Here is a 1,033,030-nt window from a genome sequence, read left to right on the forward strand (position 1 = left end):
GACTGTGTCTTGATGCCAAGCACTTGTTTCATTACTGCAGGGCTGTCGCTGATGTTAGACATTTAAGCCACCAAATTTCCAGCGCATTGCTTTAGATCCCTGCCAGCAGAGAAGATGCAAAACCAAAGGTGAATTGTTAATTCTCTTTTTTGTACTGTCCACCCCGACTGCTGCTGTCTGAGTTTCTCTCTCAGTGGCAAGGGTGTTGCATTCCAGGAGAGTGATAGTGCCCCATTAGTGCCTGCGGTGGGGGTGGGAAAGCTGCATGCGTAATGCGTTGTATGATCTGCATTTTCTGGTACAGCGCATAATGGCCTGTACTCACCCATTAATTGCACGAGACCATGCTAATGTACATTCTCACTAGCGACCAGTCCCTCTTTGCAAAAAAAAACTCAATCCTGGGATCTGAGCTAGCTCTATTAAGCATTAACATCAAACGTTGGCCGGCTAGTGTTATCTAAGCAGTCTGCTGAGAGATAATGACTCAATTTCTGCTGTAAAAGAGCCCCTGTTGTAAAAAAATATATCTTAACCAGGTGAGCCTTTAGCTAATTGATGTATAAGTAAAATGTTTGTCCTTGCGATTGTTCCTTGCTCTGAAGTCCTGCTAAAAACAAGCAGTGCCAAAGCCAACAGTGCTGGCTTGTGTATTGGTGAGGCATTTGCCAGGCACTGACATCAAATGCCCAGGTAGTACTATTACGGCAATGCCTGCCAAATGCCTATTCCATGCCAAAACTCTTGGCTTTGCCAGTACGTGCTTATTTTAGGTCGATCCCAACCACCCTGCACACATCAATGTTCACCACTACTAGGTGAATCCAAGTCGTTGTATGCCAACATGCTATTACACTCAAATTTAATAATTCATCACATTCTCCCTGCGATAGAATTTCATATGGGCAGTACAATGGCAGCCATAGGGTGGAATTCAAGCAGGGATAGCAGTTTTCAGCAAGAGTGACATGGGTGGGGCAGAACTGGGACAAGAGGCAGGCAGCATGAAAATGTGTTACAGTGGTAATGTGTTGTAATGTAACAGACACATGAACTCTCCATGAGTACCATTTTCTGTAAAGTCGTGAATTGACCCGATTCAAGGATGATGGTTTGAGGGCCACTTTTTTTGAGGCGAAGGGTGGGACACTTTTTTGTGGAGAGGGGTGGGCCACTTATTTTGGGGTGTCCGGGCCTATTTCTTGTCCCAGTCCGACCCTGAACATGGCCCTTTGATTGTACGATTGCTGTCTTCACTTACGTGTCCGAAGCGCCTAGCAATAGTGAAATGCGAGGCGCATAAAAAAGTAACATGCAAAGTGGGAGAAGGGAACACATTTGCAGACAGGATTGCAAAGCAAACTGCCACTGACTTGAATACCAAAATGTTAACAGTACAGTCTGAGGAAGTGCCCTGCATGATAGAGAATGGAATTGCTACTGTCAAAGAGATGCAGGCAGAAGCTACAGCTGACGAAATACAAGGGTGGGCTGAGGGCTCTGCTGAATTAGATCTAGAAGGTTGCTGGGTGGACAAGAAGAGTAGAAATTGGATGCTGCCCAAATCCTATGTAACTGCAATGGTCACGATGGCCCACAGCACTACTCATATTTGTGCCAAGAAGATAGTTTAGCATCTAGCCACAGTATGGGAGAACACACACATAAAGAAAAATGCAGAGAGGATGGTCCAGAATTGTATCACGTGCCTAGAGCACAATGTGGGGAAGGGAACGGTGACTCCAACAGGCAGTTTTGGCCCTTCCTTTATGCCATTTGAGGTAATCCATTTTGATTTCATAGAAATGGAGGGATGCCAAAACTTGAAGTATGTCCTAGTGGTTATATGTGCATTCAGTAAATTTGTGGAAGCATATACATTAAAAGACTGTACCACATTGAGCAGGGCAAAAGTAATGTTAAAGGAGTACTTCTCCCGTATTGGTCTGCCCCGTGTCATATGGTCAGATAATGGTCCGCATTTTGTGGGCGCAGTGATTTTGCAGATTTGCGCATGTCCCCAGAATGATAAGAGATTCCATTGTTCTAGGCACCCCATGAGTGCCAGTCTTATTGAACGCCACAATGGCATTTTGAAGGCCAAAATAAGTAAAATTGGTACAGGAAACAAGTTAAGCTGGGTAGACGCATTACTGCTAGCGTAACTGTGCATGTGCACGTCCGTGCAGGCAAGAACTGGTCTCTCCCCATATGAAATAGTGATGGGGAGACCGGCGAATGTTTGGTGTGCACCGCAGCCAAAGCGGCTAAGGGAGCTTGAATATTCTGTGCTCAGCATTTATTGTAATCTGTTAATTCAAAAATTGCGTTTGATTCATCAGCAGGTGCAGGAGGCATTACCAATCCGGTACACTGGTCCGGGGTTTGCACTGGAACCCGGCGAGTGGGTGCTGATCAAGAACTTTGAGAGGAAAACATTGCTTGCACCAAGGTGGCGTGGACCCTATTTGATACTTTTAACAATGCAGACCGCCATTCGAGTAGACGGAAGGAAAGCGTGGATTCATGCAACGCACGCTAAAAAGGTCCCAACGCCATCCGAAAAACTGCCTGATCAAGACGACCAGAAAGAGACAGCGGTCCCAGAAACGAAAGAAACGGTTGCCAGTTCTTTGCCACAAAATCTGCCTGATCCTGAAACGAAGCCTGAAAAGATTGCTGTAAAAGAGGAAGGGCAAAGAGTGCCCCCACGTTGTCCAGAAGAATCTGCATCACTGCTGGCTGACACAAAACGTGTACCGCTTTGGCGCCCACCCTCTTACATTGCGCCACAGCCTGAAACGAAATCTGCATCATCACTTTGGCGCCCACATCATCTTCCATTGCGCCACAGGCTGACTCTGAGCTCGAGTCTGGAAGTGCACCCGCACTATTCATTGATCACACGATACCAGGAGCAAGGCGGTATAATTTGCAGAACCGGAAGAAGGAGTGATCAAATCTTCATTTCTTTTGATCTTTGTTGCCTCTGTTTCCTATCACGGATGAAGTAGGAACAGGAGGCCTAGAGGAGAGCGGCGTGAGGGTTGTGCAAATCGTACAGCCCAAAAGCGAGGCTCCTCGGTGTTAAAAATCCATGTGCAGATTACCCCTCCTGGACAAGAGGGGCTCACATGGTACGAAGGCAATTGATAACTGCTCTGGAGTTCTTTGAGCAATGTGCAGATGCCCAGAGATCTTGCCCAGCGTATAGCAATCCAGGCTGCTAAGAACTGGCAGAATAGTCTGTTGACAATTACCGAATTTATTGACATTCAAACGAGTGCAGCAACAAGAGATATTCACAATGAACATTGTCGGAGAAGAAGAAGAAAGCGAGAGAAAAATGCCAGAACAAGCTTTTGCCCCCTCCTGCACCACTGCTGATAATGAGTTACACATAGAGACTGGAAGGTTACACAAAAAGAATTGCCGAAAAAATGTTTATGCTGATTTTAACAATAGTCATGTGTGTGATGAATATAATAGCCCCAATAGTGACAGTACTGGTATTATGGTACTTAGAAGAAATACACCCATTAGAAGTGCTCTTGCCTGTAAAAAACATCTCCACTACCTACTGAAAGCCCGGTTCATGTAATTACTTACAGTCTGTCCCCAGTGGAAGAAAGACACAGAGAAGGTTATGGGAATAACACACTGCTGCTAATAACGAATATGACCCACTCCATATTAAGAAAAAATAATTGCTGAGTATGTGCCCACTTGCCGCAGCATGGTGGTAAAGGAATTGGTTGGTATGTGCAGCCCCTGCCATTGAGTTCTGCATGTTAGGTATCACTGAGTGCATTAAATTATGGAAAATGGAACGAAAGTGAAACTGGTCGACTAGATAGAACAAATATGAATGAATTTGAAGAGATCATTATGAAACCTGTAGGTTGTTCTATATTTCACAAAGCACGGCCGATCACACCAGTAGTGATGCGACAAGACAGACTATTTGTGCCCTATAAATCATCTGTAATCACGTTTCAAATGAACCCAGAAGGAAATAAAGATACAGTGCCCCCCTCCTATCCAGTAAATTACAGTCCACGCTCTGTCCCCTTTTGCCTGAGGAAGAAGGGTTCCTATTTGGTGGGGACATTCACTAGATGTATGAATTTAGCATTCCTTGATAAGGAGGTAGAGCCAGTTTATGTAGGAGATCCTGTTTATTTTATACGTGGAGACAAAGCGTATCCCTGGTTACCTAGAAACTGGGGAGGTACTTGTTACTTGGGATTTTTGTTCCCAGGGGTATTCCTTTCAAAAACAGCGGACATAGCCAAATTGGCCAGGTCAAGACCACGGCGTAATGAGGAAGGAGGTTTAATCGCTGAGGACATAGCAAAATCATTCATACCATTTTGGGGCCAAGCAATAAACTTGTATAATATAAGACAACTGTCCAGGATTTTAGAGAAAAGATCAATGGGACAACAGATATATTATACAATATGACAGAGGAAAAAGGAATTAGATTAATGACCCTCCAAAATAAAATGGCTCTTGATGTAATCCTTGTTGATCGTGGTGGAGTTTGCAAAATTGTGGGATCAGCATGTTGCGTATTTGTAAGCGACTCCTCCCCTACGATTTTCTAAGCGATAAGAAAGTTGCACGTTTTAAGCTCTGATCTTCACCTCCCTGAAGGGAGTTGGGAATTAAACATAAGCTCCTGGTTCTGGGAAGTATTACGCTCATGGGGATGGAAATTATTTGCGATCCTAGTAGCAGTGCTAGGAATATTCATGACATGTTGTTGTTGCATACACTGCTTACCCATAATATGTACTGAAATAAGCGAGGTTTGTGTACAGATGGTAGAAAAAAAGAGCACTACTAAATCAAGTACTCATGGTAATGATGAATCAAAGACAGTAAAAGAAAAAAAAGTATTCATGTCAATCAATATTGATGACAATGAGGAGGAGACCAATAATGTGCAAGATTCAGAATCAGATACTTGGTCGGAAGAGGATGCAATGTATGGATGAGGCGTTTGGCATACGGCCAAAAGGAGGGGTTGTCAGTCCAGAAAAAGTAGACACCCCTCAATCATAAGGCAATGTGTTGTCACGACCCACATCCAGAAACCCCACTGGCAAGCCCATGGGCCAGGAGGGGTCTTGGCTCGGGTCTCCAACAAACTTAGGCATCCTTTGCCTAGGCCCTCTTGGGGCCAGTCCTGGCGCCTTTGGTGCCAGGCTCATACTTAATAAAGACTTGAGTTTAGGGAACTACTTTATTTCAAGTGCCAGCCAAAAATGGAGGCATCCACATAGCTTGGCTCCTTGGAACCAAGCTATGCGGTATAGTGTTTTGGGTGTGGTAGCCTAGGAACTACTGTACCTGGACTACTTTCTTGAAGCTATTTAAACCACACCCGACTTTGATAACACGCTTCGCGTTACTTTACAATCCTGCAACGTGACTCTCATCGTGTTCAGCTGTACCCGTGAACCTCGGAAGAACAGTATCTGTAAAGAGACAAAAGGACATTGTTAACAGCAGCAGCTTACCTGTAATTTCATCGTTAGCTGCCCACAGCTCCTGCGAACAGCATCCTAGGATCAGCTCGTCTCCCGGACTGGCGGATCTGCAAAAAAGGAAGAAACAAGACATTAGACACTTTTACAACATAACAAATTGTACCGAAAAGCTTACCTCGCAAGTCGCCCCTCGACCAACATCGCCTCGGGATTTCATACACCGGGTGAGCACCGCAATCTATGGGAAAGAAAAGACAACAGGTTAGTAAAGGCAAGGCATCATAGCGCTGCGCATAGCGCCTACTTACCACATCAAGGCACTCTTAATACGCCATCATTTACCGGCGAGACCCAATTCAGCCAATGCATCATATTGGACTTCCGCACACCTAAGGAAGAGAAAAAGACATTATTTAAACCAAGAAAGGCATGCAAGGATAACAACAATATACAACAGCAATAAGACTTACCTGAAAGACTCAAAACGGGCCGGCATCAGTGAAGTAACGAGATAGCATTCACCCACAAAGGACAATGTGCCCCTGCCAAGAAGGCAGGACGGAGAGCACACCTGAATTAACAAGGTGAGGAGAGATCCAGAGGGTTGCGGGCATACGGGGTGGTGGGGGGTTGCTTACCCCAGTTGCCCAGTCTTGAACATTGCCCACCTGTATTCCAGGCAGAACTTCCCCGCTGATCACACCTGGGAACCGCAGAGAAGGATACCAGAGTATCTGCGGCTGGGCGGCGTCCCCGTGGATACCAGGTGAGCGTAACATGTACTTTGTTGGCCGAAGACCAACCGCCTCATCTGTTTAGTATTAGAAATATATGGCCATAAGCTAGACTAAAGTGCGGCCATTTTAAGGTGACTGAAATCATCATTTTGTTTTCTCTAACGTTTGCCTTTTGCTTTCTGTTAAAACTGCTTTGCTGAAAACTTATTCTGCTCCACTAGTGCATAACACAAGGCCGCGAGAGACATGTTGAAACATAACGCAGCAACCCAGACAGAAATGCCCGGTCTCCTCCCTCACAAATCCTTGGAAGTAAGCAGCGAGGCATTCTAATCAGTAGACAGGTGCCAGCTAGTCTCGTTAATACAGTAGAAATGTTAGAAGCGAACATTAAATGGCTTGAATTATGCTCTTCTTTGCGGCCCCCCTTTCCTGAGCCCTGTAGAGCCCAGGAGAGCAAGTTGACCCCCAGTACACGAATAGAAACTAGGAGATAGCAAGGCCTGGAATGTGTCTCTCCTCTGCACGCAGCTTGCTTGCAAAAACAGAAGCATTGTGTTCTTTAAAACAAAGACTCATGTCTGTAGGCTCGCAAAATTGCAAACTGTTGCTAAATGAATGTTTGAAGGTGTCATACTCGTCACCATTGTCAATCATCGTGCCCAATTCAAAGGAAATGTATTAGGGGCGGTATTGGATGTGTCACTACTGATTGTAAAATGCTTGCTTTGTATATATGTAACTGTTGTACGATTCTCACTCTCTTGCGTCCCCCGGGGTCTGGAAACACACGTCGCGGGGCGTGGGACCCAGTTGGCCAACTGAGACTATTTGCTTTGCAATAAACCCTATGTTTTGGTAATACAACCTCATGCCTAGCGTAACAGTTCGTGTGTGGTGATTGTGCCTTGTTTCCATACGCGAGGGTGCCCTAGGGGGCCCGTCACCTTTATCCTGGAACACGGTGCATGTAGTCCCGCTCTTCAAGTGTGGTAGCAGGACGGATCCGTTGAATTATCGACAGATTTCTTTAATTGATACGGATTGTAAGATCTTTTCATCCTTCCTGCTCTCACACCTGGAGAAGTGGGCACATAGGTGCCACCCGCTGGATCAATTTCAGATAGGCTTCAGAAGGGGCCACTCAACCAACATCAATGGGCTTGCCCTGAAGCGCATGCAAGAGGCGGCGTGGTTGTCATCAGGGGGCTGCACGTACATGGCCTCAATCGACCTGACTGCCGCATTCGATCAGGTAGATTGAAGCAGATTATTGCAAAAATTGGCCAGCCGGGGCCTGCCCTCAGGGCTTTTGAGGCTAATTAGCGTGGTTTATGAAAACTGTGGGGGTCACGGTTCGTCTAAATCAAGGGTTTGATCTCTCGAGGCGAATCAGATCATTTCAGGGGGTCAGACAGGGTTGTACATTGGCGCTCTGGCTATTCAACCAATACTTTTCCGATGTAGCCAATTTACTAATTGAAGAAGAACTCCTGGCCCCTAAGATCAGCAAGGATAACATTATTTGGCTTGCATATTCAGATGACCTACTAATATTTGATAACACTAGGTTGGGGCTGCAACGTTCTCTTACCAACTTCGAAGCATATGCTAAAGTCAATGGGTCAACAATTAATCCTTTGAAAACCAAAATTCGGCCCTTCAGGAAAGCCGAGGGTAAAGACTTCAGGCTTTATTGGTAAATTTGGCGGGTCTCCCCTGAAATTGGCTTGCTAGGGCAGTGCGATATCTGGGGTTTAATTTCTCAGCCTATCCGGGTCTCAAGGTATTAAATGAGCCCTTTTCACATAATGCCAAATTGCTCGAATCTCAGGTGGTCAGGATTGACCGAAAGTTTGCAAAGTTCTCTCTGAAACTTGCTCTAATTTTTTATGAGAGAAAAATCATCCCTAGATTAATATATGGCCTGGAATTGTTATCCGAGATAATGAGCGAAACACTCAATCGGATTGAGGGTCGCATTTGGAAAAGAATGTTGGGCATGCCTAATGCGCTCCCTGTCTCTGCAATCAGGTTTGAATTGGGTATTGTTTGGATGTGGGCACGGGTACAGTGGGCCTGTATATCGCTGTATTCCAAAATTAAAACTGGATCGCCAAAATACACTTTACCATCTAGAAACCTGGATCTCTCTGACACGCTGATCTCTTTGAGGGAGCGGTTGGAAGCCATCCTCGAGGAGATCGGAATGTCTATAGAGAGCTTGATTTTTAATCCCATGTCTGTAAAACGTGCCTTATTTGATTTCGATTGGTGTCAAACTGTCGACAAATGTCATTCGTACCCCTCCTTTTACCATTTGAACCATGACCATAGAGCCTGAGGCTTTCCCACTAAGGTCATCCTTCCGGATTGATTTTTCCGAGGTATTGTTCTTAGGGCCAGATGGAATATCTTTCCTAACAGAGACATCTTAGTCAGAAGATCGCTGATTCCTTTGGACCAAGCCGGATGCATATTATTATTCTGCATTAAGTAGGATTTATTATTTTTTTACCTTGAATGATTATCTGTTAAGCTTCGTTGTACTGATGACTGCATAGGTTTCTTTTTGTTCTCTCTGCATTGTGTTTCTTTACTAATGGTGTCGATGAATTGGAATTTGTTTTTGTTTTTTTTGTCTTTGCAAAGTATTTTAATCTTTTTTACTTGTCTTTGATGTTTTTTAAAGGTTTGAATAAACCAAATACAAATAAAAAATAAATAATAATAATTAGTCACCAAACCCGATGGGACATGGAGATTTTGTACTGGCTTCAGAAAAGTCAATGCAATATCTGCCTTTGATGCCTACCCGATACCCTCCATTGATGATCTCATTGATCGACTTGGCAACACTGTCTATCTTTCTACAATAGACCTTACGAAAAGGCTATTGGCAGGTTTCATGTATGGTCTGGATAAACAAAAAAACTGCCTTTGCAGCACCCCTAGGTTTATTCCAATTTAAAGTCATCCCATTTGGACTACATGAGGCCCCTGCAACATTCCAACAGTTGATGGATAAGATCTTACAACCTTACTCTGACTTGTGCGGGCCTATATAGATGACATTGTGATACTCAGTAAGACCTGGGAGATCATAGCTATCACCTCTATACTGTCATGAGAGTTTTAAGAATAGCGCGGTTAATAACTAATCCTAAGAAGTGCACATTGGCTCAATCTGCAGTAAGGTAATTCAGGTTCTTTGTGGGGAATGGTACGGAACAGCCACAACAAGAAAAGGTTAAAGCAGTCTTAGACACCCCCAGACCAAGAACAAAAAATGATCTAAGGGCTTTCTTAGGACTAATCAGCAATTACCATTGGTTCATCCCCAATTTTTTAAGTAAAACCGCTAGACTCACTGACAAATTGAAAAATGCAGAACCACAGAAAATCAGGTGAAATGAAGATCATAATTGTTACATAACCTTGAAAGAAGCCCTTTGTCAGAGCCTCATTTTAAATGAAGCAGTCTTTTCAAAAGAGTTCATCCTTCAGGCGGATGCTTCTCTGTTGGGACTAGGAGCTGTCCTCTCCCAAGATCATGATGGCCTGGAACACCCAATACTCTACATAAGTAGGAAACTATTCCAGAGAGAGAAAACTATTCTGTTATCGATCTAGAATCCCTTGCTATAAAATGGGCCATTATCCACCTAAAGTACTATCTGTTGGGGCGGAAAACTAGACTAGTTACAGATCATTCACCTCTGGTGTGGATTAGTCAATGGAAGGAGTCAAATCCATGGGTTATCCAGTGGTTTTTGGATCGCCAGCCATGCTCTTTCACTGTGCAATATTGAAAGGGTCGAGATCAAGGAAATGTCGACTTCCTTTCTCGATTTCCTTGTTAAGCATCAAGATCCAACCCGCAGAAGGGTATGTGAGGAATCAGAGGTTGTCCTCACTTCTTTCCCCAACATATCCTCCTCCCAGGTGGCCAGGGAAAGGCTGTCGCTATCAGATCCTGACCCTGGGGGTGGATATGCAAGGGAGGATCACCTGGATGAAGGAGACTTCGGGAGTGGGGATGAGGCACCCTTGGGTGAGACGCAGTATCCCCAATTTCCCTTTTCTAATCAGTCTAATATCCCCCAGGCCTTTGTAGGTTATTACCAGTCCCTTCCCTATCTTTTACATAAATCTTCTCCCAATAAACACCAGTCAGGTATTGGGACAAGGAAGAGACACACCTGTAACGCTCACCTGATTCCCGTAGAGGCGCCGGTCTTGACTGGGCGTATACCGTATCTTCAAAGGTGATGTGTAACACACGGCTGGCTCTTTGGGCTGGACCTCTGTGCACTGTATGTCTGACTCGAAGGGTAAGATGTCTGCAGATAGAAAATATGGGATTAATGAACTGGGTTATTGAATGTGTCTCTCTTCTTCCCTTTCTCTTCTCCTGTAGAACCCCAAAGGTTAACGCTCTCACCTTAGGTAAGTGAACGCCGCGCTCTCCATCTGCCTCGGGGCAGGGTGCTGTAACCAGTTTCTTCACTGGATAAGGGGAGCAGGCCTCTTGACTTCAGAGGACTGCTGTCCGTCGTTTACTGCACGAACGGTAAGTTTCGAGTAATTCTAATGTCTTTAAAAGTCTTTAGTAATGATGTCTCTTGTTTTGCAGGGTTCCGGCGATGGCGGATGACGGGCTGAAGTGAGTTGAAGATGGAGCCCGTGTGATGAATAGAAGCGCCTGGAAGCACGTAAGTAAGCGCTTGTTGCCTGCTTCACGATGCGCTCTAACTGTCTTTTTATTTTGCAGGTACAAGTTCGGAGCGGCTGCAGGGTACCGGAATACCCACTGGGTTAGATGTGGAAAGGAGTAATGGCACGTGAGTATTAAAGTTCCCCAATGTCTTTAAACGCACCTTGTTTTGTCTTTCAGATGCGGGATGCAGCGCCAAAGAGTTGGTAAGCTTTTGTCTTTCAGATGCCGGAATGCAGTGCGAAGACCTCCGGAGCGCACGAAGAGTAGGTAAGCCTTTGTCTTTCAGATGCCGGAATGCAGCGCGAGGCGTTGGTGACAGCCGATGGACCAGGTAAGTGAAGCGCTGTCACTGAAGACCGTAATGCTAACCTGTTCTTTCTTGTCTTTATAGGTGTTGCTGAAGACTGGATTCAGGATGGTAAGCCTTTTTCCTTAGGCCCAGGATCAGATGCAGAAGACACGATGAGCGTTCTGCTGCAGAGGATGCAGAATAACGCAAAGCAAGATTCATCCATCGGGTGTGGTTTAAATAGCCTCCTGTAGTGCTTAGGTGTCTCCTTCCACAGCCACGCCTAGGTAAGAAAAGAGTTCCTGCTTTCCAGAAGAGTTCCAGTGTTCTGAACCTAGGGAGTGGCTCCTGCCCCACCCAACAGGAAAAGTAGTTCCAAACAGAAGAGGATCAGAGGCTCAACTGGCAGGCAAGTAAGCAGCATGGTCTGCTGCAGGTAAGTCCACCCAACCATTATGAGCCCGGCGCTTCCAGCGCTGGGACTGGGCATATTTATGAGCCTGGTGCCACTGGCGCCAGGACTGGGTCCAAAAGGTCCCAATTGGGACTGGTTGGCACTCGGAACCTGGGTTATGGATCTGCTTCCAAGGGAGTTGGGAAAACCCTGACCTTTTGGAAGCAGAGATCATGACAGTACCACCCCTCAAGGGCCCTCCCAAACCGGGCTTCTCCGGGGGTTTTGGCTTGTCAGGAAATGTTCGGTGAAATCTTTTGATTAGGCGAGGAGCGTGGACATATTCAGCAGGTTCCCGGGATCTCTCTTGGGGGCCGTAGCCTTTCCAGTCAATTAGGTAAAATAGTTTAGATTTGGAGATCTTGGAGTCCAGAATGCTTTTGACTTCAAACTCGAGTTCTCCATCAACTAGGATGGGTTTTGGAGATTTAGTTAGTCGGGTTTGAGGTTGCACGGGTTTTAATAGAGAGACGTGGAAGACCGGATGTATCTTCATGTGCGGGGGCAAGTCCAACTTGACCGCTACTGGGTTTACTATGGTTGTGATGGAATAGGGACCAAGGTATCTTGGGTTGAATGTGCGTGGCCCTTTTAGAGGTAGATATTTGGTGGATAACCAGACTTGATCCCCTACTTGATATTGAGGGGCTTCCTTCCGATGTTGATCTGCTCCTTTCTTGTATTGTTCTTTAGCCCTTTGAAGGTGAGAAACAGCTTCCTTAAAGGCTTGGGTGATTGTAGAATGCAGGTAGTCTACTGCTGGTGTTTCAAGATCTTGGAGGGGATCCAACTCCGAGGTTCGAGGGTGACTGCCGTATAAAAGAAAAAATGGGGTTTTCCCAGTTACCGAATGGACAGAGTTATTGTAGGCATATTCGGCTATCCAAAGGATGTCTTTCCAAGTTTTTTCAGTTTGTTGCAGCATGCAGCGTAAATACTGTTCCAGAGTTTGATTGGTCCTCTCGGTTTGTCCGTCGGTCTGAGGGTGGTGACTGGTCGATAGTCTCACATCAATTTGAGCCGACCGACAGCAACTTCGCCAAAAATGAGAAATAAATTGACTACCTCGATCCGAAATTAGAACCGAAGGAAAACCGTGCAGTCGGACGATGTTTTCGAGAAATTCTCGGGCCAGAGTTGTTGCTGTTGGCAAGCCTTTGAGCGGAATGAAATGCGCCATCTTGGAGAATAAGTCCACGATTACTAGAATCGTATTGTATCCGGAGCATGGAGGTAGATCGGTGATGAAGTCCATAGAAAGCGTATGCCAAGGGCGAGGTGGGATGTCAATAGGGCGTAAGAGGCCTGCTGGTCTTTCCTTTTGACTCTTGTTTTGGGTGCATACTCCACAGGACATTATAAAGTCTCTGATATCTTTTTTCCAAGACGGCCACCAGAAGTAGCACTTGATCTTTTCTGAGGTCTTGGCCATACCGGGATGTCCTTCCATTAAAGAATCGTGATAACAAGAGATTACTTTTTTCTGTAAATCTGTGCTGGGCAGGTATAATCGTTCTTCGAAATACAATAAGTTGTCCTTTACTGCAAAGTCCTTTCCCTGCAGATGCCAATTCTGTATGTCTGCTGGAGTTACAAGTTGCCTGGCTTTATCCTTAACTTCCTCTATGGATTGTGTGATGATTACACCCAGAATTCTTTGTTCGGGAATGATTGGTACAGGTTTAGGGTTGATCAAGTGTTCTTCCACTCCCATCCGAGAAAGGGCATCAGCTTTACCGTTTTTTGTACCAGGTCGATAGGTAATCATGAAGTCAAACTCGGCAAAGAATAATGCCCAACGGAGTTGTCTAGAGGATTGGGCTTTTGCGGTTTTCAAATATTGCAGGTTTCGGTGATCCGTAATCACAGTAACGGTGTGTCGGGCCCCCAGCAGATAATGCCGCCAAGCCTTAAAGGCAGACTTGATAGCCAGAAGTTCCTTGTCAGTAATCGTGTAATTGATTTCAGGAGGCGAGAATTTGCGGGACCAAAATGCCACGGGATGCAACTGATTGGTTACCGGGTCCTTTTGTGATAGAACTGCCCCCATGGCAAGGCTTGAAGCATCAGTTTCCACGATGTAGGGGAGTTCGGGGCGAGGGTGTTTTAAGATTGGTGCAGAGATGAATTTAGTCTTCAAATCCTGGAAAGCTTGTTCCGCCTCGGTAGACCATTCAAAACGTTTGTTTTTCTTTAACAAGGCAGTGATAGGCTGGAAAATTCGGGGATAAACCTGCGGTAAAAGTTAGCGAAGCCTAACATGCTTTGCACACCTTTTACGGAGGATGGTGATGGCCATTTGAGAACTGCATCGACCTTCTTTGAATCCATACGCACTCCGCTAGGTGATAATATGAATCCCAAGAATTCAACTTCAGTCACGTTGAAAACACATTTTTCCAATTTAGCGAAAAGTTTGTGTTGACGCAATCTTTCGAGGACCATTTTCACGTGTTTCCGATGTTCAGATTCCGATGAAGAATAACGAGGATGTCGTCAATGTAAACAACAACACACACATCTATGAGCTCTCTGAGGACATCGTTCATAAAATATTGAAAGGCGGCCGGGGCATTGCAAAGTCCGAAGGGCATGACCTGATATTCAAATAGCCCATATTTGGTGCGGAAGGCCGTCTTCCATTCATCGCCCTCTTTTACTCGTACCAAGTGGTAGGCTCCTCTAAGATCCAGCTTTGTATATATGCATGCTTTTCTGACTTGGTCCAGGAGTTCAGGGATCAAAGGTAACGGATATCTATTCTTGACGGTGATCTGGTTCAGGGAGCGATAATCTATACAAGTTCTAAGGTCTCCTTCCTTTTTTGGAACGAAGAACAAAGCTGAAGAAGCAGGGGACTTGGAAGGACGAATAAACCCATTTGACAGGTATTGATCCAGGTATTGTCGAAGGTGAAGGTTCTCAGGCTCGGTGAGGGCATAAATTCTACTACAAGGAGGAGTAGATCCAGGTATCAGGTCTATCTGGCAGTCATAAGACCTATGAGGAGGTAGAGAGTTAGCCTGATCCTTCCGGAAAACATCTTGGTATTCTAGGTATTCGGGAGGTAACTGGGGAGTCTCTGAAGAAATTGCTGCCAGTGCAACACCAGGTGGAGGGTGACAAGTAGAGACACATTCTGGAAACTGGACCGTTCTTGCTCGCCAATCGATCAGATGATTGTGTTTCTCTAACCAAGGTATTCCTAGAATAATCTGAAACTGAGGAGCCTTGATCACATCGAACACGATCTTCTCATGGTGTCCATCTTGACTTACTAGCGTCACTTCTTGAGTGGTATGCGTTACTGGTCCGGAGGCTATCTCCGTTCCATCCACCGTAGTAATGACGTCCTTTACAGCCTTGGGACAAAGAGTTAGATTCATCCTCAAAACCATTTCATGATCCACATAATTGCCGATGGCACCGCTGTCGATGTAAGCTTCAATTGCATATAATCGATCCGGGTTATCAGGGCTAATGAGGACCATAGGTATCACGAAATGCGAGGTCACGGAACTGGTTTTCACGCTCGGCAAGAGGACCTCTATTCTTGTCGGGCGAGGTCGTTTCCCTGCTCAGAGTTTGTAACTTTGGTAACTGCAGCTCCTACTGCCTTCTTGGCAGGTTTCACCGGACAGTCTCGAAGAAAGTGCCCTGAGTTTCCGCAATAGAGGCATAATTGCAACTGTTTTCTCCTTTCCCGCTCCTTTTGTGTTAGAGGACCTTTCAGGCCCCCTATTTGCATGGGTTCCCCGGAGTCTACTCCTTTGGAAGGAGTCGGCGGTTTGGAAAATACTCGAGCATCAAACTTGGAACGATCGGCCTTCCTGTTCTGCAGTCTGTGATCTATTTGAACGACTAAGTCTATATAGTCCGAACAATCTTGTGGGGGATTCACTACTTGGGCTAACACATCTTTGAGCTCTCCACGTAGACCTCTATAAAACAGCGTAATCCTTTTGTTCTCAGGCCATTGAGTTTCCACTATCAGTCTGTTGAAAGACGCAATATAAGCCAAAAGGTCTTGATTACCTTGTCGCAACGAAAGAAGCTCATTGTCCAAGGCCTGCCCCTGTGAATGTCTTGCGAACAGTTTTTCCATACTGAGCTGAAAAGCTTGAAAATCATGGAGGACCGGATCATCTTGATTTACTAGAGGGATCGACTAGTCTGCCGCATTGCCACTAAGGTACGAAAGCACGAAAGCTACTTTAGCTTGATCAGTTGGAAAGGCTGCTGGCCGGCATAAGAAATGCAACCCGCACTGATTGATAAATACTGCAAACCTCTTTGGGTCACCAGAAAATCGTTCGGGGGGAGCCAGAGGTACATTCCCAGGTAGGTTGATCTGCACTGGATTCATAGAGGATGTAGAAGGAAGATTTCCCCCAGATGCGGGTAACGGGGTCTGTCCGGCTTGTGACTGTAGCAATTGTCTAGCGAGATCATCTGTTCGCTCCTTGGAAATAATCAGTTCCCTTCTTAGAGCGTTCGTTTCCTGACGGGCTGCATGCACTTCTGCCCTTAGTTCCCCAAGTAACTGGGCTAGCTGGTCGGTATCCGAGGTTTCCATAGCGCCTGGACGGGAGTTTTGCGGTAGGCTTTGCGTTCTGTAACCCTCACCTGATTCCCGTAGAGGCGCCGGTCTTGACTGGGCGTATACCGTATCTTCAAAGGTGATGTGTAACACACGGCTGGCTCTTTGGGCTGGACCTCTGTGCACTGTATGTCTGACTCGAAGGGTAAGATGTCTGCAGATAGAAAATATGGGATTAATGAACTGGGTTATTGAATGTCTCTCTCTTCTTCCCTTTCTCTTCTCCTGTAGAACCCCAAAGGTTAACGCTCTCACCTTAGGTAAGTGAACGCCGTGCTCTCCATCTGCCTCGGGGCAGGGTGCTGTAACCAGTTTCTTCACTGGATAAGGGGAGCAGGCCTCTTGACTTCAGAGGACCGCTGTCCGTCGTTTACTGCACGAACGGTAAGTTTCGAGTAATTCTAATGTCTTTAAAAGTCTTTAGTAATGATGTCTCTTGTTTTGCAGAGTTCCGGCGATGGCGGATGACGGGCTGAAGTGAGTTGAAGATGGAGCCCGTGTGATGAATAGAAGCGCCTGGAAGCACGTAAGTAAGCGCTTGTTGCCTGCTTCACGATGCGCTCTAACTGTCTTTTTATTTTGCAGGTACAAGTTCGGAGCGGCTGCAGGGTACCGGAATACCCACTGGGTTAGATGTGGAAAGGAGTAATGGCACGTGAGTATTAAAGTTCCCCAATGTCTTTAAACGCACCTTGTTTTGTCTTTCAGATGCGGGATGCAGCGCCAAAGAGTTGGTAAGCTTTTGTCTTTCAGATGCCGGAATGCAGTGCGAAGACCTCCGGAGCGCACGAAGAGTAGGTAAGCCTTTGTCTTTCAGATGCCGGAATGCAGCGCGAGGCGTTGGTGACAGCCGATGGACCAGGTAAGTGAAGCGCTGTCACTGAAGACCGTAATGCTAACCTGTTCTTTCTTGTCTTTATAGGTGTTGCTGAAGACTGGATTCAGGATGGTAAGCCTTTTTCCTTAGGCCCAGGATCAGATGCAGAAGACACGATGAGCGTTCTGCTGCAGAGGATGCAGAATAACGCAAAGCAAGATTCATCCATCGGGTGTGGTTTAAATAGCCTCCTGTAGTGCTTAGGTGTCTCCTTCCACAGCCACGCCTAGGTAAGAAAAGAGTTCCTGCTTTCCAGAAGAGTTCCAGTGTTCTGAACCTAGGGAGTGGCTCCTGCCCCACCCAACAGGAAAAGTAGTTCCAAACAGAAGAGAATCAGAGGCTCAACTGGCAGGCAAGTAAGCAGCATGGTCGGCTGCAGGTAAGTCCACCCAAGCATTATGAGCCCGGCGCTTCCAGCGCTGGGACTGGGCATATTTATGAGCCTGGTGCCACTGGCGCCAGGACTGGGCCCAAAAGGTCCCAATTGGGACTGGTTGGCACTCGGAACCTGGGTTATGGATCTGCTTCCAAGGGAGTTGGGAAAACCCTGACCTTTTGGAAGCAGAGATCATGACAACACCAGAGTCATACATCATCTCTTTATTGATTCTTACTCACACAAACATCACTTTGGTACTGGGACGAGGAAGATGCAACAAAGACTGACAACAGACTACAGAATTAACCATGCGCAGTCTAGTTGCAGAGTACCTAATAAAGCTGGTGGGATATTTAAAGGCCAGTATTGGAAGAAGACGAGGGACGTGAACGAGAGAGCAGCTGTGTTGAAGCAAAACTCTGAGAAATCCACACAAACCAGAGAGGGATGGTAGGAAGCAAGGTGGAAAGCAGGCCGTCATGAGAAAGCTCTGTAGAGGAAAGCTGGTGCTTTCCTCTGAACCAGAGAGGCCAGGTGAGAACCGGAGGAGCACCACCGAGCGAACCGCAGCAGAGAAAGGGCTGGCAGAGTCACAGAGGCAGGGAGATGCATCGGCTGTACCGGCGGGTCAGAGAGAAGCTGTCCATGTTGATATTAATGAAGTGAATTGGTTGTGAACTAACAGGAAAAGTAATGCTAACGAACAAATCCAAACAAGCAAACATAAGTGAATGAATATGATGAAAATTGTCAAGAGGCAAACAAGCATTGTCAAGAGTCAAGCAGATATTATTGCATATTACTAAAGGAAAACAAATGGTTGAGAAAATAAAAAAGAAAACCTGTGTGCAAGAGAAACCTGGCAAAAGGGTGACAGATATTTTGATCAAGAAACCTGAAACAGTGAATACGTTTCCTAGCAGAAGAGTGTACTAGGAAGCTTATGATGGCTTGTGCAAAAAAATTTAACAGTAACTGAGTGTCCTAGCTGGAGAGTGTACTGGGAAGCCTATGCTGGTATTTGCAAATGAAAGCTACTAATTAAGTGAATGGTGACAAAACAAGCAATAATAAAGATTCAAGGTCACTTGAAAGTATTATAAGTCAAGCCTCGCTGTGAAGCTGAAACTGTGGCAAGATACCTATGAAACAGATTCAAGTAAGGTGTGTTCGTTTCGTGGCATGTAATGGATGGATCGTGTTGCCCGACAACTGCGCCTAGACTGTGTACGCCCACCTAAGGAAAAGCCACTTTGTGACTGAATAAAGGAAAACCTGTGTGGACTGAAATTGAGGAATTTAACTTTATAAATTGGTGAAAGGTATCCAATCCCAAAGAGCTGGGAAGCATCCCAAGGAATCGTGTTATTTTGGAACATTGAATGATTTGAAAGCTAGGGGAAGGGAACCCCTCTTTTGTAACAGGAACTATTTGAACTATTTCAACCTTGGGGAAGGGAAATCCCTTTTCCACCTAAGAACTGGAAAAAGCTCTGAACTTTTATTTTGAGCACTTATCATTTGATGCAGACATCCCTACACATTGTATACAATTAAATGTGAGGGTAAGTGTAGGTTTTGGACACAGACATTTGCTTCGGACTTCCTGACACAGACTATCATTAGTTTTATTTAGGTAAATAAATCCCACCCTAGCATAGGGTAAGTAAGGCCTTTTTCCAACCCCCCTTTTTAGTTAATACAAGTTTGTATCCCAAAGTTCTATTCAGTTGTCTGTGTCTACTTCATGATATACACAATATACACTAAAACCATTGATAAGCTATTATAACGGAAAGGCAATACATACTTTGCTCTGCAAGCTGGAATTGGCGAATGGAAAATTGGATTTTCTAGAAAGTACTTATTGGAAAATGTTATTGAACTTACCTTTGTCAAGTCTGTATGTTATAATTCGGCATGAGTTGCGAAACTAAGGTTATATGTTAAGGTCTTGGCCCCTCCTAAGAACTCTTTGTATGAGAACATCAAAACAGCTTTGGAAAGGAAAATAAGTAATTGTTGTCTAATTTGGTGGGTGACTGATCAAATCCCGGAAAATCAGGAATGAACAAGGATATTCTGACTAGTAATACAATGAAGGTCTATAGAAAGATCAAATTAGACCAACGGAACAAAGATCAGAGCTCACTCACTAAATATAGGCTGCACTCCTTACTGGAAAAACAACTTAGGCCCTGTAGGAAGTTTTCGAAATATGTTGAAACATTTCCTGACCACAAATTTAGTCATGTGTATCTGAGATTTAGATTCAATCTATTGGGTATCATAGAAAGATGGGGATGAATAAGAGTTATACCAGCACACAAACGTCTATGTAGGCTATGTAATGAAATTGTGTTAGACACCTTAAATCATTCGGTGTCTGATTGCACAAAGGTGAAATCTTTAAGGGTGCAATATCTGTGTAGATTTGTGGCGACAGAAGAGAGCTTGGGTGCAGAAGGGTTCTGGAACGAGTTAATGGAGGGGAGAAAGGAACCTTTAAACCATGCTCTTTTTAGATTTTTAAGAGTAATCCATTCTTTGATAGATGAAAATGCTTATCTATAAATGATATCTAATATTAATATTAAGATAATATGGGATATATGATGAAATGATTTTGATATTTGATGAATTTGAAATGTGTACTTTTAAATGAATGGAAATGCTTATTTATGAATGAGACACTCAATTTAGGATATTATGAAAAATGTTATGAAATGAATTTAAAGAGGATGAATTTTAGACGTTTTTGTGAATGTGTAGATTCTTGAATTTTTATATGAGAAGTTTTTGTAAACTACTGACACAAATAAATAAATAAAGTTATTAATAAAAGTCTTTTGCAATCAACATCCCACGTATGCCGGGCGCAGCGCGGGATGAAACCGAGGCTGAGCCTCGTTGAAATCAGCTGTATCCGCCGGCAGGCGGATCACGCCGGCGGCCAGCTACAAGGCCACTCTAAGGCCTGTTGAGAGCCTGTTAGGAGCATCAGGAGCCAGGGGCCACAAACTCTGCCCGTGCTGCTCCAGGTGGAGTGCACCATCGAGCCTAGAGCCAGGACCCCTTGCAATCCACCTACAGGGTAAGCATACTGCCCCCTCCTCCACTATCCACTCCCGACCCTCGAGCTAGAGCCCTGACCTAGCACCTTCTAACATTGCTACGCCCAAGGTCCCACATGCACCGTTGTGCTTCTGAACTGCAACAAAATATTTAATGCACAATCCATAGCCAACCAACCATGCTCTTGCCTTACTCTGTAATATGCTGCCATATGACAATAGTACCGTTACCACGGTCGCCCAGCGGCCACTGTGATACTGTGTTGTGCCTTATGGTCGTATCTAGACCACGCTACTGTGTTGTGCCCTACGGTCGCATAGTGACCACGCTATTGTGTTGTGCCTTATGGTCGCATAGTGACCACACTACTGTGTTGTGCCTTATGGTCGCATAGTGACCACGCTATTGTGTTGTGCCTTATGGTCGCATAGTGACCACACTACTGTGTTGTGCCTTATGGTCGCATAGTGACCACACTACTGTGTTGTGCCTTATGGTCGCATAGTGACCACGCTATTGTGTTGTGCCTTATGGTCGCATAGTGACCACGCTATTGTGTTGTGCCTTATGGTCGTATCTAGACCACACTATTGTGTTGTGCCCTATGGTCGCATACTGTGCCCTAATTTTGCTGCCCACATTGCATTCTGATTCTAGTTGTGCCATGTTGAACGATACCATCGCCATGCCTCAACAATCCACCAGCTCACCAGCTGCCCCACTGGCATTCCTCTCCAACATTCCTCCCACCTACTTCCTACCATCATTCTTCACTGAAAGCATCCCCACAGCACGTCATCCTCCACCCAGCATAACTTCCTACACTAGACCCATCCACACCAGGAACCAACTCCTAGGTCTCCGTTCTAGATACCCTAGACTCACCCACCAAGCACCTCCCACCACTCTTAACACGACTAACACGCCACCCCCTACAGTCAAAACACCCTTACCTAAACCCACCATGCCGCACCCCATCCCGGCAACACCACTCAACACCACCCCTACCTCGGCCCAACGCACACACAACCTACAGTGTGCCCTCATAAACGCCAGATCCATCCCTGCCCATGCCATTGAAATTCACGAACTCCTAACTAGCTTGGACCTCGACATCCTAGCCATCACCGAGACATGGCTGCACAGCGCTGCAGGGCCAGCCCTCAACCTTACTATCCCACAGGGGTACGCCATTATCCGGCAAGACCGCCTCTCCTCAGTAGGTGGTGGGGTAGCATTCATCCTGAAAGATCACCTCGAGGCCAGACAAATCACCTCCAATCTAGGTGACAACATAGACTCTCTAGCTATAAAAATTGCCCTCTCCCCTAACTCCACCATCACTTTCAACCTAGTCTACCGCCCGCCCGGCCCACTAACAGAGTTCCATGAGAACCTTGTACACCGCCTAACAGAAAACCTAAAACCCACCTCCAAAAGCATCTTTCTAGGTGACCTTAACCTGGGGTATAACGACAAAAAGGACAAGCCTGCTAAATCTCTTGCACTAGCCCTAAAAGAACTAGGCTTCGACCAAAAAATAACCTCACCCACACACAACAAAGGCCGTATCCTGGACTGGATAGCTGACCACAACTGTCACGTCGACATTAGCTCCATCACCCCGACTCCTTGGTCAGATCACCACCTCATTCACTTCTTTATTCCCGCTGTATCTAACACAAACAAACCTAACCCCATTCCCCCAGCACTGGCAAGATGTGTAAAAAATCTCACTAAAGATAAAATTACTCCCCACCTTCACATCCTCTCCACAGACCTCAAGTCATCTGACCCGTCAGAATTAGCAGATATCTACAAGAGCACCATAAGCACCGCCATTGACGCCATTGCCCCCTTGCAGACCAAAAAAGCCAAAGCTATCAAACACTCAAACACCTGGTTCTCCACTGAACTCAAAGAACTCCGCTCACAGAAAAGAAAAGCTCTAAACTCCTGGCAGAAATCGCCTTCCCCAGCCACCCTATCCTCCTACAAAAAAATCACTGCCCAATACAAAAAAGCCATAATCACAGCTAAATCAGTCTCTTATAATGATAGAATTGCTAATGCAAGCTCCGAATCCAAAGAACTCTTCGCCATTTTCAACGAACTCACCACACCGGCCACCAAATCACAAGACATTGTTAAAGACCAAATCTGGTGCAATTCCATACAATCTGCCTTGTTAAATAAAATTGAACTCCTACAAACAAAAATTAAGGAGCACCACAAAAACCTATCACTGCACCTCAAATCTCACACCACCACGAGCCACATGCCCACCCCTAGCTCGGGAACCACATCCACCAAAGCCCCCACTACCCTGTTCAAATTCAGGGAAGTCACAGAACACGAAGTTATTGAGATAATGAACAAGATCAAACCATCCAATTGTAAAGGAGACCCCTGCCCCGCCAGCCTGATCAAAGACTGCACTGAAACACTCGCCCCTTTCCTTAAATCATTCATCAATGCCTCTTTCAAAGCCAACACTGTCCCTGACAGTCTAAAAGAAGCCTGGGTGCGCCCGCTTCTAAAAAAAACCACCCTCGACCCTGAAGTAGCTACCAACTACAGGCCCATCACCACTGTGCCTTTCCTGCTCAAGATTCTGGATAAAATGGCCTACACACAAATCCAGGATTATCTCGAAACCAACCATATCCTAGGAAAAAGACAGTCAGGCTTCCGACCAGGTCACGGAACAGAGTCAGCCCTACTTGATCTGAAAATACAGCTTGCAGACACTATGGATAAAGGCAAACCGGCACTCCTTCTCCTACTGGATCTATCTGCCGCCTTTGACCTTGTCAACCACGATATCCTAGGCATGCACCTAAAAAATGAAGCACACTTCTCCCCGGAAGCCATTGCATGGGTTGCCTCATTCCTAAATGGCAGACTCATGAAAGTCTTCTCAGACACTGCCTCGGCAACCCCTACCACCATCCACTGCGGCGTCCCACAAGGCTCCTGCACCGCCCCCACTCTCTACAATATATTCACCCTTCCTCTCTTCAAGGACCTCGACTGTCGTAACATAGCGTACACCAACTACGCAGACGATACGCAGGTACTACTCCCTCTAACTGGGACCTACGAAGAAGATGCTACTGCATTAACCAAAATCTACACAGCCATCCAAACCTGGATGGCGGCCAACGGCCTCTGCCTAAACGGGGACAAAACCGAAATCCTCATAGTAGGGACCAATGAAATTCTCAACAAACTCCCCCCCCAATACAAATCCTTCAACATTGACAACTCCACCATCTCAGTCTCCAAGTCTGTTAAAACCTTAGGCGTTCACCTAGATGCCTCACTATCTATGTCTCGCCAAGTCAACGCCATTGCCTCTTCCTCAGCACTTACCACCAAGATGATAAATGCTGTCAAGCCGTTTCTCTCCGCCAAAAACTGCCTGTCCATCGCCAGAGCCACTATAGGTACAAAACTAGACTACTGCAATGCACTGTTCCTAGGCACCTCCGCCCACAACCTAAAAAAACTCCAAATCACGCAAAACAATGCGCTCCGGGCAGCACTGTCCATTCCAAAAAGAGAACACATCTCGCAAGCAAGGAGAGATGCCCACTGGCTACCTGTGAAGGAACGCATACTGTTCAAAGCCATGACCATCACACACAGATGCCTATCCCTGGATGCCCCACCCTATCTCGCAGAAAGAATCACACCGAAAGCCTCCATCAGACCCACCAGAGCTCACCGCACCAACATGATTGATGTCCCCACGTTTCAAAGATCCAGGGCGGGAGGAACCAGCTTCCAACACCTCGCACCAAAAAACTGGAACTCCCTACCTACCTCACTAAGGAACGAAAAATCATACCATACCTTCCGTAAAAACCTCAAAACCCTCCTATTCCGCTAAAGTCTGCCACATTCACTCTCATGCTTGCATTGTATCCACAGCATAGCATAACCTTTAAGCTCAATGTTTATTACCAATGTGAAATGTACTATGTAACTCGGTTACATCTGTAAACACATTCCTATGCTTGTGTTCATGACTAAGTCTGCTGTAACAGCGCCACGATGCCCCAGGGCAGTTCTGTGCGCTTTATAAATGCAAATAAATAAATAAATAAAATAAATAAAATAAAAAAATAAATAAATAAACATACCACCGTTGTATCTGTTTCTTACTCCTACACCCTCACAATTCACACAATAAACCGAGTCCCATTAGACAAAGTGAAAGTCTTTGACTATATTTTGATCAGTTTCTCTATGGGGGCATAGGGGAAAAGCCCATATAGAGAAGCAGGCAGCTAAAATGGCCCAGGCTAAGGCTGCAGCATTCAGTTTTGCTAATTCCATCAAAACTCAACCAATGCCACTGCTGATCAAAGTTTATAAGGCGAAGCACTCGCGATTGGGGTATATGGGTCAGGAATGTGGGGGATTAGGACAGCCTAGACACTCCAAATAATTGAAAATACATTATTTAGAAGGCTGCTTACCTTACCCGAGGGGGCCCCAACACTGGTGGTACATAACAAGATTGGGTTGGGCTACATTGAGGATCAGTATACAATGGCTGCCCCATTATTCTGGGTAATGACATGGGTACATTCTCATGCCTCCCCTTTGAGAAAAAGTATCTCTATCACAACATTGGTGGGCCAGTAAAATACAGTGGATATCCCATGTGAAAAACAAGTTTAAGTCATTCAATGCCTCCCACTGGTATTGGAGGCCGGGGTTACTAGATAAATACTCCATCAGGAAGATGAAAACACTGCCACTCCATAAGCTAAAAGACACTAGAGAAGTGATTGATACTGGAAAATCTGAAAATAGGGCTCATTCTATAATATCATCTCGTAATAGACTGGAGCATTACCTGGAATGGAACCCATATTCTACACAGTGGAGACATCTAATGCTAATGAGATTCCAACTCATTAAGCTCAACTTGGTTGTCTGTATTTGGAAGGTCGTTGGGCTTGATGGTGGTGGATACCCCTTTTGCCTAACAGCGGTGGAAACCGTGGGCCATTTTCTCCTCCTTTGTCCTGCCTATAAGTGCATAAGGAAAATAACTTTAACACCAGTGTTGAGAAATAGGGGATTTATGCAATTTAGGCCAGCCCTCCTTCATTGCAAGACAGTGGGCCTCATTACGGGTCCGGCGGTAACTGTGCCAGTGATACCGGCGGGTTGCTGCCGGACCGTAATGATTTACTGGTGCCTGACTTCCTGGTAACACCGGGGGATTACAACCCCGGCAGACTGGAAAGACAGGCACCGGTAAATTGTAAGTCCCCATTCCCATAGAGTCCCATTGGACTCTATGGGATTGGAGACTACGGAAGCACCAGCACCGTTGATAACGGTGCTGGTGCTTCTGTGAAAACTCTGCGGGCGGATGCCGTTCCGCATGGCAGGTCTGACCTTCCGGGCGGGACGGCACCCACCCGCAGAGTTGTAGTGTGCCGGTCCGGAAACAACGGTGCCGGTAAGCTTACCAGCACCGTTGTTTCCGGACCGGCAGACTTAGAATGACTCCCAGTGTGTTATTTCTTGGGAACTGCATCTGTTCATGAAGAGCGGTTTGGACCTAAGGGAAAGAATTCTGAAGTATTTTGGCAGGACTCAGTGAACCTTGTTCAATATTTGGGTCTCATTACTTGTATTTATTTAATAAGTGCTGGTTTTCACTTTCTTATTTATTTATAATTGTAATTTTAAATTCTGTTTTCAGGTGTGTATTGTTGGAAACTACTTTTTCGGGGCAGTATGCCTCCTGGTTAAACTGTTTTGTTGTTTCGAGAATGCTTTTTTAAATGATTATTGTGATTTTGTTGATTGCATTTTATTATTGTCCGTTTATGATTGCTGCATTACAATCAAATAAACTCAGAAATGACTTGATTAGTGCCCATGGCCTGTGGTGGAATTAGCCTTCATGGAGAAGTAGCACACAGGCAAACCCATTTGCCATTCACCAATCACCTGACCACCATAGTAAGTGTAGATGAGGCGAGGTCCAGGTATGTGGGCCAGAGTCCACCATTGGTGGCGTGTGTGCATTGGTCAACCACAGAATACAGACCCGGATTGGGCAGGGGCCTTGCACTGGGAACTTCCCTCTGTTGAGCCCCACGTGTTTGGGGCTCACTAGAGAGACCATCAGTCTGCTCTGGCTTTGGTCATTCAGGAAGTTGACCAGGAGCAGGATGGTGAAATCCTTTGATGCTGTCAAGATTACACCCAACGGCTTTCCCCGGTCACGTGGGCTCCTCCTCCAACAATTGCGGCTTGTCAGTGTGTGACCATCTTCTGTGGTAGGTGGACGTGGATTTGTTTTATTTATTTTATTGGTTATTTATAAGGTGCCTATACAACAGAACAGTGTTTCCAGGTGCCACAAGGCAAAAAGGAAGGGAACAAGGGAGAAAATAAAACAACAATGACAGTGAATAAATAAAACATACTAGCAGCGGTACTACTAGGCCTTGTGACGTTCGGAACGTGCAAGTGCAGTGGAAAAAAGGGGAAGTGCTGGAGGGGTCCCCTTAGGGGGCCAGGAGAGGGTGTGAAGTGCCAGAGGTGCCTGTGGGGGAGGCAACAGATAAGTGCAAGTGTGAAAGGATGATCCAGGTGGCAGGCAGGTGTGGGCCCTGTGGGCAGCGCAGGGGGTGGTGCTGGTGGCGACTGGGCAGATGACCTGGACCCTGTTGGCCTTACTCTGTGATACCCCACTTAGTTCAAAGTGTTGGGTAGGTGGTTGTGTGGGGCTCCAGGAATGTGCTCTTGACGTGAGACAGCAGGAATGTGGCCAGGAGCAGCATCACAAATCCTTGGTTGGTACAGAGTTTCCATAAGAATGCTTAGCCTGGTCACCTGACCAATGGCAGCTTGTGAGTATCAGTCTTCCATCGAAGATGGACCCGGATTTGCAGTACATATGTTCTGCATTGTCCTTCTACTGAGACCCAGGTGTTGTAGGGGGCTCAGTAGAAGGGCCAGTAGCGGCTTGTGAGTATGTGAGTGTCAATCTTCTGGGCGGATGAGTCCAGGTGCTGCCTAAGCCTGTGCTTTAATCCTTCTACTTAGTTTCAGGGGTTGCAGGGCCCCGACAGTGCACTCCAGCTGGGATGTGGCAAAAACAGTCCCGGGAGCAGGATAGCAAAATCCTTGATTGGAAAACTTCGTCTGGGAGGCACAGCCTGGTCACCTGGGATGGATTTATCTATGGCAACTTGTATAGTTATTTCTATGCTACTATCCTCCTACTGGGCCTAAAGTGTTAGTGCAACCCACTAAAAGAGTTGCATTAGCTTATTCTTGTACTCAATGAGAATTATGTACACACAAATTGATGTAATTAAACGTTTACATAAATGCTGGTATATTACTAAAATCCCAGAAAGACCTAATTAGCGACTGGCTGAAACATGCCACTATGTACTTTGCTTGAGATTCAAAAGACAATCTTGTCTGAATTTACTGAACCTAATCCCAATCCATAAATCCAGAGGCTAGTTTTAATTCAACTTTTATTTTTTAAATGAGTACCAATTCATTTTATTCATATAACATCAGGAGTTAATCCAGATATTTTCTTCCATGGTGTTGAATTGTTCACAATATGCATCCATTAAGACTGAAAAGGTTGTGGTCAAGCTGAGGATCTACAAGTGACCTTCACTTGCCCATTTAAACTGTTGTACTCGGCCCAATGACTTGAGTAGATTAATGATCATAAAGTAAAGGAAGGCAGCCTAATCATCCATTGTTAAAACTAAGTGTGTGCCAATAAATGACTGCTCCTTTTATGAAATGTGGGTTTATTATCTCACGTTCATAGGATTGTAGTTTTCTAAGCCCCACAACAAACAAAGGATGGCTATATAATATGTCTTAGTATAATTTAAGAAGAAACAATTTGAGTTCAAGACATTCTCAGTTTTTATTGAAGCCAAAGTGATCATTTATTGCATTTTGTGATTGGTTGTATTGTCTCTAATACCAATTGGGGCCACCAAAAACAAATTTCAAGGAGTCGGCCATTATCTAACAGTTTGTAACCCACAAGACAGTGAACCCTCAACAATTAAACACTATATAATATCACACACTCCACTTCCATAAAATCACATACAAAACACCTTATAAAAGTGGTGTGAGTAAGTTATGAGAAGGCTGAGTGGCAGACAATGTTGAAATAAAGAGTGAAGAAGCAGGTATCTCTCTTGTTCTATCTATTTTATAGATAGGCAGCACACCACCCTGTCCTAGGAACAGAGGGTGGGTCTACCAGGGACAGTTAGACTTGTGTACTGTCCCTTGGCACAGTTTCAATTTGCCACTGTAACATTTCTGAGTGTTGTATATGATTTTATGGAAGTGGAGTGTGTGATATTATATTGTGTTTAATTGTTGAGGGTTCACTGTCTGGTTGTATTGCCTCACAGGGAAAGTTAGTTTTAATTATTCATTATGTATACTTCACTAGGCAAGGTTTTCAATTCTTTAATATATTTGTAACATATACTTCCCCTGTTGTTAAACCTATTTTCTGAAACAGTCCAAAACGGTCTTGGGCGTACTTAACAAGCTGGCAGATTTCTGTGCTGTCTCTTGTAGTGAGTTGAAGAAGCTCCCCTAACTCTTTTATGAGGGGAGCAAGACACGGAAGACAGGGTGACCCAGCCGCTGGTGGATGTGGGCCCAGAGGGGAAATAGGGCGTGCCTCATGCAAGCCCAGCCCCCTTCCCAGAAAGAGTGGGCTCGATTAACTTCCTGAGCATGTGTTGCAGCATGTACACCTGCTCCTACGGCAGAGTACCTCGTGCAGCATCCTACCGATTGGGGAGAGGCGGTGTGCTTGACTCTCATGTTGGGCACAGTATTGAGTACATGCAACAGGGGTTCCAAAACAAGATGGAAACTTTTTTTCCTAGGGTAACCAAGCTTGTAATTCAAACAGGGGTGTTGCTAGGTCTGGAAACGATCAGGGGCTAAGCTAATGTCAGGACTGGTGGGATTCGGGGCTAGCTATAGATATTTGATTGTAGTCCCTGAGCTACAACCAAAAGACCCGGGGCTATCGCCCCCTCAGCCCCCCTCCTAGCAACGCCTCTGCATTCAACCACAGGAATTCAGTTCCTTGAATACCTTAGGTGAGAACGAAGAATGCCATGGACCAGAACAACAACTCTCCCAAGATAGAAAAACCACAGAATGCTGCCTAGTTGCCAAACTCAATCAAGGGACTTCCAGATGACATGGGACACCTTAGGCCTTATCAGATCTCATAGTTACATTGAAACCCTAATTGAAACCATTGTCCTATGAATGCTGTCAATCAATTATCAGATAGTGAGAGGAATTAAGACTCTTGAGAGGAATAGCTAATCCCATTTGAGAATACAAGAGCCCAGGGGAAAGAACCAATCTTAGCCTTAGAAAACACCCCACAGCCTCAATTGTATGGCAGGGAAAGCTCATTCAATGTCTTGGAGAGTACTTGCTGCTCCTCCCTTGATAAAAGGGGAGGCTGCTTGTGAGTCATGAATAACGGGGACACGGCTGCCTAGAGGAAGACAATGCAAGCCTGGGGAAGATGGAAGGAGAGCTCTGGTGGAGGAAGGCTGACCAGAAGGGCACCTCAGGACCTTGTGGGAATTAAAAACCAGAGCCAAAGGCTTTGCACCAGTGAACTCTAGAAAATGACTGAGGCCCGTGTTATGGGGGCAAGAGAATTTTGGCTGCCTGGAAAGGACCCTGAATAAGAGGGGGAGAAATACCCATTAAAGCCAGTGTCAATGAGGGACCTTTCAGGAAACCTGAAGCCCAAGGTCCAGGAGGGACACATTGCAGAAGAGGAACCAGTTGGGAGGTCTGAATGAAAGCAAGACCCAAGTGGGGCCTGCTGTAAACCCTGAGAGAACCATGGAGCATGTCTGTTTTGTTGCATTAAAAAAAAGGGATGGACTTTAAAGAGTAGGTTTATTAACTGCTTGCTTTGGCCAGTCCTTGGAACTTTGTTATTGGCTTAGGGTATCCCTGGGATTAAAGACCCATTAAGATTAGGATTTAAACTTTTCGGTTGACCAACACTTTGGAGTTTTCTTTATCAGAAGTTGGGTGCCCCAGACGAATGAGGACCTGCTAGAAGACATTTGGACCTTTATGTTTGATCATGATGGGATCATTGCGATCACACTTGAATCACCATTTAGTTTAAAGCATCCTGACGCATTCTGATTCAGAGGTCCCCCTTTAGTTGTAGAGTTTCCCTTAGTCCCATTAGATGATTATCAAGCCTGAACCCTGTCTACTTTGATAACAAATAATGTCATGGTTGGAATCACACTTTGAGCATGACGTCTATCATTGCCTCTAGTTTACTACACCCTCTTGTGGGTATTTGTGGCAATTAATCTACATTGAATATCAGTGATATACCCTTTTCCACAGTCATCCGGTAACCCACTGTCCATTCATCTTATTGGGGTAATGGCTAAGGACAATCAGGAGACAGGTATGCTAATTAACCAGTTTACTTTGCCTCCATGGTATTGCCTCATTTGCTGAGTGCAAGTTGTGATCTTTTGCCAATAGCAACCCTGTTGTGGTTGGGGGGGAGTTGGAGGGATGAACCCATGGATTAAATCAAAAGCAGTTTCCAGATGTTTTACCCATTATGAGGGGTATGCATAGTAAAATAAAAAGCTGGAATCACACATTGAAATGTGAAGAGAAAGTACCTCAGTGATCCGGTTTAACCTGAATGGGGATACCACTTAGGGACATGTCTTACTAAGCAGCAACATTGGAAGATGGAATCAGAAATAGCAAGCCATTGAGGCTTACTGAAATGAATCCAGTTAATTGGTTACATTTTCTACAAATTCCTGTAAACAAATTATCTTGATTCCAAATCATTCTGACTCAGCATATTTCTATAGGAAAGGACTTAAAAGGAGAGGGCATAGCTAGCCACTAATCTAAAGCACACCATCATGAAAACCACACCAGTTTCCCCAGGTATGAAGGATTATATTACATCAATATAAAGTTGCCTGAAAGACTAGACCATCTCTTCAGCCTAGAATAGTTTCATTCTTCTGATCTAAATCAATCTGACTCTTTCAGTGCTCTTCATGAAACTCCATTCCTCAATTGGATATAATCTGCTTTACACACTTGCTGTCAAAAAGACATTCCACTTTTATTTAGACATGAAAAAGCCCAAAAGAAAATGTAGTTGTGTATGTGGTCATGGGCAAAATTGAATTTTTAATTTGAGCAGCAGTCATCAAAGTGAATTTCCCTGTGCATTGTGCACTGCATTTTATTCTGTTCTAAGTTGGCAAAAGACCCTATTGCTGAGACTACCAGTGCCCTTTCTAACAGCTGTAAAACAAATGGAAATTACAAAGCCGCTTTCGCTCAGGGATGGGCTAAGTGAAATGGCATAACTATCTTTATTTGAGCAGGTTGCAGATGGACAGAAAGAGACAAATTAGCAGTTTGAAGCCATCTGGGGCCCGTTTTTTGGTGTTTATATATTAGCTCGGGAAGGACCAGATGTTAAATATTCTTGGATCCTATGTGAGTCTAATCTTTTGTCGAGTGTAGCCTGTCCCCTTGTCTGTCTTCTATCCAATTGTTCGCCCCATTTGTCGAGGTTTGTCCAGGCCCATATAACAATGCATTTTCCGACTGATTTATATCTGGTTTCGATGAAAGACTGTTGATAACCTATTTAAGAAGAGTTAATGTTTATATGTGCATGGGTCAGTCTAACCGTGTTGTGATTAATATGATGCACCACTTTGCAGAGTCATTCAAATCTAATCATTCTAGTCTTTAATGTAAAATGTTATTTTATTTGAGATATTTGAGATGTTTCAGATATATCATGCTGCCACGTGGGCTTCCATACATAGATTCTGACAAAGAGACTTATTATTTGAAACAGGTCCCTCTAGACCCCCTCTGCTCCTAAAACCTTAACCTTCTCAATTGGATTATGAATCACAACCATTCACTCTCCAGCACTGCAGGGCTTCCTTAGAGTCTGACCACACACTGCACCCACTGATTGTTGTAGAATTCACTGGAATACCATTGATTTAGCTCTATGACTTTTGAAGACAAAGTAAGATAGCATCACCCTTCTCTCTTCTATGCACCCATGCAAGAGATTTGTTTTATAAATGGATACATGAAGTGAATTACAGAAACTTGGTGTAATATTTCTGACAGTGGTTAAATACAATATATTTGTGTGTGACATTCTACGGTTAGTAAGGATGCATTAGCAAATGTTATAAGGACTGATTGATTTCTAATGTAATACTGTGCTTTTTCGTTGGGCTACCTAAATAGCTCATATGCCACTCAACACTACTTTTTCTTTCCTAATTCATTGAGTTATTCTGACAGTTAATATTGCACACTTTCTGACATGGATGTGTGAAAAAATAAATGCAAACAATAACTTGAAAAACATGACTTGTGAACTTGCATCAATGGTATTGAATAGAGCATGCATAAGGATCCAAATATGTTCTACGGATTCATACCCCTCTAAATCATTAAACTATTATAACATCCACTTTCTTTCCACAACAACATTTAGCTAATCTGGAAGGTAAAAGTGAAGGTTGTTCAACCGGCAATTATAGGTAGGTAGAAGCACAAATGTCTTTACCTATCACAATTAAATAAGCACAGTTACAATAATAATAATAATAATAACGTATTTTCACAAAGAGACACTCATTCTGTAATATTTTAACAGTATGGTGTATGGCTTCTGCAAGCATTTGCTACATAATGCTACCTCCTTCTAGAAAGTCATCTGATAACCGTACAATTTAAATATTCTGATAACTAAAAATATAAACACATTTTAACACAGTTTAAAATAAACTGAAAATAAAGCAAAATTAAGATTTGTTTAAAGAAAGCTATGTTACATTTAGCATAATAAACACTTTTATTGATTGTGACTTGGCTTAGACAAAACCTTACACAACAATATTGTTAATTGCAATGATCAAAATAGGTCTTTCAAATATATAAAATCTTTACACCAATAAATACAATTATTTATGTCATCTGTCATATAATTTTCACACAAAACAACAAATCGACTGTATCTGATGAGTTGAAATAGTTCTTTTCACAATCATGTATGCAATGCACCATTAAACAACGTATACATTAGTGACTAAAAGAATCATTATATTTTGTACCAAAAATCTTAAATAAATGAATCAAAATCACTCTATAGTGCTGTGCTCTGACTTCGCAATCAATCACTTAATAAATTCCAATAACGAGATCTGCATCCCCAATAATATTCCCCCAAAAACCCTTGGTCAAGATCATATCCACATGATGAACAAATACTTTAAAAAAGTTGCAAACTAGCTGGTTTGCTTAGCCACACATCTGATTGATTGTAAGATGTTTCACCATTGCACATGTCTGTTTACACTGACACAATCCACATTGTCGCTTAAATATTTCTAACCCTGACTTCGGACCTATAATTTCGAATGTGTTCATAAAATTAAAACAAAAAAGGAGAAATAACTTCCTATGCAATCTCGATGAAGATTTTATTGCATACTCTTGTATATAGCCCAACCTAAAGTCATGTTCTATTTTTTTTTAATGGCATGCTGATTGAATGCCAGTGTTATAAATAGGCAAATCTCTGTCAATATTTGTTCAGACTCCTCTATATAGACAACCATCGCCAAACATACATTCCTCTTAAAATAACAAGGTTTTCCACCATAATGATCTAGAGACATAAAGAAAGTTTTCTTAATTTTACCTTGTAAAAAAATTGGACAAGCCTAACTGCGCCCTGATGACAGCCACTGGAAGAGAGTGAGAAAGGCCAACAAAGATTTCCATATAGTACCCTGCAAGAGTCACAGCCTGTTCCAATTCTTAATCTTTCTAATTTCCAGTTAGTAGAGTAGTGTTGAACCATTTACCCTTTGTACAGCTGAATCAGGAGTAGCAAGCAAAAACCTCCAAATCTACAGGTAAATGTCCTCATTGCTATAGTTAAAGGAATATTTTTTGTTTGCAGCCTGTTAATAACTAGTAAGTCAGCACTACGTGATGTAAGGGGAAAACCTAAGTACATAAAATGTTTAACTACTAATTTGTAAATTTCCAGGCTCCATACAAAACTAAACCTCTTCCTTTTGTTAGTGAAGCTAATAATTTGTGATTGATTAGGACTCTGAGTCAGATGATTTGATGTTACATGATGCTTTGTTGTGACCAAGATGATCTGCAGACCAATCTGTGTATGATATAATATGAAATAGTTATCAGCATATTCCAAAGTACCGCACACAGGCACGGATCAACCTTAAAATTTGCATTGAGTTATCCATGCACCCTTGGGGCTCTAGAACCCTATTACATTTTCATTATGTGCACAGTAGAATTACTTGCAATATTCTAATATTATACATTCATCTTTCCACATAGAAACATTTAAAGGAAGAGGTGTAGAATAATGCAACGAGGCAGCGAAGCTTACCGCTGAATACCTATCTTTGCAAAAACACTGTTAGGTAAGATTTATTTTAAAAAGCAACTTCTATGATCAAATTAATTATTGTTACTTTCTTCATTTTTAGCACTATTACTGTTTCAATTAACATTTTTATTGTTAAATCATTTGTTTTTCCCCCCTGTTCTAAGGCTATTTATGTCCAGTTTATGAACAGCGGAAAGCAAAAATTCATATTGCAAAATCTAGGACTGCAGAACGCTCCATAATTATTTGGTCTGCCTGAATATATCATGCACAAACATGGCATATTATGCTAGTTCAATATTTTTGGATGCACTAGCTGTGAACTATTTAAGGTGCCAGTAAACATGAGAAATGTGGGAGCAGTAATTGTCATTTTGAATCAAACCTTGCTATATGTTATACATCTTTGGAAAAATGTTGCTTCACCTGTTCGTAAAATTGTGGTGCATGTATAGAAGAAACCAGAATTATGGGGGACTGCATGTTTCAAATTTTTGTTTATCAAATTCATTCTGCAGTACAACACCCGACATACTTTTTTAATTCACATAATGTTGAGGGGGAATTTATAAAAACATATGGTCCAAATTTCAACGCACCAATTTACAAGAACAGTGAAAAGGCAGTTACTGTCTCTCCCAAGCACTTCAAGAGAATGCCACTTGTTTAAGAGTAACAGAATGGTGGCTGAGTAATCAAACGGTCACAATCTTCAGGGTTAATTTAATTTGGTTAGTCTTCTTTAGTTACTAGGATGCAGTTTGGTCTTCATGGAAAATGGCTTTAAAAGGATCTGATCCAGCGGCAGATAAATCTGGTTTTTCAAAGATGAATGGATCATTCACGATATCAAAAAACTGCAGTTTGTGAAATTCATTTGGCCCGCCATGGTTCAGAGGTTTGTTTAAGGTCTTGTAATGTTCATGCCGCACCCTGTATGAAAAAATGCAAACAAGGATTTCAGTATTTTCGTTTTAGTATTAGTTAAGATCAAATTTTTTGTAGATACCTGTTATCCTCTGGGAATTTTAATTGGTGCGTGGTTGATCTGCACCATCCATCTTCATGAGTACATCTGTGTAGGTTCTTACAGCAGTATGAGAGCCGATATATGGCATCTCTCTTGTAACAAACCCCTGCCTTGAATGATGGCTATTTGGATGACCATTTTTTCTGGACACTTCTTTCTTTGTCTCTCTCTCTCGCTCTCTGGCTCTGTCACACATCAAAACCTTTCTATAAAAATCTCTAACAAAACTCACTCCCATCTCACAAAATATTATACCACATCCTTTACATCATGGCGTCCGACAGCCTTGTTACAGGGAAAAATGTATCCAAGTGAAGAATGTATTTTTTACGAAACAAGTGGAGGTCTGCATCACAAAATTAATAATTTGAAAAAGCCCACATTTATTTGGAGTAAGAGGAAATCAGTTTGGGATGGGGTGCACATCAATGCCTTAAACCGTTTTTCAAAAGGGGTTCTTAAAGAAGACAATGCCTCATTATGATTATGCCGGTCTGGTAACACCGGTGCCGGCACCTTTGTTACCAGACCGGCATACTTCTAGTTCTGCGAGCGGGTGCCTTTCCGCCCGCCAGGTCTGATCTGGTGGGCGGAAAGACACCCTCTTGCAGCCCTTGACGGATGCACCGGTACTGTTGCACAAGGTGCGGTGCATCCGTCCTCCCCTTTCCCATTGAGTCCTATGGAACTTGAATGGGAATGGGGAGTCATTTTTCCCGGTGCCTGGCAATGGGGAATTACCGGGGCCTAGTTGGCTGGAACGCCCTGGTAATTCCCCATTTCCATGCGCCGGGAAAGAAAACGACCACGGCTGTAGCCGTGTCGCTTTTACCGGCACGGCTACCGCCAGGGATGTAATGAGGCCCAGTAGTGTGCTTCTCTTGAATGGTAATTGTGAACCATATGTTTACAGTGACATGCATCCATAGGTCTTGGGCCACAAACCTATTACACTGACACAGTTGGCCTCCAAAATCTGATTCAGGGTTTTCCTCTTCTGGGGTTGATAAATTGAACAGAATGTTGGTTCTTGAAAAAACACAGTAGCATGATCAAATATTGTCACACAGAGGTATTCAACAGCTGGGTCCATGCACAATTTGTACCCAGCCCTAAAGGAGAGGTGTCCACTGCATTTCTCTTAGTTTAGAGCAAGGACCTCCTGTTTCTATTCTTGCCATTGATTATGACTCCATTGCCTCTGTTCCAGAAAGAATCCATGCCAGTGATAGCTTTGATGTGGTACACTGTAATTGGGTTGCACTAGGTAGACCTTTCTCCTACACAAGGATCATCTCTTTTGCAAGCCTATTCTGGACAGCTCCTTAACCCTTAAGGCCTGTGATTTTAGTGGATCCCAGAGATTCTGGGTAACATTGCCTTCTTCAGGTGCCCAATAACCTAACCATCAAACAGGGCTGCATGCTTTAGCTGGTGCTGTAGTCTGGATTATTTTGATCCTGGGGGATGGATGGGAGTTTAATGTTACTATTGAGGAATATTAAGGGGGAATATTGACACACAGAATGTTAAATGATTTCCAAACCTTGCACTTGTCAGCAAAGGGATACATTCCCTTTTTTCAGTAATGTCCAGAGATAGATTCAAGACAGAATGATAGCAGTGAATTCCTGTATCCTCGGTTTCAAGGCAGTATTATTCAGGACTTTGACTGTTTGCAAGCCAGCTATCTCAACAGAAAATTCCCTATTAATGGGTTAATTCCAAATAGCAAAAAACAAACAAAAAGGCATGTAGGACTGGGCACGTTTACCTCTCTAATATATTGTGGAAACACTGTGGAGCGAGGAACTTCAATTGTATTTGATTAGCCTGTGAACTAGGTAAATGTCCCTGCACAGACTCTGTCTTTCCCTGTGTGTAGGTGTGCTGTCCCTAGTCGGTGGTGGGCCGCCTATCTAGGTGAAAGACAGGGAGAGGCTGTCCCTATCTCACCTTCTTCCGAAATGGCCTACTTCATTTTCAGGGCGAATGCCAAAGGGCAGCGTACAAGGGGGCTAAAAACAGATTTGTTATTATCACATGCGTGTTTGCATGCATCATCATTTCTCCAGAACTCCCCTCTTGAGCAGGTTTTTTCAGAAGACAATTCCTACCATTAACTTGGGAATGTTTTTCAATTAGATCTGGCCTAACAAATCATTTAAGAGTACTGATTGATGTTAATAATTTTTGTACATATTCGACCTGCGTAATTTTGCATGGGCTATCTGACTTCATATTATGAAGGAGGAAGTCCTTGGTAAAATGTACCTCTAGATGTTTCTATGATGATAATCTCTGCAAGACGGTGGTGATTCTAAGATGGTCCTCTAGATAATCAGCTCCCAGTTCCATATGTACATCACATACTACGGCACTATATGGTAGTCCCATGAGTTTTGGATAGAAGACATGTTTTTAAAAACTGACAGCTGTTGAATTTTCAGCTGGTTTGTGAACTCTCATGATTCCTGTAACCATGTGTAGATCATTTTATTTCCATGTGCTCAGCCCGCTAATGTTTGTCTGCAAAACAGATCCAGAGATAAGTAAATGTCACTACTTTCCCCAAAATATCCATATTTGATGTAAAGTTTCTAATTCCCTTCTGTCTTTCCTCAACTGATGGGACACACAAATTTGCAACAGTTGCATTTTTTTGTAATTGTTTTTATTGGTATTTGCATTTTACAACACAATAAGAAATTAAACCCCTCCACCCTCCTGCCCTATGAACCTCTTCACCCCTGGATCCAGAGCAGCGATGAACATCATCTCGGGGAAATACATTCCACCCCATTGTCCATACCTTATACAATCTCTAATATTTTCAGCCTTTATGGGCATGGGGTCATCTAAAATCATTTTGAAGGAAGGTAAGAACCGGGCTCCAATCCTGTTTAAACATGAATTGCTCCCCTTGAATGGAATAGGTAACCCATTCTAAGGCAGCACAATTCCAAAGCTTTTGTATCAAATCCGGTTCAGTTGGAGCTTCCTTTTGTTTCCATTTCTGTGCCAATCCAAACCATGATGATGAGAACCATATAGGCTTTATTTTGTACTCTAGATGAGAACCCCTGTTCTGGATCCCACATCCCGTATAGTAATTCCCTTCGGCCCACCTTCTGTTTTATGGGAAATATCTCTTCTAATCTAGCTATTACCCCCTCCCACTAGGGTCGGATCGCTGGACATTCGTACCACATTCGTCCCCTCTGGCTGCACATCCCCTCCAACATAAAGGTGACATTTTAGGGTACGTCTTATGTAACGTATCCGGGGTGAGGTGCCACTAAGTCATTACCTTGTACCACATTTTATGGAGCTGTATAGCTCTAGTTAGTTTTGCAATATTTCTCCAAAGATAATCCCACCATTCTTGTGGTATAGCACCCCCTGCCATTTCTTAATGCATGGCCATTGAATTTGTGGAGAGTTGTCTATGAAAATACTATACAAGGAAGAGATTAATTTATTTGTCTCAGAGTGTGCAGTGATATATTTTTCTAATGGAGTGAGACAACGACTAGCTACTGCTTTGATGTGAGGATTCAATAGCCAGTGTCTAAGTTGAAAGTACCGAAGCCTCTCCTCCTCTCCTCCTCTCCAAGCCCAAATAGCCACGTACAATCCTACTTGTTTTGCATTTTAAAAAATGATTTTGGAAGTGGTATTGGTTAACAGCAGTGTATAGTTTGCACCAAACATCAACTCACTAGTATGGGTAACCCCCATATAAATTATACCCTCTTGGGCCCATCTGAACGGGGATCATAACCGTGTATGGGCTAATAGATCACCCTGGACGGATAGATTTAGCATCTCATATTTGTATACGTTAATTTTGAGCCCTGCCACTTCCCCAAACTCCCCTATTTCCAAGACTGTGGCCTTTGGTGATCTAGCTGTTTCTATCAGTGCTAATAACATGTCGTCTGCAAAGTCCATCATTTTCTGAACCCCCCCACCCGAATTCTATTCCCTGAATCATGTCTGTATCCCTTATTCTAGCCAGAAGGAGTTCCAAGTATATGGCGAAAAGCATTGGGGGTAGGGAGCACCCTTGTTTGATTTCCCTTTTGACTAGAACTCATGATAATTGCCCATTGATCAACAACCGTATCGCCGGACAATGATAGTTTGCCTGAACCATTTGCATAAAGTTGGATCCAAACCCCATAATTTCCATCGTGTGAAATAGGAACAACCTCACTACCCCGTCAAATGCCTTCTCAGCTTCAACAGATGAAAGAAGTGCAGGATTACTAACTTTTCGATATCTTTTCTATTAGGTGGCAGACCCTTCTCGTATTGTCAAATGTTAGTTGATTTTTTATGAATCCAGATTGATGCGGCTCAGTTAGTGTTGGGAGTAGTTTATCTAACCTGTCTGACAAAATGTTAGTGTAGATCTTTGTGTCTAAATTTATCAATGCTATTGGGTGGTATGAGCCATACCTGGCTGGGTTGTTGTTGGGTTTGGGAAATGGGACCACTTTCGCCTCCTCCGTAGACAGTGTAACATGACCCACCAACCGGAAGGTATTATATAATCTTGTTAGTCATGGGCCCAAACTTGTAGGATAAGTTTTGTTAAAAAAGTGCCAGGAATCTATCAGGTCCTGGAGCTTTGTTAAGTGGGAGGTTATTAATTACGCCCAGCACCTCCTCTTCCGTTAGGTCCTATTCACGATGTTCCTTTTCCATAATGGAAATCTCACGAAGCAAAAGTAAGATTAAGTACGCTATCAGTGGGACCTCGCGAGGACGGACGGAGTATAACGTGGAATAGTAATGTACAAATACCCCCATCATCGCATTGCTCTCTGTCACATTGTTTCCCTCTTGGTTTTTAATCTTTAATATAGTTTGGCCCGCTAATCATTCCCTAAATGGCCTAGACAACATGCGGTCTGTTTTATTAGCTTTAACATAAAAATACTGTCTCATACACAATATGTCTTTTTCTGCTTTTTAGCTATTCAAGTTGTTCTCTTAAGCTCCTGTACATCTTTCATAGGGTCCTTTTGGGTTATAGTGCCATCTGCTGCAAAACTCCCTTCAATTGTTCCTCTAAATCCTGTTCCATCAAACCCATTTGTTTCTCTCTTTGCACCTTCACTGCAATAAGGTCTACCCTAATCACTGCTTTAAATGCATCCGAGAGCATTTTTGTGGCAACACCCGATGATGCATTCTCCTAAAAAAATACTTTTATCCCCCATCAATTCTGTCAATACTCTATCCTTCAGTATGTTGTTTGGGAACGTCCATTTCCAAAGTCCATTGTGGTTCGCTGCTAACTCTATCATAGCGGTAACTGGAGCATGATCGGACAACACAATTGATCCCAATTAAATGGCTGTTACCTTCCCCATCAGGTGTGCCGAAACCCAGATGTAACCTATTCGGGAAAAGAATTGGTGAACGTGAGATTAGAAGGTGTAACCCCTTGTTTGTCGTTTTTTCTAATATGGGTATCCTGCATGGCCACTATGTCTGGCTTTTCCCTTCTGGGATATAGTTCCACTGTCTTCCTCTTCACCGGGGAGTTTCCCCCTTTGCCCACCCCACCTCACCCCATCATGCCCCCAAACCAACAAAACAACTCCCTGGTTCGGATCATTGCTCCTATTGATTCCAAAGGTGTGGAACTTCGGCCATGACCCAAAACCAAGCAATAAGATATAAACTGTCAGGGGTACTCTAAAACCACCCTCCCAATTCCAATTTGCCCCAGTGTCACTGGAGTCCCATTACGGGCATCCCTCCTTTCCCAGTGATCAGCAGTGAATGTCCCATTCCCTATGCCCTTATACAAGTTCCACTCACCGCCCTGTTTTGCCCCAATCCACCTATGTCCAAGCTTCTCATAATAACGATCGGTGCTTCACAGTATATGGGATCTGCCTTGCTTATTGAGAGGTCTACCCTCTTGTGTGATTAGATCCTAGGGGCGGTCACCCAAGGGTTTATGTGTATGGTCTCCTTTTCCTTTACCCCTTGCCAGCACTGTTGACCATTCCCTTATTCATTTTCTTTTTCTGGTTGAAGCCGTCAAATAGGTCTCAATCCCTCGTCGCCTTCCTCTCTGATCTGTAGAATGCTCAGGCCTCCCTCACAAGTAGCGATACGCTGTTGTTTACCTTCCCACGTGAAGAGGAGACCAAAAAGGAAAGTCCATTTGTACCAAAATTGCTTCTGATTTAAGGCCTTCATGATTGGGCCCATGGCCCTCTGCTTCTGTAAGGTTGATTGTGTGAGGTCCTGATACATATGAACCTCCGCTGCATTGATTGTTGTAGGACCGGCCGAATTTGCTGCCTTCAGGATATTTTATTTATGGCCATATAATGGCAGAGCCACCAGCACGTCTTTTTGTTGCGAGCCAGGTTCCATCCTCTTGGGACCAACTTGGTGGATTCTATCAATGATGATGTCCACTGGAGATATGTCTCCAATTAAGTCCCCAGAACAATTCTGTATTGTATCTTTCAGGTCCTTGTCACCTACGTTTTCCTCAATCTATTTTCTAAGTCTTTGCATTGAAGCACCAGGTTTTGGGAGAGACTTGAAAGTTGTTCCATTAGTGCATCATTATTTTTGGTGTCTTCGGCCACTTCTTGTAAGGCGCGCCCGTTTGTGTCTATATGCTCTTCAAGTTTCAAGATCTCTTCATTCATCTCTTTCATAGAGTATTTCTGTACTTCCTTCAGTGACGTGCATTGGTCATGAAATTATGCTGTGATTTTTTTTCTTGAAATTCCTGAAGGCATTGGATTAGCTTGTTTTTGTTTACCCCCATTTGTGCTGAGTAGTCGGCCTTCTGCTTCTCTGACATTTTTTCCTCTGTTGTTGGGGTTTCAGCCATGGTAAGCCACTGCCTCCAACACCTTTGCAGGTCCCCTTGCACCGGGTGACGCTGTGACTTGGGGTGCTCAGGGATATCCTTTCCTTTTTCTCTTAGCATCGGGCAAAGGTATGCTCTCTCTCACGCCGGGGCCCTTTCGCACCACTTTCCACGGGTGTGATTCTTGATATGTCCTATCTTCCCCTGCCCCAGCCAGGGCCCCCCCCGACGGGGGCCATCTCACAACGCCCAATTACTTTTAGGACGCCAAGCCCACTGAAGCCAATCTAAACCTTTTGCTGCAGTTGCCTCGATTTATCTCTTTCAGTGTGGTCCATGGGGGACACAGGAGTTCTACCTCTCTCTGATTCTGTTTGTAATAGCGCTGGCACAGTGTAAGGGAAGTATTTTGCTCCCACTGCCTGGTACCCCCTTCCACCGGAAGAGCTGGACCTGCCCTGAGTGCACTCTCCCACTTTTCTTGCCCAGCGTTAGTCTCTCTTTGAGGCATGTCAGAATGCTTTTGCTCTGGATCCTGCTGCACCACCCCAGATCCTCTTCCTTCTCTTCCTCCTTTCAAGGCCTGCACGGGTCAGAAATCTCGTCTCTTCTCCATGGTCCGCAGCCCACCAGGGAACAGGAACAATCACTGGATGTGCAGGTTTTTCAGCCTTTTAGCCTGGGTCGGACCCATAGCAGTGTGTGAGAGCCTCTTCTATTTTCTGTGCGGAGCAATCGCTGGGTTTCCAGCGTCCTAGCCACCAACCAACACGCTGAGCAAGATGTGTGACTCACCCGGCACTTTCAACCCAGCTTGCACCGATTAGCTCCTATCCCTGCAATGTCGTGGGGGGTCGCTGATGTGGCTGCATGGTGGTCTGGCGATGTTACTAGCCGCTCTAGGTCAGGATGCTGTTCTCTGGAGGATGAGCAGTATTATTTGAAGGGGCCCAGAGGAGGGATCTTGAACTTCATGTCCTCACTCCACCCGGCGCCATTTTGGAATCCAGCATTCACTTTTAAACATCTTTTGTCCATGAAGGTTGCATGTGTTTCAAGAAAGGCCTGGAGGGCTTTGCTTTCGATGGTTGTGGTCAACAGGACCAGATCATCAGTGTATGATAAGACAGGAACCCTAGGAGTTCCTATATGTGGGACATCAGGCCCCTAGGGCATGCTTGCATTTGTACATAAATTAAATATAATCTGCAGCAATATGCAACTCTACCCTAAACCACAATTGGTCTTGAAAACGTTTATGCAACTTCCATCATGACGGTACCGTACGATTGCCTCAATGTCTGTAAGGACTAAAATTAGCAATTTTAAGAGAGGAGGTGGTAGCCCCATATTCACTAAAATTACCCATAATTTCCCTCTATCTACCATCAAGGGCCATTCTACGTTCTATAAAGTCGAGATTGAGTTTCTCTTTTTTTTTGTATTTATTTAGATATTACTAGGTACAGGTTAAAGGCCTGATCTGTTGTTGTTATTACTGCTCCTCTAAAACCGCATTGAGTTTCTCCTAAAATATTATTGTCTTTTAACCAATCGGTTACAGTTATTTTGGAGAAGCACCTTGTAGGGGCATAGGGCGCTATGATGTTGGTAGTAACTTTTTTCCTTTCTTATAGATGAGCACAATGATTGCATGGTTACATGTGCTAGATAATGCTGATTGCTTTGTAATGGCCTCCAAAAGATTAGTCAGTAATGGTGAATTTATTTTCAAGAGATCTAAAAGGGATTAAACCCAGACCCATGCTTTAATTTATTATTTGTATTTTTAAAGACTTTATAAGTTTGACAAATATATCCAAAGACATCATTATAAAAACATGTTTGAAGTAAGGAAAACAATTATAACAGCAAAACCAACAATCTGGGTCTGCATAGTCATTAAGTCCATATTCAAACGCATTAGTTGAACGTTAATATCTATTAGGACTGCAGTATTACATTCCACAGAAGGTCACATATAGGTAGAATGTTGTCTCCTATCAATGAAAAACCTCTCATCAGGGTGGGTTGGTAAATATAGGGCGCTATGTCTTTCAGATAATCAATGAAGGGGGACCAGGGGTCTAGGAATTGCTGGTATTTGTTGATGGTCAGTGAGATCATTTCCTCCATTACTAGAACCTCCAAGATTTTGATCCACCATTTTACTATAGAGGGACACCCTGGGTCTTTTCACTGCCGTGCCATCGTGAGTCTTGCTGCCTCTAGTAAATGGGTCAAGAGTGACGCCCCAGGTCCTGACATGGTGTACACAATCTCAGGATCTCTTTTCCCCAGTATAAAAACTATCGGTCAAGTGGAAGCACTCATTTCATTATCGCTTTGATATGTGACATAACCTCTTTCCAGAATATTTGGGCAATTGTGCACCCCTACCACATGTGTCCAAGAATCCCTCCTTGCCTTGCAGTCCCTGCAGCATAGAGCGGAATATTCCGGATTAGCTTTCATCCTTTGGGGAGTCAAGTACCATCTGAAGCACATTTTGTATGAATTTATTTGATTAACGTACATTTAGAGTATTGTTGGGCTCTTTCCCATGTAGTTTATTAGTTCTCTTCTGGTATGGGGACCCCCCAATTCTTCCACCCAGTTCCTCATGTACCAGAGGGAATCCCCTTGGGAATCCTTTTGTAAAGTTGGTGGACCATGGTGATTCTCTTTTTACCTATACCTTAGCTCAGGGTGAGGTCGAGGCCAATTAGTGATCAGGTTCTGGCCTTAGCCACTTCCCTGTGTGAAACCTAGTGTCTGAGCTGTGTGTATCTATATCTTTTTGTTTCCTGCACCGCGAACACCCGCTTGCATTCCCAAAACATCATGGGCGTGTTGTCTATATAAAAATGTTTAAGCAGTAGTAGGCCTCTGTGATTCCACTGTATGAATGCGTTCCTCACTATTCCTGACGAAAAGTCTGGGTTTTGCATAATTGCTGACAGAGGGCCAATGCCTGTCGTTATCCCCAGGTGCATTAAACACACGCCACAGTGGTGAAGTGTGACTTGAGTTTATGCAAGAAGGTCTGTTTAGGTTGATATGGCTTTCTTGCTTAGGAATGGCAGGGATTTCAGTGCCAGTGGGGATATTGATTGCTCCATGTCTCGCCAATGCTTTGGTCCCTCATCTAACCCCCAGTCAAACATATTTTCCAATCGTGCTGCAAGGAAATATTTCCTCAAGTCTGGGACTCCCAGTCCATTTAAATTTGGGTTTCTTAGCATCACCTTACGTTGGATTTGCATTTTCCTCCCCCCCAAATGAACTCAAACACCCTTCCTGCGAGGTCCTTAAACATATGCACAGGGATATTAATTGGTAGTGACCTAAAGACATATAAGAGTCTGCGGAGTAAGGTAATTTTCAAGGCGGTTTCATGAACTACCCATGAGATTTCCTGGATGTTCCATCAGGTTACGTCCTCCTTTCATGCCTTCCATAGATTTGGGATGTTGGCAAAAACAGGGCATTTATCGATGATGTAAGCTAGATTCCCATATAGTCTTGTTTCATCAGACCATCTAATAGGTGAGATTCTATTTACCAAACTGCATTATTCTGGGGACAGTGTCACTGTGCGGGCCGTCCACTTATCCTCGTTTATTTTGAATCCAGCAACCAACTGGAATGCCTGCTTTGATTGCGGGGGGTAAGAATGTCTTAACATCACACAGTATTAGCAGTATATCCTCAGCATAGAGCACTATCTTGTGTTGGGTGTTGCCAGGTACCACTCCTGAGATTGATTCGTTTCTTCTAATGGACATCACAAGGAGTTCTACCCCCAGGGCAAATATCAGCAGGACATCGTGCACCCTTGTCTCGTACACCTTCGGTTATGGCCCACGGCAGAGATTCTTCAATTAACCCTGAGCCTAGTAGAAGTACCAATAGCCACATAATAAAGTTCATGCAAACCTGCAGGAATTTAGAGTACATTTTAAGAAATTCCAGTCAATCGTATCAAATGCCTTATGTGCATTCAAGGCAGCTATATTGAACTTCTGACCTTGTTTCGTACCATAATTATATAATGTTAAACAATCTTATTGTCTTGCTTTTCTCCCCTTAGTATAAACCCTGTTTGGTCTGGATTCACAATCTTTGGGATGATCTGTGTTAATCAGTTCGCTAGGACTTTCATGTATACCGTGGCTTTCCTATTTTGGAGAGAAATGGGGTGCTACGCACCTCTGTCTTTAGAGCTTTTGTTGGGTTTTAGTATTAAGTCGTGAGGGACTCAGACATTGCTTCAGTTGTTGTTCCTTGAACAGGTAGTTTTGTTGGAGAGGGGGACTAGGTGTCTTTAGAAAACATTGTAATATCTATTTGTGAACCGGTCAGGACTTGGGGCTTTGTTTCACACGAGTAACTTCCTGGGCAGTTATTGGGGCTTCCAACCCTAGTCTTTTCTGTTCTGTGACCTACGGTAGCTGGTTTGTGCCAACAGAATGGCCCTGTGTCTCCTAGTCCTGTGGATCACATTGGAAGACGGATTTATAATAGACTTGCATAATTTTTTAGTTCCTCCTCTTTCCCATATTGATCCACCCCCGGGTCATCCCTAATGCAGGTTATGAAGTTCAGAATTGTCATCCTCTTCAGTCTTTCTGCAAGAAATGTATTTGCCTTATTGCGGGAAATTAACTCACATCAAACAACTCATCAACTGTAACACCTCCAAAGTAATCTATGGCATTCAATGTATATGTAAGAAAACATACATTGGCAGTACCATCTGGAAATCAGAATTGGTGAACACATAAGAGCAATTATCAATCAGGACATAAGATCACCTTTTGCTGCGCATTTCATAACCAATCCCACACAGGAGCAACTCAGCACACCAAGATTCTACGGAATTGTAAAATCAGCCCTCTGCCAAGGGGAGGCAACGTTGAACAACTCTTATGCAAGCAAGAGGCGAAATGGATCTGCTATATGGACACATGCCATTCGGGTCTGAATTCAGACCAGGAACTTTTTCATTTTTTATAATTAAGTCTCCAATAAAGTACACTCATGCATGAGAAGAATACTCGGAAAAGAACATTATGTAATGTACTTGTGATAAACTATAAACATTGCCATTACTTGATGTATTAGAGCCACACAACAATCCTGATATCTTTATCACCTTGAATATCACAGTAGAATCTGTACCAAATGTTACTTCACTGCAAATCCTGACACAATCACTATCTTTGAATATCACAGAAGAAGCAATATCAAATGTTGAATATTCAAGAGTTGTATTTTCAACGTTGTTAATAGGTTTACTTTAAGCTAACTGTATAAACTACATCAGGGTTAACACTGAACAAATGTACAGCTTCTTCTTCTTTATTATATTTTGCGAATTTCAACACTTGATGATACTTATAACCCATCATAGATAGTGGGGCACACTGCAAGCATATCAACATAGCTAGAGCACAATGTTTTCATATTTAGATTACGACCATGTATATCTCCCATTAGACACACCCCGTCTCAAAATGGCAGTTTCACGTTAGCGCAATGACGTCACTGTGCACGTTGACACAGTGACATCATTGCGCTATATAAATATCGCGTGTTAGGTTGCAATTATATGGCGACCACACCATCCAAGACACCGGCTACCTTAAAGAAAGAACTAAAGCTAAAAGGTAAGGCTAACTTAGATTTTGCCCTTCTAAGGGCAATATTGGATTCTGTAAGGGGTTCTTCTATTATATTTTAAGTAGAACCACTAGTGACCAGCTCTGATTTCCAAACCCACCACCCCTTACCTAACACACAACACACATCACCAGTTGGTTCTATTTGCAGGATTGGTTCAGGAAAAAATATGACTATCAGCTATTTGGCCCCTATTACTCTACCTCTTCCAGCCCATCTGCCATTGAAACCAGATAGTATAATTTTTTAAATCTAAAATAGAAATATTGATTGCATAAATTACAGTGCCCCACTACAATAAGGAATCTTTTCTTTTAGGTTGTCCACAGACAACACTAAGGAGAACATTCAAATCACCTCCATACACTGTAAAAGAGGTTTTTTTGAACTCACCACATCCGTTTATGTTGCTACTGCGCCTCCTGAAGAACTGCCCACACTACAAGGGCAGGGAAACACGTGTCAACTGACCGATTGATGTTCTAAAGAAATTTCAGTGCATACAACTGAAAAGACCATGTACTCTTTATGGAATTGAAACTTGGTTATTGACTTTAAGTTCTTCACCGTTTTGGAAATTCAAAAAGAATATTGTTTACTAAAGTCTGCCTGAATCATTTCAGCACTAACCCAATTGTCTTTTGCTACAAATATAAAACTCTTTTTGACATAATCAATGTTTTATGCGCAACCCAGGACTTAAATTTGTATTCAAGTTATTCAGAGCACTGGCCAGTCTCAGGATGCAGTCCCAAGTTTGCAGCTAACCCAGAATCTACTGCTGATACCTATTGGACAGCGCCCAAGCTGTTAAGACTGGATCCTTTTTCTATATAAAGCCTTATTCCCCCTTGCCTAGTATGGATGTTTTACCCGCAGCGGCTCCTGCTCTGATATATCTGCATATAGGCTTTCCAGTTGTCGCCTGACTATTTTCAGGACCTGGGCCGATCTGTTTGACTGGGTGGGTTTGTGTGTGGATTCTAGGTCTTATATCTGGTTTTCTAGGCTTAATGTGATTCCCTGGCTTTCATAAATGCTGCCAAAAGCTTTATAAATTCTCCCGACCACTGACTTTTTAGCGTCCCACACATCTAGACCAATGTCCACCCTTTTATGGTCCTCAAAATGATGCTGCAGCGTTTCTTCTCTGTGGGTGCAGACAAGTTTGCCGTTAATGAGGAGGCTATTCAGCTGCCATGACTGATTTACGTGCATTGGGATCGAGGTTTTAGCCATGGACACCTCTACCGGGGCGTGGTCCAATATATATCTCTGCCCTATCTCTGCTATGTCTATACAGGGTATCAGGCTTAATGTGGTTAGGGTCATATACATTCTAGAGAAGGTTTTGTGTGATACGATATCATATGATATGGCATTTATAACGCGCCTACACACAAGTGTTTCAAAGTGCGACGAGGCAAGGGAGAACAGAGGGAAGACAGAGACAACAATATTACTAGGCCAGGTGACATTGAGACCGCAAGTGTTTAGAGGAGGGGGGAAAGGGAAAGTGCAGGTAGGAGGAGGGGGGTGCAATACATAGGATCAACAGTAAAAAATAAATAGAATACATAAAAACAGTAGGTAAAAGTGCAGCCAGCTAGTGGCAAGTGCAGGGGTAAGTGCAGACATCAAGTGTCAAGAGCTGGTGGGGACTGTAGGGATACAGAAACAACCCCCAAGTGCAGGGGTTGCCCGGGAGGCAGTGCAGGTGTGCAGCTGGTGGGGAAGGGGACCTGGGCCCGAGATAGGCGGGTAACCAGGTGACCAGTGTAGTTTCAGTCAGGAGTTCAGCAGGGGAGAGGAGGAGAGAAAGCAGAAGCAAAGAGGAACGTCTTGAGGTGCTTTCGGATGCGGGGATGGTTCTCCTCAAGTTTCAGGGAGGCTTTTCCCGAGGGAGGCCCCAACCGAAGAAAGAGATCTACCACCAACTCGTTGCTTGGAGAAGAGACTGACCCCGAGGGAGTTGGAGGCAGATGAGCGAAGAGCTCGAGAAGGGCGATATTTAGGAAGAGAGAGTTGGAGGTATTGAGGCCCCAGACCCCAGAAGGCCTTGTGGACAATGCAGAGGGTTTTGAACTTAATCCTCACAGCCAAAGGGAGCCAGTGCAGAAATTTCAGTCCTGGAGAGATTGAGGCCAAAGGTCTGCGTACAGTATGTTGTCTCACTGTTTGGGGTGATAAATTCTCCACAGCTCTGTAAGGGAAAACTCCTTTAATAGCCATGCCAAAGCTACTAAATTATGTTTGTCCACGTTTGTGGTTGATGAGGTTTTTTTCCAGTGTCGGGTCTAGTCCACAGTTGAAGCCACCCATCCCCCCAACTATTATCTGACATAAATCACCAAGGTATCTTTTGAAAAGGATACGGTAACCAAAAAGGATACAATTGGCAGGGCTCTTCCGGATCCTTATTCACGCGACTTGATAGTAGTGAAGTCAAATTAGACCTTCCAAATGATACCACTCTCTGACTGATGAAACAGGCAGAGAGAGGGATCACTGGAAAGGGTGTGGGAGCTTTATAGGAAGTCAGGCTAGGATAAATAAAGTATCATAAGAAATTGTCCCAAATCAATTGACTATAGAACAGCAATATCACTAGTTAACAACACTGACCTGTGGGCTTAGAACTGAAGTCTTCGCCAAGTCTCTGAAGAAATCCAGGAGTTGAAACAACAAAAAGGAAGGGAAGGTTAGTAAGGGAGACTTATCCCGAACGGCACGAGGCTCACGCTAGATACCGGGTTGGTGCACCACAGGATAGCGGCCAAAGTACTGTGCACAATCACCTTCAAAAGAAATACTTCCTCTCCCACGTAGAAACAGAAATAAGATGAACTGAGTCCACCTGTTATCTCCTCACAGGTGCCAGGGATTCACTCCAAAGCAAAGAATAGTATGTGTGTGGAATTACACGTTCAACAGAGTTCAAAAGCCCGCATGCAGGATTACACGCAACAGAGTTCACGCGGCCGGGACAGCCGCTCTTGCAAGCATGAGGAAAAAGCCAGAGTGCAGGTTTATACGCGACATAGTTCACGCAGCCGAGACAGCCGCTCTTGCAAGCGTGAGGATTCACACGCAACACAAGGACCACAGCGTGTAAAGAGTAGAGTAGCTTGCATGCGATAAGCAAAAAAAAGTGCACGCAGTCAGAGCAGCCGTACCTGAAGAGTTCCAGAATCTGCGTGTGTATTACCCGCGGACAAAGTACACGCAGCCCAGGACAGCCGCGCTTGAAAACAGCGTCCTTGTGGGATTTCCACGCGACCAACTTCATGTAGTCAGGAAAGCAGCATGCGAAGAAATCAGGAACCCACGTGTCAGAATACACGCGACTGAAGAGCACGCAGACAGTGCGGCCAACCTGTGACTTCCAGACAGCAGCTTCAGGAATTCTCATGTGGAAGGAAACACGCTGAAGAATCCAAGGAAGTAACGGAAGAAAATGCAAGGACGCAGATCAAGGGTTTCAGCTACCAAATGCCATAATGGTTCAATCAGAAGCAGCGAGCGACGTATTCACGCTGCTTATGAACGTACTGCCAAAACACATGTGACTAACCTAAATCATGTGAATTTAACGACGTGAATAATGCAGATGTCGTTTTCCCGGCAGTGCATCAAACAATCTTCATTTAGAATAGAACGGTCTAGCAGTTCTATGAGCATAACTCGTTCTGCATGAAGATGTTGTTCCAGGTCCAGGGGTACTATGTCCAGCATGCATGACAGTGCCAGCCACCAAAGGAGCAGCCTCCCCCCTTTTCAAATGGAATTTTCTTAATAAAGCAGGAGCATGGATATTGGAAAGAGGTTCCCAGGACCTATCTTCGGGAACATAGCCTTTCCAGTCCACCAGATAATACGGCCTACCAGAACGTAGTCTCATATCCAGTATTTCTTGTACCTCGAATTCATCTGAACCTTTCACAGAAACAGCAACAGGCTGTATAGGTAATCTAGTAGCATCGGAGCATGGTTTGATGAGTGACACGTGAAATACTAGATGCACTCGCCATCGTTTTGGCAATGCCAGACAGACAGCAGCCGGGTTAATCACGTTGATCACTTCATATGGCCCAATGTATTTAGGCAAAAGTTTCTTTTTACCCGGTATCCTCAAGTTCTTAGTAGACAGCCATACTTTCATGCCTGCTTTGTAAACTGGTGCAGGGACTTGATGAGCATCATCATAGATCTTATCTCGTTTTTTAGCCTGCTCCGATTGCTGTTTCACCTTCGTCTGTAGACTCTTTAGATCTCTGACATTACGAACTGCTGCAGGAGTATCCATAGACAAACCGGAATCCAAAGGAATGGATCGGGGGTGTTGCCCATACAGAGCATAGAAAGATGAAGTACCTATGGCACTATGGTAGGAATTATTGTAGGCAAATTCCGCTGCCGGCAGGACATTGACCCAGTCTGACTGGAACTGCAGACACAAACACCGCAGGTATTGTTCCATAGTGCTATTGACCCTCTCAGTCTGTCCGTCCGTTTGGGGGTGATACGCACTAGACATCCTGTCATCAATTAGTAATGCCGAGGTTAGTGCTCTCCAAAAACGTGATGCAAATTGAGAGCCCCTGTCAGTAATTATCACTGAAGGTAGACCAAAAACCCGGAATATATGCCGGATGAATAGGTCAGCTAGGACAGCAGCTGTTGTTAACCCAATACAGGGAACAAAAAGAGCCAATTTCGTAAAGTAGTCCACCACCACCCATATGGTATTGTAACCATTATTTCTTGGGAGTTCTACCATAAAATCCATCGATATCATCTCCCATGGTTTGTGAGGAACAGGTAAGGATTGTATTAAACCCACGGGTTTGCCAGGAGTGTTTTTGCATTGGATGCATACCGAACATGTTGAAACATAATCTATAACATCTCGTGTTATGGAAGGCCACCAACACCATCTTTTGAGCAGCTCTAGGGTCTTCTTCTGTCCAGGATGGGCTGCCATCAAGGAATCGTGTCCCCAACTGAGAGCCTTGTTCCGGGTGGTAAGTGTTGGTAGATGAAGCACCCCTTGTGTGAAAGGCAAACCGTTGTGTATGTCTAGATTAAGTTCCTGAACCAATCGGGGATTTTGTTTCACCCATTCCTGTAATTCACATTTTAGGGAAGGTTGTGCAGAACAACTACATATCACATGGTCTGCCAACAATGTATTTTGCACCGGTAGTTCTTCCTTCAACTCCTCACCGATGCGGGATAAAGCATCCGATCTGACATGTTGTCTGGCAGGGCGATAAGTAATCTGGAAATTGTATTGAGCAAAAAACACATGCCATCTGGCCTGTCGAGCCGTAAGGCATTTCATAGTTTGAATGCCTGAAGATTTCGATGATCAGAGTACACCAACACCTGATGTTTGGCCCCAAGAAGATGATGTCGCCATTCTCGGAAAGCATCCTTGATCGCAAGCAATTCCCGCTCAGTAACGGTATAGTTCTGTTTGTATGAAGTTAGCTTATGGGAGAAAAAAGCAACTGGATGCTCTTCCTTGGTTTCTGCACAAACTAGCAATAGTACAGCTCCTATAGCGACATTGGAAGCATCCGCTTCAACGATAAACTGACAATCAGGATCAGGATGTTGAAGTACAGGTGCAGTAGTAAATGCTTCCTTTAACATCTCAAAAGAGGCTTGGGCGTTCTGGTCCCAACAGAATGATACTTTGGAACTAGTTAACGCAGTCAAGGGGGCCACTGTTTTGGAGAAAGAACGAATAAATCTGCAATAAAAATTTGCAAAACCTAGGAATGACTGTAGTGACTTGACATTATGTGGAATGGGCCAATTCAATATGGCCTTCACTTTGGAATGGCTCATTCAAACACCATGATTGGTAATGTCGGTACCCAGGAATTCAACTTCTTGTGTATGAAAGCCACATTTCTAGGCTTTAACAAAAAGTTTGTTCTCTCTGAGCCTTTGTAGGACAGCAGACACATGTTTAACATGTGCTTGGAAAGATGATGAATATATCAATATGTCATCCAAGTAGATCACCACAAATTGATCCATCATGTCCCTGAAGATATCGTTCATGAAAAACTGAAATGTGGCGGGAGCGTTAAAGAGGCCAAAGGGCATCACCAGATATTCATAAAGGCCGTACCGCGTCTTGAAAGCGGTCTTCCATTCGTCGCCCTCAGGAATGCAAACCAGATTGTAGGCTCCTCGTAAATCTAATTTAGAAAAGTACATAAAAGTACCTAGCTGATCTAACAAAACATTTATCAATGGTAAAGGGTACTGGTTCTTTATGGTGATGTCATTAAGAGCTCTGTAATCAATACAGGGCCTTAGATCTCCCTCTTTCTTTGGAACAAAGAATAATGGGGAGGCAGCAGGCGATTGGGATGGCCGTATGAATCCCATATCAAGAGCTTTATCGATGTATTCTTTCAGGACAACATCTTCTTTGGGAGTTAAAGAGTAGACACGACCAGTAGGGATTTTAGCCCCAGGAATTAGTTCAATCGGACAATCATACTGTCTATGTGGAGGCAGCTGTTCTTCCTGGCCTTTGTCAAAAACATCAGCATATTCCGTATATTCACTTGGTATAGGTGTACCGATCTGATGTACCACATTGATAGTGGAACCACCCTCCATAGAGGCCAAAATATGTGACTTGGTTGACACCTCCTGACTGGCAAAGCAAAGTTCATTGCAATAACTGAAAGGATATTGGATCGATCCTGTAACCCAGTCAATGGTTGGATTATGAAGAGTCAACCAGGCAAGACCAAGCAATAGTTTGTACTGCAGAGCCGCAATGACATCAAAAATCATTTCCTCTGAATGACCATTTGATAAAGTCATCCGAATAGGTACAGTCTCCTGGGTTACCATACCTGAAATCAAGACTGACCCATGTACAGTATTAACTGTTTCAGGTTTGTTCTTGTTTACAAGGGGTATAGAACATTTCTTAGCGAACGTAATATCAATGTAATTTTTTGTGGCTCCGGAATCAACCATAGCCCTGGAAACTAATTCTTGGTCAGCAAAACGTAACGTCACCTCAACAACTATAGGTGCGTATGCTGGAATGGTATGGGAGTCCGATGTAGCACTCGACAGAGGGACTCCTGCTACTGTTGAGTTTTGGCATTTCCCGAATGCTTAACTGGTTTCTTGGGACATGCTGCCAGTAAATGCTCAGATGAACCGCAGTACATGCATAAATTGTTTTTTCTCCGGTTCTCTCTCTCTGCATTAGATAACCGGCCTCTCACGGCACCAATCTGCATTGGTTCAGGGTCACTCGAGGAAGCTGCCGGTGCCTCTGGACGAAACGGTGTTTGCAAAAAAGGTTTTCTCTCTCTTTTGCGAGCATTTCATCGAGCATCGATTTGTAGAATCAAATCGAGAAATTCTGTGAACCCTGTAGGAACCACAGGGACCGTAGACAAGGCGTCTTTTAGCTCTTCTGAAAGACCCTGGTCAAAAACAGCCGTTTTCTTGTCTTCAGGCCATTGGGTTTCGGCTGTTAATTGATTGAATCTTGCTATGTAAGCCAACAGAGTTTGACTACCTTGTTGTAGACTTAGCAACTCCAGATCTGTGGCTTGAGTGGCGTAACGCATATCAAAGACATTACTCATGGCAGCCAGAAGATCATCACAATCGTAAAGCAAGGGACTGTTTGATTCCAATAAAGGATTAGCCCAAGCAGCAGCTGTACCCCCCAAATGAGAAAGCACGAATGCTGCTTTTGTAGTTAAATCGGGAAACGAGTTAGGCCGCCACAGGAAATGGAGTCAGCACTGATTGACAAAGGTTTCTATAGGTTTTAGGATCACCTGTGAACCTTTCCGGGGGAGCCAAAGGAAACTGTGTTGGAATAACTACTTTAAGAGTCTCTTGTGATGGTGCCAATGTCCCAGATCCAGATGCAGTGGCCACTGAAGCCTGTGCTCCCTGAGGACTGGCATGAATGGCGTCTTGCATAACATCCATGCGATGCCGTAATATATCCTGTGCCGTAATCATTTTGTTTCTCAAATCGGTGATTAACTGAGTCAAGACAGTTAAAGGATCCGTACCCTCCATGGCTTCTGATTCTGTCATAAATCACCAAGGTATCTTTTGAAAAGGATACGGTAACCAAAAAGGATACAATTGGTAGGGCTCTTCCGGATCCTTATTCACACGACTTGATAGTAGTGAAGTCAAATTAGACCTTCCAAATGATACCACTCTCTGACCGATGAAACAGGCAGAGAGAGGGATCACTGGAAAGGGTGTGGGAGCTTTATAGGAAGTCAGCCTAGGATAAATAAATTATCATAAGAAATTGTCCCAAATCAGCTGACTATAGAACAGCAATATCACTAGTTAACAACACTGACCTGTGGGCTTAGAACTGAAGTCTTCACCAAGTCTCTGAAGAAATCCAGGAGTTGAAACAACAAAAAGGAAGGGAAGGTTAGTAAGGGAGACTTATCCCGAACGGCACGAGGCTCACGCTAGATACCGGGTTGGTGCACCACAGGATAGCGTCCAAAATACTGTGCACAATCACCTTCAAAAGAAATACTTCCTCTCCCACGTAGAAACAGAAATAAGATGAACTGAGTCCACCTGTTATCTCCTTACAGGTGCCAGGGATTCACTCCAAAGCAAAGAATAATATGCGTGTGGAATTACATGTTCAACAGAGTTCAAAAGCCTGCGTGCAGGATTACATGCGACAGAGTTCATGCGGCCGGGACAGCCGCTCTTGCAAGCGTGAGGAAATAGCCTGCGTGTAGGTTTACACGCGACAGAGTTCACGCAGCCGGGACAGCCGCTCTTGCAAGCGTGAGGAAAAAGCCTACATGCAGGTTTACACGCGACAGAGTTCACGCAGCTGGGACAGCCACTCTTGCAAGCGTGAGGATTCACACGCAACACAAGGACACGCAACTAGGACCACAACGTGTAAAGAGTAGAGTAGCTCATGTGCGATAAGCAAACAAAAGTGCACGCAGTCAGAGCAGCCGTCCATTTCCTCTGAATGACCATTTGATAAAGTCATCCGAATAGGTACAGTCTCCTGGGTTACCATACCTGAAATCAAGACTGACCCATCTACAGTATTAACTGTTTCAGGTTTGTTCTTGTTTGCAAGGGGTATAGAACATTTCTTAGCGTACGTAATATCAATGAAATTTTTTGTGGCTCCGGAATCAACCATAGCCCTGGAAACTAATTCTTGGTCAGCAAAACGTAACATCACCTCAACAACCATAGGTGCATATGCTGGAATGGTATGGGAGTCCGATGTAGCACTCGACACAGGGACTCCTGCTACTGTTGAGTTTTGGCATTTCCCGAACGCTTAACTGGTTTCTTGGGACATGCTGCCAGTAAATGCTCAGATGAACCGCAGTACATGCATAAATTGTTTTTTCTCCGGTTCTCTCTCTCTGCATTAGATAACCGGCCTCTCACGGCACCAATCTGCATTGGTTCAGGGTCACTTGAGGAAGCTGCCGGTGCCTCTGGACGAACCGGTGTTTGCAAAAAAGGTTTTCTCTCTCCTTTGCGAGCATTTCTTTGAGCATCGATTTGTAGAATCAAATCGAGAAATTCTGTGAACCCTGTAGGTTTACACGCGACAGAGTTCACGCAGCCGGGACAGCCGCTCTTGCAAGCGTGAGGAAAAAGCCTGCGTGCAGGTTTACACGCGACAGAATTCACGCAGCCGGGACAGCCGCTCCTGCAAGCGTGAGGATTCACACGCAACACAAGGACACGCAACTAGGACCACAGTGTGTAAAGAGTAGAGTAGCTCACGTGCGATAAGCAAACAAAAGTGCACACAGTCAGAGCAGCCGTACCTGAAGAGTTCCAGAATCTGCGTGTGTATTACCCGCAAACAAAGTACACGCAGCCCAGGACAGCCACGCTTGGAAACAGCGTCCGCGTGGGATTTCCACGCGACCAACTGCACGTAGTCAGGAAAGCAGCATGCGAAGAAATCTGGAACCCGCCTGTCAGAATACACGCGACTGAAGAGCACGCAGACATTGCGACCAACCTGTGACTTCCAGACAGCAGCTCCAGGAATTCCCGTGTGGAAGGAAACACGCCGAAGAAGCCAAGGAAGTAACTGAAGAAAATGCGAGGACGCAGATCAAGGGTTTCAGCTACCAAACGCCATAATGGTTCAATCAGAAGCAGCGAGCGACGTATTCACGCTGCTTATGAACGTACTGCCAAAACACACGTGACTAACCTAAATCACGTGAATTTAATGACGTGAATAATGCAGACGTCGTTTTCCCGGCAGTGCATCAAACAATCTCCAATTCCAATAGAACGGTCTAGCAGTTCTATGAGCATAACTCGTTCTGCGTGAAGATGTTGTTCCAGGTCCAGGGGTACTATGTCCAGCATGCACGACATTATCTTCCTCTCTGCATACTCCCTTATTATGTTCAGATAAGCCTAAAAACTGCATCTTGAGACTCATTTGGTGCATATACTGAGATCAATGTAGGCATGGTGCCCTCCCACCACCCATTCACCAGAATATATCGGTCCTGAGGGTCTTTTTGTGGTCATTACTCTGATGAAGTTTACGTCCTTGTTGACCAATATTGCCACCCCTCTCCCCACCCTCATGCCCGAAGAGGCAAAGAACCCCCTATTGTATGTAACTCCTAGGCGCAATTCTCTTCTCATCTATCCCCATCAGATGTTTTTCTTGGAGGAAGATTAACACTGGATATTGTTAGGACCCTCCGGACATTATTGGCTACATTACATCTGGACACCCGACCCCTTCCCCCTGATTTCAGCAGAAGTGAAAATGTGGCTGTGGGTTTGTGGGTTTGCGTATGTTCCCTATACAATTCCGCACCATTTCCCCAATCTGCAAAAAATGGTGCACAGTCACCTGTAAAGACCTCCGGACAAAACTGGCTACAGGACATATGGGCATCCCACCCCTGTTCCCGGATTTCAGCAAAAGTGAAAATGTAGGTGTAGGTTTGTGGCTTTGCGTATGTTCCCTATAAAATTCGACACCATTTCACCAATCTGCACCAAATTTTGAACAGTCACCTGTTAGGACCCTACGAACATTATTGACTACATTATATCTGGACACCCCACTCCTTCCCTGGATTTCAGCAACAGTGAAAATGTTGTAATGGCTCGAGCACACTAGATGTTTTTAAACACCAATAATGAGCTTCAGACCCTGTACTGTCCGTTTTTATACATATAGAGCCTCATCACGAGTTGGGCGGTATCCCGGCGATAATTGCGCAAGGATATCACCCACTGCTATTAGCATTACCGCAATTCAGTCTGGCGTATTTTGCGTCGGATCCTCGAGTTGTTGTCGCTCTGTTAATCCCCATTTGTTATGAATCCATAGGATTCTATGGGGTTTTTCTGCACTATTACCACCAGCGGTAATAGGGCCAAACATGGGTGGAAAGCTGGAGATTTACCTCCAGCTTCTAGCTGGAGGTAAATCTCCAGCTTTCTGTCCAAACTCTGGATTGGGCAGAGCAGTAAGGCAGCAGTAATAGTACTACCACTGCATTTTTACCACTGTGCCTAACCCCTGATGAGGCCCGTAATGTTGTGTGTTTGACTGATCTCTTTCTTGGGCTCCCCAAATCATTCTTTTCAGCTGTACGTTGTGTTACAAAATGTGTTTGGTCAAGTCTAAATGTGGAGGGACCCCTGCACTCAAGAAGTTGAACAATTAATCGAATGGCAGATGTAGAATATATCAAGGTGCTGCCCTCCACTAAGGTGCTCTGGCCGCATGTAAAGAAACAAAATAATATGAAAGACCGAACCTTGGATCTTGATGGGAGGAAGCGCCCTGAGGCCCATGGGTTAGTGGCGCTATAGTAAAATGAAGATAGATAGATAGAAGCACACCCAAACGCAAAAATTGCTTTGCACACATTAAAGAAATATCTCAAAAGTAATCTGTTTTTTACAATATATTTTGAAGCAAGTTCAAAGAAATTCCAAAAGAGTGCTGTAGAAAATTATAATTCATGATTAATACATCTGAAGTTAAGGAGCTCAACGCGTTTCAGTTAACCTTCATCAGGGGCTTAAATTACTCATAGTGTCAATAGGCGTGGCTAGGGGGGGCTAAAGGGGCTATAGCCCCAGGTCTTTTTTTATTTTTTATTGTAACATAGGGCCTCATTACGACCCAGGCGGTAAGTGATCGAAATTACCGCCATGGCGTAATGAGCGTTAACGCCATGGTCCGATGGCGATAAGAGCGCCATATTACGACCCATCGCGCACGAGCATTACGCCATGGCGGTAACGTAAACTACGCCATGCCGTAAACAGCCCTTACCGCCCTCGTTAACAGCGCGAGGTGACCTACCGCCACCCATCATTGCGCCGACCGTAGTCAGCGGTCACTGTAATTAGAGGTGACCGCAATTAGGCGGAACCGGAAATAGCGTAATCGCGGCGGAACGGAAAACAGCACAGCGGCCATCTTAAAAAACACAATCCATTGCCATCCTACCCAACCACACCACAACCAACCCTCAAACCCTGACATTCCCATAACCCACCCATTTCCTCAGCCAACCATGCCTAAAGTTGTCAAGAAGGCATGTGACAGGCAGCGGCAGGAGCGCTTCAGTCGTGAGGAACTGCAAATGCTTGCAGACACGCTCCAGGAGAAGGCTGATGTTGTCTTCTCCACTGAGATGACCCGGACAGCCATAGGCCGCAAAAAGGAGGTGTGGGAACTTGTGGCACAACGTGTCAGTGCTGTTGGAACCACCCCACGCACCTCCAAACAGTGCCGCAAGAGATGGGACGACCTGCGGATCAGGGTCCGGGGCATTATGTCTGCCAACCGTAACCTGGCCCTGGGAACTGGCGGGGGAGCAGACTTCCCACTGAAGATGCAGCCATGGGAGGAGACATGTGCCTCTCTGATTGGCATTGAGTGCATCAAAGGTGTCGGCGAGATGGAGAGAGGGGCCCCGACATCTGGAGACACAGGTAGGTGCCTCATATCCAGCCTTGCAAGACACCCTGATACACTTGCACGTGACAATCACAATGTGGCAGACGCAACACATCAGCAGATGAGCCACACCCTGCGCACATGCAGCATGTACACTGTACAGTAGGCAGACACACATCTGCATGCAAAACCGAACCTAAAGGGAGGCAACCTGTATGTCATGGGCTACTAACTCCACCATCTATTCATTACACTCTTCACAATGCCTGCTCAATGTCCGCTGAACCATCAATAACAGTCACCCTCCTCTGCTCCACCACAGGCTCGCAATCGGACACTGGCAGGGACGACAGCACCAGCACCCCAGCCAAGAAGGCCAGGAAAGTGGGAGAAGGGAACCATGCATCCACCTCTGCTGGACCCAGGCAGAAACCACGCCAGGCTGAAGAGGCCAGGGCAGCAAAGTCCCCAGAGGAAGGGGTCGTGACAGCGCCTGCAGCCCAACAACACCCACTGTTGCCCACTGAGGGCAATGTGTCAGCAGGGAGCAGTACTGTTGGGGAGACTGCAGCCATCGCTGCCTGCTCCAACAGTGATGTGGAGGATGACACTGGACTTGACCACAACACGCAACTGCACTCACCACACCTATCCCCAATCAGCCATCATGGAGATGACACCCATGGCCCATCGCCAGCTAATTCATGGCCAGCAACTCCAAGCCCAGTGGGAGTTGTGGAAGATGGGAGTAGTCCCATTGGTCCCCCATTGGCACCCTCCATTGGGCCAGAATTCCAGCTGTCGCTGGAGCAGATTGCCAACAGGCAGGAAGCGCTGGGCACACTCCTCACGCAGCATGTTGCAGAATGTGGAAGTGCCAGTGCAGCCATGGAGAGGAGTGCTGATGGCATCAGGGCTGCCATCCAAACTGCCAGCAGGGACATATGCACCGAACTTGCTGCAGTGCGGCAGATGATGAGCCAGCTCATCCAGACAATTCTGGACACATGCCGTACTGAGCAGCCCGGTACATCCTCAGCTGCAAGTTCAGCACAAGCCTCTCCCGTCCGCAGGTCATCCAGGACCCTGAGGAGCACAGGCAGGGGGGCCCCAGGTTCCGGGAGAGGGGGCAGTCAATAGTGTGCTAAACTATACACACTTCACCACGGGCACTGTCACATGTTTGCAGGGTGTTCAGAGTGGAGGGGGAGGGGGGAATTGGGTGTGTTGGAGTGTTCAGGGGGGAGGGGGAGGTGGGAATTGGGTGTGTTGGAGTGTTCAGGGGGAGGCGGAGGGGGGAATTGGGTGTGTTGGAGTGTTCAGGGGGGAGTGGGAGGGGGGAATTGGGTGTGTTGGAGTGTTCAGGGGGGAGGGGGAGGGGTTCTGTTATACCTATTCAGAAGAACAATACACTTTTTCTTTTCTCACAAACGAAAAGTGTGGACATTGCTCATTGCGTATGTGTGCTTTATTGTTTTACAGTCCACAGTGTTGACATACCAGACACACACAGTGCCCCAAGTGCCATCCATATGTCACACACTCGCTGTGTGTGCTAGAAGTATCGGTCAATGACATTCTGACGCATTATATGCCCCTCCTGTGCATCGCTGCCTCCCTGAGGTGCTGCCCCGTCCCCATCATCATCATCCCCATCATCAGGTGGTTGTGGTTCTGCGTCAGGGGGCAGAGGCACGTTTCGTCTGATGCACATATTGTGTAGCATGACACATGCCATGATGATCTTTGCAACCTTCTCATGGCGGTACAGGAGTGCCCCGCCAGACCTGCTGAGGCAGCGGAAACGTGCCTTCAGTAGGCCAAAAGTATGCTCTATCACCACACGGGTACGTGCATGGGCATGGTTGTAGTCCTCCTCATGCTGGTTTCGATGGGTTCCGCACTGGTGTGAGGAGCCACCTCTTCAGGGGATAGCCCGCATCACCTGTAAAATGTGAGAAAAGAATGTGTCAGGAACGAGATTGATATGTGAACATGACGCACAACCATGCCTCGATTCTGACTGTTACTGTGCACCAATTGGAGTTGTGGTTATGGATTTACACTGTGCAACCAGTATGTGTTCATGGCTCTCATGTACTGTTTTGCATGCAAAAACACAATGCAGGGGGGACGATTGCCTTGTGTGTGGCCATCCACTGTGTCCGTTCAGGCCGTCATTCATGTGACCTTGCACGTGTCCTGTGAGCTTGAAGCTCACATGATAGCAACATTGATGTCTGGCTCATTATGACCCCAGTGAGCATTACTGGTGTCAATGGGGACAGTTTGTGGGTCTTGTAGTGGTGCATTGATGTTCCTGTCTGTCATGTGCCTCCTTTGTGCGCAGTTGTGGGGGACAGGCCTTTCAGTAGTTGGTGCATGGTGACGTGCATGTTGGTGTTTTTCTTTAGGGTCAATGCGGTCACAATTTGCACAATGCACTTGCAAATGGTTGTGTCGTTTTTGGGATGCACTTTCATTCACATGTTGGGATGATTAGGTCAGGCATGATGTGTACACTACTCTGTTGACGTCAGTGCTGCCACAGGGAATGATATGGCTACTGCTAGTTGCACCCATGTGACGTATGCATCACCCCCCTGTATCTGCCAGATGAAATATGCATTGGTACGTCATTCAACACCCACTTTGCATTTCCATGCTCATGACATTAGACTCACCGAGTAGGTAGGATCTTGGCCCTGCATGTCGCTCCATGTAGCGTGGTATTGTTGAGTTCCGAAGGACCATAGAATCATGGGTTGATCCGGGGAATCTGGCACAACAATGTGTGATGATCCTGTTGGAGTCACAGACCATTTGCACGTTGATTGAGTGGAAATGTTTACGGTTGCGTTACGGTACCTCCATGGCATGTGGGACCACCAATTCAACATGGGTGCAGTCAATGGCACCAATGCAACCAGGTATGCCGGCTAGTGCATGGAAACCCACTTTGGTGTTGGCAATCTCCTGGGCAGACCGTGGTAATGAGATGTGGTCATCTGTGTGCTTGAGGAGGGCATCGAGCACTTGCATCAGTGTACGCAAGAATAATGGTTGTGATATGCCATGCAAGTGCCCCACTGTGTGCTGGTAGGTGCCTGTGGCCAGGACGTGGAGCACGGACACTACCTTCAGTAGGGGGGGTGGCAGTGGGTGTTTCAATCATGCTGACGATGTCGTTGTGTATCATGTCCACAATGGTGGTGATGGTGTCCCGGTCCAGTCGGTACAGGGTGTGGATCTGCTCAGCGGTGAGGTTGAATGGGCTGGGTCTGATGCGTGGGATTGGGGGCTGTCTGCGTGGTGGCACTGGCTGTGCTGGTGGGGCTTGCTGGGCCTGCCTTGCCCTCCTTCTCCTCCTGCGTCTCCTCTGTGCAGCCTGTTGTTGTTGTTGTTGTTGTTGTTGTAGTTGCTGTTGTAGCACTCGCATTGCTATCAGGTCCTCCAGCCCCAACATTGCTAGTCCTATTGGTATCATTGTGGAGTGTGACTGGGTGTGGGAAGGGGTGGGGTGTGCTCTTTTTGTACTTCCTGAGTCTGTATTGCCTTCACCTGTGCTGTTTCTGTGCACCTGTGGCAGCTGCATTCACTTTACATGGCCCTTTACGGTTGGTTCGCGATGGCGTAATTAGCACCATGGTGGTAAGGTACTTAACGGGCTGGTTGATGGCGTTAGGGGCATGTCCGCTTGGGTCGGCTTTCGCGTACCTTTCCGCCATGGCGCTAAGTACGGTGTGGATGTTCGCGTGCGCGCGCCCTTGGCGCAGTCAGCGGCAGCGTTAGCTACGATGCCGCTAATGACATCGTAGTTTACGGTCACGGGTCGTAATCGGCCCTAGCGGAAGACGATGGCGGTAATCGTTTACCGCCATCGTTTTTCGCTTTGCGCCAGGGTCGTAATGAGGGCCATATAGTTTATACAAACTTATATTACACATACACCATTCTCTTAAAGCCTCTTGGCTTCAACCTAAAACATATTCAAAACATCTTCAAAAAAAGAAAAAAAGAGAATCCTATTAATGACATCATCATCCTCAACTTCATCGTCATTGTCATCATGATCATGTTCATCGTCAGCAGGCCCCCAACATCTGATATAAAACTCACGTGCTGCTCCTTGTCTATGCTACACAGGAGCCATTATTGCATCCATAAAATCTACCACCGCACAGGTTAATTTAGTGTTTTTCCCGCCAACATCAAAAACCACCAAACCTTCATATTACCAGTTTGGGGGACAAATATGCTGAGATGAATTAGTCATTTGGAATTTAATTCTACGCATTCCATAATCAAGTGCTTTGATGATTTGACTGAGACAAGACACAATCTACATCGATTGTTAGAAGTTTCTTTGTCATGCTTTAGGAACAACATTTCCTTGGTCTTATAAGAATTTAGCCTTAGTCTCAGGAACTGGTCTTTATGATGCAGTGATGGAATTTTTGTTAAATACTGCGGCAACTGGTCTACTCCACATACAGTTGTTCCAAGATAAAGCGACAAAGCTAATTTATCACATTTTTCATTGTTTTGAATCTAGTTCCATCTCTTTAACTTTTTCTTTGCTGCCTGTGGATTATAAAGAACTGTTTCCATATTGACATCAGCAAAGTTCAGGATCGTGTCTATTTTGTCAGCCCAGGTCCTCAATAACCCAGAGTGGGGAGTTTTTTTAGAAGCCACTAAGATTCCATAAGGCGCAGCTGTATTTGAATGGCACATTTTCCTCAACACTGCTACTGATTTCCACAGCACGGTTCCATACAGGGAATCCAGACACAGCTCATGCCAGATAGCTGTCATGGAGATGTTAGCCGGTAGTTTTAGAATTTCTCGCCAAAAAAGACTTGCTAAATATTTCCAGAAGCCTTGAGTTATGTTCCAGCCTGCTCCTCTTCCAAAGGTGATAGTTGGAACAACCTTGTGTAAGTAGAACAACAGTATTGATGTCATTGTGAACTTTCCATAAACTGCGTGCAGCTTCACTCCCTGTAAAGCAAATTTTCTCATACGGAGTGACAGATCACACGACCAATCCCATTCTCGAATTGACTTGTTAAACAAGACTCCCAGGTATCGTATACAATGTGTAGATTCAAGCGACTCCCCATCAACTGTCCACTTAAATGACCTGTCTCTTTTGCCGGCTTTTGGATCGAAGGCCATTTAGATTTTTTGCGTTTATTTCAAGATCATTTTGGTGGAAATAAACTTGAAGATCGTTTAAAAGTCTTTGGAGCCAGATCTTAGTGGTATCCATCAGCACCAGGTCATCGGTATAAATCGCCCAGCTAATTTACTGGCCATTTATTTGAGGTGGAAAGGATTTTGCGTCTTCCAAGGCGTTCGGTATGTCTGCGATTAACAGTTTGAAAAGTAGGGCCGCCAACGGAAAACCCTGTTTTATGCCTTTTTTTGTTGGGATTTCCTCCGTTAAGTCTCCATTTTTATTAAGGCAAACTCTGATGGAGGTTTTTGAATGTAGGGCCATCACTGGATATAGAAGGTCGGCAGGGCATGACCAATTCTGTAACTTTCGCTATAGCAGGGCTCTGTTTATGCTGTCGAAAGCTTGCTTTAGATCTATAAAAGCAAGAAATAGCTTTTTTGCCCCTTTCAGTGCTTCCAGCTTTAAGATGTTTAGTAAGATTAAGTTTACTTCAGTGCAGACTCCCCTAGTGAATCCAGTTTGCCGATGATCGAAAATTCCTGCAGCTGTTGCCCATGATGACAGTTTTCTTTGGAGAAAGGCTGCAAACAACTTCCCGATAGTATCAAGAAGAGCAATCGGGTGATAGTTCGAAGGATCGTCCCGATTGCCCTTCTTGAAAATGGGCACTACCACTGTCGAGCACCACGACACAGGAAGTTCTTTCACTAAGGCAATCCTTTGAAAGAGTGCCTCTATAAATGGTGCCCTGTGGTTTTTATTCGCCTTTAGCATGATGTTTGTTAAGCCATCTGGCCCAGCAGCACCTGAATTTTTTAATATTTCAATTGCCACCAGGATGTCTGCACGTGTCTCACACACGTCCCATCTTGTGGGACCTTTTTGGATCTTGAAACACCAATGAAAAATGTGACATCCACTGTGAAGCACTTACTCCATTTGCCATCACCGCATACTGATTCAGCGATCCCTCGTTGAATATTGCCCATATGTGTCTGGTATTGTGTTTCGCGATGAGACTCAAGATTGTTTCTGCTCTTTCCTGGTTGCGAATCACCCGAAAGGATTTGAGCCAGTTCCGATATTTTTGGTCTTTTCCTTATTTCCTCAACAGCATTACACTGCGCCAATTTTTTCAGGCATGTTATATCGTGATGTAGAGCCTTTTTTGCTGCATAAAGCTTCACACTAAAAGGGTATTTATTGACCTGCAAAGTTATTTTACCACTGCATTTCCCAGTTTTATATTGTGTGAGCAGCGGAGCATAATTTACTTGGGTAGAAAGCGGTGCCGCTTCAGAAAAAATATATGAAGTAAGACAAACAATTTGATGTTCATTCATCCGCAAACGGTTCCTCCCCTGGTTTATTACCAAATCACTGTCGTATGTTTTTGGAGATTAACCAGCACACATATGCCAAGTGACTTTAAGAGCGTTGTGGTCGATGTTGTTCATTTTTAGCGTTTCCAATTGACTTACTTTTACTAAAATGTTTTTTGATGACCAGATGTAGTCTAAGGTCTTATTGGTCACATTCCGATGCCACGTATAAGCTGGAGGAATGTAACCCCTGGTTTGACCGTTTAGCATGGAGCAGTGTATTCCAGGAAATCAGGGAATATAGCTCCTCCTGTTGTTGGCTACCTAGCTAATGTCTGGAACGACGCTGGAAGGAGACACCAGGCGGTTTGTTTTGCAATGCAGAGCGTCGATCCGAGGTATTCCTGTCTGGATACTTAGATTTTATGTGGTTTTGCAGAACACTGTGCCTTTGTTCATTTGATGACTTGGTGTCAACGTGTTGTTTGTTATGGAATTCATTATCCACATTTGCTAAGGAAAGCTCGAACCCGAAAAAGAGCAGATCACCTTTTGCCTCTTGTAAAGTTTTTATAATAAAGTGGGATTTCATGTGTAATATAACCCAGGTCTTTTGGTTGCAGCCCCTGATAGAAGCTCAGGGACTACAACCAAAAGGCTATAGCTAGCCCCGAATCCCGCCAGTCCCGACATCAGCTTAGCCCCTGATATTTTCCAGACCTAGCAACACCCCTCCCTTGATAATCAGCGTTCTTCCAAGCGACGGGCAGAGCCTCCAGCAGCAGCTGCAGTAGATTCGATTTTATAAAATGTTATTAAGCAACTGTATTCTTCATTCACACTAACCTCAAGGTATCCATTTTCGAACCCAATTTAAGCCAAGCAAGTTCGTTTTAAGGGATATGCTCCGGAAGTGGTTTGGTTTCCTTTCTATGGTTTGATTTTTAATGCCAATAGTCGAAAAAACATGCACAATTCTTTACAGCTAATCAGTGTCCTTAAAATGGGGCTATACATTTCTGATATAAGTGGAAATAGAGCTTCAGAATGAGATCTTTTCGAACATATACCTTTTGCCCAAACCTCGCGAGTATGCGCGTGCTCTGATTTCTTCCTTGATATCGGCATCTGTGATGGTGATCTGTGAGACCTTCGGTTTATAGATCATTTCATCCTGGAAAGAAGACATCATGGTCAGTGAAAGGGCTTCGCCATGCTAATGTGTTTCCATCAATCAAATGTTTTTTTATATACAGCCTGTTAGCACTATTATGAACTAATGTCACATGTATGCACAACGCGTCACATGGTTTACTTCATGTATAATCGGTAAAACTGCGAGTATGCAACAATAAGTCACAATACTTTCTGTGGCAGGAATATGCTCTAGGTGTCGGGCGTCCATGCTGAGAGTTCTGACACATGACAGACCTACAGCCACAGAAACTACTAATACATCACATCATCATTACTCCAATTATGAAAACAAAAATAATATCCACCACTTGGTTCTTGGTAGCAGCAGGTGACAGAGTCAGTTTATTGATCTGCATCTGCAGAGAAAGAAGACAGGGAAACTGGCTGAGTGTTCCCATACCAATACAAGGTAAGCCGACATGCTAATTCATCGAATTTTTATGTGGTTTGAGAGAATGAAAATCCTACATGTATGTGAAACATTTATTTTGATCATCCTTCCTATACCCCATACATCCTTTAATCTTGAGCACCACAGTGGAGGAGTCACACCTCCAGCTTCCATGTCACACGATGTATTCTCTTACGTTCAGATGGGTTATGCCATTGTACGTAAGCGTTAGCTGCCTAGTTACCACTAACCCATGTGTTATCCTTACCACTAATCTTCCTTCTGATGCCTCATGCTTCATATCATACACGGCATAGCCTTGTTCTGAACAGGGTCTCGCTTCACAGCCACACAGCCTTACAGGGCTGTCTCTTTTCTGCACCAACCAATCATAGGGCTTAGCGTCCCTCTGCTTTATACACAGATAGCCATGTTTGAGGTGCTTTACTTTGCAGGACGTGCAGTGCCTTTATTCACCTTGAACATGTGAAATTATTCACTCAGTATTCAGAGTCTCATCGTGCAACCTAAAATGTCACCACTGTTGTACTTTGATAAAGCTTTATTAAGGAAATGATGTCATTGTGGAAAAGGCTACGTTTTACTGCTTTTTTGAATCGCAGATCAGCCTGCGTTTTGTGGAGAGGGGAGGACAGGAAAAGTTTGAAAAGCGCGAGGAAATAAAGAACCTCATGCATAAATTGCACAATGGAAGATGCAAACTATACTTTACTTTACTCAATGGGTAACCATCAGTCATGCTTTGAAAGAAGACTTTGAAAGAAGATTTGCTGCAGGCACATCTGAGAGGTTTGGTGTGAGTAAATGGGCATTCAGGTTCTGATTGTGCTAGGGGTGGCCAAGGTCTGTAATTAGCAGGATCGTGGAGAGACAAGGTGGGTGAGTCAGAGAGGCTGGACAATGAGGAATGCAAGGAAGCAAAGTGAGTTGCCTGGTCATGTGCCAGGACCAATTGTGGAAGACTACAGAGTGGTGTCCCACATGTTGTGGTGGCTGTTGAAGAAAAGGATTTCCGTTTTTGTCGGGTTCATTTTGAGATACATGGCATGATGTTTATCATAAGTGGAAGGTGTGTGAGGGTGCTCAACCTATTTCCACCCTTAATGTGATCTGCATGTTCTCAGCCTACATATCGTGGGAGAAAACAAAGGATTATATGGAGTCAGGGAGCATCAGTAAATCTTTTGGAAGCAAGGCAAGGGACCTGTGGTACCGAACCGGTAACTGGAGCAACATGTGATCTGCAGGGAAGCTTGCGGGGGTGGGGGGGGGAAATTTGGTTCCCGTGAGTACGATAGCAATCAATCCAGTGAAGCATTGGACTTTGGAGTCCATTAATAATCTTTTTCTACCTGTTCAAGCGAATGGAATGGTGAGGCATGTCAACCACAGATGAAGGGTCAAATGAAATTAAGTTCCAGAAAGCCCAGCCATCTGATAAGAGCAGGTGTTCTCAAGAATGGATCCAAACGTAGATTATACAGCTCTTCCAAGGTAAAAGCCCAACTGGAATTGTCTAGAAAGGGCATTTAACCTTGGGAACTGATGTAAGGTTACACCTGACAATTCAGGTAAGTTATTTAACAGTTCCTTTATTCCAGTTACTCTTAATTCTACATCCTTACATGAGAGGAACCCACTGGCTCCCTTCACCCAAGCTACATCTTCCAACTGCCTGGGATAGAACACCAGCACACAAGCATTACCCCACTCCTGCATCAACATTCTCATCTACCAACATTCTCTCTGACCTCACGCATTCCAGATTAGCTTGCATCCATCTATCCATCAATCCATCCATCCATACATACAGCAAACCACTTCACAACACACCTCCCTTCCTTACCAGATACATACATCATTTGCACTCATATATCCAACTCCAAGCATCACGTTGACAGAACCATGCCAATTGTGAAATAGAGAAGAGGCCGCACCAACGCCAATGTAGCAACCGAAAAACAGGTGGAAGCCACATATGTTCTCACCCACATACACCAGACAGTAAGCACCTCTGAAAAAACGAACCACCCCTCCCATGCACACAAGTAAAACCAACCAGATACACCACATGTTACACAGCAAATACTCACCACATAGTCCCACTACTCATCACTCAGACATTTAAAGAGCAATCAAGCTCCCACCACCATGTGTAGTCATATTCATGACACCTTCCAAGAGCATTAACGCTGCTCTATAACACGGCATACATGGCACATGATCCACCTCTATGTGAAGTCACTCACTTTTGCCCCACCTCTACATGTAGTTGCCATCCACGCCATGAGAACACTTACGCTGCTCTGTAACCATGGGAAAACATCAATTACAAAAAATCCCACTGAACAGCTTCCTTCCCTTACCGTGCTGAGTGAACCAACTTGGATGTATGTGTACTAAATTTTTGCATACTTAAACCTAAACAAAAGGGCACTTCACCTTTTAATTATCGAAAAATACTCATATTTTATTGTTTATCACACCATATTGACAATTCTAATATACACAATTAAAAATATTCCAAACACATATTCAACAATAAGTCATTGTATGTACATCTTTCTTCATTACAAATGAAGGCATAGACATATCTACTTAGACAAACCTTTTATATGCCTTACTGGGGGTGTGTTCTCTTTTATAGAACGAACCCCACTCTTATTTCTGCCCTTCCTAATTTCTCTGGGCAAAGCGGACTGTGCCAACACTTTTATAAAAATGTGTTTCTAGGACCAGCATGGAAATATATCTTTAAGAATAGGCTAGGTCAGTAATCCCTATGGCGAATCCTGCTGGTACTGTCTTCAGGGCACATAGGCTTAGTTCATATAGTGGTTTTTGCCCACTTAATGGTTTGTCGTAATTTGCAATCTTTCTAAAAGACAAATAAAACAGTTGCATTTTAAAATAAGGTTAAAATAAAACATTTTTTATGCAAAAAGCGAAATACATCTGTTACGGTTTCAACTCTTTTGGCATTATAGACAGCAGGGATACATAATTGGTTAAGTGGTCTAGATTATTGTCCACTACCACACTTCATCTTATATTCAACATGATTTAATCTCTTCATTTAATGTGTCTGCAAAAATGCATTTTACCCTTTGAAACTTGATTTCCTTGGGCTGACCATCTCTTTCCAACACATATTTGTTAAAAGACTTCTTCTAAGCGGTGGGGGAGGGGGGGAAGGGGGGGGAGGGGAAGAGGGAGAAGGGAGGGGAGAAGGAGAGAAAAGGGGGATATCACATGTCTCTATATGATAATTTATCACCCTATTCTCAGTGTAAGTAAGCTGAACGCTCACCTTTCGCTAGATCTTCAATCTTTTCTCGTGCGGGCTAGTTCCTGTTAGCGCTGTGCGGGCACTATTGCTGCTAAATGGAGTTCTCTTTGTCTAAGGGACGGGGCGTCTCCCTACTAGTATGTGGCTTTGCTCTGGAACAGAAGAAATAAGCCATTGTTACTTGTCAAGACGATGTCAGTGGTCACCTCCACACCCTCTTTTTTTGGAAATGAGGTTTGTTAGAGTGATAAAATCTACTACCTTCAATTTTCCTTCATTTCTATAGGGGGACTTCATCTCTCATCGCCGTTCATGCGGCCACCCGAGGCATGTTCTAATTAAAACAGAAACATATGGTGAAAAACGGGGGGAACGACATTAGATAGCTCTATAATGGATCCCACACTATTCAATGTATACTTTGTCCCTCCGTCTCACCTCATGGGTCTGTGTGCCGACTGATATCCCGTGCACGGTGTGTCTGCAGTCGAGCGTGCCGCTCGCGGTAAAACGTCTGCTGCTCGGTCGTACTACGAGCCTACTAACGCTCTTGTTTCATTTTAAGCAGATAGTGTGTCACATGATATTTGTGCGTACCTGCGTCTCGTGATGTAACGTGACCCTCAGTCCTTCTCTTAAAGGTATACCTATACTATTTAAGTGTCGCTGCTCTTAACATGACGCGCAAACACACGACCTCCAAGTGCCACACGCCAGGAAATCCAGCGTCTCTAATGCGCTTCTGTCATGGTACAATTGGCATATGCCATGCCGTTTTGTGCTATTCACTTATTCTCTTATAAGATGTTACGTATTTCACAGACAGGGTACATGTTGTAAAAAAAAAAAAAAACTCCTAAGGTAATAGAGATCTAAAGCTAAAACAAACAGAACAGAAATGGATATATTCCCTAGACACTGTAAGAAACGGATTAAATATTTCCATTGAATGGTCCCTTTTCATACATGACAAAATATGAACAAGACATCTGGGTTAGGAGTTTTTTTACAACATGTACCCTGTCTGTGAAATACGTAACATCTTATAAGAGAATAAGTGAATAGCACAAAACGGCATGGCATATGCCAATTGTACCATGACAGAAGCGCATTAGAGACGCTGGATTTCCTGGCGTGTGGCACTTGGAGGTCGTGTGTTTGCGCGTCATGTTAAGAGCAGCGACACTTAAATAGTATAGGTATACCTTTAAGAGAAGGACTGAGGGTCACGTTACATCACGAGACGCAGGTACGCACAAATATCATGTGACACACTATCTGCTTAAAATGAAACAAGAGCGTTAGTAGGCTCGTAGTACGACCGAGCAGCAGACGTTTTACCGCGAGCGGCACGCTCGACTGCAGACACACCGTGCACGGGATATCAGTCGGCACACAGACCCATGAGGTGAGACGGAGGGACAAAGTATACATTGAATAGTGTGGGATCCATTATAGAGATATCTAATGTCGTTCCCCCCGTTTTTCACCATATGTTTCTGTTTTAATTAGAACATGCCTCGGGTGGCCGCATGAACGGCGATGAGAGATGAAGTCCCCCTATAGAAATGAAGGAAAATTGAAGGTAGTAGATTTTATCACTCTAACAAACCTCATTTCCAAAAAAAGAGGGTGTGGAGGTGACCACTGACATCGTCTTGACAAGTAACAATGGCTTATTTCTTCTGTTCCAGAGCAAAGCCACATACTAGTAGGGAGACGCCCCGTCCCTTAGACAAAGAGAACTCCATTTAGCAGCAATAGTGCCCGCACAGCGCTAACAGGAACTAGCCCGCACGAGAAAAGATTGAAGATCTAGCGAAAGGTGAGCGTTCAGCTTACTTACACTGAGAATAGGGTGATAAATTATCATATAGAGACATGTGATATCCCCCTTTTCTCTCCTTCTCCCCTCCCTTCTCCCTCTTCCCCCTCCCCCCCCTTCCCCCCCCTCCCCCACCGCTTAGAAGAAGTCTTTTAACAAATATGTGTTGGAAAGAGATGGTCAGCCCAAGGAAATCAAGTTTCAAAGGGTAAAATGCATTTTTGCAGACACATTAAATGAAGAGATTAAATCATGTTGAATATAAGATGAAGTGTGGTAGTGGACAATAATCTAGACCACTTAACCAATTATGTATCCCTGCTGTCTATAATGCCAAAAGAGTTGAAACCGTAACAGATGTATTTCGCTTTTTGCATAAAAAATGTTTTATTTTAACCTTATTTTAAAATGCAACTGTTTTATTTGTCTTTTAGAAAGATTGCAAATTACGACAAACCATTAAGTGGGCAAAAACCACTATATGAACTAAGCCTATGTGCCCTGAAGACAGTACCAGCAGGATTCGCCATAGGGATTACTGACCTAGCCTATTCTTAAAGATATATTTCCATGCTGGTCCTAGAAACACATTTTTATAAAAGTGTTGGCACAGTCCGCTTTGCCCAGAGAAATTAGGAAGGGCAGAAATAAGAGTGGGGTTCGTTCTATAAAAGAGAACACACCCCCAGTAAGGCACATAAAAGGTTTGTCTAAGTAGATATGTCTATGCCTTCATTTGTAATGAAGAAAGATGTACATACAATGACTTATTGTTGAATATGTGTTTGGAATATTTTTAATTGTGTATATTAGAATTGTCAATATGGTGTGATAAACAATAAAATATGAGTATTTTTCGATAATTAAAAGGTGAAGTGCCCTTTTGTTTAGGTTTAAGTATGCAAAAATTTAGTACACATACATCCAAGTTGGTTCACTCAGCACGGTAAGGGAAGGAAGCTGTTCAGTGGGATTTTTTGTAATTGGTGTTCCATTATCCTCACCCACTCAGCCCCTAAAAAGAGGATAGGTACAGCTCAAGCAACATTCAATACCATGGGAAAACATGCCACTCATCCACACTTCTGGTACTACTTGGTACTTAAATCTCCCAGCCAATCCAAATCCAGTACTCATATGTACACATCTAGAACCCTTTAGATACAACCATATCTATAAGCTACACATCCAAACATCCGGTACCACTTATGTGCTACAACATAACGGCCGGTACTACTCACGCAGCACAAAATGTACCTCACATAAGGCATATTTAACAAAGATCTGACACCAGGCACAATATCTCTTCATCCACTCTAACCACACGGCACTGAACAATGTTATGGTGCTCAATAAATCACAGTTTTCTCAGTCACCCCACTCTAGCACAATGGCACACACCCAAGAACATTTCGTCTAAACTACTCAATAGCTATCCAATGCATCTCATACAGACATTTCTTTTAAATATCCTTACTGTTCTGCTGTAGTTCTAAACCCACAAATCCCTCCAAACAAGTGACTATACACTTTTTAAAGTCTATGCTACCCAAGCAGCTCTAAACCTGAAAATCCATCAAAATTGTAGTTTTAGTTGGTAACATTAATTCGTATCAGCCTATGTTGCAGTTTATTGCATTTCCTTTTAGTGCCTCATACATGCCCATACCACCCTTATGAACAAAAGCCACAAAACATGCACATTTAAAACACTTAACGTACCCTTTCATAAGAGTCCCTTTTGCAGAGCAACAACTATACATTAACAGGCTAAAAAACATTATTGCATACAGTAAAAAGTGTGAAAACTATGATGGTCACATGTATTAAACATGACCCTATCTGGACATTTGCACAAATAAATGTGAAATCACTTCCCTGCAACAATTTCATCAAAATCTCTGCTTGCAAGTCATTACTATACTTGGGAGCACTTTGCTTTGCAGAGCACCGCTGCACCATTTTGCTTAAAGTCCACCTGCTTCCTCGGACGGGCTATGAACACTACGCCGCAGAGTTCCAACCCTTTTTAGTTTGGCTATTAGGTGGCGCTGAAATCGTTACCTTTAGGCTGAAACTGTTGACATTGAAATAAGACCTTTTACATAAGAGCTTCAACTCTGGGGTTTGGACGATGGTCTCTAATGCTTTTCAATGGAGATGCTGTTTGAGGATGGATACACAGTGTATTTGGTGTTGTTTGGCTATGGATCCCCTTCATTTCCCTGCCACTAGCCATGTTAATCCCTATGGCTAATCACACCCACTCCTGCCCGTCTTGGAACTCTTTGAGCTCTGAACTCTTCCATGGAGGCAGCCATCTTGGGTGACTGTCTCTAAAGGAGCTCTCTGGAAACAAGCCAAAACTAGGATCCATTTTTGAATGGGAAAGATACCATGCATCTGACTTGTTTCTTTTTTACACTGATGAGAATACTTTCGACAGCAGTAAATATTTCTGTCCCTTCTTCATTTGGTTTCCTTGTTGAAAAACACTACCAAGCTTTGGCGAGTGAATGCAAAATATTAATTATAACTAAGTAGTGTAGCACCAGGACACAGCTATCGCTTTCTTAATATTCAACAGTAAAGAGGCACCTTCTACCAAGACATCTGTAACTAAGACGCACACAATCTGGGCTCTCATAATATTTGTATGTTTATATAGACTGCAAGAAGGGACCGGATGGAGGCAGGAGGAAGCACGGCTGCTGCCAGGCTGGGGACGTTGAGGCCTCTGCACAACAGGAAGAAGGCAAAGCGTGCACCGCAGAGCATGCATCACTTCCCTCGACCACCAACCATTGGGTCCCACCACCCAGCCTACATCTTCCAACTGCCTGGGATGGAACACCAGCACACAAGCATTCCCTCACTTCAGCATCGACATTCTCACCTTCCAACATTCTCATGCATTCCAGACTAGCTTGCATCCATCCATCCAGCAAAGTGATTCACAACATTAACCTTGATCCCTGGGTTCGAGCACTCTCTGGACCTGGGAACCATTAATGATGATGACAGTTTTTCTGTTGGTGTTGTCATGGGACCACATGAGATTAAAAAATGAGGAGAAGCCAGTGGGGGGTGGGGGGAGTCATCTGGACCAGAAGGCAGCCAGAGAATGGCAGAATCCTGTGAGCTGCAGGAGACCAGAGATGGAGGTGAATCTCAGTGGATTGCTTGCCCATGTCTGAGATGGACACAGTGAGCAGTGATGAGGAGACAGTGAGACACTCCCACCATGATGCCTGTTCAAGATGTGGAGCTGCTTGCAGGAGTCCAGGCGGCAAGGTCACTGTAAGAGAAATGCAGAGTTATTTGTCCTGAATGCTGAGCCCACACTGTGGAGAAAGAGGTTGGCACTGGCAGAGAAGCAGTGAGAACGGGAATGGGTAAGCAGGGCCATTCTAGCGAGGCGTGCACATGCTGAGCCGATCTGCAGTAAGAAGTAACATTTTTACGATGGGCATGAACTGAAGATAGAAGGATCAAGAGGCCAAAGTGCAGCAAGGCAAACAATAAGGAGACAAGGAGGCTGAGAACAAACACAGAGGAATGGTGACACCAAGAGTCTTTGCATGGAGGGGAATTCCAACACAGGGCAGTGAAAGTGGAGAAACATTGCATTGAAGGAAATAAAGTCTGTGTTCTGAGGACCCTGTGAGGAAGAAGCTATTTGGAAAATTATTAAAGTGGAGAAGCACTGAAACGTGGAAATTGAAGTTTGAATTTCTGAATTACTTGGAGGAAAAATGCTGTAAAGGAGAATCCACAAAGTGGAGAGAGATTGCATACTACGAGCTGAAGTCCATGCTCCCGGAACCCTTTGCTAAAGAGACTAAGTGTACCAACATTTTGTACTGGGAAATGAAGTCCGCATTGCCAGAAACTTCTGAGAAAGAGACTGAGCATATCAAAATTGCCTACTGGAAACTTTAGTCCACATTCCCAGAGGGCTTTGCGAAAGAGCTTGAATTTAACAAGATTGAATACTGTGAATTATAACAAAACTATGTCAATGTAAAAGTCAAAGTTCTGCGAATGAGATGAAGTGTGTACAATAACTTCATTTTGGGGGCAGAAGCCCACGTTTCCAGACCAATTTAAAAAGAGACTCTGAGCTGAATCACTCCCTGGTATCAATTGACATCAAGGATCCTAGAGCTTGAACAAGAGACCAATTGAAATCTGGCCATTGACCAGACTAACTCACGAGACCCAAACCACCTCACAAATCTTGCATTAATTAACATCTTTAAATGTAAAGCCTGGCATAACATGGTCTGTCAAGAGAGACCAGCCCACCTCCATCTTTACACACACTGTGATTTGGATCGGATAGATCAATGATTTGTTCGTTATATAGGGCAACTAGAAGGCAACATTTTGTCAATATTTGCAAGTGTTTAATACCTGTGACTACAGTCTGAGATTAACTTACATAATGAGTAAAAACAGGATACAGATTCTTGACTGGACTATTACAAATATTTGATGATAAGAGCCATAATACAATGTTTACAAAGGTTATTAGTACTAACTGTATGCATACAATGCCCCTTAGGTACACATAAAAAGTAATATTACATATTGTTAGCTCATGAGAACAAAATTAATCTGTTCTCTATTGTCTGATTACTTAAAGGGACCCGAACGAAAAATTACTGATTGGTTTAGAGACTGAATTTTAACAGTCAATAAAAACAAAGTCCTATCAAAAAACTTTTTAGAATTTTTTTTTTTTTACAAATGGAGTATATGTTGATTAAAATGCTCCACTGTAAGGAAGCATTTTATATAGATTTTTGGTTTGTCATCAAATATTCCCACTTTCATATTTTGGAAAGTGAATAACATGCACAACGTGTTTACACTGGCACTTTATGGAGGAGACAGGTGTTCCTACAACATATACTTATATAGTTGTAACAGACAACATGTTATTTGTACCCTGTGTGATGGATCCATAGACACAAGACTCACAAATATATTTCACATACCTTATTCTTGTCAGAATGGGAAGCGGGATAAACCCCTACAGGTCCTAGAGAATTAACTTCATAAGAAGGTTCCTGTGTCTTAACAACCAAAAAGGTGTAGGAACGGCTAAAAAATATAGGGCACGCAGTGTCTCTTGTCTGGCTGAAATACTGGTCTTCATCTGGATCTCTGTCTAAATATAGTCTCAGGGATAAAGAGCCCTGCATGCTTCTTGACAGTGTCAGGGATATGGCACCCAGAATTCTACTGGTACCAGAAAGGTTGTAGGGTCCAGCTCACTTCTAGGGATATAGTGTCCTGCTCACTTTCAGTCAGTCCCAAACACTCTTCCACTTCCCACTCTTTGGTAGACCTGGACTGCTCACCTCCCCTTGGTCTTTCAAGTCCCTTAGTTCTGGCAGGTCCTTTGGCTCTCTCAGCCACCTTGCATCTCTCAGCTCGCTTAGGACCTTCATCACCCTTAAGTCTATCTGCTGTCTTGGCATCTTCAGCCAGTGGTAGTTCACACTCACTCGCCAGTCTTGTGTTCATCAGGTGCTTCTTTTTTCCTTTGAGTTCTCTCCCTCCTCTACTGTGTTTTTCTTACAATACTTTCACCCCAAAGAAAAAGGGATCAACGAGAATACACAGCTCAGTTGTTTCTTCTGCGGGTGCTGCAGTCTCTTTAAATGGTCCCCTGGCAATGTGGGCTCAGGCAGATGTCCTACCTGCCATATGCTGCTCCTTGTTTAGTGGACAGCTCAGGTGTTATTGGCCACCTCTGTGGCTGTTGTAAGATGTTCCTTGTTGAGGTTTCAGTTACCAATTGGTAATTGGACTCAAGCAGGGAAATACCAGGCTTCGTTCTGAGTGCCCACTGTGAGAAACCTGAGGCTATTCTCCCAAGTAGTCCTTGAGAATCCCTTATTCAGGTGGCCATGGAAGGGCTGGCGCTCTCAGATCCCAACCCTGGGGGTGCACGAGCAAGGGTGGATCACCTGGCTAGGGGAGCCCGGAGTTATGCTCAGGGGAATGCCCAAAGGGAGACGTAGTATTATACCGAGGAGGAAGGTGAGGGGGACGAAGTCCCTGAGGTTTTCTTTGGTTACTCCACTTCTACCTCCCTTCCACCCAAAGAAGCTCCCTTAATAAAATCCTATCACCACTGCACCTCTGGTAAACCAACTAGGAGCCCAAACCCTGTTACACTCGGAAACTACCTCTCCCAGAATCCCTGTTTTCCTATGTCATACCCGAATACTCCCAGTCATTTTCCTTCCCGTCCCTCTGATTATTATTTCCTGCACTCCCAACCTGCTCGGATAAAACACTACCGTTCCCACAATCACCCTTGTTTATTTCATGATAAAAATCATGATCATTCCTGTTTACTTTACCAACCCTATCAATCTCACCCTTCTGAAGATACCAACCCGCCTAGGACGAAAAATATAATTATTCATGACAAACCCCCCCATTTTTGACACAAACACTTTCTTACTCCGTGTAAGATGGCAGACTAACCGTAGAGCCGTTTACCTGTCATGTCCCGACACAAGAATCAGGCAGAGTGAGGCAATTAACCAGAATCACACACACCTGACAGCCCTTTCCTCCCTGCAGGGATAAAGTGTGATAAAAGGTGGATCACAAGCGCACAAGACGAGCAAGACAGACCGCATGATGTGAGACCTAACTCAGCACGCAGTTCAAGAGGATAAAGATACCACATACAGAGGGGGTGACAAGGAGAGAAGCAACCTTGTCCTTTCTGACCAAGGCCCGTGAATCCTCCACAGAAAGAATCATAAGACCGAAAACAATAGCCATCATGTGTTGCAGCAGATGTCTATGGTAGACGAGACCCTCCTCTGTTGATAACCAAACCAAGGAGAGACGCTGGTCTCCATGGTACCAACCTTGACTCAAAGGAGAAGAAAGCCAAGCGGTTCGTCACAGCTGGTGAGTCGAGAAGAGGGTCGATAAGAAACCGAGCTGTGTTGAATGAAAAGTAGCAAGCAGCTTATTGAACTGTGAAAGGCTTAAAGAGATGTAAAAAGGGGAAAAGCAGCAACAGAGGAATCCAGCACCACGTGGGTGCTCATGCAGGAAAGACTGGGTGATTACCCGATGATAGAAACTACTGTAACCAGAAGGCCTTGTGAATAGGCGAAAAGAGGTCAAAGTGGTCATACAGGGGTCTTGTAAAATCCTTTATATCATCGAAAGTCTTTGACCTACAGATGATTGTGAAGGAAAGGGAGATGAATCCCGCTTGGTGAAATTAGCAAATGAACTATGTGTCGTAAAAGTTGGCAAGAGTGAACCCGGCAGAGGGATGCTAACGAAAAGGGGAGAGGCCTGAAGTCCCTATGAACAGTGTGTTGACAGGAGTGAACCCGACCGAGGGATGTCCACAGTGAACTGTTTCGCAAAAGGTGGCCAGAGTGAACCCGGCAGAGGGAGGCCGACAACCAGGGGTGAACCCTACCAACAGGCCCTCCTCTACGCAGTCTGAGTAGATATAAGTCCAAAATGCGGGGCAGGACCTTAACCCCACGGCATCCCTCACACCCAGCCGCAAGTCTGCGGCACCTCAGAAGCCAATATCTGATTGGCCCTTTTCTTTCCTCGCTGAACTGTGTTCCATTCCCCCGGGACGGCCCTGTTGCAGGCTGGGCCAGCTGAGACAATTGGAGGTCCAGCAGCTTTGCTCCCTCCTCGGTCGAGAACACTGTGCGTACCTTATTGTCCATTTTAAATTGCATGTCCACCTATATCTAATTTGACGGCACCGAAGTTCCTCTGTGATGGATTTCCACCTACGTCTTCGCTGAAGCGTGTTTTGGGAGTCTTCCTGGTATATCTGGACCGAGGAGTCTCTAAATTGGATCTTATTCACCCTTCTTGCCTCTCCCAGAATTCCTTCTTTGGTCTTAAAATCATGAAACTTAACAACTATATTACAGGGAGGGCAGTCTGCAGAGTTCCTCTTTGGGCCTACCCTGTGGGCCCTGTCAATCCCGAGAGCAGCCTCGGGACCTTCTGGTTGGAGCTATTGAAAGAGTTGCCTGACACAACTCTCAATATCGTCCCCTTCCGTGCACTCCTTAAGGAATTTGCTACGTATGTTCTCCCTCCTTGCTCTGTTCTCTAGATCTTCACACTTAGTAAGCAGGGCTTCGGTGTCCTCTTTAAGAGCAGTCAGAGACCCCCGGACCTCTCTTAACTTCGATGCCAGGTCGGCTGTTGATCGTTCACCTTGGTCCACTCTGTCTCCCAGCTCCCCAATCTCCTTCCGCACCTCTCTGGTTGATATCTCAGAGTGCAGAGATTCACAAATGTCTCTCCTTAAAGCATCCAGTGTATGAATTAGAAAGTCTGCCGTGAGCTGCTGGGCGCACGGCCCTGGCTGAGGCACATCATTCGTATCTCCCTCCATGTCTTCCTGCTGTACCGGCCTCTTCACTAGGAATTGCTGGATGTCTTGCCTGCCTTGTGCATTTCCCCTCCGTTTGTCCTCCGATTTCAGATAGTAGGTGGGCAGACTTCAAAGATGCCTGCCTGCTTTCAAGAGTAGCCTTTCGAGGCAGGGTGCCCTTGGTGGCCATTGGCGGTTCTGGGGGCCACAATCTCTTCCATGCTCTTTGTACACAGCGTGTGGTCACATTGCGGGGCTCCCATCAGCTCTGGGGTTTTAAGTGTCACTCCACCAATGCGCCGGCTGGACCTCTACTTCATGCACCTTTCGGGGCTGTTCCCCAGCTATCTGTCCCAAGAATGATTAAAAGTTTGTCTCTCACCTCCTCATTCTACTCCAGGCAGGTGGTCCCCTAGAATTGGAGGTGCCATCATCACTGTGGGGGTCCCTTATTTGCAGCCCTGCCAAGAACACTTCTCCATTAGATAAATGATAGGGCAGCAGAGTTCTTTCAAGAGACGGTGGCGGGCAGTGCCTACAACTCCAGGATCTTTGTTTTCCCTTAGCCCTTGGGGGGGTCTCGTGAAGTCCAAGACTGCTGAAGCTGGTGCATGCAGGTACCCCTCGTCACTGTGGGGGGGTCAGTATTAGTGGGCCCGGTGCCCACCTACCTTCACTACCTCTGTAATGTATGGCTGGTTGGGGGGCCACTGGCACCATGGCGATGGGTCTCTTCACAGCGGGTGGTGCTCCTCCCAGCCTGGTCTCACTCTCGCAGCCGCTCCTCACATCATAAGCTTTCTGCTCCCGGGCCGCGGCATCTCTTTGTGGAACGCTGCACTCGCAGTCTGTGACTGGGAGGAGCCCCCAGCCTGCGACCCGCCACCTGGTAACAGGTGGGGCCCGCGCCACCAGTCAGGCTGCAGCCTCCATGCCCCAGGACCGCCAGAGACGGGCAACCCTGTCACGCCACGGCCACTACCGCTGCAATGTTTTTATGTCTAGAGCCCCTCCACGGCACCAGCAGCTCTCCCCTAATATGCAGGGGGATTAGAGCCGGGAAGAAGGCATGGACGGGGCATCTGGTCAACAGTGTAGGTCGGCGGATAGAGGGGGTTGAGGGCGCACGTCCTATCCCTCTGCCATCTTGACCACCTGTTTCTGGGTATTTTAATAAGATGGCTCCTTGAATTTTTTGTTAGAATTTCTTTTTTTCGAGTAGCGTCAGGGTAAATGATGGAATACATTGACATCTTGATATTCTGAGTTTGCAAAGGTGTTGGCTGCTGGTGGAAATGGATTCTATTTTAGATTTTCTAAAATAGAATCCATTTTCGACAGGACAGATATAATTCATCTTAAGTCCACAATATGTTGATATTGTCGCAGAGGTGACTTAGTGTGGTCAAGGTAAAAGGAGTGGGTTTTGAAACACCTATTTTTACCACCTGATTACAGGTTGGGAAAGCATGGGATATTTATGATATGGGGTCGTAGAAAGTACTGTATGGGATTCATAGCTGTTTCCATTAATATGGAAAACATATTTTCACAGTGCAGTATTTCATTTTATTAGTCAAAATGTTTTTATTTGATGCTTGTAAAGTCACTGGAAATTGCAACAGTTAGCAAAGAGATACCACCAGTACCACCAGTCATTACAACACTGAGTTGTGTAAAGTGGCACAGGAGGGCATCCCGAGGAGCATAATAAACCTACTACACTTCTTACTCATGTTTTTACATGAATATAGAAATGGCAAACTGCTGCATGATCTCATTCTAGTCAGACAGGTAACGGCCCTGAGTTTCTCACAAAATCCAGGAAAGTTCCCCAGATTCTAAACAACTTGGGACGTTTTTCGTGTGTCATCTTCTCGTACATGAACATACTTCAGGTCTTAGTAAACCAATAATTTAATGTGGGAGCATACATTAATTTCCATTGAACTGCAACGTTGTTCTAAGTCGTAAACAGCATTTTTGTGGTCAATACACTGTGAGCAGTGTTATGAGAGCATTCCACCTAGATAGTGTCCCCCAAAAGACATAGGAGCTCATTTTCTAAAGTGGTGTAACGTGAATTATAGGCTTAAAAGCCTTTAATAAGACTTGTATGCCTTTCACTTACGCCACAACACATTTTCAATCATTTGTATGGCGGAGAGGACGGGCGGAAGACAACTTGCGTTTCCGATTCCTTCCTTACTCTCCACTATAAAAATGATCCAGCATAAACGTTGGCATGGATTTTCATTCCGGCGCAAATGCTAGAGATCTCTATGGAGTCTGTCAGCTTTATGCACCAGCATGGCTGGCAGTGTGTACAATTACAATTAAAGCTGCCCGACATGCAAGCATGTTGGGCAGCTTTATTTTAGCCGCAAGTGCTGCTTGCAATGTGGGTGTGGTAAGCAGTATTTGCAATTAAAAGTAAATGCTGCCTCTCACGCAAGTATACCAGACAGCGTTTACTCACTTTGCATGGCGGTGTGCAAAAGTGCAAGGCAACAGGCAACAAACATGCGTGTACGGCGCCTTTTGCTCTGCACATTTGCACTCAGAGGGATTCATTGCGAGTGAGGCGGAACGGGTTAACGAGTTCCGCTAAAGGAGGCGGACCTGTTAAACCCGTTCCGCCTCATTACAAGCTCCCCTCACGGGACCCGGTAAGTAACACCTGGTCAAACCAGGCGTCCTTACCGGGTCCCGCAAGGGGAAGAGGGAGCAAACAACGGACCACTCGTATTCGACCCGTTGTTTGCTCCCTCTCCCATTCCCATTGAGCCCTATCGGGGCTCAAATGGGAATGGGGAAGGTCGGGGCCCGGGTTCCTGGAGGGAGGAATTACCGGGCCCTCCAAACTCGGAATGGCCCGGTAATTCCCCATTCTGGGAATCCGGACCCGATTTCGGCGGCAGCCATGCCGCCAATAGCGGCATGGCTACCGCCAAAGTCGTAATGAGTCCCAGAGTGTAAAAGATGAAACTTTTGTGGCAGGAACCTGGCTACATTTGAGAGCAAATGTACTAGGTTCCCACTGGCAAATTCTGTTTTTGAGCGAACAGTGTATGGGAGCTCGGGAAGCATGAACCAGTAGGGAAGGTACCAGTGCTGCCACAAATTTGCCAGCAGAGGCTTAATAGATTGTAGGTGAAATGTTTAGTATGGTATAATTCTAAATACCATCTAGAGCGTATCTATTAGGTTTGCTCAGCATGCTGTATGATGATCGAAGATTTTTTTATCCATCCTCGATATCCGTTTCCAATCTTTTTTCAATGTCCACCCAAAGAGCTCTGTGCCATCTAATAGAATAAGGAATATGGAAAGAAAGTCAACCCTCCTTGTACCCTAAGTGCTTTTAAAATGTTTAGGGGTCAGAGTTATAGTTGACGATTCTCCTCTAAATCTCCTGTGTAGGAGGGTGATGTAGGCGCTTAGGTTTGCAGCAAAGGTACAGGATGGGTAAACGGAATCTGCATTTATGTTGCTTGTGTGGTTATAACAGAGCCCAAAATGGACTGAACTGAGCTCAATTTTTCTGATGGTTTGCACAGGAATATGGAGAGTGATGAAGTTGTAATCCATGAGCCTCTTGTTTCCAGAGTCAGCACAGAGTGGGGACACGCCTGTACCAATTCAAACCAGCCCTGCATATCGCCTCAGAGTGAATTACACCTTCTGGCAGTTTGTAGTCCTGGCCCCTTCTGTATTGTATTGTATTGTATTTTATTTTATTTAATTTATATAGCACGCCGAGCCCCGAGGTAACTGGACACATTTCTTGGGTAAATATAGGGTGCATATTTACAGTTACAGGTGAAATTCACACAATTTACAAGCATAATTCGCAGGTACTACAGATAGTACACACAATTTGTAGGCATAGAGAATATACATCAGCGAGTCTATACAGTATAAAGAGTTATATTCATGAGTAATTACAGGTAAAGCAGTGTGTGGAGACTGGCGATGAAGCTGGTTAATTTTCGTTCCGACAGGGCCAGGATTTGCCCTCACAGTGGAATTCTGGCTTGCTCTCCAGGGACTGCTCCTCCCACCTGTATTATGTAATAGCCCAGGAGCTTAACTGAGTATGCGTTCTCTTGTCCTAAGTTAGCGTTGAGGCTTCGTCATAGAACAAGTGGTTTAGGATGGAGCAGAGAGTAATCCCTCTGTGTCTTAGTCGTTTGGAATGGAGTGTCTTATGCATGACACAGGGAGACTCTCTGCAACTAGCTTTTGCATTTTTTACTTGATTTTCTGTGTGGATAGCAAAGTCATTAAATTGCTCTGCCTCTAGAGCAGGCAGTGCTTTTACTTGCTCGTCAGGCACGTCATGGACATATTGGCTGGGAGACAGGGATTGACAGATTGTGGAACCAATGGATGTTTCCTTAGAATGATACAGGCATCTATTATGTGTTTCACGCCCTGGCAGAGGGGATGGGGGTAAGGGAGCAGACATAGCCAGTAACGGCCCGCCAGCCCAAGCCATGGTAGGCCAGAGCTGAGCGTGGGCCAAAGTGAGGGCCTCAGCGGGGGCTGTGACCCGTTATCGGCCATGTTCACCCCCCACCGGGGCATAACCATTTGCACCCCAGGGTTCACCTGGCTCCCTGTTGCCTCCCCACATTAACAAAAAAAAGGCTGTTACTCAGGGAAGGCCTCAGGTTGCTGGAACAGTTGGCAGAGAATGTATAGTCCCGCCAGTCACCTGATTGGCTAACGGACCTTGTCTGCGTGCGAATGGAAATTCTATTTATGGATCTCCTCCAGACAAAAGTCATTGGGCCTCATTACAAGGTTGCCGGTCTGGTAAAATCGATGCCGGTATTACCGTAGCAGCATCGTTTACCGGACCAGAGTATTAGGAGCCGTAATACCGGTGTCACCGGCATCGGCAGGGACCCGCCATGACCGGCCTCACCCTTGTCGGTATGAGCATCGACACGCATCAGCTGTGCCAGTGACACCGGCATGCTGCAGTTAAGTGCACATTAAGAGGTGCACTGACATGCAATTACCGGCATGGACATGACGGTAATAACGGATGCAATCATGCCGTTAACAACAGAATCACGGTGCAGGCGTTAATAGGAATCTGGTGTGTAGAAACCTGCCACAGGTGCACACAATCTGCACAGGTGGAGGCAATGGAGTTTGGCACAGCACACAAGGAGCACTCCCAAACACCATACCCCTCTCAAACCCACCATGATACCATTAGCACTAGCAGTACTGGAGCTGGAGGACATACATGCATTGCTACTCTTTGTGGAGGCAGTCAGCCAGAGAATGCAGCAGAGGTGCAGGGGGAGAAGGAGGATGAGATTGGGCTAGCACATACCCATTGCGCAGGCAGTTATATCCCGCAGGCAGCCACCCATCCCCTGCCTAAGGACCAGCCCATTCAACCTAACCCCTTTACAGATCCACACCCTGTACCGGCTGGACAGGGACACCATCACCACAATAGTGGACCTCATTAATGACGAACCGGGGAGCCTGATCAATATACGGACAGCGACCCCCCCCTTGCTGAAGGTAGCATCCGTGCTGCACTTCCTTGCCACAGGCACTTATCAGCACAAAGTGGGGCAGCTGCATGGAATCTCACAACCCTGTTTCTCCCGTGTGCTCAACCAGGTGCTAGTTGCACTCCTGAAACACGCAAGCGACCACATCAAGTTACCACAGACTGTGGAGGAGGTGAATGCAACCAAAATAGCATTCTATGCACTGGCAGCCATGCCAAATGTCATTGGTGCCCTCGACTGTACACATGTGGAGCTGGTTGTCCAGCATGCTATGGAGGTAGTGTACAGCAAAAGGAAGCTGTACCATTCCCTCAATGTACAGATGGTGTGCGATGCACGCAAAATCATCACGCATTGCTGTGCAAGATTCCCTGGCTCCACACATGGTGCAACACCTCACTTCCCCGCTACATGGCACGACACGCTGCACAACGTACCTGGCTGCTGGGTGAGTCTAACCACAGGGCCATGAGGGGTGTTGTTTGGGGCGGGGGTATCACAAGCATAGGCAACGTGTCTGCTGGCTGGACCATGAGGGGTGTTGATTGGGGGTGGGGGAATCACAAGCATAGGCAATGTGTCGGCTGGCGGGGCCATGAGGGGTGTTGATTGGGGGGCAATCACAAGTATAGGCAACGTGTCTGCTGGCTGGGCCATGAGGGGTGCTGATTGGGGGGGAATCACAAGCATAGGCAACATGTCTGCTGGCTGGGCCATGAGGGGTGTTGATTGGGGGGATCACAAGCATAGTCTACTGATCCATTGTACATGCACAGTCCCTTATGATTGGTAACACATCAATGAAATCTGAGGCCATCATGGATATTTGGACTTGATTTGTGAGAGTGCAGGTTCAAATTGAATGGTCTTTGAGATGGCAACTGCACCCATCCCCGTCACCCATGGATGAGCCCTAAATACACTTACCTGGGTCATTGTAAATTGAACATGTCATGTGCAGTTATGAATCCTTAGTTGCATTTAATCATGAGCACTGTACAGGCAAATTATTCACAAGTACCCTTTCTCTTGCTACCATCCAGGTGATGCCGGGTATCCCCTGAAGGGTTGGCTTATGACCCCCATCAGGCAACCAGTCAACAGGCACGAAGAGGACTACAACCGTGCACATGCACGCACTTGTGTCACCATTGAGCAGACATGTGGCCTGTTCAAGGCCCAGTTCCGCTGCCTCAGCAGGTCGGACAGGGGCACTTATTTACGGGCCAGAGAAGGTGGGGAAAAATTGTGTTAGTATATGCCATGCTACACAACATGCGCATCCGTCGCAACCTCTCTCTGCCCCCTGACATGGACATGTTGCCACCTGAGAATGAGGATGATGATGAGGAAGATGGTGGAATTCCTCAGCGGCACAATGTAAATGAAGGACGTGCGATACGGCAAGATTTAATTGCCCACTACTTCTGATGGTCTGGAAAAGACAAGGCACTGGGCATGGGTCACAATGGGCGCTGGGCACTGTACATAATTAAAAAGACACACACTCAAGAAGCAATGTCCAGTCATGATGTGTTTTTCTTTTACACACCAGCTGTATTGAATAATGTATAACTATTTATAGATTTGCATCACTAACTGCCACTACTCTTCCCTTAAATTGACCCCACACCCCCTCCCCCAATACCCACACACCCAATACCCCAACACCCCATCCCCCAATAACCTCACACCCAATACCCCAACACCCCCTCCCTCAGTACCCCCACAACAACTTCACAATTGCTCCCTCCCCACATGCACTTGTGAGTTCTCATATTCACGCTCCCTTTTAGAGGAGGGGGTGAGCCTCTGGGCGGCAAATAAGTCGCTGTGAGCGAAGCACAGGGCTTGTTTGAGTCGAACTGGCCCGTGTTGTGCTTGTTGATGGACCGGGTTGGGGGGTTGTGGTGATATTACATTGTTCCGCTATAGCGGTTGCCAACTGGGTGATGGACTGGGCCTTGGCAGCCATGACTGCATTCCCTTCATGCACATGCCTGGCAACGCGGTACACAGCTCTGCCCAACATCCTTGCAGTGTCTTGCAGGGCATCCTGCATGGTCTGTCATGTCTGTTCTGCCTCTATCACATACTGTGTGACCAGGGCCTGCATTGCCTGCTGCCGCCCTTCCATGTGAGAGAGTCGTCCCTCAATGTCCCTGATGTGCTGTAGACCAGGTACTCCACACAGGTTCGGACACCACACTAGGGAGTGAATAGATGCATCTAGTTAGGAGTGATCCTTTTTCATCCATAGTATATTGAGACAGCGCACAGTGAATCATCTCACTGTTTGATTTCACACTTTTTTCCTACTGGGACACACCTGCTTATCTGATTACGTAGACCAGGTACTGGCAGGGGAGGTGGGCTCTGAGGGCTTGCAGGACTGAACACAGTGTCGTCAGTGTGGGTGTCAGGGCCCCTGACCTCCACTGCGCAGTGTGCATCTGAGCCATCTGCAGGTGTACCACGTGTGCTTGTCTGCCTGGGTGGCAGTGATTCAATCACCTCATGCTGGCTGTGGCCAGGGGAGTCTGCCTCCTCCTGCTGGCTGTGGCTGGGGAGTTTGCCTCCACCTCATTGTGCAGTGCGGATTGAGCCACCTGACCCTGCTCACTCTGCGGTGCAGATTGTGCCTCCTCCTCGCTGGCCATGGGGGATTCCGGCTCTTCCACTTGAAGTGACTCCTGTGCCCCAGATGTAGATATTTGCCGGAGGGCCTTGCTGCCAAGAGTCGATGTTTGCCGGGGGGCTTTGCTGGCAGGAGTAGATGGTTGCCAGGGGGCCTTGCTGGAGGTTGATGGTGGCTGCTCAGGCTGCTGGCCAGCCTGTGTTTCCTGTTGGCAGGGGGGCTGTGCCGTGGATGGTGTGGCACGCTTCAGTCTTGCCGTGGTAGTAGATGGCTCCAGACTGGAGGCAGTGACTTTGCCACGGCGCCGACGTGCATCGGCTCTCCAGGGTGTTGTGGCATGTTCACCCTCGCTGTCTGTTCGTGTGCCTGTGGGGGACAGTGAGGCAGGGCATTAGTTATGGGTGTGCATTTATCTGACATACATTGATGCTAGTACATTCCGAGTCATGTGCAATCTCATGGACATGTTGGAGGGCCTGGCATGGTGCACACAAGAATAGGGGGTATGTCAGAGAATCCTTCTGGTGTGGCCATGTTGTGCACGGTGTCTGTTGGGTTGGGTACAGGTGTCTAGTGGTTTGCGTGTTGGGGCCATGCCACATGGGCAGTGTGCCATGTGGTGTTTCATTGTGGAACTGATATGCTCCCATTCTGTGTGTTGATGCATTGATGTTTACTCTGCGGTATTGACATGGTGGGTGTGATCTGTGTGCAACTGGTGGTGGTGATGTGTGCATCTTGCCATGAGGTGACACGGTGGTGGTTGTTGCAGTTGTACAGTCATGTGTGTTTGTGCGCATGCAGATGGTACTTGTGTTGGCAATACAGGGGTCATGTGGGGTGTGTCAGTGGGGTTTGTTGAATGTGTTCGTGGTAGGTACATTGGAGTTGTGTGGGGGGTGGCTTTCGGCGGGTGCAAATGCAGCAGGAATCTGGTGCCACCTACTTGGCATTTGGACTTTGCCATTGACATTGGGGATGAAGGTGTGTGGTGTGACTTTGGGATTACGGTAAGGGACACTCGCCGTCATCATCCGATGTTGCAGCTGCCATCTCCGCATTTCCAACACCCTCAATACCCTCCATGTGGATGACGGTGCTGCAGGTCTCCTCCCAGGATGTGAGTTTGAGGGGGGATGTGGTCTGCCTCCTGTGGCCAGCTCCTAGCTGCGCTCTGCAGCAAGGAGGTTACGGACCCGCAGACGAAGATTGTTCCAGCGCTTACGGCAATCTCGGACAGTCCGGGGGGTTGTCCCCACTGCTGATACCTTGCGGGCCACCTCCTCCCGTATGGATTTTTTGCATAGTTGGCCTGGCCGCCGCAGATCAGCGCAGAAGATGATGTCGGCATGTCTGACAAGTGTGTCCGCCAACATGTTTAGCTCAATCTCACTAAATCTTGGCTTCCGATGATGGACGGTCCCTTGCGGGGATGACATGATGCTCTGGTTTATTGCTGCCTACTCAGTTCTCCTGTTGGCCTGCTGTAGACTGAAGATTGCAATGGATTGCGTTTTTAAAGATGGCCGCTGGCGCATTTCCCATTCCGGCGTGATGATGTTGTTTCCGGTGCCGTTATTACCAGCCTCGGGGTACCAGTAATTACTGCATGGTCGGCATCAGTGTCAGAGCCTGTGGCATTGAGGATGCCGGTATCAGGGGTTGGGGGGTTACTGGCATGCCAGTGCTACCATTTCCGGCATGCCGGAATGCGCGTGCAAGCTGACTCCGAATCTACCGTAGACTCCGGCAGCAGTGGTACACGGACACGGTAGCACCGACATGCTGGTAATTTACTTTTTTTACCGGCAAACTCATAATTAGGCGCATTATTTAATTTCCTGTTGTAATCTCTTAAATATTGTAGTCGGAACTATGATGGACAGCGAGTGAAACCAATATAGTAAACAAGGTAAAATTACCATTATAATTGTGGCATCCTACTTATTTTATTTATTTATTGGTCACTTATTAGGCGCTTGTACAATTAGTAAAACTGTTTCAAAGTGCCCATAGGGCAAACAGGGTGGAGACAGGGGAGGTAGACAATGAATTACAGCAAGAATGAATAATTGCATTAATAGTACAAACAAATTATTGAGAAACGAGGGAAGGGGAGACAAACCTACTATGCCTTGTGAGTGGTCAGAATGTGCAAGTGCAGAGGGGGAGAGGGGCGAGGGATAGGTGCTTTGATGCTCAAGGCGAATTGCTCAGGATAAGTGCTGGGAGGAGAAGAACGTAAGTGCAACAATCAATGAGTGGGTGAACCAAGAAAGTGCAGGAGAAGGAAAGACATCGGCTGAGATGAGAGATGTGGGGGGTCAAGGCCCTGAGGACATATAAGGGCCCTGCACATCAGTCACGCTGCTGTGGGATTAGTAGGGAAGAGAGGAAGAGAAGGAGGAGGTAAAGAGAAAGGTCTTGAGGCATTTACAGGACTTAAAGAGGTCTTGCTCAAGACACAGTGGGAGAGGGAAGCTGTTCCACAAGAGGGAGCCAGCCGAGGAAAGTGATCACCCACCAGCTCTCTGAGGATTGGTCACCAACATATCACAGTAAACCCCACAGCAAACGGGGTTGCCTTTACCTAAGAATGACAATCTTTTCTTTACCCTTATGCTCTACCTTATTGCACCACCAATTTGTGTAATTCGCATATATCTGCACCATTATGTTGCTTGATTACCTGTATTTGTCTGTATCTCCAACAATGCAATGCAGTTGCTTTTTAATCCACACTGTATCGTGAATCTAATGTGAAGCAATGTCACTTTTTTTTTTTTTAAATGTTTGGTTTAGCATAAATTTGAGACTCATGCTCTGATTTCTTTGTCCCATAAACTGGTATGTATTACCTTGATTTTTTCACAACCAGCGTACTGAGCACCATGAAATAAAACTCATATATAAGCCTTACGAATAAAACTATGAATAAGTGTACAATCGGTCTACAAATAGCCTTTATGCTCTATGTTAGGCAGAGCCTGTGCAGTGCCCTTAGGGACCACTACACACAATTAAGACTACAAGTGTTAATACAAGTTTACCTTTGGTACAGGCCTGTACTACACTGTTAAAGTGGTAGCAGTATCGAAGCAGCTAGACTTATCTCAAGAGCAAATGAGCAGTAGTAGAGATTACACAAAGGACTACAATTACTGTGACTCAAGCAAACACTGACTGAAGGTTTTTGGTTGAAAAATAAAAGTACATTTATTTCTAGACCCTCTGTTCGTGAAACACTTCACTTCTCTTAAATTAAAACCACACATAAAATACACTACACACAACCAATTCACTTTGTGCAGCACAATTCAAGGTAAGTACCTTTGGGTTTGACAGACCGGTGTTGTGAAACAAAGACGTTACTGGGGGGACAGATGCAATCACTTTTTGACAGTAATGACAGTTCGGTCTTACTAAAGATACGCGCACCCACGGAAAGAAATGTCACCGGAGTTAAAACACACTTAGCACATAAATTAACACAAGAGAGTTGGGGATAAAAATCATAGGCAATACTTTTGTCAAGGCAGATAGAATCAGAGGGCACTTTCCTACAAGTGAATAAAAGTCAATAGGCCTGCACCAGGGTCAAGTGGAACAGGGTTCCTGTTGTCGAGGATCACACGCTTAGTACAGTTCAAGATTCGAGATTGCCAGGAGTACTTGGATATTGTCAAAAGAGGAAGCAAAAGTTATAAGAGGGAAGGAAGATAAGGACAAGCCTTTGGTGAGGAGACAGGGGTTCAACCCAGTTCCTCGAGGTCGGGCACAGTACCTTAGTAAAGTGAAGGAGAGCTGGGGTGCTACGGCAGTTGTTCCTGGTAGTTTCTGCAGACTCACGGTTCTTGTGGCTTCAGTCGTGGAGACAAGAAGGAGGATGTCTGGAGCGATCTGCACTGCCCAGGGATGAGGCCAGCAGCAGCAAAAGCAACTGTGAATAAAAGGTGCACTCCTTTAAAACAGGAGAGGCTCTTCAGGTGGCTATCCAGACCACTACAGCTGTGTGCAGCAATTTTGACCAAGAAGAGGATCCTCTGCTTGTGGAAGATGAGCTGGTTGATCCCACCAGGCTCAGAAGAAGAAGACTCTGGACTGGATCTTCTCTTGTCGTTGAAGAGTAAATAGCTCAGGACTGCAGCAGGGCTTCACCTGGGCTCGGTAATTTTGCAGCAGCCGTCTTCTTCTCCGCTTCTCTTCGGTTCCTTGTAGTTCCAGTGGCGACTTTGCCTTCTAGCCCAAGAGTCCTGTCTTTTATGCGAAAATCCCCCATTCACACAGCCTGGCTGTCAATCACCAAGCAGGGGGGTTGTCCGGCCCGGACAACCACCTCAGCCAATCATGACAAAGTGCGACTTGGGTTTCCAAGGATAACCTGTGCAGGGGGCGACTACACCCCTCCCTCACAATCAGCCCACCTAGACACCTAGGCGCCAAGAGGAGGGCTTCTTGAGAGAAGCCCACCAAAAGACGTTGAACAAAGAAGGCAAACCTGGTTTGCCGCACAAAGTAAAACACAAGTAGGACTTTAACAAAAAGAAATCGTGAATAAACCTGACCGGAGACAAAATAAAGAGTATTTGGTCAAGTGGGTTTATGTTCGAGGCTAATATAATAGCCTGGAACAGTACCACGTTTATATAATATCACGGTTGAAAAGTTAGGGTAGATACCACTGCCACCAGCCAAGTCTAAATGTTAAAAGAGCTAAACAAAGCTCAGTGAGGTACAGACAAAAAAGGATAGGAATTAGCGCTCTCCAGTACTCCATGGTAGATGGGGTGCACTGGGCCTGTAACTTTAAATGACTACATAAAGTAAATGGCAACTTTACCTGGTTCTGGGGGACAGTAGCCCCAGAAAAATGGAGTCAGTGGGAAGTCTCAAAGACAACCCTGTGTCACTGCAATGAAGTGCGGTTTAACACACATAAAAAGTGGGGCTCATGGAGTGGTGTACTCCAGAGCCCACGATCACACAAACAGTAGAAATACACATGGCAAAACATATGTAAGAGTGGGAAAAAGGCTCACACTCTTACCAAGTGGAAAAAGTAAACTCCAGAAATCCAGGAAAGCTGCTGGGGGACTCACTAGGTGAGGGGAATTAGCCATAGAATGAGAATTCTCCCTAACACTCTATGTATTTCAATACCTAACTAAAAGTATGGGTCATAGGTGACTCAGATAACACCATTATAACCCTGCTTCATAAAAAAACATACTGAATTAACAGTATCTTCTAATTTATACCGGCAGCTACCAACCCCCCTGTGATACACCAGCTCTCTGTTTGGCAAAGCGCATGACAAGCAGGGAGATGTTGCCAGAGGAACGAAGGAGCCTAGAAGGAGAGTATTTGGTCAGGAGGCATTGAAGATGAGAGTGGTCCCCGGCCCCAGATAGCCTTGTGAATGATACAGATCGATTTAAATGTAATCCGTGCTGAGACCTGGAGCCAGTGAAGGCTTTGTAGGGCAGGAGAGATGCAGTCCCTGGCCAAGGATACGTTTTGCCCTATTCTGGGTAAGCTGGAGGGGTCGCATGGTGGAGGAAGGAAGATTAAGGAGGAGGCTATTGCAATAGTCTAGCCTGGAGAGAACCAGAGCATGGGTCACATTGAATCTCTGGGGGAAGGTGAGGAAGGGTAAAGTCCATTTGAGAAGGAAGAGCTGAAAGTGGGACTTCTTGACAATGTCCTTAATATGAGGGATGAAGGAAAGGGAGGAGTCGAAGATGACTCAGAGATTCCTAGCTACAGTGCAGGGGGCAGGGTGTGGGGGCTCATCCAAGAAGGCCAGAGTGCAGGGAAGAAGTATGGTGCAGGGGATCCTAGAGCGAGAATCTCAGTTTTGCTGGCATTGAGGCAGAGGTCATTGGCTGTGCACCAGGCCTGGATGGCAGAGAGGCAGTCAGTGATGAAGGAGGGTGCGTGGGCGTCAGTGGGAAGTCCGAAGAAAAGTTGTGTATCGTCGGCATAGCATTGGAAGTTGGGTGAGAAGGAGGAAAATGAGTCATACCAGTAGAGAAAGATATATGTTAAAGAGCCAGGGTGAAAGAATGGAGCCCTGGGGGACGCCACAGGTAGCGGAGGAGGAAGGGGAGGACAAAGGGCCTAGAATGGTTATTGAGGAACGGTCAGTTAGGGAGGAGGTAAGCCAGTCCAGTGCCCGCCTCGAGATGCCAAGCGTGTCATGAAGCCTTTTTATGAGGATGGAATGATTCACTGTGTTAAATGCAGAAGAGAGATCTAGGAGGATAAGGACAGCAGGGGAGTTGGAGTCAAGAGATCTGAGCAGTTCTTCACAGCTGTTCAGAAGAGCAGTTTCCGTGCCTCTGGATGCTCGGAATACAGTCTGTTGGTCATGTAGACTGCCAACGAGTTCAGTATGGGAGTTGAGTTGGGGAGGGCCAAATTCTCAAGCAGATTTACCAGGAAAGGGGTGATGGAAATGGGGCGCTAGTTGGCTGGCCAGGAAAGGTCTGCAGAGAGTTTTTTAAGGAGGGGGTGCACAATGGAGTGCTTGAGAGAAGATGGAAAAGAACCAGTAGCAAAGGAATGGTTGCAGAGATCAGTCAGAGCAGGGGCGAGAGAGGCAATATTTTCCTTGATGGTTCTGGAGGAGCAAGGAGCAACCTGTTTGGACAAGACCTTCATGGAGTTTACAACTCCAGTGACTTCTTCAGAGGAGACAGGAGTGAAGGAGAAATGGAGGAAGGTGAATGGTAGGAGGGGGCAGAGGCGGGGGGTTGAGTTGGGAGAGTGTCTGACAAGGCTGTTAAGTATGTCCTGGGTTTTGGAAGTGAAGTGAGAGGCGAGTTTTGCAGAGGGTCTGGGAAGGAGTTGGGGCAGAGGATGCTGTGGATGGGTTGGCAAGTTCCCTGCAGAGTTCAGCTGTGTTGTTGGATGCATTGGACACGTGTGCCTGTTACCACCTATATGTGTAAGCAGGTCAACATGCTGGACAAAATCCAAATGTCTCCAATAGGGATATAGCCTCTGGATCTGAGGGATCATTAGCCCACAGGTTAAAGTCGCCCAAAATCGAGATACTACCCAAAAAAGCATGTAATTGCTCCTCAAACCTGGGTGTTGTCATTGGTGGTCTATATAGAAATAATCAACTCAGAGTAGTGACAGAATCAATATTAAGTTTCAATAGTAGAGCCTCGCAATGATCAAAGAGCAGGACATCTGAAATATAAAACTTAGGATCTTGTCTAAAGATTAGGGCCACACTCCCATCCCTGTTGTTTACACGATCAAACAGTAGGGACATGAAGCTGGATGGAGTTGCCAGTTGTAAGGAGTTCTGGGAAGCCTCATGAAGCCATGTCTCTGTAATGGCTAAAAAGTCCACTTTGTCTTGTGTAATTAAGTCAGCCACTTCTACTGCATGTTTCACTAATGAGCGAGTATTTAACAGAGCACATTTAAGTGAGTATGTGCAGTAGCTTGTGTGGTAGCATGAGTTTCGGAAGTGCAGACCAACGATAAGGGTAATGTATGTATGTTAAGTTTATTAACTATAGGTTTGCAATTAGACACCTTACCTTCAGCCTGGCTAAAATCGGCTTAGATGCTCCTGACAACATCTGAAAAGCCAGAGGGAACTACAAAAGGGCTGGGAAGTGTAGTTTCTTACTGCACACTGGTCATAAGTACCGAACAGTGTCTAAGGGCAATAAAGTATGCTTTTTGAACTTGGTGGACTTGATGAAATCAACAGATACAGAAATAAAACGTCAGATTCAATTTAAAGGCTGATATTTAAAAGTTACATTCAATTTATAAAATGCAGTATATAAGATTTAAGTTCAATTCAATAAAAGCTAAATTCTATTAAAATGCAGCAAGCACAAATAAGAGGTCCAATTTAGGCAAGGGAAGAAATAAAGCTAGTTACCCCATGATCAACTCGTCTAATAAACCCTCCGGGACAAACCGGATTAGATGCGCAGGCGCTTATACGCCTGACAACATCTGAAAAGCCAGAGGGAACTACAAAAGGGCTGAGAAGTGTAGTTTCTTACTGCAAAATGGTCGTAAGTACCGAACAGTGTCTAAGGGCAATAAAGTGTGCTATGTGAACATGGCGGCTTGATGAAAACAACAGACACAGAAAGAAAATGAAAGATTCAATTTAAAGGCTGATATTTGAAAGTTACATTCAATTTATAAAATCAATTTATAAAATGCAGTTTAGAAGAGTTAAGTTCAATTCAATAAAAGCAAAATGCCATTAAAATGCAGCAAGCACAAATAAGAGGTGCAATTTAGGTAAGGGAAGAAATAAAGCTCTGATTTTAAACTTTACCAAAATAGAGGTGCTCTTCTTCCCTGCCAAAAGCTCTCTCTCATCTCTTCCTCTGTCTATACAGTTCCCACCTGACACTGTCCCTTAGTGTTTTTCAGCTAGAAACATCAGCATCATATATGACCCTTCTCACACCTTCTCTACTTTCACTCCAAAACTGGAACAGCAGCTCGCATTACCTCTTAAATATTATGAATATCAGGCACTTCCTTCCTTTCAACATTGTCAAGCATCTCTTAACCACTCCTGTCTTCGCTAAACTGCACTGCTGTGCCAGCATCCTCTTTGTTCTCCCCAACTACACTTTCTGTCCTCTCGACAAGATCATTAACTTCGCTATTAAGACTCTCTTTGAACTCCCCCATTCTCACCTACTTCCTCGTACCGTCACCAGGCTGGATGGTGGACGATAAAAAACAGGGCGAGATTAAAATTTCTTCTCCTGGTTCATAAATCTATCCAAGGTAAGGCACCACTGCATCTATCCTCTGCTATCCAACTCTTCAAACCATTCTTCCTAATCTCCACACTGCCTCCTCGACTACCCTTGTGGCTCGTCACCCTCCCTGTCCTTCTCCTTGCTTCCACTCCTTCTCTCTCCTTGCTCCACTTGCATGGAACCCTCTTCTCCAGACATCCGAGAAACAGTGCACCAAACAAAAAGCCTACCTCTTTGCCTCCGAGTTACCCCCTTAACCTACTTCTCATCTGCCTGCTAGCTATCATTTTTCCCTCGCCTGTAGCTTATCTCTTGTCCCTCACTTCCCCTGCCTCCACTCTAGCACTTCACCCGGGTCACATCCCAAGCACAGCTGACCCTACTGCCTAACTGCACTTAAAAATGTCCAATTTTCATTGTCCTTCATCTATGTATGTCTACTTATGTATTGTCCCCAGTGACTGTTCCATTTATTCCCTTCCACAACCTGGTCAGAATGTCCCTCAAACACACACCCCATTGTAAGAAGCTCACATGTCAAATATGATGTTTTATGTACTGTAGTTTCTTATGTGATCAAAAGAGCATTGTTCCTCCTGTATATAGGGTCTCAGATCCCTACTGACAAGGTCATGCCCCTAACGTGACTTCAATTGATGGCCTGAATATTTTAGCGCTGCACATTGCATTTCGTATGAGCGACCTGAGAGGGAAACTATTAAGCAATAATTCTGTCCAGAGGCTGCATGCTATTCCTGTACAGGAAGCAGTAGAAAAGAGATGCCCCACGCACAAAGAATGATTGGTAAACATGGACAGAGAGACATAGCTGCCCAAAAGCAAAGAATAATAGCATTGTCCATCTAGAAAGAGGGACCAAACTGGGTACTGAGCACAGCAAATTTATGATTTAGGCCTAAGCCAGTTTTCCTTGCTACTGATACCCTGTCCGACTCTTTACATCATGTCTTAAATACTATGGTGGGTCAGATGGAGGACGCAGACACTATGAGGACATTTCAACTGGTTATTTATTAAATAAAAAGTGCAATGCCCATCTTTCCATTTTTCTTTGTGGGTGTTCCTTGCCTATGTAAGCAACTAAGGTGCTCGTCATTCGTCAAAAGGTCTCAAATCAACCAGTCCGCTGTCCAAAAACTAGTTCTAACTTACCCTACCACTATTATAACCAACTTAAATAAGATCAGGAGAATGTCTCCCTTCACCCCATTGTATAATGGCAATGTCTCTTCTTCTCTTCACAATACCTTTTTTTGTAGACTATTCTTAAATAGTCTCTTGTCACTGTCTATATCAGTTCTTGATACTCTTTCAGAATGTCTTTGGGTATTTCTTCCACTTTAGGGATAGTTTTTCAATGTTCCCTTTTTGATTCTCTTTATTATTCTCTGATTCAGGTTGCTATATCCTTTTGAGTTCGGTAACATATACCTTCCTAGCAATGAACATGCTTTCTTGGGCCTTAGAAATCACCCTATCCTTGGGTGGTTTACTCTGAGTATCTTTTCTCATAAGTGGTTCAAATGGCTTCTCTTCCCAGTTCATAGCAATCTCTCTCTCTCTCTGTCTCTCTCTCTCTCTGATATTCTCCTCTCTTTACTTCTTGGGTTTTGGGGTGTTTGCCTCTTTTCCGCAGGGTATTTTTGCCCTGGTCGTAGAAGTTCCTCTTTTAAATGGTTCCCTTGGCTTCTCTTCGTATTCACAGAATTCTCTCTCTGATATTCTCCACTTTGCACTTCTTGACTGATGGGGTACTGTATCCCTCTTCCCAGGGTATTTGTTCCTCGCCCATAGAAATCTCTCTTTAAATTATCACGTGGCTTTTCTTCATATTTATAGAATTCTATCTCTATTTTCCACTTTTCACTCCTTGACTTATGAGGTGTTTGTCCCTCTTCCCAGGGCATTTGTGCCATGGTCATAGAAATCTCTCTTTCAGGTTTATTTGGGGTTCTTTTTCTCACATTAACACTGTTCCACTTTATTGACATGGACGTCTCATTAATTTCACTGGGACAAGTTTCTCCTGCTTCATAACGATTCCCTGATGACCTCCTAGTTCTTCGATTCTGCACGGGAACATCATCAGGGCCTGTACTGGATCGGGTTCTCTTTGTTAGCTCTGCTTCTCTGTCTTCTCCACGCCGCCAGCGTCCCACCCTCGGTCCTCTCTCTCCCCGGGACCAGGTATGGCTGCGGGCAAGTGGATGTCTCTCTGTATTCTCAATTTTGTTGTTTCAGCATCGATGGATGGGTGCTCTGTCCACCATGAAAGGGTCATGGTCATGACACCACTGGAATTTGGATGCCCATCTCCTTGGCCTTTCGCTACGTGTAAAGGCTTGGCCTCCAGTGTTTTGTTCTCACGTTCAGGCCACTTATGAAAGTCGCAGGCTCCGCGGCTCTCCTTGGCACCACTGTTAGGCAGAATCCTGTGCAGTGCCCTTAGGGACCACCACACACAATTAATACAAGTTCAACTTTGGTACAGGCCTGTACTACTATGTTAAAGTGGTAGCAGTAGCGGAGCAGCCAGGCGTATCTCAAGAATATATGAGCAGTAGCAGAGATTACACAAAGGGACCACAATTACTGTGACTGAAGCAAACACGGACTCAAAGTTTTAGGTAAAAAATATAAGTACATTTATTTTTAAACCATCTGTTATAAAACACAACACTTCTATAAATTCAAAACCACACGTAAAATACACAACACACAACCAATTCACTTGGTACAGTATAACTCAAGGTAAGTACCCTATGTTTTAACGGACTGGTGTTGTGAAACAAAAGACGTTACCGGGAATACATATGCAATCACTTTTTGACAGTAATGACTGTTCGGTATTACTAAAGATACGTGTATCCGCGGCAAGAAATGTTACCGGGGCAAAGACACACTTAGCACCTGAGTTAACCAGAGAGAGTTGGGGGCAGAAATCATAGGCAATACTTTTGTCAGGGCAGACAGAATCAGAGAACACTCGTTGACAGAAATACAAGAGTCAATAGGCCGGAGCCACTGTCAAGTGGAACCCGGTTCCTGTTGTCGAGGATCACGCAGTCAGACAGTTCAAGATTCAACGTTGCCAGGAGTACTTAGATATTGTCAAAAGAGGAAGCAAAAGTTATAAGAAGGTGGGAAGATAAGGACAAGCCTTGGAAGAGGAGAAAAAGGATTCACCCTAGTTCCTCAAAGCAGAACAGAGTACCTTATTCAAGGGAGAAGCTGGTGCCACGCCAGTTGTTCCTGGTAGTTTGCTGCAGACCCACGGTTCCTGGAGCTTCGGTCGTGGAGACGAGAAGGAGGACGTCTGGAGGGGTCTGCACCACACAGAGATGAAGCCAGCAGCAGCGACAGCGAATAAAAGGTGTGCTCCTTTAAAACAGGAGAGGCTTTTTAGGTGGCTATCCGGACCACTACAGCAGTGTGCAACGATTTCGACCACGAAGAGGATCCTCTGGCTGTGGAAGATGAGCTGGTTAACCCCACCAGGCTCAAGGGAAGAAGACTCCGGACTGGATCTACTATGGTCATCAAATGGTAGATAGCTCAGGACTGCAGCAGGGCTTCACCGGGACAGGGTAGTTGCAGCAGCCGTCTTCTTCTCCGCTTCTGTTTGGTCCTTGTAGTTCCAGTGGTGATTCTCACTTTCAGCCCAAGAGTCCTGCCTTTTTGGCGAAAATCCCCCATTCACACAGCCTGGCTGTCAATCACGCAGCAGGAGGGTTGTCCAGCCCGGACAACCACCTCAGCCAATCATGGCAAAGTGCGTCTTGGGTTTCCTAGGATACCCTGTGCAGGAGGTAACTACACACCTCCCTCACATTTAGCCCACCTATACACCCAGGCGCCTAGAGGAGGGCTTCTTGGCAGAAGCCCGCCAAAAGACAGTGAACAAAGGAGGCAAACTTGGTTTGCCGCGCAAAGGAAAACACAAGAAGGACTTTAACAAAAAGAAATGGTGACTAAACCCGACCGGAGCCAAAAGAAAGAGTATTTGGTAAAGCAGGTTTATGTCGAGGCTAATATAATAGCCTAAAACAGTACCATGTTTATATAGTATAAACGCGGTAGGAAAGTTGGGGTAGATACCATTGCCACCAGCCAAGTCTAAATGTTAAAAGAGCAAAACAAGGCTCCAGGAGGTACAGATAAAAAGGGCTAAAGAGTAACCCTTTCCAGTACTCCATGTAAGATGGGGTGTACTGGATCTGTGGTTAAGTGACTAGGTAAAGTAAATGGCAACTTTAGCTATTTCTGGGGGACAGTAGTCAGCCCCAGAAATGGAGTCGATGGGAAGTCTAAAAGACAACCCTGTGTCACTGCACTGAAGGTGCTGTGTAACACACAAAAGAAGGGGGTTACTGAAGTGGTGTACTCCAGAGTCCACAATCACAAAACAGATGAAATACACATGGCAAAACATGGGTAAGAGTGGCGGAAAAGCTCACACTCTTACCAAGTGGAAAAAGTAACTCCAGAAATCAAGCAAAGCTGCTGGGGGATTCTCTAGGTAAGGGAAATTAGCCATTGAATGAGAATTCTCCCTAACACTCGCCCCCCTACCCCCCCAACTAAGGGACAGGAGGATTCAATCCACTCCTGGATGGTGCTCATACCTCTAGTCGGTTAAAAACATCCTAGAGAGACCATCCGCATTTTGGTGGTGCCTTCCTGCTCTGTGCTCAATGGAAAAATCAAATCCTTGCTGACAGATTGACCATTTGAGTAACTTTGGGTTTTCCCCTTTCATTTGCATCAGCCAACTCAAGGGTTGGTGGTCAGTCTGAATAATGAAGGTAGATCCATACAAATATGGTCTAGACCTCTTCAGTGACCACACAATAGCAAAACATTCACGTTCTATTGTTGCCCACCTTGTCTCAGGATCCTTTAACATCCTGCTGATGAAACAAATGGGGTGCTCCCTACCTTTCTCATCCAGTTGACTAAGGACTGCACCTATACCTACATTAGAAGCATCAGTTTGTACAATGAAGGGTTGGTGGTAGTCAGGAGCTCTTAGGACTGGAGCTTGACAAAGGGCTTTCTTCAGACCTTCAAAGGCTTAATTGCACTCCTCATTCCACTTGACCTTATTTGGAAATTTGGGAGAGGAGATGACATTCAAGGGAGAAGCTATGGTCCCATAGTTCTCTATGAAGTTCCTGCAATACCCAGTGAGACCTAAGAAGGCTCTCACTTGGGTTTGAGTAGTAGGGGTGGCCCAGTCTTGTAAAGCTTGTACTTTTCAAGGCAATGGCCTTATTTCACCTCCTCCTACCTCATGTCCAAGGTAGACACTGTACTCTGACCAATTTGACATTTACTTGCCTTTATGGTCAAATGGGCCTGTTCCAGAGCCTGCAATACATGTCCTAGGTGTTCAATACCTTCTTTCCATGTTGGGCTGAACACTGCAATGTCATCCAAGTATGCCATGCAGAAGTCCTCCATCCCATTCAGAACTTGATTGACCATCCTCTGAAATGTAGCAGTTGCATTCTTTAGTCCAAAAGGCATTACCTTGAATTGGTAGAGGCCAGCTGGGGTGGAGAATGCAGATTTCTCCCTGGCATGGTCTGTCAGGACTATTTGCCAATAGCCTGACGTTAGGTCAAATGTGCTGAGGTACTTGGCTGCACCAAGTTTGTCCACCAGCTCATCTGTCCTAGACAAAGGATGGGCATCAGTCTTTGTGACTGCATTTAGAGCTCTATAGTCCACGCAGATTCTCAACTCCTTGGATCCTGCCTTTGGTACAAGCACAACTGGGATAGTCCATGGGCTAATAGAGGGCTCTATAACCCTGAGATCAAGCATCTTGTTGACCTCATTCGTTATATGGGTTCTTAAATTGTCTGACATTCTGTACCCCCTGCTTTTGACAGGCAAACAGTCACCAGTGAGTATATCATGCTGGCCCCAAGGGGTCAAGCCTGGTGAAAGTGAGAACAGGGAGGCAAACTGATTTAACAGCAACTTGCACTCATTCTGCTGGTCAGATGTGAGACTGGAAGAGAGATTAACTCCTTCCACTTGCTCATCTAAAGGTAAGCCTCTGAGGAGGTCAGGCAGAGGTTCACTCTCCTCCTCCTCCTGAGCTGAAGCTAGAAGCAAAGCTCCTATGTCAGGTCTAGAGACATAAGCCTTCAAACGGTTGCTGTGAAAGACTCTGGGAGCCTCCTTAGGATTGCCTAAGTCCACCAGATAGTTCACCTTTCCAAGTTTACCCACAACTTTGAAGGGTCCTATCCATTTGTCCTACAAGGCCCTTTGCCTTGTGGGGACCATAACAAGAACAAGCTGGTCTTGAGTAAACTCAGCCATGTTAGCCTTCTGGTCATGCCAATGCTTGACCAGAGCCTGACCAGCCTTCAAGTTATCACTTGCCTTTGCCATCAGGTGTGATATTCTCCTCCGGAGACCTATCACATAGTCAGTCACTCTGACTGGTTTGGGGGAAGGAGCACTCTCCAACCCCTCCTTAATCAGGGCCAATGGACCTGACTGGATGGCCATAAAGAAGTTCGAAGGGACTGTAACCTACTCCCTCCTGAGGGACTTCTCTATATGCAAAGAGAAGGCATGGCAGTAGAAGGTCCCTCTTTCTTTTAAGGGGTTCTTCTAAAGCACCTATCATGCTCTTCATAGTTCTGTTAAACCTCTCCTCCAACCCATTGGTTTGGGGATGGTAGGCAGTTGAGAACTTGTAGGTGACTCACAGGTTTTCCACATGGCTTGCATGTAGTGGGACATAAAATGTGATCCCCTGTCAGATATCACCTCCTTAGGAAAACCTACTCTGGTAAAAATACCAAGTAGGGCCTTAGCCACAGCCACAGCCGTAACAGTCCTCATAGGTATGGCTTCAGGATAGCTAGTGGCATGATCCACTACAACCAGGATAAACCTGTTGCCTGAGGATGTGGGGGGGTCAAGAGGACCAACAATGTCAATCCTGACCCTCTCAAAAGGGACTCCCACTACTGGGAGAGGCACCAAGGGTGCCACATTCTTGGCTCCACTCTTGCCATAGATTTGGCAAGTGTGGCGGCTCCTGCAGAATTTGTCTACTTCTGAACCCAACTTAGGCCAGTAGAAGTAAAGAGAGAGCCTTTCCTTGGTCTTCTTAAAACTTAAGTGACCAACCAAAGGTATCTCGTGGGCTAACTGCAGAAACTGGAGTCGGTTCAATAGAGGTACTACAAGTATTTTGCAATCTCCAGGGGTTGACTCAGTCGGTTCACTGTAGAAGAGGCCATCTTCCCAGTGCAACCTATACTTCCCAGGCTCAGTCCCATTGAGCTGAGAAGCTGCCTGTAGGCGAAGACCTTCAAGGGTAGGACACTCTCTTTGTCCTTTGCTGAAATCTGCCCTGTTGGCTCCACCTTCTGCCAGTAAAGACAGTAGCTCGGGATGGTCAACAGGGTCAAGATCTCCTACCAGAGTAATATCTTCTTCTAGATCTGATTCCTAAGTATCTAGCTGAACCATACAGGGTTGAACCGCACACTCAGCCTCAGCTGGTGGAGGAGTCACAGATGTGACTTTGGACAGTCTTGGAGATGTCCTTCTGGGCACAGGAGTGCTTGCTGGTTTCTTGCTGGCAGACTTGGGCTTCCCCTTTGTCTTTTTCTGACCTGCAATAGCAGTAAGTAAGTCCTGTTGACTGGGGGTGATAGTTTCCTCTATCATGTCCCCAGGAGATCCTCTCAAGGTTCTCTCCCTTGCAGAACTTGTGAGCTCCTGCTTCCTTCTGCTGGGGGGCCTGGGGGTACTAGACACAACTCCAAGAGTTTTAAGGTCTTTACCCAGCAGGACCCTCCCAGGTATGCTATTTTGTACACTTACAGGTATTCATGTCATTACACTGGATGAGAGCTGGTAACTGGGGAACCATTTGCACAGGGCCTCTAGCTAACTTGGTTAAGTGTTTGGGTGCCTTAGCAACATCCTCCACCTTGAAAAAGCATTCATTAACCACAGTTATGCTGGCTCCAGTGTCCCTGATGGCAGGGGTTTCCTGACCATTCACAAGTACACTATCTTTGTAATACTCTTTAGTATTATCTCAGATTGCGTTATAGACATCTAATTTCTGTTGTTCCCAAAGACCCAAGGACACTAAAGAAACACTAGCTGAGACTCTCATGGGCTCATTAGCTAGTAACTGTACGTTTCCACTGGCTATAGGTACTTCATCCACCTGGGAGAAGGCTAAGGAGACAGTGTGGAACCCTGACGGTTTACCCTTACATCTGGGATGCTTTCTGGAAATGGGGCTTGTTCTGACCTCCATCTGGTTTGGGACCAGATGGTACACTAGCCTGATTCGGTTTCCCTTGTGGCTTACCCTGGTTATGTTTGGGGCCCTTTTTTGGATTGGAATTATTGGAATTCTCGTTGTTGTCTTTCTTTGGCTGCTTTCCCTCATCCTTTTTCTGAGTTACCCCAGAATCCTTGTGAGTAGCCCTGTTGGCAACCCACAAGTCAGCAGCCTTAGCTAACTTCTTAGGATCTATCTCCTTTGAATCAGCCAAGTGCTGTCTAAGCTCAGGGGAGCAGACATCAAAAATAGACTCTAACATTACAAGATTCCTCAAACCTTCATAAGTGTTCACTTTGTAACCCTTAACCCAACCATCTAAGTTTTTCAAACATTCACACACCCAGGTAGCCCAAGGGGTACCATCGTGCTTTTTGAGTGTTCTAAACCTCTTAAGATACTGGGAAGGGGTGTTCCCAAATCCAGTTATTAATGCTAGCTCCACACACTCATAATCCTGTTGATCCTCCTCCCCCAACTCCATTACAGCATCACTGTCACGACCCTCGGCCAAAACCCCCTCTGGCAAACCCATTGGCCAGGTGGAGTCAGGACACGGGCATCTAGAGCCTGGCATCCTCTTCAAAAGCCCTCATGGGGCCAGTCCTGGTGCCTATGGCTCCAGGCTCATACACCATGAATAAACAATGTGCTTGGGAACTACTTTATTATTGTCAGCCAACATGGAGGCATCCACATAGCTTGGAACCTAAGAACCAAGCTATGCGGTCTAGTGTTTTGGGTGTGGTAGCCTAGGGACTACTTTTCCTGGACTATTTCATTGGGGCTATTTAAACCACACCCGAGCAAGACAACACACTTTGCGTTACTTTGCAGCTTGCAACATGACGCTCACCGTGTCCAGCTATTCCCTCGAACCTCGGAGAAGCAGAACCTGCAAGAAGACAAAAGGAACATCATTAGCAGAGAACTTTGCAGCCTATTATGAGGAACTTTATTGTGCACCGGTGGGCACTATTGATACTTCTAACTTAGATGAGATTATCCTACCTGTATTAAACAATACACAGAAAGAGTTCCTAGAAGGGGAGATAATGGAGGAAGAACTGCTGACTGCCCTAGCTCAACTCCAGACTGGGAAAACCCCGGGGCCGAATGGGTTTCCAATAGAGACGTGGAAGAAAAAAGGGAGGAAGTGAGGTGGCGCCACATATGCTCCGTATGTTTCTGCATTCGAAAGACGTGGGAATTCTCCCCCAGGACCTAAGACAAGCCAACATAAAAGTCATCCCCAAAGAGGGTAAACATCCTGACAAATATAGTTCCTACAGGCCGATTTCCCTTATAAATGGTCAGGCCAAAATCCTAGCAAAAATACTTGCAAATAGGCTGCATGGTGTGATAACATCTTTGATCCACCCAGATCAATGCGGCTTCATGCCAAAAAGGCCCACACGGATGAATATCCGCAAGCTGCATCTGGCCACTGAGAGAGCACTGGTGCTACAGGAGTCTCTTGCATTGCTCGCAATCGATTTCGAGAAAGCATTTGACTCGGTCTATTGGAAAGCTCTATGGGAGATAATGCGTAGAATGGGCTTTGCGGAACAATTTATAAGCTGGGTGAGATTCCTGTACTATTCACTGACGGCAGAAGTTAGGGTGAATGGATGGTCATCATGTAGCTTTGACTTGGGCAAAGGGACAAGACAAGGTTGCCCCCTGTCGGTGATGTTGTTCCCTTTTGTGATTGAACCTCTATTGGTGCTGTTAAGAAATTCACAATCATGGAGGGGTTTTCGCTGGACTCACGATTAGGAGGATAGGGTCTCCTTACATGCTGACGATTTATTGTTCTGCTTAAGCGATCCAGCAGATTCTTGCCCCATTGTCACGCAGATACTGGAAAGATATGGGTTTTTCAGTGGGCTGAGGGTGAACTGGAGAAAATCTATATTATTTCCACTGAAAGGGATAAGCAATATTACTCCCGATATCTGCCCGTACCAGGTGGAAATGCAACAATTACGCTACCTTTGCATTCAAATCACGGCAAACCTCAGGGAATACGATCCCAAAAATCTATATCCAATTGTTGATAGATTTGCGAGCGAAGTGAGGCATTGGATGTCTCTACCTCTCACTCTACTGGGGAGGGTGGCGCTTTTTAAGATGCTGACCCTCCCGCGTTTTCTTGGCAGAGTTCTGCAAAATTGACAGGCTACTTAGGAAGTTACTATGGAGAGAGGGACACCCACAAATAGCTCTCCGCACCTCACAACACTCCATTTGGGAAGGTGGTATTCGACTTCCAAACATACGGACATACTACTGGGTGTCACGACCCTCGCCCAAAAACCCCTCTGGCAAACCCATTGCCCAGGTGGAGTCAGGACTCAAGCCTCTAGAGCCTGGCATCCTCTTCAAAAGCCCTCATGGGGCTAGTCCTGGCACCTATGGCGCCAGGCTCATATACCATGAAAAGCAATGTGCTTGGAAACTACTTTATTATATTGTCAGCCAACATGGAGGCATCCACATAGCTTGGTTCCTAAGAACCAAGCTATGCGGTCTAGTGTTTTGGGTGTGGTAGCCTAGGGACTACTTTACCAGGACTATTTTGTTGGGGCTATTTATACCACACCCGAGCAAGACAACACGCTTCCCGTTACTTTGCAGCTTGCAACGTGACGCTCACCGTGTCCAGCTATTCCCTCGAACCTCGGAGAAGCAGAACCTGCAAGGAGACAAAAGGAACATCATTACCAACAGCATCTTACCTGCAGTCTTCATCTTTAAACACTTGCAGCTACTGAGAACCGCTTCCTCGACTCTGCATGCCTCCCGGACAGAACGACCTGAAAGAGGAAGATAGAAGCAACATTAAAGAAAGCAGTAGAGACATTTACAAATTACGAACTGCTCAAAAGGCTTACCTGGCTGGTCGCCTCTCGGCTGGCACCACTATAGACATTCCACTCGCGCTGAAGAACACCGCGACCTACAAGGAAGGAAAACACAGGTTAGCAAAGGCAAGACTTTGCAGTGCTGTGCATATAGCTTACTTACCGCATCATAGCGCTCTTAATGCGCCAACATTTACCAGCGGGGCTCAACCAAGCCAGTTCGCCGCGCTGAAGCTCTGCATACCTAAGGGAGAAAAAAGATACATTTTAAACAAAGAAAGGCATGCAGGATAGCAACAAAACTAAGGAACAGCAATAACACCTACTTGAACAATATCAAACGGGCCGGCGTCAGTGAAGTAACTGGACCGCACTCGCCCATGAAAGACAACACGCCCCTGCAAAGAAGGCAGGATGGAGAGCACGCCTAATTCTACCACAAGGTGAGGAGAGGGCACCAGAGGGACTGAAATCATACCGGGGTGGAGGGAGGATACTTACCCCAGTCGGTCAGTCTTGAACACAGTCCTCCTGTATTTTCAGGCAGAACCTTCCCCGCAGACCACATCAGGGTAAAGCTGAGAAGTATACCAGGGGTAACCCGGCTGGGTGGCGTCCCTGTGGATACCAGGTGAGCGTAACAGAACGCGAAGCCTCCCATAACAAATCCACCTGGGCACCATGGAGACATCAGAAATGGACAAATCGGCCCAATTACTAGGAGAGCTTCGTGCTGAGGTTCATTCTGCCGGACAAGAGACTAATGCCCTCCGGAGAGACCTAATAGTGACGAAAGAACGCACTGAATAGATTAGCAGGCAATACTTGCAATCACAGGCAGGACAGCACCCCTACCTGGAAGCAATCCAACGATGCAAAACCCTGCCATACCACCCACTCCGGTACAGATCATGTTAGCTGGAACAGTGCCCCTGGCACCACCAGAAAGGTTCTCAGGCGACCCACAGAAGTAAGCGGCATTCATCAATCAGTGCCGCCTTCATTTTCTTTGTAGGCCTGGAGCATTTCCAAACGACCAAGCTCGGGTAGCTTTTGTCTTATCATACCTGAGTGGTGGTGCAGCAGATTGGCCGGTGCCGTTGGTAACCCATGACGATCCTCTATTACATGACTTTGGGGGGTTCCAGAGAGAAATGGAAAAACGTTTTGCTCGCCATACCCAGGAACAAGCAGTAGACAATGAACTCTTGTCCCTCCGACAGGGGAGTCAGGACTTAACGTACATTGCTACCTTCAACAGACTGGTTGCCGAAGCTAGGTGGCCAGAAAACAAAAGAACCACGTTATTCCATCGAGGCTTGTGAGGCGAATTAAAGGACGTCTTAGCCCAGGTGGTTGATCCACCAAGAGACTGTGCAGAATTCATAAATCTGGTCGTGCAGCTAGACCACCGGTTGCAGGACCGAAAGGCAGACCGGCGTAAGACGGACCCTCGGACCGTGTATGTTTGACCAAGGGAAAACACACCCCATGTACCTGAAAATGCTGTAGAACCCATGCAGATTGGAGGTATACAGCCTCCATTAACAAAACAAGAGCGGGACAAAAGAAGACAACAACAGCTTTGTTTGTATTGTGGGAAACCAGGACATTTCCTGAAGGACTGTCCAGTAAAACCCCCAAGAAGAACAGTCAGGGCCACAGAGAAGGATGAAGCTAAGGAATCGGAAAACTACCAAGCTCAACAAACGTAGAGGTCAGTTTGTCGAGTGAGAAGAAAGAGTTGCTGACCTCGCACTTTGCAATACCAGTGTTCTTAATTAACCACCAACAGTCCTCAAGAATGCATGCCGTTGAAGCATACATCGATAGCGGAGCAGTTGGAAATTATATTGATCAAGAATTGGCAGCAGAGATGGGGCTTCCTTTGTGTTCTAAGCCAACTATGGACAAGGGAACCACCGTGGATGGGACAGAAATCGCTTCTGGACCAGTAACCCAGTGCACAGCCAGGGTAACCTTGCTGTGCCAGGACGGACATCGGGAGTCTATTTCATTCGATCTCATCAAAGCACCTCAGTTCAGGCTAATACTAGGGATACCATGGTTGGTTGCTCACAACCCTTTGATAGACTGGCGGTCATGAAAATTAACCTTCCCCGGTGACTGCTCCCATGCCTGCTATTACCAAGAGGAGAAACACGACGTCTGTATCCCCATGACTCCCGGATTGACAGTATCAACCCTGGGAGCAACTAATACCTTGCCAAGTGAATACCATGATTTCCAGGATGTTTTCCGAAAGGACCAAGCCAATACATTGCCGCCGCACAGGCCCTATGACTGTTAGATCGACCTTGTTCCTGGTGCACAAATCCCTTGCGGCAGGATCTACGCTCTCACAGAACCAGAAAACCTTCATTTGAAATCCTACTTAGACCAGTACCTTGCAAACGGATTTATCCGTCCTTCGAAGTCCCCCGCAGCCAGTCCTTTGTTCTTCGTACCGAAAAAGGAAGGAGACTTGAGAACCTGTATTGACTACCGCGCATTTAACCAGATCACTGTGAAGAACCGCTACCCCTTGCCACTTATCCCTGAGATGCTAGACCAAGTTAAAGTTGCCCAGATTTATACCAAATTGGACCTTCGAGGTGCGTACCACCTGGTCCGAGTCAGAAAAGGAGATGAATGGAAAACCGCCTTCTGTACTAAGTACGGCTTGTTTGAATATCAAGTCATGCCCTTCGGGTTATGCAACGGTCCTGCAGCATTCCAGTATTTCATGAATGACGTCTTAAGGGAGTTAATTGATGTGTGCGCCTTAGTGTACATAGACGACATCTTAGTATACTCAGCCTCGGAACAAAATAATGTCAGGCACGTTCGTTCAGTCCTCACCAAGCTCTGTCAACATCGCTTGTTTGCAAAGCTTGAAAAATGCCTTTTTCACATCACCGAAGTAGAATATCTTGGTTTTATCCTTACTCCAGGAGGCATCAGAATGGACGTGCACAAGGTAGATGTCATTCTGAAATGGCCTTCACCGACGTCTCTGAAAGGGGTACAAAGCATGCTGGGCTTTGCGAACTTCTACCGCCGGTTCATCCCAGACTTCTCTCAGGTTGTGCACCCAATCAAAGTACTATTACGAAAAAACAATAAAAAGTTTGCTTCGACCCAAGAAGCAGAAGAAGCCTTTCAGGAACTTAAACAAAGGTTTACCTCCGCTCCAATCCTGCAACATTCTCGTCCAGACCTCCCTTATGTCGTTGAAACTGATGCGTCCAGTCTTGCAATGGGGGCTGTCCTTTCACAGAGAGACCCGGAAACCAGCCAGCTACATCCTGTGGCCTTCTGGTCGAAAAAGTTCTCACCTCCAGAGATAAATTATGCCATCACGGACAAGGAACTCCTGGCTATCAAATCCGCCTTTAAAGCCTGGAGGCACTACCTTCTGTGGGCCAGACACACCATTACAGTCATCACAAACCACCGAAACCTGCAATATCTCAAAACAGCCAAGGCCCAGTCCTCGCGGCAATTACGGTGGGCCCTTTTCTTCGCCGAATATGATTATGTAATCACATTTCGACCAGGAGTCAGAAACGGAAAGGCGGATGCCTTATCTCGCATGCGCATAGATGAAATAGTATATACAACTCAAGACCCAGTACCTATTATACCTGAAGACAAACTCTTGGGTATCACGAGAGCCTTAACACAAGCAGAACTACGAAAAGCAATACAACGGACAATGAATCCTGATGCCTACCTCGCATGGCAAACTCAAGGAGAACAATATACCATCAAGGACCATCTACCCTTTTTTAGGGATTGCCTATATGTACCCAAGAAGGAATTACACATAAACAAAAACCATCTGGTCTCCTACAACCATTGGACATTCTTCCAGTCCATGGCACACTCTTTCCCTTGACTTCATCACTGATCTACCTCCAAGCCAAGGGTTCAACACCATCCTTGTAGTTGTGAACTTATTCTCGAAGATGGCCCATTTTATTCCTCTCAAAGGCCTCCCAGACGCAGCCACTTTAGCAAAAGTGTTCCTGGAGGGCGTGGTTAAGCTACATGACTTCCCTTCGGTTCTGGTCTCTGATCTAGGCAGCCAGTTTGTTTCAAACTTCTGGAAAAAATGTTGTGCAATGGCGCAGATCGACGTTCGGCTATCTACCAGTCACCATCCCCAAACGGACGGCCAAACCGAGAGAACAAATTAGACACTCGAGCAATATTTACGGTGCATGCTGCACCACGAACAAAGGAATTGGAAAGACCTACTATGGATAGCCGAATATGTATATAACAATTCTTTGCATTCAAGCACCGGACAAACGCCCTTCTATACCCTTTATGGCAGACATCCACGTACCTCTGAACTAGACCTTCTAGCCAGCTTGGAAATGCCAGCGGTAAAGACTCTACACACAACCATTACTCAGGCTTTCAAAAGGGCAAAGGAACATCTTATTCATGCCAAAGAAAAACATAAGAGATTTGCCGACGAATGCCGGAAAAAGGCCCCTGATTATCAAGTAGGAGACAAAGTTTGGTTAGCCGCTAAATTTGTACCCATCAAAGGAACCCGGACCTTTCATCCCAGATTCTTAGGACCCTATACCATTAAGGCAATTATCAACCCAGCAGCCGTGAAACTGGATTTACCACCTAATCTACACATTCACCCGGTATTCCATGTGTCCCTCCTGAAACCAATGCAACCTGGCACACGGATTGTGACACCACCTAAGCCCATACTTGTTGACAGAGAACCAGAATTCAAAGTCAAAGATATCTTGGACTCTAAATACTCTAGGATCAAGCTATATTATCTCGTCAATTGGAAAGGATTTGGACCACATATCCCAGTGAGAATATCCACGCACCACGTCTAATCAGGAAATTCCATCAGAACTTCCCAACCAAACCTGGGCCAGACAGAAGGAACAACATGGGAGGGGCCTTAGGGAGGAGTGCTGTCATGACCCTCGTCTAAAACCCCCTCTGGCAAACCCATTGGCCAGGTGGAGTCAGGACTCAGGCCTCTAGAGCCTGGCATCCTCTTCAAAAGCCCTCATGGGGCCAGTCCTGGCACCAATGGCACCAGGATCATACACCATGAATAAACAATGTGCTTGGGAACTACTTTATTATTGTCAGCCAACATGGAGGCATCCACATAGCTTGGTTCCTAAGAACCAAGCTATGCGGTCTAGTGTTTTGGGTGTGGTAGCCTAGGGACTACTTTTCCTGGACTATTTTATTGGGGCTATTTAAACCACACGCGAGCAAGACAACACGCTTCGTGTTACTTTGCAGCTTGCAACGTGACACTCACCATGTCCAGCTATTCCCTCGAACCTCGGAGAAGCAGAACCTGCAAGGAGACAAAAGGAACATCATTAGCAGCAACATCTCACCTGCAGTCTTCATCTTCAAACACTCGCAGCTACTGAGAACAGCTTCCTCGAATCTGCACGCCTACCGGACAGAACGACCTGAAAGCAGTAGGGACATGTACAAATTACGAACTGCTCAAAAGGCTTAACTGGCTGGTCGGCTCTCAGCTGGCACCACTCCGGACATTCCACTTGCGCTGAAGAACACTGCGACCTACAAGGAAGGAAAACACAGGTTAACAAAGGGAAGACTTCGCAGCGCTGCGCATAGCGCTTACTTACCGCATCATAGCGCTCTTAATGCGCCAACATTTACCAGCGGGGCTCAACCAAGCCAGTTCGCCGTGCTGAAGCTCTGCACACCTAAGGGGGAAAAAAGAGACATTTTAAACAAAGAAAGGCATGCAGGATAGCAACAAAACTAAAGAACAGCAATAAGACCTACCTGAACAATATCAAACGGGCCGGCGTCAGTGAAGTAACTGGACTGCACTCGCCCATGAAAGACAACGCGCCCCTGCAAAGAAGGCAGGACGGAGAGCACGCCTAATTCTACCACAAGGTGAGGAGAGGGCGCCAGAGGGACTGAAATCATACGGGGGTGGCGGGAGGATACTTACCCCAGTCGGTCAGTCTTGAACACAGTCCTCCTGTATTTTCAGGCAGAACCTTCCCCGCAGACCACATCAGGGCAAAGCTGAGAAGCATACCAGCGAGTAACCCGGCTGGGTGACGTCCCTGTGGATACCAGGTGAGCGTAACAATCACTTGCAACAGGGGGAAGCCTAGAGAAAAGCCAAGGAATCAGCTGATTCCCTGAGATACCTTGAATCACATTATTGTACTCAAACATTCCTAACCAATCCAAAACATCAAGTTTAGTCTCATACATACCAATCATGTCCTTTGGCATATGGGGTCTCTTAGGAAGACCTAGAAGACTCTGGGAGAGAAGCATTTCTAAAGACAATTTCTTCATTTCTAGTTCATGATTCAGCTCCATTTCTCTGAGCCTTAACTCTTGATGTTTCATGGCAGTTTGTGCATCAGTATGTTTCACTTCTAATTCAAGTCTCATTTTCTCAAGTGCAATAAACTCAGGAGTAAGTGTAGGACCTATGGGGGTACCTGTGGACAGAGGTTGTGCTTTCTGAGCAGGCAAAGGAGTTGTAGGGTTTCCTAACAAGTACTCATCTACTTCTTCTAAATCAACACTCTCAGAATCAGAAACATCAGTACCCACATTTGCTGGAGGGGTAGGCCCTTCTGACTCACAGTAGGATTTTGTTTTCCCATTAACTTTGCAATCAATTCAGATTGTTTTCCTTTACCAGAGAGACTCCTCTCCCTACACATGGTTCTCAAAACCTCAGCAGTATAGTTTAAGAGGCCTTCTTCAGTGTAGCTTTCCATATTTGACATGATTTAGCAGTTAAATAGAATTAGTGGTGTTTTAGCTTTGTGGTTAGTTGAACCCAAGCAATAGCAGCACTCTAAGTGTAGCCACTCTACTTCCAAATCCTCACCGCTGTACACCAGTTTTAGGCAGAATCCTGTGCAGTGCCCTTAGGGACCACTACACACAATTAAGACTACAAGTGGTAATACAAGTTCACCTTTGGTACAAGCCTGTACTACTATGTTAAAGTGGTAGCAGTAGCGGAGCAGCCAGGCTTATCTCAAGAGTATATGAGCAGTAGCAGACACAAAGGGACCACAATTACTGTGACTCAAGCAAACACTGACTCAAAGTTTTTGGTAAAAAAATATAAGTACATTTATTTTTAAACCATCTGTTATAAAACACAACACTTCTATAAATTCAAAAGCACACGTAAAATACACTACACACAACCAATTCACTTGGTACAGTATAACTCAAGGTAAGTACCCTATATTTTAACAGACCGGTGTTGTGAAACAAAAGACGTTACCGGCAATACATATGCAATCACTTTTTGACAGTAATGACAGTTCGGTCTTACTAAAGATACGTGTATCCTCGCCAAGAAATGTTACCGGGGCAAAAACACACTTAGCACTTGAGTTAACCAGAGAGAGTTGGGGGCAAAATCATAGGCAATACCTTTGTCAGGGCACACAGAATCAGAGAACACTCGTTGACAGAGATACAAGAGTCAATAGGCCGGAGCCAGTGTCAAGTGGAACTGGGTTTCTGTGGTCGAGGATCACACAGTCGGACAGTTCACGATTCAACGTTGCCAGGAGTACTTAGATATTGTCAACAGAGGAAGCAAAAGTTATAAGAAGGAGGGAAGATAAGGACAAGCCTTGGAAGAGGAAAAAAGGGATTCACCCTAGTTCCTCAAAGCAGAACAGAGTACCTTATTCAAGGGAGAAGCTGGTGCCACGCCAGTTGTTCCTGGTAGTTTCCTGCAGAACCACGGTTTCTGGAGCTTTGGTCATGGAGACGAGAAGGAGGACATCTGGAGGGGTCTGCACCACACAGGGATGAAGCCAGCAGCAGCGACAGTGAATAAAAGGTGCGCTCCTTTAAAACAGGAGAGGCTCTTCAGGTGGCTATCCGGACCACTACAGCAGTGTGCAGCGATTTTGACCATGAAGAGGATCCTCTGGCTGTGGAAGATGAGCTGGTTGACCCCACCAGGCTCAAGGAAAGAAGACTCCAGACTGGATCTTCTCTGGTCGTCGAAGGGTAGATAGCTCAGGACTGCAGCAGGTATTCGCCGTGACGGGTAGTTGCAGCAGCTGTCATCTTCTCCGCTTCTCTTCGGTTCCTTGTAGTTCCAGTGGTGACTTTGACTTTCAGCCCAAGAGTACTGCCTTTTATGCGGAAATCTCCCATTCACACAGCCTGGCTGTCAATCACGCAGCAGGGGGGTTGTCCAGCTCGGACAACCACCTCAGCCAATCATGGCAAAGTACGACTTGGGTTTCCTAGGATACCCTGTGCAGGGGGTGACTACACCCCTCCCTCACATTCAGCCCACCTAGACACCCAGGCGCCTAGAGGAGGGCTTCTTGGCAGAAGCCCGCCAAAAGACAGTGAACAAAGGAGGCAAACTTGGTTTGCAGCGCAAAGGAAAACACAAGAAGGACTTTAACAAAAAGAAATGGCGACTAAACCTTACTGGAGCCAAAAGAAAGAGTATTTGGTCAAGCGGGTTTATGTTCGAGGCTAATATAATAGCCTAAAACAGTACCACGTTTATATAGTATAAACGCAGTAAAAAAGTTAGGGTAGATACCACTGTCACCAGACAAGTCTAAATGTTAAAAGAGCAAAACAAGGCTCTAGGAGGTACAGATAAAAAGGGCTAAGGAGTAACCCTTTCCAGTACTCCATGTAAGATGGGGTGTACTGGATCTGTGGTTAAGTGACTAGGTAAAGTTAATGGCAACTTTACCCTTTTATGGGGGACAGTAGTCAGCCCCAGAAATGGAGTCGGTGGGAAGTCTAAAAGACAGCCCTGTGTCACTGCACTGAAGGTGCTGTGTAACACACAAAAGAAGGGGGCTACTGAAGTGGTGTACTCCAGAGTCCACAATCACAAAAACATATGGAATACACATGGCAAAACATGAGTAAGAGTGGGGGAAAAGCTCACACTATTACCAAGTCGAAAAAATAACTCCAGAAATCCAGCAAAGCTGCTGGGGGACTCACTAGGTAAGGGAAATTAGCCATTGAATGAGAATTCTCCCTAACAACCACCTCTCACAGGTATCACACCATGAGGGAGCTTCCCCTGCATATGCTCTCCGCTGTCTCTCTGGGCTTCGCCTCTCCTCGGCGTGTGTCCCCTCTTCAGTCTACTCGTCTCAGTTATATGGAGGTCTTCCCTTAAAGAGACAAAGCATCTTTCTTGTTGGCAAATGTTTATTTAGTCCCTGGCTTCTATAGTGTTCTTCATATCTGGCAGTCCCATATATGCCACTATGGGAAAAGGCTTAGGGAGTTCCTCACAAGAATGGGAGCCCTTGTCCCATAAGGGGGAGTCTCTGCCAGTGAGGTCCCACTTGTCCAGAGTTCTAGGGAGGGTCTTGAGAAGCAGTCTCATCTACCTAGCCTCAAAGGGGGAGGCTCCTCTTTGGGGATTTTCAGGGTTTGAGGGGCAAATTCCCGATTTGTCACAATCTCCTACAGCATGGACTATATGAATGATTTAAGGCCTTACTTTATTTCTCATCAAATGAGGTACAGTAGAGTAGAGGCCACATTTTGAAAATTATCTTTTAAAAATTGCTATGAAGCAAACGTCTGTTTATAGTTACTGTGTACATTGAACAGGTGTTAACATGAATAACTGTGGGATAAAATTGGATATGTAACATTGTTGGTGGGGAGGATGAAATCCACAGCTCAAATAGTTGCTCTCTTCTTAAGCAAGTGTACTAGTCTTTTGTACATCAATGGACTGACAGTGATGCATGCATGAGCGTTTATGAGCCTATATTCAGCAAAATACACCTGTGCTCGTTGTGGAGGGAGCAAGCCTGCGCAGCTCTGTGGAATGACAAGGAGACATCTGGCGACAAAATCAGTGACAGTATCTCACACAGATGTATCAGTGTTGTGAAGATCCATGAATGAGACGCAGACACAGAGAACTCTTGTTTTTGGTTATAGATTTTTATTAAATAAATAATAAAGGGGTTGAAAAATGCCTCACTATCTCGAATTTAGGATGTGTTTCCCAACCTCAATCTAAACTAAGGGCCTGTCTTGTGTAAAGATGTCCAAACCAACATTTCCTGTGTCTGAAATCCTACACTAGCCCATACATTCCTAAAAGTAACTGTAAGGTATATAGGATATTGTATTTGACCTTAAAAGTGCACACCATGTTCAAATCTAACAAAAAGGTATACATCCAACAAAAGTCTCAACTGGTTGATATTCACTGTTCCAGAGAATGACTCCCTTCCCCAGTTTTCACTGCTCTGAAACAAAAGTTCAAAAAGAATAATCAAGTTCTTTGTAAATCAAGAGGATAGCTCCCTATTCTTGGTGTCACAATCCACTCCTGGGGAAATGACTCCCTTCCCCGGGTTTCATTCCACCTTCAATGGAATTCAAACTCCTAAGGGCATGTGTCTTCCTTGGAAATTGCTTTTCACAATGCTAAAACATGGGTGCAAGTCTCAGACTCGCACAACACCTGGTATACTCTCTGCCAGGTTATATTCCATTTTCAATGTATTTCGCAATCCTAAGGGCATGAGTCTCCCTTGGAATTTCCTTATGCAGTTCATTCCCCACACTTGTGTTTGCCTGATATACTCGACTGCGAGGCCCTTTCATGAAATTCACTTCGCACACTTGGCTTTGCCAGGTATACTCTCCTGCCAGAACTTTATTATGCAGTTTACTTTACACACTTGGCTTTGGCAGGTATACTCTCCTGCCAGTAATTTCTTATGCAGTTCACTAATGCAGTTCACTTCACACACTTGACTTTGCCTGGTATACTCTCCTACCAGGATTTTCTTACATGTAGTTTCTTTACACAGCATATGCCCAGTTCTTTTAACTTGTTCATTCGCTTTGATACATAGAATACCTGGTATACTCTCCCCCCAGGTCTTAATACACAATGTCCCTCTGGTTTTCACTTCTTGGTCCTCCCCAAGTTCTCACTGTGGGTTCCAGACCCCAGTCTGTCTGTTTAGGGCACCCGATACTTTGCCCAACAGTGCTTCGGTTCTAACCCTTTCCCTGGGCTCACTTGTTTGTTTCCTGCCATTTCTCTGTGTTCCCCATTCTGAATCGGGTGCTACTTTGGCTCTCGTGTCTCTCTCTCTGACCATGCATGGCTTGCTTCCTCCCGCTTCGCCACAGCCTCTGCGGATCTTCCCTGAGTGCATTGCTCATCAGGCTGCCTTCTTGCTCCATTTTACCGCCCCGTCTTCTGCATTGCCGCTGATCGCCGCACTTCGGTTCTCGCGCCATCCTCCAACTGCACCAGGATGTAGAAGGAGGCAAACTCCATAATTCTCTTCCCGGGATGGTTTTAAACCACATCGGGCCAATAAAATTCTTCCAGCTACTAGACTGCTAGTATTGGTTCTCATCGGGAGTAATCATCATTGCTCCTTGCTTCTTTGTCTCAGTTTTTGTCACTTTGTTCTTTACCTGATATTGAAGTGTACTATCAGTAGACTTGGCAAGTTTGGGAAGGGGATTGTGGCAGTATGGTATCAAGGCATGACAAATGGAGGGAATATCCCTAAAAGGGAAAGGGCGATACCATGTCTCACCTGATGATGTCATGTCATCCCTGAGGGTCGCCTCCCCCCATGTGGTCCTCCCTTAAATAGCCGCACCCAGGGTCACGATCAGGTAGCGGCTGCCGTCCCCTGGCCACATGAAGAGAGGCTACCTCAGGGAAAGGAGTCTTGACATCATCAGATTCATCACAGCGTGTATAAGAGATATTTTGGTGGTCCCAATAGTGGTGAGATGTGTCCACAACATGGGCATTTTGGGAAATAAAACAGGGGCAATATATCCAAAGGTTGCTTCCAAGCACAGCAGTGCCATTCACCACAAGAACAATTGAGAGCCATTGGCTACTTCTAAATTTACAATATGGCTACTGTGTGATATCAACTTCAATTTTAAGACTTGGGAATGTCTAACTATTTTCTGGGTTCAACAACTTCCATAGACAAATACTGCGCTTTACTATGCCAACCGGAAGGACATGAGCAGGAAGCAAAGTTACCAGATTTGTCAGAGTATTGAGAAGGGCAGAACAAAGGCACACGTGACAGGTTTGGTGATCACCTATTTTTGAGTGGGCTGGCTGTTAAAATGCTACTTTATGAGCTACAGTTGGATCCATTTCAAAAGGTGGTACATGAAACTTCTTTTTGAAAAATGAGCATCACTGTGGATATACAAGACATATTTACATTATGCATATTTACATTGTGACCAAAGTTATGCATTGGTTTCATATAAATATGTTAAAAAACAATTGTACACAGTGCTGTCTATTGTTGTCCCCATTACATGTTCTCAGCCCCTTGCTATCACATCCTGGTTTCTCTTCTCTTGGTTTAACCAGTCACCACATCAAATTGTTCTATTATGTTGTGATGCTCTTTGGCAATAAATATTCTCTGTAAGGTGCCCCACTGATCCAGGAGCTAGGGGGTGTACTATATGAAATAGCAATAAAAACAAAGCTTTGCTCTTCTTGCTCAATGCATAGTTGACTATTCTTGGGAAACAACCTTCTGTGAATAAACCTTTATTTGGTGTATACAATTAATCCAATTCCATATGAGATGTGAGTTTACCACATATGTGGAAACCTGAGAAAGTGAAGCAGGGCAACATTATTTAATGTATATATCTTCATACTTTTAGAGAACTACATGCCACACATAGCTTTAGCATGTGAAAAGTTTATTTAAACTGTACCACTCTATAAATAAATACAAAATAATAAAAAAAGAACTTTTTTCAGATTTTATGGAAGCAGAGGATTTCAGCATTGGTGGATTTCATTTTTATGTATGCAGTGTGGAGAATTGAGGAACTGTGATATGAGAGATTCTTGGCTTTGCCCATACATGTTCTCTTGTGTTATGAAGCATGTCTCAACCCGGATGCTTATATTCCTCTCCCCTGCTAATGAACCTGACTGCTCAGCACACTGGTCTCCCTATGAACTCGGACCCAGGCTCCTGCATGTCCAGTTTCCCTTGCACTGCCTCTGGGCTCCCCAGCACTTAAGGGTCTATATCTGCATCCATACAGTCCCTTCTCTCTGCACTTGTGAGCCAACCACTGGCTGAACCCCCTGGAACTTCTCCCCTTCCCTCTTCCACACACTTGCGCGATCTGAATGATACAATGCCTATTAAGATAGTTATTTTCTCCTCCCTTTGTCTACCCCTCCTTGTCTTGTCGCGCCTAGAAACACTTGTGTACAGGCGCATTATAAATGCCACATCATATCATATTATATCATATTTGTTATACACCCCTTGGCTTACTTAAAGTATACCAACCTTGGTTTCTTCAGATTCTTTTTTTTTGGTGACAGCGTCCTGATGCTGAGTTGAAGAATCGTCCTCTAACATTGGATGGACAGGCATGCTTTCTGGATCTACTAGAATTTCATACGGTACCATGGGATGTTTCCAGGACGCTGGAGTAAATATTTCCCAAGGCTCTGTTTGTCCAAATGTCCCTAGAAACAAAATAATTAACAGTAAAGAAAATTCTAATTTTGCAGTGAACAACTTTGGACTAAATGTCTCAAAATGTTACAGTTAACATTACAAATCTGGGCAGGTCTAGGGAACAAAGATCAGTGATACCGAAATATGTAAAGGTTTGCTGTCAGAAAGAGCTGTTAACTTCCCAAAATAATTATATCAATCGGAATAAGAACAATCCACATTTGCCTTGCGAAGAAGAACACCCCTTTTGAGGTCACGGACATCCCCAGAGATGCAAACTCATATGACTTACAGGGGATTCAAAATGAAATTCTAAACATTAGCAATGTACATTTCAAAAACTTGAATTCCTCTGTAACGAAACAAACCTTCATTATATCCTTATAATACTCCTTTAGGGAATGCAAATAAGGATAGAAATGAAGCCAATAAGGCTATTGTCATAAAAAGAAGTCATTTAAACATTGTGGACTTCAATTCCCACAATGCTCAAAGTACTGTGACGAAGAAGAGGGAAACAGAGGCACAAAACTGCAGTGTGCAGTTAATTCATGTTAATGACCCACAACTGAGAGGTACTGGGAGGTATTTAAAACCCCTCAGGCGTGGGCCAGTAGAAGCAGTTGGAGGTGTAGTAGTAGTGGAAGCTGTGAGCGGCCGTTGTTCAATGCAGGAGACACTGGGACCATGAATGGTGTGAATGCAGAGCCGGTCCTGAGAGGGCCATCAGAGCAGGAGCCCTGCACTGCAAAGGCCATGCAGCGAGAAGCGGTGCCGTTGCGGACCATTTCGTTGGAGAGATAGAGACTCTCTGACATGCTTGTTCACTCCGGGTGGTTGGCAAGCACCGGAGTGTTAAAGGGGCAGAGCAAGCTCCTTTTCAAAACGACACAGGCCGCTACAGAGCAACCAAAGTGGGCAGGATCCCTTGAAGCAGGAGAAGAGGCAGCAGCAGCAGCGTTTCGCATGGAGGCGAGCAAAGAGACCTGTGAGTTTGCCTATGCGTAGAAACCCCGGAATGCTCTGTAAACTACAGCTAGCGTTTTATCATAATTTTGAATACTGAACTAATATTAAGGGGCCAAATGGGCAGAGCGGAAACATTGTGAACACCAGGAAAGGTTTTGGTTATTGTTACAAGGATCAAGTATAAATACAAAAAGGGAACACAACTTGAACAGGTCAACCAGAACTATCATTGTCAAAGTCAAAATGGCGTGACATTAAAGAAAGATAACCATAAACCCCATTACCCAAACCAAAAGAAGGTGGTTCTTAAGCAAGCTCCTTTTTTACCAGCAATTCAGAGAAAGAGCAATACAACAACAGAATGATTATAAACAACAATGATTATAAACAATGTTGCTTAAGACAATGAAGATTGTTCACAGTGTTTGGTTAAAAGAAAGGGGAAACAAGAATGGCAGGAAGGCTGCCCTTCTGGTAGAAAGTGTTCAGAAGGAGTGGAGCATGACCCGCAATGCATGGGGCAATCACAAGAGTATAACAAGAGTATAACAAATAGCACCAGTGTGCTTTATTTTTTCCCTGAAGAGATTCCAGTAACAGAATGATTATAAAAAATGTTGCAGAAAAATCATAACTATTGAAAGAAAGGGGCAACAAGAGCCGCAGGAAGGAGACCCTCCAGGCAGAAGGTACCCAAAAGAAGTGGAGTATAACCTGCATTGCATGGGGGCAATCACAAGTGTGCAAACAGCACTAGTGTGATTCTTGTCTTCCCTGAAGAGATTCTAAAATGTGATGTTGAGAATTAAGAGATATTTATAATGTGTTGAAAGATTAGCTTTACCACAGAGATTACACCAGGCCAGAGGGCTGTGTAGCCTTTTGTTCTGTTCTTGTACAAGAGTACACCAGAACAGAGAACTTTGTAGTAGTACGCCTGGCAAGGGGAGTAGACTAGGTGAAAGTCGATGAAGTACTGTGTTGTGGTGTTGAAGTGTAATAAAAAAGAAGTGGTAGAACCATTAAGATGGTTGTGTGAAGTGCTACAGAATCATCCTGACAAAAATATATCACTGAAGCAAGCGTTGCATGAACTGCTGTAGAATTATCTAATTTTGATTAAACACGTGTTTTGTGAACTGTTGCAGAAAAATCTTAACAAAGAAAGTTTTGTTGATTCTAATGAAACAAGAAAGCATTCTTGATCTAGGAGAAGTTATTTTGAGGTATTTTTGTCAAAAGTGAAAAGAGGAAAACCTTGTGGAATACTTCTGTTGTCAAGCTGGAAGAAGCAGAACTATATTGGAACTTTTGTTGTCAAGTTGGAACCAACAGAACTGGGTTAGAACCCTATTGTAAGACACAATTTTCCTTATTCGTTGGAACTTTTTAATATAATCCTGCTTTAATCTGTGGAAGGGGAATTCACCCAGATTGGAAGGAGAAACAGTTATCAAGTTGTGGCTATAACTGTTATATTTGCTATTTTTATTTGCCTTATATTACATTATTGAAATGTTGTATGGATAAGTGTGAGGGACAGAAACCTTTTAGAGTGTTTCCTTAGTTTATTTTAGGCAGGGACATCCTCATCAGGGTTGGGAGAGTGCATTTATCCAACCTTTTAAGTTAATAAAATGGCATCTTTTGAAAAATCTTCACAAAGTTGTCTGCCTTACATTTCTGACCCCAACAATATGGTAGATGGGTACCCCCTATGTCGCTGGCAAGAGGGGAAGCAACTAGCAACAAAGCACAAGAATCAAGCCAGCGGATATACAAGCAAGTACACTGAAAGGAGCACAATCCCACCAGCGGAGTTGGGAACGGACCCTCAATCAACCCCTCAGATCACTGCACATGAATCACAACAGTATTATTTAAATATATTTCTTTATTAGATTAGAAACATTAAAATGATTATTAAATGAGTTAGAGCTCATACATGAATAAGAGTAAATATATGACATACAATTATAAACACAAATAAAGTGCATAGTGTGAAGCAAATACTAATTTCCAAAAAAGACTGCGAAGAACCCAATGCCAAATCACAAATTGGAGAGCGATCACAATCATCCCCAAATATATCTGGATCAGTGCCAGTGAATTGGACACACTCGGGAGAAGGGAATCTCTGGAGTGAAAAAATCCTGGTCAACTGAACAAGTCTGAATGATTTAGAAGTACATTCATAGGCTGGTTAAATCCTAAAAATGGCAGGAAAGAGGATTTGTTATTTCCAAATGTGGCAGTTCAATAATAGAACAAACAGGAGACTGAAAAGCATCACAAATTTAAACCCATACTCTAAACATTCTAACATGGGATGCAATATGTCAACTACTGCGGTGACATGCAAATTAGAACACAAATACATGAAAACAATATAGTAAGCATGTCACCGTAAAACAAGTAGTTTCGATGGAAAACACATCTAGCTGAATTGCAGATGGTGTCCATCTTTGTCAGGACGTGGCATTCCCATGTATACATTCTTGAACATTCATCTGTGTCTTTAATACACCTACACAAAAGTTACACATTAAAGAACACCCTTTCTACTGAAAATGTTTATCTTAAAACAAATATGATGATAATAAAACCTAAATTGAAGAACATACATGTAAACAATACAATAATTCATACAGCATTCTTATATATAAAAAAACAAGTGATCTGAAGATCCCGAAAGAGGACCGGTCCCTCAACACTAGGTCAGGACATGCAAAGTGAATAGGGGGAGAAAATCTAATTACCATGATCTCAAACCCTTCAGGGGTGGGCCCAGGAGCCTGACAAGAAGTCCAGGAAATAACAATCCGGCCACACCGAAGGCAAATCTCAAATGAATTTGATCTGTAATGAATATAATAAAAAAGAAGAATGACCAAGTGTGGTCATGAAATTTCTCAGTAGAAGAGCTCGAGTGAGATAAAAGGAGCCCAAAGAAAGGGTAAAACTTAGCTCCAAATGAAACAGACATTTGAAACCCAAGATGAGACCACCAGTGTGATAGAAATAAATCACCAGTATTAGGAATAAGTGATAAAGAAGAGAGAAAACCCTAGACTCCAGAAACAGATGAGAATAGTACATAAACAGCATCCGAAATGTTCTCGGTATATTCATGCACAAGTCACATGAAACATCATTGTGCTCACCTATAATCAAAGTTACATCTGTCAATCGAGTACCATCAATTGGTCTTTCCTTGGTCTGTGGTACAGCCTCAAATGCACGAGCAGTTCAGGATTTCTGTAGGTTCCCAAAAAGGTGAACCTCACAATGTCATTCAGAACTAAACAAAGTCTATGGAATGATGGCAGATACAAAGAGCTGGTAAGTCATTTAATGTGCCCCAAATGTGATTGTACATAAACTTACTTTGTACATTTAAACTGGCTATATGAGAAAAAGGAGAGAAAGAAAGTCAGTCCAGCTAACTAATCCAAATCAGTTTCCTCCGCCAATAACATAACATAAAAATAGCATTGCCAGGCTGTGTAAAGAAGTAATAAGAATTGCGCGGTCAAAGGAGATCGTAAAGTACCCAAATTAGCCTAGTCCAAGACCAGAAGCAAAGAAAATTCTGTCTAGCTAGCGGTTGTAGAACACTCACCTCTACAAAAAACGCCATAAACGCCAGTGCAGGAAGTTGGAAACCGAACTTCCCGTGTTTGTGTTCAGCTGGAGTTAAATACGCCAAAGGGCGTGTCAAAGCTGGCGTCACAAGCGTCTCAACTCGAATGAGCCATACGCGCGGCAGGGCGTGTCTAATATGACACAACGCGTCGCATGTGGTAAAGGAAGCTGAGCAAAGAATTACAGCCTTGGGGGCATAGCGGGTCTGCCGTTTCAAACGAAACGACCCAAAATTATCCAACGCACCAAAAAACACGTTTAAAGTGACACGATGAATCGTACAATAAAACAAACCCAAACGCAAGGCTGTGGCTTGCAGAGCACCAATACACATGAATCACATGACATAACACGTGGTCCAATATAAATTAGGAGAGTGTGGTAGACTGTGTTCAAAAACCGCATAGCCACGGTTATCGACCAGAAACACATACTGTCCCTGAATTGGGTACAGTGGAGTGCCCAAACCATGACAATAGTTGCAAGGCACAAAACCACACAGATAGCCAAAGGGCTAAAGGGCCAAAAAGCTGGCTCTCAAGCTACGGGTCTGAGAACTACCTTGGCATCAGGGGTCTATTGAGATAGCACATGCCATTCTTCCTGGGCATTCAGGCCCAGTGTATGACTTTGTGTGTTGAATATCCACCACTGTTCCCTTCGGGATAATTTTGTGGCTATGGCATAATGGTCTGGTCCCGTGACTTTTTCTAAGCACCACCAACGTAAATTTTCACAGTCATGTTGATGTTCGCCAAAGTGAGCAACTAGAGGTGAAGAAAAATTGCGAGTCCTAATTCTGGACTTATACTCAGAGATCCTCAATTTAATGGGTCTAGATGTTTTCCCTATATATCTCTTGTCACATGGACACATAATCACGTAAACCACGTTTTTGGAATTACATGTGGTGCGATCCCTAAGTTTCCAGACTCTATGATTGATGGTAACAGTGTTGGTAGCTGTAGTGGATCCGCACTGGCAACAATTGCCACATGGGTAGTTCCCAGTAACCCTTTCCATTCCCCACATCTCTGTGATGGTTTTAGGTGCCCGGGTGGTCTGCAGTCTGTCTGCCTGAGATAACCAACTCTTCAAATTCCTGCCCTTTTTAAAGGCATACATAGGATGTTCCAAATCAGACATATTCATTTGAAGTAGATGCCAATGCTTGGTGATTACCTTCTTAATTTTGGCATGGTGAGTGCTATAAGTCATAGCACAAAGCATGCGCGATTGGTTCTGGGTATTGTGAGTGTTTTTGGCCAACAGTACTTCGCGGTGTTGGTGTCTTGCCCTTTTACGGGACTGTCGCAATATGTGAGCTGGATAACCTCACTGAGATAATCTGTTCTCTATAATGTTAGATTGAGACACAAAGTCTTTCTTAGCCGTGCAGTTCCTCCTAGCACTTAGAAATTGACCGTAGGGAATGTTTTCCCTTAAAGATTGCGGATGAAAACTATCAAAGTGGAGGATCGTGTTCTATAATGTTAGATTGAGACACAAAGTCTTTCTTAGCCGTGCAGTTCCTCCTAGCTCTTAGAAATTGACCGTAGGGAATGCTTTCCCTTAAAGATTGCGGATGAAAACTATCAAAGTGGAGGATCGTGTTTCGATCCGTAGTCTTGCGGAAAAGATCCACAATAATAGCACCGTCCTGAGTTTTAAGTATCAGATCCAGAAATGAGATTGACATACTGTCTGCAGACATAGTAAACTTGAGGTGGTCATTCAATGAATTGATCCAAATCAGAAATTGTACATGGTCTCCCTTAGTTTTGTCCAACACGATAATAATATCGTCTATGTATCTTTTATAGAAAATAATTGATTGCAAAAAGGGATTTGAGATGTCAAATATGGAGACCTTCTCAAAAGCCCACATAAAAAGGGTTGCGTAATTTGGGGCAAATGCTGCACCCATCGCAGTACCTTTAACTTGTAGGTAGAAACTCTCTTTAAACCTAAAGTAGTTCTTGGTCAGGGCAATTTTAAGCAGATCCACAAGGAATTCACTTGGAACCAACTGAGGATCATCTCTGAGGTCCAAGAAGCATTTGATAATGGGCAATGACTCTGACCGAGGGATATTCGAATATAATGATTCAACATCAAGTGTAATGAACAAGTTTTTGTCTGGATCAAATGGTAAACCTTCCAATTGCACAATGGCATCGGTGGTATCAGCCAAATAGGTAGGTGTACTGGCTGCCAATGGTTTAAGAAAGTAATCGATATATTTTCCTAACGGTTCTAAAATGGAACCACAAAGGGACACTATCGGTCTACCCGGGGGATTAAGTATATTCTTGTGGATTTTTAACAAGATATAAAACAAGGGAACACGTGTTCCTTTACCAGTAAGGAATAAGAATTCTTTGATGCTCAAAATCTCAGCATCTTTGCCCCGTGTCACCAGGGCTAAGATTACACTTCGTATGGTATCTGTCGGGTCCCCCTTGAGTTTAGAGTAACAAATGCCAATGTCCAGTTGTCTTAATACTTCTGAATCATAAAAAGATGCATCACAGACAACCACCACTCCGCCATTGTCGGCCTGTTTGATAATGATGGAAGTGTGCCTTTTGAGTTCTTGCAGGCAAGACCATTCTTTTTTGGAAAAGTTGTAACATCGATTCAACTTAGAGTCACCTTGGACTGGAAAGATAGAGTGAAAATCACGAAGCACAGCGCGTTCAAAGGTGATTATTTCACTGGAAACCATCTGAGATGTAGGCATGAAAGTTGATTTAGGCTTAAACAGAGTATTGTTGTTTTCTAAATTACTACCGTTTGTACCGAAATGGTCTCTCAGCCGGATTTTTCTGAAAAAGCTGTGGATTTCTAATTCAAGATCCATGTGGCTGGGATTCCGCATGGGGATGAAAGAGAAACCTTTCTCGAGCACTGAAATTTCGTTGGTAGTAAGCATCCATTTTGAGTTGTTATAGACTGCCGATGCATTGGTTAACGTTGGTACGACCTCCTCCTTGTCTGAAACATATTCTCTATATGCGGGGGTCTGGCATCGGCGGGAGGAAACGGGAGGTTCGGGGGAGGGAAGGCCTGGTAGGGGCCCTGAGGAACATACATAGGCATCTGCATGTACTGTTGGTAAGGCCAATTTTGGCATCCTTTTCTACCTCTACGTGAGCCTCTATTCCATTGGCGACCTCTTGGGCCGCGTGTGTTTTGGTTGGGGAAAGAACCACTCCCATCTGAGGAACTATCTGAGGAGGTAACTCTTTTTCTATAATGCAGCGGGCCCTGATTGGTATAAGAAGGGTCATTCCGCAGGCCTGGCCCTGCATAGTCGGGGCTCAAATACAGGTAGGCAATCACCTTAAAAAAAGTGGAAATGTCTTTCCTGAGTTTATCCATCTTTTTAGCAGTGGTAAGTTTGATAAACTCTTTAGTATGCTTGTCTATCAAGTCAAGCTTTTCTTTAATATTTAGGATTGTCGTGTTTAGGGCAAATACAGCTTCAGCTTCATCGATTTCATTGCCGACGAGTATACTTTTCTTGAGGGCCGTATTGATGGTTAATAGCATCCGATCTCTACTGCATTTGGTGCCTACCCCCGAGAAAGCTGTTTTGTATTCTAGATCGTCGACAAAAAGACAGGGTTCATTCCTCACTAAGAGTCCCTGTGGTATAATGTTTTTTTTTAGATATTCAGTAAGTAAATGTCCATGCATCTCGGTCCTAAATTTCTTCTTTCTCAATTTAAGAATGCCTTCGCTAGTAACACCCGTATTGGATTCTTCTCCTGTGGTCTCAGTTAATGACTCAAAGAAAGACAGCACACAAATGGCTTCTGCTAATTGTTCATCGCTGAACGAGTGTCTGAAGCAGCCAAAATAAAGATAATACAAGTCCAAAATAGGACAAGACAATGCAAAGTGAAACATCAACACAAAAAGCAAAAAGAATTACAGAAACAGAAGGAAAAAAGTTTATAATGCAGAGGAAACCAAAGAACATTTCTGATCCATCACAGTCGCCTGTTAGTCAAGCAGTGTATTACAAAAAGGAGAAAGTGCTGTGGACTCCAGAGTGAATGGGTACTGCAAAGCTATTGAAAACCTTTAATTGAAGGCACTGTGGATAGAGTGCGTGCTATATTCTCCAGTTATGTGGATGAGAAGCAAAAGCTTCCAAACAACAAAGATTTCATTATGAAAATAAAAGTCATGTCCAAGCAAAGCTCTTTAAAAATACAGTCTTTACTAAATTTAATACAAACAATGAAAATCCCACTAGAATCCTACCCCTGCAAGGGGAAACACAGTATAGCTATGTATGCATAAGGGCAGGCTAAATATTCTGGGCATTGTACCAAGGCATTGAATAAATAGGCAACATGATTTCAAATAAGAAAACATACAAATATATTTTTTAATGTCTTTGAATGGGGGCACTAGAGGCCAACTTGGAAAATGACTGTCAGATAGCTGGTCTTTGGAGCAAAAGGGCCGCTCATCAGAATATCTCACTTACCAGAACTCTGCCCTTATCTCCCCACGCATCCAACTCTCCCCACGCATCCAACTCTGTTTGGAACCTTGCTGCTGCCTTGCCGTGGGGAGCATAGCACCTAATGTTCCAGGCAGAGGTCTGCCCGCCATTTTGCCATGATCTGCGCCATGATGGACCTGTCAACTTTGTTTGGTGCACCCACCCCTACATTGGTTCGGATACTGGCACTACTTTGCAGTGGCCGTGACTACCTACTCTCCAGCTGTAAGTCATTTGGCTCCTGCCACTGCGGCATTTCCACCTTTCCTCCTTCACCCCGGGCTCCTGGCAAACTGCTGCAGGGAGGCAATGAGTTGTGTGTTAGCAACTGTTTGGAGGAGTGGTGGAAAAGATAATCGCCCCCTTCAGAACCTACAATAAGGATGCATTGGAACTCGTCTTGGGACCCTGTGGCCAGTTTAACTTGACCCTTCTCCAGCCAGCATGGGGTATTTGGGGACCCCTTCTGAACATTGCTGTGACCCCCAAAGTTAACCAGATCCCAGTGAGCCTCGGGTGTCCCTTCTTCAGCACCACCATTCCTCTCCATAAGGGGATTACTGCCTTGTGGGGCCACTGCCTCCTTGGGGGATCACCCAGTTGGGTCAGTTTGATATATTAGACCCTGTTTGAATGTCTATAATGCACTGGCAGTGGAGGAGGTACAGTGCACTCTAATACTTAGGTGGCTGAGATATAAGTGAGGCACTTGGATCTTTTAAGAACATGTTGGGCCTCATTACGACCCAGGCGCTAAGTGGTTAACCACTTACCGCCTTACTACGAGGTCCCTTTGCGGGACCCGACCTGAACGGCTGGTCTGGACCAGCCGTTAAAGTAGGGACCCGCATAGGGACCTCACAGGTAATTATGGCACAGCAATTTGCGGTACCGTAATTGCCGCCTTCCCCATTCCCATTGAGCCCTATTGGGCAAAAATGGGAATGGGGAAGGGCCATGGGGAAATGAGGAAATACCGCCCCGCCAACCTTGGAATGGGGCGGTATTTCCCCATTTCACCATGGCGAACTCGTTACAACACCGGCACCAACCATGGTGCTAATAGCGCCATGGTTTAGCGCATGTGTTGTAATGAGGGCCGTTGTCTTTCGGCCCACCTCTGCTCGATGGTGAAAGCAAGTAAGGGGAAAAGCCAGCTTAGTTTTGGGATGAAGATGGCATCATATTTGGCATCAGTGCCTCAGACCTAGACCCCTGAAGTTCACTGTGTAGCTTTCCAGCACACCTATTAACATGGCTATTATCCTCACCAAGATGGAATCGGGATTTGATCCGATTGCCCTGAAATCTAGCCTTTAAAATACAAAAATACAAATCCCTCCAAGCCAGAAAAGTGAAAGAAAGTGGCAGGCTCTCAGTGGCAGAATACAGAATTTGGGGGTTTGAAGACAATGCTATGATATTTAACAGAATTGTGAAGCTGGAGCATGAAGTTAAAACAGTACAAGCACAGAATTAATATTTAGAGGCACACTTGTGCTTTAATAATGTTTAAATTGTATGCATGCCATATTTAGCCACTCAACCCAACATTGAGCAATTAAATGAAGCCCTCCTAAAAACACTCTTCAGGATCCTCCTTTTTCTTCTCAATACCTGACTGAAAGTACATCACTCCTTAGTGTCTCATTTGCCTGGACACTGTCCACACCCGGTCATTGTTCACCTTTAAAATTACTGAGATCTGGACTTGATTCTTCAATGATCTCAGGAGATGGGTGAACTTTGTTATGAGAATGCAAGAATTTCCATCTACCCAGACTAGACCTCATCTGTACAAGTAGCCAGGCACAATCTAACAGGTGTTAAATCCAAATTCAAAGAATAGGGGTTGAAGTATGCTCTGCTATTCCTGGCAAATCTCTGGGCCATCCATTATCACAAAGACCACTTCTTCTTGACCCCTGATGAAATGATCACCTTCTTGGAAACACTCCTGCTGAGATCCCACTGAACCCGAGTGGGAGTAGCTGTCAAGCCTTGCACTCCTGCCAGTGGTTGATATTGTAACGTTGGACATGGTAACATTTAGTTGCTAAATTGCTAAACCTCCTCCTAGTGATGGGCTCTCAATTTGTGAATATTTCTCCCTGTTTATGTTTGGTGAAGTTCCAAATGTATCCCTGTATTAAGACTGAATTTCTAATCAAAACAGTGGGGTTGGGATTGGTAGCCACCGGGATGTTGTATGGAGGATTGTTTGAAGTGAGGAATATTTCCTGTGAGATTGCAGGATTTGTCATTGGCCCTTTTGTTTTTATCTCAGGGGATCCTTGGTAATTGGGATCACCCTGATCAGCCCTCTGGGACCGAAACAGCAAATAGTTTACACGTGTGCTTACCGGTGGGAGGTCTCTCCTTTCTTTTTTCTTCAGTTGGCAGTGTCCCTACATGGACTGGCATAGTAGATTCATTATGTTTGTTTGACTTGTGCAATGCCCTATTATAGGTCTCTAATGGATCTGTCCATTGTTGTGAGGAAAATATTATATGTTTTCCAGCAAATCTGTGGCACTGACGTAGGTCAGTGCCTAGTGTCCCACGGTCAATGGATCTGGTGGACCCAGAGGAGAGACATTTAATTGCCTTTGGCACAGTAAAGGGAACAAGGATCAACTAGGTGAGTGAATGTTTATTCTCCCAGTGTTGATGAGCATGCATTCTTTTCTCATGTATCCCATAAACCCTCAAGGTTTCTAGAGTTTTACATCATTTTGATGGGTGATTTTATTATAATTTTAGACATTTAATGGACAGATCTGCAGACAACCCTGAGAAACTCACTCATACTGCAATTGAAATTATTAATTCCTTGTCCAGGCTTAGTCTGGTCGAAACGTGATACCTTCTTAATCCAGGGAAATGCAAACACACCTTTTATTTGTCCGTGCACGCCATGCACTGGTTCATTTATATGATTCTAGCTTCCTCTATGATGCTGCCAGCAGTTTTAGACTGTTCCATAATGCTGCACACTTATTCAGAGCACTCTCCTGTTTGTACGCTGGTTCTCCTGCACAGCTTCACCATACTGATGAGGCCCAACTAGACCCAAACACGTTTCTGGGGTTTCTGTTGGCACCCTTGTCAGATTAAATTGTCTAGCATGGCCTAGAGGGTGAGACCAGACAGATATGTAAATAGATATTTCTCCTCTGTGAAAGGTACAGCGAACTAAAACATCGTTGTAGACCCTCCCGAGTTGGCACCATCCCAGAGAACAGGTTATTTGGCCATGTTCGTTCTTGGTAGAGTGGCTCACAGACCTTTTTTTTTTACTCCTGTCTAACTGTTGGCTTGCTTGACACCCTTGGCGTTTCAATTCACTTTCCCTTAGAAATCCAACATTTGTCATAGAGCTGCAGTCTCAGATTGCTAATTCTGCAGGATCACTTGTATTGGAGTTGACGACTTGGGAGGCATTTACGGTGTCTCAGGGGTTAATGCTCAGTGCTAAAAGGGACATCTACAAAACCATGCACCAGAAGTTATCTGATGTTGAGCGCTCCCTGTGGTCGCTGTAGACATTGCATGCTAGATCTGGCAACACGACTCTTCTCGTGACCAACCATCAAAACCAAGTTTGAGACCCTAAGACCATAAGTAGATCGAGAAATTACATTTCTGTCACCCAGCAATGGCCAGAAAGTATGGGGAAGAGTTTAGGCTGGGCAGGCCACTAGATTATTGATTACGGAGTGATTTGTATATGATGACAATTAGTCCGACAGTGATGGCACCATTTATAGAGGCCCCTATTAAATCACTTGCCTTTATTCATTTTCACTTAACACAATATGCATCCCTCAACCGGGTCTCTCCTTCTGTATTAACTAATTTCTTGGTGGAGATTGCCCATTTAAGTGATTGCCTCATGAGGCAGTAGTGGTGTTAACCGTAGCTGTCTCTCTTCATGAGGTGCTTTGCGTCCTAGATGCCCTTCCTATGTCTAAAGGTGCCAGACCAGATGGATTGCCATCAGACATATATACGCAGTTTGGCTCAGTTCTGTTTCCACAGCTTTTGTTGGTCTGGAAGGAGGCAATGGAGCACCTGCTTAGTTTGATGAGAGAGCCAGTAATCACTTTACATTTAAAACCCTCCACAGAGCTGCTTCTCTGTTGCTCCTGTTGCCCACTTTAATTAACACTGATGTGAACATGTTTACAAAAATGCCAGCTAATAGGATTTGTTACATTATCCCTGTCCCATTTCACCCTGATCAGTCATGGTATATTTTGCGCAGATCTACTGCGATGACTCTGCATATCCTCTTTGGGGCTATGGCTCAGCTGGTCCCTTTTACGCAGGCAGTAGAAGCAATATTTGATGCAGAAAAAGCATTTTATTCTATTTCATGGTCCTTTATGTTTTCCATCCTGAGAAGAATGGAACTTCATTGGTACTTTGTGCAGGCTAGCAAGTTGTTGTACTTGGAGCCATCTGGTAGAGGCAGTATTGTGGGGTGTGAATCACAGGAGTTTTCCCTTCAGTGTGTGATTATACAGAGGTGCCTGGTATCTCCACTTCTATTTGCACTTGAATGGAGCCTCTAGATGGAACCACATGTATTGGGAATTTGCGAGGGATGACTGCAGGATTGTTGTATCCTTCTGTGCAGATTATATCCTGCTGTACGTAAAATAGCCTAATGTTAATCCCTATCCAAATAAACAGGAGGTGGAACAATATAGTATATTCTATGAGTTGTGTGCAAACTGACGCAAATCCAACCATTACCATTTGACTAAAATCACGGTTTGTTCCCTGGTGATATGAGACTATTGTTGTGTCCTAGAAACTGCCAGTTATCTGGGAATTTGTATCGTAACAACTGTGGCTGGCCTCCTGAAGTTTAACCATATGCTGCATCTCAAAACGGTGGAGAGAAAAATAAATAAATAAATGTGTAAGTCTTCCTCGGTCGACCTTCGGTAGGGTCTACGCAATGATAATGCGGGTGCTTCCAAAATCATATTTATTCTCTGGATGGCCTGGATGGCCTTCTTTGCCAAGCTACGTTCTATCCTCATCCTCATTTCCTGGGATATCGAGTGTCCTCATAATGACCTTGTATAATGAAATAGACTGTAGAACAGGTCTTAGACCCCTCCCCCAAACTAAATACAGGTAGCATGTCAGGCTGATCAATGGTTCCAGTGTTACAAAAATCAGAATTATAGAGCTTTTTGAAGACAAAAATACATGTAGGGCGACATATATTTTTGGGGTCAGAATGACTCAGGAGATGGAGGATGTTTCAGGTATTACACATACTTCATGAATATCGAAAATGTAATCTGAAAACTGAATAGAAAATGAGTTATGCTTAAAAGAAGATTGGGTCGTCGTTTGGTAGGGTGGCTGAGTCTCGAGGTTAAGCAAGTTCAATTAAATTCTAAGATGGATGACGAATACAAAATGGTGGTTTACAAGCGGATGTTAAAATAGCTGAATCATTCCGATGTTGTTTTCTTTGGCAGACGGCTGGTATTGTATATTTAGAATTTCTTGGCAGGCAAAGCTGACAGTGATTGATCATAGATCCAGTTAAAGGCCTGGGAAAGCTACCAATTACAGGAAGCAGCTGCTTAACTAGCAACATAAATGATGAGCTCATGACGTTTCCCACAGTATAGCCTGCTAAGTGAAGTTGGCAGGTCTCCGTTATCAGATAAGGGCTGGTTCTTGGCAGACATCTAAGGATTTATAATGAGAACCTGCAGGATCTCACGCATCATATCAAGATCATGTGTCAGTCAAATAATGCTTGCCAAGATAAGTCATGTGGGAATGGTGAATGACAATTAAGCCAACCAACAATAGACAAGTAGGGGTTTGCTTTTGGCTGCAGGGACCAATCAGTATGTATTGTGCAATCATATGTAATGTTGCATCAGCCTTGAAAGGGTATAAAAGGCAGATGATTTAGGGGCTCACTGTGCCTTTCCGCCTGTCTTTTGAACCTCTATTAAAAGATGACTTGAAACTGCCTCTGGGTGTCCGTCTTCCTGCTTTTGTCCAGTCTCCAGTGCCTGAGTCTACAGTCGTCACAGAGAGCCTGTGGGGGTGCAGAGGGTCCCGCTTTACAGATGGCAACCACTTTGAGGGACCCTGAAATATCTTTCCAGGGACAAGAATCCAAACTTATGCTGACAGGAGATGTCCAGGAGAAGTGACAGGGTAAGCGATTCTGCATTGTACCCTCATTTGTCAGGGGAAGTCTTCCTGTGACTGTCAGCATAGTGTGACAAGGCCCTGACATCTGTGGATTTTGGTATGTATTGAAAGGGGACGGGCAAAAGAGGAAAGAAAATAACATGTTATGCATATAACTAAGGTGTTTTCTGGTAATGTAGAAAGTAATCTAAAATTAATTGAAAGGTAATCAGTGGTTTAAAAAGTAAACGTGATAGTTTAGAAGAGCAATGGGGTAGATTGGATAAGTAATGGAGTTGATTAATGTATGAGGAGGAGCGTCAAAAGTATTTTTGAATGAGGACATGTCGGTAGCCGGAGGGTTACTTTTTACATACCTGCATAGTTGACAGTCTTAGTGAGACAAGGGGCCTCATTACGACCCTGGTGCTCACGTAATGAGGGTGCCGGTACAGGACCGGCACCCTTCATTACGTGAGCGCCGATTACGAGGTTCCCTTTGCGGGACCCGGACCAGACGTCTGGTAAAACCAGACGTCTTTTCTGGGTCCCGCGAGGGGAAGGGGGAGGTAATGACGGGCCATTTGTAATGTGCCTGTTATTACTTCCCTCCCCATTCCCATTGAGACATATGGGGGCTAAAATGGGAATGGGGAATGGTTCCTTCAAGGAGGAATTACCGGGTCCTCCAATGTTGGAATGACCCGGTTATTCCTCATTGAAGGAACCTGGTAATGGAGCCTGTTTGGAGGCAACCATGGTGCTAATATCACCATGGCTGCTTCCAAACTCGTAATGAGGCCCAAGAAGCTTTGAACGATAAAAATCTGCATAGTTTTGATGTAAATGAAGAACACAGACGTCATGAGATAGGAGAGGAATTAATCTAGCTTTAAAACAGAGAGCTATGCAGTTATAAAAGAAGGAATTTAGGGGTTGTACATTAAATTGAGGCAAAATCCGACATCCAATACTGGTTCCCCAGCACAAAACCAAGAGAATAAGATGTATTACACATTTTTTCAGTGAAATTTCAATGCAATATTACCATTTGTCTTCATACAATGTGTGTAGCTGGGCGGAAATTCAGAAAATATTTGGATATGTATTCACATTAAAAAAGCAGGGAAGAATTACATAAAAAAAGTCATGAAAACGTTTATGGAAATGTAATTAAAATAAGTAGGGATGGAACTAATATGTGTATTTAGTTTGTAAGAAATATGTTTAATAATTAATTTGTGCAAGTTTGGAAAAAATAAATACATTTTGGTGCCAGGCTGGAAGTGGACTGGAGAGGACTTCAAAAATATAGAGAAGAACTTTCAGCATAGTAGGAAACACTAAAGACAGGCCTAATTGCTACGCTTTATGATAAATAGTTTTAATATGAACCAATGTGTTTTTGGGGACAGAAAAGTAGGCCTACATGTCAGTGGGCTGAGAGTGTCGAGAAATTACCTCAGTAAAAACATTTTTTTTATTAAAAGGAAAAGGGCAAAGGTCTACCCAGAGGAAATAATTGATTGCTTTGTCAGCTAAAATATGGCTGTAACTCTATTTCGGTTTTCTACAGAGACCAAGAACCAATAACAGCGTTATCTTCTTCAGCTACGGATGCACAAAGAAGACAGAAGGGGGTGAAAAAACAAGACATCCATTTTGGAAAATTGCAGAATTTGTTATGTTGTCTGTTTGTTGTTTGTTATTTTTTGACTCTCTGGTTTGAGAATGTCGACCATAGGGGAAAATGTTTCCTTTAAAATACTATACAGCTTTGGAAGAAAAGAAGGCCCATGAGAAAGTAGGGCAATGCCAGACACAGGCAGATGCATTTATTGTACACACTTCAGATCACAAGCCAAGTCCCGATATCAGCCAGTATGTATTTAAATATAAATTGAAACTGAGATGTGTGAAAGGAGAAAAAGAAGCAGCCATTCTGTTATACTGGAAATGGAGGAAAATGCAGTAGAGATTTATTAGGAGGTAGGAATGTTTGAAAGAAACAACACAAGTATTTAAGGATTGGGTTCAGTGACAAAGGGTAGTAAGGCAGTGCGGGCTCCACAGTTGCGGGTGATTGGTCTTCCTACAGGAGTGGAGGGGAATTACACCATACACTTTGTTTCTTCTTGGTTACTAGACCCTGAGGTGGATGAATACCCCATATTTGTTGACAAATGCTATAAGATTAAAACATCTGTATCCACAGAGAAGCCGACGACTGCTGGTGGCCCCAACATCTGGTTCAGCTTAGTGACTCACGTGACAGATATAGGATTCTGAGCGCAGCAGCAAAGAAAGTTCTTGAGTATCAAGGTCATAAAATTCACCTATTCCTGGATCTCTCCCCTGCCACCGAAAAGAAAAGGAGGATCCAGAATACCGATAAGAAAGCGTTCCTGGAGTGTGGCATCAAAGCGGGACTGCTCTGACCTGCCAAGCTCAGGGTTACCAGGAATGGAAAGGAATATCTTTTTTGGGACACAGAGGGGTGGATCCCTGCTGCCCATTGATGACACAGGATGATGGTTCGGGACAAGAGAATATTGCCTTCCTTAACATTGGGATTGCTGTTGCATTACATGTATATTCTTGGAGTGAAACAGAGTGTTCTGTGGGGCACTTGTTTGCTGTGTTGCTGTGCTATTGTTTTACTGCACTGGGACAGTCTGCTTAACATTTCTACTGCTGAGGAGGCGTCTGCCATTGAAAAACCATCACTTTTGCAGAGCGAAGCGGAGTGAAACAGAGTGTTCTAGGGGGCGCTCATTTGCTGTGTTGCTGTGCTATTTTTTTACTACACTGGGACAGTCTTCTTACCATTTCTACTGCCAGAGGAGGCATCTACCAGTGAAAAACCATCACTTTCCCCGAGCAAAGTGGAATGAAACTGAGTGTTTTGTGGGGCACTGGTTTGCTGTGTTGCTGTGCTATTGTTTTACTGCACTTGGACAGTCTGCTTACCATTTCAACTGCCAGAGGAGGCATCTACCATTGAAAAACCATCACTTTTGCAGAGCTAAGCAGAGTGAAACAGAGTGTTCTATGTTCTTGTGGGAGACCGAAGGAGCAACATCTCCGTAAGCAGTTTGTGTCCCTGCAGAGGTGACACTGGGTTTACTTCTACGGGGACCTTTGATCAAACATCAGATCTTGAAACTGTAAGTAACGGCTCCAGTGGCCACCATTCTTTTTCATTAGTACACAGGTCCTCACAGCTAGAGACTGTTCTATTGACAGTCAGCACAAGTGGGAGTAATCTGTGTAGCCAACAGAAAGATTGCTTCTGTGGTGTGCGGTGTCGGCGGGCCCCTCGCTAAATGATGGTAGCCTTTTTACATAGTAAAAGAAGGGCTGACATTCCTGACTGTTACTATGTTCATTTGACACCTGCCTCCTCCTGTGGTAATAACAGTATTCACCTTGTTCCACTCACGGCTCAATGTGGTCATAGACCCAAGTCAGCTAAGCAAGCAAACACTTCTTTTTGGCAGGCGTCTAAGGCTGTGACTCTGACGAGTACTATATGTGCTGGTTCAAATGACACGTGTAACAATGCAGATTTACCTGGTGAAGGCCAAGCGAGTGTTAACCCAGCCACCACAGTTACATAAGTGACAGGTCCACATCAGACAGGCCCTGGAAGTATGAGTAATGTTAAAAGGACATAGGGTGGCGGGGAACCTGTGGCTGGGTCACAGACATCCATTCTTCATGTAAGTTCGATCAATGACTCTATCGTTCGGGATGCATCTTTTCTAAGGCTCTGTAGGGACATGGATAACGTTTTGGGTTATGCTGAGTTTCCCCTTCTTCAGAAGAACCAAGTCCTATGTTCAGAGCTCATACAAGAGAACCACCACAAAAGAGCAGTTTTGTTCCATCATCAACCCTACTCAGATGCATGACAACACAGGCTTCTTTACCCCTAGGAACATTGACACACCAAGAACATCCCAGATTCTACCTAAAGTTGGCTCCCTGGGGCCTGCCTCTATTTCAGCTTTGCATCTGGTTCTGGAATCCTTACTATGACTATATGACAACATTAAATCTTAACTGTGGACTGGAAACCTCAACAGATCATTGACTGTCTCATGAAAGACAAGCATGTTACCTTTCAGGAGTAATTGGTTTGGTAGACCACACTAATCATACATCTCTGTTGGTTATGGAAACTTCTGACCCTATTACAATTAGTCAGACCTCGGACAGTCCGACTCAGCTGGTGGAATACGGAGAAAGACTGAATGTCTACCCAATACTCTTCGAATCTCCAGGCGCTACTATGCTTCAAGAAGAGCTCATAGAATCTCTACCAACGACAACTCATTAATGTCACTCTGCCTCATAACAATTCAAGAAGGAAAACAAAAAACAGGTTATAAAGGCATAAGGAAGTCAAATAATTTGCCAGCTCCAAATTAGAACATATGCAAATTATTGTTAAAGTTTGTGTGTTCCCTGCTTGTGGTGGGGGATATTATCGACCTTAATACAGAAGGTTCTGGCTCAAACAGCATATTTATGTTCCACCAAAGATGCAGCTTGTCACTCACCAACGGCGGCTGACCTCCTTGGGTTAATTAAATTCTGTGGGGGGGCAGACAATGGTTTCGACTAACACTTCCACAGATACTCTGCAACCAATGGCTCCAACACCAATAAAGACAGCCATTTTGACAGCAGGGGTTTCGGCCCATACGTCTGTTGATATGATACACAGAATGGCTAGTTCACAAGCAATTGCTGATGTTCTGCTGACTAATTTATGTCCAGTGGTTCAACAACCTAAGGAGCATCCTATTCTACAAGAGAGTTCCTCTGTTGACATCATATCAACAGCACCTAAACTACAACTTAATGGACGTTCCCTATGTTACTCTTCTGTTATTATTGGTTTGGAAAACATCAGCCATGTTAATGGCTCTCTGCAATTGAATTGTGGGAAGTTATTGGACATTCTTCAACACATACCAACATAACGAGCCATATACTCAGGAGATATTGATTGCGTGGCCGTACAGAAACTTACAAATGAACGTATGGTATGCTACTTTCATTCGAACCTCATAGCTCGTATGGTATAGGAGGAGAAGCTTACTTTAATTTCCTTCGGTATAGATTTCTATGATCTGAAAAATCAAGACGACGCCTTGGCTTTCCTGTCTGTTTTACCACTGAAGAGTAAAGAGGACAGGGAGACCCCTGGACCAAACATTAACTTACCATTTAAACAACCTACCTCGGCAAGTGAATCTACAGCACAATATTTGTCTTGGGTTGAGGCGTCCATAAAGATGTTTTCTGATAGACTCCATGCTGTTAAATAACCCTAATAAAAGGCCTTCATCACTACCTTCATGCAATGTTTTTGTTTTGGCCAATTTGATGAACTTTTCGATGAGTTGTAACTTCTTAAGTGATAAACATGACATTTTGTTGCAGGAAACAATGACCGAATCACATTTTGACTTGGAGGGATTCTATAGATATACTAAGCCGGTCTCCGAGGAGTTAAGTGTTGCCCTAGTGGAGGAATGGCTATAGCTATTGATTTAAGTTTAGTAACCAATTCGTGGGGCATTGACTCTCCACATGAAGGCCTATTGGCAAGGTAGTTGTCTTTTGGGACATCTAAGCAGAAAGTACTTATAGTTAACTTACATTGGAATCCGTCCAGGTCAATGTTGGATTTGATTCATTCAGCAATATCAGTCTTATTGGAAGACTGGCTGGAACATGCCTCATCATACACTATTGTGCTACAGGGGGACTTTAATTCAAACTGTATGGCAGGTACCAACTTAAATGAATCCATCCAGAGCGGCTCTCCCTATGAATAACCATCAGAACCTGCTTAGGGCGGTCTGCCCGGGACTCTTTCTTGACAGGCTGGGACTTGTTCCTTGTGTTGCTGCATGCTGATAATGAAACATTGACTAGTTTTAAGATGGCACGGAGGGAAGGCCCAGTCATGGATAGATTACATCTACATTTCTACCAAACTGGGAAAGTTGTGTAGTCCTGTTTCGGTTTATGATCCTCGTTTTGGTGACTACATTACTTTGTCCCTTACTGCTAAACTACTGTTCCGATTGCATGAAAATCGACCGGTTACAGCTATGGTATCTCCTGACTGGAATGGTTTAACAGTGAAATGGTACGATCAGAATTGTTCCTTATTCACAGACTTCCTTATGAAGAAAGTAAACCATTTATCGGCTGACAAGGAAGTTTTACCTCTGTTGTCGACTGATAGATTTGCCACAACAATTACATTATGTGTAAATCTAATGACTACTGAGGGCAGTCATCACGAGCCAAGCCCTTTTTACACACATACGACTTAAGAATTGTGGAATCTAAAAAATGTAAACGATCTACACTGAGGGCCATGACTTTTCTTGGCCTTTGCAATGAGGATCATTTGAAGGTTAAGAAATCAATCGCCCGGCCACACAGGAACTATGTAAAGTCACTTAAGGTGGAAATGTATATTAAAGACAATAAGACTGTCTTAAAACAGCTCTTGACACACAATACAGTCTGTTTTTGGGCTACAATCAATAAAAAAACAGGGAGCGGGAAGTGTGTTGTGATTAACTTTGCATGCATCTGGTGCAAGTGACTAGAATCTTGAAATGGAATGCAGGGCTTAGAATGTTTATCTATGAGTGTGTTCCAGGTTTCTCAGTTGCAAGGATGTAAGCCCTGAGAGAGGATGCCAGTGGGTGTCCTATGTCCCCTTTTACTTAACTGACTCTAAGAAATGTATTTGATGTACCTGAACTTAAGTAAATAAGTTAACAGTTCACTGGAGTGTCAGAGTCATTTATGGCCGGACCCTGAATTCAACACTGGTGACGCGGATGAAGCTGGCTGTGCTGGGGGACAGCACCAAAGGGAGACACCCACCGCCCCCCTAAGAGAAGTGATCCTCTCTCAGGTAAGAGCGCTGGAAGGCTGTGAGGTGCTTCAGGCGCAGTGAGTGCAATCGCGGCCCAGACAGAGGTGCTACAGAGGCAGAGGCGCAAGAAGGACCCAGACAGAGGCGCTGCGAAGGCACTGGAATCAGAGAGCAGCCATGGCTGTCAAGAGGTGCTGCAGAGGCAGTGGAGCGCTGTTATGTGCAATGAGGTGCTGCAGAGGCAGTGATGTGCTGCAAAAGACAGTTAAGAGGCGCTGCAGAGGCAGTGAGGTGCTGCATGAGGCAGTGAAGGAGCGCTGCTTGAGGCAGTAAAGAGGTGCTGCGAGGGCAGTGAGGCGCTGCAACAGGCTGTGAAGAGGCGCTGCAGAGGCAGTGAGGTGCTTCATGAGGCAGTGAACAGGTGCAGTGAAGTGATGCTGCAAGGGCAGTGAGGTGCTGCAAGATGCAGTGAAGAGTCGCTGCATAAGGGGTGCTGCAGAGGCAGCAATGCACTCTATGGCACAGTGAGGTGCAGTGAAGAGGTGCTGTGAGGGCAGTGAGGTGCTGCAACAGGCAGTGAAGACGTGCTGCATGAGGCAGTGAAGAGGTCCTGTGAGGGCAGTGAGGCACTGCATGGGGCAGTGAAGGAGTGCTGCATGAGGCAGTGAAGAGATGCTGCGAGGACAGTGAGGCGCTGCATGAGGCAGTGAACAGGTGCTGCTTGAGGCAGTGAAGTGATGCTGCAGGGGCAGTGAGGCGCTGCAAGATGCAGTGAAGAGTCGCTGCATAAGGGGTGCTGCAGAGGCAGCAAGGCGCTGTATGGCACAGTGAGGTGCTGCAAATGTGAAGAGGTGCTGCAGATGTGAAGAGGTGCTTTGCTGAAGTGTAGCGCTTTGCTGAAGTGAAGAGGCACTTTAGTAAGGGCAAGTGAGCCCCTATGTGATGTGCTGCAGTGTGCAGTGAAGCGCTGTAAGAGGCTGTCAAGAGTCGCTGCAGAGTAAAAGTAATTGGACAGGAGGTCCAAGGGAGCTGCTTAAAAGTGCCAGTGGAAAGTCAAGAGGTCCATTGGTTAGGAATGGCAGAGGCTGGAGTGTCAAGGAAGCGCTAAAGGGAGCTGTGAGGAGCTGCAGTCGACTGGAGCTCAGTGTAGCGCTACAGGCACTGTGAGGAGCTGAAAATTGAAGTGACTTTGGTTAAAGTTTAAATGAGAAAATGCTGTGTCAGGGAGTCATGTAGATGAACATTGCGGCGGTTGATGGGAGAAAGGTGCAATGGAAGTACCTTTGTTATGTGGCTGGATTACAGAAGGGGCTGTCGGAAATCCACGGCTATGAGTTGGGCATGTTCCGGAAAAGTTTGTTGGAGCTGGGAGCTCCGCTCTCATGGGTGTCTCAGCCTGAATGATGACGTCATTCAGAATACAGGGGTTGATGGCGATGACTACAGTGGAGCGAAGGCGTCACTAGTATCAGCGTTTGCTTCTTTGGAACATTGAAGTGAGGATCTGTAAAGGAAAAGAAAAAGGAACCCAGGTTACGTGTCGAGTCGTCATGACGTGGCATCTGCATGTGATTAGGTTCTGTTCTTTGATGATGCGTGCCGAGGCGAAACGCCTTGCTGGGGCAGATGATGCTGTTTTGTTAGAGCAAAAAGGAGCCGGAAGAGAGGAATGTCGTGGAGCACTAGCAGTTGTGGCTAGCAATGAGGAGGAAGCCAGATAAGGTATTGGGGAAAGTTTAAGTCAGTGACTTGTGTTCCGTATTGGTACTGCATTTCCACAAGAATGACAGCTGGAGCGGTGATCTCCATTCCTGAAGATTTTTGCTGCAGATGCCAAGGGATACGTTTCATGGAAAGGGGGTGCACAATTTTATTTTGATGGAAATGTTGTTGCACCATTGATGTTTGGAGTTAACAACCAATAATGCATATCTGTGATCATGAGGCCTATTAATGTTTTCTTAATTGGTGGTTGGATGTCTGTTTTGGGAACCTCACGTAACCTACCAGGAGGATGATGTATGGTTTATAACTATCTGGTGGAAGGTTCTAGTGTTCATTGTGGTTGGGCCACACTTCAAGTTTGGTGAGTCATGCTATTGCCATATGGGTGAAATTCGCTAAAGAAGTTCAATACATGTGTTTGAGTAACTTAACCATGCATTTCTCCACAGGATCTTAACATTAAGACTCTGAAGGCTTAAAGTATGGTATCGTGATGCGATGTTTGTTATTTTAAACCATTTTTAAATCTCAATTCGTCATTTTGGTATGTGTGTGGTGTAGAGCATGGTGCGGGACTCATACTTGTGGGTTTTGCAGGGGCTGACATGTACTGTCTAAGGTTGGGGACTAGTGGTCCTTAGTTAGTTGTGCTGTGACACAAATTTGGTGGGACTCATTCAATCCTGACAACTATAGGCCTATAGCCCTGTTGGACGCAGCCAGTAAAATCTTCACCTCACTTTTGTTGAGATCTTAATGCCAGTCTCAACAAATTAGGTGCAATGTCTAAACATCAGGTATGTATTAGGCCGCTAATGGGGACTGCTCTGAATGCTACTGTGATGGCTCATTTACAGGCATCTACTAAAAAAGGCACAGTTGGAACTACTTGCATGGCTTCAGTTGACATGGCCAGTGCTTTTGACCGAGTAATAAGAACACACTTGTGGTCAAAATTACTGGCCCACAAGGTTGATTTGAAACTGGTCCAATTAATGGGTTTGTTACACACCAACACGAGTGTGAAGATTAGACATACTAGAGAGGGTTATTTGTCCAGGCCCATTGAAACAGTGGTGGGACTTAAATAAGGTTGTGTACTAGCTTCAGTCGTGTTTAACACATACATTAGTGACATGGATCAACTCTGGAACAATGGCAATTCTATTCAAGTTAAATTGGGACACCGTAACCTGCACTGGATTGCCTTTGCTGGTGATATAGCTTTTTTTGATAAGACAGCACTGGGACTCCAGAGGAAATTTGACCTGTTTTTCCAATATGCCACCGTTAGAAATCTGGTGGTAAGTGGACAAAAAATCAAAAATTGTAATCTTCACCTCTAAAACTAAGCCCAAGACCATGTATTGGACTATTGGAGGCTGCAGACTGGATAGAGTGCTTTTTCTACGCTATCTAAGCTACAATCTTTCGAATAGCTATTCCCAAGAGGTATGGAATGATTCTATGAAGGACAAGATGCGGCCCTTGGTTTCCCAACTAAATCGGATTTACTATCAGCTCTGTATATTTTCAATCACACCAATGTTGAGATATTACCTGGCAAAAATTCAGCCAGTTCTGCTTTACGGCCTTGACATAATTAATGTTGACTTGGGCATTACCTGGTTTCTATTTAGGGCCAGATATGGAAGGAAACTTGCATTTTGCTATGTCTTTGCCGAATGCAATTGTGAGACATGAGTTTGGGCTCACTTCTCTTTGAACAAGACACCAGTGGAGACAGTTGGCGACCTAGGCCGAAATTATTTCAACCACACCCCATTCCTTGTATGAGGATTTAAAGGCTATGACTGATGATGGGTCTGTTGATTCTACTGCTATTTTCAAAGGCAAGATGATGAACATTTTAGAAAATGTCTGTTCTTCAGTGGAAGAGCTCATCGCTCGACCACTCTCTACCAAAGCTAAGCTATTTAGGTTCGATTGGGCATGTACCTGCGAAAAAGTACATCATATGCGGGATGCAAGGAGTACTCCAAGTTTATAAGGAAAAGAGACGACATACTGAGATACTTACGTATATTTCCTTGTAATAAGGTGCGTGACAGGCATATGCGCTTTCGGGTGAATCAGCTACTCTCATGGGACCAAACTAGTTGCTGGGAACCAAGTGGGGCTGACTCGACTGATTGTCGCATATGCAAACAGTCTGGCACCATTGAATCTTTGAAACATCTGGTTACAGTGTGTTTGAGCTTGATTGAACAAAGGAAGCACCATTTCAAAGGGAAGATTTTCCTGGTGCAGATTGTATTGGTGATTTCTTCTGGACTCGAATAATGTGGGGTGAGAGTGTCTCGTTGTTAATAGATCTGCATCATTTTCTTGTTGAGATTTTTGTTTTACTTATTAATTATTTTTTTTCTCCTCTAAGATTTTAAGACTCTATATTTCTATATTTCTTTAATTTCTTATCTTTCTAATTTTTGTATGTAACTCTAAGTTTTATGATCTTGTAACTTTTTATATACTTTTGCTGTAATATAAGGTTTTGATAAACCAAATAATAAAAAATCATTCTTGTTGGCTCATCATTGTTACTTGCCAGTTCTCTGACCATTTGTGTCACCCACTGAGACAGTTGGAAAGTGTTGACCTGCATGCACCCTGTGCATACCTTGACCCACTTTGCTATACTCCCGTGGATGCACTTTGGGTACCGTCTGACGAGGGTTTCAGTCCCCAGGCTTTTCCCCCTAGATCCTCCCCGCCTCCCCCCAACGAGTTGATGTGGACTCTCAAGGTTGTTACCTACCATGAATAAGAGACTTGATGTGTCTGTGGTTGAATATTGCAGAAGCTTCCTACTTTAGTTCCCTTGTATTGGTTGTACACGATTAGTGCACACATACTGACATGCTAGCCACATAGAGAGGAGAGACACCATTAACTCCAGGAGGTGGGGACCTTCCATCAACAGGCATACAGAGAACAGAAGCTGCAGTCCAGTGACCAGTCCAGTCCAGTGTCCAGTGACCAGGCAGAACATTCTAGAAAGGGACTCAAGATGGTGGCTGCCTATTTGAAGACTTCCTACCAAGGATAAGAACTACAGGGTACTCAGTGAGTGTGCACGCTCACACACGTCATATGGCCCCTCTAGACATTTAATAAAGAACTATACAACCCTACCTCTATGTAAGCTTTACGTAAGGTGCAGCTCCTCACACAGTAGGGAGAGGGAGATCCAGAATGCAGCGCTGCCAGGTTTGCACAGTAGAGACTTCAACCAAGCTCTGGATTGGGGCCTAGGCGAGGTCATGAGTGGCAGCCCTTCCAGCAAGGCTCACAGCCATAGGGTGACAGGAACATGGCCTAAGGTCTTGAGAGGTGTCTCACTATGCCCCCACTGATTCGCCAGCCACTTGATACAGTCGTTCTTTCCCCCTCAACAGCTAGGATCCTGTTTTTCTTCTCCACTCCTACTAGGTGTACCTCTTTTATTTATTTTAATTATTTTGTTTAAAGCGTGGACCTAGCTCAAGAGCAGCAAATCATTGTACCGAGTGTGGGTACCCCACGTTTGGGCTTGCATCTTTTAACAATAGCAGAGTACCGCGAGTTGCTGTCGGTATGTGCGTCTGTTGGGATTAGTTCTTGGTCAGGTGTTGAATTGAGAGTGTGTTCCAAGCCGATTATCAGATTCACTTCCAGAAGGTGTGTGTGTTTTTCTCTATTTCCTTCTTTTTCTGGGCCACCGGTCAAGATTTGATAACTCTCAACATCCCTCTGACACTTTCTCTTCCCAGCCCTCTGTTTTTTTTTTCTCCAAGCCTAATGGTTCTTTTCTCTACCAGCCTAGTGGCTATTTCTCCAGTCTTCTGGCTCTGAATATTCCAAACCCACTGAGGTTTTCTCTCGGTCCTTAGCGTCCTTTTCGTCCCAGCCCACTGGGTCTCTTCGTCCCCCCTCCAGTATCTGTTCTTCTTCATCCCCTGTGGCCTCCTCTGCAGCCTCCGGATTCATTCTTAACCCAACCTTCTGGGCCTCACCTCCAGCTTCCTGCTCTTCCCAGGCACCAGGTGTTCTCCACGCTGCGACTCCATCTCTTTTTCCAGCTCTTTCAGTCTACCTCTCCAGCCTGCTCCAAATGAGCTCTTCCTCCGAACTCCTCTAGCCTTCTGGCACACCTCCGGTGTTTTATAGGAGCCTTGCCCCACGCGGCAGCATCTCTCTAGTGTGAGGCAACCCAGGTCTGACTCCGTAGGTACCTGGGATGCAGATTGATTTTATTGCTCACTACTCGGGATGGCTTATATCCCTGATGTAGGACTTTGGATTGGCTTGTCTCTCCCCTTGGGTGGTCCTCTCTCTGTCTGGCAAACTCTGGCTCTGCTTTTCTGCGTCGCTCTGGGTTAAGATAGCTCAGGCATGTATCTTCAGGCAGCTAGTGTGGGGATTCGCTGGTGGGCACCATGGGTTCCAGTTCTGATGAGGGACACTGGAATGGCAAAGGCCTCCCCTGAGCACCCCTCTCTGGTTATCGCACCCTAACCCTGCCCTTGCAGTAGACTTCCCTAGCCTATCTCTTCTTAACAGTATCAGGTAATAATGTCACCATGAAACAAGCCGTCAGGTTGGTGACTTTAATTTTAAAAATGCATTAATGATGCACCCTCCAGGCTAACAAATACTTTCCCCAAATATTCTAGGACTGGAGGTAATAATATATAATTATACCCCTCCTACAATATTTGGTTAAAGAATTTTGGTAGCCAGGAAAAAGTCGCCAGAACCTGACGACTTTTTCACAGCGACCTTATTACATGGATCCTTCTTAACTGTATGAGAGTGGAGGCTCTGTGCTATGATTGCCTCTTGAATTCCACATCCTAGTTCATGTCCCTCGATTCATCTCTGTTCATATATATGGGATTTCTGCACCTGCTTAAAGGAAGCACAGTGTGCAGGTTCTTCTTGCTCCACTGGATAGCAGCTGCTTGATTCCCCAAAAGGGGGCAGCAGCGTCAAGGGTGTCATGCTGATGCGCCCCTTTCTTCTGTGCGTGGCATGGTCGGGTTTAAAAGGGCCTGTATTGGCATACCCGAGTGGGTTGTAGGGGCTACGTTGGGTCACCCCCAGTCTTCTCAGCAGTATTAATGGGCCTATGTATGTTATTCTGGGAGTGAATCCCTGTTTTCAAGAAGGGGCCGTAGGGGTGGGGGCGGTAGTGGTGGTGGTCTTTGGTTCCCCCATGTAATTTCTCAGGCCAAGTATCTTCTAACTTGGGTTGGCAAATAGCCCATTCAAGCACCACGCTGTCTGTACTCAAAGTCAGGGTGAGGATTTTGTCACAGGAGGAAATTATTGTTGAGGCGAGAGGGAAAGAGCAGAGCTTTCAGCGCAGGGCCGGTCTTTGCATCAGGAAGTGCAGGCGGCTGCCTGAGGTGCAAGCCTCTAGGGGGCGCCAGCCAGACTCCAACAATACCAATGTCATGCAGCATGATGCAGCATTTAATTATTGGAATAAAATACGCACAAACAAATCAAAAAGCTACCTATGAAATCATATTCAGACTCTCAGTCAGAGCAGCATGCCTTCTGTCAGCACACAGCAGTGCACGCAAATCCAGGCTAGCACCTCCTGGGGTCTCTGCAAGACCGGATGCCGGGACTTAAAAGCACCATTTGTTGCTTATCAGTTCCCGGGCCCAGGCGTGGCCTGGCTGCATGTGCCTCATGCTCAGCTAGTGTTGGGAGCCATTGTGTTGATTGGGCTGGGCTGCTTAGTCATCTCAGTTTGGATGGTCGTTGGACAGGGACTAAGATTAGAATCTCAACAGAAGCACGCAGCCTGAGCCTGCCATCAGGCTCGACGGGAAGATCAGCAAGGTCAAGGCAGCAGGCTAGGCCAGCCACTGCCAAGCCCATGGTCACCCGCTACCACAAACTGAACTGGCCTGCGGCCTGCTAATGGAAGATGGATCGCTGGGTGACCCGACCTGCTGCTGGCTTTAGACAGTGTATTGCACAAATCAAAGGTACGTGGGCATGGCTCTCTGCCCCTTGTCCCAGTGAATCTATGAGTGTGTGCTGCGCATGATGCTCCAACACTTTAAATACATGAATACATAGAGCACCGAAAAAGAGAACTGTGCATAGCAAGAGGAAGCACAGGAGGCAGAGACAGTAACAGCATACATATATTCCTTGCTAAACAGAATGCCACATCAAGAAATGGGGCAATAACAATAGCAAGGAGGGCATCGGATATAGGGCAAGATGAGAAGGTCAAACCAAAATGATGATGGAGCATTAAGGAAACTGTGGGGAGAATTGATGTCACATCACTGGCACTTGTATCACAGCCATCTTTCATTCGAACATTTCTAGCAAATGCACACGTTCACTGATGTCAAATTCCTGACCAAGGGTTGCTGCCTTTACCATTTAACGTAGATCGGCTGCTTTAAAAGGCACTTGATCCTTGTTTTGCTGTACACATTAGCATTGTCTCTAGCATCTGCAGATAGCAAGTCCGCCCCACACCCCCTTTTTATTGTTTGTTTACTAGGGATGGGACAGCATTTGGCTTCTTGAAAATCATCCGCTTAAACCATCAACTCATTTGTCAAACTAGCTACATGTACACAGCGGAGTGGAGTGTAATGAAACTACTACTTTAAGTAAATATTATAAAGGGGATATGAATGTTGTCACTGCTGAATCTCCGTCTTCTCCAACCGTCCTTTCTTGTTCTTCCTCTCTGTTCTCGAATCAAACCCTATGCTTAGTTCTACACAATACTACATATCCCCTGCCTACAATGCCCCTTTACCTTGTGGTTTCCATTAAAATCTCAAAAGCAAAAGCAAGTTCATATTAGTAATCGCATATCCAATGTAAACACTCATCAATGGTGATCTGAAAGCAGGCTTGGAACTCAGAACGCAAATGGCTAATTCCCGGCACTTAACCCCTATGCCACCATTACTCGCTCTAGATCAGGGGTGCACAACTGATTTTGACAGAGGGCCGAAAGTACCTTACATGAGGGCTATAGTGGGCCGAAAAGTAAATGTGGGCGGGGCGGTTGGCAGGGCGTGGCAGGAGGCTTTTTCAACCCCCAATTTGTATTAAATACATGGAAAAAGAATGTTTTTGAGGGGTAACGATTTTTATTTGCATTTCAAACTTACATTTTGTACTCCACATTTTCCATTGTTATAATTTATTTCCATTTAGTTATTGTATATCGTCTGTTCAATTAAATTATATATATTTTATTGACCCTTGATTGGACATTCCATTATTTTGGACTGCTATAGTTTGCTGTTTGGGTTGCCCAAGAGGAGTATGGCCTTAGTTGAGTCAGGTTTCTTCAAAAAGCAAAGGATGTACATCTCCTAACTGTGCCTGTTTTAGCTTTATTATTGGGTTCACTCTGGCAGTGAAGCACTATGGCCCATGGCTCCCACCCCCAACCAAACACTATGCCCCATGGCTCCCACCCCCAACCGAACACTATGCCCCATGGCCCCCTCACCCCCAACCAAACACTATGCCCCATGGTCCCCTCACCCCCAACCAAACACTATGCCCCATGGCTCCCTCACCCCCAACCAAACACTATGCCCCATGGCTCCCTCAACCCCCAACCAAACACTACGCCCCATGGCCCCCTCGCCCCCAACCAAACACTATGCCCTATGGCTCCCTCAACCCCCAACCAAACACTATGCCCCATGGTCCCCTCACCCCAACCAAGCACTATGCCCCATGGCCCCTACCCCTCGAGCAAACACTATGCCCCATGTCCCTCACCCCAACCAAACACTATGCCCCATAGCTCCCACCCCCAACCAAACACTATGCCCCATGGCCCCCTCACCCCCAACCAAACACTATGCCCCATGGCTACCTCAACCCCCAACCAAACACTATGTCCCATGGCCCCCCTACCCCTCAAGCAAACACTATGCCCCATGTCCCTCACCCCAACCAAACACTATGCCCCATGGCCCCCTCACCCCCAACCAAACACTATGCCCCATGGCTGTTACACTCACCTGGCTCCCACAGGGGCGTCGGTCGGACCCGGACAGCTGCGGTCTCCACCCACGTGATGCATAGTGCAGAGATGACTGACTGGATCTGCCCTCCTAATCTTGTCTGCTTAACCCGTAGAAATATTCTCCTGCAAGTGGAGAGATTAATTTAGCCACTTGTGGATTCAAGTGATGGGACCCCCACAGTCCTCCCCAACTAATCACCTCCGAAATGCCCTCACAGCAATCTCACCTTATATTCTTGAAAGATGAGCTCTCCATCCTGTGTGGATTTGCAGGGGCGCGCGTTTCCAGTTACTTCACTGGTTTGAAGGCTCGGGAGAGTTCCGGAGAGTATTGACTCTGAGGTTCCTGGTGAGGACCATTAAGTATTAAGTTCATAGAGTTCAATTTGCCCGATGTTCACTCTTGTTCCCCCCTTCCTTTCTTGTCTTGCAGCTGGCTCGTGAAAAGATGCTCTTGTGGCAGCTGGTGGCGCTCAGGTAAGACTCTTTATCACCCGGAGCTGTCCGGTAAATGTTGCACGAGGAAAACGTGTTGTTTTGTCTCTTGTAAGAGGATTCAATTCAGCACTACAGCCAAGTCAACGCCTAGTCTAGAATACTGAATGAAAACCCTTATTGATATATCTTTATGTCCAGTTCATGCGTTCTGGATGACTACCCCTATATAACACCCCTCTCTTGGAATCCTCCTGACCCCACTGAGCCAAGAAGTAGTTCTGTTTTGCAAATTAAAAGGTTTATTTGAGAAGTAAAGCAATATATATCTATCACACTTTATAATAAATTAATAATTGAATATCACACTTAATCTGATATGATAAAGATTAACAACAGAGAATCTGGCACTAGCACACCTCTTTATAATCAATGATGAGTGGTTATAGGATGGATAAGATAGCACACTGGTAAATAGGGACAGAAGAATAATGTGGAAGAGAATGTTTTATAGGGTTCAAGGAAATGCAAGGTTGAATGAATGAAATGCTGTATAGAAAATACTCAATATGATTTCAACAAAACAATGTAATCACTTTTCTCTGTCAATTCACCCCCCCTTTTATGCAATGCAAGGAAATGGAAGGAAGCACACAGTTCTCAGAAATGCAATTAAATGTGATTCAGTTCACCCCAGCAACTTAGACTACAGACGTTGAAAACACAGGCAAAATGCTTTGATAGGCGCTGGCAATGTAGAAAAAAATATGCTAAAATGCTTAAATTCCCTCTAGGAGGTTCAGGGTGAGTGAAATCAAGTTAATATTTGTCCAGGCTCACTCTTGCAATGATTCAGGGATGATTAGCAGGTTAAACGAATTTCTGGCAAATGGAAGGCAAGCAGCAGCAGATTTTTTTACACGTGGAGAAATTTGCAAATCGCGGTAAAATTCGCGAATGCGTCTGGTGCGATTACAGAGGAACTACAAGGACTATCACTATCGTTCTGGGGTCCTAAGAAAGCCTAGGATCTCAGCTTCCAGATGAAAGTTACTGCGAGTCTCTAGCACAAACGGTTGCGGAGATATGAGCGATTGAATAAAGGTCGTTTTTCAGATTTGAAATTTTAAAGTTCAAAAAGACAAGTGCAGCTTGCAACTAGAAAATGACAGGTGACAGCTTTACAAATGACAGGTGACAGTTAGGAGACAGTTCTACTTAGATTAAAATAGGATTGAATTATATTATTTTAACTAAGAGATTTGTTCTGCACAGTTTTCTAGGTACTCACACTATATTCTTGAATGAAATGGGCCTCGTCACGGATCTGGTCAGGTTTTCTTCACTCGCCACGGACGGTCTCTCCGCACAGCGGTCTGGTCTCTGGAACTGCTAACATGGGTCTGGGTCAGCTCTGCTCTCTCTCTGGGTACAGCACTGCTTCTGGATTCTGGAGATTGATGGATTTGAAGTCTCTAGTTTGTCTCTCTGGAGGTTTGATGGAGGTAAATATGGATTTTTCCGGCAGAGCTTCCAGCGGCAGATGGAAATGAAGGTCCCTATCTGTCCTGACTGTCTGATTTTATGTGTTTTGAGAGTGGGTGTGTATGCAGCATCACTAGACCCTACCCCTCTCCACTTGCCATTGGTCCAGCTTTCATTTCTCCCCTGATTGGGGGAGCTAAGTTGTGTCAGAGTGATGTCATTTTATGGCTTGCAGAGAGGACACTCCCCAGTCAAATTGCACACATTCTATATTTGATAACAAAAGACATATTTGCACAGGTAAACATTGGTTTAAAATTACATGCACACATCACATATCACAGGAGATATACCCTGTCCAAACTTTGCTCTTCCTGGGGGCTTGCATTCAGAAATGGCAATATTTTGCACTTTTTAACTGGTTTGCAATTCCGGACATTACCCCAAATTTACACACATGTGCGCAAGGAGTATGGACATTAGTTGATGAAGTGTCAGATTTTTCACATGCACACATTTTGAGTAATATCCTCTTTTCCGCTAAAACCCCCCTGAACATGCCACCGGTTCGAAAAACCTCTTAAAATGTGGGCAGAAAAATCACAAGAATTATGGTGTCATTTATACAATTTTCACATGTCCGCTCTATGAGTTATTCATCTTTTTCTAAAACCATATTCTGGCTATAGAGGTGTGTCTTTTCAGGTCACATGGTACTGAAACCAGTCTTTCCAGTTTCTGCCAAGCTCAGAGACCCTGCCACTCCCAGCTTCTGCCAAGAGGAAGCTCCATTTACGACTCCCGCCAATAAAACATTTGCCTGAGTCAAGACAGGGCTTTGTTCAATTTCCTGCAGAGCCCAGGTAATTCAATCAGGGAAGTGTCATATCCCTTTTGGTGTGAGCAGCAAAAGGGCAGCTAGGCCTGGGAACACAGCTGTGACTCAAGTTTCACTCCTGATGGGGGTAGTTGCCAGGCAGAATTCAGTTCCTTAAGCCAGGTTTCAGATAAAATGTCACTTTTTGTCTCCCAGTTTAAGTCAAGACAATTATTTTACATATGCAGCTAGAATGCTGATTCTAAGTTCAAAACTATGACATTTAAACAATTGCAACCTATGTGACACTCAAAGTAGGTCACTCATTTCTCTTAAACCTTGAGATTTTTAATGTCTTTCAGTCCAAATTTACTTAAACTGCTGAAATCCCCAGCTCAGCCAGTCTTGTTATAAACCTTCAAGTCACTTCAGAATATAACTTTAGATTGTATCCACCTCTCAGTAAGTCTTTCTTTGGCCTGTTTTGGGTTCATTTATTCAGTTTTGCAAAAAGTAAAATCTGGTGTTGTTTTAAAATGCCGGCTTTTGGATAGTGGTGAGTACTGGTACTGCACCCCTTTTTGGGATTTAAGAAAATGAATTCTCCACAGTTATGGGTTTGCTTTTGGCAATCAGCATTGCCATTCCCAATGGTTTCAGACTACTGTGTGGGTAGTCAAATGGTGGTTTTAGGCAGTGTCCTTCTGTGCCCATAACATCGGCAAAAATGAGTGGCAGCCTATTCTTCATGCATTTCCCTGTGCATTTTCTGGGAAGCTCTGGCCATCATGATGTTTTCCATGTCAGTACTGCACAGTTTTGAGGTATGGCTCGGATGCATGGGTAAATACATCCCACACTCTCTTTACAGATGCAGCACGTGAAAATATGGAGAGTCACAAAAGGATGCCTCCGGTGGTAAATCAGCTAAGTCTATGGTGGTAAGAATTATATTTGTTGGTTCCCTCGGCTCACCTTGTGGTTTTCTTTGGTCTCCTAGGTGCCGAAGTTCGGCGAAGAAATGATGGAGGCAGCGCCGACCCGAAGGATGCTGTGAAGACTGGTGAGTATGGCGCAGCGCTGCAGCTCGAGGTGCGGCGCGTGCAGAAATGATGTTCTTTACAGGTCCGGAGACAAGATGGATCCAGAATCAGGTGTGGAATAGAAATAAGTTCGTTTTCTAACCTTGTCCCTTTCTTTCCTCTTTGTTTTAGGAGCTCCGGATTCGAGGCAGGCATGGCAGAAGACTGGATGCAGGCTGCAGGCATGGTGAGTGTTACGCTGCTGGATGCAGAATAACGCGAAGCGTGTGTTGCTGGTCGGGTATGGTTTAAATAGCCTCAAAAGTAGCCCCAGGTAAGAAGTCCCTAGAACCACACCCGAGTAAAAAATAGTCCCTGTAGAAAAATAGTCCCAATCAGGCACGAACTCGAAGCGCCCACCCCCCAACTCAGCACACACACTCAAACATGCACCCATACAGACCCGAACCCCCCACCCCCAACTCAGCACACACACTCAAACTTGCACCCATACAGACTCAAACCCCCACCCCAAAAATCAGCACAATCTCAAACATGCACCCATATAGACCCGAACTCCCCACCCCCCAACTCAGCACACAAACTTTCAAGCATGCACCCATACAGACCCGGATCCCCCACCCCAACTCAGCACACACACTCAAACATGCACCCATACAGACCCGAACCCCCCACCCCCCAACTCAGCACACACACTCAAACATGCACCCATACAGACCCGAACCTCCCACCCCCCAACTCAGCACACACACTCAAACATGCACCCATACCGACCTGAACCCCCCACCCTCCAAAGCCGCACACTCTCAAACATGCACCCATACAGACCCGAACCCCACACCCCCCAACTCAGCACACACACTCAAACATGCACCCATACAGACCCGAACCCCCATCCCCCAACTCAGCACACACACTCTCAAGCATGCACCCATACAGACCCGAACCCCCCACCCCCCAAATCAGCACACTAACATGCAATCATACAGACCCGAACCCCCCCACCCCCCAACTCGGAATCCCCCATCCTCCAACTCAGCACACACACTCAAACATGCACCCATACAGACCGAAACCGCCCACCCCCAACTCAGCACACAAACTCTCAAGCATGCACCCATACAGACCCGAACCCCCCACCCCCCAAATCAGCACACTCTCAAACAAGCCCCCATACAGACCCAAAACCCCCACCCCCCCAAATCTGCACACTCTCAAACATGCACCCATACAGACCTGAACCCCCATCCCCCCAAATCTGCACACTCTCAAACATGCACCCATACAGACCCGAATCCCCCCAGCCCCCCAAATTTGCACACTCTCAAACATGTACCCATACAGACCCAAACCCCCACCCCCCAAATCAGCACACTCTCAAACATGCACCCATACAGACCCGAACCCCCCACCCCCAACTCAGCACACAAACTCTCAAGCATGCACCCATACAGACCCAAACCCCCCTGGCCCCAACTCAGCACACACACTCTCAAGCATGCACCCATACAGACCAGAACCCCCCACCCCCCAAAATCAGCATACAAACTAGCAAGCATGCACACATACAGACCCTGCATCTCAAAATTCACCGCACTTAAACTCCAAAACAAACATTCATGCAAACCCAACACCCCCTCACCCCCGCATCTCAACATACACAACACAAACATTCAGAAACAAACATTCATGCACAGTGTTTGGTTGGGGGTTGAGGGAGCCATGGGGCATAGTGTTTGGTTGGGGGTGAGAGGGCCATGGGGCATAGTGTTTGGTTGGGGGTGAGGGGGCCCTGGGGCATAGTGTTTGGTTGGGGGTGAGGGGGCCATGGGGCATAGTGTTTGGTTGGGGGTGGGAGCCATGGGCCATAGTGTTGCACTGTCAGAGTGACCCAATAATAAAGCTACAACAGGCACAGTTAGATTTACATCCTTTGCCTTTTGAAGAACCCTGACTCAACTAAGGCCATACTCCTCTTGGGCAACCCAAACAGCAAACTATAGCAGTCCAAAATAATGGAATGTCCAATCAAGGGTCAATAAAATATATATAATTTAATTAAACAGACAATATACAATAACTAAATAGAAATAAATTATAACAATGGAAAATGTGCAGTACAAAATGTAAGTTTGAAATGCAAATAAAAATCGTTACCGCTCAAAAACATTCTTTTTCCATGTATTTAATACAAATTGGGGGTTGAAAAAGCCTCCTGCCACGCCCCGCCGACCGTCCCGCCCACATTTACTTTTCGGCCCACTATAGCCCTCATGTAAGGTACTTTCGGCCCTCTGTCAAAATCAGTTGTGCACCCCTGATCTAGAGCGAGTAATGGTGGCATAGGGGTTAAGTGCTGGGAATTAGCCATTTGCGTTCTGAGTTCCAAGCCTGCTTTCAGATCACCATTGATGAGTGTTTACATTGGATATGCGATTACTAATATGAACTTGCTTTTGCTTTTGAGTTTTTAATTGAAACCACAAGGTAAAGGGGCATTGTAGGCTGGGGATGTGTAGTATTGTGTAGAACTAAGCATAGGGTTTGATTCGAGAACAGAGAGGAAGAACAAGAAAGGACGGTTGGAGAAGACGGAGATTCAGCACTGACAACATTCATATCCCCTTTATAATATTTACTGAAAGTAGTAGTTTCATTACACTCCACTCCGCTGTGTACATTTAGCTAGTATGACAAATGAGTTGATGGTTTAAGCGGACGAATTTCAAGAAGCCAAATGCTGTCCCATCCCTAGTAAACAAACAATAAAAAGGGGGTGTGGGGGCGGACTTGCTATCTGCAGATGCTAGAGACAATGCTAATGTGTACAGCAAAACAAGGATCAAGTGCCTTTTAAAGCAGCCGATCTACGTTAAATGGCAAACAGGAATTTGACATCAGTGAACGTGTGCATTTGCTAGAAATGTTCGAATGAAAGATGGTTGGGATACAAGTGCCAGTGATGTGACATCAATTCTCCCCACAGTTTCCTCAATGCTCCATCATCATTTTGGTTTGACCTTCTCATCTTGCCCTATATCCGATGCCCTCCTTGCTATTGTTATTGCCCCATTTCTTGATGTGGCATTCTGTTTAGCAAGGAATATATGTATGCTGTTACTGTCTCTGCCTCCTGTGCTTCCTCTTGCTATGCACAGTTCTCTTTTTCGGTGCTCTATTTATTCATGTATTTAAAGTGTTGGAGCATCATGCGCAGCACACACTCATAGATTCACTGGGACAAGGGGCAGAGAGCCATGCCCACGTACCTTTGATTTGTGCAATACACTGTCTGCAGCCAGCAGCAGGTTGGGTCACCCAGCGATCCATCTTCCAGTAGCAGGCCGCAGGCCAGTTCAGTTTGTGGTAGTGGGTGACCATGGGCTTGGCAGTGGCTGGCCTAGCCTGCTGCCTGGACCTTGCTGATCTTCCTGTCGAGCCTGATGGCAGGCTCAGGCTGCGTGCTTCTGTTGAGATTCTAATCTTAGTCCCTGTTCAACGACCATCCAAACTGAGATGACTAAGCAGCCCAGCCCAATCAACACAATGGCTCCCAACTCTAGCTGAGCCTGAGGCACATGCAGCCAGGCCACGCAGGGCCCGGGAACTGATAAGCAACAAATGGTGCTTTTAAGTCCCGGCATCCGGTCTTGCAGAGACCCCAGGAGGTGCTAGCCTGGATTTGCCTGCACTGCTGTGTGCTGACAAGAAGGCATGCTGCTCTGACTGAATGAGAGTCTGAATATGATTTCATAGGTAGCTTTTTGATTTGTTTGTGCGTATTTTATTCCAATAATTAAATACTGCATCATGCTGCATGACAGTGGTATTGTTGGAGTCTGACTGGCGCCCCCTAGAGACTTGCACCTCAGGCAGCCGCCTGCACTGCCTGATGCAAAGACCGGCCCTGGATAAGGACCACACCTTCCGTGATCTTCCACGCGTGTGCAGAGGTCAGGAGGCATGCACCAGTGGAGGAGGACCTACCCCTCTATCTGGTCAGGCCGGGCACCACTTCCCAGAGCCTGCCGCGAGGAAGGGGGTCTGGGTAAAGGGGTGTGCAAGAAAGTTGCAATTGGGAAGTTGTGATGGGCATCTTAGAGTCTATGCATCTCTCGTGGCAAAGCAGCACCTTTATTTGTCAACGTGCCGCCAGCCTTAGATTTATGAACGCCACAGGTTTTCTGATGAAGCATTAGTACCCGGCGAGGGTCAACCAGAATGTAACAAACATTCTGATTGGCCCTCGCCAGGGCATTACCTGACCGGGAATCCCTCGGGCGGCATTTCATTCCTTTGTTCCTGGAGGCATGGTAGCCTCTTTGCCAATGAGGAGGCTCGAAACGGGGCCATCCCCCCTCTGAGCCTCCACACGGCTGGAGGTTGCTATCCTCCCCGGCCGGGGATTCAGGTATTTTTTTTTTCCCCACCCCCCCTGCAAACAGTCCCTCCTCTCTCAACTCCACTTACCTTCTTATTTCTCCTTTTTCAGGAGCAAATGCGCTGGGAACACTTCTGTTCCCAGTGTGTCCGCTCCCGAAGGCCGCCATGGAAAGGGAAAACGTGTGTAAGGCTTCGCTCAGGCCTATAACTATGGGCCCGGGACATTACCTGACTCAGTAATGCCCCCGCGGCTCAGGGTTTATAGCTTAATTATCGTATTCCACACAGGGAATTACCACTCTGCTTTCCCCTCTGCAGTATGACCTCACAATGAGCAGCAGGATATCCATCTGATGTAGCTGGTTTGATAACTTTCCTGTATTACAAACTCCATGGAATAAACAAACAAAACAGAACAGCGAAGATTGTACACAGAGTTGGGAAGTCCAATAATATCGTTCACTTTGCTATTATGCAGACAAATAAAAAAGTACACATTGGTCTTACCCTCTGATGTCCAGATAACTTTCCCACTGCCTGCTTGACCGTGAAATTCTGCCAACTGCCCCCTAATCTTACATTGGCACATTTTGTCCTGACATGCTTGATCCAGGCAGCAGTGCAATGAGGTGATTCAGTTCACAGAGATGCGCATTAACTCAGTATGTATATAGTCATGTGTCGTATGCACATATGTGCGTGGTTGTATGCCAACGGTGTGCTCTAAATGCAGCAGCGCCAGCCTGGGACTACATTGAAGCACACACAGGAAATGTTACTTTTTGTGAGACGCACCCGATGGTCTAATTCCCCACTAAGCAGTAGCACTTTATTTAAGACATGACCTGAATGTTTCAGAAATTGATGCAGTGGTATCACTGAGTGAGCTGCTGACATTTAAAGCGAGCACCTGTCAAATGCACGTACATGTTTACTGAAATCGACTGCCTAGTAGATAAACAAACTGAGGAAAGCCTCTCTGCGAAGATCTTCCTTTTACCCTTTGACAGCACCTGTACAGCATGTGCACCGCTCTCTCTCTCTCTCTCTCTCTCTCTCTGTCTCTCTCACTTACTCACAAGCCCCTCCCACACATACACAAATAGACACACAAACATGCAGGCATTAACACATAAACTCATACACACATATTTATACTCGCAGATGCTCCTTATACGTACAAATCCACATACACGTACAACGTCGCAACAGGGAACAGAGGTTTACACTATGTATGTTGTATTAGCCTGCAGTGCGGCTTGTTTAAGCGCAAGGTTGCAATTAGCATGTTTTCTGTGCAGTCATAGGATTTGGTATTTGTGTTATTTTGTATCTAGCTTTGATTACATGTTAGTTTGCATCATGTAGCAACATAACAAGCAACAGTATAATCACAATGTTATCTGTGGGAGACATCTTTGTAGCGTCTATAATGAAGTGTGAGGGGCACCGCGCTTGGGAGAGAAGGTGGTTGCCAACAGAGAAGCAGTAATCGTATGACATGAACATGATGTGTAGTCTTGAGATGACTGAGGTTGAATCTGCAGTTAGAATATCATGGTGTTATGAGCTCTACCATCTGCACTTCGAAGATTGCAGTCTGGTGTAGGCCACAGAGTTTCTGGATTGCAGTAGCTGAGTCTTTCTTAGGCCTGGGGTGTTTGGAGGACCAGGTCAAGAGTGGGGGAGGAAGTGAAGAAGCAGGCCATAGCAGGCTAAATGGTCTCTGGGGGGGATGATGGAATGAATTACTATCAGGTTGGGTTTTTATGGCCAGATGGATGGGTAGATATGAGGGACAAACTTCCTGAGAACACAAAGCCTTGTTATTGAATGACCAGTGGGTTCCGGTTAGGCTGCGAGGGTCAAATTGGGCTTAGGTAATAAATGCATGGAATGAATACTCGAGAGCAGGGCTTAACTGGTGTTTTATGGTTCCATCTGCATTCTCATAAAGACAAGCAGGATATTGCCAGGAAGTCCATTTGATTTAAGATGGAAGTCGCAATGAGGTGAGGGAAAGGAATGCTGATGAGCAGTTTGGGACCCCAGCTTGTCTGGGGGTGATATGTAGGTTATTTTGTGATCAAAATGAATGGTCACTGTTTTCTCTCCTCCCTTTAATTTAGGAAATCTTATCAAGGCCATGCACATCACGTACTGGGTTAAACTAATTATACTTTAGGATGTCATGACTGAATAGAATGAGACCACATGGAAAGGGGATTGTGGTTAGTAAATGTTTCCAATGGGATTTGAGAATGTAGGGGATGATTAGATTTCTTTGTATAGGGTTAGCCAATGGGGATTGTGAATGACGTAACTGCTATGTGTAATTATGTAAATTATCTAATTATGTGTGTAAAAGCTGTAATTTTGTTGAGCATGGTAAGGAATTGTTTATTTCCAGCTTCACGAAGCTGACGAACCCCTTCTGGCCGTTTACATTTAATTAAACTCGCTTTTCCAACAACGTACATTCACTCTCTTTATGGAGTTGGTTTTTAAGTCAGTTTTTGGGTTTACCTTTCTACAACACCTAAACTCGAAACAATGTACATACACCCAGCTATTTATACACACACGCATGCCCCTTAGACATACATACAAAAACCGAGACAACACACGTGAACACAAGCAGGCACACACACATAAAGCCACAAACACAAGTACATACACACCTATATTTACGCATGCACGCTTTCCTCACCAGCTTTCCCCACACCTCCTTGGGGTGCCACGCGGGCCGCCACATACCGAAATGCTGCAGTAGGTGTGCCCTGGGCCCCATCAATGCGTTTTCTAACTTTCCTGTATCCACTGGGCTGAATTCTATGCCATCATATATTTCAGATCGTCTCCTTGTTCGTGGGCCAATGAAGCCCACAATACACTGCAGCTGTCATGGGGCTTGAATGTAAGCAACCTGTGGGGTCTAGGGCGCTGCAGAGCTGGCCACTTGGCACCAGTCCATGCTAACAGCTACATGCTCATAATTAAAACATTCTATGTTTGTTGAACTCATATTTCAACTCCTTATTATAAGTAATAGTTCAATTAGTTAATAGGTCTCGGCAGGATAGCGTGGGGCAACACGCACGCCTTGGAAGCAAGACGACGCTGAGCACGCTGAGCAACACAGGTTCGATCCCCGGGTCCACTCTTAGAAACCTCTGGGTATTAAGCGCGTTATAAATAACCATTACATTACTCAGATGAAAGGTGCCTCGAGCCTAAGGGGCTGCCTCAGTAACTGCCCCCATGTTGCAGTCAGCAGCCTTATAAAAATATACTGATTTCTGTATCACTCTCCGTCAGGTCTTTAAATGTGTGCTTTGCAGCGTGCGCCTTACAAACTGTGTTTGAGCCCCTAGCTGTCACTATTGGAGTACAGATAGGTAGAAATGGCATGTGAGGAGGAACACAAAGCTTGTAGGTATTGCCGGTTATGTGCCCACCCATTGTCTGCCCCTTAACCTGCTAATCCCTATGGCCAATTCCAACAAGTTCCTGCCCCTCAGCGTCCAAAACACCACCTCATGGAAACACTTTGAGCTTGCTTTAATCACGCCTTACCATCAAACGTTTCACTCAAATTGCCTCCCAGTGTTTGTTCAAAGCAGTCTTCTGAGAGTTAATGACTTAATTGGAGATGTAAACGCTACTGGTGTAATAAAAATGTCTTACCAGTTCTGCCTTCAGCCACTCGATGTATAACCTCTCTCCTGTCCTTCACTGAAGTCCTATTAAAAACAAGCATTGGCATATCTACTGAAGTCCTGTTTAAAACGTGCATTGGCAAAGCCAACATTTTTTGTTTGTGCATATGTTTTAAGCTTTTTCCAGGCACTGCTATTAGATGCCCAGGTACTCTCACCATTTTGCATCTGCTACCAAAACTGGGTAGTTAATACCACTACGGCTGTGCCTGGCAAACGCCTTTCTCATGCCTACACAACATCCCAAATTGTTGGCATTGCCAATACTTGTTTAAAACAGGTTTATAGGAGCCTCCAACCTAAGAACACCCCACTGCTCTCTTTGTGCCATCCACTTTCGGTGTCTATAGATCGCAATGCAAAGTACAATACAAAAAAAACGTGTTTTCTTTAGAAAACACATGACCCATTCAGTAGAAAAAGTAGATTTCGACATCCCAACTTCCATGACACTATATGGAGCCCAGTGCCCTTTGACAAGAAAACAGACATCAGAAAAAATGCTTGGTTGCAATGAACAAAATATGAATTGCGGGTTTCAACATGTGTGACGCTCCTACTCCTTAAGAGGGGAATGTTGCCCCTGCACTCCCGCCCCTCCACAGTCCACACACAAAACATCTCAGAAGCCGAAAGCGTAATATTCCTGCTATGCGACGTTATCCTCCCTCCCATGTCATTTGTACAGTTAACTTCACACTTGTGATTCCATCGGTGCCCTCTGAAGGCTTTTCTGGACAGCTGATGGCAAGGCTGCACCCAGCTAGATAGGCAGAAGCTTGAGTGTGGGACCCTGAAGCACACACATGAATAGAACTGGTCTCTAAGAGTGTAGCCTGTATCCTGATCTCATTATCAATGGCTCCACTGCTAGAAACTCTTAGGGGCATTTGGTTCACCATGTGTATAGCACTGACCTATGAATTCTCCCTCCATGCTCCAGAGACGCACCGCGCAGTCCACAGAAGAGGTCAACAGAACGTGGTCGCCATCCACCAGCTCCAATCTAAAAGATACAAGTACATTTCAGGTATTAACATATATGTGGCGTATACCGTAGGGAATCTATGTATAACAAATATGCAGAGCTGGACGCATGGAGATTATGCTTTGTCCAAAATGAAATGAATAGTAATGCTGCTTCGATTCAGGTGTCCTGCAACTAAGCCCTCTGAGATGCTGTTCATCATTTCACCACTAGATGGCATGCTGCTGTTCAATGGGGCTCAAGGCACTGCACGTGCATGCACTGTCCCTGGGCATAAATGCATGCACATAGGCATTCAGGCACCCGTGGGGGGACTCAGGGTGAGTGACTGCCCAGTCTACCCATAATAGGCTGGAGACCAGAGTTGAAGCATGGGGAATGATGTATTCACTCTCACCTCTTGCTTCTCCACTCTTTTTGACTGCTTACTCTCTGTTCTCTTCTCCTCTCCCTTTCTCCCGTTTCCTATCTCCTCCTTTCCTCCCTATACTTTCTTCCATGCACTTTCTCTATCAGAATTGTCCCTGGACCTAGTATGATAGCAATCTCGCCTGTCTCCTCCCACCTCCCCTTACTTGCCCACCCCCCCAGCACTATCTGATATGTATTCAGGCCAAGTACGATAGTCACTTGTTTTGTTCCTCCCCTCCCTTTCTGCACCCCTCTCCCTCACCTTGTGTTTTTCTGCGGCTCTACCAGAAATGCCGTCAGGTAGTCGCCTGTCTCTTTCCATTTCCTTCTCACTCTCCCCGTCCCTTCCTAATCTGTGTCTTAACTCTTGCACTATCTGAAATGTCGTCAGGTCGAGTACGATAGTTAATTTCACATATTTACTGTTCATGGGCTGTAAGAATGTCATTGTATTTTCCCTTGTTCCCTCCCTTGCCTTGAAGCGCTTTGAAACACATTGTGTATAGGCGCTATATAAATAAACTATCATATCATATCATAACGCTTCTTCTATTGGGCGCGACCCACAATCAAATGGGCAACAGGTTTCACAGAGCGCCACCATTTGTTGTTTTGTATGTGTTCGATAAACGTACCTTTAACGTCAATTTATCCCCTGCTTTTTTGTGTTGGGTGTTAGGGAGAATTCTCAGAAATGTGCTAAATCCCTCCACCTTAGAGACCCCCAGCAACTTTGCTGGATCTTGAGGACTTGATTTTTTTAACCTGGAGAGAGTGAGACCCTTTTTCCCCACGCTCTCATGTATTTTAATGTGATATTTGTGTTTTCTTTGGGTTGTGGAGTCTGACAAACTCCATAGGCATCATCTTTTACATTGTGTCATACAGCACCTTCAGTGCAGTGGTGTCGAAATAGAAAGTATATTGTGCCTCCTATTGTAATAAATATATTAATATTGGCCTACGCCAAGCTGCTCGAAAGTCGCTTGCGAAACAAATCTGTGTTGCAAGGTCCTGACCTTGAATCCATGTAAACCGCCATTTTAGGATTCGTTGTGTAAAAGTCACCCTCTGAGCTAAAATGGTGGACGATGTCATTCCAGAATACAACATGACCGTCTTGACCTCTGTACATAGCTAATGTGTAATTTGCCTGCAGACCACTTGTTGAGGTCGTGACCTGAGACCTTGTCCTTCGTTGACCTATGTGTAGAAGGATTACTCGTGCAATGAAACTAATCCACGAGCATATGTTGAGACAATGTATTCAAATACTGAACGAAGAACATCTGTTTATCTACATTGTATTAAGGTTTAAGAAGGCCTGCATGGAAAACTTTAGAATACACAGTTATTGCATACGCTTGTTGATACATGTATTAAAGGCAAACCAGTTATATGCGGTTATTTGAGTCTTGGCACGAACCCTAGATCGGTGATGAATTAAAAGGAATATTAACCCAAAGTGGGGCTGGACATCGCGCCCACCAAATGTATAAAAAGCGAATGCATTCTAATGTGCTGGGTCTCTCACTGAAAACACTGAACCACGCTGGAGTTGGTTGTGTTGTACTGAGGGCCGATGGCTATCTGATTTTGCTCTGTTTTTTTAACTGGATACAGTATAAAATAAAGTACTTTGTATGTTCCTTTGTAACCCGTGTTCGGTGTATTTCCTTTTGGGGTACTCAGCCTCAATATTTTATTTCTGTTTTCACAGTTGGCGCCCGAATAGGGACCCTAAAGATTGATGCTGGATAATTGAAGGTTGATGCACGCTATCGGACCGGAATCGGACGGTGTGACATAAGGGGCCCCCTGAACAAGACGTGACACCTCAGCAGCGCTGCACGACCCAATTCTTGGACGATATGCGTGTGGTCCGAGATGGCATCTTGACGAGGGTCCACTCATCGAGGCGCGCAGATTTGCCGAAATCACCATACACAAGGTAAGATTAGTTAGATAAGATTCTTAGAAGTACCGATCGGTCCTCCTTAGGTTTGGTCAGGTGAGTCGTGACCCAATTCTTAATTTAACCCTGACAATTTGAATTTTGGCGCATTGTATCTGCAGACACAATTATTGACCAGGTAACACCAAGAATTTGAGATATGCCTGGGAAATTGTCTACCTGCTTTAGGGCATTATTTTGCAGTGATAGACAATCGTTGGAATTTAGCCATCCCACAACGCAGGAGGGGTCGCCGGCATGTACTATGAACTGTAAACCTGGCATTGGAAGTATAGTATTTAATGATATTTGGCACAGACAAACCAGACATGCCTCCGAACTTCAGTGGTCAATCAATATTAGTTTTGAGATCCCTCGTATTGAAGATTTGGAGTCAGTCTTCTTAAAGAAAAAGGCTAGACCTGCAGCATTTGATGTTTTGCAGAATTGGAAAAAAGAAGCGTTGCAATAACTTAAAGGGAGAGAGAAACATGCACGTCGTCATAAAACGAACGCTGAAAAAGTGTTGTTATATGACCAAGACAAACAGTCTGAGGCGACTAAAAATATGGATAGGGCTTTCTCACTTGGAATTCAGAAAATCTATCCTTCTAAAGATCTTCATATTTCTGATGAGTTTATTGACAAAATATTAAATGAATGAAGGCCTGGTGCCTCTGCGCCACCTCCGTATGTTCCTCTTCCCACTGCTATACCTCTTCCTGCTGTTATTCCTGCTCTTCCTGCTCAACCTGCTGTTCCTATTCCTCCGGTTTTTGTCCCTCCACCTGCTCCTCTGCCTCTTTTTATCGCACCAGTTATAGTACCTCCATTGAATTTGCCTGCTCCCTCTCTTCCAAGTGGTCCTGAGCCTCTTGTAATCGATCGAGGTACAGGAAAAAAGTTGTCACTCGCAATACTGTACCGCCGGAGAAGAAACGTGAGTTAATTTCATGGGCTAAGCATTGTATGGAGAAGGATGATCAAGCTAGCGTTTTTACCACACTTTGTAATACGGATAATTTTCTTGAGAAAAATGTTTTTATTGAAGGTTTAGGGATTCAGTTATGTACAATGTGGGGAAGATTAAATAATGCGGATGTTCCGCAAGGGTTAAGGGATCTAAATACTCTAGCGCTTTCTAGAGACACTGTGGAGAAGGTAAATTAGCATGTCGAGAGGTTATTTGGGTATAGAAAGGAGTTAGAAAAGTTACAGAAATGAGGATGATGAAGAGGAAAATATGTATGTACAGAAACGGTTCCTTCCGTCTCGTAAACCGATATCGGAGGAAATGCGAATTTGTAAGAAAGACGCGATTAGATGGATTTCAGACATATCGATAACTCCAGTTGAGGTATATGACACATATAGTCAATACACGTTAGAAATGCAGAGGAAAGTGATACAGGTAATGGTAGAATACCTGCAGGATGAATGTGTAAAAAGGAAGATTAGTTGTCCCACAGAGTTATTGAGCATTTATAAGAGAGGTTTTTAACTTGACACTTAATCGACTGCTTTAGCGCTTGACTTGGCTCTGTTGCTTAGTAAGCGTTCGGAGTCACCTATTTCTCAGTTGCCTATGAGAGAGGTTCCTCCGACATTTGTCCCGAAGTTTGAGGTTGCGGCCGATGCTGTAAATAATATAGTCGCTGTGAACATTCCTTCACATTATGTATCGCAGTTCGTTCACGTCCGTTCTCAAGACAGGAAGTGAATACTATTAGGCAATCTATTCCTGATATTAGGAAAAATTCGACAGGGTTCTATAAAGGGATAGAATCCGTTTTGCAGTCCTCAGTGTTCACCTTAGGTGACATTGATTTGTTGTTTCCTGTACTCCTGCCCGTAGATTTATGGAAACAAGTTAGAACTATTGACGATGTACCCGGGTTGGGAGATACATGGCAAATATAACTAGACTTGATGGGGAAAGGCCAGCTGGCGAAAGACCGCAACAGATGATATTAACCCTGCCTGATAGAATTGTTGCTAAATTAAAAACCTTAATTCCCGAAAAGAGAATTATTTGGGACAAGCTTACGGCCTGTGTCCAAAGAAAGTCTGAAGGTGCTACCGAGTTCTTTAATCGGTTTGAACAGGTATTCTCGGATTTCAGTGGACAAGACTTAGGCACAGAGTCTGGGAAAAGATTATCTGTGGACAAATTTGTACGTGGATTGCTGCCTGACATCCAGTCACAAATTATGTCTTCTGAGAGCGCTTGGCAGGCGAAATCACAATCAGAAGTACTGCACATGGCTCTGTACTATGAGAACTGTGTCAATAATGAAAAAGATAGGATTGAAAAACGGAAAGGCGATTTAAAAACTAAAGTGCTATTGCAGCAAATTGTTAGGGGCCCTAGAGGGGGTAGTTCTCAGGTTAGAGGTCAGTATGTCCCGCAGCGAATGTGCCCTTCGGTCCTGTGAACATTAACCAGTGTGCTTATTGTCGTCGAGAGGGTCATTGGCGAGCACAATGCCCCGTCCTTCAACAAAGGTCGAATAATACATTTGGTAATATGGGCAGGTGATCCAGAGGTCGCCTGGGCATAGGGGGCCCTGGTAGAGGTCAGTTTACACAGGACCCTCAGCAACCTTTTTCGCAGGACAATCAGACTCCGAGTGTGGACACCAGGAATATATTTGATCATCCTTCCGCTGCATATTTATCTGAAGAGCTTCCTTTTGATGATATTCTGTTTCGTTAGGATTGCCCGAAGCAGGGTTTGGAACCTACACCTATTCCCGTCAATCAGAAAGGTCCCTACGTTGAAATGGTGGTGGGAAATAGGAAACATCAGTTTTTGATACACACTGGAGCACAGAAGTGTTCCATTGATCATTTGCGGGTTCCAAACATTCCACTATCAGGGCAAACCAATGTTTCTGTAGGGTTTTCTGGTACACCAGTTGTTTGTCCGGTTTCTATGCCGGTACCTAATTCTTTGGGTCCCTTTACGGACCAGTGTCCATTTCTGTTGACTTCGGATTGCGGAGAGAACTTGCTGGGGTTGAATTTGTTAAACGAATTGAATGCAGTGATGTATTGTTCTTCTGATGGAGTGCGCTTGACGATTTCACCACAGCAATTTTCTGCCTTTCTTGACTAGACCTTTGCCTCCAGAAATCATTAATGTACCAGAGAGCTTGTGGGCTGTCGACGACAATGATGTCGGTGTTTTACAGATTGAGTCTGTCAAAATAGTTTTGAAACATGGAATTGAGCTGCCACGCATTCCCCAGTATAAGATTTTGGTTGAGGGCGAGCAAGCTTTGAAATGTATTGTTTCCGATTTTGTGCATCGTGGGGTGATTGAAGAAATTTCAGGAAGTTTGTGTAATAATCCGATTTTACCCATGTACAAGAAAGGCGATAATGTAATTCCATTCAGTTTTATAATTGATTTACGTGCTATTAATAAAGTTGTGGCACCACAATTTCCAATTGTGCCTAATGTAACGACAATCCTAACCATGATTCTAGCTACAGCTACTTACTTTAGTGTTGTGTTGTTATTCCTATACACAAGGATAGTAGATATTTGTTCGCGTTCACCTTAGGGGGACGCTCGTTTACATTTACTCGTGCACCTCAAGGGTACACAGAGGGTCCTAGTATTTATAGTAGGGCTTTGAAGGAACAACTTGATACCCTTGAATTGCCCTCTACCTGTACTTTGCTTCAGTACATTGACGATTTGCTTCTAGCTGCTGACTCTGAGAGTGCCTGTAAGGAAGGCACTGTGTTATTACTTATTCATCTAGCTAAGCATGGTCACAAAGCTTTGCTTAAAAAATTTCAATATTGTTGTCAGGAGGTCGCCTATTTAGGCTATCTCCTGTCAAAGGAGGGAAGAAGATTGACACCTGAAAGAACAACACACATTTCTGGCATGTCTGTCCCAAATACACAGAAGGAAGTTAGGGCCTTGATAGGTATGGCTTCTTACTGTAGGTTGTGAATCCCAAATTTTTCACTAGTGATCAAACCGATGGTGGCTTTGACGAAGAAGGGCATTTCTTCTCCATTGCCATGGAACGCGTTACACCATCAGTGGTTTGACTTGCTTAAGACTGCATTATGCTCTGCACCAGTTTTGGGCACCCCAAACTATGAAAAGGCCTTTGTGTTGTTTGTGCATGAATGTGATGGATGTGCTTTGGCTGTATTAACGCAGGAACATGGAGGGAAGAATAGGCTGTGCGGTTACTATTCTTCTGCCCTTGATCCTGTAGCATACGCTTTGCCAAGATGTTTGCGCGCTGTTACTGCTGCTGCCGCGCCTGTAAAACAGAGTGAGGGAATGGTCCTAGGCCATGATCTAACCCTGATGGTGCCTCACTCTGTAGATGTTCTACTGAACCGAACTCAAACGCAACACCTCACTTCTGCACGGTTGACAAGATATGAATTGATCTTGTTTGCTCCTCACATTCAAATTAAGAGGTGTTGTGTCCTTGATCCAGCTGAACTCCTACCTTTTCCGCAAGATACTACTTGCGGCGATGAAGTACCACATGATTGTTTGTCTACGACCGAACAAGAAACAAAGGGTAGAATTGATTTGAAAGATACTCCTTTGGATAATCCGCAAGGAGAGCTGTTTTGTGACGGCTCATGCTTTAAGCTTCCGGATGGTACATCCACAGCCGCTTATGCAATCACTACATTGAGCACGGTTGTGGAAACTAAGAGAATCACGCATAATTCTGCGCAGGCTGCAGAGATTATAGCATTGACCCGAGCTTGTGAACTTTCTGATGGGCTTGCAGTAAATATATATACTGATAGTCAGTATGCCTTTGGGGTGGTTCACAACTTTGGGAGACTTTGGTCAGAGAGAGGGTTCCTAACTTCGCATGGCATCAAGATTCAACATGGCTCCCTAATAGTACAACTACTCTCATCGCTTGCGCTCCCTACTCAGTTAGCAGTTATGAAATGTGCAGCACATTGAAAGATTGTAGATGATATTGGAAAAGGGAATGCTTTTGCTGATCAGATAGCTAGACAAACTGCCACAGATCTCTTCATGGAGATGTATGTTTCAAGGAAGACTGTAGATGCCTATGTAATGGATGAGGGTGTTGGGTCTGTACTTGATATCTATGCTGATGCCACAATGGAAGAGTCTAAGATGTGGGCTGAAGGCTTGGGGAAACTTGATGATGATGGGTGTTGGGTGGATATGGTCGAAGGGAAATGGCTGCTACCTGACGCCTATGTCATGATGATGGTTGTCATGGCACAGAGCCCTACACATTTTTGTGCCCAGCAGGTTACGAAAATGTTAGAAAAAGTTTGGGCAAATTTGAAAGTTGCCCAACGCTATGTCCAGAACTGCATGATTTGCCTACAACACAATGTGGGAAAGGGGACATCAACTCCAAGGGGAAGTTTTGGGCCACCTTCTGTCCCCTTCGAAGTTATTCACTTTGATTTCATTGAAATGGAACGATGCAACAATCTAAAGTATGTCCTCATGGTCATTTGTGCCATTAGTAAATGGGTTGATGCTTTCCCTGTTAAAGATGCTACAGCCATGACCACTGCGAAAACCATGTTAAAAGAATACTTCCCCGGGTTGGTTTGCTGAGAGTTATCTGGTCGGACAATGGTCCACATTTTGTCGCTGCTGTAATTCTACAGATATGTACAGCATTGCGAATCGACAAACGGTTCAATTCGGTCAGACATGCTCAGAGCGCCGGACTAGTAGAAAGACACAACGGTATCATCAAGAACAAGCTCGCTAAAACGTGTGCCGGCACCAAACTAAAATGGCCGGACACCTTAGCGATCGTGTTACTAGCCATGCCTACAACCCCTCAAACTAAGACTGGGCTCTCTCCATTTGAGATGGTAGTGGGGAGACCTGCCAATATCTGGAACCTTCCAAAATGTCGAACTTTAAAGAATGTTGAAAATGTACTACTTTCAGATTATTGTAGCTAATTGACTAAAAACCTGTATTTGATTAATCACCAGGTACGAGAAGCTTTACCTGTGCGATACGAGGGCCCGGGCCACGACATACGGCCTGGGAGTTGGGTGCTCATCAAATCATTTGAGCGCACATCCTGCCTCGCGCCTCGCTGGCGTGGGCCATTCCAAGTCCTGTTGGTCACCCAGACAGCGGTGCGGGCGCTGGACGAAAGAACTGGATCCATGCGTCGCACATCAAGAAACGTACTCACCCTGTGCCACACTCTACAGAAGAAATAGAACCCCTCACTGATACTGCAACCAATGATTCCAAAGCAGTAAGCAGCACTGAGAGTGTGTCGGAGAATATCTCTGAGCCCGGGAGGCTTGGGGAAGCTGCCATTTTGTCTCCACACTCTCCACAAATTTTGCACCCGGAAACGGCTGTTTCAAATTCAGCCCCTTCACTTGCCTCCGACACGTTGCTTCCAGCAGGAAATGATGACATATTGTTTCCGGATCAATCAGTACCAGGAAAAGTACGATATAACCTACGACCACGAAGATAGACTTACGGCACGGTTTTGCTGTGCATCTGATAGACTTACGGCACGGTTTGGCTGTGCATTTGGAGAAGGAAAAGAGTCATCGAGGGCTTGCTTTTTGCCCAAATTTGAGAAAGGGGATTCTGTTGGCTGGGGTGGTGGAAGGTCGCCAGCAACAAACTTTGGAGTGTTCGTTTGAAGACTACGATGCCCGTCACCGCTACCGCTCGTATGGGACTTGTAAATAAGGGGGTGCCAAACCGGGACAATGGACAAAATGCCTGGGCCCCAAAAACGTATTGCTGTATTCTTATAATGATGTTTGGTTTTTTAATAGTTGCTGCCTTAGGATTATGGTACCTCGAGGAAACTCACTCTTTAGAAATTTTGTTGCCTACTGAAAGTGCACCCATTGTTCCTACTCCCTTTGTACATTTGCATACATTATCCCCTCAGGATTCCCAGCACAGACAAAGGTACCACAATAACACTCTACTACTTATCATGAATGCTACACATGCCATTTTTAATAAATCCAACTGCTGGGTCTGCTCACATTTACCGCAACACAGGGATAAGGGGCTAGGTTGGTATATTCATCCTTTACCGTTGACAGCTGCCTGCTATGCTTCTCTTAGAGCACTGTTCTTTGGCCGATGGAATGATAGCATCTCAGGGAACATTGATGGCACCAATTTGAATAGTTTTGAGAAACGTGTTTTGACTCCCCTGGGATGCTCGCTGTTTGCAAATAGGAGTAAACCGAATGTTGCTTCTATTAGGACTTCTGATAAACTGTCTCGTCCTTTCCAATCTTTGATTTCCTTTAAAATGGCTCCAATAGGCAATAAGGATGCCATGCCTCCTTCTTACACTGTTAACCATAGCCCCGATTTAGTTTCTTTTTGCATACAGAGGAATGGAACTCAGCCAATGGGAAATTTTCTAGGTTGTGCCAACGTTGCAAATTTGACTGGGGAGAACAGACCTTTGTATGTAGGCGAACCTGTCTACTTTGTCTGCGGTAATGTAGCATTCCCATGGTTGCCCAGGGATTGGCAGGGAACCTGTTATTTAGGGATCCTGTTACCTCGGGTGTTTGTAGATAGTACAAAAGAAGTTTCAAAGGCTCGTCCACGGCGGGATGGGAATGGCGACACCCCAGCACAAGTCTTGGGAGATATAGCTAAATCAGTTGTGCCATTTTGGGGGCAAATAGCAAATTCAGAAGATATCAGAAAACTAGCGAGAGTACTGGAGAGAACCATCAAACGGACCACAGACATACTCTATAATATGACGTTAGAACAAAAGGCGATAAGATTAGTAGCACTTCAAAATCGAATGGCATTAGATGTCATTCTAGCTGAGCGTGGTGGAGTATGCAAATTAGTGGGGTCGCTTGCTGTGTTGTCGTACCAGATTCCTCCACAACTATCTTCAAGGCAATACAGAATCTGCACGTCCTTAGTTCCGAAGTGCATGTTCCTGAGGGAAACTGGGATCTGAGCGCTTGGTTCTGGGACTTCTTGCGATCTTGGGGTTGGAAGGTACTTTCGGTCTTATTAATTATTTTGGGAATCCTGTTGTTTCTTTGTTGCTGTATTTGGTGTCTGCCTGGTATGAGTTCGATGCTAGGGGGATGTTGCGCACAAGCAATAGGTTCGATAGGACATAAAGTGTATGCCCCAGATAAGACTTCCAAAGAATATGTATTGAAGGATATTTTAGCAAAAGACCTAATGGCAATAGATATTTCCGATAGTGATTCAGGGTGCATGGACAATGATGCATGGAGTTATTTGCAAGGAGATCCAAAGTAGTTTTTAGCACTTGGCATAGGCCAAAAGGAGGGTTTGTCAAAATAGGAAGTATATTGTGCCTCCTATTGTAATAAATATATTAATATTGGCCTACGCCAAGCTGCTCGAAAGTCGCTTGCGAAAGAAATCTGTGTTGCAAGGTCCTGACCTTGAATCCATGTAAACCGCCATTTTAGGATTTGTTGTGTAAAAGTCACCCTCTGAGCTAAAATTGTGGACGATATCATTCCAGAATGCAACATGGCCGTCTTGACCTATGTACATAGCTAATGTGTAATTTGCCTGCAGGCCACTTGTTGAGGTCGTGAACTGAGACCTTGTCCTTCGTTGACCTATGTGTAGAAGGATTACTCGTGCAATGAAACTAATCCACGAGCATATGTTGAGACAATGTATTCAAATACTGAACGAAGAACATCTGTTTAACTACATTGTATTAAGGTTTAAGAAGGCCTGCATGGAAAACTTTAGAATACACAGTTATTGCATACGCTTGTTGATACATGTATTAAAGTCAAACCAGTTATATGTGGTTATTTGAGACTTGGCACGAACCCTAGATCGGTAATGTATTAAAAGGAATATTAACCCGAAGTGGGGCTGGACATCGCGCCCACCAAATGTATAAAAAGCGAATGCATTCTAATGTACAGGGTCTCTCACTGAACACACTGAACCACGCTGGAGTTCGTTGTGTTGTACTGAGGGCCGATGGCTATCTGATTTTGCTCTGTTTTCGTAACTGGATTCAGTATAAAATGAAGTATTGTGTATGTTCCTTTGTAACCCGTGTTCGGTGTATTTCCTTTTGGGGTACTTAGCCTCGATATTTTATTTCTGTTTTCACAGTGGCACAGGGAAGTCTTCCAGATTTCCCAAAAGTTTAAATACCTTCTCTGGGATCAGCTGCTGTTTCCCAGAGCAGTAAAGTGAAATTGACTTTACTTACATTTGTAACTTTCTTGACCCAGCACACACTATCTTACAATAGGGTGCTGGAGGGGTGAGCTAGTATCCCCTTTGTCTAGCTTCTCATGTAACATTTTTTATGTTACCCTTTTCTCACTGAATGGCTGGTGGCAGTGGTTTTGTTTAAACTACCATGGTGTCCATTTACCGCGGGCTGCTTTCGCAGCTGCAGTAAAGCACCAAAGCGTGCCATTATTGTCAAAATGGGCCCAGTCTTCTTTTTTCGCCATTTCTTTATGGAAAGGTCCTTCTTGAGATTTACTCTGCACGCCAAACCAGGTTTGGTCCCATTGTTCACTTTGCCTTTGGTGGGATTCACAAGTGAAGCCCGCCTCTGGCTCCAGGGTGTCTGGGGTAGGCAGGAAGTGAGGGAAGTGCCCAAAACTCCCTGTGCTTAGTCTCCTAGGAGACCCAAATGCACTCTGTGGTGATTGGCTGGCGTACTGTCCGGCAACGACAGCCACCCTGCTGGGTGACTGACAGCTAGGCTGGAATGAATGGGAGAGAATTGAATAAAAGGCGAGGCTTTTGGCTTGGAAGGCAGAGTCGACCACTGGATAAAGAAACCGAAGAAGAACTTGAAGAGGATGCCTTCTGCAACTCCTGGACCGTTGGTTTGCCTGGTGAAGCCCTGCTGCTGTGCTGAAACTCCAAATTCGTATCGACAGAGAAGCCCATGCAAGGACAACTTCTCCCTTTCAGTTGGTGGGACGAATTAACTCCAAAGTAAGCCACCTGGACATCCATCTCAGAGCTGGTTGAATTTCCACAGAGTTGCTGCTGGAAACCATATATCCAGGGAGAGGAACACCAGATTGTGTGCATTGCTTTTAAGCTTGCCCAGAGCTCCAGGAAGATCCTCCGGACTCCCAGGAAGCAGCACTGACTGAGCCTGAGCCCCCTCAACAGAGGGAGGAACCCCAGAAGCAAGGAAAGTCCATCTCGACAGCCAGGAACGCTGTGTTGCTATTTGAGGTAGACGCGAAGAGCTGAAACACCGAACAGCCACTGAGAGTGAAGTTTGCAGGTTGCAATTTTTGACCATCCCAGTACAGTGCAGGTGTCCCCCGACGTCCTCCCTCTTGTCCCCATGACTGAGGCCCAGGAACAATGAGATCTGCAGAGCTGCACAGGAACAAGACTAATCTGCTGCATCTTTTCTTCATTGTAAAGGTACTGTACAAAGTCTGAGAGAACTTACCTCTTACTGTAAAGTTGCTTGCATCTTCTACTACTCACAAGTCTAATCAGCTTGTGGCCCTACATTTGATTCTTCTCTTCTTCAAAGACTTCAAAAACATGGTGCAAAGACTTTCTACTTACCTACAAAGAAGTGCTTCAACTTATATAGACTTTTACCTATTGACTTTGGCATAGCCTCTTCTACTGAATGACTCTTATTTGGGGATCTGAAAGTATTTGCCTGCTTAAGAATATTTGTGGTTTCTTGTATGTTCTAAATAATCTTTTCCTTTGACTTATTACTATCTGATTCTAAATGCAACAGTGATATATTAATGTCCCCAGCACCCTAGCAATCGAAGTTACCTGAGGGTGTAGGTAGTGTCTGTGCATCATCCTCGAAGGGTATCTACTGATTTGGAGATCTTAAGAGTGTGTATTTCATGAAGTGTATTTGAGTGTTACTGTTATATTGCTCCCTTCTGATGAAGGCTTATTCTAACTGACTGATAAATCAATAATTGTTTATTCAAGAAACCTTGTGTATAAGAGTTTATTTGAATACTTTAACTGTAAATCTCTGTGTAACTCCACTACAGCTCACATTGACCCCTCTTGAGATAAGCCTGGCTGCTCAACACTGCTCAACATGCTACCAAAACTATGTAGTACAAGCTTATACCAAAGGTTGGGTTTCCTATACCTGTAGTCAGAGTTGTTTGTATTGTTCCCAGAGGGTGCTGCATACAAACGTTGCCTAACATTGGGTGTGGCAAAGAAGCACTGAAGCATGGTGATTGTGATCGATATTTATTGTTGTTTATTTACTATTTGTTGGTTTTATTTATTCCCTGCTGTTTTAGCGTACATATTATTATTAATGAATTTATTATTTCTTGTTGTTTTGTCAATGGGACAAACCGGTCTTGTAGTGCAGTAAATGGTATGTCATATATTGGCTGTTGTTAGAGATGTCAATGATAACTATGTACTGTACAGTAAATCAAAGAAGCATTGGCCAAGGCAACGCTTTTGACCAAGCACTGTTATGATAATATTACCTGTACGTACCATGGCAACATCTGGCAAATGGCGCAATAACTTGTGCATATAATGTCAGTGCCAAGCAAATGCCTCATACCTATAAACAAGCCAAAATTGTTGGTTTTGCTAATGCTTGTTTTTCACAGGAATTCAGTGTAAAGAACAAATGCGAGGACACAGACACTGCTTACATACCAAATGCTGAAGGTGCACTTGGTTAAAACATTTTCCTAACCCCAGTAGCTCATTTACAGCTGCAATTAAGCCATTAACTGTGTCTAATCTGCTTAGAAATTACACGAGCAGGCTGGTTACAATGCAAAATGTGATGTTACTGTGTGATTGAGTTGTTCAAATTGATCCCAGAAAGGAGAGGGGAATGTAGTGGGTGGGAATGGCCATAGGGATTAGCATAGATATCGGCAGTCAATGGGTGGGTAAGCAGACACACAACACATACAAGCTGCGTCCTCACATCCCCTATCTGTACTCCAGTGCAATCGGTTTGGTGTGTAGGTGGCGGTTAAGTGCCACTTAATAGCCAAAACTAAAGATAAAACAGAGGGATCCATGCATTTCCACAGAAGGGTTACTGTATAGGTTTGTTGGAAAGTCACGCTGCTAGTGGGAGGTCCAAACCTGTCTGGGGATGCTTGTGGTCTCGTGCAGAAGGGATGTGACCTAGTAGTTCGGGCTAGACTGCCCCTTTTGGGGTGGGACCAGGCCTGTTTTACATAAGGTATTTCTCCTTTTGTAATGGCTTGGCAGGTGAAGAATGATGGTCTGGAGGGTTGCCAGAGCAATGCTAGAGGTTAAGATTGATTTAAAACCTATGTTTTTTGTGGAAAGTATAGCATGCGCAGTCAGGCTATGGGAGAGTCACAGTGTGACTTGAGACGGTGCTGAAGTAGAGACTCTGCCATTGAACTCTAAGGGCCTCATTACACGGTACGCGGTAAAATCCGGCCATTACAGGCATGGCGCTATTAACATGTCCGGCTTGTCATGATGCCGCCAATTGCGTGGCATTACGAGTACGTGGACACGAGCACAGCGCCATGCCGGTAATGTCTCTATCGCCATGCCGCTAAAGACCCCAAAAAGACCCTTTGCGGCATCGACGAAAGCGCTGATAGCACTTCCGACATCCTGCAACATGCAAATAGCGATCACCGCTAATAGCGGTGATCGCTATTAGTGGGCACCGCTATTAGCGGTGACTGTAAAATTGCGGAACCAGAAATAGCGTCATCGCACAGGAACGGGAAAGAGAACGGCGGCCATCTTTAAAAACACAATCCATTGCCATCCTCGTCCCCCAGGATCTGTTTCCACACCACTCCAACACCAAAGCATTCCGGATACCCTGACGATGCCAAAGGCCATCAAGAAAGGCGCGGATCAGTAGCGCAAAGAAAAATTCACCAGCAAAGAGCTGATCATGTTAACTGAGACCCTTGCCGCAAATGCTAATGTCGTATTTGCGAATGACATGCGGCGTGAGACACTTGTGAAGAAAAAGGCCATCTGGGCAGAGGTGGCCCATAAAGTCAGTGCAGTGGGCACCACCACCCGCACTGTCAGGGACTGCAGGAAGCGGTGGGACGATCTACGGCTCCGGGTCCGCAGCATACTGGCTGCAAATCGCAACCTGGCCATGGCCACGAGAGGTGGTGTTGATTCCCCAATCAAACTCCGGGAGTGGGACGAGACCTGCACCAGCACAATTGGCGTAGAATCCATTGAGGGAGTCGGGGACATGGAGCGTGGTGCGCCCATTTTATCAGATGGAGGTGAGTGTACACATTAAACAATGCACTGTGAAGGGTGAGGGCCCCCCCAAATGTGAGTCCAGAATCAGCCCATGGATCCAGCCACAAACATACATGCACACAACCCTGCCCATGTGAGTGTCACACCCCAACACACACACATGCACGCATCACCACATACACGTGCAACACAGATCCATGCATGCATGACCCACCCGACATCCCCATTACCGGATTACCAACTAAAGAGGTCCCAATGCATAGAGCGGCATGACGTAATTATTCGTCATGAAGCACGTTGAACCATCACCGATGCTATTCCCTATTTTTGTCCCCAGAGGCTCACAGACAGACAGTGATGAGCAGGGCACTGTGTCACAGGCTCCCCCATCCAAGAAAAAGGCCAGGGCACAGGCGACAGGGGACACCGCCACCACATCAAGGGGCACTGGGAGGAGTGAGCACCAAAAGAGGGGTAAATGCAGCAAGAGCACCAGTTCACCAAGGCCTGAAGCCACGCCTGCTAAAATTGCTGCACCCACGGCAGTGTTCCCCCCATCATTGGAAACAACCACAGAGGGCCAGCTCTCTGCTGCCACCAGTTCGACTGGTGAGGCAGCAGCCACCGCGCCACTGTCAGACGTGGAGGACACCATTGACCTAGAAAACGCAAAGGCAGACGCCAAGTCCCCCGCAATCCATTGAGGCAAGCCCACAGCCACCATCTCGATCAAGTAGCCATGGACAGTCCGGCAACGAGACCATGGAAGGGTGCCGGAGCCCTCAGGTGTCCTCACCTGATGGCCGAGCCATGGACCAGGGCGCAGCGGCCACCCCAAGAGCTGAATGCAGTCGCTATGACACCAACGGCAAGGTGGTAACGTACTACTCCATCTACCATTTTTTATTCCTCACAAACTGGTCTTCGGCTTACGCAATATACCAGCCTTTGAGGAAGCTTAGGCTGTCCTGATGAATGTGGCTTTATCAAAGTTAGGCTACTGAAACCAGTCAACGGTGTTTGTTACATCTAAAAAGGCACCAATTTGCCTAATTTTTTTGTTTGAACAAACCATTATATATTGTCCTACTTCCCGTTAGTAAAAACAAGCCTTGCATGCAAAGTGGTGACTGTATTGTCTTGGTGTTGTCGGAACAGGAATTGATCCTTTCCCTGTATGTTTGTGTCATTTTTAACCCTAGCAACCCAGGGTCAGTGTGACAATCAATGGGCTATTAAAGGATTGTCTATCCCATTAGATACCACACAAGTTTTTTGAAAAGGAAGAAATAATTTATTTTATTTTGCTTCTTCTCTTACTCGTAATCTCTTCTGATTCCAATTGATCTGGATTAGAGTGGTACTGGACATACAAGGCTGATTGTATTACACACCATAGAAGTTGGTAATTTCACTCTTATTCTGTCACTAGTAGACAGGTGTTGTAACACCGCAACCTAGTTGAGAGTGCACAGTAGGCACGGATAGCACCTCTTCTTTCGCTCTATCCTTCTGTCTTCTGCCACAGCCTTGTTTCTCACTTCATTAATAATTAGAGTCCACACCACAGTTACTCTTGGGTTTGGTTTCACCAACTGGACCTCTCTTGGGTCTTTCTCGGCTGCTTTTAGCCTATAGCACAGATGTGTGTTGCCCACTCTTTTTGTGTGAACGCCATGACCTGTCAGCCATCAGCCAGAGGCAGGTGGAAATAACAGCGCTGGTTGGCCAGCATGTGGAAGAGGCAGCCCGTCTGAGGGAGGAGGATAGGGCCAATGCCAGCCAGACAAGAGAGGGCATGGAGGCCTGCACAAACAGGCGCTGCGAGGAGATGGCCCAACTGATGCAGGTCCTCACCCGCATAGCGGACGCTATGGACCGGCAATATCCCCCCCACCACAGGATCAACCGGGCACATCCTCCTCTGCAAGTTCACGTCAGACAAGCCCCCACCGCCGCTCCTTGCGCACCATGAGGCGCACGCCATCCCAACCTCCCAATGGCGGTGCTGGCCATGAGAAATAGGGCCAGCAAGAACTAGCTGGCACATGTGCAGCAGGAAACCTACGTACTACAAGCCACACATGGGAGTGTTGTGGGGGGAGGGGGGAAAGGGTGTTTTTGGGAGTGTTGTGGGGGGAGGGGGAAAGGGTGTTTTTGGGAGTGTTGTGGGGGGAGGGGGAAAGGGTGGTTTTGGGAGTGTTGTGGGGGGAGGGGGGAAAGGGTGTTTTTGGGAGTGTTGTGGGGGGAGGGGGGAAAAGGGTGTTTTTGGGAGTGTTGTGGGGGGAGGGGGGAAAAGGGTGTTTGCACAGTTGGGGCCATGCACTTTTTGTTCACAAATTCATCATAATACACTGTTGACAAGTTGAAACACAGGCTTGGTCTTCATCATTGTGTATGTGTACTTCGTTGGGTACAGGGCCCATTGTGCGCTTCAACACATACACCAGGGCAACAATACCCATATCCATCCAAAAGAGTTGAACCATGTCTCTCAGAATATTTGATAGATCAGATGCTGATGCACATCATGTCCCTCCAGGCCATCGCCTCTTGCATGACCTGCCGGCCAGTTTGCCCCATCCTCATCCCGATCATCATCATCCTCATCAGGTGGTTGCATTTCAACGTCAGGGGGAAGTGGCACATTCCATCTGATACACATATTGTGCAGCATGACACATGCCATGGTTATCTTCAATACCTTGTCATGGCCGTACAGGAGAGCCCCACCCGACCAGCTTAGGCATCGGAACCGTGTCTTCAGAAGGCCAAATGCCTGCTCAATCACGACGCAGTTACGGTTATGTGCAAGGTAGTATTCCTCTTCGTGCCTGTTCTGTGGGTTCCGTATAGGGGTAAGGAGCCACCTCTTCAGGGGATAGCCAGCATCACCTGCATCGGTGGAACAATGGTGCCTTGTTACTGGTCACCTCAATTGCAACCTGGACATTTCACACTAATTCTGTTTGCATTCTGATTGGCATCCACGATTCCCAGCATGCATGGAGACGATCAGTGTAACTGCAATGTGAGAAGGTAAGCTAGTCCCTGCAAGTGGACGTGCACCATGCATGCCTCCGGCAGTATTTCCCATGTCCTGGGTGTGGATGGGTCCTTTGTGTTCCTGGGGCCTGACAGCCTTTGTACGACACTGCTAGTGTACTGCCATTATGATTCCAATGTCCCCATGCTGTGAAGCGGCACATGAGTAGTGGTGTATGGGTGTGGTTCTGTACAATGGCTACAGGTGATCCCTTTGCATGCACTCAAGGGCGCATATCTGTTGTGATGTTGTTCAACGCACATTTACGTTATGCATATTGGCTGCATGTAGCAGTTTTGTGTCATATAGGATATGGTATGATGTGCAATGTGCATGTGGATAGGTGTATCATGTTTTGCGTTATGGATTGATGTCTTTGTTGTGCAGCTTACTACTTGCATGTGGTTTCGTGTCTGCTCCATTGTAGGCTGCCTTGGTGGACATTTCGCGTACATCTGTATGTCCCTTTTTTGTATGGACGATAGTCCACAACCAGTTGGAGTATGCATCTCTCCCCCCCAAACACACCCCACATCACACTGCCATGTGCTTGCCCTGCTACTCACCAAGTAGCCACATGTCGCTCCAAGTTGCGTGGTATCGTTGAGTTCCGCAGGACCATTGAATCATGGGTTGATCAGGGATATCGGGCACAAATGTGTTGTTATCTTGTTTGAGTCACATACCATTTGGACATTGATGGAGTGGTAATGCTTTCTGTTTCGGTAGACTGCCTCATTGTGATGTGGGTGCACCATTTCCACATGGGTACAGTCGATGGCCCCGATGCTACTTGGGATGCCTGCCAGTGAATAGATGCCAACTTTGTTGTTGGAGATCTCCTGGGCTGTCCGTGGCAGGGATATGTGTTCACTTGTGTGCTTCGGAGGGCATCGAGCACCTGGGTCAGCGTGCATGAGAATACTGGTTGTGAAATGCCATGCATCTGCCCTACCGTATGCTGGTAGGTGCCTGTGGCCAGTACGGATGTCTATGAGGCTCACTATGTCGTTGTGAATCATGTCCGCAATGGTGGTGATGGTATCCCGGTCCAGGCGGCACAGGGTGTGTGTCTGCTCAGGGGTTAGGTTGAATGGAATGGCTAGAATCCTGGGGATTACTGGCTGCCTCTGTGGTATGACTCGGTGCACTGGTGGGGCTTGCTGGGCCAGTCTCGAAATCCTCCGCCCACTGCGACTCCTCTGTGCTGCCTGTTGTTGTTGGTGCTGCAATGCAATCATGTCCTCCAGCCCATGTAATGCGGCAAGTATTGGAACCATCTTGGTGTGGGAAGGGGTGTAGGAAGGGGTGTGGTGTGCTCCTTTTGTGCTGCCCCAGTCTCCATTGCCTCCACCTGTGCTGTTGTGGACACCTGTGGCAGGTGGGGACACTACTCAGCTCTCTTAATGGGTGGTTCGCAATGCCAGTATTTCCTCCATGCCGGTATGGGGCTCTCTGGCCAATAACATGCCGCTATTTGCATGTCCGCATGGCTTGTAATGGTGTGCTATTAGCGCCATGCCGCTATTTCCGACCTGAGGGGTAGCGCGCCCACGGACTGGCTGCTATTAGAGGCACGGTTCTTAGTGGTGCCGCTAATAGCGGCCAGTCCGGGTCGTGATTAGCTAGGGATTTTAGCGATACTGCTAATCCCTTACCGGTATCGTTATTCCCTTACCGCCTAACGTGTAATGAGGCCCTAAAACTAAATGTACCACAATGCATGTAGCATGTTGGATTGTGGGGGGCGGGAGTGCAGATAGTCACCTTCATGTTTTTTGAGACAGCGCGCAGAAATAGACATTCTGCATTTCTATTTTGCCATTGAGGTCTAAGACTACATGTACCAGAATGCATGCAACATGTCGGCATGCACTATACATAACACGTGCATTCTGTAGGTTACACGGGGCATCCCGCTGACATACCAGGTTACAGGGCATACTGTAATTCTAGGTCCCCTGCAAAGAAATGTGCGGGAGCAATTTTGATTTGATGTGACTCTTACATTGAGTAGGATAGGAAAGGCATTCCATGCTGAACTAAAAACAATCTGTACTTCTCGATGAACCTACCCTACCGTGCTCCTTATAATCACTGTTGAGCAGAATTTTGGCCTTTTTTCCCGTACTTTCTCCCCTCCACCATTCACATCAGACAAAGTGCTGGGTTCTGAGGCCTTCAGTTTTCGTCCCACTGGCGCCATCAATGGTACTTGGCACCATAGCGCTGCAATGCCTGTCCTGTATGGCGGCACTTCAAACAGAAAATATTAAAGCACTTTCATGACAGAACTTCTGCTCACCTGACAATAGCGTGTGCAGCACTTATAATGGAGGGAGAGATTGCCAAGTGCCCGTTTACAGCTGGTTCAATTGTAAACACTGATCCAATTTGACAGCAATGATCGCTCTCTGAAACTTGAGAAAAACCAGCTTCCATTCCGGAAGCACCTCAAGACCATCCTCTTTGCTTCTGCCTTCTCTCTTCCTCTCCCCTGATGATCTCTGTCTGTTCTGCACTGGGCACCTGGCTACCCTCTGAATTCAGGGCCAGATCCCTGCCCACCCAGCTGCATACCCGCACTGCCTCCTGGCAACCCTTGCACTTGTGTCTGTATCTGCAACCTTACAGTCTCCTTACATGCACTTATTAGACACCGGTTGTCTTCGCTTAATTATTGCGCTTGCCACCTGCTGGCCACACTACCTGTTGTTGTTTTGATCACGTGTTCAGCACTTTCCACACACCCCCCCCCCCGGCCCCTGCACATTCCACCTACCCTCTCCCCAGCACTTGCGCGTTCTCAATGTCACTGGGCCTAGCAAGATCACTGTTTTGTCCTCCCTTGTTCCCCTCCCTTGCATCGTCGCGCCTTGCAACACTTGTGTATGGGCGTGCTATATATAAATTATCATATATCATGGAGATCAGTAGGTTCTACAAGAAGCAGTTGACCATGTCATGCATAAAGCTCAGATTCATCGATAGGGCAATAATGGCATGTCAGGAGCCGGGCATGAAATGGAAGAACCTGAGATGGTCCAGGAGAGTGTAATGTAAAAGGCCAAGAAAGAGTGCCCGAGCCAAGCTCAAGGTCCTGTGCACCGACCCAAGACCGTTTCTGTACTCCACCAAACTGTATGGTGTGCCCCTTCCCAGTCTTATCCCCATTTTCCATTTGTTTATTATTGAAAGGGTTCAATGGTGGCTGGGGGTACAGGAACATCTGTGGTTTTCTTCCCATTACACCCCATTACACCTTTTTTCCTCACAAGTGTGTCTTTCATTCTCTTTTGGCATTAGAAGCGTCCGATACCATATGGGTGGAGAGTGCTCCCTGGTGTGTTTCTTCTATCTGTGAGGGCCCATGCTGTATGTTCCTTTTCTTTAGCACCAACACCTCTGCCGCTGTTGGGAATCATCTCTGATGAGGCATTGCATCTTAACAACACCATCGAGTGGGGGAAAAGGCAAGGGCCTAACCAAGTGGCCTATGACCCCCGTGATGCAGTGGTGGTTCAAGTAGTGGATCTTGATGATAAGGCTGATGTCCAGCAATTCCAGGAATGTCTGTCACCCCAAGAAGAACTTTCAGGGGTCCACAAAAAAGCCTGACAGCTGCAAGGCTGCGCCTGCATCCTTCCCTTCTGAATGCAGATTACTTAATAAGAACTTTGCATGCAGAATTGGCGTTTGTAATTCTTAAGCAACAATGTGTGCCTGCTAATAAAAACAGTGGAAAAGGAGCAGGGGGTGGCTACAATACCCTGGCTACATATCATTAAGGACCCCTTGCTCACTGTTCTTAGAGAGGCATAGCTCCAGCTCACTGATGAGGCCCAGCCAGGCCCAAACACGTGTCTGGGGTTGCTGTTGGTACTCTTGTTCAGAAAAGAATTGCCTAGCATTTTGGTGCTGGACTGCCCTTGGACAAAGACTGATATGTTGAGGATATTTCTCTTCTGTGAAAAGGATAGTGAGCTAAATAATCTGGTTGAGACTTCCCCACGACTGATGTCGGTAAAGAGACTCCCAGAACCCCCTGTTTTGCATACATATCATTAAGGGACACCCACTGCCTGAAATGCCCACAACCAGTACCATGGAATTCAACAAACAAAGCATCCTGGCTTTTTAATCTGAGGACCACTTTACTGACCCCCGGCAAATATATCCGATATATGCTGTTTTCAGTTATTCTCTGCTATTTAACAAAATAAAAAAAGGAGACAAAAAAACTATGGGCCATTTTTAATACTGGCAAAGATTCCCTCCCACCACCATTTTTTGCGTTGAGACGGAGACAAAATCTCAGGGAGAAACTTTTCAAAACACTGCCACAACAGGCCGAGGTGATTGATCAGACCCAATCAACACTGTGGACCAGAAGGCCTCCCAAAGCACATGCACCATGTGGGAGATGCTCCATATGTGCACAAACCAAGCGTAGTGTGAATATAGACATTGGGTGGAACACTCCATGGGAGCAGAAGTCCTTGACCAACTGCATAACCCGGGGGCGATATATCTTGTCACCTGCCTTTGCAACCTCAGATATGTAGGAATGACTATGCGATCTGTCAAAAAAAGACCCATCGAACACAAGTCATGCCTGAGAACAGGCAAGATGACGGCTCCATTGGTATCCCATTTTGTGGCAGAGGGCCACAGCCCAGACGATTTATTCTGGACCATCATTGCAAAATGCATCAGCCTAGACAGGGGGCAACTTCCACAACATGTTGCTCCGGAGAGAACAACATTGGATATTTCACCTAGACACATGCAGTAATGGGCTGAATGAGGCGGTACAATGGCATGACCTGGCGGTTCAATCCGCGCTAAAATGCTGTCTGTACTTTTGAAGACTCATCTACTGGGGGCTAAAGTCACTTAGAGAAAATGAATATCTGAACTGTATCAATATGTTGGATATATTTGCCAGGGAGATATACTTACCCCAGTTGCAACTTTGAGGAATGGGTCCAACCTATAATGATGAACCATCCTTAGTGACCTATTACACTGCGCATTCGAGTAAAACATACAACACCACCCAGAAAGGGGCGTTACCGTTTTAAGCCTCGCAGCGGGGGCTAGAATATCTGGGGCGCAGCCTATAGGGGAAAGATTTCGACTATAAGTGGTTCAATAAACAAGAGACAACGCGCTACATACCATGCCAGTGGTATTTCTAGCCATAACAAGAAAATCCCTCAATAAAAAAACAGATAATGCATACAGAGTATGAAATTGCACAGAGTTTGGCCCTACTTAGGCAGTGTCTGGAGTTAGTACGCGCCGGGATGTGTGCGTTTACATAGGCATATAACATAACCAACCCAAGATGTTCCTAGATGTCTGCCTGGGCCGTCTGAGCCCATAACGATGAGCGTGTGAAACCACACCCCCTCAACCGCGTAGTGTGGTAGCTACATTTTTCTTGCTTAGCTGGCTGAGAGAAATTGCCAGCAAGCTGCTAAGATCTGACATGCCAGTATTAGGGCGCACAAACAATAGCAGGTAAGTGTTGGGAAATTGAATATATCAGTCACTGGGCGGCAAAGCGCTCGACTGATAACTATTTCTGCCATCCACGGGTGCAATGCGAGTTATATGGCTGACTCCAACTTCCAACCCATAAGGATATGTCCTTTCCCCACAGACACGAGGAATTGACCATCCCTGCATACGGCCAAGCAGCGATTTACTCTGCCGGCTGCGCACTGCCATTCATCTGCCTCTGAGTACTCATGACCAGTAGACTGAGGTATGTGCAAATTAATGAAGACTAATGTTACAGACGTTTTTTGCATGCTTGGTATGATGAGTGAGAACAACCATAGTTGTTGAGGTGCCCACTGGATGAGATGAGCTGGTCACAGTACACAGAATGAGGGGGAGTTGTCCCCCTCCCCTCCCTTTTCCCTTCCCTGTTTTCCTTTGGCCAATAAAAAGAACATGGCACCCGCAGTTTCCTCTGATTAAGACACAATTATTACATTTTTTTGGAAGCCACCACTGCTGCATCTCTGTGAATATGGCTTTGGTGCATGGGTATAGCAGTAGGGGTTGACCTATTGATTTCCCCTTTTGTCTCCCTACAGAGGATGGAGGTCGCCTAATCCGCACACGCAGATTGCTGCCGGAGTTATGCCGCTATCTGAATAAATTGGTCTTGAAGAAGATGACAACAGTTCTAACAGTCATCGAAACCGGTCAACATTGTTAATCATGAGACCTATTATGATCATGACGATATCCCCAAAAACTTTGTTAGGATACGTCAGTGATTCCTATGCTTACCTGGTGTGAGCGCTGTTTTTAGGTCATCCCGCATAAAGGGGTGTTTTATGATCCAGAAGTGACGTTGGAGGTTCACTGAGCTTACTGCCCTGATGGTTAATACATTTTGAGGAAATTCCTCTTGGTAGTATGCCACTGAAGAACACATACGAGACAAGGTCCACTTACTAGGCCTGTCTGCGATCACTTTCTGGATTTTGAATTGTGAAAAAAAACATTGGGCCTCATTACGATACTGGCGGTAGCCAAGCCAGTAAAACCGGCACGACTGCTGCCAGTATGATTTTTTTCCCGGCGCACGCGAATGTGCAATTATCGGGTCATTACAGCCTTGCCGGACCCGGTAATTGCCCATTCACGGGCGCTGGAAAAAAATGCTCCCCATTCCCATTTGAGCCCCATAGAGCTCAATGGGAATGGGGGAGGTCGGATGCACCGATACCATTCAGAATGTCAGACCTGGCAGGCGGGAAGGCGCCCGGGTGCAGAATTCATAGTTTGCCGGACCGGTAACAACGGTACCGGTAGTTTACCGGTACAGTTGTTACCTGACCGGCAACTTATAATGAGGCCCATTGAGTGTGAATATTGTTGATTTGGGACAGCTTTCTCTTTCTATGCCTATTAGATAGGCAGCGCAGAACCGACCATCCAGGGAGAGCTACCCCTGAAAGGTTCAGAGTGTGCTTCCTTTTGAGGGACAGCCTGTGTGTTCTCTGACTTTCGCATGAATGAGAATGATATTTTGCGTTTAAACATAATATTTCACAGTCCGTTTTGTTGTGTTAAAAATTGTGGGAGATAACGGCAGGAATGTAAATCAGTTCTCTATAGCTCCAAGTAATTCCCCTAGTGATTCTGTAGATATCCAATATGCCATGGAAGGGGCAGTATTGACGAGCACGGGAGGACAAGCTGTCCCAAAGATGCAGTATGAGCCACCGTCCACGGGGGGCGGATTCATGGGGTGGGTGACTGAGCATCATGGGTGTCGAGGAAGACGGGGCCACCCAGGGGACACTGGTATGGGCAACAAATGCAGCAGAATCAAGGGGGATTGCCAGGGGGGTTTTGAGGATATGGGAAGCTAATGTAGCAGGGTCCAAGGGGATTTTCCATGGGGGTTCCAAGGATAGGGGAGAGAACCATCCTGTGCTGGGTAAGTGGACAGATAGAACACATCTCAAGAGTGCGCAGAAGCAGGGGAGGGGCGCAATAGAATGGGGACATGCAATAACAGCTAGCATACTAAGGGGAACAGGACAAGTATTATACGCAGGACCAGACACCACAACAAGGACAGGTGTCAAACATGTACCCACAGACACACCAGCCCATGGCACAGGCACCACAAATGTAAGTACCTGTGCAGCAGTATTCACAGGCACCACAGATGCCGCAGATACAGGGTAACACACAGCACAGCAAATACTGCAGATGCAGAACAGCACACAACCAAATGACGGGACAATGGCACGCACAGACTCCATGACACCGACACCCATTAGAAAACTGGGGGGAGGTCACTGTAGTGGGGGAAACCCATTCCTAGGGAATGGGATGTCGTTATACCCTCAATAGGACAGCCCACAGATGGACTTGATGTGTTCCATCATATTGATGACACCCAACCCTGTGGAGGAACCATGTATAGGGGTGCCGATAGGTGACAAAACGTTTTCCTTTCTTGTAGACACAGGGGCATCCGGGAAGGGAAATATAGTATGTCAGGCAATGTCGTGAATGCTCAAGGATTCTCGGAGGCGACAGAAGTGGTTCCATTTACAGATGATATTGCACTTTCTATAGGGGAGCATGATCTATCTTTGCTCCTACTTTATTCCCGACAGACACCTTTAAATATACTGGGGAGAGACATTATAGGCAGACTTAACATGACCATTTCATTCACTGACAAGGGGATAGTGTGCTCCACAGCAGGGATACACCTTCTCAATGTGAGGTAAACCATTGAAGCCTATTGTGACGAAGGGTACAGAGTGGGGTGCCAATGGACCAAGAGCTATTCCAATATGGGACTGACATTATAATAGCATGGCTTCCAGGGATTCAGGGGAAGATGTGGCGTATTCCAAATGAGTACTTATTCAGGCCAGAGATCCCATCAGGCGAGGAGGAAGGGACGATAGTACCACTAGAATTAGAGACAGTGGGCCTCATTATAAGGGTGGCAGCCACGGTATGAACGGTGCCGGTAAGGTACCAGCACCGTTCATACCGGGCCGCTGCATTACGAGTTCTGCTCGCGGATTCCTGACAGCCCGCCAGGTCTTTCCTGGCAGGCTGTGCGGCACCCGTGAGCAGAACTCGTGATTGCACCGGCACCGTTATCCACAGTGGCGGTGCAACCATGCTCCCTACCCCCATTCTGCCCTATAGGTGAAGTCCTATAGGGCAGAATGGGGATCGGGAACCCAGCATTACCGCTACCCACGAATGGGCAATTACCGGACCACTCCTCTCGTAATGGGCCGGTTATTGCCCAATCGCAGGAGGCGGTGCCGGTTGACTTGTTCTTGGGTGGATGGCCCCTGGGAGAGTCTCAACCAAGTCTTTTAGCTCACTGTTCTTTTCACAGAGAAGAAATATCCCCACATATCAGTCTTTTTCCTGGCCAGGGACAGTCCAGCTTCACTTTACTGATGATGCCCAACAAGGCTGAAACACGTGTATGGGGTTGCTGTTGGTACTCTTGTTCAGAGGAGAATTGCCTAGTATTTCGGTGCTGGACTGCCCCTGGGCAGGACAAAGACTGATAAGCAGGGAAATGTCTTCTCTGTGAAAGGGACAGTGAGCTTAAAGACTTGGTACAGTCTCTCCCAGGGGTTATTCACCCAAGAACAGGTCATTGGGCGGTGTTCGTGCTGGTAGAGAGATTCCATGACCCCCCCTTGTTTTACATTAATTAACTTTGGGTCTCACCTTAAGTTACCAGGGCGATCCAGACGTGGACCCCTTGCTCACTGTTCTTAGAGAGGCACAGCTTCACCTCACTGATGATGCCCAACAAGGCCGAAACTGGGGTTGCTGTTGGTACTCTTCTTCAGAGGAGAATTGCCTAGTATTTCGGTGCTGGACTGCCCCAGGCAGGACAAAGACTGATATGCAGGGAAATTTCTTCTCTGTGAAAGGGACAGTGAGCTAAAGACTTGGTAGAGTCTTTCCCAGGGGTTATTCACCTAAGAACAGGTCATTGGGCTGTGTTTGTGCTGGTAGAGAGATTCCCAGAGCCCCCCTTGTTTTACATAAATTAACTTTGGGTCTCATCCTAAGTTACCAGGGCGATCCAGATGTGGACCCTTTGCTCACTGTTCTTAGAGAGGCACAACTTCACCTCACTTATGATGCCCAACAAGGCTGAAACACGAGTATGGGGTTGCTGTTGGTACTCTTAATTCAGAGGAGAATTGCCTAGTATTTCGGTGCTGGATTGCCCCTGGGTAGGACAAAGACTGATATGCAGGGAAATGTCTTCTCTGTGAAAGGGACAGTGAGCTAAAGACTTGGTTGAGACTCTCCCGGGGGGCATCCATCCAAGAACAGGTCAATGGGCAGTGTTCGTGCCGGTAGAGAGACTCCCAGAACCCCCCTTGTTTTACATAAATTAACTTTGGGTCTCACCCTAAGTTACCAGGGCGATCCAGACGTGGACCCCTTGCTCACTGTTCTTAGAGAGGCACAGCTTCACCTCACTGAGGATGCCCAACAAGGCTGAAACATGTGTATGGGGTTGCTTTGGTACTCTTGTTCAGAGGAGAATTGGCTAGTATTTTGGTGCTGGACTGCCCCTGGGCAGGATAAAGACTGATATGCAGGGACATTTCTTCTCTGTTAAAGGGACAGCGAGCTAAAGACTTGGTAGAGCCTCTCCCAGGGGTTATTCACCCAAGAACAGGTCATTGGGCTGTGTTCGTGCTGGTAGAGAGATTCCCAGACCCCCCCTTGTTGTACACGGTTATACGTAGATGACATACTGATCTGTAGCAGGAAAGAAGAACAGTGCAGAAATGACTCAGTACACATGCTGACAGTGTTGGCAGACAAGGGATACAAGGTGGAGAAGGCCAAACTACAATATTGGCAGACAGAAGTGTTATACATTAGACAGATGATCTCCCAAATGGGCTGACGAGTGACGCCAGGGTTTCAAGGGGGCGTGGCTAACCGCAATGTAAAGAAGACGTGTCTCTGGTGAGCTCTGTATGATGTGACAATTATAAGCTGTTCTTTAAGGCTCTAAAGAACCTCCGAAGCCTGCGAACCACAATACCTGCTACGGACGCCAACTAGAAGCTCCATGTTCTTTTTTCCACGTCAGAGGGTGCCTGCATGATCTTTAAAACCACCCGCTAAGAACTGTCGGAACCGAGGCCAAAATGACGGCTCCCACACGCTAGTCCCCGAAGCGGTTGGAGCGCTTGGACGACTCTGGGGCTCCTACCCAGCACCTGCAGAGCAGACCTGAGATTGGCGGGTCCACAAAGGCGCTTGGGAGAACGAGAGCTCTGCCCCGTCTGGTGGCAGGAGTGGTGTGCTCCAGGGTCCGGACCCGCGCGTGTCCTGCGTGGCCAGGCATGCTGCTGGGAGGAGAAGCGGCGCTTCGTCCAGCCTGCTGCAGGCGGGCCGCCGGGGCACACGCGTGCCTGGAGGCTGTGAGTGTTGGGTGTCAGTCCCGCCCGGAGGCGTAGAAGAGATCGCGAGGGATACCTGAGACGAGCCAACGCCGAAGAGGTGAGCAGGGGGGGACAAAAATAAGAAGCCCGCACACTAGGCCGGGCACAGGCAGCCCGAGGCTGGGTACCGCCCAACTCCCCCCGCGCCACAATCAACTACCAGAGCTGGGAGAACGGATCGCCCGGCTGTAGCGGGCGAAGGAATCGCTACACGTGCAACTTTATGAACCCCACGGCCCTTCGAGGAAGCTGGCGTGAGGGGTCACGAGCACCGGCACTAAGTGCTAAGACCCAAATAGGCCCCAACGAGGACGCGGGCCACCCCACCGAGGCCACCCCCTGATCCTCTATCGGCTGGATAAGCAGTGGGGTGCGATAGGCGGAACAGAGAAAGTGGGGATACCGGGCAGCAGAATACAGAATGCCCACATGTCATGGCACAGGACACCTAAGCTTACCCATACTTGTTGAAAAGTCATACGCAGCAACCCCCCTCCTACCCTATAACTTGAGGCTGACAAAAGGACTTGCACTCTTCCCTTTCTCATCATATGGGACAATACTAGTGCAGTGAGACGTAGTTTGTAAATTGCACATGAATTTGCGTCCCGGCCCGGCCTGCACGGAGCCCCCTTCCTACGCAACACAATTTGCATACGAAACGGGATGCTATGGCTGAGTGGTAGAGGCAAGCGCTCCAGTTGCAAATGATTGTGAACAATACGAGTGAAGCCAGAAAGTATGGAGGCCATACGCGGGACAGCAAAACCCACAACAGTCAGGGAAATGCAGCAGTTCTTCGGACTATGCCAGTACTTCAGAGCATGGGTATTTGATTACAGCACTTAAATCAGGTCCTTATTGAGTGCACTAAAGGAAGCACAGAAGGGGGAGAAGATAATACGGTGGATGACAGAAATGACTGAGGCCTTTAACAAGCTTAATGAAGCAAAATACTGAAGACCAGCTTGGGCACAAGCCACTAACTTACTAGAGTGGGAGGGTTAGACCCAGTAATGAGAGAACACTATCCATGAAAACAAGCATTGGCTGCAGCTGCATTCCCATTGGACAAATCTGCGAGTATTAACATGGGATGGAGCACCACTCTTTACGTGGAGCATGCTCTCTTCGCAATACTGGCAAGACCAACGAGCACACTGACAACACAGAGAGCCTTGGGGTATGAGGTGTTACTATCTAACTGGGCTCTCAAAATAGTGAGATGCAGACTTGTCAACCCAGTGACATTTCTCGCTGACGCATTAGAGGAGGGTGACTATGCACACGACTGCACAGCAAACTTAGAAGAATTCAGTGACACTCGCAAGGTACAGGAAGACGCACTTGAGGGGGGGAGATGTGCTTTATTTTGACGGGTCCTCAACAATTGACCAGACAGATGGGGAAAGACATTGTGGGACAGAAGTAGGGAGACAGAGAGGACGGGATAAGTGAGGTAGTGTGAAGCCCACGACTACCATCACATTATTCAGCCCAAGCAGCAGAATTACTGGCCTTAATTTTGGCATTGGAGCACAGCAGAGGGAAGGAAGTGATGATGTATTCAGATTCAGCTTACCTGACGTCCACAGTACATTCTGGGCTGTCACGTTAGATGAGGAGGGGATTCAGATGTGCTGATGGAACATTGGTGCAGCACACACTCCTATTAGGCAGGTTAGTAGACGTCATAAATCTCCCAGAGCGACTAGCAATTGTGAAATGCCAAGCACACACAAAGGGGAAGGATCCTATCTCAAGGGGAAATGATGCAGCACACGCAGAGGCAAAATGCACCCCATATTTTGGGGACATTATAGAAATGGAGGCTTCATCACATGCATGCGATTCTGCAAGAACAATGAATCTAAGAGAGGGGTATAACATATTACCACTGACACAAATTGTGGAGCTGTAGGGAGCTGCACCCAGGGAGAAAAAGGAACTGTAGCTTAGGATGGGATGTCCAGTATCTCCAACAGACTCCCTAAGGCGGCAAAACAATACAGGGAAAGTGGTTATGCTACTCCCATTATTGCACACAGCACTGACAGTTACAATATACAACTCATACAGGGAAGGAGGTGCTTGCTGCCCATTTTGGAGAAACATGATTATGTCCTAATTTGGAGGAACATGTGGCTGAATTCATGAGTAATTGTTTGACATGTAAGCAGTTTACTGCAGGTCATACATTGAGGGTAGTGAGAGGAGCCATACCTCGCCCAGTTGGCCCATTCCAGCATCTCCACGTCGACTATGTCGACATGATTCAAGTCTGCCAAGGGTACCGCTACATGATAATAGTTGTGTGTCAATTTTCCCATTGAATCAAAGCTAGCCTTGGTTCTCATCCTGATGTCCTTAGCGCAGCAAAGTTCCTGGTCCAGGAAGTATACCCACAATGGGGCACGTGTGAGGTTCTGTGGTCTGACAATGGCCCTCACTTTGCCAATGAGATGCTTCAGCACATTACATCCTTGCTGGGAATCCAACTCAAATTCTCCTGTGCTTATTAACCACAAGCGAACAGGGTGTGTGACTGCCTCAATGGCTTACTTAAAGAAGCCATAGCCAAGACTAAAAATAGTCTCAAGAAGAATTGGTTGCATTGCCTACCCTTTGCCCTGTTTGCACTGTGCAATAAGCCCGGTTCTGACCACCATTTAACCCCACACGAGGTGGTAACAGGATGGCGCATGCGACTTTCTCTGGCTCCTTCCAATAGATCAGTCAAAGATGCAGAAAGTGCTGCAAATTTATTGGGTCAGGAAAAGTATGAATATGTGACTTCCTTGATTGCTAGTGCCTCTTTTATTTCTTGTGAGATACAACAACACCAGGAGGGGCCTGAAGCTGGTGAAGAAAGCAACAGCATCAACATATAAGAGGACTTACTTAAGCAGCCACCTGTATACGCAGGAGACAGGTTCTCCTCAGACATTTTTCTAGACGGTGGGATACACCCAGGTTTATGGGTCCCCAAACAGTCGAAGCAGTGACTGAAAGAGCGGTTAAATTAACTCGGAAAAATGTTTGGAATCATTTGGGGGACATCAAGCCCTACAGAGCTGTGGCCTCATCTGTCAATGACATCGACAGGGCCAACGACCCTCATCAAGAAGACAATTTGGAATTGGCACTACAGAGCAGAGGACACCCAATGGTTACTGGCTCACAGGTAACAGAGTCAGGGCAAGGATTTGCTACACATCCAGAGTGAGGGTACAATGTCTGTTTGTTATTTTTCTTTCCACACACATTCATTGTGAAAGCGTGACTGTTTTTTTGCATCTCTTCCATGCTGCCCCCTGAGCCTCAACCTGATACCTTTCAAGGCCAATTTGTCCAATTTATTAGAAGGTCCAACAGCTTTCGAGCATGTCCTCCTAATGTGTAGTATCATGTCTTCATAGCATATTTGACCCAAAATTACCCACAACTAGAACAAGGAAACCCATCTGTCCTTGCAGTCCTCAGAGACCCTAGAATTAAGACTGTGTGGGAACAACTATTCATTTTCACCATGACAGATTACATGATCAACAGGGATGGAACTACTACAACACTAACACTCTAACGCCCATTTGTGCACATTTCAGGTGGGCAACTGGTATCTTCAAGCTGCACAAGGATCCAAGCAGCACAGGTAATGGAAGGGGCTATTAAAAACATGCTCATCTTGTCTTGTTTCATATTTCCAAGTGGTGTCTTGCATTTCCCTTTGGCGAATATCCTTTGTATCTAGAGAAACCGCTGTATCCTCATCTAACATTACCCCAACTCCAGCAGGTGGAATGACCATGTCAGGTGGACAGGGGAGCGCTGTAAGCATGGTAAGGAGAGGTAAGCGCAGTGCTGACACAGACATGGGAGGGGTGAACCTATATCTCACTGACACTGCTCGAGTGTCTAACAATATGTGGTACAAACACACGACCAACGTAGGTAAAGAAACCACTGGGGAGAGCTGCTATGTCTGCTCACTAATCCTGTATGCCATGAATGCCTCCAGAACATTTATAGTAACTGAAATACCAGTAGCAAGAGCACAATGCCTCATGCACTTATACATGGTTACAAGCCGAGGAAGATTCGGAGGGAAAACAACAACATTGAGATGGATTTCTCAGGCAGTGTTCCCCTATGAAGACAATTATATACAGACTCTTGACATGATGAACAATTACTGGCAATAAGACCAAGCTATACAATATGTAACTGATGGCCCACAGAAAGGAGAAACAAAAACAATAACACTGAAAGAATTACCATGCCCCAAGGGGGGGTCTCAAGGAAATACGAGGAGAACCAGGATGTTGGGAAAGACCACAGATGCTTGTGTATGGCCAAGTATACACAGCAGAAGGGTGGAAGGAGGGAGTAGTAGGAAGAAAAGCTCACACCCTAGTACAAGCACCAGTGGACACAGCACAAGGAGAAAATGACAAGTGCCCGAAAGAATGGATGTCAGCACTAAGTTGCTCACCTGGGTAGACAATGAAGCAGGACCAATGCCCATAATACCCATGAAGAAACCAGCATTATGTTACAAGAATGAATGTGCAGTAAAGGTTGAAGATAACACAGAGTGTAGATACACAGAGAAGCATCCAGCAATGAAGGTTAGCACAGCAGTATTAATGGACCACATTTGGATGTGCGGATCCAAGGCATACGAGAAGCTGCCACCCAACTGTGGAGGAGTTTGCTCGTTGGTGCATATCAATATGCCAGCACTGGTAGTGCCACAGAAGGGCGTGAAGATAGACGACTTTGATAAGATGGATAATAACAAAAGAAAGAAGAGACCTGTGGAAGTAGAAGAAAAGGGAAGAAAGAAACGGTCGGCAGAAGTGAGTAGAGTGAAGAGAGACAACAATTTCTCATTAGAATCAGAAACATCACTAGATGATGTACCACCTGAACATTGGTTATTCAGCAGGTTAGAGATGTTTTTCGTGTCAGTACTTCCAGCTGTTCAGACATATATACACGCGAAATGGTTGCAGATAACAAGATGGGAGCTGATGCAGACAATATCTACAGTGAATGGCTTAAATGTGATAAAAGAGGAGCTCTGAGCAGTAAGATTAATGGCACTCTAAAATAGATATGGTCTAGACCTTCTCACAGGTATGGAAGGAGGAGTTTGCACCAAGATCGGGAGTTTCTGTTGCACAGAATGGCACACTGACAGAAGCAGTGACAAGATTATCAAAGATGAACGCCAAGATGGAGGAAGAAGCCTAAGGGACAGGAAAAGACCAGCACTGGTTGTCATACATATGGTCCTGCCATCATGACTAGCAGTCGGACTGAAAGTACTATTAGGAGCACTAATATTAGTACTAGTGGGACTGTGTCGGGTGAAGATCTGCATTACACAATGCCGCAAAACTACTGAGAAGACAATAGGGATGAAGGTGATGGTGGATATGAATATGGTGAAAGAACAAGACAAGATAGTAGAAGAGAGAGAGATAACCTGAGTTCAAGGATAAAGGAATGTCTACTGTGCGCGATTGAGATGATAACATTCGACAATCCCCTCGACAATAACAGATACCGGGGAAAATGGGTATGGTGCAACCCGGAAGGAGACTGTAGCTATATGACCTGGAGTTTCGATGACCATGCAAATTACTATGGACATCTTGGAGGAGTAACAAAGTGTTAGGCAAGATTGTGTGCAGTATCCTTTGGAAGACTACAGCAACCTTGACCTTGTGGAAATAGGAACCCAACCTTTGGTATAGGTCTGCACTACTCAGGTTGGTAGTGCGGCTGAACAGCCAGTCTTATCTCAAGAGGGGTCAATGTGAGCAGTAGGGCTGTAACACAGAGTTTCACAGTGACAGTTATTCAAATAAACACTTACACTCAAGGTTTCTTGATTAAACAATTATTAATTCATTGAACAGTCAGTTATGTAAGCCTTCCTCAGAAGGGAGAAAAACATGAAACAATTATAATGTACTTTAAAACACACTCTGTTTCTCTAAATCAGATGACACCCATTGGAGCTGGCACACAGACACTTCCTACACCCTCAGGTGACTTCAATAGCTAGGACACTGTGGACATTGATTTAGAGCAATACTGAGTTTAGTGTAAAGGATTAGATATGGGAATAAAACAAAGATTAACAAATAATTCATAAACAGGTAAGTAATTTTTAAACCTTCCAATGTAAAGCCAATTAGCCCTTTCCTGTGGGAGAGGCAAAAGCACAATGTCAGAGGGAGAAGAGTCTCTCAGGGAGCCAGGACAGCCAGTGTTAGTTCAACAAAGTCTAGGGGAGCTGGAGATCTTCTTTGCAGGTAAGTAAAAGTCTTGCACAATGTTTTTAGAAAAGTTTGTAGAAACAAGATTCACTTGAAGGGCCACAAGCTGGGAGGCTTGTGAGGGGCAAAGCTGCAAGCAACTCTGCAATGGCAACCAAGACCAAGTCTCAACTGCAAACAAGTAAGGCTACACAACAAGAGGTAAGTCCTCTTAGATTTATAGTACCTTTGGTTAGAAGAAATGTATCCAGCTGGCTTCTGTTCCTGTGTGGCTCTGCAGATCCTGTTCTTCCTGGGCCTCAGTTGTGGGGACAAGAGGGAGGACGTCTGGGGACTCCCACAACACAATGGGAAGGTCAGCGGCAGCAAAGGCAAACTTCAATTCAGCGGCACTTCGCGGTTTCAGCTCCTCACGTCTACAGCAAATGGCAACACTGCGGTTCTCGGATGCCACTTCAGAGTTTCCTCGCATCTGGGGTCCAGCATTCTGTTGAGGTGGCTCAGGCTTGGTCAGGGCTGCTTCAGGGAAGTCCGGAGGATCTTCCTGGTCTCTCGGGTCTGACTTAAAAGCACTCGATCTGGTGTTCCTCTCCCTGGCAATTCGGTTCCAGCAGCAGCAGCAGTGGAAGTACAGCCAGCTTCGAGAGGATGTCCAGACGAGTTCACTTTGGGGTTTATTGGTCCCACCAACCGAAGGGGAGAAGTCGTCCTTGCAGGGCTTCTTTAGTTGAAATGAATTCGGAGCTTCAGCACAGCCACAGGGATGAATTCAGAGCTTCAGCACAGCAGCAGGGCTTCACCGGGCAAACCAACAGTCCAGGAGTTGAAGCAGGTGTCTCTTCCAAGTTCTTCTTCAGATTCCTACGTCCAGTGTTTGTTTGTTTTATTTATTTGTATAGCGCTCCGGACCCATAGGTAGAAGGGCTCTTAAGGAAGCGGTTACAGGCATGAGATAAACATTTAAATAGTACAACAATTTACATAAATTACATGGTACAACAATTTACATATAATACATGCATGGTTGCGGCACTAGGGAGTTAAAGATATTAGAAAGTGAAGGTAAATGCTACTCTTTGTTCAGTAACCAGCCAATAACATGTTTCCTAAAGATCGGAAAGGACTCAATAGTTTTAATGTTGAGTGGTAGGGTGTTCCAAAGTTGGGAGGCCAGCACTGTGAAGCTAGCACCTCCTGCTCTTTTTAAGGCAAATCTAGGCACTAACATGCATAAGGAGTTGGATGATTTGGTGGTTCTGGTGGCAGATTTTAAAGTAAATTTATTAGTGAGATACGGTGGGCTAGGTGGTTTAAGGCCTTGAAAATGAGGCAAATGATTTTGAGGTCAATTTTTTGCTGTATGGAAAGCCATTTACACGCTTTCCTAGTTGTAGAAATGTGCTCTCGCCTTGGGATGTTGAGTGCTGCGCGTAGAGCATTATTTTGGAGTACCTGGAGTTTGTTGATTATGGACTGGTTGGCTCCTAGGTACAGGCTATTGCAGTAGTCCAGTTTGGACTGAATGAGTGCTCTGGCAAGAGTGAGGCAGCTGTTGGAAGATAGGAAGGGTCTGCTAGCCCTAATTAGCTTACCCCTATAGGCAGTAGCTGAGGCGGTCGTGTTGATTTGTTTGGAGAGGTTGGTGGCATCAAAGTGGAAGCCTAGGTTTTCACACTTTTTTTTTTGATCGAAGATTTTATTGATTTGAAAATTAAAACAACATTACACTTGTCTCTCTGCAAAACAGGGTAGGGACGTGGGAAGGGGGGAGAGATAGGAACAGCAGGGGGGGGGGTGGAAGGGGAGAGGCTAGGAGGGAGAGGAACATATGCAACATCAACATTTCCAGGTGAGGGTAGTGGGATGGGGAGAAGAGAAACAATCAAGAAACAAAAGTATCTAGAAACTCAACTTCCGGGACCACGGTCCAACAGACCGTCAACTTGACATAGGATTACCTCGTGGCATAGTCTATTCATGGCAGATTCGTTAACCCCACTTTCCCGGGGCATCTCTCAGACTCAGAGGCTGCGGAGCCACCCCTGTCATTTAGCTAGCCTCTTCCCATCTTCTCCATATTTTGTCTGCTTTTTGCAGGCAACCCCTCGCTGTGTACACTCTGTGTTCCATTATAGTGCATGTGTCCACATCTGTGAACCACTGGTCATAGCTTGGCGTACGTTCTGAGCCCCACAGTTGTGCAATGTTCCGCTTGAGAACCGCCATCGCAGTTGACCAGAGCAATTTCTCATAACGGGAAAGGTCAGTTTCACTGGAGATCCCCAGGAGAAGGAGTTTTGGGCACCTCTGTATCGCTTTTCCCATAACGCTAGACAGTTTATCACAGCATTTCTGCCAGAGCTGCTGTATCTTACTACATTCCCACAGAATATGGAAAAGGTACCTTCTTCTCGTTTGCAGCGTAGGCATCGTGCATCCGAGGATCTGCCCCAGCGGAAGAGGGCCACTCTCGGGTAGTAGGTGCGGTGCAGGATCTTCAGTTGGACCAGTCTTAGCCTTGAGGAAATGGTTGCTTCACGCGGGTACATCAGGGCCTCTGTTTGAAGTGGACCCACATCTCGTTCCCACTTTGTCCTCAGACTGGTTAGTTCCGGTGTCGCAAAGGATGTTTTCACATTGTACATGGTAGAGGTGACCTTCCGGTCCACACGGTCCAGAACTATGTTTCGCTCTAATGGGGAGCTTTCCGGCATGTCTTTGGCTGGGAGGGAGAACCTCAAATGCAATGTCTCGCATGGTACCAGGTTGTCCTCGTGTACCACATCTCCTATGTTGGTGATTCCTCGCTGGACCCATTCAGGCCATCTGGGCAATTTTCGTATTTCGGGAAGGTTGCAATTGTTCCATAGGGGTTGTGCCAGCGTTAATTTCCCGCCCCATCCTAAGTACTGATGCGCTTCCTTCCATATTCTCACTATATGCGTTACCATATCTGTTCTTGGTGTGGGGTTCAGGCCTCCATACAGGTGCTCTAGAGGCGTGGTCGTGGCATTGAAGATAAGACCTTTGATGTGTGGGAGGCTTCCGTCCCCATGGAGCATATCATTTATTACAGCCATCTGGCTGGCCCAGTAATATGACTGCATTCGGGGCAGTCCTATCCCTCCTTCCCAGATAGACCTTTGGAGCGTGGCAGGAGCAATTTGTGGGTGTCCTCCTCCCCATAGCAATTTCCGAAGGATGAACTCGATTTTGTGGAATTCTCGCTGGTGGATGTATAATGGAGCGTTTTGCAGGATATATAAGAACTAAGGAAGAGCTATAATTTTGAACAGGGCCGCTCTGCCCATCAGCGTTAGTGGCAAGGAGATCCAATGGCAAGTACCATCAGCAAATCTTGTTACAAGGGGGGAGAGGTTCAGGGCTGTGTAATCAGTAAGATGCTTCGTGATAAGTATCCCCAGATATTTGAACTGTTCCCTCTCGATCTGGTAAGGGCCAGCCTCTAGGTTTGCCATCGAGGTGTTTCCTATAGGGATGAGGATGGATTTGGACCAGTTCACATGTAATCCGCTGAATGCCTCATATTGCTCTAACAGATGCATGACTCTGGGGCAGGAGTTGCTCAGGTCCTTCAGATAGATGAGCAGGTCATCCGCATAGAGGGATATTCTGTCTTCCCAGGTCTTAGACCATCGGAAGCCTTCCCAGGTTGGCGCGTTTCGCAGGAGGATTGCCAGTGGTTCGATAGCGATTGCGAAAATCATGGCCGACAGTGGGCAGCCCTGTCTCGTGCCCCTCCCCCGATTGAAGAGGTCCGAACGCCAGCCATTGACTCTGGTCCTGGCCACCGGGGATTCGTACAACAGGTGCACCCACTTCATGAAGTTCTCACTGAAGCCCATGCGGTGCATTATGATCCAGATGGCCTCCCATCTCACCGAATCAAAGGCCTTTTTAAAGTCAATTGCTAGAAGGGCTAGTGGGCCCCGTATGCTGTTGACCCTTTCCAGGGCTGAATATTGTCAGGAACCAAGATTGGAAGCATTGGTATCGATGGCGGTTCAGACGGTTAACGGTCTAGTCCTCATCCAACATGTCGCCCAACAGGACAATGGAGCATATATATATCCGGCTCCGCCCACTTTTCGGCGCGTTGTATCTGTTATGTCACGCTCTCATCGCTCCTACCTCGGATTATTGCCTTCCTGTGTATTTCTCCTACTCCTCATGACTCCCTGGTTTCCCTCTCTTTACTCCTATTGCCTTACCTTCCCTTTATCCCGTGTTCGCTACGGTCTGCTCTGCACTCACTTTCTCCGCTGTTACTACAGCTGCGGTACCCTTCCGCTTCTCTATTTTCTCCTTACCTTAAACTTCTCCCTCGCTCTCCGGCCACGAAGGTGCTCGCGCACTGTGTTCCGCGTCCGGAGGCAGGAGCTTTCTTACGTGACTTGCTGTTCCTTCAGCCCTTCTGACTGGTTGTTTCTTCCGCTCTCATGGAAGCGCTGTGCCGGTTGTTGTACCGGTCGCCTCCGAGTTTCCTAGAGCCTTTGTCCCTTTCCTACCTTTACTTCCCCTGCGGCGTATACCTGCCGGCGAATGGTTCCCTTCCATCTCGTCGGATTCAGGGGTTAGTACTATTCCAGACTACGCCTTCTCTCGGCAGTCCTTCTCTTTCCTTCTCTTTTCTTCTAATCACAGTATCCCGTTACTTTTCTATACCTTCCCTTCCATCCCCTACTTTCAGGGTCTGATACCCTTGCTCCGTGTCCTGATTCCCGGTCTCTTGAGTTCCTGCCATCTCACACGTTGACTACTTCATCAACTCTGACATCATTGAACCATACCATCTAAAGAACCCATCTAGGGACTAGGGTTTTTTCCGCCTTCGGGCTTTTTCCCTAGAACTGAGGCTGGCCCCCTGGGGTTCCCCGGTGATAGGTTCACTCTTCTGTCAAGGTGGCCTCCGGAGGGGCCAGACCTTATCTTCACGAAAAGAAGACCAGAACACCGAAAGTCAGGGTTCCAAGGACTATAAAGAAGCCAGGCAAAGTTGATACTGAACCTAGTGTACGTGCCTCGGAGGAGACAGGTGAGGAGAAGGGGGAGGTGGACTTGGATCTGGACAAATATAGCCTGTGGAGGTTCATGCGAGTTGATCTCTGTGGCATGAAGCCGCACTGGTCCAGATGTATCAGGGAGGGAATAACCTGTTGCAGACAGTCTGCAAGTTATTTCGCCAGTATTTTGGTCTCGCTATTGATGAGTGAAATGGGCCTGTACGAACTGCATCTTTCCGGGGGCTTGTCCGGCTTGGGTATCACTATTATTGTTGCTTCTCGCAGATCTGGTGGGAGAATGCCCTTTCAGTTTCCATCTCGTTCGTGGATTGCGGGTGGAGGTCTGGCGCCTGGGGCGGAGGGATGGTGTATTGATCCATCCTGCTTTGTGTGGGGAGTTTCCTTGACTTGTCTTTCCCCATGGTACCAATATCACTAGCTGCGTATAGTTCTGGGTGCTTGGCCTTTTGTAGGTGTTATCGTCTCACTGCGTGCTGTATTCGTGCTCTGACCGCACCCTGTAGGTGTTGTGATTGCGCTTAGGGGACCACAGCTTGGACTAGTCTGGGAGCGGTCCGCGTATTCCAGCTATTCCCACCAATACTCCTACTTCAGGTACTGCCCCCTCACGTCTAGCCCTTCTTCAATAATGCCAATTGAGGATAGTTCAGTGTGTTTTGCTGCAGGGGGGCCTGACGATGCGCGGTTGATGCTACCCCGCGGAGTCCGCTCCTGACGTTGTTCCACTGCAACACAGCCAACTATTTGGGAGAGCGGTCGTCCACCAGGGTCTAGATACGGCATGAGTTTGTGGGCCGGTGTGGGCTATTTGGCCCGATCAGTATTAGCACTTCACCCCCACTGTACACCTCTTGTGCTGTATGCTTAGTCAGCCCGGTGGATCTGCAGTTGTCGCCGTGTGGTGTTGCTCCGGGGGGATTCTGTGCGACGGGCCCACACAGGCTCACGCCTCCAGGGAGCCTCTTTCCGTGTCTTGTGGCGGCACACCTCCAGTCCGGGGCCGCGTATGTGCTGTTAGGTTCGCGGTGCCTGCAAAGTTCGCCAGTAGACGGGGCCGCCAGTTGGGGCGGGACACCGCCGGAGCCTCACTGGGACCGCACTGGGACCACACTCTTCCTCCGATGTAGTCTGCGGATCAGTAGCAGGCTGGGTTCCATTGCAGCACAGCCTCACTGCTCCGCTTCAGTGCGTTCGTCCGTGCGCGCTGGCGGCCATTTTGGAGGCTGGGTGTCGTACGCCTCCAAACTTCTTGTGGTCGTTTCTCTTGAAATCGGATGCGGTTTCCTCTGCTCTACACCTCGTTTATGTTACAATGTTAAAATGTTACATGAGAAACTAGACAAAAGGGATACTAAGTAACCCCTCCAGCACCCTATGGTAAGATATTGTGTGCTGGGTCTAGAAAGTTACAAAATGTAAGTAAAGTCAATTTCACTTCACTGCTCTTGGAAACAGTAGTTTCACCAAGAGAAGGTATTTAAACCTTTGGGAAATCTAAGAGACTTCTCTACGCCACTGCACTGAAGGTGCTGTGTGTCACAATGTAAAGATGATGCCTATGGAGTTTGTCAGACTCCAAAGTCAAAAGAAACACAGAGAACACATAGAATTAAAAGTACAAAGTCCCAAAGTTCAGCAAAAGAGCTCTAAGGTGGGAGGAATTTAACACTAAACTGAAAACTGTCCCTAACACAAAGATATGGCTAGCAAGAGTGACAAAGTATGGAGGATTGGTCGATATGTTCACCAGAGGGAAGACATAAGAGAGGGTCCCAGGAATTGCCCCCCCAACCCGATGAACATGACAGCCCGGAGAGTCAGGAACATACAACGCCATTCATTATTTGGACAACCCCCAGCAGCACCAGTGATTGACACATATGCAGAGAGATATTCTCTCAGCTCTCAGTCATTCCAACCTTATCCAGTGAATGTCTTTCTGGATCCAGGTGCCTCAACAGTGGTCATGGGGTCAAATGCCATGATGAATGACGTTGACTAATGCCAAGAAACCATTGTGCTGATGTCATTAGTGACACCACGACATAGCCACATTAGTCATGAAGCACACTCACAACCATGCACAGCTTTACACAAACACACATTTGTATACATGAAGGACATGCTTACACAGTTCTGTAGATAGAGGACAGATACATACTGTTAAAGCTTTTATTATTTTTCTCATTAGCCAAGTGCAGAAACGCTGAACGCAAGTCAACAAAGAGATGCAGAGCAAGCTTGCAGATGCTTATGTTAACAAACCCTATGGTACTACAGGACTACATAAGGAGCCTGGCAGGACCAAATACGACTAACCTATAGGAAATATAACACTATATAAGTGTGTAGAAATCATAGTATAAGTCTAATGAAAAAATCACATAAGGCCTCAAGTTGCAGGACAAGAGAAGAAGAAGCAGAGCCAGGCTGCACAGAGCAGGAAGGCCAGGGCTCACAGCCAAGGTTAGAGATAAACAGCACATTCTAAACTCAAGACGACAAGGAGCCACCTGCAGAAAAACAGAATAAATCCTCATAATTACAGACCAGAAGAGCTACATTTTTGGTCCACAACCACGTGATGCAGCTGAGCTGGACAATGGTCATTCACCGCTGTGGGATGACGAGCAGCTCTCAGCAACCCAGACAAGAAGTGAAACATGAACAAGTTAACAATGTTCCAACGTGGAGAGCACTCTCATAGGCAAAAGTGGAGTTGCTACCAGATACATTGGGAACACAATCATTCACATCCTTGAAGAGGTGCACAGAGGGCTGAGAACCGAACTGGGTCCCAGGCCTGAGGAGATCAGTACCAGCCAATCAGGGGACAGAAACCTAGGGGTGGATGGCTGTGGACAAGGGTCAATGGTAATCCTGTGACCCTGCAAAAATGTACCAATTGGGTAAGATGTATAAGGGCAATCTATAGTGTCTACCACTTTGAGCACCCAATGAATACGTCTGATAGGTTTTTGGGGAGGGCCCAGTTGCTGACGCCATTCTGCATAAAAAAGGGGAGAGACGTTTTTTGGAATTGGTGACTTTGTAGATTTTCGAATGTCCTGTATGATCCCTGTCGGTTTTTGTAATAAATGACAGTTCTAACTTGTCCTTGACTGAGTCCTCCGTTTGTTATGGGGAGAGGGTTGTTGGGCACTTGGGAGCTGAACGGGTGAGCTTGTAGTAACCCCCAGACCTCTGGCATACTTGACCACTCCAACAATGTCCTCTCTCATTAACGGTGGCACCAAGTGGGAAGTCCTCTTGGCCGGCTTCTCATCCGCACGTTGCTTCGTTAATGTCTACCACACAGGCACTATCCTGGTCCTCAACCCAAACTCCTTCTCTTTAACCAGATCCTGCTGTCCCTCATTAACTGTCTTCTTCCTCCTGCCTCTCCCCCTACCACTCTCTCTGTCCCTCCCCCTCTGAAGGGAGTACCACACCCCTGTACTTCTCCTGAGAAAACCTTTAAAGGCAGAGACCTCCTCCACCTGGTGACTCTTAACGCCCCCTCAGTCAACAAACACTCTGCTGACATCCGCCTCCTTCTTGAAGACCCTGACCTTGACATTCTCGCTCTCACTGAGACATGGTTCAATGCCAGCTCAGTCACTGCTTTTGACTCCCTCCTCCCTGATGACTTTAAGAACATTTCCAAGGCTCGCCCTCACCGTGCTAGGTGTGGTTTTGCTTTCAGCTACCATGAGTGGGTTCCTTCTTCCATTTTACCCACCCAGCTCTACTCTTCCCTTGAGAGCATGGTATGTAAATTGGTCATCTCTCCCTCCTCCACTCATTGCTACCATTTACTGGCCTCCAGGTGCTACCACCCTGTTCCTCTCTGAATGGGCTGATTTCTGCTCCTCCTTACTTTCAACCACCTCGAACCTCCTCCTCTTGGGTGACTTCAGCATCTAATTGGACTCCCTTGTCTCAGCATCCACTCTTTTCATTGACCTCTGCACCGACCTATCCTTCTTCATTCTCCCCTCTGGTCCAACCCACTCAGATGGACACACTCTAGATGCCATCATTAACTCAGACCTCTCTCTCCCCCCCCCTCTGCTCACCCCTCTCTCCTGGTCAGACCATTCTCTCCTCTCCTCCTACCTGGGTCCCATTGGCCCTCCTACTGCTCTTTCAAAAGCCCTGCCAACCACGTTCACGAACATCCGTCCGATGAAACGAGTGTCAGCTGGCCATCTCCAATACCCTTGACATCCTTGCCCCTGTCATGAGGATCTGCCTGAAACCAGCTTCTAAACGTAACACTTGGGATGACTCTGATCTTGCAACCCTGAAATGCAAGTGCATAGCGGCTGAACGGAAGTGGCAAACCTCTGGCTCACTCTCTGACAAAGGCAATATAGACTCTTGTTCTGTGCCAAGAAAAGGGCCCACATTCAGGCACAGGTATATGGTGCATCCAAACAGAGCTGAACTTTTCAAAATCTGCAGGGAGCTAGCCAACCCTTCAGCAGTCTCCTCCTCCCATTTTCCTTCTCAGGCCCTCTGCAACGCACTGGCCACACACTTTGCCACCAAAACTAAGGACATCCTGAACATCCTGAACACCCTTGTTACTCTCCCGACAAACCCATCCCACACCACCTTGCCTCTCTTGGCCATTCACCCTCCTCCTTCCACCTTCTCCTCCTTTGCACCTGTCACACCTGAAGAAGTTATCAGAGTTGTCCGCTCCATGAAGATTTCTTCCAAACAGGTTCATCCCTGCTTATCCAGAACCATCAAGGATATCATTGGCTCTATTGCCTCCACACTCACTGATTTCTGCAACCACTCTTTCACCACTGGATCTTTCCCCTCTTCCCTCAAGCACTCCCTTGTGCACCCCCTCCTGAAGAAACCTTTAGCAGACCCTACCTGTCCAGCCGACTACCGCCCTATTTCATTCACCCCCTTCCTGGGGAAACTGCTGAAGAAGCTGGCCTTGCCCCAACTCAATTTGCACACTGAACTTGTTGGTCGTCTCCTTGACCATCAATCTGGATATTGAGCATCCAGGCATGGAAACTGTTCTTCTGAACACCTGTGAAGAACTTATATCCCAGGTCTCCAACTCCCCAGCTGTCCTCATCCTACTTGATCTCTCCTATGCCTTTGATATGGTCAACCACTCCATCCTCATACAAATGCTCCATGATATCCTTGGTATCTCGGAACAGTCACTTTAGTGGCTGACCTCTTTCCTAACTGACCGCTCCTCCCAAGTCATCCTGGACACCTTCTCCTCTCCTACCTCCTTCTCCACCTGTGGTGTCCCCCAGGGTTCTATCCTCTCCCCTTGGCTCTTTACCATCTACCTTGCTCAGCTGGCACTCCTCATCTCCTCCTTCTCCCCCAACTTCCAGTTTTATGCAGAGGATACTCAACTTTTTTCAGACTTCCTGCTGACTCTCTCGCTCCTTCCTTCATCCCTGATTGCCTATCTGCCATCCAGGACTGGTGCACTTCCAACATTCTCTGCCTCAATGCCAGCAACACCGAGATCCTTCCCATTGGGACCCCTGCTCTCTCCTTTCGGCCCTTCTCTCTGGCCTTCCTCCATGGGCTCTCCCGCTGCTCCTTCTTCTGAAGTCAGAAACCTTGGAGTCATCTTCGACTCCTCTCTCTCCTTCCTCCCTCACATCCAGGTCATTACAAAGAAGTCCCACTTTCAACTCTTCCTTCTCAATGGAATTCTCCTTCTTCTCACTTTCCCCCAGAAGCTCAATGTTTCCTGAGCCCTGGTTCTCTCTAGGCTTGACTATTTCAATAGCCTCTTCCATAATCTATCTTCTTCCACTCTGCGACCCCTTCAACTAATCCAGAATAGAGCAGCAAGATTTATCCTTGACCTTAAGTCCAGGGACCGCATCTTTCCTGCCCTAAAAAAGTCTTCACTGGTTCCCGGTTGTTACACGGATTAAATTCAAATCCCTCTGCATCATCCACAAGGCTGTCTAAAGCCGGGGACGACACTATCTGCAATTCTCTCTTTCAAATTACTCTTCTTCTAGACCTCTATGTTCCTCTGGCACCAACTCCTTGTATGTAAAGCATGTTTCTAAACAGAGAGCAGGAGGTCATTTTCTTTCCTCAGCTGGATCCCTCCTATGGAACAGTCTCCCCCTCCATCTGTATCTTGAGCAGGACCTTCTTAAATTCCAAAAGCACCTCAAGACTTTCTTTTTTTTCTCCTCCTCCCCCTTTTCCCTACTCTGCGAATCTCACAGTTGCTGTGATTGGTGTCTTGGACCCTCATGCATCCTCTGGGGCCCTGACCACCAGCATCCAGTCTCACCAGCTTCTGTCTACCTTCCGCTCTTTCCCCGGCGCACCATCCGCCCTGGAGACTCGCACATTTTCAACCAACACGGATCCTGTCCGTGCAGCACTTACCATACCTTGCACTTCACTTCATCTATGGCTCACCCACAAGCACAGGCACCCCAGCACCTACCCCACTGCTCTCTCCCTTGCTGCACTTGCACGTTCTGAATACTCACAAGGCATAGTAGCTTCACACTTTCCCTTCCCCTACTGTATTGTTTTATGTATTTCTTTAATGTTTTTCAATCCCATGTTCCCCCCTGTTGCCCTGTGGGTGCTTTGAAACAGAATGTATTTGCTGTATAAGCGCCTAACAAGCGAACAATAAATAAATAAATAAAATAAATGCACAAATAATACGATTTGGTAAACACCATTGGCGGGCAATGTAATTCCGCAGCATAGAGAGAGTGGCAACACATCTATGATGAGGAGGAAAAACATGCATGATTGATGTGCACAGTATAACTGTGCCTTATACTTCTGTAATGCACAAAACAAAACAAAAGTCTTATACTGTATGGGTCTGCAGGATAGCTGCATGGAGCAGCCATGGCATGATGTCTGTCTTCAAAAGGACTGCAAAATAAAAATGTCACCTTAATGTGGTGTTCATGCCCTGTTCCAGGGACTGTAATGGGGATGAAGGCCATTAGCACCACCATTAGGCCAAGCTATAAAACGATTATATTAAAAAAAGACAGTCACAAGGTAAATAAAAGGATTTTCCTTCCTACAACGGGGTGCTAATGGCTTCACGCTGTAGGAGGGCCATCACAGCTGAAATAAGGTAGGTGGAAGGGTGGGGGTTCGTAAAGAAAACAGAATGGGGCGAGGGTTGGGGGAAGATGGCGGAGGGGCGAGCCCGCCGTCAGGCGGCTTGGAAAGCAGGATTGTACCAGTGGTTCAAGCTCTCGTTCCCAGCCACGTGATTGGCTAGCTCCCCCGCAGAGGGTGCTAATGCTATATATTGTACACTGATCAATAATTGATCGGGTTTCACTTGAGTGTAACAATATTAGTGAGCCCTGAAAAATAGTTAGTACAATGTACTTTGCATACAACAAGGCCATTTTCTTTAACCCCGTAAGTGCCAAGGACGAGTATTGCATGGACTTGCATAATAGCCTGGCACTTATTAATGGGCACCACAACCTTGCCTGCAGTACAAAAGCGCTGATCGAAAGTGGCGTTGGACTGGCTCTTGGTTATCATAATCATTGTGGGAACAAAGTGCTAGACATACGCAGCCATTAGGTATTCTAGGCAATGTACTGTAGCAATGAGGCTACAATGTACCTTAAAGGCTGGGTTCACAGAAATCACCATTTGCAAAGGTGCCGATCCACAATTTGCAAGTGATAAAAGGCCAGAAGCCGCCTGACCTCGAGTACCACGCGCTTGCAGGATGCTAACACGAATCCATATCGTTTTAGCCAGAACACCAAGACTCTGCACTAAGCCATCATCCATAGTATGGCGCCCGGGCCGGGTCAGGTGGCGAGAGTCGAGAACAGATCAGATGGTTAATGATGGCATTTCAGCAATATTCTACTCTTGGTCGTCCCGTGATTGACCCTGTTATAGGTTTCAGTTCACTCAATTATCAGTATTTTGTTTGTAAAAACAAAAACAGTGTTGGTTGTCAAGTGACTGCGTACCTGGGCACCCTGACACTTGAAAGAACTTCCTCCAGCTCTCAAATGAGTGCACATAACCACTTGACTTTCAAGCCATGGGGCCAACTGCTACCCCATGGAAAGACACGTTTCAACCAAAATGGTAAACAATAACAATAATAATAATTGAAAAACTAGAATACATGCTCGGGTGGACAGTTTACGAGTTAAGCGCTCTCCTCCCACACGGTGTGAGCCTGCAGTTCGAATTGTGCGGTGGCCCCGACTCCTTCATCCTTCTAAGGTCGATACATTATAGGTATCCTTAATTAGTGTTATAAAAACATAATTATTCCAGCACTTCGAAGCTGGAGGAATTTGGCACGAAGTGCTATATAAGAAAGCACAATTATTTCTATTACAATTATTATCTGCAGAATGTTACTTTTCCCTGGCAGGGAAAGATTCCTGCACCGGTTCTGCTGATAAGAATTGTCATAATACTTTCTCTCACATTGTCAAATGCCTCACAAATGGAAAAGTCACAACTGTGCACAGGGATATGAATGAACACGGGTAATTCCCCAAGAGGTCTACCAATATCAATAATACAAATAATAGTACAAATGTTAGTTACAGTAATAATATTGATTACTATTTATGTGTGACACAATAGTAATTAAATTGTCTCGAGGTGCTTGAATGGTGGGTTCTATTGCATCCAAAGCCAATGGCACCAGATCTGTTGAGCTCAGAAAGAGGACATGCCGAGTTGATCATGGCAGGATTTAAACCTGTGCTTTCCAGGTTTGGGGGAAAGTGGTAGGTTTGCTGAGGCATGTTACCACTGTTTAAAAGATGTGGCTCCATAATACCTAAACAAGCATTGGGGTCACCCTGCTGGCACAGACTGCCTATTCTATACCGTTCTGCTGACCTTGCTGTAGGTCTCAGGCAAGTGGGGCAGTGCTCCACCTGCTCTGCTGCTGCCCATCACCAGGGGTGGACTGGGAACCAAAGGGGGCCCTGGAAATAATGTTTAGAGTTGCCCGATATTACACATTTTCAACAAGCCCAACACCTTTCCTGTGAGAACATTTGGAAAATAAAATACAAAAGAAGCCCAGGGTGCAGAGGCCTACCGGGAAATCTCCAGAGTTCCCTAAAGGCCAGTCCACCCGTGCCCATTACCTATCATGAATGGAATTCCGATCCAGAAACGCAATGACCATGGGATAAGCAGAGGATAATAGACAGAGCAGAGTGCCAGCATGGTTGGTGGAGGGCTATGGGTACACAGAATGTTATAGAGCACATTTTATTCCATTCATTTTTATTCCATAATTTATTACGATTTTTGAACATTGCATAACAATACTAATGTACCGTTAGATAGAATACAATTCAAGATGATCATATAGAGTTAATGCACAATAGTGTTTAACCAGTATAGCATTCATCAAATGCCATTTAAACAAAGAAAAGGAAATGAGCCCCAAAAAACCTCGGCATTGTAATGGGTGAAAGATGGAAAGGTTTGGAGTTCTACCCACATCCACATATTATTGTAACAGTATTCAAACTACCATACAACACAAACACACTCACACCTCCTCTGGTGAGAACATAGGTTCCTTAGTTGTCCTTGGCCTTGCTATATTCCGCCTATGAAGTAATGAAGTACCAAATTAACAGTCTGCCTTTATAAAATGATATCACATAGGATTCTCTGCAGTTCTCTTGTTTATGCATACATATACTTAAATGGTGACCATATTCCTAAGTATGAATGCCCTTTGTCTTGTTGTTCACAGATCATTTTCTCATAGACAGATAGATTGAAAAGATCGGTAATCCAACCTTCTATTCGTGGCTTTTTCCTAGTTTTCCAACTCTCTCATATCTGTTTTTAGCCACACCTAAGGCTTGATTAATGCTGTTCCTCTGATCATTGTTGTTCCCTGTAATCCTTGTGTCTAAATGTAGAATGGAGTCTATAGGGTGTATCGGGGTGGTCAAGGAGGGTTCCCTTTATTGCGAGGAGTCATGTTGTGCACACCAAACTGATGGGAGGAGGAGGAGGATGACAGCAAAACTGGCATAGTGTCACAAATCCATATGATTCACGTAGGAAGATGCAATATTGAAACTGCAAATGTAACATGAACACAAACTCATACAGGGGGGTGCTTTTTTACACAGGAATTCTAAAATAGCAGGGCATTCTTGACGTGAAAGAAAATTAGTTACTTAGTAATTAGGACGTACGAACAGGGCAAGATTCACAGTCCTTGCAAGGAAAGAGATGTTATCTAGCCCTTTGTGTTAAAATCTTTAGCCGGGATTAGTCATTTGATCAGTGGTAATAAACCTAAGGCTGAGGTCAGGGTCCGACGGTTAAGTATTTTTCCAGGTCTTCAGTGGGTGCATGTGGATGCATAAATTAGATTAAAGCGCTAAGAGTCTGTGGAATGGAGATGGCTATCTGTGGTTCAAAGAAAAATCCTGTTTAAGCAGTTGTTTAAGCAGTCCTCTCTCTATTTGCCAAAATATGTCAATAGAACCATGTGCAATCATACTTATAGTTAAAGGTCTTAGGCCAGTTATTGTTAGCAATGAATTATGTTTTCAATACCAATGTTTAACCATGCACTGAGATCAGGACCTACTACAACAAATCCCAAAAACAGGTGTGTTTTGAATATGATCTAAAGATAATAATCAAGATAAGCCTGACCAATGAAAATGGAAGAATTGGGTAAAGATGGGATTTTTTTGAAGAGTTTTTGTCCAATCATATTTGCTGGGTGGAGGGTAATGCATATATCTGGGAGTGTTTTAAATTGTTGCAAAAAGTATATAAACTGCCAACTGATGTTGTATTGTCGAGACTTGGGTTAGTTTGGTCCTGCAACACCATCTAACCGCTCCCCAGAGCTTTTGTACAATAGACTTGCTTTATGTACAACCGTGTACTTGCTTTTTAAGTGGTGGGCCTGTCTTGGGCTAAGGTGATTAAAGGGCCACCCCTACAATTTGGCGAGCCAGGTAGGAGCCCAGGCATTCTGAGACATTGGGGGTCTTCTGTCCACATCTCTCAGCTGCGCCACCTCACGACGGGGACCAGTCTTCCGTGTACGGTGAAAAAGAGGTCTGCAAAAACCATATTGGTTAAAGGTCCATCTGATCCACATAGACATAGTACACAGTGGGGGGTTTAAAGTCAGAGGGGAAATAGGGGTAGAAAAGCAGTTGTTTCCTTGACTCAAGTTTTTTTATTTTTTTGGGGGTGTAACGGTAGACTTGGAGTGCGGGTGTGAAGTTAGTTGAGGTTGCAGGGTTTGGGAAAATTGATGTTTTTGATAGTGATTGAACTGTTTTGTGTTGTAAGTCCTTTCTGTATATTATATTCTATATCCTTTCTACATATTTTCTACCTAGTTTGTTATTTTAGAGGTGTGAGGGAGCCTCTTGCCCCGCACGCCCAGTGTGAAGCTTGTCTGGTTGGCTGGAGCCCTCATTTGATGGTGGGGTGGTATCTTAGGGTAAGTCCAACCGTAGATACCTTTCTAAAGAAGGTCTTGACATTCTTTTGTATTTGCCATGTGGGCGGAGCCACTGTCCTCGATTTTCTTGGTTAGTCGAAGTAATGAAGGGAAACTTCCTGTAGTTATAAAAAGACGGTTCTGGAGTAGAGAAGGCTGTCCTAGTAAAAGAAGAGATATCGAGAGCAGAAGCGCTGTAGTGGAAAGCATTGCGCCCCCTCCTATGCTCGAGTGGTGGGCATATCTCAGAAATATTGGCTGGGCGAGTGCTTTTGATAAGATGTTGTCTTTTGTGTATGAGTGAGAAGTAGAATTGCAGTAAATAGTGAAGTGCAGTAATTGTGGTATAGGTGAGTACAGTGAATGAGTGTGAAGTGCGACTAAGGAATTGGGCAAGGGTAGAAAGGGAGCCTTTTGGTGAACATTTCTTTGTGCTGCAGGTTCGGCTTAGTATTGGAGTTTTTGTGAAACTATTTTTTGATAAATTGGACTGGACTATGAAGACTCTGTTGAATCATTTGTGCCATGTGTTGTCCGGCTATAGGGTGAACATTTTAAATAACATAGGGAATGGTTGCGGGAAAGTAAGGGGAAAATGATACATTCTTGGCCTACTGAGGGATCCTATGATACGGGGATATTGGAGAACTTGAATACCTTTTCAACTACAAAGCAGAAGGGCTCGAAGTTAGAAAAGCAGTTAAATATCTTAGAATTATGGAGGATGTATGAGAAAAGCAGGAAGGGTCATAATGTTGAAATTGTCGGGCAAGGGCCGAAAAAGGGGCTGCAGTAATTTCTACCGCACCCTTCCCCCCTTATGGATGCTAACCTTTATCGCCAGCAGAGGGTTATACAGACCCCGAGTTTTCACTACCATTTTTGCCAGCAGCTACTCCAGTGGTTGCAAGATGGACACAGGTAACGCCTCCATCAGCTATGATTTCTAAGAACTGGGATTCTGAGGAAAGTGGAAGGGAAACTCCTTCAATGGTTAGGCCTGCAGAGAGGTTGAAAATAGAGAGCGGGAAGGGGATACTTCCCGCAAATGCTAGGTTAGCAGATAGATCAAGGGTGGAAGAGCAAGAAAGAGTAAGGCCAATAGAAGAGCAGAGGAAGGAGCGGAAATGAGAGAGAAAGAAGAGGTTAGGCCTCCACCTGCAAGGATAGAGGATAGATTGCGAAGAGTGGTAGATGCGCAAGAACAGGAAAAGATGAAGGAAGCGCTACGACTAGCGAAGGAAGAGGTAATGCTTTTACAGCAGCAGAGAGATGAAGCACAGGAGGAAGTGAGAAGATAGCTAACGGACGTAAAAGGAGGAAGGTGGAGACATGGGCAGGTTCTTGTTAGATTGGACAACTCGGTTATCAGAACGGTTGAGGTGGACATGGAGAACAGGGATGCTGCCAGGTGTATAGAGGCTGAGCAGAGAGGACATGAGTCGGCACCCTATAGTAGTGCTGATTATGCTTCCGTGTCTGTAGAAGGGGTTGGGAGATGTAGAAGTCAGAGTAAACGATGAAGAAGGAGAGGAATGGGATGTTGAACAAGGAGATCAGGGTATAGGTACCCTACCTCTGCTCCAGTAGCAGCGATAGAAATCCCACCATGGAACTATAGGACACGCCAGGGTATTCGCATAGCTGTAGTAAGGGGTAGGCGAGAGATGGGGCAGCCCAGTAAAAACACGGTATAACTCAGTTTCCGTTGCTCCAGAAGGGTCTAGGAAGGGTGTATTATGTCCCGAGATCACACATGGACCGGAATAAATTGATGAAGACACTCCCTTTGCTCCCTGCAGTGGTGGGGAAGTGGATTTATCCATTAGAGAAGCATGCTGCCGGTGTCATGTTAGCCATAGGGGACATGAAGACCTTATTCACGGCCCTAATGGGGGAGTCGTCAGACGAACTTTGGAAAAGATCGGGGTACCCAGGAGTTCAGTTGGATACAAATACCCATGATGGTGTAGCAGGATGGAGCAGCTTTTAATAATTTTTAGGGCACATGCATGGGGGGCCTTGTAGATTATGTATCCCGATATGCCTGATATCAATTTGATTTTAGCTAAAACAATGAAATTGGAAGATGATTCTGCCACGCACATCCAGTTAATTCAGGAGATGTGGAGGGCGGAAATGGGAGAGGTATGGTACAGGAATGTGGTGATTTTTTACCACATGTTGAAGAAGGGACTTCCCAAAGAAGTCCAGCACGATTTAGAGAAAGTATTAGGGCTGGAGGTAAAGAGTTGTCTATACATTCAGGCATACATTGTGGATTTTTGCAAAAGAAGACAGGAACAAGAGAGGCAGAATGTAGAGCAGGCACAAAATGCAGAGGCTAAGCTTGTTCAAAAGAAATTGGCAAAGATTTGTTTAGAAGGGGCAGTAATTGCAAATTCTATGGAGGGACAGCAGGGGCAACCGGGACAACAGGGGCACAGTGAACCGGGTATTGCGCTGTGTTGGGCGGATGGGTATTTTTCTGGTCCAAGGCCAATGAGAGGGTTTCTGAGGGGCAGTGGAGGGTTTTCACAGGGAAGTCGGTCATTTGGTGTGTTCGGAGGAATGGGTCGCCGATGTTATGGGAAAACAGGAAATAACTATGGAGGATTTTATGGGATTCAGTGTTGGTCGGGTGGAAAGTTGGGGCACGTGTCACGGGATTGTCGTGAACGGCCACCGTACTTTAACATGGGAGCTCAACAAATACAGGCCCCAAACCTGCTATATGTCCCAGGTTCTGTGCAATTGCAGCCAAGAATACTTTACCGCAAGAGACAGTTGCGCACTACACTGGAGCAAGTGTTTTTGGGGGAAATCCTTTTTCTCTTCCAGGTGCTAATATGTACCAGTAGCAGCACAGCCCACAGGATCTATGATGTGTGCACTCCTGTCCATTGCCACAGATCCAGAAGAGGAACCCCGGATAGGTGTACAGGTAGGTGACTAAACGTTTTCATTCATGGTTGACACAGGAGCTACCAAGCCTTGTATTAAGGAAGATGAATTCCCCTTGCCAGGCAAAACAATGGACACACAGGGATTTTCTGGGGCTGTCCTGTCAGTTACATATCCTGAAGATCTTCGGGCAAGGTGGGTAATCAAAATGTATCAGCCCCTTTGTTGTATTGTACAGATACTCCAGTAAGTCATTTGGGAAGGGACATCCTGAGCAAGTTGTGAATGTCGATTGCCTTCACGGAGGAAGGTATTGTATGCTAAACACAGGGTTGTATCTGTTCAGGGAAGCAGTGTGTTTTCAGATCTATTGTAGCGACAGTCCGATCAGGGGGGCTTCTCCGCATACAGAATTGTTTCTCTATGGGGTGATGGTTTTGTAGAGTTGGGTCACAGGGATCAGAAATCTGGCCTGGTAAATACCATTTGAGTTTTTATTTCGGCCTGGTGTGCCGCATGAAGTAATGCCAGGCACCATTGTTACAATTCTCTTGGAGGCTGTAGTGATAAGGACAAACTGGGTGGTTCTTTCAGGCACAGATGAGGAAGGCGGAGCATGGCACACAGTTCTGTGCATGGATCCGACCTTATCATAGGGGACGTGTCTGGTGAGTAATTGTTCGAAGACACTGAAGACACAGGAGAGATGGTCTTTGAAATTGGGGTGTCTTGCCAGATAGCGATAGAGCAAAGGGAAGCATCATAGACCATCCTCATTGTTAAGAATACATCGTCATTTGGGAAGGAGGATTTGGGAAAAGTGCTGGATCATTTGTGGACTAGCAATCCTCATGATGTGGGGCTGCTAAAAAGTGTTGGAGCAGTGAGGATAAAATTTAAACCCGGTGCGATATTACCCCGGGTTAAGCAGTACCCCATGTTTAGGGTAGCAGATGAAGGGATTTATGAGACCATTATGGCATTGTTAAAGCAAGCATAATACTACCCTCTGTGTCCCCAGGCAATATGGCTATCTATCGTTTGAAGAAGGCAAAGGGATCCAGTTGGAGGATGGTCCAGTATTTGCACCTCCTCAATAATATTGTTGAGGTGGAATTTCCAGTGGTACCGAATCCTGCCACCATTCTCTGAAACATCCCTACTGGGTCGACCCAATTCACATGATTGATTTAAAAAATGCATTTTTCTCTGTTCCTTTACACCCCGATTCTCAGTACCTCACAGCGTTTACATATTGTGGTCAGAGATTCAAACATACAAGGATGCCCAAGGGGTACTGTGGATCTCCAAGTATTTTTAACAGGTTGGTTCAGATTGATTTGGGGAATTTACATGTGTCCAGTACCGTAATTCAGTACGTGGATGATTTATTAGTCTGCAGCACTTCAGGGGAGCAGCATTGAGGAGACTCAATGACGCTCCTTACCCTTCTCACAGAGAAGGGATATAAAGTGGACAAAGAGAAATTGCAATACTGTCACACAGAGGTAATTTATTTGGGGCAAGTAATATCGCCTGCAGGAAGGAAGGTAATGCCAGAGAGAACCATTGCAGTTCAAAATGCACCCCAGCCAGTTACAATGAAACAAATGCAGCAGTTTTTGGGGCTCTGTAACTATTATAGATCATGAATGTTTGATTACTCTAGTAATGCCAGTCCCTTATTGCAGGGTCTAAAGGAAGCACGGAAGGGAAAAAGTCTGATAGAGTGGTCAGGGAGAATGGAGACTTGCTTTCAGGAACTCAAGGCTGCGATCAGAAATTCTCAGTTCCTGTTGAGCCCAAATAACAAGAAACCATTATTTCTATTTTCCCATTCAAACTGGCAGGTGATGACAGTGGCCCTGACCCAGCAAACATCACTAGGTCACCGACCTTTAGCGTATTAAAGCCGACTCCTAGACTCAGTGATGCAGGGACAGTTCCCTTGTGAACAAGTTCTGGCGGCAGCAGCTTTTGCCATTCAAAAGTCTTCAACCATTACAATGGGTTGCCTGGTGACATTGTACATAGAGCATGCAGGTTTTGCGATTCTAGAAAAATCTAAATTTACATTGATGACTCAGAGAGTGTCAGGGTATGAGGTCAAATTATTCAATTCATCCTGTGCAATGTCACCCAGTAAATCCTGTGACATTTGTAGCAGAGCTGGTGCAGCCTAAAGATATTGTTCACTATTGCACCACATATGAGGGAAAAGAGGAAGAGAGGATAAATGTGAAAGAGGATGCCCTGGAGGGGGGTATGGTGATTATTTTTGATGGGTCTTCAACCACCACCCAAGAGTTGGGAGAGAGTGTAACGCTCACCTGGTTCCCACGGAGGCGCGGCGTCGAAGGCGCAGAACTCTGAAGATGGACAGGAAGGGCCCCTCTATTCTGGCTTCCCTGGCTCGTTGGATACCCTCCTGTGCGTGAAAAGGGAGTATTACCAACTGTGGAACAATGCTCAAGCCTCCCACTCCCTTCCAACCCTCCACGATACCTCCTCCACGATTCCCCGTGAAGCCTCACCTTAGGGTTTGGAAGGATGAGCTCTCCATCCTGCTTCTGATGCAGGGGCGCGTTGAAACCCAGTTACTTCACTGGATTGAGGATTGATGGGAGTTCAGTTAAGCTTGACTGTTCAGGTAAGGCGCTGTAAAAGTTCTGTTCAAAAGTTCAAGCTTAATAATAATGTTCGTTGTCTAATTGCAGCAAGCGCTAATGCTTATGTCCTTTTCCCCTTAGGGGCCGGGGTTCGGAGTGCCGGAGATATGGCGCCGACCCGAAGTGAAACAGTTCTGGATGAGCGCTCAGGTAATGTCTTTGCATTCGCTCATTCAATGTCTTTGTCTTTTTTCCCCATAGGGACCGGGGTCCGGAGATGCCAGGAAGCGGCAGGACCCGAAATGCAGTGGGAATAATCCAACAGGTAAGACTTAAAAGGAAACTGAGCTTTCCTTATTCCTTTTCTCCCTCTCACCTTTGTTCTTGTCTTTTTTCCTCTAGGCGCCGGGGCGTAGCTGAATCCGGAAGATCGCTGCTGAAGATGGAAGCGCCTTGCAAAGGTGAGTAAAATGCAGCGCTGCAGAGATCGAAACGAAATGCCTTTAAAATGATGTCTTCCTTTTCAGGGCCGTTGGAGAAATGACTCTGGGATGCAGATTTAGCAGGTAAGGGCTTTTCTTCTCCTATTCTCTTCCTTTATCCCCTTGCAGGTGTTCCAGGGTGCTGGCAGGCGTGGCTGAAGTCAGGATGCAGGAGCTGACACGGTGAGCGTCCAGCTGCTAGGTGCAGAACAACGCGAAGCATGTGTGGCTGTTCGGGTGGGGTTTAAATAGCCTTGGAAGAAGTTCCTGGTATGTATCCTTCCACCAATCAGGTATGTATCCTTCCCCGACCACACCCGGGTGGTGAAGTAGTCCTACAGGTTAAGTAGTCCCATTCAGGCCTCAAGAGGGCCTGGATGAAGCAGCAAGGTCTGCATCAGGTAAGTGTGCACCCAAGCACTTAAACACATATCCTCTTCTATGAGCCTGGCGCCTAAGGCGCCAGGACTGGGGTCCGCTATGAGCCTGGCGCCTAAGGCGCCAGGACTGAGCCCAAAGGGCCCCGACTTGGGCCCGCTGAGACTTCCCTGGGGAAAATGATGTCTGCCTCTGGGGTTGCTGGGCCCGGCCTGGCTCCTTAGAGGTAGGCATCATGACAGTACCCCCCTCAAGGCCCCTCCCAAGGTCTTTTCCTCCGGGGGTTTTGGTTTGTGCGGGAATCTTCGATGGAATCTTTGAATTAATCGTGGTGTATGAACATAGTTACTGGGTTCCCAAGATCTTTCCTGAGGTCCATATCCTTTCCAATCAACAAGATAGAAGAGTTTCGACTTAACTATCTTGGAATCTAAAATGTCTTTCACTTCGAATTCTAATTCTCCATCAATTTGGACAGGGCCTGGGGGCTCAGACAGTCTGGTTCCAGGTTGTACTGGTTTTAGAAGAGATGCGTGAAAAACCGGATGAATCCGCATGTTGGATGGTAAATCGAGTTTAAAGGCCACTGGGTTGATAATAGCTTTGATGGGGTAAGGCCCAATGAATCTGGGATTAAAAGTTCGCTGACCCTTGAGGGGTAGATGTTTAGTTGCTAGCCATACCTGATCTCCTACTTGGTAATGAGGAGTTTTACTTCGGTGCAAATCAGCGTTTTCTTTATACTTTTTCTTGGCTTGCTGTAAGTGGGTTGTAGCTTCTTTGAAGGCTTGGGTTATTGTGGAATGTAGGTGATTTACTGCAGGCATCTCCAGGGTCAGAGGTGGATCTAGGTCAGAGGTCCGAGGATGGTGACCATACAGGGTATAAAAAGGAGTCTGTCCGGTTCCAGAATGCACTGAATTGTTGTATGCATATTCTGCAATCCAAAGGATGTCCTTCCAATTCAACTCGGATTGGTGTAACATGCACCGCAGATATTGCTCAGGAGTCTGATTGGTTCTCTCGGTTTGTCCGTCGGTCTGGGGGTGGTGGCTGGTGGATAACCGCACGTCTATTTGTGCTAGTTGGCAACATTTCTTCCAAAAGTGGGAGATAAATTGACTTCCGCGGTCTGAGACTAATATGGAAGGGAAACCATGTAACCCCACTATATTTTCCATAAATTCCTTGGCCAAGGTGGAAGCTGACGGCAATCCTTTTAAAGGGATAAAATGGGCCATTTTGGAGAATAGATCCACTATTACGAAAATCGTGTTGTAACCACCACAAGGAGGCAGGTCAGTTATAAAGTCCATTGACAAGGTGTGCCAAGGTGCTGGTGGAATGTCCAAAGGTTGAAGTAGGCCGGCTGGCCTTTTCTTTTGACTCTTATTTTGGGCACAGATTCCGCAAGACAACACAAATGACTTTATGTTTTTTCTCCAAGAAGGCCACCAGAAGTGGCGTTTGATCTTTTCTTCTGTTTTCGCGATACCGGGGTGTCCTTCCATTAATGATTCATGATGACGGGTAATGACAAGTTCCTGCAATTCTTTACTTGGCAGAAATAACCGCTCTTGGAAGTAGGGTAAATCATCCTTAACGGTGTAGTGAGGACCCTTTTGACTCCATTCCAGTAAGGCAGAAGAGTCAAAAAGCTGTTTTCCTTGAGCTTGGATGTCCTCAATGGTTTGCAATGAAGTCAAGCCCAGAATTCTTTGTTCCAGTATGATTGGCACAGGTTCTAAACTCGAATTGGGTTCTTCCATGCCTATCCGGGATAAGGCATCTGCCTTACCATTCTTGCAGCCAGGGCGATAGGTAATTACAAAATCAAATTCCGCAAAGAATAAAGCCCATCGGAGTTGTCGCGAAGATTGAGCTTTGGCCGTCTTTAAATACTGCAAATTTCTGTGGTCCGTAATTACGGTGATGGTGTGTCTTGCACCGAGAAGATAGTGACGCCAAGCCTTGAAAGCTGATTTAATAGCCAGTAGTTCTTTTTCGGTAATTGCGTAATTGAGTTCAGGTGGAGAGAATTTTCTGGACCAAAAGGCTACAGGGTGTAGTTGGTTAGTTTCTGGGTCTCTTTGCGACAGGACAGCTCCCATGGCCGAACTGGATGCATCGGTTTCCACGATGTAAGGGAGATCTGGGCGCGGGTGCTTCAATACAGGTGCAGAGGTGAATTTGGTTTTCAGGTCCTGAAAGGCTTGTTCAGTCTCAAGAGTCCATTCAAAGCGTTTGTTTTTCTTTAGGAGAGCTGTGATGGGTTGAACAGTTCGAGAAAATTCCGGGATGAACCTTCGATAGAAATTGGCAAAGCCAAGCATGCTTTGCACTCCCTTCACAGAGCTAGGAGATGGCCATTTGAGAATGGCGTCCACTTTCCGCGAGTCCATTCGGATTCCTTGAGGTGTCAGGATGAATCAGAGAAACTCCACTTCTGTGGTATGAAAAACGCATTTTTCGAGCTTGGCAAATAATTTGTGCTGGCGCAATTTCTCAAGAACTGCCCTAACATGGTTTCTGTGATCAGATTCTGAGGAGGAATACACCAGGATGTCGTCAATATAAACGATGACACAAACATCAATAAGTTCCCGAAGAACATCATTCATGAAGTACTGAAAGGCGGCAGGTCCGTTGCACAAACCGAAGGGCATTACTTGATATTCGAAGAGCCCAAATTTGGTGCGGAATGCAGTCTTCCACTCGTCGCCCTCTTTTATACGTACCAGGTGGTAAGCTCCTCGGAGATCTAGCTTGGTGTACACACGAGCATCTTTTACTTGGTCGATAAGCTCAGGTATCAGGGGCAAAGGGTAACGATTCTTAATCGTTATCTGATTTAGGGCGCGGTAGTCAATACAGGCCCTAAGGTCTCCTTCCTTTTTAGGTACGAAGAACAAAGCGGAAGAGACTGGTGACTTTGATGGGCGAATGAAACCATTGGCCAGGTATTGATCCAAATACTGGCGCAAATGCAGGTTCTCAGGTTCAGTAAGAGCATAAATCCTACTACAAGGTAGTTGTGCATTGGGTACCAAGTCGATTTGGCAATCGTAAGATCGATGGGGAGGTAAGGTGTTAGCCTGCTCTTTCTGAAAAACGTCTTGGAATTCTTGGTATTCAGATGGTAGCTGTACAGGGGTGGAAGTTACAGAGGCTAGACCCATAGCTGGATTCCTTGGGTAACAGGTTGGTTCACAATCAGGAAAAGTTATCTTCTTTGCTCGCCAGTCTATTCTCGGATTATGTGTTTCTAACCAAGGGATTCCAAGAAGTACTTGAAATTGTGGGGCCTTGATCACATCAAACAAGATTGCTTCCCGATGTCCGTCCTGACCCACCAGAGTGATTTCAACTGTGGAATGCGTTACAGGCCCTGAGGCTATTTCGGTTCCATCAACTGTAGTAATTACATCTTGGGTTACTTTCGGGCGGAGAGGAAGCTTAATCCTGGAAGCCAATTCACGGTCTATGTAATTTCCAATAGCTCCACTGTCTATGTATGCTTTTATAGCATGCAACTGCTGAGGCTGTTTTGGGTTCACAAGCACCATTGGCATGACAAAATGCGAGGTCAAAGAGTTTGTTTTCAAGCTCGGCAAGCGGACCCCTACGCTTGTCGGGCTAGGTCGTTTCCCGAACCAGGTGCCAATAACTCGTTATCAGTGGCTCCAACCACCTTCTTGGGTGGTTTAACTGGACAACTTTGAAGAAAGTGACCGGAAGTTCCGCAATACAGACAAAGTTGCATTTGTCGCCTTCTCTCTCGTTCCTTCTGCGTTAATGGTCCTTTAACACTGCCAATTTGCATAGGTTCGGAAACGTCAGTACTCTTGGAGTTAACGTGGGTCTTGATAGGTACTCTGGTTTCATACTTGAGCCGATCTGCTTTTCTATTTTGAAGTCTGTGATCAAGTTGAACCACTAAGTCTATGTAGTCTGCGCAGGCCTGGGGTGGATCTACTATCTGAGCTATAACATCTTTAAGCTCTCCGCGCAGGCCTCGATGAAACAATGTGATCCTTGTATTTTCAGGCCATCCGGTTTCCACAACTAGTCTATTAAAGGTGGCGATATAGGACAAAAGATCCTGATTACCTTGTCGTAAGGATAGCAGTTCGTTGTCAAGGGCTTGTCCCTGCGAGTGTCGAGCGAACAATCTTTCCATGCTGGCCTGGAAGCCCTGGAAATCCCGGAGAATGGGATCATCCTGATTTACCAATGGAATAGACCAATCGGCAGCACAGCCACTGAGGTAAGATAGTACAAAGGCTACTTTGGTCTGGTCGTTGGGGAAGGCCCCGGGCCTGCATAAAAAGTGTAAACGGCATTGGTTCATAAAAACGGCATATTTCTTGGGATCCCCCGCAAAACGTTCCAGCGGGGCCAAAGGCATGTGTCCAGGTAGATTGATTTGTACCGGGTTATTCGAACCCATTGTTGTAGAAATATCTCCGGAAACAGGTAAAGGAGTGTGCTCTGCCTGGCCCTGCAATAACCTTTTGGCCAGATCATCAGTTCTTTCCTTGGATAGGATTAGTTCCCTTCTGAGAGCATTAGTCTCCTGGCGGGCTGAGTGCACTTCTGCCCGTAATTCCCCTAAAAGATGGGCCAGCTGATCTGTCTCGGAAGTCTCCATAGCGCCCAGATGGGAAATTGTGGTAAGGCTTCGCGTTCTGTAACGCTCACCTGGTTCCCACGGAGGCGCGGCGTCGAAGGCGCAGAACTCTGAAGATGGACAGGAAGGGCCCCTCTATTCTGGCTTCCCTGGCTCGTTGGATACCCTCCTGTGCGTGAAAAGGGAGTATTACCAACTGTGGAACAATGCTCAAGCCTCCCACTCCCTTCCAACCCTCCACGATACCTCCTCCACGATTCCCCGTGAAGCCTCACCTTAGGGTTTGGAAGGATGAGCTCTCCATCCTGCTTCTGATGCAGGGGCGCGTTGAAACCCAGTTACTTCACTGGATTGAGGATTGATGGGAGTTCAGGTAAGCTTGACTGTTCAGGTAAGGCGCTGTAAAAGTTCTGTTCAAAAGTTCAAGCTTAATAATAATGTTCGTTGTCTAATTGCAGCAAGCGCTAATGCTTATGTCCTTTTCCCCTTAGGGGCCGGGGTTCGGAGTGCCGGAGATATGGCGCCGACCCGAAGTGAAACAGTTCTGGATGAGCGCTCAGGTAATGTCTTTGCATTCGCTCATTCAATGTCTTTGTCTTTTTTCCCCATAGGGACCGGGGTCCGGAGATGCCAGGAAGCGGCAGGACCCGAAATGCAGTGGGAATAATCCAACAGGTAAGACTTAAAAGGAAACTGAGCTTTCCTTATTCCTTTTCTCCCTCTCACCTTTGTTCTTGTCTTTTTTCCTCTAGGCGCCGGGGCGTAGCTGAATCCGGAAGATCGCTGCTGAAGATGGAAGCGCCTTGCAAAGGTGAGTAAAATGCAGCGCTGCAGAGATCGAAACGAAATGCCTTTAAAATGATGTCTTCCTTTTCAGGGCCGTTGGAGAAATGACTCTGGGATGCAGATTTAGCAGGTAAGGGCTTTTCTTCTCCTATTCTCTTCCTTTATCCCCTTGCAGGTGTTCCAGGGTGCTGGCAGGCGTGGCTGAAGTCAGGATGCAGGAGCTGACACGGTGAGCGTCCAGCTGCTAGGTGCAGAACAACGCGAAGCATGTGTGGCTGTTCGGGTGGGGTTTAAATAGCCTTGGAAGAAGTTCCTGGTATGTATCCTTCCACCAATCAGGTATGTATCCTTCCCCGACCACACCCGGTGGTGAAGTAGTCCTACAGGTTAAGTAGTCCCATTCAGGCCTCAAGAGGGCCTGGATGAAGCAGCAAGGTCTGCATCAGGTAAGTGTGCACCCAAGCACTTAAACACATATCCTCTTCTATGAGCCTGGCGCCTAAGGCGCCAGGACTGAGTCCAAAGGGCCCGGACTTGGGCCCGCTGAGACTTCCCTGGGGAAAATGATGTCTGCCTCTGGGGTTGCTGGGCCCGGCCTGGCTCCTTAGAGGTAAGCATCATGACAGAGAGTCATATGGGCGCAGCTGTTGTGTGTGGTTCTTGTGGATGGGGAGTACCAGGGCAGACTGAAGAAACGGTTGCCTTCTCATTACTCTGTACAAGCAGAGACACTGGTGGCACTTATAGAGACAATGGAAATGCGTAAGGGGAAGTCAGTCACTGTTTATTCTGACTCTGTGTACGCCACCTCCACCATCCACTCTGGGTTATCAAGATGGCAGATAAGTGGATTTAGGATGCCTGATGGGTTCCCTGTCCAGCATGCTGCACTGCTATCCAAGTTGATTGAAGCATTAAACATTGCCAGCAGAGATAGGTCTAATGAAGTGCGCTGTCTACACTAACCACACTAATTCAACAGCTCTCAGAAATGATGCTGCAGACAAGGCAGCAAAGGACGTGGCATATTTTCCTTTTACAGATTCCCAGAGAAAGGATACCATGTCCCAACAAGTACAAGTACCAGTCCCGTACACCGCAGTGCCGGTGCTCCAAATAATAGAAATGCAAGGGAAAGCCCCTAGAGAAAATTAGGAGCTCAGAAAAAAGAGAGGATGTCTTCTCTCACCCACAGATTTGTTTTAGAGGCAGGATGTGACGGGGAAGGTAGTAATGCCTGTAAAGCTGCTTCTTTTGGCTCTAGAGCAACTGCATTACCTGTTGCATACTTCTCAATGACAAATCGTAGAAGAGCTCCAGGAGGATTGGTTTACCCCTGACTTACAAGAACGGGTAAGTAGATTCACAGGGGATTGTGTAGTGTTTAAGGAGTTTAATCCTGGAAATACCCCAAGGTCAGTGAGTGGGGTCCATTCAAGTAGCACCATAACGATTTTGTGGATAAAGAGGTGCAGTAATTACAGATATCTTATTGTAGTGGCTTGTCCATTTTCCCAGTGGCTTGAGGTTGGTCGCTGTGTACACCCTGATGCTAAATCGGTGGTGAGATTTCTGATGACAAAGGTATTTCTGAGGTGAGGAATTTGCAAAGTTCTAAAATCTGACAACAGAGCCCACTTTAGTGTCTTGCTCGCAGAAATCTCTTCACTGCTACAAAAAACGCATTGGTTGTGCCTGGTGTACCACCCAAAGGCCAACAGGATCATGGAGAGGCTCAATTGTGACCTTAAGGCCCAGTTAAACAAATTGTGTGCATAGTTAAATAAATCATGGTTTATTTGACTCCCACTTGCTTTATTTTACATGTGAAATAAGCCAGATAAGGAACACCATTTAAGCCTTCACAAACTCGTGACTGGGCGAAGGCTACATACAACTCACTCACCTACACGTATGACATCAGATACACACAAGACCACATCGGTGTTAGGTGAGGAGTTCAAAGAGTATCTTACTGCATTAAGGAAAAGTGTTAAGAGTATATCATCACAGGTCATCTCACCAACACACAAAAGGAGAAAACGGCGAGACTACCGATGATCAGTACAAGAAAGAGCTTCTCCGCAGGGACCTCATCTACATCTGCAACTTTTTGCAGCGGTAGAATGAGCAGCATTTTCTTAGGCCACATACAGTAGTCTACGTGACTCTGACTGCTGTGAAGGCAGGGGGCAATAAGAGTTGGAGCCACCTAAAAGACACTCCAAGGGATACCGGCAGCCCTCCACCTGCACAGGAGCAGGCATAAAAGTTAAGTACGACCTAGAGATACACTGTTCTTTCCAGTGCAAAGGGGGGTGTGGATGGAGATCTGGAGTTTAAATAATTATTTTATAAGAAAGGAAATGTTTAAGATTGTATATTGTGGACAATTAATGTGTTTGTGGTTTTTTTGGTCCTTGGGTCATCATGTCAGAAGATGACAAACAATATAAATGGAGACCAATTAGAATTGTTGAATCTTATGAAGTCTGAGGAAAACATTTTGATAGTGATTTTTTCGATAATGATAAGTTAAATCCTTTAATGAATGCACATGGTTTTGCGGCTGACAACGTATGGTACGGCCATATGAGGAAGGTGAGGACAGAGAGATCTGTAGGATAGGGCTATATCTGCTCCCTCATTCCCTGTGCTTCTGGCATCACTAGGGTGTTTAACCCAAATGAGACGGAGGTAGCAGATACACTATGTCTAGTGGACTTAGCCCTGCGCTTGGTTTGACTGCCGTTTATAGGGCAGTCAATTACAGCATCAGTTATACCAAGTGATGAGGCCTGTTCAATGGCTGAGTGGGAAGAGCACAAAAGTATTAGTGTCATGATGCCTACCTCCAAGGAGCCAGGTTCGACCCAGCAACCCCAGAGGCAGGCATCATTTCCCCCAGGGGAGTGCCAGCGGGCCCAAGCTGGGGCCCTTTGGACGCAGTCCTGGCGCCTTAGGCGCCAGGCTCATGTTGGACCTCTGTCCTGGCGCCTTAGGCGCCACGCTCATAAAGCTAGACATGTGTTCAAGTGTTTTAATGTGCACTTACCTGATGCAGACCATGCTGCCACATCCAGGCCCTCTTGAGGCCTGAATAGGAACTACTTTACCTGTGGGACTATTTTCCACCCGTTTGTGGTCGGGGAAGGATACATACCTGATCGGAGGAAGGATACACACTTGGAACTTCTTCCAAAGCTATTTAAACCACACCCGATCAGCAACTGTTCTGCTCCTCGCAGCTGGACGCTCACCGTGTCAGCTCCTGCATCTGGACTTCAGCCACGTTTGTCAGCACCCTGGGTCACCTGCAAAGGGAGACAAGAGACCTACCAGCTAATCTGCACCATGGAGACATCACCGACGATCCTGAAAGGGAAGACATCATTTTTAAAAGCATTTCGTTACGATCGCTGCAGCGCTGCATTTCACTCACCTTTCCTGGGTTCCTCCATCTTCAGCAGCGATCATCCGGATACACAGCCACTTCCCAGAGCCTAGAGAAAAAGACAAGAATAAGAGGTGAGAGAAGGAAGGGAATAGGAAAAGCTCAGCTTCCTTCTAAGACTTACCTGTTGGGTCATTCCCATTTCATTTCGGGTCTTGCTGCTTCCAAGCAGGACCCCGGCCCCTATGGGAAAAAAAGACAAAGACATTAGATGAGCGAATGCAAAAACATTACCTGAGCACTCATCTAGGACTTACCAGATCTTTACTGGAACTGCACGTTTCACTTCGGGTCGGCGCCATATCTCCGGCATTCCGAACCCCGGCCCCTAAGGGGAAAAGACATCAACATCAGCGCTTTGTTGCAAGAAGTCTCCAAAGGAATCTTCATTCATCACCTGAAAAAAGACAATGAACATTATTATTTAAAGCTTGAACTTTTGAACTTGCAACAGAACTTTTACAGCGCCTTACCAGTATAATCAAGCTTACCTGAACTCCCATCCAACCTCAATCCAGTGAAGTAACTGGGTTCAACGCGCCCCTGCGTCAGAAGCAGGATGGAGAGCTTGTCCTTTCAGACCCTAAGGTGAGACTTCACAGGGAATCGTGGAAGGGTATCGTGGAGGGTTGGAAGAGAGAGGGACGCTTGAGCATAACTCAGTCAGTAGGTAATACTCCCTTTTCGCGCACAGGGGAATATTCCTGCGAGCCGGAGAAGCCAGAGTTGAGGGCCCTTCCTGTCCATCTTCAGAGTCCTGCACTTCACCATTGAAGAAGCATCAGCACTCGAAGCCAGACCTGCGCCTCCGTGGGAATCAGGTGAGCGTTACAATTAGGTGTACTCAAAGAGTTCAATTGATTTAGGAAGCAGCTATTTTTTCTAAAAATCGATGGGTGCAATGGGTGAAGAGTTGCAGAGCTGCAGGAATGAGGGGATTCTCAGAATAAAGGGTGGCACAAATAAACAAAGCGTATTGGACATTATGGAGATATCATTTACAGTATCTGACATAGCTCAAAGAACCAGAAAAACCTGTTAAAATACAGACACTTACCCATTTTTCTCTATGTTTTTAGGGCGATGGCATGGTGCCCGTTGGCACAAATGGGAAATGCAGTAACTCTAAGCATTGCGAATTTGGCTGGAGGTACGGCTGCCCTTCTCGAAAACTTTTGGTTCGGTGGATAGCGTGCATACAGGCAGTTGCCTCAAGCCTTATGAGGTGTGTGCAGTCTCTCTACCCTTCATGTGCCCGTCCCGGTAATCCCTGAAGAGCACTTGACTTTGGGCCATCCAATGCCTGAAATGACACCTTTGCCCCTGTGCCCCTTGCGTCCCCTTCATCACTGTATAAGGACACATCAGAAACTATGTTTGATGGTGAAAATTCCAGACAATTATTACGAAGGAAAAGGCCCAGCTACCTCTCAGAGGCATCATCCAATACCTTAGAAGACATTCCTGACTGATATTGACTGTTTAGCCACACAGAGACCTTTTTACCTCCCTCTTGGCACCTGGCATCCAAGCAGCGGCCAATGCCAAATGGCTCCAGGTGACCGGGTATGAACCCATGCTCTTTGTGAACACTTGTTTTTTTTTCCACTTTGTATTTATTGAAACTTTTTCATTGACAACAGAAATATCATAAGAACAACGGGATCAAAGCATCCAAGTCAATTAACAATAAAAAAAATAAAAATAAAAAAAAAGAAAGAACCCCACACCATACCAGCCCACCCAACCCACCCCCACTTCCCCCACAACCATAGAGCTGCAGATGAATCAACAGACCACTAGAAGAAAGGTTTCAAAATTAACCCGGTGCACAAAAGGAAGAGCCACAGCATCATACCAAAAAAGGTGCAACAGAAATCTCTTTCGATCGGCGAGGTCCCCAATAAACTGCAGAAACCCGTAGTACAGCAACATATTCAACCCCTCCTTTGCATTTATACACTTCGGACAAAGCCCAAACTCAGTTAGAGCGTTAATGTTGTACAGTCCTCGTTCAATAATACAATTGTCCAGTCCTGCAGGAAGGAAGTCATGTTATCGTTGACAATAGCGGTTAGTTTCTCATATGTAAAAATAGTTAAGAGCTTGTTATACTATTCCGCTTTCGTGGGGGCCTGAGGACACTTCCATTTCTGAGCCAGGGCCATTCTCCCAGCCCTCAACATCGCCCCCTGCACCCTGGAAAAAGGCAAGTCATCACTCTCTGGTAAGGGCGTACCCAAAAGGATCTCCATAGGGTGGAGGGAGGGACATGTTCCCAGGATGCCCTTAATCCAACTAAGTACCTCTGACCAGTAGACCTGTATGACCGGGCACTCCCACCAAATATGGAACCATGTTCCTCTACTAGCACATGCTCTGGGACACATTGGAGACACGTTGGGATACATACTGGACAGTGTGACAGGAGAGTGATGCCATGAGTGGAGAATTTGAAAGTTATGTTCCATCGCCGCTGTGTAGAGCCCTCCCTTAAAGACAGAGCCACAAACAGAGCCCCACGTAGACTCCTCAATGGACATCCCCATTCTCTCCTCCCACACCTGTCTAAATGATTGCCTGCCCCCAGGATTGGCTGCAATCAGCACCCGTAGATCTTAGCGAGAGACCTCCTCCTAGACTCTGCCTCCACAAACACCGATTCGAACAGAGTCAGAGGACGTGAGAGGGACATTTCCCGATCAGCCTTAGTGAGTATGCCCTTAATCCGCAAATAATCAAAAATGGAAGGGGGATTTTCCGGGAGCATTTCCACCAGTTGATCAAACGCTATAAACTTTCCCTGGGGAAACAATTGGGCGGCCCTCTCAATCCCCTGGTCCGACCACGACTGTGTTCCTCTAAAACCCTTGTTACCTAAGCTGAGCGGAGGACCCCACAAGGAGGAGAGGGAAGAAGGCCAGGATGAAAGCATGTTGTTCTCCCTACCCGGCTTCCACAAGACCCAAAGAACTGATAGAATCGGATGGGTTTGTACAGCTGCTGGACGAGAACACGGAAGGGACCAGAGCAAGTCCCTGACCTTATAAGGGTGTACCTGTACATCCTCTATATAGGACCAATATGTCCTAAGGTCCTCACGTAAATGCTCTAACATAATCCGCAACTGGGCAGCCTTATAATACAACTTAAAGTCAGGGAAGCCGAACCCTCCGAGCGCCTTAGGAAGGGTTAAGGTACCCAACTTGACTCTAGCTCTCTTACCACCCCATACAAAGCAAAGAATCCGCGTTCGAAGGGACCCAAAAAAGGAATCTGGAAGGAGACAAGGGAGAGAGGTGAAAAGATAGAGAAGCCTGGGGAGAACATTCATCTTGATAGAGACCATACGTCCAAACCAAGACAGAGTGAGGGGCGCCCATCTCTCCAGGTCTTCAAAAATCTTACCCTGCAGGGGTAAATTCATAAATCTTCCTCAAATCTCTCGGCAAGTTAGTGCCCAGATATCTAATACTGACCTTCTCAACTCGCATACCAAGTACTTCCTTCTCACCCCTAATATTTAGGTCCCTCTCACCCATAGGCATAATGCAAGACTGGAGACGTTAACTTTAAGGCCAGAGAACTCCCCAAAACTACGAATCAATTTCAACAACCGCGGAAGGGAAGCGTAAACGTCAGTCAAGTAGACCAGGATTTCATCCGCAAAGAGGGATCATTTAAACTCATAGTCCCCACAGTACACCCCTGACACTCCCTCATCCACCCTGACAGCCGTGGCAAAAGGTTCCATAGCCAGAGCATACAGTATGGGGGAGAGAGGGCACCCCTGACGCGTTCCTCTGAATAGAGAAAAAATCGATGACATGCAGCCATTCACTGACACCCGAGCTGTAGGACCGTTGTATAGAGCTAACACCCAACCACAGAACTTTTCCCCAAAACCCAACCTCTGGAGCACCTTCACCATATATAACCACTCAACGCGGTCAAAAGCTTTCTCGGAGTCCAGCGAGAGGAGGTAAGCCTCTGACTCTCGCTTGGACACCTCAAACATCAAGCCCAGTGTTTTCCTGATATTATCGGAACCCTGTCGTCCTGGGATAAACCCTACCTGGTCCCCATGAACCAAAGTGGGGAGAAAGCCAGATACTCTGTTCGCCAGAAGTTTGGCAAGAATTTTTACATCTACGTTCAATAGAGAGATGGGCCTATACGATGGACAAAGTGACGGGTCCTTCCCTTCCTTAGGGATAACTACAATGAGAGCCAACATCATAGATGGAGGGAGACAGCCGGAATCCAACGCATTGTTGTACACCCTAGCCAGAAACGGGGCTAAAGTGGACCGAAACGTCTTATAAAAACGAACCGTATACCCATCATCCCCCGGAGCAGTACCATTCTTCAGAGAAGCGATGGCGTCCACCACCTCCTGCGGGGTAATGAGCGACTCTAGGGAGGCAGCGTTTTCTCGGAAGAGACCTGGAAGGGGGAGAGATCGCAGAAATCGGTCCACATCTGAGCCATCACCCGAATACTCAGAAGCATAAAGTTTTGCATAGTACTTTTTAAACTGCTCTGCAATTTGACCATCTTCCAGCCATTTTACCCCTTGCTGATCAACGATTCGGGAGACTCTCCTACTTTTGCGAAGTTCCCTCAATTTCCTTGCCAAAATCTTATCTGCCCTTTCCCCCTTTTCCATGTAATGTTGTTTCAAAAACGCCAATTTTTTCTCTGTCTGACCAATGAGAAGCGCAGGCAGCTTTGCCCTAAGTTTTTGAAAGCGTTCACGTTGAACTGGGCTTATCTGCGATTTTAACTTCCCTCCCGGCTGAATGGCAAGTATTTGTTCCCTCAATTTACGCTCCTCATTAGACCGGACCCTCTTTCTTCTGGCCCCATTTCCATTAAAACCCCTCTGATGGTAGCCTTAAAAGCGTCCCACACCCCTCTAACATCAACCTCATCAGAATCGTTTAAAGTAAAGTATTCATCAATGGAAGCCAGAAGAGATTTCCGCAGCTCTTTGTCCAGTAACAGAGAATCATTGCATACCCATCGCGGCGCTCTACGAGCATTCAACGGAACACCCAAAGTGACTCTTACTAAGTCATGATCGGACCATGGGACTGTATCAACCGCAAAATCTGTGATGTACTCCCTGACTGAGGAATCCACTAATACATAATCAATCCTGGAGAGGGACTGATGCACAGAGGAGTAGTAAGTGTAGAGAGGGTCCAAATAACCCTCGACAGGATGAGCGTCTACCAACCCCAACTCCTCATTCACCTGGGAGAACATATCTGCTAACCTCTGTTGAGCTCTAAGGTCTGGGCAGGGCCTGGCCGATTTCCTGTCCCTGTCTGGGGATAACACCATGTTAAAATCTCCTCCCACTATTATTGTTCCCTCTGCAAAATCTCTAATCCTCTGCCCCAACCCCCGCCAGAACACATCTTGGGCCTCATTAGGAGTGTAGACTCCCACGAAAGTGTACAAACAACCCTTCACCTCCCCTTTTACCATGATGAAACGTCCCTCTGGGTCCGACCTGTGCACCTTGGGAATGAAATGTGCATCTGGGGAAACCAAAAGAACCACCCCACTCCTCTTTGATTCGTAGGAAGCTCGGAACATATACTGAATTGCCCTAGCTTTGAAGACAGGCTCCCTCCCCTTAATCCAATGTGATTCCTGAATAAAGAAAAAGTGAAGCTTGAGCCTGGTAAATTCCCTCAAAATCAATGATCTCTTTGTTGGGGAGTTCAGACCTCGCCCGTTTAGGGACCCCACCGACAGGGAGTAAAAAGAATCACCCATAAACGCAGCCAGATACTTCAACCACCTCCTGCTGGAGGCCGAAATGCCTGCCTGGCTCTGAAACCCCTGTGCACAACATCCAAACCAAATGAAACCGGATCAACTGCATAACCTCAGTAGCTCGAACATTTCCCTTTTCCCCCCACCCCATTCCCCCAACCCCAACATCCCAACCTATGAGCGCCTGAAAGGGCTGCGACATCTCCTTGTCGAGCCTTCAGGCCACCTCTAACCACCCCACCAAGGCGCAAAAACCTCATCGAAGAACCAACATGTCCAGAGCCCCCCAGCCTGAGAGAAGAGAAATGAGAAAATAAAAGGAAAAAAAAGAAACCTCCAATCCACACTCAAGGTCCATATGTATGACAACCACGGACCTATCAGCACGGCCCTCCAAAGAGAGATGAAAAAACACAAAAATAGCAGGACCCCCCCAAATCAAGTTCCCGGAAGTCCCGGAGAGGGAGGTGTCATTTTTCGGTATTTCCTGTGTCCCCGAACCCGTCTCCACCCCTGCAATCCTGTTGATTCTTTCCAAAGACCTTCGCTGGATCCTCCCCCGACTGCCCCCTGCTCCACAGGGGGGTCACCGAACAACTCACTCATCGCCCCCCCGGATGTCTGCTTCTGATACAAGAGCATATTTATCGCCATTAAACTTGAAGGAGAGTGAAAAGGGGTGCCCCCATCTATAACGCACCCCCTTACCCTGCAACCATTTCGTTAAGGGGCCACACAGCCTCCGACGTGCCAAAGTGAAAGCAGACAGATCCTGATATATGGAAATCTTGGCACCCTTCCAGTTAATAGGACCCCCCCTTATGAGCCAGCTCCAATATTTTGGATTTCTCAACAAAGTAATGGAACTTCACCAGAATCGAGCGAGGGTCGCCTCTGCGGCCTCCAGCTCTGTGAGCTCTATCAATGGTAGGTACATCAATATTTTCACCCCCACATAAAGAACTTATTATGTCCTTGACCTTTTGTTGGATGTCGGTCTGTGTCTCCCCCTCCTGTTCCGGCACCCCAAAGAATCTGAGATTGGAGCGCCGTTCTCGATTTTCTAGGTCATCCAGTTTGAGCAGAATCTTTTCCTCCTTTCTCTCCAAATCAACAAGACGTAGGTCAAATTGCGTCTCAAAAAGGTCGGCGGCAGACTGATTAGCTTCGAGTGTTTGAACGCGGTCCTCGACATCGTCCACTTTCTTATCAAGGGTGTCCAATCTCTTACTTATATCTGCGCGAAAACCCCGGATCTCCTCCAACAAAGCCACCATGTTGCGACTCACGTCTGCAGTGTCCATTGCTCCAGGTTGGCTAGCCTCCTGCATGGTGGGAATATTATCTTGGGGAGGGGAGCGCCTAAACCTCTGCAGAGCTTGCACCCCAAGCATCCAACCCCAATACAGCCTTCAGTCTAATAGGTAATAGGTCCTGCAGTTCCCTGCAGAAGCGAGTCCGGGATCAGTCAATCTCCCTCCGCACCTCAGTTCACAAGGCCCACCTCGAGCCATCACACTCCAAAGCTTGGCACTCAATACTTTGCAAGGGCCTCCACAGCTTTCAGAGGGCGAGTGAACACACCGTTACAGCCCCTGGATGCACCGCCCTAGGGGTGCCAAGGAGGAGTCCCGGTCCCCCCCAACCTGCAAGGAGCACGAAGCTGCGCCAACAATGCACACACAGCCAGGAAGGACACCGGCCCGGCCAGCCCCTGCGATCTCCCCAAGGGCATAGTGTAGTAATGGGGGGGGGCCTGCAGACGCCACCTTAAGTGTGTATCCAGTGCCCAAGTAAGTAAGGGTCTCAGGGCACCCTATATACCCATGTGGCAATCACCCGCAGAAGGCGATGCTAGCTCACTCCACTCGGCCCGGGACCTTTAAAGTAAATGGACGAGCACCTCAAGGGAGCAGCAACACCTGTTCACCACTAAGCACCACTAAGCAGTCTCCTGACTCCTGGTGCCTTTCAAAGGGGGGGGTAACCGCACGCCACCACCAGCAAGGCTGCACGCCTTCATCCAGAGTGTCCGCCTCAGAGCACGGTCTCCGCCTGCCAAAAAAAACAAAACAAAGTCCAACATCCACCCCGTCGCTGCCGAACTTCAAGTTACCCAGGAGGCAGGGACCACTAACGGCAGGCAACAGGACGGGGCCTCCGCGGGCCGAACACCCCCAGGCTTCTCCCGCGCCCGCTCACCTCACAGCCTCCAACTCCTGCAATGCGGGGGTCCACCTGCTACGGTCCGTGACTGCAATCGGTGGGAGTCTCCGTCATATCCCGCATCCCCCGCATGCAGGAGGTCTCCGCTCCTCTATCACCACGCGGCAGGTCAGGCTCATGCGGGTCTTCCAACGGGGGATGCTCACCAGGCTCCGAGCATCCCCAGACACAAGCCCGTGATCTTCACAAATGCCATACCAAAAATCGTCGGGTTTTCGCCCCGACGGTTCCTAACACCATCAGATGCCTCCAGGGGGGATCCGGCCGAACTACGGAAAGGCTGGGGGGGCTCCTAATCCATAAATATAGCGCCCTGGGGAGGAGGTCTGCTGAGAAGCGTCAGCACATCTCAGCGCCCCCTGGTGGCTCCGTGAACACTTCTGAGTTAGCTGTTAGCGCCATTAAGGAAGAATTGGGGGCACTGAAGTTCATAACCGGTACATACTCGACTTCTTGACAGCAATGGAGGGCAGTGTATGCCTGAAAATAGTGAGTACCTGCTGTACAGTTATGCCTCCAAATGAAATCGAGAACGGCACCCTCACCAGAGCTATAGCTGCTCTGCATAAACTGAAAGAGGCCATGGAAACAGAGGCTGGGATCACCAACGACTCATGGATAAACTCTTTGTTTTCATGGGTAGCTCCCTGGCTAAGTGTTGGTGTGAAGATTCTGATGCCTATTTTTGTCTTTTTACTTATTCTATTTAGTTCCTGACAAATCCTTCTGCCTTGTTGCTCTGCCCAGGTACCAACAGGTGCTTTCATGATGATCATAACCCTGTCCAGAACTAGGGCCACCACTACTGCATCCCATACGAGACTTCAAACTGAAGCTGTGTTGTTTCCTCCACCAAATTGACCTGCTTGTGTGGAGCGGTGGATAGATTGCAGAAATGATGGGGGGACAAGTTGGGTTGATTCCGCTGAGGTTTATGCCCATATTGAGACCGGGGTAAGAGATGGTTGTAGAGATGTTCCGCAAGAGGATGATTATGATTTATTAGTGAAAGTATTAACTAAAGGGGGGAATGCTGGGGTAGTCAAGGAGGGTCCCCTTTATTGCGAGGGATTAATTTTTGCACACACCATACTGATGGCAGGAGGGGATGACAGCAAAACTGGGATAGTGTCACAAATCCAAATCACTCACGTAGGAAGATGCAATATTGAAACTCCAAATACAACACGAATTGCAAACTCATACAGGGGGGTGCTTTTTTAGACAGGCATTCTAAAATGGCAGGGACATTCTTAACTGGAAAGATAATTAGTTACTTAGTAATAAGGCTATACGAGCAGGGCAAGGTTCACAGTCCTTACAATGGAACAGGTGTCATTTAGCCCTTTGTATTACAATCTTTGAAGGGGCTTAGTCAGTTGGTCAGTGGTGGTAAACCTACGGCCCGAGGTCAAGGTCCCATGGTTAAGTATTTTTTCCAGGTCATCAAAGGGTTCATGTGGCCGCAGAAATTTGATTAAGACACCATGAGTCTGTGGAATGGAGATGGCTATCTGTGGTTCAAAGAAAAATCCTGTTTGAGCGGACCTCTCTCTATTTGCCAAAATACATCAGTAGAACCATGTGCTTAAAGTTAAAGGTCTTTGGCCAGTTATTGCTAGCAATGAATTATGTTTTCAATACCAATGTTTATCTGTGTACCGACGTCAGGACCTAAAGAAATCCCAAGAAGAGGTGTGTTTTGAATATGATCTGAAGATAATAAAGAAGATAAGCCTGACTAATGAAAATTGAAGAATTGGGGGAAGATGAGATTTCTTTGAAGAGGTTTTGTCCATTCATATTTGGGGGTGGAGGGTAATAAATGTATCTGGGAGTGTTTTAAATTGTTGCAAAAAGTATATAAACTGCCAACTGATGTTGTATTGCTCTCCTTCATGAGTGCAAAGCTGCGTCGAACTATGCTATATCTGTGGCTGCCGATATTGTGGATGCTGGTATCAGGCAGATGGGCAATGGGGCCGTGCTACACCATCAGGCATAGCTCAAGGCCATTAATTTACACCCAGAGGTCCAGTCTAAGGTAGTGGATATGCCTTTCAACAGAGAGGAAATTTTTGGAAATAAAGGTCAATGACACGCTTCAGGCCAACAAGGCAGATCCTGATACAGCTCATTCCAATGGCATCAGTGCTTTAGCTCCAGCCAGACATGTTTTTCTCCAGATGCCACGTGACTACAGACCCCCTATCGATCTCAGTCATACAGTTCAAACACACATGCCACCTCAGACAGCTACAAGGGGAAGTCCCAGGCCTACCAAGGGATTCAATGCTGCTGCGGGTCCTCTTGCAACATGGGCCAATCATCTAAGCAGACCTGACTAGGCTCTGAGGCCGCCCCCCCATTTTCACAACCCAGTTGTAGGGTGACTCCAGTTTCACCGAGCAGTGGCGCTACATCACCACGGACGAATGGGTGTTGTCTTTGATCCTGCACAGACACACATTGGAATTTATTGGATACCCCGACCTCCATTCTTCCCTTCTCAAAGGTCGAGAAACACCTGCCGTTAGTTATGTGCAAGATCCATGCCCTCCATTCTAAAGGAGAGGTTGAACCTGTCCAGTTCCACTAGCAAGGACTATATCTATTTCAATTGTTTTAACTGTACCATATATATGTGGAATAACCGCAATAGGTTTCTCAGAGCTCGTTCCACATAACAAACATCGAAACGTTTCTCAGCCACAATTAAAACAGGAAGGTCTTCAGTTCCTTACGAAAAGCTGTAAGATTATCAATCTTGCAAAGGGCTAATGGGAGATGATTCAACAGCTTCCATATACTTTCTTGTCAAGAAGAAATGCAATGGCTGGAGATCCATACTCGACCTGTGCCTCCTCAATGAATTAATTTGGTCTTAAATGTTACATGTCCTTCATGTCCACCACAGCCACCACAGGTCTCTCTATGGTTTGATGCTTCTAGTCTTGTGGGCTCTGGTATGTGACAAGTCTCTCTGTCCTGGTCTCACGGGAAGAGATATGACTCATATTTAATCTTGTTCCTTTTGGTCCTCAAGGATATTTCCTGTTTGGGATATACCGGGGTAATCCCTGTTCCTATATAGTGGGAGTCAAAATCTCGAGGTGGCGCAAGGAGATTTTAGCTCCCACTATATAGGAACAGGGATATATCACAATCAAACCAGAGCAATTTCATCAGATATAAGAAATTATCTTTTCAGTAATTGGGCATATGTCCGGTTTTGAGAAAGGCCCGGGGCTGAAATACGTGTAAACCACAGGACACACAAATTGATTAAAGTCTATTCTTGGCGCAACTTGTGAAGTGACAAGTCCCTTTTTTACCAATTCAAGAGAGTAGTGGGTCTACTAACAGTCCGCTTACAATGCAAGAGGACACCTAACTTGAAGATTATCGGTCTCAGGCTATTAATGATTCCAATTCGCAGCAAGATTCACCTTAACCACCCCACATTGCATATTGAAAATCTTTTTTCGAGAAGGTAGCAATTTTCTTCACAAACAAACAACTTCACTAAAATAAGTGTTTCCAATACATTGGCAAGGGCTGCACTACACCCTCTGACTGGCAGCTGTCAGAACAATGTTGAGTGGAAAGCGACGCAGAAAACCTCATCAAATGTCACTGGAAAAACAATAATCAGTTTGCTACACCCACTGGCAGGAAGTGCAGCAGGCTTCAGCAGTATTCACACATGGTTCACATACCTTTCGAATCAAGAAATTGATTTACAAATATTGGCCCATCGTCAAATTAAGTCTGCCTGACTCACCGACACCACGTTTTGCCTTTAAAAGAGCCAAAAACATACATGACACTTTGGTACATTCCAAATTCAAAAAACCAGCTCCCAGAACAGGTCTCTGGGACCTCAGGATGACTGTGGGACATTTCCCATGTGGGTCCTGCTCATTATGTCAATTTACCTGCAAAATTAAGAATTTCAACATTGGGACAAGGACCTGGAACCTGAATTCAATGACAAACTGCAAAACAAAACAAGCAGTTTATTGTATTGAATGTCCGTGTGGCCTACGGTATGTAGGCCAGACAAGCCGATTGGTTTACATCACAATTTCTGAGCACCGATCTCGCATCAGGTGCAAAAATATTTCGGCACCGTTAGTAAACCATTTTTTTGGAAAGGCACCATACTGCTAATGACATCAAATGGTGGATCCTAGATGTTGTCAAGGAATCTGCAAATATACTGCGCAATCTCCAGCTCAAAGAAGCAAGATGGATCCACAGACTTTCTAGCCATAGCCATGGTCTGAACGAAGAATTCTTGCCCCTAATTTGATGCACAGAGGCCAATCCCCAACATGAAGTCGGAGATTTAATTACCCTATGCTTTATGAGATGATGCCATGTTTGTCATTTCATACAATGATATCCATAATATCCCAACAATGCGGATTACAATCTTATGATCACTCACCCATCCAAAAATAATGTGTGCATGCCTTATGCATGTGTCCTGCACAAGTTGCGGCTTCATGGCCAGTGAGGCAATTTCAAACCCTCATTTTGAACCCCTCCCTTTTCCCCCCCTTTTTCTTCCCACCCTACACCCCCTCATAACTCCCCTAAATCCCGCTCACCCCTGCCCCCCCTTCTGCATCGAGTCTACCAACACAGACTCACCTTCTCGCGTTCGCAATCCTGCGCGCACACTACATAACATTATCTGACTCTGACTCTGGCTGCCCTATCAGATTCTGCAATGACGAGACATACCTCCCAGTTACGGCAATTGACAAAGCCCTGGACCAATCCATGCGCGAGTACACGGACCCACCAGGAACTACTGCTTATCCAATCACACTCATGCGCTATGAGACACACCCACCGGAGCGACGGCGGTGCCTCAGTCTGTAACGGTGACTCAGCTCTTCGGTGCTTTGGAGTTGCTGCACCGCACGAAGAGAAAGCAAGAATAGTTGCCTTGCGAGGTTGCCCTGCACTAGTTTGCCTGCTTGTTTCCTCAACGCTAGCCAGGTATACAGCTATCCATTGTATTACGGTGCAAATTCGGTAATGTTTACTTCAACCGGCACTTCAAGATGATTCAATGTTCGTCTCCTCTCTATTTTATCACAACATTTCTTTTTATTTTTCTGTCTCCCTTTCCCCCTCTTTCCCCCCTTCTTCCCCATCTCTCTCCCCCCTCTCCACCCCTCTCCTCACCTCTCCGCCCCCCGCTTTTCTTTGTCTCATCTACTGTTTAGGCAAAACAGTTGAGCCACCACAGCACTTTCTCAGGAGGCATACATCGTATGAGTGCCTCTACAAGCACGAGTCTTACCGGTCCTAGTGCCACACAAACATAGCCGGCGGATACACGACACCTTGACTCTCATCAACCCGAGGGCCCTCCGAATTTGGTTTTTAACAAGCCCTCTTCAAATAAGGTATGAGCCTTTTCATATTGGGGATTACCCTGTACATGTGCTATATGTGCACAACTTTCTTGATATAGCCTCGGACCTTACGGCTATATTTTATTTTTCCAGTACCAGTCCGAATGCTGAGAGGCCGATTCCTGGCTGCCCGGGGGTACATGCTGCGCTCTCCTTACCAGTGGAGGGCTCCAACCCCAACCTCTGTGTGCTTGTTTTAGTCCCTACCTACGACTTGGGTAAGGATTTTGTCCCCACAAGGTCTCTTTAGTTTCTCTGCAAAATAAAAAATATGTGACTTATGCAAGCGCCTAAATAATTGAAAACATTCCCTAATTATTTTATCTGTCTGCCTTCACACAGGGTCAAGTTTATTCTGTCTGTCTCTGTTCCCGCCCTGAGGAAGGCATCAATTTAATCAACTTGCCCGGCAGGGGGCTAATCCGAAACATGATATGGATGTTTGTTTCCACTACAAACAGGAAGAGCCTGTTTTTTGAACAATTGTTTTAGCTAAATTCTGTTTGAGCTCAACACATATAGGTTCCAGGTTATCTTCCAAACACGCACACTTCGGCAGACATGCATTTATGGAACTGCGGAACCTGTAATAATAATTTAGGCCGTAGTATTCCTTTCTTTCCTTCATTTCTTTACTTACCTTTTTCTGCATTCATTCACTCCAAAAGATTTGGTGCTTTATTTAATAAGGTTTTTTTGTTTTGGTTTTTCTGTTTTCAAATCTATTTTGAATGTATGTGTCCTGATGACTTTTTTGACTTCTTTGAATTTTGCCTAATCTTTTGTTTTCAAGTTTTTTCTGCACTTGTGTTTAAATTTGTCAAATTTTCTTTCATGTGATTTTGAGTCAAAGAAATTCTTAGAAAGAAAAATATTCTGGAATTTGTCTCACCAATTATGTACTATTGATGGTTGTTTATGTTTTTAAAGATTCCATTAAAAATCTTTTTAAAAAAGAAGGAATGTTTTCAGTATTTAGAGTGGCGCAAAATAAATGTGATATCCGCTGTTAGGATACACTATAATTAAAACTGATTTAAATTATCTAGATTTTTCCCATAACAGCATAGTGTATACTATTGGTATAACAATATATTAATTTTCGCATGTCCCAATCCACATTATGCTCTAAGGGACTATCCCTACCTCTTTTTATGTTTGAAGTTCAGCAGTATTGCCAACAAGCATCAACGCCCGTTTCTCAGCCACAACCTTGCTGCAAACAGCTTGAATGGTTACATTTTAACCAAAGGGCAAGTTAGTGATTTAATATGTGACGGTGTCAGGAATGGCAGCATTTGTCTCCTTGAGGGGGCGGGTCGCACACCTATTTATCTTTTAATTTATAGTTAGTTTGTATGTTTCCTTTTCTCCCTGTAAAAAGTTGGACATTTTATATTTTCTATGTGGATGTTTAACTGAAATGTTGATATATCAAGACAATCCTTTTAGTTTATCTGGTCTCTAAATGGTTTTATGTTAAAACGAACAATGTGAGAAATAAATACATTTTTTAACGCAATGTAGAGGTGGAGCCAAGTACTCCTACCCAAAGCTCCTCCCCCATGCTGCCTATATGTTGGGAGCCAGAGTGTGAGACACGTGCAGTACCAGTGAAAATACCTATACCAAAGAGAATCTTGGAAGTAAGGTTCCCATTGAGGAAGCCATACATTGAGAAAGCCATACATGCATTCACAACATTATGATGGCCATTTGAATGAAATCCCAGAAGATGTGTGAAAACCGAGTAAAAGAGAAGATTGGTGACATCATGAAGAGGCAGAGCTGATGCACACAGAAGAGGTGCAGTAAGGCAAGTAGACAAAAGGCCTTATTACAAGGCCTTTTGTAATAAGGTCTTGTAATAAGGTAAGCTTACCGGCACTGTTGTTTCCGGACCGGCAAACTACGAGTTCTGCGGCAGTAATGCCCCGGTTTTTCTGGCAAGTCAACGGGCGGTAATCATCACGAGTCTGGCAGCAGCCTGTCGGTTTTACTGGCACAGCTACGGCCGGACTCGTGATGAGGCACAAAATATTCTTAAAGGCTGGCTATGTAGTGAATAGATTGCGGCGACTCACCAACATATATGCATAGGAAATGTATGGACTATGGATGATTACACAACACACTTTAGCAGAGCTGGATCCCGTAAGTGGGAAGGCTTTTTTGGTGTGTCTCAGTTAGAAATTGAAAACTGAACCATGGAGGTGAATCAAAGAAAGGCTTGGTTGGCCCAAGACCAGGAAATCAAGGCAACCGAGGGCCTGAATCTTCGAGCAGTGGTTAAAGAACGTGTGAAAAGAACAAAACTCCTGTCTTAAGTGAGGAGCGAGAACATCGATGTCTTCAGAGGTTCATCATTTAATAGTAAACATTTTCTGCAGTCACGTGGTCAGATGAAAATAGACATTGGGACGAGCTGTATTGAAACCAAGAAGACAGAGAATGCCTATACTCCCTCATATTCTCCAGCATAGAGAACATTTCCAAGGCCAAGTTCAAAGCCTTCATTGTTTAGCAGGCTGCAAGAGTGATGATAGATGGCAGGCTAATTGGTGTGAAGCTATGGTTATGACCAGAACCTGGATTCCAGCCTGCCTCCTGCTTACTTAGGCGGAACATTACAGAGGGGTATGAGCGTGCCAACATATTATAAAGGACCACGTAATAGAGAGCCATATAGTTTGTATAACCAATGGGACGTTGTGTATTTGATGACATTCGTAGAAACCTGCACTAGAGGAGGGCTTAGTTGCCTCACCTGATGTTAGAAACCCAATCACCTTCCCTGACAAGTATGGCATGTATAGCTAGATGTTCCCTGTAAGCCTATCACGTTCCGAAGTAGGGATTTGTAGTTTGCAACAAAGGTTGATGTCAATGATGATGAGTTTTAACTATAAATGTTGGTTTTTTTATGAAATGCATTGAGTGTGAAGATCGAGAGAGTTTGTTTATGTTTGTTGTACTCCCTGTTTTAGATAATTGATATTAAAACAGTTGCACTTTGCCAACTTCCTGAATCAGTTTGATTATTGATGTTTGAGTATATTCTGCATCTCCATCCATCTAAAAGTATTGCTACCTCATCTTAAAGGGCTGGGTTGAACACCCCAGTTCACGTGGTAGCAGAGAGATGATGGTTAAAAATCGACCTAGTAAGCTTTGGGGTCCCGGAAACATCAGACGTCCTCTGCCATTTAGCTGGAGGAATGTGAAGCTCCTTGTAGATAGCGGCCATTAGTTTAAATCAAACTTGCAAGAACAGGTGGAATGGGTCCCTCGTTTTCAAGCAGAATCCCCCCTCTGACTTCTACAGGAAATTGAGTGGACTGAAGGTTGAAGCGGCTGGTTGAGGAGGAGACGATCCCGAGGGTCGGAAGTCGAAAACGCGAATGGTGAGTAGGCTGAGTAAGGTGGCAAACTGAATGAGCACTGAGTGGGGAAGAGTGATAACGGGGATAGAGTTACAGATTGGGGTATTTTGTTTTTTGGTTTAAGACGAAGAGCGTCATAGTTTAAGATGAAGAGTGTCATAGTTTAAAGAATATAGACGTGGAGCGATCTATATAATAAGCCCAGAATCCTACGTCAAGGACGATTAGAAGGAGCTTGTTCTAAAGTCCAAGTGGACGTATATAGGCTACGAACGATCAAGGATCGTTAAAGAGGACAGTGCATACTCCGATCTGAGTCATTATTAGGGGCAGGAATGGTCACGAGGAGCGTTGACGGAAATATATGTGGGCCGGCCAGTCTGTCAGTCTTTCTGTTTGTCTGTATATTGTATATGGCGTATGTGGGAAGGAAATGAAATGAAGAAATAGACTGTGGTGGAAACATAGAGATTTGAAATGTAATTATTCATTTATATGGTTGACTGATAAGGATTAGTGAATAAGTAGATTGAAGTAAACGTGACACAGAGGGTTGGAGCTGCGACGATTGGTGCACGCTCATATTGTATTATTTTTCTGGAAAGCATTTCTTTTAGTAAAATAACGGTAAGTTGTGACAGTTGATTGTGACTAACAATATCTGGAATGGGGGTTAGCGGGCACTGCTTGTTTCTATATTCTTTCTTTATGGATAGATTAAATAGATGTCTCAAGTATGTCAATTATTTGGTCCTGTCACCAGATTCCTCCCCTTTACACCATGTGGTGGTTCAAAATAATGACAAAGGTAAGACTGGGTTCATTGTCCCAGTCAGCTGGAAGGATCTGTGTGGTAATCCACTGTGTTTGTTTCCAATATTCCAGTTCAATTTGTCATGTTCTTTGCTTAAGGATACTCCCGAAACTTATATGCATTTCTCAATGATTGTCTTTATTTGTAAAACCATCTTTTTAATAGGCCTGGGACAATCAACCCAGTCTTACAGTTGATTGTGACTAAGTCATGATGGAGGATATTACTCCGCTTATACAATTGTGCAGACAAATGCCAAAACAGGCACCCAAGCTCAAGCAGTACAGTGCAGGATGGGTTAAGGGTATGGCAGATAAGATGGCCACAAGGGGGATCGCTGTCTAAAACAGTTTTGCAACACATGCCGACATACTTGCACGCAGCATACACTGGAAAAAAGTTAGAAAAGTGGTTAGCCAGCCTAAAGCTTTGGAAGATGCACCAGGAGGAACAGGAAGACCTGCCTCCAGAAGACTGGATGCTTAACCAGTCTAAAGAGGGGGGTGAAGAGCCTTCTGCTCCTCCTACCGCGCCTGAAGTAAATGGTGATAGTACGAAAGATGAAGGATTATGTCCTTTTAGAGAGCTTAAGGCATTGACAGGGTATAGCAAGTCAACGTATAAGTCACCTGCATATAGCAGCAACAAGAGTTCCCAAAAGACTCTAGAAAGAGATGTGATTCCTAAAGTCCCACTGGACAAGGAGAGACGTGATCAACCAGGTATGTCTCTAGATATAGAGAGAGAAATAAAAAGATGGAAAGGAGAGAAAGATAAAGCTGACGAGGGAGCGCTCGTGCCGAACGAATGGACGGGCGGTCAGATATTGCTCAAACTTGATGGAAAGAGCATCGAGGAAGTAAGGCAAAATGAAGATCAGGACGAACAGGATAAAAAAATGGAAAGAGAGAAACGATTGGAAGAAGACGAGGTTAAAAGAAAGAGTAGACAGAGACGAGAACAGCTGTATCAAGATGAACAGTTGAAAAAACAGGAAGGAGCAAAGGAGCAAAGGTAGTATAATAACAGACAATTGTCAATTGAAGAACAAAATAGCTAGAAAAGAAAAGAGAAGGAAGAACAGAAGTTAAGAGATACAAGGATACAAAGACACAGAGATGAAGAAGTGCATAGAGCAAATTAGAGAAGAGAGGTGAAAAGACAGGAAGAGGAAAAGGTAAGGGAGGAAGTAAAGAAACAAAGAGAGTTTGATGAGGAAATAGAACTCAAGAGAAGGCAAAGGGCACACAACATTGATCACATAGAGAAAGAGTTAATGGAACCTAATCCAGTAGTAGCATGGCAGGACATAGAAGAATTCATCTCGACACATGAGCCAATGCCAGGGCCGCCTATAGAGCAGATATAGAGGATAATTTTGATATAAGAAGCATCAGAGAGAAAATCAATAAGGTTTATCATGAAATGAGGAACAAAAGTGAATAAAAAAATAAGGGAAAAAATGCTCTATTTGAAGGTGCACAGTCGCAAGGCAAAGAGGGAGGTTTGTTCGACCTTGAGCATAGAGCCTCAACCTTGAGCATAGAGCCTTGTCTTTGGACAAGCTGACTCTGAATAGAGATGAGAAAGGGGGAAGCCACACTAGTTGGGGACATGATATGTCAGACGAAGACAGAGAAACCTTCCATGGGGAGGAGGGAGCTAATGCATGTGATTCTGAGGGGTGTTCTCCAACAGACAGGAAAGTGAGAGGGCCAGATCTGGACCTACCTAAGTCGAGGACGCCAGAGCCCCTGACGCGGCCAGATTGACCTAAAGGGTGATCCCGTATGTGAGAGGAGACTCACCACCTTATGTGAGCAGACTAAGATCATTACCGGGAAGAAGACAGTGCAGAACCATTGTCCCTGCTACGGACAGGCAGACGATGGAGGTTGAACGCGATTTTGGGATCTCACAGTTCCTCTTGTTAGAAAAAGGAGGGGTCAGACCACAGTATATACCATGGCCCCAAATGGATAAGGCTAATTTAAGGTCCAAACTCCTGAGTCTGACATCAGGTGCCGGAAAATGGATCTATGATTTAGAGAAAATGACAAGAGGAAACACGCTAGCTATAGGGGACATTAAGTGTCCTCTAGCAGCTATACTTGGGGAGAGAGCTGATGACATTTGGTCGAGAGCAGGATACGCAGGTGTCACTGCTCAGAACACAGCTCATGATGGAGCACCATTTAATAATTGTAGATCGGCATTCTGGAAAGCACTTTGAGTACAGTATTCGTGTATGTCGGATATGGGAGTTATAATGGCACGTAAGATGCCACTTATTTATATTCAGAATTTCCATGTAGCATCCCTGTTGAGGCGCGATCTTTCACTGTGATTGACTTGAAAAATTTGTTTTTCTCACTCCCATTGCAGAAAGATTCCCAAGATCTGTCGTTGTTTACGTTCAGACAGACTAAGTTGAAAAGCACAATATTACCCCAGGGGTACTGTGAGTCTCCATCGATTTTCAATAGAGTCCTGCAGAAGGACTTAAGCAATATTGATTTGCCAAGTGTCCTGCTGCAATATGTAGATGATATTTTGGTCTGCAGCATGTCAGAAGAAGAGTGCAGACGTGACTCAGTCCAGCTAATGATTGTTTTAGCCGAGAAAGGATATAAGGTGGACAAAGAAAAATTGCAGTATTGCCAAGAAGAGGTGTTATACATAGGTCAGTTAATTTCACATGAAGGAAAGAAAGTCACAACTGAAAGGGCTGAGGCAATTTTGAAAACAGCGAAACCACACACGATAAAGCATATGTAGCAATTCCTGGTACTATGCAATTATGTAAGAGCATGGGTATTTGATTATAATTCACACACAAGGCCATTGTTGCAGGCTCTAAAAAAAGGCTCAAGAAAATCAGGAAAAGATTGTATGGACTGAGGAAATGGAGGGAGGGTTTGATGAGTTAAAAAAGGCAATGTGCACAGCTCCAGTTTTAGGGATTCCTAATCATTCTGAGGAATTATTTTTATTCTCGCACACGAATGGAACAGTCATGACAGCAGTACTCGCACAGAGAACTAAGTTGGGGTACAAGCCATTAGCATATAACAGTGGAATTTTAGCCCCAGTAATGAGGGGTCACTTCCCATGTGAACAATCTTTGACAGCTGCCACGTTCGCCATTGAGAAGTCTGCTAGCATAGTAATGGGGTGTTCCATGACCTTGTTTGTTGAGCATGCATTATGCTGTTTTGGAAAAACCCAAAGGTACACTGACGTCTCAAAGAGCTTATGTTTCTAAGGTGATTATATGAAATCCAGAGATTAAAATAATCAGATGTAAAACAGTGAAACCTGCCACATTTGTAGCTGAACCACTGCCAGATGACGAGCATGTACATGTCATGATGCCTACCCCGGGCATCAGGACCAAGGCCCTCAGCTCCGGGAGCAGGCATCCAGATATTTGTTTAAACCTCAGCAGCCCCGGCTAGGGGCTGTCTGGGTTCAGTCCTGGCGCCTTGGGCGCCAGGCTCATCATAGAAATCAGTCCTGGCGCCATAGGCGCCAGGCTCATAGACTTTACTTACCTGATGCAGACCATGCTGCAAAAGAGTCCAAGCCTACATGAGGCCTGGATGGGACTATTTTGATACAGGGACTATTTTTTTTAGGTGTGGCTCTAGGGAACTTCTTACCTGGAACTACTTTGGAGGCTATTTAAACCACACCCGAACAGCAGCACATGCTTCGCGTTATTCTGCATCCAGCAGCGTGACGCTCACCGTGCCTGCAGCCAGCATCCAGTCTTCTGCCACGCCCACGTGCCTGCAGCCAGCATCAAGTCTTCTGCCACGCCCGCCTCGAATCCGGAGCTCCTAGAATAAAGAAGAAGAAAAGGACAAGGTTAGAAAACACACTTATTTCAAATTCCTCACCTAATTCCAGAACCATTTCATCTCCGGACCTGGAAAGTACATCAGTCCTGCACGCGTCGCTTCGCCAGCTCCAGCACGGCGCCATACTCACCAGTTCTCACAGCATCTTTAGATCTGGCACTGTCTCCATCATTTCTTCGCCATAATCCGGCACCTAGGGGACACAAGAAAAAACAAGGTGAGCCAAGGGAATCAACAAATACAACCTCTTACCACCATAGACTTACCACCGGCGGTATTATTCCATAACTCTCCACATTTTCATATGCCGCATCTGTAAAGAGGGAGAAAAACAACACGTTAACGCATGCAATAGTTACCGGACAGCGTTGCCAGCAGCAGCTACAAGACCTTCTTCTCACGAACTCAGTTGCAACTTAAGGAAGGAAGGGGACAAGAGTGAACATCGGGCACATTGAACTCTTTGAGCTTGATACTTACCAATCCCGCCAGGGACTTCAGAGTCAATACTTACCGGAACTCTCCCAACGCCTTTAAACCAGTGAAGTAACTGGTATCTACGCGCCCCTGCAAGACACACAGGATGGAGAGCTCATCTTTTACGAACATAAGGTGAGGTCACTAAGGGGATATCGGAGGTGATTAGTGGGGGAGAGCGAGAACAGTTGGGAGGCCATCACTAAAACCCACAGGTGGTTAATCCCTGTCTCCACTCGCAGGAAAATACTCCTTCGGGTCCAGCAGACAAGACTAGGCGGGTCAGTCCAGACAGTCATCTCTGCACTACGCATCACGTTGAAGGAGACCGCAGCTGTCCGGGTCCGATCGACACCCCTGTGGGGCCCAGGTGAGCGTAACAGTACATGATTGCTCAAACTATGAGGAATTCTATGATTCTATGATGAGATCCCGAGAGTGAAAGAAAATGCTTGGGCAGCTGGGGAGATTCTTTTTATTGATGGGTCTTCAAAAATCAATCAAACTGAAGGGCAAAGATATTCAGATGCCGCTGTGATAAGGCACACGGCTAACAGGGAATTTGAAGTAATAACAAGTACATGACTACCATCTCACTTATCAGCACAGGCTGCAGAATTAGTGGCGCTGATTATCGCACTTGAGAACAGCGCAGACCAGGAAGTATCCGTGTACAGTGACTCCGCCTACGTGACATCGACAGTACACGCAGAACTAGCACGTTGGAAAAGGGGGGCTACCTCCGAGTGGACGGCACTCCAGTGCAACAAGCTGCCTTATTGGACAGATGTATTAAAGCACTACAACTCCCAGTAGCCTTTGCAACCGTTAAGTGCGCAGTGCACACTAAGAGAGCAGCCTTTATTTTACACGGAAACCAAGCCGGAGACGAAGAAGCAAAAAGAGTTGCATATTCAACAGACATTATGAGCTTTGATACGCCTGAAGTGAATGAAAGAACTGAGGGGTGATGATTGTAAATGAAAGCTTTAATAACTTATCAAAGACACAATTGATGGAAGTTCAAGGTGGAGCACCACAAGATGAGAAAGATCTGTGTACATGGAGGGGGTGTTCTTTATCGCCTTCTGAGGTATTGTGGTGACAGGAAAGCACTGGTAAACCGGTGATGCCTGTAACCTTATTAAGGGTGGCGTTGGAACAGCTACACTACCCTGCGCATTTCACTAGGGAAAGCCTTGCAGTAACTATTGTGGAGGACTGGTTTGTACCGAATTTGTTAGAACATGTTGCTTTTTATGTAGTAAATTGCATCATATGTCAAAATTTTACTGCTGGGCACACGCTACGAACAGTCAGAGGAGTTATACCTTGACCGAATGGTCCTTTTCAGCATTTACATATCGATTATGTTGACATGCTGCAGGATTGTAATGGTTATAGATATCTGATAGTTGTGGTGTGCCCCTTTTCTAAGTGGGTCGAGGCTGGCCTAGGCACACACCCAGACGCTACTTGCGCTGCGAAGTTGTTAGTCCGAGAAGTGTTTCCTAGATGGGGAATATGTGAGGTATTGAGATCAGATAATGGCCCACATTTTGGGAATTAAGTGTTCGAACAAATTAGCTTATTGCTCAGTATAAAGCATACGTTTTCCTCTGCTTATCACCCACAAGCAAATGGAATATGTGAGAGGCTCAATAGTCTGCTCAAGGAAAGGATAGCTAAGCTAAAGTTAACTTTGAAAAAAGGATAGCTACATTGCATGCCTCTTGCATTTTATACACTGAGGAATCAACCAGGCTCTGACCATCACCTTACGCCCCACAAACTGGTGACAAGTAGGCGAATGAGAACGCCTCTTACTCCTCCATCGAGGACTAGAAGTGATGTCCAGACAACAGCAGAATTGTTAGTAGACGAGTTACGTGCATACTTAACATGTATGACTACAAGTATCTCTGTCATTTCTGATCAACTCAAGCGGACGGGGTGTCGGTGTCAGAACACAGAAGGCCATAGAGCAACCGGACCAAATAAACTATTATTGCCAAAGTTATGTCCCGGGAATCAAATTCTGATCAGGAACTTTGTGCGCAAATGGCATCAACCCATATTTAATGGTGCTTTTATCGTAGAGGACGTCACACCATCGGCAGTGAATGTCTTAGGGAGATGCGCTTGGATATTCCTCAGCGACGTGAAGATCTATAGCACCGAGACCACTTCACCCCGACCCCATTTGGAAGCAAGCCACAGAGAAGAAGTTCAGCATGAGCAGACTAGATCAATGACGAGGAAGAAGGACATAGAGACTGTCCAGTAGACAGATAAAGAGTTTATTGGACTATACACCAATATGGGGTGTTCCATGACCTTGTTTGTTGAGCATGCATTATGCTGTTTTGGAAAAACCCAAAGGTACACTGACGTCTCAAAGAGCTTATGTTTCTAAGGTGATTATATGAAATCCAGTGATTAAAATAATCAGATGTAAAACAGTGAAACCTGCCACATTTGTAGCTGAACCACTGCCAGATGACGAGCATGTACATGTCATGATGCCTACCCCGGGCATCAGGACCAAGGCCCTCAGCTCCGGGAGCAGGCATCCAGACATTTGTTTAAACCTCAGCAGCCCCGGCTAGGGGCTGTCTGGGTTCAGTCCTGGCGCCTTGGGCGCCAGGCTCATCATAGAAATCAGTCCTGGCGCCACAGGCGCCAGGCTCATAGACTTTACTTACCTGATGCAGACCATGCTGCAAAAGAGTCCAAGCCTACATGAGGCCTGGATGGGACTATTTTGATACAGGGACTATTTTTTTTAGGTGTGGCTCTAGGGAACTTCTTACCTGGAACTACTTTGGAGGCTATTTAAACCACACCCGAACAGCAGCACATGCTTCGCGTTATTCTGCATCCAGCAGCGTGATGCTCACCGTGCCTGCAGCCAGCATCCAGTCTTCTGCCACGCCCACGTGCCTGCAGCCAGCATCCAGTCTTCTGCCACGCCTGCCTCGAATCCGGAGCTCCTAGAATAAAGAAGAAGAAAAGGACAAGGTTAGAAAACAAACTTATTTCAAATTCCTCACCTAATTCCAGAACCATTTCATCTCCGGACCTGGAAAGTACATCAGTCCTGCACGTGTCGCTTCGCCAGCTCCAGCACGGCGCCATACTCACCAGTTCTCACAGCATCTTTAGATCTGGCACTGTCTCCATCATTTCTTCGCCATAATCCGGCACCTAGGGGACACAAGAAAAAACAAGGTGAGCCAAGGGAATCAACAAATACAACCTCTTACCACCATAGACTTACCACCGGCGGTATTATTCCATAACTCTCCACATTTTCATATGCCGCATCTGTAAAGAGGGAGAAAAACAACACGTTAACGCATGCAATAGTTACCGGACAGCGTTGCCAGCAGCAGCTACGAGACCTTCTTCTCACGAACTCAGTTGCAACTTAAGGAAGGTGGTTCTTTCGAGACACACTTTGTAGCTGGTAAGCAAGGAGCGAAACAAGCTATTGTTTTTCAGCCACAGGAGCTTGGTAACATTGGACTGAGACATCATGAAGTCTTGAAGGGAAAAGAAATGGCAGACCTAGAGTTCATCTTTGATGATTGGAAAAGGGAGTAGTTCCCCGATTCCTTTCTCACTGAGTTTCTCTTTGATGGCGCCAATGGTGGTGCCTAATGCCAACGTTCAGTGGGCCATTCTTGCTGTTTTCCTCTTCATTCTTCGTGCATATCCTTCATTGGTTGGGAGAACTGTTGACATACAAGTGTTTTTGCAAGATCCTAAAAATGGTCCAATCGTGAGGATACTACTCACAGCTATTACAGAGCAAATCCTCCAGCTACAGCTGAGTATAGTACAGCAAGCACAGATGGTCCTGTCTGACAAAGATGCACACAAACTGATAGGAATGGTCTTTTATTTCTTGATTGAAGAGCATCCTTATCTTGTTGGATGACAAACCAATACTCATGTATTTCTGAGTGATCCTAGAAATTGACCTGTGATAAATTGGCTGATACATGAAATTCGTAGTCAGATCTGTTTATTGCCTGACACATCTCGTTGAACGCATGGGTGGGTCTATCGAGTGATGATATTCACAATTTACTGGCCTTGGTCTTTTACTATTTACTGGAAGCACATCCTAATTTGATTTGGCGGAAAGACGACTCTTTTGTATTCATTCGGAATCCTATCAACCATCCCGTAATCAGCCAGTTGCTTGTGGAGCAGATCCAACAGTTGCCAGAATATTTCATGAGATTGACCGATTACAAAATTGTTTTTTCCTTCCTTAAAAGTAATCATAAGCACTATGGGCAACATTGATAGCAACAACAATGTGGCAAACATCGAGAGAGCACCACGACGTGCAAGGAGCTATTGTTGTAAGATGGACATACTGGTACATAATATATACATGCATCATGTTCATTTTCATTCTTCTTTCTCTCACAGTACGTACTGTCTATTATGTAGATCCGAACAAGGCAGTAGTAGCATATCTTCCTATGCAGCAGGAGGGTACAGATGTGGCAATTATAAGGCAGCAAGGCCTTATGTGATTGTCCCTACTCCAGTGGTACATATGAAGGTGCCTAGTCCTGTGACAGATAGGTCTATGCTTCCCTTTGGGGGGAGGTCGGCTTTGCAAGTTTTTCATGATTCTTGGATACCTTCGTATTATGCCAGTAGGAAGAGACCTTATGTTTCTACACCAGTCCCACATGTAAAGACACTGATTTCACTGACAAATGCCCCTATTATTCCCCCACTGAGAAGGAATTATGCTGATATACTTCATGGGATGATTATAGACGCTCATGAGGCAAGAAGGAGACCTAAGAGAAGTTCAAGGGAGGATGATCATGAATTGAATGATTATCTAGATAGCACAGCATATTTGGGAAACACTATATGGTATCAGCACATGAAAGAGGTAGGTAAACGAACCTCAGAGGAGGAATGCTATGTATGTGCACTCCTGCCTTATTGTATGGGGAAGTCTAAGATATTCATAGCCATTGAAATAGATGTTCAGACAGCACATTGTCTATCTCACATTGCACTCTGCCGAGCAAGAGGTCAGTTCATGGGCAGAACAGCCTCTTTAGTATGGGAAACAGAATGGACAGATCCAGATGAAGATGATTATGTTTAAGACACAAAGACAAGAGCAAGAGCCCACACCAGAAATCATGTGATAAGATACAAACAGCCTGGAGTGAAAGGTGCTGGAATCAGGTGGGAAGTGAACAAAAGGCTTGAGAGTCCAGGAAAAGCAACAGAAGACATTTGAAGATAGAAAAACAGAGGTCAAATGCAGATTTGGGGATCAGTACTTTCTCTAGATGGATGGAAGGAAGTAGCAGTTATATGCAGAACGTGTGTAGTAATTGGCTGCTACAAACCAACCATTGACATTGTGGAAATGGGATGCAAACTGTTATGGCCTACACTTGCTAAACTACTGACATGGGTTGAAGACAAATTAGGGCCCTTACAGATAGTGCCTTTGGATAGTGCAAAGCTATGTTTCAGAAATAATGGCACAAAGAAACCTGGAGAGAATCAGAATTGTGGTTGAATCTTTGACGTGCCAGGTATGAGCACTGGAACAACAGTGATAATGGATCACTACTGGGCTTGTGGATCCAGAGCTTATATGAAGCTACCCAAGGATTGGGGAGGACTATGTTCTATAGTGAATATCCATGTTCCAGCATTGGTAATTCCTAAAAGTGACCTGAACATTGTTGAGTTCCCGAAAGCAGATGCTCACCTGAGGAAGAAGAGATCTTCCGAACTCCTAAATCGGATGAAGAGAGAGAACTATTTCTCACCCAAGTCAATAGAAGCCTTTGATTCTATCCCATATGAACACAGATTGTTTAGTAAGACTTCATCAATATTCACAATAATTTTCATGACCAGGATCCAGACAGATGCAAATACTAAGTGGTTACAGGTAACCAGATGGGAGCTTTTGCAGACGATCAACACTACCATAAAGGGATTCAATGCTATCAAGGAAGAGCTGAGAGCCATACGACTAATGACTCTTCAGAATAGATATGTCCTGGACATGATTACGGCTATGGATGGAGGTGTTTGTGCCAAAATTGGAGAATCATGTTGCACATTCATACCTTCTCATGATGATGAGAATGGCACCTCGAGAGGCCATATCGATGCTGATGAAGTTACATGTCCAGATGATAGACAAAGGGGAAGACATTGCTGATGACAGCTGATTTGGATCAATATTCTCATGGCTTCCACAATGGATGGCAGATATATTCTAGATCCTTGGAGCCCTGATAGTGATGGTATTGCTTGGATTTTGTGTGATCAGGATAATAATCTTACAATGCAAGAAGACTGCAGAGAAAGCTGTAGGAATGCAGATCATGCTTGATGTTGAATCAGGATGGAAAACTAAAGAGCTGACAGATGAAGAAATCCGACACTACGTGAAGGCCAGCATTCATGCACCTGAGGGAACAAAGTTCCTTTACCCAAAGCACCACAAGAAGTATGTGGGGAAGTGGATCTACTGCAGTCGAAGTGGACAATGCATGCTTATGTCCTGGAGTACTGATGAGCATGTGAAGTCAGCAGGATGTCTGAAGGGAGTCATAAAGATATGGGTCCCAAAGAAGCACTTCTTTAGCCGAGGATGTCTAGATATGAAGGTTGATGAGAGAGTGGTTGATGAATCGCCCAGAGGTGGGAGTGTAGAGGTGGAGTCAAGTACCCCCATCCAAAGCTCCTCCCCATGCTGCCTATATGTTGGGAGCAAGAGTGTGAGACATGTGCAGTACCAGTGAAAATACCTATACCAAAGAGAATCTTGGAAGTAAGGTTCCCATTGAGGAAGCCATACATGCATTCACGACAATAAGATGGCCATAGGAATGAAATCCCGGAGGAAGTGTGAAAACAGAGCAAAAGAGAAGATTGGTGACGTCATGAAGAAGCAGAGCTGACGCATCCAGAACAGATGCAGTAACGCAAGTAGACAAAGTATTCTTAAAGGCTGGCTATGTAGTGAATAGATTGCGGTGATGCACCAATGTATAGGCACAGGAAATGTATGGACTATGGATGAATCCACAACATACTTTAGCAGAGCTTGAATCCATAAGCAGGCAGGCTTTTTCAGTGTGTCGCAGTTAGAAATTGAAAACTGAACCATGGAGGTGATTCAAAGAAAGGCTTGGTTGGTCCAAAACCAGGAAGTCAATGCCACTGTGGGCCTGAATGTTCGAGCAGTGGTTACAGAATGTGTGAAAAGAACAAAACTCCTGTCTTAAGTGCGGAACAAGAACATCGAAGATGTCAGAGGTTCACCATTTAATAGTATTTTAAAAGCAGAAAGACTCTAAAATGTGGTCTGCAGTCACGTGATCAGATGAAAATAGACATTGGGACGAGCTGTATCGAAACCAAGAAGACAGAGTATGCCTATACTCCCTCATATTCCCCAGCACAGAGAACATTTCCAAGGCCAAGTTCAAAGCCTTAATTGACTAGCAGGCTGCAAGAGTGATGATAGATGACAGGCTGATTGGTGGGAAGCTATGGTTATGACCAGCCCACCAGCACCTGGATGCCAGGCTGCAAGCTGCTTACGTAGGTGGAACATTACACAGGGGTACGAGGGTGCCAACCAATTATAGCGGACCACGTAATAGATAGCCCTATAGTTTGTATAACCAATGGGATGTTGTGTATTTGATGACGTTCGTATAAACCTGCACTAGAGGAGGGCTTAGTTGCCCCACCTGATGTTAGGAACCCAATCACCTCCCCTGACAAGTATGGGAAGTATACCTAGATGTTCCCTGTAAGCCTATCACCTTCCCAAGTAGGGATTTGTAGTTTGCAGCGTAGGTTGACGTCAATGATGACGAGTTTTAACTATAAATGTTTTTTTTTTTAATGAAATGCATTGAGTGTGAAGATCGAGCTAGTTCGTTGATGTTTGTTGTACTCCCTGTTTTAGATAATTGATATTAAAACAGATGCACTTTGTCAACTTCCTGAGTTAGTCTGATTATTGATGTTTGAGTATATTCTGCATCTCCATCCATCTCAAAGTATTGCTGCCTCGTATTAAAGGGCTGGGTTGGACACCCCAGTTCAGCAACATGCAGAAGACTTCCATTGCATTTTTAAGAGTTGCCAGACCGTCGGAATGTAAGGATCACCTTATCAATGATGGGGGTTGGAAATGAAAATTAACTGGTTGCGTTGTGACATTTTCTAAGAAGGCAAAATTTGCTCAATGACGTGTTTGTTGCGAGTAAACACGGGAAGCGGAAAGACCGGTGATGTGGGTTCTCTGCCTGGTAAGACCCCACTGCACCCAGCACTGAAGGGGGTTACCCCGGGGTAGGGGGTGGGTGTACCAGGAGGAGCCTTTGCTCACCTGTAGGAGGTGCATGTGAATTTCAAGCTAATTGATCTATGATCCACGAGATATTTTGAAACTTGTGGTAAACGTGGTACCAAATTACAAACCCAAACTGGCTGGACAGTCTTTATTAAGCTCCATTAATTATGAATGTTCTTTAAATCAATAATTCAAGGGACTTGTAATTGGGTGCATAGTTTTAAAGTCAATTAGAGGGATGTCTGGAATCCCAGCTGTAAAAAAAGGCGTGTTCAGCAGCCATCCGCTATGTCCAGTAATGCGCTTCGCAGTCACCAAAGCACGATGGACCTGATTCACAAAAGCACCTGATTCACAAAAGCATTTTTGCACAGGAAACCCAATTGAAAAACCATGTGCAAATCAGTCCCGATGTTTATAGACTGCCGTTTGCTAACACCTTTTTATGGAAGTGTCATGCATTGGCATGTCTCTGTTAATTAATGAACTAAGGTGAAAGACCACAAGGAGCAGGGAGGAGAGTCAACGCCAACAAGGTACAGTCACGAACAAAACTACAGCAAAAGGGATCTCATGATATCAAAAACGATCCGGGTGGACCCTACACAAGCAGCCCAGAGGTTTAACTCTAGTGCCAACCCTGCGTCAGGCTCAGGGTCGTGGATATCAAAAGCACTTCATAATGAAGCAAGGAAATAGCAATCCAAGCGGCATGAGCCTGGCCCAACTTCAACGAAAGCAAAGAAAGCTGACAGAACCAACATTCGACTAGGCTCATGGAACACTAGGGGACACTCCCATCTAATGCGCCAAGGAACCATTGTATTAAGAGACTATGATGTTCTCTGCCTCCAGGAAACCTGGCTCACAGAGGCCCCGACATTAGAGGGATACGAAATCATCCTCGCCCCGGCAACTAAAGGTCAGACAGGGCAGCCGTCCTCAGGAATACTGACAGCATGTCGCCAAGGCTGCCGATTTTCACTAGACGCCACGCTAATGAGCAGCCCATCAATCTTGATGACTAAAGTGGTCCAGACAAAGTGTAAAGATCATCCAGCCAACCAACCAGCAGAGTCATTGATAATTATAAATACCGACTGGAACCCAGCAGGCATCAGTGACACATCTTACCTGGAGCTAATGGAAAGAGCGATTGACGAGGCTTTGGCGGTCAGTCAACTCCGTTCCTACTGATTTGTGGAGACATCAATGCCACATGTCATTCACCGGACGAATTCACCAGCAGAATGGCCAAGAACGCCCCAGGCACAAAGAGAGGAGCCGAGTGGCTAAAACTAATGAACTCTCGCGAACTTCATAATCTGGACGCAGCCTTTGTTGACCCTAAACGGCTGCCAACATGGACTAGGAGAGAAGGGAGCGCCACTATAGACTACATATTTGTGTCTACATCGTTGCTGCCCGTGATAAGTTCCTTCAAAGTGATTAACGTGCCAGCAAGTGATCACAACTTGTTGGAGACAGTGTGGACGACAACACAGGTGGAAAGGGAATACGCCTTGCCACAGCTTAGTCCGAACAACCAGCGAACAAGACTGAAAATATCGGCAAAATCCATAAAGGAGATAGGAGCTAAATATCAAGCCCAAACACAGCGGGGAACAAGGGAGGAGATTGATTACTTACCCCTGCTGGCAACATACAAAGTAAAGGTCAAAACCAGAGTCTGCGACAACAGCTTGCACCACAGATTCGACAAGGTTGTGACGTCCAAAAGATGAGAAGACTCAAACGGCAAGCGAAAGTCAGAGGAACCCAAGAAGCTCTAGCGGATGCAGTCGAGGGGTGTCGACAATACAAAAACTGGCTCAAAAGCTACCGCCTGACCTTATACCAGCAGGACTCGGAGGCAATCCTGAAAACAATAACAACTAACAACAGCCGTGAGTTCTGGAGCCTCCTGAATTCAACAAATGCGCAGGGGAAACCCGCATTCATCTCAAACATCGGCGAATCCACCTGGGTGAACTTCTTCAGCTCTCTATTCCAAAATTTGGAAAAAGAGCAAACAGAGAATGTGGTTGAAGCAATGACCCCTTGGGTCAAAGTGGACGACATCGAGGACATTCTAAAACAAATTGAGAGACTTAAAAATTCTCGAGCTTCAGGGCCAGATGGCATTACGAAAGTTGACCTGAAGTCCTGCAAGGAAGAGTGGGCACCTCTCCTCAGTCACATCTTCCAAAGATGTGCCCACTTGCAAACCATTCCACCATCTTGGAAAACGCCCATAGTTGTGCCAATTTACAAGAAGGGCGATAAGGAAGACCCAAAAAACTACAGGCCAATCGCCCTCCTCGATTGTATTGGAAAAGTGTTCGGATCTCTCGTGTTGAGAGAATTTAACAACTGGGTCAAAACGGCAGGCTGTCACGACTATCTTCAAACAGGCTTCAAAAAAGGATTGGGTACCGCAGCCAATATACTGCTGCTGACCGCGCTCAAAGGGAGGGTGCTGGAGGGTGGACCTCGACTCTACCTTACTTTCATTGATCTAACCCAGGCATTCGACAAAGTAGAGCGTCCACGTCTTTGGCAGAGACTCGAAGCCTGGGGATGTCCCGCCCCGATTCTGGAACCGATTAAAGCTCTGTACACTGGCACTACCATGCGAGTGAGACTCAACCAACAAGGCCTCTTATCCCCAGCAATTCCTATGGACAAAGGGGTGAAACAGGGTTGTCCTCTTGCCCCGGCCCTATTCATCTCTTTCTTGGGGGACCTGCAAACCACGTTTCAAGACGTTCATTGTTTCCCACCGAAGCTGGGAAACACCCATGTCAACAGAACCTTATATGCGGATGACCTGGTTCTTCTGGACCATACCCTTGTGGGTCTGCAACGTCAAATGCAGAAACTTTCGGACTACATGAGAGATAACAAACTAGAGATTAATGAAAAAAAGACCAAATTCATGATCTTGTCCACAAAACCAAAGAAGCCAGAAAAATCTGCTTTATTTCTGGGAAAGCAGCGGGTCGAAAAAGTCTCCGAATTCAGATACCTTGGAGTGATTCTCGACTGTTCCAGAAATGACCTGGCAATGCAAGCCCATCTTAAAGCGACAACAAGCCAAAGCTATCAACAGGAAATGTGGTCATTTTTCGCTTATTCCTGTGTTAGATTTCTACAAAAAAAAGGTAATTCCAACCCTGACTTCCGGTGCTGATGCACTCCCGAACCTACCCATCACTCTGTGGCCAAGCTTGGAAGCACTGTTTTGGAGAGGGACACTGGGTCTGCCCAACTCCACCTCCATCACCGTAATAAGGAAAGAACTTAGCCTCCTATCTCTTGGGGGAGCAGTGAAATCCAGCATGCTTATGCTCTATCGCAAGTCCAGAATGGCGTCAGACGTCTCCATTTTCACCTTAATCAAGAAGGAATGCGACAACGGCCAAAGCAAAATATTAAATCGCTGGACAAAAGCAAATTTGGCACTACTGGCGACCACAGAATGTGACGAAGAGACTCACTTCATAAACCCTACAAAAAAACAAAAAGAAATCGACTGGATTCAAACCAGTGAGGCAGCCTCAAAGAACAAACTTACACAGCACCTACCGCCTAATATTAGAAGATTCAACGAGCTACAACCATATATCAAAAAGTTCCCTTCGAGACAAGCACAAGATCTAATTATGAGAGCTCGACTGAACCTACTTCGAACAAATGAAATCTTGGCAATCAGAGGGCTCTCTTCATCGAACATGTGCCGCTTCTGCAAAGCACCAGAAGTAACAGAGACAATCCGGCACTTGCTTTTGACATGCACCAGTGCTGCCAGGATCAGAACAGTATACCTGACAAGGACTTTTTCGGATCACATTCTAAGCGACCAAGACGTATGTTGGTCTAGACTGATGGCCGGGGACAGACCCTCGTGGCAATTGGCCGCCTACAAAATGTTGGACTATATAAATACTGAACTTCTTAGCAGGCCATCGCCAGTCTAATGGCGCTCAAAAGGACCCGCCTCGCTCCCGGGTCTTTCCCATTTACCATCCATCATCGGCTGTGTCTCCTACTTTCGTCCTGTAGCAGTCTTCTTTTTGGCTTCTATCTTCATACTGCCACACCTAGACTGAAAATCAAACGTCTTCTCTTTGTAAAAAATCTTATTGATTAAAACAAATAAAAAAAAAAATAATAAAAAAAATTATTGAACTATTTAAGGGTCGATATGTTTACCCTCCAGCTTTTAGGTATTCGATTCCTGGGTATTGTTAGAGCTGATAATCTTGTGTATTCGGTAACTTCGCTCTCAGTAGGGGCACATTCTGTGTTCATGAGACATAGGGCTTGATTAACAAAACATTTTTTTAAAACAAAAACACAAAAAATCAGTACAGGTCTGGAGTGATCACGAAATAACTGGTTCTCAAACAAGGTTTTTTCTTTTTGTAGAAAAAAGCTTAATTTAATTGAATATAATGCCAATCGTTTTTTTATATTAGAAAAACATGTTGAAAATAAAACAGACACAAAATGCACATACATTTGTAATAGAACCTGCACCACACATGGTGCACAAGACACCCAAACAATAACAAACCAAAAAGAACCAAATCCAGCAGAGACAAAGAAAATAACCAATCCCTCCCCCACCAAAGTGCCAACAAAGGCCTGTACACCAGATAAGCAGTAGCTAAAACAAACTGTGAACGACAAGAATAGAGACCCAATACACAGACCCTAACAGAAAATACACCTTGGTCTACACAAAAATGTTATAACATAGGAAAGTCCTATTGAAAACATGTTTGTAAATCAGGCTCTGTTCGTAGGCTCAGTTCCTAGCATGACTTTAACGACCTTGTTGGGTTGATAAATAAGTGCCTCCTAGGCTTGTGCATTAACAACACTCCTTCAAAAAAGAGAAACGTGGCTGTGAATGCTGTACACCACACGCTAGTGAAGATGGTCGCCTTTCCCAGTGGCTGCTTGCCTCACTGTTACCAATGCCGCCCAGTGCCTGGATCAGGGACGTCATTTGGGGGTCACCAGGGGTCTCCCTTGCGACCCCTGTGGTCTCCCTTGCTACCCCTACAAATAAAAAAACACTTTTTTTTTTTTTACAAACTGAAGTTTCTGGGCTGTGGCCAGCACCATGTGGCTCTTTGTTTCTGGAGTGACTGGCTTTCTTGTCCAGGCCACTTAGAAAAAACAGGGCGGTCCACATATGTAACAGTGACCCTAAATAAGAAAGAATAGGAATAGTATTAATTTGTCTGGAATTCTATACAATAATTGTCAGACTCATTAAAGGTTTATTTTAGGCACAATTCAGAGGTTGAGTCACTAATTTAGCCTGTTCTTAAACACCACAAATTCAATGAAAGGTCGTGTGCCTTCACATCCCATGATGTCACTTCGGGGTGGGGTCAAATGACATTACTTCCTGTGAGGTCATCAGAGGTCAAGGGTCATGCGATGTCACTTCCGCTACCCCAGGCATTTGGGTGAAATGAAGTCCCTGGCCTTGATCTGCATTTATTCCCACAGGTGGTTAGCCAGCGCACTTAGGGGTATCTGTGTGCTTTTATTGTGACAGCTTCTCTGGATCCTGAATCCTCTCCCAGGATCGGTCCATCTGGACACTTTTTGGGTGTATTACAGCCTAGCAGGGTTGCTTGATTTATTGCAACTTATGGAGCGCTTTTTCTAAAGTTTTGTACAAGCTTTAAACCCTGTACATTTGGAAATATAGAGTTCACTGCAACTTCATGAGGTTACAATTGCAGTGGAAGAGAGTACGACGAAGTTACTCGAAAGGTGGTATGGGTGTGGGTAGAGACCATGGGGGGTGGGGATGGGTGAAGTATCTAGGTCTAGGCCTGGTAGACCGAAAGCGGCATTTAATGATGCATCTTTCTGGGTACGCTCTCTCGCTGTCTCTGTCCATGGCCTGTCTTTCTCAATGCATGCTCTCTCTATGCACTCTCTGTGTGCTCTCTCTCCAAGTGACCTCTCTCTCTTTCTGTCTCTCTGTGCTCTCACTTGCTTCTCTCTCTGTGCTGTCACTTGCTCCTCTCTCTCGGCTGTCATTCTCTCTGGGTACGCTCTCTCGCTGTCTCGGTCCATGCGCTATCTTTCTCAATATGCGTTCTTTCTATGCGCTCTCTGTGTATTCTCTCTCTATGGGCTCTCTCTCCATGCACTGTCACTCTCTCCCCATGCGCCCTGTCTCTCTTTCTGTATCTATGTGCTGCCCCTCACTCCTCTCTTTGTGCTGTCACTTGCTCCTCTTCTGTGCTGTCACTCTCTCCTCTTTGTGCGCTGTCTCTCTTTCTCCTCTCCGTGTGCTGTCTTTGTCTCTCTGTGCTATCTCTTGGTGCATGCTCTCATTAGCTCTCTTTCTCTGCATGCCATCTCTTTGTGCACTGTCTCTCTCCCTCTCAACCTGAAGAATTCCCCTCTCTCTTGTGCCCTGATTTCATCTTCTCCAAACTCCCTTTTCACTGCAGCCCTTATTTTGTTCTCATCCTTCCTCTCACACCCTCGCTTTTATCTTACCCTCCCGCTGTCATCCTTTCTCGCTCATGTTTCTTCTTGCTCATCATCAATGGCACCCTTTCTCAATGGCTTCCTCCCTTTCTCTATTCCCCTTATTGTTCTAATGCATACCTGCATCACGGCCAACATCCTCCCTGGAATCCCTGTGCTCTTTTCCTTGCACCCTGGTGCCTATAAAAGCAAAATGCAAAGAACAGCAGTAAAACGCCAAAATGATTGGCTTTGTCAATGCTTGCTTTGTAATCTTTTTAACGAGAGAAAACAAACGTACCCAATGCAGACATTTAGCCATTTAATTTTTTCTGCATTCATGTAAATATGCTTGCAGTGCATTTTGTTGGGTATACCAATAGGTAGAGGAAAGTAGCATTATAATAGCTAACACAAATAATGTTTAATATTAGCTTGACAGCAAATTAAGGGAAACACAAAAAATGATATAACACTTACGTTGTGATGATGTCTATGTGGGCTCTCCAGTGATTAAGAGCTGTGGGTAAAGACAACACAAATGTGCAATGAATGGTTTGCAAACGTGATGGAGACATAAAAACGTTGGAAATCATCTCACACCCAAAATAATATTTTCACTTAAATGCGCGTTGTATGTAAATAGTACACCCATCAGTATGACAATTTTCAAACCAAGACCCCAACCAGCAAATCTTAAATTAATTTCATAAACTCTTTTCCCAACGTTATCTGAGATTGGTGCAAAAAACATTATTAGGTCAGCACTAATGTATAAGCATTTTTAATTACCCACTGCTCCGAATACTATCACTAGTCACACTGCAAAACATCTCTACACCGAAAAGGTTGCAGATTTCTCCTTCATGGATGTAGATGAACTTGTGTGAGGAAGCACCCTTTCCCTTCTGATATTCAGTGTTGTACTTAAGCAAGAAACCCTGAGATGGGGGAATTATGGCCTGGTAATGGCCTGAGGCATAACAGTCAAGCGAAATGGGGTCTTAACACAGCACCCCACCATTCCCTGGCCTTATTGCCCCCTTACAGAAAGGGTTCTAGCTGTTAACACCTCCCAATGCTATCCGGGGAGCCAATAGCCTTTTCTTTTCATGTTGTGAAAGAGCACTGTGGCTGTTTCACAAGCTTGCAAAACTGCACTAGAAAATGGCTGCCATGGAGAAAAGGGGAAGGGACCCTGACCTACTCTTAATGGCTTCTGCCCTCACACGGCAGTCAACGGAGCGGCTAACAAGGGTGCTTGGAACAGGACGTGGTGAGAATGGTACAGGCTGCAGCGACCGGCAGAATAGGCAGCAGGTGAGATTCGGGGAATTCGTGTGGGGTGGGCGGTGTTGTGTACGGGTTCTGCTAGGGACATCCAGCAGGCCCCAGGGTGATATGCCACATCAGCACCATGGATGGTTGCCAAGGAACACCCGGTCTTTGCTTGGGGGCAGGGAGAGCCATACTCTTAACCATGCGGACCTCTGCCCCCGTCCTAGCACGGGGGTCCCACAGCATCATGGCATGTAGGCCTAAATGAGTGAGAGACGGACTCAGTCCTTCCTCTTTGAGAGTCTGCAGCCCCTGATGCACGTGGCTGCAGGGGCTCCTTTAATTAGCTTGGGCCATGACGCAGTCATTGCCCATGTTAAAAGGGCAATACACAGGGGAGGGACACATTCCCTTAAAGGGGCAACACACTTGGAAGAGTCACACACCACAGGCGGGTCGGGCAAGGGGAGTGTGGTGGGACACGCAGGAGGAAAGGGGGGCACCAGAGAAGGAAGATGGCGAGTCCATTACACAAAAGCACTAGGGGTGTGTTATTTAGTGTTAAGGTTAGACGTTGTTATTTTTAAAGGTAAATAAAGAAAAAATAAAGACTGGTAGTTCAGGAACATTCCTTTTGCTGTGAACAAAAAACAGAAACTTAGAAGTGAACATATGCTTGTATGGAAGTATGATTTGTACAAGCATGCAGAAGAATTGTAAGCCACTATCTATGAGAAATATAGAACATTTGAAGGTACACCTTAATAAGATAAATATAATTTATGAGCATGTATTGATGTTTGAAAATACATCGTACATTTCTATAAAATAAGTCCAATTATTTTGAAATATGTAGTATTTTTTCCTTTTCAAAGGTTGATGTCGAATTGAAATGGTAAATAGTCTTACATTTTAAAAAGGTTGGGAAGAGGCAATGGAAGATGGGCTAATTTTTAAAATCCATTGCGGCGCGTGCCTTCATGCCGCCCGCACCATGCTAAAGAGAAGGAGGAGGGGTTACACAGGCAAAGTATTGACATTGATATGTGTTTATGCGTCAATTCCATTCTCTCCTCTCTACATATATTCCATACTCTTACTTTTGGCTCAAACTATGAGCCAAAACTAATAGGTAGCAAGTGCTCAACTGTCTTAAACGTAGCTGTTGCAATGAAATATTTGCATTACATTTTTTATCCAGCTTGAACCTAACAATGATCAATTATGGTTCTGCTCAATCTGAGGATTTAAATACAATATAAGATATGACTGATATTGAGGGAAAGGGACAAGCTGCTGTTACACATATGCCAACACATTGTATACTCTACTTCTCAAATGCAGAGATTAACTGGAGATGCATTTCAAAGGCAAGGCTTTGCCACATGTATGGGCTGTTTCCCACCAACCCCATAAGGCAGGGCTACACCTGGACATATGAATCTGTAGCTCTCGTTTAGTGGTTACACATGGCCCTTTCAAGCTGTACCTGCGCATTGTGGTGAGGCACCCATTGCATCAGGCTGCAGTGGAGACTCTCAGCAGGCTGGTTTCTATGTCAGCAGTTATGTGATGACTCCTAAAGCACTGAGGCCACCAGAAAGATTCCACCAGGAGAAAGAGGCAGAGGCACCATCATTCTATGGAACTCCATCATGCTGTGGTAGAGTGCCTGTGTGCAGTGGTGGAGGCCTGAAAGCCGAAGCGTTGGCAAAGAGAAGGGAAAACCTAAGCAAGCGGTCTTAGTTACTCCTTAGCCAAAACAGAGGGATGAGGCCAAGACCACCAGCAGCACCCAATGTCTGACAATAGCTCATGGATAGTGAAGATGACAGTCAACCCTGCCAAAGAACACACACTACCAGCAACCGAGAGTGTAGCATTGAAAAGGAACTAAGACTGCTACCGCCAGAACCTGAATGCTTGACCAGCTCTGATCTAAGGACAGAGATCTAATCAGAGCAAATAAGACCACAATCTACAAATGGGTGAGGAGATGGAAAGCCGACAGACACACACCCAAGCATTGAGAGTGAGAAGAAAGTAGGGTCACGAAACAGAGGCAAAAAGATCCAAAGTGTAAATCTGCATCAAGGAGTCAGGAATGAAACACGGACACAAGTTAGCCATGTTTTTGTTAAAGACTTTTATTGAAAATAAAAGTGTTGAGAAAAGTCCTCCCTGACCCAGCTCTAAGAGGAATTTCCCTACCTAAACCAAAACTAAGGATCTGTCTGTGTCAGGATGTCAAAAACAAACTGTTCTGTGTCCAATGTTCTATTCTGACCCTCACACTAAAACTAAACTCTAAGGTGAGACAGGAAATGTTTTTCACCTTGGGAGGTTTAGAAAAGTGTTCACAAAAGGAGAATAAATGGCTCCAACACAAATGTTCTTCTAGGATAGAGTTCCATGTTCCAGAGAGTCGCTCCCTTCCCCTGGATTCCACTTTGCCCTCTGAAGTTTCACACACAACAGCTCTTTGTGCCTTATGAGGCTCACAGCAATTGACGTACAAACTTGTTTGAGTTTGCAATTGTATTTCAGAACACCTGGTATACTTTTCTGCCAGGCTTTTATTTCTGCTCTCCTGGTTCATATATCCCTTTTCTAGTGCTGATATTTCTTTTTGGGACCTTTAATCAACAAAACCCTTTCTTCAGTCTTGATGTTTCTTCTCAGGACCTCTTCATTGAACACAGGTTTAGTTTCTTGTTTTCATAAACTTGTGATTGCCAGGTATATTCTCCTGGCAGGATTTCTTCTGTTCACACACTTGTAATTGCCTGGTATACTCTCCTGCCAGGACTTGTTATATTCACATGGGGCTTCTGCCCTTCTACAAAGTTGTATATACACTTTGTCTGTTAATCTGTCCTCCAGATATACTATCCGGTTTGGGTTTCCCCCATATGTGAATAAAATATATCCTTTGGTTTGTAAGGGGTTCATATGTTGCTTACTTCCCCTTTTCACAACAAGTTCATTCATTCTTTCTCTCCCGGTTCCTTGAGCTTTAATTACTTTCACTCTGCATTGTCGCTGACACGCCGCGGGTCCCCACTGCCTCTGGGTGGACTTACCGGCTCTTGTTGGCATCTTTCGTCTCTTCTGTAGTCAACTGAAGCATCTCCGTCTGTTTCCCTCTTGCGACCGACTCGTCTGGGATCCTACATCTCTCGTGGCTTCCACTTCATGCATCAGCTTCTCTCTGGGCTCCGGTAAGCAACGCACTGATTGGTGTCACCTGCAAACACCCAGGAGTCTCTCACCAGCTCCTGGTGTTTCCCCATAGCATCCCTTCTCACGCAGACTCTTCCTTCTACGTTGGTGAGCCACTTGGCTCCACCACGTTGGCTACTGCCTTTTGGTTTCTTCACCTTTGCCGAGAGACGTGGCTTTCTCCTGCCAATAGAAGCAGACCAGTGAGCGTTAGAGCCCTTTTGGTAGCACGCATGCAATGAATAGGGATGCAGAATAACTCTGACACCAAATAATCAAACTGACTCAAGAAGATGGCAAAGTGCTTTTCTTCTTTATTATCAATTGTCTAAAACACGGACGGACATCAATGGATGTTGCACAAGCGTTCTCGAAGCGTTTCATAAAAACTCACACTAATATACAAAAAATTCATCATACGTGACATCATACTACATGGCAAATAAGAAAAACCTACGGGGGTTGTGATACGTTCAAGGGGGAACATCTAAATATACTTTCTATGATGGGTTAGGTTGTGATTGGATATTGTCACGACCCACACTCGGAAGACCCCCTGGCCAACCTATGGGCCACGGAGAGTCTTGATTCCAGTCCCCACTAAACCCAAGAAATTACAGCCTAGGCCTTCTTGGGGCCAGTGCTGGCACCTTTGGCGCCAGGCTCATGTTTGACTATGGACTTGTGCTTGAGAACTACTTTTCATTAATGCCAGTCATGTGGAGGCATCCTCATAACCTGGCTCCTTGAAACCAGGCTTGCAGTGTAGTGTCTTTGGGTCTGGTACCATGGGAACTATTTTACCTGGACTTCTTTCTTGAAGCTATTTAAACCACACCCGAATAGACTGACACGCTTCGTGTTAGTTTGCATTACTGCAACGTAACGCTCACCGTGTTCAGCTTCAGCCACAAACCTCGTAAGAACAGCAACTGCAAAGGAAAGGAGAAGACATTGTGAGAAAAAGGCAGCAGCTTACCTGAACTTCATCGCCAGCGGTCCGCAGCTCTTCCGACCTTCATCCTGGAACCAGCGCTCCTTCGGATCGACGGACCTGTAAAGAGAAGAAACAAAGCATTAGACATTGTACAATTAACAAACTGTGCCGAAAGGCTTACCTCGCCAGCCGCTCCTCAATCAGCATCACTACGGAAATTCCATACTCCGGCCGAGTACCGCGACCTGTGGAGAGGAAAAGATAACAGGTTAGTAAAGGCAAGGCATCTTAAGCACAGCGCATAGTGCCTACTGACCGCATCAAGGCGCTCCAAAAACGCCCATACTTACCGGCGAAACACAGCTTCTGCCTTGCCACATATTGGACTTCCGCGTATCTAGGAAGAAAAAGACATTGTTTAAAAGGCATGCAAGAACACCAATATTCACAGCAATAAGACCTACCTGAAAGACTCAAGACGGGCCGGCATCAGTGAAGCAACTCGATCACCATTGGCCACCAAGCTCAACGCAAGCTCATACCCCAGGTGCCAGGAGGTGGACTTGACTTTACCTTCCCACCCAATTAACCGAACGTCTTTCATCACCCTTGCCATCTGCTATGAAGATTGTCTTTGAACTTGGCCTTGCAGTGTATTCTCGTCACTGGGAATATAAGGGAGTGTGAGCACATGTTATCATAGTTCAGGAACTGCATGCCCAACTCCTTTTTTCATCCTTGACTCACGTGACAGAAGACCACAATTCGGGCCATTTTTCAGCATTTAATTGTCTTGAATGTCTTGTCTTGCACCTTAACAAGGGATGATTCAGCATCTCATGTTCACTGCCTTCAAGAATAGGTAACCATTCTTGGCTGCTTCAGCCTTGACACCAGGCCAGGCAGCCCTTCTCGATACTTCCACGACCCCAGCTAATTCTTTGCTGCGACACAGCTTTCGGCCCTTCTTCTTTATGAGTTTGAACTTACTCTATGTTTGACACCGATGTCCATTTTCTATACAATGGCGGCTCCGCCTGCAGTCTATTCACTGTGTATAGCCAGCTTCTATGATCACTTAATCTAATTGCATTACTGCATCTGTACAGTTATTGAACTGCTTGCATTTTTTGCAGTGCTCTTCGCATGTGCAAGCTTCTTTTCGCATATGAATGTTCCCTCAATTCGTATTTTGAGCATCAGGTTCTATAAGGTCCATGCATCATCTTCAGCCTATCTTCTCAGTGCGCCACAATCATCTCTTGTGATGTCACCAGCTCCTCTTCCTCTCATTTTCATATTCCTTCGGGGAGCTCCTCCATTAGATTGTCCTCTCTTCGGGAATACATTTGATACGGCTTTCTCAATGGATACCTTTTCTCGAATATTCGCCGCAGAATAGTCACAACGGCTGGTGTCAAATATGGCACGATTTCAGGCTCCTAGCATATAGGTAGTAGGGGTGCTCTGTCGCACACTCACACCTGCTAACTCCTCCCACTGAGGGCATGGTTCCAAGCCCCCTTCTGTGCCCTTTTATAAACTTAAATATTCCACATGGAATATTCCCCCCCAAAAAACAAATATTTTAAAAATATATATTTTTACATAAACTGTGTGTGTTTGCCCATGGATTCTAATAGCTTTACAGACCTTGCCCTCGGGCCGTACCGTCTTTATGGGCCCTCATACCTTGTTAAAGACCCTTACTTCGCTTGGGCCATTAACTCAGTCTTCAGGGCCCATAATGCCTGGTGCGGCCCTCGCTGCAGGTCTATAAAGCTATAATGAAGGGACTGGTGAGAAAAATGTGACTGTATGTACAACAAAAGGTCAGAACAACTATCGCTAAAACCAAGGAGCTTCAGGAAAATTGATCCAAGAAAAAGTCTGGGTTGAGAGGAATATTTAATGACTGAGTTACAGTTTCTTAATTTGATATGCCATTAATAAAAGAAAATCCTGGTTAAGTCAAGAATCTATTTCAGTTTGGAGCTGTACATTCTCAACTTTTCACTTTGTGTTAAAGTTTCTAGCAGATTTCCCTGTCCACATCTGATATTAAGCATTCACTCTGATGGTCCCAATCAAAAATTCAAAATATCCCAAGATTTTTCAAGCCCTGGAAAAAAACCAGCCTGGATCAACTCTTTCTGTATGCTGTATGCAAGTTGAGTATTTTATTACAGAAAGCCTCACAGGGCTGTTTCTTTGTGCTCTTTGGCACATTAGAAATAATCACATTATGTGTGCCCATTTCCATGGCTTGCAGTTTCCTATCAGTTGCTAACGTCATTGCCCCACTTTGCTTCTGGGCATTGGCCTGATGATTTTGCTGGGACATTAGTAGCCTAACATTGCAGGGGGGCTACCTTCTGTGGAGAGGTTCCCTGCCTAGCGACATCCAGGGGGGTGACCAAGGGTGCTGGTGGCCTCTCCGAGCTAGTGGATGATGAGCCTGGGTGTGGTATGGCGAGGACTCCCCGGTCACCCTCACTTAGGCCATCATTTAGCATGGTAGAGAACAACCCGTGTCACCAGTTATACACCTGGTGTTGGCCTTAGTTACACCAAATCTATCAACTGGACCATCTGTCATACAAGGATCCTGATCGTTGGTCAACTCCATTTCAGTTAATACTACCATCTCTGTAAGTGAGACAGGCACCTCACCTGGAGGCAATACACCCGGGATATCCAGGAGCTGGCCCTCCACAGCTTCAAGGAGGAATGCTACGTATGAGTTGAGGACGCAGAGACCTAATAACACCATACCTTTAAGAAATACCAAATATAAAATGGGACTACTAAAGATGTAGGAAAACATCACTAAAACTTCACAAACGCATATCTCCTGTCCTCGGACAAACATGCCTCTATTTAGAGAGTTAACCAATTTAGGAACTCTTCTCCTTGAAGGAGGCAGAAAACATTGAGCCAGACAAGTTACATTCTCCCTACACTTCCCTCCTGTAATTAGGGCCTCTGCGCGTTTTCCAGTGTGTGGAAGGTTGCCATTAGCAGGACCTGTTGTGCTGAGGGCCTTGTTATGAGTATTGTGAGACTGGTAAAAAGAAAACCCAATATGTGCCCATGCGATACGATCCATGTGCCCCACGCAGTGAATGCCCCATGCAATCCCAACTCAGGATTAGGTGATGTAAAGTCACAATTTAAAAATAGGACGTATATGAAATAGCTCATGACCTAGACAGAGGCAGCCATTTTAATGTATTTTTTTATTTTTTATTTATTGGACATTTGTCAGGCGCTCATTATACATCAAGAAAATGTGGGCCTGATTCACAGAACGTTTTCCAATGGGGTTTTGCCATTATGAAACGCTTCTGTGAATTAGGCCCTGTGTAAAGAGTACATTGCTCAGAGGGGACCACTTAGGTTTCCCCTCCTGTGCAAAGGTTCCCCCCCATGCAATTTTATTATTTTTAACATGAAGTGGTGAGGAAACAAAACAGGTGTTACACATTAACAGCTGTCTTTACAACTTTTTCTAATCTGGGGGATTTTCTTTTTGATGTGGAGTGGGGGGCACTGAAAGGGCTAACCATGTCTGTCAGGCATCTCTGCTTCACCTCAAAGCAGCACATGGTTTTACGCCAGGCAGCCAGAGTATGCTGGAAATCAGTCAGTTCAATGGGCATGCGCCTGCTTTTTCCATCTACTAAAAGCAGGTGGGCGCCGTAGGGGCATTTACACTTTTGCCAACATGTAGTGGAAATGAAAGGTTTTAAGGTATTACCACTATGTTTTCGCAATGAGTAAAATGGCGTGGAAAGGATCCTTTTGACAGAGGTGCAAAGGTAAGTAGGGTCTTGCATGTAATTTACTCTTCAAATCAAAATGGCCCCAAAATGCATCAAGTAATTAATGCATGCAGGAGGCATTTGCAATGGGTTCCTATTAAATATGCCAATTCCATAGCATTGGTTTAATACCAGCTTGAAAATGTATGCTGCAATTAAACTATGTGTTTGTTGTTTTGAGGTGGAGCTGAATGATGGACACAGTTATTCTGTTTAGCGCCCTCACTTTTCCTCAAAAGAAAAAAAAAATGTGCACAGTCTGCCTTTACATATTTGTTAACGAACTTGCAAATTGAGCCCACCTTTTTTAATGGTTATTAGAATAAACTTGTATCCATTTCATATTGCCCCATTAGGGGAACTTTACTCTGGTTGGATGATTGTTGCAGGTGTCTAAACGTCACCTATCTCTGCTTAGGTTTTGACCTCGTTTCAACTCTGTAAAATTCTGTTAGTAGTTTTTGTCATTAAAGATCGTTATTGTTAATTGAAATATTTAAACTGGACCAGAGCTTGCCTTCATTCAAAAGTGTACATCCTACACTGGACTTGTCCACTATTCTCCACCTTCATACAGAGTGCTAGCCCTGCACTGGCCCTGTTGCTGGGGGAGCAGCGAAGGCTACTTTGGAGGAACCTTTCCCTGCCAATGCATGAGACCTAACAGGCGTCCAAGCCTCGCGGGAGTTGTGCTGCAGGCCTATGCTGAACTGCTTAAACATAACAGTTTGCCTCTACCAGAAGGAGCCATGAACATACAGGTGCCAGGGTGGAAGTGTGTGCTGGGGAGTAAAGCAGGAAAGATGGCACGTGTATGGATTTCCTGTCCAGAAGGAGGGGCGGAGGCAAAGCTGATGTTCAACAGCATTGGACAGACACAGCTGCTAGCAATCCCAATGCTAGTACCATAGTGTCAATATAGAGTTGGTGGCACTACAGTGTTGGAGCAGGCATGAAAATTGACAGTTTCGGCGGGTCTAGCAGTTCTTATTTGGCGTCACTGTTGATGAGACTGTGTGCTTAAAAGTATGGTTCCGCAATAACCTGTATGAACATATATCTGCAAAACTCCAAGTCTGGGTTGAGACTTCCCCTTTTTCACATTAGATTATATCATCTTCGCAGTGAAAGCTGTTCATGGATAGGGGTTGCCGTGGTCCAAACTTGCACTGCACCAATTCAAAGTCAACGTAAAATGGGCCTTAACGTGCCTCCTTTGCTGCACATGACGGCTTCACTTGAAAGCAGGTACATATTCCATTTAACCCCCTTAAGTCGGTCTTAAGCGACATAGAACAGACATGGCCCACGGACTGAAGCTAGTGGTACCCACCACACTCACTTGAAGCTGGGATGGGTGCTCTCGTTTTCCCATGGCAATCCTAGCGCCTTTACTTACAACATTAAGAGCTGTGCTTTAAAATAGCACAGTGATTTATTTTTATTTATTTTTATTTGTAAAGCGCATTGCTGCCCACAGTCATCGAGGCGCTATGAGACAACTTTAAGAAGGCTTGATTCAAGGTTACACGAATGCGGCCTCGGCATAGAAATCTTGATACAGAGAGCGAAGTGACAGATGCATGATAAACAGTGCAGTGTTATAATTACAGGATGAACAGAGAGCAGCAGAAAGCATTCATGATTGTAAAGTGCATAGACATCACAAGGCAAACAAGCATTGTCAGACAAATAGTCTCGTTTTGATAGCTTTCCTGAAGGATGCATGGGAGTCAATCATCCTAATAGAGGGGAGGGAGTTCCAGTAGGTGGCTGCCATGTTGGGGAAGCTGGAACCGCCCACCCGCACTCTGCGGGTGAGAGGGACAGTGATTCTGTTGGTATAAGCAGCTCTTCTTTGAGCTAGATAAGGTGGGGCAAGGCCGTGAAGGCATTTGTGCGTCAGTGCTAGTGTCTTGAAGGTAATTCTTTCCTTCACAGGAAGCCAGTGAACTTTCCTCCGGACCTCAGAAATGTGATCTCGTCGGGAGACGCCACATGCAGCCCTCAAGGCATTATTCTGTACAAGTTGTAGTTTGGTCAAGTTCTTTTGGGAGGTGCCAGCGAGGAGTGCATTACAGTAGTCAAGCCTAGTTCAATAAAGTGAGGAGCCCTGTTCTGCTTTCCCTTTTGACTCTCGCCCATCTTTATTTTACAGTACTATAATATGTATGATACGTTGTCTATCAATGACCTCTACACGTAGAAAGTGAACGCACATTTTGGTGGTCCTTGCTCTGGTCCCCGCAGGGCATACTCCCCAACATCATAGACGTGCACATATCCAGCATAGTCTGCCACATACAGGAAGGCATCATCCACGGTGACAGCCAAGCTGCTGACCTGGGATTCCACTCTAGACTGGGAGAAAGAAAGTAAAGTTTAATCAGGCATGTGTAGTACAGCACAAGTGTGTTTACCGCTAACTCACACTGCAAGTCCATGTAGGAGCGACATACAAAATCAAGAATAACGTATGCATGCTGCTTTATGTATATCAGCGATGGATAGAACTCACTGGCTGAGCAGAATAGTCACAATTTATTTATCAACTTGGGGTAGTGTGATTTAGTCACACATTCATAGCATGTCTACATCCTGAGACACCAGTTGCACCCAAATCAACCCCTTGACACTTTTTTTCACTGGGGTTGAACCACTCCAGCACTTGCTATCAGATAATCCACCCTCTAACCTCGCCATTACGTGAAGACACCATACACAGCCCTGAAGAAGTGGCACTGTATATGGCACGAAACACATGTAGACTGACGAAACAATTGGCTAGCACTATGAAATTGTAAATAAATCACTATTTGTATAGCACAGCCGAATCCACAACGAGACAAAAGAGACATTGATTTTTCTAGACACCCTGTGAGTTCTGTCCTTCAGACTTCATTCCAGCAGAGGGGAGGAGGGAGCACTATCTTGCACACAATGCATGCAGCACCAAGATACCATGCCCTTCAAAACTCTACATGGAAGGATCTAATTAGCAGACCACTTTCGGTATAAGTTTATGATTTCAATAAACCAGCCAGGCTTAGGCATCCTGATTGATCATTGGACTGCTGTGGCATAACAAAATCAAGGGGCGAGGGGGGGCTACTCCGTGAGATGAGAGGTCACTGAGATTCCCACCACCTGTAGAGATTCAAAAGCTAAGGGCTGAGTAGGGTCCAATTACTGAGCCTCTGCCCGTGGGGAGCAGGGGGGTTGCAGGGGCTTACATTATGCCCTAGGAGATAACTAGACAATGTGGAACAGTTGACCCCAGCTAAAGAACACCAAAACATGGCAGACCTATAGATGGGGGGTACATCTGCCCCTGTTTCGCTCCTATAGAGTTTAGATTTTTCAGAAGGTTTTTGCTCCCCAATGAGGGCAACGTTTTCTTTGGGAAAGGAATGCAGACAGCTATATTCATTATCATGCACACTGTGTTCTTATATCCTTATCAAGGTGGGGGCAGGTCTAGTTTTTGATCTCCAGTAATGTACAGAATAGTCATGTATTTTTACCATAAGGTAACATTTATTTTAAAAAATCTCCTTTTTAGTTTGGACTATTTGGTGGTGCAGAAAGCGCTACCTTTAAGGATTAAACTATTGTCATTAACATAAGAGCTTCAAATATGGCCTGTGAATGAGGGTCTGTAATTCTTTTCAAATGGAGATATATTTGAAGAGCGATACACAGTTGTAATCCCTCGCATTCCCCGCTCCTAGCCAATGTAATCCCTATGGCTAATCCCACACATTCCTGCTCATCTCAGAACTCTTTGATTTTGTGTGAGCTCTTCCATGGAGGCAGCCATCTTGGATGACTGTCTCTAAGGAAACTCTCTGGAAACAAGCCAGCCATCTTTGAATGGAAAAGATACCATGTATCTTCCAAATAAAATGATACATTGTTTAAAATAGGTAAAGTAATTTGCATTTTGGGAGTTTGTTTTGATTTTACTTAACTATGAATATTATTTAGCCAATGGAAATAGAGATGTGCTACTTTGGAAAAAAAGTTGCTCTGCCAATTAACCCATGCCATTCTTCATTCATTGAATGAAATCAATTTTGCAAATGTGTGTTTTATTTAGAAAATGGCTCAGCAACCGGCCTATGCTGCTGCACAGCGATCTGTTAAATTGGCAGGTGCCGAGCTGTTTGAGCATTTATACATTTGACATGCATGCTTACTTCATTTCAGGAACACAACAGGATTCTGGGAACAATGTGCACGTGAGCACGCAAACTGGGCATAACTAGCACCTTTGGCTTTGAGTTGGCATCAGACGTTCCGTGGCATTTCACAGGTGGAGACGTGAACGCAATGCCTTCTGTGCTGCAGTGTCACATTTGATGTGACATTTCATGAGCCCAGGCGGCGCAGCTAAGTCCAGAGGAATACCTCTGGCTTGAGGTGAAGGACTGTGGAGAAGCGCGCGCTGGATTCCTCGCTGGCACAGTCAAGCGAGCAGGCGTTTTTCATTGACATTCGCTTTGGCAGCATGTGCCAGTTCCTCCTCTCTGTGCTGAGACGCAGTGTAAACTTCTTTCTCACTGAGTGTTTGGGATGGAGTTTCACTTCAGAGAGGGAGCCATTGCGTGCCTGAACAGCGGGCTGCTGGCAGCTCTAAAACAGCGCGGACAGATTTCAAGTATGGACGCTGAATGGTGGGATTCATGTGGTGGTGACAAAAGCCGCCTTATGGGATGCATTCTCTGTGCACTTCAGCTTAACTCTCCTACTTCCACCCTACACCCTCCCCCACCACGTGTAGCTGACAACAGACAGATCTTAGCAATTGGGTACTTTCATGACAATATAGGAAGCGATAGTACTAAGATTGAATTCATAACTTGTTTTAAATGTCCTGACAAACAATTATAGTGAGTAATCACCTTCAACATCCAAATGTCACCACAGACCATTAGGGAGATTTAAGAGTGCAGTTCCACGACAACATACAGATGTCCTCAAATGCAATTATTGACCCTAAAGGCTGCAATTCCACCGACAACATACAGATGTCCTCACTAGCCTTTTGAGGTGGAAGCTGGACAAGAGCTGGACAACATGCGGCTAGTGTTGCCTTGGTATGACCTCAGATTAAAATTTGGTGGTGGTGTAAATTCTGTATTGTAATTAGTACCCCCCTTCCCTTTCCCTTCCTTATTTTTATTTTAGTTTGGGCTATAAGCTGAAACTATTGTGTTAGGGTACAGCTAGTGAGGAATGGCATTTGAGGAGGCACACACATCCTTTGGGTGTTTTTTGATAATTTGCCCACCCATTAACTCCCCATGGTCATGCTAATCCCCATGGCCATTCCCAAACAGTTCCTGCCCTCCCTGCCCAAAACACCTTCTCTCTTTGAACTCACTTTACTCAAGCCTTACCATCAAACTTTGCGCTCGTAGTGCCTGCCAGTGTTTTATCACTCAGCCTTCTGAAAGTTAATGACATCATTGGAGTTGCAAACCTGCTACTGATGCAATAGAAATGCCTAAACCAAGTTTGCCTTTGGCCACTCGAGTTGTAAGCACTCTCCCTGTCCTTCACTGAAGTCCTGTTAAAAACAAGCATTGGCAAAGCCAACCGTTTTGGCTTATGAATAAGTATTAGGCACACAAAAGCACAAACATTTGCATTGCCAGTGCTTGTTAGGTTTAGTGCTGATGGTGTTGCACGGTGTGTATGCGGACATAGCACGATAGAGGTGTCTGATGTTATCAAACACCCGCCCTTCCTGTTCCTTCTGCTTCCCCTGCCTCTTCCTATACATATGTTTGTGACCTGCAGCCAAGGTCGTAATTTGGCAGAAATTGGAATTCAATGGGTCCATGCTGTGGCAATGTAGTTAAATCCCAGCTCTACCTTCCTCTGTTCCAGGTCATAGTCAGAGGTTTGAGTTAGAAGAAACCAAGTGACACCCTCTTTGACATTTTCACTGCCTCCCATTTTGGTGTTTATAAGGTTATATACATTTGGCCAAAAAGTCGCCACTTCTGTGGCAAGACCTCTGTCGAACATTAGGTAACGGGAGGTTTCCTCGCTGTAGATTTTGTAGCAGACAAATCCATCGCATTTTATTTGGCCGCATTTTCCCGCAAATATATGTGTCGGGTGGGGAAAGGTAATACATAAGGAGGGGGGAAGAGGGACTGCGTGGGTGCCCCCCATATATATTTGAGGCAACATGGTTAAAAAGAACAAAACAACAATTCGATGGATTTAGCTGCGAGCAAATCTACACGATGAAATCACACAGAACCTTCTCTTTCTGTACACAGCAGCCAAGAGAAAACACAAGCAAATCTACATTTCCCAGGAACCTGGGGGATAATATGCATTTCAAAACTTCAACAAACATGGAGCCCCCTGGCCACACCCTCTAGAGTCCAGACAAAAACCTCCTGACCTGATCCTGCTCTTCCGCTAGCTTTGCTGCTTGTACAGCAGTTATGTGCGGTCCTTCCTCGCTCGCTGGGGGCCGGAGAAAGCACCTATGTGCTTTGCTTTCTGCTTTTTTTGGGTGGAATACAGATATACCTGCCCTAAGACTTGATTCTGGAAATGAAAATGAGAGTGTAGGGCTTTCGTGCTTTCTGCGCTATTGGCGCTGTGTGCTCTTTGCATGTTTCATGTTCATGGCTGAGTGAAGGGTCTGTAGTGAACATGGGGGTTGGGTGTCCTCACCTGTTCAGTGATGGAGAGCCCAGAGGAGGCAAAAGGGTGGTCCCCAAAACACCCCAGCCCATGACCAGGCTTGGAGAAAGCACCCTCTTACTGGAACCTGATAGACCCCAAGACAGGAAAAACTGGTGCTCTGTGCTCTGTGGGAGATGGGCACCCAGGGAGTAGAGAGGCCCAGGACCTGGCATCTAAGTCCGGAGTTGGGAGAAGCGTCTAACACCCTTGTTGTCCCTTCATCCACTACCCCTTGAAGTAAAACCTTATTGCAAGTTCCTAGATTCCCAAACACCCATCCCCTAACCTGCCCACCAAACACTAGTGCGACTGCAATCCTCTATACATGAACTAATCAGAATTGCACTGGAAACTCCTTCGGGATTGGCTTCTTATGGGCTTCATGTTAGAGGGTGGGAAGCAAAGGCAGCAGGACCCACAAGGGTATTGAGTGTGGGGTCCACTGTCACATTTCAAAAACCTTTTAGGCATGTTTTGACTCAGAGGACTGGCACTCACTTCCCTGTGACAGCACGCGATCTGGCAGAGAACATGCTTTTGGGGGCGCAGAGAAAGAGAGGAGCAGCAACCAATGTAGGATCAGTCTGTGATCCAAAATGGGAGACAAAGCTCTTGAGGGTTCATTCCAGGGAGCTGCTCCAGGGAGCAAGCACCAACCAGCGACAGATGTAAAGGACAATTAAAGGGGGACAGTAGGCAGAGTTGTTGGAGATGGAAAGATCTGAAAGGGGAGGAGAAGGAAGACAGGCGAGTAAGAATACGCCTGGAGCATAGAGTGAATGAGAGGGAACAGAACGAGTGAGGAAGGAAAGACAAGAAACAAGTGAAGTACATTGAAAGACTGGAAACCTCTAAGAAGGAGTAGACAGACAGAGGAGGCAAAGTGGGAGGAGGAAGGGAGACAAGGACCCGTGAGAGGCGTGAAAGAGGGTGAACTACTAGAGGCCTCAGAAGAGGAAGAGGCAAAAAGAGAAATGTGGAAAAAAGAGGAGCTATGGGAGAGGTGAAGAGAGCCTGATCATTCTGTGGCTTCTAGGATGAAAGTAGAGCTGACACGAAACTGGGAGCAGGAAAAAAGAGTAGCGAAGATTGAGTAGGGATCTGGAGGTAGCTGTGGAAGACCCACTTGACCAGGGAGAAGTATCCCCTAGCTCACACGAGAAGCTCCCTGGACGCAAAGAGATCTGGTAAAGACCTATCTAAGCTAAGCACAATGTGAAAACACCCAGGGCTCCATGAACCCGGCAGGAGGAAGGCAACACCTTAAAACTCTGCATTCTGACAAGAATGATGACAGAGAAAATCATCAACTGAGCCAAGAGACTGTAAGTGATTTTCATTTGACCAGCAGGAGGAGGAGCCTAAGTGAAGTGAGGTGTGAATGGATGGATTATGGTCCTTGTGCAACCTGGAATTGCTCTTCGTGATTACTTTGAAAATCACTAATTCATTTTATCCATTCCACCTCGATCCCTTGGCCTACTTGTGTGGTGAAGTACATCTTTTTGTGATCTATTTTATGAGTTTTTAGTTGTACCTTGATCTTGTTGTACTGGCATAGTGGTGGCCCACCGCTACATGTCCTGGAAGGGTGCCCTCTTGGTCTTGAAAAATAAATAGTTTCTTTTTGAAGTCACTCTGCCTTGATAAAGAAATATTTTCTGTACAGGAAATAATTCCTTTAGGAATTCAGAGTAACTTCAAAAAGGAACTATGTCTTATTGAAGTCATGGGGCCCCCCCTAACCCCATGACATGGAGGCCTCCAGATCCTCTGCACATGACGTGAGCAAGCGCTCCTGGCTGCTGGAGGGAGCTGAAGGGCTCGTCCCCTGGACCAACAGATTCAAAAAGGTAAGAAAATGTATTTTGTTCAAATGTGTGTTCGTGCATGTAAGTGTGTGTGCGTGTATATGTATATAATGTAATGTGTGTGAATGAGTGAGTGCATGATGTATGGGTGGCTGCCTGGATGTGTGTGTGTGTATGGTGAAAGGATGCACATGTAAATGTATGGGTGGTTGGGTGTTCATTTGTGTAAGTGTATGGTGAGTGGTGTGTGTGCTTGTGTTTAATGCCTGGATTACTTATTGGTAATCTTCACTACTCCTAGCCAAAATCTTCCTCGTCCCAGTACTTGTGTATGATGCACATTGCCTCATGCAAAGGTACTGGGATGAGGTAGAGGGACAGGGAGGTAATGCTTGGTTAAGGTAAAATATCGACTGGGGGTCGTTATGATGGACAGTGCGCTCCTCAATACCGCCTAAGTGATTTACAGAAAATTACAAGAAATTGGACAATAGGTTGAACGGTCTGCTGCGTCGGTTCTCTTCCACTGGGACCCCCCTTCTGGAACCAGAAGGATAAACTAGTTAGTGAAATTGGAAGGAAAGTCCAACGCGCAATCCTTGATAATTATTGTAACAAATCACTTGATAATATCATGAGAAAAAGTCCCAAATCTTCAAAAATACTATATAGTAGTCATAGTCTTTAATTTGTTCATCCAATGACTATGACTACTACACAGTATTTCTGAAGATTTGGGACTTTTTCTCATGATATTAGCAATTGATTTGTTACAATAATTATCAAGGATTGCGCGTTGGACTTTGCTTCCAATTTCACTAACCAATGCTTGGCTTAGTTACCTGTAATCTTCATTACTCCTAGTACCACTGTTCCACGCTACAGTACTCTCCTATGAGGCAAGGTGCCTCAGACTTAAGCACTGAAATGAGGAAGAGGAACGTGGAGGTAATTCTGCGCAGAGGAGCTGATTTTGGGGTTTAAGGTAGGGGGTGGGAGGGAGAGGGGATGTGTGGGGCAGTAGGGTGGTGCAGGGGTTGTGTGCCAAATCGTAATGATTATCCAGATCCAGGCTAAGCAGACATGTTATGTGTTATTAGTGGCTGACAGGCATTTTGGGGCAGCCAGTCTAGTCATTTCTTACTTTGGCTTGCCTTTTTTTTTTAACTGGGCAACTCTGATAAAACAGTCCTGCTAAGTGTGATTACCGGACCAGACTTTCTTTAGGTGCTGCCAGTCTAGCTGTTTGAAACTGGGGCATTGTATATTTTTCTGGACATCTATGATAAAATAGCCATGCTAGGTGTAATTGCTGCAACTGGCATTTTGTTGCTACCAATCTTTGCATGTTTTAATGTAATATGTTATTACTTGTATAGACTGGTCTACATTGTGCAGTCAGTTGGACATGTTTTCATTGTGGCATGGCATTTTTAATAGCAAAGCATTCAATTAATTAAACCATTAATGTTCTTGTGCACTGTTGGTGACTTGCATGTATTGCATTTTTAGAGTGGCATTACCCTACAAAACAATTGCCAGCGGTCTGGATTTGTTGGCCAATTCTTCTCAGAAATTGTGTTGTATGATGCATTGAAACAAATATTTATATCTTTCTCCTAGTGCAGTGTGCGGTGTGCCCCTGCAGCAGCATGATCGTGTGTATTGCGCAAGCATGGTAGTCTAGGTCAGTCCAGAGTGTGGCGCAACCCGTGATTTGTTGCTGAGCTGGGGGGGGGAGTAGTATGGCTCACAGGGGGGGCCCATATTTTGTGCTATGCCACTGTCTTGACAAGATCTGTGTGACAAGTCAAGCAGCCTCTGACTAAAATCACAGTGCCTCACTAATGGCACCCACACAGACTCACCAGATTCCACAATGCTGAGCAGGTGATCTCGGGCGACTCCATCTTCTCCATGCATGACCTTTCATCTTCCACATGACCACTGCACACCCTGTAGAGACTTACAGAGAGGCATCTCCCACTCTTGCATGTGTTTGCACTACAGGTTTTTGGCCGGGTATGCACCCCATTGAAATCTCAACTGAGCTATCCAAGTGCAATCTCCACAGAGAGGGTGGGGTGAAAAATATGGTGGCACCTGTATGCATTCCCTAGCAGACCACCATAAGCTTTGCTCCTCCTCAGCGATTTGTTGCTCACAACTCAAACTTCCAGGCAGGCTTCTTTCTGTAGGGCAGTGTAAATCTGCGTTTATGTCGAACAGGTAAATCTAGACTCACATTAAAACGTTCTCTTGTTACAATTTGACTTGGGTTTTTATGTCACATAAGACTACTTTTCATTGCAGCTATTTGTAGCCAACTTTGAAAGAATTTCTACCATATTTCCCCCTCGGAACTCATACCCCTATGACGTTTTAGGGTAAGTGGACCTGCCCATCAAAACTGATGTAATTATAAAAGGCTACCAATTTTGTAATCACCTCACTCAGAAATATATTGCTGTAATTCATCTTATTTTTCAGAATGCATAACAAAGTAAAAACCTCATCAAAATGAAATCAGCAACTATCTAAGGGTAAGCAGGAGGGTTATGTATGCCTGCAGGCTATACTCTGTGCAACTAACACATTTTTTGTAATTAATTGGAAGCATTCTCTGGGTGCCATTGTATCCAGGTCACCTGAGGAGTTGCCTCACCTCCATCCAGGTCTTGATGACAAGCATATTCCTGAATCTCAATTCCACAAAGGCAGAATACATTCTATTCAGTCAACCATCTAAGCAGGATACTATTCAAAATGTGGCCACATTATATGCACCATGAGGGCATCACACTTGACCTTGCCCAACTGCAAAATCACTGTGGTTCACTATAGGGTCTATAGTGAACCACAGTGATTTTGCAGTCGGTCAAGGTCAAGAGTTTCGAATATATATAGAGATTGCTCTGTCCTACCAACAACATACCAACAGAAAGCCCTGGTACCAACTGAGCCTCCTCTAGAAGATTACACCCTTCCTTCCACCCAAGGGCTTCAGAACCACAGTCCAGGCCATAGTAATCTCACAAATTGATAGGGGAAATGCCCTGATTACTAGCATGTTTGTGTTGTATCTGACCCCACTTAAGGCTCCCCAAAATGCTGTGGCAAGGAAACAAGAAATGTAACCAGATTTCTCCCATCCTAAATAAAACCTGCTGGCTTCCCATCCCAGCCAGAATACTCCAAGACTTTCTGCATTACCTACAAGGCAGCCAGCACTTGCAAACCTGCCTAACCAGCTGCAAACCTCTTTAGCTCAGGTGGGCAACGTTTCTCCAGTAGCCAATACATTGGTAGGCTCGAGTAGAGACTGGCACACAAGGAAAACAACCAGGAAACTATTCTTCTCTTGCTGCACAGCTGCCTACTGGAACACAAACCCGGTAGTCATCCGAGGTTCCTAGTGACTATTTAGAATAAAACATTTTCGAATGCCATAATGTCGAAAACATGTCACGAAAAAAAAAATTAGAATGTCTTTTTTTGTTATTTTTTGTTTGCAATGGGGGGGGGGTCCCACAGCACCCCCTTTTTTTGTAACCCCTTTTATTACTTGCGAAACAAAAAAAAAATGTAAATAAAAAAATAATACATTCGGAAAAAAAAATCGGAAAATAATTTCAACATATTTGTCATTCTAAAAAATGTTTTCGACATATTAACTGGATACCGTCATCCGATCCATGTCAACGCTCTTGCAGTTCAGGAAGGAACTCAAGCCCTAACTCTTCAGTCAATATCTAGGTGCCCCCTGGGCTCCATGCATCTGGCTCCATGCATTCCCCAATCACATGCTACCCCCATGCGTGTACCTCCCTTGGCACATATTGTAAACCCCCTCCATACCTCATGTGTTACCCTCAATGACATGCACAGTGCTCCGTTGGTTCGTGGCTGGGTTTGTGATATTTAAAATCCCAACCACAAAATATCAATACCAATATTTCAAACTTAACTCTTACTCAACATGTACATACTATGCCTTTGTAATAATTACACCATATTCATTGGTATATAATCTGTTATAGCCAAAGCAATTCGCCCCAGTTAGAATGTTAGCAGCCGAACTAATATTGGAGGGAATTACGCTCTATGAAAAATATACATCTGCCTAATAACATATGCTCATGATTGTGTGAAAGATTTGGAATGTAGTAAATACCCAAAGGGATAATATTAATCATAAATGAAAAGAACCATTGAAACAGTGACCATAACAAATCAAAAGAAATATGCATCTGCAGAATACATACAATAATTCATTTCATCGTGTTTTTCCATTCTGTAATTATTACTTATTTTCAAAAGATGTGTCTATTCAGTGTGCCTGCCATTACAACAGCAGCAGGAGAACATAAATCCCATCGTTGCAGTTTCATGATTTCAAAGCATCAATGCAGAGAACAAGAAACACACATCGAACAACTAGGAGCGGCACGTGAAGTTAGGTGCATCTACAATTCACATTTTTACGTCGGAACCAGCATGTGGGCTAAGATATTAAAATAATGACCAGTAGCAATATAATGCCACAGTCCCCAGAGGCTAATACCATACACAAATAAATGGTACATAAAAGATTGTAGGTTCCTGAGTCATCTCCTGTTGAGTTTCTTTAGCTAGGTAGCGTCTTAAATAACATGGTGTCTCTGAGCTTAGCAGTCGCGTGTGAAAAGGCACAGCCAATCTCCTCCACCTCATTAGTATTGACCAGTTCATGTAGCCCTTTATTGACAGTAGATGGTGCTCTAGCCAACCAATGCAGAGCTATACACCTCAGTGTCAGCAACAGAGCAAGTACTTTACATCAGCCGAGGAGAGGAGGCAGATGAAGGGGAAGACCCAGCAGGACGCTCTGTAGCACCAGTTGCTGTAATAACTGCAAATTTACTAGTGCTAGTAACATCCAACCAGAAGTGGCCAATCTTGGAGCATGACCAGGTCATGTGAATGAAATCAGCGTGGAGTTGCTGGCACTTTGAGCAGGCTGTGGATGCTGTGTGGTCCACTTTTTTTTTAATCTTCAGAGGGGTATAATATGTTTGGTGTAAAAAGCAATATTGTAACGACCAGTGTTTGTAATTTAAAGAGATCAACCTTGTCTGCCAGCATGTCTTCTCCCATTTCCCCTCATCCATCAAGTGTGTCCTCCCATCTTGTTTTTACATATTAAGGAATCTGCTTTAAGTGTCATCATAGCTTGAAGATACAGTGAGGCGATTGGTCTGGAAGTTGTGTCTGATGTCCTCAAGTATTCCACAAAAAGGGTTACTGTTAAGTTCTTTCGGAATACATGGATATATAGATTTCAATTCCCCTTTTGTGCACGCATAGAGTAACGAGTTGGTCATATTAGAGGACAAGCGTTCCAAGAATGGATCCAATGTTATAAACCATCCTTCAGCAAAAAGATCCTCTAATCTAATAAACTCTCCATTACACAATTTGCGTGTAATACCCTTGGCAGTGGTAAATGGAATGTCCGACAGTTTATCGAAGGGGAGTGAAGGCAAGTCTGGTATGATAGCTTACATTTAACATGCAGCTTCAATGATGCCCATCTGGTATTTTCGACAGGGTCCAGTAGTTTGCAGTGCCAAGTACCACTGACAGTATGAATAGCTTCTAATGTGTATGATAGTGCGATCATCTACTCCAGTTTTATATGCGGAGGCGTGGGGGGCGGGGGTTGGTAGCAGTATATAGCACGGTGAAGCATGATTACTGAAGCATACAACTCGAAGTTAGGGACATTCAGTCCACCTCTGTGATAAGGCAGCGTCAGCGTGTCCCATTTGATACGTAGTGTCTTCCCATCCCAGATACGATTAATTAGCATTGATCTTAGTCTCCCTTAGTCTCTTAGTCTCCCAAAAAGGAGGTGGTAAGGTGAATTGGTATATTGACAAACAAGTACATGAATTTAGGAAGTAATATCATCTTAATGAAGGAGGTCCTTGTCATGACCGAAACTTAGACCATCTCTCGGTTTTAAGCTGTGTTTCCTGTAGTAATGGGACGTAATTCAAGGAGTACAGTAAAGAGGTGTATGTGCCACATCTATTAAACTGTATTTGACCATAATTAGAGACCATCTGAATCACGTGCAGAACTGCCCCCTTTATGGTATACCTGTCAGTGGGAACAGTGCTGATTTGCTCCAATTTATTTGCAGGCCGGAATACTGGCAACTTTCATAATTTCATCAACTATCGGGGTAAGGTTTCCGGCCAGCTGTTTGACAAAAAACTCTAGTTTGACTGCTTACAACGATAACACCATAGCCTTATCAAATAGTCAAAGGCCCCTATCCACATAATGTTTTCCTAAAGATTGTCGCCAATGGTTCGATAGATAAGGCAAATAAAATCTGGTAGAGAGAACAACCCTGTTGTGTACCTCTAGACAACGAAAAGCGGCCAGATGCAATCCCATTCGTGTAAATCCTTGAAGTGGGTTTAGTGTACAGCAATGTCACTAACGATATAAAATACGATCCTAATCCCATTCTGGTAAGTAGTTTCATCATAAATGACCATTCTAGTGATTCGAAAGCCCTTTTGGCATTCAGGAAGGCTGCGACAGTTGGAACGGCGGGCGATTAATGCCACAATATTAGACCATTTACTCAAATTATGAGAAGTAGAGGGTATGAATCTCAATGGATCGTCAATGACCATATCAGATAGTAGAGAGCGGAGTCTGCTGGCTAGCACTTTAGCAAATATGAACCCTTTGTAAAATTCGGCCGTTAGGCCATCAGGGCCGGGGGTCTTGCCAGCTTGTAGTTCCACAATCGCCTCTTTAATCACTGCCACCTGTATTGGAACGTTCAGCGGAACTCTTTGTGCTTCAATCATCCATGCCAAAGTGGCATTCTCTAAATATCCATTTATTGTCCCTTGTCCCTTAGATTTATCCAGCTTCAAGAAACACAATGTTGTGTAATACTGGAGGAAGGTCGAAATTGATGCCCTCAGCATGTGTTATATGTGTGCCGCCTGAGTCCAACAGAGAAGTAATATCTGCATAGCCACTGTCACATTTAACCAGTCCAGCAAGCATCTGACCTGGCCTATCAGCTTCTGCACATCTCCTTGCCATTGATCTATGATTACACAGTTTGTACTCCTGTCGGCCAATTGTCAGAATTCAGAGAGGTGCACGCAAATGTCTAGGAGAATATCGGGTTTATCGGTAGCTGCATGGGACACGTAAAGTGCATTCAACTGTGCTTCATAGATATCTAGCTCTATCGCACCCTTTTCAATAGCCCAAGCTCTCTTGCAATGCACACTCCTCTAATGAATGCCTAAATGCTTTCCATACTAACCTCTAGTTCCCAACCGGTTCTGTGTTGATTTGGAAGAAGTTTACTAACTCTTTCCCCACTTCCGTCCTGAACACCAAGTCTGACAATGATTCAGCATTGAATCTCCATGTGACCGCCCAAGGGACTCTTGCCTTAATCCCGACCTCCAGCAATACTGGTGCATGGTCGGATAAGGTGCAGCCTGGGATCTCACATTTGGTAGTTCGATTTAATACGGCTATGGACCCAGACCATAGATCCAGTCTGGAAAAGAAGTTGTGAACCGATGAATAGTAAATATACAGATGATGCGTTTTGCCTTATGGTGTCCTTAGCCAACACAAAGGATCTGCAGAGGTGATCTTGTAAAGTGTCGCTAGAATCCTCCTCCAACACCAGTTCATGACTGGTATACTGCATGCATCTATCAAATAGAATGTGGAAAAAGTGAGGATCATCTACAATTAGTGCATAAACACATCGTATCATTGTAGCCACCCCTCACAGCCATCGCACTACGGTAACATATCTCCCCTCAGTGTCTGCCATGAGCTCTAGCAATTTGAAGTCGATAATTTTATGCATGAGAATCGTCACTCTCTAGACTAATTGGAGTATCCAGCGGATCAGATACAATCTGCCCATTCCTTAGAGATAGCAACGGGTGGTCTGTTTCAGTAAATGCGCTTCCTGCTGTATGATGATTTCTGCACCATGACGTCAGATAAATGAGAACACTTTGTGAGTTTTAATCGGGTTATTTAACCCACGCAAATTCCAGGTAATATATCGTACAGAGGGCATTGATGCCAATAAAAAATAATCTGAGTTGTGTCTTGGCTAACGTGGCGAGGGCAAACACCAATTATATTAACATTAATTAAATTTAGGGCACCGATAAAAACATCCTGAAACCCTAAAGTAATTGTATGCAGTGTAAATGGCACTTTTGACTTTAAACCCAAACTCTCAACCGCCCAGGATATCCACTTTGCCTGCGAAACTCCCACTTTTCACCCCAACTGTATACTGAAATAGAATAGAAAGAAGAACAAATAATAAAAATCAATCAAGAACTGCAATTTGGCCTTCTGGGGGCATTACAGCGCTCCTGCACTTGGAATATTTGTTTTTTTGAGCACTGATCCCCTTGCCTTGCACACATCACGTGGAAGTGTAATAATGGTTAATAGGCTTCAACGATTTATTTTATTTATTTATTTGCATTTATAAAGCGCACAGAACTGCCCTGGGGCATCGTGGCGCTGTTACAGAAGACTTAGTCATGAACACAAGCATAGGAATGTGTTTACAGATGTAAACCGAGTTACCGAGTACATTTCACATTGGTAATAAACATTGAGCTTAGAGGTTATGCTATGCTGTGGTTACAATGCAAGCATGAGAGTGCATGTGGAAGACTTTAGCGGAATAGGAGGGTTTTGAGGTTTTTACGGAAGGTATGGTATGATTTTTCGTTCCTTAGTGAGGTAGGTAAGGAGTTCCAGTTTTTAGGTGCGAGGTGTTGGAAGCTGGTTCCTCCCGCCCTGGATCTTTGAAACGTGGGGACATCAATCATGTTGGTGCGGTGAGCTCTGGTGGGTCTGATGGAGGCTTTCGGTGTGATTCTTTCTGCGAGATAGGGTGGGGCATCCAGGGATAGGCATCTATGTGTGATGGTCATGGCTTTGAAAAGTATGCGTTCCTTCACGGGTAGCCAGTGGGCATCTTTCCTTGCTTGCGAGATGTGTTCTCTTTTTGGAATGGACAGTGCTGCCCGGAGCGCATTGTTTTGCGTGATTTGGAGTTTTTTTAGGTTGTGGGCGGAGGTGCCTAGGAACAGGGCATTACAGTAGTCTAGTTTTGTACCTATAGTGGCTCTGGCGATGGACAGGCAATTTTTGGCGGAGAGAAAAGGCTTGACAGCATTTATCATCTTGGTGGTAAGTGCCGAGGAAGAGGCTATGGCGTTGACCTGGCGAGACATAGATAGTGAGGCATCTAGGTGAACGCCTAAGGTTTTAACAGTCTTGGAGACTGAGATGGTGGAGTTGTCGATGTTGAAGGATTTGTATTGGGGGGGGAGTTTGTTGAGAATTTCATTGGTCCCTACTATGAGGATTTCGGTTTTGTCCCCGTTTAGGCAGAGGCCGTTGGCCGCCATCCAGGTTTGGATGGCTGTGTAGATTTTGGTTAATGCTGTCGCATCTTCTTCGTAGGTCCCAGTTAGAGGGAGTAGTACCTGCGTATCGTCTGCGTAGTTGGTATACGCTATGTTACGACAGTCGAGGTCATTGAAGAGAGGAAGGGTGAATATATTGTAGAGAGTGGGGGCGGTGCAGGAGCCTTGTGGGACGCCGCAGTGGATGGTGGTAGGGGTTGCCGAGGCAGTGTCTGAGAAGACTTTCATGAGTCTGCCATTTAGGAATGAGGCCACCCATGCAATGGCTTCCGGGGAGAAGTGTGCTTCATTTTTTAGGTGCATGCCTAGGATATCGTGGTTGACAAGGTCAAAGGCGGCAGATAGATCCAGTAGGAGAAGGAGTGCCGGTTTGCCTTTATCCATAGTGTCAGCAAGCTGTATTTTCAGATCAAGTAGGGCTGACTCAGTTCCGTGACCTGGTCGGAAGCCTGACTGTCTTTTTCCTAGGATATGGTTGGTTTCGAGATAATCCTGGATTTGTGTGTAGGCCATTTTATCCAGTATCTTGAGCAGGAAAGGCACAGTGGTGATGGGCCTGTAGTTGGTAGCTACTTCAGGGTCGAGGGTGGTTTTTTTTAGAAGCGGGCGCACCCAGGCTTCTTTTAGACTGTCAGGGACAGTGTTGGTTTTGAAAGAGGCATTAATGAATGATTTAAGGAAAGGGGCGAGTGTTTCAGTGCAGTCTTTGATCAGGCTGGCGGGGCAGGGGTCTCCTTTACAATTGGATGGTTTGATCTTGTTCATTATCTCAATAACTTCGTGTTCTGTGACTTCCCTGAATTTGAACGGGGTAGTGGGGGCTTTGGTGGATGTGGTTCCCGAACTAGGGGTGGGCATGTGGCTCGTGGTGGTGGGAGATTTGAGGTGCAGTGATAGGTTTTTGTGGTGCTCCTTAATTTTTGTTTGTAGGAGTTCAATTTTATTTAACAAGGCAGATTGTATGGAGTTGCACCAGATTTGGTCTTTAACAATGTCTTGTGATTTGGTGGCCGGTGTGGTGAGTTCGTTGAAAATGGCGAAGAGTTCTTTGGATTCGGAGCTTGCATTAGCAATTCTATCATTATAAGAGACTGATTTAGCTGTGATTATGGCTTTTTTGTATTGGGCAGTGATTTTTTTGTAGGAGGATAGGGTGGCTGGGGAAGGCGATTTCTGCCAGGAGTTTAGAGCTTTTCTTTTCTGTGAGCGGAGTTCTTTGAGTTCAGTGGAGAACCAGGTATTTGAGTGTTTGATAGTTTTGGCTTTTTTGGTCTGCAAGGGGGCAATGGCGTCAATGGCGGTGCTTATGGTGCTCTTGTAGATATCTGCTAATTCTGACGGGTCAGATGACTTGAGGTCTGTGGAGAGGATGTGAAGGTGGGGTGTAATTTTATCTTTAGTGAGATTTTTTACACATCTTGCCAGTGCTGGGGGGATGGGGTTAGGTTTGTTTGTGTTAGATACAGCGGGAATAAAGAAGTGAATGAGGTGGTGATCTGACCAAGGAGTCGGGGTGATGGAGCTAATGTCGACGTGACAGTTGTGGTCAGCTATCCAGTCCAGGATACGGCCTTTGTTGTGTGTGGGTGAGGTTATTTTTTGGTCGAAGCCTAGTTCTTTTAAGGCTAGTGCAAGAGATTTAGCAGGCTTGTCCTTTTTATCGTTATACCCCAGGTTAAGGTCACCTAGAAGGATGCTTTTGGAGGTGAGTTTTAGGTTTTCTGTTAGGCGGTGTACAAGGTTCTCATGGAACTCTGTTAGGGGGCCGGGCGGGCGGTAGACTAGGTTGAAGGTGATGGTGGAGTTAGGGGAGAGGGCAATTTTTATAGCTAGAGAGTCTATGTTGTCACCTAGATTGGAGGTGATTTGTCTGGCCTCGAGGTGATCTTTCAGGATGAATGCTACCCCACCACCTACTGAGGAGAGGCGGTCTTGCCGGATAATGGCGTACCCCTGTGGGATAGTAAGGTTGAGGGCTGGCCCTGCAGCGCTGTGCAGCCATGTCTCGGTGATGGCTAAGATGTCGAGGTCCAAGCTAATTAGGAGTTCGTGAATTTCAATGGCATGGGCAGGGATGGATCTGGCGTTTATGAGGGCACACTGTAGGTTGTGTGTGTGTTGGGCCGAGGTAGGGGTGGTGTTGAGTGGTGTCGCCGGGATGGGGTGCGGCATGGTGGGTTTAGGTAAGGGTGTTTTGACTGTAAGGGATGGCGTGTTAGGCGTGTTAAGAGTGGTGGGAGGTGCTTGGTGGGTGAGTCTGGGGTATCTAGAACGGAGACCTAGGAGTTGGTTCCTGGTGTGGATGGGTCTGGTGTAGGAAGTTATGCTGGGTGGAGGATGACGTGCTGTGGGGATGCTTTCAGTGAAGAATGATGGTAGGAAGTAGGTGGGAGGAATGTTGGAGAGGAATGCCAGTGGGGCAGCTGGTGAGCTGGTGGATTGTTGAGGCATGGCGAGGGTATCGTTCAACATGGCACAACTAGAAACAGAATGCAATGTGGGCAGCAAAATCAGGGCACAGTATGCGACCATAAGGCACAACACAATAGTGTGGTCTAGATACGACCATAAGGCACAACACAATAGTGTGGTCTAGATATGACCATAAGGCACAACACAGTAGTGTGGTCACTATGCGACCATAAGGCACAACACAGTAGTGTGGTCTAGATACGACCATAAGGCACAACACAGTAGTGTGGTCTAGATACGACCATAAGGCACAACACAGTAGTGTGGTCACTATGCGACCATAAGGCACAACACAGTAGTGTGGTCTAGATACGACCATAAGGCACAACACAGTAGTGTGGTCTAGATACGACCATAAGGCACAACACAGTAGTGTGGTCTAGGTACGACCATAAGGCACAACACAATAGTGTGGTCTAGATACGACCATAAGGCACAACACAGTAGTGTGGTCTAGATACGACCATAAGGCACAACACAATAGTGTGGTCTAGATACGACCATAAGGCACAACACAGTAGTGTGGTCTAGATACGACCATAAGGCACAACACAGTAGTGTGGTCACTATGCGACCATAAGGCACAACACAGTAGTGTGGTCTAGATACGACCATAAGGCACAACACAGTAGTGTGGTCTAGATACGACCATAAGGCACAACACAGTAGTGTGGTCTAGATACGACCATAAGGCACAACACAGTAGTGTGGTCACTATGCGACCATAAGGCACAACACAGTAGTGTGGTCTAGATATGACCATCGGGCACAACACAGAGACTACACAGTATTACAGTGGTCGCTGCAGACTGGACATATCGAACGTGGAAACATAGAAATCCATAGCGTCCATCGGGGAGGTGAAAAAATGTGACTTATTATCATGAATGATTTTAAGCTTGGCAGGAAACAGCATCGCATATACAACCTGCTTGTTACCTAGATATTTCTTCACATTGTATTTGAGGGCTCCTTTCGCTCTGGCAGCTTTGAGGCTCAAGTCCCTGGGCCTCATTATAATTATTGCGTAATGGGTTTCATGGCGCTGGTAATGGTGCCGGCGTCGTTAAACCCACTCCGCAATATTACGAGGTTCCCTCGCGGGACCCGATGTGGACGTCTGGTTTATCCCCATTGTGAGTGGGCCCGTTGGTAGCTCCCTCCCCATTCCCATTGAGCCCTCTGGGGGCTCAAATGGGAATGGGGAAGGACCGGGCCAGGGTTCGCTGAAGGGGAATTACCGGGACCTCCAAACTCAGAATGGCCCGGTAATTTCCCATTCAGGGATCCCAGACCCGGACACGGTTTGGGAGGCAGTCATGGAGCCAATAGCGCTATGGCTACCTCCAAAGTCTTAATCAGGCCCCCTGTCCTGGAAGTTGAACATTTTAGCGATGATTGGTCTAGGTGGAAGACCTGGGGCCGGCCTTGGACTCAGTGACCTATGTGCCCTATCAATCTGAAAATGAGGAGAGAAGACCAGATTGTCCAGGATGGAAGGTAGTTGTTTTTCCAGGAAGCTTTCCAATGGTCTATAATGAAAGATTCCGGGAGGCCCATGATGCAAATGTTATTTCGCCTAGATTGGTCGTAGTCCATGCCGCCTGAAGATCAGAGCGTAGGGACTTCACTTCTGTTTCTAGGCCCGCTATTAGATCTTCAGGTTTAGCGATTCTCTGTTTGGCCTCAAGTCTCTCCAAGGGGTTATTCACCCAAGAACAGGTCATTGGGCTGTGTTCGCGTTGGTAGAGTGATTCCCAGACTCCCCTTTGTTTTGCATAAATTAACTTTGGGTCTCACCCTAAGTTACCAGGGCGATCCAGACGTGGACCCCTTGCTCACTGTTCTGAGAGGGGCACAGCTTCACCTCACTGATGATGCCCAACAAGGCTGAAACACGTGTATGGGGTTGCTGTTGGTACTCTTGTTCAGAGGAGAATTGCCTTGCATTTGTGTATGGGGTTGCTGTTGGTACTCTTGTTCAGAGGAGAATTGCCTAGCATTTCAATGCTGGACTGCCCCTGGGCAGGACAAAGACTGATATGCTGGGAAATGTCTTCTCTGTGAAAGGGACAGTGAGCTAAAGACTTGGTAGAGTCTCTCCCAGGGGTTATTCTCCCAAGAACAGGTCATTGGGCTGTGTTCGTGCTGGTAGAGAGATTCCCAGGCACCCCTTTGTTTTGCATGAATTAACTTTGGGTCTCACCCTAAGTTACCAGGTCAATCCAGACGTGGACCCCTTGCTCACTGTTCTCAGAGAGGTACAGCTTCACCTCACAGATGATGCCCAACAAGGCTGGAACACGTGTATGGGGTTGTTGTTGGTACTCTTGCTCAGAGGAGAATTGCCTTGCATTTCGGTGCTGGACTGCCCTTGGGCAGGACAAAGACTGATATGCAGGGAATTGGCTTCTCTATGAAAGGGACAGTGAGCTAAAGACTTGGTAGAGTCTCTCCCAGGGGTTATTCACCCAAGAACAGGTCACTGGGCTGTGTTCGTGTTGGTAGAGAGATTCCCAGACCCCCCCTTTGTTTTGCATAATTCTATGATATATTACAACCCCTTTACCGCCTCCCTTCCATCCTCTCCTTCCCGCCTCTGCCTCATCCCCCAATTACTTTCTGGAGATGCCATGAAGCAGTCCCTTTCTGCAATGGACATCAACCAATTCACAAATATATTAGTTTGCCATGCACACTTATCGGCACACTTATCTCCTTATAAATGGGCCCCAGTCAACAAAATCGCATGCTGCAGACTGGACCAGTTAAACTTACTTTGGAACATTGCGTGCTGTGGGGCAACACCTCCGCTTATTGTCCTTGCAATTGGGTCTTTTCGAAACCACATTGCACTTGGTACTATTCTGTCCATGGTACCGCGACCGGAGAATATGTTTGATAACTCCAATTATTGTTCAACAAGGGTGGATTAATTACACTGAGTCATTTATTGATTAGGTATCAAAGTCTGAGCAGAAAAATGTTCATAAGATTACAGTTTGGATAAGACTAGCTTTGAGAATTTGAAAATAATCTACTGTCTATGGCCGAAAGCTGATATTTTACACAAGGGATATTACAAGTGGCTGCTTCACTATATTTGTCTATCAATTAAGTGCAGTATACATGTCACTTTTGCGTGAAACATGGGCTATAGGTTGGCTAGTTTGGATTATTTTTAGATCCGTCTTTTAATCTTTCATGATATTTTTCTGCTATTAGCAAATAACATGCATCCTTGTCAATAACCAGTTCTCTCACTGGCTTAGCAGTTCAAATACAGGATCATTCAAGCTTTCAGTGGAGCGTAGGTCTGTTAAATATGGTTTGCATAGACTTGGACACATTAATTAATTAACTGTGTGTTATATTTTTACATTTGTTCTGTATCTTTTATTCATCGATATATATTCGAGTGTATCAAACTGTTGCAGAATAATTTTTTCTCTTGTAAATTATTCACTTCTGATAGAACATGGATAGATAACTGGCACTCAGAAGAAAAATGGGGTTTAATTTATACACTGATATTATTCTCACAGAGAGATGGCAGGTTTTCCATGAAGACCTGAACCCAACTGGTGCAACCAACTGCTAATTTGTTCTCACAGAAATCTAAATGTTAAATTAATCAATTTAGCTAATTCAATATTGGGTGTAGCACAAAGATGTGAACAAACTAACTTGCCAAAGCCAGTAGATTATTTGTATAAACCTAGACATTGGTAGAATACTAAAGATGGTGTGCCTGTAAACCAAAATGCACTTTGCTAACTCACATGTTTCTTTTGTTGGGCTATATAGGAAGAATGGTGTTGTATCATTTTCATGTGCATTTGCACTCAAACATTTTGGAAGCCTCAAGCTGGTTACTAACGTTAACGGAGAATCAGCACACAAAAGTGAAAAAAAATGTTTTTGTTGGGAGCCAATGATGATTGCCGATGTTACATGTTTATAAACAACCGCACATCTTGACACTTATATGCCCTGAAGTAGTAAGGAAGCCAAACAGATTTGCATTGTTGTGTTTGGTTGATCAATGAGAAGAAGAAAAATGTGTACACTAGAGATGAATTATCACAATTATTCATGATACATTACATATCCCATGGGCTGAATCCGGCACTAGTTGTTTGTGTAACCAAAGATAAGATTCCTTAAAAAGTCAGTAAAATATTACAAATGAAAACATATGAAACCCTTCTTCTTGTTACTTCAACAATACATATCCAAATCCATTCAGAAAAAGAGGTTCACCACACATATTTGATTAATTCTACAGGAAATATTTGAAGTCCAACAATCGTAAACAAATAAAATACAACGTCTATTCAGATCATAATCAGACAGATAGCAACCGACTAGTTTGAACACATGGCTTCTCCAATTAATCGCCACAAATAAAAATTACAATCTACAAAAAAACAGCAAAAGAATTTTGATACATGTCAGGGATTTAATCCACATACACACATACTATAGAGTGTAAATAGCGAGAATTGTAGAAAGATGTAGAGAAGCACACCTGTTATCAGTCTATGCAAGTTCTTTCAAAGTTCAATCCAATTGAGTTCAATTTTTCAATCCAGTGTGTTTCTTTTTGCAGTAACATTTTGGTTAGATTTCCACCCCTTCTTGATGTCTTCACTTGCTCCTCGTGGCATCTACTATGTAGGAATGACAACCAGAAAGGCGAAAACAAGATGGTCTGAACACAAGTCAAATATAAGGATGGGGTCAGCTAAATCGCCAGTGGCCCAGCATTTCAAGAAAGAGAGACATAACATAGCACAAATCAGATTCATCAAACTGGAGCAAGTGAAGCATTCAAGAAGGGGTGGAAATCTAACCAAAATGTTACTGCAAAAAGAGACATACTGGGTTGAAAAATGTAACTCAATGCACCCTAATGGAATGAATGTAGATTGGGATCTAAGTTGTTTTCTCAAAATCTCTAAACAAATGTTTTTTTATTCAAAACACTTAATATGAACAATAATTAAGTGATTGAGAAAGAGGCACAGAAATGTAAGGCTTATACTGCAGGAGATGAATATTACACACATGCTATACGGATTGTAAATACAAAATGAGCTAAAGACGGCGTTAATGACTCCACCACAAGATGGCGCCTGTTAAAAACAGGTGCAAGTCACCTCTTCTAATCTATCGCCATACAAACCAGAAAACTGGTTCCCATAGCGACAACAACAACATTACAACATTACTTGCGGAACGCTGAAGAGAAAGACGACATTGAGCACCCGTAAAGCACGAACAAGGTAAGATGAATAAGACTAGCCCACAAAACATCAGCAATCTAGCGCTGGAATATAAATAACTGAGCAGGATCTCCCGCATTGTTATCTAATAGGTGACGCGCTGGTAAATCCAGAACGCAAGCGATGAGTGAGGACAACGGCGCGTACGCATATTTAATACCGCGGTAGAAACAAGAAAGAAAGAAAAAACCTAAGGAGACTTGGAAGGTACTATTTTATAAACTAGCATCGAAAATGTACTTTCAGCCTAAGAACACAACCTTACAGTACTGTAAAATAAGAAATGGCAATCATATTGCAGGAACGCTTAGATTCACAACACGATCACAGGCTGACAGGAGCTCCGGAGGAGACAATATAGAACTACTGCACGCTTACCAGCGGTGCTTAAACTTGAAATCAGCTCACCAGCAGAGGTGAGATTTTTTTGAACCAATAAAAAGCCGTACAAATAGGAGGAAAAATATAGGTTTTTGCACTGAGACACAGCACTATCCCTGTAGCGACTGTTCCCGGTGTCTTAAATTACAAGGGTTCAATTTATTTTTAATTCACTTTCAGATTTGATCAATCCATTGCTACACTTGAAGAAAAGAAACAGGCTGAGGGCCTATATGAACACTCAAGCAAAGTAGTATCAAAGCTAAAAGAGAAAAAGTGGAGAAACACAGGTTCACAGGTCAGAGGATCAGATTCTTACCATGATTCCTTGATAAATTAAAATATTGTTGTTCAAGAAAAGAAGACGTGCAATTAAATTAATGCAAATATAAATTTGGTATAATTTGCAGAAACAATTAAATTGAAAAAGACACTTGTCCACCTGAAGAAGGGCGTGATTGGCCCGAAACGCTTCGTGAATACAAGGTTCACTACAAATAGAAGACCATCAATTATGGTTTATGCAACAAATCTTGTAGAAACGGATTAGTGTAGCAACAAAGAGAAAAACAGCAAACAAATCTACCTAAGATTACCAAGAGACACTCAGCACATGAACCTGTAGATTCAAAGTCTATTAAGAAGAATTAGAAATTGTGTGAAATCTGTAATGTTTTATTAATGTACAGTTTAGGAACCATCAAATGTGAACAAACATTATACATTATTTTTACTTTTCCAAATATAGAATAAAATGTTTATGTTAAAAATGGTAATCAGAACAAGTATGTTTTTGCATTGTGTAAATAGTGAGGTCTATCTAACAGCTTCCTACTTTTAAAATATTTTTTTCCTAGACACGTGTGCTTTTCTTCTGTAATGAAATAATGAAAGGTGGTAGGTGAAATCTTAAGCAGTGTTGATGAGACCTTTCTTTGAGACCTATCAATCTGTAGAATATGAGGCCCTTTTAGGGTACAACAGAAATAAGACCTTTGGGTGGACTGGGTAAATCAATTAGGGCTTTACAAAGAAAACTAAGAAAGACCAATTTCAGCTTGCTTGAAGACAGTAGTCCACCATTCTGTCCCTCCGTTCCCTGGGACTTCACCTCCATGAGGCTAAACAAAGGTCACTCACAGTCAATAACTGCAGTTCTTGGCTTGGTTGGTTTTGTCGTTTCTGTAGTTAGGATGCTTGATTCTTTCAAGGTGGTCCTTCCCACATGGCAGACTCATGGAGCCTGGGCTTACCTCAGGTCTTGCTACACCAGAGTAATGCTTAGCAAGATTTCACTGGGCCCAGGGAGGTTTGCGTATGTACCCAGAATACTGGCCATAGACTCTTCCTCAACCTTTGCCCACACAGGTTGGACAAGTACTCCTTTTGAAGATCCACTCTAATCCGTTAATCAACCTCCGGGACTCGTCCTCTTCCTGTCTTGCCTCATCTCTTTTTATTCTCTGTGATGCCCCACAATGATCAGGCCCTCTTCAGGTTCCCACCTAGCTCGTGTGGGAAGTTCTGGCTTTCCACCCTTCTATTTTCTCTCTTTTGCTTTCCTTGCTTGTTCCTTGCTGTTGCATAATTCACTCTTAAGATCCCTCTGTTCTCCCCTTGGCAGGTCTTTCTGTTCTATACAGCGCACACTACTCTGTACTGTCCCCCTTTACATCTGTTCCACCTTTTTTGTTTTCTCCAGATCTGTTCTTACTCTACTCTATTCTTCCTTATGTGCTCACTCCTCTGCCTTCTGTATGCCTTTTCCTCCTCCTATGACTTCTTTCTCCCCTTTATCTCCATTACACCATTTCTGATTACCACCACACTCCTGTACTCTGTCAAGTTCTCCAGTTGCTCTGTACTTGTGCCCTGCGTGTTTGCCCCACTAAAGCTCTGCATCCAAAACTTGCCACCCATCGGTAGAACTGTGGCTGCCATTTATGCTCTTGCAAAGCCTCCTGTATATTCTTTATATTCGACTCCATGTATCTATTTATTGACATATACCTGTAACACTGCTGCTTTATTGTGTAACTGTAACTGTGTAACCGTAACCTAAGCTTTGCATTTCCTGTAACTGTTGTGCCCTGATACCTTTGGGTTTGGTGCGCATTATAAATGAATAAACAAACAAACAAACAAACAACAAACTCCTCCCAGGCCAGTATAGTCATAAAGAGGCATCACATTACAACCAGTTGATGGGCCGAAGGTATGGTCAGAAGAATCCAGCCAGTTTGTACCAGACCTTTACTGAAAACATCTTTCACTTAGTTGCTGGAAAGGGTAAGACCACACCAGAGCAGAGAGTACATACATTATTTGTACAGACACTGAACATACTAGCAAAGCCTGTTGACATTCAGCCACCAGCCAATAATATCTCAAAGCAGACGTACTGGCTTTGTGACTTCATTCAGTGACCATATCAACATTCAACATATCAAGAATGAGGATCCATATGTTGCTAGGTTCTTTTTCATCTTTGCCTAGACTAAGCCCCCATTGTAACCCTCCCACCCCCCACTGTAGCTTGTTGAATCCATTTGGACAAATCAGCCATGGGACTGTTTACATCAGACTGAGTTGTATTATATGCCTGCTTCAGTTTCAGATTAGCCCTGTCACAAAATGCCTTTATAGAATGCCCATTCAGTCTGTATTGTTCTATTATGGTTGTTGCACATTATTTTAACTTAATACATTTGTGTTAGTTTTGAATGTATGCGTGCTTTTCATCATTTAACTGATCACCTTTTTGACTTTGATATTTTGTTTGACACGACATTACCCACAACTCTTCTAAAATAAAGGTTTGTGCTCATTCAGCTACGTGATTATTGATTCAAAGAAGTAACCATCTCTCCTTATGTGACTTTCGAAGTCTAATTTTGCCAAGTGATCCTTTTCAGGGCATTTAAATGCCACTCATCTCTCTGACTGAATGAAGGGCGAGAAGAATTAGACTGGGGTCTAGCCAAGATGGCGGTAAGTGGCTGCACTCTGCTGTGGCTCCTGATCCCGGCCACATGGCCCATATGTCATTTCTTCACTCCAGAATAACATTTCCATGGATGGGGCAAAGACCATTAGCTGAGCTGGCAGAAACCCAATCCCTGTTCTCTGGCATTAAGGAACGGTGAGGCACCACAGACGTTGCCCATACCAAAGATGGCAGACACAGGTTGTCCAGTGAGCGGATTCATCAGGCGGCCAAGTGGAGAAGAAATGCTGTCCCATTTTGGCAAGCTGAAGTGGTGCTGGCTTTATGCCCTTATTGCCACCCGCACCTCAGGGGTGAACTAGCCTAGGAAGAACTCTGGAAATTTCCTGGTGGGCCTCTGCTTGATGGATCTCTTTTGTGTTTGTGGGTACCCTGGTTTTCTGCTCCTCTTACCTTTCTCTTCCATTTACTCTGCCCTCTTCCCTCCATCTCTCCTCATCACCCACATCCATTTTAGATGAATACTTTCTTATGGAGCTGTTATATGGGCAAATGTGCTTTAAAATTCACTTTTGGCCCAATATTGTTTCCAAATGTTGGGATCCTCCACCATCCCCACCGAACCCAACATAGAGGGGTTGGGCTTACTTGCATGTTGAAATATGGGGGCACTTTGAAAATAATTCCAGGGTGCCTTTGGTCCCCAGCCCCATCCTGCCCCCTCCCACCCTCTATTTAGTGCCATGGACTGGATATCTCTTGCAGAGCGCTGAGCGCTGAAGAAACCCGAGGAAGTGAGGTTCTAATAAATTCAGAGCAGGGCCAGTTGGCTGGTGTAGCTGGTGGCTTGCAGGTGAGTCACAACAGGTAGAGTGACAGCATATAGGAAGCTAGACACCCAAGAGTACCCTTAAGATTTAGTCAGTAGGCAGCGACCTGTGTGGGGTATCACACTAGGTGCTGGGGTTTCTGGGATGGAGCTCTGCAGAGGAATGCCATTTGAGAGGGTGGACTCATGGCCTTGAAGCAAGGGCTAATCAGGAGGACCAGCCCCTGAAAGTGGCTGGTCCCTAACTGTTAAGGGCTATTTCAGGGCTGCAATTTGCCATGGGAGAGAAGATTCTATGGGGAGCGTTAAAAGTGGGGAGGCTGAGAAGCTACAGCATCAGTGAAGGCGTGGCTCATGCAGTCCAAGACACAGGAAAAGACAAAGAACGCTACATGCAAGCATTCCTTGGTGAGGGAAGGTGAACACATGGTCCAAAGCACTTCCTCCAGCTGCTACTAGAGAGGCATCTAACAAAATGGCAGACCGAATTTAGAGGCACTTTGCTAACCAAGGAACCTTTTGGGCACTCATTTAGCAGCTTGAAAGAGGAAGTTTAGGCCAGTTCTCAAACAAGAGGTCAGCAGTCTGAGAGAAGACCTCACCACAACAATTAACAAAAGCAAATAGGACATTACCCGAGTAGGCGGCATGATTGAATCCAACAAAAGATCTAGCATGATACTGAGACAACATATCCCCAAGATTGCTGACAAGATCAGGTATCTCCAAACGGCGAACAAACCACAATTAAAAATCAAGGATCTGGAAAATAGGTCACAGAAGGAAAATCTGTGGATTACATATCTGAAAGAGGGATCCGAGGGGAATATGATGACCTACGTGAAGGACCTAATCAAACGGATCTTGAGGGACCAACAAGACAAAGTAATTACCATTGACCAAGCTCATAGAGTGGCTACACCATGCCAGTCCCAACTACAGATAGCCAGATAGACTGTGGTTAAGCTCCATGATTTTGGCATCAAGAAACTCATTCTTGCTACAGCCAGGAAGATACAGCACATTGATATCTTGGACAGCAGAGTACAAGTATTTCAAGATCCAGTGCTGTTGATATTTCCCACACAGATGGAGCTGAAACCGGTGCTGGAGGAATTGAACAATTGATATAGATTGACCTACACCGTTGACATAAAAATCAAGCTTCAAGACAAAGTGATCACAGTCTTCTCCTTGGGTGACGAGGCTAAGAGGTTACATTTCGACTTATAAAATCGGAAGCAACCACCTCAGAGAAGGAAGAGATGCGCGGGGGAGAGTAAGAGTCACTGTAGATGACCAAGAACATGAAAAGGCAAAGAGGAGTGCAATCTGAGGGCTTGTTGAACCTGCCAATCTGAATGGGAACTCAAGAGAAGAACTGGTTGGGAAATCTCCAGTCTGAGGGGAGTAACCTAGATACATTTTAAGGAAAGGTAAAATCACTGCAGCATGCCCCCACAAGAATGATCAAGACCATTTGAAATCGCACATACATTCAACCGTTTGATTCTCATGGACCATGGACCTAGTCTAAAGAATATTTTTAAATAAAATCCAAGTTATTCAGAAAATGTATTGGGCAGAAGAGCACTCTCGATCCAAGCCAATTAGGACACAAATAGGAGCACAGAAAGATCTTCATGGTTTCTGAAGTGAGTCCCGTCCCCTGTCACAGAGACCAGGATCTATTCTTCTCCACAGTGCTACTTTGTAATTCTCACTGCTTGCTCTAGTGCCACATAAGATATCCCAAAACAACTTGCAGAAATATTGCCATTTGTTTGTTTGTTTGTTTGTTTATTTGATATAGCGCAAAACCAAACCCGCAGGTAGCTGGGCGCAAGCATTTACAAGGTGACTTGAGAACTTAGTTACAATGACAAGCAAAAGATATGCAATGACACACAAAAATAGGCAGTGGGGTAGTTCAGCAGTGTTACAGTCTGAGTATACTTATACAGATGATGCCATGTATCGGAGGCATGCAATGCTAGGTAACAATCAGCCACAGTTTTGTAGTTTCGGACAGAACCAGTGAAATTCCTAGATGCTGGCAGTGGTGGACGGGTCCCTAAAGGAGGTCAAGTTAACAAAGGGCATAGTCAGGGGGTGACACTCAAGACGAGTGGTTCTAGTAGAGGGGGGTGATCCCGTTAGATGTCATTTGATCGTATCCATGAAAGAACCTTACGCCTGAAACTTGGATAAGGTTGGTCCTTTCTAAGTTCTAAGGGGAGTTTGTTCCAGGTTTGGGCAGCTATGACTGGAAAGCTGGCGCCGCCAGCTGTACTCTTTTTGTATCTGGGCACCATCAGGGTATAAGCGTTGGTCATTCTTGTGGGGCGGTTTGAAATTCTCTTGTTAAGCCTATTTGCTAGGTAGGGGGGAGCTATATTGTTAAGCCCTTTCGACGTGAGCGAGAGAGTTTTGAGGGTGATTCTGTCTTTAATTTTTAGCCAGTGGATATTCCTTCTGGAGGTAGAGACATGGGCTCTGTTAGGAATGTTTAAGGCTACTCTAAGAGCATTGTTTTGGAGTGTTTGGAGTTTGTTGAGGATATACTTGTTGGATCCCGCATATAGAGCATTGCAGTAGTCCAGTCTGGATATGATAAGTGCATTAGCTAAGGTAATGCAGCTAGCCTCTGTTAGGAATGGTCTGCAAGCTCGGATCAGTTTACAAGTATAGGCGGTGGAGGAGGCTAGGGAGTTGATTTGTTTCTTAAAGGTGAGTGCTGAGTCCAGATAAACTCCCAGGGTTTTAACTGCAGGCATCACTTTAATGAAGTTATTATCGATGTTAAATGAGGCATAGTTTGGGTCAAGTTTTTTAATCGCTGTCTCTGTGCCGAGGATCAGGATCTCCGTTTTGTCGTCATTCAGGCAGAGGCCATGGGATGCCATCCAAGCCTGAATGAGGAGATATATCTTGTTTACCAGAGCTGAGTCTTCCAAGAAGTTACCCGAAAGGGGGATCAGGATCTGAGTGTCATCTGCGTAATTAGTGTAGATGACACCCAGTCTATCCAACTTGTCAAACAAAGGTTTGGTAAAGATGTTATACATAGTGGGGGATACACATGATCCCTGGGGGACACCGCAGGAGACTTGTATGGGATCGGCAGCTGCTAGGGGGGAGAAGACTCTCATTGTCCGGTTAGCAAGGAAGGATTGTACCCAGCTTATGGCATCACTTGAGAAATGGGCAGCGGAGCCAAGGTGATTGCATAAAACTGCATGATCTACCAAGTCAAAGGCTGCCGATAGGTCAAGGAGGAGTAGCATAGCTGATTTTCCATTGTCCTTCAGCTCGTCGATTTGAGTCTTGAGGTCAATCAGGGCTGTTTCGGTGCCGTGAAGGGGACGGAAGCCGGATTGTCGTGAGCCCAGAAGGTTGTTAGTTTCAAGATAGTCCTGAATTTGCAGGTAAGCTACCCTGTCGATGATTTTGAGTAGGAATGGGACAGTGGTGATGGGTCTGTAATTTGTCGGGATGGAAGGGTCGAGGGTTTGTTTTTTTAGCAAAGGTAGGACCCAGGACTGTTTAAGGTTATTGGGGACTAGGTTGGTCTTGAAGGAGGCGTTAATCAGTTTGGAGATGAAGGGAGATAGGTCTCTCGCAGCATCTTTTATAATTTGGGCAGGGCAGTTATCTCCTTTACAATTAGAGGGCTTAAGGGAGAGTATAATTTTTCTGTTTCTAGTATGGTTATCTGTTTGAAACTAAAGGGGTGAGGGGTGTTGTTGGGCTGGTTTAGGGAGGGCTGTGCCTTAGAGATAGGCTCCACTGGTGATGGCAATGCAGCTTTTTTGATGGCAATTTTGGTTTGAAGAGAACTGATTTTTCCTGCAAGGGCATTTTGTATATTGGTGCACCAAATCTTATTTTTAGGAGTATTATCAGTTTGTGGTATGGGTGATTCCATTTCCCGGAGGATGGAGAATAATTCCTTAGTATCAGATTTGGCTTTAGCTAGTTAGAGCGCATTTGACTTAATGCTAGTTAGAGCGCACACATCTCAGTGTGCAGCCGGGATTTCTCAATAGTACATATGCGGTATCTCGTTGAGTGTGACGAGCCCTAACCACATCAAGTCCCTTTTCACCTTTTGTTTGGCTACTGCTCTGTTCCGTATTATGCCAGTAATCACTTCAGTTTCTGGGGAGGTAGTCATGACAGGATCTGTTGACAGTGTACAACATATTCATCAGTTTTGTACATATGGCAGTCGAAAACCTAATTTAGAAGGACTGCTCATGAATCAGCGTGGACTACTTCCTTTTGAGTGGTATTATTATTATTTTATTTATTTATTCGGTCATGGTTTGAAACAACCTTTTTCCGCAAAATATTTTTTAAATATTAAAATATTAAATTAAGCTGTAAAAATTTTGAAATTATGCAAGAATTGTGCATACTTGATCGACAATTACAGTATTCGTCACTTCATATATGGCAATTTGATATATTTTGGCAAAAGTTGAAACAGACAGAACACATTTAAAATATAGTTGTAAATAACAAGTGCTTTATTTGGCACTTATTCTTTCTGTACAAGGATTTCTATGGGAACCAGGCTTTCCACTAAGCCGAGAGCACAATCTGTAGTCATCTCAGCCACTCCATCATAAGCGTGAGAAGCAGGGGATGGAAAGATTGATTGCCGGGTGATAGTGATGTCTGTTGAAATTGGGGTTGGGGGAAGCTGGGGGCACACTTACCTGATTCCCGGTGAGGGAAGATGGCGGCCTCTTGCTCCAAGGAGGCACAAAGCAGGGGCTTTAATGTGTGGTAAAGACCCAAATCTCTGTCTCCTGATTGGGTGGAGGCCGCCACACCCCCTTGCTGGGTACTAATGAGGCATACAGGAGGTTTTAACTTTCTTTTCCCTTTAACTCTTGATGCTCCCCATGTCGAGGCCCTAATGTGTATGGGAAGGGTGGGGCACGGAGTATTTCCGTTGTGGGTTCCATTTTGGATTATAGCAGTGTGCACAAGCTTTCTTATGGCGGTGTTACAGTTACTGGATGTATAATCTGTATTTCTGAATGTTAACGTTGAATACAAAGTTCGAAATAAAAAGAAGTGTAGTTTAGGAAGAACGCTGCTTCCCTATGCAGTGATCTATACACAGGGGTGCCACAGAAAACCAGTGGGTCTCCACATTTTTCACCAAATGCATGGGAACCTGCCATTGACCGACCACCACAGCTAGAACGCTTGGAATCTTGGTAAATGGCATTGGAGTTCGTAGGAGCCAACCACTGGGCTATTACGATGCCTATCCAAATAGGACGAACAAACTCGTCCTCAGCACTTAAGAGGTCGAGGGTTCGGTTTTGTTGTTTTTTTAGACTCTGGAAATGTAAGCATTGGTTACTTCTATCCTGTCTGCACCAGGTTTTTGTCATACATCTCTTTGTTAAATCTAAGTTAGACTTTGAATACAGTTTCTACAAACATAGAACTCCTGCAAAAACGAGTGGCAACTCTTGAACATTTGCAGAATGCGACTGCTCTGCTCCTAAGGCAAGTTCCAAAATGTGATCATAACCCTCCAGCTCAAGCCTCACTGCGCCTGCTGCCACTGCTCACATGAGGGAAATTTAAACATTTGAGTCTCCGCCACAAGCCCATTTAGGGTTCAAAATCTTCTTTATTCACCTCCAGGCTAACCAGGTATTGTTCAACTAGGAAATCTCAGTCCCGCATTAGGCGCTGCTGGTGAGCCCCGCCTTCAAGGCAAGTGCAGGAAAACCCACCTGCTATTTTATAACCAACCACGTAGTTATATGTGCTCTTATATAGTGGTTAATCCAAGATTCCCTCGAATCTTGGTAAATGGCATTGGAGTCCGTAGGAGCCAACCACTGGGCTATTACGATGCCTATCCAAATAGGACGAACAAACTCGTCCTCAGCACTTAAGAGGTCGAGGGTTCGGTTTTGTTGTTTTTTTAGACTCTGGAAATGTAAGCATTGGTTACTTCTATCCTGTCTGCACCAGGTTTTTGTCATACATCTCTTTGTTAAATCTAAGTTAGACTTTGAATACAGTTTCTACAAACATACAAACATAGAACTCCTGCAAAAACGAGTGGCAACTCTTGAACAATTGCAGAATGCGACTGCTCTGCTCCTAAGGCAAGTTCCAAAATGTGATCATAACCCTCCAGCTCAAGCCTCACTGCTGCCACTGCTCACATGAGGGAAATTTAAACATTTGAGTCTCCGCCACAAGCCCATTTAGGGTTCAAAATCTTCTTTATTCACCTCCAGGCTAACCAGGTATTGTTCAACTAGGAAATCTCAGTCCCGCATTAGGCGCTGCTGGTGAGCCCCGCCTTCAAGGCAAGTGCAGGAAAACCCACCTGCTATTTTATAACCAACCACGTAGTTATATGTGCTCTTATATAGTGGTTAATCCAAGATTCCCTCGAACTTCCAAGCACAGTAAGAGCAGCTATTAGTATTACCCAATTCCATGGAATTTAATTTATCAATCAGGAAGGATGATGGGCTGAGTTGGCCTTGCTGTGGGATTTGAACCCATGAAGTGCAGGCTGGAGAAATGGCTGAGATAAGCGATAAACTCTTCGGTGACGTCATTCAACATTGGTTCACTTCTCTGCAGCGCCAGGACGCTCTTGGAGGAGTCTTTGTAGTTTAAAATGTCATCCCCATAAACACCAACACTGCTTGGTGGTGAGGTTGGAGCACTTGGTGGTGAGATCCCGCCCGCACTTCTCTCCTTCCTCCCTCCCCTGCACTTGCGTGATCTCAATGTCACCTGGCTTAGTAAGATCGTTGTCTCAGTCCTCCCTCTGTTTCCCCGCCCTTGCCTCATCGCGCCTTGTGTATAAGCACATTATAAATACCATATCATATCATATCATAGAGGTAGCCCGTCCAGCATCCGAACACGTGCCCTTTGGCAGTTGTGCTGCTCTTGCTTAATCCATTTGACTCTGCTGAAAGAAGTAGCATTTGTGATGAGTGTGCAAAGCTTGGGCAGAAAGCAATTCTATATTTGGGGGGACACTTTAGAAGTGTATTCATGGAAATGGAGGAGCAATGGCGTCTTCTCTCTGCACTTGCACGCCCTGAATGCTCACAAGGCCTAGTAGGTCCACCTCTCTCTTTCATTGTTGTATTTGTTCTTCATTCCCATGTCCCCTCCCTGTTGTCCTGTGGGCCCTTTGATGCCTTACAAATGCACCAGAAAATTAAAAAATACAAAAATAAATAAACGGAATGAAAAATAAGGGCAATTTGAGAGTATTAGATGCTAAGACAATATAATAGCATTTGTGAGAAATGCTAGAGCAGTCTGGGCCAAGTAATATCACCTAAAGTCTAGATGTCGTAAACATTCAGGGGTGATTGCAAATGATTGAGGTAATTCAGGCGCTTTTTTTTAAAGCATAACCATAGGTTCTGTAGTTGTAAAATAGCGCTTTGTGGGTACAAAAGGAGTATTTTGTAGTCGAATACTGACCATTTTGGGAAGACAAAGCAGTAAACACACACACTTTCCTGCCAATGAATTAGTACTCTGTGCAATAAAGAGCATTTTACAGCTACACTGATCATTTTGTGTTCAACAAATATTAAATACTGCAAAAAAATAGGTCGCAAGGCCATCAAATAGTCTTCTGTTATAAGGTTGCTTAGCTGTTGGGAGCGTTACAAGATCCAAGACCTTTAATCATTCCTCTGAATCATTTAGAGAAGATAGAGCTCCATTTTGTTTTGAACAAAACGGTTGGAGAACAAATGTTTGTTTTGTTTGTTTTATTACTTGTATTCTATGTGATGCATAATGGGAAGAAAAACGATTTCTTCCAAAGCATGAGCAATTGGGCCAATGGGTAAAGCACAGGCCACAAGAATCGTCTGCCCAGCCGCCATATCTTCATATCTTTTTAATGCCATTACTGCACCTGTCAAAGTCCCATAATACTGGCAGACTGCCAAAGGGACATCCAGCTACACAAGGGCTGGAAATTCACTCCTAGATGCAATGGGGAAAGTGTATAGTTAAGTCTTATTGGCACGGGCAGAGGACTCGATAAGGCAAAGAAATTGTATTACCCGTTTACAAGTATTCTTCCGCAAAGGAGTGAGCACACAAGAGCAGGTCTTCAGGCTGGTACGACTGGTCATCTAATATGTTACCCTGAGAAAGGGATGTCTCTATTTACAATTTGTGGATCTCTAAAACGCATTCACTGCTGTCCCGAGAAAAGGGCTCTGGAAGACCTGCTGTGAGATGAAAATGTTTGGACCCCTCCAGTAGTGGTACTGTAGCGCTATATCAAAACAGCTCGTCCTCTCTGAAGTGGGCGCTGGGTGGTGAATGTACCAACTCCTTTCCTTTTGAGAACAGGGTCGGACTGGGCCATAAAAGTGTCTCGGGCACCAATGTAAAAATGTCCCACAGTTGCAAATGGCTATTCATTCCTTTTGTGACACTGTTTGAAAGTACACTAGGGGGAGTTTTTCGATAAAATTAGATGCAAATTGTGCATTATAAAGAAAATTTATTGAGCAACACTGGTCAAAACTACTAACCGTATAGTGAAGTAACTCATCAAACTGGCTCACATTGGTCAGAAAAGTGGGCTACAAAACTGGTTCGACCATGGGCCTATTGCCCTATTGGCCAGTCTGAGCCTGGTTGTGAAGGCAGCTTGCTCGTGTTGAGTTCTGGCCCCAACACTATTTTTCCACTACCGAAATCAGCTTTGAGAGGATAGCATGGCTATAGAAGCTGATGAGGCAACGCTACAGGGTGGTGAGGAGAGCATGGCTATAGAAGCTGATGAGGCAGCGCTACAGGGTGGTGAGGATAGCATGGCTATAGAAGCTGATGAGGCAACGCTACATGGTGGTGAGGATAGCACGGCTATAGAAGCTGATGAGGAAACGCTACAGGGTGGTGAGGATAGCACGGCTGTAGAAGATGATGAGACAACGCTACAGGACGGTGAGGATAGCACGGCTGTAGAAGCTGATGAGACAACGCTACAGGGAGGTGAGGATAGCACGGCTGTAGAAGCTGATGAGGCAACGCTACAGGCTGGTGAGGATAGCACGGCTATGGAAGCTGATGAGGCAACTCTACAGGGTGGTGAGGATAGCATGGGAATAGAAGCTGATGAGGCAACGCTACAGGCTGGTGAGGATAGCATGGCTATAGAAGCTGCTGAGGCAACGCTACAGGGTGGTAAGGATAGCATGGCTATAGAAGCTGATGAGACAACGCTACAGGGTGGTGAGGATAGCACGGCTATAGAAGCTGATGAGGCAACGCTACAGGGTGGTGAGGATAGCACGGCTATAGAAGCTGATGAGGCAACGCTACAGGGTGGTGAGTATAGCGCGGCTATAGAAGCTGATGAGGCAACGCTACAGGGTGGTGAGGATAGCACGGCTATAGAAGCTGATGAGGCAACGCTACAGGGTGGTGAGGATAGCGCGGCTATAGAAGCTGATGAGGCAACGCTACAGGGTGGTGAGGATAGCACGGCTATAGAAGCTGATGAGGCAACGCTACAGGGTGGTGAGGATAGCACGGCTATAAGGGTGGTAACATTGACATCTTTCATTCGCAGATGATGCAGTCTTGACCTGAAGGACACAAGTGCTCTAAAGAAGCGACAAGAGAGTTTCAGAGTCTTGTGTACAAAAAGGTTTGGGAATAAATGTAGCAAAAACATCTATACGTACTGTAGCTGCAAGTCATGGAATTGTTCTCGGAAGGATGAGGCTCTAATAAAGGAAGTTACTTGTTTGGACTACTTGGGTATTAGGTTAAGTTGTGAAGGCAAATAGGAAATACATGTTGAGAAAAAAGCCAGTTTTAGCAAGAAGAAGTGTGTGCAGGTGTGTGTGGGGAGGGCACTGGAGTGATTGGCCTTTTCAAATTCCTTTGGGAATAACGCTGTAGTGCCTGCGCTGGAGGTGTATAGCTCCCAAGCAGTTGCTGCGGCATGCCACAGTGCTGAAATCTGGGGGCGGGGGGGTTTGCAGTCAAATGAATATTGACCATCATGGAAAAAATGTTTTTTAAAGTATTGCTACTTCTCCAGAGCATGTCACGTGTGTAAAGACACACAGAGATAGGGCTATGCAGTATCAGGTGTAAAATAATGCTCAGACCTTTGCTTTTATGGGCACAACCTTTGCCAAATAGCCATTTAATAAAATTCAGGGATGCCACACTGGCGATCACAAGACTTCAATGATCACAACCACGGGTGAAGCACACACTCCCCAGACTAGGAGACTGCTGGTTAAGCCCAAGAGGTATAAATAACAGATCCTGGAAGCCGGCTAGTGAGGCTTATGTGGATTGGAGGCAGAACTAGATTTGAGTAGATTTGTTACACTATCCTTCGGAGAGAATTATCTGGCAATTGAAGAAGAGTTTCGGCAGAAGCCCATCTAGCATGCATAGAAAATCCTTTTGCAAGATACTTGTGATTAAAAATAAGGTTGGCTATCTGACACCTTGCTCCACAATAGAGAGGCTGGATAAAGCAGCCAACATATCTTCACCCACGCTGTAGCTCCACCATTTCTTGTTCTTGTGCCCTGCGCATGACCAAATTCGTCAAGAAAACTTGAAACGCTGAACAAATATGGCATCTGATCCCCAAGTCTATTTTGTAGGAAATCAGTATATGGGGGACATAACCATTGCAATTTCTAGGTGTTGCTTAAAAGTATGGGTAGGAGGAGTAGTTGCATCATTCACACTTAAACAGATATTTTGATCTTTACTAAGGATTATTTATCTAAATGCTCTGACAACATCATCCAATTCCATTGCCCTGTGCATTTAATTTGTCTGTAAAACAACTATTAGAAGAAAAATCAAGCTTACATAATGAGTTGCTATGAGTGTGAATGGGAATATTCACTAATAGCTTCCTTTTGATTAACAAAGTGGAGATTAACACGAAGATTTTAATCTCATGTTTCATCAAAGGGAATTTTAAAAACGACAAAGTAAAAACCTCTTTCTTATTCAAAAGAAGCGTCTTTGCATTTAAGAGATTAGGATATCTATTTGCCGGCGTGAGCCTTGGAATTCTTTAAAAAATATGATTAAGGAGTTAGGTAAAAATGTGTCTCCAGCGTTGTACTTTTTATCATTGCGATCAGTTACTAATTGAAATAATGTTTTTTAATTGATTTGGCTTGTGCAATGAATTTGTTTCAACAGGGCCATTTTGCTTTGTATGATATTCATTTGTATTAATGTGACATCAGTTGAGATGATTTCAAGAATTGCTACGGTTTTATTGTTTGTATTGTGTTTCATAGCGTGTCAATCTGAAAAAAACCCACAAATAGAACAATGCTATAAAGAGCCTAGCAAACTCAAATGATCACATCTGGGTGGAAAATGTGCCTTTCAAATTCCCATGATTTAGGGAAGACTGCAAAACACGCCTTCCTGCTACAAGGGAACCATAACTGGGTGTGCTGGAAAGTACTGAAACCACTGCAATATTTATATCAGATAAGTATGAGTGATTGTATTCTAGTAAAGTAGGGCATTTCATTAGTGGCATTGTAAGTAGATGACCTCCCGTTCACCTCTAACCAAGTTACCCATAACAAAGGTGTACTCCGTCCTCTTGACAACCCATGCTGGCTTTAGAATTAAGTGTGTCATGAGCTCAGTAGTACCCTCACCTGTCCAAAACGGGTAGCCGGTGACCCATGTTGTTATAATGTAGTTCTCACTCCTTTGAACTATATCCAGCTATACACCATTTGACTCGTCTGACTCCATGTATGTCACAGAAAGCCTATTGCCAATTGTCTTCTTCCACCAACAAACCTCTTGGGCTTCAGGGTGAAGCCAATGCAAATCCATAAATAATACAGGAGGAACACTTGTATCCAGCATGAAGGATAGTTTGAATTTATGTGGGAGAGCAGCCCCATGGACACGATGGGGAAACTTGTTGCACACTGCCTCCTACAGGAAGAGAACACAAAGTAGCGTTTACATAGCCAGGATAAGGGGAACAGGCACATTTGCATGTGGACTACTGTGAGTGATCTGCTGGTGGAGCAGGCTACTTTATCTCCTAGCTAGTGTTCGGGTAAGTCATTTGTAATGTACCCTATATGGACACCTGAGTCTCGTGTCTGTGCTATACCTTAGACGTCCACTCTCTCGGATGGCTCTCCATAACAGGGAGACCTATGCTCTCCAGGATCAGTCTAGAAGCACAGGGCGTGGTTCCTTCTGAAACCCCCAAAATCAGGAATTTCTGCCACCAAAGAATGTGCATGGCCTCATACCGGAACCCTATGCAGATTTGGTTGATGTGTGACCTCCCATATCTCTCTCTCTCCCCCCTCTTCCTCCTCCCTCTGCTGTAGCTCCATATAATTCTCCCCCTTCACATGAGTCTCACCAGGGCTGGGTCGACACACCCCTTTTCTTGAACACTCCAGACCAAGCATCATTAAGTCTGTGCCTGGCTGTTGACTGGGAAAAGGCATAGACTTCTCCAATACCAAACAGGATGCCCCATGTACGTTTGTAAAGTGGTTCACCATGCACCTTTTAACCGGTCCAGAGTTCTGATCCAAATCTGCACAGCAGGCAGAAAACTGCCTGTGCAATAGCATGGATCACTAGCAGAGCAATATAGCATATATCCAAGCAAAGCCAAAGGAAAGGCTACATCATCCCTTTTCAATATATTAGTGGAGATTACCCTTTACACTGCTCTCAAGAAGTTGATCTGCATGGGAAGCATATGTTCTGTATTTGGTGCATAGATGCTAACAGTGCAAGTATTAAGGGAATGTGTTCTATAAAGAAGGGTACACTACTGCTACTCATAGGAGCTGAGAAAGGCACCTTATTCGATTTGGAACCTAATTGGAATTGGAATTACATACCGGTGTGAAGCTTGCCAGGAGTCGTCCTCCATTGATAATGCTCCAGAACTTCACACAGCCTGTAAGAAATCAGCAGGAGAAAAAAAAAACATTTACTATGCAGAGAATAGTTGGCTAACAAATAAAGTCTTGTGCATGTGATCCGTCATTTGGACTTGGTGTGGCCCATGGACCACTCTATGGTGCTTTGCACCACCACTATGGCAATGATTTGCACTGCCTTGCCTTTCTACCCATTGCTTCAAGAGTAATAATGCAAAAGAAAAAAAATGTCCCCTTGTCCCCCACTGACTCACCAAGTTCCCCTCTGCTCATAGCATGGACCCCCACTCCCACAAAATCCCATTTGTGACACACTCTCATTGCCCAAACTCGTTTTCTCTGGTAGCCGTGATTATCGGACCGAATTACAGCAAATACAGGAAAACCTTCATGCTGCAAACTCGGCCCCTAGCCGGCCTCCAGCTTCCAAATTCCACATGGCGCCCTCTTCTCCACATCTAGCCTGATGCCATTTAACCATTTTTCTGCCTCAAAATGTAATGTTTATGCTTTTAATTTTTGATATTCGTGGATGAAGCCATGGCTATCTCTCGCATCGGACACTAAAGATGGTGGCTTTTTCATTTCTGAAAGCCTCGCTTCTGCAATGCACCATGGGAGAGACCTCTATTTTTTCGGGGGAAAGGGGAAACCAACTTCTCTGTCAAATATTTTAAAAACTACTGGTCAGAATAGCCCCAAACCACAAAAGGATTGCATGTCAATGCTTTGTGCCCAAGTTGTTTCAGACTTGGTCCAAATCCGTCCTGGTCTCAATATACAGTAACTTAACCCACCAGAAGTGAGGGACCACCTGTGCTCAACATAGTGTCGATTTGGTGTGTATGTGTGTGTGTGTGTTTGTGTATATATATATATATATATATATATATATATACATATATATTACACGGTTATGGTTAAGTTGCTGTTTCCATAGGAACAGCACTTTTTGGGCGGCTTATAACTCAGCTCCCCCTGTACGAATCCACACCAAACTTTGCAAAAAAAAGTATATGGGCCACTGTGAATTTGTTTTGCAAAGTTTGGTGATGTTTGGTCCGGGGGGGAAACGTTATGGGGGGGTCCCAAAACGTCTTTTTTTTCCCATAGACTGAATGGGGGAAAAACTTTGCGCACGCTTACAGCCCAAACCGCTGGACGGATTTTCACCAAATTTGCGGCAGGAGCTTGGTCCCGAAAGCGTGCTTTTGTAAATTTGGTGCCAATCCGTCCAGTAGTTTTCTTTAAAACGACCAAACAGTATGTCTCAAAAAATAAATGATATCTATGTCCGCTCCGCGGACACACTTCCCTGTTTGTTCCGCGGACAAGATACCGATTGGCTAATCCGTAGCGTCATGTCCGCGGACATGTGATGCGTTCTCTGATTGGCTGTTGAACAGCGTGAAGTGCGTCAGATGCTTTCGCTGCGCCCGCCATCTTTCATTTGTGTTTTGGTCTATGCGGACATCACCGGTAACACATATAAAACAACACACCATTGCACTTGTTAAACTTATGAAATACTGTTTCAGAAGGTGAGGGTTAATGAGGCTGGGAAGGGATGTGGCAGCAGGAAGTCAAAAAGTGGTGTTTTCTTGTCACCAAAGTCATACGGTAAATTGGAAGTTGCTTCTCAATATAGTATCCATTAAGTAAAGGCGAAGATTTACAGCGTCTGTGTTACAATGTATTTAATATAATATTGCAGGCAGACTGGCGTCCTAGAGTTTGAAATCTGAGGCAGCCACCTGCACTGTTTGATGGAAACAGCGGGTCTGCAAGTGTATGGGAGTAGCAGTTCTCATGAATGCATTCAGATATGTTGTTGCAAAGTCAGAATGGATTTTCATTCTGAGTGAAGGTCACTTGCTTTGCTTTTTTGGTTGCGAGCTCAGGAGGCCCACGCATCTGACTGAACCCATAAGGGTCAATTGTTTTTTGACCTTGAGCGAAAGGGAAAATTCAGTAAGAATGCAGGGAGTGAAAGTTTGAAAAAAATACCATTTGATAAGGTTATGTAGTTTGTAAGACACATGTAATATCAGTTCAAGAAGATTCTTTGGTGCAAGTACATATCGTGTAAGTTTACTTTTGACGACACTACACCGGAACAAGTTTTAATTTTTTATTACCAGAACAATAATTTTGGCAATGTAACTGAGGTACTATCCTTCTGTGTAGTTGTCATTTTTTTTTTTTACTTATGGAGAGTGCAGATTCTCGGCGTTTGTAGGCTATCACTAGATTCACCCATGTTCAACGCTAATATTTCTTTAAAATGTCATGTATGACCACATCGATTTGTATATCAGTTTCCACATTCTTTTTGTCTTTTTTGAAATTGTTTGGTAAAGGTTGGGTATTGATACGTATTTTCTGTTACATTTTCTGAACAGCTACATTCTGCCGTACTGTGATTGCCATGGATTCCAGATGCCAAGTGATGGCTTCTTTGCACGCCAGATGCACGTACTCATGACCGGCTGCCTAACCGTCACTGTTTTGTGGGACGAACAGCCCAGACCCATTTTGTCCATACGCTGCAGTGGCCATTAGAAGTAACATAACATCTTTTATGGTGGTGTAGGCCAAAGTTCATGTTGACATCTTGCAAATCACTGTGCGACCGAAGCGGTTGCTTTATCCAAAACGAATACTTTGTATATGCGAAAAGAACAATGTGCGTCTCACGATTAACATTTTCGATGACGACCTAAGAAACAAAGTTACTATTTGATTGAAAATGGGAATAGTCTGATGTTCTCTGACAGTTTATTGTGAAATAAAAAGTACTTTACAAATTCTAATATGTTAATGTTTTCTTTTAAAAACCAGTTTATTATTTCAAAATGTAACGTGCTACGATGTACGTCGCTGTGTGTTCATTTTCAGGTTCTGCTTCACGGCGCGTAGGTGCTTATGGGCGCATTTGGCTACGCTGGAGAGGAACGTCATCCAAAAAAGGTGTACAATATCATTATGGTTGGTTATGTGACGAGATGTGGGAGTGTTTTCGTATTACACAAGTGTCGTAATGTAGTTAAAAAACGTAGCGGTATACTTTTATTGACTGGGGGTAGGCTACAGCCATGGGGAGTGGGCAGAATGTCAGGGCCATGGTATAAGGTCATAATCCACACAATGTGTCTACTATCCATGACCAGAAGGGAGAAAAGATAGGATTACAGTGGCCATGTCCACCTGGGACTGGCTTTGTGGTAAAGTTGTTCGACATTAGGATACATTTGAAAGGGAGGAAAAAAGTGGAATATGTTAACTGGGTTTCCTTTTTGCTTTTTGCAGGCTGCCATGGAAAGCGAAGAGGGGTCATGTATGGAACAACCGCCTTCCCTTTCTATGGTGGCCATCTTGGAAAAAGATTTTGTTTTCTAATCCGGAGGCGTCCCGGGTTAGAACAACAAATCCTCTTGTTTAGTAGCATACGTTACTGCTTTGCACATCTAGATTGTTAATGGCATTCATCCCCCATTGTAGGGGTGGAAGGGGGATAATGATCCAGAGATCGCGTTATGCACTCTCGCTTTGATTGGCCTGATAACTTGGCCTGCTGGCCCTTGCCATTAGCATACCACAAACTGCAAATGAAAATGTTGAAAAATCTTATTGCATCTATGTCCTTTACTGAGAAATATAAAGTAGATGGAGGGTATGCAATTTTTTTTATTTTTATTTTTAAACTGTAAAAGGTGGTTCTTAAAGGAACATTTACTTTGTTTACGGATGGCTTTTTTTTGGAAGGACAGCTAAGAAGGAAAGTTGCGGATGGAAATGAGCAAAGAGGCACCAAACAGTAATATGGGGGTGTAGGTGGATGGGGGAAAATGTTGTGCGTGTGTTATTTGTAAGGTAGGGGCAGTGTTTCTAATGCTCCTTCATTGCAGCAGTGGTGCTGTTTCGTGGGGAGGAGGGATGGCCTTAGCTCATCTCGTTTTCAGATAAATGGTACTTTTGCTAAAAGTATGTACTGTGTAGTACATTGTTAATGGCTGACTACGAATAAGTGTTGGAGCTCTGCAAGGGAAATGTTGAAGGTGGAAGTTCCTACATCAGTAAAAAATGTATTTCCACACTGTCCACGAGGTATACATCTTATTGTTAAGTGTGTACGGATTGTCAGAAACGTCACCGTGCTGTGCGCCAGCATATGGTCATGTGGCATTCTCCACAAGGTGTGCAATGAAGTCAGATGTTACTTTACATTATGGTTACATGCCACTACTAGAAGCCGATGAACTTTAGTAAAACAGCTTTGTTAAAGGGACGTTATGGTTAAGTTGCGCTATTAAAAACCTATCAAATTCAGTAAAGAAAACTTTGTTAAAGGGACATTATGGTTAAGTTGCGCTACTAAAAACCTATGAAATTCACTAAAAAACTTAGTTAACGGCACGTTATGGTTCGAAGTAAAACCGAAAAACCCTTGAAATTCGCCAGTTATGGTAAGCTAAGCAACCACAACTCGCGCCACCACCGTGCACTGCTAAGACTAACACCCAGGACATCAAAGATGACATCACAAATGTCATTGATGACTTCACTGATGACATCACATGTGCCTTTACTTTTCATGCAAAGTCTGTACAAGGGCTTCTTATTGTAATGTTAATAAAAAAAAGTGTTAAGGATCATTGGAATAAATATCATGAGGTATGTAGTGCATTACGTAATGCATTAATCTAAATAGCATTGTATTATGAAGTTTTTTTCCAATATACTAAGGTACACATGTAGTAACATAGCCATAGTGTGCTGCAGACATGATGAAGATGCAATATTAATAATCTTGCCCTATCACTTATTGTGAATAGACACTCAAGAAAGTAGTGTAAGTGCAACGTGTACACATATGAGCATATCCATTAAAAGTACAGTAATAAAAAAACAACAGAACTATAACACAGTGTTGATAACCTTATTAATCATCTTCATACATAGAAAGCATTGCTGTCTTCCAAGTTTGTGTTTTCCCCTTTGTATATGTTTCATATGCTTTGAGTGGACCCTAAGTGAATTACTGTAAGAACATATTTGAAGTATAAGTCTACAAATATAATACTTTGTATAATACTATAGTACATTTTTAGTTCCTGACTGTTACTGGACTAGATATAACAGTAAAGGAAAAAAGAGTGAGCCAGGCACGTGATGTCATCAGTGATGTCATCAATGACATTTGTGATGTCATCTTTGATGTCCTGGGTGTTAGTCTTAGCAGTGCACGGTGGTGGCGCGAGTTATGGTTGCTTAGCTTACCATAACTGGAGAAATTTCAAGGGTTTTTCGGTTTTACTTCGAACCTACTTCGAACCATAACGTCCCGTTAACAAAGTTTTTTTTAGTGAATTTCATAGGTTTTTAGTAACGCAACTTAACCATAATGTCCCTTTAATAAAGTTTTTCTTACTGAATATATATATATATATATATATATATATATATATATATATATATATATATATATATATATATATATTAGAAGGAAAAATCCTTTTCCAGTAAAGAAAAAGGAAAAAAGCGGGATGCACTCCCAAAAGCAGCAAAAACACTGTGATGGCTTTCTGCAAAGAGGCAGGGACAACCTAAATGTTCCAGACAAACAAATCCCTTTTTATTAAATTAAAGACAAGGAAAAGCAAAAGAACGACGCGTTTCGCGGTGCTCTCACCGCTTGATCATGTTAGGAAAATAGACATTGTGAAGGTGACTTGAAATAGCGCTGCAGTTTCTATGGTTCTACCTCCTGATAGAGTGTCACATTGTGAACCATAGTACTTTTCTTAGCAGGAAGGGCAGACATCTTTCAATATGCAATGGCGAGTACAGTTTCAATGGTCTGTTAAAACATTAAGTTCACACAACAAATCATTTGAAGCGATTTTCTTATACAAAATGGTAAAAGAAAAGAACATAATTGTGTCTTCACGTAGGAAGATGCATTTGATACGAAAATATGCCACAATAAATAACCACTGTATTGGCAGCGTCTATTAGCAATAGAAATGTAGCACAATCATAAGTATATATAAACACAAACGTGGTGGCCTATCGTAATGTATTAAAAGTCGGGCTAATTTTTGTTGAAAGAACCCTCTCAATAATATTTACCCAAAAATACAGAAACGATAGCCTCATGCTGAATAGCTGCTTGTGTAGTAATTATGCACTGCCCTAGTCATTGCACTAACTCCAACTTCCAGATTTGATAGCCTATTGTAATGTGCAAATTGCAAAGTTACAAAGCTTGGAAGTGCGGAAATAGCCAAGGACCCCATTTTGCATCGATGAATAAAGTTTGTTTGTTTGTTTGTTTATTTGGTAATGCCCAACAAACCTTTAGGTAGCTGGACGCAGCAGTACAAGACTACTTAAAGCTTAGTTACAGAATACAGGCAAATACATAAAACATGATACAACATCAAGACAGAGACGTCTCTATAGGAGGGCAAAAGGGGCACTTGGAGGGGGCCCCAAGAAGGAGCCTTATTAAAAAAAGAAAAAAGTCAGTATCCCCAAGTCAACAAAATGAAGTCTCACACATCAGGATTTTCTGTCTGTTGTTGATAAGTACATTTTGTTCTGATCTTTTCACCCTGTAATGCCGCCTGTGTCCTTTTTTTCCTCTGCACCCGCGAATGGGCAATTAAAGGGTCATTACGGCCCTGCCGGACCCGGTAATTGGCCATTTGCAGGCATTGGGAAAAAGATGCTCCACATTCACATTCGCCCCAATAGGGCTGAATAGGAATGGGGAGGTTGGATGCACCGGCACCGCTTGTAAAGGTGCCGGTGCATCCGACATGTTGTGCTCGCGGGTGCCTTTCTGCCCACCAGGTCTCACCTAGCGGGCAGAAAGGCACTCGCGAGCACAACTCGTAATTTGCCTGTCTGGGAACTACAGTGCCGGCAAGCTTACTGGTACTGTAGTTCCTGTACCGGCAAACTTATAATGAGGCCCAATGATGCTAGAATCATTCCCATTTTGCATAATATGTTTCTATAACGTTTTGTTTTTTAAAATGTTTATATTGGGTTAAGTGATTTTCATATTTTCCAAGTCAGTTCTGTAAAATGGGATTATTTTAGTTCAAGGTAAAAACTAGAAAATAAATTGGTAAAGAGCAGAAATTGTGGGTACGAATCCTAGCTTCACCTCTTAATCAATGTGTGATCCTGGGTATCTCATTTAATCTTGTATTTCCTCACCTGTCAAAATTGCAAGTCGCTAAACCTTTCAAAATTGTCAGCCCTTCAGAGTGATTTCGTTCTCAGGGTATGATCTTTAAAAAATACTCATTCATGCTTTCACTGGCTATATATAGTATTGCTTCATCTACAATAGTAGATAGTAATAGTAATAGTAATAGTAATAGTAATAGTAGAACAACTACAAAGCTATGTGGACAAAAATAACTTATTACATCCACAGCAGTCCGGATTAAGATCCAGTCATAGTACAGAATCGGCTCTGTTAGATCTCCAGACAGAAATGCTATCTATATTAGATAAAGGCAAATCAGGCCTACTGATATTGTTGGACCTCTCGGCAGCATTTGATTTGCTGGACCGCACAAAACTCTGAGAAGCCTTGAAAAAATCAGGAAACTGCTCTTCAGGGGCTATTGAATGGATAGCCTCCTTTCTTCAAAATAGGCAATCAAGGATTGTCTGGGGAAATAAAACATCTAAAACCAAACCGGTGGACTGTGGCGTCCCACAAGGAGCCAGCTTTTCCCCACTCCTTTTCAATCTCTACATGCACTGCCTTTGCACCATGCTCTCCCAAATGGGTATATTTTTCACAAACGTTGCTGATGACACCAAGCTGGTCTTAGAACTTAGTGGAGACTATGACAAGGATAGTGACATGCTCTCATCATTATACAACATCATAGAATGCTGGATGAAAGCAAATTGGATGTGCTTAAACGGCTCTAAAACCGAGCTCATGATATTCGGTTCCATACAGGCCAGAAGAAAACTGAGCCCACACTACTCCTCATTCTTCATCAAAAACACCCAAATACCAATCTCAGAAAAAGTGAAGACCTTAGGAGTATATCTTCAAGCCTCATTAGGTACTGAAGCACACACAGCTTACTTAAAGAAAAACTGTCAATACCACCAGATACTACTAAGAAAAATTAGACCTTTGTTAGACCAAAAGAATAGCACGACTATCGCTAGGGCTACAATACTATCCAGATTGGATTATGGTAATGCCCTACTATTAGGAGCAAATAGCAACTGCGTGAAGAAATGTCAGGTGATTCAAAATAACTCCATCAGGACCATCACGGGAAAAACATGGAGGGATCACATCACTGGCGAAAGAAAGGCCCTCCATTGGTTGGCCATTAAAGAAAGAATCATGTTTAAATCTCTTACTATGGTTCACCGCTGCTTATACGGCAATGCACCAGCTTACCTCAAAAAACATTTCAATTGGTATACCCCTACTAGGCGACTCAGATCCTCTAATACAGGACAACTACAAACCTCCACAACTAAAAAAACAGCACAGACTTGGAAAAGCCTTTCCGACTCTAAGTATAAAAAAATGGAACGAACTACCCATCACACTGAAGCTCGAGTCCAACTACATTTCCTTCCGAAAAAAATTGAAAACATTTCTTTTCAACTAAATTCGCGAAACAGGTTAGTCTCTCCTGAGGAAATCGGTCTATTCACTTGTGTCCTGTTCTCACTACTTGTTGTCCTGTCTCTTTATTAGCGCTCTGATGCCCGCAGGCTTTCAGCGCTTTATAAACAAATAAATAAAAATAAAAATAAAATAAATAATGATAGTGAGCATTGATATATTACACACCACAACCACCTGCTTCTTTGCTCTCAAATGGCAACACTGCTTGAAAACCATGTCCCACTTCTAATCTCAGTCTGTCTCGATACAGGCACCTTCCTGGTATCTTCACATCGTCATCCACTCTCTATTCTATGGTATATGGAGTTTTATCCTTTCTTCCCATTCGTAGTCTGTATCCATGCTTGAGCACTTTTGCTGTCTCTGAGGCAGCTAATCTCAGAATATTCTGGATTATGTGTACCTTTGTCATAAAATGTGTGTCCTGCAGTTATACTATGTCTAGTATACCTCACACGTGGCTGCTATTGATGAAATGTTTGCTGAACCTATGCTTGAAAGCAAGTACCCTCGCGTAGACTGTTAATCTTGCACTTGAAATGCTACTTGTTTATCACTCGGATTGCAACATGAATGAAGAGTGTAAGATATCTGAAAGGAAGTTTACCATGCTTATTTTGATCTCTGCGAGGCAGCATTACAAGTATGGCGGTAAGGCAACAACGGTGCTGGTAGCGCTACCGGCTCCATTGCTACCGTACTGCCATACTACGAGTTCTGCTCGCGGGTGCCTTTGCACCCACCAGGTTTGACCTGGTGGCCGTACCGGCATCCGCGAGCAGAACAGGACTGTAACACTGGTACCGTTATTAACGGTACCAGTGCTACCACCTTCCCCATTCCTATTCAGCCCTATGGGGCCGAATGGGGATGGCGAGTCCCTTATTGCCGGCACCCGCGAATGGGCAATTACCGGGTCCGCCGACCTTGGCATGACCCAGTAATTGCCCATTCGCAGGTGCCGGTAAATTCACTGGTCTGATGGCAGCTGTGCCTTTGTTACAGGTACGGCTACCGCCAGACCTGTAATGAGGCCCTATATCCCTTAATTTCTTCGGTCTGTTGGAGGGGGGACCCAGAGGTGTCCGTGCCCCGGGCCCCCAAAGTGCTTAAGATGGCCCTGCATCAAGATACAAAATTACATAAAAGTTAGGTCTGGTAACCATGGGAACTGGTAGATACATTAACGGGGCAAGTGGGAGGGCGATATGTATACATGCAGTGTTCAAGCAGGGAAGTCGGGGTCCAGCTGAAGGTCGATAACTAAGTGTCATTAGTTCGCAACCAGTTCTGTAGGTTCCGTCTGAAACAGGAGTAAGGTTGCTCCATTCTGAAGGAAGCAGGTAAAGCATTCCAGAAGAGAGCAGCTTTAACAGAGAAGCTAGAGCCACCTTCTTTGGAGAGTCTGTATCTAGGAATTTCTGGCAGAGATGGTTGGAGGCTCTGGTGTGGTGCATTGTAGTTTTTCTGGTAAGTCTAGCGGAGAGACAAGGGGGAGCGGCATTATTAAGACCTTTGTAGGTGAGGGATACTGTTTTGAATAGTATCCTGTCACTGATTTTTAACCAGCGCTGGTCTCTTCTATGATTGGAAATATGCTCCCTTCATAGTACATTCAGAGCTGCTCTCAAAGCATTATTTTGTAACGTTTGAATTTTGTTGAAAGTACTTTTGTTAGCTCCGGCATTTAGGGCGTTACAGTAGTCTAGCATGGGCATTATTAATGCATTGTCGAGTGTAATGCAGCTGGTTTTAGATAAAAGGGGTCTGCAGGCCCTTATTAATTTACATGTATAGGCTGTGGAAGAGGCCATGGAACTAACTTTTTTTTTAATGATAATGTGGAATCCAAGTAAAAGCCTAGTGTTTTTACCCGATTAACTACTTTGATTACTTTGCTGTCGATATTAAATGCAGCGTAGTTGGGACTGAGTTTTTTAGGTTAGAGTCAGAACCCAAGATCAGGATCTCAGTTTTGTCATCGTTCAGGCATGTCCAGTCCATGTGAAGCCATCCATGCCTGAATGAGAAGGTATATTCTGTTCACCAGAGCAGCGTCTTCGACAAAATTGCCCGAGAGGGGGATGAGGATCTGAGTGTCGTCAGCATAATTAGTATATGTGACACCCAATCGGTCAAGTTTGTCGAATAGGGGCTTGGTGAAGATATTATACATTGTTGGTGATATACAAGAGCCTTGTGGGACACCACAGGAGATTTGGATGGGTCTGCAAAGGCTGATGGCGAGAACACTCTCATCGTGCGGTTAGCTAGGAAGGATTGAACCCACGCTATAGCATCACTCGAGAAGTGAGAAGCTTATGCAAGATGGTTACATAATACTGCATGATCCACCAAGTCAAAGGCTGCCGACAAGTCAAGGAGGAGTAGTATAGCTGTTTTACCTTTATCCTTCAACTCGTCAATTTGTGTATTTAGGGCAATTAGCGCTGTTTCAGTACCATGTTGAGGTCTGAATCCGGATTGGTGTGATCCTAAGAGGTGGTTGGCCTCCAAATAGGTTTGGATTTGGAGGTAAGCTACTCTATCAATAATTTTGAGGAGGAAAGGAACTGTAATGATAGGTCTATAGTTGGTGGGGACGGAAGGGTCTAGTGTCTGTTTTTTAAGAAGTGGTAGAACCCATGATTCTTTAAATTTGGTTGGGACAGTGTTAGAGTTGAAAGAGGTGTTGATGAGTTTGGAGATGAAAGGAACTAGCTCTCTGGCAGCATCCTTGATTACTTGCGCGGGGCAGCTGTCACCCTGGCAATTGGAGGGTTTCAATGAAAGTATAACCTTTTTAGTATTCAGTATGGATATGTTGGTAAATTTGAAAGGTGTATTTAAGCTACATGTATTGATGGGAGGAGTGGGGTGAGTCTCAGTAGGGCGGAGAGAGGCTTTTTTGGCAGCTATTTTGGTTTGCAGAGTGGCTATTTTATTGGCTAGGGCATTTTGGATGCTGGTGCACCATTGTTTGTTTTTCGGGACATTGTCTGTAGGTGGTATAGGATTTTCCATTTTGTGAAGGATAGTGAATAGCTCCTTAGTATTGGAGTTAGCTTTGGCGATTCTTTCATTAAAGGTATTTCTTTTAGTGTGGATTATTTCCTTTTTATACGTATTGGCAAAGTTAGTTAGTGTAGTTTTATTCTCAGTAGTGGGTGCATGTCGCCAGATGGCTTGAAGCTTCCTCTTTTGTAGTCTTAATTATTTAAGCTGTGGGGTGAACCACGTATTGAGGTAAGCCTGTTGTTTACTTTTACGAAGTTTGGTTGGCGCAATGGTATCAAGGGCTTTCATCATAGCATCATTAAAGGTGATTACTAGTGTACTGGGGTCAGTACTGTAGGCATTAGATAGAGTGGGTAGAAGGAGTGGGAGACGTTTTTCCACTGTGATGTCTTTTTTGCTTCTGGTAGGGAGCGGAGGAGCTAATTCAGTGTTTTTCTGTTTTGGTGACTGTATGGCAGTTGAGAAGTTGATTAGATAGTCATCAGTCCAAGGGTGAGGGGTTATTTTGGTTATGGTGATGTCACAGTTTAGATTAGCTACCCAGTCTAAGGTGCGCCATTTTATGTGTGTCGGGGTGAGGACTTTTTGGGATAGGCCATGATCAGTCAGAATAGTTTCAATAGATAAAGCATACTTGTCCTTAGGGTCATTGAAACCCAGGTTGAAGACACCTAATAGAAAAATCTGTGAGGTGTCTTTGATGTTATTAGTGAGGAGGCTGGAGAGGTCTTCTTCGAAGGTGCCAATCGGACCAGGAGGTCTATATACTAGGAAAATGGTTAAAGTGCTTTTGTCAGAGATGGGGAGTTTAGCAGAGAGTAGTTCACTCGATTTAAGTTCGGGGTGCGTGGAAAGCCTCAATGCTAGTTTAGTTGTAGCTATGATGGCAAGGCCACCCCCTCTGGTGTTAGGTCTATCCACTCTAAGTATTTGGTAGTCCTCAGGTATGGCTAACATGATGCCTGGACCAGCTGCATCATGAAGCCAGGTTTCAGTTACAGCTAAAATGTCTAGATCTACCATAGAGAATGTTGCTGCTATTTCTGTGGCGTGGGCCAGGAGGGATCTGGAGTTAATGATGGCTCCAGTGATGGTTGTCGCTTTGTGTTGCCCTAGTGTAGAGGAGGGTCTTTGTTTATGGCTGTTAGTTTTGGGATAGGTTTTGTGCACACTTTCTGCAAGTAGTGTGGGTAGGTGGGCGTGAGAATCTTTCATGTTAAGCCATCTGTCCGAGACTTGGGAGTTAAGGCTATTAGTCTTAGGTTCGTAAATCTGAGGCAGTCTTGCTCTAAATCTTGTGTTTCTCTCCTGCATGGTGCAGGGTATGAGAGTAAGGCAGACCATTGTTATAAGAGCGCTAAGACATAGCAGCCGTATGAGCGTTAGTTGGAACTGAGAAGTTGGCATGGTTTAGTTAGGCAGAGGGGAGTGTCTGTGCCCCCAGTGGTGAGTACCATCAGAGTAAGCTAGGGCAAAGTTAGTACATAGTAGGGATATGAGCTACTCAATGGGAAGGTTATGACGCATCATTCCATGGTATATCCTTACAATACAATACAATCCGTTCAAAGTCAGGCAATGCGAATTAGGGTGCAGGAAATTCAGTACAGGTTATTGACAATGTATACTGACAGGTATGGAAGTTCAACTCCTAGAACAGGTTAACAGAGTATACTATTAAAGGTGCAGTCAATTCACAATAGGTTGGCAATGTGATGTTAGCAGGAGGGGCAGATTCGATTATGGTTGATGACTATAGGCTACTAAGTGGCAAGTCAAGACACACACAGTACAGCAGTCCACGGTGTAAGCTTACAGATCCATTCAGTTCAAAATCAATAATGGACAAAAGTGTGTTAGCACAGGTGGGCAAGGTCAGTACAACATTGATAACAGTATATGCTAACAGGTGGGCAAGGTTCTACTTCTGAACAGGTCAAGAGTATGTACTATTAAAGGTACAGTCAATTCACAGTAGATGGGCACTGTAATGGTGGAGGGGATGAGCAAGTTCACTTTATGGGCAATGACATTATGCAGAAAACAATGGCTAGTGTAGGCAACCGTAAGCGTACAGTCCTCTGGTTTGAGACGCTTAAAAACACTGTACGTTTGTTTGAATGGACGCACAGACTACAGTTTACTGCTCATAGCATCATAGTGTAATGGGAGTTTATAGTGTATAAGTGACTTCAATCCAGCAATCCAACTAAGTCAATGCTTAGGATGGGATGCCCAATGGAAGCCCTTTATATATTTTGATGTCACAGTTCTTTAAATCTGGATGATAAACCCTTATATAACGCCCCTCTCTTTGAATCCCCCTAACCTCACTGAGCCAAGAAGTAGGTTTGTTTTGCAAATTAAAAGGTTTATTTGAAGAATTAAACAATATATGTATCACACTTTTATGAACAAAAGAATATCTGAATAGCACACTTATGAATATGGACTGTAATCAACAATGGGTAATATTACAAAATTGACAATCTCTTTAATCACTTAGGAGTATGAATATGAAGGATACTGTAGCAGCGAATACCTTATATGATTCAAGGAAATGCAATGATGGGAAAGAATGCAACACAGAAATAACTTGATATGACTTCAATCAAAAGATAATGTGATCACTTTTTCCCCTGTAACTACTCACTCTCCCCCTATGCAATATGAAGAGATGGAAATGAGGGCACACAGGTTTCAGGAATACAATCAAGAATGCAGTTCAATTCTAATTCCCCCCAGCAAGCTTAGAGAAAACAGGTATGATTTTAAAACATAGGTCAAAACGCTTTTGGATATGATTGCAATGGATGGGAAAATCTACTAAATTGATTTTAATTCACGAAAGGAGATTCAGCACTAGTGAGAATTACTTTGGATTGGTACAGGTCAACACTAGCAATGATTCATGAATGATTATTAAATTGATAACGAATTTCAGCAATGGAGAACAAGGAGCAGCTATTTTGACAGAAAATGAAATTGAGCCAAATTGCAATTCGCAGTAATTCTTCCATGTGCGTAAATCGCAATTACGGGAAATGTATAATGAATTGGAATGTCTTTTGGGTTTATTCGAAAGCTTAGGATCTTAGCTTTAAAAGGACAGTTAAATTCCGCTTATAGGGCGTGCAGGTCGAAAGTTACAGAGGTTTATGTGAAGGTAGATTTTGCAGAAATAAAGTCAAGATTTCAGAAATGACAGATGCGCTTTAGAGATTTGAAATCAACAGGATGGACACAAGATTCTATAATGCAGTTCTGGACACCTTAAAATGGTTGGAAGAGGATTACTTTAAACTAAGAGATTGGTTATGGACAGTTCTAGACTAGATACTCACTCCTAGCTTTGGAATAGAATGGGCCTCGTCAAAGATCTGGTCAAGGGGTATGGCTTCACTATCACCACCGGACAGGTCTCAGGCCCTCTGGGTTCTGTGTTCAGCACTGCACGGTGGTCTGCGGCCTCTTGAACTGGATCTGACGGGTCTTGGATTACAGCACTGCTCTCTCTGGGTCTGGATCTGGGTACTAGCACAGGGTTCTTAGCTAGAAGCAAACAGCACGACTCGGCTGTTGAATGGTTTGGTTAGGCCTGTGGAAGTTTAGGGGTTAGAATCAGGTTGCAAAAGATTTTGAAGGCCTGCTGAAAAGGATTCAGCTTGTGAAATAGGCCTTTGCTTCAGGGTTCTAGAACTTGGTTCTAGAGTCTGGATGCTAAGTTCTGGTCTCTGGATCTAGATCTGGAGTCTCTATCTGTATATTGTCTGGATATGGTCCGGCAGAATGCTTCGCAGGAATCGGTGAGTAGTGGAAAAAGGAGTCTCCTATCTGGGTCTCAGCAGTTCCTATTTATGTGTTTCCAAAGTGGGTGGGTAGGCTGATTTTCTATGCCCAACCCAATTTGATAGGTTAGAGGATTCTCTGTCTTTTGACTGGAGAAAGGATCAGCATGTTATGAGGTGTCATCATGATGCTACCATTTACCCTCTAGGGAAGAAACTCCCCTTTGCTTTTACTTAGAAAATCAATTTTTCATAACAAACATATTTCCATGGTGCACACTTGTTCATAATACATATACACATCACAGATTAATTAATGCTTGTCTCTGGTCAAGTCCCATGTTCCTACGAGCTTTAGTTCCGAAATGACAACTTATTTGCGCTTTTGGTAAGTTTCCCAATATTGGTTCTGCACCAAATTTGATACATGCATGCAGCTCCTCTCTGTGCATATTACTGTAAATTCTTAGGTTCATAGCAACAACACTGCAGCTGTGATATTAATAATTCTGGGGTTTGGTCTCTGAACATCACACGGCGTCCAGCTTAGTCTTAAATTGTGGGTGAATTTTTCATTGTCACAATCTCAAAGTTGTACATTTTTGTCAGCCTGTTATAATATTTTAGAACCATTTTCCTTAAACATATATTTGGGGCAATGTTAAATCCACATCCCAGTCTGGTCCGCCCCTAGAACTGGCTTGACTCAGAGGTCACATGTCCTGTCTCTCCCAGAGCAGTTGTTGACAAGTCACACCCAAATCAGCATATTCTTTTCATCCCAAAGAATCCATTGTCTTGACTGAGAGCAACATGCCAGGGTGCCTTGGCTAGTTCCTGTTCACACCAGTTTGTCAACCTCTTGGCCAAGGACAGAAGGAAGCTTCTTTTGTCCAGGGAAAAGGTGTGGAATCTCTTTGATCCCAGTGTGGGAACACTTTTTAACTCTGCAACCAATGTCTACAAATTGTCTCTTCTTACAATATAACCCATATTTTTAATACATACATTAAACAATTGCTTCGGTCAAGTCATTTCAGAATATAATTTTACATTGTCTCTACCCATCAGCAAGTCTTTCTTTGGCATAGTTTGGGGTTCCCTGTTCAACTTTTACAAAGAAATGATTAAAAACGCTGGCTTCTGGTAGTGGTGAGTACTGGTATTGCACCCATTTTGACAGCTGTCTTTTCATCAGTATCTTTAAAATAGGATTTTGCTTGATAGCATATGATTCTTGCTGACATTGTATTTGTGTGGATTCTTGCAGCAGAGTAATGTGGAACACCCAACAAAGAGGTTGGATCTTTTAGGTGATTTTGTGAGCCACGATTTTAGCAATTTTTGACAATCAAGAAAATGGATTCCCAACAGCTCTGTGTTTCTTTTGGCAATCAGCATTGCTATTTCCAAATGGTTTCATGCTACTTGGTGGATAGCTCAATGGTGGTTTTAGCCAGTGAATTCATGTGTTCACTAAGATAGGCAAAAGTGGATGGCAGTCTATCTTTCAGATTTTTACTGCACATTTTTGGATGATTTTGAGCGAGCAGCATGCTTTCCAATGGCCATTCTGATGTTTCTGCTGCCAGCAATGCCTAGTGATGTTGCAGGGCTTGGACGTGTGGGTTAAGGCATCCCACAAGCCCCCCTCTTGCGATGGCTGTTGATCTTTCATCAATGGAACTTCGCAAGACTGGGATGTCCGCATCATCTCTCCAGATTCCACAAATGGTTCAAAAGTTCAGCATCTTTTCCTCCATCAGGGGTGGATCGATCGGTTCTCCTCACCAGTCCTGATGGGAGTATTGAGTGATACCCCGGGGCCCTCGGATCTTTACTGCCGGTCCCCGGGTCATCCTCCTTGGTCAGTCTCCATGGTTTCTCTCTCCTAGAATGACAAAGCAAAAAGGCAACAACATATTCGTAGACATTTTCCCTCCACTATTAATGTAGTGGGGAGGGCATATACATTTTGTAAATCAGGAGACATTTGCATTCTTATTATTGTATTTTATAGACTATATGTGGAATATTTTAGGGTTGGAATGTTATGGATCTGGAGTGGCCCCATCTGGGGTTCCAGACCACTCCTCCAGTTGCTGCAGAGTGTGCCTGGGATGGCAACACTTTAGCTGATTAATATGGACCCACTTATCTTCCCCCTCTGCCAAACTGCCTTTGGGGATGCGGATCTTGTAGGCGACTGGTGAGATCTTGTCTACAATTTCAAAAGGTCCCTTCCAGGTAGGCAGAAAGTTTTGCTGTTTGCCCTGGTTCCTTTGGAATTTGTATAGATAGACCCGGTCTCCTACATTGTATTATTTCCTGGTAGTCTTCAAGTCATGGTGGGTCTTCATGCTATCGGCTAATCTTTCTAGATTTCGCTGAGCATAGGTAAAAGCATGTTGAAGGCGTTTTCTTAAATTTTCAACATACTCATGAGTTGTGGAGGCATTGATCAATGTCTGCTCTTTGGTCCTGTTAAGCAGATGCTGGGGAAGCACCATCCTGCGTCCAGTCATCAGCTCAAACGGTGACATTTTAGTTGCAGATGAAGGGGTAGATCTGATGGCCATTAGGACAAGAGGTAATCGGATATCCCAACTTGGCCCAGATTCTGCCACAAACTTTTTTAAGATGCTCACAATGGTTTTGTTGTAACGTTCTACTGCCCCACTAGAGGCTAGCCGGTAAGCAATATGTAGCTTCCTTTTAACCCCAAGTATCTCCCACATCTTTGTCATTACTTCGCTGGTGAAATGGCTACCTCTGTCTGGCTCAATCCTTTGGGGTAGTCCAAAACGCGTAAAGATGTGATTGATCATCAGGGCAGCTGCTGTTTCCGCCTTGCGGTTTGGGGCCGGGAGACATTCCACCCATTTAGTAAATAAGCATGTCACAGTCAACATGTACTTATTCCCCCTAGAGGAGCGAATCACGGGCCCAATGAAATCTACTTGCAAATCTGACCATGGCAGTGTCATCCCCCTCTTTTGGAGAGGCGCACAGTGTGTGAGGGATGTTGGCTGAAATTGTGCACACACAAGACACCCCTTCAAGTATTGGTCGAGGTCCTGCCCCATGTGTCGCCAGTATGCAACCTCTCTTAAGATTTCAAGTGTTGTATGAAACCCCCTATGAGCGGCTGTGGCCGCATCATGGGCGTGACTTAACATCAGGCTTCGGAATGAGGTAGGAACCACCCACTGATCATGGCCAGCTTGGGATTTCCTTACCAACAAACCGTCTTGGATTCGGAACATTTTTGGACATTTCATCAACACTCTGAGGTCCTCTTTCCCAATGTAATCGATATCCGTCAGGGGAAAGTTCTCAGGATCCTCAATGTGTTGATAAAACTTAACAATTATTGGATCCCCTTTCTGAGCCGTAATCAAATCAGCATCTGGGTCTCCTTACTCCATTGTGCAGTTGAGAGATCATTGCAAGCATTTGTCTGGGACCTAGTGATAGCAGTGACCTGGATTTCCCCCAACAGGGACTCGATCTCTATTAGATCCCCTTGGTTGGCCTCGGTTTTGGCCAGCTGATCAGCTAAGTTATTTCCAGTTTTGTCTGGTCCCTCTACTTCGGAATGACCCTTGGTCTTTTTCCAGTAGATGGTCGACCCATTCAAGGTGACCAGATCATCAATATTTCGTATTAACTTCCCATGTTTCAAGGGTTTGTTATTAGCACATAGCATGCCTCTGGTTTTCCAGTTAACCAGGTGCTCCACGAACCCGCTTCGTACATAATCTGAATCTGTGATTATGACCATTTCGTGGAGTTGATGTTGGATGCACAGCCATCAACTCTGCCACTTGACTACTTCGGGGACCAATCTTGTACCCAGTGGAGGGTTCTGGGGACTCATTTACCCATGCATTCCCTACGCTGGCCACAAGTTCTTTTTCCCCGTTGTTGTCAACATGGTAAGAGCATCTATCCACATAGACAGTGGGCATTCCCCCACACTTGTTTTCTTCAAAGACTTTGTGTGGGGAATTAAGGTATGCCTCCATGTTGTCCTTGATTTTTAGACTTTCGTCCTCAAGACAGTTTTCTCTGGCACAATCATGCAAGTCAGCCAGACCTTGCGCAAGGGGACTCTTCTTGTTTTGGACATATATGACCTCCACAGGAAAGCCGTGCATTGACAGAATCCAGGAAGTAATTCGGGAATTACTCACATTTCCGGCCCAGATTCTGTCACTTTGGAGATATTGCAGAGGCTTGTGTGGAGTCTCCACTATGATGTGTTCCTCCAGGATAAACGGGCGGTAATTCTTCAATGCCCACACCACTGCCAGGAGTGCCTTCTCACAATCATTGAATTTTTCCTCCACAGAGGATAAAGTTTTACTCGCATAGGAGATTACTTTATTGACCTTGTCATGCTTTTGGTATAATACGGCAGTCAAGAATGTATTAGAGAACCCTGTCTCCAGAAAGAACTCCTTGTTTCTGACAGGGTAAGCTAGGCAAGGCGCTTGTGAGAGGCTTCTATTGAGCTGTCTTACTGCCTCGGATTGTTCTGGACCCCATTCCCACTTGACCCGCCCCTTCAAAAGATGAATCAGGCATCTGGTGATCTCTGCGTAGCCCTCAATGAACTTTCTGCTGTAATTAGTCAGTCCAAGGAGGCTCCTTAGTTCCCGCATGGTTGTGGGGTCCTTCAGTTTCTGGAGTGCGTCCACTTTCTTTTCCTGGGGACAGAGACCCTGAGTAGTAAACTCATGCCCCAAGAAATTAACACGGGTTCTACACCACTGTGCTTTTTGGAAGGAAAGTTTTGCTGTGGCGGCCCTCAACTGTGTCCGAACATGACGGATCTCCGCTATGTGTTCCTCAACAGTTGAGCTTTTGATGAGGACATCATCTACATAAGCCAGGTTACCCCTCGCACCCAGGTCGGGCATGGCCTTGTGTAGGAAAATGTTGAATTCATTGCCGTTGATGTATCCGAAGGGAGTCCGGGTCCATGTGTACTACTGGCCCCAAAGGTAAAAGCCAGCTTGTATTGGTCCTCCCTACTGATAGGCACAGTCCAGTATCCATTAGTCAGGTCTATTGCAGTGAATACCTGTGACCCCTGGATCTGGACCAGCCCTTGGTCAATGTAGGGAAGAGGCCATCGGGAAGTATGGACCCGTTTGTTGAGCTCACTAAGGTCGGCGCAGAGTCTCCACTGGCCGTTTGGCTTCAAAATCCCCAGCACCGGATTATTGAAGGTGCTGTGGACAGGACGGATTATCCCGCGGGACTGAAGGTTCTTAATTATTTCAGTAAGGGACTCCATTGATGCGAGAGGCAAGCGATATTGCTTCACAAACACTGGAGTCATGCCAGGGTCCGTGGGAATTGTTGTTGTATGGATGTCGGTGCGACCACAGTCATATGAGTCCACCACAAAGAGATCTTGAAAATCCAAGAAAACTTGTTTCAACTTTTGCTTCTGCTCCAGAGTCACACAGGCATCAGCTAGGTTGACTCTCTCTTCAACCATCTTCAACCATCTGCCTGAAGCCGGGAAAGACTTCTAGTTTTGCTATCTCAGTGGCCTCCTCCAGCTGGGTGGAGAAGTCCTGGTCAGAGTGCTGATTTGGACTGGTAGCTTCGGGTGGGAAAGGCAGCCCTCAGGGACCTGGAAAATCACCTCATCCCTCCTGAAGTTACAAATCACATCTTCCTTACCATAAGGGCAGGAAGTGTACACCAGGAAGTTCCACCCATGCCGGGTAAAGATCCTGTCTGGTGTTGTATTGTCATCACTGTCACTGTCAAAACAGTCCTTGGGGATCGGTCCTAACAGTTAATTCCCTAAATCAATGGAAAAATGTCGGTCATCAACCGCCATTCCAATAATCGTGCCTGCGGCTAGAGTGATACTCTTTAAGTCACTGTTATCCACCTCTATTGGAATGGTGTCATGTTCTATATTGACTAATGGTGTTGGGTTTACCCCCAACACTTGCTGTTGGAGAGAAGCATTTAGATAAATATAAGCATCAAGGTTTTTCAATTTCAGTCCTCTTTTAACTTTCACTTCCAGGGAGAATTGTCGGGTCCTTTCTGGGATGGTGACTTCCTCTCTAATCTGAATTTCAACTGCATAAGGTAGCAATTGAGCTGACCTAAATGCTTTCTCTTGGTCATCAAAGCCCATGGGTTTATCCGCTAATCGGGACCAAGTTTTGTAGTTTATTAGGTCCAAACTAATAGCAAAGCGATTGAGAATATCACTGCCTAAGTAAAAGGCGGCCGTGACGTCTCGCACGACCCAACAATTATGGACTATGCTCTTGTCGCCAATGGAGATTTTGAGCATACACCTGCTTGGCAGGAGATATTTGTAATTGGGTGCTTCCAAATCCATTTCCCATTTGTCTATCAGTTTGAATGTGGGAATGGCAGGATCTTTTGGGAGTTGGCAGAACATGGCTTCGCTGATGAAGCTCTTACCGTTGTTCACACACACTCGGGCGAGAACAGAGTCCTTCCCATCATTTAACTGAACAGGGATGAACAACTGCTCTCCAATTTGCCGAACATCAGCCAGGCTCTTAGCTGATTTCACATCTTTCTGGACTATTGGAGAGGGAATGTCTGATTGTGGATTGGTAAAGAATTTCAGAGTGTTTCCTTCCAGTGTGGAATGTCACCTTAAACTGGAAGGAAGGTTGATTTTCAGAAATAGAGAGGACCCCCCACCGCCAGTCAGTTGTCCTACTGCTATTACTGTCACGTCTGGAATTTGGTTGTTCTGGAAGTGAAATTCTACTTGGTCAGATGTTTGTTCAACCATGTGGCATGTGCCGTTTAAACTAACATGGTTGACACTCGGTTTTAACTTTATTGGTTGGCTAGTCTGGGTCCAGAGGACCTTGTTTACACAATCTATTATGGGTGACAACCTTCTCAGGAGGTCATTCCCTAGTAAACAAGGGGTGCCCTCTGGATTCACTACTATGACCGGGTGTTTCACCTTGTGTCGCCCAATTTTAATGTCCAAATCCGCAGTCCCTGCGAGGGGAATTTCCTTCCCATCAAAGTTCTGAAGTTGTCCGAAGAGAGGTGAGAAGAATTTGGTATTTCTCCCCCCTTCCCGAATTTAGTTCATCAAAGGCCTTTTTGGACAGAAGGGTAGCTTGGGATCCAGTGTCCACCAGTGCCAAAATTGTACCCTGCCCCTGTACTTGTACCGGGGCACAGTATCTTCCCTCCTTCTCCGCAAGGGGACACAGATAATGCACAGAGAAGAGATTTGGGCAGAATTCTGTGGAGAGTCTCGGGAATCTGAAAGAAAAAGTTGGTAACTGGAGATAGGAGAAGTTTTGGGTTCCCCTTATCCGGTTCTGGGCCGCCCCCCCCCTTTTTGGAGGCAGTCACCAGGATGGGTTTGAACCAGGGGAGTTTGATGTTGTTGGTTCTGGGATGGGATGATGGGCGGCGCTAGTTCAGTCCCCACATCAACCCAGTCTGGATGTGAATCCATTGGGACCCATTTTTCTTTGGGAGGAGTTCCCCCATCTCTGAAGGAGAAAATCCTTTTCCCAGGATCCTCTGTGGATCCCTCTCCCTCAAAATGGAATATCTGTACCTCCTCCACAAAATGGGTCTGTTTGGGTCCTTTGTTTCTCCTACCCCCCCACCCCCCTCTGCTCCTTGGGTGGCAGACTTTCAGGGGCAGGAGTTTTTGTTTCCGTTTCCTGGGTTTCCAGGGGGTGTTTACAAGTGGGGAAGGAAGCTTCCTCCAAGGCTTTACACCCCCCTTCCCCTTGTGCCTCCTCCCTGGGAACCAGTGAGTTGTCGGGGTGCTGCCCCTGTCATTGTTCTGGAGCACCAGGTCCAGAGTTTGGGGCATTCTGCGCCGGCATTCCCATCTGAGGGTTCTGCTGAGCCCTCAGCATGCGACCCAGATCCTGTGCCATATTTTGGACCTGGCACTCTAACTGTGAAACCCGCTCAGGCTGATACAGGGTTCTGTTTTCTCCCCTGGGCTGATCCCGGGAAGGGGAGCTATCCCTTCTCTGGTAGTACCCCGGGTTGGGAAGATTTGGGTACCCCTCCACCCTTGGCCTCCCCTCTTCCGGATTAGGTGGTCTGGGCTCAGGGAAGTGGGGAAAGAAGGATGGATGATTTTGGGGTTGGAAATTTTGTGGATACCTGGGGAAAACGTTCTGCCCAGGATTTGGTGAATTTCTGCCCTACTGGGGGAAGTTAGGAGGGAAGTTCCCTGGGTTAGGTGCTTGGTTGGATCCCCCTCCCCTTGGGCTGGAGGAGTCCACACATAACCCAGGATGGGTTGGTTTCCCTTGTAGCGGGGACTTACATAGTCAGGGGAGTGAGGGATCCCATTTGTGGGAATACCTCCTTGATTCCCTGTCTGTGACTGGCCCGAGGGCCTTCTGGGCTTGGAATTATTCTGTGCAGGCAAGTTTTTAGGCCCCCCAATCTCCAAATCCAAAATGGGGGCAACCTTTACCTCTGCCACCTTGGCAGCAGCAGGGGTGCTGGTCAGTTTGGGGTTTTTCTGAGCATTAATTTTATTTTCTATGGGCTTCTGCACCTCATAGATTGGGGTGGCCTATTCATGACCCAGTCTAGTGACCTTTTCTCATGAAAATCTCTCACTAGCTGTGTCATGATGTATTTGGGTAAGGCATGGAAAAACGTATTTACAAATTCTTTACTGTCCGTGCGCACCCTTTTGGTAGTCTGAGCAAAGGCACGCTTCAACTCCTGCACAAATTCTTGTGGGGCCTGATCCTCCCCACATTGCAAATTGTAGGCTGCCTTGCGAGCCTCTTAGGGATTTCTATGTACAGAAAAGTGCTTTATGATGGCCGCCCTATATGTGGATCATCTTGAATGGTTTTGGTCCTCCAGTCCCGCAAAGAAACTGGAGTATTCTGTGGAGAATGCCCATTTCAAATGGAAAGTCTCCATCATTTGCTCAAAGAGCTCCAAGTGTTCCCAAACAGAATACTTGGAGTTCTTATGATAAGGAGTGATGACGCTCCTTATTGCTTTGATCTGTTTTAAGGGGTCCTTAAGCAAGGCCCTTTTTCCCTTATTGGCCTTCTTGGTTTGGGTAACCCTGGTACATTCATCCTCTGACTCAGAAGTTCTGCTCCCAGAGGTGCCTGTCTGATCTTCCAGGTTTTCCGGGATTCTGTGAGCCTGGGAATGGCTGGCAGAATGTCGGTACCTAGTCTCCTGTGTCCTGGGACGCTCAGAGGAGTCTTCTGATTCCTCCTTGCTCCCAGGATTTGATGGGTACCCCCCCACTGACCTAACTGGGCAGAGGTTTTTAGGATGCCCTTAGTCGGCCTACTCTCCTTGGGTTCCCCACTAAACTTCACAGTACTTGGGTGCCCATACCCAGATGCCCGCCCATCCATTCCTGGGAGGTACTGGCCTATGAGCCCCATACTTCTGGCTGGATAGTAATTTGCCATCCCCGTGGCCCTGGGCTCATGTGTGCCAGGGCACATGGGGGTGGCAGAGTCCAGGGACTGGTATGGTTATGCTCAGGTGTTTCCCTTTCCCAGCGAACCTCATCTCTATCAGCCCCTGCTCCCTGTTGCCATGCAAGAGCCTGTGCTTTCAGTTCCTCAATCAAGGTCTTACTACACTATATCAGTCTCTCCTGCATGGCTACCTGTTGCTGGAGCCTATCATTGTGCTGACAGAGAGCCTCATTTTCCCTCTGTGCTTCCTAGTTGGTCCTGGAGTACTGGGCCAGTCTTTGCTGCAGGAGGGTTACCTCCTGAGTCCCGTACCTACTGGCCTATTCCTTTCTTGCCAGAGCATCTTCCACCCTCCTGGTGCGCTCCAACAAGTTTTGATGCTCTTTTTGGAGGTCACCCAGTCCCTGGAGGGCCAGGTGATTTTCTTCCAGTTTCCTTTTTAAGTGGCAGACTTCCTGGCCTAAGGTGTCCCTTTACTGAGTAAGAGCCTGCATCTATGCCGCCAGGTCGTCCCTCTGCCTTTGAAGGGCACCAGCTTTCTGGCGCTCCTCATCAAACTCTGCCTGGGTATCCAGGTCTTTCAAAATCAGTTTATTGCTCTCTGCCTTCACTCTATCTAGGTGGCTTTGCAGGGTGACTACCTGCTCTGCGCATACCCTATTGAAATCCAGTTTTTGCTCCAGATTTTTATGGCTCTGCCGTAGGGGGTTCAAACCTTTTTGATATTCCTTCTGCAAGGCCAGAATTCTGGTTTCCTGGTCTGCCCTTTCCTCTTGCAGGATACCCATGTCCACTTTGGTTTTAATGATATACTGCCTACTTTCGTTTTCTGACTCCTGGTTCCTCTGCAGCCTCTGCTCAGAAGAGTCCAGGTCAGATTGGGCCTTCTCTAATGCCATCAGTTGCCTACTTGCCAGATCTTGTCCTTCAGCACATTTGTCCTGTATGGCTCCCATATATAAATATAAATATGCCGCTACCCTGGCAATCTTGCTGTGCTCATCCTTTGCCTTTGGGACCATATATAGTTCACTCAGGGCCCCATGTAAGGGACCCTGATCTCTCCAGATATCTAACCCAGTTGCAGTGATCTGTTGTGTGATTGCCTGCAACCACACATTCTGGTCCTGCTCAGTCCATTTGCCTCTCACAAACAACTTATGCAAAAGGTGCTCTCTAGCTATCTTGATATCTACCAATGTCGCCATTCTGGAAATTGATTTCCTTCCTGACTTACAGAAGTTTATTATTTTATTTTGCAAAAAAGAATGTTTCCTTAGAGCGTTCCCTTTTGAGGGGTGCTTTTACAGTGTAATACAGCGTAGTAGCCCAACAGGATTTATGTATCTTGTCAGTTAGCACACCGTATTAAGCTGCACAAGTGGTAGATCTAATCCAGAATCCCTGGCTACCGAGCCCCCAATCTGTAAGTGACTTCAATCCAGCAATCCAACTAAGTCAATGCTTAGGATGGGATGCCCAATGGAAGCCCTTTATATATTTTGATGTCACAGTTCTTTAAATCTGGATGATGAACCCTTATATAACGCCCCTCTCTTTGAATCCCCTAACCTCACTGAGCCAAGAAGTAGGTTTGTTTTGCAAATTAAAAGGTTTATTTGAAGAATTAAACAATATATGTATCACACTTTTATGAACAAAAGAATATCTGAATAGCACACTTATGAATATGGACTGTAATCAACAAGGGGTAATATTACAAAATTGACAATCTCTTTAATCACTTAGGAGTATGAATATGAAGGATACTGTAGCAGAGAATACCTTATATGATTCAAGGAAATGCAATGATGGAAAAGAATGCAATACAGAAATAACTTGATATGATTTCAATCAAAAGATAATGTGATCACTTTTTCCCCTGTGACTACTCACTCTCCCCCTATGCAATATGAAGAGATGGAAATGAGGGCACACAGGTTTAAGGAATACAATCAAGAATGCAGTTCAATTCCGGTTCCCCCCAGCAAGCTTAGAGAAAACAGGTATGATTTTAAAACATAGGTCAAAACGCTTTTGGATGTGATTGCAATGGATGGGAAAATCTACTAAATTGATTTTAATTCACTAAAGGAGATTCAGCACTAGTGAGAATTACTTTGGATTGGTACATGTCAACACTAGCAATGATTCATGAATGATTATCAAATTGATGACGAATTTCAGCAATGGAGAACAAGGAGCAGCTATTTTGACAGAAAATGAAATTGAGCCAAATTGCAATTCGCAGCAATTTTTCCACGTGCGTAAATCACGATTACGGAAAAACTATACATTTCGCTTCTAGGACGTGCGGTTCAAAAGTTACAGAGGTTTTTGTGAAGTTAGATTTTGCAGAAATAAAGTCAAGATTTCAGAAATGACAGGTGCGCTTTAGAGATTTGAAATCAACAGGATGGACACAAGATTCTATAATGCAGTTCTGGACAGGTTAAAATGGTTGGAAGAGGATTACTTTAAACTAAGAGATTGGTTATGGACAGTTCTAGACTAGATACTCACTCCTAGCTTTGAAATGGAATGGGCCTCGTCAAAGATCTGGTCAAGGGGTTTGGCTTCACTCTCGCCACCGGACAGGTCTCAGGCCCTCTGGGTTCTGCGTTCAGCACTGCACGGCGGTCTGCGGCCTCTTGAACTGGATCTGACGGGTCTTGGGTTACAGCACTGATCTCTCTGGGTCTGGATCTGGGTTCTAGCTAGAAGCAAACAGCACGGCCCGGCTGTTGAATGGTTTGGTTAGGCCCCGTGGAAGTTTAGGGGTTAGAATCAGGTTGCAAAAGATTCTGAAGGCCTGCTGAGAAGGATTCAGCTTGTGAATTAGGCCTTTGCTTCAGGGTTCTAGAGCTTGGTTCTAGAGTCTGGATTCTAAGTTCTGGTCTCTGGATCTAGATTTGGAGTCTCTATCTGGATATTGTCTGGATCTGGTCCGGCAAAGTGCTTCGCAGGAATCGGTGAGTAGTGGAAAAAAGAGTCTCCTATCAGGGTCTCACTAGTTCCTATTTATGTGTTTCCAAAGTGGGTGAGTAGGCTGATTCTCTATGCTCAACCCCCTAAGGATTTGATGGGTTAGAGGATTCTCTGTCTTTTGACTGAAGAAAGGATCAGCGTGTCATGAGGTGTCATCATGATGCTACCATTTGCCCTCTAGGGAAGAAACTCCCCTTTGCTTTTACTTAGAAAATCAATTTTTCATAACAAACATATTTCCATGGTGCACACTTGTTCATAATACATATACACATCACAGATTAATTAAGGCTTGTCTCTGGTCAAGTCCCATGTTCCTACGAGCTTTAGTTCCGAAATGACAACTTATTTGCGCTTTTGGTAAGTTTCCCAATATTGGTTCTGCACCAAATTTGATACATGCATGCAGCTCCTCTCTGTGCATATTACTGTAAATTCTTAGGTTCATAGCAACAACACTGCAGCTGTGATATTAATAATTCTGGGGTTTGGTCTCTGAACATCAAACGGCGTCCAGCTTAGTCTTAAATTGTGGGTGAATTTTTCATTGTCACAATCTCAAAGTTGTACATTTTTGTCAGCCTGTTATAATATTTTAGAACCATTTTCCTTAAACATATATTTGGGGCAATGTTAAATCCACATCCCAGTCTGGTCCGCCCCTAGAACTGGCTTGACTCAGAGGTCACATGTCCTGTCTCTCCCAGAGCAGTTGTTGACAAGTCACACCCAAATCAGCATATTCTTTTCATCCCAAAGAATCCATTGTCTTGACTGAGAGCAACATGCCAGGGTGCCTTGGCTAGTTCCTGTTCACACCAGTTTGTCAATCTCTTGGCCAAGGACAGAAGGAAGCTTCTTTTGTCCAGGGAAAAGGTGTGGAATCTGTTTGATCCCAGTGTGGGAACACTTTTTAACTCTGCAACCAATGTCTATAAATTGTCTCTTCTTACAATATAACTCATATTTTTAATACATACATTAAACAATTGCTTCCTTCAAGTCATTTCAGAATATAGTTTTACATTGTCTCCACCCCGCAGCAACTCTTTCTTTGGCATAGTTTGGAGTTCCCTGTTCAACTTTTACAAAGAAATGGTTTAAAACGCCGGCTTCTGGTAGTGGTGAATACCGGTATTGCACCCATTTTTGACAGCTGTCTTTTCATCAGAATCTTTAAAATAGGATTTTGCTTGATAGCATATGATTCTTGCTGACATTGTATTGATGTGGATTCTTGCAGCAGAGTAATGTGGAACACCCAACAAAGAGGTTGGATCTTTTAGGTGATTTTGTGAGCCATGATTTTAGCAATTTTTGACAATCAAGAAAACGGATTCCCAACAGCTCTGTGTTTCTTTTGGCAATCAGCATTGCTATTTCCAAATAGTTTCAGGCTACTTGGTGGATAGCTCAATGGTGGTTTTAGCCAGTGAATTCCTGTGTTCACTAAGATAGGCAAAAGTGGATGGCAGCCTATCTTTCAGATTTTTACTGCGCATTTTTGGATGATTTTGAGCGAGCAGCATGCTTTTCGATGGCCATTCTGATGTTTCTGCTGCCAGCAATGCCTAGTGATGTTGCAGGGCTTGGATGAGTGGGTTAAGACATCCCACAAGCGACAGTGTTAACTACAATCAATATTTCTAATACTAGGCGGAAGTCTTTTATACCATACGCATCAGATGGTGCAATCAAAAGCTCGAGAGGCAAGAATGTATGTCTAACGAGTCAGACGTGCCATGCTGAGTTGCTAGATCACGTTTCTGCCTACTGTAGGAGGCAGCATGGTATGAACGTATGGTCTATATCATGGATTTATGATGCGCGGTGGCAGGTGACAACCGTTGCAGGCGTTGTAGTATTCGTAGCTTAGTATGGAAGACATATGGGGAATGTCTGTTGCCGCATAGAAAGGGTAGGATCCGTAATGGGTGTAAAGTGGGGCCATAGGTGCAAACCATGGAGCATAGCACTTGTTTATAGAGCACAAGGGGTGACAATGCAAGGAGAGGAGTTACCTTGGTGGAGTCATGTACCTCTTTCTATCCGGTTCTGGACAGCCGGGCAGAGAGGCTGGCAGATGGCGTGGTCGGCTGGGGACAGGCTCGGGACAGGAGGGGAACCTTAGTTCGAGTGCCTTTGTGAGTAGGGCCAGTTTACGCCTGCCGGCTGTGGAGTGGTCCAAATAATTCCGTGGGCAACCAATCCTAGCGCAGCTTGCAGGCTTTCCAGGTGGTTAGGCTGAGAGTGCACCTTAGGTGCGAGGAGCGGCCATCTTGGCCTGTACTCAGCCTCGTGGAGTACAATGGTAGATTGGGCACTTCGGGAGGGGATCACTTTGAAAAATTGTAAATTCGGGTTGAATGGGTCGCCGGCATGCTTCTATTGTGGGCGCTGGGTAAAATCATGTGCAGCCGCTGCTCTGGATACGAATAGTAGCAGTCGCTGTCTGAGATGATATTAAGCCATTTGGCTTACCTCATCGTTGCTGTAGGTCTTGGAGGGGGCACTGCTCCTGCAGTGCTAGGAGCTCCAGCTCCACCGGGGTATCTAGCTGCTATGATCAGGCTCGGGACAGGAGGGGAGCCTTAGTTCGAGTGCCTTTGTGAGTAGGGCCGGCTTACGCCTTGGCGGCTGTTGATTGGTCCAAATAATGCCGTGGGCAGCCAATCCTAACGCAGCCTGCAGGTTTTCCAGGTGGTTAGTGCAAAGTGCATAGTACAAGTGAACTTTTTCACTGTAAATAAGTCAATTTTTGCAAATGAACAAAGCAGCAATTGGCTAGAATATGTTAATTCCAACATAATGGGCCTCATTACGACCCAGGCGGTAAGTTACCGCCTGGGCCGTGACTTTACCACCATGGCGTAAACTACGTTTACGCCATGGTGGTTGGCGGACTTACCGCCCCATTCCGACCTTGGCGGGGCGGTAAGTCCCCAATCCCCATTTACCCTTCCCCATTCCCATTTTTGCCCCATAGGGCATAATGAGAGTGGGGAAGGCGTTAATTACGCCACCGTAAATTACGGTGGCATAATTAACTCCATGGTCCCTTAGCGCCATGGATTTTAACACCTGCTAAAAGCAGGTGTTAAATCCGCCATGGCGCTAAGGGACCTCGTACTCAGGCGGTAAGGGTCGGCGCTGTTTACGCTGCCGTAAACCCCTTACCGCCTGGGTCGTAATGAGGCCCAATGTTTCCAAATAAATAAATTGCTCAGTGCCTGTAAACTTCCTTACGGTAAACATTTCGACTTGTGCAAATTAGCAAAGCAGCAATTGACTACAATATATAGATGCAAACATAAGCAGCTATTACTCTGGGATAAAGTGCCAAATAAAGAGGTTGTCTATTAAAAACCACCAATATTCTAAAATATCTCATGCATATAAGATCCCATATTTAAAGTGCTATGTGCAAGGTCCTATAAAAAAAAGTATGGGTAGTACAGTGTGCAAGGCTGTGGCATTTAAAACTTATGTGTGACACATGAAAGCAGCTTGCCAGTCTTGATAAATCATCAAGAAAAATACTAAAAGAGACAATTGCTGTGAATGTCTGCGTACGCTCGTCTATCGAGCGCTCCTAATGGAACATAATAGAAAAAATATTGTAAGAGAGAAAAATATTTTATTATTCCTCCAAGAATGCCAGAGGTGCTACAGGAATTTCGATAAGTGGTTAAAACAATTAAACCAACCTGAAATGTAGGACCAAAGGGTGCCCCCCACACATGATGGATACAAAAACAAACATACCTTCAAACCATAAGTAACCACTGTGACCAAAAGACTTGTGAGGGCTACATGATGTACATAGGAAAACTGTGTTCTCTCGACACAAATGATGTCAATATAAACAGAAAGCAAAATCATAAAGAGAAAACAGGGGAGAGAAGAGCAGACACTTAATTTGAGTTCAATAACCTCCTTCAGTTCATACTTGAAGCTGTGTGTGTGAAAAGCCACACTATGCAATACTAAGACCGGTTTTCTCAGAGTATGACAGTTGTAGAGATGAGGAACACAAATTCAAAATACTAGAAACAAAAGACATGTAGAAATATCAACAAACATTCCACAGATTCTAGGTTCCCAAAAAGGTATAATGTTCCTCATCTAGATTGTGTCCTCTGGGTTTTTTGGTTTCCAGGTCCAAGATACATTTAGTTTCCAATTGTCTGAGCAGCAATTCTCTGTTGCTACCCCTAGGGCCATAGGGTAAGTAGGATCTACATGTTTGATGGTACGGATATACTGGAGCATGCACAACTTCAATTTACCTATTGTGCTCCCTACATACCACTTGTCACAGGGACAAACAAGCATGTAAACCACAAACTCAGTGTCACAAGTAATATGTGATCCTATTAAAATGTTTCTGGCCAAGATGGGATGTACATAATTCAAAGTGTCTCTAGCATATTGACAGGCTTTGCATTTCCTGCACTTGTGAAAACCTGCAATTGATGTTTTAAGCCAGGTTTGGCCTGTGGATATTGTCAATGGATTCATAAAACTAGAGGCCAAATTGTCTTTGAGTGAAACCGAACATTGAAATGTTATATTCATTCTGTCACCCAGAGCTCCTCCCATGTGTTCATCCAGCTGTAGAACAGCTGTAGAACATGGTGTCCGGTCAAAGGGTCGAATACATTGTTTCGAAATACAATAGTTTAGAAACAAAAGGACTTTCGTATAGGAAAAAAAATGAGTTTTTTACACCAAAAACAGCGGTTTGGGGGGGCCCAAAAAAATGTACATTCGACTTTTTTTTCCATCATTTTGGTTCGAAACTATTGCATTCGATACAATTGCATTCGACCCTTTCACCTACAACCGTAGAACATGCCAATGCTTACGCTTGATCCACTGTATGTGTTGTGAAGCCTTACCATAAGTGAGAATACATTGTGTCTCACTACTACATGTTTCCACAGATGGCACTACTTTAGATATTAAAAGAGAGGAGCAATCTTGGTCCCTGGCCTTATGATATGCTCTTTCAAGTATCTTTTTAGGATATCCATGTTGTTTAAACTTCAGGGCCATACGTGTGCATTCTACATCAAAAGTCTCCAGCTTGGAACAGTTCATCCTTATACGGATAAATTCCCCATATGGTATGCTCCATTTCAGGGCAGGAGGATGATTGCTCTTGCCATGTAGCGGTATATAGGAACGAGTGGGATTCCTGTATAGTTCTGTAACAAGTTCATCCTGAGCCACTTTAACAAGAATATCCAGATAGACGATAGCAGTCTTGTGTGGCTCTCGGTGAAATGAAGATTTAACTCATTGTTGTTTCATTTCTGGATGAAGTCCAGCCATTCAGAACTTGTTCCAACCCAAATGATGAATAAATCATCTATGTACCGCAACCAGAGTATTATTTTGGCTGTGTAACAATTGTTCTCTGGTTGCCAAACTACACATTTTTCCCACCAGCCAATAAACAAATTTGTCTAGGGAGGGGCAAATGTAGTGCCCATAGCTGTACCTTGGAGCTGCACATAGAATTCTCTACTGAACAAGAAGCAATTGTTTGTCAGACAAAGATGGATCATATCCAATATTATTTTGCTGTGTGATGAAAAATTAATGGACCGAGTATGGAGAAAATATTCACATGCTCGGAATCCATCAGAGTGTTTGATGGAAGTATAAAGAGATACTACATCTAAGGTTGTAAGCAATAAGGTGGATTCCCAGATAATGCCATCTATTTTGTTCAGAAAGTCTTTGGTGTCTCTTAGATAAGATGGAAGTGTGGTCACAAAGGACACCAAAGTCTTATCCACAAATTTGGAGGTGTTTTCATATAAAGCTCCACAGAGTGTCACAATCGGTCGTCCCAGAGGCTTCCTCGTACTTTTGTGCACTTTTGGCAAAAAGTAAATGGTAGGCATTACTGGGAATTTAGGATGTAAATAATTGCACATATCATCTTCGAGTAATCCTTTGTCCTTATATATAGTAAGCAAGTCAAAAAGTTTTGTATTCATACCTGCAGTGGGGTCTTCTTCCAATTTAGCATAGCAGGAATGATCCATAAATTGTCTTTCCGCCTCCTTGATGTACTCCACACGATTAATCAAAACAATATTTGTCCCTTTGTCGGAAGGTTTTATGATGCAATCTGGTAGAGAGCTGAGATGTTTCAAAATGTTCTGTTCTTGACGAGTAAGCTTCCCATGGATACTTTCTTTGGTCTTCCGGATTCTTTTCAGATCATTGATCACTAAGTCCTGGAATGCTTCTATGTGTCCTCCCGGATTGAACATTGGATTAAATCTGGATTTGGACCTGAGTTCACTAGTGCCTGGCCAGTCTGTATGTCTGTCTATGGAACACCAGTCCAAAACTCTGGTATCGTCAGATTCTGCACAGTCAGATCCCAGACTTATAAGATTACCAAATGTTTCCATATGCTCTATGGTGACAGGAGTATACCCTTGTAAAGTTTCCTGGACAACTTGCTTGGGTGGATTGATGGCGAAAAACTTCTTCAACCTGACTTTACGCATATATTTGTCAAAGTCTATACGTGTTTCAGCATAGTTGTAATAACTTGTAGGGCAGAAATTAAGGCCAGGTTTTAGCACTTTTAGAAGGTCATTCGAGAGGGGATACGAAGGAAGATGTATGATAGACATATCTTGTTGCTCTATATTGGTCTCTATGATGTTTTGGTTCTAGAGCGCGTTTTCCTTGCCATCTTGTCCTTGTCTCCGGTATCTGAGCCTGTTGCCCCTCCTTGTTTTTCCCCCCTCTTTGACCCATAGATTTTCCACGTTCTCTGCCTCTTGGTTTTTTGTTGCTGTTGTTTCTCACATCCATACCAAGCATTGCATCTCTTCTAAAAAATTCAGTTTACGTGCTGGCTGCTCACTTTCACTTTCTGTGGTGTCTGCTTCAGAAGATGATCAAGCAATTGGAAGTTCTGTTATTGGAGATTGTGGACCAGTGGGAAGTTTTAATCTTAGAGTATCAAAACGTTTGGCAAAGGTGAATACCCTTCCTTTTTCATAATCATCCTTGTCACGTATACATTTACGTTGTTTTCTCAACTTGATGTCATTCTCAACGTTTTGTAACCTTTTTCCATGCTATTTCTAATAGCTTTTCCCTCTTCACTGGGATCAATTGACTTTAACTGGTCTTCCACTTCCTGTATTTTAGACAGAATCTTCTTTCTGTCAATGCCTACATATTTAATAAGGATCTTCAAAAAAGTTACAGAACATGAGTCACTCGCTTCTCCCCACTCATGCAGCATTTCCGGGTCTTGTTCATCGAATGTGGGTGTGGTAAGAATGCGTAGACTTCTAGGAACTCGTCTCACGTCTATACAATTTTGTAATGAGAATTCCTCCCACCATTTGGTGATTTCACGTCGCTGCAGCCTCTCCAATTCTCTCAATAGTCTCACTTCTGTATTTGGTAATACCTCAGCCTGTGGTCCTTTTGGTTTACCTATACTTGTGGTTGTTTGTTTCTCACAAAATAGGGAAGCAGCTTGTTCCCTTCTGGCAATTTCCTTGTCGGTCTGTGACTTCATCTTCAGTATGATCAGGGTGGTCGGCTTCAGTGTTTGTCTCCCTTGGTACAGTTTCTGCTTTTGTAGCTGTGAATCTTCAATTTCACAGATTCGCAGAGCAGCCTTTAGCGGAGCTCCCAAAAGAGGTGAAACATCAGAATTAAAATTCGGCAAATGCAGGTGTGGGGTCAAGCACGGCAGTCAGATGTAATCCTCACCCTCCTATGCGGAAAACAAATCCGGCTATGACCACTGCTATAACCCCATCCGTGATTTCACCGCAGTTTCACCACACCTCGTGGTCTGTAGAGCTCTGGAGCGCAAAGCACGGCTCACAAATAAAAGGGACACTTGTGGATATGTGTGTGTCTGTTCAAAACGTTCAGCCTACTTCCCAACATGCTACACACTGGATATTCGGAATGTGGGTGGGTTCCATGGCATAGACAATGTGAAAAGTATAAAATATACATTTTTTCAATGTTTTTGTAAGTGGTCTGCAATGCTTAGCCTGCTAATATGGATATGTGCGTGTGTGTGTCTGTCCGAAATGTTCAGCATACTTCCTAACATGCTACAAACCTGAAATTTGGGATGAGGGTAGGTTCCATGGTGTAGACAACGTTAAAAAGTATAAAATACACAATGCACATTTGCCAATGTTTTTTTAAGCTGTCTGCAATGCTTACCCCTTCCATATGTGGATATGTGTGTGTGTCTGTTCGAAATGTTCGGCATACTTACCAACATGCTACAAACCTGACATTTGGTATGTGGGTATGTTTCATGGTGTTGACAAAGTTTAAAATACACATTTTTCAAATGTTCTTTTTTTAGTGGTATGCAATGCTTACCCCTGCCATGTGTGGATATGTGTGTGTGTGTCTGTTGGAAATGTTCAGCATAATTTCCAACATGCTACAAACCTGAAATGTGGCTTTTAGGTAGTCTCCATGATGTAGACAATGTAAAAAGTATAAACTATACATTTTTCAAACTGTTATTTTTTTTGCGGTTGGCAATGATTACACCTGCCATATGGCTCTTCGCACCATAGTTCTGCTGTAGTTCTACGTAAACTTCAGCTGTTCATTGTTCCTAAACTTTCCATGCTATCAGCATTCTAGCTGACATTAGCGAACCTCACTTTTGCAGTCATGCGGGTGACACAAAACGGTGCTTTTGTAGTATTGCGGGTGACAGGAAACGGTGCTTGTCTCTTCAATAGTGTCTGCAATGACGTTGTCTGTCACATCGTGGCAAATATCTCATGATAAGTAAAGGAACTTAATTTCCCATGGAAGTTGATGAATGTATGCCATCTCAACAGTACAAAGCTTACATGCTTCATCCATACACGTACGGGTACAGCACTTCAAGCTAACACGCTTCCGCCCTACACGTTCAGCACTTATGTTGAGGTCGCTGCTGCCTTGGCTGTAGATCGGGACACCAATAATGTTGCTGAGCAATCTCAATGCTCCAACTCAAAGTAGTTGGAATCGATTGCGTTGTTATTCGGGTAACGCAAACAACCATGCAACATCATCATCTATATTCGTTCATTGAATGAACTTCAAACTAGGACTGAGGTGGGAATTACCATGCAAAGCACGGGTACACCTGCTTGTTGTATATATTTTAACATGTTATGTGAAAACTGAAAGTTGTGAAAGGTTTGCTTTGAAAACCAATACACAATCAATAAAAAGAAAAGTCAAACCGTTCACTGATTCAATTCCTGAGGTGGTGCAGCTTAAGATCCTGAGAACACTGCAGTTCAAGACCAAACACAAACCTACAGACCAAATATTGTCAGGTGAGCATCTAATGGATCCACATCTCAAGCAGTGAAAGTCTAAGTCTGCTCCTTCAGGTAACAGAGACTGTGATTTATGTCAGAATGCACCTACAAATAAAAATCTGGCTTGTGAATATATACATGAGTGTGATAGGTGTGTTATGGAGAGGAAAAATATTTGAAGAATATCCGTCTTTTTATGTCTTTGTATGTCTTTGAAAGCAATAACAGTACCGTGGTTGCTGTCCACGGGTCAATATGTGTTCTGTGATGTAATGTGAAGTAAAACTACTGCCATTTTGAAGGCCACTTTGTCTGTTGTTGTGGAGGTGAAGGGGGAGGGGAAGGGTACTGGGGCGAGAGGAAGAAGCAGTTGCAGATACTGAGGTTTTCATGTGCACGGGGCAGAAGTACCCATTTGTTGTGTGCCGGTATGTTTCTAAGTGGTTCCTGGTGGTGACGCTTGGGGTGCCTGTATATCCAGATGGGAATCCCGGGTGTCAACCTGCACCATTCATTACCAGCACAGATATACCGGGAGAGTGAGTGGTACGGGAGATGTGGCATGTATGTGAGATAAAAGGTTGTCTTGTCGATCCATTCAGTGTACTCTCTGCATATCTTTGCAGGAGTTAGTGGGGACAAGAGGAGCGGAGGCCTTTGGCTGCAGTGCCCATGTGGAATATTTCATGTAGTATGAGTTGAGAAGGAGAAAAGGTGGGTAGGTTAGTGGGGAGAGGGATCCTATACTGGGGATATTTATCAGGCCAGGGAATCATGGCTGTCAGTGGTTGTGTTCCTATGAGGATAGTGTGGTGGGTGATAGTTCAGTAGTGTTTCAACTTTCCTTAACCCCACCTAGGCAAGTGCTTGTGGAGTGGTCATGTTGTCCCATGTCCATGGAGGTAAGTGAGGCAGACCAGAAAGAGTCCAGCCAGTGGGACGGGCAAACAGGTAAGTGTGCTAGAAGGGAGGATTTGCTGTGACCAATAAGGAGAGTGTCTGGGTGATCCAGGACCGACTGCAGACAATTTCCATGTTATGGGCATTATTGGCCAGCCTAGGTCTGTACTTGTTTGGTGATAATGGCATCCAGTATCTGAAAATGTAGGATATGTGGATGACAATCAATTTTGCCTCAATAGTGGTTGTGTTTGCACCATTGTGCACAAGGGGGGATCTTGGGTTCATAAGTCTGTAGTGGGGCATATATTTATTTATATATTGGGCATTTGTAAGGTGCTTATACATCAAGAAAATTGTGTTTCAAAGCACCCGCAGTGCAAAGGGAAGCGAACAGAGGAAGAAAGCAAGACAATGGAGTATGTAATTATAAAAAAGAAGAGCGGTCCTACTAGGCCTTGTTGGGATTGTGCAAGTGCAGAGAGAGAGAAGCGAAAGTGGTAAGTGCTAGAGGATCCACAGAGGGGTGAATTGCCAGGGAGACCGTTGCAAGACAACAGGTAAGTGCAAGAACCAGTTGCGATAGCAACCAGGAAAGTGCCAGGCAATGATCAATGGTTGGAGGGGGGTCACTAGCCCTTACAATGAGTGCAGGCCTGTGGGGCAGCACAGGCTAAGTGATGCCCCAAGGCAAGTGCTGGGGGAGGGTGGGTGCTGCGGGCGATCGGGCAGATGGACAGAAGGCCAAGACCCAGAAGGACAAATAAGGGCCCTGGCCAACAATCACAGCTACTGAGGGGTTTAGCACGGGAGGTAGAGAGGGAAGGAGGAGGAGAAGAAGAGGAAAGTCTTGAGGTGTTTGCAGAACTTGAGATCTGGCTCAAGATGGAGAGAAAGGGGGAGAAAAGCTGAGAAAAGGGAATGGCTGCCCGCTCTCTGCTTAGAGAAGCACTTGACAAGCAGTTGGAGACAGGGGATCAGAGGGATCTGGAATGGTGGTATTTGGTGAGAGCAAGTTGCAGATAGCGTGGTACCTAGCACCAGACAGCCTTATAAATGATGCAGAGGGAATTAAAGGTGATCCTTCCAGCAACCGGGAGCCAGTGTAGAGATTCTAGGGCTAGAGAGATACAGTCCCTGGGCTTAAGGCCAAGGATACTTCTTGCAGCCATATTCTGGATTAGCTGGAAGGGGCAGATAGAGGAAGAAGGTAGATTAAGGAAGAGGCTGTTGCAGTAGTCTAGCCTGGAGAGTACCAGAGCCCTGGAGACATTGAGCTTCTGGGGGAAAGTGAGGAAAGGGAGGATGCCCCTGAGGAGGTAGAGTTGAAAATGGGACTTCTTGGCAATGTCCAAGATGTGAGGAATGAAAGAGAGAGAGAGAGGAGTCGAAGATAACTCCCAGGTTTCCGGTATCAGAGGAAGGAGAGGGGGGAGAGCCCATCGAGTGATGACAAAGTGAGGGGGGGAAAAAAGGGGACACAAGTGCCAATAAGTATAATCTCAGTCTTGCTGGCATCCATACAGAGGTCATTGGAGGGACATCAAGACTGGATAGCGGACAGGCAATCAGGAATGACAGATGAGTTCAGATGAGATGGAGAGGGTAGTCTGAAGAAGAGTTGGGTGTCTGTGCATAACACTGGAAGTGTGGTGAAAAAGTGGAGATAAGTTGAGGAAGAGGAGAGCAATAGATGTTAAAGAATCATGGTGAAAGGATAAAGCCATGGGGAACACCACAAGTGGAGCTAGAGGTGGGTGAGGAAAATAAGCCCAGGATAAGCTGGGAGGGACGGTCAGTGAGGAAAGAGGTCAGCCAGTCCAGTGCCTGCCGTGAGATGCCAAGGGTAATTTTATGAGGATGGAGTGGTTAACCGTATCAAACGCAGAGGAGAGATTGAGTAGAATGAGAACAGCAGGTGAGTTGGAGTCAAGAAATGTGAGCAAATCTTCATGGGTGTTCAGGAGAGCAGTTTGCATGCCTTTGGATGTTCAGAATCCAGATTAATGGTCATGCAGGCAACCAACAAGCTCAGTATGCTGGGGTGGAAGACCAGCTTCTCCAAAGGTTTCCGAAGGAAGGGAGTGAGCGAGATGGAGCTGTAGGTAGCCAGACATGAGGGGTCGTCAGAAAGCTTTTTCAGGAGGGGGCGCACAAGAGAGTGCTTAAGAGAAGAGGGAAAGATCCAGTGACATGAGAGTGATTGCACAGCTCTGCGAGTGCAGGGGCAAAGGAGCCAATAGTGTCCTTAATCGTTCTGGCGAACAGGGGGAGACATGTTTGGAAGAGACCATCATAGAGCGAACAACTCTAGTGACCTTGTCCGGTGAAATAGGAGAAAAGGAGAAAAGAGTGGCCGAGGGAGGAGGAAGGGCCAGGGGTGGCAGTAGGGTTGGGGGGGGGGTGAGAGAGAGCTTTGGATGTCCTGAGCTTTTGGAGCAAAATAGGTAGCCAGTGCATTGCAGAGGGCCTGGGAATGCAGAGGTGAGGGAGAGACTGCAAATGGATTGGCTAGATCCTTGCAGATTTTTAAAGAGTTCAGCCGTATTGTTAGAAGTTGCAGAGAGGTGGGCCTAGATGTGAGCCCTCTTCTTGGAGCGAATGGAAAGGCGATATTGCCTTTGGAGCAGGCGAAGGGCCTGTTTATCAGAGGATGAGCTTGAGGTCTGCCACTTCTGTTCAGAGTCATACCAAATGTTGCACTTGGAGGCAGGTTTCAGATGGATCCTCATGACAGGGGCAAGGATATTGAGGTTGTGAGATATAGAGAGAGCTAGATTGTTGAGAGCAGAGTCAATAGTTGAGTAAGAGGAAGGAGGAGGGGAATGAAGGTGGAAGTGAAATCAGCAACTGACACTCGCTTCATTGGATGGATGTCTGCAAACGAGGCTGGCAGTGCTGGGGGAGGTTTGGTCAGAGGGCTGAGAGCTTCCAGTTGGGAGGAAAGGAGCGTGTGGTCCCACCAGGATAGATAGGTGGAGAGTTGGGTAGAGAGCAAGACATCAGAATGGATGAAGGCATCAAGAGTGTGTCCAGCTGGGTGGGTAGGGCCAGAGGGGTGAATGGAGAGGGAGAGAAAGGTCACAGAATAGAGTGGAGGCCATGATTGAAAGGTATCGTCGTGTTCTTTCCTCAACACCTGTTTTTACGACAGGTGCTTTGCCACAGGTTTTTTTCCGAAAAACATTATACATTTTATTTTTGGGGGGTGGGAAAGGGGAAATAAGGGGTTGGGGAGGTTGGGAATAAAAAAAATAGTTAAATAAACAGGGCATTGGGGGGACTCCCTCCCAAACATAATTATAAAAACATGTTGATGAAGTTTTCAGAAAAATACCCACGGCAAAACACCTGTCGTAGAAATGGGTGTCAATGAAAGGACATAGAACTGATTGAAGAGTGTAAGTGGATGTTGAAGTCAACTAGAAGGAGGAGATTGGAGGTGGAAGTCAGGAGAGAGGAAGATAAATTGGCCCATTCTGAAAGAAAAGAGGAGATAGGGCCCAGGGCCTTGTAGATGGAAGCAATGGTCAACCAGAAAGTGGGAGAGATGCCAAGTTTACAGACCAGGCTTTCAAAGGATGAGTAGGGCTGGGTGGATATGAGGGAAGAAGGCACCTACTCAAAAATCAAGGTTACATCACTGCCAGTGCAGTTGGGACAAGGCTTTGAGGTGATCTTATAGCCATCAGGGAGAAGGAATTCAAAATCTGTCCTTGAACCAAGTCTAGGTAAGAACTAGGACATTGAGATCAAAGTATTAAAGGAGGAGGCACATGTCAGATGAATGTTTTATAGAAGAACAAGCGTTACGGGTGGCTAAGTGAAACCGGTCACCACCCTTAGGGGGGGTGGTACACCCATTGGAGGTGGTGAGGGAGGTGCTGAGAAAGAGGAAGGAGGGGTAGCAGGAGCAGGCAGGAAGTTGATGAGAGACGGCAGGACCCGGTCAAAGAGGAGGAGATTGGGTTGGGAACCCTGGGCCATGATAGTGTCATTGTGATCGACATTGATGATACACCTAGAGGACGAGAAGCCAGACAAGAGAACTTCCAATTTAGTGCCACCATAAATGGGCGAGGAAGAGGAAAGGGGAAGCGTGGAAATCAGATGGGGCGTCCATAGGTCTGGAGAGGGGACTGAAAAGAGGATGTCAGTGACAAGTTGTCTGGATATTGCACTAACATAGGTGTTAATCCAGGGTTACAAGAAAGGAGATCTTTTTTAAACTTATTTCTTACAGACTTAGTAATAGAGGGGGGATATGTGATATCAGAGCTGTTAGAGTAGATAGGAGAGATGGAGAGAGCCATAGAGGAAGGTAGAGGGGGGAGTGGGACAAGAGTTGAAACTGCACAGGCCTCGAGATAGCTCACCAGGTGGCCTAGCAGCTGGAGGTAGTGGGTAGTTAAAAAGGCCACCTAGATTTGACTTTCCACCAAAGCATTAAAATGGCACAAATAGTGGAGGGTGCGACAATTTGAAAAGCACACCTAGATTTGACTTTGCACAAAAGCACAGAAATAGCATAAAACTGGAGGGTGGAACAATTTGAAAAAGCACACCTAGTTTGACTCGGGGAAGACCGCCATTGCAGCCTTAAAAGGGTTAGGCACAGTAGGCAGCATAAGCAGGTAAAAAGAGATGTACAGTAGTAACCATTGCAAGTTGTAATAGGACACTGTTACTGTGCCTGTGAGTCGAGTGATGTAAGTAAGAGTCAGTTGGCAGTCTTGGTGAGATTTATTGTCAAAGGCAGGGGATCCAGGGTGCTTACTGAGGCAAGGTGGGGGCACATTGTCCATGGTGTTGGGTCCAGGAGGCAGTTAGAATTAATATGGGATGGGTGGATCCAAAGGGGGGGCCTTCTGGTGCCAGACAGGGTCCTTATTGTGGGCCTTGAAGGGGGCCCCCTTGGCTGTTGGCTCCTGTGATTGGTGAATAAGTGGCTCAGGCTGGCCAATCCCAGATGAGGCAGGCCGGCTGCAGGGGCACTTGCTATGTGCAGATGATGTCGGCCATGATGAAGATGATGGTCCAGGCAGGGATCCGAAGCCCAGCTGGGCTAATGCAGTGATATGTAGAGCAGCCAAAAGCATACATAAATGATCCCAGCAAAAGGAATAGCAGCCAGACCCCACTGGGCAGATCAAATAAGCCTTTCTCAAAAAGTGTAAAAAAAACTGAGAAAAACACTTTTAAGAACATCGCCCCAAGCCCACCTGGGCTTACCTGCTTTGCCGTGTTGCGATGTTGATCACACATACACGAGGCCATTCAGACTGTATATAGCATGTGTATCAGCGCCATTTCATTTATTGTGGTCTGGTGAACAGCCAGGTTTTCAGAGACATCCTGAAGGTCAAGCCATCTTCCAGACACTTGCATGTGAAAATCCATAGGTTGGTTGCCAGGACTGAGAAGGAGGCGTCTCACTGGCATTTCCGGCTGAGACTGTTACTTGATGCACTCCAACAGGAACGTATGGAACACCCTTCAACACAGTAGTTTCTGGGCCCCTGCCGTGGAAGGGACTGTGGGTGATATACACTGGGTGCAAACTATAAATTGGATGTCTCTAACAAAAAGACAACAATATGGCTGTGGAACCTTAGACAGCAGATGCAGGTGATTGTTGTGCTTTAAAAAGTACAGAATCTATTGTTTCTGATTTAGATGTCTTCAGGTGTCAACAGGCACTCCTCTCCAGTGTGTGATCAGTGCTGGTAGTCTCTCAAAGAGCAAAAGGATGCAGAGAGCATACATTTGGGGTGCTGCAGCAATTTATTTTCAGGTTATCCGTTAAGTGTCTCACCAGCCCCATGACTACACAGAATGGAGTCTGCAGCTGCTCAGTGACAGTGACAACCTCCTTACCAGTGGAGTCAGGGGTCAGAGAAGGGTGTTCACTCTCACTTCTGTTTGTCTTATAGAGCTCCTGGCGGAACACATTGGACAGAACAGCAACATCAGAGGAATCCTTCCTCTACATGGATGAAGTCTCAGTCTTTGGAGCAGCTGGAAGCTCCATGAGGGCCCTAGTGAAGACCTGAGAGGACTTCGGCAAAGCATAAGGGGCCAAGATCAACTGGACAAAGTCAGAGTACATGCTCTTCATTGAATGAAACACTTCACAATCACATTCAAACCTGTTTACCCGCAGGTCACTCGCCCATACACCTTCTCTCACACTCCATTCTCCACACAAGTACACACCCACCCACCCAGAACATTCAAACACACACTATCACATGCCTACTCATTCACTCACCGACCCATAAACCTTCTCTCGCATCCACTCACACTGCATGCTCCAAACAGGCACGCGCCCACCCCTCCAGAACATTGAAACACACTCTATCACAATCATACTAATTTACCCACCATTTACTGACCCATTCCACATTCATATATCTGACAAGCAAAATACACAAACATTTTCTTTTTTTTTAAAAAAAGCCTTCTTAACCATTTCCCACTTTCGCTTCGGTATGATGTGTCACTCCAGGCCTCCAGCTCCTCTGCAATGTTCACAGACAGGAACCAGGAAGCTGGGAGAACTTCCTGGTTCCTGTATATGATGTGATGTAAGAAAGCCAGAGGAGAACCGGTAGGAGCTGAAAGTGGCATGCGATAGGTGCCACCTGTCACGTTTGGCTGCGATCCCTACAGAGCCGGAGCGCCTTTTTGCCGTGCAGTGCCCCGGCCCAGCCTTCCCCTTAATGGGTGAGGACTGGGCCAGGTCCCCTTTAGACCTGGTGTGTTGGGGCCTCCCTGCAACCCACGGGTTGTGGAGACCCCTGGTACACCAGTGGACATTCCTCAGAAGCCCTTTAACAAAGTAACCCAGGAGATTCTTAAGTTTTGAATGGTGGCACAAAGGGTTTTATTTTTCTTCTCCACCTTTCGGCTTGTATTCAGCTTTGTGATGCTTTATTCATGGCCTTCAGTCTAGAAGAGATGAAAGACCACTTATTTACTGTAGTTAATAAGATTCAGAAACTAATTTTTTGTGAACTGTGGAACACTGGAAATGTAGCCACAATAATCAGTAATCAGTCTGAATTGTGGTATTTCTGAGACATTGGCCATCATTACGAGGTTGCCGGTTGCAACCTCGGATTACCGTTTCCACTGCCCGATATCTTAGTAATACCGGGAAATTTCCAGCGACAGCCGATCGGTAAGTTCCCATTCCCATGAAGTCCCAGAGAACTCCATGGAAATGGAAACACTAAAGCACCAGCACTGTTGTTGATGGTGCTGTTGCTTCAGTGATTTATTTGCTGGTAAGGGCCCGAACTACTGGTAGGTCAGGCCTGCTGGTAGTTCACATCTCCTACCGGCAAACACGGATTGAGCCGGTCCGGAAAAGGTGCCAGTAACCGGCACCTTATTTCCAGACAGGCTTACTCGTAATTAGGCCCATTGTGTGAATTCTACGGTTCAACTCCAAGCTGACATCTGGCTAAGGTGAGTTCTCTTGGTTGTGGCCATTCAAGCTATATTTCTAGGTCGACTGCACCACAGGGCACTAATTGCAAATCGTTGAGTTGGGGTCAATTATTCAGACTGTATTCAACTTTCACAAGAGGTAAGAGGCAAATTGAGATGGTGCATCCGTTACATGAAAGCATGTCAGGACAGTCTATTTTTGGAACCACACCAGATCTGCACTTAAAATTGGAAGCAAGAACACTGGGCTATCGGGCAAGGTGTGGTTCTCTTTCAACTTGCAGGAAGTGGTCCTCAAATGCATATCAGTTATGTAGGGATTCTTGCTGGTTCCCTTGCAGCTGAATCTTTTGCAAAACATCATGCAAACTGCCAAATTCTGTTAAAAATGAGCAGCATATCAGCTATCAAATACATCATCAAGTTAATGCATGCTGAAATATGGGTCATCTCAGACCTGGCAAAAGGTTTTGAGGAATTCTGTCTTCCTCGTCCATAGGGCATCCTTAGTGTGGATGACAATTGGTGCTCTCTGCATTTGAAGCCGTCCAGTGATTAGGATCTAGTCCTGCACTTCTCAAGCGAATATAAGCAAAGTTGGGCCTAGCAAGGCATGTTTGTGTCCCACCTGAGTCCTCAAATCCCAATGTTCTCCAGTTGACGGTTGCAACCAAAGGTTCTAGTCACAGATGCGTTTCATCAAAACTGGGGCTTAAGGGATCCATGCACATTTCCCACATTCCTGATGATATCCTCGGCCCCGTTACATCCCAGAATAAAGAGAGCAGTGGTAGTGTTAACCAATTTTGACCAATTCTAGCATGATATCATATTGCTCTTGAACTATCCATAGATTACCAGATTCTACTCAAATGTGTTTACTATCAAATCAGGCAGGGAACCCCCCAACCTTTGGTGTTGTCAAGCAAACTACGGCTGATAGTATGGTCAGTAGATGATCACGCAGACTTTTGCAATTGGCTGTGTCTTTCAATAAAATATCTGCTGCCCCCTATGTGAACTGTTTGAAAATTCTGGGTTACCTGGTGTGATGAGAGGAGTTTCGGTCCCATTTGGAGAAGTGTAGTTCATGCAGTGAACTTTCTTGCTGGATTGGCCTCTTCTTTTTCTTATGATATAATTAACCGATTGATTATTTTTACTAATCACAAAGAGGTACATTGTTTTCTTATAAGCGAACATTCCTTAATGTGTTGCATTATGAAGAGAAATGTGCATGACAAAACCATGACAACCAAAATATTCCCAAATGTGGGCTGTGGGTTTGATTTTCTCACTCTCGCCATTGGTCTGATAGCATGCTTACTTTAGAAACTCTTTTGACTAAATTGGTGATGTTAATGTTTTAAGCAGCTTTATGAAGAATATTGGACATTCATGTTCTGGGCCTACTAGATCGAGTACTTTCCCCTCTCGGTGTTTATTTTCATGTCTCTCGCTGTACTAAGACTAGTTCTAGGATCATTGAGCTTCCAGCTTCTCCCAATCCATATGAAACTTGGTGTTTTCTCGAACAATATGAATCAGCCACAGTGGATAATAAGATCTTCTTCAATTGACCTTTATATTTCCTTTCTTTCATAAAATTCCTTGTATCTCTTCCGTCTTTAGCCAGATGTAGTAAATGGATTATGCTCCAAGCAAATATTGACCACACAATCCAGGGGGGCTTTCCTCCAGAGCTGCACTGGCTTTCAAGGCACTTTGGTCTGGTGCCAGGTTGGAAGATATTCTTAAATCAGGTGATTGGTGTAATTTTTCATTAATTCCTTCTGTAACCCTATTATTAATGCTTTTACTTTGTTTTCTTTGAGGATTTAAACGTGCATCATTATATTTTATTAGTGGGTTGTACCTTTTTACATGGCGTTCCACACATTATACAATGATGTACTTATTTTGATTTGAGCAAAGAAGTAATAATTCATACAGTTACTTAAGCAAGTTAAAATAATAAAAACCAGTTAAGAAACATTAGAAAAAAACATCATTTGTCAAGAAGCCTTAAAATATGTTGTCATAAATTCATGAAAGCAATAATAAAATATGTAATTTTCGCAGATATACATCAATACTAAAACATGTCAGGTGGATCAGTATCAATATCATGCATAAAGTGCCCTATATTTTTTTTGCAGACATCCTTAAGGCAGGGGCATTGGATCTTTCTTTTTGGCTAGTGCTTTCAATGATACAATCACTTTTGCATGCTCAAGTATTGTGGTATGCCCATCTTACCTCCAGTGATGGCAACTGGTTAAATCAGAGAAGCATCTTTAATGAAACTATGGGTTATAACAGGACCTATTTCTGTGGATGCAATATTGGAAGCATTTCAAAAGTATCATCTTTGTATGATTTTCCTTTCAATATGTAAGCAATGTTAAAACGCAAGTCCCTAATCTTGGCTTTTCTTTTTTTTAATGATTAGGACAGAGATGGGCATATTCCAGTTAGGGGCCCAATTGATCCTCTCATGAAATACCAAAATAGCATTCAGATAGTGTTTTGCTGTTTCATCTGTCCCTGTTGGAATTACTTGTCCTAGAAAACAGGGATGTAATTTCACCAAAATGCTTGGGGTAGCGGAAGTGACGTCACACGGCCCTTGACCTCTGATGACATCACAAGAAGTGATGTAATTTAGCCTGCCTCAAGTGACATCACAGGAGGTGATGGAACACGACCTTCAGATGCGTCTAACACCTGTGTTTCCAGGTACTCTCATTTCAGCCAGATATAAGAACCGAGGCATAGAGAGATATGAGATTTGTCCACAATCACACATTCGGGGAAACTTATTTTCCAGATTCCACGTGGAGCCTATATGTAAAATATACATAATGCAGTACTTGTAACAGGGTAACTGAAATAGCTAATGCAGGCTGCAGATGTCTGAAACATCTATAGATCAATGGACACAGAAGTACTTGTTATCTGTGGCATTGATGTGTTGGCAAGCCATAAAAACACCGACCTGGGGAGGGGTGCACTGTCTGTTTACCCAGGAGCAAAATGCTGCACGAGCAAGGCCTGAAAATTAAATCATTGACCAGAATTCAGTATCAACAACATTCCCAATTTTAAATGTACATATGAGTCAGCTACCACTACAATAGAAGAAACCTATTGTGCAGGCGTAAGCTGAGGCCATCTGTCTCTGTGTGCATTTATCTTAAAGTTATGTGACAAGCAACTACATGTTGACCCCCCACAACCCAGAGCCAAACATAACGCCTTAATATCCTAGGCTTCGATGCATGACTCTTCTTCAATCTTTTTTAACAAGGTGAGGTATGAGGAGTGGGGGAGGGTTACACTTCCCTCAAGAGTGGGGATCAAAGCATCTACGATTTTCAGAGGTCTACATGTGAGATGCATTATTCATTGACCACCCAGGACCGGCACGCGAATGAATCTTCCACAAAGCCCTTTCCAAGAAGGAGTTTGAGTGGGGAGGGTTGGATCTCTCCATGGCTCTCTCACTTCTGAGACTCTGTGCCTCATTACGAGTATGGAGGTAGCCTTGCCGCTTTTAGTGGCATGGCTACCCCCATACCGGGTTCCGGGTCTGGGTTCCTGGAATGGGGAATTACCGGGCCATTCCGACCTTGGAGGGCCCGGTAATTCCCTTTCCCGGGACCTGGACCCGGTACATCCTCATTCCCATTTGTGCCCCCATAGGGCTCAATGTGAACGGGGAGGATGCTAACAACGGGCCTGTTAATGATGGGCCCGTTGTTAGCATCCTGGTCTGCTAGCGGGTCCCTCTAAGGACGCCTAGTTTTACCAGACGTCCTTAGCAGGACCCGCGAGCAGACCTCGCAATGAGGCAGTAGAGGGTTAACAGCGCCGCCAACTCTACCGGTGCCGTTAAACCTCTATCGCACTCTTTGTAATGAGGTCCTCTGTGTACAACGCTTATTTTTTTAAACAGTGTTGCACCAGAGCAGGATCCTGGTAGAGTTTGCGGCCCCTCTCAACCATTCACATCACACTTTAATGCATTCAAAGTGAGCAGTACCCAATCAGTGGCATAGCACAACATTTGGGGCCTTCATGTGAGCCATGCTGAGGATCCGCCCAAAGCTCACTAACAAAGCATAGGGCACGACATACCACCACATGTGTGCAATGTCCATGATGAGTATGCCGCTGCAGCAGCACACACTACTCCAAGTTAAAGAAGAAAATGTGTTTTTTTAATCAAAGCTTAAATGTTTCACCTAGCATAGAAAGAAGAGGGTGGTGCCTGGTCCCAAAATATACCAGCCACCAGTAGTGGCCGGTGAGTTGTTTTATTGGAGGGTGTAAATATTTGCCACAAATTTGCGATTGCAACCGAGCATAGCGAGGGGGCCTGAACTTGCGAAAACTGGTTTGGGAGGGGCTCAGGGGGTTTCTTCCGCCTTCCATGAGAACATATTTTGAATAATGGGTAAACATGGTGCATTACACAGCACACTTTCTGTGAAAATGTGGGTAGAAGGCCAGACAGTTTGCAATCAGTTTGTAGGGTCTAGGGTAACTCACAGAGAAAGAAAAACAATGGATGCAAGTCACCAAAAGTGCACTATCGCTTTTCCCAATGCGTTGTCATGCCGGTCCCTTCAATATATGCAAGCATAAAAATGATTTTCATGCTGGCTGTGCCCATACATTTCCATGCTGGTTCCACCAACATATGCTAGTATTCCCATATAAGAGCATACTCATGTTCGCTTTGAGATGTTTTTTTTAGAATCATTACTAGCACTAGGCCCACAGCTGGCTCTGTCAATATATGCCAGTACTCCTATGTAAGAAAATACTCCTGTTAGTTTGGACATTAAAAGTGACATGTCAAAATAAGGAAACCTGTCCAAACTGGTTCCAATGTGTGCCAGTCTAGACCCATAAGAGCACTTATCATACTAGCTTCATCATAGATGCTCAGTTAATAAAATGTCATGCTACAATAAGAAATATACACGACGCTACACCAAAACGTCAGTCTAGCGAGATAATACTACTTATATAGATGCTGAGTAATAAATGTCATGCCACAGTAAGCAATGGCTAGACTGGCTGTACCAAAATGCCAGTCTAGGCAGGTAAAGACACACATGAACTTGGCTTTGGTATTACATGCAAAGTCACACACACACATACTCTCGCAGGCATCCCCTTTCACCCATCCATACATCTCCTCTCACATTCCTTCACACTGCATTCACCACACAGGCATGCCCCCACCCACCCAGAACACACACAATAACATTCATACCGATTCACCCACCAGTCACTCACCCATTAATCTTCTCTCACTGTAACGCTCACCTGATTCCCGTAGAGGTGCCGGTCTTGACTGGGCGTATACCGTATCTGCAAAGGTGATGTGTAACACACGGCTGGCTCTTTGGGCTGGACCTCTGTGCACTGTATGTCTGACTTGAAGGGTAAGATGTCTGCAGATAGAAAATATGGGATTAAGGAACTGGGTTATTGAATGTCTCTCTCTTCTTCCCTTTCTCTTCTCCTGTAGAACCCCAAAGGTTAACGCTCTCACCTTAGGTAAGTGAACGCCGTGCTCTCCATCTGCCTCGGGGCAGGGTGCTGTAACCAGTTTCTTCACTGGATAAGGGGAGCAGGCCTCTTGACTTCAGAGGACTGCTGTCCGTCGTTTACTGCACGAACGGTAAGTTTCGAGTAATTCTAATGTCTTTAAAGTCTTTAGTAATGATGTTTCTTGTTTTGCAGGGTTCCGGCGATGGCGGATGACGGGCTGAAGTGAGTTGAAGATGGAGCCCGTGTGAGGAATAGAAGCGCCTGAAAGCACGTAAGTAAGCGCTTGTTGCCTGCTTCACGATGCGCTCTAACTGTCTTTTTATTTTGCAGGTACAAGTTCGGAGCGGCTGCAGGGTGCCGGAATACCCACTGGGTTAGATGTGGAAAGGAGTAATGGCACGTGAGTATTAAAGTTCCCCAATGTCTTTAAACGCACCTTGTTTTGTCTTTCAGATGTGGGATGCAGCGCCGAAGGCCTCCGGAGCGTGCGAAGAGTTGGTAAGCTTTTGTCTTTCTGATGCCGGAATGCAGTGTGAAGACCTCCGGAGCGCACGAAGAGTAGGTAAGCCTTTGTCTTTCAGATGCCGGAATGCAGCGCGAGGCGTTGGTGACAGCCGATGGACCAGGTAAGTGAAGAGCTGTCACTGAAGACCGTAATGCTAACCTGTTCTTTCTTGTCTTTATAGGTGTTGCTGAAGACTGGATTCAGGATGGTAAGCCTTTTTCCTTAGGCCCAGGATCAGATGCAGAAGACACGATGAGCGTTCTGCTGCAGAGGATGCAGAATAACGCAAAGCAAGATTCATCCATCGGGTGTGGTTTAAATAGCCTCCTGTAGTGCTTAGGTGTCTCCTTCCACAGCCACGCCTAGGTAAGAAAAGAGTTCCTGCTTTCCAGAAGAGTTCCAGTGTTCTGAATCTAGGGAGTGGCTCCTGCCCCACCCAACAGGAAAAGTAGTTCCAAACAGAAAAGGATCAGAGGCTCAACTGGCAGGCAAGTAAGCAGCATGGTCTGCTGCAGGTAAGTCCACCCAAGCATTATGAGCCCGACGCTTCCAGCGCTGGGACTGGGCATATTTATGAGCCTGGTGCCACTGGCGCCAGGACTGGGTCCAAAAGGTCCCAATTGGGACTGGTTGGCACTCGGAACCTGGGTTATGGATCTGCTTCCAAGGGAGTTGGGAAAACCCTGACCTTTTGGAAGCAGAGATCATGACAGTACCCCCCCTCAAGGCCCCTCCCAAACCGGGCTTCTCCGGGGGTTTTGGCTTGTCAGGAAATGTTCGGTGAAATCTTTTGATTAGGCGAGGAGCGTGGACATATTCAGCAGGTTCCCAGGATCTCTCTTGGGGGCCGTAGCCTTTCCAGTCAATTAGGTAAAATAGTTTAGATTTAGAGATCTTGGAGTCCAGAATTCTTTTGACTTCAAACTCGAGTTCTCCATCAACTAGGATAGGTTTTGGAGATTTAGTTAGTCGGGTTTGAGGTTGCACGGGTTTTAATAGAGAGACGTGGAAGACCGGATGTATCTTCATGTGCGGGGGCAAGTCCAACTTGACCGCTACTGGGTTTACTATGGTAGTGATGGAATAGGGACCAAGGTATCTTGGGTTGAATGTGCGTGGCCCTTTTAGAGGTAGATATTTGGTGGATAACCAGACTTGATCCCCTACTTGATATTGAGGGGCTTTCTTCCGATGTTGATCTGCTCCTTTCTTGTATTGTTCTTTAGCCCTTTGAAGGTGAGAAACAGCTTCCTTAAAGGCTTGGGTGATTGTAGAATGCAGGTAGTCTACTGCTGGTGTTTCAAGATCTTGGAGGGGATCCAACTCCGAGGTTCGAGGGTGACTGCCGTACAAAAGAAAAAACAGGGTTTTCCCAGTTCCCGAATGGACAGAGTTATTGTAGGCATATTCGGCTATCCAAAGGATGTCTTTCCAAGTTTTTTCAGTTTGTTGCAGCATGCAGCGTAAATACTGTTCCAGAGTTTGATTGGTCCTCTCGGTTTGTCCGTCGGTCTGAGGGTGGTGACTGGTCGATAGTCTCACATCAATTTGAGCCGACCGACAGCAATTTCGCCAAAAATGAGAAATAAATTGACTACCTCGATCCGAAATTAGAACCGAAGCAAAACCGTGCAGTCGGACGATGTTTTCGAGAAATTCTCGGGCCAGAGTTGCTGCTGTTGGCAAGCCTTTGAGCGGAATGAAATGCGCCATCTTGGAGAATAGGTCCACGATTACTAGAATCGTATTGTATCCGGAGCATGGAGGTAGATCGGTGATGAAGTCCATAGAAAGCGTATGCCAAGGGCGAGGTGGGATGTCAATAGGGCGTAAGAGGCCTGCTGGTCTTTCCTTTTGACTCTTGTTTTGGGCGCATACTCCACAGGACATTATAAAGTCTCTGATATCTTTTTTCCAAGACGGCCACCAGAAGTAGCGCTTGATCTTTTCTGAGGTATTGGCCATACCGGGATGTCCTTCCATTAAAGAATCGTGATAACAAGAGATTACTTTTTTCTGTAAATCTGTGCTGGGTAGGTATAATCGTTCTTGGAAATACAATAAGTTGTCCTTTACTGCAAAGTCCTTTCCCTGCAGATGCCAATTCTGTATGTCTGCTGGAGTTACAAGTTGCCTGGCCTTATCCTTAACTTCCTCTATGGATTCTGTGGCGATTACACCCAGAATTCTTTGTTCGGGAATGATTGGTACAGGTTTAGGGTTGATCAAGTGTTCTTCCGCTCCCATCCGAGAAAGGGCATCAGCTTTACCGTTCTTTGTACCAGGTCGATAGGTAATTATGAAGTCAAACTCGGCAAAGAATAATGCCCAACGGAGTTGTCTAGAGGATTGGGCTTTTGCGGTTTTCAAATATTGCAGGTTTCGGTGATCCGTAATCACAGTAACGGTGTGTCGGGCCCCCAGCAGATAATGCCGCCAAGCCTTAAAGGCAGACTTGATAGCCAGAAGTTCCTTGTCAGTAATCGTGTAATTGATTTCAGGAGGCGAGAATTTGCGGGACCAAAATGCCACGGGATGCAACTGATTGGTTACCGGGTCCTTTTGTGATAGAACTGCCCCCATGGCAAGGCTTGAAGCATCAGTTTCCACGATGTAGGGGAGTTCGGGGCGAGGGTGTTTTAAGATTGGTGCAGAGATAAATTTAGTCTTCAAATCCTGGAAAGCTTGTTCCGCCTCGGTAGACCATTCAAAACGTTTGTTTTTCTTTAACAAGGCAGTGATGGGCTGGACTATTCGTGAGAATCCGGGGGTAAACCTGCGGTAAAAGTTAGCGAAGCCTAACATGCTTTGCACACCTTTTACTGAGGATGGTGATGGCCATTTGAGAACTGCATCGACCTTCTTTGAATCCATACGCACTCCGCCAGGTGAAAATATGAATCCCAAGAATTCAACTTCAGTCACGTTGAAAACACATTTTTCCAACTTAGCGAAAAGTTTGTGTTGACGCAATCTTTCGAGGACCATTTTCACGTGTTTCCGATGTTCAGATTCCGATGAAGAATAAACAAGGATGTTGTCAATGTAAACAACAACACACACATCTATGAGCTCTCTGAGGACATCGTTCATAAAATATTGAAAGGCGGCCGGGGCATTGCAAAGTCCGAAGGGCATGACCTGATATTCAAATAGTCCATACTTGGTGCGGAAGGCCGTCTTCCATTCATCGCCCTGTTTTACTCGTACCAAGTGGTAAGCTCCTCTAAGATCCAGCTTTGTATATATGCATGCTTTTCTGACTTGGTCCAGGAGTTCAGGGATCAAAGGTAACGGATATCTATTCTAAACGGTGATCTGGTTCAGGGAGCGATAATCTATACAAGTTCTAAGGTCTCCTTCCTTTTTTGGAATGAAGAACAAAGCTGAAGAAGCAGGGGACTTGGAAGGACGAATAAACCCATTTGCCAGGTATTGATCCAGGTATTGCCGAAGGTGAAGGTTCTCAGGCTCGGTGAGGGCATAAATTCTACTACAAGGAGGAGTAGATCCAGGTATCAGGTCTATCTGGCAGTCATAAGACCTATGAGGAGGTAGAGAGTTAGCCTGATCCTTCCGGAAAACATCTTGGTATTCTAGGTATTCGGGAGGTAACTGGGGAGTCTCTGAAGAAATTGCTGCCAGTGCAACACCAGGTGGAGGGTGACAAGTAGAGACACATTCTGGAAACTGGACCGTTCTTGCTCGCCAATCGATCCGCAGGACCCGCGAGCAGACCTCGCAATGAGGCAGTAGAGGGTTAACAGCGCCGCCAACTCTACCGGTGCCGTTAAACCTCTATCGCACTCTTTGTAATGAGGTCCTCTGTGTACAACGCTTATTTTTTTAAACAGTGTTGCACCAGAGCAGGATCCTGGTAGAGTTTGCGGCCCCTCTCAACCATTCACATCACACTTTAATGCATTCAAAGTGAGCAGTACCCAATCAGTGGCATAGCACAACATTTGGGGCCTTCATGTGAGCCATGCTGAGGATCCGCCCAAAGCTCACTAACAAAGCATAGGGCACGACATACCACCACATGTGTGCAATGTCCATGATGAGTATGCCGCTGCAGCAGCACACACTACTCCAAGTTAAAGAAGTAAATGTGTTTTTTTAATCAAAGCTTAAATGTTTCACCTAGCATAGAAAGAAGAGGGTGGTGCCTGGTCCCAAAATATACCAGCCACCAGTAGTGGCCGGTGAGTTGTTTTATTGGAGGGTGTAAATATTTGCCACAAATTTGCGATTGCAACCGAGCATAGCGAGGGGGCCTGAACTTGCGAAAACTGGTTTGGGAGGGGCTCAGGGGGTTTCTTCCGCCTTCCATGAGAACATATTTTGAATAATGGGTAAACATGGTGCATTACACAGCACACTTTCTGTGAAAATGTGGGTAGAAGGCCAGACAGTTTGCAATCAGTTTGTAGGGTCTAGGGTAACTCACAGAGAAAGAAAAACAATGGATGCAAGTCACCAAAAGTGCACTATCGCTTTTCCCAATGCGTTGTCATGCCGGTCCCTTCAATATATGCAAGCATAAAAATGATTTTCATGCTGGCTGTGCCCATACATTTCCATGCTGGTTCCACCAACATATGCTAGTATTCCCATATAAGAGCATACTCATGTTCGCTTTGAGATGTTTTTTTTAGAATCATTACTAGCACTAGGCCCACAGCTGGCTCTGTCAATATATGCCAGTACTCCTATGTAAGAAAATACTCCTGTTAGTTTGGACATTAAAAGTGACATGTCAAAATAAGGAAACCTGTCCAAACTGGTTCCAATGTGTGCCAGTCTAGACCCATAAGAGCACTTATCATACTAGCTTCATCATAGATGCTCAGTTAATAAAATGTCATGCTACAATAAGAAATATACACGACGCTACACCAAAACGTCAGTCTAGCAAGATAATACTACTTATATAGATGCTGAGTAATAAATGTCATGCCACAGTAAGCAATGGCTAGACTGGCTGTACCAAAATGCCAGTCTAGGCAGGTAAAGACACACATGAACTTGGCTTTGGTATTACATGCAAAGTCACACACACACATACTCTCGCAGGCATCCCCTTTCACCCATCCATACATCTCCTCTCACATTCCTTCACACTGCATTCACCACACAGGCATGCCCCCACCCACCCAGAACACACACAATAACATTCATACCGATTCACCCACCAGTCACTCACCCATTAATCTTCTCTCACTGTAACGCTCACCTGATTCCCGTAGAGGTGCCGGTCTTGACTGGGCGTATACCGTATCTGCAAAGGTGATGTGTAACACACAGCTGGCTCTTTGGGCTGGACCTCTGTGCACTGTATGTCTGACTTGAAGGGTAAGATGTCTGCAGATAGAAAATATGGGATTAAGGAACTGGGTTATTGAATGTCTCTCTCTTCTTCCCTTTCTCTTCTCCTGTAGAACCCCAAAGGTTAACGCTCTCACCTTAGGTAAGTGAACGCCGTGCTCTCCATCTGCCTCGGGGCAGGGTGCTGTAACCAGTTTCTTCACTGGATAAGGGGAGCAGGCCTCTTGACTTCAGAGGACTGCTGTCCGTCGTTTACTGCACGAACGGTAAGTTTCGAGTAATTCTAATGTCTTTAAAGTCTTTAGTAATGATGTTTCTTGTTTTGCAGGGTTCCGGCGATGGCGGATGACGGGCTGAAGTGAGTTGAAGATGGAGCCCGTGTGAGGAATAGAAGCGCCTGAAAGCACGTAAGTAAGCGCTTGTTGCCTGCTTCACGATGCGCTCTAACTGTCTTTTTATTTTGCAGGTACAAGTTCGGAGCGGCTGCAGGGTGCCGGAATACCCACTGGGTTAGATGTGGAAAGGAGTAATGGCACGTGAGTATTAAAGTTCCCCAATGTCTTTAAACGCACCTTGTTTTGTCTTTCAGATGCGGGATGCAGCGCCGAAGGCCTCCGGAGCGTGCGAAGAGTTGGTAAGCTTTTGTCTTTCTGATGCCGGAATGCAGTGTGAAGACCTCCGGAGCGCACGAAGAGTAGGTAAGCCTTTGTCTTTCAGATGCCGGAATGCAGCGCGAGGCGTTGGTGACAGCCGATGGACCAGGTAAGTGAAGAGCTGTCACTGAAGACCGTAATGCTAACCTGTTCTTTCTTGTCTTTATAGGTGTTGCTGAAGACTGGATTCAGGATGGTAAGCCTTTTTCCTTAGGCCCAGGATCAGATGCAGAAGACACGATGAGCGTTCTGCTGCAGAGGATGCAGAATAACGCAAAGCAAGATTCATCCATCGGGTGTGGTTTAAATAGCCTCCTGTAGTGCTTAGGTGTCTCCTTCCACAGCCACGCCTAGGTAAGAAAAGAGTTCCTGCTTTCCAGAAGAGTTCCAGTGTTCTGAATCTAGGGAGTGGCTCCTGCCCCACCCAACAGGAAAAGTAGTTCCAAACAGAAAAGGATCAGAGGCTCAACTGGCAGGCAAGTAAGCAGCATGGTCTGCTGCAGGTAAGTCCACCCAAGCATTATGAGCCCGACGCTTCCAGCGCTGGGACTGGGCATATTTATGAGCCTGGTGCCACTGGCGCCAGAACTGGGTCCAAAAGGTCCCAATTGGGACTGGTTGGCACTCGGAACCTGGGTTATGGATCTGCTTCCAAGGGAGTTGGGAAAACCCTGACCTTTTGGAAGCAGAGATCATGACAGTACCCCCCCTCAAGGCCCCTCCCAAACCGGGCTTCTCCGGGGGTTTTGGCTTGTCAGGAAATGTTCGGTGAAATCTTTTGATTAGGCGAGGAGTGTGGACATATTCAGCAGGTTCCCAGGATCTCTCTTGGGGGCCGTAGCCTTTCCAGTCAATTAGGTAAAATAGTTAGATTTGGAGATCTTGGAGTCCAGAATGCTTTTGACTTCAAACTCGAGTTCTCCATCAACTAGGATAGGTTTTGGAGATTTAGTTAGTCGGGTTTGAGGTTGCACGGGTTTTAATAGAGAGACGTGGAAGACCGGATGTATCTTCATGTGCGGGGGCAAGTCCAACTTGACCGCTACTGGGTTTACTATGGTAGTGATGGAATAGGGACCAAGGTATCTTGGGTTGAATGTGCGTGGCCCTTTTAGAGGTAGATATTTGGTGGATAACCAGACTTGATCCCCTACTTGATATTGAGGGGCTTTCTTCCGATGTTGATCTGCTCCTTTCTTGTATTGTTCTTTAGCCCTTTGAAGGTGAGAAACAGCTTCCTTAAAGGCTTGGGTGATTGTAGAATGCAGGTAGTCTACTGCTGGTGTTTCAAGATCTTGGAGGGGATCCAACTCCGAGGTTCGAGGGTGACTGCCGTACAAAAGAAAAAACAGGGTTTTCCCAGTTCCCGAATGGACAGAGTTATTGTAGGCATATTCGGCTATCCAAAGGATGTCTTTCCAAGTTTTTTCAGTTTGTTGCAGCATGCAGCGTAAATACTGTTCCAGAGTTTGATGGTCCTCTCGGTTTGTCCGTCGGTCTGAGGGTGGTGACTGGTCGATAGTCTCACATCAATTTGAGCCGACCGACAGCAATTTCGCCAAAAATGAGAAATAAATTGACTACCTCGATCCGAAATTAGAACCGAAGCAAAACCGTGCAGTCGGACGATGTTTTCGAGAAATTCTCGGGCCAGAGTTGCTGCTGTTGGCAAGCCTTTGAGCGGAATGAAATGCGCCATCTTGGAGAATAAGTCCACGATTACTAGAATCGTATTGTATCCGGAGCATGGAGGTAGATCGGTGATGAAGTCCATAGAAAGCGTATGCCAAGGGCGAGGTGGGATGTCAATAGGGCGTAAGAGGCCTGCTGGTCTTTCCTTTTGACTCTTGTTTTGGGCGCATACTCCACAGGACATTATAAAGTCTCTGATATCTTTTTTCCAAGACGGCCACCAGAAGTAGCGCTTGATCTTTTCTGAGGTATTGGCCATACCGGGATGTCCTTCCATTAAAGAATCGTGATAACAAGAGATTACTTTTTTCTGTAAATCTGTGCTGGGTAGGTATAATCGTTCTTGGAAATACAATAAGTTGTCCTTTACTGCAAAGTCCTTTCCCTGCAGATGCCAATTCTGTATGTCTGCTGGAGTTACAAGTTGCCTGGCCTTATCCTTAACTTCCTCTATGGATTCTGTGGCGATTACACCCAGAATTCTTTGTTCGGGAATGATTGGTACAGGTTTAGGGTTGATCAAGTGTTCTTCCACTCCCATCCGAGAAAGGGCATCAGCTTTACCGTTCTTTGTACCAGGTCGATAGGTAATTATGAAGTCAAACTCGGCAAAGAATAATGCCCAACGGAGTTGTCTAGAGGATTGGGCTTTAGCGGTTTTCAAATATTGCAGGTTTCGGTGATCCGTAATCACAGTAACGGTGTGTCGGGCCCCCAGCAGATAATGCCGCCAAGCCTTAAAGGCAGACTTGATAGCCAGAAGTTCCTTGTCAGTAATTGTGTAATTGATTTCAGGAGGCGAGAATTTGCGGGACCAAAATGCCACGGGATGCAACTGATTGGTTGCCGGGTCCTTTTGTGATAGAACTGCCCCCATGGCAAGGCTTGAAGCATCAGTTTCCACGATGTAGGGGAGTTCGGGGCGAGGGTGTTTTAAGATTGGTGCAGAGATAAATTTAGTCTTCAAATCCTGGAAAGCTTGTTCCGCCTCGGTAGACCATTCAAAACGTTTGTTTTTCTTTAACAAGGCAGTGATGGGCTGGACTATTCGTGAGAATCCGGGGGTAAACCTGCGGTAAAAGTTAGCGAAGCCTAACATGCTTTGCACACCTTTTACTGAGGATGGTGATGGCCATTTGAGAACTGCATCGACCTTCTTTGAATCCATACGCACTCCACCAGGTGATAATATGAATCCCAAGAATTCAACTTCAGTCACGTTGAAAACACATTTTTCCAACTTAGCGAAAAGTTTGTGTTGATGCAATCTTTCGAGGACCATTTTCACGTGTTTCCGATGTTCAGATTCCGATGAAGAATAAACGAGGATGTTGTCAATGTAAACAACAACACACACATCTATGAGCTCTCTGAGGACATTGTTCATAAAATATTGAAAGGCGGCCGGGGCATTGCAAAGTCCGAAGGGCATGACCTGATATTCAAATAGTCCATACTTGGTGCGGAAGGCCGTCTTCCATTCATCACCCTGTTTTACTCGTACCAAGTGGTAAGCTCCTCTAAGATCCAGCTTTGTATATATGCATGCTTTTCTGACTTGGTCTAGGAGTTCAGGGATCAAAGGTAACGGATATCTATTCTTAACGGTGATCTGGTTCAGGGAGCGATAATCTATACAAGTTCTAAGGTCTCCTTCCTTTTTTGGAACGAAGAACAAAGCTGAAGAAGCAGGGGACTTGGAAGGACGAATAAACCCATTTGCCAGGTATTGATCCAGGTATTGTCGAAGGTGAAGGTTCTCAGGCTCGGTGAGGGCATAAATTCTACTACAAGGAGGAGTAGATCCAGGTATCAGGTCTATCTGGCAGTCATAAGACCTATGAGGAGGTAGAGAGTTAGCCTGATCCTTCCGGAAAACATCTTGGTATTCTAGGTATTCGGGAGGTAACTGGGGAGTCTCTGAAGAAATTGCTGCCAGTGCAACACCAGGTGGAGGGTGACAAGTAGAGACACATTCTGGAAACTGGACCGTTCTTGCTCGCCAATCGATCAGAGGATTGTGTTTCTCTAACCAAGGTATTCCTAGAATAATCTGAAACTGAGGGGCCTTGATCACATCGAACACGATCTTCTCATGGTGTCCATCTTGACTTACTAGCGTCACCTCTTGAGTGGTATGCGTTACTGGCCCGGAGGCTATCTCCGTACCATCCACCGTAGTAATGACGTCCTTTACAGCCTTGGGACAAAGAGTTAGATTCATCCTCAAAACCATTTCATGATCCACATAATTGCCGATGGCACCGCTGTCGACGTAAGCTTCAATTGCATGTAATCGATCTGGATTATCAGGGCTAATGAGGACCATAGGTATCACGAAATGCGAGGTCACGGAACTGGTTTTCACACTCGGCAAGAGGACCTCTATTCTTGTCGGGCGAGGTCATTTCCCTGCTCAGAGTTTGTAACTTTGGTAACTGCAGCTCCTACTGCCTTCTTGGCAGGTTTCACCGGACAGTCTCGAAGAAAGTGCCCTGAGTTTCCGCAATAGAGGCATAATTGCAACTGTTTTCTCCTTTCCCGCTCCTTTTGTGTTAGAGGACCTTTCAGACCCCCTATTTGCATGGGTTCCCCGGGGTCTACTCCTTTGGAAGGAGTTGGCGGTTTGGAAAATACTCGAGCATCAAACTTGGAACGATCGGCCTTCCTGTTCTGCAGTCTGTGATCTATTTGAACGACTAAGTCTATATAGTCCGAACAATCTTATGAGGGATTCACTACTTGGGCTAACACATCTTTGAGCTCTCCACGTAGACCTCTATAAAACAGCGTAATCCTTTTGCCCTCAGGCCATTGAGTTTCCACTATCAGTCTGTTGAAAGACGCAATATAAGCCAAAAGGTCTTGATTACCTTGTCGCAACGAAAGAAGCTCATTGTCCAAGGCCTGCCCCTGTGAATGTCTTGCGAACAGTTTTTCCATACTGAGCTGAAAAGCTTGAAAATCATGGAGGACCAGATCATCTTGATTTAATAGAGGGATCGACCAGTCTGCCGCATTGCCACTAAGGTACGAAAGCACGAAAGCTACTTTAGCTTGATCAGTTGGAAAGGCTGCTGGCCGGCATAAGAAATGCAACCGGCACTGATTGATAAATACTGCAAACCTCTTTGGGTCACCAGAAAATCGTTCGGGCGGAGCCAGAGGTACATTCCCAGGTAGGTTGATCTGCACTGGATTCATAGAGGATGTAGAAGGAAGATTTCCCCCAGATGCGGGTAACGGGGTCTGTCCGGCTTGTGACTGTAGCAATTGTCTAGCGAGATCATCTGTTCGCTCCTTGGAAATAATCAGTTCCCTTCTTAGAGCGTTCGTTTCCTGACGGGCTGCATGCACTTCTGCCCTTAGTTCCCCAAGTAACTGGGCTAGCTGGTCGGTATCCGAGGTTTCCATAGTGCCTGGACGGGAGTTTTGTGGTAGGCTTTGCGTTCTGTAACGCTCACCTGATTCCCATAGAGGCGCCGGTCTTGACTGGGCGTATACCGTATCTGCAAAGGTGATGTGTAACACACGGCTGGCTCTTTGGGCTGGACCTCTGTGCACTGTATGTCTGACTTGAAGGGTAAGATGTCTGCAGATAGAAAATATGGGATTAAGGAACTGGGTTATTGAATGTCTCTCTCTTCTTCCCTTTCTCTTCTCCTGTAGAACCCCAAAGGTTAACGCTCTCACCTTAGGTAAGTGAACGCCGTGCTCTCCATCTGCCTCGGGGCAGGGTGCTGTAACCAGTTTCTTCACTGGATAAGGGGAGCAGGCCTCTTGACTTCAGAGGACTGCTGTCCGTCGTTTACTGCACAAACGGTAAGTTTCGAGTAATTCTAATGTCTTTAAAGTCTTTAGTAATGATGTTTCTTGTTTTGCAGGGTTCCGGCGATGGCGGATGACAGGCTGAAGTGAGTTGAAGATGGAGCCCGTGTGATGAATAGAAGCGCCTGGAAGCACGTAAGTAAGCGCTTGTTGCCTGCTTCACGATGCGCTCTAACTGTCTTTTTATTTTGCAGGTACAAGTTCGGAGCGGCTGCAGGGTGCCGGAATACCCACAGGGTTAGATGTGGAAAGGAGTAATGGCACGTGAGTATTAAAGTTCCCCAATGTCTTTAAACGCACCTTGTTTTGTCTTTCAGATGCGGGATGCAGCGCCGAAGGCCTCCGGAGCGTGCGAAGAGTTGGTAAGCTTTTGTCTTTCTGATGCCGGAATGCAGTGTGAAGACCTCCGGAGCGCACGAAGAGTAGGTAAGCCTTTGTCTTTCAGATGCCGGAATGCAGCGCGAGGCGTTGGTGACAGCCGATGGACCAGGTAAGTGAAGAGCTGTCACTGAAGACCGTAATGCTAACCTGTTCTTTCTTGTCTTTATAGGTGTTGCTGAAGACTGGATTCAGGATGGTAAGCCTTTTTCCTTAGGCCCAGGATCAGATGCAGAAGACACGATGAGCGTTCTGCTGCAGAGGATGCAGAATAACGCAAAGCAAGATTCATCCATCGGGTGTGGTTTAAATAGCCTCCTGTAGTGCTTAGGTGTCTCCTTCCACAGCCACGCCTAGGTAAGAAAAGAGTTCCTGCTTTCCAGAAGAGTTCCAGTGTTCTGAATCTAGGGAGTGGCTCCTGCCCCACCCAACAGGAAAAGTAGTTCCAAACAGAAAAGGATCAGAGGCTCAACTGGCAGGCAAGTAAGCAGCATGGTCTGCTGCAGGTAAGTCCACCCAAGCATTATGAGCCCGGCGCTTCCAGCGCTGGGACTGGGCATATTTATGAGCCTGGTGCCACTGGCGCCAGGACTGGGTCCAAAAGGTCCCAATTGGGACTGGTTGGCACTCGGAACCTGGGTTATGGATCTGCTTCCAAGGGAGTTGGGGAAAACCCTGACCTTTTGGAAGCAGAGATCATGACACTCACATACACTTACACTGGCACCCACCCACGCAGAACATTTACACACACACATTCCTACTCACTCACTCACCATTCACTCACCCATAAACCTCTCACGTCCACTTGCAATGCATTCTCCACACAGGCATTCACCCACCCACCCACCCACAGAGAACATTCAATCACACACTATCACATTCCTACTTATTCACCCACCGCTCACTGACCCATACACCTTCTCTCATGTTCACTCACACTGCATTCTCTACACAGACACGTACCCATCCAGAACATTTAAACACACTATCACATTCATACTCATTCACCACCCAGTCACTCACTCATACACCTTCTCTTACATCCACTCTCACTGCATTATCTACACAGGCACACACCCACCCACCCAGAACATTCAAACACACACACTATCACATTTCCTCTCATTCACACACCACTTACTGACACATAACACATACATAAATCTGACACGCACTTCACACATGCAAAATACACATCACATTTATTTTTGAAAAGCCTTTTTATCTGTTTTTCCAGCTTCGGTCCGTCACTTAGGACACCCTCGAGTCCTCCATGCTGCTCACACACAGGAGCCAGGAAGATGGGAGAGCTTCCTGGATCCTTTATATGAACCGCGAGGAAGCTGGAAGAGAAGCGGCTGGAGCTGAACATGACATGTGACACGTGCCACATGTCACGGTCACCTCCAACCCCTACTGAGCACTTCCTTCTCGCACTGCAAGGCCCGGCCCAGCCTTCACCCTGATGGGTGAAGACTGTGCTGGGGCACTCCCAGACCTTGTGTGGCAGGGGCCCTGCACCGCTGGAGCTACAGGGGCGCCACTACTCCAGGAGGTTAATTTGTTTTTAAAAAATGTTTTTTTAAAGGGGTAGCAAGGGAGATTGCAGGGGTAACAAGGGAGGATACAGGGGTCTAAATTGTAATAAAGTAGTTAATGATGTAAGCCAAAGTTATGCACGTACATGTTCAATTGGGACCTACAATGGAAGAGCCAGTGTAGGATAGCGTAGCGCACCTTCTAATTTATTAAGATAAGTGGGTTTAGTATTACGATAGGCGTCTATGGTTATAAATAATAGATGGTACTATACTCTGTATAGTTACAGGAGGCATTCAATGGAGTAGCCACTGGTTTCTGGGATTAATCTCTTTCTGATAAAATATTTGAAGTAGCTTTTATGGCAACTCACTGAATAGTGGTCTGTTGTTTCAGCTATTACTTGGATTTCCATCCAAATAAGTGAAGTCCATCACTTCTTGTAGCAGATGGTGGCCAAGATTTGAGGTTCTTGTTATTTTAAGACTTTGCAATGTGGAGGACATAATCTTGGTGTTGTCAATATTGATATTTATATGGTTAGCAGTATGACAAGCCATTAAGGCTGCAAGTGAGCGAGTAAGGCAAATTGAAGTTGATTTGTTAATATGATGTCCGCTGTGTAGCCACGCCATGCCAAGTGAGTTGTTCTTCGTTTAGGTGGAAAATTGTTAGCGGGCATGTCACTATATAAAGGTTAAAGAGCAGGGGAGCTAATATGTATCCCTGCTTGAACCCGACTAAGATATTTTGTGGGCTTGAAAAAGTACCTGTCTTGCTAACCGAAATTCTATTGTTTGTGTCTGGCTATAGGTACATTATCACGAAGGCCAGCGGGTATGCTCCAAGATGCAAGCTTATGCCAATAATAAGCCGTGTTCAATGCCATCAAAGGTGGCACTGTAATCAATGAAAGCAATATATAGAGGAATGGAAGAATTATATTTTGCTCTATGGTCTAATAGTTGTAAAGTTAGTATGTTATAAATAGAAGCATAATCTTATTCAAAGCCAGCTTGGAATGAATGAAGCAATTTCTGCTGGGTGACCCGTTTAGTCAGCTCTTTCAGTAATATCATAGCAAGGCGAGCATTTTAAGAAGTCTATAATTTCTAGAGTTTATACGTTCATCTTATGTATGGGTATGATTAGAGATTCCTAGAGTTGGTATGCGAAATGAATGACTATTGTTTCAAAAAAACCTGTTCGAGGATTACTGACCATATGAGTGGGTTCCTTTTGTATACAATGTTAGCAAACCCATCTGGTCCTGGTGCTCTTGATGGTTTTGTAATAATATTGTAGATAATATTGTCAGTGTCGCAAGAATAAGTATATTTCTGTTTGAGCATTTACACTATTAAATGTGCATTATAGAAAACTTCATTGTTATGCCATAAAATAACAATCATTACTAGAAAGGTATGTCTGGAAGTTGCGATTCTATTAAAGACACAGAGCTGAGCATTATGCCTCCGCCCCCTCTCATTGTTTGAGGGGTTTTGCATTTTGACTTTGATAGCCCTTCAAGACCCATACAACCAAGGATTCCTCTGAAGGTCCACATTCTGATTTTGATGAGTCCTGTTGGAGGCTGAAGTGGTTTTGTGGGGATCATCACCTTTTTGCTGTTCCTGCCAAAGGTCCAAACACTTGCTGGATTAGGGTCCCTGCCAAATAAGTAGGACGCCGTGCCATAACAGAAAATGGATATATTTTTGATAACGCATTTTATTGGTTTTCTTCGTTGAAAAACATCAACAGTCAACACATTAAAGATATACAAACATAATACACAGGTTATAAACTTAAATCGTGGTTTGGGTATTTCAACTTGACTCGATCAGGTATAGTACATTATGTACCCAAATACAATCATATCTATACGTTCACTAACCAACATGATAACTTTGCATTTCTCTGACTTCCCTCCCATTTCTGCCAAATCTTATACGCTTTCCTGGGGCACCCCCTAGCTGTATATATTCGATGCTCCATTATGATGCACGCGTCCACATCTGTCACCCATTTATCAAATTGCGGAGCGAGGTCTGAACCTCATAACTGTGCCACATTTCTTTTTGCGAGGCTAGTGGCCGTTGAAAACAATAGCTTTTCGAAGTGCGACATCTCTCCTTTCTCCTCCACCATTAACAGTTTAGGATCCATAGGTATCACCTGGCCGATGACTTTCGAAAATCTTTTGCAGCATTTCTGCCAAAAATGTTGAATTTGTGGACATTCCCATAAAATATGGAAAAAAGTTCCTCCCTCTTGATGACATCTCAGGCAGTTAGAGTCTGTGATTTTACCCCATTTATGTAGCGCCACTCTTGGATAATACACCCTATGTAAGATTTTAAACTGTACAAGCCTGATTCAGCAGATATGGCAGTTTCTCTAGGCTATATTAGAGCAGTGGTCTAGTCCTCTGGTTGTATGGGGCCTACGCCCCTTTCCCACTTGGTTTTCAAGCGGTCTAGAGCTCGGGTTGCACATGAGGAGATTGCATTATACATTACAGAGGTTGTTTTCACGTCTACCCGTTCTAGTACAACGTTTCTCTCAATTGGTGTGCATTCAGGCATATCAGATATATCTGGCAGATGCGCTCCCAGTGCATGAGACAATAGTCTGTAATGGTAGTGTTCTGTTGGCAGGAGGCCAAACTTAATTGCTAGGCTCTCGAAGGGAATTATTTTACCTTGCTATATCACATCACTGACCTTGGCTATCCCAGCCACCTCCCAGGTCACCCACCTGGGGAGCTCGTCGAGTTCAAGCAAATATATATTCTTCCACAAAGGTTGAACTCGGGTGATCTTCCCTTCCCAGCCCATGTGTCTGTGTGCCCCCATTCATATCTGTGCCATGTGAGTCACCATTGTGCAAGGGGGAGGGTGTTTAATGGTCTAGTAAAGGCTTTTCTAGGGGGGAGATTCCTTGTCTGGCTTGCAGTTCTGCACGGATATGTGGAAGTTCTGGGTTGCCATGAAGAATTTCCTTTACAATCGCCATTTGGGTGGCCCAGTAGTATGTCCGTATGTGTGGAAGTCCAATACACCTTCCCAAATGGAGCGTTCTAAGGTGCAAGAGAGCTATCCGCGGGTGTCCATCTCTCCATAGTAAGTTCCTAAGTATCCTGTCAATTTTGCGGAACTCTGCCAAGGGGATATGTAGTGGTGTGTTCTGCAGGATGTATAGAAAATGCGGGAGGGTCAGCATCTTAAAAAGTGCCGCCCTCCCCAGCAGAGTGAGAGGTAGAGACATCCAAAGCCTCACGTCGCTCGCAAATCTATCAACAATTGGATATAGATTTTTGGGTATGTATTCCCTGAGGTTTGCCGTGATTTGAATGCCAAGGTAGCGGAGTTGTTGCATTTCAACTGGGTACGGGTAGATATCCGGAGTAATATTGCTTATCCCTTTCAGTGGAAATAATATAGATTTGCCCCAGTTCACCCTCAGCCCACTGAAAAACCCATATCTTTCCAGTATCTGTGTGACAATGGGGCAAGAATCTGCTGGATCGCTTAAGTAGAACAATAAATCGTCAGCATATAAGGAGACCCTATCCTCCCAATCGTGAGTTCAGCGAAAACCCCTCCTGATTGTGAATTTCTCAACAGCATCGCTAGAGTTTCAATCACCAAAGTGAACAACATCGCCGACAGGGGGCAACCTTGTCTTGTCCCTTTGCCCAAGTCAAAGCTACGTGATGACCATCCATTCACTGTAACTTCTGCCGTCGGTGAATAGTACAGGAGTTTCACCCAGTTTATAAATTGTTCCCCAAAGCCCAGCTACGCATTATCTCCCATAGAGCTTCCCAATAGACCGAGTCAAATGCTTTCACGAAATCGATTGCGAGCAATGCAAGAGACTCCTGTAGCACCAGTGCTCTCTAAATGACCAGATGCAGCCTGCGGATATTCATCCGTGTGGGCTTTTTTGGCATGAAGCCGATTGATCTGGGTGCATCAAAGATGTTATCAAACCATGCAGCCTATTTGCAAGTATTTTTGCTAAGATTTTGGCCTGACCATTTATAAGGAAGATCGGCCTGTAGGAACTACCCTCTTTGGGGATGACTTTTATGTTGGCTTGTCTTAGGTCCTGGGGAGAATTCCCAGGTCTTTCGAATGCAGAAACATACGGACCATATGTGGCACCACCTCGCTTCCCACTATTTTCTTCCATGTCTCTATTGGAAACCCATTCGGCCACGGGGTTTTCCCAGTCTGGAGTTGAGCTAGGGCAGTAAGTAGTTCTTCCTCCATTATCTCCTCTTCTAGGCACTCTTTCTGCGTATTGTTTAATACATGTAGGGTAATCTCGTCTAAGATAGAAGTATCAATAGGGCACACTGGGGCACAATACAGTTCCTCATGATAGGCGCAAAGCTCTCTGTGATGTCCCGATCAGTTGAGACCTACCCTATGGTGTCAGTGGGTATGTGTCTAACCTGCTGATGCCCCTATCCCTCTTCTCCAAACATGCCAGCATTTTCCCAGCTTTATCCCCTGTCTCATAAAGTCGTGCACGCATCGCTCTATGTGCTTGTTTTGCACAGTTTAATGTGACATTTTGTAGCTTCTTTTGTGCCAGGGTTAGGGATCTATTGTCTTCAGGTAGGTTTGTGTGTAAGTACTGCATTTCAGCATACTACACTCCGATTTCAGCAGCCTCAATGTCTTTCCTATGAGCTTTCTTGTGTGCCGCCGACCACCCAAGGATTTCACCTCTAAGAAAAGCCTTATAGGCCTCCCAGAGCATAGTAGTGTTATCTATCAAGCCATCATTCAACTCAAAATATAATGATGTGGCTGTTTGGATTTTGTCCACCGGGGCCTGGAAACCCAAATAATAATAATTTAGTCGCCAAGTTGGTGGGGGACGGGCCTTTCTGTCTCAAGAAGTATCAATAGCGGGGAGTGGTCTGAAATGCCCTTGGGGAGCAGGGTTGCCGCCGTTACCGTGTGGACGTTTGCTGTCGGTAGGAAAAAATAGTCCAACCTTGAGAGTAATGCATGTGCCCCGGAGTGGAACGAGTATTCACGCTCGGTAGGGTGTAGGTCGCGCCATACATCTTTCAACCCTAATGCCGATGTGAAAGTTATTAGTTTGGTGTGTATTACAGGGTTTCTTCCCGGTATGTGTGTGCGGTCTACCTCATTGTTCATGACCTCATTAAAGTCCCCCCCCCAATTATCCAATTATCTGCTGCGTCATTAGCTAGTATGGGTTTGATGTCCTATATCAGGGCCGACATGAGGCCTGGGAGTGAATAAACCGCTAGAATGGTAAAGGACTGGTTCCACAGTGTGCCACGTATATATACAAACCTCCCCCCTGTGTCTTGGGTCACACTGGAAATCACAAAGGGAATTTTCTTGTGCAGTAAGAACAACACACCTCTTGATCCCATGGAGAATCCGGAATGTATTGCTATACGATAATTTGTTCTCTTGAAAAAGTGGCATGATGTACCCACGAGATGAGTTTCTGTAAGGAGTACTATGTCTGGGCTATGCCTGTTTAAGAACTGTGTCACCAGTCTCCTTTTAATACTGTTACCTAGACCATTTATGTTCCATGTTAGGAGACGTTAATTGTTTTGTGGTGGATCTAGCCTGTGTCAACATGTGGCTTGTGAGCGTCTGTGTTCAGCATTGCACACCCTCCTCGGAAGGCGCTTATTGCCCTTTGAGCCCCCATTACCCATGTACGCTCTATGTCTGGTGCAAACAATTGACCTTTGTTTGGATTAACCACAACCACCACAACTCCCACCTCCCATACTCCATCCCAAACTGGAGCATCTGTCGCCCAAGAAAATTAAATCATCAAACTAACAAATCAACACTCTACATTCCAGTCAACTGAAGTCACAAACACTGGAGTACAACAGTTGAGCAAGCGTTTTACTTATCTATTCGCCAAGTAATAGCAATGAGGGTCTGTGCGGTCTGGGCCGCCAGCTATTTTGACATCAAGTTCTACAGTGGCGCTAACAGAGCATTTGCGCTTGTTTGCCATGTTGCCTTGTTTTAGTGCATCTTGTATTATATCACTGTCGCCTCTTTCGTATCAATCATTGCCTCCTACAGGCAATGCTACGAGGTCTCGCTGTGGGTGCTCCGGCGGTGCCCTCTCCGGTCGCAGCCGATTTCTGGCTTTATCCTGCCTCTGATTCGGTCTCCAGTCGCCCTCTATATGATCTTCTGCCCAGCTTCACGCCTCTCTGGCATCCGTGAAATGCACAGTTGTTACGTTGTGGTATATCTTCAGTTGTGCGGGGAACAAAAGTCTGTACTTTATGTTAAGGGACTGAAGGTGCTTCTTGAGTGGATCAAAGGATTGCCTTGCTTTTTTAACTTTCCTGGTGAAGTTTGGGAAAAAGGCAATTTTAGAGCCATCATATGTTATGGAGCCCTTGGTTCTGGGCATCTGAAGTATAGCATCCCGGTCTCCATAGTTCAGGAGCTTTGCTATTACTGTGCGCGGGGGAGCACCAGGGATTTGTCTGCCTGACGGAATACGGTGAGATCGTTCTATTGAAATGAATTTTGATAGGGTCTTAGGCGCGGATAGATCTGCAAGCCATTGCTCTAGGAACAGCTCCATGCTCGGGCCTTCTGACCTTTCTGGCAGCCCAAGAAAACAGATATTATTCCATCTTGCCCTGCCCTCTCCCTCTTCCACTCGTTCCTCCAGTGCTTTGCGATGTGCCAGAGCTCCAGTCATTTGGTGGTTTACAGTTCTCAGGCCATCCTCTGGTTCCGATATGCAGCCCTCAGCTTCCACCGTGTGGGCCGTAAGCTTCTGAAGGTCATGACGCAGAAGTGACACCTCCGTACCCATACTGTCAATCTTCTTTTCCATAGAGGTTCTTCAGTTGGTGATAGCGTTCATAAAATCTTTAAGGTACAACTGGTCTTCGCTCGTTCCCATTGTCTCGGTTGATTGGGCCTGCTCCTGTGAGGGAGCTTGGGCAGGGGTTGTGTACTGATCTACTTTTCACTGCATAGACGCATTCTTTGCCTGTCTTTCCCCATGATGGTTCAGCCAATGATGATTCAAATGACTATCCTCTGCGTTGTTCTGGGCCTACTGGGGGGGGCGCACAGGGAGAGGCAGCTGTTATATCAGCTTGTAGGTGGTTCCGCAGGGTGGCTGTCCCTGGGCGTTCACCTTAAAGATCTAACATTCAGCCATAACACAATGCCTGTGGCCTTCTAGCACAGTGCCAGGTCGCCATCCCAGCTTCATTGCTGCTGTGTATGACCCCTTCTCCCCTCAGGCAGAGTATCATATGTTTCAGACTTATGTACAGCTCTTTGTATCAGTTCCCCAATCAGTGGGTGCCGGGAGACCTTCAGGCAAGAATACGTGTAGTGCAGGACCAGGGGCACCGTTGCTGCTTCACGCCAAAGCTAGGTAGGCTGGTATTGCTGTTCACTCCTTTCATGTGAGATGTATTCGATCTGATTGCATCAGCAAATGCCTATGCTCTGGGCCGGTACTGTTATGTGAGGTGCACGCTCTATTCACATTTGTTACGTTAAATACGTGAGTGGTAGCGTCTCCACCGTAGCGTCCCGAGTACAGAACAATCCGTTACCTCTATGGTCTGGAGGGGGCTGCCTCTGCTGAACCAGCTTATGGTCTGGGAGGGGGTGCCTCTGCTGAACCTGCTGGTCGCGTGCCACTGTTTATCATATCGCCCCGCACTTGCCTGCCGCTGAGCCGGTAATCCTCCAGGTCTTCACCACTTGGCAGTACGCATCCGCTAGTATCTCCTTTCTGGAAGCTTGCTAGCAGTCTGTCAGTCGCAGCAAGAGCAGATTATGCTCAGTAACATCGTGGGTTTCCTTACCCCTGTAGCCAGTTGTGGCAGAGAGAAGATCACAGTGTATGAGTGTGTCCTTTATCTGGTGAGGTCTGCTATTTTGTCGTGCATGCTGCCCCTCAGATCGGCGTGGTGACTGCTTCAAACTCGCTTACCAGGAGAAGGCCACGAGTGATAATGGCTCGGGCCCAAACACGGTAATGCCCATCAGGCAGTATATTATCCGGGTGCTGGCCCTGTAGACTGTCGCCTGGACACGCAGATCTCAGCTACAACTTCTCATTACTGTGTGTTTGGTGCACTGCTTTCGAATGCTTTGACAGACACTCACACACCGTAGGCAGCCTATCTTCCGTTCTCAGCCGCTGCGTAGTTCATATTCCGCAACCCGTGTGTCAGGGTCCTCTACCCGGGACATATAGCAAGTGGATGGAGTTTAGGGGAAACACTGCTGCGTCACCACCTGCTGTTAAGCAGCCCAGATTACCCTCCTCTTTGATAAAATTCCTCAAGTCACTTCCTGCTGCAGGGGCTGCTCATCTCGTGGCTGGACTGGATCCTCTGCAACCGCAACACTCACCGCCCATGTTCCTTCGTTCGCTCGTTCCAGTGGGTGGCGTGGTTCCCGCAGTATCTGGGGGCGAACAACGATGTGCTGCAGTCTAAGATTTGATAATTGCACCATCTATGTCTCAGGCATGTTGGAGACCTTGCCGGCTTGGAATGTTTCGACAGGGGGGTCTCCGTTGCGCCCACCTCGTTGCTGTGGTGATCAGGATCCCCACAAGGAAGGTTTGCTTTGGTTTCCTCCAGCGAGGTCTCGCCACTACGCTCTGGAGCAGTGGAAGCTGATGTCCGCAGATCTTCTCAGGCATGTTCCCACCTCCTACACAGGGTTGTGCATAACCGGTAATGGTATTTGAAAACACTGGTCGCCATAGCAGCGCTGTGTTGTCAGTTGCATTTTGCAGGGTGTTCGGCTCAGAGGAGTCGTAGCCGTAGCTCTGCCTCCCTCTCAGCTCTCGGTCCCGGTGGCCATTTTGTCAGGCAGCCGTAGCCGGTTGCTTCAGATTTCACTCACGCGTGTCTTCGTACTCACACTCCGATTCAGGCCGGCAATATTACAACTTGCTGTAGAAGGACTGCACCGCCTGTAGATGTTACTTTCTTAAATTGAGCAACACAAGATCTCAGGATATAAGGCAGGATCTAGCTGGCTATTTATTGTGTATTTGTGTTTCAAGGTGCAACAAGACAAAGAGGGGGTGGGCCAGGGATAAGGAAAACAAAAATGGTCCTACTAGGCCTTGTGTCATTTGGATTGTGCAAGTGCAGTAACAAGAATGGGTGAGGGAGAGGGGGTCAGGGGGTGTGCCGGTAGAGTGGAACGTGCTAGTGCTAATGAGGGGAGGAAGTGCAGGTCGGAGTGGCAAGTGCGCAAGTGCTGGGGGAGGAAGGGTGGAAGAGGGCCCATGGGTTAGGAGAGTGCTAAAGGGAGGCCAGGTGGACAAGTGCCCGGGGAATAGTAGAGAGTGCAGGGCAAAGAAGGTCCACATGTTAAGTGTGAGGACGGGGCTGGAAGGGCTCAATAGGTGTGCAGGCCAAGGCAAGCTAGTGCAGGGGGAGCGAGCCCAGAAGGGCAAGTGCAGGTTAGGGGACGGTCAGGGGAGACCAAGTGCTAGGGTAGACCGATTGAGGAGGGCCTGGTGCTGTGTATGAATCAGAAGGAACCAGACAGCCAGTCAAAATGAGGCAGAGGGGGACATTAGCAGGGGAGGGGGAGAAGGAAGGAGGAAGAGAAAAGGAGGGTCTTGAGAAGCTTCCAGAACTAAGGAGATCCGGCTTAAGTCTGAGAGGGGCAGGGAGGTCACTCCAGAGGGAGGCCCCTGTGGAAGACAGAGATCTACCTCCTACTCTCTGCTTGGGAAAGCGTCTGATCTGCAGAGAGTTGGGGCTAGAAGACCATAAGGCCTCTAGCTGGGGGGTATTTAGGGAGAGAGAGAGAGTTGAATGTAGCAGGTCCCAGGCCCTAAAAGCCTTGTGGATGTAGCAGCGGGTCTTGAACTCGATGCTCGCAGCAACCGGGATCCAGTGGAGAGATTTTAGGGCTGGATAGATGCGGTCCCTAGGCTTGAGGCCAAGGATAAGTCTTGTAGTCCTATTGTGGATTAGTTAAAGGGGGCGAAGGGAGGATTTAGGCAGATTGAGGAAGAGGCTGTTGCAGTAGTCCAGCCACGAGAGGACCAGAGCTCTGGAGACATTGAGTTTCTGGGGAAGGTGAGGAAAGAGAGAATGCCTCTGAGGAGGTGCAGCTGGAAGTGGGCCTTCTTGGCAAGGTCCATGATGTGAGGAGAGAAGGAGAGAAAGGAGTCAAAGATGATACCAAGGTTTTGTTGCCTCACAGGAGGGTGAGGGGAGGGGGCCCATGGAAGGTGGCCAGAGAGTAGGACGGAAGGAGGGAGTTGGTGTCCCAGTGAGAAGGATCTCAGTCTTGCAAGCATTACGGCAGAGATTGTTAGCAGCACACCATGCCTGAACAGCAGTCTGACAGTTGGGAATGAGAAAATAAGAAGAGGAGGCAGTGATGGGAAGCTTGAAGGAGAGTTGTGTGACATCCGCATAACACTGGAAGTGAGGAAAGAAGGCAGAGATGAAATAGGCTAGAGGGGCAAGGTAGATGTTGAAGAGCCACAGCGAGAGTATAGAGCCTTGAGGGATGCCACAGGTGGAGAGTGTGATCGAGGAGAGAAAAGGGCTCAGTTAAAGTCAGGATTGTCGGTCAGAGAAGAAGAAGGTCAACCATTCCAGTGCCAGGTCCATGATGCCAGGGGTATCACGAAGCCGGTTTATAATGGTGGCATGATTGACTGTATCAAAGGCAGAAGAAAAGTCAACAAGGATATAAACAGAAGGAGAGCTGGAATTGAGATTAGAGAGCAAGTCTTTACAGGTGTTCAGGGGTGCAGTTTCCGTGCCTCTGGCTGTTCTGAAGCCAGACTGGTGACCATGGAAACAACCAACAGATTTAGTGTGGTGGATCAGCTGGGATATGACTAGCTTCTCAAAGAGTTTGCCCAGGAAGGGGGTAATGGAGATAGGGCAGTAGTTAGCCGGGCAGGAGGGATTGCCAGAAGGCTTTTTGAGGAGAGGGTGCACAAGGGAGTGCTTGAGGGGTGACGCGAAGGAGCCAGAGGCAAAGGAGTGATTGCAGAAATTAGCCAAGCCTGCAGCAAGGGAGGCAACGTTGTCGTTGATAGTTCAGGAGGAGAAGAGGACCACCTGTTTGGAAGAGACTTTCACAGAGAGGACTTGTCTAGAGACCTCATCTGATGATATAAGCAAGAAACAGGAGAGCAAGTGGGAAGGGGAGTGTCGGGCCAAGGGAGGCCTGAGAGCAATTGAGGGAGAATGGGGTGGGGTGTACAGGAGAGTGAGGACATTCTGTCCTGAGTTTTGGTTATGAAGTGAGAAGCCAGTGCAGTGCAGACGGTCAGGGATGGCAGAGGAGAAGTGGAGACTACAGTAGGATTGGTGAGTTCCTTGCAGATTTGAACAGTTCAGCCGAGTTGTTGGTGGCCCCAGAGATGCGGGCTTGGATATAGGCTTTCTTCTTCGAGTGGATGGAGAGTCTGTATTGCCCTTGCAGCAGGTGGCAGTCCAGTTTGTCAGAGGATGTGCTCGACGCCTGTCACTTCCGCTCAGCAGCAATAGAGACATTAAATGAAGGTTTATGAGCCCAAAAAGGTCATTGTTTTTGTAGTGGTCGATTATTTCACTGGTACTCAAATAAATGAGAAGAAAAACAATGCATAATAGTCATCTTTGTGTCACTAATAGAATTGTGATATTCTGTCTTAGTTTACTAGTAACACTCAGTATTTGTCACAGGGGCTGATTCTTGCCTGTGGCACAGTTCACTTATTGCAGGTGCTTCAGTAAAGCACCACGATAGCAGACATACTGGATTGATCGGGTTATAATTTTTAGGTTTCTGAGCGATTCTAGGGTTAGGCTCACGTTTCCTGTAGTGTCCAGATAGCCGGTGAGGCCAACGTAAGATGTGCATGCATGACTGTTCTGACTTATAAAATAAACATACTTTTCAGAAAATGTTGACCAAAAACCTAACAAATGTATTTGTAGAGCACAGGTTTCTCCCCCAGTGAGGTATCTTTGCCTATTGTGCTCAGCACTAACTCTATATCCCGCAATGCATTTTAATGGAAGAATGGAACCAAGAAACTGGCAGGATAATTCTGGCAGAATAATAAATATGTTGTCATCACATAACGACATTAGAAACACCATCCTTTGTAATATTAATTGTGTTCACTAAATATTGAATTTAGAAAGCTCAGAACCCAATACTAACATTTAAACAGTGTCTTTACAACGAATGCTGGTTTAAACTGGGTTTTCAATCACTCAATTATATCTCGCCATGTTCTAATATACTCAGGGCCACGCCGAAACTGCAAAAGTGCTCGCTGACGACATGTGGCTTTGGGACTGACCTCAGTGCCCAAACCACCAGGACTGGACTGCCTATAAGGAACTCTGGAGATTTCCTGGTAGGCCTCCGCACTCTGGCCCTCTTTTGTGTGGTATTTCCAAATATTCCCACAGGAAAAGGGTTGTGCCTGCTGAAATGTGTAATATGGGGCCACTTTGAAAATTATTTCCAGGGCCTCTTTTGGTTCCCAGTCCACCCCTGCCAACCACGTGTGGTCATTGCATCATCAAGTGCCAGCAATGCGCCCAACGCTTGGCGTTGGAGGGCTTGGCAGTAGGTCTCTTGTATTTGCAGCCAGCCAGCCTCTCCTCCTTCCCCTGCTAGTTGCATACCTGAAGCAGGCACTTGCGAGGGGAACTGTATGGGCACAGAAGTTCGGGCGTCTCTGAAGCCAGAGCTTTGTGAACATATGCCCCAATATATTGTATTAACTGAGGAAAGGGACTCTGTTTAAATGACCTGCTTATCATGTAGTCTTTTTAGAATGTTAACACAACCATTTGTTATTATTATTCGCATAGGAATTTTAAGCATTGTGCAGTACAGTAAATTCCAAGGCGTTGTCAACATGCTGTTGGTCTTTACCTTGAGGTCCATTGGATACAAGTGCAGCTACTGTTTCTGATTTTGTTGTCCGGGTTCTTAGAAACACAATCTTGCTAATGCTTCTTTCTGCCATGATAAGAAGAAAAGGCGAGGCCAATGTAAGATGTGCATGCATGCCTTTTCTGATTTAGAAAACAAACATACTTTTCAGAACATTTTGACCAATAGCATAACAAGCGTATTTGTAGAGCACACGTTCACCCCCAGTGGGGTATCTTTGCTTATTGTGCTGAGTGGCCAGGACTAGGCTCTAATAGAACGGACAGGCTACACTAGCACATTCGTTTGCACAAGGCTGCCATTGTGTTAAAGCATATGTGTGCCAGTGTTAACTACTGATGTTTTTTCAAGAGTGATTGGTTTTATTGCTCAAAAATACATCATGTTAACTGTAGTGTAAATGCCTTTATTCAACATAACTTTATATCACCACAGATGTGACGATTTTACTCTATGGTTTCCATGATCAAAGGATTTCAGGAACCGTCCTCCATGACACCATCATAACTCAGCCCTTAAGCTTCATCAGTGTGCTCCTTGTGTGAGACCTGGAGGTTGGTGCGGTCGATGAGCAGTTAACACAGCGGATAGCACACTGAGGACACTCATTCCTAGTTCACCCCGTCTGCAGTTCACCCTCTGTCCTCTTCCTCCTGCCCATCCCAGCCCCTCTGCTACCCCCTGCATCGTACTTTTAACCTCCTGGGTGTGTCCTGTATGTACATCGCTCAGTTGTGTCCCAGCTACGTTAAATCATTGGTAGAACCAGCAAATACTAGTCTCCCACCATCTTGCTCAGAGGTCGGGCCTCCTCTTTGATCTCTTTGTGAGGGCAGGTAACACCCTCTGCCCGAGACAGCTGCACAGCAGGCAGCTGTCCTAGGCCCGGGCATCAAAGGATCAGACCCATTCAAAAGGAGTAGCCTCACACCAGGGCTCTGCATTTATAAAGGTCTTTGTTCTCATTGTGAAGGGGACAGGATTATGATAGGCAGGAGGGTTCTGGTCAATGGAAGAAGAATTTCACCATCTTGATTATCCCTGCCCCTCTCTCTCTTTCCTGTCACCCCACTTCCACTGGAGCAAAGTACGTTGGGTGTGACATCAGAAGGGCAAAGCTCACTCTGTTCAAGAGCAGGGATTGGGCCACTAAAGCAGGCTAGCTTTAGTCCAATCACGTGCAGATCTTGGCCTTCAAAAGAAGGCGTCTCCCACCCCTCCTTCAGATTCTCTCAGATCCTCCTGGATCCTTTAAGGCTGCAGATTTGCTCTGAAGATTAACTGGACTTCCTTTGAAAAAGCTGCACTGAGCTTGATACGCTCGAGACCGGGTCGGACTGGGTCAGCCCACCAAGAAATGAAACCAGGTATTGTTGACTGCCCCCTCTGTCTTCTTGGACCCTAGAGACTGGTTGGGTCATGATCGCTCCTGTTTTCATCCAATGTATCCTTTTTGTGGCTAGTGATTTACCTAGCACCCCTGGAACTAAGCTGAGAGTGCTCCCTTCTCCAGTCTGTTGTATCTTCTCTGTTCTTCCGTTGCGGTGGGTTTTTGTAAAGTATTTTCTATTCTTTCTACGTGCAGATGCTGTGTTTGATTAAAGTATATATATTTTTATAGAACCTTGATTGGACATACACTTTATTTTGGACTGTGATACTGTGTTGTTCGGGTCACTGCTGGTTCGCCTTCACACCCCTCTTAAGAGCATCGCCTTCCCTCAGCACACGTTGCCACAAAAGGTTAAGAAGGTAATATCTTAACTGTCCCTGTTTTACCTTTATGATTGTGTTGTGTTTTGTAGAAGTGTGAGGGCTAAGTAGGCCATTTTACCCCTACTTAACCTTGTACCCCTGTGGAGCAAAATCCAATTTGTCACACTGGTGATAGTTTTGGGATTTGGAACAGACTGTGCCTACAGACCAACCAGCCAAAATAAAAGTGTGCAGTTAACGTTAGTTTTTACTATCAAGGTATTTTTATAACCATGGAACTCGACAAGACCATAGTGCACACCTTGACAGCAAGTGTTGTGCACGATCTCTGCCAAGAGAGGGGTCTCCCTCATGGCAGTAAGGTTAAGAAAGCCAAACTGCTAAAGAGCCTCCAAGCTTTCAAGTAAGATAGGGGTATGGAGGGTTCTCAGGGGACCAGCAGCAAGCCGAGCCCCCTAGTCCTATTGCCCTTGCACCTGGGGGTGGGGGGTGGAAACCACTGAGGAGAGTGACAGAGATGGCATTTCTCAGCATTCCTCTCACCGGGCGGGTATAGTGGTATCCCAAGGGTCGCGAGTCTCCTATAAAACGCACTCATCGGGTCGATCCTGTGCTTCAGCCGGTCCACGAGACACCATCACAGCACTCGACTCAGACAGGCTCTACCTCCTGTGGGAGAGGAGAATGGCTCTAGAAGAACTGAAGCAATAGGACTGCATGATGCTGCGTAAGCTGGATATCAAGGCCCTTAAGGATGCCACCAAAACTTCCAGTACGGAAGGATGTATCTCCTATGGTGGTTCCCAAGGAAAGCCTAGGTGCCACCTCCCGAAGGACTTAGTCCAGCCGTATGAGGAGGGAAAGCACATCTTCGATTGGTTTGAAAAGCTAGAATTATCTTTCCCCCTCCAGGAGGTGGAAGAGGATTTGTGGGGTGCAGCCCTCATGAGTCATCTACCGACGGTTGGAAGTGATGTAATTATTCAGTAGACTCCCGAAGAGAGGCCTATCTATTCAAAGAAGAAGGCCACCGCCCTCAACTACCACAGATACTAACAGCTGAATGGCATACAGTGAATGGAGTACTGCAAATTAGGATTGTTCTTCTAAAGTGCATTTTTGTGTTATTTTGCTTTAGTGTTGCTAAAGACCACTAGAAATATTACACATGGTGGTGGTAGATTACACCTGGTGACATGCAATGCCTGTCATGTGTGTTTCTTTATTGTTCTCTACATTATTATGTCAACCATTGCTATCTACCAATACTGCCCTGTGCAATTTTGGACCAATGGAGATAGCAATGCAGCGCAACATTCTTGACTTGCACCACCAGCACTGTTTATGTAATTCTGCTGCAGGCCCACCCTCAGTAACACATGTGTACATAGGTAAAGCCAAACTGCTAAAGGAAACTTGGCTCTTCTTTTTGGTGAAGTAGTGGCATTCCAAGCCTTAGCCTCACCAGGGGCACGGAGTAATCAATAAAGCATATGCGCAATCCAAGACAGCTTTGGGAGACAGAAACTGAAGTCCAGGCAAAGGAGATATGAAAGGAGTGGACATGTATTGAAGTAAGTACCTCTAAGGGGTTAAGGATGGAAATGAGAGGAAAGGAAATAAACATAGAAATCACAAGAGCAACCTTAGCAACAATACGTCATAGAGTAATTAGGTACTATGTTATCACCAAATGAAATGTTTAAATACCAAGACCTATGTGTGAACCTTTTCATACTTACGGTCTTGATTAGGAGGGTGACTGGAAACAGGTGCAGTAAGACGGCAGTACATGTGGCCCGAGATCATGTTCCACACAATAATGACACCATCATAACTTGAGGTAGCAAGAAGATCAGGTGGACACTGAGCAACACAGAGGACGTCCTCCTTATGACCCCGCGTCTGGAACGAGACACCAGGAACAAGATTAGGCTCATGGAAGCAGAAGCATCATATTTTCTAGCAAGGCTCTCTGCCCGTTATGCCTTGTGTTTCATTTCTTACTTCGAGTGGTAACACTTTTGTTGCGAAGACGCTCTGGACACAGGTATGTCTTCAAGGTAAGTATTTATTAGGATAAGAGGAGAGAAAGACCCCCTACAACAACAGAGGACCCCTCTTCTCCAACAAGTAGCTTCAACTGACAAACTATAGAACTTTCAGAGCAACATAAACACATACAGGTTCTGTGACCTCACCAGAACCTGAGGCGATAAACATTCCATGGCAAAGCTTACTGAATAGTTTCCTATACAAACAATGTCCCCAAGTGAGGAACATCACAACAACTTTCAACAGTTTACTGTGAGAAGTTGTACTGAATTGTTGCAAAAGCACATCTTAGAAGATCTCTCCATCAAGACATCCTCCTGCAGCAGAAATTCTCTGTGTGATCTCCTTTCACGATGTTTGGGTACTGTCCTCTTCTACAATTTTTCTGGCCAGTCTCCTGCCATTTAAATCCAATCTTACGCATGAATCATTTGAAAACGTATGTTATTCTATGAAGCATTGATATTGATGTTTTATTTCTATCGTGCTCGTACAGAAGTGTTTCAGAGCGCGGCAAGGGAGGGCAACAGAGGAGAACAAAACAACAATCTCACTAGGCCCAGTGACATTGAGAATGTGCAAGCGCATGGGAGAGGGGGAGGGGAAAAGTGCATGGAAGGGGGGAGAAGTGGAAAGTGCGAAGCAAAGGAGAAACAGATAAATAATAATAAATACATAAATAAATAATAAAAGCAAGAAACGGTGGTAGTGCAGCCAGCAAGTGGCAAGTGCTAGGTTTAAGGCAGCAGACAGGGTAGGTCTGATAAGTGCATTAAGGAGCAGCTTCCTACCTGATCACATGATGAAAGCAAGTTCTTAAAAAGTCCATTTATTTCGGTTGTATCAAACATTAGTGGTATATCTGATTAATAGAGAACTCACGGCCACTCATGGGAAGCAACAGCAAAGCCTATTCTAAAAGGCGTTGCGTTTAAAGGTCATGGTTTGGATGTTTGGGCTTGTGCCCAAAGCCACACAAAGCCACCCCAGGTTGCATGTTGACAAAATGATCAATGCATGTAGCATTCACTAGTAGAAGAAGGAGCATTTGATTAATCAAGTTTTAAATATATTTTGGAAAATCTCTAATAACCTGCAGTGATTCTGCATGAAATGGAGTTCGGATGGCAGAGCATGCACTTAAAGTGTGCGATGAGCTACTTGATCTTGAATAGGAACCTACCACAGTTGGGTTGTGAAGTCACAAAACCTGCTGACTGCGCCAACACAGAGAAGAATTCCAGCTGCCCCTGCAACACTAAATGACTAGCTTTTCACATTCCTTTCTTTTAAAATACTATTTTGTGACACTTTACAGACCAGACATTCATTGATGAAGAACTGTTTAGGGTAGTATGCTTACTCTGTGCAGTGTTGGGGTTTAACACAATCTGCCTGAATGTTATTAATTATTTTAAACAAAACAGCATTTAAATTCATGGGTTAAATTGTTAAAACAAAAGATTTTTAGAAGCTGCATATTAGCGTTTTTCCAACCAAATAGATGCAATATGTATTATATGTCTCTACAATTGGACTATCTCTTGCATTAAGCACCACCTATAAACTGAAACGAATGGTGACATGGCATGTGAGGAGGGACACACAGCTTGTGGGTGTTGTTTCGTTATGTATCCACCCATTAAATGCTTGTGGCCTTACTAATCCCATGGCACTTTCCACCCACTACTTTCCCCTCCCCGCCCAAAACACCTCCTCCTGGGTTCTCTTTGAGCTTGCTCTATCAAGCATGAACACCAACCATTAGCTTGCCAGGGTTATTTCTACACGGTCTGACGTGAGTTAATGGCTTAATTGCAGCTCTAACTAGCTTATGGTTTAATAAAATTGCCTTAGCCGAGTGTGCCTTCACCACTTGATGTTCATCTCTGCCATGCACTGCAGACCTTTTAAAAAAAACAATACCAAAGTCAACAATTTTGGCTTCAGGTATCAGATAGGCATTTGCCAGGTACTGCCATCATATGCCTAGGTACTCACTCCAACCTACAATTGAGGACTCAACGAGCAAATATCATGTATAAAGCCACCTTTTCTACTAAAACAAGTTTTCAACACCAGTTTTAAACACCAGAGAACAAAGAAAACGTTTGGGGGACTCTCTGCGGGGGAGTTCTCCCATCTCATATGTGCAAAGCTGAAGGAATTCACCAAGCTACTAGTACAGTGGGAAGACACTCTCGGGGTAACTTCGAGAATACCAAGCAGTGTATGTATCTATGTATATAAATCGTGTTTGTTTGTGGGTTGGTATGTGATGTTGAGGACGTAATTCCTAATAAACAGTGAGGTGTGGTGTCATGAATTTTGCATGGCATATTCTTAATTTAATTGCCGGATTAATGCAAGTATTTCTGGCTTGATAGTTCATCCCGTTCCCGAGATAATCAATATTTTTGGTTTTTCAGCTTTGTTTTCCTGCATTACATTTTGTGGTGTTACACTGCCATCTACAGGTCATTTTAGAACATGCTCATCATCCCGCATCGAAGCTGAAACATGATCAACATTCTAAAGAAGGAAGATCTCAAGACTATGAAGCTGATAGAATTGAACATGCTTTGAGATAGAACAATGAAAGTGCTGAAGAACCTGAAGCAAGACTTACTAATCAGAGAATTTGTGATGCTAAAAAACAAAGCAACAAAACTGCTATAGAAACTGAAACACGACTTGCTGTTAAGAGAATTAGTGCTGCTGAACAACAAAGGAATGATACTGCTGAAGAAAGTGAAGCGAGACTAATTTTTCTGAGAATTTGTGCTGCTAAAAAAACAAAGCAATAAAACTTCTGAAGCAACTGAAGTGAGACTTACCAATCAGAGATTTAAAAAACATGAGAATTTAAATCCTGCGTGAAGCCGGTAGTTAAGATAATATATATATATATATATATATATATATATATATATATATATATATATATATATATATATATATATAGTAATCAAAGACACACCAGCACCAGATAGCATCAAGTGTACCATACATGCCAATCCGCCCGATTTCAGTGGGAGACTACAGATTTTTCTGTCAAAAATGTTGTTATTTTCGACTGTCTTCCACCTAAAATATCCCTTACCCCAATGTAGTTCAATGGGACAATTTCATTCTCACGCTTCCCATGACAAAATATCCCTCCCAAGTGATCCAAAATGTTGGCATGTATGAGTGTACATATTTGAGAGAGTATACACATAAGTATTCAATAGCATCAGAAGGTACTTAAGGACACCCCTGAAGGGAAGTAGGAAGACCTAAGGTATCAGAAAGTGAGACTTCTGGTAGAAAGTTCAAGGTTCCGTTTCTTGGACTAGTGTTCTGAGGGAGAGATCGGAAGACTCCTCTTAATCCTTCACACCTGGGCTTGGCGCAGGAGTTTCCAGGTACTTAAAGGTCTTGGGAGGTGAAAGTGCAGGGATCAGACAGGAAGGTGGAGCATAGGAGTTTACTGATCTGTGGCTTTCTTTATTTATGTCTGTAGGGCTCCAAAGACGCGAACATCTGGCGTTTGGTATTTTGTCTAATTCCTCTTTCCCTTTGGAACATGGGGTATACAACATAGTTATTGATTGTTCATTAGGGTCTGCGGGGTCCAGCAGCTCCATTGCAGTACATACTAGCAGATCTGCCAGCGACCCATCTGAGATACAGAGGTTTGCAGTAATGTAGGCAAGTGTACTAGCAATTTTTGCCTTACAGGTAATGCATGCTGTTTTAAAGAGTATTGTGACTGGGATGGAAAGCCAGTGCATCTCCTTTAGGATGACAGAAATATGGATTAACTTCTTGTTTTCCATTATACGTCATGCCACAGAGTGGTTTGCGAGTCTAAATGGAACCAGGTATGTCACTGGAACACCGTTGAGTAGAAGGTTTTCACCTTCGATGTGGGATATTGCCACAGTCTCGATTGTGGTTCTGAAGTCCTTTTGTTGAAGGAAGCATTTTTCCTTCAGAGGAAAGTTAGTTTGTAGCAATTTGGACCTTGGTATTGTTAGGTTGAAGGAGCAAGTGCTTTTTATAGTGAATAGGAGTGATTTAGCAGTCAGAGGAAAGTGAGTTGTGAAGCCATCAAGGCTTGAATGGTACTCTTCCTTGATGGGTGACTGAGCATTACAAATTCAGTCTTCATGGGATTGAGCTTCAGATATATGCTTGCCATCCAGATTTCGATGGATGTGAGGCAGTTCCTAAGCCGTGAGTTGTCCTAGGTACCACTGACATTTAAGTATAATTGTGTGTAACACATGTATTGATGGAAAGGGATGTCAGGGTAATTGAGAAGTGATCCCAATGGTTCCATGTCTAGATCAAAGATCACCAAGGAAGGTATTGAGTCTTTTCGGACTCCACAGGTGACCAGGCAGTGATCTGACCCAAGGTTGCCCATCTGGACGACTTCTTGCTTGTCTGAGAGGAAGATGTGAACCAGTTGAAAACTGTACTCCAGCAGCACATTCTGTTCATGATTAGGCTTGTCACGGCGAGGAGGTCAACCACATTAAACACAGTAGAGATGTTGAGGAGGACCAGGAGGCATGAGTCATTTTTGTCCATGATTTGAAGAGCATCATCTCTGACCTCGATGTAGGCTGTTTCCTTGTGCCTGGCAATGTTTCTGTCTCACCCCCTCTTGGGACAAACAAGTTCAACTTGCCTCTGACCTCTGGGTCTGCCTTTTCTCAGAGGCTATTATGGCACACTTGTTCTCTTTATGCTTAGCGAATTTCATTCTAAACCTCTTTTAGTATGGCCTCTCTGGCCTCATCAATGCCTTGTCATGTCCTAGACTGGTTGTATACTAGTTTTATAAAGGTAGCGGGCGCCCCTCTCTCGCAAGAACAGACATGATAACCTGTTCAGTGGTTATTAACCACTTGAGAGTTCGCAGCCACTGCTTTTACTCACTGTGCCTTTCACAGATGGGAAATATCCATTTGCATATCAGTCTTTGTCCTGCCCAGGGGCAGTCCAGCACCGAAATACAATGGCAATTCCAATCTGAACGAGAGTACCACCAGCAACCCCATACACGTGTTTCACCCTTGTTGGGGATCATCAGTGAGGTGAAGCTGATGCCTCTCTAAGCACAGTGAGAGGGAGACCACGTCTGGTTGCCCCCAGGAGACCTAGGGTTACCAATCCCAGGTTCCTTAACAAATAGTTTTATAAAGGTAGCGGGCGCCCCTCTCTTGCAAGAACAGACATGATAACCTGTTCAGTGGTTATTAACCACTTGAGAGTTCGCAGCCACTGCTTTTACTCACTGTGCCTTTCATAGATGGGAAATATCCATTTGCATATCAGTCTTTGTCCTGCCCAGGGGCAGTCCAGCACCGAAATACAATGGCAATTCCAATCTGAACGAGAGTACCACCAGCAACCCCATACACGTGTTTCACCCTTGTTGGGGATCATCAGTGAGGTGAAGCTGATGCCTCTCTAAGCACAGTGAGAGGGAGACCACGTCTGGTTGCCCCCAGGAGACCTAGGGTTACCAATCCCAGGTTCCTTAACAAATAGTTTTATAAAGGTAGCGGGCGCCCCTCTCTCGCAAGAACAGACATGATAACCTGTTCAGTGGTTATTAACCACTTGAGAGTTCGCAGCCACTGCTTTTACTCACTGTGCCTTTCACAGATGGGAAATATCCATTTGCATATCAGTCTTTGTCCTGCCCAGGGGCAGTCCAGCACCGAAATACAATGGCAATTCCAATCTGAACGAGAGTACCACCAGCAACCCCATACACGTGTTTCACCCTTGTTGGGGATCATCAGTGAGGTGAAGCTGATGCCTCTCTAAGCACAGTGAGAGGGAGACCACGTCTGGTTGCCCCCAGGAGACCTAGGGTTACCAATCCCAGGTTCCTTAACAAATAGTTTTATAAAGGTAGCGGGCGCCCCTCTCTCGCAAGAACAGACATGATAACCTGTTCAGTGGTTATTAACCACTTGAGAGTTCGCAGCCACTGCTTTTACTCACTGTGCCTTTCACAGATGGGAAATATCCATTTGCATATCAGTCTTTGTCCTGCCCAGGGGCAGTCCAGCACCGAAATACAATGGCAATTCCAATCTGAACGAGAGTACCACCAGCAACCCCATACACGTGTTTCACCCTTGTTGGGGATCATCAGTGAGGTGAAGCTGATGCCTCTCTAAGCACAGTGAGAGGGAGACCACGTCTGGTTGCCCCCAGGAGACCTAGGGTTACCAATCCCAGGTTCCTTAACAAATAGTTTTATAAAGGTAGCGGGCGCCCCTCTCTCGCAAGAACAGACATGATAACCTGTTCAGTGGTTATTAACCACTTGAGAGTTCGCAGCCACTGCTTTTACTCACTGTGCCTTTCACAGATGGGAAATATCCATTTGCATATCAGTCTTTGTCCTGCCCAGGGGCAGTCCAGCACCGAAATACAATGGCAATTCCAATCTGAACGAGAGTACCACCAGCAACCCCATACACGTGTTTCACCCTTGTTGGGGATCATCAGTGAGGTGAAGCTGATGCCTCTCTAAGCACAGTGAGAGGGAGACCACGTCTGGTTGCCCCCAGGAGACCTAGGGTTACCAATCCCAGGTTCCTTAACAAATAGTTTTATAAAGGTAGCGGGCGCCCCTCTCTCGCAAGAACAGACATGATAACCTGTTCAGTGGTTATTAACCACTTGAGAGTTCGCAGCCACTGCTTTTACTCACTGTGCCTTTCACAGATGGGAAATATCCATTTGCATATCAGTCTTTGTCCTGCCCAGGGGCAGTCCAGCACCGAAATACAATGGCAATTCCAATCTGAACGAGAGTACCACCAGCAACCCCATACACGTGTTTCACCCTTGTTGGGGATCATCAGTGAGGTGAAGCTGATGCCTCTCTAAGCACAGTGAGAGGGAGACCACGTCTGGTTGCCCCCAGGAGACCTAGGGTTACCAATCCCAGGTTCCTTAACAAATAGTTTTATAAAGGTAGCGGGCGCCCCTCTCTCGCAAGAACAGACATGATAACCTGTTCAGTGGTTATTAACCACTTGAGAGTTCGCAGCCACTGCTTTTACTCACTGTGCCTTTCAGAGATGGGAAATATCCATTTGCATATCAGTCTTTGTCCTGCCCAGGGGCAGTCCAGCACCGAAATACAATGGCAATTCCAATCTGAACGAGAGTACCACCAGCAACCCCATACACGTGTTTCACCCTTGTTGGGGATCATCAGTGAGGTGAAGCTGATGCCTCTCTAAGCACAGTGAGAGGGAGACCACGTCTGGTTGCCCCCAGGAGACCTAGGGTTACCAATCCCAGGTTCCTTAACAAATAGTTTTATAAAGGTAGCGGGCGCCCCTCTCTCGCAAGAACAGACATGATAACCTGTTCAGTGGTTATTAACCACTTGAGAGTTCGCAGCCACTGCTTTTACTCACTGTGCCTTTCACAGATGGGAAATATCCATTTGCATATCAGTCTTTGTCCTGCCCAGGGGCAGTCCAGCACCGAAATACAATGGCAATTCCAATCTGAACGAGAGTACCACCAGCAACCCCATACACGTGTTTCACCCTTGTTGGGGATCATCAGTGAGGTGAAGCTGATGCCTCTCTAAGCACAGTGAGAGGGAGACCACGTCTGGTTGCCCCCAGGAGACCTAGGGTTACCAATCCCAGGTTCCTTAACAAATAGTTTTATAAAGGTAGCGGGCGCCCCTCTCTCGCAAGAACAGACATGATAACCTGTTCAGTGGTTATTAACCACTTGAGAGTTCGCAGCCACTGCTTTTACTCACTGTGCCTTTCACAGATGGGAAATATCCATTTGCATATCAGTCTTTGTCCTGCCCAGGGGCAGTCCAGCACCGAAATACAATGGCAATTCCAATCTGAACGAGAGTACCACCAGCAACCCCATACACGTGTTTCACCCTTGTTGGGGATCATCAGTGAGGTGAAGCTGATGCCTCTCTAAGCACAGTGAGAGGGAGACCACGTCTGGTTGCCCCCAGGAGACCTAGGGTTACCAATCCCAGGTTCCTTAACAAATAGTTTTATAAAGGTAGCGGGCGCCCCTCTCTCGCAAGAACAGACATGATAACCTGTTCAGTGGTTATTAACCACTTGAGAGTTCGCAGCCACTGCTTTTACTCACTGTGCCTTTCACAGATGGGAAATATCCATTTGCATATCAGTCTTTGTCCTGCCCAGGGGCAGTCCAGCACCGAAATACAATGGCAATTCCAATCTGAACGAGAGTACCACCAGCAACCCCATACACGTGTTTCACCCTTGTTGGGGATCATCAGTGAGGTGAAGCTGATGCCTCTCTAAGCACAGTGAGAGGGAGACCACGTCTGGTTGCCCCCAGGAGATCTAGGGTTACCAATCCCAGGTTCCTTAACAAATAGTTTTATAAAGGTAGCGGGCGCCCCTCTCTCGCAAGAACAGACATGATAACCTGTTCAGTGGTTATTAACCACTTGAGAGTTCGCAGCCACTGCTTTTACTCACTGTGCCTTTCACAGATGGGAAATATCCATTTGCATATCAGTCTTTGTCCTGCCCAGGGGCAGTCCAGCACCGAAATACAATGGCAATTCCAATCTGAACGAGAGTACCACCAGCAACCCCATACACGTGTTTCACCCTTGTTGGGGATCATCAGTGAGGTGAAGCTGATGCCTCTCTAAGCACAGTGAGAGGGAGACCACGTCTGGTTGCCCCCAGGAGACCTAGGGTTACCAATCCCAGGTTCCTTAACAAATAGTTTTATAAAGGTAGCGGGCGCCCCTCTCTCGCAAGAACAGACATGATAACCTGTTCAGTGGTTATTAACCACTTGAGAGTTCGCAGCCACTGCTTTTACTCACTGTGCCTTTCACAGATGGGAAATATCCATTTGCATATCAGTCTTTGTCCTGCCCAGGGGCAGTCCAGCACCGAAATACAATGGCAATTCCAATCTGAACGAGAGTACCACCAGCAACCCCATACACGTGTTTCACCCTTGTTGGGGATCATCAGTGAGGTGAAGCTGATGCCTCTCTAAGCACAGTGAGAGGGAGACCACGTCTGGTTGCCCCCAGGAGACCTAGGGTTACCAATCCCAGGTTCCTTAACAAATAGTTTTATAAAGGTAGCGGGCGCCCCTCTCTCGCAAGAACAGACATGATAACCTGTTCAGTGGTTATTAACCACTTGAGAGTTCGCAGCCACTGCTTTTACTCACTGTGCCTTTCACAGATGGGAAATATCCATTTGCATATCAGTCTTTGTCCTGCCCAGGGGCAGTCCAGCACCGAAATACAATGGCAATTCCAATCTGAACAAGAGTACCACCAGCAACCCCATACACGTGTTTCACCCTTGTTGGGGATCATCAGTGAGGTGAAGCTGATGCCTCTCTAAGCACAGTGAGAGGGAGACCACGTCTGGTTGCCCCCAGGAGACCTAGGGTTACCAATCCCAGGTTCCTTAACAAATAGTTTTATAAAGGTAGCGGGCGCCCCTCTCTCGCAAGAACAGACATGATAACCTGTTCAGTGGTTATTAACCACTTGAGAGTTCGCAGCCACTGCTTTTACTCACTGTGCCTTTCACAGATGGGAAATATCAATTTGCATATCAGTCTTTGTCCTGCCCAGGGGCAGTCCAGCACCGAAATACAATGGCAATTCCAATCTGAACGAGAGTACCACCAGCAACCCCATACACGTGTTTCACCCTTGTTGGGGATCATCAGTGAGGTGAAGCTGATGCCTCTCTAAGCACAGTGAGAGGGAGACCACGTCTGGTTGCCCCCAGGAGACCTAGGGTTACCAATCCCAGGTTCCTTAACAAATAGTTTTATAAAGGTAGCGGGCGCCCCTCTCTCGCAAGAACAGACATGATAACCTGTTCAGTGGTTATTAACCACTTGAGAGTTCGCAGCCACTGCTTTTACTCACTGTGCCTTTCACAGATGGGAAATATCCATTTGCATATCAGTCTTTGTCCTGCCCAGGGGCAGTCCAGCACCGAAATACAATGGCAATTCCAATCTGAACGAGAGTACCACCAGCAACCCCATACACGTGTTTCACCCTTGTTGGGGATCATCAGTGAGGTGAAGCTGATGCCTCTCTAAGCACAGTGAGAGGGAGACCACGTCTGGTTGCCCCCAGGAGACCTAGGGTTACCAATCCCAGGTTCCTTAACAAATAGTTTTATAAAGGTAGCGGGGGCCCCTCTCTCGCAAGAACAGACATGATAACCTGTTCAGTGGTTATTAACCACTTGAGAGTTCGCAGCCACTGCTTTTACTCACTGTGCCTTTCACAGATGGGAAATATCCATTTGCATATCAGTCTTTGTCCTGCCCAGGGGCAGTCCAGCACCGAAATACAATGGCAATTCCAATCTGAACGAGAGTACCACCAGCAACCCCATACACGTGTTTCACCCTTGTTGGGGATCATCAGTGAGGTGAAGCTGATGCCTCTCTAAGCACAGTGAGAGGGAGACCACGTCTGGTTGCCCCCAGGAGACCTAGGGTTAACAACCACTGAACAGGTTATCATGCCTTGTTCTTCCGGGGGAGGGGCGCCTGCTACCTTTGTTGAATTCTTTGAGGGAACTTGGGGTTGGTCACCCTGGGTTACCTGGGGGCAACCAGACGTGGACTCCCTGCTCACTGTGCTTAGAGAGGCTCAGCTTCACCTCACTGATGATGCCCAACAAGGCTGAAACACGTGTATGGGGTTGCTGTAGGTACTCTTGTTCAGAGAGGAATTGCCATAGCATTTCGGTGCTGGACTGCCCATGTGGGCGGGACAAAGACTGATATGCAAATGGATATTTCCCATCTGTGAAAGGTACAGTGAGCAAAAAGCAGATGGCTGCGAACTCTCAATGTGGTTAACAACCACTGAACAGGTTATCATGCCTTGTTCTTCCGGGGGAGGGGCGCCTGCTACCTTTGTTGAATTCTTTGAGGGAACTTGGGGTTGGTCACCCTGGGTTACCTGGGGGCAACCAGACGTGGACTCCCTGCTCACTGTGCTTAGAGAGGCTCAGCTTCACCTCACTGATGATGCCCAACAAGGCTGAAACACGTGTATGGGGTTGCTGTAGGTACTCTTGTTCAGAGAGGAATTGCCATAGCATTTCGGTGCTGGACTACCCATGTGGGCGGGACAAAGACTGATATGCAAATGGATATTTCCCATCTGTGAAAGGTACAGTGAGCAAAAAGCAGATGGCTGCGAACTCTCAATGTGGTTAACAACCACTGAACAGGTTATCATGCCTTGTTCTTCCGGGGGAGGGGCGCCTGCTACCTTTGTTGAATTCTTTGAGGGAACTTGGGGTTGGTCACCCTGGGTTACCTGGGGGCAACCAGACGTGGACTCCCTGCTCACTGTGCTTAGAGAGGCTCAGCTTCACCTCACTGATGATGCCCAACAAGGCTGAAACACGTGTATGGGGTTGCTGTAGGTACTCTTGTTCAGAGAGGAATTGCCATAGCATTTCGGTGCTGGACTGCCCATGTGGGCGGGACAAAGACTGATATGCAAATGGATATTTCCCATCTGTGAAAGGTACAGTGAGCAAAAAGCAGATGGCTGCGAACTCTCAATGTGGTTAACAACCACTGAACAGGTTATCATGCCTTGTTCTTCCGGGGGAGGGGCGCCTGCTACCTTTGTTGAATTCTTTGAGGGAACTTGGGGTTGGTCACCCTGGGTTACCTGGGGGCAACCAGACGTGGACTCCCTGCTCACTGTGCTTAGAGAGGCTCAGCTTCACCTCACTGATAATGCCCAACAAGGCTGAAACACGTGTATGGGGTTGCTGTAGGTACTCTTGTTCAGAGAGGAATTGCCATAGCATTTCGGTGCTGGACTGCCCATATGGGCGGGACAAAGACTGATATGCAAATGGATATTTCCCATCTGTGAAAGGTACAGTGAGCAAAAAGCAGATGGCTGCGAACTCTCAATGTGGTTAACAACCACTGAACAGGTTATCATGCCTTGTTCTTCCGGGGGAGGGGCGCCTGCTACCTTTGTTGAATTCTTTGAGGGAACTTGGGGTTGGTCACCCTGGGTTACCTGGGGGCAACCAGACGTGGACTCCCTGCTCACTGTGCTTAGAGAGGCTCAGCTTCACCTCACTGATGATGCCCAACAAGGCTGAAACACGTGTATGGGGTTGCTGTAGGTACTCTTGTTCAGAGAGGAATTGCCATAGCATTTCGGTGCTGGACTGCCCATGTGGGCGGGACAAAGACTGATATGCAAATGGGTATTTCCCATCTGTGAACGGTACAGTGAGCAAAAAGCAGATGGCTGCGAACTCTCAATGTGGTTAACAACCACTGAACAGGTTATCATGCCTTGTTCTTCTGGGGGAGGGGCGCCTGCTACCTTTGTTGAATTCTTTGAGGGAACTTGGGGTTGGTCACCCTGGGTTACCTGGGGGCAACCAGACGTGGACTCCCTGCTCACTGTGCTTAGAGAGGCTCAGCTTCACCTCACTGATGATGCCCAACAAGGCTGAAACACGTGTATGGGGTTGCTGTAGGTACTCTTGTTCAGAGAGGAATTGCCATAGCATTTCGGTGCTGGACTGCCCATGTGGGCGGGACAAAGACTGATATGCAAATGGATATTTCCCATCTGTGAAAGGTACAGTGAGCAAAAAGCAGATGGCTGCGAACTCTCAATGTGGTTAACAACCACTGAACAGGTTATCATGCCTTGTTCTTCCGGGGGAGGGGCGCCTGCTACCTTTGTTGAATTCTTTGAGGGAACTTGGGGTTGGTCACCCTGGGTTACCTGGGGGCAACCAGACGTGGACTCCCTGCTCACTGTGCTTAGAGAGGCTCAGCTTCACCTCACTGATGATGCCCAACAAGGCTGAAACACGTGTATGGGGTTGCTGTAGGTACTCTTGTTCAGAGAGGAATTGCCATAGCATTTCGGTGCTGGACTGCCCATGTGGGCGGGACAAAGACTGATATGCAAATGGATATTTCCCATCTGTGAAAGGTACAGTGAGCAAAAAGCAGATGGCTGCGAACTCTCAATGTGGTTAACAACCACTGAACAGGTTATCATGCCTTGTTCTTCCGGGGGAGGGGCGCCTGCTACCTTTGTTGAATTCTTTGAGGGAACTTGGGGTTGGTCACCCTGGGTTACCTGGGGGCAACCAGACGTGGACTCCCTGCTCACTGTGCTTAGAGAGGCTCAGCTTCACCTCACTGATGATGCCCAACAAGGCTGAAACACGTGTATGGGGTTGCTGTAGGTACTCTTGTTCAGAGAGGAATTGCCATAGCATTTCGGTGCTGGACTGCCCATGTGGGCGGGACAAAGACTGATATGCAAATGGATATTTCCCATCTGTGAAAGGTACAGTGAGCAAAAAGCAGATGGCTGCGAACTCTCAATGTGGTTAACAACCACTGAACAGGTTATCATGCCTTGTTCTTCCGGGGGAGGGGCGCCTGCTACCTTTGTTGAATTCTTTGAGGGAACTTGGGGTTGGTCACCCTGGGTTACCTGGGGGCAACCAGACGTGGACTCCCTGCTCACTGTGCTTAGAGAGGCTCAGCTTCACCTCACTGATGATGCCCAACAAGGCTGAAACACGTGTATGGGGTTGCTGTAGGTACTCTTGTTCAGAGAGGAATTGCCATAGCATTTCGGTGCTGGACTGCCCATGTGGGCGGGACAAAGACTGATATGCAAATGGATATTTCCCATCTGTGAAAGGTACAGTGAGCAAAAAGCAGATGGCTGCGAACTCTCAATGTGGTTAACAACCACTGAACAGGTTATCATGCCTTGTTCTTCCGGGGGAGGGGCGCCTGCTACCTTTGTTGAATTCTTTGAGGGAACTTGGGGTTGGTCACCCTGGGTTACCTGGGGGCAACCAGACGTGGACTCCCTGCTCACTGTGCTTAGAGAGGCTCAGCTTCACCTCACTGATGATGCCCAACAAGGCTGAAACACGTTAATGGGGTTGCTGTAGGTACTCTTGTTCAGAGAGGAATTGCCATAGCATTTCGGTGCTGGACTGCCCATGTGGGCGGGACAAAGACTGATATGCAAATGGATATTTCCCATCTGTGAAAGGTACAGTGAGCAAAAAGCAGATGGCTGCGAACTCTCAATGTGGTTAACAACCGCTGAACAGGTTATCATGCCTTGTTCTTCCGGGGGAGGGGCGCCTGCTACCTTTGTTGAATTCTTTGAGGGAACTTGGGGTTGGTCACCCTGGGTTACCTGGGGGCAACCAGACGTGGACTCCCTGCTCACTGTGCTTAGAGAGGCTCAGCTTCACCTCACTGATGATGCCCAACAAGGCTGAAACACGTGTATGGGGTTGCTGTAGGTACTCTTGTTCAGAGAGGAATTGCCATAGCATTTCGGTGCTGGACTGCCCATGTGGGCGGGACAAAGACTGATATGCAAATGGATATTTCCCATCTGTGAAAGGTACAGTGAGCAAAAAGCAGATGGCTGCGAACTCTCAATGTGGTTAACAACCACTGAACAGGTTATCATGCCTTGTTCTTCCGGGGGAGGGGCGCCTGCTACCTTTGTTGAATTCTGGTTGTATACTAATTGACCTTTTCACAATTGACCTCGGGAGAATTAACCTTGGGAAAATTTACCTAATTTAGAAGGTCAATTAGGACATATATGGGGGGAATCCCCCGCAAACCCCCACCCAATCCAAAACCCCCTGCAACCCACCACCCAATCACCTTATATTATTTAGAATCCAAAATCAAGCCAATACATATATAAAATAACTAAAATAATGTAAAGGTCAATTGTGCAGAAGGTCAATTAGGACCACTATAATTAGGTCAATTGTGCAAAAGGTCATTTGTAAAAGGTCAATTTGGGTAATACCACTAGACCAGCACCCTTTTCTACTGCTTTCAGTCCACTACTTTCTCTTATTACTATTCCTTAGCTCCTGCTTTAAGCTCCCCTCTTTGTCCTCTGTATTTCCTTGCATCTCTTTCAACTGCTCTCCTTTTCCAACTCCTCTCTGCTTCTCTGTAAACAAGGAACTTCTTCTCTGTCTCACTTTCCCCATCCGGGACCTCCTGTCTTCAACTCCTTCTGACCTTTTGTTTCTTCTCTCTTTCCTTCCCCTCTTCTGAGGATCCCACTCACCCTTCCTTTTCTTAGACAATTCCTCTTTAACACCCTCCTTAGGGTCTTTTCTGCCTTCTACCTCTTCATAGTTTCTTGCACTTGTCACTAGTGTGTTCCTTTACTTTCCACTTCTTCTCCTTTCCACACTTGCTTTCCTCCTTCCTGCCTACCACCTTTCTCAAGGGGGCTTGTCTCCCCAGTCTTCTCCCCTCCTTCTCATCATTCTTTCTCCTTTATTGGCTTTTCTTTTTTCACCTTCTCTCCTCCTATTGAGTGCTCTTCCCCCTTTTCTTCTGCTTTGTGTGCCTATCCTCCCACTCAATGTTTCTCCTCCTTTCTGGGGACACTCCTTTCTCCTTCTTCACTCTGCCCTTCCTCCCCTCCCCTAATTACCTCTCCTCCATTACTCCTCCTTATCTTCACTTCTGTTCTACTTGCCTCTCTTCACCTCCACCTTTCCTCTTCTCCACTCAGACAGGCAATGATTGGCTCTTTCTCCCACCTGTCTCCATATTCCTCACTGCTCCGTAATGCACTGTTGCTCTCTTGCAGAGTCCGGCTCCTGACTCCCATGTTGTCAAATGCTCCACCTCCTTTTCATAGTGCATTGTTACCCCATCATTTCCCCCTAATTCCTTAATTATTGACACCAGAACCCACAGGGCAGCTAAGGTCATTTGAACGGCTCTGCATTGTTTTAATGTTGCTTTTGGCAGGTGTCTTATGTTCCAGGGTGTCGAGTGGTGCAGGTCTGTGGCCCGATCCTTCATTAAGGCTGGCCCCCATGTTACTTTTACTTATGGCTGCTGATGGGAAGGAACTCTGGTCCCGGGTCCCTGTCGCACTCTGTCGTTGATGAGCTGATCTGAGTCTTTACTGCTCTGTGGATTCCTGCTGTCTCATCTTGCTGACTGGAGTGGCTTGTGGCAGTGCACAAGGACCAAGACTGATCAAACCAGGTGTTGATATTGGCAAGGCTCCCACTCACGGATGCCAGTAACTTCAGAGCAACCCATCACAACTATTCCACAACAGTAATCACAAACTATGTTCTCACTCGTGGAAGTCCTTGTCACATTATTTCCTCCATATTATGGCATTGGCTTTCTTAAAAGGGAGAAAGGGGCTCCCTTTGCCCATGTACAGTATCCAGGGTATCTTGTGGCCCTAAGCATTCTACTTTACAATTGGGGTCTCACCTCTCCTGGGCCATCAATATCTCAGACATTCTGGACACTGAGAAATCAAGGTGTGTCTCACCTGCTAGTCCCCAGGGTTCTCTCTCTCAGGTGGCCAGGGAATGGCCATCACATTGGGATCCAGACCCTGGGGGTGGACCAGTGCGGGAGGATCACCAGGGAGTGGTGGTGAGACAGCCTACAGTGAGACACAGTATTCCCTCCTTTCCCGTACACCTAACCAATCCTATTTTACAGGATTCCTCGAAGTTCCAACCCTCCCCGCCTTTCCACACAAACAGGGGGTTGAGGAAGAGGGCGACTGAGAGTAACAATACTAACTCTTGCACATTGAAATGGACATGTCCCGCTAATTGGGTCAGGCAAAGTCAGGTACTTGACTCTAAGTGCATACATCTGATACCAATTAGCTCTCCTCACACGGATAAAAAGCAGAACACAGAGACACACTCTGAGCAAGGTGGAACACAAGTAAGAGCAGAACTTCCGGGGCAAAGGCGAACCTACTGGAACAGAGCAACGGACCGAGGGACGAGAGTCACGGGTAGACAACCCCAGGAGTTTCCTGCAGGAGGTCGTTGCCTCCAACAGGCCGCAAAAGACATGTTGCTAAATCCCAAACAAGAAGGCTGCATTGTGTTTCAAGGACGCCAGTGACCCTCCCGGGTGAACAGCAGAGTTGGGGAGGCGAGGCTAAGCCTGTGGTACTAAACTTGACTCGCAAATTCGAAGAAAGTAAAAGACAAGAAAGAAAAACACATAGCTCGCAAAATTGGAAGAAAGTAAAAGACAAGAAGGAAACACACATAGTTAGTGAGTTGGCAAGCGACGTGAGAGACCAGTGTGTGCTAAAGCAAGATTGAAGAACATTGTGTAGCAAAATTGAAGGCTGCACACGTGTGGATGAGACGCAAAGAAAGGCAGACCTGTGAATTAACTTTGAAATAATAATAACTGTAAAGTCAGCGATACTGAGTAGCCGAGTGGTCCATCGAAAGGAAGTAGCCCACTCGAAAGTCTCCATGAAAGGTGAAAAGGTTATAAAGAGAAAGTGAATGAAATGTAAAAGTGACGCGATTGAAATTAACCCTGAGAGAAGGGGAATGTAAAAAGCTGAACGTTGATTTTGATGTATAATACAGTGAACTACGCAGACTAGAATGCACTGGGGTAAATAACATAGGAGTGTGAGTGGAAAACTGGAAAGTCGAAGTGGTCCTTCGGAGGTCTGTCACAAAAGCCGTGCGCGTTCGAAAGTCTTCGATATCAGGAAAGGGAGGGAGACCGGAAGTATAATAAGTTAGGAGAAGGGAACCCCTCAAAGATATGAGTTAAGCTTGGGGGAAGGGAACCCCTGCGAGTGTTGTGAACCTTTTGCTGTTAAAGGTCTGAGCCCGACAGAGGGGGGCCGACGTGTACTTATGCTTTAAGAGGTTGATCCCGACAGAGGGGGACCAATGTGAACCTTTTGTTAACCTGTGTTTTTGGAAATTGGAAAGAAAGACTTTAACATGGAAGGTCAGGCAGGCATTGGACCATATTTTGAACTGCTTTTGTGTTAAGAGCCTGAGCCAGAGTGTGTCGTCATGTCTACAGGGACTGCCTTCCTCTGTGCTGTCCAACGTGAGGAGGAGAGCTGACTCAGCCACATTTATTATTTTGATCACTGACTTTCCTTTACATACATATATTCCTTTTCACGCTTTTTGTACTAGATATAGGGCAGGCATTATGTTTTTATTAGCATAGGCCATTTTGATTTGACGGACACAACTAGGACTGTATTGTTTATGATTTGATGGTCAAGACTACTTCCATTCTAGCTGTAGGGCAAAATAGGAGTTTCTCCAACCACATTGAAACTTTAAGAAACGTTTTACAAATTGCACCTTTTGTGTCAGTGTCATACGTGTGATACCATGCCTCCCTTAAAACACCTAGAGTTTGTAATTTAAATTGGGGAGTTGTTGACATGAGGCCCTCCATCTAGAGCTTAACATACTGGCAACAGGTACTGAGGAGTTGAGACAATACTACCTTGCATGTCAGGGATAAAGACAAATGACAGGGAAGTCCAAGCTTGTTCCTCCCGCCCCCGCCCCCCACAACATAGCCCTGGACATTTTAAAAGGAGCTTAGGGCTTTAAGGTGCCAAGTTCATCATTTTCCGATCCCTCTCTTCCTCAGAATTCTGCTTCTGTGGAAAGAAGTGGAGCTTTTTAGAATAGGGGACCGATTTTGGAATGCATACTGTGGAGATTGGATGTGGCTTGTGTTGGAATGTAGAACATCGGGTATCCTCTGTGTGTGTCCTTAGAACCCTACCTCATAAACCGGGTGGTGGCGCATGGCCCCAGAGTTATCCCAGTCCTTCACCCAGGCTAAATCAGGGGACTTCATCAAATGGATTCCATCAGTATCTGTTTGCTGGACTTACTCAATCTCTCAGTGGCATTTGACACAATAGGCCATCGGGTTCAAATTGCCATCCTAGCCCAACAGATGAGTGCATGTGAGTGGGTATTGGGTTAGTTCTGTTTCTTTCTGAACAATCAGCATCAACTGGTCAGTATGGGTGAGGCCTGATCTGACCTGCTTTCCACCTGTTTTGGGGCGTCCCAAGGGTTGATCCTGCCAACCAGGCTTTTCATTGAACACATGGAGAGGCTGGGAGAGCTGGCGGTCAGCTTAGGCATCCCCACGCATCAGTATAAGGATGACATCTTCTTTGGGACTCTCTTGGGTAATTGGGAACTCGATGGTCTCACACTTTCTGTAACTAGCAAATGTCTTTATAATGGTGAGACTATTATCTACTGTATTAATTGTAGATTTTAAGTACTGAATTAACAGATGTTATGATTTTCCCATTTTGAATGGTACATTTAAAAAAACACCCCGATCATGCTGCAATGTCCTTCCACACTTCAGCCTCTGTTGTTGCTATGCTGAAACGCTGCTTGCCACTTAGTGCCCCTTTGAGGTTTTCAGGTCATTTTCGGGACTATTAAAGTGCTGACACAAGCCACCTCCTGACTCTGCCTTTCGAGATGTTTTCTTTCTCTCATATAATATTATGATGACCCATGAAATAAGTGGCAGAAGCAAAGCCTATGTAGAAAGGTGCTCGAGGCGAGAATCAGCGATATTGTTCAAGATACTTCATATCAACCACAGAATCGATTGCAATGAACTTCCCTCTAGGGGGGACCTCCAATATAAGGTACTCCTGCCTATATAAGATGTTAAGCAGTCCCATAGGAATGTGTCCCTCTGAATGACTGGAAATTCTGGCACAGTGTATACAAACTGAACATTCGCATTAGTGTTACTGAAGAAAGGGCCTGGAGCTGCTGAAGGACTTCTTGAAGACACTGCAATGGACAATTTTAAAAAGGTGGCCTCCTCCTTGGTATGCAGAAACTCACCACTACAGTATCCTGTGTCCTCCCGAGTGGGTCCTGGAGAGCACAGTCTCCGCTGCAACTATCCCTAATATTAAGAATGCTAATGATTGTCACCTTATCATGCCCTTAACCACCTTTTTTTCTGCTGAAAAGCAGAAACCCACTGATATCATGTAGGTACCAAAGATACCGCAGACCGAGTCTTGCAGGTAAGTATGACAACATCCTAACTCATTCTTCTTATAATAGAGTAATTCCTAGGAATTGAAGGTCCCCAAAAGCAAACACGGTTATGAATTTCTCCCCCTACTAACTCAATCCAGAGATGGATTCAGAGCCACTGGCAGCAAACTCTTTGCCACCTTAACAATCTTAGCTTCATAAAAGTGACATGCATTGTATAGCGCTCATCCCTTGAAGCATAATTATTTTAATGATTGGGAAACCAGGAGCAGACCTCTTAATTTCCTTAACCTTATGGGAACTGTCACCAGTGGCCAAATGTATATGATAACATAGATTACACCATGTGGGACTATTGCCTCCACCTTTGTACACGTTCACAAGTCAACTCGCCGGGTGTAATGTTGATAAAGCACGTGGAAATTATATTTGTTGGTGATTAATGCCCCCAGAGGTGCAGCAGTCATCTCCGCAGCCAATATGGTGCAGAGGGTCCGAGTTATATAGGGATCACGGCCTGTGTATGTCTCTCGGTGACAGCAATATCTGGGGCATTCACAACAAAGTGCCAGAGGAGGGGCTGGGGGGGGGGTTATTGTGTGTTACGCCAAGGACAGAACCTGGACATCCTGAAGCAGAAGACTTTGATGAGCACAATGTGAACCACATCATTAATAGACCGTCTCATAGTGTCTGCGACGCAACAACTACAACCTTCCACATTTAAATGTGGTTGGTTGTATATGGTATTAATAAAATCAGTAAAATAATAGCATTACCAAAGAAGAGGAAGGCCGCAACATCCAATACCCCTCTGCTTCCCCACATGCCTGATGTAGGCCTCTTACAGGCAAATAATGCTATTTTGATGGGCAGTGTTGGTGGTCTGGTAGGAGGGATGTGGTGTTCAGTCTTTTGTCTACCTGTACACTCCGGAGCATGCCGCATCCTTGAGGGTGGTAAAGTAGAAAAGTACACAATATAGGGCCCATGGTGGTAACCATTGAAAAGGTAGTGCACTAAGAAGGTAGCGGAATCGAAGTTCTACGATGAAGGAAACGTACCCAGGTATCACTACCCAACTGCTGTACTACTCGAGCTGGGTTTGCGGGGGAGGAGTTGAAGGATCTGTAGATCATGGTGAAGAGCAGAGCAGTTCTGGGTAAGTCGATCTTAATGCACATGTTCTGACAATGGCAAAATACTAAGTGCAATATCAGAATTGCGAAGCACTTCTGCAGCAGAAGCAAAACTGTTTATGGTACATCGGACGGCAAACAGGCAATTAACTGAGCCAAAGTCAACCAATGACTTGGAGGAATGGTTCAGAGGCGAATAGAAAGCTATTTTTAACTGGCTGGAGCCATTCCTGAGTGCAATTGTTTTGTGGTCTACATTTTCTTCATTTGGAAACTCTAGCATCAATGTTGTTTGGGTCTTGGGGGAATCGCACACCTGTGGAAATTGGATAAGTAAGTTCATTGCCACTGTCTCATTATAAGGCTAGCACCTTCAAATATAACTGGGCGTCTAGCAGGAGCCAATGGAGCTTTCTGAGAATGGGCATGATGTGGTCATACGGCTGTCCTCCTGCTATTAAGTGAGCTACAGGATGTAATACAGCCCTCGAAGGAAGACTGTGGTAGCAGTCAGTGCTTTCCATGAGCCCACTCTGGAGAGCACCAGTGCCTGCAATACTGTCCTAAAGTCAGTCTGGGATATGTGTGCTGTGCTCTGCTCCCAGACCTCTAGGATATAAGTCCCTATTAATTCACATTTGGCTTTTTAAACTTGGCCCTTCGCCTTCAAAGTCTTCTAAACGGTTGTTGAGTTGTTTTTCTCTTAAAGAAATCTAGTGATCTCTTGTGACCTAGGCACATTAGTTTTGGACCAGATAAAGGTGATGCTTTGGTGCATTTTACTACCCTGCCCGTAGAACAGGTCAAGACTACTACAGCTGCCATAAGATTACAATTGATCCAGAGTGGACTGTAGTAATGTTGCAGAAATTACATTCTCCTTCATTTGCCAAATGGATAGCGTGAGCTTAGCCCTTATTCGATATTCCTGTCAATAGGATAAAAGCACTTTCATATACCATAGCATTATAAAGTCACACTGTAACGCTAGCTGAAATTGTTCATGGAATGGGTAATTTTACTCATCTTCAATTTTTCAAAGGTATACAAGCAATCTACTTACAAGATCATCCTGCCAATGAGGTAGAGGTTTCCAAAAGTGATGCAGATCGTCTTCAATATCCTTCAAATAAAGACATTTTAATTTATGATAAAGGTTTCAAAGGAGGGTTACACACATATTTTAGTATGGATATACATTGTTCATCTTATTCACACCTGCTCACTTTGCGCCAATGTTTTCACAATCACAGTAACTTCATCTGCATTGCTAGAGATCTTTGAAGCGCATTTGCAAAATAATTATATATGTGACCTCCATTAACAGACCCTCGAAGTGACCCTTCTCTTATTGCTTTTTTGAGCATTAGAACTAGGGAAACAAAGAACGTAGTGCCTAACACAGATGTTCCGTTTTGCAATGTGCTTTAAGACTCATGGAACAAGTATCTGAGCAACCACAACTGACATATATGCCCTATCATTCAAAAGAATACATGATGATTTTTTGTTTAATAGATGTGTATAAGACCCCTGTCAGTAAGCAGTTAGTACAACATTACACATTGAAAATGAAAACTGTAGAGAATATTGCAGTTTGTTTGCTTTGCTGAATTGTAAGTCACATGGGGAAATGGTAACCCTATTCTGATCTCAACTAACTTCCGTTTCACATCTAACTTTTAAATCTTCTTTTAAGGTTGTGAACACAACTTCAGTTTTAATATATTAAATCGGTATGAGAAATCCATGTACAGGTTCATAGTAAAATGCTTCCTTTACACTTAAATTCTGTGTTGCGTTGCTTACATTTGTAAGAATTGTTCCAAAAGTTCTATTTCCAACAAATGAGAAAATGTTGATTTAAACTACATCGTTCAATAAGTGATCTGAGCAGTTATAATATAACCCTCTGCATGAGGCTCAGAGAAATAATATAACAAGAACAGGTATATATGTATTCTGCCCTTGGCTCCTTCACGTTGTTTATTATTCCCCATTAACAAGCAGACATTATATGCTACCAGCCATCTATGCATTTCCTTTATCCGCTTTTTTGTGCCCAATGTTCACGATGACAAGTAGTTCACTCTCACTCTGCTAAAGATTTCATACATTATATATTTATTTGCATTTAAAAAAGCAAAACAACAAGTTAATCTTCGAGGTTTGGCTTTTGAGGTTATTTGACACCAGAGCCCTCTAAGGAGTATGTTTCTTATGTTCTTATGTTAGCTTTCAAAATTCCTGTTCCCCTCAGAGTGTGTCTATTTATTTTTTATATTTATTCAGGTGTTTTGTAGTGAGCCCAGATGTCATGTCCTTTTTGGGGCCAATTCCAGGAATTAGTCTGTTACTGTTTTTCAGGAGAGGTAAAAAATGTTCATCCAGGCATGGAAGAAAACATACATTGTCATTTGGTTTCCTCCATCAAGCTCATTGATAGGGAAGATACTGCCCCACTCATGAGCTGTAAACCAAGATTCGCCAACGTTGCTTATCTATGGACTGTCGCTGTCATACCAGGTTTTGAATTTGGATGTGTGGCTAATTATTTGACATTCGTTTTAGGACTTGCTGATAAAGGTTACACTAATTTGGTGCTAAAGGGCTAGCTCTGTTTCGATTCTACAGATCCTGGACCACGGGGAAGAGGAACCTACACTTCACAAGACTTAATCCTGGGCAGCAAAATGTTGGAAATTACACTCATTCTTTTCAACATTTTTCTTGGATTTTCAATATGACCTTCATCGGGTAGCGGTAGAATAGGTGCAACATTAGCACAATGAGACGGTTCTTTTTATTAAATGCTTAAAAATGCACATTCTCCGGGCTTCAGTCCCTCCCTATTGATTTTGAAAATAATTGGCATGAACTTTTTGTTGGAATTATAACAATCTTAAACCTAATTACAAACGTTGCATATAAATATAAAACAATTCAATGTCCTGAAGTTTCTAACAGCTATGAATTACAGTTTGTGGAACTATTCTATGCGTACACTTGTTTCACTCTTGGAGCTTCATCAGGGTTTTTCACTAGTGTACACATGATTATTTTTGACAATTGTGTACCAAATAAATAAACCACAAAATCATGCAATCAATTGCCCACATACATAAGGTAAAAACCACAAATGACGAAGAAATACAAAAAAGAAAAAATACAAGTTGAAACAACGTGTTAAACAGGGACAATAACCGACCTAAGTGAGTAATTAAATGACAAAGAACATGATTATATTATATTAAGTATGGTTCACTCTTTCTGCAATTGGTTGAGAGAGTCTGCACTTTGTATTTGCTTAATACTTATTCAATTGTTTATTTAATTGCATAAGATATTGTTAAGATTATCATCTCTTTTGCTTATTATCTTCCCAAATTACTATGGTGCGAAAACAATTCCACTTCTTGTGACATAGTACTTTATAGGGTCTTGCCTTGCGAAATAAAAACGTTTTTGGTTATCTTTTGCATCTCAATGAAGGTGATCTGTTCAATAAAAGGATGATTTTCAGAGGGGATGATGACACTGATAACTAATATGGAGATGGAGATCAAGAAAGGAGAGGAGGAGGTTGAAAAGATTTGTGTGGGGGTGAGGTGAAACACCAGTAAAAGAGAGTAGGTTGGTGAGCAGTTGTGAGGAGGAGAGATGGAAGATGAGAGAAGAAGGAGGAGGAGGGTTAAGGTGAGGTGAAACACCAGTAAAAGAGAGCAGTTCGGTGAGGAGTTGTGCGGAGGAGAGATGGAACATGAGAGAAGAAGGAGGAGGAGGGTTACGTTTTGAGGTGGCAGGGACGAACATCAGACAGAGTGAAGAGGAAGCTGGTGCAGAGACTTACATGGGAGAGAAGGAGGAGTGTCCTGCAGAATCATTTGAAGTAAATATTAATGGAGGACTAGAGGACATACCGAGAGAGGTGGTTTGAGGTGAATTCTTGGGAGAGGAGAGGTGATGAGTTCAGTAAAAGAGGTCAGAGGAAAGAGAATGGCATACCCTAAGAAGATAAAGCAGGGATGGGCGAAGCTCCAAACAAATGGAGAGGAGACAGGAGAAAGGCTTGAGAGGGAAACCCGGAAGAAGAAGACAAGAGTAAATAGAAGGGGAGGAACTGATCAGAAGCAATGAGAGAGAATCATACCTTGAGCCAATGGGGGCAGTGACAGGAGGTTGGGTGGAGGTACAAGCATGTGGTGAAATAGAGCAAAGGATAGAATAAGAGGTTCACAAAAGCCCCCGTTGGGAGATCATTATGAGTCATTGAGGAGGTAGACAATGGGCCTCATTCTGAGTTGGGCGGTAAGGGTTAACTGTCACCGGTAATGAGACTGGTGCCGTTAAACCCTTACCACCCAATTCCGAGGTCCCCTAGTGGTCTGACCACACGTCCTTTGCGGGTCCTGCTAAGGGACCAGGGTGCTAATAACGGGCCCGTAATTTACAGGACTGTAATTAGCGCCTTCGCCATTCCCATTGAGCCCTATGGGGGCTGAAATGGAATGGGGAATGGTTGGTTGACTGGGGACTTACCTGGTCCGCACAGGTCGGAATGTCCTGGTAAGTCCCCATTCACCCAGACAGGACACGGACCCGGGTTTGGAGGCAGCCATGGCACAAATAACGCCATGGCTACCTCCAAACTCGGAATGAGGCCCAATGTCTTAGTATTGGGAACTTAAGTCAGGACCTCTAGGCAGGGAGGAGAAGGAGACTCTCTGGCTGTATCTAGAGAAGACCATGGCAGGATCAGTGGTGGAAGCTATCAAACTTAGTTTTGCCTTGCCCAGCTATAGCTCTCCTAGCTCTCACCACTGGCAACCCTAATAAGTAGGTGCATGCTGGGTCCCAAGACCCAGCCAAAGGAATCTTCCTGGGGAAACAGAGGTCTTATTACAGATGGAGAAGAGAGGCTAGATCTCGGAAGGGATATCTGAATTGAGGAATTCTAAACACCAAAGACGTTTTGCACACCATAAAGTTTGTCAGACCCCCCAAAATGTTGTCTTGCGTGAAATCAGAGACTTTGGTTTGAGGCCCAAAGAGAAACCATACGGTACAGTGTTTGCGAGGACAATTTAAAACTCCCACAATAAACCAGTTGAAACGCATGACTTGTGTGAAGCATTTGTTACATCTTTCATGAGACAATGGTACTCTTGATAACTCTGGTTGCAGAGTGGAGCCTTTACCAGAGTGTCTTAATTTCTGTAGAAGAGCTTAGATGAAGATTGGGTTTCCAGAATAATGTATAGGAGGGGAAGAGTATGAAGTGTTACACATTCAACATTGTGGAATCGTTCTGTGATTCACCCCCATAGGCATGTGCTTGAGGTAGTGCGGGTTTGTGCACACAGTAACATTTGCGGAGAGCTAGCCTGACATATGGCTTTACATTTCTGAAAATGTATACTATAGCTTGGAAATCAGAACAGCAGGCACAGTATATGATGCAACACATTAACATTATCTACATAAAATTCATTTAGATATCATCAACAATGTCATTGATAATGAACGGTTGTATTGTTATCTGTGATTTCATGTGTGAGGTCATGAACAGTGCATTAGGGAGCGTTAAGGTTGGGTTATTACTTTGACTGGCCAGTGTTACGAATCCAGGGTGTTTGTCCATTGGCCGAAGGGGGAAGCCACCCCTGTTTGAGGCTGTCCAACGTACAATAGCTGCACATATGAGACCTGGAAAGACTGTTATTACTTCTGTTTTGAATACTCCTATTTTTAAACCACCAAACAGTGACACTTCTTCTGTATCTTTGTCTTTGGGTAATACTGGATCTCACCTGAATGCCAATGTCAAAGAGCATCAGCAGAAACTGCATATTTGGAACATCACTTTGGATTCCTCAAACTTTTTCTACAGGCAATGCTAAACATAGCTTGCACAACATAGTCAGCGAAGGAGACTGTGTTGTTTATTCTTGTGATGTTGTGATGTGTATAAGAGGAGAGACTCCTACAGAGGGAGGAGAACTCCTATGCAGAGGTAAGCCTCTGCAGAATCGATGTCCTGGGGGGCTGGAGCCATGCAGGGCAGCAGAGCCTGTGGCAGCAAGAAGGGTGAGCAAAGGGTTGGCATGGATTGAAAGTAAAACAAGAATTGTGAGCAAGAGCAAAGAAAGCTATCAAGGTCACAGGAGCTTAAGGAACCTGAGAGTAAGAAAACCCTAAGAAAGAGGGACTAAGAGAAATACTAACACTCTGTATAATGATTCAGAAAAGCTATCTAGGTTATAGCAACCTGAGAAACCAGAGGATGTAAATACACTATGAAAAGAGAGAAGGAAACAGACACAAATATTTTAATCGAGGCTATGAATTCCAAGGAAACGGCAAAACTACAGAAGTTTGGGTAATCCCAACACCTTCAAGCAAGAAAAGGCAAACACATTATTATTATTGCTTTTAAATCATCCTGGAGAAGTTGGATCGTTTTGTATCAGGAAACATGTGCATTTGAAATCTATACTTTGAGTTAGAGAGCAGGAAAGATAACCTGCTGGAAACAAGAAACCCTTGAAGACTATGAACTATCTACATGTGCATTGGGCCAGGCAGAAGCTCTGTTGATTGGCATTTACGTACACGCCCAGCAGTTCCAGCATTGACTTTTTAGATCTTGTGATTAGTATCACACCAACAGGCTTTTGTACACACACCTATCGCAAAGCTACAGCTGTGAATTCACTATTGCATGCCACCAGCTGCCATAGGAAGACAGCTATTTCCAACATCCCTAAAGGGGAATGTATTAGTGCCAAACGTAGCCAGACCCTAGATTATGAGGAGGAATGTAACAGGAGACTTAAGAGTTTCCTGCCCATGGGATACTTGAGAGACACCCTTCACAAAGTAGAACTCCAAGTGGCTCAAATACAGAGACCCACCCTTCTGAAACCTAGGGAGAAAGCAGTCTCCTTAGCTTAGATAATAACAAGCTTTGGTTTATTACCTGGTACAGCAGTAACAGTAATTTAGTATTTAATATTTTTAAAAAGACGTTGGCATCTCTTATTATTCGACAAAGACTTTAAAGGTTGGATTGAAGGTAAACCCAGCCTCACATATAGTAAAGCACCTATTCTAAGGAAAATCTTCAGTCGCTCTTTCTTGTCAGATTCACTAAAAGACACCAAGCATTGGCTGCAGAAGTGACAACCTGTTGGTTTCCACAAATACAGCACCTGTTCAATGTGCCGGTATGTGTTCAACATTGACACTGTTCATTTTGGTAAATTGGGGTCAAACCACATTTTTTTTTTTCCGAATATATTTTTATTGGTTTTGTACATACATTGCATCAACTGTTTGCAAATACATAAAGAGCGCTGCGCGCAGCGCGATTGAGTTTACAGGTGCACGTAGTAGAACAACAAGGACAATGTCCTTCATAACAAAACAACAATCATAACAAGTCAGAGGGCAGTTCATGGGTCGAAGCAAGTGTTTAGTCTAGCCCTGATGGGCAGTGATGAATTGCATGTGGGCGGAAAGGGATCCTAGTATGGGCTTTAGGTACTAAGTCGTTCTTAGATTGCGGTGAGCGATAGATTATTGGGGCATTGGAGCATCATTCCTGAGTTCATTAGCAGTCCGGACCCTGGGGCAATCTGTACCTCTGCTCTGCTTTGTCCCCTTTGTGTTTATTCGGTTTTGTCCATCCATCGTAGGGAGGGGGGTTGTCGTGCCAGACCTGGGAATTTCTGGGTGAAGTCCAAAAAGGGAGCCCATGTTTGGGAGAATTTGTCTCTGTTTCCGAACCGAAGGGCCGTAATTTTTTCCGCTGCAATTATGTCCCAGCATTTTGTCCACCACATTTGTACTGCCGGGCCCTCTGGGTTTTTCCACAGCCTAGCTATGGAGATTTTTGCGCCCGTTAACAGGTGGGAGCATAGCTCTGCTCTGTGCCCGGAGAGGGGGAATTGGCCCTCCCCGCTTGATCCCAATAGAACGATGCCCGGGTCCCATGGGATAGTAAGTCCTGTGATTTTATTGATGTGATCCAGCACTGTTTTCCAGAATTGAGTAGCCTTGGGACATGACCAGAACAGATGAAAGAGTGTGCCTTTGTCCGGGCATCCTCTCCAGCAAGCCGGGGGAATTGTGGGGTTGCATTTATTGAGTGTCTCCGGGGTCCGATACCACTTGAAGCATACCTTAAATGCCCCTTCCTTGTTGGAGACGCATTTTGAGCTTCTGTTTGCTCTTGCCCAGATGTGGTTCCACTCCTCCACCTCGATAGGCCTCCCAATGTCGTTTTCCCACTTCAGCATATATGGCTCTTTGCGGGATGGGTCTGTTCTGTCCAAGAGCTTGTAGAGGATGGAGATTCTGCCCTTTGGCGGGGACCCTGTGAGGGTGAGTTCCAGGGCTGTGAGGGCTCTGCTTCCGTGACGTTTCATCTCCCTGCTCGAGAGCCAGTGGCGGAGCTGGGAGTATCTGAATCTCTCGCTCTCCGGCACATCGAATTTCGCCTTGCAGGCCTCGAAGTCTAGTCTTCCTCGTAAAAGTCTTGTATTCTCTCCAGACCTCCATTTTTCCAGCTCCTAAAATTCCTGGGGTTACAGCCCGGGGTAAATTCTGGGTTTCCCCAGACCGGGGTGAGTGGGCCCGTCGTGCTTCGAAGGTTCCACAGTCGCGCCGCTTTCTTCCAGCTCCTTACTGTATTTTCAGTTGCCGCCAGGGGACCCCTGCCCTCGTTTGCGCTGGGTTCCTTAAGGTGTGGCAGCGAGGTTATTGGGCTTGGACTCCAGGCCTCCTCAAACTCCAACCAGCGAGGCTTAGATGTGGCGGGGAGCCAAGCGAACGCCGATGAGAGCTGAGCGGCCAGCACATATCTTGCAGCATCGGGCGCTCCCAGACCTCCCGTCTCCCGACCCCGGAGCATGACCCTCCGCGGGATGCGTGGCTGTTTCCCCTCCCAGATGTAACTCATGATATTCTTTTGTAGCTTCTGGATCTCTTGTTTCGGGATTGTGGTGGGTATGGCAGCACATTGGTAAAGGAGTCTAGGGATGAGGTTCATCTTCAAGGCCGTGATTCTTCCGAACCATGAGATCTCCTGCTTTTGCCAGCGTATGAGATCACCTCTGAGTTCTTTCAGGAGTGCCGGAAAGTTGGCTTTATATAATCTACTGGAAGCGCCGGGAAGCTGGACCCCCAGATACGGGAGGTTCTTTTTGGCCCAAGGGATCTGATATTCTTTCTCCAGGCCTGATACTAGCTGGCTAGGTAGATTGATGCTTAATGCTGTAGACTTGGTAAGGTTAACCTTAAAGCCCGAGGCTTCCCCGAATTCTAGTAGTTCCTTCCATAGGGCCTTCATGGATTCCTCTGGTTTGGTTAAGGTGAGGAGGACATCATCGGCGTAAAGGGCGGCTTTATATGTTTGGGACTTGATTGCCAGACCTTGGATCCTTGCATTGTGGCAAACTCTGATCGCGAATGGCTCCATGGAGAGGGCGAATACCAGAGGAGACAGGGGACAACCCTGTATAGTGCCTCTTGAGATTTTGATCATTTCAGACCTGACTCCATTCATTCTGAGGCTGGTGGAGGGGTGCTGATAGTTTGCTAATGTCCATTTTATGAAGTTTGGGCCGAAGCCGAAATGTGAGAGTGAGTTTCGGATGTAGCCCCAGTCAAGCATATCAAAAGCTTTGTGTGCGTCCAAGGATAGTATCATCAGTGCCTGCCCCCTTCTATTGGCAGATTCAATGACATTGATGGTTCTTCTTATGTTATCATGGGTACTGCGGCCGGGTATGAATCCCGTCTGGTCCGGGTGGATGATAGACGGAAGCAAGGGGGCCAACCTGTTCGCTAGGGTTTTGGTAAAAAATGTTTACGTCATAGTTCAGAAGGGAGATAGGTCTGTAGGAGGCGCACTGGCTCCGGTCCTTTCCAGGCTTCGGCAGTAGTACCGTTATTGATTCTTCCATAGAGGGGGTGGTCGTGCCTGAGGATAGGAATGAGTTGAATAGGGTGGCCAAGTGGGGAGATAGGATGTATGAACATTTTTTATAGAATTGGGCGGTAAGCCCATCTGGACCAGGGGTTGAATTTTTCAGTTTGGTTATGGTTTCACTAACTTCTTCTGCCGAGAAGGGGGCCTCCAGGGCCTCGAGTTGCGGGCATGGGACGGCTATTTGCGCTTCGGCTAGGTATTTGGCTTGTGCTGCTTCGGACGTGGGGACCCTCGACACAATCGTTCTGTGATGAGAAACCATGATTTCCATTTTCTCTTTGATGGAGTAACGAAGAGTCCCTTGTGCATCCGCGAGGCTATGGATGAGGTTTCTTGTTTGTAGCTTTTTTAATTTGTGGACCAGGAGCCAGTTTGCTTTGTTGCTGTGCACATAATAAAACTGTTTGGTGTATGTTAGAGCCCTGGCCGCTTTGTCGGCCAGATGCATTTCTAGGGAACGTTTCGCCCTCTGGAGCATGTGGCTAGCTTTCCTGTGTCAAACCACATTTTTGAGTTTATTAACTGTAAGACCAAATTTGTGATTACATTGGGAACACCATTGGGGATCTCAAGACCAGGATCTGGGAACACCTCAGTACGATTGGCAGACAGGAGTCAAAATATCCATTGGCCTTACATTGGCAGAAGAGTCACCAAAAGGTCAAAAAAGAGGATCCATGCTTTGTGGGACTTATGCAGGTATCAACATCAAAACGAGGTAGCAATCAAGAACTTACATTAAGGCAACTTGAAGCGTGTCTTATGTGTAAATACAGAATGGTCAGTGATGGACTGAACACAGACCATGAGTTTTCGTATTTCTATAAGTAAGCATTAGGTCCTGAGGGCACTTTTTAGATGTCAGTACATGGGATATATGACATATTGTTTGTTCTCAAATACAAGTCCCAATTGTCACATGCAGAACATTGTTTTGGTTAAATGAGCCTTCTAAAGACGTCCTTGGAATTTGTTAAAGTTGGACTACCCATTTTCACCTCTGCCTTCTATATTAACATGTTCGCTGGGGTTATTCAACTTACATGAATATATGTATTCCACGCTTTTGTGATGGATGCTTATCATAAGGTTTACTGCATTAGTTCATACTGAAATGAGGCTTTCAAAGTTCTATCATGTACAGGCATTTATGTGAATGGAGGGTTACTAACAATTTAATCATATCAGTTAATACTGAAATGAGGGTATCTATGTTGCATCATGTACAGGTATCTACATCTATGTTGTACCTATCCCTGTTGGGACATATACTCACTATGAGTCTGACTATAATAGCTTACGCTGGAATGGGGGTGCTTTTGTTGCATTTGGAATTCTGTTAAGATCTTTCACTTTCATTTTTCATATAAAAATGCATATTAGGATGTACAATTTAGGATATAGCCGTATTGTATATACGTGTTTGTATTTATTCACTTTTGAGCCGTATATATTCTCAGTGTGGGCCTGATTACCAACCGTTTACACCTTGGCCAATGCCAGGGAGCTCATTGCCAGAAGGGACCGCATACTCTTTCTCCTTTTTGTTGCTGATCCATGATGGAAATCCGATAGAATAATCTGAACCAGAGATTTGCTCGTTATCAGGTAAGGTCAGTTCAGGATTGCATTCAAATGAATGTTATCAATAACATATGTGACTCCCTATATGAACAAGAGTCACCAAGCTGGTGGTCTCCATTCACTCAGGGTTGACTTCTGGCCCCAGGCGGCGTTCCAGAATATTTATCGGTGCTGTCTGGGGTCGGAGTCTTGTAGGTGCAGAGTTGCCAAAAGGCAGAGCACATTTTTCGGGTAAGAAATAGAGAATTTGTTTCAATTATTTTTTATTGTCATTTTACTTTATACATTCACAATTACACTAGCCATCCAGACATATGTACTAACATGAGGAAATCGGTTGCTTTTCTCTTTCAACAGTCACATTACCCGCATTAGCAGCAACATATATTGTTTCGGGTCATTTTAAGTACTTTTGTCACTAGTTGTACTAAAATGGTGGCAGCAACTTTGGCGAGCTATAATAATTTCTGACAACTAACGGAGGACCCTATTTTGGTCTAATTTATCTTTAGATATGGCAGTGGAAGGACTGGAAACACAATTCTGTGTTTCCCAGGTATGATTTTTAATACAACCCCCAGCAGTAGACCGCGACAACACAGATTATAAGTCCTTTTTACCAACAGGTACCATTAGGGTGAAAATCAACCAACAAAGACTAGTTAACCAGTTTTAGACGGTAGGCATCACCACATGAGGTACTGGTGGTGGGGTTACTTTTTCACACCATTGAGAATCTTTAGTCAAAGATAAATTGGTATTTGGATTTAGGGCGTACAATATATTGATGCTTAAACCCCCTGGGGGAATGGCAGCGAAATTGCATTTAGGCACACCTACGTGGTGGCTCGAATATTGCAACAATGAGCATGATCACGATGGGCGTGGCAATGACTCAGGTGTAAATCTACATTGGTAAAATGGACATGGAATTCTGGAATGTCCTTTGTGCTTTCTCTTTTTGTATTTATTTCTTTATGTTTCTCTTTTTCTTTTTTCTCTTTTACAGGTTTCATTTTGTGGTATATTATTTAATTTTGCCTCACCTTGATATGCAATTGTATTGGAGGCCCCATGTTTTCACCAATAACAGGTGGATATTTCAAACCAATATATGATCCATGTTGAATATTTTGATTTGAATTGGTTTCGTTATAGTTGTTTTTGTGTTCTTTGGATTGGATCATTTCTTGTTTTGGCAAATTTAATTTTGTTTATTGCTGTACATTCCATATATATGTTTTAATTATTGTATCACATTGATGATTATGTGGGAAATTGACAAACTCAGCCTGGAAAAAGACCTTGGAGGTCAAAACACGTGTCAGTGGAACGTTTTGATTAAATTCATATCTAATCTGTGCAGTGTGATAGTGCTTGATTTGAAATTTAATATGTTAAGGGTAAAGGTGGGCACGGGGATCCACTTAAGCAATAAGCCCCTGGCCGTGGGGGCATTACAGAGTCAGGTAATGCCTCTGTGCCCATAGTTATAATGCCTGCACGGCCCGGGGCTTATTGCTATTAGTACCCCGGCCCGCAAGACCGGGGTACTAATAGCATTCTTTTTCTGTTCCTGCAGTGTTTCAGAAGCCAACAAATAATAATAATAATTGCCCGCCACTAAAACGAAAACAAGTGTTCCCAGCGCATTCGCTCCTGAAAAAGCTGAAAATACAAGGTAAGTGGGGTTGGGGTAGGGCAGGGAGGGGATTGTTTTCAGGGGAGGGGAGAAACAAAGAAAACACTTACCTGAATCCCCGGCGGGGGAGGATGGTAGCCTACAGCAGTGTGCAGGCTCGGAGCGGGCATTGCCCCGTTTCGAGCCTCCTCATTGGCTGAGGGGCTGCCACGTCCCCCGCAGGGAACAAAGGGAAGGAATCCCAGTGAGGGATTTCCGGTTGGGTAAAGCCCCAGCGAGGGCCAATCAGATTGTTTGTTACATTCTGATTGGCCCTTGCCGCGTACTAATTGGGACTAATGCATGCTGCTGATTTTTCCAGTATTACATATTGACAAGCTCAGCAGGTTCAAGATGTAAGTGCCCCGCCCCCCTTTTTTCTCTAATCAAGAAGCCCTATTGAGGCTCTTGTAGCAAAGCCTTACAATTCCCTTTTTAGTTAGATGTTTTGCCAAGAGTTGTAGGACCACTTAGTGGTTAGGAATCCGACTCAACAACTTTATTTTGGACTTTTACATCCAGACTTAGTTTTTACTTTGCTAGGTAGGGAACTTGCCTCATAGAAATAGGGCAAGTTAGGCGTATTGATCCGTCCTATTGAATAGAACTCTTAAACATGACCCATATTCGTCCTAGTCTTTCATCTGGTTCACCACACCAGTTATTGAACTTTTGTGCCATAGTCCACATTTTGGATTGCCCATCTAGCTCGTTTTTTTTATTGTTGCGTGTTTAGCTTACAAAAAACCTTACACAACATGTAGAGCAAAAAACATCATATACAATACATAACCCTTAAGATCCATAATACCAACAATAATCCAATCACATTTTAGAATAAAAAAAAGAAAAACAGTTACATCAACATTAGCCTGTCGCATTAAGTTCATCACAGAATATAAGAACGGATGAGCAAATCTTGAATCACGCTAACCGAGTTCATTAAAAGTGAAGCTCCAACATCCATTAATAGCATTAAATAACCAAATTAATTTTTTCCAGTTCTTGGTACACCTTGCAGAAACGCATTCAATGCCACAATTAGGCGTCCTGGTGGAAGGGAATTACAAAAAGAATTCCATTCTGCCCAAGACGACCACAAAAAGACCTGAGGAAGCAATTGTTCTAGAGTACTGGTGGGTGAAAATGTATCCTCTGGTTAGAAGGGAACATTGTGGCGTCCCTCACTGAAGTACAGGCATTTGTCAAAAGGAAGTGGAGATAACAGTCCTTTCGAGGTCATCCACCTGCTATGGTTCACAGGTAAGACCCACAAGTGCCTTCTGGAAACAATTCTTTACAATAAGACCAGAAAAGGGTTTGACCTTATTCGGGGCGCTCTCCCATCATTGCCAGTTGCGTAATATCATTTTGATATCTGGAGCCTGTAGTGGCAGGTGCCGGGTCAGATATGGATCAGGCACACCATGCACAACCCTTAAGCATCTAACACGTGCTTGACACTACAATCTGCTAGTGCGGAATTTCATCACGCATCATCACTCAGCTTTCTATTGCAGGTAGTCCTCATTTTCAGCAGTAGCCCGGCTTACTGCCAGGAAACAGGAACCGCCTATTTGTGTTCACATTAGCCTTGACGTTTTGCATCTTAACCTCAATGTTATATCAATTGATCATTTTAATGCACTTTTCAAGGTTTTTCAGTGATCTGTGAATACATCTTTGAAAAACACTGGCACGCTAAGCATAAAACCGTACCTTGCCAAAAGATTCTTAACATAACACTTAATTTGTTACTTACATAGTACATGTTTATTCGTTTGTCCCATCCTACTGCTATGATATACCTAAAGGGAAATAGGAGACATTAAATATGGAAAGGTAAATGTCATATAGCTTTCTGTATGCTGTGATAAAATAAATCAAGGAAATAGCTTTGCACATTAGCCAAATGGTGGCCTGATTGCTGGGTCATGTACAATAGCCCTTAAATACGGGTTCAGGCGAAGGCTTGTTTTGTGCATAAACTGGGCAAACAGCTTTATTTTTCATGTGTGGAAACACAATCACATATTTTGAGTCAGCAATAAAGAATGCACTTGGAGCATTTTGAAGAACCAACAGAGTGAGGCCAAAAGATCCAATGGTGCAGTTATCCATGAAGTCATTTTACTTCAACAATGGACTGCTGTCATGATTTCCGGGGTGATATATGTTAATGGGTAGATGCTTTGAAGGCCATGTCTGCAGATCTGCAGAAATATAGTACTACCCTAGTTAGATGTCTCTCATTGTTTACAGAGGAAAACTGAAGCTCATATACTGAAATGTAGTGGGCCAAGATTGGGAGGGCAGGGGTTTGTCAAGGAACTGAACATTCAAGGAAAGGGGTTCTATGCACATACTAACTTACATGTAAGATCAGGGGATATCCTTGATACCTAGCAATTAGTTTGTTAGTTCCAAATTTATTTTTTTGATTTTCCACACTGTTTATGGCAAGTATTGAGTGCAATCTTTTAATAGTCATCAATTGGTTTGTGTGGGCTTATGGTCCCAATTTGTGGTCAGCCGACACGTGTTTCTACCGCATGGGTCTTTATCAAAGCTTGTGGCATGGTATGGATGCCCCAGATGGGGTTTTGGTGGCGAGAAATGCGGTCAGTCCGTTGGATGACGGCTGGGTTCCGTAATAGGCCCAGAATTAATAATTGGTGTTGCGTGCGAGCGTCCTCGGGCCGTTGACACGCATGCCACCTCCAAACCGACCCACCAGCATGCATACAAAATCCATGGGATGGGAGAAAGGTAATCTGGCAACATGAATCTGTTGGAGGATTAATGCTGCCATTAAAGTGAAGCTGGCATTTTTACTCTGGCACATTAATAAAGATCTTTGGTTATGGTCAATATATAATAGATTTTGTGGTGATGGTGATTAGGTTGGGTTGAGCTGTACGTAGGGATTGAAAGATGCCAGTCTTTGGGATTAATGTCAGGATTCGTCATCATAGAGGTGGTCATTTTTGCTGTTGGTATGTTCATCCGAGTACCATGAAAACGTATACACAACACTTCAGAACATCTAACTTGTTGAAGAGACCATTACTGCTGTTCTCAAACTGCATCTTCCAGACGCCTTTTAGTCTGTCACTGCAGCGCTTTTGCTTCCGTTTAGAATGACCAGGCAGGCTACAAGCTGTCCATAGATCAATGCTGATAAGAGTGATTTTACTTGCATGGCTGGTGTCAAGGATCTCGGTCAGTTGGCTGGTCCTCTGAAAGTGGCAACAAGCTGGCAACTCCCTCTGCCCGGAACACAGAATGCGTGTGTCATATGCAAAGTGGGAGACAAGCCTAATGTGTGCTCGGTTCGCATTCCGCAACGGTACCACGTAGCTGCCCATAAAGGACAATCATCTCACAGACCAAGCACAGTCTCAGATGCACCATCCCCAGCAGGTGTGCTCGCATCTTGGCAACATTGGTATGGGGAAGGGGCTGAGCCTCAATAAAAGCCACACATTCTGCAGCTTCAGTATGGGTGGTAGAAGCAGGTGAGAAAGGTTCAGAGACTTTGGGAGAGAGGAGACTGTGGTAGAATTGTGGTGGAAGAAGGCTGGTTGGGGGCAGGGAGAAGAAGCAGTGAATAGCAGGAGGAAGGTTGAGGGTACAGCAAGGAGTTAAGAGGAGAGTGGTGAAAATTGCATTGGAGAAGAGGTGCTTTGACGAGGGTGATGAAAAGGAGGTCAAACAGGAGATAGAAGCTGTTTGGAGGGGAGCATTGGAGAGGAGGGGAAATGAGCTCCGATTAAAGTGGTTGTGAGAGTAGCCCATAGGAGGTTGGTAGGAGTGTAAAGACAGAGTTGAAGAGTTGGCGAAAGACCTACTTAATGTTCAGTGACTTTTGCATCATGTATGCTGACTGGATTGTCCTTCATTATGTGACGTCCGAATTGTTTGTGCTCCCCCATTAAGCTGCTCACCATTCTGCTTTTCATCTTAGACTACACACATCAGCGAATGATTTACAGGCAAACATCTGCGAGTTTGCAAACACTACCACCATCTGAACTTTCAACCACCCTGTTCTACATAGACCTCCAGGAACCCTGGACCGATCAGCAATCTTATGGCAGCCCTTGTCAGTGGCAAACTGTTCAAGACACAGAAACCAGGATCTCTGTTCTAGATACACGAAGCCCAAGTGCCCTCACCAATCCACAATTCATCCCTGAAAAGATCAGAATACAGAGAAGGCGTTCTTCCATTCTGCACTCACCAAACAATTCAGATAACTCCCCCCATCCCCCCTCCCTTCCTGGGAACCTGCCTTCCTTCCCCTCCTAGAGGAATTAGCACTAAGAGGGTGCACACATGGCAAATTCCATTCTATACAAGACCATGTTAAAGTACCTTACAAAAGTAAATGTTTATAGGATGATATCCTCGCAGGGTCTTGCTGAATACACGAAGATGAAACCAGTCAATCTTTAGGACACCAAAACCCATTGATGGCAGTATTGATTGTAAATCATTCTTATAAAAAATAATTGTCAAACATGTATGTCACATTACCTTCTCCGCAATACTGTACAAATGAGCTACTGTGATAATGGTACTATTGCATTAGTATTCAAATAAATTAGGATAGCACAGATTCTTGAGAATAGTTGTCCCAAGCGTAGCAGTATATTAATTCCTGAATGATGGCATCTACCACTAGGGTGTATTTTCTTACCTGTTTCGGTTCATCTCCACATATGTGCAGTCACACACTTCATGACATTTGCTATCTGAAAAAGAAAAATGGGTCTATTATCATCTTTTGCTCTTAGAGTAATTGTTTGGAAGATCGTTGTTTCCACTAAATATACAAATAGTATTGCATTACTGTCTACGTGTGGGATTACTTGGAAACATTGTTGTGCACTCATTCGGGGATTTTGCTTGACTTAGAGGAAGTAGTAAGTAGGAAAGACGACCTAATTTAGAGTAATGACAATGCCAAAAAATCTCATTAGTGGAATAGCGAGAAATATCTTAAAATAATAGCCAAGCCTTTCAAAGTCAATTTAAATGGTTGTGTTGAGCCAGTGTAAAATCTGCTTTACAAGCGATGGGCGGAACTTACAAAATATAACTGTAAGGTTGGTAAAGTACGCTTTTATTACCTCCCGCCATTTCGGAAGTGTTGCCAGCTTTCACATGGAAATGCACATAGTCAAAATGCAAAAAAAGAAAATATGAAAATATGGTCCATCACGATGGGGGTGGGCTTCTTTAGCGACATGGGGCCTGATTACCGCTCTGGCGGTAACCGTGCCGGTAAAACTGGTAGGTTGCTACCGGACCCATAATGAATTACCAGCACCTGACTTCCCGGTAACACCGGGGTATTCCGACCCCACCGGATGCAAAGTCAGGCGCCAGCAATTTTGTAAGTACCCATTTCCATGCAGTCCCATGGCGACCACGGAAGCACCGGCACTGTTAACAACGGTGCCGGTGCTTCCGTGAAACTCTATGGGTGGGTGCGGGTGGGGCGGCACCCACCCGCAGAGTCGTACTGTGCCGGTCCAGAAACACTGGTGCCGGTAGACTGACCAGCACCGGTGTTTCCGGACCGGCACCGTTGTCTTTTTTATAGTGATGAAAAAGTCTGTGAAAACACTGCTTCACATGCACCATCCACATGATGGTCATTGTGTCGGTAACATCTGCAGGCACAGGTGGCATTGTCAGTCACAAGGAACATGGGGAAATGCTAATAGGTGGGAATACAAAACACCCCTCCACGGTCCCCAAACACCCTACATGTACTCCCAGAGCCCCTACACGTGTGTAGGGGGACTACCGCCTGCACCAAACCAGTCCGCATTGACAACAATTTGAATCCCCATTATTTTGCTTTCACTAATGGTGTGCTGCCCCCAACACCGACTGATGTGCCACCCTCTTTCGTATTGCTGTGCCCACCATCTGTTGCTCCCGCCTTCAACATCTGGTTTCTGTAGCCTCCAACCTCACACCTTGCCCGCCAAGTGCTCTCGTCCCCATCCTTTGTCATGGCCTGACAATTCCAGCTGTACTACTCCATGCTCCTGCGGCCTTCTCCCAGCCTCGTTGGACAGCTGACCTCCTTCGTTGTCCTGCATTATCAGCGGCTAGCAGGACCCTGCCCTAGGGACAAAGACAGGTTTGTGAGCTTCAGGTTCTGGGAGACACCACGCCTCGTAGAGGCCAAATTTAGAGAGATCCCACAAGCCTAAGCACTTAAAGCTGTGGAAGGTGATCCATGTCTTGATCAATGTTCTGGTGACCATCCCAGGCACTACAGCCGAGATCCAAAAGTGCTGACAGGACCTCAATAGGTGAAAGCAAAAGTTGATTTCTTTCCACTGCATTGAGACTCTCACCCCAGGAGACAGCTCATCAAAGCCAAGCCTGGAGCTATGGCCACAGGACGAACATGCCATGATGGTCATTGACATATATGGCATAGGTGGGGAGGAGAAGAGACTGGAGCAGAAGGAGTGTCCTCAAAATGTATGCATGACAAATACAAGGATGGCGATGTTGATTGGCATTTTGCGCAGCAACCTTTATATGTGTATGCCTGAATTGTGATGTCCCCACTCTCCACACCTCCGATCCATTTTGTCCCTCACCTCTCCACACATCAGTATAGACACATTATGCAATTAGCCCGGCTCAATGGCCAAATAATAACCTCATGTTGATGGGGACACCGCACCCCACTCCTACATGAAAAGACACCCTCCTCTTGTATTCTGGCATTTGTAGGGGGTTTAAATGCGAATAAACAGAGATGTAGTAAAACGCCAGTAGGCACTATGCCGTTCATCAGTGTGCTCTCCCCGGGAACGTCAGCTAAAATGACGTGGGCAAGGAGTGGCACTGCAGGTCTGCCACGTCACTTTGGTGTAGAGGGCGGGATCACAAAGCACTGTGCTGGTGCATGACTGCATCCAAGGACAATGTGCACTCCCCAGGGGTGAGATGCAATGCAGGGGCGTTGCTAGGGGGGGCAAGGGGGCTATAGCCCCTGATCTTTTGGTTGTAGCCCCGGATAGAATCTCAGGAGCTACAGACAAAAGACTTGCTAACCCCCAGTCCCAACAGTTCCGACATCAGCGTAGCCCCGGGTCTTTTCCAGACCTGGCAACTCCCCTGATGCAATGTATCCTCAAGGCAGAACCTTTCACCGATCACAATGTATGTGTACACTGCACTCCCATGATGCCAGTGACCATGGTAGCAGTTACCTGGCCATTACATGCCATCCTTGCATGTAGTGTTACATGGTTTCTGTCATGTGCGAACCATGCATTCTTGGTCTGCTGTTTTTCAATCACTATGAACATTGACTATCCCCCAAACTTCCAGAACACTCTGGCCGTACACTACTAAGAGGATCCGGCAGGCGCGCCTGCGTCAGATTGGGTCACTCAACTGTAAGCTTTTAATGAATGTCCATAAATGGCTGTTTTCAATATGAGAATATGCTGTTCATTCAGCACTGTGAAAACCTTGACGTTATTACGACTTGTACACTTTTCACCCATTGTTCCATGCCCCTGATGTTACCCCCTTCCTTACTCTTACTTCCTTGGTACTCTGAAATATCATGTATGAAAGCATGCACATCACAAGACACCAACATTAAAATAAAATAGAATCAATGGCTCTGCTAACTATACCTTTGGTGCAACTTTGAGGGGACTATGGAATTATGAGGGCCGATGGAAGCCAGCAGCTACATGGTGCGAGCCCTTGAGGTGATATATGGGAGAATTGAACTGAGATTCCACAGTCTTCCCTCTGGTGCCCTGTTATTTGCCTGACAGCCACCACGTAGTAGGCCGGTTCTTGGCATAGACCACCAGGGCAGGTGTTTGATGAAGCGTCAAGAAAAGCGCTTAATGTAAACATAGTGTGAGAACAATAATATAGATGTGGAAACCCGGAGACAATCCACCTCAGAAAGGGAGTGCAATCACTGTGGGTTGGGCAAGAGCTTCAGAGTTCTCTCTGTGCTCCGCTCATTAGTCCAATGATGGAGCGGGCCTCTTGTATGATCCCACACCCGGTGTGCACAACCTGCGTTGGATCACAGAACAGGGGGCATGGACACCATGCAGAACAATGTATAAAAGCAAATATCCTTACTAACAACTACAGCAGCTGAACGAAGGATGGCCGACTGCCATAACCAGTATGCCTGATCCCAGGTGTGGAATTGGATATTTAAACCCTTGGGCCTTGGGGACCAGGGAGTTGAAAAATGTAATCATGTGGCCACATTATAGGAAGATTGCAGGAAACTAGCTGGCTAAGCCAAGTAAGCCACTCTATAGATAGGGTAAGGCTTGCAGGAGAGGCCAGAGATAGGGATCTGCTGGGGGGCTTGACTCCAAGACTGTCAGGAGCCAGGCCATGAGGAGAAGGGACGGCAGAGTACCCTGCTGCGGACTCTAGGCCAGATGCTGGAGGTAGCATCAAAGCCACCAGAGTCAGAGAAGCTTTGCCGAGCGTTGAGACTATGGTGGGTTCAACCAAAGAGCAATACCCTTGGCTTGTGGTTGATAAAAACCACAGCCTGACAAATACCAAGGTGGGAAGAAATTCTTATTCGGAAGACCCATAGGTCAAGAGGGGGAAACAGCAAGTGCTTGCCCCAGTAAAACCTCAAGGGCAAAAGTGGGTACAATGCAGCGACATAGTTCCGGAGGACTGCTCTTCACTTGAATCCCCTACCAAGGCCATCTCAGGAATTGTGCTGAGGCACCCAACACTCCCTGAAACTGTGGTAGGTTTGAAGACCACTTTCCTGGGCGTGGACACCCTGGAATTGTGTGAATTAAATCCATACCTGAACATTGAACTCGAGACATTGGGACCTCCTAGCATAAGTCCTTTGTAGAGTTTGATTTAACCTTTCATCTTGATGCGTGAGAGTACACCTTCATTCTGTTGATTAGTTATTTTCCTTAGGTCCTGCCTGTGTTTTTCTCATCCTGCTCTGGCCCTAAACCCTTTGTGGCAGAAATAGAAGGTTTAGGGAATCGCAAGTCACCGATACCAGACTACCCATGGAGAGGTATTATGAAAAGGGAGATCTACCCTACAAGCTTGGTGGTTGTCCATACAAACCAGTTAGGTTCCCTGTTGGTTAAGGGATACCCCTTTTGATGGTTGATGGACTAAGCTGAAACACAGGATACCAATGCAAACCAGATAGAATGCACAAAGTTGAGTGAAACATTTACTGAAAAGGAGCAAGAGAGTTTATTCGAGGTCCCACAGAGCGAGGCAATAGTTAAAGCAAGGAACAAGTTCAGGCAATTAAAGTGGCAATAGAGAATACCATTGTAAATGTGAAAAGGCGATGCACATGGTCAGATTTCATTTTTTAATCAAAGATTATTTTATTGATGAACTGGAAACTAAGATTAGGGGCAAAGGTTGTCGAGGAAGTAAAGAATGGGTGAAAAGAGACACCAGCAATCTGAGCTATTATTGGCTACCTTGGCCACATGACCCAATAATACTCAGAAGGAGGGTCCAAGTCTCACAACTGCAGTTTATCTCATGGTGGACAGTAGAACTGAGGGATCACGTTAATAAAACGCCTCTTTCAAGCAATTATGGTTGTACAGGCGACTACAACCACATGTTTATTGATTATTATGAGAGACAGATTCTAGAAACAATGAATAATCCTCACGATGCTTCACTCAATGATCTAGTTTAAATTGATCATAGACCTAGAACATTTATTCTTAGCAATGACATGCATAAATGATTTTTGGACAGCTCTCCAATTCACACAATTTTAGAAAGTGAACACATTTTTTTAACAGCATGATTGATCCTGTGAGTGGTGTCCTAATTAAGCAACCACTTTCCATTTGCCGTGCTCACAGCGGCTAACATTAGAATGACCCATCACTGTAGATCTTATAACCTTCCTTCTTTATCTCCCTCGGCCCCAGAACCCTAGCTCTTCTGTCTAGCTGCTCACAGCAATGGATAAGTAGCAAAGGCTGGGGGGCTGTGCAGGAGCAAGGGGTGTGTGTGACCAGACCTGTGTGTGGGGGAGAGGGTGGCACACAATGACTGTTGCTATTTTCTCCCCAAGCCTAATTCAAGAAGTGAGCTGCCTCCTTCCTGTCGCCACACGCAGGACGACTGGCAAAGCCTGTGAGCCAGGCACACGTGCGAGCAACCTGTGGGATTGGATCCCATCCTCGCCTGCACCCACTGCCCTCTTTTGATGGGGGCACTGCCTCAACCTCTCAAAAACTTCTTACCAGCTCAGGGGAGCAGCGGTGGTTAGGGCAGTGGCTCCGGCAATGCTTGGACATGTTGGGTTTGCTTGGCACCTAAGTGCATGCACCTACCATCTCGGCACATTTAGGAGCATATCAAAGAGAGACGGCCATTATGGTCGATTGGGAGCCTCCAGTGTCCCCTATACTAATATCAATGGCATGGTATTAGCCAGGTTAGGAGATGCAGATAGAGAAAAGAGAAGCAGTGTAATTGATATCAAGTGCCGTTTGGAGATTAGTGTCGCACTAACTAAGGGGTTGGCTACGAAGACCGCCACCAGTGATGGGTAGTGAATAGTGCCCAAGTGTAGGTTAGTGAAACGAGGGCCAGGGAGGAGACTGCAATGAACAAGATAAGGAGGAGCCATAAGGTGGCTCACGGAAGGAGAGCGATGTGAGTAGGCAGGAGTGGTCCGGTGATAGGAGAGGCCGCCAGGTGGTGGCAGTGAATGGATCCTCGAGCAGTGGCGATGTGGAGGTCACTAGCACATCAGAGTTTGAAAGCTAATGTGAATCTGACAATGAGGACGGTGAAAAGAAGTATTGCAGAGGGATGGACAGCAGGGGAAAGGTTTAACAGAAATTTTAAAGAACCTCCTTCTGGGGCACATGTTTGTCCCATATGCTTTATAGCACCCATTATTTCTCCAATGGTTGTCAGTGGAGCATATGCAGTCCCATATTGAATACTTTGTAAGGAGAGAGAGAGACAACCAAGGAGGTTGGGGTAAAAATGAGGCCAGAGTGTCCCGGGAGGATAGCTCAGGTGCAACGTGCTCGCCTTGGAAGGAAGACGACACAGAGCAATACAGGTTCGATCCCCGGGTCCGCGCTTAGAAACCTCTGGGTATTAAGCGTGTTATAAATAAGATATCATATCATATAGACCTAGTTTCAGCTGCAGGATGGCAGTGACTCCAGAGGTTGATACCAAGGGGGTAGTGTTACTATCCAGGGCACTGGCATCCCAAGAAGGAAATGAATAGAGTCTTGAAGGCTTGCCAGGACAAGTTGTTGGATGTGGAGCAGGATTTTGGCCAAGCAATTTCAGATGGTGGAGACAACAATTCTGAAAAATTTGAAAATGAATCTAAAGGAGCTTGGATAATGGGTGCAGTTGGAGGTCTGTCTTCTGGGTAAGCTAAAAATAGCATTTACTGGTGATGGATGGCAACTGGGGTCTTATGCAAGTAATGAATACAGTGTAGTTTTCAGGGTAATAATGACCAGGCCAGTCTTTCCAGGATCTACAGAAGGAAAGGGCTTTCCCTGGGGATAGGAGCTGCTGATGGTTGGTTCTTGGGTTAAGGGACTACAATTGCAGAATGCACTGTACAGGGCACATGGGATTACACAAAGCACATGCCAGGGCAGGGCCTTCACAAAGCTAGAAGGAATTGCAGATGGTGGCGGGCCTGCGTTAGAGGCAATAACTACTGAGGGACTTTTAGAAAACTGGATCATTTTCTATTTACGTGAGTTGTGATATAGTAAAAAAAATATGGAAATCGTGAAAGTCATGTTTTTCCCAGGAAAGCAGGGGTGAGGGCATGGCGAGATATATGGGGATGGGAAACTTCAAGCAAAGTAAAGTCTTGACCTTGGCATCGCTGCATACCCCCGGGACGGGATGTAGGAAGCCTGTTGTGAAAGGGAAAAGAAGGTGAAGAAGAGTGTGCCCCTAAAAGACAAGAACACCCTGACCCTTCCAGTCAGGACCAATGCCATCTTTGCCACCCCGGGTAGGTTGCTGCACTTTTCTGGTTCTTCGCCCTATTGCAAATCGTTGCATTGTCCATTTGAATTGCCATTGGAAGGAATTGAAATTGCATGTGGGCATATTACTCTCTGTTGTGTGCTCCCCGCAACTTCCCCATTGCAGGTGTTTCATTCATCCTCGACTCGCATTGGATGAGTTAGATACCAGGTACTGTCTGCTGTGAACTTCCCCTCTATGAGTGCAAATGGCATTAACATGCTCTTGGCTTCTTTTCATTAGCACTAGCAGCATTAACATCTGTGCCAGTGCCAGACATCGTCTTGGATTTTGGGTGGGAGAATATCAGCGGCCGACACCATCATTTAAGGGAAGAGGTAGGCGGTGTAGCTCAAGGAGTGTAGCTCAAGGAGTGGATCATGATGAGGGGTCCGTGGTTGAGCAAGTCCAGGAATGTTAGCGATATCAAGAAGGACTTTTAGGAACGACCCACAAACAAGTTGGCTGTACATCCTGAGCCCCTGTATGCAGTTGATTTACTGACCACTTACTTAGAGGACAAAAAAGCCCATCTATGAATGTGTTCAACAGGTGAATTTGTTTGTGAAAGATAATTTTATTTTTTGGAAATTCATACAAAAATATATTCGAAAACATTCTCCTATTGTATATGTCTGTAGAACCGCAATGCTTCACATTTCTTTATAGGTGTTCTGGCATTTCATGTGCGTCCTATGTGCATATTCTATTTACAATTGAGTATACTGGCATTACATTCCAATTCCATTATTTCATATAGACCATATCTGTCTGTCTCATGTCAGCTTTTCATAATTAAAAATGCACACAGTACTTGTCAATTCCCACGGTTCTAATTCTCCCTACAGTCATTTCTCACATTGATTAACCTTGTTTTTACTACCAGAGCTGCCTCCTCTAACTGCCTGACAGTCCCTACCTTTAAAATGACTAAAGTTGGCGGAAACAGTTTCCCAGTCAAAGCTGCCCAACTTTGGAACTCCCTTCCCCCCTCTCTAAGGGCGGACCAAACGTATTCAAACTTCAGACTTCGCATTATCAACTGGTTCAAAGAAAACAATCATTAACATTAGTACGACCCCCTCGAATTATTACTGGATTCTGTATATATGTTGTTACCCCCCCTTAGATGCACTGTACTTAACTACCTCACTACTGTAATATACTGATGACCGTGCATTTGACATCTTATTTCTTGTAACATATGCACTGTATCCTCTTCTGGGTGTCATTACTATTTGAGATGTACTTTACATTATAGCTTGTACTGCATATTGTATCTTGTACTGCATTTTGTAACATTGTAAGCTTAAAATATCCTTCTGCCTGCGCCCTGATGCCCTCGCGTCTTGTGCACATTATAAATAAATAAACAAACAAACATCTGTTCAACACATTCATTGATGGGCTTTTTGGTATTGTAAGTAATTGGTTTCTAGTGGTAGCCCATCTAGATATACCCTGGTGTCTCCATAATTATTTAAGGTCTCTGAACTGACCACCCATAAGTGGAATTTGCACCTCTCATGGAACAATGTGGGCCTACCAAGGAGGCAGGTGCAAAAGGAACGTGTGACGGTGGCTATGATATGCTTGCAGTATATCATTGAGGAACACCCTCTGCCTGAAGAGCCCATGACTATGACACCAGCATTCCAAGACTTGGGTCCCAGCAGCCCAGAACCTGTCAATGGCACTGTCAGCAATCTTAGGCCTGCCACCTTTACCAATCATCCCAGTACTCCAATCTTCTCATTGACATCCCGCCCACCCGACTTGACCGTTGTCCAACTTATGACAGGCCTCCTGGAAACTTCTTAGCACCTGTCCTGGTGAAGGCATTGCCTGTGGCAGTGTGTACAGAACATTGGTACACCAGCAGCCCCCATTTCTCCTTGCAGCCCCGTGCCATGGTTGCTTCCAATGTTACCATGGATCCCTTGCCCTTGCTCCATGGCTCCAACGAAGAAGCACATATGGTTCCTTGACAGGATGGCCATTGTAAACAATTAACCTGGAGGATGGTCATCGTTAGCATCTGAAGGTGAGCTGGCATGCATACAGTTCAGTAAGCACAACAGTGATGGGTGGAAGGTTTTGAATGAATCTGAACCACTGACATTGCTCTGGGAAACCTTCCACACCACCGTTTTTTAGCCCGTCTGCGCCATTGCAAAAGGGGTCCAGCCATATGCAAATCAGTCAGGTACTGCCACCAATGGTAGTAGCCCAGCCCGAACTGCTAGGCCAGGTCCCCTCTGCACGGAAACACAAGCAACCCCAGACATGTTTCGGCCTTGTTGGGCCTCCTCAGTGAGGTGCAGCTTGGTTCCCCATGGCGCAGCAAGCAAGGGACCCACGTCTGGGCATACTCTCTCTCACATAGTGAGACAAACTGTAAGCACAAAAGTGATGGGTGGAAGATTCTGAATGAATCTGAACCACTGGCATTGCTCTGGGCAACCTTCCACACCACCGTTTTTTTAGCCCGTCTGCACCATTGCAAAAGGGGTCCAGCCATATGCAAATCAGTCAGGTGCTGCCACCAATGGTAGCAGCCCAGCCCGAACTGCTAGGCCAGGTCCCCTCTGCACGGAAACACAAGCAACCCCAGACATGTTTCGGCCTTGTTGGGCCTCCTCAGTGAGGTGCAGCTTGGTTCCCTATGGCGCAGCGAGCAAGGGACCCACGTCTGGGCATACCCTCTCTCACATATTGAGACAAACTGTAAGCACAAAAGTGATGGGTGGAAGGTTCTGAATGAATCTGAACCACTGGCATTGCTCTGGGTAACCTTCCACACCACCGTTTTTTAGCCCGTCTGTGCCATTGCAAAAGGGGTCCAGCCATATGCAAATCAGTCAGGTACTGCCACCAATGGTAGCAGCCCAGCCCGAACTGCTAGGCCAAGTTCCCTCTGCACGGAAACACAAGCAACCCCAGACATGTTTCGGCCTTGTTGGGCCTCCTCAGTGAGGTGCAGCTTGGTTCCCTATGGCGCAGTGAGCAAGGGACCCACGTCTGGGCATACCCTCTCTCACATATTGAGACAAACTGTAAGCACAAAAGTGATGGGTGGAAGGTTCTGAATGAATCTGAACCACTGGCATTGCTCTGGGTAACCTTCCACACCACCGTTTTTTAGCCCGTCTGTGCCATTGCAAAAGGGGTCCAGCCATATGCAAATCAGTCAGGTACTGCCACCAATGGTAGCAGCCCAGCCCGAACTGCTAGGCCCGGTCCCTTCTGCACGGAAACACTAGCAACCCCAGACTTGTTTCGGCCTTGTTGGGCCTCCTCAGTGAGGTGCAGCTTGGTTTCCTATGGCGCAGCGAGCAAGGGGCCCACGTCTGGTCATACCCTCTCTCACATAGTGAGACAAACTGTAAGCACAAAAGTGATGGGTGGAAGGTTCTGAATGAATCTGAACCACTGGCATTGCGCTGGGCAACCTTCCACACCACCGTTTTTTAGCCCGTCTGCGCCATTGCAAAAGGGGTCCAGCCTTATGCAAATCAGTCAGGTACTGCCACCAATGGTAGCAGCCCAGCCCGAACTGCTAAGCCAGGTCCCCTCTGCACGGAAACACAAGCAACCCCAGACATGTTTCGGCCTTGTTGGGCCTCCTCAGTGAGGTGCATCTTGGTTCCCTATGGCACAGCGAGCAAGGGACCCACGTCTGGGCATACCCTCTCTCACATAGTGAGACAAACTGTAAGCACAAAAGTGATGGGTGGAAGGTTCTGAATGAATCTGAACCACTGGCATTGCTCTGGGCAACCTACCACACCACCGTTTTTTAGCCCGTCCGCGCCATTGCAAAAGGGGTCCAGCCATATGCAAATCAGTCAGGTACTGCCACCAATGGTAGCAGCCCAGCCCGAACTGCTAGGCCAGGTCCCCTCTGCACGGAAACACTAGCAACCCCAGACTTGTTTCGGCCTTGTTGGGCCTCCTCAGTGAGGTGCAGCTTGGTTTCCTATGGCGCAGCGAGCAAGGGGCCCACATCTGGTCATACCCTCTCTCACATAGTGAGACAAACTGTAAGCACAAAAGTGATGGGTGGAAGGTTCTGAATGAATCTGAACCACTGGTATGCCCAGACGTGGGTCCTGTGCCTGCTGGGCTTAGAGACCCACGCTACTCCTCACTGATGAGCCCCAACAAGGGCGAAACATGTTTGGGGATGCTTGTGGTCTTGTGCACAAGGGATGTGGCCGAGCAGTTCGGGCTGGACTGCCCCTTTTGGGGTGGGGGCAAACCTGATTTGCCTATGGTCTTTCCCCTTCTGTAATGGCTTGGCAGGTGAAGAACGGTGATCTGGAGGGTTGCCCAGAGCATTGCCAGTGGTTAAGATTAATTCTAAACCTTCCAGCCATCACCTCTTTGTTTTTGCTTTGTCACCCCGAGTGGGCCGGGTATGCCCAGACGTGGGTCCCGTGCCTGCTGGGCCTAGAGACCCAAGCTACTCCTCACTGAGGAGCCCCAACAAGGGCGAAACATGTTTGGGGATGCTTGTGGTCTCATGCAGAAGGGATGTGGCCTAGCAGTTCGGGCTGCACTGCCCCTTTTGGGGTGGGACCAAGCCTGATTTGCATATGGTCTTTCCCCTTCTGTAATGGCTTGGCAGGTGAAGAACGGTGGTCTGGAGGGTTGCCCAGAGCATTGCCAGTGGTTAAGATTCATTCTAAACCTTCCAGCCATCACCTCTTTGTTTTTGTCATGCATACAGTTCAAACACCTAGTCTCATTTGAACAGTACCAAAATATGTAATAGTGGAATCACACTCAGCACATTAAGGACAAGATACACACATCCTTATGGATGCTCTGACAACATCCCTGACAACATCCCTTGTGTTAGGAAAGATTTCTCTTTACTGCACCTTTCCTTCCATCTTTATGGAACCCCCAAACTTGTTGCTTTTATTTTTGAATCTGACCTGTACTTTTTGCAGTACAGTGAAGCCTTAAACTTCACTGTACTGGCCTTTGCTCATATGTTATGGAGAAACGGATATGTCCTTCAGGCTGTCAGTACTGGGAAACATTGTTTCCCTTAGTTGTGTTACTGCGTTACTACCTTTGGTTACTTTTGTATCACTTGTGGTAACTTTTTATCATTGTATAATGCAGCTTACACTGCAGTACAATGGGGTGCATGTTTGTTTTGCCCTAGACTAACACTCAGAGGATGTTTGGTTACTCTAGGTGTGCTAAAAGGATAGGCTGGTGGCAGCATTGACTTTTCCCCACTTTTTGGGACTTTTCATTTTAGCTTTACTATGGTTGGCTACTAACTGTGGCTACTAGTCAAACATGGCACTGTCACACAATTTTTCGCCTTTTCTTTTGCCATCTTGTCCTTTAGCCTTCTCCATGGCCTGAGAGGCTGGGAAAATCCTTATAAGGACTTCCAGTGCCTGGGAAAGCATAAGCTTTTGGTAGGCTAGTGGAGGGCTGTGGGTGTTTGCTGGCAGGATGTGGGCTGGGTCTTTCTGACTCCAATCCACAAACTGGTTTCAGTGTGTCTGAATGGTATGCATGAATGTTACCACCAGTGGTCCTTATTGGACCTCTGCTGGGGTGTGTGTGTGGGCTAGTCCTGCTATTGGCTAGTGGGAGTTTCAGCTCTTACCTGGCTTTTAGGATAAGAAGAGGATCTCTGCACCCATTCTTCAGAGATCCTGGAGAAACTTGAAGGAGCCAAGTGTCCTATCCAGCTGTGAGACCCACGAAGAAACCTGAGACCCAATTGAAGGAGGCCTGGAAACCAACTTCTGCTGCTCTCCTGGAAGAGCCCTGTCCTGCTCGTGATCTTTAGTTTTCCTGCGAAGGAGGTACGACACTTGGAGTGGAGGGACCATCCATTCCCGATTTCTGCTTGATGCCTTGCCAAAGTAAGCCTTCGGATGTACCCTGGAACTGTCCTGTGGCTGACCAGCTTCGATTTTGGGCTACCATGCTGCCAGCGTAACCATAGCGAGTTTCGGGCTGAAACTTTGGATCTTCAGCTGGCGCTACAAGACTACCTGATGCGGAATTTTGGCGTCCCAGCATCAAAGGGGACCTGAGATAGGAGGGAAAGTTTGACAGCGGCTGCTGTGTCCTTTTGAGTCGCCGTGGACAGTGACCACCATCCCAAAATTGCTTACGTGAACTGAGTCCAGTCCTGAGAGGGGTGCTACATTGAGATTTTCTGCATTCTTCGATCGAGAGTCCTTGCAACAGTAAAAGAACCTGCAACCCCTGGGAATCGAGGACTGCGACTTTTTGCGTGAAAAGCAATGTCGGACACACTTCCTTTGTTCTGCCAAGTCTGGGGAAGAATCGGAGTACGGTGGGTAAGTTACAGAGTTTCTAACCTACCCCTATACTCCCATTATAAGTCAGTGAGCTTATAATAAAGCTTAATTATAACAATATTCGCTTTGCCAATGCTTGCTTGCGCAAGACATCTGACTGTTGGGGCTTCAATTGGGCATTAATCTAACTTGAACCCTAACCCTAAGAACCATTCACTGGACCCCAGATACTCTACCTGCATTTTTTTTTCCTGCATCCTAACTTTTGTGTAACTGTAACCTGAACTATTGGGCACAAGGCCCCAGGCAAGTTAGGGCCACTCAATTTCAGAAAGGGATCATCTCTGTGGACCATAAGTGCATAATACGTGTCTAACCTTTCCTTTGAAGAGTTTATGATGTGTATTATGCTCTAAACCAAAGTGAATATATATATGTATTTATTTAGATAGTGTTGTGTGATAAGGCTACCTGCGTGTAGTCATTTTTGACCATAAATAAATAACTGTATTTTTATGCATTCTGTAATCTGTGACTCCCATTGTATGACCTCATTGTGGACCCCTTACAAGCTCACCACCTCTGAAGAACTTAGCCTAGACCGCCTCCCACTGCTACCTAAACTGGTTTGGCTACAGCTTCCCAGAGTTGTTTCTGTCACAATATAAGTTGGCCTTCTATACTTCTGTCCACCAGGTCAGAGTATAGAAAATGAGACCTATCACCTAGCAGCCTTTCTGGCCCCACTCCCTTGTTTCCCCACTACACACTGTAGTCGGGCAAGTTTCTATCACTTTCACCTCAGACCAACACACAATGACTTTGCAAGACACAGCAGTGCCCCTGCCAGACCGAACCCTCTCAGATGAAAGCAGGTTCGTTTATATCATGCACGCATTTATTTATACTTTTTCTATGAAACAATTTCTGTAATTTCTCTATGAATCAATGGGTCTATTGCAAGTTTGTCGGTAAAACTGGCAGTAATTCCGTAGGATGGTATACTGTTATCACAGACATGTTTTTTGGAACTAGCACCACACTCTGAGGCCATATGTGTGTACCAGGCAGCCTAGTGGCAACGGTAATTTACTTTGGAGGAGTTACTGCCAAAACACATGTCCTGATGCCGACATTTGTAGGCAGAATTACCATCACCGTATTGTGGTAATGACAGAACTACTGATTGGTAAATCATCAAAAAATCAGCAGAGTTACTGCTGGGCGGAAATAACATCACAAATAAAATGTGAAGCTGCGTGGTGGCCATTTTGACAAATCCAATCCACTAAAATCACCTTTTTGTACTTGCCATCCGAACATTGAGAGGTTACATCATGTCAGGTGGGAAACCAGAATGGCATGGTGCCTGAAATGCACACGAGAAAGTCCACATGTTTTGAGACAGAGGTCGCTGTGCTGGTACAGCAGGGCGTGGCCCATGCAGATGAGCTTTTCCGATAAAGAATAGGAAAAACCAACCACCAGATGATGGCTGCCCTCGGCAACGTAGATATTACTGATTAGATGATTTGCATGCCAGATTTTAGGCAGTGCCCAAATCCCAGTGGCATGCTTAAACCCACACATGTGCAATCACATTGCAGAGTCCGGCCAGGCAATGCACATACACAAGGAATGAAACCAACAGATCTGGACCATTAATCAAGCTCCATGGCAGGTGATTCCCTCAAACGATGTTCAGTATGCATTAAAACCTAAATGTAGGATACCTATCAGAAAAATGTGCCTTCATGTATCCTGGAGCGTCTGTGTGCTTTCCAGTCCATCATCAGCCACTACTGGCAGTAGCCACCAGACCCATGTGCCGACCTATGAGCCCAATCCAGATAAAGCCATGCGCAAAGCAGCCATATGCTGACCATATGTCAACTGGCCTGGCCCTACCTATATACGAAGCACACAAACGTAATACTGACGAAAAAGAGAAAGAAATACCAGGTAGCTCTTTGTACAATGTGGTGCTAAATATTAAGAGGCCACGCCATGCCTTGTCCAACTGTACCATACATATGAGCTAAAACACCTCAGATCACAAACATTATGTGCAGTGACTGTGTGTAGATGGCCACCTATGATCATTACTCAGCTGAAAGATCCTTAAGACCATCCAATGGCACTCCCACAATTTCCCAATGCATGGCATTCGATATTAGCATATAACCCACAAACTTGCCTTTACAACAAGGCCAGGTGTCATGTCCTGAGCCATCTACCCGTTACTTGCTTGTTCCTGGCTCCAAAATGCAGAAACGTTTTTCACACCAAACAACAATTCAATAAACTAAATGATAGCACATCATTTTCCTCCAATAGGCACACAACACAGCTAGGAAGCCATAGATCGCTTATCTAAAAGTGCGCTGCGTGGGGGCAGACAGGAAATGAAAAAGAAACTTGCCTCTCTAAAATCAACTCAAGGCTAATGTACTGCCCTTGGTAGATGGACTAATAAAAGGGTTTGGTACATGCCATTAGCTGGCATTTTAATTCTGTAACAGATGTAGATTGGCAGTGAATATCTGCAATACAAATGGGGGTAGCTTGGATTAGTGCTGTGCCACTGTAATGTATTATGACAAAACATTCTTACACTATATGGGTTTGATGGATGGCTGGTGGACGCATGCCATTGGCCTTCAAAAGGACTATGATGCAAAATCTTAATGCTGTGTAAAATCTGGCAAATAATAATTAATTGGGTTAGCACATACCTGATCACAGATGTGGCAAGAGCACACTGAATGCACATAATACAGTATTAGTGAGCCCTAAAAAAATAATGAATTTCTATATACCAGTATGAGACATTTTTTAAGGTGGGCCTGCACTTACACGAAACACAATCATGCCCTGTAAAGTTGACTTGTGCTAAAGTGAAAACCATACTATAGATACAGTTATCAAGATGGATGTGGAAGCTGTGCCACACAATGGATGTGTGAGCTAGCAACATACATTTAAACGCGTATTACTGTAGCTACTCTATCTAGGTGACGCATGGTAACGACCAGGCTCAAATGCGATTTGCATATTGGACAGAAAAGTGGAGGAGTGTACCTAAGCTGCGCAAATAGACCTAGATTACAGTAAACAATACTTAAAATTGTATTGCACAATCCATAACAACATACATAAATGAAGCCATTGGGTATGTGTCAGGAGATTTATTCTTCAGGACAACCGACACGTGATTCGACCATTAGGTCGTTCTCAAGGCTGTTATTGATACAGATACAACAATTCCGTCATTTGTTAAAAATAAGATGCATGGGATCATGTACGGTTGTTGGTGTCAAATGAAATATCAACATCAAAACACAATTGATACAACAAATATTGTGTAATAGAAAAGAATCAAAGAAATGTATATAAAATTGATAAAGAGCATATACAAATTAGATAGTGAAACAAACGGGTGTACATACCCAGAGTTGGGCACGGACAATCATGGAGGGCAAGAGCAGGAGTAGGGGAATAAGACGAAAACTTCTTTAGCCCATGGTAAAAATTCCCTTGCTTTGTATATTCAGATAATCACTATGCTAGAAAGGATTAGTTCCAGCTAATGGTGTTGCTGTCAAAGTCCATTCCACTTAAGGTGACTTGTATATACACAATTAGTGCACAGATACAATTTCTTTTAAGCATTGATGAGACCCACAACCTAGCCGCAAAGAACCTTGTGTGGCTGTTAGTGGTCATGCATAAAATAGTAATATAAATGAAAATGCTGGTAACTCACCAGTCAAATAATTCTGGGCAAAATACCTAGAGAATAAATGCATACGAGGTCAATACTGTGAGTTACAGAATTGTTAGGTGAAAAAGAGATGAGTACAGAGAAATTGCAGGCGATTAATCCTTACCCTAGTGCATTATAGGGTGAATTTCCTGGCTAAGATATGTAGAAACTGCGCTTCAAAAATGGTTCCTCTATCAGTAGGCCACTATATTGTGTCATCTATGGTCATAGCTCGATTTCCTGAAAAGAAGGGGGGGTTCATATTACTAAAATTCGAAGCCCAATGGAAAAATAAGAACATAAGTAAAGATCCAGAAAACAATTATGAGTATGCAATGAGGCATAAGGGCAACAAATAGTAGTCTTGTTCTCACCTTAGTGTAAGAAGCTGGTGGGGCGCAGTGGCAGGTCTGTGTTATTAGTTCCTCTTTAAATATAGGTATCAATACCTGAAATATCAGCGTGAAACAAAATACTAAGTTAGCTCATCATGGAAATGTAGGGAAGTCCCTGTGTAATTTGTTAGTAGATGTAACTATTAGCCTATTAGATGGAGTTAATTTTACCTTGAAATCGGATTTGTGGGGATAATTCCCAGTGGTTGCTATGTTTACAACGCGCCATCTGCGTCTGACGTCACGCACATGCGCAATGGTGGACCATGACGTCATGCGCATGCGTGCTGACGTCATTTATGGAAGAGCTGTAAGACATTCATCTCTCAACACAACTTAACCAATGCATTGTTGAGATTCATCCTAATTTCAGGCCGGCTCTACTAGCTATTCTCTTTACTTTCTCGTTACATGTTCACCATTGTATGTTTTTCTGAACAAAGTATTAGTCTGTCCTCTATGTCATAGTGAACCCTCACTAGCCAGTATGTTCGACTCCTACTGGCTATGGCACTATATCTAATTGAATTCCAATTCTCCACCTTTGAGCCCAGGCATTCAAATACTCCCGCAGAGACTAGGATCTGCCAGACTATTGCCTTATATACATTTTAAAATACACTTATCATTGTTTCTCTTTGTTACTTTCATAGCAATGCTATTACAACATTAGCTCCACATTTAATTGATATCCAACTATTCACTCTTCAGAGCAGTTCCTCTAATACTCCCGTAGAGATCAGGATTCTCCTGACTATTACCTCATATGTAATATAGAGTCTACACATTAGTGTCTTTCATTGCTTTCAACTCATAATTTTACTACACCAACAGCACTTGCCCATATCAGTTCTTCATATTTCTGCTTATGATACCAACATTTGATGCCTTTTTCATCAACTCACTTGCTTTAACTATGCATACCTTAGATTTCTATCATTCATATTTTCAGAGCATGTTTCATGTAGCGTCACATTTTGCTGCTTATGCGCATGCTGAAGAAGTACGAACCATCAGTGCCTTTATCAGGTCCCTATATATTATCTGCTTAAGAACCTTTTATCATGCTTTTTTCATCACTCTATTCTTATATTTTTTATTTGCTTGATATCCAAAACCTATATTCTCTGAGCACTCCATATGTAACGTTACAACTTGCAAGCAAGCATGCGCATGACGTCAAGGTCCACCATTGCGCATGCGCGTGACATCAGACACGGGCGGCGTGTTGTAAACATGGCTCACCAAAATGAGCACGAACGCTCAAGACTAGCAACCACTCGGAATTATCCCCACGAATAGGATTTCAAGGTAAAATTAACTTCATTTTATAGGCTAATAGTTACATCGACTAGCGAATTTCACAGGGATTTCCCTACATTTCCATGATGAGCTAACTTAGTATTTTGTTTCACACTGATATATCAGGTATTGATACATAAATTTAAAGAGGAACCAATAACACAGACCTGCCACTGCGCCCCACCCGCTTCTTACACTAAGGTGAGAATAAGACCACTATTTGTTGCTCTTATGCCTCATTACATACTCATAATTATTTTCTGGATCTTTCCTTATGTACTTATTTTTCCACTGGGCTTCGAATTTTAATAATATGAACCCCCCCTTCTTTTCAGGCAATCGAGCCATGACCATAGATGACACAATATAGTGGCCTACTGATAGAGGAACCATTTTTGAAGCGCAGTTTCTACATATCTTAGCCAGGAAATTCACCTTATAATGCACTAGGGTAAGGATTAATCGCCTGCAATTTCTCTGTACTCATCTCTTTTTCACCTAACAACAGGCCCGGCTCCAGCGGGGGGTTCAAGGGGGCCAGGCCCCCCCAAGGTTACCTCTGCCCCCCCAAGACAGGGGGCCTTGTCATTGGTTTTAAACACCACTGAGGGGAGGGTGGCAGACCGGGGGGTTTCTCTCTAAATGTGCTGCAGCCATTACAGAGCAATTAACATTCTGAATTAACATTCCACAAAAAAAGAGCAATATGGGCTGATACCAGAAGCCCAGGAGGTGGGTCCAAGAGATCCAAGGAGTCAGTGTACTCTCTGCAGTATAAATGCACTTCTGGCGCAATTCGCTGGGGATTTGTTTGCTTGCCCTGGGCAATGATCTATGCCTCACAGCCGTTAATGCAGCAATGACAAGGGAGGTGGAGGGCCATTCACACCTCTGTAGCACACCCATTTAAGCAGGCTGCATATAATTATGAGAGAAGATCCTGTGTTGCTATTTTTAAACTGCAAGGTTCATCTTACTTACGTTCCTAAACGCTCAAAACTGAAATCACATGTTGATTTCTGTAATTTAAAGTATGTTTATTTTTGTAGGAATATAAAGTTATTCCCATTATGCTTAATAACATGGTTAACTGTATTAAACAATACATGACAGGTGATGTTGCTTGAACACAGATTTATGCAGCTGGTGCATCAATCAAAGGAGGGCACTTACAAATTGCATTCAAAGTATACATTCTGCTGCATTAACTACTTGAATATAAGTGAAATCATGAGATTTGTAGCGAGGAAAATGTCATTCTTGAGGGGGGAGTGTAGTCAAATCAAAAAATGATAGATGCAAGGCTTGAAATAAACATTACTACTATCATTGCTGTCGACAGCTTTCCATGCCATTATTCTTTAGTATGTCTGTGCAATTACAGTAGGAAACATGCCATTAGTAAATACATCTTGGTTTGCCACCAAAAGATGCAGTGCAATCTCAACTGCTTGGCCAGGTGTCTTCTGCACTGGAACACAAGCGGTCACAGGCATTTTTATGTCTTGTGGTCTAGCTGTTTGGGCAGGGCTGCTCACCTTAGAGGCATGGCCAAGGCTGATTTGCAAACATTGGTGTGGAAGACAGACCAGTGCAATGCCAGTGGTTATTACTTGTTCAGAGACTTACATCCATCCTTTTTAGTTTTGGCTATTAGGTGTAAGCCAGACCTCTTGCATTGGATCCAGATAGAAAGGAGATGGAATGTGAGGAGGCACACATATCCTATGGGCACGTTTGGTAATTTATCCACTCATTGACTGCACATTGCCATGTTAATCCCTAAGGCGTTCCCATCAACTACCTGCCTCTCCCTCCCAAAACATACCCTCTTCGGAACTGTTTGAGCATGCACTATCACAAAGTAACACAAACCATACGGCATAGGGCCTGTCAGTGTTTTATCTAAGCATACTTTCGAGTGTTAATTGCTTCTATATATGAGCTCCGGGTGTCATAAAAATATCTTACAAATGTGTGCCATCAGCCAATTGATTTACAAGCAATTTATGTGTCTTTGCATCTGTTCATTGCACTAGTGTCCTGTCTAAACCGAGCACTCGCAAAGCCAACAGTGTTGTCTTGTGTATAGTATTAGACAGACGTTTGCCAGGCAATGACATCATATGCCCATGTTCTCGTATGATTTTCCAGCTGTTCCCCAGGTGGTACCCTCATGGCACAGTGCCTGGCAAATGCCTATCCAATGCCTACTCAAAAGTGTGTTTGCCACGATGTGGAGGCCATGCTAGCTACATCTAGAGAATCAAGCTACACCTCACTGTGTAGGTCCAACAGGACCCTACCGGAACATGTCAAAGATGGCAAGTGTGGACCATTTTCTGATGATCTTCTCATGCATACTTAGCAATGGGGTTCCGACTAAAATAGAATGCATCTTTGTCTGTGCGGAACCTTAGCATACCCTGCCAGAACCTTTCATGATTCGAACTGATAAGTACTGACTCGATAACCTCATACTATTTGAGTAACTATTTACAGAGTTTGCATGCAAACAGAATACATGATGTGTATTGTGGGTCCCGTTTGGAAAGTATGATGTAACTGCTGGGTGCTAAGGGTTTAGGCATGACTGGAAATGGAAATTATTTACTGTGGGATCCCACCAGTGCTGGGGAATGGGGGTGGGTGCTGAATGGGAGCATTATTCCCACCCCGCCAATAAACATTTACCTCTCAGACGATTAATCATGAACATCAGGAAAATAACACAAGAGTAGAGCATTTCAAATAACATCTTTTAAACCTAAACAAAAATAGTATTTAATAAATATTTTCTGAAGAGCCCCATCAGGCCCCTGCTCTCCTTCTCTCGCCTCAAAGAAAAACAGCCACGGCTCCACAGGACCTCCCAGCAAGCTCTTATCTTTTTAACCTGTCTCACCAGCAGATTATTTACAACAGGAAGTGATTAGAGATCAGAAAATGTGACTGGTAGTGACCATTGCTGTGGCACTTTTTCTTAAAATTATATAAGGTTTTAATAAGCTATTTAAGTGTGATTGTTGGGTGATTAGAAATAATGGGGAACATAACAAACTGTGTGAAACAATGAGCTTGTCATGCATTTTATTTCACTTTTTGTCTGTATGATATTTTTTGTAAATTCTTACTACTTTGCATGCTGGAGCTTTTAGGCTTCCGTGCAGCATGGGGAAAAAGCAACAATTATAGGGGGTCATTTTTCAAGTCCAGCGAAGAGGAAAAAGTGGCACTAAAAGCATTTACTGCCACTTCTTATGCACAGCAGGATTTTTTATGATTTGGCAGATAAAGTTGAATAGCAGAGCAGACGTAACACATTCACTTGTTCTTACAAGTCACCCTGTCCAATGAGATTGTTTTCCATCAGTATATATTTTTATGCTGGCGGAAAGCCAATACATACCTATGGAATCCACCTTTTACACCTGGTAAAAGCAGGCAGATCCCAAACGAATCTATTGTAGATGGCTCCCACAATTGTTAATTTACTATTTTCTTTTCCCGTAATTGGTAGAATAAATTAAAATGGCACAGAGAGGCCCTTTTACAAAAATGTGCATACAGGAGGTATCCCTTCCATGAAATTCAGGATTCAAAAGAAAATGACCCCCTTACTCGTTTTCATCACCACTTAACCAAAGTGTGTGATCTTGGGCACACCATTTGATCTCACTATGCCTTACCTGCCAAAATTAGGTGACCCTAGAAGTCATTCAGTTCACCCTATAAGCTATTCCAAAAAAGGTTCATTCATGGTTGAACAGATAGGCAATGCAGGGGTCAGGGCCCGCCAAGGAGGCACACACACATCCTTCTTTGGAAAATATAAGGCTGCATTTTCCGAACAAAATTGTTACATTTAATAGAAAATCAACAAAAACAGGGAGTACAGTGTTCTGGGAGGCATTGTTGAATAGACACCATCAGAGATGGAATAAGGACTGGGAGCCTCGTTCCTACGCCCTTGCAAAGGAGGAGGAAGCATCATCCTCTATTCTCTCTAGCTAGGCCAAGGAGACATGGTGGGAGTAGGTCGAGTAGTTGGGTATGATGTAAATGGGAATGGAGGTCAGGGAGATAGGACAGATGTGGAAATTCATCCCTCCTCACCAAGGGGGAGCTACCCCCTTTGGGACTAGGAGGGTGAGCGCTCTATGCAAGACCCTTGCTAGGGGACAAGGCAAGCGGGATCCCATTGGGGGTGATGCCCCTTTTGCGAATAAGGAATCTTTAAGTAAGGATTTTGTTTCACCTTCCTTTACTTCAAACTCCCAAGTGTTTGTTGGTCTTATGAGAAACACACAGAGGAATCGTGTCCAGGGCCCCTTTAAAGTGAATGGCTTGGTTTCTGACCTGTATTTATTGACGCCCATTTCTGAATACCGGAACCAATTGACACTTCCCTTCAGTTCCAGGGATTACATAAAGACAGCTGGACACTAGTAGAAGGAGCTAGAATCAGCAGGAGAGCGAGAAATGCCAGCTTGTGTGAGCGTGCAGAAGAGGAAGTCTCTCCCGCGCAGGCAGAGCTGAGCCAAAGAGACATGTATGGTGGCTGAGCACCCAGGGCAGTCTATATTATGCTGCCACTTCGACAAAGGCAGGGAGCCCGACAAGCTCTGGGCAGCGGAGGAAGGAAGCACAACCAGGCCAGAATAAACACACTAGCGTCCTGCCTTTCTGACACCATGGTCCCAGAGAAGAAGGGACACGAGGAAGTCGACTGTGTAGGGCAGAGCCGGGCTGAGTGCAGGGATCCGTGCTGGACACAGAGACCGCCTCCACGAACGAGCACCGCCACTGGACAGAAGGTCTGAGGCACCGTAGGAGGAGCAGGTGGAAGGCGGTGAGGCCACACCGTAGCGCACACAAAGCTTATAATCTGAACACATCAGAAAGGGGTGAGAGAAGCAAGAACCAAAACAGTGCTGAGCAGGCCATTAGCCCACACCAGGCTATTCATCTGAATACCCCAGGAGGAGATGATGGAAGCCATAATCAAATCAGGGCTAAGCAGGCCCAAAACCCACACCGGGCGGAAAATCCAAATAACCCAGGACGGGGTGAGAGAAACCACAACCAATGCAGGGCTCAGCAGGTCCGTAGCCTATCAGAGGATGGAAGTAGAATATCCCACCAGGGATAAAGATAAGGTTTTGTTTTTGTGAGTAATGACCTATCCAGATCAGAAGAACCTGTTAAGTTTGATGAGAATACAGGAGAAACTAGAAACTGTTCTGACTGGCAGATATTGCTATGGCTTTGCCAAGAGGAAACTGAGAGAGATTTATTTTGTTGTTGGTACTGCTACAGCAACCGGAAGTCTGAGAAATACTTTGAGAACTCTTTGATGGGGGTCAGAAAACCAGCCACCACTAATCTACCTAAGGGTGAGTAACCCAATCCAAAATTATAACTTATTTTGTCTTTTTCTTTCATAATGGTAGGGCAGATGTTAGGTTAGAATAATTTGTGACAGAGTATTCTTTGTAAGACGTCCTCCTGAGCACGCTTTTGTTGTTTTTTAAGAATAGGGACTGCATCCTAGAAGTAGGGTTTAGAGCAAGAATGTTCTTTATGTTAAATAAAACGCCTTGTTCAAACATGTCTTCCGGTCCATCTCCTATGTCTGACTTACCACAAAGAGCTTATGGAAGGTGACTGGGTGAAAGGTGAAAGACGCGTGGATTGAATAGAAAGGGGAAAGCAGATGGGAATGGAAGATAGGTAGATTGATATTGTCACACTATTTTTCTTGCTTCTCTTTTGCTCTGTAGTGTAGCTAAATAATAGCACTTTTATTTTTACTATTTAAAGGGCAGAACTAGGTTGAGAGCAGCAGAGCACTGTACGAAATGTGGGTAGCCAGCATTTGGACTGGCATCTTTTAAAAGTAGCGAGGGACTGTGAGGTCTGTGCGTCGGTATGTTCATACATTGGAATCAGTCCTTGGTCAGGTGTTGTTGAAAGAACAATGTTTTGAGAGATTTGTGAAATTGGAGAATTGTGGGGGCATTCCAAGCTGACACCGGGATAGAGTTCAAGAGGGTGGGTGCAAGACAAGAGAAGGATTGTTTGCGGGTCCTCCCTTTGTGAAAAAAAGGGAAAACAATATATAACTTTTGAGAGCAGAAGACTTTGTAAGGGGTACTGGAGAGCATGTGATTTTTTAAGGGATCGAGGGGGAGAGCAGATTTCCCACTTGAACAAATTGAGTGTTCCTGGACAAATCACGTTGTCAGCAAAACCTGGTGAGGTGACCACGATGTGTAGCAAACCTAAACACACAACTCCAATTGTAGAAAAAGAGAACTTAAAAAACAGGGAACATTTATAGCACTTGTGACAGCCATTAACTTCCTCCACCCTAAGTTCTCACCTACCCAGTGCCTTCCATCAGTTGTGCCCAGCCCTTTGCTTTAAATCTGCCACTAAGTGTAATTCTGCCGCTGGGTGTAATTCCAGCAAGCATCCTGATCCAAAATTCATTTTGGTTTACGGTATGTGTCTCATCCCCGGTCCTAACAACCTGGATTTGAATCTAGGCTTCTGTATCTTTTTAAAGCAGTCCAACAGACTAAAGAAATGCAATGGTGTGAATTCATTTTTGCACATCAAGGAATACATTTTTGCTGGACCATGCATCTGGGAAACATGACTCAATGCCAGTACTTTCTTTAGGGTACTCCTACATACATCCATTCCCAATGGAAATTGGGCCCCCCTGATCACAAACCTGGCCCCCCCAGATGTAAATTCCTGGAGCCGGGCCTGCCTAACAATTCTGTAACTCACAGTATTTATCTCGTATACATTTATTCTCTAGGTATTTTGCCCAGAATTATTTGACTGGTGAGTTACCAGCATTTTCACCTATATTACTATTTTATGCATGACCACTAACAGCCACACAAGGTTCTTTGCGGCTAGGTTGTGGGTCTCAACAATGCTTAAAAGAAATTGTATCTGTGCACTAATTGTGTATATACAAATCACCTTAAGTGGAATGGACTTTGACAGCAACACCATTAGCTGGAACTAATCCTTTCTAGCATTGTGATTATCTGAATATACAAAGCAAGGGAATTTTTACCATGGGCTACATAAGTTTTCGTCTTATTCCCCTACTCCTTTTGTTGCCCTGCATGTTTGTCCGTGCCCAACTCTGGGTATGTACACCCGTTTGTTTAAATATCTATTTTGTATATACTGTTTAGCAATTATATATGCATGTCTTTGATTCTTTTCTATTACACAATATTTGTTGTATCACTTGTGTTTTGATGTTGATATTTCATTTGACACCAACAACTGTACATGATCCCATGCATCTTATTTTTAACAAATGACGGAATTGTTGTATCTGTATCAATAACAGCCTTGAGAACGACCTAATGGTCGAAACACGTGTCGGCTGTCCTGAAGAATAAATCACCTGACACATACCCAATGGCTTCATTTATATATGTTGTTATGGATTGTGCAATACCATTTTGAGTATTGTTTTCTGTAATCTAGGTCTATTTGCGCAGCTTAAGTACACTCCTCCACTTTTCTGTTAATTCCATTTTAGGTTTCAAGGGGAACCTCATGTGTACTTTCTGCTGCATTTGGACAAGACTTCAGGAAGTTGAGCGCACCATAACAAGTTATCCCCTCAAATTTAGTTATTTGGATTTGCATATTGGGTAGACAGAAATCACTCACGAAAAAAGCTTGCAGATAAAATGCGAGTGGGCATCAGACTGCAAGGGTTTATGTTCTTTCCATCTCAAACTTTCCAACGAATGTTTTAGCATCAAAACCCAACCATCGAAAATATTTGCATCAAATGCATTTTTTTGTATTTTTTTGGGGGGTCACCCTAAACCCCTGTTTTTTACCCTTAAAAACCCACCACAACGAAAATGAACCCTTTACCCATCACACATATGCATTCGATGCATATATTTTCGATGGATAGGTTTCAATGGAAAAGGTTTAGTTGGAAACCTTTTCGATGGAAACACCAGATACCGACTGCAAGCACAAGGTGCTCTGAAGAAAGCTAACACGTGATTCCCTACAGTGTCAGTCGGGTACCCCGAGTCTGTATTACTGAACAACACACAAACTGAGCCCTCAAGGACAGCACAGTGCCTGACAGGGGGTGGGTGGAGAGAGTTGAGAAGAGGCCAGGTTGTTAATTTTAGCAGTTTTATGCCACTGTACCCTTGGTGGGTCCTGTCATGGGTTTTAATTCTGCTAATTATTAGTATTTTGTTCATACAAACAAAACGGGGTGATTGTGAAAGGACAAAAGCAACAAAACAACAGATCAAAACAAAGGACAATTCATGGCGGTAATGGCGTTGCTGAGATTCAAATCCAGCTTCCGTTGCTGCTCTCTATTCCAGGGCTGATCGTCCTAACCACTTTGCATTCCGCATTAGTCCCAACGCTCAATCAAAGAGCATACAAGCTTCAACAAAGCTGCACACTGTGCACTTGGCCCAGACATACTTTGCTCATGAGCAGCATAGTTTCCATCTAGTACTTGTGACGAATTCCGGGATGTTGTTGCTGCTTCTGTAGGGGGAGCCCCTTCCCATGAGTCCAGGGAGGTGAGGCCGCTACCCGATAGTCCCCCAGAAGGTGGTATTCAGCGGGTGGATCTCATGGGAGTGGAAACCCCCTTTGAGACTAATGACGACTATTTGGTCCCCTATCCCTTCTCTAGGCTCTTCCGCAACCTCTGTGACACTCTCTCTCCATTCTACTCTCTGGTCCGACACACTCTGCCGGACACACCTTGGATGTTCTCATCTCACACTTCCCCCTCTCTAAACCTCTCACAACTCCTCTCTCTTGGACTGACCGCATTCTGCTTTCCTCTCACCTGAAACTCTCTGCCCCTCAGGCAAAGCCCACCCCAGCACGGTCAATCCGCCCATGAAGCATGTGACAGTGGATGCCTTTGCCTCTACCTTCTCTGCTTCTTCTACCCTACGGCTGATTCACACGCTGACACAGCTCTCTCTAAGCTGCATCTTTCTATCTCTAACACTCAGGACATCCTTGCCCTGGTCATGAGAATCTGCCTGAAGCCTACCTCCAAGTGCAGCTCTTGGTATGACTCTGACCATGCAGCCCTGAACGCAAGTGCAGGGTGGCTGAGAGGTAGTGGAGGGCTTCTGGCGCATCCTCTGACAAACTGGCCTGCCGCCTGCTCCAAAGGCAATACAGACTCTCTGTCTTGTCCAAGAAGAGAGTTCACATCCAAGCCCACATCTCTGCAGCTGCTAACAACACGGCCAAACTCTTTAGAATCTGCAAGGAGCTGGCCAATCCTTCTGCATTCTCCACCTCTCCTGTTCCCCCCCGAGGCCCTCTATACGGCTCTGGCTTCTCACTTCACCACAAAAACTCAGGACATCCTGTCCACGCTTCCATCTTCCTCTCCCTCTCCCCCTTCTCTCTGACAACACGTGACAATGTTTCTAGACAAGTCAGATCTATGAAAGTGTCATCCAAATAGGTGCTCCCCTGCTACTCCAGGGCCATCAAGCACTACACTGAAACCCTTTCTCCAGCCATGGCCGATTTCTGCAATCACTCTTTCGTCACTGGTTCTTTACCCTCTCTCCTCAAGCGTGCCCTTGTGCACCCCCTCCTTAAAAAGCCTTCTGCCGGTCCTACCTGTCTGGCAACCTATCGCCTGATTTCTATCACTCCTTTCCTGGGCAAACTCCTGGAAAATCTGTCTATCTCCCAGCTTACTCTCCACACCAAATCTGTTGTTTGTCTCCATGACCAGCAGTCTGGCTTCAGAGCAGCCAGAGTCATGCAAACTGCTCTCCTGAACACCCGTGAAGATCTGCTCTAATCTTGATTCCAGCCTTTCCACTGCCCTCATCCTCTTTGACCTTTCCTCTGCTTTTGACATGGTCAATCACGCCATCTTGATGAATCGACTCCTTGAGAACCTGGGCATCATGGATCAGGCCCTGGAGTGGTTGACCTCCTTCCTCCTGGACTGACCCTACCAGCTCCAACTTGGGTCCTTTCTCTCCATCATCTCTCTCTCCACATGTGGTGTTTCCCAGAGCGCTATCTTCTCACCATGGCTTTTCAATGTCTACTTGGCCCCTTTGGCCAACCTGATCTCTACCTTGTCCTCTGACATTCAGTGCTATGCAGATGACACTCAGCTCTCTTTCAGGCTCCCCTCAGCCTCCTCTCCTCTCTCGCTGATTCCTGATTGTCTATCCACGATTCAGGATTGGTGCACCTCCAACAATCTCTGCCTTAATGCCAGTAAGACAGAGATCTTTGTCATTGGTACCCCTGCTTCCGCTTTCCCTCTCTTACTCTGCCCACCTTCCTTGGGCCCTTTTCCTTTGCCTTCCTGTGATGCAAGAAACCTTGGCATCACAGGAAGGCAAAGGAATTCCCCTCAATTCCGTCCTCTCCTTCTCTCCTCACATCACAGACCTTGCCAAGAAGGTCTACTACCAGTGCTTTTCCTCAGAGGTATTCTTCCTTTACTCACTTTTCCCCAGAAGCTTACTGTCTCCAGAGCCCTGGTTCTCTCTAGGATGGACTACTACAATGGCCTTTTTCTCAATCTGCCCTCCTCTACTCTCCACCTTTTGCAACTAATCCACAACAGCACTACGAGACTTGTCCTTGGTCTCAAGCCCAGGGACCGTATCTCTCCAGCCCTGAAATCTCTCCAATGGATCCAGGTGGCTGCAAGGATCAAGTTCAAGACCCTCTGCATCATCCAAAAGGCTTTCTGGGGCCGGGGCCTGCATTACATCCAACTCTCTCTTCCAAAATACCTTTATTTTTGAGCCCTTCACTCAGCTTCCTCCAACTCTCAGGCGCTTCTCCAGGCAGAGAGTGGGGTGTAGACCTCTCTCCACTGCAGGTGTCTCCCTCTGTAATGGCCTCCCTACCTCTCTCAAACTTGAGCCGGACCACCTGAAGTTCTGGAAGCAGCTCAAGACCATCCTTTTCTCCCCTGCTTTCTCTTTCTCCCTCACCTGCTGACCTACCTGTCTGTTGCGCTGACTGGTTGCTTGGCTACCCTGAGAGTCTCACTGGGTACCAGGCTCCTCCATGATCAGTCTCCCATGAACTGCCTCTGTGCCTACCATTCACTTAGGGGCTGTAACTATAACCTCTACAGTCCTGTGCCTCCTTGTTCTTTCCCAGAATGGTACTACCCTGGCTCGACTTACTCAGAGCAATGCTCTCATGATTGCAGTTCCTCCTTCCCTCTCTCTGGCACTTCCCCTTATCACTTCCCCCTGCACTTTGCATTGTCACACTAGCACAATCTGAATGACACAAGGCCTAGTAAGATAGTTTGCCTTGTCCTCCCTCCCTTGTCTTGTCGAGCCTAGAAACACTTGTGGACAGGTGTATTATAAATGACATATCATATCATATCATATTGTCGAAGAACGTGATATCCATCTAAAACCTGCACCTCTCCTTCATCCCCACTTTCTTCACCCTTTCCCCCATCCCATATACTTCTATAGTAAGCAAGAAGTAGGAAGGGCTGAGGCGAGTAAGATTGGGGATGACTATCATGAAGATCCAGAAACTGTGATGAGGAAGAGGCATGGATCTGCAGGGATCACTCAGATAAAGCTTTCTGAACAGTCTAGCCTTCAGCCATAAGCCCTTACCAGATTTGCTGATAAAAACTGACAACAGACTCACCCAAATGTCAGACGTTGCAGAGAGGAACCGAGAGAGGGACCGATGCTCGGCGAGGAAAGTAGCAGCTGCAGGAGCAGGTTCCGTTGCCGAGACCCTAAAGTGGTAGTCTCCATGGGACATGCTGAATGAACCAGAAGGCTGGCTGGGAAAGGCACCAGGAGCACAGCACTGCAGGACCACGCGGTCTGCCTGGAAAGACACTGAACAGCATCAGAAGCCGCAGAGCTGCTGTGGCAAACCAGGAGAAGCTCCAGAGTGCTTGCGAAGCAGATAAAGAACCTGGGGAAGCAGACGAGCAACATGAGGGCTGCAGCCAAGATCCTATGGTTGGGGGTCCCCAGAGCGTGGAGAAAATCCTGAAACCAACAGTTTGTGGAAAGTGGGGGAAGGAGAATAACGGTTCAGGGCTACCTGATCGAAAATATTTGACCTTTTCCAATACCCATTTTGTTTTGGTTGTTTTTTTAGTCAAAAATGCAGGGGGGGAGACCCGCTGCACAACCCCCTGTCTTCTCCCACCTTAACATATTCCCTTACCCCTCCCCGTATATTTATTCAATTTAATTTGACCGAAAAAATGATAAAAAACATTTGGTCGGATTGAAAAGGTCAAATGTTTTTCTATCAAGTATGCTAATACCAGAAAGGGGTTATTCACACACTCGCAATATCATAACGAGAGAAATATCCTCCTGCTTCTCTTCTACTCAATGAGAAAGGATAGCTCAGGGGCAACACGTTTGTCTTGGAAGTAAGACAATGCAGCGCAACATTGGTTTGAATCCTGATCCAACGCTTAGAAGCCACTTGCTGTTATTAAGCGCGTTATAAAAGAACAATTTTACTTACTCTATGAAGCAGAGTGGCAGGGGAAAACCAAGAAACCAGTGATGTTGTGGTTCCAACCCTCAAAGCAGTGCAGTGGTGAAGACAAACCAATGCACCAGTGAAGTATTGATTTATGTGAGTTGTGGTTGGAACACTTCAAGGAGCGCAGTGGTGGGGCAAACTAAGGGGAAAATTGAAGAAATGCCTGATCAGAGTTGTGGTACCATCACCCAAGAGAACCCAGTGGTGCTGACGAACAAAGGGAACCAGGAAAGATATCCTTTATTGGAGCAGAGTTTTAAAAATGGCAAGGACCACTGTCCAAGAGAACCAGTGGAGCAATGCTTAGTGGGACTTGTGGTTCCAAATCTCTAAGGAGGGCAGTGGTGCTGACAGAACAAGGAGGAATGCATGGAGATATGAACCATGTCAACCAGGATCAGGCAGCCACCACAGCTTGGAGAAGTATCCACGCCAATCTTCTTTGTCGCAGTGTATGGTCAAAGGAAACCAGCACTGCCGACCAGGGTCAAGGATGCACCACAGCTCGGAGAAGTAACCAGGCCAATTGTCTTTGTTGCAGTGCTTGGTAGAAGGAATCTAGGACTGCCAACCAGAGTTAGGGACCCACCACCCCTTGGAGAAGTATCTGAGCCACTCTTTTTCATCGCAGTGCCTGGTGGGAGGAAACCAGGTCTGCCAATCAGGGTCTGGGACTCCAAAGACAGAGAAGAAGTCTGTGAATGGCTGGTTGGGAAAGAGACATTTCCCCGTCAATTGTGGAACTGTCTTGTAAGTCTAAGAAAGATTGGGGAAGGGAGACATGCCCCCAGTATTTGCGGAACATTACGAGAAGCCTTAAGAAGGCTGGGGAAGGATGACATTCTTTGCACTAGTTGAGAGAACTTGTAAACCAAGAACTGACTTTGTGTCCAGGGGAAGGGAGTCATTCCTCTGGACTAAGACGACCTATGTTTAGTTACAGATATAGTGTGAGGGACAGAGCTAGGACTCTGACATACAACTGTGGACTCTTTCTTTTTGGATGTCCTGACTGAAACATTAGTGATATTGGTTGAGGCAGGGAAACCCCTCATAGAGTTAGGGCAAGATAGGGTTTTCTTTATGTTTTACTTTCAATAAAGGTTTATGTCAACCATGACCACTCCGAGTCTTACTTCTGCACCCTGCGTAGAGGATGGCAATTTCCATTAGTTTAATTTTTTCGACCCTATCAGTGATGGAAATAAAGAAATGCAGTAAATCAGCCATGGATCACTTGCTGAGTGACTAGGTTAATAGGCTAATATTACAAATGTTGATGACAAGTATGGTAGGTTGAATGGGACTTCTTTTGAACTTTGTTGCATTGTATATGGAATCCAGTAAATTGACCCTGTAGCCAGACACACTGTATAACGCTGTGCCCCTTTTCATGCAACACAACTAAAGGTGTAGGGGTAATTTCATGATAATTGTGGGAAACCTATTTTTGAGAAAGTATGTTGGCAACTTGATGCTAATGTGTGACTTTATTCTGAGCTATTCTGAGACGATGGAGCTATGGGTGAAATGAAGTGTGGGTTGTTGTCAGATAGCGTGGATGGCAATATATATATTGTATGTATTTAGTAATTTATGGTACTTCTAGAGTACTTCTTAACCGTACAACAATGGGGTTCGTTACATACAACCAACAACACATTTACAGTAGGATCCAGTGTGTGATAGAGTACAGAACGCATTGAAAGACACAGAAAAAGATAGTTATGTGTGGATGTGGTCAGTAGGAAAGACAGGGGTGCAATGGCCTATATGCAACTCTGAGGTCATTTGAACAAGTATGTATTTAGGGATCTATGAAAAAACAGGAGGGAGAGGGCATACTCACAGAGAGGGTATACTCACAGGTGAGGGGGAATGTCTAGACATGGAAATACAGTAGAATGTTGGTGCCAGCTCAATGGTGCTGATATTGAATACATTATCAGAAATTATTTAAGCCAGCAGGAACATGCAGACCTCAAAATAAAGAAGTGAGAGACCCAAACACTGTGGAGCACCATAATCACATGTGATTCTCTCAGTTGAGAAAATCCCAAGTCGACCCTGCTGTCCCTTGCAGGTCATAAAGAAGAGATCCAGACAAACTAACTACGCTTCTGGTGCTCAATGTGATTAATTAAAACTACTCGCAAACAAACTCTCAGAGAGCACTAGGTCAAGGGAATCAAACAGAAAAATGCCAACAAAGTCAAGGGAGCTGTTAATGAAAAGGTGACCAGGTCTGGCCAGGTCAACTGAACCTGATACAGAATCACTGACAAGGTCAATAAAAGTTGAGAAGAATTGTACTGTGAACTTTGTAGTACAGATAGTTCAGCAACCTAGCACAGTGGCACAGAGACAGAGCTCAGAAGTAACAAGGAAGACTTGGGTAAGTGTTGAGGTCTGGGCATTCCAATCACACAGGACAGCCATTCCTGCGGGACCTGCAACAGTGAGGTTGGTGCTAACAGTGCAAGATAATTGTGCAAGCTCAGGGACTGCTTGGAGCCAAAGCAAGACTGACTCTGATAAACCTGGAACGGCAAGGTGGCGTAAGAAAGACATTTGAACATATTAAAAAATTATCCAACCAAAAAATAACTATTTATAGTTTTCTAAACTTATAATTCATGACAATTCTTTGAACACATCCTACTTGAGAAGAAACAATTTACGGAAAAGTAATCAATTCACTTGTAATTATTTTCAACTCAGAGCTTAAATTGCAAGCTTACGTTGTTCTTGAGATTACCTCGGGCATCCAATTACCTGTGTCATTGCCTTAGATGACCCATGTGTATTTTACAGAGAGTTTTGTCCTTTTGTGGTTAGTATGTTATCTAATATTGTTCTGCTTCTCTTCTACTCTGTGAGAAAGGATAGCTCAGGGGCAACATGTTTGTCTTGGAAGCAAGACAATGCAGCGCAACACTGGTTTGAATCCTGATCCCATGCTTAGAAGCCACTTGCTGTTATTAAGCACGTTATAAAAGAACAATTTCACTTACTCTATGAAGCAGAGTGGCAGGGGAAAACCAAGGAACCAGTGATGTTGTGGTTCCAACACTCAAAGCAGTGCAGTGGTGAAGACAAACCAATGCACCAGTATTGATTTATGTGAGTTGTGGTTGGAACACTTCAAGGAGTGCAGTGGCGGGGCAAACTAGGGAAAGAAGTGAAGAAATGCTTGATCAGAGTTGTGGTACCATCACCCAAGAGAACCCAGTGGTGCTGACGAACAAAGGGAACCCGGAAAGATATCCTTTATTGGAGCAGAGTTTTAAAAATGGCAAGGACCACTGTCGAAGAGAACCAGTGGAGCAATGCTTAGTGGAACTTGTGGTTCCAAATCTCTAAGGAGGGCAGTGGTGCTGACAGAACAAGGAGGAATGCATGGAACTATGAACCCTCACAAGTGAATCAGGAGGGAATTGCTTTTGGAGTTATGGTTCTAATACTCCAAAGGGTGCAGTGGCACGGACAAACCAAGGCAACCAAAGCAGAACTAACATATGCACAGTTATAGGAATAAAGATAAGCACACCAGGGATGTGCAAGGTACTATCGAGGTTAAACGTAAGAGGATTAGCACAGTCAAATGAATCAAGAGTGCAAGCGCTGGGAAATCCAAGTATGTCAAGTGTAAGAGCACTTCCTAAGTCAAGTTGAACAAACAGCAAAATGCTAACGAAGCTAAGTGAGTGAACTGTTAATGAAAATGTGACCAGGTCAGATACAGAAGCACTGACAAGGTCAAACAAAGTTGAGAAGAATTGCACTGTGAACTTTGTACTACAAATAGTTCAGCAACCTAACCCAGAGACACAGAGAAAGTGATGGGAAGTAGCAAGGAAGACATGTGTGAGAGATGAGGTCTGGGCACTCCAATAACTACGGACAGTTGTGCCTGGGGACCTACAGGAGGCGGGCTGGCATAAACAGCGCAATATAGTTGTGCAAGGGTACCGGCTCAGGGACTGCTGGGAGCCAAAGTCAGACGAACTCTGATACCTGGAGCGGTAAGGTGGAGTAAGAGAGACATTTGAACGTATTTGAACAAAAATATAATAACAAAGTTATCGTTTTCTAAACTTATAGTCTATGACAATTCTTTGAAAACGTAACACTCTAGAAGAGGCACTTTTATTTGACAAACCAACAAAAAAAAAATCAGTTCATTAGTAATTTAAAATTAAATTCAGAGCTTTAATGGCATCCTTCTTGAGACTAAAAAGTTGATCGAAGAACTTGCAACAACATCCAGATTCAGTAAATGCAAGGGGCGGGCAGGGAATACCTTCAAGGGAAGGGGGCAGGTACAGTGCAAGGTAAGTGCAGACAAACATATTACAGTAGGATAGCAAGCAAAACATGTTCTGGGTTCATCATGACGAAGCCCTTGTGCTGGGTGCAGTAGAGACATCATGTGGCAGGGCCAAAATGGTCAAAGACATAGGAAGAAGCCAAGGGGCTCAAAAAGAACAAGAATCAAAGACTTTTTTTAAAAAAGTGGAGCCGTGGTACCTTTTCTAAAGAGAAGGTGAACGTCTTCCACTCTGAGGAGGTCAGTAAGTAATTCCAAAGACTGGTCTCTAGTCCTGCAACTGATCATGTTCCTCACAGGCCGCCAGTCCGCCAGGGAGCTGGAGGAGACAACTTAAGGGGCATAAGGGGATATTACTTGCATACCTTCCTATGTAAAAGGTTTAAAATGGGTTTTGTTTATAACTAACCCTACAACAGGACTCAACTTAGGCAAAGAATATGATGATTTCGTGTCAAGGTGGAAAATAAGCATACACATGGTTGAATGACTTCTCCTTAGGGTAAAACATGATAGATTCGATAGATAGATAGATAGATAGATAGATAGATAGATAGATAGATAGATAGATAGATAGATAGATAAAGTCACTCTCTTTAGAACCAAACAGTCTCAATGTCTGGGTCTCCTGGCCTGGCAAGCCACATGGGATGGTTGTTTTTTCAGTGTGAGGTGCTTCAAACTCTTGCGCCCAGATACTCTCCAGATCAGAGCGGCAAAAGATAGCAGTGCTAAGATCATCACAGGCACTCTTGCCAGTAACTATCCTGAAACAATATATCACCTAGAACCTGGGGTGTTGAAGAGAACGACTTTCTCCTTGAGTTCTGTGGGATTGATGACCCCTTCCTGGTCTTCTCTTCTGGCTACCCTCCCCTTTAGCCCCTTCCGGTCTCGTGCACTGGGCTTGCTCTCTTTCCTTGGCCCATAATCGCCTTCATTATGCTTAACAGCCATCATCTGCTTGATGTTCCAGGTCTGCTCATACATGTTGCCAGCTCTTCTGGCCTGCCAGATGTAGGGAGAATTGGCGGGCTCTCCTTTTCTGTCTGGGGCTGCCTTGGCTTCTCTCCTTCCTTAATTTCAGCAATGCCTTTCACTTTGGGGACCTCATGCCCATGTTCCCCTTCCATGGTCAATGTCCCCCTCTTGGGGATTCTTCTCTAAAAATGAAAAAACAGAAACAAGCTTCCATGCTCTATGCCACCAAGCTGTGGAATATCACGCTTGTCAATATTAGATTTGCGCACACCCTCATGCAATTCAGAAGGGAGCTCAAGAGCATTGTGAGACTCAGAAGAAGGAGACAGACTATACTTTTCCATCTTCAACAAGGTTTTATTAAAATCATATGAGAAATGCCTCACTTTCCCTAAGCCATGGGTTTCCCTATCTAACACAACTAACTAGGCTGCTCGTCGTCAGTTGTGAAGTCAATCAATCAATCAATCACTTACTTATATAGCGCACTCTTCACCAAAGGCATCATGGCGCTTAGAAAGTAGGACAGCCGCAAAAAAACAAGAAACAAACGAGACAGAGGGGAAAAACAGTCCTTAATGGAAGAGAAACATTTTAAGGTTTTGTTTAAAAGGGAGAAAAGTCCACAGTAGTTCTTAGAAGGACAGGCAAAGAATTCCAAGGCTTAGGCCCGGCGACCGAGAAAGCTCGGCCACCGAGACACACCCTTCAATATTTAGGTATCTGTAAAAGAGCTGTGTTCGGAGATCTCAGGGACCGGGCTGGAACATATCTATGCAGTTTCTTCTGAATGGCCAAACAACCCTTGCCATTCAGAGCCCAACACATAATACACAAGGCTTTGAATTTAACGAAGGCCTCGATTGGCAACCAGTGGAGGGATTGCCGAGCTCTCATCACTCCTGCTCCTTCTGGAATATGAGTGACCAGGCGCACTGCTGCGTTTTGCGTCCAACCATATTAGCACCACCTTAACACATTTGGAATAAGTGGAGCCAAAGCCTGTGCCGTCCCAGCTAGTTAACAGCAAATGCTGATCTTCTGATAGGAGGTGTGTCTCAAGTAGCAACGCGATCATGATCTTTTTCCGATTCAAGAAGGACTTCACCAAATTCCTGCGCATATATGTCCTGAACCCCCAGACATTCCATGTCACAATCTTAATCAATGCCATCTGTGTGCAATACCTTCACTTCCCCGCATAGCATTAACGATATTGAGAAGGCACCTAACCCCCTTCTGTCTCTCCCTACTTTGCCTAAGTGCATGGCTCATTTCCAACCTAAACAACAAACCAAAAAATTGCTTTAACTTTTGGTCCCTGAACATGGGACAGTAACTGTGCCTAACAGCTTCCAGCTGCTCAGGCAAGCCCAGACCATCATGGCCTCAGGACCACTTAGGCATAGGTAATTGTAGCAACTATACAGTACCAGTGGCAAAGACCCCTGCTTGGGGGTGCCTGTTAGTTCATGCCTTGGGCAGCGGCTCTACACCCCTGCTATAAAGCGACTGTCTCAGGCAGTTATTTGTATCATAACGTGTGAGCTGTGTTTGACCTTAATAAGCAATATACTATTAGTATTTTGTCTCTATCCCTTGCCATCTTTCAGGGTCTCCATACAGTTTTCTTGCATTCCATTATGGTCCATCCACATGTTGACAGCTTACGGTGTCTCAAACATGTGCATCTTCCCATTGTAGAGCACCTTCAGTCTTGCTGGGTATATGAGCATATATTTCAGGCCCTGTCGGCAGATTCGTTCTTTCGTGGGGACAAATGTGTTGCGCTTCCTTTGGACCATCGGGGTACAGTCTGGGTATATTGCAATCTTAATGTTCCCCTTTGCAGCAAATACCCTTCTCTGGAGTGTCTCTGAATTACTTCCAGGTCCCTGTTAAGGACTCTCGCTATAATTGGTCTTGGGTTAGATCCCGGTAGGGCCTTTTCTGTAGTGATCGGTATGCCCTTTCTATCGTAAACTCCTGGGACAGCTTCCCACGGCCCACCTGGTGCTATATTAGGTTTTCCACATACAATGTGGGATTGTTACCCTCACTCCCCTCTGGTATTCCGAGCACTCTGATGTGATCGCATCTCTGCGTCCTCTACCCGGTCTTCCAATATGGCGTTTTTCTTTTCCAAAGCTTTAATTCTTTGCATTCATTCTGCAATGGTGGATACTGTTTCCTGTAGCAAGGAATCAGTCGTGGTAACCTGCTCAGCTAACGACTTTACATCTTGCCTCAATAATTGGGCATCCACCTTAACGTCATCTATTTTGCCTTCTAAGGAGGATCGTAGGGCAGCAATGGCCTGTATTAACTTATTGTCCTGTGACTCCAGCTGCATCGGCTGTGGTTGGGCCTGTGGGGATTCATCCACCTTTTCTTCTATAGTGTCAAGGCGTCTACCCTCGGATGTGAATGAGTCCATAATGGTGGGATCATTATTTCCTTTTTGTTTGGTGGGCGGCATATTGTGTCCTCCTAGAGTTTCTCGTACGCCGAAATTTCAGCCAGCGTGGTCTACTTCAGGCTCACTCCTCACTCTGTGACCCTGTTTGTTTCACCGCTAGTCCATCTACACAGGTGGCAAGGGCACCCAGTACAAGAGTTCAGCCCACCCATGGGTGTGGTAATGCAATGCACCGTTGAGTCCCCTGCACAACCAAAGGCAAATGTGTACTCTTTCAATATGTGGGGTAGGGGGGTTCTCACACGTGCACACTCGTTCCTGTTGGTGCCAAGCTAAAGTCTGCAGGGTTCCACGCAGTACCTCAGCCACACTGCCCACTGTCACTGCTCCCTGATGGTAAAATCAATGGGTTTTTTCCAGGCCTCACTTGCTCCCAGGTCTCTACCCACATCACACACAGCCTGTGTTTGTCTCTCCTCTACTTGTTGGCTCGGTTTCAGAAACCTCTCGGAGATGTCCCATTCTTCAGCACTATCACTGCGCAGTCTTCTCTCCAGGGTTCCTGTACCATAGCATCAGCTGCAGGCTTGTCTGTTACTTCCTGCCGATCCTCTGTCTCTCCACCTCCCACCAGTTGTCCTCCGCTGCCAGTGCCTGACCGCACGTCCCGCCTCACCTACAGCACCATACTCACCACACTTTGTCCCTCATCTAGCAGCAGTTCTGTGTGCCAGCAGCCATCAGGGAGGGAGGGGGGCGGGGCCTGAGACCCTGCATGCCAGTGTTCTTGATCCTGGGAGTGCTCCCGCTGTCCACCATATTATTTTGTCCCAGGGCTGTTACTTTCCCGTTGCAGCGTCCATCTTGTCTCCAGCTTGCTGCAGGGTGCGTTCTCTGTTCGGTCTCCTGGGTGACTCATCTATGTCAATACATGCATCACAGGCAGTGCCAGTGTGCTTGTTGCAATATTCTGACAGCTCACATATATTTATTCAGCTTTTATGTCTTCTTTAAAGAGGTTATTTCATGATCTTAGGCGGGAGCTCCCAGCCAACACGTCCTCATGGCATGGACCCTGGCCACGCCCCCGTGCCTTCCTGGTTATGTGCTCCTTGAAGGAGAGGTGCCATACTGTGTAGGCCATGAGAGCATTATCTAGTGAATGCTAGAAGCCAGGCGTGCCACATAAAGGAAGGTGTTCAGAGTGTGCCCCCCATTGTGGTCAGAGTGTATGGCCAGACATTCAGGGCAGCATAGATGTTCAGAAAGAGCATCCAGGCAGTTAATAATAATAATAAATATTGAAATTGCCAATAATAAAGATCTTGTCAGACACAAGTGGATGTTGGAATTGTAGTCAAGCTGACAAAAGTATTTTTAAAGACAACTAATCCAACAACTCGAATATTCTATTTATTACCTTTGATTATCTTGGAATACGTTTTTCGGAGGCCTTAAATGGAAAGGACCATGTGGCCAAACAATCTGTCAAGATGAGCCAACAGATAGGCGGAATCTTTAGATTTTTGTCAAAGTGTAGGGGCCAGCCTTTGGATGTGATTCTTAAGATCTATGGCACTCAAACTGCGGCATCCACTTTGTATGGCGCAGCCATTTGGGGCTTCCAGAATGCGGCGGAAATCCAGTGTAAGGAGAGCACATTTTTTAAAAACTTGCTTGGGCTCCGACCAGTGTCTCTGGAATAGCCATCCACAGAGAGCTGGGTGTGGAGTTTTGGGAGGACCAGTGGGCGCTGGCCCCTCTTTTATTATGGGTAAGACTGTGGGCCAATGAGCATGCTTCGCTGTGTCATTTCATTATTCGCTCTGTGCTAGGTAAAGCTGGCTGGAACAAAATCCCCTGGCTTGCGTATGTCTCTTCAACCTTGGGTGAAGTCAACTTAGGTGTCCTTTTTCCGCCTGACTCACTCATAACTAAGAGTGAGGGGATTGCTTACAAAGTAACGTTGGGTGTAATCACAGTAAGAAACAGAACCCTATTAGAGTATGGCCATTTCATACCAGCATTAGTAGCCTCACTGGAATACAACCTTACTTGTTATGGTGCCCATTTAAAAGGACAGGTGGCTTATTACGAGGGCACGGTTTGATTGCCTTCGGCTGCAAGGAAACACATATAAGTGGAAGGGTTTCCCCGATTCAGCGGGTTGCCCGGTTTGTGGCCACTCTCGAGAGGATCCCTCTCACTTGCTGTTCTTCTGTTTAGGGTATGTTGGTATACGTAAAATGACCTTGATTCCCGCCATTAAGAAGACAGCGATTCGCTCACATAGGGCTGCACTTGTGTTCCTCTTGAGTGCTGAAACAGTTTTTACAGCTTAGGCTCTTTTGATGTTCCTGAAAAGAGCGATGCACTTTAGAAATAGTTTACTGAAATTGCAAGGGGGTGAAAGTCAGTGCTATAAAGTATAATATTATCCGTAATGGGACAAATGTCTGAGTACAGTTTTTTGTATGACTCAATTATATTTTTAATGCAACGACTGCTTAGGTAAGCATTTGATAGTTAATTTTATTTGTATGTCGCCTTTAGAAATGCTTATTGATTGAATCTTTATGGAAATGTAATTTTATGAAATTGTAACTTGGATTTGTGCAATAATGTGTATTTATGTCATTTAATGGTTGTTTTTATACATCCGAATAAACTTGTTTGACTGACCGGATATTCTATTTATTACCAAAAATACACAGATGCTTCTAAACCACCAGGGAGACCAAAAGTATCAGCAACTAATAGCATACTTCAACTGTTGGGTACCTGCATTCATTTCTTTTTGCAACCACTCCTAAAAGGAACAAGCACTTACATTAAAGAGAGCACACATTTTTGTAAAATATTACACAATACCAGTATAGAACCATCAGAGCTATTCTATTCACAAAACTATACTTCTATTCCCCATAACCTTGCTCAGGAAACAGTGGAATGTGGATCATTATGGATGATGATTTAGGATCTTCTAAAATCCTTGTAATGGCATTATTGGAATTTATAGCGCAGAATTCTTATTTTAGATATGGTGACCAATTTTACCTACAAGTGTTTGGTACCTCGATGGGGGCCATCATAGCCCCAATATATGCTATCAGTTTTATGGATACATTTGAGGAAGACTGCATTTTATACCATACTATTTGGCACAAGTTCATAGAGTACTGGTGCAGATACATTGACAATATTTTTGGTATTTGGCAGGATACACCTGATGATCTACAGTTATTTTTTATTCCATCATTCAGATTGCCAGACACCTTCAATTTACTTTTATTTCAGAATACATACACAAAGTGAAGTCCAGGTGTTAGTTTCTTGGATGTGTCTGTTGATGGCCACTCAGGCAAGTTGGAGACCAATATTTATCATAATTCTTCTAATTGCAAAAATCTATTACATCAACTGATATTTCATCCATTGTACATTACGCTGTTTACATTTTAGCAATTTCTAAGTGTCAAACTTATTGTACTAGAGGATGAGGAATGTTGGAAACTGATAAAAAATGTGTCTACGAACTATTTACAATATTTCTGCTCTGATGAGGAGTTAATGTTACCCAAAACAAAGGTTGCTGGTAAAACTAGACAGGTGTGTTGAACACAGTTGTAACAAACTAACAACCTTTGTTGGTGTATGTTTCACCTTTGTCCACAAGGAACCACAAAAGTAAGATGATTATAATACACAAACATTGGTCAATTATTTGAATGAAAATATGATATGGACTCTGTTCAATGATTTTTCGGTCTTTTCATACAGTAGGAGTAGAAATTTGAAAGGTATGTTATTACATACTGATACAATAATACCTGGCACGATTGGCAGGAGAACTGGTACTTTTCCATGTATGCAATGTATGAACTGTGCCAATGTAATTAAGGGCTACATGGTATATCACCTATTTACAGATCAGAAATATGTGATTATGCCACATGCAATGGTGCCAACATTGTGTATAGTATACGTGGCTGCTGTGAAGAATATTTTGTGTGTCAATCATCCAGAAAAGCCAAGATTTGCTGGAATGAACATCATTCAGATCTATGTACTTAAAAACAAAATCATCAGTGGTACGTCATTTCATAAAATATAGACACCAGCTTTACCAAATTAAGTTACAGGTTCTGGAGCTGATCAAGTCAGGTCACCACAGTGCCAATGTATCATGGCTTCTGGAACAAAGGGAGGCCTTTTGGATCTATAGGTTGGACTCAGTACTGCCCAACTGGATGAATGAAGAATTGCTTTATTTGACTAAATCCCACTTAATATCACTCATGCATATTTGATCAATCACGTTTTGATATTTTTGGGTTGTGATTTACCAAAGAGACTTGTAGTTTAGGAAAACCCATTTTCTTGGTATATCATTTTGATTTAACAGATCAGCTTTTTGAAACAAAAGAATTTTACTTTTTGCTTTCCTTTTATGTCAATATTTTGAAACATGCTGCAGTAGTGGTGATGTCATGTGCATAATGACACTATATAAGTAATGATACGAACAAGAACGTGTGATCATTTTTCTTAGGTGAGTGCAGCAGGTGTTTTAACATAGCATGCTTGGAAGTGCACCACTTAAACTTTGGGTGGTAATAAACAGTTTTCATGGGGCATACCATTTACAGTATTAATTGGTTTATGATAAACTAAAGTTAGATTGTACTTTTTTCAGGATTTGTTTTTTTACTCCTAGAAGACCCCTGTGTGGTGAACACATGAGTAGAGCACAGGCGAGATATATGTTTTACACAGAAGCATATGTTTTTGGAGGTATGTTGTTGGTATCCAAATTCTTAGTCATTTTTTACATTTTTCTAACATATGGCAACATTTATATTATTTATCATTCATTTTGCTCTTGCAGTTGCTATCCAAAGCGCACAGCTAAGGCAGGTGTGTGGTTGTTTCTTGTTTGTAGAATTAGTAGATGACATTTATTCTATCATGACACATGATATTCTAATATTGTGGTGTTATTGTTTGTAGATGAAGTCCCCGATGAAGGACATTCATCCAAAATGCAATGGAAACAAATGATTGCCTGTATCTAGAATTAAACTATACACTTGTAATGATGGGTCTTTCTTCAAGCGTTCTTTACTTACCTCATTGGTTCACTATCACTTTGTATGGTATTGCGATACACATTTGCAGGTGTTCACATTAACAGTACTGTGGGTTTAACATAAAGGTTCACCTGTTCTCTGATAGTTTTAGAGGAGGTATTTTTTAAGCTCTTCCATCGAATCATGCTTTTTCTCGCAGATCTGTCGTTATGGGTACTGATTCGGAAACCATTTTGAGTGACACTTTTTTGGGGGCAGGTTAGGAAATTAGGGGAGCCGTGATCAGTGGGCAATGTCTAGGAAGTGAGTTGGAAATGGCAGGACAACCCACCAATTATTTCACAGCGTTAGCAAATTGAGCTTTGATGATTCCTCACATTTATTTTGCCGAATGACAGTTTCACTGAAATATTTTTGCCAATTTAAATGCTTTTTTTATAAGCACAAAATGATGAGGGAATCCCTGGATCGCTCTCCCCCCTTCCAGCATCCCTACTCTTCTATATACCTAACCCTATACCATCTATATTTTTAGGGTAAAAGAGTGGTTTAAACAAAAAATCTAATTGGAAAGAACAATTCACCGAAAATGTCATTTGGCACAAATTGGTAATACCCCGCAAATGCCCTGGGCTGGGCAAGGCCACTTATGGCTGGGAAACTCAAAGCAAGGCTGGAAGATAGGGAGAAGAGCAGGTGGTGAAAGTTTCCTGGTTGCTCTTGGCTGAAATAGTACTATTCTGGTCGACATCAATGACCAACTTCATTTTGTGTCAAATGTCCCATCCCATTTGGTGCCCTCAATGATTTTGGAAGATCTGGAGAGGGGAACTTAGCTCGCATCATAGTCAATCAGAACGTCAGTGTTTTTTTCCCTCTGAGGCGAAGTTGACTTAAGTGTCCACCAAAGGCAGACCACAGTTATATTAAAAGTTCACCTTTTACTTATTTTTGTGGTTTGATTATTGTAAAGTTAGGAGGGCAGACGATAATAAACCAATGTGAAAAGTTCAGGGAGATAGTGGTGGCAATGGGGGCGAGTGGGGTGGGGAAGTAGCGCCCCAGGGGCCTCAGTCAGCAAGTGCAGAATTAAGTGAGGATCTGCAGGTTACAGGGGGTCCCCTGTGGCAGAGGCAATGCAGGATCATGGGGAGTGCTAGAGGTAACACCTCAGTACACATATAGTCAAGGGTGTAGTGGGGGGTAATCCAAAGCATATATAAGTAACCATTCAGGATGTTAGAGCATGTTAAAATATATTAAGTCATCAAGTTTTTTTAAGGCAGGGAGGATATTACAGTAGATATCTTAAAGATAGTATATATGTTTTACATATGTTCAGATCATCACGTGACATTGACCAGGATGTATAAAGTCATACTACACAGTGGGTCATCAGCCAGAGAAGAAGCTATTTGCATGTGACTATGTAGTGAGTGAATCTGGAGATATTTGCTCAGGTGTTTGCCGTCACAGCTCACAGGGTAGATCTAACAGTTCCAGGCTGTCTGGTGGTGGCATTCAGAGCGCAAGCATGCGAAGGTAAATGCTGTTGTAAAATGCTAACCAGGATGTAATAAAAGAACTGAGCAGTATGCAAATTGTTTTTACCAACATTGGAGATGTTACTATGGGCTCCATAGGGGTAGGATCAGGTAGTCACCCCGCATCAGAGAGGAAATCATGAACGGTCCAGCAGCAGGCCTAATGAGATATGTAGGTCTGCTGGGTCACAGGGTGCAGAGTGACCATACAACAGCACATGGTCAGATACATTGGGTGACCACAATCAGGTAATACACAGGTGCAGAAATATTGATCAGATCAGCAGAGTACAAGTCAGCACTGCAGCAGGAGTCACACCAACAGGCATGCAAAAACCAAAACCTCTGAACATCAGCCAGACTGTCATGATCTCTGCTTCCAAAAGATCAGGACTTGCCCGACTCCTTTGGAAGCAGACCCATAACCCCGGTTCCGAGTGCCAGCCAGTCCCAATTGGGACCTTTTGGACCCTGTCCTGGCGCCAGTGGCACCAGGCTCATAAAGATGCCCAGTCCCAGCGCTAGAAGCGCCGGGCTCATAATGCTTGGGTGGACTTACCTGCAGCAGACCATGCTGCTTACTTACCTGCCAGTTGAACCCCTGATCCTCTTCTGTTTGGGACTACTTTTCCTGTTGGGTGGGGCAGGAGCCACTCCCTAGGTTCAGAACACTGGAACTCTTCTGGAAAGCAGGAACTCTTTTCTTACCTAGGCGTGGCTGTGGAAGGAGACACCTAAGCACTACAGGAGGCTATTTAAACCACACCCGATGGATGAATTTTGCTTTGCGTTATTCTGCATTCTCTGCAGCAGAACGCTCATCGTGTCTTCTGCTTCTGATCCTGGGCCTAAGGGAACAAAGGCTTACCATCCTGGAATCCAGTCTTCAGCAGCACCTGTAAAGACAAAGAAAGAACAGGTTAGCACTACGGTCTTCAGTGGCAGCGCATCTCTTACCTGGTCCATTGGCTGTCACCAACGCCTCGCGCTGCATTCCGGCATCTGAAAGACAAAGGCTTACCGACTCTTCGCATGCTCCGGAGGTCTTTGCACTGCAATCCGGCATCTGAAAGACAAAAGCTTACCAGCTCTTCGCACGCTCCGGAGGCCTTCGGCGCTGCATCCCGCATTTGAAAGACAAAAGAAGATGCGTTTAAAGACATTGGGCAACTTTATTACTCACGTGCCATTACTCCTTCCCACGCTGAATCCAGTGGGTATTCCAGCACCCTTCAGCTTCTCTAAAGCTCCGAACTTGTACCTGCAAGATAAAAGGGACAGTTAGTGCGCATCGTGAAGCAGGCTACAAGCGCTTACTTACGTGCTTCCAGGCGCTTCTATTCCTCACGTGGGTTCGATCCTCAACTCTCATCAGCCCGCCATCCGCCATCGCCGGAACCCTGCAAAACAAGAGATATCATTACAAAAGACTTTTAAGACATTTGAAGTGCCCAGAACTTACCGTTCGTGCAGTTAACGACGGACAGCAGTCCTCTGAGGTCAAAAGGCCTGCACCCTTATCCAGTGAAGAAACTGGTTACGGCACCCTGCCCCGAGGCAGATGGCGAGCTCGGCGTTCACTTACCTAAGGTGATGGCGTTAACCTTTGGGGTTCTACAGGAGAAGAGAAAGGGAAGAGGAGAGAGGCACCCAATAACCCCAGTTCATTAATCCCATATTTTCTATCTGCAGACATCTTACTCTTCGAGTCAGACATACAGTGCACAGAGGTCCAGCCCAAAGAGCCAACCGTGTGTTACAAATCACCTTTGAAGATACGGCATTCACCCAGTCAAGACCGGCGCCTCTGCGGGAATCAGGTGAGCGTTACACAGACAGAGAACAACTACAGCGATACCCGAACAGACATTTCCCATAGCAGGCGTATTTACAGGTCAGCACAAAAGTTGTAACACGGTCAGCTATAAAAGTGCAGGGTAAGGCAAGCACTGGGACGACACACACATATTTCCTTCGCCCAGGTGGGTAGGACCACAATATACAAACACCAGGGTAGGTTCGAAGACACAAGGAAAGAAAAATACCTTCCCTAACCATTAAACTGAACTATGTTTGTAACACAAAAACAACGGTTCATCGGGAGAACAAATGATCACAGTGCGTATACCAATCGTAAGTAAACACTCTCGAGTAGAGATAAAACAGTGTACTAGCTGGTTCTAAGGGAAGAACACCCTGTCCCTGACAGGAGTGCCTGGCCCTAAGTGTCGTGTGATGGAACGCCTTTCTAATAGGGATAGTTTAAGAAAACTACCCTCAACGCTAGCAATGGTGACATTCAAATGTATTTCAAGGAACGCACATTACAATCAGACAAGACTACAACTGATCAGCTGTTCATGTACTCACAGAACTGGATATTAGATTCTGCCAGGCACCAGCTCAGATCTAATGCTGTATCAGCTACTTATAACCTAGTAGATTGTGTATTTTAGTCCACCCGTGGGTATTATAATCACTAGGTATGATCAGTGTGGTCCACTCAATCCATAGTTTAAAAATGGGCATTTGAAGTCCATCCTATAAAAGTTCACTCTGCGTGAGTATGAACTAAACAAAATCTATAGGGTGTCCGTCTTTCGTATATCTGGACATCCGTAGGATCACGAGAACCCTTGTGGTGCGTGTCCTCGACCGGTTTCGATGACAATCTCATTCAAGCCATCTTCATTAGGACCATGGTTGTACAAAGGAGCTGAGTTCCATGTTGGCGTGCCGGAGACTTCGGCACCAAGGGCGAACGCCTACCTCCTCTGTTGGCACCCCATCCGAACACAAGTTTGAGCGCTAGGGGAAATGCTGTAGTGTCTGCTGGTGCTTCTCTGTTGCCCACAGTGACTATGTGAGCTGTTCAAAACCACTGAATCTGTAAAGTAGCGTTCCCATGGAAACCTTGGTACAAGTGGCGTGCCTTCAGACACTTGGGGGATGCTGGCATCTCAGCTAGTGAGTCTGTGCAGCCCTATAGCCCGCAGAAACGTTGTGTGCTAATCCAAACTCTGTGAAGGTAGAGTCCTCTCAAGGACTCAAAACGAAAGCCGCTGCATGCATATACAATCGCATTGTATTTAGGCATGCAGTCACTTCGTTTTGAGTCTCGGGGGACTCAAAATCAAAGTAATCGCATGTATGCATATAATCGTATTGTATTTAGACATGCAGTTACTTTCGTTTTGAGTCTCCCGGGCCCCCCTGTTCCTTGATATTTGGGTTCCCCCAATGGGTTTGTTTCTAAATTGTACCTGGGGGACTCTACCCTTTCCTATATTTGTGCCTCTGAGAGTTATGAAGAAGAAAAAGATGAAAGCAAAAGAAACTGAGTGGGAAAGCATATTTAAGATTTGCGTGCAGCGAGGAACCGAGATCGCTTGTGTGCTTTTCTGACCTTCTTAGAGCCCATCCTTAGTCTGAGATGTATAGGAAGACAGGTCCAGTGGGAGGAGCCCTGATAACAGAGAGAACGTCCCCAAATAAAGACTGTATTTTGGTTGGTACAGATCGGGATGTTTAGAGGAAGTCACACTTAGGCAGCTGTACTACTGGAAGTGATAGAGTTGGTGAACTGGCCATATGTGGACTTAGGGTTTTGGCATAACGGGCCTCATTATAAATTCAGTGGTATCTCTGTGGTCAATCTGCCGAGATACTACCAAATTGTATTACTGTTACCGCCACTTGGTCTGGTAGCATTACCACCAGATTACAAGTGGTGGTAGGCAGTGTTAGTCCCCATAAATAGGAGTCCATAGGTTTTGGCGGATTTACCACAGCAATAATTCCACCGGCAGTAATTATCACCAAAATTTGGCAGAACATCAGTGGATTGGGTGGTGCGGTAATGCGATGATAAACAGTAATACTGCCACATTTCACCCACACTGCCCAACTTGTAATGAGGCCCATTAATGCTTAGACGCAAATGTAACAAACTTTGAGCCCAATTGATGCTGACAGAAAGAAAACAAACATACACTGCTCTGAGTATCAATCAAATAACACAGAGGAGTTTTTGGAAAGCCGCTTGTTAAGCATTCACTATATTTGGAAATACACAGTGGGACATCACTTTTTCTAAAAGCAGTAAACATAATGTTAACATTATAGGCTACTAGTTGACTTGGGGGCATATTTATGAACATAGTAACAGTACATGCAGTTTTTTGGGGCAGGTTATGCAGAGCGTAGGTAGCCTGCACCTGTTATTAAGTTTCACATCTGGGAATTCAGTTTATCACTAGACTACAACCATCTGTTTTGGCAACATGGGTAAAACAAGGATTAGCAAACTAAGGGCCTGATACATGAAAGTGTTTTATAATGCGAAATCCCATAGGAAAATGTTATGTGAATCAGGGCCTTAATAGTTTGGCTATTTGCAAGGAGACTACCAGGTATTTTCCTTTTCTGTTGTTTGCTAAGATTTGCTATCTTATACCCAGGCACTCACATCATATGCCAGGTATTTCCATTGTATGCCCCGAAGCAATCTTTGCCAGGTATCAGCATCAGATGTCGAGGTACACATACTATTTGTATAGCACTAGCAACATATGTCACACTGCATGCCAAGGTACCACTTGCCAGATATTGCCATAATTTGCCATGCTCCTCTTCCCATTTTCCATCATATGCCATCATAGGTCCTCACAACATTTGCTAGCTATTGCCATCATACTCCCATGCACTCATGACAATTTTATGAAATTAATATCATTTTCCCAGGTACTCACATCATTTACCAGCTATTAGAATCAACTCCCATCTTCCTCTGCTCCCTTCCTAAATCTCCCACCCTTCCCCTACCCTCTTCTCGCCCTACGCCTCCTTCCCTCAATGTAACTAGCGCCTAGCTACCCAAGGCTTGTGTGCGCTGCAATAAATACAAACATAAATTAATAAATTGTCCAGGCATTCCCACCATCTACCAGCCTTTGATTTCATGTGTCTATGTACTTACACCCCGTTGTAGAAGTTTAAGAGGTGTACAGTGCCAATGTTCCCTTTCCTGTACACCACTGCTGCCTCCCTTCACAGCCTTTGCAGAAGGGCACGAGATGTTGACTTCTGCATGGGAGACTGTGCAGGTATTTAGCATGCCTCTCCGTGCTGCAGAAGAGCCATGGGAGTGGGCAGGGTAGGCAGTGGTGTGTCCTGACTATTTGACTGAGGTGGCCCCAGTGGGGCACTAACTTATGCAGGGGTGGCATGAAGTACTAGAGCACACGCACATACGGATCATAGTTTAAGATAATGGGGTGGCCAATCAGATTTCAGCGGTAGCACGCGCCAACCTAGATCACTCCCTGAACACACCACTGAGGGCATGGCGACAGCCGGGATGCTGCACTCCTCCTCCACCTATAGTGGTAGAGGACTGCAGTAGGACTGCAGTACATGGCCCCTTGGTGCTCAGACCCTGCTGCAATGCCAGAGGGAGCAGGGAGGCAGGGAGGGTAGGGAGAGGACATGGACGCTTTGTTCTACCTCCATCTCCTAGCTAATGATAGTTGGCAATTTCACAGAGTTGGTGACCTTTAAAAGGGGGCCACTGACAGAAGAGACAGGCCCAGGGGACAGGGGCATTACCTTCCAGTTGGCTGACTGTTCTAAGATCCTATTCCATATATATATATCCTATATCCAACTCCAACATAATCTCTACACTGAGATTCAGGAGACAGAAAGCTGGTGGATCTAGCTTCCCAGTGGTCGCGGCTAAACTGTGGAATACCTTGCCATCATCACTGAGGAATGACACATCCTTGTGGTCATTCCGGAAAGGCTTAAAAACCCTGCTTTTTAACCAAGACTTCCATTAACTGCCTCTGAGTCAAGCACAAAACAAACCTTTATCTAACATAGGTGTCAACCTGCAGAAATAAGTAAATCCTGTAAATACCACCATCAATTTAAAGCCGGTAAATTGCGTGTAAATTGTGCGTAAATATATGTACATTTCACTTTAGTCTTCAAGCAATATATGATAACGTATGTCTATGTCTGAGATTATTACAAGACATGCCTGTTAACATCCCTACTATGTGATTTACCTGTACAAGTTGAAATCTATGTCTGTAACCAATTTCCTAAGTTCAAGTGCCTAGATACTGCTGGGTATTGTGCGCTATATAAATGTTCAAATAAATAAATAATTAATTAATAAATATTGTTCTCCCGTCATGCAGGTGTGACATGATGGTAGTGGGTGAAACATTACGCAGTAGAAACACTAGCCTACATACATGACTAGTAATCATTGCTTCTACAGAGAGGGGCTTATGGCTGGTGCTCCATTGCAATGAAATCATGAAAACAGGCCACAAACCTGTACCTTAGAAGGCAACTCTAAACAACACAATGGGCCTCATTACGACCCAGGCGATAAGTTACCGCCTGGGCCGTGACTTTACCACCATGGCGTAAACTACGTTTACGCCATGGTGGTTGGCGGACTTACCGCCCCATTCCGACCTTGGCGGGGCGGTAAGTCCCCAATCCCCATTTACCCTTCCCCATTCCCATTTTTGCCCCATAGGGCATAATGGGAGTGGGGAAGGCGTTAATTACGCCACCGTAAATTACGGTGGCGTAATTAACTCCATGGTCCCTTAGCGCCATGGATTTTAACACCTGCTAAAAGCAGGTGTTAAAAGCGCCATGGCGCTAAGGGACCTCGTACTCAGGCGGTAAGGGTCGGCGCTGTTAACGCTGCCGTAAACCCCTTACCGCCTGGGTCGTAATGAGGCCCAATGTCAGCTGAGTGACTCGGCTAAAGCACACTAAAAATCAGGGGTGGACTGGGAATCAAAAGAACCCCGGAAATAATGTTCAAAGTGACACCATATTACATATTTTCAGCAAGCCCAACCTTTTTCCTATGAGAAAAGTTGAAAATAAAATAGGTTACCACACAAAAGAAGCCCAGGGTGCAGAGGCCTCCCGGGAAATCTCCAGAGCTCACTGTAGGGCAGTCCACTCCTGCTAAAAATGCCCATTGCATCGTACAGTCCTCTAATCCATTAGCATTAGTTTTAGCCCCTTAACGGGGGTACTATAGAACCATAAAAGAACCAACACTAAAATGACTAGTACACTGAAAAACAAGTGGGTGCTTTCACCGCACAGTAAGGACTAACACAGCTAAAGTAAAAGCAGTCCCTGATCATATCACAGAAATGATGGCAAAAGTGATTGCCAACATCATTATTTGCCGACATTAACTACAGTCAAGTAAACTTAATGTTTTGATGTTGTATTTAGAAAAGCAGCTGTTTGCGATGTTTGTATCTTTGGCAGTGGCGAAGATCTTTATAAAATAGGCACTAAAAGGCTTGGTTTGCGTGTACCTGCTTTATTAAATGCAACACAATCGGCAGGCCTATATGTTATCATTTTTCAAGACAAATCCCTTCATTTCTGCCCTCTCCCACCGCTTGCTATTTATTGTACCTTGTCTGCGTCGAGTGTAGTCGCCAGTTTTGAGCGTGTGTAGGCAGTGGCCATTGTTGTAGTTCCATATCTTTAAAGATCCGTCCCTTCCGCCTGTCACCAGCCTGCAGAAAGAACATCAAAGAATCCATCAGAGTGAAGGGACCACAGGTAACAACAGCAGCCTGACACATGGAGACCTATTGTATACACGTACCTCCTCCCGCTGAGGTCAAAGGTCACGCAGGTTATCCCAGCATCTCCATGAGCGTCACTAAACTCAAACACCTGCCTGCCAGTTTCAAAATCCCATACTTTAACAACCTGTGATTTAAAGGACATGAACCACAAAGCATGAGACACACGGTTTGAGTGGGTGGACGTAGCTAAGAGTTTTACTGCATGAATGGGGAGACAGGTTCAACACGCACTTTTTAGGGATGCAACATGGATAAGGTGAACAGTCACATTAGTGATGTAAAACAGCACTGCCTGGGATAATTAAGCACCTTTATGGAAATAGTAGAAGCACAATTGCTGTAGGAGTCATCACTTAGGCCAGGGCCAACTCCAGGCCTCGAAGGCCAGAAACATGCCGGATTTTCAGCATAGCCATCATTAATAGTCATGAGATATATTTGCATAAAATGATTCTAAATGTATGCACATTTCTTCTCATGAATATTAATGAGGGATATCCTGGAGGCCTGGAGTTGCAGAACCCTGGCTTATGCATATCTTTCAGAGCTCTCAAGTGTCCCGTGGCCTTGCATGAGAAGGCCACCCAGTCCTGTTTTTGCTCGGAATTCTGGGAATTGTAGTGGTCCTGAATTTTGTATTGGGAAGTAAAAACTATAAGTTCCAGAATCCAAAGGGGAAAAACAGGAATGTATGGTCTTCTCATGCATAGACACGAGAGCTTTGATATTTGTGTTTAAAAGTGCAGATTCTTTACTTCAGTTCCTTTTCATGACGCTTTTGTCTGTTGTTAAAATGCTTGGTCCAGTTTTTCACACCAGATGCCCATCACGCCACTAAGTGACAGATTCATAGTGTCTAGGCTGGAGTACTGTACTACCTATGTCTGCCATTTGTTGCGAATATGACACCAACATTCACAGGAAATGCTGCACGGCTCTGGGATTTATCCTGGGATTCTGTTGCTTTAAGGAATTCGCCAATGGGACAGGGTATTTCACTAATGGCTTATTGGAATGGTGCAGCCTGGGGATCCCCATTACTGTTTATGGTTATGACATTCATTATCGCCGGGTTATATGAACCCATGGAACTCAAGCCACAGCAATAATTATTGCTCTGGGATTGCTCTGGGGCTCGGGCAACCAACCTGAAAGCCACTGTGGCAGTTAATAAAGTTCAGAATGTTCTGTGAAAACGCAGTCAAGGAAGATTATTTAAAGTATAAATCACAGACTTCCACCTTCATCAAGGGTTGTCTTTTTAGTTTGGGCTATTAGATGGCGCTTCAGCGCCACCTATAAGCCAAAACTATTGCATTAGAGTACAGATAGGGAGAAATGGCAAATGACGAGGGACACAAAGCTTTTAGGTGTTGTTTGACTATTTTCCCACCTATTTACTGCCCATGGGTATGCTAATCCTTATGGCCAGCCAATTTCCACCCAGTTCGTGCCTCTCCCCACCCAAAACACCTCCTCATGGGAACTCTTTGAGCTTTCTTTAGTGCAATCTTACCATCAAACTTTGCACTGAAAGTGCCTGCCAGTGTTTTCTCAAAGCAGTCTTCTGAGATGTAAAGACTTAATTTGAGTTGTAAGCGCACTGGTGTAATACAACTGCTGGAAACCGAAGACCGGTGGGGGAATACTCGAGCAGGCGGTCGGTAGGAGATGAGAACTGGTGCCTGTTGGTTCACGTGCTCCGTCCTATGTTTGCTGCCCAACGCTGGAGGCTCCCGGTAAAAGCTATATCTAGTGGGTGTGGCTGATTTAAGAGGAGAGGTGTGCCGGCTGTGGGTAGTGAGCTGGCTGATTTAAGAGGAGGGGTGTGCCGGCTGTGGGTAGTGAGATGGCTGATTTAAGAGGAGAGGTGTGCCGGCTGTGGGTAGTGAGCTGGCTGATTTAAGAGGAGAGGTGTGCCGGCTGTGGGTAGTGAGCTGGCTGATTTAAGAGGAGAGGTGTGCCGGCTGTGGGTAGTGAGCTGGCTGATTTAAGAGGAGAGGTGTGCCGGCTGTGGGTAGTGAGCTGGCTGATTTAAGAGGAGAGGTGTGCCGGCTGTGGGTAGTGAGCTGGCTGATTTAAGAGGAGAGGTGTGCCGGCTGTGGGCAGTGAGCTGGCTGATTTAAGAGGAGAGGTGTGCCGGCTGTGGGCAGTGAGCTGGCTGATTTAAGAGGAGAGGTGTGCCGGCTGTGGGCAGTGAGCTGGCTGATTTAAGAGGAGAGGTGTGCCGGCTGTGGCTAGCTTTTAGTGTGTTCACATTCACTGAATGCATCCCCAAAGTTCCTTAAAATTCTAGAGTGTGCGCACAACGACTGTTGGGCCCCGATTAGGGGCCCATTGAGCTTTGTGCATCCTATAAGAGTCCATCAATTGAATCCCCCTCAAAACTTGTTTATAGTATTGCAGTAGTGGACATAGGTGTTTAACCTAAGTGGCACACTAGCAGTGCCCATACAGAGGCATACTTTTCCTTCCCTACACTGGGAACATCTCCATCTTTTATACTCAACTGAAGGCCCTGAGCTGTGGGGAAACTTAACAGGTTGTTTGAGACAGCCCATATCCTTGACTGGTATATGCTGGGTCAAAGCTAATTAACAATCAACAGATACGCACAAGATTTGGAGTCTATATTTGCAAAAAGGCTAGTACATACATACTGTAACATTGCTCACAAGCCTAATGCCTAGAAGGGAAGGTCTGAGACCTACGAAAATATTGTCTAAGCCCTTGTCCCCTCGCGCTTATCCTCTACGCAGTCTGGAGAACTGTAATTGGACTATAGACAAAAAGGGTCAGACCATTTCCAAATCCTGACTACAAGAGGTGCCAAGGGTTCCCACTGACGCTATGGGTGATACAGACACTGAAGACTAAAGGCAGTGCTCAGAGGGCGAGCCCATGTATCTGAAGTACAGAGGATGAGTACGGAACGTGTTGATCACCGCAAAGATTTGACCATTGTAAGGCGCACACGATCCGTAGATAGAATTCCATGGTACCATGAGAAGACCATCAATCTCTTCCCAATATTTTCCTCGGCAAAACCGATATGTCCTCCCGTTGTGGCCAGTTTACCCAATCTGAATGGCAACATTGATAACAATAATTCTCTGTTGAACATGAGCCTGAACCTTAGATGTGCATCACTATCATGAAAGGCTCGTAACAACAAACTTTCTACATCATCACCCCCTACGATCATGTCTGCAATGCCTGATCCTCAAGACATAGTGAATAGGCACATGCCCAAAGCAGTTGATCTAAGCCTTGATAGCTCAACAATAACTACCCAGGATGATGACAGCATTAATGATTCCAATTTTAGGCCAAATTTAATCACCACTGCAGTTCCAATGAACGCTATTTTCGACCTCTGTTCTATGCTGGCCAATGAACAGCGAGCAATCAAGAAGATTCTTGCTACGGTAGTGGATGTAATACTATCTAGTAGTGTGGTTGAAAGGGCCCCCCCAGAGAAAATAGTGGATGTGGCTACTGGAGAACATATGGGGAACATATGGGCGAGGATTCATCGATTGAGCGTAGTATGCTTAATACGCCGCCCTCAATCTCTGATGCCTCTATGATATTTCCGGAAATGCATCAAAGCAAGGAAATGCACGAAGAGCCAGCCACCTATCCCCAAATTGCCAGTGTTTTGTCACCTAGCAGTCAGCAAAAGGAAATGTAGGAGAAAAAACCGAAGGCATACCGCAGCTCAAACGGGTCAATTCAGCATCTTCTAGTGCATCCTCACTGGCAGTGATTACTTATGTACCTAAGTCTGCGTCATTATTGAACAATACAAAATTAAACCATCAGCAATTAAGTAAAAAATCTAAATCGCCTATGTGTAGGTGTGGCACCTTGGATAAATGGCTGCAAGTCCCTGAGGAAGGAACGTTACCCCTGGGAGTAATGCAATCTGTGCAAGGGGAAAAGGACAGTCCATGGAAATTCCCCAAACAAAAGCTGACAGGGGTACTCAATGTAGACTGAATTTGCCTACTGAAACCCAACAGATCACTGCAGACAAATCAGTTGCGAGGGCAGTCCTTTTGACAGAGAGTGGAACTGCCCATGTATCAAATGACCACACTGGGACCCTTGTAGAGCAATCTGTCCCTAACCAAATGTGTCAAGTGGATAGCCATTGCATGGAGATCCGGCCAGACAACCTGCAAAGAGACAAACCACCTCAAACGTCACTAGGCTATCCACGTTGCGTGTGCATTGAGGAAATTGAGCCTACCAGTTATAGCCCATTTCTAAACAGAGGACACCTAATGACATTGTTCAATCAGATTGAAGAGCTATCCATCATGACGCCTCAAGATATTGAAAGGGTGGAATTGACCACCTTTCATAGTGAAATCAATTGGGTAGTGGCAAAATGTGTCCGTTGCATGGTTGCCAAAAGACTTATGTCATTTGTCAATGAATTTTACACCATGGGCTATCATGTTTACCTCTATTATGGCTTAGCTAATGAGGAGCACTTTGGATCCCCCCTGTATACCTTGAAGGGTAGAGTAATAGCTTAACCTATTTGGGGAAAATAGAGGCCGGGCAAATAAGCCCTACAAACTCGATCGGGCCATCAATCCCAATCCAATGAGTATTGGAGACCATTTGTGAAGAACAAGCATATTGACCATCGGTACAGATTGCATCATGCCCTTTCCTATCAAGGAATTAGTGGTCGAAGTGGGCGGAGGCGGTTGGGAGCGGTGCTCCTCTACTTTTTTAAATTACGTTTTACTCTTCATATAATTATATTTTAAAAAGCAACCGTTTCCCGGAATGGTTTCGTTTTAAAATAAAAGTGTAGGAAGCAGTTTAAACTTGTAATTCAGTAAACTGCACTGAACATTCCCTTAAATAGCAGGCAAGTTTGTTTGTGGATTTGTATTGTGCACGGGAGGGGGCATAGCAATGGGGTTTGTGGGGAGCAGGGGCAGGCCAGCAGGGAACATAGTTCCACTACTTGTTTTCATACATTTCGACCACTGCATGGAATATGAGGGGATTCCGATTGTTTACCTCACAGATAACCAGCAACATATTTCTCATGCAGGAGACTTGGTTGATGACGACCCTAACTATGGACGGCTATCGAACATTTGTACAACCAGCAACTAGAGCGCAGAAGGGGAGACCCAAGAGTGGCTTATGCATTGTTCTCCACCTTGGCTTTGAGGCAGTGGCCTACAGCACAGGAGTAGAGTGTGTGAATGGACTAGCAGTTGAAATACAGAATGTCCCTAATAGGAACCATAGCACCTTGATAATTAACTTATATGATCCCGAGATGGATCACAAACTGATTTATTGTTGAAATGGGCGCTAGAGTTGTTGTATAGTTGGAACCTAACTAACCCTAAGGTAAACATAATGATAGCCGGTGACTTTAATGCACTATGTACAAATTTAGAAAGTGGAGTTATAACTGATGACCAATTGAGATCACTAACAGAACACAGTCGAGCACTAATACAGAAGGGTCTGAGGTGGTCGGAAGCGCTGTTTGAATTTAACCTTAGACCTTTTGGTGCCTTGTAAGAACAGAACAATGTTGGAGGTTGTTACATGGACTAACGGTACTAGGGCCTCATGCTTGGACTGCATCTTTGTAACTGATATGCTGCATTGTAAAAAATTGAAGTATGAAGTTGAATTATCAACACAGTGAACATGCAATGCTGAAGGTTATGGTACACGCATATAATCAGAAGATCAGGAAGTTAGAACTTGGCAAAGCATCATTTAAAGCTCAGGGCAACAGTATTGTATGAACAGAGGCTAACTTTAAAATGGCTAATGAATACATCGCACACATAGCTTGTCCTCCGTAAAATGTACTTAAGTATTGCAAAGGTGATTTGGCTGAATTCTTTGTATTAATAAAGCCCATGCTTCATATGGCAGGCAAAATGACAATTCAAGGAAGGGAGAAACCCAACATGTTTGATTATAAAATCCATATAGAAAAGCACTAGTTTTACAGGAAAGTGAGGGCCATTAAGACTAATAAGTTTCTGACCTTTTGAGAAAAATAAATGGAGACTGAGACAGGGCCACATTACGAGTTTGGCGGTAGCCGTGCCGGTAAAACCTGGCAATGGGGACGTACAGGGGCATTCTGACCCCAGCGGGCCAGGTCCGTCCCCATTGCCGGGTGCCATATTCTTCACCCCCGATTCCCATTGGAGCACCATAGGGCTCAATGGGAATGGGGAGGTTGGATGCACCAGCACCGTTCATAACGGTGCCGGTGCATTCGACATGCTGTGCTCGTGGGTGCTGCTCTGCCCACCAGGTCAGACCTGGCGGACAGAAAGGCACCCGCGAGCACAACTTGTCGTTTGCCGGTCTGGGATCTATGGTACCGGCAAGCTTACCGGTACCGTAGTTCCCGGACCGGCAAACTTATAATGAGGCCCTGTGTGTACCAAACATAAGAATTAGCCATAAATCCAGTCTTGAATCAGCCCACTGGAAAATGGTATACGGATTGATCCATACACATGGTTCCTTGAAATGTTGGTACCTTTATTGAAATTATTTGGCAGCAACAGTTCCCAAGGAAATTTGTGAAATTGCAGAAGCAGACTGAAGGTATATGTAAAGGTTCTATACTGGGATCCTAGTAATGCGAAACAAGAATCCTATTTTACATACACGGGTGGGCCAGCCTTGAACATTGAACTTGGAGACATATTGGACATCCTGGCAAGGCTAGAACCGCCCAGGGCCCCTGGACCGGACGGTTTGGCCAATATTGTATTGAAGTCCAAACCCCAGTTCTGGGCTCAAATATTGCATGAAATGTACACCAAAATATGCACCTTTGGCATTCTTCCCTTCAGCTGGCATAACTCAATACTGGTACCGATCCATAAAAGTGGGTCTTGTACAGATCCCAATAAATATAGGTTACTAGCTATTACAATTTCTGAATAAGTGGTCTATTGACAATCAGCTGCTTAAACCCTACCAGCTAGGATTTAGGAAGGATTATTCCACGAAACAAGCTATTTGGACACTCCGCCTGCTAACAGCTGATGTGTTAAATGGGTTGGATGGAAACCTTTACATACGTTTTGTCAACTATACGACAGCATTCGACTGTTTTAATCAGCAAATTCTATGTTTCAAACTAGAAAGATGGGGCACTGACGAATATCTATTATATGTCATAAAGGCTCTTTACACTGATACAACATTTGCAGTTCTACTTTCACAAGAGGGTGACATTACCTCCTCCAAGCCCACAAATAGGGGTTTGAAGGAGGGGTACATTCAGGCACGCCTGCTAGTCAACCTATATTTGGCCAACATGGGCTAGATTACAGCCAAGACACAAACCTTCCCACCTTGAATTGGTGGGGTTGAGGTGCTGAGGAGCATGTATGCGGATGACATGGTTTTACTTGACCGCACACCCCTAGGCTTGCAAAGAGCCATTGACAGGTTGGCCCAATTTGCGGAAGATAATCGACTAAAAATGAACTATACAAAGACCAAGATCATGCATTTACAGGGAAAAGGTTATCCTTCTACAAGTTTTAATTGGCATATTATGATGCTAGACTAGAGTTGGTAAAAACCTATGTTTATCTTGGCTTACCTTTCTTTAGTGCCCCCACATCCACCAAATACTATGCATTTATCAAAGCTAAAGCACTGCGTCGATGGCTGGTATTAAGGGGTTTCATAAAAAGAGTGGACTGAAACTCAATAGAGAGTCTTATCGAAGTATACACCAAAGCAATAGTTCCCTGTATTCTATTTGGTATGGAAACAATTCCAGAAAAGCAGGTGGGCTGGCTTGACCGATTGGAAGGGAAAATACTCAGGTCTCTTTTGGGGCTCCCTTCGTCAGTTCCAGCGGCTGCAGTGAGAATGGAACTTGGTATTACATCTTTATGTACTACCAGAAAATTGACCTGTAGTAAATAAAAGCCAATACCACTATGGCCATACCAGACACATACTCGATGTGCAAAGCAAATGTTCAATACAAAAGGATAATACAGCACATCTTGCACTGGTAGTGGCAGTACAAGAATATTTGGAGAATATCGGATTACCTCTGTCTGCAGCATTCGATATTGGCCATTATTTGCATAAATTAAAGTATGAAACACAGGAATCTGATAGAGTATGAAGTATTGAGATACTTGAGAAAATGCGACGCTACGAAGAGTATGTAAAGCAACATTTTCCCTATTTTAAGCCTTGCAGTTACCTGATTAGGCCTGTGCATGTATTTGCGCCTAAATATCTTGCTGGTCAAGGAGAATATTGGTGCGTGCCAGAACACCCCACGTGAAAAAAGATGATGTGGCCTGTATATAAAGCCTATAGAATCTAGTAGATATATATTGACTGCATGTGAAAAGTTAACAAATCTTTATTCCAATGGATATGAGCATTTTTGCACACAGCCGGGCAGTATTGCAACAGATCAGTCTTGGTCCATGATTGTAGCCGCTAATTCTCTTGTGATTACTGCTGCAGCAATTCATATTTGGGAGACCATTCAATGCATTTTATTAACTAAGAGCACTGGAACTGAACTGAATCTTATAATCAGTTGAAATGTGCCATGCTTTTTAATGAACAGGATAGATACAGAAGAGCATAACTGTCAAATACGGATTTAGCGACGGGAGCTTGCATGGACATTTTTACTTATTTTTAATGTGAATAGGTATTTTAAGATTAAATGGTAGCAAATGAATTGATTGAGGATTTGTAGATAGTGATGGTGTTAGTGTATGCATTTTATTTAGCATTGTATATATAACGTTTGATATTTATTTCTTTTTTTCTTTCTTCTATGTTGTTGTTGATTTTAAATGTAGAGAACATCTTGTTGTTTTTTTAAGCATATGTAGTCTTGTATTGTATGGAAAATGCTGAAAATATTAGCTAAAAGCATTAAATAAAAAAAGACTATGCATGTCCTTCACTGAAGTCCTGTTAAAAACATGCATTGACATGAGCACCACAGCACCTATCCCATACCCCTCAGCCCTCTCCCCTCTGCACTTGCACGCTCTGAACACTCACAAGGATTAGTAGGTTTGTCTTCCCCTCCCCATTGTCTCTTCTTCTTTGTTGTATTTAACATTGGTGTAATTACTTTGTGTATCATCCTCTGTCCCCTCCCTGTTGCCCTGTGGGTGCTTTGAAACAGTATTTGCTTCCGGTATAAGCGCCTAACAAGTGAACAATAATATTAATGGGTTGGCCGAGGCTGGTTACCTGAAGAAGGGCTGTTGCCCGATGTTTCGTGGTTGTACGATTCCTAGCCATGGACTGTTGCCTGATTTCCATTCCTGGTTTTTATCAAGTCTTCATTTCTGATGGATGTGGCCTTAATGTCAGCACTGTATTGACATATTAAAAATTAGAGAGATTCAGTTTGGGCATTTTTGCACAGAACTCATTTTTAAACTGAAAGTAGTACTTTCAGGTTACGCACTGTTGCACTGAGCATTGTCTATTTTTTGGGGGTTTGCCAAAAATAGAAAAATCAATTGAAGGAAAACCAGCATGAGTGCCTTTGCTCTCCGTTTGATTCAAACATGAAGGACAATCACACAAAGCGAAGGGACTTCAATTTTTGCAACTAATTAGAAACCAACCAACCTGAAGTCACTGTCCAGCCTAACAGCTATCCAAGAAACAAATAACAACAGTCTTATTCACTATGGTGCCGCACAGAGTACAAGCTTGACCAGGGTATTATGCTTCTAGAATAATGTCAAAAATTGGACCCGATATTCATTGGGCATCTACCAGCCTCTACTTCTAAATAGAGGTTTGCTCCAGGTAAGAAGCTTGACCTGGGTAATGTGTTCCCTCAGCTATGTCTGGAATCTGACATGACTTTTATCACGTAATGAGATGTTATTGGACTTTATATAGCGCAAACGGTGCAATTTGCATGGCCCCTTGGTGCTCATGAGACTACTTCCCGATCTATCCAGACAAGGTACTTGACCCCGACGCAGAAGACATGCCCTAAGGGTATCACCACCTGAGGCTCACAAACAATCCTGCAAGTGTACAGGAATCGCCATCTGCTGCATTGAGGACCACCTCACCTCCCGGAAGGCACTCGAGACCTGGCTCTTCCCTTCTGCATATTAAGAGATCTAATCTACCTTATGGGTGAATTATCACCCCCAGAAAGTCAGGTAGGGGCTCCAAGGAATCACGTGGGGAGACAACAAGACAGCACTGAGAACCAAGCACGTACAGAAAGGATTCCAGTTGATGCACATGCTATGATTTGCATTCACTAATAGCAACTACACACCAGCCACGACTCCCCAGTATGTATTGCACTACATCGCAATGGAAGATAGTCGTGTCCCTCCCGGAGCCCGGCCACCCATCATCTGCAATAACCCACTGCTGATACTCACATTGCACAACATCTCTGCCACTACAATGCAGCTAAATCCCACACAACAATTCGGTCCAGCTGGGCACATAGTTAGTATCTTTGACTGGCATACTCTCCAGACAGCCCATTTCAGCACCCATCCACTATCCAGAGCTCCTTGGTCGCTAGCAGGGACTTAGCCACCGCTACCCCTACCTATCTTTGTACTGCCTGAAATGCACACACTCATTCTAAAATCCTCTCATCAATTCTCATGCCTCGGACTTCAGTCCTCCAAGGGCGTTCACTCACAGCGCTTTGAGGTAATAGCAAAGGCCATAGGTGCTATACAAATGCCATATAACATAACATAACATACGGTCCATCTGAACAACTCTTCACATCTACTCTGGCTACACAAACATGCACTGAGGCGATACTTGGCCTGAACAAAGCAACAAATTAAATAAATAGAGTGGAGTCATAATTTCCCCCTCAAAGGATGGCCTGGATTGGATAAAACCTTATAGTTGTTATTTCAGTGTTGGAGGCCAGAATTACAACTAACTATTGCTACCAAGATCCAGAGCTGTGAAAAAGGTGTTCCGTCCAAATCTGATCACACACTGATTCTGGGTTATTTATTACCGTGACCCACCACATGTTTATCCTAGCATTCCATAACACTTGACTAGACCTTATCGTGGAGTAAGAACTTGTTCAGAGATCCGGTTCAATATTAGTTTTTGTTGATCTTTGCCCACTGGTGATAGTGTGGTATTATCCACAATAAGCATTTTGCTGCACTGTTCACATAGAATCCCTCTTTCATAAGGCAATGATCAGGTCACTCTTGGATTGCATTTGCAACACCAATAAATAACTCGTCCACTGGTTCATATGAATCCTTCTGCCCTGAAAACTCAGAGACCACCTCTGGTTCTACGTGAGGGTGCTCTGGAGAGACTGGATCATCCATTAGAAGGTGAGGTTTGGTATTAGATGAATGGCAAAGGGAGTGAGTGTTCCTAAAAGCCTGGATCAACTATCTATGTTTCCTGGTTGATTCCACAGTCCCATCAGTGCTATCCCAAGTCAGCTGGTGGTGTTGTGGGGGCTCAGAATGGAACTGCTGGCTTAGGTTCCTTCCTGGTTCTGCGAATGAAAATCAATAGAAGGCTGTAAGAGGCAGGCAGTCCTGTTTGGGCATAATCACTGAAAGGGCCCTTTATGGTAGCCTCAGTATAAGACATACAGGAAACAGCATATTGCTTGCAACATATGGGAAAACAGGAAAGCTACAACAAATGCGGTAAAACAAAACATGATGTGAAAGTAGCACACACTCTTGCCAATGGTTAGGTAATGGTCAGGAGATCTGAGGCCCTCTGGGTAGGCCAGCGCTGTATAGAAGTTTAAATAAAATAATAAAATAAAATAATTGTGAACTGTACTCATGTTGGGTGAATTGGTTAATGGTCATTAATTCTGCCAATGGCTTGATGAGGAGAGTGAATAAAATCTGGAAGAGAGGGCATCCCTGCCTCGTTGTAGAGGAAAAGGACCGGAAAGAGTCCTGTTTATCTTTACTCTCGCCATCGGGGCTTTAGCCGTACCCACCCAATAAAGATGGGACAAAAGCCCATCCTTGCCGAAACGTCCCACAAGTATGTCCAGTCCGTGGAGTTGAAGGCTTTGTAAGAATCCTACAACAAAATCGCATTGTCTACACATGGCAACCTGGCCACTGATATGCCGCACCAAACAGTTAGCGTAGATTGGGGCATGTCGATCTCCCCAGCATAAAACCATTTTGAACTCTGTGAATTAAGTAGGGAAGGACTATAAACAACCTGTTGGCCAAAGCCATCGCTAGTATCTTGATTTACCCATTCAAGAGGCAAATAGATCTATATGACTCACATGATTCCTTGTCCTTCCCTTTCTTAAGGATCACTGTTATGACTATATGAGGTCTGGTGGAAGCTTCCCTACTTCCCTGAAACAAGTCCAGAAAGTGGCTATTGGTCTTTCCCCCCAGTAAACTCCAGACCTCTGTAGGAAGGCCATTACGGACCAGAGTGTTTACCCTTTGCAGTTGTTGTGTGCTCTTCAAGGGAAGGCCTCCAAGAAAGCCCTTGCCATGGCTTTGTCTTCCAACCGCAGGGCTCCCATAGCATCCCTGATGCCAGATACCCATCTATCCCCTATTTCCTGTCTAGCCATCCAGGCCAATAATACGCCATTGCTATCCCCTTGCTTGTAAATCCGTCCCCTACTTAACCAGATTGAGTGTTTTGTGTCATCAAATGCTAACGTCATACGTTTGTCCTGGGCCATACAAAGGTCCCTGTGCCTCCATTCGGAGATGGTCACTGTACATCTTACTTCTAGCTCCTTCACTCTGGTCTCTGCTTTGTTCAGTTCTGTGGCCTCCTGAATGAAATGAGAAACAGTTCTCGCTAGGGTGCCATTCCCTCCAGACTTCTATCAGACCTAATGATACTGCCCTTTCGTGAAGTTTGGTTGTATGCGTGCCCCTGGCTACAGCCATGGTCATACTGTCCTTGTCAGCGTGCATTGTGTTGTTAAAGTCCCACCAATAAGGATTGTGCCCGACTCATTGTCAAGGATCACCTCTCTCAATACCCCCATCAAGTTTTCCCCGTTGGGGGAGGAGCATAAACATTAACCAGAGAGAACCATTCCTGGCCCATCTCACACACCACACATATGTCATTCCCCATGGTGTCAATTTTAAGTTGTTTGGTGACCCACAGCACTGTCTTTTTGATCATGATAGCTACCTCACTGGAACCCTAGCAAAGTCTAAGTGGAATACCATTGAGTAAATATTTCTTCCCAGAAACTGACAGTAGGCACCCCAGAGGGGGTTCTCCTGAAGCATCACCACGTCAGGGCTGTGACACTTTAAAAAAACTGCATGGCCCCTCTGTTAACCTTGTCCCCTAGCTCATTCATATTCCAGGACACTAACATTATTGTCTTATCCTCATCTTATCTTAAGCACTGTAGGGTTTCATTCTGGTACTGAACTTGGGATCCCCATCAAGAGTGCAAGCTGAACGTCCATTGCCCCCCCTGAGCCTTATTGAATGAACACCCCATGGGCCAAGGGCCAGTGTAAAGAATGTTACCACTATAGGCAAACTGTCAGATTGGTGCCCCTGCCTCCCTCCAGGCCCATAATACAAAACAACCAATCTATTTTGCTTTTGTTGATTTGCACTCTGCATTTGATTCAGTTTCTAGATCAAAACTCATGACAAAATTGTCTGAGGCGGGGTGCCCAGCATCGATATATGACATCATATATGCCCTGCACTCAGACACCTCAGTTCGGATAAGGCTGTCAATAATGGGTTTGCTGTTGACCGCCATTTCCACAGCAAGAGGGCTGCAGCAGGATGCATCCTAGCTTCAGCCCTCTTTAACTTTTTCATTCAGGATGTGAAAAAAGCTTTGACGGATGTGTGTGCAGATTCGCCAAGAATGAACGGAATTGAAATTAGAGCTCTGTGGTATGCAGATGACTTGGTGTTGGTCTCCAAGACTCTTATAGGATTTCAAAATTTACTAACACCATTAAGTGCCGATTTTGACTTGAATGAATTGCTTGTCAATTTGAAAAAGACCCAAATTGTGCTTTATGCACCGAGAAATACACATGGAAGTAAGATGGATTGGAAAATTGAGAATACCACCATAGAAGTTGTGCCAAACTATGTTTATTTGGGTTTAACCTTTGATGGAATATCATCTGGTCATTCTCAGCTGAGAGCAATTGAGCACAATTTATCTACAGCCATATCGCAGACAAAGTTAATCCTGTACACATATGGCAAATTTTCAATTAAATCTGCCATTACTTATTGGTTCCAGAATGTAATACCTACGATCCTATATGTATTGGAAACTAAAAGAATAATTCCAATGACATACTTTAACAACTTGGAAGCTACATTTTTTAGACTTATTCTCCAGTTACCACAATGCATACCAGGACCATGGCTGGGATATGAGTTGGGGCTCACTTCTCTCGTGGCTATGTATAATTGGCGTTTGTGTGCCCTTTATCAGAATTTTTTTTTATCTGATAAGAATGGTGGTTCAACTTTATCGATTTTGTCAAATTATATGCTATCTTCATCACATGAATTTGTGCAAAATTGGGTTAAATACATCTTTGGAGTTTTGGCAAATGCGGACATAACAACTGACATTCTTATATCAAACCCGATCAAATATGATAGATTGGATCGAAACAAGAACAAGATGCCTCACATACAAAGATTTTAATATTCTATGGTTTGGGCCGAAAAAATACAGAGCTATAGAATCATATCTATGCATGGCTCCTACATCGCAAATGAGAAGTGCAATATTGCGTTTGCTTTTAAAATCTGTGTCCAACTAGAGATATATTGGGCCGAAGGAAGATCATTCAACCTGAAGAAAACTTCTGTCGTTTCTGTGGTGACCTATCAAATAAGGAAACTTTAGAACATCTGATAGTAGAGTGTCAGCCGCTCCTGGGACTAAGGCAAATACACTTTGTGAAACATATGGCTTATTTTGGCAATATGAATCCTGAAAACAGATGGATAGCGATTGTGTCTACAAAAGTTATGAGCATTCGCATAGCGACAGTTAATTTTATGAATGCTCTAAACCTGTCAAATTAGGTTGGATATCTGATTAGTAACTGCAAGGAGTGCAGAATTAGCAGGTCTTGCTACTCTGAAATTTTGAGTATCTCATGCAGTAAAAGTAATTAATATGCAAGTTGATTTGAGTTGAATTTGCCTGGTATGTTGGCATTTTTTATGTGGATGTCGGTATATCGAATTTTTATTTTATATTCTATTAATCAAATAAGTAGGGTGTATGAAGATACCCTTTTTACTTTATCATTTTGAAGTTTTTTACTTAATGATGTTTGCAAATGATTTGGTTTTAATGTGTTGTTATTGATGATTGTTTATTTTTGATACTGTGATAAATGATTGAAAAAGTTGAGTAACATCAGCTAATCTCAATAAAAAAAATGAAATACATGCCTTCCTTCTTGATAAGTGGAACTTTAGAGGGCATGAGAGACTTTTTCTTGGATCTTTTCCGTCGTACCTTTGACCTGTTGCAGACATGTGTTTATGATAAAGATAAATTCGGTTCAATGAAGACTTCATGTTCATCGCACTGGATCAAAACCAGGCTGTGGTAAAGCATCTTTTTAGAGTTTAAAATCCCTGGTCTGTTTGCTGTTCCCAGATAAATGGTACATTCTTCTTCAGAAGGGAGGTCATTGGTAATACTATGTGAGAAAAAGACAGAACACATTTTCTGTATAAGTTCGCTGTCCCCAGGAACTGTTGGATCTCCTTCATGAATGATGGTCCTCTCCAGTTTAAAATGGCTTTAAGTTTGTGAGGATCCAGAGATACTCCATATCCCAAGTATGGCACTGATGAGGCATCAAATATGCATTTTTCCAATTTGGCATGCACATTATTTTTCTGTAGACATTTTAAAACCTCACTAAGATGTTCAGTATGATTAGGAGTGTGCTTAGAAAAAACCAAGATGTCATCCAGTTAGACAATCAGAGTATGGAATAGGAGATCTCCAAAAATCGGATCCATGAACCTCTGGAATACAGAGGGAGTGCATGCCAAACCAAAGGGCATCCTAAAAGCGGTTTTCCACTCATCGCCTTCATGGATCAAATGGTAAGATCCTCGAAGGTCTAACGTTGTAAATATAGAGGCATCCCCTACTGCATCTAAAATGTCTGGAATCAAAGGTAATGGGTACTTGTCTTTGGTTGCAACAGAGTTTAATCTGCGGTTATCTAAGTATGGTCTTAATTCAGTTGTCTCTTTTTTAGGCATAAAAAGAGTGGCTCCTGCAGAGGACACAGACTCTCTTTTCAGCCCATTTGCTAAATTTCCTTTTATATATGCTTTCCAGGCTTTCTTTTCTGCTGGAGACAGGCGGAAAATCCGATTAAATGGGGATGTAGTGTTAGGTAGAAGCTTGATGAAACAATCTTCGGACCTATGTGGAGGCAAAGCCTTCGCCAACTCTTTCTCGAATACTGATTGATACCGAGTGTAAGAGCTGAATATATAGACGTGGACAAAGATGTACCTTCCGAAGGTATTGGTATACTGTCTTGGATGTATGAGGACACACAGTATCCAGAACCCAAAAAAAGGACATGGACCGTCCAGTTGCTATAAGGGTTATGCATGGTGAGCCATGGAATCCCCAAAATTATGGGGAAATGAGCTGCTTGTACTAGATCGAATTATATCTCTTCCACATGGTGGTGAATGTGCATCTGTAAGGGTGTGGTATAGGATGTAATGGGTCTGCTTTCTAAAAGACATCCATTGACGCCTTCAACCGAAACTGGTTGTTTCTTTTTACAAAACGGACTAGCCATCTGAGTGGCCCAAGAAGCATCCATAAACATGCCTGCTGCCCCAGAGTCCACCAATTCCGAGATTTTGGGCCTCATCACGAGTCTGGCGGTAACCCTTAAATGCAGTGGTAGCGCTATTACCACCACATTTAAGGGTCCGCTAGATCATGGCTTTGGCCGATTTCCCCCTAGCTCTGAGCTGGGGGGAAAACTGCGGCAAAATTTCAGATTTTTGGCGCGATTACCCTCGACGGGAAATCCACCGGCGGTAATAGTGCACATTTTCCCCATTGGGCCCAATGGGGAATGAGGAATTCCCAAATGGGCCCAATGGGGAATGGGCAATAACCCTTCCGCCAAACCCGTGATCCGGCACTAACAGCGCGGGGGGTTTGGCGGTAGGGCTAATACCGCCGGCAGTAAAACCGCTGGCGTTACCGCCCAACTCGTGATGAGGCCCTTTAACTGAATGCAAGCCAGACAGTTGTATGCTCACCTTCAAGACCAGCAAAGGCAGGGTCTCATTAAGCGCAGTCTGTATAATACTGTTGCCTTGTTGAAAAAGACGAGGTAATAGCTGCCTGCGTCACTTTTAGTATCGGGAGTTGAAGTTTTCCTTCCTCCTTGGTGCTAATGGGCAGGCACTTAAGAGATGTGAGGCTGACCAGGAGTACATGCACAAACCTTTGTCTCTGCATCTATTTCGTTCTTCTGCAGAAAGTGCCCCTCGATCCATGCCTACATTCATTGGCCCTGTAGCATCCTTTGCTGATTCCTATATGTTTGCTGTAAGAGGAAAGGTACAAGAGGTAGAGGGGCGGCTCTTCCGTCGCTCTAATCGTCTTCCGTCGCTCTAGAGTTGACCTCAAGTACCAACTGTATGAGCTGATCCAAAGAGGCAGGATGAGGTATGCGCAAGAGTTCATCCTTCAGGTCTTCTGCAGGCCCTGTCTGTACAGTGTAAATAAGGCACTGGACAATCCACTGCTCCCTTTTCTCACATAAAATGACTACATTTGCATGATCAATACTATTGTTTATTAACAATATGCCAAAAAATACAGTGGCAGCTAGTGATTTATTTAATTGGAGGGGCTGAAACATTTACCAAGAGAATATGCAGGAGTGACCAAGCGCAGTGAGGGAGCCTCAACCAATCAAGCAGGGTAGACACTCCTTTGAGAATATTTTTTGTGGTGTACTTTACAGAACACTTTGTGTGAAAAATAGACTAGATCCCAACTCACCAACAGTACCCAGGTGCATTTTCCAATACATCTTCATATCACATTTGCCCACAATATTTGTCAGTATTCTGCCAATGTAGAACAACCAACCTTTTTCATGTTGGCTGTGCCCATACATGTCCAAACTGACTGCACCAATATATGCAAGTATTCCCACATAAGGGCATTCTCATGTTTGCTTTGCCCATAATGCCAGTAATCAGGGCTGTCACAAGATGTGGTGAGGCCCTGGGCAAAACATTTGGTGAGGCCCCCCTTACAATATTTTGCACTGGGCCAGCGGCGGCACCTACACAAATAGGAGACTCGAAAAATCTCTCTTTGAGTTTGTGTGCAGGATCCCAAATATGGTTTATTACTACAACTGCAAATCAAATACAGCAAAGTTAGATTTCTCTAATGAAGAAAGGTTTATGCCAGACTAACTTTTGTATCAGAAGAACACATATATATATGATGGCATGAGCTCTCCACTCTGCCCCCTCCAACTCTCTGAGAGTCAGTCACTACTCCAAGCAAAGAGTTGAGGGCAGATCTCTTTCTTCGGCTGGGGCCTCCCTCTGAAAACAGCCTCCCTGCCTCTAAGAAACTTGAGCAGAACCATCTCCGGTTCCGAAAGCAACGCAAGACCTTTCTCTTTGCTTCTGTCTTCTCTCTTCCTCTCCCTTGCTGATCACCTGCCTGATCCATGCACTGCCTACCCTCTGAATTTGTGCCCAGATCCCTGCCTGTCCAGTTACAATCCTGCACTGCCTCTTGGCTCCCCTGCAATTGTGGTCTGTATCTGTAACCCTACAGTCCCCTCTCTTGCACTTATTCTCCACCCGTTGACTGCACTTATGAGTACCCGCACTTGCCACCCGTAGGCTGCAATCTTGTTTCTCCTTTGTTCCTGCACTTCTCCATCCTACCCCACCCTCTGTACTTCTCCCCTCCCCCCTTCCCTTCTCTTGCACAATCTGAATGACACAAGGCCTAGTAAGATCAGGGTTTTGTCCTCCTTTTTTGTTTCCCTCTCCTTGCCTTGTTGCGCCTAGAAACACTTGTGTACAGGCACGTTATAAATGCCATATCATATCATTAAGGAGCACCTTGCCCCTATGTGCGCATTAAAACACACATCATAACAGTGACAAATGATGTACAGTGGAGGCTGGTACATTTCTGAACTTGAGGCTTACAAATTTGTGCCAATTAGGCAGGATCAACAGAGCACAGTAAGGGAGACCAAACCAAACAAGGGTTGCTTGAGGGAGGTTCTCACTCCCAAGAAAATGTTTGAAACATTGGGTTAAAATGATGCATTTTACAGCACTTTCTTTGCAAAATTGGGTAGCAATCCATACAGTTTGCAATTGGTTTTGTATGAAAGCACATGGACAATCCCAATAGTTGTAAATCACAAACCGTGCACAGGAACAATTTTCAATACATTTAATGCCGCCTTTACACACAACATATGCTAGTATAAAAAATATATTCATGCTTGTTGTTCCCATGTATGTCCATGCAGGCTGCATCAGTATGTGCTATTATTACCATGTACAGACTCCCAGCCAGTAAAAATGCCATGCCACAGAAAGTGTATCCAGGCTGATTGTGCACCATTAGTGTTATTACTGGCTAGATTGGCCTAAATTCAATGTGGGCCAATTTAGCCAATTAGTATGTTTGCTTTAACCGTGATGCCTAGTCCTGTGCATCAAGGGTAAAGCAAAAAGAGCATTGGCAATGCTAACAGTTTGGGCTTTTGTTTAGGCATGGGAAAGGCACTTCTGTATTGGTATTAGCTGGCCGCTGATGGTGCCAGGTGCAAAATGGTTTGAGTACCTGAGCAGCTAATAGCAGTGCCTGGCAAATGCCTAATACTTATACGAAAGCCAAAACTGTTGGCTTTGCCAATGCTTGTTTTTAACAAGACTTCAATTAAAACACGCAGGGTTATTTTAAATCGAGTGGCCGAAGGCAGACCTGATCAAGACATTTTTATTATACCAGTTCCGTATTTACAACTGCAATTAAGTCAATAACTCTCAGAAGACTCCTTTGAGAAAACACTTGCAGGAACATTGAGGGCAAAGTTTGATGGCAAGCCCTGTTTAAAGCTAGGTCAGAGTTCCAATGAGGCAGAGGTTTGGGAGGGCAGGAACTGGGTGAGAATTGGCCATAGGGAGTAGCATGGCCATGAGAAGTCAATGTGTGGGCAAATAACTAACCAACATCTACAAGCTTTGTGTCCCTCCTCATATGCCATTTCTTCCTATCTGTACTCAAATCTGTCATTGCGACAGATCTTCCCAGATCCAGGATCTGGCAAAGAATTACTCACCAGATCTCAGATACAGCTCCACAATCTGGGAAATCTATGTGCACTATATGTTTATTTTAGAATGCTGTGGTATGTTTGTGCTTTAAACTGTATTGGGCAGGGATTTGAACCGTGGTCGCTAGGTTCCAAAGTGAGACACTTTTCCCCACAAGACTACTTGAGAGTCTGAGCGGGAGCCCTGTGAAATCACTTGTCAATGTTGCACTGTACTGGAAATATTGATGTTCATTTTTTAGGCTTAAAAGGGGTGCAGATTGTGAACTTTGCTGATGATAAATCCTCTGAGGGGAAGAGGCAAATGTTCATCGGGTGACTAAAATACCTGCCCTACACCCTACCAATCCTCCTGTTGCTGGACCCTCTTTCACTGCAGTAGGAGGGATGCCTCCAAAAAAAAGAGTCTATTTCGACCTCTGTCTGTTCGCTAAAGCAATAGTTTTGGCTTATTGGTGGCACACCGAATAACCCAAACAAAAAGAATGCTGGGAAGTGGCGCAACACCATTGAGCAGATCGTTAAGGAGTGGCATCAGTTTCAAACATGCAGAACACAAAAACCTATCCATGCGATATCAACAGACTCACTTTGATAAAACCAAAGTCTTAACTTCTGGTCTCAGATTTTAGATAGCCCACCTCTCCAGAGATTGGCATAGCATTATGAAAGCAAACAGCCTCTGAATTGGGGTGAAAGGTATGACTAGTGGCCAGAGGGAAGGTGCAATAGCTATTTGGCTTCCTAGCTGGGCTCAGGGAATCGGGAGGGGAAAAGTGAGCAGGGCTGGCTGAAGATTTGTCAGGGCTGGCGGGGGCCCATTTCATTTTGATGTTTTGGGGACCCCTGGCCTTACTGATTGGAAAAATAGTCCAAGGCACCTGTGGAGTGCTTAAATCAATAATGAAGTCTAAATAATGCAGCAAGGTGGTTAAAAGCTGCAGATTATCAGTAGGTGTCTGTGTAATAAGACTGCCAATATGGGGGCAACTACTCGGGGGGCCATTTCAACTATAAAAGCTGAAAGGGCCAGATGCCATCCCTCAGTGGGGAGACCGACAGTGCAATGGGTTTATTGGCCCCACTCACTATCCACTTTCAAAACTGTCATCCAGCCCCTGCCAGGTTGACCAACAGGGCGGTGGCCAGACAGAACAGGACACACACGTTAAATGGTGCCTGGGCTGAGCTGTCAACAAGGCCCTGCAATTACTAACATAAAACATTTCACTGTAGCACCTGCATTCATATGCATACATTTTTAGGTAATTGAAATCGTGATGTGGGGTTAGAACTTGCATGCCAGGGGAGTGATTAGAAGGGAAGTGGTGACATGAGACATCTCATTCTCACAGTAGTCCTTAAGTGTGATGTTTCAGAAATGAAAGCGAGACTTAGCTGCTTGTAACATTAAAGCTTCACCAGGATAGTCTAATTCCAATGTGGAAAGATGTTAGATGCCCCCACACAAGTAAGTTTGTCCCCCATCACAGCCTCTCCAAACATTTGAAGTATTAGCCCCCCCCCCTGACATTTTAGCCTAGGTGCACCACTGATGCCATGAACCCACTCCTTAATGAAGTGGCCCCAGGGTGGCTACATTTAGGGGTGGGGCTGAACACACACTCACATAAAACACTTTCACCCATGCATTCATCCACCAGTTACACAACTCCTTACATGCATGCATACATAAAACCAAACACAGCATTGACACAACCATAAACACCAACATGCACGCATGCATTCATACACATATACATACTAATTTAAATACATACACGTATATATATATATACACACATTTAAAATAAAAAACACTTATCTTACCTCCATGCACCCTTCAAAAGCATCCACGCAGCCAACACGTAGACATGCTGTCTGACAGGAGAGAACTCGTCTTTCATCAATCAGCGTGGTCACGCTGAGCAACTTGAACACACTGACTGACAGGAGAGGAGTCATCTCTTGTCATTCAGCATGTCCACGTTGTCAGCTGAATAATGGGTGGCAGCAGGGCTCACTTCAGAGCCCTGCTGTCTCCCATTATTTTGCTGTTTGTTGCGGAGCCAAACGGCTTCCCAACAAACAGCAAAATCATTGCAGGGCAGAGAGCAGACAGCACAGTCCCCCTTGTGAATAAAGGACACGGGTGAACTGTGCTGCCTTCTGCTTAGGAGAGGGTGCAGTGAGGCCCCTAGTAAGCGCTAGGCCTGGGGCAGTTTGCCCCCCCTGCACCCCACTTGTGACGGCTCTGCCAGTAATGATACTATAGGAAAACTTATTCATGCTGCATCCTCGTATAAGAACATACTCTTGTTGTGTTTGCTCATAATACGTGTAACAAATGCCATGCCGCTGTAAGAAAACACATCCACACTGGCTGCCCCATTGTAGGCCAGTATTGTCACATAAGAACATTCATCATGTTGGCATTGCCCATAATGCCAGTAGAAATGCTATGCCCACTGTAAGAAAACATGCCCAAGCTGCCTGCAACAATGTAGTCCCCGCAACTTCATGGAAGAATGCCCATCATGTTGGTTTGCCCATAATGCCAGTAAAAATGTATGTAACTGTAAGAAAACATGTCCATGGCACCTGCATCTATGTAGCTTACCATGCTCCTTGATGTATGAATACTCATTATGTTGGCTTTGCTTTGCCCATAATGGCAATAAGTATGTATGTCACTGTAAGACAACATGCCCAGGCCTGCTACCATTACATCAATACTTGCACACCCCAATCACAGGCTTGCTCCCCGGACCAGGCATGCGCGCGTACGTACACGCGTACGTACACACACACGTACACACACGTGTACACACACACACACACACACACACACACGTGTACACACACACACACACACACACACACACGTGTACACACACACACACACACACACACACACACACACACACACACACACACACCCCCCCCATACAAGCTATCTCATGCACACATAAACTACAACATGCATAGTGACTGTACTCTCATTCACACACACACTTACACAGCCACAAACCCCTGCCGGCATACAAGCAAACATATATAGACACTCCAGGAAAGGGAATTACTATGATGGTTTTGAACACTGGGGTGGGGTGTGGCCACAGCATACTGAGAGCAGGGAGTGTGGCGCACGGGGGCGGGGAAGGTGTTACTATGATTTATTTGGCCACAGTACACCAGAAGGGGGTGGAGAGCAGAGACTAAAACACCGGGAGCGAGGCGATACTGTACTGTCAGTGGAGGCACACCCAGACATGCCCCAACGGGCCTGAGAAAAGCAGAAAGCAAAGAAAGAATCACGTTGAACCAGTCTGGAATCAAGGCATGCGATTTCAAAGGGAATCCTTGATTGTCACAAATAACGTTAAACCATGCGCGTAGGTTTAAATGGCCATAAGCAGCAGTATAAAATAACACATCTTGCTTTTCGTAATTCATGCCAAAGTAGAGTGCTGCCAGGTATCCTGCTTTCCAAAAACATCTTCTCTTTCATCTCCTAAGCAATGTTTTGGCTGCCTAGGTGGTGTCAGTGCCACCAAATGTGCCAAAACCACAAAGGGCTATTGATACAAGCATGAGGGAAAAGCTGAATTTTAGTTTTTCAGTAGATGTGCCATGTTCCACAAAAATCAACACAGTGAAACATGCAAAGTAATAATGCTTACATTTTAAGAGAATTTCACTTACCGATCCCTCTGAGCAGCTGACCACTTGTCTGAACTCTTTGTTGTACTTACAACAAAGGACTGGCTCCTTATGCGAAATCACCAAGTGGGGCTGAGGAGCAGGCCTTTTAAAGTAAAAAGAAAAAAAGTGGTTATGGATATGTGTAATTACTTCTAAGTTAGCAACATGCACCTTGAATGCGATGTTTTTAAGCTTCTAATGGAAGTTGATTCTGTCCATTTGTTCTTTAATTTTGAAGGAACAGTTGGGGCCAGCAGAGCTCAAGTCTTACTGGTCAAGCTGTGTGTCTGAAATGGTGGAGGAGCCAGACTTGATCTTTGTCTTAGAAATCCACAGACACTTCAGTGGAAGTAAGAGTGTTCAATAGGGTGCAGCACACACAGGGCATCATTTAGAGTTTGGCAGAATGGAAAAAATGTGGTGGTAATGGGATTACTGTTACTTTCACCGCACCGACCACACCGCCAAATTCAGAATGTCAAATTGAAACTCGAACATTCCCTGTGGTTTTGTTTGGAGGAAACCACATTTAGTCATTTTAAATGTTTTAGAAGTATTATTTAGCAGTATCAGGTAATATTATCCCCATAAATAATGTCACCATATGTATAGTCTCTGGGAAACGGCACATGCAACCTTATTCATGGGGATAATATATGTGGTAAATAGGAGCGGGGGTGCCCCCACTCGATCTAAAAAAATATGTGTGTTGGGGGGGTGTTGCCCGCAGGTTGCATATGGTAATATCGCTGCAAAAAAGGCACCATTCTTGTATGGCGACATTTATGCGTGGATATTATCACATGGAACCTATTTAGCATGTTAAAGTTATAAAATACACTGTCCACGCTGTTACAGTACAAACTAATCCCACAATTCTAAATACAATAACACAGACATTTTAAACATTTGTTTGTGAATTAATCCCATCACACGATTCTGCAATAGATTCAGCGCACTCCATAAAACCATAGGCCTACCAGACAAATGAAACGACTAGCATTCTTTAGTAATTCTATTCTGACTAGAGTGGAAAAACTTGCTCAATAATTTGCTATATATACACACGAGACAGAACCATGTCTGAGCAAGTGCCTTGTTGTCTCTACGTCCAGCGATCTACATAATCTGAAGAATCAATCGTTCCGAGAATCAGTCGTTTCCGAGCTAGGGATGTGAAGCCTGGGTTCTGTGACCATCAAAGAAGGCAATTGATTCCATCTTCAAAGGGTAATAAAACGATGCAATCTGCAGTTATTTATCTCGAGTAGATATTTTGTGGGCTCAAAAATGAGAAACCCTGAGTTGCCTAGTCTGCCAGAGTGTTTTAGTTGCAAAATAATCAGTATTAGAACTCCAATCAAACAAAATTGCCCTTTTCATCAATTCCGCTTTCAGTACATGTTTTAAAATAGGCGAACTTGAAACCCTGTTTCTGTATTAAAATTGGTGCCCAATTTAATGAATGAATTGAAAGCCTTATATTTGCTGGGTGAGAGTGCCATCCTTGGCAGCGAAAAATGTAAAGTAGTAGGGACTTCGTTTAATCTTCAGTATGGTTTTTAGAGAAATTAGACCCACTTTGAGCCCGATTGCCTGTATGGGGAAATTTTGGAGAAGCCCCAAGGCAAACCTTCAGAGCTTTCCCTGTAGTATGTCTAATCATTTGAATTTAGCGGTCATATAGGTTTCAAGATTATCAGGTATGCCTGGTTCTATGCTTGATGTATAGATCTTTATCAGCCCTTCCATAGAAAACGCGCCAGAAGTACAAATATTTTTCGTTGCAGTAAATAATTTACTAAGGGCTTTGCTAGAAACACTTTCTCGGAGAAGAAACTCTTGTTTTTTACAGTAAATGATAGCTCCCAAGTAGATATAACTATTGACATGTTCAATATGCTGTCCTTTAATGAGCCAGCTTTGTTGTATTCTGGCTATAGGTTTTCCGAAGGACATGACTTTGGTTTTTTGAAGGTTGATATGCAACAGGGTAGCAACAGAATAGGAAAATAAACCATCTAGAGAGCGTTGAAGACCAACAGCTGTCTGATCGATGAAGACGATATCGTCTGCGTATCCGAGCCATCCAATGTGTGCATCACCCAACTTTGGCGGAAAGGTGGGCGCAGACGAGATGGCTTCATGTAGATCGGCGATGTATAAAATGAACAACATGGGCGCTAAAACACATCTCTGTTTCAAGTCTTTGTTTGTGGCAATGGGGGTTAGATAAAGTTCCCGACTTGTCAAGTCTTATCCTGACTGTCGCGTCAGAATAAAATGGATATATTAGGCTCAGCAAACCCAGGAGTAAGCCCCATTTATAATGTTTGTCCAAAGCAAACAATGGTTTACCGAAACAAAGGCTGCTGAGTAGTCCACGAAAACGAGGTGAAGGTTTGGCCTGGACAAGATAAGGTTTGATGTATTAAAGCAATGTTCAGGACGAAAACCCATCTGGAGCATATGTAAGTAGTGAGACTTATACACCCACAGTCTGAGTAAGATGCTATGGAAGATCTTGCTCGAGACTTCTGACATGACCAATAGTTGACCATTTACAGGTTTGACGCAGGAACCTTTTTTGGGCACTGGAATGATCAAGCAACTTTTTTCACTAAGAAGGGACCTGCATAATTGATGCTACCTTCTGAAAATGCTTTTGCAGAAGCCAAGCCCAGAACCAAGTTTCCCTCTTAAAGACTATATTTCTGAGCCTGCCAGGAACAGGAGCACGAGGCGCTTTGCTTTGCAAGAGCAAATGGACAATATCTTCTTCAAGGAACTCATAAGTATATTGTGCAGCAGATACAGGAAAGGGTAAAGGCCCATCATTGGGATCAGCGAAGGTGGTTCTAATAAAAGGTGATCCACTTGCCTTCTGAAATTGGGGTTTTCTCCTGTTTCTTATTGCTCTCCTTAAATCTATTGTGCAGCAACCAAAATGATTTCGAGTCAGTTGTCCTTAAAGTGTGATACATCAGCTCAGTTGTGGAGCTAGGGGAGGGGCAAAAGGGGCTACCACCCCCATGGCTACCGCCGACACGATGTCCTGAGGCGCCCCCCCGCTTGCATTACGGTGCTTGTAGTATGTGGATGGAGGTAAGCGCTGCCTCAGTAGCATCTCCAATGGTTAGAGGAACGGGCCTGGCAAAGCTACGATCTGATCATCATATGACTTGTGGCAGATAGGATGTCACCCTCTCGAGCAAGAATTAGGAGGGCAGAGGTCAGAGTATGGGCCATAGAAAGCTATTTTCATGAAACAGGGACATGGAATGGCGGGAATATGACATCAAAGCTGCGTGGAAAAGTTAGTTTGGAAAATGAAAGTGAATGCGTGCATGCCTGTAACTGCGAAGTAAGTGTGTGTGTTTGTGTATTGGTCAGTGTCTGCCTGCCTGTGTGGGCGTGTTTACTGCCTGCATAGGGGTGTCTTTGACATGGGCATAGGCGAGCCCCATTGATGTGGCATGCTGCCATTTAATGGATACAATGGGGAAAGAGCACAGTAGAGTCCTTGCGTATGTCCTGCCGGTGCACAGCTGTCACTTATTAGTTTTGGCTATTAGTTGGCGCTCAAAGCGCTACCTATAAATCCGAAACTATTGTAATTAAAATAAGAGCTTTAACATGAGAGCTTGAAACAGGGGCTTTGGATGCAGGTTGATTGTAATGCTTTTCAATGCAGGTTGGCATATGAGGATGGATACTTGGTAGTTTGACTATGTGCCCATTCCATTTAACGCCCATCCGCAAGTGAAATATATAGGGTTTTCCTCCCATTCCCAACCATCTCCTCCCACAACACACCTCTTTTTGCACTCTTTGGCTTTTTTTCTGCTGTGTGGTGAATTTGGCAGCCATCTTTCCTTCCAAAATGGCGGCTGCCATGTTTCAATGTTATTAAAATGTTACGTGACTTGATTGATGCTTTTAAAAATATTTACTACAGCTTTCAAGTTATGTTACACATTTGAAATGATTTTTTATTAAAAATAAGCACATTGGAGACCGCCAGGGGGCGCGGAGCATGCTGGACGTGTGAGACTAGCGCTCCTCCACCACCGCAGGGCCTAGCACTCTGAGCCAATCCCCAGCCGGGAGTTTGGAGTAACCCCGGAGCTCTGCCTCGGTGGCGTGTGGACATCGCACGAGGCCAGGGACGAGTGGGGCGCCCTGGTGGGAGCCCCACGCCACCAAGAACCGCTCCGGTGCGGACAACTAGCAGCAAATCAGGACTCCGGGAGCCTCCCAACCCATCCCCCGCGCACGGAGGCCTACTTGAAAAGGAGCCCCCAGTGAAGGGGTCCGAGCCCACAATTGACGTGTGGAGGCCCTCGACGGGCCGGAGAAGGTGAGGAGCGCAGGGGGGAGAACTGATACTCGGCGGACTGGGTTTGGCCCCCCCGGCGCCCTTTGGGCATGGACCAGCGCAACTCACCCCATAAAAGCTGGCATGGCCCTCCCCCTTGGAGTACAGGGGTCCACCCGGAACATTTCAGCCGTGACGCATCTGGGGAAACGGGCCCCAATCACAATCCTAGCCCCCCTCGTGAGGACCGGAGCCATCACTTGCAAGCTTGCCTCTGCGGAAACGGGGAGGGCCCAAGACGACCAGAGGAAACCTCAAGGCATTAAGGCAGGGTGAGAGGCACCCCCCACCCCCACCCATACTCCAAAGGGCACCCAGAGACCGGAGCCCTGGAACCAATTCAGCCCACGTGCGCAATCCGCTCCCTCCAACGCTTCCGCCGGTCCGACGCACCCCTCGGTGATCCACACAGAGTCACCATGCCTTCAAGTGCCGACCCCCCCCCCCGCAGTGCTAACGAAGGACGACCTCAAGGACATCCTCCAGGAGATAAAAGCGATTCGAACAGACATACAAGCCTCTATAGTTGATCTCAGGAGGAGAGTGGAGACGCTTGAGCAAAAAATGGAGGAAATGGAAAACAATCACCTCCAAATGGACCTGTTAGACATGAAATACGAAGCGAGGCTAACAGACCTAGAAATCAGAGAGGAGGATATAGCCCTGAAAATGGACGACCTAGAGAACAGAGAGCGCCGAAACAACCTGCGCATTATGGGTGTGACTCAACAGAGAGGTGAGACTGCCGCAGACGTGGGGAGAAAGGTTCAGGGCCTCATCAACCGACTCTTCACACTCGAGGGGGGAAAGGAAGTCCAGCTGGAAAGAGCCCACCGAGGGGGAGGTGGAGCGAGGGGCGGCCCAAGGTCATAGTTGTGCGCTTCCTCCGCTACAGAGAGAAAATGGAGGTCCTCGAGAAAGCGAGAAGGCTGGAGAGTTTCTTGTTCGAAGGAGACACAGTGAGGATTTACCAGGACCTCTCGGCTTTCACTCTTACCCGCAGAAGAGAGTGCCGGCCACTCACCCAGTGGCTCACCAGCCAAGACATAAGATACAGGTGGTCCTTCCCATTCGCCTTGTCTTTTGAACGGTCAGGAGTGGACTATAGAGTAACCAAGGAGGCATCCCAAGTGCTGCAGGTACTCAAAGGGGGTACCCCAGAGGAAGGAAACGAGATGGAGGCGCAAGAGCCTCGGAGCACGTTGAGGGAACCTGAGGGCCCCTGGTCCACAAAGAAGAAGTAAAGGGCCGAAGGAAATTCAAGAAACTTAACACCCCCACAACGGAAGCCAAAGGGGACTAAGTGATCAGAGGCTCGCTATTAGTGAGACTGAGAGATTGAATCAAACAGACCCGGCCGGGGACTCTGAGCTTAACAAGGGGGCTGCGGTGGATGGACTTGCATTCACCCTGGTGGCTTGCCTGTTGGCAGGCGTCATGATAAAGAGGGGGAGGGGGGAGGAGGGAAGGGAGAGAGTTGGGGTTGGGGATCTTGGGGACTCAAAACCACATTGGAAGGTGGCAGCAAGCACAGACCCGGGAAGAAGGTATACACAAGACAAGGACCCAATGGCGGACAATGAGAATAGGGGCCGGGCTGAGTCACTGAGAATTGGCTCACTCAATCTAAAGGGTCTGAACTCCCCAGCAAAGCGCTCCCTCTTGGGGAGGGAAATGAAGAATGCTAAAATAGATATCCTCTTCGTACAGGAAACTAGAACGGTCACGGGAGAGGAGAGGGTCATCCCGGGAGCACACGTGGGCCAGACCTTCTGGGCATCCGCTCCCACGAAATGGAGTGGAGTCGGGATCATCCTGCAGAGAAACCAGAGACTCACAGAGGTAACCAGGCGGGGGAGGGAAGACGGTAGAGCCATGATTATATCAGGTGACTTGCATAACTCTAGGGTCTCCCTAGCAGCGATCTATTGTCCTAATGTGGGCCAGGTTGAATTTCTTAAAGAGACGATGGGAGAGATAATGGCCAGGACAGAGGGGCTCCTTATACTGGGTGGAGACTTTAACATGTGGGCAAATCGGGAACTAGATCATAGTGGAGGGGCCATCCCGTTAGGCAGCCGAGGGGGCAGACCCAAGGGGAAATTCTGGGAGCTAATGTGGGGCTATGGGCTCGTGGACACATGGAGGGAATTGCATCCGGAGGGTAAGGGATACACCTTCTACTCAGCGGTCCATGGCACCAGAACGAGAATAGATTATCTTTTCATGGGGCACCAGAACATGAGCCGAGTGGTGTCCTGCATCATTTGCCCGGTTAGCTGGTCGGACCACGACATGGTCTGGGCAGATATTAGTGTATTGGGTCTGGAACCCAGAGAATCCCTGTGGAAATGCAATGACTTCCTGCTAAGGGATGTGGTTTTTAAGGAGGAGATGGAGAAGGCGATCAATGAATATTTTGAACTCAATAACACGGGTGAAGTCAACATAGAGACAGTCTGGGAGGCAGCAAAGGTGACCTGGAGGGGTGTTCTGATTAGAGAGGGGGCTTCCAAAAAAAGGACCAGGACTCTCCTGGCTCATAGGCTACGGGCGGAGATAATAGCATTGGAGGGATCTGAAGGGAAGAGGGATGAGGAGAGGGAAAGGGACTTGGGGGATGCAAGAGAGAAAAGGCAAGAGCTGAGAGCATTGGAGATGGGGAAAATTGTAGCGGGCCTCCAACACCTGCGCCAAAGGTATTATGAGAAAGGGGATAAGGCCGACGCCATGCTGGTGGCCAAACTCCGGGGCCAACGGAGAGATAGATGGGTGTCAAGGATCTCATGCAGGGATGAGGGGACAAAAACGGATCCCGTGGGAATGGTGGAGGAATTTGCGGGGTTCTATGAGACTCTCTACGGGAGGGCAGGAGATGTGCAGGCGGAGGCACTGGGAGCATACCTCGGAGGAGTAACATTACCTGTGATGGACCCCCCAGAGGCATCAGCTTTAGACGCCCCAATAACGAGCGAGGAGGTACTCAAGGCAATATCGGATCTTAAGCTGGGCAGGGCCCCCAGGGAGGACGGATTTACCGCAGGCTTCTATAAGGCCTTTGGAAGCCTACTAGCAGTGTTTCTGGCGGGCCTATTCACAAATATCATGAGGACTGGGAGGGCGCCTCCGTCTTTTGGCAAAGCACTGATAACAGTGATCCTGAAGGAGGGCAAAGATCCAACAGACTGCCGGTCATATAGACAAATCTCCCTCCTGAATGTGGACGCTAAACTGTTCACCAGGATCATAGCCACGAGACTAGACAGCCATATGCCGGTACCCATCCACTCCAACAAGGTGGGCTTCATACAGGGGAGGCAGGGGGCAGACACCCTCCGAAAGACCCTGCATCTGATGAGGGAAGCGGCCCCGAAGGGAGACAACCCTGTCTTGGTGGCCATCGATGCCGAAAAGGCATTCGACAGGGTGGACTGGGAGTTTCTACATGGAGTCCTTGTCAAACTGGGCTTTGGCGAGGGAATCAGGCGAGCCATTAAGGACTTATACACAGACCCCTCGGCTAGAGTCATGGTGAATGGTCGCCTTTCACGAACATTCACCCTTCAAAGGGGGACGAGGCAGGGCTGCCCCCTCTCCCCAATCCTGTTCGCCATGACCATGGAAATACTCGCGGAGTACATCAGATGTGCCCCGATGGTCCGCGGTTTTGCTGTTGGAGGTCGGACCTTCAAGCTCGGCCTCTATGCAGATGACATACTGCTCCACCTGAGGGAACCTACTAGCTCGGTCCCGGCGGCCGTTCGGGTTATTGAACGGTTCGGCCAATTCTCAGGCTTCAGGATGAACATAGGTAAGTCAATAATCTTCCCCTTTGCCCCAGACGCAGACAGGGACCTCACAGAGCTGTCCCCCCTGGGGTTCCAAATTCGCACCAAAGGGATTAAATACCTGGGGATCAACATCGTCCGGCCCCACGAAGATCTAAGCCAGGCAAATTACCCCCCGCTGTTTGACAACTTATTTAAAGATATGGAGACAATTGGGTAAGGGGCAAATCTTGTGGATGGGAAGGATAAACGCTGTAAAGATGAACCTTCTCCCCAGGGTCCTGTACGTTTTCCAGATGTTCCCTTTGGAAGCCCCAGTCGCACTTCTTAAAGAAGCCAAAAAACGTATAACGAGATTCATATGGCAAGGCCAGAGACCCAGAATAGGTTACGAAACACTCACCCTCCCCAAGGATAGAGGGGGTGTCGGCCTGCCAGACTTTCAAACTTACCACAGATCAGCCCAGCTCAGAACCCTGGCCCCCACCTCAGAGAGGACCCCAACAAACAATGGGTCTTTCTCGAAAACTCCCTCCTGAGCCCGGTCGCAGTGGGTGAGTGGTTATGGGTCCCGATGAAAAAGCTGCCAAGGAGAATCAGGGATCACCCAATACTAGTAACAATGCGGAAGGCGTTGGAGGGTAAGGGACACGGTGAGAAGGTGACCACTTGGCCCTCCCCCATAAGTCACATCTGGTCCACACCAGTTTTAGAGGAAATCCCAGGCCATGAACACTATCAGCCCTGGTTTGACGCGGGCCTATGCAGAGTTGGTCAGTTGGTCAGGGAGGAGTCCTTTATAAGCATCCAGGAGCTTGAAGAATCCTTGGGAATAGGTAGGCTCTCCCCACTCCTCTACCTGAGACTCAAGGGAATACTAATGAAACCAAAACTAAAGCCCAAATTACAAAGAAAACTCACCCCAGTTGAAAAAATCCTAGATACCCATGTAGAAATGAGAGGCCTTATCTCACTCCTTTACTCTGCCCTTTTAACCCCCCGGGAGGGAACCACCAAAAGCCTCAGGGGGAAATGGGAAAGAGACTTGGGTTATAGGATCGGAGACGGTCTCTGGGGGCGACTCTGTAGTAGATAATTTAAGACCTCGATCTCCTGCTAATACAAAACCCATGCTGTCAAACTCCTGCACAGATGGCAGTATGACCCGATCACACTTTCTAGGATGTTCCCAGACGTAATCCCCCTTTGCTGGCACGGGTGTGGGGAAAGGGCAAACTATTGGCACATGTGGTGGACATGCGGGAAGGTCCAAACTTACTGGCCCGAAGACCTTAGCTGGCTGAAAGAGGCGGGAGAAGGTGTGCTCCCGCTGGACCCGATATTGATACTGTTTGGCCTGCAGCATAAGGATAACCACTGGGAAAAATTACCGGACCTCTCGCACTCCCTACTGTTGGCAGCCAGAGCGGCCCGCGCTAGAATGTGGAAGAGGCTCGCCCTCCCCTCGAAGGAAGAATGGGTGATGATTGCCAAAGACATATTCCTAATGGAAAGACTCACTGCGGCTTTACATGGTTCAAGTACCCAAATAGAGACAGACTGGCTGCAATTTCAAGAGGTGTTTGGCAATACATAGGCCACGTCCTGAGACCCTCAAGCGCCCTTGGCCCGGCCCAAAAACAAGCCCCGACATGGAACGAATGGCCTTGGAACCTGGAAAGCTGGTCGACCACTGGCGGAGAAAACCCGGATTGACGCTGCCCTATGCCGCATCATTTCTATAAGTAGACAGCAGCGCTAGAGATACTGTGTGGGGTGGGTGGGAGGTGGCGGGAGGGGGAACAAACGCATGGAATAATGGCTTATAGTTTGATTTGTTGAGGGCGATTGCCCAAATCTTGTAATTTGCGTACCTATGCTGTTGTTTTCCAAAAATCAATAAAAATTGAATTAAAAAAAAAAAAATAAGCACATATTCTAACAGTATGTTTTGGTTTAAAATGTCACTGAAAATGTACATCTTGTGATTTGTGTGGTGTTGGTGTACTGTTTTTGATGTAAGCAGCACCTGATTGGCTGTTTAGTTGGTGATGCAATTAGGATGTGATTGGCTGTGCAGTGTTTATTTGTTTCTCCAAGTAGCCATTTTGTTTCTAGTTAGCGTATAGCTTAGCTGTGTTTTGTCTGTTTAATTGATCTGTTTGTATTTGGTTAATGAAATAATACATCTATTTCCACTGCAATTTAGTCCAGAGTGATTTTTGGCCTGGAATTATATTAGGTAAGTGCTTGTGTATGTCCACATGCGCTCTGCTCCAGGAAGGCTTGTCGTGTGGCCCCTCCGTCCCTGGACGCTAAAGTGGCTTGTTTTCAAACGTTAGTAAAACTAATTCTGAGCCAGCGGTGGTTTTGCTTTTCTAATGCTGCCACCGGCTTAGAGTTTGATTTTACTAAATTCAGAGCTGGCAGCAGTTTTGCTTTATTGATGGTGCTGCCAGCTCTGAGTTCATTTTACTAACCTTAGAAATATGCCGGTGGCAGATTAATGTTGTTAACCGGCCGCCGGCACATATGTTTAACGTTAGTGAAACTAATTCAGAGCCAGCAGTGGTTTTGCTTTCCCCTATGGCGCCGCCTGTGCCGGCTTAACAACACTGCAAGCCGCTGCTGGCACAAATTTTCAACGCTAGTTTCTCTTGTAGAAAGCTGGTAACGTTATTACAGGGTAGCAGACAGGTAGCGAGGAAACCTGGATTTGATGCACACCTGAAAATTATTAAATAACAAAAAACTCATAAGGTGTGGCTTTTATGTTTGCCTTTGGTCACCCTGCAGACTAAAGCATGAGTTTGTTGTCGAATAACAGCGTGTCAGTTTCTCGCAGCCCAGGTGGCAATAATGTCAGCCCGAGGCCCCTTATCTCTCTCTTTCCCTGACCCACCAACCGCACCTCCACTCTCTCGCCCCATCTATCCACCCCACCCCATTCTCTCTACGCCAGCCACTGACAACCTCCCTACTTCCACTCTCCGTAGCCCCATCCACCTCACTCTTTCTAAGCCCACTCCGCTATCTCTAACCCCACCCATCCGACCCTCTCTAACCACACCCACCCCCATGCTCTCTAATCCCACCCACCCCACCAAACTCACTCTACCCCCACTCACCCACCCTACCCCCAATCATTCAGCCACCCTACTGCCACTCACTCTATCCCCCACCCACCGTACCCCACCCTATCTATCCCTCCCACCCACTCTCTCATCCCCCACATGCGCTACCCCCACTCTCTCTATCCCCACACACACGCTCTATCCTCCACCTACCCTACTCCCACTTTCTCTATCCCCCACCTACCTTAACCCCTCTGTTCCCCCACCCACCCTACACCCAATCTCTCTATCCCTGACCTACCAACTCCACCTCCACTTTCTTGACCCCCAGCCACCCACCCCACCTGCACTCACCCAACCCCCACTCTCTCTGGTCCCAACCCACTCCTCTCTCACTAACCCCATCCACCCACTCTCTCTAATCCCACCAATCCCATCCTCTCTACCCATGCTTACCCACCCTACTCTCTCTACCCCCCACTCAACTACCCAACTCTCTCTAGCCCCACTCACCCATCCTACTCCCAAACACTCACCCACCCTACATCCGCTCTCACTATCCCCACCCACCAACCCTACACACACACTCTCTATCTCTCAAAACCCTTACTCCCTCTATCCCCAACCACCCTACTCCACACATGCTCTCTATCCCCCGCCCTACCCCCACCCTCTCTATCCCTCACAACCGCTCTCTCTATCCCCCACCCTACCCCCACCCTATCTATCCCCCACACACTCTCTATCCCCATCAGCCCTACCCCCACCCTCTCTATCCCTGCCACCCACCATCTCTCTATCCCCCACCCATCCTACCCCCACTCTCTATATCCTTGACCCACGCACCCTACCCCCACTTTTTCTACCCATGCCTCGACTCTATCTACCCTCACCCACTCTACCCTATCCCCCACTCTGCCCACCCGTACCCACCCACCCCCACACTCTCTCCTACCTCCCGCCCACTCGACTCTTCTCTCTCTACTCCACCACCCTAACCCCACTCTCTCTACCCCACCCATCCTAATACCACTCTCTTCCCCCACCCACCCTATCCCCACTCTCTCTATCCCTCCCAACCACTCTCTCTATCCCCACCCTACCCTCACTCTTTTCATCCCCCACACACTCTCTCTATCCCCATCCACTCTACCTCTGCCACCTCTACTGCCGCCCACCTACCCTACACCTCTCTCTCTACCCATACACCTCTCTCCCTACCCCCGCCCACCCTACCTCCAATCTCTCTACTCTCACCCACCTAAACCCACTCTCTCTACCCCACCCATCCTAACCCCACTCTCTCTACCTCCACCCACCACCCTATCCTCACTGTCTGCACCCCCAAACCACTCTCTCTAGCCCTATCCCCACTGTCTCTACCGCCACCCACTCACAGTTCCCCCTCACCACCTACACACCCTACCCCTCTCACTACCTCCACCCATCCTACCCCTCTCGTCCCCTACTCAACCTTATCCCTTCTCTCACGCTCTACTCAACCCTACTCCACTCTCTTTACCCCACCCATGCAACCTGCCCCCACTGCCTGTAATCCTACCAACCCTAGACCCTTTATTCCTTCACCCACCCAATCTACCCCACACTACCCCCTCCATTCCCCCACTCTCCCACTATACTCCCTCTCTCTACCCCTGTTACTTTCCTCTCACACCCTCACTTTATTTCTCACGCTCTCACTCTCACCCATTCTCGCTTATATTTTCTCTTGCTCATCATCAATAGCACAATGCGTGTTCAGTAAGTGTCCTTGGGCCGAAATTTAAAAAGCGCTTAAATGAGGCCCCTTGTTTGTTTCTGGTTGCATTTCGTCTCCTTAAAGACTATGCACTTTCCTGTGTGCTTTAGGACCAGCAAAGGAATTAATGTACTTTGGGGGTCTTGTAAAAGTTCCCTGTTGCATGCCGTATGGTGTATTTATTTAATTCTGATAGAGCAAACTATTGAGGAATGTTTCTCGGTCACCTACGGATCTCTGAAGGCAGGAACACATGAACCCCGAGGCTCACTTCTGTTTGGGCGCTCCATTGCCTACAGCGGAGAAAAACTGCATATGATCACAGTTGCAGTGAGCTGGTGTACATTAAGGTTTTCATTTGCACAACGGTAGTAGAAAAATGGTGAATGGTTTTTGGGGCGCACATACTTACTGTTGGTGCAGTTTTGTGTTCCAGGAGCACATCATTCAAAATCTATACACAACATACCGAATGGGAAGAGTGAATTCAGTGCATCGTATGTAAAGGACTTTGAGTGGAATGTATACATTTTATATATTTTATAACCATCACCGGTTCCGGAAACACCTCAAAACCTTTCTCTTTGCTTCCGCTTTTTCTCCTTCTCTCCCCTGCTGACCTCCTGGCTGAAACTTCACTGGTTACCTGGCCACACTCTGATCTCGGGCCCAGGTCCCTCCCCCGCCAGTCACACACACCTGCACTGCCTGCCTGGCAACCCCCGCACTTGGGACTGTTTCTGTATCCTTACAGTCCCACCATCAGCACTTAACACCTGATTTCTACACTTACCTTTGCACTTGCCACCTGCTGGCCGTTACTTTACCTTGTGATGATTTATTCCCTTGTATTGCACTGCCCCCCCACACCTGCACTTTCCCGTCACCAATCCCATGCAGTTGCGCGATCTGAATGACACCTGGCCTAGTTGGATCGTTGTCTGTCCTCCCTTTATTCCCCCTCCCTTGACTCGTCGCGCCTTGAAACACTTGTGTATAGGCACAGTATAAATGCCATATCATATCATATGTGGAGAATATGTTTCCTAATTTAACTAAATGGCTGCTACCACAGGCCAGGTAATTACAGGGCCTCCGGTAGCGGCCCTGTAGTTATGATTAAGTTGCTCAAATCATAGAAAGAGCACTTGTTGGGCGGCTTATAACTTTGCCCGCTCTGGACGAATCTTCACCGAACTTTGCAAAAAAAGTTTAGGACCACCTCAGAATGACGTAAAGAGATTTGGTGCGGTTTCGTCGAGGGGGGGCATAGTTATATGGGGTCTCAAAATGTTTGGAAATCCTCATAGATGCAATGGGAAAAAAAATGTTTGTTTGCGCCAACAGCCCAAACCGCTGGACGGATTTTCACCAAATTTGACAGCTTGGTCCCAAAAGCATGCTTTGTAAATTTGGTGTAACTCTGTCCAGTAGCTTTTTAAAAAATGGGCAAAAAGTAGGTAAAATAAATTAGTGTTATATGGGTCCAGTCCACAGACTCACTTCCTGATTCGGGGTCCGCGGATGCCTCTGGAACAATCCGAGAGCATCATGACGTTCGCAGACATCGTACAAGCCCACTTATTCATCAGTTCAAAATGTGAGGTGGGTCAAAACATTTGAAATGGAGGCCATGTTGAATTCATGAACTGCGCCCCTAGTCCGTGGACATCGTGGTAAAAACATATTAAAAAACACAACATTGCACTTACCAAACAAATGAAACTATTTCTGGGGAGGTGCGGGGTGATGAGGATGGGATGGGCAATGGCCATTAAAAGCCAAAAATCAGGTGTTTTTTCTTTTTTGATGTCTGTTAACGTCTCAGATGCTTGGGGACCTTCCTGTGATGTTTGCAAACATCTCAGATATTCGGGGGGCATCCATGCATATTTCTGCATAACAGGGTCGGTGAAAAGCAGTTTTTGGATGGCTTATAAATTTGGCACCACTCAATGAGTGGTTATTCAATGTTTGGTGGTGTTTGGCAAAATTAGAGGGGGTGACCCAAAGTATTTGAAAGGGTTATAAATTTGCTGCTGTTTGACAAATCTGCACAAAGGTTTGCAAAAGGATGTTAGGTGCAGATTTGAATGGTATTGCAAAGTTCGGTGGGATTTTGTCAAGAGGGGGCAAAATTAGAGGGGGGTCTCAACATTTTTAGATAACATAACTTTGTTGCCGTTTGACAAATCTGAACAAAAGATGGCAGAAATATTATAGACACAACCTTGCATGTTTGTGCAAAGTCTGAATGGATTTTGTCAAGTGGGAGCTAAGTTATATGACTATTTTTTGTATGTACACTTTTCAAAAAATAAAACATGGACGGATTTGCAGCAAACTGGAAAGCATGGTTTTGCAAATGTGTCAGTGTTTTCTTTTTTGAAAAGTGTCATAATCTAGGTACAAAAAATAGTAATATACTTTTGGTGACTGAGGCAGGTATAGCATGTGGCCATAGGCATAGATTGTCCGAGTCAAGACCAAAGGCTGTTTTAGGAGTCACTTTTACTAACTCCATCACCCATTTATGTGAAAGTAGCCGACTGAAAGTGAACTTGAAACTGTCTTTTGGTCCTGTTGAGTTTTTAAATATTTCTTATATAATAAAAACATTTATTTGTGTACTGTAAACCATTGAGCACAGTAATGTTCATGCAGGTAGAACTTTTCTGAATGGAGTGTGACTGAGTAAGAATGATGATAGATGGCTGGTTAGAGTCACGCAAAAAACATATGTGTCCACCACATGTTTTCTTTTTCTCTTTTTCTTACCGTACATGGTAAGCCTCATTATGAACATGGCGGTAACCAAAAAACAGGCTGTATTTTGAAGTACTGTCTTTTTGTACCTCCTGCCTGATTGTGGGCTCAACAGAATTGCCACATTGAGTGTTCCAAAGGAACATTGCGTGCTCATGCTGTAATCACTGCCATATTATGAGATTAACTACCTCATTTCTTTTACTCCAATTTGTACCTCTTTTAAATAGATAGAACTTTTTACCTGTACTGAACGCAGCAAAAATGTTTTTCGGTGTCGACAATCGAAGGAGGTGAACACATTGGCATCTAATATACCGACCTCAGAATTGATCATTTTGTAAATTTAAAAAGTGCTTCACTGTAGAGGTAGGAACTGCTGCATGCATGTCGATTTCCAGAAATACTCCATGTAGTAGTTCTGGAAATCCGCACTAGTTTCCACCAACTTGTGGGTTTTTCAGAGTGAGGCAGACTTCCAGAAATACCACATGGGCCTGAGCAGAGCCTGGAGTGAAGTGTTTTCTTTTTTGGAATTGGAGTTGCAGTCTGAGTCTTTTGACCCTATCTACAACTTGTGAGGAAGAGGAGGAGCAGATTGTTCTTAAACCCACTCTTTGGAGGAACGGAGTGAACAATTTTCCTCCGGGAGATTGGCAAACCAGTGTATTGGGAACAAATATAGATTATTGCACCTCAGTGACTGTGGGTGTGACACCCTTTGAACCAAGGTGTGGCGTTTGAGACTAAGATCTTGCAAAAATAACTTACAGCAACTTTATTGCTCTTGTGAGACTCTGTGGAATACATAGACACGCTGAAATGCTCACTTCACTAGATTGCTCCTTTTTAACTGTCTCCCGGGCAACTGTGGAGGTGAACTCTTTGAGCCAAGGTGACAGGGCGTGATTGGCTGCAAATAGGAGCGTTATAGAGGTGTGCACTGATTAAAGTTTATTAACAAATTTGGAACAGTCGGCGAGTTATCTGGTGAACGTATAGTTCTATTGCGTATTGTAAAACAATCATGAGGAGGAAATACGTTATAATCTCACAAGCGGTGACAAGACTCCTTTAGACAAAGAAGTCTTATTGAACATTCACGTTGAAAAATTGAAGGCACCATCTGAATGAGAAAAGATGACTGCTTTTTATCCTCGAGTGCAAAATAAAACATATTCTCAAGTATTTCCAGCAGCTCAAATAATTTCAGACTCTGTGATGGTGGAACTAGTTAATGAAGGAGCTTCCTTCCTCCAGATTAAGTATGTTGTCTAGCTTATTCGACTCCTCAGACATTCATGACTCTGCATCTGTCAGAAGTCCTACACAAACAAATTATTCTACAAACGATGAGGATGTATAGGAAATTGATATGTCAAAAATGAATACTCAGATGGGAGCCGATACAGTACATTTTCCCAGCTTAGAAAAAGAAACAATCAATAATAATATAATTGAAGCTGGGAACAGTCCTTTGATCACATTAAATCTTTTCTTGCAGTATTTTATAAGGCTTTACGGCACAGTGGTGTTTGAAGTCAGATCAAACACTGCTATATTGAATGAAATAGAAACATAACTTCTCACAAAAGGTTCAACCACTGAGAATGTAATACATTCAGATGCAAGTATAGGATGTGTTGTGACTGATACAATATCTTCAGTCTCAGTCAAAGATCAGACTCTAATGGCAAGTAAATGTAAATCACATGAATTAGTTGAAATCGGTACTAGGTTGATCAAAGGAAATAAAACGAACAACATGAAAGGTTTACCAAAATCAAGCAAGAATCAAGAAAATTCATGAGAAAGATTCTTAAAACCTAAAATGTAAATGATTTTGAAAGTACATTGAAAAATATACATCTTATGCCTCGAGTAAATGTTATTAAAAAAAAAAACGAAGAACATGAAAGGTTTACATGAAAGGTTTACCAAATCAAGCAAGAATCAAGAAAATTCATGAGAAAGATTCTTAAAACCTAAAATGTAAACAATTTTGACAGTACTTTGAAAAATATACATCTTATGCCTCGAGTAATTGTTATTAATAGTACTGCATCTTGCATGTCCACTATAAGTGATCACAACGAAGGATTAAAACATATGGATGAAACTGAAATAGCAGATAAAGTCACTGCTAAAACAAAAAGAGTGAAGAGGACAAAACCATCAAAAAATATCAATAAAGAGAAACACAGGATCAAAAGGTGGTTCTGTGCGATGTTAAGTGAAGAAGAGGATAACACATTGATTGAAGAAGTGGTTGAAACACCATTAGAGGGTGGCGAGAGGGTAGAGAAAAATGATAAGGCCGAGGAAAAGGATAAAGATCAAACTGTAAAAACGTTGACCTTAAATGACTGTTTGGTAACATTGAAAGAGAGCATGGGTAAAGATCTGTCAAAAGAAAGGGATGACAAAATTAAGTTCGGATTGTATATCACATTGATCCAAAATTGTGTTTGAATCTATTTTACTGAATGAAAATAATCTACCATTGATTAGATCTTAGATTCTATTGCTATTGTCACTCATTCCTAAATTGTCCGTAATTGCATTTAAAGACTTGAAATGTGTCCATATATTTAATCGTAAGGAACCAGGAAAATGTGAAGTTCATTTTCACTCTCTGTTGGTTAAAGATGTTGTATGGAGTTGTTGTGAGGAGTTCATCAAATGAGGGTTCGATTGTTATGAGAGATTAAAGGCTATTGATGATTCTGTGGTAAAAAGCTCTGACAAATTTGAGAAGAATTTGAATATAAAATGTGTGGAGGGTGAAGGGGAGTGAGGCATGTTGTCATCAACTTTGAGTCGGCAGGTCGGTTGTGGCTTGCCTCGCTTCTCAACACTCTTCTCTTGCAGGTCACTTTATAACAATCTAAAGATTATGTCCTGGAATACCAGCAGGTTTAATAGTTTCTTGGATGAAAGTATGAGCAACACATTTTTTAAACATGATATTGTGTGTTTACAAGAAACATGGCTCTCTGAAATTCCTCAACTAGGTGGATTCAGTGTTTTAAAAATAAAATGCTACAAAAGGTCTGAGGGGCCGCCCGCAGGACGGAATATTGACGGCTGTTAAAATTAATCAGGGTAGGATAGTGAAAAGATATAATTCATTATCTAAATCCTTCCTAGCAATTGAAATAATTGACAAATGTGGAAAAATGAATTATGTGGTGTTGGTTATTAATGTCTATTTTAATCCTGTAAAAGCTGAACTTGATTTACTCCTCAATGATATCGATAATGTTTTGACAGAATGTGTAGGTGTTCGGGAAAATGGCTTCATCATTTTGGCAGGTGATTTGAATAGTGAATGCGCTGCCATAATTCCTGATGAATTTGAGTTTGATGATCTGCAAACGATTTCTGGTGGGGGATGTTTGAATGCCAAAAACTCAAAAGAGAAGCAATGGAAGGATTTGGGCAGTATTTCTAGCAAGGTAGGGTTTTATACAGCTCAGTACATTGTCTAGAGAAATAACAAAGCCTTCATCGATGTGGTATGATTCAGGGTGTGAATCTGTTATAGATTATATCTATGTAGCTAATATTGATATCAACCTAGTAAAGTCTTTTGTGGTAACTAAGACAAAAAGAAGCGATCATGGACTTTTATCTGCAATAATTATGCTGGACAATTTAGTAGTCATGAGTGAGAAGTCCAAATGTGCGGATTTAATTGTAAGTACAGAAGGAAACAGAGTGGCACAGTTTTCTAAAAATCATGAATATGTCAATAAGGAGTTGAGTGTTTGGCAGGTTACACTTTATGCATTTGAGAAAGACTGGGTTTGTAGAACGGAGAACTTCATGAGTTGTTCTGTTAAAAACAATGGTCAATCCTGGCTAAGAAATTATAATTGGGTTGTCAAATCAAATCAAGAACTATTGGCAGATATTGTTAAACATAACTCAAGAGCTATATGGGGTACATGAAATTTAGAAAAGAAGCACAGATTAGAAAACAATCCTCCATGATATCAGAAAATGTCTGGGTACAGTTCTTTAGTGCAACATTTTGGCAGGAGGATTAGAATGAAAGGGGTTGTAATGAGATGGTGTGAAGGAGGATTGTATGTGGGAGTATGATTTGGATGGAGAGCTGATAGAATATATAATTGAAAAGTGAAACAACTCTAGGGCTCATGGCCCTGATGGACTAACTAATACACTTTTAAAAAAGAACTATGTTCTGTGGTCAGAAACTTTTCTCAAATATAATTAAGCATAATCATTTTCCTTCAACATGGCACGCTGCATTCCTTGTATTAATTTATAAAAAAGGGCCTAGAGATGACACATCCAGTTATAGGCCTATCTCTCTGACAGATGTGCCCTCAAAGATTGTATCCGATATTATTATACAAGAGGTGAACAAATGGAGAAATATAAATAAAATACTAAGTCCACTTCAAATAGGTTTTAGAAAAGGTTCAGGAACCATACTCAGAGGCTTTACATTGTTATCATGTCTGACACAGGCGGGTGGAGCCACAGGAAGAACGTTGTATGTAGCAACCTTAGATTTGTCACAAGCCTTTGACAATGTTGACCGACAATTGTTGTGGGATAAATTGAAGAACTTGGCTATGAATCCAGGGCTACCTCGAATTATTCAGCTGCTACATTCCAAAAATACTGTCAAGATGAGATTGAATGCTGAAGGTGCATTATCTTGCGAAATTCCAGTCAACAACTTTTTTAAATGTATACATGTCAGACTTGTGGCCAAGCAGTGCGGAATGAAATATGTACACTCCAGAAATGGACTCTGTTAAGGTTAATTGTATGGCATATGCAGATGACCTGTTGTTGATGGACTTCACACCAACGGGTCTTCAGCGGGCTCTGCATGGGATAGTAAGATATCTTGAGAAGAATAATTTTACACGGAATCCTCAGAAATCAAAGATTACAGTGATTTCAAATCAGAGAGTGAGGAGAAAGTATAAATGATTTGTTAATAATTTGAGTGTTCAGGAAATTAATGACTTCTGTTACCTTGGTTTCCTTTTCTCCAACAGAAATACACAAGAACTTCAAAGGGGGAGGCTGTTGGGTAAGACAAGATTGTGTACATCTCTAATTAAGGGTATTTATAAGAGGCTATGTGCTTATTCCCTCAAACCTTTTCTAGAATTCTCTAGATCAAAAGCAACGTCAACTGACTTCAATGGTATTGAATTAATCTTTTTTCACAATGTTTTCTTAATTTTCGTGAGGGGCATGTACTGAAGGAAGCCTTACATATACCCAAGTTTGTCCCCATTAATGTGATAAGGTTGGAGCTCGGATTACAATCCTAGTGGTCAATATATATACACAAATCCATTCCCTTGTATTGGAAAATGTTTGATCGTGAGGATTCTGGAATAATTCACCATCTAAAACGAATGATGAGCTCTGCAACTAATACTTTTACTAAGTGTTTTAGAAAGAGATGTTTAAAATGTATTTCCCTTATGGATATAAATATGAAAGTCTCATTGACTGCTCTGAACAAGATCATAAATAATTGGGATAGAAAATGGAAAATGGAGGATCTACAAAGGTTGTGAAGGTATAAGGCACATAGTCTGATGTATACTCCTACTGATGAATTAAGACCTTAGCTCTGGATGTTTCCGTCATCTTCAGCTCGTAGATGGTATCTTCAATTTTTGGTTGAATTGTTTGCCAAAACTTGAGATCTTAGGTCCTCAGCTGCATATACGCTATGAACTGAGAACCTACAGACTCTGCTCTGATTCTTGCACTGAAACAGTTTATCATTTAGTTATTGAGTGCAAAGCATTGACCAATTATAGAATAATATATACAAAAAGGAAGATGAGGCGCGCACTATAGTTCCCAGTCATGTATACCTGCTGTAGTTCAGTTGATCTTCTCCTCCAAGCGCTTTCATTTCTCCAACAATCTTCAGGGAGGCAGTCTTTCTTTTCAGGTGTTACTGATTAGTTTCAATGTCAGTCTCAAGGAATTCTGGTAGCTGTAGTGATAGCACAATTTTTTCAATTGAGGTGACCAGGAACCAACTAACTCCACTCCAAAAGCACAATTCTTTCCCATAATTGTGGGAGGGGGGAAAACCATCATTATGGCTCTCCCAGGTGGGGCATGTTAACCATGGTGCCGCTGCCTCTGGAGCCCGGGACTCTTGTAACATCGTGTAGAAAAAGGAAGATGAGGCACGCACTCTAGTTCCCAGTCATGTATACCTGCTGCAGTTCCGTTGATCTTCTCCTCCAAGCGCTTTCATGCCTCTAACAATCTTCCAGGAGGCAGTCTTTCTTTTCAGGTGTTACTAATTAGTTTCAATTTCAGTCTCAAGGAATTCTGGTAGCTGTAGTGATAGCACATTTTTTTCAATTCAGGTGACCAGGAACCAACCCCCCTCCAAAATCACCATTCTTTCCCATAATTGGGGGCGGTGGGAAAACCATTGTTATGTCTCTTCTAGGTGGGGCATGTTAACCATGGTAATTGTACAAGGGTCCTGGGCTCCAGAGGCAGCGGCACCGGGGTAACATGCCCCACCTAGGAGAGCCATAATGATGGTTTCCCCCTCCCCCAATTATGGGAAAGAATTGTGTTTTTGGAGGGGAGTTGGTTCCTAGCAAATTAAGTAATTAGGATTAAAAACAAAGGGGGGTCTGGGAATCTCTCTACCAGCACGAACACAGCCCAATGACTTGTTCTTGGGTGAATAACCCCTGGGAGAGACTCTACCAAGTCTTTAGCTCACTGTCCCTTTCACAGAGAAGATATTTCCCTGCATATCAGCCTTTGTCCTGCCCAGGGGCAGTCCAGCGCCGAAATGCTAGGCAATTCTCCTCTGAACAAGAGTACCATCAGTAACCCCATACACGTGTTTCAGCCTTGTTGGGCATCATCAGTGAGGTGAAACTGTTGCCTCTCTAAGAACAGTGAGCAAGGGGTCCACGTCTGGATCGCCCTGTTAACTTAAGGTGAAACCCAAAGTTAATTTATTCAAAACAAAGGGGGGTCTGGGAATCTCTCTACCAGCACGAACACAGCCCAATGACTTGTTCTTGGGTGAATAACCCCTGGGAGAGACTCTACCAAGTCTTTAGCTCACTGTCCCTTTCACAGAGAAGATATTTCCCTGCATATCAGCCTTTGTCCTGCCCAGGGGCAGTCCAGCGCCGAAATGCTAGGCAATTCTCCTCTGAACAAGAGTACCATCAGTAACCCCATACACGTGTTTCAGCCTTGTTGGGCATCATCAGTGAGGTGAAACTGTTGCCTCTCTAAGAACAGTGAGCAAGGGGTCCACGTCTGGATCGCCCTGTTAACTTAAGGTGAAACCCAAAGTTAATTTATTCAAAACAAAGGGGGGTCTGGGAATCTCTCTACCAGCACGAACACAGCCCAATGACTTGTTCTTGGGTGAATAACCCCTGGGAGAGACTCTACCAAGTCTTTAGCTCACTGTCCCTTTCACAGAGAAGAAATTTCCCTGCATATCAGCCTTTGTCCTGCCCAGGGGCAGTCCAGCGCCGAAATGCTAGGCAATTCTCCTCTGAACAAGAGTACCATCAGTAACCCCATACACGTGTTTCAGCCTTGTTGGGCATCATCAGTGAGGTGAAACTGTTGCCTCTCTAAGAACAGTGAGCAAGGGGTCCACGTCTGGATCGCCCTGTTAACTTAAGGTGAAACCCAAAGTTAATTTATTCAAAACAAAGGGGGGTCTGGGAATCTCTCTACCAGCACGAACACAGCCCAATGACTTGTTCTTGGGTGAATAACCCCTGGGAGAGACTCTACCAAGTCTTTAGCTCACTGTCCCTTTCACAGAGAAGAAATTTCCCTGCATATCAGCCTTTGTCCTGCCCAGGGGCAGTCCAGCGCCGAAATGCTAGGCAATTCTCCTCTGAACAAGAGTACCATCAGTAACCCCATACACGTGTTTCAGCCTTGTTGGGCATCATCAGTGAGGTGAAACTGTTGCCTCTCTAAGAACAGTGAGCAAGGGGTCCACGTCTGGATCGCCCTGTTAACTTAAGGTGAAACCCAAAGTTAATGTATTCAAAACAAAGGGGGGTCTGGGAATCTCTCTACCAGCACGAACACAGCCCAATGACTTGTTCTTGGGTGAATAACCCCTGGGAGAGACTCTACCAAGTCTTTAGCTCACTGTCCCTTTCACAGAGAAGAAATTTCCCTGCATATCAGCCTTTGTCCTGCCCAGGGGCAGTCCAGCGCCGAAATGCTAGGCAATTCTCCTCTGAACAAGAGTACCATCAGTAACCCCATACACGTGTTTCAGCCTTGTTGGGCATCATCAGTGAGGTGAAACTGTTGCCTCTCTAAGAACAGTGAGCAAGGGGTCCACGTCTGGATCGCCCTGTTAACTTAAGGTGAAACCCAAAGTTAATTTATTCAAAACAAAGGGGGGTCTGGGAATCTCTCTACCAGCACGAACACAGCCCAATGACTTGTTCTTGGGTGAATAACCCCTGGGAGAGACTCTACCAAGTCTTTAGCTCACTGTCCCTTTCACAGAGAAGAAATTTCCCTGCATATCAGCCTTTGTCCTGCCCAGGGGCAGTCCAGCGCCGAAATGCTAGGCAATTCTCCTCTGAACAAGAGTACCATCAGTAACCCCATACACGTGTTTCAGCCTTGTTGGGCATCATCAGTGAGGTGAAACTGTTGCCTCTCTAAGAACAGTGAGCAAGGGGTCCACGTCTGGATCGCCCTGTTAACTTAAGGTGAAACCCAAAGTTAATTTATTCAAAACAAAGGGGGGTCTGGGAATCTCTCTACCAGCACGAACACAGCCCAATGACTTGTTCTTGGGTGAATAACCCCAGGGAGAGACTCTACCAAGTCTTTAGCTCACTGTCCCTTTCACAGAGAAGAAATTTCCCTGCATATCAGCCTTTGTCCTGCCCAGGGGCAGTCCAGCGCCGAAATGCTAGGCAATTCTCCTCTGAACAAGAGTACCATCAGTAACCCCATACACGTGTTTCAGCCTTGTTGGGCATCATCAGTGAGGTGAAACTGTTGCCTCTCTAAGAACAGTGAGCAAGGGGTCCACGTCTGGATCGCCCTGTTAACTTAAGGTGAAACCCAAAGTTAATTTATTCAAAACAAAGGGGGGTCTGGGAATCTCTCTACCAGCACGAACACAGCCCAATGACTTGTTCTTGGGTGAATAACCCCTGGGAGAGACTGGGAGAGACTAGGATTGTTAATACCTCGCAAATTAAGTAATTAGGATTGTTAATTTAAAGATATTTCTGCTTGGAGAAAGCATGCGTGTGTCTATCTAGTAAATGCATTTTGAGGGTGGACCTCAACTGGATACAGTTCTCATATTAATTAATCAATCACATCCCAGCATGCAGCACTTCTAATAATCTTTCTGACTAACACGTACAACATCCTGCATTTACTTAAGTACGCATCAGCTGATATTAGGCTGGTTATCAGCTTTTTTATTTTAGCCTAGCAAATTAGGATCAGCAAGAATTATGTTCCAAACAATTAGGTTTTCCAAACTAGATCAATTTAAATGTAAGTGTAGGATAATACATGAACACATATTTCATTGATAAGTTATAGTAAGTTTCCCTAAATATGGCGGCCATAATGGAAACAGAGATAGGACTACTCCCGTTTCCATGACTCCATTCAACAAACATAACTCACTAGGCATCGGACCGCGAAAGATCGTGGAAAAGAACACAGTGACGGCAAACGCCTAGGACTTTTGAGTTAAGCCCTAGAATGCCAGAACTTCGCACAGCACTGGGAGAATGTATCTAAAAGATTTGCGATGTCCAGAAACGTAAAACAGAATGGTATTATTTGATGATGATGCACATAGATAAACAAGGGAATTGGGGAACGCATGCTATCGTCCAAGACACTCTGCAAAAATCACTAATGCGCACTCATTAAGAATCAAGACAGGTTGGATTTAACCATAGTTATACAATAAAAATCGGACTTAGCAATTTCAATACTGCAAACATGATATAAGAATATAAATATTAACAAATACGCTTTTACCTATCAGGTGGGGATTTAACCCATGACTTTTTCAATTTCTCAAGACTTTGGAAACACAGATAGACAACACAGGTAAGAGGTGGCCATCCACCCATGAGATAGCAGTACTATTTTGCTCATACATTCTGTGTGTGTTAATCACCTTTGTATTAATCGAGAAAAATGTACAGGTCTTTTTCATGTCTCCTCCTGTGCATTTGTGTTTTTTCTTTTTGTTTTTCTTTTCCTAACCTTCCTTCCCTTTTCCCCATTCCTCATGTCTGTGATGGTATGAACAATGCAATTCGAAATGAATTCCAAATACCATTTGGATTATCTATATGTCATAATCTGATGAAACTGCAATGACAATATGAAATGACACTCTGTTTTGATTTTTTCGTTTTATTTCTGGGCTGCCCACAATGCCTTGCAATTGGTTAACTATGCTACATTAATTCTTTTAAAAATGAATTAGAATTGATGAATCTAATTTGATTTTTTTGGTTTGAAGATTAGCCCTAATCTGAGAAAGGCGATGTAGCCGCCGAAACACGTGTCATGACATAGGGCCACTTTAAGAATGAAAATGGCCACTCAATAAAAACTTGAGTGGGTTTCACAGAAATTACTGTGAGGCATCTTTACTTTTTTGTGGCGCATGAACAAATATGATACAACATTGCATTACTAGACACTAAACGGAGTAGAGGGACCTATTTCTCCGTTTCAAGATGAAAGTGCACTAACCCTCCACCACACACACCCCCCCATACCCCCACAACTCCCCTACACAACCTCCCCCTACTCCCCCTCACCCCACAACTCCCCCACACACCTTCACCCCCCTCACACTCCCCCCACAACTCCCCCACACACCCTCACCCCTTCCCCCCACAACTCCCCCACACATGGTATCCAAACAATTGTCTATTGCCTTCATCAGGCTGGCCAGTCTACATCCTGCCACTCCCTGCACCTGGTGGTGGCATGTCTGGGCGGCGAAGGGTGCGCACCGACCTGCGTAGTGGGCTGGTTTGCGTGGAACTTGAGGAAGATGGGGTGGCCGCCTGCTCCATTTGGGGGGCCGGACGCTCAGCCTCCATTGAATCTACTATGCGGCTGAGGACCTGCCGCAGGGCAGACACCTCCTCGCACAGTCTACTGGTGCTATCCGTGATGATCTTCCCCAGGGAGCCGGTATTCTCGCGCCACTCATGCCTTGCTTGGGCATTGTCAGTGACAAACTGTCTCACCAGGGTAGTTAGCTCCTCCTGCCACTGCGAAGCGTGCCCTGCCACGCTGCCCCCCCACCAGTACACCAGTGGAGGTGGAGGGTGCTTGTGTGTCATGCTCAAATGCAATTGGGTCCCCTATGGGACTCATGCTCCCTTGGATGTACTCCCCCCCAGACTGCTCCGGGGTGGTGCCGTGGTCAGAGTCGACCAATGTGAGCTGGGGGGATGGTGCCGGACCTGGTGTGGCTGGCAGGTCGGAGGAGTCATCCTCCCCGGGCACAGACACCTGTCCCTGCACGTCGTCATCAGTCAGGGTTGCTGCGGCTGCCACCTCCCTGACAGAGCTGTTCTCTGCAGAGAGTGAGCCTTCAACTGTCTCGTGTACCGGTGTCACGGAAGTTGTGTGTAATGTGGTGATTGGCCTTGGCGGCACAAGTGCCGTGGCATCCTGAGGTAGTTTATTCTTCAGTGCCTGCCATGGCTTGTGTGGGGCTTTGGAGGTGGAAAGCCTGTTGCCTTCATCCCTGGCCCTCTTCCAGGGTGTTGTCGGCTGTGGGGGTGAGTGCCGGGCCTGGCTGTCAGGATCTGAGCCTGTGGGGGTCGAAGAGAGGGACAGCATGAGTGATGGTTTCAGAAGCATCATGCATACATTTGTATCATTGCTCTTATACACAATAGAGGGGAATAGGCAGTGGAGTTTGGATGATCACGTTGCTTGCTATATGGGTGGGTAATGCAGGCATCCATCGGGGTGAATCATGTTGGGGCGGACGTATGCTATGTGAAAGGCATATCTGTTGTGGCCTGCATGCAGTGTGACTTATGCCATTGACATCTTAGTGTTGTGTGTGTCAGGTATGGCATTTCCTTGCTGCAGGTATCTGCACGTGTCTGTGCTGCGGACGACAACTAGGCTGGGAATGTGTGTGTATTGGAGCATGGCTTGTCACTTTAGACAGACATATTGGTGGACTATCATCAGACTCTGCATTACAGTGTTTTCTTAGGACACTCACCATCTTCCGCCGATGAGGTGACGCCACACTCCATGTCACCCACGCCTTCAATGGCCTCTATGCCGATCGTGCTGGCACATACCTCCTCCCACCTGGTCAGCTTTATCAGAGAGTTTGCTCCTCTGCCAGTTGCCATGGCCTGGCTCCTGTTTGCGGACAGGATATTCCTGACTCGCAGGCACAGGTCATCCCACCTCTTTCGGACATCCTTAGTTGTGCTGGGGGGGGTGTTGCCAACCGCGCTGACTCTTTGTGCAACTAGTGCCCAGATCTCCTTCTTCTTGATGACTGCCTACCTCTTGAGGCTCTCAGCAAATACAACATCGGCATTCTGAGCCAGGGTCTCTACCAGCATGGTGAGCTCTTCTTCATTAAAGCGCTCCTTGAGCTGGCTAGAGGTGCCTTTTTTCACTGCCTGGGGCATTATATGGTAGTTGTGGTTTGATATAGGTACACAGCAATATACTCCAGGTCCTGGGTGCACAGGATGGCAATGGATTGTGTTTTTAAAGATGGCCACCGTGCTCTTTCCCGTTCCTGTGCGATGACACTACTTCCGGTTCCGCTTATTTACGGTGACCGTTATTAGCGGTCACCGCTAATAGCGGTGACTGCTAATGCCGTCTTAATTTATGCCGGTAGTGCTGTCTGCGCTTTACATGATGCCGCTAAGGGCCATTTTTAGGACTTTAAAGGCATGGCGGTAATGTCATTACTGGCATGGCGCAAAGCTTGTCCACGTGAACTTGTAATAGCAGTCTATTAGCGGGCACTTCACGGACACGGTATTTGCTCCATGCCGGTAAGGACAGTTACTTACCTCCAAACTCGGAATGAGGCCCATTGCCTCTTTATCTGTGTTTTAGCACACCCTGCCTGAGACGTGCCCCCTGAGTATTTCACCTCTCAGTCCTCGGCTAGCATTAATCTTCTTTCTACTCCCATTTAGCAAGCTAAGGATTCCCGATTTGTTTCAATGAAAGTGTAGATGTTGGGGATGCTATTGATAATGCACCCATCTTGTCCTTGCTTTTACCCAGGACACTTGCTATCACCTAACAGGACTGCCAGGCTCCCCATAGGCACTCGCGACTAAAGGTTGTTTGTGACCACCCTATTCAAAGGGCTGCTATGTGGACGTCCTAATGAGGATTGGAAATGGAAAAGTGACACCCGCTCAAAGAAAACATATTGGAAGTTGCACTCGGAGTGCATCTTTGGTTTAGATGTGGAAGGTACCATTTACTGTGGAGTTTAGTTTAAACAGGTGCTTGTATTATGAACACTTAGGTGAGGCATTCCGATGTAATCTTTGTGGAAGGATCCAAAGCCATTTGTAAGGCAGGTATAAAAGCAGGGGAGATTGTAAGTTTTGTATAATGTTGCTTGCCAGTGGGTGACTTTCTTGAACTATGTGTCTCTTGGATAGTTGAGCCTCTTAGATGGTTGCACTCTAATTTAGCTCATTATTCCTTGTTACTCTGGAAATACACATTGACTGCAACCTTACAGGAAGGGGACGCCTCTTTGGCAGATCTGAAAAGCTGCTTCTGCTGAGCAGCTTGAACCACCTGGAATTGAGCAATGGTGTCAGAGCAAGGCTTGCTGGAACACAATTGTCTCTAAGAGCCTCTGCAATAGAAAAGGAAAGTGTAAAAAGGATAAAGCAAGGTATGGCAGTGTGGGAGAGGTGGCAAGAGACTGGGCTGCTACTGCAGGGTTTCTCCTCTATAACAGCCTCTAATTACAATCCACGACCCTCAACAACGTTTCACACCTTTACACCCCTTTGCATCCCCTGTGGGTTTGCTGTATTTCTTTGTCAGTATGTGGCATCTGCCATACTTTTGCCATCATGCTCCTGGGGCCAGAGCTCTTCTTTACTACTGTTCCCTGTGTAAGTTCCGTCAGTCTTAGCAGAGCTATGCCACTTAAAATGGAGCCTGTGGGATAAGTCACAGAATGGGGGAACACAGAGCCACAGGGGTGTGGGATCAGCTCAGCAAGATATACACCACTCAACGGTTGCCACTTCGGCCTTCCACTGATCCATGGGCATGAACAGAACAACTACAGGGTGAACATCCTGCACTCCCAAGGACATACAGGCTTGATCCTAGCTAGCTCCAATGACAAACAATGTTAATAGCGCTTTACCCATTCCTTATATCTTCCCATAACATTCGCCATTGCCACTGGGGTGCACCTGTTCGATGCTACAGAAGCCCACACAAATGATAACTAACCCTAGCTTTATTTGGTGCACCAGAGGATAGTTCAATTACATTACAGAACATGAGAATTATTATTCATGTGTGTTCTGAAGCCATTCTTTTGTCTTATTGGAGGCTCAGAGGATTAAAACCTGGAACCAGAAGCCAATATTTCAGACTGGGAGAACAAATACATATTGTACAAAACTGTTATCTTGAATAATAAGTTCTGTTATGTTGTTTCTTCTAGAGCAAGAAAGGGAATGGATAATCATATTGATACGCCATTCCTCTTTGCTGTGATGTTTATACTAATTTTGAGAAACATTGTTGCTCTTTATTAATTAAACAAAAATTAAACTGGATGTTTTGTTATATTATCATTTATTAGCTTTAAAACAGTCATACATGAATACCTTTGGTACAATGGGGACCCAGCAATACAATCTGCAGTGCTATCAGTATCAAATCATCACAAAAGTATGTATTTATTAGAAAATGAGTGCAACACGTTTACACAACACCCAACTCTTTCTTTCCTTCTCTTCTTTCCCTTCTGACCTCCACCTCACTCTTTCTTCCTGCCTCACGGCCATAAAAGATTAGATATCATCCCACGTTCTTTCCCTCAATACTGACAAGACTGAGGTGCTTTTCTTCCCTCCTAAAACTCTCTCCCCTTCTCCCCCTCCCTTCATCCACTTTCCACCTTCCAACCTCCCCATATCTTCCCCTGCCCACAATCTCGGCCTCCACCTCGACTCCTCTCTCTCCTTCTCCAACCACATCTCACTAACCTCTCGTGCGTGTCGTCACCACCTCTATAACATTCGCAAGATCCGCTCCTCTCTCACATTCCATGCTTCCAAACTCCTAATCTCCTCCCTTATTTTCTCCCGCCTCTTCTACTGCTCCTCTCTCCTCTTTGGACTCCCTGTCTCTCACCTAACTCCCCTAAAATCCATCTACCACTCCTCAATCCGTACTCTATGTCTCCTCGGCCCTCGAGACTCTATCTCTTCCTTTCTCTCTCAACTTGACTGGCTACCCTTCCTCTCACAACTGAAATTCCAATTCCTCTGTCTTGTCTTCAAATCTCTCCATGACCTGGCGCCCCCCTACCTTTCCTCCCTCCTCTCATTTTACTCCCGCTCTCTCCGCTCAGCAAACCTCTACCTCCTCACTGTACCCCCAACCCCATTTACCTCCTCACGCTTCCGCTCCTTCCAACTCTTGGCCCCCCTACACTGGAACTCCCTCCCGCTCTCCATCCACTCCACCCCTACCTACTCATCCTTCTGCCACTCCCTGAAAGCCCATCTTCTTCACTCCCCCCTGACTTCCTTCCCTACCCCTCCCCTCCTACCCTTGCCCCCCTCCTTTCCCCATCCTCTCTCCTTCACCTCCGACCTTAAATTGGTAACAAATACTACTTAACGGCAATGAAGACACCAGATTACTCCCCCTTCTCTTCCCCTCCCCCTCTCCCTTCCTCTCCCCCTACCTCAAATTCTACACCGTAACTCCCTTCACCTACCCCCTCCTCTACCCTCCCCCCACCTCCCCCCTTGTAAATAGTTCTACCTATTGTTCTAACGACCTGTTCATGTTTGTAAATATGCTTCTCTCACTTTTGTTATATTGTAAAGCGCTTTGGCTTAAATCGCTATATAAATTCAATAAACATAAACATAACAGAAGTGTGTGCAAAGGGTGCATATTACTGGGAGGGCTCCAACTCGGTGAGGGCCTGGACCAACCAGGGTTCATACTAGTGAGTGCCTCCAAGAAATTAGCACTGAATGGAAAAGGGGGAACTTGATATATTTTCCTGAATTATAATCAACTGTGTGGATGGTATAGCTACAGTACACACCTTGCCATTTGGGACTCATGGAGGAGGGGAAAACGTTGACTGTGAGGCGGTGGACTTTGGTGCCCAGCCAACAATACAATGGCCAATGAAGAAGCAATGCAAAATAACGGTAGCAAATGAAGCACATTCACAATGAAGCAAGGTAATGAGAGACTAAGGGCCTGATTACACGGAAGGCGGTAAGGGTTAACGGTCACCGGTAATGGTACCGGTGACCCTTAACCCTTACCGTCTTACTACGAGGTCCCTTTGCGGGTTGGTACTTTAACGCCTGCTTTTTAGCAGGCGTTAAAAACCAACCCGCAAAGGGACCAGGGTGGTAATTACGGTACTGCAATTTGCGGTACCGTAATTAGCACCTTCCCCATTCCCATTATGCCCTATGGGGCAAAAATGGGAATGGGGAAGGGCAATGGGAGAAGGGGGAATTACCGCCCCGCCAACCTTGGAATAGGGCAGTAATTCCCCTTTCCTCCAAGGCGGTGCCGGTATTTTACCGGCATGGACCAAGGTGCTAATAACACCTTGGTCCACCGCCTACCGTGTAATGAGGCCCGAAGAGCCTGATTCATGGAATTGATTTCACGGAAAACAGGGTACTTGCACACCAAACTGCGTTTGTCGATTTATGGAATCAAATGCAGTGTACGTTTCCTGGACTTGCGTGGAGTTCGTGCAGGCTCCCCACGTCTCTGCGAGCCGTTGTACGCCTTGCGCGAGACAGCACGCAGAACGTGGGTGAGGCCTTCTGCGTGCAGAAGAAACAATGCGCACCCCGCGTATTCATGGAATTCACTGCACATGTTAATTGTTAACTGCTTATATAGTTCACAAAACGAAAAAACAGCCAAATGCATGTATTTGTATTTGTATTTATTTGAAGAACAGTGATGTCAATTTTGATCAGAAATAACTTACAATAAAACATTTACAGATGGTGGCAACAATCTCACTAAGGGTGCCTGCACAATAGCATAAAGATGAGAACAAGTAGGGAGCCAGTTTATGAGGGTATAAAAAATGAGGACATATACTAGGGACAAAACAAAACAAACAGAATCAAAATGTATATAGGTGACTTACAAAGGTAACATTAACGTAAGGGGGAAAGTGCTTCAAACTAATGAGGAGTACTCATTAAATATACAAAATAAGGTTAGTAAGCATCACTGGAGACAGTGGTGGGGTCAGGTAGGGAGGATGGGTTAGAGGACCCAAAAGTAGCTATGCTAGGGTCTGATTAAAACCAAACAATTACAAAACTAGCAGGGAAGGAGTGAACCCACCCCAATAACTGCTTATTTTTCACCTACAAATTGAATATTGATGCTCAGCATCTGGGGCTTATTATCAGTAGACTTACTTACTTACACTGTGGTTTAGAGACATATGGGCATATCTGAAGAATACTTAAGGGTGTAATACTGACCAGGTCATCTGATAAGGTACTCAGGGCGATTTTGGCTATGGATTAATTTAGGAGGTGTGTGGCAGATGGGAGTGCAGCTGTCCCGGATTTCCTTCCTGCAGGGCCGGGAGGGGGGAGCTTACCGGTCTCCCAGTGATCTGCAGCCAACAAGGTGCCTTACTTTTCCTCACAGTAACGGGGTTTGGTGGGCTCTGGAACACCGTAGAGGCAGAAGAAGTAGCAGTCTCATGGATGTTCCCCCTCATTCCTCTCTCCTTCTTGGCCTTTGGAGTTGGAGCAGCTTCCTCAAAGTGCGAAATGGACTGTGGCTCAGCTGGGGCACAGCTACCTCAGCTGAGTCCCCACAACAGCAGTCAAGTCTGAGGGCAGGACACACAGTAATGCGCTTAGTAACATTGTCTCAGGACAAGGCCTATCTCGGATTGCCAGGGTGTGAAGGAGCAAACTCCTTCAAGAGGTTCTGCAATGCACAGTGTGACACAACACTGGAAAGGGAAAGATAGGTGTACTAAGCCAGGGCATGGTTCAGCTGTTTCAGGGTTTGGGAACATTCCAAGGACATGTGCAGGGGGGTGGGGGGGTTAGGGTTAATAAGGATGTACCAAGTACCAAACCGAGGGTGAGGGTGCAATGATATGTGGACGTGAACAAAGTATATGACTGGAAAACTGGTAAAGGAAATTGAGACTGTAATTAAAATGATGTAAATACGAAAATTGATAAAATATGTACACAATGTTTTATGATCAAATAAAGTGAATTCATTAATTAAAACATCCAGACATGACAGGTGCACCTACTGGGCAGTCTCAAGTCATAGGAGGGGCATATCCTCCTTTTCCAGGTGCCAATAAGTCTGAAAAAACTACTCAATGTTAAGTATAGGAGACAAACAGGTGGCAGGCAGAGTGGTTTGAGCATGAGGATTGCATCTGTGTTTACAAACAAGAAAACACAGGGCAGAGGCGGGACAGAGGAAACTTGATTGCTCTGTGGGGTTTCAGAGTTCTGAGGTAACAGAGAAACAAACACAAGGCAAAGATGGGGCAGAGAACACTTGAAGGCGCCGAGGGGTTCCAGAGTTCTGAGCTGTGAAGAGTTCCAGCTCCACTTAGTCACTGTCCATTGAAACACAATTCTATGGCATTCATGCCCCACCAGGAGTGCTGACATGCCTTTAATAGCCCACCACCCCGAGCTAAGGCAGGCCCCAGTGAAGCGAGGACCTCACCATGGGCTGTGGGCCGTTAAAGGCCATGTCTGCCCAAATGGCAGGGCATGAAAGCCATTCACACCCCGGGGTGAGTCTGGGGTGCAAATGACTTTCACCATTTATTGATGGGAGATCCGCACTGCCTGCAGCCGATCTCCTGATGAAAAATGAAAGAAAAAAGAAAGATGGATGCTACCATATAGGGAATAGCGCCGGGACTGGAGCACAATGCCACGGTCCTGCAGGAAAGTGGAGGGGGTGTGGAGGGGAATCGGGTCATTTTGGGGGAGGGGGAGCAACAGGGAGAGGCTTCCTGTTGCCTCCCACATTGAAAGAAAAAACAAAAGGTGCCACCCGGGCAAAGGCGTCGGGTGGCTGGGACAGCAGGCGGTGATTGTGTGTTCTCGCCCGCTGTTCCAGCCATCTGATTGGCTGAGCACCCTTCCCCGGGTGTGAATGTCCATTCAAACACATGGCTGCCCACACAGTTTAATATACATTTAAAGCACATTATTTCTCAACATTTTTCTAATGTGACAACACAGCTATTACTGGCCGCATAAATGGTTCCTTTGTTTTCTGCTCTTAGATGTAGGTTCAGATTGTACATTCAGTCTGCCTGTGCTGGCACACAGTGGTATCATCATCCTGTCAGGGTCTTTGGGTCCACAGACCACTATCTCTCTGTCACAGACATACTGTTCTAACCACCTGTATTTCGCAGGTGGCTAAACCTTTTTTTTCTTTTGTAGTAATAGCCCCATACTAATCCATATAACAATTTCCTATTGATTTTCTTACAAAAATATTATCAGAGTCTTATAAAATCTTACATAAATCCTACTTCAAACATATATGGTTTTAAAAGAATTTAGTTAGTGTTTGATGTCATATAAGAACTTATTATTGTTTGGAAAATCCCACCAGTTCCTCATAAGTTCTCATAAGCTACTTATAAGAATCTTAAAATCTTAAAGTGCATGCTTGTATGGGAAGGACATTGCAGTCATTGTGCGAAGCCACTTGAAATAGTGTAGGATTCTCTGGTTCAGCAATTTAGGAAACTGACTTTGGAGAGCCATGTGTTGGCAACTGTCGCCCAATAATATGTGTCATGAACAGAAGAGGTGGTGTCTTCCTAGACTATCAAGCAGATATTTAGGCTGAAGGTTATTATCCCATTTGTCTTCATTTGGACCAATTTTCAGTCTAGTGAATTGGGACATTTTCCAGAAAAAAACAGTTGCCATTCAGCAAAAAGAAGGGTTTAATGGCTTATTACATTGCAGATCACTGTCGGCCATGCTGTTTCTCATACGCGTACCCAGGGACTCAGAAAGAACCCTATATCCATTGGGGCGGGGGAATCTACTGCACCGGTGGGGAGCAGGAGGTGAAAGAACCCAACTTAGATAACAAAGGGACATATCAGGAAAAGTTCCAAACATGGTGAGCTACGCATTAGAAGTTCTGTTTTTTAAACCGCTATAAAATGCTGTTAGTAAATCTTATTACTTCTGGGTGTAGTTTGTGCTATGTCTGTAATCATCAGTCCAATCGTGTCATGCATGCAGTGACGTACACTGATATATCAGCCATGCAACATAAAAGCAATATATATCGCTAAAAAGGGCCCTTACTTCATTCGGAGAGGGAGAAGCGCAACTGCGTCTGCCGCAACACACAGGGCTCGGATACCGGCAGCGAAGTGGCATGCAGTTAGCTCCCCTCGTATTCCGCTGGTTTTCGAGCAGACTGTAAGCAGGCAGCTCTGGTCCTGGATATCCCAGATCTGAAAAAACAGGAAGTTCATGTACAGTCATCGGGTACATCACGCACCAAGAGGGGGAACCCACTCTCAAATATTCACCCAGCTCCTCACAACTAAATAAGTGGCAGGGCCCAAATAGTTTCTAGCACGCCTGTGCCAAGTCGGGGCAATAGCTCAACGTTCACGTCTGCCCCCACCCCCTGCTGCCACACCCGCAATGTCAACCTATTTGGGGTTGCTGCTGCAACTGCCACAAGCTCAATTGGGATGTTGTGTGCAAAACCCATGACGGATGCGTGATTTACAAGCACCAATCAAAATGACATAACAAAACTAGGAATAATGATTATTTGTTTTATTTTATTTGTGTTTTTGAGTGAATATAGAAACCGTACACAGTAATTAATAAATATACACCTCTTAATAGTCATACAAGTAGAAAGTGAAATTAATACATCTTAATATAAATAGAGTAAACCTCACCTAAAACAAATAATTTCCCACAAGCATTATAGTTACACAATTCAGTGCATTCGGTGAGCAAGTGTTCTGATGCCTCCATTTTGACCGTTTAGCCACACAGAAAATAAAGCCAAATTAGTCCTTTCATGTTGTAAAGGGATGGACAGATGCAATCAAAATCATTAATTCATTGATTAACTTGCCTGTCAAACACCTCAGCAAAATATTCTTCTATAGTTTGGCAAAAAGCAGAGGCACCCCTCCTTAGCAATGGGCTTTCCTCGACTTGACTCATTATCATGGTTCTGTTGGATGGCGACGCTCCTGTTGTCCTCTGTGTGACCCTCAATCTCACACTAAAGGGACTTGTGAGTGTGTGACACGGTTCGCAGTCATGTGCCAGTTTTCTTTAAGACTCAGTGGGCCTCATTACAAGTTTGCCGGTCCGGTAGTAACAGTGCCAATAAGTTACCGGTGCCGTTAATACCAGACCGGCAAACTACAAGTTCTGGTCGCGGGTGCCTTTTCGCTCACCAGGTCTGACCTGACAGGTGTACCAACATCCGCAAGCATGGATGGTGACGGTGCTTCTGACCTGGGAATGGGGAGTAATTATTACTGGCACCCGGCAATGGGGATGTACCAGGTCTGGGCAGCTGTGCAGGTAATTACCGGCACGGCTACCGCAAACGTCGTAATGAGGCCCAGTGAGTTGATAGCATGCACGCACATGCCTACGTACTGGTGCACAGTATACTTGCTGCATACCAGAATAAAAATGGTAAGTTCCCAGCATAACTATTCCTGCATGTATCCGCTGAGCACCACTGCATGCAGTGATGCAGAAAAGCCAAAAACATAATAATACTGGCTCATAAACATTTACATACAAGCCTCCAACGCCTGCTAAATTAGTAAGCTGCAGCTTGTATCTTGGTTGCCTGTCTGTTGCCCACACCACACGCCAAAGCCAACCACTCTGCTACGTCAGTGCTACCACTTATCACAGCAGCAGAGCAGTGCTGTCACCTTCCGGCTCATTGTTATTACGGGTAGCTACTACAGCAGGGCCGCCATGGCTTACAGGATTGTTGCTTGTTGTGTGACTAAGAGGAACATTTGAAAAAATAAATTTCTCAAAACACATCCTAAATGACCTGAGCCTGAGACAATAAGTGCTGGTGTTCAGAAATAAGTCCTGAGGCACAGCCCTGGCAAACACCCCCACAAATTAAGCAGTGGTGAGACGGGAGACTTCCAGAACCTTAGTATCGTTTTTGAGCCACATCCCAGCCCTAAACATCATAACACCTCATAAATTGTCTCAGTCACTTGCCTATACATGTTGGTGATTGTGCTGCATTTCCACAGCATATTTTACAAACTGCCTCATCTATGGCCACAGCCCTATCAGGTGTCAAACTCGCTTAAGCCTCGCCAGTGCATCATCTTGGGCACCCTGTAGACTCTGGTCATGATTTTAATTTGTCATGCGCTATTACTTGAATTCATGGCTTTCAGACGAATATTTCTGCAGCAGGTGTCCCACATGTTATGACTCATGTATTCTACTAGCACTCTCAACGGCTCCGGCAGATACTATTATTGGGATAGTTAGTAATTGCAACATTACAAATATGCCAATGCACAGTGTGGCTTTGCCTACACTACCTAGACATCAAGGGGCTCTTTTTTCACCTATTTTTCTGGTGTGCCAGGTTTTCTGTCTAGTGTGGCTCAGAGACTACTCTGTTCTCCCTATGTGGACTGCTCCACTCCCTTTGTTTCCTGCAGTGACCTGAATGACATCCCCTTGTTGGCTATATCCACCTGACCCCATTTAAGTACTATTTTGATCAGAATACTCGTTTGCTGTGAGCCCTCACTGTTGAGTTCTCTCAAAGTGATGCCATTTAGAGCTACTCATCTCCCCCACAGCCTGGTGGCATCTATAACTTCCATAGTGTCAGGTTTGGCAGTTCATTTCCCGCCTCCCAAATGTTTTTCTGCTGACAGGCAGTGGGTGGTCACCGGAAGAGCCCCACGTGAAAATCCTGGCCTGCAACAGTGCTTGAGATCTTGAAATCAGATTTTCCCCTAAAGGTAGAATCTGGGGATTTTTGGGGTTGGATTCATAGGAAGTACTGCAGTGGGAAAAATATGGGTTATTTACCCAATGCATTACTTTATATGTACGCCATGCTGTAAATATCAGAACTCATAATTAGGTGGTATTTTAAAAATAGGAGGTATTTCAAATAACACTTTTTCGCAGGTAACCACTTACTTATAATGATCCCCATAACTCTATAGGCATCAGTGACCTGCCCTTTTTGTGCAATTGTCCATCAGGCAAATTTGACCTATTGGTGTAGGCCTCTCTCCCACTAGACAGGACTCTAATATCTGGCTGTGCTTAGCCTTTTTACCCACACTGTGTTGTTAGGTCTAGGCCTCTCTCCCACTATACAGGACTCCCAAATTCCAGGTGTAGCCTCCGTCACGGCTTAATATATCCGGATCATTACCACATTATGAAAGCCAGGCCCCTTGGTAAAGACCTGGAGCAACATCTAATCTTAAGGTACGTATATCTCACACCACTAGCGTGGACATGGGCCGCAGGCATGGCCAAGCATCCATGCATGATAGAACATGCCTACGGCTAAGCACATCCGGTCTAGTGCACACAAAGCCGACCAGACTGAAACATCTCACATACCTCAACACCTCTGGCACTAGCATACAGCAACCACCACCCGAAAGGAACCTGGTATAGCTGGCCTCACATAGACTCTCTCAACAATAGCAAGCTATCTCTAGCCCTCACCAGCACCCACCCATGTGTCTGACCTCTCTTGGGCTGCTTAGTTGCGCCTTGACAGCCACCCAAGTCCTAGAACGGCAACATGCACACACGCAGCTCTTAAACTAAATCCCCTAGAACCTTCGAACCACATTGACTACGGTCACCAAGGGCGTTCAATTGAGGAAAAGTGCATTGAGGACACAAGTGGGGAAAGAGAACTATATAAATATACAATACAATACAATACAATACAAATGTCTATCAGGCAAATTGTACCTTTTGCCAAGTGTTTTTCTACCATCCCAGCCCTAGACATCTAACTTTTTTTGCAGGCTGTCTAGCTCACTCAACATTGCGTCATCCCCTAAAATAAATGTTTTCAAGTTTGACTCCAGTTCTTGGTTTTTCAACTGGAGTAAAGCTATTGACGCCAGGAAAAAATAAATTAACAAATAGGATGAAATGCAAATGTTATACGCTGTGTTTTGAAAGTGAAAAAGAATGCCACGAAAAATAGTGCAGCAGTTAACATATTCACAACCCTTAATTCCAGTCATGTCAAGATGTATTTAACATAATCCGTCATAATCAATATGTATAAATTCAAGTGCAGCAGTAAATGCAATATCATTTTAATATTTTCGAGATTTATTTTTAATTTGGGGCTTGTCATGCATCTTTTTGACTCACAATTAACATTGCACATTGCACATGCACATTGACTGACCTTAATTGTGTTGTCGGTAGCAATAGAAAATATTTTGTTATCATCTGCAGAGATGTCTACATGAAAGATCGGCGCAGTATGTCCTCTCAACATGCCCGTAGATCGCCTGAAAATTGAAAATATACAAACATGCATAATATTACTGTATGTTCTTATGTGCAGACCCTAAACTGTTATGGGTTTCTTTGATGCCATGTGGGTGTTTTCCACATTACCTGTACCCAAATCAAGTGCTTTATAGAGTGCGTATTGTGAAGTCATCATGAAGCAAGACACAGACAACAGACTTGAAGTTCAACATAAAACACTTTATTAAATCAAATGTCAGGATGGTAGAAGGCCTAACTTGCCCTAAGGTGGGATTCCCCTACCTGAATGAAACTAGGGAAAGTCTGAGCCAAATAGTTCAACTAGGGAAAGTCTGAGCCAAATAGTTCAACTTAAAAGTCTGTCTGTGTCCAAAACCTATACTTGTCCTCACAACTAAAGCTACAAAATGTGTAGTGTGTCAATAATAAAATAAATAGTGTTTAACTCAAAGTTCTGAGCTTCTTCCAGCTCCTAGCTCTCTTTGAGCTCCACTTCCCCAAGTGTAGGAAAGTTCCACAAAAGTCTCAGAATTAACTTTATACAATTCCAAACTATCCTCTGGGTTCCCTCCCCCAAGTTCCAAGCAACACAGTTCAAAAACAAAAGGTCTTGGGGCTCCTTTCTGAAGACCACATGTGTAGTTCCTCAAGTCTCAGGGTTCTGTTCCCCAAGACTTTAACTTCACCACAACCTTATGCTTGCTCTTCAGTATTCAAGGTTCACTGGTCTAGGCGCAGTTGTCAGACCACATGGTCCACCCATCACAGGGCACGCAACTAGGATCCCTGGGCTCTTCAGCCCAAACCAGCTTCTTTGGTACTTGCTCCTGTGCACCAAGTCATCTTTACTTAGTTCCTCTTTATCGGTCTCTGCTTCATGTGTTGGTTTACACTCCTCTGGTTTCTCTTTGTCAGCGTCGTAGCTCTGCCTCTTGCCAGTCTTTGGCCTTGCTGCACTACATTCATTTTTAAAGTTCATTTTGGGGGTGTGATTTGCTCATACCCAGCCTTTGCATGGTGCTCTGTCACACTTGCACCCTTTTCTGTAATTCGCTTCACATGGGCACCTTGGCTGTTCTCTTCATTTGCTTGTCCCATAAGGTTTTATCCCATTCAGTATTTAATATGCTTGGTTTCATTCAATTCGGTGTTCAATATGCATTGATGCCGTTTAGTTTTAAGTTTCCATTCAGTTCAGTATTTAATATGCATTGTTTTGCTTAGTTTTAGGATTCCATTCAGTTCGGTATTCAATATGGGTTTGCTTAGTTTTAGGATTCCATTAAGTTTGGTATTCAATATGCATTTGTTTTGTTTAACTTTAAGATTCTGTTCAGTTCGGTATTAAATAAGCATTTGTTTTGCTTAATGGGAGCGCCTCAGGGTTCGAGTGTCCTCCCCGACTCTCACCGGCTCTCTGTGTCTCCTTCTGGCAGTTCCTGCTGCTTCTGCTTCCAAAACAGGAAAATCCACCTTCCGAGCCCCGCTAGCCTGCTAGATGCGGGCAGTGTCCCTCTTGGGATATTTTCTAGCATCAGGGCTCCTTCCCCGGTCACACAACGGCTGCCTCCTCTCAAGCAAGGTCTCCTGCTGGTCTCCCTCCCACAGGCCTCACTGTTGCTCCCTGTTCTGCTCCACTGGTCTCCCTTTATACACCTGCAGCCCCTTTACAGGCTGCAGGTGTGGATCTCTAATGAGACTTGCCTGACCATAATTAAAGGGACATGCCTGACCCTCAAAGCTATTTGGGGCAGCTACCTCGTACCAGTACTAAAGTGGTGACATTGTGCAGTGTTCATTACTCTTAGTCTCCTCTTTCTCGTCTCAGTATTGCCAAGTGTCATATGTGGGGAAATGAGGGAAACAGCTTTACAGTAACCCATAAAGGTTAGAGGAGGTTTAGTTTGGTCATCAACAAGAAAAGCAAGCCTGTGTGTATCCCACTCCCAATCCCCAAGGACCCTGTGCACAGGTGATCCTCCCTCTCATCTCCACCCCCAGTGTCGGGATCCAAGAGCAATACCATTTCCCTGGCACCTGAGCAGAGGATCCATGGGTAATAGTAGTGAGAATAACCTCAGGTTTCTCACAGATATGCACAACATAGACTGTTTTTGGTCAGCAAGCATTGTCACTTGTAACAGATGTAAATAATTATCGATATACAAGTAAACATAATTAATTATGGTAGACAAGTGTAACAGCCCGTGCGCACAGGCCAAACTAAATGAGTTAATCAGGATGAATGGTCAGGTTTTTTTCCCACTTTGGACTTTATTTCTTGCCTTTTCCACTGAAAAGGAGAACTTCTTTTTCTAGGCAGCTTTGACTTGACTCAAGTCCATATTTCTCAAATTCCACATTGCAAAGGATTCCTGTCTGCTGTGCCAGGCCTGCTCCTACAGTGTGATCGGGGTGAGAGCACCAGAAGTCTGAAATGATGTAAATGCCAGTTTTCATGCCAACCTCGATCAATTGCAAGTTTTAAAAACGGTTCCTAAAATATCATTGCAATTATTTCATGGCTTTTCATTCAGGACAATGGGCCTCATTACGACCCAGGCGGTAAGTTACCGCCTGGGCCGTGACTTTACCACCATGGCGTAAACTACGTTTACGCCATGGTGGTTGGCGGACTTACCGCCCCATTCCGAGGTCGGCGGGGCGGTAAGTCCCCAATCCCCATTTACCCTTCCCCATTCCCATTTTTGCCCCATAGGGCATAATGGGAGTGGGGAAGGCGTTAATTACGCCACCGTAAATTACGGTGGCGTAATTAACTCCATGGTCCCTTAGCGCCATGGATTTTAACACCTGCTAAAAGCAGGTGTTAAAAGCGCCATGGCGCTAAGGGACCTCGTAGTTGGCGGTAAGGGGTCGGCGCAGCTAACGCTGGCGTTAACCCCTTACCGCCAGGGTCGTAATGAGGCCCAATATCTTTAAATGTTAAACCTTGAGTGTCAAATGATGTGTACCCAATCCTTTACTCAGTCCCTTTATTGTACCTCCAGTATTTACTTTTGTAAACCTATTTACTACACTTCTAAGGAAACAGCTCCCTCTAGTGGTGACAACAGGCCATGACTGCATCGGACAAACATACAAGACAAACATAAATCTGGCCTTTTATTATATTGTTAGATTAGATTAGATATAATACCAGTTCTGGCCATTGTGAAAACATTTAGTAAGGAAGAGTCCCCCATCAAAAAGACAACAATACCAAGGGTCAGTAAGGTCACATTTGGATAACAATGAAGGCACTTTGGAGAGGTAGAAGAGCATAGATACGCACACATGCAATCAGCATTATAATTTGTATCCCTCTATAGAGTTTCATGCCAGATTCCTTCAGTGTAATAGAAGACTTCTCCCATGCATTTGACAGCATTGATAGGGGGATTCTGTGGGAAAAAAACTGTATGCCTGGCATTGCCCTTCTAGCCTAATTGAGGCAATCCGAGAACTTCACACCAACACGTCCATTAATATCAGATTGGACCGTAGTGGAACGTTATCTGCCCCTATACAAACTTTTAAGGGGGTGAAGCAAGGCTGCCCTTTAGCAGCAATTATCTTTAATATATTTTTATCTGACATAGGAGAGGCATTCAGTGGCATTTCATCGTTCTCACCAAAGATAAATGGAGCTCACGTGGGGTGGCTCCTTTATGCTGATGACCTAATACTCTTGGACAGGATGCCTGTTGGTCTGCAGCGGAAACTTGACGTACTAGAATTATATGTGTCAAGTAACAGTCTACAGATTAATAAAAAGAAGTGTGAAATACTGGTTCTTCAAAATCTGATGACCGTAAATAAGAAACAGCGTAAATACGTCTGGCATTTGGAAAAAACTAGTTTGTCAATGACACGCAGCACCAAATATCTGGGAACTTGGCTGAACACCAACATAAACGATGACCCTTGGGCTCAGTCAATAAAAATCAAATGTCGGATGCTAGCCTGTCAAGCATAAATTATCAATAAACAATATGGGAAATTTCCTTGAAACCAACTCTTGCCTTTTATCTTCAAAAGACGGTACCAGCAATGATTTTTGGTGTGGAAAACACTTTTGGCTGTTCCTATGAGTTATGGTGCACATTGGAGAACATCTTCTGGGTCAGGGTCCTAAAACTACCCAAGGGAACATCAACTATGTGTGTAAGATACAAACTTGGTTTCACATCTATCCATGCTAGAGTATGCTGGAATGCACTATCTATATTCCGAAAGACCATCACTTCTGCTCCGACACTTCAGTACAAAATACTAAACGATTCTGACAGGGATAAAAACAACACAATGCTAGATCTGTGGAGTAAGCAATGTATGGAAATCCGGAAAGCTCATGACATCTCAGTATCCACATTACTGGACAATCCTGATTTAGCCAAAAGACAGCTTTGGAGATCAGACTGGTGTCAAACATGTGATTTAAGAGGCGGATCCCAATCAATGAGTGAGGCGCCTTATGAAGCAAGAGCACTTGAAGATTTGCAACCTTACGTAACACAGTTTCCGGATTGGAAATCGAGATCTTTATACATGCAGTTCAAACTGAACTTATTTCCGACCAAAGAGTGTACAGGATGCCTGACTCAAAACACTGAGACGGACGTAACTTGTCGGTTCTGTGAGCAAAGTATTGAGACACTGAAGCACTTAACCCTATTTTGCACAAAATTACATAATCTGCGAACTCTGACCCTCGGTACTGTCATTTGCAAATACTCAACTTTTAGTGCTGATGATTGGTGGCATTTTATGTTCACTGGGTCGGATCGGAAACTAATCTTTGCCCTGATAAACCTTCTTGAAGAATTACAAGTATGCCTGACTTTTGGGAGGTCGGAGGTGGAACGAGAGTAACTCAGTATACGAACTGTTGAAAAATACAAAGTCGGATGTACTTAGTATAGAGGACTTGCAAGGTAATAACAAGAACTGTGGTTGTTGTTAGGTTTTGTGATTTGTGTTTTGTATTATTGTATGTCTTGTCCCTTTAAAAAAAAAATTATTAAAAAAAAATAGCAGACGTTGTTGTTATCCCACTGTTAAGAAAATAAATGTAATAAAGAGCTGGGGGATCCTTGTAAAGGCAATGTTCATCTTTTATTGAATGAGATGCTGGGAAGTGTTGGACAGGAAGGATTAAAATAAATAAATAATGTCTAGCCTTCAAACAAAGGATTTCCGCACCAACATTGGGTGCTAGATACATTACAAAAAATGACAATATACGGTCCGCCCTTGCCCAGCAAAGTTAATATCGAATGCTAGTGATATAACGGAACAGAATTCGAAGATTACCATGTTTTAGCTCCACTGGAAATTTGCAAAGCAAAAAAGTGAGGTGCTGCTTGGTTCCCTATGGCGCAGCGAGCCAGGGACCCACGTCTGGGCATACCCTCTCTCACACAGTGAGACAAATTGTATCCACAAAAGCGATGTGTGGAAGGTTGTGAATCGAGTGTCTGTGGGAGACCTGGTTAAGACAGACTGTTGTTACAAGTTTGTTGTATATATTCCTACAAAAGTGATGGGTGGAATATTTTGAATGAAACTGAACTCTGGGCAACCTTCCACAACACTGTTTTTTAGCCCATCTGCTCCTTTACAAAAGGGGTCCAGCCATACGTAAATGGTAGCAGCCCAGCCCAAACTGCTAGGCCAGGTTCCCTTGGCACAGAAACACAAGCAACCCCAGACATGTTTCGGCTTTGTTGGGTCTCCTCAGTGAGGTGCAGCTTGGTTCCCTATGGTGCAGTGAGCAAGAGACCCACGTTTGGGCATACCCTCTCTCACATAGGGAGACAGATTGTAACCACAAATGTGATGGGTGGAAGGTTTTGAATGAATCTGAACCACTGGCATTGCTCTGGGCAACCTTCCACACCACTGTTTTTTGGCCCGTCTGCGCCATTGTAAACGGGGTCCAGACATATGCAAGTCAGTCAGGTACTGCCACCAATGTTAGTAGCCCAGCCCGAACTGCTAGGCCAGGTCCCTTCTGCATGGAAACACAAGCAACCCCTGACATTTTTCAGCCTTATTGGGCCTCCTCAGTGAGGTGCTGCTTGGTTCCCTAAAGCGAGCAATGGACCCACTTCTGGGCACAGCCTCTCTCACATAGTGAGACAAACGGTAACCACAAAAGTGATGGGTGTAATGTTCTGAATGAATCTGAACCACTGGCATTGCTCTGGGCAACCTTCCATACCTGCATTTTTTAGCTCGTCTGCACCATTGCAAAATAGGTCCGACCATATGCAAATCAGTCTGATGCTGCTACCAATGGTAGCAGCCCAGCCCGAACTGCTAGGTCAGACCCCCTCTGCACAGAAACACATGCTACCCCGGGCGTGTTTTGGCTTTGTTGGGCCTCCTCAGTGAGGTGCAGTTTGGTTCACTAGGTTCACTACGGAGCAGCGAGCAAGGGACCCACGTCTGGCCATACCCTCCCTCACATAATGAGACAAACTGTAACCAACAAAGTTATGAGTGAAAGGTTTTGAATGAACGTACTTTGTAAATCCTTCCTTGCACTCTGCCCACTTAGTGACGGGGGGGGAGGAAAAGCCGGGCCCCTCGTATGTTTATCATGTCCACACTGGTCAGGCTGCCTGTAGCCCTCTGCCCAGGGCTTTAAGTGGGCCGGGGCCTGCCGGGGCCGGGCCCCGGCAGTCTCCAAAAAGTGGGACTGAGCCGGGGCCCTCCCGGGGCCCCCGTCCCACCACACGCAACATTGGCGGGATGCATTATCACGTCGCGGTGGGAGCCGCGACGGGAGATGCGCCTGCCATGAAGTCAGGCTTTCTGACAGAAGTGGCAGCCAACCACAGCGATGCTGTGCCTGGCTGCCACTTCTGTAAGTCATAGTAACTGCCTCTGGTGAACTCTCGCGCGAGGGGTCACCAGAGGCAGTTACTGTCCCTTTGTTTCCCCAGGTCGCCGAGGCGTCTTTAACCCTCGGCGAACCTGGGGATTCCTTGACATTTTTCGAGGTTTATGAAAGATGGCTTGAAAAGTACACAATTCAAGCCATCTTTTATAAAGCTTTGCCGGCGGACAATTTTGTCCGTAGTCAAAGCTTTATAAAAGATGGCTTGAATTGTGTACTTTCAAAGCCATCTTTTATAAAACCGAAATGTTTAAAAAAAAATGGCCTGAAAAGTAGGCAAACCGTAAAGTATGCACACACACATATATATGCATGTTATATATCTGTGTGTGTACCTTACTATGGTTTGTGTACTTTGCAAGCCATCTTTTCTAAACATAGAAATACATATTTCACTGACATTAGAGCGTGGTGTTAGGGCAAGGCATAATAGACAGTATGGGGCGAGGTAGCGCCCCTCACGTCCAGGTAGGGGTGCACGAGCAGACCCTTCAAACCTTCAGCCCCCCACCGGGCATGATACCCTGCCAGCCAGCCACATGCGTTGCACCGCCCTCATCTCAGCGGAGCCACTCAACCACCCTGCACACATGACATTGACTACCGCCTCAGCCCTTTCCGCACAGACAGCTCATTGCCAGTTGTTATTTTGGTACCTTCTCGTATTCCAGTAATGGATCACATGATGAGACGAACGAGGTACAGTTCCCTATTATCTTTATTATCCTTTGAGTAAGAGTCTCACCTTGTATGCCAACACCCCTCTTCCTCGCCTGCCCCCTTGACCTCTCTTCAAACATCCTCTCATCCGCATTCCGCTCCTCTAATCCCCCTGCACAATGATGCCTCCCCCATCTCTGCTATACTAATGTTAACACATCCTCACAGCAATCTACAAGATTAGTGAAAAATATTTATAATAACAGTTGATAGACTGCACGAGTTACCACCCGGAAAAAAATTATAATACTGGGTGGTGACCTAAATGCCAAATGCCCAGAAAACAGTACTATAGTTGAGGAAATGGACTTTGACATTGGCTCTAACCAACTGGAAGGTATACCTAACTATAAATCTTCCTATATCAAACGATATAACTCGGCAAATTGGTTAAACGAATGGCTATTGATAATGAATAACGGGAAAGTGAAGGGTAACATTCCAGATGATTACACCAGGGTAGCAGGGCACCACAAATCCACACTAGAATATTTTTCTTTTAAGTACAAATTCTTTGTAAGGATTAGGAAATTACAAATAACTCATAATAATAGTGATCAAGTTGTGATCTCTCGAGATAAATGCAGTTACGCATAGCAAGCCCCAAGTTGAATACATAGGTCACCTAACATAACATAAAACACAAAGGGAAAGAAAGTAATCTGTAATAATAAGAACATAACCATAATAAATAGTTAATTGTATCGTAATATGAAGTAGAAGCCATTCATTTTGATTTGTAAATCCAATACTTTTCACAAACTGGACCAGGAACCATGTAAGATTATTTTTTTTAAATCACTGCATGTTTGGTAAAAGGAAATAATACATCCTATGATAATAACATTGTTTTAAAGAAAAGAGAGCTACGTCGAGATATAAGAAGCATATGTCAAGGCATGGAGGAGAGACATTCCTATTTCGGTTAAAGAAGAAAAACCTTCTCCAGAAATACGAACGCTGGCGAATGCAATATAGATTAACAAAGACAGCTACAAAATGGCAAGATATGTAAGGATAATTAGCACAAACAATATAAAGGAGTTCTGGGAACTAATAAGTGAGCAAACCACTCAGGCTACCCCTAAGCAAAATAAACCAATTGATGAAAACACATGGGTTGAGTTCTTCAGATACACATCTAAAAAAGGAGTGCCACTTGATAATAGCTATGCAGTAAAAGATAAAAGGAAATGGCTGGAGAAGTGTAGTATATAAAGGACTGAGGATATAATAAGGAAACTGAAGTCCTCTTGAGCACCAGGACCTGAGGATCTGGCAAGTGTAGCAATGAAGAAAGAACCCCAAGTAGGGTCTCAGATTTTGAGTGTTCTATTTCATGGAATAATGAGACTTGGATCCTTTCCACCATCTTGGAGAGAATCCATTCTGATTCATATACACAAAGAAGGCAAACATCTCGAACCCTCAAACTACCATTTTTGCATCAATCTTATTATGTGAACTGAATCTTTTGGTTGCAAAAACGAAATTCTATTGATTCAGCAGAAAGGCTTTCGTAAAGGTCTGTCTACATATTCTAAACATCTTAGTACTGAAATGTAGAACACATTTAAATATCTAGGACTATTATGTTTAACAAACATGTTAAATACAAAGAGAAACACACTTAACAGGATCAAACCAACAATAGCAGCAGTAAAAGAATGTAACCTAAAATATGGCAAATTCTCCATGCTTCCTCTAAAAAACATTTTATACACAAAAGGTTGTACCGCAAGTAGACTATGCTTTAACAACCGAGGTAAAGCTTCCCAGTTGGCTAAAAAAATGGAATCCATATATTTTGCGAATCTGTTTTAAACTTACCTGATGCATGTGCTTTATCGAAAATAAGGCTTGAATTCGGATTAAAAGGGTGTGAGATGTTAAAAATGTACATTGTGCATGAAGTCCGGGTTGCTTGTGACAAGCAAACACTGGGTTTTAGTATGCATGGCCTTATATGAGAAACAACGAGAGCAATTAATAAAATGTGTACATTAATCATTATTTATTTTGACTGACGTCTTTTGGGAAATATGTATGAGAGGCAACACATTTAATTGGTGCTGGCACTACGCACTTTCTTAAATCATATTTTTAAGGAATTACTGACTAGATCGCCACCCTTCAAATAATCAACCCTTCATCCCGCCGATGGACTGCCAGACCGTAGTGCAGTCCATTGTGGTCTCGCACATTGATGGGGAAATGCCCTCCTGATGGAGCTCCCAGCTGCTCACTTGCTCCTCTAAAAGCAGTCCACAGTGCTGCAGCATGTCTTATTACAGGTGCACAGAAATATGACCAAATCCCCCTGTCCTACACAAGCTACATTGGCTTCCTCTCCAGGCAAGGAAACTGTTCAACACTGCATGTATCATCTTCAAAGCAGTCACAAGTAGCACACCAGTTTACCTAGTGGCTAAGCTCCACATTTCTAGTGGCACACACGCCTCATGCAGTAAATCAATTAACCGGCTTGAAGCACAACTTGCACGCAAAGAGAGGACCCGCAAACAATCTGGTTCTTGTCACGCACCCACCATTTGGAACTTTATCAAAGTATAGGCTGGGAATGCCCTCACATTTCTCCAATTTCACAAATCTCTCAAAACATGGCTTTTTCAACCTGACCAAGGACTAAAAGTGGATGTGCAGACTGATGCACAGACCACAACACACAGTACTGCACTACCCTTAAAAGATGGCAGCCGTTATGCTGGCTACCTATACCCTGTACAGCTGTGGTAACCTGGAATGAGGAGTCTGACCAAGGGAAGGCATATTAGTGGTTATGCACTTTTATTAATACAAATAAATGCAATCCTACCTATCCCTGAAGCTAGAGGTGGATTCCTTACTTTAACAAAACTAAAACTCTGGTCTGTTAGGAAGTATGTGATGTCCAATGCAAAGGTACTGTGATGAATTCGATGGTGCCATCCCTTCTTTCCCAGCTGTGACCTCTCCCCATGTGGCCAGGGGACGGCAGCTGCTACCTGATCCTGACCCTCGGGCGGCTATATGAGGGAGGATTACATGGGGAGGCATCCTTCAAGGGAGTATCAGGATGACTGAGGGTGGGTACCGCTTTTGATTAGTTAATAGTTAAGTTCAATTCTCATAATTGTATATATCGGAGCACACCTGGAGACCTAGGTAGAAGTTTACAAATTACTGAGGAAAAGAAAGAATTAGAACTCAATCTAATTCCAGGTATGCTCTCATGTTGAACAGAATAATGAATGAATATTACTGTCTGTAGTGCCTTAAGCCCTGAAGACAGACATAGTCTGAAATGCATCAGCAAACACATTTGAAAGCCCTGAATCTATGGATGCACTTATTGCCTTCCAATTAAAATGTTGGAATATGATATAAACCATAAGAGATTTCGGCTTTTAATCATAATGGCACTTCAAAACAAGAACCAATGTTTACATAACCAACTGCAGCTCCAGTGGAGAGCCCAAGGAGAGCATACCTGGAATCAGATTGAGTTATAATTCTTTTCTTCAGCCTTCAAGGGAGTGACATGACATCATCGGACGAGACATGGTATTCCGCTTTCCCTTCTAGGCATACCCCCTCCATTCCCCATGCCTTAATGGCATCTAGCCTGATTGTGTAAATTACACATGCCATGCATTTGGCCTGTTTGTGTAAGTCAGTCATACCTCACATTTACACAGATTGTGTTAGCCAGGCATATCCTGCATTTAGACAAATTGTGCAACCCAGCCATATTTCCCATTTAGACAGATAGTTTTGGTAACACATCATTTCAAAAGTGATATTTCGTAGGCTGCTGTGCCCCCTCATTAGACCTTTCTCCATTAATCCAGGTGTCCTAAATCAAAGAGTTATTGCATTGACTGTTGTGCCCCCTCATTAGAGCGTTCTCCTTCTATCCAGGTGCCCCATGTCTAGGGTTGCTGCATTCACTGTTGGGGCCCTCTATCCAGGTGTCCCAAATCAGAGTTATTGCATTGACTGTTGTGCCCCCTCATTATGCTGTTTTCCCCTATATCCAGTTGTCCCAAGTCTAAGGTTGCTAAATTTACTGTAGTAGCCCTCTACACAGGTGTCCCAAATCAAAGTGTTATGGCATTGTGCTATTGATTGCTGCACTAACTGTTGTGCCCACTATCCAAATAAAAGAGTTATTGCATTAACTGTTGTGTCCCCTCACTACGCCCTTCTCCCTCTATCCAGGTGCCCCAGGTCTAAGGTTGCTGCATTTACTGATGTGGCCCTTTATCCAGGTGTCCCAAACCAAAAGGTTATTGCATTCACTGTTGTGCCCCCTCATTAGGTCTTTCTCCCTCTATCCAGGTGTCCCAGGTGTAAGGTTGCTGCATTTACTGTTGAGGCCCTCTACCCAGGTGTCCCAGATCGAAGTGTTATTGTATTGACTGTTGTGCCCTCTTTGGGCTTTTCTCCCTCTATCCAGGTTTCCCAGATTGAAGTGCTTTTGCGTTGACTGTTGTGCCCTCTTTGGGCCTCTCCCTCTATCCAGGTGTCCAAATTCTCGGTTTGACTGCACTGACTGTTGTGCCCCTATTTAGGCTGTTTCCTTCTGCCCAGGTGTGACAACTCTAGAGGGGACTGCATTGACTGTTCTGCCCCATCTTTAGGCCTGGCTCCCTCTGTCCAGATATCCCAACTCTAGGTGTGACTGCATTTGAGGTTGTTCCCCTTCTTTTGGCCCTCTCCCCCTTTCCAGGTGTCCCAAAACTAGGTGAGACTGCATTGTCTGTTGTGCCACATTTAAGCCCCTCTTCCTCTATCCAGGTGTCCTGAGTCTAGATGTTACTGCATTGACTGTTGGAGTCCACACAATCCCTGGTAGCTAGGTTTCAGGGGCCCACAATCCCCGGTAGCTAAGGTACAGGTGTTTATTTTGAGTAATCGCTGTGTCTCCAACCAGACACGTCCACCCACCATAGGTTTGTTTCAATCAGAGCCAAAAAGAAAAGCCCACTAAAACGAACAAACCACAACGGTTTACTACCCCTGGTTCAAAAACCACAACCAAAGGATAAATAACAAAACCACATAGGAGCCAGAAAGGAAAGAGCAATAAACAACAGAATCACAAAGGTCTTTCAATCGAGGTCTCAACTATTCACAACCTCACAAACTACAAGCAACAACTAACCATAAACAGCAAAGACTAAACCCCAAAGACCAGGAAACACACCAATCCAAAGAGGATGCCCATTTAAAGGAATACAACCCACAACCCAAACATCATACCTCGCCACAAGAAAGACAAAGAAGCCAGAACACACAACAGAAATAATAAGAAAACCTAAACTGCTCGAGAAGGTTCCTACCAGCATGATCCCACAAGTCCGAAAAACTGGACAAAAAACAGCCCAGCTGACCAGAGGAGACATACAAACAACAGAGCAGAGACAGGCTACATCATGCACAACCTCTCCACAAATGACTGCATGGTAAGCAAATAAGGGACCAGCAACAATGAATCGATTTACAATGATCACTATGAATACAGACTTCACCAGGACACTAAATGCAACATGACAACTAATAAAATAAACCAACCGAGTCTACACCATCAACAATACCACAACCAGAATCAGGGAAAAACCGGAATCCAACACCCTCTACATGCCATACATCACCAAAAATAATTGGAACACCGGATGGGTACCTACACAATTCACCACCCGAAACTAACCGAAACCAACCAACCCACCATAAACCTTATCAGTCTACTCGACTAAGAGACTAATCACCAAAGAACCACACTACCCAACTGGTTCACCCAGGACAAATGAACCAGTAACAGAAACCCAACCGACAACACACCGAACCAAACAAACAATACAAAAAACTACCCGAAAGGGAAATCAAACAAACCACACTGCAGCCTTCTCAACGTTAGATCCATGGCAAAACACTCAACAGAAATCCATGTCCTTCTAAGCGAAGGAGGTCTGGTTGCCAGACAACTATAAAGCCATTGCGAATTAAGTGATACCGGACAATTATAAATTAATACACACCAACAGAGAAAACCGATGAGGAGGCGGAATCGCAATCATACACAAAGAACACACCTGAGTCTCTCAGCTCATCACAACCAATGCAGAAGACTATGAATCCCTCCTCATCAAGATAGAACTCAACAACGAAGACCAACATAGTATTCCACCTGATCTACAGACACCTTCTTACAACCCCAACTTTGCGCAAGAAAATGCGGCTGCCATTTTATCAACCCACCACGACAACCTAGTCACACTGGAAGACTTCAACATATGATTAAAAGAAGAAAACAAGTCCACAGAAAACTCACTCTGCGCACTCCTGGAAACTTTGCATTTCAAGCAAATAGTAAATGGATCCACCCACGACGCTGTACACACCCTGGATGCAATTTTCTGCAGGGAAGGACAATGCACATCTACGCCACCTACACCAATAGTATGGAGTGACCACTACTTAATAACATTCTACAACATCATCCCAAACCCACCTACTGGCCAGAAAGGAAATACTACATACCAGCAAGAAAAGAAACTGGAAGAACCTAGACCTAGAGGCTCTAACAAACCTCTAGACTCAATACTTCCAATTGAAACAGAACTCACCGAAGCAACCATAGGCACTGCAGAAGACACACTCAACAATTGGATCACCAAGGGCCTTGACCAATTGGCACCAGTTAAAACCTTCAAAGCAACACCAGATAAACTAGGAGCAAAATGGTTCACAGAAGAACTGAAAGAACTAAAAAAAAAAACAACCGCAAAATGGAAAATAATTGGAGAGAACAATACACCCAAGGAGACAAAATAAAATACCAAAGACAGCTCAAACTATACAAACCAACAATCCTCAAAGCAAAAAAGTTCTACTATGCCACAAGAATAGAATCATCAAACAATCCACAGAAAGAACTCTTCTAAATCATCAAAGAGATTAAAAAAAACGTATTCCTGCAACAATTCCATCATCCCGACACAAGCACTTCAAGACAAAATACCCAACCACCTGAGATTAAAAAAAGACACAATCCGGGAGACCATCAATCTAGCCTGGGCAAATACAACCACGACTGCTGGATTGCAGGCACCGGGGGAAACACAGATTACAGCAAAACTCACATGCCTAGAAACAATCACAGAAGAAACCTTCGCCACACTGATCAAGGACACCAACCTTGCAGGATGCCTAAGGGACCTCTGCCACCCTGACATCTTCAAAGGAATCGTCAACCATAGAAGCCCGTTGACACATTTCCAGAACCTAATGAATCTATCATTCAAAAGAGGAATATTACCATCCGCCTTCAAATCAGCATTAAATTAAACCACTGATAAAAAATCAGTCAGAAAGTACAGAAGATCCGAGCAACTACAGACTGATATCAAACCTGGGCTAAACAGCAAAGTTCCTAGAGAACTACATGTATGAAATCCTTCTTAAATACATCAAAACAAACGGACGACTCGACCGTTCACAAGTTGGCTTCAGACCAATGAGAGGAACAGAATCAGCACCCTATCAATAGGGACGATCTGAAAATAATCGTGGACGACGATGCCCAATCGGCCCTCATACCATTGGACATATCAGCGGCATTTGACACCATCATCCATACAACACTAATAAAATGATTGATTGAATGTGGCATACAGGAATTGGCACTAAAGTGGCTTACCTCATTCTTAACAAACCGAACCGAAAGAACCTAACTACCTCCATTCACCTCAAACACCAAAAATATATCCTGCGTAGTCCCACAGGGATCCAGCCTCTCTCCTCTGCTTTTCAACATCTACACGTGCCCACTGATGAAAATCATTTGAACCCACATACTTACCGCCTACAACTACACAGATGACACACAACTGATTGTGAAAACAAACAGAACCCAAGAACAAAACAACAGCATCAACAACTGCCTTACAGACATCTACATTTGGATGACAAACAACAACCTCAAACTGAACCTGAAAAAAACTGAAATAATTTTCTCACCTGCAGGATTCAACAGAGGGAACACACAACTGGACTGGCCCATTGGCATGGGAACGCAAGCAAAGACTACCAACGTAGAAAATAGCCTATGAATACTCATGGACAACAGACTATCCCTGGAACCGCAAGTCAATGCAATTGCCAAAAAATGATTCTTCCTCCTACGACTGCTCAGAGGATTACTACCCTACCTCTCCTTCACCCACAGAACCCTCAAAAGCATATCCCTGACACTCACAAGAATGCACTGTGCAAACAGCCTCTACCTAGGAATGCCAGAAAGACTCACCAAGAAATTCCAAAGGGTGAAAAATACAGCAGTCCGGATCCTATTAAGACTAATCAGAAGACACCACATCACTCCAGCACTGAAAAGCCTACACTGGTTACCAGTAAAAAAGCACATCAAATTGAAAGCACTCTGCATCACCCACAAAGCTTTGCACAGACAATGAGCTGAATTCTTCCAAGACAAGATTAGCCGCTATCACTTAGGAAGGGAACTAAGATCAAGCAATGACCTACAAATAGAGACTTAACACTAAGAAAAAAGGAAATTCCACGGAACAGCATTTTCACCTTTAATTGCTAACATCTGGAACACAATGCCCAAAGAAATTAGAACCACAGAAGACCATATTGCCTTCAGGTAACTACTCAAAACCTGACTATTCAGCAGGCAATGACAACCTCGAAGAGACACTGGAAACAACAACACCACAGACAAATAACTAGAGACAAAGAACCACAAACAAGAACCTGGCTAGAAACCGTCAAACAGCAACCAAAGAGCCGCACCAGAGGCTCCAACAAACCGGACGACTTATTAACCCATCTTCCCCTTCCTGCTGCTCCAACAGAACTGACGCCACTACACCATACCTTGGACTAGCCACACTACACATAAACAAACCAAGAAACAATACGATATTCATGCACAGCAGCTGTAGATGCTGAAGCGCTCCTAGAATGAACCACCATGTAGTCCATAAAACCATCAACAATGCAATTACATACCAAGATACCAGATTATTTTACAGCTATGGCCACCCGTGACTCTGGATCCCTTATGGACACTATCTAACCAGTGCACACTAACACAAAACACTACCACACACCCGAGGCACTAAATCTTACCCATACAGTAACAAAGCAAAAGGCCTCTCGCACGAACTCCCACATGCAAAACAACATTCACAGATGCCAGTTCCTCCTGGTTCTGAACCTATCCTCTCACGCTAGCCCCACTAAGCTACCCACACCCCTCTCTTGAAGAGCCACACAAGCACCTGGAGACTGCCGCTGGGTGGTAGCGGTGCACAGTATAAAACAACATAACATAACATATTGTCAGGAATCCCTTCACCCCACCCTGAAAGGTACTTAGAATAATTTCCAATACTCTGTATACAAGTCATCAAGAACTGACTTCTCTTTTCCTGGATGTAAAAGTACTGTGACAAGGAAGATGAGTGGAGTAATGAAAATCGATAGAGGCCAGAAGCACAAGTTGTGCTCTAGTGGTTGCGAGGGCATACTTGATGCCAGGACATTTAAATTACAGAGCCAGTTGACAGAGGAGAGATGCTGGCTGTGATAATCTCATAGTCTCGGCAATGACCTAGGGACCGCTATACTGTGGAAAATCGGTGGAGCCAACTGGCTCACGGAGGAGGCAGAGGAGAGCAGATTGCAGGAGCTGGCCCGCTGTGAGGATGCCATTAGAGGAAAGGAAGGGAAGACTTCCTGGCAAACGCAAGCACTGAAAAACAGCCTCCATGCCCCTCGAGCACTGAGAAACCGAGAGCAGTCAAGCGGGAATGACGAGGGATGTGGAAGCCACAAAGCCAAGGCAGCAGACCCAGGAAGAAGAATTGGACTCTGAAGAGCTGCTGCATGCTTACTGCGGGAGAACTGATGCATGCCACAGAGATCTGGAGAGTCCACCCAGGGGAAGTTGGGACACCAGGGCATCTTGGATACCCTAGAGAAAGGCAAATATGAGTAAATGAAGCATTTGAGAAAGAATGGGAGACTCTATGTCTCATAAAGAGACATAACGGAATGAATACAAAATATTGTCAAGTTTGCAAGTGGGTCCAGTGAAACATATGCGAAAGTCCTGGCAGGAGAATATACCAGGCAGATTCAATATGCAAGTGTGTTAAATGAAGCCCAAAAGAAAGTCCTGGCAGGAGAGTATACAAGGAAGATTCAAGTTGCAAGTTTGTTAAGAGTTGTACAAGAGAAAGCCCTGGCAAGATAGTATACCAATCAAAGTCGAGTTGAACAATGTGTAAAGCAAATCACACGAGGGAGTCCTTATAAGGATACATCAGGTATAGCCATTGTATTGAAATCATACCAAAGAGGAGAAGAAACCTGGCAGGTGAGTAAACCAGGTTTCCGAGCAAAGTTAAGATTAACAGCCAAGTTGCTTTGCATACAAGTTGTTTTGCTGACCAGCAAAAGCCCAAGGAAAATTCATATCCTTAAAAGTGCAATGAAGAGAAATCCAGGGAAGGGAGTCAACCAATGGAACTGTGGACTTCATCCATCTTGAACTTTTGTGTTGGAGTTATGTCTTTGTTTTCCTTTTTGAACATTTGTACACTTTTCAAGGACAAAGACATTCCCCTTTGCACCTTAGAGTTAATGTATAGATTGTGAGGGCCAGGATAGTATTTCAGACACAGGACGTTTCTGCTTTGGACATTTTGAGATTGGACAGACCCTTAGTTTTGTTTTAGGCAGGGGAATACTTCCTAGAACAGGGATAGTGAGGCATTTTCCAACCCCTTTTTGTTTCAATAAAAGTGTGTGGCCAAGACTATGGGTTCTCTGTGTCAGTGTCTCATTCCTGGCACCTCACAGTACCGTCCTAGTCAAAACTCCTACTCTATCCCTGTCACTTAAACACAAATCACTAAGCTAACAGAAGAGTGTTTATTCGGACCCAGGAGAATGACTCCCTTGTCCTGGGTAAAAGTCTCTCACAGTTCGTGTTTCACAAAGTTCCACAAATATCAAGGGACTCGGAGAATGGCTCCCTTCTCCTAGTTGACAACCCATTTTTCTCAGGCTTTTCTTGACTTGAACGCTGTCTTTCAACTTTCTTCCGCCGAGACGAGGGAGAGATACTCCAAGCTTTCCTTGATTCTTCAATGTTTTCTAAAGTAACTGCAGTTTTAGATTCTTCATCAATTCTTTAAGTTCTCTCCATGGAATTAGTATTCTCTCTATTTGAACACTGTCCTTCAACTTGTCCCCATCGGGATGAGAGAGAAACTCCCAAGCTCTCCTTTACTTTTCAATGCCACATGGAACTGACCAGGGAGTTGCATCATGAAATTATCTACTTCTCTCTTGTCTTTTGGTTTTGCATTCTCAAGTTTTTCCGCTCCCCCCACGGACTTACTGCCATTCCTGTTACCTTCTCTCTGGGAACTCTTTACCAATTTCACCAGGGGTCACGACTTTCTTCTTCTGCTCTTCTTCGGCCAGCTTGACTTCGCTCTTTATTACCATTGGTAGTCTGAGCGCAAGTTTCAGACCAGACGGTCCACCCGTTACAGGTTGCGCAACCACCACAGTTCCTCATACTTCCCATGCAATTGCCTACGCGACCCCAAAGTAGGCTAGTGTCGGCAGACTCGGTGTGGTTCTTGGACTGCACGGTCCGTCCACCACAGGTCACGCCAAAATCCACACTGATTCTCAACTTCAGGGTTGTTGACTCTCTGCCAACAGACAAGACACTTTCCTGGCATCCCTTAGTTTGTTCTCGTCACTCCAGACTGATACTTCGATACATCTTTTGAATGCCGTGTTCCAAATTGTATGTTCTTTGGTGGCCTCCCAGCTCACTGACATCTCCTTCTGGAGGTTGCTTTCCTTGACTTTCTTTTCTGTTTAGCTTAAGTAGCTGGGACTGCCCCAACGTAACATCAATTTGATTGACAACAGCAGGTCGAACACTCGTCATGCCTGACAGTAGCGTTCCTGGGCTTTTCTTTGTCCCAGCACCTATCATAGTGAGACTGTCTGACACATTATAGTAACACATCATCTCTGACTCTGCCATAGGTAAGGAAGGATTGGGTGTTGTTTGCTACCATGTGGGGTCGGGAGATAAAGGGGCCATGTCCCAGATGCACGTCCTTGTCCCCAGGAGGGAAGCCCCCACCAATGAGATCTTCCTGCATGTTACGACCCTTAGGGGGCCTATTGGTTAGAGGCCTCTCCTCCCTAATCTCATGGAAAGGGGCTCCCCTGTGGGAGAAGCAACGTCATCTGGAGGATTGACACACAGTGCTCCGCTGCTCTCAAGCTAGGTCTGTGCTTTAAACAATAAAAATCAAATAAAAAATGAGTTGTGACAGAAAGGTATTTTAAGAAATGATGCTAGTAACAGTACGTACGAATTTGTTAATTAACAAACTGTTTATTTTAGGGGAATGAACAGATTTCTTTTTTGAAAATTACATTTTTATTGGCATTTTCAAACATCAATCATTTCACCATCGTGAATAATATTTAACTCCAGAAATTCTCCCTCACACACCCCCCTGCACGCACTGTCAATATTTTTCACACCTCTTCCGTCCGAATAGTGGTGTTCTCTATCCCTCCCTCTATTTTCCCAGTACAGGTTATCAGCCATATTTGGTAAAGAAAGGCAGTCACATCCCTTAAATGTTGGTCCATGTTAAATCCAGGAGATGTGTCAAGTATTCCATATCATTGATGGATTTCGCCTTCGGAACAGAATTTTATACTGTATTATAAGTATGGCTTGTTATTATATTCACCAGATGCAGATGTTAAAAGAAATGCTGCAAGCAACTCTTGATTACAACGTCTTCATGTTCGATGGCAACTACTATCACCAACAACAAGGAGTGGCAATGGGTTCGAAATATGCCCCAGCAATCGCTAATATGTTCATGGGGATGTTAGAGGATAACACAGTTTACACAGACAGTCAATATAACGAGCACGTGATTCTGTGGGCCTGCTATATTGACGAAATCCTTTTGATCTGGAAAGGTGACATGGATCTACTTGAGCAATTTACATCCCGTCTGAACCAGAACAGGTATGGGATCCAGTTTACGTCACAAATGAGTACATCAACTATTGATTTTCTGGACCTTACAATATATGTTAAAAACAACATTTTGTACACGAAGACGTTTCGCAAACCTACCTAGGTAAATTCAACGTTGTTTGGGACAAGTTGTCATTTACAAAGGGTTAAGAACAACATACCAGTAAAGAGCAATCACAATATGCAGCAGAATGTAATAGAACAGAGAGACGATATGAATCCGCACATATATGGTTGAGCTACTACATGAAATTGATGCACATGGTAAGGAGCAACATTTAGTATCTCACATCCTTTTAACACTCACTTGCAAATTTGTTAATCTAAATCTGTTACATTATTAGATGCATTTACACATGGATATTTTTCTAGTTCTGCATTTTTAACTTTCAACATACAGGTTACGTTAACAGGGAACATCAAATATATTAATTCAAGTAAAATACATTTATATATATGTGTTCGCTGGTATCCAATTCACCCAATTTAATTAATTTAATCTCAGAACATATATTTTTTTCCATTATCGGAATTGTCAGGCACTAGTGTGCTCATTGCTCCCCGTTCTATACTAGGAACGATTTCTGATTAGCATCATAATATCTGAACCATGTTTATGGTTGTGCCACTTCACATTTCTTATAGATCCTCATTTTCAATTCAGCAGCATCACAACAGCAAAGGGGTTTGGGCATAGCAACGCATTTCACTTGAATAACATTAGTCCTGTCCCAAAATATGGCTGCCAGGGTCATGGCGACAAAGGTAGGACTAACTGGTTGCCATGGCACCTCCTGACAACACAAGCCCAGCTTTCATTTTATGGCTCTGATCGGCACGCGATGCAGTTTAGCAGACGTCGCTCAGGAGCTGCTTCATTACAGTATGTGTCCTGCATGAGGAGCAATGTATTTCTGTTTCAGTAGATTATAGTTTAAGCGGCACTACACTTGTGAATGCTGGCATTATAGGAGCGTGGTCTCTTTTAAGTGAATGGCTTCTGCATGTTTGGGCAGCTGTAAAGGTGCAAAGTAACTTGATACTTGATTAAAGATAAACATGTGTAATGATATGATATGATACAATATGATATGGCATTTGTAACGCGCCTATACACAAGTGTTTCGAGGTGCGACGAGGCAAGGGAGGGGGAACAGAAGGAGGATAGACAACGATCCTACTAGGCCAAGTGTCATTTGGATTGTGCAAGTGCAAGGGAAGGGGAAAGGGATAAGTGCGTGGGAAACGGGGAGGGGAAAGTGCAGTACATGGGAAAGTAGAATAAATAAGATAATAGAACGGCCGGAATTAAGGCAAGTGCAGGTAAGAGCAGACATAACTGCTGGTAGGGGACTGTGGGGATACAGAGCAACAGTCACCAGGTGCGGGGGTTGCCAGAGAGGCAGTGCAGATGTGCAGTAGGCGGGGTCAGGGCCCGAAAATTAGAAGGGTGGCCAGGTAGCCAGTGCAATTAAAAACAGGAATTCAGCAAGGGAGAAGGGGAGAGAAAGCAGAAGCAAATAGGAAGGTTTTGAGGTGCTTCCGGAACCGGAGAGGGTTCTCCTCAAGTTTCAGGGAGGCAGGAAGGCTGTTCCAGAGGGAGGCCACTGCCGAAGAGAGAGCTCTAACACCAACTTGTTTCTTGGAGAAACGACTGACCCTCAGGGAGTCGGAGGCTGATGAGCGAAGAGCTCGAATAGGGAGCTATTTGGGAAGAGAGTGTTGAAGGTATTGCAGCCCCAGGCCCCCAAAAGCCTTGTGGACAATGCAGAGGGTTTTGAACTTAATCCTTGCAGCCACTGGGAGCCAGCGCAGAGATTTCAGTCCTGGAGAGATACGATCCCTGGGCTTGAGGCCAAGGACAAGTCTTGCAGTCCTGTTCTGGATAAGTTGCAGAGGGTGGAGAGTGGAGGCAGGCAGATTTAGATAGAGGCTGTTACAATAGTCCAGTCTAGAGAGAACCAGAGCTCTGGAGACGATGAGCTTCTGGGGGAAGGAGAGGAAGGGAAGAATACCTCTGAGTAGGTGTAGCTGGTAGTGTGACTTCTTAGAGATGTCGGAGATGTGAGGAGAGAAGGAGAGTGTGGAGTCGAAGGTGACCCCAAGGTTTTTTGCCTTGCAGGTGGGAGCAGGAAGAGGGCCAAGGGAGGCTGGCCAGAGAGCTGCAGGGAAGGGGGAGTGGGTGTGCCAATGAGTAAAATCTTAGTCTTACTGGCATTAAGGCAGGGGTCATTGGTGGTACACCACTCCTGGATAGCAGACAGACAGTCAGAGATGAGGGAAGGAAAAGAGGAGGCAGAGGGTAGCCTGAAAATGAGCTGGGTGTCATCCGCATAGCACTGAAAATTAGGGCAGAGAGCAGCGATGCAGTGGGCTAGGAGTGCCAGGTATTGGTTGAACAGCCAGGGAGAGAGGTTAGATCCCTGGGGGACACCACAGGGAGAGAAAAAGATATCAGAGAGGAAGGACCCCAGTTGGACCTGGGAAGGTCAGTCGAGAGGAAAGAGGTCAGCCACGCCAGAGCCTGGCCAGTGATACGCAGGTTATCACGGAGACGGTTGAGCAGGATGGCGTGGTTGACAGTAGCAAAGGCAGAAGAGAGATCAAGCAAAATGAGGACACACAGGGTGTTGGAGTTAAGGTTGGAGAGTAGGTCTTCACAGATGTTCAGGAGAGCAGTTTCCGTGCTTTTGGCAACTCTGAAGCCAGATTGATGGATCAAGGCCATAGCCGGGCACTCACACATTATATTGGTCTTTTTTGCAAGTGTGATGCAAGCGCTATATTACTGATATGTTTCGTGTCCTACAGCTGTGATTATAGTTCATACTTAAACATTTTCTTTTCTGACGCACTCACCAATAAGAGATCAGAGCAAGCAGACATTAAACAGCAATGCTTAAGTGCAAGGTTAATAGTGTGCATAATGGGAAAGTCAGCAAACAGCTAGCAGGGAATCTGCGCTTTGTTGCGTAGCTTTGTTAGTTAATTGCAGTTATGTTTTGTTTAGGGATTTAACCCGGTTATTACTACGACAACAGACCGCATAACACAAATATATGTGTCACAGAATACAGGTAAATGATCAATTAATTTTTAAGAGTTTCAAGCTTTGATTATGCTTGCAATGGGAATAATGGTAGCACATGTTGGTGCCTTATGTAAGGCAAATGATTAGATTTACCTAAAGCACCTGGGCGGGGGAACAGCCAATCAGGTTCATTGGATCCCGGGCTGAAACTGCTAATCTCAGGCCATGTTCCATGAAACCTAAAGGCTGCTTCTCCCGCACCGCCATCTTTCCGCCACCATTCCTTATCTTTTATTTTTCCGTTCCCTCATCCCACTTACCTCTTTTCGCGATGGACCCTCCACCGCTGTGTTGCTGCTGCCACTCAGTGGCCACCATGGACATTGAAGAGGGTCTCTGTATGGAGCCCCGTCTTCCACCTCCATGGTGGCCATCTTGAGACAGTATTTTCATTCAATGAATGGGACACGTGTACTAAAGATACAATTTTCTTAGCACCCCTGGTTTTCCGGATTGGAAATCCAGGGTGCTAGTAGCCGTAAGCACTGGTTGCAAGGTCTGGAATGGGTGTTTGCATGTCGGGGCCATTAGCACCGGTTTCAGCCCTTGGAAAGGATGCTTAACGCTATATTACATGCTTGTGTTATGCATTTGTCAATAACTACTTGTTTGCAGGCATTGTTCACACTCACACATGAGAAAAAAGACTTGGAGAATCAGCCTCAGAGTGGGTAAAGAAAAGCAGAAACTGGAAATGTGATAAGACCATTTCTCTAAAGGTATTATGAACATTCTTCTAGTTTCACGGTGCCTTACCCTGGCATGTAGGGGTTCCACATGCGAATGATTCTGTCGATGCCACCTGTCACAATGAGATTGTTGGCTTTACAGAAAGCAAATGTTTTCACTCCTTTGTAGACTCGAAATACAGTGTGATCTCCTGGAGTTCTCCTTTGTGGTGATCTCTGCAACACTGGCCCTCTTTTCACTTTCAACTCTTTTCCAGAGTCCCTGATGTCCCTCATGTGTTGTTCAACATTTGTGGTTCCAATGGTGCACCCTGAAAGATTAAAGCAGTTGCTTAAAGCTAGTAATTGCCCTCTTATGTCTTACCGCTTTGGCCCACTTGTATGTTATAAAGTTCTCTAGTATGCACATCTTACAGTCACACCCTTCTCTGCCTTACTCATTGGCTCTTTATTCTCCATCGCCTTTTTCAACCTGACTACAGTCTTTTCTTTGTAGCATAGATGTTTTGTTTTTCCTTAGTCTAGTTTGTAGTTTTGGCTAATTGACTACTGGGCATTTGTTATGTATATAGCATGCGCTCGAGGGGTACGTCTTGCTCCACGCCAAACATTCTATGCTGTGTGTAACCTTCCACATTCAAAGTAGTGTGCTGCAACAGGAAATAGACAGCAACGAATAACTGGTATATGACAGCAATATCTGCCAGACGATACAAGTACCAAACCAAATGATGGTAGAATCTGGGTTTGATTTCGATACCATGTACATTATGAATGTGTGGCAAATGCCTGATGCCCATATCAAAATCAGAAACTATTTACTTTTTTAGCACTTGACAAATGTTAAAGGGTTTGCATAGCTTTCAAACATTTTTCTCTTCTCATGGGCTAATCCATTTAAACCGTTCTCCAGACCACTGGTCTTTCTCCACTTTCTGCACATGGAAAACAATACAGTAGGCCTCTTATAACCCTGCCGGTCCGGTAACAGCGGTGCCGGTAAGCCTACCAGCACCATTGTTACCGGACCAGCACAGTACGACTCTGTGTACGGGTGCCGTACCACCCTCCAGGGTCAGACCTGCCAGGCAGGACAGCACCCGCTCGCAGAGTTCTCACAGGAGCACCGGCAACGTTGTTAACCTTGGTGCTACTGCCAGTTAAGGGACTGGTTCCCCCTTTGGAGGATGCGGTTCAGCACCACGGGACACCTGGGGGCGGGCACTTCAATCTACAGCTCTTTGGTGCCACATAAGCTGCACCTCCTGATCATTGGTGGACTGGATGACACTGCCATGCTAGACGCTCTGCCAATGCCCTTTGGGGTGCCTCATTTTAGTGGTTATTCAGATTCGAGACGACATCCTGCGGAGGCCCAATAAGAAGAGGGCCTGCTATTGAGTGAAAGTGACCAGCCTTGCAAGCTCGAGCGGTGCTCCTGTGGTGCTGCAGGTGGCACAGATGGCAACTGTGGCTACACCTCCAACCTAGTGGCACTGAAGTAACCTGGTCCAGCTGGGCCCCTATGGAGGGCATGTAAGCTGTCCCTTGATGATGTACACTGGAGTCGCAGCCCATGGAGATCACGGAAGGAGAAGCGGCTGCGAGTTAGAAAGGCATCTCCCTGAGCATACTAATGGTGCTTATGATCAATGGACAACTACATTGGGGCCTTGGGCCAATCCAGAGGGATGACAAGTTGTAGATCTGGATGTCTTTGGGCTATAACTTGTGGAGGGTCCTTGGGTTTCCCCTGTCTGCCACCTTCCCATACAAGGTGACCACTCCCAGATGTTAATCGCTTTTGGGATTGCAGAGACATGGAGGAATCTTCTTCTAAGTACATGTTGAGAGACTGAGACATTGTTATGCATCGACGGCGGACTTGGTCGGTTTGGCACCGTTGGCGTCACATCTCGTCAACATATCGCTTTAAACCCAAGTTGACGTATAGTTCTTCCAAAATGGCGCATCGAACTGAAAGTAACAGTCTAGTCCTGCAGAATGGTGGACAAGAGGCTCCTCCCTCTTTCCTGGAGACGGTACATCTGATGCAGAAGCCAGGAGGAGGGTGCGTTGCTACTGCTTACTGTAGCTACGTTACGTGAGTAATCGAATAGTTCCGAACTTTCCTCCTGCTTCCCTACCTTTCCGCAACTCCTCTGCTTCTTACCTTTCAACTCCTTTATATTTCCAGGTTTTCTTTTCCTCCGCGCCCACCGAGCGCAGAGAGTACTCCCACGGCCCCAAGCTTATCGCAGGAACCCTTTCAAGCAGCGTTCTCCGTTGTTAAGGAAGATTCTTTTCAAGTAGGTCGCGTACCTCATCAGATACTTGACTCCCATCAGGCTACTTTTTGCTGTTAGTAATTCTCGACCCTTTCAGGTTGTGTTCCTTTCTGCTAACGAGGATTCGTGGTATCAGACTACATTTCCCATAACCCCTTCTCCACAAGTCACGAACCTTGTCCTCGTCAACTTAGGTAAACTAAACTCCTCAATAGGTATTCTGAGTAAGACTTCCTACTCCCTTCTTTCAAACCTCTCTTTTTCCTTACTCTTTTACCCAAAGGAGTCAAGCGTGTTTCAAACAGCAGGACTTCCCATCCGTCTATTCTCCCGTTCTAACAGAAATACAGTCCGGAAAGGTATCCTCATTTCCTATATCCTTTGACATACCTTTCCATCAAAAACATCTTAGTAATTCTCTCCTTATATTATAGTTACCTCCACGTGAAGTAGAATACACCTGCTAGACATTGGGGATCAAACTACGCTCTCTAGCCACGCACCCCAATTTCTATTGACCAGCGCTCTCAAGCAGCCCAGGGTTTTTTCCCTTTCGAGGGTTTCCCTGCTGTGGTCTCCAAGAGCTTTAATTACAAGCGCGAGGAGAGTGCGGCAGGTGAACTTTCATCACTTCCTGCAGCTCCGAAGACAAGGTAGGCTGTACTTTGATTGTGTTACCCATCGGCCAACATCAAGAGTGAGAAATAGATCATTTGATTGGTATCCTATAAGTTTTTAACAGATAGCAACGCCCGATATCACCTAGTGTTGGCGGTTGGAGAACGCAACCGAGTGTAGCCCTACTATGGAGCAACAAGTGCAACAGTTGGTTTCTGCCATGCAAGCATTATCGGCGGAAATGCAACAACTTAAACAAGAAAATCTCAGTTTACGTCAGACTATAGGGCAGTCAGGACAGAGTTCAGGGGTTCCCCCGGGTCCCTTGCCTTGTGGCAGATTTGATGGAAACCCACATATGGTGAGAGAATTCTTAGAATCCTGCACAGTCCAATTTACTTTCAAAGCAGCGTTTTTTCCTACCGACAGGGATAAGGTAGGTCACATGATCGCCCAGATGACGGGAGCCGCTTTGGCATGGGCCACTCCTCTTGTGACCAACAACAATCCCATTCTCGACTCTTATCCCGCCTTTTGTAATAGTGTTAAAAGTATGTTCGGGAGACAAGAAGTTACCATTGTATCCCAAGAGAAGCTATTGGATTTAAAACAGGGAAATCAAGATATCCTAACATATATAACCAAATTTAAACAAATGGCTGCAGGCACCTCTTGGGCAGACGATGCTCAGATCACCATATTTAGGCGAGGTCTTTCTGAGGAACTTAAAGACGAGGTATCCAGAGTAGCGAGACCACACAACATGGCCGAATTCATTTCCTTAGTAATGCAACTGGATTTTCGTCTACAAGAACGGAATAAGGAGAGAAGGAAGGGACGTACTTTTAGACAGCTGACAGAAGGTGGTACTTCCTCAAACAAAGGCACTTCATCTGAAGAACCTATGCAGTTGGGGACTACCAGAGGCCCCCTTTCGGCAGAAGAACGAGTTAGGCGAAAGACACAGGGACTTTGTATGTACTGTGGTTCCAACACCCATACTGTGAAAGAATGTACTGTGGCTCCACAAAGGAAGCCAGGAAACGCCAAAGCCCGACCGTAAAGGGAACGACGGGGCAGGGCTTTCTTTCAGTTACCGGTTCCCTACTTAAGAAGGAGTCTCATCCTCCCAACTTCATCAATAATTCCATGGTGGTTCTTGAAGTATCCTTGTCTTGGAATAACATTAGATTAGAGAGAGTATCCGCATTGATAGACAGTGGCGCTGCAGGTAACTTTATAGATGACTCTTGGTCTAGAAATCATGGGTTACCCAGAGAAACCAAACACGTGGAAATCCCAGTTGAAAGTGTAGATGGTAGTCCATTAACATCTGGCCCTATTAAGGAACAGACGTGTTCCCTTGGTCTTCACATATCTGCCCACCAGGAGATAGTGGTCCTTGATATAATTCGCACTGCACATTATCCGATCATACTCAGACTACCTTGGTTGAGGAGACACAACCCATACATCAACTGGTCAGCGGGTACGCTTTTTTTGGGTTCAGAACATTGTGTTCATCACTGTCAAGAAACGAAAAGATCTCCAGATGACAGCATTTCCAGCAAGATACTTAATCAGGTTTCTTCAATACCCCCAGAATACCAGATGTACCAGTCAGTATTTTCTCAGTCAGAATATTCATCTCTCCCACCACATCGAAGGGACGACTGTGCTATCGAATTGCTTCCCGACTGTCCCTTGCCCTTCGGTCGCATGTATATCCTATCAGCCAAAGAGAAGGAAGCCTTAAAAGAGTACCTTCATACCCATCTACAAAACGGTTTGATCACGGAATCAACCTCCCCAGCGGCCGCGTCTTTGTTTTTCATTCCAAAGAAGAACACAACGGAACTTCGTCCGTGTATCGATTATAGAGGACTAAACAAAATCACAGTACCTGATAAGTACCCCATGCCGCTTATACCAGACATCTTGGAGGCGATCAGAGGAGCCCAAATCTACACTAAACTCGATCTATGGGGTGCGTATCATCTGATTCACATACGTACTGGAGACGAATGGAAGACAGCGTTTCGAACGCCCTTTGGACATTTTCAATATCGTGTAATGCCCTTTGGCTTGGCAAATGCCCCCGCAGTCTTCCAAAGGTTTATGGATCATGTCTTTTCAGACATTTCTCTTCATTATGTTATCGTCTACTTAGACGATATACTGGTGTTTTCTCCTTCCTTGTCCGAACATATACGACATGTGCGTGAAGTCCTACATCGATTACAACAAAATCACCTATTATGTAAACTGGAGAAATGTGAGTTCCATCAAACAACTGTCGCCTACTTGGGTTATATTCTATCCCCTCAGGGTATCGCTATGGATCCAACAAAAGTGTCAGCCATCATTGAATGGCCCTCACCAAGATCGGTAAAGGATATCCAGAGATTCCTAGGTTTCGCAAATTTTTACAGGCGCTTTATACCCCATTTTTCTAAGCTTACCATGCCTTTAACTCATTTGTTGAAAAAAGGAGTTGCCTTCAATTGGTCTTCTGAGACACAAAGGTCTTTTCAAGACCTGAAAGGATTGTTTACTGCTGCACCTATCTTATCGGTCCCTGATTAAAGGAGACGTTTCATTGTGGAATCCGATGCTTCTCATCACGCCATCGGCGCTATTCTTTTACAACCGGACCATAGAAACAATGAGAAACCCATCGCCTATCTTTCCAAGACTCTGACCCCTGCGGAACTGAACTATACAGTCCTCGAGAAAGAACTCTTGGCCATCAAACGTGCCTTTGAGGAATGGCGCCATCTCTTATTAGGAGCATAACATCCTGTTGAGGTGAGAACGGACCATCAAAACCTCTGCACCTTACAATACGCGCAAACCTGCAACAGCAGACAAGCGAGATGGGCACATTTCTTTTCTCCTTTTCGCATCGTTTTCACCTTCATTCCAGGAAGAAACAACCAAAGGGCGGACGCACTATCTCGACGGGATCCCTGGGAGAAGACAGCTTTTCAACCTGAACCTTTGTTTCCCAAGGCGCTTTTCATTTCAGTCCTCCATAACTTCTTGCAAAGGATGAAAGACCGAAGCAAGATTTGGGTCCCTTCTAACCCCGAGATTATCGCACGACATGGTTTTACACTTAGCAAGGGATTGCTGTTCAAAGATGAAAAGATGTTTGTTCCGGAGGAAATCCTGCAAAAAGAAGTCTTACGACTCTGTCATGATTCTCGTGTTGCTGGACATCGGGGTTTTGTAAACACTACAGAATTGATCCAGAGACATTTCTGGTGGCCTTCTCTGCAACAGGACGTACGACTATACATCAGTTCCTGCCCGGTCTGTCTTCAAACCAAGTCATCACGTCAACCCCCCATTGGTGAATTGACTCAAATGCCACTCCCCAATAAGCCATGGCAAATAATCTCCACTGACTTTATAGTGGATCTCCCTTTGTCAGAGGGTTGTAACACGATTATGGTCACAGTTGACTCTCTGACCAAGATGGCTCATTTTATTCCTCTCTCTTCCGTACCTTCAGCAAGTACGATGGCTCGAATTTTTCTGGACCGTATTTTTTCATTGCATGGACTCCCTGATACTATCATATCAGACCGTGGTCCGCAATATACCTCCAACTATTGGCGCCACCTGTGTAACGCCTTAGGGATCTCACGAGCCCTGAGTTCGGGCTACCACCCACAAACCAATGGGCAAACCGAGCGTCTCAATCAGACCCTAGAGGGTTACCTCAGATGTTACATATCGTCGGCCCAAGACAATTGGAAGGAACTTCTACCGTTAGCAGAATTTGCGTATAACAACGCACAACATTCCGCAACCCGTTCCAGCCCCTTCTATTGTACATATGGATTTCATCCGTCAGTATTTCCTGCTTCTCTACCTCAATCCCTGCCTATTCCGAATTTGGAGAAACTCGCTGACGGAATCCGACAGGGACACGCCAAAGCGGTTACGGCCCTACAAGCTGCCCAAGAAGCAAGCAAGAGGCAAGCGGACAGACACCGGACTCCAGCACCGCTTATAAATATCGGAGACAAAGTATGGTTGGCAAGCAAGTTCCTGCCCAGAAGACTGGTCCCTTCCAAATTGTCACCTAAATTTTATGGCCCATTCACTGTATTGGAAAAGAAGGGAGCAGCGGCTTATCGTTTACAGTTACCCTTGTCATGGAGTTGCATTCACCCTACCTTTCATGTGTCTCAATTGAAACTGGATGTGAGGAGTCAATTTCATCCTAAACACTCTGGTATGCCTCCCCCTGTTTTGCTAGACTCTGCCCCTGAATACGAGGTGTCGGGAATTTATGACGCCCGCTACTATTGCGGGGTTCTTCAATTCCTGGTGGACTGGAAGGGATATTCCGTGGCTGAGCGCTCTTGGGAACCCGCTTCAGCGGTTCATGCCCCGCGCCTGGTTCGCTTGTTTTACAGAAATCATCCGGGCAAACCGGGGGGTTCTTCCCTTGGAAGGGGGCATACTGTTATGCATCGACGGCGGACTTGGTCGGTTTGGCACCGTTGGCGTCACATCTCGTCAACATATCGCTTTAAACCCAAGTTGACGTATAGTTCTTCCAAAATGGCGCATCGAACTGAAAGTAACAGTCTAGTCCTGCAGAATGGCGGACAAGAGGCTCCTCCCTCTTTCCTGGAGACGGTACATCTGAAGCAGAAGCCAGGAGGAGGGTGCGTTGCTACTGCTTACTGTAGCTACGTTACGTGAGTAATCGAATAGTTCCGAACTTTCCTCCTGCTTCCCTACCTTTCCGCAACTCCTCTGCTTCTTACCTTTCAACTCCTTTATATTTCCAGGTTTTCTTTTCCTCCGCACCCACCGAGCGCAGAGAGTACTCCCACGGCCCCGAGCTTATCGCAGGAACCCTTTCAAGCAGCGTTCCCCGTTGTTAAGGAAGATTCTTTTCAAGTAGGTTGCGTACCTCGTCAGATACTTGACTCCCATCAGGCTACTTTTTGCTGTTAGTAATTCTCGACCCTTTCAGGTTGTGTTCCTTTCTGCTAACGAGGATTCGTGGTATCAGACTACATTTCCCATAACCCCTTCTCCACAAGTCACGAACCTTGTCCTCGTCAACTTAGGTAAACTAAACTCCTCAATAGGTATTCTGAGTAAGACTTCCTACTCCCTTCTTTCAAACCTCTCTTTTTCCTTACTCTTTTACCCAAAGGAGTCAAGCGTGTTTCAAACAGCAGGACTTCCCATCCGTCTATTCTCCCGTTCTAACAGAAATACAGTCCGGAAAGGTATCCTCATTTCCTATATCCTTTGACATACCTTTCCATCAAGAATATCTTAGTAATTCTCTCCTTATATTATAGTTACCTCCACGTGAAGTAGAATACACCTGCTAGACATTGGGGATCAAACTACGCTCTCTAGCCACGCACCCCAATTTCTATTGACCAACGCTCTCAAGCAGCCCAGGGTTTTTTCCCTTTCGAGGGTTTCCCTGCTGTGGTCTCTAAGAGCTTTAATTACAAGCGCGAGGAGAGTGCGGCAGGTGAACTTTCATCACTTCCTGCAGCTCCGAAGACAAGGTAGGCTGTACTTTGATTGTGTTACCCATCGGCCAACATCAAGAGTGAGAAATAGATCATTTGATTGGTATCCTATAAGTTTTTAACAGACATGGAGAATAACAAAGAAGCAAGCCAGAATAAATGGCTATGCTCAGCAGATACCCAAATGGCCTGTCCCGGCCATGCAGGAGGACTCACTTGCAGGAGTCAGTGCCCCTAATAACCGTATTGCAGCAAGCTTATGCTTTGAATGCATTGAAATCCAGTGTGGTCATATTGAGGCAGAAAATTGACACATTATCCCAGAAGGTGGAATTTTCTTCACACCAGCTGGACAAATTAGGGTGCCGAGTTACAGAAGCTGAAGGTAGAGTTGGAAATGTGGAACACAACCAATCTTGAGAAAGATGTGGCATCTTTTAAAATTGAAATAAAAAAGAACGATTTAGAAGGGAGGTCAAGGAGAAATAGTTTGATTGTCCTTCCAGAAGCTACCTCAAAACATGACAAGTTACAGCCTTTCCTTGAATCTTTTGTTTTAAAGATACTAGACAACCCACCAGTCTCCGAGCAACATATCATAGAGGGTGTACAGACCTCCAGCTAGCAGACCTTCACCTGGGGCCCACTGCATCTGATAATATTGCGTCTGCAGAACTATAGGGACAGAGACTCACTTATTGAGGCTGTGAGGTAAAAAGAGAGCTGAGATTTGAGGGTACCACCGCATCACTGTTCCGAGGATTCAGTTCATCAGTCCAAGTCACCAGCAAGCATTTCCCACAAGCTAAGAAGCTCAGAGATCAATACAATATGCCATGGTGTTCCCGGAAAAACTCAAGATTATGCTTGATGAGCGAACAGTCTTCTTTGTCACATAGGAGTGGGACACTTTCTGATGAAGAGACCACACTGCCAAAGGGGGTGTATGTAGTGGTGGAATCTGAGTCAGGGAGATTCGAACAATCCCCTGGGAGAGTGACCCTTAAGGATGCCAGACACACTGTCTCGGGAGGCTAGCTCAGGGACAACGTGCTTACCTTGGAAGCAAGATGACACGGAGCACCACCGGTTAGATCCCCGGGTCCGCACTTAGAAACCTCTGGGTATTAAGCGTGTTATAAATAACCTAACCTATCATATCACATGAAAAAGCTAAGCAAACGATGATGGTGCAATACAACATAGGAAGTGGTGAAATGTCATTGGCTTTTCGGACAGCATATGGCATTCGTTTTTCAAGTCAAGGTTGTTTGGGTGGGGTTAGCTGGTCATGTTGGGGGTTCGGCCTGGGCAGTATGGTATTAGAGGGATTTTCCTTTTCTTTGTGGCATATTATTTATTGGCACAAGTTCACCTGCATATACATTCCCTGTATTAGATTTTTAAATAGAGGCAGAAATGCAAACTTGGTTCTTCTAGGTGCCGTGGGTTTTGGTGGGGATAGGTGTTCAGTGACTACTATGTCCTAGAATATCAGTGATTTCAAGGATGCTCAAAAGTGTAGGCCGGAAATGGAGTACACAAAGCAGTACCAGGCTGACATCCTGTTACTCCAGGAGACACATGTGTATAAGACTGAGGTGGGTCACTATCGCCCAAAGGTGCAGGGAGCATGAGTATTATACCTTGTAATATGCACGTTCCAGGGAAGTGGCGACTTTTAGCCATCAAGAAATGGATTTAAAGCTGAGGTCACAAAGCAAGATGAGGGCCGTCTTCTTCGTTTCTTCAGAGGGGGGGTGGAACATGAATGGTGGCAGTTAATATAAATTCTCCAAATCTTTAAGACCCTGGGTTCTTCACACACATGACAGCACTGTTACTTTGACTGTGTAATCATCTGTGAGGGAGGATTTTAATATGGCCTTAAGTCTTCACTTGGACAGATTTACAAGTTCCAAGTACCGTGAGAACCCCCCGTCCCCGTGCTGCACTAGCATAGTGTGATATAGCGAAACAATTGGCATTGTCAGATCCTGGCAGCACATGCAACCGAATACTAGAGAATTGTTAGGCGCACAATGCCCATTCAAGCCATTCAAGGATCAATTATATAATGGTCTCTTCAAGATATTTGGGTAGAGTCAAATGTTGTACCATTCTCCCTTGATCGAACATTGACGATACTCCTTAGGGAGCTACAGGGACTGTTGGAGAGATTTAAAAATGCAGCAGCGAGAGAGAGGTCAAGTATTTGGAAATTAAGTTCTGTTCTAAGCAATATGGAGAAGGCAATAGACACAGTCAACATTTTGAGTTGTTGATTAGACAGGAAAGAAGAACAGTGTATATACAGGTGTTAAAAGAAAAGATACAGTGGTTAATAGATGCAGCTCAGACGATACTATCAGTGCTGCTTCTGTCTCCTACTATAAAGATTGATATATTTCTAGGTTATCGTAACATCATTCAAAAACAATGGAAGATTTTTGAGAAATCCGATACCAAAATACCTCTGCCTCTCTTTGCCTATAAAAAGTCTACCACTGAAGGCGGTGTCACAAATGTCCATATCAAACCAATACAAATTACATGCCATTAAATTGTTACATAGACGGCAATACGACCCTCTCATGCTTTCTAAAACGTTCCAAACGAGTAACCCAAGATGCTGGCGGGAATGTGGGGAAGTCACTGACTACTGGCACATGTGGTGGGGTTGCTCTCGGATAAGAGTATTTTGGGACAAGGTCTTGGGTTGGATCAAAGAAATAGACAATATACAAAGAACTCCTGATCCCCCATCTCATACTATTTGACCTGGAGAAAACTGAAGATGAATGGAGTAGGATTAAAGGCCTGGCTCCTCAGCTCCTCCAAGCGGCCCGTGCCACACTTGTAACCAAATGGAAGTCGAAGATAGTCCCGAGCAAGAACAAATGGATAAATGTAGCGTCAAACATATGCATAATGGAGAAGATAACAGCATCTCTCCATGGGAGGTCTTCACAATGTGAGACGCTCTGGATGGATTTTGTGAGTAAACATATGTCAGAGAATTCTAAAGGTCAGGATGCTTGATGCATTGGATTGAACCATTAAAGAAGTGATCGAAGAGGTGGTGAGAAAAAGAAAAAGGAAAAGACTTATCCAATGGGTGATTCCCTAATCAATAAATGGTGACCAAGTAAAGACAGTTAAAAATACATTCACCAAGATATCTGCTCGAACCACAGGGGCTGGGGGGAGGGAGAAGGGAAAGTCACAACAATCTGTTGCAGCCCAATGACGAATGTACGCATAAGGTGTATAAAGAGACAACAGTTCTGAAACGTTCTGACACTGTTCTGTAACCCTAAGTTTGTATTCTTTTCAATTTCTGTGACTCGCAATGAACAAAAATGAACAAAGTTGAATTTAAAAAAAAAAGTCTACCACTATAGGCAATTGCGTCAGTCGAAGCAGATTAACAGCCAAACCAGTTAAAACAACTAGGGCCTCGTTACGATTTTCACGGTAGCCATGCCGCTATTGGTGGTATGGCTGCCGCCAAAATCGGGTCCAGGTTCCCAGAATGGGGAATTACCGGACCATTCCGAGTTCGGAGGGCCCGGTAATTCCTCCCTCCAGGAACCCGGGCCCGGACCTTCCCCATTCCCATTTCAGCCCCCATAGGGCTGAATGGGAATGGGAGAGGGAGCAAACAACGGGCCGATTACGAGCGGCCTGTTTTTTGCTCCCTCTTCCCATCGCGGGACCCGGTAAGCAGGCCTGGTTTGACCAGGCGTTACTTACCTGGTCCCGCGAGCGGAGCTTGTAATGAGGCAGAACGCGTTTAACAGGTCCGCCTCCTTTAGCGGATCCGGTTAACCCGTTCCGCCTCACTTGTAATGAGGCCCCTAGTCTCACTGAAATGTGGGGTCTGGAACCAGTAACAGGCCATTATCCTTGCGGACAGTGTGTTATCTGTAAGATGACTTCTAAGTCCAAAGAGATTAACAATGGCACTGATAAACTGTGGCAGCAGAGGCTTTTTACAAACTGTAACTCTGAGTACTGTGTCTATTTGATTACCTGCCCTTGCTCCCTAATCTATATAGGTAAGACCAATAGGAAGGTCAAAACAAGAATTATTGAGCCTAAAAGTCTTACTAGCCCCAATGGTAAAGCACTTTGTGGATAACAACCACGGATGTGAAGATTTTAAATGGACAGTTTTGATGACTGTGCAAGGTGGGAATCAGAATGTGAAAAATAGAATCCTACTGGCACAGGAGCAGAAATTAATTTTCCTTACAAAAAGTGATAAAAAGGGTCTTAACGAAGCCATTGAGTGGCATAAGATAGATAGTTTAACAACTCAGTGACTACCGAGTCTGGCAAGTATTTAGAGATAGTAGACACCTTAGCGGTTATGTAGGAAAATGAGGTTTTTTTTACCATACAGAGGCTGGTGCCTCACGACTCATAAACCTATTTAAGGTACGAGGGGCTCTCAACTCTAAGAGTATTCCGAAATGTGTTTGGGTCCATACGAAATGGTAAAGGAATAGCAGAGGTGCTCGATGAATAATAGTCCCTTTTTAGTATTGAGTACATGAGGAAAAAAGCAGGTTTACACGATGGAAATTCTGAACGAGGAGTTACTCATTACTATATACACTCTGCTGAAGGTTAGTAAAAAAAAAGCGCATTCCTAGATAAAGACTTAGAGAAAAGAGCATAGCAAAGTTGCGGGCTATATTTTGCCTGTGATGATTCACCTCTTGAAATATGGCGCTAGATTTAGTCCCTTTTTATGGTCTAGGAATAGACACAACACTTTGGGTAGAAATAGTAATAGGACCCACCGAGCCGGGTACAGACGCTGAGAGTAGAGTATTGTTCTCGGCGCTCACTCTCACGGGAAACAACACTTGAGCGTTTTTTGCATGGATGGACAAACCTGGCAGGAGTTATACCAGAAGAAGCCACAGACAAAATGTGAACCGATAGTAACAGGTAAGCTAACATAAATAACATAGTATAAACAAAGTTATGTGGCATTTTGACAATGCAGGGGTTAGAGAGTGAGCTCTTTGTTCTCTCTCTCTCTTGCAGCAGACAGAGTTATAGTTTCATCGGGGAAGCTACCAGCAAGCGTAATTTACAAACACTAGCAACCCGCGAGTGAGGAATGTTTTTTGGACTCACTACCACGATCGTGGAGTAAAGTCTGAAGCCCAGCTAAATGGTAAGGGGACATAATCTTAAAGCTAGGGGTTTAACCCTGCGTGCCCTTATTTAACAGCCACCTGTCATTTAAAATCGAGGGTGAGACAGCAATCTGAATTTGTGGTGCTTTTTTTAACAGGCATCTTCTGGAAATCGACCAATTTAATATTGGGGTACTGTTTTTCAAGAGACCTTAAGGGAGACCTATAAGAGGACGTCAACCCTTTCAGGTAATAAATGTGAGGGGAAATGTACTTTATTTGTCGGTATCTAGCATGTGAGTCACAATATGGATTACTAGAGTCTAATTGATATATTCATTGACAGGGTTACGCCAAAAATCCATATGAAAACAGGCCATTTCATGATTGATTGCAGATTTCTTGCATCTATTGAAGGACCCATCCCACAAGCTGGAAAAAGTAATTGGTTACCTTTTCTGAGCATTCCTTAATATAAAGGCATTTGAGTATTAAGTACTTTGTCCTGAGTTTTAATTTTCTTCTATCAGCAGTTACGCCGACCCCAACAAGATAACGACTTAATTTACGGAGATCTTTCTAATCTTTTTTATGAGATTTTTAATTACGTGACACTACTCCTGAAGAAAGTCCCTGAATAAAAATGGAGGACTGAAACATGTCGAGTTTGACAGTCTAGCGACTGCAGACTGTCCCAGATAAGCATAAAACGTTATACTGAATATCAGAATTTCATTACATGGAAGATGTTCTCCATACAAAATGAATAAATTGTATTACTAAGCCTTTGTGAAGGTTTTTGTCACGCAGAATAACATAAGTCTTTTTATGTATGTATTGTATTTTTTCTACATTTTTCTACATTTGTGTGTTTTTTTTATCAATTGTATCTTAATAAAATTGTGAACTGATATTTGAGATAGTTTGTGGCCTAACTGCTGATAGGTCTATCTACCTCTTCTTATAAAATGCCTACTCTGTGACAGACAAAATGGAGGAGGTACTACCATGATGCAAACTGAGCATGGAAAGTAGGGGAATAGCTAGCTAATCGGCCTACCCGGCAGGTAGACCTGACATATTACGAGTGGAAGCATTATCACAGTGTGTTGAAGGGTTGGGGATGGAAATGTGTGAAAACTAAAGCAAAGACAACATATTCTTATACTATCACAATGGATTCCCACATCAGTCTGATGTGTACAGGGAGAATAGTAGCAGGAAAATTATGTGAACTTTGAGGCTGGAGATTTGACGGGTCTCATGAAGAACTAACTGTTAAAATAAATAAACGCCTCCGGCTGCACACACACCACTCATGCCCTGTGGTTGTGCAACGCACATTGACCTAACGAGGTGGCAATTGAGGAGAACCTGGGAGACAAAAACGAGGCCAGCCTTGCAAGCCTGGGAAGAACATTTATTCTGCTGTAGTATTCATCTCAGTGGCGTAACACACAATGCGGGGGTCCCCAGCAAGCCCTGCTGAGGGGGCTACCCCCACCATCACTACACCCCCCACCCCAGCTGGGCATGGGCAGCATGGAGCACCCCCGTTACGCCTGTGATTCATCTGTAAAACCGTACAATGAACATGGCAACAATATACAATCATAAAATTTACAATCATTACACCACTTGCAGCAGGAGCACTGGCTGGAGCAGCTACTTAATGTGTTCAGCAGCAAACGTAAACTAACTGGGCCACCCGCTTCTACACTCTGGTAGGATGTAACAGGGCTGCTAGCAGAGCTTGGCAGGTGCATAATGGGCAAAAAAGTGTCACGAATGCCCAACTGTCCACAATTACGTAAGTGCTGATTGCTTTTTGCACATGCAAGATTTGTTTGTGTCCACCATTCACATTACTTTTTAAACATGTTACATATTCCAATATGCAAAATAAGTGGCCCTCACGCCCATGTTTGTACCCGGATGTGTAATTGCCATCTTCAATTACTTAGAACAGCTACCAAGTTGATAATTTATCAATAGGTGCAATGCATGCCCAACTTACCATCCTTGAATCATTTCTGTATGCCTGATATGTACAGGCAAGGTTTGTGTTTGATGTCATCACATAAATGTGTATGATATATGCCATATTCATTGCAGCTTCCTAGTAAGACAATTATCGTGTTTTGATACTTTGCCCATCTGGTATTTGGAGAATAGGCAAATAAGTGAAATGTGTGATAAATTAAATTGTCCATGATTAAAAACATTGCATAACTTTATTACACTCAAATGAAATTACTGATAATAATTTGTAATTAAAATGTCAAAACATTTCTCCAAAAATCAGGAAGGGGAAGGTAACGGAGGGGAGTAAAGAAGAAGTTATTTCAAAGAGGAGTGGAAAGAGGAATAGGTGGGGGAGGAGCGAATAGAGAGAGGTAGGGAGTTCCAGTGGCAATAAGTTGAAAGGAGCGGAAACGAGAAGAGGCACATGGTGGTGGGGGAGCAGAAAGTAAGAAGAGAGGAACAGAACGAAGGGAGCGAGAGGGGGTATAGAATGAGAGGAGAGAAGAGCAGTAAGGAGGAGCAAGGTTATTTATTGATTTGACATGTTCTAAAATTAATGTTTCTGACCATTCACATAATAGATTAACCATCATCAATGGCTGATGTGTGATGGCCACTTTAATATTTGTATTCTGCTGCACAGTGCTATAGAAAAAGATTACTAATCGGCTTGTAGTTTTCGTACACTCTCCCCCTCCATCACCCTTTGATCCATTGTAGAAGCGACCGGTAGCTGAAAGGCTCCATCCGTGCGTTTAGAGCGTGTTGGAATTGAAAATATAATAACATTTCCCTCTACTCATTTGAAACTCCTCCTAATGATAAGTAACGGTCTTTAGCTGAGCATCTTTAACCACAACCCCGTGTACCCAGGAGTTATTATACAGTGCCTAAAACAGCTCCCCATGAATGAATGCCCAAAGGGGAGCCAGTTGAGTGATCCTCTTGGTCAGAATCTGTAAGACATGTTTGACACTGCCACATCTCTGCTAGGTGCATCGAAGGTCACATAGATAAACTAACCCCAGCATAAACTACTACTGTAAAAGCAACACTGCACCGCAGCAGTGAACCAAACTCTCCAAAGAAGGCCCTAGTCCTGGACGCCTGGCGATAAACCTCTGAGACGATGATGACTGCTGTGATACTGGATGACCAGTGAGGAATGGCCCATTCCTTCTATTACCCTCTGTGTGGCTGATATACATCTGTCACAGTGGGGACAATGGTCATCCTGGATGCATGGTCCATTCCTTCTGTCTCTCTCTGTACTCTCTGTATTGCTGGTACACCTCTGGTACTCTGGTCACCATGAGCATCCTGGATGACTGGCGATGAATAGCTCATTCCTTATGTCTCTCTCTGCACTGCTGATAGTCGTCTGGCACTAAGGTTACCATGAGCATTCTGGACGCCTGGCGATAAACCCCTGACACGATTGTGACTGTGGTCATACTGGATGACCAGTGATGCATGGTCCATTCCTTCTATTCCTTCTGTATGGCTGGTATACCTTTGCTACTGTGGTCACCATGACCATCCTGGATGCCTGGGGATGCATGGCTCATTCCTTGTATTACCCTCTGTGTGGCTGATATACATCTGTCACGGTGGTGACAATGGTCATCCAGGATGCCCGGCGATTGATGACTCATTCCTTCTATCATTCTCTGTTCTGCTGATATGCCTCTGTTACTAAGGTTACCATGAACATCCTGGAAGCCTGGCAATGCAAAAAAGGCATCTAACGAACCAAAGACTAGGTCGAGCTGTGTGAAGAATGCATTTAGCTGCAGCTCCCCGTTTGTTAAAATCCACACTTTGCCTGCCGTCTGCAGGTGATTTCACCCCCTCCCCCCCTCCACCACCAACACCCTCTGATGTATTCGGCCATATTACTCACCTCTCGCACTTCCAGTAAGGACCTCTGGTTCGTGGTGAGCCCAAGCTCCAGTATCACTTATTCATTATGCACCACGATTTCTTTTTAATTCATTTAGCCTCCGTTATGCTTTGTTTCAGTGTACAGTAGTGCACCCATCCCTCTCTGCAGGTTGTTGCAACTAGGGACTGTTTCTAAAATTGTAAACTATGAATCGTGCCGGTGTCACATGTGCTTGTCCCGATTTATAGGTATAGAGTTCTTGTCACATAAAATAAGTGAATGAGCATGAGATAATTGCAGTATAAGTTTAATTTATTGGGCATTTTTGTGGATTTGCCCTCAAGTTTTGCCAACATGTGTTTTGACCTATTAGGTCTTTTTCAAGGCAAAACAATTATCTTGCTATGCAAACAATACCAGCAGTCTTAATTAATTAAATGAATGCACATCCAGAAGTAATCAACAATCATTATAAATAATGGAAATGTTGTACAAGATTCAGTTTACATCCAATGTTGGGGAGACAAATAAATGCAGGTGTACAAAATAAACAGAGAGAGAGAATGTAGGTAATGGGGAAGGGAATAGTAAACAAAAATGAGAAGAAAAAAGGAAAGAGAGAAAAGACAAAAAGATAATATGTAGATTAGCTAGTCATCACTTGAATAGTTAAACATTCATTATATAATAGGGCCTCTTAGTATTACCTATCCATACCATCTTCTATATCAGATGATTTCATTGCTCGAGTTGTATCACAATGTATACTGATCATTAAACGTGTTAGATGAGACTGTTGTGTCTGTGCATTGATAAGCGCCATAATTATATTTGTACATGGTGACTCTAAAAGTTCTGGAATTCCTGATATTATAAATCAACATGGATATAGTCTCTGTTTGAATGGATATACGAGAGTTCATTAATTTTAGATCCAAGTACATAGTGTATGGAATCATCTTTGTCTGCAATGAGGTATACATTGGTAGCACTATACAGGAACTTCGAGTATGGATCAGAGAGCATCTGTCCAGCCTCAACAGCCAGGACCCAAAATTACCTTTAGGAAACCCCTGGCAAGAAAACGACCAGATGGGCAATAAAGCGGACATCTGATTCATTGGCCTATAGAAGCTACGTGTGGAAAAAGAGGTGGTGATGTGGAGATGCACCTCAAGCAACTAGAAATGAAGATGATTTAAAGATTACAATGTATTACACTCGGCCTTAATAAGGACCATGAGATGCACGTTTTCCTTTGATTAAGTTATTACTTATTATTAGTTTTTTCTTGGGTATGTGACTATAGTTTCCATAAGAGCAAGACCATAATTTCACCTTCAACTTTGTACTACGCTCATGAATCTAATCCAGTATATACTGTATCATTCCTTAATTGACTGACTGAATACTGAATTTGACATGTTCACTATGTATAGCCGAACAATGCCATTGCCCACAGGATTCTAGAGAGGATTCAAAAATATGGCAACCAATGTAGATTGACTTAGTATGAAGTACACATTGACATGTAGTTCAGCACTCTCGTGACGCTTTGATTGCCCTCAACCTTAATGCACAAACAATAATCATTTGCAACCTTAATGTAATTTTTAAATGGGACTTGAAAACCCACGGTGCCTGATAGCAGGATTAGCCAATTGGCTATTACGATAGTAATATAGCGACAATGTCACAATTTGGGAAAATAATATTTGTTGCCAACTATTATCGGCTAAGATCCATCAGAGGCATGATAAACCATCCATATGAAGGTAACCGCATATCATTCCCCATCTTATGGGAATGTGATCAGTATGGGGTTGTTGAATACCACAAGTGCCATTTACCGACCGCAACTGATTTAGGTGATGCCCGCTCACAGGCTGCGAACGCATCAATTAGCACTTATGCATCAGGGACTGGTTACGTGACAAACCAACACCTTTTTTAGTAACAGGAGGTCTCAAGTTACAATCCTATCGCTATATGGAAGAGCGATACCAATTGCTTCACCAGAATGAATTAACATGCTGTATAATCATCTCAGTAAATAATTTATGATACAATTATTTTTTTCTGAACTTTCCATTTATTTAGAAGTACAATGTATTTAACCATTCCGCTCGCTCACAGAATGCCAACATCTGCACGGCCAATTTCTGAATTTACAATTTGGCTAATTATTTCATTAGACACCCCATAGAAACAGTCCACCTCGCAGGTTCTCTAATAATTGGAGGTGCGTTTTATGAATTAATTCAGTTGGTTCCTTGGACTCCCCCCATGCGCAGCTATTTTCCTAATCATGACATGTTAGAAAGGGAACACCATTTTACCACAAATCTAGACAATAAGCTGGTGTCATGGTTACTGCCAAAAAGCACGACGTGTATCACTCAATCATCACAACATTTGTTGCACATAAAGCCGTTCCAAAATGGTGCCCGTGCTGACACGCACACGGATGCCAGACAGAGGAAGAGAACACTACTAAGGAGGTGCTCAACAGGGACTTCAAATAATTGCATTACTCAAGGTAAGACACATACCTAACAAATCCACACATCTAGTTAACAGATTGTACTCAAACTAATGGGGACAAGGTAATCAGAATTTGTATCCACTTAACCCCTGTAGGAATACCTACACCATCAATGTAGAATCCGGGACAACAGGCATATCACATTCGGGAAAACCTTGTCTATGATGCATATTGAGAAAACAATAAGGTCTTTTAACATACAATTTATCACTTATTTATAGAACTACTGGGACCTTTTTCCAATCCAACTAACCATATATTGACCATGCAACAAGGCAGTACATCAATCGAGTTAAGGATAAGTGGTCATATTAATGGGGTTTGATAGCACTGTGACCAGAGGCACGTGGAATTTCAATGTCCCAGGTGAAGCACATCGTGTATTCAGGGAATGAGTAATATTTTGTTATGTCTTAGTGAATGGATAAGTAATTGGTTAGTGTCAATTACTATTGAATTTTTCAACACCATGATATGATATGATATGATATTTTATTTGTATCGCGCTCGTACACAAGTGTTTCAGAGCGCGACTAGGCAAGGGAGGGGAACAGGAGAGAAGACAACACAACAACGATCTTACTAGGCCCAGTGACATTGAGAACGCGCAAGTGCATGGGAAAGGGAAAAAGGGAAAAAGTGCATGGAAGGGGAAGAGTGGAAAGTGCGGAGCAGAGGAGAGCAGAATAAATAATAATAAATAGAACATTGAGGCAATAAACAGTGGTAGTGCAGCCAGCAAGTGGCAAGTGCTGTGTTTAAGGCAGCAGACTGGGTAGTCTGAAAAGTGCAGAAAAAAAAGAGAAGAAATAAAATGGGGGGTGGCTGTATGGGTACAGCTACAGTCCTCAGTGCAAGGGGTGGCCGGGAGGCAGTGCAGAAGGGTGGCAGGGTGAGCAGGTACCTGGGCCCAGGGGACAGAGGGTGGCCAGGTGCACAGTGCCAAGAGAGAGCAGATCAGCAGGGGAGAGGGGGAGCGAAGGCAGAAGCAAAGAGGAAGGTCTTGAGGTGCTTCCGGAACCGGAGATGGTTCTCCTCAAGTTTTAGAGTGGCAGGGAGGCTGTTCCAGAGGGAGGCCCCAGCTGAAGATAGAGATCTACCCCCAGCACGTTTCTTTGAAAGAAAAACAATTGACCCGGAGGGAGTTAGAGGTAGAGGAGCAAAGAGCTTGAGAGGGGAGGTATTTGTGGAGGGATAGCTGAAGGTATTTTGGACCCAGGCCCCAGAAAGCCTTGTGGACGATACAGAGGGTTTTGAATTTAATCCTAGCATCCACTGGGAGCCAATGGATTGATTTCAGAGCTGGAGAGATACGATCCCAGGGCTTGAGGCCAAGGACAAGTCTCACAGTCCTGTTCTGGATAATGCACACAATGATTTTATTAAGTGAATTGAGGAACCCTTCAGACTATAACCATGTTGATTTACAATATCAGGAATTCCAGAACTTTCAGAGTCACTATGTGCAAATATAATTAGGCACTTATCAATGCATGGACACAACAGTCTCATCTAATACGTTTAATGATCAGTATACATTGTGATACAACTGAAGCAATGAAATAATCTGATATAGAAGATGGTATGGATAGGTAATACTACTAGGCCCTGTGACATGATGAATGTTTCACTAGTCAGGTGATGACTAGCAAATCTACGCATTCTTTTTTGTCGTACTGTAGTTGTCGTATTCATCATGAATATTTGTAAATAATTCCACCTCCTAAGTGCTTTTTGTTGCAGTTTCTGTAAAGTGTTTATTTATTTATTTACTTGTTTGTGGCAATTAAATAAGTAATTATGAATAACTATGCCCATTTATTTTGAAATCATATTTTTAAATTTGTCCATTCGATAGCACCTAAGCAACAACTTAACGCTGAAACTATTTAATTGGATTACAACTGGGAGGGAGATGGGATATGGGGAAGGGCACACAGGCTTGTGGGTGTCGTTTGGTTATTTATTAACCCATTGACTGCTCATAGCCGTGCTAATCGCTATGGGCACTCCGACCCACTACCTCCCCCGACCCACCAAAACGCATCCTCCTGTGATCTAATTTAGTTAGCTTTATAAGCAAGTCTCATCAAACGTTGTGCTGCACTGGGCTTGCCAGTATTCTTTCTAAGCAGTCCTCTGCGAGTTACCTGTGGAAATGCAGCTTTACATGTGTTACTGGTATAATAAAAATGCCTTAAGCAAGTCTGCCTTCAGCCACTTGATTGCGAAGCAGTATGTGCATCCTTGCATCTGTTCCTTGAATTGAAGACCTGTTAAAAGCCAATTGTTTTGTGTATAGGTATTAGATAAGCATTTGCCAGGCAGTGCCATCATATGCCCAGTTACCTACCTGCACCATTTTCCAGCTGTTGCCATCTTAAGTACCAATAGTTGGTAGTGCCTTGTAAAGGCCCCCTTAATACCTATACACAAGCCAGAACTGTTGGCTTTGGCAGCTCTTCTTCTGTTTCTGCTCTATTTCTGCACTAATGTCTATAACAGTCCGCCAATGGAGCAAGTGTTATGATAGCTCGGCCAGGATTCACAACTCCTGCCATATCCTTGCCAGAGTTCAAAGATCATTCTAGACTTGAACTATCATGGTTCCAATGTCCAAATGTTGGGGCGCCTCTGCGTAAAGATAGCTTATCTATATCCCCTCTAATGATCCTAATATATAGATAACCAGAGCTGTACAACAACATTGCTTCTTCTTCAATTGTACTCCATTATACACAGTCATACACAGACAACACACAACATGTACAAGCTACTCATTTATGGGATGCAATTTGGCGACATATGGCCCTGGGCCAAACACCATAAAGACATATCTGCGAGAAACATCAAGAAAGGCCAATTCTCACCTATGACCAAAGCTGTGGCCTCGTGGTTTGAGGTAGAAATGATTGCTTTGATGGAATCATAGTACTTCAGCTGTGGAGAGAAACCAATGACAGCGAACATTAGCACAAGCCAGCCATGTCTTTGTTTTGAGGTAATGTGTATAGATGAAAACAGGCGCTGTAGAAAATGAAACACAGCTTCATATTCGCCATCACCTTTAACAGACATGTTCCCACTTTCAATCTACCCGCACACACTTACATTTGCTCCTCAATCACGCCAGTGAGGATCAGCTTTAAAATAAGTCCCTGTCATTGCTGTTCAACGTCTTTACTTCATGTTAGTCTACCACACAGTGCACATATTGTCACGAGGTTTTAAGTGATGGTAGGATACAATGTCTATTAAGTGCTTGCATAACCAGGAACGGTGACACTTGGGTACATGTCACAAGAGTGATGTTTATTGTACTTTTTCTGATATTTTGTAGATATGAATTAACTTGAATTGCCCTGGTGAAGAAAAGGCAGTGGACGTCCTAAGACTCTTCATCAAAACTAGTAGAAATGTACATATCAGTTATTTGCTAGTTGGAGCAGGCTATGAGTTCATACTGCACAGGTTAAGAAAAGAGATTGCACGTTTAGGTAGTAATCTACATGATGAAGGGCGAAAACAGTTTGTTTACACCATATTTGCACTGCCACTTTAAATGTACTTAAATGTAGTTTGTTAACTGTTTAATATTGTATTCAATTGCAATAGGTTTGTAAACATTTTGGGTTAGTGGGTGTAGAATGTGACATTATACCTGTTTTTGAATGGATTGAATTATTAAATGATTAATTGGTTCCATGTGTTTATAACTAATAAATAAATAATGAAAACTTTTTCAGTGAAGGAAACGTAAGGAACACATGTAGAATTATTTTCTATTCTTTATTTTGGGGAGGGGGTATCCCCCCAAACACCCGTTTGCCTAGCTTCATTACCCCTCCTCCCACACTTTTTAATCACTTACCCCACACATACATTCAATCAAATATTTGTTATTTACTTTTTCGTTATAATCACTGTATACCGATTAATTCGATGAAGAATGATACGGTTTAAAAGAATATTTGGAAAAAGGTTTGGCAAATCAATATCATCTAACACATATGTGTTTTGCTTTTGAAAGGTTTAGGGATGCAGACGTGTTGTGCGTGGTGACGCGATTCCCTGCTCGTTCCATGCATGCAGTTGCCTTGCCGATCAGCTGGGTCTTATCTTTATGGCATAAACATTTGTAATGAAACAAAGAGTGAAACGACGACTGTAATGATTGTTTGTGTTTCATATTTCTTCATTGCACGGTTGATGCGAAATGTGTGCTGGCATATAATACACATTTTCTTTTTTTGATAACACACCATAAATAACAAGCAGGAATATAAATAGCACCGACAATTCATCACCGTAGATAGGTCAAACATTGGCAATGTCCCACTGGCACCTCTCCTTGTTTTCATCCAAACTCCCAATTTGAGTCGTACTCCTTTTCACCCTGCGAATAAACACCAGTCGCCCTGTACCCCCGTCCCACATGTCTCCCCAGACATTCCCAGTTTTCCCCTTAACTTCTGGTACCTCCACTCGTTCGCGCTGCACTTATACATTATGGTGGAATTATGTCTGGGGAGGCCAGTACTGCGTCCAAGAAGTACTCATCCCATATAGAGTATAGGCCTTCCATAGGCCTTCCTGTTCGGCGGGATTTTTCAGTCTACTGACCTTCTCGGCTGTAGCCCATCTAACCATGTCCTCAGTGCAGAGTCCTGCAGACAGCCCCTTGGGCAGCTCCCACTTCATCGCTATTTGCCTCTTTGCCAGTGTTGGCCCCAACAGCACACATGTCGTCCTCACATTACTGTTTTTCTTGCTAGGTATAATGCCCAGCAGACATGTCTAATAGACACTGTGAGTGCCCAGCCCATACAGTTCGCTAGAGTTCCCACTACTATACACCAGAAACTATGCCCTTGAGGGCATTCCCACCACATGTGTATAAATCTGGCCCTTGGCGGGCATGCACATTTGGGGCAGTTCGTGCTGCCATAGTTAAACATTTTCTGCACCATTGTCGGCGCTATGTATGAATGGTGCAAATATCTATAGTGAATTCATTTGCACCTCATGTTATGTGAGACATGTTTAGTGTTGCTGCACGCTCTCTTCCATTCTGCTTCTTCCAGAACCGGCCCTACACCCTCTTCCCATTCATGCCTAGTATGCGCGGGACCACTCTCCTCTCGCACTCCCTGTATACCCAGATGACTGTAATTACAAGAGCAAAATGAAATAACAAACCTTCTTGCTATTTCCAAACAGGCATTTTTTTATTTATTCTTCTTTTGTCACGAGGCTACTGCAAACACAGTAGCTTCATAATGCCTCAAGGTTAAGGGGGAGGGGACATGGTAGTTGGGCGGGGAAAGGAAAGCGGGGTCTGAACCTTCACAGCAAGGCAAGGGGGGCAGGGAGAAGTGCAGCATGCTATCAACAGGGGTACCCATGCGCAACGTAATGCAGTGGAGAGACAGTGAAGATGTTCTGGAAGCCGCAAAGAGGCTCTCCATGTATCCGTAGGAGTAAGTGCTCTTCACCATCACTGTCAAAGTGGACAGCCGCAGGCCAATCAGTTGTAAGGGCTAGAGGAAGTCCAGAAGATTTAAACATCATAGATAGCTCTGAGAGGATAGATAGCAGCAGGCCCATACACTGTCAAAGGAGAGCATGGTGAGGAGTGTCATTAGCATTTTCCTGAATCGAAGATGGCTGTCCAGTGATCTCAGGGAAGTGGAGAGGTTGTTCCATAGTGGAGGCACCTGCAAATTTGAGTAATCTGCCTATGAACTTCCTAATTTCTTCATAGGGCGAGGCGTGTAAAGCAGCTTGCTGAACCTGGAAGCTCAGTACAAGGAGAGGTTCTGTTGGATGTCGCCTGCCTGGCCCGAGACACTGGTGGCCTTGATGGATGACATATCTGAATATTTTGAAAATGTAGTTGTCAACTGGGAGCCAGTGCAGGGATTTGAGGAGAGTTGGGTTGTTGTTGCTACTGGGTCTCCAGCCCAGGAGCAATCTGGGAGCCGTTTCCTGTATAATTTATTACTGTAGAATCAGTCCTTTGGGGAGACTCGAGTAAAGACTGTCAAAGTATTCCGTTCGGGAGAGCACCATGGTAACCTCCACATTATGTGACATTTGGAGGAAAGGCAGATTGTGTTTTTACATGAGGGTGGTGATATCTTGGATTTGAGGGGCGGAGGAGAACAAACACATGTGATGTGCAGGCGTTTTGAAATTGGTGTCAGAATTAGGGGGTGCCCATATTGTTAGGGCAGATGAATGGAAGAGCAGTGGGTCAAGCGGAATGCAGATAGATAACCTCAGTGTTAAATGTGTTGAGGCAGAAACTGTAGTTGGTCCGCCAATCATAATGGTGTGTAGGCATGTCTCATATGGAATATAATTTGAGGGACCTCCGATAGGGGGAAACCTGTGTCATCGGCATCTGTTTGAAATGAGACAGCAAATGGAGCTCTGAGGCTCACCAAGGGTTTCAGAAAGGCATTAAAGAGACTGGGCAGAGCCTTGGGGTGTACCACAGTCTAGGAGAGATTTCATGTAAAGGTAAAGTCCAAACCTCACCTTCAACTCTCTGTCTAACAAGGTAATGCAGTTGAGGGCCTGGCCATGGATGCTGAAGAAGACTCTGTGGTGGTTGATGAGAGTGGCATGGTTCACAGTGTCAAATGTTGCTGACAGATCAAGGAGAATGAGAACAGCAGGGGTTTTGTTGTCCAGGGAGTTCAGATGTTTATCCCTCTTGTGCAGCAAGACTCACTTGGTTCCTCTAGTGGATCGAAAGCCTTACTTGTAATAGTGAGGTAGGGTGTTCAGTTCACAGTAATTCAGCATACATTGGGTGGCTACTTATCCCCAATTTTCTCCAAGAAAGGAGCTTTGGCAATTAGGCCTTAGTTTGGTGCGATGGCAGGGAGATCAGGTGGCTTCTACAAGAAGGGACTGACACGTTTTCTTCAGTGCTCTGGGAAAGCACACAGAACTGAGAGGGAACAGTTTACTAGCACTGCAAGGCTGGATGCTATGAAAGCAACAGTCTCCTCAACTGTGGTTGTCTGGTAGGGGTGCACCTATTCGGAAGAAGCCTTCATTTTCAGAACAATTTTGACAGTGACCGTTGGAGTATGTAGTTAAAGAAGGAGAAAGTAGCTTTTGGGATAGGAAGAGGTGAAGTGGAGGAGTGATGGCAGCTGGTGATATTTCATTGGATTACCCTCTCATTTTCTTGAAAAAAGAAGATTCACTTGCCTGCCGGGTGTTAAGAAGCACAAGGGGGGAGACATTTCAGGCATTGTAGCATTAATAATGGCATGGTAGGTCATGGCATGTGGGGTGGGGTTTCTGCCATATGTGCTCCAAGGTTCCCTTCTTTCTCTGCATTATGGCTAAGAGCTGCTTGGGGTAACTCATACTGTAGGCTGCTGCAGAGTATATCTCCAGGTGTACACACAGAGGTGGAAGAGGCAAGAAAGGTGTAGGTAAGGAGGACTATGGTCACCAATTTCATGGGTCTATCTTGAAGAAATTGTACATGTGCCTGGTGATCTACAAGGGCTTTTCCAGATCGAGCCAATCTGGTTCAGAGAATGTAGTGATCTTACAATGGCAGAGGAGTGACACAAATGTCAGCAAGCTACAGTGTTGCTCATGTGAAAACATCATCCATGCTGGGACCACCTACCTGAGATGGATCAGATGTCCAAATAGTTAGGCCTAAGGTGTCAGATAGTTTAAGCAAGCATGCTGTGGAGGGGCTAGCTTTGCACTGCAGCCAGATATTAAAATAAATATATTGTTGGCGATGGGCTGGAGGTTTGAAATGAAATCTGGACATTCATTAAAGAGGGAGGTGACATCACAGGAGGCTTGTAAATGGTGACTAATGTCAGGAAGGTTTTGGAACCCAACATGCTTTCGCATACAAGACTTTCAAAGGATGTTTTGTGTATAGTTGCTATAACCAACTAGAGTCAAATTCTGGGAAGATTAGGGCCACCTCTCCTCTGGCAATATTCAGTCTATTCTTGACATGAACCTCAGAGCCGGGTGGCAGCAGTTTATCAACCATGGTGGTATGGTTATGAAAGAATCACATTTCCATCCCCCCAGGAACTCCATGTCCTTGACTTCAAGGAGGTTGTGGATGTCGGATGTGTGTGTGTATTTTTTAAAAATTTTAGTTGAATGTGATATGGCTAAACAAGTCAACATCACAAATATCAAGAAAAAGAAGAACAAATAATTACACAAACTTAAAAGCAATTAATACCATATGACATAGCAATATCTCTGATCAATTCATATAAATAATTTAAATCCCATACAAAAAGAGTAGACAAAAGTAATTTCAATATATAGCTACAAATTCCATTTGTCCATAGTCCATTGTATGCTGTTGGTAGAGCATTTCACACACCTAAAAATAAAGTAAAGCCCTATAACTGCACTAATATTAAAAACCAACATTTACATATTCAAGATATTTCATGAACTTTCTGCGGATCAATCCACAGCACCAATTTATATATCAGATGTTCCACTATTGTTTACCATCTAATTGTAACCACATCTACTTTTCCTAAACATTTTGAAACTTCTATAGTTAATATAATGTCCTGCCCACTCGAAAGACTCTCCCAGAATTTTTCTGTAGTTAACCACTCAGGGTTAGTTGCAAATCTACCGAATATTAAAGAGTGAAGATTTGTAAGTGCTGGACAATAAATCAGTAAATGTTTCAGTGTTTGAATGTCTCCATTTGGAACACACATTAGAGAAATGCTAATTGTTTCATAATATTTGAGCATTTTGCGAGAACCTTATTTGTAGGTAACAGGTTAAGTCTGAACCTTAAAAACAGTTTTCTCTAATAAGCATTGGGCAATTTTCACAAGTACATAGGTACAACTCCTAGCATCTTGCCTCCTTTTGAGAAGCTTTGATATATGGCATATCCACGCATCTTATCTATCGTTTGAATCCAATCAGCTTGAAATAGCAATCTTTCAGATAGAGCAGGAATAGTTTTCAGCACAGCCGAAGACTGTTGGCTACCAATCAGTATAATTTCCACAAAGGTCCGAAAAATTTGACAAAGTAGCAGGATTGCTAGAGTCCATTATCTAATTTAAATCATCAAAAAGTGAGGCTGTTGGTGGGACTGGCATTTTACAATATAATGAGAGAACCTTCAAAAAATGCAAGCCCCATCGTCGTTACTGGTAAGTCGGTGGCCATATTGAGAGCCTTTTTCCAGACCTTGCCTTTTCATAAGATCCCAAATAAATGCTATCACTAAGTAGGAGATCTCTTGACCATATCAAATGGAGGGCACACCCTTTAATTTATAACATTGTTAAAGGGAGGAAAGAAAATGTGCAATATTTATTGTTGTTTCTCTTAACTTGAGAAGTAAATTGTCCAGCCATATTTTTCAATCTCACCTATTCACCCATCTTCCAAGTATACCTGTATGTTTTTAAAAAAAGATTTCTATTAAAATGAATTACATTCGATTTGCTCTCATTTATAACCAAATCATTAATAGCCGCATAAACTAATGTGGCATTAATAAGGCGTTGTAATCACAGCGGTGTATAATCCACTAGGACGATGTCGTCCGCATATGCCATCCAAGACGCTGTCAAGGTCTGTATTTTTGGCTTTGCAAACATCACCCTATCAAGATGATCACCCAGATCTGATAGGTACAGGTTAAATAGGCATCGGGGAAGAATACAGTCCTTACTCAGGTCTCTAAAAGTATAAAATTCCCTCAACAGGCAGCCCTGTTTATTCACCTTGACCTGTATAGAAGTATCCTCATGGGGATATCTGATAATCACTAAAAGAGATGGTGGCATTTCCCACTTCTGCAGCTTTAAACGTAATAATTCACGATTCAGAGCGTTGAATGCCTGGTAAAAATCAATCAAAGCCACATAACTAGACAATGAGTCCTCCCGTCATGCATGCTCCTGTAGGCAATTCATAATATAACCATGAAGTATTGTGCCCATACCCTTTCTGAATCCAGTCTGGTATTTAAGCAGCAGTCCAACTGATGAAGCCCATTCTTCTAGTTCTCTTAAATCGATTGATGCAAAGATTTTACTATCTGCATCGAGAAGGGCGATCTGTCCATTTAATTTGAAGGACAGGTACGATCGCCGTTCTTATAAATCGGGCTAATAGTAGACAGCTTCCAGGAAGGCGTGGTACATTTAGCAGCTTAAGTATCCCTAAATAAAAGATATAAAACCTTTGCCCACATGGATTTGTCACTCTTCAAAATATGGCTGCTCAGACGATTTGGTAGACATATAATATGCCAAACTTCAATGCCCAATTAACATCACTTCTATTTACGACCATTTTTCCATCAGGTAGTTTGTACAATATTTTAAAGTGTGTCTCACACAAGGCTTCTGTAACAGAGTTACTTGTAAAGTAGCCCGGGTAGTAGTTAATTGATTGATAAGAGCCCAGAATTTACGCACATTTTTTGTAACCACTTCACGTAACATACATTCCTCTTCTTTCTGTAATAAAACATAATGATAAGCCATATGCATGTTTTTATATCTCTGCTGGAGAGTCTTAGCTTTACTTACATGTTCTCCCCCCTTGCTCTACTTGATAATAGCCTTAAATTACACTTCAATTCTTTTTTGTTTGCTTGTAAATCCTATTGCAGTGATATTTCCGAGATACTTCCGAATTCCCTTTCCATCTCAGTCGAGAAATTAGACGTTGTAATGACCTCCATATTTTCCACTAGAGTTCTGCAGGAAGTATCTCTCATGGTCATTAACAACCTTCACATCTCAAAAATATTTTGTGATTTTATGCTGTCAGGAGTCAGGAATGAAACTCAGACACAGGTGATTCATGGTTTTGGCCATATACCTTTATTAAACAAAAATAAGTTTGGAACATGCCTCTGTCTTTGCTCTAAGAGGTATTTTCCCTACCTAAAACAAAACAAATGGGTCAGTCCTTTGTCAAGATGTCCAAGCAAACTGTGCTGCGTCCAAAGTACTATTCTGACCCTCAGATTCTAAAAATCAACTATATGGTGAAAAGAGAAATGTCTTTGGCCTTGGAAAGTGTAAAAATGTTCCAAAATAAGAATGCTTAACTCCAACATAAATGTTCCATGCAAATAAAGTTCACAAATTCAGAGGGTAGTTCTCTTCCCTTGATTTCTCTTCACTCAGCATCATACTGGTTCGTTAAGTTCTATTGGATCAAAATAAACGTAATATACAAAGTAACTTCACTGATATTCTTTATAGACTACCTCATGTACTTACTGCCAGGTTTATTCTTTCTCCTTGAGATCTATTTTCCTGATGTATCTTTATCAGAATGCTGCACATTATATAGATTGTTCAATCTATTTTTACCCGGTGTACTCTCCTGCCGGGATTCTCTCATGTAAGTAAACATTTGCTTTCCTCATACACAAACTCTCATGAATTGCAATGCCTGGTATACTCTGCTGCCAGAGCTTTTCTTTATAAGTAAACATTTCTTCTCACATGCAAAATACTTGTGGCTTGAAAGGCCTGGTATAGTCTCCTGCCGGGGCTTTCTTATATGCGTAGCACGCACACTCACAAATCGGACAAACTCTTCTGTTCATTCTGGTCTGTTTCTTTAAGACATATAGCAACTTTTGTTCCATCTCATTTGCTTCATCCATCGTTGTTTGCTTTTGGTTTCATTGCTAAAATGCTCAGGTGTCCCCTTCTCCCTTATGTGGACTCACCAGTCTGCTGCAGCGGGTATTGCTTTCCCTGTGGTGAACTTGCAGTGGATCGCTGGTGTCCTGCTTTCCTCCTTCAGTTTTGCCACCTCTGCCTTGTGGTTCTCACCCTTCTCCCTCACGTGGACTCGCTGGTCTGCTGTAGCGGGTATTGCTTTCTGTGTGTTGAACCTGCAGTGGCTCGGTGGCATCCCGCTTTCATCCTTCTGGTTCCCAGACTGTGCCTTGTGGTTCCCATCTCTTTCATGGCTCTCTCTTTCCTTATTCCACTCTCCCCTGGGCTATGGGGGTGCCAAGGTGACTCTTCATTACTGCTGTGCGTCAGGAGCTCGTCCTTTCTCCTCTGGCGATCCCACGGTGTGCCAACCTTCACAATCTGCCTTCTTTGGTTTCTCCCATGAGCCGGTTGGCTCCATAGACCTTGTACTCACACAGCCGTCCTACGGTCAGCATAGAGAGGACTCAACCTCTCCGGCCAGCTCTCCTGTGCCAGCTGGTTCCCATTTTAAATGTCCCACCAGCTGATATGTGCGTGTTACAACTAGAGGGCTGCCTGTGCTCTTGGTCATCACTGATCTTCATTACTCAGCTAAGCGTTCTCATGGCAGTATTTCTTTCATTGGGAAAAACGAAGTCAGTTTGTAACAACATGGTGGCAGAGTCTAAAGATGTATTGTCATACGTTTTGCATGACAAACTTGATGATTTGTATGTTGAGTTTGAAAAAACATCTTTAGCAGTTTTAAAGGACAATTCTGATGATTTGAATGTAGAGTTTGGAGAAGTATTCTCAACAGTTTTAAATGACAATTTAGGTTTCAGATCACTGTGAGTTACTGGAGGAGGGACATTCGCCATTCCCTGTCACTTTTTCATCTAAGTGTTCCGTATATCCTCTCTTGTGGGAATTTAAAGCTTAGATTAACCAACTTTACACAGAGGGGAGGAGTGAGGGTAGCAGTATGCCATTAAGGCCAGGGCAGTGGGGGCCGTGCAAGTATCCTTTAAGGAAAAAGCAGGGTACAGGATTTATTCCATTGATGTCATCGGGTCTCCCTGAGAGTCACCTCCCCCAGGTGGTCCTTCCTCATATAGCCGCCCCCAGAGTCAGGATCAGGTAGCGGCCACCGTCCCAGGGCCACACAGGGGGAGGCCGCTACATGTGAAGGAGTGATGACATCCGTGGATTCATCACAATGCCCTTTCTGGGATATCAATAAATCACTGTGATTGGAAGAAATGTCTATCACCACAGAAAAATTAAAATCAGCCATTAAAATATTATGATCACTTAGACTGGTATCTTCAATTTTAAATGATATACATGTATCAAATAGAGCTGAGGACAACATTAGATAGTCAATGCTTGATGTCAAAGATACACTTTTCCACGTATAGATTCCAACTTAATCACCATCAGTCTTCCCATTAGCGATCTTAAGATCAGAGATGTCAAAAAAGAAATTCAATTCTTCCAAATCGAGCTGACTGATTATCATTTCTGAGACTGCTAAAGGAACATTAAGAGTTAACTGTGACCCGACATAATGATATTCTTGCCATTAACATTGCTGATATAATCCTCAATCAGTTTATTTATAGTAGCCATGAACTAATCTAGTTTAGCACTGCAGGGTTTCCAGTAGATGTCCATCAACAAGTTGGAATCAGTTACAGATCTACCTTTTATAGAAATCTGTACAGCCAATATCCCTGGTATAGCATCATATACTACTTAAATTTATCCAAGATGGTATTTTTTATTGCAATCAACAGGGCACCCGAAGGGTGTCCCCCATTCAAAGCATTTACTAATTGCTGAAGAAATAGTAACTCGAGTCATTGGCCACACTTCTTGTAACAATATAATACTTTGTTTTTCAAAGATCTTCTTCATTATAGCACCTCGAGTTCCATATCAGGAGAGCACACTTGCCTACAGGGACCACTTCTGTTAAAGGCCTGTTCCCCTACTACGTAATTTCTTAAAATCTCCCAACCACATTTTTGGGAAGCCAGTGCCAGCCCGCAAATCTACCTTGTACACAGTTTTGGATCAGGTTTTCTAGATAAACAGAACAAGACTTGGATCCCTATTTTTCCAAGTAATCTTTAGGTTTTCCCATGACACTTATTCATTCGTAAAAGAGATATGTTTTGAGAATGATTCTCTCTTGAATTATTATTACATTTTGATGGTAAGATATAAGCCATTGGATAAATCGATTCAGCCTCCGCTAGCAACTTTTCCCACAATCATTGATGTAATGCGAAGCTCCACTATGTCCGTTCTTGTATCATCAAAAAAGTAAACCAAGTCTATGTCCCCTGATGTCAGGAGTCAAAGACTCGGAACCTCGTGGAACAGACCAAGGACATTCGATCTATACAGAATTAAAACTCAGTCAGTGTCAACAATGAGTTCCAGAATCAGGGAATTTAGAATATCCTCCTCCTAGGTGCGTTTTTTTTTTAATCAAAGCTGCTATATGGGCCACTCTGTATAAGTATAAGCAATTAAACAGCTTGTAAGCAATATGCAGGAGCAGTAGATGTAGGATTTCCTCTACCGACTTCTTGGCTGGTTTGAGTTTCCACTGCGAACTTCAAGCCAGGAGTTTGGGTTTCCTTTTTCTTTTTGAGTGATGCATTTTTGCTTTAATAGATTCAGATATACTTGACTCTGTTCCCATATACTCATTATACTCGCATCAACCCACCCTTATGCTTAAACCACCCTTATACTTAACAAGGTTCAACCTAAAGGTTTCTGATCCCACAGGCTCTTTAACCATACATTTACTCTGGTCTTCTGGGGTCTGAATAGATTTCCAGTTACAATGACCGATATTAAATTAGCCAGCAGATTAAGGCGAATATAGTTTGTACTAGTAGATGGCTTTCCAGTATGACTTTCTACCACCGGCCAGTGTTCATCAGCCTCCTCTTCGGTTGCATGAGGATTCTACAAAAACGTTCTAGAGCATTTTCTGTTATTGTTTTTCCAGCCTTTCTTCAATTTTTTAGTGCCCTTCTGCAGCATCTTTGTGGTTTTTTTAATTGAGCATCTTTAGCGCTACCAATATCAATATAATTTGGATTGAGTTCCCCCAAGCCTATTGGGGCATTCAACACTGAGTTCACTTCTGTTGTATTTACCAGAGTACCACCAGCTCCTTGATCTTGCAGTAGTCCTTGTACTAGCTGTAGAGCAATGTTTATATGACTCAGCTGTAATGTGCGTGCTCAGAGTTCCAATTTTATGTTATCGTACAATGAGATGAAAGAACTCAAGACCATATTTAGGGCAGAGGTGGGTGGAGCTGTTAATTTCACCTTGTCTTCTAAATCACATAAGGCGGAGTGCGGCGAGTGTGTTATTTGTGTTTGTCCCATTGAGGAGCTGCAGCGACCAGTCTTTCTACGCTCTCTATCAATCAGGAGGCGGACCTTTGAACATAAAAACCCCGAACACACGCGGAGCGTCACGGAGTGCGGCGAGTGTGGTATTTGTGTTACTTGGGGAGCGGCAGGTCGAGGCGAGACCAAGACCAATCCACTAACTCCTGCTTTTGGGAATCGTCGAGGCTCCGTCTACAACCCTTTGTAGGTAAGAACGATTCAGGACTGCAGAAATGCTATTACTGAACACCCTTACTATTACGCAGGCGTGAGCCTCCAACTGAGCAAAATAATTCCAGTGCATTATATTACTCCTCTTCACACACTAGCCGTGACTGCGGGGCCAGACCCTTTGAACGGCTCGGTCACAAACACAACGGTTACTCTCCCGGGACTTAGCCATGACTGCGGGGCATGGCCCTTTGAGCGGCTTGGTCACAAATACAACGGTGATTCTCCCGGGACTCAGCCGTGACTGTGGGGCTCGGCCCTTTGAACAGTTGTTATACTAATTGAGAAAATATTTATACAAGGTAATGCCGTGCTCGTTGGGCTCTCCTCGGTGAAAGTTTCATCTGAAGTGGGAGTGATTGATGCAACACGGAGGTTACTTTTTGCGATCAAAAATGGCAAAAAATATGAAAATCTCAAGCACGTCCTTAACCTTAAAATCTACACCTAATAAGATATTGTCAGTTAACAGTCTTAAGAGAAAAGTAAGGAATCAATCTTTGGACATTGCAGTGAAGAAACCTTGTGAAGGAGACATTCGCGATTATTGCCAACTAAAGATAAGCGGCAATGTTTTGGCCGCCAGGGCTGACACTATGACGTCGGAGATTGCTCCTAATGCTATTTTGTTAGCGAAGTGCACCAGTGCGATATCCAATATGATACATGACATCTCTATAACGGATACGCAACTAAGGACAGTTGTTGATCAACTATCCAAATCCATAGAAACTGTACCAGCAAATCAGGTGGCGGTACGAAATCACCAGCCTCCGACTGATATCTCTGAAGATTCTCAAATGCCGACACCAAAAGCTTATCCAAATTTGAATACTTTAGAAATGTCAGTAATCATGATAGAAGATCAGGTACTATCAGAGGCCCTAAACAAAAAATCAAACACACCCAACGAACTCAAACTTAACTCAAAATCTTTAAAAAATACTGATTGTTTCCGAGATGAGGGGAAAAACACGCCATCAGTATCACCTGATATTGACTTAGAATACAGGCAAGATGGTTGTTAGGCAGAAACCTGTGCAGTTCCCTCTGGGACCACTGCAAAAGATTTAAGACTACAGGTGTTTGGCAGTAAACCCACTTGGTAGCAGTCTGTACCACACAGATTCACTTGGTAGCTGTGGCTGAGCAGTCAGACTTCCCTCAAGAAGAGTTAGGCAGTATACAGAGTATTCACAATAGGTCAAAAGAACACAATAGAACAAGTAAAAACTGACCAGGGCTTGGTGTAAAAGAGATATAATTATTTATTTAAAACCACATCTAGAAAAACACACAGGCACTAATAGTAAGCAATTCAAAAACACGGTCACTAAAAGATATACACTCCCTTAGAAGAATATTAGACAAGTCTTAAGTAAAGCCCCGCTTATTTTCAGACAGCGGTGAGCGCTTAACGCAGATGGCACTCTAATAATTCGTTTTAAAAGGGAGAGAAAGCAGAGAATAAATTGAAACAGGTCCCAACACTTTTACAAGAACACAACAAGAGAGGAAGGCAAAGTAAAACCGTGAAGTTAGAGTTCCGTAGGCCGGATCCACTTTAAGAGGATCAAACCGAAATGTGTCCAAGGTCACACGGTTGCAGTGCACAACAGTCTTGTAACGGTTCAAAAAATAGTTGGACCAAAGAAAGGGACCAGTTAGAAGGTCAAGGCGGCCAGCCCAGTCCAGAAGGTTAAGGGGTTATTAATACCTTGTAGCAATCTTTAGAAAGGGAGGCCTGGCGGACCCAGTACCTTAAAGTGGTGAGAATACTTCAGCAGGGGCAGTTGTTCCTGGCAGCGGATGCAAGTCGGTGCTTCGTCCGGGGGAAGAGAGGATCTCGTCGGGGAGGAAGACAGGAGTCTGTTGCACTGCCAGGGAAGAAACCAACCGCGGAATTCTCAGTTAAAAGGGACGGTCCTTTAGTTCGCGGTCCAGTGGTAAGTGGCTATCCGGTTTGCCCCGACCAGTACGTCCACAATATGATGGTTTGTACTGGTTTCTGTTAATAATTTGGGACTAGTAAAGCCAATGGTGACTTTACATGCCCTGGGAGACAGTAGTCAGTCCCAGGGTATGGAGTCTATGGTGGGGTGTCACTATGACACCCTGGTGTTACTGCACGGAGGGTGCTGTGTAACACACATAGTAAAAAAACACATGAGACCCTATGGAGTAAAGGACCCCATAGCCCATAAAACACATTAGCAGTCAAAGAAACACCATAAATCATGTCCAAGAGTGGGAGAAAAAGAGTCTCACTCTTGGCAGGAGAAAAAAACAAACTCCAGAAATCCAGCAAAGCTGCTGGGGGACTCACTAGGTTAGGAAATTCAGCCTAAAGAAAGAATTCTCCCTAACAATGGTTCGAGTCTAAATTTGGAAGAATTGTCTGTAATAGCATCGTCGTCCATGATCTCGGACCAGGCTAACAGTCTGTACAAATCTCCAAGCCTATATGACAACACTGCGAATACCTTACATATGTCACTGACTGGTCTAATGACTGAAGGAAAATTAACTCCTGACCACGATGCAATTAAGGCTTCACTAGCTGGGCCAGTCCAGGATTACCAACCACAAACTAACTTGCTGGAAATTACGCTCAATTCAATGCATATGACAATAGTCACATTGATGAAGCTTTTTGAAACCTTGGATTCCAAATTATCATTACAAGCAAATCAACTTGATCAATTAGTAATTTGGATGAACAGTCTGAGAGACAAATCATTTCCCATTACTGGGAGTCCTGGAAAGATGTCAACTAATAGAGAGCCCAAAGAAAAGGTTGTTTTCGCTCTGCCAGAAATAAATCATGTTATCAAGGAAGTTCTTGCACAAGATGAACCATATCAATCAGTTCAGAACAGCGTAAATCTGGCCGAAGATGCACAAGGTAACCACTGTGATGTCATTTTTATTCCACCACATCATAAGGACGATCTAACAATCAATGTAAATACTGAAGAGAGCAACTCTAAGTTACTCCATGTCACAAAAGAAACGAGGTGCCTGGAAACTCCTGGACCAATGATGTACAATTTGTTCCAAAATACAAAACAATTGAAAGATAACAGTAAAGAATCTGGTATCAATAGAAAAAAGACCAAAAATAAGGAAGGACTAACAGTACGTTCAAGAGCTAACATTAAACATCTAATCAAATGGTTAATTCCGAAAATGAAAGAGAACTCAAAGTCGATAAACAGTAAGACTGCCAAAAAAGTGAAAAAAAAACACTGGTTCGACAACTCAAGCTGTAGAACCCATTATTAAATAGTATCGGCCCTTAAATCAATTGATTGCAACGTTAGAAGGCAATGAAATGACCACTGAAAAAAATCAATATTCCTGCACCCATTGATAGGGAAACAACGGTGGTACAACCTGAAAGACACCAAGTAGACACCCAAATGCAAATATTCTATCAAGTAGGACAAAGTCAAGTGACGAATGCCAGCACTTTAAGTAACAAAACACAGGCTGAGAAAGGTCAAACTTTAAGTAACAAAACACAGGACGAAAATGGTCAAACTCAGGTTGGCACCTCAAAACAAGATATGTTGGTCATGCCAAAACAAGATGAGGAGGGTTTCTCAATATTAGCTGACATTAGAGCCCAGATTGAGAACTCAATAAAGAATTACTTGGAGTTGCAACAATCAATGAAGAGCACTTTACAGAAGCCACAAGAGAATCGTGTGCGACTCACTGAACCTGTCTCAAGTTCTCTCAAGGAAATACATATACAACCTTTAGTGCAAGAACGATTCCCTCAACATACACAACTTGCCTTGTATCATCAAGCAGTGCAACAGCTGCAACCAAGTTGTTCAGGCTCTAACAAATATCACACCCAAAGGTCAGATATAAGTGTTATGGCTAATAGCCATCACCTCTCTCAAGAGACTATTAACCAACAACAGTTGATTGCCATCCATAACAATCCTCATGCTAATAATGCTCGAGAAAGTCAACAAAATGACACACGAGGAGAACTACAACCAAAAACTGCTGAAATAGATGCGCAAATTGCTAAAGCAATCGAAAACTATTTTATCCTGAATATGATCAAATTGAACCAGGCAAATAAAGATATAACAGAAGAGAACCAGGATCAAACAATAATCAGGCACAAGGAACTGAAAAAATCACAGGAACGTATAAAACAAAAAGAGAATAATCCCATGATTAAGAAAAGAAATGATGTCAAAAATAAACAGAAGTGGATTACTCACCATAGGCTAATCCTTAAATGTCGACATGCTCCATATCCAGATTATGTGCTTAATCGAACAAGCATTTTAGCGATCTGTGAGGATGTTGACATGCTTCACAACATCACGTCAATTGACATTGCACAGGTCGAATTCATCAAAGATGATGATTATTCCATGGTGAGACATTGGCTAACTTCGAACTTAACAAGAAATGAGTTATGGCAAGCCCGAATGGAGTTATTTGCCCTGGGTTTTGTGTTGGCTAAAGATCCCATGTATTTAGATGCGCAAGGAAATATATCCATGAAAAGCAAAGATAATTACAGAGAAGAGCTCGACCAGGAAGATTATAGTCATACTACAATACATAATAGCATTGCTACAAATCCATTCAGAAACTCACAAATACCTGAAAATGAGGTGAAATCGAAATCATAACTAAGAAAAGATTCACAAACTATATCTCTAATTAGCTGGAACACATGCGGCCATGTTAATATATTAGGACCTAGTGCAGATGTCTTACAGCCTCATCATATAATATTGTTACAAGAAACATGGCTAACTAAGAGCCCAATGTGGGAAGATCATAGTATTCTCTTAAATCCAGCTATAACTAGGTTGTCTGGAAGGCCCTCCTCAGGGCTGTTGATTATTATTAAGAACCATAGCAATTGGAGTCTCTCTGCCTGGGCCTCCCCGAATCCATATTTACAGTTGGTCAGAGTGGACACTGGAGGTAGTGTAATGGCAATACTGAATGTCTACAGAAATCCGAAAGGCATTGAGGACGAACACATTTTTCTTGAGTTAGAACTCATCTTGAACATCATATCAGATTTGCCAGAAATTACTTCAGTGATTGTAGCCGGAGACTAAATTTGCAGCTTCTACCTAAACACAATAAGAAGTTTGATCTAACTTGTGTGAGACGGAAGAGCCTTATGAAAATCCATAAATTAGTCATGTGCAACATTCCACTCCTGGTGACATTAACCCAAATACGACGTGGGGCAGAGGACTTGTTACCTCAATAATTGATTATGTCTTTTCGGATTTATCTACCTTCAATAAAGTGGTCAGCTTTCACATTCTCCCACAGAAGCACAGTGATCATAATGCTCTGAATTTAAAATGGGAAGTAGAAATGGATCTGCAACAAAACAACAAAAAATTTGGTCACATATTGTAAACTAATAATGCTCGTTCAAGATTAATATGGAACAGGCGAAACCTGGCGGAGTATTGTACAAGAATTGAAATGAACAATCAACTTCCTTATATTGATTATACATCTTCTCTCCACCTCTTCAAAGTAGTTTACAAAGAGCGTAAACTTGACTTTGTGAAACCTAAGCATGAATTCGATGCTATCGTGCAACAACAAAAAAACAGTTTTAAGAAAAAACAGAAAATTAATCCTGCTTTCAAGTTGCCTTGATAAACATCAAAAATTAAAATCACTTAACTGTCAATATACAAATTGGTTGAGAAGCCACCGAATACTCATGTACCAAAAAGATGGGGAATCAATGCTGTTCAATAGCGTTAACAAAAACACGGGACAAATATGGGCTCTAATTAATAATACTACGAACGCCACTCAAAAGGCAGCTCAATTAAACGGAGTGTGTGAAGTTCATTGGATTAAATATTTCACCATTATGTATCAGAAAGGATCTTGGCTCACAAGTAGTGAAACAAGACAGCACTCTAAATATGCAGGTCTTGAAATCAAAGAAGAAGATGTTCTCTTTTACATAAATAAACTCTCAAATTCACGAGCACCCGGACCAGATGGCATGAGCAATTTCATGTTTAAACAAGCTCTGACTCAATATTCTAAGATTCTGACGTTAATATTCAAACAAATCATAAACACTAATACTATACCAGCCACGTGGAAGACAGCAATCATCATACCGATCTTCAAAAAAGGAGATCGATCTTTACCGCAGAACTATAGGCCCATTTCCTTACTAGATGCCCATTTCCTTACTAGATGCTTCGGGTAAGCTGTTTTCAAAATTTATTCTGAGAGATTTCAACAAATGGACACTCCACTCAGATGCTAGAGATACGTTTCAGACTGGATTTGTACCCGGAATGGGAACATGCATCAATTTACTCACACTTGCAGCCATCATTGAGCACCACAAAATAATTAAACAGCCATTATACTTCATTTATATAGACTTGCGGGCTGCCTTCGATTCTGTTTCACGAGAGTTATTAATTCAAAAATTAACTCGCCTAGGTTGTCTGACCTATATTATTTATTTGATTGAAGACCTACACACAGATAATACAATACAAATCCGTCTTACACATGATGGTAAATTATCTCAACCGATCAAAACATTCAGAGGGTTGAGGCAAGGATGCACTCTTGCTTCAGCATTATTCAACTTTTTTATCTCTGATGTGAGAGAGTCCTTTAAAAGCATCTTTACAGATCCACCAAAACTAAACAATGAGCCCATTCCATTTTTAATGTATGCGGATGATCTTGTAATCATGTCTAAAACACCGAAGGGCTTGCAAAAATCCTTGAATGCGATTATCAGTTATACAAACACAAATCATTTAAGCATCAATCGAGACAAAATAAAAGTTATGACCTTTAATGTCAACCGTAGAACATCTAGAGCTATGTTTACCTGGAACATCAAGGGAGAGAACCTCCAAATAGTAAGTCACTATACCTACTTGGGTGCCCAAATATTTACAAAAGATCAAATTGTGGCCTATAAACAACAACAACAAGACAAGGTGATAACCTTTATACAACAAACTAAAATAATATTAAGGAAATATGGGAAGTTCACTCTGGCTCCGGCTCTTTCGTTTTATAATCAAAAAGTTTCACCTATTTTGCTATACTCTTCGGAATCAAGACCCATAATATCGGAGAAATTATGGAACAGCTGGGAAGTAAAGTATTGGCGTAACGTTTTACATCTGCCAACATCGACTCCACTAGCCATCATACGACACGAGCTGGGATTAATTTCTCTTTACATCAGATACACATGGCTAGTAACAGCTCTATTTCGAAAATGCACACTGGCGTGGAATTCAACGACGGTCATGGGAACTTTGGCTACCTATATTTTTCATTCCAAAGACAGCTTTATAACAAAATGGCGTAACCAAGTCATTGACATGTTGGCGTTGGTGGATGCCTCCTTTTCAAGCTTGCTTCAGAATCCAGTTCACATTAAAACAAGATTTTTCGCAATGGATTGGGATAATACCCGAACAAAATGTGCCAACTATTGTGATTATGATCCAATAACTTTCACATTAAAGAAGCACTCTTTTCCTGAATGCTATTTGATCAAGTCTCCATCTACTAAATATCGCAATGATTTACTGCGGTTAAGATTTAATCTATGGCCAACAAGGCAGGTGATGGCCCGGCGTAAGTTCATTAACAAAGACCAAGCGTTCTGCGGATTTTGTGAACAGCAAGACACAATTGAATCACTGAGACATTTACTCACTGAATGTGAGTCCCTTTTAAATTTTCGTGTTACATTTTTTAAACATTTAACTGAACCATTTGGAGTCACAACATCGGACATGCTTTGGAGAACCATCTATTCTGGCATTTCAACAGCAGTGTCGTTAGGGGCCTTAGCCTTTCTATATGAGTTAAAGCTTGATGAAATTAAAGTAAAATAGTAGCACTGCAATCCACAGTGCCTTAATAAGAATCGTCTAATGGGCTCATGATCAATTCGACACTGCATGTCATAAACTATACATTTTGATGCAAGTAGAAAGATGTTGTGATGTGTTGAGTATCAGTGTTCAGAGTCATTGTGTTACAGTCTTGCTTTCTGCTTATTTATTTTTGTATATTCTTTATTTCTGTATATTCTTTTTATCAAGTGTAATTACTTTTATTTATATTGAAAAGCTGTAAAACTTCAACCATATCAATGAAAAAAAAAGAAAAAAATCACATAAGGTATGGTGTAGACCCCGGTGACTGCCAGAGTAAAAAGAATCACTGTCAATTGAGGTATGATGTTCAGTCATAAATGGATTGATGGCTTTCAGAGTTGGTGTCTCTGGAGCAGTAGGGTAAATTGCCTTCAACAGTCATATGAAAAGTGGTCACCATACAATCTGATCATTTTTATTATGGTATTTAAGGCTTGACTACAGTCTGAAGGTTCTTCCAGTTGATACTTTACTGATACTTTGCTTGGAGGGCAATACGATTGAGATTAGAATCAATCACAAACTAAGGTGCCATCCAGCAGTCTCACACTCTGGAGGGACTCCATTCCAGGCTTGGCCAAGATCCTTTCTGTGAAGCTGTGGAGGCACATTGAAACTTCTTCAGTGCAAGGAATGTTCCTTCCTGTGGAGCTCTGTCCTTGTATCCTTCTGAGTTACAAAACGTTGAGTGTCACAAGTCCTTACAAAGGCCAATTGAAAGGCATGGAAAGTAGTCTCTCAGAGTGCTTTCAAGACCTCAACGGGTTGAGAAAAAAAAAAACAAATCTCATGAGTCCAGGCAGGCGGATACTTTTAGCATATCAGTAGAAGAGAAAGTTTGCAGGTAATCTTTACTGCAGTCACTTGTCGTTCTTATGCAATATGACCACATCCAATAGTGGGACTTTTCCTTTGAGTGAGCCCATGGACAGAGGAGTAAAGCAAAAGTAAAGATCCATGAAAACGAAAAAGCAAAACCCAGGGAAAATCAAAGGGTTTCCTTTCAAGGGCATGGTGGGGGTCCTGGACATGAACAGAAATGTGTGATGTTATTCTGGAATTAACACAGTCATTAAAAAACGGCCTCATCTATCTGTCTTGGGCAGATCATATTTATGATTCGCTAATGATCGGAGAAGCTGGTGGCAGTGCTGTTTGTCATGGGTCGCATTCAGCATATGATTGCCAGGGTTCTCAGATTAGCACATCGGACAATTTTTCAGGAGACATGGCCATTAAAAATGGCTAAATTGCATATTTAAGATAACTGTTTATGCATAAGATACATTTAAAACATTTTTTTTTTACAGGAAGCTCTCAGTTGAAGTCAGCCTTTCTGTATTTTCAGCTATTTTTCAAAATAAGTGGCATGGCAGAGTTTTAATGTTGGATCAATGGTAGTATGCAGCATCATCTAATCAGTACAAAGAGAGGGACTGCATAACAATACTCACTTGTCAGGATTCCAGGCAGGATTAAAGCGAAACCTTGTTACTGTGGCAGTGAATGTCCCATTGTCGTGACTCTCCAATGTGCATTCCTGTCTTGTTTTGCAGTACCCAAAATCTGGGGTGTGACACACATGAAGAGCCACATTATAATGAATATCCTTCTTTAATGCCAATTGTATTGCACTGCAAACTAGTGACTGTCAAGTGTAGAACATTTTCACCCATAGATACATACAATTACAGCTGCTGTGTATCTGTGCCATGTGTGGTGAGTTGGAGTAACGCACCATCCTTTTATATGAGGGGGCCAAGCCCCAGGGGACTGGGTTGGTCCAGCCGCTACCTGATGTGGTTCCCAGAGGGTGGATGGCACAGGATTTCCTGGGCTGGCCCTCCTCTTAGAAACATGGTGTTTCTTAGAGCAAAAAGATCTGACTTTGCGTAATATGTTGGTCCAGGACTCCAGGTTCCAGCATGCCTCAGAATGGCAACATTCTAACAATAGTGAAGATGGCGACTGTGATTACTTGCAAAAGCATACAACTGAGCTAATATCTAAAGCTTTGATTACAATTAACAGTTATTGAAAAGAAGGCTCTAATATGATTTTCTAGCTTATGTAGATCCTAGATTCGCCAAGTTACTGACACCTGAAGGGATTACTAATGCAACCAAGCCTAAAGCTGACCTCGAATTACAGGCCTTATTTTCTCAGGTGGCACAGTCAACTGATATGCCGTGGCTAGAACCATTGTTTAATGCCATTGTGGGGGCGCCCAAACGGCCCGTTAGCTCATAGCCCCCTGACAAAACCCCTCTTAAGGTACTTTCATGGAATACATGTGGTTTGGATTCCGGAATGTTGGCCAAGGTGACAGCAGCTTGAACCTGCAGCTCCTGGTCCCCTCCCTGAAACTATTTCATGATTGATAATGAATTCAAAAAAGAAAATTCAAGAACCAGAAAATCCTAATTCCAAGAAACAGAAACAATTGATGGAGATGGAAGCGGAGAATCCTAGCAGTCAGGACATTTATAACCTTCTGAAGCAGGTGTCCCTGGATATGGTAGAAGTGAAAACTACCTTGGCGGAACTGAACTCTAAGGTGTGTCATCTGGATGGTAGAGTGGAAGAGCTGGAAAGAAAATCACATTCACTGACTTCAGAGATGGCAGGAAGCTACAGGGCCTATAACAATTTGAAAAAGGACCTCCATGATGAGAAAGACCGGAGACTGGAAATGGACTTCAAGCTGCGGGAAAGAAATGTCAGACTGGTTGGAGTAGAGGAAGCTCCTGGAATTGAGAAACTGGTTTCAGCAGTTATTGGGATTTTCAAGGATTGCTTTGGTCTAATGTCAATTAAGGAGGAGGATATTGACCATGTTTATAGGATTGGTAAGCAGCCTGGCTCTAGACCTAGGCACATCATGGTGGTCTTTGTTTTGGCCAGGAAGAAGGAAGGTTTGCTGCTTGCTGCTCGGTTTAAGGGAACTACCTTCTACAAGGGAAAGCCTATTTTTGTGTTCCCGGATTACCCTAAAGAAATCATGGCAGCTCGGAAATGCTTTAAGGGTGTAAAAGACTTGGCAAAGTCCCTGAAAGTGAAGTCTTTCTTGAATAGATATAACTCTATGACCTTGATGTTGCCAGAGGGAGAGAGAATTACTTCTGACCCAAAGGAAGCTTTATCTTGGCTTGAGGCATTACGGGATAATACTAACGCAATTGATGATTGATTTGTCATTTTATACTTAATAATGGGCTTCCTCCCCCTCATCGTATTTTTTGATTTTTGTGTGGGTGTTTTTTTTGTTTTTAAAAATATTGGATTGCATTGGTGAAGATGGCGCAGAGTGATTACTTCAGTTACAAGTTTAAATTCACCTGCAATTCGGTGCTGGAATGCGGCTCTTGAGTTCCTTCCCGTGGGCAGCACATCTCAGAGGAGGGGACCTTCATTGTTGACACGTGATGTGCGGCGCTGCATTACGCTCCACGTCACGTGTCTATATTTCGGCGTTGAGGTCGAGTCCGGATTATGGCTGTGATTCCTCCTTCCGCGTCGTGTCACGCATCTGCGATACGGCCTGCGATGAGGGATGAAGACGCGTCCGGATTCAGCGGTGCTCCTCCTTTGGCGACAGTTTTGAGATGCTGATCACGCCGCTTGTAATGATGAAGTACGTGTTGGAGCCTATGGAGTTGTGCAGCTTATCATCAATTATATTCTGTCCGGTGAGAGACTCTTTTGCTCCGGCCTTGTTGTTGGCTCAAAGTCTTTCAAATATCTGCGAGCGGTATTTCATTGAAATGCTAATTGTACCTACTAGAAAATAATAAAAGTACAAGTGGGATGCTGCTCAAGGAAACTGGGCGCGATGCATGAAATGGCACGTGATGGCGTCCTCTATAAAGTCCCTCTTTGGATCAGTGGTGCATGTCATGCGTACTTCCGAAAAGCGTATCATCTGACACCTGGGGCAAATGGGGCGTGCAGCCACGAAAGCAGATGTATTGACATGGATTATGGCTATTTCGCGGACATATGTATGCTGAGTCAATTTTTTAATAACATTGGAGACATCACTGATGCACTGCTGCGGAGGTTTGTTCTCCATTTTGCATTGGCTTCATGGCTGACGCCAGAGTCATCGTAGAGCTGTTACTTCTAATGCCCCTCCACCTGCTGTTTGGTCCGGGTGAAGGAATGGGCATGTTTCTGACCCATGAGGATAGGTGGTGCCTTTCATTCTGGCATTGCGAACGGTGACAATGTGGGATGGAGGCCATTCAATGTACTTTGGTCCATGATGCAGCAGGGAATGGTCAGGGGCGGAAATTATAATCCGTGATTGTCTGCTATGCACTTTGCTGCACTGTTTCTTGTTTTACTTTTTTGCTGTGTTTTTGTTTTCCCCCTTTTTTTTTTTTTGGGGGGGTGGGAGGAGGAGGTGGTATTTTTCTGCTTACAAGTTTTCCTGAGTGATGTTTGGACTAATAGTGGGGTGGTCCGCATGTTGTTTTAGATATATTTGCTGTTGCACCCTTTTCGCCCGTTGCATCTATCGGAGATGCTTTTGAAAGGTTTCATGTTATGCTATGCTGATATGAAATGGGCTCTTTTTAATTTTGGTGTTTTCTGGTTGGTGATGTTTATATGAGATTGGGAGGGGTACCGGGGGTGGCTTGGGGTTTGTTCTTGTTGACGTTGGATTCATACTTCTGCAGGTGGGGGTGGGGGAGGGTATTTGCTTTTTATCAGTACAGATTTTTTGTTTTGGTTTTTTATTGTTTTATTTTTTTCCTTGCAATGCCATCTGGGAGGGGTGACCAGTTGTCTGTTTCCTCATGGAATATAAATGGTCTAAACAATCCACTCAAAAGACAAACGATTTTTAATTGTTTGAAGGATATGCACAGTGATGTTTATTTTCTTCAAGAGACCCATATATTGCTGGATGAAGTTAATATGTTACGCAAAGGATGGATTGGGGAATTTTATGTCTCGTGCTATTCATCCAGAAGTAGAGGGGTCGCTATTCTGATTCGGAAAAATTCCCAGATTAAGGTCTTAAACTCTTCCTCTGATAAGGAGGGTAGAGTCATTGTGCTCTTGGTGGAGGTTCAAAGAGTTCGAACTGTTCTTTGTAATGTTTACGCTCCCTCAGTGGATGACGGTTTATTCTTTGGTAAAGTTACTCAAATGTTGCAGGATTTTGCTTGCCGGAATGTTATTCTAGAAGGAGATTTAATTTGGTTATGGATAATGTCAAAGATCGAAGTGGATCCAGTGCTGTTTGCAGGAGGGATCTAACGTTCTGTTCTTTTAGCTCACTTATTTCTGAATTTGCCTTAGAAGACTGTTGGAGATTACTTCATGCTGATTTAAGAGAATACACGTTTTATTCTAGCGCTCATGATTCGCATTCTCGTATAGATATGTTCCTCACTGCTGGTTCTGCAACCTTGAACCTAGCTAGCTGTGAGATTGGATGTATTGCGGTCACGGACCACGCCCCTGTGTTTATGGAGATGAGTTTACAGTTTGATTCCTCCAGAACGTTTTGTTGGCGAATGAACTCCTCAATTCTTCAGGATGAGACAATTGTGGATAAAATCAGATCTAAAGCGGATCATTTTGTGTTGGAGAATAGGACGGATGGAATGGATGTTGGGACAGTCTGGGAGGCATTTAAATGTACAATGCGGGGCTTGATTTTGGGCTTGTCCAGCAGTAGGAGGAAATGTTTGGTAAGGAAAAGTTTGGATTTGGAACAGAATATTAAGCAACTCTCAAAGGATTTGATAAATGATTCTGTGAATTTGGAGAAGAGGAGGGCACTGAGGGGACTGCAGAGGGAGTTGAATGAAACTTTGAAAATGAAGGCTGAGAAGGACTTGTTCAAGTTGAAATGTTCTTATTTTGAATATGGTGAAAAGTGTGATTGCTGGCTTGCCTTTAGATTGAGACAGCAGCAGTCAGAAAGGTCTATCACTTCTATTAAAAGAGAGAATGGTCAGTTGACCTGTGATCCAAAACTGATTAATGAGACATTCAAGGAATACTATATGAAGCTGTATCAGAATGAGTTGGGAGTCAATGGATTGGATGAGTCATTTTTGGAAGGGTTGGAAATGCCTAGAGTGAGTGATTTGGAGAAAGCCATGCTGGGAGAGGCTGTGACTGTGGATGAAATGAAATCTGCGATAGGGAAATTGAACTCGGGCAAGTCTCCAGGTCCGGATGGTTTGCCTGCTGAATTTTATAAAATCTTGCCTGATTCGGCGGTGGACCTTTTGCAAGATGTTTTCATGGAATCTAGAGTGGGGGGTTTGCTTACTGCTTCTACTAGTCATGCCATTATATCGGTTTTTCTTAAGAAGGATAAGGATGGTTGCTTGACTTCGAACTATCGTCCCATCAGCTTGATTAATACTGATAATAAGATTTTGGCGAAATTGTTGGCCCTGCGCTTGCAGTCTCTTCTTGTGAAGTTGGTACACACTGATCAATCAGGTTTTTTTCACGGCCGGAGAACATCTAGTAATATTAGGACTTTATTACTGTTGATGACACATGCACAGGATATGGAGGATGATGTGGCTGTGTTTTCTTTGGATGCGGAGAAAGCGTTTGATCGCGTTGATTGGAACTATTTGATCTCTGTATTGCGTGCTATGAATCTGGGAGAGGAATTTATTTCCTGGATTAGCTTGCTTTATGCTTGTCCGACTGACGTGGTCAGAACTAATGGACAATTGTCAGACTCTTTTGTACTACAGAGAGGTACGAGACAGGGATCTCCTTTATCCCCCCTGATATTTGTTTTGGCTATGGAACCATTGGCGATTGCCTTGAGATGTGACGTGGGAATTCAGGGCCTGAGTTTTCATGGTGCTGATCAAAAGTTGTGGTTTTATGCGGATGATCTGCTATTATTATTACGGAATTTGACAGTGTCCCTTCCGGCCTTGCTGGATGTTTTAGATAGATTTTATGCGGTGGCAGGATTTAAGGTCAATTGGTCTAAATCTGAGGTATTGCCGATTTCAGGTTACTGTGATAAGAGTTTGATTAGTGGACTTGGGTTTCAGTGGTGTGACAGGAAACTGAAATATCTGGGCATTTGGCTGACCCAGCTGGTGGATGAGATGGTTGTGGTGAACATGAATGAGGTGTGTGGTGACTTGAAAATGAGCATTCTGAGGTGGTCTTTGCTTCATTTGTCCCTTTGGGGCAAGGTGAACGCTCTATAAATGAATGCAGCACCGAAAATTAATTACATTCTTGGTATGCTTCCGTTGAAAATTGGCCAACATTTTTGGAAGAAAATTGATGGTTATTTCCAGTCCTTTCTATGGGATAATAAGCCGCCACGCTAAAATTATGGAAACTTCAGTTGCCAGTGGAAAAAGGGGGTCTGGGGGTGCCGAACTTCAGGGCGTATCATTTGGCTTTTTCAAGTCATATTATTGTTCCCTTTTTGATGGATACGCCTGATAAATGGGTAATTGCTGAGGCAAGTATGTTGGGACCGCTCCCTCCAAGAGCGATTCTCACGGCAACAAACAAGTTATGTAAGAAATCGCCTTTGACAGTTTTTCTGTGAGAAACATGGAGACAGGTACATGAATTGTCGGGATTGGTTGCTTCAAAGACCATTGATGCATCCATTTGGTTGAATCCGTTGATTTCTGTCGGGGATAAGTCTTTATTCTGGCCGGATTGGTTTCTAGGTGGAGTTCTCTGGATTGATGATGTTCTGGTGGAAGGTGAGTGGATTGGAGAGCGTGAGTTGCGGGCGAAGTTTCAGATTGATAATTTCAGATCCGATGACTTCAGAAAATTGAAAAGATGCATTGGCGATGTGACGCAGCAAGGAAGTTCAATGGTAAATCTCTATCTTAAAGAGAGGGAGCCAGGTGGTTGTTCGATTGCTAGCAGGATTTACAATTGTATTGTGTCTGCTTATGAGGAAAATTCAGATTTGAGAGATGAATGGGGAAGGAGATTGGGGTGTGAGATTTCACCCGAGATGTGGTTGGATATGTGTGCGAATGTTAAACTAAGTGCTATTGATTTGGTGGAACGGTCAAGACAGATAAAGAGTGTTTTGGAGTCCGGAACAAATGTTTAAGAGGGGGTTGATGGACTCGGATGATTGCTGGTGTTGTGGGAATGGTCAGGGAAGTTTGGAACATCTACTTTGGGAATGTGTGCGTGTACGGGGTTTTTGGCATGATGTTTGTTGTGCCTGTCTGCGTGTTCTGAATATGGATGTAAAAATTGGATTTTATGACAATGATTTTGGGAGGTGGAGAATTGCTGGAAGATCTCTCTGTGTCACGGAAAAAATGTCTGCTCCGTGGTGCTAGTCTGGGCAAAAAGTTGGTTCTGAGGGGATGGGAATCAAGGATTGCACCAGTTCTTGACGATTGGATTGAGGAGATGTCTGCCCTTGCGTCCATGGAAAAGGTGGTTTTTAAGAGGCAAGGGAAGTTGAGTATGCATGGAAGGGTTTGGGATGACTTCCTGAACATTTACTAGATTCTTTATGGTATTATATTTATATTGTTTTGCTGTTTCATGTATACTTTATGGTTCTGTACTGACTGACTGATTTATTTGTTTATCTATATGTAAAATTTCATAAATAATACAAAATAAAAAAAATAAAATAAAAGGAATACATGTGGTTTTTCTAATCTTAGGTCATGGTGTTCATCGCTATCGTCCATGAATCATCCAACTATTCTGATCCTACTAGAAACAATGCAGATGAACATCCTCACCATGTTAGGTTACACCACATATTCTGTGCCTGCTAAGAGGTCTCAACAGGGCCGTACGAGTGGGGGGCTTGCAATCGCAAATGATAATTCCGTTAATTTAAAATCGAAATGGATATGGGAATCTCAGAGTTTGATGGGTGTATTAGTTGAAACCCAATTGAAGATGATTCCACGTATTTTAATACTATTGTTATATTGGAATCCAGTCGCAGTGGAAATTGATGCAATATTGGAAGAGCTAGATGACTGTCTTTTAAATATAACTAAGAACTATCAGTCGGTGGAAATTATACTCGGCGGGGATTTCAATTGTGATTGTAGTGTCCCACGCGGAGATGGAATCATTGAGTACTCTGCCTTATCATCTCGAAGGGGAACGAAATTTAGAGAGCTCCTAGGGGATTGGGACATGGATATTATAACTAATGGAGATTAAAAAACTCGGAATACTTGGTCACGGGGTAATAAGGTATCTGTCATAGACTTTATATTTACCACAAGGATGCTTACTGCTTTTACGTCACACCTACAAACTAGTCACATTTCGGATAGCGACCATGCTCAAATTTCTTGTACATTTAATATAGAATGTGATCTACTAGCCCTGGAACCAGTTTTAGCTTTGGTAGAGGTCGATCGCCCATTGATATCTGTTCGATGGAACCATAACTTGTGCCTGCAATTTGTTAACTATGTTTCGACTGAGCTATGCGCTCTCACCTATTTGAATACCCATGATACAAGGTCCACTACTCCGACCCTCACGGATTTGCTTAAGAAAGCACTAGCTCATTTTAGCAAAAAATATACTATGGCAGAACATCGCCATCCGTTTGATGTTTCATGTAACCTGTTAAAAAGAGACAAAAACAAGGCACTAAGACAACTTAAAATAACTTCTTTGGGAACATTGCAATAGCAAAATAAGCGCTTACAAATTTTGAAGTCCTATAAGCAAAATCTTAGGCATGCTCGCATTTTGAACTATAATAGGGAGAACTACAACCTTATAAAAGCTTTAGTAACCCATGATACTCGTGTGATCTGGCGCACCTTGCGGAGTGGTGGCAAGTGCACCACAAAGGTCAAGCATAGCTGTATATCTGATCATGAATGGCGAGCCTTCATAATAGATAAATATAGGTTACCTAGCCAATTTGAAGCAGTTCCCAACGTCCAGTATTGCTATAGTAAGATTGCTCGATTGGTATGGTCTTTGAAGGATATTAAATGGGCAATATCGAAACTCTCTTTCTCTAAATCCGCTGGGCCAGATGGCCTTCCGCCGTGTCTTTACAAAGCCGATCCTGAATTTTGGGCGGTAATTCTAAAAACTAAATTTGAATCAGTTATTAACACTGGGACTATTCTTTCGACATGGACCACTGCGAACATTGTTCCCATTTTTAAAAAGGGCAATCCTGCCCTTCCACAGAATTATAGACCCATCTCATTGATCGATACTGATGCAAACTTGTTCTCTATCCTTCTCTTACATGAATTAGGAAAATTCATAGAAGATAATGACCTGTATTCAAGATTCCAAACAGGCTTTAGGAAGGGTATGAGTTCTTCCTTGAATGCTGCTATTATGGCTCACATGATAGAGGGCACTAGAGGAAGGAATGCACAATCCGCCTATGTAGCGATGATAGACATGTCATCTGCATTTGACAATGTTATACGAAATCTTCTGTGGAAAAAAATGAGAACTATGTGTATTCCACCTGTTTTACTCTTCTGGTTCATCAAACTTCACACTAATACTTCATACAAAATTAAAATCTCAGCAGATGGACGCACTACAGAACCAATTAAAACTTCAATTGGCCTTAAGCAAGGATGTAATCGTGCAGCAACATTCTTTAACCTCTACCTCGCAGACTTAGACAAAGAATGGGAATCCAATAATTTATTTTCAGTGAAAGTAGGATCTCTTTGTCTGAAATGGATGGCATTTGCAGATGATATTGCTATCTTCGATCCTACACCGGCGGGACTACAAAAGAAACTGCTTTTATTTGAGAGATTTGCAATTGCAAATAACTTGACCCCTAATCCAGCAAAAACTGTGATTATAAAATTTGGAACTAAACAGAATAGTAAATGTTTTGAATGGGAAATTATGAAAACTAAAATACCACGTGTCACAAGCACAATCTATTTAGGATATAACCTTCAAAAACAGAATTCCAAAAAGGTTTGGACGGAACTAATTAGAGATAAGGTCCGCCCACTGTTATCTCAACTAAAAATGATCTATCGAAAATTTTGCAAATGTTCTCTCATGCCAATGTTAGACTTTCTAATGTTGAAAATAGAAAATGTTATCCTCTACCTTCTTGACATCTGTTTATGTGACATGGGTGCTATTCTGGATAGTATTCAAGGGACAATGATTAAAAGTACTGTGCAATTACCTGTGTCAGTTCCAAATGCAGTGATTAGACATGAGTTTGGGCTTGTGGCTTTATCCGGACGCTGGAAATGGCGCCAATTATGTAAATATGAAAAAATATAACTTTCCTCCAAAGAATTCTTTATATGAAGATTTGTGTGAAATGAAGGATTCCTCTAACTTGGTCTCTTTTGGTCAATATCAATCAAATATGGATCAGCTATTGAACTCATTGAATATATCTATCGAAGATGTACATCGACGACCGGCTTATGCTAAAAAAAAAACAGTTTGAAGAAGATTGACGGTTGACGATAGAAAGGATATTGACTTATAAAATGTACAGGAATTATGGCACATTTACTAAACTACGATTGCCGAGATTTGAACATGTAGTATTATTCCCATGCAATAATACCAGAAATGCATACATACGGTTTAGAATGAACCTGTACCATACCAAGGAAAGAATTGCAAATTGGAGTAATAATGGTGCCATACAAATGAACTGCCGCTTTCCGGAATGCAATGAGCCCCAGGAAACTTTAAAGCATCTAATTCTTGAGTGTCCCCATTTTAAAGTTATGCATACTAATCGCTTGATGAAATTTGTTAACATCGACTTTGAGGACTGTCTGGAATCTCTTTGGGCACGTATGATGCAGAGTACGCACAAACCTCTTGTCTTTGAATTGGTTAGTTTATGTAGGCATATTGAAAAGGAACTTCTTAACTATGTCATATAGATGTTAAATTTAACAAGAAATTGTATTTATATGGTAAGATGAAATAATTGTAAATGTACATATTTTTATTTGTTTTTATATAGACAATTCTATTTTTTGTAAAGGTTCCACATTTGTAATTGAACCATATACAAATAAAAAAAAAAAGAAGGCTCTAATTGAGTTTCTTAACACAGGTTTTAGGGAGAATTCTCATTTATGGCTAACCTAAGGAATCCCTCAGCAGCTTTGCTGGATTTCAGGGGTTTATTTCTTTTTTCACCTGGTAAGAGTGTGAGCCTTTTTCCCACTCTTACATGTGTTTTGCCATGTGTATTTCTACTTTTTGTGTGATCTTGGGCTCTGGAACCACACCACTCCATGAGCCCCACTTTTGTGTGTGTTACACAGCACCTTCAGTGAAGTGACAAGGGGTGTCTTTGAGACTTCCCGCTGACTCCATTTTTCTGGGATTGACTACTGTCCCCCAGAAACAGGTAAAGTTGCCATTAACTTTACATAGTCACTCCAAACTCCAGACCCAGTACACCCCATTGTTCATGGAGTATTGAAAAGGGTTAATTCCTACCCCTTTTTGTCTGTGCCTCTCTGAGCTTAGTTTTGCTCTTTTAACATTAGACTTAGCTGGTGGCAGTGGTATCTACCCTAACCTTTCTACCGCAATTATACTATATAAAAGTGGTACTGTTCCAGGCTATTGTATTAGCCTGGAACATAAACCCGCTTGCCCAAATACTTTTTATTTCGGCTCCTGTCGGGTTTAGTCGCCATTTCTTTTTGTTAAAGTCCTTCCTGTGTTTTACTGTGTACTGCCTTCTTTGTTCACCGTCTTTTGGCGGGCTTCTACGAAGAAGCCCTCCTTTGGCACCTGTGTGTCTAGGTGGGCTGAATGTGAGGGAGGGGTGTAGTCACCCCCTGCACAGGGTCTCCTTGGATTGCCAGCTGGGTGAATGGGGGATTTTGGCATAAAAGACAGGACTCTTGGGCTGGAAGTCATTGTCGCCACTGGAACTGCAAGGAAGCAAAGAGAAGCGGAGAAGAAGACGACTGCTGCAACTCCCGAGTCCCAGTGAAGCCCTGCTGCAGTCCTGAGCTATCCACCCTTCACCGACCGAAGATCCAGTCCGGAGTCTTCTTCCGATCAACCAGCTCACCTTCCACAGCCAGAGGACCCTCTTTGTGGTCGAAATCGCTGCACATAGCTGTAGTGGTCCAGATAGCCATCTGAAGAGCCTCTCCTGTTTCAAAGGAGCACAACTTTTATTCACCGTTGCTTTGCTGCTGCTGGCTTCATCCCTGCGTAGTGCAGATCGCTCCAGAATCCTCCTTCTTGTCTCCATGACTAAAGCTCCAGGAACCGTGAGTCTGCAGGAACTACCAGGAACAACTGCTGTGGCACCAGCTTTCTTCACTGGATAAGGTACTGTGTCCGACTTCGAGGAATTGGGGTGAACCCTTCTTCCTCCCCAACGGCTTGTCCTTTTCTTCCTTCCCTCTTATAACTTTTGCCTCCCTTTCTAACACTATCCAAGTACTCCTGGCAATCTCGAATCGTAAACTGTTTTAAACCGTGTGATCTTCAGCAACAGGAACCCTGTTTCACTTAACACTGGCGCAGCCTATTGACTTTTATCCACTGGTTAGAAGGTGTCCTCTGATTCTAACTGCCTTGACAAAAGTATTGTCTATGATTTTTATCCCCAACTCTCTTGTGTTGATTCATGTGCTAAGTGTGTTATTACTCCGATAACATTTCTTCCCGCGGGTACGCTTATCTTTAGTGAGACCAAACTGTCATTACTGTCAAAAAGTGATTGCATATGTACTCCTGGTTAGGTCTTTGGTTTACAACACCGGAATGTCAAATCCTAAGGTACTTACCTTTAATTGTTCTGCACAAGGGGAATTGGTTGTGTGTAGTGTGTTTGAAGTGTGGTTTTATTTTAATACAAGTGAAGTGTTTTGTGAACAGATGGTTTAAAAATAAATGTACTTATCTTTTTTTTTAACCAGAAACCTTGAGTCAGTGTTTACTTGAGTCACGGTAATTGTGGTCCTTTGTGTAATATATACTATTGCTCATTTGCTCTTGAGATAAGTCTGGCTGCTCTGCTACTGCTACCACTTCAACTGCATAGTACGGGCTTGTACCAAAGGTGAACTTGTATTACCACGTGTGGTCTTAATTCTATGCAGTGATCCCTAAAGGCACTGCATAGGATTCTGCCTAACACTGGTGTACAGCAGTGGGATTTTTAAGTATAGTGATTACACTTGGGTGCTGCTATTACCTTGGGTCAACTAACCCCAAGGCTAAACAGCACTATATCTGTTAACTGAAAAATCATGCCAAGTATGGAAAGCTACAGTGAGGAGAATCTCTTAAACTACACTGCTGAGGTTTTGAGAACCATGTGTAGAGAGCAGAGACTCTCTGGTAAAGGAAAGAAATCTGAACTGGTTGCTAAGTTATTGGGAAAACAAAGTCTAGAGAGTGGGGCAGAAGGGCCCACCCCTCCAGCAAATGTGGATAATAATGTTTCTGATTCTCAGAGTGTTGGATTAGAAGAAGTAGAGGAATCTTTGTTAGGAGGCCCTACCACTCCCTTATCTTCTCAGAAACCACAAGCACAGGGACCCCCACAGGTCCTACACTCACTCTGGAATTTATTGCCCTTGAGAAAATGAGACTTGAATTCGAAGTGAAATGTATTGAGGCACAAACTGCCATGAAACATCAAGATTTAAGGCTCAGGGAAATGGAGATGGCTCATGCTTTAGAGATGAAGAAATTGTCTTTAGAAAATGCTTCTCTCCCAGAATCTACATGGTCTTCCAGCCCAAAGAGACCCCGTATGCCAAAGGAAATGATTGGTATGTATGAGATTAAACTTGATGTTTTGGATTTGGTTAGCAATGTTTGAGTATAATCATGGGATTCAGGGAATCACAGGGAATCAGTTGATTCCTTGACTTTTCTCAAGGCTTCCCCCTGTTGCAAGTGATGCTGTAATGGAGTTGGGGGAGGAAGATAAACGGGATTATGAGTGTGTGAAGCTAGCTTTAATAGCTAGATTTGGGAAGACCCCTTCCCAGTACTTTAAGAGGTTTAGGGCCCTCAAAAAGCATGATGGTACCCCTTGGGATACCTGGCTGTGTGAATGTTTGAACAACTTAGATGGTTGGGTTAAGGGTTGCAAAGTGAACACTTATGAAGGTTTGAGGAATCTTGTTATGTTGGAGTCTATTTATGATGCCTGCTCTCCTGAGCTTAGGCAGCACTTGGATGATTCAAAGGAGAAATATCCTAAGAAGTTAGCTAAGGCTGCTGACTTGTGGGTTGCCAACAGGGCTACTCACAAGGATTCTGGGGCAACTCAGAAGAAGGATGAGGGAAATCAGCCAAAGAAAGATAACAAGGAGAATTCCAATAATTCCAATCCAAAGGAGGGCCACAAGCATAACCAGGGTAAGCCACAAGGGGAACTGAATCAGGCTAGTGTACCATCTGGTGCCAAACCAGATGGAGGTCAGAACAAACCCCCTTCAATAATGTATTTGGGAAATGTTTTGTTTGTGGGTCAAATGACCATGTGAAAGGGGTTCCCAGATGTAAGGGTAAACCTTCAGAGGTCCACACTGTCTCCTTAGCCTTCTCCCAGGTGGAAGAAGTAGCTATAGCCAGTTGAAACTTTCAGTTACTAGCTGATGAGCCCATGAGAGTCGCAGCTAGTGTTTCTTTAGTGTCCTTGCGTCTTTGGGAACAACAGAACTTAGATGTCTATAACTCAAACCCAGATAATACTAAAGAGTATTATAAAGATAGTGTTCTTGTGAATGGTCAGGAGACACCTGCTATCAGAGACACCGGAGCCAGCATAACTGTGGTTGATGAATGTTTTTTCAAGGTAGAGGATGTTGCTAAGGCACCCAAACACCTAACCGAGTTAGCTGGAGGCTCTGTGCAAATGGTTCCCCAGTTACCAGCTCTCATCCAGTGTAATGACATGACTGTCAGAATACCTGTTAGTGTGCAAAGTGACGTACCTGGGAGAGTGCTGTTGGGTAATGACCTGAAAACTCTTGGAGTTGTGTCTAGTACCCCCAGACCACCCAGCAAAAGGAAGTAGGAGCTCACAAGGTCTGCTAGGGAGAGAACCCTGAGAGGTTCTCCTGGGGATTTGATAGAAGAAACTATCACCCCAAGTCCACATGACTTACTTATTGCTATTGCCAGTAAAAAGGAGACAAAGGGGAAACCCAAGTCTACCAGCAAGAAACCAGCAAGCACCCCGGTGCCTACAAGGACATCACCAAGACTGTCCAAAGTCACACCTGTGACTCCTCCACCAGCTGAGGCTGAGTGTGAGGTTCAACCCTGTTTGGTTCAACTAGATACTGAGGAATCAGATATAGAGGGAGATCCTACTCTGGTTGGAGATCTTGACCCTGTTGACCATCCTGAGCTGCAGTCTTTACTGGCAGAAGGTGGACCCAACAGGGCAGACTTCATCAGAGGACGAAGATAGTGTCCTACTCTTGAGGGCCTTCACCTACAAGCAGCTTCTAAGCTCGATGGGGAAGAGCCTTGGAAGTATAGGTTGCACCGGGAAGGTGGCCTCTTCTACAGTGAACCAAGTCAACCCCTGGAGACTGCAAAAGACGTGTAGTACCTCTAGTGAACTGACTCCAGTTACTACAGTTAGCCCATGAGATATCTTTGGCTGGTCACTTAAGTTTTAAGAAGACCAAGGAAAGGCTCTCTCTTTACTTCTACTGGCCTAAGATGGGTGCAGAAGTAGACAAATTCTGTAGGAGCTGTCACACTTGCCAAACCTCTGGCAAGAGTGGAACCAAGAATGTGGCACCCTTGGTGCCTCTCCCAGTGTTGGGAGTTCCTTTTGAGAGGGTTGGGATTGACATTGTTGGTCCTCTTGACCCTCCCACATCTTCAGGTAACAGGTTTATCCTGGTTGTAGTAGACCACGCTACTAGGTATCCTGAAGCAATACCTATGAGAACTGGTACGGCTCAGGCTGTGGCTAAGGCCCTACTTGGTATTTTTACCAGGGTAGGTTTTTGTTGTGTCTTGATGGTCGTGCAGATATATGGAACCTCTGTCCCCAAGTACCACACGAGCAGAAGTAAAACCACTACTCATGCAATCTTTGAGGCCACAGGTGTAGAGTGTCGTCAGCCAGGAACTGGGAACGCCGGAAGAACCCCTGAACCACTGTAAGGCAAGGATTGGATTAGGTTACATACACTGACTAAGTATAATGCACAAGACATCTTAGGGTATAACCAAAGGCTTACCTAGCATAGGTGGAGGACAGTCTGAGTGGAAAGAGAAGCACAGCTTCTTATGTGGAGGCGGCAGCAGCAGGTTGTAACAGATGTAATAACACTCTGGGAGGCACCTGTATTGAGGTACAAAACAGCAGGCAGATCCTTAAGGCAGTCCAGTAAACGAAGCAAGGTCAAGAGCCACAAGAGCGCTAAAACCAAGGGTATCCAATCTCAGTCCAAGTAACAATGCTAGAGGTCGATTTCCGGTAGACAGAATGGTGCGGAAGTATCCAAAGGAGAAAACAAAGCAGTCCGTGAAAAACGTTCTGAGGTCGAAGGTCTTGAAATCCAAAAACACAATAATGCCAAACAGCACTCCGTGGGAATCAGCTGTGAAGCGTTTCTTCCGCGTTCTTGTGCTCTATTTAATGTAAGAGCAAGGTCACATTACACGGATCGTAGAACTGTGCGTGGAGCGTCATGTGACCCGTGATGTGGACAGAGTCTGCTTCCTGGTCACGTGACGCGGGGAACATCTCGTGCCCATGCAATGCTGGTGGCCATGGGAAAGACGCCACGGCAATTGCCAATGCAGGAAAGGCCGCAATGAAGCTGGTCTGCCAGCTGTGGAAACAACTCTTCTGGCGAGCCGCCGCCACCGCCGCCATTGGGTATGTGAACGGGAATGGGCGATGCTGGGAGTTTGTTGTGAGGGTGAAGTGTGTGTATTCCTGACAGAGCCTCCTCCAAGGGCCCACGATCCCGTGGGCTCGACGGGTGGTCGTGATGAAAACGGTCAACCAATCGAGGAGCCTGGACATCCCGGGAGAGAACCCAAGAGTCGTCCTCCAGACCGTAACCCTACCAGTCCACAAGGTACTGCAGCTTCCCCCTATGGATGCGGGAACCTAGTATAGCTCTGATTTCATATACCTCAGGGGAAGATACAGAAACATAAGCAGGAGGGACAACTATACGAGTGGGAATCGGGCACGGCTTGATCAAAGAGGTATGGAACACTGGATGGATTCGCCAAGATTAGGGAATTGCAAGATACAGGGCCACAGGGTTCAATACCTTGGTTACTCGATAGGGATCCACAAATTGAGGAAGCAATTTACGGCAACCTGGAATGTGCAAATGGCGCGATGATAACCACACCCGGTCCCCCACCTGATAAGTAGGCGCCTTTGTCCGCTTCTTATCGGCGGCAACCTTCATCGAAGCCTGTGCTTCACGTAAATGGACAAGTGTCTGGGCATGAACCGCAACTAGATCGCGGGCACAAGCTGTGGCAGCAGGGGTGCTGGAGGAGGCAAAATCCAGGAAAGGAAGGGTGCGGGGATGCTGCCCATAAAGGGAATAGAAGGGCGAAAAACCAGTGGACGTATGTAGGGTATTGTTGTAAGCAAATTCCGCGAGATGCAACATAGTGAGCCAAGTACCTTGAAATTGGAGGGACAGACAATGTAAATATTGCTCTATGGTCTGGTTCACCCTTTCCGTCTGCCCGTCGGTCTCTGAATGATATGCAGAGGAGAACGGGCATCAATGCCCAGCAACTTGGTAAGGGCCTGCCAGAAACAGGAGGTAAACTGTGTACCGCGATCCGAGAGCAGAACTTGTGGCAAACCGAAGAGGCAGAATATTGATTTAAAGAAGAGCCTAGCCAACGTGGGAGCGGAGGGTATACCTGTACATGGTACGAAACGAGCCATTTTTGTATAGGAATCAACCACCACCCAAATGGTATCAAAACCCTTCGTACAAGGTAGGTCGGTGATCAGGTCCATCGAAACAGTGTGCCAGGGTCTGGGGGGTATGGGCAATGGGTGCAGTAGTCCCAATGGACATCCCCTACGTGATCTGCACTGAGCGCATACTGAGCAGGTGTTCACGTACATCTCCACATCGTGTTTCATCGACGGCCACCAGCAGCAACGTTTAAGTAGGTCTAAGGTGCGATGTTGTCCTGGGTGACCGTGGATGGACGCGTCGTGAGACCACTCCAAAGCTTGGTTTCGTATCTCACTTGAGGGCAGCAGGAGCTTTCCATGTACAAAAGGCAATCCGTCCTGGAACACCGGATCCCATTCCGTCAAGGAGTGCGGGTGTTGGGAAACCCAGTGGCATATGGCGGACAACATGGTCTGTGATGGTGTACAGATGTAGACAACATGACCCTTCCCTAGCAACGTGCCAGGAAAAGAAGGGAGGGGGTCCCCCCGGGGGAGCGAGATAGGGTGCCTGCTTTCCCATGAACCACCCCGGGCCTATGCTTGACCACAAAGTAGTATGCTGCAAAGAATAGATGCCATCGTACCTGCCGACTGTTCATGTATTTGAGTGTGGCGAGGTCTTGCAGATTCTTGTGATCTGAATAGACTACGGTCTGATGCTTGGCCCCCACAAGGTGGTGTCGCCAGGTTTCTAGAGCATCTTTAATGGCTAGGAGCTCCTTCTCCGTGACCATATAATGTTTTTCTGCTGATGTGAATCTACGCTAGTGGTAAGCTACAGGGTGTAATTGACCGGTTGTTGGACAGGGCTAGGAAAGCACAGCCCCCAACGCAAAGGAAGAAGCATCTGCTTCTAGTACAAATGGAAGTTCAGGTTCAGGGTGTTGGAGGACTGGGGCTGTGGTGAACATTGTTTTCAGAGTATCAAAGGCTGTCTGTTGCTCTATGGACCAATGAAACTGGACAAGAGGGCTGGTTAAGGCAGTGAGTGGGGCAACGATGGAGGAGAAACCAGCGATGAATCGCCTGTAAAAGTTCGCTAAGCCCAAAAACGATTGTACTTGTTTCAGATTCTCTGGGGCAGGGCAATCAGTGATAGCACTGATTTTGATTGGTTCATGGACAAACCCCCTGGTGATATGTGAAAACCCAAGAAATCAACTTCTTTAGTGTGGAACAAGCATTTTTCCAGCTTTGCGAACAGTGCATTCTTTTTGAGGCGAGACAATACTTCTCTGACATGGGCAATATGCTCCTCCAAGTATGGGGAAAATATCAAAATGTCATCCAAGTACACTACTACAAAGACATCCAGAATGTCATTGAAAATGTCTTTTATGAATCGTTGGAACATAGCTGGGGCATTACAGAGGCCAAAAGGCATTACTGTATATTCAAACAATCCCTGTCGGGAACAGAAAGCCGTTTCCCACTCATCCCCACTGCGTATGTGGATCAAATAGTACGTCCCCCGGAGATCCAGTTTGGTGTAAATAGAGGCATGCGTTAGTTTGTCCAACAATGTGGAAATGAGTGGAATCGGGTACCGGTTCTTAATGGTGATGGCATTTAGTTGTCTATAATCTACACATGGGCATAAATCCCCTTCCTCTTCGGGACGAAGAAGATAGGGCTCGCTGCTGGTGATGTAGAAGGACGAATATAACCCAACCGTAGAGCCTGTTGGATGTATTCCTTTAGAGCCTGTTCTTCCGACTGTGTCAGTGAATATATTCGACCCTTTGGAATCGGGGCATCAGGGACCAGATCAATGGGGCAGTCATAAGGTTGGTGTGGTGGGAGGCCTTCTGCTGACGCCTTATCAGATAAACTCTGAAAGTCGTGGTATACAGAGGGGATATCTGCTAGGACAGCTCCCACCGTATGAGGAAGGATAGATGTAGACTCGTTCTCATCGATAGCTAGAGCTGTTATACCCCCGAGGGCCAGTGCAGGATTGGATGACATGTCGGTTTCTATCAGGCAAAAGTGCTGACAGACCTCGGACTCAAAGAACACTTGACCTGTACCCCAATTGATTAAAGAGTTGTGTTGCTTTAACCAGGGAATGCCCAGGATGACCCCAAATCGAGGTGTGGAAATCAGATCAAAGGACAGGGTCTCCCTGTCATTACCCTGGATCTCCAAGGGGCGGTTTGTTGTTTGATTGGGCCAGAAGCGAGGAAAGTGCTATCCACGGCCTGGACTGGTTCCGGGTATTTGTTCTTGATCAAAGGTAGTTTCAGTGTGTTAGCGAGTGTGATGTCTATGAAACAACCCGTAGCCCCAGAGTCTATCACTATGTGTACTGGGTGTACGACATCTCCAGTGGGTTTCAGCAGAGCACGGACCACCACAGGTTTGATAGGACCGAAAGCGACCGCAGAGGGATTTTGATAAGCTTTCGCCCCTACCCCTGATCTCAACGGCGAGTCTTCTGAAAACCCAGATTTCTGTTCTTTGGACGGTGAGGACATTCCTTAACATAATGGCTGTTGAGATCGCAGTAGAAACAGGCATTATCACTTCTTCTCCATTCCCGTTCGCCTGAGTGATCGGGTTGCGGATACCCCCTATTTGCATGGGCTCACTAGATGACTCCGGTGACGAAGAGGCCTAATGAGCAGGAACCATTTCAGCCTTATGCTCGGTTCTCCGAGCATCTACCTGTTGGGCCAGATCAACCAGATCGGGGTAGACTGAGGGTTGAGTGGGTACAACTGACAGGGCATCTTTCAGGGCGCTACACAGACTTCTGTAAAACACAACTGCTTTTTTATTCTCAGGCCATGAAGTCTCGGAGGACAATTGGTTGAACCGGGTTATATATTCGATGAGTGTCTGCCTGCCCTGGGTGAGGTCTAATAGCTCTAAGTCTCGAGACTGTGCCTTGTACCTGGTGTCGAACACTTTGGCCATCTCGTTAATTAAAAGATCGAAATCATAGAGGGCAGGGTGATCGCTTTCAAACAAAGGGTTTGCCCAGGTGGCTGCCACACCAGACATATGGGAGAGCAGAAAAGCCACTTTGTAAACAGAATCAGGAAATGCCTGGGGCCGGCACAGAAAATGGAGCTTGCACTGGTTAAGGAACGTGCAGTATTTACTAGGATCGCCATGATGCCTTTCTGGAGCAGCAAGGGGAAATGGAGCCGGCAGAACCACAGGTGTGACTGGTGTAGGCGGGGGTGTGGGAACCGAGTCTTGGGGTGGGGTATCCCCGAATTCGGAATCAGCAGGTAAGGGATGGCGGGCACTCTGTAGTGTGTCAAGGCGATGGTGGATTGATGTGGGGGCAATGGCCATATGTGTCCTAAGGGCTGTGACTGCTTGCATTAAAGCGGTCACGGGGTACCCGGCTGAGGTATCCATAATCTGGACGACCAGTGTGGCTTCACAGTCTGTTGTGTCTTGATGGTCGTGCAGATATATGGAACCTCCGTCCCCAAGTACCACAAGAGCAGAAGTAAAACCACTACTCATGCAATCTTTGAGGCCACAGGTGTAGAGTGTCGTCAGCCAGGAACTGGGAACGCTGGAAGAACCCCTGAACCACTGTAAGGCAAGGATCGGATTAGGTTACACACACTGACTAAGTAGAATGCACAAGACAACTCAGGGTATAACTAGAGGCTTACCTAGCACTCTGGGAGGCACCTGTATCGAGGTACAAAACAGCAGGCAGATCCTTAAGGCAGTCCAGTAAACGACGCAAGGTCAAGAGCCACAAGAACGCTAAAACCGAGGGTATCCAATCTCAGTCCAAGTAACAATGCTAGAGGTTGATTTCCGGTAGACAGAATGGTGCGGAAGTATCCAAAGGAGAAAACAAAGCAGTCTGTGAAACACGTTCCGAGGTCGAAGGTCTTGAAATCCAAAAACACAATAACGCCAAAAAGCACTCTGTGGGAATCAGCTGCGAAGTGTTTCTTCCGCGTTCTTGTGCTCTATTTAATGTAAGAGCAAGGTCACATGACGCGGATCGTGGAACTGTGCGTGGAGCGTCATGTGACCCGTGATGTGGACAGAGTCTGCTTCCTAGTCACGTGACGCGTGGAACATCGCGCGCCCATGCAATGCCGGTGGCCATGGGAAAGATGCCACGGCAATTGCCAATGCAGGAAAGGCCGCAATGAAGCTGGTCTGCCAGCTGTGGAAACACCTTTTCTGGCGAGCCGCCGCCGCCGCCATTGGGTATGTGAACCGGAATGGGCGATGCTGGGAGTTTGTTGTGAGGGTGAAATGTGTGTATTCATGACAGTTTTCCTAAGGAAGTGATATCTGACAGGGGATCACACTTTATGTCCCACTACATGCAAGCCATGTGGAAAACCTGTGGAGTCACTTACAAGTTCACTACTGCCTACCATCCACAAACAAATGGACTGGTGAAGAGGTTTAACAGAACTATGAAGAGCATGATAGGTGCTTTAGAAGAACCCCTTAAAAGAAAGTGGGTCCTTCTACTGCCATGCCTTCTCTTTGCATACAGAGAAGTCTCTCAGGAGGGAATAGGTTACAGTCCCTTTGAACTTCTCTATGGCAATCCAGTCAGAGGTCCATTGGCCCTGATTAAGGAGGGGTTGGAGAGTGCTCCTTCCCCCAAGCCAGTCAGGGTGACTGACTATGTGATAAGTCTCTGGAGGAGAATGTCACACCTGATGGCAGAGGAAAGTGATAACTTGAGGGCTGGGCAAGCTCTGGTCAAGCATTGGCATGACCAGAAGGCTAACATGGTTGAGTTTACTCAAGACCAGCTTGTTCTTGTTATGGAACCCACAAGGCAGAGGGCCTTGCAGGACAAATGGATAGGACCCTTCAAAGTTGTGGGTAAACTTGGAGAGGTGAACTATCTGGTGGACAATCCTAAGGAGGCTTCCAGAGTCTTTCACACCAACCGTTTAAAGGCTTATGTCTCTAGACCTGACATGGGAGCTTTGCTTCTAGCTTCAGCTCAAGAGGAGGAGGAGAGTGAACCTCTGCCTGACCTCCTCAGAGGCTTACCTTTAGATGAGCAAGCGGAAGGAGTTAATCTCTCTTCTAGTCTCACTTCTGACCAGCAGGGTGAGTGCAAGTTACTGTTCAATCAGTTTGCTTCCCTGTTCTCACTTTCACCAGGCTTGACCTCTTGGGGCCAGATTGATATCCTCACTGGTGACTGTTTGCCTGTAAAAATCAGGGGTTACAGAATGTCAGACAATGTAAGAACCCATGTATGGAATGAGGTCAACAAGATGCTTGATCTCGGGGTAATAGAGCCCTCTAATATTCCATGGTCTAGCCCAGTTTTGCTTGTACCAAAGGCAGGATCCAAAGAGATGAGATTCTGTGTGGACTATAGAGCTCTAAATGCACTCACAAAGACTGATGCCCATCCTTTACCTAGAAGAGCAGGTGGATAAACTTGGTGCAGCCAAGTACCTCAGCACATATGACCTAACGTCAGGCTATTGGCAAATAGCTTTGACAGACCATCTTAAGGAGAAAACTGCATTCTCCACCCTAGCAGGCCTCTACCAATGTAAGGTAATGCCTTTTGGACTAAAGAATGCACCTGCTACATTTCAGAGGATGGTCAATCAAGTTCTGAATGGGATGGAGGACTTCTGCATGGCATACTTGGATGACATTGCAGTGTTCAGCCCTACATGGAAAGAACATATTGATCACCTAGGATATGTTTTGCAGGCTCTTGAACAGGCCCATCTAACCATAAAGGCAAGCAAATGTCCAATTGGTCAGATTAAAGTGGTCTACCTTGGACATGAGGTAGGAGGGGGTGAGATAAGGCCATTGCCTAGCAAAGTACAAGCTGTGCAAAACTGGGCCACCCCTACTACTCAAACCCAAGTCAGAGCCATCTTAGGTCTCACTGGGTATTACAGGAACTTCATAGAGAACTATGGGACCTTAGCTTCTCCCTTGAATGTGATCTCCTCTCGAAATTCCCTAAAAAAGTCAGATGGAATGAGGAGTGCAATCAAGCCTTTGAAGGCCTGAAGAAAGCCCTTTGTCAAGCTCCAGTCCTAAGAGCTCCTGACTACCACCAACCCTTCATTGTACAAACGGATGCTTCTAATGCAGGTATAGGTGCAGTCCTTAGTCAACTGGATGAGAGGATGAGAAAGGTAGAGAACATCCCATTTGTTTCATCAGCAGGAAGTTAAAGGATCCTGAGACAAGGTGGGCAACAATAGAACGTGAATGTTTTGCTATTGTGTGGGCACTGAAGAAGTTTAGACCATACTTGTATGGATCTACTTTTGTTATTCAGACTGACCACCAACCCTTGAGATGGCTGATGCAAATGAAAGGGGAAAACCCTAAACTACTAAGATGGTTAATCTGTCTGCAAGGGTTTTATTTTTACCATTGAGCACAAAGCAGGAAGTCACCACCAAAATGCTGATGGTCTCTCTAGGATGTTTATAACCAACTAGAGTTATGAGTTCCATCCAGGAGTAGATTAAATCCTCCTGTCTCTTAGTCTGTGGGTGCGAGTGGTAGGGAGAATTCTCATGTATGGCTAATTTCCCTCACCTAGTGAGTCCCTCAGCAGCTTTGCTGGATTTCAGGGGTTTATTTTTTTTTTCCACCTGGTAAGAGTGTGAGCCTTTTTCCCACCCTTACATGTGTTTTGCCATGTGTATTTCTACTTTTTGTGTGATCTTGGGCTCTGGAGCCACACCACTCCATGAGCCCCACTTTTGTGTGTGTTACACAGCACCGTCAGTGCAGTGACACAGGGTTGTCTTTGAGACTTCCCACTGACTCCATTTTTCTGGGGCTGACTACTGTCCCCCAGAAACAGGTAAAGTTGCCATTAACTTTACATAGTCACTCCAAACTACAGACCTACTACACCCCATCTTTCATGGAGTATTGAAAAGGGTTAATTCGTACCCCTTTTTGTCTGTGCCTCTGTGAGCTTTGTTTTGCTCTTTTAACATTTAGACTTGGCTGGTGGCAGTGGTATTTACTCTAACTTTTCTACCGCGATTATACTATGTAAATGTGGTACTGTTCCAGGCTATTGTATTAGCCTCGAACAGAAACCTGCTTGCCCAAATACTTTTTATTTCGGCTCTGGTCGGGTTTAGTCACCATTTCTTTTTGTTAAAGTCTTCTTTGTTCACCGTCTTTTGGCTGGCTTCTAGGTGGGCTGAATGTGTGGGAGGGATGTAGTCCGTCGCACTTTGTGTTGATTGGCTGAGGTGCTTGTCTGGGCCGGACAACCCCCCTGCTGAGTGATTGACAGCCAGGCTTTGTGAATGGGGGATTTTGGCATAAAAGGCAGGACTCTTAGGCTGGAAGTCAGAGTTGCCACTGGAACTGCAGTTATTACCCAAATTGTTTGTTTACAAATGTTCGAATGAACAATTGACCGAATTTAATGGGGTTTTGGGCGGGTTTGGGTTGGGTGGGGGGTTGCGGGGGGTTTCCCCCCGCTTATATGTTACAATTGACCTTCACAATTCGGTCAATTGTGAAAAGGTCAATTGTCATTCGAACAGTTGTAATACAAACAATTCGTATACAACCAAACTGCAAGGAACTGAAGAGAAGCGGAGAAGAAGACGGCTGCTGCAACTCCTGAGTCCCGGTGAAGCCCTGCTGCAGTCCTGAGCTATCTACCCTTCACCGACAAGAGAAGATCCAGTCCAGAGTCTTCTTCCCTTGAGCCTGGTGGGATCAACTAGCTCACCTTCCACAGTCAGAGGACCCTCTTTGTGGTCAAAATCGCTGCACATAGCTGTAGTGGTCCAGATAGCCATCTGAAGAGACTCTCCTGTTTTAAAGGAGCGCACCTCTCATTCACCGTTGCTTTGCTGCTGCTGGCTTCATCCCTGCGTAGTGCAGATCACTCCAGACATCCTCCTTCTTGTCCCCACGACTGAAGGTGCAGGAACTGTGAGTCTGCAGGAACTCTGCCGTGGCACCAGCTTTCTTCACCGAATAAGGTACTGTGTTCGACTTCGAGGAATTGGGGTGAACCCTTCTTCCTCCCCAAAGGCTTGTCCTTTTCTTCCTTCCCTCTCATAACTTTTGCCTCCCTTTCTAACAATATCCAAGTCTTCCTGGCAATCTTGAATCATGAACTGTTTTAAACCGTGTGATCCTCGGCAACAGGAACCCTGTTTCACTTAACACTGGCGCAGCCTATTGACTTTTATCCACTGGTTAGAAGGTGTCCTCTGATTCTAACTGCCATGACAAAAGTATTGCCTATGATTTTTATCCCCAACTCTGTTGTGTTGATTCATGTGCTAAGTGTATTTTGACTCCAGGAACATTTCTTCCTGCGGGTACGCTTATCTTTAGTAAGACCGAACTGTCATTACTGTCAAAAAGTGATTGCATATGTACTCCCGGTAACGTCTTTGGTTTACAACACTGGTCTGTCAAATCCTAAGGTACTTACCTTGAAGTGTTCTGCACAAGGGGAATTAGTTCTGTGTAGTGTATTTGAAGTGTGGTTTTATTTTAATAGAAGTGAAGTTTTTTGTGAACAGATGGTTTAAAAATAAATGTACTTATATTTTTTTTAACCAGAAACCTTGAGTCAGTGTTTGCTTGAGTCACAGTAAGTGTAGACCTTTGTGTAATCTCTACTACTGCTCATTTGCTCTTGAGATGAGTCTGGCTGCTCTGCTACTGCTACCACTTTAACTGCGTAGTACAGACTTGTACCAAAGGTGAACTTGTATTACCACTTGTGGTCTTAATTCTGTGCAGTGTTCCCTAGGGGCACTGCATAGGATTCTGCCTGACAACAGGAAAATACAGAGTTCAATTGTCTTGAAGAACACTCAGGATACATTGTAACTTGCAAGCGTAGGGTCGCCGGCAAATGGGAGGGTCAAACCAAAAGTCCCACTGGTATCCAGAACACAGAAAAATGCAGGGTCGCATCCACATACATTTGGCCAATCCGAAATGGATCCAATTACCTACTCCTCATTTCAAAGGCTTGGAGCCAACCATTAAACACTCTCCATGCTGATTCAAATCAAGCATTGGCAATGCCAATAGTGTTGGCGTTCACTGATATTCTTTACATTTCGCATTTATAGGCACCAGGGTGCAAGAAGGAGAGTGCAGAGTTTTAAAGGAGGATGCGATGAGGGGCACGGGTGTGCAAGAGAATGAGAAGGAAGGAGACTAGTGCAAGGGAGGAAACGGTGAAGAGACAGTGCCATGGATGATGAGCAAGAGGAAATATGAGTGACAAAGGTTGAGAGTGATAGGGTAAGAAATAAAGCAAGTGTGTGAGGGGATGGACAAGAGGGGCTAGAGAGTGGGTGGTGGGGTGGGTGGAGTTAGAGAGGGTGTGGGTTGGTGGTAGACAAGGTAGGGTGGGTTGGGGTAGAGAGAGTGGGGTTGTGGTAGAGCAGGTGTAGGATGGGTGGGTGATGGTACAGAGGGTGGGGTTAGGGTAGGTGGGTGTGGGTAGAGGGTGAGGTTAGGGTAGGTGGATGCTGGTGGAATGCACTAGAGCACCATGGACCAACAAGCCCAACCGCTGCGGTACAAGGATGACTATTATACTAGTGACCCATGGACCTTCATATTCAAATCCTGCTGCAGTGCAATGATAAGTGCTGTACTATTTTAATACAGTCATATAGACCATCATGTCCAACTCTTGCTGCAGTGCAGCGATCACCAACATACAAGTGGGGGAGTCAGATGGAGCCTTATGTCAAAGTTCCTGCAGTGAAGGGGTTACCAATATTCTAATGTAGCAGAGCACCACTGACCATCATATTCAGCAGCTTCTGCAGTGCATGCATCATTGCTGTACTAGTGTAGTAGAGGCATAGATTCATGTTTACCTGCTGCTGTAGTGTAGGAATTTCCATTATACATATTTACTAGATCCTCCTTGGGCTTTGATGTTCAGATTCTGCTTTAGAGCATGGGTCACCGCTGAACTAGTGTAGGAGCTGTTTTACTGTTATATCCAACTCCTAGGGCAATTGAGGCATCACCTGTCATGATCTCTGCTTCTAAAAGGTCAGGGTTTTCCCAACTCCCTTGGAAGCAGATCCATAACCCAGGTTCCGAGGGCCAACCAGTCCCAATTGGGACCTTTTGGACCCAGTCCTGGCACCAGTGGCACCAGGCTCATAAATATGCCCAGTCCCAGTGCTGGAAGCGCCGGGCTCATAATGCTTGGGTGGACTTACCTGCAGCAGACCATGCTGCTTACTTGCCTGCCAGTTGAGCCTCTGATCCTCTTCTGTTTGGAACTACTTTTCCTGTTGGGTGGGGCAGGAGCCACTCCCTAGGTTCAGAACACTGGAACTCTTCTGGAAAGCAGGAACTCTTTTCTTACCTAGGCGTGGCTGTGGAAGGAGACACCTAAGCACTACTGGAGGCTATTTAAACCACACCCGATGGATGAATCTTGCTTTGCGTTATTCTGCATCCTCTGCAGCAGAACGCTCATCGTGTCTTCTGCATCTGATCCTGGGCCTAAGGAAAAAGGCTTACCATCCTGAATCCAGTCTTCAGCAACACCTATAAAGACAAGAAAGAACAGGTTAGCATTACGGTCTTCAGTGACAGCGCTTCACTTACCTGGTCCATCGGCTGTCACCAACGCCTCGCGCTGCATTCCGGCATCTGAAAGACAAAGGCTTACCTACTCTTCGTGCGCTCCGGAGGCCTTCGCACTGCATTCCGGCATCTGAAAGACAAAGGCTTACCTACTCTTCGTGCGCTCCGGAGGCCTTCGCACTGCATTCCGGCATCTGAAAGACAAAAGCTTACCAACTCTTCTCACGCTCCGGAGGCCTTCTGCGCTGCATCCCGCATCTGAAAGACAAAACAAGGTGCGTTTAAAGACATTGGGGAACTTTAATACTCACGTGCCATTACTCCTTTCCACATCTAACCCAGTGGGTATTCCGGCACCCTGCAGCCGCTCCGAACTTGTACCTGCAAAATAAAAAGACAGTTAGAGCGCATCGTGAAGCAGGCAACAAGCGCTTACTTACGTGCTTCCAGGCGCTTCTATTCATCACACGGGCTCCATCTTCAACTCACTTCAGCCCGTCATCCGCCATCGCCGGAACCCTGCAAAACAAGAGACATCATTACTAAAGACTGTTAAAGACATTAGAATTACTCGAAATTTACCGTTCGTGCAGTAAACGACGGACAGCAGTCCTCTGAAGTCAAGAGGCCTGCTCCCCTTATCCAGTGAAGAAACTGGTTACAGCACCCCGCCCCGAGGCAGATGGAGAGCACGGCGTTCACTTACCTAAGGTGAGAGCGTTAACCTTTGGAGTTCTACAGGAGAAGAGAAAGGGAAGAAGAGAGAGACATTCAATAACCCAGTTCATTAATCCCATATTTTCTGCAGACATCTTACCCTTCGAGTCAGACATACAGTGCACAGAGGTCCAGCCCAAAGAGCCAGCCGTGTGTTACACATCACCTTTGAAGATACGGTATACGCCCAGTCAAGACCGGCGCCTCTACGGGAATCAGGTGAGCGTTACATCACCACTTTACGAGTGTAGTACAGTCATATCGATCATAATGTCCAATTCGTACCGGGATTACTACTATACTAGTGTTCCATGGAGCATTAATTCCTGTTCAGTGCAGTAATCCCCTTTATGTTAGTGTAGTAGAGCCCAATGGATAATATTAAAATCCTGTAGAATTGCATGGACCACTACTGCACCAGTCTATTAGCTGTGCTGCTGCCATACTCCACTATTCCTTTAGCAGGAATAAATGGCTTGCGAATTCGAGGGAAAACAAGCATCATTAAATGCTTGTAATTGAAAAATGTCACACTGAATTGGGAGATCCGAAAATAAGGTGCTTCCATTTTTTTTTTTAAAGATGTATTGAAATATGACAATATATGCTTTATTGAGTACATTTGAAATTGCTGGAGAGATAGTAAGTGACTGCTTGTAATTGTAAGTATACCTATGGCAGGGTTGTCATATCCGCTGTCTGTGGTTTTGCTCTACAAATTAATGATGTTTCTGTGGACTCAGCCATTAAGCATTCTGCATGGTCCCAATATCAGAAGTGAGCCTGAACCCAGCAGTAGATTAGACAGAAACCATGCCAAAACCAGTGATGTAGACGAGAACATCAACGAGAACGGGCAACTGCACCCTATGCCACGTTTGCAACCATGTACTCAGCAACACCTTTGTGTATATTATTGTCATGTTAGGGCAGGCATTGGTCATGGAGCAGAGAGGTCACGTTGCGTCTACTGCAGGATTGCCCGGTAGTGCGATAGAGGCTGTTTATCTGGGAAGTCTTGAGGAAGTGAGAGTAAGTTATTTTGTAGGTCTTACAAAATGAATATATACTTAGAGGTGCTGAACACATGGTGGTGCCCTGAAAATCAGCACAGGGCCAGAACCAGGCAAAATAAACACACCCACCCACCCCCAGTCTCCAGGACTGGGGCCTCTCTTGCCACATCCTGAAAAAATATTCATGAATCACTTGCTCTCATCCCCAGCCCCAGGTTTTCCTTTCAACAATACTGTGTTTTATGAAGTTGACTTAAAAAGTATGAACACCATAGTAAAGTACTTGCACAAATATATAAATACTTACAGAACTATGCACGGCAAAAAGGGTACAATTGTGCCATTAGTCCATCCAGCTTGAATGGAAGACTACAAATACCGGATTGCAAATCAACAGAAAGCAAAAAAATGGCCTGTGGATTTTGAAAACGTATTTCACCTAATAGCCCAAACTACACAGCACTTGTCCTCAAATAAACGTTTCACACGGTGTGATTAATTCGTACATATTGCTCCTCACTGAGTGGTAGCTCAGTGGCCGCCCACGCACCACAAATACCATCTAGGTGCATGTGCTCATGTCTACTTCAGACACAGTCACCAGCATGCACCGTAGCCATACGCCTCCACAAGCGCACCATCTTTGTGAACCTTCTAAACTTTAAACAAGTCACCATATGAGTTGTGAAATTCTGCATGCTCTTAATATTACCTTGTCTCAAACGCACAGCATCCAAATCTGTGATTCCAATATTGGCAATTGCTCAACACAACCTCACCATTCCAGAAAACCTAAACCGCACTTTTCAAAGCAGAACGTCACAAAGACAAGACTGCTTCAACAACGTCTGCATCACGGTACCTGTCAATAAGAGGGATCCCAATGCTTGAAACAGCCCCAAATCGAAACTGTTAGAAATCAAATTAGCACTCATTCAATCAGCGCACAGGAACATGCTCTTGTAGCTTACCAAATATCAACTAGAAGGGTAACACGCCGCTCCCTCCCATTGACAGGAAAAAAATACTTCAACGCCGTCTGCAACGTGACACCTGGAACAGCATCGCAAATAAAAACGAGTTGATGTAAAATTGCACTCATTGCATAAGCACAATGCATAAGTGCTCTTGAAGCGCCGTTGGCTCATCCACTGTCACGCGTGAAATTCTGATAGCCAGAGCTTGCTGAGCTAACTTTAAGCCGTATCCGTCTCGGTAACGCCGGGCACCACGGTCGTAACATTCAATGATGGACTACGTTAGGCAAGGTGTAAAAGTAACAAATCCAGCACGCCATCTTTCCCAAAGTTTCTATAGAGGATTCATGTATGCTGCATGCCTGCAGGCAAAGAGTATATGACTTCTAGCATGCAAATGCCAGCCGACATGGCTGTGCAAATATAAAATATTTTCACATGGATATTACAATGGGCCCATGAATGCGGATAGAAAATGGGACACACTGGGCTTCATTATAGGTTTAGCGGTCCAGAAATAAGGGTGCTGGTAGCAACGTACTGGCGCCCTTTCCGCACCGCCAAACAACAGAAATGCTGGTCGGGGCCACGGATCTCCCGGGAAGCCTGACCTGCCAGGTTTTCAGGCCCCTACCGGCATGGATGTCACTGAAGCACCAGCACCATTAGCAACAGTGACGGTGCTTCAGTGTCCCCATTACCAGGAAGTCAGGCGGCAGAAACAGTGTTACCACCTACTGGCGGGTTTTACCGGCAACCCCATAATGAGGCCGACTGTCTTAAATTTCACAATAGCTGACAACAGCGCAAATGAAATGCACTTCAATGCGTGGTACCCCTATCTGCCAAAATAAATGAATATGTTAGCCTACGTGTGTATGGTCTGGCTGCAGTTGTTATTTACATTTCCAGTTAACATGGCCTTGCCACAATAAACCTTGCTTTGCGATCTCTGTTAGGTGGGGGGATCAGATCACAGAGGCCTTCTTAAAATGCAGGATGCTACACTTTAGAACACAGGTAAAAAGAAATAAGACTGCAGCCGGTGAAAAAATAAAACAGGCACCCTTGAAAATCACTTGCTTTACCTCTGTCTTCATAGGTTAAGCAGAGAAATACACAACTTTACTGCTTGCTTTGAATATAGAAACAAAATGGCTTACTTGTAGAAACAACCAATCAGGTCGCGTTTACATCACGAGACACTCGAACACCGCCCACAAATAATTACATGGACAATTTGAAAGCCACTTTACAAAACACATATCTTTAAGAAACGTCTTTACTTTGAAAACCAAATACGTGAACATATGTAACATAACTTAAAAAATGCAGTAAATATTTTTAAAAGAATCAATCAAGTCAAATAACCCTTTTATAAACATTAACATATGGTGGCTGTCATTTTGGAAGTAGAAATGGCTGAACATTCAGCACACAAAACATCTGCAGGCAAAGAGTGCAAAAAAGAGGTGTGGTTTGGTGTAAGATGGGTAGGAATGGGAGGGAAATCATTTAGATTTCACTTAGAGATGGGCGTTAAATGGGTGGGACACAAAGCCAAACTACATAAATCCATCCTTATGTGCCATCTGCATTTAAAAACATTAGAAACATACATACATTCAAAGTCTCTATTTCAAGTTCTTGTGTTAAAGCTCTTATTTTAATGTCAATAGTTTTGGCTTTAAAGGTAGCACTTTCAGCACCACCTAATAGCCAAAACTAACTAGCCAATGGCAAAGAGAGAAGCAATACTGATATTACATTTCAAATGAAACATCACAAGAGGCCAAACCAATCAGGAAACATGAAACAAGCTGTTCAGGGAAAATAGCAGCCCTGGGCCGCCTGATGGAATTAGTCACGGGCCTAGTATTATAACAGGGGCAGGATAAGGTCAGTGAGGGGTGAAAACTGTGAGGAAGCAGATATGCCTCATTTGCTCTTTGGATACACAGGGAGGCTGCTGTATGGAAGGAGGTAACACGTGTATTATTAGTGGTACAGTAGTTACTTTGGCAAAGATATACCAGAGTCCAGAGCTGTTGTGCAATTGAGAAGAGCACCTAGACAGTTCTTGTTCACCAAAGCAGATATCAGAAAGAAGGCCTACGGATGGAACACTTCGCATCTAAAATGAAGAAGAACGCTTGGCAGGAGGGTGAGAATATTGTTTGCATGGAAAGGACCCTGAATGGGGCAGTCAGAGGAATAGCCATTGTTTTCAATTGTTGTTCTGAGAGAATCAAAGGTCACTGAGAGGACTGCAAGAGGTTTGAGAGAATCCAAAGCCACGAAGAGACTGCAAAGTTTGAGAGAATCAAAGGTCATTGTAAGACCTCTGTCCTCTGGGTTCCATGAAAAACCTGACTGCTAGAAGGCCTGAAGAATTTGTCTTGACTGGAGGCTGGTGGTGGACAGAACTGGGAGCAGCCCAGGAAGGAACTTTCCAAGAAGGAATCTGGTTTGAACCTGTGGGTCCCAGAGAGATTTAAATGTCCTGGAGATACCTGAAAGAATCTGTTGTGTTTTACCTATTCTGGCTATAGGGCTATTTCCTGTATGTGTGTGTGTGTCTGAGTCTGGAACGTTTGGTATGGAGTGTTCTGGTTGGAATGTTATGATGTGAGTGCCTGTGTTCCTGAAATGTCAGTTGGAAACTTATACTTGGCACAGGGGGACCGGTGGATGCTTCTCTCTCCTATGAACTTCTCTTATATGTAACCTGATGTACTTACCTGTGTACCACGAACCTAGTAAAGCTACTTAAGTCATCTAAGGCTACTGTGCAATCTGTCAAACACTAAACTTACAATATAACACTAGTGACAAGGATGTTTTGGAGACTCTGGGGAAGCAGGAACAGAAAAGGAGCAAGAAGTACAGTAAAGGACCTGGACCAGGAGACAAGTGTGACAAAGAAGTTACCCACCAGGAAGCTGAGAGCAACCAGAGGCATCCACCGCCTCCCCTCCCTGGCCCCCAAGGTAAGTGCGCCCCGTGCCTGCATGTGTGAAAAGCAGGCTCAGCTTGATTACTTTTTAGGGGCAGCGCTGCGCGGGTTTGGAGTGAAAGTGTCATTTGGCCATTGAAATTGTCCCATTGCCAGTAACATCGCCTCAATAGAAAAGTGTTGGTGGGAGTTACCGCACTTTTAGTTGCCATCATGGAAGGGAGTAGCGTCCGTGAGTGACACTGTGCAAGGGAATGGGGAACTATCGAGGATATTGTGCCAGCAAGGGAGTGTTTTACAAGCAGGAGCGGCTTCAGCATTTAGAGGCAGAAGAAGCATTAACTGCGCTACCTTTTCATGCAGTCTTCCTTGTTGGAGGCGTTGGCAGTCAGCTGGCAGGATCGTATGACATGTTCCCAGTAAGAGCACCGTGGACGGTTGGTGAAGGAGCTCAGCACAGGTCGGTGCTCGATGCGATTATGCTGACGTCAGCAGGCTCTGGGGAGTGTTGGTGATGGTCCGCTGTGCAAGAACGTTAACACGTACATTCTGTGAGCCGGCAGCATCCAGGACTATGTCATGAAAATGTTTGTGCATATTTGAAAAAAGGATCTTTTCAAAGTTCCCAACGTGCTCAGAGCGTCTCCGTAAGCAAGTCAATGTACATTACGGCGTGTATCAAGAAGGTTACGGGCAGAGCCTGAGTGTTCTGTTTAAACTGATTGTGTTGGGTGACGCTCTCCAAGAATCGATTCCGCATATTTTATGGACAGCAGAGTAAAAATCAGAACCATCACAACAGATGAAATGGACGTGTTGCCGTGATATAAGGATCCTCCTTGGGAGATTATGGTAACATGCGCATGTACTGCATCACGTTGCAAAGTGAAGCAGCGGTTTTAGTTATAAAGGAGAAGATTGCTGCCACAATTTTTATGTGTGTCTGCAATGCGCTCACTAGTACTTGATGTTTTCACTTGGGTCTTGGACGTATTGCTACAAAGCTGTCTGTATGTTCATGATGTTCAAGCTGCATTCTTATTATTATTTAAGCAATATGACCCGAGCGGCGGGGCATTACCGACTCAGGTAATGCCCCAGGGCCCATAGTTATAGGCCCGAGCAAAGTGAGAGAGTGTGAAAACACGTGGTTTGCAGTGGATTTTGCGATTTTACTTCTTGTTGTGGGAAGTTGTTTACAGATTTTACAATTTAGGTAGTACCTTAGTATGTGGCATGTGATGGCTCTAATGTGGGCAACTCTTTTGTTGCTGTTGGAGCCATTTAGTGCTGTTTTTGTGGTGCCAAATTGTGATTTGGTGTTTCATGGTGCCAACGTGTTTTTGGGCTAGTTTTTGAGAATTGTTCGGACCAAATGCAACTAGAAGAAATGTTCAGTAATTAAATGTTTAAAAATGTCTTTCAATTGTACTAACCTGACAATTTTTCCACAGGTACTTTCCAATTTGGACTCTGCAAGCATAAAATGTGTGGGACTTTTGTGTGGCGCAACCTAAATTCCGTTTACCATATTTTTTGTTGCTGAATTAGTCTAGTTGGTTTGGGTGCAGAATGTGTGTCGGTGATGGTGTGAGTGAGGGTGAGAGCTCTGGTAGTTTTTGTGATATTCTTATGTTTTTGGACCTACTGCATTTCGAGGAAATTTTCAGTCATGCTATGCCTTGCATTAACCCAATAATTCCTTCACAGGTACGTTCCAAGTTGGACTCTGCAAGCATTACATTTTGGGACTCTTTCATGGGGTAACTCAAATTCTATTTTCCACATTTTAATGCTGAATTTGTTCATTTGGTTTGATTAGGGGAATGTGAGTGGGTGATGATGTATGGTCAGTTGAGAGTATGTGGTTGTTCAGTTGTGAACATCTGGTTGCTGGTGTGAGTATTGGTTGCTCAATGGTGAGCATGGGTTGCTCAGTTCTGAGCATTTGGTCGCTCAGGTTTGGTGCCTGAGTGGTGCCAATTGTAGTATGCTCAGTGTGAGCATTTGGTCATCCAGGATTGGTGCCTAGAGTGGTGCCAATGGTAGTGTGGGTTGGAGGCCCGTTTTCTAGGTTGGTTCACTATTAGTGTCAATATGACGGAATGTTGATACTGACATGTTGGGTTGTGCCAATATTGTTATTATGGGATACTGACAGTTTGGTTGGCGCCAAAGAGGGTGTTATGATGATGCCCATAGTGGAGTTAAGAGGTGTTGTACGCTTTGGCGGTTAGTGGAGTTTAGCCCTGTTGTTTGTGGTATCACAACTAGTAGTTGGTGAATGAGGATGCAGGGTTAAAGTTGTGATGTGAGTTGGTAATGATTGTGCATTGGATTGGGGGCTTGTTCCCTTGTAGCGAGTTCCATAAAAGGCCTGTTATGGTACTGGTGATTGCTTTGGAAGTGGGTTAGCTATTTGGTAGCTACACTAAGGACTTGGAGGGGAATAGCTTTTTGCTTGGAGCGGTTTGCTGGATGGGTATCGAGAAGGATAGTTGTTTGTGGTATATATATTGTTCAGTAACCACTGTGCCTTCTTTCTATTCCTTTGATTGTATTGTCATGTAAGTGGGGAGTGGGGGAAGGATTTTGTTTTACCTATTCTGGCTATGGGGCTATTTCCTGTATGTGTGTGTGTCTGAATCTGGAATGTTTGGTATGGAGTGTTCTGGTTGGAATGTTATGATGTGAGTGCCTGTGTTCCTGAAATGTCAGTTGGAAACTTATACTTGGCACAGGGGGACCGGTGGATGCTTCTCTCTCCTATGAACTTGCCTTATATGTATCCTGATGTACTTACCTCTGTACCACAAACCTAGTAAAGCTACTTAAGTCATATAAGGCTCCTGTGAAATCTGTCAAACACTAAACCTACAATATAACAGTTGGGAACTTGTCGTTGAAATAGTCAACAGTCCACGAGAGGAGTGTTCCAACCAAGGGTTGGGAAAGAAAATCATACATATGAAGGTCAGAGACCATATCGAAATCTAAAACACCTGAGGCCTGACAGTGGCCTATATGAAGGAGAATAAAGACCTGACGTGCTATGAAGGGGACAGCGAGTTGTGCAGAGAATGCAATGGTGAGTTAACCAGGGAGAGCTTGATACTTAAAACACTGGATGTATATTTGTTTATATAAAAAAGGACAGGACTTTGAAATGTTAGGTCTATGCTCATTTTGTTGGCCAAGATTGGAACTCTTTTGTTGTAGCTCGTTGTTAGCTTGGTGGATAAAGGATTTATAAAGAATAGGTTTGGACAGAATAAGAATAAGAATAAGAATAAGACAGAAAGAATAGGGTTTGTTTTATAGAATAGGGTATTGCTTGTGGGACAGAGACTTATAAGAATAGGGTTAAGGCTTTTATTTTGTGCAAATCTATCACCCTGAGATGCAGAGAGCATTTGCAGAGTCACATTTTTAGTTATTCAATCCTTGGCACTCGTTTATTAAGTATTTCCTTATTTTGGCTAGAATACCTTCTTGATACTGATAGGTGTTTATCCAACTACAAACCTTATGTTGAGCAGTCGAATAAATGCCTCATTAAAGATTCAGCCAACTGTCATTTAGCCAACATTTCTCAGCACAGGGTCAGCAGGATGCAGTGAAGTGCTTGGCAAAACTCACCATGCTGCATGTGTTTAACTGATATATCGCATGAGGGAACAGCAGAGTTTGCAGAAGCAGTAGAATGCCATCAGATAAAAATATGCATTCATCTAGTTGGTCCGTTCCTGGCGACTAGCACTTATAGAGAAACTGGTGAAGTTGCTTGGAAGTAGTCATTCCACCCTTCCATCAGTCTCCATGGCCATGTTTGAGCACCCAGACCACCAATGTTTCTTTCCTTTTAACTTACAGGCCTCCTGGGTGTTAACTGGTTCTTGGAGCATATATAGGACTATATCCATCTGGAAAAACTGCCCTTTTGATCCAAGTGAATCTTTACTTTGGTGTCCGAGTGTAAGGCAATTAGCATGCCGATCAATCCAGAAGAAGACCCAAAATAATGCAGTTTTTGCCACAGAATGGAATGATATCCTCGGTCAAAAGCCTGAGATATATCTAAGAAGGCACACTAAATTACCCTTTTTTCTTTATTTATTTACATTTTTAAAGCGTTCACACAGCACGGGGGCATAAAGGCGCTGTTACAGGAATTTGTCTTAGTTGCGCATTTATAATGCGCTTCATACTCCGAGCTTTCTAAGTGCGGACCCGGGGATCGAACCTGTGTTGCTTCATGTCGTCTTGTTTCTAAGGCGAGCATGTTGCTGCTGAGCTATCCTACCAGGATACCTTCTTGGATTGCCTTTGATTGCAGTAAATGAATTGAAAAGCAATTATGAGAGGTATTTAGGCCAGGTCTAAAGCCAGATTGGTATTTATCAATGTAGCCGTTTTTTTGATGCCCAAAGCTGCAGTTCTCTCAAAATTAATGCCCCAAAGATTTTACTCGAGGAATCCAGCAATTAGTTATATAGGACTATAGGATATATAGGACTATATGTTCTCTAATGATCCCTTAATACTTGGTTTTTCATTTTATCATTAGTTTTGTGAAAGTTAGCCAACAGGTTGTGACCCATACATAAGAATTTTAATAATGTATTTGCTGAAGCACAGATACCCTCTTTGGCTGTCAAAAGCAAGGGACAGCTTGCATAATCACACCTTAAAAGCACCTTCAGTAAAAGTCACCACTCATTTGGAGGTCCATTTCCACAGATCAGAAGCACTGCCAAGTTCTGATTACAGCTAGAGTATGAGGTCCAACAAGGGTACTATTCACCTGCATCACAACTCAAGTAGAAAGGAAGGCCTGTCCTGCAGGCTGTTAATCCAGGGCCTCAAGGTGACCCCATAGCATGCAGGCACTGCAAATAACAAGTACTTTACATGATTCTGCAGATGAGACAATGGTCCTTGAAGTGCTTAGAAACGAGGCAAAGTACAAGTGCCACCATTACTGCAGGTTCAGATTGACAGCATCAATCTTTAAAAAGAGGCCAAAAAAGACCAGGCAGACATTTTCTGATAGAATAGTGCTGGGAGGGGAGGTATCTACCGTGAAAGGAAACGGCCTGAGAGCGAAAACATCCATTCCAAAGCCCAAGGAAGACTGTTGGGAATGAAGAAGGTCCTCCTCATGCCTGAGGGTCAGTTATTGTGCTGTAAAGCCTGTCTCTTACCCTAATAAAAAAAAGGTACCTTTTCTATGCGCCTTGGAGGATTGGATGCGGGGTGCAGTATTCGTTGTATGTGTTCTCAGATCAGGAGTAGCTTTGAAAAGGCTTTGAAAAAAGGTACAACAAATAGTTACTGAAAATGTTCATTTAGATTGTTTGCTTTTCTGCCAAGGACCATTTTCTATAGGCCAACGACCATACTTCACAACCGAGCCTCATTTTCAGGTTTTCTCTAATTTCCATACTCTGTTCAATCCCCATGCCTTTCCATGGAATCACCCTAACAGTAAACATTCACCTTCAAAGAAATGCTCATCTCCATTGACTAAAATGGCTGTCCCCACGTTCCCCACCCAAACCCATTTGTCTTCCTCCCTGTGCTCTCTAAACTCTGGCAACTGTAATACAGCATCCATGACAGAAACATGTTTCATGTCTGTTTCCTTCCGCTTCCCATACCAGTGATGGGCCTAGTGCCGGATGATGTCTTCTAGAAGGCATTGCTCACTCGGTCAGTGGACAAGATTATCAACTGGGTGGAAAAGCAGAGACGAGAACAGCCCGCCTGAGAACTCGATGATGTTGCAGAAGTGCAGGAGGAGTAGAAAGTACAGGAGGCAGTAGAAGGTGAGTGGCAGAGGCCTTGAAATGCGCAAGAGGTTCCTGCAGAGGAGACAGGCGCCTGCAGGGCGACCCCATCCCCTAAGCTTCTGGGTACAGATCATGTACAATGAACTGTGCACCCATAAACCGCATTCATGTCTCCTAAGGAACAATGCATGTCTGTTAAAAGAGACTGGCCCTCATTACGACCCTGGCGGAAATCGCGGTGCTAAATGCACCGCGGAGCACGGCGGAAAGCTGCCGATAGCGCCATGGAGGTTGGCGGATTTTCCGCCCCATGCCGACCTTGGCGGGGCGGTAAATCCCCATTCCCCATTTTACCCTTCCCCATTCCCATTTTTGCCCCATAGGGTATAATGGGAGTGGGGAAGGCGTTAATTGCGCCACCGCAAAATACGGTGGCGTAATTAACATCAAGGTCCCGTAGCGCCATGGATTTCTCCGCCCGGAAAAACCAGGCGGAAAACGTTCCATGGCGCTACGGGAACTCGTAGTAGGGCGGACGGGTCCGCCGCGAATAACGCTGGCGTAAACCCACTCCGCCAGGGTCGTAATGAGGGCCACTGTAGGGAAGGGGCACCGGGAGCTCTCTGCACAGATGAAGCTGCTGGGTAACACACATGGGTCACTCTGGGTAAAACACAGGGGGTCACTTCTTTTGGTATTCACTATATCGCAGACACTGATTCCGTGTCGATCAATATTAAAATGACACATGAAGAAAATATCAATGGGAAGCAAAAGCAACTTCCCCGAGAAAAAAATATAATACTAAACGATCACACCCGATAGTGGGCCCAGACTATATAAAACAGTCAGTTAAGCAGTGGAAGAGACGTTCCAATCCATCTCCCATGGATCTTCCCTATTAGCTCTTCCCTGTAATGGATACGTTATTTTTTTATCTTTTGTTTTAAGTCTAGGCCATTCTACCTCATAACACTTTAGATATACAAAAATGAGACGGTCCATTCAGTAGTTACCAAGGAGTGTGGGAGGCCCTCTACTGAGAACGAACGTGGGTCAAATACCCTGTTCTATGGAATTTCTTCCGCTCAGGAGGGTCTACAACCAAATTTAGTTCTCTGCACCCTTCACACAGGAGAATGTCCATTTACATATCAGTCCTTGCCCCACCCACAAGGGCAGGTCAGCACCGAAATCCTAGGCAAATCTCCTCTGAACAAGAGCACCATCAACCACCCCAGGCAGTGTCTCAGCCTAGTCGGGCCTCATCAGTGAGGTGTAGCTGAGCCTCTGGGTTACTTAGGGTGAAACCCCAAGTTTTACAAAGTTACAAAGGAGTGTGAAAGCCCCTCTACTGAGAACAAACATGAATCAAAGACCCTGTTCTATGGAATTTCTTCCACTCAGGAGGGTCTACAACCACGTTTTAGCTCAGCACACCCTTCACAGAGGAGAAATGTCCATTTGCATATCAGTTTTTGTCCCACCCACAAGGGCAGTCCAGCACTGAAATCCTCGGCAAATCTCCTCTGAACAAGAGTACCATCAACAACCCCAGGCAGTGTCTCAGCCTAGTCGGGCCTCATTAGTGAGGGAAGCTGAGCCTCTCTAAGAGACAGTGACCAAGGGATCCATGTTTGGATTACCCTGGGTTACTTGTGAAACCCCAAATTTTACAAAGTTACAAGGGAATGTGGGAGTCCCTCTACTGAGAATAAACATGGGTCAAATACCCTGTTCTATGGAATATATCTTCTCTGTGAAGGGTGCAGTGAGCTAAAACGTGGATGTAGACCCTCCTGAGCGGAAGAAATTCCATAGAACAGGGTATTTGGCCCATGTTTGTTCTCAGTAGATGGGCTCCCACCCTCCTTTGTAACTTAGATACATTCAGTAGCTCCCCTTTAGCATGTTCCTGTAATACGACCCAAATGGAATCACTTTAGAATTGTTTATTCTATTGCCCAATTAATAGTGCACAGTTGTATCAAATGGTCAGTCTAAACTGTCGGCCATTTTACGGCCATTTTACGTGATTTCACGTAGCATAAAGAAATAAAGAAATGCAAAATAATCAAGGGCTGGCAGAGAGGTTTGAAGCACCCTTACAAGGGGGAGAATTCAGTACAAACACTGCAAGACAGTAGGTAATGTAGCCTGTTGGGTATGATTAAAATCTTGAGCAAGGTCAGTGGAGTTTTGCGTCTAGTGACGCACCCTGGAAAGAGCGTAGAGATGTAGTTTTCCCTTACACGGATCGGCGATGGAGGAAAAATAATTAAATATGTATGAGGTGGTTCAGCGCAAAGAGTACTCTACTCGGCAAGATGTACATCCCATGTCAGCCAACATTAAAAAATATTGATAATAAATACTGTTCAAATAATCCCCAGAAAACCTGAAACACTGGCAAACAGAAGTATATCACAGACAACACATCCATCCGATGACCTGCAATACGCCAACGTATACACTAGATAACACATCCACAGAAAGCAATCAAACCCTACTGGTATGGCCAGTGCTCCTACTGTTACCTGCGTCACCCAGTCTTCGTGGACCTTCCAGCAGATCAACGTTACATGTGGGGAGAGAGTTGCGTTGTCGATGCCAATACTAGGCATGTTTCCTACTCTTGGCAGCTTCTTCCATGTTCTGAAATCAAGGAACAGAGTTAGATTAGGAGTGTGTTCGGTTTTGATTCCTTTAAGAATTGGAAAATAAAAGACATGTGTTCTCTCAAAAGCTACCATACAAAGACCCACATGGTGAGCCTGGCGGATTTACTACTGCAATACCCGCAATACAGTATATCTGTACATGTGTGTGCATTATTTTCAACATTTTCTTTTTTAAATGTCCACCCTTATTTTGAGGATGGAAATGGACTGTTTGAAGCAGCAAATCATATTGCTAATATGCAACTTCCTTAAGTGCAGAACAGGGAACTTTTTCACCCTTCTCCACAGTCCTTTGTAAAGGAGGCTGAGAAGGTAGAAGCAGAGACATCCGTGCTTTGTACCCACTTTGCGGGGTGGGAGGATTGCGACTTCAAAAAATTGTTTCATTAGAGAGGTATTAAACCCCATAATCAGACAGTATTCTTAGGAATACTGCATGGTGCCTATCCCATAGTCAGACGATCGGGGAAAATGGGCAGTATTTACAAATACCTGTTTTTAACGTTACCATGGACCTCATGATCGGACACTGTGCCCTTAGTAACATTTTTGTCTCCAGAAGCCACGATTTAAGCTTTGAATTTTTCTTGTGTGTGCAAAACTCAAGCCTACAACTGCACTACATCTGCAACTGAGAATACTGGCACAAGCAGGATAGGCAGTGTAGATGTTGTGAGGTGAATGTTGAGTTTTCACTCCCAGCCTTCTGCAAAGGTTGGAGTGTTGCAGTTGAGCTATGATTTGCGCAATGACCTGCACAGTTTCCATGACATTTGGGATATCTTGGTGTGCCGTATCTGCTTTCTTTTTGGTTTTGGCACATTTTGGTGGCACAGCCACTGCAGAGAAGGGAGAAAGACAATACCGGGGTTCCAGAAAGTTCACTTCGTGGTTGGCATGACAACTGGAAATGCTGTGGCATGATAGACCCACACACTAAATGTAATTTCTTGTTCCATTACGGCAAGGTAATCCAGTAGTGGCTTGTTTAACTAATATTCTCCCAATCAGGAGTTCTGTAGCATGTCACATGACTGCGCCAATTTGGGATGATCTTTCTTTTTGCAGCCACAGGGAGTAGGGCTATATTTGGGCTAGTTTCCTGGCCCCCTTGGGCTACATGTAGGTTTCCCTTTCTGGATACTGTTATCATACAAGTGATTATATTTTGGAGAGGCGCAGTACCACTGACAACATACAGATGTCCTCATAATCCCAGATTTCTTATGAGGACAACTGTATGTTGTCAGTGGTACTGCATTTCTCCATTCTCAATGTGATTTCTTATGCAGACTTCGGTATGGTGTCAGTGGTACTGCACCTCTCCAATAAAAACGGTTGTGAGGATATGTAAGTTTTAGTTCCTTGGAGAAGTGCAGTACCACCGACAAATGTTTTCTCCTGCTCACAACCTGTTTCCATTTCTGTTTCATAGTTCCCTGGTTCTTGTTTATTTTATTTTATTTTTTGGAGAACAGTACCACTGGCAACATACAGATGTCCTCATCAGAAATATCAATGTGATTGCTTATGAGGACATCTGTATGTTGTCAGTGATACTAAACCTTTCAAATCTCACTTCCAATGAGGCTGAAATATGTCTGGGTGTCAATCTGGAAAAGTGAATACCCTTTTCATTTGAATGACAGACGTAACTTGATGGCCGAAGGCCAACCGTCTTATGCACAGAATTATAGAAATACAGACTGCTATGCTTGACGAACAAGCGGCCATTTTAAACATAGCAAGAATCGCCATTTTGCTTGTTAACCATTGCTCATTGCTTTCTGTCTAAAACTGCTTTGCAGCTTGCAATTCTTGCGAATTCTGCCTACTCTGCTCAACTGTTAACATTGTTGTCTGAATATGAAAAGGGCAAGGTCGCTGGACTGAGGAGTTCGTTGAAACTCCTCATGAGTAGCCCAGAAAGGAATGCCCACGCTCCTTCTCTGTAGCCTTGAGGGAGAGCTGCAGGGCATTTAATCATTTCACAGCTGCCAGCCAGTCTCGTACTGTGGTAGAATATGTTAGAATAAAGCAGCTAAAGGCTTGAATTATGCTCTTCTTACGGCCCCCCTTCGCAAAACCCTTTAGAGCGTGTCGGCTCCCAGGACACGAATAGTACCTCATAGATAGCAAAGCTTGGAATGTGACTCTTCCCCCGTGTGCAGCTTGCTTCCAAGAACAGAACCACTGTGTTCTGTTCAACAGCTACAAGATGCCTCCGCACTTTCTAATTGCATATTGTTACTAGAATAGACATCGAAAGTGTCATAATTGTCATACCCGTCGGAAATGTCCATCGTCATCCCGAGTTCAAAGAAACTTAATAAAGGGGGGTGTTAAACATGACATAGCTGATTGTATGATATGCATTTTGTATATATGTAACTGATGTACGTAATTCGCTCTCTTGCGTCCCTCGAGGTCTAGAAAACTCACGTCGCGGGGCGTGAGACCACAGTTGGCCAATTGGGACTATTTTTGCTTGCAATAAACCCTAGCATTGGGAATTTGAACCTCGTGTCTGGCGCATCCTTTCGTGTATGGTCATTGCCTTATTTCCATATCACGAGGGACCCCTAGGGGCCCCTTTCATGGGGATGCTTGTGGTCTCGTGCAGATGGATGTGACCTAGCAGTTTGGGCTGGACTGCCCAATTGGGGTGAGAACAAGCCTGATTGCATATAGTCTTTCCCCTTTCTGTAATGGCTTGGCAGGTGAAGAACGATGGTCTGGAGGGTTGCCCAGAGCAATTGCCAGAGGATTAAGATTCATTCTAAACCTTCCAGCCATCTCCTCTTTGTTTTGCATTCCCAACAACAGCTAGACAAAGCTATCTGGAGGTAGGTGGACAAATGCGGAAAGGTAAGTCAGCAGCCAAAAGCCTCCCCGCCAAACTGCAACACCTAATTAGAGTCAGACTAGAGTGTGCTTAAATGTGCAATGAAAGGAGCATGCCGGATAGCGTTTATTTTCAATGTGAGCGCCGCTTGCCTGGCAAGCGGCGCTCACAATCACAAGTAAACACGGCCTGGAATGCTAGCATGCCAGGCAGCTTTTACTCACTTTGCATTACGGAGCTCAAATGTGAAAGGCAAAAGACGGCGCACATGCTTGTACACTGCCTTTTGCCCTTTACATTTTGACCCCGTAGTGCAAATGACCAAAATTTGGTGGCAGGTACACATTTACGTTACAGTGTAAATATAACTGCTACCCACAGCCAAATTACAGGGAACTCGAAAATTAGCCCCTATGCATAATCACTGTCCGAGGACACGTTTCATGATTACGAGCTGAAGAAACCATCGACATCGCGATACATCTGCACAACTATTTTTTTATTTACATGTGTGGGGCAATCCAATCACTTAATAGCACACAAAGTAAACGAGCTGGGAAGCGTGAGTGTGAAACAGCAACAGACAAGGAGAGGGAGGTGCAAATCATTGAAAGTCTAGGAACATTCAGGTCAAAAGTGCTATAAGGAAGAGGCAGGGGGGTAAGTGCCGGCTAACAATGGTGAAGACAACCAGTGTACACAAAAGGCAAAGGCAGCAGCTACGTGGCCTAATCTATGAGCCAGAAGGGGGAGCAAGTGCATCATTTAGGCCAAGATTGAAAGTGGCATAGTACTCTGGTACAGTCAGGCGATGAAGCTGGGCGACCTGTGTCGCAGCCTGACCGAGGGTGAGGGGACCTGCTGAAGGGTTGGATAACAAAAGTTAAACTAATTGCTAAAGCCCACACATGCTCAATAGCACTATGCCACAAAAGTTGAGAAAAATAGCCCGAACATAAATCAGGCCTTGTGTTTATTTTCCTGGCCTTGAAGACCACATCATTTGCCATGATTTGCTTGAAGCACATGTACATCTTTTTTGTCTCTTAAATGGTTGTGGGCAACATTGTGGAAGGGTCAATGCTCTCCCATGAGGCAGGTGTGGAGTGGATTGGAAGGAGCAACTAAGCATTTTACAGTCGAATTCCCCTCTCTGCGAAGGCTACGAGTCAACAGAGATTTATAGACCCTTCTCCACAAAAGTCACTAACTGGGCCCAGTAAAACCATGTTCCAGATAGGCGACAGTGGAACTCTTCCTAGGATGGCTATTCAATAGTAAAACCTTCTCCAGCTCATTTTACACAAGTTTCAGTCTTGAGGTTGCCCGTTTAATTGAAGAATTGTAGAAATCAAGTAAGACGAGATGGGCATCCCCATGAGGCCAAAAGCATTCACAGATGATGTAGGCAAAAGACGTCATGTCTTTCATCCAAGATATGGGAAACCCATATCTTGGATGAAAGCGGTGATCTTATTATACTCAACAGTAGAAATATAGTACATCTAGTGGTGGCAGACGCAGTGCTCAAGATTGAGAAACCTGGAGTTGACGAATATGAGACATATGTCAGCGAGAGGATTGTTAACCGAACCAAACGTATCACAGATCCTATCAAACGGAGCAACCTCCATATCTTCAGCCATTAGCCAATCAGAGAAAAGTCAAACAAACAGGTACTATGAATATCATTAAAGAATGACTGCTCACTCTCTTCTAGAATTGCATTGTATCCCAAATACGTAATGGTGATCAGGATGATGTTTTGCAGCATACAATTCATACCTATCCTCCAGCACTCGAAAGATGGGAGTCAGAGAATCAGAAAAAAGTTTGATTTATTGCACTGCCTGAAATAGCTCACACCTGGAGATAAAATATCTTCAGCTCTATTGTCCAAGTTGCCATTTTTGATGGTGCAGCCATCGTCAACATGCTGTGACCAGGGACTGCAAAAGCCTTCTAAGATTTTATGACTTATGTTATTAAGCCTTACATAAAATTACAGCTTCATTCTGGATCAAGATTAGCCGCACTCTAGAATGTGTACTCTAGGATGTGTATAGGTCTGAAAGATTGAAGAGTGACACGCACACACAGAAAAAGGGGAACGGTGCTTGGAAACCTCTTGAGCCAACAAGTGTGGTTACAAAAAACGGGCAAGAGTTTATCTGCATTGAGGAAAACAAGAATGAATTATTCTCCTACTTGGCAACAACTGCAGCAGCCATTGCTACAAACAAACAGGCAATTACCACAAACGATACCAATGACCTTAGTATAAATCATCAAGACATCTTGGTACTGGCTCCATGTTCACAATGAGAGGAAGACCCTTGCATCCCACTCCACTTATGTGATGCTTTACAGGAAGGGTATAATAAAGTCCTAATATGCACTCTAGGCACATATATTGTAGTTCTAGCCATACCATCAGCACTTCTTCTGAACATTGCTGAACTATGGGTTGCATTTGGAGTTAGGATGAACTTTTGGTTCTTTCCTGCTCATGAACCAGCAAGAGCTCTGGGTCCGGATCACTGTATTGTCTTGCCAATAATCCACGCAATTACTGGAATACATATGGAGATGCCACCTCAGAGGTCTTTATATTGGGTGGCAGGCAACTTTAACAGTCAGCAGAAGAGTCACTGAAGTCATTGGCGAGATTAATAGTTTTGCCCTATAACCGTACCTGCAGTCAGGAGCATGCCAATGAAGCAAGACAGCAGCTGCTCACACAGAAGGGAAGAGCAAATAACAATCTACCTCCTACACAGGATGCACTCAGCAAATGAGAGGAGCTTCATCTCAGGCTACTGCTATATTATTTATGTTTAGGCTTTTGTACATTCCACAGGTCAAAATCAGGCATCACAAACACAAAAATATACACAAGTCTCCAATAATTTAGGAACTGTACCAGTCATTGCTAGACATATTTAAAAATGGTTTCCAGTTTTTATACAGGGATCATCCGAGATGGCCGTATCACCCAAATTCTTTAATTTGGGATGGTCTAAAAGTGTGTCCTAGTTCATGCTTCTATGATCAAAAGCACAATTGATTCAGCTATCTGCAGGACCACAGTGGAACCCAATGCAATCTCCAACTGAAATCCTACACAATAGTTACAATGAACTCCCTCCAATCCAGACACAAGTAGAATTCACCTCAGGCCGCCCCACATAGGGCATAATAAAACCCTTCACAGGCTCACAGTGCAATTACACACAGAAAGTAGAGTGACAAAGGTGTAATAAATATTGTGTTTATTATTATTGCTATATATGGTTCTTGATCTTTCTGGCAAATGGAGGGTTTCCGGTTTCCTTGTTGATGAAGAATCCTTTCTGAAATAAATACCTTCCGTACCTTTTCAACTTCCAGCTCCTCCATGTTTCTTTTGCTGTCCAACCCACTCGTACTTGCCACTCGTTCCTGTCCACTACCCGCCATCCCATGGATCTTTCTCTCCCCCTCTCCTCCTCCCTGTAAGTTTCACTACTCCAATGTCTTTCCCCATGCTAATTCTGTCTGCTCCATACAGTTTTTGCTGCTGTTCTCTGTCTCTAGCGACGTTGGCTTCCCTCTTCTACAGGTTTTCTGAACCGCTTTGTTTGCCGTTTGCTATTTTGGCTGCCTCAAACCACCCCATAAATACCCCTCTGCGGCTGCTGCTCCCATCCACCCCTGAATGTGCACAATTCCAAGATGGCGCACTGCTTCCTTTGAAATGGCGCATGTGTCATTTTTTCTTCTGTCAAATGCTACTTTTTTCTGTCAAAAGGTGTGTTCATCAAAAAATCTGGAATGGGACCGAACCTAAATGTACATCTGCTGGCCATTTTTTGTTCTGATTTGAGGAACCATGCAGCAGAGGCAACCCAATGAGTGGGTGACTAGTAACTGGTCATAGGTAGTGAAATTGTGATTAACGTTAGTCGCTATTATATCATTTTTGTTTATCCGTACCAGCCCATTGTCATTTCTGTTGGCTACTAATGTCCTACGTAAATGGATTTCTGTACTCTACCAACCCAATTGTATTTACTGCTGGAAATGATCAGCATAATTAAATAAAATGTTGATTTGCTACCAGACTTAAGCTATTTATTGTTCGTCACTCTTCTAACTAGCAACCCAACCTGCATATGCCTCTGCCGCCTCAGACCTACTACTCCCACTCTCGGCATGGTCCTGCCTGTCCTCAGCACCCTCCTAGTTACATTATTGCTACCCTTCATCAGGCAGCTCCTGTTACCCACCTGCCTGGCACCCCCACTCCTCCCTCTCGCCATCCTCATTTCCCTCACCCTCCCGCCATCTCTCCTCTAAGCCCGCTCTTCCTTTCTACGCACATGCTGATTTTCCATCCACCACTGCAAACTGAACTGGCAACTACTTCCTGTGCTCATGCTGGTTCCTTTGCATTGCATTGCTCCAAGATATGGAAGTGATATATGATATGTTTTGCCCTTTTATAATCATAATCATATCATTCTTAGAAATGTTTAGGTTTTCTTTCTAAATTGCACATTACTGAAGAGGTAGTAATTTCCTTTATGGAGTACAGAAATACCAAGCTGTCCAAAGGAAAAAGAAATCCACTAGCTATTGCAGGTGTTCGCCGCGCGTCCTGAGTTTATGGGTCTCAGACTTTGGTACTCTGTTCATTTTTTAATGAAACATAAGCTGTAGAATTTTTCCGATCAAAGCAAAACCTTCTCATTTGCAGTAAGGGCTGAATTCCGAAAAAATACTTTTTTATTTATCCTGGCAACCAAGAACATGGAATTAAAAAAATGTATTCTATGTTTGCATAATTATTGAACTTCATCCCCAACCTTTTTGGAAAGACAGGGCCTCATTACAAGTAAGTCGGTGTGGTTAAAAAATGGCACTTATGCGTGCTAATTCTGTTACCGCCGCATTACCAACTGCCATACTACAAGCTTGGCAATATTGTGGAAGATTTACCTCCAGAAAAAAAGGCAACACCGAAATCATCATGGACTCCATAAATGGCGAATTACACCACCCTAGCACCACTTATAATCCCATGGAAAATCTGCCGGATCAAGTTGTGGTAACGGTAATCGAGTTTTTTTACTGCCAGATTACCATCAAACTCATAATTAGGTCCACATGGCTGTGACAGTTAGTCAGTGCGATAGCGGCAAAGAAATTAGACTGTTTTATCAGACAGCTAGAAAAGACAATGACAATGTGTGGATTTTTGGGAGACAGCCATCATTTGAGAGATTTTCCTTTGTATACAAAAAACAAATTTGGCATCATTCCATGTACGCAGTGTAGGTAAAAAGGGCAGTAATGTGGGGGTAATGCTGTTACTGCCAAATTACCGCACAACTGTACTACAAGTTTGCTGGTATCGTGGAAGATTTGTCTTCAGCAAAAGGTTATTCAGGAAATACTGGCAATTAACCACATGGAGTCCTATGGGACTCCATGGAATTGGGAATGGCTGCTGTTGCCAGCATCTGTAATATCCTGGTAATACCGGGATATCAGCACCAGTAATGGTAGGTTTGTTTGCCGGGATGCCACAGTTTTTTCCAGCGGATACCGGCAAATGTGTAATGACCACCATAATCTTTACCAAACTCAAAAGTCGTTACTTAACCCCACTTTTTGCATACACATCACTGGCGCTCTCCAGGTTATTCTAATACCCTAGCCACTGGAATCTACTGCCTGGCCTAGTGTTTTATTAACTTTTTTCACTACTCATCTCCCATTGGATATTGTCCAAGGCCACACATTTAGCCACATCCTCTTGCTCTGTCTAATGCTGCATTTGACCGCATTATATATTTTTTCAGCTTCTCATGCCACCTTTTAGTAGTCAATGCCTACACCTTTGTCACTTTCCTCTCCAATATTGACCAATTCCAGATCGATATATCTGATTGTTTGCCTGGAATCTGTTACTGATGGGCTGGCTAAGGCTGAGGACTTTTATATCACAATCATCACTTCTACCAGCTTGTTTCCTTTAATTCCATACTCCATCCTTGTAAACAGAACCTTGGTGAGATTGTCAACTGGTTTGGGAATCATATCATTCCTGTCAAATAAAATACAGTGATTGATATAAAATTCACTGCGACCAGTAAGTTCCATTACCTGCATATTGTTTAAGACAAAACCATTATAACGGAGACCACACTATCAACATCTACTCCATCCCATTTGGTGTTGTCCTATGACCCAGTGATTGCCTATCCAAATATAAGAAATGCAACTGCAAGTGCTGGTAAAGGGATCAAACAAAGGTAAGTATGGTCTTAAAAGTAAGTTTGCTTTGGCACTCAGCAAATAGCTTGCTATTGTGGAGGGAAAATGCAAATATATGCAACTAAATGCTTAAAGAATGTCAATTCGAAATGTAATATTGAGTGAACATTCAGCAGAGCGGGAAACTTCTACAACAATAAATTACCAATCACTACTAGCAGCATATAAGGTGGGACACAGAAAATCAAACAAACCTCCACAAGTGAAAATGCATAACTTCGACAGAACACTGGTTGAAAAAAGATGAAAGTTACGACAAATTAAAAGAACGGCGTTAAAATACAACTCCAAATCATCTAGAAACATTCTAGGTAAAGAGACAAAGAAATATAAGTCGTGGCTCAAGAACTATCCAATTAGCCTATACCAACATGACTCGGAGGAAATGTTAAAGTCAGTGAGCGGCAAAAAATCCAGCTAATTTGGGTCCCTAATCAAAACAACAGGTCCCCAAATTGACGCACTAACAAACTGCGTAGGAGAAGCTGCTTGGGGGACCCATTTCACGACACTCTTCCAGTTACCACAATGTACAAACTCGCCAGCAAAGAAGAAAACGTACACAATCTGGGAAGACCTAACTAACATAGAGGACATTAAAGGAGTTATCTCCAAATTGAAAACATCAAGAGGCCCAGGGCCTGCTGGGCTGACAAACATAGATCTAAAAAGCCATCCTGAGAAGTGGACAAACTTCATTAGTAAGATGTTCAAAAGATATAAGGACCTGAAGTCCATCCTGTCATGGACTTCCGCGGTGCTGGTACCAATCTACAAGAAAGGCAAGAAAGAAGATCCGAGAAACTACTACCCGATTGCCTTACTGGACATTATTGGGAAGGCCTTCGGATCTCTACTACTCACAAGATTCCAAGCATGGGCAAAGGCTTCTCCCTGTGCTGACCAATTTCAAACGGGCTTCATGAAGAACTCAGGTACCTCTGTAAATATTATGCTCCTTAGCATAATTAAAAGTAAAATCAGAGAGGGCAGCCCAAGGGTCTTTCTAGCGTTTATCGACCTGACGCAAGCATTCGGCCAAAAGCCCTACACTCGGACACAAGGATGAGAGTCCGTCTCAGTCAACAGGGCCTCCTTTCAGAAGAGATTTCCACAAAAAGGGGGGTAATGCAAGGTTGCCCCCTGGTGCCGGCCCTGTTCATCGCCTATCTCAGTGACTTTAAAGAATCTGAGGCAGCAGTCAGGTCATTTCCACCGAAAATTGGGCACTCAACAGTTTCATGAATGCTTTACGCAGATGATGTGATCCTCTTGGATCAAACACCTATTGGTCACCAAAGACAACTTAATAACCTTGCGAAATACATAAGTTCAAATAACCTGGAAATAAATAAGGAAAAAACAAAGATCATGATTTTGAAAAAATCAATCCAAAGAAATGAAAAACTAAATCGGAACCTGGAAGGATCTCGTATTGAAAGAGTCCATTAATTCAAGTATTTGCGAGTCATGCTTGACAGTTCAAGAGTCAAATCCAAAATGCAGCAAGCTCTTTGGGACAAGACGCAAAACTTTACATCTCAAACCCGAGTGATAGACAAGAAATTTGCCCGGTTTTCACTTCTTCCGGCTAATGCATTTTACAAAGCGAAGGTGGTCCCATCTCTACATTACGGAGCTGACGCAATGCCAAACATTCCGTACAGCATATGGCCGAAGCTGGAAGGCTACGTTTGGAGATCGGTACTAAGTTTACCCAAATCAATCTCCATCGTAGCTATAAGACGAGAACTGGGCTTACTCTCACTGAAAGCGATGGTAGAATCCAGCAGCATGTGGCTCTATAGGAAACCCTACCATCTGATCGCTAAAGAGGCTAAAGGAGGCTGTTGCAAAATGTTGAACAACTGGGTCCTCAAAAAAAAGACCCAACTGGCAGCAATTCAATGCAAGAAGGAAGACCTACAAAGAGCGTGATGCCTCAAGAAAGACCGGGCCTTCATATTTAACATTAGGCCTAATACAGCTGAGAAGAGGAATCCATTTTAAAATGTGTGACTCTAGGTGGAATGAAAAAGAAACACTTGGCAACTAACAATGTATTTACTCGCACATTTGTGTCCCGCTGTCTGAGAAAACTATTTAGAAATATGCTTACGCTGCCAAAAGTGTATTAATAATAATAATAATAATAATAATAATAATAATAATAATTCTTGTGATTTAATTCAATTAAGAACTTTACACAAAATAGAATCAATCAATAACCAATCAATCAAACAATCAATCAATAATCAATCAATAATAATCATTAATAATCACAATTACAACTCATACATACGATGGAAATTACAAATATAAACACACACACACACAGTTACAAATTTCAGGTTTGTCTCAAAAATAACAATAAACCACAATATTAACCATATTGTCAATTAGATTTAAAAATTCACAAGATCATAATCATAGAATGAAATCGTGCACCTAAGATCATAATCATCAAATCATACTCATGCATCCACAAAATACAACTATAGGATCACAATCTATTAGACCCCAACACCCAAGGCACAAGGCATCATCTCTTCTGGGGCCAACTCCAGCCCCGTCTGACAATTCATTAGTTCCATCTCACCTTGCCTACAACAGTTCGAGCCCGGCAATACTGGTGCATCCCATCAATGTATTCATACAGACAGAGCACCAATGGCCCATGGCAATTTGAGTATAAGCCTAGGGAAGAGGCCAACTCAGTCAACCAACAATGGTTGAACGTGCCGCCATACGCGATATAGAGCGATCTGTTGCGGAAATGGTTTCTGCATTTAGGCAATAATCCCAAAAAGAATCAGCTAGGATTCTCTCATAGCTATGCACCATACCCCCTAAGTTGCACATGTACAAGGGGCCCAATTTGATACACTGTGTGAGGACATGTCTAGCGGATTCCGGTTTGTCTTTTAAGCCGCATATACCACAATCTCTGTTCTCAACAGTGAGGCCCAACCGCGGACCCATATCAGACCATACCAGCAATTGGTCGGTGTGTAGTTTTAACAGGAAAAGTCTTATAGCCGTGTTAGGACACAAGAGCATATAGGGTTGGGTTTTCCTGTAATAATGGACCACATGGGATACTGCTTCAAAGCCCTTTAACTTGGATAAGTGGCTGTAGTTCCTGCACCCATCCCACTTGTTAAATGTTCTCTTGAACGATGTTCGCAAGTGGATATAGGGTGTGGCTTTACTGAAATCAGGACCCCAACTTATCTCTACAAAGAGTGACTCATTTAGTGCCTTAAAGTTGGAGCCTCTATAGGCTTTTTCCACTTCGTAGTTCTTGTCCAATGCTACTAGTACCTCATAAGCAGGGCATGACCGAGACTTCCGTTAAAAACACTCCCGAACCTGGAGTGCCATACCACTTAAATATGTAAGGCCAAGTTCACGGCACAAGAATTCCATAGAACAAGAGGGGCCTAAACCCAATATAGAGCACCAGAAAAATCCCTCCAATCTGTTTAACCAGGAGAAATCCTGTATCGCCAGCGCCTCAAGGCCATACAGTATAAAGTGTATTAAGTCACGTAGATAATGTTAATTCAAACAAATGTTGTTGGTAAAAAACTTAATTTTATCAGAGGTACACACCTCAGATGTTTATGTCCTGAAGACTGAAAAATGACCTTTGGTGTCTGGGTTTGCCTGTCTCTACAACCAACCTCCCCAGTAAGGTTATGAAATCGTTCACTTGTTCTGTTGAAGTAAACTTTGTGAAATAGTATTAAGACCATAAATGGGTGGGGTAACAAAGTCTTGGATTGCATGATGATTGTATATTCTTCTTGTCTGTGTTCACCCTGAAGTGCTGCAAATAAAGGTTTGGCGAACCAACTTCACCCGAAATTTGAGTCCTGCATCTGTGAAACTTCTTAAGGCTACCAGATTTTCAGTAGAGTTTCTACCTTTGATATGAGATAATGCAACCAAAGAATGGGGAAGCATCTACCTAAAGTCTAGATCGTTATGATCAAGTTCACATGTTTCATTGATTTACCCCTCATATATCACCGTAAAACAAATCTAACTAGTAATTTTCAAAATAAATAATAGACAATATTGTGCAACACAAATAACAGTTTACAAAAAGCAAATAAAGAAATAGAAACTCCATGCATAATGCTAAAGAAAAATAGTACTCTTACATTGTGAACTATTGTTTTTTATTGCTCTTCTGCTAAAAGATCACTGTTCCATTACACCTTTATTTATTGCATGCAAATATTTGGATTCCTTCATTGCATACAAATTCCACAATATCGCACAAAACATTCAGCTTAACCAAATACACAAAATAAATAGTTACCTTTTGCACTATTCTAATCAGTGACAACCTCCAAAGGCCACAGCAAAGTGTTGAAGTACCCCAAGAGTTAAATTCCTTGATGGGCTACTGAGAGCACAACTCATAATGGCCTTTACTGTTCTCTCTTTCACAAAGTTTATAGATTTACCTTCATCTAGTCGCTGTCTGGGTTAAGCCAAAGACACCAGCCACCACCTGTTGCTTTAAGAAACGTTCACTTAACAGCCCTTTATAGTTAATTGCTTTTTGCCCTAAGATATAGTTCCCCCAGAGCTGAAGAAGTTCTCCTTAAGAGAACAGGATCATATACACTCAAACGTTCTGAATATAGAATCATATAGCAAATCGCCCCATTCCAGGATAATTGGTAGAAAACGTGGTGGCTGTTAAGGTGGAACAACATCATCTTCTTGACCAATTTCAAGAAGTCTTTCTTCAAGAACAACAGATGGGGACAATGCTGGTTTCCATTCTAGATGATATCAAGCAATCAGTGGAAGTTGCCAGTATAAGGGATCTGATTCTCCTTCATCTACTAGCTGCTTTTCCAAATGCTATCCATAACATACTCCTAGTTCACCATGCACAGCAGGGTGCTGAAGGAATAGTCCTTAAATGCTGACCACCCCCCCCCTCTGCGCCTTGATGTGGGCGTGAGTCTCAGGGTCTCCCCTGGGTCTCGCTGTGTGTTAGCCCCTTCATGCACTCATGTGTATTGTTAGGGAGAATTCTCTGTTTAGGCTGAATTTCCTAACCTAGTGAGTCCCCCAGCAGCTTTGCTGGATTTTTGGGGTTTATTTATTTCTCCTGCCAAGAGTGAGAATCTTTTACCCTCACTCTTGGACATGATTTGAGTGTGTTTCTTTGAATCTAGATGTGTTTAATGGGCTATGGGGTCTTTTACTCCATAGGGCTTCATGTGTTTTTGTGATGTGTGTTACACAGCACCCTCCGTGCAGTAACACAGGGGTGTCATAGTGACCCCCAGTATAGACTCCATACCCTGTGACTGACTACTGTCTCCCAGGGCATGTAAAGTCACCATTGACTTTACTAGTCTTAAATTCTGAACAGAACCAGTACAAACCATCATATTGTGGATGTACTGGCTGGGACAAATCGATTGCCCCGGGGTCTATTAGTCGAGGGGGCACGTCTCCGTTCCCCCTGATCGAGTTTTGGCTGGTGGCAGTGGATACTACTTTTTGTATTCAACCGCGAATATTTTCCTATGGGATTTCCCATTGTTTTAGGCTACTATCTTTATTTAATTATTTATGGTAGCCTCGAACATACCGCCGGTTTATTTAATTAATATTAATTCTCCGGTTGGTATTTTTTGCCAAAACTTGATTCTTAAATGGCGTTTAGTTCTCTTCTGTGACTCCAACCCAAGTCGAGCCCTTTGTTCCACTTTTTGGCGAGCTTCTCCACAGAAGCCCTCCAAAGTGGTGCCACTCTGTCTGGGGTACTTAGGAAGAGTGGAGGGGAATTTAGGCACCCTGGACTGAGGTGCCTATGCAACTCAAGTCGCACTCCATCCTGATTGGCCCAAGTGGTGAGCCGGCCGGCTCACCACTTAGCATGTTTGAGTGACAGCTAGGCTGAGTGAATGGGTGTTTGCTGCATAAAAGCAGGGCTTTGGGGACTGGAACTTCAGAAGTCGCCACAGGACCTAAGAATCCGACGAGGGAGAAGCTGAGCCGACCTGCCACGACACCACCACCGGTGGAGCCCTGCTGGACTGCCTCACCACTTTTCCCAACGACAGAGGAGATCTCCCGCCGGAGAGTCTTCTTCCTTTGACTGGTGGGGATAATCAGTTTCACCATCTTTTCGCCTTGCCGACGTATCTCGTGGCCGCCTTGCCTGTGCCAAGCACCCCAGCAACCGGGATACCACGTTTTACCACGACCGCGAAACAAAGGTACCACCTTTAACCGGAAAAGTCCGCGGCTGGTTTCTGCCCTGGTAGTGCAACGACCTTCATCTTTCCTCCAAGTCGAGATCTTCTCTTCCCCTGGATGACGATGCAACTTGCACCCACTATCAGGAACAACTGCCACCGCTGGAGGATCCTTCCCACTTAAGGTACCGTGTCCCGCCTGGCTTCCCTTGCTATGGACTGTACGGGGTAGATTTAGCCCTCGGCTTTCGAACCTGGGTTAGACTGGGACACCCTGACTAAACTTTCCTAAAGCCTCTCTAAACTCTTTTTGAACCCTCTGCAAGACTTTCTAAGCCTAGTGTAAATGTGTGATCTTGGGCGCATTTGTGCTCTGCTCTCTCTAAGAGTGGGCCCAGCCTTTGGACTTTGGCTCACCAGTGACTTTTGCTCCTCTACCTTGCTTATAGCGTTCCTGAATCTTAGAGTGGTGTACCTTTCCATATTCTGTCTTTTTTCCTCCCTTTCTCACAAACTTATTGGAGTGCCATCTAGTTAAGCGCTCACCTCTGTATGAAAATAAGTGGTGTTTTACTGTGATTTATCTGATAAGGAAAAAAGGGGTGTATATATTACAATAGTAACTGTGTTTAGAATATTTTACAATAAGAGTGCTGGAGTGTTTCAAACTGTGTGTTTTTAAATAAATAATTATATACTTTGATACCAAAGCTCTGGTCAGTGTTTGCTTGTATTATTGTATCTGAGTGCCTATTGTGTATGCTTTGCATACTGCCTAACTCTTCTTGAGGGAAGTCTGACTGCTCAGCCACACCTACCAGGTAAATCTGGGTGGTGCGGACTGCTACCAAGTGGGTTTACTTCCAACACCTGTAGTCTTAAATCTTTTGCAGTGGTCCCTAAGGGAACTGCACAGGTTTCTGCCTAACATGTATCGCTGGGGCTGACAGACCGATTTAGAAAGACCGCTCGGGCGGTATTTCTAAATCGGTCATGTTTTTTTGGATTTTAAAAAAATCATTTTTTCACTTAATACCGCCGAATGACATTTAGCTGAATATATTTTTGTTGATGTTACCACTTTTTTATCGCAAAAAGGGAGGCGAGACCGCCCACACTCTCCCCTTCAGCCCTCCCCTATCTTCTATATAACTTACTCAAACTTACCATCTATTTGTTGCAAAACAAAAAGTGGTAAAACATAGAGCACAAAAAAATAAGCAAAATGTCATTCGACAAAAGTGGGTAATAGCAAAATAAATTATCATTAGAGTCTCGGAGATGATGATTTTGCATGTACAAAAAAATAAAAGCACGGTGTTGTAGATTGCTGATACCTACCTGAGAAGTTCGCCCACAGATGTCAAAAAGAGAATGCTCACACATCCCTGTCAAGAAAGTGAAAACAGACAAATAAACATATAGCAATGGGGAGTTGCACCATTATGTACATATATTTCTTCATCCCTAAACATAAAAGAAAATGAACAATCTTACGCAAGCACATTATTTGATATTACAAAATCCTACCATCTGGCATTTGTGAAAGGAGGGGAACGTGGCATCATGCCTAGGTTGCCATGCACAAGACACACTTTTCCACATCGGTATGGGAAGAAATGCCGGCAACCTTTTGCAGGAATTCCCTGAAATTCCCCGTATATGTGGAAAATTCAATGGCAAGATACAGGGGTAGAATATGTGGGATGCTACAATAAACAAATAAACAAGTGCTGCCAAGCACAGAACCACCATAACCAGGCATGCTCACAAGAGCCTATCAGCATTCCCAGCACTGTGTTGATTCTGAAGACGATGACACATGGGAAGAGCATTTTTAAATGAATGTCAGGCATTTGAGCTGATTGCGCCTTTTTAAACGATAAACATGCTAATATGATATTTTTATATGCCCAATTCATAAAATGTTAGAGTAATTGTTACACACTTGAGTGGTAAACTTGCACTTGCACTTGCACCATGCCCTTTAATATCTATATTCAGCCGCTGATTCGCCTCATCCGTTCCTACGGTTTCCGTTGTTATTCTTATGCCGATGACACTCAGATTCTGGTCCTTTTGTACCGGCATCCGGGTACAGTGTCCCTCGAATTTCGGGACTGTCTGTCGGCAGTAGGAAATTGGATGAGTAAGAATTGGCTGAAACTGAATGGGGACAGGAACGAAATCTGTTTCTGCTGAATGGTCGGGTTTCTTCTGGCTTTCTACTTTCGGTGATTGTCCTACTCCGGTGAAGGTGGTTAAGAATCTATAGGTCCTGTTATCTTCTGATCTATCAATGTCACCGAAGGTGAGCCCGGTCTCTAAGACTGGTCATTTCTATCTTAGGGTTCTGCGCCGTGTCTTGCCTTTTCTGCCTTAACATTTGCAATCTTTAGTGGTGTCCTGCCTGATTACTAGTCGGCTTGACTATTGTAATGCACTGTATCTGGGCTGGAGCACCGCCTGCAGTTGCTGCAGAACTTGGCGGCCAGAGTGGCTACTGCATCTCCCTATGGAGCTCACATAAACCCGGTACTCCGGTCACTCCACTGGCTTGCAGTATCACAGAGGATTCAATTCAAGGCTTTGTGTTAAGTAAATCATGCCTTTTTGAAACAGGGACCTGAATATTTGCAGGACACGTTTCTTCCTTATGTCCCTGGCAGATCACTGCGCTGAGAAGCTGCCAATTTACTGGCTGTCCCAAAGATGCGCCGGGTTCGTGTAGGAGGGCGGGCCTTTTCATATGCTGCCAGTAGACTCTGGAATGGACTGCCCTCTGGCCTTAGAGCCATGGCAAATCATCTCCAATTCAGGAATGCCCTGAAAACGTTGCTATTCTAGGGTCACCATAGCGGGCTGTATCATCCCCAGTCCTCGCGCCAAGATGCCTTGGGGTGATAGTGCGCGTTACAAATTGCCCTAAAATAACATAACACGGCACAGGAGACCCTAGGCCATTTAACACAGGGCATCATTTCACCTTTAAATCCGTCCATGGAATTAGTATATACATGCACCAAAGGAGGACCTCCAGCACAATTGAGGTTATATTCAAAATATGAAGGAGCCTGGGGCGTAACGTGACTTAGATGCACAAAAGCGATGAGTAAGGCTTTTACGCCTTTCATTCATGTCATGCCCCTTTTTCATAAATTTGTATGGTGGAGAGGAGGGGTGAGTCATAATTTAAGATCTCGCCACCCCCTCCCTCTCTCGCCGTACAAACACTACAGCATTTGCGCACGCATGGATTTTCCTGCTGGCGCGAATGCTGTGGATTCCTAGGTAGCCCATCGGCTTTCTGCACCAACAAAAAGCAGGTGGACTCCCTAGGAATCCATTGTAAACGCAACCTACCATGTGTACATGGCAGGCAGCGTTTACTTCATTTGCACAGCAGAGATTTTACCCTCCCCTTTTGCACTACGCCGTGCAAGTGAGGAAAATGAGGAAACTTTGGTTGCTGGTACTCATGTATGTTAAAATGTAAAAGCACTGGGCTCCCGCCACCGAAGTACGCAAGACTCGAAAATCAGCGCCATAATCTTTTAATCACGCAGAATATTTTCCATTTTAATAAAAATCATGTAATCCTCGCACATCACACAATCAACGCAATGGCTCAAGCTTGTGTACCTCTTCCTGCCATAATATAGTACAAGGGACACAGCCTTGCATTTCCATAAAGTCTCCATGCTCAGGAAACCCTGTCTAAAGCCCCAAGCCAGTGAAAATGTATCCTGGCTAAAAGCCCTGTCTTTTCATGGAACCAGCAAATATACACAGTTATTGAGTTCTACTTTGCAGGTGGGCCGGCAGGAGGGCAGGTCTTTTATGAGTATTTCCATGCTCCTCAACAACCTATCGAAAGAGCGAAAGGCCATTTACTTCTGCAATAAAAACTGGGTGTCTAGGATAACCACACACAGGAGCTAAAGCCAACCCTGACTTGCGAGAGAGTGAGGAAAGAGCACTTAGACTTGTATGAATCCATCTACCAGCGTCTTTACCACATGAATATGGGAGGATCAATGCTGGCAGATTAACGCACCTCATTACGAGTATTACAGTGCAGTAAAATAGTGGCATTAACGGATTTACTGCTATTTTTACACCAGCGCTGTATGAAAACGTTAGCGTTTTTCTGTGAAAAATGCATGAATTAACACTGGAGTAATTCCTCCAAACACAGACTCCACAATGGGGAATACCTCCATCTTGTAAACTTGTAAACTGGTAATGCTTCCAGCTTCCTCCAGGTCTGAGGTGGTAATCTGGCAGCAACAGTATTCCAGTTTGGCAGATTTACCACTGGCAAATTCACCAAATGTGTAATGAGGGCCAACGTGTTATACAGGGACAACACTGGCATGGCGTGTTTGAGACTGCCAGAATCGTTTTTTCTGCCAGCAATGTAGACCCCAGCATGAGAATGTATTTCACATGGACAATGATGGCAGACATCTATGGTGATTATCTGGAGGTGGTGCAGATGGTTCTACATTACTCCCATGTCAGTGGTTCCCCAGTAAAACAGATGGTCATAGTGGTGAGGTATTGTTTCACTGGTATGGCACTTCCATAGCCAGATGGTTCTACATTACTCCCATGTCAGTGGTTCCCCAGTAAAACAGATGGTCATAGTGGTGAGGTATTGTTTCACTGGTATGGCACTTCCATAGCATTGCTGATAGTGGCCTCACAGTTTCAAGGGGAAAAAAGAACATCGCCATGATAATGTGGTTTCCTTGGGCAACACTGCCATTGCTTTGTTGAAATGGCATCACCCTTTTCTAGAGGCATTCTAGAAGGCAGCACAATAATCTGCTTGCCTAGGACAGCAATTACATGGCATTGCTGATACCAGAAACACAATGTCCAGGCGGCAGGGTAGAGAGGGGGGAGGAGGGGAGTGTTGATAGTCCGCCTAATAATATGTTTATTGATCAACCCTGGCATCTTATATTCAGAATGGCAAACATGTTTTTTGGGACAAGGTAGATGTCAGCATTTTCCCTTGTTTTACTGCCGCAACATAGCCATGGCATTTTCTAAATGTACATACCATTTTCTTTTTAGGCGAATGTAGCTCTGTCTACATTGCCACCAGAAAACTCTGATGCTAGTTTAAAAACAACATTCCAGGATGTCTCCAGTACACGAGATTGTATTGAAGGCTTTATAATATGCTGTACTGGAGCAATACTGTCAATTTCTTGGAGTAATGTAGACATCAGCTTAATAACATATCTCGTCGCAGCAACACTGGCGTGCATGGCACTTTTGAACTGTCAAGATGATGGAGAATAAGTGTTTAACTGTGCCAATTTGATTCTAGCTTAGCAAATTAAAAAGGTGCAAAGGGTTGTTAAACTGTAATGCTGTCACATTGAGATGAACCTTGGCATAGTCATTAACCTGGCATGTGGTGGCAACACACTTGGATCTAATTCAAAACTCTTTGCACCCTCCAGGTTGTATTTAGCCTTGCCTGCTATTGCCACTGCTTACATCAATTTGGGAATTACATTCATGTGCCACCCCTCTAAACGTTCGCCAGCTGTCCTTGGTGAACTCTCAATCACTTAACCCATTCAGGGCTAACAACCCATTATGTGTCCTTAGAGCCTATTTGTATGTCTGAAAAAAAGATCTCGTTTTTCCTATGGACACATGCGTACCTTATAATTGCCATTGGGGATCATTAAAACCCTAACACTCTGTGACCCTATGGGTACCAGTGTTCAAAAGGTTACGCATTCTGACATTTTCCCGAATTCGCCAATTCTTTATTTATGAAAGTATTTTAAACACTGTTAAGAAGGCAATGGCCCAATACATTCCACTAAATGCCCAATCAAAGTAGGAGGGCATTTACACAATAATCTACAAATCAGAGGCATGTGTGGTGGTCATCTCTATTCAACTTCACAGCATACACAATTGGTTTTTGTTTAGCCTTTTGACTAAGTTAGTCAAGCATTTCTGCTTTTAAAACTCTACCATTTTGAACCTCATTACACTTTGCGAACTTTCCTCTGGTAGCCAATAATTCTGTATCTAATTGTGAAGAGCTTTTTAATGAATACCACAAGTATACATTTTTTTGAATATTTACCTGATCGTCACCATAAAGAATAATGCACTCGTCCAGATCAGTAGAACTAAAAGAAATAAAAAATAAATGCATTTTTCTTTCATAATATAATGTATGCCCATCATTATTTTGATTTAGTGGGGGGTCTACACACTAGCAGATATGCATGTTTTTCAAAGACAGAAAAGAGATAACACAAAACTTTCTGTTGAAGAATAATTATTCCTGCAATTCACGCCCAATTTCAGAAAGAGAGCTGTTATGTCAATTCAAGGTATTGCTAAAATTGACTAGTTCCCTCTTCCTGTCCATCAGCATTGGCCACTAGCCGAAGGCATGCTGAGTCAGCTAAAAACCTTTCACTTAAGACATCAACCCTTTGCGGTTGATAATTCTGTGCTTTGCCAAGGACATGAGATCTTAGATGCAGGTTTGACCAAGCCATGTTGATGCAATCAGGATAATCTGAAAAGGGCTCTGTGGGCTGAACATGTCAATAACAGGTGGTATCGCTGGGAAGGGAGAACATTTTACAGGATTGACTCTAAGCATTTCGGATGAAAGGAGATTCCTAGTAAATTGTAGTCCCTGTCTACCCAAGATGCCTACTGGGAGCATTTCAAGTTGTGTTGGTTTCAAAAACGCCAACCTGTGGGTCACACCATGTGGGCTGAAGATCCAATTCAGCATTCCCTTTATGCGTGAAGGACTCTGCTGTGTAAGTGTGACTCTGTGTTCCTTAGTCCACAATCCCAGGAAATTGTGTTTGGCCAGCAGAGTTGGGCATAGTGGGGTCCTCCAGGTACAGCAATGCAGTGCTGTTGTCAATATATGTCAGCGACAACCTGCTGCTGGGTGATATGGGGAAATGCCCTCATGCCCAGAAACAAACCTTCACCTCAATATATAGCTATTGGAGCAGACTATCCTCTGTTGAGAATACGTTTTATTTCTGCAATATGCCTGCAGTGACAACCTCACCTGAATTCTACAGTCCTCTTTGATTTTTCTGTATTTTAAAGAGAAAACACAAAAAAGACCACTTTCTTTAGGCCGATTTTGTGTGCCCTTCAAACTGCTGAAAAATTACATTCTGAATCCCCCGCTCTCCCTGTGCCCTCTGGAAGGCAATCACACCCACACCATCTTCCAAGCTGGTGGGATTGCTAGGAAATTGGGGGATTTTTCCACAAACCTCTACTTAAATGCCCCACTGCCCCTTCCCAGCCCAACACATTCCCTCTCCTCTCCCACACAGTCACGCAAACTCACATTTACCTGCTCTCACTCTTCCCCACTCACTCAGAACACACACACAAATTACAACCCAAAAAACACTTAACTTGGTTCCTCGACTTCCGTCGCCTGGCCACGCCGGTCAGCTACTGCGTGCACTCGTGTGCGGCAGAGGCATGACTGTTTGATTTAGAAAGCCCGCTCAGAGCAGTTTCCGAAAGTGTCTTTCTAAATCAGTCTTTTTTAATTTTTGAGATTTTTTGAATTTTTAAAAAAAAATGTTCATTGGTTTAATCAATTAAAACCTTTTAAATTAACATCAGTTTATCCAAAAACCTCTTCCTTACACTTTTTAACATCGCAATAGAAACATCACGCAATTGCTATCAGTCTTAATCATTCATCTCCTAATACCATAAGAATAATTATACAACGCTTCTTATGTTAAGGACTTCACATTTCTTCTCTTCATTAGTCCTTGCCTTCCAACACATCCACAGATTTCATCACCGCTAATACCAAACTCGTCTTTTCTCACAATAGGACCTATTCCCACCAGATTTCAGCCGACAGTGATGCAGTTTGTCCAGCTTGACCCACCAGGTATCTAGATCTTACTACAACTAAGGCTTTGCATGAGGTTACGAGATGGAAGAGTGTTTCCACATTCTCCACCACCCCACAGTATCTACAGTGTGCGTTTGCCAGCGCAATTTGTTTCTTCGCCAGTTGGATTCCAATGGTGGGCAAAATATTCAATCGGAATGAATCCATAATTTGGTATTCTCGTTTTCCTTCGATATTCTACTCACTGTGGGTTTTTCTCGTTGTTTTCCAGGTAAACATTGAATTTTATTTTGGTTTCTTGGAATGCAACTGTTTAAAACAAAGATGGTAATCAAATGTTTCTCAGCTGGGAAACATATAAGTCGAGAAACAAGATTGTCAATTCACGTGTATTTTTCAAGGAATGTTTTAAGAACAAAGTTTCGGAGTATCGGACCTATGTTGATCAAAAACAACTCCTATTTCTTAGGGTTCGGAGATCTATATCTTGTTGTAGACTCCGTTCCTTAAATTTAGTACATGATCCCTCCTGATATTTATTAGGAATGGGATCAGGTTGTGGCCTGGCTCGTGAATCTCACTAATTCGTATTTGCACAGTCAGGGCACACAAACAGCCGACCGGTTTCAGTGCTGAACAAGTTAGTAGAACCAATTTCTTCAGGGCTAGCGACGACCAACACTGATTACTGTGTGGTCTGATTACTTCTAAGGGTAGAGATGAATCTGTATGTTTCAATAGGAGGCCACCCTGTATGGTGAGAGAGCGGGACATGGGGTAATGGTGAGAAGACAAAAGCAAGCTTCAGTTAGAGATATGTACATTTTTCCCTTCAAAAAATGGAAAACCATGAATGGTTCTAAGTCTTACCCATTAAGAGGTGAATATTCCCATGAAGTATGGTCCTGAATTGACACATGCATGGTTATTGCAGGCTGTTATTTCATGTTGTGTACATTAGTGTGCATTCCTTGGGAACCTACAGAGAAGCATAATGTCTAAAAGTTCCCGTGGAGAATTTGCCGGGAATGGAAACACATGCCCTCTGACATGTGACATCACTTAAAAACAATTAAACGCTAGCTAACTAATTAGACAAGGTTCGGGCCGACGGGAAACGGAAAACGGGAATACCAAATTATGGATTCATTCTGAAACAGAAGTAATATCTAAATAGAAGTTACTCGAATCAAATTGTGTTACGATGATTATGAAGGGAAGATTTGAGCATTACAGCCCTTAACCTGGTTCCAATTCTGTGGATACCCAAAATATTCAATCTACATCTAAGCAACATATCTCTATAATGTGTTGATGAGAAGTTCTAGAGGTAGGTTGGCAGATTATTCAGGTCCTTTCGCTCCGTAATTAAAATTGGTCTCAGTTTGTCAATGACCCTGCCCTCTATAGTTTTTTTTTTTTTATTTGCATTTGGTTCAAAATACATAACAATTCATGTAGAACCTTTACAAAATTTAAAATCTTACAGATAATCATTTAATCAATCATTGCAACTACAAAAATAGCTCTAATTCATTCTCAATGTGCTTACAAAAACTTGCCAATTCATATATTAAGGGTTTGTGTAATCCCTGCATCATTCTGGACCACAAAACTTCAAGGCAGTCCTCAAATTCAATTTTCACGAATTTCCTCAATTTAAGTGTCCTCATGTTCTTAAAATGCGGACAATACAATATAAGGTGTTTCAACGTTTCATAAGATTCATTGCATTCAGCAAATCGACATCCCACACAATTATTTGATTTATTCATTTCCCAGTTCTTAGTTCTTTCTCTTGTATGGTATAGGTTCAGTCTGAAGCGAATATATACCTTTCGGATATTTTCACAAGGGAATAACAAGACATGATCATAACGTGGAATGCGATGTTTAACAATAGACTGTATTCTTTATATAGCCCATAGGTCTTAATTAAATCAATTGTTATACACCAATCCATTTCAAAGAGTTTTTTCTTAGCAAAACCAGGACAATATTGTATATCCTCAACAGTTATATTTACATTGTCCAAGATTTGTTGCATTTTCAATTGATAGTTAAAAAAAGATTTTGGAGTTTGAGAACCCAACATTTCGTTCAAGTCCATATACAATGAATTTGTTGGAGGATAATGAATCTTAACGTAATTGGACAGCTGTCTCCATTTCCAACGAGATGTTAGTGAAACCAGCCCCAATTCCTGTCGAATAATGGCATTTGGAATCGACATTGGGAGAAACATTGCAGATTTCAAAAGAGAGCCATGTAAGCTATCAAGCGTGCTTGTCATGTCACATAGACAAATATCTAATGTATACAATATGACACTTACAATTTTTAATGTCATAAAATCTATTAGCGGGATTAAAGAGAATTTGCAATATTGGCTATAGATCCTTTTCATTTGAGATAGTAGTGGTCGAGTTTTGTTTCTAATGATAGTTGACCAAGAGTTAATGGAGTTAAGGGCTGATATATAATACCCTAGATAGATAGCATTATTCACACGACAAATTTGTGTATTCAATATTTGCCATCTAAGATTTGCTCTTTTTGATTTAACTCCAAAGGCCATAATGGCAGTTTTCGCTGGGTTGGGTGTCAAGTTATGGGCTTTTGCAAAAGTCTCAAATAATGAGAGTTTAGTTTGAAGCCCTACCGGGGTAGGGTCAAACAAGATGATATCGTCAGCAAATGCAATCCATTTCAAGTGAATACTCCCCACCTTGACAGAAAACAAATTCCCTTTTTCCCAGTTCTCACCCAGATCAGATAGGTATACGTTAAATAAGGTAGCCGCCAGATTACAACCCTGTTTCAAACCAATTGTTGTGCATATGGGGGCAGTGGTTCCACCTTCTGGCGAGATTCTTATTCTATACGATGTATTTGTGTGCAACTTAATGATCCAATACATCAACACAGTTGGAATCCCTATCTTCATCATTTTCTTCCACAATAAATTGCGGACAACCGTGTCGAAAGCTGAACTCATATCGATCATTGCTATATAAACAGGATTAGAATTCTTTTCTTTTGCTCCAGCAATAACATGCGACATGATAAAAGCGTTTAGGGTTGTACTCATGCTCTTCCTAAATCCAGTTTGGTATTTCGAGTACATGTCACTGGCCCCAATAACTTTCTCCAATTCGTTTTAGAGAAGAATTGAAAAAAATCTTAGCCTCAGTATCAATTAATGATATTGGACGATAATTTTCTGGGCGAGATGGATCACCCTTTTTAAATATGGGTTCTATATTAGCGGTTAGCCATGAGGGTGGAACCTCCCCGGACCTAATGATAGAGTCAAACTTATAGTTTATGATGCCAGCCCACAACACGGGATCCGCTTTATAAAGACATGGGGGAAGGCCATCAGGTCCTGCAGCTTTTGAGTATGTCAACCTGGAAATTGCCCGAATAATGTCAATGCAGTCCCACTTCAGCCTTGGGATATTAGAATATTCAAGAGAAACATCTGGGACAAAACGAAATTTGCAAGGCAGTTGGTATTTAACCTTTATAAATGTTTGACATGTCTGCTCAGGAATACAGTTTAACGAGTACAATGCCACACATTTATTATCAGCTTTCAAGGTGCGCCAGATTACTCTTGTGTCATGAGCCAAAATGGCACGAATTAATGTGCAATTCGCGTCGTTGTATCTTGAAATACGAGCAGATCTCGAATTGTGTTTATATGCTGATAAAATTCTATTCCTCCTTGCCTTGCTATCTTCGATGCCCAAGTTGCTTTTCTTTAAATATCTCAGCGCCCTATTTTTCTCCCTTTTTAATAGTTTACATCTGTGATCATATAAATGTGTATGTTGCACATTACTTTGTATTTTGCCAAACCGCTCAAGTGCTGTGGCAACTATATCAGAATAATGCGTACACAATGTGTTTTCATAATTTCTCCCTGCTCGTCTTATCCTCTCAATCTCTGAGGAAATTTGTTGCAGGTCCCTCGATTCCATCTGATGGAGTGCAGAGGACGATCAGTTTCAACCACTGTCAAGGTTATATTTGGCATAAGCGAATGACATTTCAGTTGAAAAAAGGTAGAAAGTTGTGCATGATCTCCTATCTCAATCTGTCCTATTACTAGCGGTGCCATATGCATGATAAGATTATGCGATACAAATATATAATCTATCATTGAATGCATCGTTCCTCTTGCCCATGTATTTCCAAGATTCATGTCATTTCTGACCATTAAATCCATATCCCACTCTGTGAGGAGTTCTCTAAATTTAACTCCTCTACTATGAGAAAGAGTGGACGATTTGAGTTTATGGGTTTCAGTCAAATCTCTACAGTCACAATTAAAGTCACCGCCTATAATGATTTCACAAATCTGGTATCTGCCAGATATATATAATAAGCATGCATCTAATTCGTCCAACATCTCGTCAACTGACAATGCGGCTGGATTCCAGTATAGGGAAATTATCATGAGTGAGGAATATCTAAATGAGGGTATTGTAAGATGGATCCCCAATATACTGGCAGATTCCCAAACTAATTCCGCTTGAGCCTGCAAGGATATCTTAACTCCAACCAACAGACCCCCAGATGGACGCCCTAGCAGAGATCTCCTTGCAGGTGAAGTAAAAGTTAAGTACCCAGGAATCACGAATGGCTCAGTTTTCATTGTTTCTTGTACCATTATTATTGTTGGTTGGTCTAACTAGGTTATAGCAGAGTGCCACTTCATTAAGTTTACATGTCCGCAAGAATTCCAAGATATAATTTGCATACTCATATCATTGTATGGCTATTTAGCAGGCATAGGTAATTTTGGACATAGGATTGCCGAAAGCATAGGTTCCAACCATGGTAGCCCTTTTGTATTGGCTACAAATTTCAATATTTCCAACATTCCTCCATCCAGCCCTGCTTCGGATTGCGTACAAGGCCTACCTGCTTCTTCGATCTTTTCAATGCCCTTGCCCGGTGTTTCTAGAAATATTAAAGCCTCCGACTCACAATCAAAAGTAAACAGCGTCAAACCCTCTTTTTTTATTTCCTCATGATTAAACCAGATACATTTCATTATAGCCTCAGAGGTAAAATAACAAATAGCCCTGTGATTGTTTACACTTGCCAAAGAAACCCTTGTAATATCTTCAGATTTGATTATTCTCAATTGAGGTATTTTTGAGAATACGGAGAATGTATAGGATCGATTAATGCGATTATCCGCCAATATCCTTTCATCCCCCTCAAATCCAATAATGTACTGTGTTTCCAATTCACTTTGTTGTGGCCTAGTGGGAGGTGTGTTTTTTCCTGTATTTGTTAATGTTACAGCTAATGGGGATGCCCTAGTAACCACACGGGGATTTGACTCAAGTGAAAATGTACTCTTGCTATTGGATAAATCATATTCCTTATATGAGTTATTCATGTTAATTTGATTCTCAGATAAGGACCTTCTTAATGGAGGTCCATGGATAGATATATGGCTCGGGGCAAAAAGGGTACCCATATGATTTGCATTATTTACTTCATTTATTGATAAATTCCCAGGCTGGGTCCTCAGAAGTGCCTCAACCATTTCCGCTTTTTTGCCTTGGCCATTTACCATCACTACATTTTTCTTTTTGTCCAATAAACAATTTTCAAGCCTTATTGGATCATCACATATTACATTCATTTTATTACTATTTCTATTTCCTACTTCTAATTGTATTTCATTACTCAGTGTGCATACATTATTTACATGTGTTCGATTATTTGGCACATTAATACATATCTCACTATAGGATTTCCTCATAGGTGTTTTTAGGGAGACGCTGATTCCTCCGTCCTGATGTTTTATTTGACTTTTTGACGTACAGCATCTGCCTACTATAGGGAAATATTTACTTAAGGTGGCTTTTGCCGAGTTTTGAATAATGAGATCTGTGTTAGACTTTTCATTTTCCTTTTCCTGGGTTAAGTGGTCTTTTGGAATAATCGTGGCTATGTTTTGATGTGACACAGTTTTGGAAGTTATGGTTTTCTGAGAATTTAATCTTGCCAATTGTGTGATACTAGTTTTTATCGTTCCCGTATTGGTGTACACGTCTTCCTTCAATATCGAAGAGGTACCAAGGCCTCCACCTCTTTTTTCCACTCTTACTTCAATTGCAGGTGTGAGGGCATCCTGACTCTCTTTGGACAATTGATCCAAGTCAATGTGCTCCTCATCTGCAATTTCTAGGATAGAAGTTGATTTTATGACCTTCGCCTCCCTCCTTCTTTTCGCAAGTCTTTTCACAGCACGCATATGCATCCTTTTAGCCCGGCGAGACATAAAGGCTGTGCTTTATTAAATAGTTGTGAAACTATTGTATCGTTTAATGCGATTATCAATGCTTTAATCTCTCTCAGATCATTCTCACAATTGCACTTCAGCGGCTCAGATGATACCCCATGTGATTGTCTAGAATTGTCACATTCTAGATGAACAGGTAGCGAACATTGCGTACTTTTCTCATGGCTCTCATTTGTAGCCTCTCTTGATCTTTGGCCACCTATTTCATATTGCAAAGATCTCAGAGTATCAATTGCGGTTATGAAGCCCTCAATTTTATCCATCTTGGAACAGAGATAATGCATAATTGCCTTTAATTCCTTTAATTCCAAGTGGGTAAGTTCATGGCCCTTGTCGAGAAGATCTAGTATTTTTGTAATCACTGGAAGGGGGCTAGGAGATTGATGTTCAACGCTACCCCTATCAGATATGTTCCCCTCAGGATCATCATTTATGAACCTTCTTTGATCTTTAATTTGCTCAGGAGAGTACAATAAAGCATGCGAAATCCCTTCAGAACCTCCTTCGCCTATTGTTTCATTGTGAGATTTCATGATGTCCTCTCTGCAAGTTGTTTTTAAAATCTCCCTGTTAGATGATCTATGAACAAGTGGGGTCATCATATTAATGGATTGATTGACCTGTTCATCTAATTCAGCCATTTTCCTCATAGTTATCCTAAACGGGTCTTCGTTAAAATTGCAAGGTAGCAGTGGGGTTATGCAACGCCCCAAACTCATCCTGGCATCATCATTTACTTCCTCTTTTATGGAATTGTACAAAGTGGCAGTTGGGTCGGCATGAATCTGAGCCAAATAGGTAGCTTGTGTTGGAATATCGCTACGATTCAAATTATCATCGTTAGCTACCTCAGCTTAAGTGTTATTATCAAATGGCTCATTATCGAGAATACTCCTTTTGTGACCTAAGGAGTCATTATTAGTTTCAATACAAGCTTTCAATATTGCCTCAGTGCACCGCCCGCGACGCAATCCATTAGCTATAGTTAAAGTGCAAGATATAGCTCTTGTGCAATGTATTAATAAAGAGACAGAGTTCTCAACCTGCTAGATAAATGTCAGGATAAAACAATGGTGGATAAAGACTAATCTAGCTTTACACCCATAATCTGATAAAATACGAATTAACATGTTATAAGGTGACAAGCACCTAGCACTTTATAATAAAATATCAGCAATTTATTGGAATAGAGCTTCGCCCTCACTCACCAGCGCATATAATATAATCATAGAATCTTCATGTTCTAGCAATATATAATTAGGTTCACTACTTTCAGCACGAACCTGAGCGTTAACACTGTTAATAATAGAGATCCTCAGGGATCAAAGTGACTAATCACTGCAGTCTCCCTTCTGAATGCGCCGCCAAACAGCCGCACAACAGCCAGTGGGCTTTACGCCGCAAGGGTGGGTTGAGCATAGTTTTCAACACGCTACCAGTCACGTGATCACACACGTGGTCCGACTGACTCCGCCTCCTCCAGGAAGCGGTATGGGACAGGCAAGAGCAGCGCTCGCAGTGCCTGGATGATGGCAGCTAAAAACAAGGTCAGTCAAAGTAGTTCACTGCTCACACGCTCTTTGAATCCGAAATAAAGCGCCGCAAGGGTGGGTTGAGCGCAGTTTACAACACTCTACCAGTCACGTGATCACACACGTGGTCCGACTGACTCCGCCTCCTCCAGGAAGCGCTATGGGACAGGCAAGAGCAGCGCTCGCAGTGCCTGGATGATGGCAGCTAAAAACAAGGTCAGCCAAAGTAGTTCACTGCTCACACGCTCTTTGAATCCGAAATAAAGCGCTGCAAGGGTGGGTTGAGCGCAGTTTACAACACGCTACCAGTCACGTGATTACACACGTGGTCCGACTGACTCCGCCTCCTCCAGGAAGCGGTATGGGACAGGCAAGAGCAGCGCTCGCAGTGCCTGGATGATGGCAGCTAAATACAAGGTCAGTCAAAGTAGTTCACTGCTCACACGCTCTTTGAATCCGAAATAAAGCGCCGCTCAGGTGGCTCGAGCGCAGTTTTCAACACGCTACCAGTCACGTGATCACACACGTGGTCCGACTGACTCCGCCTCCTCCAGGAAGCGGTATGGGACAGGCAAGAGCAGCGCTCGCAGTGCCTGGATGATGGCAGCTAACAACAAGGTCAGTCAAAGTAGTTCACTGCTGACACGCTCTTTGAATCCGAAATAGTTCTCTATCCAATCAAATCTTTGGAGCTTTTTTTCTCACTTTTATGGAGTTGGAGTTCCTACAATTCAATATTCATACTTTCCAAGAGGGCCTCCACCTTATATCTCCACTGCATCAGGCCCTTTTCCTGTTCGTATTCTTGCATTTGCCGGATCGAGAAGGGGGACAAAGTCTCTGCCAGCATACACATTCTATATAGTAAAAAAAACCACAAAAGATTCCAGGACTCAGCGCCAATAGTAAGGGTTGTTTATTAGCATAAGCCCTCTACTTGATAACGCGTTTCGGCTCCCACGAGCCTTTGTCAAATCAGGGCTATGTCAGTTCAAACAAACATATTAATATATTGAAGTATTACCATTCATACCACAATTCAAAAAATTCAAAATTACATATAACATATCAAATTAGTAATTTACAAACATGTCTGCCATTGGTTCAGACAGAGAAACAAGGGTTGGTGAAGGGGAGGATTGATTGGGTTCAGAAAACATCACAGTGAACACAAAGATGTAAAAACAATCATAAATGGAGAGAGAAGATCGAAAAGTACCCATTAGTACAATTGAAGGATTAAGGAGAATCCTGATTTAGAAAACTAAAACATAAGATACACATTAGACAATCTGCTTACCCAACGTAATTCTGAAAATATCCGTAGGACTGTTGTCCGATATACAGTAATAGGGACAAATCCCAAAGACAGAAACTCTAGAATTGAAGAGTTAAAAATAACCCCAAATTAGTCTAATAATATAATCATCAAACGGTCACCCATAGTGAAAATAAGGCAACCTATATCAAATGTGGAGTGGATACCCATACAGGTTCTGGTCCCCATACCTTTATTACTGTGGGGTAGCTGCTAATATTATACTTTCATAGCCAAATGCTTTTAATAATTCTGACAAAAGAATTAAACATACAAGTGAGAAGTGACTGTCATCCATATAATCTAGTGTCCATTTTGTTTAGGTTAGCGCGGCATTCAAGCCCCAATTATTATACTTGTAGGCACTCGAATTAGAGGTCCAATGGCCATTATGTTACATCTTGCACGGCAGTCCTGACAGCAAAGGTTACAAATGTAACCACTCGCACCAGCGTATGTGCGAAGTGAGGTGAGAGCATTTGCTTTCAACGATTGTGTGCGGGCTGAGATGAAAGCATTTCTATACTCCGAGTAAGTACAGATTATCTACTTACTCTATTACTCCGGTTTCACTCGCGTCGGCTGCTCAAATTGCGAAGGCAGCCGGCGCCATTTCGAATATCCTTAAAGAGGCATTAGGAAACCATGGTAACGCGTCACATTGTTGCCATGGGAGCCTCTCTAGTACCTGCTCACCATAGCTAAAGCGTTCAGCGGCCACTAATGCCGCCATGCTGGATTGGTAAAATCTGAGAACAAAAAGGCATGCACTCGCGCGTTACACAGTGCTTCCCAAACTCCATTATTACAAAAATTGTTGTAATGGGCAGCTACCACGGCCCCCATCAAAATACATAATCAAATGCGACTGAGCCTAATTTAGCGGCTAAAATCTCCCAGCATAACTCTAAAAATAAAAAGTATAATGCAATTCGGGTAAGCCTAATTACTGGCTAAAGTCTCCCAACATATCACTTGCTTCTATGCGAATTGTGCTCCATATGCAAAAGGCAATATAATGTATAAAGTCCCAAGGTGTTATAACACAAAGTCACTAGACGAACATTTATTATTTAGAAATTATTATGTGTGCTAAACCCCACATAACCTAATATTGGGCTATACTATAGCCCCTACCCTGCATTTTAGTCGCCAGTTCCCATAAGTTACCCATTCCTCCACTAGCAATACAAGGGAATGCTTATCTTTACGCAAAATGTAAGTGCATAATATCGGTAAATTAGCTATAACAGATAGAGACATTTAACCCACCACTTGTACAGTAACAAAAATAATATGAACACTCTACAGAAATGACGCCATCTCCTTGTCATTGTTAAGGCCGGTAACGGTGGAATTAAAAAAGCAAATAGTCCGTGCTTCTGACTGCCTCAAAGCCTTGAGTCTATCTCCTCCTCGTTTGCTCAGTGTAACTTGCTTGAGGCCTATAAATCTAATATCCGCCTTATTTTGCATTTGATGACAGCTTTGCCAATGTTCTGCTAAGGCCAAAGAAATGTCTTGACTGCCAATTTTCGCCAGATGCTCACGAATGTGTATTCTTAGTTCTCTTTTGGTGCTGCCAATGTAAATCCTATTACAAACACAAACAATACAATAAACAACAAATTTAGTTTTACAGTTAATCCCCTGGCGGATGGACCATTTCTTGCCATGACCATCCGTAAATTCCGTCGTTTGTTGATGGGCATATCTACATTGAGTACACATGCCACACTTCCTGAAACCACTGAAGTTGCTGGATAACCAGGTTGTTTCATTCATTTGCTCAATGTCTGGTAATAGTGATGGACTGAGCATGGTTTTGAGTGTCCCAGCTCTCTTAAAGATAATGCGAGGTCTCTCCTCTATAACTTTAGTGATGTGATCATCAAGTTTCACCAGATACCAATGTTTCTCTAATATTCGTTGAATCTGCTGATGATCCCTGCAGTATTGCGTTATAAAGCAGGGTCCAGTTGGTCCATCTTTGTTTCTGTCAGCTTTCGGTTGAAGAGTATCTTGCTGTTGCATATGTATGGTTCTCTTATAAGCAGCTTTAACACATTTGTCCGAGTAACCCCTGTTTTTAAAACGGTCTCGTAATAACGAACATTCTTCTTTGAACTGCTTATCCTGTTGACAATTGCGTCTGGCTCTAATATACTCTCCTAATGGTATATTCTGAATCGCAGGGTGATGATGACAACTACTTGCATGAAGTGTAGAATTAACCTCTGTCTGTTTCCTGAAAGTCTTAGTGTAGAGCTGGGTACCTTCTATTTCTATTGTCAAGTCCAAAAAGTTGATACTACTCTTATTGCATTCACCTACAAACTGTATGTCATAACAATTTTGGTTCAATGAATGAACGAAATCTTGAAATTCCTCTGTGTTCCCATCAATGATGCAAAAAACATCATCAATATATCGAGTCCATATTTTAATCCTGTTATGGAAGAAAGGTGATGTGTATACTACTTTGTCCTCTAGCATACCCATCACAAGGTTGGCTAGGGCTGGAGCATATTTAGTGCCCATAGCCACTCCTTTAGTCTGTCGGTATATGTTATTGTCAAAAGTGAAAAAGTTGAGATCCAAGGTCAGTTGCAACATTTCTTTCAGCATTTGAATTTGATTGTAATAAGAGGCGGAATCATTCCTGTAGGTGTAATCAATAGAGGCGGTTGCCCATTTATGGTGAATGGACGTATAGAGGGCCTTAACATCCAAAGTGGCAAGGTAATAGGTATTGAGCCATTCAAAGTTCTGTAACTTACGTATGAGACTTGTTGAGTCTTGTAAATACGATTTAAGCAAGGCTGCTCTTGGCTTAAGGATAGCATCTAAATATTCCGAGACATTTTCAGTTATCCACCCAATCCCACTCATGATTGGGCGTCCTTCCGGTATGGTATCAAATTCCTTATGTATTTTAGGAAGGAAATACATTGTTGGAGTCACTGGTTCTTTCACTGTTAGGAATGTCCTTTCCTCATCCGTAATGAGTCCTTTCCTATGCCAATTCAAGATGTTTTCTTCAAGTAATTCAACAGCTTCTTTCTTAAAGTTGTCAGGTCTTCTTAGGTAACACCCGGGGGTTGATAGGTGATTGTTGGCCATCTTTAGGTAATCCTCCCTGTTCATAATAACAATGTTCCCCCCTTTGTCAGCCTCCTTAATGACAATCTGTGTGTCTGATTTCAATCTTTTGAGTGCTGTTCGTTCTCCCTGTGTTAAATTGACACGGTTGCCCCTAAACTCTTGCCAATATTTTTTCTTCCTTTTTTCGTGCATCCATTTCACATAAATCCTGCAATACTGCTTTGTAAAAGGTGTCTATTAGGTAGTCCACCGGTAATTGAGGCACAAATTTGGAAGTTGTTTTCAACTCTTTACTAGTCAAGGTACTAGATCTCACCCTTAGTTCATCCAGAAGATTGAATGTAGCAAATTGCTCTTGTTCTACTAAAGATCTGACCAAAAAGGTGTCTTCAATATCTTGAATCGAATAATCACTAGTTGGAATTACTGGGTCCTTTCTTACAAAGCTGCCAGGTGCCTTAGTAGCAAAAAACGTTTTAAGTTTCAACTTACGTACAAATTTAAACAAGTCTATATGTACATCTACTTTGCTTGAGTCACATGTAGGTGCAAATGATAAGCCCTTGTTAAGGAGACATCTTTCATCCGCAGTTAATTCTCTGCTTGATAGATTGAGCACCAAATCCTCCATTACTTGCTGCTGCTCGCCTCCTTGGAGCTGGCCCTCGTTAGCCTTTTGTCCATATGGACAGCGTCTGGATTCGCAATGCTTCTTGCCCCCCCTCCTTCCTCTCCTTCTAGAACCGGATTCTGATTGTTGGTAGTCACTGGTAGTTGAAAACGGACAGTCTTCTTGGGAAGATTACGATTGCCTTTCTTGAACCTTCTAATCTGGTTCACATTCAATATAGTGCTATTGTTTTCCACCATACTACGGAGGCCAATGATTGTAGACTCAGCCCGTATCTTATGGCAGACATAGATAGAGAATTTGATAGCTTCAGGATCCTGCGCCAAAAATAACCCTCCAATAATCCCTATACTTTCCATGATAGATTTAGCATTGCCTCTGCTCCATAGGTGAAAATCAGAGTCACTTTCTGATGATAAAATGCAATGAGAGGGATCAGGGAATAGCTGCTGTATCATTTATGCATTACAGCACCCTGTTTTGTCAGCTTTTTCACCTTCTCCCTCAATGACATGTACTGCCCTTTGTGGTCTATATTTTTATTAATCACTACGCCTAGATAAGTCATGGCATTAACGACCTCCAGCTCCTGATACTCCACTTTCCATACAAATGTAACCTTTTGTTTTCTATGCACCGTCGCTTTGATTTCCTAACATTGATCCTCATACCATTATCTTTCAGGTATTTGTTAAAAGTCACAATCCTTCTTTGAAGACAAGTGGGGGTTTGGTCTAAAATGACCAGGTCATCGGCGTATAGTATCCATGGAACCTCGATCCTTTTTATGATGGGTGGAAATGCACGGACGACTTTTTGCGATTCGTCCAGGTCCGACATGTATAGGCTAAAAAGCAGGGGTGCCAAGGTGCATCCCTGCTTTAGTCCACAGAATGTCTCAATTTTCCCCGAAAATGGCCCTACTCCGAGAGTCTTACTTGAATCGAAGTATTTGTGTATATGGCCTGGCCTCTATCAGACACCTTGGGCAATTCGATTTAGCCAATTTTGACCATAGGCGTTCTCCATTTACCCCATCAAAGGCCTGTTCCAGGGCCATGAAGGCCATATACATACAAGATGTGAAGCCAGTACCCTCTGCTTCAGGGTGTCCATAATAAGTACATTCAGTGGGGTACCTACTCCCTTGACAAACCCTGTCTGTCTGGGGTCGAGTCTACCGCCTTTATTGTCCATGCATTCAAATATCGCAGGAGAACAGATGCAAATAATTTTCCCAAGGAATCAGAAGGGCAATCGGACGGTAATTTTTCAGATTGCCCCGGTCACCCTTCTTAAAGTTAGGGACTACAATGGCTTTACACCACGTTGTTGGTACTTGCTTGATCCGCATAATTTGTCTAAACTTAGAGTTCACTAGTCCCGCCCACATCACCACATTCTCCTCCAGGACATGGTTAGAGAGACCATGGAGCCCCCTGCCCTAGAAGAGCTGACTTTACCAATCATAAGCCTGGCTTCTTCCTCATCAAATTCAAAGTGTCTGCTCTTTACGCCCCTCTCGTATCCTGGATAATTTGTATCCTGGCTACCAGAAAACAATGAGGAGTAGTGCGAGATCCATTTTTCTTCAGTAACCTGGCCCATCATGTGTTCCCATATATTTCCCATGCTTTTTGCGCAGACCGTTTTCAAAAATGTTCTGCAACATTTTGCATTCATTGTTTTTGGACTCAAATCTTCTCACGCATTCCTGGGCCTCCTTCTCTAATTGCCCTTCTAACTTCCGCTCTCAGTTCTCTTTTTGCCCTTATTAACGTTGCCAACAACTTTAGGCCCATTACCACAATCCCCTTCTTGCTCAAAATACTGGATAAAGTCGCCTACATGCAAATCCAGCAATATCTAGAAAAAAAACACATCTTAAGGAAAAGACAGTCAGGCTTCCGTCCAGGACATGGAACAGAGTCAGCCTTACTCGATTTTAAATTTCAACTCAGTGACATCATCGACATTTGCCGGCACTTCTCCTCCTCCTAGATCTGTCCGCTGCCTTCGACCTTGTCAACCATGATATCTTAGGTATGCATCTAAAAAACGAGGCCCACTTCTCACCAGAAGCCATCGCTTGGGTGGCCTCCTTCCTGAGTGGAAGACTCATGAAAGTCTTCTCAGACACCACCTGCGCATCCCCCACCACCATTCATTGCGGGGTCCCACAGGGGTCATGCACTGCCCCCACCCTCTACAATATTTTCACCCTCCCGCTCTTTAAGGATCTGAACTGTCATAAAAATGCATACACTACTTATGCTGACGATACTCAAGTACTACTCCCCCTATCTGGTACTTCTGAACAAGACACAGCAGCCCTATCCAAAATCCACTCAGCTATACAGACGTGGCTGGCCGCAAACGGCCTCTGCCTAAACGGGGACAAAACAGAGATCCTCTTAGTAGGTACAACTGAAACTCTCAACAAGCTCCCTCCACAATACAAATCCTTTACCATTGGCAACTCCACCATAGCAGTCTCAACACCGGTAAAAACTCTAGGAGTATACCTCGACTCCTCTCTTTCCATGACCCGCCAGGTCAATGCAATAGCCTCCTCCGTCGCACTCACCATCAAGGTTATCAACGCGGTCAAGCCTTTCCTCTCTACAAAAAATTGGTTATCGATCGCCAGAGCCACAGTAGGTACCAAACTGGACTACTGCAATGCCCTATTCCTATGTACCTCTTCAAAAAACCTCAACAAACTTCAAGTCACACAAAATAATGCTCTCAGGGCTGCTCTGAGCATTCCCAAATGGGAACACATCTCACAAGCCAGGAAGGATGGCCACTATCTACCAGTAAAAGAGTGCATACTCTTCAAATCACTGGCCATTACTCACAGGTGCCTCTCCTCTGATGCACCACCAAGAATCACCCTTAACCCCTCTAAAAGGCCCACTAGGACCCATCTATCCAACCAGATTTACGTTCCCACCTTCAAAATAACCGAAGCAGGCGGTTCCAGCTTTTAGCACCTTGCACCCAAAAGCTGGAATGCACTGCCCACTGCACTAAGGAACGAAACATCCTACACCACTTTCCGCGAAAAGATGAAAACAGTACTGTTTTGTTAGATCAAACAAAATGTATAAATAAGCTGTCAAACTGCAAACATGCTTCAAACTGAAACCGAAGCTACAGCATAATTTACTGTTTTTTTATCACTTTATATTCCACCTTTTAACATTGTATATTCGATTGTACTTGTCTCACCACTGTCTTGGCCTCAAGTGAAGTTTTCTGTAACAGCGCCACAATGCCCCAGGGCCGCTTGTGTGCTTTATAAGTGCAAATAAATAAATAAATAAATAAATAAATGAATGTGTGATCATAGGCGTGTTTTGGGAGTAAATCAGTTTTTCCTCCTTTACTCCTCACTTCTCTGTACTCTTCGAGGATCCATGTGTATTCTACATCGTTTTGATTTTCGGATAAGGAATCTTCATATTGCCTAAAAATATTTTTGACCTCATATTGTTTAATCCTCAACCGATTTTTTTCCCCAGGTTCCTTCTACCAGAGTAATTTTTTTGAGAGTCTCGGCGGGCTCAGGATCACACAGGAAGATGGCTAGGAGATCATGATCACTTGTTGGTTGCCTCACTATTTCAAATCTTTCCACAGTATCAATCAAATTTCTAGAAACAAAACAATAGTCTAGACAGGATCTCTGGATACCTCTCCCCCATGTACATACTCCTGGTCTGCCGCCTTCTGTTTGAATATTTGGTATGGACAGTTCTCGGGTAGATGTCACGCCACACAGCCATAAGAACGCCCTAGAGAATGGATGGACAGCACAGCAATGTGTAGTGTCATGTTGTGGTGTATGTGCAGTGCTTCCCTGGCGGGACAGCATTGGCTTGCCAGTAGCAGAGCAGCCCCACTGCTGCCACTAGACATAACTGAACTAAACATACTAGTGTCTGTCTTCATTGCACACCATAGCCAGAAAGCTGAAGGCAATATAAAATGAGTGCCCCCTAAAGATGCACTGATGTTTCTAAAACTATGAAAACACGAGGAACAAATTATGAATGTCAAAACAGAAGGACAGCACGTGTTAAACCCTCACATAGAAAAAAAATCCTTACCCTCTTTAGTGAAGAAGACATCACAATATTATAATTCGGGAACGACAGGGGCGTAAGAGGGTTCTCCATAAAATATTTTTCCAAATCCATTTAACTTTAGTGGGATCCTTTTGCCCATGTGTTTTATTCCCATATTGAGTAAAAACCACATGTAAAACGTTTAACGCATGATTTTTAATAAGCCAGCGATTTTTATGAATTTGGGAAGTGGATCGAAATATATCATTCCACCACCCCAATTCCCCCCCCCCCCATCCGCTGCGCGTCACAAAGACGAGAGCATCTTTTCCTATTGGCGATTCTGATGCGGGCCGAGGTCCTAAGGATTCCACTGTCTGTGTGGTGTTTACTTCAGGGACCAATGACCTAGTCAAGATTGCCTATGTTGTCACCAAGGGTTAATTACTCATGTCAAAAAATATTGCTTACAAAGAATGATTTTGCTTGTGTACTAATTTGTCTCTATTCTACATATGAGATGATTTGTTAAGTGGTGAATAAGTAGCCATTTGGCTTGTTCCCAATTTTGATTTACAACGAAAAAGCAGTGAGCATTACCAGCAATCCAGTCTTAATGGCACAGTTTCCAAGCAGCTGATCTGGCAATATGGCTCTAAATTTGATAGCTCGTAAAGTTGAATTTCACGATCACTGTAAAAGAAATCAGAAAATGTTTATTTTAATGGGTACAATAATGACTATAATAATCTTAATAATAAGAACAACAATATTAGTAATAAATAACAAACAAGCATTCAATATAGGGCTTTCAGTGACAGACTTTGGCTGCGTTCCAATTATATAGTTATGTCTGCACTCCGTTCACATTATATGGCAAATATGCCTCCTAAGGAATGTACTACTACCATCCCGTGTGGTCAGCAAACACAACTACTGCTTATGTGTACTCCTTGGCCTTCCACTCTGCTACTTCCTCCTTGTAGACAAAGTCTTCAACTTTACTACCTGCACTACCTAAAACCTACCTGGATCCACCCCACTTTGACCGACCGACAACGCGCTGGTTGGCTCCCCATGCACACTGTTCCCTTTTCAAGTTCCTGCTCCTAGTCAGGTCTACACACCTGTCAATGGTCATGATCATGAGTGCCAGGCTGATTTCTGTCTCTGTCTATCCACCATCTCGCTCCCTTCACTTCTCCTCAGTCGCCAACTCCCCCGTGCCTTCTCTCACTTGCACTCTTTCTCCCTACCCGCCCTGCTCCATTGGAACCTGCTGCATTTCACAAACAAAACTGCATTTATTCAAAGCTCAGTTTAAACTTCACCTACTGACCAAAGAGGCGGCAGCCTGCTTACTCCCCTACCTAACCCCACTTCTCTCTCCAGCGCTCCATTAGAATGTCGTTTTGTATATGTGTACAGGACTCCTCTTTAGTTAGCCTGTCAAGATACACTGGTGCCTCATTTTAGACATGTTTGACAAGTAATTAGCTCTTTGGGTTCAACTTTAAAATAAAAATGAATACACATAAGGAACATTTTGTCCACGCCTCTCCCTTTAAGAGGTTATAATAGAGAGATTTTTTTTTATTAAACTCAGCAGATATATTGGTTATGTGGAAGGGGTATATAGAGGCCAAGAATAAAGGCAGTCAACAGGACTCGTATTGCCAGATTAAACTGTGTTCTGCAAAGTAAGGACTCCATGAATGTGTTGCAAGTTATTGTCACTGCCTGCCATGACTATTAAACTGCAGTCTTTAGGACTTTGAGCTCCAGTGGTTTTCCTGAGGAAGCACCTGCACCTCAGGTAGGGGCACCACCAGTTTGAGAAAGTACATAACTGTTTTCGCTCTGGCAACGTTTCTAGTGGTTCCTTAGAAACCTATCTCCTGGCAGTCATACAGGTAAGAACCATTATAACTTCTTAAAATTGCCCGCTCCGACACTAGACTGACCGCCCCACATGTTAAATCAGATTGACGAGGCACGGGGGAGAGAAGGGAGGACCAATGGGAATGGAGGATATTGATATCACGATGACAAGTAAGTAACTTTGAGGTTATCTTACCTCCTGCTACCACCAATGCCAAAAGTCCCAAAGATGCGGAAATGAATAGCAGGATGGCAGCAGGCATAGTCAGCATGTTTCAGTCAGTGCTGTTTAAGGAAACTGCATATTAGTCAGGGAACTAGTGCCCATGGAGTAGTACTTATAGGAAGCATGCCGGAAGCCCAGGCGCATTTTACATTCATGGTCACATATTTCTGGAAAGTGAATGTAACTGCCTCCGCATTGATTTAATGAGGCGTTACAGTCCATTTAAGAGGGCTTAATAGTTGTATTAGCCTGCACATGAGCCCACACCCAAAGCGACACCTGTGGGTTGTAACACCATTATCAAAAGGCAAAAACACACAGAAAAGATTTAAAACGAAACAAACGTCATTAGAGAGTTATCATCAAAATGGGCCTGGATAGTTAGGGCTACATACTCGTACCCTAAGCACAACCTAGGAATAAAGACACACACATCAGGGTTGTGAATTAAAATACTTTATTTTATGTAGTGTGTTTTATGTAGTCTGTGTTTACCTGTTTTGGACTAATCCATCGAGCCAACCATGGGGCTGGATGGAATGTTAGAAAGGAGTGGAAAAAATGAAACAAACGGACAAAACTCTCCTCCAAGAATGGTCTGGGTAAGGGCTGCATTCTAGTGGGAAAAGAGAACACCATTGAAGGAAAGAAAACGGTTAGAAAGGGAGAGTTGAGAAAGGAGAAGGAAGAGAATACAAAAAAGAAGAGCGTGGAGAGTGAAGAAACAACTCCTGAGGAGCTGCAGCATTGAGCGTTCCTCCCCCCGGGCCTAAAGACATTTGTTGCACGGGGCACATGAGCTTGGCAGACTGGGTTAGTAACCGTGGACCTGGGCTGGATGCCGGAGCAGCCCAGACACTCACGGGTGTTGGCCCCCCCGGGAGCTAGACTGGACGGGCTCATCGACATTAAAGGGCCCGGGAAGCATGTGCTGGGCTACCCGGGCTAAGGATCAGAAGAGTGGTCCAGTCCAGGCAACGTATGGGGAGCAGCCCGAACATGGCGACCAGGTCCGCTCTGCCTGAGGAGGGGAGCATTGAAGAGAAGTGTCGAACTGCACTGTAAGGCAGCGTGGGTGAGGACCACTGGGCGGAGAAGTCCCGTTCTGCCTCATTGCAGCAGGCTGAGTGAAAATAAATCCCAGGCTGCCATGGTGTAGGAGCCCGGGTGAAGCAGTGACCTCTGGCACGCGTGCTGGAGTTCCCGGAAGAACTGCTGGTCACCCCTTGTGTCTCTGCGATGCAATGCAGACGGGGCGGCCGTCTAAGGCCAGAGGAAGTGGCGCAAAGGTGGCAATGACAATGGTGGCATCCCGATGGCAATGGGGCTGCAACCTGAGGACAAAAATTGCATGGGGGTGCAGCAGTGATCCTGGGCAGCTCCGCAGGCCGCAGGCTGCCTAGAAGATGGGAAAGTGGCCATGGATTACGGTGGTGATGTCTAGCAGCCCCGCAGTCCACGAGGGCCGCCAAGAAAATATGTTGTGCCACATGTCTGCAGCGGTGAAGACGGGCGGAACCCCAACCGGTCAGGGGGCAGCTCATGGACACAGGTGGTTTCTTGGGTAAAAAAAAACAGTTGCCCTACTTTCTGGACAACTTGCGCAACATTGGGAAATGAACAAATATTGAAGGGCATTTTTTGGAGCAAGTCCAGTTGTCAGATTTTGTGAATCAGGAGTTTGGTGCATCGTTGCTCACTTCTGCTGGCTGCTCTCCCTTTGCATGCTTAATTTGGTGTATTTTAATGCTTTCCACCCACTTTGCACATCTTTTGTGCACATTATGCGCTCTTTAAAGTTGTGCATCTCTGAGATGCACACTTTTTTGAAAGAGGCTCATTTAATTCTGACACGTTTATGGTGCATCTCAGATTTGCCCTCTTTTTCTGTTTTAATAATCTGGCCCTTTCATTGGTAAATCCCCATTTACATGATCAGTTTGATGCAATTGCATGCTTTCCATTCACATTTTGCACTCCTTTTATAAACTCACGTATCTCTAAGATGTAAATGAGGCACTTCTTTTGCTGGTGCATTTGTGGTGCATCTCACATTTGGGCACTTTTTTTTATTTTTGAAGTCCTGAGTCTATAATGCCTAGACTGCTGATTACCAACCCAATCAGGTCACATGTTAATTCCCTTTGGACGGCCGACATATCAGTATGTTTCTTCTATTGTTCAAACCCCTGGTAACCCTGGACTCAGGGTGAAACAAAGTGCATGTTTCTTTACATTTCATGGCACATAATATTTCTATGCAAAAAGTTTGGGGTTTTGTCTGTGGCAACTTTCTTTGGTCCTGCGCCCCAGGTCAGGTTCTAATTTCTCAGGTGTCTCATGGGTGTGAGGAAAAAAGAGGCGACCCAGGCGGTAAGTTACCGCCTGGGCCGTGACTTTACCACCATGGCGTAAACTACGTTTACGCCATGGTGGTTGGCGGACTTACCGCCCCATTCCGAGGTTGGCGGGGGCGGTAAGTCCCCAATCCCCATTTACCCTTCCCCATTCCCATTTTTGCCCCATAGGGCATAATGGGAGTGGGGAAGGCGTTAATTACGCCACCGTAAATTACAGTGGCGTAATTAACTCCATGGTCCCTTAGCGCCATGGATTTTAACACCTGCTAAAAGCAGGTGTTAAAAGCGCCATGGCGCTAAGGGACCTCGTACTCAGGCGGTAAGGGTCGGCGCTGTTAACGCTGCCGTAAACCCCTTACCGCCTGGGTCGTAATGAGGCCCAAAGACCCCTACCTCTTGTTAGAACAGGAAAGTAATGGTTTCCTCTCACAAAGGAAACATGCACCTCACAGATTCTTGTGATTGAAAAACCAATTTGTAATTATTTATTCATAACACACTGTGATGCCCTTTAGGATTACACATGTTACAGCACAACATGTGCCTTTATCAGATCATGGCAAATCGATCTATGTACATATCCAATCAAATAGAGAAGTGAGTCCATATACCATGTGAAGCAAGAAAATATGAAAATATAAGACGTATACATAAGGACAGAAATTAAGGAGGGGAGTTGGGTAGGCCGGGTAGGAGTTTGTAGAAACACAAGGACAACATAGTATATATTTGTTAGATCAATATTAGTCTGATTTTTTAATTGAAGAAAATATATATATATATCATCAATGCATATTCATAAAATGCCTTAGGTGACACTAAAATAAGCAACTGTAATCCTTTCAGAGTTTAGAACAAGTTTCTAATGATACAAGCACATCTATGACACATATCGCCAAATACAGAGACCGAACAGTAATTACGAAAGGGGTTCCAAAATGGAGTCTGTCTATAAACTTCATCTCTAAACGCAGAGCGCTTGTAGTATTAGGATTCATTTCATAGAAATAGTAGGTACTTCTCTTACCCGGTTTATGGTCTATTTTCTTTAACATGTCAAGTTGAAAAAATGAGTCAATGGGATCAATCCCTCCTGTGAATACGTTAAATTATGCTCAGTCAAAACAGATTCCGAATAATCACATTAGTACATAGTTTCAAGAATGGGGTCATTACGACCCTGGAGGTAGCCATGACGCTATTTGTGGCATGGCTACCCCCATTCCGGGTACCGGGTGCGGGTTCCTGGAATGGGGAAATACCGGGCCATTCTGACCTTGGAGGGCCCGGTATTTCCCCATTCCAGGAACCCAGACCCTGTACATCCACTTTCCCATTTGAGCCCCCATAGGGCTCAATGGGAATGGGGAGGATGCAAACAAGGGGCCCGTTAATGACGGGCCAGTTGTTTGCATCCTGGTCTGCTTGCGGGACCCGCTAAGGACGACTGGTAAACCACGTCGTCCTTAGCTGGTCCCACAAGGAGACCTCGTAATGAGGCGGCAGGGGGTTAACGAGGCCGGCAGCTCTACCGGCCCTGTTAACCCCCTACCGCCAGAGTCATAATGACCCCTAAACTGGCGTTAATGTTTTGCCTAAAATGTCACTGTAATGTGCTCATATATGTTTGTGTTTCGTGCATCTTAAACAATGTTTACAATAAAGTGCTTCATTCAACGGTAGTAAATCACTAAATTGAAATGTATCTGAACATGTTGGAAATCCCGGTGGGGGAGTTTTGCTTAAATAATATGCCCCCGTGCATTCAGCGTGCGGGCTGTGATAATAATCACCTTCTAATGTGACTGGCTCTGATACGATCCTGTTTGCAAATTACAAAGCCCAGATTCACCTTAAAGTGTAGGCCTTCAAGTCAAAATAAACCTCATTCTGATCTGAAACGGCCCGCCTCTCTTGGTGTGAAGTAACATGAGGATCCTAATCCTCTCAGTCCATGATCGCGTATGTATTCTCAGTGACCAGTGCTCTGATAATACAAAGAATAGGCTCCATATATGTCCGTCTGGGTGAACGTTAGGGCTTGCCTACAAAGTGTGCATTCTGTCTCCTCGCCTCGGCCAAGTTCAGTCTCACTCGTACATGGCTTTATGCATTGCTATAGTAACCCATTGTCCTTTTTCAGTTTCATTTGCTCCATTTTGCATTGCAAAACTCTGGCACCATCTTTTGGGTCCCCGAACCCGGAACATTGTTTTTTCCGACTAAGGATTTCTCAATTTCGTAGAGCCTGATTGTCTCACCTACTGGATCGCTCCATATGCTAGTCTTGGCCCTTCTCGCCCTGTGCCATGCTCTTGTAATTTTTCAAACCAAGGACCGGGCCACTATGATTGTGTTCCCCCCCCTACCTGGGAATCTTTGACTTTCTGTCTACTGGCACGGACTGCTCTTCCCCAACCTTCCTGATAGCCACTGGTCTTCTCATTATTTCCTTTCCCCACCGCCTCTGATGTTCCTCAAACTCTCGTCTTATCTTTCGATAGCAAACTCTGCCAGTAGTGAACAATCTCCTCCTGATATTCACAGACCCTCTCATTATCTTCTCCTGCAACCTGCTTCTGCTGTGCAGCAACATCCTCATGATGTTCTTCCACCTGTGCGGGCTCCAGAGCAAGTGAATGATTCTTCACGCCAAGTGCTCATTGTTGCCCAGGGACCACTACAAGTCCCCTTCCAAAAAAGGGATAGTGTTGATAAAATGGACCTTCATAGAGAAAGGTTGTTAGTTGTCCATTGGGTCACAAGCCTTCTGCAAAGGGATGGTTTCACCTTTCCCGGGGCACATTGTTTGTTTCAGGTGCCTTAAAGGCCAGTGTCTTCATGGTGTTTTTTTCTGTGACTGTGCCCTGCCCCATGGAGGGGGATAAGTGACGGTGACAAAGGAGATCCACCCATACCACAAAAGGCCCATCATCATTTTGCTTGGGGCAGCAACTGGCCCCATTGGCCATCTCACTAGTCCCTGTATTCATGCAAGGGACTTCATCACAATACTTATGTCAAAGGAAAGTATTGTAGGATCAATGGAGAAAATACCAAAATAAATTATTCAGAAACATGAAATTGACCAGTAATATTTGAGAAAGGTGCTCAAGAAAGACATTATAACACAGAACTGTGTCTGTCGTGATTAGATGTGTGTTTACAATTCTCTTAAAACAACTTTCGGACAGAAGGAAAGTCTATGGAAACTTCAAACCTAAGTGAAATCTCACTTGATTGTTTGATTTTTAGTTTCATTGCCTGTAACGTGAACCTAGCTCAACAACAGCTGAGCGCTTTACAACAGGATTGTGCCAGAATTTGACTTGGCATTTTAAATGGTAACGTAGTACTGTTGGTGGAGGGAGAGAGGGAATTTTGTTCCTCGGGCAGATATTGCTGAAGGAGCCATGTTCTTAGTGTTTTGCACAACTGGAGGATGGTAGGGGCATTATGAGCCTCTACTAGGATTGAGTTCCAGGTGATTGTGGAGCCTCCCGGAGTGCAGAGTTTAGCCGCCAAGTATGTTGGTGTTCTGTTTGAGACTGCTTTGTAGGTGATACATGCGGTTTTTAATATGATCCTGGCAGGGAGGGGGGCCAGTGTAGCGGGTTCAGTGTTAGGGGGATATGGATTTGTGGGCATGTCGGGAGCTTGAGGGCAGAGACATAACCACACAGTCGAGAGAAGAAAGGTGCCCAAGAGACAGGAGTGTAAGGAATAATGAAGACAAGAAAGGATAGGCAATAACTACAGACAGGCAACGAAGACAGTGAACAGAAGGGGGCAGGGAGTACAAATAAGACAAACACTTTAGGTTTCCACTTGAGGTGTATGCAGAATTGGGGAAACAGTTTCCCACAGAGTTAGGGGAAACTCTAGCCTTCTGAGCTGGTTACTATTGCAGGGCAAGAGTGTAGACAAAGGGCACCCCTTTATCTATAAAATACATATACTTAGACTTGTGGGGTAATCAATAGACCATTATATCTGAAAATAAGTAAAGAAACTCAGTCAAGGTGCAGAGGAGAAAGCAAGGTCCTCGCACATGAACCCTATAACAACATGAAAAAAATAAAAGTGTTCCCAATATTGGGAACTCCTGTCTCCTGTGCGCTATCTGTGGCCTAACATACTATTACAGGGCCCCACTCTGAATGCTTGTGGAAAGGAGCAGCAAGAGTGGGTGTCTATGCCTGGACCCTAAGGCAGGAACAAGGAAACAGTACTCATAAGACTGAAGCCTGTACGGTCCAGCATTAACTGAACATTGACTGCCTCCAGAAACAGGAACCAGCACACTGGTAACAAGGCCTAGTAAGATTGTTATTTTGTCCTCCCTTTGTTTCCCCCTCCTTGTCTTGTCGTGCATAGAAACACTTGTGTAGAGGCACGTTATAAATGCCACATCATATCATATCGTATAACAAAAAGGCACAAGGTACAATACTGAAATACGACAAAGGAAAGGGCCAGTGATCGCTTGCTGGGAAACTCAGCAGCCAAACTCTGAACAAAGAAATTACACAAGCATAAGTGAGGACAAGAACACTAACATCAATATGCAGGGACAGAATAGGAAGTTAAAGTGAGTAAGGCTCATCACATAACAGGAAGAAAGAGGGAAAGCAAGAAGACAAGAATCTAAGTGCAAGGGTACAGTTGGCTGGAACTGCAGACTTATAAACTAAGGGCCGGACTGAACTATAGACCAGAAACAAGAAAACTCAGGGCCAAAATTCTGGACTAGGATAGCAAGGAGTGGACTGCAGACTTGTAACAGGGAACTGTAACTATTGACTGGAATAACATGGGCAGGACTGCAGACATATAAAAAGGAAACTCAGGACTGCATCTAGGAAGCTAAAGTCAGGTAAAAGAGACTATGGGCATAGAAAAATGAACTGCAGGCAGCAAGGAACAAGATAATAAGTGTTAGAGAGCAGGGGCAGCAGACAGGGAACAGAAGACTGCAAGCAGGGGAGCAGGGCTGCAGTACAGGAAGCACAGATGCACGGTTTAGGGTCAAAGATTCAAATACAAAGGTTCGAATAACAATACTCTCGAAACAAAAGGACGGAGAAAAAAAATCGAATGCACTTTTTTTTTTTTTTTTTTTGGGTTGGTTCCTCCCCACACCTCCAAACCCCTCTTTTTTGGCAAAACCCATTATTTTTACCTATACCAAAACAAAACAAAAAAAATGTATTGCATTCGATCCTTTTGTTTTTGAATTAATGACTGGACACCCAGATGCACAGGGCAAAAGGCAGGGGAGTGTAGGCAGAGTAGCAGAGCTGCAAGACAGGGGGCAATGTGCACTGGAACAGGAGCAGGCTCTGGAAGCAACAGGAAACAGCAGCAATCCAAGGTTCAAAGGGCTGGGAGTGAACTCAATTCAAGAGCCCTGTGCTCCTGCAGACAGCTGCTTAAATACTGACCTGCCCTGTGCAGATGCAGGCTCATTATCAGCACCTGGAGCACCATACCTGAAGGTAATCTGCCTCCTCCCTCTCTGGTCCTGGGAAAGTGAAAGCAGCACTTATCCCTAAAGCTTCTGGGGATTGTGGTTCTAAGACTATTGCATACGAATAGCCATGGAATAAGAACTTCCACAAGGTGCATTATGGGATATGTAGTTTGTGAAAATAAATAAGGCAGTTCCAAAGTCTTGCAAATGGAAAATAAGGACAAACATATGAATAGGCATTGTCCGGGGAGGATTATGTTGATGAATGAGTCCCTTCCACAATGGGTGCCAATTGGTGGTCCAGTGGCACAGTCATGACACCTGCAATGAGGCGGTCTGCAGCATAATGTGCTGCTTTGAGGGGGGCCAGGTGTGTGGTTGGAAGCCCAGTAAGGAGGGCATTTCCTCCATCGATGTCTGAGATAACAAGGGCTTGGACCACTGTATGGAATTCGTTCGGGTGAATGAAGGGTTTCATCTTGCAAAGTATGTGGGTTTGTAGCCATGCGGTTTGTGCCTTTGTGTCTATGAGCTTTTTGAAGGAAAGGCTAGTGTCAACAATGGAGCCCCGGTAGTTAGGCTGAGTTTGACAGCTTAGGAGTGAATCCTTCCAGGCGCATGTAATCCAGCCATTGTTGAACGGGTTGTTGTTTGGTGGGGGGACCAATGAGGACAAATTCGGTCTTTGTCAGCTTCAGTTTAAAGAAAGCATTTGACAACCATGATCGAATAGTAGCCAAGCATTTGTTGAGGTGAGCAATGTACTGGGGGCCACTCACCCTGAGGTACAGCTGAGTGTCATCAGCGTACTGATGGATGGCTATATTGGGGTCATTTAGAGGATTTCCCCAGGGTTCCATGTATAGATTGAAGATGATTGTGGAGAGAATAAAACCTTGTGGGACTGCGAGTCAGTGGGATCTGAATGAGCTGATCTGTACGACCAGATGCCTATCGGATTAGTAAAATGCAAACCATTTTAGGACAGTGCCAGAGAAACCCATCCTGTTAGCAAGGAGGGAGAGGAGTATTTGGTGATCAACTGTGGCAAAGACATAAGTCCCCAGTGTCGGTGAGTCTGAGCATATCTTCCACCACTTGGATGGTTGCAGTCTCAGTGCTGCATTTGGGGTGGACGCCAGAATGGTAATTGTGTAGGAGTTTAAGCTGGTCGATTTTGGCAAGTAGTTGGGTCGCAACTACTTCTCGATGAACGGGAGGCTCGATGTAGGTCTGTAGTTGGCCGGGTCCTCTGGGTCAAGCAAGGGTTTTTGAGAAGGGGTCCTATGAGACCTGTCTTCAGCAAGCCTGGGAGTGCGCCTTCACTAAAGGAGGCATTCACAATACATTGAGTATGTGAAGTGGTGGACAAGTGACTTGTTTAATGAGGGAGGCTGGGAGGAAGTAATCTGTGTAAATTGTGAGTTGGAGTGAAGCAAGTGTGTCTGAGAGATCCTTAGGAGAGAGAAGGCTGAATTCTGTCCTGGAGGGGAGTGCCCCAGGGGAGGGGGAATGGCTGGCAGTGCTATGCCTGGGTTTGAGGCCTCCATGTGACCTCTGATTTGATCAATTTTGTTAATGAGGCTGTTTATTCCATTGCATTTCTCTTGTGAAGCTGGCACCCCAGGGACAGGTGTGTGCTTGAGTGCTTGACTACTTCGAATAAGGCTTTGCTCCCGTTAGAGGCTGCCTCAATGGTGGAAGTGTAGTAAGCCGACTTAGCCTAGAGAACATATGTTCTGCATTGAGTGTGCAGGGATTTGAGGGATGAGAGATCCTCTAGGCTGGGGTCCTAGCATGGCTGCTTTTCAAGGGATCTGATAGAGCGTTTGTTTTCAGAGAGTTTGGGTGTGTACCAGGCTGCAGAACCTTTGACTTTGGTGCCACTAGACATTAGAGGTACGTGGGCATTCACTAGTTCTTTGGCAAGGAGGTTAAATGTATCCAGAAGGGCTGATGCATTCCCTGAGGGGAGGAATTTTGTGAACATTGTCTCTAATGTGTCTTGGCAGACATTCTTGAAGGATTGGCTCTCGATAACAGGGCATTTGGCCTGACCTTTGTGAGGCAACCTGGTGTGTGATATGATAATGGATGGAAATTGTGGCATGTCAAGTGGAAGGGGGTTGAGCATAAGAGGATCAAGCAGGAGTTGAAGACTAGTTAAGCGTGTGACCTTTGACAAGCATGGGGGAGAGGACGACCTGTTTAAGGACCACGGAGTAATCAGCGAAAATTGGGAGTCACGTAAGTGTTTTGCTGTTTGGAACTCAGGGATGGTAAATCCTCTGATGAGGATATTATTAGAGTAGAAAAATTGTTGTAGAGTAGGACTCTGTTGCAGAGGAGAGGAAGTTAGAAAGGTCATCAATGAAATACACACATTGTGCAGACCCATGCACTACTTTTTGAAAGAACACCTGGGCATCTGGAATATATAATTGACAGATCAAGGCCTCTCTTGTGGTTTTAAGCATGCATTGTACTTAACCAGAGTTGGTAATGAGCCGTCTATAGGTTACTGTGCATGCAATACGTCTTTGAATTCTGATTTTATTTAGCCAGAGCAAAACATCTAAGAAAAGAATGCAAATACTTTACTTTATCTTACACAGTATTTAATCAAGGTATAATCTATAAGATGCAAACTTTGAAGAATATTGTTTAGAATGTTAGCTTTTGGCTTCTGAATTCAACATGAACATTTTTATGATCTCATCTCTTCTCGTGGAATTGAATATAAGCCTAAGAATGCAGAGCAGAGTGCCACATGGCATTATTTAATGAATTGCTAGTTAAATTAAATATTACAATTTGCAAATGCAGAACATTCATTAGAGATGCCTGGCACCCTCCAAATACATATGTCATCAACAAATACACTCCAATGGAGCTAATGAAGTTTATGGATTTAGCGTAGAAGTGTTTGCAGTAGCATACCTTAATTACTGCTTGTATTGACACAAACCTACCCAGTAGCCAGCATTAACTTGTTGTACTGTGTCATTATCGTAAAATCTGTCACCCATTTAGGAGTTTTGTTGATGGGTTTTTCCTGTAAATTAGATTTTTGAATAACAGTTAGTAGTAGAATCAACTTCCGAAGCAAATTACATCAACAGGTTTTCATTTGTATCTGCATTCTTACCAAACTTTAAATCCATACATCTTTATGCATTAGAATCATTCATGATAAGCACACACCTTAGGCTGCTTCATTTGCAGTTTTCACAATTTTCATTTTAAGACATGTAGGGCTGTGCTTTTAATAGTCAAGTACTGTCAGCCTGTGAGTATCAGCACCATTTTGTCCGTGATAGGTGCTTATAAGTACTACTCTTTCATTGTGTTTGTTCAGCTTGATGTACACCTCTCTAGGCCAGGCTACTGTTCAAGACTGCATGTATCATCTACAATGCCGTCACGAGTAGCACGCTAGCTTACCTGGTGGCTAAGCTTCACATATTTGGTGGCGTGCAGTCCTAGTGCTCCAAATCGACCACCTGGCTCAAATCAGAACTTGTCCGCAAGAAGAGGACTGGCAAACAATCATTCTATGGTCATGCCCCCACCCTCTCAAAGTCGGTCACAGTATTGGCTCGGAATGCCCCCACAATTCTCCACCGTGGGAAGTACGAGGAAGTACTGTTTACTGGCATGCCGTGCTGACTGGAATTGCTTGGAAGTGTTATTGAGCATTCCTTGCTCATACGAAGCTACGTGATCTAAACTGACATTTCGGATGGAGGAAGTCTTTTTAGTGAACACCGTGGATTGCCTGATCTAGTGGCATTGAAAAAGGACTTTTTGGTTGGGTTCCGCCCCTGCGAATTGAGACGCCCATTTTCTCTGGCTACCTCCTACTTATTCCCAGCAGCCAGCGCACTCGCGCGTGCACTGTGGGAAGTACGACGAAGTACTGTTTACTGGCCTGCCGTGCTGACTGGAATTGCTTGGAAGTGTTATTGAGCATTCCTTGCTCATACGAAGCTACGTGATCTAAACTGACATTTCGGCTGGAGGAAGTCTTTTTAGTGAACACCGTGGATTTCCTGATCTAGTGGCATTGAAAAAGGTGACTTTCAATTATCTGTGTGTGCATAGCGTGTACGCTTGGTGTCTCCATCGTGCACGCTGGAAGCGCGTGTACGATGTGTACACTGTGTTCACAACATTAAGTCAGCGTGTATGCCGACGGAAACTCCAGCATATTCAATGGTTGTTTTCTTTCTTTTGTCTCCTTTTACTTAAGGACAGTTTGGTTGGGCTCTGCCCCTGTGAATTGAGATGCCCATTTTCTCTGGCTACCTCCTACTTATTCCCAGCAGCCAGCGCACTCGCGCGCGCACCGTGGGAAGTACGAGGAAGTACTGTTAACTGTTCGCTGTGCGGTGTGCGGTGGGCTGGCTGCTGGGAGGTAAGGTGGATTGATTTGGCTGACTGAGATTTATTTATGCAAACTGCTTGCTGATTTATCATGGTGAATGGTCTCCGTAGCGGGTGAAAAATCCACGTTAATATGAGCAATGTTGTAAATGGTCCATGGGGAACACAGGCAGGTAATGAGGAAATGGTGGATTCTGAGAGCGAGGAGAATAACTTATGTAATAAGGTGGGAACGTCTGTGTGTGTAGAAACCCAGGGGGATATGATCTGCCAAACAACACCACCCAAGATGGCTGAACAAGAGCTAAGAAATGAGATATCAGTGGAAAGCATTCCCAAGAACAACTCTGAGTCGACATTAGAGACCTTTAAGCTCAAAGCAATGAACCATGATTGTGAAAATGGGGTCATGGGTGCGGGCCTTGGAGAATAGCGGAATGGAGACCTATTAATGAAAATGGGTGTCACTAGCACGAAACCCAGATTCTCTGATGTCTCTATTATTGCTCCAGCAATTGAGGCACTGCTGGATAGGAGGATGCATTTTGTTTTTCTAGGGGGCCCTCCACCTCAATTAAAGCTAATAAGTACTGCATGGAGGATGTACATGTGCATATTGATCCTGACGAAGTACTCAGTATGAAGGCCCAGGTGCACACTTTTTTCGATGATCTAATTGTTAATAACGAGGTGAATAAGGAATTCAAAAGTTCAGAGACCAGTTCACCTTCAGAAGTAGAAATTCCCCCTGAAGTGATTCCTATTGAGTCTGGATTTATTCCGGTGATGGTACCTTCCCCTGTTGAACCACATTTAACCTTGTCTGATCTAGAAGGTGAAGTAGAACGTAACCTAATTGAGTACTCTGATATTGGAGCTGAGTTTCCGGTATTGTCCAGGATCCTTAATCTACTTGATAAAGGTAATGAACATACCCACGTCCAACTTGGATACTCACACAGTATGTTAACAGAGACTTCTTACAAAGGTCAACAGAATAGAGGGGTTATTGTTTACCTGTGAGGCTGTTGCGGTCCTCTCTAGTGGTAAACAAAGGGAGAGCCTCCCATTGAGCAATAAAGCCTCCCAAACTCCAGCTGACCCACGTTTGGGACCCAATGCGGTGACTACCTTTGCAGCAGTCGCTGCTTGTGATCCTAACAAAAATGATACGTCAGCTGCAGCAGAAATCAAACAGCTAACTGAGATGGTATCGGCTAATGCAGCGGCCATACAACAGATACTAGTCAGTATAATAAAGGTCAATCCGAGTGAACAACTGTTGGGTGCTCAGATGACCAGTGCTGAGGTGATGGCCGCACCGGTACCATCGACACCTAATCTTAAAAAAGTAGAACTTTTAGATAGCCCTTCAGCACTAACTAATTTAATTGACTTGGAAGATGAGGCACAGTTATGCCAGCAGGACTTGAGAACACTGAAAGTAAAAATGGTTGAGGAACAGGTTTATGAACCTGTCTTGTCAAGGAAACAGAAAAAAATGTTGCTGAGAGCCGTTAAACGTAAGATCAATCAAGCAAAAAACTTAAAATCAAGGAATAGTCAAATTCTGCCCAAAGACACTTTAGACTCACTAAAAGTTGATTCCAAGAACTTGTCCCATGAAGAGGAGAGGATTGATCTATTGCAACTTAGTAAAGAGTCAAGGGCCTTATTGAATATTGATGTAAAACAGAGTCCTTCGGACGTACGGAAGCCGCAGGATAACAATCATACAGGAAGAGATCTTGGGGGTAGTGCTCAGCGAGAGCACGATTGTTCTCCCAAACAAAGGCAAACAGATTTGACAAAGTTCTTTCCTGCTTTATATATGAAGAAGGCCTCTAATAAAATTAAGGTTGGAGGGACTAATAAAACCATGAAAAAAACAGTTGCGAATAAACCTACTCTAAGCAAATCTAAGATGTCACTTACAAATGGACAGGCAGACCAAGATCGGCCATTGATTAATCACTCGCCCCCCCGGGTGAGACCTTCTAATAGTGGCATCAAAGAATTTGTATCTAAATTAGCCACTGATGATGGGGATATAGCTGAAGAGCTGGGTTTGTCGCATGGCAAGAATAATGTGAATACGGGCCTGGATAGGTCTAAATCAGAAGCCCAAAGCCGGACTGATGAGGTATACTCTGAATTTTATTCTCATGACCATATGGCAAAAAAAGAGGTAATGTCCCTAACCCCCGAGATGCCATCTATTATGGGATGGGAAAGCAAGCAAGTAACCTCTGCAAAAACGAGCCTAAATCGCTCTGCAATGCTGAAGGTTTTTCAAGAAATCCCAGCGTTACGTACTATCAGAAGCAATGATATTGACTGGGTTCGTTTGGCACACAATAATCCCACGCGGATGATATGCGGCTATCAGTCACATATCATCACAAGATTGATTTGGGCACAACGAGAAGATCTGGAATTATTGGGACTACATCCCTGTCTCTTTAATACCGGCGAACTCGCAAAAATTTTCATTGCGACTGTTCCGGAACCCCTGCAGAGCCCTAACTTATCAGGTACTCAACCTCTGATTAATGAGGAGGTTTTGAAGCAATTTATGAACTTGGCAGCCTCCCTAACAGGTATGATGAGTATGTGGGCGTTGACTCCATCTGCCCCGCATACAAAAATGGGAGGAAAATAGGATGAAAATCCGGGGATTAATGTATTCTCTTGGAACTCCTGTGGAAGCTCTAATTTGAGGTTATGGAATGCGTCATTAGTTAGCGACAGCCCCCCAGGGATCTGTTTGATACAGGAAACTATGATCATGGGCGATGTAGTATCAGAAGGGTACGATTTATATCACCAGCCCGCGGTAAGAGGAGATCACGGCCGCCCTGCTGGAGGCCTTGCTATTTTGATTGATAAGCAGTTAAGATTAGAATCCTCTATTGTGTGGGCTGATGATGCTTTATTGGTGGTGGAAATTGTATGCAAAGATCCACCAGTGTGTCGAGATTTTTTGATTGTTAATCTATACTGGAATGAGGTCACAGTGTCTTTTGAAACAATTACCAATCGATTGAACCTTATCTTTGAACAGGTACTGATGCATAAATTAACTTTGAATGTAATAATTGGTGGTGATTTTAATTCCACATGTGTGGTGATAGATAAGAATGGGAAATATTCCACGCATGATCTGAAAAAAAAATCTCATGTAAATGGTTTAAAGTGGTTGGAATTCCTTATCTCATGGCACATACAAAGTGTCCCTTTTGAAATGGGAACTACCAGTATACTTGGGCAAGAGGGAACTGTTCGTCACTCATTGACTACATTTTTGTATCAACAGGACTGTTACAACTAATTGATCCAATAGTAATTCACAATCTACGGAGGGGGGATCATTTAGCTTTGAATGCTAAGCTTAGATTGAATATCACGAATTTTGGTAGTATTCCTATGCTAACTGCCATTGAATTTGATTGCGTAGGAGCATCGATTAAGTGGACCTCTAGTAGGTGTAATGAAGTTACCACTAAAATTCAAAATGATACCTTGATTATTACGAGTTATGTGTCTAGTGGAATCTCGTGTGTTATCGCTGAGATTCAGAATTCCATAAGAGTTGCACTCCATATGGCACTTTTGATGAAATCACCAGCCGCAAAGCCCACGATCTCGCATCGCCATCAGTTTAATTCAAAAGTAGTAGCACTAAGGAAAGAGAAATGCCAATTGCTCAGACAACTTAGCAAGAGTTATCCTACTACTATTGAATTTTATGAGAGCAAAGCTCATATCATCACGACCTATAAAAGATAACTACAATTGATGAAGCATGAACTGATTAATATGGACAATCAGAATTTAATCACTCTATTATTAAAGAATAATACCAGACAGGTGTGGGCTACTATGCGTACCCTGTTTGATAAGGCTGAGTCGATTGGAGAATCGGCAATATCTGCAGTAGTCTAGATGGCGTACATCAGAGCTAAATTTACCAAGCCAATTGCTTTTGGTGTCTATGGGGATAGTTTAATATTTAGGCCTACTGTTTATGGTTGTCCATGGACGATGGAAGATATAACTACGATCATTAGGAAATCCAAAGGGTCTCGAGCACCAGGTCCTGATGGTATTCCTCCCTGCCTGATTAAACTTAACTCGGATTTGTGGGCAAGAATCTTCAAAATAAAATTTGATGCTATTTATTCCTTGGGCTACATTCCGAATTCTTGGTGTACGGCCAATATCACCCCAATTTACAAAAAGGGTCCTATGAATGAACCGGCGAACTATAGGCTGATAGCGCTGATGGATGCTTCAGCTAAGATCTTTACTAGTCTACTACTCCAACATATCAATCGGCATATCATAAAGTTTAACCTTTTATCGAAATATCAGACTGGTTTTCGTCATCATATGGGCTGTCAACTCAATCCAACGCTCATTGTCAACTCAATCCAACGCTCATTGCTCATGTATACTAGCAGACTAGATCTTATAAGGCAGGGCCGGTATATATGGCGGCCCTGGATCTTACTGCTGCATTCGATTCTGTAATTAGACAATTACTATGGACAAAATTGATTAAATATGGTTTTCCGGTTCAGCTTGTTTCAATCATTGCTGCTCTCCACAAACAAACCACCTATCGAATTCGTTTGACAAAAAAGGGGGCATTTACCGATATTATTCCCACCGAAATCGGCCTCAAACAGGGATGCAATCTTGCTGCGGTCCTATTTAATTTATACTTATTAGATTTGGACGAGCAATGGAAGGATGCCATTATTTTTCCTGTCAAACTGGGGGCAATTGTGATTAATTGGCTGAGTTTTGCAGCTGATTTGTTATTTTTTGATAGGACCCCTTTTGGGTTACAGACTAAACTGGCATTGTTTCATTCTTTTGCCAGTAACCACAATCTAGAGATTAATCTAAAAAAATCCTTCATAGTCACGTTCATTGAAGGTCGAAAAAAAGCTATTAAATTCTCATGGGGTCTGAATGGTATTGCTATTCCTAGGTCCACTGCCATCCGCTATTTAGGCTATCATCTTGCAAGCTCATGTTCCAGTGAGGGGTGGAAGACAATTTTGTCTAATAAAGCAAAAGTGCTGACAATGCAGATGAAAATGATTTACCATCGATTGGGGAAATACTCAATGATTCCTACTATGAAATTTTACGCACAAAAGATCGAATCAATTCTATTGTACTCCCTAGATATATGCTTGTATGATGTGGAAAAAACTCTTGACGTGATCCAAGGTAAAATGTTGAAAACTGTATTGGGCTTGGCTTATTCCACCCCGAATGCTATTGTGTGTCATGAGCTAGGCTTAATACCGTTATCGGTGAAGTGGCATTGGCGACTACTTATGCACGGTTACCAGACATTTCGTCGAAAACAAATGGTCGACAGGACATTTGGTCGAAACCATTTGGTCAAAAACCAAATGGTCGATTTTGTTTTATTTTTTATTTTCCCCCCTCAACTCCTTTTTTTTCTAAAAAACCCTTTTTTTCCCCAAACTAAAACCTAAAAAATATATATATAAATAAAAAAAAAATTCGACCATTTGGTTTTTGACCAAATTCCGTCGACCAAATGACTTTCGACGAAGTGTCTTTCGACGAAATGTCCGGACACCCTTATGCACTATGGAAAAATACTAGCTCCCCCTAACGATTCCCTTTATGAAGATCTTGCAAATATGATAAAGAAAGGAGACCCTCCCTCCTTTCTAAAATTTAGGAACAGGATGGAGGAGTTGTTATCTAGCGCTATGATCACTCAGGATGATCTGGTACTGGGTTTGCCGTCATGCAAACTTAAATATTGTAGATACAATTGGTGCCTGTTGATCGAGAAAATTAATGAATACCAATCCTTTCGTCAATATGCGAAATTTACGAGGCAGTGGGGCTATCGACCTAAGTACCAGGTTATCTTTCCTTGTGATCAATCGAGGAAGAAGTATTTGAGATTTCGCTTGAATCAGTTACTTACTAACGAGAAACTGATGTCGTGGAAACGGGACAATAATAAACCAAATAATGGTCAATGCAGATTCTGTAATAGGAATAGCACCATTGAAACACTGAAACATCTCACCGTCTACTGTTCTTATTTTGAATCCACCAGAACTCATATATTTGGTAAACAGCTCTACACAGTATCTAGCCTAAGCAGAGAGTCTCTTTGGCAAAGATGTATGGCAGGTACAAATCAAAGCCTCATCATTTGTCTAACAAATTTTTTACTAATTCGTGAAAGAGAATTGTCTGAAAAGCTATTCATTTTCTCCGATGAAGAATCTAGATGTTAAGAGTAAGATCGCTTCATATAAGAGTGTTGTGACCCATAGCGTTTCTCAAGGTTAGAATTCTTATATGATTTTTGCACTTATGTTATTGGTTTTAGTAAAAGTGATTAGACTAAAGTAAATAGGACATGAAATGTTGATTTTATATGACTACCAAGTTGCACAGACGGTATTTTAAGTTTTGTTTTAGTTATTTAGGATATAGTGATTTGTAAGTAACGATTAAGATATGTTTTCTGTTATTTGTGATGTGATGTTTTATTTATAGTTTTTTATTTTGAAAAACTATCTTATGTTGAGATGTTATTTTCTCCTTATTATGTGCATATTGTTTTTGCTTATGATTTAAGTGTATTATGTGAGACATTGTTTTTGTTCTGTATGATTTGAAAGAATAATTGTAAAGGTTGTAAAACCATAAACAATAAAATAAAATAAAATAAAAAAAAATCTCCAAATTAACAAAGTCTCAAATGCCTTTTTCAAAAATACCCGACCAAGGACTAATCCCAATAGACACACAGACTGACACACAGACTACAACTCACTGTACTGCCTACTGGTAAAAGATGCCAGCCCAAGTGCTGGCTACTCATGGCCTGTACAGCACCCCACTGCTCTTGAGCTAGGTCTTTGCTTTAAAAAATAAAATGAAATACAAATAAAATAAGTTAAATATTCAAAGTATTACATTATTCTGGACTATCTCTGTCAGCCCATATACCAAGAAACGGTTGTGCTTCCAACTATCAGCAATTCATGTGATTAATGCGCCTCACCTTGGCTGCACAGCTCCTAATGTAGGGGGAATTTAACAAAAGCAATTATTTAGCTATCAACAGCCTACTTATCCTTAGAATGAGGAAAAATCTTATTTCAAACCAGATAATGATGGTAATATCTGTATATTAGTTCAAATACCCCACATCATGAATAATCAACCATTATGTGATATTAGAAAAATAATCCTGTCCAAAGGGAGATTAGAAAACATGTGTACATGATGTAAATCACTGGATCTATTTCTTCACTTGGGAATGAGTCAGTTAAAACGTGTTGCGTGGGCAATGTGTACCATGCACATGTCAAATAGTAAACATTTATTGGAGTTTCAAGTTTGATGAACTCAAACAACTCCTTATTGTTTTACATGATCTTATCCAGGTCGATGTTGAGATTACTATCCCATTCTTGAAGCAACAGCAGAAAGCGTTCAGTGAAACTGCTGAGTCTTGTGGCAGTGCTGCACATTTATTGCCAAAGGCACCTTCCCGCACACTGTGGGCATGCATGCTGCATGGTATGTCGCAGCCCACATGTTCTGTTGTGCTTGGTTAGGTGCTGCATGTGCTCAAGCAGGTTGCATCGCAGCACATTTCCCTGCCCACCACACCTGGAAAGAGACATGCGACAAAGGCATGGTTCTATGCAGCTGCCCACTTCTCTAACATCATTGCAGCTCTGAACTGCACGCAAGTCACATTAGTAGCTCCCCAGGCATTGGAAGAGGAATTCTGGAACAGGAAACAGCAACATTCCCTTAACATACAGATCACCTGTGATACAGACCTAACCCTGACCCACTGGACATGGATTCTGGGTAAGTACAATCACCATCAAACAACACATACAGGCTTCACACGTGAGAAGGGCAGGAATAAGGGGGAATTCACTTATTTGATGGCAATGAAATGCATGCCCTATCAGACCCCCCTGCATGAAGGACCTGCCCACAGACACATCACATAAGAATCACTTCACCACAGGACTAGACACTGCAGGACAACATCCGGGCCTGACAGAAATGCAAATATACAAAAGTGTAAACTAGAGGTACTATAATTCATTGGGAAACCATACCTTGATAGGGCACAGCGCATTCTCCTGTGCTAGATGACAGCGCAGAACTGGCAGGCAGTGATGTAATGAAGGCTACACCCCATGAATGCCATTTCCGCATGATCACTATCACAAGGTGCACAACATTATCAGAATGCATATCCGAGCATGTGCATGAGTGCCCATTGCTGAAGATCCACAGATAACCTGTTAATTGGCAATTCGGTTACAGCGCATGTCTGATACCTCTGGAGGGTCAGTGATTTGTGAAGCAGGGCATTCCCTTTGTGGCATTAACCATTGCCCTGTTCATTAAATAAAGCATTATATAATGAAGGGACAGAGAGCCACCTTATGAAAATTAAATATGCCATATGTAGAGTAGCTGACATGTTGATTATCAAGCCATGACTACTTGATATACTTGCTGATTGTTCTGCAGCCAACACCTATCTTCATTGCCTATGCAGGTGACTCTGGCTAACCACAGCTTCGTTGGCTGATGGCAACTGTTTGGAACCCATGGACAGCATAGTAGGAGACGTACAACGAGGCACACATAAGGAGCATAGTCTCCTTCAGACAGGAGGCATGCTAATGTTTAAGCCAGACAAGGTGGGCAAAACCTTTGTTGTGCGTGGCATGCTGCATACCCTTTCCATTGAGGGACATGTCATCCTACCCCCAGATGTTGAGATGGCACCCCCAGAGGATGATGATGACACACATGCTGGGGACCACTTGCTGCCATGCATTAACCATGATGAAGGCAAAAATAGACGTCTTGTGAGCCAAGAGCTGATTAAGAATTATATTTAAGGACATTTGATTGCACATACCTCCCACGATTGCATTTAGTCACATAGTAAATCTGTTACATCCACTCAAAGATGACTGTGATTGTATCTGTTCAAGTGTAAATGTGAATTTATTTGCATTCCAAAAAATACACTTGCCTTCCCACATCCCTCATCCCCAACACCCTTACTCTCCCACCTCCCTCAGCCCAACTCCCTTGCCCGCCCACATCCCTCATCCCCAACACCCTTACTCGCCCAGCTCACTCAGCCCAACTCCCTCGCCCTCCCACATCTCTCATCCCCAACACTCTTGCCCTCCCATCTCCTCTGTTCCTAGCATGAGTGTTACATGTACTGAAATCTCATTTGCATCGCCAATTCGGCATGCCAGACTGCTCAGCCTGCATGTGTGCCACAGTGCTTTGGGACTGACGATGGTGACTGTCAGGCTGGGAGCCTTCTGTGGAGGTTTTGAACCCTGGCCCTCGATATGCTGCAAGGTCATGAGCAGGGTACATTGCTTCCACACCTGCTGTTATAACCTCCGTCAGTTCTCTGAACTTCTGGCTCACCACTGTACTGAATGCTGTTGCTGCAGAGAGGTGATGACACTGCCTCTCCTTGCCCTAGCCATACGGCAGACTGATCCCTGCACAACATCCCTAATTGCCTTATGGTGTAGCAGCTGTTGCTCCTTATTCTCTGTGTGCCCCAGGAGAAGCTCAGTATTGTTGAGATCCTCCACCAGATCCCTTCATGGGTGTATTGTGGCATCCTTTCAGGGGTCTGGGCAGGGGTGAGGACTTGCTCATGTACCATCGCCTCTGACTACCTGCATCCAGTGATCCAATAAAATCATTATCAGTCCCTGTTTGTGTGTCGTAATGCTGGTGGCATTAGATCGATAGAACTGGTGATGAGGGAGAAAGAAGGGCCAAGAGAGTGGTTGTGAGTGTCATTCCATGGGTTGCTGGTGTGGTATTGGAGCAGTCACAAGTCTCCACAGGGGCATGCTGACAGCAGGTGGGGTTGTGACATCGGCTACAGTGTCGGTCATGGTGCTGGCTGGTGGTGATGCAGCCTTTGTGTCAGTGTAGGTGGTGGTCAGTGACCACAACTGCTGAAATTTAGTCAGTGTCGCTGGTGGTTGCAGAGGGCATGCTCGTGCTGGTGCCAGATGCTGTCTTGGCAGGGATGTTTCAGTGGGTACCATGACTGTGGGGTCCATGGGTAGAAGCAGAGGTGCCGGTGGTTATTATTGGCCCCTCCGTGCCATGTCCTTTTGACCCTGATGTGCTGGACCCGGATTCATCTGCTTGGGTGAGCTGTGAAACTGTTGGTTGATGAATGATATGCAGTCCCTCATCATGCAAAATGGAATATGCATAGCAAGACCAAGTCTAATTGGGTTATGGTGGGTTCATAGCCAATCATTGGTACACATGGCCTCTGAAATGTAAATCCTTGCAGCATGAGAGAGTTGACTTTCTTGTGTTGTCATGATCTTTGTTGTGATGTCCACCTTTTGGATTGCTCTGTGGAGTCAGAAAGGTGCTGCACCATCAAAAATGGGGACTTTGCCGCCATTTGCACGGGCCCTAATTGATAGGTACATTGCTCATCTGACATTTACATGGGCCAGGCCAGCTATTATCAATATTATTATTATTTTTATTATGATTATTATTATTATTATTATTATTATTATTATTATTATTATTTATAGCGTGCACAAACACTCAGAGGCAGCTTGGCACCAGTTACTGGTGATGGTGTTTTCAATGCGCGTCAATTGTTTTTTGCTGTTTTCAGAGAAGGGGTTTCAGCTGTTATGGCCATGGCCTGCCCTGATAGGTGCATCTCCAGACTGCATTAGGCCACATATCCTTAGATTCAATGGGGCGTTTCTATATTCAAAGTCATGTGGACATCGATAGCACATCTATGATGTTGCCCTAGCACTGGTCTGATTGCCTTTTGAGTTGTGCCTTGGCCTCACTATTGTGGACATCTGATTCTGGAGCCTGGAACATGCCTATGATTGGGAGTCAGGTCATGCATTCACATTCGAGAGGGCATTCCATCGCACCTGGCTCGGGTTGACTGGCTGCTCCAACCTCTGCTCCTTGGATTCCATCAATGTCAGTCATGTGGATAACACTGCTGGCCTTTTCCTCCTGCAGCGTCAGGTTGAGTGGCTTGAATGTGCCACCTCCTGTGGCATATGTCTCCCACTGATGGATTGAGTTACCTTCAGGTAATTCCACAACTTTCAACAATTTTCGTTGTCTCGGGGTATAGTGGTAACCACGACAACCTTCTCCTGTAGCGCTGTCCAGATACCCTGAACAGAGATTTTTCTTTTGTGTGCCACAAATAGCTCTTCAACATGGCTGACTACTCCTTACACAAGGACCTGTAGCTCTGCCTCACTGAATTAGGGCACCTTCACTTTGCTTTAGTCTCGAGGCATGTTTGACATTGCTTCCGCAGTTGGATGGCAACAGGAAATGGGTGATTCAGAATCGATTTGAGTTCTTAAAGATAGCTGCTCCTGAGCTTCTGTTTCGCAGCATAATGCTATTTCCTCTCTGCGCTAATTTCACAGCTGAATTTCTGTTCAGTGATTCATCCAATTTTCTTGCATCAACTCTAATTCCCTTGGAAATTGGAAGATGCACTGATCGGTGTTGGTTTTTGGTACTAGGTTTGAAAGATGGAATTACCATTACTGCTGATGTTTGAGGCGTGCATACATAAACTCATAACTTGGCGCTAATTTGGCTGAATGCCATGGCGGTGATGGTAATTACGGACAGCAGAATTAGCGCTGAATTTGCCACCATACTCATGATGAGGTCCCTTGGTATTTTGACCTTGGCCATAAGTAAATCCCTGTTGGCCACTATGTATAGCAGCGGGTACAAATCTTGTAAGCCTATTAGCCAAAATAGTACTGCAGATAGGTGAAATGCTATTGATGATAGAAGCATGAGACCTAGGGCTCATATACTACAGATGGAAAGTTTTTATTTTGGCCATGAAACATCCTAGATTTTCCACCTAACAGTAATGGCAAACAAGCAAAGTGGCAGCCTCGGACAATTGTTAATCCGCTCTTTCGTATGTTATTTGTTGCTGTTGCTTCAATATTAAATAAAATGTGAATTTATGTTATAAATATGTGTGCAAAGCATCCAATGTATATATATATATATATATATATATATATATATATATATATATATATATGTATATATATATATATATATATATATATATATATATATATATATATATATATATATATATATATATATATATATATATAAAAGTCAAAATCTGTCTGTGGGTTTGTGGCGGGATTGCTGGTTTTGTGGCTTGGTGAAGCATTGTTCCTTATACAATTCCACATTGTTTCACCAATTTAAACCAAAGGTTGCATAGTTACCTGTTAGGCACTCCGAACAATACTGGCTATATGACATTTGGACACCCAACCCCATTTCCCAGATTTCAGCACAAGTCAAAATGTGTTGGTGGGTTTGTGGCTTGGCGAAGCGTTGTTCCTTATACAATTCCACACCCTTTCACCAATCTGCACCAAATTGTGCATCATTACCTGTTAGGACCCTCTAGACATTACTGGCTACATGACATTTTGACACCCCACCCCTACACTGGATTCCACCAAAAGTTAAAATGTGTTTGTGAGTTTGTGGCTTTTTTGAAGCTTTGTTCCTTATCCAATTCGACGCTGTTTCAACAATCTGCACCACATTTTGCATAGTTAGCTGTTAAGACTGTTCAGACATTAGTGGCTACATGACATTTGGACACCCCAACCCTTTACCTGGATTTCAGCAAAAGTTACAATTTGTTTGTGGGCTTGTGTCCTGCCGACGAAGCCATAAACCATGTTCACCAGGAAAGAAAACAAAAAATGGATGAGAGGTGAATGGACCTGAGAGGCGAAGGTGAAGGCAGATAGCATTCCAGAAGTTTACACATTTTTTCTGCATCAGGTGATTTCCAGTGGATTTCTGCAAGATAGTGCCTGCTGACGAAGCCATGAACCATGTTCACCGGGAAGGGAAACAAAAAATGTTGTTTCTAAACAAGCTTTACAATGCTGTTAACCATGTTCATCGGGAAGGATTACAAAACGTTTTTGCCGCATCAGGTGAAATTACTTCTCCAGAGGATTTAACCTTTGAGATGGTGCCTGCCAACAAAGCCATAAACCATGTTCACCAGGAAGGGAAACAAAACAATGTTGTTTCTCAACTGGTCCCGACACATGGAAAAAAAACTCAACCACGTTTCAATGCCCAAGGATGCAGGGTTTACAAGATATTTGCACCGCATTGCACCACAACTAAATGCACCATGCCAGGGTGAGGAGGAACAGCGACTTACTGAATCATTCATTTTCAACAATTGATGAGAGTGTTATCATGCCTGTCTACAGAACTCTTTTGGAGAACGGGTAATTCTGCTAGTAGTTCATTAAAATGTATACACAATAAATGGGTGTGAAAAGAGTAATGTAATATTATAATCATTTTTTTGTTCACAGATGAAGGTTTTTGTATGACAGTTTAAGAAGAAGAAGAAGAAAAAGAAGATACAAATATGGAGAACATACATAAGCTGATTGACCAGTTCAAGCCTGATACTTCTAGACAAAGCACAGAAAAAGAGTGGAACAATGATTTAATCTGCCAAGAAGACAATTTAGCGGTTCCTCTATGTCCGGCAAAGACTAAACGTGATACAAAGAGAGCTAGTCATAAGACAATATCCAATCTGCTTGTGGGGTTTAGTAGTGTTGGGTGTTTACCAAGGACCATTCATCTGTCGCGTCTAGATAAAGGGTAAAAGCCAGTTTCACAATTCATGTAAATTGAAGTTCAATAAAACAAAACAGCAAAGAGCAGAGAAAGATGATATCACCAGCGGATAATACAGATAGTTCTATGAATATTCACTCGTTAGAGTGTTCAGGAAAAAGGTTCAGTGAATACAAAACCAATATGCTTTTTTGTGACATGCCTGCCCCAGCTGGAAGATCATTGTGTACAGCATCTACATTTGGCCTTGATACTCATGTTTGTCACTGTGCCCTTAAACTAGATGACAAACCCCTGCTTGCCATGCTGAGTACAGGCAATCCTATCACAAAAGATACCATTCACCATATTCATTGCTTCGTATTATTGTATAACAGAGAATGAGATAAAAAAACAACACAAGAAACTGTGATGACCAAATTAATCATGCTATTGCATTTGCAGAACTTACATGGTACTTCGAAGATGCTCAAACGGACAATGAAATCGCACCCATATTTAAACGTGTTGACCTATGCAATCTGCACAACTTGAGGATGAAACAACTTGGCAGTGATCTTTCAGGACGCATACATTCCACGAAACTGAAGAACAGTATACTTACTTACTTTCCTGAAATGGAAGCGCATAAGCAAGGCCGTCATGTAATGTTTACATTTAAAAATAATATTGGATTTGCACTGAACAAAGCATGATAATACAATGCAAATAGTGACGCTGTTCATCTTGCTAACACAGCAAATATAGTGAGAAGAGACATCTTTAAAATGAAAAATCTATTCAATTGAGCTTTTGGAAACAAGTGTCAGGAAGACTCGGTGCCAGCATCTCTGTTAGCAGTAGTTGCTAGGGTTATGAAAGGTACCATCATTAAAGCACAGTCAAATTCTTCAACAATGCCATAACCAATCCTCACGTTTGCACAGTGTGGGGAGGCGGAGTAAAGACCATGACTAGCAGGTGTCATGGTTGGGTCTGTAGACTTTTATTATAGAAAAACAATAAACCTATCTTTCTCTACTTCAAGAGGGGTTTCCCTGCCTCAACATAAGAAAGCCTGGGTGCACGCCAGGATGCCAATCAAAACTGTAATGTACACCGTCCTCTGTCTCAAATCCACTACTCTGTCCTCCTCACCACTATTCAACATAAACAATGTACAATCACATTTTTTACAGATCACCAGGAGAATGACTCTCTCTCCTGATGACATATTACACTTCCAAGTAGTTTCCACAGCGATCTCTTTCTTTAGGGTCTGATTTAACAATGTTTTAAGACTAGGAGAATGACTCCCTGCTTCTGGTCAACTTGGGAAAGTTCTTAAAACGGACTTCCCATGAACTACTGAAGGTTAATGTCCAGCTTTAAATCCCCTACCGAGCCTCCTGTGTCTCCTTTACCTGCTTGTCAGGGATAGCAGGTCAATGGTTCTTCCTGGGGCAGTGGCATGCTGCAACCGCTTCCTTTCCTTATGTTTTCTTTTGGCATGCCACTATGGTTCTGCTGGCCCTTCATCTCCTTGGTGTCAGCATAGTTGTTATACTAAAGGGTCCAACTTCCTGAGGTCACACAACCATTACTACGTCTCTAACTAACCTCCAGACCTGCTCTGGTATGGCCTGCTAAGGACTTCCGTAGTTCTCTGCTGGCATTCTTCACACCGCCAAACTGCTCTGCAACGTCACTGCAGTTTTCTTCCCCGGTTTGAATCTCCCAGGCTTCACAGGTTCTGCACCTGCTGCTCTCTCCAGGGTCTCTCTCCTTTTGTTCTTCTTTGCTTTCCATTTGATATAGTTGACTCCACTCTTCTGTAACATCAACTCCATGTTGCAATGTTTCAGCAGCAATATTCATGCCTCCCTGAGGCCACTTCACAGTATTTAGTGGAGTCTGCATATTGTTAACCCACATGTTTCCCCCACTCCTCCTCATCCCAGTATTCTCAACACTTGTGAGATTAGTGACTTTAGCATAACACATATTATCTCTGTCAATTGGGGAGGAGGGAGGAGACAACCAGGGTAGGGTATTTTGGGATAGGGTGTTAGGGAGGGTTTTCCCCAGGTGTACGTCCTTGTCCCCAGAAGCGGAGTTTGTCCCTGTGACGTCCTCCCACTTTTTACTACCCATTGGGGGAATATCAGGTAGCTGCCTCACCTCGCTAGCCTTACCAGGAAGGGTTCCACCATGGGGAGAAGTAACATCATCCCATGATTCATTAAAACAGTTACTAATGTACAACAGTTTGGTGAGACGTCATCAGTATTAGTCTGAAAGAGCCTTCAGGCACAACCAAGAATGGGAAACTCCTTTGCCTATCTGCTTAGTTATTTTAATCCATACAAGAACTCGCAAGTGTGAACTTGTTGAAATCCTGCATGAGCTCGGGTTAACCATATGATATGACCATGTGCTACACATCTCATCATAATTTGGCAATGAAGTATGCCATCACTATCACACGGGAACTGCTGTAATTCCTCTTCAGTTAAAAGGAGGGAGTTTCACAACTAGTGTGGTCGACAATATAGACCATAATCCAAGACCTACCGCAGCTCATGACTCCTTCCATGTTACAGAATTATCAATATTTGAACATACAGATGATAATTTCTACGGGGACTGATCGGACTATGACTAAAAATCCCAGTGCCGAGAAAGTCACTAAAGATCTTGCTGAGTGCTATACCAGCGTGCCATCGTTCCTCCTATGAGAACTGATTGTCATCTACCAAAAGTAGAAGAGAACTTAGTTGACTACCAAGTAAAGCTGTAAGCTATGATGAAAGAATACATTGGCTGAAGCATGTAACACAAGTTCTGGCTTGTGACAACCTACAAGGGGATGAAATACCACGCAGGTCAACAAGAAGACACTCCAAAAGATTGTGGATTAGCTCTTTCATCCTTGCTTCCTCTATTCCAAACCATGCATTGCCAGAAGCCATGATTTGCCACTCAATGGATATTGTGAAGACAGTAGTTAAAGCCCTTAATCCTGGCCAGATTCCAATCATTATGTTTGACCAGCCAGTCTACGCATTAGCAAAACAAATACAGTGGAAGTGGACAACAACTTGTGATGAAAATAAATTCATTGTAATATTTGGTGGGCTGTATATTGAGATGGCAGTTCTCAATGTTCTTGGAAATCTCTTTGATGAAAGTGGGTGGACTGGAGCACTTGTTTGGACTGATATTACCACAGCTGGATAAGCAGATTTGTCTACAAAAGGTTCCCATGTGACTCATACTCATACGTCTCATCAAGTCACAGCCAGTAGTCTCTATTTACTTCTGCAGCAGGCCTACAATGACTAGCAGTCAAGTTAAGTCACTTGAAGACTGGTGTAAAGAAAGAAGTGATGTACGTACCCAATTTAGATTCTAGTACATCATTCTAAAACCAGAACTCCTTTTGATGACTTTTGTAAGAGCGATTCAAGGAGATTTCTAGCTCTATTTAGAGGCGCTATTCAAGATTGTTCCTTGGTTCTTTTCCTTGGACCATGCACACTATGCACAATGGATTCCTGTACACTTATGTGATATGATTTCACTTAAAAAGCATCATTCTAACACCTATGCAGAATTCATGAAAGGGAAGTTTGTCACAAAAAAGTAAAAGAGTGCATTCTCTGCTATTGCCATTGAACAGGCCCATGAACACCGTAAGGCATCAGTCAAATGTAATGGAGGGTCTGTAGGCCTGACAGAAAACCCAACAGCTCTGAATTGTTGGATGGTCTCTGATCCTGACATGGCCCACTTAGTTGAAAAATGTTATTCTACAAACACGAAGAGATGGGAAAAAAGATTAGCATCACCACAAAGTCAACAAGCATTCACAGAGGCTTTTGCAAAAGAAATCAAGTCTCTTGCTCATGCAATTCAAGATATGTGAAACCCATTTACTGAAACAAGCTGTGAGCTAATGGTACTTGACAACAGATGTATAGCAGATACAGTAGTTGCGGACAAATTGCTAAATATTGAAAATATTTGAGTTGACCAGTATAAGTTATATGTTAGCGACGGGCTTATTAATCAAACTAAATGCATCACAGATCCTATTAAGCAGAATAACCTGCACCTCTTCAGCTGTCCTCCAGATTGCGACTAGTGAAGTAAACAGTTACAACTGACATCGCTAAGGAATGACTACTCACTATTTTCTAGGCTCTAGATTGCATCACAGGTACTTAGTGGAGATCTGGATGATTTCTTTAGACACGAAAACCAAGCCTATCCTCCAGCACAGTCAAAGTTAGGGAGTCTAAGAACCGGAACAAAGTCTGACTTATTGATTTGCCTGGAAGAACTCACAACTGGAATAAACATTACTTCCAAACCAAGAGTCCAAATGAGCATCTTTGATGGCGCTGCAATTGTCAATATGCTACGACCACGATTTGCAAAAACTTTCAATGATTATGCCAGTACTGTGTTTGTACCCTACATCTAATATCAGCTTCAACATATTACAAGGCTAGATATAATTTGGGATGTGTACATTCCTGACAGCTTGACACACGCAGTAAAAGAGGAAAGAGTGTTAGGAAACGTGTTTAACCAAGAAACACACTTACAAAAAATTGGCAATGTTTTCTCTTGGTTGATCAAAAGAAGACTGAAATGTTCTCTTTCTCTGCAATGAACCTTAACGGCTATTGACACAAACAAGCAGGTAATAACCGCAAATAGTACCATGCTCACATGAAGCAGACACTTGTGTCCTACTCCATTTATGTGATGCTGTGCAGCAAGGATATAAAAAAGTCAAAATATGCATTCTGGACACTGACGTTGTAGTTCTCACCATTAAATCTGCACAACGTCTGAACATCGAAGACCTATGGGTTGCATTTGGAGTTGGGACGAACTTCCGGTTCTTTGCCGCTCGTGAGTTAGCAAGAGCTTTGTGTCCTAATCATTGTACTTCCTTACTGATGGTTCACGCAATAACGGTTCCATGATACCATTTAAGAGGAGCGGGGGACACCCCTGGAACCCCTGCTCCCCTTAAATGGTGCAATGGGGTATACCTTTAAACGGTCCAACCACAGCATTTTTGCCACAATTTTTTGTTACTGCAACATTTTTGCCGCGATTTTATCACTGCATACCACAATAACTGGGTGTGACAATGGGTCCTTTTTTGGAGGAAGAGGCAAGAGGACTGCATAGGACACCTGGAATGCATATAGAGATGTCACTGCAGCTTTTTGTGGATTGGCTGTCAGGACCAGCCAGCAGGCAGTAGAAGAAATTTGGAAGCCATTGGAGAGATTTGCAGTTTTGCTATATGTCCGTAATAGCAGTGACAAACATGTTAGTGAGGCAAGAAAACACCTATTTACTCAGACAGGTAGAGCAATTGACAATCTACCTCCCACGCAAGATGCACTCATTCAACATACAAAAAGAGCTGTCTACCAGGCCGGTTACTGCTGGGCCCAAACAATGGTTGCAACACCACAGCTTCCATCGCCAAGTGATTGTGGATGGAAGAAGGATGAAGGTGGATGGAAAACATTGTGGACAACCCTATCAGAGACTACGCAAGTTTGCAGGGAACTTTTATGATGTGACTGCAAGAAGGCTGCACACTAAAGTGCAAGTGTAGGAAGGCTGCGTACAATGTACTGCTCTTTGTACTTGTTGCACATTTTTTGTATTGAGTGAAATAAGGGAGAGGGTTATTAATAATTTGTTTGAGGAATAGTATCAATATTCATTCCATAATGAACAATAACATATAAATCAGTAATATAAGACACTGGGGCATATTTGGAGCTTGCTGGTCCAGAAACAACGGTACCGGCAAGCTTACCGGCACCGTTGTTTCTGGACCGGCATATTAGAGGTCTGCGGGCAGAACGGCACCCACCCGCAAAGTTTTCACAGAAGCACTGGCACCATTATCAACAGTGCCGGTGCTTCCATGGTCCCCACTCCCGGACTCTAGGGGAATGGGGACTTACAATTTACCGGTACATGACTTTCCGGTCCTCTAGGGTTGTAATCCTCCAGTGTCACCGTGAAGTCAGGCGCCAGTAAATCATTACGGTCCATCGGCATCCCACCGGTATCACCGGAACGGTTACCACCAGACCCGTAATGAGGTCCACTGTTTTTGCATTACACAAACAATAATTTTTAATGATTTTGTTTTTCTTCCCTTGACTAAACCAATGAATTTATATATTCTGCTATAAACTACGAATAAAAAAAAATATTTTCTACTACGCTTCCTTTATACTAAAGTAAATGATTGAACAATGAACATCTACAAAAATTAAGATACCTAAATGATAACTAGTCACCATTTTTTTAAAAGGGCTGCCAACTTTGTTACAAGAAAAATCTGTGGAAGCCTCATCGCCAACAATGTTCATTAGGGTGGGGTCTAAAAGTGTGCCAGTTTTCATAGTTCTATCATCAAACAATTGTTTCACCTATCTGCAGTACTAAAATGTTAGCGAAAAGTTTGAAATCACTATTCCATATGCAAATGTGGTGGTATTTCCAGTTTCCAGAAGACAAGAGTAACAATCAGGAAGAGGAAGGGACCAAGAAGGGAATGGAAAGTCTAGCATTAGTGAAAAAACGGAGCGATAAAATAATCAGGAGACCTAAAGGGAGCAAATCCTGTTAGGTTTCATTATGTAGATGATTACGTACACACCAATCCAATCGATTATATACACACCAATCCAATAAGACTGCCATATTAGGCCTCCGGTAGCAACACAAACAAAGGACTCAAATATAACTGGATTAGATGGAACTACAAAGACTCAGGGTAAATTCGAGGGACTTGCTTGGCAACTTTCTTTGTTGACTCTTCAGGTTTTGTTCCAGCCCCTCAAATATTTTAATGTGACTTTTTGGTTTTGGTCTTTGCCTCACCTCTGTACTCTGGAGTCACTGACAGAGTCCGTTTTTCACTCCTCCGCTCTCTCACTTCTATCTCTCCCTTTCCCACTCGTTCATCTTCCTACTCCTTAGCCCTTATCTCCCAGTCTCTGCCATGCTCCACCCTGCGTCTCTCGTTACTGTCGCACTCTTTCACAGGAACCTTGCCCCTGGACTCCATGGCTTCCTTCTAGTTGGCAGCCCTTGATCTTTCCTCAGACTACCAGTACTTTTCCTGTGCTACCTGTGGCTTCCGTCTCTCTCGCTCATCTCTGCTTGCTCCTGTAAAGTTGGTCTCTGTAGCCATCTGGCTACCTAGGTATAGTTTAGCATATAAAACATTTCCAGAGATTTTTGTCTGACCGTTTTTCCCTTTGATGACAGGGCTTTTTCTGTCTTCACTACAGCGAAAAGGGAAGGAGTAGATATGTGTTGGTGGGGCACAACACCTGAACGCCCTCTCCCAGGTACGTCCTCAAAATCTAGGCTTTGCATTGAATTTAGCCAGAGTATCCTGCTAGTAGTTTATGCATGCTTTCTCTTCTCTACAATAGGGCTTCTGTGAAGAACTTGCTCCAGACCGTCCTTTCTTTTGTTTCACTCTTTGCTTTGTTTACAGGGCCCCCGGGTATAGCACTCCCCTGGGTGCTCTTGGGTACAGTCGGAAGGGAGGGTTTGGCAACCGAGTTCCAAGATACTCCTCAAAATCGTGACAGTTTGTCAAGCCTAATAAAAGTAACTCATATAGCAACCCCTTTGTGATAGTAGGAAATAAAGTAGTAGCAGAGCGGTACAAAGAATCCTAATAGATAGGACCAACAAGATTCAAAATAGAGTGTTAGTGTATCCTCTGGGGGTGGCAAGCGGCAGGGGACAGACATACCCCCACCATGATAACAACTGTTACTCCTCCAACAATAGAGATTACAAATCCAGCACATTTTTCTGGAGACCCTAGGATGTTTAACATTTTTTTAGTCCATTACCAGCTGCAGTTTAGGGCCAATCCTCAAGGTTTAGTTCTGGGGAAGCCGTCATGCTTTACTTTTCATGCAAAGATGCTTTAGTTTAGGTAATGCCTTTGATTTTAGAGAAAAATAAGTGTGTACAGGATTACATTTCTATAATCCAATTTAGAGATATGTTTGAGGAAACGTTACTACCCAAAGCCCTTCTATGGGACTGCCCATGTAAAGACAGGTGTCCATATATTTATGTTGCAAGGCTCCAACAACTCCGAGCAATGGAAAAGTCAATGAAGACATCTACCTCCACTGCCTTTTATGCTGGCTTAAAAGATGAATTTAAGGCCTTGTTATTTTTAGTAGTCAAAGACCTACTACTGTCACAGAGTTGATCAGTCTCACATTGCCGGTTGATAAGCAGGTTCAGTCAAGAGGACAGAAAAGAAAGAAGAGAGATCAGGCATGGATACAAGAAGCTGGGCTGCCAGCCCTAGCATGGACAGAAAAGAGCCTATGCTGATTGGTAACCTAGGATGAACCTTAACACAGACAGAAAGGGAAAGGCCTAGGCAAGGAAATCTATGCATGTATTGTGAGAGACCCAGCCACTATGTAAAGAACTGGCCTGGGGATAGAGAGGAAAGCCAAAGCTCGACCATGAAGAGCAGCCATCGGCCGAAGCTAGAAACCCATTCCTAGTCAACAGCATTTTCTCTACAGATAGTGTTGTCCCTCATGGTAAGCCTGTTAACAGTAGCAGTATTAATATACTTAGGGGCCTCGAGCAACTTTATTGAGCGAGAATGTATAGGAATCAATGGGTACTAAAAATAAATCTCCAGGACCCATAAAAACTGTGGATGGGAGACCATTAACACTAGGTAAAGTGTGCAGTAAAACTAAACCCATGGTCACGGAAACACAAGCACGACATCTCGATAAAATCTCCTTTGATAAAATACACTCCTAAGATTTCACAGTCATAACAGGATTGTCCCACTGAACTTGTCCCAGACTCCAAGATCTCATATGGTTGAATGTAACTAACTGTGACGGAGGATGCAGAATTTTGGAAATACCTGGATGAAAATCTTAGGAAAGGTTTCATCAGACACTCCGCATCTCCCGGAGGAGCACCTATTCTTTTTCCATACGTCTAAACATTTTTTAGAATGGACATGAAAGGGGTATATAATCGTATCGGATAAAGGAAGGAAAAGAGTAGAAGACTGCGTTTTACACCAGATATGGCCACTTTGTTATGCCATTCAACCTATACTACACACACTGCCAACTTCCAACACCTAATTCACTATATCTTTTGCAATTTATTGCACACAGTCATTATCGTGTGTTTGGATGACATTTTGAGGTATTGAGCAGATTACGAAAACACATTATTCGCTAAACTAGAGAAATGTCAGTTTTAAGTGGAGCAGTTATTTTTCTAGGGTTCAGGTTCTTAGTGAAAGGGATGAAAATCGATCCTCCGAAGATGGACGCTATACTTAAATGGCAAACACCCATATCTATGAAAGGTCTGAGAAAGAACACACATTCACAGGGTTAAATAAGACATTTACATCAGCATCTGAATGTATGCCTCTCCTTTAAAGTACACACAATTGCCTTGGCTATGCACATTGGTGCTATATACTAATATCATGCCTACTACCATTGTTATGTACATTATTTATGGAGAATGCGCCATAGAAGTAGATCGCCTCAGATTTTGTGGTAGAGCTACCAGAATATGACGGATACATGGTGATCTCGCTGGACTTAGGCACATTAACTAAACTTTCACACTTCATTGCATGAAAAATGTTAGCTACAGCAGAACCCTTGTCAAGGGTGTTCCTAAAGTAGATAATGCCATTACATGGGTTAGCAGAAGCTATTGTCTTCAACAGGGGCTGGCAATTTGTATCAAGATTCTAGACAACTTTTTGTAAAATACTGGATATCAGATACAAAAAAAAATTCCAGTTATCATCGACAATCAGATGGACAAACTGAGCGAGCAAATCAGTCAATGCAGACGGTTCTGAGGTGTTTCATGATACAGTTCCAAGACGTTTGGCAAGATGGTTGCCATTACCCCAAATTCACTTACAATAATCCCCCATGTGTCACTACTACGTTTTCAGCATTTTTTGCAAAATTCGAATTTCCTCCTCGAATGTTCCCCACAATTGTCCCCACGTCTATGGTACCAAAAGTACATGTACAAGCAGTAGTGGTACAGGATATCTTAAATAAAAAGTGGTCATGCATTTCAGAAAAGCAAAAAGGAACTACAAGAGGTTAGTGGACAAGAAGATTCTGGCAGCACCACAGTATGACGTAGGGCAGAAGATAAGGCTACCAACCAGATACTTAAGAATCCCAGTACTATTTGCCAAATCTGTGCCTCTATTAGAGGACCATTTGAAATATCAGAGATAATCAATATAGCATTTGTACGTCTGTAGTTACCATCAAATTGGTGCATGGACCAAGTGTTTTTTTATTGTTAAAAACAGTGAAGATATAATTGCACATAATAGGCTATTCCACACCGGTCATCATTGAAAGTTCACCAACATACCAAGTACAAAATATAATAGGCTCCTAAATTTGTAGCGGTCAACTAAAATATTTGGTGGATTGCAAATCACCAGCAGAATTCGCAAGAAATTCCAGAGGAAACCCAAACAGAAGGAGAGGGATTTTAGAGGAGGGCATAATGATAGGATTCTGGAGAGAAGAGGAAACATCAGGATGAGGAAGGCACTCGGAAGGGGATGGAAAGTCTGGCATATGTGGAATCTGAGTGGTAAATTAGTCAGGAGACATAAGAGGAGTAAATCCTGTTCGGTTTCAGTATATAGGTGATTATACACACTCCATTCCAAGATGGCCCATAGATTAGATCCTGGGTAGCAGCACAAATGAAGGACTCACGGATAACAGGTTTAAATAGAACTATAAAAACTCAGGCTGAATTTGATGAACTTGCTTGTCAGCGTTCTTATGTGAATCTGCATGGTTGCACTTCAGCCCATTAACTATTCGGATGTGCCTGTTTTTGACTTTGCGCCTACATGTTTGTCAGTATCCCTCCAGTAATTCCGACGGGAATCCAGCAAATGCAAATACCGTTGCCAGCACTTGTCTGCCGGTATTACCAGCAGATTACAAGTGCTGGTTCAAATGGTAAATCCCCCATCCCATGGCCCATAGGACTCCATGGGGGATTTTGCTGGTATTACTGACAACGGTATCACCGTGCGGGTAATGCCGGCAGTTTTTGGCGGGTACATGATACAAAAGGGGGGTTGCCCTGACGTCTATAGCTCTGGGGTCTACGTCTTGAATGCAGTAGGCCTAGACTTATTCTGCCATGTCACATTCATGCAAATACATTCTGTATGTAATACAGAATTCAGCCAAACTCTTAGCTGGAGGTAAATCCTCCATCTAAAGCAGCAAAGTTGTGGTTTACCCATCCAGTAAAAGTGTTGGTAAACATTATTACCAGCACTTTTAGCATTTACCGGCCAAGTTATAATGAGGTCTTTCCTCTTCTACTCTTAACCTGCTCTATGAGTTGGTCTCTCCCTCCTTTGATCTCCCACTTCTATTTCTCACCTTCCTGCTCTTTGTAATACTTTTTGTTACATGCTTACCTCATATCTTCACTAGGATACGTCCTGTGGCTCTTGCTACTTTCCAGCACTCTCCAAGGACGATTGTCCCTTGGCTCTGGTGTCTTCATTCTATGTGGCAGTCGTTGCTTTTTCTCCGGACTGGCAGTACTTTTCCCACACAATGCATGGATAAGCTCTGGTAGGGCACCATGAACATCCTCTCCTGGGCCAGTCCTCAAAATGTAGGTTCTGCATTCGATTTACCCATTCTAGCCTGCTACCTTATACATGTTTCTTATTGTCTGGTGAATAACCTGCTTTGGACTTTCCCTTGTTTTGTTTTTCCCCCTTTCTCTGGGTCACAGGGACTCTGGCTAGGGCACTTACCTAAGCTCTCTTGGATACAATAGGAAGGGAGGGTTTGGCATCCGAATTCCAGCATACTCCTCAAAGGTCTTCACAGGGATGAGCCATATAGCAAAGCAACTTTGTCCATTTTAAGAAACAAAGACATTATGGCATCATGATAAGACTCACAGACACAACCCCTTGTTTGATTTTATAGAAAAGTTCTGCAAGTTTAGAAAAGACCAACCCACTTTACTATTTATAGGAGTCCTTAGGAAAGGCGTCAATACCAGCTGCTTTACAAACCTGCATAGTTTTATTGCCATCAATGACTTCTCCATTAGTAATTGGGTCATTAAGCGGGTCAAGAGCCACCTGCGTGAGGGTGTGAAGGGGCAAACCAAATAATAATAGATACTTTAAACTTTTTATATAGCTGCTAGTAGACAAAAGGGCAAGGCTCAGTCATTCCTCTAGTCTTCCTGATATAGCTCGGACTGCCTAGATTGCTGCAAAAGATTGACCCAGGTATGTTAAATATCATTGATTCTAATTTGAATCATTTTTCAGTTGCATAAGGGTAAGGGACAACTGTTAGCTTGGGCACCTCCTGCTGTAACCAAATGAGTTGGACTTCATGATTTAATATCTTTCAATTTGGAAGTCCTTAAATGACTGCTCTGTTGAATTAGGATCTACTTAAATGACTGCTCTCTTAAATTAAGACACCCCTAGCAATGGCTTTGAAGGCTTTCCATATTACCGTGGAGTTGGCAGGCTGAGAATAAATGGAGAACATTCTTCTCCCTCACTTTCCATATGATCCCTGACTTATGTTTTAAGAGTAATGAGCAATCCAACATCCATCTCTTTATCTGATCATATTCATAGCTTGGTGAACCATGTAACTCTTGTGTGATTCTATAAGGAGTGAGGAGAAAGCATCACAGTATAGATCATAGGAGTCACACTCTGAGAAGTAAGTATATGATACAGCCTAGAAAAATTCTGGTGACCTACAGAGAAAATTGTTAATTCCCGGCTAACTCAGATTTCTGAAGTTCCATATATCATCTAGGTCAAGTTTTCCCATCATATTATTAATGGCACCAAGAATTTTAAGACATCTGATCTGCCAGCTCTAGAATGTTGCAATGTGCCCTGGGACAGCTTTACTAGCACCATTATAGCACTTTTAAGAATAATGGTCTTAAGTTCAGTAAAGGTGGACGCACTAACAAAATGAATTCCCCAGATTCTATCTGCATCTACACTGGGGGGAAATTATGTAAATTCTTTGTATATAATTATCAGAATGTGTTACTGTTTAGTTTGAACTATATCCTGTTTGGCCTATTTTGCGATTGTTATGGTTTTTATTAATTTAGCTTTGAGCACTGTTTAGCAGCATTTCCTCACATGTAATGGCCAATAGCAACAGTTCCTCAGGAGGAAGCATGCATTTAAAAGCATACAGCTCCATTTTCTATTACACAAACAGTCCTAAGGAAAGAAGGGTTGGGGCTAACAAATAATTTCTGAGGAAAATATACCATCACCCTTCTCTTTTACTGAACCTTGAATTATTTTTAGATTTTAAAACTTGTGTTGGGATATCCATTCATTGTGACCCAAGGAATGAAACTTGAAAACAGTGGGTATGTTATGTTATGTTATAGCGCATTTATATAGCACTTTATGTACCATTGGTATGATCTCAAAGCACTGTTGGTTGAACGCCTTCGGGGACCGCAGTTCATATCAGTTGAAAGAGTCGTGTAGCATGTATTGCTTGGGTGCACTTGGTATGTGAGCAGCCAGACTGGTTTTCGCTGGTTGGCTGCATTCTAATGCTAAATGTGGTGTGGTGGATGTGAGAGATCAGAGTAATGTGTGCAGCAAGGAAGGTGGTTTCAGAGTCTGCATTCTTGGTGCCGTGAGGTATGTGTGGGAGAATATGTGTACCGTGGGGTATAGTTGCGTTCTCGTAGGCTGTTGAGGTGTTTTATGAGCGATATAGGTATGTGTGCAGCTAGGCGAATTGGTTGAGGGGTGTAGCTGCGTTCTATTGGTTGTTGATGTAAAGAGGAGAGTGCGCATAATGGTATGAATGACTGTGTGTGGTTATCAGTAGGTGGTTCCTGGCCATTGAGGGTATGATCATTTATTTTGGATGGGTAGTCCTTTTTTCGAGACGCTCTGTGGTTGGACTTGGAGTGCCCATTTGAAAGGTCCTTGTAGGAATTTAGAGTTGGGTTGGTGGATGCTTCTTGGGATATTCTGCAGGGATGTTTTGTTTCATGTTGGGTCCCTGTAGGGATTTTGAGTTGGGTTGTTGGATACTTCTTGGGATATTCTGCAGTGATTTGTTTTTTTGAGGTTAGTGCTGATTCTCACAGGACAATGGCCATAAGGGGATGGGTATATGGCCATGGGTGGTCCTTTTCGAGATACTTTGTTATTGTACTTGGAGGGCCCATTTTCATGGTCGCTGTAGGGATTTTGGGTTGGGTTGTTGGGTGCTTATTGGCATATTCTACGACAATTTTGTTCTCACAGGACAATGAACATAAGGGGATGGGTATATGGCCATGGGCGACCTTTTCAGGGATTTTGCAAAAGCCATGCTTTTACTGCTTTATGGAAGGCCATGTAGTCCTAGTTATGCCGAATATGAGGGGGTAGCAAATTCCATAGAGTTGGTGCAAGAGTAGAGTAGGCTGACACTCCATGTCTGGCAGAATTGGAGGCTGGGATCATGAGTAGGAGAGCTCTGCTTCACCTTAGGCTTTGTGTTCGGCAGTAGCGCATAGTCTTCCCTTGGAGGTGTGATGGGCCGCCCTTGTGCACTGCTCAGTGGGTGATGCACAGGATTTTAAAGGTGACCCCTCGTCCAATAGGTAGCCAGTGGAGGGTGTGGAGAGCAGGCAAGGTGTGGTCCCTTGTTCCCAGTGCAAGGAGGAGTTTAGCGGCTGCATTTTGGACTCTCTGGAGTTTGTTAATTTGGTATGCCAGACCACCCAGGTACATGGAGTTTGCATAGTCTAATCTGGACATAACGTTTGACATAATAGAAGTCACTCTGTTGGGGAAGGAGAGATAAGGGAAGGTGCGTCTTAGAAGTCTGAGGTGGTAGTGACAGGATTGGGATATATTGCTGATCTGGTGGGACAGGGTTAGGTCTGAGTCCAATATGCAGCCAAGGTTTTTGACGGTGTTGGAGGTGGAGAGGTGGGGGGAGTCGGGAGGTAAGCCATGGGAGTGGTTGCGGGAGTAGTGCTGTGTTGCCACATACCATGATCTCAGTTTTCCCTTGGTTGAGATGGAGGTGGTTTCTAGACATCCATAGGTCTATATCATAAGGCAAGCTGTTAGGTCAGGGGGTTGATCAGAGCTCATCTTGGGGATTTTCAGGATGATTTGGGTGTGATCAGCATAATTGTTGCAGGTGAGGTTGTGTGAGCGGATGATCACTGGTAGCGGGCTCATGTAGAGGTTGAAAAGGAGTGAAGAGAGGCAAACACCCTGGGGTACTCTGGTGTTCACTAGTCAAGCTTAAGAGGTAAAAGGGGGGAGGATAGTGATTTGTTTCCTGTTGCTAAGGAATGAGGCAATCCAGTTGAGTGCCAAGTCTCGCATTCCAAGTGAGTAGAACCGGTCAAGGAGGATTGAGTGGTTGATGGTGTCAAAGCCAGCTGTGAGATCAAGGAGAACCAGAGCAGAGCAGCATTCAGAGTCTGACATGACCTTGAGGTCATCCCAGATTGAGATCACTGTGGTTTCAGCACCATGGCGAGGAAGGAAGCCAGACTGTGCGGGATCTAGTAAGTTGTTGGATTCAGCAAAAAGTTTGAGTTGAGAGTAGGCAGAGCTATCAATGAGTTTCGCCAGGAATCTGGTGTTGGAAATGGGCCTGCAATTGGATGGTTGGAGGGGGTTCAGACCTGCCTTTTTCAGAAGGGGTTTGAGGTCCGCTACTTTGAAGGGGTCTGGGAAGGAGCCAGAGGTGAAGGAGTGATTGAGTATGGATCTGGCCTGTTCTCCTGCACAGGTGGAGGTTTCTTTCAGGAGGGAGGCAAGGCAAGGGTCACAGCGGAATCTGGAGGGTCTGCTGCTGGACAGTAGTTTATGTAATTTGTCGATCGAGATCGATCGGTTTGAAGGCGTCGAAGGTCGGCGCTGTGGGGGGGGTGATCTCGAGAGTTGGCATTAAGGTCAGCTATCCTGTCTAGTGCTGTTCTGTAGAAGAAATGGAAGAGGGAGTTGCACAGCACTTGTTTGGGGGTAATAGGGGCAGTGGTACAACTCGGGTTCATGAATTCCGAGATGATCCTGTGGAGCTCTTTAGTACTGTTGCAGCAGTTCAGTATTCTTTTTTATAGTCATTTTTTGGGGCTTTTCTGATCTGGCATTTATAGTTCTGGTGATGGTTGGCGAACAGGGATTTGCTAAGGTTTTTTTGTAATGTATGCCATATGCGTTTGATGGAGTGGTTATGGGTTTTGACGGTCTTCAGGTGGGGTGTGAACCATTTGGGGATTGGTCCTTTGCGGGTGCGAGTGGGGTGTGAGTAGGTGAGGAGGAGGAGTAAGTTGTTGAGCCAGGGGTCAAAAGATTCAATAGAGAGAGGTCCATCTGAGGTTGGGAGTGAGTCTCGCAAAGCTTCAGCCAAGTCGGGTAGTACTTTGATCCTGTTCTAGAATTTGTGGTAATGGGGAAAGGACAGGAGGACTGTGGGAGTGTGGATATAAAACGTTAGGGCTGAGTGATCTGTCCAGATGGGCAGTTTATGGCTAGACACTGAGACAAGGTCAGAGGAGCTGAAGATTGCATCAAGGGTGTGGCCACCGGTGTGGATGGGGCATGTGGTATACCTGGAGAAGTTGAACACCTCTAGGCTGTCAACTAAAGCTCGGGTCATGGGGTTGTTGGGTATATCGAACCAGATATTGAAGTCTCCCAGTAGGGTTAGTGAAGGATGGTTGATCAGAATGGTAGGTAGTGAGTCGTAGAGATTGTTGGAAACATTGTTTTCATATCCTGATGGCCTTTTTATGAGAAGGAAAGTGTGTGAGAGAATAGGCAACTGGGAGAGTCTGACCAGTAGTGATTTGCAGGTTAGCTGTGTATAGCTGGATTTCAGTGAGGGAGATGGATATGTAGGGCTTGTGGAGGATGGCTATTCCGCCACCTATGGTGGTTCTGTTGTGGGTGATGAGGGTGTAGTTGGGAGGGAAGGCTTTGTGTGCAACTGGTTTAAAGTCATCATTGAACCATGTTTCAGTGATGAAGATGAGATTGAGGTTATCAGAGGATAGTAAGTCAAAGATGCTATGTCGGTTTCTGGCCACAGATCAGGCATTGAATAAGAGGCAGATGACTTGGTGGGTGGAGGAGGATCCAATAATGCTGGTGGCCGGATGGACCTGGTGGGACTGGATGGCTGGTGGGGAGGGGTCGCGAGCAGTGCCAGGCTGGGTGGTAAGAGAGGGTGGAACAATTTGAATAGTCAGGGATGATGTTTGGTGGGGGGAGCAGAGTGTGGTTTGGTTGGAGCGAGAAGAGGGAGTGTGCAGTGGTGGGTTTGCATGTGATGGAGGTAGGTGGAAGGATGGAGGGAGGTGGGCGGTGGGGGGTGTTCGTGTGGTGTGTGGGTACTGGCTGGTTGGTGAATGCGCTGCAGGTCTGGATGGAAATGTAGGTGTAGAAGTGGTAAGAGAGAGGTCATGTGCGAAGAGGGACAATCTGGAAGTTTCTAGCTGGGAGTTGCTGGTAGCCGGGCTACGGGTGGTTTTGAAGGAAGACTGAGGTAGGCGAGGAGAAGCAAAAAGAGTCGAGGTTGTGGACGGTCATTATCCAGGAATTTAGAGCGTAGTGGCACTGGGGATGTGTGAGAGAGGGTAGCAGGTGGAAGGGGAAAGGGGGAGAGGTGATGGTTCTAGAGAGAGCAAGCCTTGCCATTTTGAGAGAAGGGAAAGGGTTTGAAGGGGAAAGTCTTGAGATGGCGGGTGAGTGGATGCTGGGGTGTGTGTGCAGGGGGATGGGCATAGCCAGTGGAGAGCGAAGATGGTTTGGCTGAGGGGAGATTGAGGGGCTGGGTGGTGTGAGCAGGGAGGGCGTGCTGAGGGCACGCCGGGTAGTTGTGGGAAGTGTGGAAATGGTGAGGCAAGGTAGGTTGGAGTTGGAGGGTGTAAGAGTGATTGGTGTTGTTTGAGGGGAGGGGGTCTCACAGGTTTTGGCTGAGGTGTGGTGGGATGTGGGCATTGGTAATGATCTTCGGGGTGACATTCTGAGTGGGGGAACAGATGAAACGGTGGTGGCAAGGGGGTTGTGTAAGGAGTGCCATCGTGCTTCTTTGGCTTGGGAGTTGGATGTAGGGCGGTGTGGTGTCCTTTCCGATGTGGGCAGGGACGGAGGCAGAGGATCTATGAGGGCTGAGGTGTTGGGTGTGGGATTTGTGGGGGGAGGTGCAGGTGTTGTGGTGGCAGTTTGGGGGTTGTGAATGGAGTGCTCCTCTGACTTGGGAGTTCGAGGTAGCGCAATGAGTGGTGGGTTGGACGGAGGTTTTCTTCATATGGCCACGTGGAGGTGTTATGAGGGCAGGGCATGAGCGGGGATGAGCAGGTGCTCTGGGGGTGGCAATGGTTAGTGGTGTGCCAGAGGTGGGCTCTTCTGGTCTGAGGGCCGGGGGTGGTATATTGAGGGCATGAAGGAAGTAGGACGTCGGAGTATGGGGTGGGTCTGGGGCAGGGGTTAGCAAGGAGGGCATTAGAGTCTGGTCGGGTCCTGGGGCAGGAGGTAGAGGGGAGTGGCAGTGGGTGATTGGAGTTAAAGAATGATGGTGCTAGGATGGTATTCGAGGTACAGTGTTTATATGTTTACCAGTGTGTTTCTTTCATTTTTTCTTTGGAAAGTGTGAGTGGAATGGTAATGCAGGGATGGTTAGTGATGGGCCAGGTGGCTCTTGTGATCTGAGGGATGGAAGTGGTGAGGTGAGAGCGTGAAGGAAGCAGGGCGTCAGAGTGTGCAATGATTCTGGTGGAGGGGCTATAGAGGAGAGGCGGTGGGTGGTTGGAGTTTGAGAATGAAGGTGTTAGGATGGCAGTGATCAGTCGGGAATGGTGTTTATTTGTTTGCCAGTGTGTTTCATTTGTTTGGTGGTTGGGAAGTGTGGGTGGAATGGCTGTGTTTGGGGTTGCTGTTCTGAGTTACTGTGTAGTTGCTGGGTTAGAATTGAGGGTGCAGGGATGTGGCCTTGGTTCTTGCCAGAGGCATAGCCAGGATTGTCTGGCAAATGGGGCCTGAAGCTAATGTAGTTGGGCCCACAGCACTGACAAAAATATCTATAAATGCCCACACTGCGCTGCTGAGTGGACATTTACACAGTTTTGTTGGGCCTTGGCCCTCAGGCTCTACCCTGTCTACGCCTCTTGTTCTTGCTCTGTTTTTGTTATATTGGAATTGTCGGTTGTGGTCTTGATGGGGAGCATTGTGGTTGGTGGGGGGTTTGGTGTTTGTGAGTTGCTGGAGGAAGTGAGCAGCGTGGTCAGGGGTATTTTGGTGAGGCATGTGTGGGGGTGCAGTAGAGAGTGCAACATCACCTAGACTTTAGACACTTAAGCTGGGGGACAGTAGTGGGATACTTAAGGTGAGGGTGCAGTAGAGAGTGCAACAACACCTACATTTGAGATATGTAAGCTGGAGGACAGAAGTGAATGGAACAATACATGGATTTGTGGTGCCTAGAATTGGGGCACAACAGCAAACTAAAAGTGCACTGAAGGTTGTGACACGTGGATTGAGGGAAAACACGGAAAATGGGGGCAGAGTAGCATGTGCAGCAACACCTGAATTTGGGACACCTGAACAGTGGGAAAAACACCCAAAATGTGGGTACAGCAGCAAATGCAACAACACCCAGACTTGTGACACATGGACAGTGGGGAAAACACATAGGATGGGGACACAGTAGTAAATGTAACAACAACTAGATTTGTGATAACTTGGCAGTGGAAAAAGACACCTAAAAAGGAATGCAACAACACCTAGATTTCTGATACCTGAACAGTGGCAAAAAACACCTAGGATGGGGGCACCTTATTAAATGCAACAACACCTAAAATGGGGGCACAGTAGTAAATGCAACAGCACCAAGATTGGGATTCCTAAAAATGGGGCACAGTAGCAAATGCAATAACATCTAGATTTGTAATATATGGACAGTGGGAAAAACACCTAAAATGGGGGCACAGTAGTAAATGCAACAACACCTAGATTTGTGATACCTTGGCAGTGGGAAAAGACACCTACAAGGGAATGCAACAAGACCTAGATTTGTGATACCTTGACAGTGGCAAAAAAAACTCCTAAGATGGGGGCACAGTATTAAATGCAAGAACAACTAAGATGGGGGCACCATAGTAAAAGCAACAACATGTAAAATGGGGGCCCAGCAGTAAATGCAATTGCACCTAAATTTGTGAAACCTGGATAGTGGTAAAAACACCTACGATGGGCGCACAATAGCAAATGCAACAACGCCTAATATGGGGACACAGTAGTAAGTGCAACAAAACCTAGATTTGTGATACCTGGGCAGTGGGAAAAAAAACACTTAAAGGATAGTTCCGGGACTTTTTTTTTATTGTCCCTACGGGTCGGCCATGTGTTTGTAAGCATAAATCGGTAGATCGTAGGAAACTTTCCTATGGACCTTACCCGACTTTTCGCCCATTATCGCACTCGAAATCAGCCTCCATTTTGTGATAATCCTATCATTCCGCCGCATCGACCTGGCTCACCTGCCTTTGCGGCACTAAGTCAAATCCCCCGCCCCTGAAACAGACTTTATCAAAACATTCATATTCCCCGCCTCTATCCGTGACGTGACTGTGCTGCGTAGGCAAACGCGCCCAGGCGTCTTCTACGCGACTCCACACAGACCCCGGAAATCAACACAGATCAGCTCACAATACAGCGCACCACAATTCGGAATATGAAACTGTACTTTGAAATCAAACCGCAAGATTGTAAATGTGGTAAAGTACATTTATTTGACATCAAATGTTTAGAGAATATTCAGCGATTTGCATTTTTATTTGCTCATGTTCCAAAAAGTTCGTATTGAGGAACGCGATGGTCCTTTGCTGTACACAGGGTCTTAGAGCATCTCACAATACAGCACCACAATTCGGAATGTGAAACCGTGGTTTAAAAGCAAACGGCAAGATTGTACATTTGGCAAAGTACGTTTATTGGACATCAAATGTTTAGAGAATATTCAGCGATTTGCATTTTTATTTGCTCATGTTCCAAAAAGTTCGTATTGAGGAACGCGATGGTCCTTTGCTATACACAGGGTCTTAGAGCATCTCACAATACAGCACCACAATTCGGAATGTGAAACCGTGGTCTAAAAGCAAACGGCAAGATTGTACATTTGGCAAAGTACGTTTATTGGACATCAAATGTTTAGAGAATATTCAGCGATTTGCATTTTTATTTGCTCATGTTCCAAAAAGTTCGTATTGAGGAACGCGATGGTCCTTTGCTGTACACAGGGTCTTAGAGCATCTCACAATACAGCACCACAATTCGGAATGTGAAACCGTGGTTTAAAAGCAAACGGCAAGATTGTACATTTGGCAAAGTACGTTTATTGGACATCAAATGTTTAGAGAATATTCAGCGATTTGCATTTTTCTTTGCTCTCGATCCAAATTAGTTCGTCTTGAGGGAAGCGATGTTCGTGTGCAGTACACAGGGTGTTGGTTTACGATAAAAATAAGCTCTTCTGTCGCACTGATAATCGCATGGCTGTTCCAACAACGAGGCACTAGGCCACCACAACGGTAGGTATGTTGCATCTAACCGTTAGTACCGCGTAAGGGCATACTTGTACTTGGCGATCGTCCCATAAAATGGTCAGGGTGGTAACGTTGTTCACGCGGAGAAGCAACTGGCGGCTGTAGAAGCCGTCCGCCGGTGTCTGGTACTCGTGACACAGACAGTAGTGAATGATGTACCTAAAAACATAAAAAATGAAATTAGTCTCACCATCAGATCCTTATTAAAATTATTCATTTCATAGCGAGGACAGCGCTACTGGGTGTACACAAGTGTTTAAAGGCGTGGCGAGGCATGGAGGGGGGGGGAGTGGAGTACAAGGTAAGTAGCATAAAATAATAAATAAATAGGGCCAGCTGGTGGCAAGTGCAAGGTAAGTGCAGAACAAGTGCTGGGAAGGGGGGGCTGTAGGATACTGAGACAGTCCCCCAGTGCAGGGGTTGACAGGGAGGCAGTGCAGGTGGAGAGTGGAAGGGCCCAGGACCGAGGTCGCAGACAGTGGACCAGTTGTAGCAGGGGAGAGGGAGAGAGAAAGCAGAAGCAAAGAGGAAGGTTTTGAGGTGCTTCAGTAAAAGAAGATGGTTCTCCTCCAGATAGTGCGCGGTAGAAAACACTATGCCACATAGAACGAACAAGTACAACTGAACCCGTCTTTAAAGCCACTGTATAGTAATGAAATTGCGGTATAAACTCATCAAAAGTTACTTACATTATATTTGCATTTTGCATTGTGTCTCTGTGTAGGGCAGACCCGAAACACCACTCCTTCTTTGCCGACGTTACTTCTTCTAATGAACGTGGCTCATCGTTTCGTTTCTGAAATTTTATTCATTATCTTTTCTTAGTCTTTCAGGATGGTCCCGGCCTGTCAAGGTCAAATCACAATAGAACCTTATATTGGGTCGTGGGCCTTTCTGCCACCCGAGCAAAACATCAAAGCAGCTGACCTTCACTTTGAGCGAGCACACATTTCTAGTTAGCTCCAGTTAGTGTAAGGGCATCTTGTCTGCGTGCCTTTTTTTTTATTGTCCCTATGGGTCGGCCATGTGTTTGTAATACGGAAACATTCTATAATTTTTGTAAAAATGATTTATATTACTGTTTGGTTTAATTGCAATGGGCCTGCAACATGAGGAGACTCGAGAGAACAGACAATCGAATTACAATCATTTAAACCGTGATGTGTATTTCTCAATGAGCTCTGCTTTAGGTGGACATGGAACAGAGGCAATGTTGGGTGGCAATGCAGTTGTCCCCTGCATAGGTTCGTTCACCACTCCATGTATGTGCCTATCGAGGACATCTACGATAAGTCTCTCAATAAACTCATATTGCATATCCTCAAACACTGGTTTGATCACCCATTGTTTACTTCTTTTAGTGAAGGCCTTATTGTAGCGAAGCGTCCCTAAAGTTCCGGTCGTCCTACTTTGTTGACGGCCAACATTATGGTTATGTGCCAAGACCGCTAGAAGAGTCCGATTTATCATGCCTTCCATGCCAAAATGCAATCTTTTGGGCCTGTACTTTAGGCACATATTGTGGAACACCTCCAAATCTCCTGTGTGGCAGAATTCCGTGAGTCCCCTCAAATCTCTTGTTATAGTTTTATCAAATACAATCTTTTCAATGGCCTTGTGAGTGGGTGATGAAGGAATCAACCACTTCTTCTTCCGTGCCTCCTCTGTGGACAAATGGCCATGTTCGCATTTGTGGAAATGCTCATTTGTCGACCATTGATGTACGTTGCTACAGTGCAACATTACTGACCGCCATTTTTCCAGTAGAATTTCCAACGACCCTTCACATGTTTTTGAGCTCCACCAAAGATGGTTGCTGATTGACTTGGACCACTGTGAAATACCTTGCATATCTTTTTTTTTTCCTGCAGCCGACAATTTTTTATTGATTGTTTTTGCAAGATGCCATACGTCAAATTGGTGATTTATATTTTTGTACTGTTCTCTCATTGTCTTGGCAATTGAAACGTGTCTGTCCGTGGCTATCAGGTCGATCACCATTCCCCGCGATTGTAGTTCTTGCAATGATGCTACAAAGCCAACTTTCTCCATGGCCACTGAGGATGTACTTTGTGACACCTGCACGACCACCGAACTCACAATTTTCTTACTTTCCATGTCCTGAAAGTGGTAGGTGCAGTACTTGGCTGAAAATCCTGGACTGTCGCATTGTCCATCACCGGCTAGCCTGAAGCGTTTGCCCGCGAATGTACTTTCCATTGACATTTTTTCCATTCTCCAAGCTTCGCTGATGGCTGGAAATAGATAATCGGTTTGGTATTTGTAGAACTGACTTTTCGCAATGAAATGGATTCCCACAAACTGAAAGAAATACTGTAACTTTTTAAAACTTGAACCACTAAAAAGTGCGGCCGCTGCACAAAGTAGATTGCCTGCTGGCAGTTGCCCCAGCATGGGTTGTGCAGACCATGCGAACGGATGATATTGTGTACAGGTGGCATGTATTTTAAGGTTAGTGCCTCGAATTGCACGAGTCACATTAATCAATGGCTCCCCACATACTTCCCCACCAACCCAATGCCCACATTTCATCATCATAATAATATCCATCAAACAGCTATCGAATACAATGAATTTGGCCTCTTTCCTTATACTGTCACTCTGCATCCCAGCTGGTTCGGCCTGTAACGTTGGTCTGCAGGGGGCCGTCCAGCGTGAGGGGGGATGCTTGGCAGGAGACACAGGGTCTGGAGGTAGACATGGGAACAACAACCCATGCTCTATAGACCACTTTGAAGTGTACATGGTCTTTGGCACCTCTTGGCCTTTATCGCTCCCTGACAGCTCCACTTGCCAGCACAAGTACCCCGGTGCGAACTGCCTTTGATAGGGCGGGGGGTGGATCGGGGCGGTGGTCGTGCAGACAAGACACAGGAAGACTCGTGAATGGAGACACACTTATGTGGATTGCAGGGGGCCGTCCAGCGTGAGGGGGGATGCTTGGCAGGAGACACGGGGTCTGGAGGTAGACATGGGAACGACAACCCATGCTCTATAGACCACTTTGAAGTGTACATGGTCTTTGGCACCTCTTGGCCTTTATCGCTCCCTGACAGCTCCACTTGCCAGCACAAGTACCCCGGTGCGAACTGCCTTTGATAGGGCGGGGGGTGGATCGGGGCGGTGGTCGTGCAGACAAGACACAGGAAGACTCGTGAATGGAGACACACTTATGTGGATTGCAGGGGGCCGTCCAGCGTGAGGGGGGATGCTTGGCAGGAGACACGGGGTCTGGAGGTAGACATGGGAACAACAACCCATGCTCTATAGACCACTTTGAAGTGTACATGGTCTTTGGCACCTCTTGGCCTTTATCGCTCCCTGACAGCTCCACTTGCCAGCACAAGTACCCCGGTGCGAACTGCCTTTGATAGGGCGGGGGTGGATCGGGGCGGTGGTCGTGCAGACAAGACACAGGAAGACTCGTGAATGGAGACACACTTATGTGGATTGCAGGGGGCCGTCCAGCGTGAGGGGGGATGCTTGGCAGGAGACACGGGGTCTGGAGGTAGACATGGGAACAACAACCCATGCTCTATAGACCACTTTGAAGTGTACATGGTCTTTGGCACCTCTTGGCCTTTATCGCTCCCTGACAGCTCCACTTGCCAGCACAAGTACCCCGGTGCGAACTGCCTTTGATAGGGCGGGGGGTGGATCAGGGCGGTGGTCGTGCAGACAAGACCCGTTTGCCGCAGGGCCTCACCAAGGAGAGGCCATCTAACTGAATGTAAGAGGATGGCTGCAGGATCTACTACATGGAATGCAGGGGGGTGAGTTTATAAATACCTCACCCTCCCAGGAGAATATACACTAGATTCATTTAAAAAATCAAAACAACCATTGTTAAAATATATGTTGGGCTTTATTTTAGATTTTAATTAAACATAAATAATAAACATTACACATTGTAAAGTTGAGGTTGCAGCACATCGAGGGAAAATCCGCGGTATTGTCCACTGTCACTGGGGAAATGTTGTCTAATGGCAAGTACCGCACAGGCAGGTATTACTCTCCGAACGCGGTGTCCGAGCCTCCCGTGAAGCCACCAAGTGAAGCAACGATAGGCCACCAGCCTGTACCACCTGTGAAAAAAAAAGATGCAAACTGTATTAAACTGACCAAACTTTCTTATCAATGTCGATTCAGGTAACACATGTCATTTTTCTTAGAAAAAAATGATATCTAGAAAATGCACTATATGGAACAAATTTACATGCGTTCGAATGATATGTAAATGTAATTTTATATGTGGGAGACGACCATGAAATAGTGGTGGCATCACTGACATCACAAACAGAGTATACTTACTCGTTACTCGGATTACGCGGACGAACAGTGCCGCGAAGTTCGTGCATAAGCACCATCATCATCCTCAACACGGTCCGTGAGAGGCAGGCTTCCCTGAACTCTGGCAGCTCGGTGATGCATTGCGGACTTTGCTCGCCTTCCTGCAGACTTTGCTCGCTTTCCGAAATGTAGGCCAAGCACCCGGAATTTTCACGGCAGCAGCAGTTCTCCTCCTCAGTTGGCATTAGCTCGCACCGATTGCACGTGCACCAGGTGGAGACGCCGTCCATGCGACATGGTCCAGGCTCTTCATCCGTTGACTGGTCCTCCCAACTGCCGTCCGAATCCCCATCGTTTTCGCGTGCTTGACTTTCCAGTAGTTCTTCCTCGGTGTACTCGGGCTCGTACATATACGGCATTATTGTGGCCATTGTGCGGTAAAGATAGTAAAATAATTTACAGAGATGGTACAGGTGTTCACACGGGCTACAAGCGGCGAAGGTAGCTGACCAGAGCACTGAAACGAGTCACAGAATACTCAAAGTAACACAGAGAGAGGAATGGAATCGAAAATCTGCTGCTGTGTGTTGTGAAACGGTCTGTTTATACTTATTGGGGAAAGAGGCGTCCTGCCATTTCCATGGCAACACGTCAATAGCTGAGGCGCAGCGATTGTTGACACGAGACGTGCTTGAAATGGGCAGTACGCGTCTGCTGATGTCAGGCTCAGGGGCGGGGGATTTGATTTAGTGCCGCAAAGGCAGGTGAGCCAGGTCGATGCGGCGGAATGATAGGATTATCACAAAATGGAGGCTGATTTCGAGTGCGATAATGGGCGAAAAGTCGGGTAAGGTCCATAGGAAAGTTTCCTACGATCTACCGATTTATGCTTACAAACACATGGCCGACCCGTAGGGACAATAAAAAAAAAGTCCCGGAACTATCCTTTAAGATGGGGGCACAGTAGTAAATGCAACAATACCTAGATTCCTAAAAATGGGGCACAGTAGCAAATGGAACAACACCTAGATTTGTGATACCTTGGCAGTGGGAAAAGACACCTAAAACGGAATGCAACAACACCTAGATTTGTGATACCTGGACAGTGGCACAAAACACCTAAAATGGGGGCACAGTAGCAAATGCAATAACACCTAGATTTGTGATACCTGGACAGTGGTAAAAAAAACACCTGTGATGGGGGCACAGTAGCAAATGCAACAACACTTAAAACAGGGGCAAAATAGTAAGTGTAACAACACCTAGATTTGAGGTATTTGGATAGAGGGAGAATGCCTAAGTATGGGACACAACAGTGAATAACACCAGTGAACTGTTGGTACACAGCAGTGATAGGGTATTCTCTACTAGCTGGCTGATTTCGATATGTTGTGTATTGTAGGTAATAAGAGAGGCAGGGTTTTTTAGAGTACAGTGATTGCTGTACTCCCCACCCAGACCACACTTAGCTTGTCAGTCACTGCTGGTTGACGGCTGGCTACTGGCTTCTCAGGCAAACTTGGGCAAACACGGTCTGGAGCTGCTTCTTTGAGAGCTGACCTTTGCCATGGGGCCCTTAGGCGAAGGGGCTGGACGGGCAATGGGCTGCCCCAGGGGGTGTGTTTAAGAGCGTTCCTCCTGGACGGCACCAACCAATCACAAGCACATGTCGAGGGTCTGGTAGGGGGCAGGGGGTAGGTCACACAGGTCTGGCAGAAAAATGCAAAAAGTCTGGAAGTCAAGTGGAAATGGCTGCCAAGAACAGAGGCAGAGAGACACATAACTGTTCAAACGAATTCCAAGGGGGAGGGCGGAGATAGGAAGAAAGCCAGAAACAAACAAAGGACTACACCCCAGGAACTGCACCCTCTAGATGTAGGCCAGCTCAGAAAACAGGGTGGGAGGCCACAGAAAGTACAAGATAACCCACCAGAAATGCACAAACTAGTCAAAAATGATTGTAAAAACATATAAAACCCTCCACACAAGAAGATGAAAAAGGCCAAAAACTGATTGAAATCAATGTACAACTATTCCCAGAGCATCAACCAACCCCTAAGACTGCTCCTCAAGTGGTTTCCTTAAAGGAAGCTTCTAGATTGCAGTCCAGAAGGCAAGTGGAAATAGCTGCCAGGAACAGAGGCAGAGAAACACCTAACATTTCAAACCAATTGAAAGGGGGAGGGCAGGGACAGGAAGAAAGCCAGAAACAAACAAAGGACTACAGCCCAGGGACTACACCCTCTAGATGTAGGCCAACTCAGAAACCAAGGTGGAAGGCCACAGACAGCACAACATAAACCCACCAGAATAGCACAAACTAGTCAAAAACAATTTAAGAAACACACAAACCCCTCCACAGAAGCACATGAAACAGGCCAGAAATGTATTAAAATCAATGTACAACTACTCACAGAGCATCAACCAGCCCATAAGACTGCTCCTCAAGTGGTTTCTTTAAAGGAAGCGCCTGGATTGCAGTTCAGAAGGCAATTGGAAATGGTTGGCAGGAGCAGAGGCAGATAGACACCTGTCTGCTCAAACCAATTGCAGGGGGAAGGGCGGGGGGAGACAGAAAGCCAGAAACAAACAAAGGACTACACCCCAGGGACTACACCGTCTATATGTAGGCCAGCTCAGCAAATGGGGTGTGAGGTCACAGAAAACACAATATAAACCCACCAGAATAGCACAAACTAGTTAATAAACGATTGAAAAAAACACACAAACCCCTCAACAGGAGCACATAAAACAGGCCAAAAACAGATGAAAGTCAATGTACAACTACTCAAAGAGCATGAACCAGCCCCTACAACTGCTCCCCAAGTGGTTTCTTTAAAGGAAGCGTCTAGATTGCAGTCCAGAAGGCAAGTGTAAATGGCTGCTAGGAACAGAGGCAGAGCGAAACCTGACTGCTCAAACCAAAAACTGCCAGCTGGATCCAATCCTTTGCACCCACTGCAGCCGCCAAACCAGTACCCAGCCACTGTGGAGTCCCTCAAGGCTCTTGTGTTTCACCTACACTTCATAATATATTTACTAAGCTTCTATTTGATCGTCTTGATAACCTAGGTGTCACCTACACAATCTACACAGATGACACTCAGGTCCTCATTACCCTCAATGGTTGCTATGAGAAAGATGCGAAAAGCTTAATAAAATCTATCGCGAAATACAGGCTTGGATGGCCATACACAGCCTCTGTTTAAATAATGATAAGGCGGAGCTCTTGATTGTCGGCAACCAATCCTGATTTAACAGACTCGACCACAGGTATAAATCCTTTAACATTGATGGCAATATCATTAATGTTGCCAAAGAGGTTAAAACCCTTGGCGTTTACTTAGATTCGACCCTTTCACTTAAAAAACAAGTAAACTCCACTGCTTCCACCACTGCCTACATGAATAAACTAATCAACTCCTGCAAACCCTTTTTATACACAAACAGCTGCCTCACACTAGCCAGGGCTTTGATATTGTCTAGGAGCTGAGTCCCAGTCTGCCCCAGTCTCCCTGTTCTGCTTTTTGGAGAGGAGCTGCATGACCAGACCAGTCCTGTTTTTGCTTCTATCATCCTTAGTGTTTAAAAACACCATTTTCGCACGGAGCGCGGCACGGAGTCAAGGAGCTGAGTCCCAGTCTGCCCCAGTCCGCTCCTAGTCCGCTCCCCTCGCTCTGCTCCGTGGCACCGCGGCTTTTAGCCTGCATGCGAAAAATGACTTTGTCTGCCGAGGGACCGCAGACGCGGAATAAATCATCGCAACTTTGTCGGGTGCCCAATCCTTGGTCCACAATGAAAGCCGCTGCCAGAGAGAAGGTAAGCAAGTCCACTGGGCGGGCATTACTGGCCATGCAATCTTCACAGGCTCCAGCACTGACATTGGCTGCACCCCGTTGCTCCCTGGTCCTTCGTGCTTTGGCCCCGACTCTTCAATTCCTCCCTCCTCTCCATGTCATACTGTTCACGCAGCCCAAGTCCTGTGCTCTGCGAAATTGCCTTCAATCATTAACCTTGACACCAGCCATGTCCCTATTCATGAGCAGTCTTCCAGCATTCCTGCCGTGGCTGTAGTTGTCTCAGCCTGTGGCGTTGTTGATGCCGCGCTAGACGGTGCTCCCTCCCTTCTCTCGGCTCCCTTGCTTGGCGAGCACGCATCGCACTTGCGGCTTCCCCTCGACACACTCACTACTGCCGCTGTGCTGACCTCTGGGCTCCCCTTTGATATTCTGGCCCCCTCACAATCTGCCAGTCTTAATCATAAAACAAACTCTGCTGGGGGCGCTGTTGCGCACAGAGGAAGATGGCCGCTTCTGTGTGAGCTCCGGAGTGAACCAGGGCCGAGCTCCAAATATATCCGCACAACGGGTCCGGTTACACCCGGGCGACGCACGGAGGGTGCGGTGGTGACTGGGCTACCCGGAGGTGAAATTCTGGGCCGAACGCCTGCTGCTATCCTGACTTATCGCGGCTCTGGAGAGCGCCCGCGCCGGGGGCCTTTACGCGGCCGCCTTGAAGAGGGGAGGAGCCCGGGAGAAAGCGAGCGCAATCCGCGGCCTGCTCGCGGAGGAACCTTCATTACTGGCCTCTCCCCACCGCGCTGCTTAACCCGGCTGGATACTGTGGCCCTCATCTCGGCCCCTCGGCATCGCCCCACCGTCCATCGACTGCTACGGCGGAACACGGGAACCTTGCCTGCCTGGCGGGAGCCGACGGCTACATTTCCTAACTGCTAATCGGGCCCCCGACGGCCCTCGCTCCAGAGGCTTGAGGTCTCCTCTACGGCACGGTCTCTTGACCCCCCCCCCTCCCGTGGCTTGACAACGCACGACCTGAACATTGGGGGCCCAGAGTTGGTCCGCTGGGGGTTGCCGAGGAGGGACGACACTCGATCACGCGACCCTGCGCACCGGAGGCATCGGGGACGCCTGTCGGCGGGTGTGCTGAGGGTCGTGGTGGCCTGGGGCGATCAGTCCATACAAATAACAGCGGATAATGCCCAAGAGCCTGGGATCCAAGAAGACTAGGGGGGCCATCGACAAGTACACCACAAATATCCAGAAGGAAACCACCTCGCAGATGGAGCCCCCGGCGCCCACCCCAGATCAACAAACGACACCGCAAGCTCAGATGGACCCCCAAGCGGTGTTCCTCGCTATGCAGCAGGGGTTCGGCGCCCTGAACGACAAACTCGACGGGATCACTGCAAATGTGGCATCCATTAAGGCTAAACTGGATAAAACTACGACGCGCATAGCCGAAGCGGAAACCAGAATATCAGGCGCGGAGGAGGCGCTCGAAAACCTGAAAAGCACGGTGTCCACAATGGCGATTGAACTGGGAACTGTTAAATCTAAATGCGAGGACTTGGAGGCGAGATCAAGACGCAACAACATCCGTATTGTAGGGGTGCCTGAAGATGCGACGAAGGGCTCTATGGAGAAAGGAGTTGAGGCCCTCCTCCGCGACCTGCTGGGCGACCCAGGGTGGTCCCCCATGTTCCTAATAGAGCGTGCACACAGATCTATGGCTCCAAAGCCGAAACCCGGTGCGTACCCGAGACCAATAATCGCACGTGTGCTTAACTACAGGGACAGGGACTTGATATTACGTACGGCAAGAGAGAAGCAGGAGCTGAGATGGAAGGCTAGCGTGATACGGATCTTCCCTGACTTTACACTGGCGGTGCAACAAGAAAGGAAACAATTCACGGGTGTCAAGAAACTGCTAAGGGAACGACAGGTCCAATATGCAATGCTCTACCCGGCGAGACTGAAGATCCTGTACAAGAACAAAGTCCATTTCTTCACCTTCCCTGAGGAGGCCGCCAACTTTGTGGAGACGCACATCCCTACGGTCGTGGGGAGCGCCGAGGACGCTAATCAAGAGTGACTTCCCTGGGGAGGGCCCGGAGAGGTACGGCAATGCATGCCCGCTCCACTTACTTCAACAGTTCTCCCCGGAGGGGGACACTCATTAAGGTGGGAAATCAGTGTCTACGGTTTGTGCTACGTGGGGACTGTCCTTGCCGCCATTAATATGTGTGAGAGTAATGCCGGACCCGATTAAGTGTTTTGTTTTTTTCTAAGTCTGAAAGAGCATCGGCCCTGGGGATCTCCGCAGGCCCCCCAATTGCAGGTGCATATGCTAAAAGTTAGTGGGGGGGAGGGGGTTTCTTTAAGCACAGTAGAAGTTCGGGGTGCTGTGAGGGTGGGGGGAGGTGGGATCGGGACGGAAGTGGGGATGTGTTATTGTTATGGGGAGAAAGTTAAAAGCACGAGGTTACAACATACTTGCACGAATGGGAACTATATGAGACACTCTTCTACAGATTCACAATGCATTCACACTGAACGGGATGGCGGGTAGGAGCTCTGAGAATATCAGAATCATGAGTTGGAATGTTCGGGGCCTGGGTTCCAAGGTTAAGAAAAGGAAAATCATGGCCTACATTAACAGACATGCCCCACAAATCCTATTCTTACAGGAGACACACATTGGCCCGCAACACGGGGAACAACTGGCGCCGAAGTGGGGAACCCATCAATACTTCACAACCTACTCGAATAGGGCCAGGGGAGTAGCAATACTGTTACACAGAACCCTCCGATTTACGTGCAAGGAGGTGAGGTGTGATCCAGGGGGCAGGTATGTCTTGGTACATGGCAATTTGCAAGATAGAGAGGTGGTCCTCCTCAATATCTACGGTCCCAACCTGGATGACCCGGTGTTTTACACCGAACTCTTCGGGTTGCTGGCCCACTATCCAACTGCTCGCCTGATTTGCGGGGGGGACTTCAACACCATTTTGAATGTGGACATGGATCGCACCTCAACACAGGTGAGAACTTTGACTAAGGCCGCCCAAGCGATAATGGCTCATATGGCAGACCTGGGGCTAAAAGATGCATGGAGGACATTACACCCATCCGAGAGGGGATACACCTATTACTCCACGGTGCACGACATGCATTCCAGGATAGACATGTGGCTACTAGACAACGTAGTGTTGGCCTGGGTACTCGCAGCACAGATACTGCCCAGGACGTTCTCTGACCACTCACCGATAGTGCTGGACCTCCGAATACCGGGCGAAGCAGTGAATAGACCCCCTTGGAGGTTTAAACCTGCAGCGCTGCGTGACCTGGTCTATAGGAACACGCTGGAACAGCACATACTGGAGTATTTTGCATTTAATGATAATTCTGTGTCTCGCCAGGCGACTTTGTGGCAAGCATTCAAGGTGTGTATTAGAGGCGCCTCTATATCGAGTGAGAGTGGCATCCTCAAAGATATAAGGAATAGGATGCAGCGCCTCGAAACACAAATAGCTGCTACACAGTCACAATATGAGCTTCAACCGACGCCTCAGTTAGCCTTAGACCTAAAAAACGCACTGGACGAATTCAATGAGGCGGCGGATCAAGAGATCCGCTACTTTGACAGACCGGCGGCCGCTCGCCGCTATGGTGAGAGCGAGCGACCGGGGAGGCTGTTGGCCAGAGCGGTAAGGGGGGAGAGGGGTCCGACCGACATTCCATGTATAACAACGGCGGAGGGCACGGTTACTACAGATCAGGGCAGTATACGCTCCACGTTTCATAAATTCTACGAGGAGCTATACTCACCCCAGTCAGACGCCACTGAAGGTGAGATCGAGCAGTATCTATCCCGTATCCCGACGACCCTGCTGGCTGCAAACACGAGAGAGGTGTTGGAAAGCCCGATAACTGAGGCGGAAGTGATAAGGGCCATCGAAGCTCTCCCGAACGGGAAGGCCCCGGGTACAGATGGCCTAAGCGCAGAATTTTATAAAGCATTTAAGCTCCTACTGGCACCCAGGTTACTGGCTATGTGGACCGAGGCCCTGGAGGGAGGGGAGCTCCCAGCGTCCACGAGGGAAGCGGTGATAACACTGTTGCTTAAGACTGGTAAACCCCCAGAGGACTGCGGGTCTTATAGACCTCTATCACTAATTAACACAGATGCCAAATTGTTAGCAAAGATACTGGCCACAAGACTGACACCGTGGATGCCATTCATGGTCCACGAAGATCAGGCCGGATTCATCCCCGGCAGGTCAGCAGCTACTAATATTAGGAAATGCCATGAGGTCCTAACCACGACCCCCCCGGATCAGCAGGCGATAGCAGTGTCGCTGGATATGCGCAAAGCATTCGACACGGTGTCCTGGCCATTCCTGTTTGGGGTATTGCGAAATTACGGATTTGGCCCGAACTTCCTGAGATGGGTAAAGTTACTGTACACGTCCCCACAGGCCAGGATTAGAATTAACGGCACCCTAACAGAGCAGATTGAGCTCCGGGGGGGCACGAGACAAGGTTGCCCGCTCTCGCCATTGCTGTTTGCTCTGATAATTGAACCATTAGCAGACGAACTGAGGGCTCTCGCCGGCATCTGTGGGCTAAAAATAGGGGCAACAATGCACATTATAAACCTGTACGCAGACGACATTCTGCTATATTTGAGAGATCCAGACAGAACACTGGGGAGGGTCCTGGCGGTGGTGGAGAGGTTTGGTGGACTCTCGGGACTCAGACTTAACATTAATAAATCAGAAGTGTTCCCTATCACAGGGGCCACAGAGAAGCCACGGGGCCTGCATGGGCTACAGTGGTGCCCGACGCATGTTCTATATCTGGGAGCATGGATTGCTCGGACTGCTCAGCTATCCCGAGCATTGAACTACAACCTGCTTGTGGACTCGTTGTGCCTGAAACTAAAGCGCTGGGGGGCCCTCCCGGTATCCATGATGGGTAAGATCGCACTGGTGAAAATGATAATCCTTCCTAAGCTATTTTACCTATTTAGCACGGTGCCGGTGTGGCCGGGGCGTGTTTTATTCACTAAAATCGCGGGCGCGTGCTCCTCATTTGTATGGGATGGCCATCCGAGAGTGGGCTGGGGGACACTAACAAACGACTACATGTACGGTGGCTTGATGGCCCCAGACTTTGAACTCTACTACCTGAGCGCGCAGGCACAACATGCGAACCAATGGGCGACGACATTTATCAACCCAGCGGGCCCAGTACCTAACCAACTGGAAAAAGAGGCCACACTAGCACTCCACCAAATTACACGGTCAGGTGTTAAGCATTATAACTCCCTGAGACCTTCTAAAGTGGTGATCACTGCGTGGTCCAGGATTGTTGAAATGTACAATACTGAAAGGATATACCACCCTAGTATGCCGCTCTGGGGTATGCCGCAGACTCCTTTTACGTCAGAGGGAGAGACGGCCCGCCACTGGTCTGCTAAGGGCATAACACAATGGGGGCAGATATTTGTGGACGGGCAGTTCATTCGATGGGAGGATATCAGGGAGGAGGTGGGTAACACACCTACGGCTAGGCGACAATACTCTGGTCTGCGGGCAGCTACACAAAATATATGGCCAACCTTCCCTGATGAACCCCCAGTCAACATGGGACTGGGATACATGTTTATGGGGGGACGCCAAAAAATAACAGCTTCCACACTGTACAAGACCATACTCCACACACGCCCACAAGAGCAGCGTCCGGCAAGGGCAAAATGGGAACAGGACCTTGGAGAAGAGGTGGGGGAAGAGGAGTGGTCTCAATACTGTGCACTCGTGAAACAGATATCCTGCAATTCCAAATACAGGCTAATCCACTATAAAATTCTTCAGAGAACACATTACACCCCAGAGAAACTCAAACGCATATACCCAACCATGACAGGGGAATGCCCGAGATGCCATGCGGACAATGCTGGCATTTATCACATGCTTTGGGGGTGCAGTGCACTGAGGGGATACTGGGAAGCTGTATGTCAGACGATAGACGAGATGGCAGACCACCCACTAGAGTGGACCCCACGATTATGCCTGTTGGGGTCAATTGAGAAAATAAGCCCGAGTTGGCGAAAGCTTCTGAATGTAAGTCTGCTCCTCGCCAAAAGGGCGATCCTCCTCAGATGGAAGAGTGCGCACTCCCCTACTAAGGCGGACTGGGAAAGGGACATGGCATGGGCGAACGACATGGAGGAACTGTATATTGATACTGTGCTCCCAGCCTCGCGCCCGAAAAACATTTGGGGCAGGTACAAACAGTATCTCGCCGAGAAAAGCGGACTTGAACAACTTGATGCCGTAATGTGATTCATATTGTAAAATGTAATGTCTATAATTATGATGTCTCTGTAACCAAGTGAAAGTAGTGACCAAGTGCAACAAAAATAAAGGTTTTAAAAAAAAATAAAACAAACTCTGCTGACTTGGTTTCAACTGCCCTCTTATGTTCTGGGTCGGTCCCGACAACTGATTTTGCGCTAAATCCAGTCCCGCCTACTGACCAAAGAACTTTGCCATTTTCGGTCAGCGATGAGGAACTTCTAAGGATCTCGAACATCGCTGTGCCAACTCAACTGCCTGCCTTTCTGGCATCTAAGCATCCTTCAGTGGAATCACAGTCTTTTGCTTCTAATGTTGTTACAAACTGTCCACCCTTCGACAGAGACATCCTGTTTCAAATGAAATCCTCATGTTGCCTTCTCCCACAATCTTCGCTTTCATTGATAGGTGATTCTTTCCAAACTGCAGTTATCATGAATTCTGCTCCAGCTCCTGGATCTCGTCCATTAACCCATAATTCAACTCTCGAACGAAAAAATCAAATGAGGTCTTTTGACACTGCTCCCAGTTCGTTGGCTTCAATCATTTCACCCTGCTCTACAATGGATCCTATTGTGACGGCAACTTCTGGACGAAGTTTTTCTGGGGCGTTGAATGATAGCCTTGCATTTGGAAATGACAGCGCTTTAGCATGTCAAGCTCTGGAAGCCCGTGTGACCTTTATGTTAGGCTCCAACAAACAGCCTCTTGTGGCTCTGCCGTCCTCTCTCACGCAGACTTTTGTTCAGGATTTTCAACTTCCTCATACTCATCTTGATCGGAGTGCGATTGCTCGTGCTAGTCGCCTGCAACGCGTTGCGGAGTTAAAAGCAAAATGCACCTCTATAACATCACCTATCCTCGCAAACACTTTGCAGAATGCAAGTACTCTACATGTCTCTTCGATTCCTTCTGGAGTCGACATCCAAGCATCAAATCCTGCCAAAAATTTCTTGCCTTCAAATCTACAATACAATCTGGAAAATTCAGTTTGCTCTTCAATGTCTCATGACTTTGCTCCGCAATCTCTTGGCATTTCTGTTGAAGATCTCTCGCAGATCCATAATAATGTTTTAGCTGCCTCTGCAGTTGCACTAGCTCCATTCTCCAAAATCTTTGAATCCCTGTTAGGGTCAATAAGTGACCAAGGAGCTGCAATTTCCAATTTAGCTGCTAAAATTGATAAATTCGATCAATTTTCAGGATTTCTGCAAGCACAAATGGAAATCAGCGCTGAAAAATCTCTAAGATGGCAAGATAGGCTGAGTGACCTAGCCGCAGGCCACCATTGTCAAAACAACTCTTTAATTGAAAGCTTGCTCGAATCAGTGAAATGGATGCGAAAAAATGCCAACTTAATCCCAATGGGTCCAACTGATATGCGAGACACTTTTGTCGGCTCTCATCATATACCTGGTCAGGCTGCTCCTACCGTGCGTGGCAGCGACGTGGATAAGTCTCTACCTACGGTGAGCACCACAGCAGTTTGCCATGAAGGCCCCGAAAGCACCTTGAACGCTGAAGTACCCTCGACTCAAGTCATCAGTCTTTCGTCGAACACGACACCGGCTCAAGACACAGTAGTTGACCTTATGCCTTTGTCAGTTAATCCCTTTGACATATTTAAAGGACCTGCTAAAACTATCACCACAAGCCTTGAAATTAAACTGCAAAGAGCATCTGCAAAACAAGCATCACAACTTAAGAAAAAAAGCTTACCACAGAAACAAGTCCATCAACATGTGAAAAAATTTATAAGAAATATCACGACTCCAAAGAAGACAATCAAATTCAATTCAATCTGCCTCCACAGTTCCCAATCTTTCTCTGCAAGGTACAGGTGCATCCTCGCGGTCTTTATAGATACCGGCCAAACGCCGGCGAGTAGCTTCCAGCGACATCTCCATCATTAGTGCCACATCTGACGCTTCCATCGATTTATGCAATCTATCGACCTACTCGGCCGAAATTGATGGCTCTATTGATGCCCCAAATGAAGACAAAGGAACTATGCCGATCAAGCCTTCTGAGACGAGAATATCACCTGCTATTGGACTTTTGCGGCCTTTGCAATCTGGGGCTAGAGCCAACCAGCCCCCAGCGACCGCCAAAAAGGCTACACAGCCAATTCAAGGGTCGAAGCTAAATCCCAAACTAACTATCAACCAGCCGAAATCCAACTCGCTTCAAGCGCATCGAGCTTCTGGGACTGCAACTCTAGAAATGTCATCTTGTTTGTGGAAACTCCGGCTGCAAAACATCCACTCGGATGGACATGAAGTCAACTTAAATCAAGCAAATATATTAAAATTATTTGCATGCATTCCACAATTACGATCAATCTCATCAGACGACACCAGAATCGTCGAATACATAACAGAACTGTCTTCAGATCAAGTACTACTTCACATATCTTCTGCAGCCGTGAAAAACTTGTCATTTACAGGCAAATGAGGATCTTTTGCTCTATCGTTTTGATCTCACTGTTGAACCACCTCTTATGAGATCCCCCTCATCCTTGCAGGTAAACCATGAAAATGAAGAGCGCCGCCGGGTCAAACAGCGAGTTGCTCCGCGCCAATCCTTAGCGCCCTCACAAGACAATCAACATGCCACAGCGCATCAAGTACCTGAAAAAAGGGCATTTTACGAGAGAAGAGTACCAAAGGGTCCTCGCCAGTAACAATGAACACATTTTCCACAACAGGAGCTAATTCTACTTTCATGGAACACCCGAGGATTCACTCATCTTTTTAACACCTTTCAAGAATCTTTGGAGAACGTGTTTGTCATCTGTTTACAGGAAACTTGGCTCAGAGATCCGCCAACCTGTAATGGATTTACCATCTTGATCAATCCGGCAGGTAAAAACACCAAAGGCTGGCCTTTTGCTGGCCTGTTAACCCTTTTGAAAATACAGAACTGGTGGACGTTGGTGGCTTCTTCCAACCCAAATCCATTTGTTCAATGCACATTGGTCAAACTTTCATTGTCTAACGTCACGTCAAATTTGCTAATAATCAATGGATATTAGAATCCTGCGATGATCTCAGCCTCGTCCTTTATTCAATCTGTGCTAACTGCTATTGACGACACCTTTCTTGCCTATAACAACGTTTCAGTGATCATATGCGGTGACCTCAACTGTAGTTGGTTTAAATTTGACCCAGTGACTTCGACAAATGTTCGGCTTCTCGATAATTAAGTCATCCAAAGAGGTCAAACCTGGTCTCATGCTCTTTCTCTACACTACTGCCTAATGATGAATGGTTCAATTAATGGCGATCACCCTTTTAAGCCGACGTGGCATAGTATGTCAAGAACAAACACCCTTGACTATATTTGGGCTTCGCTTAACTTTTTTGATAAAACCATTTCCCTTAATGTGCAGTCAATGACACACAGGGATCACGATCTGCTACGATTAGTATGGAAAGAAGATTGTTGCAGTGAACTGGGGAAATATCCCTTCCATCTATCAACGAATGCTGCTGGCAACAGGCTAGTATCAAATGGTCCTGCAATTACATCATTAACTCTTAGTCTAAATGCGCTGCAAACCGTTGAATATACTCCCTTGCTGGCTGACTTTACCCTGAAGATCTCAAACTCAAGAACATTTGGGTCTACGCCGAAACATCTATGCAGTGCTGAAATAGCTTTGGCAAAAAAATCCCTAAGGAAGGACCTACGATCTATCAAGAAAGAGTCCAGCAACCCATGCGTCAAAGCAAGGAAAGTCAAAGAACGACGTCAGATCTACCGAAACTGGCTAAGATCGCACTCAACTATAATTGACCAAAATCGAGCAGAATCAATGCTAAAGCTCCTTGTCACCAAAAACACACGCAAGATTTGGGCAATCCTGAATCATGGGTGCTCTACATCTATATCTTCAATTTCTAATGAAATGACCAGCAGCAAACGGTGTGAATATTTCACTTCAATTTATGAAAAGCCCATGAATGAAGTTCCCACGTTGTTCAACTCGAGCTCTGTTGTTTGGGACATAACACCTTCATACAAAGAGCTTTAAATCTCAATCACCAAGCTAAAGAATTCAAGAGCAGCCGGCCCTGACCAAATTTCAAACATCATGCTTAAAAAGCACAAAGTTCATTGGGCCACATTCATCAGCGGGCTATTCTTGCAGATAGCTCACAGCAAGAAACTCCCCATCTCATGGTCAAAAGCAATCGTGGTGCCAATATATAAGAAGGGAAGTTGCGCTGATCCGATTGCCCTGCTCGATACAATCGGGAAAATATTTGGCTCATTTTTGCACAAAAGTCTGGTGAATTGGGCTCTCGTAGCGGGCAAACTTGATTGTCATCAAACTGGCTTTACAAGCCAAGTTGGCGTTGACGTAAACCTTACGATTCTGTCCATCTTAAAACTGTCAGTGCTGGAGGCAAAGAAAAAAATCTTTTTTGCCTTTGTTGACCTGCGACAAGCCTTCGACGCAATCAATCTCAGCAAATTATGGGCCAAATTACGATCCTGGCAGTGCCCTGACCAGCTGCTTGATCCCATCATCGCCTTACACTCCAACACCTCCATTCAAATAAGAGTGAATTCACAAGGCAATCTCCCTGAGCCAATAAGAACATTCAAAGGGGTCAAACAAGGATATCCTCTCACAGCAGATCTATTCAAACTTTTCCTTGCTGACCTACCAGAGTGGCTGGACTCTGTCCACAGTTTTCCACCTAAGATTAATGGCTCTTAAGTGAAATACCTGGTTTACGCTGACGGCATTGTGTTGGTTGACCAAACACAAATTGGGCTACAACATCTCATAATTCGTCTGAACGAGTACCTAACTGCTAATGATCTGTCTTTAAACATGGAGAAAACCAAGATCATGTGCATAGGACGCACTACTGCAAGGAAAGACAAGTGCTTCCAATGGTTTATTGAAAAAAAAGCCCTAAATGTCGTCAAATCAATTCGCTATCTGGGCACAATGGTAAATGATTCGATCTGTGAAGCCGCCTGGATTAGTGACTTGGTTGACAAAACAAAAAATCTGAGCCTACAAGGCGCAAAAATCAACAAGGATTACGTGAAATGTTCATGTTCTCCTGTAATAACGTTTTACCTCCAGAAGTTAATTCCAACGCTCACGTTTGGTGGCCAAAGCAGCATGGAATATCAATTTTAAGCTATGGCAAAAATTGGAAGGCAAGTTCTGGAGGCGTGTTCTAGGCCTTCCTAATTATATCTCAATGTCAGCTCTGAGATATGAATTAGCCTTAAATTCAATCTACATGATAATCGTCTGGAAATCATTATCCACGCTGCGTAAAATGTTCCTTGGCTCCGCGATTCCTGCATATAAAATCTTCTGGAATGAAAAACCAGGCTTTGATTCTTCCCTCCTACTATTATAGAAGACTAAGCTATATGCAATTATGGTCAACGCAAGCATATCTGAAGAAGAGCTTCTTATCTGTCCCCAACATGCTAAGAAGAAGCTAGCCACATGGGATTGTATAATGACTCACGACAACCGCCTAGAACTTAAATCCACTCTGCCCATTTCAAGAGGCTTGGTGAAACTACATCACCAACCAAAGTATCTTACAAACTGCCCATCTCGTCATTATAGGCTGCAGTTTTTAAGATTCCAACTGAATGCCGTAAATACCAACGAAATGCTTTGGCTACGTAATAACAAAGAAACAACAACCAATACTTGTCGGTTCTGCAACTCATTTGAAGTGGAATCTTCAAAACATCTGATAACCGCATGCCCAATGCTGACTGAACAACGAGAAATGCATTTAAATGAATTCAAACCTCAAATTTATGTTCCTGATGATTGGTGGGACCATGTTGTAGCAGGGCGAAACATCAAGCTCTCTTGTGGTCTAATTAATTTTCTTCACTCAATCTTACAATCAACCTCAAGCTGAGTTGACATTTGTGCTTTAAGGAACTGTTGAGTTGTTTTCTTTTCTTTCCCTACTTTTTTCTTCTCCTGACAATATTGATTTTGGCTCAGATTTAATTTGAAAGAACAGGAGAATTTACTTTACCTTAATTCAGCTGATGTAACAAAAGTTTGATATAATTTATTGAACTGAAGTTTTACAATAAAATATATATTTTTTTAATTGTCTAAACTGGACTATTAAAACACCCTATTCCCAGGCTCCTCTGAGCACAACCTGAATAGAATACAAGTTCTCCAGAACAACGCCTTCCATTGTGCCTTGAACATACCTCGCTCCAGCCATATCTCATCCACCAGACGTCAATGCCTTCCATTGTGCCTTGAACATACCTCGCTCCAGCCATATCTCATCCACCAGACGTGACTCTCACTGGTTTCCAGTACGTGACAGAATTAAACTCTGCACACTCATCATTAACGACAAATGTCTGGCCAATATAGCCCCCAATATCTGTCAGATAAATTCTCAAGGCACCATTCTTCCAGACTTACTAGATCTGCTTACCTACACTGCCTCAATATACCCAAGTATAAACTGAAAACGGCAAGGGGTGTCAAGTTTCCCAGTACTTGCAGCCATATGCTGTAACTCCCTCCTATCAGCTTAGAGCCAAACCTTCCTTCTGGTCTTTCAGAACCAAAGTAAGGGCCTAACTACACCAACGGATTCGACATCTGATTTCTGTATTTAGCTGTCTTGTCATCTGCTACATTAGTCACTACTACCTCTCTCAGCACTTGACCAATGTTTACTCTGCCCTTCCAAACTGCAATCATTCTGATCACTTTGTATTTAAATCTGTATCGTGTCCTTTCACTTGTCTGTTGTTTATTGTCATTCACATTTGACCACCTGTAAACCGGTCATATATTCCTTGTAATATATTATGTCTGTAATTATAACAAATTGCTATAAGCTCAAGCGCCCAGATACCTCAGGGTTAGGTGCACTCTATAAATAATGAACTAAACTAAACTAAACGTTCCCGTGGGGTACCTGGAAGCAAAACCACAGCGGGGTAAAATGATGACGGCTGGACAATCCCCACTCCTACTCCAAAACTGTTGGCCTAGCCTCTGGATGTTTAATGCACACACCCAGCACATTATGCATTCATTGTACTTACACACCTGGCTGTTGGTTCCTTAGCATTGTCATATACCCATGGCTGGAGCTAAGATCTATGCCATGTCAGGCAAAATGCCATCTTGATGCACACCCCTTACTTTGCAATGCAATCTGATTTGCTCTTTGAAGGGCCATTCTGACTCACCATGCACACCCACGTGGAGGTGGCACCCTTAGCTGCCTGGACAAGCCTAGATGTGAAACAGTTCCTAAATGCATTGTATATCACCCTGTGATCCCCTGTTGCTCTATACAACACTCTGTTGATCATCGGAACTGGGTGCACGCTCAGCAGCGACTTAAGCGAAATAGCCCAAAGGACTGGGAGTGTCAAAGAGACAATTGTTACACTGTTTTCATAGTGTAGCTGGCAAACAAGCTGGGCTCTCTAGCTGAGATTACACCTTAGTTTTAGTGGAAGTATGCGGCTGCCATGCATATGCTGCACAATCCTGCTCATCTAGTGTCCCACTGCCCAAAGCCAGTGATAGAAGTGTACCAACAAAGTAGTGGACTGTGACTTTGGCGGGAGACAGAGTAGGAAGGAAAAGAGCGACCTGCAACCCAATTTTCAAGGGTTGCAGTCAAGCTGGTTGACAGCCAACTGAGTTGAAATAGATTTCAGCTTAGCTGTAACTCATACCCGGTGGTAAAGTAGAGAAGTGTGCTTTAACGTCATAAAGAACAATTCAGAAATGGTGAAAATGGTTGCAAAAAGTAGTGGAGATGTTAAAAATAAAAAATAAAAGTAATGGAACACCGCTCCCGACTGTTCCTGCTCACTTCGACCACTGCCCAAAGCAATATTTGAGTCATTAGCACAAGGATAAGTACATGTTCTTCTGAAAGCCAAAATACCATGCAGTCCCAGTTGGGTACTCAGTCTGGCCAGCTTCCACCCAGACAAAGCTAAATCATTTAGAATAGCTTTTTTGTACACACAATATTTTACTACAATGTTTAACCCATCTTCGTGAGGTGCATTCATTCAGCACGCAAAAGCAATTGCTTCTTTTGACATCGGACTGCACATTTTACTTCCATGCACAACAATCTGCCTGCATCAAACAATGACCAAAAGCATGTGACTGTTATGGCCACTGCCCCTTTAAGTTAGAAGCCCCTCTGTTGAGGGTGTGTTGCAATGATGAAGGTGGAAAGGAAGAGCGCTGAGGTTGAGCGCCAGTTCCTGGTTTTATCCTAATAAAGAAGGTTGTGTTCCTGTTCCTCCGACTCTGCGTCCTTATTGAATGTGTGCCGGCCCAATCCGGGTAACAACTGGTGACGAGGTTACTCCCCTGCAGGTTGGAGTCCCTCCAGCGGGTGATCCCACCACGCTTTGCTCCTACGTGCGGCCGGTGATCCCAGTTGGCCGCCTCCTTCGCATCCTCCACGGTGGTGCTTTCCGCGCACCAGTGACCAGCGATTCCGCTGTGTCACGTCCTTCTGGAGTTGGGCATCCGGCACGTGCTCCTCCTCCTGTTCCCGCCTGCCGACAGGACGCGTCTGCCAGGAAACCCGGCGGGCGGCCTCCACGATCCTGGACGTGTGTCCCAAGCAGACGCATACATCATTACCCACAGCCTGCACGAACGGCTGTGGCCGCCGCAGCATATGACTGTGGCGAACCCCACACGGAAGCATTGTTGGGCTCCCCACCCGCCATGGTGAAGAAGAGCCTCTCTGCACACCAGCTGGGACCCATAGCTGTGGGTCAATACTACTCTGCCTGCCACAGCTCTTCCCCCACGGAGACCCAACACTCCACTTGCCTGCTGGGCCCTTAGGCCTGTGTGGTTGCTCACGTCCTGGGAGCTAGGGAAGACTAATAAATGTGAAAAATAAAAGTGAAACACTTTAAGAGAAAGTTGCACCGATCCTCATGTGCCTCATCACAGGGGTGACCCCCAACCCTCTGCCCACCACTGTATCCATCGCCCAGAGGGCAGCGCAGCCTCCCAGGCCTGGGAAAGCAACCGGTTGAGTTGTCACCGCTGTCACCATGGGCGAACCCGCATCACCACCACCTGCATGCAGCTCGAAGTCTTTTCTGCTGCGCATGCCCCTGCCATTTTCAATGACTCTGCAAGCTAATAAAGGTCTGAGATGGACCAAATGGATGGAAGACTTTTACCACTTCGTCAGAATCTTAGGGAGTGCGTGCCCCTAGATTGTAGTTGTTGAGGTCAGGTGATCGCTCGGCCTGTTCTGGTTTTTAGACTTTCACCATTTTACAACAATCACATTCAGCATAGACCGCTGCTGTCTGGCAGAGAGCGGACACGTACTGCTCCCAATTAAGTGTCGAAATGTTTCAAGCGTTCGATTAAAAAACAAAAAAAAATATTTCGTAGAGCAAATTGGGGCAGTGGGGAATTCAGGAAAGAGTAAAAGGAGAGGACTCATATGAGAATCGGTTGTGGGAGAGAGTGGTGGCAGAGGAGATTTTAGGTCAAGAGTTTGCTTCTTGTGGCAGAACTTCGATTTCAGAGGATTCTCAAGAGTCAAATGCTTTTCTACACCCTCAGCGCCATCTACTGCCTGTATGGACACCCCGACATAGGAAACACCATCGAAAGTTCACTAACTGAAAACACTACCCCAGTGGCTAATAGTCCTTACCAGCCAAAAATAAACAGCATAGATGGACGTTGTACTTTCTCAATATGGCTGTTACATATGGGAGGAGCCTTTCACCCTCAGGCCCGTATACCGAACTTCAGTCACTCCTTTGTTTATATTATTCCAGCTCCAAAATGCCCAGCAAATGGAAGTATCTGGACTATAGTTAGATTGCAATGCACTGCATTGCAGATATGCAGGGTGCCTAGTTCAAGCAGTAGCCAAGAAAGAGAAAAGCAAGGAAAAGCACTGGGGGGAAAGCTCAAACGTAGGAAAATGACGCAGTGAAACTCAAGTAGTTTGTGAGTGAGTTATGCGGTTCTATGCTTGCACTGAAATTCTGATGGGAATTGTTGCAACGATTAACTCTAATGTACAGCTTTATAAACGTTAGAAAATGTAAAGGGATAATCGATAACCGAGTATGTCAACGAGTGGGAAATAAGAAAGGAGAGAAACCGTTTGAAGAAGTTGAAAACAGAATCTAGTCTAGCATGGTGGAGAGGGGGCCATAACACAAGGGCACTATCAAGCAAAGGGTGCATATCCGTCAGCATTGGGGGTTGCAGGAATCAACTAAGTATCCAATACGAGGGCTGTATAAAGGATGATGGGTCACTAACAGCAGTTGGGCTGGCTGTGGTGCGAAGACTAACGTCTTCTTTCCGTCCCTGATTGATGCACGGAAGCTCCTAAAAGGTGTGCTACTTCCCCCATCCGCATACCTGCCGGCCGAGCCGTTCAAACCCACGAGCGCCCCGGCGGGCACTGTGCAGAGATCTTTCCATTGCGGGATGGGAGGGTCAGCAACAGCTAGCAAGGGGGTGCACAGCAAAAAGACCCATCTGCCTACTTAACCTACAGTGAAAGCCCCGGCCAAAGTGGCCCGGCCCGAGCATTTCCAGCCCAGCTCAGCCATAGGCACAGTGCCTTCCGCCCTCTCCCCCTGCCACCTCTGGATTTCGCCACACTACTGTGTCGCTTCTTGCCATAACATTGAGTGTAACTCCAGGCTGTAAGGGTTCATGGACTACGCAGGATTCTAACCTTCCCATGTGGTATACTATAAGAAATGCATTGGACGGGTTCATCTACAGTTGACAGAAGTCTTTTTACTATGTCTTTTAGTATTGTGCTTTGGTTACCAGCACATGTTTGGACACATTATTGTACTTTTGCAGATATCAACTAGGCAATGTCACCATCTCAAAACGTACAACTGTGTGTTCCTAATTCCATATATGAGCCCTACATATCTGGTAATTACTTTTAAAGCTACAGAAAGAAACACAAATGACTGTTTGCAAACATTGCACAATGCTAACAGATATAGTAAATAGACGTCCTTCCACCACAATGGACAGAACAGACGTCTGTTTTCTATGTGTAAGTGTATTGTGCTTTGTGAGAAAACACATACACAGTAAGCATAATGATGACGAAAACAAACACAATGGCCTTCATTACGAGTTGGCCGGTACGGTATTAATATGCCGGTATTAACGTTTACCAGCACTTTGCCACACCAGCCAATTATGAGTTTGCCGGTGAAGTGGCCGACCCGACCTACAGCTAAAAGCTGGAGGTCATTACGCCCCCTTACCTGCAAAAATCACTGCTATTGCAGGCGCCGGGAATACTGGCCCATCTAACACCAGCACACTTCCCCATGGAGTCCAAAGGGACTGCATGAAATGGGGAGTTACACCATCACCCGGCACTTGGAGTCCGGTGGGTATTCCCCCGGACTGAGTGCCAGTATCGGTAGCACAGTTTGCCAGAACCCAGGCAGATTAACCGCCAGGATACCGGCTGGGGTGAACTGGAAACTAAAAGAGGCCCTGGAAATAATTTTCAAAGTGGTCCCATATTGCACATTTTCAGCAGGCACAACCCTTTTCCTTTGGGAATATTTGGAAATACCACACAAAAGAGGCCCAGAGTGCAGAGGCCTACCAGGAAATCTCTAGAGTTCCCTACAGGCCAGTCCACCAAGCTCGTATCCTATCATTCCAAGCCTCTTCCCTTCTTTTCTCCCGAGGAGACGCTTGGTGACACAGGCATGTCCCTTTTATAAAATATAGTCGACCGTAGTGCTCAGCGCCCAACGAAGCAGCCATGCTGTGCCATAGCTCAAATGGCTACTACAGAATATTCTGTGCCATACTACAACCCATGCGTATGGGGCTAGTTTCAATAAGATCTTTCTTTAAAAACAACTATTTATTTTTTAATATACAGGGACTGGTGAATGTACGACCACATCCCATACCCCAACCGCCCAAACCCTCCCTCCCCAGATGAAACTAGAAACACATACAGTCTACATTAATGCAAAAACCGAAGGAACCTACAGTCCCTTTCATGCAATACGGCATAACTTGTGCCTGGACGCTCTCCATACAGTCTCACATGGTCTCCTAGTGCTGCCAGCCTTTTACCCCGTATTTCATCATTTTTGTAGAACATTTTTTGTTGTATATTAATTTCAAACAAAGTAGATTTTGAATTTGCACTCTGTTGAACTGGTCCTCAAGGACAGAGAAATGCAGTGGTTTCTACAAAGATGCCATCTGAATATCTTTCAACAGCTGGTTTATCCTATGAAATGTGTCTAAAGTGTGTCTTTTGCTATACTCTTTCCTTGCCTGTGCTCTCTCTCATGGACGTGTTCATTTAGGCTGAACGTCAGCAATTGTTTGCCTGGTCAAGCTAGAGTTTGGTATTGATTTCTTCATATGTGTGTTGTTGCCTGTTGGGCAGATTCCAGCTATCACAGGAAAATCATTGGGCCTCCTTACCGGCACTGTTGTTTCCGGACCGGCAAACTACGGCTGCTGGAGCCGCTGTGCGCGACAGGTCTGACCCTGCCGGGTACAGCAGTCACGGCAGGCAAAGCCGTCACAGAAGTACAGGCACCGTTAAGAACGGTGCCGGTGCTTCCATGTCCCCATTCCTATAGAGCCCTATTGGACTCTATGGGAATGGGGAACAACGAAATTGCTGACGCCTGACTTCCCGGCAAGGTTACCACAGGACCCGTAATGAGGCCCATTGTCTTTATAACTGCCATAGTGTGTGTTTGCATACGTTACGCATTTTATATGCTTTCCTTTATGTATTGTACACGTGTGGGCTACATAAGTGTGTGAGTCTGCATCTGTGTGTACATGTGTCATGGCATATATACATGTATGCTAGCTTGTTGCACATCTGTATGTGTTATGGGTTTCATATTAGTTGTGCATGTGTCTTGTTTGTGTTCTGGGGAGTGTGGGGGTATGCCGTCATGCTCAATGTTCAACTCTTTAACATTCCATCAACTGTAAGGACATGCTGGCCTGGGGTCTTGTGACTGGATAACACAAATCAAGACTTATTTTCAAGTGTTATAACCTTTAACCCCTGCTGCTCCAGCAGGATTTCACCCCTGCAGTGCTAACGAGGCATCCAGTACTCTCGGCTATTTAAACAAATATTACGTGAGATTTTTATTGAGGGCCACACGTTCTTACCATGCGTGGGCGAGGCAGTGTGCTACCCTATGCCGTGACTAAGTGAAGGGGGAGGGTGACACATCAAATAGCTCACTGTGCCACAGTCTCCAGGTACATCTTCTGCCGTCGCATCCGACTGGCGTTAGAGGGACGGATCTGACGCTGCAGGGTTGCGTGGACCTGGAGGTGAGCAGGGAGGTAAGTAGGCTTGGGGTATTTTGGGTGAATGTGTGCAGGAATTGGGGTTGTTTCTTGGCCTGATCATTGTTTGCATGCAAACAGATCAATTTCGAACAGTTTGCCGCAAACTATTATCAAACGAACAACCAACCCCAAACCTCAGTATTTATGGAATTCAGACACCAATACCAAATGTGGCGCTATCACCAAGTTTTGCCTGTTAAGACCTATTCTGCCCTTTCACCTCCAAGCATGCCCATGTGCCAGGCATGTCTTTTACGCACGCTGGGAGGTGGGTGGGGAATAGATGGCCTATTCGCCTTCACCATCCAGGGCACAGGCAATATGTTGCACCTGAAAGATGGTGACAAGCTCTGTGACTTTGAAGAAGTGCTAAAACCGAAGACAGAAATATCACACCTGGATTCAAACACCTAGATGTTATCTTTGCAAAGCTATTTGGGTTAGGTGCGCTATACAAATAAATAAATAAATAACAAATAACAAAAATAAATAAGGCTGTTTACAACCAAGATTCATTTCTAATTTGATACTGTAGCAGGCTGATTCACTGGAGCATTGCTATGTGAGAGAACACATGTGGGCTTGGGGTGCACAACATCAGGGACCAAAGCCCTCAGACAAGTTCAAATAATACTGTAGTCGAGTGAATCTGCGGCTCAAGTGGAACCTGTCTAACAATCAAATTTGTGAGTTGAGGAAATGGGGATTGAAGTGATAGGAATGGTCCGATTAATTATTTACCAGTAATCTACTTTGAGTCCAGGTCTTCCTCGTTGCAGTCTATTTAGCTGAGGTAAACACTCCCACGACAGACTCCCAATATACAATTTCCCTCAGCAAAACGGATGCTGTGGGTGACCTATCAAAGTTCTTCCACCATGTCCATCATTGTTTGGGTTCTTTAAATTTGCTTTGCATTAAAAAAAATGGACTCCACCCAAGAAGTTGGTTCATGACAAGGTTGTCCTACTTAATGAAAACGAGGATGAGGTGGACTCATAGAAATGAAGATTACTGGTAATTAATCAGGCCATTACCCTCTCATCCGGCTTCCTCTGCGCACTCCTTACTTAATTGAGGATATGCCAAGCTGACACACAACTGGAGCGGCAAACAACACCACCAGTCTTCCTTTGCCATAGACCAAGGTGAATTTATTTAAAATGTTCATTGCGAATAATACATATATTAGAAAAATGAACAATGAAGACATATCTGATTGCTGGAAAGGGTGGAGAGTACTTCCCCTGCAACAGGCTTGGTGGATGGTGGGAGAGTTTTTTGTACCCGAACTATCCTCAACATTAAGGAGGGACTTTGTCTCTTTGTTAGGAAAACCAAACCACAGGCTGGTGAGGGAAAGGATGGTTTGTGCCTCTGAAGTAACCGAGGGCCGGTGATGATGAGGCTGGGCGAGGTCATGATGCCTGACTTGTGTGACGGGAAGAGGAGAAGAGGAAAGAAAGGAAGGCAGGATTCCCCTGTAGTGGGAATGCGTAAAAGTGGGACCTAATGCGGGATGGGGGAGGGCATATTAGGGAAAGTTCACGTAATGTATGTGGGATGGGAGAGAGGGGCACCTGGTGTTTGTGTGTGTGTATGAGAGAGGGAGCGAGAGAGAGAGAGAGAGAGAGAGATGGACGAGGAGTGAGAAGGCAGGAAAGAATGATGTGTAGGTTTTGTGTTTGTGTGTTTTTGTGAGAAAGAGGAAAAGAGAGAGAGAGAGAGAGAGAGAGGTAGAGAGGGGGGAGATGGGGAAACAGCAAAAGGAGCGAAGGAAAACGTATAAACGAATGGAAAGATACAGAGAGGTAGATTATAGAAGTAAAGCACAACCTTTCACCACTTTCTACTAAAAGAAATAGAACACTTTTTTCTTTTAAATGGTGAATATGCTAGAAGAGCAGGGCAGGCTCTGAAACAATAAACGGTACGCTGGGTTTTTTGGCGTGAATTTTTTCATGAAAAAAACCATTGAATTTTTTTTTGGGGCGTTAGAAAAATATATATGTGGTATGTTGGTGTGTTTCGGAATAGATTAAAACTGAAAGGGAATGGTGGGCTGAGGTGGGACCCCCCCAAAAATAGATTTTATCGTAAAAAAATTGGGGGTAAAAAAACCCGCGAAAAAACGTCCCGAGATGAAATGACATGGAACTCTCGGGCCGTCACGTCTGACATTTCCATGGAATAATTCCATTAAATCTGCCATTAGAATTTCCCCTCCGTGTGGCCCATAATGTGATTAACAGAAAGCAGGTTACTGAGGAAAATGGGAAAGGAGAGAGGGCTGAATATACCTGGGGCGTGGAGGGTGACTAGTGTGGGTCCCGGAAGGAGGGTGGGCTACGGAGTTCCAACACTCTGGATGAAGTGTTTTCCCAGGCTAGCATGGATGGATGGCTGTGAGGACAGTGAGTGAAAAGCATGGAGCTGTGTGAGGAGGAGCAGTTAGTGAGAATAAAGACAGTCACAGCCCTATTCCCAGCTGGAGGCCACAGGTGAAAGTGGAGGCGCACACACATAGTACAATAAAAGAGCACAGAACGGCAAAAAAGCATGGGTGTTGTGGCCTAAATAGATGACAGGACGCTGTAGGGTTTCTAACAGTCTTTATTGACTGGCAACAAGTGGAGAGGTTCTAAGGCGGCCTGGTGGCGCGGGGCGCTTACTCACTGTTCAATGCGACCAAGTCCTGTGCTTCCCCAGTTGCTTCACTGTGGATGGGTTGTGCTCACCGGTGGCACGCTGTAAACTCCTAGGGCTCCCATGAAGCCTCCAGTGGCTCTGGTGTTATGCCCTAGGAGCTGTGGTTAGAGTTCTGCAACTCACTCTCCTTCTCATGTAGTCAGGAGCAGTGCTCCTGCACGACCGCTTCAGCTGGCAGGGTCGCCAACTCTGAAGCGGGAACGTTTTCCCGCGGAGCGTGGGCTCGCGAGATCCCGTCTTGCGAGATCTCGCGAGAACACGCTCCCGCGATCACGTGATGTCCCCACAATGGGCTACTAAATTATATTAATAGGTTTTAGACATACTGCCTCTTGCCACATTAAGCAAGCACACACATAGGCAGTAAAATCACTCGTCGTGTGGTTAGTCATCAAGTAAGCGATGTATTCCTATATCAGAAGGATGAATAGCCGAGTCCCATCTGCCAGGACTCAAACCTGTGCCAGCCTGGGGCATATAGACGACTTAGACAATTGCTTCAGCTCATATAATAATCGCTCTGCCGCGCCCATATCTGGGAGAGAAGCACTCGGCTTTTCACAAGTATATTGGGGCTTCTAAGCCCACTATTACCACTGGAAGGTTGTGGCCACGAGGCAACACTTAACACTGGAAGAGCAAACCAATGTGTTTGAATCTGTTCCACTCTTTTAAGCCTGCGCTCCTGGGTCATCTGAGAGGGTAAAATAAAGCACATTGATTGTATAAGGCCGTCGCTGAATAGCATTGATTCGCGCAATCCGTCCACTCTGTGGAACCCTGAACTGTCTGCAGTGATGGTCGATGCAGCAGCTCGCCTCATTTTCACCAGACTCGAGCAGTGGCACGTACAAGGGCCGCACTGCACCTGCGCATGACACACTAGGGCAAATGCACGTGCAGTTTCCCATGATGCCGGCAGTGCAGGCACGAGCCCCACATAATCCAAGTCATGCAGGAAGTAAAGCACACCGAGCCATGTTGGCTCATCCTGGCCGGATGGATGTGAAATTCTTTTCAATAGATGATTTGAATTGACGTGTATCCTTCCCTTAAGAGAAGAGGCCCTATGTCCCTGAGGCCTACCGGGGAAATCTTGGTGTCCCAGTAGGCCAATCAAGGTCTGGATACCGGCAACCATGCAATGAGGGCCAATGTGGTGCAGCACCCGCTCATCAATATGGCAAGAAGCAAGGAAGCAAAAGAAGCCCTTTAAAGCAACATTCAGCCAATCACTCACCTATATAGACAACTTCACTTGCTCTTTCAAAATGGCAGCTGCTGCAACAGGGCTATCATCAGGACTCACTGATTATGCATAACAAAGCAGCTGGTCGACACATAGGCACCTCTCTAATATGTATCTTCATGAGCTCTGTCAGGGAGCAGCGTTTGCTCTGCCAGGCCTAAAAAAAGAACAGCAAGCACCACCAGAGAGGAAATGTTCTGATTCTCTATCAATTGAAAGGTGATTAGCACTGTGTTAAGCAATAACAAGTTCAAAAACTGAACTTATGACATTCGGATCTTCAAAAGCCCTTTCCAATTTAGGCTCAGCCTACTCATCATTTACTATCAAGGACTCCAATATCCCGGTTTCTAGTAAGGTGAAAACACTTGGCATATACCTGCAATCCTCACTAGGTGCAGATGCCCAGGTTACTTTTCTCAAAAAAAACTGTCAATACTATCAGAGACTCCTACACCGCATTAGGCCGTATCTTAATGCCACAAATTGCGCCACGATTGCTAGAGCCACGATTTTATCCCGACTGGATTATGGGAATGCGCTAATGCTCGGTTCAAGTAACTCTTGCATCAAACAATGCCAAATAATCCAAAACAATGCTGTTAGAACCATCACCGGGAAGTCCAAGCGTGAGCATATTACCCATGAACGCATAGGCCTTCACTGGCTCGCCATTGAGGAGCGCATTAAATTCAAATCCTTGACACTGGTCCATCGCTGTCTTTATGGCACGGCCCCCACATACCTAGAGAAGGAATTTCGCTGGTACGAACCAAGCCGCTGTCTAAGATCTGCTAAAAAAGGGCTACTCAAAGCCAGCCACACCAAAGTCAAAGCTAATGGACTCGGGAGAGCCTTCCCCACCAAAGCTGTAGCACTCTGGAACGAGCTGCCGGATAATCTTAGATGTGAAAGTAGGTACCTGCCATTTAGGAAGCAGCTGAAAACATTACTCTTTCGGTAATTGTTATATATTCAGCATAGACTCCCTTGAGTCCCCTGTCACTTCTTTTCTCTTCTTTCTATGTTGTCCTGTGATCTTGTCCTCTCGTGTACTTGTCGCGCCCTGATGCTCGCGAGCTCCGGCGCGTTATAAATATATAAATAAAATAAATAAATAAAATAAAAGGTTCTGTGGAAAAAAACGCCTGGCCAACACAATACTCATTAGTTCAATTTCCTTCCTCTATTTGGGTCATAAGAAATCCAAGCTTTGATACATTTTTGTGGACTAACTGAAAATCTTCAGCTGAGATGGGAAATTCTTAAACTTTCAAACTCTCATAGACTTCTTCGTCAGATGGCAGTCGCAGAGCTAATGAGAGTGAGACACAACACAAACCACACTGGTAAATTCATTAAAAAAAAAGTCTTTTCACTTTAAACTTCCTTGGGTTAAGCGGGAGTTGTTATGGAACGCAGATGTGGGAATACCATGTTATTTACAGAGGCATGAGTCTGGCAACAATCAAACCAGGAGATGCCCTGAACATCTTGTACATCTTAAACATTATAATAATAATTATATAATAATAATCTCAAATCCGATGTTCTCCTGGTGGCTTACAGGCGTCAACCTTTTTATGTGACAAGGCGGGGCGGTTGGGGGAGAGCAAGATTTAGTTGTTTGCGGGTGAGCTTTGCTTTGATGCCCATGGATGGGCACAGGGATTGGTAGGTGAGGGAACTCTGGGGTGGGTGTCACCCGCCTGGAGTCGCGTCGAGCATCTTTTAGATTCTCATGTGCAAATGCGATTCACAAAGATCTGCCCAAAAGGCATGAGCACAAGCATTTCCAAAAATGCGATCCAGTAACTAAAAGGGACTCTTTTAGGGTATTCTGCACCCCAAATCTCCATGGTAAAAGGCATCATTAATGAATCGTTCCGACTGGTAAGTATCAACTGACAACGAATATGGAAACTAAATGTGCACCCCTTCCCCCACCTCCACAAAGCCCTTACACGTTGAATTGCTATTAATTCAAGGCAGCTACATTAAACATTTTCCATTGCAAATTTAATTATGAAATTGGGAGACCTTTATCGTTAATTAGAAAAAGCAACTTTTTGAGGAGGTGTACCTACAAACAATGTCTTGCTTCGCTTCAGCTTCAGCTCTGGAGACCAAAAGTAAATAGTGCCGTCTTCGCGGACCATCATTAGAGTATTGTCACACATTGAGAAAATCCGCAAGACGGGGTCCCCGTGGGAAATCTCCTGGATGGTGGCGGGCAACGAGAAGGCCACCTTCTTCAGCCGGCTACAGTAGGCTTCCTGCTCTGCATACTCCAGCTGCATGTACGTGCAGAAGCCATTCTAAGGTGAAAAGAGACATAGGTTGGTATCAAACTCTATTGCTCGAGGAAGCAAAATGGTGCCATGCCTTATGTCAAATGTTCCACAAACAGTTCTTTGGCGAAAACACTATAGAAATAAACTGTTATCATTCTAAATAGAACCTGGGGACTATGGTGAATATAAGGGCAACCACAGGGAAGCAGTACATCCTCATACGTGTAGCATGTATGCACATGCTCTGTGCATACACAAAGCACGTTTAGGCAGTGGCAGACACCCATGTAATTTCTCCTGTTACCACAAAGCATATAAAAAGTGAAATTGTGCCTGGTATGATGCGGGAGACAATAGCATGGCACAATACACACAATCATTGTGTTTTACAGTATGTCATGTATGCACGCACATGCTACTATTCCACATGCAGCAATAGAGCACTACTAATAATATGAAGAATCCAAACCTTTTACGCTAAAACCATTTTGCCTGGATAATGTCCCTTTGGACACACTCTAGGATTCAGGTATTTCAAGGTTTGATGCGTTCATTGGTTGGCAAGCTGGACTTTCTATAAGGTCTGATTCAGGGACAACCCTGCCCAATGAAGCAAGCAGTCGCTCTCCCAATGGCCCAGATACAATGGTAGGTGTATATAAGTTAATCAATCAATCAATTCAACAATCAACACTGGCATCTGTCTTGCAAGCACATTTCATACAGAAATAAACAATAATCATACATACTTTCCATACATTCGAGAACTAAAATACCCAGGGATAAGATTTAGCATAGTTTAATACCCAGTTGGCATTCTTAAAACCGTATTAACAAACATTCAGTTACTAGGAAAAGTCATTTGGTGGTCAAACTTCTTCTGCAGAGCCAAGATTTAGACACAAATTTGCCAGAACAAAAGTCACATCTGGAAACTTTGTGGATTTACACAGCTTCTCTGCATGTTTAAGAAATCTAGTAACAAAATGATTTAAGACAGTTTTTTTTGTTGTTTTTTTTACTTGTGCATAATCAAAAAGAAATTGATTTTTACAAGAAGAAGAAAACGGAGTTAAAATCATTCTTCCGATGATGAGATGAGTCACACAATTACATGTTTAGTTGTGTGCTTATTAGGAGCAGAAAGTCGCTGTAGAGTTGCCAACCCTTGGAAGGGAGGAAGGGAGTTCTGTTCTTGGCTGCTGAAGGAGGAAAAGTCCAGAGGAGCGAAGATCGACTATAGCTTATGGTTGGCTTGCGAGCTGTTGTTGGATTGGCTTGATGGCATTTATTTTTGCCAAGGCTGCTTCCATTAGCTTAGCTGTTGCCACCGGACGTCAGGCTTTTTCACCCGAGATCAGGCGGCACCACCATGTGTCTTCTTCTACAAGCACTGAGTTGACCCACAAGGGAGCCAAGAAGGCTGTGCGCTCTGCGTTTAAGATTGGACAGTTTAACAGCAGGTGGCGGACTGTTTCTTGGTTGTCCTGAATTTTGCACAGTCTGCAGGTTGTAAGATTGGCTTGGCTTCTTATCGCTAGGTTCTCTCTAGTATGTAGTAGATTAAGCCGCGCTCTTAAGAAGATTTTTCAGAGCTTTTTGTCTGTGAATTTTGTACAGTAAGCCAAGGAGCTTTTTAATTTATTGTATGTTGGAGGTAAGTGTTTCAAGAGCTTAATCGCCACTGCTTTTTCACCTGTGATTATCCATTTATTTGAGCTTTTGGATCACTCTTCATGGATTGACTATCAGGTCATCTGTGGTGCACGGTAGGTTTTCCAATTTGTTTTTTTGCTGATCAGTCCAGTTATGGAGAGCTTGGCATTTGGTTGACTTGAGCTTGTTGTCGATAATGTTGAAAATCGGGAGACCATCTTGTATCAGTGTCTTCCTGTAGAGTGACATTGAGGACAAACTGCCAGTTGCTTCCAACAACAGCAATCCCAGCTCTTTTCTCACCGTCGATATTGGGTTAGACAGTTTTAAGATTTCGTCACCTGATCTCATCATGCAACGGACAACTTAACAATACATGTTAAAGAGTTTCCTCCAACCCTCAACAGTGCAGGCAGTTTTTTAGATTCCAAATGGTTCCAGGTGTGCCATGCAGGGGCCAGAGGAACATGTGTAAAGATGGTACAGGCCGAGACGTATGGAACACGATTAAGATATTTCTCATAGCCAACCTAATTCCTCTTTGTTTGACCACCTGATCCAGTTTGTGAGCTCATGCAACATTTCCTCATTGTGTAATCAAACACTTTCTGGGTAAGTGCCTTCTTAACCTGCTTGTCGGTCGAGGGATTTATTTCTTCTGTGATGCACCGAACTCTGAAAGACTAGGTCGTTAGCCAACGTTCTGACGCGCCTAACACATGGAAACCTACCACCCTCTTGTTTTAAGGCATCCAAAAGTGGTTCCCTATATCTCACCAACCAAGGGTTTGCCCAGAGGCGGATCCAATATAACAAATGTTTTAAGACCACCACGTCTACGCCCATGATACCTAGTTCTATTTGGATCATTGTCTTTGAGGTACATTATGGGAGGCTGACGGCCTTTCTTATGAATAAAGGTTCTGTGAAAGTGAACGTTGCTAATTTGCACTGGCCCCATAGTTCAGCAATGTAGATATGGCCATATTTTCAAAAACAAGTGCAAATTAAAAAAAGCGCAGAGAATGCACCTTTTTCATTTGCACTTGTTTGATAAACCTGCAGGTCACCTCATTTTCAAAGGTGACCGGTGCATTTCCTTAGGGTTGGACAGCAGGGCAAAAGATGCGCTGTTCAGCCCTCTTGCATACATTAGTGTCAGGAGTGCGCTCACAGGCTCCCAGCAACCATGTGGTTGCTTTGTGTAAATTTCACAGTGGCAGGTCCTTAAAGGGCAAGTTGCAGATACATTTAAGGACAAAAAAAGGATATCTAGTGGGATAGTTGCGGTTTCCCTCCAAACACCCTGCTGTACCGCTTTAAAAAAAGTGCACGACAGAGTCGCAAATGGTCCTGTCATGTGATGCGCATTCCAATGCGCCAGTTCCAATCCGGCGCAGGAGGGTGTCTTTCTCTTGAGCGCATCTTAAAGTACATCCTGTTTTTGGATACGGGATGCAATTTAAAATGAACTGGCATGCCCCCTTATTTGTGCAAATGCACAAAGGAGGAAAAGAGTGCATTTGTAGATGAAAAAGCGCACCTCATCACTTGCACCAAAAATATTTTGAGAGTCTGGCCCCTTGTGTCAGATGAAATCACACCATTCGCTAGTGGCAAGATTCTTCTTTAATCTGGCAATGCTCCAGGATGATGACTTCAAGGCCGCCCTCACTCCCAGGATAATTGCCTCTAATGCTTTGGTCAGAATCGCACTGGTGGAGGCTGAAAACTGACCATCATCTCCGCACCTCCCTCAACCACCTCTTACAGAAATATATACATTGACTCTGGCCGAGAATCCTCCATGATAAGCCGTCTTTTATTTATCGGAACTATGGGTGTGAATACATAGAACAAGTGTGTGTTGATCTACACAAAGTGCTGACGACAAGCATTGGATGTTTGTCATCATAGTCCACCAGAAATTCAAGGCACAACAGGATTGTACTGTTAAAAGTACATTACTAAAACCTTTGTTGAAAGCTGTATTTGTTTTGGTATTTTCCAAAAAGAGCAAGGCACAGTCTTCAATTTGTGGACTAACAGTAATCTGCACCTTGCTGAAGCAAACTTTATTTAGAAGTCACATCAGAGTACAATATTGCCCCAGTAATCTGTTCATTCAATGATTGGATTTGCCAATCCAAACACTGTAAAATTCAGTCAGGTATTTAGAATGATCAACATGCTAATAATCCCCAATGATGGTCACTCTATGTACATTTCCCTTACACAGAGTTGTTGTGGATATCCTGAACACCGGACCGGAATTTACTGTTTGAGTGGATCGGGTTTGCCCAGTGGCAGTAGGTTCTTCAATGGGAAAGCCCCTGTGAGCAAAAGCATACATACCTGAGGTCTGGCTGATGAACAAAGTTAAAAACTATAAAAAGAGTCAGCAAAAGTACCTCCAGCTGGTGTAGACCAACCATGGCAAGGGTAATGGGTCTCATGATCTGGATTAGTAAACAGATGATATAACACTTTCTGTAATATCAGTGTGTTTTGTAATGGAAAAGCCAGCTACAATAATGGCATCTTTATTCAACCCCAGGCAGATAAAGGCTAGGAACAGGAATAGCAGACACTTAGAATCTGCCATTCTCTCCCATGAGCACGTCACACCTGTGAACGTTCTTTCTCCATGACCAAATAATCCTAAACACACATAGACACTGAAATCCCCTCTGTCCTCTGTGCAGTTGCAAGTGCTGCATCAGAAAACTAAGACTGATGCTGCCTGCTTTTCGGCTTCTCATACCGTGTCACCCAGTCACCAGACCCCTATCCTTGCCTCTCTGAATCCCCCACCACCCTATGGAGTAAAGCATGTGTTAATAAGCTTCCAGTAGGGTTTTCCTCACAAATAGATGTTACATGTAGGTGTTTGCAATCTTATACTCATTTTCACTCCCTATACATGGGCAAGTGTGCTTTCTAATGCACCACTGAGGCCACTTTATGGGCTGCTGCATTCACTTTCAAGGTGTAATATGAGGACACTCTGAAAGGAATGTGATGTACGTTAAAATAACGCACGCCAAAAGATCGAATTACAAAATCACGGAGTCTACTTGCCCCGTACTGCCTTTAACACCCCTGCAACCCTGCAGCCCACAACACCAAACTGGGAGGCAGGGGGGCACCCCTGCAACGCCCACTCCCCTGTTCGCTATTATGGGCAAAAGATCTAATCTACTATGCCGAATGCACACTAAACGTGCATTTGGCATTTTAGATTCGATCTTTTGGTTCATTACCAAAGGAAAGTGCAGGGCTTCCTATGGTCCCCAGTCTCTCCTGGCTGTGTCAGACTTTGAATAATAGACTTTGCATAAAACGCTGCAGCATTATTCATGGCTTCTCGCTTAGAGGAGAATGATGCCAGTTGAGGATCATGAGCCAGGCAGGACCAAGATTGAATGCCTTTGGATATAAGTGACTCATATATGTCTGCCAGTCCATATTATTACAAAACCTGAGGTAGCATAGCATTGATGACCACGGAATCCCTTGTCCATGTCACAGAGCTGTTCTTTGTGTATGACCCACTGCTGTTTGAGCACTAATATAGCATCCAATGACGGTACAATAATGGTCGCCATACAGAGAACAAGCGAACATCCTTGTTTCGTATGAGGCAAATGCTTTCTTTTGATTCCTGCCTTTTGGCAAGTGTGACCAGAATTATAAGTGGGGCTCACCTTATACACAGGCATGAGGCTAACCTGTGCCAGCCCAGCTGTACATGTGGACGAACTTCAGACAACCTTCTGTGCAAACACAGTTGTCATTTGACTCGTTGGCGCATAGGCTACGGGACATGACGCAAGGTGCCCGATGGCTTCATGGCATTATGAAGTGGTGCATGGAGGAAATAAACTAGAAGGCCCTATTGCAGAGGTTCGCCATGCCATTCAGAGTGCTCATTGGCCGGGAGATTGTGGCACAGCTGAAGGGCGTTCTGGAGAAAGAGGGGCTGAACTGAAGAAGTGCCCTACTAGGAGGCTTTACATGGTGCTGCAAATGCTTACGTCTTGTATTACCTCAGAGGGATTCTCCTGGGTGATATTATGCTCAGCTACGAAGGAGAGGTACATATTTAAGTAGGGGTTACCTGGCCTTTCATCTTATTTGCTATGTTCTGAAGCAAAGTGCTGCATGGGTGGAAACACCCTTCAAAAAGAAGGGCGTCCTATGCCAAGTCCTCCTCCCTCTACCCCCTCTGATGATGATCACAGGAAGCGGTCTGGGCATAGGAAAAACACTCTACGTGCCAAACAAGATCAAGAAAACCTTGTCTGGTAGCTTCCCCGGTCATATCGCTCTCTGCTGAGCAAATACGGGGTATGGTAGAGGACAAAGTGAACTCTGTGTTGGACCATCCGGGGCTCTTCTGGGACCTAACCCTAATGATCATGTTCAGGAACGGGATTAGGAACCTAATGCTGGAATAATACATCAGAAGAGAAGTCTTGGAGGAGGTGTTCATCACTAACAAGTAAACTATGAGTTCCTGGGGACTCTTCACCCTTCCATTTCTGATGGCAAATGCCCTTGGGTGAATGTCCTGAGCCATCATCAGCACAGTACCGCTCTTGATCTTCCCTTGCTGAAGATGTACAAGATAATATTTTGTATGAATGGGTGAACCAGAAGGACCTCAGTACCACTCTAATTTCCTGAGACATTAAAAGGTGGGTACCCTGCTTCCCAGCTTTGCTGCTTGCACCTCTGTGACTTCGGAGAATGCCTATAGCTATCAGATAGACTGTGTTGATGAACAAGTTGAGTAATCTCTCAAGAAGGTCCAAACCCCATCAGTCTTCATCTTTCGAGCTGAGCCTTTCACAGGCTTCACTGCCTAGTCCCCTCTTGAGGATGTTTAGTCCTCAGTGGTCGCCCTGACAAAGGGTTCAGGCTGCAGAACGATGATTGGAATCATGGAAAGACAGATCAAAATGATTGCTAATGGTTTTCTGGATACCCTGGAAGGTACCGTGCTGTCTTTGCTGTGTTTGGTGGATAAAAGACACATTCAAGTGGGAGTCATCCCAGATAGCAATGGTTTTAACATTCCCACAAGTCGCTTTTCAATCTCCTATCACAAGCCTGCTGACTACCTTGAAGAAGAGGACTTTGGCATTTTACACTTCCTTTTCCTAGTGCAAAAATGAGGGGATTGTCATCCCATTTTAAAACTGAACGCTGACAACAGGTACACCAAAATGGCTGCTTTGAGAAAAGAGCCCATGCAAGTGATTATTCCATAATCAAATGAAGAGATTTTGTTAATTCGATCCATCAGGAGGATAACTATTTCCATATAAATTTAAAGTAGAAAGCAGGTATCACAGCAGAGATACTTCTTGTATGGGATTCTATTGGGCCAATTGCAATTTGTGGTACTTCCTGTATTGTTGGAATCATTGCCAAGGGGGTTCACAAACGTTCAATCTTCTCTATTGGGCCTGCAGCATGCAAAGGGCATCTCTATACACCTGCACCTAGATGATTAGTTGTTGCACACAGGCTCTCTCCCCCAGACCTTTCAAAACACACTGTGCAATCTATTTCAGAAATGTGGATGGTGTCTGAACATACGCACGTCTGTTTTCATCCTGTCCAACATCTAGAGTTCATCTCGAGTTCCCCAGGGCATTGTTGAACGCCTCCTTTGGGACTCTTCTGAGTTTGGTTCCACAGTTCTTGGTTCTTCAACTTCCTAACTGTGATTTGTAATTTGGTACAGATGTGCAGCACTGACTGATCTATGCGTGCTGGACCACTATCTAGTCTTAATGATAGTGACCGTGACAAGGAAGAGAGATACTGTGATAATACCCACGATACTTACCTGTAATCGTCTTCACACTGAGACAAATCCCTCTTTGCTACAGTCCTGATATCCACCCTCCCTACAAGGCCTGTAGAGATTGGTGGTGTGGCACGGATGCTTATTACATAGGAAGTAGTCTGAAGGGGGAGCATTTGTAAACTCTCTCTAGGGTGGCCTAAAATTGCCGTTGTTGTTATTGATATATAGTAGGTAAACAAGGTGCATGTTATCTTTCAGGTAACCCTCAAAGATAACGACTATAACGAGGAAGAATTTCACTCAGTGTAATCAAGATAAACAGTAAGTAATCAGAGCATTCAATAAGGTCACAGTGAGTACACAGATATATAAATTAAGGCATTCTAATGACACATATGGATGTCAGATTGCTGAAGCACTGTGATGATGAGCTATTAAAAACATGTTTCATATAAACCTGTCACTGCGCCTCTTTAAGTATGTTTGGAGAAAATAAGTGTTCACCTTTGAGAGAATTAACAGGGGTGGAAGACAGTGGCCCACACTGATAGTACTGTCATGCAGTGGAAGCGTGAAGGGTGAAGGGTAGTTTCCAGGGTATATTTCATGTACACTAGATCTAAAGCCTCAATCGCCAACACCCAGCCAATAGCAGCAACTAAGGAATACATAGGTACTATTCACAGTACACTAAAAAGAAAAAGTGTCAGGCAAGATGAGCTTATTCACACCCAAAGAAAAAGCAACAATAATGGACTGCCAAACAGCATGTACCGAATGGCCTTCACCGGCCTTCCAACACATGGTTTCTCTACAGGCGTCAACCTTTGAAACATCTGGTATGCAGCAGAAGTCAAAATGGCCAATAACAGTTTCATGGAATGACAAACCACGTCTAAACCAGACGGCAACGACGAGCATGGTCTAGTGAACAAAGTCAATGGGAAACAAAATTTGCAAAACATGAACTTGTTGACATTAATCCAATGAAAACCCAATGAAGATCCATTAAACTCATTCAAACTAACACGGAGCTTCAGGATTCTGTCCAAAGACTTACACACCTTGCCCATGTGTAATTTGGGAAATGTGCCTGGCTGCCCAATTTGGGGACAGTCCTTTCTCTAACTTGACCAGACTCTGACCAGTGGAAGCATTCACATCTAATTCCTAGAGACAACAGGCCTGATTTACAAGCGTTCATCAATGGGATTGCACCATTGTAAAACGCATTTGTAAATCAGGCCCAAATCCCTCACCATTATATAAACCAAAAATTGGAATTTACTTTTAGTCACGTTTGTGGTGTATCAAGGGCACAGGGGTAATTCTTGATTATTCCCCTTAATCACAATTGTTGCACTTATCTTTCCTTTTAGTTGTTCAGAATTTTGTGGGCAGCCTAAGTCGGATGGGTAGGCACGTTAAATAACGTACATGAAAAGCACACGTTTCTTTTCAAGTTCCTTTAAGAAACATAGATACTGGTCACCTGACTTGTCAGGGCAGATTTAACATACTCTGGCCAATGGAGAGCATGTCATGTGAAGGCCTAGAAATATCCCCTACTGCACTGCAATCGAGGCATACTTTGATCAATATAAATAACGTTTACCCTATTATTTCTTATGTCTGGGATACACTTTATGTAATTTTTCCTTGGATATTTATGGCTCAGTTTAGCGTTACTTATTTTACTTTTACTTTTTACTTTTATTAATTTGTAGCGCGCTCACATAGACCCATGGGCTTTGGGGCGCAGAGTGACTCACAACAAAAAACACATAAATGTGCTAATTCAGAGAGGGGAATGGAAGGGAGCAGTGCCGTGATCAAAGTCCAAGAGAGGGATCTAAGCAAATTTACATTAAAATTAGGTTCTAAATAAACAAACACATCAAGAATTCTCTATATGACCCACTGTAGTCACCTTGCTGGGATGGGAGTCTACATCCAGCCAAACTCACAAGTAACCATTACACAGCCATCTACTTACCCACTCAATTCCGCCAGTCGCAGCGTAGTCAATTTTCCTGAACAGCTCTTCTATTTGTTTATCGTTCTAAGGAAAGGACAAATATATAAAGAGAGATCAAGTCACTTTCTGTTGCAAATCCCTGAAGCCACAATTCAAGCTTTGATTGCGTTTCCTCAATAATTGTATTCAATGTTGTATTTTTGTAGAAAAGAGAACACAGTGCTTCGAAACAAAAACACCATATAAAAGGTCACATTGCAACACACGCATTCTGATTATTTCATGCTTTATACATGTTGAGCATAACCATAGTGAGAATATGATCCTGGGGTTGAAGGGCAGGGGAGTTGGGAACACGTATATGGGATATAAAAAGTGAGCACAGATAATATGAGTGTAATGTACACTATTGACAGTATTTATACATATGTATGGGTGTGCACATGGTTGAGGGTCATGGGGAGCCAGCACTGCCAGAACTCACGTTTGTATGCCCCCCCTCCTTTCCCCTCTTGGAGAGAGTAATTATCAAGACCAGAAAGGAACAGTCCCTGGTTTTGCTGATACTCCTTCACTTGGTTTGGATTGCCTAGTTGTCCCTTTTCAGCAGATGGCAGAGACAGAGAAATGAGTCCTGCCCCTGTCGTCTTCAGCTCTTCGATGGCCGTTGCTCACCCACCAGACTCTCCACTGCCCAAGGCTGTTTGCAAACTGAATGGTTAACTATGTCTAGTGCGGCTGTTTTTGCAGCCCAACACCTCCGGCTTCCAACCACTTTGAAATCCTACTCTCATCATTGGGAATACTTCAATTCCTGTTATCTCTCCCATGAACTGCATCCCTCAATGTGTGATCCATTTAAGGTCTTGGAATTCTTCATTGGAGATTTTTCTATTTCAACTCTTGGCTGCCAGACCAACCAGCATGAACTGGGATAGAATATTTCCAATGATCCTGATGAGGCTCTGCGTTACTCCACAATTTTCTACCAAATTCTCTGCATTATAATTATTGTTCGGACACAACCCAGGACCCTCACGGATGTCGGAACAACAACCATAGGAAGAACCATCACTGACGAATTATGTTTTACATCCAAGACAACATCAAAAGACCGTACAGGACATAGTCTGATGAAACCTACAGAAGTCCAAATGCCTACAGGAATCCCATTACAATCAAGATACAAGATGCAGGAATTCTAACCAAGAGACAACATAAGGTCTTGGTCCCCAACACCGACAACAAACTGCTAACACAATGGTCGGTCCCCTACAATTTTATTGAAGCTGTGAGCTCAGTCTCTTATAGGGGAGCCGAGGAGGATCAACGGACGGCGATATAGACCTGCCATATTAATCTGTTGAACAAATGGAAAGAGCCAGCTGCCGCTGTTGCATCACCATAGTATATCAATCAGAAGATCCTGAAAACCATCCAGTGCAGAGGGATGCTGCCATTCAAGAACTCCAGATAAGCATAAGTCTGTCAGAAACCTAGAGAGCGAAACTCCAGCAGGTGCTCTACAGCTATCTGGTTTGTTCTAACATCTACTGGGAAAACCCTACCTTATCAAACACCCCATCAAAACTAATACTGTTTGAGTATTTTGAATGCAACCAAACCGTATCCTGGAGGCACAATGAGAAAATAGAAACTTCAACCAATCATTCTCCAATTGTACTGGTGTGCAAAACAGATGGAAGTAAAAGATCCTTCATGGACCTCAGACAGCTGTAGCATTTTAGTATAAGACACCAAGAAAAGTTGAGCTACTCTATCGGTTAGGTCCTGCTCAAAAAATAAGTACAATCCACCTAACCAAGAGATAATGGCAAATATCTTTTCAACAAGAAGATAGAATTAAGACCGCCTTCACCACTCCAAGAGGGTTGTATCAATATACTATAAAGATGGTCAGACTATATGGAACATCAGCCATGTTCCAATGACTGATGGATTGACTACAACAGATGCATCAGGAATACACTGCTGCTTTTCTGGATAACATTGTCCAGCAAAGCACTAGTTGCGACAACCTCCTTTGAGACAGTCTCAACATCCTTATAGGAAGCAGAAATACCCTTAAACCACTGAAAGACCAACATTGCCACAGCCCGAATCAGGCAAGGAATTCTAAAGCCAGAAGCTGACAAAGTAGAAGCCATCCAGAAATTACCATTCCCGATAACCCTAAGGAAATAAGAGTGTTCTTTGATTTTATTGACTATTACAAAACGTTTTCTCCACACTTTTCAACCCAGGAAGCTCCCCTGACCAACATGTTCCAGAAACCATATCCTAATATCCTAAAGACTTATACAACATGGAACAAGCCCACAGTACTTTTTAAAACCTACAAACAACCTGACTATGGTTACCCTACCGCATTGCCTGAATTTTGATGAACCCTTCACGCTACTGACAGATGCCTCTGGGTTGGGTCTGGGGGGACACCTTTCACATGGTCCAGCGGAAGCCGAGAGACAACCTTTTCATCAGCTGCAAACACCTGGCTCATTACACACGAGTCAACTATTGAACAAGAGCGCCTGGACATTAAGTTGGCAATCAAATCAATATTATTACTACCTATTGGGCTGCTGATACACCCTGGACACCACCCATCTCACATGGTTATCAAGGAACAAGGACACCAATTCTCTGGTCATTTGGCAGTACCTCGTCCTCCAGCCTTCTTTGTTTACTGTAGTATATGAACCTTGCTGCCTTTAGGGCAATGTGGACATTCTATTGCTCACCTCCCACGTAATCAAACGTCAGGGCTCAACCTGTGCTGTTTTGGCCATCCATGGCCCTTCTCTGAAGGCGAACCTCACAGATCAAAAATGACAACGTGAACAACAACAACTAGGGAAAGCTGGATGGATGTCAAAACAGGGATAATAAGGAATCATCTTGGTGCCAGTGGAGCTGGGCCGTGGTGTAAGTACAGAGGAGTGGTAAGACACAAAGAACCTCAGTGGTTCGGCGGACGCCTCTCATCCCTAACCAGTGTCTACCAAACAGCTTAACCAAGCAGAAAGAAATTGGCTGTTCGGGCATAAACCTAGAAAAAAGGTGAGGACTCGCCTCCCTGTTCTGAAGCGTGGGTTAATCTGCCGAGGCACACTGGAAAACAATCCCCCCATCAACCACAGATCCATCCATGCAGCGGAGGGGAGGTGCCATAAGGACCAATATAGCCACCACAGACTGAGGATGTCCAGGGGTGGGGCTACCCTTGCAGGTCCTTGTGGGAGGAGACAACAGAAGAATGAGAAGCCAATGGGAGGAGAGATAGGAGAATCTCAAACAAGCAATGGGAATCCTTGGGGGGAAAGGGAGTGGTATTTAAATGTAAAGAATAATAAAGTTGTTTTACAGTGATTCCCTACCGAAGGAGGACGGAGGAGACTAAAACCAAAAACCTTAAAGGAAGAAAGGAGGGGGAGAATCCCACTAAGTGGAGGGCGGCTGTCTGAGATCTTCACCAAGGGACGAGCCATACAACACATATAGGGCCTCATTACGAGTCAGGCGTTAAGGGGTTTACGGCGCCGTAAACGGCGCCGACCCTTAACGCCTGATTACAAGGTCCCTTAGCGCCATGGTGAGTTTAAAGCCTGCTTTTTGCAGGCGTTAAAATCCATGGCGCTAAGGGACCTTGGAGATAATTACGGCACCGTAATTTACGGTGCCGTAATTATCTCCTTCCCCACTCCCATTATGCCCTATGGGACAAAAATGGGAATGGGGAAGGGTAAATGGGAAATGGGGATTTACCGCCCCACTCACCTTGGAATGGGGCGGTAAATCCGCCAACCACCATGGCGTAAACATAGTTTACGCCATGGCGGTAAAGGTACGACCCAGGCGGTAACTTACCGCCTGGGTCGTAATGAGGCACATAGACCATTAATAAAAGAACACCTTGAGTAGAACTCCAGAGTTGTGCTTTATTGTCCAGCGGGCACCATATTTATACCAATGCCATTTTCAAATGTGCTTGGAAATGTATCAAGGTAGAAAGTGGGACCCTTTTCTAGAGCCAGCAAAAATTGTTTAGCTATCACCATCAGTACTGACCCATATTTTGGTATTGTTTTATGTTCTTGCAAATTCAGGGCCATAAAAAGCTGATGCCTTGAAATTGGATAAGATCAGCACTGTCCAGACTATTAATGCATCCTTCCACAAGAGGTCACTGGGATTCCTCAGCTTAGTCCACAGTTGGATATGCGGCATACCCCAGACCTGTTATGCGCAGTGAGACATAAGCTTCTTAAATCCTTATGGCAAGCTATACGAATGCCAAACGCAAAGACTTTTGCAGGTTGATTCTTGTGGTAAATAATTCCCATGATCACATGGATTCCCCACACACTTACAATGCCGCATAAGGATGTACCCTTCTTCATTATCCACTTGAAGTCCTCCACATCTAGCGACGTATGCCCATCTCGCTCAAATGCCTGCGGAGCAGGAAAACAGGTTATCATGTCTCTGCTAATAGTGTGTTATATTATATAACATGTTCTCAATACCAAGTATAGACGTTGGCTATTATACTCTTAAACTACCTGTTGTTAAAAGTCCCAACTTATTTCCAAATGCATCTGGGAAGATATAACTTGAAACCTGGGCGCTAGGTGCATACTTTATCATTCATTTATTTCCAAACGTTGCCAGATGACCCATTTGCCATACAATACAGCTATGTATAACACTTAAGTGTATGTCCACCATTAAACCGAGTTAGAAATGATACAGCTGCCTACAAAATATGAATACAAGGGCAATAAATCATGAACTCATACAAATTATGAACGCATCACCCATCACGTGTAAAAGCTATCGTTGTTATTCTGATTTGTCAATACACGCCTTTCATATGTTTTCCTGACATTGCGCAGTAAAACATGTGATCCCTCTCTTGTTATTCATAGTTGGCCTGGGTCTTCAACCACAACAATCAGTGCTGGCAGACCTTCTTAACAGTGCTTAGTGTCTTCAGTGTTGTGACAGGTGAACACAGAGGATGTGTGAAAGGGATCCCACCTCTGTGCAACCAGACAGAAAGACGGACTCAACATTTTACTTGCACCCAATTTAGAGCTCAGTTCTTTTACTTGTATCTGGCCAGGTCCCCACTTTAAAAAAAGGTGCCGGCAGTCCAAACCAGGAACCTTGCTATGGTAGTGCTGCATTCCTTCTCTGCACCTACAAGACCTATGCAGTGTATTGCCCGACTTGGCAAGCAACCTGTGGAGTTGGACCTGGACAAATCTTGTGTAGAAACAGACCGAGCCCATTATCCAAGGTATAATAGACGCTGACTAGTTACAAGCTCTCACAAATCCGTTTCCAATACGTCCACATTTCCTCAACATCTGGCATTATCCTTTCATCAATAATCTAAAACAAATGCTGTCTACAATTAGTTCTGGATCTATGTACATCAAAACTCTTCAATCTAGCATTCTTTCCCTAATATGACACACTTTGAGTCTATACACCATGTGAATTCAGGCCATACTCCAAGCTCAAACCTTCTACTAGCATACATGGCTGAGACCAATAATGGACCTCTAAAATTTACCCTGTGTTAATCAAAATAAAACCCCCCTACCTTTCCACCCAGAAGCCGTAAAATGCCTTGGTAGCTATTTAATCAAATATAGCCACATATACTACACTTACTTTGAAGCCGGCCTTAATCTTCTGAAGTTGTTTCAGTGTTACCTGCTGTTCAATCTATCCAAAGAAAAAAACAAAGTAAACCATTTATTCAGAAGCAGCAATCTTTTAGATATCTGCATTATACATTGGTAATAGCATCCTTTCTTCTTTATTGCAGTGTATTGTTTGCTAAAGAGTACTCGAGAAGGCACGGTGCAAAGAATTAGAAAGGGCCAGCATGCCCATGCTTGAAATGGGCCGGTATTATGAAGCTTTGAGTAACTGCGCTTCAGCTATTTTAAAGGGCGAGTATCTGCACTCCTCAGCAGCCGTTTTTCAGTGGAAGAGTACTGCCTGCTCTCTGTAGTAAGTGGACACTCTAGAATAGTGAGAGGATGTGCTTGTTCCGTTCATGTCACACAATGGCAGTAGCAGAAGTAAATTAGCACTCTGCGGGTCCAGCGTTAAATCATGGGAAAAAGTGGTAGGACTAAAATATCTCTGCTTAGGAGCAATCATCAATGAATAATAATTGGGATATCTTAGAACTTTGCAGATGAGTACCCAGTTTCTTTGAATATATGACTGATCGGTATGATTACCTGTCAAGTGTATCACATGTGTAGTCCACCAGATCCATGTGCTAGTTAGGCAAATTAAGTGTAGTCTTAGGGAACTCGGAGAAGCATGTTGACTGTTTGCCAGCCCACCACGACTTAAAGGTTTTTTTTGTTCAGTAAGGAAAGGGGATAGATTGTCCTGTTCCCACCCAGCAGGTAGCCGGGGTATTGTCCTGTGGGAAGTGCAAAGCACAAACTGGCCAGACGCAGAGGTGAGATCCAGAATCTTTACACAAACATCACCAAGAAAAGCAAATTGGGAACACCTAAGAAATTCCAACCTAAACGTCTCTATTGTGATACAGTCTCAACTCCTTCATCATTCTGAGTTTTTCAGGGCTTCCTAAACCTTTTTGATCACAGTCCCTGATGCGTGTGGGTTTTCTGGACCCTTCTCCTTCTCAATTGTCCCCTGCAGACTTTTAAGGATCCCTGAACCCTGCTGACCAATATTTATCAGGTTTTGAATCTCCTGAGCCCACCTCCTGGTGATATAAGAACAATTTCTCCCCAGGGAGTGACAGTGCAATGGTCTTCTGTATCAACCTCCCCACTGGAGACCCAAACGTCTCAATGACTATACCTCCTTTGACCTCCCGATCGGCTCATTCGTCCACCCTTCCAAGGTCCTGTGTTAAGATCAACCCACTCCTTGATGACAGCACATCATAACAATAAAGAGCGGTATCAGGTAATATTATCCCCATATATATGGTCACCGTAAATAATATCGCCGGGAAAAGGTCGTGGTGATATTATATGGGTGACCATATATATGGGGAATGGGGCAAAAAAAAATAAAAGAAACAAAAAAAAGTTTGGGGGTTGCGGGGGTGTCCCCTGCATGTTCTATGCAATAATGTCGCCACAAAAAAACGGCAATTTTTCAGCGATATTTTTGCATGCCGAGATTTTTGTGGCGACATTATTACATGGAACCTAAAGAGCAGACTTGTTCTTTCTGAAGCATGTATTGAAGGTTAAATGTTTATAAAAAAAATGAATCACAGTCAAGTTAATTAAGAACTTACTAGACTGAAAAAGAATGTTACATTCTCATTGACTGTAAAAGAGACTAACTGACTGGAGAGACAGGCCTTACAGAACATGGTCTATTGCTAACTGTAATTTTCTATGAACAGTGAGCAACCTATGACATAGTCGACCATGGAAGTGAAAGAATAAGTCCATGACAAAGTTAGCCATTTCCTCTCACAAACTCGACCGGCGACATGTGGAGTACCCCATGGAACAGAACCTTCACTTTGGCTCTTGAATGTGTCCATAATGCCTGTAGGCTGAACCTTAAATAACTATTCTATGACCTTCTTTATGTAAGCAGAGGATATTCAAATTATGGCCTGAATACGTTTACAGCTTGATCACTAGTAGAAGATTAAGGGCATTTATTTAAATATCTTGGCACCTGATTAAAAGACTTCACTTGCCCTCTAAAATTATCAAACATGTTATAATTAGTACATTCTTGGCAGGTCCTAATCCAGTCTGCTTCCGATACTTTTTTTTTTAGCTTTTGGTTTTTTTTTAAAAAATTAAAAGTGTGTTATCAGCTGTTGCACCATCTGCAATCTTCAAGCATTCATCCCTCCAGGTTATCACTGCACGATCTGGTTTATCATTTCCATCATCACAAAAATTAAAAGAGTTAATTACTGTCAGCTATTAAACACTTCCTATATAAAGATAAGGAGTTCCAATCTATAATCACCTGCAAGGATAATAGGCCTAACAACCACCAGAGAATCTGAACAGGGATGGCTCGTGGTAAAGCAAGAACTTTTTCCAAAAGATCCATTCAAGTAGGTTCCATAGAGCTTTAGGCATCCTAATAACCCACCCCCTTCATATGTTGATGTTGGAACAACTTTAGCTTTATAGAATTGTATCACTGGTAAAACAGAAAAACAGCCATATTTAGCATATATAATTTCCCCCTGTGCATCTAAAGCCTCTGTTTCCGCTCTCAAATGTTTTGTATTAAATGTCATTGTTATTAAAATTGAATCCCAGACACCTATAAAAGTTGACCGAGGGTACCCATGATTCATACATTTTCCACTTATATTGGTGTAATTTCTTTGTTCGCTTCGTGGTTAAAATCAAGATGTTGGATTTACCAGTATAAATGTTCAGGGAGTTTTCATTTGCTCCTGTAAGCAAGGCCAACAACTGCCGTTGGAGCCCTACGGGAGTTTGGTCTACAATTACCACATCATCCACATAGAGCAGCCGAGAGATAATCTGTCCACTAAGGACAATACAGGACAATGCTCTAAAATATCCCTAACGGCAGGATTTATTGAGTTCCTGTATCTTTTTTGGGCTTGGACGATGTGAGACTCAAATCTGATTGAAATGTTGTAGGTACACAACAATTAATATTTTAAGAGGATTCATATACCTATGAACAAGACAGAGCTAATTGATGGGATTAACATGTTTTGGTCTCAAGTAAATACACAAGGCATCTTCTGTAGCATGATTGGCCAAAATAAAAAGATCCTGCAAGTGTTCAGAAAAAAAAGAGGCAGCAGTGTCTGTACTTTGCATTTAGTGTCTATTTTAATACATGCTCTTTACATGTGATTTTTCTATTGTCTGCAATGTTGATAACATAAAACTTGCTCCTGCATCTTTTTCTGTTGGGAGCCTTTTGAGGGGAGATGGCGTGGTGCAGCAGTATGATGCAGGGAGAAGTGGTGGAACTTTTGGCCATGAAAACGAGAGGAGTTGCTTCAAGTGTGCAGGAGTTGAGTTCACTACAAAATAAGTCTGTGGAAAAACATAAACATAGCGACAGTGTCAGTTGCAAGGTGCACATTGTTTTCTTGGGATGCACACATCACGCTTTGGGTTGCACAGTCCATTAGAGACATGGGCGAGAGGGAAGCCTGCAGGAGCTGGCCACTTTTGTTATTATTATTATTATTAGTATGGTATTTATTGAGTGCGGACCTAGCTTCGAGCAGCAACTGAGCGCTTTACAGAGGTATACAACAATACAGTGTGTGTGTGTGTGTCGCAGCAAGAAATAAGACGAAGCTCGAAGATGGACCAAAGGAAGACTGCTTGGCCTGGTGTCAAAGGTTTAGAGCAGCCAAAACTGGCTATCAGTCCTTGGAGAACAATGAATCTGAGACGCCAAGGCATCCCTTGTTAGATTGCAAAGCAAGAACACCATACAAGTTTCTTTATTCAGGACAATTAAATGCTATAAATTGGGCCGATTCACGGTCTCTGATCACGTGAGTCCGAGATGAAAATAGAAGTGGGCATGCAATCCTGAACCTTGATAAGAACGTTCTCACACTTCCTTATATTCCTAGAAACGAGAAGCTACTACAAGGCCAAATTCAAAAACAATCTGAATGGCAGTCAGCATGAGTGATGAGAGATGACGGGCTAATTGGGTGGGGAGGTATGCTGAAGTCCACCCACCAGCACCTGGGGTACCAGCTTACGTGCTGCTAGAGAATTGAATATTCCAGAAGGGTACAAACATGCAAACCAAATAAAGAAGGGCCTTATAGTTTGAGAGCCAATATCGTGTTTCTAATCACTGTCGAAGATGACTTGCACTAAGGGAGGGCATAAATTGCCCATATGACTATAGAGACCCAATCACAATCCTATCCCATATAGAAAGTATACTTAGATGTTCCTCTTGAGCCTATCACGATCCCCCGTAGGTTTTTGTAGTTTGTCACGTATGACAAATGTTTACTATATAAATGTGATTTGTTATAAAAATGCGTTGAGATTGTGCTGTGCGACGTCCGTTGATGTCCGTTCTACTCCCTAGGCAATTGACACTTTGCCAACTTCCTTAGTTGGTCTTCTTGTTTGGTGTGAGAGTTATTCTCCATCCCATCCCTCGTACGATGTGTTACCATAATTAAAAGGACCATACAGCTTCAGACTCATGGAATCACCATTTTTGTTTGCCTAAATGCCCTTCGCCATGTGCAAATTATGTTGTAACATGAACTAATTAGTAATCCACAGACTCATGTAATATCGGAGTCAGAAGAGTGGTAGGTCAAGAGAAGGACACCGAGCAAATGGTAAGGAAAAGGCCCTTTTCAATCCCTATGCTATGGGTTTTCCCTACATAATACGAAGCTAACTGGGGTGCTCATCATCAATAGTGTAGTCCAAAGCAAGACTCTGAACACCATCCAAAACGAATCTATCCTGACACCATTACTTTGAAAAATAACAAAAGAAGTCCTTGAGAATTATTCCCTTCTCCTGGAAGGGCTTTGTCAGCTTCAATAGCTCAATTTCAAATAGTTTGTGGTAATTTCCTGAACAAGTTCCTTAAACTCTTCTAGGGGACTCTTCAACCTCTGGGGTGTCCCCATTTTCTCATGAACAAATGTTTCTTGGTTTCTCAATTTAGGGCTTTTACCCAGTGGTTATCTTCACTCTTCTTAGTACTGCCACAAGTAGGATTACTGCACTTGGTACATTTGTCTTTGGAACTGTGACCTGTCCAGTTATTGTAATTATAGTGTTTGCCCTTCTCCCCAGGACTCTCGCTCTCTCCGTTACTTCCTTTTGAATGAAGCTGCGCCACTGGGTCGGCATTCACTCCTTCTTCCTTGTGGATGCTCTTGTGGCTCTGCAGAGCAACTACTTCAGAGGTATCCGCATAGTTCAAGGACCACACAGTACACCCGTTTTGGGTCACGCCACCGCTTCTCCTGACCTCGAGCATGCACAGTACAGCTTTACGCCCTCTCTGTGCTGTCTTCCCTTGCCGTTTGGCTGAATCCTCTCGACTGAGGATCCCCCGGGTTTCAGTAGCTTCTTTTTCCTTGCATGTTTGAAACTCCCGGGCTTCAGGTTCCCTGGACGTTAGTCCTTCTTCCCTTTTAACTTGCAGTAGCTGGGTCCTCCCCAGCATACGACCATAGAGATTTCTTCCTTTCTCTAGAGCACTCTTCATTACTCGCTCGTTCTTATTCTACTCAGTATTGTTGTCTTCCAACCATTTGCAATATTTATGCCTTCTTTACTCTTCTTCTTTTCAGTCTTTTTGGCTTTACAGTGTGTGTTGTGATAAACATTACAATAGCAAAGTTTTTTGTTCAGGCTGATTTGTCTGATGCCCTGATGGTATGAGAAACTCATATGAAAGAGGGTTAGGGAGTTCCTTGACAGAACGGGAGTCATTGTGCCCAAGAGGGAAGTCTCTCTGTGTGAGGTCCCACTTCCCATCATCCCTAGGGGGAATAGCGCATAGCGGGTTCACCTCCCGAGCCTCACAAGGAAGGGCTCCCCTCTGGGGAGAAGTGGTGAGATCCCGCAATTCATCACAGAAGTCACATACTACAGTTGGAGAAGTAAAGCCTTGGTAGAAGGAAAGTGTAAGTGGTACATCGTTTTTGAGGGACAAGAAGGATTTAGGAAAGCGAACAGGTGTCTATTGTTTGCCTTTCGGTGACTAAGATACCAAAATCCCTTTCGCCTCTGTTTTTTCCAAGTTAACCTTAGCCACCTTTCAAACCTTAGCCAGAGCACTGAGGAAGTGCTAAGAAGAGTCCATTGAAATATGTTCAACCCTAATGAATGATTTTGAAAGGGAACTGTTAATGTCCCCCTTCCTCATATACAAGCAGCATATGCAGAAACTCATAAAACACACCTGGGCTATCCGAATCTGAGCATTGTCCCCATGGCGTGTAAACAAAATCAAGGCGAAAGAATGATCTGCATCCCTTCCGGTTTTACCACCATCACCATTCCGCGAGTCTGATAATTGTGTGGCCTTTGTGCTGCCTGCTGTCTTCTGGTTAGTGAGAGACACGTGATGGCCTCATTCCTGGGGGTGCTTAGGCGATGTTCCATTGAGTTGCCTGCCCGTTTCCCAGGGATTGCTGTCCGGCCATAGATGTTTTTTTATTTATTTATGCATTTGTAGAGCGCCTTAGGCCCGCATGTAAACGGGTATGGTTGATATGATTGTGACGTGAACGTGACTACAAATAATGGCTGTTGATGGGGTAGATTTGGAGCTTGGAACAAGGTAGCCTGACCTTCTTGCTTTTCTTTCATGTATCATTGGTATTTATTTTGGGTGTGAGCATCCACTTGACTGTTTTCGGAAAGCGGAAACATTAGCCTTCTTTTGCTTACTGCCTCATATCTTCTGGCATCTTTGTGTTCTGCAAGACCTTCCACTGGGTCAACACCTGGAGAATAAGAGCATAAGCCCAAACTTTTCAATAGACTAAAGTATGCCTCCAAGCGGCATGTTCTTCAAATGTGCATCTTGAAAAACTTCAAATAAAATAAAACATTTTCAGGAATAGGTTACTCCACTTGAGAGTCACACTTTCAAGTATAACTCTTTTTATCAGCCGAAATATGTTGGCCACAATGTATCTTGGATGCAGAGACAATAGGCTAGTGAGGTGCACTCTATCGTTTTGACACTAGGTGTCTCCTTGCCATTCAAAAAGAGTCAGAGCACTTTCACCTGCATGCCCTGTACACAAAACGCAAGCGTGCAATGTTCTCAATCCGACAGGCATTCAGGTGCATGTCAAAAGCTTCCCAGCTAGGAAACCAGCGACCAACCAGTGCCAGGTGCTGTCTGTCTCTTAATTTGAATGTTCCATTCGACACAAAAAAGTAAACGGTTATCCATTCACTTACTGCCAGAACTCAACATAATCATGATGATTAACTCGGGCTACCCTGTTCTGAATTTTCTGAATGTCTCTTATCGTCTTCTCATAATAATTGCGATAGTACGTGTCACTACAAAAGCCTAATATCACCAGTAGCTCATCTGCCTGGTTTATGCCCGATTTAATAGAGGCAAATAAAATGACTAAAAACAGAAAGACTAGGACATTTCAAAATCACACGAGATGTAAAATAAGGTGAAAAACCTTCACGCTGCTAAAAAAAAAGAAGAATCAATTTTTGGGGCAACAAATGTTTTCCATACATTGAAATTGAAAGCCGGATAAGGCACCTATAAAGTTGTTTCAGATACTTCAACTTTTTGTAAAACCACCAAAATCTCGATCTGCTGCCCTCATATCCTTTGAGCACTGCTGTGCATTCAAAAACTACTTTACATCCAAAATTATAGATATCCAGTCTAACATTTTGGTGTGAAGGTCAAAGCCACCGGATTGTAGGGAGGAAATTAAGTCCCTTGTGTGCAAGCCAATATATGCCTTTACTTCCTTTCTCTTTGATTTTCATCTCCAGAGGAAGTTCTCCCACTTCATAAAACATTACAACCAACATCTAGATTGGAAGATGCACTAACGGCTGCATCTGCTGAACATTTTGTGGGATCAATTGAGGATCTTATAACCAGATTCATTAAGAAAACTTTAAATGAAAGCTTGGTTCCTACTCAGTTGAAAGCCTCTACGATATTTCCCTTATTAAAGAAACCCCCATTGGACCCCTGATTGTTGAATGAAAATAGACCAGTTGCAGGCCTCCCTTTGCTCTCAAAACCTTTGGAAAAAATTGTTGTCTTTCAACTTCTACAACGTATAGAATCTAATGCTATTTTAAATATGTACCAACCCAGTTTTTACCAACAAAATGCTACAGAAACTACTCAAGTGGAATTATTTTGAGGCGATATCCTGGAGTGTGCCAATAAAGGTAACATGACGTTTCTGGTAATATTGGATCTCTCGTTGGCTTTTGACATGGTGGATCACAATATAATGCTATCACGCCTATTCTCAAGCCAACATCTCTACACGTCCTCTGAACCGTCCTGCTGGACATTTCTAAATCCTACTTTAAGGCTAGAGGAGACTGCAGATTTGCTGTGACTGCCCCACGACTATGGAACTCCCTTTCAGCGGATATACAAAGGCTGAATAACTTTTACAATCCAAAGGGATCTGAAGAGATGGCTTTTTTGTTAATGCTAGGTTTTGACTTTCCTTTCTCTTATTAGTGACAAGTGCTTTCAAGCCTTGACAGACTCCTATCTGCATTTGGCACTGTATGAATATAAAATTTGAAATAAGGTCTGTGGGGCTTTTGAGACAGGATAAGAGGCTCTCCTAGCGAGAAGATATGATATTAATTTGGCTTTATAAGATCTAACACTGTGATCCAACACTGCTAAAAAGACCAATGTGTGTGAAGTCATTTAATGCCAGGCGTGGTTTGTTCTGCGTACTTTATAGGTCCATGTGCACTTGACATTAATATGGGTGCACAATAATGATCGCCCTTGAAGAATGTCCTACAGTCAACACAAGTTAAGACACATGTAGAGTTATTTCTCTGTAATACCTATACTACATTGTGTATTCTAATATCTGACGAGTAAGCTCATCCTTGTTAAGACTGTCCATTTGTTATCTTCCTTTATTTTGTTTTCTTACTCATGATGGGAATATTAATTTTCAGCAAAAATAGGCTCCTCTGGATTTGTGTTATAAGTTTTACAACAAGCGGACCATGACACACAGATCAGTCAACGTCATCAAAAGACCAATATTTTCATTTCAGGAGCCAGCTATGAAAAAAAAAAGAAAGTGAAATAGAATGCCATCCATTGGCCAAGAAGATCCTATGCCTCTGAAGAAGAACACAATCCTTTTCATGGTCAATGGTAGTTGGCTGTTATGTATGGTCTGCCTGTCTTTACACCTATTGTAAACAATTGAATATTCCATCAGTGTTGGGAGAGCTTGAGATGGGGGAACATAATTGGGTTGTGTATCTCCAATTTGTGAGGGTGTTATTCATTTTCTATTGGCAGTGGCAGTGTTTAACGCTGTATGCGAGAACCTCACTGTGTGGTGTGTCCTTCGTATTTTTGGGGGTGTCATTCATTTTCTACCGGCATTGGAGGGGTCAGTATAGGAATACAGTACTATGTGTTGTTATGTTCTTTCCATATAATAGTTCATGACATAAAAATGCATATTTAACTTTTTTTGGTGCCAACACCTCTAATGCTCCCACTGGTTATTGTCTTGGCAGAGGCATTGCAGTTGGACGACACCATAAGTGAAGAAGGATCAGGGGCCAGAACAATCCACCTGCAATCCTGGTGATGGAGCCGAGGTGCACAGAATTGCACCATAAATCAGTAGACAACATCATTGTGTTGGGAATGGTGCTGGGGCCAGAACCTAACTGAGGTTCAGGAAGTACAGGAATGGCCTTGTAATGATGCAAAAGAGCAATGACTATTGATCTCCCATGGCATATCTCCCCTTGACCGCATCACCCATTACAGCTTTCCCCACGCCAGTGCTGCCCAGAGTCCTGGACATCACTATCCTCCGTAACTTCCTTCCTGAACCGGTTGTTTCCAGTGGTAGCAAATATTACTTACACCTGTCCCATGGTTCTATGGGAGAAAAGCATAGGTGTCCCATTGAGCAACCATCCACTGGGAGTCATTAATCCAGTTATTGTTAGCATCTACAAACACTCTCTGTGTGAGTGTCCCAGATTCTGTTCAAACATTTGGTCATGTTTGAAAAATATCAGGAATGGTATAAAAAGATTGACTTTAATGGGCTGTAACGCACAATAAGACATTCCTGCTTCTAATCTGAGGACCGCAATTCTGTCCTTTGTCAATACAAAGTGCATAGAGGATAGTACGCAGCACTTTAATGATAAGATCAATGAATTAGCGAGGTAGCTGCTTGGCCAGCATTGCAGCTCACCCCCCCCCTCCCCCTCTTGATAGTGTTAACACCCTACCTCACCTTCGTCTGGAAAGTCTCTCTTCTATCCACATTTGAGCCGCAAACTAAATTCGTTGAACCACAAATGACTATCCTAAACACACCACAAAACTCCCACCGACCAAACTCCCCCCCTTGATGAATTTGAACTCATTTATTCATGTACTTATTTATTTATGAATACATTGAATACATCCCTTTTAATTTCATATATGTAAATAAAACCAAAAAAACAAATCAAACAAAAAAAACATAGAAACGGTACAACTCTTTGAGAGCGGTCTCTCCCTACCTGTCTGTGAGCACAATGCCAGAGCAGACACATGAGAAATCAAACAAGTCCCCTCACTCAACATTACTGAATATCAGGTAGACACTAGCCACCCTACGAACAAAACACGGACATCAGAGCTGTGGGACTGAACACCTCCTCTCCAGCAAGAGAAATCGGCAGGGCATGCTACCTGTATCTTTCCATGTGTTTGGAACAACAAACCACACCCACGTTCCCTCGCAATTGACTATGCTGACTACTGGCTGATTGGAATAATAGTCTACAAAATCCAGAGAGCCAAAGGTTACAGACTCATGAATTAGGGAACAGAAATGGCTCCGACACATGAAAGGATAAAATATGGTGCAGCCAAAGCCCCTCCCACTGCACTATGTCTCACCTCACGCTTGAAACCGGTATACAGTAAAGAGAATCCTTCCCTCTACTAAATGACGTGGCTGGCTGCAGTTGCAGAATAAGGCATTGCTTTCCAGAAGGAGGATGGCACATGGGCCGACCGAGGTTTGCACTCCCAAAGTCCACAGGACTAATGTGTGTCCCACTAGCAGCTGCACAAGTAACCTTGTGTGGTACAAGACTTTTGCAGCATGGGGTTTCCACAAAACCCAGATAATGGCAATGCAAAGCTATGAAAGGTCCAAACCTGCATTAGTGTTCTCTATAAGGATGCTCCTTATAGAATGGCGGGAGCAGGCATGCCATCTGCAACTGGTACGATATCTGTACAAAGATAAAAGATGTGCACCTTACCAACGTGTGCTCCTTACTATACATTATCCTGAGTGATAGGGTTAACTCACCCCAACAAGTATCAGAAGACAGAAGTGAGCGCATCACTTTCCACAGCAAAAGATCCAATTGGAGTGATGTGAGTGAGCATGACACAACATTGTGAAGTTCAGTAATTGACAAGGTCAACATGCCTTTTTTTTATTTGCACCAGGCCTGGAGAGCAGTAGCAGCACTGTACAGCCCCGGGGCCACATCGTGAACATGCTTATGGTGCAGGTTATGGAGGAGCTACCTCAAGAGAAAGAACATTGCAAATAGACTTGTCAGTTGCTCATGTGTCCTCCGGCCAGCCCTAGAATCATCCATCTTTCACCTTTAATGTCTGCACCAACACCGACACTCCCCACACAGTACTGGGAGACTTCACGGAATCCATCTGGTCTCATGGGTTTCTTGTCCTTACAAGATACAGTACAAACACAGCAATTGGCTTGGTACCTTAATAATCTGAGATATATACCAATGTTTAATCAATAAGAAATGTGACCAGTTTTGTTGGACGAATGATCCATGTGTTCTAGTAGACACAAAAACTAAATCAACAAAATAAAATACCAAATTAGCATTGGCCATCCAGAGTATCCGAACTACAACAGGAGAAGATGTATTTGATCCCAGGAGGGACCACCTCAAGATCCCAAGCATAAAGACAAATCCTCTTGGCTGCCAAATCATCAAGCTAACTTCCCCATGAACCAAATAAAGCACAGAGTACAGTTAATCATCAGTGTTGTGTTTTAACTGTATGCCATTTAAGGCAATTTGAAAAGGCACTGGAAGGGGAGAGCGTTCAAACTACCATGCTATCAATGCCATGACTATGAAGCATACATAAACTTAGACAATGCATGGCACGTGACTATTCGAATCCACCTTCGGCATGGTATCAGGTACTAATGTCCCCATATTTATGGTCGCCATACATAATGGTGCCGGGAAAAGGTTGTGGCAGCATTATATATGTTGACCATATATAGTGGGTGAAGGGGGCTGTGTGGGTGTCCCGCGCTCCCCTTGAAAAAGAAACAATGTCTCTGCAAAAAACAGCATTTTTGTGAGTTTTTAGCCAGTTCTTTTGGCAGGCAACATTTTTGCAGGGACAATATTACATGGAACCTTCAGGATGACATTCAGTGCCTGTTCTGCAGGACAGTTGATAATACAGCCGAATGGGAATGGCAAGACTCTCTAGCCCCACATTGTGGAGATAGCAGAGAGGTACAGTTAGTTTGCCTTGAAGCCTATTTGTGGTGAGAATAACAGAAATAGAACCAAATGTGTTGGAGGCAGCTCACCTTGTCTTGACAAATGGTCCATTCCATTTAAGCCAATATTACAAATGTGGATGACAAGCAGTGAATGGTCTTCCTTCAAAAGATGGCTGCTCCTTTGGAGGTGTATTCACTTCAGATCAGATTCAGAATCCTATGTATATCTGTCATTTCTGTATCCTTACTTCAATCATTTTTCTTCTATACAGGTTTAGCATGCTCTGCCTCCATATCCCCCATGTCTTCAGACCTCCCAGTATTTTCTTTTTGAAACCGATGAGTATTGCAAGCACCTTTTTACTTGTGGAGCTGGTTTATAATATCATGGCTCTAATCATTGTCTGATTCTTGCAGGGGCAGAACTAGAAATGTCTGCCTCACCTACCATGTCCATGGAGGAGCTTTCTCAACATGTGTATTCAAAACACGACAATGCATTACATTTTTTAGCAGGAAGATGGCATCTTTTGCAGGCACATGTGCCCTCAGAAAACTCCTAAAAACCTGGGTTTTTAACAAGTATCCATAACCAGCTCTGTTCTGTCTCTATTTTTCCTACTTATTTTGCGCCAGCGTCGTGATATCTTCAGGTTTGGGCGCTACATAAATGAAAAAATAATAAAAATAAATAAATAATGTGGTGACTTATGCAACATTTTACCCTCCCATTTGGCAGCAGCTGATGATCTGGTGGACACTACCCTTTTGGTTGACTTAAGTTTTCAGAAAGTTGGTTGTATATGCTCCTTTACACATTGCCAGTCAGTACTGACCTTCGATGGATGAAGTATTCAAAGATGATTTGAAAGGATAATTATTATTATAAATTATTTATTTTTGTAGGGGGGAGAATTGGACTTAATTAGAAACTGGCAGAGCTATCTCATGCTAATCAAACAAATTAGAAACTGGCAGAGCTATCTCATGCTAATCAAACAAATTAGAAACTGGCAGAGCTATCCCATGCTAATCAAGCAAATAAAAATAAAAATAAAATACAATCGGAAGGAATGTATTGGAAAAAAGGAAATGTTTCTCATAGCAACTATATGGTACTCCAATCCAAGCACTAACCACCAGCCTTAACAGATCCCTGTCTTGTTCTGGAAGAAAATCAAATGAATTTCAAATCAAATCGAAACACAATCAAAAGGAATGAACAGGAACATGAAAACGTTTCTCTAAATAGCTGCCCAATGTATTCATGCACTAAGCCAAGGCATTAAGAGATGTCTCCCTAATTTCAGGCAAAATCAGGTTCAGTCAAAATAAAATACAATTACAATCACAAAGAATCAATTGGAACAATAAAAGAATTCTCTAAACACCGATCTGATTTTCAGGTACAAAGCTATGGCTTTGATAGACCACTGCCCAATTTCAGAAGCACATCAAATGAAATGAAAATGATTTGAAAATACAATCAAAAGGCACAAACTAAAAAAAGAATAAGCTACCGACTGTTATGCAGGAACTACTAATTGCCCTTAATGGAGACCTTCCTAATCTCAGAAATAAAATGAAATACAAAATTACATCAAAATATTACTGAAAAGGCAGAACATGACTATTCAAAACACTGGCTTCTCTTGCCACTGAAGATTGACCTAAAGAGAGACTTCTCTCATTTCAAAATCACAAGAAATCAAAATAAAATAAAGGTAAGGTAGAAACGTTGAATGACATGTTAGTTTCGTATGAAAAGCCTTTTTTCAGAATCAGATATTTTCTTTAATGAAAAATGACACCATGGCTTATTCAGCTGCCTGCTTTTTAAGATTAAATGAAACCAAATTACTTAAAACATGTTTAAGATCAGTAGGGTCACAGGTCTTCCCCTGCTCAACTGCAATGAAAGTGAGGAAGGGACGGCCCTCTTGCATCATCATTTCCTTATGGACTAATATCCGAGAATTCATTACTGCGACAGGGACCTTAGGAAATACCTCAGACTAAACTCACTCTGGTCCACGCCAAGAATTACTCTCATCTATTTCAGTCACTCGAAACAGGGGTCAACTCTTTTGCAGCATTTCAAGCTTCACCCTCAAGTGGTTTGAATCACTGGAACCGACTGAAACCTCTTTGCTTGGGATAAGCCAGTGCTCACAAGTTCCCCGACACCATACTGCATGCATGAGAAGCGTCAGAGTGGAGCTTTTAAATCGCTGAGAATATCAAATTGCTGCACAGTATGCTGTTTAATCAAGTGTGCAGTTAAAACGACACATTTATTAGGATAGCTACCCACCACCCTCCACACATTTTTAATACAAGATAGAACACTATTATTATCAGGTTTACTAGTGGGAGATGACATAGTCCCTCTGCTTCTAAACACTGTAATAATATCTGTTATGTTAATAAGAACTGTAACCCCCAAAACCAATGCATTACCAACGTTTAAGGAGAAATTGCTGGTAAAATGGCACACTTGGTTAGGTACTCTCTGCTGGAATCATGTGTGTTCCGCAGGTCACATGTTTTAGTCCATAGAAGCTCTACTCATTACTTCATCCTTTTGAAGTCGACAAATGAGCATTCATTTCAGTTGTTGTGTAACTAATTCATATAAGAATGTTTTATGTAAGGTGCTTTGATGAAGGCACTATATATATATTTTTATACATGCTAGCACATCTCATCACTTGAGCCACAAAAAGGAGCAGCCAAATCCACTGAGGACATCTGAATGAGCGCATCTTAGATGACCTCATTCAGATGCCCTTTTTCATCCCTTTGCACATTTTGCAAACAGGAAGCGCTTTTAAACGTGCAGAAATGAGGGTCATCTCCCTTAGTCTTTTGGGAGCGGGAGCAGGAGGGGGGTGGGTTTAAATCATGATGAGGGCATTTCCTGCCCTGACATGAATTTATAAGTGTAACAGCTGCGGTTTCAACCGTGGCTGTTACTCCTGAATTTCCAGCGCCCAAATGAGGATGGAAAAGCTTTTTTTCCAGGCATTTCACAGAGACAGGCCCTTAAGGAACTATGTGGTGATTATGGATCATTGAGGCTGAGCTTGGCACATGATGGAATCAATTACATAAACCTCATACCATGCATACATGTCATTGAACAGCACTAAAGGGGCATTTGAGGTTGCACTTCACATATGATGGCAGCAATTAGACAGGTGAAATTCTTCCTTAGATATGGGGACCATAACAGGTGTAAGAGGCATTAACTGTCAGTGTGTGGCATTACTGAGGCGATATGGGCTGAAGTGGCGGGCCCATCCTGTAGGTCACGCCCCCCAAGTTAAGGGGGCGAGCCTCCGAGGGGCATACCGCCATTAGCACTGGGTACATCACTACACAGAGGCTAATGGTTTATTTCTATTTTTTTTAAAGAAAGAAAACAAACCTTTCTGTTGCTGCCCGACGCTGCACAGTGCTGTCAGCTAGGAAGTCTGTTTTCAATGTTGATGACCAACGTCATCAACATTGAAGAGGGACTGCCTGGCTGACAGCACTGTGCGTGTTTCGGGAGGCGAAAGAAAGGTACGTTTTCTTTTTGTTCGTTTTGAAAAAAGAAAGAAAACACCATTAGCACCCGTGTAGGGAGCTACACGGGTGCTTGCTAAGGTGAAGGGGGAGCAGGGATGGGAAGCGCTGGACACCAACGAAACTGCTTGGAGTGCAGGCTTCACTTAGTGAATACAGCCCACATTCCGAGCATTCTCATTGGCAGAAGGCACCTCCCAGGGTGCTAATGGACATTTGAGAATGCACTTGTCATATGATAGAGGCAACTACTTATATAACGCTGTAACTAATATATTTTGACAGTACCTAGACTTTAAGGCTATAACAGTCATCAGATGGCAGTATCCTCAGATAAAGTTTACATTTGGCAAACTGTATCGTGGCAGTACCTGGCAATGTCGGGCTTTACCTGGAACATGATTACTAGACTTGATGTGCAGCTATAATTGGTATACGATGGAAGAAAATGGCCACATAAGGCTTTAGTGGCATAATCATGGCAGTGTCCCTGACCTATATTGGTTCAAACGGGGCTACGCCTGTCATAACATGACCCCATCCGTGACATAGCAAGGCAGAACCCGAGTTAAAATGTGGTTGGTATCCAAAAAAGTTGTATGTCTGTGTTAGTAATGGTTTTGAATTTTATGAAATGGAAGCTTATGTATGTTTTTTAGACCTATCAGTCACTTCAGATGATGTCATTGGGCTTAAATGTCATGTGATGTTATTTCATGTGATGGCATCGGGGTCAAAGCTTGCATAACATCACTTTTTTGGATGTCATCTGGTGTGTGATGTCACTTCAGCTACCCCATGCATTTTGGTGAATTGACGTTCCTGTCGGTATTCTTATGTTCCCAAAGTGCTCTTTGGTTTTATGCAAATCACCAAGCTTGGGATCCATGAAGAGATACTGTGCTGTGTGACTTGGCCTCGGGCCACGCCCCTCGACCCTTCCCACTCTTCGTCATCCTCAAGGAGTAGGAGGAGGTTCCTGGAATACATTTTTTCCCATTTCCAGCACTGTGGCCACGGGAAACTTGAGAGCTCTGGATAAGCACAATTTAGATTCAATGTGGTTCACCCAGCCCCAATTTTACCACAGTAAAATCAAGTAAAACCAAGCGATTAAGAAGAGCAAACCCGCAATGGAGTACTTCAGTACCACCTTTCCCTTCCGAAGGCTTCTGGCTGGATCGGTTCGTTGCTGAAGATTTTCATTTTCTGCCACATTTTCCATGAGTCCGATTGAGTGCCTCCTCTGTTGTCTCTTTATCAGCTCCCTCTCCAGCCATTCGGGGGGAGCTGGGCTGTCGTCTTCTTCTGCCTCCTCCAAATAAGCCATTGGAGAAGCAGTCCGCAATCGCAGACCTCCAACCGCAGTTTGGGCGCGTCGAGTGGGACCTGCCCCTTGCAATGCTGACTGTCTTAACTCGTTCAGTAGGCTGACAATAAAAATAAATACATGGAAACACAAGTCAGGAACATTATATCTTTGAAATACAATGAAACATATTATGCTACTCTGCACAGTAGTTGGCCCCAGGAATGGGCCACATTTACTTATTTCTTATGCGTCGAAAAGCCTGCAGGTATTGGGGCACGACACAGACACAAAAGGACGAACGTTGGCTACTCTCGCAAATACCTTCAGTGCAATACATTGCCAACGCCTCACAATCCATCTTAGAGCAAAACATTGCCTACCCCCCAAATCCATCAGAGTGCAACACATTGTCTATCCCCAAAATCCATCCAAGTGCAATACGTTGTCTGCCCCAAATCCATCTAAGTGCAATACATTGTTTAACCTGATAGTCACCTGGGTGCAATACCTTGCATGCACTCAAAGTATGTGCAAGACAGAGATCACCTCAACGACTTCCCCAAGCTCAATACCCTGGCCACTCTTGCAATGGTTCTGAGATTTACAAGACTAACTTTGGTATACTTCCAGGTGTCATGCTCTGCCTACAGTGTGGATCCTTTAGAGTACAACACATGGCTAACAGGTGAGTGAGTTATAGAATTGGGTGCTCACCTATTTTTGTCAACGGGGGATCAAATATGTATATTGGGGAGAATTTATAATCAGTAAATAAAAAGACAGATTGCCCACCCCTCTCTATATGGTCCCTTCTGCACAACAGGTTAACTGATGTGGGTCTACTTTATCATTTGGTAGATCAACTTCCTAGATCAATTTAGGCATTCCCATGTATCACACCACTCTGATTACAAAAATATTTGCTTTATTTATTCATCATAAAACCATTCTAAAAAGAACATGTAAATCATCTATCATTAAACATCATACACCACTTACATACAACATTGATTTCACATTAATGGGGTAACTGAATTAATTTGTCTTTAAACATAACCTTTAGTGAGTTATGTGCAAGAGATAGGAAAAAACCTATTTCATTTCCTTTTACAGTCGACATATGTTTCGACCCTTACAACATTGCTATACCCTCTCTTGGGTTGTCACTTCAACTTAATTATTGGGCCATCTTCAGGACACACATAGTTTATTCCAGAATACGAATTTATTTCCCCAGTGGTAGAATCAGTGGTCTGCTGTCCATATATTATGACTTGGGACTTTTGAGCATCTATATTGGCGAATTAGATTTGTAGCGTCCCGTATCTTTTTTGTGTCAGTTAGTTGTTTGGCTGCTCGCATAGCATTTGAGCTGATATTATACCGATGCACCAGATGGTGTCATCAATAGGGGGGGGGGGGGGCGTCACCCCTGAGCCCTCTAGTTTTTTTACAACTTGCAACTTTTACAACAGTAACTGTTTTTTTACACTTTGCAATGCAATTATATGCGGGGGAAACCGCCTTCAGAACCCCATTCTCCCCTTACAATAAGTGATTACCCTAACCCACCACCCATTAATTGCATTCAAAAGTGCAAAAAAACGGGTCTTTTCGGCTACAGGATTTTTTCCCATGACCATATCAATGGACACCTGTCTGGACCACACCACTGGATGGAATATAATGTCTTCAAACTCAGCCATGATAAAATAGAGATAAATCTAATTGGAAAATCTTGTTATCACTGGACTCCCAATTGTTTGCCCGAGTCATTCAGACCTAACCCAGTGCCAAATTGAGATGTCAGGAATCTGGGAATGTTCCCAGATATGAAGTTCTCTTTTGAACCTCAGATCAGCAAAGTTGTTCATACATGCTGGTACCACCTGAGGATCCTAAGGTACCTGTCAAGATATTTTGACAACTTCCAATGCATAGCAGCTGTACTGGCATTGGACATCCAAGACCCAAAGACATCCAAAACAAAACATGTGATAAGGCCACCCGGTCACAGCCACCATTTGACACAGACCTGCTGTAAATATGATTTGAAGGAAATATAAAATTTCGCCAAAATCAAAGGCTTCCTGGAGGGTCAAGCAGATAATCGTGGACAAATATGAGACAGTTCATAAAGACTTTGTGAGAGTTTAGTGAAAAATGTACTCATCCGATTTCTAATTGAAATGTTAAACTTATCAAGGTATTGAGGTATTGATGTACACAATGGCCACTCCAGTGAACCACCACCAACAAAAAGCCTCCCAGTCAAATGCTATGCCAAATGAAATAGAAGTGGTAAGCAACGTGGATCCCGAGGGGGACACGCCGGGCTGAGTTTACTGTCAACAAGTGGGATGAGGTACATTGCAGGGTAGGGGCAGAAGACTCATTTAAAAACGAAAGATAATATGGGGCCACTGACATTAGCATGGATCAGCTGAGGGGGGATGGGAGATAGTCAAACGGAGACGGGAAGCAAATGTGAGGGAACAGGAAGAGGACAGCCTCTGGCAACTGTAGGCTGTATGAAGGGTAGAAGGGATTAGGCAAGGATCGAAGGGTGCTTGGAAAGTGGAAGTGAGAAACTAAGCAAATGACCCTAGGAATGTATCCCATGCATACGTGCAGCATTTTGCACATAGTTATCCTAAAACAACTGGCTAATCGCTCATTAAAAAGAGCAAGATGGATGAACAGTGAGCCTCTGTTATGAGACAAAGCTGGATGTGTGTCACACCCAGATCGTTTGGTCTGAGTGACAGCCTAGTATGGGTATGTGTGGAGTACTGCACTGAGGGCTATAATTAGGAAGAACCAGCATATTTTACAAATGGTGAATGCTTAATTTCCTCCAGCCCACTTTGCATTCAAGCGAAAAATGTAAGCATTTCTTTGGCTACATCATTCTGTACTGCCCCAGAAGGTCCTTCTGAAACACTTAGAGACATATGGAAATGACTGACTGCTGGCACCCTGAATTGCTCTGGTCCTGAGCCCCCTGACTCATGTCAGACTTGCAATAAGAGCCCACACAGCGTTAGGCAGAGTCAAGGTTTTTATCAACATTAGGTATGCAGAGCAGGGTTCTATAATTGTGGGTAGAGTACTCTGCTGTCGGCCCCTGATCCTTCCCCTTTAATTCAGTCTCCAGTAGGCTAAACCCCAAAACAAAACATTCAAACAATTGTAGAGGCTCCAAGTACTTTATTCGTGTTCAGCTGTTATCAGCCAACTTGTTGAACTCCATCATTGCTATTAGTCGAAGTCAGTTATGCCGGCAGCCTCTTTGATAATTGGGCCCTTCTCCTCTCCTCCTGATGTTCCACTAATTATACATTTACTATATACAAGGAGGCCTCAGGTAAGACTGACCATCAAAGGGCACTACCCTTGAGGTTTATGTAGTGCTTGAAAATTCACATTAAATGTATTTCTTTTCAATGTGTAGGTAAGGAGGGGTTATGGAACAATCACACTACACGTTCATCTAAAATGTTATCTATGCCAGACTATTCGTTGGCTCAAGTTGTAGGACGAGGGAAGATATCAATTCCTCAGTCACAGGTTGACACCTGTAACTTTCCTCAGGCCCCCAACTCATTGGGAGTCAGGAACATTCCCGCCAAGAATAGCAGGGGCCCCCTTGGGATGGCTACTCTATGCTGACAATCTCGTCATCATTGATCAGACTCCAATTGGCCTGCAGTGTAAGCAAGCAATGTTGCAGTCGTATGCAGATCTTAATGGTCTTAAAGGAATAGTGCGCTCAAAAATATTATTGGCTAAAAAGATGGCCAATAATCAAAAATATATCTAAAAAATATTTTTTTAAAAGTCCCTATGTGAAGTATTGAGCAAATTAAGCTCAAACTTAAAAATGTGAAGCACTAGGAGCCATCCATTTTGTGAAATGGATGCCTCCTGTGCTTGCCCTTGCGGCAAAAGCCAGCCAGCTGTAATAAACAAAAGCTACCACTGGGTGCCTTTTGCTTCATTGGTGCCGGAGGACGGAGACCAGAGACTTCAGGCAGGAAAGCTGCATCTGGGTAAGTGCTTATTTTATTTTTTAAATAAAAACTAGCTGCATTTTTTTCTAAGTTTTCCGGGCTGGAGTAGCCCGGAAAACTTAGAAAGAAAACTGCAGCTTTTAAAACGTTGTATTTATGTTTGCGGTAGCTTCAGCTTGGAGCTACCGCAAACATAAATACAACCTTGTTGTATTTAAAAAAGCTGCGGTTTTCTTTCTAAGTTTCTCACGCTCCTCCGAGCTGGGGGAGCCCGAGAAACTTAGAAAGAAAAACTGCAGCACGGGGGAGCCCAGGAGACTCAAAGTGAAAGCCAAAGCAAGCAGAAACATACCACGGTTGTGTTTCAAAATGCTGCAGTGTTTCTGCCTGCAGCAGCTTTCACTTTGAGTCTCCTGGTTGCCCCCTGGGAATCCCGTGAGACTCAAAGTGAAAGCAGCTGCAGGCAGAAACACAACGCGGTTGTGTTTCAAAATGCAGCAGTGTTTCTGCGTGCAGCGGCTTTCACTTTGAGTCTCCAGGGGAGCCCGAGAGACTCAAAGTGAAAGCCGCTGCAGGCAGAAACACAATGCGGTTGTGTTTCAAAATGCTGCAGTGTTTCTCACTACGGCGGCTTTCGCATCGAGTCTACTGGGCTCCGCCAACCCTGAAGGAGCCCAGGAGACGCCAAGCGAAAGCTGCTGCAGTCAGAATAACAACATTGTTGTATTTGTAAATACCGCTGCATTTACAAATACAACAACGTTGTTATTCTGACTGCGGCAGCTTTTGCTTGGAGTCTCCTGGGCTCCCTCAGGGTTGGGGGAGCCCAGGAAACTCCACGCGAAAGCCGCAGCAGTCAGAATAACATTGTTGTTGTATTTATGATTTCCGTGGTTTTCCAACGTTGTATTTGTAATTGCAGCGCCTCTGCTTTTTGCCTTCATTTTATGTTTTCTGTGCTTCCCTGGGCTTGGGGAGCACCGAAAATGTAAAATGAAAGTGAAGGCAGCCTCCTGAGCTCTGTTCTGGCTGCAGTAAGCACAAGCTCCCAGTAGGGGGCTTTTGCTGCTTGTTTAGTGCTGCCAGGGCAGAGCTGAGGAGGCTGCCTGAAATGGCAAAATAGATGCTCCTATGTAAATGCTTTGAGCCTCGTTTGCTCAAAGTGTTCACATATGTTTCAGTCTATTGCCCATTATTTTAGCCAATAATATTTTTGAGCGCACTATTCCTTTAAGATGAATGCAACTAAATCTGTGGTATTAATAATTCAGCCGGTGAGAGGGAAAGGAAAAGGGTTTTGGCGATGGACATTGGGGGTAACTGTAATCCACCTAACGGAGTCGATAAAGTATTTGGTAATAAATGTGAATGTGAGTCCTAGGGACCTTGTGAGAATTAGGGAACTAACATTGAAAAACAAAAATATGGCAGCCCAAGGTAGGAAGATCCACAGTAAATATGGGAGATTTTCTATGGTCCCACAGGTAAAGTTCAACAATCAAAAAGCAGCACCAATAATATACTATAGTGCAGAGGCAACATTGGGTGGGTTGTGGAAGATTTGGGATACTTTAGAAGGAATCTTCTGGTGAAAGATATTATGCTTCCCATACTGTGTACCAATGCCAGTTATTAGGTATGAACTTGTTCTTGTTTCATTGTATGTGACGGGTATATGGAATCCTCTATCCCTATTCCGGAAAATGAGCTGTGAAGACAGACCTGCTTAGTTTGAAATACTAAAAGGTGGCCGGGAAAGTGATGGGGCAATAATGTTGTGGTCTTCTGAATGTTTAAAAATTCGAACAAAGATGGGTGTGACAGAGTAGCAAATAAAAACGAATCCTGACACTGTGAAAAAGATTATATGGCAGAGGACTAGATGGAAAACTGGGAGAAAAAAATGAGTACAACATTTTTGAGCATTTGAGAGGAGACATTAAATATTTAAAGAGGTGACCAAAATATCTAGAAGAATTCCCCAGCGGATATCATCGTGACAGGTTCATTCGTTTTCTAATGAACCTGTTACCTACCAGGGAAATCCTTAGCTGTAGGTATCAAGGAAAGGTTAATGATAGTACAGGTTTTGTAAGCAACATGTCGAATCATTGAAACACCTAGTCATGGATTGCTCCAGTGTGAGGGACTGGAGAGCAATATTTTGGGTGGTTGTAGACGGGGATCCCCAGGTGTTAGTGATGGAGAATGGTGGGAACTGTTATGTGGGGGTACTGAGTTTAGGCTGACATGTGCTCTGATAAAATTCCTAGATTACATTTTTAAATATGAGTAAGTTGATAATGAAAAATCGATTTTAGGGGAAAGTAGTGGGAAAGGGATAAGGATTTTTTATGATGTATTGAATGTAACTGATGTATTTTAAAACTGTCATGGTTTTCTTAGGACAAAGAGGATAAGAAATGTTCTTTTGTTGACTTATATAAATAAATAAGTTCTGTGACAGAACAGTAGAAAGAGGACAAAGGCTCAGTTCCCTTATAAGGTCAAAGACATTTGAGGCTTGTTGGAATCTTCCTATTCTTGCTGTCTTCATCACTACCTCATCCTGCTGTTGTGACATCCTCCTTGGGTTCACTACCTTCTCCTGCCTCTTCCAAGTCTTCACCCCCAGCCTCTTCCTGATTGTACAACTTCCTCCAGGCTCTCACAACCTCCTTCTGGTAATCACCATCTCCTCTGATTTTACCACCTCCCCTATTCTTCAACTGTCTCCTCATATCACTAACACTTCCTTCAGTACCTCACCTCACCCCTCCCCTGTTACCACCTCCTCCAATATCTTACCACTTCCTCCTGATGTTAGCTGCTCCTCGACATAGCATCCCATCCTTATTTTACCACCTCCCCCATTCTCTAATTGCCTCCTCCCGGCTCCTTTTCCCGCTCTCATCTCCTACTACCTCCAACCACCTCCAAATCTTCACAGTAGTAACATTCTTCAGACTCCTCCAACCACCTGGCACAACCTGCTCCAATGACCCACACTTGGCAACTGAGATTTGTTGCATTTATACTGTTCTTCCTCTTCACCCTGGGTGGATCTTTACTTTAGGGTCTGAACCTGTAAGTGGTAAGTGAGGGCTGGGAGTGATTGGTTCCGCTGGGTGCACATGGGGTTACTTGAGGCTCAGATGGATGAACAAAGCTATATATGAATAGTTGGCCATCTTGGTTTTCAGATTTCTAACTCTGTACCCCGCTGAGGCTATCTGTACTGCACTAAGAGCCATGGTGTCTCCAGCATAAAGGTTACAGATTGAGAACACACTGGATAAGCATTTTATATTTTCACTTTCATTGGCAGTATTGTTCGAGCAGTGTGTGCAACACTTTGTTACCGGTAACATGGGTGTTGTAGTGCTGCTTTAGGCATTAGGTCCATCGAGGTCAGGAAGACGGTGAGTGGAAACAACTCATCTGCGGAAACACAGTGCTTATTGCGTAATCCGTGGATCTCTACACATACCTCCTTTGGTAGTATGGGTGAACAGGCAACAGGAGCACTGTACACACTGCCTTTTCTTCTTACAGAGAGTGGGTCTACCTCTGACAAAATTACTACTTCACTGTAGGAGAACAGGGATATGTAGTGGCTAACCAGCTCCTTAGCTCCACACTACTACTAAAGCAACAGGAATCCCAATTATAAAAGTGAAAAGGGCGCAGCCTGACAAATATACCTCCCTCACCTCTTTTGTTAACGCAGGCCCGGGGCAGGCTATATCTTCAGAAGGGGTGTGAGCTGATGACAGTCGAAACAGCTTTTGAAAATGGCATAAAAAAATAATGTACAATCAAAGTTCTATAAACTGGAAACCCATAAATATTGCAGAACTAAACACAATACTGGAATACAAAAAACCATCAATCACTGTCTTAGACTCATCCATCATCAAAAAAAGAACTGTGAAAATCCCAAAATGGACCACAGAAACACTAGATGACATCACACCGGAAAAACCATTCTCACCACTGCTCGTCAACATCTACATGACCCCTCTCATCAACCTCATCAAAAGACTCATTACAAGTGTGGCGGTCTGAAAATAAGGCTGCCGGTCGCACCGTACTGGCACCCTTTCTGGACCGCCACATTACAACTCTGGGTGCGGGGGCTGTTGCGCCCGACAGGTCTGACCTGCTGTCGCGACCTGACCCGCCTGCAGAATTTTCACAGAAGCAATGGCACCATTAGCAACGTTGCCGGTGCTTCCGTCTCCCCACTCTCATGGAGTCCTATGGGACTCCACAGTAATGCAGAACAACATTTTCCGGCGCCTGATATCCTAGGCCGCTGGGACTTCCCAGTGGCACCGGGATGTCAGGCACTGGAAAAGTGTTACGAGTCCGGCGGTAACCCGTCGGTCGCACCAGCGGGTTACCACCAGACTCATAATGAGGCCCATGGTCTCACTTGCTACAACTACGCAGAACACTCACAAATCATCTACAAAGTCAAAACTAGTGGCAAACAAGACACAACCCATATAAACTGCTGCACAGAAATATACCACTAGATGAGTACCAACAAACTTAATCTCAATCCGGACAAAACAGAAATCATGATCACGCCCAATGACCTGTCAAACCAACACCACATTCCATGGCCTACCAAAATGGGAAATCACTGAAACCTTTCCAAGTGGTTAAAACCCCTGGAATATTATGAACAATGACTTAACACTTGCACCGCAAGTCAACTGAGTAGTAAAGAAATGCTTCTTCCACCTACACACAATCAGGCGGATACTACCTTTCTCTACCTTGCCATAAGTCAAGAATGGACTACGCCCAGAGCATCTATCTCCGAGTGCTGGACTACCTTACCAAAACACTGCAGCGAATACAGAATGCAGCAGCAAGACTATTCCTCGGACTCACTAATAGTGAACACATCACACCAGCACTGAGAACCCTACATCGGCAACCAGTCAAAAAAAGAGTTTTCTTCAAAACACTCTGCACAACCATCAGAGAAATCCATGACCAAGGAGTGGAATTCATACACAGGAAAAATCTCCATCTACAAACTAAAGCGAACACTAAGGTCAAGCAACGACATTCGCCTCAAACCAAAACAATACTCATAGTTGAAATTTGGTGGATCAGCATTCTCCTGCAACTCAGCAAAACTTTGAAGCTCGCTCCCAAAGGAAATACAAACAACAGAAGACCACTTAAAATTCAGAAGATTGATAAATGCATGGCTGTTTAACTTACCGAGCTAAACAGGAAACACTGTCGAAGGGAAACAGCCAACACAACACAAGAGAAACATCCAACACAACTGAAAACCTGGATGCCCCAACAAAATTAAGCTTTTTAATACAAACCAGCATAGAAGAATATGAAACGTGTCAGACTAACATACCCATCACACAGAAGGGCGCAGACTACTTACATCACTAACTAATTCTACTGAAAGCGTTCCAATATCCTGAATACACACCATCAAACTCCAAACAAAACACACACATGCCTCTACTGCAGCAGAAACCTACAAGCACCACAAAATGCACACACTCAGCAACAACCGACTAAACACAACACACTACAGAAAAATAAACCAATTACACACTAATCATCACACACACTCATATGACAAGCACCACCTAACCCTTACCAACTGAAAACAAACCCAGGACACAGTGACAATTGTTTCCGAACTGAAGCTACCAACAGCACATCAAACCCATCTAGCGCTTTCCCTCTGTATCCCACTAAGTAAGCCCTGCCAGCCAGTGGTCGATGTGTACGAAAAGAAGTAGTGGAACTATGTTCCCTGCTGACCTACCCCGTTCCCCACAAACCCCATCTCCACGCTCCCTCCCATGCACAATCCAAACCCCCAAACAAACATTAAGGAACGTTCAGTGCAGTGCACTGAAGTTTCAACTTCTTCCTACACTTTTATTTTAAAATAAAACCATTCCATAATAGTTTATTTTGAAAATAAAAGTATAAGAACAGTAAAACATTAAGATAAAAGTAGAGGAGCACGGGTTCCAAACACTTCCACCCACTTCGACCATTGCTGCCAGCCCTCCTACCTTTTCAGATCCGCCAGAGTGCCTGGAAACCATGAATATGGCAGAAGTGTACGGTATAAATCACAATAACGTAACGTAACACAAAAATATAGGAATTTAAGAAAACAATCAGAGCAACAAACGAATAAAAAACACTACAAACACCATAATAAAAGAAACACAGAGAATGCAGAACTTGGTGTGAAAGAGAACTCTAGGTTGATCAGCATGGGCGTACAGGCAAGAGACTTGGTAGCAATGTCAATAGTTCAAGGATATGTCTTTGTAGAGAAAATGTACAGAAGGATGGATTAAATCTCTATGGTCCCAAAAGGTGGAGCAGAGGGAAAAGAGCCATTTCACAATACATTTCTTTTTTAGGGCGCTCAACAGCATTGAGCCAGGCTTCTTGTAGCTTCCTCAGGTGGTTATTCGTAGTCAGGGTGTTGAGCTAGTTGTCTGGGTCCAATACGCAGTGAGGTCCAAGCAGCAACAACACGTGGTTGATGAAGCTTGGAACAGGCAGGCAATGTCTGAGTCGGTGTAGCTCACAAGTGGTTCAATGTGGTAATCAGGACCCAGAGCCTTCAGAGACAAGGTGAGCAGTTTGTTCTGTATTTCCACTCCAGGAAGTTGCCTGAAACCCACAGGGGGCCTTCACCACCAGACAGCAGGATCCTGGTTCCATGGTGCAGCCAGTAGAAAGGCAGTGGTCCAACAGAGGTGTCACCCCACTGTTCCCTAGGGATGGTTAGGTGGCACAGCTCTCCTCTGCCTTGGAGCCTTCTATCTTCACTTCTATGGAAGAGGACTTTGGAATGGACTTTATCCCATATAGAGTTCCACGTGAAGTGTGTAAAGGTGAACCAGTGAAGGAGATGATTTGCTCTCCTTAAAAAGGCATTTCACAGGGCATGGTTCCAAAGGAAGCCTGCAGTAATGGGTCCAATCCAGGCTGTTGTCACAAGTGCTCTTTGCCTTATGATATCCAGCACAGGGTGTCTTGCCTGCAGAAAATAGGGGGACAGGAAGAGGAAGAGAGCCATAACAGAAAGCAAGATGATGGAACCCTTCTCTTAGCCTCATCCTTTTGGCTGCTCTAACTCAGACCCAGTCCCATTCCTGCTGGATTCAAAGGGAGTTCAATGATCGGTATGCTGCTTTGAGAGTGGCTTTGTCATGCCAGTTCTGACTTTGAAGCACTTGTTCCCAGGAGATCATCCGGGAAAGGTTCCTGTGGCCTGTGAGGAAGTTATTGGCTGCCTTCTGGGAGATCAGAGAGGCAGCATCCAGGCCCTTGTTCTTCATGGCAGTTGCAGAAGCAGTCACATTAGACACCAATACACACCAGTCCTCTCATAGGTGGGTACTGCTCACAAGCTGACACTGGTGTGCTGTTAAACTGTTGTGGCTGTATATTTGTGTGCTCTTAGTAGTCACCATGCCACAACCAAGCATGGCTTATGTTAAAGATTTACATACAGCCAGACTGACTAAGGTATACAATTATTAAGTTTGGAAACAGGAGTGCAGAAGATTAGAAAGCTACCTCTGCTTGCTGTCAGCTTATGTTAAATCAGCTGTCCGGAATGCGTCGGTGACCTTTGAACCTGCCCTGTGCCACTGTATGGTTGGGGCTTAGGGTACAAAGGCACATGTTTGCACTATCATGTTTGCCATGCAGCATATACGAAAGGGGGAAGGGGAGCCTGATTAGCAGACTTCTCTTTCAGAAACAGAATTACCAGTATCAGTTTAGGTAATAAAAATTAAAAGAAAAAGCCAGGACTAACATAGTCTTGAAGATGGAAATTCATCACACTGCCTTAAATGGAACGTTCTTCTTTCCAACATGGGGAATTTGGCTTTGCCTAAATTGAGCTTTTGGCTCTCACAAAGAGTGAGAAGGATGATTTGATACCTGAGAGTGGGCGGTGGCACAGTAAAGTGACTGCCCCTACCCAATTTTGGGGAGCAGAGTAAATTGAAATGGGGACTCTCCCCATACTGTCACCAGATCCAACATCTACTGGCATGGTGGTCACTCTCCCTGTTGTTCTTAAAGTCCGGCAGGGGAACTTGCCACTTGGATGACTCATCAATTGGGTACTGGCTGAAGTAGTTTATATTGGATTGTTGTCAGGCTTCTCAGTGGACAACCGAGAAGGTGTATGACTGAGGACCAGACACCACTTCATTATTGTTTGGTTTTTGCCTTTGGCCCTGGCCGGGCAAGCCAATGGAACATGATTGGTAACTAATGTAAATATCTCCCTTATTAGGTAATACTCCAGGGCCTCTATGGCCAATCAGATAGCCAGACATTCTAGTTCTACAGTGGCATAATTTCTTTCCCTCGACTGGAGCTTTCGGTTGATAAAATGTATGGATTGCTCAACTTCATTGTTGATCTGGGGTAACACTGTCCCCAATCCCACCCATGAAGCATATTTCTGAAGGATAAACAGGTCTGCAAGATTTTGCATGATCATCTGGTGGGTGGCATAGGGTGCGTTTCAGCTGACCAAAGGCTTTCTTGGCTACTTTGTTCCACTGGAACCAGTTGAGCTTAACCCCATAAACTGATCTATTGGGAATCCATCTTTAGTTGAAATCTTCGGTTTGGGGTGTCTACAGTAGCCAGTAAGGCCAAGGAAGGTGCATAATTCCTTTTTGCCTGTCTGTTGGGAATGTCTATATGAATTTGACTATGGCTGCTTGAAGTTGGACCATTTATTTTCCTACATGGAACCCCAGATATTTTAGTAATGACCAGACAATTTGTCACTTGGCTTGGTAAGTGGTGAGCCCTGCCATATGTAAACGGTGGTAGCTAGGTATAAGTGCTTCAGGTGGTGCATCTAGGTCTGAGTGTTGATAACAATATAATTGAGGTATGCTGCTGAATAGACTTAATGGAGCTAGAGCACTATGTTCATTCCTCTTTGAAGGCTTGTGGGCCTGTGGTGGAGTCTAAATGGTAATACAGTAATCAGGGTGCAAATGATGTTCTCCCCCGGTCTTCTGGGGAGGGCAACATGATCTGTCAATAGCACTTCATGGGTTTGAGTGCAGAGATATACTCTGAAGGCAAAATTTGGTCCATCATTTTGTCTACTCTTGGTAGGGTGTAGGCATCACATTTTGATATCTTTCACCCACCTCATAAAAAACATCTTCTCTGAACTTGATCTTACATGGTGATATGATATAGAGCAGATATTTAACTGTGAATACTTAGGCGTTCACTTTGCAGGAAACACCAAATGGTCCGAGCAGGTGGAGAAAGCAAACCTCATACTTGGAAGGAATATTAATGCGATCCTTAAATATTATAATTCTCATGTTAATGGGGCAATTGCACCAGCACTGCCCATTTATAAGTGTAAGGCCAAAGCTGTGCCAATCTACAGCTCAGAGCTCTGGAGCTTTACCAAGTGTACAAAAATGCAGACAACAGAAAATAAGTTTTTAAAAAATGTTACATCTTCCATGTAATCATACGGTTTTAGTTAGACCAAAACTCAATAAGTGATACGATTTCATTTAGGCCTGTCCTATATTGGGTAAGACTGTGGTCTTCACCTACCCAAGGAAAGTATAGGGATGCTATATGCAACCTCCTATCACAGAATGGAGGTCGTGATTTTCCCTGGTACATGCATGTCAAAAATCATCTAAGAGTCCTGGGTTTCTTGCACTTCTGGCATAATCCCCATAATATCGTAGCTAATTTGAAGACTACTCTTAATTCAGCATATTTATCTTTTTTGCAAAATAAGGCCATTGCGCACTGCAACAATCATACCCTCGCTAGTTCATATCTATGCTGCAAATAGAATTTCGGATTAGAAGACTATTTAGATGAGATGGATCCTGTATATATGCACACATTAGATTTGAAATTACTGTTTGGTACCCTACGGTTAGCACATAATCAACAGGTGTGGAAGGCACGCGTTACTGTTCCTTGTGCGGTATGCTCCTTGGAGAGAGAATTAGTTGAGCATTTTCTTTTTTTCTGTCCAAAATACACTCAGTAGCAATCTGCCTATTTAAAGCCATGCTAAGAGAGTATAAAACAACCAGCAAAAGGAAAGTAGTCTGTGCAGCTGCTAAATTTCTGCACAGGTCCTGGCCTGCTAGGTCAAAAGGTATTGACACCTGACCTAGAGACTATTAACATGCAAACACCCTACAATTGTTTTGTACTTTAGTTCCAAAGCTATGTCGTTAAATCATGCATAGGGTCCACGATACTATGATAAAAAGTATTGATCCCTGAATTTTATTTTTTTCATTTTTTATTTGTATAGCGTCTTTCACCATAATTATGGTCCCAAAGTGCTGTTGGTTGAATGTCCTCGGAGGGACCGGAATCCAAATTTGGGAAAATTCAGAGGTGCTATTATGCGTGTGTGCATTTCAGCCATTAAAGTTATGTGAGGGAGGCCCAGACCTGCTAGTCATCCATGTCTGAATGTCATGTGGATGGGCGCAGCAGAGGTAGGCTATGAACTAAAAGGGGTGGATTGTGTTTAAGGAGTCAGAGGGCCTCATTACGAGGTTGGCGGTAAATCCGCCTGTGCGACCGGCGGGTTGCCGCCAACCCATAACAACGAATCCGGTGCCTGACTTCCCGGTGCCACCAGGACATTACAAGTCCCGGCAGAGCAGGAAGTCAGGTGCTGGATTTTGTAACTCCCTATTGGCAGTGGGAAGACAGAAGCACTGGCACCATTGCTAATGGTGCCGGTGCTTCCCTGGCAAGTCTGCCTGTATTAGCATAATTGACCTAAAAACAGTTGACCTAAAACATTTGATCGAATTACTATATACAATACTGGTATGTGAGTAAAATCCCTTCCCTGCTACAATTGTTTCTAGGTGGCAGAATCTAGGTTTGGATTGAGATAACATGACTCTGAACATCTGAATAGTGTTAGTGTTATCAGGATTTGGGGTCGACTGGATTCAATATATTCACTCTCAATGTAATATTAAATAAATATGAGTATGTAACGAGATCATTTGTTAAAATGATTCTGTAAAATATATTGGTCTAGGATTCCACAGGTGATCAATCAGGCTGGACACTGACCTCCTAACAAATAATCAAAATGTGCATATTGTTCATATTGTAATTATCATGTGCTAGGTTCAACATAGTACATTGCATCAAGTAAATTATTTTAAAAAACATACATTTCATGGTCCGAATTCAAACCATGATCTGTTGATCTCAAAAGACATATTAACTTGGCTTCCATTTTACGCAGAGAAAGTTGTAAATCCCCTAGCCTCTTTCCTTTTTTAGTTTTCATCAGTCCAATGAAACACAAATCATCTGTATTATCCATGTGATGTTGTTTCTGCCAATGCACAGCCAATGGTGTCTTAGGATCTACATTCCTCAAACTCAGAAGATGCTCACGAATGCGTACCCGCAGCTGCTTGATGGTGCTGCCGACATAATACTTGCCACAAACACATACAATAACATAAACAACATAGCATGTCCTGCAATCAATGAAATCTGAAATAGTGATTTCTTTGCCAAAGTGATCATTGAAAGTGTTACATTTATCCATAGCATGTTTGCATTGATTACAATCTGCATTTATGAAAGCGTAGCCCAATTTCAACCAGTTTTGCCCCTCTGTTGTTGGTGTCAATTGCAAAAATGATGGGCACAGTTTCTTCTTTATGGTTGGTGCTCTCATAAAAGTGAATTTGGGCCTGTCAGTTAGAAAAGGTGTCACATATTTGTCTAGTTTAAGGATATGCCAATGTTTGGCTGCTATTTGGTATAGTAAGCTGCTATCTCTGGAAAATTGGGTTATGATAGCAATAGGTTGTTTTTGGGTCCTATCTTTACTGTTCTTTAAGAGTTCCAATTGTTTAGTACGCATATATTTATCTGCAGCTTTATTAACGGTCCTGAGACAATAGCCCCTGTCAAGAAACCTATTTGTAAGTAATTTGCATTCCTGTTCATAATCAGTATCTCGACTACAGTTTCTCCGTGCTCTGTAGAATTCTCCCCCGGAAATATTGTTGATAGTTCCCCGTTGATTACCACTGGTGGCATGTAGAACCGAGTTTACTTTGGTGGGTTTGCGATAGGTTCTAGTGTGCATTGAATTATTGGCGATGTAAATGTGCAAATCCAAAAAATCTATTTGTGAAGGACTGGCATGTCCCGTGAGCTGAATTCCAAATGTATTGTTATTTGCATGTTTCACAAAATCCTCAAAAGATTCTAATGTTCCTTTCCATATTATGATGATATCATCTATAAATCTCTTCCATTTGATAATACTGTTCGCAAAAATATTATGTTTGTAAACATGCTCTTCCTCATATTGGGACATAAATAAATTTGCCAAAGAGGGTGCAAATTTGGCTCCCATAGCTACTCCCCTCTCCTGTAGGAAAAATTGTTAATTGAAAAGACACACATTATTTTTCAAGGTAAACATCAAAAATTCTCAACATGCTTCCAGTAGGAGGCTGAACTGTTTCTTAAAGTGAATTCCAGAGCATTTATTGCCAAATCATGTCCAATGCTAGTGTACAGTGCGGTGACATCTAAAGTTGCAAGCAAATAGTCCGATTCCCATTCTACAGAGTCTAGAAACTGTAGTACATGAGTGCTGTCCCTAATATAAGATTGTATTTCCACAACAAATGGTTTCAGAGCCTCATCCAAGTATTGGGAGAGGTCCACCATTGCCCATCCAATGCCACTCTCTGGCAGCTAATGTTATGCTTTATGTATTTTTGGTAGAAAATATATGGTAGGCATCTTAGGGTTATTCACAATAAGGAACTTTTTTTCATCATCTGATAAGAGTCCCATGGAGTGCCATTTGGTAATTAGATTGCTCAACTCTGTTACTATGGTTTTGGTGGGATTTGATTTTAAAATTTTATAACAGTGTGGTGTAGTTAAATGGGTCATACCCATTTGGATGTAGTCCTTTGTGTTGAGTATGACTACATTGCCGCCTTTATCCGCTTCCTTAATGGTGATCCAATGATCTTCAGCCAGGGAATTCAGAGCTTTGTATTCGTCTTTAGTAAGATTATATGTTGGTTTATTTATTTTTTTAAAGTTATTATTTGTGTTAACCGATCTATCCATTATGGAATAGATGTCCTTAATCATGGACTTGTGGAAATTATCAATGACATTTTCAGTAGTGATCTGCGGAGTGAATTTAGATGAAGGTTTCAGTTCCCGAATTTTCAAATGTCTCGGATTAACCCCTAGATCAGAACAAATTGTATCCAAGTCTGAGTTCCCTTCTGTATTAAGTGAAGTCAAGGTCTCAATATTCCTGAGGTCTGATAAAGTTAAAGTACTCAAGAGTTCTAGTCCTGGAGTTGGTATAAATGAACGATCTTCAGTTGCAAATTTTATTTTTAATTTCAATTTGCGCACAAATTTAAACAAATCAATTTGAAAATCTACATAGTTGGTGTTGGTTGCTGGTGCAAAAGAAAGGCCCTTATTTAGTACTGTAATCTCATGTCTAGTCAGACTGTGGTCTGATAAGTTCACTACTAAATTTGGTTGTGTTGTTGTGCTATCCTCTTCCTCGTGTTTGATCTGGTTAAAATTCCTGGGCGACCTGACTCTTCGTCGGAACTGTCACTTCCGTTTGCATTTCCCCCCCGCCAGCCCCTTGTGTGGTATTGGCTGTTGATTTAGGAGCCCCTGGAGGGGTTTGGAACCTGACTTGTTTCTGAACATACGTTCTATGGGCTCCCTTTTTGTGTCTTTGTATTTCCTCTAAAAAACTAAGACCACAATGATTTTGTGGTTCTTATCTATTTGCTGTGTTGCTGTCTGCCTCAAGGGTTTCCCCTTCCCAAGTCTCCTCCTCCGAATCTGGGTCGGAGCTGGCAGGAGTTGTGTGAGATGAACTGGGTTTGGATTTTGGGCCACTGTTAATATATTTCGTTTGGAATGTGTAGATTCTATCAAGTCTGTAGTCTTTGTCATCTCAGAAAAATTTCCTGAACTTCCTTATTTTAATATCATCTTGATACTCTCTAAGAATCTCATTAATTTTCTCAAATTCTAAACAAATTCTTTTGTTTAGTTGCTTCTGCATTGGTCATATTCTTTTATGTTCTCTTGTAGCATGTGTCATAAGTAATTCCAGCATGATTTTGGAACTTGAGCTCAAGTTGTGTTCCCATTTTTCTGCTAAATATGCATCCTCTTCATTATCAAAATTTGGAAAGATTAGAATTCTGAAACCCTGAGGGATGATATAATTCTCCAGGTAATTGGCTAATGATGCATGCTCCCAATATTTATTAATTTCTCTCTTGGAGAGTCTTTCTAGTGCGACTGCCCAAGATTTTTACACTTTATGTAGCATATGAGGAGAATTAATTTCGAATTAAGGTAAGCGGCATGTGAAAATTCAATGCAGCAACCTTTATATCCATACACCTTAATAGTTGTGAGCCCCGTAGTTACACCACAATTTCAAATAATAATATTTTATTCATATGAACCCAAATTTGGCTCGCCTTTAAGGTGCATGCGGTCTGCCCATGTGGGTGCTTGTTCTCATAAGGGCATAAGTATATTGTGATATCCAAACAAGGAACAGTTCATGCAATGCGCAGGTTAACAAACAGTAGTGACGTATCTTGTTTACTTGATGACGTCACGTGTGTTTGTACGCGTGACGTCATCACATAAAACATAATCGCCATCTTGGTTGTCTCGCAATTTTGCTCAAAACATGATAACAGTATCGTAGAGAACGTCAAGAAAGACGAACGACGGAGGTGCTCTGGGATCAATCCCATTAAATAGGTAAGCTGGGAAACAGGAGAATGGATGTTTCACATCCTTCCATAAGTTACTGTAATTATTTGCTCGCTAACTTTATTTACAATACTCACATTCCTTTCTTTACTTTAAAGAGGACAGAGAATTAATCAAGGGAATACTACTCAAATATAAGAAACACCTTCATTTTGCTTTAAAGGCAGACCAATGGGTCAATGAGGTGGGCAAGCTTTATTATAAATAGAATCATTGTACCTAACCTATATTTGCAACATTAAATTACTATATAATTTACTAATTAATCACATCTCCATTCACAGAATTGTCCCCACAAATTATACGCAGAGGTTAAGCCCAAACACTCAGTGTCTGTATGTTGTCTTTTAAGTAATGTCATGGTGGTTAATCAATATTGGTAACAGGAATAACTCCATCTCAAAGTGACACAAGGGTGCTACAAATGACATGTTGCACATAATTTTAAATAGGGGGTCAAATGATCTGGACACTTGATTGCCTACTAGTGCACATATATACTTTGGTTCTATTCATTCTTTAAACAAATCTTTTCTATGGTAATTCGAAATCGAACTATTACTCCATTTCTGAAATCAATTGTAAACTGAATTTGTTTTCTATTGTTTTATATATTTTCTACATTGATGCTTGCTTTCTCCAATTCACAACAACTTGTGTGGTATGTCTCAACAAAACAATTTGTATAATTTCATACAATCTCTTGATGGGCGCGTGGCCTAGATCCATGGACTGAGGACGTACTTCTCCTGAGCTCCTGCCCTGATCCTGAGACCGATCCTCGTAAGAACTTCCAGCCCGGACCGAGGACGGAAATAATCATATCTCCAGCTGCCTCATCCGAGCCTGCACTGCCCGAGAGCGAATCCAGACGAAAACGGAGCCGACAACACCGAAAACGCGACCTCCGCGCTTCGGTCCCGGGGAATCAAAGATGGCGGCCGCGACTCCGTCCGAAGTCCGCAGACGAGGAGAGCCCGGGAACTGAAGGAGGCGGCACCCGCGGCTCCGGATGGTGAGGAATTACTGATCGCCTGTGCCACAGACGGCGAGCAGACTACTGCGCCTCCCATCCCTGCGCTGAGACCGTCGCGGGGCGCACACCGCCACACACCGCCGCTGCGAGGAGAAGAGGAGAAGGCGGAGGCCGGCGGCCCGGGCCGCTGCGGGCCCCCAAACGGACGAGGAGCACCGCGCGGAGGGGCACACTGAGCCTTCCAGCCCTTCTTTGGACACGCCGGGTGGGGGCCCTCGCCGCCGGGCAATACTCGCCCTCGGTCCGCGGCGCCCCTAATAGACGCCGGCGGGCCCTGCAGGCGACCGCCACTTGGCCTGCACACACGACGTGAGCCTCCCAGGACACCAAGAATCACCCGAGCCACAACGAGGGCCTGTGGGCCCCGCGGCGGGGGCCACCACACGGCCCATCCACATAACGCGGACGAGAGGACCGATAGCTGCACAACGCTGAAGTGCCGGGCCCCAGCACAAGACACAACCCGCACCGACGGCCAAGAGTGGCTTCGCCCCAGCGGACACTTCCCCACCCTCTGCCCAAGGATACACCCATAGTCGGGGGAAACAGCACAGCACCATAACCCCCACAGCCCCCGGGAGGAAGAACGACCCGCTGGCAACTACTTGATCAATACCCTACAATAATGAGGCGAGTGGGGGGAGCACCTCACTGCATGCAAAATGGCAGCGCCCACAACAAACCAGTGAACGGCACTCTCCCACACAATCACTGAAAACGACCTGAGGAGCCATCAGGCCACAAAGTCCACCAAACCACGACAGCCCCATATCCCTGACAACCAGAGGTCCCGAGAAAAGAAATACTGCCGGAAGTAAGCGTACCGGAGAACCAGGCCGTTGGGAGAGGTCATAACACTGTGGGAACCAGCCCTAAAACATGAGAACACGCGGATGAGTCCCGAGGCGAAGCGAGGAGCAGAATACCCAGCGGCAAGGGGGGTCACCTACCTAAGGCGACCTGAAAGCCGCATCCAGGACTCCCTCATAACAGTCAGGCCCAAACAACAACAAGAAGCAAGGGCAACAGTTGCACAAACGACTCAACGGACACGCTACCACTGCAGGCAGCAACGACACTGCACATACCTCTCGGAACACTCTGCTGAGAGCCCTGGTGGACGAGCTTGAAGCGGACATCATATAGCACCTCACCAAAAGCCCTCTTTGGAAGGAATGCCACCTCCAAGGCACAAACCCAGACTTGTCACAATGGATGCCTTCACCTCAGTCAGACCAAAACAACAGATCCCACAGGAGATGAGCGCTGTTCAAGGATCTCCGACTCAGGCAACAGATCCTCGAGACTCCCAAATCCTACAAGCGATAGCAGCACTGCGAACATCCATGGAAGACAAGATTGGCGAAATAAAATCGGACATTCAACTGATGAGACAAGACGCGCGAAACCTAACCGACAGAATGGTCACTGCGGAAGCCTCCCTGCAGGACACCGCGGAGACCACACAGGAACTTAAAGCGAAAGTCAAAGAGCTGGAATCCACAGTAGCTCGACTGGAAACGCGCTCAGAAGATGCGGAAGGCCGTGCCCGCCGCAACAATGTCCGAATACTGGGGATACCGGAGGATTCAGAGGGCCCCGACCCTACCGAATACATTGAGACGCTGTTCCTGCAGGAAATCGGGGCAGGCAAACTCACCCAGGGTTTCTCTGTGGAGCGAGCTCACCGATCCCTTCAAAAGCGACCACCCCCCGGCTCCCATCCGAGACCCATAATAGCTAAAATCCTAAACTTCAGGGATCAGGAGGCCATTCTGCGGTTCTCGAGAGAAGGCGGAGAGATTAAAAGAGGCGCGGCGTCAATAGTCATGTATCCCGATTACACCCCAGTAGTACAACGGGCTAGAAACTCTTTTATACCAGTGAAGGCCACTCTAAGGAAACTCAACCTTAAATATATGCTGCTATATCCAGCGAGACTCAAAGTGCTTCACAACGGGAAGGCAATCTTCCTTGAAACCCCGGCGGCGGCAAATCTATGGCTTGAGCACAACAATCTGGCTGAGGATGCGGAGGGAATGGCGAGAAGCAACAAACACCAGGGCAACGACAAAGATCACGCGAGAAGCTGAAGGACACATCAACCACGGTTACCACCTCGGAATGAATCACATCGCCACACCAAGAAGGCGACGCAATCGGGCAGGAGCTCGGAGGCTCTTGTGCAAAAACACTGACGACCCACCCCAACCGAAGCGGTGCAGGTAAAATGCCTACACATCACCCGGGCCGGAAGCCCTGGAGAGGACTGGAAGGCCTGGGAGCCCCCGAGCGTTGTGAGTTCGTAACAACTGCTGGGGGCAGTTTATTGTTGTTCTTGTTCGTTGATCCATTCTACGGGATGGAGGTTGTTAATGTTGATAAATCTCCGAAGGCAAAGTCACAACTGACGGGTGGGGGAACTGGCTGGAGGGCCAGGATGGGCAGGACCGCACAAAACGGTGCCGAATTGGCGACGCCGGTCGCCACCATCTGCATTACTGGTGGAAGTGGGGGCTCTCTAAGTGTTTTGCGAAAACAAGATGGCTACACACATTAGACTATTGACTTGGAATGTAAGGGGCCTGGGCACCTACCTCCGCAGGAATAGGATTAAATCCTACCTACAAAGAAAGAGAGTGGACATTGCTCTCCTACAAGAGACTCATTGCACCGCTGAAACAGATGAGAAGCTCAGAGAACACTGGGGGGGACAAGGCTATGGAGCCCCCTACTCTAAATTCGCCAGAGGGGTGTTCATCTGGCTCAACCCCCAGGTACCGTTTCTCCTACGCAGGTTGGTGAAGGACCCTGAAGGTAGATATCTGATCATATGGGGAACGGTAGAACAAAGAGAAATATGTATAGTAAACTCATACTTCCCCAACAATAATATCCCAGCCCATTTAAAAGCACTCAGCGCCCAGATGTCACAGTATCGGGATGGCCTCTTCTTGTGGGGAGGTGATTTTAACTGCGTTTACAATCCTGAACTAGATAGGTCTTATCCACCGGTAAGCGGCTTTCCCGCTGCCACCTCATCCCTGAATGTCACGGTCAATGAACTTGATCTGATCGATGCTTGGCGGGACCTCCACCCGGGTGAAAGGGCATACTCATATTACTCATCCCCACACAAACTTCACACAAGGTTAGATTATTTTTTCATAAGCAGAGAACACATGCCTCAAACGGCTAGCACACAATACCTAGGGAGGACCATCTCCGACCACTCCCCACTCCTGTTAGACTGGCAACACAATAGCCCTAGACCGCCCATCCCTATGTGGAGAATGCCTGCTGAGGCCCTGAAAGATCCGACCTTTAGGGATGAGCTCCAGGAGTCCTTGGAAGACTATATAGCGGTAAACACAGGCAGTGTGGACCAAATAGGTACGCTATGGGATGCCCTAAAGGTAGTAATACGGGGAGAAGCAATTGCAAAAGCAGGGGGCATCAGGAAATCACTACGGCAGGAACTGAACCAGAAGGAGTTGGAAGTCCAACAACTAGAGTCCACCCCTATTGACACGTTGGGGAGGGAGGAAGAACTGAGTTCTCTCAGAGAGGACTGCTCCAAGGCATGGGACAGGTTGGCTAAGTTCGATTTTAGCGTTAGAACTAATAGAGCACATGCAGAGGCCGACAGACCGGGTCGACTACTAGCGTGGCTCTGCAAAAAAGAACACCCTAGGCAGGCTACTACAGCACTACAAGACGAACAAGGCATAGAACACAGGACTCAACAAGACATAAACAATACCTTTCAGCGCTTCTATGCACAACTATACTCCCACACACACAAGGTCCCACAAGACCAGATATTAGATACCCTGGAGGAGATTGGCCTGCCCAAACTGTCGCCAATGCAGTCCGAAGCCCTAGACTCCGACATCACACCGGAAGACATAACAGAGACTATCAGGTCCCTCGCTACTTGTAAGACCCCAGGATGCGATGGACTCCCCCCAGAATTCTACAAGGAATACGAACCCACCCTGACGCCCCTCCTACACCAGGTCTTTTCTGAGACATTTGAAACTGGTATCCTACCCGACAGTATGAGGGAAACCTTACTGGTCCCGATGCTCAAACCCAATAAACCCTCCGATAAATGCGACTCCTATCGCCCGCTCGCCATGCTTAACTACGATGTGAAAATACTGACGACAATACTAGCGAGGCGACTGTCCAAAGTGATTGGCGACATAGTGCATGAAGACCAGAACGGCTTTATACCTGGACGTAACACGTCCCTAAACTTACGCAGGCTTCAGCACATTATAGCTGAAACCAATACAAGCGAAAAACAACTTGCATTACTCTCCCTAGATGCTATTAAAGCATTTGATTCCATTTATTGGGAGTGGCTGGTAGCGGTCCTGGAGGGGTTTGGACTCGGCCAACGATTTATCAGATGGGTAGTGATCCTATATAATGAACCAAGGGCCAGGATAAAATCCGGGAAATATGTGTCAGACGCATGGGATATTCGCAGGGGCACTAGGCAGGGCTGCCCACTCTCTCCCATGCTTTACATCCTAGGCCTAGAACCCATTGCAATCTTCCTCAGGCAGCAATTTTTTGATGCAGGAATTAGGCTGGGCGGGACTGACCATATTGTTTCATTATATGCAGACGATGTCCTAATATACGTTAACAACCCTCATCTTAATGTCCCGACAATACTGGAAATCCTTGATAACTACGCCAAAGTTTCGGGTATACAATTTAGCAAAACGAAATCCTGCATGTTTCCATTGGCATCCCTGAAAAATAAACCTGCAGAAGTGCTTCCCTCAGTGGGCATAAAGTGGGAGACCATCTTTCCGTTACCTTGGGATCCAGATAATGCACACCCCAGAACAAATGCATATACGAAACACGATGGCTGCGATACCCAAATTGCGCAAATCCATTAGTTTCTGGTCTAAGCTTCCATTATCCATGCTGGGCAGGGCCTCAATAACCAAGATGATCATTCTCCCTAGATTCCTATATGGGTTCCAGAATGTGCACTTTTATATCACCAAACCCTTCTTCCAGCTTCTAGACACAATAATTAAGGAGTTTCTATGGGGTAAGGGCAGACATCGGGTGGCACTATCTACCTTAGTATTACCACACAGCCAAGGAGGGATCCAGTTACCAAGCCTAGAGAAATACTACCTCGCAGCTCAGCTAAGCCATGTAACCAAATGGCTAGCGGACGGGACCACTTCAGAGACCCCCCTCCTACAGGCCATGATCTCCCCAATTCGCCTGAGGGAATTGCTCTGGGCCCCTCAAACTTTGCTACACGATCAGCCTTTTCTGGCAATCCTAGGCAGGAAAATACGGTGTAGAACCGAGACGATGTTACACTTGAAGCAACCATACTTCCAAGAAGTACCAATACTCTCAGGACTTGACAAATCTGTCACCACCCTCCACACCATTAGGCACTGGGAGGAAAAAGGTGTATACACCTGGGGCGATCTATACTCCGAAGGCATATTCAGGGATTTCGCTGAGCTGCAAGAGGAGGAGGGCATTCACGCTGGCCAATTCCTGTGGTACCAAAAGATCCGCAAGATAGCACGCACTAGATGGGACACCTGGCCAGAGGAACCAGAGGCCACCCCCTTCCTGTCTTTAATGTACACCCTGAGCGAAGAGGGGAGAACAGTATCTCAGATCTATAAACTCCTTGTCGACATCCCTAATCCCCGCAGTGATATACTAAAGACCCGCTGGGAATCAGACATGGGACAGGAGTTATCCGAAGAGGAATGGAGTAGAGCACTATCCTTTCCGAAAGAGGTCTCTAGAAACCAGAGATTTCGGCTAATCCAATTAAATATACTCTATCGCACCTACTTAACCCCGAGCAGGATCGCGAAGTTCAACAAAACCGCCCAGACACAGTGCACCTGGTGTGGGACAGAGGGGGCAGACCTAATCCACATGCTATGGAATTGCAATAAAAACCCGCAGCCTCTGGTCAACGGTGAAAAAAACCTGCGAAGAGGCAGAAGTCACCAGATATAAGTGGACCCCAGCTGAATGCCTCCTAGGCTGCTATCCCAGATTGGCCAAACTCAAATATGCGGTTAAGCTGATGGACTTGCTATGCATAACAGCCAAAAGGACCATCGCCATGGCATGGAAACGGCCGGCAGGACCAAATCACAGGGCATGGCGCAAAGAATTTGAAAGATGGGCGACCGCCGAAACAAGAGCTTGGGAGGACAGCGTGGCTAGATCAACGGATGAGTCGAGTATGGCCCTTGCTGCATGGAAAGACACCATGTCTAAACTGTTTCACTCCTCAGACGATAAGCCCCCCTGAATTATCCACCGGCCCTAACACAGGACCTGAATGATTGCCTAAGACACTCGAAACCAAGCCCCTCCAGCATTAACATTCTTGGAAAGCCCATACCTGCGTCCGCGTCGCCCGGCCACTCCCCCTCCGCTTACGACCCAATCAGTCATCACCTACCTCTAAATCGGAGATAGTTAATGTTTCTAATGTTTTTAAGTTCTTGTTATGTAAAGATTGTTGTTTAACCGCAAAGATTGAATGTCACTGACCAAATCGGTCACCTTGGAATAAGTAACTGTAACCAAAATGCCAATAAACAAATTTAAAAATAAAATTCATACAATCTCTTGATTTCTATGTTGTATTAACTTCATTTACTTTCAATATCATGGCAACTATGCCTATTTTTATGTTGATCAATCTGATTCTGGTAATAATGGATATGCATAGCCTTGATAATGACCAAACGGGTCAAAACACGTGTCAGCTATATTCATGGGCTTTTGCACAACTTGAATACAAGAATACTACTCTCGAGTTAATGTTTGGACTATTGTTAAGAATTCTATGACTGATTAAATGTGTAGTTATTTTGACCACTTATTCAGAATATTAGTTCCAAGCGCGGAGATAGTCTTTTAACAGTTTCAATCACACTTTCACTGCATTGTAAACCTTTTGTGGAGGGCTCACAGTCATTGAGACTCCCGCTGCTGGATCCTTATCTCCTTTCCAATTGAAGACTCAATAGGATTGGTGAATAACGCACAGTACATGGTATCAATCCACAATTTAGGTTTTACTAAATGCCAAATATGTCTGACAAATGGGCTGAAAGCAAAGTATGGCTACCTTAAACAATTAGGCTAAATACAAAATATGGCTACCTTACACCATTTGATTAACTGCAAGATATGGCTAACACAAATGGGCTAAAACCAAGTTAAGACTACCTTGCACCATTAGGCTAACTGCAAGATATGGCTGACTAATACAAATGGGTTAAAAGCAAGGCAAGGCTACCTTGCACAATTTGAAGTTATTAAGCAATATGCACTTTAGATTTGTTATGCATCTCAGATATGAAGTTTCTAGATAAATTATGTAATTTATTATCAACTTTGCACACTTAGGCTGTGCCTCTCCTAAACGTTTTCCTATGTATTATATGTAAAATGTAATATAGCTTGATTGTGTTTTTTTAATGCATGTGTAAAACTGTATTTTTATGAATTGTGTTGTTTATGTCTTTATGTGTTTTGTAAGTTTCATGACATGCGTCGGAATAAACTATTATGATGCTGATGATGATATCTCGTTAACCTTGCATAAGTCAATGCAGAAGCACCAGCTTTCTTCGGGCAATGGCACAAGAACAACTGGAGATGTCCAGTGGCTCTTTGGAGCTGGAAGCATCCTCTGGACCTCATACTCTATAGCTTTGCTGTGGTACTCTGAGAGGTGCTACGACTGGATAATGATTTCACTGGGGAGGACTCAATCTCATGAACGAAGCCAGGGACCATCTCTGGCTGATCGCAGAACACTTATGGTAAGTTCTGTAGGTATCCCGGAGAATTGTTTTTGCTCTGCCATAAACTCTATAAGAATCAACTCCGTAAGAGTTGCAAGTTCTTCTGCAGGAACATTGGGGAGCAGGGGGGACATCAGGGAGCAGGGGTCTTCTGGCTCCTGCCAAGCCTTCAGCCAGTTCACTTGACCAGTTTTGCATCAGTCCTCTTGCTGTAACCTGTAGTTGTCATTACCATAGAATTGAGTCATTTCAAACATGCCCTTCCACTTGGCAGTATACTCGTTCTCCAAGCTGAGTAACAGGAGGAATGCCAGTTCTCCATTCTTGAAGTGGCTCAGATGTACTCGTTGCTCATACAGGCATTTCCGCTTTCTTGGATGTCCTAGAACTTATATTGAGTGAGGCATCCTATGGTCCTCAACCTCTCATGTTTCCTGGATGAACTCTTCGGACTTCCCTTCTTGGTCATCGCCTCCTTCCCATCCTTTCTTCATGACATCCTGGACATCGTGGCCTCATGACTGTACAGCGACTTAAGAAGGGAGAAGACAGCTGATGCTTACAGTGATTTCTGGGAGATGATCAGGGGCCATGATAGTATTTCAGCTGAGTTATGTCCATCCTCAGACACCAGTTTCCGAAGGAATTTCTTTAAGGTATCGTTACAGCGCTCTACTAAACTGTCAGTTTGGGGATGGTAAATGAATGTGTGATGGGTACCTGCAACAACTTTTTCAGCTCTGTTATGACTCGGGACATGAATAGAGTTCCATAGTCAGTAAAGATCTCCTTTGAAAACCCTACCCAGAAGAAGTAGGGTATCAAATGCTTGCTCTACGCTGTATTACTCCTCATGGGAAAGGCTTAAGTATACCGGGTGGTGTAGTGAAGGATGTCAAGACCATAATGATTCCCTGATTTGGATAGGGAGATGTGACCACATCACATCCAGGCATATCTTGGAGAAGGGTACTTTAACAGTAAGTAATGGTTGGAAGGAAGCCTGGTCTAAATTGTGGCAGAAGGTCTTCCGGCATACAGAGCATTCTTAGCATAACCTCTGAATATCTTGGTGCATGCCAGCCAAATTAATCTACAGAGGACATGTTCCTGCATTTTTAGTGATCCCCAGGTGCACTGTAGAAAGATGGGAGTGGGCCAAGTCCAGTAATGCCCTTTGGAATTCAGGAGGGACTAGTAGTTGGTAGCATTTCTGTCCATCCTCTTTGCGTTGTGGATGTAAAGTAGAAGCCCTGTCTTTTCCGAACATTAAGGGCCTGTTCAGTCGGTCTGACCTTCTTCATGCAAAGTGGCAGTGTCAGAGAGTGACTGTGCACACAGATCATTGTGTTGGGCCAATAAAAACATTTCTCTGGAGTTAACTTCTTCTGTTGACCTTGGGTGTGGAAACAATGGGCATGACCTATCTTCAGATGTCCCACAGACATCCCCAGGCAAGTATGAGGAACCAAAGTTAGCACTGCCCTTTTTTGATGCTCAATGAATGTATGGAGCTCACAAATTAGTTGTGCAACAGGATCACCCTCCTCCACCAGAAAGTTCTCAGATGCATGATTGAAAAAGAGGACTTTAGCTTCTCACTGATAGTCTTGGCCAATGACACCAACCTCTTTGCCTACCCCAAACCGGACTGCCATGCCCGATTTAGGAGTGATGTGTTCATGGATCTCTTCCAGGAGGGCCAATCTCAGTCCAGTAGAAACCAGGGCCTGCCTCTTCACAGGAGTGTCCTCTTTATCAGAACCTTGCAGGTGTTACCCTGCTTTTCCCAGGGTGGCTCTCAGGGGGTTTGCGAGTCATGGGCACAATGCTATGAACTTTCAATTTAGGAACAGGGCAGAATTCCATCATCATCTTTGTATGTCCCACTTGTAAACCCAAATTTCAAGGAGGCCTTGTGGGATGAACAAATGATCAGAAGATCGGTTTTCTAGTTTTTCATTTTTACAAAGTAAAAAGTTCAACAGACCATCACACAGAAACAGAAATGTCTTCAAGACAAAAGCCTCTACTTCGAGGATGTCACGTCTCTTTGTTCTCCATGCTGGAACCAGTTCTTGTAAGCTAACTAGATGTTGGCTTTTCTGTGTCCAATGTCCACGGCTGTCATGCAGCAAATGCCATCCAGAGATAAAGTCCCAAATCAACTGCTTGATGCTGCTCTTGGACTTACTGCTGAGCCTCCTCTAAGAGCTGCACAACTTGAGTTGGATTTGGATCCAGGAGTAGCCCCTAATACTCTCTAAAATACAGGCCCCTTCTCCACCTTCATAATTGTATGCCTGGACCTCTATTCCTGCAGTGTCACTGACCAGATGGTAGCCTTCCTGCCCCATCTCATTGTTCCTTCCACTATCTAATCTGACCCACCAACAACTTGCTATTCTTGCTTTTTTCGTCAACACCTACTCTTCCAGTTGTGACCTCCTCCATGGGTTCACTGACGTCTTGTGAGGTTACCACCTCCTCAAGATTTCTGCTACCACCTTCATCTACAGTTGACCCTTCCTCCAAGTCTTCACCCCTCCTACTCCTTCTGATGTTACTAATTAATTGAAACTCTCACCATCTCCTTCTGGCACAATCACCTCCCCTGATATTATCACCTCCCCTAGTTTTTGACCACCTCCTCCGATAACCACCACCACCTTCAGTTCATGACTCCTTCTTCCTCCAGCTATTACTGCCTCCTCCAATCTCTTACCACCTCTGCTAAAATTACCACCTCCTCCAATTTCTTACCATCTCTGCCTAATATTACCAACTCCTCCATGCTCTCCTCCATCTCTCTTACCTTCAATAGCCTCAAATCCTTCTCCTTCCTTGTAACACACTCCAAACTCCTGCAACTGCCAGCCACCAGGTGTTCCAGCAGAACACACTCGGAAGCTGGGGCTGGTTGAATTTATACTGTTTTCCCTCCTCCCTCTGGGTGGGTATTTGCCTCAGCGTCAGAATACTGGGAGGCGGGCACTACCTGTAATTCAATTATTGTAAACAATAGAATATGTACAGCATTTGGATTAGACAGCAATCACTGTCGCAAACAGTGGGAAACAAGAACAAACACCTAGGTCCAAGGGGTGAGACCTGTGAGAAACCAGAAGGTGTCTCACCCACTTAACCAGAAGGTGTCTCATCCACTAGTCCCCATAGATCTGTCAACCAGGTGGCCAGGACACAGCCATCACTTTTGGATCCAGTTCATGGGGGTGGACCATTGCGGGAGGATCACCTGGGTGATGGGTTTTTGGGGAGTGGGAGTGGGACACTGGATGGTGAGATGCAATATTCCCTTCCCTGTAACACCTTTACCCCATCCTATGAAGTAGGATATTTAGGAACTCAGCCCGCACCCCTTTACAACACAAATACTATCTCATGGAAAGCCATCAATGAGATAAAATGGACTAAAGCCCAAGCCGTATACCTAACATGTCCCAATACAATGGTCAGGCAATTACTGACCATCACACACACCTGACTTCCATTAAGCTTCCCCATGTGGATAAAAGGCGAGCATGAGACCACACTCTGAGCAAGGCAAAGCACACAAGGAAACAGCAGTTCCAAGATGGCAGTTTAATGAGAGGTGAAAGATGGCTAAACAGAGGGAGATTGACAAGGAACAGTTGCTTTTGTGAGTCCTCAAGATTGGAAAGCGTAAGACCAGAAAAACAGGCTGAAGAATCCTACATTGTGTGTCGTAAATACCAGGGTCCCTCCCGCGTCAATAATCAAGGCGGGGAGCATCACAAGCCACCGTGGTCCTGTCCTTGGCTCCAAGAACAAAGCAGCAGCAGTGAAGTCAACACAGCTGGTGAGTTGGGGAGACCGATACAAGACCGGTTTTTGTTGAAACCAAGGTTGCAAGCAGCAACATTGTATGGCGAGCGCTGGAATGAACATTGTTTGAAAGATATTTGATAAAAAGACACAAGTAAAGTTGAGCTGCTGATGAGTGATTGAACTTTGAAACCAAGATACCATACCTTTGACAGAGTGGTCCAGCGCCGCGTGTGTGTGCTCAATCCCAGGTCTATGTAAGGTATCCAGGTGAAAAGTTTAAGAGTTGTAGAGAAGTGTGAATCGAAATGGTCCTGCGGCGGGTCAAGCTAAGTCCTTTGCACAATTGAAAGTCTTCGATGTTGCTACGGTAAAGAAGGTTTGTGGCAAAGTAGATAAAGTTGGTCCGAGTCCGGTAGAGGCAGATCAATTGAAAGCTTTGTGTTAAAGTGGATCTGAGCCTGGCAGAGGGTACCCGGGGTGAACCAAAAATCACCTGACAAGGTTTTGTGTTAAAGTGGGTCTGAGCCAGGCGGACAGGGACCCGGGGTGAAGCAAAAATCACCCAAGAAGATTTTGTGTTAAAGTGGGTCTGAGCCCAGTGGAAGGGGACCCAGGTTGAATAGAAAATCATCCAAGAATGTGTACATGTGAAATCCTAAGAAGAAAGAAACTTTTATGTTTGTTGTTTTGCATCAGGCCCTCTGAAAAAGAGACTTTGAATGGCAAAGAGACTTTGGCACAGAAGGCCATGATGTTGAAGTTTTGAACTGTACCCTTGTGCTAGAGAAGCCAGAGACTGTGCTAAGCTCGAGTGTACCGCATTGTCCCATACTGAAACCGTGGGGAAGGTAAGCCAACAGGTTGAATATCCTGACATATCATTTCTTGAACACTTTTCTTTTGCATAACATTCTTTGACACACTATTTGTATTTAGACGTAAGGATTGGTAAAAGGTTTATTAGTATAGGCCATTTTATTTTGACAAGACACCTCTAGGACTGCGTTATTATTTTTGATGGTTGTAGATTGCTCCTATCATTAGATTTAGGATTAGATAGGCATTTTTCAAACCCAATTGAAGTTCAATAAACAGCCTTCAACTGTGATCACTTGAGTGTGTCTTACTGTTTGACACCATGCCTTCCTTACAGACCCCACAGTGCCGCCTAATGCCTTGCAAAATCAATATTTGCTGAGATTCAAACAGTAATTCAACTTATAAGTGTCAATAGTCCATTCAAAAATGATACAATATTTTTCATAGTCCATATTCCATAAAACACTGAAATATTTATTTTGGAGAGGACATGGAAAATGTCCAATGCATTTTTGGACTTTAAAAAGTCCTTCTTCAAGGACCACATCTTAAAGAACAATGTATAGTTTCAACAAATAATAACCAAAAGCAGTACATACATCGGGACCAAAAAGAACCATAACGGTGAAGTAGGAAAACATAAAAACAACAAAACAAGAACATGTGTTAGAATGAAGTTGTACATTCAATTGTTCGTATCACAGCCTGAGCTGCATAACTGACATACTCAATGAGTTATATAATGGCTGCAATGCATCTCCTTAATACATATTTGAGTAATTGTGGAAGCAACAGCTCCCATCCCTGTATTAAAATAACTTAATAGTAACATTCAAATTAACTACTATATATTCTATAATCCCTATCCAAAGTGTACATAACTCACAGACACCCTAGTCTCTAAAACTGAGGAAATATAATGCACCGAACACACATTCCAGATGAAAGTAACCCAGAGAAAACACATACCAAGTGGATCCTGAGCAGAACACCGACAAACTGGTTCAAGTGCTTATGGGTATAGTCATGCTTAGGTCAACAAAGACAAATTTAATAACAAATGTGTATCTTGTGATGGGTCAGAAATGTGAGGTGGACAACTTTTGGATAATTTCTCAAACTATGCCATTTTATTAAATCATAGATTTCATCAAACGTCTCACAATCCCTACTCTGAATAGGATTTCCCTGCATGTCCAAAACTAAAGGAAACACTCTAACACAGGATATCGGACCCTCGCACTTAAACATAAAATACACATGAAGATATATGGCACTTCACAACACATATCAACAATTGTATTTCCAATGTATTCACAGTATTTCTTGGTAGCCTGGGTGAACTCCTCTTCCCCAGGTTTTATGTTAGATTCAGTTCCAATGTTCAACATAAAGAAACAAGGAAATACGGGTTTGCACCAAAGTTCTAACTCAGTGCTTGATTCCTTCACTTTATCAAAAGAAAGTTCTGTTAAACAATGTTCAATCAACAGAAAGATCTCTTCTTCTTCCTTGAACAATAATTTCCACTTCAGGAAAAAGCATCATTGATGTTCTGGGTCACGATGCTTTGTCACAATTTGAAAATGTCATAAAAGAAATGTAGTTCCTTGTCATATTTAAAGAAACACAACTTCTGGCAAGGCATAAGAAACACAGTTTATTGGAAACACTTCTCAAGTCTTTCTTTATAGCTTTATAAATCATAAATCACAAGTTATATCTTTGTCAGGATGACTTCACAGCACCACTACTCCCACCTGGATAACCCTCCTACTAGCTTAACTTCTGCAAGGATTCACCATGCGGGTCTACTCGCCTGCCCCATATTGTGCACCTTTGTGGCTTTAAACAATTTTTCAGAAAAGACTAGATCCACTTTAGTGCTCCTCAACACTGCCAAGTAAACAAGGCACACTTCTGAACAATCACTTTTTTCAAAAGGGCACTCTCTTTGCCATTCCTGACTTTCTGTCTCATCAGCAACCAAGGTTGACCTTAAGGGTGTCATTTTAACTTTCATCCTTATGGCTTTGGCAATGTGAGTTATACCACATTTTAGGGAACATTTGTAATCAGCAGACTTCACCACTCTTGGCCTAGGGCAATGCTAGCACCATGCTTGGCTTTGGAAAAATGTTTGTTTCACGCTTAGCTTGGGCAACGTTTGTTTTACTCTTGGCGTGGGCAATGCTTGTTCCCTTCAAACTCACATTTCAATATTCAGTCACTTAACTTCAGTGCTACGTCGATGTGAACAGCTTCACAATTGACTCTTCAGTCAGCCTATACCCCAGATTTACTTTTAAGCACACATGATTTGTCTTTCATTTGTTTCAGAGGGTTTTGAGATGCAATTAGGTTAATTCAGAGAGTTTTACTCTTACGCAAGTGCTAGGGAAGAAGTTTGTTCACATGCAAGTGCTACTTTTGTAACTTCCTATTGTCTGAAAATCAAAGGTCGGTATTCTACTGCTTTCACTTGTACGCAAGTGATTCTGCTTGGCTACAGTTGCCTGCCTGTATTCGCGCAAGGGCTCAGAATGCTCAGTTACACTTGCCGGCTTCTGTCTTGCTTCTTTTGCATTTTGCAGGACTTGTACTGCTCCTGGATTCCTTTAGACACACACTCTTCATCTCTAAAGTCTTTGCCCTCCCCACGCAGTGAAGGAGCTCCTCTTGCTTCTGAGACTCTCGGCTGTATGCCAACTCTCAGCCACAGTCTCCAGCATGCTTCTTGCTGCGTAATCTCTACAATTAGGTTTACATGGGCAAAAGCAGTCTTCCTTCACGCTTTCTGGTGCGCAATATCTGCACTTCAGATTTAGGGGAACAGAACTCCCTCAGGACAGGCAGCTAGAATCTACTTCGTCAAAGTCCCAGGATCCCTTCCTTCCACCAACTTCTGCCTGGATTGCCAACAACATGCACTTGCTCTTCTGCTACTATGGCTGTGACTATTCCAGCCGCACCTCCATCTACATCTCATCTCCATCTCCATCTAATGGCCTGCACCTGAGGGGGCCTTTCAAGCCTCTCTGCTTCCCTTAGGTGTGGGCCATTTTGCTTAACAAGCTGACCACTCCTGCAACATTGCTCTTGGGCCCTCTTCCTCATCGCAGTAATTAGGGGATTGTGGGACTTGTAGTCACAATCAACAGAATCAGTTTTTCTTATCAGCTTTTTATTTTTAAGTGAATATTTATTCTCTCTTAAATGCATTTAAAGAAAAGTTACAAGAGTTTATTAGATAACGAGAAGGTAGTTCATTTAAGCCATTATTAAGAGGTTTCCTGTCACTGTACCTCTGGGAGTAAGAGGGGTTTTTAACCTTGGGAATATCAAATGGTCTTTGCTTCTTGAGATAGTTAAAGATGTCACACCAGCTTTACCCACATGAACCGGTTTAATGTGTGGTTCAAATACATCATAATGACAATAAGCCATTTGGTACCTTTAAAAGGCCCTTCCCTTTTAAAGACAAATACAATGTCTCATCCCACAGGATCCCCTCACTACCCTGGGCCTTGTCTCCTCCCAGGGGATTCTCCTACAGTACACCACTCCCAAGGTCAGGATCAAGAAGCATATGCCTTTCCCTGGCCACCTGGAAGGAGACTTCAGGTAGGTCTTTAGTGAGGCATCCCCAGGTAATGCAGGGGGGCATTACAGATGGAGATCTGTGAGAAACTGAATTCTGCATCGATGATTAGGGGTAAAATGACCCAGTCAGACCTCGCACTTCAAGAAACCAAAACACAACGCAATCGTAAAGATAAAACAGGGACAATCAAGAGATATACCTCCTTTGCCTTTTGTGGTAAGAGGTGCCGAGGGAAGGCTATACTCTTAAGAGGGGAGTAAAGATGAGGCAGTAGTAACCCAACAACACAGTATCACAGTCCAAAATAAAGGGAATGCCCAATCAAGGTTCTAAAAAAATATAAATACTTTAATAAGACACACCATCTGCAGGTACAATGAAAAGAGATTACTATACAGAACCCCAGCACAAAGGAAAGAACAGAGAAGATGAAATAGGCACAAGAAAGTAGCACTCTGAGTGTAGTTCCAGGGGTCGTAGGTATGGTCCGACCATGAAAGAATATCTTGCAGAAAGCAAGTGCGATTGTGACCTAACCAATATCTAGGGTCCCAGTGCACCGTGGGGGCAGTTCAGGGTCAACAGTACCTGGATTCAGTTCTTGGTGGGCTGACGCATAAGACCCAGTGTCAAACGATGGTGCGAGCTGATCAGAGTCAGAGAATGTAGGTTTGTGGAGGCCCTGTCAAAAAGCGGGCATAGAGTAGGGTTGAATGCTTTGTGCGGTTGAACAGCGGTGGTTCAAGTGGTGCCGGTCAGGGCGGTCCCAAGAAGGTTTCGCAGGTGGTCATGCTGAGACGAGCTTTAGCCGCTGGGAGAGTTCAGCGAGTGATGCTCCACCGGTTCGAGTCAGTGGACGAAGTGGTGATCGAGAGTGCGTCGATGTGCAATCAATGACGTGGCTGTTCTCGTGCTAGCTGGGCCGAGCTGTGGTTGTAACTCCTGGTGATACTCAGCAAGTGACCCTCTGATGATTCGGTTCAGGTTCTGGCGTTAAGCAGTCACTTCGGCCAAACCAGGTAGCGTCCTTCGCTATGACACAATACAGTGTTGACCTGGTTTAGATGCAGTGCAATAGTTGGGCTGGTTGGAGGAACGCAGACACCAGCACCTTCCCTATTGTTCAAGATGCAGGATCGGTAGAACAGGGAGCTTTGGCTGGTCTGGCCCTCCGGCTGCTGTGAGGCCTTCGCAAAGGACTCGAGGACAGGATGCTCCAGTTCAGGGTATGCTCTTTTGACACAGAAGATATGTTGCAGAGTGATTGGTCCTGGACCACAGCACTAGTCCCTCCCGATGTTCCCTGGAAGTTGGTTCGGGGACAGATCTTTCTTTTGTCTTGGACGGCTCCTTCTTCAACTCATGTTAGGAAAGATTTCATAATTGTAGGTAATTTTCCTTCCATGTGTCAACCCCCAAACTTTTTGCTGTTGTTTTACACCCTGATCTAGACTTTGCCAGAGAAGCGCAGCCTTCCACCGCACTCCTCTGGGCTTACGCTCCATTCTTACGGGGAAACTGACATGCCCTTAAGACAGTCAGTACCGGGAGACTTTGTTTCCCTTAGTCCTTTCCTCATGTTGCAGCTTTTGAGCAACATGAAACAAGAGTGCACCGTAACTTACATTACCGCGCTCTTGGGTCTCTAGTCATTCCAATGGCCCTAGAAACTCTTGCTGGACTTATCATGAAATGTGCAAGTGTGTCACGGAGGGGACTGGTGGCAGCTATCGTTTCTTTGTGTTTTGAACCCCTTTTTGCCATGTTAACCCCGCTTCGCGCGTTTGGCCCAAATGGGTGGCCTGGCCTCTAAAATGGCCATGCCACGAGGTTCTTTGTCCTGTCTGCTGACCGTCTTACCCCTTCACCTTCCCCCAGGTCGAGCCGGCCTGGGGCAGTCCTTATTTGGTCATGCACTTTCCCGCAAAACACAACGCTTTTGCGGGCTTCTGCATGCCTTGTGTGTGCTTCCAGGATGTGGGCTGGGATGTCTGTTCCCAATACACATCCTGGGTGCCAGAGAGTCTAGAGTGTCCTGAATGCCTGGGACCACTGTGGTCCGTGATAGGTCGACATATGGTGTGAGTGTTTGTGAGCGGATCTCCCATTGGGCCCTCTCAGTTTTGGCGCGAAGGGAACTCTGGATAAGAGGAGGCTGAAAACCCCACTACCATGTCGATCTCCTGAGTTCTCACAAACAAAGGATAAGGAGCCAAGTATCCTTCAACTAAGAAGCTGAGTCGAGGAATCACTGGTGACCGGCTGAAGGTTTGGCACCCTGCACTGCTGTCGTCCTGTGAGACCCCTCTGCCTCTGATCGTACGAGAAGGCCTGTACTGGCGCTTTGACCCTTTAGAATAGTGGGAACAACTATTCTCAGCATCTTCACCAAATCCTGTATGTAAGCCTTCGGAAGCATCCCTGGGCCATCCAGTGGACTGACCAGCTTACACAGCAACCTTGCTCTGTCACCGCCATCTGGTTTACTGCTAATCCCGTGTCCTTGGTACTCTCACACGATTCGTACACTTGGCGTTCCCAGGGCTGAAGTGAGACATGTGCTTTGGGACCGGAATACCTGCGGTTGCCGAGTTGCCCTGCTGTGGTAACAAACCTGTGCGTGTTCGCTGCATTTGGGACACCCTCGACCCTGACTCCTGCTGTTGCTGAATCTACACGGCATCGAGACGTCCTGCTGATCGCATCTGAACCTGCCAGTACCGAAACGGAACCGGAGAAGCCTGGGTCTACTTGCATCGGGGACTGGTGAGTAGTCAATACCCTAACTGGTCGCCCTCCCGCAGGAGCCTGTGGCTTTCCATCGCTGTCGTAAACAGCAACCCTTTTCCGCACTCGCGCCCTGCTTCTGCCTACAAGTGGATGTCGCGCTTGAGTAGCGGGGATCTGTTCATCATCGTTTTGTTCACCTCTCTGAACTGCCTGATTTCCCTGAAGAGACTCCCCTTTGCCCGTTGGCACCCGCGTGTGCAGGTACTTTTGAGCACAAGGCTCCACTCTTCGTAGGGCTCGGACTTCCTTCTAGTTAGGTGGCCTCTGATGTCCAACTGGGTCTAACAATTACTTGCACTGCCTGTTTTCCTCCCCATCTAGGTGTTCTGCATATTTCGTGCTTCTAATTTCTTAGACCCCGTGGTCTTGTATATATATTGTATTGCTTGTGATGTGTTGGTTTATTAGAGTTTTACCGTGATTCTTTACTATGGTCGATGTTACAAAGGCCTTGTAATAAATGTGTCTATATTTTTAATATAACACCTGTCTGGAGTAATTTGTAAGCGTCCTTGCTTTGTGTGCTCATTGCGGGCTTTCAGTCACCCTCACCCCTCTTGAGACCTAGTCTTGACCGCCGCCATCGCTACCCTGATTGGTCTGGCTTGTCCAGAGGTTACCCTGTTCCAAGAAACTAGGCTGGCCTTCTGAACCTCTGCCCCTCCAGGACAGAGTTCAGAAATCCATCTTAACACCTCACGCTGAGGGCTTTGGACAGTGCAACTGTCAAAATAGGAAGTCCAGGTGAGAATATTCAGAACGTCTCTTTGGCCTTAAAGGATCCCTGAGGAACTGAGGAAATTCTGCTGAAGGGGTACGTTACCCCTTCTTTTGAGAGCACAAGTCCCCAAGTGATTGGTCTAAAGCTAGCCTGATATGATATATGATAGTTTATTTATATAGCGCCTGTAGACAATGTGTTTCAAAGCGGTTCAAAGCAAGGGAGCAAACAAGGGAAAATACAATGACATTCTTACAGGCCATGAACAGTAAGGATGTGAAATTAACTATCGTACATGGCCTGACGACATTTCATATAGTGCAAGAGCTAAGACATAGATAAGGAAGGGAGGGGGAGAGTGGGAAGGAAATGGAAACAGACAGGCGACTACCGTATTAGGCCTGACAACATTTCTGGTAGAGCCGGAGAAAACAAAAGGTGAGGGAGAGGGGTGCAGAAAGGGAGGGGAGGAACAAAACAAGCGACTATTGTACTAGGCCTGACAACATTTCAGATAGTGCTGGGACGGGGGACATAACAAGTATGTGGAGGGGGAGGATACAGACGAGGTTGCTATCATACTAGGTCCAGGGACAATTCTAATAGAGTAAGTGCATAGAAGAACGTAAGGGGAGGAGGGGAGGAGTTAGGAAAAGGGAGAAAGGGAGAGGAGGAATTAACAGAGAGTAAGCAGTCAAAAAGAGTGGAGAAGCAAGAGGGGTGAGCGAAAACAATTGCAGAAGTCAGTAGTAACACATAATGTTGCAAGCCATGACATAAGATGAAGATGGGAACACCATGATTCAGGGCCACCATGAGTACAAGATGCAAAGGAAGTCAAGTATGAGAGTTGAGAAAGGCTGACGCACGTGAATCAATGAAGTCCATAAATGTCAAGTCCAGCAATGGCCACAAGACGGTGATGGTGAAACCCGAATGTATCAGGACAGACTCATGCAGAAGTAGGCTGGAGGTGGGGGAGGGGAGCAGGGTAGAAGAATCAAGCAAAACAGGCAACACCTGTGTGTGGGAGGGGGGGACAAAGGAACATCACAGGGTGACCAGAGGGGGTGGGGATGACCTGTGGGGACAGAGGGAGTAAACAGATGTCGGTGCATGCTTACCTGCTGTCACAGCAGGTGTTCGGGCTCTGGGTCCTCCTGGTCCGAACAGGTCCAAACATGAATTGCCCTTTTCTTCATCTGCCCTTCACCTCAGATGCCTTTCATCTAAGAGTTAAGAGCAGAAGGAAGAGGCAGGGCTAAGAAGGTGGTTAGTGCTTAGGCCAGGTGACCTAGACCCACTTGCACCTGCTCCCCATCTGCAAAGGAAAAGAGGCTGGAAGGCTCCTTAAGTAGGGGAAAAGAGCGGCAACCAGGAAGGCACCGGGGGCAGGGCTTGCTAAGTGGAGGAGGAGAGCCACAACCAGGAAGGCACCAGGTGGGCAGGGCTTGCTAAGTGGGGGAAAAGACCGGCAGCCAGGAAGGCACCAAGTGGGTGGGGCTTAGACCAGGTGACCTAGTCCCACTTGCACCTGCTCCCCATCTCCCAATCCCTGCTCCTTATTGGAGTGGACGTTGCCCTGTTGATGTCACACCCAGAGTGATTTGCTCCAGAGAAAGTGGAGGAGACGGGAAAGGGAAAGAGAGACGGCGAGAAACAAGATTGTGGAAGGCTTTTTCCAGTGTCCGGAGCCCTCCTGCCTATGCTACTCCCACCCCCTTCCCTCCAACTGACAACAAAGACCTTTAGACATGCAGCACCCCACTGTGAGGCTTCTCCTCTGGAATGGGTGTGCTCCTTTGATACCTGGCCCCCGGACCGCTGCCTGCTGTGCGGCTGTCTCTGGAGGAGAAGGTTACCGGCCCTCACAAACAGAATCAAAGAGAGGCAGGGTCAGCTGTGTTTCTGTCCTGCTGTGTGGCAGTATCGGCCTGTTTGACCCAAATAAACATTCCCTTCCACAGCACAGCTGACTCGCAGGAACTGACACATCTGCAATATCAATTGGGATCTGGCGGCCATGATCATAAGTAGCGCCATGCACCATGCACCATGCCTAAACTCAGGCATAGCTTATTCTTAGATATTACCCTTCCACCAGCATGGGGTACTCATGATCATGTAGTTTGGAAAAAGTGGGCATATCTTAAATGTCGCCCCTGTGTTGCAGTGACTTCGCTGTCGCTGCGGCAGTCGAATGGGCATCTTGTGACCTTTGAACCTGATCTGCACCAGGAGCAGAGAGGGTGTTGCGGATCATGCTACTGGTGAAGCAGCACACAGGTAAATTATGCTTTTGGCATGGAGTTGAACAAAGGGGGATCTGGTTAGCAGATTATCCCTTTGGAGCAAGAATCACCCACATCATTTTATGTATTAATAAAAATTAAAAAAGGCAGACTTTGCACCTTTGCCAGGTGGCAATTTCTCACATGCCCCACAGCCAAAAAGGTTGAGCTTCACCCTTCTAAGGGACCGGCTCATCCAGGAGCGAAAGAACCTACTGAGGCCATCTGCATTGGAGTGATGCGCCCCCGGTTTGTGTTGAATGTCCATGTCCAATCCCTGGAGGGAAATAGCCCAACGCAGTAACCTGGGGCTCTCTCCCTGCATGGCCATGAGCTACCTCAGAGGTCTGTGGTTGGTTTGGACTGTGTAGTGACACCCAAAAATGTAAGACTTCTGTTTGCATACCGCAAACACTTCCTTTTCAATGGTGGTCGAGATTGCGCTCTTGCTTGGTCAAGCGCCTACTTAGGTACGCACAAGGTTGTTCTACCCCTTGTGTTGTCTGTGTCGTCCTTCATGACGCCTTCACACCGTTCAGAGTTCAGGTGTACTAACGCTACACTGATGCCAGATTTGCAAGTGTCTGTCTGTGTGATAAACTCTTTTTCTGTAATATGGGATTTTCAGAACGGGGGCCTGGCACAGGCCATCCTTCAATCTCTGGACGGATGACTGACAGGCAGGGGTCCAAGTGACCTTTTTCGGCAGCTTCTTTGAGGTTATGTCATTCAGTGGAAGGCAAGAGTCCAATACCCCTAATGAAAGGCCAGTAATAACCTGTGAGGCCCAGGAAGTACCTCACTTGAGTTTGGGTGGTGGGGACGTCCCAGTCCAACCCTGCCTGGACTTTGGCCTGGAGAGGCTGTTTCTTACTGACACTGATTTGGGGACCTAGGTAAGTTACAGTACCCTGCACTATCTGTCACTTGGATGCTTTGATAGTGAAGCCAGCCTTCTGCATGGCTTGAAGCACCAGTTCCAGGTGGGATAGGTGATCTTTTCAGGAGTTGCTGAACATGGCACTGTCATCAAGGTAGACAAGGCTGAAGTCTTCCAGCCCCATTAGGACCTGGTTTCCCATCCTCTGGTAGGTGGCAGGGGCATTCTTGAGTCCAAACAGCATAACAGTGAAATGATAATGTCCATCCAAGGTGGAGAATGCAGATCTCTCTTTAGCAGTATCGGTCAGACCAACCTGCCAGTACCTGGCAGTGAGGTTGAAGGTACTCATGAATCGGGCAGCGCCTAAGTGGTCGATTAGCCAGTCTGCCCGAGGGATGGGGTGTGCATCTATCTTTGTGACACAATAATCCACGCAAAAGTGAACCTCAGGCTTCCCGCTACTGGACTTTTTAGGGACCAGTACCTCTGGGCTAATCCCATGGGTGCAGTAAGGCTTGATAACCCAGAAGGCCAACATCTTGGAGACCTCCTCGTTGATGATATCTTTTACTGTCACGCTCACCTGATTCCCGTAGAGGCGCCGGTCTTGACTGGGCGTATACCGTATCTGCAAAGGTGATGTGTAACACACGGCTGGCTCTTTGGGCTGGACCTCTGTGCACTGTATGTCTGACTTGAAGGGTAAGATGTCTGCAGACAGAAAATATGGGATTAAGGAACTGGGTTATTGAATGTCTCTCTCTTCTTCCCTTTCTCTTCTCCTGTAGAACCCCAAAGGTTAACGCTCTCACCTTAGGTAAGTGAACGCCGTGCTCTCCATCTGCGTCGGGGCAGGGTGCTGTAACCAGTTTCTTCACTGGATAAGGGGAGCAGGCCTCTTGACTTTACTTTTACTACACGAACGGTAAGTTTCGAGTAATTTTAATGTCTTTAAAGTCTTTAGTAATGATGTTTCTTGTTTTGCAGGGTTCCGGCGATGGCGGATGACGGGCTGAAGTGAGTTGAAGATGGGGCCCGTGTGATGAATAGAAGAGCCTGGAAGCACGTAAGTAAGCGCTTGTTGCCTGCTTCACGATGCGCTCTAACTGTCTTTTTATTTTGCAGGTACAATTTCGGAGCGGCTGCAGGGTGCCGGAATACCCACTGGGTTAGATGTGGAAAGGAGTAATGGTACGTGAGTATTAAAGTTCCCCAATGTCTTTAAACGCACCTTGTTTTGTCTTTCAGATGCGGGATGCAGCGCCGAAGGCCTCCGGAGCGTGCGAAGAGTTGGTAAGCTTTTGTCTTTCAGATGCCGGAATGCAGTGTGAAGACCTCCGGAGCGCACGAAGAGTAGGTAAGCCTTTGTCTTTCAGATGCCGGAATGCAGCGCGAGGCGTTGGTGACAGCCGATGGACCAGATAAGTGAAGAGCTGTCACTGAAGACCGTAATGCTAACCTGTTCTTTCTTGTCTTTATAGGTGTTGCTGAAGACTGGATTCAGGATGGTAAGCCTTTTTCCTTAGGCCCAGGATCAGATGCAGAAGACACGATGAGCGTTCTGCTGCAGAGGATGCAGAATAACACAAAGCAAGATTCATCCATCGGGTGTGGTTTAAATAGCCTCCTGTAGTGCTTAGGTGTCTCCTTCCACAGCCACGCCTAGGTAAGAAAAGAGTTCCTGCTTTCCAGAAGAGTTCCAGTGTTCTGAATCTAGGGAGTGGCTCCTGCCCCACCCAACAGGAAAAGTAGTTCCAAACAGAAGAGGATCAGAGGCTCAACTGGCAGGCAAGTAAGCAGCATGGTCTGCTGCAGGTAAGTCCACCCAAGCATTATGAGCCCGGCGCTTCCAGCGCTGGGACTGGGCATATTTATGAGCCTGGTGCCACTGGCGCCAGGACTGGGTCCAAAAGGTCCCAATTGGGACTGGTTGGCACTCGGAACCTGGGTTATGGATCTGCTTCCAAGGGAGTTGGGAAAACCCTGACCTTTTGGAAGCAGAGATCATGACAGTACCCCCCCTCAAGGCCCCTCCCAAACCGGGCTTCTCCGGGGGTTTTGGCTTGTCAGGAAATGTTCGGTGAAATCTTTTGATTAGGCGAGGAGCGTGGACATATTCAGCAGGTTCCCAGGATCTCTCTTGGGGGCCGTAGCCTTTCCAGTCAATTAGGTAAAATAGTTTAGATTTGGAGATCTTGGAGTCCAGAATGCTTTTGACTTCAAACTCGAGTTCTCCATCAACTAGGATAGGTTTTGGAGATTTAGTTAGTCGGGTTTGAGGTTGCATGGGTTTTAATAGAGAGACGTGGAAGACCGGATGTATCTTCATGTGCGGGGGCAAGTCCAACTTGACCGCTACTGGGTTTACTATGGTAGTGATGGAATAGGGACCAAGGTATCTTGGGTTGAATGTGCGTGGCCCTTTTAGAGGTAGATATTTGGTGGATAACCAGACTTGATCCCCTACTTGATATTGAGGGGCTTCCTTCCGATGTTGATCTGCTCCTTTCTTGTATTGTTCTTTAGCCCTTTGAAGGTGAGAAACAGCTTCCTTAAAGGCTTGGGTGATTGTAGAATGCAGGTAGTCTACTGCTGGTGTTTCAAGATCTTGGAGGGGATCCAACTCCGAGGTTCGAGGGTGACTGCCGTACAAAAGAAAAAACAGGGTTTTCCCAGTTCCCGAATGGACAGAGTTGTTGTAGGCATATTCGGCTATCCAAAGGATGTCTTTCCAAGTTTTTTTAGTTTGTTGCAGCATGCAGCGTAAATACTGTTCCAGAGTTTGATTGGTCCTCTCGGTTTGTCCGTCGGTCTGAGGGTGGTGACTGGTCGATAGTCTCACATCAATTTGAGCCGACCGACAGCAACTTCGCCAAAAATGAGAAATAAATTGACTACCTCGATCCGAAATTAGAACCGAAGGAAAACCGTGCAGTCGGACGATGTTTTCGAGAAATTCTCGGGCCAGAGTTGCTGCTGTTGGCAAGCCTTTGAGCGGAATGAAATGCGCCATCTTGGAGAATAAGTCCACGATTACTAGAATCGTATTGTATCCGGAGCATGGAGGTAGATCGGTGATGAAGTCCATAGAAAGCGTATGCCAAGGGCGAGGTGGGATGTCAATAGGGCGTAAGAGGCCGGCTGGTTTTTCCTTTTGACTCTTGTTTTGGGCGCATACTCCACAGGACATTATAAAGTCTCTGATATCTTTTTTCCAAGACGGCCACCAGAAGTAGCGCTTGATCTTTTCTGAGGTCTTGGCCATACCGGGATGTCCTTCCATTAAAGAATCGTGATAACAAGAGATTACTTTTTTCTGTAAATCTGTGCTGGGTAGGTATAATCGTTCTTGGAAATACAATAAATTGTCCTTTACTGCAAAGTCCTTTCCCTGCAGATGCCAATTCTGTATGTCTGCTGGAGTTACAAGTTGCCTGGCCTTATCCTTAACTTCCTCTATGGATTCTGTGGCGATTACACCCAGAATTCTTTGTTCGGGAATGATTGGTACAGGTTTAGGGTTGATCAAGTGTTCTTCCACTCCCATCCGAGAAAGGGCATCAGCTTTACCGTTCTTTGTACCAGGTCGATAGGTAATTATGAAGTCAAACTCGGCAAAGAATAATGCCCAACGGAGTTGTCTAGAGGATTGGGCTTTTGCGGTTTTCAAATATTGCAGGTTTCGGTGATCCGTAATCACAGTAACGGTGTGTCGGGCCCCCAGCAGATAATGCCGCCAAGCCTTAAAGGCAGACTTGATAGCCAGAAGTTCCTTGTCAGTAATCGTGTAATTGATTTCAGGAGGCGAGAATTTGCGGGACCAAAATGCCACGGGATGCAACTGATTGGTTACCGGGTCCTTTTGTGATAGAACTGCCCCCATGGCAAGGCTTGAAGCATCAGTTTCCACGATGTAGGGGAGTTCGGGGCGAGGGTGTTTTAAGATTGGTGCAGAGATAAATTTAGTCTTCAAATCCTGGAAAGCTTGTTCCGCCTCGGTAGACCATTCAAAACGTTTGTTTTTCTTTAACAAGGCAGTGATGGGCTGGACTATTCGAGAGAATTCGGGGATAAACCTGCGGTAAAAGTTAGCGAAGCCTAACATGCTTTGCACACTTTTTACGGAGGATGGTGATGGCCATTTGAGAACTGCATCGACCTTCTTTGAATCCATACGCACTCCGCCAGGTGATAATATGAATCCCAAGAATTCAACTTCAGTCACGTTGAAAACACATTTTTCCAATTTAGCGAAAAGTTTGTGTTGACGCAATCTTTCGAGGACCATTTTCACGTGTTTCCGATGTTCAGATTCCAATGAAGAATAAACGAGGATGTCGTCAATGTAAACAACAACACACACATCTATGAGCTCTCTGAGGACATCGTTCATAAAATATTGAAAGGCGGCCGGGGCATTGCAAAGTCCGAAGGGCATGACCTGATATTCAAATAGCCCATACTTGGTGCGGAAGGCCGTCTTCCATTCATCGCCCTCTTTTACTCGTACCAAGTGGTAAGCTCCTCTAAGATCCAGCTTTGTATATATGCATGCTTTTCTGACTTGGTCCAGGAGTTCAGGGATCAAAGGTAACGGATATCTATTCTTAACGGTGATCTGGTTCAGGGAGCGATAATCTATACAAGTTCTAAGGTCTCCTTCCTTTTTTGGAACGAAGAACAAAGCTGAAGAAGCAGGGGACTTGGAAGGACGAATAAACCCATTTGCCAGGTATTGATCCAGGTATTGTCGAAGGTGGAGGTTCTCAGGCTCGGTGAGGGCATAAATTCTACTACAAGGAGGAGTAGATCCAGGTATCAGGTCTATCTGGCAGTCATAAGACCTATGAGGAGGTAGAGAGTTAGCCTGATCCTTCCGGAAAACATCTTGGTATTCTAGGTATTCGGGAGGTAACTGGGGAGTCTCTGAAGAAATTGCTGCCAGTGCAACACCAGGTGGAGGGTGACAAGTAGAGACACATTCTGGAAACTGGACCGTTCTTGCTCGCCAATCGATCAGAGGATTGTGTTTCTCTAACCAAGGTATTCCTAGAATAATCTGAAACTGAGGGGCCTTGATCACATCGAACACGATCTTCTCATGGTGTCCATCTTGACTTACTAGCGTCACCTCTTGAGTGGTATGCGTTACTGGCCCGGAGGCTATCTCCGTACCATCCACCGTAGTAATGACGTCCTTTACAGCCTTGGGACAAAGAGTTAGATTCATCCTCAAAACCATTTCATGATCCACATAATTGCCGATGGCACCGCTGTCGATGTAAGCTTCAATTGCATGTAGTCGATCCGGATTATCAGGGCTAATGAGGACCATAGGTATCACGAAATGCGAGGTCACGGAACTGGTTTTCACGCTCGGCAAGAGGACCTCTATTCTTGTCGGGCGAGGTCGTTTCCCTGCTCAGAGTTTGTAACTTTGGTAACTGCAGCTCCTACTGCCTTCTTGGCAGGTTTCACCGGACAGTCTCGAAGAAAGTGCCCTGAGTTTCCGCAATAGAGGCATAATTGCAACTGTTTTCTCCTTTCCCGCTCCTTTTGTGTTAGAGGACCTTTCAGACCCCCTATTTGCATGGGTTCCCCGGAGTCTACTCCTTTGGAAGGAGTTGGCGGTTTGGAAAATACTCGAGCATCAAACTTGGAACGATCGGCCTTCCTGTTCTGCAGTCTGTGATCTATTTGAACGACTAAGTCTATATAGTCCGAACAATCTTGTGGGGGATTCACTACTTGGGCTAACACATCTTTGAGCTCTCCACGTAGACCTCTATAAAACAGCGTAATCCTTTTGTCCTCAGGCCATTGAGTTTCCACTATCAGTCTGTTGAAAGACGCAATATAAGCCAAAAGGTCTTGATTACCTTGTTGCAACGAAAGAAGCTCATTGTCCAAGGCCTGCCCCTGTGAATGTCTTGCGAACAGTTTTTCCATACTGAGCTGAAAAGCTTGAAAATCATGGAGGACCGGATCATCTTGATTTACTAGAGGGATCGACCAGTCTGCCGCATTGCCACTAAGGTACGAAAGCACGAAAGCTACTTTAGCTTGATCAGTTGGAAAGGCTGCTGGCCGGCATAAGAAATGCAACCGGCACTGATTGATAAATACTGCAAACCTCTTTGGGTCACCAGAATATCGTTCGGGCGGAGCCAGAGGTACATTCCCAGGTAGGTTGATCTGCACTGGATTCATAGAGGATATAGAAGGAAGATTTCCCCCAGATGCGGGTAACGGGGTCTGTCCGGCTTGTGACTGTAGCAATTGTCTAGCGAGATCATCTGTTCGCTCCTTCGAAATAATCAGTTCCCTTCTTAGAGCGTTCGTTTCCTGACGGGCTGCATGCACTTCTGCCCTTAGTTCCCCAAGTAACTGGGCTAGCTGGTCGGTATCCGAGGTTTCCATAGCGCCTGGACGGGAGTTTTGTGGTAGGCTTTGCGTTCTGTAACGCTCACCTGATTCCCGTAGAGGCGCCGGTCTTGACTGGGCGTATACCGTATCTGCAAAGGTGATGTGTAACACACGGCTGGCTCTTTGGGCTGGACCTCTGTGCACTGTATGTCTGACTTGAAGGGTAAGATGTCTGCAGACAGAAAATATGGGATTAAGGAACTGGGTTATTGAATGTCTCTCTCTTCTTCCCTTTCTCTTCTCCTGTAGAACCCCAAAGGTTAACGCTCTCACCTTAGGTAAGTGAACGCCGTGCTCTCCATCTGCGTCGGGGCAGGGTGCTGTAACCAGTTTCTTCACTGGATAAGGGGAGCAGGCCTCTTGACTTCAGAGGACTGCTGTCAGTCGTTTACTGAACGAACGGTAAGTTTCGAGTAATTTTAATGTCTTTAAAGTCTTTAGTAATGATGTTTCTTGTTTTGCAGGGTTCCGGCGATGGCGGATGACGGGCTGAAGTGAGTTGAAGATGGAGCCCGTGTGATGAATAGAAGCGCCTGGAAGCACGTAAGTAAGCGCTTGTTGCCTGCTTCACGATGCGCTCTAACTGTCTTTTATTTTGCAGGTACAAGTTCGGAGCGGCTGCAGGGTGCCGGAATACCCACTGGGTTAGATGTGGAAAGGAGTAATGGCACGTGAGTATTAAAGTTCCCAAATGTCTTTAAACGCACCTTGTTTTGTCTTTCAGATGCGGGATGCAGCGCCGAAGGCCTCCGGAGCGTGCGAAGAGTTGGTAAGCTTTTGTCTTTCAGATGCCGGAATGCAGTGTGAAGACCTCTGGAGCGCACGAAGAGTAGGTAAGCCTTTGTCTTTCAGATGCCGGAATGCAGCGCGAGGCGTTGGTGACAGCCGATGGACCAGATAATTGAAGAGCTGTCACTGAAGACCGTAATGCTAACCTGTTCTTTCTTGTCTTTATAGGTGTTGCTGAAGACTGGATTCAGGATGGTAAGCCTTTTTCCTTAGGCCCAGGATCAGATGCAGAAGACACGATGAGCGTTCTGCTGCAGAGGATGCAGAATAACGCAAAGCAAGATTCATCCATCGGGTGTGGTTTAAATAGCCTCCTGTAGTGCTTAGGTGTCTCCTTCCACAGCCACGCCTAGGTAAGAAAATAGTTCCTGCTTTCCAGAAGAGTTCCAGTGTTCTGAATCTAGGGAGTGGCTCCTGCCCCACCCAACAGGATAAGTAGTTCCAAACAGAAGAGGATCAGAGGCTCAACTGGCAGGCAAGTAAGCAGCATGGTCTGCTGCAGGTAAGTCCACCCAAGCATTATGAGCCCGGCGCTTCCAGCGCTGGGACTGGGCATATTTATGAGCCTGGTGCCACTGGCGCCAGGACTGGGTCCAAAAGGTCCCAATTGGGACTGGTTGGCACTCGGAACCTGGGTTATGGATCTGCTTCCAAGGGAGTTGGGAAAACCCTGACCTTTTGGAAGCAGAGATCATGACATTTGCCTTCTTGGGTATCCAGTGAATCCTACTCTTCACAGGCTTAGTGGCTCTGGTGTCGATGTCATAGATACACCAATCGATCTTCCCAGGAGTCAGGGAGAACAGACCTGCTTACTGGTCCAGCAACTGCTGGTGGTCTCGCCTTTGCTGTTCAGTGAGATCAGGGGGGAGTTAAATGCCTTTGAGAGAACCTTTGGTGGGCTCTAAGTGTAACAGGTCAGGGAAGGGATCCATCTCCTCCTCTGTCTCATCATCCGTGACCAGAGCCAAAACCAAGTCATCCTGGCTGTAATGGGGTTTTAGCCCGTTGACATGAAACTCCTGATGTGTCTGCCTCAGAGTCTTTCTATCAATGAGGTAGTTAACCTCACCAATCCTTTCCATCAATACGTAGTGTCTAGTCCACTTGTCGTGCAAGGCATTAGGCTTGATGAGTTCCATGATCCAGCCTTGTGATACCGGGTGGCTTGATCAACAATTACCAAGATAAACCAGTTTCCTGAGAAGCTTTGAGGATCCAAAGGACCCACAATGTCCATACATATTGTGACGAATCCCCAGAACTGATCACTTCTCCCCTAGGCGAGCCCCTTCCCATCAGGCCAGGGAGGTGGATACTGCCCCTGAGGGTGGTACTCTGCGGGTGAATCTCATGGGTAGGGAAGCCCCCTATGGGATTAGTGATGACCTGGGGAGAACATGGTATCCCCATAGCCCACCTAACCCTAACACACCTTCCTACCCCCTTCCAACGAACACTTTCCCTAGTGTTCCTATATGTTTTTGCCATTCTATCGATAAAGGAAGCACTTGGGCGAGGACGAGTGTGGACTCCTTAAGGGATGTGTATCCCTTAAGTACTGGGATGAGGGAGAAACCATCTGACTCACTGAAAGACCTCAAGATCTGTACTGAGATGCAGGGACGTCATTTGGGGGTCATCAGGGGTCATAACTGCAACCCCTGAGGTCTCCCTTGCAACCCCTAAAAAAAGAAACATTTTTTTTCTTTTTTTTTTTTTAAATGTAAGCTCCTGGGCATTGTACAGCATTATGTGGCACTTTGTTTCTGGAGTGGCTGGCTTTCTTGGTCAGGCCTCTCAAAAAAAATAAAAAAACAGGGGGTTACACAAGTGTAACACTTTTAGCACTGAAACTAAATAAGAAAGAATAGGAATAACAAATAATTTGTCTTTCTGGAATTCTGTACACTAATTGCTAGACTCATTAAAGGTTTATTTCAGGCGCACTTCAGGGGTGAGTCAATGATTTAGTCTGTTCTTAAACACCTCAACTCAGCGTTTCAATCTTATGAGGTTGATAAATGAGTACCAACACAGGTTGGATGATATTGTATGTATATGTGTTGTATAGAAAGCGCTTGAGCGTAAGTGCTTTATAAAAACACAACATTATCATTTCGCCTTGGATGTCTGCTTGCATTCACAGTAATTTGGGAATACGGGCCTATACACACTGATATTAATGATACATATAGTGATCCATTCTTGTATGAAATGTATATCACATTATAGTAATATCGTAACCATATTTTTCATAGTGTACTTAGGAGCAATGCTATGTGATGCTCCTTCCTGTTTTGTCAAGGGGTGAAAGGTTGTGTTCCATTGCTTCCTGTGATGTCACTTCAGCTTGAGTCAAAAGACATCACGTCCTGTGATGTCATCAGAGGTCAAGGGTCATGTGATGTCACTTCCACTATCCCTGGCATTTTGGTAAAATGACATCCTTGCTGAGATGAAGTGCAGAAGCATAAAGAGCACTCATGAAAAGTTAAATGAACAGTCTAGTATTTCCCAAAACATAATTGAGAAAAATCCATTCAAAACTGAAGAGGGAAACCAGGAAGAGTAGAGAAGCCTTTCCTAGAGGAACCACGGATGTGGGAGAGGCTTGAGCCAACGCTGAATTTAAAGACTTATGCAGGAGTTTACCGGGCAGACGTCGGTATCCTCGATGGGTCCAGAAAGGAGAGAGAGCTCTACCTGGAGGAACCGCGAGATGGGAAGCAGACCGCAGCGGAGAACAAGAGAAGTTCATTGCTGGGGTTTGTGCCCCACAGGCACTGTACGTATCCCATCCGCCGTGGAGAGGCAGACCGGAGCCGTGGAGAAGCAGGTGTCCAGACACGAGAAGCAGCTGGAATGTGCGTTCAATAGTAGACGCGCAGCCCGCGAGAAACCAAATGCTGCAGAGCCACTGCATCACACAGGAAAGCACCAGGAGCTGCAAGAAGCCCGAAGAGGACACAGAGAAGAGCCCCCGACTGACCAAAGAACACTGGCATGTCATCTTCAGGTACCTGGGTTGCCAGGATGGTTGGTGAGTCTTCAGAAGGACTGAAAAGTGTTCCCAACACGGGTCAGGAACCTGCATCCTTTTAGAATTAGAGGGGCCTTGGTAGCTCTGCCCGCCTTGCCAGATGCTTGGCAAGTGTGATAAATGCTTTTATCTTTGACCTCATCTGGGGACAGTAAAAATGGGCCGACAGCTGGTCGGCTGTTTTCGTCATCCCAAGGTGACCTGACAACTGAATGTCGTGAGCCAAGTCCAAAAAGAACCTTCTGTGGCACTGGGGAACCACCAAACACCGGCTGGATCCCATCTCAGATGTCTTGGGCTCACTGTACAGGAGTCCGTCCTCCCAGTACACCGTGAACATCTGAGTCGATTCCACTTAGGCTTGCTTGTCTGCCTGCTCACGCAGATGTGCCAAAGTTCGGCAGTCACCCTGCGCTTGGCAAAAGTCTGCCGGGCTTGGGTCCCCAGCTAATGATAAGTAATTTAGCTCAGGGAGACCTGTGAGTTCTGAAGCTACTGTGTCCTCCACCTCAGGTCCGGTTCATCCTCTGTAGGCAACCCTGAGGTCACTGAGTTGGGTGCCACCACACCAGGCACTTCAGTGGCCTCTAGACAATCTCCGGCAGAATTTCATAGCAATGATAAATCTTCCTGACCTGTGTCAACCGCAAAACTTTTTACTTTACAGGTGGATTCTTTTTCCCTATACCTCAGTGAGTGGGAACCTTTTTCCACACTCACAGAGCCTTTAACTCTTTTTATGGGTGTAATTTTTAAGACTCTTCATCATGTCTTTTTAATTTGATCTTCTTTGACAACTTTTGGCATATACTGCCTATTTTGCTGGACTGCCCTTTGGGCTCTCCCTTTTAACTTTCCACAGCCCTGGTAAGTGTACCCATGGGTGCTAATTTTTCAAAAATGCCCCCTGTCTTTTTTTTGTCCATTTTAGTGTTCCTTGTCCTTTCTTGGATCTTCCCCTGACCTCCAGGGTGGGTAAATCCTTTCTGGCCATTTTATCTTTGGCGTGAGACCTCTGCCAAGCCCGCCCAGGCTCCAGAGTGTCTGTGAAGGCAGGAAGTGAGGGAGCAAGGGAGGAGTCAAAAAGCCGGACTGCAAGAATCCAGTTCAAACTGGGAGGCTGGCTGTCCAGAAAGGACTGCCCTCCCCAAGTTTGGATGTTGCAAGTCTGTTTGATTGGCTGGGTTCCTGCATAAAAGTCGGATCCTGGAAGCTGAAGATGTAGTCGACCACTGGACACAAATCTGAAGAGGAAGATGAAGAAAACGCGGCTCAGATGATTTTCAGCAACCAGAGAGCCTGCTTTGTAACCGGAGCCTGCTGTTACCCTTCCTTCCAAGTGACCTAGGGACTCAACCCAAAGCCCGGTGAGATCCACATCCCAGGTCATGCTGTGACCTTGCAGGGCTGCAATTCCCCAATACCCTGGGATCTCAAACCATTGTGCAGTGCATGGTCTTCTGGATTCCGAATCAAGCAGAAACTTTGTGGGCAACCTGCTGGACCTCCAGCGACATGAATCAAGCCCGAGAAGTCCCCTCAACGGAGTGCTGTACCTTGCAAGTGATGAGAATTTGACCAACGATATTCAGTCTTCTTCTGGCTCCTGAAAAGGGGGTCAAATCCATAGAGCCACATCCAACCATGAAGAAACTCTTGCGTTGATTCTTCCCCATTGATCCATGCTGCAGAAGCCCTTCCAGTATCCTGTCTTCGGTCTTCATCACAAGGAATTCAGCAACTGGGTTTTTGGCTACAGATCCTGATGTCTCCCCCCTTGCAACTTCTTCTTCTGTGCTGAGTAAACCATGCAAAGATCCTCTTGCCTAGAGACTTCCCCGTTATCCCTGCTGCAAAAGTCCTTACGATGTCCAGTCTTCTGTCTTCATGATAAAGGAATTCAACTACCACAAGGCTTTCTGGGGCCTGGGTCCAAAATACCTTCATCTATCTCTCCGCAAGGACCTCCCCTCGCGAGCTCTTCGCTCCTCTACCTCTAACTACCTCAGGGTCAGTTGTTTTTCAAAGAAACAAGCTGGGGGTAGATCTCTGTCTTCGGCGGGGGCCTCCCTCTGGAACAGCCTCCCTGCCACTCTAAAACTTGAGGAGAACTATCTCCGGTTCCGGAAGCACCTCAAGACCTCCTCTTTGCATCTGCCATTTCCCCCCTCTCCCTTGCTGATCTGCTCTATCTTGTCACTGTGCACTTGGCCACCCTCTGTCCCCTGGGCCCAGGTACCTGCTCACCTTGCTACCCTTTCTGCACTGCCTCCCGGCCACCCCTTGCACTGGGGATTGTATCTGTACCCATACAGTCCACCAATCCCCCTTTTCTCTCTTCTTTCATGCACTTATCAGACTTAGCCAGTTCTGCTGTCGTTAGCACAGCACTTGTCACGTGTTGGCTGCACTACCCCTGTTTATTGCTCCATTATCTATTTTATTTGTTTTTATTATTTATCTGTCTCTCCTCTGCTCCGCACTTTCCACTATCCCCCTTCCATGCACTTTTCCCCTTTCCCTTTCCCATGCACTTGCACGCTCTCAATGCCACTGGGCCTATTAAGATCATTGTTTTGTTTCTCCCCTGTTTCCCCTCCCTTCCCTTGTCGCGCTCTGAAACACTTGTGTATGAGCGAGATACAAATAAAATATCATATACCATATACTGAATTTTTGGCTGCAGATCCTGAAGTCTCCCCCGTTTCAACTTCTACTTCTGTGCTGAGTAAATCATGCAAAGATCCTCTTGCCTAGCGCCTTCCCCGTGACTCTGCTGCAAAAGTCCTCACGGTGTCCTGTTTTCTGTCTTCATGATAAAGGAATTCAACGACTGGGTTTTGGCTGCAGATCCTGAAGTCTTCTTGCTGCAACTCTACTTCCGTACTAAGGTACTTTGTTTGCTGGGGTATTTACTTACATTACGCCTTTGTGATTTCTGTAAAGCATTGGAGTGTTCTTGTGATTGGGAATCCTCTCATCCAGTTCACCCAGGCCCACTGCTGGAATCTCCGAAGCCCCTGGACCCCAACTAACTTCAAAGTGAACTATTTACTTGTTGAACAGTTTTCCTCAGGAACTCTGACTTTTGTCTGCAACAGAACCCTATCTCACCCTGCCTATAGCTGGCTCCTAGACCACTATGGTCCCTCTTCTGCCCCCGAGTGAACTCATGCAATAGAATAGGTAAGGACTGGATAGGTAAAGGATTCTGTCTTGAAAAGCATAACAAGTGTTTAAAAGTACTTACTTGTGACAGAGTTGGTTGGTCACTGTCACTATGAGAGTTGACAGTTACAAACGTTCATACTTACCTTGAATGTGTGTTGTGCCATTCTGAAAAGTATATATAAGGTTAATTTACTCACCTGTGAATTGGTTGTGCCTCTTTCCCAAAGGTAATGCTGTTGGCTTCACTAAATATTTATTTCAGAGAATAGGTGTATATGTTTCCCAACTGGGTTTTGCTTCCCCTAACTTGCTGTATAGCCGGCCTTAGGTTTTATCTACCTGGAATAACACTTAGTCATTCATAAAGTCTAACATTGGGGTTTGCTTTCCCAGGTCTGTTTTTATACAGATGGTAAAACAGTCTTAGCTCTATACAAACCTTTACGTTGCTGATAGCTCCTAAGGGTTTACTTAAGTTGAGTTAGCTGTGTGCCATCTTAAAATAAGTTAAAGAGTTATGGCTTACCTGAGTCTGTGTTTACTGATCGGAAAAGCAACTGTAATAGTATATTACAACATTAGGTTTTACCCGCCTAGAATAGCTGTGTGCCATTCTTGAAAAGTGTTCTTTAAGTGTAGCTGACCTTGGTCTGCCTGGTGCATCCTAAATTAGTGTAAAGAGTTATTTCTTATCTTCGACTGTGTTCCACTGAGCTGAAAAGCAACTGTAATTGTAACTGTAATTGTATATTACACCAAAAGGTCTCACTCACCTAGAATAACTTTGTGTTATTGTAGTTATAGGTATGTACTGTTCCTTGAATCTGTGTTCCACTATTCAGAAAAGTCTCCTGGTAACATGGTTGGTTGATTATGGGATTTCTTTGCTGAGTGTCACTGCTTAACTGACAGTGTCCACTATCCTTGAATTACAGAAAGTAATCTAAAAGTAACTAATGGTTTTTACTCCCCATGAATAGGTGTGGCCAATACTAAATGAGTACGATGAGTTCTGACTTCCCTAGAATTACTGTAGGTATTCTGAAGAAGATGTTATGCTTTGGTCTGTGTACCTTGACACATTGTGGTGTGTTTTTATAAATGTGTTTATGACTCTATGACCAGTACTTAACCCAAGACTTAACTTGGACTATTTGTATTTATAATAAACCTTTATTTTTTATAATTTTCTATTATTTTTTTCTGGTTGTAAGTGTTTCTAGTGAATGCTTGGTGTACTTCTGTGTACGTTCCTACAGCCCTCTCTCCCTCCTAAGATAATCCTGGATGCTTTGTCTACTCTACCATATACTCAGGTGGTAAAGCCTTATACTAAGCGTGGAGTCTTCCACTGTCTCAGTGGAATGGTTTTACTAAGCCTTTAGTTGCACTTCAGAAGAACTGTCCTATCACTGTTCAGCAAGAGCAGGAGTCTCTGGGGACTCTGGATCTGGACTGCATAGTACCGGTGATGCCGGTCTTATGCCATCATCAGCCGGAAGAGCCTGGGACCCATGGCTGCCAGGGCTGCTACTAGAACTGCTTCCTTGGCCCTCGATCATGTGATTGCTGCAATGATTTCAACATCAGGTCTATCGTTTCGTTACAGACAGTGTACCGGAATGGCATCTTTTACAGTGACGCAGAGTTGAGAGGTTCCACCCTCCAACTGAACTCTATGACAGTTAGCATTGTGTGAGACCATCGAATCCCCTAACCAGTCTGGGAAGACCGGGAGGATCTGGCCCTCTTGCACCCACTGTCGTCAGACGGTGGTGATGCTCGCAGCAGTATCACAAAGTGCTGGGGCTTTGCTCCCGTTAATGAACACGTGGTCCAAAAGGATATCTGTATTAGCGGGAACCGGGGCCTCGTGGGAGACCCTGTACCTTTCCCACTCACGGATACCAGGGTGCATTCAGCCAACCTGAGGCCGAGTTGGAATTCATCGTCTAAGATGCCCATCTTGACTATTTCTTGCACTTCTTCCTCCTTCATGGGCATAGCACTAATTACAGCCAGCTTGGGTCTACCATTGTAGGCGGGCCATCTTTTCCTATATTTTGGATCTCCACATGTAAATCTATTTTGAGAGGCTGTGAGTGTGGACAGCGAAATGCTAGGAGTGCCCTCACTTCTCCTTTCTGCCAGAGCAGACGATGTAGGTGATGGGATTGTAAAGGAGCAGGTGGACATGTTATCCCTTGCTCCCGCCCCCTCCCCTCTGTCATATTCGAACAGTAGCCGAAGAGCCCTATGTGGGACACCAGGTATCATCCCAATACTGCATCGAGTGTATGAGAGACGATAATGCACTCAGAAAACTGTATTGAATGCACCCTCGCACTGAGAGGGGGCAAAGATGTCTGTACACACCATTGGACATCATAGAGCTAAAAGTGAACTCTGACAAGAGCAGAGTGATGTCATAGAGGAAAGATACTGAGACTCACTAAAATAATATGCAAATACTGCAAATACTCAAATAATAAGGATTTAAAAGAAATAACAAGAGAAATATGTAATTGAATAGGAGGAAATTGTATATGCAAAGATAAAGTATCCTGCTGATTAATAAATGTATGTAATAAATGGTATATAATAAATGTATATACACTGAAACTGCAAAGTAGATGAGATATAGAGAAGCTTGTTGCAGAGGATAACATAACATGGCTAGAGTGGCCATGAAGGAAAGATGGACTTCAGACTCATATTAAAACCATTCAAGCTACCTCAGAGACAACCAGGGTTGCAGAATCAGGAGATGCTGGAAAAACAGCTTTGTGTGAGGAATAAAGAAGAGTGTATTGGCCTGGGATCAAGGATGCTATTTCAAGGAATAATTGCAAGGCGAAATGGGAGTAAAAAGGATAAGCCATGTACGTAAGATATATTTCTCTTAGATTAAACGAAGGATAAAACATCTGCAGAACCAAGTATTAGATAATTAAAGATGTGTAAAGCCCATGTAAGATAGAGTGAGCAAATCTCTATAGGCCAAGAAGGGTAATGACACCCAATTCAATTGAATCAACTCGCAGTAAATAGAAGGTCGAGATGGACAGATTCTTGGTCTCTTCACACGTGATTCAGAAGTTGAAGACAAGGGTTATTCATTAAGCCCAAACGAAGATAATAGTGGGCCTACACAACCTTGAAAGTCCGAGAGCAGAGAGCAGGCTTTGAGGTCAACTACAATGGAGAAGCCTTGGTTTGGGGCCTGACCGGTGAGAGACGATGGAATAATTTGGAAAGTGGGGCGTAGTATGATGTTGCTTGCGGCACCTGAGTTTCGTTTTGCTTACGTGCTGCTAACGAGCCGAAAGCCCAAGGCTAGGAAAGCATGCTGACAAATCATAGGGTCTATGTAGCAACATGCTATACAATGTTGCAAAGACCACCCTGCTGTCATTTCTTCCTTTATAATCAATATCATATTTATTTAGAGGTAGTTCAAGGTGTGTCCACCAGATAAGGGTCAGCCAATGAAGTTATCAACACTTATATATACTGCAGGTACATATATTCCCTTAACCAATCCCTCCCTTCAATTTAGTTTGCCACGTAGGATGATGTCATAGATGGTGCATATCGAGGTATAAACCTTTGTATAATCATATTTGGGTGTGAGTGTGTGAATTACTGCCTGTTATTTGCCAGATTTCCCTACTGATAATAAATTAGTACTTTGCGATAGTCTTTGAGTCTGTCTGGTTATTTGGCTCCAAGATCATTATTTGTAGTTCCATCTAACACATGAGACACTTCAAGGTGCTACAGTACAGCATTCTCCCCTCTGACTTTTGGGGCTCTTTCTTGGCAAGAGGGTGCAAACATTTGTCCTTACCCTCTTTCGGTTTATGTTTCTTAGTGCCATGTCATCTGTTTTGGATACACTAACCACAGCCTTTTTCTGGACGCGAGCAGTCACAAACCGATCGGCCGCCCTTTCAAGCCCTGAGGGTCTGTGATAGTCTTGTCCACCAAATGCTTGTGTAACTCCATCTCCCATTGCTTAAGGGAATAGTTCACTCTAAAATTGTATTGTCCCAAAAGATGGTCAATAATCAAAAACATTTAAACATCTTTTTAAAGAAAGTTCCTATGTAAACTTTTGAGCAAACTAGGCTCAAAGTGTTTACATGGGAGCATCCATTTTGTCATTTCAAGCAGCTTCCTCTGTTCATGTTAAGCTCTGCCCTGGCGGCACTAATCAAGCAGCAAAAGCCCCCTACTGGGAGCTTTTGCTCACTGCAGCCAGATCATGGAGGAGGCTGACTTCACTTTCATTTTGCGTTTTCAGAGCTCTTCAAGCCCGGGGAAGCACAGAAAACATAAAATAAAAGGCAGTGCAATTATGAATACGTCGCCGGCTGCCGGCGAAGTATTCGTAATTGCCTGTACTTGCCTACAAGCAAAGGTGCAGCAATTATAAATACAATGTTGTTAAATTTGTGATTGCCATGGTCTCCTCCGGTTCGGAGGAGCCCGGGAAACTTAGAAAGAAAACCACAGCATTGATAAATACAACAAAGTTGTATTTATCAATTCAGTGCTTAAAACAAATAATGATATTAAAAACACTTACCAGCAGCAGCTTGTGTTAATCTCTGCTCTCTGGCAATAATGAAGCAAAGGCCACCTTCTGGTAGCTTTTGTTTTCTACAGCTGGCTGGCTTTTGCTTCATTAGTGCCGCAAGGGCAGAGATTAACACAAGCGCAGGAGGCTCATCCATTTCACAAAATGGATGCCTCCTAGTGCTTGAAATGTGTGACTTTGAGCCTCATTTGGTCAAAAGTTTACAAAGGAACTTCCTTAAAAATATTTTGTATATATATTTTTGATCATGGCCCATCTTTTGAGCCAATAAAACTTTAGATTGAACTATCCCTTTAAGCATACTCTTACATGCAATGAGATTGAACATGCCCATAAATGTGTCAACTTTGTTACCTGTGACCCAACCACTCAGATATTTCAGAGACTGATGCATGATGCCTCAGTTTGACTGCCATTCTTGGCGAGCTCTTTAAAGCTCTTGAGGTATTGTTCTGGGGTCTTGCAGAATTTCATCTTGGAATAGACAGGCCTCTCCTCTGGAGACAATTGAATAATAACATCAGTTCCAACTGCCGGTATACTGCTCATAATGGCTGCACTCCACAACTCCTCTTCCACCTTTTAGAACCAGCTGAAAATATCCTTCCCCTCCTCATACGGATCCACTAAGTCCTTGGGGAGGGTGCACCTTGGCTTTCCTTGGGAGCTACTGCTGGAGACACTTCCTTCTCCAATGGAAGTTTTGGTGGCCTTTTTCTGAGCATCAAGCTCCATCTTGGGCAGCATCATGAATTCCCTTTGCTTTTTCTCGGCTGTGGCCTTAGCAGCCTGCTGATTACATTCCCCCAGGTCGATTTTCCTTTCCTCCTGAAGGTATATCCTGTAGGTGTCGAGCAGGCCTGGCTGAAGCGGTGGAAGCCACAAATGAGTTCGACCTACGGGGGGGCCTGTGACCTGTGTAAGACCAAGGTGCCCGCCCGGTGGGAGGAATGCTGATAAGCACTGTCGCTGTTGCTCTCCTCAGCAGTTTCCATGCCCCAAGTGTGGGGCAAGGGGATTCAGCTCGCTTCTGGTTCCCAGGCAGACTTCCATCCCCCTTCCTCAAAAGCTTGGAAGCTCTTCAGCAGTTAGAACTTCTTCACTTTACCACCATGAGGGAGACCCCTCTCTCAACAGAGGTCATGCAAGACACTTGCGGTCTAGGTCTGCACCATGCTCATAATGAGTTCTATGGTTGTAAAAATACCTTGGCAGTAAAAGCTAACGTTAACTGCACACACTTATTTTGGCTGGCTGAGCTGGTGGCACAGTCTGTTTCAAATCCCTTCATCTTTTGTGGTAACACGACTGAGGGGAGGCTATAATCTTAGGAGGGGTGTAAAGGTGAACCAGTAGTAACCCAACAACACAGTATCAGAGTCCAAAATAAAGGGAATGCCCAATCAAGGTCCTATAAAAATATAAAAACTTTAATAAGACACACCATCTGCAGGTACAACGAAAAGAGATTTCTTTACAAAAACCCAGCCCTAAGGAAAGAAAAGAGAAGCTGAAACAGAGGAGAGAAAGTAGCACTCTAGGTGTAGTTCCAGGGGTGGTAGGTAAGGTACTACCATGAAAGGATATCTTGCAGAAAACAGGAGCAATCATGATCTAACAAGTCTCTGCGGTCCTAGTGGACCACAGGGTAGTTCAGGGTCAACAGTACCTGGATTCAGTTCTTGTTGGGATAATGCATCAGAACCGTTGTTGCATGATGTTGCAAGCTGGTCAGGCTCAGTTCGGGCATGTAAGATCAGTGTGGCCCTGGAGCAAGCTGGCATCGAGAAGGGTCAAATGCGGGTGTTCTGTGTAGTCGAACTGTGGCAGTTCAATTGGTGCCGGTCGGGCCGGTCCCAAGAACGCTTTGCAGTTGGCCAGGTCGAGTCAGGCTTTAGCCGCTCTGAGAGGTCGACGAGTGACGCTCCAGCAGTTCGACTTGGCAGGCGATGATGGTCGAACTGGTGATCTTGGGTGCGTCGATGTGCAGTCAAAGAAGTGGCAGTTCTCGGGCTAGCTGAGCCATGGTTATAACCCCGGTTAGAGTCGATGAGTGACCCTGTAGTGATTTGGTTTGGGCCTAGCAGGTGACATGCTTCCCTAGGACACTAAACGTTGTCAAGCTGGTTTAGATGCAGTGCAAAGGTTTGGCTGGTTGGAGGAAAGCAGACACTAGCATTTACCCTATTGTTCAAGGTGCATATATGAGGCCTTCACAAAGGACTCAAGGACAGGATGCTCCAGTTCTGGGTCTGCTCTTCTGGCACAGACAATCTGCTGCAAATGGGTTGGTTCTGGTCCACAGCACTGATTCCTCATGAGGTTGCCTAGGAGTGGTTCGGACACAGATCTTTCTTCTGTCTTGGACGTCTCTGTCAGATACCGAGGCTTCCTCCCCCAACTCCTCACCTGTTTCTTCCGGAATGGGTTCTGTAAGAGTAGCCTCTGATCTCTTCTGATCCCTCTTCCTTGTGGGAGTCTTGTCCTTTGGTGCTCGGGCCTTTTTATCGTACAGATAGGGTCTGTCCCCTCCGGAGGCCACCTTGGCAGAGATAATCCCTGACCGCGGGGATCCCCAGGGGGCCAGTCCTAGATTCAGGGAAAAAGCACTAAGGCAGAAAAAACCCTGTTCCCAATTGGGTTCTGCTGGGTGGCAATTAGAACTCCTCTCTTCCAATTATGAAAGTTCCATTTGCAGCAGGCAAGGAAGTCCGTTAGACTTGAGAACAAACTCCCCCGCTGATGAATGCTCAGCGTATCCAGGAGAAGTGGAATAATAGAACAGGAGATATAAGAAGCTACTAGAACCAGTGGTTATGACAGAGAAAAGTATTAGAAAGGATAAGTAGGTAAAGAATGAAAGAACCCATACAAAGCAGACCGCGAAGACGAACCATTAGGAAGAAGGAAGAAGTATAGAAAGAAACCCACTCACCAGTTTAGAAATGCTCCTTAAGGTCCCAGTGAGCAAGGCTAGCTCACAAAAACAGAGTGACGGCACCGGTAGCAATATACCCCCGGTACCTACAAGAAATGAAAAGACCAAAAGTGCTCAAAGAATAAAGGCAAGAGTAAGTAAGCACGGCACGGCCCAAAGCAAGCCGATACCGCGTATAGTGCAGTAGAATTTGGGCTGAGGAATACAGAAGGGAATCACTCAGTAGGCGAAAATAGGAAGCCGGAACGGATGAATTTCACGAGAGAATCTCCACACGAACCGAGCGCTGGTAAACAGATACAACGCGTCGGTTTGTGGGAGGAGTCAGCCTATAAAGGGTCGGCGGCCATCTTGGGTGAGGACTGGAGCGTGATCGATCGGCGGCCATCTTGGGTGAGATCGGCGGCCATCTTGGGTGAGGACTGGAGAGTGATCGATCGGCGGCCATCTTGGGTGAGGACTGGAGCGTGATCAAAGCTTCCAGCGCTTCCACAGCCTCCAATTCCTGACAGTATACCCCCTCTTTCTCGGGGCGCCCCCGGGTTTGCCTGGATGGAGGTGATGGAACTTCTGCACCAGACGCGGGGCGTGTAAATGACCTACAGGTTCCCACGTCCTCTCTGCTACTGGATAGTTCTTCCAATGGACCAGATAGTACAACCGCCCTTTGCGGTACTTAGAATCCACCAGATGAGACACCTCGTATTCTTCAGGTGTTGGTTTCACTCGGGCTCGTGTACGGATTACAGGTCTCTTGAAAGGATCCTCCTTATGTTCTTTGAGAAGGGAGACATGAAAGACAGGATGTATCCTTCTGAGGTATTCTGGCATCCTGAGTTTATAAGCAACTGGATTGATTTGTTGTATGATGGAAAATGGCCCAAGGAAACGAGAGGAGAACTTCCCACTATGAACCCACTTGGGTAGGAATCTGGTGGATAACCAGACTAATTGTCCCACCTTCCAGCTGGGATGGGCTCTCCGACCTTTGTCGGCCCATCTCTTTTGTGAAAGTTGACTTGCTTGGTGTGCCTCCTTAGCGAGTTTGTGAGCTTCTTGCAAGTCCTGTAGAATCGTATCCAGAGTTGGAATCTTGGTTGAAGGCGGACTGAGCCCGGGCAGGTGTTGAGGATGGTAGCCATAGGTACAATAGAAAGGACTCATCTGGATCGAGGTGTGAAGTGAGTTGTTGTAGGCGAATTCCGCTTGCGGGAGAAAGCGATACCATTCTTCCTGCTGGGGACTACAAAAACACCTGAGATACTGCTCTAGATTGGCATTGAGTCTCTCAGTTTGGCCGTTGCTTTGAGGATGGTATCCTGAGGAAAGAGCCTTATGAATCCCGAGAACCTGGCAGAGGGAAGACCAAAATTTTGAGGTAAATTGTGGTCCTCTGTCCGAAACTATGGTCTTAGGTAGACCATGTAGACGGACTATGTCTTGGAGAAATGTTGCAGCCATCTCTGAGGCCGAAGGCACTTGCTTGAAGGCGGAGAAATGTGCCAGCTTGCTAAAGGAATCGACCGTCACCATGATCGTGGTCATTCCGTATGAAGGAGGCAGATCCACAATAAAGTCAGTGGATAAGTGTTCCCATGGGCGATCCGGTAAGGAGTGTTGGTGTAATAACCCCAGAGGTCTTCCTGTTTGATGTTTGTTGGAAGCACATATTGAACAAGTAGAGACATACTGACCTACGTCCCTTCGTAGGGTAGGCCACCAGAATCCTCTCCGGACCAAATCAAAAGTCTTCCTAATACCAGAATGCCCTGTCAGGGGGGTGTCATGACACCAAGAAAGTATCTGTTCTTGCAGCTTCTTTGTGGGGATATAGAGGGCTCCTTCATGATAAAACAACCCGTCCTTTTCCTGTTTAGTAGATAGCGGAAATTCCGCACACGTCTGATAATGAGGGATTAGATCTTGAAGAAACGAAACCGTAGAAGCCAACACAGTGAGATGTGGTAAAACCAGTTCATGTCCTATATAGGATCCGGATGGATCTCCTAGGCTTCTAGATAAGGCGTCTGCCTTCTTGTTTTCTGTGCCTGGTATGTAAGTCATCATGAAGTCGTATTGTAGGAAAAAATACGCCCATCTGGCATGTCTGGCGTTGGAACATTCCAATTGTTGTAAGACCCGTAGGTTGCGGTGGTCAGTTCGAATAGTGAAAGGATGTGTGGCTCCTTGCAGGAGGTGTCTCCATTCTTGGCAGGCCAGCTTTATTGCCAAAAGTTCCTTTTCGATAACCGAGTAGTTTCGCTCACTACTAGTTAAAGTCTTGGAATAGTATGCGATCGGATGTTCATAGCTGTCTTCTGCCTCTTGAAGTAATACTGCCCCTACTGCCCCCGTAGAAGCATCAGTTTCCAGAATAAAGGGCTTAGTCTGATCTGGTTGAACCAAGATGGGTGCTGTAGAAAAGCAATCCTTTAAAAAGTCGAATGCTTTTCGAGGTTCACCGTCAAAAGCAAATCTAACACCCTTCTTCAACAAGGAGGTCAGAGGGAGTACTTTTTTGGAATAATTGGGAATGAACCTCCTATAAAAATTTGCCAATCCTAGAAACCCTTGCAGTTCCTTGATGTTGGTAGGATCTTTCCAGTTTCTTATGGCCTTTACCTTATTAGCATCCATTTCAACGCCTTCCTTGGACAATACGAAACCCAAGTAGGACACCCTCTTGGATTCAAATGAACACTTCTCTGGTTTTACTAGCAGATAGTGAGACTGCAAACGTTGTAAAACTAGTCGGACCAATGATCTGTGCTCAGACAAGGACTTGGAGTAGATCAGGATGTCGTCCAGGTACACCACTACCGACACAAACAGCATGTCAGCGAAAACCTTGTCCATGTACCTTTGGAAGACGGCTGGTGCGTTTACTAGGCCAAAGGGCATCACACAATATTCATAGAGCCCGAATGGGGTGCGAAAAGCCGTCTTCCACTCGTCTCCTTGTCTGATTCGCAAGAGGTGATAGGCGCCTCTCAGGTCAAGCTTCGTGAAGTACTCAGCCCCTTGTACAGCCTCCAAGACGTCCCGAATCAAGGGCATGGGATATCTATCCTGGACAGTGACCTTGTTGAGAACCCTGTAGTCTATACAAGGACGAAGTTCTGTCGAGTCCTTTTTTGGAATGAAGAAAAGGGAGGCCCCACATGAAGATTTGGATTCTTGAATGAGTCCGTTCTGCAAATTTGCATCTAGATACTCTCTTAACGCCTTCCTTTCCGGTAGTGACAAAGGGTACATTCTTCCGAACGGTACTACTGCTTCCGGTATTAGATCGATACAGCAATCCTCTGTTCTATGGGGTGGTAGTTGTCTAGGAATTATGTCCATGAATACCTCTGAAAAGTCCTGGTAATGTAAGGGTACTGAGGCCACTGTGACTGGCTTCTGGATACTTCTCCTGCGGTCTATGGTGTGGGGAGCGTTACACAAGGTCATACAGTGTTTTTCACAGAACTTAGAATTGAAAGAAACTCGGTTTGCAGTCCAATCTATGTGAGGGTTGTGTCTTCTTAACCAAGGAATCCCTAATACCAATGGAAAATGAGCAGCTCGGATCTGATCAAACACCAGGAACTCTTCATGTTGACCTAACCTCACCCTTAATGGAACAGTTTCCAATGTGATGGGTCCGGAAGACAAGGGTCTACCATCAACCCCTTCTACCGGAATCGGGGTGATCTTGGTTTTGGCGGGTACCAAGTGCTCTGTAGCCCACTTGGAGTCGATGAAGTTTCCCGCTGCTCCACAATCCAACATGGCGAACACCTCTGTGGGAGCTTCTTCTGTTAACCATAGGTCCACTCTGAACACCATTAAACTGTTATCTTCCGGGGTATTCACTGCTCTTGTGTAGCTGCAAGGGTGCTTGTTACCTCCCCCGAGACTTCCCTTGCTATAGATCGGGGGCGGAAGTTTCCCTGTCGACGAGGAGGGACTTCAGTGCATTCTCTCAACAAATGTGTCGAAGAGCCACAGTACATGCATAGACCTGCCTCTCTCCTCCTTCTTCTTTCTTCTGGCGTCAGAGGACCACGGGCAGCTCCAATCTGCATAGGCTCATCTGTAGCAGGGTTGGCTCTAGGTGGAGGAGTAGGGTTAGGTTGTGAGAAGCTTCGGTTTCTTCTTCTCTCAGATCTTCTTTCTTGCAGACGAGATTCAATCTGAAGGGACAATGTCACTAGCTCCTGAAAAGATGCAGGACGGGCTACTCTGGCTAGTTCATCTTTGATCTCGTCCTGGAGACCTCTTCTGTAGATGGTTTGCTGGGCGGAATCAGGCCAATCTGCCTTGGCTGCTAGCCTCTGGAAGCGAGTTAGATAGGTTTGGACGTCTGTATTTCCTTGTTTGATGTCTAGGATTGCTTCCAAGGATGAATAGAATATTTCTGGCCTATCAAACCTTTCACTGAAAAGTTCCGTAAAACGGTCATAATCACTCAGAAGGGGATCGTTTCGGGTGACAATGGGTGTAGCCCATGAAAGAGCATTTCCGGTAAGATTGGCTATAATGAACCCAACCTTTGATCTGGCTGTCTCAAAGGCGTGAGGTCGGAAGGCGAAATACACCCTGCAAGCGTCAAGGAATTCCTTCAGATCTCCTGGAAGTCCGTTGTATTTGCCAAAGGAAAAGGGCATCGTAGGCAGGTCCCCGCGATCATCCCGATGTAACACCACTTGCTGTCGGAGGGCTACGTTCTCTGTTCGCAGGGCCTGCACCTCCATAGTAAGGTTCTGCAGAGCAGCCACCAACTCCTGATACTGCTCGAGTGACGCCATGAAGGATCTTGGGCGTTGTATTCTGTCAGATACCGAGGCTTCCTCCCCCAACTCCTCACCTGTTTCTTCCGGAATGGGTTCTGTAAGAGTACCCTCTGATCTCTTCTGATCCCTCTTCCTTGTGGGAGTCTTGTCCTTTGGTGCTCGGGCCTTTTTATCGTACAGATAGGGTCTGTCCCCTCCGGAGGCCACCTTGGCAGAGATAATCCCTGACCGCGGGGATCCCCAGGGGGCCAGTCCTAGATTCAGGGAAAAAGCACTAAGGCAGAAAAAACCCTGTTCCCAATTGGGTTCTGCTGGGTGGCAATTAGAACTCCTCTCTTCCAATTATGAAAGTTCCATTTGCAGCAGGCAAGGAAGTCCGTTAGACTTGAGAACAAACTCCCCCGCTGATGAATGCTCAGCGTATCCAGGAGAAGTGGAATAATAGAACAGGAGATATAAGAAGCTACTAGAACCAGTGGTTATGACAGAGAAAAGTATTAGAAAGGATAAGTAGGTAAAGAATGAAAGAACCCATACAAAGCAGACCGCGAAGACGAACCATTAGGAAGAAGGAAGAAGTATAGAAAGAAACCCACTCACCAGTTTAGAAATGCTCCTTAAGGTCCCAGTGAGCAAGGCTAGCTCACAAAAACAGAGTGACGCCACCGGTAGCAATATACCCCCGGTACCTACAAGAAATGAAAAGACCAAAAGTGCTCAAAGAATAAAGGCAAGAGTAAGTAAGCACGGCACGGCCCAAAGCAAGCCGATACCGCGTATAGTGCAGTAGAATTTGGGCTGAGGAATACAGAAGGGAATCACTCAGTAGGCGAAAATAGGAAGCCGGAACGGATGAATTTCACGAGAGAATCTCCACACGAACCGAGCGCTGGTAAACAGATACAACGCGTCGGTTTGTGGGAGGAGTCAGCCTATAAAGGGTCGGCGGCCATCTTGGGTGAGGACTGGAGCGTGATCGATCGGCGGCCATCTTGGGTGAGATCGGCGGCCATCTTGGGTGAGGACTGGAGAGTGATCGATCGGCGGCCATCTTGGGTGAGGACTGGAGCGTGATCAAAGCTTCCAGCGCTTCCACAGCCTCCAATTCCTGACAGTCTCCTTCTTCACCTCAGGCTGAGGTCTTTGGACAGTGCAACTGTCCCAATGGAAGTCCAGGTGAGAACGTTCAGATGGTCTCTTCTGCCTTAAAGGATCCTTGAGGAACGGAGGGAAATCTGCTGAAGGGGTGTGAAACCCATTCTTTTATGGGCACAAGTCCCCAGATGATTGGTCTAAAGCTAGCCTGCCTTAATGGACCAATCCCTGATCCTGGTTCGGGTGCCACACTCAAAGTGCTTTGCTCCGGAGGAAGTGGGGGAGACAGGGAAGGGAAAGAGAGACAGTGAGAAACAAGATTGTGGAAGGCTTATTCCAGTGTCCAGAGCCCTCCTGCCTATCCTATTCCCACCCCTTGCCTCCAGCTGACAGCAAAGATATTTAGACATGCAGCACCCTGGGGTGAGGCTACTCCACTGGAATGGGGGTGCTTCTTTGATAACTCGGCCAAGGACAGCTGCCTGCACTGAGTCTGTCTCTGGGGGAGAGGGTTACCAGCCCTCACAAAGAGAATCAAAGAGAGGCAGGGTCCTCTGGGTTTCTGTCCTGCCGTGTGGCATTATCAGCCCGTCTGACTGAATACACATTCCATTCCACAGCAAAGCTGACTCATAGGAGCTGACACATGTGCGATATCAATTGGGATGGGGTGGCCATGATCAGAAGTAGCGCCATTCAGTATGCCTAAAATCAGGCATAGCTTATTCTCAGAGATTACGCTGCCATTAGCATAGGGTGCTCTTGATCATGAAGTTTGGATACAGGGGGCATATCTTAAATGTAGCCCCTGTGCTTCAGTGACTTTGCTGTTGCTGCAACAGTTGAGTGGGCATCTTGTGGCCTTTGAACCTGCTCTGCACCATGAGCAGAGCTTGTGCTGCCGATCAGGCTACTGGTGCAGCAGCGCGCAAGTACACTATGCTTTTGGCATGGATTAGTGACAAAGGGGGATCGGTTAGCAGATTGCCCTTTGGAGAAGGAATCACTCCCATCATTTTATGTATTAATACAAATCAAAAAAGCCAGGGCTTTGCACCCTTGCCAGATGACAATTCGACACAAGAACAAGTTATTCTGTAAGTGGGGCGTGTGACAACTGCTATCCCCAGTGTACGGTTTTGCCATCGTGGAACACAGATGTAACCTTTCTTCATGCTTTATGTCCCCTGTTTTCAGGAAACAACATATTTGGGCAACCACTGTGCTCATTGATGGTTCTGTGGTTCATACGTGAGTCCTTTGAGGTCAAGTGAACCATCAGCAGTAGCTTTGTATGTGCTACCATTGATGCCTAGAGCCTAATGGTGACCCAGGACTGGAAATCTGAGAGTGGCCTGTTATGCGACAATGTCAATTCCCCGGCCCTGTGATAGGACCAGGGTAAAGGGACCAGAAGATCCTCCCTATACCACCACTGAGTCTAACATCATCTGGTTTGGGGTGCCACCCGGCCCCATAGGTAACCTTGACAGCAGATCCCAGAGTCAGGAAAGGGACCTCTAAAGAATATAAAATTTAATAAGTGGAAAAACAAGCCAGCATACATGTAACATGTTGCAAACAAAAATGCTAAGCATTTTAAAAGCCAGCTTTGTGGTTTAGAATGAGTACTACCATGCATTTAGATTTATGCTCTCCTGTTGTACTGCTCAGTAACACATAAAATAAATACACTACCATAGATGTCTCCATATTTATCAACTAAGTCTGTGGGCCTTATTATGAGTCCGGCGGTAGACGTGCCGGTAAAACATTTTTCCGCAGCCTGGCTCCACGGCAACACTGGGTTTTTACGACCCCGGTGTTCCTGGAAGTCAGGTGCTGGAAAAATGTTAATCCCCATTCCCATTGAGTCCCATATGACTCAATGGGAATGGGGATGACGGAAGCACCGGCACCGTTAATAACGGTGCCGGTGCTTCCCGGAAAGTCTGCGGGCGGCTGCCATCCGGCCCGCCAGGTCAGGCCTGGCAGGCGGGACGGCAGCCACCCGCAGACTCGGAGTGTGCCGGTCCAGTAACAACAGTGCCAGTAGGCTTACCAGCACCTTTGTTACCAGACCGGCACACTCGTAATTATGGCTTGAAAAAAAAGTAATTAAAAAAAAAGGAATCTGAAAAGCTTGCATGGCTTAAATTAGGTGTTTTTGTGGCAGCTGAAATTCTGCTGAGGGGCCTTTCACAGAGTTTTCTGGCTCTGGCAGAAGCCATGGTGATATCACAATTCAACTGTAACAAAAGTGATGATGTCATTCTTTACAGGTCTACGTAATACATGGGGAAAAGTATCCCCTACAATATGTTATAAGGATATTGCACATCATCGAGGAGTTCCGTGAGCAAACAGAGAAATGAGGCCAAAGGCTGAGTTCCTTCATAAGGTTACAGATCAATGAGGTGACTTGCAGTATACTTTTTTGTGTACATTAGGGGATGTTTTATCCCATGTAATACAGGGCCATACACTGACTCCCCCTTTAATCCCTTGCCTCTTGCTTAATGTGATGAAAGAGATCTTCCAGTTGCTGATACAAATAACCAATGTATAATGTGCTTGAATTAAAAACACTAACATGCATTTTCTAATATATTGCCTAAAAATAAGGTAAGAAGTTGAATGAAATTAATCTAAAAACAGTTAAGTTTGTGTTTTACAACAAGCAATAACATACAGATTATTGCTCTCATGTGCTAAACTCAAGCAGCATGTAAAATAAACATGTTACCATAAACAGTTCCTTAACAGTTTACGACTCGAAAGTGTCACACAAACCTATTTTAGAAGAAAGGAATTGTAAAAGCTTCTCACGACTTTAATTAAGTGCTGTGGTGCTCTCTGCTGGCTCAAGCAGCAGGCTTTGTGACATCACAAGCAAACTGTAATATTGCGTTAGTGACCTGCTCCAAGGGCTGGAACGGGGTAGCGGCCCAGCGTCCAGAGTTATAGGCCAGAGTGAAGCGAGGCCCTATTACCTGGGGCATCAGGACATTACCCACATTCCAGACCCTGGAACGGTGAGCTAACACTATTAGCAGCCCGGGTTACCAAAGCGGTACCTTGAGGTGTCAAAACGTGCACGGTGTCCCGTATTGTTGCAAGATGGCCACCATGGTTATGGAAGGGAGGCTCCATACGGAGCACTTCTTCCATGTCCATGGTGGCTGCAAACCGGGAAGGAGGGAAGTTGATGCAGGATCTGCTGCCACAATCAGGTAAGTGAGGTTAGGCAGGGGGGGTGGGATACAGGTTTTTTTAAAAAGGGAAAGGGTGGGCAGAAGATGGTGGCCCGCGGCAGAGGGGGCAGCCTGCGGGTTTCATGGAACGCGGGCTGAGATCAGAGATTTCTGCCTGCAATCCGCGGAACCTGATTGGCTGCGACCCCCTGCCCCGGGTGCTAACAGAGAATGAGTGTGTAGTGATGTCATTTCTTCTTATAGATCAGTAGTGATGTCACAACTAGCCCAAAATAAGAACATTATTTGCAGACTTTTATAAAAGTATTTCAGGCTGCCATCTATTATAAGAATATTACATCCAGGTTTCTATGGAGATATTGCACTCTTCCATTTATTATAAGGAAATGAATTACAGGCTAAGCGGATATTTCAGGATGTCAAGTATTATAATACAATTTCAAATCATTCAGGAGTTCCGTTATCTTCTAGAGGTACATGAATTTAAAGGAGGGTCGGACCGACACCGCAGAGCAGCTGTAAGGGCAAGGCTGGCGACCATTTGGTTCAGAGGGCTATGAGTGGCAGGGTAGTGGGTAGAGAGGATGGCCCGGCTGCCCATTCACTGCTTTGAACATCCTTTGTTTTTATCATAACAGGTGTACTAGGAGACAACCGTAACTCTCACCACATTAACCACAAGTGAGGTCATTCTTTTCACGGCCGTCTGCCCTTGAACACTCACCACACTAACCACTAGTGACGTCATTCTTTTCATGGTCCTCTGCCCTTGTAGCCCGGCTCAGTTACAAGAATTGTCTTATGGCCGTTTCTTGCCAGGCACTCTTTGAACATCAGTTGTTAATTATAACAACAAACTCTTCCCCATGGCAGCAAAGTACCAGGGGAGTCGCAGTAAACTATGTAAACTGCATGGCACAAAGGCACAACGAGGGAAGTTACAATACTAGCCCTTTCTTATTTCCAAAGGAGAAGGACAGGAACACTCCATGTTCTATTCCTCAAATAAACCATGCCAGATAACGCCAGGACCGTGAACTGAGGGGAAGGCGTCTGTCTCTTGCGTGGATCGCAGACATTGCTCTGCACTGAAACAGAACGAGCACTCTCCCCTGACAACAGTAAACAGCCTGCAAACACTACCGGCCGCTGCCAGCAATTCACTAACCCAGTTATTTAAATGGCAAACAAAAACGAACACTGTCTAATGTGCACAAAACCGGGCAAATGGCATGCAAATGCAAAACAAGCAACCTGCGCGTTAACGACCTGGCCTTACCTGACGCTGTTCCGAGTTTCCAGTTTCCCCGAGGCGGAGCTCGGTCTCACTTTCCTTCCCAGGGGCATGGCGGCTTTTCGGAAGGTACCCTGTCGCAGATACGCTGTCCCAGATAATGTTCTGGAGCGTCTGGCTTTCTGTATCCAGGGAAGATGAGGAGTGATGCACGCTGTCACTGCTGTGCTCACTTCTGCCCGACTGTCTCCACCTCCTGCCTGCCCATTTTTCTCTCCACCTCCTGACTGACTGACTTCCCTCCCTCCCTCTCTCCTGCTCACCTACTGACTGTTCGCTCTTGGCTCCTATTACTCTCAGCACCTTTACAATGCACGCACAAGAGCGCAGCACCGTGCCTGACAAGTGACGAGACATCCACGCTAATGGGTAAACAGATCAGGCTGCTGGGCCCAGCAGGCCAACGCTATCCCCTTGTGCTGCTCTTTTATCCATGTGACTGGATCGTGTCTATTTCACACCATGACATTTGACTTGGCTTGGCCTATGCCAAACAAACTCTGTGCAGTGTCAAGTAGATGAATTGGACATGGCCGCAGTCTTGGTAGTCTTTCAAGGGGCGCATTCAACTGTGTGCAAAGGTACACACAGTGTTTGGCGCATGGTAATGAAATGTTTCCGCTCCTGAAAGCTCTCATGGTGCCATGAAATAACTGCGACGGAGACGGTACAGGCCCTTTTAACTAAGCAATTCCCGGTGGTCTATCATCATCCAGGTGAAACCGCCCCCGCTATGTTAATGTTAAAGGATGTTAGTACGGTATCACCACCGGAGTGGTCCCCTGGCGCTCGGGCGGATCTGAAAAGGAATGGGGTTAGGGGGGGGGGTGAGTTAGTGGGAACGAGTGGGATAAGTGCAAGAGAGCAGTGATGTGCTGGTGGCAGCTTCAGTTCGGTTAACACTGTTCGCTGAGCTTAGGGGTGCTTTCCGGTCGGTAGCCGTCATGTGGTGTTGTGTGAGGCTATGTGTGGTTTGTTTTGTTGTGGTGTAGTGAAGTTTGTGCGGTTTGCTCTGCTTTAGGGTTATGGTTGTGTTTGGTTAGAGTTTGAGAGGTGTATGCAGAGGGCTGAAATTGTTAGTGGGTTGGTTATTGGCCTCACTGTCTAGAAGTGAAACATGCTGAATTTCGACGTTCTTTCTGGATGTGGCGCGTGCATATCTCTGCATTTCAATCTAGATCCTGCACTGGCTAATATTCACAATCCTGTCTATATATGACGCGCAGCAATATTCACAATTATATCCAAATGTGGCACTGGGCCACTTTCAACATCCTGTTTCGGAGTGAAGCAAGCTAGCTTTCATAATTCTATCTAAATATGGCAATGGCTAATATTCGCAATTCTATCTAGATGTGGCACTGGCTGACATTCAGAGTCCTGTCTAGATGTGATGCAGGCTAACGTTCACATATCTATCTAAGTGTGGCACTAATGTACACAATTCTAACTGAATGTGGTATTTGCTATCCTTCAAATTCTGTCTGGGTCGGGCACAGGCTAATGTTCACAGTTCTATCTAAGGGTGGCATTTGCTCATTTTCACAGTTCTAAGTGTGGTACTTGCTAACATTCGTAATCCCATCCAGGTGCGACACAAGCCAACGTTCACAGTTCTAGCCAAGTGTGGCACCCGCGAGCATTCACAATCCCATCTAGATGCAATGCAGGCCAATGTTCACATCTCTGTCGAAGTGCGGCACTTGCTAACATTCACAGTTTTAAGTGTTCACAGTTCATTCACAGTTGCCTTTCACCTCAGGAACCTCACCTTTTATTCAGTTTCAGCACACACTCCTCTGCAATGTCACTCAGCAGTTTACAGAAAGGGGTAGATGGCATTCCAATCAGGACAGCCAGACCGCCACTGGGAGCTGGTTCCATTCAGGCACTCGAGCAGACAAAGGCAGGGGAGTGAAAACTCCTCCCCCACTTCCTGCCTGCCCAGACACACTGGCGCCTAGGTGGGGACACTTGTGTATATTAGAACTGTTCACAAGTGTCCAATATACACAATTCTATCTAAGTTAGGCACTTGCAACATTTGCAATCTTATCTAGATGCGACGCAGGCTGATGTACACACTTCTAACTAAATGGGATACTTGCCATCCTTCACAATTCTGTCTGGGTCCGGCGCAGGCTAATGTTCACAATTCTATCTAAGTGTGCTGACATTCATAGCTCTAACTGTGGCATTTGTTAACATTTACAATCCTATCTAGATGCAAAGCAGGCTAAAGTTCACAATTCCATCTTAGTGTGGCATTTTCTAACATTCACAAACCCATCTAGATGCAATGCAGGCTAATGTTCACAATTCCATCTAAGTGTGGCATTTGCTAACATTCACAATCCTATCTAGACGCAACGCAGGCCAATGTTCACAATTCCATTCAAGTGGGGCACTTGCAATATTCGCAATCCTCTCCAGATGTGACCTAGGCTGATGTACACAATTGTAACCAAATCTGGTACTTGTCATCCTTCACAATTCTGTCTGGGTCCGGCGCAGGCTAATATTCACAATTCTATCTAAGTATGGCATTTGCATTCCCAGTTCTATGTGTGGCCTTCGCTAACATTCACAGTTCTAACTATGGCAATTGCTAACATTCACAATTCTATCTAGACGCGACGCAGGCAAATGTTCCCAATTCTATCTAAGTGTGGCATTTGCTAACGTTCACAATTCTATCTAGACGCGACGCAGGCTAATGTTCACAATTCTATCCAAGTGTGGCAATTGCTAACATTCACAATTCTATCTAGACGTGACGCAGGCTGATGTTTACGATTCTAAGTGTGGCATTTGCTAACATTCACAGTTCTAAGTGTGGCATTTGCTAAGATTCACAATTCTATCCAGATGCGACGCAGGCCAATGTTCACAATTCCGTCTAAGTGTAGCACTTGCAACATTCGCAATCCTCTCCAGATGCGACGCAGGCCAATATACACAATTCTAACCAAATGTGGTATTTGCCATCCTTCACAATTCTGTCTGGGTCCTGCACAGGCTAATGTTCACAATTCTATCTAAGTATGGCATTTGCTAACATTCACAGTTCTAAGTGTGGCATTTGCTAACATTTACAGTTCTAAGCGTGCCAATTGCTAACATTCACAATTCTATGTAGATGCGATGCAGGCTAATGTTCACAATTCTATCCAAGTGTGGCATTTGCACAGTTGTAAGTGTGGCAATTGCTAACATTCACAGTTCTAAGTGTGGCAATTGCTAACATTCACAATTCTAAGTGTGGCATTTGCTAACATTTACAGTTCTAAGCGTGCCAATTGCTAACATTCACAATTCTATGTAGATGCGATGCAGGCTAATGTTCACAATTCTATCCAAGTGTGGCATTTGCACAGTTGTAAGTGTGGCAATTGCTAACATTCACAGTTCTAAGTGTGGCATTTGCTAACATTCACAGTTCTAAGTGTGGCATTTGCTAACATTTACAGTTCTAAGCGTGCCAATTGCTAACATTCACAATTCTATGTAGATGCGATGCAGGCTAATGTTCACAATTCTATCCAAGTGTGGCATTTGCACAGTTGTAAGTGTGGCAATTGCTAACATTCACAGTTCTAAGTGTGGCAATTGCTAACATTCACAATTCTATCTAGATGCGACGCAGGCTAATGTTCACAATTCTATCTAAGTGTGGCATTTGTCAACATTCACAATTATATCTAGATGTGACACAGGCTAATGTTCACTATTCTATCTAAATGTGGCAATTGCTAACATTCACAGTTCTATCTAGACGCGACACAGGCTAATGTTCACAATTCTAACTGTAGCACTTGCTAAAGTTTATAATTCTGTTGGATGTGACGCAGAGAAAGTGGTGTGTTAACCATATATAGAGGCAGAGGTTACGGCTAGATTGAGAGTCATGTGTAGTGGGAGAGAAGGGCCAAGTTTCACAATGCAGCAGGTTTAGGGATATGGTATAGTAAGTTTAGTTTATAGCAGACACAGATGGTTTGATATACCTATGCTTGAGAGTAGAGTTGTAATGGACTATTGCTAGTGTTGTGTGTTCCCTAAGAGAGTGATGCAGGTGACATTCATCTGACAATCTGTATTGTGAGTTAGGTTACTAGAGTGGCAGGGTTTTCGGGAGTAGAGTTATTGCTCTACTCCCCACCCATGCCACACATACTTTTGGTGGTTGCTGCTGGTTGATGGCTGGTCGCTGGCTTCACTGGCTTCCCCTGCTGACACCGGCAGACACACCTTGGAGCCGCCTTTATTGGAGTCGCCCTTTGCCTTGGGGCCCTTAGCCACAGGGACTGCCGGACAGAGGGCTGCCCTGGGATGGTCAGTAAAGAGCAGTGGTCTGGCCTATCAGGGGCGGGAGCTGGGAAAGTGAAACGGACAAGGCTGCATGTGGGGGCTAGAGGGCCCAAAATGAAGCTCAGGGGGTCGGAGCAAGGGTCAACTCACCTGCAGCGCCTGGGAACTAAGAGGTGCGCAGGTGGTGTTGCCAGAGACTACACCAGCAATCTAGATGGATTTGGCCTATCAGAGGTGTGGGGAGGGCCGGAAGGTGGGCAGACGGAGCTGGGGAAGTGAAACGAACAAGGCTGCATGCGGGGGCTGGGTGGCCTAAAAACACGTGGAAATGGGCAAAAACGAAGCTCAGGGGGTCGGAGCAAGGGTCCACTCACCTGCAGTGCCTGGGACCTAAGACACTCTCTGACCTACTTAACCTTGACCAGGGCTCAAGTCGACGGTACACGTGTGTGGACGTAGACCAGCCACTTTTTTCAACACCCCCACACTTTTTTCGGACAGCACCTTGATATGCACATTTTTGGTGACACCACATTCAATTGTTATGTCAATGATTCTGCCCTCTTTTTTTAGGGCTTGGCCCCCTGCCCTTAACTGTAGTGCTATTTATAAAGTTCAGAGCTAGCTAATAAGACATAAAGTGCTGTACGTAATGGGGTGAGAGAAAAATTGGGCGGAACCCTCTTTTTTGTGAAGGGGGCCTGACTCCTGAGGGTGGGTATACTAGAAAAAGAGGAAATGGAGTCAAAAAGGCTACCCTGACCCAAGACGGGAAAGGAGGTCACAAGATTTGCAGCGAAGCTAGGTAATGGCTAGCTTATTAAGACAAACACCCTTAAAGACGGCGAGAGTATCAAGAAAAAACAAGTTTATTTAACACTAACACGATAAACATATTTTCAGAAAACGAGACATATTTTCAAAAAGGGTGCTATTGCATTCAGGATGTGCAACCGTGAGCACATAAATATCTGCTATTTCGTGGGTTAGTAGGCAGAGTGAAAACTTAGTACATGTATTGCTTGGAATCACAATACGATCGTTTTGTCGACACAAAGACTGGTGTTTCTGGTTCGGTGTATTCATTGGTGTTGTTGCAGTGGCTGTACCAGGTGGAGCCGCGCTGCTTGGATGTACCGAACGGTCTTCAGGACTTATACGTTGTGGTTGGAGTCATGATGGTGAAGTGTGTCCATCTAAATATTGTGAGAGAGGACTGGGTTAGTCTGGGGGCGGTGTTGTCAAAGATTTGTATGATTTTCAAGAAAAAGAATGCTGCAAATAAAAGGACCTACCGTGGTCGGATAATTATACGTCTGGGTTGAGGTCCAAATTAATTGGCAGGCATCTGCGGTAACGTCAGGTGTCAGGAGCTGTAAGTGAACAATTAAATGAAAAAAAGGGTGATTACCCTATTGGGCAACGAATGTTTGCAAATGCCTATAAAGTGATTCGGTGCCGTAGAGAGAACCGCCTGTGTTGAGTACAAGTGGTCGTGCACAGTTTTAGTATAAAGGATTGGCGGTGCTTCCAGTGCTGGTTGGGTTGAAATACCTCACTGCTGATGTGGGGAGCCTAGTAACGGCGTGTGGAACATGGATGCAGGTCAAGTTGGTTTAGCGTACGGTTGAAAACCTGGGCTTAGAACCTAGGGGGTTGAGTTTCGGAGGGCATGGCGGAATGAACATGCGTGGCTGAAGAGGTGACTCGAAAGTGGCGCGCACAGGTACCTGGTGATAGTCGACTGTGGAGCTGTGTTGTCTCCTGCGCTCGGTCCAGTTGTTCTGTGGGTAATGAGCTGAAGACCTACTAGTTACTCTAGACGTGGAATCATTGTACACAAGCATCCCACAAATGGAGTGTTTGCAAGTCCTCAAGACATACCTAGATAAAAGACCAAAAGTAGAACCACCCACAGCATTTCTTCTTGAAGTTACAAGAATAGCCCTTATGGAGAATTACTTCGTCTACAAACAGACTTTTTATCAACAATGCCATGGAACCAGTATGGGGGCCACCTTTGCCCCCGATGTAGCCAATCTCTTTATGGACGCTTTTGAGAAGGACTCCATCTACAACGAACAGAACATTTTCAAACAGTCGATCAAATGTTGGCTACGATACATAGACGATGTATTTATGATATGGCAAGGAACGGAAGACGACCTCCTCCTTTTCCTACAATGGCTTAACTCATGCAACCACTGTATAAAATTCACCATGGATCACGACAAGAACAAAATACCATTTCTGGATCTAGAAATTTACAAAAACCCAGACAAGACTTTAAGCACAACTTTGTACCGAAAACCCACATCAAAGAACACACTTTTGGACTACTCCAGTTTCCACCCCTCAGGCCTCAAGATCAATCTTCCATATGGCCAATTCCTGCGCATAAGAAGAAATTGCTCCACAATGAGCGAGTACATATCAAAGAGTAAAGAACTAGCTACCCGATTACAAGAAAGAGGCTATCCAAAACATATCGTCAGACAAGCCCGCAAGCGTGTAAAAAACACAAACCGAGAATCATGTCTTACACCAACCAAAAGAGACCAACTGGCGACCAAGATGATTTGCGTAACCACCTTTACGCCACTAAGCAACACCATCAGAAAGGTGATCCTTAAACATTGGGATATACTCCAAACCGACACTTTCAAACCAGAGAAACCAAGATTCGCATTCAAACGAAGCAGCAATCTCAAGGATCACCTGGTTCACACGTATTCGGAAGTTGAGACCCCAAGAAACCAACAAACCACTCTCTGGCACCTTCCGCCAGCAAAAGGACACTTCAAATGTGGAAATTGTTTGGTATGTTCCCTGACAGACAACCTCAAAACAATTGACCTGAAGGGCCAACAATGGACCCTAAATTCTTTCTCGAATTGTAAAACCAAATGGTCTGTTTACATAATCAAATGCCCCTGCAACCTCATCTACGTTGGCAAATGGAAAAGAGAGATTAGACAACGCATATGCGAACATCGTTCTTGTGTGCGCAACCAAGTAGACGACAAACCCCTAGTGGCACATTTCAAAGCACGACCACTTGTACTCAACACAGGCGGTTCTCTCTACGGCACCGAATCACTTTATAGGCATTTGCAAACATTCGTTGCCCAATAGGGTAATCACCCTTTTTTCATTTAATTGTTCACTTACAGCTCCTGACATCTGACGTTACCGCAGATGCCTGCCAATTAATTTGGACCTCAACCCAGACGTATAATTATCCGACCACGGTAGGTCCTTTTATTTGCAGCATTCTTTTTCTTGAAAATCATACAAATCTTTGACAACACCGCCCCCAGACTAACCCAGTCCTCTCTCACAATATTTAGATGGACACACTTCACCATCATGACTCCAACCACAACGTATAAGTCCTGAAGACCGTTCGGTACATCCAAGCAGCGCGGCTCCACCTGGTACAGCCACTGCAACAACACCAATGAATACACCAGAAACACCAGTCTTTGTGTCGACAAAACGATCGTATTGTGATTCCAAGCAATACATGTACTAAGTTTTCACTCTGCCTACTAACCCACGAAATAGCAGATATTTATGTGCTCACGGTTGCACATCCTGAATGCAATAGCACCCTTTTTGAAAATATGTCTCGTTTTCTGAAAATATGTTTATCGTGTTAGTGTTAAATAAACTTGTTTTTTCTTGATACTCTCGCCGTCTTTAAGGGTGTTTGTCTTAATAAGCTAGCCATTACCTAGCTTCGCTGCAAATCTTGTGACCTCCTTTCCCGTCTTAGGTCAGGGTAGCCTTTTTGACTCCATTTCCTCTTTTTCTTGTACGTAATGGGGTACAGAACAATCCAAGATGGCAGACAAAAGTACAGGGCAAAGTTTATACCACAAACAGTGCGTGAAATGGAAACACAGAAGTGGAGGTGCTAAGTCTGGTGTGTGACCCTCCCAAGTGTCTTGCCCCTTTAAGGGAATGTGTCCCTCCCATGTGTATTGCCCTTTTAATGTGGGCCATGACTGCGTCATGGCCCGAGCTAATAAAAGGAGCCCATGCAGTTACGTGCATTAGAAAGCCTACAGACTCCCGAAGAGGAACAACTGAGTCTGTCTCTTATTCATTTAGGCCTGCAGACCCACACCGTGTGAGCACGGGCCTGCAGGCCATGATGCCGTGGGACCCTCGTGCCAGTACCATGGCAGAGGTCCGCATGGTCATGGGTATGGCTCGCCCTGCCCCAACTCAAGACCCTCTATGGTGCTGATGCCCCATAGCACCCTGGAGCCAGGGTACTGCACTTTTTGCTACAAGTCACTTCCCCCACCCACTCCCTCACTGCTTTTGCAAATACAACATTGATTTATATTTGACCCAACAAATCACCATCCAACTCAGTGTGAGTGTATACTTCATTGAAAATGCTCTTTCAGGGTTTAGTGCTGTTGTTACATTTGTATACAAAATGTCATACACTGTACATATCTGAGAAACCCGCAAAGGTATGGCACCCCTTCATATGTAGAAGCATGTTGATTCCAATGTCAAATCCATCAGATCAATTTGGCGGATTCAAGCCTGCTTTGCCAGGCCAACAAAAACAGCGTCTCCATTTCAGGCAAAAGAGTAGGGTGCAGATGAGAATGCTAAGAGTTCCTACACGCATGTGGTGACTCCCACATCCATCTCTGCCAAATGCTGAGACGGATCTGAGTCGGCCAGAAACGACCCAATGTCCAGTCAAATGATCTATCTGGCTATTTCACTGTCAGATGGCCATTCCAACATCCCAAAGTAAGCCTGATAATATTAGGGTCTCCACTCAGACACAGATGATAAGCAGCACGTGGATAGGTGGCTTGCTACACAAAGCTTGGACAGCCTCAACAGATGACTTGAGTGGGCCAGGAGGAACATGGATGGTAGAAAGATGGCCGCCACTCCATGACTTCAAAACCTAAACATATTGCTTCTCTTCCATCCCACTTCCAGATCACACTACCCAACCCAGAAGCTTCAGCTGGCTAGGGATCTCACCCTGGAACCACATGGCCACTCAGTCGCCAGCACCATTTAACACCAACAACATTTTTTAACACAAGTGACTTCCTACATTCCGGGCTGAAGGCAAAATAATCATCATATCAACTCAATTTGCTAGAAGTTAATTTGCAACATTGTCCTTTTCCTAGGCGTTCCTGAAAAACATCCCTCTTCAGAAAACCTAGCAAACCATATAGCAAGAGATTGGCCCGGCATGACATGACGATTTTCATGGTAGGTTGTGATCTGAAAATCGAGATTTTTATGAAGACAGGGAGGCAAGTGTGATTGCAGGCTCTTTAATGCTAACTCCAACAAACAGCAGCATGAGCAAAGGCACACAGTCTAACAGGGTGGAATCATCAATCAGCAACCGGTTCAGCGCCAGGCAACCAGCTCTTCCGCTTTGAGAACAATTAGTAGCATCCAGGTGGAAAACAGACCGACAGGCAGACTCACCAGAATCCAGAGTACCTGAACCACCTGGAAGCTCGCCCATCCCTCATAGAGCGGGGAAGAAAACACATGACCCAAGTAAAGACATAGAAGAAAAAGAGCAGAGCCATAATGACACTCACCTCACCCATCTCTCCAAACAAAATCCCTGACAGCATTGGAAACAAATAACATTGCAGCGCAATGTATTGTTCTTCATTGGTTGTGCTTATTTCTACATAATATCTCACTATTCACTAACACTAATGCCCTTAATATTACTCTAGTATTATGATCAGGTACCTCGAGTCTAGCACCAGAAGAACACACGTTGGGAGAGAGAGGTCATGATACTCGCCGTTGCGTCTAATAAAATCCCTATTCTTAGGTCCCAATCCGCTATGAACATAATCTTTAAAAATAAGTCAAAGTAAAAAAGACCTCCTTAAGTTCTGGAAAAGCCTCAAGACCTTCCTCTTTAGCTTTTCCTTCCCTCCCTCTCCCCCCTGCTAATTGCACAGTAGCTTGACTGGTGTGCAGTGCGCCTATGCATCCTCAGGGCCCTGACCTCCCACATCTTATCATCCCAGCTACTGTCTGTCCTCTGCACTTGCGGTTGCACTTACCTTCTACACAGCACTTCACCTACTGCTCTCCATGAGCACCAGAGCACCTATACCATACCCCTCTCCCCTCTTCACTTGCACGTTCTGAACACTCACAAGGCATAGTAGTTTTGTCCTCCGCTCCCCATTGTCTCTTTTTGTTGTATTTAATTAATTAACGTTGCTGTTATTACATTATCTATCATCCACTGTCCCCTCCCTGTTGCTCTGTGGGTGCTTTGAAACAGTATGTGCATCCTGTATAAGCGCCTAACAAGTGAGTAATAAATAAATAAATAAAATAAATGACTGACATCAGCCCTGCTGGCTCAGCCCTTGACATCTCTGGCACATTGCTGCAGTGCTCACCACTAACTGTAAGACCCTCAATCGCTCTCCTGCTGGTTTTCCAAAAAGGGCAACCTTTATAGAGTAACCAGTGTGCTGTCTCAGACTCTGCACTTTGGATTCCTTAAAGGGGCAAGGAAAGTGAAAGGGCACGGTGGGGTGGTTGGGGGCATCCACTGTGTGCCTTCTCGGGTCTCAACATCACATGATGAATTGTGGCATCCGGCCCAGTGACCAACACACCTATAAATCCCATGCACTTGCAGGTGACTTTGCCATAGGGCCCAGTCACCCATATGGACACAAAACACAAAGCACAGAACAAGACAGGAACACAACCAGCCTGAAGCATAACTCAGTCCAAAACCATGTCCCCATAAGTCAAACACCATGCAACCAATCCTCAAAAAGATGGCACGGATATCAGACAAGCAGCCACGAGTCTGCTTCAGGTCTTTTGAACTTTGGCCCAATTGAAAGCGTAATAAAGGGAGAGGGCACTTAGGTGTTAGGAGGAGCAGCAACGACAAAGGTTGTTGTTAAGGTCTGAATCTGACTTCTGACTTCTGATTACATGCAAATAGCTTCTATCCAATGATAATGATGTGTTATTTATGTAGCGCCTTAATCTAAAGCGCTTTACAGAGCACACATTTACATACAATATCACCCAACCAAAATTGGCACTCATTTATCGACCTCGGAAGGATGAAAGGCTGAGTTGGCCTTGCCGGGTTTCGAACCTGCGTCCTACAGATCACGCTCAGATCGCAGCAGCGAGCACTCAACCCGCTGAGCTATCTAACCGGCTATCCAAGAATAGACACTTTACTAGAACTCGTGGGGTGACCTGGATCAAGTCAGTAGTGAAGATCCATCAGTGCAGAGGCGTGCGATTTGACAAAGGGCATGTAGAACCAATGTGGGAGATTTACACCCACGTTCAGACCTCTGTGGTTGAAACGATTGCAGTCCAGCAAGGATTACACAATGGAACTACGGATATGGCATCTGTGGGAGTTGTGTGGATTAACGACAGTGCCATAGGAAGGAGTCAGGAACCCAGCAAGGCTGCGACCCAATGGTTTCCCTTCCTGGAATTTGGGTCCTAACCTCAATCCGAACCAAGTTCCCCTGGAGCTAGCGCCCAGAGAGAGGTCTAAGACTAGGAGTCTCTCCCTTAGGGAGCTCTACAGGTTTTCTCAAATCCATGCCTTCTGCTGACAGGTCCACCATAGTTGGGGGCTGCCAATTCCTGCAGCAGCAGTGAAGGGCTCTTGGGTTCCCTTTAAGCGGGGAGTCAGTCCTCTGTCAGTGTTTGGGCATGCTCTTACCTTACATGTGACAGGTCGGGATCTCAGGAAAAATCTGGAGGGAATCACCTAAGAAAATGGCTGGGTGACCAATATGTCTCCTCCTCCACATGGAACGTCCCAGGGCCAGACCACTGCATCTGGCTTTTAGAACTTGCAAATTATGACATGCTGTCTGAATCAGGCAGGGCATGGAGGAAAATGCTATTTACCTTGAGAACAAACAAATGATCCCTGCCTTCCTTTCTGTCAGGCTTCTGTCAGCAGAAAGAAGTGGCAAACTCGGCGATAACATCCAAGGCCTGGATAGTGAACCCCACATGGTGGTTAAACAATGACTCTTGCTGTGCTGCATTGACACCCACACCACTCGTATCACTTGGGGTACTGATCAACTCACACTCTGTGGTTTCAGCTGCTATAATCCTCCCTGCCACTGCAGCATTGGCAAGGAATGGGGAACCAGAACGAAATGCTGACATTTCCAGGGTTCTTCCTGCCTTTACCAAGCAGCTTGCCAGCCTTAGATCCCACGGGGCTACCCTGGATACAGGACAGGAATAAGGAAACCAACTCCCTTTCTATGGGCATGATAAAGTCCCCTGAATTGGGTAATGCAAAGCAGCATACATGGAGTAAAAAAAGTAACCCCCACAACATAGCCATGCCTACAAAGGAAGGTGGCCCATCCATGACAACACATTAAGTAAGGCACAGTGGCAATTGGGCACTCACAGAAGATTGAGTGGCTTGTGACTTAGCAAAACAAAAGGGGGCTAGTAATGTGTACGCTCACAAATAGTCCAAAATAGCCAAGGAAAAAGTAAGCAACCGTGGCCTCCCCTATAATGACCAATCTGACAATGGGCGGGCAGTAGTGGATGCACATGGAGGTCAGTGACTAGGGCCCCAGCTTAAGATGTAGTGATCATTTAAATATTGCACACTATAGCATAGTGTGCTTTATTCTTTCTTAAAGGATAGTTCCGGGACTTTTTATTTATTGTCCCTACGGTTCGGCCATGTGTTTTTAAGCATAACTCGGTAGATCGTAGAAAACTTTCCTATGGACCTTACCCGACTTTTCGTCCATTAACGCACTCGAAATCAGCCGCCATTTTCTGATAATCCTATCATTTCCCCCCATCGCCCTGGCTCACCTGCTTTTGCGGCACTAAATCAAATCCCCCGCCCCTGAAACAGACTTTATCAAAACATTCATATTCCCCGCCTCTATCCGTGACGTGACTGTGCTGCATAGGCAAACGCGCCCAGGCGTCTTCTACGCGACTCCACACAGAACCCGGAAACCAACACAGATCAGCTCACAACACAGCGCGCCACAATTCGCAATATGAAACTGTACTTTTAAATCAAACCGCAAGATTGTAAATTTGGTAAAGTACATTTATTTGACATCAAATGTTTAGAGAATATTCAGCGATTTTCATTTTTATTTGCTCACGTTCCAAAAAGTTCGTTTTGAGGCACGCGATGTTCCTTTGCTGTACACAGGGTCTTAGATCATCTCACAATACAGCGCCACAATTCGGAATATGAAACTGTGGTTTAAAAGCAAACTGCAAGATTGTACATTTGGCAAAGTACATTTATTGGACATCAAATGTTTAGAGAATATTCAGCGATTTTCATTTTTCTTTGCTCTCGATCCAAAATAGTTCGTCTTGAGGCAAGCGATGTTCGTGTGCAGTACACAGGGTGTTGGTTTACGATAACATAAGCTCTTCGGTCGCACTGATAATCGCATGGCTGTTCCAACAACGAGGCACTAGGCCACCACAACGGTCTGTATGTTGCATCTAGCCGTTAGTACCGCGTAAGGGCATACTTGTACTTGGCGATCGTCCCATAAAATGGTCAGGGTGGTAACGTTGTTCACGCGGAGAAGCAACTGGCGGTTATAAAAGCCATCCGCCGGTGTCTGGTACTCGTGACACAGACAATAATGGGTGAAGTACCTGTTTGAAAAACATAAAAAATGAAATTAGTCTCACCATCAGATCTTTATTAAAATTATTCATTTTATATATTCGGTCGGTAAATTATTTCATAGCTAGGACAGTGCAACTGGGTTTTAAACGTCAAGGGGGGGCTGTAGGATACTGAGACAGTCCCCCAGTGCAGGGGTTGACAGGGAGTGCAGGTGGAGAGTGGAAGGGCCCAGGACCGAGATCGCAGACAGTGGAACAGTTGTAGCAGGGGAGAGGGAGAGAGAAAGCAGAAGCAAAGAGGAAGGTTTTGAGGTGCTTCCGTAAAAGGAGACGGTTCTCCCCAAGATAGTGCGCGGTACAAAACAATATGCCACATAGAACGAACAAGTCCAACTTAACCCGTCTTTAAAGCTACTGTATAGTAATTAAATTGCGGTATAAACTCATCTAAAGAGTTACTTACATTATATTTGCATTTTCCATTGTGTCTGTGCGTAGGGCAGCCCCGAAATACCACTCCTTCTATGCAGACGTTATTTCTTCTAATGAACGAACATGAAATGGCTTTCGTTTCTGAAATTATATTCATTATCGTTTCTTACGTGGTCCCGGCCTGTCAAGGTCAAATAACAATAGAACCTTATACTGAGTCGTGGGCCATTCTGGCACCCTAGAAAAAATCAAAGCAGCTGACCTTCACTTTGAACGAGCACACATTCCTAGTTAGCTACATTCAGTGTAAGGCCGTCTCACAGGACTTGAAATTTACACTCCATCTTTGCATTTTGTCTGCGTGCTTTGCAGCCCCACAGAACCATAAATACGGAGACATTCTATATTTTTGAAAAATGATTTATATTACTGTTTGGTTTAATTTAATGCGCAAATGAACAAGGGTGGAGAGACACATTGCATGTACACTGAGCAATCACTTTTATTTACACAATACATAGCTACACATATTCAATGGGCCTGCGACATGAGGAGACTCCAGAGCAAAGTCACAGGTGACACCCGGGTGGTTCGCACTACTGCACGGTGAAGGGAGGGGCAAGGGTGGAGAGACACATTGCATGTACACTGAGCAATCACTTTTATTTACACAATACATAGCTACACATATTCAATGGGCCTGCGACATGAGGAGACTCGAGAGAACAGACAATCAAATTACAATCATTTAAACCGTGATGTGTATTTCTCAATGAGTTCTTCTTTAGGTGGACATGGAACAGAGGCAATGTTGGGTGGCAATGCAGTTGTCCCCTGCACAGGTTCGTTCACAACTCCATTTATGTGCCTATCTAGGACGTCAACAATAAGTTTCTCAATAAACTCATATTGCATATCCTCAAACACTGGTTTGATCACCCATTGTTTACTTCTTTTAGTGAAGGCCTTATTGTAGCGAAGCGTCCCTAAAGTTCCGGTCGTCCTACTTTGTTGACGGCCAACATTATGGTTATGTGCCAAGACCGCTAAAAGAGTCCGATTTATCATGCCCTCCATGCCAAAATGCAATCGTTTTGGCCTGTACTTTAGGCACATATTGTGGAACACCTCCAAATCTCCTGTGTGGCAGAATTCCGTGAGTCCCCTCAAAGCTTTTGTTATAGTTTTATCAAATACAATCTTTTCAATGGCTTTGTGAGTGGGTGATGAAGGAATCAACCACTTCTTCTTCCGTGCCTCCTCTGTGGACAAATGGCCATGTTCACAATTGTGGAAATGTTGGTTCGTGTTCCATCGGTGAACGTTTGTACAGTGTGGCATTACTGACCGCCATTTTTCCAGTAGAATTTCCAACGACCCTCCACATGTTTTTGAGCTCCACCAAAGATGGTTGCTGATTGACTTGGACCACTGTGAAATACCTTGCAATTCTTTTTTTTTACCTGCAGCCGACAATTTTTTATTGATTGATTTTGCAAGATGCCAAACGTCAAATTGGTGATTTATATTTTTGTACTGTTCTCTCATTGTCTTGGCAATTGAAACGTGTCTGTCCGTGGCTATCAGGTTGATCACCATTCCCCGCGATTGTAGTTCTTGCAATGATGCTACAAAGCCAACTTTCTCCATGGCCACTGAGGATGTACTTTGTGACACCTGCACGACCACCGAACTCACAATTTTCTTACTTTCCATGTCCTGAAAGTGGTAGGTGCAGTACTTGGCTGAAAATCCTGGGCTGTCGCACTGTCCATCACCGGCTAGCCTGAACCGTTTGCCCGCGAATGTACTATCAATAGACATTTTTTCCATTCTCCAAGCTTCGCTAATGGCTGGAAATAGATAATCGGTTCGGTATTTGTAGAACTGAGTTTTCGCAATGAAATGGATTCCCACAAACTGAAAGAAAGACTCTAATTTTTTAAAACTTGAACCACTAAAAAGTGCAGCCGCTGCACAAAGTAGATTGCCTGCTGGCAGTTGTCCCAGCATAGGTTGTGCAGACCATGTGAACGGATGATGTTTTGTACAGGTGGCATGTATTTTAAGGTTAGTGCCTCGAATTGCACGAGTCACATTAATCAATGGCTCCCCACATACTTCCCCACCAACCGAATGCCCACATTTCATCCGAATAATAAGATCAATCAAACAACTATCGAATACAATGAATTTGGCCTCTTTCCTTATACTGTCACTCTGCATCCCAGCTGGTTCGGCCTGTAACGTTGAGGACATGTCACTCACATGAAAGGTAGAATCTCTGATATCGTCTTCCGCTATGTTCAGTGATATTGATGGTGTTTCATTGTCGTCCACTTCATTCTCTTCCATTGCAACATCTGTTCCTTCTCCGGCGATGGGTGAATAAAACAATTTCTTCAACTTTCTCGCGGTCTTAGTTTTTGCGGGTGTGGATTCTGTGAATTGATCTCCGACTGCATCCGAACTACCAGGAGGACATTCACTATCAATGGCTGGTGGTGGTATAGCTCCGTTGTCAATCACTTCATATTCTTCCCATTGGCACGATGCATCTCCAGTCTCAAGTCCCTGCCAAAAGGTTTGACAAGCAACATCTCTCGTTCGCTTCACTGTCTGTGTAGATCTAGTTCGTACACCCACTCGCAACTAGAGGACAGATTGGAAAAGGGATGTTCAGTTTAAACACAACTTACAGTATTGAACTATTAACAGTGAAAAACAACATAATATAGTGACCAGGACACTAACCTTCTTTTGCTTTCTTTTCTTTGAAACTTTCTTGCCTCGAACTTCAACATCAGGACGCTGTTGCTCCGACTCGTGTGTGCATGTCTCCACTTCCTCTTGCGCTGCAACGACTATGTTTTCCTGATAAGCACATCCATCACGCACTGACGCTCCATCGACTCCCTGAAACATAGAACTTTCATTAGTATGTATAATAATATCGAAAACACAAAATGTACTTGGGGACCAATACCCACGTACATCTCAATAGCAAAACACAATTGAACGCTTTGTGTAGAACATTCAAACAACAATTATTCACGCATTGTTGATCTAGTTAGATGGAACTGTCAAGATCCATACCTCGGGCTCCTCATAGATTTCCATTGATGATATTATTGAAGATGATGCTTCAGTGACTCCCTGAAACACAGTAATTGCATTAGTATGGTTTTCTATTTTGATAAAAAGAACAGAAACTTTGTGCAGGCGTGAACGGCTCATCTAAATAGACCTGCACAAATGATCAGTTGTCTAAAATAAATAATGGATATGTAAATATGATTCGATTTGCTCGATCGTTGGAAGTGTCACCACCCAGAGATCTGCATCAACTACTAGGGGTGATGTTCTTGTAGAAGAAGCTCCGTCATCTCCCTGAAACATAGTACTTGCGTTAATAAAGAAGGAAGTATAGCAGATGTAATCACGTCATATGATTTCGCTTGATTGAACTGTCAGTATCCATACCTCGAAATGCATAAGAACATCAAGGGACGATGTAACTGCGGTGCACACTTCTGCAAGCTGTTGCGCCGACCCGTAACTGCACGCTCCCCCTTCTTCTTGGACTAATGCTCCATCGACTCCCTGAAACATAGGACTTTCATTAGTAATGAACACAATATTGAAAAAAGAAGACACATAGGAGGGCGACGACAGAAGGACATATCAATGGCTAAAAACGAAAGAAACATTGTGTGTAACAATCACGCTACAAGAATGCAAGATCTGATGATCTCCATCGATGGAACTGTCCTGAAACGTACCTCGAGCATCTGAGTGACATCAACGGTAGTCGTCAATACGTTGGACTCCTCAGCATCTCCCTGAAAGACAGTACTTGAATTATTTCGGATAACAATAATTATAACTGAAAACAAAGACTAGAGGACGAGTACAAGGGTGTACCATTAGGTAAAATAATTACACGATAAATTAAAACTATTGATTTACATGCCTAAAACAAGTCAGTGGCAGAATAGCCAAGTAAGATTACCCGATAGGCGCTTGAAGTGGCTGATGACTGCAATAACGACACGGATGGAGAATCTTCCGCCTTCATATTGAGTGGATACATAAATGGGGAAATTATTGTTAGCTAATGCTACACACTACCGCAAGGCCGAGAGATAAATACGTAAACTTGACTCACCAGTGGAGGGATGTGGACGAATAGAGTGGGAATAGCGGTTGAGAGCAATTTTCGCCTCACTCGCGGTGTGTTCTTCTTTATTAGCAATGATGTGGAGTACATGTCAGAGGTAAAGTGCCTGCTGCAGATGCGGTATCGATCACCCCTCTTGTCCACAAAGACTTCTAGGACTCTACTTTCAAGCTCAGAGGGTGGATATCCGCAATATCGGACCCATTCTCTTATCTGATCTATTGTCTTAGGGAAAACATGCATTATAGTACCTTCAGATTTATTATGGGTCTTCGAAGGGCAACCGCCAATGGAACAGGCAGGCATTGTGGAAAGTTCTGAAAAGTAAAGATCAACAATTCTCTATGAATATCAATGTGTTAAAAAATTAAATGACACATAAAAGGTTCAATGCAAGGTATGTTTTGGTTCTTGGAACTATACACGTTATTCACATGCGGATAAGTATTTGAATAACTTTAAAAAAATAGAAAAATAATTTGACTAAACTCAGAACATGTGACTAGTTCCTTGCATGTACTGTCTTGAACGAAAAGAAATTGGACGCAAAATGAGTATGGTACATGGCCTTACCTTGACGAGCAAACAGTTAGATGCAGGGATCAGAGTAGTTTCTTGTCGTAGAACAGGGAGCAGTTCACAGGTTGCAAACTGACGAGTTTCCTCGAAGTGGTCACGGAAGTTCACAGAGACGAAGAGCAGATAACCAGCACCTTCACGGGTTGACTAGCAAAGTGCAAAGAAGTTCTCATTAGAAATATGAAGTGGGTTATAAAGAATTTGAAACAGGGGTGTGTTTGTGAATGAATGACGTGTATATGTCGTGGCATTATGCGGTTTGCAGGGGGCCGTCCAGCGTGAGGGGGGATGCTTGGCGGGAGACACGGGGTCTGGCGGTAGACATGGGAACAACAACCCATGCTCTATAGACCACTTTGAAGTGTACATGGTCTTTGGCACCTCTTGGCCTTTATCGCTCCCTGACAGCTCCACTTGCCAGCACAAGTACCCCGGTGCGAACTGCCTTTGATAGGGCGGGGGGTGGATTGGGGCGGTGGTCGTGCAGACAAGACACAGGAAGACTCGTGAATGGAGACACACTTATGTGGATTGCAGGGGGCCGTCCAGCGTGAGGGGGGATGCTTGGCGGGAGACACGGGGTCTGGCGGTAGACATGGGAACAACAACCCATGCTCTATAGACCACTTTGAAGTGTACATGGTCTTTGGCACCTCTTGGCCTTTATCGCTCCCTGACAGCTCCACTTGCCAGCACAAGTACCCCGGTGCGAACTGCCTTTGATAGGGCGGGGGGTGGATTGGGGCGGTGGTCGTGCAGACAAGACACAGGAAGACTCGTGAATGGAGACACACTTATGTGGATTGCAGGGGGCCGTCCAGCGTGAGGGGGGATGCTTGGCGGGAGACATGGGGTCTGGCGGTAGACATGGGAACAACAACCCATGCTCTATAGACCACTTTGAAGTGTACATGGTCTTTGGCACCTCTTGGCCTTTATCGCTCCCTGACAGCTCCACTTGCCAGCACAAGTACCCCGGTGCGAACTGCCTTTGATAGGGCGGGGGGTGGATTGGGGCGGTGGTCGTGCAGACAAGACACAGGAAGACTCGTGAATGGAGACACACTTATGTGGATTGCAGGGGGCCGTCCAGCGTGAGGGGGGATGCTTGGCGGGAGACACGGGGTCTGGCGGTAGACATGGGAACAACAACCCATGCTCTATAGACCACTTTGAAGTGTACATGGTCTTTGGCACCTCTTGGCCTTTATCGCTCCCTGACAGCTCCACTTGCCAGCACAAGTACCCCGGTGCGAACTGCCTTTGATAGGGCGGGGGTGGATTGGGGCGGTGGTCGTGCAGACAAGACTCGTTTGCCGCAGGGCCTCACCAAGGAGAGGCCATCTAACTGCATGTAAGAGGCAGGCTGCAGGATCTAGTACATGGAAGGCAGGGGGGTGAGTTTATAAATACCTCACCCTCCCAGGAGAATATATGGGTGCAGTTCACCCTGGAGACCCTGGATGCCTAGGCAGTTAGTCAGCAGCAGGCTGGCCTGTGGTGGCAAGGCGGCACGGGCCAGAGGGGGTCATCTCTGTACCCGGTGCCCAAAAGGATGATTTATTATGATCAACCATATTGATTATTTACCTATAACCATGTTTTGTATCAATAAAATCCAACGGCCTTCCTTTTATTGCCAGCGCTTGATCAAAGTGGTGTGGTAAGTATTTTTGGGGTCGGAGGCAAGGCCGGGAGGCTTGATGCCAACCCGCAAAATAACATATGTATGTCTGCTGCATATGGGTTCAACGGTTATGTGGATTGAAGGTGGGCGGCCAGCGTGAGGGAGGATGCTGGCCGGAGACATGTGGTGTGACAAGGCACAGGAAGACTATTCAATGGAGACACACTAGATTCATTTAAAAAATCAAAACAACCATTGTTAAAATATATGTTGGGTTTATTTTAGATCTTAATTACAATTGAACATAAATAATAAACATTACACATTGTAAAGTTGCGGTTGCAGCACATCCAGGGAAAATCCGCGGTATTGTCCACTGTCGCTGGGGAAATGTTGTCGAATGGCAAGTACCGCACAGGCAGGTATTACTCTCCGAACGCGGTGTCCGAGCCTCCCGTGAAGCCACCAAGTGAAGCAACGATAGGCCACCAGCCTGTACCACCTGTGAAAATGAAAGATGCAAACTGTATTAAAATGACAACTTTCTTATCACTGTCGATTCAGGTAAAAAATGTCATTCTGCTTTGAAAAAAATTCTATCTAGAAAATGCACAACATGGAACCAATTTACATGCATTCGAATGATGAGACGACCATGAAATAGTAGTGGCATCACTGACATCACAACCAGAGTATACTTACTCGTTACTCGGATTACGCGGACGAACAGTGCCGCAAAGTTCGTGCATAAGCACCATCATCATCCTCAACACGGTCCGTGAGAGGCAGGCTTCCCTGAACTCTGGCAGCTCGGTGATGCATTGCGGACTTGGCTCGCCTTCCGAAATGTAGGCCAAGCACCCGGAATTTTCACGGCAGCAGCAGTTCTCCTCCTCAGTTGGCATTAGCTCGCACCGATTGCACGTGCACCAGGTGGAGACGCCGTCCATGCGACATGGTCCAGGCTCTTCATCCGTTGACTGGTCCTCCCAACTGCCGTCCGAATCCCCATCGTTTTCGCGTGCTTGCCTTTCCAGTAGTTCTTCCTCGGTGTACTCGGGCTCGTACATATACGGCATTATTGTAGCCATTGTGTGGTAAAGAAAGTAAAATAATTTATAGCGGTGGTACTGGTATCTGTTCACACGGGCTACAATCAATGAAGGTAGCTGACCAGAGCACAGAAACGAGTCACAGTGTGTTGTGAAACGGTGTGTTTATACTTATTGAGGAAAGAGGCGTCCTGCCATTTCCATGGCGACACGTCATTAGCTGAGGCGCAGCGATTGTTGACACGAAACGTGCTTTGGCGTTGGGAAATGGGCGGTACGCGTCTGCTGATGTCAGGCTCAGGGGCGGGGGATTTGATTTAGTGCCGCAAAAGCAGGTGAGCCAGGGCGATGGGGGGAAATGATAGGATTATCAGAAAATGGCGGCTGATTTTGAGTGCGTTAATGGACGAAAAGTCGGGTAAGGTCCATAGGAAAGTTTTCTACGATCTACCGAGTTATGCTTAAAAACACATGGCCGAACCGTAGGGACAATAAAAAAAAAGTCCCGGAACTATCCTTTAATGTGGCTTTTTGCTGTGGGTTAGTATTACATTTATGCTATCCTACAACACACTATAGAGTAGGTAGACCAGCCCTCGTAGAACCTCAAGAGGACACCTTAAGTCTGTGTCCTCTTGAGGTTCTACGAGGGCTGGGCTACCTACTCTATTGTGTGTTATATTATAGTACATCCCCTCTTTTTGAGTAGGCGTGCTTTCATAGGATACATGTGGATTATGGATTGTTTGCTATCCCCTACACGTTATAAAACCCTGGATACATGCTAGGTGAAAAGCCCTCACACTGTGACACACTAGTGAGCCTCATTAGGAGTTTGCCGGTTCGGAAACAAGGATGCCGGTAAGCTCATGGGCACCCTTGTTTCCGGATCAGCAAACTCTGAGTCTGCCTGCCGTGGCCGATGTGCCCGACAGGTCTGACCCTGCCGGGCACAGGGGCCACGGAGGGCAGACCGGTCACGGAAGCACCAGCACCGTTAGCAACGGTGCCGGTGCTTTGGTGTCCCCACTCCCATAAAGTACTACTGGACTTTATGGGAGTGGGGACTAACATCTTATCAGCACCTGACTTCCCGGGCCGCCGGAATTGTAATCTCCCGGTGGCACTGGGAAGTCAGGCGCTGGTAAAAAAATTACGGGTCCGGCGGCAACCCACCGGTAGCACCGGCAGGGTTAATGCCAGACCCGTAATGAGGCCCTAAGGGAGCTGTCCTATCTCAGTTTAATAGGATTTCACAATTATACAGTGCCTGGTGTCCATATTTGGAATATTAGCCGACATGCAATTCACAATTTTCGACCCAATACAAGACTTTCTGTCACAACGAATGACCTTTGGTCAATGTATTTCTTTGTTAATCATTCGCTGGCAGGCCTAAAGAAAAACGAACAGCATATCTGCATTCTCGCCATAGTGTGGCGCCAATAATAATAATAATAATAAGTGGTTTTGTATAGAGCCCTTCTACCATCTTTGTTGGCCTCGCTGCATGTGGCTCTATAATACGCAGGTGGTGGGTTACGGGGTTGTTAGTGGTCTAGAGTGAGAGGTAGATGGGAAACCTATGATGGTAATGGGGGCCGGTCAGAAGTACCCAGTTCCTGTGTGTTGGTGCGCTTCTATGTGGCTGGCATAGCCATGCAGGAGTATGCAATCCTAAGGGGAGAGCATAAGGACTGACAACTGTAAAAGAGGTTGTAGGTTGGGCCACTAATGGTGGGAACATTGCTAAAGCTGAAGAGAGTAGTTTAACTCTTAGCTTGATAGTATTCCTATGGTGTTGACAAGGCCTGTGGTTGCTGACAGCAGGGAAAGTTCGCCTGTGGTGTATGGTGGAAGGTGAGGTTTTCGAAGGCGGTTGGTAAGATGGAAGTAAACATACAGTTAAGGGTATTCGGAGTAAGGATGAAAAGTAGGAGTAGACATTAACATAAAGGGGTTCTATCCGGCGCAGTATCCACCTGATGGAAGTGTAGCCTCCATGCCATTTCTAGTTGAAGGTTGGTTGGCACCATTACTATTATGTTGTTTCTCTTGTAGATCTTAGTGCTCTTGTGTTGGTATAGTGTTAGAATGATTGATTTTGATTGATTTTTTTTCATTTATAAGTGCACACCTGACGAATTCAATCGTATCTGGGCGCAGATGTAGTCTTTCTGCGGTAGCTGGTTCAGAAACGAGTTCAATTCTAGGATCTAGCAAAACAGATAGGTCTTTGCCGCCTTGCGGAATGCTACAAGATTTGTAATTACGCGGATTTCTCTTGGTAATTTATTCCATGCTCTTGGGCCATAATCTCCAAATCTACGGTCCCCTTCACTCACACATATGGTGCGTTGAATCTGAAGCAGATTATTATCTGCTGAGCGTAGTTGTCGAGTCGGGACATACTTCCTAATTTTTTCCGATAGGTATCCTGGGCCAATATTATTAACGCATTTGAAGATTAGGTGAAGAATCTTGAAATCAATTCTTTGCTTGATAGGTAGCCAGTGTAGGGTTCTCCTTAGCTCTGAAATTGGAGCTGATTTTTTGACCCTATATTCTAGCCTTACTGCTGCGTTTTGAGTGACCTGTAGTCTGTGTAGCTGATAGCTTGGAATGCCTGATAGTAATGCACTTCCATAATCCAATGTAGAATTGACCAGAGTACCAATCACAACTGCTCTATCCTCTATTGCAATGAAGGGTAATATATGTTTCAGCAGTCGAAGTGAGTGGAAGGCTGTCTGTACCTTCGCGCTAACCTGAGCTCTGCTTCCCATATTATCTTCCCAGATGCAGCCTAGATGCTTGATTTTCTTAGAGAACTCAAGCTGTGTCCCCAGGAATCATGGGGAGTGTAATTGCTCTCTATGTCAGTGGTGTTTAGATGCAAATATGGCCACCTCAGTCTTACTAGCATTCAGCAGTAGCTGATTGGCACACATCCAGGTCTGAATTTCCTGCAGGCATTGTTCCACTTTTACATATGACTCCTTGAGATTATCATGAATACCTGGGTGTCATCTGCACACGAATGGAAAAGTATGCCATGCTTCCTAAGGATGTCCATGAGTAATTTGACGTATTGATTGAAAAGCAGAGGAGAGAGGGAGGATCCCTGTGGGACGCCACAGTTTAGTAATGCTGAGTCCGATAGGAAATCTCCAAGGCAGACTCTTTGTTCTCTGTTGAAGAGAAACAATTCGAACCAATGCAGGGCAATCTCCCCCACCCCGCCTACTTCTTTCAATCGATTAAGTAAAAACTCGTGGTTTACCGTATCAAATGCCGTGGATAAATCCAGCATGACCAGCAGGGACATGTCCCCTTGGTCCGCCGTCTCCAGTAGATCGTCCCAGACTCTTAACAGTGCTGTCTCCGTCCCCACACCTGGTCGGAAGCCAGATTGCAGGGGGCCCAGCAAGTTCTCTTGTTCCACATGTTCTTCTCCAGAATTGTGGCTGGCCATGACAGCCCTGCTACTGGTCTGTAGTTCTGAAAGTTTTTGGGGTCTAAATTATTCTTTTTTAATAATGGCGTAACCACAGATTTCTTCAGAATCGTTGGTACCACCCCTGAGGTAAGAGATTTATTAATACATTTGGTAATGAATGGTGTAATATCTGGGGCTATTCGTTTAGCTACTGAGGAAGGGATAACAAAAAGTGCATCATTAGTTGGAACAAACCCTTTCCTCTGAGACTTCAGTAAACATAAATGATGTATGGTTCATCTCAGTTGTCACGTCCTGGGTTAGGGTGTCTGAAGAAACTTCCATCATTGCTTCTGAGACCATATATGGGTCTGATGGTTTAATTTCCCCAATCTTACCCTGTATTAGTTGTATTTTGTTACGCCTGTAGTTGTGAGGATTCTGGTGCCGCTGACGCGCACCCAGGATTGATCAAATGGGAGATTGTAGTATACAATTCCCGTGGCCTATTCATAACTTTATCAATCTTCCCAGTTATGAATTTAGCTTTAGCTTCAAATATCGCTTTTCCATATTCCCTTTGTGAGCTCTTGACTGTTCTAAGGAGCTCTGTGTACGGTTTTTCCTCCATTTTTTTTTCTAAAGATCTAAGTTGTCCCCTTTTCTTAGCTAAGTCTGATGAAAACCAGGGGTTAGTTGTTACGCTCACCTGACTCCCACGGAGGCGCAGGCCTGGTTTGGAGTGCTGTTGCCTCTTCTATGGTGAAGCGCAGGACTCGGAAGATGGACAGGACCGGACCTTCAAATCTGGCTTGTCTGACTCGCAGAAATATCCTTCTGTGTGTGAAAAGGGAGTATTAACAATCTGCGGGATAATGTGTAAGCCTCCCACTCCCTTCTCACCCTCCACAAAACCCTTCTGCGATTCCCCGTGAAATCTCACCTTAGGGTCTGAAAGGACGAGCTCTCCATCCTGCTTCTGATGCAGGGGCGCGTTGTAATCCAGTTACTTCACTGGATCATGGATTGTAGAGAGTTCAAGTTTGCTTGACCTTCCCGGTAAAGTACTGTGAGAATTCTGTTTATAAGTATGAGCCCGAAATAATAATTGTCTGTTGTCTCTATTTCAGGTGCAGAACAAAGATCCCGAGATGAGCAATGGAACCGACGAAGGAACCTCAGGTGAGTTGTTTGATGAGAGGTTCCTTTAGTGTCCTTGCATTAATGCACTAATGCGTGTGTCTTTTTTCCCCATAGGGACCGGGGTTCGGAAATGCCGAAGATATGGCACCGACCCGAAGTGAAAGGTGCAGTTCCAGTAGATATCAGGTAAGTCTTTAATGAGCGTTCAGGTAATGTCTTATCATTCGCTCACTAACGCCGATGTCTCTTTTTCCCCTTAGGGGCCGGGGGCCGGAAATGCCAGGATGCGGCACCGACCCGAAATGAAGTGGGAATGACCCAACAGGTAAGTCTTATGATGGCAAATTAAGGTTTTCTTATTCTCTTCCCTAGCTCACCTTTGTTCTTGTCTTTTTCTCCCTAGGCGCTGAAATGTGGTTGTGGATCCAGATGGTCGCTGATGAACATGGAGGCGCCTAGTAAAGGTGAGTGGAATGCGGCGCTGCAGCGATCGATGCGATGTGCTTTTAAAATGAATGTCTTCCTTTTCAGGATCGTCGGAAAAAAAATGATTCCGGAATGTGGTTTTAGCAGGTAAGGACTCTTCTTTCTCCTATTCTCTTCTCTTCTCCCTTTGCAGGTGTTCCAGGATGCTGGCGGGCGTGGCAGAAGTCAGGATGCAGGAGCAGACACGGTGAGCGTCCAGCTGCTAGATGCAGAACAACGCGAAGCGTGAGTTGCTGCTTGGGCGTGGCTTAAATAGCCTTCAAAGTAGTTCCAGGTATGTATCCTTCCTCTCAGGTATGTATTCTTCCTCCGGCCACACCCGTGTGGTTAAGTAGTCCCCAAAGAGAAAGTAGTCCCATTCAGGCCTCTAGATGGCCCGGATGTTGCAGCATGGTCTGCATCAGGTAAGTTTACACCAAGCACCTTTAAACACAAAGTCATCTTTTATGAGCCTGGCGCCTATGGCGCCAGAACTGTTGTCCAATATGAGCCTGGCGCCAAAGGCGCCAGGACTGAGTCCAAAGGGCCCCTACTTGGGGCTGCTGAGACTTCCCTCGGGGACATGATGTCTGCCTCTGGGGTAGCTGGGCCTGGTCTGGCTCCTTGGAGGTAGGCATCATGACATTAGTGATCTTTTTAATTTTCTTTTGTTGAAGAGGGGCCTGTTCATTACACAATTTAGCCATAATTTCTGTCCCTCTATTGAAGAATTCTTCGCATGGAAGGGCGTCTGCGATCTGTGCTAAAGCATGTTTCAGGGTTTCCCCTGAAATTTTCAAAAGATCTTTTGGCTTGCGGAAATGGCCCATTTGCTTTCCTATGTGCTCTTTTTGGCTATTTTTGGGCAATTTGCAGCTCAAATAGTCTTGCATAGTGGTCCGTCCATGATATTGGCGTTGTCTCACCACAGTGGACTATCTCTCCTTGATATAATAGGACGTCTAAACAATGTCCTTGAGCATGAGAGGGGGTTGCTACTAGAATTTCTAATGCATGGGCTTCCAGAATATCTCTTAATTTACTCCCATCTGTGGATGTCGCATCCTCTATCCATATATTAAAGTCCCCCAGGCATAACAGTTCGTCATGCTTGCTTCCTATTTCTATTAGAAAAAGTTCCAACTTCTCCAAAAAGGCCCCTGCAGGGCCAGGAGGTCGGTACCCATATAGGATTTTTATAGTCTTATTTGGTGTACATTGGATGCATGCATGCCCTATCTGGGTATCCTCATCCCAGTCTAGAGCTTGCAAGTGAGAGATTTATTTTCGGAGGGGCTCTTATTATAACTGCCATACCTCCTCCCGTTTTTCCTAGTCTATTGATCTGTTGTATCAAATAGCCTTGTGGGACTAGGAGGTGGAGGACAGCTTGTGAGGACTCATTAAACCAGGTTTCCGTCAGGAATATACAATCCGAATCCTGGGCTAGAATGAGCTCATTAATCTCTATCACGTGTTTAATTGCCGATCTAACATTCAGGAGCACTGCTTTAAAGACCCGTGTCTCTTTGTAGTTTCTAATGGGGGCATATTCCTGGTCATTAGTCCTTTCAATAGCGAGATCCCTGATTTTATTCAGAGTACTAAGGGGTATATTCCCTCCCTCCCTTCTAATCTCCCTTAGTTCTATATTCTGATATGTTAGCATAATGCTATCATGTGCTTACAAACAATATGGACCTTGGACCATCACTCACCAGCCAGTCCCTTTGTACTTTGTTGTATGCTGAAAACTGCCACGGGCAGAGTTTCCTGCCAACTGCCACCACATGCCTCCAACAGGTCTATAACAGGCTTCGCGTCAGCGCTTTGCGCTGACGCGGGCCAATTATAGCCCGTGGCGCGTCCTTAGTGAGTCAGTGTCGGCGCTCCGCCTCAGGATGCTGGGTAACATTGTCCCTCTACCCAGCAACACTGATGTCGGGAGAAGGACTTCGTCTCACGCCGCAACCAATATAAATGATTCCCACACTTAAATCTATGATGTTGACAATTCTATTTAAAAGATACAATCGTAGGCACTTTCAAATTTAAAATATAACCATTTTACAAAAACGATCTCAAAGTTGCTAAAAATTATTAAAAATGCTAATTTTTCTTCTATTGACTATTCACCTCGTTCTGCCTTCAATAAAACTCGTTCTAAAAGCGAAAAACTGCCAGCTAACGACTGATCCACGATCCTTCTGGTGGATTCCGGACCTGCAGTATGAGCAGTGAGCAATGCACAGAATTTTGAAATGTATCCTCTTTTTGACTGGGAGCCAGTGCTATGAGCAGAATGCTGGGGTGATGTGTTTGGGCATTTTTAGTCTGAGTAGTAATGTGGTGACCATGTTTTGGTCTCTTTGTAGTGTGTTGAGTACATAGTTGTAACGCTCACCTGATTCCCGCAGAGGCGCCGGTCTTGACTGGGTGAATGCCGTATCTTCAAAGGTGATGTGTAACACACGGTTGGCTCTTTGGGCTGGACCTCTGTGCACTGTATGTCTGACTCGAAGAGTAATATGTCTGCAGATAGAAAATATGGGATTAATGAACTGGGGTTATTGGGTGCCTCTCTCCTCTTCCCTTTCTCTTCTCCTGTAGAACCCCAAAGGTTAACACCCTCCCCTTAGGTAATTGAACGCCGAGCTCTCCATCTGCCTCGGGGCAGGGTGCCGTAACCAGTTTCTTCACTGGATAAGGGTGCAGGCCTCTTGACCTCAGAGGACTGCTGTCCGTCGTTAACTGCACGAACGGTAAGTTCTGGGCACTTCAAATGTCTTAAAAGTCTTTTGTAATGATATCTCTTGTTTTGCAGGGTTCCGGCGATGGCGGATGGCGGGCTGATGAGAGTTGAGGATCGAACCCGCGTGAGGAATAGAAGCGCCTGGAAGCACGTAAGTAAGCGCTTGTAGCCTGCTTCACGATGCACACTAACTGTCCCTTTTATCTTGCAGGTACAAGTTCGGAGCTTTAGAGAAGCTGAAGGGTGCTGGAATACCCACTGGATTCGGCGTGGGAAGGAGTAATGGCACGTGAGTAATAAAGTTGCCCAATGTCTTTAAACGCACCTTCTTTTGTCTTTCAGATGCGGGATGTAGCGCCGAAGGCCTCCGGAGCGTGCGAAGAGCTGGTAAGCTTTTGTCTTTCAGATGCCGGAATGCAGTGCGAAGACCTCCGGAGCATGCGAAGAGTAGATAAGCCTTTGTCTTTCAGATGCCGGAATGCAGCGCGAGGCGTTGGTGACAGCCGATGGACCAGGTAAGAGATGCGCTGCCACTGAAGACCGTAGTGCTAACCTGTTCTTTCTTTGTCTTTACAGGTGCTGCTGAAGACTGGATTCCAGGATGGTAAGCCTTTGTTCCCTTAGGCCCAGGATCAGAAGCAGAAGACACGATGAGCGTTCTGCTGCAGAGAATGCAGAATAACGCAAAGCAAGATTCATCCATCGGGTGTGGTTTAAATAGCCTCCTGTAGTGCTTAGGTGTCTCCTTCCACAGCCACGCCTAGGTAAGAAAAGAGTTCCTGCTTTCCAGAAGAGTTCCAGTGTTCTGAACCTAGGGAGTGGCTCCTGCCCCACCCAACAGGAAAGGTAGTCCCAAACAGAAGAGGATCAGGGGTTCAACTGGCAGGTAAGTAAGCAGCATGGTCTGCTGCAGGTAAGTCCACCCAAGCATTATGAGCCCGGCGCTTCCAGCGCTGGGACTGGGCATCTTTATGAGCCTGGTGCCACTGGCGCTAGGACAGGGTCCAAAAGGTCCCAATTGGGACTGGCTGGCACTCGGAACCGGGGTTATGGGTCTGCTTCCAAGGGAGTCGGGCAAGTCCTGATCTTTTGGAAGCAGAGATCATGACAGCACCCCCCTCAAGGCCCCTCCCAAACCAGGCTTCTTCGGGGGTTTGGGCTTGTTAGGAAATGTTCGATGAAATCTTTTGATTAGACGAGGCGCGTGGACATATTCTGCAGGTTCCCAGGATCTTTCTTGGGGACCGTAGCCTTTCCAGTCAATCAGGTAAAATAGTTTAGATTTGGAGATCTTGGAATCCAGGATGCTTTTGACTTCAAACTCGAGTTCTCCATCAACTAGAATAGGTTTTGGAGATGTAGTTAGTCGGGTTTGAGGTTGCACGGGTTTTAATAGAGAGACGTGGAAGACCGGATGTATCTTCATGTGAGGGGGCAAGTCCAACTTGACCGCTACTGGATTTACTATGGTAGTGATGGAATAGGGACCAAGGTATCTTGGGTTGAATGTGCGTGGTCCTTTTAGAGGTAGATATTTGGTGGATAACCAGACTTGATCTCCTACTTGATATTGGGGGGCTTCCTTCCGATGTTGGTCTGCTCCTTTCTTGTATTGTTCTTTAGCCCTTTGAAGGTGAGAAACGGCTTCCTTAAAGGCTTGGGTGATTGTAGAATGCAGGTGGTCTACTGCTGGTGTTCCAAGATCTTGGAGTGGATCCAACTACGAGGTTCGAGGGTGACTACCGTATAAAAGAAAAAACGGGGTCTTCCCAGTTCCGAGTGGACAGAGTTATTGTAGGCATATTCGGCTATCCAAAGGATATCTTTCCAAGTTTTTTCAGTTTGTTGTAGCATGCAGCGCAAATACTGTTCCAGAGTTTGATTGGTCCTCTCGGTTTGTCCGTCGGTTTGAGGGTGGTGGCTGGTCGAAAGTCTCACATCAATTTGAGCTGACCGACAGCAACTTCGCCAAAAATGAGAAATAAATTGACTACCTCGATCCGAAATTAGAACTGAAGGAAAACCGTGCTGTCGGACGATGTTTTCGAGAAATTCTCGGGCCAGAGTTGGTGCTGTTGGTAAGCCTTTGAGTGGAATGAAATGCGCCATCTTGGAGAATAGGTCCACGATTACTAGGATCGTATTGTATCCGGAGCATGGAGGTAGATCGGTGATGAAGTCCATAGAAAGCGTATGCCAAGGGCAAGGCGGGATGTCAATAGGGCGTAAGAGGCCGGCTGGTTTTTCCTTTTGACTCTTGTTTTGGGCGCATACTCCACAGGACATTATAAAGTCTCTGATATCTTTTTTCCAAGACGGCCACCAGAAGTAGCGCTTGATCTTTTCCGAGGTCTTGGTCATACCGGGATGTCCTTCCATTAAAGAATCGTGATAACAAGAGATTACCTTTTTCTGTAAATCTGTGCTGGGCAGGTATAACCGTTCTTGAAAATATAACAGGTTGTCCTTCACCGTAAAGTCCTTTCCCTGCAGATGCCAATTCTGTATGTCTGCTGGAGTTACCAGTAGCCTGGCTTTATCCTTAACTTCCTCTATGGATTGTGTGGCGATTACACCTAGAATTCTTTGTTCGGGAATGATAGGTACAGGTTTAGGATTGATCAAATGTTCTTCCACTCCCATCCGAGAAAGGGCATCAGCTTTACCGTTTTTTGTACCAGGTCGATAGGTAATTATGAAGTCAAACTCGGCAAAGAATAGTGCCCAACGGAGTTGCCTAGAGGATTGAGCTTTTGCGGTTTTCAAATATTGCAGGTTTCGGTGATCTGTAATCACAGTAACGGTGTGTCGGGCCCCCAGAAGATAATGCCGCCAAGCCTTAAAGGCGGACTTGATAGCTAGAAGTTCCTTATCAGTAATAGTGTAATTGATTTCAGGAGGCGAGAATTTGCGGGACCAAAATGCCACGGGATGCAACTGATTGGTTACTGGGTCCTTTTGTGATAGAACTGCCCCCATGGCAAGGCTCGAAGCATCAGTTTCAACGATGTAGGGGAGTTCTGGGCGAGGATGTTTTAAGATCGGTGCAGAGATAAATCTAGTCTTCAAATTCTGGAAAGCTTGTTCTGCCTCGGTAGACCATTCAAAATGTTTGTTTTTCTTTAACAAGGCGGTGATGGGCTGGACTATTCGAGAGAATTCGGGGATAAACCTGCGTTAAAAGTTAGCGAAGCCTAACATGCTTTGAACACCTTTTATGGAGAATGGCGATGGCCATTTGAGAATTGCATCGACCTTCTTTGAATCCATGCGCACTCCGCTAGGTGATAAAATGAATCCCAAGAATTCAACTTCAGTCACGTTGAAAACACATTTTTCCAACTTAGCGAAAAGTTTGTGTTGACGCAATCTCTCGAGGACCATTTTCACGTGTTTCCGATGTTCAGTTTCCGATGAAGAATAAACAAGGATGTCGTCAATGTAAACAACAACACACACATCTATGAGCTCTCTGAGGACATCGTTCATAAAATACTGAAAGGCGGCCGGGGCATTGCAAAGTCCGAAGGGCATGACCTGATATTCAAATAGCCCATATTTGGTGCGGAAGGCCGTCTTCCATTCATCGCCCTCTTTTACTCGTACCAAGTGGTAGGCTCCTCTAAGATCCAGCTTTGTATATATTCATGCTTTTCTGACTTGGTCCAGGAGTTCAGGGATCAAAGGTAACGGATATCTATTCTTAACGGTGATCTGGTTCAGGGCGCGATAATCTATACAAGTTCTAAGGTCCCCTTCTTTTTTTGGAACGAGGAACAAAGCTGAGGAAGCAGGGGACTTGGAAGGACGAATAAACCCATTCGCTAGGTATTGATCCAGGTATTGTCGGAGGTGACGATTCTCAGGCTCGGTGAGGGCATAAATTCTACTACAAGGAGGAGTAGATCCAGGTATCAGGTCTATCTGGCAGTCATAAGACCTATGAGGAGGTAGAGAGTTAGCCTGATCCTTCCGGAAAACATCTTGGAATTCTAGGTATTCAAGAGGTAACTGGGGAGCCTCCGAGGAAATTGTTGCCAGTGCAACACCAGGTCGAGGGTGACAAGTAGAGACACATTCTGGAAACTGAACCGTTCTTTCTCGCCAATCGATCTGAGGATTGTGCTTCTCTAACCAAGGAATTCCTAGAACAATCTGGAACTGAGGGGCCTTGATCACATCGAACACGATCTTCTCATGGTGTCCATCTTGACCTACTAGCGTCACTTCTTGGGTGGTATGCGTTACTGGTCCGGAGGCTATCTCCGTACCATCCACCGTAGTAATGACGTCCTTTACAGCGTTTGGACAAAGAGTCAGATTCATCCTCGAAACCATTTCATGATCCACATAATTGCCGATGGCACCGCTGTCGACGTAAGCTTCAATCGCATGTAATCGATCCGGATGTTCAGGGCTAATGAGGACCATAGGTATCACGAAATGCGAGGTCACGGAACTGGTTTTAACGCTCGGCAAGAGGACCTCTATTCTTGTCGGGCGAGGTTGTTTCCCTGCTCAGAGTTTGTGACCCTGGTAACTGCAGCTCCTACTGCCTTCTTGGCTGGTTTCACCGGACAGTCTCGAAGAAAGTGCCCCGAGTTTCCGCAATAGAGGCATAATTGCAGCTGTTTTCTCCTTTCCCGCTCCTTTTGTGTTAGTGGTCCTTTCAGGCCCCCTATTTGCATGGGTTTCCCGGAGTCTACTCCTTTGGTAGGAGTTGGTGGTTTGGAAAATACTCGAGCATCAAACTTGGAACGATCGGCCTTCCTGTTCTGCAGTCTGTGGTCAATTTGAACGACTAAGTCAATATAGTCCGAACAGTCTTGCGGGGGATTCACTACTTGGGCTAACACATCTTTGAGCTCTCCACGTAGACCTCTATAAAACAGCGTAATCCTTTTGTCCTCAGGCCATCGAGTTTCCACTATCAGTCTGTTGAAAGACGCAATATAAGCCAAAAGGTCTTGATTACCCTGTCGCAATGAAAGGAGCTCATTGTCCAAGGCCTGCCCCTGTGAATGTCTTGCAAACAGTTTTTCCATACTGAGCTGAAAAGCTTGAAAATCATGGAGAACCGGATCATCTTGATTAACTAGATGGATCGACCAGTCTGCCGCATTGCCACTAAGGTACGAAAGCACGAAAGCTACCTTAGCTTGATCAGTTGGAAAGGCTGCTGGCCGGCATAAGAAGTGCAACCGGCACTGATTAATAAATACTGCAAACCTCTTTGGGTCACCAGAAAATCGTTCGGGCGGAGCCAGAGGTACATTCCCAGGTAGGTTGATCTGCACTGGGTTCGTAGAGGATGTTGAAGGAAGATTTGCCCCTGATGCGGGTAACGGAGTTTGTCCGGCTTGTGACTGTAGCAATTGTCTAGCGAGATCGTCTGTTCGCTCCTTGGAAATAATCAGTTCCCTTCTTAGAGCATTCGTTTCCTGACGGGCTGCATGCACTTCTGCTCTTAGTTCCCCAAGTAACTGGGCTAGCTGGTCGGTATCCGAGGTTTCCATAGCGCCTGGGTGGGAGTTTTGCGATAGGCTTTGCGTTCTGTAACGCTCACCTGATTCCCGCAGAGGCGCCGGTCTTGACTGGGTGAATGCCGTATCTTCAAAGGTGATGTGTAACACACGGTTGGCTCTTTGGGCTGGACCTCTGTGCACTGTATGTCTGACTCGAAGAGTAATATGTCTGCAGATAGAAAATATGGGATTAATGAACTGGGGTTATTGGGTGCCTCTCTCCTCTTCCCTTTCTCTTCTCCTGTAGAACCCCAAAGGTTAACACCCTCACCTTAGGTAAGTGAACGCCGAGCTCTCCATCTGCCTCGGGGCAGGGTGCCGTAACCAGTTTCTTCACTGGATAAGGGTGCAGGCCTCTTGACCTCAGAGGACTGTTGTCCGTCGTTAACTGCACGAACGGTAAGTTCTGGGCACTTCAAATGTCTTAAAAGTCTTTTGTAATGATATCTCTTGTTTTGCAGGGTTCCGGCGATGGCGGATGGCGGGCTGATGAGAGTTGAGGATCGAACCCGCGTGAGGAATAGAAGCGCCTGGAAGCGCATAAGTAAGCGCTTGTAGCCTGCTTCACGATGCGCACTAACTGTCCCTTTTATCTTGCAGGTACAAGTTCGGAGCTTTAGAGAAGCTGAAGGGTGCTGGAATACCCACTGGATTCGGCGTGGGAAGGAGTAATGGCACGTGAGTAATAAAGTTGCCCAATGTCTTTAAACGCACCTTCTTTTGTCTTTCAGATCCGGGATGCAGCGCCGAAGGCCTCCGGAGCGTGCGAAGAACTGGTAAGCTTTTGTCTTTCAGATGCCGGAATGCAGTGCGAAGACCTCCGGAGCATGCGAAGAGTAGGTAAGCCTTTGTCTTTCAGATGCCGGAATGCAGCTTGAGGCGTTGGTGACAGCCGATGGACCAGGTAAGAGATGCGCTGCCACTGAAGACCGTAGTGCTAACCTGTTCTTTCTTTGTCTTTACAGGTGCTGATGAAGACTGGATTCCAGGATGGTAAGCCTTTGTTCCCTTAGGCCCAGGATCAGAAGCAGAAGACACGATGAGCGTTCTGCTGCAGAGAATGCAGAATAACGCAAAGCAAGATTCATCCATCGGGTGTGGTTTAAATAGCCTCCTGTAGTGCTTAGGTGTCTCCTTCCACAGCCACGCCTAGGTAAGAAAAGAGATCCTGCTTTCCAGAAGAGTTCCAGTGTTCTGAACCTAGGGAGTGGCTCCTGCCCCACCCAACAGGAAAAGTAGTCCCAAACAGAAGAGGATCAGGGGTTCAACTGGCAGGTAAGTAAGCAGCATGGTCTGCTGCAGGTAAGTCCACCCAAGCATTATGAGCCCGGCGCTTCCAGCGCTGGGACTGGGCATCTTTATGAGCCTGGTGCCACTGGCGCCAGGACAGGGTCCAAAAGGTCCCAATTGGGACTGGCTGGCACTCGGAACCGGGGTTATGGGTCTGCTTCCAAGGGAGTCGGGCAAGTCCTGATCTTTTGGAAGCAGAGATCATGACAATAGTCAGGAATTCCATGCATGGGCTGTTGGGATATTCAAGTCTTGATAGTAATAGAGAGATGACCTCAGAGATGTAGGTAAACCCACCCTCCTGCTGCTCCTTGATCTATCTGCGGCCTTTGATTTGGTTGTCCATGCTACCTTATGCCACCACCTTTCCACAGCCGCCAACTTTTCGCCAAATGCCACTGCCTGGATCTCATCCGTTCTCAAGGAAAGAACAATGAAAGTCTTCTCGGACCAAGCCTGTGCGTGGCCCGAGCTAATCAGATGTGGAGTCCCACAAGGATCTTGTATCTCGCCCACTCTCTACAACTCGTTCATGATGTCGCTATTTAATTTTCTGGACTCCCTAGGCATTGCATATACTAATTATGCTGATGATAAACAGGTTCTCATCTCATACCCCTTACAGGAGATAATGAGGCTGACAGGGAATCCCTTGACACTATTTACACCAGAATCCAAACCTGGATGGCCGAGAATTGGTTGTGCCTAAACAGTGAAAAAACTGAACTTCTACTCATCGGCTCGCCAGAAACACTCAAGAAACTGGGTGAAAAATACAACTCCTTCTTGATCGACAATACCCCTATCCCTGTACCACAAGTAGTAAAAACTCTTGGAGTTTATCTAGACTCTAACCTCACAACTGTCAGGCAGGTTAACGCTATCTCTTCTGCATCGGCCTATCACTCGAAATTAATCACTGCAGCCAGACCATTTCAGATGCAAGAAAGCTGCCTTACCATCCCCAGAGCAATAATTGGGTTGTGACTTGACTATTGCAACGCACTGCTGCTAGGTTCCTCTGCTAAGAACATTAGGAAACTTCAGATGGTACAAAACAATGCCCTCAGAGCAGCTACTGGCATTTTAAGAATATACCACATTTCGGCCACTAGGAAATCTGTTCACTGGCTCCCCATCAAGGAGCGTATCATTTTAAGACTCTAGCGCTAACCCATAAATGTCTCCATAACTCAGCACCCCGCTACCTCTGCCAGAGATTCACCTTACCACACACTGACATACCCAAAAGAACAGCCTACACTAACCGTGTAGCCATCCCCAAAAGCTTCAGGGCATGAGCAGGGGGATCGAGTTTCCCAGTCATCGCGGCCACCAACTGGAACTTGCTCCCTCCGCCCCACACACTGAGAAGAATCGAGTCACATACAGCTTTCAGGAAAGCAATTAAAACACTGTTGTTTGTGTAGAATCAGTGCTAATCACCCAGCCCTCATGTATGTATCATATGTGTATGACTGTATTCCTTAAGACACATGCTCCCTGTAACCTATGCAATGCCTACTGTTCACGCAACTAAGACATCCTCTGTATGTATCATATGTGTATGACTGTGTTCCACAAGGAACTTGCTCCCTGTAACCTATGCAATGCCTACTGTTCACGCAACTAAGACATCTTCTTGAAACAGCGCCTCAATGCCTCCGGGCTGTAGGCGCTTTAGAAATACAATAAATAAATGACTGCCATGGTCCGCTGTGTGAAGGTCAGATATAGCATAATGATTCGCAAGATGTGGAGTTGGTTGTAACAGTTTCTTATGATGGCTTTGATTAGAGGTTCTAGTGCATATTCACTGTCCATTATGTGTCCCGGACTCTGAGAGTAGGTGTAGCAGGTGGACACATTCCAATGACTTCTTGCCAAGAACTAGTATGGGGTTCGATGGTGAAGGACCAATGATCATGAGTTCTGTTTTGGAAGGATTGAAGTTAAGTCTGTTAGGGGTCATCCAACAGTCCATTCATGCAAGGCACCCTCTGAGGTCCATTGTATGTGTTGTTGGGTCATTTATGAGTTTGCACATAATTTGAGTAGAAGAAAACCATGCTACCCAGGCTCAAGGTTTTGGCAAAGCTGAGCACATTGTGACGTATGAGGACATGCCTGACTGCCTTAAATTCTATGGATCCTTCTGTGTTCTTCACCACTAATGCCTTGGTTGTGAATTTGTTTGGATGCATGCCTCCAAAAAAAGGGAGCAGCATAAGAAGTTGCGTTCGAAGTGCACCTCCTCCAAAGGCTTTTTGAATTGGTCTTTTTAAAATGTTCTTATTGAAACTGGGACTCTGGAATATTGTGTTTAACAGTTGTGCCATTTGGCACAAGATTGCCGACAAGCTGGAGGCTGGGAGTTTGTACTCACCGTTAACCCCGGCCAGACACGTGGCTGGAATGGGGATCACATGGGAGAGAGCATACTTACAATGGACCTCCAAGATCGGTGTGGACACGCTGGGGGCTTACTACCCTGACGGGAGATTTCTCTCCATTGAACAACTCAAATGTAGAGGGGACACTACTCCACTTGACATCTTCACGTACTCCGGATAAGGAATGAGTTTAGGGAGAAATTCCCTACCTTTCCAAACCAGCCGCCCACATGTTAGTTGCTGAACAAGGTTGTTCAGGCCCAGGCGATGGTCGCCTGGTCTACCGATTATACAATAACTTGGTGTCAGATATTCCATGGGACGGGGATGCTTCCAGACAGCGATGGGTGAGCACTCTTGGGAGGAGATTTGTGAGGGAGACTGGAAATCCATATTGTTTCAAACTAAGAAGGATTTGCTGAACACTAGACTCCAGCTAACTTATTTCAATTTTGTGCATCAAACTTGTACCCTGGCCAAGCTGCACAGATACTATCCTGAAACACCTAATGAATGTCTCAGTCGATTTTCTGCATCTGGCCTGGTGATGCCCACTGATTGCTATGTTCTGGGGGAAGGGATTTGAGGGGGGTTAGGGTTTATTTAGATTTGGGGTTGTTTTACCTTGAATGACCAAAAGGGACATGTACGAACAATTTTGTATTACGTATATTTCTCATTCGGTCATTTCCGCCGCAGTTATTTCTGCCGTGGTAAAACAACCCCAATTCGTAATAACGTATAAACACTTGAGGCAGTCTGTCCATGGTTCAAAGTGTGCAGGTTCTGAGCCCCTAGAATGTCAATGCCGCTTTTGTTTTAAAAAACCATAGTCATCTGACCAAATCATGAGGATTTGTTCTTCCAAAACCTGTCAAATGATCAAATATGGTCCAATCAGTCTATTTCTTCTCTCATCTGTGGTCCACAGGCCTAATACAAATTACATGTCAAGTGTAATGGCTGGCTAGGCTGCCCTCATCGTCAGACTGTTACTATCTACAAGTGACAACCATCTTCAAAGGGCTTTGCAACGTTCCTGAATATCTTGTTTTTCGAAAGAATCTGAAAACTCTCCTGTTCTAGCCTGCTGGTCTGAAGTGGTTCTCTTTCACTCACTCCTTCTAGCACTTTGATGCAGGCCCAACCAGGCGAGTGCAGGGGGACAGAGCCCAGAAGGGCAAGTGCAAGAGTGGGTGGGGCTTCAGGGGAGACTAAGTGCTGGGGTAGACTGGTCGGGGAGGGCCTGGTCCCCCGTATGAATCAGAAGGAACAGGGCAGCCAGTCAAAATGAGGCAGAAAGGGACAATAGCATGGGAGGGGGAGACGGAAGGAGGAAGAGAAAAAGGATGGTCTTGAGAAGCTTCCGTAACTTAAGGAGATCCGGCTCAAGTCTGAGCAGGGCAGGGAGGCCACTCCAGAAGGAGGCACCTGCGGTAGAGAGAGACCTACTCCCCCCCCCACTCTCTGCTTGGAAGGTCTGCGGAGAGCTGGAGCTAGAAGACCGAAGGGTTCTAGCATGGAGGTGTGTAGGGAGTGAGAGTTGGATGTAGCTGGATCCCAGGCCCCAGAAAGCCTTGTGGATGATGCAGAGGGTCTTGAACTTGATCCTCGCAGCAACTGGGAGCCAGCAGTGAGATCTTAGGGCTGGAGAGATGCGGTCCTTGGGCTTGAGGCCAACAATAAGTCTTGCAGTCCTATTCTGGATTAGTTGAAGGTGGCGAAGAGAGGATTTCGGCAGATTGAGGAAGAGGCTGTTGCAGTAGTCCAGCCTAGAGAAGACCAGAGCTCTGGAGACATTGAGTTTGTGGGGGGAGGTGAGGAAAGGGAGAATGCTTCTGAGGAGGAGCAGCTGGAAGTGGGCCATCTTGGCAAGGTCTGAGATGTGAGGAGAGAAGGAGAGAGAGAAGTTGATGATGACACCTAGGTTTTTTGTCTCACAAGAGGGTGAGAGGAGGGGTCCCATAGAGGGCGGCCAGAGAGTAAAAGGGAATGCGGGAGCTGGGATCCCAATGAGAAGGATCTCGGTCTTACTGGATTTAAGCACACCATGCCTGCACAGTAGTCAGGCAGTCGGTAATGAGAGAGGAAGAAGAGGAGACAGTGGTGGGAAGCTTGAAGGAGAGCTGCGTGTTGTCCGCATAACACTGGAAGTGAGTAGAGAAGGAAGAGTTCAAATGGGCTAGAGGGGCAGGGTAGTTGTTGAAGAGCCACGGCAAGCGGATAGAGTCCTAAGGGACGCCACAGATGGAGACTGTGATCGAGGAGAGAAAAGGACCCCGTTGAACCTGGGATGGTCAGTCAGAGAGGAAGGAGGTCAACCAGTCCAGTGCCAGGTCCATGATGCCAATGGTATCACAAAGCCAGTTTTTAAGGGTGGCATGATTTACCGTATCAAAGGCAGAGGAAAGGTCAAGAAGGATGAGAACGGAAGGAGAGTTGGAATCGAGATTTGAGAGCAAAGCCTCACGGGTGTTCAGGAGGAGTGCATCATTTCACGAAGAGACTGTGATACTAACCCCTATAACACAAGCAGGACTGCTCTGAGAATTTTTATTTAAAAGAAATGTCTTTTAAAAAATTTGTGTAATTATGATTTTTTTTCACCGAACATTTCGATTTTTCTATGTGTGTTCAATAAAGTTGATATCTTATTTGATTTACGGAAAGAGTGGTGTTTTGAGAAAGTGTGAGCAGAACGAGTATCAGTAAGGGTACTCTTGGCAGGAGCACTTACCATTTTGTTTGGAACCCTGGTGGCGGGAGTGACCATTCCGGGTCCCCGTGGTTCTTAGGAACAAAGTTTGGGACACCTATGCTATGTAGAGTCTTACTCACCTGTTGGATGAATCTTAACAGAACATAGAGGAGCTGTAGTTGCTATTTTCAGAAAGATACAATACTTATGATAACTGACCTTGGGGATGAACTTACTCACCTTTCAATAACTGTACTAGGTGCATGAGCTAAGGGGGGACGGGTAGGGTCTAAAGGAAATTGAATTGATGAAGAAAGATAATTTGTTGTTTTGATTGCTGAATCCTACGGTTTGGTTGTTAAAAAAATGCTAATGAAATGTAATTTAAAAAAAGAGAAGTCAGCAACATGAGTACAACCTAGGTGGCAGGGAACCCCCTTCCCTTTCACAAAGAGACTGCTACCCATCAACATAATGTAATTATCAGCAGTCTGAAGGAATACACTCAGACTGGCAGGCAAACCAGCTTTTCCAAAGTGCCTGCTGAAGGATTTATGTCAACTATGCAACAACTATCCATGGTGGTTCACGATCCACAGGTAAATAATTATTTCAGCATCTGTATATTTAATATATAAGCATTGATGATGGGTTTATGAAAAGGAGGTTCATAGCGGCAGACACCCACAAACTGGGATGACTAAGGTTTGTGGGACCAGCGCAGAGTGGACGAAATACTATTGCTGCATCTCAGTAAACCTCCAACTCAACAAGAAACAAATGCAGCCAAGGATCCAAGATAGTGGACCATACTGATAAGAGTTCAGCTGTGGAGCTGTAGTCATGGGCAGGAGAATCAGCTGGCAAGTTAGTAGTTTCATAATGCGCAGATTAATCTGCATGTTCATGCAGTGCACCTGGCTACATGAAATCAGTCTTAAAATGACTGGTCCCACAGGTGAACTTCCCAATATATAAAAGGTCCCAACCCAAATGAGGAGGTGTAGGAGGTGAAGTTAGTTGGAGATTAGTTATCAGTGTGGCAATGAAGTTGGAAGAAACGGAGCAGAAGAAGGATTTGGTGGAGTGCTAAGGAGGAGTGTTAAGGAGGAAGAGCAGGGTCATCAAGGAGCAGTGGAGGGAGTACCATCTTGGAGAGATGAGGTGGAGGCAAAGACAAGGTAGGGAAAGGAGGAGGAGGAAAGGAAAAGGAGGTCAGAATAAGGAAGAAAGGGGAGAGGTCATCCAGAGGACAGCAGCGATGCAACATCTAAAGGAGCGAATGGTGTAGAGAAAAGCCGGCATGGAAAGGAGTTGCAGAAAGGAGAAGGAAGACATCAGAAGGGGAGTACATGGAGGAGGAGGTGATGATAGCCGACCCGGAGCAAAGGAGGATAACAGAAACAGGGGTAGAGGAGGAGAACAAGTTGGGATGACAAAGAGGACAGAGAGGTTGAGGGGACGATATCAAGGTGGGGAGAAGTGATGCAAAGTTTTGGGAATTTTTGGGGAAGAAAGGAACAAGGATAAGCCGGTGGAGGGGATGGGGGAAAGGGAGACAGGCCAGAAGCAGGAGGAGGTGCTTGAGACAAGGGTAAAAGACAAAGGGCCTCATTACGAGTTTACCGGGAAAACCGTGTTCATTACCGGCATGCTGGAATGAGCAGGTCCGTGCACGTATGAACCCGCTAATAGCGGGTGACTACGAGTGCGCGAGCACGCGCGTTCCCCCATGCCGGTAGTGGCTATACCGCCATGCTGGTAAAGGGCCTCCAAGCCCCCTATACCAGCATCGCGGGGCCCGCCCATTGCGCTACCGCCTCAAACTAACCCGTAAATACCGGCACGGTAATACCGTGTTCGTAAAAAATGGACCCGGAAATTACGTCATCGCACAGGAACGGGAAATGGGCCGGCGGCCATCTTTAAAAACACAATCCATTGCAATCCTCCACAACCAACACTCCTCCCGTGTCGTTGTGTGTCAGGAGAGCATCACCATGTCCAAGGCCAGCAGGAAATCCACCCAGAGGAAGAGGAAGCAGCGGTTCTCGGACGCTGAGCTCACCATGCTCGCCAACACACTGGAAGAGCATGCGGACGTAATACGCTGCACAGACCTCAAGCATGCGGCCCAAACCCGCAAAAAAGAGGTCTGGCTCGAGTTAGCGCAGAGGGTGACAGCAGTGGGGTGTGCCCCAAGGAGTGTGCGCGACTGCCGGAAGCGGTGGGACGACCTCCGCCTCCGTGTCCAGAGGACCCTGTCCGAAAATCGGAGAGCCGCAAGGGCGACAGGCGGTGGGCCACACTCCCCAGTCCAATTGATGCCATGAGAGGAGACGGAAAGTCGCTTCATCAACACCGAAAGCATTGAGGGGTTTGGAGATCAGGAGGTCGGGGCGGCAATCACCACAGAGGAAGGTGAGTGTACCATCACAACCACGTATCACGACACATGATGTGGCCCAACTGATGGGGAAGTTAGAGTGGGCAAGGCCATGCATCAACATACCCATAGATCAATCATCGTCACTTCCCGCACCACATGGACGCAGAGTGACGACCCCAATTCCAACAGAGGTGCCACATGACCCAACCATGCCCATGCACCCACCACACAGAGACCAAACTAATGCTACACCACCAGCCATGCATTGATCCCCCACATACCCCCTCAGTACACCCAAAGCAACAAACCAGAAATGAAATGATGGCTGAATGCATGGATACATCCCACCACAATACATCACAACCGCCAATTGACCACATCACTGATGACCCGCATCTCTTCTATCCCCCAGGCACTGACGATGAAGGTGGACCAGTGGACAGGGGTGCGAGCACGTCCAGTGCACAAAAGGGGTACAAGGACACCCCAACACAACCGTCCAAGGAGAAGTCATCTGCCAAAGCCAGCGTGCCACGCAAGGCACCAACCCTGCAGGGAACACCTGCACCCAGTGACCAACAACCAAAAACCACAACAGTGGTAGCCCTGCCGCAAGCCACCAAGGACGTTGTGTCCTTGGTGGAAGAGGAATCAGACATGATGCCTGGCACACCCACCCCAAGCCCAATTGCCAGCCCCAAACCTCTAGCAGAGTCTGAGTGCCTCGACAATCCGTGCCTACATTATTCAGACCTCGGTGAATCAGACACTGCGCTGTTCGAGGACAGTGCCCCGGAGGATGGCTCCGCGCAGCCGCCTACCACCACCCTGCAAGGCACGACTCTGCCCTCCTCCACTCTGCCCTCCTCCACTTTGCCCTCCTCCACTCTGCCCTCCTCCACTCTGCCCTCCTCCACCCTGCCAGCAACCTGCAGACCTGTGGACGTCACATCATTCGAGACCCGCCTGACATGGGTCGAGGCCCGGCAGGAGTCCATGCTCCAGATCATGCAGCAGCAGGTAGAATCAAGCAGAGAGGCCATGAGTGCCATCGTGAGGGCAATAGCAGCCAATACTGCAGCAGTGGAGGCATCCACGCATGCCTTCCAGGAGTGCATGGGGACACTCACGGAGGCCATCCGTGCAGGTAACGCTCCAATGCAGCGGCCACACCTTGACACAGGCAGTCCATTGAGAATTGACACTTCCGCCACAACTACCCATGCCACCTCGGCCCAATCCAATCCGGTGTGTCACATGAGGAGGAGCGCACGACGGCCGGCCATGGCACCACCCAACACCAAGATGCAAAAGAAATGAATGCACGGGCAATGACATTGTGGCAGGACACATTGTGGAAGGGAGCACTGTCCGATGCACACATGGGGACACTTAGCATCTGTGTGGAGGGAGAGGGATTTCACTGGGGTGTTTGGAGGGTTTGTGGGGTGGGAGGGGGGGTTCACTGGGGTGTTTGGAGGGGAATGTTAATATTATCACGTGTATGTGAATAATACCCCCGTTGTTTGCAAGCAATTCAATGGCTGGACATTCTTAATTTTGGGCATGTACATTCAATGTGTGATAGCGTACGGTTGTGAACTGCTAAGTATACAAGTGTGCATGCCCACATGCAGCCAGTGTGTCACTGGAACATTCCTTTCATGGTCCTTGTGTTTCAGATGTACACGTGGATTAGTGGTTGGCGTACAGCATGGCCATCCCGTGCATCATGTACTGGCAGGCGGGCTCCTTCGCCTCCGTCTCTATCCCCTTCATGGTCACCCGGCCCATGCATGTCTATGTCAGTTGGCAGTGGTACATTCCTCCGGACGCACATGTTGTGCAGCATGACACAGGCCATGGTGATATTGGCCACCCCCTTAGGCCTATATAGGAGTGCACCACCAGAACTGCATTGGCATTGTAACCGCGCTTTGACAGGCCAAAGGTATGCTCAGGCAGAACACGGGTACGAGTGTGCACGCGATTGTACTCCTATCCATGCCAGTTCAGCGGTTACGCATTGGGGTAAGTAGCCACGGCCTGAAGGTATATCCTCCATCACCTGCAGGCAGATTGGAATAGGTGTGTGTCACTCTGACTTGCCAACTTTCAGGGCACTCAGTCATGGCGGCAGCTATTTGCTGTGGGCATGCACATGTCCCTGTACGTATACGCAATAGTCACATAGATGCTATGGATACTGTAATGAGGTGTGGGACACTGGATGTGGTTTGATAAATGATGCAGGGTGTAAACATGCATGCTGAGGCAGATGTGCTGTGTTAGTGCGGCAATGTTTGGCCTCCAATTCATGATGTGTATTCTATGCATGCTCACAATTATGCATGCTCACACTGGCCACATTGCCAGGGTTACCATCCTGTTCAGTCCTGCATTGCTTGACATTGCCATGGTGGCCTGGTTGTGGCTCTTACTTGTCGTCATCCATATGCATAGTTTGGCATTTGTGGCCCAGTGATGTGTCGGGTTCGGTTTGGCTAGTTCAGGTCTGGAGTGTTTGGCTCGGCATGCACTCTCCACTCACTGGCTACTGCCACCCAGGTGCACTATTCCCCCCTTGCCACCCAGGTGCAGTAGCCCCCCCCTTCTGCATTTGCACTGATCAGGTCCCCACAGCACAGCCATGGGACAGTTGTGCAACTCACCAAGCTGCCAGGCACGTGGTCCAGCATGCATGAGAGTAGTGGTTGTGAAATGCCATGCAGCTGGTCCACTGTGTGTTGGTAGGTGCCTGTGGCCAGGAAGTGTTGCACAGTAACCACCTTTATTGGTGGGGGGATGGCAGTGCGTATCTCGATGTGGCTGGCAATGTCATTCTGTGTCATGTCCACTATGGTGGTGATGGTGTCACGGTCCAACCGGTCCAGGGTGTGCGTCTGCTCAGGGGTTGGTTTACATGGGCTGGGTCTGGTGCGAGGGATTGGTGGCTGCCTACGTGGCACTGGTGGCTGCACTGGTGGTGATTGCTGGCCATGTCTCGCCCTTCTTCTCCTCCTGCGTCTCCTCTGTGCTGCCTGTTGTTGCTGCTGTGGTTGTATCACTATGGGCGGGTCCTCCTGCACCATGTTTGATGGTGCTAGTGGTGGCATTTTGGTGTGGGAAGGGGTGTGGTGTTTCATTGTGCGCCTTTTGTGGTGGCCAACTCTGCATTGGCTACGCCGGGGGGGTTGCGGTGTGTGGGTGTGCTCAGTTCATACTGGCACAGCCTCCTTTGACTCCACCTGTGGGGATTGTGTGCACCTGTGGCAGCTGCCTTGTATCTTGGTTGCTGTTTGCGGGTGGTCCGCGATGCCTGTTTTTCCGGCATCATGCAGCCCGTTATTACCGTGTTCACGATGACGGTATTTGCATGTTTGCGTGGGTTGTGATTGCCCCCTATTACCGGCATGCCGGTATTTACTACCTGAGGAGGCGCGTGTATGCGCCTGTGCCGCTATTAGCGGCACCGTAAATAACGGTGCCGTTAATACCGGGTTTGTGGGTCAGAATGCTACGGAACGTTAAATGATGCCGGTATTTTCATACCGGCATCATTTTTCCCTTACCGGCATAACTCGTAATGAGGCCCAAAGAGTCAAAAGGATGCATCTGAAGTTCTGGCAGTAACTCTGCAGTCTTTGCCATCAGCAGCTAGTGGGCTGGGATTATCAAATTCACCACCCACAGGAATCTTTTCCAAGATCACCAGGAGTTGTATGGCTGCCCGACAACCTGTGGGTCTTTTAAACCGGAGGTAGTGGCTCTAAGATTCCAACGACAAGAGCCAAGAGAGAAGTGCGGGCACAGTTCAAACCCCAAAGACTGTGACCTTTTTTTTGACTGCTTATGGAGAGAGCATAGGACTAACAGACTACAGCCCTCTAGCAAGTTTGGCTGCTCACAATTGTTTCTAATTTTACGCATTACCCTGCATGCAGTCCAAAGTAATCCCATAGCACATTTGTATTTTGGAATGAAGACCCTTGAATTTTGCAATCTGGACTAGGAGTGTCTGTTGATCCGCTGGCCATAAATACCTCAAAGCACCTGATCCTGCATGTCCTGTCCAAAACATTCACAATCACACCCTTCTCTGGCACACCGGTGTTCAGGCACATGTCACTCCCATCTCATTTGTGGGCCAGATCATGGAACACATATCTGGGAGTCCCTCAATTAACTGGGCCAGGTGTTGTTGGTTCCATTAAACCCCACCAGTGTCAGCATTTTGTTTTCGTGTCCCACAAGTCCCGGTAACATGTGGATCCATTCCACGGAATCCTAGGTATTAAAAACGGAAATAGTTGAGTCAGCAGGACATCGGTACTCAGAGGCAACTGGCTGAGGCAGAAGTTAGCACTTGCTTTAAAGAATGCGCTAACAAATATAAAACCTATCTGTTTTCAGGCGCCAGATCCAGGGGAAATTCCTGCCACATGGTCAATGCCGGAGTACTCCTAGTTTGCTAATAATTCAGAATATATTCCCACGCGGTATGTTCCCAGTATCAGAGTAAAACTGAATTGTAGGCAAAGTTCCTAAGAATCAGGGATAATTGGGAACCTTATCCATGGGAGACTGCCCTTCTCCAAGAGCCACCCCTCCCCCCCCACTGCTGACATGGAATGGGTGACATTAGCAGCTTCCATAAAATCCCCGTTCTCATTAAGCTCCCCTCACTCACACCAGACTGACTGTCAAGAACTGCAGCATTCTGCCATCAGGGTTCCTTGCTATGCATTGCAGCCAGAATACACTGCAATGCCTTTCCTGTAGAGTGTGCCTCAAGGCCACCAAGGTGACCCCGCGTCCACAGCATAACAGCATTTAAAAAAAAAAAGAGTATGGCAGAGATTCTGCTCTCAATTATCCTTGTAGTTCCTAAAACCAAGGCAGAGACTCCAAGTGATACCGCTACTGTCTATATCAAAGCCTGAACACAGCATTTGCCAAGGCCAGATCTGTTGATGGCAATGATCTCTATACAGCACATTGACTATGCCACGCAAAACAGCCAACTTCGTCGATAGAGCAATGTTGGGATATGAGGTGCTTGTCATGAAAAGGGAAAAAGACCTCCAAACGAGAAGGAGAACATCCACCGTAAACCTAGCAACATGCCACTATCACAGAGGAAGAACACATCTCCCTCATCACTGAGTGTAAGTTACTGTGATGTACCGTTTACCCCTTTCCTGTCTCGTCCTCTACATTTTACATTGCTATTAGAAGAGTTTAATATGGGCGTACACTACTATGTGTTGTGTACTTCCCCGCTGTGAGTATGTCATTCTATTTCTATTGGCCTTGGGAGACTTTGACATGGGGGTACAGTACTGTGTATTTTGTTCTTCCTATTTGAGAGGCTGTCCTTACTTTTTCTATTGGCATCGCAAGAGTTTGATATGCAGTACAGCATTGTGTACTGTGCTCTTGCCATTTGTTAGGGCCCATGCTACTGGCATGGTGTATGTTTTTTTCTTTAGCACCAACACGTCTGCTGCCCTTATCAGTGATGAGCACTGTCTTGCAGGAGGCACTGACCCTAGATGACACAACGTGGGGGAAAGGAAAGCGGCCAGAACAACCTGTCTATGATCACAATGATAGAGGGCAGGTGCAAGAAACGCACAAGGACGGGGCATTGTACAATAAGCTAGTGGGCAACATCTTTGTGTGGCAAAAAGAGCAGAGGGTCAAAAACTGCCTACAATACCAGTGTGAGTCCTGAGGTTTAGGATGTGCTGATATGTCAATGAATGAGGAAAAAGGACCTTTGGTTACCTTCAAAAGAGCCCGGCACCTGCAAGGCTATCCCCATCCCATATGCTCCTGGATGCATTGGATTTCCACAGACATGTGCAGTCTGAAGAAGCATGTGTGCCTCCTAAGCTGCAATGTGCTCCTGCTAACAAAAACTCTATAAAGGAGTGTGGGAAGCTGGCTGCATAGGTCAAGAAGCAGGAAAAAGCAATGGGGGCACTGGTAGAGGTGATCGCCTTTGCCATACACATTATCATTGAGGAAAAGCCCTGACCAGGACTTCAACCCAAGCACCTTCAAATGTCACTTCCAGTGCTCACAGGGTTACCATCTCTGTGATGCTGGAAATGCATCGGAGGGACAGGGCCTCCGAATCCTTGTCCTTTATTGCTTTTTATCATGTGTTCTGTGTTGTTTTCCGTGCAGGAGATCATGTGGGACTCTTGTCGTGCGGCTCCTCCTCTATTTGCTTTGGTGAACAGACCCATGGGATACCCTTATGGCACCCATGGGTGGGAGTACGACCCTGTACTCCTAGTGTATGTTTTTAGGCACCTGTGTGTGGCCCACAGAGCAAGGTGGCAGCTCTGAGCTGAATTGACAGGTGCCCTGTGCATCCTCCGTTTTGGGATGCGTAGGCCCTGTCATTGACCCAGGCCCTGTCATTGGCCCTGTCATTGGAATCAGTGGATTCCTGATAAGAAACAAGATGGCCCATGTGGCCTCTTGCTTTCTATCGCCTGTTACCTTACTTTTCGCGAAGTCCTGGGAAGCCTTGACTCTGTTCCTTCCCCCTAACGGGCTGTTGGGTGGAAGTTCCATATATGGTGTTGTGGGGAAGTCCAGGCCAGACTGGCTGGAGCTTTCCCAATGACTGTATGTTGTGGGTACACCCATGGGGTGGATCCTGGGTGAATGGAGTTTGTGACGAATATGCATTCTGTGTTATGGGTCTCTAGTATCTGGTGGTTGACACAATGACTGAGACAGCCCTGCCCGAAACTGGTATGAATGCAGTGTATGGTGCTGAATGGCAGAGTGCTTGTCCGAATCCACATTCTGTGTTGTGAGTGTCTGGATGGAGAAGAATGGCCTGAATGCACCGTGCACCTGATTGGCTGCCTGACTGCCCGAATGCCCTTCTGAATGATTGGTTGCCTGAGTGTAACCCAGCAGAGTAAATGGGAGATCAACAGTATATCTGGGGGCGTCTTAATGCTAGAAACCGTTCAGAAGCTGAAGTAGGAACTGACATCGAAACTGACACCGTTTAGAAGCTGAAGTTGAAACTGATGCTTAACTTTGAAGCCCACTGGAAGAAGAAGAACTGCTGCTGCTAGGAGACCTCTCCCCGAGCTACGAGGGACCATCGTGCAACACCTGATCTTTGCCAAATCTCCCTGGTAGACAGACCTACGAAAGGCTGCCGACTGGAGACGGGGACTGCCGCGGAATCACGAAGCGAAGCACCTCGACATTAAAGTCCATTAACGTCGATGACCGCCATCGCCGAATGGGGCCGCAGTGCTCCTTTGCCTAAGGACATTGAAACAAGGACTCCCTTGCTCATCATCGTTTTCCGCTTTGACTGCTTTTGTCCTGCCAGAGAAAGTCAATTCCGTCGACGACCGAGGAGAATCTGCTGGTGGGTTTCCCGCCACCCGAAGACCGGGGAGACGCCGGACGACTCGACTCAAAGTTCTTCATTAATTCTTTGCGGCAAGGAACACTTGTCATTGAGGTGTACCGCATGCCTCGGCTTGCAGGACGTTTTCGACCGATCATCAAAGAGCACTGCAAGAGCCGAAGCTGCTGCCGCAACGACCGTGTTCACCCTTTTTTCTCATGGGATCTCGACGATCCGGGGCTTCTGCTTTAAAGGGACCCGCTCAAAAAGGATCCATCGACGACCCGACGTCGAACTCTGCTATTCCAGGTACATTGGGGTTGTAGAACTATTTAGAAGGAAATAAGACTCTCATGAACAAAATATAAGACTGGGCTTGTACGATTTATCTTTATTACAGGTTGCCCAGGTGGGGGGGATCTCCACACAAAGCTGTGTCTAGGTAAACGGGGCCAGTATTCTGCCTATTGTTCTAACCACCTGCTTTTCCTGCTATGTCTATTGTTGGGTCCCTTTATTACTTTATTAGTGTGACATTTAAACTAAGTACAGTTGATGCACTTTAATGAGATCTGATAGTAATTGTGGTATCACGTCGAACTGTGTATATATTTGCCATTGTAGATTAACTGAGCACAAAGTGAGTTATTGTGATTGTGTATATAACCTCGAATCTTAATTATATAAAGACTGTGTTTTCACTAATACAGTGTGTGGACATTCCTTTGTAGGTGCTTGGGGACTACTGTACTTAGGATCCAGCCCGCATCACCTCCTGAGAAGCTAGGCCTTGATTGCTCACCACATTTTACCAATATAGAGAATCTTGGCTGGGGTCCTCTGTGCCTCTCCTCTGCCATATAGAGAGCAGGAGGACAGACAGCCCCCTCCTGTGCTTTACAATCTCCTCTACACATTTAGCTGGAATTCCATTGCCCTTCATGTCTTCCTCAACACCCGACCACCCAACATGACTGTTAATAACCCAATGGTATCTATCCTCTTGACAGCATTGCCATGACCTTTCCTAATTCCATACACTACCATAGTCTGTTTACTCCACATGCCCATGGTAGTAAAAATCCCTTACCCTTGCCACAGTTTCACGAAAGAAGAGCACAGGTGCCATGTGGCCTTACTACCCATCGAGAGCCATTACTATGGAGGGCAAGCAGGCCATTGTTAGAGGCCACAAACACTCTATGGGTGAGATACCTCACATTCTGTTCAAACATTTGGTGAGTTTTGAACAGTATCAGAAGTGATTTAAAAGAAGCTGTGATGGATCACAAAACCAGGCAGCCATAGTCCTTAATATGAGGGTCGCAGTTTTGTCCTTTGTCCCCTCAAGATTCAATAAGATCAATGAATTCTTGAGGATGCAGTGGTGGCGTGCCTCACCCTCGCTGTGCACATGCACGCTAGCAGCCCTCCGACTTTAGTTGAGCAAGTTGTTGTCCCATCCACCACAGGCCAACACAGAACATGCCTTAAACCTCTAACAATTCTCCAGGAAACACTATAAAATGGAAGCCCTGACCGAACACTGCGCTGAGGAATGTGGACTCATTTATCTATTTATCTATAAGACAATTCATGTTGAGTCAATACAAGTAAATAAATCAAGAAATAAACAGTCAAGTTCTTTGTGTTCTCTATCTGTAAGCATGAGTGCTGTGGGTGAGACCTAAAGGAAATCAAAGTTTATATTACTTGAGATTACAAAACGTCAGTGGTACATAAGTCAACGTGTAGACAAAGTATCACTTGGTGGCCGTGGTACTGAACGGACCCTTGTAAGGAAATGAAGCATTGGAAAGGCCAACAGTTCCAACAGTTTTGGCGTTCATTTAGGTATACTGGCCATTAATAGTAGTAGCTGCAAAATGTTCAGAATACCTAGGAATAAAATAGCAGTGCCAGCAAATGCCTATCTAATACCGACACACAAGCTAAAACTGGAAGCTTTACCAATGCTTGCTTTAAAAAAGGACTTAAGTGAAGGACACTTGATTTATTCTGCTTATAAATCAAGTGGCTGAAGGCACACATGGTTAAGGCATTTTTATTACACCAGCAGTGCATTCACGGTTCCAATCAAGCCATTAACTCTGAGCAGTATACTTTGAAATAGCACTAGGCGGCTCTTTGAGCACAACGTTTGAAGTTACTGCTTGATAAAGCAAGCTTAAAGAGGGGCAGGAAGTGGGTGGGAATGGCCATAGGGATTAGTGTGGCCACGGGCAGTGAATGAGTGGGTAAATAACCAAACAACACCTACACACTTTGTGCCCCTCATCATATTCCATCTACCTCCTAGCTGTACTACAATGCCATCTTTTTGGCTCATAGATAGCGCTTTGGCATCATTGAGTAGCCAAAACTGACATCGGCGCCTGCCAGTATTGTCATTGAGGGGTGATGGGCTAAAAAAAATCTACGAAGCCGCAGCAGCAGTAAAATGACTGTTCATAGTGATTTTACTGCATACATGGAACGATACAATAAAGTATAGCCGGAGGCATGCCCTGCACCACGCTGAACCCAAAAACATCAATAGGGTACAGAGAAAGACCACACACATACTCTTAGTGTGTTTTGCTTATCAGAATTGGGGTGGTTCATAGGCGACAGCTACCAGCACACCCACAGAGAGCACTACACACGTTTGACCCATTGACAGCTCTACAAGTAACAATGCGCCGTTGACAGGCATGCAAATGCATAACTTAGGCAGACCAGAAATGCATATCTACAGTAGAAAAGCTCCACATGTGCAGGAGTGTTTTATACTGTACACTGTACCATAGGTGCTCTATACTCTACTGTAAATTTGAAAGTAGAAAAAATTCCCTTGCCTCTCTTTGAGGGCATCTAATAGGGTGATTAAGGGTTCACTGTATCTCCCCAAGTAAGTTAGAGGACAATCAGCGTTGGGTGGTATGGTGATGATACAAGGTTAGGACATGACAATCAGAGAGAGGACTGCCCAAGAGGAGGTAGCAGGCAGCCCCAAGCCCCATATCAGAACTGAAAACCTTCCTCTGGGGTGGGGCCCTCTGGCCAATTCTTAGTGGCCTGAAGAGGCACACCTAAGTTCTCTCTGCTCAGCGAGAGGCTGAAAGGCAGGGCCATGGTGTGCCAGGCAGAGAGAGAGGAGGAGAGAGAAGGAGAGAGAGAAAGAGAGAGAGAGAGGACCGCTCAGGTAGGAGGACATGCCCATTCGAAATCCCACATCAGGGCTGTAAGTCATCCCAAACCCTCCCAAAGGGTGGAGCCAGACAGCCAACCACTATCCCAAATAACACACCGTAATTCTCTATCATGAAGATTCTGGAAGGTGGGTGGAAGTCCTATAAGAGCTTGCAAGCTCGGTTTGGCAGTGTAAGTGTTTGGAGTAGGAGCTGGAGACATGAGAGTGAAGGCAGGCACTGTGTTGGAGAAGGCTGGAGGAAAGAACAGGAAGAAATGGAGAGAGAGCAGAACCCAGGAGATTGGATGAGGGGCACGGGAGGTTTGACCACACTGGAGTATGGAAGCTGAACCCCAAATTAAGGAGTGAAGAGCCCTGAAACTGCTGCTCAGGGGAGAAAGAGTGAGTAGTTGCCAAATATAGCACAGGTGATTTGCGAGATAGAGGGCAGTCGCCAGAAGGGTGGTGCCCAGAGTGCTAAAGGAGTTGCAAGAGACAACTGCAAGTCGGAGAGGGGTACTGAGAGGTCGGGTGGTGCCCAGAGGTGTGACAAAGGTGGGAGGGATAGAAAAAACCTGGGGAATATTAATTGCAGATAAGAGGTTACCCAAAAGGGAGAAAAAGCTGAGAGGAATAGTGGTTAATTAGATGTCTTGTGGTGGGAAAAGGATGGTGTCCAATAGGGAAAAGAAGGCAAGGAAGTCAGTAGAGTCGAGAGGACAATACAAGAAAATGAGATGGTTACAAATGGAGAAAAAAACTGCAGGAAAGGAACGATAAGCTAATACAGGAGTTGATTTACAAAAACTGGAAAACTGAATTGGAGGAGTAAGAACAGGAGAACAGGAAAAGGATTTGGTGCAGGATTTAAGACGAGCTAGAAGAGTGTAAAAGAGGAGTACAATCAGAAGATGATAACACCATCCAGGGACAGTAGAAGGGGCAAGTCAGGCAGTAACCCCCAAAAGAGAGAGCAGGAGCGGCTTCTGTGACCTGGGGCAAAGACTACTTGAGCGGGAGAGGTGAGGGTGATTGGCCACCCTCTCACTCCATCAATCTTCCCTAGTCTGTGTGAAGGACATTTGGAGTTACCACGTGCTCCACAAAGAACCCTTATTGTCTGGCCTGGGAAAATAAGTCACTAGCTAAAATCAACTACCATGAGGAGCAGAATGTTATGGTCTGTAAGTGCAACAATCGACCAACTACAAGAAAGATTAAGTCACAGAGAAAGAGTGGGAAGAAGGGAGCGATGTCCCCTTCAACCTCATAGATTTTGTTGCAAGACATTACTGCCTGAGTTCTCCAGGGAAGGGAGTCCTGGGTAAAACGAAAGGCTGGTTAGAAGACATTTGGAACTTTTAGTTGTTCCTGAATTTCTACTTCATTATATCCTCAGAGCAGTGTGTTTTGGTGAGCCTGAGACTGCCCAGGCTCTTTCTGCTGCTGCTGCTTCTGGGACACTTGGAAGTCTGTTTTCCATTTCCACTACTGCTTCCAGGAGGAAGTAGCTTAAAACCCCTAGCACACGCGGAGCGCGCGGTGTGCGCAGTGTGTTTTGGTGAGCCTGAGACTGTTCAGGCTCTTTCTGCTGCTGCTGCTTCTGGGACACTTGGAAGTCTGTTTTCCATTTCCACTACTGCTTCCAGGATGAAGTAGCTTAAAACCCCTAGCACACGCGGAGCGTGCGGTGTGCGCAGTGTGTTTTGGTGTTCTGGTGTTCGGGCGAGGGCCTGCGGGCCTGTCATAATGGATGGATCATCGCACAGACGCGGGAAAACAGGAGACCGCTTGCCCTCCCCACCCCATACAAGGCTGCAACTGCGACGTTGGAACTCCGCCTCCGCATCAACATCTAATCTGACTGACGCGAGCACTGGCCAACGAGTAAGTACAAAACTGATTAGACATAACGACATCGTAAGTGAGTGTACCGGAACTTTTGTGGGAGAACCTGAAGATGTGGTATCATCATTGATGTGTTTGAAGAATAAAAGCGCAAGGAGAAATGCAGTATGTACCGCCACTCCAATGATAGACTCTTTACCTTCCACACCCTCTATATCTCCAATAGCCCCCATTACCCTGCAAGTGGACTTGTCAAATACTGACAATAGTGACAATCACCTAGCAGGGCCCGTCTCACCCCTCGATCCCCCTTACCTGTCTCCCCCCGTGTTACAGAAACTGGCCATTGATGCGAGCAAGTGCACACCGAGTGTGACGTCACTATGCTCGGCGAGTGATGGGACAGCTGAGCGGGGTGAGAGGGAATGTGCGCCTGGTGGCCGTGGGGGTGGCTTCATGGATGACCGCGTGGGGCTGGGGATCCCCCCCCCACCTGGGAAATGTTGGGTCAGTTCTGGTGGGGGTCGGGGCCTCTTCGCCTGCGGGCGATCCCTGGAGCGGACCCTCCCACCCCGAGCCTTCGATTGCCTCGTCTGTCAGATTGACGGCGCCCGATTCAACTGTCAGCTCCGTGTGCTCTGAGAGAGAGGTAAGACGCGGAGTGGATTTTCGTGTGCCCGTCGTCACGCTTGCTGTGCCGACCGAGGTGGACGCCTGTAACACAGAGACTGAGGTTGCGGCAAGTCCGTGCCCAAGCTATCTGAACGCTGCGCTCCTCGCTGACGCCCACTCCATAAACTCTTCTTCAAATAAACTACCTAAATTGATGGTGTTGGCGTGGCGCGCCCACACTATGAGAGGATGCACAAATAATGGCAACTGTGATGACAGCCCGGACCCAATCTGGAAAGAGGCCCTTCTGTCAAAACTGCGCACCTCATCACTCCCGCCCACCAAGAAACCATACGGCCACTCTATACACAGAACGGATGAACTGGACCCTGTCAAGTCAAACACTGTGCTGGAAGACGAAGTATTTTGCATCCTTGACAAGCACTTATCTGTCCCAAACAAGGGACGCGTTTCTCCAGCACTCCCTAAAACTAGAAGAGACTCGACAGAAGCTGTAAACAAAACTCTGCAAGATCTCTCTGAAATAAACAAAACCTTGCAAGATTTTTCCCAAATAAACAAAACCTGCAATTTTACATCTAGAGGAGAGCGTAGCATAATTAATCAGCAAAACCAGCGGACGCCTATGGCGCCCAACCATGAGACTCAGCCAGGGGCAGACTGGGCTATCACAAATTCTGATGCTCTGCGTAATTGGAAAATCGCTCTGCAAAATGAAGAAGATGTTGTTTGTCCGGCTTCACCCCGTATAGCCTGTTCTCAGGCTCGTGCCCCTCAAAGACAGGCAAACGCGACAACACGCCCAACTGACTTCAGAAGTGCTAAACAAAATCTCGCACACAACACTTGTGAGCGTGACTCTCACGCTTCCACCTCATCCTCTTCTGAGATTTGTTCAACTGCTTCTTCAATCATAGAACGCGACTTTCCAAAAGTCAGGAGATCCAAAACTCAATCACATAAAAAAGATCGCAACTCAGAAGTCAGGCTTGACGCGAACTTTACCAAAGACCTACAATCGGTCTTAATGTCAGCAACTGGAATTTCGCTTGCTCCATTTCTAAAGCTCTATGAGCAATTAAATGATAATGTGAAGGACCTGACAACTTTAGTGGCGCTTATGAATTCAAAGATAATCAATATAGAAAAAGAATTGCGCGCTGAAAGAAAAGACAATGGAACAATAAAAACAAACTTGACCGCTGCCTTGCAAACTCTAACAGAACAGAAAGAAAACAACAAATTGGATAAAAAGCTCCTTGCAGAGATAGCGAAAGAAGCTCTAAGCGTGCTAAAGTATCGTCACACGACGACACAGGATTCAAATCGGCATCCTAGCCGGGAGCACCCAGCGGGTCAACAAACCGACAAGTGGCAAATTTCCATGGATTCTCCGTCCTACACCTCAATGAGAAATTCCGACACAGTCACTGGCTCGCTGGTGCTCCACTCTACCATGGGGGTACTGGACACTTTCAACAACTCTAGAGAAACCACAGAAGCACTAAAAACTGCACCAATAACTCAGAATTGTCGGGAGGCCAACAACCCGAGTAGCGAAAAAAACTCGCCGCTTCCCTTAGTGCTTGATACTCAGGGCAGCCAAGGCTCAAAACCTGTGCCTGAAAATCCTATGAATGAGAGCTTGGGCCCCAGCCATGAAAGAACAAGAACCGAAGCATCTCTTCAAATGAACTTTGCTAGTGTCCTGGAAAGCAGTAAGGGCTCTAAAAATCTGGCGACACTGGATCCTCAAAAACCCTCCTCTTTGGCAACCTTGATCGACAAGGGAGCCCCCCGTACTCCTGAGGTGATACTAATTCCAGAAACAAGAGCCCAAAAATCAAATATTTGACATATTCAAGGGAACTGTACCCCTGAAAGTAGATCACAAGAGGCCCAATCCAGGACCGCTGAAAAAAACTAAAAATCAAAGAACTAAAAACCAAAGAATTGGTAACAACTCAAGAAAATTCCTTCGGAATCTCAAAACTGTCAATGTAACTGTTAATAACACTCGAACAGACGACAGAGATCCAACAAAGAAAAATGACCTTACCATTGCAAACACTTCTGCAAAGTCTGTAGAATCTGTCCCTCTCCCTGAACCTACCGAGGATCAATCCATCGACTTAATTAACCTGTCTGTGTATGAAGACTTGGAATCAGAGGAGAAGGTTTCTGAGACGGGAGCTGAGGATACATCACTTGTGGATGCACAGCCGGCAGTTCCAAGTGACGGAAATGACTCAGCGCTTATCCAGATACCAGCTGGCGCTGCAAGAACATGTACTCTCTTCGAAAAGAAGCGTAAACAAGACGAGCCTCACAAAATTTCCTCAAGTCCCATATTCAAAACATTGGAAGAAAGGCGAAAAGCCCTCGCTCAATCTCAGACGCTGTCTAAACCATTGTTAGAAAGGAAGCATGCTCTTAAAGAGGGCCTGTGGACTCATAATAAATCAAAAGATACATTTTTGGATGGCCTTGGTTACAACAAAGACAACGTTAACAGAGTAGGACTGGCCAGAAACGAGATCTTCGACACACGGCTTGGCCGTGAGAGAATGGAATGGCGCAAAACGAACAGGACGGATAAAAGCGCTGGCGACAAAAGTCAAACTTCCCACAAGGCGAGGCTAGAACGTATAGAAAATGGAGAGAAACTCATTTTAAATCGCACAAACGTTCTATGCCTCTTTCAATACGTGCCTTCTCTCAGAACGATACGATCTGAGGACATCAAGACTGTGGAATTCACAAATGAGGACCAAGATGATAAAATCATCCTTCACTTTAGATCCAGAATTGTTCTGAACATTGTACTGGATGCGGGCCCCGCTCTTATGTCTATGGGCTTTGACATCTCAGAAGTGTCTGAGCAAGCTGAATTCAATCACTGAGCAGACTCTCAAAAAACTAAACGCGACTCGTTCTACCAGGAACCACTGTTTTCCAACAAAACCGCGGAAAATGAGCTTCCCCGAAACGTAAAATCGTTGTTAGAACGTGATATGCATCTTGTTTCTGGAAGCATGAAAAAGACAACGGCCAATCTTTCCCCTGAGTCTGTACCAGGGAAACTCCCCACAGAGGATACCATCAAAATTACCATTAAAGGAGCTGGCACGACGGATCCGAGTCTTGGTGACTCGCAAAGCCCACAAGCCCAAAGCGGAACACAAAAGGATTGGTCCTGGCTGGCTGAAGCATTAGGCAGATCCTCAAAACGATAACGCCAAATGGTAGAGGAGCCTCGGGAATTTAAGATCGGATCCTGGAACACCAGGGGCTTCTCCCACCTATTTGTAGAACCCTGGCTGGACGCGCTAGATGTGGTCTGCCTTCAAGAGACGTGGATGATGAGTTGCCCAACTATGGATGCCTATGAAGTGGCCTTCAATTCAGCCTTTAAAAAAACTAGAGGAAGACCAATGGCAGGTCTGTTGACAATTGTAAAAAAGAGCTCGGGTTGTCATATCACTAACTCTCTAAACCTATCACCCTTTATACTTCTGTCAACGATAGCTTCAGATGGGTCTCGAGCTGACAACTCGACTCTTTTCCATATATTCAATATATACTGGAATCACATTCAGGCCAGGTCAACTTCCTTCATAGATTTAGTCTCATCTAAAATCGACGATCTCTTACTTGAGAATGAGTCAACAAACATAATAATTTGTGGAGACTTGAATATCAACTGTTTGGCAACAAGAATGAAAAACAACAAAGTTGTGTACGTATCTAACAACGTGGCTTCAAAATGGATGGGGGAAATGGAAGCTAGAAATTTAGCAATGCTCAATGGAAACTCTGTCGGTGATATACCAGCAAAACCTACGTGGCGACGAGCAGATCAGAATTCCATCTTGGACTACTTCTTCGCCTCAGAAAAGATCCAACAATCCATCAAGTCGCTTGAGGTAATACCGATGACTCAAAGCGATCACGACATGGTAATTCTCACCTTGTCAGCCGTAAATCAACTGCCACAAGAACGATGGGAACATCGGATATTGGCTGAGCCAAACAGAGTGAGACTAACACTGCTCTCTGCTGAAGTCTCCACAATCTCAGAAACTTTCATCAAACTGGATTGTGGAGTCGAATACGCACATTTATTACATCTGTTTGTGGAAAAAAAACAGGGACTGAGAAACCATGGCTTTGCTAACAAACATAAATTCGATGTTGAGATCATGAGAAGAAAGAGAGAACTACGCGCCTCTATCAGACTCCAGAGATTCAGAGATTCTGTAGACTCAGCGCGAGAAAAACGCGTCGCAAAACAGAAATACAAAAATTGGATAAGATCCCATAAAGCCATTATGTTCCAAAACGATGCAGAATTAATGATGCAAAAAATGAACAATAAAAATTCAGCAGAGTTCTGGAGACTTCTAAACAACGAAGGGGCTCCTCAATCCGCATTGATGTCAAATATGGTACCAGCAGCAAGGTGGTCATCACATTTCAAAAACTTGTACAGTAAAAAAGGTACCTGTCAGGCCCCTATAACACCAAATTTAACCAAATGGGACCTGACTTTCTCTAAAGCTGACATACTACAGATAATTAAAAACGCCAGTGCCTCAAGGGCTCCTGGACCTGATGGTCTGACTAACTTTACCCTAAAACAAAATCCAGAGCTATGGGCGGACTTTTGTGAGGAACTCTTCACTCGAATATGTAGAAGACGAGAATCCCCAAAGTCTTGGAAGAAAGCAATAATTGTGCCCATCTTCAAAAAAGGAAATCGGCTCGAGCCAAAAAACTATCGACCAATAGCTCTTTTGGATGTATTGGGCAAAGTGTATGCAACCATGCTGCAACGAAAACTCTCACAATGGATTGTTGACAGTGGTCACCTTGATGAAAGACAAACAGGCTTCGTAAAGGGGGTCGGCTGTGGTCTTAACCTTCTGCTGATAAATCTGTTGAAAATGGAAGCCATTAGAGCTGGGAGAAAGGTCTATCTTGCTCTGATAGACTTTTCCCATGCGTTTGACTCCATCGATCGCAAGCTACTTTGGACAAAAATGTTTAACTGGGGGTGTCCTGAGAGTCTGTTAGCCGCCATCAAAGAAATCCACTCTGCCACCACCATCAGAGTACGCCTTGACCAAGGTGGATTGCTCACAGAAGAAATGAACACTTTTTGTGGTGTCAAGCAAGGTTGTCCTTTGGCGGCGATCATTTTCAACCTCTTTCTCTCGGATATTGGCTCCGCAATTAATGAGCCACGATCCTTCTCCCCCATGCTACAAGGCTCTGCATTAGGCTGGCTGTTGTATGCCGACGATTTGATCTTGTTGGATTCTACCCCAATCGGCCTTCAGCGCAAAATAAATGCAGTTGAACGTTACGTGGAAAACAACGGACTGCTCATCAACAACATAAAAAGCGAAATATTAACACTACAGAATTTGCATACTGGATGCCACCGGAAAAATAACAAATTCAGATGGCACCTGGGAAAGGAAACACTTACTACGGTGGAAAGCACCAGATATCTTGGGATGCATATTAACACAAACATAAATGATAGCCCCTGGATGGAGATCACGAAGACTAAATGTCGACAACTAGCTTCCCAAGCATCTATACTAAACAAAAAATATGGAAAGTTTTCACTCAAGCCAGTGATAGCCTTCTATCAGCAGAAGGTTGTTCCAGTCTTGATATACGGCGCAGAGAATGCCTTTGGATGCTCGGCTGAACTTTGGTCAACCCTAGAACACATTTTTGGGTAAAAATCCTACATCTTCCGAACAGCACACCCACATCCTGCATATGCTACGAGTTAGGTTTGATCTCGCTTGAAGCTAGGATCCTGTGGAACACCTTGGCCCTATTTAGGAAAACTGTGATGCCTGCAACAGCACCTCAATTTAAAATATTAAGCAATCCTGGCAATGCCAACCCAGACTGTCTCCTAGCATTGTGGTACAAAAGATGCCAAGAACTGTTAACCACTTATGGAACGAATATCAAAACTCTTCAGGCCAACCCAGACCTGGTGAAGAAAAAGATCTGGGAAGCAGACTGGATTCAAACTAGTGAAGACAGAAGAAGGTCTAAAGCATTGAAGGATGCTCCACCTGAGGCACGAGCTTTTAACATACTACAAAACTATGTAGCCTTGTTCCCGGACAACGCAAAAAGGGCCACATACATGAGATTTCGCCTAAACCTATTCAGAACTAAAGATAGGACAAAGAACTGGATAGGAAAAGTTGACTCGAACACCGTATGTAGGTATTGCAAAATCTGCGATGAATCACTCAAGCACCTTGTCTTATTCTGCCCATTCTTTAAACCACAAAGAACTAAACATCTGGGACAAATAGTCTCTGAACACGCAATAAGGAATGCAGAAGAATGGTGGCAGCTGATGTATTCTGGCTCCAACACAAAACTGACAAGGGTGCTAACCGTGTTTTTGCAAGAAATTGAAGCGAGCCTTGATTCGGTGAATACCGAAGAGGAAGGTTGACGGTACAGGCTCACATGGCTTGTTATCAAATACAGCTCACTCGGAGTTACATGTCAAGGTTCCCTTGGCCCTTGCTGTGGACTCCTGCTTTCTTATGTCTGTATCTTGAAACGTGATCTCATGTATGTTTCTGAACGTGGAAATGGATGACTTGTGTCCTTTTGTTTTTTTTTGTTTTTGCCTTTTAAAGGTTTTGTATAAACCAATAAAAAAAAAAAAATATCCTCAGAGCCATGTCTGACACTCATTATATTAGGATCACCTTGTTTCTTATTTTGCAATCCACTTTGAGAATCCCTTAATAAATACTGTTAATTGAGTTTGCGTGTTTGTCTAGTCTTTTGATGCCAGTCAGTGTCATGACAGGTCTTACACAATATAGGATGGGGGGATGGCAGGGCCAGACATTACATCTCCAATTGGTACAATATACTTGAAGAACTGTGAAAAGATAAGATGAGATATTCAGAACAATGTGCCACAAGGCATTTGCACCTGCGGCATAGTCTCCTAACTGGGGACAGGGACACTCACTTTCAGGCCCCAGAGAACTTTTCATGGGACCCCATGACTGATTGGGGCTAGAGCGACCCCAGTGAAAGACCACCCTTAAGCTGGCGGGAATCTGAAGCTCTTTTCAGCCAGAACCATAATAGTAATGGAGGAAATAACTCTTTCGGTTTAAGGGAACAAAGTCGCTCCAAGTATCAAATGCAGAGAAAGGGTTTTGTACATTTATTCCTCTAGCAATGCGGGTGGAGGAATTGTATATTCGAGTTTGCAGGTTCCACAAATACTTTCCACAACTACCTTCCCACTATATTTTCTTTGCTGTGCAAACCTTGGTCCTTTCCCACCAATGCACTTTTGGAAGGCCTCCTGGCAACTACCCTGGCACCCCTGAGATGTGTCCTGCATGCTGAAGCACGACTCATCAAAAGTTGACCACCTCATCTGACCCTAATCAAACTGCACTGACTCCAGCTGCAAGCCTGCATCATCTTCAAATCCTGCTGCATCATCTACAAGGTTGTCACCCTGAAGTACCCAAGCTACCACACTGAGAAACTCAGCATCACTGGAGGCCTATGATCTACCAGAAGTAAGGACATGTGCAGACTTGAACACCGCCGGTGCAGGAAGGAACAAGACAGACTTTCTCTGTCTACACCCCAAGAATCTGGAACCGCTCCCAGTTAATATCAAACTCACGTCTCCAGTTCAGGAAGGAGCTCAAGACCCTCCTCTTCAGGGAATGGCTCCTCTCTAACACTTAGGCCCCCACACCCTTTGTTCCCCACCCTACCGGCGACTTGTTAATTTGATCCCCACTGCTTACTCCCCTGGTTGCTTCTAGATCAATTCATGAAAAATTGCCTGATCTCTGCCTCCTCTGTTTGCTCATTACACCCTTGTTTCTCTGATTCCTTCACCATGTTCTTCACCCTAAGATTGTAAATCACTCAGTGTCTTCCTGAAGCTAGGTCCACGCTCAATAAATATCCTAATAATAATAATTCGCTCCTGCAGAATTCCCACATCATCACCCTTCCAAATAATACCCCTTGCTTCCACCTTCAAGGTAATATCCCTCTTTCTATGCTTCCCAACAATTCCTCTTTTTGGCTCTGTGGCAGCAGAATAACGAAATTAAAATAAATGTGCCTCTCGTGTAAGAATAAGAGTTCCCAGATAAGGAGGATGAGAACACACACATGTCCAGGGCCAGTCTGGAATTCAAAATGGTGGCTGGCCATGATATAATTGCAGGTCAGGCCCCTGCAGACCACATGACACTGACCATAAGGCCCAATAGCAGGGAAACGGAACCCCTGCTCCACTGGTGAAATGCAACCAAGAACCACCGAAGAGGAAGAAAGCTAACTGTTTAAAAATCAGCCAGTCCAATCAGTCTGGTTCAAGCCTTGGCAGAGCTGGCACAGATGATCAACAGACCCTTGGAGACCCCTGCCCTGGAGACCACAGACCAGAAGAGTGTGATGGCAGAGACCAGCAAGCAGGAGATTGTAGGACATGGTAGGTAAGGCGGCAGAGACATGGTGGACGTAAAGCGGTTGACGTCACTAATGTAAACATATGCAACATTCTGGAATGATTAGAAGTTTCTCGATAAAGTGAAAGTGAAAATTGGTGTCTTGCTAAGAATAAAGATCCATTGTTACTAATGCATACTATCTCATCAGTAGATTGTCTGCTTGGAATACAGGCCCTGTCCCTCCAATGCATTTTCAGCATCACAGCACTCTACAGTATTTTGCATTGCAAGGTGTTGGGAAGTTTTACTGGATCTAATTGGTATTCTGTCTTCGCAAGTTTAAAAGCACAAACATGAAGCACAATCATCGGTTTCTACCTTAACCAGGCCTTCGTATCCAATGTAGACAAGTATCCATTTGAAATGGTGAAAATTCAATGTTGTATGCTAGTCTTGTGGTCAGAACTTCCCTGTGTGGCGTAAGCACCCCCCCCCCCCGGCATATATATGACTCTGGAGACAGTGTATCTCGTCCGGACTACATGCGTACTCTCTCCAGAGCGCATGTCACCAGCCCCTTTTATTTTTATTGACAGCCGCATGTGACGGAGTTACATCACTCCGCCGCGTGCGCAACTTAAAGGGACACCATACTCCTTCTTTTTCATAACAAACAATAACAATTTAACAGCAACCACCACCCACTCAAAACATGTGGCAATCAACTTAACACACCCCACAATAGCAGACACGTATCATAGTCTCCAAGTGCCTGACTCATCGGTCCAATAAATAGTCATTGAGGTGGGCAGGTCTCCCTCTGCCAGTTCGTTGAGGATATCGCATGCCCTTTCCCAACTCAGACTCTCCTCACCTGCATCCCCTCGATCCCGGGGAATCTGAGGGCTGCCAGCCCTACCACCTTCATCCTGTTCTTCGGTGCAGTCTCTGCCTTGGGACAAACCCAACCTTGTATCTTCTCCTAGCCTCTTGAAAAAACTGTCATTTCTGGTCACAGTTGCTGTCCCATCAGAGGCCATCACCATCGACTCCTTCACAGCGACCACGTCCATGGGATTTGGTTCATACGTTAGTGACACCTTTCCTTGGGGATGGCGATTCCTTACAATCACCTCATCCCCTGGGGCCAACTGGTGCTGACAAAGCCCCCTTCTCATGCTGTCGCCCTCATTCTGGCACCTACCCTCTTCTTCCACCTGAGCATCATCAATTACAGCAGGCTCCTGGTCACTTGCATTGGGCAACAGGCCCCTTGGGAATTTCCTAAACATGGCTTCAGCGTGGTCCACTCCAGTCGAGCAGTGCACAGTTCCTCGATACTCCCGAAGGAACTGGTATAGGGCCCTGCAAAGGCACTGACCCTGTCCATGGGTGATTCTGAACACCTTGTTGAGTGTTCTCACAAATCGCTTTGCCTCGCTGTTCGGACTTGGCCGCCATGGGGTGATTTTCAAGTGATGAAACCGTATTCCCTCAGGAACTCAGTGAAGCTCTCACCTTGGAAAGGCGGTCCATTATCTGAGCACAAAGTCTGCTGGAGGCCATGGGTCGCAAAGATCTGTCAAATGCCACTGCCACATCATCAAACGCCACTGAGTCCACAAATTCCACTTCTGGTTATCTAGACCACTTGTCCATCACCACCAGGAAGTGGACATCTCTTCCTGTGGATCCAAAGTCAGCCTGTACTGCCTCCCATGGTCATTTTCCTCGAGGCCTCAACTCAATGGGGGGGTCCTTCTGCGCTGGGGATGCAACCTGGCATCAGACACAGGCTCCTAGGAACTCCTCCACTCTCTTCTCCAAGTCCGAAAATCAAACATTTAACTTTATTCAGGCCTTGGTCTTGGTCTTGGCCATCCCCTGGTGACCATGGTGCGCTAGCTCAATCACCTGCTGTACCTTGTGAGCGGGCACCACCATTTTGTCTCCTCACAGCAGCAATCCAGAGTCAGTGAATGTTAGCTTGTCCTGGACCCTCCACAGCTTACCCTATGTCATCCGAACTTCCTGTGTCCTTTTGCCCAGACCTTCCAGCACTGATTTCCAACCCCCTTCTACAGTCCACTCCGAAGGCTCCAGAAGCATAACTCTTGGGCACCCTTTCGAGCTCCTGGATGGGCATCAAGTTGGGGGTAGCAGACTCCATGACAAGCTGCACCTGCTCTTCGGCCTCTTCAGTGCTGGACATATCACACTCTTCTCCGCCAGTCTTGGGGTGATACAACTAATAGTCCATTGCATTGTTCACCCCTGGGCGGTATACCAGGGAGACCCCATATTTCAGCAATGCCAGCATCTATCTATCAATCCTGGCAGGTTGCTTGGAGGATGACCCCGCCATGATCAGCAGTAGAAGCTTACAATCCATTATAACTGTCACTGGCCTCCCCAGCATGTAGAGTCGAAAATGCCGGCACCCCCACAGTACCGCCAGGGCATCGCGCTCAATCTGGGAACACCTCTGCTCGATGTCCAACAGAGCGCAACTGGCATACACAATGGGCCTTGCTTCCCCCTTGCATAAGGACTGCACCCAGACCAAACGGGTTGGCGTCCACCACCACTTACAATGAGAGGGCGGCGTAAAAGAAACACCATGGTGTCTTCCGCCGTGAGGGTCCCTTTCACATCCTCGAAGGACGATTGTTCGAGAGGGCGCCATTGCCAGGTTGAGTCCTTCCTCGTCAGGCTCCTCAGTGGCTCCGACCTCACCATATGAAATAATCTTTCTTGATGAAATGGCCACAGTAGGTGACCTTTCTTGATGAAATGGCTTGATGAAATGGCCACAGTAGGTGACCATCCCTAGGGAGCTACAGACCTCCGTTATGTTCTCCGGGGGACTGGCATCCATGATGTCCTTGAACTTGCGGGGATCCGGGGACACCCCCACCCCCTCTTTGAACACGAATCTGAAGAACTCAATCCTCGTCCAAAGGAAGTCACATTTTTCTCGATGTAGCGTCAAGCCCAGAGCCTGAATGTGTTCTGGAGTTCTTACCAGCCGTGTCATGTGCTCCACTTCAGATTTGGCGAATACCAGGATTTCATCACTGATGTTCAGGATGCCTTCCAGGTCTGCCAGGGCCCCTTGTATCAGGTTCTGAAAACTTCAGCGGCTGATGACACACCGAGACTGAGACGCTTCGATTGATACAAACCTGGTTTAGTTTAGTTTAGTTTATTATTTGTATAGCGCCGCCTGGCCCTGGGGCATCCAGGCGCTTGGCATGGTTACAGAAGTAGCCAAGAGATTACATGTTCCGTAGATAGACAGTAAAAGTTGTCGCAACATAAAAAGAACATTACTGATAGTATACAGTTATCATACATTTGCAAGATTAGAGAATGTGCAGGATACGCAGGCATTAATTACAGTAACTACAATGATAGGTTGGAATTCTGGGCTTCTTTGGCCCGTATCCAGTTTTTGGCATTGTGTCTGAATCTATGAAAGGAAGGTTTGGATCTGAGATTAATAGGGAGAGAGTTCCACAATTTAGTGGCAAGCACAGGGAAGCTTGTGCCACCTGCTTTTTGGAGCTTGAATCTCGGGATGGTTAGGCAGTGTGATTGGGCAGATCTGGTTGGGCGGGCTGCGGTGTGGTGTGTGAAATTATCTGAGAGATATCTAGGTGATTGGTGGGTTAAGCATTTGTGAGTAAGGGAGAGTGTTTTATATGCGATCCTCTGTGGTATGGAGAGCCATTGACAGGATTGTCTGGCGTCCAAAATGTGTTCATTTTTGGGTATATTCAGTGCCGCTCTTAGTGTGTTATTCTGGATTACTTGCAACTTATTAATGTTCTTTTGACTAGTACCCAAGTACAGGGAATTGCAATAATCGACTTTAGATAGTACCAGTGCTCTTGCTAGGGTGATGCAGTTGTTGGTCGAGAGGTAGTGTCTGCTGGCGTTGATGAGTTTGCATGTGTAGGCGGAGGAAGATGAGATAGCATTGTGTCGTGTGTCGTGAACGTCGTGATATATTGAGAGTCTGGATGTAATACGACCTGGTGGTACCCTGCCTGTAGGTGCAGCTTAGAGAAGAATCTCGCACACTGCAGCTCTGCAAAGATGTCATCAATAGTCGGGGTAAGGTGCCTCTCCCTCTTGATGACCTTGTTGGGGAGTCGCATGTCGATGCAAATCCTGACAGAGGCCCTCATTACGACCCTGGCGGAAAGTAACTGACCTGACCGCCATAGCGTAAATAGCGTTTCCGCCATTGCACGACGGAGTAAAGTGCGGCTAATTCTGACCCATCGGGCACGAGCACTACGCCATGGCGGAAGTGCAAAGTCCGCGATGGCGGAAATGTCCCCAAAACGCCCCTCACCGCCGTCGTACGGCGCCCTAGGTGCAATTCCGCCACCCATCATAGCGGTCACCGTAATGAGCGGTAATCGCAAAATACGGTGACCGTAAATATACGGAAACGGAAGTAAAAACATGGTCCCGGAACGGGAAACAGCACGCCGTACACCTATAAAATCAGAATCCCAACACAAGCATCAAAAATCCTACCCTGAGACACATCCCAACCCGTTAGCCACCCTAGTGAAAACAATAAAAATGGGAAAAGTTGCGAAAAAAGCGTGCGACCGCAAGCGGCAGGTCCACTTCTCCCATGAGGAACTCACCGTGCTCACAGAGACCCTCCAGGAGAATGCTGCCGTCGTCTTCTCGACGCAAATGACCAGGACGGCACTTGCGAACAAGAAGGCCATATGGGCCCTGGTGGCACAGCGGGTAAGTGCGGTGGGGACCGCACCCCGCAACCCACAGCAATGCAGAAAGCGATGGGATGACTTGCGGATACGCGTACGGAGCATACTATCAGCCAACCGTAACATTGCCACAGCTACCGGGGGAGGATCGGAATCACCCATCAAGTTGACCCCCTGGGAAGAAATCTGTGCCTCCACCATTGGAATGGAGAGTATAGAGGGAGTCGGAGGGATGGAGAAAGGAGTGCAGACATCCGAAGAATCAGGTAGGTGGGCCAAATAAAACAATGCAAAATCCACAATGTCCAATCATGTGAAGTACCATGTGTCCACATAGTGCAACAGAAACACATGTCCAGGAGAACGTCCACATACATTGGCCTGATAGCGCACTTTAAAACTCACATTAAATACATAAATAATTAAAAATCCTAAAAACACCCTCTACACGTGCAGCATGCACACCCTAACTGCAGGCTGCAAAACAATTGCATCCTCAATCCACACAAAAATGAAACCACCTCCAAGGCCCTGACCCAAATCACCCTCAGGTACCACCCCAATGCATGTGATACATTGCCATTCCAATTTCCACAGACCCATAAATAACGCTCGCCCTCCTTTACTCCACCACAGGGTCCGATTCAAACGACGAGCTTCAGGACACCCCTACCAGCACACCTGCAAAGAGGGCCAAGACCAACGGCCAAAGACCCTCCACCTCAGCTGCACGGATCAAGACACGGCAGCAGCACAAATCAAGTGGCAGCACACAGGAGGGGACTTCAACAGGCACCCCAGCAGCCAGCATGCCCACAACAGCAGCACCACAGGTCCCCCCAATGGATGCCACAGAAGGCACTGCTTCTGGTGGCAGCAGCACCATAGGTGACACTGCATTAATGGCAGCATGCTCCGACACAGAAAACGGTGCTGTCGATGTAGGATCCATCCATGACCTGTCTCAATCCCCCTGTTTGTTTCATCCCGTACACCATGAGGATACCACGCAGGGGCACCCACAAGACGACGACTGGCCATCCCCCACAAGCCCTGTGGCAAGGCAACATGAGGTGATCAGACCCTCTGTGACACCACCGCAAATGGCCATGGCCCAGCAGAGGCAACAGTCCCTCGACCAGGTGATCGTGCAACAGCAGCAACTGGCCACGCTCCTCAAGGAGCATGCTGATGAATGTGGGGGTACTAAGGCAGCCATAGAAACATCAACTGAGACACTTAGGTCAGAAATGGAGAGAAGCACAGAGACACTAAGGGCACAAATGGAGAGAAGCACCGAGAGCCTGAGGGTACAAATGGAGAGAAGCACCGAGAGCCTGAGGGGGGAACTGCATGCGACGTCCAAAGACGTATGTGCTGAACTTGCCGCTGTGCGCCGTGTGCTCACTGAGCTCTCACAAACCCTTAGGGACATGCATGGACGTGAGCAGGCAGAGACATCATCCGTTGCAAGTTCCGTCCAGGGCAGCCCCCAACGTAGATCTGGGAGGAACCTGCGCTCCACAGGCAGGGGTGCCCCTGATACCCGGAGAGGGGGCTTGCAATAGCGTCTGCCCACTGACAATGAGCATCTTTGGACACTGGTGTTCGGGGAGGAGGTAGGAGGGTGGAGGGGGTGTGTTGGGCTTTCTTGGGTGGCGGGTCGATGGGGTGTGTAACATAATTTCACATATGCTATAAACATTTCACAATCATCCAATGAGATGTGTGGACATTGATCTTTGTGTACGAGGCCTTTATAGGCGTACAGTCCATATTGTGCATGTTCCAGACACACACAGTGCCACAAGTCCCGTGTCCATGTATCATCCACCAGGCGTGAGTGCTAGAAGCATGAATCTATGAGAATCTGACGAATTTCACGTCCCTCCTGTGCCTCGCGGACTCCTTGAGGTGCTGCCACATCCCCACCCTCATCATGACCATCTTCAGGTGCTTGCAGTCCTGCGTCAGGGGGCATGGGCACATTTCTACGTACGCACATGTTGTGTAGCATGACACATGCCATGACCATCTTTGCAACCTTCTCATGGCGGTACAGGAGTGCCCCGCCAGACCTGCTGAGGCAGCGGAAACGAGTCTTCAGTAGGCCGAATGCCTGTTCTATGACTACACGGGTATGTGAGTGGGCATGGTTGTAGTCCTCCTCATGCTGGTTCTGTGGGTTCCGGAGTGGTGTAAGGAGCCATCTCTTCAGTGGATACCCGGCATCACCTGTATGTGGACAATAAAGGATGTTTGTGGAATGACATTGCTACGTACGCATCCCCCCGCCCCCTTCCTGCCAGGTCATTGCCGCATCACATACCCCACATTATCATGCATGAAATGAGACTCACCGAGTAGCCAGGATCTGTTCCCTGCGTGTCGCTCCATGTAGCGTGGTATTGTAGAGTTCCTCAAGACCATAGAATCATGGGTTGATCCAGGAAATCGGGCACAACAATGTGTAATGATCCTGTTGGAGTCACACACCATTTGTACATTAAGAGAATGATATTGTTTTCGGTTGCGGTACTGGGTCTCCATGGCATGTGGCACAACCAATTCCACATGGGTGCAGTCGATGGCACCAATGCAACCCGGTATGCCGGCAAGTGCATGGAATCCCACTTTTGTGTTCGTAATTTCCTGCTCCGAGCGTGGTAGAGAGATGTAGTCGTCTGCGTGCTTCAGGAGGGCATCGAGCACTTGCGATAGTGTCCGTGACAACAGTGGCTGTGAAATGCCATGCAACTGTCCGACTGTGTGCTGGTAGGTGCCTGTGGCCAGGAAGTGTAGTACAGACACCACCTTCAGTAGGGGTGGGATGGCGGTTGGGCTATCTATCATGCTGGCAAGGTCAGCGTGTGTCATGTCCACAATGGCGGTTATGGTGTCCCGGTCCAAACGGTAGAGGGTGTGGATCTGCTCATCAGTGAGGTTGAACGGATGAGCTCGGAGGCGTGGGATTGCGGGCTGCCTGCGTGGTGGTAGTGGCTGTGCTGGTGGGCCTTGCTGGCCCTGCCTTGCCCTCCTCCTCCTCCTCCGTCTCCTCTGTGCGGCCGGTTGTTGTAGTAGTTGGTGTTCGTCTTCTTCTTGAAGTTGGAGTACTTGCAGTGCTATCAGGTCCCCCAGGGCCAACATCGCTAGTCCTGCCGGTAGCATTTTGGAGTGGGTGTGGTTGTGAGAGGGAGTTGGGTGTGCAATTTATGTGTTTTCAGGCTGTATAGCCTCCACCTGTGGTGATTCATTCCACCTGTGCAAGCTGCAATCCCCTTTGGGCGAGCACGTCCCGCACACAACGCTGCAATTCGACGCATGGCATCTTGCTATTACAATCATGTATTTAATCCCGATGGCAGTGGAATATTGGTTCATATGTTCATTCTGCTATGGTCCCATTGTTTCACATACTATCTTTACAGTCGCGAACAAACTTGTGAAGGGTCAGTGGAATGTAGTACTCGATTAACGCTGGACCCTCATGCAGCACTGTACCGAGGTTCACCGACGGGCGGGGCGTCCCATTTGTGAGTGAAGCCAGTTGCCATTTTCACACACTGCCGCACTACATGGATGAATTTGTGATTTCAAGCGGTCACAGATGCCTTTTCGACGTGATGTTGCAAATGTGGAATTCGAAGGACAGCGCTTTCGGTTTTCAGCTAGCGGCGAGGAGACGCCCACAGGTCTGACTGCAGATATTAAGTTCTATTGTTTAATGTCCTTGGGACAGGGGCCATGGCGAGAATGCAATGATTGATATGAATAGTATGGGATGCGCAATAGCGTAGTGGACGATAAGGCAGGACGTTCCCAAATACATGTTACTTCACAACACTAGAATTCCGGGCTGGAGCACAGTGGATTTTGCAGTCTGCATTACGCACAGACTCAATGGAAATTTCACATGTTATGTGAGTAAATAATCAGGCGTTTTCATACCGGGATGAGGGTATGATGTATGGATGCATGGACAGATGATTTAATTGAGAGTTTACCATGTACATGGCTTTTTGGAATCTATCCACTTCCCCTGCGCTATGTGATGCAGAGCTGCCATAGTGGGACCATCGTCTATCTGCCCTTGTTGAACCCTCCCTGTCTCGACGCGCCTTCAAACACTTGTGTCTATGCACGTTAATAATCCCATCTAATGGATTCTGTTTTAACAGACGCATGCACACAAACACTCGTTTGTAATAGTGTATTCACCTCGATTTATATAGTTATGATTCGCAAGTGATTTTTGGGTGGGAATAATCCTTTTGAGTGGGCTAACATTCATATGGCTGTAGATTTAGTGTGATCATTGAAGTGAGTAATTCAAATTAAGTTCTGATGCCCATACCATTCTTTTTCATTTAATTTGGGTGACAGGTATCTCCTCCTCTTTTGCCGCTGCCATCTGTATGCCACTCCTGCAGATGGCTTTTACTCCCGACACCTGCTGCTTCGTGTTAATCAGTGGAGCACCATTACGATCTTATGGGACGATCGCCAATGGGCCACATGCCCTTACGCAGTACTAGTGGCTAGGAGCAACATATCGACCTTTCAGCTGGACTAGTGCCTACCTAATGGGACGGCCCTGCGGTTCTAGGCGCTTCCATGTTGCCTTTTTGAACGTGTATGTAGCCCCTGTGTACCATGAAGGAACAGGGCGTCACACAAGCAGAAGCTGGTCATTTATTGCGGATGCAGCCCACAATACTGAAATGTATTTTGGAGTTCATGACCTAATGGCTGTATGGGCTTGGTGATTTTGTAGTGCATTAAATTTCTATTATGATATTAACCGTGTAGCGTTATTCTTTGCAAGTAATGTAGCATATTCCTATTTGTGGAGCGATGTATTGTGAGTAGATCTGCATTGGGTTCCGGCTTCTGGTTATAGTTGCGTGGTACTGTACTGGGCGCGTTTGCCTACGAAGCCCAGTGAGGTCAGGGATAGGGGCTGCCATTATGACTGTTTTAATGATGTCATGCTCAGGGGCGGGGGATTAGCTTTTGTGTAACAGATGCCGGTCAGCCAGGTGGATTGGTGGAATGATGTGATTATCAGAATATGGCTGGTCACAGGTGCCTGTGTTTGCGTGCGTTTCTTGGAGGGAGACTGAGGTCATGTCCATTGGAATAGCTTCTGTATTCGTGCCATCTGTGCCCTGCAGCTTCCATTGGCCCCTCTTGAGATGGGCCTGGCTGCTCAGTCACTCTGCCAACTTGTGTGGTACATGCTTGTGCTGATGGTTGGTTTGTTTACTGGCAAGAGTACAGGGCTGGTGCAGTCTCCCTCAGGTTACTGCTTTGAATGTTGCCTTACACTGGTGTCAAGCGATGGGGGCCTGTTGTTGTTTTGTCTCATATTTCAGTTCATATTGCTGTACTTCAACCTTCACATGCCTGTGCTGCATCAGTACGGCAATGGTGACATGCCAAATATGGATGGCCACTCACAAGGCACTTGGAGCCCCTACATTCATTTGTTCGTTGGCATGCATGGGTGACTTGTACATTTCACTGGTTGCATTGTGTGACTTCATTGCACCTACGAGGAGTTGTGCAATGTGGCCAGGGAGTGGTGTACAGGCACTCAGTAGGGCCATTTACGGTTGGTTCGCGTTGCCGTTCTTCTCACCATGGCGGAATGGTACTTTCCGCCATGCTTGATGGCGTTAGGTAAATGTCCGCTAGGGTCAGAATTCACGTACCGTTGCGCCATGGTGGTAATTACGGTTTCGCATGGCGCGCGTGCGCGTACTTGGTGCAGTTAGCGTTGGCGTTCACTACGGTGTCGCTAATGGCATCGTACTTTACGGTGACGGGTCATAATCGCACCGAGCGCTATTCGATGGCGGTATTGCATTTCCGCCATCGTTTTTCGATTTCCGCCAGGGTCGTAATGAGGGCCAGAGTCCGATTGTTTGGGCTTGCGAGCAACCACGATGGGCGAGACCCATGGCGTACCACCTGTTCGATGATGTCCGGGTTTACAAGGTTCTCCAACTCCTTATCCACTAGATCCCGTAGATGAAAAGGGATCCATCAGTGCTTGAGGGCCACCGGATGAATAGACTTATCGATGTGTAGCTTTACGGGCTCACCCACCATCTGCCCAATCCCTGTAAACAGCTCTCCAAACCTCTCAAGGTCTGCCTGTGCATCCTCGACATACATGCTGTAGGCAAAACTGACGATGCCTAGCGCTTCAGCCACAGCACAGCTCAGAAGGGTGTTGGTGCTCACATCCGTCACGAATAAACACACCTTGATTGAAGTATTGCCATGCTCGACCTTCGATACAAACATCCCTACCAACGCATGCTCTTCTCATGAGTTCACGTGACCGGCCCCTTTTATTGACAGCCGCACGTGACGGAGTTACATCACTCTGCCATGTACGCAACTGAAAAGGACACCACACTCACATCTTGCAAACTACTTGAGGTCAGAGGGCACCAAACACCATTACAGTACTGGGCATCTTGCAGGCGGTTAAGACATGATCCCCAGCCATTATCAGAATAGCATGCAGGAAAGACAAGGCAGGGACACCAATACCTGAGACATACAGACAACACAGAAGAAGGGTGGTAGAGTAGTTCAGAAAAGCACTGATGGTTAATTTGGTATTCCTCACTTTTCCTGAAATACACTTTTGCTGAATGTATTACCCCTTTTTTCTGCAAAAATGCAGACAGTGTATTGGGGTAAGGTATATAGAAGGGGGGTTTGGATGTGTGGTGTGTGGTGGAAAGGGTGTGTGCTAGAGGTCTTCCCTTTCATTTTGTGGTAAGAAAAGTGGTAAAATCAGCTACAACAATTCAGCAAAAGTGTATTTTCGGTGGAAAACAAATCGAGAAAGCCTCATAGAGTTGTTAATATTAGGCCATGGTATACACAGTAGACGATTGATTACATTCCTCATTTTTGGTGCTGTCTCCCCCTTATTGTATGTCTTTATTTTATTTTATTTTTTTAAGTAGCACAGTTTTTAATTAAACAGCACTTGCTAATCCTAAGAGAAGCACTACAGCAGCCTGCATTATGGAACATGTAGGCCTAAATAAATCATGTGACACACATACAGTTGCCCCCCAACAGAAGGTGCATTATGGAAAAAACAGATGAATAAAAACAATTGAAATGTGTCATCCAGGGAGTCTGCACTAGGGGTAGATGCATTTGATCCGAGGTAGTGTGGTGTGTGTCCCTAACCTTTGTATTATTGCCCTTTTAAAATCGGCCATGACTGTGTCATGGGCCAGGTCAATAAAAGGAGTCTATGCAGACACGTGCACCAGAACAGCTGCAGACTCCCAAAGAGGAACGAATGAGTCTGTGTCTCATTTATGTAGGCCTGCAGGCCTACCCGTGGAAGCACAGGCCTGCAGGCCTTTATGCCGTGGGACCCTCGTGCCAGTACGGTGGTAGAGGTCTGCATGGTCAGGGGCATGGCTTACTGTGCCCACACTCCAGATGGTGCTGGTGTCCCATAGCACCATAGGGCCAGCTGGGTGTCCAGAGCAGGCCCCAACACCCAGAGGCACTGGGCCGCCAGAGTGCTGATGTCTGTAGCACCATGGGGCCTGTTGGATATCCATAGCAGGCCCCCTGTAACAGGTAGTACACCTGAAGATCAAACACCCAGAGAGATCCCCTCAGCTAACAAGCTGAGAGGCTAACTGCTCTTCCAAGGTCCCTTTGCGGGCCGTTAAGGAACGGGCCCGCAAAGGGACCTTGGAGGCAATTACGGTACCGCAATTTGCAGTACCGTAATTGCCGCCTTCCCCATTCCCATTGAGCCCTATTGGGGCTCAAATGGAAATGGGGAAGTGCCATGGTGAGTGGGGAATTACCGCCACCACACACCTTGGAATGTGGCGGTAATTCCGCCATTCACCTTGGCGAACTCACTACGGTACCGGCGGCAAACATGGCGTTAATAGCACCATGGTTACCGCCTACCATGTAATGAGGCCCTGTGTCTATCAGCTTCACCCCTGTGTGGTGTATGCAGATTTTCAGACCGGCATGGTGTCTGCTGTGGTCTCACTGCCCACCACCCACTCCTCAAGGCCTCTCGCCTTCTTTCCAGTGGCGGTATGCGTCAGGGTGTGTGGCCTATCTGGCCTGTATGGTTCTGGGCTCCTGACTTTCTTCTAGTTTGCACTGTCATGCCTTTCTTGTTGGTTTTCCCATCCAGGAATTACAGGGTTCTGGCGCTGCTAAGATGGGATGCTGCCACGCTGCTCCTGGCTTGTTGGGGCTTCTTTCTATCTTGGTGGCACCAAGCTCTTCGGGCTACCCGCCTTTCGACCAAGCACTAGCATTCCGAAGCACTAGCACTGGGCCGCCAGAGTGCTGATGTCTGTAGCACCATGGGGCCTGTTGGATGTCCATAGCAGGCCCCCTGTAACAGGTATTACACCTGAAGATCAAACACCCAGAGAGATCCCCTCAGCTAACAAGCTGAGAGGCTAACCGCTCTTCCAAAAAATAAAACATTCATTACAATTATTAGCATTGAGCTTTAACAGTAGGCTAGTTTAGAACATATAAAGGCACTGTAATTGTACATAAGCTTTGGTACAGCATGTTACAGTACATCAACATGTGATCAGTGCCATTTTGGGGAGCCTTCAATGCCTGCTGGAGAGGACACTGGATAATGCAACATGCTGAATATAGAAAAAATAACTGGCGCAGGGATAGTACGTATTGGTTTGAGCTCCGTATGGCAGAGTCACTCCAGAGGATGGGTTAGGTATGTAGGTGTGTGTGTGTTGAGGCAGTCGTTAGCCGCAAGCTTAAGGCAGACGTAAGAAAGGATGACAGGCCCAACCTTGCATCACGCAGGGCTGACAGTGAAAGGAATATGTGAAAGGAGGGAAAGGGAGAAAAGCCAAGAGGGAAAGTCCATAAGAAAGGAATGCGGGACAAGAACAAACCAGAAGGAGGCGTGATAATTCAGACATAGGAGAAGCTCAAGAGGACATGTTTGAACCAGAGCTCTTTATTTAATGAAATAATGCCTCCTCTAAGTTCTATTTCTAAAATGGGATCCCTACTCTAGAAAATAATAAACTGGTGTTCTTCAGGACGTCATAAAAAGATACTCTGTCCTTGGTCCAAATATGCACGATCCTAACATCTGCCCTACCACTATGAAAGAAAAAAGATAACATAAGCTTTAGTTGTAATACCTTCCCCTTGATGTGGATTAGTGGTCGGTGAATTTGTGACTCCCACCCAAAAGGTTCTCAATGTCTTTTCTGGCCCTAAGAAATGTCTCTCAGTTTTCCTATTTGACAAAAGGTCTTGTCAGGCAGTTCAAAATAATTCTTTACCTATCCCGCCCCCCGGGATGTATTCTCCTCTGCAGAAATAACAGGTCCTCCTGGTCTGTGTTGGTTGGTATTGCCAACACCCAATATGGCTCTCATGCCATCTCGAATGCTTTCTGTCTTGGGGGTAATTTCCTTGCTCACTCACTCTTGCTTGGGTTGTGGGACTTCTTATCCCCTTGTGGAAATGTTAGTATCTTGCCTGGATGGGTTCATCGGCTCCTCAGCCTCTCCTTGTAAGTTGATTCTGTCATCCCCTCATGGGGTCTTTGGGCTCTCAGCCCTTTGTGAGCTATGGGTCTGCTCAACCTTCCCTTTTGTCTCGGTTTCTACACTCCCTCGTGGGGCACTTGTATTCTCAGCCCAGCACGTGCTATGGGCTTTCTCAGCCGTTTTGATGTTCCGTTCCCAGTCCTAGTTTTCTTGTCAGTTTTCTCAAATCCTCACAGGGCATGCAAATTCAGCCTGGCATGGGCTAGCAGCTTTCTCAGCCTGACTGTATTTAACAGTTCTTTCATCCACTTGTGTGGTATGCAGATTCTCAGCCCAACGCAGGCAAGGGGCTATCTCTGACAGACTGTGTCTATCAGCTTCACCCCCGTGTGGTGTATGCAGATTTTCAGACCGGCATGGTGTCTGCTGTGGTCTCACTGCCCACCACACACTCCTCGAGGCCTCTCACGTTCTTTCCAGTGGCGGTACGCGTCAGGGTGTGTGGCCTATCTGGCCTGTACGGTTCTGGGCTCCTGACTTTCTTCTAGTTTGCACTGTCATGCCTTTCTTGTTGGTTTTCCCATCCAGGAATGACAGGGTTCTGGTGCTGCTAACATAGGATGCCACCACGCTGCTTCTGGCTTGTTAGGGCTTCTTTCTATCTTGGTGGCACCAAGCTCTTCGGGCTACCCGCCTTCGACCAAGCACTAGCATTCTGAAGGCTTCCTCAACTCTCCACCCATCACCTCAATGGTGTGGTTCTCCTGCGAGGGAGAGGGTTCTTCCTCTGTGTGGCTGCAGAAGCCGGTGTTTATCGCTCCGGCTGGTTCTCTCCTTCTGTGTTTGAGTCCAGGGATCTTTATGTTCCTCCCTGGAACAAAAGGGGAGAGTCCATTGGTCCCGCTCTTCATGAAAGAGCAGCAACAAGTCTAAGTCTGAAACCAAGACATCCACTTTTAAATGGCCCTGTAAATTACTGCCCTGTTCAATCCCCACATAACCAACACATACTTGGGACTCGTGAAGAAAAGGGAGATGGAATAGAACCCTTACTTGGGAAGTCCTTGTCCCCTATGGGGTGGGGGATCACCCCCAGTGAGATCCCGCTTTCCCTGTACCTAGAGGGGGTTTTGCAAAGAGGGCTCACCTCCCTACTTCCGAAAGGGGTGGATACTGTGCTCTTGCCATTTGTTAGGGCCCATGCTACTGGCATGTTGTATGTTTGTTTTCTTTAGCACCAACAAATCTGCTGCCCTTATCAGTGATGAGCACTGTCTTGCAGGAGGCCTTGACCCTGGATGACACAACATGGGAGAAAGGAAAGAGGCCAGAACAACCTGTCTATGATCTCAACGATAGAGGGCAGGTGCAAGAAACGCACAAGGACGGGGCATTGTACAATAAGCTAGTGGTGAACATCTTTGTGTGGCAAAAAGAGCAGAGGGTCAAAAACTGCCTACAGTATCAGTGGGAGTCCTGAGGTTTAGGATGGGCTGATATGCCAATGAACGAGGAGAAAGGACCTTTGGTTACCTTCAAAAGAGCCCGGCACCTGCAAGGCTATCCCCATCCCATATGCTCCTGGATGCATTGGATTTCCACAGACATGTGCAGTCCGAAAAAGCATGTGTGCCTCCTAAGCTACAATGTGCGCCTGCTAACAAAGACTCTATAAAGGAGTGTGTGAAGCAGGCTGCATAGGTCAAGAAGCAGGAAAAAGCAAAGGGGGCACTGGTAGGGGTGATCACCTTTGCCATACACATTATCATTGAGGAAAAACCCTGAGCAGGACTTCAACCCAAGCACCTTCAAATGGGACTTCCAGCGCTCATAGGATTGACATCTCCTCTACACATTTAGCTGGAATTCCATTGCCCTTCATGTTTTCCTCAACACCCAACCACCCAACATGAATGTTAATAACCCAATGGTATCTATCCCCTTGACAGCATTGTCATGACCTTTCCTCATAGCCTGTTTACTCCCCCTGGCCCATGGTAGTAAAGATCCCTTACCCTTGCCACAGTCTCACGAAAGAAGAGCACAGGTGCCCTCTGGCCTTACTACCCATCGAGAGCCATTACTATGGAGGGCAAGCAGGCCATTGTTAGAGGCCACAAGCACTCTATGGGTGAGATACCTCACATTCTGTTCAAACATTTGGTGAGTTTTGAACAGTATCAGAAATGGTTTAAAAGAAGCTGTGATGGATCAGAAAACCAGGTATCCTTAGTCCCTAATATGAGGGTCGCGGTTTTGTCCTTTGTCCCCTCAAGATTCAATAAGATCAATGAATTCTTGAGGATGCAGTGGTGGCATGCCTCACCATCGCTGTGGACATGCACACTAGCAGCCCTCCGACTTTAGTCAAGCAAGTTGTTGTCCCATCCACCACAGGCCAACACAGAACATGCCTTAAACCTCTAACAACTCTCCAGGAAACACTATAAAATGGAAGCCCTGACCGAACACTGCGCTGAGGAATGTGGACTCATTTATCTATTTATGTATTTATGTATATACTTATAAGACAATTCATGTTGAGTCAATTCAAGTAAATATATTAAGAAATAAACAGTCAGGGCCTTTGTGTTCTCTATCTGTAAGCATGAGTGCTGTGGCTGAGACCTAAAGGAAATCAAAGTTTATATTACTTAAGCAATATGACCCGAGCGGCGGGGGCATTACAAACTCAGGTTCAGGGCCCATAGTTATAGGCACGAGCGAAGCGAGGGCCTTAACTTTGGCCCCGGGGCATTACCTGAGTTGGAAATGCCCCCGCCGCGAGGGTCATATTGCTATTAGTACCCCGGCCCGCGTTATGTGCGTGACCGGGGCACTATAAGCATTTTATTCTGTCCCGAAACACTGCGGCGTTTTGGGACAGAAAAAAAAATAAAGAAAAGACCAACGGCGTCCGTTTTCCCTTTCCATGGCGGCCATCGGGAGCGGACGCGCTGGGAACACAAGTGTTCCCAGCGCGTCCGCTCCCGGAAAAGGATCAAAAAGAAGGTAAGTGGGGTTGGGAGGGTGGGAGTGGGGAGGGGATTAAAAAAAAATAAGTTAAAAAAACAACAACAAAAAAGCATACCTGCGTCCCCAGTGAGGGACGAGGGAAGCCTCCAGCCATGTGGAGGCGTAGAGCGGAGAAGGCCGAGAAGCAGGAACAAGAAGGTAAGTGGGTGGGAGGAGGGAAGAAGGAGGAAAGGGAATTAAAACAAAAAAAAGCCTTACCTGAGTCCCCGGTGGGGGGCGAAGGCAGCCTCTCAGCTGCGGGGAGGCTCGGAGTAGGGAATGGCCCCGCTTCCAGCTTCCTCATTGGCTGAGGGGCTGCCACGCCCCCCGCTGAGGACAAGGCGGTTGGAATCCCGGCTGAGAATCAAAGGATTCTTAGTCGGGTAAGGACCCGGCGAGAGCCAATCAGAATGCGTGTTGCATTCTGCAAGACTCTCGCTGGGTACTAATTGAGATTACAAAACATCAGTGGTAGACTAGTCAACCTGTAGACAAAGTATCACTTGGTGGCTGTGGTACTGAACGGACCCTTGTAAGGAAATCAAGCCAACAGTGCCAACAGTTTTGGCTTTCATGTAGGCATATTGGTCATTAATAGTAGTAGGTGCAAAATGGTCGTAAGTACCTAGGAATAAAACAGCACTGCCAGCAAATGCCAATCTAATACCGATAGACAAGCTAAAACTGCAAGCTTTGCCAATGCTTGCATCTAAAAGGACTTCAGTGAAGGACACTTGATTTATACTGCTTATAAATCAAGTGGCTGAAGGCACACATGGTTAAGGCATTTTATTACACCAGCAGTGCATTGACGGTTCCAATTAAGCCACTGGGCCTCATTCCGAGTTCGGAGGCAACCACGCCGCTATATTTGGCATGTCTGCCTCCGAACTCGTCCAAACTCCGGCCTGGTGAATGGAGTAATTACCGGTCCATTCCGAGGTCGGAGGGACCGGTAATTCGCCATTCACCAGGGCCATTCCCCATTCCCATTTGAGCCCCCATAGGGCTCAATGGGAAGGGGGAAGGCGGCAATAACGGTACCGTAAATTACGGTAGCGTTATTGACCCCGGAGTCCCTTTGTGGGTCCCGTCCTTAACGCCTGCTAAAAGCAGGCGTTAAGGAAGGACCCGCAAATGGAACTCGTAATAGGGTGGTAAGGGTTTAACGGCACCTGTCTCGTTACCGGTGACCGTTAACCCTTATCGCCCTACTCAGAATGAGGCCGGGGCAGTATACTTTGAAATAGCACTTCGAGCACAACGTTTGAAGTTATAGCTTGATAAAGCTAGCTTAAAGAGATCCCAGGGGGGGCAGGAAGTGGGTGGGAATGGCCATAGGGTTTAGTGTGTCCATGGGCAGTGAATGGGTGGGTAAATAACCAAATAACACCTACACACTTTGTGCCCCTCATCATATTCCATCTATCTCCTAGCTTTACACCAATGCTATAGTTTTGGCTCATAGATAGCGCTTTGGCACCACTTAGTTGCCAAAACTGACATCGGCCACGGCCAGTATTGTCATTGAGGGGTGATGGGCTAAAACATCTAAGGAGCCACAGCTGCAGTAAAATCACTGTTCATAGTGGATGAATGACTATACATGGAAAGGGTATATGGGGGTCATTACGAGGCTGGAGGTAATGGAAAAACGATGCTGGTAAAGGATTACCGGCATCGCATACCGCTCTGGGCTGTTCCGACCTAAGACCCCGCTATTAGAGGCACCGTAAACAACGGTGCCTCTAATAGCGGCATGGATGTGGGCATGCGGCCCATCATGCCGGCAATACCGGCATGCCGCTAATGAGAGGAAATCACAAGTCAGGCGGACATGCAAATACCGGCATCATGAAGGCGCTAATAGGAGATACCGGCATGCCGGTAATACCAGCATCATGAACCAACCGTAAAATGCTATATGCAGTGTTCCCAACTGCCACAGGTGCACACAATCAGCACAGGTGGAAGCAATGGAGTCTGGGCCAGCACAAAAGGAGCACACCCACACACCACACCCTTTCCCACACCAAGATGATTCCAATAGTAGTAGCAATACTGGGGATGGAGGACATGATTGCAACAACAACAACAGCAGGCACCACAGAGGAGACGCAGGAGGAGAAGGAGGGTGAGACAGGCCCAGCATGCCCCACCAGTGCAGCCAGCTGTATCATGCAGGCAGCCCCCAATCCCTCGCATCAGAGCCAGTCCATTCAACCTAACCCCTGAGCAGATCTACACCCTGTACCGTCTGGACCGGGACACCATCACCACCATCGTGGATATGATACACGACGACATTGTCAGCCTCACTGAAATAAGCACCGCCATCCCCCCTCTACTGAAGGTAGTGTTGGTACTCCACTTCCTTGCCACAGGCACCTACCAGCACACAGTGGGGCACATGCATGGCATATCACAGCCCTTATTTTCTCGCATTCAGAACCAAGTGCTGGATGCCCTCCTCAAGCACACAAGGGACTACATATCCCTACCACGGACTCCCCAGGAGATTTTTGATACAAAAGTTGGCTTCCATGCACTGGCAGGCATGCCAAATTGTATGGGTGCCCTCGACTGCATCCACGTGGAGTTGGTGGTCCTGCATGCCAAGCAATACCACTCCATCAATGTGCAGATGGTATGTGACGCCAGCAAGATCATCACACATTGTTGTGCCCGATATCCCAGATCAACTCATGACTCTATGGTCCTGTGGAACTCCACGCTACCACGCTACATGGAGCGACATGCTGGACGACGTGCCTGGCTGCTTGGTAAGTTGCATGACAGGCACATGGCACTGAAATGGGGGGAGAGATGCACACACCACCATGGTGTCAATGTTGATGTGACAGCACAATGTACACATCACTAAACACTGTGTCCTAAAGCATCCCAAACAGAACATGAGACCCAAATTCCATAGTAATGAAGTAAGGTCGACACCTTACTTGACAAACAGTAAACCACCCCACATCCCACAACACGTGCACCATTCATCAGCAGACCTCACCCTCCGTAACACCATTCAGCAACATGCCGTGAATATGCACTATGTTGCTGTCTCCAGCAAATCACCACACAGGACAAGCATCCATGGGAGTGCAATGAACAAAACCACCAAGGGAATCCACTGTCTGTCACAGGGTCACCACAACCACAGGAATGCAGCATGTCACCATAGGAAAAATTAGCGCTGAATGCCTAACATTGCAGAGTCTACTGCCAATGCTTCCAGTCAGAAAATCCTACAGAACAAAACACATCACAAATTAGACAAAAACACAGCTGTATGCGTACACAATGCATGAGCAACAAGACGGCAGTGCACACTGTGTATCATCTTGAAGATGCAACTCACACCATTTGTCCATGGCACAGGACACACTGAGGGCCTAAAAATGGCATGCATACAACCAGGGACATGTGCATGTGACCAACGATAATCTGCAGGCATGTGTGATTAGTACAGCTGTCCATCATGAATCGACTGACATATACCTTTTTATACCTTTTTTTGCCTCCCATGCAGGTGACAGTGGCTATCCCTTGAAGCTGTGGCTCCTCACCCCTGTCCGAAACCCACAGAACAGGCACAAGGAAGACTACAAATGTTCCCACACCCGTACCCGTGTGGTCATTGAGCAGACATTTGGCCTGTTGAAGGCACGGTTTTGCTGCCTTAGCCGGTTGGGTGGGGCGCTCCTCTACAGGCATGAGAAGGTGGCCAAGATCATCATGGCATGTGTCATGCTGCACAACATGTGTATCCGGCAGAACATGCTCCTGCCCTCTGACATTGAACTGCTACCACCTGGTGATGATGAAGGGGATGAAGAAGATGTGGCTGCACATCATTGCGGTGCCGATGCACAGGAGGGACGTGATGTGCGTCAGTCAGTGATTGCACAATATTTCTGACACACATGGCTGCAGAGGGTGACATGATAGTTGGACCGAGGGCCATGGGTGTGGGAGTACATGTACACCATGCACTGTATATGAATAAATGACACATGCGCAATGATGAATGTCCACTCAAGTAATTTTTTTCACACAGCGGGTGTATTGAAATGTCCAATGAAGATGAAAGTGCACTAACCCTCCACCACCCTCACCCCCTCCCACAACTCCCCCACACACCCTCACCCCCTCCCCCTCTCCCCCTCTCCCCACAACTCCCCCACCCACCCTCTCCCCCTCCCCCCACAGCCCCCCACACACCCTCACCCCCCTTTTGCTCCCCCCACAACTCCCCCACACACTCTCAGCCCCCTCCCCCCACAAATAACCCACACATGTCCAAACAAGTGTCTATTGCCTTCATCAGGCTGGCCAGTCTACTTCCTGCCACGCCCTGCAACTGGTGGCAGCATGTCCGGGCGGTGCAAGGTGCGCGCCGACCTGCGTAGTGGGCTAGTCTGTGTGGAGCTCGAGGACGATGGGGTGGCCACCTGCTCCATTTGGGGGGCCGGATGCTCAGCCTCCATTGCATCAGCAATGCAGCTGAGGACCTGCTGCAGGGCTGATACCGCCTTGCACAGTCTCCTTGTGCTATCAGCAATTATCTTGCCCAGAGAGGCGGTGTTTTCACGCCACTCCTAACTTTCTTGGGCATAGTCAGTTACGAATTGTCACACCAGGGAAGTCAGCTCCTCCTGCCACTGCGAACCGTGCCCTGCCTGCTGCACCCCCGCCGGTACACCTGTGGAGGTGAAGGGTGCTTGTGCGTCATGCACAATTTCAATTGGGTCCCCTATGGGACTCATGGCCCCTTGGTTGCACTCCCCCCCAGACTGCTCCGGGGTGGTGCTGTGGTCAGAGTCTACCGATGTGAGCTGGGGGGATGGTGCCGGACTTGGTGTGCCAGGAAGGTCAGAGGAGTTGTCCTCCACGGGCACCCACACCTGTTCCTGCGCCTCAGCCAGGGGTGCTGTAGCTGCCGCCTCACCGACAGAACTGTTCTCTGCTGAGAGGGCAGCTTCAAATGTGTCCTGTGGCAGTGTGACTAGAGTTGTGGGTTCAGTGTCGACAGCCCTTGGCGGCACCAGTGCCGTGGCATCCGGAGGTGGTTTCCTTTGCAGTGCATGCCGAGGCTTGTTTTGGGCTCTGGAGATAGAAGGCCTGTTGCCCTCATCCCGGGCCCTCTTTCGGGGTGTGGTCAGCTGTGGGGGTGAGTACCGGGCCTCGCTGTCATGATCTGCACCTGTGGGGGTCGAAGAGAGGGACGGCATGAATGATGGTTTGAGAAGCATCATGCATACATTTGTATAATTGCTCATCTACACAATAGGCAGTGGAGTTAGTATGATCACGTTGCTTGCTATTTGGGTGGGTAATGCAGACATCCGTCGGTGTCACTCATGTTGGGGCAGACGTATGCTATGTGACATGCATATTTGTTGTGGCCTACATGCAGTGTGACTTATTCCATTAACATCTTAGTGTGGTTTGTGTAAGGTATGGCATTGCCTTGCTGCAGGCATCTGCATGTGTCTGTGCTGCGTACAACAACTAGGATGGGAATGTGTGTGTATTGGGCCATGGCTTGCCTCTTTAGCAGACATATTGGTGGACTATCATCACACTCTGTATTAGAGTGTTTTCTTAAGACACTCACCTCCTTCCGCCGACGAGGTGGCACCACACTCCATGTCCCCCACGCCTTCAATGGCCTCTATGCCGATCAGGCTTGCACACATCTCCTCCCACAGGGACAGCTTTATCAGAGAGCTTGCTCCTCCACCAGTTGCCATGGCCTGGCTCCTGTTTGCCGAGAGGATGATGCAGACTCGCAGGCGCAAGTCATCCCACCTCTTCCTGCAGTCCTTAGTTGTGCGGTGGGTGTTGCCACCCGTGCTGACTTTTTGTGCCACTAGTGCCCAGATCTCCTTCTTTCTGATGATAGCCTCCCTCTTGAGGCTCTGGGCAAACCCGACATTGACATTCTCTGCCAGGGTCTCCGCCAGCATGGTGAGCTCGTCTTCATTGAAGCGCTCCTTGCGCTGGCGTGAGGCGCCCTTTTTCACAGCCTTGGCCATTGTATTGTTGTGGTGGATTGAATTTGGCACACAGCAATATACTACAGGTCCTGGCTGCTGAGGGTGGCAATGGATTGTGTTTTTAAAGATGGCAGGCGTGCTCTTTCCCGTTCCTGTGCGATGACGCTACTTCCGGCTCTGCTTATTTACGGTGACCGTTATTAGCGGTCACTGCTCATAGCAGTCATCGCTAATAGGGGTGACTGCTAATGCCGTCTTGATTCATGCCGGTAGTGCAATCTGCGGTTTACATGATGCCGCTAAGGGCCATTTTCAGGACTTTTGCGGCATGCCGGGAATGTCGTTACCGGCATGGCACAAAGCTCGTGCCCGCAAAGTCGTAATATCCCTGTATTAGCGGGCTCTTACCTACACAGACACGGTATTTGCTCCATGTCGGTAAAGACAATTACTTACGCCAAACTCGTAATGACCCCCACAGTCTTTTCATCGAAAAATGTTTCAGTGAAAGATGTTTAATCGAAAATGTTTCATTGAAAACATTTTTCATTATCTAAAATATATGTATGTATGTTTTTAGTGGGGTAAAGGGTTACATTTGGAAACAGGGGTTTGGGAGTGACCCCCCATTAAAAAAATATATAAATATTTGGGAATTTTTGGGGTGTTTTAAAAGGCAGAAAACAGGGGTTGGAGGGGTGTCCCCCCAATTTAAAAAAAAGAAATCGGTAAATTTGATGTACACATTTTCCATAAAAAAATGTCATTAATATAAATTCAATGAAAACATTTTGAATGAAAAATCTTTCCATGAAACATTTTTCAATGAAAAGACATGTAACCCATGGAAAGATACAATAAAGTGTAGCCACAGGCATGCCCTGGACCACGCTCAACCCAAAAACATCAATAGGCTACAGAGAAAGGCCACACACATACTGTACTTAGTGTGTTGCTTATCAGAATTGGGGTGGCTCATATGAGACAGCTACCAGCACACCCAAGAGAGCAGTACAAACGTTTGACTCATTTGCAGCTGTATAAGTAACAATGTGTGGTATGCGCCGTTCACAGGCATGCAAATGCATAGCATAGGCAGACCAGAAATGCATATCTACAGTAGAAAGGCTCCAAATGTGCATGAGTGTTTTATATTGTACACTGTACCATGGGTGCTCTATACTCTACTGTAAACTTGAAAGTAGAAAAGCATATTAAAAAGCCTGTGACAAAGTACCTTGCCCCTCTTTGAGGACATCTAATAGGGTGACTAAGGGATGACTGTATCTCCCCAAGTAAGTTAGAGGACAATCAGTGTCGGGTGGTATGGTGATAATCCAAGGTTAGGACATGACAATCAGAGAGAGGACTGCCCAACAGGAGGTACCAGTCAGCCCCAAGTCCCACATCAGAACTGAAAACCTCCCTCAGGAGTAGGGCCCACCGGCCAATCCTTAGTGGCCTGAAGAGGCACACCTATGTTCTCTTTCCTCAGCGAAAGGCAGGGCCATGGTGTGCCAGGCAGAGAGGGAGGGGAGAGAGAGAGAGAGAGAGGGAGAGAGAGAGAGAGAGAGAGAGAGAGAGAGAGAAAGAGAGAGAGGACCACTGAGGTGGGAGGACATGCCAATTCGAAATCCCACATCAGGGCTGTAAGCCATCCCAAACCCTCCCAAAGGGTGGAGCCAGGCAGCCAACCACCATCCCAAATAACACACCGTAATTCTCTTTCATAAAAATTCAGTAAGGTGGGCAGAAGTCCTATAAAAGCTTGCAAGCTCGGTTTGGCAGTGTAAGTGTTTGGAGTAGGAGCTGGAGATGTGAGAGTGAAGACAGGCGCTGTTATGGAGAAGGCTGGAGGAAAGAACAGGAAGAAATGGAGAAGGAGCAGAACCCAGGAGATTGGATTAGGGGCACGGGAGGTTTGAGCACACTGGAGTATGGAAGCTGTACCCCAAATTAAGGAGTGAAGAGCCCTGGAACTGCTGCTCAGGGGAGAGAGGGTAAGTAGTTGCCAAAGATAGTACAGGTGATTTGTGAGAGAGGGGGCAGTGGCCAGAAGGGTGGTGCCCAGAGTGGTAAAGGAGTTGTAAGAGACAACTGCAAGTCAGAGAGGGGTACTGAGAGGTCAGGTGCTGTAACAAAGGTGGGAGGGATAGAAAAGACCTGGTGAATATTGATTGCAGAGAAGAGGGTACCCAAAAGGGAGAAAAAGCTGAGAGCAATAGTGGTTAATTAGAGGTCTTGTGGTGGGAAAAGGATAGTGTCCAATAGGGAAAAGAAGGCAAAGGAAGTCAGTAGAGTCAAGAGGACAATACAACAAAATGAGATGGTTACAAATGGAGAAAGAACTGCAGGAGATGAACGATAGGCTAGTACAGGAGTTGATTTACAAAAACCGGAAAGGTGAAGTGGAGGAGTAAGAACAGGAGAACAGGAAAAGGATTTGGTGCAGGATTTAAGACGAGCTAAAAGAGTGTAAAAGAGGAGTACAATCAGAAGAGGATTACACCATCCATAGACTGTAGAAGGGACAAGTCAAGCAGTAGCCCCGAAAACAGAGAGCAGGAGAAGCTTCTGTGGTCTAGGGGCAAAGACTATTAGAGCGGGAGAGGAGGTGAGCGTTTGGCAACCCTCTCACTCTATCAGTCTTCGCTGGTCTGTGTCAAGGACATTTGGAGTTACCACGTGCTCCATAAAAAACCCTTATTGTCTGGCCTGGGAAATATAAGTCACTAGGTAAAATCAAGTACCATGAGGAGCAGAACGTTATGGTCTGTTAGTGCAATTAATTGACCAACTACAAGAAAGATTAAGTCACAGAGAAAGAGTGGGAAGAAAGGAAAGATATCCCCTTTAACCTCATACATTTTGTTTCAAAATGTTACTGCCTGAATTCTCCAGGGAAGGGAGTCCTCGATAAAACGAAACGCTGGTTAGAAGACATTTGGAACTTTTAGTTGTTCCTGAATGTTTATTTCATTGTATTCTCAGAGCCATGTCTGACACTCATGTCATGCCATCCCAGCCCTAGTCACTTGCGGTGTCCCCCAGGGCTCCTGCGTCTCCCCCACTCTATATAATGTGTTCACGAAACCCCTCTTTGACATATTGGACCGCTTGGGTGTCATCTACACCAACTACGCAGATGACACCCAAATACTGATCCCTTTAACAGGCGACTACTCCACCGACCTCACTGCTCTCAACAACATTTATTCCATTATCCAAGAATGGATGGCCAAGCATGGCCTATGCCTCAATGACGACAAGACCGAACTTCTTCTCCTAGGTTCCCAACCCAGACTTAATAAACTCGACAAACTCTATCAAGCATTCACTATAGACGGCAATAACATCATCGTCTCTAACAGCGTCAAAACCCTAGGAATCTACCTCGACTCCTCCCTCACACTGACAAGACAGATCAATTCCATATCATCAGCCACTGCTTACATCTGTAAACTCATCAATGCCAGCAGACCTTACCTCTCACCATCCAACTGCATCACCTTAGCCAGAGCGCTAGTCCTTTCCAAAATTGACTACTGCAATGCGTTATACTTGGGAACCAGTCAGAAAAACATCAACAAACTACAAGTCATACAAAACAACGCCTTGCGAGCAGCCCTGAACATACCCAAACATGAACACATTTCGGACGCCAGACGCACCTGCCATTGGCTATCCATACCACAAAGAATTGAATATAAAACCATCTCACTCACACACAAATGCCTAGCTAACCAAGCACCCAGATACCTATCCGACAATCTCAATCACCACACCCCAGCGCGCCCTACCAGATCAGCTCAAACACATTGCTTAAATATCCCAAGATTTAAGCTCCAAAAAGCAGGTGGCTCCAGCTTCCCCGTGCTTGCCTCCAAACTTTGGAATTCACTTCCACTCGAGCTGAGATCAGAACCTTCCTTTCACAGATTTAGACACAACACCAAAATTTGGCTTCTATCCAAAGAAACGTAAACTGCCTAGCCCTACCTTACTAGCATGCACCAAGACTGTAAATTTGTAAATATGTAATCGGTTTGTACATTTCTGTTGTATTATTCTTGTTGTATTCATCGCAAGCGCCTGGATGCCCTAGGGCCAGGCGGCGCTATACAAATAATAAACTAAACTAAACTAAATTATATTACGATCACCTTGTTTCTTATTTTGGCATCCACTTTGAGAATCCCTTAATAAATACGATGAATTGAGTTTGCGAATTTGTCTAGTCTTTTGATGCCAGTCAATGTCATGACAGGCCTTACACAGTATAGGATGGGGGGATGGCAGGGCCAGACATTGCATCTCCAATTGGTACAATATACGTGAAGAACTGTGAAAAGATAAAATGTGACATTCAGAACATTGTGCCACAAGGCATTTGCGCCTGCGGCATAGTCTCCTAACTGGGGACAGGAGACACTCACTTTCAGGCCCCAGAGAACTCCCTATGGGACCCCATAACTGATTGGGGTTAGAGGGACCCCAATGAAAGACCACTCTTAAACTGGCAGGAATCTGAAGCTCTTTTCAGCCAGAACTACAATAGTAATGGAGGAAAGAACTATGTTCGGTTTAAGGGAACGAAGTCGCTCCAAGTATCAATCAAATGCAGAGAAAGGGTTTTGTACATGTATTCCTCCAGCAATGGGGGTGGAGGAATTGTATATTCGAGTTTGCAGGTTCCACAAATATTTTCCGCAACTTTTGCTGTGCAAGCCTTGGTCCTCTCCCACCAACGCACTTTTGGAAGGCCTTCTGGCAACTACTCTGGCACCCCTCAGATGTGTCCTGCATGCTGAAGCAGGACTCATCAAAATTTGACCACCTCATCTGACCCTAATCAAACTGCACTGACTCCAGCTGCAAGCCTGCATCATCTTCAAATCCTGCTGCATCATCTACAAGGTTGTCACCCTGAAGTACCCAAGCTACCTCACTGAGAAACTCAGCATCTCGAGAAGCCTACGACATACCAGAAGTAAGGACATGTGCAGACTTGAACTCCAGCGGTGCAGGAAGGAACAAGAAGACAGACTTTCTCTGTCTACACCCCAAGAATCTGGAACCCCTCCCAGTTAATATCAGACTCTCCCCCTCACGTCTCCAGTTCAGGAAGGAGCTCAATACCCTCCTCTTCAAGGAATGGCTCCTCTCTAACACTTAGGCCCCCACACCCTTCGTTCCCCACCCTACCGGCGGCTTGGTAATTTGATCCCCACTGCTTACTCCCCTGGTTGCTTCTAGATCAATTCATGAAAAAGTGCCTGATCTCCGCCCCCTCTGTTTGCTCATTAGACCCTTGTTTCTCTGCTTCCTTCACCATGTACTTCACCCTAAGATTGTAAAGCACTCAGTGGCCCTCATTACGACCCTGGCGGAAAGTGACTGACCGGACCGCCACAGCGTAAATAGCGTTTCCGCCATTGCAAGAAGGAGCAAAGTGCGGCCCATTCCGACCCATCGGGCACGAGCACCACGGCATGGCGGAAGTGCAAAGTCCGCGATGGCGGAAATGAACCCAAAACGGCCCACACCGCCTCCGTACGGCGCCCTAGGTGCAATTCCGCCACCCATCACAGCGGACACCGCAGTGTGCGCCTACCGTAAAGTACGGTGACCGGAAATATACGGAAACGGAAGTTAAAACACGGGCCCGGAACGGGAAACAACCCGCCGTACACCTATAAAACCACTAAAACCACACAACCACTAAAATCACTACCCTGAGACACAACCCAACCCGTCATCCACCCTAGCGAAACCAAGAAAAATGGGAAAAGTAGCGAAGAAAGCGTGCGACCGCAAGCGGCAGGTCCACTTCTCCCGTGAGGAACTCACCGTGCTAACAGAGACCCTCCAGGAGAATGCTGCCGTCGTCTTCTGCACGCAAATGACCAGGACGGCACTCGCAAACAAGAAGGCCATATGGGCTCTGGTGGCACAGCGGGTAAGTGCGGTGGGGACCGCACCCCGCACCCCACAGCAATGCCGTAAGCGATGGGACGACCTGCGGCTACGCGTCCGCAGCATACTCTCTGCCAACCGCAACATTGCCACAGCCACCGGGGGAGGGTCGGAATCACCCATCAAGCTGACCCCCTGGGAAGAAATCTGTGCCTCCACCATCGGAATGGAGAGCATAGAGGGAGTTGGAGGGATGGAGAAAGGAGTGCAGACATCCGAAGAATCAGGTAGGTGGGCCTAATGAAACAATGCCAAAACCACAAAGTCCATCCATGTGAAGCACCATGTGTCCCCATAGTGCAACAGAAACACATGTCCAGGAGAACGTCCACACACATCGTCCTGATAGCGCACGTTAAAACCCACAATAAATACATAAATAATTAAAAACCCCTAAAACACGCACTACACGTGCAGCAGGCACACCCTAACTGCAGGCTGCCAAACAACTGCACCCTCACTCCACACACAAATGGAAGCACCTCCAAGGCCCCGACCCAAATCACCCTCAGGTACCACCCCAATGCATGTGATACAATGCCATTCCAATTCCCACAGACCCACCAATAACCCTCGCCCTCCTTTACTCCACCACAGGGTCCGATCCAAACGACGAGCTGCAGGACACCCCTACCAGCACACCTGCAAAGAGGGCCAAGACCAACGGCCAAAGACCCTCCACCTCAGCTGCACGCATCAAGACACGGCAGCAGCACAAATCAGGTGGCAGCACAGAGGAGGGAACATCAACAGGCACCCCAGCAGCCAGCATGCCCACAACACCACCACCACAGGTCCCCCCAACGGATGCCACAGAAGGCACTGCCTCCGGTGGCAGCAGCACCATAGGTGACACCCCATTGATGGCAGCATGCTCCGACACAGAAGACGGGGATGTCGAAGTCAGATCCATCTATGACCTGTCCCAATCCCCCTGTCTGTTCCATCCCGTACTACATGAGGATACCACGCAGGGGCACCCACAAGACGACGACTGGCCATCCCCCACAAGCCCTGTGGCAGGGCAACATGAGGACAACAGCCCCTCTGTGACACCCCCGCAAATGGCCATGGCCCAGCAGAGGCAACAGTCCCTCGACCAGTTAATAGTGCAACAGCAGCAACTGGCCACGCTCCTCAAGGACCATGCCGATGAATGTGGGGGCACTAAGGCAGACATAGAAACATCAACTGAGACACTTAGGGCAGAAATGGAGAGAGGTACAGAGACACTAAGGGCACAAATGGAGAGTAGCACCGAGAGCCTGAGAGTCCAAATGGAGAGAAGCACCGAGAGCCTGAGGGGGGAACTGCATGCGACGTCCAAAGACGTATGTGGTGAACTTGCCGCAGTGCGCCATGTGCTCACTGAGCTCTCGCAAACGCTTAGGGACATGCATGGACGTGAGCAGGCAGAGACATCATCCGTTGCAAGTTCCGTCCAGGGCAGCCCCCAACGTAGATCTGGGAGGAACCTGCGCTCCACAGGCAGGGGTGCCCCTGATACCCGCAGAGGGGGCTTGCAATAGCGACTGCCCTTGTGACTGTCTTTTTTTAATATAATGGTTTTGTAGCTTGTGTGGGGGGGGAGGTGGGAGGGTGGAGGGGGTGTGTTGGGCTCACTTGGGTGGCGGGTCGATAGGGTGTACAACATGATATCACATATGCCATAAAAAGTGCACGATCAACCAATGAGATGTGTGGACATTGATCTTTGTGTACTAGGCCATCATAGGCGTACAGTCCATATTGTGCATGTCCCAGACACACACAGTGCCACGAGTCCCGTGTCCATGTATCAGCCACCAGGCGTGAGTGCTAGAAGCATACATCAATGAGATGCTGACGAATGTCACGGGCCTCCGGTGCCTCGCAGACTCCTTGAGGTGCTGCCACATCCCCACCCTCATCATGACCATCTTCAGGTGCTTGCAGTTCTGCGTCAGGGGGCATGGGCACATTTCTACGTACGCACATGTTGTGGAGCATGACACATGCCATCACCATCTTTGCAACCTTCACATGGCGGTACAGGAGTGCCCCGCCAGACCTGCTGAGGCAGCGGAAACGACCCTTCAGTAGGCCGAATGCCTGTTCAATGACTACACGGGTACGTGAGTGGGCATGGTTGTAGTCCTCCTCATGCTGGTCCCGTGGGTTCCGGACTGGTGTGAGGAGCCATCTCTTCAGTGGATATCCAGCATCACCTGTATGTGGACGAGAAACGTATGATGTGGAATGCCATTGCTACGTACGCACCTCCCCCCCCTTCCTGCCAGGTCATTGCCGAATCACATACCCCACATCATCATGCATGAAATGAGACTCACCGAGTAGCCAGGATCTGTTCCCTGCGTGTCGCTCCATGTAGCGTGGTATTGTAGAGTTCCTCAAGACCATAGAATCATGGGTTGATCCAGGGAATCGGGCACAACAATGTGTAATGATCCTGTTGGAGTCACACACCATTTGTACATTCAGAGAATGAAATTGTTTTCGGTTGCGGTACTGGGCCTCCATGGCATGTGGGACGACCAATTCCACATGGGTGCAGTCGATGGCACCAATGCAACCCGGTATGCCGGCAAGTGCATGGAATCCCACTTTTGTGTTGGTAATTTCCAGCTCCGAGCGTGGTAGGGAGATGTAGTCGTCTGCGTGCTTCAGGAGGGCATCGAGCACTTGCAATAGTGTCCGTGAGAACAGTGGCTGAGAAATGCCATGCAACTGTCCGACTGTGTGCTGGTAGGTGCCTGTGGCCAGGAAGTGGAGTACAGACACCACCTTCAGTAGGGGTGGGATGGCGGTTGGGCTATCTATCATGCTGACAAGGTCAGCCTGTGTCATGTCCACAATGGCGGTTATGGTGTCCCGGTCCAGACGGTAGAGGGTGTGGATCTGCTCATCAGTGAGGTTGAACGGATGTGCTCGGAGGCGTGGGATTGCGGGCTGCCTGCGTGGTGGTAGTGGCTGTGCTGGCGGCCCTTGCTGGCCCTGCCTTGGCCTCCTCCTCCTCCTGCGTCTCCTCCGTGCGGCCGGTTGTAGTTGGTGTTCGTCTTCTTCTTGGAGTTGGAGTACTTGCAGTGCTATCAGGTCCCCCAGGGCCAACATCGCGAGTCCTGCCGGTAGCATTTCGGTGTGGTTGTGGGAGGAGACTGGCTGTGCAATTTATGTGTTTCCAGGCTGAATGGCCTCCACCTGTGGTGATTCATTCCACCTGTGCAAACTGCTCTCCCCTTTGGCTGAGCACGTCCCGCGCACAACGCTGCAATTCGTGGAATGGCATCTTGCTATTGCAATCTTGTATTTGTACCCGATGGCCGTGTAACATTGGTTGATATGTTCATTCTGCTGTGGTCCCATTGTTTCACATACTATCTGTGCAGTCGCGAACAGAGTTGTGAAGGGTCAGTGGAACGTAGTACTCGAGTAACGGTGGGCCCTCATTCATCACTGTACCGAGTTGCAACGACGGGCGGGGCGTCCCATTCGTGGGTGAAGGCAGTTGCCATTTTCACACACAGCCGCACTCGATGGATTAATTAGTGTTTTCAAACGGCCACAGATGCCTCTTCGACGTGATGTTGCAAATGAGGAATTCGAAGGGCGGCGCTTTCGGTTTTCAGCTAGCGGCGAGGAGATGCCCACAGGTCTGACTGCAAATATAACGTTCTATTGTTCAATGTCCTTGGGACAGGGGCCATGGCGAGAATGCTATGATTGATATGAATAGTATGGGATGCGCAATTGCGTAGTGGACGATAAGGCAGGACGTTCCCAAATACATGTTACTTCACTAGACTGGAATTACGTGCTGGGGCACTGTGGATTTTGCAGGCTGCATAACGCACAGACTCAATGGATATTTCTAATGTTATGTGAGTAAATATTCAGGCGTTTTCATTACGGGATGAGGGAATGATGAATGAATGCATGGGCAGGTGATTTGATACAGAGTTTGCCATGTACAGGGCTTCTTGGGATCTGTCCGCCCCCCCTGCGCTATGTGATGCAGGGCTGCCATAGTGGGACCATCGTCTATCTGGCCTTGTTGAGCCCTCCCTGTCTCGACGCGCCTTCAGACACTTGTGTCCATGCACGTTACCAATCCCATCTGAAGGATTCTGTTTTCACAGACGCATGCACAGGTACACTCGTTTGTGATGGTGTTTTCACCTCGATATAAATAGTTATGATTCGCAAGTGGTTTTGGGGTGGTGATGATCCTTTGGAGTGGGCTTGCATGCATATGGCTGTGGATCTAGTGTGATCATTGAAGTGAGTTGTTCGAATGTAGTTCTGATGGCCATTCTATTCTGTTTCTTTTCTTTTGGTTGACAGGTATCTCCTCCCCTTTTGCCACTGCCATCTGTATGCCACTCCTGCAGATGGGTTTTACTCCCGACACCTGCTGCTTCGTGTTAATCAGTGGAGCAGCATTACGATCTTATGGGACGATCGCCAATGGGCCACATGCCCTTACGCAGTACTGGTGGCTCGGAGCAACATTTCGGCCTTTCAGCTGGACTAGTGCCTCCCCATTGGGACGGCCCTGCGGTTCTGTGCGCTTCCATGTTGCCTTTTCGTACGTGAATGTGGCTCTGTGTACCATGAGGGAACAGGGCGTCACACAAGTAGTGGCCGGTCATTTCTTGCGGATGCAGCCCACAATGGTGAAATGTGTTTTGGAGTTCATGGCCTGATGGCTGTATGGGCTTGGTGATATTGATGTGCATTAAAATTCTATTCTGATATGGGCCGTGTAGCGTTCTTCTTTGCAAGTGATGTGGCATATTCCTATTTGGGGAGCGATGTATTGTGAGGGGATCTGCATTGGGTTCCAGCTTCGGAGTTTTGTTGCGTGGTCCTGTACTGGGCGCGTTTGCCTACGAAGCCCGTGAGGTCAGGGATGGGGGCTGCCAATATGACAGTTTGAATGTTGTCATGCTCAGGGGCGGGGGATTGGGTTTTGTGTGACAGATGCCGGTCAGCCAGGTGGACTGGTGGAATGTTGTGATTTTCTGAATATTGCTGGTCACAGGTGCCTGTGTTTGCGTGCGTTTCTTGGTGGGGGACTGTGGTCATGTCCATTGGGATGGCTTCTGTATTCGTGCCATCTGTGCCCTGCAGCTCCCATTGGCCCCTCTTGAGGTTCATTTGTTCGTTGGCATGCATGGGTGACTTGTGCATTTCACTGGTTGCATTGTGGCTTCGTTGCACCTACGGGGAGTTGTACTTTGTGGGCAGGGAGCGGTGTACGGGCAGTCAGTGGGGCCGTTTACGGTTGATTCGGGATGCCGTACTTCTCACCATGGCGGAATGGTGCATTCCGCCATGCTTGATGGCGTTAGGTACATGTCCGCTGGGGTCGGAATTGGCGTACCGTTGCGCCATGGTGGTGTTTACGGTTTGGCATGGCGCGCGCGCGCGTGCTTGGTGCAGTTAGCGTTGGCGTTCACTACGGTGTCGCTAATGGCATCGTACTTTGCGGTGACGGGTCATAGTCGCACCGAGCGCTATTCGATGGCGGTATTGCATTTCCGCCATCGTTTTCCGAATTCCGCCAGGGTCGTAATGAGGGCCAGTGTCTTCCTGAAGCTAGGTCCACGCTCAAAGACCACATGACACTGACCATACGGCCCAATAGCAGGGAAACAGAATCCCTGCTCCACTGGTGAAATGCAACCAAGTACCACCCAAGAGGAAGAAAGCTAACTGTTTAAAAAGCAGCCAGTCCTATCAGTCTGGTTCAAGCCTTGGCAGATCTGGCACAGATGATCCCCAGACCCTTGGAGACCCCTGCCCTGGAGACCACAGGCCAGAAGAGTGTGATGGCAGAGACCAGCAAGCAGGAGATTGTGGCACATGGTAGGTAAGGCGGCAGAGACATGGTGGACGTAAAGCAGGTGACGTCACTAATGTAAACGTATGCAACATTCTGGAATGATTAGAAGTTTCTAGACAAAGTGAAAGTGAAAATTGGTGTCTTGCTAAGAATAAAGATACATTGTTACTAATGCATACTATCTCATCAGTAGAGCGTCTGCTTGGAATATAGGCCCTGTCCCTCCAATGCATTTCCAGTATCACAGCACTCTACAGTGTTTGGCATTGCAAGGTGTTGGGAAGTTTTACTGGATCTAATTGGTATTCTGTGTACTTGCCTTTGCAAGTTGAAAAGCACAAAAATGAAGCACAATCATCGGTTTCTACCTTAACCAGGCCTTCGTATCCAATGTAGACAAGTATCCATTTGAAATGGTGAAAATTCAATGTTGTATGCGGGTCCTGTGGTCAGAACTTCCCTGTGTGGCGTAAGCCCCCCCGGCATTCAGATGACTCTGGGGACAGTGTATCTCGTCCAGACTCCATGCATGCTCTCTCCAGAGCGCATGTGACCAGCCCCTTTTATTTTTATTGTCAGCCGTATGTGACAGAGTTACATCACTCCGCCGCATGCGCAACTTAAAGGGACACCACACGCCTTCTTTTTCATAACAAACAATAACAATTTAACAGCAACCACCACCCACTCAAAACATGTAGCAATCAACTTAACACACCCCACAATAGCAGACACATATCATAGTCTCCAAGTGCGTGACTCATCGGTCCAATAAATAGTCAATGAGGTGGGCAGGTCTCCCTCTCCCAGTTTGTTGAGGATATTGCATGCCCTTTCGCAACTCAGACTCTCCTCACCTGCATCCCCTCAATCCCGGGGAATCTGAGGGCTGCCAGCCCCACCACCTTCATCCTGTTCTTCAGCGCAGTCTCTGCCTGGGAAAAACCCAACCTTGTGTCTTCTCCGAGCCTCTTGAAAAAACTGTCATTTTTGGTCACAGTTGCTGTCCCATCAGAGGCCATCACCATCGACCCCTTCACAGCTACCACGTCCATAGGATTTGGTTGATACTTTAGTGACAGCTTTCCTTGGGGATGGCGATTCCTTACAATCACCTCATCCCCTGGGGCCAACTGGTGTTGCCAAAGCCCCCTTCTCATGCTCTCGCCCTCATTCCGGCACCTCCCCTCTTCTTCCACCTGAGCATCATCAATTACAGCAGGCTCCTGGTCACTTGCATTGGGCAGCAGGCCCCTTGGGCATCTCCTAAACATGGCTTCAGCGTGGTCCACTCCAGTCGAGCAGCGCACAGTTCCTCGATACTCCCGAAGGAACTGGTATAGGGCCCTGCAAAGGCACTGACCCTGTCCATGGGCGATTCTGAACACCTTGTTGAGTGTTCTCATAAATCGCTCTGCCTCGCTGTTCGGACGTGGCCACCATGGGGTGATTTTCAAGTGATGAACACCATATTCCCTCAGGAACTCAGTGAAGCTCTCACCTTTGAAAGGCGGTCCATTATCTGAGCACAAAGTCTGCTGGAGGCCATGGGTCGCAAAGATTCTGTCAAATGCCACTGCCACATCATCAAACGCCACTGAGTCCACAAATTCCACTTCTGGTTATCTAGACCACTTGTCCATCACCACCAGGAAGTGGACATCTTTTCCTGTGGATCCAAAGTCAGCCTGTATCGCCTCCCATGGCCATTTTTCTCAAGGCCTCGACTCAATGGGGTGGGGGTCCTTCTGCGCTGGGGATGCAACCTGGCATCAGACACAGGCCCCTAGGAACTTTTCCACTCTCTTCTCCAAGTCCAGGAACCAGACTTTTAACTTTATCCTGGCCATGGTCTTGGCCATCCCCTGGTGACCATGGTGCGCTGGCTCAATCACCTGCTGTACCTTGTGAGCGGGCACCACCATTTTGTCTCCTCACAGCAGCAATCCAGAGTCAGTGAATGTTAGCTCGGCCCAGATCCTCCACAGCTACTGCACCACCATTTTGTCTCCTCACAGCAGCAATCCAGAGTCAGTGAATGTTAGCTCGTCCCGGACTCTCCACAGCTACTCCTATGTCATCTGAACTTCCTGTGTCCTTTTGCCCAGACCTTCCAGCACTGATTTCCACTCCCCCTTCTGCAGTGCACTCCGAAAGGCTCCAGAAGCATTTGTCACTCTTGGGCGCCCTTTCGAGCTCCTGGATGGGCATCAAGTTGGAGGTAGCAGACTCCATGACAAGCTGCACCTGCTCTTCGGCCTCTTCAGTGCTGGACATATCACACTCTTCTCCGCCAGTCTTGGGGTGATACAACAAATAGTCCATTGCATTGTTCACCCCTGGGCGGTATACCAGGGAGACCCCATATTTCAGCAATGCCAGCATCTATCTATCAATCCTGGCAGGTTGCTTGAAGGATGACCCCGCCATGATCGACAGTAGAGGCTTACAATCCATTATAACTGTCACTGGCCTCCCCAGCATGTAGAGTCGAAAATGCTGGCACCCCCACAGTACCGCCAGGGCATCACGCTCAATCTGAGAATACCTCTGCTCGTTGTCCAACAGAGCGCAACTGGCATACACAATGGGCCTTGCTTCCCCCTTGCTTCCCCCTTGCCGTCCGTCTGCATAAGGACTGCTCCCAGACCAAACGGGCTGGCGTCCACCACCACTTCCAATGGGAGGGCGGGGTAAAAGAAACACCATTGTGTCTTCCGCCGTGAGGGTCCCTTTCATATCCTCGAAGGACGCTTGTTCGAGAGGGCCCCATTGCCAGGTTGAGTCCTTCCTCATCAGGCTCCTCAGTGGCTCCGACCTCGCCATATGAAAAAACCTTTCTTGATGAAATGGCCACAGTAGGTGACCTTTCTTGATGAAATGGCCACAGTAGGTGACCATCCCTAGGAAGCACGAATCCGAAGAACTCGATGCTCGTCCAAAGGAACTCACATTTTTCTCAATGTAACGTCAAGCCCAGAGCCTGAATGCGTTCTAGAGTTCTCACCAGCCATGTCATGTGCTCCACTTCAGATTTGGCGAATACCAGGATTTCATCACTGATGTTCAGGATGCCTTCCAGGTCTGCCAGGGCCCCATGTATTGGGTTCTGAAAACTTCAACGGCTGACGACACACCGAGGCTGAAGCGCTTCTATTGATACAACCCTGGTGTGTCGTGAATGTCATGATATATCGAGAGTCTGGATGTAATACGACCTGGTGGTACCCTGCCCGTAGGTCCAGCTTAGAGAAGAATCTCGCACACTGCAGCTCTGCAAAGATGTCATCAATAGTCGGGGTAAGGTTCCTCTCCCACTTGATGACCTTGTTGGGGAGTCGCATGTCGATGCAAATCCTGACAGAGTCTGATTGTTTGGGCTTGCGAGCAACCACGATGGGCGAGACCCATGGCGTCAGGCCTACCACCTGTTCAATGATGTCCAGCTTTACAAGGTTCTCCAACTCCTTATCCACTAGATCCCGTAGATGAAAAGGGACCCATCAGTGCTTGAGGGCCACCGGCTGAATGGACTTATCGATGTGTAGCCTTACGGGCTCACCCACCATCTGCCCAATCCCTGTAAACAGCTCTCCAAACCTCTCAAGGTCTGCCTGCACATCCTCGACATACATGCTGTAGGCAAAATTGACAATGCCTAGCGCTTCAGCCACAGCACAGCTCAGAAGGGTGTTGGTGCTCACGTCCGTCACGAATAAACACACCTTGATAGACGTGTTGCCATGCTCGACCTTCGATACAAACATCCCTACTAACTGGATGGGCCGCCGAACATGAATATATACACCTTCGGATGTTGAAGGGTTGGGGGTTCTCTCAGTGACTCGTAGTGTATCCTGGCCATGACATTGACCGAGGCACCTGTATCTGCCAACACCAGAATTGGTGACCCATCCACATGCACCATACACTTTGGCTGCCTCCTGGCTCTTGCCTTCTGGACATTCATACTCGAGATGAAGAAAATGTTTTCATCATCCTCCTCTTCCTCTAGGTCCGGGGCGTTTCCGTCCTCTTCCTTATCCACCAGTGCCAGATGTTGTTGGCAGAAAAATCCAGCCCGAATTGGGCCTCTCTGGACGACCACAGGCAATGGAGCCCTGCACATGCGGGCATGATGGTCCATTGTTCCACACCCTCCACAAGCCTTTCCCTTTACGGGGCACTCTGTAGGGTGCGATAGATTATACCCACACTTCATGCATGATTTGGCCAGCATGCTTACCAACACATACACCATCGATGTGTCTCACACATGAGAGGACTCACATATGGCAGGCTCACGTCCCTGTACATACACATCCATACATGGCCCTACAAAGACATATGTGCAACCTATACACTCCTGCCACACCTCAACATGCACAGCATCCAATCAGTACGCATGTACACTTACCGCTCGACTCCAGACGGGTCTGCCTCTCAAGGACCTGTGGAGCGCTGGGCGTATTCGTTCCAGGACCCTCATCAGGTTGTTGGTTAGGCGGACCCGGCACCGCTCAGCATCCTTTGCCTTCAAGAGGCGCCGGGCCTTGTTGAGGGTCCTGGACCTGAAGTCCTCCCAGCGCTTCCGGACGTGTTTGATGTCACGGGCTGCCACCTCCTCCACGTTGATGGCAGCCACAATGTCCATCCAGATCCTCTTCCGTCCTTCATAATCGGCGCGCAAACTTCCAAAGAGGACATCATACTGCCCCAGGGCTTGCTCCACCAGGATACCAACTTCATTGTGTGTCATGATGCCTACCCCCAGGCATCAGGACCAAGGCCATCAGCTCCGGGAGCAGGCATCCAGACATTTATTTAAACCTCAGCAGCCCCGGCTAGGGGCTGTCTGGGTTCAGTCCTGGCGCCTTAGGTGCCAGGCTCATCATAGAACTCAGTCCTGGCGCCATAGGCGGCAGTCTCATAGACTTTACTTACCTGATGCAGACCATGCTGCAAAAGAGCCCAAGCCTACATGAGGCCTGGATGGGACTATTTTGTTACAGGGACTATTTTGTTACAGGGACTATTTTGTTACAGGGACTATTTTTTACTCGGGCGTGGCTCTAGGGAACTTCTTACCTGAAACTACTTTGGAGGCTATTTAAACCACGCCCGAACAGCAGCACACGCTTCGGGGTATTCTGCATCCAGCAGCGTGACGCTCACCGTGCATGCAGTCAGCATCCAGTCTTCTGCCACGCCCGCCTCGAATCCAGAGCTCCTAGAATAAAGAGGAAGAAAAGGACAAGGTTAGAAAACAAACTTTATTTGATTCCTTACCTGATTCCGGACCCAGCACATCTCCGAGCCTGGAAAGGACATTATTCGAGCATGCGCCGCATCGCCAGCAGCAGCGCTGTGTTATACTCACCAGTCCACAACATCTTTTGACTCGGTGCTGCCTCCATCATTTTCTTCGTTGAAACCCAGCACCTGGAAGGAACAACAAAAGAAAACACAAGGTGAGCCGTGAGAACCGACAAAGACAATCTCTTTTGCCACCATTGGCTTACCTGATTTATTACCGGAAGCATTACTCTTTAATTCACCGCATCTTCTTATGCCGCACCTATAAAGGGAGAGAAAACAACAAGTTAAATTCATGCAATTTTTACCGGACAGTGTTTGATAACACAGACTTTTACCTGAACTCCATTGGCTGCCGCCAGGCAATATTCTCTTGGCGCCAGCTGCAATCTAACGAGGGAATGGAACAAGAGTGAACATCAGACATATTGAACTCTTTGAACTTTATAAACATTGGAGCCAATATTCTTCCGGAACTCCTCCAGTACCTTCAAACCAGTGAAGTAACTGGTATCTACGCGCCCCTGCATGTCATGCAGGATGGAGAGCTCATCATTGAAAAACATAAGGTGAGGTTACTAAAAGGGATATCGGAAGTGATCAGTGGGAGAACGAGAACAGTTGGGGAGGGGGCCATCACTAAAGTCCACGGGTTGCTAAATCCCTTTCTCCACTTGCAGGAGAATACTTCTACAGATCCAGCAGACAAAATTAGGCGGGCCAGTCCAGACTGTCATCTCTGCACTACGCATCACGTTGGTGGAGACCGCAGCTGTCCGGGTCCGATCGATGCCCCTGTGGGAACCAGGTGAGCGTAACAGAGTGTTGCTACTTCGTGTTGTTTCGCGCACCATCACATCTTCACAGCGGATCAATGACGTATCTCTTCTTTTGGCGGGGGTATTGGCTACGCATGTTTTTCATTATCACGCTAGTCTGGCGGTGAGTCGCGCATGCTATTTTTCCCACTGCGGGTGCCCCTGTGTATCGCGTACCCGTTTTCAAGGTCATAGTAGCCTGCGTGTCCCACGTGTATGTGTTTTTTGTGTCCCTGGGTGCCACCGCGCACTGCGGGAGGTTAATTCCACACACGTGGGTTACCGGGGTTGCGTGCACAGTTTTACTGCAGTTTTGGTGTACCTGAGCATTGCGTGACCCGTCACTTCATCACTGGGGTCACATACAGCCTTGCAGGTGCAGGGGTGCTTTTAACATCTTGTATCCCACCCCCTTCACCCGAATTGCCCAAGACAATTGGCATGTACACCTCCCATTGGCACTTCTCCATCTGTGCCGGCACTACTCCATCTGTGCCATGGTTGGGACACCACCAAAGGTGAGGGGCGCCTCAGCTGGGCGTACTCCTCGTGGCGGGCGTGGTCAGGGACGTGGCCGGGGTGACCAGGGAGTAGGGGGACTCCAGGGTGTCCAGGCTGGCTGCAGAGGGGGAAGAGGTAGGGGTGCGCCACTTCGGCACGATGTTGTGCCATGTGTTGGTGCAGTCATGCCACCACCCCCTGTGGTTCCGGGAGATGCAGCATCTGGCACTGGCACCCATGTGACCCGGCAGTTGGTTTCATCGACTGCCACAAGCCCAAGGGTAGTGGTAGCTGCAGGTGCAGTTGTGGACACCACCACCCAGGCTCAGGGTCTGCCAGCGCAGGCTGGGTTGGCACTTGAAGAGTCCATGGAAGATTTCCAGCAGGTCAGGAGGAACACCGTAGGTGCATGCAGGGCTGCCCTGACCAAGACACGTGTCCCTGGGGCATTAATGTCATCTGCTGCCCCGACCAGCCGGGTGTTGGCAAGGGCAGGGGCAGATGCAGCCAACAACACCCCGGTTGTGAGTCTACCAACCAGGACAGTCGCGGTCAATGACCCTGGCACAGCGGATGTTGCTGCGCAGGGTCCATTCCAGGGGACCCAGCAGCCACTGACGCAAGTCAGACCTTCGGTTGTCCTTCCACCTGCCACTCCCTTGGTTCATTCCTCCGGTGCCACTGGCCATACTGATCAGGGCAGCATTCGCCAGCCAGGGTCTACGCCACTATCCAAGAGGAGGAAGGTTGCATCTGCAGCACAGGCTGGGACCCCAGACACAGCCACGGCCTTCTGCACGTCAAGGAAGAAGCCTTTCTGTGCACAGGAACTGGACTCCCTTGTGGACTACGTGCGGCCCACAGCTGTGACATGCTAGTGGGGCCGAATTGTAAAACTACGGCTGACCTTCCGAATACCCACTGGAAGCATGTCGCGGATAATGTGAGTGCATTCGGCCATGAGGTGCGCACAGCTGCCGAGTGCAAGAAGCGTTGGGATGACCTCAAACGCAGCACTAAAGCCAAGCGTGCCTCAAATTACAACATGACCCTGGTGACTGGCGGTGGGCCACCACCTGAGGAGGATGACCTCACTCCGCACGATGCACTTGTTGCAAAGTTCATATCAGCAGAATCGGTCGAAGGAGTGGGAGAGATGCAGGACTTTGATGCCCCGTCCAGTGAGTGTTGTTGCGTGTATGTCCAGCACATGTGTGGTTTGCCTGTGTGATGTGTTGTGCTTGACTGCCACTACATGCTATGTGTAGATGGTTCTCATGTGCTAGTCATGCAATGCTTCACTGATGTGTGCATGCTGTGCAGGATGGTGGACATGTAGAGCAGACGGGGACTGTCCTCATCACCACACTTGCACCCTACTCACACGCTAGTCACCCAGATGCCCCTCCGATCCATGTTCCAGCTCACTGGCCCTTCTGCATGTAGCCATGGGTGTCTTTCTCTCACCACTGGAACTATGTCATTGCATGACTGACGTGCATGTGTCCTCTGCCTGCATGTGGGTACTCCACATAGGTATGCCCCCTTGCCCCTCCACCCTCCCTGCACCCCAATTACACCATTGCACTGGTGTGCATCATTTTGGCCTACTGCATTTGCCTGTTCAAGCCTCCTGTGTACATGCTAACTTCCACCAGCCAACCTGCCAGACACATGCAGTGTCCTCTGCCCTTCATGCAGGGTGTCTCACTTGAACTGTGCAGATGGCAGATGCTCTGCAGGGACATGAGTGCCCATTCATGCTCCATGTGCATTCCATGCATGCCCCTATGTGTCCTTGGCTGGATGATGATTGTAGTACGTGTCTTGGATGAGCAACATTTCATGGCATATCTTCAGCCATCCCATGCCCACTCTGGCCCAGTCCTGCATCACACACATGTTTAGGGTGTCACAATCTGTGTGGGGCACAGTTCTCCCCCTGTTTCAGGCCCACTGACTCTGTCCAACTGGTGCAGTGGCTTTTGCACACATGGGTGTACTACTGAGAGTTCGTCATGTGTCCTGCTTAATGTCCCATATCAGTCCACGGCCCGCTCACTCAGGCTGGGCATGGCGGCCTCAGACAGGGCACATCAGGCTGAAATGTTGTCTTTGCGTCAAGCTATTGCTGCTCACACAGAGGCACACGTGGAGGCCCTGAGGGCTGAGTATGAGTCCCTCAGATCCACTCTGGGTGTCCTCTTGACGTCCCAGATGGTGCAGTCAGAGGAGAGATTTGAGCAGCTTGAGCGTACCATCTCGGCTGAGCTACGTGCTTGTCGGGAGGTGCATCAGTTGTCCAGCCAGACCACGCAGGAAGAACTCCGTGTTACACATGTTACCTTGCAAGAGGAAGCACGTGTATCACGGGAAGTTCTGCATGCAGACCTGCGTGTCATTGCCGCACAGAACCAGGCTCACCCGTTCGGCAGACTTGCTGCCGACGAGGAGCAAGCTGCGCCTAGGCGTGGTCAGGCTCCTGGCCCACGTCCTCCTTTTCAGGATGAGGCAGACTCGGACGACGAGATATCTCCCACACAGGTCGGGCTGTGCAGGCGTTGAGCCCATGGAGGTTTTTTTTTTGTCTCAACATCATCGCATGTGGGTGTTGAGGTGCACACTTTATCCCCCCCCCCCTACTGGGTACCTCCCCTCCTGGGTCGTATGTGGCCATTTTTGATTTTTGCTTTTAGTTTAGTTAGTTAATATTAACTACTTGATAGTTATTTTAATTAGGTTATGTAGGTTTTTCATTGTTAGTTTAATTAGTTAATATAGTTTAATATTGTTTGTCTATTGTGCATTCATGTGACGGTGTGGTGCTTTGTGGCTTTTGAAAGCATCCACTGTCTGTTCCAGCTGGGCCCTTCAAGCTTGTCTCGTGTATGTGTTTGCAGTTTGGGGTCCTGACTCACATAGGCCACTCCTGCTTCCCTTATCCATGGGCTCGCTAGGATGGTTCGGTGTAACAAAATTGTACACAATGGCTTTGGACTTTCTTCATAACTGTGGCCTGTCTGCTGTTGTACTGCTTGTGTTAACACCCCTAGTGGAAATTGGTTGTGTTTTATCCACCCCATGTCTGTAATCAATTTGGGTGAGTACGGGATTGATGTCTCCATTAATTGATGTGGATTGTGATGTATGTTCTTTTCTTGCCGGTATATGTGCTTGATGCACTTCATGCTGTAGACAGTAGCCTGCGCCCTTGGCCTGTCAAAGTGACACTGATGGTCTGAGGAGTTTGGATGTAGGTCTGTAACCTGGCCCAGTGACAACCAGCAAGTAGACACACACACAGGGAACTTTCCTGCCTTACTAATTTATTTAATGCCCTTTCTGCAGGAAGATGAGCCTCCAGACTACCTTTGTCAGAAGACACAGGGATGACTAATCCAGAAAACTGGCCACGTTCGGTGGTGCAGATGTGTGGATGTGTGCGCAAGCAGAAGCACAGGGCTTGTGCTCAGACGTCCGACAGAAGCAGGCGTGTTTCCAGGAGCTCCAGGCAAGGTGAGTAACACAAGGGCCCACACCACAGCCAACCTTCTACCAGGCCACTTGCACATGGATGCTAAGTAGCACCAGTGCTGGGGAGCTTTGCCAGGCATTGTTGGAGAAGCACACAGTACAGCTGACATGCGTTGAGGGCCAAATGCCAAGTGGCTTTACAAGTTGTCAGGGGCACACGCAGGGGCATTGAAGCAAAGTTATTAGGGTAGTAGCATTCCTAGCCAGAAACTGATACATCGCACAAGGAGACCCAGAGAGGCTCAGACTCGTGGGCAGTGCATGTCATTTGCATGTGCAAATTGCCACGTGCACTACCGATTGAAATCTGCGTCTGCCAGAACACAACTTGTACTGAAGTTGCACTTTGCTATACTCGTCTAGCAGCTCACCCAGGGACAATTGTAACATGTGTGATTCTTGACACATTAGTCTTCCATTTCCCGTGTGGCCACATGCGCCTGCCTTACTGCATTAACAGTGTATGAACCATCAGTGGGCCAAGCTAACGTATGGGTACTAAGCAGCAGACAGGGGTGTTTGTTTGTGGAGAATCACTTACTTTGGGGCATGGATGGTGTTGTGTGTGTGGGTTGTAAACACACATTCAGATTAGTAACTCACGCTCTCTTTGCAGCATTGAAGTGCTCCTGTTACCGGACCTGAGAGTGCTCAGGCAGGAGGCCAGCACTCACCCCAGAGATAAGTCTCTCTTTGGCTTGCATTTGACTCATTTGGTACAATGTGCATGATGAACATGTTTTCTCTAATTGAGTATGTGTTTTTGTGAATAGTTGTATTTTGCCTACTTTCCCTTGCAAATCTACATCCCCTCTCCTGCCCCACTTTCCGGTTATCCTAATGCCTGTCCATTCAACATATCCCTGACACTCCTTCCCCACCGGGGTCTCAGAGGCCTGTGTAAGTTTGACCTTGCAGGCGCCCAGACCACAGAGGGGGTGGTTGGTTTGTGCCACTCCTGCGCCTGGACACCGGAGCTGTGACACTACCCATCAGTTGTTGCATCCTCATTGTGTGGTGTGTACCGTAAATGGTACGCATCCAGTTGTTCAACTGTGCTACCTTTGTTGTTCTATCATTGTGCTTGTACATGTGCTTTGACATTTCCTGCTACTTCAAGTCATCTACTGGAGACTCTTCCAGGGTTTTTTGGTGCCTACAGCCTTTTTCCCTGGTTTGTGGGTTTGCCTACTTGGAGTTCTCTGTGATTTGGTCTTTTTACCAGTCAAGATGGCCTCTGAGGGGGCTGGACCCTATTTACACACAAGCTGGAACATGTAGACCAAGGGGTAGGGTGATCCTGTAGCCAGGTAGACTTGAAGGAAGAAGGCTACATACCCCAGAGACAGTTGTTCAGAAGGTCACAGTGATGTCTAAGGGAGGGCCTTTTATTGGTGGACAGTTGGCTTGGGCTACAGTGTTTTGGGCACTCTGACATTGTAATTGTGGGGTACTATGTACATGATGTGTTGTGCTGGTCAATGGCTGTTCCTGTGTTGTCTTTACTTTTCAGGTGTCAGGGGATTGGTGTGGTTTGACATGCTGGGGTGTTCAAATGGCCAATGTTCACATGTGATGTGTACAGGACACTGAGGGTCACTTGATTTCACATGCATTTATTGAGTGCATGTCTCTAATGACACACACAGTTGCACAATGATCCACCACATGTACAACCACCTGTTACGCTCACCTGGTATTCATGGGGATGCCACCCAGACAGCTGGTCGCTGATGCCCTTCCTGATGGTTCCCCTGTGGTCTCGGTGTCAAGGGAATTCTGCCTGGTTGCCGGAATCGGTGGGCTCTCCGTCCTGCTCTATGGGCAGGGGCGCGTTGGCTTTTGTGGGCGCTGGTGGTCCAGTTACTTCACTGACTGCGGCCCTTGTAGTTCTTTCAGGTAGGTCTTATTGCAATTAATGGCGTCATATTTCTTGCATGCCTTTTGTCTGTTCTAATGTCTCTTTTTATTTCCTCTAGGGGCTTGGAGTGTCCACTCGGGGAACGGGATGTGCTGGTTCTCACCGGGAGATGATGGCGCGCTATAGCGCTATGATGGGGTAAGGAGGCGCTTTGCGTAGCGCAGCGATGCCTTGTCCTCACTGACCTGTGTTTTTCCCTTTTCGTAGGTTGCGGAGAGAACCCAGCACAGTGCCGGTCGAGAAGTAACCAGCCAGGTAAGTCTTTAAGCGCTTTTATGGTTGTAATGTCTCTAGTACCTCCGTTAATAATGTCATTCTCCTTTTCTCAGGTCCCTCGATCCGGGCGGTGAACTCCTCCAACAGAGATGCCCAGGAGCTGTGAGCAGAGATGGATGAAGATTGCAGGTAAGATTCTGCTGCTAACAATGTTTCTTTGTTTTTTCTGCAGGTCCGGAATTCGTCGGGTTCGCGAGAAGCTGGACACGGTGAGCGTCACGTTGCTAGAAGCAAAGTAACGCGAAGCGTGTGTTCTTGTTCGGGTGTGGTTTAAATAGCCACTGTAAAGTAGTCCAGGTAAAGTAGTCCCTAGGCCACCACACCCAAAGCACTAGACCGCATAGCTTGGTTCTAGGAACCCAGCTATGTGGATGCCTCCATGTTGGCTGAAAGCCTTAATAAAGTAGTCCCTTAAGCAGATGCCTCTCCCAACTGATGAGCCTGGCGCCAAAGGACTGGCCCTAAGAGGTCTTGAAAAGTGGAAGTCTGGCCTTATTAAAGATCCAAGCCCTGATTCCACCTGGCTTGTGGGGGTCAGGGCTGAGGGTCGTGACAGCACTCCCCCCCAAGGCCCCTCCCAAGGTGTGTCTTCTGTCTGGTCCAGGTTTGGTTGGGAAGTTTTGATGAAACTTCTTGATCAGACGTGGTGCATGAATGTTTTCACTGGGTACCCAGGACCTATTTTGAGGCCCAAATCCTTTCCAGTGGACGAGATAGTACAATTTGGCTCTAGAGTACTTAGAGTCTAGGATGCCTTTGACTTCGAATTCTGGTTCTCCATCTATTAGTATAGGTTGAGGTGGTGTTTTGATTTGTGTACCGGGTTGTACTGGTTTTAAGAGGGATACATGGAATACGGATGGATTTGTAGATTAGGTGGTAGATTTAACTTGACAGCTGCTGGGGTGATAATTGCCTTGATGGTAGAGGGTCCTAAATATCTAGGTTGGAAGGTCCGGGTCCCTTTGTTGGGGACGTATTTGGCGGCTAACCAAACCTGGTCTCCTACTTGATAGTCTGGAGCCTTTTTCCGATGCTGATCAGCAAAGTGCTTTTGTTTTTCTTTAGCATGAATAAGATGTTCCTTTGCCTTTCTGAACGCTTGAGTGATGGTTGTATGAAGAGTCTTTACTGCGGGCATTTCCAACCTGGCAGGAAGGTCCAGTTCTGACATACGTGGATGTCTGCCATACAAGGTGGAAAAGGGAGTTTGGCCTGTGCTAGAATGTACGGAATTGTTATATGCGTACTCGGCTATCCACAGTAAACCCTTCCAATCTCTTAATTCATGGTGCAGCATGCACTGCAAATACTGCTCGAGGGTCTGGCTGGTCCTCTCAGTTTGGCCGTCTGTCTGGGGGTGGTGACTGGTGGATAGCCGGACGTCAATCTGAGCCATCGCACATTTTCTCCGAAAATTGGATATAAATTGGCTGCCTCGATCGGAGACCAGAACTGATGGAAAGCCATGCAGCTTGACAATGTTTTCCAGAAATACTCCTGCTAGAGTGGATGCGTCCAGGAGGCCTTTAAGAGGAATAAAATGTGCCATTTTTGAGAACAAATCCACGATTACAAGAATGGTGTTAAAGCCTTGACTTGGTAGCAGATCTGTGATAAAGTCGAGGGAAAGAGTGTGCCATGGAGCGGGAGGGATGTCCAGTGGTTGTAGGAGACCTGATAGTTTCTGTTTCTGTGATTTGTTTTGTGCGCAGACGCCGCAGGATTGAACATACTGGACAATATCCTTACACCAGGTAGGCCATCAAAAGTTCTTCTTTACCTTGGCTAAAGTTTTAGCGATTCCAGGTTGTCCTTCGATCAGAGAGTCATGATAACCTGAAATGATATGTTGTTGCAACTCCTTCTCGGGTACATATTGCCGATCTCTAAAGTAAGGTAACTGATCCTTGATGCAATACTGCTCGCCCTGAGTTTGCCATGCAAGGAAATCATCAGGGTTCATCGACTGACGAATTTTGTCCCGTAATTCGGCTTGTGATAAGGCTGTTGTGATGCCCAAGAGTTTGTCTTCAGGTATGATGGGTACCGGGTCTGGAGTTGTATACACAGTTTCATCAATGCCCATTCGAGATAAGGCGTCAGCTTTCCCATTCTTGACCCCAGGTCGAAAGATGATTACGTAGTCATATTCGATGAAGAAGAGGGCCCACCGTAACTGGGCTTTGGCTGTTTGTAGATATTGCAGGTTCCGGTGGTCAGTGATCACTGTAATGGTGTGTCTAGCTCCCAGAAGATAGTGCCGCCATGCCTTAAAAGCGGACTTGATGGCTAGAAGTTCTTTGTCCGTGATAGCGTAATTTAGTTCCGGAGGTGAAAACTTTTTTGACCGGAAGGCCACAGGATGCAGGTGGCTGGTTTCTGGGTCCCTCTGTGACAGGACCGCTCCCATCGCCATACTGGAAGCATCAGTCTCTACGACATAAGGGAGGTCTGGATGCGGGTGCTGCAGGATTGGAGCAGAGGTGAACCTTTGTTTTAGTTCCTGGAAGGGTCTTTCTGCTTCCTCAGTCCAAGCAAACTTTTTATTGCTTTTTCGTAGCAATACCGTGATCGGGTGCACAACCTGAGAGAAGTCTGGAATAAACCGGCGGTAAAAGTTTGCAAAGCCTAACATGCTCTGTATTCCCTTCAGAGATGTTGGTGATGGCCATTTTAAAATTGCGTCCACTTTATGCACGTCCATTCTGATGCCTTTCGGCGAAAGGATGAAACCAAGGAATTCTACTTCGGTGACGTGAAAAAAGCATTTTTCCAGCTTTGCGTACAAACGATGTTGGCGGAGCTTGGTGAGGACTGAACGAACATGCCTGATATGATCTTGTTTTGAGGCTGAGTAGATCAAGATGTCATCTATGTATACTAAAGCGCAAATGTCAATCAGTTCGCTCAGGACATCATTCATGAAATGTTGAAATGCTGCAGGAGCATTACACATGCCAAAGGGCATGACTTGATATTCAAACAAGTCATATTTGGTACGGAAAGCGGTTTTCCACTCATCTCCGCTTCTGACCCGGACCAGGTGGTATGCTCCCCGAAGGTCTAATTTGGTATAGATCTGGGCATCTTTGACTTGGTCTAGCATTTCCGGGATAAGAGGCAAGGGGTAGCGGTTCTTCACAGTTATCTGGTTTATTGCGCGGTAATTAATACAGGTCCTCAAGTCCCCTTCCTTTTTTGGTACGAAGAACAAAGGACTGGCTGCTGGAGACTTAGATGGGCGGATGAATCCGTTTGCGAGGTACTGGTCCAAATAGGTTTTCAGCTGAAGGTTTTCTGGCTCGGTGAGAGCATAAATCCTGCCTCATGGGATTTGTGCCCCAGGAACAAAGTCGATTTGACAATCATAAGGCCTATGTGGCGGCAACGTGTTAGCCTGGTCTTTTTGGAATACATCATGAAAGTCACGATATTCATCTGGCAAAGTATTAGTTACTCCAAGGTAGAGGCTTTAATACTGGAAGCTTTGAAGACACAGGAGTCGGGTTTAGGGTCAGGAGAGTAGCAGGTTATGGAGCAGTTGCTGGAGAAGGTTAATTTTTGTGCCCACCAGTCTATCAAAGGGTTGTGAGCAACCAACCATGGCATCCCTATTATCAACCGGAATTGAGGTGCCTTTATTAGATCGAACGAAACACACTCCCGATGCCCATCCTGGCACAGCAAGGTTACTTCTGCTGTGCACCGAGTTACTGGCCTGGAGGTGATTTCCGTCCCATCCACGGTCGTCACCTTGTCCCTGGTAGATTTAGAACACAAAGGGAGCGCCATCTCTGCTGCCAACTCTTGATCTATATAGTTCCCAACTGCTCCGCTGTCGATGTACGCTTCTGCGGCATGCATCTTTGACGATTGTTGGTGATTTATTAAGATCACGGGTATCGCAAAGTGTGAGGTCAGTGGCTCTTTCTCATCACTCGACAAACTGACCTCTACGGTTGCCGAGCTTGGTAGTTTTCCGATTCCTTACCTTCATCCTTTTCTGTGGCCCCGACTGTTCTCCTAGGGGGTTTAATTGGGCAGTCTTTCAGGAAATGTCCTGGTTTTCCGCAGTACAAAGTTGCTGTTATCTTCTTTTTTCCCGCTCTTGTTTTGTTAATGGAGGTCGTAATCCTCCAATCTGCATGGGTTCTATGGCGTTGTCTCCCTCCCGTGGTGCATTGTCCTTAGGCCGAACATAAACTATTCGTTAGTCTGCTTTGGACTGGTCTGCTTTTCTGTCCTGCAAACGATGATCTAGCTGCACGACTAGATTTATGAATTCGGTACAGTCTCTGGGAGGATCAACTACCTGGGCCAAGACGTCCTTTAATTCGCCTCGTAAGCCTCGATGGAATAACGTGGTTCTTTTGTTCTTTGGCCACCTGGCTTCAGCCACCAGTCTATTGAAGGTTGCAATATATGTTAACAAGTCTTGGTTTCCCTGCCGGAGGGATAAAAGTTTGTTATCCACTGCTTGTTCCTGGGTATGGCGAGCAAACAGTTTTTCCATCTCTCTCTGGAACCCCCCATAGCCCTGTAACAACGGATCGTTATGGGTCACCAATGGCACCGACCAATCTGCTGCGCTTCCACTCAAGTATGATAGGATGAAAGCTACCCGAGTTTGGTCATTTGGAAATGCCCCAGGGCGACAAAGGAAATGAAGGCGACACTGATTTATAAATGCTGCATACTTCCGTGGGTCCCCTGAAAACCTTTCTGGTGGTGCCAGGGGAACTGTTCCAGGCAGCGTGATCTGTACTGGTGTGGGGGCATGAGATGGTGGAACAGGAGTTTGCATCGGTGGATTTCCCCCAGGCAGAGGAGTCTGCCCTGCCTGCGATTGCAAGAATTGTCTGCTGATTTCGTCGATGCGCTCCCTGGTCACTATTAAGTCTCTCCGGAGTGCATTAGACTCTTGTCGGGCTGAATGAACCTCAGCACGAAGGTCCCCCAACAATTGGGCCAATTGGTCAATTTCTGATGTTTCCATGGCGCCCAGGTGGATTATTTATGTGAGGCTTCGCGTTCTGTTATGCTCACCTGGTATCCACAGGGACGCCACCCAGCCAGCTGGTCGCTGATGTCCTTCCTGATGGTTCCCCTGTGGTCTCGGTGTCAAGGGAATTCTGCCTGGTTGCCGGAATCAGTGGGCTCTCCGTCCTGCTCTCTGGGCAGGGGCGCGTTGGCTTTTGTGGGCGCTGGCGGTCCAGTTACTTCACTGACTGCGGCCCTTGTAGTGTCTTTCAGGTAGGTCTTATTGCAATTAATGGCGTCATATTTTTTGCATGCCTTTTGCCTGTTCTAATGTCTCTTTTTATCTCCTCTAGGGGCTTGGAGTGGCCACTCAGAGAACGGGATGTGCTGGTTCTCACCGGGAGATGAAGGCGCGCTAAAGTGCTATGATGCAGTAAGGAGGCGCTTTGCGTAGTGCAGCGATGCCTTGTCCTCACTGATCTGTGTTTTTCCCTTTTCGTAGGTCGCAGAGTACCCAGCGCAGATGGGGTTTCCGGAGCAGTGCCGGTCGAGAAGTAACCAGCCCGGTAAGTCTTTAAGCGCTTTTATGGTTGTAATGTCTCTAGTACCTCCGTTAAAAATGCCTTTCTCCTTTTCTCAGGTCCCTCGATCCGGGCGGCGAACTCCTCCAACAGAGTTGCCCAGGAGCTGTGAGCAGAGATGGATGAAGAATGCAGGTAAGATTCTGCTGCTAACGATGTTTCTTTGTTTTTTCTGCAGGTCCGGAATTCGTCGGGTTCGCGAGAAGCTGGACACGGTGAGCGTCATGTTGCTAGAAGCAAAGTAACGCGAAGCGTGTGTTCTTGTTCAGGTGTGGTTTAAATAGCCACTGTAAAGTAGTCCAGGTAAAGTAGTCCCTAGGCCACCACACCCAAAGCACTAGACCGCATAGCTTGGTTCTAGGAACCCCGATATGTGGATGCCTCCATGTTGGCTGAAAGCCTTAATAAAGTAGTCCCTTAAGCAGATGCCTCTCCCAACTGATGAGCCTGGCGCCAAAGGCACCAGGACTGCTCTCAAGAGGGCTTGAAAAGTGGAAGTCTGGCCTTATTAAAGATCCGAGCCCTGATTCCACCTGGCTTGTGGGCTTGACAGTGGGGGTCAGGGCTGAGGGTCGTGACACCACCCTTCCATGGCCACAGGTGCACACAGGTTGCATTCTCAGGCTTGCTGTGTCCATGCAGCACATGATGTATTACCATTTGGGTATCATGTACATGCGTCATTTGGTTATAGATTTGATTAGTCATTTTCATGTGATGCTCAGGTGTATCTGCAACACAATGGCTGCTAAAAGTTCTGTGTGCAGAGCAGTGTGTTGCAGGAGCACACACAGCACACGGGTTTGGAGTCGGGATTTTGCCATGCCCAATGTGCATGTGAACGGGCATTCAGTGTTGTGTTCATGCTACGACTGGTGTAAAACATTTGTGTCTGACTTTGTATGTGTGGGAGGTTGTTGGTCAGTCATTTCATCTGATTCCATGTCAGGCATCATTGTCTCGTGCCAGTTTTCATTTATGACATGTCACTTCATATCTTATTGGTCATGTGTTGGCCTTTTGCTATTGCATGCCATGTCATGGTGTGGCAGACAAGGGTGATGTGGTTTGGGAGGGTTTGGGTGACATACCAGGGATTGTGATAGCCTGTTTTGCAGGGGGGTGTGATACACACCTTGCATGTGTTCCTTTTGGTCACACAGGATTGGTTATGTTTCAGTAGCTAGGGATGCACACAATGTAGCCCTTCCGTGGCAACATTCTCAGGGTGGTAAGGTTGTGAGAGTTGACTGTCTCTTTGTCGTCATCGATTGTCGATTGTCACCTGGTATGTGACAGGACTGTGTGCACTCCGCAGGGGTGGGAGTTTAGGTGAAGAATGTGGCCACAAGCTGGGTCCGGGCTGCCTCACCATGTGCCCTGTCCCCTCCCATGGGCAGCGCCTGTGCCAGTGGTTGGGGATGTTGGGGCACCACCATGTCCACTGGTACCTCCCGCCGTGTTGCAACATTGTGCAGGGTACATGCTGCCACAATGATCCTGCACACTACTGGGGGTGCATATAGTAGCTGCCCACCAGAGCGGTCAAGGGAGCAGGAGCGTGAATGTGCACTCCACTATGCCCCTGGTTGCAATATGGGCATCATTGTATCTTACCTGGGGTGGTGTGGTGGGGTTCCGGATTGGCATCATCATGTGGTTGCTCAGAGGGTAGGCACTGTCCCCTGGGGAGATGATAATAGTTGTGATTATTAGGGTTTGGGTATTTGTCTGTGTGTGACATGGATGCATGTGCACAGGAATTTGTACTCACCTAGGAGCCATGTGTCACCATGCTGCCCAGCTTCCAGGGCCCGGCTCAGGGCGGACATTCTGTATATGAAACTGTCATGGGTGGAGCCAGGGTAGTTTGCATAGACAGAGGTGATGATTCCTTTAGCATTGCATAAAACCTGCACGTTGATGGAATGCCAGTGCTTGCGGTTTCGATAGATGTGCTCAGTGGCCCTAGGTGGACGTAGGGCCACATGGGCGCAATCTATGGCACCGAGCACTTTGGGGAAGTGTGCCACCCTGTAAAAGTCGTAGACCACGGCCTGCCTTTCTGCGGGTGTTCTGGGCATGTATATGTGCCTGCGGACAGAGGGGCGTGCAGTGATGATTGCCAACACCTGGTGTAGGCAGCGTGACTGCATGGCCTGTGAGACCCCCGCACTATGGCAGTTGTCCGCTGAAATGACCCAGTGGCCAAAAAAAGCAGGACATTGAGCACCTTCTCCAAGGGGCTCAATGCTTGGGAGCACAGGGTGGGGGATGTAAGGTCATCTTCACACTCCCTGACAAGGTCTAGGATGATACGAGGTGGAAACCTATACCTGCCATAGATGTGGTCGTCAGGCATCCCAAAAAGGCTGGTCCAGGGAAAAACAATGCGGGCCCTGGCTATTCTCCTCCTCCTGCGGTGTCCCACGATCAGTGCTGCAACAAATGGGGCATTCATCGTAGCTGTATATACGTGTTTGTTGTTTGCGCGCACTTTTATACTGTGCGCGGGGAACCTTCCGCCTGCCTTCGTGTGGCGGACGTGTTGACGCCTATACGTGTCTTTTGCCGTGCGCAGGTTTCCCATATTCAAATCCATGAATACGGGTTGTTTGCGTGTGTGTGGGCGTTCCGTGTATTTCCCTGCAGTACATCCCCAGTTACGCCTTCTTTTTCACGCGTTGTTCCCCATTCCGCGTGCTATGCCCCGTGTCCCGCCCCCTTTTTGGTGTGTGTGCGGACATTGTGCGTTTTCCCTGTGCACGTCGTGCACAGCGTTTGGGATGTTGCAATGACGTGTGCGCCAGTGTGCGCCACGCACGGGTTTGGAGCACATCCCGAGGAAAACATGCGCAGGGACTTCCATGAATCGCATGCCTGCGCCTGTTTTTTCATGCTTGCGCCAGCTTGCGCAAAGATTTTCGGCACACGTTTGTTCCATGAATCAGCCCCTTAGCCTCTATGGTGAAAATGGATTTAATCTGTGCTATGTTGATGTTTGAGATATGCCTAGAAACGAACCCAACAAATTGTTTACATAAACCAGGATTCCATTGAAGCGATATTACGTGGCGAACTATTTCCAGATAGGCTAGAGAAGGATCTAGGTCACGCAAGGGGCAGTCAAGTTTTAATGAAATTGATAACTGGGCATGACCTCCATGTACTATCAGACTGATTGTTAAGGGAGATGCTATCGACATGTTATGAGATCGAAATATATAATCTATCATCGAAGAGTTGGAACCGCGTCGCCATGTAGCTTGGACACTTACATGGTGGGTTCCATCGCATCCATATCCCAATCATTGAAGTATGAATTCTAAGTTGCCCCTCTCTTTTTCATGGAGACTCTGCCGTTTTCTGGTTGAAATTCAAACCCAGACCGACAATCGGAATTAAAGTCTCCACCAATAATGATTTCACATTCACTGATCGCTATGGTCGATGTTTCATGGCAATTGTCCAATTCATTAAGCATGGAATAAATCAAGGTGTTACTAGAATTCCAATATAAGCTTACTAATATGATTGATTTAAATTTCTTATTATTCAAAGTCAACCATACACCCAGGTGATTAGGTGACCCCCATACAAGTGTAGTTTGAGCTCCAATGCTATTTACTGCAATTGCTAAACCACCAGACGGGCACCCTAGGGCTGTTCGCCTGGCAGGCAAACAATATGTAGTGTATCCTATAAGTGTAAGTTAGTCGAATTTCATGGTTTCCTGGAGTAGTATGATAAAGGGATAATTAAGACCAGAAAAAGTGCCAAACCAATTCAATAAGTTATGAAATCCACAAGAGTTCCATGACAATATTTTTAAGTCACCGCATTTCGATGGCTATGTCTTAGGTGTTTCAGATTGAACATTTAGGATTGATTTTAACATTGGTTCCAACCATGACATGTCTTTGTTTTTTCCTACAAGGTTCGACAGTTCAGTAATGGGTATGTTTTTATCATTCGAGGCGTTGTTGGGTTGATGCTTGATTTCATCATTGTTAGTAAGAGAAGGACAGGAACACAATATAAATTCTTGAGCAGTGGGTTCATTGGGGAAGGTCGTTAGTATAAACCCTTGTTCCTTAATCTCTGCTCTACAGGACCAAATACATTTCAGAATTGATTCTGAGGTGAGATAACAGATCATGCAATAATGATTCCATCTTGTCAGTGAGACTCTTGTGATATCCTTTGATTTGAGGATTCTTAATTGCGGAATGCGAGCGAACAACGCATGCAAGAAGGATTGATTGATACACAAACTTCCAAGGGAGTTAGGGGTACCTTACAGGCCAATGATATGAACCCTTTCCAATGATGACTGAACAATAGGAGGAAGCGTTGTTACCTGTTCCTCCCTAAGAGGTGCGGTGTGTGAAAGCACAGAAGTACACTTTGCAGGTACCATAAGAGATGGGACAGTCATGGCATGAGGGGGGCATTTTACACCCAAGGCATTAGAGACTGTTTCAGCAGAAATTTCTCCATCCTGGATAGCCTTTCTGAAAGCTGCCAGAATTCCCCCACGAGTTTCATTAATGTTGCAAATCGGGGGAACAGTTGGAAGCATCTTGCATACACCCAACCCATGCTGAGTTGGTATTTGGTCTCTACCATTGTTAGATGGTTCTGAAAACCTCAGCATCCAGTTAGTCTTTAAGGTCATATGCTTTCGGGGATCTCAAAATTGAATCCCTCCATTCACCACCATAAATGTACTCATATCAATTGGCGATAAGGTGTTAGCCATCTGTTGCTCAGCCATGCAAGCTTCACTATAGGATTTATTTTCCTGAGAAGTTTGTGAAGGTACCGATGGGGTCTCCACGATTAGAGCTTCATGCATCCTTGCTTCAAACTGCAAGTGATCAATGGAAGTGCAACTTCTTCCACTAATAGGGAAATATGCATTAAGGTTTGTTTTTGTTCATTTCGAAGGGAATTCAGATGCTACTGAATTTGATTCTGAGAATTTAGGATCATCTTTAGGCTTTTTTGTTAGAGGTATAGGTATCAATCGGACTTGAAGGGGTTTGGAAGATAGGGCATCTGTTTTTTTCAGTGAGGTCAGTGATGGAGTCTGAATCGTTTGATGATTCATTGGAAGGGGCATGGTATCTGTGCTCTTTAAGGGAAGCAATAGGGCAGCTTAGCTCTCTTTTGATAGCTGCTGAACATCAATCGGGTCATCCTCGATAATATCCTCCGCCATGCCAGTGTTAGGAAGAATAGGGACAATAGTGTTGAGTCCAGGCAATGCATTGGGCTCAGTCAATCCAACTTTGCCATTTAAGATTGCCTCTTTGCGTCTTTTTGCATATCGTTTAACTGCCCGCAAGTGTGTTTTTTTAGCGTGGCGAGACAAAAAAACGTTTTTTTCTTCGGGATTAGGAGGGGTATTTCCACCTTTGTTCAGATGTTCCATTGCTTTTAGTAGCGTTGAAGGACTATCCGGGGGCTCTAAGTTTTGCAGAGGATTAGTACAACATTGAGTAATGATAGCTTTCATGTCGTCCATAGAGACTTTTAACTCCTTCAAGTCATCTC

At 45.2% G+C, this 1,033,030-nt stretch overlaps 1 protein-coding gene across 2 annotated transcripts; it reads right to left on the reverse strand.

The window, feature by feature from the left end:
• Positions 1–33,550: 33,550 nt before the first annotated feature.
• LOC138528519 (cilia- and flagella-associated protein 337-like) lies at positions 33,551–909,053 on the reverse strand. 2 transcript variants are annotated; one of them, XM_069640251.1, is made up of 30 exons: positions 908,839–909,053; positions 834,628–834,904; positions 817,286–817,339; positions 815,974–816,057; positions 811,601–811,666; positions 801,921–802,151; positions 731,055–731,137; positions 718,743–718,835; positions 699,371–699,416; positions 694,588–694,634; positions 677,701–677,818; positions 613,751–613,820; positions 590,912–591,155; positions 566,217–566,322; positions 562,088–562,239; positions 525,657–525,759; positions 501,546–501,652; positions 501,350–501,453; positions 447,784–447,838; positions 444,844–444,889; positions 430,886–430,945; positions 408,413–408,575; positions 404,934–405,020; positions 326,781–326,839; positions 286,114–286,255; positions 275,114–275,153; positions 169,911–169,999; positions 124,943–125,124; positions 69,332–69,435; positions 33,551–36,122 (listed from the first exon to the last, which is right to left on the reverse strand). In XM_069640251.1, exons 1-30 carry the CDS (start codon positions 908,904–908,906, stop codon positions 35,939–35,941), a joined length of 3,264 nt encoding a protein of 1,087 aa, XP_069496352.1. In that variant the 5' UTR covers positions 908,907–909,053; the 3' UTR covers positions 33,551–35,938. The 2 variants fall into 2 exon arrangements, with proteins under 2 accessions (XP_069496352.1, XP_069496353.1); XM_069640252.1 differs by lacking the exons at positions 834,628–834,904; positions 908,839–909,053 and adding an exon at positions 833,335–833,386 and having other exon boundaries at positions 33,552–36,122.
• Positions 909,054–1,033,030: the final 123,977 nt, after the last annotated feature.

The sequence above is a fragment of the Ambystoma mexicanum genome, chromosome 7q (assembly GCF_040938575.1).
Source record: "Ambystoma mexicanum isolate Mex_15411 chromosome 7q, UKY_AmexF1_1, whole genome shotgun sequence".
Lineage (NCBI taxonomy): Eukaryota > Metazoa > Chordata > Amphibia > Caudata > Ambystomatidae > Ambystoma > Ambystoma mexicanum.

Coding starts and splice junctions, on each gene's coding strand:
- LOC138528519 (XM_069640251.1), bottom strand. CDS start 908,906: ATGCCCCTGGGAAGGAAAGTGAGACCGAGCTCCGCCTCGGGGAAACTG. Junction 566,323..590,911: donor TGGAACCCCTACATGCCAGG/GTAAGGCACCGT, acceptor TTCAATTTTCAG/GCGATCTACGGGCATGTTGA. Junction 275,154..286,113: donor AGAGCAAGGACCACCAAAAT/GTGCGTTCACTT, acceptor CTTTACCCACAG/CTCTTAATCACTGGAGAGCC.